The 1,153,433-nt window shown below is 47.6% G+C and overlaps 7 protein-coding genes and 5 long non-coding RNA genes across 18 annotated transcripts in view; 7 read left to right on the forward strand and 5 right to left on the reverse strand.

The window, feature by feature from the left end:
- Positions 1–29,575, forward strand: part of LOC126535907 (CD9 antigen-like) — a 200,529-nt gene extending 170,954 nt beyond the window's left edge. For 4 of the 5 annotated variants that reach the window (XM_055073314.1, XM_050182761.2, XM_055073316.1 and 1 more), the window contains 5 exons: positions 10,812–11,096; positions 12,726–12,824; positions 27,159–27,368; positions 27,428–27,511; positions 27,570–29,575. In XM_055073314.1, the coding sequence (XP_054929289.1) occupies positions 10,812–11,096; positions 12,726–12,824; positions 27,159–27,368; positions 27,428–27,511; positions 27,570–27,614 (723 nt within the window). In that variant the 3' untranslated portion in view covers positions 27,615–29,575. The remainder of the gene's footprint in view (positions 1–10,811; positions 11,097–12,725; positions 12,825–27,158; positions 27,369–27,427; positions 27,512–27,569) is intronic. The other variant, XR_008613553.1, reaches the window with a different exon arrangement.
- A 44,572-nt stretch (positions 29,576–74,147) lies between these two features.
- Positions 74,148–80,213, reverse strand: LOC129386130 (uncharacterized). The gene is made up of 2 exons (XR_008613601.2): positions 80,035–80,213; positions 74,148–76,246 (listed from the first exon to the last, which is right to left on the reverse strand). It is a non-coding gene; the product is annotated as an uncharacterized lncRNA (long non-coding RNA).
- A 2,405-nt stretch (positions 80,214–82,618) lies between these two features.
- Positions 82,619–85,263, reverse strand: LOC129386131 (uncharacterized). The gene is made up of 3 exons (XR_008613602.2): positions 84,709–85,263; positions 83,785–83,896; positions 82,619–83,573 (listed from the first exon to the last, which is right to left on the reverse strand). It is a non-coding gene; the product is annotated as an uncharacterized lncRNA (long non-coding RNA).
- A 31,650-nt stretch (positions 85,264–116,913) lies between these two features.
- LOC126535883 (fat-like cadherin-related tumor suppressor homolog) lies at positions 116,914–634,487 on the forward strand. 2 transcript variants are annotated; one of them, XM_050182731.3, is made up of 38 exons: positions 116,918–117,061; positions 118,212–118,411; positions 118,472–121,366; positions 121,418–121,553; positions 128,120–128,643; positions 155,961–156,095; positions 184,005–184,209; positions 198,919–199,058; positions 211,895–212,058; positions 219,177–219,502; positions 242,658–243,323; positions 273,148–273,449; positions 285,143–285,652; positions 286,407–286,575; positions 309,093–309,296; positions 318,480–319,082; positions 330,894–331,193; positions 345,697–345,905; positions 362,219–362,348; positions 395,643–396,643; positions 405,273–405,426; positions 424,302–424,541; positions 438,994–439,386; positions 450,726–450,937; positions 459,038–459,160; positions 475,594–476,016; positions 497,027–497,434; positions 507,162–507,329; positions 523,805–523,964; positions 557,481–557,645; positions 589,072–589,229; positions 592,984–593,439; positions 593,575–593,715; positions 600,488–600,784; positions 606,403–606,604; positions 622,867–622,938; positions 629,165–629,280; positions 634,160–634,487. In XM_050182731.3, exons 2-38 carry the CDS (start codon positions 118,232–118,234, stop codon positions 634,253–634,255), a joined length of 12,783 nt encoding a protein of 4,260 aa, XP_050038688.1. In that variant the 5' UTR covers positions 116,918–117,061; positions 118,212–118,231; the 3' UTR covers positions 634,256–634,487. The 2 variants fall into 2 exon arrangements, with proteins under 2 accessions (XP_054929292.1, XP_050038688.1); XM_055073317.2 differs by lacking the exon at positions 622,867–622,938 and having other exon boundaries at positions 116,914–117,061.
- Positions 133,338–135,552, forward strand: LOC129386081 (uncharacterized). Its single transcript, XR_008613554.2, has 3 exons — positions 133,338–133,435; positions 134,276–134,387; positions 134,598–135,552. It is a non-coding gene; the product is annotated as an uncharacterized lncRNA (long non-coding RNA).
- On the reverse strand, positions 238,333–239,266 carry LOC140217026 (uncharacterized). The gene has a single exon (XM_072287461.1). It carries the CDS (start codon positions 239,188–239,190, stop codon positions 238,333–238,335), a length of 858 nt encoding a protein of 285 aa, XP_072143562.1. The 5' UTR covers positions 239,191–239,266.
- LOC140217027 (uncharacterized) lies at positions 296,191–301,843 on the forward strand. The gene is made up of 2 exons (XM_072287462.1): positions 296,191–297,899; positions 301,834–301,843. Exons 1-2 carry the CDS (start codon positions 296,191–296,193, stop codon positions 301,841–301,843), a joined length of 1,719 nt encoding a protein of 572 aa, XP_072143563.1.
- LOC129386080 (uncharacterized) lies at positions 382,270–385,363 on the reverse strand. The gene is made up of 3 exons (XR_011893763.1): positions 385,044–385,363; positions 384,056–384,194; positions 382,270–383,052 (listed from the first exon to the last, which is right to left on the reverse strand). It is a non-coding gene; the product is annotated as an uncharacterized lncRNA (long non-coding RNA).
- A 5,765-nt stretch (positions 634,488–640,252) lies between the features above and the next one.
- Positions 640,253–720,034, forward strand: rept (RuvB-like helicase 2 rept). Of its 2 annotated transcripts, none has more exons than XM_050182744.3 (11): positions 640,253–640,343; positions 640,723–640,833; positions 641,288–641,429; positions 647,378–647,507; positions 665,780–665,846; positions 665,911–666,017; positions 669,923–670,140; positions 690,846–691,179; positions 694,482–694,611; positions 706,961–707,075; positions 719,928–720,034. In XM_050182744.3, the coding sequence occupies exons 1-11, from the start codon at positions 640,335–640,337 to the stop codon at positions 719,954–719,956; spliced, it is 1,392 nt and encodes a 463-aa protein (XP_050038701.1). In that variant the 5' UTR covers positions 640,253–640,334; the 3' UTR covers positions 719,957–720,034. The 2 variants fall into 2 exon arrangements, with proteins under 2 accessions (XP_050038701.1, XP_050038700.1); XM_050182743.2 differs by lacking the exon at positions 640,253–640,343 and adding an exon at positions 640,545–640,628.
- Positions 720,035–727,015: 6,981 nt separating this feature from the next.
- Positions 727,016–733,000, reverse strand: LOC126536028 (uncharacterized). The gene is made up of 4 exons (XM_072287489.1): positions 732,911–733,000; positions 730,744–730,939; positions 728,753–730,405; positions 727,016–727,038 (listed from the first exon to the last, which is right to left on the reverse strand). The coding sequence occupies exons 1-4, from the start codon at positions 732,998–733,000 to the stop codon at positions 727,016–727,018; spliced, it is 1,962 nt and encodes a 653-aa protein (XP_072143590.1).
- A 144,257-nt stretch (positions 733,001–877,257) lies between these two features.
- Positions 877,258–891,790, forward strand: LOC140217084 (uncharacterized). The gene is made up of 3 exons (XR_011893585.1): positions 877,258–878,053; positions 888,166–888,286; positions 891,692–891,790. It is a non-coding gene; the product is annotated as an uncharacterized lncRNA (long non-coding RNA).
- Positions 891,791–1,073,008: 181,218 nt separating this feature from the next.
- LOC140217077 (phospholipid-transporting ATPase ABCA3-like) overlaps positions 1,073,009–1,153,433 on the forward strand; it is a 155,246-nt gene continuing 74,821 nt past the window's right edge. Inside the window, exons 1-4 of the mRNA XM_072287490.1 lie at positions 1,073,009–1,073,129; positions 1,076,652–1,076,930; positions 1,092,716–1,092,927; positions 1,142,909–1,143,160. Coding sequence (XP_072143591.1) covers positions 1,073,009–1,073,129; positions 1,076,652–1,076,930; positions 1,092,716–1,092,927; positions 1,142,909–1,143,160 — 864 coding nt within the window. The remainder of the gene's footprint in view (positions 1,073,130–1,076,651; positions 1,076,931–1,092,715; positions 1,092,928–1,142,908; positions 1,143,161–1,153,433) is intronic.

Consider the following 1,153,433-nt stretch of genomic DNA (forward strand, 5'->3'; position numbering starts at 1 on the left):
CGTTGGTAAAAACGCGCAGATTAAGAGCGTCGTCGGCAATACCTCTCAGCACATGAGAAACCCTCTCGGGCTCAGACATGTGCTAATCAACCCGGCGACAAAAAGCAATAAGGTCCTGTATGTAAGCGACTTATGACTCGGTAGACGTCTGTGCACGAGTCGGCAGTTGATTCCGCGCAGCAAGCTGCCGAGCAGTGCTGTCACCGAAAAGGTCGCGGATCTTCTCTTTGAAATAGTCCCAGCTTGTAATGTCAGCATCGTGCGTCTCGATCGAACCACACTCGTGGTGGGCCATAGAGGTAAAACAGCACGTTGGCGAGCATAAGAGTCGGGTCCCACCTGTAGCTGATGCTGATCCGCTCGTAAAGGTTGAGCAATTTGTCGACGTCAATACCATCCTGGCCGGAACACACGCCAGCATCCATAGTAAGTGAGAGCCACGGGAGGGGCAGGTGGCGAAGACGATGTTCCGGCACCAAGTGACATGGTCGGAACCGTGATGAGGCGGCCGTTACGGAGCTCCGTGATGGGTACAGGGAGCAACCACCACCTCCATCACAAAGATGTTACGTGAAACGGCACGAGGCGTGACTATTTACAGTGTATTTACAACGACGTACGCAGCAGCAACCAAGATGGTGGACGTTGTTGTTGTTGTTGTCCTGAGTGGCCGTGGCACATACCCACAGTGGGGAATTGGCCAAGAATCGGGCGTTTTAATTAGGTGCCTAAAAATAATAATGATGACAAGGGAGTTAACAATTTGGGCGTGTGAGTTTAAAAGTAAACGTTTTGTGTTTGGAGAAAAAAAAATAATCAGATGAAAACCGGGTATAAGAAAATAAAAATAATAATAACAATAATATATAATAATAGATAAGAAATAAAAGAAAGCTATGGTTGGGAGGGAGAACGATCAATCTAACATGGAAATCGATTGGTTTCAATTAGGTAATTTTGGATCGCCAAGCAAACATTTCTGTGGCTGAACCCAACAATGGAGGCTCCAAAAGATAGGATCACAGGCACTGATAAAGTTAGACCAATAGAGCGAAGCGGGATTTCGAGTAGTCGTTTTCTTATAATAGAAAAACGTCTGCAAGACAACAAGAAATGGCCGATTGTCTCCGCTTCGCCACAGAATGAGCATAATGGTGAGGGGACCAGAGCAGACCTGTGGAGGTAGAAGTTCAATGCAGGTATACGGCAGCGCAGCTTCGTGATGGACACTTCAATTTTCCGTGTTCGGCAAAAATCTCTGTTCCAAGGGTGCAGGAGATGTCCGTAATCCACAGAGTTAGTAATTGCGGAGCCTGATACTGACTGTATAATGATACTCCTGCGAAATCTAGCTGCAGCAACATAAGCAGTCAAAGGGCAGCAAGGAAGAATCGGGCCACTTATCGATGCCTTGGCTAGAGAGTCTGCAATTTCATTAATGATTAGTCCTTTATGGCCAGGCACCCAAATCAAACGCATGCTTCTCAAGTAACCAGGTACCAATGATTTAAATGTCCTCATCACGCGAGTATCACTAGAAGCGGTAAGGGATGAGCACAATGATAAAGAATCAGTGACTATCACGGCTGACGTAATTGATGGTCCTAATTTGCGTAATGCCAGCACCACGGCCATGAATTCGGCTAAAAACATCGGTATGAAATCTGGCAGCCGAAGAGAAAATGTCCAATCGAGAATCGGGGAAAATATTCCTACACTTGACTTTTCTTCACACTGTGAAGCATCTGTAGCAATTACAACGTTTGTTTGAAGGTTTCTCAGGTGATCTTGTAATATACCGTCTAGAATACGGTGTGGAAGTAATTTTGCATTATTAGGAAAGATGTCATCAAATTGAATATCCGTTGCAACAGCTCTGTCGGTAATAGGAAGTACATCGCATATGCGCACGCCCAAAGAGGCAAGTAATTTTTGCACGAATATAATTTGCGGATTATGTAGTCGCAGCCAGATGACACCGAAAAACAACGCAGGTTGTGAAATAAAGATTATTTGGGGATGACGCAGTGGTGATTCGTAAATCCTTAAGAACGTCTGCACCGTCAAAAGCCGGAACCTGCATGAAAGTGGCGGAACACGGGATTCTAGATAAAGAATAGAATTTGCAACAAATTTAGGAAGACCTAAACACAGACGTAATGCTTCTCTTTCTAAGAGGATTAGAGGACGGGACATGTAGGCTGGAGCTCCAGAGAAGAGCACGCAACCAAATTCTAATATAGGGCGAACGTACATACGATATATCATTAGGAGTGTATCTCTTCTCAATCCAATTCGACGACTGCTCAGCCTACGCAATATGCCAATTGCACGGGTACCTTTCCCAGTCAACAGATCTATGTGTGAGCGCCAGTTGAGAGAGGCGTTAGAAATAATTCCGAGGTATTTAACAGATTTCACCTGTGGTATGTCTTGAAGGTGGTAAGACAATGAAATGTGCACTATGTCACGTATCGGAAAAACGAGAACAGCACATTTGCTGGCATTGAGTGTGAAGTGACTAGCATCTAACCACCTCTCCAGATCATAAAGGTAAGTTTGCAGTCGTTGGTATAGCGTGTGGATGTCGTTTGCAGATGCAAAAAACGCAATATCGTCTGCATAAACATAAGTAGTTATTTCTTGATGACAAGGTAGTGTGCTCATGAGAATATTAAAAAGTACCGGGGAAAGCACTGAGCCTTGCGGTACGCCTCTCGTTTGTTTGTGTTTAGAAGAAGAAACGCCGCTTTCGTAGCAATAGAATTCTCTTTCACCTAAGAATGACTGAATCCACGCTACTATATACCCAGGAACACCACAGGAATTTAACCGATTGATCAATATAGTGTGCTCCACAGTGTCGTATGCTTTAGCGATATCGAGTGTCACTAAGGCAGCGTATTGCTTATGACGTCGAGCGAGTTGTATTCGGCTTTCTAAGTCGACGTGGGCATGCCAGATGGAGCAGCCGACCCTGAAACCAATCTGACAGGGACTAAGAATGGAATTATCATTAATAAATTTCATGATGCGACGGTGAAGAAGCCTCTCAATGAATTTTACTACGTTTGATGTAAGCGCAATGGGCCTAATGTTCTCCAATACATACCTTCCTTCTTGTTTCTTAAGCATCAATATTACCTTGGCAAGCTTCCAGTGCAACGGAATCCAAGCATATTTAATTGAATAATTCACCAGGTCTAAAAGAACGTTAGGTGATTCCTGTAACAATATTTTTATCATTGCATTTGTGACGCCATCAGGGCCAGGGGCTGAATTCGGTAAACATAGTGCAGTCTCATTTAGTTCAGCTAAGGAAATTGGAGTAAAGCCATCCCAAGGACCTAATGTAGAATGAATAGCCGGAGCCTGGCCGTGAATCGATTTTCTAAGCCTTCGGCAATCTCTTCTAGGGAGGCGCTCAGTTCCTGCGGGGTCAAAACAATTGAATCTAATGTTAAGGGTGTTGGTAGCACGTTCCTAGAACGAAGGAATGCAAATAAAGTGCGCTTATTTTTTGAATTAGATAGATAATCGTAATGTCTAATATCGTATTCCTCTTTGGCTCGATTAACAGTACGCTTAAGTACACCAGCATGAAACTGATAATTTTTCCAATTTGTCGGGCACTGATTATGCAGAAGCATTTTCCAAGCGGCCTTTCTTTTTCTATAGTCCCGCGTACACTCATTATTCCACCAACGACAAGCGGTGCCTTTAGCCGAAGGGATGACAAATTCAGCTTGCTTCCGGGAATCCTCTAGAATTGAGCAAATGGTTGAAGCGATTTCCTTATCATTGGCATTGGCAAGTTTCAAAACGGCAGAACGCAAGAAAGTCTTAAATTTCGTATGGTCCATAAATGTGCATGCCTGGTATTCTAAAGATGTTATTTGACAGTTGATTTCAAATGACACAGGATGATGATCACTGTTGGTTGCTGATTCAACCGCTTCCCACGACAAAACCTTGATGCCAGCGCTACAAAATGTCAAATCCAACACTGAACGGAAGGGTCCTCTAACAAACGTTACTTGTCCTGTGTTCTGACATGAAAGCTGACTATCAATAGTCCACTCCCAAAGTCGCTTACCATACACATCTGTTTTTTGCCCCCGCGACACGTAATGCGAATTAAAATCCCCTACAAACAAAATTTCTTTTCTACAGGCAGCCACAGCCCTATCAAGTTGACGTGTACTTTGCACGCCGCTGGGGAAATAAGCATTTATAATTGAAAATGGATGGTATCCTGGGAGACATAAATCTATGGCCAAAATTTCACAGTCACAGTCCATGATTTGAAAAGAAATTTTTGCCTTGTGACAAATTTTACTGGAAACAAGTATCATTAATCCTCCACCTCGCGAGTCTCTATCTAATCGGAAGGACCGAAAACCTTTTAAATGAAAATTTTTCTCTGGTGAAAGCCACGTTTCTTGAAGAAGTAAGATATCTGGATTGAAGTGAATAGATAGGCAAGATAAATCTGTTGAAGCTGAAAATATAGAACGACAGTTCCACTGCAGCACTTTCAACTGTCCAATGGTGTTGAACGCACAGCAGCGGCAACTGCCGCCTTTAGAATACTTTCTGTAAGCACAGGAGTTGGTTGACTCTTTTTTGATTTTGGTTTCATAGTTTTTGAAATTGGGGACCCCATACGTTCGGGAGCTCGAGTGTCAAGTTCCATGTCTGTGACAATAACAGTGTCTGAATAAGAGGGCTCATCCACGCGTGTTTGGACTAGCGAAGTAGTGTCTGTGGAATATTCTGCAACTGTGGAAGGCGTCTCTACCTTGTTGCTAGGCATTGGAGGTGTGGTGTTAGATACTGGGGACTGCATTGGTGTCTTAGTGGGCTGCATTATTTGCATCATGTGACTGGAAATGATTTGCGCTAAGCAATCAGAGAGACTGGATATCAATTTGTCCATAGATTTAGCCATTGCTTTTTCCACAGCAGAGTCAATTGCTTCTGAGAGGTTAAGATCCATGCTTGGAGTGTTGCGCGCTGTAACACCAGAGTATCCGAAGGCCCTGTCTTTGATAACTGAAATTGCATCTCTTCGGGAGCAACGACGGCGGTTGATTATTTCAAGAATTTGTATTTCTTGAGCGCGAGCTGAGCAGTTCGAATAGTCTGCTGGGTGTGCTCCCGCACAGAGGCAGCATTTTTGAGCTTCAGCGGAGCATTCACTTGAAGAATGACCATCTCCACAGGTGCGGCGATGCAAGCTAGACTTACACCCTCCTAAGTTGTGCCCGAATCTCCAACAATTCTGACACTGGATTGGACGCGACGCGAGTGGCTCTAACGGAACACAAGAGGCCACACCTTTATTTCAGAAGGACATGATGTGCCCACAAACGTTGCAATAACAGATTCTGTCGGAACCCTCTCGTTATTGGCCAGTCGATTGCAACGGTAGATGGCAATGACGCCTGCTGCGGATAGCTTGTCCAGGGTTTCAGTAGGACTTAATCGGGAGTCTACGCCCCGTACAAGACCCTTGGTGCACGCAAGGTGAGGCGGAATAAAAGCACTCACCGGGGTGGAAGCGAATGAAGTGCATTTCAAGAGGTCTTCTACACAGGTCTGGTCGGGTGAACGATACACTATACCTCCCCGTCCGAACGCTCGCACATCAGTGATGGTCTGGAAGTGGTTGGACGTGGCCTTAAGTGCCTTCTGGACAGCCTGTGGATTCGTGATCCTGATGGAACCTCCATTGGTAGGCACAAGCGCCACAGGAGTGGTGCTGACGCCACTGCGAAAAAATAAATCTATGGACAATTCATTAGGTGGCAGGGATGCTGACCAGGCGGTTCGCGCCTGGCCAGGAGAACTGGTCGACATCAGCTCAAGACGGCTGACGCAAGGAATGCCAATCAACGAGGAACTAAAATACGGTTATTGAGACACCTTAAACCACCCGATACTCAGCCAAAACACTACTGCAGGTCAACGAAACGGTCGCTCTGTCGAGGCCAGCAGGGACCAGGGGCAACAGCCCGCGAACAGAACCACGAACAATCGGCACGGAACCGTCTTCTTCGTCTTCTGCTCCAAGCAGAATGTCCCTCTCGGAATGAGTGGGCTTCGTAACAATATGGACACTCCAAGCTTATTTTTGCCGTCGTTGTGATGTTCATTATAAAGTCGAAGCGCAATTACATCGTCGCCGCGCGTCGTACGCTGTATGTGCGAGTTAAAGCACGCGAGGAAAGCCGACGGTCAACCTGGCGCGGGCGAACGAAGAACGCGGACAGCGCCGTTTTCCGTCGCTCGAAAGGCGGCGGGGGATGCGAGGGCCGGAAGGGGGGCGGCGTTGTGATCCGGCAGCAACTGCGCATTTCGGGACCGGGTGCTGTGGAACTGATAATCGCGGCTCAATCTCGCCATATACAGCAGGCAAGCGGGGAGGGTTCCGCCAACAAGTGTGCACTTCGTACGGCCGCGCGTGGTCGCGCTTGCCATATCTTGAACATGATCTGCAGACAGCGCATACCTTTGTGCGCGCTGTGTGCTCGCCGCTCTTGCGTTGAAGCGATAGGCGGCACGAAGGTCACTTCGCTCGCTGCTGCTGCCGCGCTTGCTCACACCAGTGCTTTGACAGCGAGTGTCTGCACACATAGAGTGTGATGTGTTCATGTTTGCTCGTGCGCGCTGACACCATATGTTTGTTAATTCAGTTAGATTGCGAATGTTTTCAAAGTTACACCGCCGATTAAACTACCAGCGTTAATTTTCTATCGCAATCGATGCTTCGCCTTGCCAGCGAAAGTGAGACTTTTTTAGAAAGAACAGTAGAACATGAAGTTTGTGCTGTTTTCTTGGGCCTCAAAAACGGCTGTAGCTACGATTCTGATGGGCTGCATGTAAGGCCAGTCAAATGCGTAAATAATAAAATTGCCCGGGTGCTGACATATATGTTTAACTAATGTATTTCAATGGGTGTTTTTCCATCCGAAATGCAAATAGCTCGTGTAATGGCTTTATGTAAAAAAAAAGACAAAAAGACGGCTCGAATTATACACTTTTGTCGGCATTGCCTGCGTTTTCTAAAGGTTTGGAGAGAATAATGCATAATCTACTATATCCTTTCTGTAACAGATACGTGAGAACGATATGTCAGTACGGATTTAAAAAAAAATCGATCAACGGAACTTGCTCTTCGCGACTGGAAAGAATATATATTGGAGAAAATTGAAGAAAAGCTATCTGGTCTTGAAATTTTTTTGATTTTACGCACGCCTTTGATTACATAATTATAGAATTTTATTTGACAAATTAAGTCACTATGGCATCCGTTGGCTTCCCCCAATGCTACTGAAAGTTATCTTTCAGAAAGACGTCAGTTTGTATTGATGAATGAAATAGTATCCGACAGAAAGCAAATAACCTCAGGAACGCCGCAGGGTAGCATTCTCGGGCCTTTGATCTTTAATTTATACATGAACGACATAGTCCATATATATTCAGAAGTTAAATTTATAATTTATGCTGATGACACCAGCACATTTGTTTCGTCTTAATGAGATGCCTATATTAGTCTTAATAAAGATTTTGCCGTTTTAGAGGAATTAAGCACGTGGACAGCTAATAAACAATTCAAGATAAATAAAAAAACACAATGGCTGTAAGTTTGATTCTATAGGTAGGCATGTTTCTGTAATAGGTAACCTTGTTTTCGGCTGCTCAGAGATAGAGCTAGTTAGCTCTGTTACGGTACCTGGTGTGCATTGTTCAGAATCACTTCAGTAGGTTTAGCACGTCAATGCGATATTACAAAAGTTAGGCGATAACGGGAATTTTGAACCGAAACTGCTACTTAATTCCAAAGTCAGTAAAATTGTTGATCTATAATGCTGTGTTTGCTTCGTATCTAAACTGCTGTCATTTGGTCTGGGGGACTACTACACAATCGAACTTCTCACTGCTACAGTGAGGCAAAAAAAGAGAAGGTGCTAGTTCGGCATTCGGCTGCGCAGCTCGTTAAAAAAAGAATAATCAGAGCACATATGAGCACAAATTGTTGCGTGAATATCGCCTAAATTATGACCGTCATAATTCTCTATTCATGGGGTTGGTAAATGCCCATCCGAAGCAAGTATCACATAACACAAGAACAACAAATGTATATATGGAACGACCCGCCGTGGTTGGTGAGTGGCTATGGTGTTGGGCTGCTGAGCACGAGGTCGCAGGATCGAATCCCGCGACCTCAGAGGCCGCATTTCGATGGGGGCGAAATGCGAAAACACCCGTCTACTTAGATTTAGGTGTACGTTAAAGAACCCCAGGTGGTCAAAATTTCTGGAGTCCTCCACTACGGCGTGCCTCATAATCAGAAAGCGGTTTTGGCACGTAAAACCCCATAATTTAATTTTTTTTAAAGTATGGAATGTTCCGTATTGGTCGCACTGGCTGGCTAAGGTGGGCAAATGTTTACAACAAACTTGTGCGTTTACTAAATGACTATAATAAACAACAAATGGATATTCTCGAAGTTTATCTGTCTTGTACGCGTTCTTTCTAGCCTAAAATTGACCTCTTGAGCTGTCTTTGATTTTTATTTAATTATATTATTACGATATGATAGGTAAATACCCGAGAGACGAGCCGCCGTGAGAACGACGACGAAGTGGGTCTGTGCCCTTGGCGCGAGTGAATGTCGGCCTTCCGCTCTGGCTCCATTCTAGTGTAAATAGTCTGTAAATAGCCTCTTGTGTCTGTGTCTTTCTACACGTAACAATATTGTTAAATGCCGCTATTACAATGCGTACGTTGTAATGAAGTGTTGTGCTGGTTGGTGCTGATGTGAAGTGATACATGCTAATGCATGACGCTTTGTGTAGGGCAGTAACTAATGAGGTGTTTAATTTTAAGGTTTCGTCAAAGTGTATGACAATATAAACAAAATGCGTGTTCCTCTGCTGCTGTCTAGTATGAAGTGCGAAGGACTCCCTCAAGCCATTCTTGAATTGCTTTTCCTTTCGCCTCCCATTACATGCATTGCGTTAAACCAATAAAGAATCAATCATTCAAAAGAGACTGAAGCGACGCAGCAGCTACCACGCCAGTAAATTACACGAACACAAGGGTGCGTATGCGAAATTTCAGAGGAACTTCCTGGACAGACATTTCGGATTTCGCTGTGCGATGTGCGACAGACTGTGGTTCGAGAACGATTTGACGGTGAGGTTTCGAGATGTCGCGAAGCATGAACGTAATGCGGTTTCGTCAGCTACCGCAGCTCATTATTCAGCCAGTTGCTTGGTTTGGCTGCGCCAAGGGAGCGCTAATGGCCGTAGCTATGCGCATCGATCACTTGGTGTGGCGGGTGATTGCCCACGAGCCATCTGCGGCATTTCCGCGCATGCGCAAAGAACCGAATAGGCAGTCAGCAGATTAGTATGTCGCGTGCGCTGGTGCGGGGAGGCCGCGTGTAGTGCGTACTGCCGACGCCGCTCGCGAGGCCCAACTCGAGGACCGCAGAGAGATATTTGTTGGGAAAGGAGGAAAAATTGGGGTGCAGCGCAGTAACTGTCTCAGAGCGGCACGAACCAGCGTTGGCTCCCCCGATTGAGACGGCACAACAATGCTCGGTGTGCGATTCCGCCGGGGCCCTCAGTGTGTGTGACCGATGCTGCTTTCGAAAGAACCGCAGTGTTCACAGCTCCTCCGCTTGCCGCCCAACTTCGCGGGGCGGAATTGATTGTTTGCCCTCTGCACGACAGACGTGCCTTACACGGGACGGTCAAAATCAGAATATGGCTTTCTTCTTTTTTTGTTGAACAAGGACAACGAGGATCACTAACTGCAGACCACTAATGAAAGGATATTCGCAGCCTTTTTGTATGCCCCCGATCGTAAAATATAGCGATTTTGACGGTAGCTGTGTTCAGCAGGTATACTGTTGAAAAACGGCCTTCGTAGGAAGCATTGGTCAAGTCCGAAAGAAAACAAGCTTTGCAGTGGATGAAAAAATGAAAATGAAGTGGTTACATGCTTCTCACAACGGCCTGCCTTTAGTCCCCGGGGCTAAGTAAGGGAAGTAAACAGTAAGCAACTTGCATGGCCACAACCGTGCAGTTTAAACAGTGAGGGGACCACTGCGTAAAGCTACGGGCAAACTTGGCGCCCTTCTTAGATGACTAGGGGGGCGCCGAATCCGAATCCAATTTCCGATTCGACTCGAATACGAATATTTGAGAAAAACAACGTCCTAGTATAAAATCGAATATAGAATATTTTTTTCATTCTAAATGAAGTGACCCATAGAACGCTCGTGATTTGTAAAGAGAAAATGGAAACCTAATTATGTGATACATGCACTGGTTTGTCAACTGGCCTTCTGGTCATCTGAGAAGCAAGTACCTTCACTTATGTGACGCACCATGACAGCAACGCGGCAAGGGAACGCACGTCACCACGCACAGTTCTTTGAAGAAGACAAGTGGGATACTACAGCATTCTGTACAGTCGACGTGATGAGACCGGCGAGATGACAAACATTTCTTGGCAACCAATTCCTGTATAGGCTGCCCAAACCTTCATTCTTACTGGATGAATTATGGAGCTCCATGCGCTGGCTCGGCATGCTGCGTGGTGTCAACTACCGAAGCTCTCCTGCATCATTTGCAACACTCCTCGCTTGCATCGGGCTCTCTGCCTCGAATTGGTGCTGTTGTGTGAGTATATTACTGCGGCATTTGATGAGTATACATCAAGGAATAAATTTTACTTGCAAGCCAGTGCCATTGCCGTCCTTGTGTTGAGCCCCGTTCCGCAACGGCACGCAGCTGTCGGGCCTGGCGCTCATCGGGCTGGGCGCGTTCCTGCTGATCGACGAGCACCGGTCGACGCTGTTCCGGCTGTTCCGGGCGGACGAGAGCCACGCGCTCCCGCAGTACCTGGCCTACGCGCTCGTCGGCACCGGCCTGCTGGTGCTGCTCGTCGGCTTCTTCGGCTGCTGCGGCGCCGTCAAGGAGAGCAAGTGCCTGCTGGGCGCGTACTTCGCCTTTCTCTTCGTCATACTCGCCTGCGAGCTGGCCATCGGAGTACTTGCCGTCATCTTCCAGGACAAGGCACGTCTGCATCGCGTGATCCGGACGAGCCAAAAGGCCGCTTGTGGGACAACCGCCATATTTAAGGCCTACCGATGAGCATAGGTGCAGGCCGTAAGGAAGCCGCATCTGTGCAAGTCCACAATTCGTATGGTCCGTGGGCTAGTCTGTCTCTGGCCTGGCACCCTTCAGCACTTTCATTCCTGTAACTTTTGCCTACGGGTACATTACAATGAAATGAAAGAGCAACTCGTCTGAGAGAACTAAGCGTCGACAAAGCGTAAAAGGAAAATACGCGACACGAGGCAATAACTCCCAATCTAGAAGGTAGTAATCACTAACCAATAGAGGCGGGGTACCTAAATGTACCGAAATAAATGTTCCTGCTGGAAATAGATGCTTTTCACTTTTCGATATTCGATACTTCCTATTCTATAATTTGATTACTCAAGAGCTACGTGTATGCGGCCCAACCAAATTGGCTGTGTGGCGCGTGGATGCCATGGCGGTCTCCAATCACGGATGCCATGCGCTGAAATTCATTGAGGGTGAGAGTAACTAGGCTTCCTATTGAGAATATTCGCACGCCCTTGCGACAACAATACGTAAGCTTTACCATATTTACGAGTTCCTTGTTATGCCAAGTTAGTGCTGCCTTTCGAAATGTTTCACTCGAAACGGCCACGGCTGGGTGAATCGCGTAAGAAAGAGTCGTGCTATTCTCGCGGACAACTTTTCTTTGCTATGAAGGGAAAGCTGCGGGTACGGAGCTTCTGAACATTCGCACGGATCCGGGCGCGCTCGGCTCCGGTTGCGGTTTCGCCAACCTCTTTAGTGAAGGCAATTAACTCGGCACGAATCAATGTTTATTAACATTCGATATGTATTAAGTTCTGAACAGCGAGCATCGCAACCTGCGTCAGAGCTCCCAAGCAGCCGTATGGTGCCGTTAGGACTTGGACGCGCAGCCGACGCTGGCGTCGGTAAAATCGGCGCAGCAGTCAGCCAGTAGTTTTCACGCTCACTGGTTTGTACATGGTTGCGATTTCCAGATGGGTTTGCTTGGTTTCCGCGCAGACGCTGGGCAAACACTTCTTTGTGTGCTTCAACCGTCTTTTGCTGCTAAAGTTGGTCAACAGCCTCTCAGGGGAGTTGATTTACGGGACAGCAAGTGACAGACACTCACCAGAAGACACGGGCGCCATTTGGCGTTTGATGAATGTGCATAACGGGGTGCGACGGTTTCAGGTGTGCGAAAACTCGAAAGAGCAAACTAAACTATAATAGAATACCAATAGCTGACTGGTCAATGTGAGGTATTGTTTCAAACTCGTTGATGTAAAAAGCAAAAAGGATATTGTTTTCAGTTTCCCACGTAAGCAAACGTCAACCAAACTGCGGGACTACTTCCAGCAGCGGTGAAAAAGGTGCGCTTAGTTTCCATAGCCTTCACTTCATAGCCAAGAAAACTTGTCTGCGAGTAAAGTGACTGCGACCGCATCCTTTCGGAGCCGCAACACTTGGCGACGCATCGAAAGAAGCCACTCGGTAGCATAAACGAAGTGCAGAATATGTGGACTGTATATCACACACAGCCCCGCCATTTACGTACGAACGCTTTTTTGTGACACAATTTTATTTTATTTCCAGATATTATCGGATATGAAAGACAACTTGAACAATGCGCTCAAAAAAGACTACGGAAAGAAGACTCACGTGACTACTGCCTTCGACTGGGCGCAGGCCAAGGTCTGTTCGCATGTGTTCATGCATCTTGTGCGCGTGCTGATACGCGCACTTTCGCTTTTGCTCGTTAGTCCATTTAGATACGCAACGCAGTTCCAACCTGAGCGATAAATCTGTCTGGATTCAAGACAGGGCGCCCGAAAAGGACGTGCTTGTGATGTTTCTGGCGGACGGACGTATTTTTCCAAGTCTCCGTGGCGGCGACGAAAACATAAGTGTTTTGTGGATGCCCTGAGCTTGCTTCCGTTCTTTACTTGCGTTTTTTTAACCTTTAAATAATAATTCGCTAGCTTTCATTCTTCTCTTTTCTTTTCATGTGCCCGGCTGTGTTTCGTGTATATTTGGTTTTGCAGGATAGTCCGATAATAATTCGCTAGCTTTCATTTTTCTCTTTTCTTTTCGTGTGCCCGGCTGCGTTTCGTGTATATTTGGTTTTGCAGGAGAGTCGGAGCGTCCTTTCACGTCACGTGCTTCAGCACGGGCAACCGTAAAGGACGTTAGGTCTTTATACCCTTTAAATAGTAGTTTGGAAGTGGCAAGACTAACAGCTAGTAGTGGTTTTGCTCTGTGTGCATTGGTATCGGGAATATTGCTTTGGTAAGCCAGTGAGAGCGTGGTCTCGCGGTTGAACACGTGCAAACACCTGTCATACCTTAAGTCGGCCCGGCATTTATTGCTTCTAAAACTTTGGTGATAATTACTTTGTGGCATTTTAAGGATTTAGATACTGTGCGTATCGGCTTTTGCTAGGAGGCACGTGCTCTGAAAGCTCCGGTGTGTGCATTAGAGAAAGCTAAGTGCAACACATGGTCAAAAAGACGGCTAAGCGTGCAGTGTGCGGGGGGTTCCTCAAGGTAGGCGAGGGGAAGGATGAGAATGGAGAAGAAATCGAGTCAATCGGCAGACACTGTGATGTCGATGCAGAAAGAATAGAAGAGTGACGACTGTGGGCAGTGAAGCACGGTGACACCAAAGTGGAGTTCCACGGGTGGTTATCTGCGTCGATCACATCTGGGACGACCAAAGTGGTCATTGCGCGAATAGGAGGCTGCGGGTGAGCTATGGGGCTTTCTTGAGAGTTGCAAGCACTAGATTAAGAGCATCCAGTACTTGCACATTGAAATGAGGGAAGCTCACAGTAAAATTATGACGAACGATTGAAGAACATGGAAGAAAGTAAATGGGCTGGGAGAGTGTTCAGGTATTTGTACAGGCATAACATTGACTCACAGTGGAGGAAAGGAATTAGGAAGCTTACCAGCAAGTATGCGGCCTCTATGGTGAGCAACACAGCAACAAGGAACGTCAAGCGGAAAGTCAGAGATGCTGAGATAATCTCATGGGTGGCGGCAATGGAAAAGAAACCTGTCATGAGTAACTACTCAAGAGAAAAACAACAAAATCACGAAAGAAAGAATTTATGATAACTCAGAGCGAAGCCCATTACTTTTCGAAGCGAGATCAGAGTGACTTAGGACACGCACTTATAAAGCGAAACATAAGAAGGAAGAAGTATGTGCTTGCTGCGGAAAAGCTAGCGAAACGATGAAGCATGTTGTATTAGAATGAGAAGATATCTGCCCAGTGGTCGATTGAAGAATCACTGGCCTCCTTGAAGTCATTGGGTTCAGTGAGAGCAGGGGGAAAGTAAACATGTCTGCAATAGAGATTAGTAAGAGGCAATCAGAAGATTGGTGGAAGTAGAGAAATGACAAATAACGGAGGCGTACTAAAACAAAGTACACAATAGGGGTTCAGGACCTTTGGTTAGGAGGAACTTATCGTGAGTTTTCTTTTCTCCTCACAATGCGTTGGCGGGCTAGTTGGTGCGAATCCATGAATACTTTGTTTAGCGCAAAACGACAGAGACAAGAAAGACGACAGGACAAGGCGCTACTCTCAACTGACATCATTTTATTGCGTCACTCCTTTATAGACCGCTCAAACCAGAGGAACATGCGCAGTGAGCACCATGCGGTGGAGCCACCAACATCCGATCCCAAGAGCGCACTCATGCGACAGAATCCAAAAAACCAAATTCAGCGCTGTACAAGGTTAAGGAAGGCACACTAATGCACTGTGACCCCAATGACTGAATGAAAAAAGCTTCCGATAACTCTCGGGCGGTGGTGTCACGGCTCTTTTTCAAAATCGTGGTATCACGAAACATGGGTTTGCACTTGCATATTTTACAATGCTGAGCCAAATGGGAACCTGTGCCTGTTGGTATGGATCGCTCATGTTCTCTAAGGCGCTCGTTAACACAGCGGCCTGACTGCCCTACATACACTTTGCCACATGACAAGGGAATCTTATAAACCACACCGACTCTGCAATCTACAAACTTCACGTGGTTCTTTTCACAATCAGGTTTTTTACTTGTTTTAGAAATACGGCTGCACAACATTGACAGTTTCTGAGGAGCGGAAAACACTACCGGGATTTGATATCTAGTGGCGACATTCTTTAGATTGTGGCTCACAATCTAAAGAATGTGTTTGTAGATTGCAGAGTCGGTGTGGTTTATAAGATTCCCTTGTCATGTGGCAAAGTGTATGTAGGGCAGTCAGGCCGCTGTGTTAACGAGCGCCTTAGAGAACATGAGCGATCCATACCAACAGGCACAGGTTCCCATTTGGCTCAGCATTGTAAAACATGCAAGTGCAAACCCATGTTTCGTGATACCACGATTTTGAAAAAGAGCCGTGACACCACCGCCCGAGAGTTATCGGAAGCTTTTTTCATTCAGTCATTGGGGTCACAGTGCATTAGTGTGCCTTCCTTAACCTTGTACAGCGCTGAATTTGGTTTTTTGGATTCTGTCGCATGAGTGCGCTCTTGGGATCGGATGTTGGTGGCTCCACCGCATGGTGCTCACTGCGCATGTTCCTCTGGTTTGAGCGGTCTATAAAGGAGTGACGCAATAAAATGATGTCAGTTGAGAGTAGCGCCTTGTCCTGTCGTCTTTCTTGTCTCTGTCGTTTTGCGCTAAACAAAGTATTCATGGATTCTTTTCTCCTATTTAACATAGGTAGGACATTAGGCAATAAAATAACAAGAGCTTGGTGGCGCAATCCGCCGCCCCGTTTCAAAGGCGACGCTTATAACGTGCATCCGTCCACCCTCGATGTGAGCGGCGCCCAAAGCTTGTCGCCGCCTCCCAGGTTGGTGACACCCTTTGAGCAAGCCAGCGCCGCACCTTCGCCATATTGTGTCGGAGCTATTGAAGCGGCCGTACATGTGCATGCATTAGTCAGTGCGACGCGGTCGTGTTGCCTGGTGTTAGCAATTTCCACGCTGCTGCAGACATGTTGGCTAACTTGACTTTTCGGGCTCACGACGTGAGATGAAGGATGTGCAACAGTTTTTTCGCCAAAAATTACCCGTCAAGCCTGTTTGCTACGCACACCAGCTCATTGGGAAAATGACGCTCATGTCTTAGATTTCCCCGCGACCTAGAACGCAGAAAAATATTGACGAGACTTTCGTTCAGCTAAGCCATGATGCTTAAATTTGCGTCTTCGTGTGAACACTGTCTTCAGGAAATTTTCTGATGCACTGGGCGTTTGCCATCTCAGTCATTTATTCAACGTGATGAGAAGCCTGCTAAAACACAATGTGCCATTTCCAACAATCGCTTCACTGTGCATCATCCAATTGTTAAGAATATGTTCATTTGGAGTTTTGTCTTTTTGCGGCTGATTTGCAATGATTGTGCCAGCCAGATGTGGAAGGAATATGAGGTAAAGCCACCGCAGGTGTAAACTTGAACTGACCTGTTTTGATAGCTTAAGAAACATATAACTGGGACGTTCTTTTGTCATTGCTCTCAAGTTTATATGCGTGGCCTCCTGTAGTTTCAGGCAGGTGAACGTGCTGGCGAGCTGTCTCTAACTACACTCTAAGAAAAAGATGAGCCATCCTTGCTCCATTAAGGGAGAAACGGCGATGTCCCCTATGTTCGTCTTTAAATAGAGCAACTTTCTTCCCTCATGCATGAAAGCAACGGTTTCTCGTTTTCCAAAACCAACATGGCCGACTCCAGGCAAGCGAAGCGATGGATGCGACTAGGCCTACGAACTGTGCTTGTTCGTAGCTGGAAAACAACGCACGCGTCATAAGCATAGTTTACGTTACCGATATTTGCAAAAAAAAAAGAACAATCTCGCTATTTTTTTTTTTTTTTTTTGCGCATACAAGGAACCAGGTGCAAGTACGACAACATTTTGTATCGATGCCTTCCGCTCGACTGCCATGCTTATCACCCACCGTTGACGGCCGGCTGATCATGCTGATAACGCGGGCGGAATGTCGCTCTAACAACTAAGCGCTAAAGGGAAAGGCATCAGAAAAGACATCGCTAGAACATCGCGGCATTGCACTTACGTAAACATAGGAATGTAACATAGAGTGCGGGGGTCGGCCAGTTCGTTATTCATGATTTTGGGAAGTTACCGCAAGAAAGCACGAGACTTGAAGAAAGGGGCAACATGAAGTGGTACTGAGAACTGAGGATTTAATGAAACGAACGCCAAGGTAATAATAATCAGGGTGCCTACCAACCGGGAAAACCAGGAATTCTCAAGGAATTTTAATAATCTGGAAAAACTCAGGGCAACCTTAGGGAACTTGAGCCTTTAAAGGAAAAATTAGCTGTAATCTTATTGAAAGGGAACGAAAGTCGCGGTAATGGTGGCTCGAGTAACAGACAGGACGCGATTTATACTGTTAGTACGAAGCGCATCCTCTGCACAGCCACCGCCGGCATAGAGTTATTATACTGACTCTAGAGGACAAGCTACCCATAGGGCCCATGCATTCAAATCGGGAACCGCTAGAGCGCCGCCATGTTGCTACGCGCTGACGTTGCCAGCTGATGAGACGCTTGCTAAACTTGGTGACAGCAGTCAGTTTTAGCCTGGCAACAGTAACAGCGTAACAGCATGGCGTCTCGCATGTAGTGTGGTTACAATTCTAGGCACTGTAGTGTGGTGATGTGGTGTGCGTGGAGCCGTGTGTTTGGGCTTTATAAGTTGGTTCTTTATTCTATGTTGTGGGATGGTGTGAGTGTGGTCCATGTTGGCCGTGCAGGTGGCAGTTATGCAATGGAAGGATTATCCTGTTGAAGTTCCCGGCGGTATGCGGTTTTCAGCGGTCACGTCTGTTGCAAGAGTGTCACTCAACGGCGTTACGAGTTAGGAGCTCGAAGCTGTGGTCAGATTCCTCGTTGGCGTTCCGCAATTCTCTGAAGTGTGTCGATCAAAGAGCTTTATTGTAGGTGAGCGTGCGTAAAATTTCGTTCTGGCGGCATCGCATTCAGGTATCGGATGTGCAGCTTAATGCTCCTTCATGTTGCTTTCCTTCTGAAGAGTTTCGATCAAAGAGCTTTATTGCAGGTGAGCATGCGTAAAGTTTTGTTCTGTCAGCGTCGCATTCAGGCATCGGAGGTGCAGCTTAAAACTCCTTCATGATGCTTTCCCTCTTAAGAGTGCCGATCAAAGGGCTTTATTGCAGGTGAACGTGCCTGAGTTTCGTTCTGGCGGCGTCGCATTCATGCATTGGATGTGCAGCTTAAAGCTCCTTCATGACGCTTTCCCTCTCAAGAGTGTCGATCAAAGGGCTTTATTGCAGGTGAGCGTGCGTAAAGATTCATTCTGGCGGCGTCGCATTCAGGCATGGGAGGTGCAGCTTAAATCTCCTTCATGATGCTTTCCCTCTGAAGAGTGTCGATCAACGAGCTTTATTGCAGGTGAGCGTGCGTAAAGTTTCGTTATGGCCGCAGCCCATTCAGGCATGGGAGGTGCAGCTTAAAGCTCCTTCATGATGCTTTCCCTTTGAAGAGTGTCGATCAAAGGGCTTTATTGCAGGTGATCGTGCGTAAAGTTTCGTTCTGGCCGCATCCCATTCAGGCATGGGAAGTGCAGCTTAAAGTTCCTTCGTGATGCTTTTCCTCTGAAGAGTGTCGATCAAAGGGCTTTATTGCAGGCGAGCGTGCGTAAAGTTTCGTTCTGGCCGCATCCTATTCAGGCATGGGAGGTGCAGCTTAAAGCTCCTTATTGATGCTTTTCCTCTGTAGAGTGTCGATCAAAGGGCTCTATTGCAGGTGAGCGTGCGTAAAGTTTCGTTCTGGCGGCGTCGCATTCAGGCATGGGAGGTGCAGCTTAAATCTGCTTCACGATGCTTTCCCTCAGAAGAGCGTCGATCTGGGGGCTTTATTGCAGGTGAGCGTGCGTAAAGTATTTTTCTGGCAGCGTCCATTCCGGCATCGGGGTACAACTTAAAGCTCCTCCCCGATGGTTTCCTTCTGACGAGTGTCGATCAAAGGGCTTTATCGCACATGAGCGTGTGAAAAGTATTTTTCTGGTGACGTCGCTTTCAAACATCAGGGGTGCAGCTTAAGGCTCCTTCATGATGGTTTCCTTCTGACGAGTGTCGATTACAGGGCTTGATTAGAGGTCAGCGTGCTTAAAGTTTCGTTCTGGCGGCGTCCAATTCAGTCATCGGAGGTGCAGCATAAATCTCCTTCATGATGCTTTCCCTCTGAAAAGTGTCGATCAAAGGGCTTTATTGCACGTGAGCGTGTGTAAAGTATTTATCTGGTGGAATCGCATTCACGCGTCGAGGTGCAGCTCAAATCTCCTTCATGATTCTTCTCCTCTGGAGAGTGTAGATCAAAGGGCTTTATTGCAGGTGAGCGTGCGTAAAGTATTTCTCTGGCGGCGTCGCTTTCAGGCATCGGAAGTGCAGCTCAAGGCTCCTTCTTGATGCTTTCCCTCTAAAGAGTCGATCAAAGAGCTTTATTGCGTGTGAACGTGCGTAAAGTTTCGTTCTGGTGGCGTCGTATTCAGGCATCGGAGGTGCAGGTTAAAGCTCGTTCATGATGCTGTCCCTCTGAAGAGTGTCGATCAAAGGGCTTTATCGAAGGTGAGCGTGCGTAAAGTTTCGTTCTGGCCGCATCCTATTCAGGCATGGGAGGTGCAGCTTAAAGCTCCTTCATGATGCTTTCCCTCTGAAGAGTGTCGATCAAAGGGCTTTATTGCAGGTGAGCGTGCGTAAAATTTCGTTCTGGTGGCGTCACATTCAGGCATCGGAGGTGCAGCTTAAAGCTCCTTCATGATGCTTTCCCTGTGAAGAACGCCACTACATTTCCTTGGTCACTTAAAAAATTATGACCTCGTAATTGCTTTTTCATTCAGAATTCGTTCCAACTGAATACGCCTTGCGAACTTGCCTTTATAACTTGAACATTGGAATATGTTCCGTAATGTAATTAAGTAGAAAGGTTCGTTAATACAATTATGTCAATTATTCAATTAAACATTTTGGTTTCTCGCCTAAATAATGGCCGCCTCGTCGTGTAATTTAGCCCGAAGGTTAGAATTGCGTTATCTCACACATGTCATTCTTTTATTTTTGGTGCAGCTAAAAAGAAACACCTGGTATAAAAACCAATGCATATTGTTACGCGTGAACAAAACGAAGACCGGTGAACGTGCTTGCAGTCCCGTGTGGGGGAAAGAAGAAGAGGGCGATTCGTCGAAGCCGTCGACTTGCTGGCCTCCCACCGTCAGCTTTGATATTCTTCGACATGCCAGAAGAAGTAGCCGCGCCGAGGGCAGCGCCTAGCAGGCCACTGCCATACTACCGAGTTCCAACCACCTTCGGAGGCAAAGCGGGGAAAGATGCCGACGAGTGGCTCGTCCACACGTAACCTCTGGCGACGAGTATTGGCCGAGCAGCTCCCGGAATCGCTCCCCGGCATCTGACAGGAGTTTGACACCCCCACCGCAACGTCGTGCTCCCCATTCTCCGTCACCGCTTTGTCGCACCACGTTCCCTTTGTCACCGGAAAACTAGCTAGCGCGGCCGATGGAGGTGAGGTCGCTGGAGACGTGCTACTGACAGAAATACCTCCTGTGTTGATGCTTAAAAACAAAGTGCGCGTCCTTGTAGATAATCTCCCTGTGATGGCTCTGGTGGACACAGGCGCAACAATTTCGGTCATGAATGTCTCTTTTAAAACGTGTTAGGGCGAAAGGTTGTGTTTAAATGGGACGAAGATTCAAAGTTATGTGGAGTGAGGGGCGAGCCACTGCGACCTATTTGGGTGTAGTGCTGACGTGTTTTTGGGAGGCCATGTTATTATGACAGAGTTTGTAATTATTCCTCGGTCGACCCATGATGTTATTCTCGGCATGGACTTCTTGCGGGAGTGTGGTGTTACTCTAGCCTGCCGCACAGGGAAGGTATTCAAAAGTGGTAGGATTCCGTCAGGACTCCTGGATAACCCTGTAGATCGTGAAACTACACTGTGTGTTTGTGGTGATACGGTCGTACCTGCATCATCTACCGTTTGTGTTCCCCTTGTCGGTTGCGGTGCCGATTCCGACAGCTTCGATGCTACCGTAGAACCGATGCACATTAACTGTGTGAAGAAGAATGTGTTGGTGCCACATTGTTTGGTGTCGATCAAAGGCCCACTGAACCGTATGGCTTATGGACCGTAAACTGTTCTAAAGAGCCCGTCATACTACCAGACGGCATGAAATCAGCCTTCGCCAGGGAACACGCGTCCTTATCAGTGGTTGAACTTGCAGATGTGCCGGAAGAACGTGATGGCCACAGTTCGGAATCGGCCCTTTGGTCAATGGTAAATAAATCGCTCAGCACGAGTGAACGCCGAACGTTAGTGGATGTGCTTTCGAAGCACGTTTCGCTATTCAACTTTGCGCAGAAGGACAAAATACCTGCAATTCCCGCGTCTCGAACACGCCATACCATGAACACGGGTTCGGCAAATTCGATTAGACAAAAGCCATAACATGTTTCATCATCAGAGCGCCAGATTATCAATGAACAAGTGCATGAAATGATGAAAAAGGGAGTCCTAAAAGAGTCAGCGAGTCCGTGGGCAGCTCCAGTGATTCTTGATAAAAAAGGATGGATCTTGGAGATTTAGCGTCTATTATCGCCGTTTGAATGCTGTAACAAAAAAGGACGTGTACCCACTCCCACGTATTGGTGACGCATTAGACTGCCTTCATTCCGCCTCTTACCTTTCCTCAGTAGAGTTATGATCCGGATATTGGCAAATTCCGATGCATCTTGACGACAAGGAGAAGACTGCCTTTGTCAACCCTGACGGGCTCTTCGAATTTAATGTGATGCCATTTGAACTGTGCAAAGCTCCGGCAACTTTCGAGAGATTTATGGACACTGTTCTGCGCGGCTTAAAGTGGAGCATCTGCATGTGCTTCCTTGATGACGTCGTCATCTTTGGCCGCACCTTCAGCGAACACAACTCGCGTCTCGATATTGTCCTGAACTGCGTTAGAAACGCTGGCCTAGTTCAAACTCCAAGAAATGCCACTTCGGAGACCGTCAAACCCTTGTGCTTGGGCACCTCGTCGATAAGGATGGCACCCGCCCTGATCCCCAGAAAACAGCAACCGTTAAAGCGTTCAGTCCACCGCACTCTGTCAAGGAGCTCCATAGTTTTCGGGGGCTTTGTTCCTATTTCCGCCACTTTATTCCTAAATTCGCTGACGTCGCGTATCCGCTGACATGCCTGCTACGAAAGTACACCTCCTTTGAGTGGACTCCGGAGTGCGACTCTTCTTTTCGTCAGTTGATGTTTCTGCTGACGTCACGACCGGTTCTTCAACACTGTAGTCCTTCAGCTCAGACGGAACTCCATACGGATGCCAGTGGCACAGGTATTGGTGCCGTCCTGGTTCAACGCTGCGGTGACCGCAAACGCGTGATCGCATATGCAAGTCGTTCATTAAGTAGGCCCGAGCAGAATTACGCTGTCACCGAACAAGAATGCCTCGCGGTAATATTTGCGGTTCAGCGGCTTCGTTCTTACTTGTACGGGCGCCCCTTTACAGTGGTCACCGACCACCACTCATTGTGTTGGCTTGTGAATCTCCGTGACCCTTGTGTTCCGCCTTGCGCGCTGGGCACTCCGACTGCAAGAATACAGCTTCACCGTCTCTTATAAAGCGGTCGACGACCCGCTGATGCGGACTGCCTCTCGCGTATGCCACTTAGCACTACGGCGACTTCGATCACCTCGTGGCTTCTGTGTCGCCGCGTTTCCAGACTTTGACTGTTTCAAAGCCGAACAGCGAAAAGACGATAAATTAACACTGCTCTTCACCGCTACGACCGCCTCGACGACAGCAAACCATTTCTGTGTACGTGATGGACTCCTGTATAAGCAGAACTCTTCCAGCACTGGCGCACGTTTTCTCGTATAGTCGTACAGGACAGCCTTTGCACAGTGTTTCTAAGTGCTATGCACGACGACCCTACGTCTGGCCATTTAGGCTCGGCGAGGACGCTCTACCGAATTCGGGAAGGCTTTTATTAGCCTGGAATGCGACACTCTGTTGAGACTATGTGGCCAGCTGCATGCAGTGTCAGCGCCACAAACGGCCATCTATTGCTCCAGCTGGTTTCTTGCAGCCGCTCCCGCCTCCAAGCACGCCTTTCCAACAAGTGGGCATTGACTTCGTGGGCCCGTTTCTAAATTCAGCCAAGGGAAATCGTTGTATAGTTGTTTGCGTCGGCTACCTCACACGCTATATACTGCGAGGCAGTGGCCGTGCCCTCCGCAACTGCCACTGACATTTCAACATTCCTGCTGCAATATGTCATCCTGCGACATGGTCCGCCTCGCGTTATCAGCGACCGTGGACGGCAATTCACAGCGGCTGTCGTAGAGGAGCTCCTTCTTTTGTGTGAATCCCACTTGTCACTCGACACAACACCATCCACAAACGAATGGGCTTACGGAGCGCACCAACCGAACAATTGTAAACATGCTATCTATGTATGTTTCATCCGACCACAAGAACTGGGATAACGTACTGCCGTTTATCACGTACGCGTTCAACACCGCCAAGCACGAGACTACCGGCTATAGCCCTTTGTTCCTACTGTACGCACGGCCACCCCGGTACACAATCAACACTGTTTTCCCTTTCTGTAGTCACGAAAATCCCACTGTCGCCGAGTCTTTCTGCCTTGCCGAAGAAGCTCGTCGTATTGCTCGTTTGTGAACTTTGGCATCGCAGGACAAATCAAAAGCACGCTATGACATTCGCCACCATCCGGTAACCTATTGCCCTGGTGATTTAGTCTGGCTGTGGACTCCAGTACGAAAACGTGGGTTATGCCAAAAGCTTTTGGCCACCTAGGATGGACCGTTTGTTATTATTAATAGACTCATGGAAGTCACCTATAACATAGCTCACCTCACGGCGAGTGGTAGAAGAGTTGCCAAGGCCCAAGTGGTCCATGTCGCCCGCTTGAAATTGTTCACGCCAAGACAAATGGATTGACTCGCCCGGCGGGCTTTGTCTGCGACGAGAGGAATGTTACGCATGAAGAAAACGAAGACCGGTGAACGTGCTTGCAGTCCCGAGTGGGGGAAAGAACAAGAGGACGACGCTGAGTTCATGAACCAGCTGGCCGCTCTTGCGCTCACCTTCGCGACCTCAAATAAACAGCCCCATTCGTCCTTAAGGGTGATAAACGGTCTCCTTCGCGTGTAACAATATTAAACGAGCGGCTTACCAAATTTTGATAGTTATCACCGGGCCAAGCGTGGTCCTACTGTGGCTAATATTTATCCAGGTAGGCCATTCAGGTCAGCCCAATGTCCCTGCTAGGCACTGTAAACGCAGCTTGCGGTTAGAGATGACAGCGTTTGTGACACTTTGCCAGAAACGCTCTCGTGCATTTACTTTGACGCGTCCCATTTAGAGACACGCCACATCTTTCGAAGATGATGCACATGTATTACTGAAAATGATCGCTTGAGAGTATCGCCTCTGAAGCAATAGCTTTGCTCTATGTACGTTATCGCGGCTGTTCTTGAAACACTATTGGCGATAGCACGATGACAAAGCACGTCTCGTGCCTCTCGGACCCCACCAGTGCGGCAGTTGAGCCTGCCAAATATTTGTGCCTAGAAATAAAGCTAGTTTTTGAAGAAATGTTAATACTTGCATGTCACGTACCTCTCACCATGTTCTATTCCACATCGTTAAATTTATTGGGAAGTGTCCCCTCCCCCCTTCCCAGTTTAGCTTGCAAAGGCTGTCACTACGATAAAGCCAGACTTGCCTGGAGGCTTCATAGTTGTGCACAGCAGCAATAAATCAAGCAATATCTGGAAATCGCTTGAGCGTCACTGCGGATAATGCCTCAGTGAGCGCCATACAACCCGCTTTCACAGTGCGTGGAACAAGGACAACACTTTTGAGAATGAATATGTACAGCGGCAATAGTCCGCAATGCGCTTGCGGCCAGCCGGTGGATGGAGACCTTCTACTGGGATGTCCACGTATACGTGACACACAAAGGCCGACGTTTATTACGTGATTTAATGGCCTAAGGCCGTGAATCCTCAAGAGGATCGTAAGACAAACATATTCATGACAGAGGCGTGCGTGTTACTCCAGAGATTTCTGAAAGCAAGCGATGTTATCGTAAAACGTTCAATAAATTTTATCCCATTCGGTGCCAGGATTCATGTGCCATTGTGAAAATTTAGTCCGCGTTTTCTTACGTGCCCTGACTTGAGTAAAGTTATGTGAGTGGGCGTTGTGTTGACTTTAGTGTAATTATGTGACGGGACGTTGTTATTCTGTGTTCTTATGTCATCTTGTTGCTTATCTTTAGGATTTGGCTTTAAGTTCGAGTGTGACTTTCTGATTTTTTCGTTTCTCTGGTCTTCACGATTCACACTTGCACGTGAAAATGAGTAATGCCAGATGAAGGTGCCAAGATCTCCTAAACATGATATCATAAGAATGGCGTCAGTTTCGTCCGAAAGGCGAAGCATTGATTGCGATAACGAATTCTTAGAGAGCTACACGAAGTAGGTTAATTGTTTCATCGGCCGTATAAATTACAGTAACCAGTCGCTAACTGATTAAATCAACAAGCATGGTGTGGCAACATGAACAGATCTCACTTGATGAACACTCGCTGTCAGAACATAACGGCGGTGTTTGCGTAGCGCTCTTCACGTGTCTCTCTCCTTCCTTTCCTACATTCGTGCGCTACGCAAACACCGCCGTTATGAGCCACGACCAACTCTCCTCTGCCCTAATCCGCTGGCGTGATGAAGAGCAGCGGCCTCCGGCTTGAAATGACGCGAGGCGCGCAGGAAGCCATCTCGGCTCTCCCCACCGCGCGCAGCAAGGCTCACCGAGGGGCGCGATGGGATCTCGCGGGTTGAGGGTTAGGCGATTTGGTATTGCATTCTAAAACTGGTACAGCGCAACACAGAAAGGAAGAAACCAGCCTAGCCGGCCCGATAAAGGAACAGAGCGCCGAGTTCCAACTGGTCTATTGGCAAGTTACACGAAATACATAACTACAAGAAAGCATCAGGACATTTCGTTACAACACGGCAACTGTCGCGAATGTGGATGTCAGCCGAATTTTTATCGGTGTGAAGTGTTAAGGAAGTACCGATCACAACTTACGCGGGAGAGTATTGAAGCTGATCTCGTAGCAAGGGCTGGCAGCACGTGCGTTAGCGCGCCATCTTTGTGCCTATCTCCACAGGAAGTAAGATTTCTTGATCAGTTCAGCCTTGCATGACAGAATTGCGCGTTCTGTGAGCCATGATAGTGTAGCCTTCTATCGGTGTGACGCTTTGTGAAATGTTGTGACATGTCCCGATGCTTTTTTTGTAGCTATATATTTCGTGCAACTTGCCAATAAACCAGCTGGAAGCCAGCGCTCTGTTCCTTTATCTGGCCGGCTCGGCTTGTTTCTTCCTTTCTATGTTGCGCTGTACTAGTTTTAGAGCAGAAGGAAATGCACACGCTGCGCCGTTACGTCTTCCTCCCGTTCATGTTTTAGTGCGTTAGCATTAGGAGTGTCAAAGTGGAAAAAGGTGTGTCAAGTGTGGGAAGCCAGCCACATGGCAGAGGTAGAGAGAGAATGGGAGAACATAGAAGAGCGTGTGCATGTGTATAGGTGCACATAGTGCAACTGACGGTGGTGTGCTCCGGAACATCATCAGGCGCACTTCGCTCCTCGGAGAGGCAGGACGTGTGTCGAGTGAGCTCCTGGACAAACGTTTTGCAGCGGGGTGAATGTGGTTTAAATCGTGGATCCGGGGCCTCAAAAAGGTGAGGCGTAATGCTAACGGCTTTCTCTCGCCGTTATCGCTAATTCGCTGCTGGGTTTCTTTTTTTTCTTGTTGCTTCGTAATGGCAAAGCTTCTATCCCTGAGGTGAAGGACGGCTTCAAAGAGCGCCGCACGTCTCGGCAGGCTGCTGCAAAAAACGTTCGGATGCCGTGCTGCAGATGCTGTGCTGCGGGGTGTTCGGGCCTGCTGACTACACCGAAAGCGTGTGGAAGGCGGAGAGTATCGGGCGCGGCGACAACGTGAGCAAGACGTGCTGCCGTCTTCGCGACGAGGGCGAGCCGGACGCGCACAAGAACCCGCGGCCGCTCAACGAGACGCTGTGCCAGAGTGCGGCTGACGCCCAGCAGAACCCGTACCGGCACAACCGGGTACGCCACCCTCGCGAGTGGGTATTCCACCCACACATTAACCGACATGTTTCCTGCAGGGCTGCATAAGTGCACTGGAGGAGTTCGTCAAGCGGGAGAGCACGCTGCTCATCGGCGTCGGCTGTGGAGTGGCCGGTCTAGAGGTCAGTCCGAAATTAGAAGCACGGCCGTGGCGCTATAGCAATCGTCTTTTGTACGCAGATGATCGGCATGATATTCTCCATCTGTCTCTGCAAGGAGGTGTAGCCCCGTTGGTGCTGACCCAAGCTCGCGCACTGCCACATTCGTAAGGCGGCCGGCCTGTACTGCGCGAAGGTCCAGGAGGGCCGGAAAGGATGCGAGAGAGGATGGTGCCACTAAAGTGGCTCTAGTCGAGTCCTGGAAGAGACGTGTTCCATGTGTGTCGAGCAGGCGGTAGTCGAGTGAGAGGTGCGCTTCTCTTCACGATCGATTTGTGTCTGAACCGCCATCCAATATTCACTGTAGCCGTACAAGAGCCGCGCGTAAAGAGACGTCCGTATTTTTCGTGTCAAACAATCGGGCTGCAGCGCTCCCCACCTTATGCACGCACGAGATGCTTCGCTCCGATGCGCGGAATTGCCTGTCGCAAGTCCTTTGCACCCACCGCGCTCCCTCTGTGTAAATTATATGTCCCAACGCGCGCAAACATTTTGACAGATAACCCAGTGACAGACGTCAACATCCGCAGCTTTCAACGTTTCATTTTTCACTGTGAAGACGTTTTGCAGCCGGCCGGATAGGTTTCGAAGCAGCGGTATGCTTCTTTTGCTCTATTAGCGTTGATGAAAAATTAAGGCCAGCGCAACAGATTTTAAGCACTGAGCCTTATTCTCATGAAACGTTTTACTCAAACCTTTTATTCCCCTTTGTTTCTAGAGATCTCTCGATTCCCCGCCTAAGCATTATCGCGACTCCCTTGGATGTAAAAGCTGCACGTAGGGTCCTCATTTCTTCTGTCACATAGGGGCTAAAGATATTTCAGCAACCAATCATCGGCTATCTCGGTGTAGTCTAGAGAAGACCATCGGCGTTTCTGACCTGCGAAACGTCAGCGCTAGTTCCACTGCCCCGAGAACCTCTCGCAATGTCAACTCGGGTATGTGTCACCCGAGCAACCAAGGAGCTTGAGCGATGGTCACCGTGAAGACGCCGCAGAAAGGCGTGCCGGGCTAAAACGAGCGTTTAGGCTATCAAACGGCGGCAGGTAGCTTTCCTGCTTTCTTTCAATGCTTCTGGTAGGACGCCTGAACATAGATGGTCGTGCTAACTACACTACCGAATAACGGATATAATTGTTTAAGCCAGATCGAGATGTTTGGCCGCCAGTCCGACATTGTAAGCATAATTTCTTTGCGAACTGTCCGAGCATGGAGCCTATGTAGAGGTAGGCGTTTACTGCATGATAAAATCAGGTGCACATAAATTTGCTACGGAAAGCACATTTAGGGAAGAGGACCGTATTACTTATCATAACACGGACGCACACACAAGATACCACCGGGGCCACAACAATATTTATGGTCCCTCATGGTACAGCCGAGCCTCAGGGGTCTCTTGGGGCACGCTGGCAGCGACACAAGCATAAGCCGGCTTGACTCAGCCAACACCTGAGACCTTTCGGCAAAATGGTGTTACTGTCATCTGCAGCGTACCTCGGCCTCAGACTCAAAATGTGAGGATCATTTGTTATTCTGCTCTGTTTCGATTGGTGAACGAGACTAGATTGCTGCGACCGCCCCCCTTTGCCTCAATTAACGAAGGCGACACTCAAGATTGACTCGACATGGTTTCTTGAAGTATAAGACATTACGTGGAAGTTTTTTGCGTACAGTTACCGATATGCTATTATTCATTATCACCGGCACCTGATTTAGGTCCACTGCAGGACGAAGACGATTGCCAGCTTGAAGACAGCGTGCCTGCAACTGTTACATGTTTGATGTCTCAACTTCGTAATCACAACGGATTGCCACTGTTTAATAAGGTGATCGACATTCGCGTATGCGGTTACATGCAGCCCGACGTTCCGGGCCTGTGGTCACGGTGCGTCTCTCGATGTCCGGAGCCCGCCGCGTTGGCAGGCATCCAGGAAGTCGCGAAATCGGTAACACCGAATTATAAAATGCGCTGTATATTATTGCCACAATCGTAATGAAAAAAAAAAAAAAAAAACTTGTTGCACCTACCGAGCGTTTCTTTCCCTTCTTTTATTTACAATATAATATACCACTACTAGCTGCATTCGGCATGAGCGAATTGTCGCGAGGTCCGCGCATCAAACTGAATACCCGAAGTGCCCATCGTGCGGTTGGCGATCGGTGGTGAAATGGATCAGGCCGGGCAGATTCCAAATTGTGCAGCTTTGCGAATGTCTGTTGCCGTTGCAGATGCTGTCTCTAAAGTACACCTACAAAATATGTCGCCGCTTTCGGCTGGATGGTTTCGCACGTACCAGCGGCTCGTTGCGCGGACTTGGCGACGGTTCAAAGCCTGTGCTACGCCGGACTTGTGTAAAACGCTGTCAGGAAATGCCAGGAAATTATTATGGTATGTGAGAGGTTATGTAAATAGTATCTTCTTGTTTATAAAAGAAGCATGCAAAACGTACTTTAATGACGTCAATGCAAATGAATTATCAGCCCAGGCGGACATTACTTGCAAGCAAAACTATACAAGCCATTCCATGAATTAACTAAGTACACCCAACGAACTTGTTTATTACAAACTTCACGGTACATGTTTATATTCGTAAAGCTAAAGGAAATCATTAAAAGCGTAATTAGATGCTCCTAGTTTTCAACATGGTCACGAATATGGTCACATTATTCGTTCAATTTACGTGATTACGCACGTGGCAGCTAACTTATTCCCTTGTATGGACGTAAAACAGACTGCAGGGCAGGAAGCTCTGACGAGCAAGTTAACGATGAGAGTACAGTGTGTACCGTTCCTGTGGTGGGCGGCGTATCTTGGCGGACATACTGGAGCGTGACTTGCACAGTTCTCGCCACAGGAGCGAGGCCGCAGCCATAGGGGTCGGCCATGATGAGCGATGTTGAGCCGGCAGTTGTATAAGCGTGGCCATGCATTCGTGTCCAGGCTTGCGCTGTTGACATTGCGCAACGCCTTTGGCGGCTCACCCTAAGTCGTTTCAGACAACAATTTCTGGGGTCGTGCTCTTGAATTCGCCGACGAAATGATCGCTTCCTCCCTGTACGAATTGACGCTTCTTTATGCGTCAAACTGCGGTTGGGCAGAGCGATGCCGCGAGCGTAATCTAGCAAATTGAATGAATAATTTGATGCCAGTTGTTTTGGACTACAAGGCCAGTATGCAATGCTGAAACCAGTAACTGCACATTTATAACGATTGCCTTCGACTTCGATATAAAAATGTATAATTATTCCATTAGTGAATAGCTTGCTTTGGCGTTCCTTGCAAATTATGTTCACCTTGGCAGATAGTTTAGGGGTGTGCGAATAGTGAAATTTTTGAATTGAATACAAAGCTTAAAAAAAAACGACCCAAGAATATCGAGTCGAATGTCGAATATTTTTACCTCAAATACGACGCTTGTGCGGCTCCGTTTCACAAAAGAAAAAAAATCAGGCTTACATGCATTGAAATGCCTTTTTTTCTTGGCCTCTTCGACTTTTCCACTGTTGCTGCTGCTGTCTTGCGCGCCGCGCCGGGCGGTGGTTCATACCATGTGTATACATGGAAGGAGCGTGGCTGAGAAGAAAAGCGACGCGAGAAGCTCGTTTGGATGTTTCCATCGCGTCGCTATAGCGCTTGCATGTAGGCTCCCTACGCGTCGCATGTACACAATGCCCTTTGGAGCTCCCTGGACGTCGCCACATAAGCCTTTCGGCAGCTGTAATTATTCGTGACCCGCGCAAAAGCATTGCACAAATTGCAGCGCTTACCTTTCTACTAACGTGCAAACTCAGAAAGAAGGTAGATAGCAAGGTATAGAGAAGGAAGGGAGAGGAGGCACAGAATGGGTAAACCGACGCAGTCACGAGTAAAACTCTTGCTTGGGCTAGTTGGTTCATGCTTGAAGTACGTAAAGGCAAGGCGCAGAAGACCAGGACTTAGGAAGAAACACAAACGACAAGACGGGCGCCCGTCTTGTCGTTTGTGTTTCTTCCTAAGTCCTGGTCTTCTGCGCCTTGCCTTTACGTACTTCAAGCAGTCACGAAGCGAGTGAATGAATGGCTTTCCACTCTTAGCTCGCAGTTCCCATACTGATGGGAGGGGGAAGGAAATGACGCGGGGATGCAAGGAAACGCTACTACTATTAGCCCCGAGAACGACCTAGAGGGGCGCTGCGAGCGCCGCACGCGTGACGTCAGGCATGGACTCGCTCCTGTCGTCTGCTGCAGTTCGGGCGGTGTCCGGGCGCCTTCTGCAGCGTTTCCGTTTGTTCGCTGTCGTTCCTGTTCGCTCTCGTTCCCTGTGCTTGTATACTTATGACGGGCCTAACAGATATATATATATATATATATATACGCAGGAAAGAGACGACGAACTTTTTGCAAGACTTCCTTTACTTAACGTTTTCGGCTGGTGGACCAGCCTTCGTCAGAGTAGAGCTTTCGTCAGAGTAGAGCCTTCGTCAGAGTAGAGTAGGCGTATGCTACGTCGGGTCCTGCGTGCTGAACTTTGAAGAAAACCCCTATATTTACCGCAATGGACCTTGCAAAGACGACTTTTTGGAAGTATCCGAAGACTGCCACCGCAACAGTGGTCATCGGCGATTCACAACTAAAGTACGTATACCAGTACTTTAATCCACATCAGATGGGTACGCCTGCGTTCATAACGCAATCTGGCGCGCATGTCGAGGACGTGCGCTCCCTGCTAGACACTCTACTCTGACGAAGGCTGGTCCACCAGCCGAAAACGTTAAGTAAAGGAAGTCTTCCAAAAAGTTCGTCGTCTCTTTCCTGCGTATGCTACGTCGGGTCCTGCGTGCTGAACTTTGAAGAAAACCCCTATATATATATATATATATATATATATATATATATATATATATATATATATTACGACGTTGTAATCAAGTAGCTTATTTTCTAGACGACAATATAGTTCTCAAGCGCAACACTATAGTGCCAACCGAGAGAGCTCAGACCAGCCCATTACGGGTTTTTCATGCGCGAATCTACGCTTCGCAGCGGTAGCTCACGTGAATAACAAAAGCATATACGTAAAATCACACCACATAAGCATCCAGTTAGCATGCCATACCCACCATGGTGCAACATGCGTGTCACATTTAAACACTGGCTATATATGACTTCTATAGCATCTACCTTAATTTTAACCCGCTAAAGCATGTTTGCTCACGACAAGTAGTTCATGGTATACTATCAAAATTTTCTATTTCTTCACAGAAACGCTCAGCAGTAACACGAGGACCTAATACTGTAGTTTAGATTCTGCCAGCACCACTTGCGTTTTAACTGCTTCCCAAAATTAGGCTGTTCTTCATTGGTTAAACTTAAGTGGCGGTAATTTGAAGTAAAGCTGATTGAGGCGTACAGCTGTTCACCTCACACGGAAAGGAATGTACCAATATTTATTCCCGTTCGTGCTATACGTTCAACTCACGTGAGCAGTTTACTGGTGCGTCTTGCTTGAGAAACAGACATGATTGATCTGCTTGGAAACCTGACATGGTTGTTCGGGCCAAATATTTCAGTGAAATATGCTTTTTGGAGCGTTTCGCTGCAGCGAGCAAGAAGCCAAAGCCTCATTCATTAGTAGTGTGGTACATAATAAAGATATCGTTGTTACCCAGTGGAGGTAAAAAGTCAAATGAATTCGTGTGAGGCTTGTGGTGTCTTCTTTATGAGGCGGGTATACGAGGTTCTCTTTTATGTACTCACGAAGCGAATAGTTTTCAGTTTGTATAATTAAACAACGCAGGATGCATCGAGACATGGGGAGGCAGAATGTGTTTCAATTTTCTATATGAAGGCAGCCTAAGCTGTAGTGCCTTGAGTATGCTATAGGCATTGCAATTGACGCTGTAAAGAGCTAATCCATGGTTTCGATTCGAAGTTGTAGTGAACTGCTGAGTTTCGCGAACAATGCGTGCCTCGCCATAACGACAGTCGGTTGCTTCCGTTGCGGGAGGGGTGTGCCATATCGTCGATAAAAGCTAGTGAGGGTCACTATGACACATTTCATCGCTTACAGTTGATTGGTTCTGGATTTTAACCACAAAATGGGTGCCTGTTTCAGAAAACGGTGAAAATAGCACCAAATCCTTTCATGCAAACTGCGCGCCTAACTCTTCCTTTTAGACCTTAATACAGTTACCACATTTGACTAAAACAACTCACCGGAGTAATAAGAATCATGATGAAAGTTTCGCTGGGCAGCGTCCTTGTAACACGGATTTATAATGTTGACACCAAGTATCAAGGTTTTTCTTCCATGTAAAATGCGATGTCTCTTATAGCTAAGTACTAAGAGAATGTTAAGTGTTTAGAGGAGCATCGCACATAATTTCACGTGTTGAATTTGCAGGCATTCTGTTTAAGCAAAATTTATGAACAGACACGGCATATATCCGCATTGCAAGACCAGTAGACCCCTTCAGCGCTACATAGCTTGCGATATCCAAGTCGCAAGTTTTCTCGACTCACGCGGTTTTGAAGAAGAAACTGGTTCAGGCATGGAAGCAGAAATAACCGGAAATATTTTTCTCTAAGCACGGCTCGAGCCGCCCATACCCCAAGCATGCACGTAGGGAACGAGCGCGCGCGGCAGCCGAGCGAGCGAGCGGCGTCCTGGCCGTGACGTCAATCGCGAGAGGGCGCCACTAGAAATTCTCGCCGCTAATAGACACGACACCGGTTGTGGGCAGGCTGAAGGTACTGTACTTTCTGGTACTTCTGAAGAAAAAAAAACATGCAAATGTGTTACGTGGACGATTGACGCAAGGCATGCAGACGCAATGACCCAATAAAGCACCGTAGCGTTCACTACCGAAGCGGTCAAACGTCAAATCAACACGTCTGTGCCCGCAGTGGTAGCTTTGCGGCTATGACATTGCTCGAGGTCGCATGTTCGATCCCGACCGCGGCAGCCGCATTTCGACGGGAGCGAAATACAAAAACGCTCGTGCACTTAATGTGCACGTACGTTAAAGAACACCAGGGTGCGAAATTAATCCGCACTCCGCCACTACGGCGTGCCTCGTAGTCCGATTGTGGTTGTGCTACGTACGGCCCCACAATTCAATCAAGATTTCTGCCACGATCCGATGTGCTGTGTGAGGCAGTGACAATACTAACCCTTTCGGAGGTTATGAAGAACGGCGCGCAACAACGACTCAAGCAAACCGGTCTCGCTGTGTGTTCTGTGTACTACGCAAACAGCTGTGGTACACGGAAGGTAACGTTGAACGTCAGCTCAACACTTTCATATTAGACTAAACGCTTAAGAAATTAAACATTCACCATCAACATCACCGCTATTTGTCCTCGGTCAAAGCAAACAACACAGAAAGCTTCGCTTACGCCGATTCCCACAGGGCGTGGGATTCGCGTATTCTTTTTTGTGACCTCGCAGGACTACGAAGAGGCATAGGGTAAGGGGTGCATATTGTAGAATTTATCGCGAAATACAATCGGTAAAATTATATCGATACAAACAAAGATTCAAGTATTGGCTCAAAACGAAGACATTTGTATATTGCAGAAACCAGAAAGATGTTTAAAAAACGAAATGAACAGATAAGCATTGCATTAAAACAGCAAGAACAGCAATAACAGCAAGAAGCGTTGCATAAAAGCAGCAAGTTACTTTGCGTTTGGACGTTATAAAATGTGCAATGTTAAAAAGAAACAAGGCACAACGCGTGACACTGCATTGGAAACGTAAACGCAATGGGATTCATCATAACTATCGATTGCGCGCACTGTGGAGAAAATGTATGTAATAGTATTCACAAATACACGTCTGAATAGCTGAATAGCTTGTAAAGCATAAACAACTGCTTTGAATAATTATCTGGGGCACCTAGTCGAAATTTAAGAATTCCGAGTTTCTACGTGATAAAAGCATGTTATGATTATGAGGCATGCCGTAGTGGGGAACGTCTTAATTTTTACAACCTGGGTTTTTTTTAATGTGCACCAGACGCATCGAACACGGCCGTCTTCCCATTTCGCCCCCGTCGAGTGCGGCACCTCACCGATGACAGCACTGAAACAATTAAGGGAACAGCGAGTTACCAAATGATTGTAAATGGTCGTGTTCACTGAAGTACAGTACAGCATCGCACATTGTTTCGATGGTATGCAAACGTTGGGAGAGTGGTCAAATAATAAATGAGAAAACATTCGTACACGGGGGCCTAAAAGCGAGGCGTTCTCATTGAATATATATATATATATATATATATATATATATATACAAAGAGAGAGAATGCGGTTTGTGTTGGCATCTGGATTTGTTTACAACGCCTCACGGGCTGAAGCGATGACAGTGTATTTTGTGGTCAGATTACAGGAAATGGCCAAGGTTATGACCAAGCACACCTGTGCTTTTGGAACCACAGCGAAGCAAATCATTTACAGCCCCGAAGCTTCGGTTATACTGACATGCGCAGTTTCATACTGATCTACGCGCGTATATATGTACAGAACGAAGTTGTTTCTGTATAATCTTTCTTCAAGTATTCTTGGTGACACTTCAGAAGGTTCAATTATGCTTAAGATTACACAAGTGTACGTTCAGGTCCATGTTTCTGGTTGTATAATGTTACGTACTCATGGAGTAAAACAGCGATGATGTCTTGTTGTTCGAGTGCTACGTAGAATTGTTTTGGAAGATTAAAAGTTTACATGACGCATACCGGCAGTGGTACTTGCGTCTACTTCATTTCCATCCCCGTCACAACTGAACCATACTGTAAATCTCTATAGAGTGCACAGATAATTTCGATTTCATTTGGATACATCGATTATGCGTTTTATCACCACTTGACTGTAATAAGAAAGTAAGAAAGCTGCAGAATAATAAAACGTACAGAACAATCCCGCTCCACAGTCGTTGCGTGCTTTACTTCTCCTATTAACAAATCATGTTTTCCGTATAGAAATCTTGCAGTGCGTAAACATTGAAAGATCAATAAGTAGTCATACAATATGTGGTAATAATCTATGATTAGCACGAGGCATTTTTCCGCTGAGAACGAGAAGGGGACGCGAGGGTTGGATTTTATAACAATGTGAGACCACCAGCTAATGAATCCAGGGAAGCCGTAAGGGAAATAATTTGCAGTTTTATTCAAGTGGAGCGATGATAAGCTAAAGAAAAAGATCACTGACGATTACGATACTGCCCAATGCGAAACTTGAGCGCAGCTCTGTATGTGTTCTCATTTCGCAATATATTCAGGCATCGCACCAATCACCGCACCAACTGGCAGAGCGGCGACGCGAGGAGCTGTACATAGACTGGGCACAGTTTTACCGGCGACTGCTGCTCGTGCAGCCGTAATCTTTATCGGGAAACGCTTGCGGCGAACGCTATCATATGGCCACGAATGCGAGGCTGCAATGATGGATGGATGGATGGATGGATGGATGGATGGATGGATGGATGGATGGATGGATGGATGGATGGATGGATGGATGGATGGATGGATGGATGGATGGATGGATGGATGGATGGATGGATGGATGGATGGATGGATGGATTGATGGATGGATGGATGGATGGATGGATGGATGGACGGACGGACGGACGGACGGACGGACGGACGGACGGACGGACGGACGGACGGACGGACGGACGGACGGACGGACGGACGCTATGAGCATCCCTTCTAGTACGGGGCGGTAACTTGCGCCGCCAATCTCTTGTTATTATATTGCCTAACTTCCTACCTACGCAAAAAAAAAAGAAACCCCAGGGAGAATTCCCATCACCAAATTTTATGAGCCCATATTGGGAACTTTGTTTTTCTACGCGTCCCTTTTTTGTCGTTTGCCTACTTCCAGCAATCTTCCAATCTCCTCTTACTAACCTCTATTGCGGACAATGTTTGTTCCCTCTGCTCTCTACAAACCCAAGGGTTTCAAAGAGCCCAGAGGTGCCTTAATCGACCGCTGGGTAGCTGTCTTCAGATTCTAATGCAATATGCTCCATCGTTTTCCTAGATTTAGCGCAGCAGGCACATGCTTCTTCTTTCTTGTTGTATCTCGCAAATGTGGGCATGAACGACCGGCAGCAGCGATGAGGACGCTCAATCCAATTTGCTTTTTTGGACATATCGTCGCGAGAGGAAAACGCAAGCAGTCAGTTCCAAGCGAACGGCCGTTTACTGTTCGTTTTTGCAGCAGCCACCACGCACACTTCTTCATCCTCGGCTTCTAGCGTAACTAGCGCGTGCCATTACCCCTCCCTCCAAAAAACAAAACAAAACGAAGAGAGACTACTTCTCCGTGCGACTAGACGAAAGTTAGTCCCCCCCCCCCCCTCAAAAAAAAATTGGGGAGATGTTAAATGCCACAAGGAGAAAATAAAAGAAATGAGAAAGATAACGGACGTCACGACAGGGGCCGCACCACAAAGTTTGCGGATGGGAGTCAGTGCGAGTGGTAGTTCTTCATCCTGGTAACGTAAACAATGTCAGAGGAACGTGGTCTATGGGAGGGGTGTGAAGTTTCGGCTGGAATATCTTCGTTGTTGACAGGACTTAGACGATGCAAAACTATGTAGAGTCCAAAGTATCAGCGCAATAATTTTTTCTGAACGGCCTCGTTGACGCATAGGAGTCCAAACCCATACGATATCTCCCGGGTTGTATGTGACGTCTCTATGGCGTATGTTGTATCGACGAGCATCTTGACTTTGTTGGTATAGAATTCATTGCCGTGCAAGGTGCTGCGCTGCTTCGGCACGCTGAACAAAGGCGTCTGTATCTGGTGTGGTAGGATGGAGACGAAGTTGGTAGGAGCATCACGTCGAGCATGATGCTGACGTCGTGTACGCAGACCAGACGAATAGGAGGAAACTCGGTGGTTTCTTGAAGCGCAGTGTTATACGCGAATGTCACATACGGGAGCAGTTCGTCCCAATTTTTATGATCCGTGGTGACAAACATAGAAAGCATATCCGCAATCGCTTTGTTGAGACGCTCAGTTAACCCGTTAGTCTGCGGGTGATACGCAGTTGCCGCACGGTGCGTTGTTCCAATCAGCTGCAGAATATCTCGGACCAACTGGGCGGTGAAGGCCGTACCACGGCCTGTGATGACGAAAGCGGGAGCGCCATGTCGAAATACGGTATATTTGACAAAGAAGTTGGCTACATCTGAAGCAGTAGCTCGCTGAACGGCTTGTGTTTCGCAGTATCGAATGAGGTAATCGGTGGCGACAACGATCCAGCGGTTATCAGCCGAAGACTTGGGAAACGGGCCAATTAAATCCATCCCGACTTGTTTAAAATCTGAGCAAGGAGGTCGTACAGGCTGAAGCAGACCGGCTGGTTTCAGTGGTGGAACTTTGCGACGCTGGCAATCTCGACAACTTCCTACGTACTGCTTCACGGTTTTTCTGAGTTTTCGCCTGTGGTACTTCTGCTTGATCCTTGCCAGAGTACGCGTGAAACCAAGATGCTCGGACGTTGGTTCGTCGTGGCATGCACGTAGAACGTCGTCTCGGAGAGGAGCGGAAACAACGAGCAGGAAAGCAGTTGTCGTAGGGTGAAAGTTCCGCTTGTATAGGATGTCGCCGCGTAGGCAGAAAGAGGACAATTGACGGGCGAACTGCTGTGGGGGTTGTGAGCGACTTCCTTCAAGGTATTCAATCAAGGGCTAGAGCATGGAATCTTGGCGTTGCTGTTGAGCTAGGTTTAAAGACGGAAGAGTACAAAGAAAACCAGAGTCGTCGTCAGAATCTAGTGGTGCGGGTTCGACGGGGGCGCGGGTAAGAGTGGGCGTCGGTGTGTTTCTGCCCAGACTTATAGACCGTTGTCACATCAAATTCCTGCAACAGAAGGCTCCATCTTGCCAGACGGCCTGAAGGATCCTTGAGCTTCGCCAGCCGGCAGAGAGAGTGGTGGTCGCTGACAACGCGGAAGGGGCGTCCGTACAAGTATGGCCGGAACTTCTGGATAGACCCTACGACTGCCAGACATTCCTTTTCAGTTGCTGAGTAGTTTTTTTCAGCAGCAGACAAAGTTTGGCTGGCATACGCAATAAAGCCTTCAACACCAGCTTGAAACTGTACAAGGGTCGCCCCAAGACCAATGTTACCAGCATCAGTATGCACTTCTGTGTCGGCCTCGGTGTCAAAGTGACCAAGGATTGGTGGTGTCTGTAGACGTCGTTGAAGGTCGTAGAAGGCGTCGGATTGTGCCGGGCCACAAACAAATGTGACGTCGTTCTTGATGAGTCCATGCAAAGGTTCAGCAACCTCACAAAAATTGGGCACAAAACTGCGTTAATACGCACAAAACCCTCAAAATCGGCGGACATCGTGCTTTGTCTTCGGCATAAGGAACAGAGCAACTGCCATGGCTTTGTCAGGGTCAGGACGCACACCGGTGCTGCTGGCAATATGACCTAGAAATTTAAGCTCCTCGTAGCCACAGTGACATTTTTCGGGCTTCAGAGACAGGCCGGCGGTTCGGATGGCTTGAGGAACCGCCTCAAGCCGCTAGATGTGTTGTTCAAACGTGATGGAAAAAGCAACCACATCGTCTGGGTAGACTAAACACGAGTGCCACTTGAGATCAGATAAAACTGTGTCCATCAAGCGTTGAAATGTGGCCGGAGCGGAACACAATCCACAAGGGACGACCTTAGGTTGATAGAGACCGTCGGGTGTTATAAACGCCATTTTTTCCTGGTCTCTTTCGTCAACTTCAATCTGCCAGTACCAACTATGCAGAGGCACACATGTTGTGTGCCTCTGCTCCATTGAAGAAAAGTAACGGGCATGTCGCATGCGATCCAAAGAGTCGTCAATCCGAGGAAGTGGGTAAACGTCTTTTTTCGTGATCTTGTTCAGTTTGCGATAATCGACACAGAATCGTAGTGAACCATCTTTCTTAACTAATACAACAGGTGAAGCTCAAGGACTTGTCGATGGTTGAATGACATCATCGTCTAGCATCTGTTTAACTTGATGACGAATAGCATCCTGTTCTCCCTGGGACACGAGATAAGCGTGTTGACGAACAGGTTGGACGGTCGGTTCAGTGACGATTGTGTGTTTGGTTAAAGGAGTCTGTTTGACCTTCGACGTGGTGGCGAAACAGTCGCTAAATGACGATAGCAGAGTGAGAAGCCTCTCCTTTTCGGTTTGGTCTAGCTGTGGGTTGACGTTGATGTGACTGGTCAAGTCCACATCGCTGAGTTCCGGAATCGAGATTGTCGTTACCGAAGCACAGGCGTTGGCCTCGGCCACCATTTCAAAGTAGGCCATGGAGGTTTGCCTCGCAAAGTGCTTGTATTCGCCACTGAAGTTGGTAACTAGGATCGTGGTTTGCATATTTTGGAGCTCTACGATACCTCGTGCGACGCCGACTTCTCGATCCAGCAAGATGGTGAGGTTACCTTCGGCCATGCCTATTCCTAGTTGGTCTTGGGGGCATTCAACGAGGACGAAGATGCTACTTCGAGGCGGTAACGTCACGCAGTCATCGACCATGCGTAAAGCCGCGCGGTGATGTTCATCCTTCACACTCGAATCCGAAGAAACATAGAAAAAGTCACGAACAAGTCATGCAGGTTAATGATCGCCCCACATTCCTGGAGAAAATCGATGCCCAGTATAACCAGCCGAGAACACTTGGGCAGCACAAGGAAAGACGCTACGAAATTCGAAGTAGAAATTGCAAGTCTGGCGGTGTATCGTCCAATGGGTGACACGAGGTATCCTCCAGCCGTAATCAGATGTGGGCCGTCCCGCGCTTTCAGCACCTTGCGTAGCCGAGTGGCCAGTGAGGCACTCATAACCGAGTAATCAGCTCCCGTATCGCCAACTCCAGTTACCGGATAACCGTCGATGGAAGCAGTAATAGCAGCGGAAGTTCTTTTGGCAGTTTCGAATGAAGGCGTGAGCGGCACCTTGCGGGGGGGTGGCGTCGGTGGAGGATATCTGACGGCTAGCGTTGACTCCAGCTGAATCACAGGCGGGTCGAGCGTGGTTTGGTGACGCGTACCGACGAGGTGATGACGACCGTGACTGTCTTCGCTGCGGGGCAGGAGCAAGCCGGTTACTTTCTAAGTATTCCTCGATTTTGTGCGGGCGTTCACCATAGCGCGGGCAACCATGCGTCCGGATGGTATCCTCGCAGACCAATCCGTCGGTACTGGCAGTCGCGATACATGTGACCAGCCTCCCCACAGTGGTAGCACAACAGACTGTTGTCGAGAGCGCGCCATACTGTAGACTTGCGCGGACTAGGATGAAAGGCTACTTGCAGATTCGGGTGGTGGATTGGAGCGTCGAGGAATCCCAGCAGGCGGCTGCAAGAAATGGCCCGTTAACGACGCGTAAACCCGAAAAGCATCCATGTACGAGAACGTGGGGGGTTCGGTACGTGTTGGTGGCGAGTGTTACGTTTCGCCTCCGACGTGCGGTATAGCCGGCGTGGATGCAACGGACGCCGGGGCTTCGTTCACAGCGGCGGACATTTTGGCCAGTTCAGCGCTGTCCCAACGCCTCCTGCTAAGCGCGTGCAGGCATGTTTCAATGCCACGTGTATTCGTGCGTGTGTGTGCATGTTGGTGCCCACGCTTGTCAAAGCGCGGCAGCCGGGGAGAGGAGCTCCCCAACTGTGAAGCGAGGAGGTCTGACCGGCGCCGGCCCGGCGGAAACGTCACTTCTTGTCACAACGGGTCCGTGCGCCGCCGTCACGTGCGCCTCTTCCGAGCCGTTCCTCCTTGCCCTCGACTCCGAGAGTATAAAAGCAGCTGCCCCCGGACGCCAAGAGAGAAGCTTCGATTTATTCAGTCGAGTAACGTGGCCTCCCGTTTCTCCACTTCGGTCGACCTGACCGGCCGCTCTTTTGCGATGCTAGAATAAACAAGTTGTTCTGTTAGCAGTCGACTCATCCTTTGCCAGGACCTTCGGATGCTTCCAGCTGTGCCCCAGGCCACCAGGCCAACGCTACCATTGGGGCTTGCGACCCATTTGCAGCAACTGGTTGCCAGCGGTAGGATCGCGACAACGGAGGCCAGCAGCGAAGATATGCGGTCGACTGTATGCTGAGCAGCACAACGACCATCAGGGAGCACTGCAACGAGCCCTGTGTGATGACTGGTTGCCTGCAGCGGAATGACTGCGCTGAATTCTTGGCTGCGAGGTTTGGTGAGGGCGGGACTTTCTTCTTTTGAGTTTTGCCAGGCTGTTCTTAGTGTCAAAAACAGAGCTGGTAATTGTGGTTGTCGTTGCTGCCGGGTTAGTTTGCGGCAAGACAATAGTAGGCAGTAGAGAAAGCAGCATTCAGAGCAGCCATGGATTTGAAGTCGTTGCGCAAACCGAAATTGCTGGAGCTCGCAAGAGAGTTGGGTCTGGATGTCTCAGACAAACTCAGAAAACCAGAGCTACTAAGGGCTATTCTTGAGTTAGAAGCTGAGAATGACGAGCTGTCGGAATGCCTTGAGACCATTGAGGAGAGGGAGACGGCAAAAAGACAAGAGCGCGAACGTAAAGAGCAAAAAGAGAAAGAGGAGCGCGAACGTAAAGAGCAAAAAGAGAAAGAGGAGCGCGACCGTCAACACGCTTTGGAAATGAAGCGTCTCGAGGTAGAGATGCAACGCGCTCATAATGGAAGTCAGGCACACGGTGCAGGAGAACGAGTATCGTTCAAAATGACTGACCTGATGCGGCCGTTTAAGCTTGGAGTGGACATTGGTTTGTTCCTGGTTAACTTTGAGTGAACGTGCGAGAAGCAGGGGTTCTCTCGGGAAACGTGGCCACAGCGCTTGCTCACTTTGTTAGTCGCTCGCTTGAAAAGAGAGGAGGCAGAGGATTTCGACCAAGTGAAATCGAGTCTGCTAAAAAAGTACAGGCTGTCAGCAGAGGCGTTCCGTCGGAAGTTTCGGGAAAATGAGAAAGGCAGAAGTGAGTCATATACAGAGTTTGCCTACAGGCTTATGTCAAACATGCAGGAGTGCCTCAAAGAAGAGAAAGCGTTTGGTGACCACGAGAAAGTTCTGCAGTGTTTCGGGCTGGAACAGTTTTATAGTCGGTTACCTGAGAACGTGCGGTACTGGGTCTCGGATAGGCCAGACGTTAGTACGGTGGCTAAAGCCGCCGAGCTAGCCGAGGAGCTTGTGACGCGTCGGGCTCACGGAGCTAAGGACGGACAAAAGAGTGAATTTGGCTCCAAGTTTGAGAGGCCGAAGTTCACGCCCATGAGAGTAAGGGGGAACACACGTAGTGCGGATGCGAGTGAAAGCAGTGCGATCGAACGTAAGGAGACGGCGGCAGCCGAAGCCGAACGAAGAAAGCGGTTCGAGACGAGGCAAGCGCGCGTGTGTTATACGTGCCAGAAGCCGGGTCACTTTTCGGCGCAGTGTCCAGAAACAAAAACAGAAGTCGTGTTTTTGTCATTATGCAGCACTGACGAGAACATGAAGCTTCTCGAGCCTTACATGCGAGACCTCCTCGTGAACGGGAAAGAGTGCCGAGTGCTTCGTGATTCCGCAGCTACAATGAATGTAGTTCACCCCTCTTAAGTAGAACCCGATATGTTCACGGGCGAGTGCGCATGGATCAAGCAAGCCGTGGAAGCCCATAGCGTGTGTCTGCCCGTAGCAAAAGAGCTTATTGAAGGACCTTTCGGAGCACTTGAGACGGAGGCCGCAGTGTCATCTATGCTGCCCCCCCCCCCCCCCCCCCAGGACCCGTACCTATTTTCAAACAAGTCTGATCACCTCCTGCGCGAGAAGGGGCTTTTGTTTGGTGAGGCTAGCGTTCAGGCCTTAACCAGATCGAGAGTTCGGGAGCTCGCTGCAAAGGTGGTAGTTGCGGGGCCGACGTTGTCGAACAATGAGAAAGGGTCGTAGGCGCAGCAAGCTGATATTCAGAGCACGTCCGAACTGAATAAAATTGAGCCTGTAGCGGTGAAGGCACCAGATACTGGAGAGGAAATGCCCGACACGGGAAAGTTAGAAGAGCTATCTGCACCTACGTCAGATGGACTTAATAGGTTGCTAAAAGTCAGCCGGTCGGCTTTGATAGCCGAGCAAAAAAAGGATGGCAGCCTAGAAAACATGCGCTGCAATGTCAAGGAAGGTATCGCCAAGAAAAATGCTCGTTTTGTGGAAAGAAGTGGGGTCCTGTACCGGAAGTATCTAGACCGCAGGGGATTGGAGTTCGATCAGCTGATCGTGCCTCAGTGCTACCGTAAGGATCTGTTGCGCTTGTCGCATGGCGGTTCGTGGTCCGGACACCTAGGAGTTAAGAAGACTAAGGACCGTCTCTTGCAAGAGTACTATTGGCCAGGGTGTATTCGTGACGCAGAACACTTTGTGAGGACATGGGACACCTGCCAGCGGATGGGCAAACCAGGGGACAAATCGAGGGCGCCGTTGAAGTTGGTACCTATCATTACGGAGCCTTTTAGACGGCTCGTTATTGATACAGTGGGACCTCTGCCTGTAACAACCACGGGGTACAGACACATTTTGACTGTGATCTGCCCAGCGGCAAAGCTCCCTGAAGCAGTGCCGCTTAAAGAACTCAGCTCAGTTGAGACAGTCAATGCACTACTGTCCATATTTGCGCGAGTTGGTTTTCCTGCGGAAATCCAGTCAGATCAGGGCACAGTGTTTACTAGGGCTTTGACGACAGCCTTTCTCGAAAGGTGTGGGGTAAAGCTGTTACACAGCTCAGTGTACCACCCACAGTCGAATTCCGTTGAGAAGCCCCACTCCGTCATGAAGCGCGTGTTGAGAGCATTGTGTTTTGAACAACAAACTGACTGGGAGCTGTGTCTGCCTGGGGTGATGTTTGCATTAAGGACGGCGCCGCATGCGACTACAGGGTTTTCGCCAGCATAGATGGTGTACGGTCGCTCGCTGCGGTCCCCGCTTCGCATGCTTCGAGACTCGTGGGAAGGCAGGGGCGACGACCCAGTCGTGGTGGAGTACGTGCTTAGGCTCCTTGAATGCTTAAGCAGGGCACAGGAGTTGTCAGATGAAGCCATGGCAAAGGCCCAGCAGAGGGCCAGGGTTTATTATGATCGGACAGCCAGGGCCCGTCGTTTTAAGGTGGGCGATGAGGTAATGATATTGCGCACATCGCTAAAAAACAAACTCGACGTGCAGTGGGAGGGCCCAGCACGGGTTGTTCAAAAACTGTCGGACGTTAACTACGTGGTGAGTCTGCCAGGAAAACGGAAAGCACAGCAAGTTTAACACTGTAATCTGCTCAAACCCTATAGACAACGGGAAACAGTGGTGTGTATGATGGTAAACGTTCCCGAAGAGCTTGCGGTCGAGCTTCCGGGACTAGGCTCAGTGACGAACAGGGAAGACACCGATCAAGTCATTAGTGACTTAATCAGTAAAGCACCGCTGTCGCCTGAGCAGAAAACCGAACTACACCAGCTCTTACAAGAGTTTCAAGGTCAGTTCTCTGATAGGCCTGGTAGAACTTCTGTCCTTACTCATGAAATAGAACTTACTTCCCCAGAGCCAGTACGATCCAAGGCGTAGCGGGTGCCACCCCGCCAGCGCGATATTATGGAGGCTGAGGTAAAGAAAATGCTACAGCTAGGTGTTATTCAGGCGGGTGAGAGTGATTATACCTCCCCTTTGATTTTAGTTGAGGTACCGGGCAAGGAACCTCGTCCTTGCGTCGACTACCGCAGGCTTAATTCCATCACTAAGGATCAAATTTATCCGATCCCTAACAACGAGGAGCGCCTTGAGAAAGTTAGTAGCGCTCAGTTTATTTCCACCCTAGATCTTGTCAGGGGTTATTGGCAGGTTCCACTTACAGAAGAGGCTAGTAGGTATGCGGCGTTCATTTCACCAATGGGAACATTCCGTCCTAAAGCTTTGAGTTTTGGTTTGAAGAACGCGCCATACTGCTTTTCAAGCCTCATGGACAAAGTGTTGCGGGGACAGGAAGAATTCGCTTTACCGTATTTAGACGACGTAGCGATATTCTCCGCATCCTGGTCTGAGCCTATGGCACACTTGCGGGCAGTGCTAACCCGCCTGCGCGAAGCGGGCTTGACAGTCAAGGCTCCCAAGTGCCAGTTAGCACAGGCCGAGGTTGTCTACCTCGGTCACGTGATTAGGCGGGGTCGTCGCCGCCCCTCTGAAATAAAGGTGGCCGCTGTGCAAGACTTCCCGCAACAGCGCACGAAAACCGATATTCTGTCGTTCTTAGGTGTCACCGGCTACTATCAGAGGTACATCCCCAGGTACTCTGATATGGCAGCTCCCCTGACGGATGCTCTAAGAAAAACAGAGCCCCAAACAGTCGTCTGGGACGAGACAAGGGAAAGAGCTTTTAGTGCCCTAAAGAGCGCCCTAACAAGCCAGCCTGTGCTACGATCGCCAGACTACACAAAAAGGTTCGTTGTTCAGTGCGATGCTAGTGAGCGAGGCATGGGCGTTGTACTGTGCCAACGGGAAAATGGAGAAGTGGAACACCCCGTCCTGTATGCTAGTCGTAAGCTGACCAGTCGTGAGCTGGCGTACAGCGCCACCGAGAAAGAGTGTGCGTGTCTCGTGTGGGCCGTTCAAAAATTGTCATGCTACCTAGCCGGCTCGAGGTTTATCATTGAGACGGATCACTGCCCTCTCCAATGGCTGCAGACCATCTCTTCCAAAAATGGCCGCCTCCTGCGCTGGAGCCTCGCTTTGCAACAATATTTTTTTGAGGTGCGTTACAAAAAGGGTAGTCTCAACGGGTTCGGTACGTGTTGGTGGCGAGTGTTACCTTTCGCCTCCGACGTGCGGTATAGCCGGCGTGGATGCAACGGACGCCGGGGCTTCGTTCACAGCGGCGGACATTTTGGCCAGTTCAGCGCTGTCCCAACGCCTCCTGCTAAGCGCGTGCAGGCATGTTTCAATGCCACGTGTCTTCGTGTGTGTGTGTGCATGTTGGTGCCCACGCTTGTCAAAGCGCGGCAGCCGGGGAGAGGAGCTCCCCAACTGTGAAGCGAGGAGGTCTGACCGGCGCCGGCCCGGCGGAAACGTCACTTCTTGTCACAACGTGTCCGTGCGCCGCCGTCACGTGCGCCTCTTCCGAGCCGTTCCTCCTTGCCCTCGACTCCGAGAGTATAAAAGCAGCTGCCCCCGGACGCCAAGAGAGAAGCTTCAATTTATTCAGTCGAGTAACGTGGCCTCCCGTTTCTCCACTTCGGTCGACCTGACCGGCCGCTCTTTTGCGATGCTAGAATAAACAAGTTGTTCTGTTAGCAGTCGACTCATCCTTTGCCAGGACCTTCGGATGCTTCCAGCTGTGCCCCAGGCCACCAGGCCAACGCTACCATTGGGGCTTGCGACCCATTTGCAACACGAGGGATGAACCACTTTTCCGATTTACTCGCGAATGACGTCCGTAACAGCCGCGGCACTCGGTGGTGCCGGAGCCCATGCATAAGACTTCTGCAGTTCTCCAACAATTTGCAGTGTTCGGTAAGGGACTCCCTGTCATCATTTGGAGGTACGAGAAAGCATGCAGCAGTCATGGTGGTCTGGCGTTTCATACTGCGAGAGCCGCTGCCGAAGTATACGTTCCATGACTGTTGCCTCACGAACGAACTCAGACACTGTTGTAGGAGGATTGCGCACGAGGCCCGCGAAAAGCTGTTCTTTTGCGCGTCGCATTAACAGACGCACCTTCTTGTCTTCTGGCATTAGTGGGTAGGCCCGACGCAACAATCGCATCATATCTTCGACGAACATGGCGATGGTTTCGTTCGGCATTTGGAACCTCGAAGGCAGTGCCTGTTCGGCTCTTTCTTTCCTTTCGGGGGTGCTGAAGGCGTCCAGAAGCAGTCGGTAAAACTCCTGCAAGATGGTAAATGAGGCTTCCTGGTTCTCGTTGAGGCTTCCGATTAGGCTTCCTGGTTCCTGGTTGCCGCGTTTAAAAGGGAAATGTAGACGTTTTTCAACTTACGGTGATCGTCGCGGTCGCTAAAGGCGGCGACCCGGTCAAAATAGTCACATCAGTCTTCAACGTCCTCAAAGGCGTCGCCGTGGAACGGGTTAGTTGTGCGAGGCGCATTGACAATGCATGGTACAGCAATGTTTGGGATCGCCTCGGTTTGGCTCGCGGTTGTGGTTGACACCTTCCTCACGGAGCTTGCAAGGGGAATGTATTGCGGCGGACGACCTTGGAGGCGACGACTGCTTCGATGCATTTCTGCCGTCCCCGAGGTACTAGCGTCGGTAGCTTATCGTTCAGTACCAGTAGGCATACGTTGGATGGGTACCCGGCGCCTCCATCAGTTTGTCGCGGGAAGAAAACGCAAGCAGTGAGTTCCAAGCAAACGGCCGTTTACTGTTCCTTTCTGCAGCAGCTACCGCGCACACTTCTAGATCCTCGGCTTCTAGCGGAACTAGTGCGTGCCAATATCATGTGTGCCTCTGGAGCGGGGCCTACACCACCAGTAGTACCGGAAAACCCCCTGTGATTACGACCAGGAACATCTTCAAACCTTTCACTACCACCGGCGTTTCCCTCCGCGATTCCGGCTTGGTACTGTGATGACCTGGTCACGATGGTACTCCGTCCTTTAAAGACAACCACATGGACACCGACTGCACCGTACTTATGGAACATAAGCAGCGCGCCATCTGATACGCACTTCAGTGGGCTTGGACCAGCGGCAGCAGTGATGAGGACGCTCAATCCGATTTGCTTTTTTGTACACATGTTGTGTGCCTCTGGCGTGCGGCCTATACCACCGGTGCTGCCTGAAAAGCCCCTGTGGTTACGATCAGGAGAATCTTCAAACCTTTCACTACCACCGGCGCTTCCTCCTGTCCCGGATCTGGCTTGGTATGGTGATTCCCTAGGCACGACGGAACTCGGTTCTTTCAGTACAACCACGGGGGCACCGATTGCACCGGACTCATGGTATATAAGCATAACTCCATCTGATAACAGTTCAGTGGATATGGACGAGCAGCAGCAGGAATGATGACGCTCAATCTAATTTGCTTTTTGTACATATGCTTTGTGCCTCCGGCGTGCGGCCTACACCACCGGTGCTGCCTCAAAACTTCCTGTGGTCACGATCAGGAGCATCTTCAAACCTTTCACTACCACCGGCGCTTCCCTCCTTCCCGAATCTCGCTGGGTATTGTGATTCCCTAGTCACGACGGAACTCCGTTCTTTCAGTACAACCACATGGACACCGACTGCACAGGACTTATGGGATATAAGCAGCGCGCGATGTGATAAGCACTTCAGTGGGCATGGACGAGCGGCTGCAGCGATCAGGACGCTCAATCCAATTCCCTTTTTTGTACATGTACTGTATGTCTCTTGGGCGTGGCCTACACCACCGGTGCTGCCTGAAAATCTCCTGTGGTTACAATTAGGAGCATCTTCAAACCATTCACTACCACCGGCGCTTCCCTCCTTCCCGGATCTGGCTTGGTATTGTGATGGGCTAGCCACGACGGAACTCCGTTCTGAGAAGAGGTTTATTGGCGGCTCCTAAGGCAAAAGCGCAGCGACCGGGAACGGCGAGACAGCTCGAAGCACTGTCCAAAAAAGGCGACAGTAATCAACAGCGCGAGCGGAGCCGAGCCGCGCATTGGCGATGTGTCTGAGTCGCGAGGCGCGTCTTCTTCTTCACAATCTCCCCCCGGACAAAAAGAGCCATCCTGGCGCCTTAAAAATCAGGAGGCAGAGGGTCGTGGTAGGGCTTGAGACGCGAGACGTGGACAATGTCACGTCCACGCCGGCGCAAGTCTTCAGGTGGTGACAGTGGCTCAATTAGAAAATTCACCGGAGATGTTTGCTCCAAGACTCGGTAAGGCCCTTCGAATTTTGGGACGAGTTTCGAGGAAAGCCCCGGAGTCTGGAAAGGGACCGACAACCACACAAGAACGCCTGGAGCGTAGGTGGTGTTTGGATGCGTGTCGGTGCGGTTTTCTTTTTGGCGCTGCTGTTGCTCTGCCGTAAAGGAGCGCGCTAGCTGGCGGCATTCTTCGGCTTGTCGGGCGACGTCGGAAACAGGTAGACACTCGGAGGCGTCAGGACGGTATGGAAGGAGCGTGTCGATGGTATGCGTAGGCTCGCGGCCATACAGGAGGAAGAAAGGTGAAAATCCCGTAGTGGCCTGGATCGCGGTGTTGTACGCGAACGTGACGAATGGAAGGATGCGGTCCCAGTTACCATGATCAGATGCCACGTACATAGAGAGCATGTCACCAAGTGTGCGGTTAAATCGCTCTGTGAGCCCGTTAGTCTGTGGATGGTATGCCGTGCTTGTCCGATGAATAATATGGCATTTCGAAAGCAAACTTTCGACGACTTCGGAGAGGAAGGCGCGACCTCGATCGCTGAGGAGTTCCCGAGGTGCGCCGTGTCGAAGCACGAAGCGATGTAGGACGAAAGAGGCTACATCCCGCGCTGTAGCACTTGGTAAAGCAGCAGTTTCGGCGTAGCGTGTCAAATGATCAATAGCAACTACAATCCACCGATTGCCGTCCGGCGTCATAGGAAGCGGGCCGTATAGGTCGATGCCGACGCGATCGAAGGGTGTGGCAGGGCACGGGAGCGGCTGCAAGGCACCAGATGGGCGTAAAGGCGGCGATTTGCGGCGTTGACAGTCAAGACAGCACCCAACAAACTTGTGTACAAAATTGTACATGCCGCGCCAGTAGTAGCGGTGGCGAATTCGTTCGTACGTCTTGAAGACTCCGGCGTGGCCACACTGCGGATCGTTGTGGAAAGCGGCACATATTTGAGACCTTAAGCTGCGGGGCACCACCAGAAGCCACCGACGACCTTCAGGAGTGTAATTGCGTCGGTGCAGCAGCTGGTCACGAATGGCAAAATGAACTGCTTGGCGTCGGAGGGTTCGGGATACAGGGATGGTCGACGATCCAGAAAGATAGTCGAAAAGAGAAGCGATCCACGGGTCACGACGTTGTGCGGTTGCAAAGGAGTCCATGTCGAGAGATGACACGGAATGTGCGGAAGTTGTTGCGCAGGCCGAGTCTGGAGGTAAAGGTGAACGAGACAAGGCGTCTGCGTCGGAGTGTGTGCGTCCACTGCGGTATACGACGCGAATATCGTACTCCTGGATGCGTAGTGCCCAACGGGCTAGGCGGCCAGTGGGATCTTTCAAGTTGGCGAGCCAACAAAGCGCGTGGTGATCTGTGACCAAGTCGAATGGGCGCCCGTACAGATATGGTCGGAACTTGCCAAGTGCCCATACTAAGGCCAAGCACTCTTTTTCGGTCACGCTGTAATTGGCCTCAGGCTTCGTCAGTGTGCGACTCGCATAGGCGACTACGTATTCGGGGTAGCCCGGCTTTCGTTGGGCGAGTACGGCGCCGAGACCGACCCCGCTGGCATCTGTATGTACTTCAGTTGCAGCTGACGGGTCGAAATGGCGAAGAATAGGTGGGGAGATGAGAAGACGACGCAGCGTAGCGAAGGCGGAGTCACATGCAGAGGACCAGCAGGAGAGGGCGGCGTCACCGCGTAGAAGCTGAGTCAATGGCGCCATGATCGATGCGAAATTTCGAACAAAGCGCCGGAAATATGAGCATAGGCCCACGAAGCTTCGAAGTTCTTTGATGGTCTGAGGCTTCGGAAACTCAGCGACTGCTCGAAGCTTTGCAGGATCGGGTAGAACGCCGTGCTTGGACACAACGTGGCCTAAAATGGTGAGCTCTCGCGCGGCGAAGCGGCACTTCTTGAGGTTCAGTTGAAGGCCAGCGTTCGTTAGACAGGTCAAAACTTGTCTGAGGCGGAGCAGGTGAGTAGGAAAATCAGGCGAGAAAACCACGACATCGTCGAGGTAACACAGACATATAGACCACTTGAGGCCACGCAGCGTGTTGTCCATGAGTCGTTCAAAGGTGGCAGGGGCGTTACAAAGCCCGAAAGGCATCACCTTAAATTCATACAAGCCGTCAGGCGTAATGAACGCGGTTTTCTGGCGATCGGCCGCAGCCATCGGGACCTGCCAGTACCCTGACCGCAAGTCAAGGGACGAGAAGAATTCTGCTCCCTGAAGACTGTCGAGGGCGTCATCGATGCGCGGCAAAGGATAGACGTCTTTGCGCGTTACCTTATTTAACCGACGGTAGTCGACGCAAAAGCGAATAGACCCGTCCTTCTTGCGAACGAGAACGACAGGAGATGCCCAGGGACTGTGCGAAGGTTGAATAACATCACGGCGCAGCATATCTTCGACTTGGGTGGTAATGACACGACGCTCTTCGGCAGAGACGCGATACGGTCGTTGACGTAACGGCTGATGTGAACCGGTGTCAATGTAGTGCTGCACTTCCGACGTGCGGCCCAGGTGAGGTTGTGAAACGTCGAATGAACTTCTAAATTTGTGCAGGAGATCAAGAAGGTCGGCGCGTTCGGCAGGTGTGAGGGTATCGGCGATGGCATTCGAGAACGCATCCCTGGACGTTTCCTCAAGCGCGGACATCGAAGATGGTTGGCCGGGGTCGAAATCAAAAGAGTCTCCAGGGACGTCAACCAAAGATGAAGAGTCGAGGAGTTCCACGAAGCCAAGGCATTCACCAACAAGCAACGTAATAGGCGCACAGAGGGGATTGTAAAAGTATATATTGCTGCAGCCGCCAGCCATGTCAAGCGTCGCGAAGGGTAGTGGGAAAGATTTACGGCTCATGAAGACGTCGGACGGTGTGAAGAGGACCGTTGCATCAGCGATGGCATCGCAAGAGACGGGTACGAGGGCGAAGGAGCCAGGTGGAATATCTGTGTCCTCGCGCACGGTAAGTTTAGAAGGGCGGTCGCAATCTTCGTCCAAGGGTGCGTCACAAGGAGAAAATTCAACTTCGGCGCGTGCGCAGTCGATCACGGCTTTATGACTGGATAAGAAGTCCCATCCGAGGATGACGTCATGCGAGCAGGTGGGAAGAACAATACACTCGACGATGTAAACAATGCCGTGAATAAGCACACGTACAGTACAGGCTGCGTGCGGAGTGACGTGCTGCGCGCTTGCCGTACGAAGCGACAGTCCAGAAAGCGGCGTGGTTACCTTGCGCAGCGAACGGCACAGTTTGGCGGCTATCACAGAAACGGCTGCGCCGGTATCCACAAGAGCGAATGCAGGAACACCTTCTACACAAATTTCGACCACGTTAGCAGGAGAGGCGCGAGGACTTTGAGAGTTCGAATGGGGCGCAGTTCTTGCCTCTTGAACTGCGACGTTCAGTTTTCCTGGTCAGTTGGTGCGGGTCGCCGACGCATTGGGGAGAGCGAGCGTCGGCGAGGGGATGGCGAGCGACGCGAAGGAAATTCTGGGATGTCAGCACGAGCGTACGGTTGGGGGGAAGGAGCGGCGTATTGGCGAAATGGCTGGCTGCCGTACTGGAAGGGCCGCGAGGCGTCGCCGAACGCTTGAGGGCGACGGCGGCAATATCGGGCGACGTGTCCGGGAGTGCAGCAAGAATAACAGATGGGTCGATTGTCAGGTGTCCTCCAAGGATTAGCTCGCGGTGCGGTCCAAGATGTAGCATGGGCTTCCGGTGGCAGCGGTTGGGACTGGGTCGTGAAAGACGCCTGTGGAGTCCTGCGTACTGCCTGCGCGTACGTAAGAGGCGCGGCCACAGGCAGGACTGGCTGCGCATAGGTGAGAGGCGTGGCGACAGGCTGCACTGCTCGCGTAGAGTTGAGATTCGCGGCAGCAGGCGGCTGATGGTGTGCAGAAGGGACAACTTGGGCGACCTCTTCGGAAATGAGAGTGCGGAGCGTGTTTGGAAGATGGGAGGTGGGCTCCTGAGTGAAGGGGACTAAAGAAAGTTGGCGGGCAACTTCCTCACGCACGAAGTCCTTGACCCGCTGAAGTAACGAGCATGGGTCGTACATGCTGTCAAGGCTTGCCACCAAGTCGTCGCTGCCCAGAGCACGCCGAGTCGAAGCGCGTTGCTTCCGTAACTCATCATAACTTTGGCATAGGCTGACGACTTCGGACACAGTGCGCGGATTCCTGGCTAGAAGCATCTGGAAAGCGCCGTCATCGATGCCCTTCAGTATATGGTGAATTCGCTCAGCTTCGGGCATTGCCGCGTTGACTCGTTTACACAGGTCCACGATGTCTTCAATGTAGCTCGTGAATGTTTCTGCCGTCTGCTGTGCTCGGGTGCGCAAGCGTTGTTCAGCGCGCAGCTTGCGAACAGCGGGTCGGCCGAACACTTCCGTAAAGGTTGTCTTGAAGATGGACCATGTGGGTAAGTCACTTTCGTGGTTGTGAAACCAGAGTTGGGCAACACCAGCCAGATAAAAGATGACGTGGGTTAACTTCGCTGGATCATCCCACTTGTTGTGCGCGCTCACCCGTTCATATGACGCCAACCAGTCTTCTACGTCTTCGTCGTCTGCACCGCTGAAGATCTTGGGGTCGCGTTGTCGTGCAACGCCGGTGCAAGTGACGGACTGTGGCGTCGGCGCCGTTTGGGATGAGCTGTCGGTCATGGCGGGCGATAGCGTTCTTGATCGCAGCTCCAGGGTTACAAGCGACGGGGTTTGAGTCCCAGCACCTCCACCAATTGAGAAGAGGTTTATTGGCGGCTCCTAAGGCAAAAGCGCAGCGACCGGGAACGGCGAGACAGCTCGAAGCACTGTCCAAAAAAGGCGACAGTAATCAACAGCGCGAGCGGAGCCGAGCCGCGCATTGGCGATGTGTCTGAGTCGCGAGGCGCGTCTTCTTCTTCACAGTTCTTTCAGTACAACCACATGGACAGTGGCTGTACCAGACCTATGGGATTTAAGCAGCGCGCGATGTCATAAGCAGTTCAATTTCCATGGGCGAGCAGCAGCAGGGACGAGGACGTTCAATCCAATTTGCTTTCTTGTACATATTCTGTGATCCTCTGGCGCGCGGCCTACACCACCGGTACTGCCTCACAAGCCCTTGTGGTTCCAATCAGGAGCATCTTCAAACCTTTCAGTACCACTGGTGCTTCCCTCCTTTGCGCATCTGCGTTGGTATTGTGATGGGCAAACTATGACTGAAGTCCATTCTTTCAGTACAACCACATAGACAACGACTGCATGGGATTCATGGTATATAAGCATTATACTCCATCTGATAAGCAGTTGAGTGGTTATGGACGAGCGGCAGCAGCAGTGAGGACGCTCAAACTAATTTGCTTTTTTGTACATATGCTTTGTGCCTCCGGCGTGCGGCCTACACCACCGGTGCTGCCTGAAAATTTCCTGTGGTTACGATCAGGGGCATCTTCAACCCTTTCACTACCACCGGCGCTTCCCTCCTTCCCGGATCTGGCTTGGTATTGTGATTGCCTAGTCACGACGTAACTCCATTCTTTCAGTACAGCCACACGGACACTGACTGCACCGCACTTATGGGATATAAGCAGCGCTCCATCTGATAAGCACTTCAGTGGGGATGGACGAGTGGCATCAGCAATGAGGACGTTCAATCCAATTTGCTTTTTTGTGCATATGATTTGTGCCTCTTGGACGCGGCCTACACCACCGGTGCTGCCTGAAAATCCCCTGTAGTTACGATCAGGAGCATCTTCAAATCTTTCACTACCACCGGCGCTTCCCTCCTTCCTGGATCTGGCTTGATATGTTACGGGGATGTTGGAAGTATAGAAGATTGTATTTACAATATGTATATACGAAATGAGTCAGAGTAGTTAAGATGACTGACCACCAACAACACGCAGCCAGCGTCCCGCGATCTTCTTCCTCTCTTCTTTCATCCTTCCTAACAGGACCCCCGGGTGGTAATTAAATGTAATTTAAGTCTTAATTAAATCTAATTAAAGCTAATTTGCTTTTTGTACATATGCTTTGTGCCTCCGGCGTGCGGCCTACACCACCGGTGCTGCCTGAACACTTCCTGTGCTTACGATCAGGAGCATTTTCAAACATTTTACTACCACCGGCGCTTTCTTCCTTCCCGGATCTCGCTTTGTATTGTGATGGCCTAGCACGACTGAACACCGCTCTTTCAGTACAACCACAGGGACACCGACTTCAGCGGACTTATGGAATATCAGCAGCGCGCCATCTTATAAGCACTTCAGCGGACTTTTAAGAGTGATCCATTTAACTCCATTTAACCTACAAACTTTCTCCCAAGTTAATCGAAGCGATTTTATTACATGACAAAGAGTACAAAATTATTATTCCTAATGATACATTGTACCTTTGGGTACTTACTTTGCTTTTTAGCCATTGTAAACGCAACATGACGTTCGGCATCATCGAGTACCCACGTGACCTCTGGCCTGGATTCAAATTTTTAACGGTACGTTCACATGCATGGCAGGCACGGATTCACTGGTTCGTGTGCTTAAGCTGGTTGCTTATTTTGGGCTGAAATCAGTTTGATGTGTTTTGATAACACCAGTAGTTTAACTTGGGGTGCAGTGATGGGTTTGCGAGGAAAAATGTAAGCCCTAAAGATAGGTTTCGGTCGTGAGCCGTGCGGAACACGTCTGCATTGAAACGGGAGCCGGATTCTGCTGCGACTGATCACGCCAACAACGGTTTGTCGTTTACCATCTCTGCTTGAATCGTTATGTAATACACGTCTCTTTACCTTCCAGGCAGAGACAAGTTAACGAACTAGACCCTGCATTACATACGGGCAGTCAGCACCCTCCGTTGCCGTTTCCTAAATAAACCTTTAGTTTCGAGGCCATCATTATACACACACAATCACGAAATCACCATGCGCGTCACATTTTTCATCTCGTTGTAGCCGTAGCCATGGGTGACTGAGTATCCTTATCAATATATGTCTTTTTTCGAGTCCGCCAGAAACTTCTTTCGCCCACAAAACATAACCATTTGGTAAATTGAATGTATTAAACAGTTGTACGCAGGACAGTTCATCCATATTTCGTACATGTTGGTTGGACATGTTCTCGCTGTTCATTTTGGTTTACCTGAGGGCAATTATTTTTGCAGTAGTGAAGCGGTGCATCAGGTTCGTGCAGAACAAGAGTGCATCAATTCTAATAGCTTCATGTCTTTCATGCATTTGCTTGTGAAACCAACAGCGTGATTTCTTGCAGTGCTTAAATGACCGCACTAATGTTCTCATTTGTGATCCTAATGTAAGGGGGGTTTATTCGGCTCGTAGAGCAGCAGCGACCAACTCAGCACCAGCACGTGGGGGCGTTGCCAGAGAGCGAACTGGGTACGAGCCACGCGATGGCAGCGGGGCTTTTCAACCTGCCGATCTTCTTCGTCACAATCACCCCTAGAAATGAAGAGTAGCCATCCTGGCGACCTAGGAAGAGGTGAGCGGATCGTAATACTGCTTCAGCCGGTCAATGCGCATAGTCTCTCGCCCCCGACGACGCATATCGGGAGATGGCGATACGGGTTCGACCACGTAATTTACTGGTGATGTTTGCGCAACCACGCGGTAGGGCCCGTGGTACTTCCAGAGGAGCTTGGATGAAAGGCCAGGAGCAGCAACAGGCGGGACCGAAAGCCACACGAGTGAGTCGATAGGGAAGGGGTGAGGGGGAGGGTTGAGGTCATGACGCTCTTTTTGGCGGCACTGTTGAGCAGACGTCAAAGAACGGGCCAGTTGTTGGCATTTCTCGGCGTGCTGAGCGACCGCAGAAGCAGGTGAGCATTCAGCAAGGTCCGGCAGGTACGGGAGAACCGTATCAATGGTGCTGGAGGAATGCGGCCGTAAAACAGAAAGAATGGTGAGAATGCGGTGAGAAGATGGACAGCCGCCTCGCCCATTTGCTCGAAGCCAAACAGTCTCTACTGACACGATGGGAGAGCCAGCGTCTCAACCGCAAGCTCCGCAAACGCATTTCAGAACTGAACCAGACCATAATTGAACACTGCAGCACCCTATCCAAACAGCAATGGGACGAGGTGTGTAACTCCGTCGACGGACAGGTCCGCAACGGGAAGACGTGGAACCTCCTAAAACACCTGCTCGACGACACCAACACCCGCACGAACCAGCGCCACTCGCTCACCAAAGTCCTTCACCAGGCCAAAAGCACCGCTTCGCCGGATGACATCGTCAAGACGCTTGTGCATAAGTACCTGCCGATACCCACAGGCCCGCCGACCCTACATCCTGATTACACAGGTACCGACAACAGCCTCCTAGACGCCGAATTTTCCATCGAAGAGATACGCCGGGCTCTCCATGAACTAAACGGCCGTTCCGCCCCGGGCCCCGATGGCATAACCAACAAGCTCCTGCGGAACTTAGACGAGCCCTCGGTCGTGTACCTCACGGGCGCCATCAATGACGTGTGGAGGCGGGGCAAGTTACCTGATGCCTGGAAACTCGCCCAGACGATCCTCATTCCGAAACCGGGCAAGGCGCCTGGCCTCGATAACCTTCGCCCCATCTCGCTCACGTCGTGCGTGGGTAAGGTGGCCGAGCATGTCGTAATCTGTAACAGAGTCGGCCGGTATCTCGAAGACCAGGACTGTTACACACACCACATGATCGGCTTCCGACCCGGGCTCTCTACTCAGGATACGATGCTTCTCCTGAAACACCAGATCATAGACGCCGGGGCTACTTGGGGCACCCGCGCCATACTCGGACTTGACCTGGAGAAGGCTTTCGATAACATCCAGCACTCGGCAATACTAAAGGCGATCACGGCCTTAGGGCTCGGGCGCCGGTTCTACGAGTTCGTCCGCTCCTTCCTAACCCGTCGCAAGGCCGTGCTCCGTGCCGGAGACCTCACGTCGGAAGAAGTCGAGCTCGGACAGCGTGCCACCCCCCAGGGCTCCGTCCTTTCGCCGACGCTGTTGAACCTGGTGATGATTGGGCTCTCCGAACGCCTGTCGAAGATACAAGGCCTCAACCATACGGTATACGCGGACGATATCACCATCTGGTGCTCCGTGGGGTCGGACGGCTTCATCGAATCCGCTCTGCAGGAGGCAATCGAAACTGCCGAATCCTACCTCGACCACACGGGCCTCAAGTGCTCCTCCGCCAAATCGGAGCTGTTGTTGTACAGCCCAAAACGACAAGGCAAAAGGCCTAAGGGATGGAAACCACCGACCGAGCGCAACATCACTATCCGCACCAGAGACGGTCGCCCAATCCCCAGGGTCGATTCCATCCGAGTACTGGGAATGATTATCGAGGCGGGCGGATCAAACATCCAAACGGTCCGCAAGCTGACGACAAAGACGGACAACGCAATACGACTTGTACGCAGGGTGGCCAACCGTCACCACGGCCTCAAAGAAGACAATCTGCTGCGTCTCGTACACGCGTTCGTCCTATGCCACTTCACCTACGTCGCAGCATTGCATAAGTGGAAACAATCGGAGCGTGACAAGCTCAATGTACTCATACGAAAGGCAGTGAAGCGGGCCCTTGGGCTCCCGATCACGACGCCGACGTTTCGACTCCTCTAGCTCGGTGTGCACAATACCCTCGAAGAGATCGCTGAGGCTCAGGAGAGAGCGCAGATGATACGTCTGACGATGACGAAGACTGGCCGTCACATCTTGCGCGAGCTGGGGTACTTTCCACCGAACACCCAGGATCCACCGGAGCTTACGCCGGTTCCCCGCGAGCTCCGCGACCTGATCACAATCGCACCCATTCCGCGAAACGTCCATCCGGAACACAATCGAGGCAGGCGCCTAGCCCGGGCCACCGCGTTCCTCAAACGAATAAACGAGAAAGCGGACGACGTCGCTTTCGTGGACGCCGCCGCCTACCGGTGCAACCGAGCCTACGCCGTCTCGTCCTCGCAACGGACTTTAAACGCCGCAACGGTACGCACACGTGATCCCGAGGTGGCGGAGCAAGTGGCCATAGCCCTGGCAATGCTCGACGATAAGCGAACGACAATATTTAGCGACTCGAGACCGGCCATCAAAGCGTTCGAGAGAGGAGTCGTCTCCGTCAAGGCGTTACGCATTCTCCGCGGCGCTGATCCAAGCACCCTCAAACACCACACCGTCGTCTGGTTTCCCGCCCACCTGGGTCGGATCCCGGGCGCCCCGCCCAACCTCAACGAGACAGCCCACGACGCTGCGCGCGCGCTTACCGACCGCGCCGTCACCCCCGGGCAACCACGTCTCGATGAGTTGGAGGCGAACAGGGACGCCCCAGTAACCTACAATGAAATAACCAAACACCAACTAAACAGGCCACAGGCGCTAACGCTACGCTTATTACAGACAGATACCTATCCGAACCCCGCCACCTTACACATCATCTACCCGGACGTCTACCCAGACAATGCGTACGCCTCGTGCGGGGTGACGGCGACACTCGCACACGTGCTCTGGGAGTGCAGAAACGCTCCGCCCGACTCTACCTCCGACAAGTGGGAGAGGACGATACGAAGTCCGCTCCTAGAAGATCAGCAATGGGCCAGGTACTCCCTGTCGGTCCCTGCGTGGGAGACGCCCACTGCGCGCTGACGTGCGTCCTGCAGGACTTCTATTAAAGAGTTTCCAATCCAATCCAATGCGGTAGTGGTTTGAGAGGCAGTGATAATTTTATGCGTAGGTGACGAATGGAAGTACAAGATCCCACTTGGAGTGGTCAAACGCAACATACTTTTATAGCATGTCACCAAGAGTTCTGTTGAATCGTTCTGCTAAGCCATTGGTCTGTGGATGATAAGCAGTAGTAGTGCGGTGAATAGTTTGTCATTCAGATAGGAGTGACTGCAGGACGTTCGAGAGGAATACGCGACCCCGATCGCTCAAAAGTTCACGAGGTGCACCATGGCGGAGAACGAAGTTGTTTAGAATGAACGAGGCGACGTCTTTTGCTGATGCGGCAGGCAAGGCGGTGGTTTCAGCATATCGTGTCAAATGATCTACGGCGACAACAATCCATTGATTGTCAGCGCCAGTGGATGGAAGAGGCCCGTATATATCAATGCCGACATGGTCAAATGTCTGAGCTGGGCAGGGAAGTGGCTGAAGAGATGCAGTGGAGAGATGCGGGACACATTTGCGTCGCTGGCAGGCAATGCAGGAGCGTACGTATTTGTGGACGAAGGTGTACATTCCTCGCCAATAATATTGGAGGCGAAGCAGTGTGTAGGTTTTTAGCACCCCGCCGTGACCACACTGCAGGTCAGAGTGAGAAGCGGCGCATAAATCTTGTCGAAGGTGTCGAGGCACTACTAAGAGCCATGTGCGGCCGTCATTGTGGTAGTTCCAGCGGTATAAAAGTCCGTCGCGGATGGTGAAATGCTGCGCCTGTCGGCTTCACGCTCGAAGTGCCGAAGCTGCCGGAGGATTTGACGAAAATCGAATATCATAACGATTCATGGGTCTTTTCGAAGCTCCGAGGCCATGTCCAGGATGTCAAGTGGTGAAATGTCACGTCTGTAGTGTGGGAGCAGATGTGGGAGATACGGGGTTCTCCTCCGTACTCTTGGGACAAAGGAACGACAACACAGTAGTGCAAACAGTCACAAGGGCATTTATTGCACCTTTCATAGATCAATGCCTGCTAGCCGAGTCGCTATCCCCAAAACATGCCGATGGCCGCGCGACAAATCTAGAAGTCCGACTTACCGCGACCGCATTGCGAGCGAATATGTTCGCCCCATATGCTGGATCCCAACGCCTGGTCGTTCGCGTGTACAGTCACGCGAATGGTGGCACGTTCGAAGGCGGCCACGCGAGACGGTCTCGCAGAAGCATGGTCGGCGCGGCACGCGGGCGGCACGTCCGTCCCCGCTCGCTACCCAAAGAGCAAGCGCCTTCCCTTTCGGCGCCCAAGTAACCCCGCAGCAGCGCGACAGTCGCGCCATCTCTCGCACCGCGCTTGTACCACTCCGACCGCCAGGCCACGCGAGCCGTGCGGGAAAGCAGCATATCAGGGGATGCGCTATGCGGGAAATACATCAGGGGACGCGCGAGAGTCGCGCATCCCCACATCCCCCCAACCTTAAATCACTTCTTATTCCGGCGAAACATGTCACACGGTCTAACATTAACCCGTGCTTCGCGAACAAGGTGGTACATGCGACAGTGGCCGCGCCGGGGAAATGTCCACACGCTGTCCGTAACATATGCGAGCCGACTGTCCTTGGGGTACACCGCTGGCGTCCGCCGGTCACAGCAGCAGCTTTGCAGACTCGACGGCATCATTCCAGGCCAGGACTCCGGAAACGACGACGCAGTAGCACAGAACACCTATACAAACTTAGAGAAGGGAAACTGTACCTTCCACAGTGCTACGGAAATAAGCGTAGCGGTGGCGTCGTGAACTAAAGTATGTGACCACAGGTGGCGCTGTACAACAGGAAACGGAAACGGGGTTTTGCACACGCTTCACCAGGTTTGCACACGCTTTACCAGGTGTTCTGTGGCTTTAGCTTTACTGGGTTTCTGGCTGCTGCGCCTCGATCGTGCTCCCGCCAGTTTAGTTGCTGTGTAGCAAACGTAGCGCCTACATATTTATGTAGGCGCTACGTTTGCCACACAGCAACCAAACTGGCGGGAGCACGATCGAGGCGCAGCAGAATACATGTAGCACTGAGTCATATCGAGTTAAGGCACACTCTGAACTGACTTTTAAGGGCATCCCGAGTAGTGCCGCCGCGCTCGAGCTGTTGCATTTCGTGTAGGGCTACTGACAGAATGCGGTTTCCAGATGGCACGATGGCCTCGACTGGAATAAATGCACACGACACCAAAGATTGAGTAAGCCTGAAAATATTTTATTTGCATTTTACAAGTACAACAAAAAGCACACGTCTACGCATTCACACAAACGCGGTTACATAGTCAAGAGATGGCTCATTAATAAGGGTAGCACAAACGCACAAGAAAGAAGACCTAAGCTACAAAACGTACGGTCGGCTGCTAAGTATAATAATTTCCCTGTCACCGCGTGTCACTTTTATACAGCATCTTTACAGCACTACCAGGCCGGGTAGTTTGGCGGAAAGAACGCAACAGCTTATACGGCCGTCAGCTGCCTCTTCCTTACGGGTGTCATAATTATCCTAATCTCCGCATCAACGTCGTGCAAGTTCGCATACAGGTATCTATATCTGAACCATATGTGCCAGCTTAATACACGTGTAGTGAAATTATGATAACCACTGCGTCTTATCAAACGTATTGGTTTTGCAAATGCGCATTACAGCTGACGGAACGACGTACTGTAAGTGAAGCGCAAGAGAACAAGGACAAAAGGAGGATACAATACTTGAAGAAATGAAGAATTAGTAGGCATACAGCAAACAAGCGATGACGGAGAACACACAATGATGCATCGGGTGTTCTGCGACATCGGTTTGCGTACTTACGGTGTTATGGAGATCAACGGCATAAAAACGTACCTTCAAGCGTTCTCCCTCAACCTCCGCCGCATTCATTATGATAGTCAACGCCTAAACAAAATGAGGCACTATTCTTTGCCAAGAGTAGACCTTCTTACAGCAAGTCTATGTAATGACTCGCAGACGAAACCAGCATGCTTTCGAAAATGTTTTACCGCCGTAGTATTCGAACGCCAACGGCCAGGAAACACATCGATACCAATAGGCTGTCGGTGGTTAATCGAGCACAAAAACCTTGACGCTATGACTAAAAAGCAGCTTCAACAATCAAATTAAAAGAAAATCAACTGCCTATTTGCCTGAGGTAAAAAAGCATCCTTAGACACCTCGATTGTTCATGTCAATGGTTTGTGTAAATTAAAAATTTAGCATGTTCAGCGCCCCTAGCAGAGAAAGCACAAATTAAACTATTCGACCAAATTACAGTAGCTCCACTTGCGAGCTTACGCTGAAACGCGCCTCGATTGATTTTTCGCCCTCTGTGGCCATTTGTTGAACTTGAGAGTGTGCGGGGCCTGGCAGTAGTCGGTACGAGCAAGTGTCGCTCGCGCCGACGCGCCCTGCTGGCAAGAGCCGCCGTAGCTGTCGGTGACCGCTGGCTCTTTTGTCCGCCGCCGAGGGTTGTGAGCTGGATACTGGAGGCCGCCGAAGTCGCCGCGCCGAACTGGCCACAGCATCACCATCGCCCGGGGTGGCTCGATCGTAGTCCGGGGCAGCAGCGCAGACGATGTGCAGGTGACGGCAAACCAGGGGTGACTCCAATCACGCTGCGTAAACTCAACACACTCGGCAAACACTAAAGTAGTGCAAGGGAGAGGAATTCTGCATGCGCATCGCCCACGTGGTACGATGTTCAACTCGGCTAGCAAAAGATCGGGCAGCTACTCAGATGCTAAGTTCACGTGAACGAAGCTCGCTTTCTTGAGTCGAACGAGTAATTTCAATTCGTGCGAGGCTAACTAGAATGAAGGAAGCAACTTGCAACACCTCAACGCCACGGTCCACCAGGTTGTGTCCCTCCACGTGTGACAGGCAGCTTCGTAAAGCCTTAGGCCTAAAGCGTCGCTACTCTGACAACAACCGGCATCCAAAAACAACACTCAAAATGAGCGCAAAACAGGCAGCCGCGAGGAGACGTTAGCTCTGTGAAGTGGTCCTACTCCGCTCGGTGCTCACAGCATCCGAGTTGACGGCGCCCACCGTCCCAGACGGTGTCGGAGCGCCCGGTGCCAGGCCGCAATACCAGTCAGCCCGTCGTGGCACCCGTGGCCCGCGGCCACCCGGCTCCCAGAGCCGCGACTTCATCCGAGTCAAAGAGATAGAAGAAGCTATTTACATAAGAAATTCGGACCACCCACGACGCTTCCGTACTCACTCGCTTCAGGCTTGCCACTGCTCCGCGGGCGCTCAGCCTCGCTCTCCCAGGATGCAGACCACGTGGCTCTCGTACCGACGAATGTCATTAAAAAAAAACACTTGCGAAAAGGCTTAGCATGTTGACATGTTCAAACACACTACAGCCACCGTCGCCTCGCTGAAGAAAGCACGCCGCCGACGCTAGCGATCAAAATCCACGCTAGGCCTACGCTTCGGTTCAAACAAAGGTCTCGAACGAAGCAACACTGTTAAAATTATCGTCCGATGCCCCAAGAGCCCCTGTTGGGCAGCCAGATGTGGGAGCAGATGTGGGAGATACGGGGTTCTCCTCCGTACTCTTGGGACAAAGGAACGACAACACAGTAGTGCAAACAGTCACAAGGGCATTTATTGCACCTTTCATAGATCAATGCCTGCTAGCCGAGTTGCTATCCCCAAAACATGCCGATGGGCGCGCGACAAATCTAGAAGTCCGACTTACCGCGACCGCATTGCGAGCGAATATGTTCGCCCCATGCTGGATCCCAACGCCTGGTCGTTCGCGTGTACAGTCACGCGAATGGTGGCACGTTCGAAGGCGGCCACGCGAGACGGTCTCGCAGAAGCATGGTCGGCGCGGCACGCGGGCGGCACGTCCGTCCCCGCTCGCTTCCCGAACCCAAACAGACGAACAGGGTTGCCGTTGGGAATTTTTCAAAAAGAGCCAGAACTGAGGCTAAAAGTAGCCAAAAGTAGCCACGCCACCTGGTCTTGGCGCCAAATTTGTAGCCAAGTAGAAAAGTACCATTATTATAAGCAACTTTTATTAATGAACAATAAATAATATCATTTTGAATCAACACAAGAACACAGAGTAAATAAAGAGCAAGGAAATTTGGTTCTCTTGCTTGGCCTTCAAGCATCAGGTACGTTGCAAATAAATAAAAGTTCAGTCCGCGTAGTTTATCTAGAGTAGATAGTGTTCATGCCGGAGTAATTTTGGCACATTCTATTCAACAACTCAGCAGGAACGTCAAACGATGATGCTGTTCTTTCTTGAAGTCGTAGCCCAAATTTGATTCGCAGAATCGCCATGAGCAAGTCCAGCTTCATTTTGTTACGGATCTCTGTTTTCGTCAAGTTCACGCAAGAGAACACGCGCTCTGCATCAGCGTTAGAAATTGGAAGGGTCAAAATTTTCAGTGCTCCTTGCGCCAGGTGTTGAAAAGGGCATTCGCCGCAAGGGTCCTTGTACGATGCCGCTGCGTGCCAGAAAGTCAAACATGATGCGCGATCAAGTGCACCGCTAACACTCTGCAGCTGGCGTATTTCAGACTCCAGTTCGATTGAGGAACATCCAAAAAAATGCAGCGGTAGCTTCATTATGCATTCACGGCTCTTAGCACTTTCTATGCCATCGGGATTTATGGCACACAGTCTTCGAAGTGCAGAGGAGGCATTTGGAAGTCGCTGCTGCAGTCCCATCGCCATTTGCCTCAAGAATTGGAAACAGCGCTCCCTCACGGCCCGTTGGTCTTCAATAGGGACTAGTGAAATCTTCTCTCTGAAGACGTCACCTAGGTCCACTACCTCTGGTTGCAGGAAAATCGACTTCATTTTTGCCAGGTCTAGCGACAGCAGACTTGCCGTTGTGTTGTGCCTCAAAACTGATGGATTCAAAATCCGCCTAAGAATTTCCAAATACAAATTTTCTAGCTCTTGGAAGACAACCAGTGGGTCAGTTGTGTTTGTTTGGAACATTTTGTTCACTCGCCTAACGTTACGGAGAACTGAGGCAAGAAACACGAGGTAAACATAATTTTTTCTGTCTCGATACATCTCTCGTAAAATGCGCACGTTGTAGCTGCGATCTTCTGCTTTCTCAAAAAACTCTTCGAGAGACTGGTACTGCGCCAAAATTCTTTCTATAGAGTCTGCAATAGCAAGCCATCTCGTCTGCGAAAGCGACAGAATCTTGGGCGGTGGATTTGCACTTTCATCTTCCACTGTCATACTGGCATACAGTCTCTTATAAGCATCTTGCCGGCAGCTGCTGTGTGCAAAGTAGTTGTAGGTTTCTCGCACTAAGTGCTCAACCGCAGAAGGAATCGCCTCCATCGACTTGGATGCCACAAGGTCCAGGCTGTGGCAAGAGCATTTGATCAGAATCAAGTCTTTGTTGTCCTCACTAAGACGACTGAACAGAGAATTGTGTTTGCCGCACATGGCATTTGCACCATCGGTGCAGAGTCCGAGACAGTTCTTGATCGATAGGCCGTGCTTGTCCAACGTCTTCAATACCGTGTCGTGAAGCGTTTCTGCCGTTCCATCAGACAGCTCTACGAGATCAAGAAGGGTGGTAGCAATCCTGTTTTCTTCTAAACTCAGAAACCGCACAACCATGCAAAGTTGCTTTGTCGTGGATACATCGGTTGATTCATCCACCATTAGAGAATAGCTGGAGCCGTTCAGTTGTTTGTCCATGTTTTCCGTGAAGTACGGGAAGAGAACATTCGTAATTATAGCCGTGCACTTCGTTCTGTGCAGATCAAAATCATTGAATTCGGAATGCAGAATCTCACCAAGTTCGTCGACAGCATTTATGGAAGTGTGCACTGCAGTGTACAAGGCGATCCTTAACTCTCGGCGAGCCTTTTCATAGTACGTTCGACTCGAAGATGCTAGAAGCTGCGGCAGTTTTTGTTGCGAACTTGGGATTACTGCGCACTCGCGGTGCTTTTTGGTTTCTGCGTGCTTCAACAGATCACTGTAGTGGGGTCGAATGTTGCAATTGCAGTACTTGCAGTGAGCAGTCGTTCCGCCGTCACGTGACGAAATCCATCCTGTAACGCATGGTAATATGCATATTAGATACTAAGCGGCATGCGACTAAACGCCTAAAGAATAGTTTCCGTTTTGCTTACCACTCAGTTTCTTGTCCTTTCTCCATTCTTCTCGAAACGTGCGCTTTGCTCTTGCGTCTTTTCCCATGGTAGACGCCGGTGTCGGCAAGCCGAAGGCACAAAAACAGAAGCTTTGTCGCCTTGGGGTACACAAGTGTTATTTCACCTGTACTGCTCGTTCCTCTCTGGTGTCATGCCGTGCACACGGCTGCACCTAAACGCATGGTTTCGGATGCATGACCCTAACGGAGAAAGTACTCTAGATTAGTGTTATTTTCTCCAGATGGAGCGCAGCGTCCTTGCGGCCTTTGCTTCGCCGTGCGCTAGAATTAGCGTTATTTTCTCCAGATGGCGCGCAACGTCCTCACGGGCTTTGCTTCGACGTGCGCCCATCACCCAGAGTCCGTGCGTCTGCGCACCCGCGTCTGCTAGTTGGTCTCTATGTGCGCACCGCCGGCGGAGAGAATATATGCGTACAGGACGCGCGCGCTATGGCGCGCGCGCGTCAAGGCGACCGGAACAGCCATGAGGAGAGCAAAGCTTTAAAAATAATTGTTCTTCTTTGTTCTTGCTTGCTATTGTATATGCAATTGCAAAAAAAATGGCTAGTGAATGCGCCAAAATAGAAGTTCAAAGTAGCCAGAAAGTAGCCAAGGAGCCAACGTGAAATTTTCATCGCCAGACGGGGTCGAAAAGTAGCCAATTTGGCGCAAAGTAGCCACCAACGGCAACCCTGCAGACGAAGCGCCTTCCCTTTCGGCGCCCAAGTAACCCCGCAGCAGCGCGACAGTCGCGCCATCTCTCGCACCGCGCTTGTACCACTCCGACCGCCAGGCCACGCGAGCCGTGCGGGAAAACAGCATATCAGGGGATGCGCTATGCGGGAAAAACATCAGGGGACGCGCGAGAGTCGCGCATCCCCACAGTAGGTAGAAGTACTGCTGTCTGAAGCAAACGGGAAGCGCGAGAGGGCATCGGCGCCAGAGTGTCTGCGTCCAGAGCGATAGACGACACGGATATCATATTCCTGGATTCTGAGGGCCCACCGAGCGAGGCGGCCCGACAGGTCTTTGAGGTTAGACAACCAGCAAAGAGCATGATGATTCATCACCACGTCAAAGCGTCGACCGTAGAGATATGGGCGAAATTTTTGAAGAGCCCATACGATATCCAGGCAGTCTTTTTCTGTTACTGACTAATTGGCCTCAGGTTTCGTGAGGGCGCGACTGGCATAAGCAATCACGTATTCGGCATTAGTGTTTTTACGTTGCACCAGTACGGCACCAAGGCCGACACCACTGGCGTCAGTGCGAAGTACTCTAGGTGCGCTTGGATAAAAAATGGCGCAAGATTGGCGGAGACGTGAGTAGGCGACGAAGAGTCGTAAAGGCATCATCAGAGGCTTTCGACCACGCAGAAAGTTCATTGTCGCCTTGGAGAAGCTGGTTTAGTGATGGGATCACAGTAGCGAAATTTCGAACGAAACGTCAAAAATAGGAGCATAGGCCAATGAAGCTGCGTAGTGTTTTAAAGTTTGTGGGCTTCGGAAATTCGGATACGGCACGAAGTTTAGCAGGATCAGGAAAAATGCCTTCTTTGGAGACAACGTGGCCTAATGTAGTCAGTTTTCGAGCTGCAAATCGGCACTTTATTAAGTTAAGCTGGAGACCAGCATTCGGGAGACAGGTCAAAACTTGATGTAAACGGCGAAGATGGGTCGGAAAATCAGAGGAAAGGACTACAACGTCGTCGAGGTAGCAGAGACAAGTACGCCACTTCAGGCAAAGTTGGATGCCGTCCATCATGCGTTCAAAGGTGGCGGGCGCGTTGCACAGACCGAACCCCATTACAGTGAATTCATACAAGCCGTCTGGTGTTACAAACGCGGTTTTAGAACAGTTAGCGTCAGCCGTGGGCACCTGCCAGTAGCCAGAGCAGTGATATGAGGAGGAAAAAAACTCCGCTCCTTGCAAACAGTCAAGTGCGTCGATAATACGTGGCAACGGGTATACAGCCTTTCGGGTAATCTTGTTAAGCCTTCGATAACCCCCCAAAATCGTGTGGTGCCGTCTTTTTTTAACTAGGACGACTGCTGATGCCCAGGGACTACTAGAAGGCTGGATGACACCACGTTTAAGCATATCGTTCACTTGGTCATTGATAACGCGTCTTTCAGTCGCCGATACTCGGTAGGGACGCTGTCTAATTGGTGCATGGCTCCCCGTGTTGACAGTGTGCGAAACAGTCGTTGTGCGGCCGAGTGATGTTGCTTGGTAGTCAAAAGAGGAAGAGAAGCCTTGGAGCAAGCGAAGAAGTTCGTCGCGCTGCGTCGTCGTAAGGTCATTGGCAATAGCTGGCGTAAAAGAATGCGGCAGTGACTGTACAGGCGATGCCTCGAGAGCGGCAAGATAAGTGGAGTCGTCCATCGTGTCAAATATTGAAGATGAGGCCAGTGGCTCTGCTATGCCAAGGCTTTCACGGCGGCGTAAAGTAATTGGTTCAGCCGATGGGTTTGACACACATGAGAGAGGCGCCAGCTTTGAACTCGAGGACGGCGAACGGCAGTGCTAGTGAACGGCGGCGAATTAAGAGTTCAGACGGAGTGAAGAGTACTGTGCCGTCATCTACATAGTCACAAGAGATACTGACAAGAGTGGAAGACCAGGCAGGCATAACGGTGCCTTCTGAAACAGCGATTTTGCGACAACGGTCCTTGTGGCGAGTGATATCGGTAGAAAACTGAAACAGCTCGATTTCAGCGCGGGCGCAGTCAATGATCGCATGATGTGTGGAGAGAAAGTCCCAACCTAATATGATGTCGTGTGAACATGATGGCAACACGATCACTTCTATGATATAAAGGACCTCCTGAATGACGACACGAGCGGCGCAGGCGCCGGATGGCTCGACGTGCTGCGCGTTGGCAGTCCGAAGGGACAGTCCAGAAAGCGGCGTTGCCACTTTTCCTATAGTGCGGCAAATACGGGCATCTATCGCTGAAAGTGCAGCGCCTGTGTCGACAAGTGCTAGCATCAATGTTCCTTCTATTGCGACTTCAATAACGTTTTTCGTGGAAGTGCGAGGCCTTATACATTTCGCTGACACCGCAGTTCTCGCCTCCTTAACTGCACAGAGGGCTCCGCCGCCGGTGCATGGGGGAAAGGGAGCGGCGGCGAGGAGGTGAATGGCGAGCGGAGAATGCGGTCTCGACGGCAGGAGGAGATTCAAATGTGTCTGAATAGTTGCGGCTGTTACGTTTCGCCTACAACGCGCGGTAATGCCGGCGCGGATGCAACGGACGCCGGGGCTTTGTTCAAAGCGGCGGACATTTTGGCCCGTTCGACGCCGCCGCAACGCCTACCCGCCAAGCGTGTCCAGGCGTGTTTCAGTGCCACGTGTCTTCGTGTGTGCGTGTGTGTGTGTGCCCTCGCTTGTCAAAGCGCGGCAGCCGGGGAGCGGAGTTCCCCGAATGAGGAGCCTGGAGGTCTCTCGTCTCAACCGTTCGCGCCGTCGTGTGGGCGGGTTGGCGATGCGTCACTGCACTCGGTTCAGCAGGTCTCTCGGCTCGACCGTGCGCGCCGTCGTGGGCTCATGCTCCGCCGTCCCGTGACCTTCATCCCGTGACCTTCATCCCGTGACCTTCATCCCGTGACCTTCCCTTTTGGACCGCGACGCCGAGAGTATAAGAGCAGCTGCCCCCGGACGCCAGGGGAGAGGCTCCGATTTGTACTGTTGAGTTACGTGCTCTCCCGTCTCTCCACTTCGGTCGAACTGACCGGCCGCTCTTTTGCTATGTTAGAATAAACAAGTTGTTCTGTTACCAGTCTTCTCTTGCTTTGCCGGGACCTTCGGATGCTTCCAGTGCCCCAGGCCGCCAGGCCAACGCTACCCTTGGGGCTTGCGACCCATTGGCAATAACGGGCGTCAGCACCGAGACCCCAACAACTCGTGCCAGCGGTCCGATTCCAACACGGCTTTGTTGGAAACGTGGCGCACATGGACGCATATTGTTGCGGTCGTACGGTGTAAGCAGGTGCCACGTGTCCAGCACGGCCACAATAAAAACAAATCGGACAATTGTCTTCCGTACGCCAATGGTCTTGAGGTCGTGCATAGTTCACCAGTGGCCGGACTGGAGGGGATACGAATGGGCGCAAAGGTGGGCGCAAAGGTGGGCGAAGATGACCGTAGGTCTGCGGCGCAGGCCTCGTCGCGTCTTCGGCGTACGTCAGGGGAGCAGCCGTCGGAGCCTTCTGGGGAGAAGGCGAAATGTGGTCGGATACCTGCTCCTTGATGACAGATTGGAGAGCGGGTGCTAGCGGAGTACTCGACTGGCCGTGTGTAAGTGGAATCAAAGAAAGCTGATGAGCCACCTCTTCACTGACGAACTCCTTCATCTGTAGCAGCAGCGAAGTGTTATCCGGGGTAACAGCCGAGCTCGACATTGAAGTGGCCTGAGGTGTAGATTGGCGGGTGGCTATGCGTTGTTTGCATAGTTCGTCGAAGCTTTGACAGAGACTGACGACGCCAACAGCATCTGGAATGTGTCGTCTTCAATGCCTTTCAAGATATGGCGGATCTTCTTGGCATCAGCCATTGTGACGTCAACGCGGTTACAGAGGTCGACAACATCTTCTGTATAACTGGTAAATGTCTCCCCGCACTGTTGCGCACAGCCACGCAAACGTTGCTAGGCGCGAAGCTTGCGAACGGCGGGGCGCCTAAGCACCTCTGTCTCGTTAGTCTTGAAGGCCGTCCACCTCGTGAGATCACGTTCGTGGTTGCGGTGCCACACGCTTGCGACACCGCTCAAATAAAACTACACGTAATTCAGTTTTTTAGTGTCGTCCCACTGGTTGTGTATGCTCACTCGGTCGTAGTCAGCGAGCCAGTCTTTTACGTCATGGTCTTCGGTACCGCTGAAGATGGGTGGGTCGCGTTGACACAACGGGCCGGAGCAGACCACGGTAGCCACCGGGGCAGCAGGTTGTGGATGTGGTGCTCCTTCCGGCATAATGAAGACGGGCTGCAGTGTCCGATTACGAAGTTCCAGAGTTCCGGTTCCCATTGGACCACAAATCTCCAGTGAATGTCCAAAGGACGTCCTACAAAGGATATCTTGATGTCCGTCGGACATCCCTAGAAGTCCCGATGATGTACTACGGATGTCCATAGGATCGTCCGACGCAAGAGAATTGCACATCCCACGAACGCCCATCGTACATCAAAATCAAATTTTCGGACGTCCGCAGGACCTTTGAAGATAATCCCATTGGAGCACGAGCGTCCTACAGATGCCCAGCAGAGATCGAAAACGGGACATTCGGACGTCCCTGGGATTGACGTTCATAGAAACGTCCCCCGAACGTCATAATGGGATATTCGGACGTCCAAGAGATGTTTAAATATGAATTATTCTTATTGCATAACCCCGAGTACATCCCAAGGACATCTTTGTGAGGATGTAGGGGGCTTCTGGGACATTTTACCAATCGTCCAAAGGACGTTTGTGGGACATTTGGTTGGGGATTGAGGATATCCACAGGGCGTCCATATTGATTATAAATTACCATAATTGGGACATTCCTCACAATGGACCCTACAGTGCAGCAAGCCTGCTGCAATTTACATACCATTAACAAAGTAAGCTGGTTTTGTGATGACTTGTGGGCAATTATGAAAAGGAACTGCATGGCTCTTGAAGATCCATCCCAGCGGTCCAATAAGGCGACCAAATATTTTTGTCATGCAAAAGCTGAAGTACCAGGAGACAAGCCAGGAATGCAGCCCACCGCATCTCAAATCACGTTAAATGAAGACTGCAGTGCAACTAAGCATTGTGCATAAGGTTCCCTGCAACGCTAAGCAAATACATTACATACAACTTGATAAAAATGCATTAATTCATAACATATAGACATGCAACCTATACTTTTTTGTGCTAACAGGGACGAAGCTACAGAACGAAGTTCTGCAGACTGCTGAATCGTTTGACAATCTCATCAAAAATACAGCATTTATTTCAATAAAACAGTTGCAGGAAGATCACTCTTTGAACTCTAAAATGCACTCAGCAGTTTTCAGTAAAACCCAGCAATGCAAACAAATAAAACTCGATAATTTCTTCATGCAAGCTCAGCTATTAGGAATTATTTATACCACACCATGGTTAGTAAAAGTGCACATTAATCCAACTCTTTACAAATACACTTTGGGTAGCAAGAAAATTTCAGAATTCGCAGTGGGCCCACTATGGAACTTATCACGAGGCTTGCTGTGGGCTCACTTCCGTGGTAGCAGGCACATCAATGCAAAATTTGCTGAAAAGTTTAGATATGTTAGCCACTTTAAGTTGCCAGAGCTTTTCCCTAGGCCATATTCAGTAGTTACATAAACGAACACAAGTTATGCTAAATTAAGATGTCACAACTACATTAGACATTAACAAAATTACTCAAGGCTAGTTCAGTGGTCATATATAGATAAACAGCTGCTGTATAATCATACATTTACACTCTAAAAACAGTTGCACCCTTTGGGGTGTATATTTGCCACAGAACAATAATCGTCATCCGTCTTGCCCCCATTTCCTTTCTTTAACGCTGCAAGCCTGGTACTTCCATGTCACGAATGGCATGCGCATTATCAGCATGACAGAGCATTCTCGACAGGAAAGTAACGAGTGCAGGGTTTTCAACAAAAGAAATGCAAGCAAGACACATGATTATTGTTCTGTGGCAAAATTACACCCCAAAGGGTGCAACTGTTCTTAGAGTGTAGAGCAAATGCACTGTGCATCCATAACAAGTTCTGATAAAGGTCACCAGAGCAAACATCGACACTTTCGTGTGTAGTGATAAGACCATTTCAGTTGAGCTAATAATACGCAGATGCACCTCGGCCAGTAAAAGAACTTTAAAAGCCCTATGCAAGGGTGGGGAGGGAGGGGGTACAAAGGAAGTTAGTAGGAGGGCTACTGTGGGCTGGCTCACTTTAACGGTCGCGGGCACATAAATGCAATATTTGCTGGAAAGTTCAGAGGTGTCTTAGCCATGACGGAAGCTACTCCACTTCCTGCAGGCCTCCTTAGCGGTTGCACAGAGTAAAAGTACTAAATATTTTACAGACACACTGGGCATTAAAAAATTACTAAAGGATCACTTAAGTAGTTGCAAACACGAACATTACTGGAGAGTTCACAGATACAAAAGCAGTTACAAGACACTTGCTTCAACACAATACCAAACTGATGTCACAAGTACTAGAGTTACGAGACACTTGCTGCACTTGAGTGGTCACAAACGCAAATTCACCATAAGTGTTCATAGGCTTGAAGGCCTCTAAGCAAGTCAACAGAAGCTAAATGCGACCTTTCCGTGGTCACAGCCAAATATTGCTGAACCGCCACAGGTACCTTGGCGACTACAGAATTAACTAAAAGCTTGCAGCATGCTCGCTTCAGCAGTTATAGACAGAAAAATGCATTATATGAGTTCACCCATATGAAAAGCTAATAGAGGATTTGTGTGGGCTTGCTTCAGCGGCCACACATAAACACAATTTCATCCTAAAAATTCACGGCTATCAGACAGCCTCGATGGAAGTTACCAGAGGCAGAGCATGACTGTTCTTCAATGGCAGCAGTTGCAACTACTTCTGAAAAGATCACAGGTATCTTGGCGACTAAACATTTCACTAAGGCTCACTGCAGACTGGCTCAGCGGTCGAAGACGACTAAACTGCAGTACACGTGTACTAAGAAATTTAGTGGGGCATTTCTGCGAACTTGCTTGAACAGTCACAAAGACAAAAATTAACCCAGAGTTCACAGGTACATCGGCCCATAAGGAAGTCGCCACACGCTGGGTGAAGCCTTTCGTCCATAGTTTCAGATGCAGAACAGAAGAGGTCACGGGTACGCTACACAATTTACTAGTCATCCTGAAGGATCGGTTCCAGTGGTCGCAGACACGAAAATACATTGTTGAGATCAGAGGTACTAAGAAAGCAGATTTCCGTGGGCTTGTTTCTGTGCTGATCCTCAACAAAGAATGATGTCGACTCAAAGTGACACCAGGCTGATGGCAGGAACACAGCATGACTGTAAAGTATGCAATAAAAATGTGTTAGAAATGTTTATGAAAATTGCTATCGTAACAACCTGCACATTTAACAGCAACCTGCAGGTTCTGACAGCAACTTTGCTTCTTTGTGGCTTAATACAAACTCGTTGAGCGAACAGTTATCAGAAAAGAAGTAATGATTTCATCTCTGTACAAAGATAAAAGGAATTCTCCTAGTCGCTACGTCAGCATAGCATAGTATCGTCCGAAAAGCGAAGCAGCGATTGGGACAACAAATTGCCAAACGGCTATATTTAAGCAGCTGTACGTGTTATCGCCACTTTAAATTACAGTAAACCTTCGCTTCCTTGTTAAATTAACAAACAGTGTCGTGCGCAAAGCCAAACATGAACACATCTCCCTGACGGTAAACACGGTGTATGAACGCTGGCGTGAAGCGGGGCAGCAGCGACACGCGATCGCTTCTTGCTGCTTCCAGCCACAACGCCTTTCCAGAGCCAAATTTACGCGAACTTCGACACTAAGCTGCGCGGGAACAGCGCCCACGAAGCCACTACCACCGCGGCGCACGTCCGCGTCAGCGGAATTTCATTAGAAATGTCCGTACAATTTCTATCGCAATATAATACAAAAGTTAGGCGATTGTCGACTATAGAACTCCAGTAAATATACAATGACAATATGGGGATGCAACAGTCGCGTAATCTTGTCCAGCGCGTCGCGCACACATGTCGGCACATACGCTGGCCCAAATTATAGCAAATGCGAGAAAACTGAAGCAGCACGGTTGGTCAACCGCCCTGTGTGCGAGGTGCAGCCATTGAAATAAAGATGCCTATAATATAGTTCCGTTATTTGGAACTTCCGCGATTGTATTGGTCTTGCAAATGCGATTACGCAAAGAAAACTCAAAGGGTAGACAAAACTTAGGCGACACGGTAAATCACCTGACAGAGTGAGTGAGTGAGTGGATAAACTTTTACTGGGTCCAGCAAAACGCGATAAAACGCGCACCCGACAGAAATTTAGTTAACAGTCAAATTAAATTATGGGGCTTTTACGTGCCAAAACCACTCTGATTATGAGGCACGCAGTAGTGGAGGACTCCGGAAAGTTCGACCACCTGCGGTTCTTTAACGTGCCCCTAAATCTAAATACACGGATGTTTCAGCATTTCGCCCCCATCGAAATGCGACCGCCGTGGCCGGGATTCGATCCCGCGACGTCGTGCTCAGCAGCCGAACACCATAGCCACTGAGCTACCACTGTGGGTAATTAACTGTCAAAAGAGACAAACGTTCACCATTACTAAAAAAATAAATTATTGGTTTTTTACGTGCCAAAACCACGATCTGATTATGAAGCACGTCATAGTGGGGGACTCCGGAATAACTTGAACCCCCTGGGATTCTTAACATGCACCTAAATCTAAGTACACGGGTGTTTTCGCGTATCGCCCTCATCAAAATGCGGGCGCCGTGGCCGGGACTCCATTACTAAATATACGACAACGTGCGAATTCGGAGCGATAGTCTAATAGGCGCAAACGATTCGATCGTTACAGACATCTGAGACGTAAGCTTGACCTCACCAACATACTAGCATGCACCTGAGAACGTGTAAATAAGCAGCAGTTCCATGTCGCCCGAAATTTCGTTATTCCCAGAAACGAACGTGTAGGGCATTGTATGACAGAAACGCGTTGAAAATTCAGCAGCGCGGCAGGCCAACCATCACGTGGAACAAGTGCTGCGATCGCGGTACAAATGCCCACAAATGTTATTTTAACCGCATGCCATTTTACGATCGCTCTCGCAGTCGCGGTTACGCAAAGAAAACTCAAACGGCAGACGAAGCTCAATTGGCGACACGGTTAATCGGAGAGGGTGGGCGCGTGACGCAAATTTAGCAGTCAGCGAAGATCGACAAACGTTCCCCATTATTAATACGAAACAATACGACCACGTGCGAGCGAACTATAGTATAAGTAGCGTAAATGTGTCGATCGTTACAGGAAGCTGAGGCCTAAGCTTGGTCTTATTACCCTCATAATAGCATGCATCCGTCCACATGCAAACAGGCAGCAGCCTAACAAGTCGTCCAACAGTTTCGTTATTTCGAAAAATATGCATGTCACTGTTTGGCACATATATGTATGCTGTACGTAATGGTTAAGGGGCCGGCCGCACTGCTGAACTTTACCACGCTTGTCTTTACGGCTGGTATACCAACCGTAAAGACAAGCCTGGTAAAGTTCAGCAGTACCGCCGACCAATTAGCCATCACGCGTAGCAAGTGCTCCGATCGTGATACAGATGCCTACATCTGTATTCCACGTCCCAAGTTCACGTACAAACGTGCACGGTTATTCCTTCTTCTAAGGTCAGCGACAACCTGTCCCATCATACTTCAAAACCCCGATTTCCACTTATTGTATAGAATCCCACCCCTCTTTGTAACGCTCTGCGTGACATTAAGAGTATTGAAATAAGTAAATTCAGTTAATCCATCCTTACGCAGTTTTTACGATTGCTATCGCGATTGTTAAGCAAATAAAACAGCAATGGCAGACGAAGCTTAAGCGACACGGTTACTCATTACGAGCGTGTGATGGAGTCAACCCTCACAAACTCTTATAATAAAAAAATTGCTACCACGTGCGAACGAGCTCATCAGCGCGCACGTTTCGTCGTTACAGAGCTGAGACGTGAATTTGACTTTAACACCATACTAGCATGCATCCGTTCCCGTGTAAATATGCAGAAACCTAACGAGTCGCCCAGATGTCTCGTTATTACGACAACGTGCACGGCACTGTTAGCCAAAAACAATACCAGCCGTAAATACACGAGCTGTTAAATTCAGCAGCGCGACCAGCCATCACGGGCAGCAAATTCTCAAATCGCGATACAAACGCTAACAAAGTTCTATTATTCCGAACGTACGCAGTTTTACGATTACTTTGGCAATCGCTGTTATGCAAACAAAACGCCAACAGCACACGTAGCGAAGTTTAAGCGACACGGTTATCAGTACGAGCATGCGAAAGAATAAGTAAGAAAAAGTTTCATGTTACGCACTAAAATATACGACCACGTGCGAACGGGCGATAAGTAGGCGCAAACGTTTGGTTCAACACAGGGAGCCGAGTAGTAAATTTGTCTTGAAGTCTAACAAGTCGCCCTAAATTTCAGTTATTCCAAGAAACGTGCATGCACTGTTAGTAAGAATATATCAGCCCTAAAGACAGGTGTATTAAAGTTCAGCAGCGTTGCCGGCCATAACGTGCAGCAAGTGCCCCGACCGCGATACAAATGCACACAAACTTTCAGCTATTTCAACCTTACGCAGTTGTACGATTGATTGCTCTCGCAATCACGGTTACGCAAAGAAAACGCAAACGAAGCTGAAGCAAGGCTATTCTGGTCAGTGTGTGTCGGGAAGCTATTATAATTAATATTAATTTTCTTATTATTCGCCACTGTTCAGTAAAGACAACGATAACTGTTGCGGACTCATCCTGCGGGCAACATGCGAGTTAACGGTTCTAAAGTTACGAATTCAGATTTTTTTTTTTCGGATCTCAGCGCTGCGCAGAGATATAGGACAGATGTAAGCTCAGAAGTTTGCAGAAAGTAGTACGATGCGACCAAACGCAACACAACGCATGGTCAATCGCCGATTGATGTTACCGTCGCTGCAAAAGATGGGGATGTACTACAATGCCCGTCATTCGATTATGCGCAGACACGACACTTGCAGGGCTGCTAATAGAAAAACATTGATTTCATGAACTGTCACTTACCTCTTGATAGGCGCAAGACGTACAGGTGCCGCAGAAATGGAGCTCCAAAGCGCATGACAAAAACGTTCACCTGGGGCTGACCAACGCTCACCCTGGAACTCATGAGCACATTGCACAACGATTCAACCACCACGTTCAGAGAAAGCGCGCGAACTGAGCGTGTGAGAGTGCAGAGCACACCAACCCAGCAACCTTCAGGCGTTGGCATCAGGGTTGCCACATAGAATAAAGAACAACTTTAGAGAAGGGAAACTGTACCTTCCACAGTGGTTCGAAAATAAGAAGCGGCAGCGCATGGAACTTAGCGGGGGGCCCGACAGATGGCGCTACTTAAACAGGAAGCGGAAATGTTTTTTTTTTTTAGTATAATATTCAATATGGCCGCTTTATACCGGTGCCGTACGCTGGGTACGCGCCATGCTCGCCTCGCTGGCTTTGCGGCATGCCTCAGCTGCCGCGTTTTAATGGCCAGGAGACTAAAGAGCCTCTACTGACGCCCATACAAACAAGCCACAAGTGAGTGAACAGGACGTGCGACTTTATTGGCAGAATAAAAAGCAGTGCACCTTCTCATACAAGATCAGAAATAAAATTTGCATGTCGAGATGCGCTGAAACCATTAACGCGAGCTCGTAAACTGCTCACTTTCGTCGCCGCACATGGCGATCTGGTAACGAGCGACAATCAGTAGCGCAAGCAAATTGGGCAGTCCACCACCTGTTTTCATTAACAGTCGCCGTAACTTACATTGCGAAGCAATCGGGTGACGCAAGGCATCTGCTGCCGCAACCAACACAGCGACATGGACTAAACGGTATTTTAGCGTTCCCGCCTTTCCAACCTGCACGTTTCTTTTTGTTCTTTCGGGGGCCGCTAATGTGTAACTTATAGTTGGTGCCCCACATTCTCAATGTGGGCATCACCATTTTGCAGCCACTTTTGCAGGCCTTTCCACCTATGTGGCTATCAACTTTGGACCATGTAATAACGTGTGCTGTCTCCGCTCACGCCACATCACGGCCGATGAAGGCCCACAAGCATAATTTGCCGGCGGCTGCAGCAAGAAATGTCGAATGGGGAGAGCACCAATTACGGTGCTTGTACATTGGGAGTCTTTGTCGCTGTGTGGACTGCAGGAGCAGATGGTTACCTCGGGAGACTGTTGCCCATGCAGCTAACCAGGTCGCCACATCGAAGAAACATAACACGGCGACCATTATCAAATTAGACTCTGCATTCAATCACCGCATAAGGTTCAGACAATACACTGTACATTGGCTAAGATCCATATGACAACAGTGGGCATTCACGCACTACAAATTGCATACAGCTTATTCAGCTATCCGACTTCAGGCACAGTGCTTGCCTACGTCGCACATGGTGGTCTAGTAACGAGTGACAACCAGCAGCACAAGCAGATTGGTCAGTGCCCCACCTGTTTACACTGACAGTCACCGTAACTTGCACTGCAAATCAATCGGGTGACGCAGGCACCTGCTGCCATAGCCAACACAGCGACATGAACTACCCGGCATCCTAGTGTTACCTCCTTTCCTACATGCGCATTTCTTTTTGTTCTTTCGGTGGCCACTAATGTGTTGCTCACACTTGGTGCCCCACCTGCTCTCAATGTGGATGCGGTCTGTTTTGTGGGAATCGCCATTTCGCAGCCACTTTTACAGGCCTTTCCACCCATGTGGATATCAACTTCATACACTTCAAACCATGTAATCATGTATGATAGTCTCTGTTCACGCCAAATCATGGCCAAAGAAGGCCACAAGCACGCTTTACCCACGGCTGCAGCAGGAAAGGACAAACAGGGAGTGCCAATCACACTACATGTAAACAGGGAGTTTGTGTCACTGTGTGGACTGCAGGAGCAGGTGCTTTACCTCGAGAGGCCATTGGCCAATACAACTGAACAGGCTGCCACATCCCAGAAATGTAACACGGCAACCATGACCAAGTGGGACAACATTGAAACAAGATTGTGCAATCAATCACTTCAGCATACTCTTAACATAATGCTCTATCTATACATTGGCACTATGCATTGGCTACGATCTACATGACAACAGTGAGCATACACGCACACGGGTTGCTTGCGGCACATTCAACCGTCCGACTGTAGGCATAGTGCTTGCCTTCGTCGCACATTGCAGTCTGGTAACAAGCAACAACCAGCAGCGCAAGCAGATTGGACAGTGTGTCCCACATGTTTGCACCGACAGTTGGCGTTGAATATGAGCAGCTTGCATTGCGAAGCAATCGGGTGACGCAAGCATCTGCTGCCACAGCCAACAGCGACATGGAGTGCCCGGCATTTTAGCGTTACCGCCTTTCCAACCTGCATGTTTCTTTTTGTTCTTTTGCATGCCACTAATGTGTAACTCACACTTGGTGCCCCACATTCTCTATATATGGGCATGGTTGGTTTTGTGAACATCACTATTTTGCAGTCACTTTTGCAGGCCTTTCCACACATGTGGATATCAACTTCATACACTTAGAACCATGTAATTATGTTGACGCCAAATCATGGCCGAGGAAGACCACAAGCAAAATTTGCACATGGCAGCAGCAGGAAAGGATGGAACGGGGAGCACCAACCACGGTGTGCGTGTAAATTCGCAGTCTATGTCACTGTGCGGACTGTAGGAGCAGGTGCTTGCCTCGAGAGACTGTTTCCCAATGCAACTGACCAGGCTCCCACATATGAGAAACGTAACACGGTGACAAGTACCAAGTCGGACAGCGCCGAAACCAGATTCTGCAATCAATCACTTCAATGTAGCTTGCACAAAAACACAGGCTGTCAAGCAAGAATAGCAATCCTGAATGAGACTAGGAATTCAATATGGGAATGAGAAAGCTTGCATTCAAGAAAGAAGCCACTCTACCTTGCAAGCATTGAAAGCCAAAAACATTAACAAAAGTTAAATGCTACATAGCACACAGTGTAAAGGTTAATGCAAGACACACGCCAATGCTGCATCAGCTATTTCAGGAGAGGAATTGCACATGGCAACATACACTAGAAAGAACTGCTACACATATGTTATGCTACTAGACAGTGACTGGCATTAAGTATGAGCAAAGAATCGGTTGACCTTTATTGTTTGTATGAGGAATAGGAATGATCTCTAACAAAAGTGTGGAATGAAAAAGCTTGCATTCATTGAAACAAAATTATACTCGGCAAGAACTGGCAAGGCCAGGAAGCTCACTAAGGAAGGGCAAGCTGACAGAACACTCTTAGCCAGCGTCATTTGTGCTTGTTCAGAGGTTGCAGGTACATCTGAAGACAAATAATTTTTGTTGTTGAGGTACCTGGATGACTCGGCCAATATCCGTGCTGGTGGAATGATGGCGTAGGCTCTTTTCACTCTTGAAACAGTCGTCCGTAGACTTGATATCTCATCCAAATAATTCTGGAATGGCTTCTTTGTTTGTGGTCTTGTGAATTCAGCTCCAGCCCCTTCCTGTTGGTGTAGATGGGGGCTCCCGTGATGACCAAGATGTACTTGGCACAGACTCTGTTGGGGCAGAACAATGGCACATGAGATACAGCAGAGATTATCCAAACTCATGTAGTGTTTTCTTTTATGTTCGAACTAATTATACTGAACTGTAAACATGAACAAATGTTCATATCATCTGCTACAAACAACTGACATGTATCTCAATACTAGCAAGCCAATACAGCATATATCAAGCATATTTATTTCTGAACCAGGTGTTGTTTACCTTGTAGTAGCAGCCAAAGTCCACACAATGACCTTGTTGTAGCAGGCAGCAGCTTCTGTTTAGTGCATGGAGTGTGTTGCTTTATACTGGTGCCATCCTCATTACTGCATGTCTGGAACAGTAATTTTGACTGCATCAGAAATTGAATAAGCACAATTTTGCAATATAAAATGCGTAAAGGTGCGACATATACATTGCAATGGTTTGTGACTACAGAACACATGCAAATGTACTGTTTGTTCTAGGGTGCTTAAGCAGCATGGTAAATAAATATGGTTACTCTCCGTAAAATTGATGTCTGCGTCACTACAATGCATGTCAACAGCTTAAGTATTATTAAGATCACAAATAAGTACATTTGTGCGCTCATTTATACACTAGAAGAGATCACACTGCTGATTTCACAAGCAAATAGATGAAAGACATGAAGCTATTAGAAATGATGCATTCTTTTTGTGCATGAACGTGATGCACCGCTTCACTACTGCAAAAATAGATGTCCTGAGGTAAGCCAAACTGAACAGCAAGAACATTTGGAACCAACAAGTACTAAATATGGGTGAATTATCATGTGTGCAACTGTTTAATACATTAAATTCAGTACTTTAGCTTCAGTTTATCAAAAGGTTATTCGGTTCTGTGAACGAAAGATGTTGCCGGCGGACTCGAAAAAAAAAATATATTGATAAGGCAACTCGGTCACTTATGGCTACGGCTACAACGAGATGAAAAATGTGACGCGCGTTCCGATATCGTTTCTCTTTCGTGAATGTGTGTATAATGATGGCCTCGCAACTGAAAGTTTATTTCGGAAACAGCAACGGAGGGTCCTGACTGCCCTTATGTAATGCAGCATCTAGTTCGTTAAGTTAACGAGACGAATAAATTACATAGCGATTGAAGCAGTGATGTCAAACGACTCACCGGTATTGCTGTCCCCAGTTGCAGCAGGACCCGGCTCCCATTTCGATGCAGACGTGTTCCACATGGCTCACGACTGAAACCTAGCTTTCAGGCTTACACCCCAAATTAAATAACGCGAGACATCGAAGCGCAGTAAACTGGTGTTAGCACAAAATAACCAACCAATGTACGAACCAAGGAATCCGTACCTGCCGCGCACGCGAACATACCGGTAAAAATTTTAAATCCAGGCCAGAGGTCACGTGGGGGGTCGATGATGCTGAACGCTATTTTGCGTTTAAAATGACAAAAAACAACAAAGTTGGTAATGAAAAGTACAATGTAAAATTAGGAATTATAATTTTGTAGTCTTTATCATGCAATAACAACGCTTCGTTTACTGTTGAAGAAAGTTTGTAGGTTAAAATTGCGCTTACTACGGCGCCTCTAGCGGGAGATAATGTGCTCAACGGGGAACCTTTTTAATTGGTGTACTATGCCTGTTTCTTTAGCAGCGCCGCGCGGTCGATTTTTTCGCCCTCTGTGGCCATTTGTTGAACTTGAGAGTGTGCGGGCCCTGGTTGCCAGGTCCAAAATGTGAAAAGTAGCCAAAAAATCTCGGAAAGTAGCCAGAAAAGTAGCCATTTTTGGCCACACACAGAAATGTAGCCAAAAAAGTAGCCACGTTATGGAAAAACGTTGCATTTTCATTTATTATGCAACTCTGAAGACATTATCACAGCCAAAACTTAAAGCTGCTTTTAGTAAATGTAGGAACGTGCAAAAAATATTATGAAACGTGGATGAATGACTACAGCTAAGAGCGCTTTGATCAGCATGCAATATGACTAGAATATCACAAATCAGAATCACAGTTCCAGTTCAGGTGTAAATGTTTGAGTTAATCTTGGCACACATTTCTCGAAGAATGTCGAAGATCGAGGCATCCTCGAGCGATCGCTTTCGCAATTATTTATGTGCGATTTTGCGTCTTGACATCGGACGCGTCGCAGGCCTTTTGTTACGCTCTGCAAAGTGAGATGTCCAGTCGCGCGAAATCTTGCAAAAGTGATCGTATTCCAGAATACAACTGTATATCTTCAAGCTGGGAACGCAGAAATGGACCGACTACGCCGAGAGCGCGCGCGCCAGACCGGCCGCTGACATGCTGAAACCATGTTTACGTTTATCCCGTGGCCAGCTGTCCAAGTGTTCGATTTTGCAAACTTCGGGCAGCTTCGGGTTGTATTAGGATCCCACCTCACGTTGACTTCCCATCAGTACCAGCACTAGCTGGCTGCCGTCTGGCTGCCAGCGGGCTGCCAGAACTCTGAAAATCGGAAGAAGCCCAATGTGCGGAAGGCCTGACGTGGAACGTCAATGCGAATATGGAACACGCTGTGAGGTCACCAGTGCGAATTCCTTTGCATGAAATGAAAGCGCCCAAGTCAGATTGACAATGATGATGGACCAGTCTGAAAAGATTTGAAGTGTCGTCGTCGTGCGTTAGCCTAAATATTTGCTTATGTTGCTGCATAATATGAGCTACACAAGTTTCTATCCAATTTTTACAATAGTCAAGCTATTTCAAAAGTAGCCAAAAAAGTAGCCAAGTAGCCAAGGCATTTTTTTCCCCGCCAACAGCCTCAAAAAGTAGCCAATTTGGCGCAAAGTAGCCAAATCTGGCAACCCTGGTTGGCATTGCCAGCTTACACAGAAGGGCGAAGAGATCCAATAAGACGGCGTCGTTACGTCATGTGACTGACTACGCGCAAAACAGCGCAAAGCGTGCGTGTGAATGCAACAGACAGTGGTGATTCGACTGGGTAAAGGCAGTCACTGCTCTGTACAACGGCAGGGGTTGCAGGCGTTGCAGAGGTTGCCGTACTCTTCTTTCTCGAAATGTTCGGAGGGCGTAGGAGCATAGAGCACGATTGATTCGGTTACGCCTTGCAGTAGGTGGTAATGCGCAGTTGTTCCGGCGTTCTGCCTGTTTCTTTGTGACGTTTCCTCCCAATATGCTTGTGCAGTTTCGGTCGTTCATTTCAACATCTCCGTTTATCGTCTGCAATGGAAGTTTGATTATGAGTGCAGCAACTTCACATTGCTGGCTGGCATGTCTTTACGGAAGAGCGTGCGCTGAAGGCAGCCGTAGTAGAGATTTAATATGCCGCGATATGATCACGTAGTACGTGTAGTACTGTGTGTGTTGGTCCCACATATGGCCGGTATGGGACATCCCGTTGAAAACATCCTTCGGACATCCATAGGATTAAAGTTTTGGGATTTTGTTTAGATCCCAGAAGTTCAATCGTGTGGATGTCTGACGGATGTCTTAAATAGGACGTCCCGAAATTATTGTCCACATGTTACCCTCTGGACGTCCTGAGCGGGACTTGGACGTTCGGATCTAATCGGGATGTCCAGAGGATATTCGTGGTCCAATGGGTTGTACCCAGCAATTCTAGCAATTGTAAGGGTGGTTTATTCGGTTCGTAGAGCAGCAGCGACGAATTCGGCACCAGCAGGTAGGGCGCAGCCAGGGAGCGAACTGGGTACGAGCCACGCAATGGCAACGGGGCTTTTCAGCCTGCCGATCTTCTTCGTCACACTAATAATACTTAAGCTATTGACACGCATACTAGTCAGGCAGACATCAATTTTATGGGCAGTAGCTATCATTATTTAATTAACATGGTGCTTAAACCCCCTAGAGCAAACAGTGTACATTCGCATGTTTTCTGCAGTCACAAACCATTACAGTACATATGTCACACCATTTTGCATTTCATATTAAAGAACTGTGTTCTTTTTTCAATTTCTGAGGGTCAAAATTTATGTTCCAGACATGCAGCAAGGACGACGGCACCAGTTTAAAGCAACACACCCCGAGCACTAAAAAGAAGCTACTGCCTGCTACAACAAGGCCATTGTGTGGACTCTTGTTGCTCCTACAAAGTAAACAGCACCGGGTTCAAAAATAAATATGCTTGGTATATGCCGTATTAGCTTGCTAGTCTTCTGATACATGTCATTTGTTTGTTGCAGATATGAATGTTTGTTCATACTTAAGGTTCAGCATAATTGGTTCGAACTTTAAAGAAAGCACTATGTAAGTTTAACTACTCTGTGCTGTATCTCATGTGTTCCTGTTCTGCTCCAACAGAGTCTGCACCAAACACATCTTGGTCCTCATCACAGGAGCCCCCATCTATACCAACAAGAAGGAGCTGGAGCTGAATTCGCAAGGTTTTTACACCATGAACAAAGAACACGATCCAGAAGTATTTAGATGAGATATCAAGTCTACAGAGGAGTGTGTCAAGAGTTTAAAGAGCCTCGGCCATCACTCCACCAGCATAGATATTGGCCGATCAGTTGCGTTGCCTGGTCAGTTGCATTGGGAAACAGTCGCTCGAAGCAAGCGTCTGCTCCTGCAGTCTACACAGCGACATAGACTCCGAATCTACACACACTGTGATGGGTACTCCCCGTTTCGACCTTTCCTGCTGAAGCCATGCGCAAATTTTTCTTGCGGCCTTCTTTGGCAATGATTTGGTGTGAACGGAGACTGGCATACGTGATTAAATGGTCCGAAGTGTATGAAGTTGATAGCCACGTGGGTGTAAAGGCCTGCAAAAGTAGCTGCAAAATGATGATGTCCACAAAACCGACCGTGCCCATATTCAGGGAATGTGTGGCGCCAAGTGTGAGTTACACATTAGGGCACGCGAAAGAAGAAAAAAGAAAAATGCAGGTTGGAAAGGAGGTAACGTTAAAATGCTGGGTAGTTCATGTCGCTGTGTTGGCTGCGGCAGCGGATTCTTGCGTCACCCGATTACTTCGCAATGCAAGTTGCTCATTTTCAACGGCGACTGTCGGTGCAAAGAGATGGGACACTCTGTACGTCCGATCTGCTTGCGCTGCTGGTTGTCGCTTGTTACCAGACCGCCATTTTATTTTATTTATTTCGAAATACTGTCAATCCCTTCTTGGTATCTTTACAGAAGAGGGCAAAACATACAAATACAGGTTCAGTGCTAATATATTTTTAACAGTCAAAATAAAGGCAAAACATGCAATACACATTAAAATAATAAATAAAACTGATGACGGTACTTCAATACAATAAATACACTGAGAGGAACAGTGTAATATAAGATTATGAACAAGGTTATGCTGAGAGGAATGTAAGCACAGATCTCTCAGCGAGGGTAATACATTTGTCTATGGTGCGCTAGGCCGTGACTGAAGGATCCAAGCGATTCCAATCTCGGACAACTTGTGGAAAAAAAGAATATCGGAAAGTATTACTGTGACAGAAATATTCTTCGAGGGTGAGTGCATGCTTGTGACGTGTTAGTCTTGTAGTGCTTATACGAACAAAGTCTGTGGGAGACATCATTAATGCATTATTAAGCATTAAATACAAAAACTTTAGACGGTGTAATTTAGCGCGGCTGGACAACGTGTGAAGCCCAGCTGTGCGTAAAAGATCTGTGGCTGAATGCATGCGTCCGTAACTGTTGAAGATAAAGCGCACGGCTTTCCTTTCAACCATTTCGAGTGTTTTAACGTTGTTTTTGGTGTGGGAGAACCAAGCTATGTTAGCGTATTCTAAGACCGGACGGATAAAGGTGACGTAAGCTAGAAGTTTTGTATCAGATGTGAATTGACGAAGGGCCCATTTAAGAAAAAATAACTTGTTCATTGCTTTGCTAGCTATGTTTTGAACATGCGTAGTTCAGTTTAACTCAGAAGTGATGACTACACCCAAGTATCGATATTCAGTCACTCTACTGATATTCATGTTATTGGAAGAGTATACATAATCTAATTTACACTTTTTCCTTGTAATGGACATAGAGACCGTTTTTTTCGAAATTAATTACCATCTGCCATTTATTACACCACTCTGCAATTTTTTCTAGAGCATTGTTAAGCTTTTGCTGGTCATTAGTCTTTTATTTCTTGGTATAGCACGCAGTCATCCGCGAATAGTCGCGTTTTTGCATCAGTTTGATTTTATATGTCGTTAATAAAAAGTAGAAACAACAGCGGGGCTAAAACTGTACCTTGAGATACTCCTGAAAGAACACGTACTAACTTGGAGGCATAATGGTCATATTGCACAAATTGATAACGATCAGAGAGGTAATTATAAATCCATTGTACCAGTGGTCCATCGCCAAATATCGTATTAATTTTAAAGTGGAGTTTAGTATGAGAGACTCGGTCAAAAGCCTTCGATAGATCCAGAAAAAGGGCATCGATTTGCGACTGATTGTCGAGGATTTGCGCAAAGTGATGCATAATTTCTACTAGTTGCGTAGTGGTTGACAAGCCACTACGAAATCCATGTTGGCTTCTGTGGAGTATGTTATTGACTTCGACAAAATTTGTCAGAAGTTTCAAAATGATGCGCTGCAGTAATTTGCAGCATGTACATGTCAGTGATATTGGTCGAGAATTAGCTGCCGATAGAACATTGCCATATATATGCACCGGAATTATTTTCGCTAGTTTCCACTCAGCAGAAAGGCTACACTCATCTATTGATTTTTGATATATCAGGCAGAGGTATTTACTTATAGGCTCGGCATACCGCTTCAGAAATTTGTTCAGGATTCCATCTGGTCCATTACATTTCTTATCATCCATGTTTAACAACATCATAAGCACTCCCGCCTCGGATATTAATGGAGTACCTGTCAGCGTGGTCTTACATTCGAATTCTAGGGCAAGGTCAGAGCAGTCGTTGTCATGTGTGAACACTGACTGGAAGTGAGTGTTAAAGGTGTCAGCGTCAATTCCTTCAGTGGATTTTGTCTTGCTGTTTGTGCGTCGGGAACTTGGGTATCTCCAGAATTTGCTGGGTGCTGATTTAATGAAACCATTAAGTGTGCTACTACAATAAGTCAGTTTAGCAGTCATAATTTTACTTTTTAATAGGCTAGTTAGAGAGTGAAGGCGAGTAAGGTAGTTTGGAACCGGGCGTATCTTGTTTGATTTTCTCAGTCTTTTGATTTTACGCTTGAGGTGAATAGCATCGCGTGTTATCCATGGATTCTTTATTTCTTTGTGCATTTTGTTACAGTGGGAATGAAATCGTCAATGCAATGTCAGACATTAACCTTAAAACATGCCCATACCTGATCAATGGTTGACGAATCATCCATACACAGTTCAAGAAAATTGACGTATTCATGAACAAGATATGTTATAATGGCTGCGTCATTTGCCTTTCGAAATGCTAATATCGGCGAACTATCTTTTTTGACAGCCATAGGAACAGGGAAAGGCAGAGTGCACAACAAAAGCTTATGGTCTGACAAACCTTCCAGTATTTCAGTGTCTATTGCGGTTGATGAAAAATAATCACTAACGAAAACCAAATCGAGTATCGAGCTGGACGACCCTTGAATGCGAGTAGGCGTGTGGACAAGTTGATTCAAGTTAAATGCAAATATAATGTCCGAGAGAACATTATTATAAAGTGATCACGGGATTCGAGAGCTCCAGTCCAATTCCGAAATATTAAAGCCCCCAGCCAAAATAATTTTGTCACCTGAGATGTGCCGGTGCATGTAATCGAGTAAGGGAACCAGGTACTCTGGATCAGCGTTTGGTGGCCTATAGACAGCGCCTACGTGCAGGACGTATCTTTCTATGTTTAGTTTGCACCAAATACTTTCGACGTTCGATACATCACGCATAGGCATGAAAGATAAATCATCCCTCAAGATAATAGCCACACCCCCGCCTCTCGATGCTCTATCTTTGCGCAGAATAGCATAACCTGGCGGAACAACTTCATTATCTGAGACGTTAGAGTGAAGCCGCGTTTCGGATATAGTGACCACATCCGGACTCAGTGCTATCAATAAAGCTTCCAGACTTTCCACTTTGTTGACAAGACTTCGCGCGTTTAATTTCAGAAGGGTTACTTTTGATCAGATCGCGTTGTTCTGCGGTCTGAACTGAATTTTTCGTCGTTTTTGTGGTTTTATCTCAACCATATCGTCGCTATCTGCGTCCCATGTAAAAAGGCGCCCAGCTATGCGAACATCATCGTAAGTTATCTTACCGTCTCTTTCCGGTGCCGATTTTTAAATTATGGGGTTTTACGTGCCAAAACCACTTTCTGATTATGAGGCACGCCGTAGTGGAGGACTCCGGGAATTTCGACCACCTGGAGTTCTTTAACGTGCACCTAAATCTAAGTACACTGGTGTTTTCGCATTTCGCCCCCATCGAAATGCGGCCGCCGTGGCCGGGATTCGATCCCGCGACCTCGTGCTCAGCAGCCTAACACCATAGCCACTGAGCAACCACGGCGGGTCGGTGCCGATTTTCTTTAGTTTTATTCCAAAGCTTTTTCCTTATGTCACGAACGTTGAGTGAAAAATCTCCAACAATAAAGTATCTGGTATTTTTCAGCTTCTTGCAATTTTGAGGGATTTTCGCTTTGTCTCTGTAGTCATGCAACTTAAATATGACCGGTCTAATATAAGTCTCGTCATCTGGTTTTGGTCTACCAAGTCGATGAATTCGATCTATTCACGCAATGTCAACATCAAGAATGTCTTTCAGACTTCTATCTACGACTGCCTCCTGAAGCGTTTCAAAGAATTCTTCCTCCGATTCACTCAAGCCGTAAACAATCAGATTGCACCGACGACTCCTATTTTCAAGATCATCAAGTTTCTTGGTCATAGTGTCCACGCGTTGCTCAAGTACGGTCACCTTCTTCACGCACTCTGAGACTTGTTTTTCAAGTACACCAATCCTCTCAACTTTTTGTCTATCGCGAATAGTTTTTGGTTGGGTACTGTTTTGCCCTTTTTAATTTCTTGTATGTCAGCTGCGATTGCTTTCGATTGGACATCTAGCGATGTGCCCCCCGGACCCGGGTTCGATTCAACATCTCATCCGAGGAGCAGTAAAAACCGCAGGTCACAAAACATTTCAAAAACAGGCCGTGGGCACGGCAGCACGAGCAGGTAAAGATCATTACTGCGGTAACACTTTCCATATCGTCTGCTCACCTGGACGAAGAACAGAAACAGATTTGAGGCCATGATCCTGGCACTGCCGCCGTGCCCACTGCCGAAAGCTACTTGGAAGCCGTCTTTTATACTGGTTGCTGTCGTTGACAATCGGGAACCCGCCGTGGTTGCTCAGTGACTATGGTGTTGGGCTGCTGAGCACGAGGTCGCGGGATCGAATCCCGGCCACGGTGGCCGCATTTCGATGGGGGCGAAATGCGAAAACATCCGTGTACTTAGATTTAGGTGCACGTTAAACCCCAGGTGGTCGAAATTTCCGGAGTCCTCCACTACGGCCTGCCTCATAATAAGAAAGTGGTTTTGGCACGTAAAACCCCATAATTCAATTGACAATCGGGCTTGGAGTTCCAAAGTTGAAAAATTGGTGCCGCTGGAAACGCTGGTTTGTCTCTCAATAATAGGCATCAGAATGATCGGACGAGTCACCCAGTCGCCTTCGGGAGCAGGGAAGTGAATCAGCGGTGTGGCATGCTCCGTTGTCGGTCCTGGTATCAGCAACAACCAAGCAAAAACCTGGACGAAGAACATAAACGGATTTGAGGCCATGATCCTGGCGCTTCCGCCGTGCCCACCATGTGCGATGACCGCATGCACTATGCCTGTAGTCGGACGGCTGAATGTGCCGTAGGTTACTCGTGTGCGTGTATGCTCACTGGTGTCATGCGGATCATAACTAATGTATGATGTGTAGTCTGAACATTATGTTAGAGGCATGCTGCTGAAGTGATTCGATTGCAGAGCCTCACTTCAATGCTGTCCCAGTTGGTCGTCGTTGCCGTGTTACATTTCTCGGATGTGGTGGCCTGGTCAGTTTCATTGGGCAACAGTCTCTTGAAATAGGCACCTGCTCCTGCAATCTGCACAGCGACATAGACTCCCTATTTACATGCACCGTGACTGGTGTTCCTGTTCATCCTTTCCTGCTGCAGCCGTGGGCAAAGTGTGCTTGCGGCCTTCGTTAGCCGTGATTTGGCATGAATGGAGACTAACATACGTGCTTACATTTTCCGAAGTGTATGAAGTTGATATCCACATGAGTGGAGAGGTCTCCAAAAGTGGGTGCAAAATGGTGATTCCCACAAAACCGACCATGTTCATATTGAGAGCAGGTGGGGCACCAAGTGTGAGCGACACATTAGCAGCCACTGAAAGAAAAAGAAGCGTGCAGGTTGGAAAGGAGGTAACACTAAAAGGCCAAGTATAGTCAATGTCGCTGTGTTGGCTTCCGCAGCAGCTGTTAGTCACCGCGGCCTTCGTTAGCCGTGATTTGGCATGAATGGAGACTAACATACGTGCTTACATTTTCCGAAGTGTATGAAGTTGATATCCACATGAGTGGAGAGGTCTCCAAAAGTGGGTGCAAAATGGTGATTCCCACAAAACCGACCATGTTCATATTGAGAGCAGGTGGGGCACCAAGTGTGAGCGACACATTAGCAGCCACTGAAAGAAAAAGAAGCGTGCAGGTTGGAAAGGAGGTAACACTAAAAGGCCAAGTATAGTCAATGTCGCTGTGTTGGCTTCCGCAGCAGCTGTTAGTCACCGATTTGCAATGCAAGTTACGGCAACTGTCGATGCAAACAGGTGGGGCACTGTGAATCTGCTTGCTCTGCTGGCTGTCTCTCGTTACCAGACCGCCAAGTGCGACTACAAAAGTGAGCAGTTTACGAGCTCGCATTCATTGTTTCAGCATATCTTGAAACCCAAATTTTATTTCTGCTCTTGTATGAGAAAGTGCACTACTTCGGCCAATGAAGTCGCACGTCCAGTTCACTCACTTGTGGCTTGTTTGTATGGACGTAAGCAGAGGCTCTTTAGTCTCCTGGCAATTAAAACGCGGCAGCTAAGGCATGGCACAAAGCCAGCAGGGCGAGCATGACAGCACCCAGCGTAAGCCACCGGTAAAAAGCGGCCATATTGGATATTGGACTAAAAAAATTGCATTTCCCCTTCCTGTTTAAGCAACGCCATGCGTCGGGCCCCCCGGTAAGTTCCACACACTGCCGCTTCTTATTTTTGTACCACTGTGGCCTTCTCTAATGTTGGTTCTTTATTCTACGGAGAAGCGCAGTTGGGGTGGCGGGTGATCGCGCAGCGACTCACATTTCACTTTTTTCTTTTCAAAGATTTCGCATTCCATTACCTTTTGGCACGGACACCCAGCAGCCAGACTTCATCTTTATAACCAGTAGTGTGGCATGGGCAGATTGTAGTAAGCGGGTTATTTCCCCATAGAAAAAATACAAAAGTTGATGGTGCAGCAGCTTTTTATTGTTGTAACCGATATATTGTTAAAACCGGTATCCTTATACGTGGGTTCGACTGTATGTTTTACTAGTTCAAGTAAGGTAATAATATCAGCACGGCTGGGATCCAATATTGCAGATGCATATTCGTTTCCAGCGAAATAGGTTCTTGTAAAGCTGTAGTTTTAACGTAGATGGCAATTTGGAAAAGTTCCACTGTAAATACCCGAACATATGATTACCATTATTAATGGCCCACATTAAGTTATTTGTAATGTGTACAGCAAGATATTTATATGATGTGACGAAATCTAAGGGAATATTGTTAAGATGGCAAGTGCTAGGATTAGAATTAGCTATGGATATGTTCATAGTTTTACATTTGTTAACTACAAATTGTTCATGTGCACTTTGCATGAAATCAATAACTAGGCTAGCCCTGCACCGTAAGAGATAGCTAGAAAAGGTATGTTCACTGAAGCGCCGTATTCCCACTCATCTCAAACAGACAAATCTTTAAAGACAATTTTACTTTCTCTTCAAAGAGCAGATGACAAACCTGAGCGCTATGTGTTCCCATAAAGTTTTTGAAATATGCTCAGAGTAAGTTCGGCTTAGCGTTCGGCGAATCAACAGTGGACGAACAAGGAAAACCTCAGCGTGAGAACTTGTCATGCATGGCCCTGTCAAATATGTTTGCTTGTTGACATATTGGCTCCAGGCTGAGGCTTCCCCTGCTCAGCTCTGTTACTCAATCAATCGATCAATTTTATTTATTAGAAACAAAAGGAACTGGAGGGACACCTGGGCAAAAAGCTGTTGCAACAGCTTGACGGAGGCCCAGGTCCCTTACACGGCAGTAGCATTTACATGACATACACACAGAAGGCTTATACACAACAAAGATTACACATCACACATATGCACAAAAAATGACACTTCTCGCTTGAACGCAATATACTGAACTGTCACTATACATGAAGAAAGTAATCATGCAAGCCCTTTTTACTTAGTGTAGCTGTGTGTGTTTATATTTGTTTAGTACAGTCGGGATATTACGTGTTAAGAATTGTAGGCTATAATTATCTTGAAACTATGGTATCTTCCTTATCTCAGGGTTTCGTGTAGTTTGTTTTGTGTTAGTGCAGAGTTCTAGCTTAGCAAGTGATGTCAAATAATTTTTAACATATTCAGATGAGAAGTAAATTGTTTCTAGTAATATATGTTCGTATAATTTACTTACGCGGTTTAGTCTGTATTTGAGAAATATATTTTCTGTTGGTGAAAACCGATTAACATTCTCTATATACAAAGCAATTTTATTTTGAGATGTCACCACACTGCAAATTAGTTTTAGATGTTGCCCAGATGAGGTAAGAGTAATTTATATACAATAGAAAGAGACCATAGTATATTTGAAGTTTTGCTCTCATAGGCAGAAATGTGCGGCAATGAGCCATAGCACCAGTAACCGCAGATAGTTTGCCACATATATGTTTGATCTGTTCATTGCAACATAAATAAAAAGAAAAATATACTCCAAGAATTTAAAAATCTTCAACCGATTGAATGTGTTGACTCTGAAAGTAAATAGCATGATCAACGTTAAGTGGTTTGTTTTTTGAGTGACACATTAGAACTTTCATTTTCTTTCAATTTGCTTTAATATTATCTGCATCTGTCCAATTGGAGAAACTTGCCATAATTGTATTACATTTTTGCACAAGTATGTTCGCATCAAGACCTGAGAGACACAATGTGCAATCATCCGCGTACATAATGGTTGAAGCGATTTCCTTATCATTGGTATGGGCAAGTTTCTAACGGCTGTGGAAGAAAGTCTTAAATTTCGTATGGCTCACAAATGTACATGCCTGGTATTCTAAATATGTTATTGGACAAGTGATTTCAAATGACACAGGATGATGATCACTGTTGGTTGCGGAGTCAACCGTTTCCCATGACAAAAACTTGATGCCAGCGCTACAAAATGTTAAATCTAACACCGAACGAAAGGGACCTCTAGCAAACGTTACTTGTCCTGTGTTCTGACATGAAAGGTGACTATCAATAGTCCACTCCCATAGTCACTTACCACACAAATCTGTTTTTAGCCCCCACGACACGTGATGCGAATTAAAATCCCTTACAAACGAAATTTCTTTTCTACAGGCAGCCACAGCCCTATCAAGTTGACGTGTACTTTGCACACCGTTGGGGAAATATGCATTTGTAATTGAAAATGGATGGTACCCTGGGAGACATAAATCTATAGCCAAAATTTTGCAGTCGGAATCCATGATTTGAAAAGAAATTTTTGTCTTGTGACAAATTTTACTGGAAACAAGTATCAGTAATCCTCCACCTCGCGAGCGTCGATCTAATCGGAAATACCGAAAACATTTTAAATGAAAATTTTTATCTGGTGAAAGCCAAGTTTCTTGAACAAGTAAGACATCTGGATTGAATTGAATAGATAGGCAAGATAAACCTATTAAAGCTGAAAATATAGAGCGACAGTTCCACTGCAGTGCTTTCAACTGTCCAATGGTGTTGAACGCACAGCAGCGGTAACTGCCGCCTTTAGAACACTTTCTGTAGTCATAGGAGATGGTTGACTCTTTTTCGATTTTGGTTTCATAGTTTTGGAAATTGGGGATCCCATACGTTTGGGAGCTCGAGTGTCAAGTTTCATATCTGTGACACTAACAGTGTCTGAATAAGAGGGCTCATCCTCGCCAGGTTTGACTAGCGCAGTAGTGTCTGTGGAATGTTCTGCAAATGTAGAAGGCATCTCTACCTCGTTGATAAGCATTGGAGGTGTGGTGTTAGATACTGGGGACTTCATTGGTGTCTTAGTGGACTGCATTATTTGCAACATCTGACTGGAAATAATTTGCGCTAAGCAATCAGAGAGACTGGATATCAATTTATCCATAGCTTTAGCCATTGCTTTTTCCATAGCAGAGTCAATTGCTTCGGAGAGATTAAGATCCACGCTAGGAGTGTTGTGCGCTGTAACATCAGAGTATTCGAAGGCCCTGTCTTTAATAACTGCAATTGCATCTGTTCGGGAGCAGCGACGGCGGTCGATTATCTCAAGAATTTGTATTTCTGGAGCGCGAGCTGAGCAGTTCGAATAGTCTGCTGGGTGTGTTCCCGCACAGAGGCAGCATTTTTGAGCTTCAGCGGAGCATTCACTTGAAGAATGACCATCTCCACAGGTGCGGCGACGCAAGCTAGACTTACACCCTCCTAAGTTGTGCCCGAATCTCCAACAATTCTGACACTGGATTGGACGCGACGCGAGTGGCTCTACACGGAACACAAGAGGCCACACCTTTATTTCAGAAGGACATGATGTGCCCACAAACGTTGCAATAACAGATTCTGTCGGAACCCTCTCGTTATTGGCCAGTCGATTGCAACGGTAGATGGCAATGACGCCTGCTGCGGATAGCTTGTCCAGGGTTTCAGTTGGGCTTAATCGGGAGTCTACGCCCCGTGCAAGACCCTTGGTGCACGCTAGGTGAGGCGGAACAAAAGCACTCACCGGGGTGGAAGCGAATGAAATGCATTTCAAGAGGTTTTCAACACAGGTCTGGTCTTGTGAACGGCACACCATGCCTCCCCGTCCGAACGCTCACACGTCAGTGATGGTTCGGAAGTGGGTGGACGTGGTCTTAAGTGCCTTCTGGACAGCTTGTGCATTCGTGATCCTGATGGAACCTCCATTGGTAGGCACAAGCTCAACAGGAATGGAGCTGACGCCACTGCGAAAAAATAAATCTAGAGGCAATTCAGTAGATGGCAGGAATGCTGACCAGGCGGATCGCGCCTGGCCAGGAGAAATGGTCGACGTCAGCCCAAAACGGCTGACGCAAGGAATGCCAATCAACCAGGAACTAAAATAAGGTTAGTGAGACACCTGAAACCACCCGATACTCAGCCAAAACACCACTGCAGGTCAACGAAACGGTTGTTCTGTCGAGGCCAGCAAAAAGCGAAAAAAAAGCAGCAAAACAAAAAGCGAGCCACATCATGCATACGGTGCGCGCGCGAAAGAGACGCGAGCCATGCCACAAAATACATGCCGTCTGAGGCCCATTTCACGTGATTGCGATTTCAACAATGCGACGTGTGCGTCTAAATGTCGTACGAAAATCCCTCACGTTACCTGATCCTAGGTACCTAGGGACAGGATCGTTTAGAGAGTTTTGAGAAGGCGCGATGATAGTGCCAAGTGATTCCGTCGCACCAAAGTTGGTTCTATGGTGGCGCCGTGTGGCGCGTTGAATCTCCGGCCCAAGCCCGCCCCTGGTCTCCGCAGTGGTTTCAGTATTTGTTGGCGAAAAGTCGTGCTGTAGTAGTGGTGAGGCATGTCGGCTTTTGGTCTCAGTGAACTCTGCTGGTGTTAGACCCGTATTTCTGAAGAATTTCTGAAGACGATCGAAATATTCAAGTGGCGTAGCACCTCAGCTATGCAATTTGCGATCGGCACTGTGCAGCAGCGTCATCACATTGCACATGCATCTTTACTTAGTGGGCGTCGTAGGTGGAGGTATTGTAAGTGTTCTTCGCCACGACTTACGTTACGTAAGTAATATAATGCTTAAGGTGGTGTTTGCTCACTACTGTTCACGCTTCCTTGAAATGGGGCAGCGCAAGTTTTCAACCGTATTCAACGCTAGCGCGCCATCCATGACTTCATGTGATTTACTTTTATTGTGGGCTTTACGACAATTTACGCGTAGTGCTGTGAACTTAACGGAGCTTTAGTGACATCACATGGTCTACCAGAATTCCACGAACTAAAATGCAGAGTAGATGCTTAATATTATTCGTACTAAGGGCGCGATAAACACGGCGAGGTGGAGCTTAATAATGTGCCGTTATGTTCAGCTGCATCTCTGCCCGTGCTTCGCGCTCTTAGTTTTAGCAATGGGATGCAAGGTTCTGCGTAAAGTTAAAACGAATGAATGTGTATATGTGCGTCTTCAATAACTTCACCGCAACACTTTTGTGTAATGCGATGAAGCAAACAGTGTATTGCGGTGACGGGATGTATGGCAGCCCTAGTTCCAGCTTTGATGTCCCCGTTACCCTGAAGCTACTGCCCCGCCCGCTTTACTATAATCTCAGGTGCTCTTGAACTCTCTATTTGCCGGTATTTTTATTTTCACGTGCTGAATGGTCCCATCGCAATACATATATGTAGTGAGGTGAAGCTTATTAAAGTTGCCAAATGCTTTGACAGTGTCAGACCTAACACTTTTAGAATGACATGGCCAATACAACAACCCAGACCTTCACTATAACAATTTTATTAGGACTGTCAAACTAATCTTACAGCAGAAAAGCAATGTAAACACCTCAAGAGTTGATTAGCAAGTAATACTGGAAAGCACAAGTGTAGTGGACAAGGGTGTGGTGAAGTGCTTTAAACACTCAACCGACACACCATAAGTGCTTAAAAATTTCTAACATATTGATGCAGGTTGATCAGACTTAGTGTGATATTGGTTGCTTTACAATTAAAATAATAGTATTGGATAAGAGGATGCAAACGAATCGTGCTGCTTGGTTATGCAAACCACATGGGTCCCAGAAATAGGCAAACAGGGTTCTTGTTTACGCATGCTGCTTGCATCCACTATTCTAAAGCTCTCTAATGTCAGCAGTATAGAGAGAGGCTGTAAAAATAGGGCTTTGAACTTCACAACTCCAATTTTGTTTCTTCTATACTCATACAACTTGAACACTACACCGTTGTGAGAGCATCTGCATAGCTCATTGCCACATTTTGCGACAGTAGCAGTGATCACTCAGTTAGAGTTGCCTGTCCTAATATTACTCAAACAATTCTTTAAACAGTTCATTTTTAAGCACGAAGCATGTCATGCCCATCTAGAAAATTAACCACGCAATAACCTATTAGAAGTAGCTAAAGAATCAGCAGTCTTCTGAAGTCAGCTTGATTTGCAGCTCCTAAAATTGGCTACTATTGAATTAGGGGAAGGAAATAACAGCTTAAATAAGCATATGTCTGATCAGAAAGTTGTGTTGGTGTGCGGCACGCTAAGGCAGTGAAAGGAAGCCGTTTCGGCATTGGTCTACCTCTGTACCAAAACCAAGCACCGCAGTCGAGGCGACTTCACTTGGCTTTGACATCTTCAATTTCCCGAGCACAGAATACTCAGTCTAGGTGAGCTCGATGCACATCACCCACATTGTGGACGCAAAGACATACTGCCAAGAGGATGGCACCTTGACGAAGCAGACACTACAGCCCTCATATTAGCAAATGACACCAACTACTCCAACTGCCACACCCTCCATTAAATCTAGCATGGGCAACTGAGGTCTTCATCATGAGTGTCAGTGCGACTCTGCCCCAGAGGCAGCGACCATTATCCAGTATAACACTTGATAAAAGACATGTTTTTGCCGCAATTGAACACTCACAAAAGGAAGACACATAAAGACACTCCTTTTGTGAGTGTTCAATTGCGGCAAAAAACATGTCTTTTAGCAAGCACCAACTAGGCCAACAAGCAGTTCTGCTGCAGCATATAACACTTGATGTAGGGGTGAAAATGTGCCACATTTCACAAAATCAGGGTTTCAGGCTGGGACCATTTCCATGATGCACTTGAGTCTGCAGAATGTGAAGGTGATGAAGAATCGCTAGCAGCACGCATCCTTTACAAACTGCAAAGAGCGACATGCAAACTAGAGCTTACTGGGGCAAAGTCCAGCCCTGACAAGCACCTGCTGCAACTTTGGAGTGAGTAAGCCAAGCTGCATACTGCATACTTAAATTGTGGCTGCACGCAACAAACCCTGATCAATGTTCTGCACAAGACTGAGCAGGCAAGATGTCATACTAAGAAACTTGCCAGATACTAGTGGATGGACCACTGCATGTCATTTGAACGTATAGGTCTCGGTAAGATGCGGCACATTCTCGGCTATAACAGGATGAACCAAATACTGTAATACTATTGAAAACACGCTATTCGATCTTCAATGCACATCTGAGTAATTTGAGGAACAAGCTGCAGATGCTTTCCCCGACCACCTCTCAGTGAGACTGACTGCCACCAGAGTTGTACGCACCTTAATGACCACTCGCCAAGGAAGGAATGGAAAGCCTCTTTACGATGGCAGAACCTGTTGTTGCTTTCGAACATGTCAACACTTAAAGCGCACGTGGCAAAGATGGAGTCATTTTGCAGATGTTGAAGAATCTTGCCAAAACGAGGAAGCAAGCACTGTTGCTTGTAACCAATTAAATCTGGAATATTGGAATTCCCACAGAGTGGAAACACTTGGTCAGGATGCCAGTACCGAAACCAGGCAAGAAACTTGACACCATAGCCAACATTTGATCAGTCTCACTCACATTGACAGTGCTAATTGACTGAAGGAATATGCCTCGTGAGGCTGAACCACCATATGGGACAGACAAGACTATTTTTACCTGTGCCAGATTGGTTTCTGGCTAAGGTTGACACGTGCGACAATATTCTGTTTCTGCATCAAAGCATCGCCAATACCAGATGCTTTGGAGGAAATATATATGGGTTCTTAGTCAGTCGAACCAAGAAGAATGTCTAGCACAGTCTGCAACGAGGAGGTACTGGTGGCCTTTCATGAAGCCTTCCCAGGCATTAGGGTTGCCAGTGTTGCCAAAGCCTCTTATGCAACGATATGTTTGAAATATGAAGGTACAGTAAACAGCCAAAGACTTTTACCAACTGCACAGGTGGAAATGCAGGTAAAACCCGGACCAGCACACTTGGTTGCAGGAGTGATTCGCTGATGAGGTAAGCAAGTGACTTAACAGTTGGGGATAAGGTATACCGAATGCAAGTATGTGCATATGTACATGTGCTATTAGGCTGAAACAGATGAATTTTCTTCAAAGCAATATCAAAAGCTCTTTTTTTTCAGGATGCCACTCATGTGCTTTAGGAAAGTGTGGACAGGGTTATATAAAGCTGCATAGGCAAAATGATACAACTAGATACAGCTGTTAAGCGTAATATTTTTTCTGGGCTAAATTCTTGCTCCTTGAACTCATTCGAGGTCATTAACTGTAGCACCAAAGTAGTGGACCACTACCAGAACAAAGGCATGTAGTGTGCTCATCTCAATTCTTGTGCTTAAGCCAGTCTTCTTTTTTACAGCAATAGCTGCTATTGGCTAACTTCCCTGGTTGTTCTGATGTCTACTGGTGTTGTCAGTGGAATTCCCAAATTTCTTGCTAGAATATTGCAAAAACAATTCTCCTTGTGCTGCGGGGATTCGAACATACGATCAAAAGATTGGCAGTCCACAATTCTATTTTCAGCAGGAGGAGGAGGAAACAAAGGGGGGGAGACAGGGAGGTTAGCCAGTGTAAGTACCGGCTGGCTACCCTGTGCTGGGGAAAGGGGTAAAGGGAATAAAAGGAGAAAGAAGAAGAGGAAAAAATAGAAACCAGAAAATTCACACAGTAACGCGAAACTACGCGCTGCAACATTCAAAGGCGGTCAAACAATTCGCATGTCCTTAAAAACTTCAGCAAAGCCCTTAAGGCCTTGAGTGCCGAAGCTCGTCTGGAACAGCGTCCTAGAGCTTTTTCCTCTGTAAAGGGGCGATCGTCCAGCTTTTCGAGCGCGGTCACGAGCACTTTTCTTGGTACTTTGTAACGGGGACAGTCACAAAGGAGGTGCTTAATCGTCTCCTCGCAGCCGCAGGTGTCACAAGTAGGGCTGTCGGCCATTCTAATGCGGAATGAACAGGAGTTTGTGAATGCCACGCCAAGCCACAGGCGGCACAGAAATGTTGCTTCCGCTCGTGGTAACCCTAGTGGTAGACGGAGTTGCAGACGTGGATCCAATCTGTGGAGACGTGCGTCCGTGAATTCACTGGTGTTCCACAGATTCTGCGTAAGCTCGCGGGCGAGGGAGCGAAGACTTGTGGCTGCATCTGTTCTTGACAGCGGTATGGGTATAATCTGGGCACCATCATGGGCCGACCGGGCAGCTTCATCCGCACTGTCATTTCCCGAAATTCCGCAGTGACCCGGTATCCACTGGTAGATGATGATGTGTCCCTTGTTGATTGCGTGATGGTGGAGTAGTCGGATGTCCGCGACTAGTTGCACATTTGGTCCGTGGATGAAAGGGGACATCAGACACTGGAGAGCTGCCTTTGAGTCACATAAGATGGACCATGAATGTGATGATTTGTGAACAATAAACTCTAGAGCAGCACGGATAGCTGCGAGTTCTGCAGCCGTCGATGATGTGATGTGAGGTGTATTGAACTTGAGGGTGACACTCTGCGGGAATCACCACTGCTCCAGCTGAATATTTAGAGGAGACAGAACCGTCCGTGTAAGCGTAGATGCGTCCTCTGTGCTTGTCATGTAGCACTGAAAGCACGGTTTGTTTGAGGGCGAAAGTTGACGTCGTTTTCTTTTTGATACCGGGAATAACAAGAAGAGCCTGGAGTGGATGGAGGCACCACAGCGGTCGTGCTGGTCGTGCTGCAGGCGTGGAGTTTGACAGTAAAGTTCCATGGTTGGCGGCAATAATCTTGCTAAACGCTGAATGAGGTCGAGCGGCAGGAAGGGAGGCGAGATGATGCGATGGAAGTCGGGCGAAGTGCCTGATATGCATCCTTAAAGTGTCGACTTGAAGATATGTATTGATGGGGTGGTCATGCGCGATGGCTATTGTTGCTGCCGTGGATGCACATCTGGGAAGAACAAGGCAAATTCGCAGAGCTTGAGCTTGTACAGACTGGAGGGCACGGAGGTTGGTCTTACCGGTTCCACCCAGTACAGGTAAGCTATAGCGCAGGAGACTGAGGAAGAGTGTGTTATAGAGTTGGAGCATCGCACTTACAGACGCACCCCATGACTTTCCCGCAAGAAATCTGGGAACGTGGGTTATCATGACTGATTTCCTTTTTAGGTAGGAGATATGACTCCAGGAAAGGTCTCGATCTATTATCACTCTTAGAAAGCGGTGCGTCTTCTCGTGGGCAACTGGCTGTCCATTAATTCTGATAACGTACGGTTTTATCGCTTTACGCGTGAAAGCGACTATAGAGCACTTCTCGGAGGACAGCTCTAGACCTCGCGCTCAAAGATAACCTGATGTTAGTGTGTCCGCTTTTTGAAGTCTGGCGCCACTTTGCTGAAGGTACGGTCGTGGTGAATACTGATCCTGGAGAGCGCAATCAAGCCAACAGGTGCCATGATTGGCTAACACCTGCTCAATGTCTGCGTACTGTATATAGAGCTGGCGTCCACGTCTTCAAATTCTGACACATCACCTTCCCACTCGTGAAGGCAGTCCTATGTTAATTTTTCTTCTTACATGCAATGACAGTGATTGGGTGCATCTGCTTCATTAATCTTCTTCTAGTGCTTGGCTTCTCAGATTTACTGGATGGGGCTTTTGGTGTCTTGTTGTCCTCAAGCACAGCGCGAGACCTAGCAATGGTTTGCCCAAATATATATTTGAGAAAACCAAACGAATTCAGCACTAAGAAGCTAAAGGGTTGTTTTGGTGGAGACCAGTGGCCAAATCGGATATGAATGAGGAGGAAAAAAGTCGAGTATTTCCACTTCAACACTGGGAGGCACAACTCCCACAAATAAATACGACTCGTACTTATTTTACTTCTCCTTTGGAAGTCACTTCAACAGACACCACATGAAGCAACCTTGCTGTGCATATTTCACCAGCTACTGCATGTCAAGTTACTGCATTATTGTTTTGCGTTATGAGTGAAACTGCAATTTTCTTTATGCGCCATCTTGCCCGATTTTATGTTTTGCAGTATGGTGTTAGCTGTGCTATTAGGGCACTTAAATACTTGTGAATAGTAGTAGAGAAAGAAAATAAAAGTAAGAAAGCAGTGGCTTTTGTGCGTAGACTATGCATACACCTGATGCTCTCATAGCCATTTCTTCCCTATTTGCTAAACTATTCTAAACAAGAAAAGCTTATACACAATTATTGTGCAAAGTCAGACCACAACTAAACCGGAGGTATCCTTGGTAAGCAAAGTATATTTATTTGATGACATTTTCTGCAGCCCTGCAGCCCTGCTATTGGGCTTAAATTACTTCCGTTTCAGCTGTGCAGGTTCATTAAGAAGTGACGAGACAGTTTAACAATTTAAATCATTGAAAGACTTAGCGAAACCTTCTTTTCGGTTGTTTTTTCTTGGTTTCAGACTCTGCACATTGCATTTTACGGTGTGTTTTTCATGTTTCTTGCTTTTTCTTTGTAGGGCAGGTTAACATTTTTTACACCATGTCAAGTATGTGGTGCCAAAGAGTTCTTGGATGGAGTCTTGCCCTTTCAATCTGTACAATGTGATGTCATTTTTTTTGTGTGTGTCCAAGGCCGTTTTACATTTGAGTGTGATTGTAGCATTTTGCTGTTTTACCCCTGTCACCCAAGCTTGAAAGATTGCTACCCACTGTTGGTGGCATGACACGCGACTTTTTTTTTTCAATAAAAGGAAGTCTGTCACTTATCCTGTGCACTGGTTGTCTTTGTCTTTTTGAATTACAATTTGTTGCCCATATTTGCTCTGTTGTTGCATTTCAGATTAGGAATGGCTATCATAGTTGACATCATTTAACCATATTGCACACAATGTGGATATGTACTTGCAATATATGGCCACCATAAATATAATAAATATAAGTTAATCATTCAAGAATACTGCCTTTGCATGGTGGAGCAGCCATGAATTGTGGCTATAAGGTACCAGCGGTGCAGGTAGCACTGCTTGTGCAGAATATAGTTCAACTCTACTATACTTTCAAACATCATTGTTTTTATCCGCGTTTGTATAGCTCCAGTTCCTGTGAACACACATCTGGTGGAAGATTGGCTTGCACCTGCAGTTGGGGCCAATGAATAGCCAATATTCTGCCTGTTTTCATGTTATTAGCATATTAGTAAAAGCAGTTGTTTTTATAGTAGCCTGTTTGCCTAGTGTAGAAGCCGTTGCGGGTTGTCAGTATCTTGTACACATCTTCAGCTTTGCAAGGGACACAGCATCTGGCACATAGTTTGTCACAGGCCATGTCTTCGGGGCAAGTTGAGTTTACTCACTTGCTGAGGGAGAACCAAGCTTGTTGAAATTGAAGTAAACTACCTGTACACTCAGTGGCCTTGTTCATTTTGTGTGACATATGTGGTTATAGCGGCCCTTGCTTTATGCACTTCTTGACCGGCAGCAGTCTTTTCCTTTTGAAACACTCAGGATAGCTTTCAGCAAGCTGGATAGGAATAACACTGAAAAACCAGCAGATGTTAATTGTCGAAATTATCATGCGAAGCTTCGTACAGTATGATGAGGGCGTACATAAAGAAGGGTGTTCCTCAAGGCCTTGTAGTACATGTCGTGAGTTTGGAGCAACATGATGTATAGCACTTTTTTGATCGCATGCTACAGGTTCAGCAAGCGTGGCCATGGTTGAAGTCCAGCGCAAGGTCAAGAAAACAGATATCTATGAGCAGTACTCTGGTAACGGAAACGCTGGGATAGCTGGTGGGAAGCCTGTTGAACAATAGGTTGACCCAGTTGCTGGCTTCATTAGGTAAAGTGTGATAAAGAGAAAGAAGTCATCAACACATCAGAAGGTTTTGCAAGTCTCTGTCATAACATGCCAACAAGTCTTAGTGCGCAAGCTATGCACGACGAACTACATATGCCTTCTGTTTGGACAATGAGCTGCTCATTGTAACTAACGAGGATGGAGTGGACAAAAATGAAACAGCAACTTCATTAACCTGGTGTCACTGGTATTAACAGTGTTTTGTAAGTGTGCATCGCCATACTCCCCAATAACTTCTTGGGTGACATCAGCAAGGACCAGCTTGAGGCTAGGGGTGACAGACTTCTTTACAAGCTCATAATGCATGCATGCATGAAGGACACATTGCGTCCAAAAAGTAGGCACTTCACAGGGGCACTGAAGAAGGAATAGATTATTGACAGTAGGCAAAGACAAGCTTCTCTGCTACTAAACACCCAGCACTGTTGCCATGTAACGACCTCTGAAATAATCCCCCTCAAAGAGAAATCATCTTTGCGTATCAATAAAGAGGGCAGGCAGGCAAAGCCCCTGCAGCAGTGCTGCCAGCTTCAAAAGGCCCACTTCGCACCATCCTGAATGCTTCCTTCATAGACTTTACTGGATGCAAGCATTCTACTGTCCAAAAGTTGTCATGGAGAGCACTGTTGGTTTGGTGGCAATACAGTTCAGAAGCGATTGCTACAAACCTCCCTTCCTATAGTTGGTCTGGAGGCTCACGGTGCTCGTGAAGCGACACCATGAGACTAGCAGGGTGACTGGATGCCTCCAAGCCTTTGTTCGTTGATCACACGGTTCTGTTAGTAACAACCAAGAGACCTGAAACCAACAAGCTCAAGTTCGGCACTCGTGTGGTTCCTGTGGAGGATCCATAATAAAAAGCACAAAAACAGAAAACTCAAAGGAAAAAGATTATGGAGTTTTACGAGCCAAAACCACTTTCTGATTATGAGGCACGCCGTAGTGGAGGACTACGGAAATTTCGACCACCCAGGGTTCTTTAACGTGCAGCTAAATCTAAGTACACGGGTGTTTTCGCATTTCGCCCCCATCGAAATGCTGCCGCCGTGGCCGGGATTCGATCCCGCGACCTCGTGCTCAGCAGCCTAACACCATAGCCACTGAGCAACCACAGCGGGAAAACTCAAGGGAAAGGATGAAGCACCATTTAACACTTAGTATTGCTGCAGCCCCCCCCCTTCTTTAATTTTATCTGGCCGTGCTACATTTATTTACTATAGGCATGAACTTCTGTGCACAGCTTACTGCAGAGAGCATAGGTGATGTTCCCAATCAGTGTCCCATATTTATATACACTATTTGCTGGCACAAAGAGGCTCGAAACACTGCAATGGAAGGCGCCTGGAAGAAAAGAAAAGCTGTGCTGCAACTATCTTGGCAACATCTTGTTCCCGGCCTTAGTAAAAATTGTGCTTCCATATCAACTTCAGCCATCCAGTTTAAAGTACCAGCGCACTTATGAACAACAAATCAATTCTCAAAGAGCATGTGCACTCCAGCCAAAAGCACGGGCATGAATACGCATTGTGCTCCTGCATTGAAGGTGAATAACGCGTTCCATAATGGCGAATGTGCTTTAGTATGCTTCCTTGCAATATGAATTTGTAACGTACAAAGAATTGCCAATGAAGCTTACCACGAGCACAGATGCACTTGCAAATTATATTACAATTGCATATAATGAGCACAGTGTAAACCTATGTGCCCTTTCCACTCTTAGTAAGCTTTACTACACGATGCTTATTTTCACTCATGTATTGCAGTGTAGCAAGCTACGAAAGAAACGTTGCATAATCTGGCTTCTTAAGATTCCCTTTCTCGCAATACACCAATGTTTCGCGGTGAAGCATACTAAAAATGGAAAGGGGCTACTGTCACTGGACATAAGCGGTCTTTAATTAAACATTCGCGCACCCGCCCTTCTCAGGTCGCCAAAGTGGACATACTATGCTGGGTGATGGCGGTCCCCTCCCACTTTTAGTATGCTTCACCGCGTAACTAAAATGTACTGCGGCGAAGAAGCAGTACATTTGTATTGAGTGAAGAAACAAATGGTTTTTACAACAGTACAGAAACAAACGCGCACCATGCATCAGTCTACCACACGGAAGACCGTCGCAACAAAAGGTAGCTGATTCGCACAGGCTGTGTAGCCCACTTACCAGTCGTAAAGGGTATTATGTGTAATTCAAAATTTCAGACAGAGAAATATGTTTATATGTTTACGTTCGTACTCCTTGCGTAATAAGACTGCCAGAACTTCCACAACAGAAAGTAATTTACAACACACAAACGCAAAGAACACAGACATACGCCTCGTTTTCAACTCGGTCGTCATGCAAATGACATATAGCACGGAAAAACGTGAACATGCTGTGTGTTAGCATCGTAAACTTCATACTAGGCAAGGAGCACACCACAATCCCGCGACAGCCTCTAATGAGACCAAAACGGGAGCACATGTCTGTGAATGCGCAAATGGAGCTTCCTAAGCCACTCTGCTCCACCACCACCTTCACTGCATGGCTGCACCACTCGCTAGAAGCCCAGCACACCAACCACACATTCAGCACTGAACAGTGGGCGGTCGACGCAGTCGCATTTACATGACTTGTAGCTAGCAGTACATCCCTCGATGTCCATTAAGCAAAGGCGGACACGGCGACGCCACATCGCGGTTCGCTGAACTGAGCTGCCGATGCGCTAGGCCACTTCGACATTTCAGTTGTCACCACCGCCGGGTTCTCAAGGAAGCACGGGTCCCACAACGCAGATTCTGTACTGACAGAGCTCACGGAGGCCAAAGCCGCTCTGCCGCACTACCACCATAGAGTTTGTACAAAATTTTTGTAGGGTACTCTATGACTACCGCTACTCACGGCTTTCCGCCAAGTCACAGAAGAGTTCTGACCACGACCTACTGAAACTCCAGACCTGCACAGATATCCGGTTTCTATAGGAGCCACTTGCACCCACTCTCGTTCAGCCATTAGTGTCGCTTTTATAACCTGTTCGTCTGCTACTCTATGGTTGACTGGTGCTGCGTTGTAATTAGTACGACGGCTGTTGTGTTGTGACGAACTGCTTGTCTAGTTGATGATTTTTGCTAACACAGTGACAGTGATGTTACAAGGCTTTGATCGGTCACTTGGCTGCAAAAGTTGACTGCCCGAACCTAAAAAAGTCGAAGCGTGTAGTCCGCTGCTCTCTAAAATAGCGTTAAATAGCCGCTCCTATTTCCTTTTTCAAGCATGGAGTTCGCAGTGTACACAACAGTTTCATTGTACACGTTGTAAAATTCGCTTCTGCGCTCATAGAGTTTCATATTAGTATACCTAGAGGCAAATCTGGCGCTGCGATCGTTCAACCATCATGGGAATGATGGGAAGTACAGGCTTCGGATTGGCATTCTATTGACTGGCAAACTAGTCTACAAGAAATTTTTTGGCAGTTTTGGTTTCGCTCCAAGCGCAATTGCTATAACCTGCAGTGGGACAGTGCAACGCAAAGCTCTCTGCCTTTGTTATGTTGCTCGGAGTGGTGATAGCGCGCTGGGCCAGCGACTGGGACGATGCTTGTGTCGCAGTGTGGCGTCGAAGCCGTGACGAGAAAGCGGCGGCATCGTAAACGTTGAAAGAACATGTTTTGAGCGTTTGGACCTTGGTTTGTTAAGTGCGTTAGGTTGGCACTGTAGCGTTACGTGCTTCATGAAACTTCAGAATAGGACAAAGAAGGCGCTACTGATACAAGATATATACAGTTGTACTTCTAGTGGCTTGACAATCAAATTTTATTGAGGGCTTCATTATGTGCTCGTTTATGTGCTCATTGAAATGCGTGTTTTAGGACTTTGAGAACACAAACTTACTTGTGGTAGGAAAGATAGCTGCTTCCTAGCTCTAGTCTAGTGTCGCACAATGTGTACCCGCAAAGCCACGCTGTAACGCTTCGGAAGCGGTACGCCAATATAAAATATGGTGAAGCATACTGGTAGGAGGCCACTAGCGTCCTAGGTAGCACTGCAGCAGATGTGCTTAAAAGTATGTGAAGACGTTCAGCAATCGTGACAGCCGACGCAGCCTTTCGAAAGAGCGAGAGAGAGTTAGCAAGTGCCTGTCGTCTGCGAGAAAAGTCTCGCGTTTGCAGCGAGCAGGCGTCGTAGCAGACGACACTTATAGCATTCCGCTCAAGGGCGCAACGCTTTGTCACAATACAACATTTTTATTTCTAGAAATACTTGATGAGTATTTTTATATAAGTACATGCACGGTTGTTTTGCTGTTGCAAAAATGAATAAATAATTATTCTTTGGCGTTAAATTGAGAACAGAATCGCACAAGTATGCATACCCTGGTGTGTTCTGGTGACAAACCATAGTAAACCGTGCTTCCATCTCAAAGTCATACAAAGTTTATGTAGCGTCTTGTACATTATATAACATACTGCAAAAATAGAATTAGATTTTACGAGATAATATTTGAGTATAGCTTTGTTTACTGCGCCAGAAGCAAACGTCACTAGTCTGAAGACCGAAGTCAATCCGAAGCCTGTACTTCCCATCATTCCCATGTAGGTTGAGGCAACGCTCATGAGAACCCCCGTAGACACTAGCGCCACATTTCCCTCTAGGGTTTATTTAAAAACTCTATGTCTGCGCTCTTTAGAAACTAGAAACCACCGTAATGTTCGACGACAGAACGATTACCACTCATATTAAGTTTAAGAGGAAGCTTTAGCTCGAGCCCAACTCCGGCGCGGCCTATTCAAATACATGTAAAACGCAAAAACGTTTTTATGAGATAACCCCTGGACCAATTTTAATGAAATGTGTTGCATTTCAAAGAGAAGATTAAATTCTAGTGACTGTTGGAAGCGGAATTTCGATTTAGGGCTTGAATTTTCTTAAAACAATTTTCAAATATTTGACCGTTGAAAAAAATAGAAGCACGAAGTTTACAAATTCATAGCTCTGCATCGAGAACTGATATCGCGGTTCTGTAAACGGCATCCATTAGACCATTCAAAGCGGACAAATTCAACATGTAATTTTGCATCTTACGTGAATTTGTTACGCTGGTTACAAGGGTTTTGAAAAAGTTGTATTTCCCTATTATTAAATTTTTTCATATTTATGTGTAACATATCAGTTTTGTCCGCTTTAGATATACTATTAGATGCAATTCACAGAATTGTGTTATCATTTTTAGTTGTTGAGTTACAGAGTTGTAAACTTGATAGTTTTGTTTTTGAATATTATCGATTTTTGGCAATTTTTAATAAAAAATTGATGACCTAACTCAAAAATTCGAAAGAAGTCACTAGATTCTCAGTTTTTCTTTTAAATGCAGCAAAGCTCGTCAAATTTGGTGCAGTGGTTGCCGAGAAAAACGAATTCTTCTTTTACATGTATTTAGATAAGCGCACTCGAGCTAAAGCTTCCTCTTAAGTTTAAAAAGTGAATTACGCACACAGCTTCACTGCGTACGTATCTTAAGCACCACCGTTATGCTATATTGCACATATTGGGCGGAGGACTCATACTCGTGAATACTTTTACTATACTTTTACAAGATCATATATATGCCTTTCACTACGGCACACAGCAGTAAATCCTAATGTCATCTACGACATACGTTATCTGTAATTAACTCAAAAAAGCTAAATTATCCAATGAATCTTTTAAAACAATTTTTCCAGTCTCTTACGGAGGATAGGAAAGGGAAATTTGTGCCGTCGATCTAGTATTGCAGCTGCCACCTATGCTCTTTGTTTACATTTCTTGCACCGCTCCTCCTCTTCTAGTTTCACTATTCAAACGCAAAGCATTCGTAAATATCTGCTTTCTTTGTATATTTGTGAATCTGTTCATTTACCGCCAATACAAGCGCTTTGTGCCTGCCGAAGTGCCAAGACGAGCGCTGAACAGATCGCAGAAGCAGACCTAAGCAGAGGTTATAACTAGCGCCACTCTGCTCGTACGTTCTGTCTCTAGCGGCAAAATGGGCGAACTAGACCAGGCGTGCTGGAGCAGGGAGATCCATAGAGTTTCCCACACAAAAAAAAATTTGTAGGAAACTCTATGAGGAGATCTGTGCAGGTCTGGAGTTCAGTAGGTCGTGGTTCTGACTGGTGCAATGCCTCCTTTACTAGATGCCTGCCGCGTGAGCCGAGAAGCTGGTTCCTGTCCCTTTCCTCTTTACTCTTCCCCACCCGGTTAACCCGGGTCGGCTGCGGGCGTTAGCTGCAGTGGCCGTTGCAAACCTAAATCACGTAGCGCTGCCTCCGAGACTATAACGGCGTCTGTTGCGATCCCGGAGGCACAGGACTCGCGGTCTCTCGTCAAGCCATTGGTCGAGCGTGCGCCAGCCTAGTAATCGTCACTTCCTTCGCAACAGGAAGTGGGTCGGCTGCGAGCACCGTCTCTCCGCGACTACACTGAACTACGGGAACCTCCGCTCCAATGGGAAGACTAGCGACGCGGCAGGCATATATAGTAAAGGAGGCTTAATTGACTGGTGTAATAGAACACTCTTAAAACTGTTGCACCCTTTGGGGTGTAAATTTGTCCCACAACGATAATCGTCATCTGCCTTGCTTGCGTTTCCTTTCCTGAAAACTCGGAGCTCGCTACTTTCCTGTCGAGAATGCTGCGTCACACTGATAACGCGCATGCCGTTCGTGACTGGGAAGTACCGGGCTCGCCGCGTTAGAGAAATGAAACGCGGGCAAGACGGATGACGATTATCGTTGTGGGACAAGATAAGCCCCAAAGTGTGTAAATTTTTCTAAGAGTGAAGCAATGAATATAAGTATGTTGGGTGGATAGATGGATGGCAGCTACACCCTTTGTAACGGGCGGCGGCTGGCGCCACCTAGCCTCTTGCTCCTCCTATTATTTTTTTCTTTATATCCCCTTCTTAAACTAGTTTTCACTCCCTTCCTCCTCCCAAAATAAATGTTTAAAATAGTATAGAAAACATTAGCTCCACGATTTATGGTATTATCTCTCCCTTGACTTCCTCCACCAATCCTCTACACTCTTAGGCAAAGTTACACCCTTTGGCTTGCCCCTTCTGCCACACAACAATAATCGTTATCTGCCTTGATGCGTTTCCTTTCTTTAACGCTGCGAGCCCGGTACTTACCAGTAACGAACGGCACGCGCGTTATCAGCATAGAACAGTTTACACCCTTTGGAGTGCCCCTTCTGATAACGCGCGTGCCATTCGTTACTGGAAAGTTCCGGGCTCGCAGCGTTAAAGAAAGGAAACGCATCAAGGCAGATAACGATCATTGTTGTGTGGCAGAAGGGGCAAGCCAAAGGGTGTAACTTTGCCTAAGAGTGTAGCCTCCCCTTCGTTACTGCCACTCCTTTCTCGTCTATTTTCCCTCGTTCCCGGGAAAACCTAATGCCCCTTCCATATCTGTCACTGTTCCCTCAGCCAGAGTCGGGCGAACGTGCATCTCAGCACTGTGGTCTCAGTTTCGGCTCCGCAAGCTGTGCATAAAAGGTCCACCTCTTCAAATTTAGCCCTGTATGTTGTCGTTCTCAAAGCCCCCGTCCTAGCTTCGAATAATAGTGAGCTGCCCCGCGAGTTATCAAATAAGAGTTCTCTCTTTATCTCCTTTTTTTGTGTTTTATACAGCGCTGGCTTTCCGGGTATTCTTTCTTCACACCTTTTTCTTTCCGGCTCCTTCACCTCCTTTCCCACACTAGAACCACGTTGGATCCTCTCCCTCGGCTGTAGGTATCTAATCCTCAGCTTCCTATAGTTCTGAGTGTCCACTTTGTGTTCAAACTTTTCATGTATAGATATTTGTACACTTTTCCCGCCCACCTTTCTCCCCCCAGTGCTGCAAGTCTCTGTTCATATTTTAGCTTACTTATTGCGTCTCTACCTTTGAATGACGTCTATCCCATGTCCCCCTGCACTCCCTCATTAGGGGTGTTCCCGTGCGCTCCTAAGGCCAACCTGCCTACACTTCTCTGTCTTGTTTCCATGCGTGCCTGCACTTCCGATTTCATATGCACAGTACTGAATTTCCTAATGTGAGGCCAGGTACCATTAGCAACGAGATGGCGGCGAGAATTTGGAGTGGCGCCTTAATCTCGCGAGTGACGTCACGGCCAGGATGCCGCTCGCTGCGGCTCGCGCTCGTTCCCTTCGTGTGCGCTTGGGGTATGGGCGGTATGGGTGGCTGGAGCCGTACTTATTGAAGGGCATGTCGGCTTCTTTCTGCTGCCATGCCTGAACCACAGCTTCTTCTTCAAAAGCGCGTGAGTCGAGAAAATTTACGGCTTGGATATCGCAAGCTATGTAGCGTTGAAGGGGTCTACCAGCTGGTTTTACAATGTATACATGCGTCGTGTCTGTCCATAAATATTGCGTAAAAAGAATGTCTGCAAATTAACACGCGAAGATGTGTATGATGCTTCGCCAAACACTTAACACTCCCTTAGTATTTAGCTATGAGATACATTGCATTTTACCTGGAAGAAAAATCTTGATAAATGGCATCAACATGTTATCCGTGTCAGAAAAACACTGCCCAGCGAAGCTGCTGTCATGATAGCAAGTCTGGTGATTCGTTCCAGTCAAGTATGGATACTTATTAAGGCGTAAAAAAAAAGAGGTAGGCGCGCACCAACGCGCGCCTATCTCTTTCTTTTACGGATTATTAAATGACCATACTTGACTGTTTCTTAAGAAAAAGTTTGCTGCTACTTTCACAAAACATCTCTGAAACAGGCCTCCAAAAAACTAATTCCTCATGGCTGCTAACATGACGGCACGTCATGTAGAATATTTACGTAGTTAATTCACAAATACCATAGTAGCAATCACTTGAGAGAAAAGTTTCGTGGTTAAGATCGAGAGCCAATCAATTGCAAGCGATGAAATGTTTCATGGTTGTACGCTCCGTACCAACCGTACGCAACCGTACCTATTAGTTGTACGCTCTTGTTGTATTCTTTTCCCTATGGCGCCAGCGCAGTGCCGTCGTAGAATAAAGAACCAGCTCGGCTAGAGACAAACGAAACAACACTTTCCCCCGTAGTACCTAGGTGAAGATAAATCTTGGACAGAAAGTCCCCACATTTCTCTCTCGCAACCACTTCTCCCCTGAGCTCCCCCACTTCTCCACTCAACGGAGACTGGCTACAGCTACAGACGCGCCAGGATGGAAGCATCCCTAGGTGGCCACGTGACTACAAAGGCAATGGAGGCATTGGGCAATGTCAGCGGCAGCGTCGCAGCGTGACTTGTGTCTAAGGAAATCTAGGGAAGGTGCGGTGTTCAACAGCGGCAGCAACGGGGGTTACTGGCGGAACAGCATCAGAGAGGTCAGCGGCCGTCGCTGTGCGCCTCCACTACCACTTTGTGACCGCACCCGGCGCCAGTGCAAGAGGCACACAGGTGGGCCACTGCGCTCCTTTTTTTGCCACAGAATGCTCCTTTTCGCCTAGTTGCTGCCGTGATTATCAGTTACACGTGTTTCCGTATCGTCATCAGCTGGCCGACTTATCAAAGCCTTCCCGATTTGAACGGCACCGCGCGCCCTATGGTTCTGCTGCGCGCGCGTTATGCAGTAAAACGGTACTCTATTGTGTTTTTCCTTCGCTTGTGGAGCGCGTAAAAGAACGTTTGCTAACTAAAGGCGGTTATCTGATAAGCAAATTTACGGTTCACTGACGCTTCAGCTAAAGCTAGGGAGCCCGGCTGACTGCGCCCCACGATAGTGGGTCAACATGCTACTGTGTTCATGTGACATGCAGCACAAGTGCAGTGAACTGCCGGAGTAGGCTAGAGTCCTCAAGTGTTTTGTCTGATGCGTTCACATATAGTTACTCCTTCCCGCAGCTTTTATAGGTCAAAATAGGTTATACTGAATATACTAAATAAAGAAATTTCACTAGCGGCAGCCCCTGAAAACTTTCCACTTGACTGTTAACTAGTGGACCCGCCGCGGTTGCTCAGTGGCTATGGTGTTGGGCTGCTGAGCACAAGGTCGCGGGATCGAATCCCGGCCACGGCGGCCGCATTTCGATGGGGGCGAAATGCGAAAACACCCGTGTACTTAGATTTAGGTGCACGTTAAAGAACCCCAGGTGGTCGAAATTTCCGGAGTCCTCCACTACGGCGTGCCTCATAATCAGGAAGTGGTTTTGGCACGTAAAACCCCATAATTAAGCTTTTTTAGCTAGTGGAAGTGTTCGTAGCAGTCTTACGCGCTTTATCAGACCGTTTGCTGTCGGGAAGTATTGCCTTAAGCATTATGTAGCAGAGCTCTGAGCGAATGATATACACTAGATGTGTATATACAATGACCACTATTTCGTACTTGGCTAGTTAAATGTGAGGGTCCCTCACGGTAACGGATTAACGGCGTGAGAGCTCAATGTTGCAAGTGCTCGGTATTCAGGATTAAGCCAGACTGTCGCGTGCAATCTGTGTTGTTCAAATCGCGCAGCCGTTCTCGCCCATGTAATATGTGGCAACAGCTGTTTAGTACTGTTCTCGAATAAGTTTTGCAACGCTTCCTCCCATAAATGGGTATGCGTTTCAGCTGAACATGCCTAGGTGACCATGGGCCTGCAGCTGCTGCTGCTGCTGCTGGTGGTGGCTGGATGGCCAGTGGTAGGCAGCGGGCGGCTGGCTTTCACGCGCAGCCTGTACAAGGCTAGTATTCCTGAGAACTCTGCACCCAAGCGCTATGTCCAGCCAACTGAGAAGATGGGTGTACACGTGGACAGCGCTCGCTTGCAGGTAAGTTGCTGGATGTGGCTGAAATTCAGACCAGCCACTAAAGAGGTACGCTGGGTGCAGGTCCGCTACAAGATTGTTGCTGGTGACAAGGAGCGGCAGTTCAAGGCAGAAAGCAGACTTGTGGGGGACTTCTGGCTCCTCCTCATACGGACGCGCACAGAGAGCACAAGTACAGTGGCTTTGAATCGAGAATACGAGGATACGTACCATCTCCGAGTAAAAGGCTCAGTGCATGACAGCTTGCATCTGCAGCGTCTGCCTGATGTTCACTGTGAGGTGCAAATAGAAGTCACTGACAAAAATGACCTCAGCCCATTGTTTTTCCCCACCTGGTATAACGTCACGGTACCTGAGGACACACCCCTCCACAATATCCTGGTTAAACTGAATGCTTATGACCCAGATTTGGGTATCAATGGAGCAATCTACTACCGCCTGCTAAAACCCTTGCGGCAGTTTGCTGTCCACCCAACAATGGGAACAGTCTTGCTGACACGACCGCTAGATTTCCAAAAAAAGCCTGCACACCATCTGACTGTAGTTGCAGAAGACAGAGGCCCAAAGCCCAAGACTGGCAGCATACTCAAGTCAAGCACAGCCCAAGTAGTTGTGCACGTGAAACCGGTCAATAGACACAGACCAGCTATCTTTGTGCGCCATGTCCATGCACTAGTGGATGCTCCTGAGGTATGGGCTGTGGTTGTAGTGACAGATGATGACCCTGGCATTCATGGCACAATTGGTGGACTAGCCATTGTGGATGGGGATGCTGACGACCACTTTACTGTGGTACCTGGCTCTCAGCCAGGAGAATTTAATCTGCGCATTGACCCACAGCGTCCATTAAGGCACAGGAATTATACACTGACACTCAGGGCTTGGGACCAAGGTATACCCTCTCAGTTCACAGATGAAAAGGTTTCCATTAGCCCCTCTGAGCTGAATAGTGTGATACCTCAGTTGGAACACTCTCAGTACGAGGCTGATGTGCCTGAGGAGGCTCCTCCTGGTACTCCCTTGGTGCAAATAAAAGTGCGTGGCTCAATGCCTGCCATCTTTCGCATTGAGTCTGGAAATGAGGACAGTCATTTTTCTTTGAACACAGCTACCGGAAGGCTTAGCACAGCTAATTGGCTGGATCACGAAGCAAAAGCTAACTACTCACTGCAAATCAGTGTTGCCAGTATGGCTGCTAGAGGCACGCACCTTAAGGCTGTTGCCACAATTAATATACGAGTGGTCGACTGCAATGACCATGCACCTGTCTTCGACTCCAGTCCTGTAGAAATTTTGTTGGAGGAGAATAGACCAGTTGGAGCCAAGATATTCACAGTTCATGCTCATGATGAAGATGAGGCAGAAAATGGCTATGTGAGCTACAGTCTTGTGAACTTGAATTCAGTGCCTTTTAGTGTTGACCCATTTAGCGGAGAAGTTTCGACAACTGAAGTACTAGACTATGAAACCATGCGGCGCAGCTACATGCTGCGCATTCGTGCCACAGATTGGGGTGCGCCTTACCAGCGGCAGGCAGAAATGGCCCTCCTTGTGACGTTGAGAGACGTCAATGACCACAGGCCCCAATTTGAAAAGGTTGACTGTGTTGTTCGTGTGCTGCATGATGCAGCTGTTGGTACTCAAGTGCTGACGCTGTCAGCTGTTGACTTTGATGATGGTGGCACAGGCAGAGTGCACTACAAGATGGACGCCAGCACTGATAGTGCTTGCTTTTACCTGAATGCTAGCACGGGTGTGCTGAGCTTGGCATGCAGACTGCAGCGGCCTGCCCATGTGAATGTGACGGCAACGGATGGTTACCACTTTGCTGATGTCATGACTGTGCTGGTGCGCCCTGTGGACCAACAAGCTTCTGTGGAATGCAAGGATGCTGGTGTCATTGACAAGCTGCGCCACCAACTGCAGCTTTCAGAGCAGAAGAATGCCCAAGGCAATGACCATGGTGAACCAACTGCAGCCAGCTTTCTGGAAAATCGCCATAGTCCACAGCTCAGTTGGCCTGGGGAGCTGGCTGTGAACGAAAGCACACCTCTGGGCTCGGTGCTAGGCTACATCAAGGCCAAAGACCCAGATCATGGCTACAATGGCCGCCTGGTGTATGTGATATCAAATGGGGACCAGCATTCCTGCTTTTTGGTAGATATGCATACTGGGGCACTTGTGCTGGTTGCTGCTCTTGACTATGAGATTGCACCTTCCCACTTGTTGAATGTGACTGCCTATGACCAAGGCCAACCCCCAAGGTCAACCTCTCAGACCATGTTTGTGCGGGTACTTGATGTCAATGACAATGCTCCACTGTTTGAGAAACCGGCCTACAGCTTCGTGATCAACGAGGATGCTCCTAATGGGACGTCTGTTGCTCGCTTGAGGGCAACAGATGGTGATGAGGGGCCCAATGCAGAGCTGCATTTCATCCTCAGCTCGGAGCAGTTCCACATAGACAGTGGGACTGGTCTCCTGACAGTATCTGGACTACTTGACCGGGAGCACCATGACAGACACCTGCTCACTGTCACAGTGGCTGATGGGGCACTTCAGGATCCGCTCTCTTCCACAGCCACTGTGAGCATTATGCTGAGGGATGTGAATGACAATGCACCACGTTTTGCACGGGCCCCTTATGTGGTGAGGATCCGTGAGGACCTACCTGTTGGTGCCCTGGTGACATCGGTGCATGCTGAAGATGCAGACTTTGGAGAGAATGGCAGAGTGCAGTACTCCTTGGACAGCCAGCATGCTGTAATCTTTGATATTGACCCCGATACTGGTCTTGTGCGGCTGGCTGCCATGTTGGACTTTGAAAAGTGGCGACTGTACAATGTTACTGTGCAAGCTCGTGACTGTGGGGACCCACCCTTCACCAGTGTAGCAAACTTGATTGTTGAAGTTGAGGACGTCAACGAGAATCTGCACGCACCAGTTTTTGCTGAACAGGTGAGAGCAAAAGCCTAGCTAGGGAGTGATTACAATCGTGTTGTGTTGCAGGTGACCAGCGCCAGTGTGGATGAAAACCAGCCTCCTGGGACATTTGTCACCTCCTTATCAGCGACAGATGAGGATGGCGTCACCTACACTATCACCGGTGGCAATGGCCTGGGCATGTTCAGCATAGACAGCAATGGTGCGCCTTGGGTTTCATAAATCTGTACATGCACAAGCTTTGCCACAACATGCAACTGTGCGCAGATGTTCTCAGCCTTGCAAAATATTTTTCCCTAAAGGAAATTGAGTGCTTATGGGCCATGCATATGCAGGAGTTTCTTGTCAGATAATTACATAATTTTGAAAAGGAATCCTGGCCTTATGCAACACATATGCATCAAGCTGTGATTTCCTTAAGTGATGTAGAAGCTGCAGGCAGCCTCTAATAACTTAAAGTCTTGTCTGCTGGGCATTTTCATGTACCTGCAAGTACAGCTTTCCAACGTTATCATTGCAATTACATATTTTGTGTGTATGAGCGTGTGATGTGTATTTATTTATTTATTTGTTTATTTATTTATTTACAGTACCCTTAAAGACCCGACAGGGGTATTACATAAGGGGGGAAAACATTATTGCACACTCACAGATAATACAAAAAACAAGAAAAAAGGCGCAGGTTTATACAAAAGATACAGTGGCACAAAATGCATCAGAATTTTTGATAGACTCAACGTCTTTCGGCAGTTCATTCCATAGTTTAATAGCTAAAAGCAAAGGAGAGAATATGAACTAGTTAGTCCTGCAATGGGGTACGTATACTTTGAATGGATGATCAGTGTGTTGGAAGATGTATGAAGCAGGGCGGATATGTTCAAGTCGGAAAGTACAAGTGCTGTGGTAGAGTTTGAAGAAGTAATGAAGTAAAGAGATGCGTCTATGTTGCGGCACTGTTTAAGATTCAAGGCGTTTCGAAGGTATGTAATACTGTCATGTGTGTAATTACTTGTTATAAAACGAATTGCACGATTCTGTAATGATTCCAGTGACAGCGCTAAGTAAGCGTGATGTGGATTCCAAATAGAGGCATATTCCAGCTGCGGTCTGACCAGAATGCTGTACACCAGAAGCTTCGTGTCAGGCGGAGCCATGTAGAGTGTTTTACGTATTAGTCCTAGCGTTTTACTTGCCTTGCTGGTGATGTATTCTATGTACTGATTCCATGTTAAGTTAGTTGACATGATGGCACCGAAGTATTTAAGCTGATTTACCGGCTCAATGGCAGCATTGTTAATATACGAAAATGGTAATTTCAAGTGACGTGTAGTAAATGTCATTGCCTTGGTTTTAATAATATTAATCTGCATTAGCCACATGTCACATCATGATAATAATGTAGTCAAATCAGCCTGCAGAAGAAAAGAATAGCTAGGTTCATTAATCTGACAATACATGACACAGTCATCTGCATAAAGACGAATTTGCAATGAGATATTATTTGGGAGATCGTTAATGTACAAAAGGAATAAGAGTGGGCCTAAGATGGGCCCCTGAGGAACTCCAGATTTAACAGCAGTAGGTGAAGAAACAATGTTAACAAGTAAGACAGCCTGCAATCGGTTAAAAAATTATGAATCCAACTTATAATGCTTTCATTAAGATTGAAAGTTTGAAGTTTTACATGTAGGCAGTGATGAACCCGGTCGAATGCTTTAGAAAAATCTATGAACACAGCATCAATCTGACCTAATGAGTGAGTAACCGAGTGAATATCTGTGATGAGTTTGAAAAGTTGCATTTCACAGGATTTCCCTCACCGAAAGCCGTGCTGGTTCCGGAAAAGGAGATTATTTACTAAGCGTTGCATGATGTTACTGTACAGAATGTGCTCAAGGATTTCACATGGTATTGACATTAATGATATCGGTCTGTAGTTACCGGAGTCGTCCCGATTGCTCGATTTGTAAATGGGAATGACGTGCACAAGTTTCCAGTCATACGGCAGGTACTGTCATCTATAGATTGCTGAAAAAGCACACACAGAAAAGTGGATGAGTGTAGAGCAGTAATCTTCAGTAACTTAGAGTGTATACCATCAGGACGAAGACTTGATTTATTAGGAAGGTGTTGCATGGATTTTAAAACTCTCTCCGGAGCCACAACCACATCCGGCACACTAACACAGTGAGAATGAGGCAAGAGACATGATGGGTGCATGTTCCTTTCACTAGTAAATATGCTGGCAAATGACTTATTGAGTTGGTTAGTGGTCTTGATGGGGGAGAGCTGCTGGCCTGCGTCCTGCAAGTTAGGCTGAGTTCCAGACTTTCTAGGTTTAACTATTTTCCATAAGTGCTTGGGATTAGTTCTTAGAATTTTTGGTAGTGTGGTATTGCAGAATGAATCCTTAGACATTTTAATTTCAGTTTTACAATGACGTGCAATATCACTGTACTTAGCCCAGGCGTCAGCCTTGTTAGTATGCATAGCAGTGTGGTAAGCGCGTTTTTTTACCTATTAAGCATTTCAAATGCCGGGTAAACCAAGGGCTTTTCAGGCTTGGACAAATACAAAGTTTTCGGATAAACATATCCCTTATGTGCAAAATTATGTGCTTAAATAGTGACCGGTTTTCTTCAGCAGAACGGCGTCTAAAGGCATGCTCTAAAGGTGACAAGGAATCGTTAAGAAACCTACTGATTGCAGAGGTATTTGTTTTAGAATGGTCATAAATATATTTTCGCTGAGTTACTTTCTTGTGCAAATTAGTGCTAAATTGATGATTAAACTGGATTAATTTGTTATCACTGATTACTTCTAGAACATTAGCAGAAATAGCATCAGGATGCATGGAACATACAAGATCAAAAATGGTGGTGTTGTGTGTGGGTTCTTTCGTGATCTGGTGCAGTGAAAACAGGTTCAGAGTGTGAAGAAAATTGTGACATTTCATTTTTTACGAGCTAGAGCTTTTTAAAAACGCAATTATTGCTCCAATTGATTCCAGGGTAGTTGAAGTCTCCTGTTAAAATGATAGGGATGCAAGGAAACCTGTTTCGAATGTTTTCTAATTCAAAGGTTAAGCATACAATGGAATTAGAATCGGGGACTGGAGGGGATAGCAAGCACCGATAAGAACGGAAGAATGTGATGAACTGGAGCGTACAATGACCCAGCAGGTTTCAATGGAACATAATGGCACAAGCACACTTTCAGAGTGAATTGATTTTCGAACAGCCACAAGAACACCACCACCACGCACTGTACTTCTGTCTTTTCTGTATATGTTGAACTCAGAATGAATAGTCAATACACATTCTGGTACATCACTACTGAACCATGTCTCAGTGCCTATTAAAATGTTAGTTGCACACGTGGTCATAGAACAGATAAGATCAGTGACCTTATATAAAATACTGCGAAAGTTGGAAAACAAAAATGAGAGCAAAAGAACGTTTTTCGGCTTGTTTTTAGATCTTACAGGCATCGCCTTGTCATGTCATTGCGAGCCAGAGGGTTGCATGGAATGAGATAACATGTTTGCCAAGAGGACGACAGTGCCAGAGGCAGAATCAAAAACGTATGTTTGGCCGTTAGCTGAAAGCTTGTCAAACTTGAGTCGTACTTTTTGCCCCTGTTGCGCAATGGTTTTCCGAAATCCCACAACCTCTCTGATTTCACACATCTTAGACGAGAAGTCGTCCTCGAACTACACTTTCAGATCCTTGTGGTCTTTCAGTTTCGGCGACTTTGCAAAAACTTCCTGTTTGCTTTTGAAGTTCAGAAACTGGATGATGATTGGCCTGTTGAAACCACTTTTTGGATGCCCCAGATGATGTGCGTGTTCAGTGTTTGCTACTTGGAGACACAATTTGCTTCAAAAGAAATTTCGAACTATTTTTTTTGTTTCATCCCAAGTTTCCATTTGCCCCTCTGGAAGTCCGTTCACCATCAGCTTGTTTCGCCTAGATCTGTTCTCTAGGTCATCCAGGGTGCCTGATAGCTAGTCTATTTTTATTTTCAATGAATTAATCATCGAAGATGTTTCAGTACCAGTTATTTTCAACCTGTCCACGTATTTGGCAGTTTCAAAAGTGGACTCGCGTTTGGCAAGGCCATCAATTCTTCCGCACTGCCATTCAGATGATGCTTGGTATCCTGTTGGAATTAAACATTTGTTGCGTCTGAAGCTTCTAGTTTGACGAGAATAGCATTAAGGATTTTGCTATCACCGGGACCGGGGTTGGGCTTAATGTCACCACAGCACAGCAACAAACTTGTGACAAGGCAAGCAGCCAGAATTATGCACGCTCTTGGAACAGGGCAGAACAAAAGATAAGTTGTGCAAACATTTGATCGCCGTCAGACGTTTCTATGGTGAAAACATCTGAACATGCCTATATGAGAATGGTAACTAGCAAGATCGTTGCCCATGATTAGCAATCCCTGTTTACTAGACTTGGCAAGAAAGCAGGTGGGATTTGTGATCAAGCAGTACAAAATCAAGGTCTTTTCCTTAGCAGAAAAAAAATGCTCACTTAGAAGTGAGAGTGGAAGAATTAGTGATGCAGTGGTATGGTTGCAAATCCTGATGCAGACAGTGAAGCACGGTATTTTATCTCGAGCAGGTTGAAAGGAGGAGAGCAGAAGGAAGCGCTACCACGATGATAAGTAAGCCACTGCGATGATGCCCCACGTGCCGGTTCGTCACACGCGCAATTGTCAGCACAAGCACACGCAGGCGGGAAGTTGTCCTTTGAATGAACTGCAGCCAAAAGGGCATCCATGCCGTAGTAAGCACAAAATAGTTCGTGCCTGTGTACATCCTGCGGTTTGCAGACCTTGGGCAAGCCACAGGGGACTCGAGGGTATCCAGGTAGGGCACTAGATGGCTGTAAACCTAAAAGTGACAGTGGAAGAATTAGCGATGCAGTGGTATAGCTGCAATTCCTTATGCAGACAACGAAGCACGGTATTTTATCTCGAGCAGGTTGAGAGGAGGAGAGCTGAATGAAGCACCACTACGATGACAAGTAAACCACTGCGATGATGCTCCACATGCCGGTTTGCCACACGTGCGATTTTGTCAGCACAAGCACACGCAGCTGGGAAGTTGTCCTTTGAATGAACTGCAGCCAAAAGGGCGTCCACGCCGTAGTAAGCACAAAATAGTTCGTGCCTGTGTACATCCTACGGTTTGCACACCTTGGTTAAGCCACAGGGGACTCGGGGGTATCCAGGTAGGGCACTAGATGGCTGCTAACCTAGAAGTGAGTGAGGAAGAATCAGCAATCCAGTGGTGTGGTTGCAAACCCCCATTGACAAGAAAAGCATGGCTGTATAGTCAAACCTCAATGTATAGACGTGATGTAATGTCATAATTTTTTATCGCCAATGTGTATGTGTAATGAGTACGTGCTTATAACAAATAGAAGATATAAATACGGTATAGTATTCGTGTCGGATGTGGTTTCATTATGATGACTGATCGTATTATATATGGAACTTTGTGACTTTTTCATTCCCTGAAGGCTTTTGTAGAGGGGAAGTTCTGTTTTTTGGTTGCTTTGCTTCGCTTAGCACATATGAGTTAGAAATATGGCTGTCCAGTGCCATGCTCCTTGAAAAATAATAAGAGCAAGAAAATTCGGGTCATTAGTTGGGTTCGAATCAATAATACAAGCACTCTACTCTACAAGTGCACTGCATTGCCCATAAAGAGAAAGTTACTCCTTTAGTTCACTCATGCTTCTAACAAGTAACATTGAAGGTTTTAACAGAAAGAATAAAATCCCTTCTCTTGTGGTTGTAATTAAACATGAAAAGTACCATTAACAATTAGGGCTTGACTTGCGATTTACAAGCGCCATTGTGTCGGGCATGAAGAGTATTAGCTGATGACACTGTTGTTTAGATCAAAACAGCAAGCTGGACAGGTTGGTAGGTTAACACCTTTGTAAAGAAACGGTGCAAAACAGACAAAGATTCCAAGTATGAGTGGCATGATTTCCTGATGCACCTTGCATATTTGGCACACACCACGTGACTTTGTATATGTATATGAGATGCTACTCAGAAGTTCGGGGAATTTAAATTGCGCACGTGCAATGGGTGTAGTACACCTTTCCACTTCTAGATGTGGCAAGCAGTATGCCTTGTGTATCAGTGGGCTGATGGCCGTGCAGCTGAGAGGAAGTGTTGTTTTGTTGTGTATGATTTTGCAACACTGTATTTTATTGATGCGATGCATTTCTCTTCCATGAAGATGACGGACTTGCATATGCAATATCCTGCATTGTCATATAGTCTCCACCCGGAGCTTGCTCAGACGTGGAACATTGTAAATGCTAAGCATGTTTCAACATGACACAGTCAAGTTGCTGTCTACTTTACCAGTCAGCAAGCCACGCCAACATTTGTGACATAGACAATAAATAGGCTTAAAAGAAGCTTGATTTGTTGCATCCATGCAAGTATGCAAAATTAGTATTAATGAGTAAAGGCAAATTAAGGGTCTGGCAGCGCAAGTCGAGGTCACTATAGCCCATTAGGCAGATTAGTGCATTCATTTACTCTGGCCGTGGTGTGAGCAGTGATCTCTGGTGCCCGACTTTTAGAATCCTTCTGTTGTGAATGAGGCCCAAGTGTGCAAAGGAAAGAAAAGGGAGATATAGGGCAAGAGATGCTTGCCTCATAAACATGAATTATCAGGCACCCTTTTGGGGTCAAGAGAGGCTAGTGTTGCAATTGAGTGCTTGCTTGCAGGGGTGGTCCGTACCCATGTGACATTGGATCACGAGGCGTGCGCACACTACTGGATCACTGTGGTGGCTCGCGACCTGAGCCCTGTGCCACTGGAGGCATTTGTTGACCTGCATGTGGCTGTGCGCGACCTCAATGACCAGGTGCCTCTGACCGAGCACCCAGCCTACGCAGTGAATGTGGCTGAGCACACCGCGTCAGGTGCGCTCATCCTCACCTTGGCCGCCCAGGACAAAGACTCGTCTGTGGTTGACTGGCGGCTGGTGGATGATGCGGCTGGCTGCTTTGCAATTGATCGCCGCTTGGGCACCATAACCTCAGTGGGATCACTGGACCGCGAGGCCCATGACCGACATGTGCTTGAGGTGGTGCTTGCTGATGAAGGGGAGCCATCGCTGTCATCCACAACTCAAGTGCTCGTCACACTCACTGACATCAACGATCATAAGCCAACGTTTACACAGCCCTTGTACCGTTTCCGTGTTCTTCCAGGCAATGGCCAAGTCGAGGCTGTCCCCCTCTGCCAGGTTGGTGCACCTTTCTGCTAGATTGCATCAAACTGTGACCTCAGGTCTTTCTTAAAGCATCGCAAAAGCACTTGTAACAAAATATTTTTAAGGCGAAGCATTATTTGCCTCTTGACCCTGCTTTCCTGGTGTTGGCTGCTGTTTTGCATGACAGGTCACGAAGGCTCCAAGTATCGTAATTTGCTATGTGGTAGCATTGGCTGGCTGGTGATATCAGTTCAACACAGCGCTTTAGAATGCATGAATAGATATGTGCATGCATGCTGACCCATAAATGCGAAGTGCAGCAGCGTTGAGTGGCAGCAAGGAACGCGGAGAAGTGCTTGCACAAAAATGCAAAGTGTAGCAGTGTTGAGCGAAGAATGGCTTGGAAGGCGATTGCAGTGTTTCTCGTAAAAACAAAGCCAGACAGCATCAATATGTGGTGATAAGGCAGTAGTGGAACTGAACTGTGTCATTTACTTTGAGAAGCACTTGATGAGCTTGGTTTGGTGTGTGTGACTGGCTTTTGTCCAGATGCAGTGCTTGAGTGCTTACACTGAGTAAGGGTGAACTAAAGAATCTATAGCTTTGCTCGTAACTTGATAGCTGGTGAAATATAATGCGCGTTAGACTGTTTCATGTGGTGTTTGCTGGAGCTAACATTGACAGATGCGAGTGAGCAATCTTCTTTCGAGCAGTAGAATAAGTGTGCTGTATTTGTGCAAGTTGTGCCACCAGGTGGTGAAGTGGAAGGACACAGCTTACCTGTCCAAACTTAGCCTCCGGTTTCTGATAAAACAACCCTTTAGCTTACTGCTAGATTCATTCTCCTTCGTTTATATTTAAGCTTCCCCCATTAATAGGCCTCAAGCTCTATCCTTGAAGAAAATAAGACTACATCAGCACTATTTAGTAAACATAAAGATGAGCTGACTTTTAGGTTAAGACTAATGAAAACAACGCATATGCATTCAATCATTGCTGGTATGCATATAAGAAAGCTTAATTTAGGACCAGGTGTTGGTCAATCATTGTAGCTGCTGGCATGACTGCCCTTTCCAGGATTTGTATTCTCCACTGCTGTAGTGCTGCCAGAGTAGCTGTCAAGCTACTGTCAAGAAAATGTAAATGTGGTTGGCAGAGGTGCTCCAGTGGTGATAAGTTCCAGTGATTGATATTTGTTCTGTAGCTGCATTGGTAAAGGAGTTGAAGCACTGTACTGGCCGCTTGAGTGTTCCCTATGGGCGACATTGTGCGTCATCTGAAGCAGAGCAGGCAGAGACCTCATTGGTGGATGACTGTCATGGTGATGCACTTGTTCATTAAACTGCTCTGATTTGTATGTTGTGAAAATGCAGGTGAAGGAAAGCATCTCGGTTGTTTATTTTCTACACAAATGTGGATTCTCAGCAATGCACACTACTATGGTGTTTGTTACTTTTGCACCGTAAATCTCTGCAACTCATGAGCAATGTAATTCTTGTTCATGAGGTGTCAACAGCACTTAAATAGACACGAATTTCACCTTTTCAACTCTTGGATGTGGACAAAATGTTTGTCATTTTTTCCACTAGTCAAGGACCTCAAAACTACTATTTCCTGAAAACTCATCTTCCACCGAAAATTCGGTTGTTTATTGTCCTTAGAGACCCCCCGGAGGGGGTATTACATAAGGGGTGGGTTTTACATAAGTTCCACATTATGTACGCATCATTAGCTATATGCAAAGTGATCAGTCACATGCTGTTGGAAACAAAGACAGGCAAGCGATATCAACAATGTCAGCAGGAAGGCTGTTGCAGTCTCTAGCTGTTTGAGCAGTGAACGAGGCGGAAAAATGAACGGCTCAGGCACGCAGGCGTGTGACCTGTGTGGTGAGAGATGCGTGCTGCGGGAACAATGTATGGCGCATGATTAAGGGTGCTGAAGAAGAACTTGATATAGCTCAAGACTGGCAATGCGTCGGCGATTAGATAGTAGTGTTAATCAGGGTTCTGCTTTAAGAGCGGAAATACTGACATCATATGAATATTGTAAGTGCATGAACCTAGTAGCGCAGTTCTGGACAGATTCAAGTGAGCTGATAAGGCATGCTTGATGTGGGCTCCAGATGGTAGATGCATATCCCAGTTTTGCTCGAACAAGGGATTTGTATGCAAGCAGTTTTACATTTTGTAGAGCCTGATGGAGATTACGCTTTAAAAAGCCTTGTGTTTTGTTAGCAGATGATTTAATGTTAGAAATATGTTTATGCCACGACAGATAATTGCACACAGTGACACCTAGGTAGTTATATGACTCGACTAGTTCGAGAGGCTTGCTTCCGATTTGGTAAAAATACCAGGGGGTTACTGCTACAAGTGACTGACATAACTTTACGTTTTTGAGCATTAAGTGTCATTAACCAATCGTCACACCATGTTAGCATGTTGGTGAGGTCTTTCTGCAGGGCTGTTTGATTGGAGGTTCTACGTATAGTGTGATAAATGACAATCATTGGGGAACATTCGGATGTTAGAGGACACATGTGAAGGTAAGTCATTAATATAAATTAAAAATTATAGAGGGTCATGAACCGATCCTTGAGGGATGCCTGATGTTAGTGACACTGGGCAAGATAGGTGATTATTTATAATGACAAATTGGGACTGGTTATTAAGAAATTCTATGATCCAATTAAAAAAAAAATTTGATATCTTGTATGATGTTTCAGTTTTCAGGGATAAATAAAGGCTGTTATGACTTTTTGTTACTTTACTACCACCAGAACAAAGCACCCTGTATGCCTCACTCTTAAAAAGCATCCACAAGAATTCCATGGCTGTCATAATTCATAAAGGGCCTCTGAACAGGGCACATAACAAATTTTGGTTATGCGCTGAAAGTTGTTATGGGCCCTCTAAGGAGCATTCTATCGCAAGAATTTTTCAAATTAGTTCATTAATAGCAGGTAGAAATACTTGAAGTGCCCTGAACCCATGATTTCAGGAGGTGAGTGACACCACTAACATACTCTCCACTTGCCCCGTCTAGCCTCCGCAAGTTAAATTCCTTTCCTGCATTATCCCGTACCGGAGCTGAAAGATCGTGAATATGTCATGGGCCCCGCCTTTCCTTTTTTCTCACTCTCTCGCGTTTTAACTCGATATTGTTTAAGGGCCCCTCACCAGGTCTGGCCATTATGAGTTGACAGGCGCAAAGCATGCAATGTGTGACAACGATCGTGTCTGCAAAGTATTACATCGCTACGCACCGCGGGAAGATGTGAAACTTAAACTGAATGACGTTTTTCCTTCTTGTGGTGGCTGCGCCCCAAGCCGAAGGATGACGTACATGTGCTAGTGCGCCTACGTACATGTGTTCATGCTGTGACGTCACTCGTGGTGACATGCGACTTCAAGAATTATGGAACCCAACATCTGTTATTTGTGTAATATGTTGCTGGAATATACGAATTAAAGCTTAGAGAAATAATAAAACACACAAGCCGAATGTCTGCATGTTTTGCTTTACTTTGCACCACAGCAAGAGAGATCTACTTCTGTTTTGTCTGGTTGTTTTCACGTCGTGCAGTCACATAGACACCGAAACTATGTCATTTTCTGCCGTGTTTCTGTCATTTCCTGCCGCAAACTTTTGCGGCAGAACGCTCCCTAGAGGACATGCAACAACTTCCAACGTATAACCAAAATTTGCTATGGGGCTTGGTGAGGGGCCCTTTAAGGGCCCAGTGTCGCAGAAAATCTCGTGTCGGCGTTGGCGCCATTGCCTCTTTGAGAAACATAGTCCTGAACCACGCAGACTGAACTAATTGAATTTCTCTTAGTAAAATGTGCCAGAAAATTCGTAAAGAACAACTTGCACACAACCTACGGACATGATATCGCTGGATTGTAATTTCAATATGGTAAAACCTCGTCACACTCTACCCAGCTAAATAGTAGTTTAATTTTTAAAAGTAGTAAAGTCAAACCCCTGACGCAGCGGCCATTTAACATAATGCATTTTGTATCTGTGTAAACCGTACCAGCTTATTGAGTATGTATCGGTTAACACGTAGTGTTTTCACTTTTCGTCACGAAATCACGGCGGTACAGCGGCCCGGCAGAATGAGCCTTAGAGATCGGAACGGCCTCCAAACGCAAACGCAGAGGGCACCGGGAAAGGTGAAGCCACATCGACATCAGCGTCATTTCGGCGCCATACCAGAGTCGGAGCGTTGTGGCCTGTGTTGTGGTCAGGCCCCGAACACTCTCAAGTTCAACAAATGGCCACAGAGGACGAAAAAATAGACCGCGTAGCACTGCTAGAAAAACAGGAATAGTACAAATAGAAGGTTCCCTCGTGAGTGCAATATCTCCTGCTAGAGCCGCCGTAGTCAGTGCAGTTTTAACCTACAAACTTTCTCCCATGCTAATCAAAGCATTTTTATTACACGGCAAAGAGTACAAAATTATTATTCCTAATTATACAGTGTACTCTTGAGTACTTACTCTGCTTTGTTCTTTTTGCCATTGTAAATGCAAAATAACCCCACGTGACCTCTGGCCTGGATTAAAATTTTTACCAGTACGTTTGCATCCACGGCAGGCACGTATTCATTGGTTTGTACACTTACACTGGTTGCTTATTTTGTGCTAAAACCAGTTTATTGTGCTCAAATATCATGCATTGTTTAACTTGGGGTGCAGTGATGGGTTTGCGAGGGGAGACGTAGGCCCGAAAACTAGGTTTCGGTCGTCAGCCATGCGGAACACGTCTGCATCGAAACGGGAGCTGGATTCTGCTGCAACTGACGACAGCAATAACGGTGAGTTGTTTAACATCGCTGCTTGAATTGTTACGTAATACTCGTCTCGTTAACTTACAGGCGGAGACAAGTTAACGAATTAGATCCTGCATTACATATGGGCAGTCAGTACCCTCCTTTGCTGTTTCCTAAATAAACCTCTAGTTGCGAGGCCATCATTATACACAGACATTCACGAAAGAGAGAGAGAGCGATATCAGTATGCGTGTCACAGCTTTCATCTCGTAGCTGTAGCCATGGGTGAGTGAGTAGCCTTATCAATATATATATATATATATATGTTTTTTTCGAGTCCGCTGGCAACTTCTTTCATCCACAAAACCAAATAAGCCTTTGGTAAATTGAAGTGAAAGTGCAGAATTTAATGTATTAAACAGTTGCACACATGATAATTCAGCCATATTTCATACCTGTTGTTTCCAAATGTTCTTGCTGTTCAGTTTGGTTTACCTGAGGGCAGTTATTTTTGCAGTAGTGAAGTGGTGCATCATGTTCGTGCAGAAAAAGAATGCATCATTTTTAATAGCTTCATGTATTTCATGGATTTGCTTGTGAAACCAGCAGTGTGAGATCCAGTGTGCACCGATGTTCTCATTTGTGATCCTAAAAATACTTAAGCTATTGACATGCATTGTAGTCAGGCATACATCAATTTTATGGACAGTAGCAATAGGTTTTTAATTAACATGGTGCTTAAGCAACCTAGAACAAACAGTGTACATTTGCATATGTTCTGCAGTCACAAACCATTACAGTACGTATGTCACATCTTTATGCATTTCATATTGCAAAATTGTGTTTTTTTTTTTCAATTTCTAAGGGTCAAAATTTCTGTTCCAGACATGCAACATAGAGGATGGCACCAGTGTAAAGCAACATACTCCGCACACTAAAAAGAAGCTACTGCCTGCTACAACAAGGACATTGTGTGGACTTTTGTTGCTTCTACAAGGTAAACACCACCGGGTTCAGAAATAAATATGCTTGATATATGCTGTATATTGGCTTGCTAGTCTTGAGATACATGTGATTTGTTTGTAGCAGATATGAATGTTTGTTCGTACTTATGGTTCAGCATAATTGGTTCAAACGTAAAAGAAAACACTATGTGAGTTTGACTACTCTGTGCTGTATCTCATGGGTTCCTGTTGTGCTCCAAGAGAATCTGCACCAAACACATCATGGTCTTCCTCACAGGAGCCCCCATCTATACCAACAGGAAGGAGCTGGAGCTGAATTCGCAAGGTTTTTACACCATAAAAAATTATGATGATCCAGAAGTATTCAGATGAGATATCAAGTCTACAGAGGAGTGTCTCAAGAGTTAAGAGCCTCGACCATCATTCCACCAGCATGGATATTGGCCGAGTCATCCAGGTACCTAAAAAAAAAAAAAAAAATCTGCGTGTTCAGATGCACCTGCAACCTCTGAACAAGACGGACGACACTGGCCAGAAAAGTTCCATCAGCTTGCCCTTTCTTAATAAATCAGCTTCCTGGCCTTGTCAAATTCCATTTGTGCCAAGTATAATTTTTTTTCAATGAAGGCACGCTTTTTCATTCCCCATTCTTGTTTCACTTCCTCATCCAAACATACACGTCAACTGATTATTTGCTCGTGCTTAATACTAGTCAGTCTAGTAGCATAACATATCTGTAGCAGTGTATTCTGGTGTAAGTTGCCATGTGCAATTGCTCTTCTGAAATAGCTGATGCGGCATCGGTGTGTGTCTTGCATTAAGTACCTTTGCACAGTGTGCTATATAGCACTTGAATTTCTTAATGTTTTTGGCCTTCAGTCCTTGTAGGGTAGAGTGACCGCTTTCTTAATTGCAAGCTTTCTCATTCCCATATTTAATTCCTAGTCTCCTTCAGGATTGCTCTTCTTGCACAATAGCCCGTGTTTTTGCGCAAGCTACATTGAAGTGATTGATTGCAGAATCTGGTTTCACTGCCATCCCACTTGGTCCTGTTCGCCGCGTTCCGTTTCTTACGTGTAGGAAGGAGCCTGGTCAGTTGCATTAGGAAACAGTCGCTCAAGGCAAGCACCTGCTCCTGCAGTCTTCACAGCGACACAGACTCCAAATCTACAGACACTGTGATTGGTACTCCCCGTCCTGTCCTTTGCTGCTGTAGCAGCATGTAAATTTTGCTTGTGGCCTTCCTCGGCCGTGATTTGGCGTGACAGGCACTAGCATACATGATTACATGGTCCGACATGTATGAAGTTGATAGCCACGTGGGTGGAAAGGCCTGCAAAAGTGGCTGCAAAATTATGATGCCCACAATCTGACCATGCCCATATTGAGAGAATGTGGGGAACCAAGTGTGAGTTGCACATTACAGCATGCAAAAGAACAAAATGAAACGTGCAGGTTGGAAAAGCGGTAACACTAAAATTCTGGGTAGTCCATGTTGCTGTGTTGGCTGTGGCAGCGGATGCTTGCGTCACCCGATTGCTTCACAGTGCAAGTTGCTCATCTTCAATGGTGACTGTCGGTGCAAACAGGTGGGACATTCTGTCCAAGCTGCTTGTGCTGCTGTTTGTCACTTGTTACGGGACCACCATGTGCAATGAAGGCAAGCACTATGCCTGTAGTCAGACAGCTGAATGTGCCCCTAAGCTACCTGTGTGCGTGTATGCTCACTGTTGTCATGTGGATCTTAGCCACTCTATAGTGCATAGTCTTAATGTTATGTTAGAAATATGCTGCTGAAGTGATTTGATTGCAGAGTCTCATTTCAATGCTGTCCCACTTGGTCATAGCGGCCGTGCTACATTTCTCGGTTGTAGCGGCCTGGTCAGTTTCATTGGGAAACAGTCTCTCGAAATAGGCACCTGCTCCTGCAAACTGCACAGCGACATAGACTCCCTGTTTACGCGTGCCGTGATTGGTGCTTCCTGTTCGTCCTTTTCCTGTTGCAGCTGTGGGCAAATCTAGCTTGCGGCCTACCTCAGCCATGATGTGGCTTGAATGGAGACCGGCATACGTGATTACATGGTCCGAGGTGTGTGAAGTTGATAGCCACATGGGTGGAAAGGCCTGCAAAAGCGGCTGCTGATGATCATCATCATCATCATCAGCCTGGTTACGCCCACTGCAGGGCAAAGGCATCTCCCATACTTCTCCAACAACCCCGGTCATGTACTAATTGCGGCCATGCCGTCCCTGCAAACTTCTTAATCTCATCCGCCCACCTAACTTTCTGCCGCCCCCTGCTACGCTTCCCTTCCCTTGGGATCCAGTCCGTAACCCTTAATGACCATCGGTTATCTTCCCTCCTCATTACATGTCCTGCCCATGCCCATTTCTTTTTCTTGATTTCAACTAAGATGTCATTAACTCGCGTTTGTTCCCTCAACCAATCTGCTCTTTTCTTATCCCTTAACGTTACACCTATCATTCTTCTTTCCATAGCTCGTTGCGTCGTCCTCAATTTGAGTAGAACCCTTTTCGTAAGCCTCCAGGTTTCTGCCCCGTAGGTGAGTACTGGTAAGACACAGCTATTATACACTTTTCTCTTGAGGGATAATGGCAACCTGCTGTTCATGATCTGAGAATGCCTGCCAAACGCACCCCAGCCCATTCTTATTCTTCTGATTATTTCCGTCTCATGATCCGGATCCGCCGTCACTACCTGCCCTAAGTAGATGTATTCCCTTACGACTTCCAGTGCCTCGCTGCCTATTGTAAATTGCTGTTCTCTTCCGAGACTGTTAAACATTACTTTAGTTTTCTGCAGATTAATTTTTAGACCCACTCTTCTGCTTTGCCTCTCCAGGTCAGTGAGCATGCATTGCAATTGGTCCCCTGAGTTACTAAGCAAGGCAATATCATCAGCGAATCGCAAGTTACTAAGGTATTCTCCATTAATTTTTATCCCCAATTCTTCCCAATCCAGGTCTCTGAATACCTCCTGTAAACATGCTGTGAATAGCATTGGAGAGATCGTATCTCCCTGCCTGACGCCTTTCTTTATTGGGATTTTGTTGCTTTCTTTATGGAGGACTACGGTGGCTGTGGAGCCGCTATAGATATTTTTCAGTATTTTTACATACGGCTCGTCTACACCCTGATTCCTTAATGCCTCCATGACTGCTGAGGTTTCGACAGAATCAAACGCTTTCTCATAATCAATGAAAGCTATATATAAGGGTTGGTTATATTCCGCACATTTTTCTATCACCTGATTGATAGTGTGAATATGATCTATTGTTGAGTAGCCTTTACGGAATCCTGCCTGGTCCTTTGCTTGACAGAAGTCTAAGGTGTTCCTGATTCTATTTGCGATTACCTTAGTAAATATTTTGTAGGCAACGGACAGTAAGCTGATCGGTCTATAATTTTTCTGATGATGATGCCCACACATTAAACTGGCCATGTTCATGTTGAGTGAAAGTGGGGCACCAAGTGTGAGTGATACATTAGCGGCCCCCTGAAACAACAAAAAGAAATGTGCAGGTTGGAAAGGCGGTAACATTAAAATGCAGGCTAATGCTTGTTGCCCTGTTGGTCGCCGCAGCAAATGCCAGTCTCACAATTGCTTCAGAATGCAAGTTGATAATCTTCAATGCCAACTGTTGGTGGCAACAGGTGGCATACTGTCCAATCTGTTTGCGCTGCTGGTTGTCGCTCATTACCAGGCGATCATGTGCAACGCCGAAAGGGAGCAGTTTATGAGCTCATGTTATGATTCCAACATATCTCGACATGCAATGCCATTTATTTCTGCTCTTGAATGAGAATGTGCACTGCTTGTCTTCTGCCAATAAAGTCGCACATCTGTTCAGTCGTGGCTTGTTTGTATGGGTGTCTGTAGAGGCTCTTTGGTCTCCTGGTAATTAGAATGCACCAGCTAGGCGGCAGCCAAGGCACTGATGCAAGCCACAAAGCCAGGAAGATGAGCACGGCATGCACTGGCGTATGCTACCGCTGGAAAGCGGCCATATTGAATTTTGCATTCGGTGCTGGCATGCGAGAGGGATCTACCATTGACTACGGTGTGTGGCGTTTGGAATGTGAAGGAGAAGTTGGTCGGCAATGCTGCTGCGACTGTGAAGATGCGTTGGCTACGAGGTTCGACTTTTCGAGGTTCGACTTTTCGCATAGTTGCCTCTGTTATTGCCGAAGTGTCGCCTAACAACAGTGATGAGGATGACATGGAAAGCTACAGCACAGGCAATTCAGGCCCGACAGTGGCAGATGCTGTGCGTCTCATAAGCCTCGTGCGGGTGGTTGCAGAGAAGAGAGGGCTGGCGGATACGCTGGCTGGTAGCTTCAGCGAATTTGAGGCTGTCGTCTCTGCTTGCCCGCCGCGGCATCAAACGAAAATAACATACTTTTGTCGCACAAAGTGACTAAATACTGCGTGTTTTCTGCCCTTTTATCACACTCTCTCATAGTTATGTTTTTCACAGGTAAGTGGGTGATCTCTAGCTATTTCTGTTAAGCAGTACTACTATTTAGTATGTACTTTTTCTGACCTCCGGCCAACTACGGTTTAACGAGGTTTCACTGTATACAAGAAAAAATAATTCTGGGATGTGGAAACCCCTTTTCCAGCTGCCATTTGAGGACTGTCTTAGTGGGAGCGGCGTGCCCCGCTTGGTTCCTTGCAACACCATCCAGATGGCACTCGCCTCCATGGCAATGGCGACACCTGCCGTGGGGGAAAGAAAAAAGAAAGAGCCAGAGCGCCCACCTTCATGCATAGCGTTCGTCGCCAAGGTTTCCAGGAAAAAATTAGTTACATAAGCTTCAGTTGCCGGGAAGCGTGAGAAGCAGTCGGGGATCTTTGAATGCTATCGCATTCCACTCTTAAAGGCAAAGCTTAAGTGTCCTCCAAATTTTTTGCTGAGTGGCACACTACCGGTGACAGTCTCACGTGCGAGCTGTTGCGTTTGTCTTGGTTCGTGCAGCAGACAATTTTGTGCACTCTGCACGAGAACACCTGATTAGCAGTATAAGTCAGTGCCACAATCGTGAGCACCAAGACAGATGCAAGAGGATTGCAGTGCTGGAACACAGTAGAAAATGACATAGTTTCATTCTCTGTGCACACGACCGCATGACGTGGGAACAAGCCTGAATCTCTTGCTTCGGTGTGAAGTAAAACACTAACGCGCAGACATTTGGTTTCTATGTTTATTATTTCTCTAAACTTTAATTTGTATATTGAAGTAACACATTAAACAAATAACTGATGTTGCCTTGAATAATTCTCGAAAGTTATGTGTCACTGTAGATGACGTCGCAACATTGCCATGTAAATACTTAGGAGCTCTTGTGTGATTGACGTTTACTCTCCGGTTGGGAGTGCGGCGCCTGTGAGAAAGACAAATGGCTGGCTTGAAATTTGAGCTTTTTTCGTGCCATGTAAGGATGTAATACTTAGCAGACATGATCGTTAGCCTGCATTGTATGCACTGTGCTTGTCAGTTCAAAGTGGCCAGAGCTGGTGAGGGGCCCTTTAAAAAAAGTTTGAATGTGTCTTACTAGGAAACATTATTTCTGCATTAATATTCATTGCATCCTTGTTTGTAATAAGTGTTCAAGACGCTTAAAGAACTGGATAATTAGCTAAGAAAGATTTATGTATTCAAGAGATTTGTGAAGCCTCATCTAACAGTATGAGAGGATACTAAAAAACCATATGGATTGGCATTGCATGCTTCATGATTGTAGTGCAGTGTCTCCCATTAGCTGGCTGTAGTTAGAAACATTATACAAGTCTGTAGGCAATAAAACGTTATAAGGTGTAAGCTTGGGCCAGTTAGTGATTCAGTATTGACACGACTGCACAGTGCAGAAGATGAGGGCAGAACAAAGGACACAACACAGGCACTGTGTTGTGTCCTTTCTTCTGCCCTTGTCCTTTAACTTTGTCAGCAACAGCTGTAGCAAGTTGTCTTGGTTGTCCTGGCATAGAGCACATCAATGCTTTGTGCTCGCAGAGTACTGCAATGGCATTATTTATAGCCTCCTTCAAAGTGCGATTCATGTGCCTTCTTCTTGCAAGGAGTTGGATAAACTTCTCTCATACATCGAGAATCGCTAAAAGCTGTCCAGTGGGTAGATGAGTCCACTGCAGTCTTGGTGCTTTATCAGTGGGCCCAAAGGCTTTGTTAAAAGGCTGATGCACTCCTCACATTCAATCTTTTCTTGTATAACTCTTGCCAATTAGCTACCGACCATAGCCAGTGCTGCAACATCCGGAATAAGAAGCAGAGGCTTTTCTTTGTTGAGCCGCCCTGTGAACTCTTCTATGTGCAGGGATGCTACCGCTATGCTAATTGTGTCAAACTGTGCCGAGAGGCAAACTCTGCTACGCCATCAATACTGTTTTGGCGAATTGGTTCATCTTAAAACATGTGGGTAACAGCGCAAACAGACGAGCACAAGAAGGGAGACACATACACAAGAGCACTGACTTTCAGCTGGTTTTATTGGCAAGGATAGCGCACCTTGTATATGTCAGAGTGAATCTAGGGAAATGAAGGGAAAAACATGTCAAGGGTGATAGCGTGCCAACAATGCAAGCTTAATACAGCCAACAAAACGCAAACAATTATTTTTCTTTTTATTTGCAATTGGAACCGCCTACAGCCACACCCAGAAGATGAAATTCAGCATCAAAGAGAGCAAGGGAAGGAGTGCTAAAGCACTTGCTACCAAATTTTCTGATGTGGTAGGCTTCTAAACTGGTGCGCCTGGTCTTGTCACTGCTCTTTCCTAGAATCGTCTCTTTAAACCGGGCTACACAATCCGTACACTTGCTGACGTGCGCAATTAAATGGGTGTATTTATCATCTAGTTCTCAGTTTTTGGGCTTGTTCCCCTAAATAGACATTGACACAGCGACCAGTTTCGCCTACGTAAAACATCCCACATGACATGGGAATGCAATACACCGCTCCAGTGGAACATTTAACAAATGGCGGTTTGTGGTTCTGGCATTCACGTTTTCTGGCGTTACAGATACGTGGACACAACTTTCGCAGCTTATTTGGGCAGAGGAACAAATTGGCACGCCGTGCCTACTTGCCACCTTCTTAAGATAGTGGGAAAGTTCATGGATATAAGGGACCACCTGTGGCTCAGGTGCCTTCTGTTGATCCTCAGCCATTGTACTTCCCGATCCATGCTTTAATTTTTGAAGAAGGGTTTCTGAAATGGCAGTCAAGACCGAGACGGGGAACCCTGCAGCCAAAAGATGGCTTACCTGCTTATTAAAACTGGGCTTAATCTGATGTGGGCACGATTATTGTGGCCGCTACGTCCTGCTACATTTCAGCAAAATGTACGAAATCTGTGGGCACTCTGCGCCGAAAGGGTTGCTCATGGTTTCAAAACATGAAACTATGCCTTCAAGTGCCATTTTACCGCATCATCTAAAGTGGGATCGCGTGGACCAGTGGCTACATTAGCTCCGTGGTTGGCCGAGTCAGGGATGGTACTGATGTTTCTTCTGCGGGTTGCTGCCTTTATTTAATACCTTCCACCCCGACGCATGCGGGTTGCTTAGACAAACAGACAACCTCAACTTTCTGGCAGAAGCAAGCGATTGTACTGGCGCTGAGCCAGACCCCACACTCCTGTATGACTAATGTAAAAAGGTTACTGAAGTTTTGAACTGTTGTGTCTGCAACCCTGTGTGCTGGGCGTAGATGGTTGGCAACAGGGACATTCCGGGACAATGACTGCGAAAGAGAGAGCGTGAGAGTAAACTTTATAGAAAAGAGCACACGAGCATAGGTAGCTCTTCTGCTGTAAAGTATGTGGTCCACTTAGCTGCCCTTTTTGCTCGGTTGAGCTGGTCCGTCGAGTTGGAGCTGGACAGCGCTGCTTCCCATTGCCGTGGATGTGTGGATGTGTTTGGCGTTTGCGATAGTGTGTGCTGACGGTACCTTGCCACTGTGCGTGGGTTCAGTGTTAACCATGTAACCCAGTGTACCGTGAAGCTTGTGGCTTCACTAATAAAGTCATAACAATTGGTGATGAGGCAGAACAACCACCGAGATGGCAGCAACAGCAATGACAGTGTTGGGCTCCGTGGGAGAATTCACGCCAGGCTTCGGTGAGGCTGCATGGGCTTTGTACAAACTTCGAAGCAAATGACATAGCTACGGAAGAAATGAAACGGGCTGTGTTGTGCACAGTATGTGGGCCAGTGACATACGCCGTCAGCAAAGGGCTACACCGACATTGTCAAGAAGCTAGCTGTCCGTGCATTTCAACGCCGCACCATCCATCACTGTGCAAAAGTTTCAATTTGGCAAGCATGACCAGTGGGCAGGCATCGCAGATTATATCGCCGAGATTCATTGACTGTCAGAGCACTGCAACTTCTGGACTACCTTGGAAGATACGCTCCGTAACAGGTTGATTTGTGGAGTCTGGGACGGCTCCTTGCAATGGCGGCTTCTTTCTGAGCCCGAGTTAACCTTTGTGGTGGCTCAGCAAAAAACATTGGCAGCAGAACATGCCCACAGAGAGACTGAGAAGATTCGTGTGGCGATACGGGCAGAGCTATGCTGCATTCAAAAGGCAACGGAGGCGATGCGAGATGCAGTGAAGCCTCAACCAGACAGCAAACAGCCGCCCGGCAAAAAGTGTTTTCACTGTGGATGACATTATGCACCAGACTTATGTCCTTTTAGGCACGTGCAATGTCACTATTGCAAGCAGCGTGGGCGCATTGTGAAGGCTTGTCGGCAAAAAGCTCAGCGCTCTTCGCTTACGCCCTGGACGGAAGGCAGCAAGCAAGCTAGTCAGTGCCGCAGTGACGGGACGACGAACATGTACGGTGTCTTCTAGATAGCAGCTGAAGACCTCACATTCCATGTCTGTTGAAGTCATTGGACAGCCTCTCGGGAGGGAAGTTGATTCCGGAGCTGTGTGTTCTATTGTCAACGAAAGGACTCTGTGGTGACTGTGGGTGTTGTGTCCAAGCACAAGCTTCAGGGATGTGAGATGCAGCTTTCTACTTATAGCCAGCAAGAACTGAAGGCGCTAGGCTCAGTGACAGTCCAAGTAAACTATAAGGGTAAGCAGGAGTGGCTATATCTAGTCGTGGTCAGGTGAGCATACGTGAGCTTGCTAGGCCGGGACTGGTTCACAGCTCTTGGGATTGAGCTGAAGGTTCATCAACTGAGAATGGACAAAGTGAGCCGACGCCCACGCCTCACTAATGTGCAAAAGAAGCACTCAAAGGTTTTTCAACTTGGTCTCGGGAAGAGCCAAGGGCCGCTGGCACGTGTGGAAGTGCTACCAAACGCACAACCCCGATTTTTGAAGCCCTGGCCTGTTCCCTTTGCTCTGCTTCCACGAGTGGATGAGGCCTTGAATAAGCTTATTGGGCAAGCTATTCTTGAGCGTTTCCGACATTCCCTGTGGGCCCCACTGATAGTCACTGTAGTCAAGAAGGATGGCAGTATATGAATTTGCGGGGACTATGAGATTGATTTGAATCCTGTGATCCGTTGGGAGATATACACCTTGCCTATGGCAGAAGAACTGTTTGCTAAGCTAGTGGGCTGTTCGAAGTTCTCCAAGCTTGATTTTGATCAAGTGTATCAGCAACTCGTTGACAAGGAAACTGCTGGCCTTTTGACAATGTCAACTCATTGGGGACTTTTCCAGAGTAACATGTGTGCAGTTTGAAGTTGCAGTAGCTGTTGCTATATTTCAGTGATACAGGGAAGAGCTGCTTCATGGTCTCGAAGGTGTGCAAGTCCATTTAGATGACATCTTGGTTGGCAGCAAGGATGAATAAGAGCATAATGCGTGTCTTGAAGCAGTGCTACAACATATACAGAATGATGGTGTGCAACTGAACCAAGAGAAATGCGCCTTTGGCATGGATGAAGTTGAGTTTCTTGGGCAAAAGTCAACGGAGCAACGATCCAGCCAACTGAAGACAAGGTGAGGGCTCTGCATGATGCACCAGAACCAAGGTGCAAGAACGAACTGCAGGCTTTTCTGGGAGCCTTGAGCATCTACAACAGGTTCCTGCCTGGAGCTGTGCCTACCTTACAGCCCTTGTGCTGGCTGCTTGATAAAAATAGCAGCTGGAAATGGACGAAGCAAGAAGCAGAGGCTTTTCATCAAGCTAAGCAGCTGCTGCAGTTGTCAACCATCCTTGCCCAGTGCAGTGTCCAGAAGCCATTATTACTGGCCTGGAATGCTTCACCATATGGGCTTGGAGCAGTGTTGAGCCACTTTGATGATAATGTATATGAGGTGCCAATAGCCTATGGCTATTGAACAATGGCGGCAGCAGGGAGGAACTGTGCACAGATGGACCGAGAGGCCATGGGCTTTGGTACTAAGAAGTACCACAAGTTTGTCTACGGCTGCCATTTTCGCAGAGTGACCGATCATAAGCCTCTACTGGGATTGTTGCACCATGCAAAGCCTATGTCACACGTTTTGTCACCAAGGAAGTTGGGATGGTTGCTAATGCTGTCTGCATATGACTGGAGTACAGGCTTGCGCAAGGCTTCAGAAATGCAGATGCCCTTAGTCGACTGCCTGCAGCAATAGAGACAAGCTCGACTGAAAAAAAGCTGGGTGAAGTGTGAATGCTGGAGACTGCGCCTAAAATTGCTTAGGATGCCTGCAAGATTGCTCAGTGCATTCGGAGTGACCCAACCTTGGCTAGAGTTTAATGCTGGGTTGTAAATGGTTGGCCTCATGGAAAACTGCAGGAGGAATGTGAGTCATTTATTTGTCCCTAGCACGAGCTTTCAGAGTACTGTTTCAGGCTTCTGTGGGGCAGCAGGGCAGATACTCCGATCCAAGCAAGAAGTCATGTTTTAGAATTGCTACACAGCATACATCCTGGTATTGTGCGCATTAAAGCCCTGGCAAGAAGCACCGTCTGGTGGGCAGGAATTGATGCAGACATTGAGCAAAAGGTGCAAGCTTGTCAGCACTGTCAAGAGACAAGGCCAGAACCACCACGTACAAGGTTGCATCCCTGGGAGTATGCAAAGAGCCCATGGTCCAGGATCCACATAGACTTTGCAGGACCATTCCAAGCAACTGTTTTCCTTGTGGTGGTCGACGCGCACTCCGAATGGTTGGAAGTACTTCCTCTGAAATCCATGTTATCATATTGTGTTTATAAATGTATGTTTATGTATATATGATTTATTTATACTTTCTCGTATTGCTGTTAAGATTGTGAATTATAACTAGCATGGATACTAACTAGCCTTGAGCTAGGGATTCAAATGTCCTGTACAACATTTCCTGTGTGCTTTTCCTATTTTGAATAAACTTCAACTGTGTGCCACAAGTTGCATGCATTGTTTGCAGTGCACAGCATTCCAGACATAGTGGTTTCAGACAACGGAACAGCACTTTGTTCAGAGTTTGAAGCGTTCATGCAAGGCAACCAGATCTGACATGTCAGAGTGACACCTTATCGCCCATCTTCCAATGGACAGGTTGAATGCATGGCGCAAGAGACCAAGCAGGTTCTGAGACACATAAGTGATAGAGACATGGCCACAAAACTGGCTCGCTTTCTTTTAAACCAGGATGTTTTTCCACACAACAACAGGCAAGAGTCCTGCTGAAATGCTGATGGGCAGAAGACTTGACACTGCACTGGATAACTGCATCCAGATCTGCTGGGGGAGATTACGGATAAACAGAAAAGCTTGTACAGCAAGGCAGCCAGAAGGTGTAATACTCCGTATGGACAGCCCGTGTTCAACCGAAATTATTTGGAAGGACCGAAGTGGGTCCCTGGTATTGTATGGGACCTCTGTCATACATGGTTCTTAGCATAGACGGTCATCCTTGGAAGCGTCACGTTGATCATTTAAGGAGTAGAGAGTGGAATAAGTACTCTAATCAACCTCTAATTGTGTCGCGAAATGAGACCGTTGACCAGCAGCTGTTGCTTCCGGAGCCTCGTGAACAATCTGAGGAGCAAACTGTGCCAACTGAGGTTGACACCACGGAGGTTGACACCACGGAGGAACCAGTGGCTGAGCCACCCTTATCACCACCTGTCTCACACCCAGTGAAACCATACGAGGCATTCGAGCCGTATGAGCAGCATGACCGTCTTCAGTGCATCAAATGATGGCCGAGCTACATGAAGGACTACGTTGGCTAGGGAGGAAGAGTGTTATATCTGCAACCCTGTGTGCTGAGCGTGGACAGTTGGCAACAAGGACATTCTGGGACTATGCAACGGTGTGTGTGCTGACGGTGCCTCACCTCTGTGCGTGGGTTTGGTAGTGTGGTATTGCCATGTAACCCAGTGTACCGCGAAGCTAGTGGCTTCACTAATAAAATAATAACAAGGACGCTGTATGGTGTCTCACTCGATTTTTCGTACATAACGTGCACATTGGCACAGACATGGCGCCTGTGAACAACTTTTCTGCTATTCGAAATGTCGCCTATCTCCCACTTTCCTTGGCGTGGCGATTTCACGGCTTAAGGATGGCCTACAGCTGCTACCAAGATTGTGGTTGACTCGCCACCAAACAGCAGCTTTTGTCATTGGATACTGATGATGCGCCACTGGTTAAACCTTGCTGTATTGGACGTGGCTGTGACAAAAATCCACTGCCAACTGACACGGTGGCGGCCAGGTTGTCGCTGTGAGATGGCCTCCTGTATATATGTTCAGACCAGTAAACTGCTTTGTTTATTGGACGTGACATCATGGTCTTGACAGGTGGCCGGAAGCAGAGATTCGGTCCGCGGGTGCCATGCGGCAACTACAGCGAACACTTTCGCGAAGTTCGTTTTTGCACTTACTGGATGGAATGGCGAAAGCTCACATGTAGACAGAAAGCTCCAAACTGAATTTGCTGATCACAGCCTGATCTGACAGCGTTGAATGTGCACAGTCAAACGTCACGCTTGTCGGCACTTTGCGATGGTGCCTGACGCACATCGACCTACGTGACGAGTGATGGTGGACTGCTCCAGCAGTGCCGAGCATCGCAGTATTTTATGTAGGTGGTTGTCAGTGAATCACATGATCGGGAAAAATGAGTAAATATTTTATACTGCTGGTGGCGCCTTTTCTCAAAAGAGTGCTCTATATGACCAATACAAAGAGAAGTTAACAGAGTAGTTGGCAAACCAGCTGGCCGTAAAATTGCCGCAAAGCAGGAACTGGCCTCCCGTGCCCAATCCCCTACGGAGTCCTATGCCTCGTACATCCAGGATGTGTCGGTGCTTTGTCGTAAAGGCAATCACAACATGACAGAAGCTGACAAGGTCGGGCACATACTGAAGGGAATTGCTGACGACGCCTTTAGTCTGCTCATGTGCAAAAGCTGCTGTACAGTTGATGCTGTCATCAAAGAGTGCCGACAATTCGAGCAGGCCAAAAGCCGATGCGCCCTGCAACCATTTGCCAGACTTCCCAATACTGCCGCAACGTTGACGTGTGAAGATCAGCTTGCGCAGCAGCATGCATCGCTATCAAAGGATGTGGTGTGAATTGTTCGACGTGAACTAGGTGCGATGGCTCCCGCAGCTTTCTGTTTGCATAGCCCTGCTGCTACCAATTTTTCAGTTCACTTCGTACAAGCGATTGTTCGCCAGGAACTTGAAAACATTGGCCTACATTCTGTCTGTGCTGAGCCAACTACCACCCTTCTACTATTTTCGCTCCACCTTGATGCTTCTCTCCGTATTATCGCAACCCGACTGAGTGGGGAGCTGTGGACAACCAGCTGATATATTTCACTTGTTGCCGAATCGGTCATGTTGCCCGATACTGTTGCAACTCGTGGCCCTCAATGCCTCTCACGCCGACCAACCTGAGTCGTTTTCATGGAAATACCTGCAATGTTTCGCCCACCGCTGAGTCTAACCCCATTGACAACTCTGCTAGGAACACGTGGTACAGTCACTCACCATCGCTGCACGAGCACCAGTCTTGTCCACCGCAAACATGTCGTCCATCTTCCCATTCGCCGCAGCGACGTCGCCTTTCATCCCCTGTGGCTTTTGGTGGCACCCTTTCGGAAAACTAAGAAATGCAGCCCTCGGAGGTGGTGCTGCATTGCCTACTACTGCAGGAACTCCTTTGTCTGTGCCCACAAAGAGAAGTGTAATTGATGTTCAAATAGACGGCGTACCTGTCCAAGCACTCAACACAGGAGCCCACATACCTGTGTTGAGTGCAAGCCTACGTAGAGGTTCAAAGGTCCTCACCCCAGCAGCTGCACAAGTGGTTCATGTGGCCGATGGTGGTGTGCTGGTTGCTCTTGGAATGTGTACTGCGAGTTTAAGTATAGCCGGCCGCCCTACTTCTGTTCGCTTTGCTGTGATTGACAACTGCCCTCACGATGTTATCCTTGGATTGGATCCAATCATTCTGCTCTTATCGACTGTGGAACCGGCGTTCTTCAGTTAGAACTGCCTCAACTCGCCGATGCACCAAGCACCGCCCCACTGCACTTGTGTTCACTTCACGATGTGTGTCTGTCACCCGAAGCAGTTACTCACGTCACTTTGACTGCCCAGCCACAGGTTCCTGGCCGTGAATATGTGCTTCGCCTCATCGTTGTCGTGCTTTTGAACCGGAACGTTGCTGTTCCGCATATGCTGGTCGCTGTTACTGATGATGAAATTGTTTTTCCGCTTCTGAATTTCAGCCTGTGCCCTCATGTGCTTCCGGCTGGCATGTTCTTGGCCAGTGTTTGTGGTACTTAGGAATTTGACATTGAGACTCTGAATGCCGAGAGTAGTTTATTAGCCCAAATTGCAGATCACAGCTCTGGTTCGGAAATGGATGACTTCACGAAAATTATTGCACCTGACCTCACCTCTGCACAGGTCACGCACATACATCTCCTGCTTGAATCGTACAGTGACTTTTTTGATTTCGCCAACAGGCCTTTAGGCCAAAGATCTGTTGTTCACCACTGTATAAACACTGGAGACATGAATCCTATTCATCAACATCCCTATCGTGTATCGCATGCGGAAAGTCGAGTCATCCAATCAGAAGTGGACAAAATGCTCCGCAAGGTGGTCATCGAACCATCAGCTGGCCCTTGCGCTTCACCTGTGGTGCTTGTGAAAAAAAATAAACATAGTACCTGGTGTTTTTGCATCGATTATCACCACCTAAACAAGATCACATGAAAATACATGAAATACACTACCATGCATCGATGATGCCTTGGAGTTCTTGCACGGAGCTTCGATCTTCAATCTGACTACTGGCTGATTTCATTTGATGAAACGAACCACGAGAAGACGACCTCCATCATGCATGATGGTTTATATCATTTCAAAGTCATGTCTTTGGCCTATGCAATCCTCCTGCAACATTTGAAGTTATGATGAACTCTCTTCTGCGAGGCTACAAATGGACCACCTGTCTTTGTTATTGTGACAACGTTATTGTTTCTTCTCCCACGTTCGGCAGACACCTTACCCAACTTGCTGCAATTCTTGCAGTCTTCCGAAAAGCCGGCCTCCAACTGAACTCCATGAAATGTCAATTCGGGCACTGTCAGATTACCGTGTTGGGACACCTTGTTGACACATACGGTGTAAAACCTGATCTGGAAACTTTTTGCGCCGTTTGCAGTTTCCCTGTGCCATGTTCTGCTTCTGACTTGTGCTGCTTCGTCGGCCTGTGTTATTACTTTCGCCGTTTTGTCAAAAACTTCGCCGATGTTGCTCGGCCTTTGACAGATCTTCTAAAAAAGAACACACCATTCTCATGGGCCCGGAGCAGGCTCATGCGTTCACAGCTCTCATCGGGTTTCTGACCACCCCTCCCATACTTTCCCACTTTGATACAGCTCTATGTGTCGTTATGTCGCAACTTGTGAATTGTGTCAGTGCTGAAAGAAACCTCCCCTGCCACCTGTCGGATGACTCCATCCTATTGAAGTTCCCTCTGAACCTTTCTTTCGCGTAGGCCTTGACCTGCTTGGCCCTTTTCCCACGACAACTAGAGGGTATAAGTGGATCGCCGTTGCTACTGATTACGCAACACACTGCACGGCAACAAAGGCGTTGCCGACTAGTTGCGCTATCGATGTTGTCTATTTTCTCCTCCACAGCGTCATTCTCCACCATGGTGCACCTCGACAGTTACTTACAGACCGCAGCCGCTCGTTCTTGTCTCGAGTTGTCGACATTTGCGTATAACTCGTCCCGACATGACACCGCACCCTTTATCTTTTGTATGGTCGTAACCGCACATTGCCTTTTGACACCATCCTACCATCTGTCGCACTCACATGGTACGTCACATGGTCGCAATTGGCGCTCGCACGTCAAGTTATCTGATCTTGTTTATTAGCCTCACAGCATATACAAAAAGAGTGTTACGACAGTGCCATTGCGATGTTAAGTTCGCCTCGGGTGCTTGGATGCTCCTTTGGTCACCATGTCGATGGGTCGGCCTCTCCCAGAAGCTTCTCTCTCACTACACAGGGCCTTATGAAGTCCTATGTCAAGTTAACGACGTCATTTACGAGATCTCGCCATTACAGTTTGATCCATCCTCAAGTCTGACGCCTGTTGACATCATGCATGTTTCGTGGCTGAAGGCATACTTCACTTGCAGTTCTTCGCCTAACTTGCGCTGAGACGGTGCTTCAGCACGTGGGGCTCCTGTTACACAAGGATAGAGCAAGAGAAAGGAAGAAGATAGCGAGATGCTGGCTGCTGCGTGTTGCTGCTGGTCAGCCATCTTAACCACATTCACTCTGCCTGTATATATATTGTAAATGCAGTCTGTCTATACTCCCAGCATCCCGGTAACAATATAGTTTGCAATCGCTTTCATAAACCTGCTCCGAAATGCATTTTTGGCTTCTCTGAAAGCTGCTCCGAAATGGGTTAGGTCTGTAGCATCACTGTATGTGCCTCTGCAGAGAATTGCTCGCTTGTCCCCTCTCTTATGTTCTTTGTTGCTGCAACGTGGACAAGCACTCGTTGCCTTCTGCTGTGGTTATGTTGCTCGTACTTCGTGCCGATGCAATGCTGGTCTTCAGGGTCTTCTCAATACCCGACAGAACAGCTTGAGTGTCCATTTGATCATTTGAGCCTGCTGACTTCCTCAGCCATCCAAAACCGACTCGATTGGGTCAGAAGACATGTTGTAATTATGGGGTTTTACGTGCCAAAACCACTTTCTGATTATGAGGCACGCCGTAGTGGAGGACTCCGGAAATTTCGACCACCTGGGGTTCTTTAACGTGCACCTAAATCTAAGTACACGGGTGTTTTCGCATTTCGCCCCCATCGAAATGCAGCCGCCGTGGCCGGGATTCGATCCCGCAACGTCGTGCTCAGCAGCCCAACACCATAGCCACTGAGCAACCACGGCGGGTAGAAGACATTTTCCTCGTTAATTCAAAGTAAAAGCATATGCCTTCAAGAAAATATAGAATACTCTCAACTGCCATAAGTTGCTGTGTGGATTTATTTTTATTTATTTATTTATAAATACTGCGATGTTAAACAAGATCTTAGCAGCGTGGTACACAAGTAAGTTCACAAAACAAAATAAATACAAAAATGGGGAATTGCACTAAAAAAATTCTTCACACAAGCGCTTCACACAAGCGCAAAAAATAGGCGCAAGAAACAGGTGCAAAAGACACAGGCGCAAAAACAAGCGCTTCAACATTACTTCAGCGATCTTTCCCAATCATAACAATCATAAGGATAACAAAGAGTGAGAAAAAGAAGCAGAGTGGTCCTCGAGACAGCAAAAAGAAAGAAGAGGACGAGTGGCAGGCCAGTGGGGGTGATGTGGCCTTGTGATAACCTCCAGCCACGGTCTCTAGACGACGGCGTGTGAAACACCGGCAATGGACCATCCCCCTAGAGAGCTGCGTTGGCGCATCACAGCACCTGGGCAGGTTCCCGCTCCAGTTCCGGCCCCGTCTTGTGCCATGGAGGCCAGCCTAGGTGTCAGTAGATTCCACTCATGAAACAACGGAGTGTACTAGTGGGCTGAAATGAACTCAGTGGTGTTGAGGTTGAGGATCATGCAATTTTTTTCTTTTAGTTTTGCAAACTCAACGAATTAGTATAAACTAATTGCATAACTTTTTAAATATTGTGTTCAGCAAGAAACTGCCAGTATAAAAGGTGACTTAAGTGTTTGCAACTAAGTACCACCACTCGCCACTCATGGTGCACGATGGCATCCTCTACCACCGCAATATCAACCCTGATGGCCCTGAGTTAAAAAAAAGCCCACAAAATACAAAAACAACTGTGTGATATCGCCACTATTTCAGCGCCCCCACATTACCTATCAGGAAATGTCATTGTTTGCGCGCCTTTTCTCAAGGCACTCGCGTGCCATGTCGCGATTGGGTGCACATAGCGAGTGGTGGTGATGGTGTGTAGCGCTTCAAGGTGACGTGGCATAAACATATTCACTCCACTTGTGGAATAAAGCCTGAACACGCAAGGCAAAAAAAAAATAATAATAATAATGCTTAGGCTTCAGTAAAGCTTGACCGCAGAGATCTTTAATTGGGAAGAAAAAATGCAATTGTCATGTTCTTCTATTCATTCACTATCACATCTTCATAGCAAGAGTTGCTGGTGCATATCTTGCTGCCACTGGAAATGCCAAGCCTGTCTTATACAGCGCTGCAGAGACAAGCGGATTTTGTTTCTTGATCGGTCGTCTAGGAGTGCTGAAATAGTGGCACTGTCAGGTGATTGTTTTTATATTCTGCAGGCTTTCTTTAAAGGCAACTACAAGAAGCTCCATCAGTGGTACTTAGTCGCAAACACTTCTGTCGGCCATTTTTAAATGTGATGTACAACTTTCGCATTGTCACCTTTTTGGTGAAACCAGTATTTGAATAGGAATTGGCTAATAAAGTTATACTAATGAACTGACCTTGCAAAAAAAAAAAAATATATACTGCAGTCTAGGCCGTGCAATTCTTGACACCACTGAGTTGGTTTCAGCCCCCTAGCACCCTCCGTTGTTCTTAAAAGAAATAATGTGAGAAGAAGCATCTTCTGCATGTTTTTCTCCTGGGCAACCTCAGTAAACGCCCCTTGCTGTCGACGGGATGGTTCTTTTAGCAAGCTGTGTGTACCTCAAACTAAGAGCTGTAGAAATTTTCAAGGATCGAGTCCTTCCACTCGGTACGGGTCCCGAAACGTCTCTGTGTGTTTTTTCACCTTGACTTGGTCAGTGGCCGCAATTTCTTCATCAGGAGGAAGCATGATGGTGCGAAGCTCCTTCTGAGCTCATGGATGTTGCTTACTTTACAGAAGTGATGGCGCAGTGACTTAAAAAGTGTTGAAAGAATGATCTAGAGAAGACACTGTTTTCTTAGAAACAAAAAGCTTTTTGCTGTCAGTGTATATTCCAGAAAGACAGTGACCCAAAGGAAGCACACATCTACCGTTGTGAAGGGTTGGATTAAGGAGAGAAAGACCTTGCTGGACTGGTTAAGCCAGCCTACAGATCTGAACCCTATCGAACAGCTTTGGGAAGAATGGAAATGCCACCTGAAGCAGAAAACCCCAACCATAGCCGACCAGAAATTGTGTCACCCTCAGCAGAAGTGGTCATTGATGACCCAAATGGTCATTGACAGTTTCCTGCAATATGCACCTCGTCACTGTCAAGCAGTAATCGAAGCAAATGGCTTTTCTACTAAGTATGAGCCAAGGCTTTTCTAAATTTGTAAGCATAGTGTCCTATGCTGATATCTTTTGTGATAAGGGCATGTCACTCATAGGTTTCAAATTGTAATGTATTCAGATTTTCGCAATAGTTTCAGTTAAAAAACAGTGCAATAAGTATCTGTGAAAGTATATGCCATCTTCATGGGGGGGGGGGGCAAGCACATTATCTTATAATTCAGAGTTTGTCTACATATCTTAGGTTTATACTGGTGTTAAAGACTGAAGATGCAAAGAATTACATATTTTTGGCTGCTACTGTATATGTTTCGAGTGAGGACGTTGGGGAATAAATGACGGAAGTCAAATATAAATAAATTTGCAGATTTCATGCAATTTTCTTGGAGAGAACTTGCAAACACTAAGGAGCCTCTGAACCACCTTTGATACTTTTTTACACATTCCAAATAAATACATGCATCATGTGCTAAATGGCATGACAATCATCTTCAGCGAATGCAGTGGCACTACGGGCCACGATGACACCAAAAATTTAAAGAAACAACCCGTGCTTTTTTTCTGGCCTTTGTGGTGTCTCCTTTGTGCATTGTGATGTGAACAAGGGTCTTCAGGTGGTGTTACAAAGGCAAGCGCTATGAAATGCAGTGCAAGTCCTTCTCCACACTGACCCGATGTGTCGGCTTTCGTTTTTCTCGGAGGCACCGCTGATGTACACCCTGCAAATGGCCGTGGCATGTCTCTCTGAAACATGGTGATATGGTACCATGATGCAAGTCTCGCAAAGTGCTGGTTGGTAGTAGTGCCTGCTTTTCCATTTGCCTGTCCTTTCTCTTTATGCAGTGGCTTGTCTGGCCTCTAACAACGGAATGTAAAAAGTCACATATCATTCACTACACAGTTCTACACACGCTGGCCCGGCAGCAACGGCTCGTAGTGAAAAAGTGCGGAGTTGTATTAAATTGATGTGGTTGGTGTTACCATAACTTAACAATACCATAGCATTTTAGAAATGGCGTTAGGCACAAGAAATAAGACTCTGACAACAGAATAAAAGACACGGACAGGCGCACTCGATTCTGTTGTCTGATATTATTTTTTGAACCTAAAACCATTTCTAAAATCCATGTACCAACTAGCCCGGCAGCACACGTTACTAAATTACCATAGGAGCATGACATTTGTATGGTAATGACACACTTGTGTCCACGTGCCATTTAGAGGAGCACACGACAAGGGGAAACATGCGAAGTAGAGGGAGAAACAAGCTGTGGCCACATTGTCAATGAAACGCCTGTAAGTGTGCTATTACGGCATCATTCTGCACAATTCTTGTGTCCTTGTGTTTATTGTAAACTTGTACACAGATGCCACAATGTAACACATTTTTGACCTTGTACTAGTTCAAGGACCTTTTAAGGGCTTCTGGAAAAATTTTGTGGTTGCTGTACTGTGGGATGCACTGATTGAGAGACATGGAGGATACATTGTGGTTTTAGTGTGTCTTTCAGCACACTATCTGGCTTGCAAATAATGGGGAGTAAACCAGGCCCAGAGCTTTTTTTTTGCACTTTCAGGTGAGTTTATGTTGTGTGGTCTTGCCCACAGCTCAGTCTTTAAAGAGGGCTTGCTTTCTATGACAAGTTCTCAAACAAGTAAACTGTGACCAAGCATGGTGTTGGGGAATGTGATGTGATTCAATGGTGCTCAATCAGAGCGCTCTATTTTTCTCCCGAGTAACAAGTTCACTAACAGTGTTGAGGAGGAGGAGCATTGTTTGTAAGCACAATGCTCATCACAATGCTGGGCTTGCTCACTTGAGGGACAAGCCTCGCAGTCTTGTCAGAGAATGGGGCCTCGTGTCTCACAAGAGCCTGTGTGTGCAGGTGCTGGCTGTAGACCCTGACGACGTGCATCTGACATACTCTGTAGTCAACCCGGGGCCGTTCTCCATCAACCCTGTCACGGGCCTGCTTCACGCCCATGTGCAGCTGCTCCATGGGGACACCCACGAGCTCATGGTGGGGCACCTTGTGTCTTTTGCTAGCTCCACAAGTAGTGTCTAAAAGGAAATGCAAACAAGCATTGTTTTAAGGAATAAAGGAAATAGTATAATATAAATTTGTTAATAAAAGTCACTTTCAGAAATTTCATGGCAGTGCCTCTGAAAAGCTTCATTTGGCAAGCTAATGCATGTTTTCTTTGAACTTGTTATAACATGTTCCTAATGTACTTATAACTGTTCTGAACGTTTGAGTCATTGGTGGAAAAAAAATAATGTGTTAGCAACCTCAAGGACACTTTTACTTTAATTGGAAAAAGCCAAATTTCTTCCTAAACACCTCTTGCTGTAAACAGGGTTCAGCTGGCACAGCAAAACAAAATAAGCATTTGAACCTTTAGATTGATGTCTTTGTTCAATATGGCCTTCAGCTGATGCTTGAATAGACAAGGCTTCAAAATTGTGCGCTGCAGTTGCACCACTTGGATGAACTTTTCATTAGTGAGATACGTTATCAACCTCCCAATGGTCATTGGGGAAGGCCATCAAGACAGGGCCATTTTTTTTTTTTCATTGTTTCTTAAGAATGGCATGGCACCACTCTATATTCCTTTAAAAGCATTGTGCCAAGCTGTGTGTTAAGTGTGTTAATGTAATGGCATGCACTGTCAACTGAAAAATTGACCTAGGTTCTGAAATTTAGCAGCTGTGTTGCATCTGTTTGAGAAAGGTCCTCTTGGCAGTTTGTATGGTTATGAGTAGGGTTCAGCATTTTCAGTTCAACTCTTTGAGGGCCACATTTTCTCGCAAAATGCATTTGCCCAAAGTCACATTTCTTTATTGCAGTTTAAATTCTTCAGGGCGACTTAGTTGAAGAAAAAACAAGCAAATAATTTAAGTGACAATAAAGTGCAAAAATTTTTTTCCATATGTGTAGTTTTATGCATGGTTGTATAAATACATGGACCAACTACCATAGTAAATTGTAGAAATGTGATAATGTCCATGCAACTTATTTTTATGTTCTGAGTAGGTTTGACATGACTAAGATCCACATTTTGAAACATTCTGTTTCATTTTCCATATTTGTCATGTGTCGCGCCAAGGGTACCATCTCAGCAAAGACAGTGGTGCGATGGTCTGTGATCTACGTTTGAACCAGTGAGTGCCAGAAGAATGGAAAATTGATAAGGCTCAATAAATGACAATGCTTGAAAATAAATGAAAAGTAATGATCGAATATAAATCAGTCGTTAGATAATACAGCCCCAGGGACACGCTGCCATATTGAAAGAGGCATTGCATGTGAGCATCCACCAGCAAGCTCAGCAGTACCCATCCATCAGAAAAATGGAGTGAGCGAGAAACTTGCAGTTATAAAAGTTTGATTGCTAGCGAAGATTCTATCCGACCTTGTGTGCTTTGCAAAAGGAGATGCAAGCATGGCACTATCGCTGATTCGTGAGTGCCTACTTGTAAACTAAGGAATGTCACAGTAGCGCTTTGAGTGATAATAATCGAGGTAGAAATCAGTTTTCAGTGCCCTTAACTGGAAACGACATATGCAAGAATGTTAGTTTTGAAGTATGCAAGCGTGGGCATGAACATGCTGCAGTGACATAGGCGAAGCTGGAATACTCCCAAGCTACCGCAGAGGCAGACACCATAGAGCAAAGTGAAAAATCAGTTTTGACAGAAGCCAAGAAGCGGCAGCACAATTATTTTTTTAGAAGTCACATTTTTTTCTGCATTTTTTCACATGTACTATTTATTTCTGAAATTCAGCTTTAAAGGGCTACTCCGACATTTTTTTTAACCATACAGTGGAACCTCGTTAATTTGACCCTCGTTAATTTGGAAAATTAGATAATTTGGACTCATCCTTTGGTCTCGGCAGGCGCATGCACAATTTAATGTAATGAAACTCGTTAATTCGGATGTATTTGACTGCACATCAGTTAATTAGGACAACTCTTGGAGCTGGGCGAGCGCAGAGTGCCATAAATGTGCAACGCAAAAGAGCAAAAATGGCGTTAGCGTCCACTGAAATGAAGCAGTGGAGTTCGCATCGCCATAGTCGTCAGTGAAAATTATACTTATAATACGCATAGTTTCGTCCAATGATTACTAGAGGGAACTCTGGCTCTAGTGTCTACGAGAGCTGCAATGGGACCAGTTCAACCAGCATGGGAATCATGTAACCTAAACTTCGTCCTTCTGGCTTCAAACGGCTTCCTGACTGTAAGCTTGTCAATTTCAACAATGTAATGTGTAACAACTAAATAAGCATTATTAAAATTGATCAATGGCAGAATTCGAACTCAGGACCTTTAGCACAGAGCCCTGATATTGAAACCATTGCATCACGGACGCATGCATTGACAAGCGATGTGAAACGCCCTTATGAATTTATCGCGGGCATGCCAGGGCCTTGACACGCTTGGCGCGTTTCGATTTGGCCACCTCGTTGCAATTAGTAGTGATAGTGCGTGTTCGCATCGTCTTCTGCACTTCGAAGAGTATAGATTGCTCTCAACTTTACGACAATGAAGGCATGTAAAGCATAATAAAGCCACAAAAACGTCTGAATACACAAGCACGAAGATCAGACAAATCCATGTACTTCACATCATTTCCATGGTGGATCAACAACTACAGCGCCAGAGTTCCCTCTAGTATACAGTTGAACCCGACTATATCGAACCCGTTTACATCGGATTGTTCTATATATCGAACAATTTCTGGACACGGTATAGTTACAATTAGTATGTATAGCAAAAATTACGTTTACATCGAACAAAAATAGCAGCGACTCCCGATATATAGAAAATCGAGTGGCGGAAAAGTGCCCCCAGAAGTTGGCTTTCCCTCCCGGTTGCGGGGAAACCTGATGGCGCGGCTCCATCCAACCGCTCTCCCTACCATGACTGCGCTGCTTTGGACGAGCCGTCGACACCCCCCTGCAAAAAATGATCCTGGCCTGCCCGCAGCGCTTGCTCAGACAGTCAATCAGGGGTTCTTGTGCCCTCGTCGTGCAAAATGGCGAAAGTGCGAGTTGTCTCGGTGCTTTTCTGGTCCATTGTGTGCGTGCCTTGTGGGCCTTCTCCCGCAGTGTTGCTGTGATGAAGCGGCGGAATTTGCCTTTTGTCGTGAAGCTCGGAATCATAAATCGGGTCGAACGCAGTGAGAAGTCTGATGTGTCCCCGCAGCGTGAATGATTCCGAGGAACAGTCTCAGGACAATTTTGAAGAATAAGGGGAAAATTAGGGCTAAAGCGGCCACTCTCTCGCCCTGGTGCCCGTGGCGCCCGATGCGTATGCACGGCTGTGTACGGGTGGTTCATTCGAAATTACTTCAGTCGTGCCGGCTTCCGCGTGCTCAGTGATGACTGTGAATTCTGATGAATGCGACGCAGCCGTTGCCGGTGTTGCCAAAACATGGAGCGAGCTGTCAGAATTTCCGGAAGCTATTGAGGAATCAACAGTGGACGAGTTTGTGAGTGCAAATGATGGTGTGGCGACCACGGGAGAGCCCGAAAACGAAGACTGCATTGCTGATGTCGTACCGAGCACAAGTGAAAGTGGGCACAATGAGGAAAGCAACGACGGTCCTTTGCCTACATCCTCCGAAGTGATAGGTGCGCTCGCACTAGCGCAGTGCTTCTGCGCGAATGCGGAAGGTTGCGGCCTCAGCTGCTCCTGACTCCTTAGACAACTTGGAGAAATGCATGCGTCGCAGGCAGCGAAATTGCCCGAGCAGAAAGAAATGCAGGACTATTTCATGCGAAACTAAGCTAGTTTCATCAATAAAGTGATATCATAAATGTATGTGCTTTTATGACATCCAATTATTCAGCAGGCTTATATCGAACTATGGTCTCTATTGAACTGGTAGGCGTTTTTTTGCGAGTTCGATATAGCAGGGTTCAACTGTATTGTGGGAAACTCTATGATGATACATGAGAGACAACGCCAAAACGCTCTGTGTCTATGTGTGCTTTTAAAGCCTTTATTTATTCTCGTGTTTACTGCCACGCATAGCACCGCATCGGCCATGTGCCTTCATAACTACGCCTAAGCCTAGGTCGCTTGCGTCTGTTTGAATCACAAACTCCCTATTCAAATCAGGCAGCTGCAATTCGGCTGTGTCTGCGAGCACCTTCATGAGGCCACGCAGTGCCGCCTCCTGCTCTTGACCCCAAGTCCACCGTTCGTCTTTCCTCAAGAGCTTCATCAAAGGCGCTTGCACTGCCATGCAGCCTGGAATGAATTGGCGATAAAAGTTCACCAATCCCAAAAAGCGTCTTAGTTCACCGATATCTTTCGGCGACGGGTACCTCAGTATAGCCTCGAGCTTATCCTCACTCGGCAGGATGCGGCCGTTGTCCAGCATGAATCCCAACAGCGCTATTCTGCTCGCAGCTATCTGAGCTTTGTTCGGGTTCAGTGTGATACCCGCGGACCTCAGCCTATCTAGGACGTCTCTCAAGTGGCGCAAGTGCTCCTCGAATGTTTTTGAATAAACCACTATGTCGTCCAGATATGTGAGAGCATGTTGTCACTTCGCATCGCCTAGCACTTGGTCCATCAACCTCTGATAAGTAGCGGAAACTCTGACCAAACCAAAAGACATTCTCTTAAATTGAAAGAGCCCCCGGTGACAAGTGAAAGCCATTTTCTGTTTGCCACGCTCGTCCATTTCGACCTGAAAGTATTCGTGACTAGCATCGAGCGTTGTAAAGTACTTCGTGCCGTCTAGGTTAGACACTAAAGAGGAAATGGAGCGTAGAGGGTACGCATCCTTCTTCATAACCTCATTCAGCCTGAGGTAGTCTACGCAAAAGCGATAGGTATCGTCCTTCTTAGGGTCTAGAACTACTGGTAAGCCCCATGGGCTGTTCGACCTTTCCACAACGCCTGCGTCGATGAGTTCGTCTAAGGCGCTGTCAAGTGCTTCAGCTTAGTCAAGCTAATCAGCCGAGGATTACATTTCCATGGTGCAACGTCACCTGTGTCTATCCTGTGCCTGACTAGCGTAGTGCGGCCTGGACGGTCAGTGAAAATCGCGTCGTATTCGTACAACAGCGACGACAGTTGTGCCCTTACTTGCTCTAGCATATTGTTGACCTCTGACAAAAACGGGTGCGCTACCCCTCGCAGAACTATGGCGCACTGTTCTGCCACCGCGTCTCTCTCCTCGCCTTCACCAATTACTGTTCGCTTGCTTAGCTGTGGCCCGCTCGCACCGCGCCTGGAGACTGGCGTGTCTCCGCTGCCATGGGCGCTTTTGCGAAAAGCTTTAAAGCACCCCTTCCATTCTCTCTGTAACCTCCTTTGCCGATGTCTATTACAATGCCCAACTTGACGAGAAAGTCTCGACCCAAAATAACAGGCACTGATAGACCAGGGAGATGTACGAGGCGTTGTCGCCTGATGTGTTTCTCCCAACGGATCACTAACCTAGCTGCACTGCTCGATTGTGCTGTGCCGGAAGCAAGTCGGAAGGTGGTGTCATTATTTCTCAAGTGGATATTGTTCTCGCGAAGATGATGCAACACCTCTACCAAATCATGAAGCGCTTGCTCCGGTATTCAATAATGCAGCGAATTTCTTTCGGGCTATCGCTAGCTCGATGAACGGCACCTGCGAGTCCGCGGGACCCCCTATGCGACAAGCCAAAGGCGCAAGTAACCCGATATCACCAGTTGTGCTTGACATCGCCACATGGGACCCACGGTGGATCACTGGCGGCCTCGCCCGTTTCCCAAGCCACGCGCTTTGCCTCGGCCCGGCGTGTGGCTGCAGTCCCGGGCAATGTGCCCTGGTCGGCTGCATTGGCAGCAACGGCCGCCAATGCCTTAGTGGCCTGGGCGCCCGTCGCTCCACTCCGGCCCGCCGTAGCTTCCTTGAACTGCATTAGATGTGTGCTGCTCCTCCGGTCTCTCATCGGCCTCACGTTCCTGTCACGGTGCGCTGAGTGCGGCATTAGTCTGTGCTGTTCTCAGCATGTAGGCGTAGGGGTGCAAAGCTCGGTCTGATAATTCCCAACTACGCTGGACGTGCTCCTCCGCGAACAATGCCGATGCATCGACTCTAGACGAGTGGGAAGTGATCGCGCCGCCGTTCCACGCGCAGCGAGGCTCGAGTGACAGCGCTGCAGGTGGAGGCGGACAGTATGCTTGCGCCGCAAGGAAGTCCCCCTGGATGCGCTTCATCTCGGCGGCGAGTTCGTCTAGGTCTCTAAACCTACATCCTCTGAAGTAGGCCACGAAAGTGGGGTGCGCCTGCCGTGTGACGCGCTCAACCTTCTCTGCATCGGTGGCAAGAGGGTTCGCGAGATGATAAATTTCATCCATCGCACGAACATATTCCAGCAGGGACCCGTCCGGATGCTGGGTACAAAGCTCCAGCTTTCTCGTCAAACGCCACTTGTAGTTGGCCGGAAGAAATTCCCTGTGGATGTTCGCGCGAAACTCTTCTACCGTGCGGCATTGGTGTCCAGTCAGTCATAACCATCGAGCTGCCGGGTCAGTCAGTGAAACTGGGATCATGTGCGTGTCGAGTTCGGTGTCTGAAAGCCCGGTTGCTTGCTGGTAATACAGCAGACGGTCGAAGTACTCACTTGCAATCGTACGATCGTGGTACCCACTGTAGGCAGGCATTTCTACCCTAATCTGTGGTCGCTCGCTCTGCGACGAGGCCTGCATTGTGTCTTGCAGGGCGCCGGCTAAGCTCCGTATGATTTGCAACGCATTCCAAACATTGCCTCGCTCGACGGCAAACTCTTGCCCAGAAGGCCGGATGCCTCCGCTGCCTGGGTCGAGCTATTTGGTGGCCTGTGTGCCTGTGTCCCCATCGTGAAGCGGCAAGGGGTCCAACGTGGTACGCCTCGTATCAGGGTTAACCTCCGTCCATGTGGCATTTGTGCAATCCTGACTGTTCCGCGTGAAACACTCAAAACCCAAGCTGCCGGTTTGCAATGCGCCGCGTTAGCAATAGGTTGCTGACTTTGCGTCGGTACATCTGACAACTTGAACAAATCTGAGAGGTCAAACAAGCCAGCCACCATTGTTTGCTAAAACATAGGTAGTCCTAGCGCCAACACACACCAGAAGACTCTCTGTGTTGCCAAATTCGATCCACGTTGGTAGCGCCAAATGTGGGGGTTCCACTCTGCGTGCGGCTAGGGCTGAAGGTGAGCTCCGGATCTAGCCCCACGCAGTCGCTTTGTGTTACTCCCCAACCCGTAGCGCGGGAATTGCGGCTACGTCGTGTTCGAACGAATAAGGCAACCAGCGGTGTCAACTTTCATAATGTTTATTGCTACCAGCAATAACGAACACTCGCAGAGGGACGTCCTCTCAGTAATAGTAATAAATAGACTTGCCTTATTGTCCTGGGTGGGTCAGGCAAACAAGGTCACTCACGGGTTGCAGCAGGTGATCTCGTCCCGGCGGTGCAGGTGTTCAGCGTTCAAGAGAGAGAGTCTCCCTCGGTGGCGCGCTTTTATGCCTTTTTACCTTTTTCGAGGGAAGGTCCTCCTTGCCCGCTGGATATGTTTCTTTTCCCGCGAGCTGGGTGGAGGGAGAGAGGGGTACGCGCCTCACGAGAGCGAGGGAGAGAGGGAGGGCGTGTAGTGCCTCTCTCCCTTTTCTACGCTGGCTCAACGCATCGGCCATGTGCGAACGGCAAGACGCGAGTAAGCGGGAGGAAATGTAAGCGGGTGCTCCCACAAAATTCACCAGCCCTAAAAAGCGTCTGTTCGCCTGTCTGCCGGTGACGGGTAGTTCAATAATGCCTGAACCTTGTCATCACACAGCAGAAGGCGTCCGCTATCCAGAGTAAACCCCAGTAGCGTTACTTGGGCTGCTGCTATCTGGGTCTTGGTCGAGTTTAGCGTTATCCCCGCATACCTCAGACGCTCCAACAGGTCCCTGGGATGGCTTAAGGGCTCATCAAAGGTACGCAAGTATACCACAACATCGTCTAGGTAAGCAAGAGCGTAGTGCCACCTTGTGTCATCCAAGACACAATCCGTTAGGCGCTGATAGGTCGCAGGCGCACCGACCAGTCGAAAGGGCATTCTGGTAAACTGAAAAAGGCCTCTGTGACAAGTGAAGGCAGTCTTCTCTTTGTCACAGGTATCTACCTCGACCTGAAAGTGTCCTCTGCTTGCGTCGAGCGTAGTGAAGTACTTCACTCTGCCAACGTTGGACACGATCGAGGGAATGCTAGGAAGCAGATATGCGTCCTTGCGTGTCACCTCGTTCAGGCGGTGATAGTCAACACAAAGGCGGGTCATCTCATCCTTTTTAGGAACCAACACAGGAAAACGCTATGGGCTGTCTGACCTTTTAACAACGCCTTTATCGAGCAGTTCGTCCAGAGCGCTGTCTAGTGATTTCCTCTTAGCCAAACTCACCGGCCTAGGATTGCACTTCCATGGAGAGGTGTCACCTGTCTCAATTTTGTGCCTGTATAGCGTAGTGCAACCAGGGTGCTCTGTGAAAACGGCGTCATATTCATTCAGAAGTGATGAGAGGTTAGCCTTTCCTTCTCCCGACAAATTGCTTGAGTCGTTCAGCAGCACTGCGGTACACTGTGCCACCGCAGCAGGGGTTATGGGCCGTGCGGGAGGGGAGCAGTTCCCCTCCGCACCTTTTTCTCATAGCGCGGCTGGCCGGACGGCATGTCGACCCGGCCGCAGCCGTTCTAAGGGGCCTTTTCGGGCACTTGTTGAATCAGTCTGCGCATGAAGCATCATCGAGTGAAGTTGTCTCTTATGCTTTTCGAAATGTAACGAAAAGTTTCAGGGTGCCACATGCTTGCTCCCTATATCCTCCATTGCAGACGTCAATAACAATGCCCGTCTTGGTGAGGACGTCTCTACCAAGAATTTTAGGAACCGACAGGCCGGGAAGGTGAGCGAGGCGTTGTCGCCTTACCCGTTTCTCCGACCGCACCACAAGCCTAGCAGCACCGCTCACGTGCGCCGTGCCGCTGGCGAGTAGGAAAGTCATGTTACTCTCTCTGTCGGATGCCGTTCCAACGGAGATGTTCACACACCTCGTCGCCAAAGATTGAAGCGTTTGCTCCCATGTCTAACAGCGAAAAAAACCTGCGCCGGGCAACCTCTATGAGCAGCACTGGCGTGTCGTTGGTTGGTCCGAAACGACAAGCCAACAGGGCAAGGAGTTCATATGTCTCACTTCGCGCTGCTGTAACCGCCACCAGCGTTGCTCACCGGCGGCCCAGCTCGCTTCCCGATAGCGCATGCTCTTGGTTTGCAGGCTGTCTACAATCCCGGGGGTAGTGCCCCGGCTGGTTGCACCGATAGCAGAGGATAGTCGGCCTTTGTCGGGCTTAGCGTTCAGTACCACGCGCCGGTTGACCATTGTTCCTCCCTATCGACTGCTCCCTTACAGGCACGCTCTGCTGTGGCATCCTCGGGTCGGCATGTTGACCACGATTCTGCACACCTTGGCCATCGGTAGCACATGCTGCAAGCATGGCGTAAGTGTACGGGTCGAGAGCCCGGTCAGATAACTCCCAACCACTCCTCAGGGGCCCGTCACTGAAAGCAACCGCACCATCTCCCCAGGCACGAGTGCGAAAAGTGTCCCCGTTCCAAGTGCATCGCAGCTCAAGTGCATGCGACGGTGAGGGTAGAGGTCGGTATGAGCGCAAGGCGAGTATGTCCGCCTGTATACGCTTTGCCTCCGAGGCCAGCTCATCCATATCCTTGAACTTGCCGCCTCTCAAGTAGGCTGCGAAGGTGGGATGAGCTTGTCGCGTGACCTTCTCCACCTTATCGCAATTTGGAGCAGAGGGGTCACCGGCACGATAAAGCTCGTCCGTCGCCCTTATGTACTTGAGCAAGGATTCGTCCGAATGCTTAGTGCGTAGCTCCAACTCGCATTGCAGATGACGCTGGTAATCTACGGGCATAAGGTCCTCGCATAAGGTCGCTCGGAACTCGGTCAGCGAGCACGACCGGTAGCCAGTAAGCCAGAACCAGTGGGCAGCGTGATCAGTCAGCGACACTGATAATACGCATTGCAGTATCTCGCCATCGGACTGCCCTGTTGCCTGCTGGTAAGTCAGCATGCGGTCGAAGTATTCGTTGACGCTGACTGAATCATGGTACCCACTGTAGGTGGGCAAGTCCACCCTCACTCTCAGTCCAGCAGATGTGGAGATGTCAGCAGAGTGTTCTGCAGGACACCTGTCAACCTTTCCATCAGGCACATTGCATTGTGCAACAGCGCCTGCTGAGGCTCGCCCTGGCCAGTAATGTCTGGCACAGGAGCGGGACGCATTGAACAAGTGTGCTGCTGTGGCTCCATTCTCTCCGCAAACTCTGGCGAAGGGTTTGGCGTAATGTGCTTCACGTCTTCAAGGGTACGTCCTGCTAGAGAGCGCCTCATATGTAGCGCTACCCTGTACGAAGCTCATCAAATTCCCAGGACTAACGTTCGCCTCAGGGTTTGACTGTGCGGTAGCAGTTACCGCCGCTTCGAATTGTTGCCTGTCGATAGCCACCAGTGAAAGCATATGCAACGGCTGTAAGTCAGCCCCGTATGCTGCCATGGTTTGTTCATGTGCTGACAGTCACTCACACAAACAGACTCTACCTGTCATACCTCTGGCCCCACGTTGGGCGTCACACCGCTTGCCTTCAGAGCCGCAAGGTCGCCGTCCTTGGCCGCGTCGACAGTGGTCGCTGTTGCGGCAAAGGTAATTGCGTTTTGCTCAGTGGGTGTGTCAGCCGCTCGCCTTCAGAGACCAGCGGCCGCGGTTGCGGCAAACAGTAGTTTCAATTTGTCTCAGTGCGTGTGTCAGCCGCTCGCCTTCAAAGCCGCAAGGTCGCCGTCCATGATTGCATCGACAGTGGCCGCTGTTGCGGCAAAGAATAGTTGCGTTTTTCTCAGTGCGTGTGTGAGCCGCTTGCCTTCAGAGCTGAAAGGTCGCCGTCCAGGATCGCGTACGCAGAGGCCGCAGTTGTGGCAAACAGTAGTTTCGTTTTGACTTGGTGCATGTGTCAGCCGTCTGCCTTCAGAGCCGCAAGGTCGCCGTCCATGATTGTATCGACAGCGGCCGCTGTTGCGGCAGGGTAGTTGCGTTTTGCTCAGTGCGTGTGTCAGCCGCTCGCCTTCAGAGCTGCGAGGTCACCATCCAGGATCACGTAAGCAGCGGCCGTGGTTGCGGCAAACAGTTTCGTTTTGACTCGAAGCGTGTGTCATTCGCTTGCCTTTAGAGCCGCAAGGTCGCCGTCCATGATTGTGTCGACAGCGGCCGCTGTTGCGGCAGAGTAGTTGCGTTTTGCTCAGTGCGCGTGTCAGCCGCTCGCCTTCAGAGCCACAAGGTCGCCGTCCAGGATCACGTGGGCAGCGGCCGTGGTTGCGGCAAACAGTAGTTTTGTTTTGCCTCGGTGCGTGTGTCAGTCGCTTGCCATCAGAGCCGCAAGGTCGCCGTCCAGGATCATGTAGGCAGTGGCCGTGGTTGCGGCAAACTTGTGTTGATTTGACTTGGCGCGTGTCAGCCGCTAGCCTTCAGAGCCGCAAGGTCGCCGTCCATAACTGCGTCGACAGCGGCCGCTGTTGCGGCAAAGAGTATCGTATTTACTCACATAATGATAGCACTTTTTTGCCAGAAAAATTGACATAAAATCAGGGGTGCGATCATTACGCGGGTTAAATTTCTCGCGAAAAGAAAAACAAATTTTTTTCGTCCTGCGTTTGCTGCGGGACACCAAAACAAAAATGGCGGCCGACGGAGCAAGCCGAACGTGCCGAACGCGATTTTTTTTTTTCTTCTCGTGAGTACAGTACGTGCATTGAAACAGTTTCTTCCGTATCAGTATTGAATAATATTGTTAATATCGGCAAGCTTGCGGCGATAATGTAGCCATGTCCACTTGAGGGGACAGAAACAGATGGACGCGCTTAGCTGCCAGCGACATAGAAACACATGGCCAGCATGCTGCGGAAACTGCGGCATCTGTCTTCACTTCTATCCTAATACGGCACGTTTCCGCTATGGGTGGGTGAATATCTTAGCTGTGTTACAAGTGTCGGCGTATGAATAGGGTACACCTTTAACATATCAGTGTAAACGTGGCTACTATCGTTGCCACTCGCGATTGTTGCGTGCCCACGAGTGCAGATGAGAAGAATCGAAAGGCGCCTTTTTTGTTGTTGTTACCACAACCATTATAAAGCCTACACATAATAAAGGCAAGTTTGGTTGCAGCTTTTCTTTAGTCATGGAGGTGCGGAAAGTGATTAAAGTAATGAAATGAGGCATCTACTTAAGAATGCTTGGTGCGTGCAGACCGCTTGGTTTGTCTTGAAAAGTTGTTTGCGTAGCATTCGACAGATGGTAAGCGTGATCAATATTGGCTAGACTTGGCTCACGACATATTGCCGCAGTAAGTTCGAGGTGCGATCATTACACAGGAAATTTAAAAAATCGAATTTTGACAACAAAATTCGGGGATACGATCATTACGCGAGTGCGATCATTATGCGAGTAAATACGGTAGTTGCATTTTGTTCAGTGCGTGTGTCAGCTGCTCGCCTTCAGAGCTGAAAGGTCACTGTCCATGATTGCATTGACAGCAGCCGTGGTTGCGGCAAACAGTAGTTTCGTTTTTACTCAATGCAAGGTTGTCAAGAATGAAGAGCACCGTCTACATTGCGATGGGCGCCGACCTGACGAAAAAAGTAATTGGGATGTGCATGCGGTAGTCAAAGGTGTGTCTCAGATGAAGATGTGCACTGCAAAGGAAGTCGCGAGGCCTTCATCGCTGCGAGCGCTAATCATTCATGAGATGACGAGAATTTCAGCTTCCGCACTGCTTTTATGCAAAATAGAAAGAAGATTTGTTCATTCATTCAGTAAATAAAAGCATTTTAAAGTAGTAAACATTTCCATATTAAAACTTTTTGTGCGCAAACAAACAGGGACGAAGAATAGGGGCAACACAAGGACGAGCGCTTTCTAACAACTGGTTTTTTTTTTTGAAGAACTACCTGCTTAAATACCAACAGATCTGTGCGATTTAGTCAACAGAGCACGCCTATAGCGCATATGATACCCGCAGATCTGCGTGATCAATTCAAAAGAGCAACGTCAATATTACATATAACACTTGTGATAAAAAGACATGGACAAAAGCCACCCGGTCATGCTAAAATCAGCAAGGTGCATAAAACAACCACTTACAATGAAATGCGTTAAAGATGTGATGATAGAAGCAAATTTTCTTTATCTAACAATGAAACAGAAGGATGGCTGATGCATTTTTCTTGTTGTTTTTTAATCCAATGTGCTTCCACGATTTCCCTAGCGGTTTGATTTCTATGCCTATACAAAATGTCTGTGCTAGTAAGACAAGGGGAGCAATCATGTTCTTGGCAATGCATGGTCGCCCTAGTACGCCAAATGCGTACTAGGGCGACCTTTCAGACTAGACAAGTGCTCCCTTAACCCTTTTCTTCGTCCCTGTTTGTTTGCGCACAAAAAGTTTTAATATGAATCTGTTCCAACTAGGCCGACTCGCAGTTATGCTTCAGTAAACATTTGCTTAGTTTCTTGATATCTTTGATAATTTCAACATTAGGTTAATTCAGCCATTTTTTCGGTCCCGTGAAATCCGAATGAATGAGGTTTTACTGTATTAGGATATTGTCGCTATAGAATGGCATTGACAGTCCTGTCACTGCTAAGGTAGGTAAATTTCCTTAGAATCTCATCAGTAATTTTAAACAATCAATAAACGAGGCACCGAAACGGGTAGCTGCTTTGTGTGACATCACAATGAGTCGGTCAGAACAAATCCTACACTACCGTAATGTGAACGCGCAGAATGCATGCTGAACATGCAATACACATGGTGGTAATGCCAATACTTCGATGCTGATGATATCTTCTGACGACACAGGGAGCTTTTCCAGCTCTTTCAACCAGACAGTAGCCATTTCAGCGACGATATAAGCGACTATATGAATGCTAAGGATCGCCATTTGCTTTTGACCTGCCGCTGTCGTGCGAGGCAACTGATGTCCTCAAGCTGAATGCATTGTGGTGAGGCAAGAGGATGAGACAGACTGGTTGTGATGTCTGTCAAAATGATGATTGTCGGCTGTTGTATCGTAGAAAAAGGAGCCAGCTTCGCCGTTTCTGGGCGAAATGGCATTTTAGTCTGTGATGTCAGAAACACAGGGTGGCCAGTAAAAAGTAATACATTCTTGGGCATGAGTTGGGAACACACAACCAATCTATAAAATTCATTTTCAGGAGAACTAAATGACTTGCACTCATATCATTTGGCACAAATAATCTGAGTGTGAATGCGAACGTATATTGAAAATTTTATTAAAGCCAGTGGACATAGAAAAATCCCCGGAGTTGCCTTTTAACCACAAAAGGGTAGTGAAAGCAAATTTATGAGAGGGCTCAGACAGCTTCCTGTGGGTGGCTGTAAACTTACACGTGCTTTGATGATAGTAGACTGGCAAGGTTAAGGTCACGCATCTGCCTGTCATCTTTCTTCTTATTGTCGGCCATTTTTCTTGCTCCTGTGATGAAAGTGGGAAGCGGGGTTAGCGGTGTACTCAAAGGTCTTTGCAGGCATGGTAACATGGGGTCATATCTACCTAACCATTTCTTTTCCTGCATTATTCGTTGGAATCAAAACAGCTTGAAGGATGGGACAACTATGAACACAAAAAACGAACTGTTCAACGTTTCACTCGCTATTTTGTCAACATTATTCAAATACAAGAGCACACCGACTTCAACCACATAACAATAGCAAGATATGAATGCTAATGCAAGCTTAGGGATTGTGTGCTTCTCTTCTGTATCAGCCATGCTTGCATGTTCAGCAGCAATAGCACTGGCTGTGATGTCATTGCTGTGTTATTCTTCGGGGCTGTGAATACCGAATAAATAGACTTCGAATCAAATATAGAATCGAATCAATAATAAAGAAATCAAAGCCAAATATCGAATTGAACATAGAATATTTAATAAATATTCACAAAATTGTTCTGCACCCCCAAAGTGGGCTGCGCCCCCAACTTGGCAGCCAAAAATGGGAAAAAAGAAGTCCATTGGAAACGCAATCGTGTTCGGCATCCCGATGCCGCGCAAGCGAATCGGTGAATTTTGGGGCACTGCGCACTTCTGCATGCCCCTGTTACATGGCGAAAGCTGCGCGTTGACTTTTTATGTAATGTTACAGTTGTGGATTCGGGGTGTGTAGTAGATGCCGGCTGTGCCGGCACCATTTTGACCAAAAGATTTAGTGCTGCGTAAGGGCTGTACCTCGTCAAAATTCTGGAAAAAAAAAGTGCGACCCTTACACGAGTCTACGCAGCAATGCTTACAAATTTTGGTTTAGAAAGTACGGTGCTGTGTGTGCTCGGGAGTCCCCAAGTGTTGCACAACAAGAATGTTACAAGCTACAAGTAACTTAGACACTTAGAAATCGAAATATACAGTACGGCAAACTCCTAATTAAAGGTAACACCAAATTAGTGTGCCAGCACTGATTACAGCTCATTCTCATATATGAGTACCTGGAAATTATTTTCTTATCAGTAGAATTTCTGTAAAATAAGATCAAGTCCGTTTTTTTTCCCTCTGAAACTACCGTAAAATACCGCGGAAGCGCCCAGTTTCGCATAAGTGCCCAGTATTAACATTTCCAAAACTTTGGAATTCTGAAAATTATATGTTAAGCGCCTACCCCCTCCAAAGTGCTAGCATCAGCTGAAATATTCACTCCACTGTGGTCACTACAAGATCCCTAAGGGAAATGATGGGGATATTGGCTTCCTTGCAGTGAAAAGAAAAAGACCAATGGGGGTGAAGGTAATGCAGAGTGACAATAAACAGTCCTTGAAAGAAAAACCAGTGGTTGCAGGGCTTTTGGGAGACACATCTTAATGAAGCATGCATGCAGCTGCTGTTTTCTCATTTAATCCGCTAGCTGCACGATGCACTCCTACACTGTCGCCAGGAAGATCGAAGTCATTGAGCAGCACCGTGCGTCAGGAAAGAAAGTGAGCTGCACCTCTCGACATTTCAAGACACAGTAAAAGCTTGTTAATTCATATTCTACGGGGATGCCACAAAAATTTTAATTATACAAAATTAGCACTAATGAAAGGTGGAAAAAAAGATTGCTCGGTTAAGGCACGTACCGTATTTACATGATTGTAAGTCGACTCGAATGTAAGTCGACCCCCCCATATCACGTGACAGAAAAAAAACAAAAACAAAAAAACATAGAGAGCATACCCAAGGGCGCATTCGATAACAAAAATTTATTAGTAGCTGACATGGTCACTGCACTACTCGTCTTCACTAGTGCTGCCATCGTCATCGTTGCAGCGGTACCACAGCGCGTCATGGTCCAGTGAAATTTCACATTCGGCAAACGACCGCACCAGGACATCTTGTGGAACAGCAGCCCACGCCGAACGCACCCAACCACACTCAGCCGTCCGAGAGGCTCTTTTGACAGGTCCGGTTGGCGTAATTTTGCAGTCTTCTGCCGCCAGCCACTCGTTGTACTCACGGCGGAGCAGGGCCTTAAAATTAAGGCGAAGGTCCGGGCTTGTTTCATGACCATGTTGCACTTCACTGGCAGGGCACTTCCATCAACTATTGACATCCCCCCCATGAGTGTGGCATGCACTGTAAAACTCTCAAAAATGTTGAAAAACCCTTCCGAAAGCGAACAAACACGCGGGATAGCGAAAAGATACAGGTAGGGCCATAGAGCAAACATAAAATTGTAACTACGTTGTAGCTCCCGTTGGTCTCGCTTTCTTGGTGGGGCCATGTTTTGGTTTCGATTGTAGGTCGACACCCCAACTTCAGACTTTGAAATTTAAAAAAGTTGGTCAACTTACAAGTGTGTAAATACGGTACATAGTCCGAAGCAATGTGAGTGCATGTGCGCACACACGAATGCTATGTCACATTGGTGAGAACAACGTCTATAGTTCGAAACGCTGGCGCAGCCAATGTACGCACTCAATGCAGTCCGAAATGCCTGACATCGAGATGGCTCTGCCTCCATACGTGCGTTCGTTGCGCCGTCCCACAATGCATGGCGTGGAGAAAAAAGGTGCCCCTGCCTCTTCGCTTACGGTTGTAGACAACCGTTGAAAGTGGCACGTTGGTGTGGGGGATCGTTCTGCGCATGCTTCGAAGAGAGCAGCATTCAGGTATGGCACGTGCGTCAAAGTCTAGAGGGGACAGCACTTAGGCTGGCGCAGTGCAAGCGGCATAGTGTGACCGGCTGCAAGCGACGTGTGTCGAAAATGTTGGACTGTAAATGTGCCTTTTTGCCACTGACACTCGCCGTAGGAACAAAAGTTGCTCTCTAAAATGCAATTGCAAAATGCACCACAACCTGCTGCTACGTTGGGTTCCGTTGTACTTCCGAAGTGGCACTGGCTGCACGCTGCTGAGTTCCACTATAAGCATAGGTGGCGTCTAAACACATATCCCAGCGACGCTTTCCTTTGAGTAATAGCCAAAAATCTCAAAGGCTATGCTTTGTGGTACTGCGACTGCTGATAAACGTTATGGCTGCCATGTTTTAAGTATTACATGGTGGCACTTGTCGGCAGAACACCTTAAGAAAGGAGCATAGCCTGCAAGATGTAAAATAAAATAAAATAAAATAAAAACACATGTAGCGCTGCCTCTGCATTTTGATCTTGAAGGTCCTGACGGAGAGCGAAAACTGACCTGCAACAGAGGTGTTGGCCATGTCTGGCCATGTGCAAACGCGTCTCTCTTCTATCGGGCCTAAACCAAGGGCCGCAGATGGAAAGAGCAAAGCTGCGCAGCCCGTGCGGAGACGCCAGCATCGTCAGCGTGCTCCCACGCACTAGCACTCGCCCTATCCACAATGGCGCGGAGTTCAAATTATCGGTGGCGGTGCAGATTTCAGTGTGAATTGTATAGTAGGTATTCATTTCACAAACTGCACTATTTGAACATTCCCTATTCAATTCGATAATATTCGAGCATTCGCACACCCCTAGTTATTCTATAATTTGGAACATTCATTAATGCTTGTTGTGCGGCTGTAATGACGCAAAGGAAAGCAGAGAGTGAAGTGTCTTGTTTAAGGTGGTGAAAATCATCGTCATCCAGAGCCTCTAAATCCTTTTTTTTTTTTTGCCACCAAAAGAAAACTCATTTTGCCCGAAACTATATCTTGATTCCATTCATGTACAGTACCCACCTTTGTCTTAACGTCCAGACTGCTTCACACTCATGGAATCTGCATGCATGCAACACAAACCTACAAAATGGCACTGTGGCTGGTAGGGTAGGGGAAAAGATGGTTTTGTGACCGAAAATCATCCTGTTGCAACCTCATGAGTTACACATGCTTGACATTACACCGATGCTGCTGGTTGTAAGTAAGGAGGCTCACTGGTATTACTGGGATCTTAAAGGAATGAGAAAGTGGTCGATTGCATGCAAAAGTATATTCACCAGTACATTGCCATCTATACCAAAATGTGCTGCGCTATGACATCGCAAAGGAGTGGATGCATGCAATTTCCACAAAGCGAAGCCTCATTGCAGGGGTAGGCCTTGTGTAATTTGACACATCAGTGTTCTCCGAGTGGGAGTTTTATAGAAACAGACAACATTCCCATGCTTTTGTGTAAAATTTTCACAGGGCTTTTTCTACTGTTTAGTATGTAGGATTTCCCCATAAAGTAATGATACTGGGTCTGGCAAAAAGAATTTATTGATCTGGTCGGTACATATTATTAAAATTCATCAAGATAATCTTGGGTGTCGATACACCACTGCCAACGCGATTCCCATGCTGCAAAGGCTCCCTGGAAGTCAGCGGCCGTAACCTCTTTCAGAGAGACTGTGACAGCTTGTTGGATGGCGGGAACATCACCGAAAAGGTGACCTTTCAGGCTTCTCTTGAGCTTTGGGAACAGGAAAAAGTCTGCCTGGCCCACATTGGGGCTGCACGGAGGCTGCGGTAAGGTTGCAACCCCTGCTCGGGTACAGGTAGGCGGTTACAATGAAGGCGGTTTTAGATGAAGCATTGTCGTGGTGGAGCTTCCAACAATCAGCACTCTCTATTTCAGTTTGAGAGTAATGTGAAGGCACTCGAGGGCTTCTTATTAGAACACGGTGCTGATGGTTTGTCCCGGAGGTACAAATTCTTTGAGGACCACTACCCGCTTGTAAAAAATGACAGTGAATGTTGTGTTTACCTTGGACTTCGGCATTCTTGCTTTCTTAGAACACAGGAAGTTCGCAGTGTGCCACTGCGAACTTTGGCACTTGGTTTCAATTATATTCAATTTATTTCTGCACTTCATAGATAAGAAATGCAGGAAACAGGGACAAAAAGCTTTGTCAGTTGACAAACTTGACGTGATGCTTGCACCCTTACAGACAGTCAATAGCAGCATGTATAATATCATAAAAGCTTCGATTCTTGTGAGAATGCAAAATCACTGCTTGGGAAATGCAAAAAATGTGAACAGGCAAAGAACATACGTATAGTGAAGTACAAAAGAAAGAAAAAAGAAAGAAAAGATATACCACGTTTAACAAATTCAGAACAAATGTATTAACAAAACTACTAAAAACTACATAGAAAGTAAAAGCTCAGATCACTATGCCTCATATCAGAGACATTTCTATCAAGAAATGAATTAATTCAAAAGTCTGCTTAATTGATATTCTATGCTGTTAAAGCCATGATTAGTCCTACAGAAAGGTTCTAGCCGGGTTGTCCTACTCCGGAAACTGTACACTTCTTCTGGAGCGCTCTTTAGGTTGTACAGGGACATAAATGACGGTTATTATAGTTTAGACTCATTTTGTAACGGAGCAATAATTGGTACTTGTAGAACTGCTCACAAAGTAAGATGCTGTACCTAAGGAATAGATTATGTGATGGTGAATCCCAAGAAACATTTGCAATTTGACGAAGAGCTTTCTTCTATAATCTGTGAATCTTGTCTATATTTATGTGTGACGTTGTACCCCACATTAAAAAGCAGGAATTTACTTGGGTGGAAGAAAGGGAGTTGTACACCAGGAGCTTCATTCTCTCAGGTTATACGTACCGGCAGTTGCACAGCATCTCAACTATTTTAGCGAGATTACAAAGAGTACTATTAATTTGATAATTCCAGAGTAAGTGCTCGTTGAATATTAGGTCTAGGACTTTAGTTTCTGACACTAAATCTATTTTATTAGAACCGACTGTACATGTCTTTGGTATGGTGTAAACAAAATTGCTTTTGTCTTTGTAGTATTTATTTGCAGTGCATTTGCTATACTCCAGTTATTTAATTTATCGAGAACTATGTTTGCATTAAGGGAAACAATATCAAGGCTATCAGAATATTAAAATATACTTGTGTAGTCTGCATAGATGATGAATAAGCCTGTTCCAATATGTTTACAATGTCATTAATATAAAGATTAAATAAGAAGGATTCTAACACACTGCCCTGAGGAACACCTGCTTTCACAGTTTCTGTTGCTGAGAATTCTTTGTTTATTGCCACATTTTGCTTTCTATTTGTTATGTATGACATCATAAAATTTAAGGCCAAGCCACGAAATCCGCAACGCTCCGATTTTGATAGTAATGTCAGCTGACAATGAATCAAAAGCTTTTGAAAAGTCAACAAAAGTGCCTATAAATGAGTTGTTTGTCTTCAAAAGGCCTAATGATCATTTCTTTTTGCTTTAGTAGTGCTAATTCTGTGGACAGTCCCTTCCTGAAACCATACTGAGAAGGTGATATTAACAAGTGTTTCTCACAAAAAGAATTGATGCGCTTAAAAATTTTTAAAACCCTTTCAAAAATGCAGGTAGCACTGAAATTGGTCGGTAATTACACAAATTGTTTTTATCCCTAGATTTAAAAAAAAACTACTACTTTGGCTCGCTTCATATTATCTGGAAATGTTCCGAGACCGATGATACGTTAAGATATGTGTCAGGACGGATATATTTTCCACAACCAACCTAATTGGTTGAATTCGAAGCCCGTCAGTGTCTCTCGCTTTATTATTATTCAGCGCTATGAATGCTGAATGAACCTCATAATCACTTGTTGAACTCAAGAATGCACTTTCTTAGTTTGATGCTAATAAGTACTGTGTTTACTCGAATCTAATGCGCACTTTTTTTCCGATAAAATGGGTCCAGAAAGTGCATGCGCATTAGAATGGAGTACGACCCGAAATCTGCATTACGATATCGCCATCGGCATTTCAAAATGGCTGCGTCGTACGCACTTCGAGCCTAGCTGTCATAGCTTCCTCCATGCGCTGTAGTAAGTGTGCTTAGGTTGTTAGTCCATCGTCTGTCTTCCTGTTTTCTGCATTTGTTCTATCAGCATGGAAGTGCTGACCGCAAAGACATGCCGATTTCATCACGATGCCGCAATTAAAAGGAAAGCGATCACGTGTGCGGAGACGGACGGAAATAGGGCTGCATCACGGGCATTTGGAGTTCCCAAAATTTGCATGTGGGACTGGCGCAAACAGGAGAAGTGTTCTACACCGGCAGCTGCTACGTACGGTGCGGCCACGCAGCCCTTATGTTGAAAGGTATCTGCGGCAGAGACAAGAGTCTACGCATGTAGGCGCACCATGCTGTGTTCTTGTCGCTTAGTTCACGTCGAAGCAAAAGGCTGCACAAAGGTCAATTCTCTCGCTCCTGCTACCGCACTTCCTCGCTTCAGCGTTTAAAGAGTTTCCGTGTCATTGAGTGAGACGTGTTCATGCTTGCGTGTGTGGGACAAAAAAATGCTTGTTAGTTTAGTTAGTAAGCAAAGGTTCAAAAGTTTATACAGTCGATAAAACTACTATCTTTACGTTTCATATAACTGTCTACTAATTTACTATCGTAATCCATGCTGCGCCTTTCGCACGAAACTGCGATTTTTTTTATTTATCGCAACTTTAGTGCATTGGGAGTAAATCTTTGTTTTTCCAAATCAGAGAAAGTTGTATTTCTGTATGAAGAAATGGGGTGCGCGGTACTGTAAAGGACTTTTCTTTCTTTAGGTCACGGCAGACGGGTGTGCGTTACAATTAAGGGCGTTCTTCTTTCCTTTTTTTTTTGGTCACAAAAAACAGGTGCGCGTTGCAATTGAGGGCTCATTAGAATTGAGTAAATACGGTATGATACAAACGATTTGTGACGAGATTGACGAAATGCGAGTTAAAAGCATCTGCTAATTGTTTGCCTGTTGTAACTGTGTCATCCTGTAACATTTCGAGACATCACTGGCACAATTTATTTCTGTTTAAGACTATATTTAAGTGTGTCTGCATCTGAAACGTTGATACCAAAAAATAGATTATTTAAATACATGTGTTTCGCATTGCGGATTAAACCTGCGACAGTGTTTCTAAATTTTTTACATTTAGCGAGGTCTGCTAATTTTCTCATTGTACAAATTTTGCATACACGCGTGCTTTCTTACAGATCATCTTAACAAACTACTTCGTAATCCATGGTTTGCGTGCCTTTCTTGAATTCCTTATTTTCTTAAGTTGTGGGGATGCGCGACTCTCTCGCGTCCCCTGATATGCTTTTCCCGCATGGCGCGTCTCCTGTAATCCGGCTTCGCCGCGTGGCCTGCGTGATGCCCGTGGCGGTCGATGTGGTTGAGGCGTAGTGCGAGAGATGGCGCGAGTGTTGCGCTGCTAACGCCGCCTCACGGCAGGGTTACTTGGGAGCGCAGGGGAGAACAGGCTCTTTCCAGGCGGGTCGGCGAATGGCGTGGACGTCCCGCGTGCGCGGCGACCCATGCTTCTGCGAGACCACCTCGCGTGGCCCCCTTAGAACGCGCCACCGTTCACGTGACCATACACGCGAACGACGAGGCGTTGGGATCCAGCATGGGGCGAACATATTCGCTCACTATCCGGTCGCGGTGAGTCGGACTTCTAGATTTGTCGCGCGCCCATCGGCATGTTTTGTGGATAGCATCTCGGCTAGCAGGCATTGATCTATGAAAGGTGCAATAAATGCCCTTGTGATTGTTTGCACTACTGTGTTGTCGTTCCTTTGTCCCAAGAGCACGGAGGAGAACCCCACAAAGTTTAAAGCATTCTTTATAAACATTAGTAAACATGGACATGAATGTACCATAAGCATTGTTTGCGGTATTGCAGTCAAACATGTTTCCAATCAACCAAAGAAAGTTTTTCTTTAAACCTTGCAAATGTACTTTTGCTTGTATCTTCTATGAGATAAGTCTCGAAAGTAGAAGCATGTTTTCCTAATGAGAGAGCCTGCCGAAACATATTGGAAGATGGTCACCGAACGATGTATTGATAACACCACTGTTAACATCTACGGATGATTGTGTTATAAGCATGTCATTTAGACCCTCAGATTGTGCCACTATACGTGTTGGCTCAACGATTACATCAGAAAAATTATTCGATGCGAGCAATAAGGAAAGTGAACCAGCTGGGCCATCCTGAAGCAGGATATTTATGTTGAGGTCTCCCCCCAAAACAAGCTTAAGTTGGTTGTCATTGGCATGGCCAATTCGTTTTTCTAGAAACAAGAGGAATCTAAGTTACCATTAGGTGGGCGAGACAGAACAGTGCACAAACAATTTCTACTGCGCGCTGTTAAAGCTTCGTAGTCCACATTTGAAGTGCTAAATTTTGTGTGAAGGCTTTCTTCTATGACGATCAACACACCTCCTCCACGTTTATTAGGTTTATTCAGGAAAAAACTTGAATAACCATGTAGGCAGAGTACATCGTATTCGGATATGTACCAGGTTTCGGTTAGCATGATTACTTCAAATGTAAATGTAAAAGCTGAAAGTAATTCTGTTATATTGTCATGCTTTTTTCTGGCAGATTGTGCGTTGCAGTAAAAAAAACTTGGGTGTCGGCCACCCTCTTGGTAGGCGACAACTTTGTGCCTAATTACAGCATGTGTAAAGATAACCAGATATGTATCATTATCTGAATATGTACAAGAGCCCACTGATCGTGCATCAGATCACACATGAACCATAGGCAAACGGGCCGATATATGACAGCTGTGAAGTACGAGTGCTGTAATGCATGAAAAAAAAAAAGCAGTATGTTCTTTTCACCGATAAAAAATGTAAGGGTACCATAAATATATTTCTCTGGTGACATCTGTGACTTGTTTTGCCACATAATTGAATACACAGGGTCTTGACAGCAAATGAGAACAATATAGCTCTGGAACAGTAGAAATATAATATTGGTTATCAAATAGTAACCAAACACTGGGAAATGACAGGGACGAGTGATGGCTTAACTGTTTACAAAAGATTTCGTTTTCTGGAAGATGTAATTCACCGTGGTCATTGTGACACATGAAAACAATAAAGAAAGTTATTTCATGCCAAGGATACAATTCGAGTAATATCATTGGTGCTATTGATTCTAATAGCTGGAGCGTGTTAATTCTGACGCGAAAAAATTGTTCCACTTCGCACCGACACATACTTCCACTTTGATCCACGCTTTCGAACATTGCAAGCCGCAGGAAATACTTTAGTTCTGGACACAGGTGTTCATTTACGAACACACACACATGCGTCTCGAGGCCAAGGTCCAAGCAGTTAAGGTTGTGATGGTGTGCCTTTTTAAGAAAGCTGTCCTACAGTTTCCTTTGGACAACCTGTACCGCTATGTTTTTGTTTTATGGATTATTAGCCATCGGCACTCAGTGAATAACCTCTATATCAGTTGGCACGACTGTTTGGTTTATTATTTCCCCAATTTGCATGACTATGGCAGTGAGGTTTTCCTGAGGTTTCTGTAGAACGCCTTTGATTCCTACATTCCTGTGCGTGAGTACTGTTCGATCTGAACAATCCTATTTTCGTGGGCCTTCACCCGTTCTGAGAGCTCATCGCATTTCGCTTGCAGTTGAACGTTCAAAGACCTGAGCTCTTTGATTTCCTCGTATTCTTTGCTCAAGAAATTAAGACTACTCTTAATTTCTCTCATTTTCTTGTGCAGTTCTCTATCGAAGTTCTTGAAATCCTTGAGCTCAGCTCAAATTTCCTTCTTTATTTCCTCAATTTGAGCCATTATTTCCTTAGACAGAGCCATGGTACTATGATATCTCAGTCATGAGAAGCAATGTGGCAACAACAGTAGCAGCAGCAGAAATTCTCACACAAAATACTCGAATAAAGGAAACCGCACAAACCTTCGTTTCTTTCCACTGCCACTGCTGCCAAATGACCACCATTTTGCACGTTGTCTTTATAGCGTTGCTACGTCCAGTGGGCCAGTGCCATGTCAGTGGTCCTGGTCTGCAGCGTGCCTTTCCAATGCTTTCTTCTGGCAAGGCTTTGCGGTGTATTTCATGTGACAGAGGCGATACCTTTCTGCGTGAAAGTTTTCAGCAGATCTGGAAGCGATAAAGCTGCAGCACCTGCATGTAATATGCACGCGGCCAGTTAACCGAAGTTTCTTTCCTCTGCCACTGCTGCCAAATGATCACCAAGTGTTTTGCACGTCGTCTTTATAGCATTGCTATGTCCAGTGGGCCAATGGCAGTCAGTGGTCATGGTCTACCGCGTGCCTTTTTGATGCTTGCTTCTATCAAGGCTTTGTGGTGTATCCCATGTGGCAGAGGCAATATCTTTCTTGCGTCAAAGTTTCCAGCAGATCTGGAAGCGATAAAGCTGCAGCGCCTGCATGTAACTTGCACACGGTCAGTTAACCGAAGTTTCTTTCCTCTGCCACTGCTGCCAAATGATTCGGAGTCGTACTGAAACACCCATGATTTGTTCCCTGTTATTACGCCATCTATAAAGTCCCATTCGCTTTCTAACTGCATTAGCGTCTCACAGGAAACATCAACTTGTTGTTATTTTTGTTCATCATTCAACACTTTTGGCACTTATTTCAAACAAACCTTCAGCTTGTTCAAATTTTCAGAAGTAGTTTAGTGAACCATAGTTTTGAACATGTTGAGGTCTTCAGCGATTAATCTGATAATCAAATGACGGTCGGAGTCCGGGAGATTTTTTACTTTGACCGCATTTTTGTCCGAACCACTCATTGAAGGGTGTCCGGATTGCTCCATATCTTCAACGGTCTCCCATCCATTCTTGAACTCACTGAACCACTGGAAAGCCTGGGCCCTTGGTAGGGCGTCTTCTTTGTAAGCGTCCTGTCAAGGCAGGCGTCTTGGAAGGGGTTTTGCCCAGGTGAAAGCAAAATCTAATCGTGTATTGCTTCTCCAGCGAACGCTCCATTTTTGAAGTTTTCTGCTGTGACAAAAACTCGACAGTTTTTGCACCACTTCAGATCCTGACTATGCCAGAGCTCGGACACGACTACTCCCCAATGTGTTAGCCTAGCAACCTCACCTCGTTCCGCCTCCGGAGAGCGCACTACTGGCAATCCGCCTTTTGCGATGCATTGTGGCGCCATCGTGTTGTGGCCATGAGAAATGATTTGGCAGGCGCCACTGTGCCCCGCGACAGCCGCGCCACACGAGACTCGCGACCAAACAAGCAGCGTGTGAGACGAGACCGAAACAACTTGTACGCGCCATCATATTTTGTCATCGTCAGCTAGCCATCGAGCCTGCTGGTTAATGCTTTGTACCCGGAGGTTTCTTCAGCGTGACGAACGGCTGGAAGAAGAGCTTCAGCAATACTTTTCAAGCTCCTCCTTGGCCTGAAACCATTGCACCTGTGACGTAAAGTAAATAAGTCATGAAACAGTACGAGTGCGCACAAAAACGCGCGACTCAAATAGGGCTTGAGGTGCAGTTTTTGGGGAAAATGTCACATTTCACCATATGTGGTTTCATTCATTCCACTGCATGTCTTGCTTTATGGTGGGCCATAGTGCAAGGTGTACGTACATACATAGGCAGTGGGGAGGCCTACAGAATGCCTAGTTGCATACGTTATTTACCCACATAAAGTGTGTACATCTACAAAAATGATAAGAAATGGTCAGAATAACCAAATCGGTGATACCCCCTGTTTATGGGGTGCCTGTCTTCCTCTTAGAATGCGCCGTGGTACGAACATAGCGGTCAACCGCGTCCTTTTTTTGAACTGGTGTGTGTACACAAACAGCGTCGGTATTTTCACGCAGTGTGGGCAAAGAACACAGTAGAAATACGGTGAATGACGAAACTAACTTTTATTGGGCGAACCTGGGCCCACAAAAACAGGCTACACTTAAAGCACGACGATTGCGGCGAATACAGTCGGCGATAGTCGAAATCTGATCAGCGGGTCAAGCGTGTCAACTTTTATACATGAGCCATCGAATGTTCAAGAGTAATCGCTGGTGCTTGTGTGTCTTCAAGAAAGTTCTACACCATTCGTGTCGCGCATACATGCAATCAGATTACACAAGGTTCGGTGACAACAGACGGCGGATAGAACGATCGATAACATTAGAGAAACTTTCGATACATGGCGGTGTGTCCCGTGCTGAGCGATAACATTTTTTTGATGGTGAAAAGCGGTTATCCGAAAAAGATAAGCAAGTACACGCGCCAGTATGAAGTCCTGATGTCTGGGCGACAGCAAAGGCATCAGGACTTCAGCCACGGCATCAGCCACACAACTCCAGAAATGCCGCACAGGAAAATGAGCCTTAGTACATACCGTACCACATCTCGATTCGCTAAACGCAGCAGGCAGTCTCATTACTTTGCGGACAAACCCTGTAGACAATCATTTAATACATTCGGGTTTAATATTGATGGGTCTGGCTGCATAACAATTTTCATCTGTTCATTGCCATCCTGTTGCTGATTTTGCTGCAACACAGGGGGGTACTATATATATGAGTGTATACTTTCTACAATGTCTCTAACATTGCTGTTGTGTTCTGAAGGTGCAAGCATCTGACTCTGGGAGCTGGCCTGCAGCTGCACGTGTGCAGCTTCATGTCGTGTCACGTCCAACGACAGTGGGGAGTGCGCCAGTTGTTCATGAGGTTGAAGTTTCGCCCACACTTGAGACTGACCCTGTGGACCACCTTGTGGCCATTGTACGTGCCTCGGACCCAGACGGAGATGCCCTCTGGTATAGCTTGGCAGGTGGGTCACACTTACCACAACATCCCTGTCACAGTGAACAATAGATTCTGCCTGTTTGCGAAGTGGGACCACTGCACCTCTGTTCACGCTTTTTTCCTCCACCAGCATGGGCACTACGGTGTTGAGGTCATTTTCTGTTGTCTGCTAGCAGTTTGAGGTGTGCTCATTAATTTCACTTCTGTGGCACTACTAGCTCTTACAATTTCTCTATTAGTGTTGCCCATGCTATATGTGGAAAATAATTTAATCTGCAGCTAGATACCACCTACCAAACCAAACCCCCTTTTGAACCTTTATTTGCAGCGTGGTCATCCAGTATCTTACATCTTAGTTGGTGCTTTTCAGCAAGTTTTCTGCCTCTGCGTGTCTAGATATGGTTGTGTTGTGTGTCAATTACAGATTGCTGCGCTGTCGCCTTGATTGTGCATCAGCACGCAGATACTGATAGCAAGTACTCTGGGATTGAAGCTGTAGGCGCATTTATGTTCGCATCTATAAGAATCCTCAGATTTTCTTATTTGTGAGTATTGCTCTGCAGATTCGAACAAGCACTTTTGTGCTTGCCTCTTTACTCATTGTTCTGCTCACAAGCAGTTCTAGCATTATCCTAGCTTACTCATAAATCATGCAAACAAAATCTGTGGCATCGGGAAATGTCAGTAGTCATGTACTTGTGGTTTATTTTTCAGCCCAGTGCTAAATGATTCCATTTGCTGAATAGGGTGCATACTTCTTGGTGTAAATAGATAAGAATAGAGTAAATTTTTAATGTTGCACATTCCTGCACTCGGCAAACAGCAGTCCATGGTCTTGTGTACATAAATTGAAGAATGGAGCCACTGCTCTTTTATTCCTCCAGTGCATTTTGCCACATCCATAGGATTTAATAACTTGAGTAAACGTACCTGATGGACTTTGCTCACTCTTCAGCATTGCAAAGACTTTCCTAGAACAAAGAAAAGCACAAGCATGGTCTCAATAACATTGAGAAGCACAATTCAAAGAATGATTCACTTGAAACCACCCTGCTTTGTTGCAGAAAGCTCTCAACTCCTAAATGCTGTCTAAATGTGGCTCCCCATTAATCACCAAAGCTGAAAAATTGCCTTCGGAGCAATTTGTACACCTTCTTAAAAACCCTTGAATTTAGAAAAAGAAGTCCAAGGGATGTACTCCTTAAAAACTGGAGTAGAGGGTGACTTTCGAACATTCAAAGTAACAAACTCTACATTGGGGCTATGCCATGAACATAGTTTATCGGAAGATGATCCTAGACATCTTCTTTTCGGAGAGAGCCTAAGCGATGCAATGTGGCATGTATGAGGCCCATAACAGTAGGCCTGTTTAAATTACCATTGCCATAGTGAGTTAGGCAAAGCTGTACCACTATATATTTTTGTTGTTTTGGTAGTTCACACCGAAGCCATCATGGCTCCATTTTCAAGCCCTCAGCTCTAGAAATGCCTGGTGGAAAATAAACTTGAGCCACTTGACTTTAACACAAGTATCTTTGGCAAAAGCTGGGGTCTACTGACCATCATGCTAGACATCATTACAATAGGAAATCTAACTTCGAAAAGCCATCAGAGAGCTTGAAGCATGCAACCAGCTCAGCAGCTGTTTAGCTGCAATTTCTAAGAAGGAAATTTTACAATTTTCCACTGGGTGTTGTGGGGTTCTCACCCGTGCCTTTGGGACAAAGGAATGACAACACAGTAGTGCAAACAATCACAAGGGCATTTATTGCACCTTTCATAGATCAGTGCCTGCTAGGCGAGTTACTGTCCACAATACATGCCGATGGGTGCATGACAAATCGTGGAAGTCTGACTCACCCCAACCGGATAACGCGCGAATATTTTCTTCCCATGCTGGACACCAAAGCCTAGTCGTTCGTGTGTACAGTCACGGAAACGGTGGCACGTTCGAACGATCGAGTTCGTCCATTCCAAGGTAGGCCTCGTGAGACGGTCTCGCAGAAGCATGGATCGGCGCACGCGCAGAACGTCCACGCTGATTGCCGACTCCGAGCCAAAGAGGAAGAGCCTTCTCCTTTTTGTGCCCAAGTGACCCTGCCGTTAGGTGGCGTTAGCAGAGCAACACTCGCGCCATCTCTCATACTACCCTGCAAGCATACCGATTGCCGCAGTAAAGCCATGCGGCTAAGCCGGACTACAGGAGACGGGAGCCATGCGAGAAAGCAACATATCAGGGGATGCGTGAGAGTCTCGCATCCCCACATCCCCCCAACCTTCAATCACTACATATTCCGGCGAAACATGTCACACGGTCTAACATCAACGCGTGCTTTGCTAACAAGATAGTACATGCAACAGTGGCTGTGCCGAGGAAATGTCCACATGCTGTCCATAACGTGCGAGCCGACATTGTTACAGCCGATACCGCTAGCGTCCGCTGGTCACAGCAGCAGCTCTGCAAACTCGCGGCACGATTCCAGGCCAGGACTCCAGAAACGGCGACGCAGTAGTCGGTACAAGCAAGCGTCGCTTGCGCCGATGCACCCTGCTGGCGAGAGCCGCAGTTGCTGTTGGTGACCACCGGCTCTTTTCTCTGCCACTGAGGGTTGCAAGCCGAATACAGGCGGCCGCCGAAGTCGCTGCACCGAACTGGCCACAGCATCACCATTGCCTCGATTGGCTCGATCGTAGTCCGGGGCAGCAGCACAGACGATGTGCAGGTGACAGCAAACCAGGGGTGACTCCACTCACGCTGCGTACACTCAACGCACTCAGAAAACACTAAATTAGTGCAAGGGAGAGTAATTCTGCATGTGCATTGCCCATGTGGTACGATATTCAGCTCGGCTAGCAAAAGGTTGGGCGGCAACTCAGAGGCTAAGTTCACGTGAACGAAGCTCACTTCCTTGAGTCAAACCAGTAATTTCAATTCGTGCGAGGATAACTGGAATGAGGGAAGCAAAGTGCAACACCTCATCGCCACGGTTCACCATGTTGTGTCCCTCCACGTGTGACAGGCAGCTTCGTAAAGCCTTAGGCCTAAGGCGTTGCTACCCTGACAGCAACCGGCATCCAAAAAACAACACCCGAAATGGGCGCAAGACAGGCAGCCGTGAGGAGGCGTCAGCTCTGTTAGGTGGTCCTACCCCGCTCGGTGCACACAGTATCCGAGTTGACAGTGCCCACCGTCCAAGACGGTGTCGGAGTGCCCGGTTCCAGACCGCAATACCAGTCAGCCCGTAGCGGCAGCCATAGCCCGTGGCCACCCGGCTCCCAGAGGCGCGACTTCATCAGAGTCAAAGAGATAGCACAAGCTATTTACATAAGAAATTCGGACCACCCACGAGGCTTCCGTACTCACGCGCTTCAGGCTTGCCAATGCACCGCCAGCGCCAAGCCTTGCTCTCCCAGGATGTAGACCACGTGGCTCTCGTACTGACGAATTTCATTTAAAAAAAGCACTTACGAAAAGGCTTAGCATGTTGAAAAGTTCGAACACACTACAGCCACCGTCGCCTTGCTCAAAAAAGTGCACCGCTGACGCTAGCGATCAAAATCTACGCTATCCCTACGCTTTGGTAAAAACAAGAGTCTAGAATGAAGGAAAACTGTTAAAACTATCGTCCAATGCCCCAAAAGGCCCCACATTGGGCGCCAGATGTGGGGTTCTCACCCGTGCTCTTGGGTCAGAGGAACGACAACACAGTAGGGCAAACAATCACAAGGGCATTTATTGCATCTTCATAGATCAGTGCCTGCTAGCCGAGTTGCTATCCACAAAACATGCTGATGGGCGCGCGACAAATCGCGGAAGTTCAATTCACCATGACCGGATAAGGAGCGAATATGTTCACCCCATGCTGGAGGACACCAACGCCTGGTCATTAGCGCATACAGTCACGTGAACGGTGGCACGTTCGAACGATCGTGTTCGTCCATTCCGGCGTAGGTCTCACGAGACGGTCTCGCAGAAGCATGCATCGGCACACGTGCAGAACGTCCGCGCCGCTTGTCGACCCTGAGCCAAAGAGGAAGAGCCTTCTTCGTTTTGTGCCCAAGTAACCCCGCCGTTAGGTGTCACTAGCAGAGCAACACTCACGCCATCTTTCGTACTACCCTGCAAGCATACTGACCTCGCAGTAAAGCCACATGGCGAAGCCGGATTGCAGGAGATGGGAGCTACACGAGAAAACAACATATCAGGGGACGTGCGAGAGGCGCACATCCCCACAGTGTATGAAAAGAAGGTTTGCTTCACCTTTCTTGAATTTTGGCAGTTTTCATAAAAATGCACTAAACATGAAGTCATGTTTAGTGCGTTTTTATAAAAACTTTCAAAATGAACCAACTCACCCAAACCAAAGTATTATTGTTGAATTTTGTCCTTTGGCATTCTTGAATTCATTGAGTTGTCCTTGAATTTTGAGCTGAATGCTCTGTACGAACCTTGTGCCTTAGTTGTTTGAATGAAATTCTTTTGTTTTGTTGAAACGCTCACCCATTTTTACACATGCTCATGGTGATTGCAACCTAAAGTTATGTGCTTTTGCTCTGGGAAATGATGCCTCCTGACCTGTTGCACCACTAGTGAGGGAAGTGGGAACTCAGAACAAGGAATAGATGCACTCTCAGGCACTGTTGAAACACCCTGTTTATTCTTTCACTGGGACCCATGATCCACACTGGCGCCTGGTTGATAATATTGCCACCTGGTGTTTTGAGCCAGGTCAGCATTGCATGCCCAGCAAAAACAGCAATGAAGATGATGAAGGCAAAAAGATCTCGCGCCAGCTGGAGAACCGTCTCTTCGTGTCAGGCATTTTTTTAGTGTCTGGCTGCTCGTACTGTCGCTTGCTTTTGCCTTAGTACGGGACAAATTGGTAGAGGTGCTGGGTAATCTACTCTGTGCACCAAACCCCTCTTAGCAGCAGGAGCTTCAGCCCTGTACCGGTGGTTACGCCTGTACACCGCACCAGCAGAAGGATCCGTGGACAAGCCCCTGAGTTTAGACTTCTTCCAGAGAAAATGGCAGTTCTGACCACCCCAACCGGTATGGAAAGCACAACGCCGATTCATTGTACGCTACTCAATCTGCGAATGCTGAATTCCTTCTAAGGCGCCATACATGAGGATGTTGAAGATTGGCTGGTGCACTATGAAGGTGTTGCCGCGTTCAACAAGTGGGATGACGCAGACAAACTGAAAAACGTATATTTCAGCCTTAACGATGGCACACGTTTGATATGAAAACCGTGCAGATGACTTAACTTCATGGGCAGAATTCAAATGCCGGCTTCTTGAGACGTATGTGATCCTGATTGCAGAGAGCGAGCTGAGCGTGATCTCCAGTCTCGTATACAAATGCCGAACAAAGGTGTCGCAATGTATGTCAAGGACATGCGTCTCTTTCGACGAGCTGACCCCAGCATGTTGGACGAAAAGAAGGTGCAGTACCTGATGTGTGGAGTGAAAGAGCAGCTGTTCGGTGGTCTTGTGTGCAGTCCTCACAAGACTGTGTCAGAATTTCTTTCTGAGGCCGTCACCATGGAACCGACTTTTCAGCAGTGGGCACCATCATACGAACGCCAAGTGAATGCTGCCTCACCTACAGACTTTTTTGGAGCTCTTGGGGGCCATGTCGATTTCTTTCGAAAGGTCATTCGTTCCGTAATCCGCAAAGAACTCCAGAAACTGTCAGTACCCTCACAGCTGATGCTCAGCTCTTTGTCCAGCTTTCTTCGTGACGAAGTCCAGCATGCGCTAAGAGAACCACCCTTCAACACAGAAGCTCAACCGCTAAGAACTGACAGCCCCCGTATGTCATATTTGCAAGCTTTGAGGCAACCTGCCCCACCTTCCTCCCCACTTCGCACTGCGTGCGGCCATTCTACAGCCTGTCCAAGCGGCCTCGTATTACTGAGACCACCGACAGGCCCCAAGGAAATCAGACGTGTGGTGGGCACCTGATTGCCGTCCCCTTTGCTTTCACGGTGGCGAAGCTGGGCATGTCTACCGACAGTGCTCCTATCGAGAGCTCGGACTATGCGGATTCTCAGCAAACTCGCCGTAACCTAGGTTCAGCCAGCATCCTCCTGAAATTGAAGAATACGTTGCCCAGCAGTGCGGATCCCCATCAGCTCGACATCAGTCACGCTCTCCTTTGCTGTGGTGGTTTTTTCCAACTCGCCGTACATATTCGAGCGTGGTGCAGGGTCGGTTGCTCAGCCCGCGCCAGGAAAACTAACCACAGCGCCCTTTGGGGGTGAGGCTGCTCAGTCTGGACATGCTCAAGGACCCCCACTGACACGTACGCGGACCGCCGATACATCGACGACGACAGTACCTGCTGATTACGGAAGAATTTTTTTAAACATTCCTGTACTGCTCAACGGTCGTGAATTGATTGCTTTAGTGGACATTGAAGCGGATTATTCTATAATCAGTGAAAAACTGGCCACCCTTCTGAAGAAAGTGACAGCGTCTTTGAATCAAACGCCAGTTCGTACAGCTGGCGGGCACATTGTCACACCGCTCGGCATGTGCACGGCATGAATACAGATTCACAGCTTTACGTTTGTGGCCAGCTTGAGCATTCTCCCTCAGTGTTCTCGAGACCTAATCATCGGCATGGACTTTCTGAGTGAGCGTGGAGCTATCATCAAAATTTGACAATGCCTCATCGCTTTCTCGATAAAGAACGCCGCAGCGACGACCCACGCCATCCACCCTCGAGCATCTCTCCATGTCGTCGACGCTGGCACGTTACCACCGCGTGCAAGTGTTGTGGTTCAATCGGTATGTGATAGACTCTTACACGGTGAAGCGGTTGCAGAAAGCAATCGCTCTCTCCTGCTTTCTCTAGGTGTTTGCGTAGCAAGAAGCCTTATTGATCTCCATCATGGCCACTGTGAGGTACTTGTCACGAACTTCAGCTACGAACACTGACACCTTTTCCCCGGTACTGTCGTCGCCTAAGCTGACCCGATCGCCGATGTCACTGAGTGTTTTGTTTCCGAGGCAATCGGTACTGCTGAAGCAGTACTGATCCACTGGGTGGCCGCCGTCCACTGAGTTTCCACTCCGTCCGGTCGCCAGCTCCTTCTGCTCCTCGTCGTTCCAGAGCGTAGCTGCGCCGCTCTCTTCAGCTATGTGTCTCTTTTTCCCGTTGGCCACGTAGCTCCGCATGCACTTTTGTACTTGTTCTTTCATATATTGTATTCTTTTCATTCGGACGCTCTTATTTTCTTACTTCTTTCTTTTTGTTTATTTTTCCCCCCGACTCCTCGTGCTTTCTTGTTCTCTTCTTATCTCCTTCTCTTTCATTTTTTTTTTCTTTCTTTTTTTATTGGCTCATGACATATGCCCACCTTCAAGAGTTTTTCCCCATAAAAAACTGCTTCCTTTTCCTTGTATTGAATGCTTCCGCTGTCTTCATATGCCGCCCCAACATTAACACTTGATGCCTTCCACCATTTTTGTCATTTACACCATTGGGTACCTTCCCTACACCTCACTTCACTTCACTTCACTTCACTTATTCACTGCACTGTACACATCATCGAGTTCACTATGCACACAAAAAAGTCATTGTCACACACTCTAAAACCACAAAACTTCTAGAGTAAACTGTTATAACACTTGTCACGCCATGTACTATGAAGTTCTACTCATAAAATCTGCTCCAACATTTTCTCTTCCCTTGATGTATTCTACATGGAAGCTATATTCTTAGAGCACAAGGCTCCATCTCAACACTCTGGAATTAGTTAACTTTGCTTTATTTAAGAACACAAGGGGCTGGTGATCTGTCTGCACCCTAAAATGTTTTCCATACAAGTATATGTGAAACATTTTGACTGCCCATACAAGAGCTAAATATTCTTTTTCCACGGTTGAGTAGTGCCTTTCCCTTTCAAGCAATCGTTTGCTTGCATAGAACACCGGATATAACATATTGTCTTTTTCTTCTAGCAATACCGCCCCAAGCACTTTCTTTGATGCGTCTGTGCGCAGAACAAACTCGCTTTCTAAGTTGGGGGCCAACAGCATAGGAGGATTGGCTATGTGCTGCTTGAGTGTTTCAAGTGCGTCCTCTTGCGCTTTTGTCCATTTCACTGTATTGCTTGCACTTCGTTAATTCCACCAGAGGATCAGCTATCTCCACATAATGTGGAATGAAGTCCCTGTAAAACCCCATCATCCCAGAAAAGACTGTACTTCTTTCTTGTTCTTCGGTGGGTTTGCTTTTTGAATCTTCTCTAGTATTTCCTCTTTTGTCGATATGCGTCCCATGCCTAACTTGTGTCCCAAAAATGACACCGCGTGAAAACCAATTTCACACTTCGTTGGCTTGATGGTCAGTTTGGCTTCCTGTAACCTATAAAATAATTCTTCTAATGCTTCCAGGTGCTCTTCCCAAGTGTCTGTGGCCACCAAAATATCGTCAATATAATGTTCCACATTTCCCTGTGCATGAAGTACTCTTCTCGTGAGGTTCGTAAATACTGCAGCAGCTGTCTTTAGTCCAAATGGCATGTACTTGAATTGAAATAGCCCATTTGTACTTGAAAATGCCGTCTTTGGTTGTCTCATCCATTGGTATTTGCCAGTACCCCTTCGCTAAGTCAAGCTTTGAAAATATTTTTTTTCTTGCCACCTTTGCAAAAACAATGTCCACTCTTGGTATTGGCTCAGAATCAGACACTAATATGCTGTTTAACTTCCTGAAGTCTACACAAAGCCTATTAGAGCCATCTGGTTTCTTTACAACGACCAGAGGTCCGTTGTAAGCTGATGTAGACCTCTCAATGATGCCTTGACGTAAAATCTCGTCAACTTCCTTCTTAATGGACTCTTGAACTGGAAGTAGCAATGGTTATTTTTAGACGTACACTGATGCGCTTGTGCTGCATTCTAACTGGCACTCAATAACATTTGTTCTTCCTGGTAGGTTGGAGAATAATTCGTCATTCTTTTGTAATAATGCTTTTGACTCTGCTGCTGCTTCTCCATCCAGACATGGATTAATGACCGCTTTTTCTAGCCCCTTGGTTTTCTTGTAGTTGTAGGTGTGTACTTCCAAGTCGTCTTTCTATTCTGTGACTACCATGTTGACAACTTTGGATTCCTGCAAATTATGTCTCTCTTCATATTTCTTTAACATGTTGATGTGAAATACTTTTTTAGAATCGTTCACCAGGAGCTCGTAATCCATCTCGTTCCTTTTCTGGGTTACCACAAATGGTCCCTTCCACTGCATCAACAGTTTGTTTCCATCACTGGGTAGAAGGATAAGTGCTTTGTCTCCCGGATTGAGGCGTCGTGTCATTGCCTTCTTGTTATAATACGTTTTATAGCTTTTTTGCTTCCTCCAAACTCCGATGGGCTAACTTGCACGTTTCTTCCAGCTTCTCTCGAACTTGCAACTCGTAGATGTATGTCATTTTGACTTCAGTGTTGAGTCATTCATTTGCCCATACTTCCTTGAGTATATTTAACAGACCTCTATCCGTGCTTCCATACAGCATCTCGAACGGTGAAAAATTGAGGCTTGCTTGTGGCACTTCTCTGCATGCAAACAATAATGCTGGTAGGTAATGGTCCCAATCCATAGGTCTTTCTTGACACATCTTCTTTATCATATTCTTCAATGTGCAATTAAATCTTTCCACAAGGCCGTTCACCATAGGATGATATGGTGTTGTGAGCAGCTGCTTTATCAAGAGCAACCTGTTGAACTCCTTCATTAGGTCAGATGTGAAGTTGGATACCCGGTCACTAAGAATTTTTCTTGGAAGACCATACCGAGAGAACATCTCTATTAGGGCCTCAGCAACCTGAATTAAATTTATGCCTTTTAAGGCACTGGCTTCTGGATATCTTGTCACCATATCGACCATTGTGAGAACATAGCGGTTTCCTTTTGCTGATATTGGCTTTATAGGTCCTACGATGTCTGTTGCTACTCTCTGAAATGGCATATCAATGGTTGGCATATTCCCCAGTGTAACTTGATTCACTCGCCCTTTTGGCATCGTCTGCTGTCAAATGTCACAGGATTTCACATATCTCTTCACTTCGCTTTGTAGTCCTGGCCAGAAAGATTCTGTGATCCTAGGCACAAATTTTTTTTAACCTTGGTGTCCGGCCATGATGCTGTCGTGTCCCAGTCCCCAGTCAACCACCAACTGCATTACTTCTCTGCCCGAAGTAAACTTGCATCTTCTGTACAACAATCCATCTTTCCTCTGGAATTCGAAAATGGTCCTTCCTCTTTTATTTGTTGTCGACTTTCCTTCCTTCTCAAAGCAGGCATGTATGGAATTTCCTTGCATTTCTGCAAATTCTGCTGGTGTCACCGAAAGTACTTCAGTTTTAGGTACCTTCAATGCCCTCAATGTTCGCTGAGTACTGAATCTTGTAGCTACCGCCAACGATACTGCTGGACTATCCTCCGTAGCTTTCATTTTTTGTGTTGCCATATTAGGATTGTGCTCCTGTTGTTTTTCTTTCGCATTTCCTGTGTCGGCGTGGTTGCTCCTCTATTTCGTGTCAGGGTCATCCACGCTTCTTACCCCAGGTAGATTGTCCAATATTAAATCATATAGTGGCATATCTACGTACTTGACTATCAGCCACCTGGAGTACTAGGAAGTAGACACTTGAATTCCAGCCTCAGGCAAATGCCTAAACGTGCTGTCGACCATAATAACTGTTGCTGTTTCTCCTGTTAGGTCTTGCTCCCAAATCAAACTCTGTCTTACCAAGGCCGTGTTGGTGCCACTATCTCGTAGAACACAGACTCGTATTCTGTGGACCTCTTCGTCACCTACAGGAAGATACAGTGATAGTCTCGTCTGCTCGAATGCGTCCTTGTAGTTGGAGACCATGGTTTCCGCTGTATCATGTGTATCCTGGGTATCCTTGGCCTCTTCTTGTGATGATGCTGCCCTTCCACCATTTAGGGAAACCACGCCTGCCGCCTTTTCTTGGTTCTGTATCCCGCAGTCTTCTGTGCAGTGTCCTCGTCTCTTGCAGTGGTGACAAATTATATGCGCCTTTGGTCGGTTCCCTCCTACACGACAATCTACTGCACAGTTACCGACGTGGTTGCACAGGAAACATCTAAGTACCATAGGTACTACATCTTGCCTAACTTGGTTTACATCAGCTTCTCTTTTATGAGTTTCTTCTTTGTTTTTACCTAAATTCTTCAAGCCTTGCACATCCAGAAATTGGTCAGCAAATTCAGCAAAGTCATCTAGACGTTTCAGTGAGCATTCTTTAAGAAAAACATTGAGTTTTGTGCTACAACAAATCAAGAACTGCTCAATCACAATGCGCTCCCTGACTCCTTGATATGTCATCTCTGTGTCAGCCATTTCCATCCATCTATCAAAATAACTTGTCAAACGGCAAGCAAACTGTTTACCAGTCTCTGGTTGTTCTGGTTTACAATCCCGGAATTTCTCGCGGAATCCTTCTGCAGTTAGCTTGAATCTCTGCAGTAGTGCTTTCTTGACTTTGTTGTAGTCCATTGACTCACATGCTGGCATTTTCCCGAACATGTTCAAGGCTTCTCCGACTAAACACAAACTAAGCACTGTTGCCAACTCAGATCGCTTCCAGCCTCGTCCTAAAGCAATTCTTTCAAAACGATGCAGATAAGCATCAAGGTCATTTCTCTTATCGTCAAATGGAGCCATTAACTTTCATGGACAAATTGTCTTTGTTTTTTGCAGCTCCATTTCCGAAGAAACAGACGATCTGTGCACGTCGTCTCTTCAGATAGACACATCAGCCAAATGCAACTTTAACAACAAAAGTTCTTTTTCGGCTTCGCATGCTTCTCGAGCTTCTTTTTGCGCTCGATCAAAAAGGCTAAGTGATTCTTCGCGGCTTAGCCCCAGAGAATTGGCTACCCCCAACAGCTTCTCATAATCCATGTTCCTGCAAAGTGTGAGACTGAGTATTCAGGAAATAAATCCTGGCAAGCTCGCCAATGTTTTGTCAAAGTCTCATGGTGGTAAACACGACGCAAGGAACATTTGATTTAGGAAAAGCCTTTATGGGGCGTGAGCATAAGAAAAATACATATATCAAGAAAGCAGGCGTTGCAAACCCAATAGCAAAAAACCTAACACATGACAAACTATCTACAAAGCAAGTTAATTGTGAATGTTGTCTAAAGTCCTTAAATATGATGTGTTATGAGGTTCAAAATATTTACATCAAGTCCATTGACGTAGCCACATCGCCTACCATAGTTGTCGCTGCTTCCGACGACACGTTGGGCCTGCCGATGCGTCGTGGACTCAACGTCGCTCAATGACTCAACGTCGCTGCGTCCGACGTTTGGCCACGGTTGACCGGGTCAGGGTGTAGACGAGCCGTATGTAAAAATACTGAAAGATATCTATAGCGGCTCCACGGCCACCATAGTCCTCCATAAAGAAACAAAATCCCAATAAAGAAAGGCGTCAGGCATGGAGATACAATCTCTCCAATTCTATTCACAGCGTGTTTACAGGAGGTAGTCAGAGACCTGGATTGGGAAGAATTGGAGATAAGAGTTAATGGAGACTACCATAGTAACTTGCAATTCGCTTATGACATTGCGTTGCTTAGTAACTCAGGGGACCAATTGCAATGCATGCTCACTGACCTGGAGAGGCAGACTAAAAGGGTGGGTCTAAAAATTAATCTGCAGAAAACTAAAGTAATGTTTAACAGTCTCGGAAGAGAACAGCAGTTTACGATGGGTAGCGAGGCACTGGAAGTGGTAAGGGAATACATCTACTTTGGACAGGTAGTGACCACGGATCCGGATCATGAGACTGAAATAATCAGAAGAATAAGAATGGGCTGGGGTGCATTTGGCAGGCATTCTCAGATCATGAACAGCAGGTTGCCATTATCTCTCAAGAGAAAAGTGGATAACAGCTGTCTTACCAGTACTCGCCTATGGGGCAGAAACTTGCGAACAGTGTTCTACTTAAATTGAGGACGACACAACGAGCTATGGAAAGAAGAATGATGGGCGTAACGTTAAGGGATAAAAAAAGAGCAGATTGGGTGAGGGAACAAACGCGAGTTAATGACATCTTAGTTGAAATCAAGAAAAAGAAATGGGCATGGGCAGGACATGTAATGAAGAGGGAAGAAAACCGATGGTCATTAAGGGTTACGGACTGGATTCCAAAGGAAGGGAAGCGTAGCAGGCGGCAGCAGAGAGTTAGGTGGGCGGATGAGATTAAGAAGTTTGCAGGGACAACATGGCCACAATTAGTGCATGACCGAAGCAGTTGGAGAAGTATGGGAGAGGCCTTTGCCCTACAGTGGGCGTAACCATGCTGCTGCTGTTGTTGCTGCTGCTGCTGATGATGATGACCAGGTCAGGGAGTCAGGGCAGTGGGGTGACTGAAGCGCCTGGATCGCCCGGTCGACTCCTCTTAGCCTGTGGATTGTAGGCGCAGGCAGTCCGGGAAATGGCTCTGTTAGTGTGTAGCTGTGCAGTCTCAGGTGGAGCGCCCGCTTAGATCGCGAGTCGCGGCTGCAGCAGTTGAAGAGCAGCTTCCACTGGGTTGCCACCATCCAGTGGCTTGTCGCCTTGTCCGGTCTCCAGCTCCTTCTGCCCCTTGTCATTCCAGAGCGTAGCTGGGCTGCTCTCTTCGGCTATGTGTCTTTTTCCTGTTGGCCACGTTGCTTTGCGTGCACTTTTGCACTTCTTCTTTCATATATTGTATTCTTTTTATTCAGACACTCTTATTTTCTTACTTCTGTCTTTATTTATTTTCGCCCTGACTCCTCATGCTTTCTTGTCCTCTTCTTATCTTCTACTCTTTCTTCTCCTTTCTTTCTTTATTGGCTCATGACAGCGCCAGTATGTTCTCTTCGCATGCTATGTGCACATGAGCCGTCTTCTTCGCCAGGTCCGGAGGCATTAGTCACGCCACTACAATACTGATGCATGGTAGAGTTTGCATCCTGAAGGCTCCGTTAAGTTATCATGTCTTGTCCTTGCTTTGTTGGCTCGAGATGGAGTTTTGCATGTGCGCTAAATCTACCCAATTTTACAAATCCAGGCTGTTTAAAGATTTTATTAATGTTGCCTGAAGTCTCACGAAAACCTAATTCTATTTGCAGAAAGAACCTTAAGAGAGTTGAAAGATGAGCTGGAGCAACATAAAAAAATGCACTAAAAAAACTTTTGTTGCACATATTGAACAGACCAATGTTTGCCATACAGAGGGCTAGCGGGGAAACATTTTGAGATATATGTGCATGTTGCTGTGGTTACACAGGATGATAATGCTGGGGATGCAGTAAATTCTTCAGAAGTAATACTGAATGTGAACATTGAACAGAGTACGGCAAACAAGACCCGAACTCGCCAGTCTCTGGGAGAGTCTTCTAATGGACACCAGAGGGTTACTTGTTTCGAACAAGTTTATTCAGACAAGTTGCTGAAGCAGGCACTACAAAAAAGCCACTGTGATGTAAAAGCAATGTGTTGCTTGTTAGTCTCTGCTGTTCTAAGTTTGCAGGTGCCTTTTTGCTGCATTGTTAAGAAAATGCACATGTATCTTACAAGTGTGTACTCGTGGCCAAATAAAAAAAAAGAAAGGAAGAAGGTGTGCCCAGCTCCTTTCTCATTGGGGTCGTATTATTACGAATTTCAAAAGTTCTCTGGTTGGCCAGTATGGCATCCATTTACTTGTTTGTGTTTCAGGTGGCAATGAAGAAGGCAAGTTCATGATTGACTGTGAGCGTGGCTTTATCAAGTTGGCAAGACCACTTGACCGAGAAGCATGTGCCAGTTATAACCTGACTGTTGAAGTTACTGATGGCAGTGCCAAGACCACAGCCATGGTGAGTCTTTTTCCTGTAGCATTTTGGCTGACTCAGGTGGATTTATTGGACATTTGGTGCGGGCCTGTCACTGAGGTTATTAATTGGCAACTGCTGGGGGGGTTCCACTCTGCGTGCGGCTAGGGCTGAAGGCGAGCTCCGGATCTAGCCCCACGTAGTCGCTTCGTGGTACTCCCAACCCGTAGCGCGGTGTTGTGTCGGCAGCGGCAGGCAAGCGGGGGGCCGACGGGCGAACGCGCGGCTAGCGCCGGCGCAGTAAAGGAGACACGGAGCTAACTGCTCCCGATGAAAACCGGAACGAAGACTCCGCCGACCCGCGGCTGTTTATTACTTATAAAGGCTTCACACGCTAGATGACACCTCCCGATTGGTCCAAGCTTGTCACATGACAGAAGGGGGGTGCGCCATCTAGCTAAACAACTACAAAACATACATGTACGATGACACAGAGATCTGACAGGGGGCGACACTATACTACATCATCCCCCCCTGGAAACAAAGCAAGCATACAGTGAAACGCGCACACAAGGCGCGCACTTAAGTCCAAAGGCAATTTCAGTTCGTTCCCCCCCACGTTCACACACGCGCACCAGTCGCACACAAAGCACGCACTTAAGTCCACAACAAATTCAATCCATCCCCGCCCAAGTTCACATACACGTGCACCAGTCTTGGGCACCAAAACACAGGCAGTCACTAAGTCTGACAAAGAACACGGCACAAAACTCACTGCACCGCAACAAGGAGCACATTTTATACCTGTGTTAATGAAACATGTGGACTGTCTGCTAAATGTCACAACGAGGCCCTTAGCCGTGGCATTTCGAAGACGGAAATACACTCTACACTACAGAAACAAAATCATCGAGCCACGGAGGCAGTTTTCTGTCACGATGAGGACGCGTGCGTACCTCAGAAGAACTTTGGGGGTTGCGACGCATATCGGTCGACTTTAAAGACCCAGTCGTCCCACTATTATTTCCCTCCCCCTGGTTGGACAATTGAATGTGGTTATCGCTCAAAGCTGGAGAGGGTTGCCCAGGAAGCTCCTCTCGAAGTCCCAACAAGTCCTGGGAGGCTACCGATTCCCCCACGGAATCAGAGATGACTGCTGACTGTGTAGACTCGGAAGTGATACAGTCAGACGCACTACTTAACTGAAGCTTATGACTATGAGAAGACGCTGTCACTACAGACAAGTCATCGGAATGACTATCCTTTGAATATGAGTACAAAAAGTTTCTATCACTTGTACACAATGTACTATCTGCTGGATCCTTCATCACTACGGTTAACTTAGACACATGCCACGTTTGCCCATCACCGAGTAGAAAAGTAGATGGTCCTATCTGGGCCTTGACTTTACGAGGTTTACTGTACTTAAAAAATCCTTTCCTGTTAAATCTTATTCTGACGGTGTCTCCCACCTTGATACGAGTTGCCTGAGCACGTCTACGTTTGTCTACGTACTGTTTAGTCTGCGACTGTTTCTGCAAGACCCTTTCTTGAACCTGAGACACAAGACTGTCCTGTTCCCGTAGATCTACACAGAGCCGCATGGTTCCATCCTTCTTGCGCACCACCACGAGTGGAGACACCCACTCAGTGGCCTCGACGCGCTCGATGACGTCGCAGTCCTCGAGACGTCGCAATTCATGTGTGACCTGGTCACGGAGAGCCAGGGGTAGTCGGCGCAACTTTGAAGATACTGGTTTCGCATGTTGCTGCCGATGAATTCGGTGCACAAAGTTGTTGACGAGACCCAACTCGTCACTGGAAAGGTGATCAAAACCCGGAGGCACACCTGGAGGGCTCTGTACTGAAGGAAGCGATGGTAGACGGCATGTCAGCGACGTACCGTCCATCTGTATGCCCAAGCGTTGGATGGGGTCTAAACCCAGCAGTGATGTTCCTGTAGTCGTTACGTGGAACGTGACGGAGCATGACCTTTGGAAAAAATGGACAGTGGCTTGAAACAGGCCTTGAATGTCGATGCGTTGCATGGAGAAATTTTTCAAGTCCACTGTTTGTGACAGTCTGTGCTGTCGACCAAAGTGCTTTCCAAAATCTTCGGCCGTCATCAACGAGACAGACGCTCCTGTATCCACCGGCAGTCGCATGGAGACGCCGTTCACTACGACTGGAACTTCCAAATCTTTTTTAGTTTCAAAAGCGCTTACCGTCAAGACAGACGCGGACGGCTGCCCTGCGGAAGTTGAAGACAGCGTCTCTGCGGAAGAGACGTGTTGAACAGTACGGGTTTTTCGGCATACTGATGCAAAATGGCCCAATGTGTGGCAGGCGTTGCACTGCCGGTTTCTTGCTGCGCAATTCCTGTACGTTGCAATATGTTTCGTGCTGCCACACCGATTGCATGCACCACGGTTCCCGGAGGAGCCCTGTGCGAAATGTCGGTCGTCTCGGCGGCTTCTCGGAAGAAGTCGGTCGTCTCGGCGGCTTCTCGGAAGAAGTCGGTCGTCTCGGCGGCTTCTCGGAAGAAGTCGGTCGTCTCGGCGGCTTCTCGGAAGAAGTCGGCCATCTTCATGGCCTCTCGGACTACGTCGGCCATCTTGGCGGCTCCCCGGAAGAAGTCGGCCACCTTGGCCCGTCGACGGAACGCCAAGTTGAGATGCCTCGATTCTTCGAACATTTTCGGAGTCGAACGCGTGGTTCGCTCGATGCAAGGCTTCTAACGAGCGTCCAATTTCTTCTGCCTTGTCCAGGGACAGGGTTTCGACATGAGCCAGCAACTTTTCGCGAACGCTGACGTTCGCTACCCCATGTATAATTTGGTCTCGGACGCGCTCGTTGTAGGCTGTGCCGAAGTTGCACTGTACCGCCTTCTCCTTCAATGCGGTCACGAATTCCAGGAATCCTTCTCCCTCGAACTGCTTTCGACTGGTGAATTCGTGCCTTTCCGCCAGGACATTTGTTGACTCGGCGAACAGCCGGTCAAGCCGCTGCAAGAGTTTCTGGAACTCTGACGCTGGTGGGACCGCATCACTTGACGATGACGCTGCGCCGGTCGACTGCCTTGCTGCTTCGCTTGAAGCTGACGCTGCGCTGGTTAACTGCCTTGCTGCTTCCTGCTCCTCGTCTGCAAAGTACTTCCGTTGTCCCTCACGCCTGAGAGCGCTGACGAGCGCGGACGCTCGTCGCGCGTCCGTCCAGTCGCCACCGCCGGCCGCTTCGAGGTGGGCCTGAAAAATTTTTTTCCAGCGATACCAAGGGATTAACGGTGGCCCGGGCAATTCCAGAAAAACGGGAAGGTTCGCCGTGAAAGACGCCATGCCCGGTAGCGTGCAGGATACAGTGCAGAAAACAAGCCGGAGCTCGCAGCAGGAATGGGGCAAGGAAGAACAAAGGGGGCGAGAAGGTCTAGGCTCGGAAGCCTCGCGACGCTGAGTGCGTCGGCGGCGTTTGCCTGCCGTGCGGACACGGGAAGGGTCGCTTCACTTACGAAGCTCGTTGGTTTCCCGGGGCTTCGGTCGGAACCGCTGCGGGAGTCCCATCCTCGTCGCCAAAAGATGTTGTGTCGGCAGCGGCAGGCAAGCGGGGGGCCCCGACGGGCGAACGCGCGGCTAGCGCCGGCGCAGTAAAGGAGACACGGAGCTAACTGCTCCCGATGAAAACCGGAACGAAGACTCCGCCGACCCGCGGCCGTTTATTACTTATAAAGGCTTCACACGCTAGATGACACCTCCCGATTGGTCCAAGCTTGTCACATGACAGAAGGGGGGTGCGCCATCTAGCTAAACAACTACAAAACATACATGTACGATGACACAGAGATCTGACAGGGGGCGACACTATACTACACGCGGGAATCGCGGCTACGCCGGGTTCGAACGAATAAGGCAACCAGCGGTGTCAACGCTAATAACGTTTATTGCTATTAGCAAGAGCAAACACTCGCAGAGGGACGTCCTCTCAGTAACAGTAGTAAATAGGCTTGCCTCGTTGTCTGGGTGAGTCAGACAAACGAGATCACTCACAGGATGCGGCAGGTGCTGTCGTCCAGGCGATCCAGGTGTCGGCGTCCCAAGAGAGAGAGTCTCCCCTGGTGGCGCGCTTTTATGCCTTTTTACCTTTTTGCGAGGGGAAGTCCTTCTCGCCCGCCGGATACGTTTCCCCTTCTCGTGAGCCGCGTGGGGGGCGAGGGGTACGCGCGTCACCAGAGCGACGGAAAAAGGGAGGGCGCGTAGTGCCTCTTTTCCTTGTCTACGCCGGCCCGACCCGTCCGCCACGTGCGAACGGGACGGCGCGGGTACGCGGGAGGAAATGAAGGTGGGTGCTCCCCACATCTAGCAGCCAGCCGCGAAGACGACGGCTGGCACAGCGAGCGAAGATGCTGCGGCGGTGGCCGACAGCGACAACAGGGAGGCGGCCGAGGAGCCCCAGGAGATGGAGACCGGCTTCTGGGCCATTCTTGACGAATAAAGTGGCGTCCGACTCTTTGCGTCCGAGGGCCTTTTTAAGGGGAGGAGGATGTGGGGAGCACCCGAACGGGACGCCGCATACCCGCGGCGTCCCGTTCGCACGTGGCGGACGGGTCGGGCCGGCGTAGACAAGGGAGAGAGGCACTACGCGCCCTCCCTTTCTCCGTCGCTCTGGTGACGCGTGTACCCCTCTCCCCCCACGCGGCTCACGGGAAGGGGAAACGTATCCGGCGGGCGAGGAGTACTTCCCCTCTCAAAAAGGTAAAAAGGCATAAAAGCGCGCCACCAGGGGAGACTCTCTCTTGGGACGCCGACACCTGGATCGCCTGGACGACAGCACCTGCCGCATTCTGTGAGTGATCTCATTTGTCTGACCCACCCAGACAACGAGGCAAGCCTATTTACTACTATTACTGAGAGGACGTCCCTCTGCGAGTGTTTGCTCTTGCTAATAGCAATAAACGTTATTAGCGTTGACACCGCTGGTTGCCTTATTCGTTCGAAGCCGGCGTAGCCGCGATTCCCGCGCTACGGGTTGGGAGTACCACGAAGCGACTGCGTGGGGCTAGATCCGGAGCTCGCCTTCAGCCCTAGCCGCACGCAGAGTGGAACCCCCACATTTGGCGCCCAACGTGGGGCGCCAGATGTGGGGTTCTCACACCCGTGCTCTTGGGACAAAGGAACGACAACACAGTAGTGCAAACAATCACAAGGGCATTTAAAAAAGGCTCCTGCTTTCACCTTGTTCACATTTCGTTCATTGTCTTGAATTTCCATCTCCCGCATTCCCCATGTTTTCCCTGGATTACTGAGAAGGGTGACACCAGGCATTGCTAAGGTTGCACCTTGTGGGTGATTTGTGTTTGCATCAACAATAGAAAATGTATTCGTTTCTTGCCAACTCTTGTGAATTCACTGCTAGATGCAGCTACCTGGTGGTTGATTTCTTCTCTTGCCATCAGTACGTATGTATGTGCATATACAATGTTCATGTCATGACTCAAGGTTGCTTGTCTGCCTTTTTTAGCAGTGATATTGTCATCCACCCGAGTGTCGGATCAGGCTACAAGGGGAAATACGAGTTTCCTTTTGTACTTTTGGGGGCATGACAACTTTCCTTTTATGAACCTTACTTTACCTTTCTGCAGAAGTGCTTTGCCATAGACAGTGAACAAAAGCATCAGCCCTTGCGCTGTAATTAAAGTGTCTACAAACCGGGAAAACTGGGAATTTTGAGCAGTCTGGAAAAACTCAGAGGAAACTCGGGGAATTTGTGCCTCTATCAGGAAAAATTAGCTGTAATTTTATTGAAAGGGTCGAAAGCCGCGGTAATGCTGGCTCGAGTAACAGACAGGAACCATAATGTATCGTCTTTGACTTTCTGTCGTCGGCTGGAGGAGTTGCCAGTGTACAGTCAACGACCGACTTTCCAGATTCCCTATAATTTGGACGGCTTCGCAGCACCACCACGTACCCTATAGAGTCAATGTATCATAACATCTGAAATTTCGGACGCAAGAACTCTTCGCCGTCCGATTTTCCGGATGTTTTGCCGTGACTGCAGGTCCGAAACGGCATTAATCAAAGCCACCACTGCTGCCATTTTGATTACCTCGCCGCCTCAAACCGGCGCTCTCGCACACAGATCCACTGGCAGCCGTAGCCACCACTGCGGCAATGCTAGGCCTAGCTGCTTCGACATTCGCTATGAAGCTTCTTGCCGTTGGGTGCCGCGTTTTTTTAATTGAAAGAATTCGCTGCTGTCAGCAAAGGCACGCACTCCACCTTTGCGGTCCTCGCGATTGACTTAGAAGCTTGGAAAGCACGGTGCGTTGCATAATGCCGGTTCCCAAAAGTCAGCTTTGCCTCTGTACAGAAATGTTACTTGGTGAAGCATATGCAAAAGTATTGCAGTGAAGCATAACAAGCGTGGGTAGGGGCTATTGCCACGGGACAATGTATTTAATTAAGGGAAAATCAGACATCCACCCGTTCGTAGCAATTGCTACAAGTGCTGCTTTGTAGCAATTGCTACGAATGGGTGGATGTCTAATTTTCCTATTAATAATGACTTCTCTCCACCTTGTGGGATTCCCTGGGATACAGTATCTATTCCTTAATTATACATGCGTGTACCAACAGGCCTTCAGAGCATTTTCGAATGTGCCTGTGGCGGTTTGAGCAATAAGGGAAGTAAATGACATGCATTTATTTTTTTCCAACTGGCCGATTTTTCGAACGTTTTCGCGGCCCCTTCGGAGTTCGAAAACTTGGACGTGGACTGTGCAACTGACCAAGAAGATGCTTCAAATGGTCCGTGGGGTGAACGAGTGGCGGAAGGAGTACAAGAACAGAAAGGACCTACGTATTGAGGAATGAATGGGAAAGGAAGTGTGCTGTCGCCGTTTTGAAGGAGCTTGAGCTCAAAAAACAGTGTTGGCTGATGCCGAGATACAAGTGTCCCTCATACAAACCAAAATAAGCTCTTTAAAGCAGTGAAACACAACACGGGCTTCTTGCGAGGGCTGAGAGTATGTCAGGACCGTTGAGGTTGACTTACGAGCTGTTGAGAGAGAATCTCAATTGCGACAAATTTCGGGCCTCGTACCACTGAGCTTGCTATCAGTTGATAGAAATAGCTCATATTCGAAAATATTTGCTTTTGTATGCATCTCCTTTTTTATTCGTATTTGAGAATGTCCGACTCGATTTGCAATTTTTTTCAAAGGCATTTTATTTGCTGTGCATTTTACTAACCCCTCCCTTCTATTCTCTTTGGATAACATAAACACTCCGAACATAACATAAACACTCCCTCTGATATATATAAAACTAACACAACAGTTTATTTTTGGTTCTGCGGAACGTAAGAATTGACATGGTTAATGGCCAATGCACTCATTGTACGGTCCTCACATACCTATATGACATAAGGAATAAAATGTGCAGCAGGCTCAGAAACACTGTTGTTCTGAGTGCTTTTTCACGGGGTTAGGGTTAGAATACGATGCGGTTGAAGTTGCCTGTTCTTCAGATGACAAAGTGACATCTTCAGAGTCCGAGCATTGCTTATTTTGTAGCCGGAAGAGCCGCCGCTCCAAAAACAGTTGAAGGGCCAGTGCAAGCAACCATCTCAAAGCGATCACATGGCCACACTAAAGGAAGGAGTGCCTTCGTTTATTCAAACTCGAATAGACGAAGCAGAGAGATCAGTAAATGAAACAGAGAGCCACAGATGAAAAAGATACGACAGAAGGCAGAGCCGTCATGGAGAAAACACACCAATGAAAGGAACACACCAGTTGCTGAACAGGAGGTGCACCTTTGCCGAGTTGGTGGAAGATGTAGCAAAAAAAAATATTATATACATATATATTGTAACGTAGTTTATTGAGCACTCAGAAACGCGACCGTCTCAGTCGAGCATCAGACACCGCGAGCGCGAGCCCCTCTTCGTTGGCGGGCCGAGGATGATAGTGCGTCCATAGGGCGCGCCAGTCTTCTTTGCTACAATATATATATTTTAGTGAAGAGGAATGCCCAGCGCCGCAGCCACATCGCCAGTCGCCCAGCAGGCAGCGTGCCTCAACCAGAGAAGCTCAGGCAATCTCGAACTCGCGCCTCCCGGGCAACTGGCGATGTGGCTGCGGCGCCGGGCATTCCTCTTCACTACAATATATATTTTAGCAGGTAGCAGAAATGCACAAGAGTGGTGGCTGTATGCTACTGCATGATTATTTGAACGGAGAATTGCTACTGTTGTGGTGTGCAAAGTCCGGGAGTCACCCCTCCCATCTGCAGATGCGCGTGCTCCGCTTGCCACAACCATGCCTATGAAGGGGCAAGTTCTGCAACCACTACCAAAAACCCAGACCCAGCAGAATAGGAGAAGAAAATATGCTTCCAGAAATATACAACACATGGCAGAACCACCTCAGAGCTCACCCACCTTGTATTACTGTGCACATACGAGTAAAGAGAGTGGAGAATGTACGGGTACATCAGTGACATGGTGGGGGAGAAATGCAAAAATGTATAGGTATGTCAATGACGCTGAAAGGGATAACGATGCCTCAGACATCGCTACTATATGCCCAGGAGTGTGTATCTTTTTTTAGGATTGCATTCAACTAATGTTAAGTGCAATTTTATTTTTTCCCGCCTTTGGTTGCTTTTATCCATCAGCATTTTGACAGCATATACATAGCTTATTAGGGGCAAGCCTACGTGTTGTGTTGAGTTTTCACTCAAACAAAGGCTCACAGTCGATTTCAGACCGACCTTCAGCAGAAGCTGGACTAGCAGTGTGCTCTCTTGCTTTCTCAACAGCACTTGTGCAAATGCATTTATTCATTACTGTAAAATACTGTGAAACACTGCACATTGGTGTGCAGTACTCTACAAAGCCAGAAGGCTCCAGCAACAGTTGAAGGCGGATGACTGGACCATCTTGCTTGCAAGGAAAGCTGAGCGAACACAATAATCAAGTATGAGGAGGCTTGTGCATGCCCCCCAACCTAATTGCTTTGACAGCCTAAAGAAAGCAGTGAAGAAGAAACCAGGTTATTGGCTTGTTCTCTACACCATGGGTGCTTAACCGTTTCAACACTTGTGAAGCCACGGATTTCCCGCACAACATGGGCATCACAATGGCTAATATAGTGCAGTAAACTTATTACGATACCACATATAAGGATATATTGGTTATTATGATGAGTTGGCTTCAGAGTATCAACTTATGCGTTATGGCCATGAGGAAAAAGAAACACATATATAATTATATGTTATACCTGTATATCGGATATAACGATCGAAATTCTGCTTTTTGGGCGGCATTTTCCATGCCGAATAATTCGGAAATTTGCTTTGCTAAGTACCCCTTAACCAAGGCGAGGTGAGAAGTTTGCCTGCGTGAGTTTCTATCTGCTGCCATTACTGCGCAGCACATCTCATCGGTGCGCCAATTGCAAAAGCCATGGAGAGTATCACATGTTGGCACAACATGACACAAGATGGTACCTGCTGCTTCGTGTCTGCGTCGCTGGCGAGCGTTCACAGAAAGAGAAAAAAAAATTATGCAGATCCCACACACTGTGTGAATCGATGTAAGCAAAGCTTTCTGTGCTGGTTGCTTTGATTGACAATAATTAGCAGTGATGTTGAGGGCGAAAGCTGAATTTCTTCAACATTTATTAATTTTTTCAACAGCCACGATTTGCTGTGATCAAGATTAAATTTCCTACTGAGACGTGAACAACGACAAGCTGCCCCAGGTATGCTAAAGCTAGATAATAAAGCTATAATCTGGAGAAGAGCTAGCCGATGGCCTTTAACAACTTTCTTTATAAACCTAGCTCATAACAACCCGCAACATGATTCTAATAAGAACATTAATTCTTACAATAATGACACAATATTTCTGAACCCGGTTACAACAGAAGAAGTTATATCAGTAATACAAAACCTTAATAACAGCCGTAGCCACGACATTGACGGCATTCAAATAAGGTCTATGAAGCATGTTGTAGGAGTGATTGCGCTTGTCATTGCATATATATTTAACTTATGCTTAGGTACTAGCACATTTCCTAATAAAATGCGAATAGCCAAAGTAACGGTTCTGTATAAGGAAGGAGACTGCAATGATTTAAGAAATTATAGACCAGTATCTATGCTCCCTATCTTCTCAAAAGCTTTTGAAATAGTTCTGCATACTAGGTTGTCTAATTTTATTAATAAGCATGATCTTCTGTCACCGAATCAATTTGGGTTTTGTAAAAATAAATCTGCCGAGTTAGCACTACTCGAACTAAAGGAATACATACTAACACAGTGTGAAAAGAAAGCCTTCGTTATTGGTGCCTTCGTAGGACTTCTCGAAGGCATTCGACTTAGTGAACCACACTATACTCCTAAATAACATAGTGTTGTGGTTTTTGGGGACAGGCTCAAATGCATCTTAAATCATATCTATCGCATAGAAAACAGGCTGTCTGCATAGACAATATGAAACCTGAACTAAAATCTGTTATTTCTGGCGTTCGACAGGGCAGTTATTGGGACCATTACTATTTAATATGTACCTTAATGATATCTCCAACATTAACTCCTCTGCTAAATTTATTATCTACGCTGGTGATACTAGCATCTTTTTTGCTGGAAATGATTTTGTTCTTCTCGTACGGGAATACAATGACACAATGAACAACTTACAAAAATGGTCAGAATCCAAGTGCACGCGTATAAATGAAAAGAAGACACAAGCTGTCATATTTCGCCCTAAAAATAAACCAGTTCCCTCCTCCCTCTAGATTAAGCTAAATTCATGATGTATAGATGTGGTTGAGCAATTTAAATGTCTCGGGGTAGTTTTTTCTTCCTGTATGTCTTGGGAACATCACATGGACCATATCACAATGAAACTGGCTCAAATAACTGGGGTCATAGGTAGGCTCAGATACATTCTTTCAAGGCCGGTAAAATTAATCCTCTAGAATTCCCTTTTTTACTCCTATTTAAACTTGTCATTTAGTGTGGGGCACAGCCACAATTAGCTGTCTTCAGCGCATCTACATTGTGCAGAAGTTCCTTCTTCATGTTCACAATGTCCCCTGGGGCTCACCGAGTGTGGATCTCTTTCTGCAAAGTAGTGTGCTGAAGATCCACAGCTTGTACAAATACCACTTGAGTGTCCGGTTTAAACTGGAAACACGGAGAAACATAAATCACATACGTTACCTTCTGATTTGCATACCCGAGAAGCAACCTACAAGACAAGGTATGCGGAGAATTGGGTAGTGCCGGCCCCATGAATAAATTCCGGTAGAGAACGCCTGCAATTCACTCTTGCTTCCCTCTAAATGCTTATGTATATAATAATTTTGATCTCTTCAGTGCATCAAACAGTGCTTTGCGTGCTATGTATGTTACCATGTAGGTTCTGTTTTCATTTGTGGTGAATATTGTCTAAATATTGTATAATTATGTTATGCTTTCTTTTGTACTTGTTCATTATTGTATAACTGTTATTAGACTGTAATTACCTTTGTTTTAAAAGCCTTGCCGTGAGGCCACTGCCAAGTGAAAGGGGGCTGTGGCTTTGTCAAGCTGTTTCTTACAGCTTTTTCTGCACCTCTGCTGTCTGTGTCTGTACAAGGCAGAAAATAAAGAATTTGTTTAGCCTAACACGAGAGTGGTGACTTGATGTTAAACGCTACCTTGTGTACACCACTGCTGTTTGTCTGCATAGTGCACATACGCAGGGAGAGATGTATGTTTGAGGCATTGTGCGCCATAATTCATAATCTCTGAGAGGGTTGAGCATTGCCATTACCTCACGTGACACATTGCATAGTGGCAGAAGTACTAAACTTGAATTGGATTATGGGGCTGTATGTGCCAAAACCACAACCAGATTATGAAGCATGCCATAGTGGCAATCTCCGGATTAATTGTGACATCGCCATGTTCTTTAACATTTCCCAAATCTAAGTGCATGTGCGTTTTCTATATCTCTCCCGTCAAAATGCAGCTGCCACGGTTGGGATCAAATCCGTGCCCTCTAGCTATGCCATAGCCGCAAAGCTACCACGGCAAGCACAGAAGTGTTGATTTGGCAGGTGACCGCTTCCATAGCATCGCCTGGACCCTGCGGTGCGCTTTAATTAATGTGACTCTGCTTCTGCACGTCCTGCGTAATTTGTGTGCTTGACATATTTGCGCGGTGTTTATTTTTCAGGAATAATTTGTTTCTCCACAACCGCTGTCGTATAGTAGTAGGCTTCCTTTGCCTTCTCACATCACCTTCCCCCCCTCTTTGTAAGGGAACCGCCTCTTCTCCTTCCTCCTCCCTATGGTTCTATCTACGTCCCCTCTGGACTCGCACGTCAGTAGAAAGGGAAGCGCTGCAGTTTCTGCAGTGCTTTTGAGGGGGGTCCGGATAAGTACAGCTGTCAAGAGGCTAATGTTGCAACGCCCTGGGAGCTCCCGAGGGCATTGTGCACATTCGACGTGGTGGGGTCCAAACGAGTTTCTTGTGTCGCCTTTCCTCTCTGACTTGTTCCTGTCATGTATACACGCGCCCTGAACCACTTCCCGACATGGTGTGCCAGACAGCAGCAGCCACAGCAGCAGCAGCAATGGGAAAGTCGAAGGAAAAGGCAAAGAAAGCTTTGCTTTCTTGGCCCTGGAAGTCGATGTCACTCATCTGCATATTCATTGAATGCTGCAAGCAACCTTCAGTGTGACCTTGTGTTACCTTTAGAGAAGACATCTAAACGAAGCATGAAAGCTTTGCTTCGTTTAGATGCCAACAGCTGCATAAATTTTTTTCTCTGTTAGCACCAGTGAAGGGCCCAGTATTGGAGGGCACATGTGTGAAGGTAAATCCTTGCGCAGGTGCATGTGGATGTCCTTGATGCCAACGATAACTGGCCTGTGTTCTCGGAGAGCCTGTACCGAGTTGAAGTCTCCGAGAGCACATCTCCTGGCACAGAGATCCTGCAGCTGACAGCCACAGATGCCGATGAGGACCAGCGCCTCTTCTACAGCATCTACAACAGGTGGGTCTGTGCCTCTTGTAACATGGGACCTGATGTGATATGTTAAATAGATGTTTATCATTACATTGCAGTAAAAGAAATGACGATTTGCTGGCATTCATTCCAAGTTCCATACTGGGAGGTATATAAATTGTTTTTTTTTTTTTCAGGGAAATGTTTATTAATTACGTTGTGTTGAGCCATGTGAAAACAATATAAGTAGGCAGGACCAGCACTTGTCGTGTCTACTTCTTGGTCTTTTGTGTTTAAAATGCTCTTTGTTTTAGTGTTCACTCTGCATAGACAGGCCAAGCAAGCCACCCAGTTATGCAATTTACATGTGTGTGTGTTTTTTCACAAATATCCACCGCGTGGCAGTATTTGTGACTGAGAAAGGTTTAGTTGTTTTTTAGCCGTGTGCTAACCCTGGTGGAGTGTGTCAGGTAGTATCAATTCTACAGTGAAACCTCGTTAAACCGTAGTTGGCTGGAGCTCGAAAAAAGTACATACTAAACGGTAGTACTGTTTAACCGAAATAGCATGAGATCGCCCACTTACCTGTCGAAAACGGAACTCAGAGAGAGTGCGATGAAAGGGGTAAAAAACATGCAGTATTTATTCACTTCGCGTGACAAAAGTGTTATTTTCGTTTGATGCCATGGCGGCCTAGCACGACGATGACAGCGGCCTCAAACTTACTGAAGCTGCATGCCAGCTTTTCAGCCAGCCCCCTCTTCTCGGCAAACACTCGCATGGCAGATTCCTCGTTGGTGTCACGTATTCTCCGTGCACGTGCGCAGTAGTGCTGCAGAAGTCCCAGGGGTGCCTTTTTCATTGCTGGGTGCGGGAGTTTCGAATACTTTTCATTTGGAATAGAGTTACGTTATCACGCCCCTGTTCTTGTCGCGACGATTGCATTCATTAGGCTGACGTAACGCGCAGCTTCTGCCACTGTTGGGCCTGAATCGCCTGTGCTGTCGCTTTCCGTGTCGTCCTCATCACTGTCGCTAGTCGACACTTCGGCAACAACACAGGCAACGATGGCGAAAAGTTGAACTTCGTAGCCGACATGTCTTCGCGGTCGCTGCAGCGCTGCCGAGCAACTTCTTCGCATTCCACATGCCACACACTGTAGTCAACAGCAGATCCCTGTTGCGTGCCAGCGCCGACTTCTTCGTGTCACGTTCGATAGCACGGACGATGTCTAATTTTTATTCTATGCTGAGCACCCGGCGTCTTTTTTATCCGAGCTTCGGAACGACACGAGTCCTCGCTTGCACGACGCCATAACGCTCTCTGGCACAGCGTCGAAATGATGTTGATGTTGATGTGTCTTCATGCGCAAACGCACAAGGCGCGTGGAGGTCGTTGTTCCGATCTCTGAGGCTTGTCGTTCTGCCGGGCCGCCCGATGGGGAAGGCACACCGCTGTTTGCGCGACGAAAAGTTGAAACACTACGTTTTAACCGATGCGTACGCAATAAGCTGGTACGGTTTATGCGGATACAAAACACATTGTGTTCAATGGCCGCTGAGTCGGGGATTTGACTTTTACTACCTTTAGAATGAAACTACTGTTTAAGCGGGTACGGTTTAACGAGGTTTTACTGTATCATGGCAGAATGTCTAGCGTCTGGTCAGGCTGCAGTGTGCGTAACCAGCATGTAGCTGGTGGCTAGAAGGGCGGTTCATCACGCTGTACAACTGCTTCTTTTTGCATTCTCCTTTCCTTTGTGTGTATTTTTGTGTTTTTGTGTGTGTGTGTGTGTGTGTGTGTGTGTGTGTGTGTGTGTGTATGTGTAATAGCGGTTGTGTTGTCAGAGGTATCAGTTGAGCCATAAAATATTGCTGCATCTGGCGAGATCGGTTTTGCAAATGCTTTTGTTTAGTAGGGAAATGTCCACAAAGTGTCCTGTGGTTGCTGGAAAGTCACATTGCATTTAGCACAAGGTAAAGAAGTGCTTTTTCCTTATAAGTCCCTACATTTTGGTGTATTTCTTTCAGGCAAGTGCTGTTCTGCACGCAAGAAATAAATGCTCCATATCAGCCTGAGGTTCCTCCAGGAATGTTAACTTCTTAATTGATCACATTCTGCAGATATGCATTAAGACTATGGACACTTTGCTGCAAGCAGTTTGCACAGCTATAACCAGATGGTGGCATGAGTTTGCTTCACGCAGGTGGCATTATGTGGGGCCAGAATTGCAGGACGAGCAGTGGATGTGCACTGTATTTAAACCACTAGTTGACAGTAGAGTACAGTGCATTTATTAAAACATGGCAGGCAAAAAAAAAAAAGAAATATGTGCGACTTGTGGACTTGTCACCCGTGCTTTTGGGACAATGTAACAACAACACAGTAGTGCAAACAATCACAAGGGCATTTATTGCACCTTTCATAGATCAATGCCTGCTAACCTAGTTGCTATCCCCAAAACATGCCGATGGGCGCGCGGGAAATCGCGGAAGTTGGGCTCACCGCGACAGGATAGGGGGCGAATATGTTTGCCCCATGCTGGATCCCAACGCCTGGTCATTCGCGTGTACGGTCACACGAATAGTGGCACGTTCAAACGAGCCCTCGCGAGACGGTCTCGCAGAAGCATGGATCGGCGCACGCGCGGCACGTCCGCACTGCTTGCCGACCTCGAGCCAAAGAGGAAGCGCTTTCTCCTTTCCGCGCCCAAGTAACCCCTCCGTTAGGCAGCGTTAGCGGCGCAGCATTCACGCCATCTTTCATATTACACTTCAACCAGACCGACTGCTGCGGGCATCAGGCCACGCGGCGAAGCCGGATTACAGGAGCCAGGAGCTATGCGGGAAAACAACATATCAGGGGATGCGTGAGAGTCGCGCATCCCCACAAACTCTCTGAATTGTAGAAGCATTGAAGGGCTTATTAGGTTGCGGAGTACAGAGGCATCGGCTGGGCAACAGGAACGTTTGCAATTTAGCGCAGATTTGTACAACTGAGAAGCTAACCCAGCAGCCCAATTTTGGCCAACAGCTAGGAAATGGAACTTGGTTGAGTCATACGGTCGAACCCGGTTATATCGAACTCGCAAAAAAAACGCCTAGCAGTTCGATATGGAGGATAATTCGATATAAGCCTGCTAAATAATTGGATGTCATAAAAGCACATACCATTTATAAAATCACTTTCTGATGAAACTAGCTTAGTTTTGCATAAATTAGTCCTGCATTTTTTTCTGCTTGGGCAGTTTCGCTGCTTGCGACGCACGCACTTCCCCACATTGTCAAAAGGAGGTCTGAGCAGCTGAGGCCGCAAGCTTCTGCATTCGCGCAGAAGCACCGGACTAGTGCAAGTGCAGCAATCACTTTGGAGGATGTGGGCAAAGGACCGTCATTGCTTTCCTCATTGTGCCCACTTTCATTTGTGCTCGGTACGATATCGGCGATGTAGTCTTCGTTTTCGGGCTCTCCCATGGTCGCGACACCATCATCTGCACTCGCTAATTTGTCTACCATTGATTCGTCAGCAGCTTCCGGAAATTCTGACAGCTCGCTCCAAACTTCGGCAACACTGGCAATGGCTTCGTTGCATTCATCAGAATTTAATCAGCATCGAGCACGCGGAAACCGGCACATATGAAGAACCACTTGTACACAGCCGTGCGTGAGTTTGGCCGCTTTAGCCCTAATCGTGCCTAGAGTGCTCCTCGGAACCTTGCACGCTGCGGGGACTGCGGGGACATCCGACTTCTCATTGCATTCGACCCGATTTATGATTTCGAGCTTCACGACGAAAGGCGAATTTTGCCTCGTGCCTAGAGTGCTCCTCGGAACCTTGCACGCTGCGGGGACATCAGACTTCTCATCGCGTTCGACCCGATTTATGATTTCGAGCTTCACGACAAAAGGCAAATTTTGCCACTTCATCACGGCAACACTGCAGGAGAAGGACCACAAGGCGCAAACACAATGAACCAGAAAAGCAGCGACACAATTCGCACTTTCGCCATCTTGCACGACGAGAGCACAAGAGCCTTCTGATTGGCTGTCTGAGCAAGCGCTGCGGGCGGGCCAGGGTCATATTTTGCAGGGGGGTGTCGACAGCTCGCCCGAGCAGCCCGTGGCAGCGCGATCACGGTAAGGAGAGTGGTTGGATGGAGCCGCGCCGCCGGGTTTCCCTGCCACCGTGAGGGAAAGCCAACTTCTGGGGGCACTTTTCAGCCGCTTCACGTTCGATATATCGGGAGTCGCTGCTATTTTTGTTCGATGCAAGCCTAATTTTCGCTATATGTACTCATTGTAACTATACTGTGACCAGAAATTGTTCGATGTATAAAATAATTCTATGTAAACAGGTTCGATATACTTGGGTTCGACTGTATTAGTCGTGTTGCGCCGCGAGCTATTATTTGTGGGGTATTTCAGGAATGGGCGAGTGGCCTGAGGATAGCTCACCTTTCTGAATTTTTTCATGTATTTTTATTAATAAAGCGTGTGCCTGGGCATGTTCGTAATCCATGCTAATCTTTTAGCGCACAAAAAGAATGCAGAATTGAAAGGAATGATGCGGACACAGTGCTAACTTCCAACATTTTGTTTATCTTCCGAGGTGGTACATGTACCGTATATATGGAAAAGAGATAGCTGCACATGCAGGCACATTAGTACAGGTTTAGTACATTAAAGGGACACTAAAGCAAAACAATAAATCAGTTTAGACTAATGAAGCATTGTTTGAGAACCCTGCAGGCAGTCATTCCAAAAAAAAGTTTGATTATTAGATGAGAAAATGAAGGTCCAAGTATGAGTATCTGAATTTTGCGTCGAAACCCCAGCGCCGTTACGTCAGCGTGACGTCAAGGATTCCAAAGTATGTTTTCGCATTTGGGCCACGCTGGCTGAATAAAGGTTCCCGAAACTTGCCATGTTTAATATTTGGTTCCTTTAGAACACAATGTAGTCAATCTGTACCGCTATATATAATTAGTAGGCCCTAGAAGATGCCATCAAAATCCAAGACGTCACAGCACCTAGGTGCAAAAACTTAAGTAGGCGTCGCCACCCGTATTTCGTTCTTGCGCTTTTTATGGCTTACCAAGCGTCTTATCGTTGTAAGAGTGGTGTTTTTGGTGTTGTAGAACGGCAATTTACTGATGCAGAAGAAATTATTTTTCACTTTAGTGTCCCTTTAAAAACAGCAAAGATGTATGTGTGCCAAAAGTTAAAATAAAATGTTGTAAAGAGATATAGTTGTTACAAGCTTAACAGACCAGTCTGTGACGCCGTCCCCGTCAAGCCACTTTCCGAGTCTTGTTTAGAAAATCAGGTTCTTTTTTTGAGAGTTTGATTGAAGGCATACTAACACATGTGTCCTCCAAACTAGCAATCTTCGCCGCTTCAATTATTTCACGATTTGTTTGAGTTGGATGTCTTCCTATCACACTGCATTGCATGTATGTGGGATCACACCCACATTTCCTGCAGTGAAAGGCCAGATGGCCCGTGCCTCCGGTTCGCACAAGCCTATCATTTGTGCAGCGTCCAATTTGGTCAGTCTATTTTTTGCCGCAGGACAATGGTAACCCATACACAATGTTACTCTCACATTTGAGGAAGCTTTCCTTGTGCTTTTTCTGGCAACTGGGCTTCTTGGAACCGCAATAACTGGCCTTGCACAAACTAGACAGCTTGTTTGGTGCTGAAACGACGACTCTTACATTTGCATAATTTCCAATCTTTTTCAGCCTGTGTGAGGCATCATTTGTGCGTGGTATCAACGCGCACTTCTGCTTCGCTTGCTCCCTTTCCGGCATACCATATTGCATACCCTCTCGGGTGCATTTGGCACTCTTAAGCAAACTTTCAGTCACTGCTGTGACAACATGCTGTGGAAATCCGTCTTTTTTCAAGTGATCTGCTTGTGCCAGGAAGCTATTACACTTGTGAACACCTGAACGGCAAAGCACATTCATTAAGGTTGATATTGCAGTGGCCCTCTTTCGCATACTTGGAGCAACCTGACGGAAATGGCAGCAGTGGTTCCTTGGTTCATATAACCAGCACACATCGTCTTCCTTGAAAAACATTCTTATGTCAATGAACTGGAAGTCCTGTCTTTTGGCAGTTCATGTGTAACAACGAGCAGTTGTTAGCACTTATTGAAAAGATCTAGCATGTTTGAAACATGATGAAGCCTGGCTGAAGTTGTTTCAAGGAACACTAGGTAGCCATTAACACACCTGAATACACTCTTTACATTTGTATTCTCTACCTCGGCATTTATTTTCCTGTTCACACAAGCAAGATAATGGTCGCTTAAAATTGGCGCAATGCAGTAACCAATGCAGATTCCTTAGAAAAAGATTTCGATCCCACTTGGGTAAAGTGGCACGCAGATAGCAGTTCAAGTGCCAGTGAGTGTGAGGGGAGGTGAGTGTGAGTGGAGGTGAGCGTGAGTGCGAGTGAGTGCCTGTGAGTGTGAGTAAAGGTGAGTGCGAGTGTGAGTGAGTGCCAGTGAGTGAGCGGAGGTGAGTGTGAGTGAATTCCACTGAGTGTGAGTGGAGGTGAGTGCGAGTGAGTCCCAGTAAATGTGAGTAAAGGTGAGTGCGAGTAAGTGCCAGTGAGTGTGAAAGGAGGTGAGTGCGAGTGAGTGTGAGTGAGTGTGGGGCCTGGAAAAATTATGATGAGTTAGTGTGGGTGAGTGTTCTCCCGCACTGCCGACCTATGCTGAAACCTGATGTAGCGGTGTCGTTGTACCAGGTACCACTGACTCCTACACGTACACTGTGACCATGCTGCGTAAATTTTGAGTCCATTCAGCACTCAGCGGGACTAGAGGGGAGAGATTTCCCCCTAGTTTTCCAAGAGAAGGGCCAGTTTGGCAGCTTTCGGTAATGTGAGAAGTCTCCTTTTTCGTGTCTGGAGCCATGCTGTTTTTGACACGCATTGTAGACTGGTCGTACAAAAGGTGCTGTAATTATTAATTTGTGGCACTCTCAAGGAATTGAGGCTTTGTATCGTAACTATGGAGTCGACAGCTTACTAAAAAAATCAGGACACAATTTTTGTGTCAGTGCTCCCCTAAACAGTGCATATCTTGTTAGTGTGACCATGTCTGTTACAGTTGGCTGCTTGACCACGAATCCATATTTCATTTTTTTGCTGCAGTGACCAAGTGACGAGCGCTTCTCACTTCCGGCTCGATTCAGATACTGGTTTGCTGTCACTGGCTTTGCCGCTTGATCATGAGGCCTCGCAGCAGCACATGTTGACTGTGGCAGTGCGTGACTCAGGTGGACCTGTGACGCGACGTGGCTTTACTCGTGTTCTAGTGCTTGTGACAGACCACAATGACCATCCACCAGAGTTCCTGCAGACTCTGTATGAGGTGCGCGTCTCAGAGACTGCAGTGCCAGGCACAGTGCTGCTGCAGCTTGGTGCCTTGGATCGTGACCGGGGCCGCAATGCCCTGCTGACTTTTACTATGGCCTCAGGTAAGCTGAATAGATGTGTTGGTCTTGTGGCAAGGCAGTGAAATATATATAGAGACAAACGTTACTTTTGACTGCAGTCATCAGGCAATACAGAAGACCCTCGTTAATACATTAGTCTTTGATACGATTTCCCTAGGCTAATGTTCATTATCGAGAACACACACACACAAAAAAAATAAAAGTTATGTTTCTTTTTACCGATTGATATGTTCCCGGAAAGTACAATCTTTCGGCACCAATGGTCAGTACATCGCCAAAGTGATCATGTGATACAGTTTCCTACTGCTAGATCCCATGTAAACAAAAAGAAAGAGTGAGGTGGGAATGATCGAGAACAGTGGCTGCCTGCTCGTGTCACTCTGTTTCCTATTCGGGTAACAGCAAATGTAGCGGGTTGTCATGCATTGCATTCACAGGTATTGCTGCCAGCCCTATAGTGATAATCATCATTTATCGATATGACATTTGTGGGGTTCTCACCCGTGCTCTTGGGATAAAGGAACGACAACACAGTAGCGCAAACAATCACAAGGATATTTATTGCACCTTTCATAGATCGATGCCTGCTAGCTGAGTTGCTATCCACAAAACATGCCGATGGGAGCGCCATAAACCGTGGAAGTCCGACTCACCGCGACCGGATAACGAGCGCATATGTTTGCCCCATGCTGGACACCAATGCCTGGTTGTTCGTGCATATGGTCACGCGAACGGCGGCGCGTTCGAGCGATTGTGTTCGTCCATTTCATGGTCGGCCTCACGAGACGGTCTTGCAGAAGCATGGATCGGCACATGCGCAGAACGTCCGCACCGCTTGCCGAACCCGAGCCAAAGAGAAACAGCCTTCTCCCTTTTGCACCAAAGTAAACCTGCCGTTAGGTGGCATTAGCAGTTAGCAGAGCAACACTTGCACCATCTCTTGTACAACCTGCAGACATACTGATTCGCTCCTGTAAAAATCACGCGGCGAAGCCAGATTACAGGAGATGGGAGCTATGCGGGAAAACAACGTATGAGGGGATGCCTGAGAGTCGCGCACCCCCTTACAATGCATGTGGCGCAGTGCCATTGGAAACATACTGAAGGATTTTGATAGGCAGTAATCAGAGTGCGCTGTCTTTCCCTACTACCTCTTTGAGTGGGATCAATCATAGTGTGCACAACTTGCAGAAGTAAAAGCAGCCCACAGTTGCTGCATTGGCTTGACATGCTACATGCTGCACACATGCACTGCTTACATAGCCAGGAACGGCACTGGAACAGAAACAGCCCACCTATTTATTGCAACACTTGCACTGACCTGTTCGACAGCTTGGCAATGGTGTCAAGAAAGCCTTTGTCCCTTAATAAGGGAAAGCTGAACATACAGTCGAACCCACTTATAACAATATTCAAGTGCCACGAAATTTTCATTGTTATAACCAATAATTGTTACAACCGGGTTGCATGAAAAAAATTAATCAAAATGCGGGATGGCATAGCTGTTCCAAGAAAACTATGATGGCGGTAGGCCAGTTCTCCTCACCACCACCGTCCTCCATATGGCTTCTGGTTGTGTTGACTCCTTTTACTGTTTAACTCTGCTTCCTGCGTTGCTGTGATCGTGTGTTGTTAACAAGCCGCGACTGTCGGCATTCAAGAATGGCACTGCTATAACAACTGTAGACAAAGGTCACGGGCAGCAAGTGACATACGAGCTCTACCAAGGCATTGCTTTAATGGCCTCAAAAGGTGCCTTTTAACAAATGTGGAAGGGTTGCTGCGACAGCTTCTCAGCTTGCACAATGCAGAAGAAACGCTGTGACGAGATCGCCACAAGCATCTTACTACATACTGTGGGGGTTCCACTCTGCGTGCGGCTAGGGCTGAAGGCGAGCTCCGGATCTAGCCCTACACAGTCGCTCCGTGGTACTCCCCAACTCGTAGCGTGGGAATCGCGGCTACGTCGGGTTCGAACGAATGGGGCAATGAGCGGCGTCAACTGTAACAACGTTTATTGCTATCAGCAATAAAGAACACCGGCAGAGGGACGTCCTCTGTGTGATAAGTAACAATAGGCTGGCCTCATTGCCCGGGATAGTCAGGCAAACAAGATCACTCACGGGTTGCGGCAGGTTAGGGATCTGGTGTCGGAAAGCGCAGGTCTCCCCTGGTGGCGCTGTTTTGTACCTTTTTACCTTCGCGAGGGGAATGTCCTCCTCACCTGTCAGCTACCTTCCCGCGGGCCAGGGAGGAAGGGTGTGACATCGCGAGAGCGAGGGAGAAGCAGGAGAGGGTGTAGTGCGCCTCTCCTGTGCCTATGCCGGCTCTCGATGAGACTGCGACGATGTGGGGGGAAGATGGGCGCATGTGCTTCCCACATCCTCCTCCCCTTAAGAAGCCCCCCGTACGTTGATGCTGGCACCTAGGTATGCCCAAGGGGTTCGGGCGCCCATTTGCTAAGCTAAAGTTCCCGCCAAAGTTCGCAATCAAGGCAGCGTTGCACACGCCGGCTTTGAGCGTCTGGCTTGCATTGCTGTAGCCCTCAGCTGGCAGAAACTTGATGCTGACTCGAAGGTGCCCAGTCAGCGGCACTCCTCGGGCTTGCGAGGCGGATCATAGTCCTCGCTCTAAGGCGGCTGTCCGTGCTGCGTCCTAGGTGTCAGCTGCGCGAGCCTGGAGGTCGCTTGCGGGGCTCCGGGTAATGGTTCGTGCGGCTGCAAGGTCAGTCTAGTGCCGTCAGCGCCGCAGGTGCATCAGTTGTGCCTGCGAGTACTGCAGGCAGTTCGCACGGCCGTGTCTTGTTTGCCGCTTCAGGAAATTTGATTAGTCCACTGCACGGAACGAGATTGTTATAAGCAGCATGACTGGCCGGATCCGGGAACACTGCAGTGCCCGTTATGAATTGAATTGTAGTCCGCATCATCAACGATTCCCAGTACAGGATAATCACCGCACTGGCCCTAGCAAGTCTTTGGTCAATGCACACATTGCATGCAAATGCGTTGAATTGTTCACGCCACATTCCCATCGTGGCCTGTGTGATTACTTGAAGACTGGAATGACAACTCTTCAGCAATACTCGGCGCTCTGCTGTTGCTAGACGTTTGCTTCCCGGCGGGAACTAACAGGTTGCTAGCAATTGCCCGAACTTACAAATGGTCCTCGCAGTCATCGGGCTATGCAAATATAGCAGTCGGATTGCTTCCGCCTATTACGCAAGTTGTAGTGTGGCTGCGGGCTCGCCGTTTGATTCTGGCTGCTCTCACTCACCGACCGCGGTTGAGGGAGGGTCTGATCTTCATCCCATTGCTCATCACGCAACACATAGCATTTCAGGTCGCATAAGTGTACCAGCCTGCCGATCGGCTTTTCTTTATTGTTCTCGAGCCCGTAAACAAGCGAGGAAACCCTCTCAGGCACTTGATACGGCCCGGTCCACTTTGGCGCCAGCGAGGCAGTGAACTGTTTGCTAGAATCGCTGAGAACATGCTGGCATCGAAGCACCAGATCGTCCACTTCGTAGCGAACGCTTCGATGCGAACGGTCATACTGCGCCTTCTGTTACACTCTAGCAGTGCGAAGATTACGACGTGCTTTGTGTAAAGCTTCCGTCATCTTGGCACGTAGGTGTGTCGTGTATTCAGCTCGTGCTTTCGGCGTGACCAACATTCCACTGCGATCCGTGAGAACTCTATCCATTGGATTCGGCAGCTCTCTCCCCGGGTTGAGAGAAGAAGGTGCATACCCAGTCGAGCGGCTCACTGTCGATCGTAACGCAAACCTGATTTCTGGAAGGTAGGTATCCCAGTCTTTATTTCTTTCAGAGAACGCGACAAGCATGTGCTTAATGTTGCGATTGACTCGTTCAGTGTGGTTCGACTGAGCATGGTAAGTTGTCGTTTTCTTCTGCTTATTGCTAAGTGCAGCCCATGAGTCAACAAAAACCTTCGCCGAGAAATAGGACGCATTGTGCGTTAACAACTGCTTCGGGAAGCCAAACCTGGTGAAAACCTCCATTAACTTATGCATGCATGCCATCAGTTTCCAAAGGGGAAAAGTTCTTCATTTACTGAAGTGATTTGTTGTAAAAAAAAACAAACCTAATCTCCAGTGATTTCAGTGAACATATGATTGAGGACCTTAACAGAGAGAGTGTAAGAGTGGGGCTGAAGATTAATATGCAGAAGACAAAGGTAATGATAAATAACCGGGCAAGGGAACAAGAATTCGGGATCGCCAGTCAGCCTCTCGAGTCTGTGAAGGACTATGTTTACCTAGGTCAACTAAACACAGGGAACCCTGACCATGAGAAGGAAATTAACAGAAGAATAAAAGAAGAAGAAAATTTGTGGAATCAGGGTTCATCCATCGCAATCAATCTTCATGCACTTCTAACCGTGGCCCCCTGCCAGATGTTTACGGCAGTATCATACATAAACAGGATGTATTTCTCATTTGTTGCCATTTGTGTACTGACGATGCCACCCGTATAGGTGGCGAAATGTCTATGTTTTTGTTATTTTATTGTTGAGTAAAGCCAGTGAAAACAACATGTTGAAGTAATAAAAATGGGTTGGATCGCATACGGCAGACATTGTGAGCTCCTGACTGGAAGCTTACCGTTATCATTGAAAAGGAAAGTATAGAATCAGTGCCTTTTATCAATGATGACATATGGGGCAGAGACTTGGAGACAAAGACAAAGATACTTGAGAACAAGTTAGGGATTGCGCAAATAACGATGGAACGAAGAATGCTAGGCATAACTTTAAGAGACAGAAAGAGAGCGACATTCGACATAGACGACATTCTAATTGACATGAAGAGAAAAAAATGGCGCTGGGCAGGTCATGTAATGAGTAGATAACCGTTGGACCATTAGGGTGACAGAATGGGTACCAAGAGAAGGGAAGCGCAGTAGAGGACGACAGCAGACTAGCTGGTGCGACGAAATTAGGAATTTTGCGGTTGCTAGTTGGAATCGGCTGGCGCAGGACAGGGGTAATTGGAGATCGCGAGGAGAGGCGTTCGTCCTGCAGTGGACATAAAATAGGCTGCTGCTGCTGCTGCTGCCGCCGCCGCTGCCGCCAGGGCTTCACGCTTTGGCACACGTGACACGAGCGGGCGTAGTGAATCACGTCCCGTTTCAAGCGTGGCCAGGTAGCGAGGCAACACAACTTAATGTAAGTCTTGGGGCTGCTCACATGCCCAGCGATGCACGAGTCATGAAAGTAGCGTAGCAGTGCTCCTCTCAGCACGCGCGGTATCACCACCTTAAACGCTTCACTTGTGTCGTCCTTGCTGGGAATATACGTCAGCAGGACGCCGTCGGAATTCAGCAGATAAGAATCCAGCGCGCTCACAGCATTACCAACTGTTCCCGAGTGCTCTGCACTGACAGCAATACCGGCTGTCTCCATGTGTGTGGCGGCCACGCCACCCAGCTCCCAGAGCTTGTCAAGCACTTTTCGGCAAAACGAGTCTTTCTGCTGAGCCTCGAACAGCTCCTCTCTGCTGAAGACAACTCCTGTGGAACCGACAACATCTACGTAGTTTACGCTCTCGCCCAGGATCGCCGGCTGTTCCGCGGTCCTTACTCGGGCTACGACTTGGGTTTCTCCCTCACCTCGGACTGGTGTTCACGACAGCGCGTCAGCTGCGGCATTGCTTTTTCCTTTACAGTAGCGCACGGTGAAGTCGTAACGCTGCAGCAGCAGTGCCCAACATGCCAGGCGGCCACTCGGCTCGCTCAAGCGCCTCAACTAAGTGAGAGCCTTGTTGTCAGTCTCAATCTTGAATGCCACTCCATCGACGTAATAGTCAAACTTTCACAGAGCAAAATCTATCGTGAGGCACTCCTTCTCTGTCACCGAGTAGTTCCTTTCTGCCGGCGTCAACGAACGACTCGCGAACGCAACCGTTCGGAGAGTGCCTCTATGCTCTTGAAGAGAAATTGCACCTAACCCCAGGTCACTTGCATCTGTTTGAATCACAAACTCCCTATTCAAATCAGGCAGCTGAAATTAGGCCGTGTCAGCGGGCACCTTCGTTAGGCCACGCAGTGCCGCCTCCTGCTCTTGACCCCAAGTCCGCCGTTCGTCTTTCCTCAAGAGCTTTGTCAGAGGCACTTGCACTGCCACGCAGTCTGGAATGAATTGGCGATAAAAGTTCACTAAACTTGGAAAGGGTCTCAGTTCGCCGATATCTTTCGGGGACGGGTACCTCAGTATAGCCTCGAGCTTATCCTCATTTGGCAGGATGCAGCCTTTGTCCAGCGGGAATCTTAGCAGTGCTATTCTGCTCGCAGCTATCTGAGCTTTGTTTGGGTTCAGCGTGATACCCGCGGACCTCAGCCTGTCTAGGACGTCTCTCAAGTGGCACAAGTACTCGTTGGATGTTTTCGAATAAAGCACTATGTCATTCAGATATGCGAGAGCATGTTGCCACTTCGCGTCTCCTAGCACTCGGTCCATCAACCTCTGATAAGTAACGGGATCTCCGACCATACCAAAAGACATTCTCTTAAATTGAAAGAGCCCCCAGTGGCAAGTGGAAGCCGTTTTCTCTTTGTCACGCTTGTCCATTCTGACCTGAAAGTAGCCACGACTAGCATCGAGTGTGGTAAGGTATTCCGCCCCGCTTAGGTTAGACACTAAAGAGAAAATGGAGGGTAGAGGGTATGCATCCTTCTTCATAACCTCATTCAGCCTGCGGTAGCTTACACAAAGGCGATTAGTATCGTCCTTCTCCAGGACTAGAACTACCGGGAAGCCCCATGGGCTGTTCGACTTTTCCACAACGCCTGTGTCGATGAGTTCGTCTAAGGTGCTGTCAAGTACTTTCTGCTTAGTCAAGCTAATCGGCCGAAGATTACATTTCTAAGGTGCAGCGTCATCCGTGTCTATCCTGTGCCTGACTAGGTAGTGCGGCTCGGATGGTCCGTGAAAATCGCATCGTATTAGTACCACAGCGACAACAGTCGTGCCCTTTCTCTCTCCGGCATGCTGTTGACCTCGGACAAACGGGTGCGAAACGGTCTTGCAGAGGCATAGATCGGCGCATGCTCAGAACGTCTGCGCCGCTTGCTGATCCCGAGCCAAAGAGATAGAAGAAGCTATTTAGATAAGAAATTCGGACCACCAATGAGGCTTCCGTACTCACTCGCTTCAGGCTTGCCAATGCTCTGCGGGCGCTAAACCTCGCTTTCCCAGGATGTAGACCACGTGGCTCTCGTACCAACAAATGTCATAAAAAAAGACATTTGCGAAAAGGCATAGAATGTCGCCTCGCTCAAGAAAGCATGCCGCTGATGCTAGCGATCAAAATCCATGCTAGCCCTACGCTTCAGTTCAAACAAAGGTCTCGAATGAAGCAAAACTGTTAAAACTATCGTCCGATGCCCGAAGAGCCCCACGTTGGGTGCCAAATGTGGGGTTTCTACTCTCCGTGTGGCTAGGGCTAAAGGCGAGCTTCGGATCTAGCCCCACACAGTCGCTCCGTGGTACTCCCCAACCCGTAGCGTGGGAATCATGGCTACGTCGGGTTCGAACGAATAGGGCAACCAGTGGCGTCAACTGTAACAACATTTATTGCTACTAGCAATAAAGAACACTGGCAGAGGGACGTCGTCTCTGTAATAAGTAATAATAGGCTGGCCTCGTTGCCCAGGATAGTCAGGCAAACGAGGTCACCCTCGGGTTGAGGCAGGTACTCCAGTCCAGCAAGTTAGGGGTCCTGCGTAAGAGAGTGCGGGTCTCCCCCGGTGGCGCTGTTTTGTACCTTTTTACCTTTGCGAGGGCAATGTCTTCCTCGCCTGTCAGCTGCCTTTCCGCAAATCGGGGAGAAAGGGTGCGCGCGCGTCGCACTCTTCCTAGAAAACAGGGCAGGAGAAAGGTAAAAGTTAGAGAAGCTAAAAAAGAAAAGAAAGACAGGAAAAAAATGAGAACTGAAGAGAAAGTTAAATAGAATGGGTGGAAAAGGTAATAAGGGATCATAAGAGGAGAGAAGCTAAAACAGAAAAAGGGCAGGCAAGATGAGAAAAAAAAAAGAGAGCATTGGAAAAATGGGCAGGAAAGATGAGAAAGAAGAGGAGGTAAAAGAAAGGGCAGAAAAGAATAAAGAGAAGATAAAAAAGGCAGAAAGGATAAGAAGGGCAGCAAGACTCTTTCCTCTAATCATCATAATCGTCATTTCGCGCCGCATGTCTCTTACACATGACAGTGCACCGGGCGTCAGCCACAACATGCACTCATGGTGTCTCGCATGCTGTTTACAAGCGAATAATGGAGGCGTAAGTGCGATGTCCACAGAGGTTGTATGCTGCAAACTGAGTATGCATCAGCACTTTAGAAGGCAGCAGCCCCCCACCCCTGCACAACTAGACACAAATAAAATCTGACACTACATTTTTGTTGAAAACAAGCTGCCGGAGCGAAGTTCTGAAGCAGCAAATAAATTGGAACACAATTTGCATGCAATGCAAACTGATAGATAAACAGCAAAGGTACTGAAGCCAGCTCACTCAACTTGGGCCACTTTGTTTCATTATATCTTATGAATAAAGCAAATGAGGAAGCATATTTCACACCCATGTTTTGCCTGACATAAATGGAGCTCCATCCAAAATTTTTTTCAGTAATTGGAACTGAAGTTTATTTTATTTGTTAAAATGAGTCTTTTTGAAAAAAGCATAACTGCGAGACGGCCTAGTTGGAACAGATTCATTATTTAAAAAACCTTTTGTGTGCAAACAGACAGGGACAAAGAAAAGGGTAACACAAGGACGAGCGCTTTCTAACAACTGGTTTTGTTTTTGGAAAACTTCCTGCTGAAATACCCACAGATCTGCGCGATCTAGTCAAACAGAGCACGCCTATAGCGCATATAACTTGAGATAAAATGCCGGGGACCAATGCTACCCGGTCAACATAAAAACATCAAGGCGCATGTAACAAGCACTTACGATAAAATATGTTATAGATGTGATGACAACAGCGAATTTCACACACGACAGGCAGTCCTGTTGTATGTGTTTCTTTCGTCTTCGTCTTTAGCACGTTTTTATGAAAACTGCTAAAATTTTGGTTCCATGCAGTTTGAATATTCCTACATGACATAAAAAAACCAGACAAAACAAAAATATCAAGTGGACATGCACGTTTGATCTCTCGTGGAATCAACCAAGATTGACAACCATCCTCTTATGGAAACCAGATATCTTGGACTCTGGTCCTTGCCAATGGCTGCCCGAACTGCTTTGAAAGTGCTTGTGTGCTTTTTAAAAGCATCGGGACTAATTGAAAAACTCCTTTTCAAAGCTTCCATTACAATGTGGGCAATGTCAAATTGACACATCCTTGTGTGTAACCTCTGGAGCAAAAGACCACCCCATCAACCACCAATGTGGAATTGAGACAGGGGCTGAACATGTGGGCTCTTAACTTCATGCCCAGGCTGTGAAAAATGTTTTTCATTGCATCTGCAGCCTTTTATTTATTTATTTTTTTATTTTTTTGGGACACTTTCCTGGCCCGAAGGCATTACAAAAAGGAGTGGTAAGTGAGAAAAAAGAAGTACATAATTATACAATAATAGGTATTACAAAACGGCAGAAAATACAGCAGTCTTGAAATTGCCAACGTCAGAAATGGCAGCGATGGAGGGAGGAAGGTCGTTCCAGTCGGCGCTGGTTTTAGGAATAAAAGAACCATTACACATCTTTGTTCTGAAAAATAGAACACCAACTTTAAACATGTCATTGAAACGGGATGAAATGTATGAAGGGCGAGTAATAAGATGATCCTTTAATAGTGGGTTGTGGTGATACAGCCTGTGGAAAAGACACAGTCTAAAACATTTACGGCGCAATGAAAGCTCCGGTAATGTAAGTGTGTTTTTCATGGAAGTAATGCTGCCGTAACGGGAATAGTTAGATAAGATGAAACGTGCTGCGCGATTCTGGATGGATTCTAGTGTGTTTATCAGTGTGATTTGATGGGGATCCCATACGGTGGATGCATATTCTAGCTTTGGTCGCACTAATGTTTTGTAGAGGGTAAGCTTTACCGGCATAGACGCAGCAGAGAAATTTCGACGCAAGTATCCAAGAACCCGGTTAGCGTTATTAGTGACGTGTTTGATGTGCGTATGCCATGATAAGTTATGTGAAATATGGACACCTAGGTATTTGTACGAGTTGACAAATTCAAGAGAAGTATCGTGAAGTAAGTAAACACGCGTGTTGTCAGTGTTAGTGCGGCTTGATACATGCATTGTTTTACATTTACTAACGTTTAGTCGCATGAGCCATGTATCGCACCAGTTGGATATGCTTCTAAGATCGTCTTGAAGCTTATCAGAATCAGTGTGGTTAGTTATTTTGCGATAAATGACGCAGTCATTTGCGAAAAGCCTGATAGATCAATGGGAAATGCATTTAGGAAGGTCGTTTATGTGAATCAGGAAAAGCAGGGGTCCCAGTACCGATCCCTGTGGTACACCCGATGTTACGGAAGTGCGAGAGGATGAACATTCATTAGCTGAAACATGCTGAGTTCGATTAGACAGAAAGCTTTTAATCCAGTTTAGTACATTAGGGTTAATGTTAAGCATGCTAGGTTTAAGAATGAGGAGGTCATGTGAAGCAGTGTCGAAAGCTTTTGCAAAGTCCAAAAACACGCAGTCTACATCGAAGCCCATATCAGTATGGGTAAATAGGTCATTAGTAAAACACATGAGTTGCGTTTCACATGAAAATGTTTTCCTGAAACCGTGTTGTTCAGTCGAAAAGAAGAAATCAGCCTCAAGGAAATCAATCAGATGAGAATGTATAATATGCTCCAATATTTTGCATGGTATACTTGTCAGTGATATAGGACGATAGTTATCGGGGGAATGAGTGTTACCTGATTTAGGGACCGGAACAACCTTGCCAACCTTCCAATCGCTTGGAAGAACTGAGGAACCTAGAGACTGGGAAAAGAGCATCGAAAGCATAATGGAAGGACATGGTTCAGTAATTTTAAGCATTTTACAGTTAATTGAGTCTTCACCTGATGAAGATATTTTCAGGTTTTCAATCAACTTTTGTATGCCGACCCAGTCTATATAAATGGAGTTCATTGGTAAATAGGAGCATTTAGTTACCGACGGTAGAGTGGCAGGAGCACATTTGTGAAAAACGGAAGCAAATACATCATTCAAAACGGAACAGCACTGGTTCGGAGGGATCGCGATATTGTCAGAACAGGCTAGTTGGATTGTTTTGCTTTCTTTGCCACCAACAATATTCCAGAATTTACGTGGATTAGACTGCAAATGTGATGGGAGGGTGTTATCGAAAAAAATCTTTTTTGCATTTGTAATAGCGATAGTATATTCTGCGTGAATGCAATGATATGCTGCCGTTCGGGAAGGTTAGTTGCTTTGGCGCGACGAAAAGTACGTTTCTTTTTGTTGCGCAGACAGCGTAGAATTCCAGTAAACCATGGCGAGGAAGGACTCGAAACAATCTTTCTTTTAGGCACATAGCGATCCATTAGTGTTAGCAGTTTGTTCTTGTACAATGACCAGTTCTCTTCAACGGTACATTAAAAAAAGTTGACTGTGTAGTCAGTAATGAATGATTCTAGTTCATTTAAAATGGATGTGGTATCGGCGGCATTGTAATCACATATAGTTTTAACGGTTTTCTTCGAGCGAACTTTCTTCTTAAGTGTTGAGTGGAGAAGCGAGTGGTCACTTATTCCTTTAAGGTATGTTGGAGGAGAAACCAAATCTGGAGCTGTTGTAAAAAAGAGATCTAAAGTATTAGAGGAAGTGCTGGTAGTGCGTGGGGGTTCATGAATCAGCTGGGTTAGATTAAAATCAGCGCAGATGTCTAAAAAATGGGTGCACTCGGAAGATGACGGCTTAAGGGAGGGAACACCGTTTTCCCACACTATGTTTGGAAAATTGAAATCGCCTAGTAAGAACAAATGTGATTTTGTGTATCGAACAACTAATTTGTTAAGGACATCATGAAGGTCAGTGCAGAAATTGGTAGTGGAGGATGGGGACCTATAACACGCGCAAAAGATGAGGTCGCCAGTGGGAAAAGCAACACGAGTGCAAACTATTTCTAATGGTGAGTCAATGGAGATAGTGAAGGAATGGATAGCAGAGCTCACGGCAATCAGTACACCTCCGCCCGTACGGAAATCGCGATTGTACCTGTAAAAGTTATATGTTTTTTGACAGTCTAGTATTTCACTATCTTTAATTTTTGCCAAAAGCCATGTTTCGGTGAGCACAACTATATCAGCTGAGCATGCGTCGATATGTGATGACAGTGATGTGCGTTTGTTGGCGATACTTCGGACATTTGTAAAAAGAAGTGATGAGGAGTTTGCTTGCTTTGGAACACGAGATAGCTATGCTGCACCCAAATGTGAAGATTGTGGACCCGATGGTTTGTTGTTTGTTGGGGTAATCGCGCTCCTAGCTGGTCCGATCTCGCATACTTCATCTGTAGCTGCGCAATAAACGTAACATCCGCGATTGACGAGTTGCTTTGCAAAAGTCTTCGCCGACTGAAATACCATCGGCTTTAAACTTCGCTTTTTGTGAGAGTATATGGTCTCTCATTTTGGAAGACACAAACTTGGCTATAACAGGCCGTGTCTTGCCGACAACGTATGTGCCTAGCCTATGAGCCCTATGGATTGCGACTTCCGAGGGAGTCATGTTGAGACAATTTCTAAGAAGGTGATGGATCTGGACTTCTGATTGAGCCCACATTTCTGATACGTTGTCTGAGATCCCATAGAAGATCAAGTTGACGCGTCTTGAATGGTCCTCCAGAACGTCTAGTCTTGATGCGAGCGCAGCGCTTTCATTTGAAACTGCTTCATGGACTGCGGTAGTAATATCACTTCCTGAAGGCATATTTTCAGAAGACTCAACCGCATTAACATTTGCCTGCTACTATTAGGGGCAACGGCCACCATAGAAGAAAGGCCGGCACTGCAGTCAGCGTCACGTGGCATGTGGGCTCATGTGGGCACAGTTGCAGTGTCGGAGGTAGAGGAGCAGGCTGAGAAGGACACTTCTAGCAACTCAGGAAAAGGATTAGCTGTGCAATGGTTTACAGCTTACCTATGATAAATACTGAGACGTCAAGAAAAGTAGTCCTTTTTGGAAAGTGGTTTAAGAGAACTTCTTGCTGGGCAAATTGGTATTGATTCATTATACCTATTCTTAAGGTGCCAATAAACAACACACAGCACACAAGAGAAGACAACGGGACAGAGCGCCTTAAGATAGGTAGTTCAGTTCAGTTCAGTTCAGTTTATTACCTTAAAGGTCCCCCGTAGGGGCATTACATAAGGGGTGGGTTTTTATAAGATAGCAAAACATCATCAGAAATAATTATTTAAAAAAATGGTTGGTTACAAGTTCAGTGAACGAAGATGGACAAGTCGTATTAGCGATGTTGGCGGGAAGGCCATTCCAGTCTGTGGCGGTACGGAAGAAAAAGGAGGCTGCGAAGGTGGTTGTCCGTGCACGTGGGCGTGCCACTTGAAGTGGATGGCTGGTGCGATGAGATATGCGTGCTGCTGCTGTGATGTAAGGCTCTTGATTAAGGGAGGAAAAGAAGAACTTGTGGTACAGGGAAAGACTGGAAATGCGACGTCGACATGAAAGTATTGACAAGCCGGATTCTGACTTCAGTGATGAAACGCTGACGTCGTATGAATATGAGGTATGAATGAATCTAACAGCACGATTTTGAACTGATTCTAATGCGTCGGTGAGATATGCTTGATGCGGGTTCCAGATAGCTGACGCGTATTCCAGTTTCGGCCTGACAAGTGACTTATATGCTAGTAATTTTAAATCTGATGGGACCTGCCGTAGGTTCCGTTTTAGAAAACCTAAGGTTTTGTTAGCTGCAGAGATAATGCTAGTGACATGTGCGCGCCAAGACAAATCGTGAGACAGGGTTACACCTAGATATTTATAGGATTGTACTGATTCTAATGGTGTGGTATTAATTTCATATGGGAAGAAGGAGGGGTTGCGACGGCGGGAGAAGGACACGAATTTACATTTCTTGGCGTTAAGGGTCATCAGCGAATTGCTGCACCATTCTAAGACACTGTTAAGATCATTTTGGAGTGCAGTATGGTCAGATGAGTTATTGATAGAGCGATAGATGACGCAGTCGTCTGCAAACATGCATATATTACAGGAGACACACTGAGGTAACATCATTAATATATATTAAAAATAACAGGGGACCAAGAACAGATCCTTGGGGCACGCCAGAGGTTACTGGGAGGGGACTTGAGAGGTTACCGTTGATAAAAACCATTTGTGTGCGATTTGTGGGAGATACGGGGTTCTCCTCCGTACTCTTGGGACAAAGGAACGACAGTACACAGTAGTGCAAACAGTCACAAGGGCATTTATTGCACCTTTCATGGATCAATGCCTGCTAGCCGAGTTCATATCCCCAAAACATGCCGATAGGCGCGCGACAAATCTAGAAGTCCGACTCACCGCGTCCTCGCGAGCGAATATGTTCGCTCCATGCTGGATCCCAACGCCTGGTCGTTCGCGTGTATAGTCACGCGAATCGTGGCGCGTTCCAAGGCGGCCACGCGAGGCGGTCTCGCAGATGCATCGGTCGCCGCGCGCTCGCGGGAGACGTCCTCCGCCGCGCGCCGACCCGCCGGGAAAGAGGGTCGCTCCACCCGCGGCACGGCACGTCCGTACTGCTTGCTGTCTCCAACCCAAGAGGCCAAGCGCCTTCCCTTTCGGCGCCCGAGTAACCCCGCCGCGACAGTCGCGCCATCTCTCGCACCGCGCTTGTACCACGCCGCGGGCGCCAGGCCACGCGAGCCGTGCGGGAAAACAGCATATCAGGGGATGCGCTATGCGGGAAAACATCAGGGGACGCGCGAGAGTCGCGCATCCCCACATCCCCCCAACCTTAAATCACTTCTTATTCCGGCGAAACATGTGACACGGTCTAACATTAACCCGTGCTTCGCGAACAAGGTGGTACATGAAACAGTGGCTGCGCCGGGGAAATGTCCACACGCTGTCCGTAACATGCGAGCCGACTGTCCTTGGGGTACACCGCTGGCGTCCGCCGGTCACAGCAGCAGCTTTGCGACTCGACGGCACGATCCCAGGCCAGGACTCCGGAGACGACGACGCAGTAGTCGGTACGAGCAAGCGTCGCTCGCGCCGACGCGCCCTGCTGGCAAGAGCCGCCGTAGCTGTCGGTGACCGCTGGCTCCTTTGTCCGCCGCCGAGGGTTGTGAGCTGGATGCAGGAGGCCGCCGAAGTCGCTGCGCCGAACTGGCCACAGCATCACCATCGCCCGGGGTGACTCGATCGTAGTCCGGGGCAGCAGCGCAGACGATGTGCAGGTGACAGCAAGCCAGGGGTGACTCCAATCACGCTGCGTAAACTCAACACACTCGGCAAACACTACAGTAGTGCAAGGGAGAGGAATTCTGCATGCGCATCGCCCACGTGGTACGATGTTCAACTCGGCTAGCAAAAGATCGGGCAGCTACTCAGATGCTAAGTTCACGTGAACGAAGCTCGCTTTCTTGAGTCGAACGAGTAATTTCAATTCGTGCGAGGCTAACTAGAATGAGGGAAGCAACTTGCAACACCTCAACGCCACGGTCCACCAGGTTGTGTTCCTCCACGTGCGACAGGCAGCTTCGTAAAGCCTTAGGCCTAAAGCGTCGCTACTCTGACAACAACCGGCATCCAAAAACAACACTCAAAATGAGCGCAAAACAGGCAGCCGCGAGGAGACGTTAGCTCTGTGAGGTGGTCCTACTCCGCTCGGTGCACACAGCATCCGAGTTGACGGCGCCCACCGTCCCAGACGGTGTCGGAGCGCCCGGTGCCAGGCCGCAATACCAGTCAGCCCGTCGTGGCACCCGTGGCCCGCGGCCACCCGGCTCCCAGAGCCGCGACTTCATCCGAGTCAAAGAGATAGAAGAAGCTATTTACATAAGAAATTCGGACCACCCACGAGGCTTCCGTACTCACTCGCTTCAGGCTTGCCACTGCTCCGCGGGCACTCAGCCTCGCTCTCCCAGGATGCAGACCACGTGGCTCTCGTACTGACGAATGTCATTAAAAAAAAACACTTGCAAAAAGGCTTAGCATGTTGACAAGTCCAAACACACTACCGCCACCGTCGCCTCTCTCAAGAAAGCACGCCGCCGACGCTAGCGATCAAAATCCACGCTAGGCCTACGCTTCGGTTCAAACAAAGGTCTTGAACGAAGCAACACTTAAAATTATCGTCCGATGCCCCAAGAGCCCCACGTTGGGCGCCAGATGTGGGAGATACGGGGTTCTCCTCCGTACTCTTGGGACAAAGGAACGACAGTACACAGTAGTGCAAACAGTCACAAGGGCATTTATTGCACCTTTCATGGATCAATGCCTGCTAGCCGAGTTCATATCCCCAAAACATGCCGATAGGCGCGCGACAAATCTAGAAGTCCGACTCACCGCGTCCTCGCGAGCGAATATGTTCGCTCCATGCTGGATCCCAACGCCTGGTCGTTCGCGTGTATAGTCACGCGAATCGTGGCGCGTTCCAAGGCGGCCACGCGAGGCGGTCTCGCAGATGCATCGGTCGCCGCGCGCTCGCGGGAGACGTCCTCCGCCGCGCGCCGACCCACCGGGAAAGAGGGTCGCTCCACCCGCGGCACGGCACGTCCGTACTGCTTGCTGTCTCCAACCCAAGAGGCCAAGCGCCTTCCCTTTCGGCGCCCGAGTAACCCCGCCGCGACAGTCGCGCCATCTCTCGCACCGCGCTTGTACCACGCCGCGGGCGCCAGGCCACGCGAGCCGTGCGGGAAAACAGCATATCAGGGGATGCGCTATGCGGGAAAACATCAGGGGACGCGCGAGAGTCGCGCATCCCCACAGATTAGACAAAAATTCATTTATCCAGATTAGAACGTTAGGGTCCAAGTTCAACAGTTGAAGTTTTAGTAGCAAACGTTGGTGGGATACTTTATCAAATGCCTTTGCAAAACTAAAAAGATTGCGTCAGTTTGTACATTGATGTCAAGGTTAGTATGCAAGTCATGAACGAAAATAGCTAATTGAGTTTCGCAAGAAAAACCTTTGCGAAAACGATGTTGTGAAGGGTGAAAAAAGTTGTTACTGTCCAAGAAGGCAATGATTTGAGAGTAGATGACATGTTCCATGATTTTGCACGGCACGCTTGTTAGTGAGATGGGTCGATAATTTAATGGAGAATTCCTGTTACCGGTTTTGTAGACTGGAATGACCCTTCCCACTTTCCAATCACCCGGCATGTTTCCTGAAGAGAGTGACTGTGAGAACAGTAAGGACAAGTATGATGCAGCCATGTGTCTTGTGTTTCTTAGAAGTTTAGAGTTAATTTCATCAATGCCAAATGATGATGATAGCTTAGTCTTCTGGATTATGGATGAAATTCCGTCCGGACAAAATGTGATGCATGGCATGTGACCTTCAATGTTGTACAAAGGTAAAGAAATGTTTGTTTCGATTTCTTTCGTAAATACTGTTGCAAATGCGGAATTAAAAGTGTCAGCGCATTCAGTATCGGTAATTGTCTCGTGTGAGTCATTGGTGAGCGTAATAGTGTGAACAGGATGAGGATTTATTACTTGCCAAAATTGTCTTGGGTTAGTGCGCAGCAAATTTGGGAGTGTAGTGCCATAAAAGGAACGCTTTGCGCTGCGGATTGCAATCAGATATTCGTTTTCAGCTTTGTAGTAGATTTCCCATCGATGCGAGTTCCTGTTATTTGTAGCCACTCGGCAAAGACGTTTCTTTTTATTTTCTAGTTTTTTTAAGGCGTTAATAAACCAAGGTTTTTGATTATTGGGGCGAATGTGAACTTTAGGAATATATTTGTTAGCCAAATCTGTTAACTTATCCTTAAACATCGACCAATTATGGAATATTGACTGATTGCGATACGCGGCTTCAAACGTGGGGAAGAAGGTCTCAAGTTCGCGGTTAATAGCGTCATAGTCACCCTTTTCGTAAAGCCTTATAGTTTTCTTATGTGTCTTATTTCCTGTGACAGGAAAAGAGAAAGTAGCATGAATGACTTTATGGTCACTAATTTCTCGAAGGTGTGTAATTGATGAGAGGGTACTGGGATCATTAGTCAGGATGAGGTCCAGAATGGTTGCGGATTCTGGTGTGACACGCGTTGGCTCCGAAACTAATTGTGTTAGATTAAAGTTCAAACAAATGTCAATGACATTCCTTGTCTCTGGGGGACCTACTATTGAAGAATATGTTAAGTTGCTCCAGTCTATGTTTGGGAAATTAAAGTCCCCGAAAAGTAAGATGGAGGCATTAGGGTAGATGGTCGTTAGTTGTATTAAATTGTTATTGAGCTCCCCACAGAATTCAGGAGTGGCATGTGGAGGCCTGTAGCAAACCCCCAGCAGCACTGTAAGTGGTGATGTGCGATATAGTAGCCATAGTATTTCGAGTTTTGATGCGATGTTGATAAATGAACACAAAAGTTGCCGGTGAACTGCTACAAGAACGCCACCGCCCCTTGTGCCTACGCGGTCAGTTCGATAAACATGGAAGTCGGGTAGCTCAGCCAAAACTTCGGTATCAGTGATGTCATTGTGTAGCCAGGTTTCTGTTAGAATGAGCAAGTTGCTGCCTGTTGATGATATGATGTTAGATATAAGCTCGCGCTTTGGAAGATAACTATGTGCGTTAGTAAAGACTGCGGAAAACGAAAGATCTTTTCTAGGTGCAAGTTCTGGTTGATTCTTTTTTTGTAGAGGACGGGATGATTGCTACACAATTTCTTTTACAGAGTTAGATGATTCATCAAAAACATATCGTTTAGGACCAATGTACAAAGTTTTATAGCGTAGAGAGTATGCAAGTGATTTAGATTTGGCAAAATGCAAAAGGGCCTTCCGTGCTTTCTGAGTCAGGCGAGAGAAATCTTCACCTACACTATAATTAGTTCCTTTCAGCATTCGGCCTTTTGACAGAAGGGCGTCTTTCGTTTTCCAATGTGCGAATTTTACTATTATTGGACGATTTCGATCTTTGGTGTGTTTTCCTAAGCGATGTGCCCGTTCTATATCTGTGGGGTTGATGTCGGTTTGTAAATGATTACGGCAGATCTGGATTATTAATTCTTCAGACTTAGTAAATGTTTCATTTGTAGTGGGGTCAGTAATTCCGTGGAAGATCAGGTTATTGCGGCGAGATCGGTTTTCGGCGTCGTCGAAACGGGCCTCTAACGCTGTGACTAGGCGAGTTGTTTCATTTGATGTTGTCTGCAGTATTTCTATGTCTTGGCGTAGAGGCATGAGAGTCTGATAATGGGCCTCTAAGTCGGTCATGCGCTTATTCAGGTCACTGATTGTTTTGTCTGTGGTGGTCAGCTGCAGTTTCAGGCCCTTTAGGTCCTGCACAAGTGTTGTTTGGCCGGCGGTTAGTTTCTGCAATTCGGCCAGTACAGTGTCAAGGCTGGCAGGACCAGGGTTAGTCTCGACGTCATCAGATATGATTAATAGCAGACGGATGACAGAAATGCACTCAGTGGCAATCGCGACGCAGCACCGTGGGCTCGGGAGCGGTACCAGAAGATAATTGCTTGATTTTTTAGCAAAAAGTGCATATGTTTGACTAACCTGCATGGCAAAAGCAAAGCGGTTAGCGAACTGCACCAAGGTACAGTCACCGGGCCCACAGAGCTGCGTCGACGGTGGTTGTTGCTTTATAGCTGGTAGGGCTGCCGATGGCGATGAATCTTTCCAAGTTGGCTCCACGACCGGTAGGTGGCATTCAAACGGTGAGGCACATGGAGATGGTGATATGTGGAAACCAGGCAAAGGATTGCACGTGGCCGCTCCGGCTTCGTGACAAGGGGAAGCCTGCACTGACGACGCACTCGAGGATGCGCATGCCAGAACAGGAAGCAGCAGGTTGTAGATGCGATAGACGACCATCTGCATGGCAAAAGCAAAGCGGTTAGCGAACTGCACCAAGGTACAGTCACCGGGCCCACCATTAAAAGTGTCAGCGCATTCAGTATCGGTAATTGTCTCGTGTGAGTCATTGGTGAGTATCGGCAAGGTAGGTTTCTAAACAGGTTTTTTGGTGCCTTAAAAATAGGTATAATGAATTGTAAAGTGGCGTGTGCTATAAAGCTGTCGCAGTGACGCATTATGGGAATCTTGAGGGACAGCTCTCCCTCATCTGTTTCTTGTGTGGCCCACCACATAGGTGGAGGAAGACCACCTTTTCACCTGTTTTACTCAGTTGGTCAGTACTAGTAGCATGCACGGTACCACATGCATAAACTTTGAATACATGTTGTCAGAACTTGGGTTATGTTTTACGGTGTTGCACTTATTCTTTTGTAGGGTTTCTTGAATGAAAAGTTGCATCGCGATGCAGTCACCGACCTGTAGGAGTGTGTAAACAAAGCATGCATATCAACACCATCTCAATGTGATATGCGCATTTTCACAGCTTGTAGTTATAAGACGAGTTTTATGTTTTACCGGCCATGGTACGGAAAACATTTCATAGCGCATCAGCTCGCAATTTTGGCATTTGCATAAGGTCATATCACTGCAGTGACAATGAATTTTTTTTTTTCAGTGACAGTTCTTTCGAGGCTTTCCAGATGAATATTTCTCACTGATGTAAGCCCATATTATAATGAACCAGTTGCCTTCTGCAAGAATTTTGGACATTTCTCCGGTCAACTATACCTTCACTCATAGCTGTCTTCTTTCGCACTGATGCATTGTTTTTACACCCTTTCAAGCCTTCAACTTGATTGTTGCATCACTAAGCCTCAGCGACAATTTTTCCATGGGTTATTGTGGGAAACAATAACTTACGGATGTAAAGCCATGGCTTTGCATGTAACTAGCTGCTATCCCTAAAATGTCATTGCGAGCAAAAAAGTAGGAAACGCCATGGTAAGATTTGGCGTCCGTCTGGTATTCAACAGCCACACAGCAGCTATTTCCAACCAGTCCTTACAGGATGGGGCATCGTATTCAACATCCTACGAACTGTCTGAATATTGTTGTATGACACTTTCGGTGACTGGACGGCTGCAGTTAATGATAGCATGGATTGCATGTGATGATGCCTCACATAGAGGAGGTGGTGGCGGTTTCATGCCTGTCCGATCATTCCAGTTGAGGTGTTTGCCTCTATCACTGCTCACAGCAGCATAAAAATCAGCTACAATTTGTTTCTGACACGAAATAGCAGTCATCAGAGTAAACTTACTGAAAGTCTGTGGATTCTGCAAAGCAGCTCCTAATACTAATATAACTACTGGTGAGATTGGGAAATGCAACGCGAAGGTGTTTCACAGGCAGGCAACATCACACCGATTGTCTCAGCGAGGCGGCTTGCATGTTTGCACTTTTCCCTCACGGCATCAAGAAAAGTAATTGTATCTTTTTAAGTACAACTTAATTGTAGAAATGTTGTGTTGGTAAAAAAATAATGTCTTTCATGAGCTAGATTGCAAGTGCTATCGGCCGCAGCTGCAGCATTTAACTAGCTAGTCCTACTGGCCCTATTGACAGCTGTCAGTGGACGGGGTGCCATTTTGAACTGCTTAATTGTCACTCACGTAAGTTTGCATTTATTAACGATGTTTGTGTTAAATACAGAAGCATCATGGAAAAATGTTTTGTACCCTTCGAAATGGATGTGAAGTCTAAGCACATGCATGGAGCTTCAGATTTGAGCGGAGCATAAGCATTGCTTGCTTGCTTACACACGTTCCTGTGTGTACGAAATTGTCGTCTGCCACAAGCCAAAGTATACATGATACAGAGCTGTGCTCAGGATCACGCTCAAGATCGTAGCTGCTTTTTTTTTCCTTTTTTTTTTTCACCTGTGCATTACGGCAGTACCTCACCCTCCCAGCGGTTTGGTGAGCAAAAACCTGTTCGACCGGAAGCAGAAAAAAAAAAACATAAAAAGACCCAAAGATTCCCATGATTTCTTTGGCACCACAGGTGGTGCTGGCATTTCCAAAAAGGTCCACTTGCAGGAAAAGAGACAAAACTCTTGTGATGCGCTATCGCATGTCCCCACAAGTGATGAAGCCCCTAGCTGCATAGGAAAAATATTTTTGAACAGCTCCGGAAACGTTCGGATGACAATGTATGCATTTGTCCTATCAAATGCTCATATGCTGCCACGTAAAGCACATTGCATGGTGCAAATGTATAATATGTTTGTAAAATGTGGTACAAATATGCTCCTGTTCTTGTTGACAGTTTTAACAACAGCCTCTTTTCTGAATGTCAACTCCAATGCCAATGCTTAGGTTAGCACATTTTGGGGACGGATATTGAGGAAGTGATGCCAGCTATAGGCTTTTCGCCAAGCACACATGACTTCACTACACCATTCGTAGTGAAGTCATGTTGTAATTTTGCAGTGAAGTCATATCGTAATTCTGTTATTCCAGAATTTGGATGTGCAAATAATTCTGCCAAAAGTTTATTAGTGCACCTTTTTTAATTAGCTGCATAATCATATTAATTTTGCATGCGAGTAATGTCTTCCTTCTGTCATGATCCACCTGACCGACCAAATTGCATTATTTTTCAGTGGAGGTTGAAGTTTCAAATGAAAAAGAAATAAAACAGACTGCTTGCAGTACCGCTTGCAGTACCGCTTGCAATGAAATGGAAATGTTGCACGATAACATTACACGTGCACGTGTAACTGCTCGTTAAAAATATGTAAGATCAATGCATATAAACATTAGGTGCTGTTTTACAGACAACATACAATTGAATATATTTGATTGCATATTTCCTGCAAGAAACCTGCTCAGCGGGGTCCATTGTGGGGTCCATTGTGACCACGACATGCAGTGACCGTGCATTATGTTTGTCAATATACGGTGAATGCAAAGTGTCCTGTGTTTGCAGTTTTCTCAGATGCAATCATTCGGTGGTGACTAACTTCCCTTGTTTCTAAGGCACTTGCACCAATGTTCAGGAGGGCACCCGCGCAGTTCTTGATTTGAACACTGGCAGTCAGGCCTTCTGGAAAACAGTACCATCGTATGGCCTCATGGCCAATACCTAACAGGGCATTGTTTTCTGTGCAGGTAACACAGATTCTTCTTTTTCTCTTGACTACACACTGGGCCTGCTGACGCTTTCGCGGGAGTTATCGCGGCAGACCCAGCCCGAGTTTTTTGTGACTGTGCGTGCTGCAGACCATGGAGAGCCACCCCTAAATGCCACAGCGACAGTGCACATAGTGGTCAGCCCTGCTGACAATGCACCGCCTTGTTTTGTGCCTGCCGAACAAACCATTGAGGCAGCTGAAAACCAGCCAGCAGGAACATTTTTGCTGGCGCTGACTGTGCGCAGCAGCTCCTCTGTCTTCTTCCAGCTCGAGTCCGGGGGTGGCAACAGTTTCCAGTTGGACCCTGTGACAGGTGTGCTCACTACAGGGGAGGAGGCCCTGGACTATGAGCAAGCGGCTGTGCACAGGCTGACAGTGCGTGCCACCAACCTGGCTGGTTCCACTGCCCTGGCTCAGGTGATTGTGCAGGTGCTCGACTCCAACGACCATGCGCCTCGTTTCCGCCAGCTGCTCTACCGAGGCACTGTGAGTGAAGCCGCTCCTGCGGGCAGTGCAGTGCTCAAGGGCAGCCAGCCACTGGTGGTGGGTGCCCAAGACGAGGACACCGGGGTCAACGCCCAGCTTGCCTTTGCCATCGTAGAGGCCTGGGCCCGCAGGCTGTTTCGCATCGATGCCAGCACAGGTTGGTTGGCATACAAACTGTGATTGTAAGCATGTTCTGTCATGAGCTGGGAGCAAGGTGTGGTTCATGTGGCTGTTGTTACAGGTAAGTAAGCCACTGAGACTGGACAGCACGGTCACTTGCTGCTTATTGGAAGTCCACAGTGTAAGGTCTCAAGCTCTCTAGGAACAAAGCACACAGTAGTGCTAGCAAACAAAAGGGCATTTATTGGAACATTTATAAAGAAGCCAGCTAGCCGAACTGCAACGAATGTAACATGCCGATAGAATGTGCTGAGGAATCGAGGAAGTTCTACTCATGACATAAAGATACTGAGTGAATATGTTCATCCCGTGCTGGACACCGACACCTAAGTTAGTCGCAGTGAAATGGGAAGGAATTCGTGAGATGGTCCATCAGAGCACACCATCAAGCGTGCGGTCCATCCATGTCGCAACGATGTCCTGCAGTCAAAAGTCGAGCTGGAAGTGATAGTGCCGTAATGAGTGTGGGGCCAAAGGAGCAGAACATGCTTGAGAAGTGGCCTATGGCGGAAATGTGCAAGCTGCTCTGACTCTTCAAGAGCTACCATAGTAAAGGCAAAATAATTGAGTTGCCCAGTATCAGCCTATGAATCAGCCTATTTAATTAACTTAGTAGGTTAGGGTGGGTTTGAAAGAGCATTAATTTCATAGGGTTTTAGAGAAGGGTATAGTGTTCTTGGTACTGAGGAAGAGCAAAACACAAATGCCGGGGTTATCGTGCTGTTCCATGTTAGAATGTTTGAAAAATCCATTCCCTCTCCTGACCACTGATGGCTTGCTCTACAGTAGAACCTCGTTAATACGATCCTGTTTTGTACGTTTTTTTCGGTGCCAGCGGTCGGGATCGAGAACATATAACGTTGAGGAAAGAATTTTGAGCAATATCACCAGCTTCAAGTACTTGGGCGTAACAATTACTGATAAAATAAATTGAACTCATCATGTAGAAAATGTCTGTTTATCAGCATATAAAAAATTATGCTTCGTGAGGAAAAAAATGCCGAAAGCAAAGAGAGAGATGAAATTATTGGAATATAGAACTTATATCCGTCCGATATTAGAATATGCTAGTACAGTTTGGAGTCTACATCTAAAGGTTCTTAAGAATAAATTGGAGCGTATTGAGCGTGTCTCTATACATTTTATATGCTCAAAATATAGGCACACAGACTTGGTTACGGACATGTGAAGAGTATGTCATTTGGAATCATTAGAATTGAGAAGGCAGAAGTGTCGATTAAAACTTTTTTCAGATAATGCATGAGAAACTAAAAATAAAGAAAGAAGCTTACATAAAGCCCCAGTCTAATAAAGGATTCTTACGAACAACTAGCTAACTCCCTCCTGGTGCAATGAGTAAGAACCCGTACTGATTTGTTTCGTTTTTCTTTTTTTCCTGACACCGTAAGCTTATGGTACTTACCAGAAGAAGCTGTGCAGAAAAATGATATATGCAATTTTCAAGCTTTCATTGATAGTCATTTTGATTAAGGTGCTGTCATTTGTTAGTTGACCATTGTGTAATGTGTGCTTGTGTTGATAACCTTATTCACGTGCCCTCCCTGTAATCACCCTCAACAGAGGGCCAACAGTATGACTAAATAAATAAATAAGAAATGACCCAAAAAATTTTACCGGTTAATATGTTGCCGGAAAACACGATCTTTCAGCACCAATACTCAGCACATCACCAAACTGCAATCTTAATATATGTTTTCTGGTCATTAGATCTCGTGTAAACAAAAGGCACAAGTAATGTTGTAGCAAGTATGTGACGCCCCCTCGGACATAATCTTGGTTCGCCCGCCAAGCTCGGCGGCCTGCTATAGCTCGGCAGGCAACACTGGTCACCGCACCACAATAAACACCGACGAGCACGGCAGCTCGCCGGTCAGTAATCATTCAGCACCACTACGCTGCGGAGCGTCCGGCTATTGGAGGGTGCCAGAAGCCCTCCCTTGTTCACGACCAGGGGTGGATCGTGACAATGTATGATCAGAAGCAGTAGGAACCCACCACAGCAGCTTCTTCACAGTATGTATCTGCTCATGCCACGTGAAAATGCCAGCACGCAGTCTGTTTCCTCTTTCGGTATAAGCAAATCTTGCGGGTCGTTGTACAGCACTCGTCTCCAACCCTGTCGTGAGAAGCATCTTCATTTATCTAGCTGTCTGACGTGTCTGACCACATGTGTGGCATAGTGCCGCTATAAGGATACTACAGTAAAACCTCATTAAACCGCACCCGCTTAAAAGTTTCGTTTTAAAAGTAGTAAAGTCAAATTCCCCACTCAGCTGCCATTGAACATAATGTGTTTTGCATCCGCATAAGCTGTACCAGCTTATTACATATGCATTGGTTAACAGGTTGTGTTTCCACTTTTCGTCGCGCAATCACGGCGGTGCACCGTTTTCATCAGGCAGCCCGGCAGAACAACAAGCCTCAGAGATCAGAACAATGGCCTCCAAGTGCCCTGTGCATTTGCATGTGAAGCCACATCAACATCGTTTTGGCACTGTGCCAGAGAGCATTGTGGCGTCGTGGAAGTAAGGACTCGCGTCATGCCGAAGCTCGGATAAAAAAGACGCCGGGTGCTCAGCATAGAAGAAAAATTGGACATTGTTCGTGCTATCGAACGTGACATGAAGAAGTCAGCGCTAGCACGTGACAGGGATCTACTGTTGACTATGGTGTGTGGCATTTGGAATGCGAAGAAGTTGCTCAGCAGTGCTGCTGCGACCGTGAAGAGATGTCGGCTACGAGGTTCAACTTTTTGCCATTGTTACCTCTGTTGTTGCCAAAGTGTCGCCTAACGACAGTGATGAGGATGAATGGAAAGCGACAGCGCAGTCTATTCAGGCCCGATAGTGGCAGAAGCTGCGCGTTACGTCAGCCTCATGAATGCAATCGTCACGACAAGAACAGCACTGTGTAATGAAAAGGGCGCCCCGTGACTTCTGCAATGCTACCACGCCCATGCACGGACAATATGAAACGCCAACGAGGAATCTGCCATGGGAGTGTTTGATGAGAAGAGGGGGCTGGCTGAAAAGCTGGCTCGCAGCTTCAGTAAGTTTGAGGCCGCTGTCGTCGCTGCTAGGCCGCCACAGCATCGAATGAAAATAACACTTCTGTTGCATGAAGTGAATAAATACTGCATTTTTTCCTCCTTTCATCGCACTCTAAGTTCCATTTTTGACAGGTAAGTGGGCGATTTCATGCTATTTCGGTTAAGTGTGGTTCAGAATAACATTGATTTGGGCTAGATGGTGCATACGTGAACTAGAAGAACAGTGCCAACTAAGACAACAGTGGTTGTTCTGTGTCGGTCTCCTGCAAGTGATTGTCTTAGTTGGCGCGGTTCTTTTGTAGTTCGATTAAGCAGTACTACCATTTAGTACGTACTTTTTTTGAGCTCTGGCCAACTACGGTTTAACTTGGTTTCACTGTATATGCTTTTAAAAGGCAATATCCGAAACATGCAGCCATTTGCTGCAGCAGGCAGTGCAAAATGAATGTCAAGTTTTGCTCTGGCGGCATTGTATTCTGGTGTTGCCCATGAGCTTGATTTCATTTTGGTTTCCCACTGTGTCTTAAACGCTACGCAATAGGAAAACGAAAAGAGCACCTCAAGCTGCTCAGACCCCACCAGGTCAACGTGCATCGGCCTCTCTCGCTGAATGGGCACGTCAAAACTTCCCGCTAAAATGCCGTGTCTGCAGAGACTGTTGACCCAGCCTGAACTCAAGGAGTGTAAACATAAGCTTGCCAAAGCTACAAAGAGAACAATACGTATCTCGGGCAGCGCGGGGCCCTCCTGCTTGGTATGTGTTGGTGTTTCGTGCCGCAACACTTCATCTAAGGATTTGCATTACGTAAATGTTGACTTGTTGAGTCTGCAAAATCTTTAAGTGTCTTTGGTTTGCACATTTTTCCATTTCAAACGTTCTTTTTTCTTTTCTTTTTTTCCAGAATGTATGTGTGAAGCTCTGCTGTAGTGTCTCTGCTCTAAGTTGAGTGCATGGCCCCAATAGAATACGGGAATGAAACTGAGAGCCGGTGGTAGTGATTAGCATTGGGGCATATGAATCTATGCCCTAGATGTTTGATATCCTCATGAGAGTACTGGTCCCTCTGCATAGTTTTTCTGTTGAAAGCTTTCATTTTATAGTGTTTTTTTTTTCGCTTGTCTATGTAATTGGCTGTAAGTGTATTGTGTATCGCCACTTTGAGTTTGTTGGAGTGGCTGGTTTTTTTAGAGTGCGTGCTATGTGAGGAAGCCAGATTCAAGGAAATGTAGGAGCCATGCAGAGAAGGCAACATCAGTGGACATGAAAGAATCGAGTGTTTCCACAACATATGCGCACAACTGAAGATCTATGGATATAGGCCGAAGATATTGTTTAAAGGGGCCCTGAAACACTTTTTATCGAAGTCGAGGAATGCATTTGAAGTTAAACTAGACCATTTCAGAAATACTTTGCAGCAAAATGCTCTTCAGTGCATTCAGCATAAGTGAAGTTATTGGCAATCAGTGATCACATTTGATCTCCTTTCCGGTGCTCCCGCTCCTTCTTCATTGCCTTGCACTGTGAAGGCTATGGCAGAGTGGGGTGTCCCCACAACACTCCGCCTGCTGTACATCACCATGGTGTGCAGTTCAAATTTGATTTTGGATATTTATATAGACTCCACTAGTTAGAATTTTGGTTCAGTTGAAGTCATAGCGCTGGATTGACACGAACAAGAAAGACGACAGGACTAGCGCACGTCCTGTCATCTTTCTTGTCCATGTCAATGCAGTGCTTTGACTTCAATTGATGCAACGAACCAACTAGCCCAAAAATCTACACTCCTATGATTTTGGTGCCTACGGTGCACCAAGCACTAAATGCACTTGTCTTCAGTGAGCTCAGTGAGTGGGCTTGTAGCAGACGCACCTACGTCGCAGACACACCTGCATTCAACTGTAGAGTCTATGCGCAGTGTCTTCTATGTCCACGACAAGGCTGGCAAGCGTGCTTGCGCTCATGATGATGATGATGATAGTGATAAAGGATTTTATTGGCACAAGGGCCAGACGCGGCCAAAGAGCCCTAAAGAGCGCTCGCACTCATGCCATACTATACGGTCCGGATCAGCTTTGTCCCACACCAGCTTGACTGACAGATAGTAGCCCCATCCCACTTGCACACATTGAAGCGCTGTCAGCAGCTCGATACGAAGTGATGTCTGCTAAGATGTCTAGCCAGGAGCAGCCAAGAGTGAATGTGCAGTTGCAATTGCACATGTGATCTGACCTTCAGTTTTGCGTAATTTGAGGCTAGTAGGGCCTTCAAGATTAATTGAAATTAGCGAGACCTAACGGCTAGGACACTGATAAGCAGTGTGACCAAATTTTTGGCGAGTGCAGCGAGTGTCGTCTTTTCTTGTGTGTCTTCACTCTTCACCATGTCCGTGTCAGTGTGCTGCTTCACCAGCAAAGGTACGATGATTTTTAATTCCTGTGAGGCCGGCCGTGGTGGAGCATGAGCAGACAATAGTTGGATTCTTCGGGAAGTATGTAATTCTTATCAAAATTAGAAACATGGATTTTTGCTTTGTTTAACAAACTGTGTCAGTAAATATACACAGTATCAGTAGGAATAAGCGCACTGATCCAAACACACTTCTTGATTGACATCAGCTATTGGCCAGAAGCAGCTCTGTATGGGACTCCGCTATACAGTTGAACCCACTTATAACAATATTCAAGTGCCACGAAAGTTGCATTGTTATAACCGATACGTATTATAAATGGGCTGTATGAAAAAATCCCACAACGATCCCACGACCTTCGCGTTTCGCATGCGAAGGTTGTGGGATCATTCTCCACCTGCGGCAAGTTTTTTTTCATCCACTTTCATTTCCATTAATTTATCGTTTCTTTATTTCATTTATTAAGCACAAGGGATTTCCCCTATGTTGTCCTTGATGTCAGTGTTTGTTGTTGCCTTATGACTAATAAAAAGATTGGGCCCTTCAGTTAATCCCCTTTCTCGTTCATTACATAACGAGGGTCTCGAATCCGGCAACATTGATGCCTTCAGGTAGCGCGTGTGGGTTTATTGATCGGTTGCCTTCACTCAAACAGATCACATTCTCGTGACGCCTGCAGCAGAAAGGATGTTCCACATTAGCTGCCAAGGTTTGTGAGTGGTGGCGCTGGCTAACACTGCCAGGGTTCTACTAGGAAACATAAATACCCAAGAAAGTGGATGGGGAAATGGCGCCACAGTAGCTCAATTGGTAGAGCATCACACACGAAATGTGAAGGTTGTGGGATCGTTCTTCACCTGCAGCAAGTTGTTTTTTCATCCACTTTCAGTTCCATTAATTTATCGTTTCTTTATTTCATTTATTAAGCACAAGTAATTTCCCTTATGTTGTCCTTGGTGTCAGTGTTTGTTGTCGTCTTATGACTGATAAAAAAAATTGGGCCCATCGGTTAGACTCCTTTCTTCTCATTTAATGTAATGACTAGTAAGACGAACAAAGAAGAATTACAATGATCATAAGTCATCATCATCATCATCATCAGCCTAGTTACGCCCACTGCAGGGCAAAGGCCTCTCCCATACTTCTCCAACTACCCCGGTCATGTACTAATTGTGGCCATGTTGTCCCTGCAAACATCTTAATGTCATCCGCCCACCTAACTTTCTGCCGCCCCCTGCTACGCTTCCCTTCCCTTGGAATCCAGTCCGTAACTCTTAGTGACCATCGGTTATCTTCCCTCCTCATTATATGTCCGGCCCATGCCCATTTCTTTTTCTTGATTTCAACTAAGATGTCGTTTACCCGCGTTTGTTGCCTCACCCAATCTGCTCTTTTCTTATCCCTTAATGTTACACCCATCATTCTTCTTTCCATAGCTCGTTGCGTCGTCCTCAATTTCAGCAGAACCCTTTTCGTAAGCCTCCAGGTTTCTGCCCCATATGTGAGTACTGGTAACACACAGCTGTTGTACACTTTCCTTTTGAGGGATAGTGGCAACCTGCTGTTCATGATTTGAGAATGCCTGCCAAACGCACCCCAACCCATTCTTATTCTTCTGGTTATTTCAGTCTCATGATCCGGATCCGTGGTCACTACCTGCCCTAAGTAGATGTATTCCCTTACCACTTCCAGTGCTTCGCTACCTATCGTAAACTGCTGTTCTCTTCCGAGACTGTTAAACAATACTTTAGTTTTCTGCAGATTAATTTTCAGACCCACCCTTCTGCCTTGCCTCTCCAGGTCAGTGAGCATGCATTGCAATTGGTCTCCTGAGTTACTAAGCAAGGCAATATCATCAGCAAATCGCAAGTTGCTAAGGTATTCTCCATCAACTTTTATCCCCAATTCTTCCCACTCCAGGCCTCTGAATACCTCCTGTAAACATGCTGTGAATAGCATTGGAGATATCGTATCTCCCTGTCTGACGCCTTTCTTTATAGGGATTTTGTTGCTTTCTTTGTGGAGGACTACGGTGGCTGTGGAGCCACTATAGATATCTTCCAGTATTTTTACATATGGCTCATCTACACCCTGATTCCGTAATGCCTCCATGACTGCTGAGGTTTCGACTGAATCAAACGCTTTCTCGTAATCAATGAAAGCTATATATAAGGGTTGGTTATATTCTGCACATTTCTCTATCACTTGATTGATAGTGTGAATATGGTCTATTGTTGAGTAGCCTTTACGGAATCCTGCCTGGTCCTTTGGTTGACAGAAGTCTAAGGTGTTCCTGATTCTATTTGCGATTACCTTAGTAAATACTTTGTAGGCAACGGACAGTAAGCTGATCGGTCTATAATTTTTCAAGTCTTTGGCGTCCCCTTTCTTATGGATTAGGATTATGTTAGCGTTCTTCCAAGATTCCGGTACGCTCGAGGTTATGAGGCATCGCGTATACAGGGTGGCCAGTTTCTCTAGAACAATCTGACCACCATCCTTCAACAAATCTGCTGTTACCTGATCCTCCCCAGCTGCCTTCCCCCTTTGCATAGCTCCTAAGGCTTTCTTTACTTCTTCTGGCGTTACCTGTGGGATTTCGAATTCCTCTAGGCTATTCTCTCTTCCACTATCGTCGTGGGTGCCACTGGTACTGTATAAATCTCTATAGAACTCCTCAGCCACTTGAACTATCTCATCCATATTAGTAACGATATTGCCGGCTTTGTCTCTTAACGCACACATCTGATTCTTGCCTATTCCTAGTTTCTTCTTCACTGTTTTTAGGCTTCCTCCGTTCCTGAGAGCCTGTTCAATTCTATCCATATTACAGTTCCTGATGTCCGCTGTCTTACGCTTATTGATTTACTTAGAAAGTTCTGCCAGTTCTATTCTAGCTGTAGGATTAGAGGCTTTCATACATTGGCGTTTCTTGATCAGATCTTTCGTCTCCTGCGATAGCTTACTGGTTTCCTGTCTAACGGCGTTACCACCGACTTCTATTGCGCACTCCTTAATGATGCCCATGAGATTGTCGTTCATTGCTTCAACGCTAAGGCCCTCTTCCTGAGTTAAAGCCGAATACCTGTTCTGTAGTTTGATCCGGAATTCCTCTAGTTTCCCTCTTACCGCTAACTCATTGATTGGCTTCTTGTGTATCAGTTTCTTTCGTTCCCTCCTCAAGTCTAGGCTAATTCGAGTTCTTACCATCCTGTGGTCACTGCAGCGTACCTTGCCGAGCACGTCTACATCTTGAATGATGCCAGGGTTCGCGCAGAGTATGAAGTCGATTTCATTTCTAGTCTCACCATTCGGGCTCCTCCACGTCCACTTTCGACTAACCCGCTTGCGGAAAAAGGTATTCATTATCCGCATATTATTCTGTTCTGCAAACTCTACTAATAATTCTCCTCTGCTATTCCTAGAGCCTATGCCATATTCCCCCACTGACTTGTCTCCAGCCTGCTTCTTGCCTACCCTGGCATTGAAGTCGCCCATCAGTATAGTGTATTTTGTTTTGACTTTACCCATCGCCGATTCTACGTCTTCATAAAAGCTTTCGACTTCCTGGTCATCATGACTAGATGTAGGAGCGTAGACCTGTGCAACCTTCATTTTGTACCTCTTATTAAGTTTCACAACAAGACATGCCACCCTCTCGTTAATGCTATAGAATTCCTGTATGTTACCAGCTATTTCCTTATTAATCAGGAATCCGACTCCTAGTTCTCGTCTCTCCGCTAAGCCCCGGTAACACAGTACATGCCCGCTTTTTAGCACTGTATATGCTTCTTTTGTCCTCCTAACCTCACTGAGCCCTATTATATCCCATTTACTACCCTCTAATTCCTCCAATAACACTGCTAGACTCGCCTCACTAGATAGCGTTCTAACGTTAAACGTTGCCAGGTTCAGATTCCAATGGCGGCCTGTCCGGAGCCAGGTATTCTTAGCACCCTCTGCAGCGTCACAGATCTGACCGCCGCCGTGGTCACTTGCTTCGCGGCTGCTGGGGACTGAGGGCCGGGGTTCGATTGTTGTATTCATATAGGAGGTTGTGGCCAAGTACTGCATCAGGGTGGCCAATCCTGCTCTGGTGAGAGAGTGCGTTACCGGTTCTGGTCACCGGGATCAGGCCGCACTCCAGGCCTGTTTGAGCAATTTTCTCAACACACGGTTTTTTTTTTGTATTTTCCGGTGGAGAATTGCGCGGCACCGGGATTTGGATCACGGTCCTCTTGCACTGGAGACGGATACTCTACCATCCCCGTAGGAGTTAAATTAAAAATTTATTTATGGGGTTTTATGTGACAAAACCACTTTCTGATTAGGCACGCCGTAGTGGAGGACTCCGAAAATTTCGACCACCTGGGGTTCTTTAACGTGCACCTAATTCTAAGTACACGGGTGTTTTCGCATTTCGCCCCCATCGAAATGCGGCCGCCGTGGTCGGGGTCCGATCCCGCGACCTCGTGCTCAGCAGTCTAACACCGTAACCACTGAGCAACCACGGCGGGTCCTGCAGGAGTTGTACGCCTCATTTAACCTACAGTGGTGCCCTATTTGATCAGTCAAGGTGGACCAATCTGAGCTCGGTTATACCGCATGGATGGCACTCGGCTAGAGAACCTGGTATTTATGACCTGCACATGTGAGGCCATACATATTTGAATATGTATATCTTTCTCTTTTTTTTTTTTTAGGAGGGTTCCCGTACAGTGATAAAATAAAGGAAAAGACATTAAAAGAAAGAAAAAAAAAGAAAGAAAAAGGGGCGAAAAAAAAGGAACATAACAGGTGATTTGAACTCGTGACCCTTGATGTTGCCCGGAAAGATAGCTCAGTCTGTTGGTTCGTCAGGCCCCAGGCTACTTTCAAGCGCCACAGCTCCTGCTCCGAGCCTCACACTTACGTGGAAAGAGACTCATGTTGTCCGCGATAGTCGGTTTTTGCTGATTCCGAGTGGTTGGAAGGCATACTTTCTAGGAAAAATGGCCGCTCGAGGAGGAGAGCGAACTCGAGCGGCTTTAGAGGCTAGGAAAACTGCCTTAAAATATTTAGACTTGAGGGAAAGCTTCGTAAACAAACTATAACACGGCAATCAGCACTCGAATACGACGAGAGAAATTACTGAGACGTGGAAAATTCCCTTGAAAAAAATCTGGTTTGCGAGACAAATGCTTGTATGTATTGAACCTCTTAAAAGATGAGGGGGGAAATATGCGCTCACCGAGAGGGCATCTTCAGCACGGGACCACCCCAAGGCACCTTACAGAGATGTGGAGAGCTTCGCGGCCGGAACGAAGCATCCCCTCTCCGCCGGCCAAGAGGGGAAAACGCGCTTTCCGATCGCTCAAGGTTGCGCGGACAAAGCATAACTCTAGCGTCTAGGAAAAGCTTAACCAGGTGCGATGGCGGCACGCATAGTGTGGGAAGCTAGCCGCCAGAATAACTATACCAAGGACTGCTGCTGACGACGGCGAAATACCTTCGTGTAATTATAATAACCCTAATAGGACTACTTTCGAAAGAAAAAAAAAAGGAAACGGCCCAGAGGGCTATACTACGAGAGCTACGACTGATAGTTTTCTATATATATATATATATATATATATATATATATATATATATATATATATATGGGATTGCATGCGCGCGCTGTTGCCTTGTCTCTGCGTGTAGTAGTTAAGAGAGCCAGTTTAAGGGCGGAGAAGAAGAAAGGAAAGAAAATCAAAAACTGCAGCGCCGTGGTTTTAAAGCGCACCCGTGGTAGAGAAACGGAATGCGATATAAGCGTGCGTAGCCATGATACGCACACGACAAACTGCCTTAAAATATTTAGACTTGAGGGAAAGCTTCGGTAACAAACGATCGCACAGCAATCAGCACTCGAATATAATTATAACCCTAATACTAATTGTAAATATGCATCTCATCTATGGGATCTAATGCGCGCGCTGTTGCTTTGTTCTTTGTGTAGTAGTTAAGAAAGCCAGTTTAAGGGCGGAGAAGAAGGAAGAAAAGGAAAGTCTCTGAAGCAAAATTACAGCGCCGTGGTTTTAAAGCGCACTCGTGGTAGAGAAACGGTAGGCGATATAAGCGTGCGTGGCCATGATACGCACACGACAAACTGCCTTAAAATATTTAGACTTGAGGGAAAGCTTCGTAAACAAACTATAACACGGCAATCAGCACTCGAATACGACGAGAGAAATTACTGAGACGTGGAAAATTCCCTTGAAAAAAATCTGGTTTGCGAGACAAATGCTTGTATGTATTGAACCTCTTAAAAGATGAGGGGGGAAATATGCGCTCACGATCATAAGTATATGCATATTATAGTAAGCCATAATTGCAATTACTCATACTCGCATAGTTTAAAGGGAAAAAAGTTGTCACCGGACTACGGTATGAAAACTGATGAGTTATCACCCTGACGTTGGCAAGACAACCACTCACCGACCTTCGGTGAGCAGTTGTCTTGCCATTTTCACTGTGGACAAACAACAGTTTTCGTATATTTCCAGAGCTTATCATTGTAATAATATGCAACATCCAAGATGTAACCTGAAACAATTGCAACTTTCACGTAATACAAAGCTGCTTGACTAAAACAAAGAATGAAAAAAAGACCTTGCGTAGCATCCCAGTTGATACTCCTTACACTGGGGATTTATGCAAATAGGCTAAATATACAATCTAGCCTCATTTGAATTAACTTCCACTGCCACTTGGACCATATAGAACTGCAGAGTTGAAAAGTGACATAAACTGTTAATCTGGATCAAAATCTTTGCAGCAGTCCCCGCTCTCTGCCAGACTAAACTTAATGTGAAGGAGAGCTTGCAGTATCTCATTTGACATGCAGTTTCTCAAATAACTTTTTGTCAACAAAATCTGGCTGAACGCACGTTCAACGGTTGCATTCGAAAGAGGCAGCGCAAGTAGGGACAAAGCGAGCACAGACAGTAGGGGGAACATTGCTCGTTTAGAGCGACTTGTGGATTTTTTCGTGAAGCTACTGGGTAAATAAAGAACGCAGTGATTTGCAGAAACCAAGCAATAGGCTTTGAGGAACCCTTGATAAACATTGAAGGACCACGGGCGAAAATGATGCGCCACGACATGCGTGTGACTACTTGAGCTATTGTGTAAGTCCACATAATAGTTTGCTGTATGGCAGCCAGCATGGAACAAGTACTAGACAGCTGTGAGCCCCCCTGTTTTGCTTACTGAGCCACGCGTGAACCGGCAGCAGATGGTGCTGAAACCAAAGCAAAAAGGAGAGAGCTTAGTGCTGGATTGATGTATAAACATGACAGCCATGACATAATGCCATCGTCCAAGTGCCAGCATTGCTTAAATACACAGCCTTCGATATTGCCTACATATCTTTATCTTTCTAGCAACAGTGAGCTTTGGGTTTTCATAAACCGGCGTCCCCTAGTTTTGTCAGTGTTGAAGAGGTCCTTGGGACTCGGAAGATTGGCTCCGGAGGCGATAGTCGTGCCATTACAGGGCCCCCCTCCTAGTGCGAATCGCGATTTTGCTTAATGGATTGGTGTCCATTAAGGACTCCAGGTAAAGTCCAGGTAAAAGTGTGCAGATGGTGTTGTCGTTGCTAGTGGGCCCCTTCGATTTTCCCCTTCTGGCTACCCGCGAGCTGCCAGAGCCAGTGAGAGCAGCTTCATCCTTTTTTGGGTTGCTCCGCTCACCGCGCCACGCACTTTTGCTGGGCGTTCATTTTACTTGGGCTGGGGCTGGACGGTTCAGGCTACCTGCGGGCTGCCAGAACCAGCCAATACGATTTTGATCTGGCTCCTCTCTGGACGTTGTCTGGCTAGCAGATGACTAAAAGAGGCGATGAGCGCTCACCACTATTTTTGTGGGGACTTGATGGATTGCAACGCGGGCGCTTGAGGACTTTACCTTGCTCAGCCAACTTGCTGCGGTCATCTTTGGATTTCCTACTTCTAGTGTTATCTCCTTAGGTTCTAATGCACCATTCCGCATTGCGAGGTGGTGCTATATGAGCGATGGTGAACCATTTGAAGCTTTTGTGTGCATGTGTGTCCCATGAAGGCTTCTTCCAGGCCGTGAACAGTGCACCGTGCTCTCATGCATGCATGTTATCTGCATTGTGTTCTGCGCAAGTTGCAAATGCTCATTCACTCATATTGCAGTGCATTTTCAGTTCATCTTTCTCTGGTGGTGTTCCTTCTCTCGTATCTTGCGTATATATACGGTGATATCTCATTTTTCTGCACTTAGCAAAGGCGTTGCAGTTAGCCAGTGTTCACTCCATCTGTTCGGTGTATGTTTGGGTTGCAGTTCGAAACCAATGTATTCTAACTAGGGCGTTGATGTTGAGAATGCACTGATTAAGTAGTAGGCACACGTACATTAGCTTATTGTTCTCATGATCGTGACCAATATTGTTTTTCGTGCGAAACAATTTGCTGGTCAGAGGCGGCGGGCATTTTCATGAGCCAGCCGCATTCCCAGCTCCTTAGGGTCAGAAGTGAAACACCATCAGCCGAAACAAATGCCAACTTATCAATGTCGCGCAGTGGGCGACGTGATCGCTGCAAGCAGGAGAGGTACTCTGTAAGAGTCCACCTAGTGGACATGTCCATTTCGTCTGCTGCTGAAGTGCTGATTGGCTGTAGCACCTGGTTGCTGCGGACGTGCAGCCCAGCCCAGCCATTCAAAGCTTCAACAGCAGACAAAATGGACATGTCCACCAGGTGGACTCTTACTGAATACCTCTCCAGGCATCATCGAGCAATCGTTTTCAGGGGGACAGTCACTTATGCGCATGATTTCCCATTTTGGTATCGGACTCGTCGGAGGCCGTCTGTTCCGCTGTGCAAAGTGAGGTTGGCCTACTGCGCATTATGTGCCGAGTCATGCAAAGTCTCGAAAAGTGATTGTATCCCTGAATGCAACTATATATTTTCAAGCTGGCAGCAGATAAATAGGCCAACTACACCGAGTGCATGCTGGGCTCGCTGGGCACTGCCATGCTGGTAGCAGGTTTACGTTTATACCACGGCCAGCTGTCCCAGCGTTCGATTTTGCAAACTTCGGGCAGCTTCGGGTTGTCTTAAAATCCCAGCCCACGTGACTTCCTATAACGACAGGAACTCTCTGGCTGCCGTCGGGTTGCCAGGGGGCTGCCAGAACTCCGAAAATCGAAGAGGCCCAGTGTCAGGTTCATGCAATCCGAGAGAGATGTGGGTACCAGGCAGCACTGGCAGCGTAGGTTGGGAACGAGGCGCAGCCACAGTGATGTTTTAGTGCGAAATCGCGACCTGCTACAGGTCCTCATAGATGCTCGGGCCTGTAGAAGTCGGGGCTCCACAAACAGACCAGCTCTGGCAGCTCGGGACTTGCATGGAGATAGTGCAAGTGTTGGTTACTCAGGATGTAGACGTAGAAGTGATGCTCGAGCTGACGAAGCCAGGTGGCAGGGCTGCTCCTGCAAAACTTCGATAGGCACGGAGCATCGGAAGGCTCGCCTGCTGCTGCTTGCAGTGAAATCTCGAATGCCGATAGCATCAGGGCAGCAGTGGTCGCTAAAGACATTGCCATGGTTGTGCTTGAGGCATCGCCATGCCTGTGAGAGGAAAATTCGCACCTAGTGGAGCCACTGGGAGAGCCTCTGAATTGGTGACGAGTGACATGCCCATGAACGGAAAGCTACCCTTGTAGCTTGCAGGAACAAGTAAGGAGAGTGGTGAGCCATAGAGTAGCCGAAAGCACTTGTGTTTGGCCCAGTGAATTCCTGGGAAAGAGTCGGGGTAGGGAGGAGGCTCGCAGACCCAGTAAAAGTTTGATGCTGGGGCCGCCGCGTGCTGATGATCGACACAGGTGAACGCAGGTGCCGTGCAATGACAAGACGCGGATGATGCGACAGTTGAAATGGTGAGAGCTGTTGTGACTCGGCGCTCGAGGTGGCATAGTGATCAAGGACGGCTGCGCCTTGTAGGAGTCGGGGATGGGGGATGGCAGCCGGAATCTGAAACCTTGTTAATGCAGAAGTGGCTGTCCAGCTGGTGTGCAGCATGTCAATGTAGAATTCCTGGACACCAGACAACCACGGGACGTCTGCCTGACCTTGTGAGGCCTTGTCATCCTCGCCTTGGTAGATTCGTCACGTTGACACTGGTCCGGCTGGGCTCAGTCACCCGATGTCAGCAATTTGTGGGAGGCAGCGCGAAGAAGTAGCCGCCATAGCCACAGTTTAGTTAGGGTGGCGAGCCATGATGCCGTGGGATCTCAGAAGCGGCTGACACCGTGGCCGCTCAGGTCAAGTGCGCTGTCGAGCTACCCACACGTGAGCAGTCTTCACCAGCTCTGGAGGCAATAGTCGCGTCACTCCAGCTATGAACCCTTGACCTGTAATGGTAGTCAAACCCACGACCTTCGGTGTTAAGGCACTGTTAATTAAGGTATAGTTAATTAAGGCACTCGGACACACAAACTTTGGTGTTAAGTCCCAGTTAATTCACATAGAGTTAGTTAAGGCACTCGAACCCGCAACCTTAGGTGTTAATTTAGGTGAAGTTAATTAAGGCACAATTAATTAAGATAGAGTTAATGCACTCGAACCTGCAACCATTGGTGGGAGTCGAACCCACAACCTTCGGTGTTAAGGCACAGTTAAGATAGAGTTAATTAAGGCACTCAAACCCACAAGCATTGGTGTTAATTAGGGCACAGTTAATTAGCAGGGTTAGAGCACTTGAACCAACAGCCTTTGGTGTTAACTTAGTTAATTAAGGAACAGTTAATCAAGACACAGTTAATTAAGATTTGAACCCACAAGCTTTGGTGTTAATTAAGGCAAGTTAATTAAGATAGAGGTAATGCACTCGGACCCACAAATTTTGGTGTTAATTAAGACAGCTAATTTACACAGAGTTAAGGTACTCGAACCCATGACCTTAGGTGTTAATTTAAATGAAGTTAATTAGGGCACATCTAATTAAGGTAGTTAATTGAGACATTCCAACCCACAACTTTTGTTTTTACGGCAAAGTTGAATTAAGGTAGAGTTAATAAGGCACTGGAATCCACGACCTTTGTCGGGAGCCATACCCTTGACCTTTGATGGGAGTGGAACTTACGACCTTGCGTTGTGGCATGTCTAAGCATCGCACAGTGATTGCAATGCTTTTGCATTCATCCACGTAGGGATAACTAAGTGCCCCCTGAATTTTATAAAACATTTTGTGTGAACTCTCTTGTCAAATTTCTTGCAATGTATAGCAGTTTTTAGGGTAGTGGAAATAAATAGTTTGCTTGTCCTGCTGAGTCACAATGTTTTCACACACGCTAAACCAATTTTTTGTTTTCAACAAGCACTGTTGGCACTATCGATGTGATTACTTATAGTGATAATCCTTCTCGTATGAAACTGCTAGATGAATATGAAATTAACTTTCACCCTGTACTCTTGGAACACATTGACATCAAAAAGGTAAAGGAAGCAGCAATGAATAGGTACTTCTTGTATATATGATAATGCAGTATACTGCAATCGACTGGACCATTTTCTCCACTTTACCTGTGCTAACATGATATCCTGCAATTATAAAAGGTTTTTACTTTTACCACGGCATTTGAATTGGTTTCTTTCATTTGTCTCATTACCCATTGTTTACGTTGCACACCGTGAGCATTATGTGCAACTGAAACAGTTTTGTGGTGCTTACAGTGATTGGCTCTTACTCCAGAATGACGGTGTCCCTTTGACAGTGTTAATAGATACTGGAGCCTAGGTGTCCATAATGAGTTGTAATCTCTATCATCGACTGAGGAAGGTTCTCAAGCCTCCTACTACTCGAGCCGTACGCGTGGCCAATGGTAGCACTTTTGAGGTCACTGGAATGTGTACTTCCCGTATCAGTATTGCCGACCGCCACATTCCTGTTCTTTGAATAAAGGGAAAACCGGACATCCACCCATTCGTAGCAATTGCTACAAAGGAAACCCATACGGGTTCCTCGAAAGAAAAGCTGAAGAAAAATTTGTCCTGGTCCGGGACTCGAACCCGTCCTTTTCATCGCCGGCTATATCGAGTTTCTGCTTCAGAGTGTAAGGTCATTCAAGATGAAGTAAACAAGATGCCTGCCAAAGGTATTTTTGAACCTTCGTGGAGCCCTTGGGCGTCGCCACCTTTCTGGGGCAGCCGCTCTACCATCTGAGCTAACCAGGCGGCTAGCAGATGGCAGAACGAAGTCGAATTTGTCGACAACACGAAGCAAAGGCAAGTGTTTGACGTAGTAGTTCTGTGGAAACCCGCAAGGTGGAGAGAAGTAATTAATAAAGAGAAAATCAGACATCCACCTGTTCGTAGCAGTTGCTACAAAGGAAACCCATACGGGTTCCTCGAAAGAAAAGCCTCGTAGTTGAAGCAAAATTCGTCCTGGTCCGAGACTCGAACCCGAGACCACCGCCTCTCCACCTTGCGGGTTTTCGCAGAACTACTACGTGAAACTCCTGTTCTTTCTGCAGTGCTGACCAATTGTCCCGATGACCTAATCCTCGGACTCGACTTTCTTACGGCGCATTCAGCTTTGATTGACTGTTCTGACGGTACCCTTTGCCTCGAACTTCCTCTACTCGCGCATATTTGTGCTGAACAACTTTAGTACGACCGCCATCGTGTTTCTAAAGCCTTGACTTTCGTCGATTTGCTATCATCTTTTCCTGTGCCCGATGGTGATTACGTCGCCACACCTGTTCCTGATGTCCTTTTAGTGGGCAGTATCACTGTGCCTCACTCCATCGTTACCATCGCCGATGCCTGGACATGCCATGCCTCCTCGTCATCAATTTTGGCCTGACAAAGGAAGTTCTGCCCCAAGGCATATCGGTTGCAACGCTGCGTGCTATAGGAGATGACCACTTCACAACGTTTTCAGTTGACATGTGTTCAGTTGACGTGTTCACCATGTCCACAGGATACTATTTGCCCTGACGCAACATTTCGTCCCATGATTGCTGCGGACCTATTTCCGGAACAAGCAGCAGCTCTGTGCTGCCTTTCAGGTTCCTACCATGGCATCTTCGACCTCAACAATCGCCAATTGGGCCAGGCTTCAATTGTTAAGCATCACATAAATACTGGTGATGCCAGTCCTTTTCATCGCCGACTATATCGAGTTTCTGCTTCAGAGTGTAAGGTCATTCAAGATGAAGTAAACAAGATGCCTGCCAAAGGTATTTTTGAACCTTTGTGGAGCCCTTGGGCGTCGCCCATGGTACTTGTTAAAAAGAAAGATGGCACATGGCGTTTCTGCGTAGATTATCGTCATCTAATCCGCATTACCAAGAAAGATGTCTACCCCTTGCCTTGCATTGACGACGCCCCCAATTGCCTCCATGGTGCCAAATACTTTTCATCAATAGACCTTCGGTCTGGTGATTAGCAAATTTCTGTGGATGAAAAGACCAAGAAAAGACAGCGTTCATCACCCCTGACGGCCTATATCGATTCAAAGTTATGCCATTTAGTCTATGCAACGCCCCAGCAACATTCGAACGTATGATAGACTCTTTACTTCAAGGGTTCAAATGGTCAACATGCCTCTGCTACCTAGACGACGTTCTCGTATTTTCATCTACATTTGAGACACATCTTGAGCGCTCATCAGCTGTTCTTTAAGTCTTCCGCGAGGCTGGGCTGCAACTAAATTCATCGAAGTGTCACTTCGGTCGTCGGCAGATTACAGTGCTGGGCCACCTCGTGGACACTTCCGGTATTCAACCAGACCCGGAGAAAATTCGTGTTGTCATGTCTTTTCCTGTCCCTCAGTCTGTCAAAGACGTCCGAAGTTTTGTAGGACTCTGCTCCTGCTTCCGACGCTTCGTTAAAGACTTCGCAGCGATTGCCCGACCACTTACTGATCTTCTTCATGCCGTTTACGTGGGGCCCCACTCAATCTGCCGCGTTTGCCCAGATCACCAACATTCACACCACGCCACCTATACTGGCCCACTTTGGCCCATCCTCTCCTACAGAGGTACGTACCGATGCCAAGGGGTCACAGTATCGGAGCCGTCTTAGCCCAGCGCCAACAGGGTCAAGATCGTGTTATCGCCTACCCTAGCCGCCTCCTCACAGCAGCGAAGCACAGCTATTCGATTACAGATCGTGAATGCCTGGCTCTCATCTGGGCGGTTTCCAAATTCCGCCCGTACTTCTATGGCAATGCACTTCTCTGTAATCACGGACCACCATGCGCTCTGCTGGCTTTCCTCAGTCAAGGATCCTACCGGCCGACTTGGTCGCTGGGCTCTGCGGCTGCAAGAATATTGCTATGCAGTAGTGTACAAGTCAGGCCGATTACATCAAGATGCAGACTGTTTATCACGCTATCCAGTGGACGAACCACCAACCGACCCTGACCCCGATGCCGACGCTTGCGTTTTCTCCGTTTCTCAGCTGCCTCACATTGCCGACGAGCAACGCCGTGATGCCGCCTTGCGCGCCATCATTGATGGCTTGGAATCTTCATCTTGTGATTCGTCCCTTCATCTGTTTGTTCTCCGGGATGGTGTATTATATCGACACAATGTACGCCCCGACGCTCCTGCCCTACTCCTCGTTGTTCCTAAGCACCTCCAGTCAGCTGTTCTCAAAGAACTTCATGATTTACCAACGGCAGGTCATCTTAGCGTCTCCTGCACCTGCGACCGAATTCGCTGACACTTCTTTTGGCCAGGCCTTGTCCGCTCCGTCCGGAAATAGTTTGCAGCATGTGAGAAATGCCAGCACTGAAAAACACCATCGACGCTCCCTGCCGGGTGTGTTCAACCGCTCAACATTCCTTTGGAGCCGTTCTTTCGCATTGGCTTGGACCTCCTTGGCCCTTTCCTTCTATCCACATCTGGCAACAAGTGGGTCGCTGAGGCGACAGATTATGCCACGCGCTATGCCATCAGCAGAGCACTTCCAACAAGCTGCGCCACAGATGTTTATTTTCATTTACGCGACGTGATTCTGCAGCATGGCGCTCCACACCAATTGCTCACTGACCGTGGCCGGACATTTCTTTCTAAAGTCATCGCCGACATCCTGCAGTCCTGCTCAATCAAGCACAAGCTGACTACGTCTTACCATCCACAGGCTAATGGTCTCATGGAGCATCTGAATTGTACCCTTACAGACATGCTTGCAAAGTATGTCTCATCTGACCATACTGATTGGGACCTTGCCCTGCCCTATTTTTGCATATAATTCTTCGCATCACGACACTGCTGGTTATTTCCCATTCTTTATGTTGTTCGGCCGAGAACCTACATTGCCACTGGACGCATCCCTCCCATCCGCCGCAGCAGAGACATGCGAGTATGCACTTGACGCCATCACCAGGGCAGCCCAAGCACGCGAAATTGCCCACGCTTGCCTCCTGACCTCGCAAGAGAAACAACGGCATTCGTACGATTGCCAATACGAGGCGTCCACTTTTTGCTTGGATCTCTGGTACTCCTGTGGTCCCCGACTCGTCACGTTAGCCTGTCAGAAAAACTCCCGTCTCGGTACACAGGCCCATATCGAGTGCTGCGTGCCGTGACTCCAGTTAAGTACGAAATCGCCCCAGTCACTACCAGTGCTGCATCTGCCCCGAATTCCACTGATGTGCATGTCGCACTCTTCAAACCATATTACTGTCCTGTTGTCACTGTTATTTAGACGCACCGAGATGGTGCATCTGCCACCGGGGATAATGATACATGCATATTGCGTGTTTCGTGTGGCCGTTGCACGCGGGCGCCCTTACGAAGATGACGAATGCTCTCTGGCTCTCGAGCTGTCGGCTGAACTGGCTAGCGCTGCATTATCCTTTGTAAATACACTTTTTAAATAGTCTCCAGTTCTTAGTCCTTCGTTTGCGTAACAATATCCTTGAAAAGAAAAAAGGAAAAGAAATTCAAGCTGCTGCACGATTGCCTGTTTCTCTAACAGCCGCCGTGTGCTTATTTTCCAGCCTTCTCCGTGCGCCTCTCTCCTGTCACCCTTCCACCGCTCCAAACACGAATGAGCTGTGCCCATAGCTCTACGCCGCGCCACCCTTCGAAACATGAATGGACTGCACCAACTCCGCTGCTTGCATGTTGCTCTCTGGCTCCTTATTCAGCACAGTTACAGCGCAATGAACAGCTCAATGACACACAATGACACGCAATGACAGCGCAATGAACAGCGCAATAACACGGCCGTCACCTGTCAGACACACAAGTTGGCGTGTACAAGCCGGGGACGTGGTCCGTGCAATCACATGGCCATCACCTGTCAGAATACGATCGGAGTCTGCGTACATTTGCCTCCTTTTGCTGTTTGTGCCCAGGACGTGCATGTGCTTCCGACCAAGTTCCCTTTTTAGGAAATGGGCAACCTACCTCCAGATTGGTGGGACCTGATGTCATTGGTCTCCTGAGACTGGATTGGTGGGACCTGATGTCATCAGTCTCCTGACACTGAACTGGGGGAAAGTGACAACAATGATCACACGAGGCATAAAAGGAGCAACTGATGGTGGGAGTGATCGGGGACTACAACTTCATCATCAACTTTTCTGTATTACTTTGCATTTTCTTGTACTTATGTAAATATAAACGTGTTTGTAAAATGTCAGGAATATCGGGCCCAGCCTCACGTTCACTCACTCCTCCACGAGGCAAACTAAGTTACACGTCTTCGAACCTCCAGCCGCAACAGGGGCAATAAATACATAACACGTATGGGAAATGGTGCAGTGCCATGGGAAATTCTGACTTGGCTGATTTTTTAAGATATGAGAGTTGAAGTCAGCGAGGTATTACTGTATTTTTGTATTTTTATGTGTTTTATATTGTTTATTTCTAAACATGTTCTAAGTTTGCTGTTCTGTTATTATAGTGCTACTAATCATGTTAACTACATTTTATTTTTCATTTTATTTACAATACTGGTACTCTCATTTGAGAGTGTGGCAGTTGGGTGATACAGTATACATGTATATCGGTACGCATCTAGGCAGAACAGTTAATAGGAAAAAATAAAAATAAAAAGAAAACAATTGCCCAAGGATGGCAATATAAAAGGAACCTGAGTATAGGAACAAAAATGCATGTTTCCACATGACAGTTATGTTGTGTCGGCAGCGGCAGGCAAGTGGGGGCCCCCGGCCAGCGAACCCGCGGCGAACGCCGACGCAGTGAAGGAGACACGGAGCTAACTGCTCCCGATGAAAACCGGAACGAAGACTCAGCCGACCCGCGGCCGTTTATTATTAAAAAGGCTTCACATGCCAGATGACACCTCCCGATTGGTACAAGCTCGTCACATGACAGAAGGGGGGTGCGCCATCTAGCTAAACAACTACAAAACATACATGTACGATGACACAGAGATCTGACAGGGGGCGACACTATACTACATCATCCCCCCCTGGAAACAAAGCAAGCATACAGTGAAACGCGCACACAAGACGCGCACTTAAGTCCAAAGGCAATTTCAGTTCGTTCCCCCCCACGTTCACACACGCGCACCAGTCGCACACAAAGCACGCACTTAAGTCCACAACAATTTCAGTCCGTCCCCGCCCAAGTTCACATACACGCACACCAGTCTTGGGCACCAAAACACAGGCAGTCACTCAAACAAAATTTGACAAGGAACACGGCACAAAACTCGCTGCACCGCAACAAGGAACACATTTTACCTGTGTGAACGAAAAAATGTGAACTGCCTCCTAAATGTCACAGCGAGGCCCCTAGCCGTGGCATTTCAAAGACGGCAAAACGCTCTACATTCAAGAAACATAATCATCGAGCCACGGAGGCCGTTTTCTGTCACGATGAGGACGCGTGCGTACCTCAGAAGAACTTTGGGGGTTGCGACGTGTATTGGTCGACTTTGAAGACCCAGTCGTCCCACTACTATTTCCCTCCCCCTGGTTGGACAATGGAATGTGGTTGTCGCTCAAAGCTGGAGAGGGTTGCCCAGGAAGCTCCTCTCGATGTCCCAACAAGTTCTGGGATGCTACCGATTCCCCCACGGAATCAGAAACGATTGCTGACTGTGTAGACTCGGAAGCGATACAGTCAGATGCACTACTTAACTGATGCCTATGAAAGGACGATGTCACGACAGATGAGTCATCAGAATGACTATCCAGGTTTGAATAAGAGTACAAAAAATCTTTATCAGTTGTGGACAATGTACTATGTTTTGAATTATGTACTACTGTGGTTAACTTGGACGCATTCCACTTCTTCCCATCACCGAGTACAAAAGAGGATGGTCCTACCTGGGCCTTAACTGTACGAGGTTTACTGTACTTAAAAAATCCTTTCTTGGCAAGTTTTACTTTGACGGTGTCTCCCACCTTGATACGAGTTGCCTGAGCACCTCTCCGTTTGTCTACATACTGTTTAGTTTGCCGCTGTTTCTGCGAGACTCTCTCGCGAACTTTACTGTTCTGAACCGCTGTGTGCTTATGCAACCTGAAGTTGCTAATATCTATCTTTGAACGGGGTTGACGACCATGAAGTAGGAAAGCTGGGGAGAGAACCGTTGTAGCATGTGGCGTAATCCTATAGGAACCCAAGAATTCTGAAATGCTTTTCGAAGCATCTCGACCTTCAAGCCTTGCTACCTGCAGGTGTTCCTTAACGACTCGGTTGAACCTTTCTATTTGACCATTTCCCTGAGGATAATAGTTGGAGAAAAAATGAGTGATTCCCTTTTCCTTTAGGTAATCTTGGAATTGTTTTGAGACAAACTGCGGAGTAACTATAGAGTCTGGCAACCCTTCACGGCTGAAAGCCCAGTCAAGAAGCTTAATGACATCATCTGTGGAGATGGAATTAGTACCAAGTACTTCTGGCCACTTTGAGTAGTAGTCAACTAGAGTGACTAGATACCTAGGGTAGGACGTGTTTAGTGGGCCAATGATGTCCATTCCCAATTTCTGCCAAGGCCCGTTTGGCCATTCGACTGGCTGCAATGGAGCTACATGAGGCTTTGCAGACTTGTCTGCCAGCTTACATACATGACAATGCTTTACATACTGTTCAACAGTGCTATCCATCTGGGGCCACCAATAGCGTTCACGAAGAAGCTGCTTAGTTTGTACTATGCCCTGATGATTTTCATGTGCAAGCTGTAGAAATGTCGGTATTAGAACACTGGGTATTATGACACGATCACCACGCATGAGTAATCCATCTACAAAGGACAATTCTTCATTTACATGAAAGTAAGCTATTAAAGCATTGTCTATATGTTTTTCTTAGAAGGCCAACCTTCTGCTAGGCATTTACTGACCTTCTGAAGTGTCTCATCTGTACTCGTTGCAAGTTGCACTGTTTCCTTGTCAACGACCGATGTGACTAAGGATACTATTTCTTCCTCCTGAACTACATTCTGCGAATCCTTTATTGGAAGTCTAGACAAGGCATCAGCTACTAGGTTTTCTGATCCTTTGCAATATTCAATCTGAAAGTTGTAATACAGGAGCCTGGCTGACCATATTGAAATGCGAAGAGGTCGACGACCTTAGTCGCCAGCGGACAGTAATGCAACTACTGCTTGATGGTCAGTTCGAAGAGTGAACCGTCTACCCCAGAGGTAAACATGCCATTTTTCACATGCAAACAGACATGCTAGCGCTTCACGCTCACCTACAGAATACTTTCGTTCAGCTACAGACCAAGTTCTAGATGCAAAAGCTACAGTTTCTAGCTTGGAACCATACGGTTGCTGTAACACAGCACCAACACCAACATCAGATGCATCAGTCGTGACTACTACAGGCAATTCAGGGTTGAAAATCCTAATGACAGGGGAACATGTAAGACGAGCTTTCAACTGATTGAAGCTACGTTGTGCATCATCAGACCAAGCAAAATTTTGCCCTTGCCTGAGCATGAGGCGAAGCGGTTCTACAAGTTCTGCATTATGATCAATGAACTTGGCATAGTAACCAGCTAATCCTAAGAAGGATTGCAATGACTTAATATCTGTAGGAGCAGGCGCATTCAGGATTGCTTTTACCTTGCTCTCTGTAGGCGAAATGCCTTCAGCTGAAATTTTATGGCCCAGAAAGGTCAGTTCTCTCACAGAGAAGACACATTTTTCATTCAGTTTTATACCACTGTTTGAAATGCAAAGCAAGACTTCTCTTAAGTTAGCATCATGCTCAAGTTTTGTCCGACCCCATACCAAAATGTCATCAAGGTAACAGACAGCATTCTTACAACTCTGCAAGATTTGTGACATCATTTTCTGAAACACTGCTGGCGCGGTTGCCAAGCCAAAACAGACACGCTTGAACCTGAATAAGCCTTCATGAGTTATGAATGTAGTGAGATCTCTACTACCTTCTTCCAGTAACAGCTGGTGGTAAGCAGATGCTAGATCCAGCTTAGAAAAATATGTGGCACCATGAAACATTTGCAATAACTCTTCTACTTACGGCAAAGGATATCCATCAATGACAATTGCCTTATTCGGTTCCCGTAGGTCTATACAGAGCCGGATGGCTCCATCCTTTTTGCGCACCACCACGAGTGGAGACACCCACTCGGTAGCCTCGACGCGCTCGATGACGTCACAGTCCTCGAGACGTCGCAGTTCATGTGTGACCTGGTCACGGAGAGCCAGGGGTAGTCGGCGCAACTTTGAAGATACTGGTTTCGCATCTTGCTGCCAATGAATTCGGTGCACAAAGTTGTTGACGAGACCCAACTCGTCACTGGAAAGGTGATCAAAACCCGGAGGCACACCTGTGGGGCTCTGTACTGAAGGAAGCGATGGTAGACATGTCAGCGACGTACCGTCGATCTGTATGCCCAAGCGTTGGATGGCGTCTAAACCCAGCAGTGATGTTCCTGTAGTCGTTACGTGGAACGTGACGGAGCATGACCTTTGGAAAAACTGGACAGTGGCTTGAAACAGGCCTTGAATGTCGATGCGTTGCTTGGAGAAATTTTTTAAGTCCACTGTTTGTGACAGTCTGTGCTGTCGACCAAAGTGCTTTCCAAAATCTTCGGCCGTCATCAATGAGACAGACGCTCCCGTATCCACCGGCAGTCGCATGGAGACGCCGTTCACTACGACTGGAACTTCCAAATCTTTTTTAGTTTCAAAAGCGCTTACCGTCAAGACAGACGCGGACGGCTGCCCTGCGGAAGTTGAAGACAGCGTCTCTGCGGAAGAGACGTGTTGAACAGTACGGGTTTTTCGGCATACTGATGCAAAATGGCCCAACGTGTGGCAGGCGTTGCACCGCCGATTCCTTGCTGGACAATTCCTGTACGTTGCAATATGCTTCGTGCTGCCACACCGATCGCATGTACCACGGTTCCCGGAGGAGCCATGTGCGAAATGTCGGCCCTCTTGGCGGCTTCCCGGAAGAAGTCGGCCATCTTCATGGCCTCCCGGACTACGTCGGCCATCTTGGCGGCTCCCCGGAAGAAGTCGGCCATCTTGGCCCGTCGACGGAACGCCAAGTTGAGATGCCTCGATTCTTCGTACATTTTCGGAGCCGAACGCGCGGTTCGCTCGATGCAAGGCTTCTAACGAGCGTCCAATTTCTTCTGCCTTGTCCAGGGACAGGGTTTCGCCATGAGCCACCAACTTTTCGCGAACGCTGACGTTCGCTACCCCATGTATAATTTGGTCTCGGACGCGCTAGTTGTAGGCTGTGCCGAAGTTGCACTTTACCGCCTTCTCCTTCAATGCGGTCACGAATTCCAGGAATCCTTCTCCCTCGAACTGCCTTCGACTGGTGAATTCGTGCCTCTCCGCCAGAACATTTGTTGACGCGGCGAACAGCCGGTCAAGCCGCTGCAAGAGTTTCTGGAACTCTGACGCTGGCGGGACCGCATCACTTGACGATGACGCTGCGCCGGTTAACTGCCTTGCTGCTTCCTGCTCCTCGTCTGCAAAGTACTTCCGTTGTCCCTCACGCCCGAGAGCGCTGACGAGCACGGACGCTCGTCGTGCGTCCATCCAGTCGCCACCGCCGGCCGCTTCGAGGTGGGCCTGAAAAATTTTTTTCCATCGATACCATGGAATTAACGGTGGCCCGGGCACTTCAAGAAAGACTGGAAGGTTCGCCGTAAAAGAAGCCATGCCCGGTAGCGTGCAGGAGACAGTGCAGGAGGCAAGCCGGAGCTCGCAGCAGGAATGGGCAAGGAAGAACAAAGGGGGTGAGAAGGCCTAGGCTCGGAAGCCTCGCGACGCCAAGTGCGTCGGCGGCGTTTGCCTGCCGTGTGGACACGGGAAGGGTCGCTTCACTTACGAAGCTCGTTGGTTTCCCGGGGCTTCGGTCGGAACCGCTGCGGGAATCCCATCCTCGTCGCCAAAAGATGTTGTGTCGGCAGCGGCAGGCAAGCGGGGGGCCCCGACGGGCGAACGCGCGGCGAACGCCGACGCAGTGAAGGAGACACGGAGCTAACTGCTCCCGGTGAAAACCGGAACGAAGACTCAGCCGACCCGCGGCCGTTTATTATTAAAAAGGCTTCACATGCCAGATGACACCTCCCGATTGGTACAAGCTCGTCACATGACAGAAGGGGGGTGCGCCATCTAGCTAAACAACTACAAAACATACATGTACGATGACACAGAGATCTGACAGGGGGCGACACTATACTACAAGTTAATTAACACGATACTAGCAGTGAACAACATCTAAGTAACCACTTATACATGAAATAGGAGCGAACTGAAAGGTAACACTTAACGCGTCAAGAAATTTTAAAGCTGTGTGAAGAGATTCGCTTAAAACATATACACTTTGAGAGTGAGAAGAAAGAAAAATGGGACGTTGAAAGCAACACAATGCAAAATTTGTGACGATGATTCATGCGATGATAAATGATTTTATTTACGCACTGCAGCTTCTACTTATGAGGTAAATCTGGACAGTGATTCGATGGCGGCTATACAAGGAACAAGTCGGTTCCATTCAGCTACTGTAAGGTGGAAGAATGAATACTTAAACATGTCGTTGTTGCATGTGTATTCTGTTAAAGTGTACGCATGTTTATTACTTGTTTTTTGAGCCTCAGAAGATGAAATGTACCTGGACACATCTATATTATAGTTATTTTTTAGAAGCTGAAACAAGAACTTCAGGCGGGCATGTTTTGCTCTGGTCGATAGCGTTTGCAACCAGACTGTGTTAAAAGATTGATCTACTTGTTTACTATGCACAGGAGGTGTCAGTTCTGTCTATGACTTTGAGACCTCCTCCTGTGTCTAACAATCTGTAATAAAAACATGTGAGAACATCATAAATTTGGTTCTGATTTTGACATATAAAGAATGAAATAAACGACACAGGACCTGAATATTTGATGTAGTTGTCAAGAGACAAGCCTTGGAAAGTTGCCAAATTAATCTTTTATTGTCCTTAGAAGAAGGCACGTGAAGGTACTGTAAGGTATATTTACTTGTCTAGAAGCCACCAACTCCTGTATTCTTTTGCGTAAGGTTGTCTTTTTGGTGTTGTTCTCATTTGCCCAGAGTGCCTGCAGGTTGTATACCCCATGCACTGGCATGTCTTCCCTTTTTTTTTTTGTAAAATTGCCCCCTTTTGTGTGGTTGATTGTGCATTACTTGGAGGTTGAATGAAGAGAACTGTCTATCCACAAAGACACGTCTTATGTTTGCACAATGCAGAGAGTGGAAATGGAAGCAGTTGCTTGAAGATTGCCACATTGAAGGGACTCTGAGAGCACAGGTTATTTGAGCTGTATTAGTAAATGACAAAAAAACCACTGTTCCCACGAGAAGAGGCTTCAGAAGCCAGAAAAGATGCACAATTGAAAGACGTGTGCAGACACCACCTTGCAAATACCTGCATTGGGACGTATTGCATTTGATGGTGTCTGCTCAGTCCTTGTTAATTTTTCATCATTAAAGATTGGAAACGAGCCAAACGTTGAACTTGGCAGTTTCCCAGAATATCTAATAAGCCATTACAGCCCTAATTTGAAGAAGCATTTAAAAGTCCATGACATCATACTGATCTGCTTGTGTTCTAGGGACAAGAAGTTCATTATATAGAGAATTTCACTATATGGAGAATTTCCTTTTACCGAGGTTTAAGACTACTCAAATTTGTTAAACTAAGATATGTACCATAAGGCCTCATGGCATGGTTAAAAGGAATTTTGGGTGGCAAAGTGAAAAGTACCACCAAGTAATGACTGTGGATGTTTCTTTCATTTGTTTTTGTTTTGACGAAGTGTAGTTTGGGGAAGGCAATGAAAAAGTGATGAGGTGCTTATCTAGTGAGCAATGGACTGTGCAGGTGCTGTGAGCTTGGTGCAGCCCCTTGACCGGGAGCAGCAGGACGAACATAACTTCACAGTGGAAGTGTGGGACCACGGGCAGCCCCGGCTTCCTGCACAGCGGCCAGCTACCGTCAGCATTCATGTGACGGATGTCAACGACAGCCCTCCCCGCTTTGAGCACGAGCTGTACAATACCACACTCCTGCTGCCCACATACACTGGCGTTCGTGTTGTGCAAGTGGCTGCCCATGACGCAGACTTGGAAGGGCCCAGCCTTCGCTACGCTTTGGTGGCTGGGGACCATGAGGGTCACTTTGAGGTAACATGTTGTATTCTCACTCAGTATGGTTGCACTCTTATGTATTACTGTCTTGCTTTCTTAGACACAGCCAAGACTCATTATGACTAGACTTGGGTTTGATATTTTTAAGTGGTACATAGGTAAGACCACTTCAATGAAACGGCAGTCTCAAGATAGCTTGGTTTTGTATTTGGGTAATACAAAAAAAGTAGGGGTGTGCAAATACTGAATGAGAAATCTTGAATCAAATATCGAATGGAATCAGGAAAAAGGAAAGCCAAATATCCAATTGATTATCTAATGTCAGAAAATTTATCACAAGTTTCATGCTTACAAATTTTGGGCAAGCGAGTGTGGCAAGCTATCATTAACTTAAATACAAAGAAAACAAAATATAGGGTACGGTCTACTCTTATGGGGAATTTATATTAGTGTGCCAGCGCTGGTTGCAGCTCAGTCCTAGTATATGAAGTTCCGGAAAAAAAATTTTATCAATAGAATGTCTGCTGAAAAGAATCAAGTCCTTTTTCCCCTCTGAGGCTAAAGAATCCATGCCTGAATATGAATGAGATTCTCACTTTAATAGTGGACTTCTGTTTTACTGCAATCTTGTAGTGTGTAGAAAGGTTTGCTTTTTCTTTTTACTCCAAAATACAGAAGGGCTTTGCTACCTTTACGGCAGGTGGGTTATTGTAAAGCCAGCATGCACGTCAGTAAGCGCAGACGCACATCACGTGACATCACCACTTTTCATGTGGGCATGGTTGGTGCTCTGTGGCTTGACCGTGGTCAGTACCGATGGTCAAGAGCAAGTGCCTTTCTATTGTCAAGTTCAGCAGGATTTGCCACCTGTCAAACATTATTGCCGTACTTACTTGTGTAATGAACTTACCCCCAGATTAGCCGAAAAAAATCAGAACTTTTGTTCCTCACGTAATGAATGCACCCCCAACTTTGCTACTGTGCAGTCCCATGATCGAACTGCTGTGCTGCAGTTTTTCAGAGAGGCTAAAATCTGACTCTCACACACGTGTTTAAAGCAAGTTCACTTAATGCTTAACGCATCCTTTCCGCCAGTGCTGGCGAAAAGGCCCCTCACAGATTCATGAGAGAGAAAAACGCAACTGGCTCTCTTCAACATAGACAATTTACGTACCTTACACGCGTGCGCGGCCAGGCATAGCACACGGGAGAGTCTAACTGAAGAAGCGGCGGCTGTCAATTATCAGCATAGTCGTCATGGTCAGGTGTAGTGTTGAATTAGCTTATCTATGGCTCGCTTTCCTGCCTGCCTTTGGTTTCGATGTGTGTGATGGGCCTTAAGTTGAAATATACGCCTGCTGTGGGGCAGAAAGTTAAACAGCTGACAAAACAGAAATGCTGATCAGACACCAATAAACTTTGATATGCCAATGAGCAGGACAGTCGAGGAAAGAGACGCACACAGCATGCTTGTCAAAATAGGTGTGCGCTTCAACATGATGCTTGCGATAACGGCAGATGGTCAGAAGCAGCTGTGAGGATGAGCTAGGGTGCGATCGGAGATCGCCGTTCTGAGCGCGTGTTCAGTTCTGCCGTGCATGATTGGCCTAGGCTGCGCCAACTTCGCACAGCTGACACGTTGGTTCTTTATTCTGTTGTGCAACCACGATGTGGATGAAGTGGCCAGCGACCTGAACGGCAGGTCTGGTGGTTCCGATGTGGAGGGAAGTTATGGCTTGCAAATAGTATACAGTAAAACCTTGTTAAACTGTACCCGCTTAAACAGTAGTTTCATTTAAAAAGTAGTGAAGTCAAATCCACAAACTTAGCGGCCATGTAACATCATGTGTTTTGTATCCGCATAAACCGTACCAGCTTATTGCGTACATATCGGTTTACACGTTGTGTTTCCACTTTTCGTTGTGCAAACACGGTGGTGCGTCGTCTTCATCGGGTGGCCCGGCAGAACAACAGGCCTCAGAGTTCGGAACGGCCTCCAAGCGCCCTGCGCCTTTGCGTGTGAAGCCACATCAACATCAACATAATTTTGGCGCCGTGCCAGAGAATGTTCTTTATTTTGTGAGAGAGCATTGTGGCATTGTGCAACCAAGGACTCGCGTCATGCCGAAGCTCTAATAAAAAAGACGCCGGGTGCTCAGCATAGAAGAAAAGGTAGACATCGTTCGTGCTATCGAACGTGACACGAAGAAGTCGGCGCTGGGACGCGACAGGGATCTGCTGTTGACTATGGTGTGTGGCATTTGGAATGTGAAAAAGTTGCTTGGCGGCGCTGCTGCGACCGCGAAGAGATGTCGGCTACAAGGTTTGACTTTTCGACATCGTTGCCTCTATTGTTGCTGAAGTGTCGACTAGCGACAGTGATGGGGACAGCATGGGCAATTCAGGTCCGACAGGGGTAGAAGCTGCGTGTTACGTCAGCCTCATGAATGCAATCATCGTGATGAGAACAGCGCCGCTCAATGAAAAAGGCGCCCCGTGACTTCTGCAGCGCTACCGCGTGCATGCATGGAGAATATGTAATGTCAATGAGGAATCTGCCATGTGAGTGTTTGCCGAGAAGAGAGGGCTAGCTGGAAAGCTGGCTCGCAGCTTCAGTAAGTTTGAGGCCACTGTCGTCACTGCTAGGCCGCCTCGGCATCAAACGAAAATCACACTTTTCTCGCGCAAAGTGAGTAAATACTGCATGTTTTTTTCCCCTTTCATTGCACTCTCTGTGAGTTCGGTTTTTGACAGGTAAGTGGGCAATCTCGTGGTATTTCGGTTAAGCAGTACTACCGTTTTGTACACACTTTTTTTGAGCTCCGGCCGACTACGGTTTAACAAGGTTTCACTGTACATGTATTTTTACTGCAAAGATAAGTTATGCCTGTTCCAAATCATTACCATCCTACTTTTCAATTTTTGCTGTTTCGAAAATGTTTCCATCAAATTTACTCCGCATAATTGAACGCACCTCCAACTTAGCTTCAGTATATTGGGAAAAAAAGAGCGTTCATTACACGAGTATATACGGTTTATCAGGAGGGTTATGGCAAGTTCCTCCCTCTACCCTTCACGTCCATTCGCCGTGCACACAAGCATATGCAGCTGAGTGGTCAGTGCACTTGTCACATGACACTATCATGCCCTCCGTGCAAATCTCAAGCTGCCTAATCTTGTGACGGGTTGCTTGAAGCTACAAAAAGAGACTGATTTGTGTTTATGAATGGCATCGGGAATGAGAGGCCATCGTATAATGATAATTAGACTACTAAGCTTGATGACAACGATGAAATGATCACAACGGCAATGGTATCACCACAAATGCGTGACTATGGCTGGGACATCGACGCAATGACGACAATGGCATTGCAATGGTATGTAGACAATGGGATGACGACGATGGTGTGACGATGAATGTATGGCAAGCAACAATGTTGGTATGATGGGAATGGAGATGTTGAAGCTTGGAGTGGCAATGATGGAATGACCACCAGCTGCATCACTACGAAAATATGACGAAGAATGCATGATGACTGTATGACAACAATGATGTGACAATGACAGCATGACAAGAGTTGCATGACAATGCTGGAATTATGACAATGCAACGACCATGGCAGCATCATGACTACGTGCACGTACTTGTGGCCCAAGCTATTTGACAACTTGGGCACTAGGTTGGCATAAGAGGCGTGACGCCATTGGCATGATGAGTCTGTTCACAAAATCGGGAATTATGAAGATGCGACAACCACAAAGGCGTCACAACCTAGAGCACATACCTAGTGGCTCAAGCCTAGTAGACAGCTTGGGGCACTGAGTTCGTGTAAGAAGATATATAGAGACCGAGATTAGGTTCACTACAACAACGTGCGAGTCAGCGAGCGAACGGCCTAAGAACCGTTCGGACCAATGGCAGGAGCCAAAGAAACTTTTTCTTTATTCTTCTGACCTTGCAGCATGAGGCACGAGAAGGAGCGCACCATATATAAAAAGCGGCCAAGGAGGATGACGATGGCTACTAGAGGGCTCCCCCCTTTTAGGAGAAGAGCAGTGGTGCAGCACACGTTTTATAGGTAGCAATTTGGCTAGCAGGCATTAGCGTATGAAAGGTGCAGTGCTGGGCAGTATTGAAGATACATGTATCTTAGATACTATCTTAGATGCTTTTTGGGTACCTTGTATCTGTATCATGATACGTCTCTGAAGGCGTGTATCAGTATCTGTATTTCTGTTACATGAAAGAATGTATTGTGTATCAAGTTACTGCTATCACAACACCCTGCGAAACTATAAATGTTGGCTGAACTTTACGCCTCATGATGATACTGCTGCTACTAAGCCACCTGAATAAAAGTAAAGGCAGCAACATTCTTTTATCTTTCTGCCAGAGCCCTCCAGTGAAGGCAGGCAATGAGCTCGGCATGACCCTATTGATGGAGCAGAGCACTGTCTCTGCAAAAACAAGCACGAACGTCTGCGCGTAGCCAACCTTCTCTTTATGTTTTGCTTTTAGTTGGGTTGGTGCCATGACACTTGCTCCTAGCCACTGTACTGCGCTGCATACATCAATGCATGCGGCATCAGTATGTAGCTAACGAATGCTTTACACCGTCAGATAAGTAGAATATGAAAGGTCATTGAAGCTTTATGTGCTCTCTGTATACACAATTTGTCTAAAAAAATGTCACTACCAGTGTTGTTGCTGCTGTATACCTTTCCAGTGATACGGTATTGCATATATGGTAACACATTTACAGACAAGGTATTGCAGTAATTGTGTCATCGGGCTGAGGCTTATTGACATTCTTGTAATTAGATGGCAATCCGCTAGCTGGTCAGCAAGCAGAGCAGCGAATCCCGTCAGTTACAAAAGCAACAAGCAAGAACCTACGACAGCGCAGCATATAAAGAGCTTTCACGTTAAGCAGCTAAAGCAGCCCCAATAATTTATTTCGGAATGAAAATATTGTTGCAGGAAGAAAGCAGGCCCATGAGTGTAAAATAATGTATATTTACAAATGGTGTATATGGCGTTCAGGCAATGGCACTTAATGGAGGGACATTGGGCTTGAGCCTGGCGACGTGAACAACATCGCTGGTTACGTTGGGAGTCACTGAAGGCTGATCGACTGGGGTGATCTTGTATGTCACGTCGGACAGCTGGCGTAAGATCTGGTACGGACCAGAATAACGGGAAAGTAGTTTTTCCGACAAGCCGACGCGACGTGAAGGTGTCTAGAGAAGGACAAAGGAACCAGGTGAAAAATGGTGGTCTCGGTGCCGAAGATCGTAGCGTCGCTTTTGAGAAGCTTGCGAGACTGTGAGTCAATAGCATCACGAGCATAATTAGTGCTGGGTGATTGTATTGCGGAAGGTAGCAACGTGTCAAAGGGCAAGGTGGGGTTGCGGCCATACAAAAGGTAAAATGGCGAAAATCTGGCAGTGTCTTGACGGGACGAGTTGTATGCGAAAGTGATGTATGGTAAAGCGACGTCCCAGTCGCGGTGATCGTCGGAAACGTACATGGCGAGCATTTCAGTTAGCGTGCGGTTGAGTCGCTCGGTGAGGCCGTTCGTTTGAGGGTGGTACACCGTAGCAATCTGGTGTCCTGTAGAACAGGAGCGGAGCAGATCATCGACGACCTTCGATAGAAAGTAGCGGCCGCGATCCGTCAGCAACTGGCGAGGGGCGCCGTGGTACAGGATGACGTCGTATAGTAAGAAGTCGGCGACATCTGTAGCGCAGCTGGTTGGCAGCACTCGTGCGATGGCATATCTTGTGGCATAATCGGTTGCTACAGCAATCCATTTGTTTCCTTTGATGGAAATTAGAAAGGCCAAGGAGGTCGAGGCCTCCTTGGCCTCGACCTGAAGGATTCTGTAGGTATATCAATTGGTTGAAGCAAACCAGCGGGAGGCATAGCAGGTGTCTTCCGGCGCTGACACAGGTTGCAAGAAGCGACATAACGGCGCACACAGCGATAAATGCCGGGCCAGAAGAAGCGGCGCCGCAGGTGGTCGTAAGTACGAGTGATGCCCAGATGTCCAGCAGTAGGAGCGTCGTGAAGTTGCTGGAGCACGGCGAGTCGAAGGTGCTTGGGAACGACTAGGAGGAACTCCGGGCTGTGAGGACGAACGCTGCGACGGTATAAAGTTCCATCGCGCAAGGTGAACATCCGAAGGGACAGATCATTGGACGAGGAGCTTAGGCATTCCATAAGTGTTCAAAGAACAGGATCTTTGCGCTGCTCGTCGCCAATATGGAGGAAGCCGGAGAGGGATAGAACACTGATGTCCGAGTCTGCATCAGTATCGTCCGGTTGATCCACAGGATTGCGGGACAGGCAGTCAGCGTCTTTATGCAGGCGCCCTGACTTATACATAATAGAAAATGTATATTCTTGTAGACGCAATGCCCAACGTGCAAGTCGTCCAGTTGGCTCCTTCAAAGAGGACAGCCAGCAGAGGGCATGATGATTGGTTACGATGCAGAAGCTTCGACTGAAAAGGTACGGTCGAAATTTCGCGACCGCCCATACGAGTGCGAGACATTCTCTCTCAGTAATGGAGTAATTTCGCTCGGGCGTAGAAAGAAGGCGGCTAGCGTAAGCGATGACACGGTCTTGGCCCTGTTGACGCTGAGCAAAGGCAGCGCCGATGCCATGACCACTTGCGTCAGTTCGTACTTCAGTGGGCGCAGAAAGGTCAAAGTGTGACAGAATCAGGGAAGTTGTAAGCCAATCAATCAGGGTAGAGAAGGCTTTCTCCTGCAGTGGTCCCCAAGAGAAAGAGACGTCTTTCTTAAGAAGGTCAGTGAGAGGGTGAGCGATGTCGGCAAAATTTTTCACAAATCGCCGGAAATTAAAGCATAAGCCCAGAAAACTACGGACATCACTTGTTGAACAAGGTACAGGAAAATTTTGCACGGCGTGAACTTTCTGTGGATCAGGTTGGATTCCGGCGGCGTTTACGAGATGGCCGAGCATGTTAATTTCACGGCGACCGAAATGGCACTTGGAGGAGCTTAGATGAAGGCCAGCCCTGCGAAACACGGAGTGTATGGTTGTGAGGCGTCGCAGGTGGCTCTCGAAGTTCGGCGAAAACACAATCACATCGTCGAGGTAACAGAGGCATGTAGCCGCGCAAGAGAGAGTCCATCATGCGCTCGAATGTAGCTGGCGCATTGCATAATCCAAAGGGCATGACTTTAAATTGGTACAGACCGTCCGGTGTGACGAAGGCGGTTTTCTCGCGGTCCATCTCATCAACGCTAATCAGCCAATAGCCGGAGCGAAGGTCAATTGATGCAAAGTATTGGGATCCGTGAAGGCAGTCAAGAGCGTCGTCGATGCGAGGCAGGGGATAAACATCCTTCTTTGTTATGCTGTTGAGGTGACGGTAGCACCACGAGTTGTCTTTTTTCTTTACTAAGACAACCGGTGATGCCCACGGGCTACTGGAAGGTTCAATGATGTCCTTGTCCATCATCCTGTCTACCTCTTTCTGTATGATGGTCCTTTCTGTTGCGGAGACACGATATGGCCGCCTATGAATGGGGCTGGCGTCACCGGTGTTGATGCGATTCATGACAACAGATGTCTGGCCAAGTGGACGGTCGTCCAAATCAAAGATGTCCCAGTAAGATGACAGGAGGTGATGAAGAGCTGTTTGCTCGGAAAGAAGCTCAGGGGCGGTCATCTTAGAAACATCGTCCGCAGGCGTCAAGTACGAAGGAGTGGGTTACAAAGGTCCGTTGGTACTGAGGAAGAACTCAGAGGTCAAAGAATAAATCTCAAATTCTTCCAAAGGAGTGACATGCGCTATGGCGATACCGTGTGGCAACACATGCAATGAAAATCCAAAATTGAGGATTGGCACGCAAGTGTAGTTTTTGCGGATCCGGATTAAGGTGCTTGGCAGGGCAATATTGCGCGACAAAACCACGTCAGTAAGCGGCGACACGACATGCTCGCCATCAGGTACGGGAGGACAGGGCGTCAGGAGGACATTTGTAGCCCCCTGTGGAGACAGCCTTGCAAACTCAGCAGAACATAAGCCGTGTGAAGCACAAGTGGTTGCGTCGGCAGGAAGCGGCAGATCCAGCTGTACAACACCTGCGGAGCTGTCAATTTGGGCAGAGTGTTTCGAAAGGAAGTCGAGGCCGAGAATTAGGTCGTGTGGACAGTGTTCAAGGACGATAAATAGAACAATGGTATAATGGCCCCAATGGTCACACGTGCTGTGCATATTCCAAGGACAGGTGAAGTACTTCCATCGGCGACTCGCACAGTGCACGGTACGGTGGGTGTCAGAACCTTTTTGAGCCTTCGGCAGAGAGCAGCGCTCATAACTGAAAGCTGTGCTCCTGTATCTTCGAGAGATCTAACAGGAACACCATCAACTTCAATGTCCAGTAGGTTTCCACATGTAGGTAGGGCCAACAGAGGATTTGTGGGCCGGGTCGGAGTTGCAGCTTCACCTCTGGGAGCTGCACCGCCTAGTTTCTCGAAGCGAAGCGACGGGTTGCAGAAGGGGACGAAGAGCGGTGAACGAGAGGCGAACGGGACCTACGACCTTGCGGAGATGGGGAGCGGCTGGATCTTGGTGGAGCACTGTCGGCGTTGATGTTCCTAGTCAGCGTATAGGGCGAGAAAGTACGATTGTCTGGTACTTGGCGGTAGTGACTCGGAGACGACCACTGAGGAGGCGACGACCAGTGAACAGATGGGTTTATCATCCGCTGTGCGCCAGTCAGCTGGGTTGCGACGGAGTGGCGGAAAGCTTTGTGTCTGGGAGCGAGCGGCTGGAGAAATCTGGTAGGTGTTTGTATGGCGGACCGAGCAGGAAGAGGGAATGCCCAAACTTGCTATTTCCTCCCTAACGATCGCTTGTATAAGGGAGATAGCGGGTACGCTTTCCCGACAGTCTGAACGAACTGGAGCTGGGGCCATGGCCTCAAGCTCACGGCAAACGATGCGTGTTATTTCTTCCGGTCCTGTGGGCTGAACGAAAAGTGGTGGGTCTTCGCAAGATGTCGCGGCGGTATTGAGCAATCACTCGAAAGTTTGAGCGACGCGGCAGCCGTTCGCTTGTTCGAAGTGCCGGCATTCCTTTATAATTGCATCCACAGTGGCACAATCCTTACACATCAGGAGATTGAAGGCATCGTCTGCAATACCTTTCAGTATATGACCAATCTTGTCTGCCTCGGTCATGTTGCCATCAGCCTTGCAACACAGGGCCAGCACATCCTGTATGTACACGACATAGGATTCTGTGGATGTCTGAGCGCGGCACGCAAGTTCTTTCCTTTTTGCTGCCAGCTGACGACCGACAGGTCTGCCAAACAGGTCTCGCATTTTTTCTTTGCAGACATCCCAGCTCGTTAGGTCAGCTTCATGTGTGTCGTATGATTGCTTCGCAGTTCCCCTCAGATAAAATATCACGTTTTCTAGCATCATTGTTGGATCCCACCTGTTGTTGTCGCACACTCGCTCGTACATCATAAGCCAGTCCTCGACGTCGGTGTTGTCCATGCCACAAAATGTCCCCGGGTCCCGTGGATGAGTGAGGATGACCGTTGGCACGGGCTGCTGAGGCGTCGCTTGTGTCGGTTGATTTGCCATTGTGGCGGCAGGTAGACGACGTCCGCTGCGAAGTTCCGTGATTGTACCCTGCACCTTCCACCAAAATGTTGCAGGAAGAAAGCAGGCCCACAAGCGTAAAATAATGTATATTTACAAATGGCATATATGGCGTTCAGGCAACTGCCAGACTTCATCTTCCTTTAGTCCGATTCAACTTCTTCCTTCACTTCACCGTAACAATATTTGAGCCAGAAAGACAAATTTTGAGATACTAACAGACTAAAAGACATTTCATTCAGATTAAATATGGTTGGTTGGAGTTAAGAAATCTCCAAGCAAGCATTTTTGTGCATTTGCTGCTGTATTATGTAAATATATAATAAGAAATTCGTGAAGTATCTTAAGATACAAATGAAATGTATTGTCTCAGATACAATAATTGCAGTTGTACCTTGTAACCGTGACCTAGGCATGTGGAGAAATGGTTAGATACAACCAAACATAGATAGATACAAACAGATGTATATATAGATGCATACATACATATGTATATACATACTTATATGCTTATGTATGCACGCACACAGACGGACGGGCGGATGGACAGACAGACAGAGCCCGTGGAAAGGGTGTAAGTTAAATCTCCTAAGAATGCTAACACTTTAAAAACAGAATAGCAAGCTGAGAAAAAAAGAAGACAAATTTCATCTTAGTGCAATATGCATTGAATAATGAATGCAATCTTTAAAGAAATATGAAGTATTATAGTGTTGTTTTTCATTATTTGCATACACAGCTTACGATTTGTACCAGAGCAATATGTTACTAGTATAAAAGCATATTTTTCTGCTCCAAACTGCAATTTTTCTTGTTCCGAAAGGCCAAGTGCTGCTTTCATCACTTATGATGACAATGGCAATGACGCTTGCTTGATGGTAGGGTGTTTCAGATGCCACAAATGGGGTATCACACATGCAGACTGGAGACAGACAGAGACAAGCTGTGTTTGTGTGCGCAAACATTTATAATTAAGTAGCTAAAGCGTAGTAAAGCACAGCCTTAAACAAACAGACACTGCACCTGCATATCCATCAGGACGGAGCCCAGCGTGTGATAATGGGTTGAACGAAGCCTAGGCTGGCCACCATGTCACAAGGTGAGGCTGGTAATTGTGGAACTATGCCCTAGCACATAATGGGGTACGGTGTGTGGTAACGGGTTGAATAAAGTGTAGGCTTGCAACCATGACACAAAACTGGGCTGGTAGTTGTGTGACTGTGCTGTAACACAGAATGGGCCCGGTGTGTGGTAATGAGTTGAATATAACCTGGACTGGCCATCATCATACAGAGTGAGACTGGTAGTAGGAGCCAGGCTAGGTACCATGATGCACCGTTGCGGTACTCTAGGAGGACAGCAAACTGGTGCATTGCCAGTGGGTCTTCTCTGCAAGCCAAGCCTTCTAAGCCACCACCCGCTCCTCTCCCCAGGGCACAGCTATAGACACGTCTGCCACGTTACACACTGCGTTGCCAACTCTTTTTGTGGTTCTTCTCTGTTTCGATTCAGCATACCTTGCTGTTATTTCTTTTCTTCTCTTTCACTGTAATTCTTCGGGCATGGGAACATGACATGTGGTTTCAGGTTTAATATTTGATTGTTATGTGCAAGCAATTTTTGGGACCATGTTATGGAGAAAGATGGCTTCAGAATCGGAGAAAATAGGGTGATCAATGATTTGGCCAGCACGTTTCTGGAATTGAGGCCCCATATCATGGCGATGATGTAGGTAGTGGGGAGGGGTGACGACAAAATTTTTGTTTCAAGACCCCTCTAATTTCTTTTCCCCATGGTATTAGCAGCACAGACCACACCAGCAAATGGTGTTTAGAATATGAATTATGCTAAATTGCACATACGGTTCACTTTATTCGTCCACCAAGGAATCTTAAATAGCTTAAAGAACCTTAAAATTCTCATAGCTTGATTGGCAAAAAAAGAAGAATCAGAAGAAAAGATTTATATAAAATTTGTCCATGTTTTTGCAGCAATTTTGTATGCCAAGTAGCACTTCTACTCGTAAAACAGGAGTAAATTGTGTGCACCTCTGACAATGCTATGACTTGCCAATGTGCAGGTGCGACCAGACACTGGTGAGGTTGTGGTGCGGGAACCCAGTGGGTTGCAGGGGCTCTACCGCCTGGTGATTTCGGCATCTGACGGTCGCTCTGAGACGGCCACCTTGGTGATGGTGTCTATTGGCCGTGCTAATGTGGGCCACCTGCGCTTTGTGCGGCCGCTCTGGGAGGCAGCCGTACGTGAGAACGAGCCAGCAGAGCAGCGTGTGCTGCTCTTGTCCTTGCTTGGTACAGCTGTTGGGGAGCCCGTGCAGTTTTCACTGCTCACACCGAGCGACCACTTTGCTGTGGGTGCCCACTCAGGCCTGGTGCGTTGCCTGGCACCGCTTGACCGGGAGAAGCAGGCTTTCCATGAGCTAGCTCTGGAGGCAAGCTCAGCACGGGCAGTTGCCCACGCACTTCTGCGTGTGCATGTGATGGACGCAAATGACAACGCACCCATCTTTGTCAACCGGCCTTACTACTCGGTCATCACAGTCAGTGCACAGCCTGGGGACCTTGTGCTGAAGGTGCGTATATATACATGAGCCAATTCCAAAACCTTCAGAACAGGGATGAGTTGCTAACCAGAACACTGAATGGCGCTGAACAAATTAAAAGAAGTTGTACCCTGCCTTAAATTCTTAATCTTTTGCCTGCATAAAGGCAGCCTACATGTAATGGCTGCATTTCATCACCATTCTTAAATTCTTGAACTTGGTGCCTAACCACCTCTCTTTCTGTAGGCAATATGCTGTATGGGTGGTGGCGGACAGGCTATGCTGACTGGTCTGTAAGAAAACGGTGCTTCGTAACAGAGGTGCGCCGAACTTTAGGCTCAGTAGGGAAGCAGCCAAAGAATACATTCATAAGGACATCACTGCTCCTGTGCCGAAACTGGAATTGTTGGTAGACCGGTCTCTGCTCTTTCCAAAAGGGCAGAAGACTTTTTTGCGGCATAGTGCAGTGTCAGCTACTCGAGGCAGCACAGCTATCCACTATGTGACAAAAAGTAATCATGGTATGCACTGACTGGTAGGCATACGAGCCACTGCAGCTTATGTAGTCAGCCAATACATTAGGCTCTATGGAGACTGGCTTGGGGACTTGTTGCAACCATGTCTTAACCATTAATTAGTATGTTCTAAGCTGGTCTATATTAAATAACTTGTCTGGCTTAATCAGTTTAAACAGGACATTAATAAACGAACCATGAGCAAGTAATTACGAAAACTACACAATGAAAACTGTTGGCATAGGGACTTTGTGTTGGTGTTGTGCTAGGTGGAGGCCATTGACCTGGACGAGGGCCCCAATGGTGAACTGCTGTATTCACTTCACGAGGGAGACAGCCACATGTTTGACGTGGACGAACGTTCAGGGGAAATTCGGCTGCTTCAGACCCCTAGCCGTCGAGATGAGCACACCCTGGTGCTTGTGGCTCGAGACCATGGTGAGCCTGTTTTCCTTGTTGCCAATTTCAGTTGTGCATACTGTCTGCTGGAAGACTCTTTGATGCACTCTTTGACGGTCCGAGGTGCGGGGGCGATTTCAAGGTTGTACAGAGCAGAAGAAAAAAAAAATGCAATGAAAGATGTCTCCAGTGACTTGCTATGAGATATCTTGTTGAATACACTTTCGACTTCAGATAAAGCCTGTTCGTTGTTGAAGGCATTTGTTCCATAACCTTTTTTGGTACCGTCATATCTCCTTATAAAGAACACAGATTAGTATGATTAAGCAAATTAAAAATTTTGGTTTGCCACGCTTCATTTCAATGGGCTAACCATTCAATGGCTATAATGAAACATTAAGTACAGTATTCAAGGAAATATCAGATATAGCAAAGCGCATACTTAATTACTCAGTTCAAAACATGTTTCTCAAGAGGTAGGCATTCCGGAGCAGTATTCTCTGTCCATCACTTTAGGGGATAGGAAAGGCCATTGCGTGAGTCAGCACTGAACACATCGGCATCTTTGAGCGACAGCATTCCTGGCGCAGTGCCAGGATGGCGAGCTTGGTACTGTGCGAGGAGCGCAGTTTCCCGTAGGCGCCAACACTTCTGGTGCCGAGTGATGTCGAATACACAGTTAAACCTCAATATAACAAAGAAGGTAAAATCGGCAGTTTACTTCGTTATATTGAAATTTCGTTGTATTGAAATTTGACCTTTTATGCAAATAAGTACAGTCAACGATTGATTTTTCTCACTAGGAAAGGGGCCGCAATATTTTACAAATTATCGGACAATTGAAAAAGCAAATTTGAATGAGAAAACAATTTATTTTGGGGAATTTGGGAGTTGGCAACGAAGGATACGGTTTCATGCCACGTCGATAATGCCGTATCTACTCGCATAATGATCGCACTTTTCTGTCAAAGAAATTGCCGCAAACTCAGGGGTGCAATTATTATGCGGGTTAAATTTCCCGCGAAAAGAAAAACATTTTTTTTTTATCCCATATTTGCTGCAGGACGACAACAGGCTGCTACTGCCATGGCTGCCACTGTAACACTGTGGAACACCAAAACAAAAATGGCAGCTGGCGGAGCAAGCCAAATGCGCCGAACGAGATTTTTTTTCTTTTCCTGAGTACATTACGCGCGTTGAAACAGTTTCTTCCGTATCAGTGATGAATAATGTCGTTGATATCGGCAAGTCTGTGGCAATAATGTTGCCATGTCCACTTTAAGTGGACAGAAACAGAGATGGGCATGCTTAGCTGCCAGTGACATAGAAACACGTGGCGGGTATGCTGTGGAAATTGCAGCATTTGTCTTCACTACTATCCTAATATGGCATGTTTCCGCTAAGGGGGGGCGAATATCTTAGCTGTGTTACAAGCGGCGGCGTATGAATAGGGTAGACTTCTAACGTATCCGTGTAAATGTTACTATTATCACTGCCGCTCGCAATTTGTTGCATGCCCATGGGTGCAGTCAAGAAGAATCGAAAGGCACCTTTGTTGTTGTTGTTGTTGTTGTTTACCACAACCATTATAAAGCCTACAAATAAATAAAGCCAAGGCAAGTTTGGTCGTAGCATCTTTTTTTTTCATGGAAGTGTGGAAAGGGATGAAAGGAATAAAATGGGGCATCTACTTAAGAATGTTTGGTGCATGCAAACCGCTTGGTATGTATTGAAGAGTCGTTCACATAGCATTCGACAGCATTCGACAAATGGTAAGCGCAATCATCATTAGCTAGACCCGGCACACGACATATCACTGCAGCAAATTCGGGGTTCGATGGTTACGCGGGAAAGAAAAAAAAAATTGAATTTTGATGACAAAATTCAGGGGTGCGATCATTAGTCGAGTGTGATCATTATGCAAGTAAATACGGTATCTTCACATCAGTGGTATGAGTTAAGTGAAGCCAGCCACATTTTTGCATGCCCTCTGCCCCCACAGCTAATAGCATTGCCCACACTGGGATGATGCTATCATGAAAAGCGCCAGCAGTGGGGAGCGAATACTTCGTTTGCATCTCACTCCAACAAGTCACCGAAACTCGAGATTATGCAGCCTCCAGTGTTAGATGCGTAGGAAGACAGCTAACGGGATGCCACACCATCTTGGCACGCCCACTGTTCGCACACACCGCAGATAACCTCTAAAGCAGGGCGTGTGGCCGTGTATGCGTTCAGCCGTGCTTACAGCCACGTGCAGCCACGACGAAGATTTGTGCCAGAAATCGTGAAGCACCAACTTACACCAACTTAGCCACCCCCACACTGACCCTCGCACACACTTGACTGCGTTACCACAAGCTCACTCCCCTCCCCCTCTTTCACTTTGCTCATGCGTGAAGGCGTCACTCGTAAAGCCACCATCTTTCTTGTCTCACCCTCGCATACTTTCACTCGCACCTAAACCACAAAGTTTGCGGGGTACGATAGGATCTTCTCACACTTGGACTTTATACAGAACATGATGTGGCTTCACTTCGGTGGTCGCTCTTGTCTCGCTGCATGCGATTTGAGAGGTGTGTTTGCAAGCAGCCACTTGTAATTCAATCAATTGACCATCTGTGTCCGAGGAAGTCTCTATTTATTGTCTTGGCATTCCTTTGCTGCGGAAGCAAAATTTCGTTATATTGAAATGACATACAAACACACTTGGTTATATTGAGGTTCTAAACACATTGTGTTCTATGGACAAGAGGTTATGAAAAGTTAAGGGGAGACACTGCGATAGAAATAATGTTCATCAATATTAATGAAACTCTTCATTCTTCTTTAGATTTTTGTGCTGATTTCAGATATGTAATTAGCTTAGTTGTAGGTCAATTAGCCTCTACGATAATTAACATTTAATTTATGTTGTTTAAGGCTACAATGGAAAATAAATGGCACAACAAAAAATTATTTTAAGGCATGTTTAGATAACATACAGAGTAAGGAATGAAGGATAGCAAGCACATTTTATGTCTGACCCTTAATAGATATCTTATCGCCCATTGAATACAAGCCCACAAAATATGGCAATCATGTGGCAGAAATTGTTGCAAAGTAATTCATTTCTAAAGTAAAAAAAAAAATACATTGCTTGGTATACTTCATAGAGTATACGTTAGGCTCCGTTCTGCAAAAAAGGAAAGCTGGTTTTATCTGTTCTTCGTATTGAAATATCGAGGCCTGACTATTACGTGGAGCCCACAATTTGTGTTTTCAGAAAAGTACAAAAAACAAACAGCATTAAAAATATGAGGGGACATGGCATCCAAAACAACCATTTTTTGATACTCGCTCTAGACACATGAAACTTTGAGGGCACATCCAATCTTGTGTGCTGCTTATAAATATGGAATTAGATTTTTTCTGAGGTCAATAAAGAAAAAGTAGTTACAATTCCTGTGTTAAAAATTTGGGACGTGATTTGCAAAAAATTTACTGCAACAACAAAGCTAAAATTAAGCAGGTATGTTCCTGGATGTTCAAATACAGCAAGTTAGCACTTGAATGTTTGTATCTGTACTTTAGCCAAAGTCATGAAATTCTATAGTTGCAGCTTTAAGAAGGTGAATTCTCGTTGGTGATTTCTGCAGGATTTCAAAATATTTAAATATCCTAAGACACTATGTCATAGTTTTTGTGCACTCTCTGACTCGCCTGCTTTCAGGGAAAAAAAAATGACGAGAATTGAATGAGTAGGAGGAACACAGTGCTATACGTGAGAAAAAAAAAAACAAAAACTGAGAGAAACTGAAAAGAAAGCTGGCAAAATATAAACTTCAAGCTTCAAAACCGGGAAATAATAATTGAAATATAATTAAAAATGCAAAATTTTTCCGCTGATGTAGACATTAAGCGCACGTATAGGCTCGTAACAGTATCTGGAATGCACCAACACGAACCCGCGTATGCACGGGAGGCACGAGAATAGGCATCGGCACATCGTCTGCGGTCTCCAAAGTAAACCGACACGCGGAGATATAGGGAAATGGTTAGCTTCGCTGCTGTGTTATTGCCGATGTGGTATGAAATTGCGCAATGTAGTGACTTCTCTCCGGCGTGATCTTGTCGGCTGAACTTTGGGGTAACCTCCTCCCCTTTCTTGCCGTAGGAAGTAGAGACAGCTTGCACTTCGCTTTTCATGGACGCGTGTTTGATTTCAAACTTTTCTTTTAGAAAGGGTCGATTTGCCACTTACGTTTGCCATACGATGAACAAAGAAACGGCATATCAGCGGTTGTCGAAGAGAGCCACTGCCAGGTCTAGCAGACAAGTTCGTCTGCTAGGCCTATTTGCGATAGCAACAGCCAATCAAAAGGGCGTCTCAGCGCGCTGAGCCAGCAGGAGGGCCGCGTGTATCGCGAGTTTTGTCAGACCGCCCCGTCTGTTTTATGTTTTCTCTTCTTCTATGTGGCCATCGTCGGTGAGGATGCGGGGAACTGAAAGGTGGAACTTCGAGCTTTTGAATGATACCAACATGATGGCGCTCAGCAACGGGAAAGACGAGAAATGGCTCCGTGAACTCTGGTGTTTCTGTGCAATTTTGACGTCATTTCTCGCCATCTGCGCTGAGAAAATAATTTTTTTCTGACACTTGGGGTGCGCTTTTGGGCAAGTCATTTTGATACGGTGTAGATTAGGCATTACAGATGCTGAAACAAGTAGTTCCCAAAAATCAATTTTCAGTTTTTAAGACCCGTGCCCCCCTTAAATATTTCGTTGTTTCAGTGCTCACTGAAACGCGGCTCCATGATAACATATCCGATAAGGATGTGATACCTCATTCGCACGAAATTATCCACCATGACCGCAGTTCTAGAGGGGGTGGGGTAGCCATTGTGATAAAGAAAGGAACAGATTACACGGTTGTACCACATCATACTAGCATAGAAATGGTCTGGATCCGACTTCATACTTGCAAACACAGCATCTTTATTGGCGCCGTTTACAGGCCACCAAATTCAGATCTAGGTATGCTCGAGACGCTGTATGACTTTTTGAATGAGCACAAAAAGCGATATTCACATGTAATTTTGTGTGGTGATTTTAACTTGCCAAAAATCAACTGGGAATCCTTGAGCATCTCATCTTCATGCCGGCATTCTGATTTGCTACTCGATATTGCCTTTTCTTTTAATTTGAAGCAGGTTGTGGCTGAACCATCGCGAGTTACTGCTACCACGGGCTCACTTCTAGACCTTGTATTTGTGTCTGATGCTATTGAAAGGCTGGGTTTCACGGTTAATATTATGCCTGGTATATCCGACCACGATTTAGTGCTTTTCAAAACCAATATGGCACGACCAATCACACACCAATCAACAAAACAATTTTACGATTTCAATAACGCTGAAGACGAGAGTATTTTAGACCTTCTTGAACAAGAATACGACAATGTTTTTGCAAGGTACAGTGAAGGCCACACAAGTCCGAATGAATTGTGGTTGAACTTTAAAAGTACGGTACATATGTGTATTCATCGGTACGTCCCGCTGAAGAAAAAGAAAATTCATAGCCACAGTCCATGGATTACACGAGAAATAATTCACCTAAAACGTCGCGTAAGCAGATTTTCCCGTAACATTTCGAGGGCTGCACACAGTACTGTGGCGTTACTTCGTAGGGAGCTAAGAAATCAAATAAGACAATCAAAATTCCAATTCAATAATGTAAAACTGCACAACTTCCTCATTAATGACCCGCGAAAATTCTGGACTCATCTAGCTCAAAAAAAGGACCCCATACACAAATTGACAATAAATGACGTGGACGTTAGTGACGGACAACAAATAGCGGCAACATTCGATGACTATTTTTCTTCTGTGTTCCTGCGTGGTGGTGGTCCGTCTACCAATTTCAGATCAACCAGCTTCCAGGTACCCGATTTTAGCATAGGCGAAGAAGGCATTCTTTTTGCCCTTCTACATCTGAATACAAAGAAATCATCTGGACCTGATGATATTCCGAACACGTTTCTTTCCAGATACGCGGAATGGTGTTCAAAATTCCTCTTTATTATATTCCGTACTAGTCTACGAGAGGGTGACGTCCCCAGGGATTGGAAGCTGGCTAAGGTTATTCCTGTGCACAAATCTGGTACCAAGCTCCATGTCACTAATTACAGGCCAATTAGCTTGTTGTGCATCGCAGGTAAAGTGATGGAACACTTTGTTTTCAAACACATCGCCTCATTCTTGGAAGACAATAATTTTTTTTCTGAAGCTCAACATGGATTTTGTCGCGGGTTATCTACTGTGACACAGCTAATTCACACTACCAATGATTTCTGTAAAACCCTTGACAAAGCAGGACAAATAGATGCCATTTTTCTGGACTTTGAAAAAGCCTTCGACCGCGTACTGCATAGTAAACTTCTGCTAAAACTTAGACACATCTTACAGAATCAACAAATTTTACAGTGGCTTGATTCATACCTATCTCACCGGCAACAGTACGTCCAGATATCCAGTTCAAGCTCACCCATCGCTTCAGTATTTTCAGGAGTGCCACAGGGCTCAGTCCTTGGGCCGTTTCTTTTTCTTATATATTTAAATGACCTAAAACTTGACTCTCCTGTGCGGGCCCGTTCTTTCGCTGATGACTGCGTAATTTATCACAATTCTCACCGAACGTGACCAGCTCGTTCTAAATAACTACTTGTGTGCTGTTAGTAATTGGTGCCAAAACTGGTCAATGGCATTAAATGTCACGAAATGCAAACAAATGACCTTAACCCGAAAAAAAGATCCACTGAAGTATTCGTACAAAATTAATAGCACTCCTCTAGAACCAGTAGAACAATTTAAGTATCTTGGCGTAACGATCAGCTCGAACCTCAGTTGGAGCCCCCACATTAAACACATGGTTTCAGTGGCATCCAAAAGACTATGGCTAATAAGACACCGGTTAAAACATGCAACCACTAAAACAAAACTTGTAGCTTATACTTCGCTTGTGCGTCCCCTACTGGAATATGCTGACGTGATCTGGGATCCGCACACTAAAACGAATGTAAAAAGTATTGAGGGGGTTCAGAGAAAGGCACTGCGAAAGGCCACGCCTACGGAAGACAGGTATCGATATCTGATCTTCTTAGCCGCTCCGGTCTTCCCACCTTGGAATCTCGTCGAAAAATGCACCGTCTGAAGATGCTATTTGCAATCATTAATAATCATACCAAATTAGTATTCCACACTTACATGCAGTACAACAGAACCCGACAGACTCGACACAAACACGACAAAACAATTGTAATGCCTCAGTGCAGAACCAACACATACAAGCTGTCGTTCTTTCCAAGAACGATAGCAGACTGGAACAAGTTGCCCTACGATGTGGCCACCTTATCATCACCCGATGCATTTTTTTCAGCAGTCAGTTCTAGCCATTAATCTTTGTGAGCTCGTTCTTTTTTTCTTTTTTTTTTCCTTTCTTTTTTTTTTGGATTTGAATGTAACGCGTTTGCATCTTGTTTTGTTTGCTTTGCTTCGCAGTAACCTTACTGTGTGCCTATGTGGTTCTCTGTCGTAACTATTACTGTTGTTGTTTTCTTGATGGACCAATAATATGAAAAGCGTCATGTACGCACTTCTGCCCTGGCTACCAAAAGGCGGCCGGCAGTATTGAATAAATAAAAATAATTTCGTTATATTGCAGTTCGTTATATTGAGGTTTAACTGTAGGAAAAAAATGATCATATCACCACCTGGAGTTGACTGAGAATACAGCTCCTGGAGAACTTGAGTTTGGCCTAATTACTGCATATCATATGGACCGCAAATAAAGACGGGGACAGCGGAAGGGAACACAAGAACGACACGATCTTGTAACAGTTAGGAAAACAAACCATTCACTTGCCCTCACGTGATGGATCAGAACTGCATTTTTGTCAACACAAAACCGCCGAAAGACCATCGATAAGCACTACGGTGTCCGTCGACATGACTAGGAAGATACGGAATTACCACGAGAGCTCCTCACAACTAGAAAGGCTGAAGTGGTGAAGGCGGTTGCATCCATGGACAACGTAGAGAAATTTATAGTTTGCAACCCTGTGGAAAGCCACCACATGACAATTAAGTCCTTTTACAGTGAAGCTGTATTTGTGTAGCGACTCTCCAGTGGTGGTCAATGTCCGTTCGTCTATGCTTTGCGTCGACATGAAAAGTTTTCGTCTCCAATTTCTTTCGAATGCTCTGTATTTCCCAATCTAATGTGGGTATCTTGGAAAAAATCATACTGACATTGGCCACTAAGACAACTCTATCATCACGCCGAGTTTCATTTACTTGTCCTTATTAGTTAGGTTAGTTCATAGTGAAGTTGTAAACGTTACAGAATTGCCGTCTGCTGTCAATACATGACTGTCTACAGAGGGAGTATGGTTACAGAAACTGGCTGTAACTCTTCTTTTATTGAAACTGTCCACAAATAAATTATATGACAATTAGCTGCTACGATGACTCTAACATAATGTTGAATTTCATCTACTTTTCATAATCACGTAGTTCACAGTGAAGTTGCAAATATTGTGGTATTCCCACCTGCCATGTGGCGGTACTTGCACATGCCACTACATCATAAAAAAAAAAAAAGAATAAATCACTTCACAGTTAAAAGGAAGTGTTCGCTGTCTGTGTCCTTCAATAATTATAGTAATAATGATAATGCTTAAATAGATGTGTCGATTGAGGTAAAAAACACCACAGCTTCGATGCTCGTCCTTCTTAACAGAGTGAAAGGGCTGATGAATATTTTTTCAAATAAATTCATGTTTGTAGATGAGGTAATCTTCATGCCACATGGTGCTTCCATGCAATCTGCCGCTGTGGCACCACCTTAGCGGGCCCCGTGAGAAACAAAATGTACGGCATCTGGGCGCCACGGCATGTAGAGAGGCACACTGTACAAAGCAAGCAAAAATGTTTTTGTGCATTTGTCAGTCGTTCTTGTACTTTTCATTTCATGTCACAGGGGCTTCCTCGGCAGGACACCTCTGCCAACAACGACTCCGGTGGGAGCGACAACCGCAAGTCATTAAAATGTGATGATGGGTTTTCTTGCAGACATGCTGACAAAACCAATAACCTTGCAACGTGCCGCTGAACAAGTACATCGCACCACAATGCGATTGCCACAATGTCTATATTGTGCTGATATTGTTATGCGTATTGATATTGTTATGTGTTGCAATACTTAGGTGCAATATGAATCCAAACATGCTTCAGAAGTTGAAATACATGAATTTGAGCAATCACCAGGCTGCCCTCATTAAGTTTGAGCGAGGGTCAATTCCGCTCAGCGGAGGTTAGCCATAGCAATAGATTTGCCACTGTTAGACCTGCACTGAACGTTCGCCAGCAAGATGATGAAAACTGCTTTTCTAGTTCAGTTTTTATCATAGTGACATAGATTTAAAGGTTGATTGTGTGCGGAGGGTGTTTATATAACACTAGAAGGGTGCATTCGTTTACCTTGGCACGCAACCAGGCCATTGTTAGCTGTTCGCTTCAAGTGTAGTGGAAACCGCGCACCGCTGACATTAAATAATTAGGAAATGTGACAAAAGATGCAGTTTTGTGCGTATGAGAAGCATTATATCACAGTGAAATGAGCAGATATGAGCGTCCCAGGCATTTTGAAAAAGGCGACTATAGTTGGTTGTATTCTAGGGTGTGCGTTCAAGTTCAGGGAACAGAGATCTCACCCGAGGAATACCACAGCGACGCCGGATGGACGCTCGCGGGGGAACGCATGTCGAGGCTGCGCCAGCGGACCCCCGCCAGCGGCAAGCCCGACGGACCCGCTGGGAGTCAAACAAGCACGAGGTCAAAATTCTACAAGAACGCCAGAGCCTCGGCCATCAAGGCAGCACGCATGCCAGCCATGCCACTAGAAGAAACCAAGATAGTTGTCAGACCCAGAGGGGGACTGGACATCGTCAAGACCGGCACCACCACCGTCGCTGCGGCCATACTCACTGCGGCCAAGATCACAAGCGAGGAAAGCGCCGCGGACACCATCTGCCCCAACACACAACAGAACATCATGGTCGTAAGTACACCGAACGAAGACAACGCGGCAAGGTACGCTAAAATCCAGGAGATATCGATTCAAGGCAAACCCTACGAGGTCAGCGCATATCGCACGGCACCTCACGACACCGTGAAGGGCGTCATCAGAGGCATCCCCATCGACGCGAGCGCCGAAGAGCTAGATAGAAAGATCGTCAACGAGAGGAACCCGCTAGCAGTGGCCTCAAAAAGGATTGGAAGCACGACCACTGCGATTGTGGTGTTCCAGGGGCCCAAGGTACCGAACTTTGTCCGATACGGAGTCACCCTAATACCGTGCCGCCTCTACAAGAAACAGATCGACGTCTGCCAGCAGTGCGGCCGAGTGGGACACCGCAAGGACGTTTGCCCGACCCCCACAATCAAGACGTGCCTGGCCTGCGGACTCACGAACCCTACAGAAGACCATCGCTGTACCCCAAAATGTCAGTTGTGCGGAGGCGAACACCCGACCGGAGACCGAACGTGCAAGGCGAAATACAAGGTCCCCTACGTAGTGCGCAAGCGACAATGGGAGCGCCGACAGGCCGAACGCCAGCTGCTGTCGGAGAGCGATTTCCCGCCACTCGACAAGCCGCCAGCTGCGCGAAAGTCGAGGACCCCATCGGAAAACCGCGAGCCCAAATCCAGAGACAGCAGTTGTTGCAAGAGAAGCCTCAGCAGGAAAACGTCACCATCACGTGAGCGAGTGAGCTGGGTCGATGCAGCGAAAGGAAACAACATAAGGAACGCGCAGAAAATCACCGAAACCACGAAGAAAGAAGATATTAATAAGGTCCGGGAGGCAAATGAGCTCCTAAGACAAGAAAACGCGGCATTGCGAGCGACCATCAACAACCTCACGAAGGAGATCGCCGAGATTCGTCAGTTGCTGCTCGGCAACGACGAGCCTCTACAGAGACCCACGCCAAGCACAAGCAAGGCCGAGGAAACGACAACGAACATCCCGGAGAAAGCCATAGAGGAACCGGCACCGAAGAAGCGAGCCATCGAGGCCACGCGCACGCAAACAGAAAACGATCGCATCGACAACCTCGAAGCGAAATTCGAAGCGACATTCAGTAAACTCGAACAGCTAATCACGACAAACATCGCAGCAGTGACAGCACTGAAACAAACAATGGAGACCTACCAAGCCGATAACACGAACAGATTCGCCTACATCGAAAGGACCCTACAGCCGATGGTAGGCCACCCGACGTTTGCGCCCCTCTTCGCGCATCATCCACCCAGCCAGGGAGCCCCGTACACGCCAACGCAATCATGGCCGCCAACGCAACACCAGCAACAGCAGGTGTAACCGCGTGGCAGTGGAACTGTCGCGGCTTCGGAAGGAAGAAGGCAGTCATCCAACAGCACATCGTACATGCCGCGCGCAAGCCAGACGTTATACTACTACAAGAAACTCTAAGCGACGCACCGTCCCTCCCCGGCTACAGAGTGCACAAGGGACCACCCGACGGCAGAGGCCTGTGCACCCTGGTCAGGAAGGGACTCACGTTCGTCGAACATGACTTGCAAAGCAATAACAAGATCGAGCACACACTCACCGAAATCATCCCGGGCAAGAAGAGGAAAGGAAGCATATTTCTGCTCAACGTCTACAGCAACCCATCTCAGAGAAAACATAGATTCAGGACATTACTGCACAGAGCCAGCACCGCAGCGGGCCGCAACACGCTGATCGCGTGCGGAGACTTCAACGCGATGAACCCTGCCTGGGGCTACAACAAGTACACAGCAAAGGGCCGCGACCTGTACCAAGACGCCACGGAACTCGACTTCACCCTCATCACGGACCCGACACATCCGACGAGAATTGGTAACTCCGTGTCCCGGGACACCACTCCGGACCTCACGTTCGTCAAGAACGACATCCGGGGCGCGATCACCTGGAGAAACACGGGGATCGACCTAGGCAGCGACCACACCATCGTGGAAATCGGCATACCGGAACACAACGACACCAGCGTCAAAACTCACAGATGGATAGACTGGGATGCCTTTCGAGACGCCAGAAGCCAGAAGAGTGACGGTGACGACGAGATCGAAGACATCGACTCGTGGACGGCCGAAATCACCATGAGCGTACGCGACGCGACCAAAGAGATTGAAACGGGCGCGGAGATCGACAAAGTAGACAGCCGGCTTGCGCATCTCATCGAGGCCAAACAGTCGATACTCAATCGCTGGAAGAAACAACGGCTTAACCGCAGACTGCGAAAGAAGGTGGCGGACCTGAACCGAGCGATCGAGGATCACTGCCGCGCTCTCTGCATGCAACAGTGGAACGAGATCTGCAACGCGGCAGACGGGCAGATGCATAGCGGGAAGACGTGGAACCTACTGCGGCACCTGCTCGACGAAACGAAGACCAAGTCGCACCAAAGGGACAGACTCGCCAGGCTCATACACCGGGCGGTCTCAGCACACGGCGTCGATGAAGTCACCAGGCGCATTAACGACAAATACCTGCCGACTACACCTACCGAACAACACGCGCCGTACAGCGGCCTGCCTAACGCGAAGCTCGATCATGACATCGACGTCGAGGAGGTACGCGCGGCCCTGCACGACCTCAACAGCCGGTCGGCAGCCGGCCCGGACCTCGTCACGAACAAGGCGCTCAAGAACCTCGATGACGGCTCGATTGAAAAGCTCGCAAAATACTACAACAAGTGCTGGAGAGCGGGCGCGCTGCCAAAGCTGTGGAAGACAGCCAAGACCATCCTGATCCCCAAGCCGGGGAAGCCGCCGGACACGGATAACCTCCGGCCCATCTCGCTCACGTCCTGCGTGGGCAAGGTGCTGGAGCACGTCCTGCTCAACAGGTGGCAAGACTACCTGGAACGAGAAGGGCTGTACCCGGCCACTTTGATCGGCTTCAGACAGCATCTCAGCACGCAGGACGCGATGCTGCAGCTCAAACACCAAATCATCGATGATGGTGGCAGCGCCCGCGACAACAAAGCCATCCTAGGGATCGACCTGCAGAGCGCCTTCGATAAGGTGAAACACTCGGCGATTCTGTCCCAAGTCTCCAAGCTCAACATGGGGGAAAGATCCTACAACTACATCAAGGACTTCCTCACGGACAGGACCGTCGAGCTACGAGCAGGCGACCTACAGACGCAAGAGAAGAAGCTCGGGAGCACCGGAACACCGCAGGGATCGGTCATTTCGCCGATGCTGTTCAACCTGGTAATGATCGGAGTGGCCGAAAAGCTCGGGCGCATCGAAGACGTCAGGCACACCATCTACGCGGACGATATCACGATATGGGTGACCGGTGGCAGCGACGCCCACATCGAGGGCGCGCTGCAAGCCGCCGTCGACGCAATAGAAGACCAGCTGGAAGGCACCGGACTGAGATGTTCGCCGAGCAAATCGGAGCTTCTCATACTCCCACCTACCAAATACAGCAGAGGCAAGTCCAGACAACGCGAAAGCGAAAAAATCAGAATAGTGACCAAATCCGGCAACGTGATCCCCGAGGTCGGCAAAATTAGGATCTTAGGCATGGTCATCGAAAAGCACGGAAGGAACGGCGAAACCATCACCCGTCTCAAGGCAAAAGCAGCCAACGCGATTCGACTCCTCAAGCGAGTCACTTCCCGAAAGGCTGGCATGAGAGAGGAGAGCCTAATTAGGCTCGTCCAATCTTTCGTCATCAGCCACGTCGCGTACGTTGCAGCCTACCACAGATGGCTGCAACACGAACGAAACAAGATCAACGTGCTCATCAGAAGAGCGTACAAGACGGCGCTGGGCCTGTTCGAGTCTACAAGCACGACCCGCTTGTTACAACTCGGGCTACACAATACGCTCGAAGAAATAGCCGAAGCGCAACGGACCTCTCAACTGGAGCGGCTGTCCATGACCAAAGCCGGGAGGAAGATACTGGACGATCTGGGAATAAGACGCTCGAACGAGGTGGAGATGAAGCTCCCCGTCCCCGAAGAGGTCCGACGCCAGACCAGAATCGACCCCATACCGAAGAACATGAATCCCGAGTTCAACAAGGGAAGAAGAGCGGCGAGGGCCAAGGCTCTCATCGACCAGCATGCCAACGACGAACATGCGCGATACGTGGACGCGGCCGAATACCAACGGAACGCCTTCGCAGCGGTCGTCATAGAGGCGTCAACCGGCGCCACAAGGACGGCAGCGAGCGTGAGAAGCACCGAAGCGGAACAAGCGGAGGAGGTGGCCATCGCCCTGGCCATCGCCGACGCAGACTGCCACACGGTGCTGAGTGACTCAAGACAGGCGGTGCGAAACTTCGCCAAAGGGCAAATCTGCAGGGAGGCTGAGCGCGTACTGCGAGCGGTAAAACTAGACGAAAGAAAAGTACGACTCAAGTGGTTCCCGGCGCACGCGGGCGACGCGTCGGAACGCAATGAGAACCATAATGAGACGGCACACGCCGCGGCGCGCGCGCTAACCAACCGCGCCCCGGCGACAGACCGTCCGACGTGGTTCGGAACTAAGGACCGCATGACGGATTACAATGAAATCGCGAAGGCCTACCGCTTGGCTCGCAGGACTCTTCCACCCCCGCACCCGAGATTGAGTCGAGCAGAGGCGGTAGTGCTGAGACAGCTCCAGACCGGATCGCTACCGAGCCCGAAACTGATGAATCGCATGTACCCCGAGACATATCCGACAGATATGTGCAGAGTCTGCCGGAGGGAGACCGCAGACTACACGCACATCTTGTGGGACTGCATGAAATATCCAGAAGACGCTAAATCAAGAACACTCCCACCGCGGCTCGAGGCAGCCGCAATGAGCTACGACCGAGACGATCAGCTCTGGGCCGTCCAGCAGGTCCTCGAGGCGCTCGAAAGGCACGGACCCAGCAAGCCGGCAACGGCGAGCGGAGACCCGCGCCGAGTAACGGCAACTTCGAGGATGACGTAGGCCCTCGTCGGGGCGCGCGAGCGCCCAACTGCAGGCATAAATAATGTTTCTCCAATCCAATCCAATCCAATCCAGCGAACATTCACCAAGCTCTTTAACGAAAAAAAAAAAGATTAAAAAAAAACACGGTGCAAGGTACAATTTTAGAACATGTAGTGTTCGGTCGTCAGACTGTTACGACAGAACACCGCAGCTCTGATAATTGTACCTTGCACCGTGGCTTTGTTAATCTTTTTCTTTTATTTTTCTGTTAAAGAGCTTGGTGAACGTTAGCTAGGGTACATGGTATAGTATGGGGAAGGTGGCTACTACTAATTTGATAGCTGGTTCTCACTTTTCGAGCTCATCAGGCATATAGTTTCTGTGTTCTATAGTGTATTGTTAGAGCTAATTCTGTGCACATAATTTCTCATGTAGAAAGTGTGTAGCTTTTAAGCGATAACGCCGATGCCTGCTGTACTTACTCGTGTGGCAACTGCGAAGGTTATTGTTTATGCTGCAATATTGCAGGGCTGTCGTTTGTTGCCTGTTTGACATAAGATGCAAGCTGTGCTTCTCGGTAACTAAGAAATTTGTCAGTGTAACAATATGCACAGATCTTCCACTCTACCTAGTTGCATTTCGTTCATGAAAGTGCCGGCAAGTGTGACTGGCAGCCTTCGATCAAAGACGGTGACGTACCATTGTTGGCACCACATTGTGTCGCTCCTTCCTGCTTATTGTGTGCACATCATACTGTTATGGAAGGATGCTAAGAGTGACTCACTTCAAATCAGTACGGCCAGAACTGAACTATGAAAGCAGTTTTCTCCATCCTATTTGCTTAACGTGTAGTTCAGGTTCACTGGGAGTGGGTGAACTCGTTGGCTGTGCTATACCAATAAAGCTGCGCTGAATGAGATCAATACTGACTCAAACGCGATGTGGACGGCTGGCAAGGGCGGGAAAACATGCATTTCAACTTGGGAAGTATGTTTTGACTCACTTTGAGCAGCATTAAATATTGTTACGCCCACAAAAGGCGTTACCTTGAAGCCGGGTAGAGTTAGATGCGATGGCCTTGATCAGCTGAGCGTCTGTCGAGATTCAGCCAGCCAGCCACACGTCATCTCCTTCGTTCACCACTCTTCGGTGCCCCCGCATACTGTTTGTTGAGGCGTGAACCCACTATGCACGTAAGAGCGTCACATTTCCCTCCGCGCAGACGAAGCCCGCCGGGCAAGTCAAACAGGCTGTCGAGAAATAAAGGGCTTTAAACGGGCGACATGCGAAAGTTCAGTCTTTGCTGACCGTCGGCCATTTGAAGTGAGACGTGCTATGCGGTAGGTTAATTCGCTGATACGCTCCGTAATAACATAGGGTCCAACATAGTGGGCCAGCAGTTTTTCACATAATCCACGTTTCCTGGTTGGTTTCCAGAGCAACACTAAATCACCAGGGTCATATAACACGTGTCGGCGTCGGCGGTCGCAGCGTGCCTTCGAGCGGTCTTGTGAAACAAGAGTGCGTAAAGAAGCAAGTCGTCGGGCTTCTTCAGCAAGACAGACTGTCTCTGATATACAAAGATTATCGTGGCTGGAAAACGGGAAGATAGTGTCTAGAGTATAACGAGGCGGACGAGCGTAAGGAAGAAAGAAGGGACTGTAGCCCGTAACTTCATGCTTTGAGGTGTTAAATGCGTACGTAATGAAAGGTAGCACGCTGTCCCAGTTCTTATGATCTGACGCGACATGCATGGACAGCATGTTAGTAAGAGTTCTGTTCGTGCGTTCCGTAAGGCCATTTGTTTGGGGATGATACGGGGTGGAATGTCAAAACCTTGAAGCACATAGACGAAGCATCTCTTCGACCACGTCTGCAGTGAACTGCCGCCCACGATCGCTGATGGTGACTCTGGGAGGTCCATGTCGGAGAATGACAAAACGCAGCAGAAAAATACACACTTCGGTTGCAGTAGCCGATGGTATTGCAGCTGTCTCACAGTAGCGTGTCAAGTGATCAGCACACATGATAATCCAGCGATTCCCATCGGATGAACGCGGGAAAGGACCGAGGAGGTCGATGCCAACTTGCTCAAAGGGAGTGCTGGGGGGTGGCACTGGATGGAGTTGACCAGGAGGAGCACTCGTCGGACGCTTGTAACGTTGACACTCGCTGCAGCTGGACACATACTGGGCGGTCGTCTGGCGCATTTTAGGCCAGTAGAACCTTTCTTGAAGGCGGTAGAGAGTTTGCGCAGAACCCAAATGACCAGATGTTGGATCGTCATGCATAGCGCGAGACGGAGACACGGAGACTCTCCGGGACCACCAGAAGATATCGTGAGCCTGTAGTAGAATAGTTCTTTTTGTAAAGAACCCATCACGAACGCAGAAACAAGTGGATGGTGCTGATTGCCTTGCAGTAATGAGCAGTGGTTCTAAAGTTCTATATTTTTGTTGCTCAACCTTGAAGGTATTTATATCAGGAAATCCCGGCTCCAGTGATGCGATATAGCAGTCGAAGTTGTCCGCATCGCAGTCCGTCGTTGGAAGCGGCATGCGCGAGAGGCAGTCAGCGTCGGCGTGTCGGCGGCCGCTTTTATAAGAAACGGTAAAGTTATATTCCTGTAAACGGAGTCTCCAACGCATAAGCCGGCCCGACGGATCACGGAGATTAACCAGCCAGCAGAGAGAATGATGGTCTGTCACCACAGTGAAGGGGCGCCCGTACAGGTACGACCGGAAGCGCTGTACTGCGAAAATAACTGCAAGACATTCTTGCTCAGTAACGGTGCAGTTACGCTCGGACTTACTTAAAGAACGAATCGCATAGGCGACGCCGTGTTTTTTGGTGTCGACGCGTTGAATAAGGACAGCGCCGATGCCAATACCGCTAGCGTCCGTATGAACTTCTGTGGGAGCCGCATGGTCGAAATCTTGGAGAATGGGATGAGGCGTCAGACGAGACTTCAGCTCACGAAAACTAGCTTCACATTCAGGAGTCCATTCAAAGGGAACGCCCTTCTGGAGGAGGCATGTCAGCGGATACGCGATGTTGGCAAATCCACGAATAAACCGGCAGAAGTACGAGCAAAGCCCTAGGAAACTGCGTAGCTCTTTTACATGGCGAGGTTGCTTGAAGGCTTCCACCGTAGCAGTCTTCGCTGGATCAGGTCGTATACCGTCCTTATCCACTAGGTGTCCCAGAACGAGTGTTTGGCGCTCTCCAAAATGACACTTCTTCGAGTTGAGCACCAAACCCGCTTTGTCCAAGCAGTCTAGCACAAGATCGAGACGTGCGTTGTGCTCACTAAACGTGCGCCCGAAAATCACTACGTCATCTAGATAGCACATGCATACTTCCCACTTCAAACCGTGCAGGATGTTGTCCATGAAGCGCTCGAAAGTTGCAGGTGCATTACAGAGCCCGAACGGCATCACATTAAATTCAAAAAGTCCATCTGGTGTTACAAATGCCGTTTTCTCCTTGTCTGCCTTGTGCATAGGAATCTGCCAGTACCCCGACCTCAAGTCAACAGACGAAAAGTAAGACGCTGATGAGAGCCAGTCGATAGCATCATCAATACGCGGAAGAGGATATACGTCCTCTTTAGTGATGGTGTTGAGGCGGCGGTAGTCAACACAAAATCGCCATGTACCATCTTTCTTTCTAACCAGAATCACTGGCGCTGCCCACGGACTACAGGATTCTTGGATTACATTCTTATTTAGCATTTCGCGGACTTGGTCGCTGATCACCTTGCGTTCCGATGGTGAGACTCTGTATGGTTTCTGTCGCAACGGTTGGGCAGATCCCGTATCTATGCGATGGTGTATACGAGAAAGGGGAAACAATGGTGGTCTCTCTTGTTGGAAGAAGTCAAACAGTCGGGCATGTTTTAGCAGAATATTCGCCACTTCGTGACGCTGCTTAGTGCTGAGTGACTTGTTTACCATAGTCAGAAATGAGGAGTGCGCCGCAGGGCAGACATTAACGAAATGGCGCTCATCCGCAGAATCAAGGGCCTCTGTAAGAATGGCGAGCGATAACACTTGATCTTCATGGTAGGTGGCAAGTTTCAGACCCTGTGTTAGTATTGCAGGTTCACTCGAACAGTTTACGGCCCATAAGTTGGTGCGTCCCTGAACAACTGACAGCGTGCAATACGGTATCAGTACATTCCTCTTGATGCAACTCAGATGAACGGGCTCCACGGTAGCGTCAAACGTTGCATCGGTGGTGGGGAAACAGGCGACTGAAACACACGTTGCGGATAACGGAGGCACAACTGTATCCCGGGATACACAAAGCACACTTTCACGATACGGTGGGCCTTCCATAAACGCAGCAGAAAAGCTCGTACCTACACTGATTTCACCCGTTTTGCGGTCGACGGTGGCACCACACAGCTTAAAAAAATCAAGGCCCAGGATTACGTCATGCGTAGAATGAGGTAGAACAGCGAACTCCGCGTTAAATATTTGACCACCCAAGGTAACGTCTACATTACACACGCCCACAGGATACAACAACTCCCCACTCGCTCCGCGAAACGTATCGCCACGGTCCCAGCGAAACATCACCTTTCGTCCTAGGAGGCTTTTGAACGCAAGACTCATCACTGAAACGGTTGCTCCCGTGTCCACTAAGGCCATGGATGAAACCCCGTCAATTAATACAAACACCTTATTCTTAAACATACAAATGGTTGGAGGTATCTCTGTCGACATCGAAGATTGTCCAGCGACCTCACCTCCAACGGCCGCGCTGGCTAGTTTTCCGGAGGTGGTGACGGGTATCGACGCTGCGGAGAGGGCGATCGGCTTACACGAGGAGCGGGTGGTTGTGTCAAGCTGCGATCGGATGCTGGAAAACGGTTCTGCAGTGGCTCCGGGTGCTGGTGAGGCAAGCTTCCTAAGTATGTGTGCGAGGGCGAATATGTTTCGCCCAGAGGAGCGTGGTACCGCCTAGACATCGTCGATCGGTCGAACCTCGGTGGTTGGCGGCGATTGCAGTACCTGGCAATGTGACCCAAGTCGCCACAGCTATTACACACAGGTAAACGACGATCGATGAACTGCCCTTCGAAGCAGTCAGCCGTGGGGGGTCGTGTAGCAGAGCGAAGCGGCTGAGCCTGCTGCACAGGAGGAACGGTCGGTCTGCGTGCAAACCTGTTGGGGCGAGGGCGTTCTGCAGGTCGGTGTTCGGGCGTAAATGTGTCCTCACGTGGCCATGGAGCACCTCTGTGGTTGATGTCTGTGACACATACCGCCGGTTGCCAGGAAGCGCAGGGTGCGGCAGGCACCATGTGTTGCGGGTAATAAGCATCAGGTTGTCGTATGACGTCGCGCGCAAGTTCCTGGTGCCGCAGCAGTTCTTCACGCAAGATCTGCCGTATAGTAGACGAAAGATCGGCGGACGGGCTCTCATCGACGCTGGCAACGGTTGTCACATTCGCCAGGCGTCCAAATTTGGCACAATGCGACGTGTTTTCAACATCTCAAACGTACGGCAATGACGCACGACATCTGAGACCGAATCAGTGTGTTCCCGGCTTACGAGGAAATTGTATACATCTTCTGCAATTCCTTTGAGGAGATGTTTGACTCGGTCTTCCTCGGACATCTGCGAATTTACGATTTTGCACAGCTTGAGGATTTCCTCTATGTATATAGTGCATGTTTCTCCCGGAGCTTAAGCTCTTTGAGCAAGTGTTCCCTCGGCGCGTTTCTGTTTGGCATGGGTGTCGCCAAAACACTTCTTAATTTCCTCGACAAAGCGCTCCCACGTTGTTAGGGAGTCTTCGTGGTTTTCAAACCACATCAGCGCTGTCTCACTCAGAAAGAGTGCGACATATTCAAGCTGAGTGACAGAATCCCAACGGTTGTAGCGGCTCACCCTTGCGTAGTGCGTCAGCCACTCGTCGACGTCTTCGCCCACTTTTCCCGCGAACGAGCATGGTTCCATGTAGTGCTGCAAAGGTCCAACTTGCGCTGACCTTTGAGAAGGTGAAACTAGAGCTGGCATTTGTCCACCTTTGTCCTGAGCCATAGGGAAGGTCGTTGGCAAGAGACCAGCAAGACGACGGCTCCAGCGAAGTTCTATATGTTGCGACTCCGTGGTACGTTCTGTCGTATCCCGCACCTCCACCACTCTGTTACGCCCACAAAAGGCGTTACTTTGAAGCCGGGTAGAGTTAGATGCGATGGCCTTGATCAGCTGAGCGCCTGTCGAGATTCAGCCAGCCAGCCACACGTCGTCTTCTTCGTTCACCACTCTTCGGTGCCCCCGCATACTGTTTGTTGAGGCGTGAACCCACTATGCACGTAAGAGCATCACAATATATATACAAGCACAGTTACTGCAACATTCGCATTATTGGTGCAACATTCCCACTAAGTGGCCTATTGCATGGCAATTGGCAAACTGGTTTTGTTGGCATCATCAGCATGCACTACGACAACTCACTGTTGTCATACTAGTATGACAATATATGTCTCCCGATGACACTCGTCTGCCAACTAGTTGGCCGAATGTTGGCATCGGTGTTGTGTTGCCTGATAGTGTGGCGTATCGCACATTAGCTGAAAATCGTCGTGAACAGACAAAATTTCTACCGAACCACAGTGCAAATACTGCGTCGTCAGCACTGCACTGATTCATGTCCGCGTCGACTATGCTGCAGCCTACCCGTATACTACCTGTGCTTCTCCATATATGCACATTGTCTGCTCTATGAACCACTGGTGCAATACAAAATGTTTCTGGCGTTTGTTGGTAGGGTACAGCGCATGCGCAGTCTGAGCATGCAAAAGGCAGATTCATTGGTTGGCGTTGTGGAGGAGCTTCACTGGGCTCGAACTAAGGGGCTTAGCTCCAGCATGACTGGCATGCCACCGCACAGCTGTTTTCACTGTAATGGTCCACACAGCACCGAATGGCCAATCTCGTTGACAACAGTGGCACAGCGACTAGACCAATTCTCTAGGATAACATGCTTAGCACAGAGCCAGAGGGATGCTGTTGCCCATTAACATTGAGTCGATTGCTAGTCACGTGAAATTTTGCGGAAGTGATTTTATATGTGGAAGTGAAAGACAGAAAATTCCGCCCTTGCTGGACCGCTTGCTGCGTCCCGACACACAGCGTCCTTCTTATGCTTCTCTTACACAGCGACAGTCAGATTTTTTCTAACTGTATTAGTGTGTACTTTATAACCAATATTGGATATGTAGTGATGAAGATAGCGCATGCGTTACTGCAGCCGTATGGCTCCTGAAGTGAGGAAGACGAAGACCAAAGGTTCAGTGTCCATGCTTTTGCTCACGCTGGCGCTTAGCTGGAACTGCTTGGCTGCTCTCTCTGCTGGACCCGATCTGACTGGGATTCCTGCTAACCGTCAGTAAACCTCGTAGCATGTATAATGAAGTAATTTAGGGGCAATGCCCACTTGGTTATAACGAGGTTCACCTGTAATTGCTTTGCAAATGGAACAAGTCTTTGTGGTTTAATGCCTGTTGTGCCCAATTGCAGGGAGTCCTCCCTTGGAAAGCCGGGTTGGTGTAGCGGTGAAGGTGACAGATATAGCCATGCCCACATTTGGCCAGCACTTCTACACCACATCTGTGGCTGAGGATGTGTTGCCCGGAACAGCACTGCTGACGGTGCAAGCCAAAGGGGCTCATCCACTTATCTTCAGTTTGGCCAGTGACCACTTTGCCATTGATCGTGCCACAGGTTAGTCTGGTTGGTGGGGTTTGATTGGGGCTACAAACTTCAGATTTATTTTGACCTTGTACAGTGTATAAGTCTTTTGCCACTGTAGAAATGTGGCCAATGCAGCTAAGGATCATACCCGCGACCAATTGCGGATCCAGGTGGGACGGTTGTTCGGATATTCTGACACCTCCCTTAAAATTTGTGTGTGCACCGCCAACGTACAGCGCGTGAAAAATTCATGAAGTTGTTTTTCGCAACTGTTACTATTCTTTTGCCCTGGGGAGACAAGAAAGGTTTAATGATTATTGCTCAAGTATTTCGTCATCTTTCAGTTCGGCACACAACGACACCGCACTGTTGACGTTTTCAAAGTCTTCAAATGTAACGGCAGCAGAAATTGGCACGCTGCAGCCTAACAGGTCATCAACGATGTCTGCATTTGAGCACATTGTCACAGGCGGCAGGTTCAGGCTCTTCAGTTGTGGAGTCATTCGGACTGCCACTCAGACCCATTCCGAGTCTGACTGCGAGGGCAGTGCTGGTGCCATTTAGCCATTTAAATATATCAGGCGTAATGCTGCGACCAAGGCATAGCCTTGGGGATTACCATGTAATGTGTAATCTCTGAGGCCATACTTGATGTCTTGTCGAGCTTGCCAGCAGAGATAATGGCGGCAGAGTTGGCAAATGCTACAGCCACAGATGGAGTCTGGATAATTGTAAATAAATGTAGCGCCGGCGGCTGTTTTAAATATTGGTCGTCTTTACCAGTGGCATAGCCATAAATTTATGTAGGGGGGGGGGGGGGGAGAATCCGCTGACAACTGCCACTTTTTCATCTCTCTTGCTCTCTCTCTCTCTCTCTATATATATATATATATATGTATATATATGTGTGTGTATTGAAATACCACGGTCGAGACGACGCTTTATTCCAAAAAGGAAAAATGGTGCCGATGCAAAAACGAACACGAGCCGATGATTGATAATGATTTTGTACAGATGAAGATGAAGTCCGCATAAATGCTTACACTAATTTCCCCCGTGAACGGAAGCGGCCAGCCTGGCCGCACATTAGACAGTGGAATGGAGATGAAAGGGCTTCAGGCGAGAAACGTGCACAATCTCCGTTCCGCGGCAGCGTCGGTCAGTTGGGGCCTCAACAGGTGTAACGCGATAGTTCACCGGCGAGGTCTGCTCTACGACTTTGTAGGGGCCAATATATTGCGACTCAAGCTTCTCACATAAACCTTCGTGAGAAGCTTGAGCTTCTCACGAAGGTTCGTGTAGGTGTCCATAGGAGCACATCGTCACCAGGGCGGTAAGAAACGACGCGATGAGAGGCATCGTACCGATGTTTGCGATCGTCTTGGCTGGCTACAGTGTTCATACGGGCGCGACGACGACATTGGGCAAGACGAGACACAAACTGGTCGCAAATGAATGGTGAAGCGTTGACGGGGCCAGAGAAGAAAGAAACGTCGAGTGATGAGGTTGGGTGGCGGCCGTATACTAAGAAAAACGGAGAGTATCCGGTAGTCCGTTGAACAGACGTGTTGTACGCAAATGTTACAAATGGGAGAATCGCATCCCAGTTACGATGATCAGGTTGAATATACATGGACAGCATGTCACACAGCGTGCGATGAAATCGCTCTGTTAGGCCGTTGGTTTGAGGGTGGTAGCTAGACGTTGTCTTGTGCACGGTGTTGGACGCTTGCAGAACTTGATTAAGAGTGCTTGAAAGAAATGCCTTGCCTCGGTCGCTCAAAAGAACGTGAGGCGCCCCGTGACGTAAGTAGACAGCCTGCAAGAAGAAGGCCGCTACTTCTGAGGCAGCTCCTCAGCATATTGAGGCTGTTTCAGCGTACCGGGTCAAATGGTCAACAGCAGTGACGATCCATCTGTTGCCGTCTGGAGTAGGTGGGAGAGGCCCGAAAAGGTCAATGCCAACGACAGAAAAGGGTTGTGCTGGACAAGGAAGTGGTTGTAGGGTCCCGACCGGAGCAGTAGTAGGTCGCTTACGGTGTTGGCAAAGCGTGCACGAGGCAACATATCTTGCTATGCTCGTGGAAAGGCCTGGCCAATAGAATCGGCTGCGTATGCGCTCGTGTGTTTTGTGGTAACCCAAGTGGCCTGACGTAGGGTCATCGTGTGAGGCCTGCAGAACTGCAGCGCGAAGAGAGCGTGGTAGAACGGGAACCCATCAATGGCCTTGCGAGTGAAAAATGTACCGGTAGAGCACGTCGTCTTCAAACTTGAACAGTTTGAGCTGTTTCCGTAGCCTGGCATTGGGTGGAGATGAAACACCGCTAAGGCGATTGATGATACCATGGCAATAGGAATCGGCGCGCTGGTGAGTGGAAAGTACTGAAGGGCGGTTCGATGGAGTCAAGGAAGAAATCGGTGTAATAGACGGAGCGTCCTCCATGCGGCCAATTTGACACGGTGATGTGCTCCGATGATGGTGGTAATGGGCATCGTGAAAGAGCATCGGCATCTTGGTGCTTCCGTCCGGACTTATATATGACATCGAAATCATATGCTTGTAATCGGAGTATCCAGCGGCCAAGGCGCCCAGTCTAGTTTTTGATCGTCGACAACCAACATAGGGCATGGTGGTCGGTCACAACCGTGAAATGTCGACCGTGGAGATATGGACGAAATTTCTGAATTGACCAGACAACAGCCAAACACTCTTGTTCGGTTATTGAGTACTTCTTTTCCGCGGAAGTGAGAGTGCGGCTTGCATATGCAACAACCTTTTCGCAAAATTTGTGGTCGCGCTGCAGCAGTACGGCACCAGTTCCGTGACCGCTGGCGTCAGTATGCAGTAATGTGGGCGCCTTGTCATCAAAATGACAAAGAACAGGTGGGGATGTTAGTGCGCGCTTGAGCTCTTGGAACGCTGCTTCGCACTGATCGTTCCAAACGAAGAAACTGGAACTAGCAAGGAGCTTGTGGAGGGGCGAGGCAATGCTGGCAAAGTTCCGAATGAAACGTTGAAAGTATGAGGCGAGTCCAATGAAGCTGCGCAGTTCTTTTGCACGAAGTGGGCGTGGAAAATTGAGCATCGCGGCAATTTTATCCGGATCGGGCTGGATGCCGTCTTTGCTAACGAGATGACCCAGGACTTTAATCGTTGTGCTAGCGAAACGGAACTTCTTCGTGTTTAGTTGAAGTCCGGCATTAGAAAGGCATGTGAGCACTTCATCTAAGCGTTGCAGATGGTCAGTGAAAGTCGAGGAAAACACGACGATGTCGTCGAGGTAACATAGACAAGTTTTCCACTTGAGGCCGCGAAGAACAGTGTCGATCATTCTTTCAAATGTGGCGGGAGCATTGCATAGACCGAAAGGCATTACATTAAACTCATAAAGACCATCCGGAGTAGAAAAGGCGGTCTTTTCTTTGTCCGCTTCGTGCATTGGAATTTGCCAATATCCGGAGCGAAGATCAAGGCTGGATAAGTATTGCGCGCCTTGCAACGAATCAAGGGCGTCATCGATACGGGGCATCGGATATACATCCTTACGGGTGATCTTGTTTAGCGCACGGTAGTCAACACAAAATCGTACCGATCCATCCTTCTGCACTAAAACGACGGGTGATGACCAAGCACTGGCGGAGGGACGTATGACGTTTCGTTTCAGCATATCGGCGACGTTCTCCTCGATGATTTTGCGTTCGGCCAAAGAGACTCGGTAGGGACGACGGCGTACAATAGTCTGGCCATCAGTGTCGATACGATGGAAGGCAACGGATGTCTGTCCGAGTGACGAAGTATCCATATCGAAGGAGGCCTCTTGCTTCGTAAGCAATTTTAGCAACGCTGCATGTTGAGCAGCAGTAAGGTCAGGACTTATCACGGAAGCAAGGGCAGATGAAGCAGATTTGTCCTCTTGAGGAAGGCCTTGCGAGGCGGCAAGAGGAAGCAGGGAGACTGGTTGAGTATCCACATAACAGGTCACTGCGGAGCCTTGAGATAGGAGGATTGTCTCAGTGGTCGCGTTTAAAGCGATGATTAACGCATAGCTTTCTTGGAACCGCACCAGGCAGGAAGCGAAGACAATCCCACGGCCAAGACAGCGACCGTAAGGAGTGATGAACACGTCGCCATTGGTGATGTCTGTAGAAAAGAGACTTATGACTTGCTCGTGGCCGGGAGGCAGTACAGATTCGGCAGCAATGAGAAAACGCAGTCGTGGCTCATCGGCACTCCCGCTGCAAGGAACTGTCTCGGTCATATGGACTACACGTTGACGGCAAGAGATTAAAGCAGACACTGACGAGAGAAAGTCCCAACCTAAAATTAATTCATGAGCGCACGGGAATAAAATCGCGAACTTAATGTGATGACGGATACCATCAATGAAGACGCGTGCTGTACATTGGGCTGATGGTCGAATGATTGCTCCATTAGCCCCAATCAGGGATGATCCAATATAAGGCGTCTTCACTTTCCGCAGACGAGAGCACAGGTCCGCACGCATAACAGATATAGTAGCTCCCGTGTCAATCAGAGCTAACAAAGGCACACCCTCCACAGACACCAATAACATGTTCGAAGGACATTCAGGAGGACTTGGAGCACTTCGCGGCGATGCAGTTTTCCCTCCAAAAACTGCACTGGTTAGTTTTCCGGTCGCTGGACATGGAGTTGGGAGACAGGGCGAAGTGGCGAAACAGAACGTCAAAGCGGCGATGGGGAGCGGCGATGGGGAGCGGCGTCTCGAGGCACGTGTGTTGAGTGCGGTGTTGGAGAAGTCGGCCGGAGATGGAGATCGGCGAATGGGGGGATTATCGTCATAAGTGCGGTAAACGCGAGAAGGTGGCTCATCGCATTCAAAGGCCGCGTAACCACGACGTTCGTCTTGTTGGCGGCGTCGGCAAAACCGGGAGATATGTCCTCGAAAGCCGCAGTAGTAGCAGATAGGTCGCGACGAACGCCAGGCAGAGTAGTAAGGCAGGTTCGGAGCTCGGGTGACTAAAGGTGCCAGGTGATCGTGAACAGGCGCAGGTGGTGTGATTGGAGACGGCGCGGCTGGCATTGCAGCAATCTGGGCGTAAGAAGCCGGTTGTGGGCAAGGAGAGGCGTTCGTATGCTGGGTGTTCTGCAGGGAGGCCAATTCTTCCTTAATAATACCGCGCAGGTCAGTAGAAGCAGGTTGGACGTTAGCGCTGCTGCAAGGGGGTGAGCCATGCGCTTGCAATTCCTCACGAATTATTGCTCGAAAGATAGACCGGTGCTCAATACTGTTTGCCAGGGGGTTGTCGGAAAAGTCCGGTTGCAAGCGGATTGATTGCAGGGCGTCAAGGCGCTGACAGACGGAGACGACGTCCGACACCGTCGAAGGGTTTTGAGCGGCGAGTGCGTTGAAGGCAGTAGATCCGATACCCTTAAGAAGGTGTCGCACGCGATCAGGTTCTGGCATGGCACTGTCGACACGGCGGCAAAGCGTGAGGATCTCCTCAATGTACGAGGTATACGACTCGCCATAATGCTGGACGCGCTCAGACAGCCTCTTTTTCGCAACTTCCGAACGAACCGTGGGTGTGCCGAAAATCCGCCGTAGCTGCTCCCTGAAAGACGACCAATCACGGAAGTCTCTCTCATGATTCAGGAACCATGTCATGGCTACTTGAGAGACGTAAAATGGCACGTTGTTTAACCTCGATGTCTCGTTCCAGTTGTTGTATTCGCTGACACGATCGTAGTTGTCGAGCCAGTCTTCAACGTCCTCACCAGGCAAGCCAGAGAAGATTTCAGGATCGCGATACCGGTTGTTGGCAGGGCTCGGAGTGGGGGTGGTTGGCACTTGAACCGAGATGGTGGACGCTGCGGTCTGGTCTTGCGACATGGCGGCCTCTTGGCGTAAGCGGCGTCCCGAACGTAGCTCCAGGAGAGATATTCAAGTAGATTGAGGTCGAAGGGATCTTAAAGCGCCTCCACCACTTGAAATACCACGGTCGAGACGACGCTTTATTCCAAAAAGGAAAAATGGCGCCGATGCAAAAACGAACACGAGCCGGTGATTGATGATGACTTTGTACAGATGAAGATGAAGTCCGCATAAATGCTCACAATATATATATATATATATATTGTGGGAGATACGGGGTTCTCCTCCGTACTCTTGAGACAAAGGAACGACAACACGGTAGTGCAAACAATCACAAGGGCATTTATTGCACCTTTCATAGATCAATGCCTGCTAGCCGAGTTGCTATCCCCAAAACATGCCAATGGGCGCGCGACAAATCTAGAAGTCTGACTTACCGCGACCGCATGGCGAGCGAATATGTTCGCCCCATGCTGGATCCCAACGCCTGGTCATTCGCGTGTACGGTCACGCGGACGGTGGCGCGTTCCAAGGCGGCCACGCGAGGCGGTCTCGCAGAAGCATGGGTCGGCGGCGCGCGGGAAGTCCACGCTGTCCCCCGACCCGCCAGGAAGGAGCCCGCGCCTTGTCTGAAGCATGGATTGGCGCACGCGCGGCACGTCCGAGCTGCTTGCCGTACCACCGCCAAAGAGCGAGCGCCTTGTCTTTCCCGCACCCAAGTAACCACGCAGCGGCGCGACGCTCGCGCCATCTCTCGCACCGCGCTTGTACCACTCCGACCGCCGCGGCCCACGCGGCGACGCCGCACGGAGACGGGGGCTATGCGGGAAAACAAGATATCAGGGGAGGCGCGACGGTCGCGCATCCCCACAATATATATACAGTAAACTCTCAGTTGTACGAACGTCGGTTTATCGAATATTTCAGAATAACGAACTTTTTAAAAATCCCCGGCAGTTTTCTTATAAATTCTATGCAAAAATGTTTCACTTGAACGAATTTCAGAAGTCAATATTTCAGTTTAACGAACTCGCTCAGAGGACCAAGGCTTATTTTCACAATCAGTTACTCAGTTATCTGATCGTAACTTATCAGTTACGATCAGATACTTCGTTTGAAGACTATGCACAGTGTGACAGTGCACTGATTACCTGTGCTGGACAGATGGATCTGGAGATTGTTTCCAGTGTTCATCCTGAAGGAGAAGAAGAGTGCGACGAAGAAGAGGCAACTGCCGAGCCAGTTTCAAGCCCTACGACTCTAGCTGAGGTTGTAGGGTACATTGGAAAGTTGAAATACTTTGTGTCTGAACAGCAAGCTGTGCCAGAAGAAGTGTACAAGAACATTGACTCTTTGGACAGTTTGTTACTTCCTGTGCTTTAAAAGTACAAGTGCAGAAGAAGATTACAGATTTTTTTTTCTGAGTGAGAAAGGCAGCATTATAACTGTTATGAACCTTGTACTTGTTGATATGTACAAATTCCATTTCACACATTTCTAACACTATGGATGCCATTTCTTTTGCTCCATGAATTTCACTTCAAACTTTTGACTCTGTATGCCATGTCTTAGGTTGGTCTAGTGAATATTCAGCTTAGTGAACTTTCAGTTAAGTGAACTATTTCCTTCGGTCCCTTGAAGTTCACTCAAGTGAGAGTTCACTGTGTATATATATATATATATATATATATATTGTGGGGTTCTCCTCCGTGCTCTTGGGACAAAGGAACGACAACACAGTAGTGCAAACAATCACAAGGACATTTATTGCACCTTTCATAGATCAATGCCAGCTAGCCGAGTTGCTATCCACAAAACATGCCGATGAGCGCGCGACAAATCTAGAAGTCCGACTTACCGCTACTGGATAGCGACCGAATATGTTCGCCCCATGCTGGATCCCAACGCCTGGTCGTTCGCGCATACGGTCACGCGAACGGTGGCGCGTTCCAAGGCGGCCACGCGAGACGGTCTTGCAGAAGCATGGACTGGCGCACGTGCGGCACGGCACGTTCACACCGCTTGCTGTCCCGAACCAAAGAGGGAGCCTTTCCCGCACCCAAGTAACCCCGCAGCAGCGCAACACTCGTGCCATCTCTCGCACTGTGCTTGTACCACTCCGAAAACCGCGGGCGCCAAGCCACGCGGCGACGCCGCACTGCAGGAGCTATGCAGGAAAACAAGATGTCAGGGGACGAATGAGAGTCGCGCATCCCCACAATATATATATATATATATATATAATATTGTGGGATTCACATCGGTGTTCTTGGGACAAAGGAACGACAACACAGTAGTGCAAACAATCACAAGGGCATTGCACCTTTCATAGATCAATGCCTGCTAGCCAAGTTGCTATCCCCAAAACATGCCGATTGGCGCGTGACAAATCTAGGAAATCTGACTCACCGCCACCAGATAGCGAGCGAGTATGTTCGCCCTGATGCTGGATCCCAACACCTGGTCGTTCGTGCGTACGGTCACGCAAACGGTGGCGCGTTCGAACAAGGCCTCACGAGACAGTCTCGCAGACCATGGATCGGCGCACGCGCGGAACGTCCGCGCCGCTTGACGACCTCGAATTAAAGAGGAAGAGCATTCTCCTTTACACGCCAAAGTAACCCCACTGTTAGGTGGCGTTAGCAGCGCAACACTCGCGCCATCTCGCGTACTGCGCTTCAACCACATCGACCGCTGTGGGCCCCAGGCCACGCCGTGAAGCCAGATTACAGAAGACGGGAGCTATGTGGGGAAAACAACATATCAGGGGGCGCGTGAGAGTCGCGCATCCCCACAATATATATATATATATATATATATATATATATATATATATATATATATATATATATATATATATATTGTTCGGAGCGTGCGTTCGGTTGCCTAGGCCATGCTGACTTCGTCAGCCAACAGCCCATGGTCGATTGCGTCGCATGCATTTAACCTAGGCAAGAGCGCAGTTCATCGTGTATTTGTGACACATCAGTTTTACTTTTGCATGCAGAAATGTTTTTTTGATAGCCGGCTGTGATTAGGGTGTTGCACAGTTGAAGCTGTTTTACTTTTGCATGCAGAAATGTTTTTTTGATAGCCGGCTGTGATTAGGGTGTTGCACAGTTGAAGCTGTTTTGCATGTTGTGCAGTCGCCTGCATGTATATATTGCATATGATACAATAGAAAATAAACAGTCAAACGTTGGCGCTCCCCTTGTTCCCTTCCATCCTTCCTTGTTTGCGCCAAAGTGACCATATTTATAGTCTGCGCAGCAATATAAACTGACTAGCGCAGCAACATGTACTTCTGGATTACATTTCTCATTACTGCATGCCTTTTACACAAATATAATTGACACAGGTGTGCTGTCCCTTGTGGAGCTGCTGGATTACGAGAGCCAGCCCCGACATGAGCTGGAGGTGCGAGCTACAGACTCTGTGAGCGGTGCTCACTCGGAGGTGCCAGTCACTATAAATGTGGAGGACATCAATGACTGTGCACCGCTCTTTGAGCAGCCCTGGTACAATGTGAGTGTGTCCGAAGCGACACCTGTGGCCAGCCCACTGTTGGAGGTGCACGCTAGTGACCGTGACGGGCCAAAGGTTGAGCTTCGGCTGGCTCCCGATGACACCTTTCATCTGGAGGCTGCAGGTGTGCTGCGACTGCGTGCACCCCTGGATCGGGAGGCACAAGCTGTGCATTGGCTACAGGTGGTGGCATCGGATGCAGGCCACCCTGCACCCCTAAGCAGCACGGCACGTATTTGGGTCACTGTGATCGACATGAATGACAACCCACCTGTCTTTGGACAGCCGGCGTACACTGCTCTGGTTGACGAGCGGTCCCGTAGGGGTCAGTTCATCGCAAGGCTGGTTGCCATGGATCCTGATGTGTCTGACCAGCTGTCGTATGCCATCGTTGCTGGCAACGAGGCACAACTATTTGCTATCAACCGATCAACAGGTGAGCCTTGTTTGTAGAGTGTTGGTACTGCCAGTGGAAGGAGGGAAAGAAGAGAAGTGTTTATTCGCCTATAGTACCGTAAAGTAGGGAGGTGGTTCCCGTCATCTGAGGTTCTTGGTACAAATGAATCCCAAGTAAATGTCGGTGTAACAAAATGCTACACCAATATTTTTTTTAGTTAATATTAGATGGTATTTACATTGGAGCAATACATCTTTAAGGATCCATGAGAGGCACATTTTTGCCTAGTAATATTACCTGGCCAGGGGCACATACTGAGCAGTCGTACTCACATTTGCGTCTGACCAAGAGGGGTAGCTTATATGAAACTGTGGTGCAAAGAGCTGAGTAGTATTGTTGAGAATATAGTTACATGCAGAGTCTTCCATACATTCTGGGCATGCTAAAAGCAACAGCGCGCGCATTAGATCCCACAGATGAGATGAATATTTACAATTATTAGTAGGGTAAATTATATTCGAGTGCTGATTGCTGTGCTATCGTGTGATAACGAAGCTTTCCCTCAAGTATAAATGTTTTAAGGCAGTTTGTCGTGTGCGTATCATGGCCACGCACGCTTATATCGCCTTCCGTTTCGCTACCACGGGTGCGCTTTAAAAACCACGGCGCTGCAATTTTGCTTCCTTTTCCTTCCTTCTTCTCCGCCCTTAAACTTGCTCTCTTAACTACTACACGCAGAGACAAAGCAACAGCGCGCGCATGCGATACCATAGATGAGATGATATATACATATATATATATATACATACATAGAAAATTATCAGTCATAGCTCTCGTAGTATAGCCCTCTGGGCCGTTTCCTTTTTTTTCTTTCGAAAGTAGCCCGATTAGGGTTATTATAATTACACGAAGGTATTTCGCCCTCGTCAGCAGCAGTCCTTGAGATAGTTATTCTGGCGGCTAGCTTCCCACGCTATGCGTGCCGCCCGCGCACCTGGTTAAGCTGTTCCTAGACGCTAGAGTTATACTATGTCCGCGCAACCTTGAGCGATCGGAAAGTGCGTTTGCCCCTCTTGGCCGGCGGAGAGGGGAGGCTTTGTGTCCGGCCCGCAGAGCCCTCCCCATCTCAGTAAGGTGCCTGGTGGTGGTCCCGTGCAGACGATGCCCTCTCGGTGAGCGCATATTTCCCCCTCATCTTTTAAGAGGTTCAATACTTACAAGCAATTGTCTCGCAAACCATATTTATTTCAAGGAAATTTTCCACGTCTCAATAATTTCTCTCGTCGTATTCGAGTGCTGATTGCCATGTTATAGTTTGTTAACGAAGCTTTCCCTCAAGTCTAAATATTTTAAGGCAGTTTTCCTAGTCTCTAAAGCCGCTTGAGTTCGCTCTTCTCCTCGGGCAGCCATTTTTCCAAGAAAGTATGCCTTCCAACCACTCGGAATCAGCAAAAACCGACTATCGCGGACAACATCAGTCTGTTTCCACGTAAATATGAGGCTCGGAGCAGGAGCTATGGCGCTTGAAAGTAACCTTGGGCCTGACGAACCAACCGACTGAGCTATCTTTCCGTGCAACATCCAACGGTCACGAGTTCAAATCGCCTGTTATGTTCCTTTTCCTTTCCCCTTTCTCTTTCTTTTTTTTACTTTGTTTCTTTTTGATGTCTTTTTCTTTATTTTACCACTGTACGGGAACCCTCCTAAAAAGAAGAACCATATATATCTTCAATTATGGATGGCCACACATGTGCAGGTCATAAATACCAGGTTCTCTAGCCGAGTGCCATCCGTGCGGTGTAACCGAGCTCAGATTGGTCCACCTTGACTGATCAAATAGGGCATCACTGTAGGTTAAATGAGGCGTACAACTCCTGCGGGAGCCGCCGTGGTTACTCAGCGGCTATAGTGTTAGACTGCTGAGCACGAGGTCGCGGGATCGGATCCCGGCCACGGTGGCCGCATTTCGATGGGGGCGAAATGCGAAAACACCCGTGTACTTAGAATTAGGTGCACGTTAAAGAACCCCAGGTGGTCGAAATTTCTGGAGTCCTCCACTACGGCGTGCCTCATAATCAGAAAGTGGTTTTGGCACGTAAAACCCCATAATTTAATCTTTAATTTAACTCCTGCGGGAACGGTAGAGTATCCGCCTCCCGTGCAAGAGGCCCGTGTTTCAAATCCCGGTGCCGCACAATTCTCCACCGGAAAAAAAAAAAAAAACGTGTGTTCAGAAAATTGCACAAACAGGCCTGGAGTGCGGCCTGATCCCGGTGACCAGAACCGGTAACGCACTCTCTCACCAGAGCAGGATTGGCCACCCTGGTGCAGTACTTGGCCACAACCTCCTATATGAACCCAACAATCAAACCCCGGCCCTCAGTCCCCAGCAGCTGCGAAGCAACTGACCACGGTGGCGGTCAGACCTGCGACGCTGCAGAGGGTGCTAAGAATCCCTGGCTCCGGACAGGCCGCCATTGGAATATGAACCTGGCAACGTTTAATGCTATAACGCAGGCACGTACCCAGGATTTTTTTTCGGGGGGGGCCCACCACCTCCATCATCATCATCATCATCATCATCATCATCCTGTTTTATGTCCACTGCAGGACGAAGGCCTCTCCCTGCGATCTCCAATTACCCCTGTCCTGCGCCAATCGATTCCAACTAGCGCCCGCGAATTTCCTAATTTCATCGCTCTACTTAGTCTTCTGTCGTCCTCGACTGCGTTTCCCTTCTCTTGGTACCCATTCTGTAACCCTAATGGTGCAACGGTTATCTAACCGGCGTATTACAGGACCTGCCCAGCTACATTTTTTCCTCTTGATGTCAACTACAATATCGTCTATACCCGTTCGCTCTCTGATCCAAACCGCTCTCTTTCTCTCTCTTAACGTTATGCCTAGCAATCTTCGTTCGATCGCTCTTTGCGCGGTCCTTAACTTGCTCTCAAGTCTCTGCCCCATATGTCAGCACTGGCAAAATGCACTGATTGCACACCTTACTTTTCAATAATAATGGTAAGCTTCCAGTCAGGAGCTGGCAATGTCGGCCGTATGCGATCCAACCTATTTTTATTCTTCTGTGAATTTCCTTCTCATGTTCAGGGTTCCCTGTGATTAATTGACCTAGGTAAACGTACTCCTTCACAGTCTCTAGTGGCCAACTGGCGATCCTGATCTCTTGTTCCTTTGTCCGGCTATTTATCATTATCTTCATCTTCTGCATATTAATATTCAACCCCACTCTTACACTCTCTCTGTTAAGGTCTCCAATAATTTGTTTTAACTCGTCTGCATTGTTGTTGAATAGAACAATGTATCCGCAAACCGAAGGTTGCCGAGATATTTGCCATCGATCTTTGGTCCTAAGCCTTCCTAGTTTAATAGCTTGAATTCTTCTAAGCACGCAGTGAATAGCTTCGGAGAAATTGTGTCTCCCTGTTTGACCCCTTTCTCTATAGGTATCTCCCTGCTTTTCTTGTGTAGAATTAAGGTAGCTGTAGAACCTCTGTAGATATTTTTACGCGAAGGACGAGTCAGTAAGACGAGAAACTATTTACAGATTATATTTACAACAACGGTTGCAGCGCTGACCGGTTAGATTCACAGTGCGAGCCCAGTTCGTTCTTCCTCCTCTTTTCTGGAGTGATGGCGCCCACGCGCCTCGTTCAAACAAACAAATACCACACGCATGTAGCAATATTTTCCAAGCTATTTACGTAAGCGTTCTGTACTCCTTGATTACGTAGTGCCTCTATGACTGCTGGTATCTCTACTGAATCAAATGCATTTTCGTAATCTATGTAAGCCACATGGAGAGGCTTATTGTACTCTGATGATTTCGCGATAACCTGATTGATGACATGGATGTGATCCATTGTAAAGTATCTCTTCCTGAAGCCAGCCTGTTCCCTTGGTTGACAAAATCCAGTGTTGCCCTTATTCTATTGGAGATTATTTTGGTAAATATGTTATATAATACTGGGAGCAAGCTAATGGTCCTATAATTTTTCAATTATTTAACGTCTCCTTTTTTGTTGATTAGTATAATATCTGCATTCTTCCAGTTTTCTGGGACCCTTGCAGTCGATAGACACTTCGTATAAAGAGCCGCCAGTTTTCCAAGCATTATGTCTCCTCCATCTTTGATTAAATCGACTGTTATTCCACCTTCTCCTCCCGCTCTTCATCGTTTCATGTCTTGCAGGGCCCTTCTGACCTCATCACTAGTTATAGGAGAGTTTCCGTATCCTGTTCATTACTGTTTCTAAGTGAGGTATCGTGACTCCTCTGGGTACTGTATACAGGTCAGCTTAGAATTTTTCCGCTGCTTTTACTATATCTTCGGGATTGCTGATGATATTATACTTCTTATCCTTTAGTGCATACATCATGGTTTGTCCTATGCCAGGTTTCTTTTTTACTGATTTCAGGCTGCGTTAATTTTTTACGGCTTCTTCAGTCTTTCTCATGTTATAGTTTCGAATATCAGTTATTTTCGCCTTGTTGACCAGTTTTGACAGTTCCGCGAATTGCGTAACGCTGTGCGGCCGCCAGTCCCATACAACCGCGTAGAGCGCAGGACTCTGCGATTCTAGACGTACTGCGCTCACCGCAAAAGGTTAGAAAAACACCCACATAAGCAGAGCAGAGAAGTGGCTACGTGAGGCGGTTCGACCGATAACTGTAGAAGCGTCATTCAAAACAAGTAATTGTTCTCCACTTTCGGCGGCGGCGTTTTCTCTACTTCCTTTTTAAATAAAAAGATGTTGATCCATAAATATTCTCATAAACAGCGGTTAACTTTTTTATTATTCGCTTTTGCTTGCAGTTTGGTTGTTGCCATGGCTCTCTCCCTTAGTAGACCGCTTAATTTCTCAACTCCTTGCGATTTTTGTTTCCGGTTGCCAATTTTGCACGAAAAGTGCTATACAATTAGGGAAAAACAGATGAGGTAACGGGCGACAGTCATCTTGCTTATGGGTTTAAGGGTCATTGCAGGGTTTCATGATGGACGCTCTTTCACATTATTTTATTTCCCCACCTTATATAACCCATATCACGTGTATATGGTTCCGGGCATCTGCCAGCGTCGCGGCGAGCCGTAACTCAAGGAAATAATGAAGCAAAGGGAGAAGTTAAACGCAATTGGCGTTTTCTCCGGCAGCAACTCGTTCCATGAGAGTACAGACCAGCTGAGTAACAGCCGCATCCTTCTCCAGGTCCCAGGATCAGCCTAAACAAAGAAGGTTGAACTAACAAAAGCAACAGCTATGCGCGTGACGGTTGAATAGATGGTGACAACTGAACGCATCTCGAGTTAATCGTGCGGGTGCGGAATCTATGAGAAAACTGTCCTTCACATTACAAGAGATGCCGATAACTACTGCCATCTAAAAGGAGTGAAAAAGGCAGCATAATGCTGACCGATGAACAGATGCCAAGTCTCAACATTGATCTGGCGGCGCTTTAGAAATGTGTGAGCAGTGGGGGCGTGGGTGGGGAGGGGGGGGGGTATGCCACTTGATTTCGGGGGGGGCCCGGACCCCCCCGGGGCCCCCCCCCTGGGTACGTGCCTGCTATAACGTTATCTAGTGAGGCGAGTCTAGCAGTGCTATTGGAGGAATTAGAGGGCAGTAAATGGGATATAATAGGGCTCAGTGAAGTTAGGAGGCCAAAAGAAGCATATACAGTGCGAAAAAGCGGGCACGTCCTGTGCTACCGGGGCTTAGCTGAGAGACGAGTACTAGGAGTCGGATTCCTGATTAATAAGAACATAGCTGGTAACATACAGGAATTCTATAGCATTAACGAGAGGGTGGCATGTCTTGTTGTGAAACTTAATAAGAGGTACAAAATGAAGGTTGTACAGGTTTACGCCCCTACATCTAGTCATGATGACCAGGAAGTCGAAAGCTTCTGTGAAGACGTGGAATCGGCGATGGGTAAAGTCAAAACAAAATACTGTATACTTATGGGCGATTTCAATGCCAGGGTAGGCAAGAAGCAGGCCGGAGACAAGTCAGTGGGGGAATATGGCATAGGCTCTAGGAATAGCAGAGGAGAGTTATTAGTAGAGTTTGCAGAACAGAATAATATGCGGATAATGAATACCTTTTTCCGCAAGCGGGTTAGCCGAAAGTGGACGTGGAGGAGCCCGAATGGTGAGACTAGAAATGAAATCGACTTTATACTCTGCGCGAACCCTGGCATCATACAAGATGTAGACGTGCTCGGCAAGGTGCGCTGCAGAGACCATAGGATGGTAAGAACTCGAATTAGCCTTGACTTGAGGAGGGAACGGAAGAAACTGGTACATAAGAAACCAATCAATGAGTTAGCGGTAAGAGGGAAACTAGAGGAATTCCGGATCAAGCTACAGAACAGGTATTCGGCTTTAACCCAGGAAGAGGACCATAGTGTTGAAGCAATGAACGACAATCTTATGGGCATCATTAAGGAGTGCGCAATAGAAGTCGGTGGTAACGCCGTTAAACAGGAAACCAGTAAGCTATCGCAGGAGACGAAAGATCTGATCAAGAAACGCCAGTGTATGAAAGCCTCTAACCCTACAGCTAGAATAGAACTGGCAGAACTTTCTAAGTTAATCAACAAGCGTAAGACAGCGGACATAAGGAACTATAATATGGATAGAATTGAACAGGCTCTCAGGAACGGAGGAAGCCTAAAAGCAGTAAAGAAGAAACTAGGAATAGGCAAGCATCAGATGTGTGCATTAAGAGACAAAGCCGGCAATATTGTTACTAATATGGATGAGATAGTTCAAGTGGCTGAAGAGTTTTATAGAGATTTATACAGTACCAGTAACACCCACGACGATAAGGTGAGAGAGAATAGTCTAGAGGAACTTGAAATCCGACAAGTAACACCGGAAGAGGTAAAGAACGCCTTGGGAGCTATGCAAAGGGGGAAGGCAGCTGGGGAGGATCAGGTAACAGCAGATTTGTTGAAGAATGGTGGGAACACTGTCCTAGAAAGGTTGGCCGCCCTGTATACACAATGCCTCATGACCTCGAACGTACCGGAATCTTGGAAGAACGCTAACATAATCCTAATTCATAAGAAAGGGGAGGCCAAAGACTTGAAAAATTATAGACCGATCAGCTTACTGTCCGTCGCCTACAAAGTATTTACTAAGGTAATTGCAAATAGAATCAGGAACACCTTAGACTTCTGTCAACCAAAGGACCAGGCAGGATTCCGTAAAGGCTACTCAACAATAGACCATATTCACACTATCAATCAGGTGATAGAGAAATGTGCGGAATATAACCAGCCCTTATATATAGCCTTCATTGATTACGAAAAAGCATTTGATTCAGTCGAAACCTCAGCAGTCATGGAGGCACTACAGAATCAGGGTGTAGATGAGCCATATGTAAAGATACTGGAAGATATCTATAGCGGCTCCACAGCCACCGTAATCCTCCACAAAGAAAGCAACAAAATCCCAATAAAGAAAGGTGTCAGGCAGGGAGATACGATATCTCCAATGCTATTCACAGCGTGTTTACAGGAGGTATTCAGAGACCTGAAGTGGGAAGAATTGGGGATAAAAGTTGATGGAGAATACCTTAGCAACTTGCAATTCGCTGATGATATTGCCTTGCTTAGTAACTCAGGAGACCAATTGCAATGCATGCTCACTGACCTGGAGAGGCAAAGCAGAAGGGTGGGTCTGAAAATTAATCTACAGAAAACTAAAGTAATGTTTAACAGTCTCGGAAGAGAACAGCAGTTTACGATAGGTAGCGAGGCACTGGAAGTGGTAAGGGAATACATCTACTTAGGGCAGGTAGTGACCACGGATCCGGATCATGAGACTGAAATAACCAGAAGAATAAGAATGGGCTGGGGTGCGTTTGGCAGGCATTCTCAAATCATGAACAGCAGGTTGCCACTATCCCTCAAGAGGAAAGTGTATAACAGCTGTGTCTTACCAGTACTCACCTACGGGGCAGAAACCTGGAGGCTTACGAAAAGGGTTCTGTTGAAATTGAGGACGACGCAACGAGCCATGGAAAGAAGAATGATAGGTGTAACGTTAAGGGATAAGAAAAGAGCAGATTGGGTGAGGGAACAAACGCGGGTAAATGACATATTAGTTGAAATCAAGAAAAAGAAATGGCCATGGGGCGGACATGTAATGAGGAGGGAAGATAACCGATGGTCATTAAGGGTTACGGACTGGATTCCAAGGGAAGGAAAGCGTAGTAGGGGGCGGCAGAAAGTTAGGTGGGCGGATGACATTAAGACGTTTGCAGGGACAACATGGCCACAATTTGTACATGACCGGGGTAGTTGGAGAAGTATGGGAGAGGCCTTTGCCCTGCAGTGGGCGTAACTAGGCTGATGATGATGATGATGATGATGATGATGATGATGATGATGACTAGGTGAACAGCATTCACTGTACCAAGATGGGTGTTGTTCTTGGTGACCACCGTGAATATTCCTTGTTCATTGTGCACAAATGCATTTAATTAGCTAAATTTATAAATTTGCCTAATTGTTGAGATGTCAATTAAATCATTGTGGAGGATGTTGACAAATGACAGATAACAGAATTTAAGAGAACCTATGACTTGTGATGACTTTTTTGACTAAAAAGAAAGCCTGTGAAATAAATAATAACAATAAAAAAAACACGATAAAGCTTAAAGCCATGATAATGCTTCTGAGCACTAAAGATTGTATTGATCTTTATGCAAACCTTATAAAATAGGGGCATTGGGAGCGAGCGGCTATGCTTTTTTCTCATTGCGTCAGCAGTTTTTTCGATTCTTATCGAATGTGAAGTAGCGAGATCTTGTAACGGTTCGGAAAGCTAACCGTTACAAGGCCGTGACCCAGGTTTGCACATTCATAATATTGCTAATAGATTTCTTTTGTTACTGGTGCGGGGACAAGTCACGTGGACATTAAAAACATTTTGCAGGCTTTTTTCTTTTTCTTTGTTGTTGTTGTCGGAAAAAAGGCCTACGCAAGACCTAGGTTGCTATATAGTACACTGTTATTGGCAATTTCTTGGTGTATTCCACAACCTTTGCATTCGCACCTTATTGGATAAGTAATGTAATAAATGTTAGTTCATTAAGATGGTATACCAGTTGCTTGTTCATGATGAAAAAAGAAACTACAAACATCAACACAAGTCTATCAGTATATAGTGGGCGTTGTTCATGGAAAGCCCTTCTTTATTTTTTTCTTGGCCATATTTAATTTGCGCATCCAGTGTATAATTTATTGATGGCTTCTAAGAAGCCTGTATGGGTTTCCTTTGTACCTTCATGCTACAGTCGGGTGGATGAAAATTTTTCTGTCATAAATTTTGCTCGCCTTGTGGGCTTCCACAGAACTGCTCTGCCGTAACCTAATGGTGTTCTGCAAAGTCAAATAAGTAACATGTTTTCTTCATATGCCTGTATTTCTCTCATATTTCCGTTTACAAAGCTGCTCCATAATGCGTATCTACTGCTCCAGAATGTACAATTTATGCTCCAAACCTGCTCCAAGGTACCATACTTGCTGCTCCCAGAGCTGCTCCAGAACTGCCTTAGATGCTTCCACCCCTGCTACTCCCAGCATTGTTCCCAGTTGAGAATTGTTTTTCAGCACTAAAGTACTTATAGCTTTTTTAAAGCATGTAGACACAGCATGAATAAATTATGCAATAAGTTAGTTTGCAGCGTAATCCTCTGCAAGGTGGTTGTAGCTGCAAATGTGGTGAAATAGTTTTAGCACTGGCTTCTAACCTCTTCAGTACAAGAGCTGTGATGAAGTTACAGCACTTTTCTACAACTATATGACAGTGCACAAAGTTTGCATTTGTATCAATGTGCAGATTTAAAAAGATTTCGCACATGTTCTGCATGCTCTTATTTTGGCGGTAATATATTGTGGGTGTATGAATATTCGTAACTTTCGAATAACAAGTCGAATAGTCTCCTATTTGATTCAGTCTTCAAATCAAATGTTCACTATTCATAAATGCGAATATTTTTCTAATACATTTCGAATATTTCAAAACATCAACTGCGCACAGAAAGCTTGAACCCGGCCCCAACTCCAACGCTCCGTATTAAAATACACATAAAACATAGAAATGATTTTCTGAGATAACCTCTAGACCACTTTTCTTAAAATTTTTGGCATTTAAGAGAAAAAGTTAAATTCTTGTGAATGTTACAAGTGGAATTTTGATTTATGGCCTGAAAAATTTTACAATGATTTTTATATAATTATGGGTTTAAAAAAATGGAAGCCCAAAGTTTGCAAATTTGTCCCTCTGCATCAAAAACAGATATTGCCATTTTGTAAATTGCATATGTCAGAACATTCAAAGCTGACAAATTTGATATAATAATTTATATCTTACATGGATTTGTTAGAGTGTTTACAAAGTATTTGCGAAATTGCTACTCACATATTAGTGGTGGATTTCAGCATAATATATGAAATTTGTGTGCTTTAGATGCGCTATTAGATGCAATTTACAGAATTGCGATATCATTTTTCATTGCTCAGTTACAGAGTTGTAAACTTGATAGTTTCATTTTCTGAAAAATTTTAATTTTTGTCAATTTATAAAATCAACGGCCTAAATAAAATATCCGCTTCCAGCAGTCCCTAGATTGGAACTTTTTCTTTTAATGCAACAAACCTCATCAAATTTGGTGCTGTAGTTTCCAAAAATAAAAACGATTTCTCCTTTCCCATGTATTTAGGTAGGAACCATCGAGCTAAAGCGTCCTATTAACATAAAATGGAAGCAAAAGTGCGGTAAATTTTCATCCTCGTGGACACATTATAGACGTAAAATGTGAGAACTTGTGTAGTGGTCTAGGCTACATCGCTTAGGTAGCCATACTTTAAAGGCTATACAGCGATCATATGCACTCTCTGAAGAGGCATATGTATGCAAAAAAACTACTTGTTTGCTCCTAATGCTCCATTTGTGTTTTAATGCCTAAGCATTCTTTGGTGAGTACCTCAGCAAAATCGGTCTGTCATGTGAAAAGTGTAATGCCTTGTATCTGCACAGAAATGCGTAACTTGTGAAGTTAAGACATTTAATTGTTATAATAGTGTAAATGTAGACGATTGGTAGCTTTATAAGTGATAGGGAAAATGAAAAAAAGAAAAGTTCATCATAGAAAATTTGTTAGCAAAACTGTGTCCGTTATGTGAATAGTGTTAAACCTTACCAAAAGGGATACATAGGGCTCCACAGAATATGCATGGGGAATACTATGGTAGGGGTGGGCCAACTTGAAATTTGCGGACGGGCCAATTTGAAATTTGGGTGTGAGCCAACTGAAGTTTGGCGTTTGGCCGACATGATCTTTGGGGCTGAGCCAACTTGAAATTTCGAAGTGGGCCAATAGAAATTTAGGAAACAAAATCAAAAGCTAAGTAACGGTCAAGCCAAAGAATGCTTACACATTTGTAGAAAATTCTCAGAATTTCTGTATAATTTTTAATAACGGTTCATAACATACTATGTAATGACATAAACTTGCTAGCTTTAACAATACTGGGATGTGAGCAACATTTTATAATTTAGTAACTATTAATTTAATAACTATTATAATTTAGTAATTATGTTATGTTTGATTCGATTCTGGCACTGTTAGATTCGTATTTGATTAGGTTGGAAAAATCACTAGTCGCGCGCCCCTAATATGTATATATTTAAACCTCTATACAGCCAGAGAGCTTTAGACAACTAATGCAGCCATCTGTATTGAATCATGGCCTTGGCGCTCTTTGGTGACATCTGGCCTAATGCTGTGCCTCATCTGGTTGCATGCCCTTACATTGCAGGAGTGGTGACAGTGTCCAGTGTGGCCCCTGCTTGGCCTCCAGCTGGCTGTGAGCTCAACATTTCCGTCACGGATGGCGTGTACCAGAGCTACACGCAGTTGCGGCTGGTGGTGCTGGCCAGCAATGAGCACTCGCCTCGGTTCAGCCAGGCTGTGTACGAGGCAGCGGTGACCGAGAACCTGGCACCCGGTGCACCAGTGGCGCACTTGTCGGCCACAGATCCAGACCCGGGAAGCAAACTGACGTATGCAATTCGCAGCCGTGACTGTGCACTGCACTTCCGAATCAATAGCAGCACAGGTGCGAGTCATTGTTTTTTTTGTTTTTTTTCTCAGGTACATTGCTCAAGCTGTGGGCACTCCAGAAGACCTCTCCCCCTCCCCCCCCCCCTCAGCATTTCATATTATATAGCATCGGTCTGAAGAAACTTGTGCCTTGATAGACGGGTGGCAAGCCAGTGCAGAAAGCTTGCATGGAGAGAGACAGAGGTGCAAACAATGTACAGAAAAAAAATGATAAAAGCACAATGTGGATGCCATAACATTCAAGCCAGCGGAGAACGCTGGATTAGCTTGCTCTTTCAAAGCATTCTTTATTAGACATAGCGATTGTGCACCTGCCTTCCTATGAGAGAATTTGTCTGGCTTCACCTGTCACCCATGTGACGTCTCTATTGTTGTTTACTATGTTTGTATTCAGAGAAAAAAAAATGGCTTAAACACATTCAAGGCTACTTTATGTGAACAACGAAAAACTGCGCAAAAAAGAACAAGACAGAGAAAGAACCACACGACACAGGCGCAGGTGTGGTTCTTTCTCTGTCTTGTTCTTTTTTTGCGCAGTTTTTCGTTGTTCGCATTATGTCATACCAACTAGCCCCTCACCGTACGCTTCTAGACTTCAAGGCTACTTGTTAGCATCGAGAAAGGAAGGTGCTTTTGTGTTCCTCGCAAGTCTCAAAATACCTTGAACAAGTGCAGACAGATGTGTCATTTGCAGGGCAACCAAATGTGACGTGTGTGTCAGCTTGTGCAAGTTTAATAATTTATAAAGTTGATCATTCCTACTATGTCCTATCTCACCAACAGATGCATTGTTATGCAGCATCAAATACCCTTTAACTCAGAAGTATTTGGCTCTGCATTAATTGCCACTAAGTGAGCTTGTTATCAAATGACACGCTCAGGAGCATGGGTTTTGCTACAAAAGTAATGACAGGTGAGCAAAACAAAAGCCCTGCTAGCACCTAAGCGAAATGAAATGAGAAAAGAACCATGGGAGCACTGTGTCGTTTCTTTTCCTCCACATTTTCCACCACACACATGCACCTGTGACAAGCTCCTATTGGTTTTTTTCAGTGTGAGACTGTCATAGAAATACTAATGCATAGGTGGGGTGAGGGCACATTCAACTGCTGTGATGATTACACTCTCAAATAAAGATTTGTAATGCATGTGTAATGTTTAGAATAGCACCTTGGGCTATGTGGATTACTGTGGCAATCGCCTCCGTGAATCATGGTAAGTCCCGGGTCCCACTCGGTAAGGAGGCTGGGCATTGCTGTCGTTGATTGGCCCATATTTGTACCCTGACTACCTTACATAGCCCAATCACGTCCGTTCACTTTCATTAACTCGCCGTTTGTATTCTCGTGACCCTAGCCACTGAGATCGTTTTTCCTATAATACTCAGCCATCCAATGGCTCAGCTTACGTTAAGCACCATGACAGGATCGGGCTAAGTAGCACAAAATCGGGCACACATTCACAAGTTAGACAGAAACAAATGTGTAAAGAATCATTCCTGCACCAGTATGGCCAGCAATACAGTGAGTACCAGTTAACATTAGGCAAGCTGTTAAAAAAGGCTGCTACAGTATCGTTACGCATAGAAAACTATTTACGATATGTATTTACATACAGAGAATGTTTGCGGAGATGGCAGGGAGCCCAGCCAGGCTGTGTCCACTTTTCGTCATCTTCGGGGCCATCGTTGTTCTCTTTTTCACTTCATCGTGACTCGATCACTGGCAGAAAAAGCACTGTTCCGGTGCATCAAACAGGACCCTCAGGCAGAGCGTGGTAATAAGGTTTTAGCTATGTGACATGAACAACCTCAGGTGAGGTTAGGCCAGGCCAGATGACTTGGTAGAGCTGACGAGGACTATCTCATAGGTGACATTGGCCACTTGATGTAGGACACGGTAAGGGTCCTTGTAGCAAAGAAGGAATTTTTTCGAGCTCCATTCGATGGATAGGGGATCAAAGTAGTACAGAGAACCTGGTGAAAAGTGTACGTTGTGGTGCCACTCATGGTGAAACGCTTCTGGTTTTCTTGTGATGCCAACAAACGAGTACGGGCAAGCTGCCTCAAGTGGTCAGCATGGGCATTGGCGTCGCGGGCATATTCGCTCCTTGAGGCACTGGCAGAGGGAAGTGAAGAGTCCGAGGGCAATGCAGGGTCGCAACCAAACAACAGGTAAAACAGCGAATAATTGGAAGTTTCGTGGCATCAAGAATTGTAGGCGAACGTGGCATTGAGTAGTGCCACGTTCCAGTTACGGTAATCTGGTGAAACGTACTTAGACAGCATGTCGGTGATGGTTCGATGCAATTGCTCAGTCAGACCATTGGCCTGAGGATGGTACGACGTAGTGAGCTTGTGCTTGGTAGAGCAACACTGCAAAATGTCGGCAATGATTTGGGAAAGGAAGATACGACCACGGCCCATGAGCAGCTGTCGTTGGGCACCATGCACAAAAATAATGTCGCAGAGGAAGAAATCCGTGACGTCACTTGCGCAGCTGGGCAGAAGCGTTCAGGTAATGGTGCAGTGCTTTGTGTAATCCGTAGCCACAGCGATTCACTTGTATCCATACTTGGACTCGGGAAAAGGACTGAGACGATCGAAACCCACTCGAAGGAAGGGCCCAGTTGGGAGGTCAAGGGGTTGAAGATACCCGGCAGGAAGCGTCGCTGTTTTTTAGCGTCCCTCTTGTCGACGTTTTAGGTGTCTACAAATTAACGGGACAAGCAGTCGGTGTCGGTGTGCTGGCACCCTGATTTGTAACCACCGAATAGGAATACTCCTGCAGCCGCAAAGCCCATCGTCCAAGCCTCCCTGTGGGGTCTTTTAACTCTTTGAGGGTCGATTTTTTTCGCCATATGCGAACGCCCAGGGTCGATATTTTTTATTGCAGATTCCAATTCTTCTGAGGGACCTATCTCGAAAAAATTTACCGTAATTTTTCTAGGGTGACCGTAAAGGGAGAAGAAAATATTTTGCGTAGGTATATATCTACTGTTTATTCATGAATAACAGCAATAAAAAAAAAAACGAAATAAACTTATAAGAATTAAATATCTTATGCATTGTTGTACACATAAGGCTTAGAATATGCGCACACAAGTCTCAAATGTTCCTGCTCTTACGCTAATATTTATGTCCATAGCGTAATCAAACTGTGTAGATGAGTGCACTCAAGAAAACTGTGTGGTTGTGTGCCCATCAAAAAAGCAAAACGTGTGACAAACTTCCGTTAATCCTCCTCTTATCGCCAACCAGACGCAATTAGTTTTCGCGTCTCAAAAAAAAGAAAGGAAAAGAAAAAAAAAACAGAAAAGGAAACGCATGCATGGTGGCATCCTTCCTATGCTTACCCCTGTGAGCACTAAACGAGCAAGAAACAGGCGGCCGCCCTTTGAGCGATTAGTAACGAGATAGCCATCAGTTTTGCGAGCACAAGAAGCCAAAACTGTACTCGGAACAAAACCCAAACCGCCGCCCGCCCGTGCGTGCGCCAATGCGCGAGCGGTAGTATATAGACGCGCTGGAACAAACTAGCTCTAAAAAAAAAACCATGCAACGAAAATCGAGAGAGGGAGGCGCGAGAAAAAAATTCCCTGTATTCCCACATAGCGGCAGCACTTGCCAGAAAAGAAAAAGTTTGAAAATTGGTGCGTTTTAAACGTACAGACGACACTGTAAATAAACGGCATCGACTATTTTGGACTTTTTCGTGACGCCGCACATTTATGCCATTCACCTTCAAAGGGTTAAAGGTGAAAGTCAACAGAGAGCATGATCGTTGGTAACAATACAAACAGATCAGCCATATAGGTAGGGACGAAATTTCACAACTGCCCAGGCAAGAGCCAGACACTCTCGCTCGGTAATAGATTAGTTTCGCTCCGAAGGTGACAAAAGGCGGCTGGTGTACGGAATAACCCGGTCATGACCACGCTGAACTTGTGCCAAGACAGCACCAATTCCATGGCCACTTGCATCGGTGTGCACCTGTGTAGGGACTGAAGCATCGAAGTTGCTGAAAACATCTAGTAGTTTCAGCCAAGCTCTTGCCACCATGGAAGTGGCAACTTGTAGAATGTGACACATTGTTTGTTGAATTGACAAAGCTGGCACCAGCGGCGCATACCCAAATGCACTTTTCATTCATGAGCACTTCAGTAGAAGTGCTCATGTCCTGAATTCTATACTGATGTATCAAAGTCAAGCACGGGTATAGCTTATGCAGCAGTCGGACCGCCTTCTTTAGAATACAACATCCTGCACCTGCAAACCAGTATCTTCACAGCAGGGGCCTACTCAGTACTATCAGCAGTTAAGCACATCAACAAATTGAAACTATAGAAAGCAATAATATATACAGACTCCTTAAGGGTCATAAAAGCTTTAGTGTCTCTGCAAAAAGCATAAGAATCCTGTAACTATTGATTTTTATTCGTTACTGTGTATGACCTATACAGTCAATGACCGATTTTTCGGACCCTCTAGGGAACGTAAAAACGTCCGAAAATTCAGGCAATCCGAAAAAATGAATGCATGCAAAAAAACGCACCTTTTTTCTTTTTTTTTTTTTCGGATCTAGAGGTAAAGGGCAAAGTACCAGGCTTCCGAAACTCTGCCGGTTGCCTGTTTATTATGTACATGTGTATCGTCGGGCAGCCAGTGTTATTGCTGCAGTGGCTTGAAGAACTTGTTGATTGTTGTTTGGACGGCGTTCCGGTTGCATGCGATCATATTCGCCTCGATCTGAGCAAGGGTCATGTCAGCACTGTACACCGATGAAAGAGTCAACAGTGCTCGCGTCAACTCGGCGCTTGTAGGCGGTGCAGGCATTGGCTCCTCATTTTCAACATCGGAGTCTTCTGAATCCCCCACAACCTGACGGACAATTCCCTCGTCAGTCAGTTATGTGCAGAAGTTGAGCTCGTTGTCAGCGTCAACAAACTGTTCAAAAGTTATTTCCGTGAGTACGGTACTGCTTTCCGCGGTTCAATGCCATCGACAAGGACGACGAAGACAGAGTGGGGGCCATCGAAGGCAAGCGAAATCCTCAAGTTGCGAACAGTGGAGTTCGCTGACGAGCGTTGAAGCACCTAGGCCTAGCGTCGCAGAGCACACTTGACACAACAGCACAGCCACACACCACGCTAGCCAAAACGTGGCCTGCGCAAACAAACGAAAGAGCGCCGCTCCGGAAACTTTGCTGGAGGCAGAAGTGCGGCCATTTGCGGCGATGAACATAGCCAGCCTGGCCAGACCAAATCGGTGTGTGACGGCTAGATTCGGTTAGTTGTGGTTCAAAGCGGTGATATGCTTCGGCTGCAAGTCGATTTCCATCGCAAGGGCGCTGCGCGAGGAGCCAAAGGACCTTCCGTCGCGTCAAAAAGTCTGGAAAATTGGACGGCGTGGGGTTCGAGCGTCCAAAACTTCAGATGTCCTTATACATTGATTCTATGGGGCTCGTGGTGGTGCCGCAAAGACGTTCGAAATGTCAGGCATGTCCGAAAATTTGGCCGTCTGAAAATTCAGTTGTTGACTGCATATCAGACCAACATGTCTGGGTGCCTATGCTGGATGCCTGGACACTGGGGGATTAAAGGCAACTGCTTCATAGCTGTCCCTACCTCAGACTTAGAATCATTCTTGCACAAAACCTCAGAAGTTATTGGCAACGAAAGGGCAATAGTCAAACATCAAACAAGTTCCACTTAAGCCGTGTTTAGGAAAGTGGCCACCAACAATAAAAATATGACGAACTGAGGTCATTTTCTGCCGACTTTGGATAGGCCATACATATGGTGCACACTCCTCCCTTTTGATTGGCGATAAATCTCCCCTCTGCGGTAAACGAGGCGAGATGCTGCACGAGACGTCTTGTTGGAGTGTCTGGAAGCAGAAGCTGAAAGGAAAAAGTACTTTCCACTAGCGTACTGATGGCACATTTCCCTTTATCCGTTTTTCAACAATAAATCAGTTCTAAACATTTTATGTGATGTTGACTTATTGCACATTTTAAGTTCACGAGATTCGTGGTACGTCCTCATGCCAGAGGCTGCCGCTGCGATGGTAGCTTCTTGTGTGGCACGTGTCCAAGTCCTTCTGCTTAAGAGCCCTGTTGAGGCATTAGTGATACTTACAGCAATATACCTCAGTATGTCACCTATTTGTAATACAGTTAAACCTCCATATAACGAACTTCAATATAATGAAATTCTAGATATAATGAAGTATTTCACTTTTGCTAACCTCTTGTCCATAGAACACCATGTAATTAGAACCTCAATATAATGAAGTGTGCTTGTACACGATTTCAATGTAACGGAATTTCGCTTTGTTAGGAAAGGAATGCCAAGACAATAAATGGAAACTTCCGTGGATGCAGATGGTCAAATGATTGAGTTAGAAGTGGATGCTTGCAAACGCACCTCTCAAATCACGCCCAGTGTGACATAAGTGACCGCTGAAGTGAAGCCGCATCATACTCCGTATAAAGACCAAGTGTGATGAGATCCTATTGTGCCCTGCGCACTTTGTGCTTGGAGGGGAGTGGGCTCGCATTGACACAATCAAGCACACGCTATAGGGGTATTACTCAAGTTCGCGCGTGCGCACCTGACCCTTCTCTGGATCGCACAGCGCCAGCGGAGCGGCAGTCGCTTCCTAGCACTTTCGCAGCAGCCACAACAGTCAGAGCTGTGACCCCTAACCCGCGGTTCGCAGTGAGTTGCGACCACGGCGGGTTCAGGCCAGGGGGGACAGGGTGAGTCTCGACCTAAGGTATTTATTCACCTTAGAGTACAGATATACCAACTGACAACAGCAACAACACATACAAATACAACACAAAACAAAACCACAGCGGCGGAGCGTTCCGCACGACTGGGGCGAAATACCGCACAATGTGGGAACCACAAAAGAGGCTGATAAGAGTTCAGCTCACCCAGAGTGGATCCGCGCTCGGGCCCTGGGGCGGTCAGTCGCTCACAAAGGCCGAACGCAACAGGGGGACGGCGTGCGGCGGTCTCAGCGGCTGAATTGAGATGCGGCCTGTCGCAAGCTCCTCAGCCGAAAGACAACGGTGCATCGGGGGAATAGCGCTTCTCCCCGAGCGGCGGAGAGGGAGTCTCCCCGGTTCCAAGAAAGGGAAAGGAGAGAACGGGGTGCCTTGGGCTGCGGCGTCGCTGCCAGGCGTGAAGAGCAGCGGGAGCGGCGAAGGTGCCCTCTTCCCGCTACCCTCCGCGAGCGAGCACGTGATTATCGCGTGATAACCGCGTGGCCGCTCCGGAGATATCGGGATGCGCGTGCGATCCCCACATTGGGCGCCAAATATAGGGGTATTACTCAAGTTCGCGCGTGCGCACCTGACCCTTCTCTGGATCTCACAGCGCCAGCGGAGCGGCAGTCGCTCCCTAGCACTTTCGCAGCAGCCCTAACAGTCAGAGCTGTGACCCCTAACCCGTGGTTCGCAGTGAGTTGCGACCACGGCGGGTTCAGGCCAGGGGGGACAGGGTGAGTCTCGACCTAAGGTGTTTATTCACCTTAGAGTACAGATATACCAACTGACAACAACAGCAACAACACATACAAATACAACACAAAACAAAACCACAGCGGCGGAGCGTTCCGCACGACTGGGGCGAAATACCGCACAATGTGGGAACCACAAAAGAGGCTGATAAGAGTTCAGCTCACCCAGAGTGGATCCGCGCTCGGGCCCTGGGGCGGTCAGTCGCTCACAAAGGCCGAACGCAACAGGGGGACGGCGTGCGGCGGTCTCAGCGGCTGAATTGAGATGCGGCCTGTCGCAAGCTCCTCAGCCTAAAGACAACGGTGCATCGGGGGAATAGCGCTTCTCCCCGAGCGGCGGAGAGGGAGTCTCCCCGGTTCCAAGAAAGGGAAAGGAGAGAACGGGGTGCCTTGGGCTGCCTTGCTGCCAGGCGCGAAGAGCAGCGGGAGCGGCGAAGGTGCCCTCTCCCCGCTACCCTCCGCGAGCGAGCACGTGATTATCGCGTGATAACCGCGTGGCCACTCCGGAGATATCGGGATGCGCGTGCGATCCCCACAATGCAAGGAGTGGGGCAGGTAAGTTGGCACGCGTCATGCGTCACGATTTCTGGCATGCATCTCAGCTGTGGCTGCGCATGGCTGTAAGCGCGGCTGAGTGCATACACAACCGTGCATATGCAACTGCGCACCCTGCTTTAGAGGTAATCTGCCTTGCGTGCAAAGAGTGGGTGCGCCGAGACGGTGTGGCATCGTGTAAGCTGTCTTCCCACGCCTTTAGTATTTGAAGTTGCGTAATTTCGAATTTTGGTGACCCATTGGAGCGAGTGACAGACAAAGCATTCACTCCTCACTGCCGGCACTTTTCATGACGGCGTCGTCCCATTGTGGGCAACGCTATCAGCTGCGGGGGCGGAGGGCACGCAAAAGCATGGCTGGCTTTGCTTAATACGTACTGCCTATGTGAAGATATCGTTGATGTGGCATGAAACCGTACCATTCATCACCAACTCCAAAATTCATGAAAATGAATTGTTTTCTCATTCAAATTTGCTTTTTTCCATTCTCCAATAATTCGGAAAATTCTGCGGCCCCTTTCCGTGTAAGAAAAACAGATTGACAACTCTACTTATTTGCATTTAAGGTCGAATTTCGGTATAACAAAGCAAATTGCTGATTTTACCTTCTTCATTATATTGAGGTTATTAGCTGTATGTACTTTGTCCATAGCATATGTCATTTGTCATAGTTTTAACACATGCATTTTATGCACTTTCCACAAATGTTTTTAGGCTTCTATACAGCTGTGTTTCATCTGCAACTCGCAATTCACTGTTCATGTACCATTAACAAGCCATTATCATTTCCTTGGCGCTCTTTGGCCACATCTGGCCCTTGCCCCGATAAACCGCACTAGTCATCATCATTACTGATGAAGTGAGGAAGTCCGACTCACCATGACAGACTATCGAACGAATATGTTTGCCTCCATGCTGGACACCAACACCTAATCGTTTGCGAATGGTGGTGCATTCTAACGATCATGTTCCTCCATCCTGGTGACCTGCTTGTGAGCATTTTTCGGGACGGTCCTGCTAAAGATGCCGGCTGATGTGTGAAAAGTCTGCGCATGCCGCTGATCCCAAGCCGAAAGGAAGAGGCTAGCGCCTTTTGCGGCAGAGTGACCTCGCCGTTAGGAATTGTTAGCAGTGCAACACTTGCGCCCCCTTGCGCTATTCTGCAACTACACCAACTGAGCTGTGCAAGAAAGCCAGATTACAGGAGACGCGACAGCCATGCGAGGAAAGCATCAGGAGATGTGCGAGAGTCGAGCGTCCCCATAAATGTTAGCTAATGTGTTACGTCGTCCAACTCGTGACCTTGGGCGAAGGATGGTCAGTGCTAAACATCCATGAAAAGGGCAAGTGGTCACAGTGAATCTCAAATTCGGTGAATTCAAGATAGGCGCCTGAACTGGTCCACTGCCCATAATACTGCAAGGCACTCCAACTCTTGGACACTATAACAGCTTTCGGCCTCTGTAAGAACCTTGCTAATGAAGGAAACAGGCTGCAGTCCATCAGGGCCAGCCTGCAGTAATAGAGCTGCAATGCTGACACCACTTGCATCAGTTTCAACCGCGCAAGATCAGTGTAGATCTGGAAGGCCCACAACTGCATCCTGAGCTAAGGATTGCTTGAGAGCTTGAAAGCCTGCTCTTGACTCTCTGCCCACTGCCATAGCTCATTCTTCTTCAAAAGGTCTGTGAGTGGTTGCACTGTCAGTGAGAAGTGTGGGATGAAGTTCGTAGTGTTATGACAAGTACACATGTCAGTATAATAGCCAGCAAGCCCCAGGAAGGCTTGCAACTGCTTAATTGATCCATGTCTTGGGTAATCTAGCACTGCAAACACCTTTTTTTCATCTCGTCTGCACTGCTCAGGTGAGAGGATGTATCCTAAAAACTTGAGGGACTGATGGCACACCTGTACTTTGTCCGGGTTAATCATAAGGCCAGTGCCTTCAGTATGTTGCAGTACTACCCTGACCTGCTCAACGGGGCTCTCAAGCATCTATGGGTAGACTAGAACATCATCTAAAAATGCCACTGCGAAGTGGTGATTGATTCCCTATAGCATGCTGTCCTTTTAAGGTTTGAAAAGTTGCTGGGCCATCCGCCACCCCGAAGGGCATCCTGATGAATTCGAACATACCTTGAGGGCAGATAAAGACTGTTTTGATAATGTTGGCATCAAAAACAGGAATCTGGACAAACCCTTGGCAGAGATCAAAGCTTAAGAACTGCTTAGCTCAGCCAAGTTGTGCTAGCAGCCAGTCCATTTGAGGCATTGGGTAGGCAGGTGCCTTGGTTCCTTTGTTCAACGATCGCTAACGTTACGATCGGCCAGCAGGGGCAGCGACCTCTGAACCTCTCCTGCTTTCCTTAGACAAATCGCTTCAGCTTCGTGAAGTTAACAGTACGTCCCACCAGCATTGTCCGGACGGCGGCGAGGCCCAACATAGACTGTCACGCGCAAACAAAGGAGTTCACTTCATGGCGACAACAACCGCTGCCCTCTGTGGAAACAGTAATGACCACGAAGGCGAGTCTCCTGACCCTGAAAAGCTGACCGTCACGGAGAACCCACTAATTGATGCAAGGGGCCTACATCGAAGACTTCCATGGAAACTGTGTCAACTTCAGGTTTTCAAATTGCCACGTGGTTGCCTCGTATGCGGGGGCAATCGCGCAGCATTGGAGGTGGGGTATGGTGGAACAGTGCGATGTTGCAGTTGGGATTTTGCAAACGATTTGATGATTGCAAATAGCTGAGACACAGTCACTAGGGAAGATGACTGTTTTAAAAGCGGACTTTTTCAGCTGGTCTGGTGTTCTCTCCCAGAAAATGTAGTCTGCTTTGACATGTAGCTCATGCTACGAGAATGATGTACTGCACTCTGTGCTCTGGCCAGTAAGAGTATCCCTTGTTCTATAAATAAGTTAACCTCTCCTATGTGAATAAGCCCCCCGTTTCATTTCTGCGTCTTCTTGAACTCGTAATCATCACGAAAAAAGTAGCCCTCATCAAGAAAGCTCGGACGATGACATGGACTCGCTAAGCCTCCGTATGACACCCTGGTAGTGTAAGCCAGCTACTCGTAACAAAACACACTGGCGGCGTAGGCTAGAGAGCGGCCCTCCATGTGATACCAGACTTCGAGACCTTGACTCCCGACTCCCACAGTAGTCTACAGCGCGCCAGTAACCTCCAGACTTCATCGCGATGAACACTGGGACGCTAGTCCAAGGGCTGCTGCTTCGCCTTATAAAACCCTGCTCTAGGAGGTCGTGTACGCCGCCTTAGATAATTTTCTACTTCTTATCGTTAACTGGACAGAGCTTGCATCTTACAGGTGCACTGGGACTGGGATCACCTGTGACTGGGACCAACTTGTTGTCAGGAGGGGTGCATGCACCTGTGTACTGAACTTTACGCCTTTCTCCTCTGCTACATTTGCCCCCGGCATTCCAACTAAGCTCATTCTTGATCCTAGATCCCTTAGGGCTTGGAACATAGCCTTCCTGATCCATACCATCAAGAGGGGCTCCTTCCTGCCGGCTGATACTGCTACTATAGCGCAGTCACATAGGCTCCTGTCAGGGTGGAATCTGCTGCCTCCGGTTTCCTGGATACTGCGATCTGAAATGCCCGATTCTGTTGCATTTGCAACAGCGGGTGGGCGGGTACACTGACCTGAGGGGAAAACATGAGCTAGGTGACCCGCACCTCCGCAGCAACGGCAGGTAAATCCCCGGAGTTGCGCTGTTGGTATCCCTGTGATAGCGTTGCGAGAGGTAGCCTTATAGCTCGAGTGGTCAGTCCGTACAGCTGGTCTCAATGGTAGGATGGCTGTATCTTGGTGGGATATAATGGCCTTAGCCAACTATGCAAGATTGGCAAACTGTTTGCTTTCTACCAAGTTTTGAAGTCGCGGGTGCATTTGCTGCAGCATGCAGTCCACCTTTTCCTATTCTGATGCTTTGCCACTGATCCGGTCAGAATAGGCTGCGATCATGTAAATAAATTCTTTTAAATTTTCTTCTGTGTGCTGCGTGCGGAGCTCAAGTTCTTGTTTCAACCAGTGCTTTGTGTCCATAGAAGAGAATTCCGCAGTGAAGGCTGCAGTAAATTCCTCCCCACTACACAAACATGGTCAGGAAGTGGCACTGCAACTTCGTGCTGCCCTCCAAAGCAGCGGGCACAATTTGGGTAAGCCTTTTGTCGGCAGCGACACTGGTGACCAAACAAAATGTCTGTAGCCAGTCCAAAAACACCTCTGGAGAACCGATGTCATTCAATCCACTGTATTTAGGGAGCTGAATTCTAACGGAGCGGCGTCGCCTGACATTTGAACCGCCGCCACTGCTGTCACAGATCCTGCAGACGCTGCTTCTGCCGCCATCAGCTTTAGTCGAACTGCTACTGTGATTTGTTTGCGTTGGTCTGCCTCAGGTGATGCTGCAACAACTCTTCGGGCACATTCACCGCCTCCAGGTCCATGTCGATACCAGAAGAGCCACGACTTGTTACGAACGAGGACAGGCCGACACATTCGTTGCAAACATTCCCTTTATTACCGAACACTATGACCCTTCCCCCACCCTGTCCATATGCTGTCCATCCGGGCACACTACATGCAACACATACTTCGCGCCACCTTGTCCTCCCCTGGCATCTACAGTGAACCACATGCATGGCCTCCGAGAACCGCACTTTGCCTCGCCTCACCTGGAGCTCTCACTTGGCTTACGGCGCCACTCTGCTCAAAAGTGTTTCACAAAAACGTACAATGACTTGCATGGAACTCAGTGGTTTCTTAATATGCTTCACCGTAATAGTGTGCGCATGCTTCACTGTATAATATAGCTGTATTGTGTTCACTGTAAACAGGTTCTATTGTGCTTTACTATGTTTCTCATCCTGTTGAATCGGCACAAGTTTGTGTCCTTCTGCTGCAAATCATCATCATCATCATCATCAGCCTGTTTTATGTCCACTGCAGGACAAAGGCCTCTCCCTGCAATCTCCAATTACCCCTGTCCTGTGCCAGCCGATTCCAACTAGCGCCCGTGAATTTCCTAATTTTATCGCTCCACCTTGTCTTCTGCCGTCCTTGTCTGCATTTCCCTTTCTCTTGGTGCCCACTCTGTAACCCTAATGGTACTACGGTTATCTAACCAGCGCACTACATGACCTGCCCAGCTCCATTTTTTTTTCTCTTGATGTCAATTAGAATATCATCTATACCCATTTGCTCTCTGATCCAAACCGCTCTCTTTCTGTCTCTTAACAGTATGCCTAGCTATCTTCATTCCATCGTTCTTTGCGCGATCTTTAACTTGTTCTCAAATTTCTTTGTCAGTCTCCAAGTCTCTGCCCCATATGTCAGCACTGGCAAAATGCGCTGATTTTACACCTCCCTTTTCAATGATAATGGTAAGCTTCCAGTCAGGAGCTGACAATGTCTGCTGTATGTGATCCAACCCATTTTTATTTTTCTATGAATTTCCTTCTCATGATCAGGGTTCCCTGTGATTAATTGACTTAGGTAAATGTATTCCTTCACAGACTCTAGAGGCTGACTGGAGATCTTGAACTCTTCTTCCCTTGCCCGGTTATTCATCATTATCTTTGTCTTCTGCATATTACTCAACCCCTCTCTCACACTCTCTTTATTAAGGTCCTCAATCATATGTTGTAATTCATCTGCGTTGTTGCTGACTAGAACAATGTCATCGGCAAACCGATGCTTGCTGAGATATTCGCTGCCGATCCTTACTCCTAAGCCTTCCCAGTTTAAAAGCTTGAATACTTCTTCCAAGCATGCAGTGAATAGCATTGGAGAGATTGTGTCACCCTCCCTGACCCCTTTGTTTATGGGTATCTTCCTACTTTTCTTGTGTAGAATTAAGGTAGCTGTAGAACCTCTGTAGATATTTTCCAAGGTATTTATGTAAGCGGTGTGTACTCCTAGATTACGTAATGCCTCTATGACTGCTGGTATCTCTACTGAATCAAATGCGGCGTGCCTCATAATCAGAAAGTGGTTTTGGCACGTAAAGCCCCATAATTTAATTTTTTAATCAAATGCCTTTTCGTAATCTATGAAAGTCATATAGAGAGGCTTACTGTACCCTGCGGATTTCTCGATAACCTGATTAATGACATGGATGTGATCCATTGTAGAGTATTCCTTCCTAAAGCCAGCCTGTTCCCTTGGTTGACGAAAGCCCAGTGTTGACCTTATTCTAATGGAGATTACTTTGGTAAATATTTTCTATAATACTGTGAGTAAGCTAATGGGCCTATAATTTTTCAATTCTTTAATGTTTTCCTTTTTTGTTGATTAGCCTGTTTGCTGACATGAAAGGATGTATCCATGACATAGCTTGTGTGAATAAATTTAAATTTTCAATGGCCTATCTGTGCAGGGGAGCTGGTGACCCAGGAGCCCTTGGATCATGAGCGCCGGCACCTTTATGAAGTTCCTGTCTCGGCCACAGACGGTGGTGGCCGCCTTGCGTTTGCTGTTGTTCGTGTGGCTGTTACCGACGTCAATGATAATGCGCCTACATTTGGTGCAGCTGAGTATGAAGCCAGCATCTGGGCCAACACCAGTGTTGGCACCACTCTGGTTAAGGTAATGTTTGCAATACCAATGCCATGGACTTTAATTTTTTGTGGGCTTAAAGTAAGAAAATAAAAGTGCACCTAAATGTAACATGCTGCCGATTCATAAAATAAAAGTATAGCATGCGCCCTTCATTCGGAATCAGAAAAAATGAGACGTGCAGAATTTCACGGATGGGATTTTTCTTTTAAGGATCTTTCATAATGAAAGCAGCACATTGTCATTGCCACTTGTGCTTCACGGGCCACAGACATCAAGCACATAGAGGCAGTATTCTTGAGCGATCACTTTTGGAGATACTACAATCATTTTCGTGATACTCGGCATCAAACTTGTCGCAGCATACGTCTCAATCCTAATCGAGCAGAAAATGAACCAACAGCAACCTTCACAAAATCATGCTCTGGCGCCATATTCTGATGGCAACAAAGCTGCAGTTGAATGCTATCAAGTACATTATTTATTTCAGGAAATTCTCGGTGCACGCACATGCACACACACAGAGTCTGCGTTCAGTTCAGCTGTACAACGTGCGGCTTGCTCCAACAACTTCACTCACTCTGTTCCTCGTCGCGTACTCCCGCCATGCTAACCGCGCACACCACCATCCACTACTCTTTTCCCCGCCACACGTGGTTGCCTACCGTCTCGTGCCTGCGACTATGCTGCCTGGCATTGACTTGGTACGCTCACAGATTACCCCCCTCCCCCTTTTATCCTGTGAAGGCACATGATAAAGGCTCAGCTGGTCTTCATTAGCGGTTTTCCCTGTAGCCGAGTCTTTGAGTCTGTAGGTATTACGCCCAATGCGTGCAGTTGCCCTAAATGGCCCTGTCCATCGAGGGGCAAACTTGGCTGTGAATCCCATGGTGGCCTTACTCAGTGGGTATGTATCCTAGAGCATCAAGTCGCCAACCTGGTAGGTAACTGGAGTATGCTTTTTGTTGTAATGCTTTGCCTGGCTGGCTCTTGCCAAAGTTAGGTGGTCCTGTGCAAAGGCAGAGGCATTTCGAAGGTGTGCATCCAGGGGCCGTATTTTGAAATGATCCACTTCGGCAATACTGTTGCTTTGGCAATAATGACTATGGCCTATCATAGTGACTATCAATAAATCAACCGGCTGCTTACCTGTGACAACAGCATGCACTACCAACACGCGTGCTCGAGCACTTCACAACGAATGAGAGAGCACACTGGGCATTTGTAGAGTGGCTTGGGTGTGTTGTTTTCGAGTGTAATGGCCACAGTATGGGTTGCGCGCACTGACTATGGTTGGCTATTGCCGCTTTAGGTAAAATAAATTGAAAAAGGAAGTGTGGAATGTTTTATTTGAATGATAAATTATGCTACAACTCACGTTGCGAAACACATTTTTGATGATATTGTAACGATGTTAGTAAAACAAGGATATTTATTAAAGGCGAACTTGTGCCCACAAGTAAAAGTAACTGCGGTCGTGAAGAAATCCGCGGCAGTCGCATTCTCAGACTGGGCTCGAACCGTCTTCCTCTTCTTCTCGCGTGACACCTCGTGCACGTGGCGCATGCGAGCCGGGTCCAACTGGCTGCGCGTGCCACGAAGATCGCTGCCTGTTGTAACTGAACAACACCACTGTACGGCGTGCATAGTGCCCAATGCAAAGGGCGCGCAACTTGAATGTCACCAAGTTTGTCGTGGCATTATCCCCCTCCTTACCGCATCGGCCCGATGCGTGAGAGGAAGTAGGGGTTCCTGTGGGATCTCACTTTTTTTTTTTTTGTTCATGACCTCTCCTGGTAGGGTTTCATGCGGACAACATGGACAACTTCCGTGGAGTTGCGCCGTCTTGGGCTCTCGTGTCCAGCGGATTTCACTTCGTAAGTGACGTCGCTTATGCGACGAAGTATTTCGTAAGGGCCGAAGTATCGGCACAGAAGCTTTTCAGACAGTCCACGGCGTCGCACTGGGGTCCATACCCACACCTTGTCACCGGGCTGGTAATGAGCTTCACTACGGCGCTGGTTGTACCGGCTGGAGTCGATGCGTTGTTGGCGGCGTATTCGGTACCTTGCCATCTGTCGTGCCTCCTCGGCTCGTTGCAAGAAATCATCTAGGTCAGATGAGTTATGGTTTTCTTCATCTAACGGCAACATAGCATCCAAAGTTGTGGTCACTGCTCGGCCGAATACAAGTTCAAACGGGGTGACTCGTGTTGTTTCCTGAACGGCCGTATTATATGCGAAGGTGATGTATGGCAAAATTTCGTCCCACAGCCTATGTTCAACGTCGACATACATCGAAAGCATGTCGGTCAGTGTTCTGTTGAGGCGTTCAGTTAAACCGTTCGTCTGAGGGTGGTACGCTGTAGTTTTCCGATGATCAGTATGTGTCATTTGCAACAAGCATTTCATTAAGTCCGCAGTAAAGGCCGTTCCACGATCGGTAATAACAACTGTGGGAGCGCCATGCCTGAGCACGATATTATGGACAAAGAATTTTGCAACTTCGACAGCCGTTGCATTGTACAGGGAATCAGTTTCTGCGTAACGTGTCAGATAGTCCGTGGCCACAACTATCCACTTTTTGCCTAAAGATGACGTTGGGAAGGGTCCAAGGAGGTCCATACCGACTTGTTGGAATGGGGCTTTTGGTGGCTCTATTGGCTGGAGGAGGCCGGCCGGTTTTACGGATGGAGTCTTGCGCCTTTGACACTCGCGACAAGTCTTGACGTAGTGCTGCACTGATGCTAATAACTTGGGCCAGTAGTATTTCAGACGAATCCTGGCGACTGTACGGCTCACGCCCATGTGTCCAGACGTCGGCTCATCGTGACATGCATGCAAAATTTCTTCTCGCATAGATGTGGATACGACAAGTAAAAACTTTGTCTCGCTGTTCTCGAAGTTTCTGTTGCAGAGGACACTTCCTCGCAGACAGAACGAGGATAGCCCCCTAGAGAAAATACGCGGGAGTTGAACGTCGAGTCCCTCCAGGCGCTGTATAAGTGGAAGCAATTCCGGGTCATCTCGTTGTTGTTGAGCAATTTGTGACGCGTCAACAATACCAAGGAACGGGAAATCCTCTTCTTCTGACACAGTTGTCTCGACGGGTGCGCGTGACAAGCAGTCGGCATCGCTGTGTTTCCTCCCGGATCGGTATACGACAGTAATGTCATACTCTTGAAGCCTAAGGCTCCATCTTGCTAGTCGTCCGGATGGATCCTTGAGATTCGCCAGCCAGCAAAGCGAATGGTGATCGCTGACTGCTCTGAATGGTCTACCATAGAGGTACGGCCGAAATTTACATATTGCCCAAATGACTGCAAGGCACTCTTTCTCGGTTGCGGAGTAGTTTGCCTCTGCTTTCGAGAGCTTGCGGCTGGCATAAGCAATTACTTTCTCCTGGCCGTTACTCCACTGCACCAGTATGGCACCGAGGCCGACGTTACTCGCATCGTTATGAACTTCCATGTCGGCTGTCTCATCAAAATGGGCAAGGATTGGAGAAGCTTGCAGGCGTTTCCTTAACTCGTCAAAGGCATCTTGTTGTTCGCTTTTCCACATGAAAGGTTGATCTTCTCTTGTCAGTATTGTAAGGGGCTCAGCAATGTTTGAAAAGTTTTCCACAAATCTTTAGTATGTGCATAAACCCAAGAAACGTCGCACTGACTTTTTGTCTGTGGGTGTTGGGAACCTCGCAACAGCTGCTGTCTTTTCGGGATCTGGCCGAACGCCTTCAGCACTGATGACGTGTCCGAGAAACCGAAGTTCATCGAAGCCGAATTGACATTTTTCCGGCTTAATTGTCAAGTCTGCTGCGCGAATAGCTTCTAATACTAGTCGCAGGCGCTCTAGATGTTGGTCAAATGTGGTGGAAAATACGACCACATCATCCAAATACACTAAGCATGACTGCCACTTCAATCCTGCAAGCACAGAGTCCATCATTCGCTGGAACGTTGCGGGCGCGGAACAGAGGCCGAATGGAAGTGCTTTAAATTCGTAGAGGCCATCAGGGGTTACGAATGCTGTCTTTTCACGGTCCCGTTCATCCACCTCTATTTGCCAATATCCACTCTTGAGATCCAGGGAGGAGAAAAACTTTGCACATCGGAGCCGATCTAACGTATCGTCGATACGCGGAAGGGGGTACACATCCCGCTTGGTTACGCTGTTCAGTTTACGGTAGTCGACGCAGAATCGAAGTGTGTTATCTTTTTTCTTAACGAGCACTACCGGAGACGCCGATGGACTGCTGGAAGGCTGAATAACGTTATCTGAAAGCATCTCCTCTACTTGCTTCTTGATGATCTCCCTTTCTTTTGGTGAAACTCGATACGAGTGTTGGCATAACGGTCTTGCGGCGTCCTCTGTTATGATTCTGTGCTTCGCAACAGACGTGCGCCGTACCTTCGAGGATGTAGAGAAGCAGTCAGAAAAATCCTTTATCAGGGCATATATCTGTTTCTTTTGGGCTTCCGGGAGTCTCGGGTTGACGGTAATTGATCTGTCGACACTGCAGGTTCCTGGCAGGGCAGTTGACGTAGTTAGGCTGCATAATTCGGTCGCTTCACAGAACTCGTGGAAATAGGCAATAGCTGTTCCTTGTGCGATGTGTTGGAATTCATTACCGAAGTTTGTAAGTGCGACATTTGCACGGCCATCGCTTAACTGAACAAGGCCCCGAGCCACGCAAATACCTTTGTTGAAAAGGAGCTCTATGTTTCCATCCGCTATGCCTTCGTGGTCGGAAAATCTTTCGTTCTCCACAAGAACCATTAAACTGCAGCGTGGCGGCACAGTTACGTCATCGTCAACGACGCGCAGTGCAGCGAGACGTCGCTCCTCCGATTCTTCCACAGGTATAGCTTGTTTTGTCGAGAAAGATACACTGGACCTACGTAGGTTAATTATGGCGCCGTTAGCTTGTAGAAAATCCATTCCCAATATAAGTTCCCGTGAACATTCTGGCAGTACAATAAAGTCAGAAACGTAAGTGAAGCCTTTTATCGTAAGTCTTGCGGTGCATCGGCCAAGGGGCGTAATAAGATGACCGCCTGCCGTGCATATCTGCGGTCCAGTCCACTTCGTCACAACTTTTTTAAGGTGCTTCGCCATATTGAAGCTGACTACCGAATAATCAGCGCCGGTGTCGACTAAGGCTTTCAGCTCGCATCCATCTATTATCAACCGCAAATCTGACGTAATCGTTTCGTTCCTGCACCTGTAGACTGGAATTGTCTCGTCACCGCACTGGAATCGCGTTGGAGGATCTTCGTAACTCTGGTTATCAGCGGCCTCACCTCCACAGGTCGCTTGCTTCAGTTTTCCTGGTGTGGGCTTGGTGAACGACGCCTAGGCAATCTTGGAGACGCGCGTGGGCTAGGCGATCGGTAGCGCATGGGCGACGGTGATCGTGGTTGACGTTGGCGAGGAGTAACGGGGCTTTGGCGCGTCGACAAGTATTCTTCGATCTCCGCTGGCCGTTCACCGTTTCGGGGGCATGGTGCGCTTAAGGGAAAACCCCTTAACCCAACTTGACGGTACGGGCAGAACCTATACAGGTGACCCGCTTCTCCGCAGTGGAAACACAGAGGCCTGCGCTCGTGGTCATGCCAGACGTCACTTTTCCGGGGACTTTGTTCCACAAAACGAGGTGCACTGCATGCTAAAGGCTGATAGGCAGCCGGTGGTTCCAGTAGACGAGGTTCACTGCGTACTGTAGGCGGGTAGGGAACGGTCGTCGCAACTGCTCCATTACTGTGTACCGCGGGTTGCCTGAGTACGTCGGCGTACGTTGGGATGCGCCGCGTCGGCTGTGGCTCACGCTCTGGATCCCGTATGACGTTCCTGAGTTCGTCCCGGACAACATCGATGATAGATAGTGCAGCTGGAGCCTGAGGTATCTGCAACTTGTTGAGCTCTTCCCTGATCACTGACCGGACAAGCTACCGCAGGGCTTCCAGGTCGTTTCGCAGGCCTCCAGGGAGGACATGGACAGGTGCGCAGCTTGCCTCACGGTTGTATTGCCGAGCCCGCTGTTCCAGCGTCTTTTCGATGGTCGTTGCTTCACATCTGAACTCGGCGACCGTGCGCGGTGGGTTGCGTTCGAGAACTGCGAAGAGTTCCTGCTTTACTCCACGCATGAGATGGCGCAGCTTCTTATCTTCACTCATGGTGGGATCAGCACGCTTGAACAGGCGGGACATGTCCTCGATGTACATCGCCACGTTCTCGTTTGTGAGCTGGTTCCTGGCTTGAAGTGCGATTTCAGCCTTTTCTTTACGATCCGTGCTGGCGTACGTCGCTAGCAGTTGTCGTCGAAATTCCTCCCAAGAGGTCAAAGAGGGTTCGTGGTTTTCATACCACGTTTTTGCGAAGTCTTCCAAAGCGAAATATACGTTACGGAGCTTCTGTCTCTCACTCCATTCATTAAAGCTCGCCACTCTCTCGAACAGTTCCAACCAATCTTCCACGTCTTCGAACGAGTCACCATGGAATGTTGGCGGCTTGCGAGGTTGGCTTATGACTAGCTGTGCCGGTGTTACCTGGGTAGTCATTGTGGCGTGGTCCGTTGTGGGAGTTTCTCTTGGCAAGAAGAGAAGAGGGCCGAATTCGGGCGAGTCACCTCGAAGACGGCGGCTGGTCCGCTGGTGTACAGGTGTCAGTTCCATGGGATGGACTCGCGGGTTGTCGGGGCTACGCTGACTTTCGTTCATGGGGCTTCGACTCATACCCCGCACCTCCACCAGAAATGTAACGATGTTAGTAAAACAAGGATATTTATTAAAGGCGAACTTGTGCCCACAAGTAAAAGTAACTGCGGTCGTGAAGAAATCCGCGGCAGTCGCGTTCTCAGACTGGGCTCGAACCGTCTTCCTCTTCTTCTCGCGTGACACCTCGTGTGCGTGGCGCATGCGAGCCGGGTCCAACTGGCTGCGCGTGCCACGAAGATCGCTGCCTGTTGTAACTGAACAACACCACTGTACGGCGTGCATAGTGCCCAATGCAAAGGGCGCGCAACTTGAATGTCACCAAGTTTGTCGTGGCAATATGATAAAGTGAGTCACTGTTTCTGTGTCTGTGTGCCAGCCATCGTGCACCGCCAGAGCGGTATCATCTGACTTGTCTCTACTACACTTCACCACCAAACAGTCACCACCAAACAGTCACCACCAACCACGTAAGCATCGCATTGTTTATGATGCCGCTGCCAGCTGTTCAAAGACACTGTCGCCGAAAAATGTCACTTACACAAGGCAACACAATGCAGTAGTCGATTAGCAGTCAACAAATATCGCTGCGCAAAACTACTTGCAAACTGGCACCCAAAGTATACTGTAACCTACCAATGCTCTTGTCTCTACTGCACTACACCAGCAACCGGCTGCGAAAAGATGCGTTCATGTACTCACTATATGTTGGGAGTGCCCGACAACGCCGTGACGTCAAATTGGCGTAGGCTGGAACTACTGGATGGCGCTGTCTGTTTCTCGGTTTCGTTAAAACAGCCAATCACCACGCGACGTTGGCGGAGGCATGGCCCAGGCGATAGCATCGCCGAAGTGGATCCTTTCAGACAGCCCCAGTTCAGCAGCCAGGGCTTGAGGTGCAGAAGGGGCGATGCTGTAAAAATTCAAATTATACAGAATTCGAACTAATGAAAGTGAGAGCTAATGAGAATTATGCAGATCCCACACACTGTGGATCTGTACTGTGGATCTGCACTGTGGATCTGCACTGTGTATCTGCTGTGGGATCTGCGTATAAGAAATTAAACATTTGCAGGGCAAATGTTGAATTTCGTATACGTCTTGTCCAACACAAGAGGGGTGAGTTGATGTTAAATGTTACCTTGCATGCACCACTGCTGTTTGTCTGCATAATACACAAAACACAAAGAGATGGGTGCTTGCTTGAGGCGTTGTTGTGCGCCATATTCCATAGCCTCTGAGAGGTTTGAGCATTGTCATTGCCTTACATGACACATCGCATCGTGGCACAAGCATTAAACTTGAATTGGATAATGGGGCTATACATGCCGAAACCACAATCGGATTATGAGCCAGGCCACAGTGGCACACTCCAGATTATTTTTGGCACCGTGGTGTTCTTCAATGTGTTCCTAAATCAAAGTGCATGAGCGTTTTTTATTTCGCCCCTGTCAAAATGCAGCTGCCTTGGCTAAATCGGTGGCCTTGAGCTATGCCATAGCTGCAAAGCTATCGCGGCAGACATAGAAGTGTTGATTTCACATGCGACCACTTCCATTGTGTCGCCTAGATCCTGCGGTGTGCTCTAATTAATGCGGCTCTGCTAATGCACACCATGCTTAAGTTGTCCGCTAGACATATATGCAGGGTTTTATTTTTCAGAAATAGCAAAAACGCACCCTACCATACCTCGAACTTAAGTTTATCCACCATTTTTTTGCCCTCTCACATCGCCGTTTCACTATGCCCCCCATTGTATTTGTATGAAAACTGCGAGCAAAGGGCGGCAAGGCTGTTTTGCGACTCGTTTCGTGACTGCATTGGTTCTACCGATTCCCTGCCCCCATTATATCTAGCTTCCCTCTGGACTTGCACGTTAGTAGAAAGGTAAGCACTTGTGGGGTGTCACGAATAATTGCAGCTGTCAAGAGGCTTTCATAATAGTAACAGTACGAACAAGACGACAACAGTGTGAAAGGACACAGGACGAGCGAGTCCTTTCACTCCGTCATCGTCTTGTTCACGCTGCTACCATTATGAATGTATACCAACTCGCCCAACTTTCCACTTTAAGGGGGGAGGCTACCCTGGGATACCAACTTTCTTGTTTATTGAGGCATCTTAACGAAATTTTCAGGATAGACTCGTAGCAAAAGCATTAAAACTACAACATTTCATGCGGTCATGTTCACTGATTCTCAAGTTACAGCAATATGTCAGAATGGTGCACATGGTTTTCTCATTCCAGGCCTAGAGAATATTCAAAAGGTGCTGCAACTGTGAAATTCACAATGATCATTCCCAGATGGATACCTCAGGGCAAGACAGAGCCCTTTCTTTAAATTTCCTTGCTGAAAAATTTTAGCAGACCACCGAATTTAGTGTTAGTGATTTAAGATTTTATTAATCAAATTTTGATTAAATATCACAAATCACAAACACAATATATATATATATATAAAAATGGGCTTGTCTTGCCCTCAGAAATTTATTCAGATATACAACAAAAAACACCTTTTGGAAATCTGATGAGCGATTACAGAGATATGGCTGGAACAAGCAGCCTCACCAGCCAAAAAAGTCATTTTGAGAAAATGAGCTTTGAAAGTTTTAAGCTGCAGGGTCTAAAATGACCCTACTGCGTAACTGTAGATGTCCTTAGGCACTTTCTTCTTTTGCTGCTTTTCCACCTTCTCTTGCGATCGCTTCTTGGCCTTTTTCAAGTGCAGAGAATCTTTCTTGGCTGCCCGTTGAATGGCCAGGTGTCCAGCTGTTAGCCCCACTGATGAACATAGCTGTTGGGTGGCCCTGTGGCAGCCAGCATTATATCTTAAAGCTGCCTCATGCAATGCTGTCTCCACAGCAATCAGCGACGCATGCTGCTTTTTGGGCATCAGGGATCGCAGCATGGAGTTAAATGATTCTGATGCATTCTGCGTCTTTGCTCCCAGGCAGCGATGCAGAAAAGAAGCCTGTGAGAGGCGCTCATAAACAGGTAGCAGTGCTTCTGCAACATAGCCTGGAATATTGTACCGATGCTTCGGAGGTGGCACACCATCACTCTTGCTGGCGTTATTTTTCGCCTTCACTTGTAGCGGTGGCAGCTTCAGGATCACGCTCCATGGCTTGAGATTTTCGCTCTGTTACTGACATGCCGCCAACTCCTCGTTGAACAGCAGCGCATTTTTTATCCGCCGCCTCTTTCTAGTCACACGTCAGGAAACGTGTTTTCAAGTGCACAGTGGACGACGCAGTCGCACTGTCCGAGGCAGATGAAAGTGATGATGTGCAAACTGCTGTCGATGAGCATGAGACACTAGGTGCACTCGTCACGGCATATTCGTGCGCCAGTGGAGGAGGAGACATGTTGCATGAAGGAGCCGAAGTTGTGGGAATTCGCGACTCTCACGCGTCCCCTGATACGTTGTTTTCCCGCATAGCTCCCGTCTCCTGTAATTCGGCTTCGCCGCAAGGCCTGGCACCCGCGGCGGTTGGTGTGGTTGAAACGCAGTACGAGAGATGGCGCGAGTGTTGCGCTGCTAGCACCGCCTCACGGCGGGGTTCCTTGGGCGCGAAAAGGTGAAGGCGCTTCCTCTTCGGTTTGGGATCGGCAAGCTGCACGGACGTTCCGCAAGTGCGCCGATCGATGCTTCTGCGAGACCGTCTTGCGAGGCCTCATTCGAACGCGCCACCATTCGCGTGACCGTACGCGCGAACGACCAGGCGTTGGCCGTCCAGCATGTGTCGAACATATTTGCTTGCTATCCGGTCACAGTGAGTCGGACTTCTGCGACTTGTCGCGTGCCCATCGGCATGTTTTGTGGATAGCAACTCGGCTAGCAGGCATTGATCTATGAAAGGTGCAGTAAATGCCCTTGTGATTGTTTTTACTACTGTGTTGTCGTTCCTTTGCCCCAAGAGCGCAGGTGTGAGAATCCCACAAAGTAGACGACAGCCGGATGCGTTATGCAGGAGACCACTACATCATCGCATGCAGCAGCCAATGGGAGTCGTGGGCTCCTCCGCGTCCTTGAGGAGCATGCGCTTTGTTTAATCTCAGCTTCGCGTCTCAGCCACGGCAAACTTGAAAGCTCTCGCGAACCCTCCAATCATGATTGATTTACGCCTCTCCAGCGCTGCCGCCGCCGCGGGCAGCGGGGAAAACAAAGCACAAGAATGCACGAACAAAACAACACTAAAATGGCAGTGCTCAGGGGAGCGGTGGAGAAATGGCGTTCACACCGAGTAGGGGCATTTTGAGCGCTCGCTCGCCGCTCGAGGGCTGCCGCGGCTCGTAAACTTTATTTGAAATAGTTTCGCAATGAATTAGACATTGATATTTACAGAAATGGTAGTTTATAAGGCATACTGCCAGAACATGTGGTTTTCCAAAAATCGACTTTTTCGCGATATTTCGGTTTTCAAAGGTCACGTCCCCCCTTAATGTCAAGAGGCTGATGTGGCGACGACCTGGGAGCTCCAGAGGGCATTGTGCACATTCGACGCGTGCGGTCCAAAATCGTTCCTCTGGTCTCTTTTCTTCTCTGCCACGCTCCTTCTATGTATATACATGCTCTGAACCAACCCCGACGCGGTGTGCTGGACAGCAGCAGCCGCAGCAGCAGCAGTGGGAAAAGTGAAAGGAAAAGGCAAAGAAAGCTTTGCTTAAAAAATCGCTCAGTTAAGGCATGTATATAGTCCGACGTAGCGTGAGCGCATGCATGTACACATTAGTCATGTTGGCGAGAACAACGTCATCTATAGTTCGAAGCACTGGCACAGCCTACATAACCGGACGCGGCCAACGCGGTCTGACGTGCCCGAAGTCAAGATGGCTCTTGCTCCATCCGCGTGTTCATTGCTCCAACTGCTCCGACGTGCAATGCATGGCACGGAGAAAAAAGAAGTGCCCGTGCCAATTCGCCCACCGTCACAAACAGCCGTTCAAAGTGGCGTGCACAGTAGCGTGCACGGCTGGCACAGCGTAAGCGGCATGCACCGAAAACATCGGACTATAAGCGCGCATTCGCTCTGCCAACACTCACCACAGGAACAAAGACTGCGCTCTAAACTGTACTCGTGAAACGCACCACAACCTGCTGCGACGTTGGTCTTCGTTGTACTTTTGCAGCTGCACTGGCTGCACGCTGCAGTGTTCCACTATACGCGCCGTGCACGCCGACGGACGCGCCACTGGTGGCGGCCTTGCGCAGAACACGCGGGAGAGGAGCCTGGCGCGCGCGGTAGTTTGTTGTGTCGTTGATCGTGTTTCTCAGTCTTATTCACGTTTTCAGAGCAAGATAGGCAACACCATTCGTACGTGTGGGATGGCCAAAGCTTCAGGGAATGTCGAAGAAGAATTGTTGCAGGGTGGGGGGCTCAAATACCGGTGAAAACGTGCCGGCGTCAGGTTCTAATCGTTCCCGGCAAAGCCTCATCAGCCAGAGCAACGGTGGCGAAAATGGATCGTCGCTTCGAAGGGAAATTTCTTGTTCTCATCCTTTCCTTTGTCTCTTCGGTGTTTTTTTTCCACTCGATCATAGTTAGACGCGTGAGCAACGAAGTTCGTCTGCAGTGCAGCATGAGGTTTAAAGGCATTTCGCTAAAGTTCGGAATGCTGTTTGCCGGTTATATTGTTTTCCGCTTCTTTACCGCATTGCGCTAGCTAGGCGGCATGACTGCACGGGCGCATTGCATTGTATGTTAAAGCTACTGAAGTTTGCAAGAACTGAAATTGTTGGTTTCATGTGGCGCGGTAAATCCTCGCACCAGCTGTCGCACACTTCATGTTTTTACATCTATTTTATGCGTGGCATTGCACATGTTTAACTGTTGCTAGTTGCTCCATGCATAACTCTTGTCGATTCTTTTGAGCTGCGAAGTTTTCACCCTGCCTTGTTTGTAAAGGGCATAAATCACGCTGTGTCTTATCGGAATGATACCAAGGAAGTGCTTCTTTAACAGCTTTATTCTTTTCGCCCAAGGGCATCTTAGATATTGTTTGTGTTTTTGGAAATGTGTTCAGAAAATAGGTAGTTCAGGGTGAGAATTGCTAATATCTGCTGCATATGGTATTTTTGTTCCATTTCTCGCTGAAAAGTTCGCGTCCCGTTTGGGAAGTCATCACACCTGAGCAAACTTAACACGCCGAGTGATTTGTTTGTTTCACAACGTAGTCTCTTTTTGCATGTGAGTTTTGTACTCAACTGAATTCTTTCTTATACTTACACTGCAGACGACTAAACCGGGCCTTGCCGCCAGCGCTCATCTACTTTGACTGGCGCTGCTCTGCCTTTAAATTTATCATGTGGCACCTCTCTCTAGTAATATAAAAAAGTACTGAAAAGTTAGTCAGTCTTTAGCTTCGTACGTTTCCAAGCAGCTCCCTTGGGGATTTTAAAATTGCACAAACTGCAGCGGGAACGGTAGTTCATCGGCGCATGCAGCAGAATTGCATCGGCGGTACAGCACTAACACGCGCTTTTATTAACCCGTGTGTTTGGTGACTTCGTTGGCTAGTGTACGCGTTTCCATCAATAAATTGGCAATTACTCTTCTTGAGGCGACTTCGACTGCAATTATTCGGTGATTCCACATGTATTCATCGGCAGAAAAATCACAACGGCATATGCAGAGATTGCACCGTGCGGATTTGTTTGATATAAGTCTGAACTAACGATGGGTGCTTATTATTGAGGTACAGAAGCAGCATTGCGGCAAGGGTAGAATAAAAAAACCATCGAGAGATCGCATCACTCAACAAAATTTATCGGCTAGTGAACATGAGCTCCACGTCATGTAAATGGGGTTCATGGCGTTTGTCTGCGGGACACACCTTGCACGTATGTGGACCATGTTGTCCCAAATACCGGTAACATCGTGTTCATACCCGCTCGCACAGAGGTCTGCATGTTCCCTACAGCTGTCACAGCAGAAGCAGCAGCCTGGCACCCGAACAAAGGAGAAATCGCAGCCGCGAACTTTAGCCATCCTTGCTGCAAGGGGCTGTTGTCTGCTACTGCTCCCGCATGTACTGTTGGAAGCATCCGCTAGGTGGCCTTCAGTGGCGCCTCTATAGGCGGTGCACGAGGCGTATACGAATAGGTGGCGTCGAAACGTGTATCTCAGCAATGCTTTCCTTTGAGTAATAGCCACGAATGTCAAAGGCTATGCTTTTTGCTACTGTGAGCACCTATAAACGTCACTGCCACCATGTTTTAGACATTAAATTGTGCCGCTTCTTTGCAGAACAACTCGTAGAGAAAGAGCATAGCCTCCAAGATGTAACATAAAAGAAAACATACAGTGCTGTGTCCGCAATTTATCTTGAAGGTCTTGAGAGAGGGAGAGAACCGACCTGCAACAGAAGTGTTGGCCATGCCTGGCCAGGCGCAAACGCGTCTCTCACCAATCAGACCTAAACAAAGGGCTGCTGATGGAAAGAGCAAAGCTGCGCGGTGACACCAGCGTCGCCAACGTGCTCCCGTGCACTAGCACTCTCCTCATCCGCGATGGTGCAGAGTTCGAATTATTGGTGGCAGTGCGGATATCAGTGTGAATTAGTGGGATGCATTACATATTGCTTTCAATATGTTGTTGGATGGACTGCAGTGGCTACTTCGAATTATCTGAAATTTCGAATTAACGAGTTGTGAAGTAATAAGCTTTTACAGTATAACACCACACCACAGGTGGTGTGGTGCAAGATGTGGCGAAAAAAAAAGTATGAATCCTTTCAGAGTAGTTTCGCAGTGTGATTGCCACCATAAATTTTGTAAACATTTGAGTGATGACTGTATATCCAGCGCTTTGGTTTCTCACCGCACAGTAGGGCTTCTCAGAATTAACTGGTGCATGGTCAAATGCTTCTAAAGTATAAATTGTTTGAGTCCATTGAAAATTGCATATTTTTACGGTTACGGTTGAACAGTGTTTATATACAGGACGACGTTGGGGGGAATGGTCAAGTAAATATGGCATCAGTAGGCTGCGCCAGCTAACGTCTTCTTCCTCTTCTCCTTGCCCAGCTCATGCCATAGCAATATGGAGCTAAATGGTGACTTTCCATCTGCTATCTGGTGTCACAATGCCATGCTAGCTGGTTCCAAATAGGTAGTCTTGCGAGTCGTCGTGAACCATGATTGTGCGTGTGTCACCAAAAATGACAGGTGCAGTAGCTTTTGCAGTAGTTTTCCTCTTGGCTTTAAAAAGAGGAAGCAATGTCATGCAGCTGTGTAATGGTGCTGTTGGGCTACAACATTCTGCTGCAACTTTGGGTGCCAACAGATTCTTCAAGAAGCGCTTTGTACAGACGATGATGCTAATGATTGATGCTCGCGATTTGTTGCATGCCCACAAGTGCAGACGAGAGGAATCGAAAGGCACCTTTTTTGTTGCTGTTGACCACAACCATTATAAAGCCTCCAAATAATAAAGTCAAGGCAAGTTTGTTTGTAGCTTTTTTTTTTTCATGGAACTTCGGAAAGTGATGAAAGGAATGAAATGGGGCATCTTCTTAAGAATCTGTTTGATGCGTGCAGACCACATGATATGTCTTGAAGAGTTGTTCGCGTAGCATTCACAGCATTCAACAGATGGTAAGCACGATAATCATTAGCTAGACTTGGCACATGACATATCGCTGTGGCAAGTTTGGGGTGCGATCATTATGCGGGAAAGAAAAAAATTGAATTTTGACGACAAAATTTAGGGGTGTAATCATCACGTACGCGAGCGCGATCATTATGCAAGTAAATACATTAAGTGTGAGACATCTGAGCAAATTTTTAAATAAATATATTCAAATTGGTTTTCTCGCTATGCATTGAGAGCATGTCTCATGTACTTTAACAGAGAAAGCTAACTAAAGTTTGCTGTTAACCCTGGTTTCCTTGTAATTACGCTAACCACTTCTGCGTCATGCTGTTGTCGGAAATTTTGACCAAAAATGGACAAAATATTTTATTGTAGAAGTTTTTACGATAGACACCACAGACAATCCTATAGTCTTGCCTAGAGACTCCAAAAATGCATAGCAGGGCGGGCATCCAGGGGTTGTGTTTATGTTCAGTTCGCACCATTGCCTTCACGAGAAGCGCCACTCTCAGAAGATGAGCTGTGTGCATGGAGTGACTTCTTCACTCATAGAGCAATACACTTAATCTTCGAAATAGCTTGATTAATCAGTGAAGTCATCTGTTCTTTTTGGTTAAGAAGCCAACAAAGCTTGAGCTACTGACAGTGCCATTTGTAGACACTCCGCTTACCAAATTGTTTTACTTCTTCCACAAGAATAAACTAGCTCTTGTTTGAACTGCCCTACGGCGTGTGTGCTGCCATTTACAAGAACAAAGCACTCAAATGAAACCAGCTTGTCCATAGTCGTTTTTACCAGAAACGCATCAACAAACCCAGCCCGTCCAAGGCACGAAAAGGGTTAATCTATGCTTAGGCTCTTGTATTATGCACCAGGACAGCAAGTTAATGTAACACTTGTGCAAGTTTTTCATGTAACAAAGATACATCCAAGGTGGAACTAGGCCAGAATGGTCAGTCAGAAATCCTGATTTAGATTAAAAATCATGAGCTGTGTGTGTCTTGTGCAGGCTAACCACCGCTTTGCTGCTTACAGGTTCATGCCTTTGACCAGGACCAAGGGACCAGGCTTCAATACAGCCTGCACGAAGCCCCAAACAATGTCACTGCAATATTCAACGTCACTCATGACTCGGGGGAGCTGTACCTCAAGGCACCACTGAAAGGTGAGCATGCAAGCTCGTTGATATACAAGACACAGCAGGTGAAACAAGGTCTGTGGTGAACTTGATTGTGATATAATTGTGGAGTCCACCATAACAGTTAAGGGAAGATACTAGTTTGGAATTTTACTTTCTTTAAATTTTCAGTATAACGAAGTCTGTTTGTATGCGATTTCAATATAACAGAATTCTTCTTCCGCAGCAAAGGAACGCCGAGACAATAAATGGAAACTTTTGCAGACGCAGATGGTCAAATGATTGAATTACAAGTGACTACTTGCAAACGCACTTCTTAAAACACACGCGGTGCTACAAGAGCGGCCACCGAAGTGAAGCCGCATCATGTTTCATATAAAGTCCAAGTGCAATAAGATCCTATCACAGCACCCCGTGCACTTTGTGCTTTAGGTATGAGTGAAAGCGTGCTAGGATGCGGAAGAAAGATGGTGGCTGCAGGCACGAGTGCCACCTCCCGCACAAGACAAGGAAAAGGGGGGGGAGGAGCGAGCTTACGATAATGTGATCAAGCGTGTGCAAGGAGCAGGGGGAAGAAGGTGTAAGCTGGCACGCGTCGAGATTTCTTGCACGGGGCCGTGGCTGCACATGGCTGTAAGCGTGGCTGAGCACATACGCAGCCGCACAACCTGCTTTAGAGGTAACATGCCAGGTATCCAGAGTGGGCATGCTGAGATGGAGTGTCATCATGTAACCTGTCTTCCCGCAAGTTTAGTATTGAAGGTTGCATAATCTTGCGATTTTAGGTGACCCATTGAAGTGAGAGGCAGACGAAGCATTCGCTACCTGATGCAGGCGCTTTTCATGATAGCGTCATCCCAATGCGGACAATACTATCAGTCGCGGGGGCAGAGTGCAGGCGAAAATGTAGCTGGCTTCGCTTAATTTGTAGCGCCTATGTGAAGATATCGTCAACCTGTCATGAAACCGTATCATTAATTGCTGACTCTCAAATTCATCCGAATGAGTTGTTTTCTCATTCAAATTTGCTTTCTTGACTGCCCAATTATTCGGAAAATTCTGTGCCCCCTTTCTATGTAAGAAAAATCGATTGGCGACTGTACTTATTTGCATAAAAAGTCAAATTTCAGTACAAAGAAATTTCGATATATTGAAGCAAATTGCCGATTTTACCTACTTTGTTATACCGAGATTTAACTGAATGCAATCAGTTATTGCATACCTCATATAGATTTTAAGTAAGGGTGTGTGAATACTGAATAATATATTTTAAACTGATTATCGAATCGTATGGAGAAAAATAAGCCAAATACCACATCGAATACCAGAACATTTTTCACAAAACTTAATGCTTGCAAATTTTGACCAAGAAAACATGGTGCTGCAGGCGCTCAGGAGTCTCCTAGCATTGCCGAACAAGAATGCAGCAACCTATCAGCTAAATTACGTATGTAGCAATCAAGATATACTGTCACATTTCGGTATATCGAACAGTGTGGTGATCACGACGATATAGCTGGAATTCGGTACATGAAATCACATAAAATGCGTCAAAAACTTTTACAGATCAATCGATGAATGAACTGTGGCATAGTAAATGTTCACTTGAAGCTTCACACACAGTATTTATTTATTTGACTGAAAATACTGCAGCAGTGTAGCCTGCTACTTATTGGCAGTCGCGTGCTGTAGCACGGAGTCCTCTCAACGTAGTCTAAACGATCCACAAGCGATAGGCCGATGCCCTCTATTGTGCCGCAGTAGCGGCGAAGGAGGGCCAAAGCACTCACAGCTTCAGTTGAAGTCAGGAGCGGGGCAACATCAGCACTTGCGGATCAACCTCGGCAGCGTCTTCGTTTGGCCGCTTCTTCCACTACGACCTCCATGTCCATCAATCGAAGCATTTTGAAACACTGTCATTTAAGAAAGTATGAAGTGGCATCTGCCAAGGTGTCTATGAGTGAGCCCGGTGAGTGCGTGCTGTTGCACGTCTTTGTGGATGCAAACCGCCATTTCTCGTGAGGCGCGGCAGGCGCAGAGTGTGGCACCGAGGAGGACTCACTGCGGCGAATGCAGGGCATTGTTCACGTTATCGAGCTAGCCAAGCCGCTGCATGCATACACGGCTATGTTCAAATGGCACCCTCGGCGCATTCAATATGTGCAGCTATAGTACGCAGCAGTCGGGAACGCCCGTTGCACCGCCACTGTCTTCGAGGGTCTTGTGGGAAAGCTCACCGCCTGTCAGCAGAGCGCACATGGTCTGGGGCGGCGGAGTTCGATATATCTATTTTATATCCGAGCCTGTTCAAAATAAAAAATAAGAAATGCATGCGATTTTTCTACTGATATAGAAAGTTCAATATACGCAGTAATTCGATATACAGTGAAGCCTCATTAAACCGTAGTTGGCCGGAGCTCGGAAAAAATACATACTAAACGGTAGTACTGTTTAACCAAAATAGCATGAGATCGCCCACTTACCTGTCAAAAACGGAACACGGAACTCAGAGAGAGTGCGATGAAAGGGGGAAAAACATGCAGTATTTATTCACATCGCGTGACAAAAGTATTATTTTCATTTGATGCCGCGGCGGCCTAGCAGCGACGACAGGGGCCTCAAACTTACTGAAGCTGCATGCCAGCTTTTCAGTGAGCCCCCTCTTCTCGGCAAACACTCGCATGGCAGATTCCTCGTTAGCGTTACGTATTCACCGTGCACGCGCGCACTAGCGCTGCAGAAGTCGCGGGGCACTTTTTTCATTGCGGGGTGCTGTTCTCGTCGCAACGATTGCATTCATGAGGCTGACGTAACGAGCAGCTTCTGCCACTGTTGGGCCTGAATCGTCCGTGCTGTCGCTTTCCCTGTTGTCCTCTTCACTGTGGCTAGTCGACACTTCTGCAACAACAGAGGCAACGATGGCAAAAAGTCGAAGCTCGCTGCTGACTCATGTAGCTGCTAAGTGGTCGTAGCAGTGCTACCGTGCAACTTCGCATTCCAAATGCCACACACCGTAGTCAACAATAGATCCCTGTCATGTGTCAGTGCCGACTTCTTCATGTCACGTTCGATAGCACGAACAATGTGTAATTTTTATTCTGTGCTGAGCACCAGACGTCTTTTTTATCCGAGCTTTGGCATGACGCGAGTCCTAGCTTGCACGACGCCACAATGCTCTCTGGCACGGCGCTTAAATGATGTTGATGTTGATGTGGCTTCATGCGCAAACTCATAGGGCGCTTGGAGGTCATTGTTCAGATCTCTGAGGCTTGTTGTTCTGCCGGGCCGCCCGATGGAGACGACGCACCACCGTGTTTGTGCGATGAAAAGTGGAAACCGACATGTACGCAATAAGCTGGCACGGTTTATGCAGATACAAAACACATTATGTTTAATGGCCGCTGAGTCGGAGATTTGACTTTACTACTTTTAAAACGAAACTACTGTTTAAGCGGGTACGGTTTAACGAGGTTTTACTATATCCATATTCAATATATCAATATTTGGCTGTGCAGTAAAGTCTATTCTTATTAAAGGGAACTCTTAATTAGCATGTCAGCACTGATTACAGCTCAGTTCTAGTATAGGAAGGTCTGGAAAATATTGTTTATGAATAGAATGTCTCTTGAGTAAGTTCAAATGCTTTTTTCTCTCTGAAGCTAAAGAATTAGTGATGTTGTACTGAATACCATTGACATTCTAAGTGTAATAGTGAACCTGTGCTTTATGGCAATCTTCATTGCATAGAAAGTTTTGCTTTCCAGTTTTTCTCCAAAATACGGAAAGGCTTTCCGACCTTTACGGTAGGGGGGTTATCGTAAGGTCAATCTGCACAGCATATGAAAGGGCCTACTGGGCGTCGTGTGACTTGGATCACCATTACGCAAGTAGCTATCATTGGCACTATGCAGGTTGATCGCATTCGGTGCCGACAATAAATGGCTGGCACTGTTTCATTGTCAGTTTCTGCATGTGATGCCACCTGTCAAAAATTCTGAAATTGAGATGGTCAGGGTAAGTTCACGTGATGCCCCCCCCCACCTCATGCCATCTGTTTAAATGTATCTATAGCTGAAAGGTCAGCGCACTATAGTTACATGCACTTTAGTGCTGGCTGTGTGAACCCAAAGCTATTCTTATGGTGGGTTGCTCGAAGCTACAAAAAGTGATCGATGGGCATCTACAAACGGCATCGAGAACGAAGGCTGCCGTATGGTGTGAGTGTGCCGCAAAGATAGTGGCCCTGTGCAACGTTGTTGTCATCCTGTACACTCGCTTTCATTTGTGAGGTGGTTTGTCAGATTTCCGAGTGTCGCACAGCTGCTGTGAATAGATCTGCATCTATTAGGCACTGAACTGTGTGGGGATTCCACTCTGCGTGCGGCTAGGGCTGAAGGCGAGCTCCGGATCTAGCCCCACGCAGTCGCTTTGTGTTACTCCCCAACCCGTAGCGCGGGAATCGCGGCTATGTCGGGTTCGGCCGAATAAGGCAACCAGCGGCGTCAACTGTAAAAACATTTATTGCTACCTGCAATAAAGAACACTGCCTCTCTGTAATTGTAATAAATAGGCTGGCCTCGTTGCCCGGGATAGTCAGAAGTCAGATAGTTAGGCAAACGAGGTCACTCACAGGTTGTGGCAGGTACTCCAGTCCGGCAGGTTAGGGGTCCGGCGTCAGAGAGAGAGGGTTTCCCCCGGTCGCGCTGTTTGGTACCTTTTTTCTGGGTCAGGGGAAAAATCTGGTGAAAACCTCGATCAACTTATCCATGATCACTCGTGCCATCAGTTTTCGCAAGGGGAAAAGTTCAACCTATTTACTGAAGTGATCTGTGACTACCAGCAAGAATTTGTTCCTGCTCAGTGTGGTGGGATACGGTCCCATGACGTCACAGGCCGCGATTTGCCAGGGAGTCTGGCTGTCGATAGGCTGCATGAAGCCGGGTGGTCGTCCACCTCGGGGCTTCACGCTTTGGCACACATGACATGAATGGGCGTAGCGCATCACGTTCCGTTTCATGCCTGGCTAGGTAGCGAGGCGACACAACTTAAGGGGGGACGCAACTTTCACATTGTGAAAAATTGCCAGGAAGCTGATTTTTTGAAAATCCCATTTTCAGTTTTTATAACCCTTTTTCTTTCTGATACCCATATATCATCACTGTAAACCACTTAGAAGTGCTCTAAAAAATTTGTTTTATCAGCCAAGGTGATGAAAAATCTCGCGGAAATCAAGAAAGAACAGTGTTTTTCAAGCCACAATATCTCCGGAACGGCGCGGCCGAGCGCCGCCATCTTGGTCTCGTTGGAAAGTGCATTTCTCCGCCTTCAAATTTACCGCTTCAGATATCTCCTCCATACAGAAACAAGCGCACAAACAGCAAATGATTGAAGGTCGTGCCGGAGTCTGCGATTGGCCGCGCCCGCCACGTGACTCTAACGCAGTTCACCATTGGTCCGGTGCTCGCGTCGTCTGCTTGGCTCTTTGCACCTCACGAGTCTGGACGCCTCCACTCGCCGTAATCTCGACGTATCGAAACGGGCACTACGCGGACATTGCAGTAGCGTGGCCGATTCCTATGCTTGTGGACATTTCAGACTCGCGGCTAAGCTTTGCGAGCATCGGCGACGCGGATTTCGCGACCAAGATTCACACGCGGAATCCTCGGACATGCGGCTAAGCATTTTGCGCCTGGGGAGTCTCCGACTCGGCAATCAAGCACATCATGCGTGGACTTCTCAAACTCTCGCCTAAGCGTTTTGTGCATCGGCACCTCGGACTGCGCGAGTAAGCGCATCGAGTGTTGACTCCTCGAGCCCGCGACTAGGCATATCGTGCGTTGTCACCTCGGAGCGCGCGAATAAGCGCATGGAGTGTCGACTCCCTGAGCCCGTGACTATGCATTTCGCACGTCGGCACCGCGGACTTAGCGAATAAGCGCATCGAGTGTCGAATCCTCGAGGCCGCGACTAGGCATTTCGCGCATCGGCACCTCGTACTGCGCGGCTAGGTACTTCGCACGTCGGCACCTCGAACTGCACGACTAAGCACATCGCGTGTCGGCTCCTTGTATCTGCGGCTAGGCATTTCGCACATTGGCACCTCGGACCCGCAACTAAGCATATCGCACGTTCACTCTATTATCATATTGTCACGATAGCTCATAACAATATCTATCATACCATTCCTTCATAAAGAGAACCTCATCATGAGCTCTGTTCACTAGGCCCCTTGGGCTGGCACAGACACCTGGCTCATACAAAAGTATGATTCTGGAAAGCACCTAGCAGCTGCAAATCTATCACTGGCTCTCTGATCCTAAGTTCTACAGCCATTGTCAAGTAAAGATGACTTGGGAGGCTGCTGACACTCAGAGCCTTCATTCAGTAACATGGTCAATTCTACCAAAAGAAAAAAAAATGCCTCACTGATTGTACTGGAGATTGCTATCAATCGGGCAGCCTGCTGGTACAGGCTGCCTGAATGTACACTGGAACTATATACATGCCCACACAGAGTTCTGCACGTCACTTGGTTTGAAACTTAGGCACCATGCTCTTTGTAGAGCAGCAGCAGCAAGGAATGCCCTATAAAAAGAAAAAAGGGGGGAGTGCACCAGACCAGAGGCCACATGTACAAGAAGCCCCACATCACAAAACACCCCAAAGACTACAAATTTGGCGCCTTTTAGAGAACTGAGGAGAAGGTGAAACTTTGAGAGCCGATTTCTCAAAACTGTTTTTCTGCCTTTCTTCTCAGTTTCTGGAACTGATTTCTTTGTTACCGTTTAACATATTTTGACTCACTTTTTTTTTTGTCACGTTCCTTGGGCTGTAGTGCAGGTCGTGACATTCTCGCTTTCTTATCTTGACCCTTTGTAAGTTTACGATATGGCTATTCGTCTACCCCGAAAGTGCGCTTGATGCAAAGGTAACATAAAATATGGCACTCCAAATAATTTGTGTTGTGAAAAAAAAAAATGCAAGAATGTCACGACCTTTAGCATGCACTTGGCTATGCAGTCAATACTTAACAAGCCTTCTATCACGTTTTTTATGTTCCCCAGGCTCTCCAGAAAGTTAGAGGGAGAAAATTGTGCTCAATTTAATTGAATTAAATTTTCTCAAGGTATCACTCTGAAACTTTTAGGGAAACATCAGGAAGACATCGTAAACATTTGTGCCAATTTCCATCAAAATTCATGAAGAAATAAGGAAGTTGATTTTCAAAGCCACGTCCCCCCTTAACATGAGTCTTGGGGCCACTCGCGTGCCCAGCGATGCACGAGTCGTGAAAGTAGCGTAGCAGTGCTCCTCGCAACACGCGTGGTATCACCACCTTAAACACCTCACTTGTGTCGTCCTCGGTGGGAATATACCTCAGCAGGAGGCCGTCGGAATTCAGCAGGAAAGAATCCAGCGCACTCACAGCATTACCAACTGTTCCCGAACGTGTAGCACCGACAGCAATACCAGTTGCCTCCATGTGTGCGGCGGCCGCGCCACCCTGCTCCCGGAGCTCATCGAGCACTTTTCGACAAAACGGGTGCTTCTGCTGAGCCTCGAATAGCTCCTCTCTGCTGAAGACAACTCCTGCGGAACCGACAACATCTACATGGTTCACGCTCTCGCCCAGGATTGATGGTTGTTGCGCGTCCCTTATTCGGGCTACGACTTGGGTTTCTCCCTCGCCTCGGACTGGCGTTCGCGAAAGTGCGTCAGCTGCGGCATTGCTTTTTCCTTTGCGGTAGCGCACGGTGAAGTCGTAACGCTGCAGCAGCAGTGCCCAACCCGCCAGGCGGCCACTCGGCTTGCTCAAGCGCCTTAACCAAGTGAGAGCCATGTGGTCAGTCTTAATCTTGAATGCCACTCCATCGACATAATAGTCGAACTTTTGCAGAGCGAAAACTATTGCGAGGCACTCCTTCTCAGTCACCGAATAGTTCCTTTCTGCCGGCATCAACGAACAACTGGCAAACGCAACCGGTCGGAGAGTGCCTCCATCTCCTGAAGCAAAATTGCCCCTAAGCCTAGGTCGCTTGCGTCTGTTTGAATCACAAACTCCCTATTCAAATCGGGCAGCTGCAATTCGGCTGTGTCAGCGAGCACCTTCATGAGGCCATGCAGTGCCGCCTCCTGCTCTTGACCCCAAGTCCACCGTTCGTCTTTCCTCAAGAGGTTTGTCAAAGGCGTTTGCAGTGCCGCAAAGTCTGGAATGAATTGGCGATAAAAGTTCACCAATCCCAAAAGGCGTCTTATACCCCTGTCACACGGCAAATCTAATGTCATTTACAACGAATGACATTCGCTGATAATGCCACTTGTTTGCTGTCACACGGTAAAACGTAATGACATTCGTCGAAAATGACATTTACAAACGAATGAGTTCGCCAAACTCATTCGCATTCGTTTGGAACCGAATGTGTATCCTCGACACCACGAGTGTACCAGTGTTTCGCAAACAGTACATGCTTCTTTTTTTGTTTTAACAAAAATTACTATTATTCAATAAATTTTATTACCTGATTATTGCTTTAATGGCATTGAAGTCCAAAACGTGCGTAAATACAGAAAACTACTCTCAGTCCAGTGACCAGACAGCCGTCTTTAGCGTTTGCTGCAGCAGTCGTGTTGGTTCGCACCGGAGCATCGGCCGCGGCCACTTGAATTGACTTTACTTAAAAGCATGCCCGTTTTCCTGTGGCACGCGCCAAGAATGAGGATATTAGAAGCCCGCATGCACATCAGAATGGCGATGACATGCAACTGCCCTTCTCGTACCACTTTAGCAGATGTAGCGCACGCGCCTATGGTTCTCTTTGCCCTGTTGCTTGCCTTAGCTTTGGCTTGGCTTGGCTTGACTCCACTTCGTTGGCAATGTCGACAAGTTAGCGATTGAACGCTACGGTTTGAAAGCAACGATCACATATTCTAGTGGAATTTAGCATATTGGAAAATAATTATTGGACAAAAGTGGGTTTGAGGCGTGTCTTTTTTTTTACTATCGTCATTGTCATCATTTTCAAATGACATTAATTTTCGCCGTGTGACAGCGCGCTGTGTTCATGACATTAATCGCAACAAATGTCATTTGTTGGAAATGACAATAGATTTGCCATGTGACAGGGGTATTAGTTCGCCGATATCTTTTGGGGACGGGTACCTCAGTATAGCCTCGAGCTTATCCTCATTTGGCAGGATGCAGCCGTTGTCTAGCGTGAATCTTAGCAGTGCTATTCTGCTCGCAGCTATCTGAGCTTTGTTTGGGTTCAGCGTGATACCCGCGGACCTCAGCCTGTCTAGGATCTCAAGTGGTGCAAGTGCTCCTCGAATGTTTTCGAATAAACCACTATGTCGTCCAGATATGCGAGAGCATGTTGCCAGTTCGCGTCTCCTAGCACTCGGTCCATCAACCTTTGATAAGTAGCGGGAGCTTCGACCAAACCAAAAGACATTCTCTTAAATTGAAAGAGCCTCCGGTGACAAGTGAAAGCCGTTTTCTCGTCATGCTCGTCCATTTCGACCTGAAAGTATCCGCAACTCACATCAAGCGTCGTAAAGTACTTCGCCCCGCCTAGGTTAGACACTAAAGAGGAAATGGAGGGTAGAGGGTACGCATCCTTCTTCGTAACCTCATTCAGCCGGCGGTAATCTACATAAAGGCGATAAGTATCGTCCTGCTTCGGGACTAGAACTGTGGCAGTCGGTATGCTTGACGTCTAGTATGAGAGATGGCGCGAGTGTTTCTCTGCTCACACCACCTGACGGCGGAGTTTCTTGGGCGTAAAAAGGAGAAGGCTCTTCCTCTTTCGCTTGGGGTCGGCAAACTGTGCGGATGTTTTGCGCATGCGCCGATCCATGCTTCTGTCAGACCGTCTCACGAAGCCTTCCCCAGAATGGACGAACACAATCGTTCGAAGTCGCGAATGCTCGCTAGGACCAGGCGTTGGTGTCCAGCATGGGGCAAACATATTCTCTTGTTATCCGGTTACGGTGAGTCAGACTTCCGTGATTTGTCGTACGCCCATCGGCATGTCTTGTGGGTAGCAACTTGGCTAGCAGGCATTAGTCCATGAAAGGTGCAATAAATGCCTTTGTGATTGTTTGCACTACTGTGTTGTCGTTCCTTTGTCCCAAGTGCACGGGTGAGAACCTGTGAGCACGGGTGAGAAGCATGGATCCATGCTTCTGCGAGAAGAAACCATTGGCTCATGTACTTTCACCACGAATGACCAGATGGTGCATCAAGTTATCTGCGTATGACTACAACATTGTCTACAGGCACGGCAAGAGCCATCAAAACGCTGATGCATTGAGCCGATTGCCATTACCAGAACGCACCGACGAGCCATGGCCGCCAGGTGACGAGCTATTGTTTGAAGCGTTGTCGAGACCGCCATTTACAGCCACTGAGATAGCATGTCTGGCACAAAAAGACAGTATCCTGCAAAGGCTATACAAGTCAGTACAGAATGGTACAGTGGAAATACTCACTGGAGGTGGCTTCACTCCTTACCGACAAAGAGCGACTGCAGTGGCAGTTCATCGTGACTGTCTCACAATTGGGTCACGAATGATTATACCAAGCTCAGTGCGATCACACATTTTGGAACTTCTACATGCTGGTCACCAAGGAATGGTAGCCATGAAGAAGTGCGCAAGAAGCTACGTATGGTGGCCTGGAATCGACAGTGTTATCAAAGGAACGGTACGACAGTGCCGTTAATGCCAATCAACGCAGAAGAGTCCACCCAAAGTTCTTATTCCCACCTGGGACTGCCCCTAGACACCGTGGAACACAGTGAATATTGATTTCGCGGAGCCACTACACGGGCACACCTGCTTAGTTGTGGACGCGTACACAAGGTGGGTGGAAGTCCGTTACGTGACAACCAACATCTGCAGCTGTCAGCGACGTACTCCGAAGTCACTTTGCTACTTTCGGCATTCCCCGAAAAGTCGTCTCTGACAACAGAAGAGCCTTTATTTCAAGCAAGATAAAGCCGTTCTACACGTCAAAGGGCATACAGGCCATCACGTCAGCAGCATATCACCCTGCGAGAAACGGCCAGGCAGAACACTATGTGGCAGAACTGAAGAGAGTGCTCCTGATGGATACAAAGTGGATCATGCAGTGTTACTTGTGAGGTTCCTGTATCGGCAACAGACGACAGTTCATACAGTTACAGGGATGACACCTGCGAGAGCAATGTTTGGACGAGAACTTTCGGGTCCCCTCGACCTACTCAAGCCGGTGACGTAAACACAGGTCCATGAACGCCAGGAGACACTGAAGCAATCACGTCACTTCTCAGTAGGGGAAAAAGTGCTTACTCGTCAGTTCTTAAAAAAGCCAGACTGGATTTAAGGTGAAATACTGTGCCGCGTCGGACCATGATCCTGGCTTATAGAGAGCCTCCTCGGAAAGGTTTGGCGTCACCTCAACCACATCAAAAAAACGGAGTCAGACTAGGCAAGCAACCCAAGCGTCAACGGATTGGAGCATAGCAGACGAATTATCGGACGCTATGCCAAAAGTAACAAGTTCTGCTATTCCTCTGATACCTGATGCACTCAATACAAAAGACACTTCCTGTCAACCATCGACCTCGATGTCACAAGCAGCTAGAACGATGCGCCAACTGCGGCCACCAGAGGTTAGGCAGCCTCCAGACCGCTATGGAGACTTCGTCTATGGGAGGAAGAACTGATATGTCGTCAGAAGACGACAACAATGAAGTGCGTGTGCGAAGGCGCTGGCAGCTTTTGGCACGAGCGTGCCTCACGAAACGACCACCTCGCCAGTGCTGGCTCGTATGCTGGAAATATTGTAGGCTACTATGTACCTGTTCCCTTGATTTAATAAATCGTCAGCAGCCAACCACGGCTGTAACGATGTAACAGGAACGACAGTGTTTTCCAAATTACGAAAGTTAAAATCGGAGTGCATTGATTTCACAATGTGTGCACTTGCCAGTAACATTTGCGGCAGCTCTCAGAGAGGCTGGATCCATCATCTGCTTGATATAATCTTGATCGAAATGTCTTTTAAGGCATGCTTCATTATAAAATATCTAAAGTAGAAAAAAAAAATAACAATTTAGGGCCGTTTGTACATTTCCTGTGCTCATTACAGCATGAGCCGCAAGCATGTTAACCTCTAGCGGTCCGTTTCCTGTGTTCCCACCTGATTGGTGATTTCTAACTGGCCTTCACTTCTCCACAGGCATCACAATTCAGCAAAAGTTTCAATACAATGCGATATTCCTGGTCTCCTTTGACGATACTGACACGACCGCCACACACTGTGCACTTTGCCCACTGTTCGAAGCAGATCATTGACCACTGTTATGCTTAGGACGGTGAATTCAATTCCTGGGTTGGAACTGCTTCCACATCCACCAAAAAGGATTGCTTCCGACGTGTGGCAGACAGTGATGAAAGACCCGTGATGGCACTGGCCACGGCTTCAGTATCCGTGGTTGCTGCAGGCATCCCCATCGGTAGGCCACAGGCTTTTTGTTGTTGTCTCCTATTCTTTTCAAGGGAAACACCATCCTGAATTCCTATAACCACTATGGGGTTCTCACACCCACTCTTGGGACAAAGGAACGACAACACAGTAGTGCAAACAATCACAAGGGCATTTATTGCACCTTTCATAGATCAATGCCTGCTAGCCGAGTTGCTATCCACAAAACATGCCGATGGGCGCACGACAAATCTAGAAGTCCGACTCACCGCGACCGGATAGCGAGCGAATATGTTCGCCCCATGCTGGATCCCAACGGCTGGTCATTCGCGCGTACTGTCACGCGAACGGTGGCGCATTCCAAGGCAGCCACGCGAGACGGTCTCGCAGAAGCATGGGTCGGCGCACGCGCGGCACGGCACGTCCGTACCGCTTGCTGTCCCGAATCAAAGAGCCAGCGCCTTCCGCTCCCGCACCCAAGTAACCCTGCCGGTAGCAGCGCAACACTCGCGCCGTCTCTCGCGCTGCGCTTCAACCACATCGACCACCGCGGGTGTCACGCAGGCCACGCGGCGAAGCGGGATTGCAGGAGATGGGGGAAACCAAGATATCCGGGGACGCGCGAGAGTCGCACATCCCCACATCCCCCTAACCTTAAATCATTACATATTCCGGCGAAACATGTCACGCGCTCTAACATCAATGCGTGCTTCGCGAACAAGGTGGTACATGCAACATTGGCCGCACTGGGGAAATGTCCACACGCTGTTCATAACATGCGAGCCGACTGTCCTTGCGTACACCGCTGGCGTCCGCCGATCACAGCAGCAGCTTTGCAGACTCGAGGGCACGATTCCAGGCCAGGACTCCGGAAACGACGATGCAGTGGTCGGAACGAGCAAGCGTCGCTCGCGCCGACACGCCCTGCTGGCAAGAGCAGCCATAGCTGTCAGTGACCGCCGGCTCTTTTGTCCGCCGCCGAGGGTTGTGAGCTTCATGCAGGAGGCCGCCGAAGTCGCTGCACCGAACTGGCCACAGCATCACCATCGTCTGGGGTGACTCGATCGTAGTCTGGGCCAGCAGCGCAGACGATGTGCATGTGACAGCAAGCCAGGGGTGACTCCAATCACGCTGCGTACACTCAACACACTCGGCAAACACTAAAGTAGTGCAAGGGAGAGGAATTCTGCATGCGCATCGCCCACGTGGTACGATGTTCAAGTCGGCTAGCAAAAGATTGGGCAGCTACTCAGATGCTAAGTTCGTGTGAACGAAGCTCGCTTCCTTGAGTCGAACGAGTAATTTCAATTCACGCGAGGCTAAATAGAATAAGGGAAGCAAATTGCAACGCCTCAACGCCACGGTCCACCAGGTTGTGTCCCTCCACGTGCGACAGGCAGCTTCATAAAGCCTTAGGCCTAACGCGTCGCTACCCTGACAACAGCCGGCATCCAAAAACAACACCCAAAATGAGTGCAACACAGGCAGCCGCGAGGAGACGTCAGCTCTGTGAGGTGGTCCTACTCCGCTCGGTGCACACAGCATCTGAGTTGACGGCGCCCACCGTCCCAGACGGTGTCAGAGCGCCCAGTGCCAGGCCTCAATACCAGTCGGCCCGTAGTGGCATCCGTGGCCCGCGGCCACCCGGCTCCCAGTGCCACGACTTCATCCGAGTCAAAGAGATAGAAGAAACTATTTACATAAAAAATTCGGACCACCCACGAGGCTTCCGTACTCACTCGCTTCAGGCTTGCCAATGCTCCGTGGGCGCTGAGCCTCGCTCTCCCAGGAGGCAGACCACGTGGCTCTCGTACCGACGAATGTCATTAAAAAAAAAAACGCTTGTGAAAAGGCTTAGCATGTTGACATGTTCCAACACACTACAGCCACCGTCGCCTCGCTCACGAAAGCACGCCGCCAACGCTAGCGATCAAAATCCACGCTAGCCCTACGCTTCGGTTCAAACAAAGGTCTCAAACAAAGCAAAACTGTTAAATCTATCGTCCGATGCCCCAAGAGCCCCACGTTGGGCGCCAGATATGGGGTTCTCACACTGGCTCTTGCTCTTGGGACAAAGGAACGACAACACAGTAGTGCAAACAATCACATGGGCATTTATTGCACCTTTCATAGGTCAATGCCTGCTAGCTGAGTTGCTATCCACAAAACATGCCGATGGGCACGCGACAAATCTAGAAGTCCGACTCACCGCGATTGGATAGCGAGCGAATATGTTCGCCCCATGCTGGATCCCAGCGCTTAATCGTTCGCGCGTACTGTCACGCGAGAAATCTAGAATTCCGACTCACTGCGACCGGATAGCGAACGAATATGTTCGCCCCATGCTGGATCCCAGCGCCTGGTCGTTCGCGCATACTGTCACGCGAACAGTGGCGCATTCCAAGGCGACCACGCGAGACGGTCTCGCAGAAGCATGGGTCGGCGCACGCGCGGCACGGCACGTCCGTACCGCTTGCTGTCCCGAATCCAAGAGCCAGCGCCTTCCGCTCCCGCACCCAAGTAACCCTGCCGGTAGCAGCGCAACACTCGCGCCATCTCTCGCACTGCGCTTCAACCACATCGACCGCCGCGGGCGTCACGCAGGCCACGCGGCGAAGCGAAATTGCAGGAGATGGGGGAAAGCAAGATATCTGGGGACGCGTGAGAGTCGCACATCCCCACACCACCAACCATTATACTGTAACGTGGTAGTGACGGTGAAGAAAGAAGCAATACGGTGGAATACAAAACTAGCTTTTATTGGGCGAACCTGTGCCCACAAAAACAGGCTACACTTATAGCACAACGATAGCGGCGAACACGGTCGGCGATCGTCGGAAAACTGATTAGCGGGTCAAGCGCGTCGGCTTTTATAGATCAGTCGTCGAATGTTCCAGATTAACTGATGGGACCCGCGTGTCTTCCACAAAGTTCTACACCATTCGTGTCACGCGATGAAATCTGATAACACAAGCTTCGGCGACAACAGACACGCGGATAGAAGCGTCGATAACTTTCCAGAAACGTCGGATACATGCAGGCGCGTCCCTCGCTGTGCGATTACAGTTGTTAAGCGGCGAAACGTGGTTGCCCGATAAAGATAAGTACACGTGTCATTACCCCCCTCTTAAAAAGCATCGTCCCGATGCTGCTAACAAACGAAAGAACAAAGAAAAGCACTCGTAGCAAAGAAAACAACAAACTAAGGAAGTTCATTAGCGTCCGTAAAATGGTTTAAGGCGCACCACGTGCACCACTTCAGATCGTGCGCGGCGCCCTGTGAGTGCGCCACGTGTCAATACTGAACTAGCTCCATTGACTCCGTTCCACACAATATGGCTGACGACGCGCGCACTAATACCCAGGCGTCAAATAGGAGGGGCAAACCCACCTCATGTAACGTGAATGCACCAGGGGCCGTATTCTGTAGCGGTTCCTTTGGGAACCGGTTCCCTTTGGCTGTTACGTCTGGATTACGTCACTCGGAGAAAGAGTGGAACGGGGCGGCGTGAGGGGAACCAATCAACGAGCGGCGGTCTGCCGGAAGATCACGTCATCATTTTTGTTTGTACTTAGGGGACGGTATAGCAATTGAAGGATGTTGCTGGTTTGATAAAAAAACATTGGTTTGTATAGAACACTTGCAAATATATTTTCAGTAATAAATGTGAGCTTGCGGCGCAGACCGCTACTGGGAGTTGTAATTTTATTTGTGTTGTTTTCTTATTTAGTCGCTAGGTGGTGTGCCATACGTTATGCAAACAAGTTGCCTCGCTTTGTTTACGTTTTGGACTTGCCAGTTTGCGCGCCGAATCCGAAACTGGGTCCTCATGTTTGAGCGAGGCCGCGCGATATACTCGTGTCATTTGTTGAAGAGCACCCCTACCTTGCGAAGGCGTCGTGTGTGCTGGGTCAACAGCTGACGGCGGCGCGCAAGGAGGAGCTCTGGCAGCCAGTGACTGCCTTGCTGAATGCTGAGGGCCCGGCAGTGAAAACTGCAGCCCAATGGCGCGGCGTGTGGAAGAAAGATGTGTATAACGCCCTCCGTGATGCAGCCGCCTTGCACCCCGAAAGCAGGTAAGCACACTCGTTGACGGAGCTTTTGCGCACCATATTCTAACAAACGTGTTAATCACAGAGAAACCGGAGGAGGCAGCCTGCCCGGACCGCGAGGGCGCGTCCTCTCCCTAGTTGGAAGGGCGAGCGCCATCGGAGTCTGCCCGCCGTTCTTCGAGCCCGACGAAGAGGTGAACATCAGCGCATGGGTTTCAATAGGTCAACGCCAAGTCGACGCGCTGTCGCGATTTATGGCAACACACACGCTTTTAATTTTTCAACTTTGCCCCGTGCGGTCCGTTTATGGAACGCACTACCAGATACCATTGCATGCCAATATAAACACACTGCATTTCGCAATCTGCTAAACGATCAATATGCCGTTTCAACCGTCTAAACACGTCATGTCTTTTGTAATTTTCTTGCATTTTTTCTACAAGTTAAAGAATTTCAGTGGTCCCAATTTCTTTACAATACTTACTACTGTATAACATGCAAAAATGTTTACAATGTTATTATGCTATTATGTTGTTGTTTACCATTTATTGTTATTGCTCTACATATTGTATTTGCTAATGTAATAATTTTCCATGTTCTGTGCGTACTCCTTTCATTATGCTGCAGTTTATTTCTTTCCCGATTCCATACTAATATGTTACCGTATTTCCCCATTTACACTATACCTTCTCGAAGGCCTGTAAGGTACATGTAAATAAATAAATAAATATTTACAATGTTTGCAGATGACTGTATAGTATATAGGGTCATCAACAGCGAATCTGACCAACAAGCACTACAACACGATTTGGATTTGATTGCCATATGGTGTGAAAAATGGAAAATGTCACTGAATGAGAAAAAGAGTGTCCACGTCACCTTTACCTGGAAGAGCTCATACGACAGCAATCGTAACACTATAAATAATGCTACTCTTGAACAAGTGTCAGAATATAAATACTTAGATGTATTTTTTTCTGCTGATCTAAGGTGGAACAGACACGTTACTCATGTTAGGAACAAGGCTGTCGGAGCATTAGATTTTTTGAAACGTAACTTTAGTAGCTTGCCACAGAAACTTAGGGAGCAACTGTATTTCACACATGTGCGCAGTACACTGGAGTATGCGTGTGTTTGCTGGGATCCATATGCTACAGAACTTGTAGATAAACTAGAAAAAGTGCAGAACAGGGCAGTTCGGTTTGTCCTTGGCAATTATGACAGGATGCTTAGCATGACAGAAAGCAAAAAAGCATTAAATTGGCATCTTCTTGAACACCGTCGCCGAAATCTCAGATTAAAATTTCTTCATAACATATACCACTCTAATACGGGGATAGCCAGGTAATTGTATTTTCAGCCGCCCACATATGTTTCTAAAAGGCGAGATCACAAATTAAAAATATGTGAGATTCCTTTTGACCCTCTATTGCATGAATTATGAAAGTCATTTTTTCAGCTTTCATTATTGATTGAATGAACAAACATGACTGTAATAATAAAGATAAAGCTTTGTGCCAAATATGGCACACCATGAAGATGGCTGAGCGCTCTTGCTGCCATGGGCGGAAAACAAAGCTTCACGGATGGTGGCCTTTTAATGTGATGTGGGGAATGAAATGAAACAGTTGTTTGCTGCGTTCAGGCACAGATGAATGTTTCACTTCTTCTATCTTACCAACGACTTGTTTGTGCAAGGTGGCCGCTTACATCTTTGTTTCTTCTCGTCAAATTCTGGCCAGTGGCTGACTTGGTCAGATCGGTCGTCTTTGGGTGGCATTGCGGCCGCTGGTCCCTGTGCTTTTTTGACTTGAACATGGAATTCGATGTCCTGACTAGAAGTCCTTCCTGGTCGCTAGTTGGGTAGGCACTTGTTATGCGAGGTAAGGCATTCTGCAATTTCTACTTTTAATTGAGCCAGCGGTAGTACTTGTCTCCTCCTAAGCTGCTCCTGCACCCTCCTGTACAATACCCATGCTGTTAGTACCGATAAGTCTAGCATAGGCGTAAAAATTCGAAAGTGCCATTTCTTCGACATCTGATATGTATGCAGTAAAGTCCAAACAGAGAGTCCAGCAGGTCGACACCACCCATGTGCCTGTTATGGACCTTTACTACGCTGGGGCAATCAATTTCGCGAAACACCTTGGCGGAGGTAAACCAGCGCTGAGTCTTTTGGACTGGATTTCTCCCAACAAAGCTCGACAGAAATGTCACGGCGCGGTTGTCGTATCAACGCACACACGATAACTCTACGTCATCTATCGCGCTTGTGAGTGCCTCTGAAGCACCACTTCCTTTACATTTCAGTTCCTTTTCACTTTTCAGGCGGCTGTTTGGTAGACAATTCGCCCTCACCGTACCGATGGTCAAAATTACATCTTGTGATAGAGTGACCTGCAGCTTCGGGCTATTGAACAGATGGCAGCACGTTGCCATATGTTGTATTTCAAGTTCATACTGTGCCAAATATGGCACACACCGATTTCGGTTTCTCTGCTGTAGTTGCAGGCAAAATTGAGAAAACTAGTAACTGCCTTGAATTGGCGAGGCCAAAAAATATGCCAAAATAATTTTTCTGTGTTTCTGCGGTCAAACTTTTCAGAGAAAAAAAAAACCAATTGCTCGTGTTTGCCCCCTCCGAGTTTCACGTCGCATCCCAAAATCTACTTCACCTCTGTTTTGCATATCACTCAAGAGATGGCAGCACTTGCCCATAATAAGTGCGCATAACTACGAGATTTACTCTGACGGTATCACATTCTCAACTGGGAATCTCACACATGCGAAAAAGAATGGTAACCGGTATGTGCCAAATATGGGACGCCATGCAATAGAGGGTTAAAAGCGACGCTTTCTGCTACTCTTTCTATGTTCGTACTATAAGAGACTGGAATACTCTACCACCTGACACTGTCTGTATTTGTTCAAATGATGATTTCTTCCATGCTTTATGAGTGTAATTCTGAGTGTTCATTTATATGAGTTGTACCCTCCCTGCTGTAATGCCTGAATGGCGAAGCAGGTACCCAATGAATAAAATGAATAAATAAAGAAATGTTTCATTGTCATGATTTTGTTTATATTGTTGCACCTTGTTAAGCAGCAATTACGAGCATTATGTGAAATCATGTGTGCAAGAAATGCAATGTTGAAGCAACTCTTGAGTTTAAACAAAGCAGTAGTAAGCATGAGTGTCTGCTATTTAACGAAATCCTGCTCCAATAAGTGCTTGACATGTCTCGTTTGTTGCTATACGTTTCAATATGTGCTATACAGATTGCTGACGACATTTCAGTTGCTGTGTAACTCGTGCTGCTCTTGCGTGTCACACATGAACAGACATCTTCAGCTTTGGAACAATGCATACTGCACAGTAAAATAGACATTGCAAAGCAATATTCAACAATGCAAGATTGGTTGCCATTCACCTTGGAAATAACCTTTATTTAAAGAAAATTCCCTGGCGAGACAATATTCAAAAGCACAGTGAACAAAGCAAAGGAGTAACATAATGGCACATGGTTATTTGTCACTGCATGTGTATCTGTCATGCCCAACATAGACAAATCATGTGCTTTTCACTACTGCAGTATGCAGCATACTATGATTAGCCACATGTGAGCACACGCAATGTGTTATGTTGAAGTGCACGGCCTATTTACTTTTATGAAAATAAAAATAAAACATGTTACACCAGCACATGTCTCCACCTCATTTGCCAGCGAATGCGCCGGCGCACACTTTGCAGGTAGGCAATGCGCAAATTTCTGGGCAGCCGAAACACACCAACTATGGATTCACGCACCGCACGGCCTCTTTGAAACAAAGCTCGAGAAGGCTGTACAGGGTGCGCCTGCGGTGGCACCTGTACTTGAAGCGGCACTTGTGCCTGGGCTGGCTCCTGTGCGCTGTCGTCATGTGCACCGTCGTCACCTGGGTCGTCTGGCAGAGGCACGCCTGCTGCAAGGCAGAGGTTATGCAGCGCTGCACAAGCTGCAACAATAGTGGTTGCTTTCTGAGGCGAGTAGTGGAGCACCCGATACCTCTGCAGGCATCGGAAGCGGCTCTTGACGACTCCTATGCACCGCTCAACGGCATTTCGCATTGATGCGTGTGCCTCATTATAGCGCCCCTCTGCCGTGAGGCGATTTGGGTGACCAGGCACAGGAGTCATGATCCATGGCTCTAGCGGGTACCCAGAGTCCCCTGTAAAGTGTTGCACGTCAGTGAACGAACGTGGATACATTAAGGCACAATGCAAGAACACAGTCTACGCCAGGGCCCTTTTACAACAGCAGCGGGTCTTGGATTTATTGTTGCAATATCTATCGAACATTGACCTTCCCAGAAAGTTGTAAAGAAAGTTCGACTCATTTTAAAGAAAAGCCCAATTTCACCTGTTGTCTCGGCTGCAAATCTCATTCTCGGGTTAAGTTGGACATGTAATATTTATTTCATACTTGTGGTTTTCTGCTCCGCTCATCCCATTTGCTTCTCCCTAAATGTACATCCTCCACTAAAACTAATTAGCTCTTCTCTCTTCAGAAGTGTTATTCTATAAAACACTTCTAAGGTCTACTCTCGAATATGCTGCCAGTATCTGGGATCCTTACTCTACTTTTCGTACCTCTTCTCGTGAAGGTACCCGAACTCGAGCTACCCGTTTGATCCTTTCTAATCACTCCAGCACCACATGTCGCTGCAACAAAAAAAATTGCAGACATTGTGACACAAAGAAAAATAGCGCAACTTGCACTATTCTACAATATATACTACACCGATCACTAACGTCGATGCCGAAAGTTTCACGCACACGCTTATTCCTTCGTTCCAAGGACAGTGACCAGGAACCAGCTACCCGAGTCCATTGTCACCAACCCTTTTCCATCATACTTGAAAACTGCCATTTCGACGTGTTCTGTAGAATTAAACCCCTGCCTGTAACGCTCCACGTGGCATTCAGTGTATTGAAATTAATAAGTAAATAAACAGAATAACATGTCAGCTGTTGTATACATGCTGGTAAAAATATCTGCCTTCTAAGAGAGACATGTTTCTCTCGATAGTCGCTGCAGGTTCATTAGGTACTGCTGCATTCACAACACATTTCTAGCAAATCACGCTTTCTTAAAGCTTGCTAGGATGCAAAACTATTTGACTGTGTATGTTTTACATATGGAAGAAGCACTGCTACTTTAGGTGCACTTACCAAGCAAGACTTCTCCATGAAGTAACAGGCCACGAGTGAGGCGGCGGCGAAATGCAGAATGCCTCCAAACGAAATAATCGTGGCACGATCCCGGAAACCGTGGGTCAATTGCCAGGATATTCAGCTTTGCATCACACACCTCGTAAGAGAAAGCAAAGAGAAGGTGTCAATGCCACTGCAACAAATATCTGGCACAAACTTTTGCTTACAACACTACTTGCCAATCAGTTACTGTTCAGTCAGCCAACACAATTACAGAAAAGGAGATATCAACATACGCAGTAGGCAGTTGAACTAATCATCAGCATGATAACAATGTCATCTTAACCTACAAATGCAATGTTGGCATGTGTACATGTGCTCATGTATGGCGTGTGGTCACAACACAATGTGCAAAATAATTCCTTTGGTTTCTTCCGTCCATATTGTACAAGATTCTGCTAGAGAGTGCCACCTGTGTTTTTTTCTTGTTTTTCCAGACAAAGTGCCTATTACAAGCGAAAGAACGCTGAAGTGGCAGCATGTGCCGTATTAACAGCTAGAGCAAATGGGTGTCCACACATTCTCATTCTCCCTCACACCATTTTCATTGATGGGATGCTCCTTTTCACGTTTACAGTCTGTTGGCCACAATGCTTTAGTTTTACGTCGAATAAGAATCACAAGGGCTCGTCTTCTGTTAGGATCGCTCGCAGACGAAGACTCCCTTCACTGCTACGGCGTCTATTCCGGTTTAAGTCGCGCGTAATTTGTTTACATTGTAGCATCGAAAAGGCTATTCAACTGTGATTAGAGAGCACTGAAAAAGTGCGGCCGGGTTCTATTGCCAAGATCAAAGTCGTCATTACACATACAACACAAACGCTACTTTCTCGAATAGGAACGCAAGTATTACCGGCAATTGATGAAAAATAACGAAACGAAGTTTTTTACAACGTGCACTCGCGCAATCACATATCGAAAATATTTGTCAATGAACAATACTCACGACCATGCAGTTGAGGGCGTAATACCCTTTACGGCTCCAGTACGATTCCGTTTCGCCGGGGCCGAGCTTCTTAGGGCGAACGATGGCTATCAGACTCCCGTCCACACATCCTAGAACTCCTGGAATTTTTCCACGGCTAAGAAAGCCTTCCTTGACGGCGGCTTTCTGTTGCGCCGTGGATGGGAATCTAACCCATCCTTTTTCTTTGCCCACAACCGTAATGGCCTTGGCGACGGCTGTAATGATCCGGCTGACCGAAGGCTGCGACAGTGCAATCGCTTCTTCATTCCCGACGCACTGTTGAAAGCTCCCGGTGGCAAAAAACCACAGCGCGCACAGCACTTTCATCGTAGTGTCGACACAACGAAATCTTTGAGGTCCGAGATGTCCTTCCAGCTCATCGCAAAGACGTCACACTATGTCTTTGGAGAGCCTAAAATGCCTTCGAAACTCTTCTTCGGCCATGCCGAACGCGTCGCGTCGTTGCCTCTCGTCGCGTCGTTGTCTTTCGGCACTCTCCAGCAATACAACCAAAGGAGCCGCCATTGCCGTCTCTGTCTCGTCTCGTCTAGGTGCCGGCTCGTCAGCTGGCGCGAGGTTAGCCGGCAGCCACGGTTGCCCTAGCAACCCTCGACATCATGCTCGCCCCCGCGCGCGACCCTCGAGAGAACCACTTCTCCGCGGTTCCTCTCCTAGCAGGGAACCGGTTCCTTTCCAGAAGATTGGCAACCTGTGTGACGTCATCAAAATTTGTCGTCCCGCCCACCAGGGATGACGACAACGAAACGCCGACCAATGGCAACAGCCCAAAGGAACCGGTTCCCAAAGGAACCGCTACAGAATACGGCCCCAGGGGAATGTATGTACAGCAAAACCTCATTAAACCGTACCCGCCTAAACAGTAGTTTAATTTTAAAAGTAATAAAGCCAGATCCCCGACTCAGTGGCCATTGAACATAATGTGTTTTGTAACCGTATAAATCGTACCAGCTTATTGCGTACGTATCAATTAACACATAGTGTTTCCACTTTTCATCACACAAACATGGCGGTGCGTCGTCTCCATCGGGTGGCCCGGCAGACTAACAAGCCTCAGAGATCAGAACAACGGCCTCCAAGCGCCCTGTGTGTTTGCGCATGAAGACACATCAACATTATCTCGGTGCCATGCCAGAGAGCGTTGTGGCATCGTGCAAACAAGGACTCGCATCATGCCAAAGCTAGGTTAAAAAGTACGCCGAGTGCTCAGCATAGAAGAAAAATTAGACGTCGTTCGCGCTATCGAACGTGACACGAAGTTGGCGCTGGCATGTGATAGGGATCTACTGTTGACTACGGTGTGGGGCATTTGGAATGCGAAGAAATCACTCGGCAGCGCTGCTGCGACTGCAAAGAGATGCCGGCTACGAGGTTCGACTTTTCATCATTGTTGCCTCTGGTGTTACCAAAGTGTCGACTAGCGACAGTGATGAGGACGACACGGAAAGTGACAGCACGGGTGATTCATGCCCGATGGTAGCAGAAGTTGCGCGTTACGTCAGCCTCATGAATGCAATTGTTGCGGCGAGAACAGCACCCTGCAATGAAAAAGGCTCTCCATGGCTTCTGGAGCGCTACTGCCCGCGTGCACGGAGAACATGCAACTTCAACGAGGAATCTGCCAAGCGAGTGTTTGCTGAGGGGGTGGTTGAAAAGCTGGCTCGCAGCTTCAGTAAGATGAGGCCGCTGTCGTCGCTGCTAGGCCGCCACAGCATCAACTAAAATAACATTTTTGTCGCGCAAAGCGAATAAATACTGCATGTTTTTTCCCCTTTTATTGCGCTCTCTCTGAGTTCCGTTTTCAACAGGTAAGTGGGCAATCTAATGCTATTTGGGTTAAGCAGTACTACCGTTTAGTACATACTTTGTCCGAGCTCCGGCCAACTACAGTTTAACGAGGTTTCACTGTACAGTAACTCCTCGTTATAACGAAGTCAGTGAGATGGCAAAAAAAAAGATTCATTATAAGCGGTAATTCGATATAAGCGACCACTCGAGAAAAGCTAAAGCAGTTGAGCTTAATTGCAGCACAACTGCGAGGAAGTCAAAATACAACATATTCAGTGAAGCGAAACTTTATTTTGGTGCAAAAAGAAGCAGTGAACTTTGGCTGTGGGCGACACAGAAGGCAGAAGCTTCAAAATGTCGTCAGGGCATCTTGTTTTCTTCGTCAGCACGCACTGGTGATAGCAGTGGTTGCAATGTTGGGCTTGGCATCGGCTTCACATGTAGCGGAAGAAAGGCAATCGGAGTTGTGGAGACCAAGAAGCAGGAACCGCGGAAGGGCGCCCGTTAGTGGAAGATTATGCTCGGGAGGGTAGGCCAGAAGGGGGCAGCTTTGGAGGAGCAGCAACATTGAAATTGGCAGCGAAGAGGCGAGGAGTTGATGTGAAGGCGAGTGAGAAGAGTGACTGGCATCCAAAGGGCATGCAGACAGGAGAGCAAATGGGGGGGGGGAAGGCAGTGGCCACTTCTATTGAGCCAGGGGTGGGGGTGAGGAGGTCACGGAAGACTACGAGAGTATCGCGCTGGAAAGCGCCGCAAATGCCGTGGCTCTACTCTAAGGTTGTGTTTGTTGTGCTCAAAAAATGATTAACCACTCAGTGTGGATATGCAGCACGATCTTGAAAATTGAATAGTTTAGGGGCTTTGCATTATCACTGGGCAATTTTTTCACGAGGTGCGCAGCCATGAAGTTTGTGGGGTTCTCACATCCGTACTCTTGGGACAAAGGAACAAGAACACAATAGTGCAAACAATCACAAGGGCATTTATTGCACCTTTCATAGATCAATGCCTACTAGCCGAGTTGCTATCCACAAAACATGCCGATGGGCGCGCGACAAATCTAGAAGTCCGACTCACCGCGATTGGATAGCGAGCGAATATGTTCGCCCCATGCTGGATCCCAGCGCTTAATCGTTCGCGCGTACTGTCACGCGACACTGTCACGCAACTTGGGGTTAGCAGCGCAACACTCGCGCCATCTCTCATACTGCGCCTCAACCAGACCAACTACCGCGAGCATCACTTAGGCACGCGGCGAAGCGGGATTGCAGGGAATGGGAGCTATGCGGGAAAAACATATCAGGGGACGCGCAAGAGTCGCGCATCTCCACAAGTTTGCCAAATGAGAGTTTTTCAACGCACTGTTGTCGACGACATGTGGCTAATTCTACGGTGTGAGTGTCGGTGTTCATGCACCATCGCGTCCACGCCATTGACAAATGTCTAGGAACAAAACACAGGGACCCTATCACGTATTTAGACCTCTTCTCTAAAGTCGGATGGTGTGAATCGAGCATGACTGGCTAGAGAAAATCGCCAGGAAAACACTAGCTTGCGTTAACCCGCCATGTTGACAGCCTGACTCGCTGCTGGCAACGCTCGGATTTTTCGTGTTTTTGGCTAGTTACCGGTCGATTTGCACCGTGGAAAGTGCAATGAAGCTAGAGGCGGTGTTTTATTGCAATGCAGGCTGCTTATGGTGAGCGGCGAGCAAATTTCTAGACTGGCTTCTCCAAATTCATCTTCCCAATTTGTTAGTGTAGCTCCTTGCTTCGACCATGGAACTTTTAATCGGAGGGACACTTCTTTTGTGCTTGTCGGCACGTTTCAGTGCCAGAAGTACTCTTTAGAGCGTTAAAACTTTGCTCATCGAGCGCAGCCCACAGAATGATATGGCGCAAGTGTACCTGCGGCCTTTTGACCACATTTCAGCATCCAAGAGACTGCGGTTTTATGGCATCTCAAGGTGTCAGGAAAGCTTTATTTACGTGTGGAGTCTATCACGGGGGACACTAGCGATGCAATTGCGACTGAGATTAACGGCTCACGTGCAATGTGCCATGGAATTTGACAGCTTCCGTTCGCTCTGCAATAAATCGCTGGGAGCACTCGGCACTTGCTTGGTACCCGTCCCTAGACGGTCATCAGTCATGGGTTTGGTACTTTGGTGGCCTGTTCTGTGCCTGCATGAGACTAATTCGTCAGTGGTATTGACAGTGCATGCACAAAAGTGTCTCGGCTGTGGCGATGCCACCACTCACCACTTCACTCTAAGCAGATCAAGCTGTTCATGCACTTCGAGTAATAGGGCTTAAAATGCATGTGTTTGGGTATTTTAAATAAAGCGATATTTTGAGTAAAGCAATTTCGGTATGACAAGGGATTAATGTCTTTTGTTTATTCTTGTGCCAGCCACTATTAGGGGACATAGAAACAGTTTCCCACAGTAATTGCTTGAAGAAGTGCACATCTTTCGAATGTGACCAAAATGGCCGTGCCAGTAGCATTGTTCCGGTTTACTGCGGTTTTGAATATGACCGTTCTCGAGCCATTTCGGTGAGCAAGAAGTCAGGAAACTGACTTTAGAACCTAATAACTAGAGAAATGTGCAAATTTTGGTAAAGTTTGTGGAGTCTTGCACGTGCTGGTGGACAAAGGAACGGCAACACAGTAGTGCAAGCAATCACAAGGGCATTTATTGCACCTTTCATACAGTAATGACTACTAGCTGAATAGCTAACCACAGAACATGCCGATGGACGTGCGACAAATCTAGGAAGTCTGACTCACCGTGACTGGATATCGAGCGAATATGAGCACCCCCATGCTGGACACCAACGCCTAGTCATTCACGTGCATGTTCATGCAAACGGTGGTGCGTTCTAACAAGCCCTCGCGAGACGGTTTCGCAGAAGTGTGGACCGACGCTTGCATGGAACGTCTGTGCCACTTGCCGACCTCAAGCCAAAGAGGACCGGCCTTCTCCCTTTCACACCCAAGTAACCCCACCGTTAGGTGATGTTAGCAGTGCAAAACTTGCGCCGTCTCTTGTACTGCTCTGCAACTACACTGACTGCCACTGTAAAGACACGCGGTGAAGCCGGTTTACAGGAGACAGGAGCCATGCAGGGAAAACAACATCAGGGGATGCGTGAGAGTCCCCACATCTCCCCAACCTTAAATCACTGCATACTCTGGTAAAACATATGTCACACAGTATAACCTCAACTTGTGCTTCGCAAGCAAGGGCTACATGCACCAGTAGCCGTGCCGATGGAATGCTCATGCACTCTTGTTCATAATTCGCGCGCCGACAGTGTCTCTGAGGTACACCGCTGGCATTCGTTGATCACAGCAGCAGCTCTGCAGACTCGACGGCACGACTCCAGGCCAGGATCCCGGAAATGGCGACGTACTAGTCGGCACGAGCAATTGTTGCTTGCACGAACGTGCCCTGCTGGCGAGAGCCACAGTGGCCGTTTGTGACTGCCAGTTCTTTTCCCAGCCGCCGACAGTTGCGAGCCGGACACAGGCAGCCACTGTAGTCGCTGCGCCGAACTGGCCACAGGCATCTCTGCTGCCTGGGGTTGCTTGATCATAGTCTGGAGCATTGGCGCAGATGATGTGCAGGTGACAGCAAACCAGGGGTAACTCTGCTCATGCTGTGTACCCTCAACGCACTCAACAATAAAGTAGTGCAAGGGAGATGAATTCTGCATGCACATCGCCCACGTGGTACGATGTTTAACTTTGCTAGCAAAGATGAGGTGGCGACTGTAACGTTTGGCGTCTAGCACCCCGTGCAAAAAGGATTCTCGACCACCATGCCTCATCGAAACGAAGTGTGACTTCCTAATTCGCCATGGTTGTCTCGAGTAGGTGCCAATCTGGCGGACGCCCCGCAGTGTTTACAGGCCCCTTTTGTGTGTCTGCGACATTAGAGGGACCCTTTCCTCGAACTGTCAAGCGCTACAGGAGAACTTTCACAAACCAACGTCGCCTAGAAGAAAGGATCAAGCCACGACGAGCGCTTACACCTTCAGCTTACACGTTCAGCCACCTTTCCTCAACCAGACGTAGGACGCCCTTTTCTTGTTGCGATTTGGTATCTATGGAGGCAGGACGCCCTTTCCTTGCTATGGCTTTGGTATCTACGTAGGTGGGACGCCCTTTCCTTGCTGCGGTTTGGTATCTACGAAGGTGGGACGCCTTTCCCGCAAACCAGCAACGCGCGAAAGAGAAGGATAAGCGTCTACTATTTCCGACCTGCGGCTTGGCATTTACGGAGGCAGGCCCGTACCGGCTCACTGAAAGTGGGAGCCGCCCATCCACAAACCAGACTCTGTGCCTGTCACGTGGCGTCGACATGAGCAAGATCCCGCCCACGATTTTAGAGAGCCTATTTAAAGGGGCTCTGAAATGTATTTTTTTGAACACTTCATTCTCTTCTTATCATCTTTCGCCAACCTTTGAATAAACCGTGCAAGTTTAGCACTAGAAATCGTCTCGTCCTTGCCTTGTTGCCATGGTCTACCGGATGCCTGCAGCCCACCGACAACGCCACGCTACCGAATAGTGACGTCGGTCGAGCTTCGATAAACAGGCATCGCAACAACTCGGCAACGGTGGAGTATGCTACCCTGGAGTACGCAACACCACTCAGATGCTAAGTTCACATAAAGAAAGCTTGCTGTCTTGAGTTTTATAAGTAATTCCAATTCGTGCGAGGCTAACTAGAATGAGGGAAGCAAAGTAAGACACCTGAATCCCACAGTCCACCAGGTTGTGCCTCTCCATGTGTGACAGGTAGCTTCATCAAGTCTTAGGCCTATAGTGAGTCGCTACCCTGACAGCAACCGGTATCCAAAAACATTCAAAATGGGTGCAAAACAGGCAGCCGCAAGGAGGCGTCAGCTCTGTGAGATTACCTTACCCTGCTCGGTGCACACAGCATCCAATTTGACGGAGCCCACTGTGCCAGGCAGTGTCGGAGCACACAGTGCCAGGTCGCAATACCACACAGCCTGTAGTGGCACCCACGGCCCGTGGCCACCTGGCTCCCAGAGCTGTGATTTCTACAGTTAGAGAGATAGAAAAAGCTATTTACATAAGTGTTGTGATGTACTTTGGGCAGTAGGCGTTCGCGACTAGAACGATGGAGTGGCGAGAGGTAGTACAGCCGATCGAGCACCAAAACATGGTTTGTCTCTCTCGTCATCATTCTCACTCACCAAGCCACAGCCCCACTACTCCTTAGTTTACAGTACATAAGAAATTCAGACCACCCACAAAGGCTTCCGTACTCACTCACTTCAGACTTGCCTATGCTCTGTGGGCACTAGGCCTCGCTCTCCCAGGATGCAGACCACGAGGCTCTCGTACAAACGAATGTTCTTCAAAAACACTTGCGACATGGCTTAGCATGTTGAGAATTTCAAGAACGCTATAGCAACCATCGGCTCGCTCAAAAAAGCATGCAGCGGACGCTTAGCGATCAAAATTCATGCTAGGCCTACGCTTCGGTTCAAACAAAGGTTGTCTCGAACGAAGCGGAACTGTCAAAGCTATTGTCTGATGCCCCAAGAGGTCCACATTGGGCAGCCAGATGTGGGGTCTGCTAGCCAAGTTGCTATCCACAAAACATGCCAATGGGCGCGTGACAAATCAATGAAGTCTGACTCGCCGCGACCGGATAGCGAGCGAATATGTTCGCCCCATGCTGGACACCAATGCCTAGTCGTTCGCACGGTCATGCGAACGGTGGCGTGTTCGAACTATCGTGTTCGTCTATTTCGGGGTAGGCCTCGTGAGAAGGTCTTGCAGAAGCAGGGATCGGCGCATGCGCCGAATGTCCATACCTGCCTGCCGACACCGAGCCAAATAGGAAGCGCCTACTCCCGGTCGTGCCCGACTAACCTCGTCCTTAGGTAGTGTTAGCAGCGCAACACTCACGCCATCTCTCGTAATGCACTGCAACCAGACCAATCGCCGCTGGCACTAAGCTATGCGAAGAAGCCGGATCACAGGAGACATGAGGCATGCGGGGAAAACAACATATCAGGGCACGCATGAGAGTCGTGCATACCCACATATTTTATCACAGTGCGTGAATGCTGCTGCCTGTCCGCTTGTTCAGCGCTAGTCACAGGAAATATTGCGAATATGAAAGGAACTTTGAAAGTGATCGTCCGAGAATATGTCCCGAGTTTGTCAACACGTGTTGTTGTATGCATGTATGCTTGCCTTTGACTTAGGCATTCTGTAGTTGCAATTTTCTAGCAATGCCCTTTGTGCTGTTTTTTTTTTCATGGTTTTTTCACTTGGTCAGTGGTCAGAGCAATGCTCCACATGCATTATCAATGGGATCAGCCGACCATGAATGGTTGATAAGAGAATACAATAGAGCGGAAGCTATCACTACCAATCCCAGCCTGTATCTCGACCATTGTCATGCTGTCAGTACAGATAGATGAAGGTACATTCAATGCATGCAGTGAATTCTTATTGGTGACTGCTAGATTGGTTAGGTTTCACTAGTTTCAGTTTTGTGGAGTTGCCGGTGACATGGTCGATGACTACGCTGGCAACGTCTCAAAATGAAAATATAGCTTTTTCTGCATGACTTGGTGGCCATATTAGCACACAATCGTGTAGTCCGAGTCTGAATTATCGCACAGTGTGCTGTAAGGTGTCAGAAATTTTTGTCTTATTTATACGTTAAGTCTATGGGGCTAGTGGCGGTGCCATGGAACTGTATGAATAATCAAGCATGTCTGAAAGGTCGCATGTTGAATAACCTTGGGACATCCATAGTAGGTTACCTTAAACAGGCCCATGTGCAATATCCTTTGGACATACATGGTAGGATATCCGAAACTGGTATGCAGAGGATGCCCCACGGTGTTTACTCGATTGTAACAAGAGCTTTTTCGTTATTTTCAACGCCTGAATTTGACCTTCGCGTTGCATTCGAATAATGGTGAAATTGACCATGTTAAAACAAATATTGTAAACGGCATGGTCTTAAATGTTACGTTGGCAACCTGTACCTTTACGTCTCCATCCTATACATGGAAAAGTTGACCAAAGTCAAAACTGTTCTTTGTCTGAATCGACACTACTTTCGCGGTGCTTGTGACTGGTGTTTCCGTTATGGTGATAAGCACCCTGTGGTCTTCCATGCTTTGACTCCATTCATTCACGACATTACGATGATGTAGAGTGTTTGGTAGGTCGACGCACACTTCTAGAGACGAGCAATCTTGATGGCCGATGAGCTGGGAAACTTCGCTAGGATTCTGCAGCTTGACGTCAATGATTTGGTGATTTGTGGATGGTGGCACCAGTGGGAGGCCCTCTTTAAATTCAAGGCCGGTCGGAAGGGCTCTGTGGGCCTAGCAGGGGCCTGGTATTGCAGCCAAATGGAATGGTTGTACAGTCATTTAAGGAGTACTTAATCTCAAACAAGCTTGACGGCACACAAGATGAATTGATTCTCAGGTGATCGCTTTCAGCGATAATTTTTCTTTCATGAGACTTAGATCGTCCCGGTACTGAACCTCTCGATACGGCTGACACTGCTCTTGGCACTGATAGCGGGCTTTGCACGGCACCAGAAACACTTGTCAGGGATGCTTTCATTTACGATTCATGCAAAACTCGTATAAGTGAAATTATTTGCTAAAGTGATTGCCCGAGAATACTGCCCAAGGAAAACTCCGTCTCCTCCTCATACAAAGATGAGTGAAGAGAAATCTTTTCGGAATTGAGATCCAATAAAGGTACCATTGTTTTTCCCCATTCATCTCGTCTTACATTCTAAGAATTATTTTTTTTATTTTGCATGATCGGAAAGTCAACCCTCTTGTTACAACTGTGGTCGCATTATGTTAGAATAAATATGGTATTTGTCTCCGAAACAGTGCATGGACATTAGGACATGATTTAGGTATCCTATGGATGAAGTGTTTTCACTGGGAACTTGTCATTGTGGTTTTAACGCGATAGCATTAAGGGCCCCGTGCTGCAGAAAGATAGGGAAGATAGAAAGAGGAGGGAAGATAAGTGATGGTCATTAAGGGTTACGGACTGGATTCCTAGGGAAGCGTGGCAGGGGGCGGCAGAAAGTTAGGTGGGCGGGTCAGATTAAGAAGTTTGCAGGGACGACATGGCCACCATTAGTACATGACCGGGGTAGTTGGAGAAGTATGGGAGAGGCCTTTGTCCTGCAGTGGGCGTAACCAGGCTGATGATGATGATGATGCCGCAGAAAATCTGGTGTCGGCGTCCTGCGTTTGGCGTCGGCGTCCAGCATCGACCGTCATTACAGCAAAAATTATTCAGAACAATCCAGCATTTCTGCCATTCACAGACCAGCCACGACATTCGCCGTGGCTGGTCACGGAGGCCACGGAGTGGCACTCCCGGTTTCTTGCAGCACTTCCAGATGGTGCTCGCCTCCGCTGCATCGCGGCTCATGCAAGAGGCTGCGTTTCTACTAGGAACTCACCTTTGTGCATAGCATTCAGTGCCACTGTTTCCCAGTAGACAATATGGTTACATAAGTTGCAGTTGCCGGGAAGCATGAGAAGCAGTCAGGGATCTTTGAATGCTATCGCATTCCACTCTTAAGGGCAAAGCTTAAGCGTCCTCCAAATTTTTGTAGGAATTGGGGATGTAGGTGTTTCCATGAGCCGTGCAAAGCCGTTGCATTGTTGGTGTCTGACTTGTGAGCAGCCGCATTTCAATGCTACACTGTCTTAACACGTGCAGGTGGTGGTGTGTTCCAGTTTTTTGTTCACGTCAGCGACCAAGGTGAGCCGCAGCCCCTGTGGGCTGTGGTGCCTGTCACTGTAGCTGTGGTGCCACCTCCCGAAGAGCTCCCGTCTCTCAGTGTGCCTACTCATGACCTCTTTGTGCGAGAGGGCATAGCACTGGGCAGCCCCGTGCTGGCACTGCCACCTGGCACCACACTGTTAGGCTCCTCCGAGTTCAGCATCGATGCCGAAGGCAATCTGGTGGTTGCAGCGCCTCTTGACCGGGAGCACATAGCCTCACATCATTTAACGCTTCGCAAGGAAACACTCAGTGGCTTGGCCACAGCCTTCGATGTGACGGTGCATATCTTGGATGACAATGACTGTGAACCAGTGTTCGATGTATTAGCCTATAAGACCGCAGTGGCTGAAAATGCTGAGGAAGGGTGTGTTGTGGCTCGGCTGGTGGCGCATGACCCGGATGTTGCACTACGGAAGTTGACATATGAATTTTATGAGGACACCGACCCAGCGGCAGACATCTTCCAGGTGGACCCATCAAGTGGGGTTGTCACGACTCTAGTGGCGCTTGACCGGGAGGCTGTGCCTTTCTACAACTTTACAGTAAGGGTGCGTGATGATGGTCTGCTGTCCTCGTTAGCTTGGGTCTACGTGGAAGTGTTGGACGTCAATGACAACCCCCCTGTGTTTGAGCAGACCCGCTACCAGGTGCAGGTCTCTGAGGATGCTGTTGCCGGCACTGTGATTGCCAGTCTTCGCATAGAAGATGCAGACCAGGAGCCGGCGCCTGTTGGATTCTACATGCTTTCAGGTGACCCTGGCCAGCAGTTCTTAGTGCGTAGCAATGGTGACGTTTTTGTACAGCGGCCTCTGGACAGAGAGGCAGTGCAAAACTACACCATAAAAGTGGTGGCCACTGATGGCTTGCATGTGGCCACAACTCAACTGGACGTAACCATCCTGGACACCAATGATAATCCACCCATCTGCCTGAAGGTGAGATAAGGTGCCATTGCACAGTGTGGGTTCATATGTTCTCTTAAGCACAACTGCTTCTTTATTTGCTGTGACTGGTTGTAATGGAGTGTAGCTAATCTAAGTGTAGCTAATGCAACTATTCTCATTACTGCAACTGTTTGTTTTCCTTCTCTCCTCTGAGCTAAAATTTGTTACTGCGAGACAAGCTTACTCAACTGCATACTTGCCAGCTTTCCTGAATTTTCCATAAAGTTTACAAATTTGGGCTCATTCTGTGATTTCACAATTTTTGCATCTTGTTCTATTAAAAATAAGTTCTGATTCTGAAAAATATTCGAGATCTTAAGATTTTTCACACAGTGTTCCAAGAAAAGTCTCTAAAAAAATAGGCAACGTCAAGGTTGCTGAGTGAGTCACAATGTTCATAAAAAGACTAGATTCTTGTCGGTCTTTGCTGTTCCAAATTTCCACTGCTTGTGTTCTGCATCTAATGATACATGATTGTTAATAAAATGTGTATTTTACTAGGGGTGTGCAAATACCAAATAGTAGATTTCAAATCGAATATAAAACCGAACCAGGAATAATGACGCTGAATATGAAATCGAATTTCATATATCAGAAAACTTAACGCAAAGCTTCATGCTTTGAAATTTAGTGCAAACAAAACAGTGCCGTAAAAAGCACGGTGTTGCTCATGCTCAGGGCACTACTCACATTACGTAACAAGAAGGCTGCTAGCTATCAGTAACTTAGGTACCTAAGAATCAAGATGTGTAGTATGGTGTGCTCTTATTAATTGAAGGAAACCTCAAATTAGTATGTCAGCACTGATAACAGCTGAGTTCGTATACGCAGGTCTGGAAAATGTTTTTTTATCAATAGATTGTCTGATGAATAGAATAAAGTGATTTTCTCCCTCTGAAGCTGAAGAAATAAACAAGTTATATTCTCCTGAATTCTAATGAGATTTTCAGTCACACTGGGCTTAATGGCAATCTGGTATAGCTTAGGAAGTTTTGCTTTTCAATTTATTTCCAGAAATGAAAAGGGTTTTTCCATCTTTATGGGCAAGTCGTTTCTGTGGGTTATTGTCAGCTCGTTAAAGCTAATCTGCATGGCAAACAAAAGCAGGCATTGTGTATCACATGACTCGACAACGCACTGCACAGTTATCGGCGATTCACGGGTCGACTGTGGTCAGCTGCTTTTGGTGTCTTTTTTGCCTGTCATAGGTTCTCAAATCAGAAGCCCTAAGGCAAGTTCATGTGATGTGATTCCCCCCCATCCCCTTTCCGCTTCCATGTAAATGCATCTGCAGCCGGGGGTCAGCGCACTAATTACAGTGGAACCCCGGTTATATGACCCCTGTTTCTGCGACGACCTAGGTTTTACAGCAGATTAGCGAAGTCCCCATAGAAGCAATGCATTAAAAACCCCGGCCTTTGCGCCTGAATTTTAGCCTGACCTGCGTTATACGACAACCCTCGCGAAGTGCGGGACGGAACGGCGAAAAGAAAAGTGCTGCGGATCTCTTTCCTTGCTCCGTCTCTCCGCATGCGGAGTGCTTGACACCGCTCAACCAGTTCACTCCGGCGCAGCTTTCTTCACTGAATCGTCTCATCGTTCGTTTTTCTCTTCCCTATCAGCAGCCGCCCACGACGCTCGCTGCGCTGAAATAGCGCCTTTTCTTCTCCACAATCACTTTCTCCCTCTTTTCTCGGTGGCGTCGCCTCTCGTCGCGTTGCGAAAGCGTTTCTCTCCCCCCGACTAGCCGCTGCCCACAACGCCCGCTGTGCTGAAATAGCGCCTTTTCTTCTCCACAATCACTTTCTCCCTCTCTTCTCGGCAGCATCGCCTCTCGTTGCGTTGGGGAAGCGTTTCTTTCCTTTCAGTTTCCCAGCAGCAGATCGCCGACAAGGTAGCGCAGAGAGGCCTAGGTTTATCGCACGTGTTCCTCGTCGTAATCCTAGCGACCAGCGTTCAGCGGAGGTTTTGAGTTGTGTGGAGCAATGCGACACACGATGTCTCGACAGCAGACAGTTCTGTCGCTCGGCGATAAGCTGAATATTAGCGAGGAAGCGGAAAAGCGGCATGGAGCTACAAAAGCTAGCATTGCCTGGGACCTTCGCTTAAGACGATCCTGACAAACAAAGCGGTGATATTGCAGAATGCCAACAAGTTTGGGCACAAGCGGAAAGCGGCAAAAGAAGGAAAAAGTTCTCGTCAAGTGGCTGCATCAAGCACGGAGCTCTGCGATCAACGTTGACAACGCCATTCTAAAGGAAAAGGCAGACCTTGTGGCATTGCGTCTGGGCATTGACGACTTTCACGCATCGAACGGGTGGCTGGATCGCTTTAAAAAACGAAACAGGATTGTGTACAGCCGCTCCTGCAGAGAAAGCACTTCCGTGGATGTTTCGACGGTGAACAAGTGGATGGAGTCGCTGCCGGAGATGATTGCTGCATACAAGCCCTGCAACGCTTTCAACACCGATGAGAGCGGTATTTTTTATCATGTGCAGCCTGAGCAAACTCTTACGTTTAAGTGTGACAGCTGTCATGGTGGCAAGCGTAGTAAAGAGCGTGTGACGGCACTGTTCTGTGCTAACGAGGACGGTTACAAGAGGCTGCCAGTGCTCGTTGTTGAAAAGTGCCTGTGAAAGTGCCTGGGCCTACCACGTTCGCTGAAGTGCTACGGCACATAGACGGCATCCGGAACTTGATCTGTTCAGGCGACGCCGCAGAGGACCTCCTTTTGGACGTTGCCCCACTCGAGTAAAAGCACTTGGTTCACGGATCAAACAAGGTCCAAAAGAAGCTTACCGACTTTTTTTAAAGTTCATGCTGGCTGGCGGGAATCGCGGCAGTGGGCAGTGGAGTGCCGTAAAAGTTCGTTTGAATAAAGCATGATTGGTACCTGTACTGCAGCATTAATTCTTATTGCATTTACTTTTTTGGCCCTGCAGAGTATGTTAGTAGTTGACACTGAAGTTTCTCGTAAATCCGTCGCGCAAAATAAGTAGTATATTTATAGGCATAATTTATGTTCGGATTTTACGATGCCCGCATTTTACGACGCTTTTTCGCGGTCCCAAAAATGTAGTATAATCGGGGTTCCACTGCATATGACATTTTTGAGCCTGCCATATAAATCCAAAACTAGTCTTGTGACATATTGCTTGAAGCTACGAAGAGACTGACGTGCATCTATGAACAGCGTTCAGAACGAGGGGTCACCATGCGGAGTTTTGCAAAGATGGCAGCCGTGATCAACGGTCCTCTCGTAGACTTGTTTTCATTGGTGGGCGTCGGCGTTCTGAGAGTCATGCGACCGCTGCCTATAGATGTGGTATACTAAAAGGACCAATGGAACAGCAATAGAATGAACACACAAACTCTAACTGCACACCCCATGATCAAACAAACCCAGTTAATTCCCTGTTTAATCCAGGCATCTACAATCAGTTTATATACTTCAATGGATCTGCGCTTATTTGGTATGAAACCGCAGCTTTAGTCGCTGACACACGACGATGCAGCTCTGGTAAGACCTAACGAATCGGACAGTGTGACCGGGACAAAAATTTGCAACCAGCTGATATGATAACTCGCCGCAAGTCATTGTGGAAAGCTTGTTGCTAATATGTTCCTATGGGTGGCCCATCAGTGATCAGTCGCGAGGTCACGCGTCTATATTAGCTTGGTGATCGATTGTTGAAGGTGAGTTTGGCTTTTGGTTCTTTGGGGAACCAGCAGCCAAGAATAACTGTGAGCATGCATGCCAAGTTCATCTGTACGATTAAGCATGCTGGGCAGAAAGCTCTGAATTATGCGAATCTGCATACATGATCACTGAACACACATATCTGGTACAGTCTGCATGCCATAAATTCAGTGGCTAATTGGCCTGATCTTTGAACATACTTTCGTGCTTTCCATACATGCTGCTTTTGTTGTTCCCTCTGTCTGTGTCGCATTTATAGTTTTCATCAGTCTTGTCAACCTGGTCGCACCTTCTACTTAGATATTGCACGCCATGGGAACGCTGTGCATGTCAAGGCACTGACCACAGCTGGTTCTTTCACTGAATATTAAAAAAACTGAATGTTCGAAAAATTAAATACTAGATATTCAGTTCACAAATTGAATTATTTGAACATTCACTTTTCGATTCAAAATCGAATATTCGAGTATTCGCGCACCCCTAGTGTATGCCCTACAGAAGGTAAGTTGGTGCTTTACACCTTCGCCCCCACTTCTTTGTTGTTCCTGTGGGATCTTTACGAATTTTAAAGTTCACAGATTGGTAGGTATGCAACAGCAACTGATTTGCGATTGTACTCTCTTCGGGGGTGATCTTGTTGCACTGGAAAGCATGTCTCGCAGCTTTCATTGATGCAAATGCGTTCACTTGGAGCAGCATATGCAGTGCTTGAGCATATGCTAAAGTGAGGATCATCGGTGAATATCTCTGCAACCTATGGTTGTCAGATGGCATTGTCCTGTTCAACAATACTGGGGATAAAATGCAACGACAGATTGAGGACCTTAGCCTAGAAAGTGTAAGAGTAGGGTTGAAGATTATTATGCAAAAGATAAATTTACCTTTATGTTAAATACCCTGGCAAGAGAACGAGAATTTATAATTGGCAGTTAGCCTTTAGAATCTGTGCAAGAGGTATGTTTATCTATGTCAATTGCTTACAGGGGACACTGATCATGAAAAATAGATGTGCAGTGGAATAAAAATGGATCAAAGTGCATATGGCAGGCATTACCAGATCATGACTTCAGCTTACTGCTATCGTTGAAAAGTGTGCAATCCTTGCATTTTATGGGTGCTAACGTATGGGGCAGAAGCTTGAGAAGAAGCTAAGGATTGTGCAATGAGCAGTGGAACAAAAAATTTTAGTTGTAATGTTAAGAGACAGGCAGGAAGCAGTGTGGATCAGAGAGCAAAGGGACATAGCTGATATTCTAGTTGATATTAAGATAGACATATGGAGCTGGGAAAGCCATGTAATGCGTATGGCAGATAATCAGTGGACCATTCGAGTTACAGAATGTATGCCAAGGGAAGGGAAGCGCAGTTGATGACCGCAGAAAATTTGGTGGGGTGATAAAATGGGGTAACTTGTAGGCATAAGGCATAACTTGGAATTGGCTATAGCGCAAGCCATGGGAAATCAGATCGTAGGGAGACGCCTTCATCCTGCAGGGACATAAAACTAGACTGATAATGATGCAATGCTTGGCCAATTGTGTGCAATCCCCTTCCCATTTTCTATCATCACACCTACAAATGTGCTGTATTATGCCCTTCTGGTCAATGATCTTTGCTTTCAATGATGTAGTTGGATACTTCCTTTCACAGAAGGCGTCGCCAGAAGTTAAGAACTGAATCAGAAAAAGGTGTTACAAGAGCTTGTGTAAGGCCCTATGAAAGTTGCCATGCTTTTTGCATTCTCGTTCATGCAGTAGAATCTCGGTGCTAAGTATTTAACATGGTTGCACAAAATATTTGTACCTCCTGAAATTCATATGAATAGCCGTAGCTGAGGCAGCAAGAATTGATTTGTGGTGACACATTAATGCTGCAGAGCAACTCTACGTAGGTTATAAATGTTCAGTCTACTTATTGCCTCCAACTGGATTGCATTGGTGATATAGTTGGTGACTCGGACAGGATTAGAACACACAAGCTTCTCACAGCAAGGATGGTAACTTATGGCAGAAAACCCACAACAGCTGTTGAAAATTAAGAAATGATGAAGGACGAAAATGGCTTGCCCAACTGCTGACTATTTCGGACATGGCAAAGATTGGGAAAAGTTTGAACAATGGTGGTGTCTGAAAAGAGGAATCCGAGTAAAAAATTTTCGTATCCTTTCATGATGCTGTCAGCACAAAAGTCTTTTGCTTTAGGGCTTTTGCTCAATTGGGCACTTCAGTATGGTAATATCTGTGAAACCTTCTGTTATAGCTGTATGTTTGCTAGATATATTGTCCAGTGTGTGTCACTGGCATTTTAGGTTTTGCTCCAGGAATTCAGTTTGGTGTTTCCATCTGCACACAAGCTTGAGTTGCACACAAATGTACATAAATGGCCACTAGAACATAGATAATGCAGCATGGTGACAACTAAGCCACTCGCCGTGCTTGAATGCGGTGTCTGCAGCACAAAATGCAGGCTGTGTTGCTAAAGTGCAGCTGATGCTAAATTGACCGGCTGGCACAGGGGAGACAATAATGTGCTATGCAGATTTCCTAGTGCAAGCAGATCTTGCAACCTAGGTCACAAGCCATTCTTATCTTGTAAACACAATCCTTCTGTTTCTTCACATGTAAATCACCAGAAAAGCTTTATTGCAAGCTGACCATTTGCATATTGATGATTATGCCATTTCAACTGTGTGATTTTGTCAAGAGGTTTGCTACATATAGAGGGAATCTGCGCATAAAAATTGACCTCTTTTTTGCTATGAGCATTAGCTCACAAACGAAGGCAAGGAGATCAAAAAAGCACTAACTTGAATATTTGCAACATTGCACATGTGAATAATATGCAAAGTGAGACAGTTTGCTGTGTTTAAACACACTCGTCTCAAAATGGCCATGGTGTGCAGCATTTCACCTGTTGGTATGCACTGCCATTGCTTGTGCTAGTGCATTGACTTCTGTAGCTCCGCAGTGAGGAAACAGCATGGAGTTTGTGGTCTCATGCTAAGCTCAAGGCGCGCATGTTCTGATATTGCGCTCGCCGGAGGACAACCACGGGTTCGAGCACTCCAAGCTACCATGCATACGTCTGCACCTGCTCGGGCCCGCTCTGTGTGCCAATGTGTCGCTGCGTGCGCCCGCCCCGCCAATCCCAGCTATAGTGGAAGGCGAGACTGCGCACACAGCAAGGGAGACTCGAGACAAAAAATATTTATTAAGCTGGGATTTGGTACAAAAACAAGTTTAAACAACACGTCCGAATCTAAATCTTATTTAAACACAAAACATGGCCAAATCGTAACCGGTGGCAGCTAATGGCACACCACGACAGAGAAAACAAAGAACAAAGAACCCAACAGAAAGAGGAAAAGCTTAGAAAAGACCTCTCAATGTCAAGCGCCTGTTTCCGTTTAAATTCGAAGGGCAATAACACTGTTGCTGTGCACCCTGCGCTGTATGTGCAAGTGAAAGCATGTGAAGGAAGCCCGCGATTGCAGCTCAATCTCACCCGTGGGAAAGAGATGGAGCGGGGAGGAAGCATGCTATTTTCCATCGCATACAAGGCACCCAACATTGCAAGGCCCGGGAAGCGGGGGGCGTCGGCGTTCTACTCCGGCTACAACTGTGCATGTGGTGGCTGCACGCATTCACACGGCCATATCTTGAGAGCGATCTGCATTAAGGGCAGAGTCCAGGTGCGTCAACGGCTCGTAGCTTTGTGCATGCTGTGTGTTCTCGGTGCTCACTTTTCGTTGAAGCAATAGACAGCACGAATGTCACTTCACTCGCTGCTGCGTTTCCTCACGCCAGCGTTTTGACAGCGAGTTTCCACAGTCATCAAGCGAGATGTATATATGTTTGCATGCACACGCATGACACCATGCTTGTTAATTTAGTTAGTATGCCTATGTTTTACAAATTTACATGCCCAATAAAACTACTATCCTTCCTTTATATAGCTAAAAAATATATCGCTCAGTGCACGATGCTCCCGCATTTATCGGAAGTTTCTCAAATGTTATCGACGGTTCTTGCTGCTATCTGTTGTCACCAAAGCTTTTGTAATCTGATTGCATGTGCGATGCTAATTGTGTAGGACTTTCTGGAAGATACACAGGTGCCAGCGATTACTCTGGAACCTTCGATGGCTAACGCATAAAAGCTGACGCGCTTGACCCACTGATCAGATTTCGCCGATTGCCTACTGTGTTTGCCGCTATCGTTGCGCTTTAAGTGTAGCCTGTTTTTGTGGGCAAAGGTTTGCCCAATAAAAGCTAGTTTCGTCATTCACAGTATTTCTACTGTGGCCTTTGCCATCACTACGTGACAATATGAAGACTGAGGTACTTGAAAGACAAAATGGTGCTGATGTTGGCAGAGGTAATGTTATAAGTAGAGAGCAGGGGTCTGTGTTTAGGGATACAATACATTGATTTTCGTTTTGATAAGGTGGGAGGCGTGTTATTTTTCACACCGTGGTGAGATGATATCGAAATTGCACTGCAGTCAAGGGACATTGTCAGTGGAGTTAACAGTGTTGTAAACTATGCAGTCGTCTGCAAAAAGACTTAGTTTGCAATGTATGCTCGTAGGTAAGGGGTTTACATAGATTAGAAGTAATAAAGGGGACACATAGGTGCTCTTGGGACACCGAAGTCACGTCAGCAAGAGGTGAGCAGTGGTAGTTTATGGAAGTGTGCATCCGGATAGGAACTATTCAATCCACCTGTATAAGCTATTGCAGATTCCAAGCTTAGATAGTTTTTCCTATAAGAGCTTATGAGGCATCCTGTCAAAGCTTTTGAAGTTTGCATGTAAAATGAACAGGTGCAACAGTTTTAGTTTAGACGTCTTGTTAACATTAATAGTGTTCGGCTTTCATTTGCAGTGTGGGATTGATTATGTGACTGGGCTTGTCGTGCAGTCCAAGTACACGGAGCTCGTGTCGGAGAGCATTGCAGTGGGCACTGCCATCCTGACGGTTGAGGCCACTGATGCAGATGATGTCAACCATGCTCAACTCCACTTTTACCTGTCAGGCCAAGGATCAGAAGACTTGGTTTTAGATGCCAGCAGTGGTAAGATTGTCCCTCCTTTAGTATTGTTTTACTTATGCACAGTTTTTAGGGATGTTAGGATGTTACTTAATCATAAAATGGGTCTTGTTTTTCTCATTTGAAGCTGCTTATGTGCATCTGAGGATTGTGGCAAGCCTCGGACATGTTTGCAGGCATGTTTGCCTATTGTTCTGCCCTTTTTCACTTGTGACAGAACAGAGTGATGGTCCACCTGTCACTCATCCGCCTTGGAAGTCCCAGTGGATAATTGATGAGAATTGTGCCCTCATCTTGCAGGCAGTGCTAGAGCGAGTAAAGCGAATTTGGGACAGCGCATGTGCATCCTCTTATATGACGGGCCCTTTGGAAATTCATCCTGAAAAAGTTTGCGTGGAGACACAAGGAGAATGCCGAGAAAAGAGAGGGACGAGCGCTACTCACAACTACAGTCATTGGTTGGAATGGGAAATTTTTTGTACAGCGAACTGGTGTTTGTATCAAGTCACGTGTAGCCTCCATCCTTAGCAACATTTTTCTGGCTAAGGTAGATAGAACCATACAACAGAAATCAGGTGGTCTCATTTCAAACGTATGTTGGTATGTAGAGGACCATTTAGTGTTGTCTTTGGAACCTAACGAGCAACATACCGTCGTCAAAGTTCTCAAACTTTTTAAAGAGTGCGGCCCTGGTCTTAATTTTACGGTAGAAATACCTAGAGACGCAAAGCTCCAATTCCTAGACCCGTCTTTGTATTTTTGCCCCAAACATGTATGTTGGGCATACCTTCCTAGAGCAAAAAGAAGCCTTGCTAGATTACTCATCTGGCCACTCCAAAATCATAAAGAATGGGATAGTCACTTCCTATCTTAATGCAGCCATCTCGAAGTCTTGCCCACATGCAGTCATTAAAGGTGTTGCGTCCCAGTTGGAAAGGCTGAAAAAGAGTGGGTACCCTATGCATGTAACTGTGGAAGCTTGTGGGAGACTGGCAGGGTGAATCAAGGCAGGGTCGTGACCCAGACTTCAGGAAACAGACCGTCAAAATGTTGCTGTTATCCCATACATGCACAAATTGGCACAAGCCTTGAGATTGTAGCAGGGCGTTGTAACATTCCGCTAGTGTTTTCCGCCCCTCAAAAGTTGGCAGTGATCTGTTCGCAGCTGCACAGGCTGAAGGAAGAAAAGAGCAGAATGAAAAAAAGAAAAAAAAATTATTGCAGTATCAACCACACAGGCTCGTTTGTTCCTTGTGCCAGGGGAGTTGTCTACCAGCTTTCATTATACTGTGGTGCACTGTACATCGACCAAACCAGATGATGCATTAATGAGAGAGTAGGAGAACACCAAAGATTACTTGGGGCAGATTCCCTTGATAACCTCCCAAAACATTCCCGCACGTTTGGCAAGAACGATAAGAAAAAGATCCAATGCAAACCGCTCTTCGACAAAACAACAATCCTATTCAGGCACAAGGATAACCTTGTGCAAGAGTTTATGGAAGCCTTTCATATGCGTATCAGGAGAGATAAGTGCATTTGTCAGACTTCCATCCGCTTCTCTGATAGGGAGTTTCGGTTCTTGGCCAACTCAATCAAGTACACGAGGCAGCATGTGATGTTCAAAATGATAGGCTTGTTTTGTTCTGTTTCGGTTTTCCTTATTTATTCGTATATGCATTTGGCATAAACTTCAGTTGTGAGTTAGCGCTCATCCCTGTCTATTCTCGGCATTGCCCTTGTGTCTCAGCACAAACTTTTTCTTTATGCATTTCAACCAACTAGCCCAACTATCTGTTCTCCTTTGGAAATTGCTGGCTCCTGTGCAGTGCCTAATGCTCGTGCTGGTTCACACTCATCGCAGGCTGGCAAAAATTGCCCTGATCGGCAGGTCACAGCGAGAGTATGCAGCACGGTTGATTTATTTATTTATTTATTTAAAGGGGGACACTGCTACTGAATTAGTGTTCATCCTATTTTTCATCATTATTAATGAAACTTTTCAGTCTTATTAGGATTTTTATGCTGATTTCAAATATGTAATTAGTTTTGTTGTAGGTCAATTACTTTCTATGATAATCAACATTTCACTTTTATTGCTTAAGGCCACAATGGAAAATAAATGGCACAATAAAAAATTAATTGTAAGGCATGTTTAAATAGTGTAATGACTAAGGAATGAAAGATATCAAGCACATTTTATACCTGAACCTTAATAGATATTCTACGGCCCATTGAATACAAGCCCACAAAATATGGCAACCATATGGCAGTAATTGTTGCAAAATAATTAATTTCCAAAGTGGAAACAAAAAAAAATTGCTTGCTATACTTCATAGAGTATACATTAGGCTCCGATCTGCAAAAAAAAAATAGTTTTATCGGTTCTTGGTATTTAAATATCAAGTCCTGAATATTTCATGGAGCCCAAAATTTGTGTTTTGAGAAAAGTACAAAAAACAAACAGCATTAAAATATGAGGGGACATGGCATCCAAAACAACCATTTTTGATACTCGCTCTAGACACATGAAACTTTCAGGACACATCGAATCTTGTGTGTTGCTTATAAATATGCAATCAGATTTTTTCTGAGGTCAATAAAAAAAGTAGTTAGAATTCTCCCTGTGTTAAACATTTGGGATGTGATTTGCAAAAAACGTACTGCAACAACATAGCTAAAATGAATCAGGTATGTCCCTGGATGTTCAAATCTGCAAGTTAGCACTTGGAAGTTTGCATCTGTACTTAGCCAAAGTTATGAAATTCTAAAGTTGCAGCTTTAAGATTGTGAATTCTTGTTGGTGATTTCTACAGGATTTCAATATAGCTAAGTGTCCTAAGACACTATGTCATAGTTGTGCACTCTCTGACTCTCCCGCATTCAGGAAAAAAAAGAATGACGAGAATTGAATGAGTATAAGGGACACAGTGCTGATCCCAAAATTTGAGACCTTAAAAAAGCTATACTTGAGAAAAAAACAACTTAAAAAAACTGGGAAAATATAAATTTCAAGCTTCAAAAGCAGGAAATAATAGTTACGATATTATAAAAAACGCAAGATTGTTCCACTGATGTAGACATTAGGTGCTCGTAACAGAATCTGAAATACACGAACACAAATAATACAGTACACACGAGAGGCACGGGAATAGGCATCGGCACATCGTCTGCGGTCTACAAAGTAAACCTACATGCGAGGACAGAAGGCAATGGCTAGCTTCACTGCTATGTCATTGCCTATGCAGTATGAGATTGCGCGACGCAGTGACTTATCTCCGGCGTGATCTTGTCGGCTCGTCTGAAACTTTGGATAACTGCCTCCCCTTTCTTGCCATAGGAAGTAGAGACGGCTTGCGCTTTGCTTTTAGTGAATGCATGTTCGGTTTCAACATTTTTTTTTAGAGAGGGTTGATTTGCCGCTTACGTTTGCAATGAGATGAACAAAGAAACGGTGTATCAGCTGTTTTCAAAGTGACTCACTGCCAGGCCTAGCAGACGAGCGCATCTCCTAGGCCTAGTTGCCATAGCAACAGCCAAATGAAAGGCACCTCTCAGCGCACTGGCATGCATAGCTAGCCAATAGGAGGGCCATGTGCATCACGAGCTTTGTCAGACCTAAAGATCCTCCATACACGTTTTCCCCGACCAGGTTAAGTACCGCCAACCTACCCTCCTCCTCCACGCTCCTTCCTCGCTCACCCCCTCAGCTTCTGGCGTCAAGCGGAACTTGTGTAGTCCCAGCTTCTCATCTAGGCGGAAGTGACGTCACTTCTGCATAGAGGTGTGAGCGTACAACAAGCGAAAATTCAGGAACCGGAAATCCCGGAAGCGGAACGACCAGAAACGGAAACCCAGGAAGTGGAAACTGTGGAAGCGGAACTGGTATGAGCGATGAATCGGGGTACAGCGGCGCACAACAAAGGTTGGTGCTACTTAGCAAAAGCGGCGTTGACGCGGGGATGGAAGGGCTTTAGTCAGACCGACCATTGATTGTTTTACGTTTGCACTTTTTCTATGTGGCCATTGTTGGCGAGGATGTGGGGGACTCAAAGACGGAACATTGAGCTTTCGAACAAAACCGAGATGGCGGCGCTCAGCGGGGGAAAGATGAGAAATAGCTCCGTGAACTCCGGTGTTTCTGCGCGATTTTGGGGTCATTTCTTGCCATCTGTGCTCACAAAAACAATTTTGGGGGGCACTTAAGGTGCGTTTTCGGGCAAATAGTTTTGATGCAGTGTAGATTAGGCATTACAGAAGCCGGAACAAGTAGTCCCCAAAAACCTATTTCTTTTTCGTGATTTTCAGTTATTAAGACCCATGTCCCCCCTTAATTTACCTTACAGGGCGAAAGCATTGAGTGAGGGGATGAACAAGAATATTATAAGTAAATGCAAAATATACAGGGGAAGAAGAAAAAGGGGAAAGTATTGTATTGGAGAATACCTTAATAACTTGCGATTTGCTTATGATATTGCCTTGCTTAGTAACTCAGGGGACCAATTGCAATACATGCTACCTGGAGAGGCAAAGCAGAAGAGTGGGTCTAAAAATTAATCTGCAGAAAACTAATGTAATGTTTAACAATCTCGGAAGAGAACAGCAATTTACAATAGGTAGCGAGGCACTGGAAGTGGTAAGGGAATACATCTACTTAGGGCAGGTAGTGACGGCGGATCCGAATCATGAGACAGAAATAATCAGAAGAATAAGAATGGGCTGGGGTGCGTTTGGCAGGCATTCTCAGATAATGAACAGCAGGTTGCCATTATCCCTCAAGAGAAAAGTGTATAATAGCTGTGTCTTACCAGTACTCACCTACGGGGCAGAAACCTGGAGGCTTACGAAAAGGGTTCTACTTAAATTGAGGACGATTCAACGAGCTATGAAAAGAAGAATGATGGGTGTAACGTTAAGGAATAAGAAAAGAGCAGATTGGGTGAGGGAACAAACGCGACTTAATGACATCTTAGTTGAAATAAAGAAAAAGAAATGGGCATGGGCAGGACATGTAATGCGGAGGGAAGATAACCGATGGTCATTAAGGGTTACGGACTGGATTCCAAGGGAAGGGAAGCATAGCAGGGGGCGGCAGAAAGTTAGGTGGGCGGATGAGATTAAGAAGTTTGTAGGGACGACATGGCCACAATTAGTACAGGACCGGGGTTGTTGGAGAAGTATGGGAGAGGCCTTTGCCTTGCAGTGGGCGTAACCAGGCTGATGATGATGATTGTATAGGGCTAGGACTAAAAAGCAGCAACAGACATAAGTGCAAGGTACACAAAATAATAATGAAGAAGTATATAAATGCAGCACAAATGTCAGATACAGAACTACACAAAGTAAGAAAGAAGCTGGGGTTTACAAAAAAGAATGTTATACACAAGAATTATTAACGTCACAATGTCACTTGAAAGTATTCGTGCAGCTTATCATGGAATGATTGATGGTTGTGTAGGAAAGGAGTAATATCGGGAAGATCATTTCAAAGACGATGGCACGTAGAAGGCCTGGTGAATTGAAGGCTTGTGAAATGCGAGAGGGCGCTTTGAGAGGTAAAGGAGATGGCCTGGTACTGTGATTATATTTATGAAATAAGTATTAAAGCATGATTGAGCGACGAATATGTAATAGTTCAAGAGAAATATCAAGTTTGTGGTGTTCTCACCCGTGCTCTTGGGACAAAGGAACGACAACACAGTAGCGCAAACAATCGCAAGGGCATTTATTGTACCTTTCATAGGTCAATGCCTGCTAGCCGAGTTGCTATCCACAAAACATGCCGATGGGCGCGTGACAAATCTAGGAAGCCCGACTCACTGCGACCGGGATAATGAGCGAATATGTTTACCCCATGCTGGACACCAACGTCTGGTCGTTTGCGCGTGCGGTCACGTGAACGGTGGCGCGTTCGAACAATCGTGTTCGTCCATTCTGAAGTAGGCCTCACGAGACGGTCTCGCAGAAGCATGGATCGGCGCATGCGCAGAACGTCCGCGCCGCTTGCTGAACCTGAGCCAAAGAAGAAGCTTCTTCTCCTTTTCACGCCCAAATAACCCCGCTCTTATGTGGCGTTAGCAGAGCCACACTCGCGCCAACTCTCGCAATGCGCTTCAACCACACCAACTGCCGTGGCACCACGCCACACAGCGAAGCCGGATTACAGAAGACGGGAGCTATTCGGGAAAACAACATATCAGGGGATGCGTGAGGGTCACGCATTCCCACAAGTTTGATCTGTATTATGCTCGGATTGGCACTGTAGTGATGTGTAATGAAGCGAGCGGCTCTGTTTTGTACAGATTCTAGCAGGTTTACTAAGTAGCTTTCATATGGGGACCTTGTGGGGGCTGTATATTCTAACTGCGGCCACACAAGTGTTAAATGGGCCAGTTTTCTCACATTGGAAGGGGAATTCGGCAGGTTCCAGCGCAGATACTCTAGTGTCCTGGAAGCTTTGACACAAATGGCGTTGATATGCATGGCCCATGAAAGATTATGTGTGGAATGAGTACCTAAATAATTGTATACTAATGCCTGAGACACTACTGTGCTATCTATGATATATAAGAAGTTAGAATTGGTATGATTGTGGCGGAAAGAGATAACCTTGCATTGATAGGCGCCGACTATATGGGGCTCTGGGGCCCGAGCCCCCTCTGGAGTTTTCCGGGGGCGGGGGCTGAGCTATGGTGGCTAGAGGGGGAGGTGTTAGCATCGGCTGGGCTGCGAAGCGTATGACGGTGCGGCATTTTTTCATGACAACAACAGGTGGCACGCTGATCGTCTCCGAGATGCCTTGCGCGAGGTTGTGTTTGAGCAATCTCTCCGGCTCTAAGCGCGTGTCGTGAAATTAGCTTCGCTTGCCCCGTTTTTGTTTGCTTGTCACGAGGAGCTTTGAGTAGCTTTTTTGACCCATGCCACTGCAAAAATTTGGTCGATATACAGAGTAAGCTGGATCACCACCTGGATGTGGGCCACCTAAATGAAGTTCACGAGATGGTAAAGGCAGGCGATGCGATGCCAGATTATCATGGAATGGTGGGATCAAATAGCAACTCTCGCATAACCGACATCTGTTAGGGGGTATGTTCCCAGGAAAGTGCTAATAATAACAAAGTGCGAAGAGTGTTCTCAGCTGTTGCTTCAAGCAAAAGACTCACGCTTGCTTCCGGAAGAGTTGTGCCTTACCAACCATATGGATAGAGGTGGCCTACTTTGCCCATCTCAGGCACTAAAAGACTTGGTTGCTGCGATGGAAGATGCCTTCACGCATTGTTTCAGCTTTAACAAGTTGAAAGCTGCCAGCATCATGGACTTTATTTCCTGCCTGTCAATAAATAAGCTGGATATGGTTGGCTGTGCGCAACATAGCGTGGAAATCGCCAACCAAGTGATACTGTTTTTTGTCATCACGAAGTTGCACTTCCTTGTCGCAGGAGAGAACGCATCAAAGCAAGGGAAGCGAGAAAAAATGAAGTACCTCAAGCAGTGGCGCACAACATAACTGCATAACTGCAAAAGTTATATCAGGAAGACAAACACAAAGTGGTTGTATATGTATATAGAACAGGAATTGTTCACATTACATTGTGTGCCCAGAAATATCTGCATATCTGAACAAGACTTCCCATTCGACAAATTATTGTTGTTTGCACTGCACCTTGTTCACCGTTTCTGGGTATATACCTCCATTATATATTGGATTTGTGCTCCATTTCGTGTCATATTGTTTGTTTGATAGCTATAACAACCATGTATATACAGTCGTGTGTATTAATTTATTACCAATAAATATTCTTCTTTTTTCTAAGGCATTCTTGGCATTATCTATGCGGTACTACATACACGAACTTAGTTCTTTGCAGGATTCTAATATTGGAAACCAAATTTCCCCTTTGCACCCTCATTATGCTCAGTTTCAACCATTGGTGCCTGCAGTTCTTTCATTGCAAAATTAAACTTGAAATAATCCCGGTTCACTCGAGCAGCCCATTTCAAGTGCTCAGGCACGCAGCATCCAGCAGGCGATTAGGACAAGCGCCTGTAGCTAAGTCACTAATAAAGTCGCGTCAGACAGAACTGCATACGGCACCCCATAATAGTCCCTTAAAATGCAAAAGCGGCACGGGCAAACCACAAACGACCGCCTACTGCGGAAGCTTTCTCTGTTTGGTACAAATATGAGTTTCATAAGTGTTGCACTGAGTGCGAAGCTAAAGCATGGCGATAAAATGACCAAAATTTAGTAGTACGTTGGGCCAGCTGCAGTGATAAAGTCGCCTAGCCTTTAAAATGATTTTCCTATACGTGTATTGCGCCCCAAGAAGCCGCGGAGTGACAAAGCACTTCACAGCGGATCCGAATAACCGCAGCGGACCTTAGCCAGCATACGGGAGACATCACGGAGCCGACAGCAGCGCCGCCGCATCGTCCTGAACAAATGCTGCCTCTCGGGCACTCCGATGCTGACACCTCCCCCTCTAGCCACCATAGCTGAGCTCCCCCCACCTGCGATGCCAAAGCCTACGCCCCTTCCTCCACCAAGTGTCATTACTATAATAGAGCTTTTTCACCTACATCATTTGAGATTTCTTTTGAGTTGTCTCGATCATTTCAGTTAAAATTTTATTGTGGATAATTGTTTACTACATCATTATTGGCACCGACGTGCATGGCGTTTAATTCATGCTTTTGCTTTATTTCTGCAAACCCTGACAATAGGAGGACAAGCGCATTAGAAGCACCAGTGGCGGCTGCCTCATCCGTATTTTCTCACTTCAACATTGTTTTAAATTTACATTGTAAATACTCTGCACATACACAATATATTTAACTATATACATAGGACAAATTTCGTTATATTCTTGAAAGAGAAGGAGGTAGCCAGTTAACAATTATTTATACAAGTATGGATAGCTTATGCCTAGAGAATGAGTATGTTGTTGTATGTTCACCTCGCTTCAAAATGCCTTGCGTGCTTTTTTGACTAGACTTCAGTGGCCGCTTTGGCAGAGTCTTAAATTTTATCATCTGCGTGTGAAATGCACGTGAATGATATGCGTCTCGGTATTGCTTCTCCAGGGTGTCTACCAACCGGGAAAACCGGCACTTCTCAAAGATTTTTAATAGTCTGGAAATACTCAGGGAATATATGCTTCTGTCAGGGAAAATTAGCAGTACTTTTATTAAATGGAACGAAAGTCGCGGTAATGCTTGCTCGACTAACAGAGAGGGATCGTGACGCATCGTCTTTGACGCCGTATCGTCTGATGGAGGAGTTGCCAGTGTACACACAGTCAACGACCGACTTTCCGGACGCCCGACCATTCTCACGGCTTCGCGGTCGGTGTATAAGAACGTCTGAAATTTCGGAGGCAAGAACCCTTCGCCGTCCCATTTGCCGTACATTTTGCTCTGACCGCAGGCCCGAAACGGCATTAACCAAAGCCACCACTGCCGCCGTTTTGATTACCTCGCCGCATCGAAACGGAGCTCTCGCACGCAGATCCGCTGGCAGCCGTAGCCACTACCGCGGCAAACGCTAGGCCTAGCTGCTTCGACGTTCGCTATTAAGCTTCTTGCCGTTCGGCGCCGTGTTTTTCATTGAAAGAATTCGCCGCTGTCAGCAATGGCACCGACTCCGCCTTTGTGGTCCTCGCGATTGGCTTTGAACCTCGGAAAGCATGGTGCGTTGCACAATGCCGGTTCCCGAAAGTAAGCTTTGCCTCAATATAGCAATGTTATGCGGTGAAGCATAACAAGCGTGGAAAGGGGCAATTGCCACGGGACGCAGTATTCCTTAATTATACAATAATATGCAGTATTCCTTAAGTATGTATTCCTTAATTATACACGCGTCTACCCGCCATCTCCTGTCACAGTACGAGCGCCGATATGCCTAATAAGGGTACTGGCAGGCCTCTTCGGATGTGCCTGTGGCGATTTGAGCCCTTAAGGGCAGTGATAGACATGCATTCATTTTTTCGAACTGCTCGATTTTTCGTACATTTACGCGGCCCCTAGCAAGTCCGAAAAATTGGACGTTGACTGTACAACTGATCACGAGAATGATTCAAATGGTCTGTGGGGCGAATGCACGGCGGACTGAGGACGAGAACAAAGTACTGTCGCATTGAGGAATGATAGGGAAAGGAACTGTGAAGGAGCTTGAGCTCAAAAAGCTAAGTATTGGCTGATGCCGAGATGCAGGTGACCCTTATTCAAACCAAAATAACTTTTTAAAGCAGTGAAATGCAACACTGAGGCGTTGAGCGCGGGCTGAATGTCAGGACAGTTGAGGTTGACTTACCAGCTGTTGAGAGAGAATCTCACTTGTGACAAAGTTCAGGCCTCATACCAATGAGCTTGCTCTCAGTTGACAGAAATAGCTCATATCCCCTTCAGTCACAGCATCCACATTTGTAGACGGGACCTATTTTTGCCATTTCTGTGCAGTGATAGCAAGGAATAGAACACAGACATTAAGCATAGGGTAAATTGAACATTCTGATAACCTAACTTACTTTCATTTTACTTCTGAGGGATATGTATCGTTACAGAGTGCCACTTTGGTGAAGGCATTACCGTGTTTTACGTGATGCTTGATGTGGGGCATCTCGGTAGCAACCTTGAAATATATATATTTTTTTCTTTCTTGAAATGCTCTAGGTTAATGAATAACTTGTGCATGTAATTTGTGCGGGGGATTTCATCCTCTTTATGAAAAAATGTAGCATGACTTATGTTACAATATTCAAATATTTAGTTACTCTGTAGTTATAATGACTCATCATAAAGTGCTCAGAGTTGTTCTATCACCTTGATTTGCTCACAGTGGAGTCTCAAGCACCACCTATGTTTCACACATATGTATCGACAGTCGATCATAATTTGTGACTAAAGTAGATACGCGAAAACATTTGCTTATGTATGCATCTCGTTTTTATTCGTATTTGAGAATGTTCCACATGATTTGCAATGAGTTTTACCATTTTTATCAAATATATTTTATTTGCTGTGCATTTTACTAACCCCCTTGCTTCAGATTTTTTAAAAATAAAATAAATGATACTCCCTACTATTCAAACTGGATTAAGTCGTTTTTTAGCATGCTTACTAGAGTGTGACAGCATCAGGCGACATAGTGTCAGCCTGTCTTGACGTAACACAAAGTTCTATGTCACTCAGGGAATTTCGCAAGGGCACTAAGCGGAAACCTGGAAAACTCAGGGAATTTGGGAATGTCAGCTTGGTGAGACACCCTGAGAAGTTGTAGGCTGTAAACTCTGTACGCATGAGCACTTTAAATGTTTATTTACCAGACAATATGCTGGAAGGTCCGCTGGGCTAAAAGCCGTAAAAACGGCTTGACGGGGCCCAGGTAACCGTTACATGGCAGCGGCTATACAAGGTGCGGAGGAAAAGGACTAAGATACACTGTTACAAAGGCAAAAATGAAAAAGATGCAGAATACATTGCGTAATATAACATTCATAAATCACACATATACACTTGAAATACGATGCACATGAAAATGCATATGCAAATTTCGACACATAGTACCGCATGTTTACACTCACACAAACACATTAAAAATGCAGCAAAAAAAAAATTAATGTTTTTAATAACCAATTTGCAAGCAATATTGTATATAGCGGATATTTGTAGATACTGAATCTCTTACTAGCAAACAATAGAACAAAAGAAAGAACGTAACTGTTTTTTACTGCAACTGGTTGTGTTTCCATACGTGTTTAGTGTTGTTGGGACGTTGTATGCCAAAGTTTGATATTTAAAAGTTGTACGAAATCGCGGTATAGACCATATTTGGGTGTTTCTTGTAGGTACTGTAATAACACGACGCTCTAGACATGATAAGGCTGTAATAAAGTACGAGAGTTCTCTGTTTGAAAAGTAGAGTGTGTTCAACAAGCGGTATGAGTAAATATTGTCAACCCGAACTATACTGAATCTTTCAAATGATTTGCATGTGGTTCCCAGATGTTCAATGTTCCCAACGTAGCGAATTATCCTTTTTTGTAGAACAAGTATTTTATTTATGTTTCTTTTTGTTGTTGTGCCCCAAATCAACGTACAATAATTTAAATGTGAGTTAAATAATGCGTGATATATTTGAAGTTTGGCCTTGAGTGGCAGCAGACTACGGCAGCGAGACACGACTCCTGTTACAGATGAGATTTTCCTACAAAGGTAATTAACGTGAGCATCCCAACTTAAGTTCGATGAAAAGTAAACCCCAAGTATTTTATGCGTATCAACAATATCTATTTGCTGTGAATCAAGAATTAACGGCTGGTGAGTAGGCACTATTTTATTTTTAGCATGAAATATTACAGCTTTAGTTTTATTTGGATTAATCTTTAGTCTATTGATTTTTGACCACGAGGAAATCTCCGAAAGTACGTCGTTAGCTCTGGATATTAGATGAGGCAAGTTAATGTCAGAGATAAGTATCGTTGAATCATCTGCGTATATTACGTATTTAACTGTTGTGTCCGTGTCCACGATATCGTTGATATAAACATTGAACATCAGGGGGCCCAGAATACTCCCTTGTGGTACACCGCAAGTGATAGGTAAGAATGACGAGCTACATTTATTAATGTGTACACTCTGGAATCTGTTTTGAAGATAAGATTCTAGTAAAGATAAGCAACTACTACGAATGTCATTTAATTCTAGTTTGTGCAAAAGAATGCTGTGGTCGAGGGAATCAAAAGCCTTGCTGAAATCTAAAAAAATACCGAGAGTGAATTCGTTTTTTTCAATGCGATGAACTATAGCTTCTTTCAGTGTCAGCAGTGCAGTTTCAGTAGACCTGCCGCTTCGAAAGCCAAACTGTGCGTCTGTTAGAACATTAAATTTATTGAAGAACCGCGTAATTCGAACAAAGATAATTTTTTCTAGGCACTTAGAGAAGACAGGAAGGACAGAAATAGGTCTGTAATTACTTTCTATGTTACGATCGCCTCCCTTAAAAATGACTGATACTCTGGCTCTTTTCATAGCTTCTGGAAAAACTCCAGATTCGATAATTAGGTTAAAAATATGTGCAAGAACTTCTTTGATGAAATGTATAACGTGTTTTATAGGAGAGATCTGCAAGTTATCGGCATCGAGTGATTTAGTATTATTTAAGCACATAAAAGTCCGACATACTTCATTTTTATCTGTTGGATCAAGAAAGATGCTCTGCTTCATATTACCGCGTCCTGTAGCCAATTGCATATGTTCATTACATGGAGTTACTGCGTTTAGGAAGTGGTTATTGAAGTGATTTGCGAGTGATGTGCCAGTTAAATCACGACTGCCAAGTGTTAAGGATTCAGGCAGAGCATGTTTATTTTCACGCCCAAGTATATTATTGATGAGCTTCCAAGTGGCGTTACATCGTTGTCGACTAGCATTTTCAAAAATACGACGATAATAGGCTTCTTTAGCACGTCTAAGTTCTGCATTTAGTCGATTTCGAAGTTTCTTAAGTTCTTGCAACACTTCCATAGAGCGTGTGCGCAAAAATGAATGATAACAGATATTTTTACTTTTTATCATTTTCAGATGCTCACGGGTGACCCAAGGTTTTTTAGACTTTTTTACAGGTTTGAAAGTTTTGAAAGGAAAATGTTTCGCGTAGATACGAACAAAAATTTTAATGAAATCATCATAAGCGTCATTTGCAGTTTTCTTCTCCTTTACGGTGGACCAGCTTTGATTCATTATGTCGTTTTTGAATAATTCAATACTCTCAGCTGTTATTTGTTGAATAATCAGCTGCTCCTGTCGTAAATTTTTATTTAGTGGTTCATTATCGTAATTTAGAAAGACAGGACAGTGGTCACTAATATCAGATATAATAGTACCTGCGCTGTAGACAATAGTGTCAATATTTGTCACAATAAGATCTAAAGCCGATGCTGTGGAGCATGTAATACGAGTGGGCGTCGTAATTAAGTTAGTAAATCCAGTGGAATTTAACAGGGTGTTAATTCGCGGGTCACATTGGTTTCTTCCATCATATTGATATTGAAATCTCCTGCAGAAACCAGGTGTAATCTGTTATTGCAAACGTATTCCAAAAAAGTTTCATAGAACTGCAAGAAATTGGCAATACTTCCACCTGGGGGTCGATACAGTACAGAAAACAGCTCAAGCTTACAATGAATTGTTAGTATTTCATAGTCATCAGTTACTACAGTAAATTGAGGGACAATATGGCAATTCTTTTTTGTTGTAATGAGCAGGGCCACACCCCCACCTTGTTTGTTTGGACGATTTAGGGAAAATAAATTGTAACCGTCCAAATTGAATGCCTGATCATCATTTCTTCCCCAAGTTTCCGTCAACATGATAGCGCTAAAGGTTAACTGAAATTGTTCCAGAAGAATTGCGACATCATCCTTCTTGTGGTTAAGCGATCTTGTATTAATATGTAGAACTGAGTCACTTGTTCGGTGACGTGAGCTAACGCACTGGGGAAGGGCAAGCTCCAGATAATCCATATCAAGAAGAAAACAAAAAAAAGTTACTATAAATACAGGCAAGCACGTTACTCTAGCTCAACAACCGCCCTGCCTTACAAAAATCTTATCGATGTCGCGCTCGCTTGGTAGGTGCACAACGGGTGTTGCGTCGGACTGTCTAGCATATATCTTTCCGTTAAAGGACCAGACTGATTTCCATTTCATTTCATATTTCTTTTTCACCGCAAGTGACAGCAGCCTTTTCAGCGTCGGGCAGAGATGCTCATTGACGTACACAGGCGGCGAAATGGGTGTTCAGCTGCTTATGCCCAAGTCTGCATTAGTGAGGCGTGCCTTTTTGGCTTTTCTCAGTACATTATCGCGCTGTACACGACACTTGAACTGAACAACAATGTGGCTTTTGTTCTCTATTCTACTTGGTACGCGGTGACATGCTTCCATGTCACCTCTAGCAAACGGCTCACCGATGGCTGCACCAAGTTTGCACAGCAGGTCATCGTGGCAGCCCCCCAAGCTCACACATGCTAGACACAAATAAAATCTGACGATACATTTTATTGAAAAGAAGCTGCCAGAGCGAAGTTCTGAAGCAGTAAAGAAATTAGAACTAGATTGGCATACAATGTGAATTGACAGACAAACAGGAAAGGCACTGAAGCCGGCGTGCTCAACATGGGCCAGTTTGGCTCGTTACATTTTGTGCATAAAGCAAATGAGGAAACATATTATCGCACCCACATTTGGCCCGACATAAGCAGACTTCCATTAAGATTTCTTTAAAAAATTGGAACAGGAGTTTTCTTTATATTTTGGAATTGAGGTTTTCTGAAAAAAAAATCTTTATTTAACTGTTTTTTTCTTCTCTTTTGTTTCATTTAGGAAGATAATATTTTGCATAAATGTTGCAAAGAGAATGTTCTATGTTTGACACATTTTTCAAATTTCTGTGTGGAATAGAAAACTTGCCCAGGCACATCAAAGTTACAAAATTGTTCCGATTTCTACCATGTTTGGAATTTTTTTACATTTTTTCGGTTTGTGGACAGCTTAAAAAAATGCATGGAACTAATTTACTGTGAAGTGTATTAAAATGAGCAGAAAGGTTTTTTGACACACCATTTTTAGTTTACATTTAAATCGGCCGTGAAATTGGAGTATATTGTGGTAAGCAATGGGAGGATGCTTGTGCTGCCACCTTCAAATATGTTTTGGGCTTGCTGGGAACGCTCTTCGAGAATAAAATTTTTGGTTCCGTGCAGTTTGAATATTCTTACATGTCATATATATATAAAAAAAAACAGCGATATCAAGCAGACATGCATGTTTAATCTCTCATGGAATAATCACCCAATGAGTGTACGAGAATGGTTTTAAACTTAATCCCCACCAAAGTTAATGTGTTCTTTTCACAAATAAGAGAGGCCTGTTTCCAGATCTAAGTCTACAACTGTATGAAGAAGAAATACCTGTGCACAAAGAAGAAAAGCTTTTAGGCATTGTACTTGATGCGAAACTGACTTTCATACCACATATAAATTATACCAAGGCAAAATACTTAAGAACAATGAACCTACTGAAAATGTTACTGTACACAACATGGGGCAGTGACAAAGTGTTTAATGAACCTCTATAGGAGCCTCATCCGATCACGATTGGATTACGGTGCCCTGGCATATCATGCCAGTGCATTAATGATGCTATCAAGTGCATTAATGATGCTAGGTCCTGTCCATCATCTAGGTATCCACCTGGCCACTGGCACCTTCAGAACAAGTCCTATTGAAATCTATACGTATAATCAAATGAATGGTCAATGAATCTGCAAAGAACATGCGTTAGCTTCACATACCTTCTAAATGCTTACTGCAACTGTGAACACCCTGGTTATACTACAGTTAACTATTTGGCATGTGCTACACATTTTCATGTGAGTGAACTTAGCGAAAAAAATGGATGTCCCATTTTTTATCGGCTTACTGCTGAGTTATTTTGTTCACCAGATCCCAGCTTCCCTCGTGCTGTGTTAACTGCCGATCTGGTCCCTTTCATAGTGTATTGAGCAGTATTAGCTGCACAGAAATACAGAGAGATGACAAGAAAGTTGACCATCACATGCTACTTGAACTGGCACACCTTACCAAGCTGGCCACAGTTACTGGGCTGGTACTTGTGTTTAATTACTATGAGCTGCCACCACATTGGCTTTTCCCATGTGCTAGGAGTTAAAGTTTCTCATTGGTAATGCCCTTTTGTGGTCAGTCAATATATTTAGATGTGGCCAAATAAACCTTTGTAATAAGAGCACTGCTGGGGCAGTAAAAGCACGCACAAGCACGTTGCCCACAAGTACGTTGCCCACAAATAGCAGTGCTTGCCGTTATATTAAAGCCGCGCCTCATGACACCGTTTTTCTCCGGCCGACTGATGAAGGTGAACTTATCTGTATTTTTTCAAATTTAAAAGACAGTAGCACATGCGATATAGATAACTTGCAGATGAAACCTGTTAAATATGTTCTCGATGTAATTGCCCCTGTGTTAACGCATATTTATAACCTATCACTCGCTAGTGGTGTCTTCCCACCTAAAATGCAAGCTGCAAAAGTCTTAGCTTTATTCAAGAAAAATGATAAACACCTATGTCCAACTACAGGCCAATATTTATACTCCCGATCTTTTCGAAAGCTTTAGAAAAAATAATTTTTATCTGTGTATCTAACTTCCTTTTAGCTAAAAACTTCCTCACTGACTCGTAATATGCCTTTCGCAAACACATATCGACTCAGCTTGCACTTCTTCAGCAGAAAGAATATATTTTACAAAATTTCAAGGACCGCCAGCTTACTTTAGGGGTATTTATTGACTTTAGTAAGACATTCGACTCCATCAGTCATGGACTATTATTAAATAAACTTACCTACTATGGTATCCGCAGTGTCGCCTTAAAATTATTTCAGTCATACTTGCAGCACAGATACCAATATGTGTTCATTAACAACAAATCGTCCAAGATTTCTTGTGTTACGGCAGGTGTTCCCCAGAGCATTATCCTTGGGCCTCTTCTGTTTATTCTTTACATCAGTGATCTCGTTAATATTGATCCCGATGCCAAATTCATAATCTATGCTGATCACACTACTGTCCTGTTTACGTCCAATAATGCTCCGGAGCTAGTGTCAGCGGCTAACTCTTGTTTGAAAAAATAGATTTATGGTCTCTAGAAAATGGTCTCAAGATTAACGCTGAAAAAACGAAAGGCAGTTTTATTTCAACCGAAGAATAAGAATACTTGTCTTTGTAGGGACGGGGTGTTAGGGTCTTCTAAAATTGAACTCGTCCCTTCTGTGAAAACACTCGGGGTCTTTTTTAATGAAAATATGAGCTGGAGCGATCATATTGGTTTTCTTGCAGGCAAACTCTCCCAAATTACTGGACCTGATTTCTCTATTCGCTACATGCCTTGGAAGATTAAAGTATTAATTTATAATGCTTTGTTTGCGAGCCACCTTCATTATTGCTGCCTTATTTGGGGCACCACATCTGTTACAAATATTTACTGTTTGCTTGTAATACAAAAGAAAATTGTTCGCGTAATTAGTGATATGCCGTTTGACTCCCCATCTGAGCCCCTATTTAAAAAACCTCGGGTAATTAAAGTCAGTGATATGTTTAACTACCGCCTTGCTCTTGGATACCTAAAAGAAACCAAACAAAACTTAAGCCTTGTTTCATCTCTGGCTAGATTAAAACACCACATCCCATGTTATAACACCAGGTCCCCAAAATACTGGCATGGGCCGCATGTGTGTTCAACCTATGGTAACCAAGTGACTTGTTACACTCTCCCCACTCTGCTGATTAATCTCAGATTTGCATCCATCGGTGTACCGAATTGTTCTGGCAGAGAACTGTATAATTTCTATTGCCCCAAGAATTGGGTTTAACCATGTACCTAATCTTTTTCTTTTTAAGAGTTTTGTGTATCTATATATCTATATTGTTTGTTTTTCCCGAGCTGTTTCATGTACGAAGCAAATTGTTTAAGTGAGATCTATATACTAAATGCCATTACTCTCTTTCCTTTCTCCCTTTTTGTTGTTCCTCTTTCCTTTCTTTTTCTTCTTTTTTTTCCTCGCTCCGTGCTGTCTGCTGCCTTTTGGACCTTCTGGTTATTAGGACCAGTCAAGTTGCTTTTGTAGCAACTTTTTTCGTAATGCCTTGGCACTTTGTACCGCTTGTTTTTATGAATAAAGGTATTATTATTATTATTATTATTATTATTATTATTATTATTACAAGCGTACATTATTCAGGGGAGCATTCTGCATTGCTGTGCTGTCAATGCAGCTCGGAGAGTGCCAGCTAGCTGCTGACTGCATTGCTTACGACAACACAGGTGTGCTACACACAGCACGACCACTGGACCGGGAACTGCGGCCACACTACTCGCTTGTGGCGCATGTTCGCGATGTGGCTCACTGGGAGTGGCACTGCAACAGCAGTGTGGAGCTGCTTGTGAGCGATGTGAATGACAACCCACCTGTGTTCAGCCAGAATGCCTATGAGGTGGCCCTGCCCGAGGACACGCCGGCTGGCCGCCTGGTTGCCCAGGTGCATGCCACGGACCACGACCTTGGTGAGTGAGCCAGCTCAGCGACGGTCTATACTGATGGATGGGAACACCTTCATAAAATATAAATTTATTTTTGCTTGATGCCCGTTGTTTTCAACTGTTTCTCACTGTGTAAAAAATCACAAAACCATGCCGTCCACTTCATGGTTCGTTCCGTGTGATATTTGGCATTTGCTGGACCACTTTGTTAAAATCAAAAGCTGGATGGTGACCTCCGGCTAAACTAACTACTTCACCACAACTACATAGCTAGATTAGTATGTAAATTAACTTATGTTTTGAATGAGCTTTTGTAATTAACTCTTGGAATGCCTTTTTTGAGTATACTGGTTTGAGTACAAATGCACATCCGTTCCCTGAGCAAAGCCAAGACACACTTTTTGCATGCTCTTTGCCTTTCCTAAGATAATTTACAAACGTGAAACATTTGTAGACTGATTGTGTCTTCTAAACAAAGGTGTGTTTAAATAAAACTGTTTGTCAGGTTATGTTTTTATGCAACAGATCGCATGACAGAGTAAATCTGTCTGTGTGGTCACATCTACGTAGAGCTTTGTGTGGTTCCATGCTTCAAGGATTACCATACGAGGGAGATCTTTTGAGTCTGAGACATTTTGAAATTGTTTTTCTTCATAAAATAAACAAAATGCAAATTTTTTTCTTAGTAGGACTTTAATTACACTAATTAAAATAATAAGCCGAATTCTGAATGATTGTTTAAATTTTAAGATTGTAAGAAGCTCGTGAATATTTTAGCATTATATTGCCACTAAATAGCATCTGAATTTTAAGTCTGCTCATGTGTTACTCTGACACAAATGTTTTGCGTTAGGGAAAAGCCTTTAGCACACAGTGTCCATAAATGCCCAAAACACCTGACACCCAACGTGTGCGCATTGTCATTGCCATCATATGCCACCCTGTGTTGACAACAGGGGCAATGATGCTGGTTCAGATATCATGAATGTAGCTATGGTTTCATGGCTGTTGCAGACTGTTGGAGACGCCTCAGATGCAGATCCCTAGCTGTGTAACAAGCATGGAGGGTTTACAGAACACAATAATTTTTGTGCAGCTATTTGGAATGCACATTGTTGGCAATCTGGTTTGTGTCAGGGTTGTGTTCTTTGAAGATGCGACCCAGCTGTTTTCTTTGTGACACAAGCTCTGTTTCAAACAATTCTCAGCCTGCACGCTGTGGGGAGCACAAGCGCCCATCTTCCACTGCGTCGTCGCGGACAGTTTAGACATGGGAGGGACGCATTACGCCCTCTCCCAGTTCTCTCTCGCTCTCGCGACGTGTGCACCCTTCGTCAACTCGCGGGAAGGTATCTGATGGGCGAGTAGGAAATTCCCCTTGCAAAGGTAAAAAGGTATAAAACATTGCCATTGAGGGAGACCCTCTCTCTCGGGTGTCACACAGAAAGGTGCCTCAGAATCTTTCCGATTTATTGGGCAATAGAAAAAAAGCAATTTTGAATGAGAAAACAATTCATGTTAAAAAATTTGGGAGTCGGTGACAAATGATGCGTTTTCATGCCACGTGCGTCGACAATATCTTCTCGACGGTACGAATTAAGCGAAGTCAGCCATGCTTTCACATGCACTCTGCCCCCGCAGTTGATAGCATCACCTGCACTGGGAGGCGCTATCAGGAAAAGCGTCGGCAGTGTGGAGCGAATGTTTCGCCTGCCTCTTGCTCCAACGGGTCACTGAAACTCGAGATTACGCAACCTCCTTTACTAAACACGCGGTAAGACAGCTTACATACTGCCATGCCATCTCGGCACACTCACTCTTTGCACGTGCTGCAGATTACCTCTAAAGCAGAGTGCGTGGCTACATATGCGTTCAGTCATGCTTATAGCCATGAGCAGCTGTGGCCCAGATGCGTGCTAACTAACCCTCCCTCCCACCCCCTCATGTTCACTTGATCGCGTTACAGCGAGCTTGCTCCCCTCCACTCCTTTCCTTTTTCTCACGCAGGAAGGCGGCACTCGTGAAGCGACCATCTTTCTTTCTCACCTTCACGTACATTTACTTGCACCTAAAGCACACAGTGCGTGGGGCGCGATAGGATGTTATCGCACTTGGATTTTATACGGAACATCAGGGGCGACACCAGGATTTTTTGACTGGGGGAACACCCACGACAAGTGAGTTCCTTTAGGGGGGCAGGGAGGCAGGGAACTTAGGCATTGCATTTTGACTATGTTTAACAGGGCTGAAGGCCTTCTAACAAATCAGTGTGAATAAGCTATTCCAGCATCGCAGTAAGATATAAATTAAAATTTAGCATACTTACACAGCAGTGCTTCTGCTAAGAAAATGAAAATTTATATAATACATTGTACAGCACATACATAAAGAATAGTATTAAGTAAAGAAAAAAAATGTACCCAGCAGAAACAAAATAACATGGATTAACTAGGTCACAATATAGCTTCAAAAGAGTAATCTCACAACAGAAGAGAGAACTTACACCACTAAGCAATGTGCATATCAATTCCAACTTTGGTAAAAATGCACTAGACTGCAAAAAATAAAAAAGTAAAATAATGCACCCTTGTGGTGCCGGCTGGTGATTCTGAACGCTGGAACGCAGCAGGAGGAAGTACCGTGTCAAGGGGCAAGGTCGGTTCGCGACCATAGAGTAGATAAATTGGAGAAAATCCGGCGGTGTCGTGCCGGGAAGAATTATAAGCAAATGTGACGTAAGGAAGGGCAACGTCCCAGTCGTGGTGGTCCTTCGAAACGTACTTGGACAGCATGTCGGTAAGAGTACGGTTTAACCGCTCTGTCAGGCCATTGGTTTGAGGATGGTATGAGGTAGTCAGCTTGTGTTGAAAAGAGCAGGAACGCACAATGTCGACGATAACTTTCGAGAGGAAGTTACGACCACGGTCAGTAAGCAGCTGTCACGGGGCGCCATGCACTAAGATGATGTCACGCAAGAGAAAGTCCGTGACGTCAGTGGCGCAACTGGTAGGGAGAGCCCGCGTGATAGCGTATCGGGTGGCGTAATCAGTTGTGACGGCTACCCATTTTTTCCCAGAGGATGAAGTGGGAAAGGGACCGAGGAGGTCTAATCCAACACGAAAGAACGGTTCCACAGGGACGGTGATCGGCTGGAGATGACCGGAAGGTAGCACCTGAGGTGTTTTCCGATGCTGGCAGGGATCACAGGCAGCAACATAGCGTCGGACGGAGCGAGCGAGACCAGGCCAATAGAAGTGGCGGCGGACGCGGTCGTACATGCGGGTTACCCCAAGATGTCCTGCAGTGGGTGCGTCATGCATCTCAAAGAGCACAGTCTGTTGTAGATGTTTTGGCACGACAAGAAGAAGATCAGGGCCATCAGGGAGGAAGTTCCTTCGGTACAGAATGCCGCCCTGGAGGACATATCGGCGAACGGATGCGTCGGTAGGTGTAGAGCGCAGACGCTCGATGAGTACTCGCAGCGATAGGTCTCGGTACTGCTCATCGGTGATGTTAGCGAAGGCAGACACAGAGAAAATGCCGTCGGCGGTACTACTGTCGGCGTAGTCAGGCTCGTCTACCGGGTAGCGAGACAGGCAGTCAGCGTCCTTGTGTAGTCGGCCAGATTTGTAGGTGACAGAGAATGAATATTCTTGGAGGCGTAAGGCCCAGCGACCAAGTCTTCCTGTAGGGTCTTTCAATGAGCATAACCAGCAAAGCGCGTGATGGTCTGTGATAACGGAAAAGGGTCGGCCATATAAGTATGGGCGGAACTTCGCAACCGCCCAAACTAGGGCCAGACACTCACGCTCAGTGATGGAATAGTTGCGCTCCGCGGGCGAGAGGAGCCTGCTGGCGTAAGCGATAACACGGTCGTGGCCACGCTGGCGTTGTGCCAGTACTGCGCCAATTCCGTGACCGCTGGCATCAGTACGGACTTCGGTAGGCACAGAAGGATCGAAATGGGCCAGAACGGGAGGCGTTGTGAGAAGGTCGATTAGAAGCGAGAATGCAGAGGCCTCGTTATCGCCCCACTGGAAAGGGGTGTCTTTCTTCAAAAGCTCGGTTAGTGGTCGGGATATGGCCGCAAAATTTTCCACAAAACGGCGGAAGTACGAGCAAAGGCCGATGAAGCTGCGCACATCCTTGACACACTTTGGAACAGGGAAGTGCGTAACAGCATGGATCTTGCCTGGGTCCGGTTGCACTCCGTTCGCGTCAACGAGATGTCCAAGGACGGTAATCTGACGACGGCCGAATTGGCACTTCGATGCGTTGAGTTGCAGACCGGCTCGCCGAAAAACGTCCAGGACTGCTGAGAGGCGCTCGAGGTGCGTAGCGAATGTTGGGGAGAATACTATAATGTCGTCCAAGTAGCACAGGCACGGGGACCATTTGAAACCGTGAAGAAGGGAGTCCATCATGCGTTCAAAAGTGGCAGGAGCGTTACATAGACCGAACGGCATCACTTTGAATTGATAAAGACCGTCGGGTGTTACAAAGGCAGTCTTCTCGCGGTCGAGATCGTCCATGGCAATCTGCCAATAGCCGGAGTGAAGGTCAATAGAGGAGAAATAGTGAGCACCGTGGCGGCAGTCAAGGGCGTCATCAATCCGAGGTAGGGGATACACGTCCTTTTTGGTAACCCTGTTAAGGTGCCGATAATCCACGCAAAAGCGCCATGAGCCATCCTTCTTTTTTACCAGCACAACAGGTGACGCCCATGGACTACATGACGGTTCAATAATGTTCTTGGCAAGCATTTTGCAAACTTCGGTGTGAATAACTTGACGCTCAGCCGGTGATACTCGATACGGGCGGCGATGAATAGGAGGGGCATCGCCGGTATTAATGCGATGTTTAACAGCTGTTGTTTGTGCCAAAGGACGATCGTTAAAGTAAAAAATATTTTGGTAAGAAATGAGAACCCGGTAGAGCGCACGAGCGTGCTCGGACGGCATGTCGGGTGCAATCATTTTCTGTAAGTTGGCGATGGTACAAGTTGCCGACTGCGATGGTAGAGGAGGATCGGCTGAATTGTCGTCTACTGAAATCGATGCTACAGAGTGATCCGCGAATGGGCAAAGTTGGGCGAGAGACATCCCGCGTGGCAGCACTTGTGTCGTCAAGCCAAAATTGACCACTGGCAGGCAGACGCAATTCGCCGTAATAGATAAAACCGTATGAGGTACTGTGATCCCGTGTGTAAGGAGGACGTCTTGCATAGGAGCTGCGATGTAGTGACCGTCGGGGACTGGTGGGGATGACACGAAGTCAATGTAAGTCAGTGCCGAAGGTGGCAAGCGAACAAAGTCGACGGAACTGAGGCGAGTAGGGTGTTGTTCAGCGGGATCCAGAACAGGCAGGTCGAGGCTGAGAGTACTGGCGGAGCAATCGATGAGAGCAGAATGTGCGGAGAGGAAGTCTAAGACGACGATGATGTCGTGGGGACAGTGAGCGATGACTGTGAATAGCACGGTAGTGGAGCGATCAGCGAAGGAGACGCGGGCGGGACACATACCAATTACAGGGGCTGTTCCGCCATCGGCGACACGGACAACAGGCGTCGTGGCGGGCGTGATTATTTTCCTCAGCCGGTTACGAAGGTCAGCACTCATTACCGATAAATGCGCCCCAGTGTCTATGAGAGCAGATACAGGAACACCGTCGACTTGCACGTCAAGAAGGTTCAGATGAGTGGGCAACGTCAGGAGAGGATTTGGCGGCGTAGGGAGCAATGCAGCGTCACCTCGAGGCGCTGCATCGTCTAGTTTTCCGGCTGGGAGCGGCGTCCGAAGGGAGTCGGCGAATAGGAGCGACGGGGCTGGGGGGAGCGAGATTGTCGTCGTTGGGGCGAAGGCGAACGAGAATAGGAGCGGTTCGGTGCAGGAGAAACAGCGGCGGCGTTATCGGAGCGTGCGGCATAGGGACGAGAAGGGCCGCCTGGGGGGCGAGAGTAGGCAGTATAAGTAGGCCGGGTCGGGGAACTCCAGTGACTGCGACAGTGCCGAGAAATGTGCCCGATTCGATGGCAGTGGAAACAAATGGGCTTGTCGTCAGCAGTGCGCCATTCAGATGGGTTGCGGAAACGTGGTGGGTAAGAAGGCGCTGGACGGGGTGGAATCGAAGAAGCCGGGTGGGTATCAGGGCGATGGGGCTAGCAGATGGTGTGAATACCTATGTTGGCGAACTCCTGGCGGACAACTGCCTGAATCAGGGAAACAGTGACTGCAGGTGCATTGGAGGGGCTGGAGTCGAAGGCAGCCGGATAGGCGGCCTCGATCTCACGCTGGACAATCCTGGTAACATCGCCAGTGTTGTTGGGACGAGGAGCGTCGGCACAGGAAGATGTCGCTGGGGTGTTGGGAAGACGGGCAAACTGTTGGTCGATACATCGGCTTTTGGCGAGTTCCAGGCGGCGGCACTCTTTTATAACTGCATCCACCGTCGCCACGTTGTTAAATACGAGCAAGTTGAAGGCGTCATCGGCAATGCCTTTGAGGATGTGGGAGACCTTGTCGGACTCAGTCCTCTCAGTCATGTGTGCGTCAACTTTGCGGCACAGAGCCAAGACGTCCTGAATGTACGTGATGTAGGGCTCCGTTGACGTCTGCACACGTCCGGAAAGTGCCTTCTGCGCGGCAAGTTGGTGACCGTAGGGGTTGCCGAACAAGTCTCGAAGCTTTTGCCTAAGCGAATCCCAACTGGTCAGCTCATCTTCGTGGGTCCGATACCAAACTCGAGGTGTGCCACCGAGGTAAAAGACTACGTTGGCGGGCATGATAGTAGGGTCCCACCGGTTATTGCGGCTGACGTGTTCGTACAGGCTGATCCAGTCGTCGACGTCTTCCCCATCATTTGCCGAGAATACGCCAGGATCACGGGAAGCGGGGAGAGCGATGTAGGTCGTCGAAGTGGCAGCAGGTGTCGGAGCCGGCGGAGTCGAGTTGTCGTCGCCGGGAGCCATGAAGGAAGGCTCGACGTACCGTCCACTGCGAAGCTCCGTGACGAGGTACAGGGAACGTCCACCTCCACCAGATATGTTACGTAGGAAGACACCGACGAAAAGCTATTTACAAGTATATTTACAAGGCAATACGCCGCAGTTGGCCAAGAGGCAACAGCCCGCACTAGCTTCCAATCGTCGTCGTCGTCTTCTTACTGCTCGGCTCTTCGTCATTGGAAATACTATCCCGTAGCAATATGAAAAAGAATAAAAAAGGGGTATGTGGGAAAAGAATAACAAAAACAAATAGAAGAGAGGAGAGAACTGCAAAAAATAGAGAATGCAATAGGCATTTCAGTCAATGTCACATTTGGTCACACAGTACAGCAGGTTTCGCAAACGCAAATAACTGCTATCCGACTATACACCGTTCACTACACAAGCTAGGCCTCGGACAGCACCCTATATGGAGTCTATTTCAAAGCAATGACAGGGACATAGGAAGGTTTCATCGCAACCACAGATGCCAATGCCTGCACTGTGACAGTGGAAGACAAAACATACAGGGTCCATTACGAAAGTAATGCGCATAATTTTATTATGACACGACTATCCATGGCAATGCTGTAAAATCGATCGAGAAATGTGGTGAGGGTTCTGCCCTGCCAATGCAGCCGGTCGCCAATTTACTCCGAGCAGTGTGAGTGGGTAACACGGCGCAGTGGAGCGTTCGCTTGAACAGCGATAAGCTATCAAGTTTTGCGTGACGCTTGGAAAGAATGCAACTGAAACATTCCAGATGTTTCAAGAGGCCTTCAAGGATGACTGCATTTCAAGGTTACAGTCCGGGAGGTGGCACAAGGTGTTCAAGGAGGGCCAGGAGGAGGTCACCGACGAACCCCCTTTGGATGCCGAACAACGACCAGAACCGATGAAAACGTGGATCGTGCGTGCGAAATTTTGCATTCCGACCGTCAATTGAGCATCCAGCAAATTGCTGACACCCTACACATGTCTACATTTGTGGTACATGGGATAGTGACCGAGGATCTGCAAATGCGTAAGGTCTGCACTAAGCTTGCCAAAAGTGCTGATGGAAGATCAGAAAGAACTTCGAGTTTTACGCTGTCAAGAATTCTTGGATTTGATTCAAAATGAGCAGGACTTTCTTAACTTGGTCATAACCGGAAATGACTCCCGGACGTTTGTGTACGACCCAGAAACGAAAAGGCAGAGTAGTGAGTGGCACACAAGATCATCCCCCGCCGCAAGAAAGCATGAATGAGCAAGTCTCGAATCAAAACGATGCTCATGGTCTCCTTTGACTCCTGAGGAATCAACCATTTTGAGTTCGTACCGCAGGGAGAAACTATCAACTCAGCCTTTTATTTGGAGGTGCTCAAAAGATTGAAACACCAGGTCGCGTGCGTGAGGGCTGACATCAAAGACATGGTCAAGCTCCACCATCACAATGCCCCCAGCCACACATCCTTCATCGTTACCAACTTCCTGGCCTGGAGCAACACCCTGGTGGTCCCCCACCCCTTTACAGTCCCGACTTGGCTCTGGCGACTTTTTTTTGTTTCCCTGACTGAAGAGAGTGCTGAAAGGAAAGCATTGGGAGACCGTGGAAAACATTCAAGAGCATGTTACAGCATTTCTGAGAGACATTCCCGTCGAGGATTTTCAGGGTGTCTCCAGATGTGGCAGACATGTCTCCACAAGTGTATTGATGCAGGGGAAGAGTATTTTGAAGAATTTTCAGTCAATAAATCTATTTTTCCCAGAATATGCTCATTACATTTATAATGGACCCTGTAGCCGGGATTTATTTCGATGGTGGAGCAGGTGCTCTGATACCGGTATAGGTATCGATCCTACACCAGTGCTGCACAATTTTCCCACGAAAGCGTCGCAGAGATATGATGGAGTATCTTTATGCCAGCATACTAGTGTAGATGTGTACGTTGATTACTGTCGACAGTCAAACATGTCGACAAGACGCTGAATATCTATTTTATTGGCAAGAGACTGCAAGCCCAGCTAGGTCGGCGAGACGGTTATTCGTCATCTTGCTGCGAAGATAAATCTTCAATCTTCGAAGGCACGAAAACATGTGCTCGCAAGCCGGTATCACAATGCCGGTATCATCACAGTGATTAACACCTAGCTTGTGCAGTTCGTGGAAGTCTAGTTTATATTCTCCCAAGACAGTCACCACTTGCAGCAGTTCATCTATCTTGCACTTCCTTTTGGCTTCGATGTGCTGAAGAAGTTTCGCTACCAGCTTGCACTCAACCTCAACGCTTTCGATGTCGCATGCATGGTGCTCGGCAAAAGGCTTGAGTAAAGAGATGTGCATAAAATTCTCACTCCGGGAGTGGAGGGCGCTGACTCCGCAGAGTACATCATTATTCTCCATGAACCACCTAGTCAGCTCCGTAATCAGGTGGCCCAAAACTCGTGGGAAAATTTTGACTCTGAATGTTTCCTTTGAATCTGGAGCTTCTTCTTCAACGGGCTGTCCCTTGCTCAATACATACTGTTCTAAATGAAGCACAAGGTGCGTCATTCTGTGCTTTTCTCTTTGAGACACCCTGTTCTTCTCAGAAATACTGCATGTTTGTGCCCAGACAGTGTGAGACGCATTCTGCGAATTTCATTTCAGAGAACTCGTCAGTGACTGTGCGTGCCATAGGCATGCTCGACTAATATTACAGTCTCTACTTAGCAATAGGTCCAAGAGAACCTTAAGGCAGCTGAGTACTTTGGTAAACAGGCTTAAATGCAAGAGAAATGAGAAGTTCATTTGCTCAAGCAGACCCCTAGCTTCTGTTGCCCGCCTGCTGTTTGTAGCGATGACTTCAGTGAGACATACAAGGATAGCAGGAAAGCTTTTCATTGTCACTGTGCAAGCTGCTATCTAGCAGGCCCATCGTGTATCGCTGAGATGCTGCAACTCTATCACTGGCAAAGACAACCTTTTCTGCTCATCTATGTACAGAGAGTGAATTGCACATCCACTCAGGAAAACGTAGAGGCATTTGTGATGTGTGTAGTGCGCGACACAGTGCAGTGGTTGGAAAGAACAAGAAGCAGACAAGTAGTGCGCGCGCCGAGGTAAATCTTGTAAAACGACAACGTCGAAGAGCGTCTGGCACGTGAACACGCAGCGCAAGAAACTAAAAGAAAAAAAAAAAAAGCCAACCCAATCAGAAGAAACCACGGAGCGTCAAACAGCCAATGAGCAAACCACGAATCGGCCAGAGCGGCAGAAAAGCGAGGCACTCTGGCAGGAGAAGGGGGAGATGCGGGAAGAGTTCCAGGAAGCGACGCCAGGAGAAGGCCGGCCATCGGAGCGGGCGTTGAAGACAGGTCGTCGGGTTCCAAACTTGAGCCACCAGGACTTCACCCGGCCGGGGCCTCCTGCCAACCCGTTCCTGTGCGTCGCCACTCTATTCGATCGTGAACCACTGCCTGAGGCCGGCAAGCGTTTGTGCTCGTGGGCAGGACGAGAGCAGTCAGGCTACGGGCGCGAGTTCTACGCCCAGCTGCCTGGCCAGAACGCCGCCGCCATCTGCTCGTGCCGCCAGCTGCCCGAGGCTGGCTAGCCTCTATGCCCGGGGGTAGGACGAGAGCAGTCAAGCTATGGGCCCGAGTTCTACGCCCAGCTGCCTGGCCAGAACGCTGCCGCCATCTGCTCATGCCACCAAGCCGAATGCCTTCCCTCTCCAAACCAGAACTCCTGCGCTCTGGTCGCCCGGTCAACTGTCCAACACCCGGCTTTTGGTGAGACCAACACCACTTCTCTCGTCATCCTGTCTCCACTTCTCCATGTCGAGACTAATATGTGCCCCCACAGTCGTGGTCAGGCCGGACTCGTGTACTGTTAATACCATCCTAGCCTTAAGCGCGTTTCTTGCCGTAATTTCTCTTTGAGTGTTTATTTTATGGTATTTTTTATCTTCGTTTTAGTTTTATTAAAAGTTTGTGTGTGTGTTTTTTGAAACAAACTTTGTCCTCAACTGGATTCTCAGAGGCTCCGCCTCAGAGAACCGTCTGAACCTGCATCACAGCGTTCTAAAGGAGAGAGAAAAAATACCTCACCGGTTCCTTGCAGACATGACTAGATTGAGGCGGTGGTTCATGCAGTGGACTGCCTGCAGCACTTCCTGCCTGAACAGTGCCTGGACGCCCCTTGATGTACCGCTCATAACACCCACACCATCATATGTGTGAGCAATGCACAGCTGAGCATCAATGCCGAAGCGATTCAACATTTCTCTTATGTAGCCCAGGAGTGACCTTGCATCCAAGTGCTCAGCATTGCAGAATCCGAGAAACCGCTCAAAGACAGCCCCACTTGCATAGTACCTTACTACATCTGATCATTGTTCCGTCTTGCTTAGGTCCTTGGTTTCATCGACAATAATCGCAAAGTAACTGGAGCTTTTCATCTCTTCCTTTATACTTCTTAATGTGATGTGGCTGAGAATTTCGAGGATCTGGTCTTGTATCGAATGAGGAACGTACTTCGCGTTCGCTGATCCACCATTCAGTTTCTTTCTGACAATATCGTCATATTTGCCAAACAAGTTCAAGAGCTCAATGAAGTCTCCCTTGTTTTCACTTGTGGCACTTTCATCGTGGCCCCTCTGAGCGATTCCCTGAACAGCACTAAATCACAAGATACCTGCGACTCTTGCTGTATGGAGGCTATTTTCCTCCACCTCCCTGGAGTATGCGTCGCGAAGATGTGTTGCAACTAACTTGCTCTGTCCTCTCGACTTCATCTGCATGTAGGAAATCCACGATGTCTGGCAAAACTTATGTGCGAGTGAGTTTTCGGTTTTCCTGAAACTAGCATCTTTTTCTAGGGCTTTCTTCCAGTTAGTGTATCCACCATTGACAAATGCAGATTTCTCATTGGCACCAATGGAAAACATTCTGCAATGGTAATAGAAAGCTGTGTCAGCCTGCGCGCTGCACTCCAACCAAGGAAATAGGTGATACCAGTCCGAGTGAAGCTTCTGCTCAATTTGCCGTACTTTTTAGATGGAAATGGGCTCAGTATTGGCTGTGTGGGTGACTGTCTTAAATTTCAAAATGTACAACTGGCCTGCGTGGTCAACATCAAATCCGAGGCGATGAATTCAGCTGCAGAATCAGGTTCATCCCTTGCTGCACACGATGTGGAAAGCTCATCGCACTCGCTGTCCATTTGCACCAACGAGGACAGACAAGCATTGTCAAAAGTGAGGCTGTACGCAGTCTCTTCAAGCGGAATCAAAACACAGTGCTGAGAAGGATTTTTTTGTTCATAGAACATCTCCAAATCTCCCATTGCTGGAGCGGAAATCTCAGTGAGGACGTATCATTGCTTGGCCCACTTGCTTGCAGTTGAAAAAAAGTCGGCAGAGATAGGGTAGAACAGATGCAGTTGCTAAACAAGTGAATAACACTGTTGCCTTGCCACTCTTCCCTCACAGTTCCCATTCAACGGGAAGGGAGGGGGGGGGCGGGATAGGGAAAAGATGATGTCAGAAGGCAATGAAACGCTACTACTATAGACACAACAGTGGTTGTGGGGAAACGGGATAAACTTAAGTTCAAGGTACGGTATGTTTCAGCTATTTATGAAAAATAAACACCGTGCAAATATGTCAAGTGGACAGCTTATGCAGGGCATGCGGAAAAAGAGCTGCAATAATTAAAGTGCACCGTAGGGTCTAGGCGACACCACAGAAGTAGTCAACTGTCAAATCAACAATTCTGTGCTGGCCGCGGTAGCTTTGCGGCTATGTCATTGCTCGAGGTCGCAGATTTTATCCCGACTGCAGCAGCTGCATTTTTATAGGGGCGGAATAAAAAAAAAAAAATACTCATGCACTGAGATTTAGGGACACGTTAAAACATACCATGGTCTCAAAATTAACCCGGAGTTTGCCACTACAGCGTGCCTCATAATCCAATTGTGGCTTTGGCACGTAGAGCCCCATAATTCAATTAAAGTTTAGTACTTCTGCCACTATGCGATGTGTTATGTGAGGCAATGACAATACTCAAACCTCTCAGAGGTTATAAAATATGGCGCACAACAATGCCACAAGTGAACACATCTCTCTGTGTGTTCTGTGTACTATACACACAAACAGCAGTGGTGCAGGCAAGGTAATGTTTAACATCAACTCAGCACTCTCATGTTGGGCTAAACGTTCAAGAAATGAAACATTCACCGTTAACATCACTGTTTATTATCGTCAATCAAAGCAAACAGCACAGAAAGCTTTGCTTACATAGATTCGCACAGTGCGTGGGATCTGCCCAATTTTTCCTTCATTCCTACTACTGTATGTACTCGTCGATGGGCTTGGTGGATTCCTGGCCCAAACGCCACTTCGAGCCGCAACACTCCATAGTGCGTCGGCATTCGGCGCGTGTGTCTTTACCAACAGGCAATTAGGTTCGTGGAGGAAGACGAGGCTTACTGGGTCTTTTTGAAAGTAGGTAGTGTTGTCTCGACGGTTTTCTGTGAGAAAAGCTGCGGCTTAGAATGGTCATGGCCTCTCAACTCGTTTGACCCCACTTGCAATTTTTTGGCCGAGGCTATTACATCGGAGGCACGAATCTCCGGTTCATGCAAGCAGACCAAATAATGAAGAAGTGTAGTCCATTTTAAAGAACAATTGGAACCATTTTTATATTATTGTGACAGTTTGCACTGTACTTCAAGCACCTATTCTATCACAAGCGCGAGGATAATTGCTTGTGATCAGAAATTTTCTATAATGAGTTGTTATGCTGAAACAAGGCCATCATTTGTAAGCGGTGCTGCTCTCATGCATCTGCCTCCAAATATTAAACAATAAAATTGACATTTTGCATCATACCGCCTACCTTGGGTCAGTTTTTTGGCACTGTTGGGGGAGGGCAAAGGGGGGTCATGTGGAAATTTTAGAGGGGCGACCGCCCTTTCCCCCCTCCCGACGTCACTCCTTCGACGGTCGCTCTTGTTGCGTGGCCTGCAATTTCAGAGGTGTGTTAGCAAGCAGCCGCTGGTAATTCCATCATTTGACCATCTGCGTCTGCGGAAGTTTCCATTTATTGTCTCGGCATTTTTTTGCGCCGGCAGTGAAATTTCGTTATATTGAAATCACATACAAACACACTTCGTTATATTGAGGTTATAAATGCGTGGTGTTCTACGGACAAGATGTCATGAAAAGTTAAATACATTGTTATATTGAGAATTTTGTTATATTGAAGTTCATTATATCGAGGTTTAACTGTAAATAAAAAGAAAAGACGTCCTTAACTCAGGCAACAAAATGAAGCCTAGAGCACATGTGTTCTTTCTCTACAGCTGCAAAAAGTTAGCTTTCCTGCTCACTTGACTGGTGGTTGAGCTAGGCACTTGAATAATGCGTGGTTCTGCTCACAGTAGATACATGATGGCCAAGGAACAAAAATAAAATACATACGACAGTGGCCACAATCTTCCTATAGCAGTTCTGAATTGTCGCTGTGCAGGTCCGAACCGGCGCCTCAGCTATTCGTTGGTCGAAGCATCGGCAGGCAGCCACTTCAGCGTGGATGCACACTCGGGGCTAGTGCGGCTGGAGCGGCCACTCGACCGAGAGGAGTGTGCTCGCTTCAATCTGACGGTGCAGGCGCAGGACCATGGCCAGCCGCCACTGGCCTCCCGGGTGCATCTAATGGTGACTGTGCAGGATGTCAATGACAGCCCACCAGAGTTCACACAGCAGGCATATGCCGTTGGCGTCTCGGAAGCTGCCCCCGTCGGATCGCCCATCAGTGTAGGTGTTAAGGCCACCAGCCGAGACTTGGGTGTCAATGCACAGATCACGTATACCCTTGTCGCTGGCAATGATCTTGGACACTTCAGCATCGAGCCCAACACAGGTACATCATATTATTTATTTATTTATTTATTTATTATAATACTTTCAAGGCCCCAAGGCACTATAGAGTGGTAAGAAAGTAAAAAAAATATGTATATATATATGCAATATTATGGTAGATTGCTGTTTTGTATGAAGCTGTGTCCGTGCTGTGAACAGTGGAAGCAGGAAGGTGGTTTGTCAACATTTGTGCCGGGTTAAAAAAAGGTCATGGTACCTGTTTGTTAGCAGGATAGTACACAACTTGATATCTGTTGTCAAATCGGAATAAAACTTGAGAAGGGGGTCCATAACTTGCTTTTTCGGCACATGGTTTGAGTGATAAACCTTGCGGAATAGGCAAAGGTGGCTTGTGACAGCTATTGGCACTTGTATAAGGACACATGAATGCGAGCTCAAATGTTACACTTATTGAAAAAACATAATACACCAGAAAAAGTGGAAGAAATAAGCATGCACAAGCATGAAATAAGCACACACGTTGAGTTAGAACATACTGTAGGAAAAGCTGATTTGCCAAGAAAAAAAGGGGGGTAAGAGCAACTACTCCACAGTCTTCCAAATGGATACAGCAAGAGACACACCTTCAGGAAGCACTTGCAGACACGAATCGAAGCTTAGAAGAGGAAGCCACGTTTGATTACAAACGAGAGTTACAATTGAGCTTGGTAGCGCTATTTGACGGGCCAGGAGGATATCGCAAAGTGGGGACACCACGTAAGGACCATCTCGAAATGGTGGAGAAGGCGACATGAGTCGCAGCATCAGGTTGCAGTCGAACAAATTTAGTAGAACATAGTCGGGACTTGTGGTCATCGGTCGGGCCGGCAAACTAATAGGGTAGTTCAAGGCAAAGGGTTATCGATATTATCGAACGCCGGTTGCACAGTCAATAAGTGCTGAATGGGCAGTCAGAAAGTCAATTCTAAGAATTACTTCGTGGGGACACTCGGCCAATACGGTGAACGCTACTAACACTGGACGGCCAGCAATGGTAACACGGGGAGTGCACATTGCCATCACGGCTTTTGTACTGCCATTAGCGACTCAAACGGCAGGCGACTTGGTAGGTGTCAGGACTTTACGGAGACGGCTACGAAGATCTATTCGCATAACCGACACCTGAGCGCCAGTATCGATGAGGGCTTGAATGGGTACATCATCAACAAAAATTTCAACAAGGTTCGGTCAAGCAGTAGGGATCAGCAGAGGTTTTGCAGTCCAAGTCGCCAATGCAGCCGCACCTCCGGGGGCTGCATTGCTTAGTTTCCAGAGAAGTGGCCCGCGTAGGACAGGGGCGAGAGACGACGAGGTGTGCCCGAACAGAACTGACGGCGTTGCGGCGAGGGCGAGCCGCTAGTGGTGTTTCCTCGAGGTGGAAGGCCGGCATGATATGGTTCAGAGAGGGGTGATAGAGGCCGAGGGTCTCGGTCGAAGTGGTGATCAGCATATGGTCGAGGCGAGGTGTACCGGCGGCTACTACATCAGTGGCGGGAGATGTGACCAACCCAGGAGCAAGCAAAGCAAATTGGCCTGTCATCTGGTGTGCGCCACTCAGAGGGATTCCAATATCGATTCGGGAACAACTGTCAAGGTGCAACAGGGGCAATGACAGGAGCAGTAGGGGTGGGACGTGGTCGAACGGCAGACTGGATGTCCATGTTTGCAATGTCTTGGCAGACAACAGCTTGACTAAGCAAGATGGTCATGTTGTCATGCGTATGGGGGCAGTGAGAACTTGGAGCCATAGCCTCAAGTTCGCGCCGGATGACCTGCGTCAAGCTTGTCATTGTAGGCGAATGTGACGACGGTGAGTCGCTGCAGGAGGAAGTGGCAGCCGTATTCGGAAGTCGGTCGAAGCGTTGTACGATGCATTTGCTCTTCGCCTGCTCAAAATTCCGGCATTCCTTAATGATGGACTCAATCGTCGAGCAGTTCCTGCAAAGCAGGAGGTTGAACACATCATCCGTGATGCCCTTCAAGATGTGTCTGACCTTATCGGCCTCCAGCATGTCGGCGTCCGCTTTACGGCACAACATCCGCCGTATCTCACAACGTCCTTTCGTCCACTGCGGCACAAACTTGTACGTGACAGTATAACCAAGAAAATGTCGTGAAGTCGTAACTGAACTGGGGGCCATTATCGGTACAAAGTTCCACTAGTACGCCATACCTGGCGAAGATTGCACTTGCTGCTTCTATGACAGTTCTCGAATATGTGTCTTTGAGCAACTCCACCTCGGGAAAGTTGAAAAGCGCATCGTAAATGCACAAGTATGCTGTACCGCCGTAGTCGAAAAAGTCCGCCCCTACACGGTACCATAGCTGGGGTGGCGCCGGGCGCATCTTAAGGGGCTTTGTCGGCTGTTTATATGTGTACTTTCTGCATGCTGCACATTTATAGTTGAACAATTCTATATCTTGATTCATCCCAGGTCCAAAAACAAACTCTCTGGCCCTCGCTTTGCATTTGTTGACACCGAAATGGCCTTGGTGAATGCATTCTAGCATTTCACGCCTCATAGTAGCGGGTATTACCACTTTACAGCCTTTCAAAAGTACTACTTTAACTTGAGATAGTTCTACTTGAAATGGCTTCCATTGGCCCTTGATATCGTCTCCGGACTCTAGGTTCTTCAGAACATCCTTAAAGGGACACTAAAGGTTACTATAAGTTAAGTTAAAGTGATAGAGCAGTACTCTAGAACGTCTAAGGTGTCAATATAATTGCGAACAGAGCTTTAGTAACTGAGAAATTGAGGTAAATGCGTGACATGATTTGAGACCCCCCAGCAACTTTGCGGTACTATCCCGATGAAGAAGGCACTCCTCATCATAATTTATGTCACTAGCACTCAACTGCTCGTATTAACAGGACAATTTCATTAGGTTATAAGACGGAAGAAAAGGCTGCTTGTCTACTTCTGTTCGATTCTAAAAAAAAAATAACACTTTGACGTTACCCTTCAGTAGTGTGGGTGGTCGAAAGGTTTCGTTTTTGCTCGACTCTGCACGTGCGACTCTGCGCCACGCACGTTTTGGAGTTTCAATTGTTTCATTATCGCATTGTGCTGTGCTGGCTCTGCTGGCTCGCGAAACTTGCATTTGGAATAAGCAGCGAAAATGCCACGTTCATGGGATGTCATGGGATGCGTGAACGGTCCGCAGAACTTGGCCAAGCGCAGTTGCAGCGGCGAATCCAACGTATACTTATCACTGTGTGCCAACGAGTGAACCTCTTCGTTCAAAGTGGTTTAGTGCCGTACCTCTGCCACAGCGCGTTGGCAAAGAGCCGAAAAATCGCATAGTGTACTCGCTGCACTTTCGTCCACAGGATTACGAGTTCAACGCCGACTTACTGAAGTCGTGTGGAGTGCCTTTCAAAGCAAATGCTTTCCCATAGCGCTGTTCCGTCAGTCTTGCCTGCATTCTCTGGAGCGCAAGAACAACTGCACATCGAAGACGGGGCAGTGAGTGCACCACTTGGTTTTCACGAAGGAAAAGCTACAAATGTGCGAATATGTACAGCCATGACGTACAGTTGCCGTCGTAGTAGTACACAACGACGCCGGCAGCGCGAGCCCTCAGCAACAGGTCACATTCATCTGTGCTTAAATCGCTGAAGTTGAGCCCAGCATCGCGAGCCAATGTGTCGTCTTCTGGGTCGTCCATTGCAACGAGCGTCAAAGTTGGCGTCATAAAATAAAGAACCAGCTTATCGTCGCACGTTTTCTTTTTCACTAGCCATCATAGTTCCACTTTCGCGCTGCTGTCGGCTCTGTCTTGGCTGTTTCTAGCCGCACGTTTGCATTTTGCGCAGAAATGCCGTAGCGCCATCTGCAGGCGCCGTTTTACTCACCGACGGCGCAACGTCACTATGAGACCATGACCTCACCACTCCTCGATCGGAGGGCGGGTGATTTGAACTGCGCTAGAGGTACGCGGATGCTTCAGAACGCATTTTCTCTTAACATAAGTCTGTTCTTCGCATGAAACAAGCATTTCAAGGTTTCTGGGATGGTATTTCAACAGTATATGTTGTCCTAATAATAACCTTTAATGTCCCTTTAAGCTGTTCGTCCCTCTCTGTTTCTGCTGCCAATTGCTTCCACGTCTGGTTGCTCACTAATGAAGACATCACACTTACTGCGTGGACTTCTACATCGTCGCTGTTGGTATCACCCGCTTGCCTGCTTGTGGCTCTCGAAAGCATGTCGGCGAGGACAAGCTGCTTCCCTGGAATGAATTGCAAGTCAAGGTCATAACACAGCAGACGCAGGAAAAAACGCTGTAGCCTTGGCGGCATATCGCCTATAGGTTTTCAAAAGATGGCAATCCACGGCCGATGATCGGTCTCTGCAGTGACTTTGCGGCCATAAATGAAGTGATGAAATCTTTCACAGCCATACAGCACAGCTAATGTTTCCTTTTCAATGTGTGAATATCATTGCTCTGTTTCGCTGAGCACTCATGACGTGTATGCGACGGGTTTCCATGTGTTATTGTTGTATTGCAACAAAGCAGATCCAACCCCGTTTCGCGACATGTTGCATGACACTTTAGTTTTTCGCTGAGGATCAAAGATAAATAGCAAAGGTTCTTCGCTCAAATTGTCGTATAACTGCTTCCATTCTTGATTGTGGCTGCCTGTCCATTCGAAAATGTGGTCTTTTTTGATCAGTCCACTCAGTAGTGTTGTTCTTTCAGCAAGCGACGGCAAGAACTTGCCAAAGCAATTGGCAATGCCCAGCATTCTTCGCACCGCAAGCTTTTCCACCGGTGTTGGCATTTGTAACGTGCAATTTATCAAGGATGGGCTTGGCCTGATGCCATTTTTGTCAGTTAAGTCCCCAAGAAATTCTATCTTGTAGACCACAATCGTGCACTTTTCTGGGTTGAATGTTCGATTGGCATGTTCGGCTGCTCACAGAACCAACCTTAGGCATTCATTATGCTCTTTTATGGATGCACCCTAAATAAGCATGTCATCAACGTACACACTGACTCCGGGAATTCCTTCAAAAATTTCAATCAACATCCGCTGGAAAACCTCTGAAGCAGATGCTATACGAAAGAGTTGACTCATAAATCGGTAGTGGCCGAATGGGATTGTGAAGGTACAAATTCTGGAGGTTTCTTCATCAGCGAGGATCAGTGAGGATTTTTGCGTACGGGAAAGCAGGTAGCAGAGCTCAAAGCCCTGTCGGCGAGGCGGTGCAGAGCACAACGTTGATGTAGAGGCGCATGCTTAGATCAATGAGGCTATGAGCATGCATGTCTACCGCAAGGTTGAAGAAACTGGGGAAGTCAGCGCCGAGAACAGCTTGCGAGACATCAGCGAGAATGAAAATCCAGCAAAACGTACGAGACCGTTCGCTGTATGTGTGGATAGCAGAGTCATTTATCACTTGGAGTGGGCAGGTCTGTTCTTTGCGACGGCGATCTGTACAAGAGGCCGGTATGACGCTAACGTGGGCTCCTGCGCCGACTAGGAGGCCAGCACCACTGATCTTGTCAGAAACGTAGAATAGGTGGCATGTCCTCCGACCAGTACCACTTGCCGCTGTCAGTAGCCAGTCGCAGCATTTCCTGACCAAGAGCACGAACGGGTGCACTTGTGAGCAGAGGTGCTGATTACGCGGTGGTACCAGCACACAACCGAAGACGAGCTGTCGCGTTGCACGTCGGATGGTTGACACTCTGGAGAGCGCGGGGGCACTGGGGAGCAATTGCGAGACCGGAAGCTCAACGAAAATCGGCGTGAGAAGGGCGCGAGGTCATCGAGACATCTGACAAGGGTGTCCAGACGGCCCTATATTTTCACAAGCGTAGGAGCTGAGGCAGTAGCCGGAGGCAGAGGCGTAACGGCGCTGAGATTAGGGGCCCGCGAGTAGTCCGCAACTCGGTCAGCCAGTTCAGCGAGCTTGTCTAATGGCACATGACCCGCAGCCACAAGAACTGGGACCATGTTCTGTGGGAGACGCTGGTAGAACAGCTCAGGCAGCAGCTTCTCCTGTTCAAAAACAAGGTCTCCGCTAAGAAGCTGGCACATGCGTCGAAGGAACTGTGAAGGGCGACTGTCACCGAGCTCTGTAGCTGTTAGGAGCTGCTGGAGTCTTCTGTGCTCGGACTCTAACTTGTGGGAAATGATAGCCGCGGTCAACTTCGAAGGGATGGGTCGGGTCCAGCGAGGTGATGACATCCACTTAGTCCTCGGCGACTTCCGGAGGTAAGGAGGACACCAGATGTAAAGAACTTAGTCTGTTTATTGGTGATATGCCGAAGATGGAAGTGCGCCTTGACCTGCAGGAGCCAGATGCTGAGGCTGTTGGGTCAAAATGGTGGTAGATTGATGTCTTGGAACGCAGTCACTGCAGCACTGCCAGGTCGGGCTAACTCCTGGGCATCGTCACCGGCAGTAAAAGTAGTATAGCTGGCAGAGTCCATGCTGGATATCTGTCGGACCTAATGCAAGGAAGACCCAGTTCCGGCAGCGTTGTGTTTTGAACTGTTCTTTTTATTTTTTATATCGCACTGCGCACACTGCGCATCCGGGAGCTAACTTCCTCTGCCTTGAAGAGCACTGCACGCGGAGCAAGTTGTGGCCTGCGGCCCGGGCCTGTGGCAAGGGGCGCTACAGGCCCAATCGCAAGAGCTCGGGCAATCTACTTCAGCTTGGGCCTCCGATAAGTGCGGCTCAGTGCAGTTCGATCAAGCGCAAGCACTAGGCACTGCTCTTCTGCTTAGTGTTCGTATAGGATCAGCACAAGGTATGCACTCGCCATACAGGCAGAGGCACCGTACACGAGCTCAAGTCTGGGACATAAAAGTGCCGGTAAACAACAGGAAAGCATGTGCATACCCAGTGCTGGTCCCGGAGAGCAAGACCCTCACTCCCGTAAGGAGGAGCTGACAGCAGCTATCCCTGCGACGTGAGTGTCCCCACCACAAACCATCACTAGTGGGATGCCACAGCCGACAACCGTCACAAGTGGAGAGGAAGAGAGCCATAGGGATGACAAAGCAGGTGAATGCCCGTGCAATGGAACCAGAGCATTTCAGTCCCCACACTCTACATTTTAAGAATTTGTCACTTGTTTTTTAGCTCAGTGCACATTTGCCACCTAACACGGAGCTGCACATTCTTCCTCCATTCAATTAGGTTCCTTAATTCGAATTCTATTTAAATCAAACAAATTTTTGGGCACCTTCAAGTTCAAGGTGCTGTGATGCTGCCAGCGTGAAACATGATGCTCACATTGCACTGCCTGCAGCAGGAAGTGCCAGCACATTTGGGTTATCACATATTAAAAGTGTGCAGTACCCATCCTACGTCAGAGGCAATGCGAAATAGATGGGTGAAGATGCTTATCACAACAGGGATGGCTGCAAAATCTGTAAATGGCGACCTGGAAGACTTGCTGCTACCAGAAGAGGAAACCGAGCACGTGGCTGCATTTCCACGTCACAAGTGTGGGCGAGTGCTGCAATAAAGCTGCCATTGCATTTGCCTGGTGCTTTTGTTTGCACGTGCCTTGCACCTTTTCTTGTTGGCATAGGATCTAGTGGTCAGAAAATGTAACCTACGAAGCAGTTTGGCAACATACTGACCGTTAGTACTAAAAGATTGTGTTTTCTGAGAACGTATTAACTGGTACAAAAGACTTGTAGCTGTACAGACTTGAGACATCATTAACTAGCACGAAAAAGACATCAGACGAAACCAAGAAGCACACAGGACATGCAGGCAAAGGCTTCCATCTGATGTCCTTTTCGCACTAATTAATGATGTCTCAGGTCTGTAATAAGCACGAACTAGCCCAAATGTCTTTTCTAGTTGTAAATGTACAGTAAAGCCTTGGTAATTTGGATTTCACACAACCAAAAAAGATGTGCGAATTAACCAAATTCAAATTATCGAGGATATCAAGAAAATAAACAAATGCTTACTACATATCAAGACGCTTTTACTTACTGAAAGAGTCGGAAAATCCTGTTTCTAGTTGGCACAAAAGCAGTGCGAAAGCGGCAATTCTTGTCATCTTGTGACTGATTAGCGCTCGCAACGACGAATGCCTCGCGACACCGTGGCCACGGTGCATGTATTTCTGCAACACATGCTTTTATCCGAGACACCTCAAGCGCATCTCGATTATTCTTTTGTCAGTGAGATAGTTGTAAACAAATCATCCATCGTGAGTTAGCACGTGCTCTTCATCCTCGACATCTGTTTTGTTTGTGACATAACGCTTGCAGCCATTGCATTGAGTCAAAATTAAACAACTGTTTGTTGGAACTGCTGTAGACTAAACCGCGGCCACTGTCAGTGTGATCATGGACCAGGACGGATACCATACAGTCCTGAAGACACGCGTCTGATGCTGGGCATGAAACCATGGTCGCTATCAATGCAATCATGCACAGCAACCACGCCGGCCCGACGTATGCACCAAGTTAAAATGAAACTACAGTTTGCCGCAATGGCTGTGAATGAAATCGGGGTCGCTATCGACACAATCATAGATGGTGACTACCCAGTTATGAAGACACACGGCCAATGAGGTGTTAAGCGGTCCCCTAAACACAAGAATAAAGAGCACAAAGGCAGAAACAGGCACGAAGCGTTCCATTTGCATATGATTTCCCCTAATGACTGTGGTGATGTGGACTTCATTTCAGTTGCACGCTAGTGCCATTTTTGCTCTTTTGCGGTGCTCCAAGCTCCGGGAGTTGTGCGAATCAACTGGTGCCCGACCAGGTACGTCCGAATTGCCGCGAGTCTGATTTCATTAAATATTGTATAAGCCTGCCGGCACCAGAGGATGAGTCTGAATGAACGAGGGTTCAATTAACGAGGTGCCAACGAGTCATCGCGTCGGTGATTTAGAGCGCCAGCATTGGCACTGGGAAATTGTACTAAATGTTGATCATATTGCTACGTGTGGAAAGACACAGTTGAAAGAGGCTATTTATGGGTTGTTTACACTGGAGCCAGGCAGCCAAGCCGTCACTTGCTCGCGCCAAGGGCACAGACCAACTTCATCGTCGTTCTCGCGGCGGCTCCTCTCTTGAGCATCTCTTGATTATATCGTAATACTACCCCCCCCCGGCGGCAAAAGCACCGTCACAGTGCTGTTAAATATCCAAGGCGCGTGGAGGGTTGTAGGGCTTGAGTCGAGCGACGTGGTTATGTCACTGGTTGTCGCAGCGGAGGACGTAGTGGGCATGGATAGAACGATTTCATAGGTGACATCGGTCACTTGGCGGAGCAGGCGATATGGGCCTGTGTAACAGGAAAGCAGTTTTTCACAAAGGCCAGCTTTACGCGATGGTGACCAAAGCAACACGAGGGCGCCGGGCGCAAAATGGACATCACGGTGACGGAGGCCGTAACGTTGCTTCTGTTTGTCTTGAGACACTTGTAGACGAGCGCGCGCAAGTTGGCGAGCATGGTCAGCATGGGCGATTGCATCACGGCCATAATCGCTGCTTGAAGCTATGGTGGCCGGAATTACAGTGTCCAGTGGTAGTGTTGGTTCTCGGCCATACAAGAGGCAAAACGGGGAAAAGCCAGCAGTTTCGAGACGAGAAGAGTTGTATGCAAAGATAATGTGAGGTAGAGCCAGGTCCTAGTCATGGTGGTCGTCTGAAACATATTTGGATAGCATGTCTGTAAGGGTGCGGTTCAAACGCTCAGTGAGGCCATTCGCTTGAGGGCGGTAGGAGGTGGTAAATACAGTGGAACCCCGTTCATACGTTTTTCACCGGACCGAGGAAAAAAAAAAAACGTAACACCCGGGAAAACGCAACAGTGAGGAAAGCTCCGAAAATGAATGAAAAAAGTGCAGCTTCAACTATAGCCTATTTATTTCCACAAAAAAGTCTAGAATGGTGGCTTGCCGCTTCTTTCGCTCGCTAGAAATCACCACACGTTTCTCAATAGCCTGGAAGGCCGCATTGCTGTCAGCGTCGCTGTGAGGTGCGACGTACCTGCAAAGGAGGTCCAGAGCTGCAACGGCTTCTCCAAAGCTAGGATTTGACAACTCCCCGGCATCATGCGGCTCGTGCTCCTCGTCGTCACCGCGCCACGGCAATGGCAACGGACGAAGGAATATCCGTGGGAAATGTTGCCCTCTTTGGCGTAATCATGCTAACGTGCTAACGATTGTTTAGTATTGCTGCAGAGCGCGCGTGTCCGAGCAGCCCGGTTACGCGCAGCGCGGCATGGTTTCACGAGAAATGTAAACAAGAGAGGAGAGCTGGCCCGATAGGCGGAGCAACGCCATGAGCAACACCAACTTCCGGCTTCCCTTTAGCTATAGCTTCACAAAGAGTGACGTCAGGGCCTCTCCCGAGTTTCCTTCCTCCGTGAGTCGACCCGTCCAACAAACCATGCAGTGACCGTAATCACAGTGATGATAGTGAGATCATTTTTCACGAATGGCCACCTAGTGGTGGCCTCTCGAACTGGCGTGCGGCTTTTTGAAGCCAGTTCCATAGCCAAGCCCGGCCAAGCCCGGTCAAAACTCGTCAAAAGCCAAAATGGCGGTTGGAGCGCATTGCCTACTTTAGCCCAGGCGGGTTCGAGTTGCGACGCATCATGCGGGAACGTTTTCACAGCTACTACGTAACAGCGGGGTTCCTTATACATTGGATCCTATGGAAGCTATGCCGGGACTGGATGAAAACGACGTAGCAGCCGGGAAAATGCAGCAGTGAGGAACGTAACAGCGGGGTTCTACTGTATATGCTGTATTGAGGTGGCACACGTGATGTCATCAATGACTTTAGCCAAATACGTACAGCCACGGTCTGTTACCAATTGATGTGGAGCACCATGCATCAAAATTATATCATGTAGGAGGAAATCCGCAACATCATTTGTGCAACTGGTCGGAAGAGTGTGGGTTAAGGTGGTAGCGAGTCGTGTAGTCTGCCGCGACTGCAACCCACTTGTTTCCTGATGCAGATTCCGGAAATGGGCCGAAAAGGTCTAAGCCGACACGATGAAAGGGCTCGGCGGGGAGCTGGGAAGGCTTCTTGCGTCGTTGGCAAAGTTCACAAGCGATGATGCAACGTCGTACGGAATGGGCAAGGCCCGGCCAGAAAAAACAGCAATGTACACGATCATAGGTTCGAGATACGCTGAGGTGTCTTGCCGTGGGTGCGTCATGAAGCTTTTCTAGAACGGTGTGTTCTACTGTATAGTGCAACAAAGCAGTGCTGTGCGGCTCTTAAGTTGTGTATTTCTTTTATACAGTTGCCTCTGTGGCTTCTCACAGAGTTAACCAGTGCCTTGTTCGATGCTGCCGTTTCTATTGAGTGACCACGCAAATGCAGGTGTGCTGCGAGTGGCCCGGCCACTGGACTACGAAAGCATCCGCAGCTACCAGCTGGCAGTGGAGGCTCGGGACGGGGGCGAGCCACCACTCAGCGCTCATGCCTGGCTCAATGTGTCCGTGTTGGATGCCAATGACAATGCACCTGTGTTTGGAGGTCCCTACAGTGCCACGATTGCTGAGGATGCTTCGTTGGGCCACCTCGTGCTCCAGGCAAGCGCTCCTTGACTCGCGCTTCATCGGGACTTCACTACGGAGGATGGCATAAGGCCTTCCCTGCTATGGCATAAGCACATCGCGCAGATGACTAAATAGGAGACAGGACACCATATATGCATGTAAATAATGCTACCACAAATATAATGCGAAGGGGCTTTTGGTCTCTCATCAAAATGGATTATGTAGAAACAGGAAACAATGCTAAAAGGGGATGGCCGTAGGGCTCTATTCATCGTTACTGCGAAGGGCCATCCCGAAATCATGTGAAAGGGCAAGTGCTGACGTATTTATCACGTCAAGAAAAAAAAAGACACATTCGTGTTTTGAACCCGAATAGATCTCAAGGTGCGTTCTGAGGCCAGGAACCTCAAAATAAATCTCGCATTATACTCAAGCAAAACTCCGGGACTTCGTGCTTCTATCAGGAAAAATTAGCTCTAAATTTATTGAAAGGGAACAAAAATCGCGCTAATGCTGGCTCAAGTACCAAAGAGGAATTGTAACAAATCATCTTTGACACCATGGAGGAGTTGCCAGGGTACAGTCAACAACCAATCTTCCGAACACCCGTTTTTTAGGACATGCCCAATAATTCGGACGACTTTGCGGCACCACCACATACCCTGTAGATTGAATGTACAAGGACATCTGAAATTTCAGACGCGAGAACCCTTCGCCGTTCGATTTTCCTGGCTTTTTGCCATGACCACAGGTTCGAAACGGCATTAATCAGAGCCACCACCATCGCCGCCATGTTTATTACCTTGCCGCATCGAACCGGCGCTCTCACAAGCAGATCCGATGGCAGCTGTAGCCACCACCGCGGCAACGCCAGGCCTAGCTGCTTCGACGTTCGCTATTAAGTTTCTTGCCGTTCAGTGCCATGTTTTTAATTGAAGCACTTCGCCGCTGTCACCAATGGCACTGACTTCGTCGTCGTGATCCTCGCTATCGGCTTCGAAGCTCAAAAAGCACACCACATTGCATAATGCCAGTTTCCGAAAGTCAACTTCGCATCAATATAGAAATGTTGTGCGGTGAAGCATATGTAAAGTATAGCGGTGAAGCATAATAAGCGTGGGAAGGGGCAATTGTCACGGGATATTGCATATATTCCTTTATTATACATGCGTGCATCCCCCGCCTCCTGTCACAGTACATGCACCGATATGCCTAATAAGTGTACTAGCAGACCTTCAGAGTTTTTTCGGAAGTGACTTTGGCGATTTGAGAGCTTAAAAGGGCACTAAAAAAAAAATGACATGCATTGATTTGTTTGGACGTTCTTGTGGTGCCTTGCGAGTCCGGAAAATGTGACATTGATTCTACAACTGATCAAGAGGATGCTTCAAATGGCCCGTGAGGCAAACGCGCTGTGGTAGGAAGACGAGAACAGAAAGGACCGACAAATTGAGGAATGAATGGCAAAGGAAGTGTGCTGCCACTTGTTTGAAAGACCTTGAGCTCAAAAAACAAAGTGTTGGCTGATGCCGAGATGCAGCTGTCCTTCATCCAAACCAAAATAAACTCTTCAAAGCAGTGAAACACAACACTGAGGCGTTGTGTGCGGGCTGAGAGTATGTCAGGACAGTTGAGATTGACTTTCTAGCTTGTGACAAACTTCAGGCCTCATATCAGTGAGCTTGCTATCAGTTGACAGCTTTCTTTAAATCCAGTTAAAACTCAGTCTAACGAAACCCGATTTTACAATGTTCCTGATCTAACAACGAAATTTACATTCCCCGGCAGGTACCCATAGGGTTCAATGTTATCAACCTAAATTAACAAAACAAATTTGGCCGAACTTGATTTAGCAAAGTTTTTCCTAAAATAAACGAGCAATAAAGGTGGCGATTTCTTTCTAATTTTGATAGATTGGTTCTTCTTCAAGTGTACGCTGTAAAGCTATCACGTTAAAATATCTAGGCGCCATGGTCACAGCCCTAGCTTGTATTTTGACGAGGCTGCATTCTGCACCCATGCAGGGAACAGTTGACTCAACACCGCCTCGGTAGGGGCGGCGATGGTTGCTTTCCTTATTTCATGGTTTATGAGACAGATGGTTAGATTAGCAGCAAATACAATGCTGCCATAGCCTTTGCATGTTGCTATGTTACAATTTTTTATTTCAAAGGACCAAAAATTTGCTTTCTCCATTTTGCAGTTCCCAATTTAACAATGTAATTCGAGCGTGGTCATCACTTCGTTAAATCGAGTTTCAACTGTAAATCATATTAGAATATGTTTGCTTCTGTATTGGTGGATTCTCATCCATGCTCTTGGGACAAAGGAACGACAACACAGTAGTGCAAACAATCACAAGGGCATTTATTGCACCTTTCATAGATCAATGCCTGCTAGCCAAGTTGCTATCCAAAAAACATGCTGATGGGTGCGCGACAAATCTAGGAAGTCCAACTCACCGCGATCGGATAATGAACGAATATGTCGCCCCATGCTGGACACCAACGCCTGATCATTCGCACGTTAGAACGAGGCTCGCGAGACGGTCTCGCAGAAGCATGGATCGGCGCACGTGCGGAACGCCCGTGGCGTTCGGCGACCCGCAGCCAAAGAGGAAGAGCCTTCCTTTTCCGCGCCCAAGTAACTCCGCCGTGAGGCGGCGTTAGCACCGCAACACTCGCGCCATCTCTCGTACTGCGCTTCAACCACACCGAACGCCGCAGGCCCCAGGCCATGCGGCGCAGCCGCATTGCAAGAGATGGAAGCTATGCGGGAAAAACAACATATCAGGGGACGCGTGACAGTCGCGCATCACCACATCCCCCCAACCTTAAATCACTACATATTCCGGCTAAACATGTCACACGGTCTAACATAAACGCGTGCTTCACGAACAAGGTTGTACATGCAACAGTCGCCGCGCCGAGGAAATGTCCACAGGCTGTCCATAGCATGCAAGCCGACATTGTCCTTGGGTACACCGCTAGCGTCCGCTGGTCACAGCAGCAGCTCTGCAGGCTCGACGGCACGATTCCAGGCCAGGACTCCAGAAACGGCGATGCAGTAGTCGGCACAAGCAAGCGTCACTTGCGCCCTGCTGGCAGGAGCCGCAGTAGCAGTAGGTGACCGCCGGCTCTTTTCTCCGCCGCCGAGGGTGGCGAGCTGGATACAGGCGGCCGCCTAAGTCACTTAGCCGAACTGGCCACAGCAACACCATCGCCCGGGGTGGGTCGATCGTAGTACGGGGCAGCAGCACAGACGATGTGCAAGGGACAGCAAACCAGGGGTGACTCCAATCACGCTGCGTACACTCAACACACTCGGCAAACACTAAGGTAGTGCAAGGGCGAGGAAGTCTCCATGCGGATCGCCCACGTGGTACGATGTTCAACTAGGCTAGCAAAATATCGGGCAGCTACTCGGATGCTAAGTTCAAGTGAACGAAGCTCGCTTCCTTGAGTCGAACGAGTAATCTCAATTCGTTCGAGGCTAACTAGAATGAGGGAAGCAAAGTGCAACACTTCAACGCCATGGTCCACCAGGCTGTGTCCCTCAACATGCGACAGGCAGCTTCGTAAAGCCTTAGGCCTAAAGCGTCGCTACCCTGACAACAACCGGCATCCAAAAACAACACCCAAATGGGCGCAAAACAGGCAGCCGCGAGGAGACGTCAACTCTGTTAGGTGGTCCTACCCTGCTCGGTGCACACAGCATGCGAGTTGACGGCGCCCACCGTCCCAGACAGTGTCGGAGCGCCCGGTGCCAGGCCGCAATACGAGCCAGCCCGTAGTGGCACCCGTGGCCTGCGGCCACCCGGCTTCCAGAGCTGCGACTTCATCAGAGTCAAAGAGATAGAAGAAGCTATTTACATAAGAAATTCGGGCCACCCACGAGGCTTCCGTACTCACTCGCTTCAGGCTTGCGAATGCTCCGCGGGTGCTAAGCCTCGCTCTCCCAGGAGGCAGACCACGTGTCTCTCGTACCGACGAATGTCATTAAAAAAAAAACACTTGCGAAAAGGCTTAGCATGTTGACAAGTTCAAACACACTACAGCCAACGTCGCCTCGCTCAAGAAAGCATGCCGCCAACGCTAGCATGCTTCGGTTCGAATAAAGGTCTCGAACGAAGCAAAACAGTTAAAACTATCGTCCGATGCCCCAAGAGGTCCACGTTGGGCAGCCAGATGTGGGCTCGCGAGACGATCTCGCAGAAGCGTGGATCGGTCCACGCGCAGGACGTCCGTGCCACTTGACGACCTCGAACCAAAGAGGAAGCGCTATCTACTTAAGAATGTTGGGTTCATGCGGGCCACTTGGCATGCCTTCAAGAGTCGTTCGCATAGCATGTGACAGATGGTACACACAATCATCATTAGCTAGACTTGGCACATGACATATTGCTGCGACTAGTTCAGGGTGCGATCATTACACTGGAAAGAAAACAAATTGAATTTTGACGACAAATTTTAGGGGTGCGATCATTAAGCGAGTGCAATCATTATGCGAGTTAATACGGTATGTCTTTTTATTCGTATTTGAAATTGTTTGACTCAACTTGCAACAGGCTTTACCATTTTTTTTTTCAAAGATATTTTTTCACTGTGCATTTGACTTATCCCTCCTCTCATTCTCCTCTCAGTTTTCTTTTTGAATAGAATACACTACTCCTTACTATTCAAACTGGATTAAGGCATCTTATTCTTTATTTTTTATCATGCTTACTGGAGAGTGACAGCAACGGGCAACATGTCAGCTAGTCTTGACATAAAACAAAGTTCCTTGTCACTCAGGGAATTTCAGAAAGGCACTCAGGGAAAACCTCGAAAACTTGAAGAATCTTGTAATGTAAACTTGGCAGACACCATGTTGTGGTTTTTGCATGTAAAACCCCATAATTAATGAACTCTTTTCCGTTAATTCGACTCGGGTAATTTGACCCCGGCCGAATGTGCTGGCTGGCACTCATGCATTTCTATGGGCCCAAACTTTCGTTATTGCAATCCTAAATGGCTTTAGCCAGATCATTCGAACTTTAGCAGTCGGCATGCATGTGCCTGGCCCCTATGGTGCCTCCAGTAGTGACTCCTTTAGTGACAGTGTTCGTCTCGGCGGAGCTTTGGGGATGGTGAATGCATTGGACACACGTGGGCTGTGGTGGAAAATGGCTATTTTAACGCGACAGCGTTAAGGGCCCCGTGTCACAGAAAATTTGGCATCGGCATACTGTGTCCGGCTTCCAGCATTGGATGTTGCTTCGGCAAAAAGAATTCCAAACCACACATACCCAACCATGCAGGCCATCCATGTGGTGCAACCAAATTACTGAACTAATTGAATTTCTCAAGGTAAAATACGTAGAAAAATCGTAAAATACGACTTACACACAATTTACGGGCATGATAGCGTCGGATTGTAATTTAAATATACGAGAAAACATAGTTCCTTTACGCAAAAACTTAAAAATAAACATACACACAAACCCCGTTTCCAGTGTTTCTACCATTTATAGAGCGGCCATGGCCTCCCAGATTTGTGCACGCAAATCTCGAAGGCCATAAGGCGGTGCACCCGATTCTTTGCAATATTTCCAGATGGCGCTTGCCTCCGCCGCATTGTGGCCCACGCACGAGGCCGTGTTTCTACCAGAACCTGCCTTTGCGCATATCGTTCCATTCCTGCGTTTCTCGGTAAACATTATGGTTACATAAGCTGCATTTGCCTGGAAGCATGAGAATCACTTGGGGATCTTTGAATGCTATCGCATTCCATTTTTAAAGGTAAAACTAAGTGTCTTCTACATTTTTTTGGCTGGCCCTAGGAAGATTTTCAAGCAGTAGCCGTAGCTTGCAATGTCTGATTGCGGTATTTACCCAATTCTAATGCAGGCCTCTTTTTCTTTTTTTGCTTCAAAATTGGGCTGAAAATTGCCTCCACAGTGCAGTCAGATACTGAAGTGAAATCGCTTTTGCACCATTCGTACGCTTTATTTCATAAGAAGAATGTGCTGCAAAGCTGACTTTAAGAACCATGCTTCAAAGCTGATTTTAGGAAATCGGCCTCTATTATGCAATACATATTAGACCCCTGCTCATTTTTCTTGCAAGAATTGGGTGCACATTAAGTTTCTACTTTGTTTAGAAGCTTGTCATTTTTGTGTTAGCTTTTTTTACTTTGGGCCCATCTAGAGAGGGTGCGTATTCGATTTGGGGATGTGTTAGAGTTAGTGCAAGTACTTCCAAATCAATCAGCGATGTGTTCTGGTGTTTCTGCCTTTGTTTAATTCAACCAATTATGTTGGTCCCATCAGGGTCAAAGTAATACAAGTCAACTCTATACTCAATGGTTGCGCTGTCCAGCACAAGGGTTGGAACTGCATGGGTAGCAGTGCACATAAGCTTCAGAAAGCTTTAGGCATACTATAATTTTTAAAACCAATCAAAAGAAACAGCGCACAGTAGCCTCAATAGCAAAAAACAGGGTGGCCAAAGTTTAGTTTGTATGTGGGCAGACACGCCGAGCTACGGTATCCGCCAGAAGTGCGTTATTGATATTAAAATTTGCAATGCCAATTTTCACCTAATTCAGCCTGTTTCATTACCATGGTCAATTATTATACACAGTAACAATAGGAAGATGCACACTGTTCCAGAACATTCTGCTCGCTTTTCATATCAGCTATCGGCCAGTGGCTGCACTCTATGAGTATCTGCTTGATAATGCCAAGGAGCAGCCACTGGCAGCCTTGAAATGGGTACAGAGAAGTACTTTGTCCAAAAAGAGAGCGTTTGAGAAAAAATTTACTTTGTGTTCAACTTATTAACTTGACACTCTTTGCATGACTATAAAATTTGGCTGAGATGTTCACAGCCCTGTCTTCTATCCACTCGATGTGATGTTTCCCCTATCGAAAATGGGTGGTTCAGGGCATCTTTAAAGATTTTGTGAAATATGTTGGGTTAAGGGCTTCTGGGAAGGCTTGAGATTCTCAATAAGTTTCTCAATTCCTTCACTAGTAATGGTAACTGGTGCCATTTGGCATCAGTCTTTGGCAGTAACGAGTAGGAAAGGGATTAGTTCATGCATGAGAACTGAAAAAAGAACGGCTGTATTATGACCTAGGCACAGTAGTTGAGAGGAACATCTGAAACATCATGATTGAACAAGCAAATGTTTATAAACATTTGTTGTGTGGTAAATAAAGATCCGGACCTTCTAAACCTTGGAAATAATGCTGCACCCTGAATTATTTACTATTATAGTTCTTGTTCTTACTAACCAGTTTCAGCACCTACAAAGTGGCTGCATCTTGACATCATAGAAACACTGGCTTTCTTCATTCCTGCAGTCACTGCACTTGCCACATGAAAGCACAGCCAGAAATAACATGCGCTGCTTTCCTGTTTATTTTTTCATAAACATCATGATCATATGTGACCTCACTGCTGCATGACGTCAACAGATTTTTCTGCGTGACTTGACATTGAGACATACGTAAGCATCAAACTAAAATACCGTACAGGTGTGTAATAAGCTTTAGTGGCAAAGTATTTGGGTGAATGTTCTTTTAAAAGCAGGAAATAAATTTATATTGTCTAACAATCATGTATCATCATTATGTGTCATTTGGTTTTCATCAGCAATTCTTCGTCCCAACAGTGAAAAAAAGAAACTTTTTATGGGACCTGCCATAATTTAAGTGCTATAAATACTGAATTTTAGAAAAATAAATTTTGGTAAGTTTTGAAATCAGAATGAAAGACTAATGCACGCCAGATAGACAAAATGTTGTACAAAAGCCATCCATGATGATTGTCAATGTAAGCGAATAGCCTGAACGAATGAACAAGTGAAGGAACAAATGAATGTTTTCATTGCCGAGTCCGGCCATTCATCATCGGCCACCGACCATTCACGAAAATTGGCGAAAGAGGCAAAGAAAGCTTTTTGCCTTTAACCTTGTCACAGGTTTACCAGTTGCTGTTCCACAGTGCTTTGTGTTTTTGCTGCTTCATGGCTGTAGGCAGAATCAACTTGTCACACTTTGGTGGTCTTGTTCTCTTGTCCTGGTTGACAAAATAAGTGTGTGTTCTTGCTGCCTTAATTGTAGCAAGAGGCTTTGGAAATACGCAGGTGCAGGCCAGTGATGCAGACAGTGGTGGCGAGCTGCGATACACCTTGCTCCATCCCGGACCCTTTGCCTTAGATCCTGGCAGTGGTCAGCTGAGTGTGGCTGGGCCACTAGACCGAGAAACGGCAAGTGTGGGCAATTGAGCCGCTATTTTGTTGTACCAATGAAGCATGGTGCAGAGTGTCAGCGAAATCCTCAAAGGCATGCACAACCCCGGGAAAACTTTTCCACTGTGCTCTGGATATGTGTAATCTCAAATGCGAAAATGCGAAGAAAAAGTCACTACACTAAGACTTCCATACTTTAAGGTTTCGATATAACCAAAAGTGACGACAGGATTCTGCAGCCACAGTGACACCATTAATGGCCTCAGTGAATATAGGCATTCACCTTGTGGTTGCAGTAGTAGTAGTAGTAGTAGTAGTTTGTTGTAAAAGGGACAAAAGGCGGTCAGAAATGAAGGGTGTGGTGTCTCAAGCATGCTCTTTGGGCAAAGGAACAACAACACGGCAATGGAAACAGACCAGAGGGCATTTATTGCACCTTCTATATAGTAAGGTTAACTAGCCGACAACTAATGGAACATGCTGACAGCTTCTGACAAATCTAGGTGACATAAGAACACCTAAGATGTTCACGGGTGCAGTCACGTGAACGGACGTGCATTCGAACAATTGTGCTTATCCATCTCGGTGTCCTGCTATGAAGCCTTTCGTGGGACGATTACACCGGCAATGTCGTCTCCAAACCAAAGAGGAGGAGGCTGGTTCCTTTTGTGCCCAAGTATCCCTGCCATCAAATGGCAGTAGCAGCGAAGCGCTTGCGCCATCTCTTGTAGTGCTGTGCAACTGCCAACTACCGGTCCCACACATGTAATGAGGGGAAGCTGGATTCCAGGAGACTTAAGAGCCATAGGGAAAAAACATTAAGGGGCACGAGAGAGTCGAGCTTCCCCACAAGGGCCACAAGCATCGCAACTGCCTTACTTTTCAGTTGACAACATGCAGGTGAACAGAAAAGATAGAGGAGAGGAAAGTTACTATGAAAAGGGGGCATGCCTCTAAATACATGACTATATAAATGACTATTAACAGACTACAAACCTTCTCGGATAGGTGCCTTCCTTCCTTACTTTTCCATTCTCTATCGTTGATTTTTGGACACATCCTTCGTTTTGCATTTGGCAAACATTCTTCCTGAAAAAAGGTGGCCTTCGATGCCATATTATTTACATGATGTGCATTGCAAAAATGACAAAAGGGCTTTCACAGTGTCCACGCTTTAGTGATATTAATCCATTAAGACTTTGTAAAAATCTACCACCCAGATTTTAGTGGTTTTTGGTACACAATGGTCCTTTCATACTGTAACTGCGTTAAGAAAGTTTTAAGAATTGCGCTCTATTATTTCAAATGGTACGATGATGTAATTTATCAAGTACATTAGGCCTTTATTGGAGCAAAACACCATGAGGCCCCCAAAGGTATACTATAGTTTGGAACTTCTTAAAACAAAAAAGCTTACTTTGAATGGTCAAATAAGTTTTACACAAGCCCACTTAACCTCTTAAGGCAAAATTTTGCATTTTAAGGGCCTTTATTCTTTCTTTTATTCTTTTGCTGCTCATGTGTGTGATATGATTTCTGCTGGTACAGTGCAGTCCACTTATAACGATATCGAGAAAGATGAAAAATATGATCGTTATAACCGATGATCGCTATATCTAGACTGCAGTTATTAAAAAAAATAAAAATAAAAACGCAGAACATACCTTTGCAGCTCCGAACTCGAATTCGCTACTTGCTCTAAAGAATAGATGATGTAGAAAGCAGGCAGTGAAAAACAAACTTTATTTCTAGCGCCAATGACTGTGTCAAGGGTTAGGCGCGCCGAAATAGTCCGAAATCTGCACTTGCTTTTGTGGCAGCTTCAGCTTCACAACCGCAGTGTGCATGGATTCCAGCTGCTGCGCGAACACTGGCGGCAATCCTTTAGCATGCATAAAGTCAATTAAGGAGTCGATCGACGGCAGTGCACTTTGCATGAACATCGTGGTCGGGGTCAAGGAGCCACTGTCAATCTCGTTGTCACTGTCGCTGCTGCCATCGCCACCGTCGCACAACTTTGCCGTCTGTCGAGACAGCACATCTTCGGCGATCGCCTCGTTGGTGACCTCATCGCAGAACGAGGCAGCACTGTCTGCAGTCAAAAACTCCTCCTTCGACGCACAACCTGTGTCACCAGTAGTAATGAGCTCCCAGAGCTCGGATATGTCAGCAACTTCCACCATGTTGGTCTCAGTGGGTTGGGGAAGTTCGTCCTTACGCACAAAGCCCGCCTTTTTGAAGCAATTGGTGATGAACCACTGGTAAAGCACCTCTTCAACATTGGCGTACAAAGGGTCTCTAACCCTTTTCCGCTGATCGGCATGGCCGCTGATAGCTCCTGCCTTCACAATCGCGGTGCTCCCGGTTTTCAAGATGGTTGATATCGTTCACTGGACGAGCTCGTACTTCTTCACAACGGCGCTCACCTTGAAGCCGCATCGAGAGTCCTGCAAAATATCCATCTTCGTGTCAAGTGACACAGCTTTGCGCTTTGTCGGCGCCATCTTCGAACTGGGTTGAACCGTTGGTTGCACGCTGCTTTGGTGGCGTCAGCCTGCCGTCGTGAGAGAGAGAGACGCGGGACGGGCACCACCGCGCCGCATTGCTTGTCACTTTTTTTTTTCTTTCTCTCTCTTTCGGAGCGACTGCGGCCGACGTGCATGAAGCAGCTAGCGCCATCTTGTGGCGCGCTGCACCTACTCGGCTATTCTCCAGTGCATAGAGTTGGTTGCGTTGGAACGCGCTGCACAGTAATGGCGGCAGATACAAACTTACGGAGGTAAACATCACCTCGTCTCTACATCGTTCGTTTCAGGGAACTAAGCAACGCGAATGTTACGATTATTTGGCACAGAAAACGCCGTCCAGACTGCAAAATTTTGATCGTTATATCCGATATGCAGTGAATAACCTATTGTTATAAATGTTTTTTTCCCCCATAGACCTAATGCATAAAATGATACTCTCATGTCGACCCATCGTTATAACCGATATATTGTTATGTGTGGTTTCGTTATAAGTGGACTGCACTGTAACTGCTGAAAAGCTTTGATGTTGCTGTCCCATTTGTGCACAGTGCTAATATAGTAATTGATGCAGATGAAGATGTGATATATTCGGACAGATGCAGACGTACACGAGCGTCACGAATCTCAGCATTCCAGAAATTGGCAGAAACATGATGAAAACATATTAACAAACATTTATCTCAATAAACAATCTTGATCTGTAGAAGGATTTGTTGTTTGGCTAGTTGGTGTTTGCTTACTGACATAACGTAGTGCGAAAGCGCAGTTGCAAAACAGAGACACAAATACACGTCACTGGTGCTTGTGACATGAATCTGTACTGTGATGTGTATCTGTGTTTCTTCTTTGTAATTGTGCCTTTGCGCTACATTATGACTGTAAACAATTTTAACCAAGAGAAACAAACAGCAAAGTAATCTGACACACCATAAACCCTATACACACACAAGAAACTCCCAAAACTAGCTGTATACATAAAAACCAAACTAGATCTTAGCTATATACTGCTCTTAAGTTCGACTTGCCAAGGAACAAGTAGTCACTAGAAATTGAACATTCTGATTGTCACCAATAGTGGTGGATGTCTGCCGGGCATGGCGTAAGACATTGGTCTGCGTTGTTCCGAAGTGGTGTAGGCATCAACCTCGATTGTGAGCGATGGGGTTGTAGTCCTCTGCTGAGACCAGCCTGGCACAGGACATCGTCTTGGCGAGTCTGGCATTGCACCGCTGACGTGGCCAGGCAGTTTACTCCATGGCACTGGACAGTGGCAGGTTACGGCTTCACGGGGCTAGACCAAGGTCTACGAGCACTGGCACGGCACTGTGGCCGGGGCTCAGGAGCTGCAGCTGTCGCTGGTCAAGTCCTCAGGCGTCCCCTCTCCTGTTTGGGTCCACGATGAATCCTGATCATGTCTCCCGAGCAGAGCTAAAGATACGTCTGCCCTGTGCCGAGTCCACGTCAGCAATTCCCCAATAGGCAGCCTTCGCCTTCTTTTTCTTCTCTGCTCTCACACTTCATGCGGCACGTGTCCAAAAGATGCTCCCCACTTCATTTTGCAGCCCAGCGTCGTTGTCGTCTTCTTCACATGTATCTTCATGCTCTTTTCGCCCCACATGTTTTACTCATGACGAGTAGAGTACACAGCAGTTGCTTCAATGGTGATCGAAACATTAACGGTAGCCTCTCGGCAATGAAAGTTGATTCCTTGCATTATAATCCGGTTGCTTGATTTGCTCAGTGATATTTTTGTTAGCTGTTTCTGACCCATCATGAGACGGGGGCCCATGTCTAGTTCCTGAATGCGGGTTGCTCTATATTTATTTCATTGTTCATCTCATCTAGCTTTGGAATATAGTATATACATTGTCCTTGTGGTTTTCTATTTTCTCCCAGTTTACAACTTCTGATAAAATCTTGCACAAAAGATCTCTACTTATAAAAAATCTTCATAAAATAGCCAAATTCTTTTTTATATACCTAAATTTATTATAACATTGTTTGCAATTTATTCAACATAAACACAAGAGCATTTGCATTTTTGTCGGTTGCAAGAAAGAAAAGGTTGGAAATACAGTAGAACCTTATTGCTACGTTCCCATTACGTACGTTTTCCCACTTCCAACGTTCACAGTCGAGAACACAAAAAATGACCCAATATAGTTAGACTCAATTTTCACCGGTTCATACGTTCCTGGAAAACAGGATTTTTCAGCAGCAGCGTTCGGTACGTCGCCAAACTGTGATCGTATAATCGTGTCTGTTACTAATCGCTCAAAGGGCGGCCGCCTGTTTCTCGCTCGTTTAATGCTCACAGGGGTGAGCATGGGAAGGATGCCGCCATGCATGCGTTTCCTTTTCTTTTTTGGGGGGGAGACTCGCAATACCTAATTGCATCTGGTTGTCAATAAGATTAGCGAAAGTTTGTCACACGTTTTGCGTTTTTGACAGGCACACAACCACACAGTTTTCTTGAGCGCGCTCACCCACGTAGTCCTGTTACACTATGGGCATAAATATTAGTGTAAGAGCAGGAACATTTGAGACTTCCGAAATATTCTCATGTGCGCTTATGAATGACACACTGCATCGAATGCCTTGGCCGAACACTGTGTAACCACATCACATACGATTAACTGGGAGAAATCTCGCGTGACTGCCAAGGAACGAAATCATTCTTTGCGTCTTTATCTTGAGTCCCTAATCATCCAAACCACGGCGCACACTTTTAATTGCAACGAAGGCAATCTGCCGCCCATGTATGCCAGGTGCCTTAGTCATGTTTTGAGACACACATAAAAAGGGGCGCCAGCTCTGCCGCTTGTTTCATTGTTTCATTTCAGCTCCCCTGCGGGGGAGCCAAAACGTAAATAACTATTTTAAACCATTTTGGTCCGTATTCAGACCTCTTCCTTTTATATATTCTAAGCCTTGAACTATAACAATGCCCCAAATTTGTAATTCTTATAAGTTTATTTCCTTTTTTTTATTGTTGTTATTCATGAATAAAAAGTAGATATATAGCAGTGCAAAATATTTTTTTCTCTCTTTACGGTCACCCTAAAAAACATACGGTAATTTTTTTTTCTAAATAGGTCCCTCTGAAGAATTGGAACCTGCAATAAAAAAAATCGACCCTGGGCGGTCGCACATGGCGAAAAAAATCTACCTTAAAGGGTTAAGGAGAGGGAGCGAAATCTGATATCCTGTAACAGTGAGCACGGTATGGGGAACGGGCAGTAAGTAAGTAAGTCAGCGGTGGGACATAGTACTTATACATGCCGTCAGGAACAGATGGGAATGATAGTAGAGGGACATACATAGTGGCTTGAGGCAACAAGCGGATGTCTTTGGGAGAGCATAACCATGGTTGTGTAAGTGGTAGACCATAGCAGCTGTCGGGCAATTCAAGCTGAATGACACTAAATGCACAATCAAAGAGGGCTGAATGGGACGATAAAGAGTCTAAGCCAAGTATAACGTTGTATGGGCATTGTTCCAAAATGGCAAACAAAACGGTCGTTAGGCGCCACGCCATGCCAATGCGGGTGGTGCACGTACCAAGCACGGTAGGCGTTCCTGCGTCGGCGACGCGGAGGGTGCGTGATGCAGCGGGTGTGAGAACTTTGTTCAGGCAGCGGCGCAATTAGGCACTCCTCACATATGCGTGCGTGTAAGTGTCAATGAGTGCTGGGACACTGACGCCATCGACTAAATCGTCCATCAAGTTCTGTTGACACAGTTCTGTTGAACGGGACTGGTGACATCGGAATGATGATGAGGGGCTATTTCAAGGAGCACGAATGTCATTGTTTGGCTGTTGAGGTGTCAATGGAGGCTGGTAACGACAGTCGCTCTGTGTGGCGTAATAATAACTAGTGAATGGCAGTCGCAGATGGGAGGAGACAGTATGGTTGTTACAGTGGTGAGCAACGTGGCCGATATGCCGGCAGGCAAAACAGATTGGCCGATCGTCTGCACTTCACCACTCGGCTGGGTTTCAGTAGCGTGCAGGATATCGCGGAGCAGTCGATGGACCTGGAGCATGAGACAACTGCCATCACAACCACAGACGATGTTTCAAGTGCCAAAGGTTCAGCCATGCTTCACATGTATACTGAGGCCAAACGACCTGTGCTAAATGCAGCTCCAATGATCATCAATCTGACTACTGCACTTCTTCCTCACATTGCATTAACTGTAAAGGAGACCATCCAGCTTACTCGCGGTCTTGCCCTTGCTGGAAAAAGGAAAAAGAATTCCACTAACTGTGAAAGAAAGAAATCTCGTTCTATGAAGCCAGAAAGTGACTATTGTACCTTCCGCGAAGAAGTTATGCCGATGTAATGCAGATGGGGGCAGCATCGCAGAGGCCTCAACAGTCCTCCGAGCCCACGCGCAGTGGTGCTGCAGTGACCCCTCCCGCCTCCATGGTGGAAGCAGCCAGTGCTGCTCCACCCTCTTCGCAGACACCCTGCAGACACCAGTCCCGCAGGGCTCTAAAATAAAAAAAAACCCAAGGCCCGAGACACGTGTCACGGCGCCCAACTCTTGGGCCTCCGGTGCCTCAGAGAGAGCGATGGAGGTTGACCCAAAAACCCTGGTGTCATCAACGCCGAGGGACAAGCGCTCTCTCAAGCGTGGAAAGAGGGACAAAGTCCCAATAACCACCTTTAATAAGAAAGCAATAGCCTAAAGGTTATTGCTCCTTTGTATTAGCCTTCTTTAAATCTGTCACCTAACATCTTATCTATTATTTTTTTTGTAATGCTATTTTATACCTTTCAATTTCATAATGCCTTTTATTATCCAGTGGAATTGTAAAGGTCTCTTACACAACTTGGGTGACATCAAAGACATGTTAATGAACTTCTCTCCTGTGGCTCTTTGCTTACAGGAAACAAACCTAGATGAAAAGCACAAAAACATTTTAAAAGGTTTCACTGTTGTACGGCACAACCATACTCAAGCGAACCGGCTGTCAGGTGGTGTAGCCATTGTTCTGCAAGGTGGTATTGCAGCTATAGAAGTTCGCATTAACACTCACATAGAAGCCGTTGCTATCACCGTTTTAGCTCACAAAACCATCACCATTTGCTCAATGTACATTTCGCCGCATTCGCATTTACTGTAAGAGATCTAGAGTTAATTTTAAACCAGCTACCTGAACCATTTTAATAGGGGGTGGTTTTAATGCAGAACACGTTATGGGGCAGTGAAACAACTGACACCAGAGGCCAAACACTCGAAGATTTTAGCCTAACAAACGACATATGCCTCTTAAACACCGTTGCGGCAACTTACTACTCCCCAAGCACAAAAGCTATGAGTTGCCTAGATTTGGCACTGTGCATTCCATGTCTTTTTGGCGATTTTCAATGGAGTGTTATCAGGGTGTCTACCAACCGGAAAAACCAGGAATTCTCAGGGATTTCGAATAGTCTGGAAATAGTCAGGGTAAACTCGGGGAATTTGTGTTTCTTTCAGAGAAAATTAGCTGTAATTTTGATGAAAGGGGACGAAATTCACGGTAATGCTGACTGGAGTAACAAAGAGGAATCGTAACAAATCTACTTTGATGCCATGTTGTCACCTGTAGGAGTTGCCAGTGTACAGTCAACGACCGACTTTCCAGACGCCCAATAATTCGGACAGCTTCACGGCACTACCACGTACCCCATAGAGTCAATGTATAAGAATGTCTTCTTATACCTGCCTTCTGCTTTTCTCTTTCCTTCCTTCCTATAAGAACTTCTGAAATTTCGGACACAAGAACCCTTCGCTGCCTGATTTTCCGGCCATTTTGCCGTGACCGCAGGTCCAAAATGGCATTAATCAAACAGAGCCACCACCGCCGCCATTTTGATTACCTTGCTGCCGCAAACGCCGCTCTCGCATGCAAATCCGCTTGCAGCCGTAGCCACCACCGCGGCAGTGATAGGCCTAGCTGCTTCGACGTTCGCTGTTAAGCTTTTTGCCGTTCGGTGCCGCGTTTTTTATTGAAAGAATTCACCACCGTCAGCAATGCGACTCTGCCTTTGTGGTCATCGCTATTAGCTTCGAAGCTAGGAAAGCACGCGCGTTGCATAATGCCGCTTTCTTAAAGTTATCTTCGCCTTATTACAGTAATGTTACGTGGTGAAGCTTCCGCGAAAGTATTGCGGTGAAGCATAACAAGTGTGGGAAGGGGCAATTGTCACAGAACGTAGTATGTATTCCTAAATTATACACGAGTGCACTCGCCATCTCTAGTCACAATACGAGCACTGATATGCATAATAAGTGTACCGGCAGGCATTCAGAGTTTTTTCGGATGTGCTAGTGGCGATTGAGCCCTTAAGGGCAGTAAGAGATATGCATTAATTTTGTCGAACTGCCCGATTTTTCGGACATTTTCGCGGCCCCTAGGGAGCCCGAAAAATCAGATGGTGACTGTACAGCTGACGAAGTAGATGCTTTAAATGTTCTGTCGGGCGAACGCGCTGTGGAAGGAGGGTGATAACAGAAAGGACCTACGCATTGAGGAATGAATAGGAAAGGGAGCGTGCCTCCACTTCTTTCAAGTAGCTCAAGCTCATAAAACAGTGTTGGCTAATGCCGAGATGCAGGTGTCCCTCATACAAACCAAAATAAACTCTTTCGAGCAGCAAAACGCAACACTGAGGCATTGTGCACGGGCTGAGAGTGTCTGGACAGTTGAAGGTGACTTAACAGCTGTTGAGAGACAGTCTCACTTGTGACAGACTTCGGACATCATACCAATGAGCTTGTAATAAATTGATAGAAATAACTCATATTCGAAAATATTTGCTTCTGTATGCATTTTCTTTTTATTCGTGTTTGAGAACGTTCGACTCCATTCACAATAGATTTTACCATTTTTTTTCGCAGGTATTTTATTTGCTGAGCATTTCACCAGCCCCCGTCCCCCCTCCCCTTTCTGTTTTCTCATTGAATAAAATAAGCACTACTCCTAATTAGAAAAACTGGATTAAGTCGTTTTTTATTTTTTCACATGCTTACTAGAGAGTGACAGCATTGGATGACATGGTGTCAGCCTGCCTTGACATAAAACAAAGTTCTGTGTCACTTGGGAAATTTTGCAAAGGTACTCAGGGAAAACCTAGAAAACTCAGGGAATTTGGAAATGTCAACTTGGTAGACACCCTGATTATTGACAACCCCTATGGTAGAGACCATATGCCTGCTATCGTTAAAAGAACATCTCCTTTTCTTACCCTACCAAGACCACCCCGTTGGAAACTCCATCTAGCAGAGGGCCTGTCTTTACTGAAAAGGCCACTCTTAATAACATATCAGATGAGTTAACTGTAGATGGAATGAATGATAGGATTATCACTTGTATACTCGCTGCAGCAGAACTGACAATCCTGCAATCCTTTCGCTTCCTAAGAAAAAACCTAAAACCCTGGTGGACAAAGGAATGTACATAAACAAAAAGACTACAAAACAAAGCGTGGGGTATCTTTCGGCAATACCCAACACAAGATAATCTACTCTCTTTCAAAAAAGCAAAAGTAAAAGCCAGGTACACACGCAGACAAAGCGAAAGACAGTCCTGGAAAAATTATGTCTCATCAATAAATAGCTCGATAACTTCCAAAAGAATGCGAGATCAGGTTCGTAAGTTTAGAGGCGACTGCGCTACTTACAGGATACCCATACTTTCACCCCCAGGCACACAAACAAATTTAGTAGAACAAGCAGACATATTAGGGCAGCATTGTTATGATATATCAAGCTCAATAAATTATTCCGCTATATTTCTAAAGTACAAGCAATCAGCAGAAAAACTAAAGCTTCCGACCACAGGAAGTTCAGAGATATCGTGTAATGCTCCATTAACTCTACCGGAAATCAATAGACTACTCACCACTGTCAAAAAAACAGCACCTGGTCCGGACAGAGTACATAATGCAATGCTCATCTATCTCCTAATGCAGTTGAAACCTTCCTTCGCTTTTTTAATATAATCTGGGAAACAGGAAAAATTCTGAATGAGTGGAAGAAAGCCGCCATCTTAATCCCTTTCTTGAAAACTGGAAAACCTCCCACAACAGCAACCAGCTACAGACCTATAGCACTCACAAGTTGTCTTGCAAAGTCTTATGAAGCCATTCTAAACATAAGATTGGCATACGTCCTTGAAACGGAGAACCTGCTAGATAACAATCAGTGTGGGTACAAGAAAGGTTGCTCTACAACGGATCACCTAGTCCGGCTAGAACACGAGATACATGCGGTTTTTCTGCATGTATCTGCACAAACAATATTGTCTCACTGTATTCTTTGAACTAGAAACGGCGTACGACATAACATGGAGGTTTGGTATTTTAAGGGACTTAGCAGATTTAGGAATCCGCTGTAGAATGCGCAAATGTCTAGCCGATTTCTTGTTGGACCGAACATTCCAAGTGCGTTTAGGAGCGGTGCTGTCACGTGTATTCATTCAGGAAAATGGTGTGCCACAGGGATGCGTATTAAGCACAACATTGTTTGTGGTGAAAATGAACTCGGTCAATAATGTAATTCCATCCTCTGTAATGCATTTATTATATGTGGATGATCTACAAATTGCTTGTTGTGCATCGAACCTAGCAACCTGTGAACGGCAAATTCATATTACATTAAACAAACTAACTCAGTGGGCATCTGAAAACGGTTTTCGCTTCTCAAGTGAAAAAACTATTAGTGTTGTCTTTAAAGAGGCCTACAACCAGATCCCATCCTTAAGCTACAGGAAGCTACACTACCGATAAAAACAAGAACACAAGTTTCTGATGTTCTGTTAAACAAAGTTAAACTTTGTCGCTCACATAAATAGCCTTAAAATCAAAGTGAACAATGCCCTTAACATCCTCGAAGTCCTGTCCCAAAAGTGCTGGAGCTCTGACCATAAATACCTGCTACGCATCTACGGTACTTTTTTGCATAGCATATTAGACTATGGTAGCCTCATATATGGTTCAGCCAGACAGTCTTACATCCGACGACTTGATCCAGTTCATAATCTTGGACTACGACTGGCAAGTGGTGCTTACAGAACATCGCCTGTCCAGAGAATATATGTTGACTGTAATGAACCCTCCTTTACAGCAGCGCCGAGTGCTACTAACTTTTTCTTACGTACTCAGAATTCAGTCCTCACCACAACACATACGCTTCAACATTGTCACACAGTACAACTCATGCTTACACTATACAAACAAACCGAACATGATTAGGCACTTATCCTGTGATACAGGGAATATTATCGGGATTCTGACATCCCTCAGGAAGTCCTCCAGGTTGCCAGAAAGCCAGAACGTTTGCCCCCATGGTGTGATTTCACAACGTTATGCGACTGGACACTAACACATTTAAAGAAAATAGACACACCACACGAACACATTACAAGAATTCCACACTCTTCACGACAAGTATAAAAATTACACGGAATTTTATACCGATAGCTCTAAAACTTAAAAACACGTGGATGTGGGGGCCATAACAGAACATTGGGAAACAAGTATTCGACTACCACACCATGCCTCTGTCTACACAGCCGAAGTATACGCAATATGGACGGTAGTTCAAGAGATCATCACTGACAAACTTGAAAACAGTGTCATATACACAGATTCATTAAGCATACTCAAGGCTCTACACGTGAAATCCCAATGGGAACCCCTGTTAGGGGATATTTTGAACGCATTATCGTCAAACAAATACGGCATTTCAATTAAGTTTTGCTGAGCACCAAGCCATGTTGGGATACAGGGTAATGAAGCAGCGGATAGATGCGCATCAATGGCCAGCGTACAAGAACATTAAAAATACAGCACTTCCATATAAAGACAGTATCAATGCGATTCGGAAGGAAAATGGCAGCACGATTGGGACCATTGTTTAAGCAACAAGCTACATCTTATTAAACCTGTAATTGGCGAGTGAAGTCTTGCAGTCACCAGCAACAGCTCTATAAGGTGATCTTGTGTCGACTTCGAATTGGACACACACATGTGACGCGCGATTTCCTCCTCCAAAAATAAAACCCGCCAACTTGCGAAAAATGTCGCGAACCTCTTATAGTCATGCACATCCTAATAACATGTCCACACATTGACACACGGAGACGGAGGTTTTTACACAGCCTGTGTAATTTGCATACTCCAATACACCCTGCCCTATTTCTAGCAGATGACCCCCTAGTGCCATTTACTAACCTGTTCCACTTTTTAAAGAAAACTGGTTATTTACACCAACTATAATGTAATGCAGGTTTACCTACTCTAACGTTGCATTTCATTTTGTCTTGCGACTGGCGCAGCATGGCCTTAGTTGCCTTTGTGCCATTAAACCCAAACTAACCAACCAATCCTCCTGGGCGTATTGAATATGTTTGTCGGCCGTAGACTCACCGTTGATAATGGTGGATGGTGGTGTGCTTATCCGTGTGGTCGTCATCGTCTGGTGCGTTCGGATTTCCGCGCAATCCATCCTCTCTTTGGTGTTGGAATGATGACTTGTTGAGGCTTTCCCCGCTAAGCCACTTTTTGCGCCAAGCACAGGTGGTTGAGATGCCATCTACGCCGGTGTTGTGGCGGGGGTGGAGTCGCAGCCGGCATCGCGGCTGCCGCCACTCGCTACTCGTCAGTAGGCCTACACTGGCTCACTTGTGGTGGTAGCAATCCCTTGGTCATATTTCCATGAAAAATGATCGAAGAACCGAACTATCGGCGTTCCTTGGTGCTGGTTGACTTCCCGGAATGGATGAGGTGCACTTTTTGAAGTTTCAAAGAACTATACCACACGAAAAACATGGGAATTGTGGAACGTGGTGCAAGCGTGTTCGCACTCCTCGATGCCACCTTAGCGTCCCCCAAAAGTGATAGAATTAATGACGTTGTATTTTCCTGAATACCAGAGAGATTCTCAGTTTAATAGCGGGCCTGGGTTTTACGGCAACGTTTTATTGCTTAGAAATCTTGGTTTCCAGGATCTAAAAGACAGAGAACGGCTTTCCCATCATGGGTTGCACAATGTGACTCGATGGTCATCACGTCTGCACCTTTAGCCATTGTTGGAGCTGTGTGGGGGTGCTATTCTGGACATTGACTGATTGGCTCAAAATGCTGGCATTACAGAATTTCAACAATATTGTGGAATTCAACAATGTCCAGGATGTAACCCCGGCTTGACCATGGTCATTGCTGATGGTAAAGAGCAGGCCCCATTCTATTGTCAGGTTCAGGGTGATTTGCCACTGGCCAAAGATTCTGAAATTTGGGAGTGTCACATGGAAAGTTCATAAAATGCTCCCCCTCCCCTCCTCCTTTGTCTATCTGCCACATTCGTGCTAATGTATGCAGGTGGGTGGTCAGTGCACAATTGTCGCATGACACTTTCACGCTCACCACGTGAATTCAAAGCTAGTCTTGTGAGACCTTGCTTGAAGCTACAAAAAGAGACAGCTGTACGACTACGAACATCATTGAGAACGAGAGGCCACCATATGGTGTGTTGCATTGAAGGTGGCAGCCGTGGACAACTTTGTTGTCATCCCATGCAGTAGCTTTTGTTTGCAAGGCAGTTTGCTGGCTTTCCACGTTTCACCTGGCTGCTGCAAATAGATCTGCATCGATTTGGCACCAAACTGTAACTTTTGTCGCTGTCACCCAACGAAGCACCGCCAAAATTAGGCCTAACGGCCTAGGCAGTGTGGCTGTAACAAATTCACCACTGGCTGATGTGATGACCGACAAGCCATTGTGAAACACTTGCCGGTAATATGTTTGTATGGGTCAGTGACTGTACTTATTGCATTAAAAGTTAAATTTCTGTAAAATAAATTTTTTATGAAATGAAGTAAAAGTGCCGTTTTTGTCAGCTTCATTATATTGAGGTCTAACTGTTGTGGGGATGCATGACTCTCACGCCTCCCCTGAGATCTAGTTTTCCCGCATAGCTCGTCTCCTGCAGGGAGGCTTCGCCCGTAGCGCCCGCGGCGGTCGGAGTGGTTGAAGCGCAGTGCGAGAGATGGCGCTAGTGTTGCGCTGCGGCGGGGTTACTTAGGTGCGGGAAAGAAAGGCTCTTGGCTCTTGAGCGGTGGACTGGCGAACGCGCCGGACATACCGCGCGCGCGCGCCAGTCCATGTTTCTGCGAGACCGTCTCGCGTGGCCACTTTGGAACGCGCCACCGTTCACCTGACCATACACGCGAACGACCAGGCGTTGGGATCCAGCATGGGGCGAACATATTCGCTCGCTCGGTGAGTCGGACTTCTAGATTTGTCGCGCGCCCATCGGCATGTTTTCTGGATAGCAACTCGGCTAGCTGGCATTGATCTATGAAAGGTGCAATAAATGCCCTTGTGACTGTTTGCACTACTGTGTTGTCGTTCCTTTGTCCCAAGAGTACAGAGGAGAACCACATATCTCCCACACTGTATAATTCGCCATTCTAATAACAGCTCAGTATTCTTTAGAGATGCTTTTGGGCCGACATTATGGCTTCATATTTTATGTAAGAAGTTATTTGTTGGTTATGCAGAACGAAGTGGAGCACACTTGGTTAGCACACAAGATTATACAAGCCGCTTCGCTGGTATATTGTTCTAACTCTTGGTATTTATATCCATGAACATATCTTGTGAGATAGTGACCGACCCAACAGCGAGGCATTCACATCAAACGCGGAAAAGTAAGCAAAGCTGTAAAGCATTTAATCTCTATAAGGGTCCTGTAAGGTTCTCAGGATAGTTAAAAAGTCTTTCTTTCATTTTCTATTGTGGTCAACATCCTTCATTAGTTACTTTCTTGATGCAAATGTTATTGAAAGACAAACTTATTTAGTTACATTATTAAAGCAGACATAGTAGAGTAAAGTGATTTTCTTTAATACAGTAGAAAAATGCAGATGCTCACTTTTAACATGTTGGGCAGTGCGGCTATTATGAAAAACTTAAAGTTATTTGCACTACAAGGTTATGCTTTCCTCAGTCAAGGCAAGCTTTCAATTGGCAAGCTTTCAACTGCAAGTATGACGTTGTTAATTTATTGTTGTGAACTGTAACTAATATTTCTTTATTATTTCATTTTTCTTGCGATATTCACAGACTAGCATCAAGGCTTTGTTGGGGATGCTGCAGGACCTGTAATTACAGTCAAGTGTTATCTTGCATTGTTTCACCGGGGATGTTTACATGCAAATTATCATGCTAGTTTGATGACTGCTTGGTGCTGTTCCAAAGAACAAGTGGCAACCACAGACAACACTATTATGTATGTGGTGCTGTTTTGATTGAACACATTGTGCCACCTGTAGTATAGAGTCAAAGCTCTGCGAGGTGTGTCTTTCACGCAACAGAGTTTTCAGTGCCTGGTATTTTTGTTTCAGTAAATACAGCCAATTTTCCATTACTTTTTGGGACACTCTTGTACTACTTGAGTAAGGCTTGCAGACAGGCTATTTGCATCTTACAGCATGAATGGATAGTAATGAAGAGTTTGCAATTTATACTCAAGCATCTAGCCAGTGTATGTGCTGCTATAAGCTGTGCTTTACCATAGCTTTACAGGGTGAGCTCTAGTCGTGGTGCCTGCAAGGCACCTGAGGCAGCAAAAAGCTGGGCAGTGCAGAATGCTGGCAGCTTTTTACACTCTAGGTGTTGGATGAGATACCCCAGTATGCATTGGAAACGCGAATTGGGCCACGTACACTTTTTACTTGTGATCATGAGAGAGCATGGTGCAGCTTTGCTGCTCTGTTAGTCAGTGAATTTGCAGTGGCTTCAAGACCATGTTCTCGAGTCTGATACTCTCTAGGTTATTCTGACTCATTGATGTTTCAGTTTATGGTGGGTGTAACTAAGACACCCTAAGTAAGAGATGATGTTCTAAGACGTTGAGGATTGAATGCAGGTGAGCAGGTATGTACTGGAAGTGGAATGCTGGGATGGAGGCACACCTCCACTGTCGGCTCAAGCACTGGTGCACATAGAGGTACTGGACATCAATGATCATCCGCCACGCTTTGACCAGAGCAACTACACAGCTGTGGTTCATGAGGGCCGGCAAGCTGGCTGGACTGTGCTGCACTTCTCGCTCAGTGATGCCGACTCATCAGTCCACGGGCCTCCATTCCGGCTTCAGCTCGAAGGACCACAGGGCGAGGAGCCAACGTTTTTTCACATAGAGGGCCACGAGTTACAACTTGCCCGGCCACTTCCCCCACAGTCGCGCCATGATCTACGTGTGCGGGCCTATGACTCTGGCAGCCCACCTTTAGCAGCGGAGGCACGCGTCACCGTGTTGGCCGTGGAGAAGAGTCGCTTCAGGCCTCAGGTAAGGGATCTCTGTTATAGGGGCAAGGATGGAAATTCTGCGCCATTTTTCGCCAACCTGATCCGAAACACTCATCTCAATTTCAAAAGTCGCTAAATATTGCGAACTGTGTGTCCCCAGTGGCAACCTCGCAGCCTTGTGTTGGCTCATGTTTAGCCCTGCGATCCAAGCTTAAGCCATCCATTTCAATGTCAGCATGTATTTAGTATGGATGTGTTTGTGGTGCATTGTAACTCATTTGCCCACAGGATATAGTGATAATCTTTTTGTGCTATACATGGCAAGTCTTGCACATTTGCTTAGTATGGAGACCAGCTGAAGATTATTTGAGCTGATGCTCTTTTTATGAAGCAGTTCAGAAAGAAAGCCACGCTCTCAGCTGAATGAACAAGTTGTACGGTCCAGTCAGCATGTAGTTCAGTAGTTTTGTTGTACATTTTAGTGCTCACTTATGCACCCTATTGCGTGGATTATAGGGCCCCTCACCAAGCCACATAGAAAATTTCGGTTATACGCTGGAAGTTGTTATGTGCCCTCTAAGGATCGTTCTACCACAAGAATGTTTCAAATTGGTTCATTAGTAGCCGAGATATAAATATTTCATCATCATCATCATCATCATCATTTATTTTCCTTAAGGACCCCTGTCGGGGTATTACATAAGGGGGGGTTACAGAAGATAACGATAGAAACAAAGATATGGTTACAATTTCTTACAAGACTCAGCCTGTGGATTCGCATTAAAACAAACAAACAACAACAGCAAAAAAGCCAAGAGGCACACTGAATAGAATGCAAGAGCAAATCAGCAAAACAGTCACAATGCGAGACGGCAATCGCAAAAGAATGAAGGCACAGTACGGTCATTATAAGGTTAGGGTTTAAGGTGATCAGTAAGCAGCTGCTTGAAGATAATGGGGTTGCGCTCATTGACAACTCTATCTGGTAAATTGTTCCACTCTATAATGGCGCTAGGCAAAAACGATTGATTAAAAGAAAATGTAGAACCATGCAAGCGCTGGATGCTGCAAGAGTTAAAAAGGCGACGAGATGTACGGGTTGGTGGGATTAGAAGCCTTCCATGCAGTTCGGGGAAGTTATAATAAAGTCGCTGCAAAAGGCACAGTTTCGCAATTTTCCGACGCAACACCAATGGTTCGAGTCCTAAAGATGATTTAATCGCACTGACACTTTCTTCACGGCTGTACCTGGAAGTGATGAATCTAGCGGCACGATTTTGTATTGATTCTAACATATTAATTAAGTAAGCTTGGTGCGGGCTCCAAATAGCTGAGGCGTATTCAAGTTTACTTCGAATAAAAGTTTCATAAGCTAGTTTTCTTGTGGATGAGGGGCATAGCGCAAGGGTACGTCCGATGTAACCAAGTGATTTATTTGTGTCGGTAGCCAATTTTGTTATATGGTCGGACCAGGTCAACTTGCTATTAATAGTAATACCGAGATAACAATACGACTCAACGGTGGGTAGGGCTGTCGAGTTTTAAAAGTACGAGTGATTCTTGTTAGAGTGTTTACGGGATACCTGCATAGCTTTACATTTGCAGATGTTCCAACTCTTTAATGAAACTTAACACCAGGTTTCTAATGAATGTAAGTCTTTTTGGAGCGTTGCATGGTCGGCTGGGTCTGTAATGCGACGGTAGATTACGCAGTCATCTGCAAAAAGTCGGATATTGGATGATATGCCGTTGGGAAGGTCGTTTATGAAGATGACAAAGAGAAGGGGACCGAGGACGGACCCCTGTGGTACTCCGGAGATGACGCTAGCAGTGGTTGAGCAATGATTTCCGATAGCTGTGTACTGGAATCGATTAGTAAGAAAGCAACGGATCCATGACATTGCGAGATGGTCGAGACCGAGGCATGAAAGTTTGGCCAAAAGCCGCTGATGGGGAACACAGTCAAATGCTTTGGCGAAGTCTAGATATATGACGTCAGTTTGAAGTGATGAGTCTAAATTCAGGTGAAGTTCAGTAATAAATTCAAAAAGCTGTGTATCGCATGACAAACCAGGCGGGAAACCATGCTGATTGTGAAAAAAGAAGGAATGATCACCAAGATGACATGCTATTTGCGAATATATTATATGTTCTAGGAGTTTACAGGGAATACTCGTTAGGGAAATGGGGCGATAGTTGGAGGGATCAGAGTGGCTGCCTGACTTATATACCGGTACCACTTTACTAATCTTCCAGTCATTTGGAAGTGAACTATCAGTAATGGACTGGGTAAAAATTATTTGTAATATTAGACTGGAAATTGCTTTCGTACCTTTTAGTACCTTAGCAGTGATGTTATCTGGCCCGGGGGCACTAGAAATCTTTAAGTTATCAATAAGTTTCATAATGCCTTGAGAAGTAATTGTAATGGGAAACATGAGGGGAAAACTGTGGATGGGCAAATCAAAGTCCTTCAGTGCAGGTTCACGAGTGAAAACAGGAGAAAAATATGAGTTCATTACGTCTGACCGCTGATCAAGCGGCACGTTTGAACCGTCAGGATAAGTCAAGGAAATGTTATTGGAGCTATTCTTTGGTTTCAGAATATTCCAAAACTTTTTGGGGTTGACACGTATGATGTTGGGCAAATCGTGGTGGAACAACTTCTTTTTGGATTGTCTCAAAGTGCTAGTGTACTTGCGCAGGCATTTGAAGTACTTGTCCCACTTTGAACAAGATTTAGAGCGTTTCGCATCACGAAACAGACGTTTTTTCCTTCCCGACAGCCTCCGAAGCGTGTTGGAAAACCAGGGTTTTCCTAAATCACCGCGAATGCGAACAAGAGGTACATGTCTCTCAACAAGCCGTAATAATTTATTCTTAAATAACAACCAGTTTTCATCTACTGTGCGAGAAGGAGCAGTCTCACGAAAAAAATGTGAAAAAGTGTTCAGTTCAGTGTTAATTTTGCTAAAATCTGCTTTGTTGTAGTCCCTAATGTATTTGGTCGAGGGCTGTCTGAAAGGAACTGGGATGCAGAGATTAAATAGCAGTAATTTGTGGTCGCTTAGACCAGCTACGGATGATAGCGATTTTATTATTTTGGGGTTAGAGACAAGGACAAGGTCTAGAATGTTCTCCCCACGGGTTGCCATATTAACCATCTGAGTAAAGTTGAATGTAAGGATTGTGTCAAGAAAATTTTTGGATTGCTGGTTATGTGCGTCTAGATTTGCCCTGTTAATGTCCGGAAAATTAAAATCGCCACAGAGCATAAAATTCGCAGACGGCAAGCGTGAGTAAAGATTCGCTAGTACAGAATTTAGTTCATGGTTGAAAGAAACATCACAGTCAGGAGCGCGATAACAAGCAATAATCACAGTCATACTTGGCCGAAGTGATATATTTACACACAAAATTTCATGTTGGCAGTTCAATTTGGTGACATATGAAGGAACACTTTCTTTCACAAAAATCTAATTGCGGCCTCCCTGCGCCCCAACCTGTCAAGCCTGTGAACAGCGTATGTTTGGCTATCATTTAGTAGCTCGTGGTCAGCAATATTTGGATGTAGCCAAGATTCCGTAAGTATACCAAGGTCAGTATTGTTGTCTTTCAAGATAGATTCTAGGGCGTCTTTCTTAGGCAGGTAACTACGCATGTTTGCGAGCAAGACCGACATATTCTGATAAACGGGGACAGTAATCGAGGCGAGACAGGTCTGGGGGGGAAAAGAGGGACGCGCATGCCTGGAGAGACGCAGTGACCGCTATGCCCTCAGTTCAACTATACAATCAGATTCAGCGTTGTACGTGAATTGTTTGCCATCAAGCAGCAGCTTGTCAAAGCGAAGTTTAAATGATCTGCCGCTCTGTTGTCCATGAAGATAAAGTTTCCTTCGCGCCTGTCGAACTCTGGCTGAGTAGTCCTCGCGAATCGAAAAATTCGTGCCCTTGAGCTTAGAAGCCACTGTGAGAATTCTTGATTTTTCTTTAAATCTTGCACATTTTACAATAATAGGCCTAGTTTTGTCTTGCTGGTAACGACCAAGTTGGTGTGCACGCTCTAGGTCGTCTGTACTAACGGATAAACCGAGTTGCTCGGAGCAGAATGATACTATTTTTGTCTGAGACTCAAGCCAAGTCTCACCCTTTGCATCTTGAATTCCACAAAAAAGTAAGTTTGAACGACGCAGGCGATTTTCTGCATCATCGCATTTTTCGGTAAGAACTTTGATTTCAGTGGAAAGTTTTGCAAGGCTACCATTCACGTCCGCCTTTAAACCTATTTCGTTTGACTGAGTAGACTGGACAATTTTCTCCAGGGCATCAACGCGAGCCGAAAGGCTGGTCACGAGGGTCTCGATGCTATTCTGTGATGCTCGGATGAGAGAAAGTTCGGACAGAACAGAGCTTTGTGATGTTTCTATGCAAGATATGGCCTTTGCAATAGTTTCAATGGACGGCGGTGAAACGTCATTTGGTCCTGGGTTTAATTCTACGTCGCCCGACAGCAACAGGAGCAGAGTAATTGTGTTAGCATTGATATATAGAGATAACATTTCACACAACAGCCCACAACAAGTTCCAATAACACAAGGGGGGCATGACACCGCAAGAAAACAGCGATTTCCAAAGCGGACACAAGCCGCGTTCGGAAGGTAACTGACCTGCGTCAAGAAGGGGATTTTTGTGACCACTGTCGTTGCGGTGGCGTGCCCCAACTGGCCCCAGTCCGGTGGTGCAATATGTAGTCGATGCGGCTGTCCCTCGTGCATATTTGCTCGATGTTGCCAGACGAAAAACCGGACTGTGGCAAGGAACGGCCTGTGTGAGGTGACTTGCGAAGAATCGTTCAGGGCCATGGGTTGCATCTGGGCGGGTGCGCTTCGGTGATAAGCCAGAAACGTGTTGTTGCCGTGGAAGCTCAGCCGAAGCGACAATACGAACCACAGGACGAGAACCTGCGTCAAGAAGGGGATTTTTGTGACCACTGTCGTGACCCATGATTTGAGGAGGCAAGCTTCACCGCCAACATAGACACTCTCTCCACTTGACCCGTCTAGCCTCCGCAAGCAAAATTCCTTTCCTGCATTCTTCCGTGCCGGAGCTCAAGGATCGCGTGATGCATAGGTCATAGGTCCCGCCTTCTTTTTCTTTTTTTCTTCTTGCTTTTTTGCTGTGCGGCGTACTTCCAGTGACAGTGTCGCACGTGAGCTGTTGCATTTGTCTCATTTCACACAGTGCACGATTTTGCACGCTGTGGATGAGAACGCCTGACTAGGGGTATAAGTCAGTGCTGTACAAATACTGAGGCAGACGCAAGCGGATCCCAGAGCATGATTGTGCACTAGAACACGGTAGAAAATGGTGTAGTTTCTCTGTCTGTGCATGTGACTGAATGATGTGGGAACAAGTAGACAAAACAAAAGTACATCTCTCTTGCTACAGTACGAAGTAAAACAAAAACATGCAGACATTCGGTTTGTGTTTTAATATTTCCCTAAACTTTAATTTGCCTATTGAAGCAACAGATTACGCAAATAACAGATGTTGCCTTGAATAATTCTTGATGTCTTGTATCATTATGAGCGATGTCACAGCACAGACATTTACGTAGGCACACTTGCGCACATATGTCACCTCTCCGGCTGGGAGCACGGGGCCCGCGATGGGAAGGGCGAATGGCATTTGGTTTGGAATTTCAGCTTTCTCCATGGTGCGTAACGACGTAATACTTAGGAGACACAGTTGATAGTGCGCATTGTATGCACTGCGCTTGCCAGCTCAATATGGCCAGAACTGGTAGGCACCCTTTAATGGCGAACACCATGCACGTGACATTCCGATATATCTCACGCATGCACCAAGTCCAGTTATCACGATGTTAGTGCTGTACACTGGCAAACAACCTGCTTGCTTTCATGAAACTTCTTGATGAGGAATGTCCAATGGCAGCCGTAATTGTCACTCAAATTTGGCTCCGTGTGCTCTTTCTTCTGCACGCACCACACTAAGCCAGAACTATGGTGCTGCAGAACGCAGACTGAGAATGTCAAATTTTGGTTTTAGCCAACATTAGCGGCCAAATGGCAGTCGTAAAAAGTTGGAGAATACACAAATGACAAATTGTGTTTGCAGCAACAATGTTCCCAACACGACTTGCACAGATTGAGTCTGGGAATTTTAATGAAGCATCCTTTGGCCTCCAAATATTGACACTTGTTTTACATTTGCTTTATGGGGCACCCTGAATAATTGAGCTTGGCCAATATATTGGTCAGCAATGCTGATCGGAAAGCTAGTTGAAAAGAGGTTTATTGGACGTGGGCCGTGAATTCAGAATACAGTAAGGAGCACTGGTTCAGGTCGAGCACTGTATCGTGCACTGCGTTGGCGATCCTGCTTGCGCTTTGACTGTCCTCCTCTTATTCATTACAATTGCCCCCACGGAATAGGCATGAGCCATCCTGGCAATTAAGAGGTGGGCACTGGATGGTCGAAGTAGGACTTGAGGCACTCCATGGGGACGATATCACGTCCACGGCGGCGGAAGTCGGCAGGTAGAGTAAGAGGCTCGGTGACATAGTTAAAAGGAGATGTTCACTCGACCATGCGGTAGAACCCGTCATACTTAGGGAGCAGTTTGGAAGACAGACCAGGATCTGTTTCTGGCGCTGCTGGTCAGTTGTAGTGAAACACCATTCTTCAGCATATTGGGCAGCTTTGGAAATGGGCACATACTTGGAGGTGCCGAGGTTGTACGGCAGTATAGTGTCTATAGTATGACACAGCTGGCTACCGTACAATAGGAAGAATGGAGAAGTGCCGGTTGTGACTTATGTAGCAGTGTTGTAGACATAAGTAGCAGAGGAGAGGGCCAGGTCCCAGTTTGCCTGATTGGATGCAACCTGGGTTACAAGCATGTCTCCCAAAGTCCAATTAAACCACTCAATGGGGCCATTTGTCTGAGGATGGTAGGCTGGGCTGGTGTGATGGACAATATGGCACTGATGAAGCAGGGCATTAACCACGTTAGATATGAAGACATGGCCACAATCGCTTAGGCATTTGCGTGGAAGGCCATGACGAAGAATAAGCTGGTTAAGAAGGAAGGATTCGACATCCTGTGCTATGGCAGTGAGTAGAGCAGCAGTCGACGGTAGTGAATGCCTGCAGTAGTGAATGACAGGGGTCTGTACAGATCCATGCCAACACGGTCCAATGGACGGGCAGGGCACAGAAGCAGCTGTAAAGAACTGGTCGTAGGATTAGGTGTTTTTTTTTTTTTTTTTGTCGCTGAAATTCAGGGCAGGCACAAATAAACTGGCGAATGAAGGTGTACTTTGCATGCCAGTAATTGTGGGGATGCGTGACTCTCACGCCTCCCCTGAGATCTAGTATTCCCGCATAGCTCGTCTCCTGCAGGGCGGCTTCGCCCGCGGCGGTCGGAGTGGTTGAGGCGCAGTGTGGGAGATGGCGCGAGTGTCGCGCTGCTGCGGGGTTACTTGGGCGCCGAAAGGGAAGGCGCTTGCTCTCTTTGGTTCGAGGCCGTCGGCGGGCGCGGACGTCCGCGTGGGCGCCGTCGGATGCTTCTGCGAGACTGTCTCGCGTGGCCGCCTTCGAACGTGCCACCATTCGCGTGACTGCACACGCGAACGACCAGGCGTTGGGATCCAGCATGGGGCGAACATATTCGCTCGCTTTGCGGTCGCGGTAAGTCGGACCTTCTAGATTTGTCGCGCGCCCATCGGCATGTTTTGTGGATAGCAACTTGGCTAGCTGGCATTGATCTATGAAAGGTGCAATAAATGCCCTTGTGACTGTTTGCACTACTGTGTTGTCGTTCCTTTGTCCCAAGAGTACGGAGGAGAACCCATATCTCCCACATAATATAGATGCCAAAGGTGTTCGTAAGTCTTGAAGGCACCAACATGAGTACATTGCAGATTTGAGTGAAAAGCTGCACAGATTTCAGACCACAGCATTCATGATATGACTAGAAGCCACTAGTTCAGTGCTCTAGTTCAGTGTGAGCACAGACATTATGGCGCTGTGACATGATAGAAAGTCCCAGCCAAGTGTGATATCGTGAGAGTAGGATGCAAGGACGATGAATTTAACGATGTAGTGAATGCACTCAATAATGACACGGGCAGTGCAAGCTCGCTAACGGCTGAATGGGTTCTCTGTTTGCTATGTGCAGGGAAAGCCCACTAAAAGATGTTGTCACTTTTCGGAGCTTACGGCAAAGGGTTGTGTTAATAATGGAAATGGCAGTGCCAATATCTACAAGAGCATATGCACGGGCGCCGTCCGCAGAAACTTCAACAACGTTCTACGGAGAAGGGTGAGAACTTTGCCTTTCCAACAGTAGCGCAGTTTTTGCCTCCTGAACTGCGACAGTCAGTTTCCCTCTTCTCCAGGGGCAGAATGACGATGCATCGGAGTCAGATAGTGGCAACATGGTGAAGGTGAGCGACGGGACTTGGATGGTGGATGGCCCCTCAAGGACATAGTGAATTGCATATACGAAGAGTTGTAGCATGAATATGACTGGTCAACGTATTAGGTTGGAGGACGAGCGTCCCAAAACATATGCACGTGACGACCTCAGTGTCTGGCGATGTGACCGGGACTGCCACATGCAAAACAAATAGGCTGGTTATTGGGTTTATGCCAAGGATTTGTGTCGACAATGGGACCATGCCAAGCAACGGCCGTAGAAGGGACTATGGTCGGAGACGCTGGATGAAATAACAAGTAGCTTTGTGGCCGGTGCCAATTTGCTGCTTCAGTGTAACTCAGGGGTGCGGCGACACGATGCGGCTGTATGAGCGCTGGTAGGGCCTCAGCAATCTGCTCTTGAATTGCCTGATGGAGCATAGGAGGCAAAGAAGCGACCTCTTCATGCACAAACGTTTTGATTTGTGTGAAGAGGCATGAGTGCTCAGGGACGACTGCCAGCCCCGCGAGTGGCTCATCGCATTGTTAAGGACACGGAGCCATAGCTCGTTGCTTCTGAAATTCATCGTAACTTTGGCACAGTGTGACAAGTTCAGCCGTAGTGAGAGGGGACTTCGTGAGAAGCATCTGAAAGACGTCATCATTGATACCCTTGATTACGTGCTAAATTTTAGCAGCCTCTGTCATTGAAGCGTTGAAGCGTTGAAGGTTACACAGGTCGACAACATCGTCACTATAAGTCATAGATGTCGCACCAGGATGTTGCGCCTGAGTGTGCAAACATTGTTTGGTGCAAAGCTTCCAGATGGCAGGGCAGCCGAAAATGTCCAAGAACGACGCTTTGAAACCGGACCACGTATGAAAGTCCGTTTCGTGGTTCTGATACCGTAAGTTTGCCACGTCCGAGAGGTAAAAGATTACTTTGTTCAACTTCGTGATATCATCCCATTGATTGTGCATGCTCACCCTCTCGTACTATGTTACCCAGTCCTCGAGGTTGTGGTTGTCTTTGCCACTGAACACAGCGGGGTTTCTTTGGCAAAGTGCACCGGAGCAAAGAACGGCCAGTGGTAGGGACATCTGGGGGCTGCATCGGCTTGCAGGGTAAACAGTAGCATCTGGGATCGGAGTTCCAGGGTGCAGGCATTGTGGAGACCCCAGCACCTCCACCACTTGAAAAGAAGTTTATTGGACGTGGGCCGTGAATTAAGGGCCACAGCGAAGAGCACTGGTTTAGGTCTCGCACTGTCTCGCCCACTGTATTGGCTATCCTGTTTGCCGTTCAGCTGCCCTCCTCTTCTTCAATACACAGCGAACATAGTTTCCCCTTTATACCTTTCAAAAGTATCAGCTCATTTATTATCTTTTTTTGGCAAGTGGTCTGGAATACAGTACTGCCAAACATGCAATGATTCAGGCAATAGCTTCCCATTTATTCTGTGGTATTCTGCTATCCCAACTGAATGTAACCAAGAATTTAAAAAATGACAGAGGGCATTACATGAATGGTGTTCACTGTATTTTTGTGGGTGTTGTTCATAGTAGTCACTGTATTTCTCATTCATTGTGCATGAATGCATTTAATTAGTAACTTTATAAACTTGCCTAATCAATGAGGTGTCAATGAAAAAGGGGAGGAGAACGTTGAGAAATGATCAGGAACTACATTTAAGGTAACTTAGGATTAATGCAGACATTCTTTTTCCTTCATAAAAAAGAGCCCTTGAAATTAGAAAAATAGAATATGCTGTGCCCATGGAAATGGCCTTGGCATTTTATAGATTGCATCAATCTCGGCGCAAAACTTGACAAATGCAGTAACTTGGAATGAGTGGCAAGGATCTTTTCTTGACATGTCAGCAGCTATTGGCACGCATCTACAGTACTTACAAAACCTGAAGTAGTGCAATCTTGTAACGGTTCTCTTTCCTAACCATTACAAGACTGCGCCCTGGCTCGCACATGCCTCATATGCACAATGTTTACATCTGAGACTGTTGATATCACTGGCGCACGAACACATTGTCATGTAAGCAAAAATGACTCACTTGCTGTGTTTTTTTAGTGAAAAGAAAATGCACAAATTGGTTACCCCTTTGAGGGCTATTGTTAGTGAACGTGGCGCTTGGCAACTCGAGGTTAGCCAATTTTTGTTGAATTGCCTCAAGCAACCCAAAGTCGATGATCCTTCTTTAGTAACTAAGTACGGCAATATTGCTACAGGCGTGTCGTATTTGATTGTTTGAACGATGCGCGTGGGCGCCATCACTCGAGAAAAGAGGAGGAAGAATGAACGGGGCTCACACTGTGAATCTAACCGGTCAGCGCTGCAATTGCTGTTGTAAATATAACCTGAAAATAGTTGCTCGTCTTACTGACTCGTCTTTCGCGTAACATTATGGTGGAGGTGGAACGTTCCCCGTCCTCGCCACGGAGCTCCGAAGCAGCCGCACCATCATCTTCTTAGCCATGGCTTCTGATGGAACCACCCCGTCGCCATCTACACCTGCGGCACCAACCACAACGTACGTTACGGTTCCTAGTTTCCGTGATCCTGGGACATTCTCCGCCCAAAATGACGTTGACATCGATGACGGCATTACCTAAAATTCAAACAAGCCATCCGGTGTTACAAACGTGGCTTTAGAACAGTCAGCTTCAGCCATGGGCACTTGCCATTAGCCAGAGTGGAGATCTAAGGAAGAAAAAAGCTCCACTTCTTGCAAACAGTCAAGTGTGTCGTCGATATGTGGTAACGGGTATACATCCTTTCAGGTCATCTTGTTAAGCCTTCGATAATCCACACAAAATCATATGGTGCCATCTTTTTTTTTTTTAACTAGGATGACTGGTGATGCCCAGAGAATACTAGAAGGCTGGATGACACTGCGTTTGAGCATATCGTTCACCTGGTCATTGATAATGCGTCTTTCAGTCGCTGATACTTGGTAGGGATGCTATCAGATGGGTGCATGGCTCCCAGTGTCGATAGTGTGCGAAACAGTCGTTGTGTGGCCGAGTGATGTTGCTTGGCAGTCAAAAGAGGAAGAGAAGCCTTAGAGCAAGTGAAGAAGTCCATCACGCTGCATCGTCGTAAGGTCACTGGCAATAGCTGGCGCAAAACAATGCGGCAGTGACTGAGGAAGCAATGCCTCGAGAGCGGCAACATAAGCGGAGTCGTCCATCGTGTCAAATATTGAAGAAGAGGCCTGTGGCTCTGTTCTCCCAAGGCTTTCACAGCGTGGTAAAGTAATTGGTTCGGCCAATGGGTTTGACATGCTCATGACAGAGGCGCCAGTTTTGAACTCGAAGACAGTGAATGGCAGTGAGCTAAGAATTAAGACGGAGCGAAGGGTACTGTGCCATCATCTACAGTGTCTTAAGAGATACTGACAAAAGTGGAAGACCAGGCAGGTATAACGGTGTCTTCTGAAATGGCGATTTTATGACAAGGGTCCTTGTGGTCAGTGATAATATTGGTCGAAAACTGAAACTGCTCGATTTCGGTGCAGGCGCAGTCAATGATCGCTTGATGTGTGGAGAGAAAGTCGCAAGCTAATATGACGTCGTGTGAACATGATAGAAACGTGATGAATTCTATGATGTAAAAGACCTCCTGAATGACGACACGAGTGGTGCAGGCGCCAAATGGCTTGACGTACTGCGCGTTGGCAATCCGAGGGACAGTCCAGAAAGCGTCGTCGTCACTTTTCCTATCTTGCGGCAAATACGGGCATCTATCGTTGAAAGTGCAGCACCAGTGTCGACAAGTGCTAGCGTCAATGTTCCTTCTATTGCGACTTCAATAATGTTTCTCGGGGAAGTGTGAGGCCTTATACATTTTGCTGACACCGCAGTTCTCACCTCCTGAACTGCGATTTTTAGTTTTCTTGAAGCAGAGGGCTCCGCCGTTTGTGCATGGGGGAAAGGGAGTGGCAGCAAGGAGAAGGTGAATGGCGAGCGGAGAATGCGGTCTCAACAGCAGGAGGAGATTCAAAGGTGTCTAAATAGTTGCAGCGTTGTTGGAAACGTGGCGCTTATGGATGCACATTGTTGGGGACGTTCGGTGTAAGTAGGTGACAGTGACGTGCCACGTGTCCAGCATGGGCACAATAAAAACAAATCGGACGATTGTCTGTCGTGCGCCAACGGCCCTGAGGTCGTGCATGCTGCACCATGTGGGAGATGTGCGGGGTTCTCCTCCGTACTCTTTGGACAAAGGAACGACAACACAGTAGTGCAAACAATCACAAGGGCATTTATTGCACCTTTCATAGATCAATGCCTGCTAGCCGAGTTGCTATCCCCAAAACATGCCGATGGGCGTGCGACAAATCTAGAAGTCCGACTTACCACGACCGCATTGCGAGCGAATATGTTCGCCCCATGCTGGTTCCCAACGCCTGGTCGTTCGCGTGTACGGTCACGCCAACGGTGTCCAAGGCGGCCACGCGAGACGGTCTCGCAGAAGCATGGTCGGCGCACGCGCGGGCGGCACGTCCGCTCCCGCTCGCTTCCCGAACCCCAAAGAGAGAGCAAGCGCCTTCCTTTCGGCGCCCAAGTAACCTCGCCTGTCGGCGGCGTTAGCAGCGCAACACTAGTGCCATCTCTCGCACTGCGCTTCAACCACTCCGAGCGCCGCGGGCGCCAGGCCACGCGGCGGGCGAAGCCGCCCTGCAGGAGACGCGCTATGCGGGAAAAACATCAGGGGACGCGCGAGAGTCACGCATCCCCACATCCCCCCAACCTTAAATCACTTCTTATTCCGGCGAAACATGTCACACGGTCTAACATTAACCCGTGCTTCGCGAAAAAGGTGGTACATGCAACAGTGGCCGCGCCGGGGAAATGTCCACACGCTGTCCGTAACATGCGAGCCGACTGTCCTTGGGGTACACCGCTGGCGTACGCCGGTCACAGCAGCAGCTTTGCAGACTCGACGGCATCATTCCAGGCCAGGACTCCGGAAACGACGACGCAGTAGTCGGTACGAGCAAGTGTCGCTCGCGCCGACGCGCCCTGCTGGCAAGAGCCGCCGTAGCTGTCGGTGACCGCTGGCTCCTTTGTCCGCCGCTGAGGGTTGTGAGCTGGATGCAGGAGGCCGCCGAAGTCGCTGCGCCGAACTGGCCACAGCATCACCATCGCCCGGGGTGACTCGATGGTAGTCCGGGGCAGCAGTGCAGACGATGTGCAGGTGACAGCAAGTCAGGGGTGACTCCAATCACGCTGCGTAAACTCAACACACTCGGCAAACACTACAGTAGTGCAAGGGAGAGGAATTCTGCATGCGCATCGCCCACGTGGTACGATGTTCAACTCGGCTAGCAAAAGATCGGGCAGCTACTCAGATGCTAAGTTCACCAGAACGAAGCTCGCTTCCTTGAGCCGAACGAGTAATTTCAATTCGTGCGAGGCTAAATAGAATGAGGGAAGCAAATTGCAACGCCTCAACGCCACGGTCCACCAGGTTGTGTCCCTCCACGTGCGACAGGCAGCTTCGTAAAGCCTTAGGCCTAAATCGTCGCTACCCTGACAACAACCGGCATCCAAAAACAACACCCGAAATGGGCGCAAAACAGGCAGCCGCGAGGAGACGTTAGCTCTGTGAGGTGGTCCTACTCCGCTCGGTGCACACAGCATCCGAGTTGACGGCGCCCACTGTCCCAGACGGTGTCGGAGCGCCCAGTGCCAGGCCGCAATACCAGTCAGCCTGTCGTGGCACCCGTGGCCCGCGGCCACCCTGCTCCCAGAGTCGCGACTTCATTCGAGTCAAAGAGATAGGAGAAGCTATTTACATAAGAAATTCGGACCACCCATGAGGCTTCCGTACTCACTCGCTTCAGGCTTGCCACTGCTCCGCGGGCGCTCAGCCTCGCTCTCCCAGGATGCAGACCACGTGGCTCTCGTACTGACGAATGTCATTAAAAAAAAACACTTGCAAAAAGGCTTAGCATGTTGATAAGTTCAAACACACTACAGCCACCGTCGCCTCGCTCAAGAAAGCACGCCGCCGACGCTAGCCATCAAAATCCACGCTAGGCCTACGCTTCGGTTCACGAACGAAGCAACACTTAAAATTATCGTCCGATGCCCCAAGAGGTCCACGTTGGGCAGCCAGATGTGGGAGATATGCGGGGTTCTCCTCCGTACTCTTGGGACAAAGGAACGACAACACAGTAGTGCAAACAATCACAAGGGCATTTATTGCACCTTTCATAGATCAATGCCTGCTAGCCGAGTTGCTATCCCCAAAACATGCCGATGGGCGTGCGACAAATCTAGAAGTCCGACTTACCGCGACCGCATTGCGAGCGAATATGTTCGCCCCATGCTGGATCCCAACGCCTGGTCGTTCGCGTGTACGGTCACGCCAACGGGGTCCAAGGCGGCCACGCGAGACGGTCTCGCAGAAGCATGGTCGGCGCACGCGCGGGCGGCACGTCCGCTCCCGCTCGCTTCCCGAACCCCAAAGAGAGAGCAAGCGCCTTCCTTTCGGCACCCAAGTAACCTCGCCTGTCGGCGGCGTTAGCAGCGCAACACTAGCGCCATCTCTCGCACTGCGCTTCAACCACTCCGAGCGCCGCGGGCGCCAGGCCACGCGGCGGGCGAAGCCGCCCTGCAGGAGACGCGCTATGCGGGAAAAACATCAGGGGACGCGCGAGAGTCGCGCATCCCCACAACCACTGGCCAGGCTGGAGGGGATACGGGCGGGCGCAGGGGACCGTAGGATGATGGTGCAGGCAGTGGCGTAGCAACAGGAGGGGCCGCGGGCCCCGGGTGCAAGGGGCCAGAGGGGGGGTGGGGAGTTGTCATACGCCTGAAGACGCCCCTCTTTCTGCCGGCTTGACTGGGCGCAAATGGCAAAGAATGCTCCGGTATCCAGTAGCCCGAGCTCATTTACCCGATGCGTTGCACTGAAGAATTGTCGGCTACAGCTCTATCAACACCCCACGAAATACTTGCACGAATGTGCGGGCTAAAAAATTTAATTCGCAAAATGGTCGCTAAACTATTCGCCTTAGCAGAACGTTCCTTGTGGGGTGCGCTCATGCTGTGCGTTCATGCTGGGAGCAGGAGTCGCTAAACATACAGTGAGGCGTTGTAAGGCGTTGAGGCTCTTGGGTCCTTCTTCCGTTCAGAACCCGCAGCGAAGACGAACAAAGACAGCAGCAAGAGGGCGTTCAACGAGCGCGCCTGGCTCTCGCGTTTACGCCGAAGCGTTCTATGAGAGCGACGTTGCATAAGTGCAGCCGTCAAAAGTCGCGAATGGGATGCTCTGGATCGTCTTCAGACTCGGTTCAACCGAAGAATTTGGCGGCGTATGACTCGACAGGCTGTATATAGTCGCGGGCGCCGCGATGTTCAGCTCGCTTTTACTTCCCCTCTCCCGCTCGCTCCGAGAAGCCGCTGCGAAACCTGCCATTATGTTTCATGCTTTCCTTCTTACCCTCGAAAGTTTAAGAAAACTGTTGCTGTTGTGTCACTTCATGTCACAAGTACAGTGTCTGTGTCAGCTGTGCAGAATTTTACAAAAAAAAACGTTAATTTTGTAAGAATATTTCCTGATATTCTATGAAGTTATGTGTCTTTGTGATTACTAAGAATTCGATAGCGTGAAAAATATAGCAGATAAGTAATAACCATATCCTTAATAATCCCTCAATTAGTACTTATAGAGGAAGCACTTCAATTCCATAATTGAGGAGTCAAAGTCATATTATTAACTCAACAAAAGCTTCTTAAACAAAATCGTTTTGAGTGCTACAACCTACAGTACTTTGGCACTACGGGCGGCACCCAGTATGGCAGGAGCGAAAGAAATATGAGATAGTGGACCAGTGAGGTTGATCCCTCAACCCTCTCTATTGCGAGTGCAGACCAACAGGTTTCGCTGGCACGAGCTTCATCGCACTCTTTTTTTTGTTTGTTTTTTAATGGTGATGCCAAGAATCGATGCGAAGCTTGCTCTATTCTGTTCCCAATCTTTTGGTGGCACCGCAGCTCGGGTAATCACATTTATCTGTATAGCAGCAAATATAAACAAGGCTTTATTGATCAGAATGAGGAGAACTCGTAATTGTCGTAACATTGGCGCCCGCGCAGCAGGGAGGCAGTTGGCGTTTTCCGTTTTTCTAATATGGTGGGGAGATCAGCGTCATTCATACACAATTTAACTTTCGTTTTCGTACAGGGCTGCCCACAGCCAAAATACTGCGGGCCGTAGTACCTACGACGATTTTTGTGAAGTTGTTAGGCAAGATATGAATGTCGGCCTTCAATTTTGCAAATGAAATGTTGCCGCTAAAATTGGTAGTTAAAACTTTATAATTTTTTTTTTTTTTTTAGTTGCGACGTGATCCGTATTTGCCACGATGCCGCATTTGTATTGGTTGCCGAGCCTTACAGTCTGACAGAAGATGTGCACATGCGCTTATAACAAGTTATCAGTGCAGCACCCTGTGTTATTTGGGGCAGAAAAAACAGCATGTACTGGCCTCGAGCTGCACCACTGGAAAAACTGGTGCCACCGTCGGCGTGACGTGCTATTAGGGATCACGTGGACATAGCGGCCGCGTCGGCTGCTTCGGGAGCGCCGAAGCGAGTGGAAAACGAGAGTTTAAGTTCCCTCGTATGCTGCGGTCCTCATTTAGTGGCAAGATTTTCCTGCTTCGAGTGTCTCCTTTACAACGATTGAATGCACTACAATAGGTAGTGGCTGCCTTTGAAGGCGCGCAACATGGTAGGCTACTGCTCGGTGCCGCAGTGCCGGACGCACGCAACGGAGCCCGGTGTCAGCCTTATTCATACGTAGCCGCAGGACAAGAAGCTGCGTGAAGCTTGGCTCGCGAAACATAAAACCGGCAAACAGTCATCGGCCACAACTCGGGTATGCAGCAAGCACAGACGCGAAGAAGATTTGGCGCCGGGTCTGCGATGTTCGAAAAACGCGCAATGAGACGCTCGCCCGAGTTCGCTGGCCGACTAATGTCATGACAGTTTGGTCTATGAACTTGTCGATGCTATATATACTAACACGTTCACTGGAGGGGAAAGGGAGCGGTAAGACGCACATAAAAAAAAAAGCATGGCATATGGTCATGTTTGTGTTATGAATTAATGCACTGGATTACAAAAAAAGAAGCAGCGGGAAATCGCACGCTGAGAACACTGATAAACACATAGTGCGACGCAACTCAAGAAATAATATTGAAACGTCCGAGGATTTAGAAAAAAAAAAAGATTAAATTGTCGCGACAGCACATCACAGTCCCCGTAGGCGTCGAAGTCTCTACAATGAATATATTTTTGAACAGCTCTGATAGCGCCCACGCAACAATGGTCGCTTGTATACTGTCAAATGCTCATATTCTGCGGCCTAAAGCTCATGGCACGGTGCAAAAACGCGCACGCGGTGAAAGCGAAACAGTGCGCGGACAAGCATGCAAGACGCGCAGTCAGTCGCTGCGAAGCTGTGCGATCGCTGCATTGAGGCTTCATTCTATTAGGCTCCATTTAGTTATACAAACACTATAAGAACATATTTCACATAGTTTGCTTTCACCATTTACCTACCTTTAACGCAAGAAGCCGGTTCGGGAGACTCCATCGCGGTGACCGCGCACAGTGGCGTTCACTGTACGTATTCGGTAAAGAGATAGCGTCTGTAAACGAATCTGTGCCTTCAGTTTGCCTAAGATTATTATTTAGACAGTAAAAAACTTCTCTCGTTTCGAAAGTACTTACAGAAATGTCCGGGAGAGCTCCCGTGTGGTGTTTTCAGTGAGCGCTGACAGCAAAACCTATGAGGAGCGCGCCGCGTGATCCCTCATACTACGCCAGCGAGGCACTTCCAATAGATGGCGACTCCGTACTCCTCGCCGCCAATACCTGCTACATTCGCGATCTCTGGGGAAGTAAGCAAAGGAGAGTGGGACCCGGGAGACGTGCGCGGTATCCATTGCGGTTGTACTGGTGCTGAAACCCGGGAATTGTCGATATCCTCGCGTTCCTCGACTGCACCCGGGTGGTAGGGGTGACAGAAGACCTATGGGCCCCGGGCGCCAGATGACCTAGCTACGCCACTGGGTGCAGGCCTCGTAGCAACTTCGGCGAATGTCAGGGGAGCGGCAGTTGGATCCTGCTGGAGAAAAGGTGAAATGTGGTCGGCTACCTGCTTCTTGATTACATATTGGAGAGCGTGCGCCAACGGAGAACTCGACTGACCGTGTGCAAGTGGCATCACAGAAAGCTGACGAGCCACCTCCTCACGGACAATCTCCTTGATCTGTAGCAGCAGCGAAGTGTTATCCGGCGCAACAGCCAAGCTTGACATTGAAGTGGCCTGAGGAGGGGATTGGCAGGTGGCTATGCGTTGTCTGCGTAGTTCGTCGAAGCTTTGACAGAGAGTGACGAGTTCAGAGACTGTCACCGGATTTTTTGCCAACAGCATCTGGAAGGCGTCGTCTTCAATGCCTTTTAAAATATCGCTGATCTTCTCGTCATCAGCCATGGTGATGTTGACGTGGCTACAGAAATCGACATCTTCTATATAACTGGTAAATGCCTCCCCGCACTGTTGCGCATGACTATGCAAACATTGCTCTGCGCGAAGCTTGGGAACAGCGGGGCGCCCAAATACCTCCATCACGTTAGCATTGAAGGCCATCCAGGTCGTGAGATCACGTTTGTGGTTGTGGTACCGCACACTGGCGACACCGCTCAAATAAAACAACACGTAATTCAGTTTTTTGGTGTCGTCCCAGTGGTTCTGGATGCTCACCCTGTTGTAGTCAGCTAGCCAGTCTTCTACGTCATGGTCTTTGGTACCGCTGAAGGTGGGTGGGTCGCGCTGATGCAACGGGCCAGTGCAGACCACGGTAGTCACCGGGGCAGCAGGTTGTGGTTGTGGTTGTGGTTGTGGTTGTCCTTCTTCCAGCATAATGAAAACAGGCTGCAGTGTCCGATTGCGAAGTTCCAGATTTCCTGTTGTACCCAGCAGCTTCACCAATTGTAAAGGGGCTTTATTCGGGTCATAGAGCAGCGTCAAATGCAGCACCAGCGGGTAGGGCGCAGCCAGAAAGCGAACTGGGTATGGGCCACACGATGGCAACGGGGCTTTTCAGCCTGCCGATCTTCGTCACAATACATTTATTTTTCGCAATATATATATCATATATATTTTTTGTCACAATATATATATTTCCTGGTCTGGGTTCGAGTTCCAGACCAGGACGAATTTTTCTTCAACTGCAAGGCTTTTCTTTCAAGGAACCCGTATTGATTTCCTTTGTAGCAATTGCTACAAATGGGTGGATGCCTGATTTTCCCTTAGTTTATTCCTACTCTCCACTTAGAAGGTTTCTGCAAAACTATTACGTCAAACTCTTGCCTTTGCTTCGAGTTGTTGACAAATTCGACTTCTCCCTGCTATCTGCTAGCCACCTGGTTAGCTCAAATGGTAGAGCGACCGCCCCAGAAAGAATTGCTCCCGGGTTCGAGTCCCGAACCAGGACGAATTTTGCTTCAACTGCGAGGCTTTTCTTTCAAGGAACCCGTATAGGTTTCCTTTGTAGCAATTGCTACGAACGGGTGGATGCCTGATTTTACCTTAATTTATTCCTACTGTCCACCTTGCGGGTTTCCGCAAGACTATTACGTCAAACTCTTGCCTTTGCTTCGAGTTGTTGACAAATTCGACTTCACCCTGCTATCTGCTAGCCGCCTGGTTAGCTCAGATGGTAGGGCGGCTGCCCTGGAAAGGCAGTGGTCCCAGTGGCACCAGGATGAATTTTTCTTCAACTGAGAGGCTTTTCTTTCAAGGAACCCATATGGGTTTCCTTTGTAGCAATTGCTGTGAATGGGTGGATGCCTGATTTTCCCATAATTTATATATATATATATATATATATATATAGCTCTTGAAATTATGCTTTTTATGTAGAGTGTAATATATTAGTTTTGGCCACAACATGGATGGCAAAATGGGGATGTAAACTTTCGGTCGCCACAAAGGAAACTTCCCTGAACACAGCCTCCCAACCGCAGCCAGTTTTGTGTCACCAAAACTAGAATTGGGGTTAAGCAGGTATGGTTGTATCAAGAAAGCAAATATACCCTGTTCATTAAAATATGTAATGAAATCAATCCATTTTAAAAACATTACAAAGTATTTTTGGTAGCTCTCTCTGCTGTGGTTTCTTTTAAATAAATTCTGAGCACGAGGTCGCGGGATCGAATCCCGGCCACGGCGGCCGCATTTCGATGGGGGCGAAATGCGAAAACACCCGTGTACTTAGATTTAGGTGCACGTTAAAGAACCCCAGGTGGTCAAAATTTCCGGAGTCCTCCACTACGGCGTGCCTCATAATCAGAATGTGGTTTTGGCATGTAAAAACCCATAATTAAATTAATTAATTAAATTTAAATAAATTAAATGTAAATCTTAAAGAAAGTAAATTTGCTGAAGTCTTATAAAAGTGGGAGAAGAGAGGCGGGGGATGTATGCTTGCTACTGCTATAAGGAGTCACGTATTGGAAAACACTGTTGTAGGGAGCAAACTATGGCATCAATGGTCTTTGTCGCAGGTGCAGCCTCTGAACGTGATCATCTGTTCCTACTTGGACGACTTCCCTGGTGGGTTGCTGGGTACAGTGCATGCCACCGATGAGGACCCATATGACCAAGTCAGCCTGTCCTTGTCTGGACCACATGCTGCGCTGTTTGTGCTTGATCGTGAGGATGGGACCCTGCGTGCACTACCAGGTCTCGATGCAGGCAGCTACATATTGAATGTGAGCGCTTCAGACGGCAGCACACCTTCGACACATGCACCAGTGACTGTGCACGTTGTGGCTGTGTCTGAGGAGGCACTCAAGGCGGCCATCGCGCTTCGCCTGACTGGAACCACGACTGCACGCTTTTTGGCTGCAGACCGGCGGCTGCTGCTTCGGGCTGTGCGGACGGCTCTTGGTGTGCGCCTGAGAGACCTAGTGGTACGTTTGTGGCTGCTTCTATCTTTGTTGTTCACTAGAATGCAAGAAGAGTGCTTCAGGGAACCATGTTTATTATTTTAAAGGCAGCGCAGCTACTTATAGAGAATGAGGATGACTTATAGCTTATTAATTATTTCTCTCCACCTTGCAGGTTTCCGCAGAACTACTATGTCAATCTCTTGACTTTGCTTCGAGTTGTTGACAAATTCGACTTCGCTCTGCCATCTGCTTGCCGCCTGGTTAGTTCAAATGGTAGAGCGGGTTCCCTGGAAAGGTGGTGGTCCCGGGTTCGAGTCCTGGACCAGGACGAATTTTTCTTTAACTGTGAGGCTTTTCTTTCGAGGAACCCATATGGGTTTCTTTTGTAGCCATTGCTACGAACGGGTGGATGTCTGATTCCCCCCCCCCCCTCCCCTTTGTAATTATAGCTGAAATACGAGGGCCGTTTTTTTTTTCAACCTCCGATAGGCTATAAATAAAAGACAAGTTCATCTAAAACAATAATTTTATTACCAAAAGATTAGTACAGTTACGGTTACTTTTCGACATAATCACCGAAGAGATTGAGGCATTTGTCATATCTGTGAACAAGCTTTGCAATACCCTCTTCAAAAAAAGTTGCCGCCAATGAATTCAAGTAGTCCTTGACGTTGGTTTGAAGGTCACCATTGGTTTAAAAGCGCTTCCCACCAAGCCACGCCTTCAGTCCAGGAAAAAGATGAAAGTCACAGGGCGCTAAGTCTGGACTGTATGGCGGATGATCGAAAATGTCCCATCCAAATTGTTCGAGAAGCCGTTGAGTTGCTCCAGCAGTGTGTGGACGGGCATTGTCATGGATCAGAACAACTCCAGCGGTCAGCTTTCCTCTTCGTTTGTTCTGAATGGCTCTACGCAAACGTCGTAAAGTTTCACTATAAACAGCTGCAGTGATTGTGGTTCCGGGCTCCATAAACTCCACAAGCAACACACCTTGTTGATCCCAAAACACAGTAGCCATGGTCTTTCTGTTGTTGAAGGTTTTTTTTGAATTTCTTTGGTTTGTTTGGTGAATTTAAATGCATCCATTGTTGTGATTGTCGTTTTGTTTCCGGTGTGTCGTATTGAATCCAGGTTTCATCCCCAGTCACGATTGATTTCAAAAGGTTGTCTCCTTCATCCTGATAACGCTCAAGGAACTCCAAAGCTGACGCCATTCATCGAGTTTTGTGGCCGTTCGTCAACATTTTTGGGACCCAACGTGCATAAAGTTTTTTGTAGCGTAACCGTTCAGTAACAATAGAGTACAAAACAGACCTTGAAACTTCTGGAAATTTCGTAGATAAAGCAGTAATGGTGAATCTGCGGTTTTCTTTAACCATTCTGTCAACTCGTTGAACCAGGTCATCTGAAACGACAGATTTGCGTCCTTGGCCCCCTTCATCATGCACATCATTACGTCCATCTTTGAAATTTCGACACCATTCACGCACAACACCATCACTCATGAAGTTTTCCCCATACACTCGACTCATTCTCCGATGGATTTCTGCAGCACCATGGCCTTCAGCCTGTAGAAAACGAATAACACTTCGCAATTCACACTTGGCGGGAGCAACAATAATGGCAGCCATGCTTACATGGCTGTAGCACAATGCCGACTGATGCCTGAATGTCAACAATGGCGGAGTGTGTAGTGCGAGAGCTGCGCAGTTGCCTACAGCGCATGTCCGCTTTCTGCTGCCCGCGTAGCGCCTGCACGGAGCGATCGGAGGTTGAAAAAAAAAACGGCCCTCGTACGTGACATGTTACATGTTTTGTAAATGTGGACAAGAATAAACGAGCGCAATACATACATCACACTTCCATCGTGTTTATTTGGAAAACCCAATTCTATAATTTATATGCAGAGTGTTGTAACTATCATGCACCAAGATTTCATCATCAGCATCAGCCTGTTTTATGTCCACTGCAGGACGAAGGCCTCTCCCTGCGATGTCCAATTACCCTTGTCCTGCACTAACCGATTCCAACTGGCACCCGTGAATTTCCTAATTTTATCACTTCACCTAGTCTTCTGCCCTCCTCGACTGCGTTTCCCTTCTCTTGGTACCCATTCCGTAACCCTAATGGTCTAACGGTTATCTAACCGGCGCACTACATGACCTGCCCAGCTCCATTTCTTTCTCTTGATGCCAATTAGAATGTTGTCCATACCCGTTTGCTCTCTGATCCAAACCGCTCTCTTTCTGTCTCTTAACAGTATGCCTAGTAATCTTCATTCCATCGTTCTTTGCGTGATCCTTAACTTGTTCTCAAATTTCTTTGTCAGTCTCCAAGTCTCTGCCCCATATGTCAGCACTGGCAAAATGCACTGATTTTACACCTTCCTTTTCAACGATAATGGTAAGCTTCCAGTCAGGAGCTGACAATGTCTGCCGTATGCGATTTAACCCATTTTTATTCTTCTATGAATTTCCTTCTCATGATCAGGGTTCCCTGTGATTAATTGACCTAGGTAAATGTATTCCTTCAGACTCTAGAGGCTGACTAGAGATCTTGAACTCTTCTTCCTTTGCCTGGTTATTCATGATCATCTTTGTCTTCTGCATATTACTCTCCAACCACACTCTCACACTCTCTTTATTAAGGTCCTCAATCATTTATTTTAATCTGTCTGCGTTGTTGCTGAATAGAACAATGTCATTGGCAAACCGATGGTTCTTGAGATATTCGCCGTCGATACTTACTCCTAAGCCTTCCCAGTTTAATAGCTTGAAAGTTCTTCCAAGCACGCAGTGAATAACATTGGAGAGATTGTGTCTCCCTGTCTGACCCCTTTTTTTATAGGTATCTTCCTACTTTTCATGTGTAGAATTAAGGTAGCTGTAGAACCTCTGTAGATATTTTCCAAGGTATTTACGTAAGCGGTCTGTACTCAAAGATTACGTAATACCTCTATGACTGCTGGTATCTCTACTGAATCAAATGCCTTTTCGTAATCTATGAAAGCCATATATAGAGAGGCTTATTGTGCTGTGCGGATTTCTCGATTACCTGATTACACTCATAGCCAAAGGCTAGTAGGTGGTCTAAATTAGAATATGTAACCAAAAGTGCATACATCTTGGTTTGTCCTATGCCAAGTTTCCTTCTCACTGATTTCATGCCGCATCCATTTTTTACTGCTTCCTTTGTCTTTCTCACATTATAATTCCAAATATCCCTTAGTTTCTCCTTGTTGGTAGGTTGTGAGGGTTTGGCAAATTCTATCTAATCTATTGAGTTTAACGTTTTCATTCTTTGTCATTTCTTTATTTGGTCCTCTGTTACTTGGGAGACCTTACTTACTTTACTAGTTGCCTTGGTGCCTTACCTCCAACTTCAATAGCTGCTTCTTAGGCCAGCCTAGGTACTGTTTATTCATTACCTCTATGTCATCTTCATCTCTCTGTTCAAAGGCTGCATATTTGTTTTTAAGTACAGCCTAAATTTGTCTGCTTTTACCCTTACTGCCTCTAGGTTGACCTGTTTCTTCTTGACCAATTTTACTCTTTCTTTCTTCAAACTGAGGTGAATGCTAGCCCTAACTAACCTATGACCACTGCACTTTACCCTACCTATCACTTCTACATCCTGCACTATATTGGGATCAGCCGATAGTATGAAGTCAATTTAATTTTTTGTTTCACCATTAGGGCTTTTCGAGGTCCACTTTCCTTTGCTATGCTTCCTGAAAAAGGTGTTCATTATTGTTCATTATTTGAAACTTATTCCTTTCTGCAAATTGTACCAGCATATCTCCTTTAGCATTCCTTGAATCGACGCCGTAGTTGCCATTTACTTGTTCACCAGCCTGCTTTTTCCCCACTTTTGCATAGAAGTCACCCATTATAGTGGAATCTCGATAATACGAATCTCACGGGGTCATGAAAAATATTCGTATTAGCCGAAATTCGTGTCATCGAAACAATTAAAACTAGCTAAATTAAAGAGTCAGAGGTGAACTCACTCGAGCACACGTACGTAAAAAACATTTATTTCTTGAAGAAAAGTCTCTAATGTCCTTCTGCTCCCTTTTGTTTGTCAGGTCACTTAACAGACTTTGTTCAAATCCATAAATATGCGTGCACATGTCATCGCTGATTTCATCCGCGGCCATAGCACGCCTTAGAACTTCGAGCGCGTGCAGTGTTTCAGCCACCGGTGGTGGTCTTTCGCCGTCGCCCACGTCTAACACGAAGAACGGGGCCCGAAGCACAGCAGCTACTCCGTCTGATGGCACGCGGAAAAGGAGAAAAAGCACAAAAGCAACAAAAGTGCCACTGCTTCAAACTCTTTGCGCCCAGTCGCGGCCTCCACGCTGTCTGGCGCTGCGTCCGCGCCTCCACACCAAAAGACAAAGGGAGAAATCGCGTGACTGCGTGCTGTTCTCTTTCGCGGCCGTCGGTGGGGCGGCGTTTAATAAGGCGAAAGCCTTTAATGGCTCATGCTCACGGTCACGTCTGTCCATGCGCTGGAATCGTGTCAACTGTGGCCTCTCCTCCGTGCAGCGGCGCAACCTCCTTCCCTCCTTAGCAACCAGCGCGCCGGTGGGGGGCGCCGCTGTGCATAGCGACCGTGACGTCATGCAATACTGGTAGAACGAGTGCGCCCGCGTTGGTGGTGGCAGCTGTACTGCCGCTCCTTCGCTAGACGTCTCATTGCAGTCGAGTGAGTTAGACGCATGCCTCCAAAGCGGCCCAGTGATTCCGTGCCAAGTGGTTCGGGGAAGCGGCAACAGACGCCGGATTCCCCCAACACCAAACGCCAGAATAACAAGGAGCGAATGCGCATGCGACGACTGAACATGCCACCACATGAGAAAGCAAGGGAGGCAGAACAGAAACGCCAACAGCGACTGATCAGACCGCCATACCAAAGGCAGGTAAGCAGAACGAAAGCGGCAGCAGCGACAGGCAATATCGCCGAACACCAAAGCGAATGAATTGGAATGCAGACGGCTGCAGCGACTGGCTATGTCACCGAACAGCAAAGCCAGGGAAGCGGAGCGCAGACGGCTGCAGCATCTGGCTTTCGCCAAGCACACTTTAGAATTTCCAAAGTGTCTTCAGTAATTTTTGTATCACCGACGCGGTTCGAAAATTGATTCATAATAACTGTTCTCTAGCATGATCTGAAGTGAAGGCGCTAAAAAGACGGAGGACAAAGAAGAAACACACACACACACACAGGGCGTGTGTTTCTGCTTTGTCCTCCGTCTTTTTAGCACCTTCACTTCAGGTCATGCTCAACCAACACGCCCAACTATCCATCGTAATGTTCTCTAGCATGTTGCAAAGTAATGGGGTTTGGCCGGGACGACAGAAAAATTCTTATCATCCAGAAATTCCTATTAGCCGTGATCGTATCATCGAGATTCCACTGTACTACAGTGAACTGAGTTTGCACCTTTCTAATTGCTAATTCAACGTCTTCATAAAACTGATCTACTTCCTTATCGTCGTGACTGGTTGTTGGAGCGTAGGCTTGTACTACCTTTAATCTATACGTCTTATTAAGTTTATTTTCGGCGAACTCTCCGCTAATTTCCTTCTTTCCTTTCCTCCTCTCTCCCTGTCATTTTTGTTATCCCCTTTCCCATTCTCCCAGTGTAGCGTACCCAACCGGACGTTATTCTGGTTAACCTTCCTTCCTTCTGCTTTTCTCTTTCCTTCCTTCCTTCCTTATTAAGTTAGCTTACTACTACAGCTACCCCCTTAATGCTGTAGAATTCGTCAGTGTTGCCCGCTATATCCTTATGGATTAGGAATCCTCCCTCATATTGCTTCCTATCTGGCAGACCTCTATAGCAAAGGACATGGCCGTTATTCAGCAATGTACAAGCCTCATCAGTTCTTCTAATCTCACTAAAGCTGATGATATCCCAAACAATATATGACAGTTCCTCGAAGAGTCCTGCTAAGCTAGCCTCACTCGACAGAGTTTGGCATTTAAAAGTTGACAGGGTCTGTTTACATTGGCGGCCTCTCCGGACCCAGAGATTCTTAGCACCCTCTGCTGCGTCACAGGTCTGACCGCCGCCTTGGTCAGGTGCTCCGCAGCTGCTGGGGACTGAGGGCCATAGGTTTGATGAAGAAATCATTTGGGAGGTAGTGGCTGAATACTGCACCAGGGAGGCCAATTTCTGTTCTGGTGAGGGAGTGTCTTTGTTGAAGCTTAGTGGGTCCGTCCTAATTTAATTGTAACTGGGTTAGTTTAGCCCCACTCGCTCTTGGCATCTTTTGCCAGTGTTAGGTGCGTCACTCCAAGCCTGCAGATGTAGTGCACTGGAGGAGGTGAATTTCAAGCTCACCATTGCCAAGTTAAAAAAGGAACTTATGCAAGGATTCGAACTTCCGACTATAGCAACCCAGCATTCCACATAGCTCAGTCAGATAATCCCGTAGGCGGCATGGCTACCTTATCGCCGACAAGTACAGCCCAGAGGGCCCTGCGTGCCTAAAAACTTATTTTATGTTTCTGCGATCGATGTGTTTTCCTGATCGTGATGGGTAACTCAATATAGAATGATTTCTAAACTGTTCTGGCCTCATAGTTCCAGAATCGCACATGCGTAGACGACTGTAACTCGGCTAGGCAAACACTACAGGCATACCGACCACCTTTCACAGTTGCAAATACATGCTCGTGATCTACATGGAGTACAAACAGAAACCCGCGAAAACGAAAGTAAGTGCAAGTGTAGAAGAAATAACTGAACGCATACTACAACTTCTTTATCTTTACTTGATGAAAATCTGTATGTGAACTTTGCAACTGTTAACATTACATTATTTATTTCTTGTTGTTTACGTGCTACTGCAAACCTTCTCATCGCTTTTTCTCTTATGCGCTGCAACTTTTTTTGTGGGAGGGGGGGGGATGACAGAAAAGAAAAAGTTAGGAAATTGGTGTGCTTTTTAAACGTATAAACGGCACCGTAAATATACAGCATCGACCATTTTTGGAATTGTTCGCGGAGCCATATATTTGCGTCATCATCATCATCAGGCTGGTTACGCCCACTGCAGGGCAAAGGTCTCTCCCATACTGCTCCAACTACCCTGCTCATGTACTAATTGTGGCCATGTTGTCCCTGCAAACTTCTTTATCTCATCCGCCCACCTAACTTTCTGCCACCCCCTGCTATGCTTCCCTTCCCTTGCAATCCAGTCCGTAACCCTTAATGACCATCGATTATCTTCCCTCCTCATTACATGTCCTGCCCATGCCCATTTCTTTTTCTTGATTTCAACTAAGATGTCGTTAACTCGCGTTTGTTCCCTCACCCAATCTGCTCTTTTCTTATCCCTTAATGTTACACCCATGTTCTTCCATAGTGTTCTTTCCATAGCTCGTTGAGTCGTCCTCAATTTAAGTAGAACCCTTTTCGTAAGCCTCCAGGTTTCTGTTCCGTACGTGAGGACTAGTAAGACACAGCTGTTATGTACTTCTTTCTTGAGGGATAATGGCAACCTGCTGTTCATGATCTGAGAATGCCTGCCAAACGCACCCCAGCCCATTCTTATTCTTCTGATTATTTCAGTCTCATGATCTATTGATCTTCAGTCTGTTGCTCGATGCATGCTACATGAAAGTGTTTTTCCGAGTGTGGAAGAAGTCCGCAAATACACGCAAAATGCTCGAGTGGCCAGTAGTGTTGCAATATTGCATGTATTTGCGGGCTTCTTTCACCCTCGGAATATTTTTATCTATCACGTATTTAGTAACAGAAGGCTGTATCGAGAGTTTCTCATGTTGCTCTACGATTTTCTTATTTACACTTCTAATCTAATTGTAATATTTAAGAAGTTGATTAATTAAGACTAATTATCTAATTATATGGAAGGAAAAAAAGAACTGAGTATCTTCAAGCAACGGCAAACATTATTACCTTGGTTCTGTCCACTTACATGGCACTTGCATATTTTTAATGTTTGGCTCAAGTTACATGGGACACCCTGTATAGCCAGCGTTTAATTGTGACATGCATATCGCACCATGGTAGGTATGGTATCCTAACTGGTTTCTTATGTGCTATGTTTTTATGTTTATGCTTTTATTATTTACGTGAGCTACCACTGCAAAGTGTAGATCCACGCACGAAAAACCCGCAATGGGCTGGTCTGAGCTCCCTCAGGTGGCACTGTAGCGTTGCCTTTGAGAAATATATTGTCATCTAGGAAATAAGTTCTTTGAAACATTTCCCAAACAAAGGCATCATAAAATATATATTTGAGAGTACCGTCGGAAGAATACAAGCACAGGGAACGAGAGCGAGCAAACGTAAACACTACCGAAGGTGCCCAGACACGGCCTAAACTGCAGCAGACGACAGGCGCGAGTCTGTGCCCTGACCTCACGTGAGCTGCGCTCGCAGTGCCCCTTTAGGTTGTTCTCGGGGCCTCATGTTTTGTGTGCTTTCCACTGACAGGTGCATCTAACTCTCTGTGCCTTTTCTTCACTTGCCGCTTTGGCTTTCATCTTTCATTACTATCTCAGGTTTTCATTTTCTCCAGTGTTTTTATTTCTTGACTCTTGACAGTGTAAATAGTGTAAATATAGTGTAAATAGTGACAGTGTAAATAGTGTAAATTTCTTTTAGTGTCCCATTCTGTCCCAGAGCAAAACACAGATATTTCTGTGGAATGGAAGTGATATGTTGGTTCACAAGTGTGTTAACTGCAATGGAAATAAATTTTGGGTTGTTCGTAAGTTGATTTGGAGTACTTATCTCATTGTAAGACAGAATATTACACATACACAGGGTATAAAACAAGAACATTGCATGGCATGTCTAGCCGTTACAATGCCTGACACGTCCACATGCTGAGGCTACATTATACAAAGCACCAAAACCAAGAAATGAAGTTCACTGTGCACTCCCATTTTAAATCCTGCAGCCCCTTGTTCTACTGAGGCCATCTATGAAAAAGTGCAGAGTCTAACTAATGGTCTTGTCAAGGACAAAAGCACTTTTGAATCTGGTGCAAAAGAAGTAAAGTGCAGCCACAGATTCGTGAAGGACTGACTCAAACCTGGGCATGGCCAGTGAAGCCCACATTCGGCACTCGTGTTGGCATGTCTTCTCGTGCCATATGTTGTACAGCTTTAAGCTTTACTATCCTCTTTTCGTTTGGCAGGCATTCTCAGATCATGAACAGCAGGTTGCCATTATCCCTCAAGAGAAAAGTGTATAATAGCTGTGTCTTACCAGTACTTACCTACGGGGCAGAAACCTGGAGGCTTACGAAAAGGGTTCTACTCAAATTGAGGACGACGCAACGAGCTATGGAAAGAAGAATGATAGGTGTAACGTTAAGGGATAAGAAAAGAGCAGATTGGGTGAGGGAACAAACGCGAGTTAACGACATCTTAGTTGAAATCAAGAAAAAGAAATGGGCATGGGCAGGACATGTAATGAGGAGGGAAGATAACCGATGGTCATTAAGGGTTACGGACTGGATTCCAAGGGAAGGGAAGCGTAGCAGGGGGCGGCAGAAAGTTAGGTGGGCGGATGAGATTAAGAAGTTTGCAGGGACGGCATGGCCACAATTAGTACATGACCGGGGTTGTTGGAGAAGTATGGGAGAGGCCTTTGCCCTGTAGTGGGCGTAACCAGGCTGATGATGATGATGACCCTCTTTTCAGGATGCTTCTTCCCCTTTCTCCCTATGCCCTCGTAACTCTTGACTGTCACTGTGTGCAGCTGGTGAGTGTGCAGCCAGCTCCAGGTGAGGCTGAGCAGCTGGATGTGCTGTTGGCCGTTCAGCTCGAACGGGGTCCCATGCCAGCTGCCACTGCGACTGCTCGATTGCATGAGCGTCACATGGCTCTTGAGGCAGCTGCTGGTCTGCGGATTCACATACTTCCCCAAGTGAGTCTCATAAGGATCTCCCAAAATGCAGATGAACTATGATGAAGCAGTGGTGGCCTTCAGTCACAAAGAGCATCTGCTGCAGTTAATTGCAGGAATCATGCCCACAATATTAACGTTACAAAACACATTAGAGCCGAGGTTAACCTACTGAGGGCAAATTTTTTTCGCCAAATGTGACCCCCCCCGGGTCAGATTTTCTTTATTACAAATTTATAGGGCCCCTCACCAGGTTATACGCTGCAAGTTGTTAGATGCCCTCTAAGGAGTTTTCCACCACAACAATTTTTCAGATTAGTTTATTAATACGAGAGATAGAAACATATAAAGTGCTGCAAACCCATGATTTCAAGAAACGAGCATCACTGCCAACATAGATGCTCTCTCCACATGCCCCGTCTAGCCTCTGCAAGTGGAATTCCTTCCCTGCATTCTCTAATACCGAAGCCAGGGGACCATGTGACAAATACGTCGTGGGCCCCCATTTCTATTATTTTTTTTTCTGTTTCTTTTGCGTTTTTGCGACGGTCTCGTGTGCGAGCTGTTGCGTTTGTCTTGTTTCACGCAGTGGACGATTTTGTGCGCTCTGCACGAGGACACCTGATTAGCAGTGTAAGTCAGTGCCATAAATATGAGTAACGAGGCGGGCATTAGAGGATGAAAGATCATGATCGCAGTACTGAAACATGGTAGAAAATGAACACGGTTTCGTCCTCTATTTTGTCATTCCCCAATGAGAGCCGTTGGTAAGCACCTTAGTTCATTGAGTTGCCATGATGCGGCACTACCCAGATGGTATGACTGCTTGCGTCACACGTACGTTTGAGCATGTGCTTCTGTCGTTCCGGTAGAGAAGCGGTAGACGTGCCCCACCCTGCGTCTCTCAGGTAATCACACGTCTGTCAGTCTCCCTCCGACTTCCGTTGTGAGGGCCACCCAGATGGTATTCTCTGCCACGACCATAAAACAGGCACAAACACTAGCCGACGAGAGAGAGCAGGAAAGGAGAATAGGAGAGGGTGGTGAACGGTCAGATTAGCTGCATCTGGCTGGCAATTAAAAAAATAGGAGGCACTGCCTGTGCACGCAACTGCACGACGTGGAAACAAGCAGACGAAATGGAAGTGCATCTTTTTGCTATAGTACAAATGAAAACAAAGCCATGCTGACATTGTTTATATGTTTTATTATTTCTCTAAACTTGAATTCGTCTATCGAAGCCACAGATTAAACAAATAATTGGTGTTGCCTTGAATAATGCTTGAAGTCACATGTTGCTATGAACGAAATCACAGCACTGCCATGTACGTAGGCACACTTGTGCACCTACGTCGACTCTAGCTGGGAGCGCAGCACCCGTGAGGAGAAGGGCAAATGGCATTTGGTTTTAAATTTAAGTTCTTTCGACGGTGCATAGGGATGTGATACTTGGCATACACGATCGTTCCTGTGCATTGTATGCACTGTGCTTGTCAGCTCAAGATGGCCAGACCTGGTGAGGGGCCCTTTAAAATCTTCAGACTGACATATTTCGAAAAAGCTTAATGCAATTTTTTTAATGACCATAGATTGGCAAAAAATATTTTCCGTAGGTAAACATGCATTGTTTATTTATGAATACAGATGGCCTTTGTGGTATCTCGCACATGCTCTTGGGACAAAGGAACGACAACACAGTAGTGCAAAGAATCACAAGGGCATTTATTGCACCCTTCGTACACTAATGCCTGGTAGCCAAATTGCCATCCACAGAACATGCCGATGAGCGTGCGACAAATCTAGGACGTTTGGCTCACCATGACTTGATATTGAGCGAATATGTTCGCTCCATGCTAGACACCAATGCCTGGTCGTTCGCGTGTACAGGTATGCAAACGGTGCCGCATTCAAATGATCGTGTTTGTCTATTTTGGTGTCCTGCTCCTAGGCCTCACGAGATGGTCTCACAGAAGCATGGATCGGCGCATGCGCGGAACATCCGCACGCTTGCCAAACTCGAGCTCGAGCGCTCGACATGGAATGTCGCGCGCAACTAACCTCGCCATGATGTGGCGTTAGCCGCGCAGCATTCGCGCAATCTCTCGTAATGCGTTGTGGCCAGACTGACTGCCACCGGCGCTTAACTATGGGGAGAGAGATTACAGATGTGAGAGCCACGTGGGGAAAACAACATAGGGGGATGCGTGAGAGTCGAGCATTCCCATATCCCCCTAACCTTAAATTACTACATACTCCTCCGAAACATGTCACACGGTCTATCTACGCTTACTTCGCGAACAAGAGCTAGTACATGCAGCAGTGCTTGCACCACGCGTTGTCCATAATATGTGCGCTAACAGTGTCTCTGAAGTACACCGCTGGTGTCCCTTGGTCACTGCAGTAGCTCTGCAGACTCGACGACACTATTCCAGGCCAGGATGCCGACAATGGTTACGTACTAGTCGGTATGAGCAAGCATCGCTCGCACCGACGTTCCCTGCTGGCAAGGGCCACAGTATCGGTTGGTGACTGCTGGATCTTTCCACAGCCGCAAAGGGTTGCAATCGCTGCGTTGAACTCGCCACAGGCGAGTTCAACGCAGTGATTGCTGTCCGGATTTGGGGCAGCGAATGCTGCTCCGGATCATAGTCCGGGGCAGCAATGCAGACTGTGTGCAGGTGACAGCAAGCCAGCAGTGCCTCCACTCACACTGTGTACACTGAACACACTCAACAAATGCTAAAGTAGTGCAAAGGAAAGGAATTTTCAGAATGTTTCTTCTCTGTAATAAATCATGACGTGTTCCGGAATACCCTGCTGTTAAAATCTGCACCCTACCGGACTGTTATAGTTTGGCACTGGACCGGAAACAAGCCTTTCCTGGCTATTGGTCGAGATATCTGTGTAATCATGATTATGTGAAGAAAAATAAAGGACTTGCACTTGCAAAAAAAAAAAAAAAATTCTGATGCACATCGCCCACGTGGCACGATGTTTAACTCGCTAACAAAAGATCGGGCAGCTACTCAGTTAATAAGTTCACGTGAACAAAGCTCACTTTCTTGAGTCGGAATGAGTAATTTCAATTTGTGCGAGGCTAACTAGAATGGGGGAAGCAAAGTGCGGCACCTCAACGCCGCAGTCCACCAGGTTGTGCCCCTCACATCTCTACTACACTCCACCACCAATTGAACACCGAAAGACGTGTTCGTCTATTCAATATATGTCGAGGGCACCGGTCAACACCACGACCTTAAAATTACGTTGACGAGAACTACTATGTGGCACTGTTTATTTTCCGGTTTTGCTGAAACAGCCAGTCCGCGCATGCCATTGGTGGAGGCATGGCCAAGGCGATAGTTTTGCGGAAAACAAACGTTTCAGAATACGGGCCCAGCAGTGGACATAAAATATGATGATGATGATGATGATGATGATTTACATAAGAAACTCAGACCACTTGCTAGGCTTCCGAATACTCACTCGCTTTAAGCTTGGCAGTGCTCCGTGGGCACTAAGCCTCGCTCTCCCAAGAGGCAGACCATGTGGCTTTCGCACATACCAACGTTCTGTTCTTCGAAACACTTGCAAAAAGGCTTAGCATGTTGAAAAGTTCAAACACGCTACAGCAACCGTTGCCTCATTCAAGAAAGCATGCCACCGACGTTAGCGAGCAAAATCGATGCTAGGCCTACGCTTCGGTTCAAAAAGAGTTGTCTTAAACGGAAAACTGTCAAAACTATTGTGGAATGGCCCAAGAGGTACATGTTGGGCAGCCACATGTGGGGTCTCATACGTGCTCTTAGGACAGAGGAACGACATTACAGTAGTTGTGAAAAAGACAAGTAGACAAAGAAAAAGGAAAAGTAGACAGTAGCCTTGAAAAACAAAAGTCCACTTGTCGAAATGTTGGCTCACCTTGTTCTCGTTTTGCTCAAACAACCAAAAGGTCAGTTATTGCACCTTTCTTACACTAATGCCTGCTAGCCGAATCACAACACACAGAACATGCCGATGGGCGCGCGACAAATTGAAAAAATCCGACTCACCGTAACCGGATAGCGAGCGAATATGTTTCACCTGCGTGCTAGACACCAATGCCTAATTGTTCTTCAGAATTAAGAGTACAGACTTGGGCTGGTTGGTAATACATAGTTACACTGGAAGCATAGTGCGGGAAAAGACAATTGACAAAGACTAGGCAGGACAAGTGCTTGTCCTGTCTAGTCTTTGTCGATTGTCTTTTCCAGCGCTATGCTTCCAACCTAATCGTTCGCCTGTACAGTCATCCGAACGGAGGCACGTTTGCATGATCATGTTCGTCCACCCGGTGTCATGCTCCCAAGCCTTTCCCGGCACAATCCCGTGAAGCGGGTCGGCGCCTGTGTGGAAGAGGAAGACGAAGCATCTACTTCTTGTCGTGCCCAACTAACCCCACTGTTAGGCGGCATTAGCAGCGCAACACTCATGCCATCTCTCGCAATATGGTGCAACCACACCGACCGCCACTGGCGCTTGGCTACGGAGAGAAGCCGGATTATAGGAGACGCAAGAGCCATGCAGGGAAAACAACATCAGGGGCCACGTGGGAGTCGAGCATCCCCACAGCTTGCTTAAATACTTATAAGAGTAAAAAAAGTAGATACACTGAAATAGATATATTGTCACGACATCAAAAAAAAAAAAAAGAACAGGATGCAGGACCAGGATGCGAGAAACAAAAACCATCTCTGCATTCAGAGACCACAAGAGCCAATGCGGCAACTTCGTCTTCTTTCAAAGGGAGTGTGGTCGCTGCTCGTGTCTCTCAATTTGTTCTCTTCTGTTCTCTTGCTAGCCTTTAGCCGTGACATTAGCCTCTCTTCCTAGAAAGCATCATCCCGATGCTTTATCATCATGGCAACAGCACCAGGATGCGCTTGCAGTGCAGTGAATTCACTCGAACAAATAGGGTTTCATCCGGGCCACGTGCACAACCTCTGGTAGATGCCGTCAACGCCTTGAGCAATGCGGACTATCAGGAGAAAGCTCATAGTTGACATCAGTGAGCCGCCAAAGAACTTTATACGGCCCGGAGTAGCACCCTAACAGTTTCTCTAAAAGGCCATGATGGCGAATGGGAGTGCAAACCAAAACTCTCTCTCAGGGCTCGTAGGAGACTGGTCGGTGAGTTGTAATCCAGTCATAATCCTGCTGCCTATGAATATGTATGCTAGGAAGTTGTCAAGCTTTTTCAGCACGCTGAGTAAAGTCTTCAGCATCCGTTTTGATGCCATCACATCGATGTGGCAGCATCGCATCTAGCATAGTTGTGACTTCACGACCATGTAGGAGACGGAATGATGTCATTCGTGTTGTCTCTTGCTGAGCCATGTCGTGTGCGAAGGTGCCATACGGCAAGATTTCATCTCAGTTCTTGTGCGCCGCGTCCATGTACATGGAGAGCATAACCGCGAGCGTCTTATTCAGGCGTTCTGTCAGTCTGTTCGTTTGCGGATGGTACGCCATTCGCCAGTGAGCTGTTCCACTAAGTCTTAATACTGTGTCCAATAGCTCGGCTGTAGATGCACTTCCCCTGTGAGTTAACACTACTGCTGGAGCACCGTGCCTAAGTATGACATTCTCTATAAAAAATTGGACTGGTTCACTTTCCATGCTCCGCTCCAGAGCCTTGGTTTCGGCGTAGCAAGTTAGGTAGTCTTTGGCTATGATAATCCATCTGTGAGCCGCAGTGGAAGTTGGGAATGGGCCTAGAAGATCCATTCCGACTAGAACCAATGGAGTTTCGGGCACTTCAACAGGCTGGAGGAAGCCTGCTGGTTTGTTTGCCACTGGCACTCAAGGCATGTCCGGACATATTGTTGAACGGTCACTGTGAGTCTTGGCCAACAGTATTTTTGCCTCAGCTTGCACAGTGTTCGTGTGTAGCCCAAATGACCAGATATTTGCATCACCTCAATCTGGGCAAGCCACAATCTTATCAGAACTAGCAGACATTTGAAAACGTCTCAACTACGGCGCAAACTGTGTCATCCTTAAATACTAAATAGATAAAAGTTAACCTAGCACTGGCAGAAATCTGTGAAAAAAACTCTCACATTGAACCACTTCAGACTGAAGTTCAAAGCGTAAAGCAAGTAATTGAACAACAAAACAGTAAGCTTGCAGATCTTGAGGATTGCAGCCGACGATGCAACGTCATTATTTATGGCATTAAAGAACAAGAAGGAGAAAATGAAAAAGTGCTGCAGCACGCAATTGTGGATGAGCTTTTTTTCACAGAAGCTAAGCCAAACCATCCATTCTATTGCAAGAATTCACCATCTTGGGCAAAAGTCAGGCAACCAGCTGGTGATCGTTTACTTCCAAGATTTCCTAGAAAAAGAAGTGGTCATGCGCAATGCTAGAAAGCTCAAAGGCACCAACATATATTTGCAAAATGATTATAGCCAGTATACCCTGTGTCAGGTGCAGCGGTGGCGTAGAGGTAGAACACCCGCCTCGCGTGCAAGAGGTCCGTGGTTCGAATCCCGGTGCCGGCAATTTTCCACCGGATAAAAAAAAAAAAAAAAAAAATCCGCGTGTTGATAAAATTGCACAAACAGGCCTGGAGTGTGGCCTGATCCCGGTGACCAGAACCGGTAACGCACTCCCTCACCAGAGCAGGATTGTCCACCCTGGTGCAGTACTTGGCCAAAACCTCCTATATGAACACAACAATCAAACCCCGGCCCTCAGTCCCCAGCAGCTGCGAAGCTACTGACCACGGCGGCGGTCAGACCTGCGACGCTGCAGAGGGTGCTAAGAATCACTGGCTCCGGACAGGCCGCCATTGGAATATGAACCTGGCAACGTTTAACGCTAGAACGTTATCTAGTGAGGCGAGTCTAGCAGTGCTATTGGAGGAATTAGAGGGCAGTAAATGGGCTATAATAGGGCTCAGTGAAGTTAGGAGGCCAAAAGAAGCATATACAGTGCTAAAAAGCGGGCACGTCCTGTGCTACCGCGGCCTAGAGGAAAGAAGAGAACTAGGAGTCGGATTCCTGATTAATAAGAATATAGCTGGTAACATACAGGAATTCTATTGGCCTCGAGCTCCACCACTGGAAAAGCTGGCGCCACCGTCGGCGTGACGTGCTAGGAGGGATCACGTGGACATATCGGCCGCGTCGGCTGCTTCGGGAGCGCCGAAGCGAGCTGAAAACGAGTTTAAATTCCCTCGTACGCTGCGATCCTCATTTAGTGGCGAAATTATCCCGCTTCGAGTGTCTCCTTTACAACGCTTGAAAGCACTACAATAGGTAACGGCTGCCTTTGAAGGCGCGCAACATGGTAGGCTACTGCTCGGTGCCACAGGGCCGGACGCACGTAACGGAGGTCGGTGTCATCCTTATTCACACGTAGCTGCAGGACAAGAAGCTGCGTGAAGCTCGGCTCGCGAAACATAAAACCGGCAAACAGTCATCGGCTACAACTCGGGTGTGCAGCAAGCACAGACGCGAGGAAGATTTCTGCTACGGCGCCCCGTCTGCGATGTTCTGAAAACGCGCACTGAGACGGTCGCCCCAGTCCGCTGCACGACTAATGTCATGACGGTTTTGTCTATGAACTTGTCGATGCTATAGATACTGGCAAGTTCAGTGGAGTGGAAAGGCAGCGGTAAGAAGCACATTTAAAAAAAGCATGGCATTTGGTCATGTTTGTGTTAGGAATTAATGTACTGGATTACAAAAAAGGAGCAGCGGGAAATTGCACGCTGAGAACACTAATAAACGTACACTGCGACGCAACTCGAGAAATAATATTGAAAGGTCACAGAATTTAGAAGAAAAAAAAGATTGAATCGTCGCGACGGCACATCACAGTCCCCGTAGGGGTCGAAGTCTCTACAATGAAATTATTTTTGAACAGCTCTGATGGCGCCCACGCAACAATGGTTGCTTTTATACTGTCAAATGCTCATATTCTGCAGCCTAAAGCTCATGGCGCGGTGCGAAAACGCGCGCGCGGAGAAAGCGAAACAGTGCGCGGACAAGCATGCAGACGCGCAGTCAGTTGCTGCGAATCTGCGCGATCGCTGCATTGAGGCTTCGTTCTGTTACGCTCCATTTAGTTATACAAACATTATAAGAACATATTTCACATAGTTTGCTCTCAGCGTTTACCTACCTTCCACGCAAGAAGCCGGTTCGGGAGACTCCATCACGGCGACCGCGCGCAGTGGCGTTCACTGTACGCATTCGGTAAAGAGATAGCGTCTGTAAACGATTGTGTGCTTTCAGTTTGCCCAAGATTATTATTTAGACAGTAAAAAACTTCTCTCATTTCGAAAGTACTTACAGAAATGTCCGGGAGAGCTCGCGCGTGGTGTTTTCAGTGAGCGCTGACAGCAAAACCTATGAAGGGCACGCCACGTGATCCCTCATAGTACGCCAGCGAGGCGCTTCCGATAGATGGCGACTCCGTAACTCCTCGCCGCCAATAGCATTAACGAGAGGGTGGCAGGTCTTGTTGTTAAACTTAATAAGAGGTACAAAATGAAGATTGTACAGGTCTACGCCCCTACATCCAGTCATGATGACCAGGAAGTCGAATGCTTCTATGAAGACGTGGAATCGGCGATGGGTAGAGTGAAAACCAAATACACTATACTAATGGGCGACTTTAATGCCAAGGTAGGCAAGAAGCAGGCTGGAGACAAGGCAGTGGGGGAATATGGCATAGGCACTAGGAATAGCAGGGGGGAGTTATTAGTCGAGTTTGCGGAACAGAATAATATGAGGATAATGAATACTTTCTTCCGCAAGCGGGATAGCCGAAAGTGGACGTGGAGGAGCCCGAACGGCGAGACTAGAAATGAAATAGACTTCATACTCTGCGCTAACCCTGGTATCATACAAGATGTGGACGTGCTCGGCAAGGTGCGCTGCAGTGACCACAGGATGGTAAGAACTCGAATTAGCCTAGACCTGAGGAGGGAACGGAAGAAACTGGTACATAAGGAGCCGATCAATGAGTTAGCGGTAAGAGGGAAAATAGAGGAATTCCAGATCAAGCTACAGAACAGGTATTCGGCTTTAACTCAGGAAGAGGACCTTAGTGTTGAAGCAATGAACGACAATCTTGTGGGCATCATTAAGAAGTGTGCAATGGAAGTCGGTGGTAACTCGATTAGGCAGGATACCAGTAAATTATCGCAGGCGACGAAAGATCTGATCAAGAAACGCCAATGTATGAAAGCCTCTAACCCTACAGCTAGAATAGAACTGGCAGAACTTTCGAAGTTAATCAACAAGCGTAAGACAGCTGACATAAGGAAGTATAATATGGATAGAATTGAACATGCTCTCAGGAACGGCGGAAGCCTAAAAACAGTGAAGAAGAAACTAGGAATTGGCAAGAATCAGATGTATGCGTTAAGAGACAAAGCCGGCAATATCATTACTAATATGGATGAGATAGTTCAAGTGGCTGAGGAGTTCTATAGAGATTTATACAGTACCAGTGGCACACACGACGATAATGGAAGAGAAAATAGTCTAGAGGAATTCGAAGTCCCAAAGGTAACGCCGGAAGAAGTAAAGAAAGCCTTGGGAGAAATGCAAAGGGGGAAGGCAGCTGGGGAGGATCAGGTAACAGCAGATTTGTTGAAGGATGGTGGGCAGATTGTTCTAGAGAAACTGGCCACCCTGTATACGCAATGCCTCATGACGTCGAGCGTACCGGAATCTTGGAAGAACGCTAACATAATCCTAATCCATAAGAAAGGGGACGCCAAAGACTTGAAAAATTATAGACCGATCAGCTTACTGTCCGTTGCCTACAAAATATTTACTAAGGTAATCGCAAATAGAATCAGGAACACCTTAGATTTCTGTCAAGCAAAGGACCAGGCAGGATTCCGTAAAGGCTACTCAACAATAGATCATATTCACACTATCAATCAGGTGATAGAGAAATGTGCGGAATATAACCAACCCTTATATATAGCTTTCATTGATTATGAGAAAGCGTTTGATTCTGTCGAAACCTCAGCAGTCATGGAGGCATTAAGGAATCAGGGTGTAGACGAGCCGTATGTAAAAATACTGAAAAATATCTATAGCGGCTCCACAGCCACCGTAGTCCTCCATAAAGAAAGCAACAAAATCCCAATAAAGAAAGGCGTCAGGCAGGGAGATACGATCTCTCCAATGCTATTCACAGCGTGTTTACAGGAGGTATTCAGAGACCTGGATTGGGAAGAATTGGGGATAAAAATTAATGGAGAATACCTTAGTAACTTGCGATTCGCTGATGATATTGCCTTGCTTAGTAACTCAGGGGACCAATTGCAATGCATGCTCACTGACCTGGAGAGGCAAAGCAGAAGAGTGGGTCTCAAAATTAATCTGCAGAAAACTAAAGTAATGTTTAACAGTCTCGGAAGAGAACAGCAATTTACAATAGGCAGCGAGGCACTGGAAGTCGTAAGGGAATACATCTACTTAGGGCAGGTAGTGACGGCGGATCCGGATCATGAGACGGAAATAATCAGAAGAATAAGAATGGGCTGGGGTGCGTTTGGCAGGCATTCTCAGATCATGAACAGCAGGTTGCCATTATCCCTCAAGAGAAAAGTGTATAATAGCTGTGTCTTACCAGTACTCACCTACGGGGCAGAAACCTGGAGGCTTACGAAAAGGGTTCTACTCAAATTGAGGACGACGCAACGAGCTATGGAAAGAAGAATGATAGGTGTAACGTTAAGGGATAAGAAAAGAGCAGATTGGGTGAGGGAACAAACGCGAGTTAATGACATCTTAGTTGAAATCAAGAAAAAGAAATGGGCATGGGCAGGACATGTAATGAGGAGGGAAGGTAACCGATGGTCATTAAGGGTTACGGACTGGATCCCAAGGGAAGGGAAGCGTAGCAGGGGGCGGCAGAAAGTTAGGTGGGCGGATGAGATTAAGAAGTTTGCAGGGACGGCATGGCCGCAATTAGTACATGACCGGGGTTGTTGGAGAAGTATGGGAGAGGCCTTTGCCCTGCAGTGGGCGTAACCAGGCTGATGATGATGATGATGATGATGACCCTGTGTAAAAGGCACCTTCTATGGGAATCTGCTCAGGCCGATAAATCTCAAGCAAAACATGTTTTTCTTGTTAACGAAAAACTAAGCATTGATGGCAGCCTCTACATATGAAGTGACACTAGTCATTAGCGCGTCCTTGTTCGAGCAGCTCATAAACCACGTGATAGTCATTGACTGGACACACGTAGTAGTTCAAGGGAACTGAGATCGCTAATTTTTAATGCCAGCAGCTTAATAATAATAAGTAAGACTGAACAGCTGGAACAACTTCTTATTAAATATGATCCCCACATAACCATAGTTTCTGAAATGTGGCTACATGGCAACATCAGGGATGCGAATGTAATCCCCCCTTCATATCAAATCTTTCGACGCAATTGCACCAGTCAAGGTGGAGGGGTGGCCATAGTACTCAAAGATAGTTTTGTTGTCAGCGTACTCGCGTAGATAGACGACTATGAAAACCTTTTTTTTAAAACTAACTGTTGGGGCCATATGTTTGTCTTGTGCGCTGTCTATCGGCCACTGTCTTCCCCTCCCGAGTTCCTATCGCTACTCTGTAATTACGTGTCGTCATTAAAGTGTCGTCACATCATAATGGCTGGTGACATTAACCTACCATCCATCAAGTGGTCGAAAAAGTCTGCTTCAAATCTTATTGATAGTCCTCTCTTTGACATTTTCTTTGCCCAAATCACTACGAGACCAGCGGTCAATAAACTATGCGTCGACCGTCCATCATCCAACCCCAGCGCCGCACAGCTCGTCATCCTTGCCTCGTCCTCACAACGAGTCTTTAACCCTTCCGTACCACCCGCCGCCATCGCCAACCCCGCAGCTTAATGTACCTGTGGAAACACTGTCCTATTACCCAGAGCCTCCATCAGTGTCACAACGTCAAAAAAAAAGGGACACAGGGCCAGAACGCGAGAAACAAAAACCAGCTCTGTTTGGAACAAGAGCCGACACGCCAACTTTGTCTTCTTTCAAAGGGAGCATGGTCGCCGCTCGTGTCCTGCAATTCGTTTTCTTCTGTTCTCTTGCTAGCCTTTAGTCGTGACATTATTCCAACTCGACACTTTGGCAGTAGTCTGCATTGGAGGGATTGCCGTTCGACTCACTTGCAGTAGAGCAGCCAGCTGTCCATGGCATTATCGAACTGTGTATGTGAAACACACAAGAAAACTCAATGGTTGTGTTCCCGTCAGAAAAACCAAACGAGTCAGAAACTTGCAGTAATTCTTGGCATGCCTATCTGCCCTAGCTCTCCTCCTTGCATGTGTCCATGCGTAGGCAACACACTCTATCTTTGAGGTAATCTCTCTGCGGAAAGTGCAAAGGTAGAGCCGAGACTGTTTGTGCATTGAAGCGCATCGAGTTCTTGCCTGTCTGGTGTTAGCGGTCACGTAATGTCAATTTTCTGAGAGACGGGGCGAAGCATTCACTCACATTGTGACAGCTAATTTCTGGTCATCAAATTAGATCTGTTAACGCTTGCCTGAGCGTGCGTGGCATCATAAAAAAAATTAAAGCAAAGAGCTGGGATGCAGCAGGTGAATAAGACAGATCAACTGTACTTTTTTTTTTAACTTGCAAACATTCTTGCTCTGATTTAAGAAAGGTGTGCACATTGGAGTGGTTGGGCTCGTTGACAAGATGGTCACGCTAATCTCTACCCACCACTTCCGTTACTCAAGTGTTTCAAACAAATCAGATTGCACAGACCTTTCAGCTTGTGGGGTCTCAAGCAATCTTGGAACAAAGGACACCGTACACAGTATAGCAAACAAAAAAAATAGGGTATTTATTGCATCTTCTATACAGCAAGTCATCTAACCAATAAATAACAAATGTAGCATGGCAATGAAACATGTTTAGGTATCAAGGAAGTTGAACTCGCCATGCAAAGGTATCAAGCTAGTAATGTTTGCCGTATGCTGGACGTCTAGGTTGTTCACAGGTGCAGTCCTGCAAATGGATTAGAACTGAAGCCTTTCACAGTACGGTTCCGCGAAATGTTTCGACCCCAACCGCAAGCTAAAGAGGAGGAAACAAGTCCTCTTTTGCTCGATATCTACACTGTCTGGTGGTGCAAGCCTCGGAACACTCACGCCATCTCCTGTACTGATGCCCAACTACACCGACCTTCGACGCCCCATATGCTTGGCAGGGAAAGCGTATTTTGGGAGACGTGAGAGCCATGCGGGAAAAAGAAATTCAACGTTGTAAGGACACTCGACTCTCTTGTGTCCCTACAAGATGGCGCAGCTATTGACCTATAATGTGGTTATATAATTGTCATGGTGCTAACAACATAAAAAAGCACATGTTACTGTATTTTAGTTCTCCATTCGTAAGTGTTGAACGTAAGGAAATTTGTAGGCATGCTAGGCCAAGTGTGTTTCTGGGCTGACGAAATCTACTTGGTCAACAAAACTAGTTGGGCGAGTTGGTTCAGCATTGCAGGTGTGTAAATTTGCCTAAGATATAAGGAACAAATGCGCTACTTGTGTCTTGTCCTTTCTTTCGTCCTTGTATCTTATGTGCATTTACGTACCTGCAATGTCTACTTACCTGTGTTAGTTTAAACTTTGTTGAATTTGTCACTTTACAAACTTGGTAAATTTGCTGTTCATTCCTCACCAATACTGACACTAGACAGATGTGAAATGTCTCGGTACACCATGCAAGCCCTCGTTATGATGCCACAAATCATCTACGTTATTCAAAATTCACTCAACTGCTTTATTGACAATTTTAAGCAACTTTGAATTAAATTTTAACAAAAGTTTTGCGACTTCTTTTTGTGTGGTATTGCGACATGCTCGAAAAATAGTTTGCAACACTGCCAGTCACATATATTTTCTGGACGTGTAGAAGCTTCTGAAATGTCTGTGTTTATAAAATAAAACCAAAAATTTTAGGCGATGATTTGAGAAATTTGATATTGTAAATACATCTAGCCAGGGAGGTCTGTAACATGTTTGTTATATAGGAGGTTCAAGTTCTATGAGCAACATGTGTCAACTTTAGGAGTGGCTGGAAACACCTCCAAAGCGAATACACTCGAACCTGGTTATAACAAAACAGGATATCATGAATTATATGAAATTCCTCTTGAAATCGCCATAGAGATCCATGTATTTAAAGCTATATTTTAACAAAGTGAAATTGTCTGGCCAATGGATATAACGAACTACATTCGTCTCCAAAACCAAAAAATACCCGGCCGTTGCACGCCAAGAATCGGCACTCGTTCGCCTTGGCAGTTCGTAACTCTCGCATCCCCACATGAAATATGTTGTTGAGCAACACTGGTCTTTCTCACTGCTGCCCATAGCTGCACACCTGTGCACAAGCAGCAGCTTACTATCGTTCTTCTCCATTGACCTTTCTTGCACGATGTGGGAAGCACACGCGCCCATCTTCCCCCGCGCCGTCGCGTCGAGAGCCGGCATAGACAGGGGAGAGGCGCACTATGCCCTTTCCCGATTCTGTCTCGCTCTCGCGACGCGCACGCGCCCTTCCTCCCTGACTCGCGGGCAGGTAGCTGACGGGCGAGGAGGACATTCCCCTCGCCCAGGTAAAAAGGTACAAAACAGCGCGACCGGGGGAGACCCTCTCTCTCTGAGGCCGGACCCATAACCTGCCAGACTGGAGTACCTGCCGCTATCCGTGAGTGACCACGTTGCCTGACTATCCCCGGCAACGAGGCCTGCCTATTTATTACTATTACAGAGAGGACGCCCCTCTGCCAGTGTTCTTTATTGCCGGTAGCAATAAACGTTCTTACAGTTGGCGCCGCTGGTTGCCTTATTCGTTCGAACCCGACGTAGCCGCGATTCCCGCGCTACGGGTTGGGGAGTAACACAAAGCGACTGCGTGGGGCTAGATCCGGAGCTCGCCTTCAGCCCTAGCCGCACGCAGAGTGGAACCCCCACAACGTGCCTGGCTGCGCGCCTGCGCACAGCGGTGCGAAAGATTAGTGCATTCACTTCTGTGCTACATGCAGGCACGGCTCGGCCTGGCCTCCAAGACCTCCTCAGTACAATTGTGAGGGTCACGCGGTCGGGCCATGCTGCCTGGCTAAGCGCGGCAGTGTGGAACATTAGTGCAATCACTCTATTTCTCTACGGCGTGTCGCGCAAGCAGCTGCAGCTGAGCCAGCCTCAGAGACCACCCCAGTGCAATCTCGGGGGTCACACTCAGGCCACGCATTCACTTCTCGCATCCCCCTCTCTCTTTGGTGCGCCACTGGCAAGCAGCTGCACGTGGCCTCCAAGATAGCATTGGCATCGGTGTGATCTTGGAGGCCACAAGCCAACACAGTGAAATTCGCTTACCTCCTCGATCACACAGAGAGAGCGCTATGTTGTGTGCCACGTGCTGCTCGACCATGACGAGCCAAATGGAAAGTGGATGTGAAAGACCCTCACAATAGAACAGAAGGCAGCTATCTAAAGGTTGTCCGACGTATCAGGTGCTAAGAAGTCGCATGACACGATGAAGATTCTTTGGTTGTTTTATTCAAATTTCACCGCATGCGTGGCCATGTAGCTAGCGGCTACGCAAGCCACAAGGCTGTCTTCTTATTTAACATGTTTACACCTGTGCACCCCATTGGACATATATTACACTAAATGGCAGCAGTGGATATAACGAATTAACAGATGTAACAAAGTAATTTTGGCTCCTCCATCAACTTTGTTATACCAAGGTTCAAGTCTAGGTGTAAGGCAAAAGTTTTGCCAGTGGTATTGCACCTTGGTACATACTTGATTGGCCTTGCAAGAGCCTTGACTAGTGATTGTTGTACTATGGTGTATCTTATTCTGGCTGTCATACTTTGGAAATCTGGAACCATCTCTGCATCCTTTGCGTGCACTGCAGTGTGTGGATGCTCGTTAACCAGTGTGAAGTATTTATCTGTTCACCCTACCACAGCTCTTGCAGAATGTGCAGAGGGTGATGTCAGTGCTGATAGAGGGTGAATGGTAAACTACCTGACTTCTTAAGTGGTTAGGCCACAATGTGCTGGACGAAAGTGTGAAAGTCATGGACAGTTCTATCTTGGGGATTTGTACCACTCATGATGGCATAAAAGACCATTCATGTCCCCTGAAATTTTTCGTGTTGTACAGAATGTCCTTTGGCTCATGAACTAACATCACGACATCATAAACCTGACATCATGTTGCATCACAATCTGTGGCTGGTTGTGGGAGGCGTGACTCACCGAACTAGACTCTGGAAGCCAGCTGGCGACCCTCCACTGGACCTGGCGAGCCGCGGAAGCCAGTGGGGCCCTTAAATAGGGGCTCCACCCATATACACCACTTAGATTTATGAGTAAATAAAGTTGTTCTTTTTCTTCATGGCAGATATTTTTACTAAGCCGTGATTTTGTTTGACACTGTAGGGTGACCGGTGCCCTACCCTGCACTGTGTGCATGGTGAATGCCAGGATCGGCTAGTGCTGGACACTGGTGACACTGTGGTCCTTGCTGCAGATGGCCACAGCTTGGTCTCAGCCCGACATAGTCGCCAGACTGCGTGTGTCTGCAATGCTGGCTTTGGTGGTAAGGACTGTCTTTGTTCATTCATTCATTTAGTGATACTGTCAGTCCCAGAGGGACGATAACAGGAGTGGGAGAGGACAAATTTGAACATAATATAAAGTAGAAAAGGCAAAGATGGGCAGATATTCAACTGAAAATAAATGTACATACGGACGTTGGAAAGTACAATCTCTAGGCACAACACAGAACAACAGAACATCATAAAGGCTAAAAAACATCAGTTCACGCAGGCAATAAAGTCCTACTGTTCAGTCTCAGTAGCAAACACAATATTCTCAATATTATGAAGGTATTCGGTCAATGTGGAAGATGAAACAGCGGAGTATGGGAGAGTGTTCCAATCTTTCCAAGTGCGGGGAAAATAACTAAACTTAAAGCAGTTATTTCTTAAAACTGGTAATGGAATAAATTTACTGTGGCGATGTCTGGATGTTTCGTTAGTTTTTATTTCGAAATACTATGATTTGTCTATCCTACTGTAGCTGTGGATAATAAGGTAAAGAAAATTCAATATTTTCTATCTGGTTCTTGCTTCAAGAGCTGGTAGTTGAGCTTGTTCTCAAAGCTGAGTTGGGCAATAGATGTGGCGGTATTTATTAAATATAAATTTTGAGGCAAGACGTTGAATCTTTTCAAGCTTGAGGCGGTTAATAGCCGTGTAAGGGTCCCATGCTATTTTTGCATATTCTATTACAGGCCTTACGAGAGATTTGTATGCAAGACTCTTTACATCGGGAGTAGCATTGTGCATGGTGTGTTGTAGGCACCACAGTGATTTGGAAGCTTTGGAGACTACTGTATCTATATGGGTATTCATTCCATCGATGGGCATTCCATTGTTGACATCTGTAAGCATGTTTCAGTGGAACCTTGATAAGTACTTGCTGCAAAAAACTTGATTACTGTATTTGCTCCCATGATGAACCCACCCCACACTTTTGTCCTTAAGAATGTTTTTATTTTTTTAACCGTGCATAAAAATTGCACACTTGAGTGTTAAGGTCGCTGTCCAGCATGTTCACTTTACCTCAGCTTAATGGGCCAGCACCGTCGGCTATCACAAAATTGATGGATTTCACCGTAATAGAGCAAATACCTTTTGAAGCAGACGGCTTTAAACACTGGCGACATGAACATCGGTGACATGGGGAGGTAACTAGTCTACTGCGGGCTTTTATTGCTGCTGATGATAATGCAGGCTGCTTCATCATCACAAATATTCTCGCCTATAACATCTTGCAAGCACGGCAGCATGAGAACAAGGTAAGACAATACACTTGGCCCCGTCACTCATGCAGCCGTTCGCCATTTCACCACGACTTATTTTGTTGTTGATCGGGTGCTCTGCCGCAACTTTATTTTTATTTCTGGGCTGCTGTGCATCTGCTGCATGTCGTGCGATGGTCCATTACACCAATTACACAACCGGCTTCAGACTGAAGGTTGTAGATCATGCCTTGGAGCTTGACAACCATGCCGGTAGATGATGTTTCAGCGTTAACCCAATGTGTATGCACTACTGGACGAAACAAGAGAACAAGCTTAGAGCTACAAACAAAGATTGTCACACATTTTGAGAAACAAACCAAAGCAAGCTTCCTCGTGTAGAGGAAGAATTTGTCAGCTCTGAGAAGAGGCTCTACTGTGAATACTGGGCAATGTCGCACAGGCTGATCCAGAGCCAAGCTTGGGCCATTCCAAGAAGTAGAAACATTCCAACTAGTTATTTTAAGGGGGGCACGGCTTTTACATCACCAAAGATTTTGGAAAAATTGATTTTTTCTTTAAATCACATTTTTAATTTCTGCAACTCCTTTTCTATCTGATTTCAAAAGCTCTGAAAAATTTGTTGTATCAGCCAAGGTGGCAAGTAATGTTGCGTAAATGATGAAAAAATTGTATTTTTCAAGCTGCAATACCTCTGAGACTGTACAACTGAGTGCTGCCATCTTGGTCTCATCAGAAAATGCATTTCTCCGTCTTCAAATCTACTGTTTCTGCTATCTCCTACACTCTGAAACAAGTGCACAAAAAGCAAATGATGGAAGGTCGTTCCAAAGTCACCGATTGGCCGCTCCTGCCAGGTGACCCCATTGCACTTCACCATTGGTCCGGTGCCCGATCTGTAGGGGTGTCGTCTGCTCTTTGCACCTTGCGAGCTCTCGATGTCTTGACCACCATAATCTCGACGAGTGTCAAAACAGGCACTACGCAGAGATGGCAGAAGTGTGGCCAATCCCTCCATTTATGGATGGCTCAGACCCGCGGCTTATCATTCCGAGCATTGGTGATGCAGACTTCGCAACCAAGCTTCATGCGCAGAATCCTCAGACACGCAACTGAGCCTTTGAGCATTCGTGCTTTGGAATTCACGATCAAGCACATTGCGCGTCGACTCTTTTATCTCATTGTCACAATATCTCATGACAGTATCATATCATATCTACCATCCCCACCCCTTCATAAAGATGACCTCATCATGATTGAGCTCTGTTCACTAGGCTCCTTGGACTGGCACAAACACCTGGCTACAGAAGTGAGGCATCACATAAAAGTAAAAACCGGAAAGCATCTGGCAGCTGCATTGCTACCTGTCTATCAGTGGCTCTCTGATCCTAAGCTCCACAGCCATTGTCAAGGGAAGGCAACTCTGAAGGCTGCTGAGAGCCTTCATTCAGTGGCATGATCGATTCCACCAAAAGAAAAAAAAAATGCTTCTCAGATCGCACTGGAGACTGCTATCAATGATGCACTCTGCAGGTCCAACACTGCATTGGCATAGCCAGGTGGGGGTCGACCCCCCCCCCCCCTCTTCCCACGGAACAAAACTTTTCGCGAGGTGGGCTCCGAAAGAGTGACATGGATGAAAGGGAGAGCTTGAATGTGACAGCAAGGTGAGGGCTAGTGGCGGTCCAAAGGAGCAGAAGGGGGTTGTCATGTCATCATACCTAGAACTTAAGTTTATCCAGTTTCTCCGCAACCACTGTCTTGTCTATAGTAGTAGCATTTCTTTGCCTTCTCATGTGACATTTTTCGTATCCCTCTCCCCCTGCTCTCCTCCCTTGCCTTGTATGGAAACGGTGAGCAAAGAGTGGCAAGGTTTTTATTCACTCATTTCGCAACTGCATTGGTTCTACCCATTCTCTGCCTCCTCCCCCACTCCCCCTCCCTCCTCTCTACCATTCTACCTAGCTTCCCTCTGGACTTGGGTATAGTAGAAAGGTAAGTGCTGCAATTTCTGCAGTGATTTTGTGGGAGGTTACGGATAATTAGAGCTGTCAAGAGGCTAATGTGGTGATCTACACCCAGGGAACTCCAGAGTGCGTTGTGCACATTCGACGCAGTACAAAGGTCCAAAGGAGTTTCTCGCATCTTCTTTCCTCTCTTCAACAGTCCTTCCACGTATATACACACTCTGAACCACCCCGACACGGGCAAAATATTGAAAAAAAGAAAAGGTTTGCTTTAAAAAAATGCTGATTTGTGCAGAGAAAAATATATCATGGACGGAGGTGCCGGGCCAGAGAAGCTAAGAAACCACCACAACAAACAGGTGGGAGGGCGGGTAGGAGAATGGCTTCGAAGTCCACTCAGAAACAGAAATATAGGAATGTTAGCAGCCACCGCGCCGTTCAACAAACCAATGAATGTTTACGAGTGTGGCAATGACTAACAGAAAAGAATGTTAAGAAGAGGAGCGGATTGATGGATGTGAGGAGAGGGGAGCATGCATAAAAGATGTCAAGAGCGAAGTTAGCGGCTAATTATAGACATAGGGAGAGCAACTCGTCACTGCCCAATCGCTCAACACCAGACAGCTGTGGCCAGTCACCTAACTGAGGGTCACCTACCCCGTCGTAACACATGCTGCTTGCTACGGAGAGCTCATCCCAACTAAGCGTCTCGGAAATTTCCAGTATAGATGGGTGTCAGAAGATGTGACGCTTTCAAATCTCTTGGAGCTACTGGCCCTTCTGGAAGCCATAATTTTCACAAAGGCTTCTAAACAGGAAGCAGCCCTACTTCAGACTGTCTGCCTCATCAGTTCCCAAGTGTGATCAAATAACAATATGGGTTGCATGGTGACTACAGTACCATCATTGCAAGTTGCTTCCAAACACTTCTTCAAATATGTCAGACAGCAGGTCACCAAAATTCAGTGAAACTTGCATCATATTGCAAATAACAATATGGGTTGCATGGTGACTACAGTACCATCATTGCAAGTTGCTTCCAAACACTTCTTCAAATAAGTCAGACAGCAGGTCACCAAAATTCAGTGAAACTTGCATCATATGATACTATCTAAGCTCTTGTGGAAAACTTCATTCCTTTATTTTTAAATCTATATAATATAGCATGCCCACAATGCAGAAAGCACAATTGAGTGATAGGAAACTTGCAAAATAGTGCCCGCCCTCTCCCGTATGTAGCCGTGGCTGTACCGTTCACTAGAAGGTCTGGCTGAAAAACAATGGCGATCTCCGTCGTTACCTGGGCTGCAACAAGTCTGGCCTACAAATGAAAAGACACACGATAGTGTGCTGTCTTGTTTTTGTTTGGCCCCATTTTTAGGGCCTTTCTTTTTACCAAGTCATGCACCAGCTAGGTCATCGATATACATTAAAACAAAATTTTAGTTTCTTTAATATCATCATTCTTAAATATAGCACAAGGATGATAGCATAATTTGATGCAAAGTGGCTGCAAAGCGTGCATCCTGTTGTTAAAGCATTCTTGTCCAGGGAGTTCTAGGAGTTTGTGTAGTGCACCACCTCCACACACACGCACACGCATGCACACACGCGCACACACACACACACGCACACACACGCACACACACACACACACACACGCGCACACACACACACACACACACACACACACACACACACACACACACACACACACACACACACACACACACACACACACATGTATGTACATACACAGTTGAACCCACTTATAACAATATTCAAGTGCCACGAAAATTCCATTGTTATAACTGGGTTGCATGAAAAAGAAATCAAAATGGGGGATGACCTAGCTGTTTCGAAAAATACTATAATGGTGGGGAGGCCACTTCCCCTCCCCACCACCTTCATCCATCTGGCTTCTGATTGTGTTTACTCATTTAACTTGTGACACGCAAGGGCCAGGGCAAGCGAGCCCAAGACCCGCGATGAGGAGCCACGGTTCTCGGAGGCCAAGCGCGGGATCAACAGTAGTTGACTGAGCGGAGAAGAGGTGGCGTGAGTGCGGGGAAGACAGCAGTTGGGAGCGAGTGAGTGTGCGGGAGGAGAGGGGCGAACGGGGGGACTCCGGGTATGGTCGTGTGCATGGTTGGCATGCGGGAAATAAAGGACAAGTTCGGGACGAACATGTGGCGTGTCGTCGAGCGTGACAAGTGGGGGCTCGTTTGGGATATGTGTGGACATGGAGACAGTGAACATTCCCAAAGAATTAGTGCAGCATCTGCTGGGGCAGACGAACGAATCCACCATAGAACGCAAGCAAATCGCGGCAGCGGTCAGACAAAAACTGATAGTGGCCGAGGCAGTTCCTACGTGTTCTGCGACAATGGCGATGGCGGTTCAACCAGTGAGCGACTGTGCTCCGCATTCCACAGGAGGTCAGCCAGGTCAGCCTCCAAGGTATAAGGCGTTCAACGATCCTCAGTCCCCCGAAAAATTTTTGGACCAGTTTGAAACCTTTTGTTTGGTCAGCGGTGTCGTCGCTGACAAGAGGCTTACGCACACTGTGCCCGCTGCGCTGGAACATAGCGCGAAGTTGTAGTGGCGATTTGTGAACTTGTTTATGTCGTGAGAGGAGTTCACTACAGCGTTTATTGCAAAGTTCTCCTCCTTTGACGCAAAGTGCCGCTTGAAACAAGAGCTGGGGCTCCGGACGCAACATCCCCAAGAAAACTTAAAAGAATTCATATATACAATCGTGGCCTACTACGACCAAATTGACGCCGAAGTGCCCGAGTCAGGAAAGGTTGAGCGCGTGCTGCAGTAGATGCACTCGCAACTCCAGGATTTGGTGGAGGGAAGGCAGTTCACCAGTCTCGGGGAGTTGGCAAAAGCCACTGATGGCTTCACAGAGCATTTCTGGAGGCCTTCCAGTCGGCTATAAACGTGGCCGGCCTGCCGGGAACAATCTGGAGGTTTGATCACAGCGGCTGCCGTGCCGTTCCAGTATCCATAGGCGGCATTCCCCTGGCTGTTGCACTCCACAGCGATGCAGCCCACCTACCACCGAGACCAATTGCATGGATTGGCCACATTCGCCACAAGGACGCCACATCTCTCTCTGCCGTCACAGCCGCAAAGGTACCAACCACTTGACCACGAAGGATTCACCTGCCATTGCTGCGGAGGCGTCGGTCACATAGCTCGCGAGTGCCCTACAGGTTGGCGTGGCGGCCCCTCCTGCTACTACCAATGCAACGGGATCGGGTATATCCACTTTCAGCGTACGGGAAACGGGGGACAGTAGGTGCTACACCGGCAAGCACCTACGAGACTGTGCTGCAAGTAGTGGCCTTGGCCGGCAACAAGGAGGCTCTTCTGGAAGTGCAGATTTGGAGGATGACGTTCCAGGCCCTACTGGACACAGGCTGGAGTGTGAGTTTGCTTGGAGCGCCGGCGGCAAGGGTAGCGGTCGAGGCGGCTGCCAAACCAAAGACACACGAACAAGCACTCTGCCTGGCAACAGGTTGGTCTCTGTCACTGACTTCCCTCAAATGCAAAATGCAGTGGGCCACAAGCAGCCACAGTCAACGCTTCCTGTGTGTGCCATACTTGTGTCGGGACATTTTGCTGGGCAGAGATTTTTTAACTGCAACAGGCATCTCTTTACATTTATCGCCAGGTAGATGGACTATTTTAACCGATCCACAGTGCATAGTGCCATTTGCTAAGCGTGAAAGAGACCCAGCGACAGCACTTGCAATAGAAGATGTACAGTTGTACCACTTGCACAGCTTCTTTGAAGAAGTGTTTGTAGTTCCGGGCATAGAGAACATGCACCAGGCTGGCACCAAGGAACTACAGCCAATCATGAGTAAAGTTCTCGATGACTTTAGTCATCTGTTTACTACAATTCCAGGATGTACCACCCTGGCTCAGCACCGCATTGACACAGGGGACAGTGCACCCGTGAGATGCAAGCTACATCCAGTGAATGCGAAGACACAAAAGGTCATCGAGGGCTGTGTGCTTGGTCTCTTCAAACAGGGCCTTATTAGACAAAGCACCAGCCCTTGGACTATCGCCACAGTGCTCGTTGCAAAGAAGTCTGGAGGCTGCCGGCCATTAAATGCACACACCCGAGTACCTGCCTACCCAATGCCTCGAACAGACTGGCTGCTAGCACAATTGGGCCGAGCAGTGTGGTTTTCCAGCTTCGATCTCTCCCAAGGGTTTTTTCAAATTCCTGTTTGCGAGGCTGACATAGCTAAAACGGCTTTCATTTGCCATCAAGGTACATTTGAGTTTATGAGGATGCCCTTCGGTGTGGCAGGCGGCCCAGCAACTTTTCAGACACTGATGTACTGGGTGCTGCAGGGAATCAATCACCACTTTGCTATGGCGTTTTTAGATTATGTTTTTGTCTACTCGGAGACACTGGAGAACCATGTTGAGCATGTAAGGGAAGTGGTGCAATGCATTGAGGGTGCTGGCCTTACGATTAATCCAGATAAAATACAGGTCTGCCGTCAGTCTCTCAAGTTTTTAGGCCACATCATCTCTGGGCAGTGCAGACCAGATGAGGAGACAGTGCATGCGGTGCTGGATTACCCAAGCCCCAGCACAGTTAAGCAGTTGCAAGCCTTCCTGGGACTTGCCAGCTACCGTAGAAGCTTCATCCCTCACTTCTCACTGACGGCTCATCCACTGACCAACCTTTTGAAGAAGAACGAGCCATGGCAGTGGGAGGAGTGCCAAGAGCATGCTTTCACTGCACTCAAGCAGGTCTTAGCTCAGGATGCTGTATAAGCCTCCCAGATCTAAATCGACCCTTTGTGGTGGAGACAGATGCAAGTGGCATTGGAATTGCAGCTGTGCTACTGCAGGCTGGCCCTGATGGACTGCAGCCCGTTTCCTTCTTTAGCAGAGTCCTTACTGGAGCCAAGAGATATACTTTCCAGGAGTGGGAATGCCTGGCAGTAGTCTGGGCTGTGGACAAGTTCAGGGCATATCTTGAATTTACGGAGTTTGAGATACACTGAGACCACTCCTCCCTGGCGTGGATGTTTAATACCGACCAAGCTTTACCCAGGGTCAAGCGTTGGGTCCTTCAGCTGCAAGGCTTCAACTGCCAAATCAAGCACAGACGAGGGCTGGCAAACATACCTGCTGATGCCTTGAGTAGAGCCGCTTTCCAATGTGAAGACAGCCCCAGTGACAATCTGCATGAGATGCTGTTCCCCATTGCTGCTCCAGAACCTGAAGGCAAAATTACATTTGATGAAGTAGCTGTTGCCTCGAAGAATGACTCTTCGCTATTGAGTGACACAATACAGCTTGTACAAGAACAGGCTCATGATGACTGCCTCTTAAAGCTGAAGGCAGTGGTCCAAGGGACTCAGCTCCCAAGCTCAGACCCTGACATTGCCTTTTTCGTGATCTGGCAGAAACAACGAAACTGCAGCCAAGCAGACTGCTGGTTCAGCATAGAGGCAACAAGAAGGTAGCGCAGCTACCTAATCACTTGTGGCAGCAGGCATTGAAGATGGCCCATGACCATTCCACTGCGGGCCATGCTGGATTTTTCAAAACTCTTGAGGCGTGTTGCTGCACGATTCATCTGGCTGGGCATGCGAGCGGACATATCAAAGTATGTGCAATGCTGTACTGTCTGTCAGCACACAAAAGCTCGGCATAAAACCGGAAGGCCTCATGAGCAGTCAGTGGGCAATATCACCTTTGGAAGAACTCAGTGTTGACATTATCAGACCCTTGCCATCTACACCTTGGGGCCACAAATACTTGCTGGTAGTTATTGATAAATTTACCAAGTTCCCAGAGCTTTTCCCTCTACGAGAGCAACAAGTGAAAAAATACTAGGGTGCATGGTGCAAGTCTTCTGCCACCATGGCACACCTGTGGCCATCACCAGCGACAATGGCAAGCCCTTTGTTAGCACACTATGGCGCAACCTCTTGAAACACGGGGGCCTCAAAGATCATCACACGGTGCCTTACAGTCACGCGAACAGTGGCGCATTCGAATGACTGTGTTCATCCATTTCGGGGTAAGCTTCGCGAGACGGTCTCGCAGAAGCATGGATCGGTGCGCACACGGGACGTCCACACCGCTTGCCAACCCCGAGCCAAAGAGGAAGAGCCTTCTCCTTTTTGCGCCTAAGTAACCCCGTCGTTAGGTGGCATTAGCAGAGCAACACTTGTGCCATCTCTCGTACTACCCTGCATTATGCGAACAACGAAAAATTGCGCAAAAAAGAACAAGACAGAGAAAGAACCACACGACACAGGCGCAGACTAACAACTGGTTTAATGCTCCAATGCCACTTTCCTACCAACAACAGAACGCATGCGCACAAACCGCAAAGACCAATGCCGCTATCATGTAGTCAAGCCCAGAAACGCCAACCCCCTGCGGTACAAATGTATGGAAGCCTCACTAACACATTTATCCGGCCCTAATCTCGCGATTTCTAAAGCTTCGATTACTTCACGCTCTTTCTTATCACTTGCGCGACCGACAATCTTAGTCCTGCCGAAAAGTGGAGTACAAACTTTGCCGTCATGCCTGCAGATCTTGCAATGCTTAGGAAGATGCTGTCCTCTAGAATCATCTAGTGAATTGGCATGTTCTAATAATCTAATATTAATGCAGCGGCCTGTTTGTCCAACGTACACGTTGGAAAAAAATCATCGACGTATCGGAACACACGAACGATGCAGTCGTCAGAAAGTACCCACGCTAGCGAGCAGTCAAGTTCGGCTAAAAGGATCTCGGACAAAACAGGGGCTACGCACGACCCGATACAGATGCCGCGTTTTTGCACACAAAATTTATCCTGAAAACTCACAATGGTTGAAGAAAAATATGCCTTAAGCAACTCTAGAAAACCTTCCACAGAAATACCACACGCATTCTGGAAAGACAGCGCCTGATCGTTCAATACAGTTCCGGACAGCGCAGAGCAGGTCTTCGTGGGGAAGGGAATAGAACAGCTCTTCAATGTCAACCGAGAAGCCCGAGTTAACAGCAGAAAGGTTATCTCCTAGTACTTGCGCCACACGGTCTGAGCTGCTGACCTTGTACGGATCGTCAGGTGCCAGGCTTCCCAGATGGCGCAGAAGGTACTGACTGACCGCGGCTTGCCAGGAACCAGTTTCCGTAACGATGGCTCTGAAAGGGCACTACTCCATCTTGTGGCTCTTGCCACTGAAGAACACTGAGAGCACAGTGACCTTGTTTTTCACCACTTCACTTTTTAGCCGATCGAGTTTCAGATCCCTTAATAGTGCAACCGCCTTTGCCTTCACTTGAGACGGATTCAGATCTACAATCCTAAAGTTCTTTTTAAGACAGCGGACATGGCCTTATCACTAAAAAGCTTCTAGGGTAAAACCACAAAGCCTCCTTCCTTATCTGCCGTCATCAAAGCGAGATCAGAGTTCCTGAAAAAGCTTGCCACCGATCTCACCATGGAATTTCTTTTCTTCGTGCCTTTGAAAGTATTTTTTTATTCTTTTTTATTTATAAATACTGCGATCTTAAACAAGATCTTAGCAGTGTGGTACACGAGTAAGTTCACGAAACAATATAAATACAAAAATGGGGAATTGTACTCAAAAATTCTTCAAACAAGCGCTTCACACAAGCGCAAAAAACAGGCGCAAAAAACACAGGCGCAAAAAACACAGGCGCAAAAACAAGCGCTTCAAGGTTACATCAGCGATACTTCCCAATCATACAGTAAAACAGTGCTATCACTGACAATCTCAGCAAGTGAAAAAAAAAAAAAATGTTAAAGATATTGACACGTGTACTTATATTTATCGGGCGACCACGTTTCGCCGCCTATCAAATCTTATCGCACAGCGCGGGACGCGCCTGCATGTATCCGAAGTTTCTGGAAAGTTATCGATGCTTCTATCCGCTGTATGTTGTCGCCGAACCTTGTGTTATCTGATTTCATCGCGTGACGCGAATGGTGTAGAACTTTGTGGAAGGCACGCGGGTCCCAACGATTAGTCTGGAACATTCGATGACTGCTGTATAAAAGCTGACGCGCTGGACCCGCTGATCAGATTTTCGACGATCGCCGACTGTGTTCGCCGCTCTCGTTGTGCTTTAAGTGTAGCCTGTTTTGTGGGCACAGGTTCGCCCAATAAAAGCTAGTTTTGCCTTACACAGTATTGCTACTGTGTTCTTTGCCGTCACGACCACGTGACATCTGGTGGAGGTGCTTTTGGGTCCATGTACCGGACGCCCCCGACAAGCCGTGATCCAAGCCCGGACCGTAAAGAGAGCACCAACGTAGTCACGGACCATCGAGTAAGCCGTCGTCTACAACAGCTGCCCCCGGAACACGGACTTCTACCTGAGAAGACCAAGAAGATCGTGGCCAAGACAACCCCAATGGCTGCCCCAGCGACCCCCGTTGTCCTGCAACAACCTCGGGACCCACCGACCTTCCATGGAGCAGCAACTGAAGACCCGGAATCCTGGCTGGAGACGTACGAGCGAATCGCGACTTTCAACAACTGGGACTCCGACGACAAGTTGCGGCATGTATACTTCGCCCTAGAAGACGCCGCCAGAACGTGGTTCGAGAACAGGGAGTCGACATTGACAACATGGGACCTGTTCCGTACCGGCTTCCTGCGCACCTTTACAAGCGTCGTGCGCAAGGAAAGGGCCGAAGCTATGCTGGACGCCCGAGTGCAGCTACCTAACGAGAACGTCGCCATATTCACGGAAGAAATGAACCGCCTGTTCCGTCACGCCGACCCGGATATGCCCGAAGAGAAGAAAGTCCGCCTTCTCATGCGTGGCGTGAAGGAAGAACTTTTCGGCGCAATGATACGAAGTCCACCGAAGACCGTAGAAGAGTTTCTTCACGAGGCCACCAGCATCGAGAAGACACTCGAAATCCGGAACCGGCAATTCAACCGCCGCACGAACTCTACCAACTACACAGGAATTCAGTCACTGGCCACCGACGACCTGCGCGAGACTATCCGAGCGGTCGTGCGGGAGGAACTACAAAAGCTGTTCCCGTCACCGCAGCCTCAAGTGGCTTCGATCGCCGACGCCGTACGTGAGGAGCTCCAACAACAACTCGGAGTAGCCCCTGAATCGCCGCAGCCTCAGCCGCAAGCGATGACATACGCCGCTGTAGCCCGCCGTCACGTTCCCCCTCCGCGCCCACGGCAGGGCCCAGTGACGACACAGTTCCGTCGTCCACCACCACCCCCGCCGCCAGCACGCCAACCCGTCACCCCACGCGGCATTCCAAGGAAGACTGACGTTTGGCGCGCCCCTGACCATCGCCCGCTTTGCTATCACTGCGGAGAAGCCGGGCACATCTACCGCCGATGCCCATACCGGGAGATGGGACTCCGAGGGTTCGCCGTGAACGCGCCGCGACCACAGATTGGCGAACGACCTCGCGATATCGCCGACTACCTCGCCGCCACTCAGTGGAGCCCTCGACGACCGTCCCGTTCGCCGTCACCAGGCCGTTACCTGTCGCCGCAGCGCCGACCATACACTGGCCCAGCCCGGGGCCGGTCTGCGAGCCCATATCCGGAAAACTAAAAGCAGCAACCGATGGAGGTGCGGTTGCTGTTCGTCGAACTGACGAAGATCCTCCGACGCCGACGGTGACGCCGAAGAGACCATCTCCACGACATAATAATGACACGCCGCCGTCCCGACGAAGTCAGAAAGCCAAGACTACACCGACAAAAGACTACGTGACGACGCGACGTTCCAGCTTCAGTTTAACGCGACGCAGCCGTGATCCGACGCCAAGACCTAACTGCAACGCTAGACAAAGAACCACCGACCTCGACGTGCTTCTCGACGGCCACGCAGTTACCGCCTTAGTGGACACAGGGGCCGATTACTCCGTAATGAGTGGACACATCGCCGCCCAGTTGAAGAAGGTTAAGACCGCATGGGAAGGCCCTCAAATTCGGACCGCTGGAGGACACCTCATCACGCCGACTGGAATATGCACGGCAAGAATAACCATTCATAACCGGACTTACCCTGCCACCTTCGTTATCCTCCAACAGTGTTCACGAGACGTCATTCTCGGTATGGACTTCCTGAACCAACATGGCGCAATCATCGACCTGCAGTCGAAGTCTATAACGCTGTCGGAAGATAAAGCGACACTGCCGGAGAGCCCTCGTAGTCGCCACGCCTTGAGTGTGCTCGAAGATCAAGTGAGCATCCCGCCTCGCTCCAGCATTGTTATTTCGGTCGGCACAGAAACACCCGCTGACGTAGAAGGCGTCATCGAAGGCGACCAACGTCTACTGCTAGACCGTGAAATTTGCGCCGCAAGAGGGATCGCTCGACTGCATGGAGGGAAAACTGAAGTGTTGCTGACAAACTTCAGCCAGGAGTTCAAGCACATCAACAAGGGCACGACGATCGGGTACATTGAGGAAATTCTGGAAACCAGTAATGCGTTTGTCCTCTCGGATTCCGCCGCATCTGCCCCGACGACCATGGTTCCCGAACCAAACTACGACATTAATCCAAGTCTCCCCATGGGCAAGCAGCAACAGCTCAGAAGTCTGCTCCGACGATACAAAGCCTGCTTTTCGACATCATCGAGGATTCGACAAACACCAGTCGCCAAGCATCGCATAATCACCGAGGAGTGCACTCGACCACTCCGCCAGAGCCCTTACCGAGTTTCGCCGCGAGAACGTGAAGCTATAAGAGAACAAGTCGACGAAATGCTGCGCGACGACATCATCCAGCCGTCGAAAAGCCCGTGGGCGTCCCCTGTTGTCCTGGTGAAGAAAAAGGACGGAACCCTACGTTTCTGCGTCGATTATCGTCGTCTGAACAAGATCACGAAGAAGGACGTATACCCCCTCCCACGGATAGACGACGCATTGGATCGGCTCTGCAACGCTAAATACTTCTCGTCGATGGACCTCAAGTCTGGCTATTGGCAAATAGAAGTCGACGAAAGAGATCGCGAAAAGACCGCCTTCATCACCCCGGACGGCCTCTACGAGTTCAAGGTTATGCCATTTGGACTGTGCTCGGCGCCCGCAACGTTCCAACGGGTGATGGACACGGTTTTAGCAGGATTGAAGTGGCAGACCTGTCTCGTTTACTTGGATGACGTCGTTGTCTTCGCCGGCAATTTCGACGATCACCTTAGGCGGCTTGCAACAGTACTATAGGCCATCATGTCGTCAGGACTTACTCTGAAGCCGGAAAAGTGCCACTTCGCTTACCAGGAGCTTCTATTTTTAGGCCACGTCATCAGCAAATCTGGAGTCCGCCCCGACCCGCAGAAGACAGCTGCCATCGCAAAGTTCCCGCAGCCCATCGACAAGAAGGCAGTGCGTAGATTCCTTGGCATGTGTGCCTACTACAGGCGCTTTGTCAAGGACTTTTCACGCATCGCGGAGCCGCTAACCCATCTAACCAAATGTGATGTCGAGTTCAAGTGGGAAACGCCGCAGGCCGACGCATTTCAAGAACTAAAACGACGCATGCAGTCGCCGCCCGTACTTGCGCACTTCGACGAGCACGCCGATACCGAAATTCACACTGACGCCAGTAGCCTAGGCCTCGGTGCCGTCCTAGTCCAGAGAAAAGATGGACATGAACACGTGATAGCTTACGCTAGCCGGTCGTTGTCAAAAGCGGAAGGCAATTATTCTACAACCGAAAAGGAATGCCTCGCCATCGTTTGGGCTACAGCGAAATTTCGCCCTTACCTATATGGCAGGCCATTCAAAGTGGTCAGCGACCATCACGCGTTGTGTTGGCTACCTAACTTAAAGGACCCTTCAGGACGGCTGGCACGGTGGAGCCTCAGACTACAAGAATATGACATCACTGTAACATACAAGTCCGGACGAAAACACTCAGATGCCGATTGCCTATCACGCGCCCCCATTGACCCGCCGCCGCAAGATGACGAGGATGACGACGCCTTCCTTGGCATAATAAGCGCGGAAGATTTCGCCGAACAACAACGAGGGGACCCGGAGCTAAAAGCCCTAGTCGAGTATTTGGAAGGGCACACCGACGTTGTCCCTAGGGCATTTAAGCGTGGATTATCTTCGTTCACGCTTCAAAACAACCTACTCGTGAAGAAGAACTTCTCACCAGTCCGCGCCAACTACCTTCTTGTTGTTCCGTCGGCGCTGCGTCCAGAAGTACTGCACGCCCTACATGACGATCCGACCGCTGGGCACCTCGGTTTCTCCCGAACGCTATCGAGGATACAAGAAAAGTATTACTGGCCGCACCTAACCGCCGATGTCGCCCGTTACGTCAAGACATGCCGAGACTGTCAGCGACGCAAGACACCACCGACAAGGCCAGCGGGATTACTACAGCCGATCAAGCCTCCTCACCGACCTTTTCAGCAGATCGGGATGGACTTGTTGGGACCGTTCCCGACATCAACTTCCGGAAATAAGTGGATCGTCGTAGCGACGGACTATCTCACCCGCTTCGCTGAAACTAAAGCTCTACCGAAAGGCAGCGCAGCCGAAGTGGCGAAATTTTTCGTGGAGAACATCCTGCTGCGACATGGTGCTCCAGAAGTCCTCATCACCGACAGAGGAACGGCTTTTACAGCAGAGCTCACGCAAGCCATTCTGCAATACAGCCAGACAAGTCACAGGAGGACAACTGCCTACCATCCGCAGACGAATGGTCTCACGGAGCGCCTGAACAAGACCCTCGCCGACATGCTAGCAATGTACGTCGACGTCGAGCACAAGACGTGGGATGCGGTCCTGCCGTACGTAACATTCGCTTATAACACGGCGGTACAAGAAACAACACAGATCACGCCATTTAAGCTGGTTTACGGCAGGAACCCGACGACGACGCTCGACGCTATGCTACCACACGTCACTGACGAGGAAAATCTTGACGTCGCTTCCTATCTCCAGCACGCCGAAGAAGCTCGACAGCTCGCCCGCTTACGGATCAAGAACCAGCAGCGTACCGACAGCCGACAGTACAACCTGCGACGACGCTTCGTCGAGTACCAGTCCGGCGACCGTGTTTGGGTATGGACCCCGATACGCCGACGAGGACTAAGTGAGAAGCTACTGCGACGCTATTTCGGACCCTACAAGGTTATCCGACGTATTGGCGCACTGGACTATGAGGTCGTGCCAGACGGCATTTCGCATTCACAGCGGCGCTGCGCACGATCTGAAGTGGTCCACGTGGTGCGCCTTAAACCCTTTTACGGACGCTGACGAACTTCCTTATTTTGTTGTCTTCTTTGCTACGAGTGCTTTTCCTTATTACTTTCGTTTGTTTGCAGCATCGGGTCGATGCTTTTTAAGAGGGGGGTATTGACACGTGTACTTATATTTATCGGGCGACCACGTTTCGCCGCCTATCAAATCTTATCGCACAGCGCGGGACGCGCCTGCATGTATCCGAAGTTTCTGGAAAGTTATCGATGCTTCTATCCGCTGTATGTTGTCGCCGAACCTTGTGTTATCTGATTTCATCGCGTGACGCGAATGGTGTAGAACTTTGTGGAAGGCACGCGGGTCCCAACGATTAGTCTGGAACATTCGATGACTGCTGTATAAAAGCTGACGCGCTGGACCCGCTGATCAGATTTTCGACGATCGCCGACTGTGTTCGCCGCTCTCGTTGTGCTTTAAGTGTAGCCTGTTTTGTGGGCACAGGTTCGCCCAATAAAAGCTAGTTTTGCCTTACACAGTATTGCTACTGTGTTCTTTGCCGTCACGACCACGTGACAATATGTTTCGAAAAGTGATAATGAGTCCTGTGTTACAGTTTTATCGGCCAGCTTATTCCAATCTACTATAGTTCTCGGAAAAAAGGAATACTTGAAGCAGTTGACACGTGTTGTAAATGGAGTTACAGCTAGTGAGTGTCGCTGTCTGGTAGCGTAACCTGTTGCATAGGTGATAATGCGAGACGTGTCGATGTTGTAGTGACCATTTATTATTTGGAAAAAGAATTTTAAACGACATGCACGGTTTCTGTCACTTATAGAAGGCAAGCCGCTCCGAGATAAAAGGTTAGTAATAGAACTACGCCCATATGTATTGTAGATGAATCGAACTGCTTTTTTCTGTAAGCTTTCTAGCTTTCCAATATCGCTTTTAGTGAACGGGTCCCATATAACTATAGCATATTCTAAAACGGGGCGGACTAGTGTTTTGTATGCCAATAGACGTACTGTTGGTGTGGAGGATTTTAATACGCGTCTTAGAAAAAACAACTTGCAGCGACAATTTGCTATTACTGTATCAAGGTGCTTTGACCAGGAAAGATCCTTTGTTATGTACAAGCCAAGGTACTTATATTGCGCTACCTCTGCCAAAAAAGCGTTTTCTGTGCCATAGCGATATACCAGTGGCTTCTTTTTTAATGTTATCCGCATATATACTGTCTTTTCGAAATTAATGCTCATTTGCCATTGTCTACACCACTCAACTACCTTATTAAAGTCCCTGTTTAACCTAAGTTGGTCTTCTTCCGTTGTTATTTCATCGTACAGAACGCAGTCGTCAGCGTAAAGCCTGATTTTAACAGAGAGGTTAGTGACAATATCGTTTATATATAACAAAAAGAAAAGGGGGCCAAGAACGGATCCCTGTGGGACACCAGAATTTACAGCAGCTATATCAGAGGTTGTTTTATTTACAGTAACAAACTGATGGCGGTTTGTAAGGTAGGCTTTAATTCATGCTAATATTTTATCATTTTTAAGCACAGCTCCTAGCTTATGAAGCAATTTAACATGAGACACCCTATCAAATGCCTTGCTGAAATCCATGAATATCGCGTCTGTTTGTTTCCCTTTGTTTACAGTGTTAGCAAAGTCATGTATGATTTCAACTAGTTGAGTAGTCGTCGAAAGGCCACTTCTGAAACCATGCTGCATGTTTGTGAAAACGTTATGTTCGTCTAGAAAACCAGTTATATGTTTATGAATTATGTGTTCTAAGAGCTTACAAGATGTTGATGTTAATGAAATCGGTCTGTAATTATTGATGCGCAATTTATCCCCCGATTTATGTAAAGGTTTTATTCTAGCAATTTTCCAGTCTTCCGGTAGTGATCCTTCGTTAATTGACTTCGCAAATAGAATGTACAGATATTTTGCACACCATTCAGCGTAACGCTTTAGAAAACAGTTCGGAATATCGTCTGGTCCTGGAGATTTTTTAATGTCAAGCTTTAACAATAAATTTAGAATACCCTGTTCCGAAATAACAATGTCGGGAAGGGAAGGCAGTTCAGCAGAAAAGCATGGTAAACAGCCATCATCACTTGTGAATGCACTCTTAAAATGGTTATTAAAAGCAGAACACACAGTTTTCTCATCCCGCACACTTTCGCCGTTTATAAAAAAGGTGTCGGAAGACAAAGAGGCGGGCGTCACAACCCTCCAGAATTTATCGGGAGATGATCTGATAAAGTCTGGTAGTAATGTGCTGTGATAATGCTCTTTATCTTTGACAATTTTTTCGTGAAGTTTTTCGGACAAGTTATCAATATCGGCTTTAAGTTCTTCGCTGTCCTTCATTAGGGCGCGTTTCTTTTTTAATCGCTTAAGTTTCCGCCTCATCTGTAACGTCTCCCGCGTAATCCATGGATTGCGGCGCTTCGACTTCACTATTTTAGGAACGAAGCGTTCCACACAATCAAAAATGAGGTCTTTAAAAAAAAAGCCAGAGGTCGTTTACACTACAATCAAGGCCTTGAAAGTGATCGTAGTTAAAAGCTAGCGCATCTATTATAGAGTCATCCTGCGCTCTTGAAAAATTTGGAAAATATTGAACGTTATTGGTTCGATTGATTAAAGCACTTTTCAACGTCAGGACAACTGCTTTGTGATCAGAAATACCGGATGTTACTGTATATGAGATGCAGTCTTTAATGGTGCCACTTACAAAAAACAAATCAAGAATGGACCTTGAATCATTTTGAATTCTTGTGAAATCCTGCACAATTTGTAGTAGATCAAAAGTAAAAGCTATATTAGTCATAACACTTTCCGCACTTTGAATTGGATACGAAGAAAAAGTTTCCCAATTGATATTTGGCAGATTGAAATCACCGGTTAATATTAATTTATCTTCTTGCGTTACATATGAATGCATATAAGTTGACAAGCGCTCCAAGTAATCAACAGTGGAGTTAGGAGGTCTGTACAAACCTGCAAGGATATATCTAAAATTATTGACGTATAATTTACAAAATATGCTTTCTACATCCGGAACATCAGGCATTGTCTGCAGCATAATGGAAGATTTATACAGTATAGCAATACCTCCCCCTCTTTTATCCCGGTCCCTACGTAACACTTTATAATTCTTTGGTACGAATTCACTGTCAAATATATCATCGCTTAACCAAGTTTCGGTTAGTACTGCCACGTCGGGTTCTAGTGAAAAAAGCATGCTCTCAAGCTGGACAGTCTTATTCACGACACTGCGGCAATTCATGTTAAGAATTGTGAAAGGCCTGCTGTTTATCTTCTCAATTCATTTCTGTTTAGTAATTTTAAAGCGTTTATCTTTAGCTTCGTCCCAGCCAAACATTACGCCGTCCACGCTTAACTTATCAAAGAACAACTTCACCTTAGCATTATTTTCTTTTTCCTGTTTCGCACTTAGCCACAATTTTTTTCGTATTTGACGCACTCTGAATGAAAAGTCTTCTGTTACGGAAAGGTTTGTTCCTTTTAACTTTGAACAAGACCTGAGAATTGTTAGTTTCTCACGATAATCCAAGAATTTAATTATCACTGGGCGGCCTTTTCTGCTCTTTTTGCCTAGTCTGTGACATCTCTCCATGCCACTAACACTGAGTCCCAGCTTATCCTTGAAAAGATCGTCTTGTAGTATTTTTGTTAGGCTATCCGTTGTTTCATTGTCATGTTCCTGGATCCCGTAAATGATCAGGTTGTTCCGTCTACCTCTATTTTCTTGGTCATCTAACTTATTCTGTAAATATGACACCTGTGTTTGCAAAGTAGCGACAGATGACTTCACGATTTTAAATTCTTGTTCTAAAGATTGCAGAACAGACGAGTTAGTCTCTAAACAGCTTAGTCTTTCCTTCATATCTGTTATATCTAATTCCATTCTATTTTGATTCGACAATAGGCTATTCATGGTGGTCATCATGTTATTCTGGCCATCAAGTAGCTTCATCAAGAGTTCCTTCTCATTCGGACCTGGGTTCGCCTCAATATCGCCACATGATAAAAGATTCAACACAAACGTAAACATATCAGACAACAGCAGTGGGCATGGCAGCAGCATCAGGAAACGGTTGTCACTATGATAGCACTTCGTAGGTAAGTAAGAACTAACCTGCACCGAGAAGCAGAGCGGATTTTGAAGCAACATTCCCGAAGCGCTGCTGCCGAGCCCACAGGAGGCAACTTGCAGTGCGACCCGTTTTAAAGGCGCTGGAAGTCCCACGTGATGTGACGTCACAGATGAAGGCGCAAGCGCAGATGTCAGGAGGAAAGGCGGGATGTTCTCGCTGATCTCGCACATGTCACCATCCACTGATACCTCGATGACGCTGTCACCAAGATTGTGGCAATGAAGTCCGTCCGATGCACAAGCACGGTTCGGTGACCATACTGTGATTAGGGTAGCGAGAACCTGCACCGAGAAGCAGAGCGGATTTTGAAGCAACATTCCCGAAGCGCTGCTGCCGAGCCCACTGCTGCTGCTGAGCCTGCGGGGCCTGTTCCCTTCAAGCTGAAGCACAGACACCGTAGCCAGTCTTGCAACAGGCGGACGTGTCTCCAGCATTCACTTCTCAGAATCTTTGCAATTCTTTTCCAGAGTCCCTCGGAACAGCCAAGGATGCCGAAGATGCCCAACACCTCCAGCGGGCACATATTCTTGCGCAAGCGGTATCCTAACCACCTGGCCTCGCAAGTTTTTGCAGCTATGAGGCTAGTGCACGCAGCGCTCTGGTCCTCGTAGGAAAGGGAACACAGAAAAGAGCCCCAAGTAGAAAAGATGAAGTCTAGAAGCGTACGGTGAGGGGCTAGTTGGTATGGCATTATGCGAACAGGTGTTGGGCATCTTCGGGATCCTTGGCTTGACTACATGATAGCGGCATTGGTCATTGCGGTTTGTGCGCATGCGTTCTGTTGTTGGTAGGAAAGTGGCGTTGGAGCATTAAACCAGTTGTTAGTCTGCGCCTGTGTCGTGTGGTTCTTTCTCTGTCTTGTTCTTTTTTGCGCAGTTTTTCGTTGTTCGCATAATGCCATACCAACTAGCCCCTCACCGTACGCTTCTAGACTACCCTGCTAGCATACCAACCGCTGCAGTAAGGCCACGCGGCGAAGCCAGAAAAACAGGAGACGGGAGCTATGCGAGAAAACAACACATCAGGGGATGCGTGAGCCGCGCATCCCCACATAATTTTGGGAAATCCTCTACGCACGCACACACACGCAGCCTGCGTTTCGTCCCGTCGCACCGCATGTGGCTTGCTCCACTAATTACTTCACTCACTCAGTTCATTCTCGCGCACTCCCCGCATGCCGACCGTGCACACACGCCTTCGATGGTATGCCTCCCCGCCACACACCGTTGCCTACCGTCCCATGCCTGCTACTCTACACAGCTGCCTGCCGTCTTGTGCATGTGACTCTACGCCACCTGGCATCAGCCTGGCACACTCACACAATGTTGGGGCAGCCTCTCCCACCTCGTCAGTGCTACCGTCGTGACCGTCACTGTCACTATTTGATGCAAGCGTGTTCACGACAATCATCTCATCAGTTAGAAGCACTTCGTTTTCAAATCTATAGCGGTGCGCTTTCTTTTTACTGGCAATGTCGTGCATCTTTCATTTCGGCGGCGAGTGAAACGATGCTGAAAAACCATGTGGCCAAGAACGATTTCAATGCAATGAACCAAGACAAGCATGAGCGACTTAATTCATTAGCAGAATTGTGCAGAATGAGGCCCCAGCGAGTAATCTGGGAGCAGCGCTGGCAGCGTTGTCAGTGCAGTTGGCACGGTACATTCATGTTTTGGAGAGTGGCACAGCGCAGAGCTATGGGTGCAGGCCATTTGCATTTGGAGGGGTGGAAGGGTGATGGGAGAGATGCGTGCGAGTCTGGCGTGCATCTCTCATGGAGAGAAGACTGCCACAGCAGATGGGGTGGCGGGCGATCGTGCAGCGACTAGCATTTCACTTTTTCTTTTTTTTTACAAGGATTTCACATTTCATTACCTTTCGGCATGGACACCCATCAGTCAGACTTCATCGTTATAACCGATAATGCGGCATAATGACATTGTAGTAAGCTGGTTATTTCACCATAGAAAACATACAAAAGTTGACAGTGCAGCAGCTTGTCATTGTTATAACAGGGTGTCTACCAACTTGGAAAACCGGGAATTCTCAGGGATCTTGAGTAGTCTGGAAAAACTCGGGGAAACTCAGGGAGAACTCAGGGAATTTGTGCCTGTATCAGGAAAAATTAGCTGTAATTTTATTGAAAGGGTCGAAAGTCGCGGTAATGCTGGTTCGATTAACAGACAAGAATCGTAATGAATAGTCTTTGATGCCCTGTCGTTGGCTGGAGGAGTTGCCAGTGTACAATCAATGACCGACTTTCCAGATTCTCGATAATTTGGACGGCTTCGCGGCACTACCACGTACCTCATCGAGTCAATGTATCAGAATGTCTGAAATTTCGGACGCAAGAACTCTTCACCGTCCAATTTTCTGGATGTTTAGCCGTGGCCACAGGTCCGAAACGGCATTAATCAAAGCCACCACCGCTGCCATTTTGATTACCTCGCCGCCTCGAACCAGTGCTCTCGTACGCAGATCCGCTGGCAGCCGCAGCCACCACTGCGGCAACGCTAGGCTTAGCTGCTTCGACATTCGCTATGAAGCTTCTTGCCGATGAAGCTTCTTGCCTTTATTGAAAGAATTCGCTGCTGTCAGCAATGGCATGGACTCCGCCTTTGTGGTCCTCGCAATTGGCTTAGAAGCTTGGAAAGCATGCAGCGTTGCATAATGCTGGTTCCCAAAAGTCAGCTTCGCCTCTGTACAGAAATGTTACTTGTTGAAGCATAAGAAAAAGTATTGCAGTGAAGCATAACAAGTGTAGGAAGGGGCTATTGCCATGGAACACCGTATGTATTCCTTAATTATACACGCATGCACCCGGTATTTCCTGTCACAGTATGAGCGATATGCCTAATACATGTACCAACAGGCCTTCAGAGTGTTTTTGAATGTGCCTGTGGCTGTTTAAGCTCTTAAGGGTAGTAAATGACATGCATTTATTTTTTCCAACTGGCCAATGTTTCGGACATTTTCGCGGACCTTAGGGAATTTAAAAAATCGGGCGTGGACTGTGCAACTGACCAGGAAGATGCTTCAAAAGGTTTGTGGGGCGAACGAGTGGCGAAAAGAGGACAAGAACAGAAAGGACCTACGCATTGAGAAATGAACGGGAGAGGAAGCGTGCTGCCACCGTTTTGAAGGAGCTTGAGTGTTGGCTGATGCCAACATACAGGTGTCTCTCTTCCAAACCAAAATAAACTCTTTAAAGCAGTGAAACACAACACTGAGGCGTCGTGAGTGGGCTGAGAGTATGTCAGGACAGTTGACATTGACTTACGAGCTGTTGAGACTGCGATGGTAGAGGAGGATCAGCTGAATTGTCTACTGCAATAGATGCTACTGAGTGATCCTCGAATGAGCAAAGCTGGGCCAGAGACATCCCACATGGCAGTACTTGTGTCGTGAAGCCAAAATTGACCACTTGCAGGCAGACGCAATTCGTCGTAATAGATAAAACTGTATGAGGTACCGTGATCCTGTGTGTAAGGAGGATGTGTTGCATAGGAGCCGCGATGTAGTGACCATCGGGGACTGGTGGGGATGACACGAAGTCAACGTAAGTCAGTGGCGAAGGTGACAAGCAAACGAACTCGACGGAACTGAGGCGACTGGGGTATGGTTCAGCGGGATCCAGAACAGGCAGGTCAAGCCGGAGAGTACTGGTGGAACAATCCATGAGAGCAGAATGTGCGGAGAGGAGGTCTAAGCCAAGGATGATGTCGTGGGGACAGTGGGCGATGACTGTGAATAGCACGATAGTGGAGCAATCGACGAAAGAGACGCGGGCGGCACACATACCAATTACGGGGGCTGTTCCATCGGCGACATGGACAACAGGCGTCGTGGCGAGCGTGATTATTTTCCTCAGCCAGTTACGAAGGTCAGCGCTCATTACTGACAAATGCACCCCAGTGTCTATGAGAGCAGATACAGAAACACCGTCGACTTGCACGTCAAGAAGGTTCAGATGAGTGGGCAACGTCAGTAGAGGATTTGGCGGCGTAGGGAGCAATGCAGCGTCACCTCGAGGCGCTGCATCGTCTGATTTTCTGGCTGGGAGCGGCGTCCGAAGGGAGTTGGCGAATATGAGCGACGGGGCTGGGGGGAGCGAGATTGTCGTCATTGGGGCGAAGGCGAACGAGAATAGGGGCGGTTCGGCACAGGAGAATCTGTGGTGGCATTATCGGAGCGGCCAGCATAGGGACGAGAAGGCCCACCTGGGGGGCGAGAGTAGGCAGTAAAAGTAGACCAGTTCGGAGAACTCCAGCGACTGCGACAGTGCCGAGAAATGTGCCCGATTCGATGGCAGTGAAAACAAATGGGCTTGTCATCTGCAGTGCACCATTCAGACGGGTTGCGGAAACGTGGTGGGTAAGAAGATGCGGAACCGGGCGGAATCGAAGAAGCCGGGTGGGTATCAGGGCGATGGGCCGAGCAGATGGTGTGAAGACCCATGTTTGCGAACTCGTGGCGGACAACTGCCCGGATCAAGGAAACCGTGACTGCAGGTGCATTGGAGGGGTTGGAGTCGAAGGCAGTCAGATAGGCGGCCTCGATCTCACGGCGGACGATTCTGGTAACATCGCCAGTGTTGTTGGGATGAGGAGCGTCGGCACAGGAAGATATCGCTGGGGTGTTGGGCAGACGGGCAAACTGCTGGTTGATACGTCAGCTTTTAGCGAGTTCCAGGCAGCGGCACTCTTTTATAACTGCATCTACCGTCGCCACATTGTTAAAAACGAGCAAGTTGAAGCCGTCATCGGCAATGCCTTTGCGGATGTGGGAGACCATGTCGGACTCAGTCATGTGTGCGTCAACTTTGCGGCACAGAGCCAAGACGTCCTGAATATATGTTACGTTGGGCTCTGTTGATGTCTGCACACGGCCGGAAAGCGCCTTCTGCGCGGCAAGTTGGTGACCGTAGGGGTTGCCGAACAAGTCTTGGAGCTTTTGCTTAAGCGAATCCCAACTGGTGAGCTCATCTTCGTGCATCCGAAACCAAACTCGAGGTGTGCCACCGAGGTAAAAGACTACGTTGGCGAGCATGATAGCAGGGTCCCACCGGTTATTGCGGCTGACGTGTTTTTACAGGCTGATCCAGTCCTCGACGTCTTCCCCATCTTAGCCCGAGAATACGCCAGGATCACGGGGAGCGGGGAGAGTGATGTAGGTCGCCGATGTGGCAGCAGGTGTCGGAACCGGCGGAGTTGAGTTGTCGTTGCCCGGAGCCATGAAGGAAGGCTCGATGTACCGTCCACTGCGAAGCTCCGTGACGAGGTACAGGGAACGTCCACCTCCACCAGATATGTTACGTAGGAAGACGCCGACGAAAAGCTACGTGCAAGTATATTTACAAGGCAATACGCTGCACTTGGCCAAGAGGCAACAGCCTGCGCTAGCCTCTAATCCTGCTCTCCTGCTCGCCTCTTTGTCATCGCAAATACCGTTCCGTAGCAATAGTTAAGGGAAATACTGTTCAAGTAATGCTTTTATACCTGTAATTTTTTCCTAATTATTTAAGAGAAATTATTTTTCTCGAGCGCCACAGTTGGGATAGTTGGCGTGGAATGACCCTGCTACTCGAACACTGAAGCAGACACAAGTGGAACACAAAGCATGATTGCGCGCTGGGACATGGCAGAAAATGACAGTTTCGTGGTCTGCGCGTGTGAGTGGATGACGTGGGAACAAGCAAATGAAACGGAAGTACATCTCTCTCTTGCTGCATTGTGAAGTAAAATAGAAACACACACACATTCGGTTTATATGTTTATTATTTCTCTGAACTTTTATTCGTCTATTGAAACAACAGATTACACAAATAACAGATGTGGCCTTCAATAATTCTCTAAATCACGTGCCTCTATGAGCGACGTCTCAGCACTGTCATTTACAAAGTCGTCCACTCTTAGGCTGTGGTTAGCAGGACACAGCACTGAATTCTTGCGCATTTTTTCCCCACCATTGCCGACGGCAGCGGCGGTGTGGTATAGGCATCACTTCTATGTGAGTGGGGGGCTCGCAAAACCTTTTGAATTTCCCACGGCTCAAAAGCGCAGCGGTGATTGGATAAAGCTTGCGCATGGGAGATCGTGTGGCTGCTATTGGCTGCTGCGTGTGCAGTCACGTGGTCTCTTTTGGCTGCCGCAAGGCTTGTCATCTGCTCCGGCTACCCGTTGTGGTTGCTCAGTGGCTATGGTGTTGGGCTGCTGAGCACGAGGTCGCAGGATCGAATCACGGCCACGGCGGCCGCACTTTGATGGGGGTGAAATGCAAAAACACCCGTGGTGCTTAGATTTAGGTGCACGTTAAAGAACCCCAGGTGCTCAAAATTTACGGAGTCCTCCACTATAGCGTGCCTCATAATCAGAAAGTGTTTTGGGCACTTAAAACACCATATTTTAATTTTAATTTGCTCCGGCTCCTTCATTGCAGACGTCTCTGTGTTCTCTGCTTGCCTTTCGCCATTTTTTAGATCATGCACCGCTCTTTGTCATCGAGTTAGGGCTTTTACGATTTGTCTCAACAAAAAAAAAGATCACGCAGAAACCCCTCTGAGAGTTAGACTAAGTGTGCGTAAGCGTTGTGCCACTTGCTCATCCCCACATAGCCTGGTGGCATTACCAATGTTATGTAACTTGATTAGGCCACTACTAATGATAGCACAGTGGCGACACGAACTGGTGCCGACGGCAGAACAAGGAGCATTGATGGCGCAAGCAAAGTACTGTAGGTGGAGGCGCCAGGTGCCCTGATGACGTTCCGATCATTATAAGTTGTTATTGCTGTTTAGTGCCTTATCCATCCGCGACAAACCATTATGAAATGTTACCCAACATACTCAGGCAGCAGCTTCGTATGTCACCACCGCGCGGGCCACACCTTGAAAGCGATCTGCGATGCCCACAAAGAGTGCCAACTGCTCATAGCTTCGTGCGCTGTTTTCTCGCCACTTACTTAGTGTTGAGGAGACGCGCATGCATTTAACTTGAAAGCGATCTGCGAAAGTGGCAGAGTGAGGTATTTGCTGAGAGCACTGTCGGCGCCGTGTTCTCGCCACTTCGTTGGCCTTGAAGCGAGAGGCAGTGCAAAAGTAAATTCACTCGCTGCTGCGTGCGCTATCTCAAAAGTGCTGTTTTCATTGGGTAAGCATACAAATGCTTATGCATTTAAAATTAAAACTTACCTACACCACCTAAACTCTGCGAATGCAGGCTGGGCCGAGGAGACTCCGCGCCGAGGCACAGCTAGGGGCACAAATCCAATTATCTAGAAGCTTCTAGGCTGTGTGCCATGGCGCTTCGGCAAGAAATTGCAGGGAAACGTGGTACGTGCAAGCGGCGCATGGCGGCGCAGTGGTCGAGCACTGGGCTTGGGCATAAATAGAAACACGCTGTTGGGCACAGGACCAATGCTGCTCTCAATACCGAGGTGGATTTTCTCTAAGTGTTGCACTTGGTCTGTAGCCATGGGTCGCACGTTTCAAAGGAAATGCAAGACTGAGCTTGTGTACGGAAAGCAAAGGTGCTGACCCCCTACTGCACGGAAGTTACTGAAAGTGATTGCCAATGAGCCAGACCCGTCAAATGGCGGTATGTGGGCGCCGGCATCAGGTGTCTTTGTGCCATGCGGTGCATGACCTCCTCTATAAACTATAGAGGAGGTCGTGGTGTGGTGCCCCACCAAGTCAGTCGCCAAGTAGCGATAGCTACGTCGTCCTGGATCCTGGGACATCAACAAACAACATCAGTGTACCAGACAATGCAGCGGAGTTGCGACGCAGGTCAAGTTTGTCAGTATTTATCTTTTATTTATTATTATTACCCTCAGGGCTAGAGGCATTACAGAGGGGAGTGGAACATATAGGAAGAAAGGACATGATACAGGTTTTTGTTCTGTTAATACAATGTTAGCTAAAAAGATGAAATAAAAGCGGGAAGCAACAAAAATTGAAGCAATTGACTGATAACAAATATAATTGCATACTTGATTAGTTGCTTTGCAATACACTTGTGTTTAAAACATTATGAAACTGGGAATAGTGAGCAATGGATGTGATTTATCCCGGAAGGTGGTTCCAGTCCTGTGAGGTGCAGGGTACAAAAGATTGATAACATGTTTGCGTTAAGCACGACATAATTCCCACCTTTTATGCATGCTCGAAACGAGGGGAAATGTATGATGGAGGAAAAATAAGGTCATAGTGTAGGGCGGCACTGTAGTATATTTTGTGGAAGAGACATAGGCAAGAAAACTTGCGGTGACAGGCGAGTGCCGCAAGCTGTAGAGACTCTTTCATTAAAATGATACTGGCAGTACAACTGTAGTTTCTTAGAATAAACAGGGCAGAGTTATTTTGGACAAGCTCGAGGGCAGAAGTTGATATAGCAGTGCTGAGGTCCCAGATGGAAGAGGCATATTCGAGTTTACTTCGGACTAAAGATTTGTAAAGGAGGAGTTTTAAAGAAACAGGAGCAGATGAAAAACTGTGCCGGAGGTAACCTAACGAGCGGTTTGCATTGCTAATTATTTTGCTAATGTGAAGCAACCAAGAAAGAGAGGAATTTATGTGGACACCTAAGTAGCAATAGGATGTTACGGATTTGAGAGCTTAATTCTCGAGCAAGTAGGAAGTTGTACGGGAGATACGTAATACCTTACATGTCATGGTGTTAAGTTCCATCAGCCAGACTTTACACCAGTTAGATATACAGTTGATATAGTTCTGAAGGATCGTAACTTCATTTTGGTCAATCATTTCTCAGAAGACTACGGAATCGTCGGTGAATAAGTGAATGTTAGAGGTCACGCATTGCGGCAAGTCATTAATATAAATGAGAAGCAGGAGAGGGCCGAGCACTGAACCTTGGGGCATGCCAGAATGAACTGGCCTCAACGGGGTATTAAAAGTGTAAGCAGACACGAATTGGGAGCGTCCGGTTAGAAAATATTAGATCCACGAGAGAAGTTTCCTATGAATGTTCAATTTGCTTAACTTAAAGAGAAGTAAACTGTGGCAAACTTTTTGAAAAGCTTTTGCGAAATCTAGGAAGACACAGTCAGCTATAGAACGACGATGAAGAATTGTATGTAGTTTGTGTGTAAAGGAAGCCAACTGTGTTTCGCAGGAAAAAGATCAGCAGAAACCATGTTTGGCTTTCAAAAAGAACGAGTTAGCATCAAGGAAATTAACAATGTTTGTTGTAAAGGACATGTTCGAGGATTTTAAACGGAATACTAGTTAGTGAAATTTGGCGGTAGTTTAGGGGTGAATTTTTACTTCCAGATTTATGGACTGGAACCACCTTTCCGACTTTCCAGTCGGATGGCGGTGTGGATTCACCAATTAATTGTCGAAATGTCTTGGATAACATAATACTAGAATATATTTTGGTACTTTTTAAGAATTTAGCATTGTAAGGTCAATTCCTGGGCTTGAGGACACTTTCAATGATGCAATAATTTTTTCGATGTCAAGGGGTTGAATAATTACTGGATCCATTGTTAGAGAATCAAAACACTGCACGTTGGGAAATGTTGTAGACGAGGTTGTAACAAAATTAAGACAAAATACATCATTTAACACCACAGAGCTGTTGGTAACTGGGTTTGCTTCACCAGATGAGTCAAGTAACATGATTTCGCTGTTGCGGTCGAGGTGACTGGTTCCCCAAAACATTTTGGGATCATTACTGAGTATAGTTGGGAAAGTATTTTGTAGGAAATTATTACGAGAGCATTTCAGTGCGGAGACATAAGCATTATTCACTTTCACATATGCATCCCACCGCTGCTCAGAGGGAAAATGCTTGGCATAGCAATTGTGGGTTTCTCACTCGTCCTCTTGGGACAAAGGAATGACAACACAGTAGTGCAAACAATCACAAGGGCATTTATTGCACCTTTCATAAATCAATGCCTGCTAGCCGAGTTGCTGTCCACAAAACATGCCGATGGGCGCACGACAAATCTAGAAAGTCCGACTCACCGCGACCGGATAACGAGCGAATATGTTCACCCCATGCTGGATCCCGACATTAATCATTAATCAAAAGACTAGCGCAAAAAACAGGGACACAGACAGAGAAGACGACAGGACGCCTGGTCCCAACGCCTGGTCCCAACGCCTGGTCATTCGCGCGTACGGTCACGTGAATGGTGGCGCGTTCGAACGAGGCCACGCGAGACGGTCTCGCAGAAGCATGGATCGGTGCTTGCGCGGGGCGTCCGCGGCACTCGCCGACCCACCGCCAAAGAGTAAGCGTGTTCTCTCTTGCGCCCCCAAGTAACCCTGCCGTGAGGCGGCGTTAACAGCGCAACATTCGCGCCATCTCTCATATTGCGCTTCAACCACGCCGACCGCCGCGGGCCCCAGGCCAGGCGGCGAAGCCGCACTGCAGGAGACAGAAGCTTTGCGGGAAAAACAACATATCAGGGGACGCGTGAGAGTCTCGCATCCCCACACAATAGAGCCGCTTTTTTTGTTACGAAGTCATTTTAAATGTGAGTAGAGGAGTAGAGGACTGTTTCCTTGATGTTAGTGCACATCAGTGTGAGGCTTTTCGACGTGACACTCAAGTCATTTCAGAATTGATAAATGGCACGTCGGCAGATGCCTTCAATCAGCGAAGCTGTGCCGACGTTTCACGCAGCAGGTGTTGTACCGTTCAAAAGCATAGAGAACCTAAGAAGTGGAAGTGAACTCCACTAAGAACATTGCAGTTGTGTGCAATGGTGCTTGGCTGACACATGAGCATAGCCCACGCATTGGTGTAGGCTGTGAATAGAATTTTACATGGGTCTTGTGCTTGACGGTACGGTCTTGTCAAACTTCTGCCTTAGATGTCAAATAGGGCCAACCAAAAGTGACCCTGCATAAACGGAAGAAGGCACACCTATGCCAAAAGAACACTGATGTGAGTGCAGGACGCATGAAAGTTGAAGCCGCACTGCAGCTTTTTGGGCACTCCCTTAGCAGAAATGACATCAGATACACTAATGTAATCTGTGACGGAGACAGCTGCACTTACCTGGCCCTGTGCAATGAACAGACATATGGGTTCATACCTCTCATGAAGGAGAACTGTGTGAACCATGTCCCAAAAAGGATCGGCACAGCACTTTGCTCTCTTGTGAGCAAAGCCAAGAAGGGAGAGGCACTCTATGGAAAAGGTAGCCTGACATAGGAGTTCATAAAAAGATTGACTAGTTATTATGGCCTAGCCCTGCAAAGTAGCACGAATGTGGAAGACATGCAAAGGGCAATGATGGCAACACTATATCACATCGCATCCGCAGATTCTGAGCCCCATCACAGTCTGTGCCCAGCTGGTGCAGGCACCATTCAGCCGAGGCAGAAGGCAAGCCACCACCTCCACACAAGTACAATCTTCCCAACAGAGTTGTGCAAGTGCTGCAGCTGGTCTACCAACGCTTGTCTGACCCTCATTTACTGGCTTGGTGTAGTGGCAACAAGACACAGAATGCTGCCATAAGCCTACATTCAAGGATTTGGTCATTAATATCGAAGCAACAGCATGCCTCCCTCTTCACTATAGCAGCAGCAGTATGCGAGGCAGTTGCTAGGTGCAATGCAGGCAACTTGGGAGCATATACTGAGCTTTGCACTACACTGGGCGTAAAACCTGGTGCTCTTCCCCTTTGGAAGGCTGCAGAAAAGGACCGTCGGTGAGCCATAAAATCGTCTCGTGTGCATGAAATCAAAGGGCAGAGACCTAAAAAGTCACCTGTAAGCAAAGACAGTGAAAAATACAATCCTGGTCATCTTGAGAGATGTGAACTGCTCCAAAAACTTTGAGAGACGTTTTCTCAAAAGTGTGTTTTGGGCATTCTGTGTTGTCTGTGGAAAGGGTAGCATGGGAATGCCCAGACCAATTTTGATCCCGTTTGTTTTTATGTATTCCCTAAAGTGTGCTTGAAAGTATGACAGTCTTCAATATCTTGCTGAGGGCTCAGTTTTTTTCTCTACATGCTAATTTGTGAATGAAAAGTTGTGGTACAATTAGTAAAGGTGAACATGATGTGACGTGTAAAAAAAACAATGAAGTGATTAGAAAAAATATTGGAACTGTTGTACCCTGTAGGGCTCTTTCGAGCAAAGATTAAAACTAGAGGCAGCTCCCGGGCATGTTTTGTTACAGTGCCAGGTTTTCCACAAGCGGAACACATGTAACATTTTGTAAATTTTTAACTTGAAAACTACAATGCTATGCGATCGGTACAGAAAATTGTTTTACAGACTACTGCTCAGTGCAGGAGAGTGCAGGCAGTGAAGCGCACGCTAGAGGCTCCTTCCTGCTCCTTTGAAGCCAGATGGGAAAGGTGCGCTCTGCTTGCTCTGTTTCAGCCTTGGCTGCCGGCACGCACCTCTATTCTCTTCATCTTGAGGGCGCGCTTCATTATGGTAGCTAGCGCGACACATTGAACCTTCGTCTTTGCTCAGGTTTGTCCGAAAAATGGTCCACGGGAGTGTTTCTCTATTCAGAAAAACACGAATTTGCCGGTACCACTAGAACAGTTCAAATTATCTGCCAGTTTGAAATTAGTGATTTTGAGTTATCGGAGTTGCACTGTACTTGCATTTTGTGAAGACTGATCCTGCAAGGGCATTTCCCATTCGCCTATTGCACATCATCACGATTCTGTCAAGCACAGATGTTGTATGCAACCTTGACTGTGTGACACTAGCAGTTTAGACTGTGCTGTGCAAATTCAGCCCATTGTCTTGGCATCACAATTAAACATACCATGAAATGGTCAAAGCATTCCATGTGAAACTGGGGTAAAATGTATATGTAGCCAGGATTCTATTGCACCAAGAATGAATAAAGAATAAATGTTCTTGTTATTGAATATGTGTTGACTACCATTGTAACTTTTGTATTTTGTGTAGGCAATGCCTGTGAAATGGCCGTGGACGAGTGTGCCCAGCAGCCGTGCCCTGCAGGGCGCCACTGTGTACCAGATGCGTCTCCCCTGGGCCACAGTTGCCAATGTCCTCCTGGGCGCACTGGTCCCCATTGCGATGTCCAATGCCAGGAGCCCTCCTGCTATGAAGGTGAGCTACTGTCAAGGCCGCAGGTGTATGATGATCCACAATTTCAACATGCACAATCCACAATTTCAACAGAGTGCAGTTTCACCACTGCCCTAAACGTATAGCAGAGGCATTAAATGGAAACTGTGCCATGTGTATAGCGTGAGTATAGCATAGTTGAATTGGGTGCAGTTGTTAATATCATACTCTGGAACCTGTGGTGCAGGAGTCATTAAGGCGAGGCCCTTGTAAAACAGTTTAGTTATGGTCGCTAGAAGGAGCAATGTGACCAGTACGAGCAAGACGCTGCACTAAATGGCAATGAAACATGGTGTTCGTCGTAGGGGGTGCTGTACATTGTTTATTTATGAGGCAGAAAATGTCTCAAGGACCGCAAATGTTTCCTTCTAGCCTGTCATGATTACCAGGCATTGTCTAAATCAGGAGTGATTCTAGGAGAAGCCAAGCAGCCTGATTCTTTTCTTTGACAATTATTGATACTTTATCCTAGACTACGCAATGATCATATGTCTTCTCGGGGTCCACAATCATGTTACACTGATGTTTATTGTTTCTTATATCCTGCCTTTGCTCTTTTAATCTCTAAGCAAACCTTTTGTTTCTCGAATGCAGGCGCTATTGCAGTGACCACATGGGATCTTATATATAACACCAGGAAAATTCTGATCACATCGCTTGTCTTTTACATTGATAAGCTTGTTGCACATTTTGCTTGTTGGTCCGTGAGCAACCAAGAGATCATATCTAGCAAATACTATTGCTAGAGCCTCACTAACACCTTTTGTATAAGGGATACCAGCACGGTAACGTAATGTTCTACGGGACTTGGGATGACGCTAAAGGACGTTGCAGCTCCTGATGCACTATCTTCAATTCTTTGACCATGTCATCTTTGTTTGAGCACATTTGTATGACTGACGTAATCAAATATGATACAGTAAAACCTCATTAATTTGACTCTCGTTAATACAGAAAATTAGATAACTCGGACTCATCCTCTGGTCCCAGCAGGCATATGTATTACTTAATGCAGTCATATTCTCGGTAATTCGGACACATTTGGTCGCACCTTAGTTTATTCAGACAACGTTCAGAGCTCGGCGCGTGAATTTCAGCCAACTCTGCATAGACAGGTACAGGTGGCACATGTAAGACAAACTTTTATTATTGAAAAAAACAAACATCAAAGAACACAACTAAAGAAAAACAATGTGTAGCATGAGTTAGTTACACACATTCCCCAAAGCCCTCAGATATGATGCAATGGTGGCGAAACGGGGCAGCGCCGCTTCTGCGTCTGCGCGCCGCATTGGTGCTTCTGAAATTGAGCGCCGGTGAAGATAAGAACACTATCGCCAACATAAGCTAGATGAAACATGTGCGCACACCAAAGGGGATCAGTTTCTGTAATGTGTTTCAACTGGAAGCAAAAAGCCATGCTTTCCCACATCTGGTGACCCGGAAACCGTGCCTACTGCACCGCTATGGCCAACCAGGGAGCCCTTGCCGCTCTTCGCCAACAAGTGCAACAACTTCAACATCAACTGCAGACCCTGCAACAGATGATCCAGAACCAAGAACAGCAACTTCAGAAACAGCAGCAGTGCATCCAAAACGATTCCGCACAGCCCCACTCGGGCCACGTCCCTCAAAGCTCCGCTCCTGCAGTCGCTGTCAGTGCAGGCGCTGCTACCACTGTGGCCATCGTTGACCCGGACATCTGTAGTGTCGCCGTAAAGCTTCCACCGTTTTGGCCAGACTTGTTGTAGTGGGTGGCAGAGTGACGGAGACGATCCAAGAGCACGTACTGCACTGTTTTATTTCAGCGACAGCGAACTAGATATATAGGCTGCTTGCCTATGACGTAACATAAAAAGAATGAATCATGTTTGACACGTGTGGCACAGCACTTCATATCACTTCTCCCTTTCTTTTAAAACTGCAGTCTTTGCACGGGTCTTCGTTGTCGGGTAGGCCTCCGTAAGACCGGCGGACTTGGGGGAGAGAGAGCCTGTTCGGCTGGGAGGGACGTTGGAGGTGTTGTCGAAGGAACAGGTGCAGCGCCACTTGCTTCTGGAGTGGCCAGGCTGCACCGGGCTTCTGGCGTTGACGTGGGCCGATTCTTGTTGTCCGGGCTGGGTTGAAGCGAGTCGGGAGCTTCCGCTTTTGGGGTCACGGGTGACACAGGCACGCGACGGAAAATTTGGTCGAAGTGACGTCTGGCTAGGCCATCTGGAGTGTCGACCGTTACAAGGCATGAACTCTCTATGCTCTTGACGATGCCTGGATGCCAACGCTTCCCTTGGCCAAAGTTGCGCAACCACACCTGGTCGCCGGACTGGAATCTGGGAGGCTGCGAGTAACATTGAGGTAGAGAAGGGACGCAAGTATCCAAGCGCGAACGAATTTGGTAGTTCAGCAGCATCTCTGAAGGAGACTTGCCGCACGGTAGTGGGGTACATCGATAGCCTAGGAGCACTCGCGCTAGTTTTGTTTCGAGATCGTTCACCATCGAGTGCTTAAGAAGGCCATCCTTTATTGTGCGGACCGCACGCTCTGCGAGACCATTAGATTATGGGTGGTACGGTGCACTACGTAGATGAGTTATGTTGTTGACAGTCATGAACTGGGAAAACTGCTGACTTGCAAACTGAGGCCCGTTATCTGATACAACTATTTGCGGCAAGCCGAAACGCGCAAACAATTCTCGAAGCCGCGCAATTGTGACTTCTGTGGTCGCCGACTTGACGGGAAGTGCCTCAATCCATTTAGTATGCGAGTCGACGACTATCAACAGCATGCGTCCCTCTATCGGTCCGGCGTAATCAATGTGAAGCCTTGACCATTTGGTTCCCGTTTCTGGCCAACAGATAGGAACCTGTCGATGGGGCATTGGCTGAGCTTGTACACATGAGATGCACGAACGTGCAAGGCTTTCGATCTCACCATCCAACCCAGGCCACCAGAACAGCGTCCGAGCCAGTCTTTTCATCGCAGATGCACCCTGGTGTGACCGATGTAGCTCAGCGAGCATGGAGACTCGCGCTTTGAGGGGTACGACGATACGATGACCCCAGTAGAGCAGGCCTTCTACGCTTGACAGCTCCAGTCTTCTGCAAAAATAAGGTTGAAGGTGATTGTGACACGGTGACAAGCGTTTAGGCCATCCATTCAGTACAAAGTGCTGCACAACGCTAAGGTTTTCATCTCCGTTCGTCAGCGCCCGTATGGCATCCGCTGGCACGAACGAGCTGTCAAGGGCCTCTGAAGACAACACGTATTCTGGTAAGGTGCCCGATCGACAAACGTCTGTTATCGGCGTGGGCAAGCGGCTGAGTGCGTCCGCGTTGGCGTTTTTTTTGCCGGCCTTGTACTCTATGCGGTAGCTGTATTGGCTTAGAAACAGAGCCCATCTCTGAATACGTGCCGACGCCATTGGGGGCACAGGTCGATCTTCTCGTAGAAGTCCCACCAGTGGTTGATGGTCCGTGACCAATATAAACTCGCGGCCCAGCAGGTAGTCTCGAAACTTTGTTACTCCGAATACCAGTGCGAGCGCTTCCTTCTCGAGCTGAGAATAATTCTTTTCGGCGTGTGTTAACGTGCGTGAACGGAAGGCAATGGGCTTCTCAAATTTTCCAATTCGGTGTGAGATTACGGCACCTAAACCCGAAGGTGACTCATCGCATTCAATACGCACTGGTTGGTTGGGATCGAAATACGTCAGAACAGGCAAACTCAGAAGTGTTTGTTTAGCCTTGAGATATGAATTTTCCTGCGCCGTTCCCCAGTGCCATTTATGCTCTTTTTCAAGCAAAAGATACAACGGCGCCAGCATTGTTGACATGTGTGGCAAGAACCGGTGATAATAAGTCAACAGACCCAAGAACGAGCGCAGTTCGCTCACATTCGTAGGCCGTGGTGAGTCGCGTATTGCTGCTAGGTTCTTCTCAAGCGGATGCAAGCCGTCTTTGTCAATGCGATGGCCCAGGTAGACGATTGAGTCTTTGCGAAAATGGCATTTTTCGGCCTTTAGCTTGATACCATTTTCTTGAAGCCTGCGCAAAACGTCCCGAAGCACTGAGCCATTATCGTCTTGACGTTCCGCTATCAATACATCGTCCAAATACACCTGCACGGCTGGAAGACCGGCCAGGACCGTTTCCATGCGCCGCTGAAAAATCGCGGGAGCCGAGGCAACTCCAAACGGAAGACGGTTATAGCAGAACAACCCCTTGTGAGTGTTTATCACGGCCAACTTCCTCGCCTCCTCATCCAATGGAAGTTGGTTATATGCATCCTTAAGGTCCAGTGTTGTGAAAAATGATCCTCCACGTAGCGACGCGAAAATGTCTTCAATGTTTGGTAAAGGGTACTGCTCAGTTATGCACGCAGCATTGATTGTGGTTTTGAAATCGCCGCAGATGCGAAGGGAACCGTCTTTCTTCAGTACTGGTACGATTGGTGCCGCCCACTCAGAATGTGCTATGGGCGTTAATATGCCTTGCTCTACTAAACGGTCCAGCTCAGTTTCCACTTTTTCACGAAGAGCATAAGGAATTGACCGCGCCTTGTGGAACTTCGGTTGGGCGCCTTCTCGAATGTGGAATTTCACAGGTGGCCCCTGAATGTTTCCAACTCCTGGCTCAAAAAGGGCAGGAAACTCGGTCCTGAGGCTGTCGGGATCTGCTGACGTCGATTGAACCGCAGCGAGAAAACCGGATGGCAAAAGCGAGAACGCTTGGTTGGATTAAGTCCCTTCCGCAAAGGCTGGGACCCGAGCAGCCTGTAACTATCAGTGTGGCAGGTACAGTCTTCCCCGCAAAATGGGCTTCAAGGTGCAGTTCACCGACAATGGGTAGCTTGCCCAAGTAACAGTTGAGCGTGTGTTTGCATTTCGATAAGCGTGGCCAACTCAGACGGTGCTTTATATACACCTCCTGCGGAATGATAGAAAACGGTGATCCCGTGTCAATAATCATGTTCAAGGGCACGCCACCCCAGCGGATAACTCTGCGGAACGCCTGGAGCAAAGATTTCTTTTCCCGTGATTCCTGCAATGTGAAGACTGATGAAATATCGCCTTCCTCCGTTTCGGATACAGCGCTCTCATAATGAACTGCGTTAGCGATGCCGTCGCACCTACGACCAGCCCGGAGCCCCGACTGGGAGCGGCATTTTCTTGCGAAATGACCAGTCTTCCAACAGCGAAAACACTGCTCCTTTCTGTGCGGACAGTCGCTTGCTTCGTGATCGTAGTTGCCGCAGCACGCGCACTCAGTATGGCTTTGCTTATCTTTGGTGAAGGTCTGATATTAGCGCGATTTACTCGCTACAGTGCACACCGTTGCCTCATTATCAGGTCTAGTCGTGGTGCTTACTTCCAGTGCGGCTGTCTCTGCCGCTATGGCAATCGTTTCAGCTTGGGCAAGTGTGAGCTCAGTTTTTTCAAGCAGCATCTGCTGCACCGCCCGATTTCGGATGCCACAAACAATGCGGTCCCGTAACATACGTTCCATACTGGTGCCGAAGTGACAATTATCCGCAAGCTTGCGTAGCTCAACAACATAGTCCCGGACAGATTCGCTTGCAGCCTGATCCCTTGTAAAGAACTTGTAACTTGCGGCAACCTCATTAGTCTTCGGCGCATAGTGGTTATTTAGGATGGTAAGTGCGTCCTTGTAACTCAGGGCGTGTACTTTCTGGGGGGCGCACTGTCCAGCAAGAACGCCTACCGTCTTCGTTGACAGTGTCGAAACCAAGAGCGCCCTGTTCTTATCATCTGTCTTAATATCATTTGCTTCAAAAAATGCCTCCAGTCGAGTCAAGTAAATATCCCACTTATCTTGATTTTCGACGAAACTTGGGGTACCGAGGTTCGTAGCCAGGGCCATGACCGCCGATGCTCCGTAGACTCGATTACTTTCAGTACCCAGCAGGACTCCCAGCGCTACCGAGATGCCACTGTTCGTGGCGGGGGCTCCGCGGGGTGGTCACCCTTGTCGCCACTGTTGTAGCGGGTGGCAGAGTGACGGAGACGATCCAAGAGCACGTACCGCACTGTTTTATTTCAGCGACAGCGAACTAGATATATAGGCTGCTTGCCTATGACGTAACATAAAAAGAACGAATCATGTTTGACACGTGTGGCACACCACTTCATATCAAGACTCACCGGAAGTGTGGTTTGCACAAGTAGAGGCGCAGTTTTCCCTGGTACGTATCACCCAGGATCGTCCATCTGTACTCTCGCTACGCGACTGAGCTTCGCGACATACTTGCAAGTCCTCTGGCTGACGATTGTTACCTGCACCTGAAGAGAGAACTGATCTGATGGCTTTCACCCTCTGAAGACCAGAAAGAGCGTCAACTACTTCAGCATGAAGAGCTTGGTGACCGCACGCCATGGCACTTCCTGCGCCATATGCGTGCCCTCGCAGGCAACATGCAGACAACATGCAGGCAACTCCCTCCTCCTAACCATCTGGCTTCAGCACCTACCATCACATGCACTGGCCATCCTCCAGGTTCAGCCGAATGTACCGCTGGACCAGCTTGCCCAGATGACGGACCGAGTCGTCAGAGTCTCTCTACCATCGCTACCACTCACCGTCCATGCCATCGGTTCCCCACAGCCAACTCTCGAGCTCGGGCACCCTATCAGTGACATCACCTGTCAGCTGAACTTGATTCAGAAGCACCTGGATCAACGCCCGCAGGCGGTCCCCGCAACTTCTCCTAAAGCCACTACTGCTACTACCATCGTCACTTTGGTGACAAAGCCCGGAAATGTCAACCACCTTGTTCAGCCGAATGTCAGGGAGACTTCAATGGCAGCCTGTGGAGACGGCCGCGAGCTGCCAATTCGGAAGCCGTCGCGTTTTTGTCACCGACCAAGTCACTAAGCGGCAGTTCCTCATCGACTGCCGTTCCTTCATCTGCTGCTTTCCACAAGCCTTCCTGCACAACAAAACGCCCTTGAATGTCCCTTGAGCTAAGTGCAGCGAATCACTCAAGCGTTAAGACCTATGGGTCGCTCCGCCTTAACATCGACCTCAAAAATCTACAACGCGCATTTCCATGGAATTTCGTCATTGCCGACGTTGCAGAGCCAATCATCGGGTCCAGCTTCTTGACTTACTACAATCTCCTACCAGACTGCCAACATGACCGACTTATTGATGCCTGAACAGGTCTCTTCTTGCCGGGCCAGTGTACGAGCACCCAGCAGCCCAGCGTTAAGGTGTTTGCCGTCCAAAATCAATCGCTGTACCATGCCCTCCTTGCAGAATTTCCCAACCTGACTCGACCTAGCAGGCGCCCTCGAGAGGTCCACCAAACAACCTCCTTCTACAGCCGTAGTACTCCCGGCCCGCTGGGCTTCTGATGCACCCGTCATCCAGCTCTGGACCGCCTGTGAATCGTCCAAGCCAAGTTTGAAGCCATGCTCCACGAAGGAATTGCCTGCGGGTTCGGAGGGACCTTACGCCTCACTGCTTCATCTGGTGCCAAAGAAGACCGATGGCTGGTGACCCAGTGGAGATTATCGCACCCTCAACACCTGCACCATCCCCGACAGGTACCCCTTCTGTCACATACAGGATTTTGCCCACCACTTACGTAGCAGCACCATTTTATCAGTTGGTGACCTCGTAAAGGCCTACACGCAAATTCCTATCAACCCAGAGGACGTCCCGAAGTCCGCAATCATCCCCCCCTTTGGCTTATTTGAATTCTCTTATATGAGTTTCGGCCTCCACAATATGGGACAAACCTTCCAACGCTTCATCGATGATGTTGTCCGCGACTTACACTTTTACTTTGTCTACCTAGACAACATTCTAGTCTTCTCTTCCAACGAAGAGGACCGCTACCAGCACCTTCAGCAACTTTTCCAGCATCTCGACAACAACGGCTTACTCATCAACATCCACAAGAGCACGCTCGGTGCCCCCGTCACCATCCTTGGCCATCAAATCTCTTCAGAAGGGACTAGACCCTTGCCTGACCACATTCTCAACCTTAAAAACTACGCTCGGCCTACCACAGCAAAAGACCTTCGCTGTTTCCTTGGCATGCTCAACTTTTACAGGTGCTTCATGCCTAAGCAGTCACATGTCAGTCCCCTCTCCACAACGTGGTGGCTGGCTTACGAGGCAACCAATCTGTCACTTGGACACGACCTTTAACACAAGCGTTCAAAGACTGCAATACTGCTCTCTGCAGCGCCACTCTGCTCTCTCATCCCAAGCCAGAGGCTCCCTTGGGGCTCTTCACTGATGCCTTTAGCACCACCGTTGGAGCCTCCTTTGTGCAGCATGTGGACAAAAAGTGGTGCCCATTGGCGTTCTTTTCCAAGAAACTTTCCAGACCTAAGACGGCCTCGTCCTTTGGCAGCATCGCCGATGCAACTTCAGCCCCTGTGGAGACGACCTGGCCAGCCTACTACAGAGAGCTTCTTGCCATCTACGAAGCGGCCCAGCACTTTCACTGCGTCCTCGAGGCACAACACTGCACCATCTACACCAACCACAAACTTATTTCCTACGCCTTCTTCCAATGCCGCCAAAAACTTCCTCCAGTACAGCAGAACCAACTGTCCTTCATCACCCAGTTTACCCCCCGCAGGGGCGTCTGCGCAAGCAGGCGTTTGGTGTGTTGCGACACCACGTACCCGAGCACACGAGGGTTGGACCCTCCCGCGTGTAGCCGTGCGCGGCTTAGCCGTGTCTGGGGAAAGGGGGATCCTGGGGGTTGAGCTGATGCCGGGTGTTTGGACCTTTAAGGCCCCCCGGCGGAGGCAACACACCCCTTTGGCCTCTGCTTCGCATAGACGGCACCCCCGGACTGACCCACCCGGGGGAAATCGGTAGTTGCCTTTTCCTGTCTCTCTCTCCCTACAACCTTCGTCTTCTCCTTACTTTCCACCTTTCCTGTCTTCTTCTCATTTCTTTATTACTTCCGACCTTCCTGGCAGCAAGGGTTAACCTTGTGTGAGTAGCCAAACTTGGTTATATCATATTTGGTTATAGCGGTAGCGTACAGCTGGCGCTTGTAGGCCCTGTTTTACAGGCCCTGCAGCGTCCCCTTGTTGGGCTCCATGGTGGGTGGCTGGCGCTACTGCCGAAAAATACACTCCCACTTATGGCTAGTTCTTTCCCTCCACTATCTGATCGCTCACTGAAAAGGGGGCGCACCGAAGAAATCTTTGAATTTTTTGGACGCCAAAAAGAAACTTTCCCGCGATTCCATGTAATCCATTCTGAAAAACAAGGAAAACAAGCTCGAACAATCTCACCTTTTGTTGTCTCAAAAACTTTAACTCAGGCATTTGGACCAGGATATAAAGCATCAAAGATGGCTAGCGGTGATCTCCTTTTGGAGCTCCGCGACAAAAAACAACACGAGAAACTGCCTAACCTTCTATCATTTGGAGATGTCCCAGTCACAGTTACCCCGCACTGCACGATGAACACCACCCGTGGTGTAGTTTCGGATGATGACCTGATGGAACTTACGGACGCTGAACTATTAGAAGGCTGGAGCCATGAAAACGTAATCAATGTTAAGAGAATTCTGCTAAGGCGCGATGGAAAAGAGATAAAAACAAAACATCTAATTCTCACCTTTGGTTCAAGTGTACTCCCTGAGAGTATTGAGACAGGATATGTGAAGCTCCGGGTCAGACCATATGTCCCAAACCCTCTGAGATGTTTTAAATGCCAGCGATTTGGCCACAGCTCATCGAACTGCCGCGGCCGCCTAACCTGTGCAAAATGCAGTGCTCATGAGCACTCCGCTGAATCGTGTGAAAACACTCTCCACTGTGTGAACTGTGATGGGGAGCACGCCGCGTACTCGCGGTCGTGCCCATCTTGGAAAAAAGAGAAAGAGATTGTAACAATCAAAGTAAAAGAAAACATAAGTTTCAAAGAAGCACGCAGGCGGGTATCCTTCCTGCCAAAGCACACCTTTGCCGATGTGGCGCGTCAGGGGGCAGCGCCACAACGGTCTCCGGCGGCTGTCCGACCCACACCCAGTGAGGCGGCAGTGACGCCATCCGCCCCCCCGGCGGCTGCAGCTGACGCTGCTACGCCAACACAGCAGACGGGGCCATCGACCCCGAAGGTGGGCGCAGCCGAGGCTGCCTCAAGCTCCCCGGCCCCTTCCAGCGCTGGCAACAGCCGGCGCAGCCAAATCCCTCAGGGAGCCCCATTGACCTCCGGGCTGGTGGGCGCAGGGGTCTTGCCCTCCAAGGCGGGACTCTCTCGGGAAACATGTCGCTCGCAAGAGCACGTGTCCGGCGCCTCACAAGAGGCAATGGACACTACACCTATTCTCAAGGCGCACCAAGCGCCTAAGGAGCGGCGAGGCTCCCTCGAACGCTCCAGAAAGGGCAGAACCCCCGTTACAGGGCCTCGAAAGGGCTCTGTAATCTAAGGCATCTTTCCGTTTCCGTAGACACAGCACTAATTTACATTAAATATGGATACACAAATCATACAATGGAACGTCAGAGGTCTCCTTAGAAACCTTGATGACGTACAAGAACTCATACACAAACACAATCCAAAAGTGCTGTGTTTACAGGAAACACACCTAAAATCAAAACACACAAACTTTCTCCGACAGTATATAACTTTTCGCAAAGATCGCGATGATGCTATCGCATCATCGGGAGGTGTAGCTATAGTTATCCACAAAAGCATTGCGTGTCAACATTTACAGCTCCAAACGCCTCTTGAAGCAGTGGCAGTTCGAGCTGTCCTCCTAAACAAACTCATCACCATTAGCTCGCTTTACGTACCCCCACACTACAAATTAAACAAACATGAATTCCAGTCATTTATAGACGAATTGCCAGAACCTTATGTTGTTCTTGGCGATTTCAATGCGCACAGCTGCCTGTGGGGCGACTCTCGTACAGACGCGCGAGGTCGTCTCGTTGAACAGTTCCTTTTCTCTTCTGGTGCTTGTCTTCTGAATAAGAAGGAAGCGACATACTATTCTCTCGCAAACAAAACATTTTCTTCAATAGATCTTAGCCTAGTCTCCCCGTCACTACTGTCTGAACTTGAATGGGAAGTAAACGACAATCCTTACGGAAGCGACCACTTCCCTATACTTCTAAGAACATATAAAGAACACGAATGTCTACCACACGCTCCCAGGTGGAAAATCGATACAGCCGACTGGGAGAAATTCCGAACTCTCACCAGGATCTCATGGGATGACATGTCCTCTTTAGAAATTGATGCTGCCGTTCAGTATTTTACAGCCTTCATTATAGATGCCGCGTCTAAATGCATATCTGAAGTAAGTGGTTTCGCATGCAAACGGCGCGTCCCGTGGTGGAACGACGAGTGTAGGACCGCCCGTAAGAAACAAAACAAAGCGTGGGGGTTGCTACGCACCTCTCCCACTGCGGAGAATCTTATTAACTTTAAAAAAGCAAAATCTGAAGGAAGGAGAACGCGCCGACAGGCCAGAAGAGAGAGCTGGCAGAAGTTTTTATCGGGTATCAACTCTTATACTGAGGAGGGGAAAGTCTGGAACAGGGTTAACAGGATAAAAGGACGACAAACTTATTCACTCCCTCTAGTAAATACACAGGGCGGTACACTGAAAGATCAGGCCGACTCACTTGGGGAGCACTTTGAGAGTGTATCAAGCTCAAAACATTATTCGCAATCCTTCCTAAAATATAAACAAATAGAAGAATGCAAGCCACTCGTCAATAAATGCCGACAGAATGAACCGTACAATTGCCCTTTTAGTGCTGCTGAGTTGAAAGCTGCCTTGAGCGCATGCAAGAGCTCTGCACCGGGATCCGATAGAATCATGTATGAAATGCTCAAAAACTTACACAATGACACGCAAGTAACACTACTTACACTTTTCAACACTATCTGGGACGCAGGGTACCTTCCAACGGCATGGAAAGAAGCCATTGTGGTCCCTGTTTTGAAAGAAGGAAAAGACCCTTCTTCAGTGGCAAGTTACCGCCCGATAGCCCTCACAAGCTGCATGTGTAAGGTATTTGAAAAAATGATAAATCGGCGACTCATCCATTTTCTTGAACAAAACAAAATGCTTGATCCCTTTCAGTGTGGCTTCCGAGAAGGGCGCTGCACAACCGACCATCTTGTACGTATTGAAGGACATATTCGTGACGCGCTTGTACACAAACAGTTCTTCGTATCGATATTCCTCGATATGGAGAAGGCGTACGGTACGACCTGGCGCTACGGAATCTTGAGAGATTTGTCAGAAATGGGCATTCATGGTAACATGCTAAACGTAATAAAAAGCTACTTGTCCAGTCGTACCTTCCGGGTGAAAGTCGGCAATGTGCTGTCACGTCCTTTTACACAAGAAACTGGTGTACCCCAGGGAGGCGTGCTCAGTTGCACACTTTTTATTGTTAAAATGACAACGCTTCGTGCGTCCTTACCACCAGCCATATTGTATTCCGTCTATGTGGACGACATTCAAATAGGCTTCAAATCCTGTAACCTCGCAGTATGCGAGAGACAGGTACAGCATGGCTTGAACAAGGTGCCAGGGTGGGCAGAGAAAAATGGTTTTAAAATCAATCCTCAAAAAAGTTCTTGTGTGCTGTTTACAAGGAAGAGAGGCCTAGTTCCGGATCCTTGCTTACAAATGTGTGGACAACAGATTCCTGTAAACAAAGAGCACAAATTTCTAGGTATTATTTTCGACAATAGACTCACTTTCGTCCCACACATTAAACAACTCAAAGAAAAGTGTCTGAAAACAATGAACCTAATGAAACTTCTATCCCAGACTACGTGGGGTAGTGACAGGAAGTGCCTAATGAATCTGTATAAGAGCCTCATCCGGTCACGATTAGATTATGGTGCCGTGGTATATAACTCTGCCGCCCCAAGCGCGCTAAAGATGCTAGACCCGGTTCACCATCTAGGCATCCGTTTAGCCACGGGCGCTTTCAGAACAAGCCCAATTGAAAGCTTATATGCCGAATCGAATGAATGGTCTCTCCACCTACAGAGATCATACAACAGCTTTACATATTTCCTTAAAGTACGCTCTAATCCTGAACATCCATGTTTTGATACCGTTACCGATATGACGTGCGCTACACTTTTCAGCAACCGTCCCTCCATAAGACAGCCTTTTCCGCTGCGTGTGAAGGAGCTTAGCAATGAAATGCATGTCCCACTCCTCGAGCATCGCCTAATGCACACAATCAAGCTCTTACCTCCCTGGGAGTGGCAGGTGATACAATGTGACATATCCTTTATAAAAGTCACAAAGCACGCTCCTGAGGCTGAAATCAGAATGCATTTCCTAGAACTACAGCACAAGCACTCCTGTGCAGATTTCTACACAGACGCTTCGAAGTCAAATGCCGGGGTATCCTATGCAGCAGTCGGCCCATCCTTCTCACAATCCGACGTACTGCATCCCGAAACAAGCATCTTTACGGCCGAGGCCTACGCATTACTCTCTGCCGTGAAACATATAAGAAGATCAAAACTTTCAAAAGCAGCGATCTATACAGACTCCCTAAGCGTCGTGAAGGCCTTGATGTCAGTTGTGGGAGAAACGGGTGGTTCTTCTCCGTACTCTTGGGACAAAGGAACGACAACACAGTAGTGCAAACAGTCACAAGGGCATTTATTGCACCTTTCATAGATCAATGCCTGCTAGCCGAGTTCATATCCCCAAAACATGCCGATAGGCGCGCGACAAATCTAGAAGTCCGACTCACCGCGTCCTCGCGAGCGAATATGTTCGCTCCATGCTGGATCCCAACGCCTGGTCGTTCGCGTGTACAGTCACGCGAATCGTGGCGCGTTCCAAGGCGGCCACGCGAGGCGGTCTCGCAGATGCATCGGTCGCCGCGCGCTCGCGGGAGACGTCCTCCGCCGCGCGCCGACCCGCCGGGAAAGAGACAGCCTCTTGTCCCTCGGCGCCCGAGTAACCCCGCCGCGGCGCGACCGTCGCGCCATCTCTCGCACCGCGCTTGTACCACTCCGAGCGCCGCGGGCGCCAGGCCACGCGAGCCGTGCGGGAAAAACAGCATATCAGGGGATGCGCTATGCGGGAAAACATCAGGGGAGGCGCGAGGGTCGCGCATCCCCACATCCCCCCAACCTTAAATCACTTCTTATTCCGGCGAAACATGTGACACGGTCTAACATCAACACGTGCTTCGCGAACAAGGTGGTACATGCAACAGTGGCCGCGCCGGGGAAATGTCCACACGCTGTCCATAACATGCGAGCCGACTGTCCTTGGGTACACCGCTGGCGTCCGCCGGTCACAGCAGCAGCTTTGCGACTCGACGGCACGATCCCAGGCCAGGACTCCGGAGACGACGACGCAGTAGTCGGTACGAGCAAGCGTCGCTCGCGCCGACGCGCCCTGCTGGCAAGAGCCGCCGTAGCTGTCGGTGACCGCTGGCTCCTTTGTCCGCCGCCGAGGGTTGTGAGCTGGATGCAGGAGGCCGCCGAAGTCGCTGCGCCGAACTGGCCACAGCATCTCCATCGCCCGGGGTGACTCGATCGTAGTCCGGGGCAGCAGCGCAGACGATGTGCAGGTGACAGCAAGCCAGGGGCGACTCCAATCACGCTGCGTACACTCAAAACACTCGGCAAACACTAAAGTAGTGCAAGGGAGAGGAATTCTGCATGCGCATCGCCCACGTGGTACGATGTTCAACTCGGCTAGCAAAAGATCGGGCAGCTACTCAGATGCTAAGTTCACGTGAACGAAGCTCGCTTTCTTGAGGCGAACGAGTAATTTCAATTTGTGCGAGGCTAACTAGAATGAGGGAAGCAAATTGCAACGCCTCAACGCCACGGTCCACCAGGTTGTGTCCCTCCACGTGCGACAGGCAGCTTCGTAAAGCCTTAGGCCTAAAGCGTCGCTACCCTGACAACAACCGGCATCCAAAAACAACACTCAAAATGAGCGCAAAACAGGCAGCCGCGAGGAGACGTTAGCTCTGTGAGGTGGTCCTACTCCGCTCGGTGCACACAGCATCCGAGTTGACGGCGCCCACCGTCCCAGACGGTGTCGGAGCGCCCGGTGCCAGGCCGCAATACCAGTCAGCCCGTCGTGGCACCCGTGGCCCGCGGCCACCCGGCTCCCAGAGCCGCGACTTCATCCGAGTCAAAGAGATAGAAGAAGCTATTTACATAAGAAATTCGGACCACCCACGAGGCTTCCGTACTCACTCGCTTGCCACTGCTCCGCGGGCACTCAGCCTCGCTCTCCCAGGATGCAGACCACGTGGCTCTCGTACTGACGAATGTCATTAAAAAAAAAACACTTGCGAAAAGGCTTAGCATGTTGACAAGTCCAAACACACTACCGCCACCGTCGCCTCTCTCAAGAAAGCACGCCGCCGACGCTAGCGATCAAAATCCACGCTAGGCCTACGCTTCGGTTCAAACAAAGCTCTCGAACGAAGCAAAACTGTTTAACTCTATCGTCCGATGCCCCAAGAGGTCCACGTTGGGCAGCCAGATGTGGGAGAAACGGGTGGTTCTTCTCCGTACTCTTGGGACAAAGGAACGACAACACAGTAGTGCAAACAGTCACAAGGGCATTTATTGCACCTTTCATAGATCAATGCCTGCTAGCCGAGTTCATATCCCCAAAACATGCCGATAGGCGCGCGACAAATCTAGAAGTCCGACTCACCGCGTCCTCGCGAGCGAATATGTTCGCTCCATGCTGGATCCCAACGCCTGGTCGTTCGCGTGTACAGTCACGCGAATCGTGGCGCGTTCCAAGGCGGCCACGCGAGGCGGTCTCGCAGATGCATCGGTCGCCGCGCGCTCGCGGGAGACGTCCTCCGCCGCGCGCCGACCCGCCGGGAAAGAGACAGCCTCTTGTCCCTCGGCGCCCGAGTAACCCCGCCGCGGCGCGACCGTCGCGCCATCTCTCGCACCGCGCTTGTACCACTCCGAGCGCCGCGGGCGCCAGGCCACGCGAGCCGTGCGGGAAAAACAGCATATCAGGGGATGCGCTATGCGGGAAAACATCAGGGGAGGCGCGAGGGTCGCGCATCCCCACACAGTCTATACACACAAAAATCCTGTACTTAGTGAACTCTACACCGTCTTGTGTAAAGCGTACATATCTAACCAGCGTATCATTATATGCTGGGTGCCCGGCCACAGGAGCATTGAGGGTAATGTTCTGGCGGACGAGATGGCCACGTCAATCGCATCGCAAACTATTAACCCTACCGCTGCGGTGCCTGTCACAGATCTGAGGCCTTTCTTGCGAAGGAGATTGCGGGACCACTGGCAACGCATGTGGGACGCGGAAACGAATAATAAGCTCCACCTGATAAAACCACAGTTAGGATTCTGGCCCTCTACTACAAAATCGCGCCGAACAGATGACCTATTCTGTCGGCTCAGAATAGGACACACGTTTGGCACCCATAATTTTCTACTAACCGGAAGTGAGCCTCCAACCTGTGGTAGATGCGGGGAGAGGCTGACCGTGCTCCACGTCCTTCTGGAGTGTCGCGAAGCCGAATTTGAAAGAACGAAACATTTTTCCTTAGCTTACAGACAGCACATCCCTCTCCATCCAGTAATGTTCCTCGGCCCAGAACCGCTTTTTAACACAGACACAGTCCTAGGTTTTCTGAGAGATGTGGTCCTACATGTTATTAGCCCCATGCATTCCTAGCGCTTCCTCTCTTTAGAGGATGCCGCTGGGATAGTTGTACGGTATAGCACATGCCTCCAGACCCTTGTGTTTCAAGGGCTCTAAGGAGGCAGTAGTGCTCTAGCATTTATTATAATCTGACATATTTTACCTATTGTATCATTCTTCTTAAATGCATCGAAATGCTCATAGTACAGGTCATATGTCATCGCCATAATTTTATTACACAGATTTTACGCAATGTAGAGCGTATATTTTAAGGCCCCTTTACAGCCACGTCACACCAATTTCATAGTAATCATAGTTACACTGCACACCCACTACTACAGACATGGCGCTCTTTGGCCATTCCTGGCCCTTGCGCCATAAAACCCCATACATCATCATCACCCAGTTTACCACAGACATCCGACACTTCAGCGGGATAGATAATGTGGTTGCCGATGCACTCTCCCACGTCTCCGCTGTCGAGTTGCTACCCGGGATGACTTACGCCCTTGCAGACGCTCAGAAAATGTACGCCGAACTGCAACAGCTCCTCAAGAATGGCTCTTTTCTTCAACTTCAACAAGTTGCCATCTCTGGGTCGACTGACACTCTCTACTGCGATGCATCCACCAGACAAGTGAGACCGTATGTGCCTTCTCTGCATTGTCGCAGCCTTTTCAACCAGTTACACAACCTCAGCCATCCCGGCATTTGTGCTTCTGCACACCTTGTGACTGACCGTTACGTTTGGCCCTCAATGCAGCATGACTGCCGCACCTGGGCACGCACGTGCATCCAATGCCAATACACCAAAATCGCCCAGCACATCACTTTGCCGCTCTGAGCATTTCCGCTACCATCAGAATGGTTTCAACAGGTCCGCATCGACATTATTGGCCCCCTCCCACCAGCTGGACCTTACTGCTATTGCTTCACCACCATTTATCGTTACACTCGATGGCCCGAGGTATGGCCTCTCGAAAGAATTGCTGCAGAAGAAGTCGCCTTGGCTTTCTTCTCCAGCTGCATTTCCCACTTCGGCACTCCTCGTCGCATCACAACTGATCAAGGGCGGCAATTCGAATCTCAACTCTTCAGGCTCCTTGGGCCCTCCACCGGGTTCAAGCATTTACGGACCACCAGTTATCACCCTTGCACCAACAAGATGATTGAGCGCTTCCACCGACAGCTCAAGGCAGCCATCATGTGCCGCCCTAACTCAACCTGGCTCGAGGCTCTCCCAGCCGTCGGTCTTGGTCTGCGTGCTGCTTTCACACCAGACATTCAGGCGATGCCTGCTGAACTTGCCTACGGGGAACCGTTTCACCTACTTGGGGAATTTCTCTTCGATTCAACACCCGACATCACCAGTTCAGACCCGACAGACTTTGTCATGTGGCTCCGTCGCACAATGGGCACCCTGTGCCCATTACCAGTGGCACATCACACCAAGCTGACTCCGTTCGTCTTTAAGGACTTGGCAACATGCTTACATGCCTTCCTATGCAACGAAACTCTATGCGCACCCTTTCAACCACCTTACTCCTGACCATACCAAGTCATTCGTCTTGACGACAAGACATTCACCCTGCAAATTAACGGGTAGGACGTTTGTGTCTCCATCGACCGACTGAAGCCGTTATACATCCTCTCCGACGAGACTGCAAACCCCTGTGCACCCCCCCCCCCCCCCCCAATTCATCCACAACAGCTTCCGACACTTCGGCCCGTGTCCTACACCACCTTCTTTGGAGGCCAGGTTAGGTTCACCAACCCTCTTCAACCCTGAGGGCTCCTCTCTGCGGGGGAGGATGGTGTGGTGAAATGGCGCAGCACCGCATCAGCGCTTCTCAAAATGAGCGCCAATGAAGATAAGAACACTCTCGCCAACAGAAGCTAGATAAACCATGCATGCACCCCGAAGGGGATCAGTTTCAGTAATGTGTTTCGACTGTAAGCAAAACGCTGTGCTTTCCCACACATTGATAAGTCCAAAATATTTACCTTGAGTCCACCAGCATTGCCGCGTTGTCACTGCTTCCAACCAAAAGTAATTGGGCCCGCCAGTGCATCTTGGATTCAATGTCGCTTTCTCGACCATCCGGTCCACTGTTGGTCTGGCCAGAAGGTTAGGACAGTGGGGTGACCGACGTGCCTGACTTGCCCGGCCGACTCTGCTAGCCTGCGGATCGTAGCCACAGAGACTCTCAGAAACAGCTCTGTCAGCCTGTAGCTGAAGTACCCAGTGGGGGCATGCCTGCTCAGCTCACGGGTCGCAGCTGCAGAAGCTGAAGCCCTGTTTTCTGACTTGGAATTGAATGTGATCAAAAATACATTCGAAAGTGACCACCTCTAAGCTTAGTAACTAGCCACTACTGATTAGAAACTTTTTAGGAATCGACTTCTGTATCGCAAGATTTTATCTCCAAATTTACTGTAGACAACACAGTAGCTTATTTTAGTGCCTATATCATTGATGCAGCAGAGAAATGCGTTCCACAAACTAGTGGTCGCTAGTGGTGAAGTGCCTAGCGACACATCGCAAACGATCACGAAACACGTTAGGAATATGGAAGCACATGTACCGGGGCACGCGCACCATTCAGCACATGATGACGTGCGCTTGTGGCATAGGAAAATAATAAAGCAAGAAGAAAACAGCGAATTGAGGAATGCCGTATAAAAGTAGGCAGTGAATCCGCAAATAATGTGTGGCACAAGCAGCCGACAGAAGGGGAAGAGACCACGTTGGCAGAGCAGGCAGTTGAGAAGCGGAGCAAAGACGTGTTGGCTTGGGTTGCGCGTCAACATTCGGGAGGCTCACACCTGTCAGAGACACCCAGTCAAGCGCCAAAGCACGAAGGGACCTGTAAATGACACGTCTTCTGCTCCCGTCAGCCAGATGACGAACAAGTCTGTGAGAGCTGGCCTGCCATCTCCGCTCGTGCAGTTCATCAAGTGACGCACCACGCCAGCTTCGTGGGACGCCAGTCAAAGTGCGAGTGCGCTGTGGTAGTCGGTCTGAATGCTTTGTGGGCGTTCTTGAACGAAGCATGAAGTCGTAGGTGTCTATGGAGGTGGCGGTGATGGACGGTCTCACCGAAGTCGCAGAAAGAAAGAGGCTCTCGAACCCAAGGAGTTGAGAGGGAAACCGCTTCATGCCAGTCAAGCCCTTTGCGCACCACTTCCCAAATCACTGACGCGAGTTCGGATGGAGTTGGGACTACATCAACACCGGCAACATTAGTTATATGTTGGCCAGGCGGCTGAACTTTGTTGTGATATGACGAGCTTTCAAGGCTTCAAATGTGCAGCAGTGCTGAACGACATCACTTACGGACTCAAGACTGTCTTTTCCGATGAGGAACTAGTACATGTCCTCGGCAATCCCTTTTAGAAGATGACCAACTTTGTCTTCATCTGTCATGCGAGGATCCAGGGCCTTGCACAACTTGAGCACTTCCTCGATGTATGCCATGCTGGTTTCACCAGGAACTTGGGCTCGCTGCATTAGCATTTGCTCTGCACACTTCTTTTTAGCTGCTGGATCACCAAAGTACTTCTTGGTTTCATCTATGAACTTCTCCCATGTTGTCATGGTTTTCAAGCCACACAGACGCAGTTCTCTTGAGGAAGAAGGCAACTATGGTAACAAGCAGGGCGTTGGGATTCCAGCCACGGAACAGACTTGCTTGTTGGTAAACGTTACGCCATCTGTCCACGTCTTTCCTGGCTTTCCTAGCAAAGTTTCGTGGCACGATGTAGGGCTTCTATGGGACGCGAGAAGATGGTGGTGGCTTGTCGCCATCGGCAGCCATTTCTGGTGGCAGACGAACAATTCAGCAACTGCATTGAAGCTCCAGAGGTTGTGCCTCTGTGGTCAGTTCGTAGTCGTTTTTCAGGGGTGCCGCTGTTTTGTCCCACACCTCCACCAAAACTGTTACGATGGGGTGTATTTATATTTAAAGGTGAATTGATGAAAAGGGGAGAAGGGTTGCTGTGCTGACACCGAGTCGCTCCAAAGACAAGTGCACTTCATCCTCCTCTTCTTCCATCCTTGCTGTCGCTTTAGCATAACAACCTTTTTCTTAAATATTTAAAGAAGTCCTACTACAGAAGAATATATTGCAGTTCACTTTAATGAAATTATGATGTAATGTAATGAAGTGCCATTTTTTACAATTTTGACATATCAAGCTATTACTGTAAATATTTTTTACAAATGTCTTGTCATGTTTCCCCGATTTTTTTTTTTATGTGCACTCAACATTCGATTTTTTGGACTCCTTAAGGTCCGTGACGAAATTAAGAAATTTGCGGGTGCTAGTTGGAATCGGTTGGCGCAGGACAGGAGTAATTGGAGATCGCAGGGAGAGGCCTTCGTCCTGCAGTGGACATAAAATAGGCTGATGATGATGATGATGATGACGATAGTCCGTGAAGATTTGCAGAAACTTGGGACTGTTCAAAAAGATAAATGCATGTCTTTTACTGCCATATTGCATATGCTTGACCACAATGTACACGCAAAATGGTGATCAAGTAATATATTGGAGCAAGCAGCAGGACAGTTGGCAGCAGCCAGTTGCATAGCCAGGGCTGCAATTTTGTAGCGATGCCTCTTCCCAATGCTAATGCCTTTCGGCACTTTTCACGTTCATGAGTGGCGGCGTTCGACACTCTGCCTGGGGAGAAGAGTCTCTTGACTACTCACGAACGTGAAGAGCGCGAAAGGCATTAGCATCTGGAAAAGGCACCACTACAAAATCGCGGCCCAGAAATTTGTTCGGGGGGGGGGGGCAACCGCCACTCCTTCATGCTCTCTCTCTCTCAATACACACGCACACACACAAACATGCAGGGTGTCCCAGTTAACTTGTACCAAGATTTTTAAAAAACCCAAGAGCTCTAGAGAAATCGTACCGACTGCATAGTAGCAGGAGTCGTATGTACTTATAGCCAGTATTTTTTTCATCACGAAGTATTAATTGGTTAATAGCTTTTAATTAGCAAACTTCCTAATTATTGCTTGAATCACAAACATATTAATTACAATGTTGTAGGGCACCTTAAATAACCTACACATACACACACACATATATATATATATATATATATATATATATATATATATATATATATATATATATATATATATATATATATATATATATATATATATATATATATACACATATATATATATGTGTATATATATATGTGTATATATATATGTACACATACATACATATATTTAAAATTGATAATAGTAAAAAAATTTAAATTTCGTTTATGAACTGATGCATTTATTAATGTATGTCGTGACCTAGCTGTACATGACTTGGAAAAATGATCAGCACTAAAAATGGGGCCATACAAAAACAAGACGGCGCACTACCCAGTGTTGTGACTTCGGGGTGGAGAACGAAAGACAGACTCTTTTGGCAGATGAAGAAGAAACGAAAAACTTTATACAGTATTGTGGGGTCCTCACACCCATGCTCTTGGGACAAAGGAACGACAACACAGTAGTGCAAACAATCACAAGGGCATTTATTGCACCTTTCATAGATCAATGCCTGCTAGCCGAGTTGCTATACACAAAACATGCCGATGGGCGCGCGACAAATCTAGAAGTATGACTCACCGTGACCAGATAGCGAGCGAATATGTTCACCCCATGCTGGATCCCAATGCCTGGTCGTTCGCGCCAACGGTGGCGCGTTCGAAGGCGGCCCCGCAAGACGGTCTTGCAGAGGCACGTCCACGCTGTTCGCTGTCCCAAACCAAAGAGAGAGCGCCTTGTCTTGCCCGCACCCAAGTAACCCCGCAGCGGCGCGACACTCCAGCCATCTCTCGCACTGCGCTTGTACCACTCCGACCGCCGCGGGCGCCAGGCCAAGCGAGCCGTGCGGGAAAACAACATATCAGGGGATGCGTGAGAGTCTCGCATCCCCACAATATTCATAGATAGTGGATGATAGCATACACGTAGCAGTAAGAGCGCATCAGACCGACTGGGCGGCTGCAAGTGACTCTCTCTTCTCACAATGGGCCAGTTCTCCCTTAAATCCCTTCAGCAACTCCTCCTCAGCAGGAACTAATTTGGTGACTCCTCGTCGGCAGGAACCAGGTGGGGCAGGGTGATGACGTTGCCCGCGTCGAATTCTTGATTCGTCGCGGAGATGGCTGGGCGCTTCTGAAGTTGCCTGCCGTATCGAATTCTTCATTCGTCGTGGAGAAGTGGGAGCTCCCGTCGCCTCAACGATATGCATGTGGTGCACGTAGTATGGCAGCTCCCGTCGCCTCGATGATAGGCACGTGGCATGGCACAACAGCATCCCCGCCGCCAGATAATACATTGTCAGGATTGGGGGCTCAATCCCATCGCTCGAGATCCGTTGCCAAGATTGGAGTCCGGCATGAATTCGAAGGTAGCTGGCCCATGCCGTCGTCCAACTTAAACACGCTGAGGACGTTGATGAAGGGAAGAACTACTCCTCATCGAGAACGAGGAAAATGGGTTTATTTACAGTATTTAAATCAGTCTAACATGACTGCTTAAAAAAAAGAGTGTCAGTCCAACATGACTGCTCAAGAGAAAGTGTGTCAGTCCAACCTGACTGCACGAGAGAAGTGTATCGAGCATCTGCACAACAGCAGTTTTTATACACTCGGTCCGCCGGCGATACAAGGCGGCGCGAACGTTCGTTTACTCATTGTCAACTTGCCGCCGCCCCGCAGAATAGTTTACGTACACATCGGCACACACATTCTGATGCCCGGCGCCGGCGACAGAGGGGCGCCGTTCCGCAGAACAGTTTACGCCCACACACACGCAAACACACAGGTGCGAAGGTCTGGAGCCGACGTCAGAGGGGCGCCGTTCCGGGTACCTCGGAGACATTCTGGGTAGCTCGTTGTCCTGCTCATCTTCGTCGTGTGAGAAGCACGAAAAGACAGCTTTCCCGCGGCAGCTCGCTCACGTGTAGCAGATCAGGTTCATGCTGGAGAGCTCTGGCACAATAGTTCGCCCTCCGAACTAGTTCCGTCACAACGGCGATGGGGCTGGAGGATTTGCGGCGGTGTCAACACAAAGCCCGCTTCCTCGAACGTATCCTAGCTGAAGCGACGGAGAGTGGGGGATGCGCGTCTTGTCCCCCAGTCGAAATTGGGTGGCAATCCTACATTGCAGCTCGCCATTCTTAACAACATCCAGAAGTCGAGCTGTTCGACGCAGCTCGATGTATGTGATGTGCTGATTGAGTGACGTCGTTGATGGGATTAAGGAAATGACTTTGCCACCCTTTCATCTGCTGGTCTTTCCTTTGCTTGGATATGAGAAAGCTCACGGAGTGACTGAAAATCAGTGCCAACCACTTCATTAAAAGTGAGCACCCTCCCAATGCTCTCCACAACACCAGACCAAACTCCATGAAAGCAAACGCTCTAACCTCCTCTGTGCTTTCAACAGCACCATTACGGTTATTGTACTAAACCCGAAACACACACCCGATAAAGAGCCCGGGATACAGACCTCCACAAATAGTGCTCTCAAAGAAGACACATTCAAAGAGAATAAACAGCTAAAGAATAGATTGCAAAGCAATTCCTAACAATCATTCCGGTAGGAAAGACGCAGCTGAGGTGATTGAAGAAAGTTTATATTTTGCCCTGTCTCGTTCAGAGTGAAATTCTGTTACTTGTTGGATTTACCAACTTGCTGACATGCGTCGCATGACTGAACAAGTGTTTCAACCTCTTTCCAGCATCCTGGCCAATAGAAATCTTGCGCTAGCCTAGCCTTTGTCTTCTTGATACCGAAGTAACCCGCCCAAGCATTCCCATGCACTAACTCTAAAAGCTGTGGTCGGTACTTCTCTGGCACAAATAGTTGGTTGTATGTCCAACCCTTGAAATCCTGATATTTCCGGTACTTGAAACCTGACCTAGTGTAGAACGAGATGTTCTTTCAGGCCACTCCTTCATTAACATTAGCCTGCAACACAGTTAGCGAAGGATCACTTTTCTGTGCCACAATAAGCACCTCTCGGTCAACCCTACTAAGCTGCTCCCAGCAAAAGGATGCGGGACTAAGCAGTGAACCTTCCACTTCAGCCCTAGGCACCCCGTTTTCCAGAGTCTCGAAAGGCTCCTCACCCACTATCACTGATTCGGTAATTGATCCCTTACAAATCTGAGTCATTTGCTTTTCATCAGCCATATTATCTCCCGGCCTAGACTGCCGCTATGAGGACATTACCTTGTCAGTTTCCTCGTTTGAAGATGGGCTTTCACGTTTCTTTGAGAGGGCGCGTGACCACGATCGCGTTAATGCCATGCAAGCAAGACTGGTATAGAACGACCAGCCCTCCTTTTCTAAAAGCTGCTCCAATTTGTTCGAAAAAAGATAATGAAAAGTGTTTGGGTAAACTTGGACTCAGGGCTGCCTCCATTTGCAACTTTCCAACAGCGCCCTCGAGGGTTACCCTGGCAACTGGCAAACACGCGCTCTGCTCTTCTGCAACTTGTCTGATCCAGAGGCATTCCCCTGTATAGTCCCCGGGAGAAACACAGGACGGATGTGTAACATCTATGGTGGCGGCGGAATCGTGAAGTGCCCTGCACATTTTCCCGTTTACCACAACATCCTGCAATTGGCGGTGAGGAGTTACGGAGTCGCCATCTGTCAGAAGCGCCTCCCTTGCGTAGTATGAGGGATCACGCGGCGCGCTCCTCATAGGTTTCGCTTACGGCACTCAATAAAAACACCATGCGGCAGCCCTCGTGGGCATTTATGTAAGTACTCTCAAAACGAGGGAAGCTTTTGACTGTCGATATAATAATCTTGGGCAAACTGAAAGCACAGAATCGTTTACAGATGCTATCTCTTTACCAAATACCTACAGTAAACGCCACTGCGCGGGGTCGCCACGATGGAGTTTCCTGAACCGGCTTCTTGCATGGAAAGTAGGCAAACGCTGAGAGTAAACCATGTTAAATATGTTCTTATAGTGGATTGTCTGTATAACCAAATGGAGCATAACAGAATAAAGCCTCACTGCAGCGATTGCATGGGTCCGCAGCGACCGACTGCGCGTCTGCGTGCATGTCCGCACAGAATGTTTGACTTTCGCTGTGAGCGCGTTTTCGCACCGTGCCGCAAGCTTTAGGCCGCAGCATCTGAGCATGTGACAGTACACTAGCAACCATTGTTGCGTGGACGCCATCAGAACTGTTCAAAAATAATTTCGTTATAGAGACTTCGACGCCTACGGCGACTGTGATGTGCCGTCGCGACGATTCAATCTATTTTGTCTTCTAAGTTTTTGGACATGTCAATATTATTTCTCAAGTTGCGTCGCACTATATGTTTATTGGTCTTCTACGCGTGTGATTTCCCTCTGCTTGTTCATAATCCAGTGCATTAATTCATAACAGAAACATGACCATATCCCATGCCTTTTTTAATGTGCATCTTACTGCTCCCGTTCCAGTGAACTTGCCAGTATCTAGCACCATGTTCATAGACCAAACCGTCATGGATTTAACCGGGCAGTGGGCGCGGGCGAGCATCTCAGTATGGGTTTTCTGCTATTCACCGAGAATCGCAGTCCCGGCGCCGTAGTATAAATATTCCTCGCCTCTGTCCTTGCTGCATACCCGAGTTGCAGCCGATGGCTGTCTGCCGGTTCTAAGTTTCGCGAGCCAAGCTTCACGCAGCTCCTTGTCCTGCGGCTACGTGTGAATAAGGCTGACACTGGGCTCCGTTGCATACGTCGGGCACTGCGGCACTTAGCAGTAGCCTACCATGCTGCACGCCTCCTCCAAAGGCAGCCACTACCTATTATAGTGCTTTCAAATGTTCTCAAGCAGACACCCAAGGCGGTAAAGCCTAACCACTTAATCAGAACCACAGCGCAGCTGGGACTTTAAACTTTTGTTTTCAGCTCACTTCGGCGCCTCCGAAGCAGCCGACGCGGCTGCTGTGTCCACGTGGTCCCTCATGCCATGTCACGCCGACGGTGGCGCCAGCTCTTCCAGTGATGGAGCTCGAGGCCAATATGGCTCGAGCAGCCTCAGATTTTCGTCTGACTGGCTAATGCCAGCGAACACAATTTTCTCCTTGCAATTTGAGGAAATATGGCCTTCCTTGTTGCAATGGAAGCAGACAATTGGTCTCCGGGCCTTGAACATGCGCTCCACGTCTGCCTTAGTTTTAGCGGCCCCATCCGACTGGGCTTTCTCTGCTAGCCCTTCCCTCGCCACCTCAGCCTTAGTCGATACTCCTTTGCTGAACTCGTTGCTCGTAGATGATTTCTTATTCGGCAAAATTTGGCCGCGAGGGAAAAACTGCTTTACAGAATAGTCCTTTTTTTCTAGCCTATCTTCCTGAATAGGTTTTTCTTGGCAGTTTCAGCACATGTAATATTCCTCCACGAGCTGTGCTGCCTACTCTAGGTCTACCTCTGAGAGTTCGTCCTGCAGCCAGTTAACTTCCTCTGGAAGAACTTGGTAAAACTGCTCCAGTGCTATGCATTCAAGCACCTTGTTGTGGTTGCCATACGCTTATGCACTTTTGAGCCACTCTTTTAAGTTTGTTGGTATCTCACCCGGGCTCTTGGGACAAAGGAACGACAACACAGTAGTGCAAACAATCACAAGGGCATTTATTGCACCTTTAATAGATCAATGCCTGCTAGCCGAGTTGCTATCCACAAAACATGCCAATGGGCGCGCGACAAATCTAGAAGTCCGACTCACCGCGACCGGATAGCGAGCGAATGTGTTCGCCCCATGTTGGAATCCAACGCCAGGTCGTTTGCGTGTACGGTCACGCGAACGGTGGCGCATTCGAAGGAGGCCACGCGAGACGGTCTCGCAGAAGCATGGATCAGGGCATGCGCGGGACGTCCGCGGCGTTCGCCGACCCGCAGCCAAAGAAGAAGCGCCTTGTCTTTCCCACACCCAAGTAACCCTGCCGTGAGGCAGCTCAGCAGCGCAATACTCGCGCCATCTCTTGCACTGCGCTTCAAACACTCCGACCGCCATGGGCGCCAGGCTACGGGGCGAAGCCGCACTGCAGGAGACGGGAGCTATGCGGGAAAACAATATATCGGGGGACGCGTGAGAGTCTCGTATCCCCACAGTTGCTAACACATTAACCCTTTCGCTGTCGGACGTTTCTGGCCGTGACGCACCCCCAGTGTCGGCTTGGTTTCAGGAAACGAGCATAACAGGGAATGAACATAGCAATTTATTTTTGATTATGATTGGTATACAAATAACATAGTCAATGCAATATGCACATTTCAGTGTTCTGCAGCTGTTGTTAGTAAACATCATCATCATCATCAGCCTGACTATAAAATCTGTTCAACATCCGAATCTGACGATGCGGAACCCTCTTCGTCTCAAGCGACTTTGTCCGAGTCCGAATCCGAGCTCGGCTCGTATTCTGAATCGGAATTCAGCCACCGCTCCCATGAGCAGACGAAGGTCCCGCGCGCCGAGCCATCCGAAAGTAACCGCGCGCAGGGAGGATGCGCTTTCAATCGCCCGCGCAACGGAGAGAAATGGGACGTTGCGTGATCAAGAAGACAGAGGGAGATGAAAAAAGGCTAAACAAAGTTCGAAGGGCTTTACGTTTACTGCTGCAAGTCGGAAGCGAGGGTGCGGCGAGAGAGCGAAAGCAGCAATCGAGTCACCCTTTTTGGAGAGGCAACGGCACGTGCGCCTGAACTTGACGCGCCGTAGCAGGCACACCAACAGAAGAAAAATAAAAACCTTCAAACCAGCAGAGATTACTGAACAACCCTTGAACCCATAACCACACGTGCGCGACGCATGATCCAGCGAACGCGGAGCCACCGCGCCACTCAGCAAAGAGAAAGTGGGGAGTGGCAGTCGCACCGTACTCTTCAATACATGGATTAACACAGGTCGGAGTGAATATACGAACTTGTAGAAAGAGTCAACAGATGGCGTGGCCAATCCAGGAGCGCCTGTTTTTGCGCTCAGGCGCGAAATTTTGAACGCACGATAGAGAACGTACCGGTACGTCAGTGACACCGTGGGGGGGAAGCGCGATGACGTACCGGTACGTCAGTGACAGCGAAAGGGTTAAAGGCGAACTGCAATGAAATTTTCGACCTACTAAGAAGCCCAGATAATTTAGACATGTAGCAGTCTCTGTGCAAAATCTTACACTTTAAATACAGGTCAATTCGTCACAAGGTGCTCGCAAAAATCTTTGTTTTTCACACCAAAACTGAAAAAAGAAATGCCACCATTACTGCCCAGCAGAAGTGACGTACACTGAAGAATTTGGAGAACCTGCGCCCGTGCTGTCTGCTTTCTTGCTTGTATTAGGTTCCGGTGTATCAGCAAACAGGTCCCGCATGTCTGCTAGCAACAGAGTTAGTATACTTTGTTAGCTGTTTCGTGCGCTGTGACATCGCCGTTGCGCCCCTGTGAAGTGCTTTTAATGCAAAGTATTCTCTAAGCCCACCTGGTTTTCTCTGTTTGGCTGTTTACATTCAACAGCAGGGCCTCGATGCATTCTGCCTTCACTTAAAGAAGAGCGCATTGGGGTGGCCAAGCTAAAGGTGCAGTATAGTCCGGCTTAACTCGGACGCAATACACACGTGGTACAGTTATGCTACATTGGTGAAAATTGGACGCTCTACAGTCTAGTGTGGCTGATGCGGGAATAGAACATGTCCTATCACACGCCGGAGCAGCTGGAATAGGCTACATCGCATACTAGCTTGGCTGACCAGCAGCATGCTGTTCAGGTTTTTAGGTTCACTGAAGTGAGCGTGTTGCACTTGCGCCTTCCACAAACAAAGAAGCGTTCCCTTGTTGTGCACTTGTCTGCTAGTGCTGTGGCAACAATTGATCGCGGCGCTGCTGCAGGTCACGCTTAAAGTGCAAGGAAAAATTTTAGCTATCTTAGTGTCTCCGGCATAACGTATCAGACTTCCCCAGCTGCTGCCTGGCAAGCTGGAAGCGCCGAACTCGTCAACCAACCAGACCGGTCAGGCAACTACCACCATCTGCAGTAAAGGATTATAAGTAGCTGAGGCTTGGCATGGTCGGGCTAGAGGGGCTCGGTGCTAAGTGTGCGTAAGCCAGAGAGGCCAGACTGCAGCCATCATAAAGCTTTGCCTATTTCACTCTGGCGGCATTGGATTCCTGCATAGCTTGCCGCTGCATCTACATTATAGCCACCGTGTCGCGTTCTCCTTCATGACAAATGCAGCATACAGTTCCTGCTCGTTTCTGGCACTGTGTCAGAAAAGATTTCATTCGTCTACTTCAACGCGTTCAATGTAGAGACACACAAATATCTTGAAGATGATGCACTACCGCAAAAAATCGCTCAAAAATATAGCCCTTACAATTTAACTTTGAACGTTACCTTTGGTTTTCATGTGCCATTGTAGCGTTTGTGAAGTGTTTGCCAAGGAAATCTTGATGGGTAAGTGACTGTGCTGTTTAAATGTAGCTTGTGCAGCTTCATCAACTGCAGTTTACATGCTTTGTGAGCATCAGCTGGTCTGTGTCGCACTTGCCTGCTGCGCCGCGGTGCACAATTTCGCTCTGAGAGTTGGGACAGGAAAAGTGTCGTAGGCCTTCCCCTACTCAGCGTTGTCTACTGTACAGCCATCGCTCTAGCTCGAGTACATATTTGAGCACCTGATGGCCACACAATGCGTCGGTATTCTTGTAACAGCTCAAATCACGAGCACAACAGAGAGAACGCATGCCAAGAGAGACGCGCCCGTCAACTCGCAAATGATGAGCGAGCAGTGCACCTGGCTGCCCAGGTGCAACATGGCGCAACTGAGAGATGAGTAGTTGTGTACAGTTCTTCAATATTTGCCATATTCGCATTGCTACCGCTTTGCTGCTAGGTGCACGCGTCGTCTGCATAGGCGCTAGTTAATACTTGCTAATAACAAAATTAGGCAGTTACCAGCCCTGCGGCTTTGCAAAGATTACTTTTAGGCTATACACTAGGCATTTATAGTCAATTTAGTCCAAGTGAAATTTCGTTACAATTGCCCTCTAAGATTGGAAAAGCATCGAAAAATAAAATAAAAGTAAACGAACAGAGATAGGAAACATCTACATGCATGTGTGATTGGTGAAGGAGCACAAGAAACACAAAGAAGGAAGACATATATGTCCTTCTTTGTCTTTGATTTTGTGCTGCTTCACTAATCTACATGCATCAAGTACACAGCTGCGTTAACGTGTGCTGAAAAACAAGATAAACTGCTGGAGGAGTAGCGATTGCGAGCTTTTTTTGAGGGGTGCATTTGCTGTGTAAATAATTTGCACTTATTGTCTCCTTTATAGTACTAGCTTACATCATTAATGTGACCGGCCTCATGCAAGCCTTTCTCAACAGTAGATGCACAAAAGTGCATTTTCCAGATCACCATGTCCTTGAAGCTGCAGTGTAATATCACTGGAAACACCATGTGTGCATTCTGCATCTTTGCCCCATCATCTTCATCACTTACTGTGGCTCTTACTTCTGCTATTAGTGGCACTGTTCTCCAGGACACTGCCGGCGACCATGACTGCCTAGTGCCTATGGCACATATACGCAGCATTATGAAGATGCAGGATGCTGTGGTTCAAAACACAGTGCTATTTTGTGAACCATAATCTTGCGAGGGTGCTCTTGACTTAGCGCTTTCAATGCCAATGCCTTATTTGCCAAGTTGTGGTGTCTCTCATGCAGAGAAACGGCCCATCTTCTTCGGTGGCCAGAGCTATGCACACTATGTGCTGTCGCAACCTCTGGATCGGCGCCTCTCCTTCTCAGTGATGCTGCGCACTCTGCAACCCAGTGGAACATTGCTGCACACCTCTGGGCCACGAGACTACGCCATTCTTGAGGCAGGTGCTATCCCTTGACAGCACCGAATTTGTGCAGCAGTAATCCTGCCAACGTGTGATCAAGAATCGCGCTGTGCAAAACTTGGCCGGTCAAATTATTTACTGTCATAGTTGTTCCTTTGATGACTCATCCCATGCCAAATCATGTCCTAGACTCATATCCGGTTTCTTTTTAAAAAACCTTATCAAAGTTCATCCTTGTGAATTACTTTTGGACAAACCTTTTTTCCTGTCTGTCTGCAATTTTATCATCACTGGGGTGGCCTAAAACCTATGTTGCAGAGAAATATTCTCAAAAATTCAGTCTCTTGTGCAACACTTTCAAAATCTTCAAATCTTGAAAAAACCATTGCACTTTCATGTTCAAGCTCACTAGGGGCTAAAAAGTCTGCGGTTTTACGTGGCAAAACCAAAAATATGTTTATGAGGCATCGTAGTAGGAGTCTTCGGGTTAATTTTGACCACCTGGGGTCCTCTAACGGGCATCCATTGCACAGTTATTTACATTTCACCCCCATCTAAATGCAGCCGCCGCTGCCAAGGTTTGATCCCGCAGCTTATCAGCGCAATGCCAAAGTAACCCTGCTCTTGACGGTCGAATCATGGTGTCCCATAGTGACACTGCAACTACAAGAGACACCAGGTTTCCCAATTAATTTTGTCCACTTGGGGCCCTAGCACACAAATATTTTTACATTTTGTTCCCTTCAAAATGAGGCTGGAAATTGAACCTGCGACGTTGTGTTCAGCAGCAGCAGTAGAGCACTACAGCAGGTAGCTTGTTTTAGAGAGGGCTGGTGACGAAGCACTACAGTGAATCTGACAAAAATGTATACTCTTTGACAAGAATATTAGTACATTTTTGGCTAAGTCAGTGATATAAGTGTGTCAAGAAGGTATTGAACTCGGTGAACAAGTAGTTTTAAAGCAGTAGAGATTTCAACATCAAACTATGTGCAAACTGTCCAATGAGTCAACAGCACCTTTGGCTGTTGTCAGTTGTCAGCAGCCAAAGGTACTCTGTAAAACTTGTAGATTCTCATTAAAATTTCAAAAATGATTTGAGTTCATAAAGTCAACGACCGATTTTCTGGACACCTGAGGGTTCGGACATGCCCGATAATTTGAGCATTTTCGCGACACGGCCACGTACCCCATGGTGTCATTGTATAAGAACGTCTGAAATTTCGGACTTCAAAACCCTTCGCCTTCTGATTTGCTGGACTTTTTGACATGACCGCAGGTCTGAAAAAGCATTTTCAAAGCCACCACTACCGCCATTTTGATTATCTCGCCACCTCAAACAGGCACTCTCCCACGCTGATCCGCTGGCACTCATAGTCACCAATGTGGCAATGCTAAGCCTCCCTGCTTCGACGTTCGCTACCAAGCTTCTTGCTGTATGGTACCATGTTTTTCATTGAAATAATTCAAAGCAATGGTGCTGACTCCGCCTTTGTAAACCTCGTCAGTGGCTTTGAAGCTCGGAAAGCATGTTGCGTTGCATAATGCCACTCTCCGACAGTCAGCTTCGTCTTAATATAGTAGTGTTACACGATGAAGCATATCAAGAGGGGGAAGGTGCAATTGTCACGGGACACAGTGTGTATTCCAGGCACATACCCAGGATTGTTTTTTCAGGGGGGGGGCAACACAAGGTAACCTTTATATGCAAATGAAAGTGGGTGTATCTTTACTAGTACAAATGTGAATAATGCCCACCGTTCGTCATAAAGATGCGCAAACCCGCAAAAGAGAAATGAAATAAGGTGTATCTCACAGGTACGCCTGTGCGATACACCTCTCCTTTACTTGGAAAACAACGAACCACATCACTTGGACTCGCACTGGAAAGAAGCACACGAAGAACACTTCCAGGACCAAGTAAACAAGCGAAAGTGTATAATGAAGATTTCTAGTTGAATTTTTCGGAATTAGCTCTGAAGGAATTGTAGAGAAATATATATTTGTGGAACAATTACAGTGCTTTTGGATCCATTGTATAAGTTAAATCCCAAAGCTGACTCATATTGTTATTTACGAAGTTGCGTAACGATGCGTCTCCGCCAGTCTCGTACAACCACGTAGAGCACAGGATGCTGCGGTTCTAGCCATACTGCACCCACTGTGGAGGGTTAGAAAAACACCCACATAAGTATAGCTGATAATTGTCTTCGTCAGGCGGCTCGACTGATAACTGTAGAAGCGTCATTCAAAACACGTGGAATCATTCTTCAGTTCTGGCGGTATTTTCCTCTACTTCCTTTTTTAAATAAAAAGATGCTGATCCATAAATATTTTACAAACAATGCTTTCATTTGTTAATTTTCGTTTTGCCTTCCTGTTTGGCTGTTGCTTTGGCTCTCTCCCTTAGTAGATCGCTTAATTTCTCAACTCCTTGCGACTCTTGTTTCCAGTTGCCAATTTTGCACGAAAAGTGCTGTACAATTAGGGAGAAACCAGATGAGGTAACGGGTGGCATTCATATTTCTTGCAGGTTTGACGGTTTTTGCAGGGTTTGATGATGGATGCAGTTTCACATGACTTTATTATGTACTTCATCTAACCAATATCATGAATATATGGTTCCAAGGATCTGCCAGCATCGCAGCGGGCTGTCACTTGAGGAAATAATGACGCAAAAGGAAAAGTTAAACACAAGTGGAATTTTCTCCGGTCACAACTTGTTCCACAAGCGTACAGACAAGCTGACTACGAACTGAATCTCTTTCCTGGTTTAGCTAATGAAGAAGGTTTAGCTAATGAAGCAAGATCGATGCGCGTGACTGTTGCAATACATGGTGGCAACTGAACGCATCTCGAGTTAAATGCATGGGCACCAAATCAATGAGAAAACTGTTCTTCGCACCCTAGGAGATGCCGATAACTGCCACCATGCAAAAGGAGTGAAAAATTCAGCAAAATGTTGACCACAGAATAGTTGTCAAGTCTCAAGATTGATTTGGAGGTGCTTTGGGAATGTGTGTGAGGAGTGGTGGCATGGGGTAGGGGGCAAAGGGAGGGGGCTGCCTGGGCCTCCCCCGGGACCCCCCTTGGGTACATGCCTGACGTATTCCTTAATTATTCATATTAAGCAGCGCCAAAAACACATGAACAAGGAAGTGCACTAGACGAGCACTCCTTGTCAGTGTGTCTTTTGGCGCTGTTTAAAATGAATGATCCATACCAACTAGCTCGTGCACAAACCTTTCTAAGTCATTCTTAATTATACACGTGTGCACCCGCCATCTCCTGTCACAGTATGAGCACCAATAAGCCTAATAAGTGTAATGCAGGCCTTCAGATCTATTTCGGACGTGCCTGTAGCGATTTGAGCCCGTAGGCACAGTAAAAGGCATGCATTCATTTTTTTCAGACTGCCCGATTTTTCTGATGTTTTCGCGGCCCCTAAGGAGTCCCAAAAATCAGACGTTGACTGTAGTGCATCATCTACAATCAACCTGTAAAACAAGTTAGTGGCTGCTTATGAGTTTGGATATTTTTCTTGCAACTATAGGAGGTTATGAAAGTACTCCACAAGGCACTATATTCTTACTCTGCAACTGTCACCACCATGGTAATGAAATTGCACATACAGACAGAAAAAAACAAGCAAAAGTAGTTTACAAGGGATTGTGATTTTTAGAGCGCAATATCTGCTACAGTTGGTGTAGTATGTGCTATGACCAAATAGACTGTACTTTAATGTGACGACTGCTGAAAACAACAAATGAAGCTGATTTGGAATGTACAGGTATCAGGAGGCTATGTGCAGTACCGCTTTGACTGTGGCAGTGGTGAGGGCCTGGTGCGTGTGGCTGGCCGCCGTGTTGATGATGGCATCTGGCACGCACTGCGCCTCGAGCGTCGTGGAGGCAGTGCACAGCTTGTTGTTGACCTGCGCTACGAGGCCTCGGGTGCTGCTCCAGGGCCCCACGATGTGCTGAACCTCAAGGGCCGTGAGCTGCACCTGGGCGGGGCACCCACTGTCGCAGGTCTTGTTGGCTGCCTGGATGATGCACAGGTTGGTGGCCAGCCACTTCCTCTACATCTGCGGCCTGCTGGTCATGCACAGCTGCGTAGGCTGGCCAATGTCCAGTTCTCCTGCCACCTGGTGGATGTCTGTGGCAGCCAGCCATGCCTGAATGGGGCAACCTGTCAACCCCTGCTCACCACTGGCTACACCTGTACCTGCCCCACGCACTTTCAGGTCGGCTTTGACTCTTAATTCACCTCTCTCCATCACACGAGCATGCTATGAGTGGGAATTTCAAGGGGAATTAAAATTGCTCTATTATATTCATTAGTTCATTAAAATGAAGTTTTACCTTACTACTTCGTGCAGGGCCCCCAGTGCAAGGAGCCAGTAGCTGATGGCCAGTGCACTGATGGAGTTTGTGAGCTGGCAAATTGCCTACCCAACCAATGTCTTCATGGAGGTTTGTGCCAACCGGATGGTCACTGCCACTGCTTAACCCCCTACCAGGTGCGATGAACTGAGCATTCTGTTCATCAACTTCAGCATGCTTTACCAGCAGGGCAGGGCTTCATGCTATTGTGCACATCCTTCTGTTCTTCCTGCCCAGACTCCTAGTTTGAAAGCAGTCTTATAGAGCATGTCAAAGCAAGATTTGGCATTGTACTTTGGTTTTGCTCTCCTATGCGACTACCCTTGAAGGACAATGACCTGCATGTAACTCATGCAGAGTTGCTCCACGGAATTGCTTTTACTTTGGCAGGCACTTTTTGTACTCCTTTTTTTAGTCAGTGGGCTTCGTCAACTGTGCACTCCGGGATTGTCCGGCTTACTGTCCGCAGCTTCCAGCCTGACCACCTCTGACAAAAGGGCACATCATAGTAACGTAATCCAGCTGTCAAGGATTGTCCGCAGCGGTTTTAAGTGTCACCCAAAGGCACCGTGACCAGAAGTCACTCTCTTGGCTGCCGTTCCCTGCTTGCGAACTCGTACCTAGCTCACCACTACTGCTCAGTGAAGTCATTGGCATGGCCTCCGAGATGGTACAATCTCAGAGAGCCACGTTGCTGGCTCAACCAGAAAGCTTCCATCGTGTGATCACAGCCTGAGCGAATCGTACATGTTTGCAAAGCACAGCTTATGTCGCACTCTCCCTTTCTGTGCCACTTAACTGCTGTAGTTAAGCTAGCTCATTGCACATGAAGTTTAAGTGGAATTCTCACACAAATGCAAACAAACTCCCTATCGTACTGTGTTACCACTCGCACAGAAAGCTCACACCAATATCACACCCATATATGTTAGAAAAGCAACTCCTTAGGCTATAGAGCATAATTACTTGGGGTGTGCGAATACTCGAATACCAACGAATTTAACTGAATAGCGAGCATTCGAATAATTTGATCCGCAAATCGAATATCTGCTTTTCAATTTTTGAATATTCAATATATTCAATGTAGAGACCCGTGCAGTGCCGCATGTCGTATGCGCCACGGAGCCACTCAGGCTTGATGCCACCCATGTGAGCATTTCACTTCATTTTTGGCACAAAAGGAGTGCTGAGCATGTCATGTACAGGCCACAGAAAGCACCTGAACGGCGCTGCGTCGACCGAGGATCGTCTCTGTCGCTTACAAGGTTCATGCAAGTCCACAGGACCGATTGAAATTATAATGTGACTTGGACAGAGGGATCAACAACAAAAGCAGCATGTATTTCGTAAAGTGCTAAAGCGTATGTGAAGGTAGGTCAGTTAGCAGCCAATAGGGCTGCAGACTGTGTGGGATACACCACGACAAACTTCAAACTGCTTCCGTCACTGGGGCATCTGCGTCAGCAGCCATATGGTGTGTTGTGACACCACGGACTCAAGCACGTGGGGGTTGGACTGTCCCATGTGTAGCCGTGCGCAGTGTAGCCATGTCTGAGGAAAAGGGGATTCAGGAGGTTGAGCTGACGCCGGGTGTTCGGACCTTTATGGCGGCTCAGCGGAGGCAACACACCTCTTTTGCCTTTTCTTCACGTAGGCGGCACCCCTGGAGTGACCCTAACCGGGGGAAATTGGCAGTCGCCTTTTCCTATGCCCTCCTTCACTCTTTTATTCTTTCTCTCCTACTTTTCCAACTTTTCTGTCTTCTCATTTCTTCTCACTTCTGAATATCTTGGCAGCTAGGGTCAACCTAGTGTAGTTATCCAACCTTGGATATGTTATACAGTTAAACATCGATATAACAAACTTCAATTTAACAAAATTCTAGATATAATGAAGTGTTTAACTTTTCATACTATAGCACACCATGTATTTAGAACCTCAATATAACAAAGTGTGTTTGTATGCCATTTCAATACAACGAAATTTCACTGATGCCATAAAGGAATGCCAAGACAATAAATGGTTTTCCTCCATTACCTGATCGCTCCCTGCAAAAGGGGCGCACCAATGAAACATTCACTTTTTTCATGCAACCGAAACAGTCTTTTCCTAAGTACCACGTTGTACACAGTCAGCATGATACTAAGACAGTCCAAATGATCTCACCATTTCTTCTTACAAAATGTCTCATGGAAACAAATGGCCCAGGCTATAAAGTAACGAAGTTGGGAAGTGGCGACCTTCTTCTCGAAGTTCACAACAAACTGCAGTACGATAGACTCTTGAAACTTGTAGCGTTTGAGGAGATTCCTGTTTCAGTGGGCTCACATGGTCGATGAACGCAGTGCATAGTGTCATCTCGGAAGATGACCTTCTGGAACTCAGTAAAAGCAAGCTACTCGAAGGATCGCAAGACCAGAACATCATCAAAGTGCAAAGGATAACGATAAGGCGAGCTGACAAGCAAATACCTTTCAAGCACATATCGTATTTACTTGAATCTGCTAGTGTTGCTTACGCAGCTCTCCGGCCCTCATTTTCAACGTTTGGCATACTAAATCTGCACACAAGTATTTTTACAGCGGAAGCATACTTTTTATTTATTCTATTTATTTACAGTGCCTCAAAGGCCCCAGTGAAGGGGTTTTTCAATCATTTGATTGACGTGACGTTTAGCATCACGTAGATGTCAACTGCAGTTGAGTCTGAAATTTTTTTAGTTACTTCGGATCGTATGTTTTCCCAGTTGGAACGTTTTTTCTCGTGGTTTCTTCTAAAACGTATGAACGAGGTTCTACTGTAATTGCTATCGCAATAAATGGTACCCACACCGCTTCGCCGACAGTTGTACGCAGCCATTCAATGTGTTCAAAGCGGTGTACAGGTTGGGGGTCGTTCTGGACACGCTCCAAAGAGTGCAGCCGTCGGAGCGCGCTTCAAAATCTAGAGGGGACAGCATTTCAGCTGGTGCAGCACAAGCAGCGTCGCATTACTGGTCACAAGCAATGCGCATTGAAAACATTGGACTACAAATATGCCTCTGCCCTGCCGATGCTCGCCTCAGGAACAAGAGCTGTGCTCTAAAAATGCACTCGCGAAATTAACCACAACCTGCTGCGACGTTGATCTCCATTGTACTCTCGTAGCTGCACCGGCTGCAAGCTGCTGGATTCCACTATACATATAGGTGGCATCCAAACACGTATACGAGCGACGCTTTCCTTTGAGTAATAGCTGCAAATCTCCAAGGCTATGCTTTTTGGTAACACAAGCACCGATAAACGTCACAGCCGCCATGTTTCAGACATTACCTGGTGCCGCTTCTCAGTAGAACACCTCTTAGAGAAAGAGCATAGCCTGCAAGATGTAAAATAAAAAAAAAGAAAGAAAAGAAAAAACATGCAGCGCCGCCTCCACATTTTTATCTTGAAGGTCTTGAGAGAGGGAGATAACCAACCTGCGACAGGGGCGTTGGCCATGCCTGGCCAGGCACAACTGCGTCTCTCTCTAGTCGGGCCTAAACAAGGGCTGTAGATGGAAAGAGCAAAGTTGTGCTGACTGTGCGGTGATGCCAGCATTGCCAATGTACTCCTGCACACAGCACTCTCCCCATCCACGATTGCACAGAGTTTGAATGATCTGTGGCGATGCAGATTTCAATGTGAGTTAGTGGGATGCGTTACATGTTGCTTTCAATGCATTGTTGGTTAAATTGCAGCGGCTTCTTTGAATTATCCGAAATTTTGAAATAAAGAGTTGTGAATAACGAGCTTTTACTGTATTTCTATAATGAATCATATATAATTGTATAATATATTCACCAAGATAACTTCAAATAGAATAAGGGCAACACTTTTATTTTCTAACTTGAAACCTGTGAAAATTGTGTGTGCCTTAGAATGAGGTTAATACGGTATGCAGAAGCACACGGCATATTTCGCAACATGGAGGCTGACGCCATGCGCACCTTTTTCAGACAGCCGTTGTATGCTATCTGTTTGCACTGGTCCAACAAAAATCTATTCACAGCTCAGACAGTTTGTGGGCGGTCTCAAACTTCAAATCTATGAAAAACTAACACAAATCTGGCATCTCTAGGCCAGGCGGATGGAGCTTCCGAAGGACAGCAGTCCCAGGCAGTCCGGGACTTTCAGGGGCGGGTAATCACAGAGGCCCAGTATGGACTGAAGAACCAGTTGAAGCTGAAGTCACGAGTTGTGTAAAATGTGTCGACCCTTTCCTTAGGTATTTTATACCCCTGGCACTTGAGCAAACTGAAGTCCTTTGAAGTAAACTCCTTTACTTTGTGCTGAAGGACCCCTTGCAACAAAGATTTTTGCTCATGACATATGGTATGGTGCAGTCTCCTTTATATTTTTTCCAGAATGTGCTGCACAAAACAGAAGCTGCTGCTTGTTTAAACTGAAACTGACAAGGCGCTAAAAATTGTGCTGTAGGCCGGCATGCGTAGAGCTGTAGTTTGCTAGATGCATTCAGTAGTTAGCAACAAGGCTGTTGCTACAAGCACCACTTTGCGTCACACATAATATAACGCAGGGCTTGTGTCAGTCGGCACATTGGCCACATATTCTAGTTCACTGTAATGCTGCGCCGATAAAGGCTGGAAAAACATGCGGACGAAGCTGCCCAAGGGAAGTGCTGTGAGTACAGTGATGCGACACTGGCGACACTTGTGTGTGTTTGAGAGTGTGGCTGCAATAAATGTTCACTATGAGATGTCTGCTAACTGTTAAGAGACATTTTTGTAAGCAATATAAATTATCACCAAGGCTACGTAGTGTTTCAACAACTTTTGTGTTGTTGATGGCCTGCGCACGAGACTGCGCCTTTATGTGCAAAAGTAGTTCAGATGTCTCCCTTGCCAGAAAGGAGATACTCCTTGGTCATATGTCACGTTATGCGAATGCCTTTCCAGTAGATGTCCCTTAGCTCAAAGGATTTTGGAGTGCTCGTATGTCATGGGTATTAATCACACAAGAATGAGCTTTGCAAGGACATTTGACAGCATGGTTGTGGGACCTTGATCACTGTCTTTCCAGAGCTTAGTAGACCATGTGCAAGTGAAAGACAAATTACTAAGCAAATAGAAGTACATGGGTTAATGGTTTTAAAGCAAAATAGAAGCCAAATTCGCACATTTATGGGGTCATCATACAACTCACAGAAACCCGACAACTTTGTCAGGTTTTTGACAGAGTAGGTAGCATCTTATAGTCAGGCTGCAACTACTGCTTTGTCCACACTGCCAAAAATAAGAGACCTCAGATGATGTCCTTGTTACCTGCTCTGAGGAGACAGTTGAAAATATTATGGGTGAAGTTTGTGGCAAAGACTAATTCTTAAAGGGAAAGTCAGACATCCACCCGTTTGTAGCAGTTGCTACAAAGGAAACCCATATGGGTTCCTCAAAAGGAAAGCGTCGCAGCTGAAGAAAAATTCATCGTAGTCCGGTACTCGAACCTGGACCACCGCCTTTCCGGGGTGGCCGCTCTACCATCTGAGCTAACCAGGCGGCTAGCAAATGGCAAGGCTAAGTCGAGTCAACAACTCGAAGCAAAGGCAAGAGTTTGATGTAATTATTGGCGGCTAGCAAATGGCAAGGCTAAGTCGAGTCAACAACTCGAAGCAAAGGCAATAGTTTGATGTAATTATTGACATAACTGACATAAATTGACGTAATTGACGTAACTAGAGCGGCTGCCCCGGAAAGGCGGTGGTCCCGGGTTCGAGTCCCGGGTCAGGACGAATTTTTTTTCAACTGCAAAGCTTTTCTTTCAAGGAATCCATACGGGTTTCCTTTGCAGCAATTGCTACGAATGGGTGGATGTCTGACTTTCCTTTTATTACTTATTTCTCTCCACCTTGCGGGTTTCAGCAGAACTATTATGTCAAAGACTAATTCTATTGATGAAGACATGTAGATATTACTGTTCCAGTGTGTGTTACTGTTTCGTATCAGATGGCAACTGAGATGCACTGGAATGTCTACAGCGCTATTTTGAACATGAGGAATGCTCCATGAGAATAGGGAATCCTTTTGTGAATGAACACAACTTTCTGCAAAAGAAGCTACAATATTGGAGGCAGAGTGCAGTGAAGACTTTCTTTTTTCACCACAGTAATATCGGAACATTAGGTGGTTTTTCAGTAAAGTGATTGCTGGAGATTTTTGTGTAGTTTGCTTAAGTGAAACTTTGGCTAAATGGAAGACATTCTTTTGTCCCATCATATTCTGTATAAACAGAGTGAACTGTATATCAAATTGAAATCTCAGTTTAAAATGTGAAGTTAAAAGCCCAGTATTTTGTGTGTATAACCATATTTGCATCTCTAAGTCACAATGATGAACCGAGTCATGCCTCTTCTGAGCAGCCATCATGCAAGCATTGGAAAGGTATTTACTTGGGCTGGCATGTGTGAATGGGGTGTAAAAGAGCTGCACTGCTTGTGCTCAACAGTGATAGTGAATTACTATGGGAAGGGATTCCAGGCTGATTCGTGACAGCTGAGTGACCAGTAGGCTCTCTGCTGCCGTGGAATGGTAAGTGAATCGCCCTCCCACAACAAAGAAGGCAACGGGTTGTGCCACAATCTCCACACAACCATCACGTGCACTACAGTGCATCACCAGCTTAAAACTTGGATTCCATTCTGACAGATGATTTGTCGGGTGCATACTGGAAGTGTCGTAGCATTGTCAGGGGCGCTCAAGAAGTTGCAATTTTGACACCTTTTACTGTGGCACTTTACCGGGTCAGAGAAAGTTTGGGACCCATTTTCTGTAAGCAGAGTTTTTCTTTGCGAGGAGTTTGAACATCCGCAACACTTGTGTGTATCACCTTCCTTTGCACTGTGTCCAAATAAGTTTTACTGTCCTCTTTCTGACAGGGCAACCGTTGTGAACTGGTTGAGGCGTGCACAGCCTGTGAAACGGGGGAGAGCTGCGTGCAGCTGGCAGATGGCTTCCAATGTGGCTGCCTGGGTGATGGCTCGTGTGCTTTTGAGGGCCTGCCCCTTGCCTGGCCCCTAGGGGGTGCTGCTGTGCTGCTTCTGCTTCTCTTGCTGGCATTGGTGTGCTGCTGCCGGCAGTGCTGCCACATTCGCCACCATCGTGGAAACCATCAGTGCAGCAACACTGTGACTGCCAAGAATTACGTTCTGGCTACAACCAACGTCAGGCCAAAGGTAAAGGTGTGGGTTTTACTCAGGGTATGCACCTGTGTGGTAAACCAGGCACGCAACTTTGGAGCTGTGGGAAAGGCTGGGATTCTCTCCCCCACTTGCTCATAACACCAGCCTGCACACCAGCACAACATGGCTGGCCAACCATATGTGGGAAATATAAGGATCCAGTGGTGGTTTCCATACTTGGCACTTGCTGGGAACAGAATCGATCAATGTCAGCATGATCTCACATGACTCGTAGCACTCACCTCCCCATAAGTCTTCCCACCTTATTTCCTGTGGGGTGCCTTTGGACACAAAGACACCCACATTGTAGACAACAAAAAATAGGGGTGTGCGAATGTTCGAAAATTTCAAGTACCATCGAATATTATATTATCACTATTCATATTTGATTCAAAAGCAAGGTATTAAATCATGTTCAAATATTTGGTTGGATATGGATGTTCGCAACAGATTAAATATATTGCTGGCAGTGCGGGAGCAGGCACAGTTTCTAGCATTTGTTTCTATCTAATCTAAGAATATGTTTGAGTTTGTGCTGAATTTTATAATGTTTTTATGCTGCTGGTGAAATTTAATACATCAAGTGTGAGCAGCCACTACACGTCTAAGTACCTATTTTCATCATTCTTTCGGTCCTTTTGTCTTTGTACGCGCTGTAGTCAAGTTTGCAATGGAATACCAACTAGCCCACAATGGAATACCAACTAGCCAACAGGAGGGCCGAGTGCGTTGCGAGCTTCGTCAGACTGGTCCCTGATTGTTTTACGTTTGCACTTTTTCTATGTGGCCATCGTCGTCAAGGATGTGGGGAACTGAAAGGCAGAACTTTAAGCTTTTGAATGATACCAACATGGCGGCACTCAGCAGCGGGAAAGACGAGAAATAGCTCCATGAAATCCTATGTTTCTGTGGGATTTTGGGGTCATTTCCTGCCGTCCGTGCTGGCAAAATAATTTTTTTCGGACACTTAGGGTGCATTTTTGGGCAAATTTTTTTGGTACAGTATAGATTAGGCATTATAGATGCCTTGAGAAGTAGTTCCCAAAAATCGATTTATTTCATGATTTTCAGTTTTTAAGACCCATGTTCCCCCTTAAGCAATGATGAGTCCGTTCACCCGCACACGCAAGCAAATGTCTGTGTACTTCAGACAAATTGCTGCATGAACAACGAAGGTGTATCCTTAGAACTGCAAAATTTGTGGCCCCTCGACGCACGTCACCATTTAGAGTGACTGCACACATTGGACGCAATGCCTACAGACTCATGAGACCCGGCTACAGGGAAACAGAAAGGCCTCACTAATGCAGACCAGCTGAGCCCTTATCATGTGCCTTGGAAGCCCTCTTGTCATATGTAGGAGGCATGTGGCACTAAAAGAAAAGAAGAGGACGATGTGCGCCGACCGGTCCGAACGGCACGAGCCCTTGAGGCGCGTGACCTGAGGTGTGATCGGAGGAGAAGCAGCGCCAAGGTGGGATTATCGACGTGGCTCTCTGCCAAGAAGGTTGGAGCACCAGCTTCGTACTGGCGACGGGACCCATGGAGGTTCGGACAGGATCGTGACGCTGGCAACCCAGGGTGTAGCCGTTGACCTCGGTGACGTTCGAGCGAGGCTCCCTGGACCTGCTGCAGCCTCCCACGGCGCTGCTGGGCACTCCAGGAATTAGATCCCCCTCCTTCGGCAGACCAGCACGGACGATAGTGTCCGGGGCTTCTCGTCAGCACACGGAGAGGTAGCGGCGGAGCCCGGTGTTAGACCTAGCCAGGCAGGCCTGTGTGACACGTCACCAACATAGTTCGGGGCGCCGGCATCCGAGACAGAGGAGCTGGCCGGCCGATACCAAGGAAGCAAAACTTGCGGAGTTGGCGGGAGCACCGACTGGGATCAAGAGCCGACGCACATCGGACTTGGAGACACGCACCACGACTGAACTTTGCAAGAGCTTCCCTTTTTGTTAGCGTGCAGCCATAGGCCAGGGTCGCCGGACTTGCGCGCGACACGCGCTAAGGACACACGTAGAGGAGAATAAGCACATATTTAGGCTACTCAAGTGTGGAGTTTATCTTTGTCAGTTGAGTTTTGAGTGTGTTTTATTTTGGGTTGGTTATTAGTAAAATCTGTTCGCTGTGTTCGCCTGTGTCTCCCGACTCCATCTCTCCAAACATCGGCACGGCCCCGAGATCAGTGAGTGTGACACCTCTTCACAGGGTAAAGGGTGGGGGGGGGGGGGGAACTGTGAGAGTACTGGGCCGACGCCAGGTGGCGTAGAGTCGCAGGCACGAGACAGTAGGCAACTGTGTAGAGTAGCAGTCATTTGACGGTAGTGTTAAGAACGGCCAGCTGCAGCGCAAGTTTGCCACCCAGTTACGACTATGGTGGCAACATAACGGGAGCGTCGCCGCCAACCTCTAGCCACAGCGTGACTAAATCGACTTTGTGTCGGGGAACAATACGCGCATCCTCCACTCTCCATCGCTTCAGCTAGGATGCGTTCGATGAAGCAGGCTTTGTGCTGAAACCGCCGCCAACCTCTAGCCTCGTCGCCGTTGTGACGGAATAAGTTCGGCGGGCCAACTATTGTTACCAAACTCCCCAACGCGGACCTGATCTGCTACGGGTGTGCGAGTTGCTGTGGGAACGCCGTTTTGCGCTCCTTCCCACGCACCGACCAAGACGCAAGACAACGCGCTACCCGGAACGGCTCCGAGTTCTATGAAATTCATGTGGTGTCGGTTTCGGACCGTAAACACGTGTGTGTGTGCATGTGTGTGTGTAAACCGTCCTGCGGAGAGGCGGCTAGCTTGCGATGACTAAACGAACGTTCGCATCACCTGGTATCGCGGGAGGACAGAGTGTTTAAAAACTGCTGTTGTGCGGATGCTCGATACACTTCTCTTAAGCAGTCATGTTGGACTGAGACTCTTTCTCAAGCAGTCATGTTAGACTGATATAAATACTGTAAATAAACCCATATTCCTCGTTCTCGATGAGAAGCAGTTCTTCCCTTCATCAACGTCCGCAGCGTAGATAAGTTGGATGACGGCATGGGCCAGCAACCTTCTAATTCATGTCGGACTCCAATCTTGACAACGGATCACGAGCGATGGGATTGAGCCCCCAATCCTGACAGTAGGCAACGGTGTGTGGCAACGTGCGCGGTCGGAATGTGGGGAGCGGGTGACAATGAACTGAGTGAGAGAAGTAATTGGCGAAGCAAGCTGTGTGCGGTGTGGCGGGACGGAATGCAGATTGCATGTGTGTGCGTACACCGAGGATTTCCCGAAATAAAGAACATACTTGACAGCCCGATAATGAAAGGCTCGAGGTGATGGCTACCATCCATGCTAACGCACAGCAACACAGTCACGCCAAAGAATTTCAAAGCCAGCTGGGGCTGGCTTCAGAAATTCATGAAGCGCTTCAGCTTCAGCCTCCGACGTCGCACTTCAATCACCCAGAAGCTGCCAAGCGATTTCGAAGAAAGGCTGATAGCTTTTCAGCGCTACGTGCTGCGAAAGAGAGAAGCGGCAGGCTACAACCTTCGGCAAATCGGAAACGCCGACCAGACGTCTGTGTGTTTTGATATGCCAGTAGCGTACACCGTGAATTAAAAGGGTGCCCAGGAGGTGAAGGTGCGCTTTGCGGGCTACGAGAAGCAGCGTGCAACTGTGATGCTGTTCTGCGCAGCTGATGGACATAAACTCCCTCCTTATATGATATTTAAAAGGAAGACACTGCTTGCTCGAGAAACTTTCCCAAGAAATGTCATTTTGCGGGCAAATGAGAACGGGTGGATGATGATGGTGGAAGAGTGGGTTAAGATTGTGTGGCGGCGGCGTCCAGGAACCCTTTTGACAAAGAACTCATTCCTAGTCGTCGACTCTGTGGGGTTCTCTCACCCGTACTCTTGGGACAAAGGAACGACAACACAGTAGTGCAAACAGTCACAAGGGCATTTATTGCACCTTTCATAGATCAATGCCTGCTAGCCGAGTTGCTATCCACAAAACATGCCGATGGGCGCGCGACAAATCCAGAAGTCCGACTCACCGTGACCGGATAGCGAGCGAATATGTTCGCCCCATGCTGGATCCCAACGCCTGGTCATTCGCGCGTACTGTCACGCGAACGGTGGCGCATTCCAAGGCGGCCACGCGAGACGGTCTCGCAGAAGCATGGGTCAGCGCACGCGCGGCACGGCACGTCCGTACCGCTTGCTGTCTCGAATTCAAGAGCAAGCGCCTTCCGCTCCCGCACCCAAGTAACCCCGCCGGTAGCAGCGCAACACTCGCGCCATCTCTCGCGCTGCGCTTCAACCACATCGACCGCCGCGGGCGTCACACAGGCCACGCGGCGAAGCGGGATTGCAGGAGATGGGGGAAAACAAGATATCTGGGGACGCGCGAGAGTCGCGCATCCCTACAACTCTTATCGTGGGCACTTGACCGACAACGTGAAGGCTGCGCTCGCCCAAGCGAACACGGACCTCGCTGTCATACCAGGCAGCATGACAGGCCAGTTGCAGCCACTTGATGTCTGCATCAACAAACCTTTGAAGGATCATCTGCAGAAATATTACACGGACTGGTTGACTGACGAAGACCACATGCTAATGGCAACAGGCCGCATCAAACGTGCATCGCTGTCGCAGCTGGCGGGCTGGGTAGCTGCAGCGTGGGATGACATCCCAGGTACTTTGATCATGCACGCCTTTAAAAAGTGCAGCACATCTAATGCACTTGACGGTACCGAAGATAGTGCACTGTTTGAAGGTGACAGTGACAAGGAACACAGCGACGAGTCTAGCAGCGACGACGACGTTGAATGAGCTCTGCACGTTCAGATTCAATAAATGCTGTTTGCATTTTGTGAACACTGTCCTCGCGTTTTTTGTTCAGCCTACATTCGAGGTAATATATATATATATATATATATATATATATATATATATATATATAATACAAGGAAAAGTTCTGTAGGTCCGGTGCATAGGTAGTTGAAGAAACGGAGCACACTTACGAAAATTGCATCTTTAATGGTTTAACGTTTCGGCTGTGGCACAGCCTTTGTCAGAATAAACACAGATACAAGTACGCACCCGCTTTTATGGGCATATGCTATATATATATATATATGCTATATATATATATATATATATATATATATATTTATATATATAAAGCTATATATATATATATATATATTTATATATATAAAGCTATATATATATATATATATATATATATATTTATATATATAAAGCTATATATATATATATATATATATATATATATATATATATATATATATATATATATATATATATATATATATATATATAAGCTTATATATATATAAAGCTATATATATATAGAAAGCTTCGGACTTTAGGGGGCCAGCTTAGAATCGGGGTCGGCCTAGACTCGAGTAAATACGGTATATTACCCACACCCCTCTGTAATGCCTTCGGCCCTAAGGGTATAATAAATGAAAATAAAGTATGAATACACTGTTGTTTTTTCATTGCTGAATTTGTAACGAGTGCCATCTGAGAGGCGTACTTCTCTGTTTGGTTTGAATACAATGGGAATGATGCCGTGCTCTGCAGATTAGCAACCTGGAGCAGCGACCAGCCTCGTACACAACTGCCCGGGAGGCCACTCTCAACAATTTTGACACGGTGCGCAGCTATGGGAGCGCTGCTGATGATCTCGAGTCACGCTACCAACCGAATGACCTGCGCTGCCACACTCGCACTCCATCGGGCAGCGCTCCGCCGAAGGGCCTCTACCTTGACAAGATTCCCAATGGTGAGGCCAAAATCAATGAGCAAAGCATGTGCACATAGTGAGTACCTAATGAGTTACATTGAACCTCTGCTTAGGCTCTTTTGACTGGCTGTGGACAGAGGTGACACTGTTTTCTCCATGTGATATAGATCCAGGTAATGACTACCTTAACAATTAAAATGTGCCACGCACAGCTTCTGTTGGCAGACTCAAGTTCCTTCGGCCTCTTGCCATAGGTGGCACTTAGGTGGGCAAGGCTACATTCTTTACTGCACGTCTTTTTTTTTTTTTTAAAAGGTGCGTCAAAGTTATTTTGCAGAATATGTGGCCTGTGGTCAACTCTGTGGCAGCACAGCATAGCACTCTCACCAGAGTAGGTGGTGACCACTCAGAAAGCGGCCAGCATAGTGTTAAATAGCGTGGATCACAGACAACATACATAGCACAGACAACCACTCATTTGCACCAAACGTGCAACACCGATACGTGCAGCCCAACTTCGCTGTTGAAAATAGCAGGCCTTGATTGCAAAAGTACTTCTGTGTACCAAATTGTATTCACACAATAGATGGATTGACAAACAATATTTGTGGTACCCATTCTTTTTAGTGCAATGGGAAGCTTACTGGTCAGAGTGTCCAATAATGCAGTGGTAACACAGGAAACATGGAACATTTGTTATCCGAATTTTTTTTATCTGAAGTTGCTATAATGTTCGTGCATTCCTATGCTAGAAAAAACGAGAGATGAGCACAATAGCGAATGTATGCCGGCATTTGTTGGAAGCAGACAATAAGGGAGCAGAAGCATTTCAAGTATGGCTGTGCAAATACCGAATAGTTGATTTTGAATCGAATATTGAATTGAGTAAAAAAAAAACCTAAATACAGTCTAATCTCAATATAATGAGTCATGTGGGACCACCGAAAATTGTTCATTATTCTGAAATGTCGTTATAGTGAAAGTCCCAAAATGAACCATTCCACTCATCAACCCATCAGTTCACAAGTTGTCACCGTTTGAGCTATCGATGAAAACGTCGCTTTTGGCTCTCGGCCTGTGCTGTTGCTATTTTCCATAGATTCTGCCACCACGCACCACCAAAGCACCGTAAGTGATGCATGCAAAGCAGATGCTGACGCTGAGAAATCTGCACACAAAAAGAAAGCGCAATGTTTCTTGTTTGTTTTCACATTGCTTGCCATGGACACCACAACTGTCTCACTCGAGGTGAGCACCTGAACTATTCGAAAGTGCAATCGCACATAAAGGAAACTGTCTGGAATGTCCAAAATGTGAGCATGTGGCATCCCCGCGAGAGCGGAGGTTAAATTGCTCCACGGGTAGTTAGTACGGCTGCAGAAATAAGCACGAAATTAAGAAGCATGCGCAGTAAGAAGGGAGAAAGAAGGAAGAGACGTGCCTCCATTTCTAGGCGACACTTGCTAGGGCAGAGCATGCGCTCGCAAAACCTGATGCGTCTTCACCTCCGGAATATATATATATATATATATATATATATATATATATATATATATATATATAAAAGAAAATTTCCTCCCGTGCTTATTGAGCGCCGTCTCAGGTTTTCTGAACCCATGCGCCATGGCGTCCACTTTCTGCACCTTGTCATCTGCTAGCCTACTGTTTCGACTGCTGTGAAAGATACATGGAAATCTAGGAATCCCCAGATTTTGGAATATTAGTTCGTAGTACTGAGGCATTGTTAGCATGACACGGAAACAGAATAATGGTCGTTATTCTGAAATGTTTGGTATTCCGAAGTTTATAATACAGAAATATTTTTGCATTGAAGCCATAAAGAAGTCAGCGATGGTTTTCTAAAAAGTTTCTTAATCCGAAAAGTTTGTTAATGTGGCGTTGGTAGTAACGAGATTTCACTGTATTAAGTTGAATATCGAATATCATAAAATTTTAGCAAAATGCTCAAAAAATTTGGGCAGGAAATGACGGTGTTTTACATGCTTGGGAGTGTCCTAGCATTGCATAACACGAATATAGCAAGCTATCAGTAACGTCGGCACATAATCAAGATGTACAGTACGGTCTACTCTTATTAAAGGGAACACCAAATTAGTATGCAAGCACTGATTACAGCTCAGTTCTAGTATATGAAGGTCTGGAAATTTCTTTTTGTCAGTAGAATTTCTGTTGAATAGTATCGAATGCTGTGTTACATCTGAAACTAATGAATTAGTGACGTTCCTTTGTACTCAATACCAATGAGGTTCTCAGTTTAATAGTGGACCTGTGTTTTGCGGCAGTCCTTTATTTAGTGCACGAAAGTTTTGCTTTCCAGATTTTCTCTAAAATGCAGAAGGGCTATCCCAACTTTAGGGCCGAAACATGGTCAATCTGCCAGTCTGTTCCATCCTCATCCTACCACACGTGGACTGGGGCGGACGCTCAAAAGCGGATCGTGTCGCAAAATTTGGTACACGCTCAATCCGCACGAGCGGATCACACGCGCATTCCTTTTGGGCGACGGGGTCTGTTGACAGCTGGCGACCATCCAGCAAAGCAAAGGTGTTCAGGGTAGGCAACTATCTTTGATAGCAGACATCGCCTCCTTTACATAGAGGAAGCACTGCAGCAGACGACACTGGCACATTTTTGCAGATGTGATTTCAAGTTTCTGCGTCACGGTGAAAATGCAATTCTAGGCTAGCACATTCTGTTCTGCAGCCGCATGTGTTGCATTGGCACTATCATCCTTGTTCGAAACACTGCATAGACATCTTATCTGCGCCATCTTTTAAATATGTATTGCAATCTCATCATGCCGCAACATCATGGGATGTATTCTCAAATGATGCCTTTCAGTGCTCACTGCTTTGGCTGGTTGGGCAAAACCTCTTGAACCATCCAGCATGCTGCATTCTATGTTACGCGAAAGTGGTAGTATGTCCGGAAGTGATTCATCAGAAATCCTCATGTTCGGCGCGATGGCACAGTTTCTGCATTGCTGGTGACAGCTTTCAAGAATACGGAACACATGCACGTCTGTCGTGGAATACAGCTGCGTAGGTCGCCAAGACACCGCTCTTTACCACTTAGCATGCATGTGAAGCTACAAGTACAGCTTGCTGATACAGTGCAGTCCACTTATAACGATACCACATATAACGATATATCGGTTGTAACGATGGGTCGACATGAGAGTGTCATTTTATGCATTAGGTCTATGGGGAAAAAAACCATTTATAACGATAGGTTATTCACCGCATATCGGATATAACGATCAAAATGTTGCAGTCTGGACGGCGTTTTCCGTGCCAAATAATCGTAACGTTTGCGTTGCTTAGTTCCCTGAAACGAACGATGTCGAGACGAGGCGATGTTTACCTCCGTAAGTTCGTATCTGCCGCCATTACCGCGCAGCGCGTCTCGCCCCGCCCGCGCACGAGTAGGCGCAGCCAACGTTGGCGCAGCGCGCCACAAGATGGCGCTAGCTGCTTCATGCGCGTCGGCCACAGTCGCTCCGAAAGAGAGAGAAAGAAAAAAAGAAGCGACAAGCAAAGCGGCGCAGTGGCGCCTGTCCCGCGTCTCTCTCGCAATAGCAGGCTGACGCTACCGAAGCAGCGTGCAACCAACGGTTCAACCCAGTTCGAAGATGGCGCCGACAAAGCGCAAAGCTGTGTCGCTTGACACGAAGATGGATATTTTGTAAGACTCTCGATGCGGCTTCAAGGTGAGCGCCCTCGTGAAGAAGTATGAGCTCGTCCAGTTAACGATATCAACCATCTTGAAAACCGGGAGCACAGCGATTGTGAAGGCAGGAGCCATCAGCGGTCATTCCGATCAGCGGAAAAGGGGTTAGAGACCCTTTGTACGCCGATGTTAAAGAGGCGCTTTACCAGTGGTTCATCACCAATTGCTTCAAGAAGGCGGGCTTTGTGCGTAAGGACGAACTTCCCCAACCCGCTGAGACCGACCCGGTGGAAGTCGCTGACATAACCGAGCTCTGGGAGCTCGTTCCTACTGGTGACACAGGTGGTGTGTCGAAGGAGGAGTTTTTGACTACAGACAGTGCTGCCTCGTTCTGCGATGAGGTCACCGACGAGGCGATCGCCGAAGATGTGCTGTCTCGATAGACGCAAAGTTGTGCGACGGTGGCGACGGCATCAGCGACAGTGACGAGATCGACAGTGGCTCCTTGACCCCGACCATGATGTCCACGCAAAGTGCACTGTCGTCGATCGACTCCTTAATTGATTTTATGCATGCTAAAGGATTGTCGCCAGTGTTCGCGCAGCAGCTGGAATCCATGCACACCGCGGTTGTGAAGCTGAAGCTGCCGCAAAAGCAAGTGCAGATTTCGGACTATTTCGGCGCGCCTAATCCTTGACACGGTCATTGGCGCTAGAAATAAAGTTTGTTTTTCACGGCCTACTGTATACATCATCTATTCTTTAGAGCAAGTAGCGAATTCGAGTTCAGAGCTGCAAAGGTAAAAAGCGCAAACGCGCTTAATTTTTTTTTAAATTTTTTTGATAACTGCAGTCCAGATATAGCGATCATCGGTTATAACGATCATATTTTTCGTCTTTCTCAATATCGTTGTAAGTGGACTGCACTGTATACTTGCATTTGCTTGCTTTCTTTTTTTTTTCGCTCTGCCAATTTTAAGTGGGCTTAAAGCACTTGGACGCATGAAATGCCTTTTACTTTTTTTTTCACATATATAAAGCTACCAAAGGTGAGGCATCAAAAATGCTTATTAGAAATTTAATACTTGCTGCTCGTAAACTTTCCAAACAAAATATAACCTTCAATGATGGGTGCAGTCATGGATGAAGTTCTCACCCTGTGCAAAAACCTTGTGCAAAAGTGGTTAACTTCATACAGCAAGAATTTGAAGGTTAAGCAGCAAGAAATTGAAGGTTAGGCAGCAAGTGTAATTTGTTATGACTGGCATAAAAGCAAATGTACCGTATTTACTCGAATCTAACGCACACTTTTTATCCAATTAAACGGGTAGAAAAATTGCGTGCTCGTTAGAATCGAGTACGACCCTAAATCTGCATTACCATATTGCCATTGACACTTCAAAATGGCCGCCTCATTCACGCTTCGAGCCTAGCTCTCATAGCTTTCTCCATGTGCTGTAGTACGTGTGGCTTAGGTTGGTGCATCATCCGTCTTCCCGTTTACTGCGTTTACTCTATCAGCATGGAAGTGCCAACTGCAAAGACATGCCGAGTTCATCACGATGCCGCAATTAAACGGAAAGTGATCACATGAGCAGAGATGGCCGAAAATCGGGCCACATCACAGGCGTTCGGGGTTCCTGAAACATGCATGCAGTACTGGCGCAAACAGGAGAGGCATTCTATGCCAGCAGCTGTTATGTATGGCGTGGCCCCTATCTCGAAAGCGAACTGCGGCAGAGACAAGAGTCTGCGTATCTAGGCGCGCCACGCTATGTTCTCGTCGCTTAGTTCGGTTCAAAGCGAAGGGCCGCATAAAGGTAAATTTCCTTGATCCTGCTACCGCACTTCCTCACTCCAGCGTTTAGAGAGTTTCCGCGGTCATTGAGTGAGACGTGTTCATGCTTGTGTGCGCGTGACACCGTACTTGTTAACTTAGTTACTGAGCGAATGTTTAAAAGTTTATATGGCCGATAAAACTACTTCCCTTACTTTTCATATAGCTGTCTACTAATTTGCTATCATAATCGATGCTTCACCTTTCATGCGAAACTGCTACTTTTTTTATTTATCGCAACTTTAGTGCATTGGGAGTAAATCTTCGTTTTTCTAAATGAGAGGAAGTTGTATTTCTGTATGAAAGAATGAGGTGCGCAGTACTGTAAAGGACTTTTCTTTCTTTAGATCATGACAAATGGATGCGTGTTACAATCGAGGGCGTTTTATTTTTTTGGTCATGAAAAACAGGTGCACATTACAATCGAGGGCGTGTTAGAATCAAGTAAATACAATATGTATAGCGGTGACCTTATACAGATATACAGTCGAACCCACTTATAACAATATTCAAGTGCCATGAAAATTCTATTGTTATAACCGATAATTGTTATAACTGAGTTGCATGAAAAAATCAAAATAGAGGGATGGCAGAGCTGTTGTGAGAAAACTATAATGGCACGGAGGCCAGTGCCTCTCCCCACCACATTCCTCCATCCGGCTGCTGATCGTGTTCACTCGTTTAACTGCTTCCTGAGCGCTCTGATCGCGTGTATCAAGCTGCAGCTCTCGTAGTTAAAGAATGGCACTGCTATAACAACAGCAAAGAGGTGTCACAGGCGGTAAGCGATATGCGAGTACCGCCGAGGCATCGCCTTGGTGGCCCCAAAAGGGGCCTTTTAAAAAATGGGAGAAGGTTGCCATGACAGCCTGCCGACTTGAGAAATCCAGAAGAAACGCTGAGGTGAGATCGCCACAAACACCTCACAACATACTTCTGACTGGCTTGCGCAAGAAAACCTCATGTCCATCAGCCTTGCATGCTTTACGCGAAGCTTGCCGACATCCTTCTCCGAGGCATCCAGGTGCTCCACTTAGTGCGGCGGAAGGTTCCTCGCGAGAACGAAGCACCGGAGAGACTGAATCATCTGCCGGGCCTCCTGTGAGGACAACGTTGAGGCAGCCTACCCTACAACATCATCACTGTCGTCGTCACCATCGTTATCCAATGCAAGCATGTTCGTGATGATCGCCTCATCGTTTAGAAGCACTTAGTTTCCAAATCTATAGCTGTGTGCTTTCTTTTCACCAGTAACATCGTGCATTGCGATGATGAGCAGGCGGATCAGCCATCTTCCGTTTCGGTGGCGAGTCAAACGAGATGGCCAAACCATGTGGCCAGGAATGATTTCAACGCAACCAACAAAGACGAATGCGAGCAGTTAAGCTGTTTGCTGAACTGCGCTGAATGAGGAGCCAGCAAGCAATCTGGGGGTAGCGCAGTTGGTGCGGTCCATTCATGTTTTGGAGAGTGGCGTGGCATAGAGCTATGGGCGCAGCCCATTTGTGTTCAGAGCGGTGGAAGGGCGACGAGAGAGAGGTGCGTGGAGAAGGCTGAAGAATGAGCACACGGCGGCTGTCAGGGCCATTGTTAAGCGGCTCAAATTTGTTGTGTTATTTTTTTTTCAAGGATATCGCATTTCACTACCTTTTGGCACGGACACCCAGCAGCCAGACTTCATCGTTATAACCGATAATGCTGCATGGAGACATTGTAGTAAGCGGGTTATTTCCCCATAGAAAACATACAGAAGTTGAAGGTGCAGTAGCTTTTCATTGTTATAACTGATATATTGTTAAAACCGGTATCAATATAAGTGGGTTCAACTGTATACTAACGAGATGTTTTCAAGGAGAATATTTATTTGAAAGCACATAATTTGTATTGGTGATAAGACAACTTATCTCGAGTGAAATCAAATACAGTAATCTCTTGTTATAATGAGATCACTTTGCTCAAAATATTGTGTTATTCACAGGGGAAATTACTTGCACTTACTGATTGAATTAAAGAAATGATAAATTAAGGGAAATGAAAGTGGATGAAAAAACAAGAAGCAAATTTCCCCTGTGTTATTCTTGGTGTCTGTTTGTTGACCTATTATGCCATGATTAATAAATATCAGGCTCCTCGGTTAACCCCCTTTCTTCTCGTTCATTACATAATGAGGGTCTCAAATCTGGCAACGTTGATGCCTTCAGGTAGCACGTGTGGGTTTATTGACCAGTTGCCTTTACCCAAAAAGATTATGCACTCATGACACCTGCAGCAGAAAGGATGTTCCGCATCCACCGCCAAGGTTTGTGAGTGGTGGCGCTGGCTAACACTCCCAGGGTTAATTCTAGTAGTAACACCCGAGAAAGTAGATGGGAGAATGGCGCCGTGGTAGCTCAATTGGTAGAGGATCGCACGCATAATGTGAAGACATGGGATTGTTTCCCACCTGCGGCAAGTTGTTTCTTAAAGTGAAGCTTTCTTTGCCTCTTCCTTCGACTTTCCCACTGCTGCTGCTGTTGCTGTGGACTGTTGTGGTTGCTGCTGTCACACACACCGCGTTGTGGGGTGGTTCAGAGCGTGTATGTAGATGACAGGCAGGAGTAAGAGAGGAAAGGCCATGGAAGAATCTCATTTTCACCCCACCTCGTCGAATGTGCGCAATACTCTCTGGAGCTCCCTGGCTGTCGCTACATTAGCCGCTTGACAGCTGTAATTATCAATGACTCCCTTCAGAAGCATTGCAGAAACCACAGCGCTTCCCTTTCTACTATCCTGCGAGGCCAGAGGGGATGCAGATAGAACTGTAGAGAGGAGAAGAAGATCTCTGGTGCCATCCTCATCCGAGGTGGCAACCAGCAGTGCCGGCATAAAGCAATGTCTCGTCGCATATCCTGTCTTATCACAAAACCCGTAACCTAACAAAGGGTGCATGAGAAGTCTTGTGCAAGGGTCTTGTGTGCTTGCAAGTGGACAGAAAGCTTTGAAATGCATGCATGAACTTGTGTATCTAATGTGATCTGCATATGCAGATGCCTTCCAGATGCTAATTGGTTCAATCTTTGCACATGCTATCGCGCTTTACATCCTTGCTGGGGTGGATTCTCAGGTGATCCCTATTCGAGATAGTTTCACTTTCACGAGACTCAGCACTGGACGCAACAAAGTAGATGGCCGACAACGGTCTTGGCGCTGTGTGAAGGCAGCGAGCTAGGCACAGCACCAAAGATGCTGTCATTCATATACACAGACATGTCCATTGATGGGAGCATGCACTGCTGGGAGGAAACTGCAAGAGAGAGAGATAGTGCAAGGAAATGGCAACAAAGGCGCTGCTGAAAGAAAATGTGCAGAAGTGTGGATGAGCAGTCAACATGAAGGGACAAAGGTGGGCAGTGGTTGAGCAATGCAAAGCCCAACCGATTTCTACTTTTGGTTCATCATCATCATCAGCCTATTTTATGTGCACTGCAGGACAAAGGCCTCTCCCTGCGATCTCCAGTTACCCCTGTCCGGCGCCAACCGACTCCAACTAGCGCCTGCGAATTTAATTTCATCACCTCACGTAGTCTTCTACCATCCCCGACTGCGCTTCCCTTCTCTTGTCACCCATTCTGTAACCCTAATGGTCCACCGGTTATCTAATCTGCGCATTACATGACCTGCCCAGCGCCATTTTTTCCTCTTAATGTCTATTAGAATATTGTCTATACCCGTTTTCTCTCTGATCCAAACCGCTCTCTTTCTGTCTCTTAAAGTTATGCCTAGAATTCTTTGTTCCATCGCTTTTGCGCGTTACTTAACTTCTTTTCAAGCCTCTTTGTAAGTGTCCAAGTTTCTGCCCCATATGTCAGCACCGGTAGAATGCATTGGTTGTACACATTTCTTTTCAATGATAATAGTAAGCTTCCAGTCAGCATTTGACCATGTCTGCCATATGCGCTCTAACCCATTTTTATTTTTCTGTAAATATTCTTCTCGTGATCAGGGTCCTCTGTGAGTAATTGACCTAGGTTAAGGTAGTCCGTCGCATACTGTAGAGGCTGACTGGCGATACTGAACTCTCGTTACCTTACCCGGCTATTCATCATTATCTTTGTCTTCTGCCTATTAATCTTCAACCCCACTCCTACACTCTCTCTTTTAAGGTCCTCAGTCATTTGTTGTAACTCGTGCCCAGCGTTGCTGAACAGGACAATGTCATCTGCAAATCGAACGTTGCCGAGATATTTGCCATTGATCCTCACTCCTAAGCCTTCCCAGTTTAATAGCTTGAATACTTCTTCCAAGCACGCAGTGAATAGCATTTGAGAGATTGCGTCTCCTTGTTTGACCCCTTCCTTTACAGTTATCTTTCTACTTTTCTTCTGGAGAATTAATGTAGCTGTGGAATCTATATAAACATTTTCGAAGATATTAATGTAAGCATCCGGTACTCTTTGATTACGTAATGCCTTTATGACTGCTGGTATGTCTACTGAATCAAACGCTTTTTCGTAATCTATGAAAGCCATATGGAGAGGCTGATTGTACTATACGGATTTCTCGATTACCTGATTGATGACGTGTAGGTGATCTATTGTAGAGTTCCTGAAGCCGGCCTGTTCTCTTGGTTGACTGAAGTCAAATGTTGCCCATTTTCTATCGGAAATTATCATGGTGAATATTTTATACAATACTAAAAGTAAGCTAATGGGCCTCTAATTTTTCAATTCTTTAATGTCTCTCTTTTTGTGGATTAGCCCTTTCGCTGTCACGGACGTACCGGTAAGTCATCGCGCTTCCCCCCCACAGTGTCACTGACGTACCGGTACGTTCTCTATCGCGCGTTCAAAATTTCGCGCCTGGGCGCAAAGCTGGCGCTCCCGGACTTGGCCACGCCATCTGTTGATTCTTCCTACAAGTTCGTATTTTCGCCCCGACCTGTGTTAGTACATGTATTGAAGAGTACGGTGCGACTGCCACGCCCCCCTCTCTTTTTGCTGAGTGGCGCGGTGGCTCCGCGTTTGCTGGATCATGCGTCGCGCGCGTGTGGTTATGGGTTCAAGGGTTGTTCTGTAATCTCCGCTGGTTTGAAGGTTTTTATTTTTCTTCTGTTGGTGCGTCTGCTACGGCGCGTCAAGTTCAGGCGCACGCGTCGCCGTTGCCTCTCCGAAAAGGGTGACTCGATTGCCGCTTTCGCTCTCTCGCCGCACCTTCGCTTCCGACTTGCAGCAGTAAACGTAAAGCCCTTCGAACTTTGTTTTAGCCTTTTTCTATCTTCCTCTTCTTGATCACACAACGTCCCATTTATCTCCGTTGCGCGGGCGACTGAAAGCGCATCCTCCCTGCGCGCGGTTACTTTCGGATAGCTGAGCGGCACGAGACCTTCGTCTGTTTATTGGAGCGGTGGCTCTTACGATTCAGAATACGAGCCGAGCTCGGATTTGGACTCGGACAGCGTCTAACGCGACGAAGAGATGAGTTCTGCATCGTCAGATTCGGATGTTGAACGGATGTTATAGTCAGGCTGATGATGATGATGATGTTTACTAATAACAGCTGCAGAATGTGCATATTGCATTGACTATGTTATTTGTATACCAATCATAGTCAAAAATAAATTGCTATGTTCATTCCCTGTTATGCTCGTTCCCTGAAACCAAGCCGACACTGGGGGTGAGTCACGGCCAGAAAGGTCCGACAGCGAAAGGGTTAGTTTAATGTTTGCATTCTTCCAGTTCTATGGGACCCTTGAAGTCAATAGACAGTTAATGCGAGGGTTGCTCCAGCAATAAGGTTCCGAAAGAGCTCCAACCACACAGGAAGGTGCGAGGCGACATCCGGCAACACTGCTGCGTGCGGCTGTTCCCCCAGTCTCGATTCCCCCCGGCCGCATTTGGCTACGCCGCTCATTCTTGGCTCAGCAGCCATCCGATATGGAGGTTCCCATTGTTGATCCTGCCAAGTGCAAGATTCTTTCCGTAATTCGCTTTTTGCATGCCAAAGGGACACCACCCGTGGATATTCATCGTCAGTTGACAGAGGTGTGTGGCGACAAGTGTACGTCTGTTCAACACGTCCAGAAGTGGTGCAGGGAGCTTAGTGCCGGTCAGAAGGAAGTCCACGATGAAGAACGGAGTGGAAGACTGTCAGTTTCACAGGCTGTTATTGAGATAGTCCAACGCGAAGTGCTTCAAAATGGGAGGATCACTGTCCGTGAACTTGTTGCTCAGATTACTGGGAGTTCTTATGGTACAGTGGAAAGAGCTTTGATTGAAAAATTGGGGTATCAAAAGTGTTGTGCTCAATGGGTACTGCGGCTATTGACATCAGACCACAAGTAGAAACACCTTGACTGTGCTCGCCATTTTTTTCAGAAGTGTCAAGAAGATAAGGAAGGATTGTTGGACTGTATTGTTATGGGAGACAAAACGTGGGTGTTTCATTTCATTCCCGAAACAAAACAAAGATCCAGACAGGGGCGTCACCCAGAGTCGCCACTTGCAAAGATGTTCAAACAAACACCTTCTGCTGACAAATTCATGGCCATTGTTTTTGGGGATCGTAAGTGGATACTGCTGATCGGTTTAATGGAACGTGGGACAACAATCAACTCAGATAGTCATTGTGCAACACTAAGACAGCTCAGGTGAGCTATCCAGAACCACCGGTGATGACGACTAGCAGCAGATCACGACAACACCCAACCTCACGTCTCCCATCAAAACCAGGAACTTTTGACAAACTTTGGATCGACTGTTATGCCCCACCCACCATACAGTCCAGACCTCATGCCTAGTGATTATCACTTGTTTCCCAAGTGAAAGGAACATTTGAGTGGCCAATGCTTCCGGAGCGATGATAAAGTCAAAGAAGAGGTGAAACGCTTCCTCAACGGGTTGGCGGCAGAGTTCTACGGCATTGGGATACAGAAATAGGAGCACCGTCTACAAAAATGCATAGAAAAAGATGGTGATTATGTATAAAAATAGAGCAAGGTTTCATATTTCCAATTATGTAAATTTCTATGAGAATAAACAATGTTGTCTATTTCTAAAATTGATGGGCACCTTATTTCTGGATCAGCCCTCGTATGAAGGGCCGCAAGTTTTTCAAGCATTATGTCTCCTCCATCTTTGATTCAATAGACTGTTATTCCATCTTCTCCAGCCGCTTTTCCTCGTTTCATGTCTTGCAAGGCCCTCCTAACTTCATCGCTAGGTATAGAAAAAGCTTCTGTAACCTGTTCATTACTACTTCGAATGAAGGTATCGTGGCTGCTATGGGTACTGCACAGGTCAGTGGCCCTCAGTCCTCAGCAGCTGCAAAGCATGTGACCAAGGTGGCGATGAGACCTGTAATGCAGCCGAGGGTGCTAAGAATCTCTTGACCTGGACAGGCGACGAATGGAAACTGACCCTGGCACCATTTGACACACGAACTCTCTCGAGTGAGGCTAGCCTAGCAGGACTCCTTGAGGGACCATCAGGCATTGTTTGGGATATTATTGGCCTTAGTGAGATTAGAAGAACTGGTGAGGCTTACAGAGTGCTGACAAATGGCCACTTCCTCTGTATAGTGGTCACCTAGATAAGAAGCAGTACGTAGTAGGATTCCTAATCCACAGGACATACAGTGAAACCTCGTTAAACCGTAGTTGGCCGGAGCTCGGAAAAAGTATGTACTAAACAGTAATACTGCTTAACTGAAATAGCATGAGATCGCCCACTTACCTGTCAAAAATGGAACTCGGAGAGAGTGCGATGAAAGGGGTAAAAGACATGCAGTATTTATTCACTTCGCGCAACAAAAGCTTTATTTTCGTTTGATGCCGCGGAGGCCTAGCAGCTACGACAGCGGCTTCAAATTTACTGAAGCTGCGAGCCAGCTCTTCAGCCAGCCCCCTTTTCTCAGCAAACACTCACATGGCAGGTTTCTCATTGGCGTTGCATGTTCTCTGTGCACGTGAGTGGTAGCGCTGCAGAAGTCACTGGGTGCCCTTTTCATTGCGGGGTGACGATTGCATTCGTGACGCTGAAGTAACGCACACCTTCTGCCGCTGTTGGGCGTGAATTGCCCGTGCTGTCGCTTTCCTTGTCGTCCTCATCACTGTCACTTGTCGACACTTCGGCAACAACAGAGGCAAACGATGGCGAAAAGTCGAACCTCGTAGCCGACATCTCTTCACGGCCGCAGCAGCGCTGCCGAGCAACTTCTTCACATTCCAAATGCCACACACCGAAGTCAACAGTAGATCCTTGTCGCGTGCCAGCACTGGCTTCTTTGTGTCACGTTCGATAGCACGAACAATGTCTAATTTTTCTTCTATGCTGAGCACCTGGCGTCTTTTTTATCCGAGCTTCGGCATGACGCGAGTCCTTGTTTGCACGACGCCAACAACACTCTCTGGTACGGCGCTGAAATGTTGTTGATGTTGATGTGGCGTCACGCGCAAACGCACATTGCACTTGGAGGCCATTGTTCTGATCTCCGAGACTTGTTGTTCGGCCGGGCCACCCGATGGAGACGACGCACCGCCATGTTTGCGCGACGAAAAGTGGAAACACTACGTGTTAACCAATACGTATGCAATAAGCAGGTATGGTTTATGCAGATACAAAGCACATTATGTTCAATGGTCACTGAGTCGGGGATTTGACTTTACTACTTTTAAAACTAAACTACTGTTTAAGCATGTACGGTTTAACGAGGTTTTACTGTAGTGGGCAACATTGACGAATTCTACAGCATTAATGAGAGGATAGCAGTGCTTGTAATAAAACTTAGTAAGAGGTATAGATTAGAAGTAGTGCAAGCCTACGCTCCAACATCCAGTCACAGTGATGATAAAGTAGATCAGTTTTATGAAGATGTTGAATTAGCGATGAGAAAAGTGCATACTCAGTACACTGCAGTAATGGGTGACTTCAATGCAAAAGCGGGGAAAAAGCAGGCTGGTGAACAAGCAATTGGCACCTAAGGCGTCGATTCTAGGAACACTAGAGGAGAGATGCTGGTAGAATTTGCAGAAAGGAATGAGCTGAGAATAATCAACTCCTTCTTCAGGAAGCATAGCAACAGAAAGTGGACTTGGGAAAGCCCTAATGGTGAAACAAGAGATGAAATAGACTTCATACTTTCTGCTGATCCCAGCATAGTGCAGGATGTAGAAGTGATAGGTAGGGTAAAGTGCAGTGATTATAGTTAAGTGAGGGCTAGGATTTACCTCAATTTGAAGAGAGAAAGAGCAAAATTGGTCAAGAAGAAACAGGTAGGCAGTAAGGGTAAAAGCAGACAAATTCAGGCTGGTACTTGCATACAAATATACAGCCTTTGAACAGAGAGATGAAGATGACATAGAGGTAATGAATAAACAGTAGCTAGGCTGGCTTCAGAAGCAGCAATTGATGTTGGAGGTAAGGCACCAAGGCAACCAGTAAGTAAGCTCTCCCAAGTAACAGAGGACCTACTAAAGAAATTGCAAAGAATGAAAGTGTCCAACTCAACAGATCAGATAGAATTTGCCAAACTGTCACAACCTACCAACAAGGAGAAACTAAGGGGTATTTGGAATTATAACATGAGAAAGACAGAGGAAGCAGCAAAAAATGGATGCAGCATGAAATCAGTGAGAAGGAAACTTGGCATAGGACAAACCAAGATGTATGCAGTTTTGGTTACATATTCTAATTTATACCTCCTACTAGCTTTTGGCTATGGGTGTAACCAGTGTTCCCTATTTCCTTGTATTGCAATCGAAAGAATTTCTAATAAAAAGAAAGAAAGAAAAAAGCGGGATGGGAAACGGAGAATGAGAGGGCAGGAAAGTAAGGAAAGGAAAAGGACTATGGGGAGCTTGAAATTTTCTGCATGCGAAGGGGTGCTCTCCCTCTTCGGGAGTGGATGGCGCCGCGATGGAGCTGCTGGAGGCTGGTGGTGCTTCTCGCATGTCCGCCGTACGGTTTGCAGTTTCATGCAGGTTGTTGTATGAGACGGGACATGCTTAATCTTGTCCCGTGTAATAGAAGTTTTTGATGCATTGTCTCTATGGGCAGTTTACCGGGACTCCACTAATCTGTTGTAAAACCTGGGACATTGCAAAATCGTGGGACGCACAACCCAGGATCCACTGTATTTCAAGTGCAGCATTTTGAAAATACCTCATTATACACATAACCATGACTGTGTTTGCCATCAACTGGTCCTGCAGCCTGCTTCATCCAGAAAAGGGCCAGCAATCAGTGGACATGGCTATACATATGATACTTTATTGCTATGTATGTAAGTGCCACTCAGTTTACCATGGTACACAAAAAAAAGAGTAATTTGGCTGCCACTTGTCTCTTCTGTGAACTTCCCTGCAATATACATAATTTCACAGTGGGTCTTGGTGTTCCTTGATCTTGAGGCTGTTGTAACACTGAAGGACACAGAAGTACTGTGTACCAGGCTTGTGGGATGACGAAGCTATACTTGAAATTTTGGAAACACAACAACCAGTAGTATGCTCAGCAACACAAACAGGTGCCAGGCAGTGGCTCCAGTGGGACAGGAAGAGACCTTGTATGTTTAAATCTACCTGCTATGTGAGCCATCGATGCTTGTGTTGTGGTAGAAACTTCATCTTGTCTCGTCTATTGCTCTCGTAACAACAAAACTCTCCAGTTCTTTGGCGTGTGTTCCTTCAGCCTCTCTTTGTTTGCTGTGCTGCCAAAAGCCAAAGAGAGAATGCACTTTCCACACTACATGCCTGCTCCTCAACGTGTGGTGATGCGTCACAACAGCGTTTGTGTTTGCAGACCTGAAGGCAGCCCTCTCTCCACCCCTGGCATCCCAGAGCTCGGCCACTAGCATTGCATCAGATCTCCCAGGTAGGCAATGTTCCTAAAAAGTTGTAGTGCTAATGAGCCATGCTGCTTAGCTATAGATTTAATAATTCATAATATTCATACACAAAAGATTTAGCATCACTTACCATCATCACTAGATGCCTCTTATAAACTTCACACATGTGTCACAGGGGTAGAACAGCTGCGCCTGTTGCACCAAGTTCTACATTTCCAAATTGCTTTGTAGAGCTCCCCTAAAACTTTGAAATTCCCTCAAATTGCTCCCTCATTATTCCAAAATATGGAAAACAGTAACCAGTGGTTTGTGTTCAAGCCAGTTTTAGCGGAATGGGACAGCCATGCAACTAACTTGCTTTAATGCATTTGCATTCTTGGGGTACTTCACGCACTTTCCAGGGGTTAACTGTCCATCTATGTCTGTGTGTCTCTAATCGTTTTCCCGTCTACCTGGCTCACTGGGTAAATCCATGGTCTAATGAATAGCGCATTGGGCTGCTATGCTGAGGGAAGGAAGTTCAATATCAACCGTTGGACCAATAGTGGCAATGTGTACATATGTGCCACTCTTCAACGGACCTCTTCCATGCCTACATGGACCACTGTACATGTGGGAATGGGTAGGTACCGCTATTCAATAAAGCCCTTTGGCTCTTTGAGGAGCTCTTGAGAAGCTCTTGAGAAGCTCTTTGAATGCTCACAGATATAAAGTTTGTGGGGTTCTCACCCGTGCTCTTGGGACAAAGGAACAACAACACAGTAGTGCAAACAATCACAAGGGCATTTATTGCACCTTGGGAGAGGAATTCTGCGTGCGCATCGCCCACGTGGTACGATGTTCAACTCGGCTAGCAAAAGATCGGGCGGCTACTCAGATGCTAAGCTCACGTGAACGAAGCTCACTTCCTTGAGTTGAATGAGTAATTTCAATTTGTGCGAAGCTAACTAGAATGAAGGAAGCAAAGTGCAACACCTTAACGCCACGGTCCACCAGGTTGTGTCCCTCCACGTGGGACAGGCAGCTTCGTAAAGCCTTAGACCTAAATCGTCGCTACCCTGACAACAACCAGCATCCAAAAAATAACACCCATAATGGGCGCAAAACATGCAGCCACGAGGAGACGTCAGCTCTGTTAGGTAGTACTACTCCGCTCAGTGCACACAGTATCCGAGTTGACGGTGCCCACTGTCCCAGACGGTGTCAGAGCGCCTGGTGCCAGGGTGCAATACCAGTCAGCCCATAGCGGGACCCGTGGCCCGTGGCCACCCGGCTCCCTGAGCCGCGACTTCATCAGAGTCAAAGAGGTAGAAGAAGCTATTTACATAAGAAATTCGAGGCTTCCATACTCACTCGCTGCAGGCTTGCCAATGCTCCACAGGTGCTAAGCCTTGCTCTCCCAGGATGTAGACCACGTGGCTCTCGTACCGACGAATGTCATTAAAAAGAAAATCATCTGCAGAAATGCTTCATCATCATCATCATCAGCCTGGTTACGCCCACTGCAGGGCAAAGGCCTCTCCCATACTTCTCCAACTACCCCGGTCACATACTAATTGTGGCCATGTTGTCCCTGCAAACTTCTTAATCTCATTCGCCCACCTAACTTTCTGCCGCCCCCTGCTACGCTTCACTTCTCTTGGAATCCAGTGCGTAACCCTCAATGACCATCAGTTATCTTTCCTCCTCATTACATGTCCTGCCCATGTCCATTTCTTTTTCTTGATTTCAACTAAGATGTCATCAACTCACGTTTGTTCCCTCACCCAATCTGCTCTTTTCTTATCCCTTAACGTTGCACCCATCATTCTTCTTTCCATAGCTTGTTGCGTCATCCTCAATTTAAGTAGAACATTTTTTGTAAGCCTCCAGGTTTCTGCCCCATATGTGAGTTCTGGTAAGACACAGCTGCTATACACTTTTCTCTTGAGGGATAATGGCAATCTGCTGTTCATGATCTGAGAATGCCTGCCAAACGCACCCCAGCCCATTATTATTCTTCTGATTATTTCGGTCTCATGATCCAAATTCGTGGTCACTACCTGCCCTAAGTAGATGTATTCCCTTACCACTTCCAGTGCCTCGCTACCTATCGTAAACTCCTGTTCTCTTCTGAGACTGTTAAACATTGCTTTAGTTTTCTGCAGGTTAATTTTTAGACCCACCCTTCTGCTTTGCCTCTCCAGGTCAGTGAGCATGCATTGCAGTTGGTCCAGTTACTAAGCAAGGCAATATCATCAGCGAATCACAAGTTACTAAGTTATTCTCCATTAACTCTTATCCCCAATTCTTCCCAATCCAGGTCTCTGAATACCTCCTGTAAACACGCTGTGAATAGCATTGGAGAGATCGTATCCCAAGTAACCACGGATATCCGGGCAACGTTTCAGGATGTCCGTGGGATATCCATGAATGTCCGACGTACGTACGTCGGACATTCGTCGTACGTCGTACGTCGACGACGTACGTCCCTCGAATTTTCCTCGAAAGCCTCGAATTTTCTAGTACGTCCGATGCGGACATTCAGCATGGATATTCAGGGGACGTTCAGGATATATATACATATATATCCAGGGATATTACAGATATGCACATACCTTGAAGCGACAATAGTAGCCGGGACACATTCAAGCACTCGACCAATGTAATATATATGTTACATTGGTCGAGTGCTTGAATGCATTCTGCTATAGTGAGTGCTTTAACTAAACAAAAAATGAACTACACCAACTTCCAAATACAAGTCAGCTTTTATTGTCACCTTATACATATAAAGACAAAAAGCACATATAAGCATATTGTTCAAAGAACAAATATACGCTGATAAAAAAAAAGGAAAATTTGCAATTCCAATAGCACAACAGAACAGCACAACAAAAATTCTTATTGCCACCCTGCTCGGACATTTGAGTTTGCAGCATGGAATAAAAAAAGAATGAAGCAAAAAGAAGATATGAATTAACATTATTAAACTGCGAAAGCAACAGAAATGACATGAAGGAATTAATCTTGACCACATCACTTCAATAGCACTGAAAACGCCTGCAGTTAAGACATGTGCAGCAATGGAATTGTAACAAATTTGCCATGCCAGGGTAACCTGACAAGCTTACGCACATTCCTTAATGGCCAACATTTAGCATCATTTAGCACCGCTGTATGCCCAACATTTTCCTTAATGGCCCAAATGCACAGTTTTTCAGCAAAATCAAAGGGCGCCGATGAAGAGTCCGCGGTAGCTAAAGCAAATGTAGGCCCCGGGGTCCTGCTCACAAGAGAACCCACATTGACTTGTGCGTACACCTCTCCTAAGGGATCCTGTTCCGTTCTCACAGCGAAGTGAACCATCCGATGAGTCACATAGAGTCGATCCATCAGGGAAGCAAGGCGCATTGTCCTTAGTGCGCGTAGTGTCACAACCACCATCCTGAACTTTCGATGTCGGCTCAGTGCAGTGGCCAGCATCACAAGGCGTACAAATGTTTGCAGGGACAGCATGACTGCACATGTTAATGCAAGTGTGCGGCGTATATGCGCCACTGCGCAGTTCTAGACTTGCGAATTCTCGAGCCGTTGACTGCTGGCTACCGGTGCAAGATCCGAATTCCTTGAATATCGTCTTTGTTTCCGGCGACGCTCTCTTTCGCGTGTACAGCTTCTCCCGCAGTCTAGGCATGCTGGCACCTGTGAAGAAAACACACTTCAATACCCAAACGAATTAAAAAACAAATCGATGTAGCTGTCATACCTTAGTAGCTGAGCAGGAAACTTCGGCAGGCACGGAAGGTGACAAACGGTGCTCTGCTGCCCTCAAAACAATCACAGAATGAAAAACGGCGTGGCGACGATGGCTAGAGCTTGGATTGGATTGGATCACTGCAGGGCTCTGCTTTGCCAAGCTCTAACACTTCAACGTGCATATATGCAAATATATATAGGTTTTTAAAATATTGTATTATTACACAGTAAAATATTTACTTATTTTGGGAATATTCGGTATCTGATTTTCGGGTTTTTAGTTTCTGCTAACTCTCTCTGCGCCTTAAGGGCAGAAAAACGTAGCCTTTGAGATTACTGTCAATGCATGGCGGCTCTGACGCATTGTAGCTTTCGTAATCACTTTCAATGCACGCAGCCACCAAAAGCGTAGCGTTCGAGATTTGTTTTTGTTACCTACAATGACACATGCATGCAAAATTGAACACAGCTAGACTACTTCCCGTTTTAAGAAACCAGCCAAAAACAGACGCACACAGGAAACATACAAGAAGACAGGAGAGAGGCTGGAAGAGGCTTGTCTTGTGTATGTTTCCTGTGTCAGTCTTTTCTTTTTTTTTGCTGGTTTTTTCTTAATACAATGCACCAACTAGCCCAACAACGTGTTTTACTTCCTGTTTCAGTGATACACCTGAACCTACACAGCATAAGTCCCAGTTACATGTTCGGAGGTCCGGACCTTTTCGTAATGAGGGATACCTTGAGTGCTTGGCTGTAGGTCGAATAAGTGGCTTCAAATGGGTGCTTATATATTCTGCTAGTCATCCACAAGCATTTTTTAAAGCAAACTCCAAATTGTTTGTATGACCCACTGATAGAAAAAAAAGGTATTTTAATACTACGATGTTAAAGTGGGCAGAATTTATATCAAGTTGGAAAGATATTTATTTTGCTTTGAAAAAAGAATGGACTGTGTCCGATAGAGAACAAAAATAAACAAATATAATATGAACAGACTAAAATTTCCGGCAATATTTTTATGTTAGTTTATATAACTCACTAGTGTATATATCCTGGACATGCCTATTTATGGACAGCCAGCAGACGTTCAAAACGGGATGTCCCATGGACATCCCGTGGAGATATCTTTCGGACATCCAAACAGGATATGGACTTCTCCTGTACGTCCCATGGATGTCGTTGTTGGATATCTGGATGGATGGACGTTGGGACTTATGGTGGACGTCCCACGGATATCCGTGGTTACTTGGGATCTCCCTGCCTGACCCTTTTCTTTATTGGGATTTTGTTCCTTTCTTTATGGAGGACTACGGTCACTGTGGAGCCGCTATAGATATCTTTCAGTATTTTTACACACGGCTCATCTACACCCCGACTCCATAATGCCTCCATGACTGCTGAGGTTTCGACTGAATCAAACGCTTTCTCGTAATCGATGAAAGCTATATATAAGGGTTGGTTATATTCTGCACATTTCTCTATCACCCGATTGATAGTGTGAATATGGTCTATTGTTGAGTAGCCTTTACGGAATCTTGCTTTGTCCTTTGCTTGACAGAAGTATAAGGTGTTTCTGATTCTATTTGCGATTATCTTAGTATACACTTTGTCGGCAACAAACAGTAAGTTGATCGGTCTATAAATTTTCAAGTCTTTGGCATCCCCTTTCTTATGTATTAGTTTTATGTTAGCGTTCTTCCAAGATTCTGGTACGCTCGAGGTCATGAGGCATTGCGTATACAGGGTGGCCAGTTTTTCTAGAATAATCTGCCCTCCATCCTTCAACAAATCTGCTTTTACCTAATCCTCCCCAGCTGCCTTCCCCCTTTGCATAGCTCCCAAGGCTTTCTTTACTTGCAAGAAAAGAAATGACGGGATGAGCGTTACTTGTGGGATTTCAAATTCCTCCAGACAATTCTCTCTTATATATTATATCGAGGTTTAATTGTATTCGTTTCAATGTGACTTGAAGTAAATATTTCTCACTTTGCTATTGCCTGATGCTAAGTCCTATCACTAAGAGGGCCACAAATATGTGCAACGCATTGGAAGTATGGCTGCTATGATTAGCCACACACGGCAGTTCGAGCCAGTAATCAATCTGCACATTTGAGTTTTCACTAAGATCTGCTATTTCTCCAAGTAACTTTGCCCAGTGGGCCTTCGCAGACTGCATGTTGTTGCAAAAAAGAATGAATCAGGCATATTTGCATAATGTGTACATTTTTCGTGCTTGTGAGATCAGTCGGGGCATATAATCACTAGTGGCAAACTTGCCGCATAGCTTGGTGCCCACACTGCCAATTTTGCTAACTGGAGCTGATTACTGTTAGTGAGTGCTTCACACAACCAACTGGTCATCAGAGCCTATAACCAACAGTGCATGTAATCTGAGTTGTTTCTTCAGTATACTGCCTAAAACAGTGTTTTTTGCTGTGGAAGCAGTGTTGATATAAGGAAAGTTTAAAAGAACTGACTTTCTGCCTGTAAATATGTGCTTAAATTGCATTGCAGGTTACTGCTGGGACTACTCGGACCTGGCAGCACATGCTGAAGAAGATGTCTCAAGTGGTGATGAAGCACCTGGCAGCCATCAGGGCTCGGAGTGTTCTGAAGACACAGCCCTGCAGGTAGATCGCTACAGCTTAGACTACTTATAATGTAACCATTTATAGTGCAGAACTGGCTGCAACGCAGCTTTTTCTAACTCCCGTTTACCCTTCCATAGAACTCCATGTATACTTAGAACAACAGAAAGCTGAGCTAGTTGGTTAGGATTCATTTTGCAACAAGGTGAGGCGTGCAGACAGGACACTCAGTTTATAGTCGGCGTTCGTGTTGTCCACTTCTCTTCTATTGTGTCCTGTCTGCACACCTCACCTTTGTGCATAATGAATCAACACATACGCAAACCATTTACAGTGAAGCCACGTCAGACGAAATACTGGTTATAATGCGCCTTCCGTGCAAAAGCCCCGTCGACAAGCATGGTAGAGAGCATGCTTCCCAACCATGTGCGCAAGCCAATGGGAGGGGAGAGCAACGAGGGTGATGTGGAGGAGGAGTAGTATGAGACAAAAAGTGAGCAAATGAATGAAAAAAAAAAAAAAGCGGAAGCACGATGCGGGTGCGTGATGCTTGCCTAGGTGATGGAAAAGCCTTTTACTCTGCTACTTATCAGCGGTGTGCTCTGCACTAAACGCGGTTTCAGTTTCTGTGTGCTCATCGGGATGGGCATCATCGTGATGTGCAGATATTGGGCGTGCAACAATTTCTGCTGCGTCTCTGACTGCCGTCAGTTTAAGCAGTGTTCCACAAATTTAGTTTGGAGCTATTAGGCTTTATGTACACTTGTGAGCTTCCGCCGTTCCTACCAGTGTGTGCACATACAGACTTGGTAGGTGTGCGTAGTAGTTGTCACGGCTGATCGCCCGAGAAACCAAACTCTGCTTTGCATGCGCTGCTGTCACATGAGACCGTGCATGTGACCACATGTGTAGTCTCACGGGTAGAAACGTATCAAGGGCGAGTTTCCCGTGGTGGTATGCCACCCGACACCCCCGCCGGCTAGGCCTGACCAGCGTGCTTTCTTGGCAGCCAAAGTTCTCGGGGTCGTGGTTTGATGCCGAGTCAATGAAACATGTTGCATTGGCTGTACAGCACATGGAAAGTGGAGAAACCACCTTGATAACGAAAGTAAGGGCAAGGGCAACGCTCAAATGGTGGCAGCTTGGTCTGCGGTCTCTGTTTTTGACACCATGCATTCGCGCCGATCAGTCCGAGAAATTGGATAAAACACTGTACTGCGTCTGAAACTTGGTCATCGTCATTTTTGTTTTAAAACTATGATTACTTTGTCTGCTTCATGCAAAGATCGTGCCCAGGAAGCATGCAGCCAGCTAGTAGACGTCTACCTTTTAGCTTGATCTAGCTAAGGCCACAGCTAGCAGCCTTCTTTTGGAAGCTGTACTCTAGACCTAGACCTATACAAGTCAGCTGGTAGCTCAGTTAATGCTTCCTTCACTTGCAGCTAGTAGCCGTCTTGGGAGGCACTGCTGTAGCAGCGGTGTACACATTCAATGTTCAGGCTTGTTTCAGTTTTGCATGTGCTATAGTTAGCTCTATTTACCATGTTTATGATTCTAGAAGGTTGAAATCTTATTTTACCTAACACTACAAAAGCACAAGCAAGGCAACAACCACAGTAAAATTTGCGCTTCGGCTGTGGTCAGTGTATTTCTTGTGCAATTCCCTACCAGATGAGCTGTTCTCAAGCCCTTGATTTCATGCTGCTGTAATATTGCATAAATACTAAACCAATAATAATTTAAAGAAGTGATAAATACAGTGCAACAAAATATATTTTGTCAATACATGACACCAGTACTGAGATAGTTATCCCAGCGTTCACGAAGAAAATATTTGTGCTCTATATATTGTTCTCCCACACCTTCCTTTTAAACAGCAAGACAACAGTTTTCACGTAAGCTCGTGCGAGTATAAGCATTTCTAGTGATCAAATGGCACCAGCACTCACAAACTTTAGTGTTTACCAAAATTGCTAATGAAACATAATTGGAGGTTTCCATACAAAGTTTGACATCTGCCATTACGCACTTATGGCAGAAAAACCAACATTTCATTATGCCCATTTATTTTTAAGAACTTAAGATGCAGTTTAAACAAGTGTTGCAATTCAGTCTAAGCACACACTGAGTGCACATAAAACATTGCAGTCCACTCATTTTGTTCAGCCATTCTCAATGTTCGAGCACCATGCCTGTACCTAAGTTGCTCTATATTTTCAGAGTTAGAAAGGACCATTGTTTTGCGACACTGGTGGATCAATATTAGTATACTATACCATGCGTGCCAGCTGTAGCAGTACACTTAATAAGCATATCTATCTGAAATAGTGCTACATGAGTACGATTCTATTTTCCTTGTTCCACAGGCCATGAGCAGATTGCACTGCATGTGCACCTTATGTGCCATTAAGCTTGCACTGGCATGAAAATGCATAGATTCATGTGCAAAAGCCACATATGCCATTTCCATGACTGAATGCAGCCAATAAATACCACTATCACCTCAGGGAAACTGCCCTCTGAAGACGGTTGCATACAATACTAATGGCAGCAGAAGTGAGTGCAAGCTAGTGCTTGGAGAGTGCATATTAAGCAAGATAAAACACTATGCAGAAAGGCTGTTTCCTGTCTCTACACAGACATAACCTTCCATAATGGCTCATAGATGCATAAGGGAGCAGTAAAAAATGCAGTTTATTTCGTAAATGCAAATGTGATTCAGAATGATTGCTACAAATACATGACTAATACAATGTCTTTAGTCAGTGCAACTTCGTTACAGAGAACTTAGAAATCTTTATTATAAGTGCTACAAAAGAGATACTTCGCTTAGTTAAAATGGTAATTCAAATGTTTATAAAATGGATACAGGGACTAATCAGCTTTTCTGAGAGCATCCCTAAATGTACTAGCCTTTATTTTCAAATAAAGCAAACAGTGCAGAGAAAGAACAGGCTAAGACAGACAGAATTGCAAGCTTAAAAGGCAGCAAAGGTGCTTTCACAAGCTCTCTTGAAGAAGTCTTTCCACTAACTAAAAATACCTATTTTGCCTAAATCATGACTGTAAAACTATAGAATTCTCAAAAAACACACACACAAAACTGGTTGTACAACTGCCTGTACAATATCGCGGATTGATCTAACTCTGGCATGCAGTTACAATCTTGGCAATGTAGGAAAAGATTAGAAGGCGATCCACTGGTTAGCGACTTTTTATGTTCCATTAGCCTCTGATTGATACACCGCCCCATTTGCCCTACGTAGAACTGGCCACAGCTAAAGGGAATATTATAAACCACACCCATACGACAATCAGTAAAACTGTTGTTCTTATTGTGCTTCACTGGACAAATATCTGTTCTTTTTTTTGCCTTTTACCTGCTCTTTTTTCCTCTGCACGGCAGTGCATATCTTACCTAGCTTATTGGGAGCAGTGAAAGCAACATTAACACCATGCAGCTTCTGCCACTGTTGGGCCTGAATCGTTCGTGCTGTCGCTTTCCATGTAGTCCTCATCACTGTCGCTTGTCGACACTTCAGTAACAACAAAGGCAACGATGGCGAAAAGTCGAACCTCGTAGCCGACATTTCTTTCCGGTCGCAGCAGCGCTGCCGAGCAACTTCGCATTCCAAATGCCACACACTGTAGGGAACAGTAGATCCCTGTCGCGTGCCAGCGCCGACTTCTTAGTGCGACGTTCGATAGCACGAACGATGTCTAATTTTGCTTCTATGCTGAACACCTGGCGTCTTGTTTATCCGAGCTTCCACATGACGAGAGTGTTAGCACGACACCACAACACTAACTGGCACGGTGCCGAAATGATGTTTATATGGCTTCACACGCAAATGCACGGGGCACTTGGAGGCCGTTGTTCTGATCTCTGAGGCTTGTTGTTCTGCCAGGCCGCCCAATGGAGGCGACGCACCGCCATAGAGTTTCTCACCATAGTACCTAGAGGGAAATCTGGTGCTGCTGTGCTATGGTATGCATGGGAATGGCAGTATATTGTGACTTCGGATTGGCATCATTCTCGAGAGCCAGGCAAGCACTGTCTCGTCTGTCACGATGATTAATCATCTCCTAAAACAGCACGTAAAAAGTTGTTTTAGCTCGATTATTATTACACAAAAACATGTTTTGTTTAACTATGAGAACTTCTTATTGCATGCACAATTATATGATACGTAAGAAGTATCAGCGGGCCGCTAAAGTTGGAGAACAGACAAGATTCGCGCTCACTTTGAAACAGTTTGCAGTCTGTTCTTGCTTTCCTTCGGTTGTTCATGCATTGTAGGTGAGTGAAGTGTAGTATGCGTGAATGGAAACATTTTATGAAGATTTTACTTTAAGAAAGCATTATTTCTGTAGCCATATCCACATTCTAGACGAAGCCTCTTACAACATCAGCCAACACGAGCCTCGCAAACACATATACCGTCATTCCCATGACGGCATGGTGCCCCTTAAACTCCCGTAGACTGTCGCGCCAGATTTTCCTCTGGGCGTTATAGTGAGAAACTCTACGAGCACCACCGTGTTTAAGCGACGTAAAGTGGAAACACTACATGTTAACCGATACGTACGCAATAAGCTGGTACGTTTTATGCGGATACAAAACACATTATTTTCAATGGCAGCTGAGTCGGGGATTTGGCTTTACTACTTTTAAAACGAAACTACTGTTTAAGAAGGCATGGTTTAACGAGGTTTTACTGTACTTCCAAAACGGCCATCGAAGAAGCATTCCAGCAGCTGGAGAAAGCGGACCACTCTCACATGAACGTTAGAAAAATTATGGCGCCTGCTTCTGGTGCAGCACGTGAAAAATGGCTCGAGCCTACCAAGGAGCCCTGGGCTGGGGCCTTTGTTCCTATGGGACTAATAAATTTTATTCCCTTATCTCACACATTTGCAGGAAGAGCGATACACCTGCCACCCTGATCAGTACCTGCCACGACACAGTGAGCCAGCGGTGTGTGCCATTGAGGACAGCGATGAGGAGGTGGCCTGACAGCAGGCACCGTGCAAGGACTGCCATCTACTAATTTTCATTCGTGACTGTGCTTGTGGCCAGAGAGCTTGAACTCTCTAAGGTAATATGCCGTGTCGTCTGTGTTGAGTACTTGCCTGTGACATTGCCTCAAAACTGTGCCTTGTGCTACAAGCCTTGTAAGCTGTGCAAGTTGTCCTTATATATGTTTAGGTGGCACTCAAGTTGCAAAAATAAATACCAAACGTCCATCCATTGGCTCCTTGTTATAACTTTATTAGCAAAGCCGCTAGCTTCACAGCACACTGGGTTCCATGGCAATAAAACACTACTGAACCCGCGCACAGAAGCAAGCCACTGTCAGCAACACCGTCCCGTCCCACCGTCCCGTCCAGCAACGTCGCACCGTCCCAGTATGTCCTTGTTGCCAACCGTCCACACTCAGCACACAGGATTGCAGACACAACACTCTTCCCTCCTTGCCGACGTAGTCCTTTAGGTGCACACCTAAATGCTGTGCGCTGCAAACAATTAATGCATACAACTTGTGGCACACAGTTGCTGATAACATGGATTTTAGAGGAAGTACTTCCAACCATTCGGAGTGCGCGTCGACCACCAGAAGGAAAACAGTTGCTTGGAATGGTCCTGCAAAGTCTATGTGGATCCTGGACCATGGGCTCTTCGCATACTCCCAGGGATGCAACCTTGTACGTGGTGGTTCTGGCCTTGTCTCTTGACAGCGCTGACAAGCTTGCACCTTTTGTTCAATGTCTGCATCAATTCCTGCCCACCAGACCGTGCTTCTTTCCGGGGCTGTCATGCGGACAATACCAGGATGTATGCTGTGTAGCAATTCTAAAACATAACTTCTTGCTTGGATTGGAATATCCACCCTGCTGCCCCACAGAAGCCTGAAACAGTACTCTGAAAGCTCGTGCTAGGGACAAATAAATGACTTACATTCCTCCTGGAGTTTTCCATGAGGCCAACAGTTTACAACCCAGCATTAAATTCTAGCCAAGGTTGGGTCACTCCAAATGCAAAGAGCAATCTTGCAGGCATCCTAAGCAATTTCAGGTGCTGTCTCCAGCATTCACACTTCGGCCAGTTTGTTCTCAGTCGAGCTTGTGTCTGTTGCTGCAGGCAGTTGACTTAGGGCATCTGCATTTCTGAAGCCTTGCGTGGGCCCGTACTCCATTTCGTAGTCATATGCATACAGCATTAGCTACCATCGTAACATCCTTGGCGAAAAATGTGCGGCATTGGCTTTGCATGGTGCTACAATCTCAGTAGAGGCTTATGATCAGTTACTATACAGGGTCCATCCTGAATATTTCGCTGCGCGTGTTCGAAAAAAGATGTTGCGCTCACCGCTGCACTGTTCTTGCTCAATTTTTACAGAATGATTGCATTTTGGTGTCGACTTCGTTTGGTATGACACTTGACACAGTTAATTGCCTGGTTTTTAAGAAAAGAAGTGCAAATTTGCTTGCAGTTAGGAGATGTGAGCTGCTGCTGTGACAGCACATGGATGGGATGGACGGGTGTTGTGGGCGTCCCCTTTGGAACGGAGCGCTGGGTTGCGCCACCAAGCTCTTGATATTATACAGCCTAATGTCCTACCTAGGTAAAAAAAAGGAAAAGAAAAAAGAATGATGCATTCCCACAACTACATTTTCTGACCCCCTATTGTGAACTTTGCTATTGTACGTCCCCTTTTTTTGTCGTTTCCCCACTTCCACCAATCTTCCAATCGCCTCTTACTAATCTCTATTGCAGACATGTTTACTTTCCCTCTGCTCTCGCTGAACCCAAGGGCTTCAAGGAGTCCAGTGGTGCCTGAATCGACTGCTGGGCAGATATCTTCACATTCTAATAAAACATGTTCCATCGTTTCGCTAGCTTTACCACAGCAAGCGCGTGCTTCTTCTTCGTTCTTATATCTCGCTTATAGGTGTGTGTTCTAACATCTTCTCTGTCGGCGGGCTCACCGGCCGTCCGGCTGATGACGTTAGTCCAGAGTGCGCACCCATTGGTGGATGCTCGTGTGTCTTCGCCTCGGAGGAGCAAACGCACCCGTTTTTCTAAAGTTGTATCCGACTCTAGTACACTGTACTTACGCACACCTTACCACGAGGAGGGGTTACCGCAGTGTTGCCAGGTTTGGCTATATATAGCCAAATTTGGCTACAGAAAAAGATTTTTGGCGTCGACTTGGGCAAGTTGGCTATGTGGCTATATTTGGGCTACTGAAAATCTGCGACTTGGCTTTGTTTGGGATATAAGTGGCGCCCTAATCCACAATGTAGAGGTGGCTCTCACCTAGTAGAAACAAATCCCGAAGGCTGTGTTCTGGCTGGCTGAGCTGGCAGCACAGTTTCGTGTGTGTGCGTGCGCGAAATGCATCTCCCCACCTCCCCTCTCTGCACCGTTGTCTGAGCCGGTGGCTTTGATCTTTTATGCACTTAAAGCCGGCCTCGGCAACACCGGTGCATTGGTGGCAGTAGGGTCCTCGATGTCAGTGCTGCCTCCCACGGAGAAGCGTGGCATCGAGGCACCTTAGGTAATTAGTGTCATTCATCAGGCGGGCGGGAAAGCAAATCCGCTTCTTTCCTACTCCTACTCACAACTCCGTTCCCCTCGCCCTCACTCGCAACTCCTTCACCCTCGAATATCTCCTCGTGTGGAGACAGTCGGAAATGGTAGTGGAATTTTGGCGTAACATTGAAAGAACAAAACAAAATAAATGCTGCTGGTGAGCGTCTTTTTCTAAACCTGTCGAAATCGGTTTTTGCACACATTTGCACTTGCCTCTGTCGAACGCTGCTGTAGAGCGGGTTTCTAGCCTGGCCTCCGGAAATACAACCGATCTCATAAATGAACTTCCCACGCGAACATTAGAAATTATGTTGTGTGCATGGATGCTGCATAAAAATCGAGCCATATGACCGCTTCCTGGCCAGATTTAACACTGTCGTGATGTACGATGAATGAAAAGAATGCAAGTCCAGAAAAGGGAAACTGTAGCTTTAACCACCGTTTATAAAGCTTTTTTAGTTTCGAAACTGCTCCTCCGAAAGCAGGCGCGTTTTGCGCCTAGGCACTGAGATGGCGCTGCGGTCAAAGTTTGCGCTACGCTAGCAACGCTGCCGACACTGCAGTAGCTGTGAGCATTTACATCGCGTTTTGTCGAGTGGTCCTAATTTTTCCCTGTAAGTGTGTGTGCATTATTGTGAGTAGTGTGCAAGTTGCGCTTCATCAGCTTTCGGTGTGTGGTATGGTGTGGTCGGTGTGGGCGCTCATGTTGCCCTTGGGACCTGCGAGGTAGCGTGAGCTACCGCTCTTGAACTCCAGATTTGTTTATTTTTCGCTGTCAGAAAGCAGGTAGTGCGTGTGATTTATCTTCATTACAATGGGTTAGGACTGGGCAACCAAATACTAACGTATTTCATGCCGGGACGTACCAGCGGGTACTGGCGCAACGCAGAGAAGAGGCACTTCTCTCCACCGACCGATCCGCGTCTCCTTGCAAAGTGGGAGAGAGCTATACCCTGCGCAGACGAAGTGTTGGGGGAAACATCCGAAGTGTGCAACACCCACTTCCAAGAAGGGGGCATTGTGAAGTCGTATAAACTTATAATCAACGGAAAAGTGATTGAAATCGAGCACGGAGTATGGTCTCTCAGGAGTGATGCACTTCATACCATATTTCCCAATCTCCAGCAGTACTTATTCTCAAATCGTAAACGGAGAAAATCTCCGAAAAATAGAGCAAGTGTGGCAACAAACGCAGGGGCAAGAGCGACGCTGCAGAGGGCACCGTACAAGAGCAACCACAGCCCGTGCAAATCAGCTGTTTGAATATTAATGAGTTGGTGGAGAAGAGCCCGTCTTTGCGGTTGCCTCGACAGTGCAGATAGGCAGCTCTTGAAGACTAAATGGACAGCAATCACAGATTGTTTTTTACGAGGCAGGAATGAAGGGAGAGGCCTGTACACACAATATTGAAGAGTGTTGTAGTTCGCAAAGACGTGAGCTACGTAATATCTGCCCGCGGAAAACTGTTGCCGGCATTGCCCATGGATATGGCAATCACTTAAAATCGCATGAAATGATGAACCTGACCTCGTGCGTGAAGGGCAAAAGAGATACAAAGGCTTCACAAGACTCTCTACCTCCTGAAGCAGTGATTGTGATTGAACGCGGGTTTGTGACTGGCAACCTGGTTTGTCCTTCAAGGAAACTGTTTAGCTGCATGAAAAGCATTATAGAACAGACCATTGTGCAAGCATAAAAAAAGAAGCCTTTGGGGACCTTTTCTGGAGGGCTTTGGATGCCCTTGCAAGACAGGGACAAACTGTATCGTTTCCCCAGAGTATAGCTGTGCTTTTACAGCACAGATTGTACACTTCTGTTTGGTCACACGAATGCACTTTTTTCCCGAAAGAAGAGCCAGGAGAACGACAGTGCCAATAGAGCTCGGAAAGAACGTAAGAAAGCAAAGCTGGTGTGAATGGTAAATGAAGTGAAAAGAAGGGTCTCTAAAATTGTGTGAAGAGCTTTAATAAACTATAATATGCCAATACAAGCTAGTCCACTAAAACATCTCTGTAATGTTTTTATTTTATAACTATTTACCAGAGGTAGCAGATGATAAGTATTTATCAGGTGGCCCTCTATACGTGCCTTGAAAACTAAGAAGTCGCTTTATGGAACCTCTCTAAACGACCCTGGAGGGTGCATCTCGTCCTTACTAAGATCGGGCGAAATGTTCAAGCTTCGTTGTTTCAATTTTTGTAAAGCCTGGCTTGCGCAATTTCGCGTTCGGAAAACAGGAATAAAAATTATTGGCGATCAGCGTGATTGATACGGAGAGGTAGCGTCACCTAAGCGCAAGTGCGAAGTAAACTCCTCATTTCGCCATACAGATGCGGGAGGTATGAAACGCCAGCGCCGAGATGCACAGAGGATCAATTAGATTCTCACGATTTATAACATTGTCTATAGATGTTTTGATCAATATACGTTGATTTATACGCCATACATGCGATAGCGTAGTTTTCTACAGCAGGTTTAAGGCGGTTAAACGCATTAAAAACCAAAAGCGCGAAATGCACACGCACGAAAGCGACTATTCTGCCGAAAACAAAATGTAATCGCCAATGCCCACTTTTTTCTAAATCACTTATCGTTTGTACGCGTACGTGGGCTAACTCATAAAACTTGTACAGCGCAGGTAACGACGCCGTGAAGTGTGAGCAATGCTTTCAGTTTAGCGCCGCTGCGAAAGCACAACGGAACGCTACGCGCCCGTAGCAGACGACGCACTTCCTTGGCGCAAACTACGCAAACTTGACAGCAGCGCCGCAGTGGCGGGTACAGAGGCGGGCCGCATACTCGCTGCGGGCGCAGCGGGGAGATGCGGAACTCCGCGGTTCGAAAGGAAGCAGCGGGAGCGCATGGAACTGTCCTAGGCTACCCTAGGCGCATGATGCTGAACATTATTTTGTGCTTACGACAGCTAAAAAACAGAGTTCGTAGTTAATATTACTGTATATGACTAAAAATAATAATTGAGTGCCATCTGTCACATAATAAAAGCACTGTGATAGAGTTGAGAGAAAGTTTATTGGTTTTAATTTGTGCTTACTATGGGGCTCTAGCGGGGCATTGCGCGCTCACGACGACAGCCCTGCGGAGTGGAGATACTAGAGTTTTTTGGCAGCGCCCTGGTCGATTTCTTTTCGCCTTCTGCAGCGATTCGCTGGAACTTGAGAGTTTCCGGAGCCAACCAGAAAGTGTTCAGTGTGCAAGCATCATGCATAGCTGTTGTTGATGTCAAAGGGTCAAGGTCAACCGTCATGGCGTCACGGACGTTTTTTTACGACGGGTTGTGCAAAAAAAAATTGCGGTAGTCGAAGGCGAAAATCTATTTGCAAATAAAACTTCAAATAAAAATGCCTATATTTGGCTCCAAATTTTTTTTTGCTCTTTTTTGTCTTTGGCTACATTTGGGCTACAATTTCTCTAGCTTTGGGCTACACTGCCTCGTCCGACCTGGCAACACTGGGTTACCGTCGTCACAGTGGCGTTGGACATGGCGTCGGTAAGATGGGCTTTTTCTTAAGTTGAAGATCGAAGAGACGTGTTTTTAGGCTGGGACAAAAAAGAAGAAAAAAAATTAACAAAATCCAAGTGTGCGTTGTCTGTAGACAGTGCTGTACAAACAACACGTCAACTATGTGCCTAATTTGTAGCGTGTCTGTGTGCACTGTTGGATCTCTGTTCGCTGTATTCACGTGGTGTGTTTCGTCGAAAAAAGATGCTGCCGGTCGCATCACTGTCGTACATAAACAGCGACGAATGGTTACTAAACGTCAGTGCCTTGAAGGTTTGCACGGTGCTTGTCCCACTGAAACGCGCAGGTGCTCAGTACCTATGTTTTTAAGTGTCATTCACTCACGTGACACTTTCTTTTTCTGAAGGCCGCTGCAGCGAAGGTTCAAGAGGTCCGTGAGATTACAAGGATTGAACGAGTCGGAGCTCATTCCCACATACGTGGACTCGGACTAGATGATTCACTCGAACCGAGACCGGTAAGCGCCAAGTTAGGCAGCCTTATTAGAGAAGGAAGTTGGGCTTGTCGGTGCGTATTCCATAGCCTAGACATATTTAACTAGCGAAAAAAGACGTATTAATAAAAGGCGTGTGCTTCTTGTTCTAGAACTACATCTTTTAGCGTGATAGTTAAATAGCCTGTATCACATTGGAGGGTCTTCAGGCTTTGCACTGGGAACCTATTGAATGGCATCAGAGGTTAATAATTTGCTTTCTTTGCAAGTTTTGTGCGTCACTTGGCTTTCTTGTTTGATAGCGCTTGAAGTTGTACCTAACTGCCCCAGAAATGTGGCTTGTGATATCGTGGAATCATTTTATTTTTGCTGTCAAGTCTGCTGAGAACTGATCATGATCATATTAAACTCCTGTACACCGATAATCATTTCAATAATATGAGACTCTGCAAAGTTGAGAAAGTTGCACACTTTTCAGGTTTCCCAAGGAATGGTGGGCCAGACCGTTGCTCGGCGAGCTGCGGGCATCATACTGGAAATGATAAAGGAAGGGAAAATTGCAGGCCGTGCAGTCCTCATTGCAGGTCAGCCAGGCACAGGAAAGACTGCAATTGCTATGGGTATGTGCTTTCACTGGGCTTCCCTCATCACCTGGTAAAATGAACAATTAGAGCAATGCTTTAAGTGGGCAGTGCGGATATTACCTTGACTGTAACATAATCTCAGCATTAGTGAATATACTGAAGAATACGCTGAGGACCTTGAGAGTAGTGTTGATTATGCTGTGGACATACACTGTCTTTTCAGTATGCTTTAATTATAATTATGCTTTGCATTTCCTTTCTTAATGTGATGAAAATTTAAAAGATAGGCAATCCAGAATGGCCATTTCTGGCATCAAAAAGGATTTTGTGAGAGCACAGCTGTGTGGGGTTTCTATGCACAAGAGTCAGTCTGAAGCTGCAGCTCACTTACTGTTTTCATTGATGTCTTCATAAAAGAAAAGGATTTTTCAATAACACTTTCTTTGTGGGATGCTTGTTATACATAGCTTGCATCTGCTGGCTCATTTGTGCGGCGGCCATGTTGATGAACCACTGCGATGGCCGTGGTGGTGTGATACGAGCTTCCCAGCTTATCGCTTAAGATTGCTGCCAAGCAGTGTTTTCATGCAGCTGATCAGGTGAACAAGGAGAAATGTGGTACCGGAATGATCTGTACACATTGATACCAGGAGTGCACGACTGATGATGTGTCTTTCCCGAAGTAACTCACAATGACTAATATGACTGAATGATGGCTAAAAAATTTGGAGGACGCTTAAGCTTAGCCTTTAAAAGTGGAACGCATTAGCATTCAAAGATCCCTGACTGCTTCTGCAGCGTATGTAACTGCAGCGTATGTAACCGTAATGTTTATCGGGAAACGCTCGCGGTGAATGCTATGCAGGGAGGCAGGTTTTCCGGTCGAAATGCGGCCTCTTGCAGGGGCTGCGACACGGTGGAGGCGAGCGCCATCAGGAAGTCTTTCAACGAAGTGGGCACGCTGCTCCGTGGATTCTGAGATATTTACGTGCCGGCGTGCGCAAATGGCGGACGCCGTCTCCAGTCTGTCCATTGTAGAAACGCTGGAAAAGGCGTTTGCTTGAGTTTTCGCAAAACAACATTGTTTTCTCGTATATTCATATTTGAATCCGAGAGCTATCATGTCTGTAGTGTGTAATTCATAGTTCACAATTTTTCCACATATTTTAGCGTGGGAAATTGAATTAGTTCAGTGAATTCCTTGCGTAACATGAACGGCCTAGGTATGTGTGTTTCGAAAATCTTTTTGCCGATGTGATGTCTGACGACGGACGTGGGACGCCGATGCCTATGCCAGATTTTCTGCGACACAACACAGGCTCCTTCACGCTGTCGCGTTAAAATAGCAATCTTGTTTTCTGAGCCAACTTTGTTACCCACAAATTGGAGCCTACATGTCACTGAAATCTCAAAACACCTTACGATAGCATGAGTGAAAACTCTGTTGGCAAAGCAGTTCCAGGGAAACAAAGTGCTTCTATTTGGAGAGGTATGCTCAAGTTTTTCATGCATTCTAAGCTTCATGAGTGCATTCTGTGCAGGCACGTACCCAGGCCCCCCCTTCCCCGCCCACGCCACCACTCCTCCCACATATTTTTAAAGCGCCGCCAAATCAATCTCGAGACTTGACAGCTATTTGGCAGTCAGCGTTTCTTTTTCGCTCCTTTTGGATGGCGGTAGTTATCGGCATCTCCAGAGGTGTGAAGGCCAGTTTTCTCATCAATTCGGTGCCCGCGCGATGAACTCAAGATGTGTTCAGTTGTCACAATCTAGTCAGTGGTCACGCGTATTGCTGTTGCTTCGTTAGTTCAACCTTCTTTGTTTAGGCTGATCTAGGGACCAGAAAAGGGATTAGGTTCGTAGTCAGCTGGTCTGTATGCTCGTGGAACGAGCTGTGGCCGAAAAAAAACGCCAGTTGCATTTAACTTTTCCTTTTGCATCATTATTTCCGTGAGTGACGGCTTGGTGTGACGCTGGCAAAGCCTCGGAACCATATATGGGTTAGATAATGTGAAAAATAAAATAATGTGAAACAGCGTCCATCATCGAACCCTGCAATAACCATTAAATCCATAAGCAATATGACTGTCACCCGTTACCTTGTCTGGTTTTTTCTTAATTGTGCAGCACTATTTGTGAAACATTGGCTGCTGGAAATAAGAGTTGCAAGAAGTTGTGAAATTAAGTGATCTGCTAAGGGAGAGAACCAAAGCAACTGCCAAACAGGAAATAAAAGCGAACATTAAGGAATTTAACCATTATTTGAGAAAATATTTGTGGATCAACATGTTTTTAATTAAAGATGAAGTCGAGAAAATGCCGCTGGAAGTGGAGAACAATTCAGTGTTTTGAATGACGCTTCTGCAGTTATCAGTCGAGCCACCTGACGTAGCCACTTCTCTGCTGTGCTTATGTGGATGTTTTTATTTATTTATTTACTTATTTATTTATTTATTGCAATACCCTCAGGGCCCAAAAGGTATTACAGAGGGGGTGGGTGCACTGTGTTTATACAATTGTATTAACAGAAACGACATTGTTGCACATGAAATAAGATAGAAAACTAATAAATAACTGAGCAGGTTATTCTAACAGAAGTCAGTAATAGAGGCCTTCATTGACAATACAACCTAACCTTCTGTGGTGGGTGCAGTACGTCTAGAACTGCAGTGTCCTGCGCTCTGCACAGTTGTACAGGACTGGCGGCCACACCTTATTACACAACTTCCCAATAACAATATGAGTTGGTTTCGGCATGTACCGTATTTACTCGCATAATGATCGCACTCGCGTAATGATCGCACCCCTAAATTTTGTCGTCAAAATTCGATTTTTTTTATTTCCCGTGTAATGATCGCACCCTGAACTTGCCGCAGCGATATGTCGTGTGCCAAGTTTAGCTAATAATGATCGCGCTTACTATCTGTCAAATGCTACGCGAACGACTCGTCTGCACGCACCAAACATTCTTAAGTAGATGCCTCATTTCATTACTTTCATCACTTTCCGCACTTCCATGGCTAAAGGACGTACAACCAAACTTGCCTTTATTATGGGTAGGCTTTATAATGGTTGTGGTTAACAAAAACAAAAAACGCTCCTTTCGATTTTTTTCATTTGCACTCGTGAGCACGCAACAAATCGCGCGCGGCAATCATAGTAGCCACGTTTACACTGATACGTTAAAAGTGTACCCTATTCATACGCCGACGCTTTTAACACAGCTAAGATATTCGCCTACCCTTAGCGGAAACGTGCCGTGTTAGGATAGTAGTGAAGACAGATGCCGCAGTTTCCGCAGCACGCCGGCCATGTGTTTCTATGTCACTGGCAGCTAAGCATGCCCATCTCTGTTTCTGTCCCCTCAAAGCGGACATGGCTACGTTATTGCCGCAAACTTGCCAATATTAACGATATTATTCATCACTGATACGGAAGAAACTGTTTCAATGCACGTAATGTACTCACGAGAAGAAAAAAAACGATCGCGTTCGGCTTGCTTTGCCGGCCGCCATTTTTGTTTTGGTGTCCCGCACCCGCATCCCGCAGCAAACGCAGGACGAAAAAAATTTTTTTTTCCTCGCGGGAAATTTAACCCGCGTAATGATCGCACCCCTGAATTTGTGTCAATTTTTCTGACAAAAAAGTGCGATCATTATGCGAGTAAATACGGTATGTGCCTTGCGTGCCAGACCGCCAAAGTGACCTGCTACATGAAGACTCCCATGCAGTCTTTCTTGCCACCTAGCTGTCGCTTTGACCACGTCCATTTTAATTTGGTGGGACCACTTCCCCTCTCTCACGACTGCCGGTGCATTCTAACAATGATTGACCGCTTCACCCGTTGGCCCAAAGCCGTGCCCATTCCGGCCATCACTGCAGAAGCAGTCGCTAAAGCCTTCATTTCAGCATTGGTTTCCCGCTTCGGCTGCTACAGCATCATGACTAAGAAAAGAAATAGAAAAGCCTGAGTACCAGGGCATTCATTCGCCATTTAGACAAGCCCACGCGTAGTGTGCAGCAGGCATTGTCGTCCCAAAAGCTTCGGGGACTTCAGGCATCTGTGTCGACTTTACGAAACAAAGTCGTGCTTTAGGAATGGCACATACTTCCTACAGTTGACCAAGTTCTGGGACATTTAGGTGATGCCAAGATCACTGCTATACATGCTATAGAGCAACTGAAAGATTTTACAAGTTGAAGAATACTGTTGACATAGCCAGTCACATAGCCTGTTTTGTGCCGCAGCTTTTGGAAGTTGCTGCCCCTCTTGGGCACTTCTCGCAAACAATTATGTGTGCAGTTGGGGTTGAGATCAAGCATCAGCATTCAAGCAAGTCAAAGACCTGCTCGGTTTGGTTTGCCGTCTTGCCAAGTAGTATCATCCGTCATGCCTGGGGGTCACACTGCACGAGGCCAGGGCTGAAGGCAAGCTCCGGATATAGCTACACAGTTGTTCCGTAGTGCTCCCCAATCCGTAGCACGTGGAATTGCATCTACGTTGGGTTTGGATGAATAAAGCAACCAAGCCGCATCAGCTCTAACAATGTTTATTGCTACGAGCAGTAAGTAACACTTGCAGAGGGCATCAGTATGTTTCCTTGCCAGACGAGTTTCCATGGAACAGTTGCAGGGGGAAAGTCCATTCTCTTTGCTCATGTGTCAGTGTGGTGGCCAGGCAAAAACGCACATATTGTGGCACTTGCAGGCAACTGTGAACAGTGTGCAAAGACTTGTGTTCAGTCTGCAGAACCTCTCATGGCCTGCAGCTTGCTGAAATGTCCATAGGAAGTTGTTCGAGTAGACTTGTTTCACTACGAGAAGCAGGGCTTCATAGTTATACTACTACTCAAGGTATCCGGAGGTCTGTCTGTCGTGAACACATCAAGCAAGACCACAATTGAAGCAATGAAGTCTGTCTACACACACCATGGGATTTCGGTCACTGTCAACACAGATAATATCTCTCAGTTGTGTTCTGGTGTATTTACCACTTTTTCTAAGGACTACGTGTTCAAGCACCAGACAAGGAGCCTTTAATTCTCAAACAGGGAAGCGGAGAGAGCAGTTTGCACCATCAGATATCTGCTTGTTGAGGCAGAAGACCACTAATTGGTGCTGCTAAGTTACTGGGACAACCCCAGTGTGTCTGGTTACCACCCAGCCCAACTCTTATTCAAACGAAAATTGAGGACTCGCCTGCCAAGGTCCCAGAAAGCTAAATGCTCCCTGACACACTTGCCAGATGGTATTGCCAGGAAAAACAAATGGTACAAAAGCAAGTAAATGCTAGACTCCAACTACAGATATACGGCTTGTGATTTACCTCTTCTGCAGCCAGGCGACCGCATGTGGTTTGAGTCTGAACAGTGTCCAGCAACAGATCTCAGTCACGTCAAGCATAATCGCTGCTACATTGTTGAGGCACAAGGAAGAACAGTTTGGCTGCATAACCACAGAGGTTTGGTGCCTTTTTTTTTTCCAGGAGAACAGCCTACAGATGAGCATGCTGCCTCCTCCGCTGCTGCGCGATGTATTTGGACTTATGAATGTGAAGGGACAGATAGGTATTGGTTGCTGTTACTACCATCATCATTGCCACAGGGTTCAGTCTTGTGGGTACAGGGTTCAGGGTTCAGTCTTCAGCGTTCAGTCTTGTGGGCACATCTCAAGAGTAGAGGACACACAGTTCATTCTCAGCTGTCACTCATATCAGTTTTCTGAATTGCTTCGATGAGCTCGTGCAGGCTCTTCATGCTCGTGCATGTCTTCTTGCTACCGAACCTCCACACTGTGGGTACTCTGATCAAAAAATGAATGAATAAAATAACTCGCCCTGGTGTAATAATGGTCAACATTGTTTGAACTCATGCCCTCTGCTAAGACCTTTGTGTTAGTTGAACATTTTATCTTGTCCTCATAAAAGTGCTCATCCTAGACAATGGCTGCCTATGAGTCTCTTAAACATGATGTTTCCGTTGCAGGAATGGCACAAGCCCTGGGCCAGGACACACCATTTACGGCAATCTCAGGAAGTGAAATCTTTTCGCTTGAGATGTCAAAGACCGAGGCCTTGATGCAGGCATTTAGAAAATCAATTGGTGTACGCATCAAGTAAGTTGCCCCTCACATGGCAATGTGTAGCAATCCTCTGAGCAAGTCTTTTGGTGCGAGCACAGTTTTCCACATGCTCTGCTTAAGTAACTCTTTCCCTACTGTGGGGAAAATGGTGCCTTTTGTAGGTTACACCAGATTTTTTTTCCTGAAGAAGATGCTGCACTCAATATTTTATGTAATACATAAACAAAAAGCAGAATGAATGCAGTTTTCACACATAAAAGCTTTAATAACAAGATATATGTCATAAAAAAGATATAAAGTTGCCAGAATCAAGGTTGTCGGATAAAATTGAACAAGGTTTTCAAAGTCACGCTTGTATCTACTAAGAAAAATGTAACAAAAATTATGAGATATACATAATGTACTGCCGTCTAATAGGCACTATCCGAAAAAATCAAAAATTTTCATTGAACAGGTATTCTACTACTAAAATTTAACTGTAAGCACTACAATTGGGCATGCCAGGCTACGACCTCTGATGATCCGGGCTGGTTTGCATTGTTGTCGCGCCCAAATTCCACCGAAAATGCAGCATTAGAATCTGCTGCTCGATCCATCATTAAAATCGGCCGCAGATGCAGTGGAATCAAGAAATCTACGATATTTCGAAGCGTGTGCCCTTTCCAGAGGCGACCATTTTTGCTTTCTACTTTGGTGATCACAAAACTTCGGAGCGCGTTGAAAAATCACCGCCTGGCGGGAAGAAAGCGAACTGCGTAGTGTAGGAGTTGAGGAGGACTTTGAGATGAAAACTTGGGAGGTTTATTTACATTATTTACAGTGAGAGTCAATTAACAGTCGTAGAGTCATTACGGGCCGGCAGCAACTCGGACGCTGCGGCCCGTCGCAAGAAGTTCGAGAGAGATGAATCAGGGAATGCTCTAGGAATGCTCTCCTGCTGCTCCCGGTCTGTGTCTTTTAAGCCCTTCGGTGTCGATAAGACACGTCACGTTCGGCCAATGGGAGAGCCCGCTCAGGTGACGCCATTTTCGGCCAATGGTAGGCGCCCGTGCGATGGAGTCACACCCGGCGAAGAGAGTCGCTGCTCGGGTGTTTGTCCGAGGACTTTCTTCTCCCTGTGGTCTTGCCTTGCTGACTTGCAATGCGCCTTCACCATAGAGGGTAGGGGGCGACGCCGCCAGGTTGTCACGGCGCATTACAGCCGTCTTTCTTCGGGACCCACTTTACCCGCAACAGTGCCAGGACGGAAGAGTCCCTTCCCTTCACTTTCGGGAAGAGCCAAGCAGTGAATAGCTCCACCGGCTGCACACGAAGTGGGGTCCGCCAACTTGTTTGCACGTGCCGTGCCTCAGGAATGTGGCATCCGTGTTTCTGCGCTCCTTAATTAGCTGTGGTGCGATTCAATGTGGTCTGGGGAACTCGAAGTAGGCTCAGGAAACGGTCCCGTATCTAACAGTAGGAAACAAAAATATGATGTAGTGTGATCAAGGAGACACAGAGATAGTACCCATTACTAAGCCAGTTGTTCTATTCTTTTTCACCTCCTTTTCCTCCTCTTTGCACTTCCCTAAAAAGCCGCCGAGCCCCGGTGCCATTTTTCCACCTCACATTCAGCCATGCTGTGGACCTGGCAAACAAAAAAGAAACGACAGTTCAGTCCAATCGGCGTAAGCTTTTCTTGAGGCGCAACACATGCACCGCGAAGTTCTCTTTTCCGCCAACGTTTGGATCCGAGGTGCTAACGCGCCATGTATCTCCTCCATGTATCTCCTATGTGCTTGGTAAGGGTGAAAGGCCCCTCGACCTCTTACGAGTAGCTTCTTGCTCGGACAGTTGCCGCCTCTCCGCACCCACACCTCATCACTGATGGTGTACACAGGGGCAGGTCGACACCGACGGTCATAATAGCACTTCTATTTTGCTTGCGGTTGCATGGCTTTTTCCTTCACTGCAGCTCTGATCTTATGGCAGGTGACTGTGCGACTGTCAGAGCTTGTGACGCTAACGGGAGAATCTAGCCTTAGGAGCGCTTTCAGCTGGGCAGCTTCCCATATACAATTTCATACGGCGTCACACCAGTAGATGTCTACAGTGCTGTGTTAGCCGCATAGTCAGCTGCTAGTAGGTGGACATCCCAGTAGGCCTCTCCTTTCTGTTTGCTTGTATATGGAACGAGCCTTGCCTGAAGGCTCTGGCTTGTTCGCTCAGTAAGGACGTCTGCCTGGGGATGAAACACGGATGTGTAATGATGATGTACTCCCGCTTTGGAAAGGTACTTTTATAGTTCCAGGCTGCAAAATGTTGTAGCGCGATCTGATATCAATTTCTATGGCGAGCCGTGCTTCCTGTGTTTCAAAAAATCGACTAAAATGAGCGGATTCCAGGGATGGTACGGCTGCCACTTCCACCTATTTGGACAGATAATCCACAGCAACAATGATGTAGCAGTTTCCAGCAGTGGGGGTGGATAGCAGCCCTATGTAGTCGATGCCAGCCATATGAAAGATGCCTTCGGGTATCTCTACAGGTGTTAACAATCCAGGCTGGGACCCCAGCAGTTGCTTAAACTGTTGACACGCTTCACAGCTAGCGACGTAATAGCGCATATTGCTTTGTATTACGATATTATCGAGCGATGCTCAAGGGACGAGCCACCGCGAGAACGTTGACGAAGTGGGTCTGTGCCTTTGGTGCGAGCGAGTGTCGGCCTGGCGATCTGGCTCCAGTGTAAATAGCCTGTATGTAGCCTCTGATACAGATACACAGCCTCTGTGCTGTGTGGAAAGACACACAGCACACATACAGCACATGTGGAAAGACACAGTGTGCTGTGTCTTTCCACACGTAACATTCTGGTGGAGGTCGGCGATCCCCGTCCTCACCACGGAACTCCGGAGTGGTCGGTACATCGAGCTTGTCACCATGCCTCCCGTTGACGAGACCGCCTCTGCAACGGCTTCGGCTTGTCCGACTGCTCCAAGCATCACGGTTGCCCAACATTGCGACCCTGGTGTGTTCTCTGGCCTGGAGGGAGAGGACGTTGACGAATGGATCAAGCTCTATGAACTGTGTAGACTACCGCCATCTGAACAACATTGCTAAGAAGGACGTCTACCCGCTCCCACGTATAGACGACGCCCTTGACTGCCTCCACGGTTCCAGCTATTTCTCTTCCATTGATCTTCGTTCTGGATACTGGCAGATTGCTGTTGACAATATGGACAGAAAAAACCGTGCTCAACACACCTGATGGCCTATACCAAATTAAAGTAATGCTGTTTAGATTATGCAATGCCCCTGCCACCTTTGAGCGTATGATGGACTCCTTGCTCCGTGGTTTCAAATGGTCCACATGTCTCTGCTACCTCGACGACGTCATCGTCTTCTCGCCCACGTTCGACACTCACCTTGAGCGTCTAACAGCTATACTTGATGTATTTCGAAAGGCGAAGCTGCAACTTAACTCGTCCAAATGTCACTTCGGCCGGCGCCAAATTACTGTTCTAGGCCACCTTGCTGACGCTTCCGGAGTACAGCCTGATCCCGATAAAACTCGCGCTGTCCGAGACTTTCCGGTTCCGAAGACAGCCGCAGACATTTGAAGTTTTGTCGTGCTATGCTCGTACTTTCGTCGTTTTGTTTAACATTTTGCGACAATTGCTAGACCCCACACTAATCTTTTGAAGAAAGGCATACAATTCTCGTAGGGCACTGCAGAAGCCACCGCCTTCTCTCGTCTCGTCACTCTTCTCTCCTCACCACCCATTCTTGCCCACTTTGACCCTGATTCCCCTACAGAATTGCGTACAGATGCCAGCGGTCATGGCGTAGGTGCTGTCTTAGCCCAGCATCAGCGTGGCCAGGACCGCGTTATTGCTTATGCGAGCTGCCTCCTCACACCATCGGAGCGCAACTATTCCATTACGGAACGAGAATGCCTTGCTGTAGTCTGGGCGGTTGCGAAGTTCCGTCCTTACCTTTACGCTCGCCCTTTTTCCGTAGTCACTGATCATCATGCTCTTTGCTGGCTCTCATCGCTAAAGGATCCTACAGGCCGGCTTGGTCGATGGGCTTTGAAGCTACAAGAATTTTCATATTCCGTGGTCTACAAGTCTGGCCGCCTGCACCAAGACGCTGACAGCTTGTCGCGTTACCCTGTTGATGACCCTGACTCCTCTAATATTACCAGTGCTGCTTGTGTATTCTCTGTGTCGCAGCTGCTTCATTTCGCCGACGAGCAACGTCGTGACGCCTATATCAGAGCACTCATCGACCGTTTTGAACACTCTCCGGCCGACGCCACTCTACGCCTCATCGTCCTCCACGACAGTACTCTGTATTGTCGTAACCTTCATCCGGACGGCTCTGAGTTCCTACTTGTCATACCTAAACACCTCCGCTCAACCGTTCTACAAGAGCTTCATGACGCACCAACGGCAGGACACCTCGGAGTATCTCGAACCTATGACCGTGTACGTCGCCGTTTTTTCTGAGCGGGTCTTGCCCGTTTCGTACGACGTTACGTCGCCGCTTGTGAACTTTGCCAACTACGCAAGAAGCCTTCCCTGCTCCCTGCTGGTTACCTGCAGCCGCTCAACATCCCTGCCGAGCCCTTCCATCGTGTCGGCTTAGACCTTCTCGGCCCATTTCCGGAATCTACATCAGGAAACAAGTGGGTTGCAGTCGCGGTGGACTACGCGACCTGCTATGCCGTAACCCGCGCTTTTCTGACCAGTTGCGCAACTGATGTTGCGGACTTCCTCCTGCATGCTATCATTTTGATTCATGGTGCTCCGCGTCAATTGCTAACAGACCGTGGCCGTACGTTCTTAGCCAAAGTCATTGACGACATCATGCGCGCCTGCTCAATATACAGCATAAATTTACCACCTCCTACCACCCTCAAACGAACGGCCTCACTGAGTGTTTGAACCGCACCCTTACAGACATGCTATCCAAATACGTTTCAGACGACCACCGTGACTGGGACCAGGCTCTACCTTACATTACATTTGCGTATAACTCTTCCCGTCTCGAAACTGCTGGCTTTTCGCCTTTTCACCTCTTGTATGGCTGTGAACCGACGCTACCACTGGACACTGTGCTTCCGTCCACCACAGCTTCAACTAGCGCTTATGCCCGTGATGCTATTGCCCATGCTGACCATGCTCGCCAACTTGCGCGCACTTGTCTACAAGTCTGAAGGCAAACAAAAGCAACGCTACGACCTCCATCACCGTGATGTCCATATTGTGCCCGGCACCTTCGTGTTGCTTTGGTCACCATCACGTCAAGTTGGCCTTTGTGAAAAACTGCTTTCCTGCTACACAGGCCCATATCGCGTGCTTCGCCAAGTAATCGATGTCACCTACGAAATCGCTCTAGCCACGCCCACTACGTCCTCTGCTGTGACAACCAGTGACATTGTCCACGTCGCCCGACTCAAACCCTACAACTCTCCACGCGCCTTGGATATTTAACAGCACCGTGACGGTGCTTTTGCCGCCGGGGGGTAGTATTACGATATCATCGAGCAATGCTCAAGGGACGAACTGCCGCGAGAACGACGACGAAGTGGGTCTGTGCCTTCGGCGCGAGCGAGTGTCGGCCTGGCGATCTGGCTCCAGTGTAAATGGCCTGTATATAGCCTTTTTAATCTGTGTCTTTCCACACATAACAGTATTTTTGGCCACCAGACGCGTTCTTGTAGCTTGCGGAATGTGGCTCATTGGCCGGTGTATCCTCCTTCGGGGTTCTCATCAGTGGCTCGCAGTATTTGTGTGCAAAAACATTTCGGAACCACCACAAGGTAACATTGTTCTGAATGGTCCATCTTCCACTGATGACGGTACAGTACACCATTGCATATTGCAAACATTGAGTTTGTTTTTGTGCCAGTTGTAGAGGTAATAATTGTTGCAAGTCTTTGTCCTATTGTTGCACTTTGGGCAAGTCTACTAGGGCAAAACAGATGTGATTTTGCCTGTTTCGTTCTAAGTGTTCGAGGAGGTCACATGATAAGGCATCAGCAATGTTATTCAAGACCGTGGCACGATGTCGCACGTTGAAATCATATTCTTGAAGCGTGATAATTCAACGGGCAAACTTGTGCTTTAGCTGTTGTTGGGAAAGCATCCATGTTAATGCAGAATTATCATTTACCACAGTGAATCTACGCCCGAATTGATTGTGTCGGAATTTGTCATCCACGCTCCACAGCACTGCCAGACATTCCAGCTCATTGGAGTAATGGTGGCATTTGGTGTTGGAGAGATTTCGGCTGGCGTAAGCAACGATCTGTTCGACGCCATCTGGATCGCATTGTACAAGTACTACCCCTAGACCAACTTGACTAGCATCGACATGCACTTTAGTGGAACAGTCATCATTGAACTGGCTTAATACTGGATAGATAGTCCGCAAAGCATTTTCTAACACGGCGCTCCACTCAAACTACACGTAACATGGCCAACTCCAATAAGCGACAGAATTCGGGTAGAGCAGGCTTAACTCCTCCACCCGGAAACCAAACTTTATCTGACCTAATCATATGGCAATGAAATTGTTGAAGCATCAAAAAGAAACTCGCCCAATTGACCGCATACGTTCAACACTTCCCGAAGCTGCCAGATATACTGGCCCTGCAGGAAACAGGGTCCGCGTCTCTATCCTTGCGGGGATGTCATGTGGCATCTGTAACATCGTTTACCGCTATTCTTATTAATAAAACCCTCTCCTTCATAGACCGAACCCCTACCAGGGGTCCTTTAGAAGGGGGAACCGAGTACACCGCTCTCAAGATTATCCCGTCCAACCCCACATCGGGAAAAGGACTGTTGGTTGTCAACATATACAGTCTCCCTAAAGATGAGGGCACAAGGATACCGGAAATTCTTGCTCAAACACGCTATACACATCGAATCATAGAGGGCGACTTTAACGCCCACCATACGTGATGGGGTTATATAAATAACACGCCGAAGGGCAACCTTATATATAACACTATGATGCACCACACACTTACTTTAATCACAGATCCTACTACAGTCGAAACCCGCGGTAATGAAATCCCGAGGGAACGAAATTCTCGCCGCAACGAAATATTTTCGGATCCCCAGCGAACAGCAATAGGAGTCAATGCATTTCCTATCTCGCGACAACGAAACTTTTTCTATAGCAATCCTTCATCAACGAAATTTTCTGAAATGACAGTCCGCAAATAATCTACTCATGTAACACTAGTTGTGTCCGGAAACTGCTCAAATGCATTCGTTGTGCACTTAAATTGCATTAACTACCGCCACAGCACACTTGCATGGCCGCCGCCATCATTGTTTACAATAAAAAAAGCCTCGCACCACCTCTCGTGACAGCGATGATGATGATGGTGGTCGTTCGCCCGTCGCAACGGGTGACTGCGCAGTGTCCGGGCCAAAAATGCAATTAGCATTTAAATGATACAAATAAAAAAAGACAAGAACCGTAGGCGATCTCGCAGTGAGCACATTTTATTTAATCCTGTGTGCCATTACAGCTTGTGCTAAATGCGGAGCGAAATGCCTGCGTGCGTGGCAGCCAAATCGACATCTACTACACGTGAAGGCTCCGATAACCCGTATGACGCTTTAGTATCAGTGGGCTTTGTGTACCGCCACACATGGTCGTGTGCTCAGTGTCGTTGGTGCTAGAGTGCGTCAATTGTGTGTCTCTGTGCCAATCGGACCATTTGCTTTGACAGCCTGCTAAGATGCCGCCTCCAGCCAAAAAGAGGAAATTTATGACACTGCAGGATAAGGCTCCAATTATTGTCCAAGCTGAAAAGGGCAGGAAGAAAATGGATATCGCCGAAGAATTTGGAATTGCGTGCAGTTCGATATCGACGAGTCTGAAAAACAAGGCCTCCATTCTCGGCGTGCTCGGAAATGGTGTGAGTGCGAAAAACAATACGGTGAGCGCTGCGGCTTTTCCAGACGTTGACAAGGCGGTGTTTGCATGGTTTTGCGAACAGCGTGCCAACAAAGTGCCGCTGTCTGGCAGAGTTCTTCAGCAGGAAGTGCTGGACTTCGCATGCATTCTCGGGCACGCTGATTTTAACCCTTTCGCTGTCACGGACGTACCGGTACGTCATCGCGCTTCCCCCCCACGGTGTCACTGACGTACCGGTACGTTCTCTATCGTGCGTTCAAAATTTCGCGCCTGAGCGCAAAGCAGGCGCTCCTGGATTGGCCACGCCATCTGTTGACTCTTTCTACAAGTTCGTATATTCGCCCCGACCTGTGTTAGTCCATGTATTGAAGAGTACGGTGCGACTGCCACTCCCCACTTTCTCTTTGCTGAGTGGCGCGGTGGCTCCGCGTTTGCTGGATCATGCGTCGCGCGCGTGTGGTTATGTGTTCAAGGGTTGTTCTGTAATCTCCGCTGGTTTGAAGGTTTTTATTTTTCTTCTGTTGGTGTGCCTGCTACGGCGCGTCAAGTTCAGGCGCACGTGCCGTTGCCTCTCCAAAAAGGGTGACTCGATTGCTGCTTTCGCTCTCTCGCCGCACCCTCGCTTCCGACTTGCAGCAGTAAACGTAAAGCCCTTCGAACTTTGTTTAGCCTTTTTCCATCTCCCTCTGTCTTCTTGATCACGCAACGTCCCATTTCTCTCCGTTGCGCGGGGCCTTCGTCTGCTCATGGGAGCGGTGGCTGAATTCCGATTCAGAATACGAGCCGAGCTCGGATTCGGACTCGGACAAAGTCGCACGAGAGGAAGAGGGTTCCGCATCGTCAGATTCGGATGTTGAACGGATTTTATAGTCAGGCTGATGATGATGATGATGTTTACTAACAACAGCTGCAGAACACTGAAATGTGTATATTGCATTGACTATGTTATTTGTATACCAATCATAATCAAAAATAAATTGCTATGTTCATTCCCTGTTATGCTCGTTCCCTGAAACCAAGCCGACACTGGGGGTGCGTCACGGCCAGAAACGCCCGACAGCGAAAGGGTTAAGGCTAGCCCTGGCTGGTTGAGCCGTTTCAAAGCCCGCCACGACATAGTGGCCAAAGTCATTTCCGGGGAGGCAGCAGCCGTCGACCCTTTGACAACGTCGTCGTGGCTGCTGACCAACAAAGAAGTATTGGACCAGTACAAGCCCTCGGACATTTACAACGCAGATGAGACGGCCTTATTCTACGAGATGCTGCCATCGAAGACCCTGGACTTAAAAGGCCAGAAATGCCGCGGGGGGAAACACAGCAAGCGGCGTGTAACAATTTTGTTGTGCACCAACATGGACGGCACAGATAAACGGCCACTGCTTGTAATCGGCAGAAGTAAGAAGCCCCGCTGCTTCAAGGGAAATTGTCGGCTGCCCGTACAGTACACCGCGAACCTGAAGGCATGGATGAACCAGGCCATATTTGGCAGCTGGCTCGAGGCCTTCGATACGGACATGCGGAAGGCAGGCAGATCGGTCTGCCTTTTTTTGGACAATTGCAGTGCCCATCATGTCGATGACGTGGAACTGGGAAACGTGCGCTTGTTTTTTTTTTTCACCAAACTGCACTTCCGTGCTGCAGCCGCTTGATAAAGGCGTCATTCGTAGCGTCAAGTGCGCCTACAAGGAGAGGCTGATTCACCATCTGCTGCTGAACCTCCAGTTGAAGCGTCCCACCGTAGTGGACATGTTCATGGCGCTTGAGATGATGGCCGCCGCATGGGTTGCGACGTCGCCAGCTGTAATAGCTAATTGTTTTAATCATGCTGGCTTCATTGCCACTCCGCAAGTATCATGCGCTGATCCAGTGGCATTGTAAGAAGATTCGCCTGAAGGTGCACTAGTTGTCAGTGCTGACGGCGCAGTGCCGCCATCGCTGGCCCACTCATGGATGAACTTTACGCCGTGACAGATGGTGTTCCGGATGGCCTCAGCATCGATGGGCTCATTCGTGTGGATGAAGGTGTTGTCATCCATGAAGAGATGAGTGATGAGGTCATCATAAGTAGCGTTTGCCAAGGTGCCGACGACGCCGACGACCACCAAACACCAAATCAAGAGAGGACTGCGAACCCGCGGGATGTGTTCAATGCCTTCGATGTAATTTGATCATTTTTCGGTGAGCATGATGACGACGTGGCAATGGACCACTTCTTGCAGTGCGAGTCGAGAGCAGTAAAATTACTGCAAGGCAAGGCTCGGCAAAGTAAGCTGACTGACTTTTGGCAATATAATTTTTTTTTTTTGCAGGCCAATTTCCTTTCCTGTCTTTTCTGCCTCATTCTCGCGCTAACGAAATTCCCGCAAAAGCGAAATGTTTTGCTTTCCCCGGCGATTTCGTTATTGCGGGTTTCGACTGTATACGAACGAGAGTGGGCACCTGTATGGCAAGAGACACCATGCCAGACCTCACGATGACAAGCACACATGTGATACTGAAAGCCCACGAAGTCCTGCCGGACACATTAGGCAGCGATCACCACGTGATTTAAACAATCCTAACGCAAAGTTCCAAAATTTTTCGGCCCAAAATTCAGACCCTCGTTGACTGGGATAAACTCCGCTCGTACGTCGCCGTGGAGGATACCACACCGCAGACCTTGGAGTCTTGGACTCAAAAGATACAACATGCCCTCGACAGAGCTGGAAAAAAGATTAAGAACACCAAGAATGCCCCCCAAGTAGACCCCCACCTCCTCCATCTGTGGGAGGCTTGTCGAAGCCTCTCCAAACGATGGAAGTGCCAGAGATTAAACTGCAAACTTCGCCTTCGTATCGCTGCAGTCACGGAGGAGGCTGCACAATATGCCACCCAGCTTGCTCAAACAAACTAGGCCAACTTTTGCGGCACACTGAAAGGAACGCTGGGCACAAGACGCATTTGGAACCTCCTGAGGGCTCTTCTCGATCCCACTTCCACCAAAACCCACGCAGACACTACTACTCAAAAGCTGATTTACTTAGAGGAGCAAAAGGGCATGGATATTATGGCACACATCAAAAATCTGTATATTCCACAGCCCATACCTACACATCCGAATGTAGCCCCTTTAACGCCCCCTGATCCAGACGAAAACCTGGATGCAGCTGTTGCACTGCCAGAGGTGAAACAGGCCCTTGGCTATATTACCAGGGACACTGCACCAGGGCCCAACTGGATAACGTACAGTCCTCCGAAATTTAGATGACACATCTTTGTAGGAGCTCACAGATCTCTTTAACAAAAACTGGCGAAAGGGCACACTGCCTGGCGATTGGAAACACGCCCAGATTAATCTTATTCCAAAACAGAGTAAATCCTTACTGCTTCAGAATTTACGACCTATCTCGCTCACGAGTTGTGTAGGCAAACTTTTTGAGCACGTGATTGTCCGGCGACTACAACCGCACTTAGAAGCTAAGCATTTCTTCCCCAACACTCAGTTTGGCTTCCGCCCCTACCTATCGGCGCAGGATGTCCTCTTGCATATTAAAGAAACCTTATTAAATCCCAAACAACGGACAGCCCGCAGCAGAGCCATCCTAGCATTAGACATACAAAGAGGAGGAAGTATGAAGTTATGCCCTATGTCCACAGGGTCTCGCACGGCCTGAAAAGGGTCGCGGGTAAATTCGGCATACAGGTTCTCTTTTCGGCACCTTGTAAGCTGTCCGGTCTGTGCAATTTAGCTAGACCTGATAGGAAAAAGAAAATCGAGTGCAGCACTAACCACAGGAACAAGTTTGTGCCTTGTAGAGCGAATGTCATCTATGAGATTCCGCTGAGTTGTGGCAACGTGTACGTTGGACAAACAGGCCGCTGCATTAATATTAGATTATTAGAACATGCCAATTCACTAGATGATTCTAGAGGACAGCATCTTCCTAAGCATTGCAAGACCTGCAGGCATGATGGCAAAGTTTGTACTCCACTTTTCGGCAGGACTAAGATTGTCGGACGCGCAAGTGATAAGAAAGAGCGTGAAGTAATCGAAGCTTTAGAAATTGCGAGATTAGGGCCGGATAAATGTGTTAGTGAGGCTTCCATACATTTGTACCGCAGGGAGTTGGCATTTCTGGGCTTGACTACATGATAGTGGCATTGGTCTTTGTGGTTTGTGCGCATGCGTTCTGTTGTTGGTAGGAAAGTGGCGTTGGAGCATTAAACCAGATGTTAGTCTGCGCCTGTGTCGTGTAGTTCTTTCTCTGTCTTGTTCTTTTTTGCTCAGTTTTTCGTTGTTCGCATAATGTCATACCAACTAGCCCCTCACCGTACGCTTCTAGAATACAAAAGGCCTTTGACAACGTAGGACACGACCATATCCTCAGGACCCTTGCCACCACAGGTTGCGGCCGTAGGATCTGGCATTATGTCAAAGCTTTTTTAGAAAATTGTACCGCTGAGATTAGATTAGGTCCACTCACATCGGCCGTTTTTGCCCTCCCAAACAGGGGCACACCCCAGGGAGCTGTCCTATCACCACTATTATTTAACATAGCCATGGCCCCACTCGCCGGAGAGCTCGCAGGTATCACTAAATTGCACCACGCTTTCTATGCTGATGATATGGCTCTATGGGTGTCACAAGGCTCTATTGGGGAGGCCCAAGATGTCCTACAAACAGCTATCAACGTTATCGTACGGCATGTTCGCATAATGGGGCTCTTCTGCTCGCCAGAAAAGTCCGAATTGCTCACTATTAAACCCCACAAAGGCGACCCAGGCATACACCTGTTCATACACGGTCAACAAGGGCATAAGGTACATAGAATCAGGATCCTTGGTCTGCACATCCAATCTAACCTAGGTGCGGGTTTTACACTGAACCTCCTCGATAAACAAATAAAACAAATCTCAGGACTGGTTCGCCGGATTGCATCACGCATTCACGGCCTGTCTGAAAAGGACACCATGCAAATGATTGAAGCTTTAGTGGTCAGTCGCCTTGCCTACCACCTCCCGTATCACCACCTCCCGTATCACCACCTCACTCAAAAACAAATGGATCAGACTAATCGTCTAATCAGGCGGGCGGTTAAGGCGGCACTGAGGCTGCCAATACGCACTAGCACTACCCGCCTCCTACAGACTGGTCTCTATAATACCGTCCAGGAAATCATAGAGGCACAGAGGAGTAATCAGCTTCTACGCCTCACCCGAACACCCACTGGGCGAAACCTACTTCGAACTCTGGGGTGTAAGCCAAGCGGCACGATCCTGATAGAAGAGCCGTGGTTCCCCATTCCTGTAAGACTCGCAGCTAACATGCAACTCAAACCAATGCCACGAAACATGAATTCGCACCGCTATCCGGGTCGACGTAAGGTGCGGGCTGATCACTACACCCGACGTTACCAAAATCGCGAAGACGTCCTTTATGATGCCGCCGCGGTCGGTCCGCTCAAAGGAACGGTCACGGCCGCTGCCATGACGGAGGACGGACGCATTAACATCTCTGCCTCGATTAAAACAGCGCGCACCGATGTGGCTGAGGGGTCGCATTAGCCCTAGCAGTGGCGCATGCGGCTGCGGACTCTACCGTTACAGAAATCTGCACCGATTCCCAAAGTGCATACTGTTACTTCCTTCAAGGCATAGCACCTAAGACGATCACACACATTTTGCAAAACATTCCTTTGCTTCCCCACCAGGTGACTATCGCGTGGGTACCCTGGCATGAGTGTGTCCCCAGGAATGAGTGCGTTAATGCGCATGTCCGAGGTCTTTCCCTCCGGACCCTGGACGACCACTCACCCAACCCTATGGAAAAACCAGGAGAGGGGATCTGCACCTACCACCAGATTACCACGTATTAGAAGGATGGCAAACGAGATTTACCTCCCCCTCACCATTCCTTTACCGCCCATCAGAGTTCAATCTGGCGCCAGATCCAGACCAAAGCATTTATTTCTCCCTATCTGGCACATTTATTTCACCCTGGTCTCCATAATCCACAATCTACCACCTGCCGAGCGCCCCGGGCAGATCTTTTCCACTGTCTGTGGAGCTGCCCCACGTCCATAGCGGTAGAGCCTATTCCCAACCCTTCCTTTTCCTCATGGGAGGCCGCTCTTCGGGCCACTTGCTCGGATGACCAGCTCTGGCTGGTGGACCGTGCTTGCCTAGAGATGTCGGCCAGGGGGCTCCCAGACGTCTAGGAGCCCAACCACATTTAAATAGATCCAATGAAGTTTTATCCATCCATCCATCCATCCATCCAACTACGCGTCCTGGTCAAGGTAGCTGCGATCGAAGCGAAGTGTGGAATAAACCTTCACAAATATGAGGCCATGCCTATTACTCAAATGATATTGCGCAACAAAAAACTACACGGACGTAAGAAAGGATGACACACCAAGCGCTTGGTGTGTCGTCCTCTCTTACGTCCGTGTAGTTTTTTGTTGCACAATATCATTTGAGTAATGGATTACCAGCTTGCCCGGAATGCTGCTCCCATGCCTATAAATTACTGAACCTGTTTCAAGCATGTTGGTGTGGGATATTCTGACACTGCCGCTATGTGCTTCGGGAGTGGCTGAATGCCGTCAGGGGAAATGCTAAGTCCAAGGTACACTACCTTAGACAGACCGACCTGGTACTTCTCGCGGTTTAAGCAGAACCCTGCCTCATAAAGTCTGTACAGCACTTCATCCAAACTGTGAAGATGTTCGTCCTCGGTGGTGCCAACAACCAGGATGTCATCTAAGTAGACCACACATGCTTGGTCCTTCAGAGGGCCTTGGACTGAATTCATGGCGCGCTGAGATGTACAAGGGGCCGTTTGCAGCCCAAACGGTATTAGATTGAATTCACACAAGGCCGACGGAGTGTGAAAGGCTGTCTTGCACATGTCTTCTTGAGCGACGTTGATCTGCCAATACCCTTCACGTAAGTTGAGCGACGAAAAGAACCTGCAGTGGTAGACTGTGTCAATAGCGTTGTCAGTGCAGAGCAAGGGGTATGAGTCGGGCATCATACACTTGTTGAGCGGCCTGTAATCAATGTATAAATGCAAGGACCATTTTTCTTCCGCACAAGCACGCCGGGTGCTGCACACGGACTTGATGAAGGCCTAATTATGCCCGCGGCAAGCATTTCGCGTACTTGATCGGCGATCATGGTGCGCTCCCTTTCTGCGTATCTTTTCAACGGCATGCATATCGGAGGGTGGTTCCCCCATATATTCGATGCAGAAGCATCTTAGTGCCCTGGAGATCTGCAGTAGTGTCAGCGAGCACCGCTTGATGGTGAGCCAGTATTGAACTTAAGGTAAGTGAACTAAGCAGCTCACCTGTCAGCGTTGGCAGCAGTGTTGCAGTAGTCTCAGTTGATGCAGGCTGGATCTGTATGTGGCTGCGATCGATGATGACTTGCAAGTCGACGGCCAGTAGAAAACCTGTTCCACGAATCATGTCGGCAGGCAGGTCCTCAAAGACGGGAATGGCTGGCAGAAACTTTGTCCCAGCTATTGTCTGGACATAAACGTCGAGCATGCCCACTGGCATCACACTACCTCCTAGCCTGTGGATTGGAGACTGTCCACGGAGAAATGGTGTCGGGAGCATGACACTGGGGTAGGGCCGTCCGCTCGGCACCGGTATCGATGAGTGCTGACAAGTCACCTATTCCTTCGAGATTCACTGGTAACAGTGGAGTTGGGAAGGCCTGGTATTGAATTCAGGACTGCGGCGATTGGTGGCATTCCTTGGTGTGGCGTCCAAGACGTCCACAGGCAAAAGCAGCCCCGGCGCACTGAGAGGGGTGGGGCATGTCCGGCCTGTGGCATCCCGAAAGGGAGACAGCATTGAGTACATTGCTGCAGTTCCGCGGCCTTGTGAGCAAAAACCAGAGGTGAGATCTCGGGAGACTGAGGTGACAGGATGTCAGCGTGAGTAGAGTCACACAGTCCGTCGACCATGTGAGGCCGCAGTCGTTGAGAAGTTGGAGCTTATTGTAGATGTAGTTGGTGATGTCTTCACTGGGAGGAGTGTTGACCTGGTGGCAATGCTGAAGTCGCTTGTGGTATGGTATGCGAAACAGAGCCCAAGGGAGCATATACAGAGTCCCTTGGCACCAAGGTAGTTCCCATATATCAATGGCAGTTCAGTCGGTGACCTGAGCTGTGTGCACGGTTGCAGACAGCTTGGATTGGAGCGGTGGTGAGCGCGCTTGCAGAAGCCAATGTAGTAGAAGCAGCGGGACGCAGAAGTGTGCGTCTGCTCCGCAGCACGGTGTTCAACTGCAGGTCGTCCAGCAGAGGTTCATTGGGTGGCTGTGCCATTGTAACGCGGTCAAGGAGGCATAGAGACAGCACCCGTTCATGGGCCAGCTGTTCTATTCTTTTCCACCTCCTCTTCCTCCTCTTCACTCTTCCATGAAAAGCTGCCGAACCCTGGTGCCATTCTTCTACCTCACAATACTTACAGTGTGTCTGTGAGCGGCGCAGAAGGTCTTGAAAGTGGCGATGCCCAATGGGTGCGGTAGGAAACGAGTTAAGAGCATTTGCATATTTTCCTCACAACACTATGTTTGGGCCCTGCTAAGCTAGAAAAGCAGCTTCCCTCTGGCGTAAAGCAAAGTAAGGTGCGCACTGCCTGAATTACACTAGGTTCCATGCCTTGTTTCAGACATTCTCATCCCAAGGTTGACACGTAAAAAAATTCCCTTTTCTATTTCTAGGTGAATTAAAAGTTTGGCACTGACGCACTGGTTTCAATATAAAGTTCAGAGGAAATTTTAGTGCTGGTTCATAATTATCGTAGGACCTTACTCTGGCCTATTACATCATAAACTTTCCATGTTGGTGCATGTCTCTGTGAGTCAATACCTCCATGTGCTTCTTAATCGTGTAGCAGTTTCTACAACTTCAATGCATTGTGACAATACATGCAGTCCCTTGATGACTGTCTTTTCTGCAATCAATTCTTAATATGCAGGACACTGACCATCTTAGGATATTTGTAAGCAGTGAATATTATGAAGTCAAGCCATACAGTTATCGTGCAGGTATATCAGCTGATCAGATAAGAAACAAATAAGCTTCGCTTGGTTAAGTCACAGTTAGGTTTCTGGTTCTCCGCAATGAAAACACGACAAACCAATGTCCTATTCTGTCAATTTTGTCGATTCAGGATAGCAAACAAGTGTGCCACCCATAATTTTCTACTGACTGGTAATGAACCTCCAACCTGTGGTAGATGTGGTGAGAGGCTGACCATCCTGTACGTCCTCCTGGAGTGTCAGAAACTGGAAGCTTGAGAGAAATATTTTCCACTATCATATTGCCGTCTTATACCTTTTCATCTGTTAATGTTTCCAAACCATTTTTTTTACACCAAAGCAGTTCTAGATTTCTTTAATGGTGTTGTGTTATATGTTATTAGCCCAAGAAGTTTGCAACGCGCCCTCTTGGCCAGAGGATGCTGCTGCGATAGCAGTGTTCTGTATACCACATGCCTCTGGGTGCTCGAGTTTCAGGGGCTCTTTAAGGCTGTAGTGCCTCTTGGGAATTTTCACCACTGGCATATATGTCACTTTTGTATTCGTAGCACACGTCATTAACCATTATCATAATCTTATAACCCATGCATTTTGTGCACATTACAGTGGCTGTTCTTAAGGACCCTATATGCCTCTCGTTAGCTTGGTGCTCTTTGGCCACACTTGGCCCTTGCACCAGAAAACATGAAATTCATCATGATCATCATCATGACTACTATGAGTGCATCTGCAGAGTGCATGATACCATGTGGCTGTCTTCCTCTTCTCCCCATTTCTTTTGTTTGCTCATTCCTTTGCATAGCCCTCGTCACTCCTGAGAAACAGACTTGCTGTCTTGCTTGTCTGTGGGGTTTTCCGGCAGCTGCATTATAAGGGGTACCATCAACAGCAAAAGCTTATGGGACGCAAGGTCTGCTAAGAAGCTGAATTCTGGTGAAGCGGGGTCATGCAGCCTTGAATTAAATGTTCCAACATGTAGTGGCTTTCGCCACCTACGCAGCGATTCACTAAATTGGAAGTACCATGCCTTAACACTGCAGCAATTCACATTTGCAGGAGAAACGGTATCCCGTAAACTTTTGCTGTTGACTATACTCTTGTGCGGCTGCACTATAAAGGGTATGCATATACATAGAGTCCTGTAGAGGATAAATGGGAGCCTGAGAATACTAAATTATATCTAGTCTTGCACTATAAGCAATTATGTTACAAGTGGTCTGAACAGTAGTGTTAGGTGGTGATAATACCTTGGATCATTACCACTCCTTTCAAGTGTTGGTGTCAATGTTTTAGGTGGCAGGCTCATGATTCACTGCTTATTATTATGTTTTCTTCTTTAGAGAAGAGACGGAGATTATCGAAGGAGAGGTTGTTGAGATACAGATCGACAGGCCAGCCACAGGAACTGTAAGTTATTCTGTTCTCCCACCTGTTGTTTCTGCCTGTCTGAGTGCTGTTTAATTTCACACAGGGTGCAAAAGTTGGAAAGCTCACCCTGAAGACTACAGAAATGGAAACCATCTATGACTTGGGTCAGAAAATGATAGAGTCTCTCACAAAGGAGAAAGTGCAAGCTGGGTAAGCTCCCTTTAATTTTATGGAGTGATGCAACTTGATGTATTTGTTTTTAATGTTGTGGGTATGCTGTGCCACAGCATATACGACTGTATGGCAGTTTAGTGATTGCAGCAGGAGCAGATGTAATACCTCGTCCTGTAGGGGGAGTGCTTGCTGCCTGCCTGGACTCCAGAATACCATGAGTGGGCTAGGTGTAAAAAGAGGTGACACCACGTTTTTAGTCACTCTTGTTAATCTGGTGTGCCAGTTTCTTGGGTTTGATCCTCTTGAGAAATCTATAACATTTGCTTTTGGCATTGCATTGCAATACTTGGCAGCGCTTGGCAGAGATGGTGCTTAAAGTTCACACAAGAATAATTCGCACTGTACGCTTCTCTTGTGCATTCCGACCCATGATGCATTGATAATATGATGGTGTACTTCCAGTTTCTACATAAATGTTCCATTTGGCATAGGTACAGTTGCCAACCGATTTTTCACATGCCTGACCTTTCAGACCTGCTCAATTGCTGTATTTTTACGCCAATAATCCACATAGAGAAACAAAAATAATTTAATAGTAAAGTTGGAGAGCAGGTTATATCTGAATTTATCGTATCTGTTTGCGTAGTGATCGAACACGTGTAATGATTGCACCCCTGAATTTTGTCGTCCAGATTAGATTTTTTTCTTTCCTGCATAATGATTGCTCCCTGAACTTGCCACAGCGATATGTTGTGTGTCAAGTCTAGCTGACAATACTCGTGCTTACCATCTGTTGAATGCTGTGCGAAAGACTATTCGACACTTACCAAGGGGTCTGCACTCACAAAACAGATTCTTAAGCAGATTCCCACATTTCATTCCTTTCATCACTTTCTGTACTTCCAAGAAAAAAACAATCTACAACCAAACTTGCCTTGGCTTTATTATTTGTAGGCGTTATAATGGTTGTGGACAACAACAACAACAACAAAAAAGGTGCCTTTCAAGCGACAACAGTAGACACATTTACATTGATACGTTAGAAGTGTATCCTATTCACACGCGGGCACTTGTAACACAGCTATTTGCCCACCCTTAGCTGAAACATGCCATATTAGGATTGTAGTGAACACAAATGCCACAGTTTTCGCAGCATGCCTGTCATGTGTTTCTATGCCACTGGCAGCTGAGTGCGCCTATTTATTTATTTATTTATTTATTTATTCAGAATACCCCTAAAGGCCCTCTCTCAGGAGGGTATTAATAGGGGGAAGGGTGCAGCAACGCATACAGATGTAATAAATGAGTAATAAGTCAAGAAAAAACAAAAAGAAAACAGGAACTTATAAACAATAATAAAAAAAATATAATACAAGGCCAATGAGATTGTCGTAGTACCAATAACAATCAGAAGTGTACAAAAAGAGAATACAAATCACAAGCACTCAGGCCATTAATGTTTAACAAATTGGAAAACAACACAACACATGAACAACGCCGGCCGCCATTTTTGTTGGGGTGTCCCGCACTGTTGCAATGGCAGCCACCTATTTGTTGACCTGTTGTTATCCCTTAGCAAACACGGGACGGAAAAAAAAATGTTTCTTTTCGCGGGAAATTTGACCCGCGTAATGATCGCATCCCTGAATTTGCGTCAATTTTCTTGACAAAAAAGTGTGATCATTATGCGAGTAAATACGGTATAACAACAAGGATACCTGGCTGAATGTAGCCGTCTGACCTGATCATTTTCCAACATCATGTGACATTAAGACCTTACTAATGCTGTCTCATAACACATGGAAGCAATAACCCTCTTGATAAGCTTGGTGTGGGCCGAGTCAAATGGCAAAGGTTCCTTGCCTGAGCATAGATAGCATGCCCAGCAACAGCAGGTCAGGCAACTTGTCTTTACTAGGAACGTCATGCATAAAAGAAAGCCTTTTGCCAAGTTGTTCAAACTGCGCTAGAACTTCATCTACAGTGTTAGTGGTAGTCGCACAAGGGTTAGGCTTTAAAATAGCTAGAAAGTGATCAACATACCTAAATACCTTAAGCACCTATGAATTGTCAAGGACTTGAGCCATCTCTTGCTCAATGGCAGATAGCAGGGTGCATGCTTTATTGACCAGCACATGTGTCTAACATGTTTTTGTAGACCAGTGAACAAGCCACTGCACTTGGTGCACTGCCTGATCCAGTCACCAACTCACCCAGCAAGCTGGGCGAATTGGTGACTGAACATATTTCTAGGGATGGGCAGCACAACCCAGACGAAGGACAACAAGTCATTAAATATACAGAGAATGTGATCATGTGATGAAGTGACACAAGTGGTGAAAGGGTGTCAGCCTATCTTGCCATTCAAAAACTCCGTTTCTTTGTCATGCAGAGAGATAGAAGTCTGGCTGACGCATGTGCCTGAGTTGACATGCATGAAGTAGGTTTCCAAAATCTCAAGGTTGATTTGATTTCCTTTTTTATACAATATTTCGGTTTTCTTGAACAAAGGTTTGCATGGGCAATTTTGACAATGCGCGGCCAGATTCGAGCCTGTTGCATTCCTTATCGCACCTTGGTGCTCGCTAATGTGGATGTTAAGGCAGCATCCCCTCTGCCCAAAGTACTTGTTGCCGCACGAAAGTGGAATAACATAGACCACTCCCACCGAGCATGCTACGAGCTGCCCTTTGTGTTTGACGCGGCAAATAGCCTTGGATGCCTGTTTAGGTCTATTGAAGCGATTGCAAATCCTGTTTAATGAGTTTTTAGCTGAAAAGGCGACTTGAACACCATATTTTATGGGTGTCTTTTTTAACCCATGCCCCATCTGATGTACAGTGCTCACGAAATGAAATGCGTCAATTTAGGGCTAAGTAATGCGCATACTTTCGCTTCAACCGGCTGCAGTTCGTGTCACATCGACGTAATTCTGGCGCGTACACTTACATCGGAGCCCTCGTCACCATTGGTGACCAAATTCCTAGCGACATGACATTGTGCTCTCGCGTACTTTGCACATATGTAGGATTGTACTAAATGCTCCGTGTCCTATTTCAATCCGTGAGCACTGTACATAAGGGATGACTGCAAACTTTTTTACCATTTAGATCTGTTTCTGGGGTGCTTCCCCTTTCTTTATTTTTTTCACTAGCCCTTCACATATTGATATCACAATGGATTTAGGAAAACCTGCCTCCTCTAGATGAGTAAGCTGTTGCGAAAAGCTCTGATTGGTGAGGTGGTGGCATGACTTTCTAAGTGCGGAACCTAAACACGTCATAGCAATGCCTCTTTTCACTAGTTTTGAGTGTGCCAACGCATAGTTTAGAATTGGTTTGCTTGTCCTGGGGTTATATTGCCAACAAATATGTTCTGCTGTTAATCTTAACTGTAAATCCAAAAAGTGAATTTCATTATTAATCGGCAGTTCACGAGTAAATCTGAGACCCATTCCTTCTTTATCAAAAGCTGCGAGAATAACGCCAATATATTTGGAACTTGTTTGAGAACGGATAACTACCAAGTAGTTATCAACAAACCTAAACCACTTAATCATAGTTCCTGCCAAGATGCTCTCGAGTGCCCAGTCAACACTGCTGAGAAAGATCTTCCTAAGAATTGGTGCGACCTGAGAGCTTTTGGCTGACACCCTTTCACCACTTGTAAGCATCACATCATCACATGATCACATTCTCTGTGTATTTAATAATTTGTTTGAAAAAATAAACCAGTTGTTAGTCTGTGCTTGTATTGTGCACTTCCTTTTGTCCTTCGTCTGGATTGCGCTGCCCACCCCTAGGAGTATGTCCGGAAATCTCTTAGGTGTGTAGTGACCGGCGGCTGGCTGCAACATGATCTTGGCTAGTGGAGAGAAATACTTGATGCCTGTCAACTTGGTGTTAAAACTGACAGAAGCTGTTGTGCCTCCAATCTTTCAGCGACATCATCACCATCGATAAGGCCACTGGCAAGATCACCAAGCTTGGCCGTTCCTTCACGCGTGCTCGAGACTATGACGCCATGGGACCTCAGACCAAGTTTGTTCAGTGCCCTGAGGGCGAACTTCAGAAGCGCAAGGAGGTTGTGCACACTGTCACCCTCCACGAAATAGATGTCATCAACAGCCGAACACATGGATTCCTTGCTCTTTTCTCGGGTGAGTGACAGGCTAGTCTAGCAGAAAAGTGGCTTCTTCTATTGACATTACTCTCATGTGGAAAATATGGGTGTGCCAATAACGAATGGTGGATATCTAATGAAATATCGAATCGAATATCAAATGTTAGAAAATTGAACACAATATTTTATGGTTACAAATTTTGTGCAAAAAGCATGGGGCTGCTTATGCTCAGGAGGCTATTCACATTATGTGACAAGAATCTTGCTAGCCGTCAGTAACATAGGTACCTAGGAATTGAGATGTATGCTCTACTCGTATTAAAGGGGACACCTAATTAGTATTCCAGCACCGATAACAGCCCAGTTTGTATACGAAGGTGTGGAAAATATTTTTTATACATAGAATGTCTTTCAAACATAATCAAGGGCTTTTTTCTCTCTGAAGCTAAAGAAATAGTGAAGTTGTCCTAAATACCAATGGGGGTTTTCAGTTTAATAGTGGGCCACACTGTGCTTAATGACAATGTTCTATTGCTTACAAAGTTTTGCTTTCCAGATTTATTCCAGAAAACAGGAAGGCTTTTTTCATCTTTATGGCAGGTAGTTTCTGTGGGTGATCATCAGCTCGTTAAGACCAGTCTGCATGACAGACAAAAGCAGGCGCATTGTGTGACTCGGCACCGCTCTGCACAGTACTGGCGCCGATAGTAAAGGGTCCCCCCCCCTCTTTCCCATCCTTTTCGTTCATGTAAATCGAAAAGCTAGTCTTTTGACAGGTTGCTCAAAGCTACAAAACGAGACCGTTGTGTGCCTACGAATGGTGTTTGGAACAAGTGACCACTGTACGGTGTTTTGCAAATAGGGCAATCGTGAACAATGGTCATCTGGTACACTCACTTTCGCTGGCTGGCGAGGCGGTTTGAGGGTTGTGGGACTGAGGGTTGTGCAATTGCTGTGAATAGATGTTTGTTGATTCGGTATGAAATCGTAACTTTAGATGCCGACACCAGAGGACGCAGCTCTGATTAGGCCACATGGGCTTGACATTGTGGCCAGTGGCATGGCCTTGACGAAAATTTGCCGCCTGCCTGTGTGATGATTGGCTGCAAACCATTATGGAAAGCTTGTCACTGCAGTAAAACCTCGTTAATTCAGATTTCACGGGACCAAAAAAAATGTCAATTAACTGAATCTCGAGGGCATCAAGAAAACAATAAACATACCTGCCAAGCCTCCTGGATTACCCAGAAGACTCGCAGATTTGGCGCATTTCTTCCAGTTGTATGGTTGACAGGAAAATCTCCCAGAAATTGCAGTTGCAGGCTGTTTCTGTCCGCGTCCAGCACTTTGTCAGGCCACATTGGTGAAAAGAATCCAATCCACTATGGAAGTTCGTCGCGCATAGCATTGTTAAGAAAGTAGTAGGGAAACATGTGCTATTTCGTTAACTGCAGCTACACGCTGATGAGGTTGTTCGGTGCCCTAGCGGCCCTCATTAAGCTAGCAAGCAAATGCCACGTTGCGCAACTAACTAGCAACACTTGTGGGGATGCATGACTCTCACGCGTCCCCTGATATCTTGTTTTCCCGCATAGCTCCCATCTCCTGCAGTGCGGCTTCGCCGTGTGGCCTGGCGCCCGCGGCGGTCAAAGTGGTACAAGCGCAGTGTGAGAGATGGCGCGAGTGTTGCGCTGCTGCGGGGTTACTTGGGTGCGGGCAAGACAAGGCGCTCTCTTTGGTGTGGGCCGGCGAGCAGCGCGGACGTGCCGCACGTGCGCTGATCCATGCCTCTGCGAGACCGTCTCGCGTGGCCGCCTTCGAACGCGCCACCATTCGTGTGACCATACACGCGAACGACCAGGCGTTGGGATCCAGCATGGGGCGAACATATTCGCTCGTTATCCGGTCGCGGTGAGTCGGACTTCCTAGATTTGTCCCGCGCCCATCGGCATGTTTGTGGATAGCAACTCGGCTAGCAGGCATTGATCTATGAAAGGTGCAATAAATGCCCTTGTGATTGTTTGCACTACTGGGTCGTCGTTCCTTTGTCCCAAGAGTACGGGGGTGAGGACCCCACACACTATATCATTCTCCTTGGCCACATGAATGACCACCAACTCTCTTCCCTTCTAGTACAGTTATCCTCAGCATCAGCCGCTCTGGTGTTGCATTTTCAGTCGTGGCTTTAAGCAAGGTGTGTGAGTGCAAAAAGTATTTTTAACGTAGTGCACAACCAAAGTGACGCTGGGCATTTTTTTGATACCACAGAGCAATGCAGAATGTGAGCGGCAATTTACCATCGTGAAAAAGATGAGGACACAGTGCCGCTTGTCCATGCGTGATAAGACGCTGGAAAACGTCCTCCTCACAAAATGTGAAAGAAATGAAATTTGTTACAATCAAACATTACCTGAGGAATTTTTAACACCCTCCGTGGTTACTTAGTGGCTCAGTAAAACTCTACAATTTAATTAAATGTTAAAGAATTTTTGAAGGCAAAATCAGCAAATATGAAATGCTTGCAAAAGTGAGACCTTGATGTTAATGTGGTCATTTGTAAATCTGTAAATAAAATTGTAATGAAGTTTTTTCGGTACTTGAACATATTGTTACGTGTAGCTGTAGCCCAATGCTATATACAATTTATTCAGAGGAAGCTAATGGACGGCCAAAATGGCGACGCTATATAAAGCGGCTCCACGTCGTCTTCCTCCTCTTCAGTGCAGCCACACTGTGGTGGCTGTTTCGTAGCATCACCCCTGGCAGTAGAAGCACCATCCTGGTGCTTAATCTACACATCCGCAGTGAAAGGTGTATGGTATGGCTTTAGTCTCGCCACGTGAACGATGTCACTTGCAGCTGACGATGACGCTGAGAGGTCGGCGGGGACGAGACCTCATACGTGACATCGGTCACTTGTTGCACCACACGGTATGGGCCGGTGTAGTGCGACAGCAGCTTTTCGGAAAGGCCCACACGTCGAATGGGTGACCAGAGAAGCACCAGAGAACCTGGAGTAAAGTGCACGTCGCGATGGTTGCAATCATAGAGGCGTCTCTGATGCTCCTGTGAGGACTCGAGACGGGTGCGGGCGAGCTGGCGCGCGTGGTCGGCATGTGCGATCGCGTCGCGGGTGTATTCAGTGGCTGAACGTGTGGCCGAGGGCAACAAAGTGTCTAAGGGCAACGCAGGTTCTCGGCCATATAGGAGATAGAATGGTGAATAGCCGGCGGTGTCGTGACGTGATGAATTATACGTGAACGTCACATATGATAAGTGAAGATCCCAGTCGTAGTGGTCGGTCGCAACGTGCTTCGAAAGCATGTCGGTGATGGTCCGGTTGAGGCGCTCCGTGAGGCCGTTAGTCTGTGGGTGGTAGGACGTGCTGAACTTGTGCTTGTCGAGCAGGAGCGGAGGATGTCCTCGACGACTGCCGACAGAAAGCTGCGGCCATGGTCAGTGAGTAATTGGCGCGGAGCACCGTGCACTAAAATGATGTCATAGAGCAGAAAGTCAGCACTGTCGGTAGCACAACTTGTCGGAAGGGCTCTGGGGATTGCGTACCACGTAGCATAACCAGTAGCGACGGCGACCCATTTATTTCCGGAGCCCGAGAGAGGAAATGGTCCAAGCAGTTCTAGACCAACACGGAAAAAGGGTTCCGGTGGGATGTCGATCGGCTGGAGACATCCAGCTGGAGGTGTGGAGGGCTTCTTCCGGTGCTGACAGCGCTCACAAGCGGCAACATAGCGCCGCATGGAGCGGGCGAGACCTGGCCACGCTCCTATGCCGTGACCACTGGCATCAGTTCGAACTTTCGTTGAGGCAGATGGGTCAAAGTGGGCCAAAATTGGAGGCGTGGTAAGGAGAGTAATGAGCTGCGAAAAAGATGCAGCATGGTCAGGTCCCCAAGAAAATGGGGCGTCTTTCTTCAAGAGGTCGGTAAGGGGACGTGCGATGGTCGCAAAATCCTTCACAAAGCATCGGAAATAAGAGCACAGCCCTACGAAACTACGAACGTCCTTGGTAGACTTCAGAACAGGAAAGTTCGTAACGGCACAAATTTTGTCCGGATCAGGTCTCACGCCTCGAATGTCCACGAGGTGGCCAAGGACGGTGATTTGGCGGCGAGCGAAATGACATTTTGACGAGTTCAACTGGAGACCGGCGTCCCGGAACACGTCAAGAATCGCTGAAAGACGGTCTAGATGCGTGCCAAAAGTGGGCGAATAAACGATGACGTTGTCCAGGTAGCACAAACAGGTGGACCACTTGAACCCCTGAAGCAAAGAATCCATCATTTGTTCGAAGGTAGCGGGTGCATTACAGAGACCGAAAGGCATCACCTTGAACTGATAAAGGCCGTCAGGGGTAACAAATGCAGTCTTCTCTCAGTTCATGTCGTCGACGGATATCTGCCAGTAGCCGGACCGTAAGTCGATAGAAGAAAAATAGGTGGCACCGTACAGGCAGTCTAGAGCGTCATCAATACGTGGCAAAGGGTACACATCCTTTTTTGTGATTTTGTTCAGGTGGCGAATCGACACACAAACGCCACATTCCATCCTTCTTTTTGACAAGTACGATGGGAGAAGCCCAGGGACTACAGGAAGCCTCGATAATGTCCTTTGCAAGCATCTTTTTGACTTCCTCTTGGATAACAGCTCGTTCGGACGCAGAAACACGATATCGACGTCGGTGAATAGGGTTCGCATTGCCAGTGTTTATGCGATGGGTCACGACAGACGTTTGACCTAAGGGTCAATTGTCAAAGTCAAAAATGTCGCGATAGCCTTCAAGAACGCGTCAAAGAGCTTCAGCTTGAGCAGGTGTAAGGTCAGAGGAAACCATCTTCTCAATGTCGACGTCAGTACCGTGCGATAACGTCACGGTATGGGCTGAGCTGTGACGATCTTCCATTGTGAATGGCTTGATCTCTTCATCCTGCAAAGCGCTAATTATAGCCAATGAAATCCCCTGAGGCAGAACTTGCGTGGTTAGCGTGAAATTGACAAGGGGAAGGCAGGTGCGGTTGCCAGTAATTGTCAGCACAGTGTGCGGCACGGTAACACCACGTGTAAGTGTAACTGCCGGAATTGGTGTGACCACATAATTACCGTCAGGTACAGCTGGTGAGGACAACAAGTCGACGTGTGTCACAGAGTGGGGCGGTAGGGTAATACAATCCATGCAGCTCAAACGGCTTGGAGGCGGGTCCACAGGGTCGGCAAGAAGAGGCAAGTCAAAGCGAAGTGAGCCAGCCGAACAGTCAATGAGGGCAGAATGATTGGCAAGGAAATCCAGACCGAGAATGAGTTCGTGAGGGCAATGTTCGATGACGGTGAAGAGAACGAAGGTGTGTCTCTCAGCAATGCTGAGTCGGGCAGAGCACATGCCAACAATAGCGACAGTCCCTCCGTCGGCGACTTGTACAACTCGGTTCGGGGCAGGCGTCAGAACTTTTTTGAGCCGACGGCGAAGAGCAGCACTCATAATGGACACATGCGCCCCGGTGTCAATCAACGCGCGCACGGGAACATTGTCGACGAGAACGTCCAAAAGATTCTTGTTTGTGGGTAAGATGAAGCGAGGATTTCGTGCCAATTTCGTCATTGCAGCTTCACCTCCAGAAGCTGCACTGTCTAGTTTTACGGTCGGGGGTGCGGCGAGTAGGTCGGAGAAGGAGCATGGCGTGACGGGGGCGAACGAGTTGACGACGGGAGGGAGAAGGTGAGCGAAAGTAGCGGGGTCGTGTCAAAGGTGTCGCAGAGTCAGATGATGGAGCGGGCATAGAAGGGGCGAAGGAAAAAGGGCGAGGATGGTAATCAGGAGAATAGCACGTCGGAGAAGTCTAGCGGCTGCGGCAGTGGCAAGCGACATGTCCAATGCGTCGGCAGTTAAAACAGATCGGCTTATCGTCCACGGTTCGCCATTCGGAGGGGTTGCGCTGTCCATAAGAGTAAGAAGAGCGTGATGGGGACGTGCGTGGAAAAAGAGGTTCTGAGCCTATGGAATGAATGGATTGCAGGCCGACGTTGGACAACTCTTGACGGACGACGGCTTGGATCAAGGAGATTGTCACCGGAGAATGATCAGGTGACGGGAATGAAGGGGCCGCCGGTTGTGCCACTTCGACCTCACAACAAATGATGTGGGTCAAGTTGTCACATCGCGACGGCTGGTGGAAGAAGTCATCACAGGATGACATAGCAGCTGTGTTGGGAAGTCGCGTGATGTGCTGGGATACCCGGCGGCTTTTAGCATGCTCGAGACGGCGGCACTCCTTGAGGATCGTATCGATGCTGGTGACGTTCGTAAACACCAGTAAATTAAAGGCGTCGTCAGCAATGCCTTCGAGAATGTGATTAACCTTCTCGTCCTCAGACATGGTCGGGTCAGCCTTGGCACAAAGGGCCAAGATGTCGAGAATGTACGACACGTAGGACTCGTTCGACGTCTGTACACGTGTTGCAAGGGCTTTTTTGGCATTGACTTGGCGACTGAACGGATTGCCGAAAAGGTTGCGGAGCTTCTCTTTCAAGAGATCCCAGCTCGAGATCTCCTCTTCGTGAGTCTGGAACCGTGCAAGTGGTGCTCCGTCGAGGTAGAAAAGAACGTTCGCAAGCAGAATAGTCGGATCCCACCTGTGACTGGTGCTGACACGTTCATATAAGCGGAGCCAGTCGTCAACATCAGGACTGCCGACTCCGTTGAAAACACCAGGATCCCAAAGGGGGCAAACGGCGACGTAGGTCGGGGCTGCAGGCGGAGACGGTTGTGTGGATGAAGTGCTGCCAGCAGGAGCCGAAGTTGCACTGTAGCCGTTGCGGCCGCTGCGAAGCTCCATGACGGGTACGGGGAACATCCACCTCCACCAAATTAATGTTACGTGTAGCTGTAGCCCAATGCTATATACAATTTATTTAGAGGAAGCTAACGGACGGCCGAAATGGCGACGCTATATAAAGCGGGTCCACGTCGTCTTCCTCCTCTTCAGTGCAGCCACACTGTGGTGGCTGTTTCGTAGCAATATTGAAAACGAGCTCCACCACTGGAAAAGTTGGCACCTCCGTCGACGTGACGTGGTATGAGGGATCACATGGACACCACGGCCGCGTCGGCTGCTTCGGAAGCGCCAAAGCAAGCTGAAAATGAATGTTTTAAGTGCCACCGGCACTGTGGTTCTGATTAAGTGGGGAGGTTTTCCCACTTCATGTGTGTGCTTGACAACACTTGAAAGCCTTATAATACAGTGGAATCTCGATGATACGAATCTCATGGGGTCACGAAAAATATTCGTATTAGCCGAAATTCATATCACCGAAACAATTAAAACCAGCTAAATTAAAGAGTCGGAGGTGAACTCACTCAGGCACACGTACGTAAAAAGCATTTATTTCTTGAAGAAAAAGTCTCTAATGTCCTTCTGCTTCTTTTTCTTTGTCAGGTCACTTGGCAGACTTTGTTCAAATCCATAAAGACGCGTGCACGTATCGTCGCTGATTTCATCCACGGCCATAACACGCCTCAGAACTTCGAGCGCGCAGCGTTTCAGCCGCCGGTGGTGGTCCTTCGCCATCACCCACGTCTAACACAAAGAACGCGGCCCGAAGCACAGCAGCCACTCCGTCTGATGGCACGTGGAAAAGGAGGAAAAGCACAAAAGCAACAAAAGCGCCACCGCTTCAAACTCTGCGCCCAGTCGCGGCCTCCAAGCTGTCCGGTGCCGCGTCCGCACCTCCGCACCAAAAGAGAAAGGGAGAAATCGCGTGACTGCGCGCTATTCTCATTCGCGGCTGTCGGTGGGGCGGCATTTATTAAATGCTCATATGCTGTGGCCTATAGCTCACAGCACTGTGCAAAAACATGCTTGCAGAGAAAGTGAAACATTGTGTGTGAACATACATGCAAGACGTGCACTTGGTCACCACGAAACCCGTGCGATCGCTGTATTGAGACTTCATTCCGTTATGCTCCATTTGGTTATACAGACAGACCACTATAAAACACATTTCACATAGTTCGCATTTACCTATCACGCAGGAAGCTGGTTCGGGGGACTCCATCACGGCGACTGTGCGCAGTGGTCGTTGACTGTACCAATTCGGTAAAGAGATAGTGTCTGGAAACCATCCTATGCTTTCTGTTTGCCCAAGATTATTACTTTTTCAGTAAAAAACTTCTTTTGTTTCGAGAGTACTTACAGAAATGTCCAGGAGGGCTCCCACAAGGTGTTTTTATTGAGTGCCGACAGCCAAGCCTATGAAGAGTGCACCGCATCATTCCTGATACTACAATCGAACCTCGATCTATCCAACGGTGTAGTAATAACAAAATATATAAGGTCACGTAAAAAAAAAATGCGTAAGCTTGTACACATCAATCATTGAACTAATTGTGGCGCAGTAAACAGTCGCCTGAAGCTTCACACAGTCTTATTTCTTTGGCTGAAAGTACTGCAGCAGTATACCCTTTTCTTATTGGAAGCCGCGTGCTTAACCATGGCGTCCTCAACGTAGTCAAAACGATCCACGAGCGATAGGCTGGTGCCTTTTGTTAAGCCGCAGTAGCTGCGTAGAAGGCTCAAAGCAGCTACAGCCTCAGTTGAAGTTGGGAGCGGGGCAACATCAGCTATTGTGGGATCAACCCCAGCAGTGCCTTTGTTTGGCCACTACTTCCGCTGCAGTCTCCACGTTCATCAGTCGAAGCATTTTGACACATTGTCAATAACACAGTATGAAGTGGCATCTGCCATGGCGTCTGAGTGAGCCCAGTGAATGCGTGCTGTCACGCATCTTTGTGTAAGCAAGCCACCATTTCTCGCAAGGCGTGGCAGGTGCAGATTGTGGCGCCGAGGTAGAGTCAGTGCGGCAAATTCAATATGTCATTGACATTGTCGAACTACCCAAGCAGCTGCATGCGTATGCCGCTACGTTCAAATGGCGCCCTCTGTGCAATCGACGTGTGCAGCTATAGTGCGCAGCAGTTGGGAACGCCCGTCGTGGCACCGCTATCTTCGAGGTGTTGTGGGAAACCTAGCCGGCTGTCAACAGAGTTCTGGTCTTTGCTTAGCATCGTTCCTGGAGGACTCTTGCTTCAATGGGCAACATGAAAAGATGCCAATTGGGGAAAAAAAGAACAAGGAGATTGCAAAAAAAAAAAATGAAGACCAGAAGAGAAAAGAAACAATGCCTCTGCTGAGTTTCAGTAGTTCCGAGCAGTACTCTGGAAGCTACAGGCTTCTTCGACCAATCAGGGAGCACACACATCTTAAAGGTGCCCTTCCATGCCCTGTCGTATGAGAGCAGCGAGTGCTGCAGCGCAGGCTGTGGCATCATCTACTAATACTGCAACTGCACAGTGAGATCATCTGTTGTGATAGCGGTAGATAATTCGTTCCACATTTGCTTGGCACCAAAAAGGCATGGGTCTTCAAGATATTGTTATGGGGATGTTGGGAGTATATAAGATTGTATTTACAATATATATACAAAATGAGTCGGAGTAGTTAAGATGGCTGACCACCACAACACGCAGCAGCCAGCGTCCCGCGATCTTCTTCCTCTCTTCCTTCATCCTTCCGTAACAGGACCCCCGGGTGGTGAAGCGCCGTACGGCGCGTGGTAGGCGAAAAATTGCGAGCGAAGTATGGCTCCGTTCGTGAAACATGGATGACGTCAATAGGTGTCGAGCTTGAGGATGCATCAAACTGTAGTGGCGCAATCTCGTAATTTATGTTGTTAACTTGACGTGGGACTTAATAAGGCCCTGTGTAGCGAGAGAGAAGCTTCTGGGGGGAGAGGCCAACATGACGACATGGGGACCAAAGGAGCACCAAAGCACCTGGTGCAAACTTAACATTGCAATGGCACTGGTCATAATGCTCCTTTTGTATATTCTGCGAGGCTAGTAAACGAGATCGGGCGACTTGACATGCCATGTGAGCGCGGTCAATGACTTCACGAGTGTACTCAATTGCAACACGTGGCACAGAAGGGAAGATGGTGTCAAACGGCAATGTGGGGTCGTGACCATAAAAAGATAAAAGGGTGAATATCCTGTAGGGTCATGTCGGGACGAGTTATACGCGAATGTCACGTAGGCTAGCGTGACGTCCCAGTTGCGGTGATCGTTGGAGACGTATATCGACAACATCTCTGTGATTGTTCGGTTGAGACGTTAAAACCGTTTGTTTGTGGGTGGTAGGTGGTGGACAGCTTGGTGCTCAGTGGCACAGGAGCGGAGGAGGTCGTCGGCAACTCGAGACAAGAACGAGCGGCTGCGGTCTGTAAGTAACTGTCGAGGTGCACCGTGATGGAGAATGATTTCGTGGAGGAGAAAATCAGCGACGACTGTTGCGCAACTAGTCGGCAATGCCTTTGTTATTGCATAGCGTGTCGCGTAATCAGTGACGACGGCGATCCACTTATTCCCTCTATTCGTCATTGGAAAAGAGCCAAGCAGGTCGAGGCCTACGCGAAAGAATGGTTCAGAGAGAACTTCAATTGGATGGAGTCATGCGAGACAGGTGGCAGGGGAGGTTTCTTCCGGCGCTAACACAATTTGCAAGTTGCAACATCACGATGCACGCAGTGGTAGAGAGCCGGCCAGAACAACTGGCGTTGTACGCAGTCGTATGTATACAAAACGCAAAGGTGTTCCGTCGTCGGGGCATCGTGAAGTTGTTCGAGAGCAACGGAGCGCATATGACAAGGAAGGACAGGGAGCAACTCAGGGCCGTCAGGGTTGATATTGCGGCGGTAGAGGATGCTGTTGTGCAGAACGAACATGCGGAATGTGGCGTCAGTGCTGCCAGACTGCACTCCTGCGAGGATGGGCAGTAAGGATTTGTTGCATTATTGTTCAGCGGGCATGTCGGTCATGTCAGTAAAAGCCATCATGCAGGTCACCGGATCATGCGCAGCAGGATCAGGGGGATCCATGGGGTGACGAGAGAGGCAGTCAGCGTCCTTGTGCAGACATCCAGGCTTATAGTTCACAACAAACGAAAGTTCCTCGAGCCGCAAAGCCAAGCGACCAAGCCGTCCTGTCGGGTCTCGAAGGGAAGACAGCCAGCAGAGTGCGTGGTCTGTAACGACCCAAAACGTGCGGCCGTACAAATATGGCCGGAACTTGGTAACTGCCCAAATTAAAGCCAAGCACTCCTGCTCGGTGATGGAGTAATTTTTCTCAGCAGGTGACGGCAGGCAGCTGGCGTAATCTATCATGCACTCAGTACCATTTTGTTGTTGGGCGAGAACAGCGCCAATGCCATGGCCGCTTGCGTCAATGTGGACTTCGGTCGGTGCAAATGGATCAAAGTGGGCAAGTATGGGAGGGGTGGTCCGAAATCCGATGAGAGCAGCGAACGCGGGAGTCTGCGCCGGACCCCATGAGATTGGCATGTTCTTCTTTAGAAGACCTGTCAAGGGCCGAGCAACGTTGGCGAAGTTATTGACTAAATGGCGAAAGTAAGAACACAGGCCGATGAAGCAGCGCACGTCGGAAGCAGAACGTGGCACAGGGAAACTGCATATGGCACGAACTTTTTCCGGATCTGGTTGGACACCGAATGCATCAACGAGGTGTCCCAACACGATAATCTGACGGCGCCCGAATTGACACTTTGTGGAATTCAGTTGGAGGCCGTCTTTTCGGAAGACCGCAAGAATGGCAGCGAGTCGGGTAAGATGGCTGCCGAACGTGAGAGAAAAACAATAACGTCGTCAAGGTAACAGAGACAGGTGGTCCATTTGTAGCCTCGCAGAAAAGAGACCATCATACGTTTGAATGTCGCAGGAGCATTGCATAGGCCAAAGGGCATGACTTTGAACTGATAAAAGCCATCTGACGTGATGAAGGCCATCTTTTTTCGGTCCAGTTCATCAACTGAAACCTGCCAGTAGCTGGATCAAAGATCAATGAACGAGAAGTATTTAGCTTCGTACAAGCAGTCTGAGGAGTCATCGATGCGTGCTAGTGGGTAGACGTCTTTTCGCGTGATCCTGTTTAAGTGGCGATAATCGACGGAAGAACGCCAGGTGCCATCTTTCTTTTTCACTGGGACGACAGGCAAAGCCCAAGGACTGGCTGATGGCTCGGTGAACCCCTAGCGGAGCATTTTGTCCACTTCTGATTGGATGACTTGACGTTCAGCATGCGATACACGATAGGGATGCTGACGAATAGGATTTGTGTCTCCGGTGTTTATACGGTGGTGAACAACAGATGTTTGTCCTAAAGGCCTCTCACTGAAATCAAAGATGTCACTGTACGATTCAAGCAGGAGACGTATGTCCATGGCCTGTGCAGAGGTGAGGTCAGGTGCAATTATTTTCGCGAAGTCATCCGTTAAGGAACCAGAGCTGTGAGCTGCAATTGGCGCTAATAAGCCACTCTCAGCATTCAGACTGTCACTGTCAAATTCGGAACCACTAGAAACACTGGCCAAGAACATGCCAGCCGGAATCACGAGGGCACAGGCTGAAATTCAGATGCGGTAGAACGACGTCATTGTTAGTAATCGTGACCGACGTATGCGGAATAGCAACATTTCAGCTCAAAAGCACGTCGATGATGGGGCGAAGCACATATTCACCGTCAGAAACCTGTGGCTGGGCGGTCAAAGTGACGTAAGTAAATGCCTTGGGTGACAGACGCACATCATGAAGCGAGCACAAGTGCGGTGGGGCGGTGCTCGGAGCATCGGCGAGTTGAGGCAGTTCCAACTGAAGAACGCCGGTCGTGCAGTCGATGAGAGCAGAATGATTGGATAAAAAGGCCAATCCAAGGATAACGTCATGAGGACAGTTGTCAATCACAGCAAAGAGAACAGAAGTAGGGTGGCTGGCTATCATTAAACGTGCAGTACGCATTCCAAGAACAACCAGTACGCAGCCATCGGCCACGCGAAGCACTCTGGTAGCTGCTGGGGTGAGGACCTTCTTTAAACGTCTACGTAGGCTAGCACTCAACACAGAGACGTGGGCTCCAGTGTCGACGAGTGCTTGGACAGGTACGTCGTCTATTTTAACATCACTTACGCTTCTCTTTGTGGACAGAAAGGGGATTTGTTGCAGTAGTAGGCAATCCAGCACCACCTCCGAGGTAGCATTTCTTAGTTATTCAAAAGAGTGCTGCCAAACGCCACAAGGGATGAAAGGCGACGTGGCTGCGGCGAACAGGAAGATGGGCGCCGCGTTTGCGGTGAACAAGAATGGTGTCCGCGCCGCGATGGTGAGCTACTGTACCACGTGTTCCTAGCAGAATTGTCGGCGCTGTTAGAATCGGCGGTGGGTGAAACAGTGCGGGCATTTCCATCAAAACGGCTCAGGTTGGTCAGTGTGCGAGGCCTTGAGGGACACATGATGCAAAAGTATCGGGCGACATGACCAATGTGGCTACAGGTGAAACATATCGGCTGGTAATCTGCAGCTCACCACTTAAGGGGGGACATGGGGATCAAAGCTAACTTTTTTATTTACCAGCTGATTTTGATGAAATTTTGCACAGATGGTAATAATATCACATAAACAAAGCTGTGAAAATATGGCTGCAATATCTGAAGTACTTTTCTGTTTACAAAATTTTTCTGCTTTCATTTTTGCAAAATGCCTGCACACCTGTATATTGATGCTAGGAGTTCAAGCAAACATTGATAGCACTTCTATATGTATCCTCCACACAGTGACATTCCTGTAATTTTTTTAACATAACAGAATTTTTTTATATTCTCATTGTTTGGTAGCTACTTCAGTTGCATGAAAATCTCGACTGTGAAAACAAAAGATAACAAATTATTGAAGCAACTAGTCTGAAAACAACACATGTCACTGTGTGCAGTGGTGCACAATGAGTGTAACAAAACATACAGTGTAAAAACATTCATAACGGTGGCTGAGATATTGGCTTTGCAAGTTGACCTTGGTGGTAGAAAAAAAGTTTTGAGAAAAAGGTGTTCGAAGTTTTAAGCCATGTTTATTCGAGTAGAAACCACTGGCCTTGTAGGTGCAGGTGTCAGGTTGATCTCTTGGCTTATTGGATCTTTTATGCTTGCTTTCATGTGCTTTTTGTGCCCTCTTCTTGCTCAAGGCATCTTTCTCAGCCGCTCGACTCGCTTGAGTCCGTCGCCACCGAGCATGCTCCTCCCGCCATAAACCCTATCTTCCGTTCGGTTGCCGGCACAGAACCAAGTGACGCGTGGACAGTGGCGGCGGTCATATTCAACTCCTCCGACAAGATGAATTGTGACTCAAAATGCGACTGTATGGTGCGACCATTGCTGATGCACGGTTCATCTTCACGGCCGGCAGACGCACGCGCTTGGACTGCACTTTCGTCGTTCATCTCGGTGACGGCGGTGGCACAATCGGGGTACGTCGCGGAGTATTTACGGGACGTCGCAGGCCCGGAAGCATCGGAAAATGCCGTTATTAGTTCGGTATCATCACCACTGGAGCTCAAGGCTGCAACAGCCTGCGAACTGCCCGGCAATGCGTCGACAGTCCCTCTTGCAAGCTAGCGCGCGGACACATCTCTGCTAGGACTACTTATCCTTCGGATGTTCGGCGGCTTGCGCTTGCGGCTGCCGAAGCGGTGCTTCGTCGCGTATTTCGTCGTCCACGTCCGCCCAGTCATGCTCGAAACCGCAAAATGAAATAGAAAACTCAAATCCGAATAAAGCGATGAAGCGGCGGCGTACCTCGAATATCCAACATGTAAAGAAAGGGGCAGCAGCCAGCACGCGACGAAACGGGAGAAGCAGACGCCGCAGCAGCTTGCTTCCAGACCCGGCCACTGGGGCGGCTCATAGAACGCACGTGACGGAGCAAGCCAATCGGCGGCCGTAACAAGCAGCTCCGCGGCCTTCAGACTTTTTATGTTTTATGCTCGCTCTTCTCTCTATCAGGAAATGAAAGAGGGGTGTCAAAAGGCGAAGAGGCGCGCTTTTCAACGGTACCAGCATGGCCGCGCCGCGTACTGCCGTTCCGTAGCTAGGGGCGCTCGAAAACAGCGACTTTTCCACCGATTTTCACGAAATTTTCGCTGTATTGCCTGATGTATATATTTATTTATGGTACTTAGCAGTCGTTTTCAGTGGAAATACCTGGAAAACTTATAGAAAAAGGGTCAAAGATTCGAAATCTGCGACTTTCTAAAAAGTGATTTTTGGGTCGTTTTTCCATAGTTGATCCCCATGTCCCCCCTTAATCGGGTTGCGATAACGTAAAGAGAAGCATCGGGGTGGAGCGAAAATAAAAGAAGGACGTTCGTTAGCTCTGGGTTTGGCGACAGCACAGACAGAATGTAAATCAATGTTCTGAAGTTCCTGGCGAACGACGGCTTGTACGAGGGGAACTGAAAAAGTGGTAGCATCAGGGCTATGCGAACAGAAAGCTGCGGGCGCCATCGCATCCACTTCACGTCCAACAATTCGCACCATGTCCTCTGATGGTGACGCATGCTGCTGTGTGGGTTGATCTTCACACGTCGACGTTGCAGCAGTATTGTGAAGCCTGGCGAATGGTTGCAAGACGTGTCAGCTTTTGGCCTGCTCGAATTGTCGGCACTTTTTAACGATAGCATCAACTGTAGAGGAGCTTTTGCACATGAGCAGATTAAACGCGTCGGCAGCAATTCCCTTGAGCACGTGCCCGACCTTCTCAGCTTCTGTCATGTCGTGATCGGCTTTACGACAAAGTGCCAGCACGTCCTGGATGTACGAGACATAGGACTCCTTGGAGGATTGGGCACAGGAGGCCAGTTCCTCCTGTGCGACAATTTTACAGCCGGCTGGTTTGCCAAACCAGTCTGTCAATTTCTGTTTGCATTGGTCCCAGCTGGTTAGCTGCTTCGTGGTTTTCGTACCACACCTTTGCCGTGCTTCTTAGGTAGAACAACAGGTTAGCTAGCATAACCGTAGGGTCTCATCTGTTGATTCCACTCACGCATTCGTACATGGCCACAGACGTCAACGTTGGTGCCATCGGTCCCGCAGAAAGTTCTAGGATCCTTGGGTTGCACAACAGCAACCAAAGGTGACAGCGACATAGCATGCGATGGTGACGTAGGAGGCGGCAACGACGTCGATTTCGAGTGCTTACCGTCATTCATGGTGCGGACGGTGATGCGATGTCGACTGCGGAGCTCCGTTTCCAGCCATGGTACCCCGCACCTCTGACCAATATGTTACGGGGATGTAGGGAGTATAGAAGATTGTATTTACAATATATATACAAAATGAGTCGGAGTAGTTAAGATGGCTGACCACCAACAACATGCAGCAGCCAGCGTCCCGCGATCTTCTTCTTTCTCTCTTCCTTCATCCTTCTGTAACGATATTTTGAGATACAGAGGAGAAGAAGGGTTGAGGAAATGGCTGAAGCAGAGGGTTTAGAAGTAGCACTTGGCCATTGATCCCTCTTGTAACATCCACTTGTACACGGTGCACTCACTGACATTCGTAAATGCAGCTGTTTTCTTAATTAGAATTCATGCACATTTACTGCCCTCCTTTTGCACTGTTCCATGCATGTTCAAAACGAACTTATTTGTTCGTTTTGCATAAAAGAAAAGCTTGGAACAATACTGCGCAAGAGTGTGAAACCCATTTTTCTGACGGACGCACAAAAAGGGAAGCAAAGCTTTTGAAGCCGTTCTCTGAAAACTATATCTTATGCTATCTGGAATGCAGATTTTTGGGCTGGTTGGTTCATTTCAATAAATGGGGACATAGTGCTTGATTCACATGGACAAGAAAGACTGCAGGACGTGCACTATCAACTGATTTCATTTCAGAAGAGCATGGTACTTATATTGACAAAACAAGCAGAAATCATTGCATGTGCAAATCATCATTTTCCATATATGTACTTTCTTTTCTGCTCAGAGTAATTGGCGGGTCGCTGATGCAGTTAGCACCTTCTTTTGCAATCAAGCTTGCTTCGACAATTTCCCCGTAACCATTTTGTTGGTCTAAGTACCATGCTCTTCTGAAATAAAATCAGTTTATAGTTAGTGCACGTCCTGTCATCTTTCTTGTCCGTGTGAATCCAGGGGGGGTATAAAAGTCCACCTAGTGGACTGTCCATTTCGGCCACTACTGATTGGCTAGGGCTGCTCGTCTTCTCTCTCGTACAGCTACATCCAATCAGCAGTGGCCGAAATGGACAGTGCACTATGTGGACCCCCCCAGCACTATGACCTCAATTATGCTATCTGTCTCACTCGTGGAGCTGATATCTTAACAATCAGTTTGATTATCTTCAAGCTGTGTTTTTGCGTTCCTTGATGAATGGTGTACCCCATGACATGCTTATTTCTGTCTGAAAGTCTTTTGTGAACTTATTATGCGGCCTTTTGCATGCATAATAAACCTTCATCGTAACAAAGCTGCTTTACTTGAATTATCGCTGTATTATAAATTTCTCCCAGTCCTGACCCAAATGCATGCAGTTAAAACCAGATTACTTGAAGCATAGCGATAAGCTGCTCTGCTAGAGCAAACTGGCAAGAGGCATGTGCACACTCACGGTGGTGAGCAAAACTTTCCACACCGGGCGAGCGAGCGACTCTGTCTTGCCATTTACACCATCCCACTGCCTGCATGCCCACATGTTCCTCCATGCTGTGCCTCCGTGTTATCACTGCAAGCTGGTGTGCACTCATGGCAGCACTCTGCACGTTTCGTGCCACGCGAGCTAGCGAGCAACCCTCAGCCTCTTTGTCGTGCACCCTTTTCTTCCATGCTGCTCTCGCGTGTTATCAGCAGCACGGTAGAAGTAGCGTGCAAAGTATGCAACAGAACAGACAAATGTTACTCAGCGCCGCCCTCTGCATTCCTGGCGTGCCGAAAGTCGCTCAACACAAGACTCATTACTTCCTCTGTGCTTGCATCCGCGCATACATTGACCGGTGCAGGCTTTGTGAATGCGTGGCTAGTGGACTGCTTCACTACGTGTGCCTTGCGGGTGCGTTCATGGTCTTCACTTGGAAACGGCACTGCCAGTCCCTGAGAGAAAGTGTCTGACCTTATAACAAAAAGTTCTTTTGATACATGAGACTGAAAAGAGCAACTGGCAAAAATGTGAAATCACAAAGCAATTAAGTGTACTGTGTTCAACATTTTCAACTGTACTGGAGAACAAGGAAGTCATACTGGATGGCTTTCAGAAGCGCTTCTCAGTGAAGTGAAAGTGCAACTCTAATTCCAAGTATCAGGAAATGGACCTGCACTGACTACAAAAGCCGAAGCTCTAGCTCGAGTATGTGCACCTCTTGGATTGAAAGTTTGAGGAAAAGCATCGCCATGTGCTTTTCGTTGTTGATAACTGTCCCAGCCATGGGAAGATTGAGAATATCAAAGCGATCCCTTTGAAGTTTCTGCCAGCAAATGCAACCACGATATGGCAGCCTATGAATTGGGGCGTTATTGAGACCATGCGAAAGCTGTACCACAAGTCTGTTTTTACAATGCATGCTCATTGCATATGATGCCAACAAAGGCTACAACATCGACCTGCTTGGTGCCATACATTTGTTAAACCCTTTATGGGAAGAGCTGGCAGCTTTAAAAGTTGCAAACTGTTTTGCACATGCCGGCTTTTCCCGGCCGCACTTAGGCAGGCCTGACGATGATCTTAAGGTCTCCAGTGATTTCCACAAATCTGTGCACGGAGTCATAGGTGAAGACGTGGAAGGCAACTTTGACTCATTTGTGTTGGCTGGTGCTGATGTTCCCGTTGTTGCCCCAGCTACAGATGACGAAATTGAAGACTTGGTTCTTGGTGGCCCTGATGGAGACAAAGAGCTGATGGACGGACAGCCTCATGATGTACCAGCAGTGGCGCAGATGCAAGAGAGCCTCGATCAGCTGCGAAACAAAGTTGAATGCACAGGTGGCATCCAGGACTTCATGCAGTGCCTGAACAAACTAGAGCAGGCATTACTTGCGCCCAGCAGAAACACCTGGTGGACCTAGCTGACCTCCTTTTTACAGCGAAGTTGTTTTTGACTAGGGTTCCATGAAATTTTCATGTGTGCAAGCAAAAACTATCATCATCAGCAATGGCTCATGCTACTGCTCGCGCCTTCGTCGTCATCTTCCACAGCTGGCTCCGATGCCACTTTTCATGCCAACGTTTCCATACTTCCCCTCCCCCTGCAAAGGCGCTGATGGCACTGGCCCATTGCCAGTCGGTGTGGTGATTTCGATCTCAAATTCTTTGCCTCAGTATATTGCGTGGCATTACTTGCGCCCAGCAGAAACACCTGGTGGACCTAGCTGACCTCCATTTTACAGCGAAGTTGTTTATGACTAGGGTTCCGTGAAATTTTCATGTGTGCAAGCAAAAACTATCATCATCAGCAATGGCTCGTGCTACTGCTCGCGCCTTCGTCATCTTCCACAGCTGGCTCCGATGCCACTTTTTATGCCAGTATATTGCGAAATGAAAACATGAATGTATACAACGAATGTGTATAACGAATGTATAATACGAATGAACACAAATGTATAAAAAGAAATGTGTGTGTGTGTACCTGTCGTCACGATGACCACCGATCAAGACAATAAACGTGTATGTACCGTTGTTCAAAGTTCTGTGTCACCTCCTTGTCATGTGCTACACATCCTCGCTGGTTATCCACCTTCACAGAGTGGAATGGCTCATGATTTTTCTTTCACCTCAATTAAGGTTTGCTTCTTTGCATATCTTGCACTTATAGCAGTGTCACAAGAACACTTCCAATTGCATTCGATCCCAATCTGAACTGAAATTCTTGACCATGGTTCGCTCCCTTCTGCCGCTCGTGCAAAGGAGCCAACCGCGACTGACAAATTCGATCCTGGTATAGCTTGATTGCGATTGAAAATGCACTGGGTGACACCTGTATCAGACTTCTGCAGAGTTATGCTATTTCAGCTCTAGTTTCTTTGCTTTTAAGGGGTAGTCGCTTTTATTGAATTGCCACTTGTACAGAACTTTTTCACCCTCCCGTTCACTTCGTTGTAAAACGAGGATTTACTATATATGTAAATAAAGTATAGGTAAAAACAGATGTGAACTATGCATCATTACCCAAAAAATTGAAAAATACATGCATGTCACAGGATGTAGCATACATCTGAGAATACTTAGCATTTACAGCATATTTTATAAGCTCCCTATATTTTCCATGAGATTAGCTAAAGAAAAATGTTGAAACTCTAAATTATTTGATACAGGGGAGTGATACTTTTCCTAGTTCATATTATAGTAAAAACAAACGTGTGCCAACTTTCATTACAATTGAAATAAAGATAAAAAGGTTAGTGTCAATCCCCAGGTCCTCTCTTAAGAATTTCCCGCATGCAAACTACCACGTTAGAATGTGGGACACATTTTCTAAAGGTTTCTTGTTGGTCTCTCCTTATGCACCATCGAGTACTAACAAGGAAAACATGCCACGCAGAAGTCACTAAAAATTTCGCAGACTTAACTGTAGTTGTCATCTGTGTGATGCATTTTTAAGCAAATAGCCTTCTTTAAACCTTTCACCCATTTTCGTACTCGGGTTTTGCTCACAATCTAAGAGTGGTGTGATTTTACTGCGTCCCTCTTTATGGACAGCGCAGTGACGCCTGTGTGATGTCATTACAGGCTGTGCTAAGGGTGCGTAAGATTTCGGCACATAGTTGCAGCGATTCAGGTGCAACACTAGACCTTGCCATTGCTGCTGGTGACATTCTCGTTGGCGGTGCAGGTGACACTGGGGAAATCAAAGCCGAGGTGCGGGAGCAGATCAATGCCAAGGTGGCCGAGTGGCGTGAGGAGGGCAAGGCTGACATCGTGCCCGGTGTGCTGTTTGTGGATGAGGTGCACATGCTGGACATGGAGTGCTTCTCTTTCCTCAATCGGGCCATGGAGAGTGACCTGGCACCAGTGCTTGTGATGGCCACCAACCGAGGTCTTACGCGCATCCGGGGCACCAATTACCAGAGCCCCCATGGCATCCCCATCGACCTCCTTGACCGACTGGTCATCATTGCGACACAGCCCTACCAGGACCGGGAGGTCAAGCACATACTGCGCATCAGGTGACTCATAATTATTGCATTGGTCTACAATCGGGAGGTAAACTATATGTTTAAACAAGCTAGTTTAGACATTTCCTATAAGCGACACGCTAGGTGTGAATGGCACTGCTTATGAGCCGATTCTACAAGCACAAAAATACTAGGTGTGAATGTTTGCAATTTTGAATAAGAATTTTTCTCTTCTATTCGATTCGTATTAGGTTCTAGAATTCACTACTACAAGTTGCCAAATATTTGTTTAAATAGAATTGTGTAAGGAACAACAGTTGCTGCAGTTTTTATGGAGAGAAGGACTGTGTAAGTGGGAGAATTGTGCATGTAGTGCAGATCAGCTAGTTCATAAGCGCAGTTGCGGAGAAGTCTTTTTTATGGGCCATAGTCAATAAATAAGCATGTCTCATTTTAGGCAGCCTACAAGTCTCTGTTTAGCAAAACAATTTATTGTATGGCCAATCATTTTGATTACTTCAAAACAATGTCTGTGCTGCAGCACTGCACTTGCAGTGGTGGAACAGCTATGCCAAAATGGTATTTAAGTGGAAAATTTTGCCGAGCCTGCACCAAAGCATGTATAAGAGTGAAACCCTCCTTCCATCGATGCTTCGCAGCTAGCAAAACTGAAATCAAAACCCACAGCATCCTATCATCATCCTATCATCATCATCATCATAGAAAGAAGCAGAGACCCGTTCATAGAGTGTCTCCCTATATAATGAGAAATTCGATGGGCCCGCCGGCGGCATCTGGTTCGTCATTTGCACACTTTTCTGTGACGGATGTACAATGTTGTGCCGCTGTGCCCTCTTTCTTGCTGGTACTTTATTTTGGTGTTCATTGAACCTGCGTGTAACTGCACAGTTTGCCGAGGGAGGATGTCACATTCTACGATTAAAGGTGAGATCTTTCTATGTTTATTGGTGATAGCAGGGCTTTGGAAAAGAGCACTGTGATCAGAATTGCATGTGGTGCATAGTTTAGAATGTTATTAGCGAATGAGGTCAAATGTGGTACATGGCGAGAGCTGCCACTTCAAAGGGTTCCGCCACGTTGGTTGAGGCAAAACTTTTGTGTCGACTTTGGGTCGCTGCACTATTTTGGTGGAATAATGTTGCCGATGCAAAAGCAAAACCCTATTTGCATCTCATGACGCTGCCACAATTTTTTTTTTTTTTTTTTTTTTGCGGCTACTTACCTCTGCGGCTCATATTCTAAAGCTCCCTAATGAGCATGGCATGGCACAAGCATATTGCACGATGTTGTGTTCAGTTCAGGCGCGTGTACTCAATCGGTCTTGTGGTGAGGATTTGCCCACAAGCCGTGACTGTCGCACTGTGTTGCATCTTGAGTTATTAAACACGTGTTTGTTTATGATCTGTCGGTGGTGCCTTCTCTGCTCCATATTGACGAACCCGGCCGTAGTGCCCTTTGTGCATCGCGGTGTGAAGGAGTGTCGTGTCCTTATCTGACCGCACTTGTGGGGTAACCCTCACGCTATACCCGTCTCCACAACGTATAGACTACATCAGTTTTGATTTGCATTGTATATGGTAACCATATGTGCGTTGCAACCTGCGCCAAATCTGCTTTTTGCTTGTGCCAGGACCTGTGCCAAAAGGTGAAATGGGTGTTCCACCACTGCATTTGGCTCTTTCGATCAGCGCTCTGCTGCATGCACCTGGTGACCTTGTTTCATTAGTGTCATTTTCATGGTTCACCAGGCACAATCCCCTTTCCTTTTTTTCTCCTTTCCAAGCTTTTCAGTTGGTTTAATATTTAGTTATTAATGGGCCTTTCGTGTTATATATGTTAAATAAGGGATCCTTTATTGCCAGACAGGCTTAACAGGGCCTCAGTTTTAGGAACTAAGAATACTCAAATCAGTATTTGTTCTTCTTTTTCTGGATAATTGTTATTTGATTTGGTCAGAAAATTTCACTTTTCAAACGGTGCTAAAGATGCACTGAAACTGAGCCCTGCATGGCTCCAGTCATGACTCTTGCATGGCATTGCTCATGTACATTTCCTTTTCTCTAGCCTGGCCATCGCTGTATATGGCACAGCTGGGCTCATGTGCTGCCTGTGCAGTAATAATCTTGTTGGTAATACGCTGTCTTCCTAGCGCATTTAGTGTTGGAGGTCACATGTGTAATCTCGAGTTTTAGAGGCGTGTTGAAGTGTTTGCTTTCCTCTGCTTGCACTGTTCATCACACCAGTGTTGCGGTGGCAAGTATTCGGGGTCATTGAGTGAGATCTGCTAGCCTGTGCCTGTGTGCATGCTGCCATGCTTGTTAATTTAATTACATTAGAACCTTGTTCATACGTTCAGGAATAAAATGTGAGAGAAATGATACTAACCAGGAAAACGTACGATCTGAAGTCAGTAAAAAAATCAAGTCTCAACTGTAGTTGACCTTTATGTAACGCAAAGCGTTGTGTGAATCGTTGCACCACGAGACGCTGATGCGTCAAGCTGGCAGGGCCTGATCGGCCCAAGAGGTGCATTGTCATTTTTGGGGTTTCACCAAGCATAGTTAGCACCACCTTGGAGCGGATCATTTTGGTGGGAAGTTTCGGTGTGCCTACTTGGCATGAACCATTGCGGCAAGAGACACCGACATGCGTCGAGCTGGTAGGGCTTGAGCAACCTGAAATGCACATTATAATTTTCCTATTGTGTAGTGTATTATTGCGCACCACGAATGACGGTGAGCACACGGGATCAACGTCGTTGCTGCCTCCGTCACCATCACCAGCTACATCGCTGTCACCTTCGGTTGTGGTTGTGGAACCCGGAGGTGGTGCTACATTGCCTTCTACTGTAGCAAATCCTCTGTCTATGCCCACAAGGAGAAGTGTAATAGCGTTAAAATAGATGGCTTACCTGTCCAAGCACTCGTCGACTCTGAAGCCCACGTATCCATGATGAGTGCTAGCCTGTGTAGACGTTTAAAGAAGGTCCTCACCCCAGCAGCTGCCCGAGTGCTTCATATGGCCGACGGTAGCATGCTGGTTGTTCTTGGAATGTGTACTGCAAGTATATACGATGGTTCACCTTTTGGATGAATCTACAACATATTTACTCATGGAACCAACGGCTACTGAAGCTTTGAACATTATAGCGGATCTTGCTCGATTTCTCAAACAATAAATGCTCATGCAATGTTGCATGTTTACAACAATCACAGCAGAAGTGAATGTGGAAGTGAGTGTGGAAGAGTGAATTGCATGTCAGTGATTGTGGAAACAAAAAGCAAGTTTGCAGTGTGTAAGGTTTTCATGGCCCACTTTTCGTTGCCTTACAGATGTGAAGAAGAAGATGTTGAAATGAGTGATGAGGCTCTGACAGTTCTAACCAGGATTGCAATGGAAACAACACTTCGATATGCCATCCAGCTGATTACTACAGCGCACCTCGTCTGCAAGCGAAGAAAGGTGCGTTACAAAGTCTGTGTTCGTAGTAAAACCTAGGGTTTGAATGCAAGCGAACTTATAAACTTCGCTTGTGATGGTAAAAAGCACTGACTAATAACTGGGGGATTTTCTTGCGGACAGAATTAGTGAGTAACAACCTACATATAAAAGCATGAGCTCTCTGTCTAAAAAGGATGCAAGAACACAGTGTATGGTCAAACTCATTTACAGTCGCCGACCGTTTATTCGGACCTCACGGGGACTGCGGAAATGTCTAAATAAACAGGTGTCCGGAAAAGCAGATTAAGAAAAAAAAATGAAATCCTTTATTTCCACGCACTTATTCGGGCTCGGCAGTAGGCTTGAAGAAATCGTGGATGCGCCGTTGCACGCTGTTCCGTTTACGCGCAATCAGATAAGCCTGAATCTCGGAGAGGGTCGTACAGTCACTATAGGTGGCTGAAAGCCCAGTCACTGCTTGTACACGTTCCGCATGCGACGGCAGCGTAGCGCATGGTGCGTCATCTTCCGACTCGCAGTCATCGTCTGGTGGTGTAGCAGAAACCTGACGAATGATCTCGCCGTCATCGAGTTGCGCATGTCAGTACAGCTTTGTCAGCACCTATGAAACTGTCAAATGAGACGGTGTCCGGAGTCGCAATGCAACCACTGCACAGGTCTCGGCAGAACATTTTCCGCGTCAGTAGGGAGCACATCGGAAGGCGACAAATATTAGGCCTCCCGGCACCGGCTTGCCGGCACTCCCCAGTGCAGTCTGTGTGGGCCCTATTGGTGCCATTAGACACTTGACGCGATGTTTCCGTATGCCGCGTTGGATCACCGAAACCTTGACACAGCACTCAAAGCAAACACCACAGTGCCGACACCAGTCGCACAAACGAAAAACGTGACCTGCTCGCAGCGTCGTGCGCGAAGAAACAAATAAGCTGCTGGATTGTCTTGACATGGCTTACTAAGCTGAAACCGGAACTGCTGTAGAGCCACTCTGTCGAACCAGGCAGAAACAATGATGATGAGTGGGGATTTCCAGTAGCGCCACTTCATGGGGCAGCAAGGAGGCTCCGTTCAAAACATAAATGGCGTTCAGCAAGTCGAGCCATGCACCGGTCAGAGTCGGTGCATGGTGCTCTCGATCGAGTTGGCTCAAGGAGCGTCCGAAAAATCAGACGAGAGGTTGCAAGGTGACCAAACTTTTGGCAGTTGTTATACATTATGGTCTATGGGGGAATGGCGGTGCCGCGAAGCTGACCGAATAATCGGGCATGTCTGAATTTTTGGAGTCCGGAAAATCAGTCGGCGACTGTATAACAACCCAGATATAACAATCTATTGGTTATAACGACATTTCAGTGCATTTACAATTTTCTGACTTTACCTGTTGAAACTGCTTCCAGATATAACAATGTTTTTTTAAATCACCATACTATTACAATGAATGCTTCAAACTCAGTGAAGGTAAAAATAGGGTATACATAAAGTGCCAAAGCAGGGAAGCATGACCAAACTGGGAACTCCGCTGCATGCATCCTGCTCCAGTCCAACCGCGACGATAACGCGGCCTTCAAGATGAGTGACCACCTTGTGTGGATTTCAAAAGCTGCAAAGAAGGTGGCGCTTTCAAGGCATGCCCATGGCATGCCTCCAGGGAGGAGGTGTACGGCATTAACCCCATGGTGCGGGTCATGCACTGGCACGTGTGTTGGTGCTGCCGGATGCCATGATGGCGTCACTATTGTGTTGGTGAAATTGTCCATGCGGCACCACATGCATTACGCCTGTTTCAAAGATTAGGAATGACCATCGATGTCCTTCCACCATGGCAACAAAAGCTGCTCAAACGTTCCTGTCGACACAGCCCGAGTAGGCAAGAACGCTGCACCAAGCGCTGCTACCACTTAATGTTGCAAAGGATCAGCGGTTACTACACTGTTACGCTGCACCAAGCACTGCTACCACTTAATGTTGCAAAGGATCAGCGGTTACTACACTGTTATCAGGAGATCTTGGTTTGGCGGCGCTTTGTTTAAGTTTTGCCGATTGCTGATAACGGTTCACGGTGATGTTTTAATGCAACAGCGTTAAGGAGCTCGTGTCGCAGAAAAGCCAGTGTCGTTGGCCGTGCGCAATAAATCCCGGTAGGCACTTCCTAAATAAAAAGAACTAGCAAGATGGGCTGGGTGTGAGGCGGAGACGCTACCACTCAGCCACGAGTTCAATGGTTCAAACTAGGACAAAAGCGCCTCTAGTGAATTCAGTGTTGCCTTAGAAACGTGCCTTAGAAAGTTATATTGCGGTGTGTATCGCTAATTATGAGCATGTAAATTACAGACGTCGCAGCTGCACGAGTAGCGAAGTACGTTTCCGCTACATTTCTTCTGCGCTCTGCGCACACGCAGAGCCATGTTGCGGCAAACACAGAAGACCCCCTCCTCGCAATGTGCGGCGCTGCCCCGACACGTGACGCGCCACTCGCCCGCTTCTCTCCTTCGGGCCGTGCGGGGAACGGTGTGAGGATGCCCCACTACTCATGCGTTTAATAAGTTTTCTCGCTCTCTCCCCTTCCAACTTCCAGCGTGCGTCACTCGAACTCTCGTGTTTAGGCGACGCGGCTCCTCTTTCCGCTCACAGCGCGATTCCTAGGTGCAGCGTCCGATGCGGGACGGCTCTGACGTGATCGCTGCGCCGTAGTGCGTCTGGTGGGAAAGCGTCCCCTGCAATGTGTGCCGAGCTGCTTCCGAGGAGTCATGCGTCTGCGTGGTGCTCCTAAGCGAGATAGAGGACGATCCCATCGAGCCATCAGCCCCATGATTGCGTCCGCCTTCACGGCGTGTCACGGCCCGACTGTTCGTGCCGATCACGACGTTTGGCTCGTGTAGATCGTTTCTCCCTCCGAGACACCGAGCTCTTTCGTTTGTTCCCCTTGCTCAGGCGAACGTTGCGTTGCTCAGCGCTCACCGCATGATTGGTGGGTGCAAAGACCGATGCGGGGCGCCTCATAAGTGATCGCTGCGCCATAGCGCATTGTCTTACACCCCTTGGCGGGTCGACGGGAACGCTATCGCGTTCCACTCTTGAAGGCGAAGCTTAAGGGGGGAGGAGGGGATCAGAATTAACTTTTTTGTTTCTTGACAGAAAGGGCTGAAATTTGGCACACACACTGCACATTGCAATAAAGAGACAATTCTAAAATTTCATTAGGATATCTTGATTAGTTTTTGTTTTATAAGAATTTATAAGTTCCTTGCTTGTGGAAAGCCTGGCACAGTAACGAAACATGATAGGGAGCTGGAAATACTTTGCATGTTTGCCCAGATGTCTAATCTACATCAAGACAGTGTTCGATTTTTTTTTTTAGTGCGCTAATAATTTTTTGCGCAACATAACATGCACATGACTGTGCTTCACTGCATGGAGCCATGTAGTAATTGTGAAATAATTAAATAATGGAAAGATAAAGAAACATTTCGAGACTGTCTTTAAGTACAGCACAGCTTGTGGATCACAGCAAAACAAACTGGACCAAAATCAGTCAAGCCATTGTTGTGCTACGCTTTCCACGAGCGAGGTGATTGACAAAAAAAATGCAATTGAGAAAACTGGCTGCAAAGTTTGCAAAGTTTTAAAAGCACTGCAAATTTATTAAAAAGCACCAGGGCTGTAATATTTTGAATCATTGCTGTCAGGCATCTTCTTACACCTTTGCCTCTTTATTTGGTGGGCTTTGGATGCCTTCTTCAGGCGTTCTTTATCCTTTTCTTGCGCCGTTTGGAGTAGTGCATGACCACCATTTTCACTGCCAGGCCGAGCCTGGTATCGCAGTGTACACCCACAGAACGCTGTTGGCATCTTGGGCACAGAGCTTTAGCGATCAAAGAGTTCATCGCGGAAACAGGCATAATAATGAACTCGCAGTCACAAGGGGCCTAAATTTGTTCTTGGCATTGCTGCTTCCGCTCAGTCGCTGACACTGCGCGAAGGGAGTCGCGAACGCTGCATGCCTGCGATTCTGCAGTCACCGCTGACACAAAACGCGGCTCGAGGTGCGTCTGAATCGTGCGACGATTCGTCTGGTGAGCCTTGAGTCACCATACAGTATGTAGCTCGTCGACGGTTGGGGCTCACTCGCAGGCTGCGTGTCCCTGTCGCACGATGCATCGGAAACGCACACCGTCTCTGCCGGCGATGGAGACCTTCGACCCGCGTCGCCTCCAACAACGCGATCTCGGTTGCTGACTCGCGCGGCCGTACGCACAGGTGCGAGAGCCTCCATTGGCACGTCTTCCGGTGGCTTAGTTATCAGTATCGATGTCACAGGGCGATTGTCGGCTTCGCTGCTGGAATAGCACGGTGCAAGATAACGCGGCACGTTATCCGCGTGTTCAGTCGGGTTCTCCGCTTCTCCCGCTGGCCGCCGTCTTTTTCTCGCCGTAGGAGGCTTGTGCTTCCGTTTTCCGAAGGCATGCTTCATTTAAAAGTTCTTTTCGAACGAACGACGATCCATCACTGACCTGGGAGCTTTCATAAATCCGAATTCTGCGAGTGTCAAGCGAAGAACGACGCTGGCGTGGTTCTCAAAGCAGACAACTGCCGTCCGCTGTGGTTGCCAGCTTGCCCGCTGCTGCAGCAGCAACCAATGGCGAGACGCCTTTCAGTACGGCAACCAATCGGAGGCTCGCTTTATATATATATATATATCGGAGGCTCGCTCTATATATATATATATATATATATATATATATATATATATATATATATTTATTTATTTATTTATTTTACCTCCTCAAAATTTAAATATGTTTCAAGGTGCAGAAATGTGGTATTATAGACTTACTACACTCGGTGGGAGCCTAGCTATCAGATAAAGCAAAATTTATTCAAATTGGATGATTAGGCAAGTAACTGTGCCTCCTGGAAAATTGCTGATTACCAAAAAAAGCATGTTGAAAAAGTGGAAAAAACTAGCCACCATGTGAAAAAGCATTATATTCTCCTGAATGCATCAAATTGTCACAGCCAGTGGCTTGGAAGGCTCTAGGGGAATAATCTGGGCAGGGTTTTCCTCACTTCCTTCGCTTTGCAGCTGCTTGAAAAGCTGCCGAGGACATTTGCTTTCTCCACAAAACGTCACGACAAACCTTTTCAGGGGGGACACTACTATTGATATAATATTCATTTTTTATCAATATTAATGAAACTTTCCAACCTTATTAATATTTCTGTGCTGATTTAAAATATGTAATTCTTTTTCCAATAGGCCATTTACTTTTGAAGATAAATGATATTCATTTTTCATCATTTGCAGAAACAAGAGAAAAATACCTGCACTACAAAAATTCATATTTTCACATGCCTAGTACTAGAAAACGTAACGCAATGGTAGGAATACCTTTTTTGATAGAACTAATATTACAGTCGAACCCGTTTACATCGAATTATTCTATATATCGAACAATTTCTGGTCACGGTATAGTTACAATGAGTATATATAGCAGAAATTACACTTACATCAAACAAATATTGCAGTGACTCCCGATATATCGAACATCAAGCGGCGGAAAAGTGCCCCCAGAAGTTGGCTTTCCCTCGCGGTAGCGGGGAAACCCGGCGGCGCGGTTTCCATCCAACCGCTCTCCCTACCGTGACCGCGCTGCCTCGGGCTTTTCGGGCGAGCCGTCGACACTCCCCCTGTCGCGCATAGTGGAGTCTATTAGGCCACATCCTCCCTCTTTCTCTATCATCTTTCACTTCCCATTCCCTCTCCCCTGACGACGCTTCGCCATGCTCCATCACGGGTTGCAGAATCAAGCGTCCTTCCTTTCTTTAGATCACTATCTATCGACACTCCCCAGCAAAAAATTATCCTGGCCCGCCTCAGCGCTTGCTCAGACAGCCAATCAGAGGCTCTTGTGCTGTCTTCGTGCAAGATGGCGAAAGTGCGCGTTGTCTGGCTGCTTTTCTGGTTTATCGTGTTTATCGGTTTATCGCAGTGTTGCCGTGATGAAGCGGCAGAATTCGCCTTTCGTCGTGAAGCTCAAAATCATAAATAGCGTCGAACGCGATGAGAAGTTGCATGTTCCCGCAGCGTGCAAGATTCCGAGGAGCACTCTCGGCACGATTAGGGCTAAAGTGGCCAGACTCGCAACCCGGTGCCCATGGCGCCCGACGTGTACGCACGGCCGTGTACGAGGGGTTCTTCATACGTTCCGGTTTCTGTGTGCTCGGTGATGACTGTAAATTTTAATGAATGCGACGAAGCCGTTGCCGGTGTTGCCAAAGTTTGGAGCGAGCTGTCAAAATTTCCGGGACATTCGAATCAACGGTGGACGAGTTTGTGAGTGCAGATGATGATGTCGCGACCACGGGAGAGCCCGGAAACGAAGACTACATCGCCGACATCGTACCGAGCACAAATGAAAGTAGGCACATTGAGGAAAGCAACTACTGTCCTTTGCCAACATCCTCCGAAGTGATTGGTGCACTCGCATTAGTCCGGTGCTTCTGCGCGAAGGCGGAAGGTTGCGGCCTCAGCTGCGCCGACTCCTTAGACAACGTGGGGAAGTGCGTGCATCGCAGGCAGCGAAATTGCCCAAGCAGAAGAAAATGCAGGACTAATTTATGCGAAACTACGCTAGTTTCTTCAATAAAGTGATTTTATGAACGGTACGTGCTTATATGACATCCAATTATTTAGCAGGCTTATATCGAATTATGCTCTATATCGAACTGATAGGCGTTTTTTTGCGAGTTCGATATAGCCGGGTTTGACTGTAGTAACTCTATAGCAATTCAATATTTACTGTTCCAAATGTGAGTTTCCTACTGTCTGATCTAAAGCAGAATTGAAAAATTTTAAAGCATAAATTCCAAAATCTGTTCCTACCACTGTGTACTTTGCACACTCAGCTACAAGCCACAACAAACATTATGGCTCTACCAGCCTTGAAGGCAGAGATATCGCTGCCGCAAACCAGCTAGCAGTCAAAAATCGATGTTTTGAGAAAATGAGACAAAAAGAAATACATTCATTTTTAATCAAAAGTGCAGAAATAATTTTGCAATATTTTGCAGTCAAAGTGGCCAACAGCCACCAGGAATGTAGTTGCTCTGACCACGGCCACTCAAATGTGGCAAAAACATCGTTTACCGCCGTTCGCCGATTCCCAGTGGCTTGCATCGCGCGCGCGGCAAGGTTGCCGTTCATGCGGGTCGAGTTCCACGCCGACACAATATTGCTGCAGCACGCACATGTAATAACGATCTTTATGTCGATGCCATATTCCCATTCACTTTTGCCTACTGCGACGCTATCGTCGCACACCTTGCGCTTGACAAACGACATCAGTGTGTTCACGGAGTCCTACTGACGATAATGAAGCCTGTCTCGGTGTCAACTGGTGCGGCTGCAAAGCTGTCAGCAAATCCAACTTCCGCTTTGTTGCTGGCGTTGACGCAAGAACTTGAAGTTTTTTTGACTATTCATCTTCCTCTGCAGCAAATTCGTACGCTGCAACATTACAGTGTCACGCCGAATGCGGCCGCTGTCTGGAACACCTTGTTGAGCTGGCTAGGCCTACTTCGGCATCGTCTGCGGCTTTCGCATCACCTGTGGTTGGCGGCGGACGATGCAGACGATTATCGATGTTCTTCGAAGGAATGGAACGTTTTAAAAGCTATAAGCTGATCGGTTCTTTTTGCGGAAGTTGTGCCTCGTGGTGAATTTCCCCAGTGGATCGGTCATCGTTGCGCATTTGTCACAAACCTACAAGACGCGCGGTCACGTCGCTGGCAGAATGGAGCAGACGACAGGAACCTCGCACAGCCAACCACAGCATGTGTTTCTGGTCACGTGCGCTGATCGACAAATGGGATCGTGCGTTCTGACTTTTTTTTTCTTCCCAGATTCTAACGTCACCGCCGGCAAGCCGGCGGAGTCACTTTTAGCAGGAAATTGATGAAGAAAGGCTCCTCTTTCCAACGAGACCAAGATGGTTGCGATCGCGCGCGATGGAAAAGAGCTACACGCCGCGATAAAAAGGGTTGTTTTTGCACAGAATTCAGCTCACAGTGATGTTATAAATTTATATTGCGGGTAAATACTCTTCCGCGATATGTGAAACTTGGTGAATTAAAGGAATAGTGGCTGTAAGTATTGAAAATGTTATTTTCAGAAAATCGATTTTTTTATTCGAAATTTTTTTCGCCTCAAGACTCGTGTCCCCCCTTAATCTTATGGCTCTTGTGTGGCTGACGTGCAATCGTAATGCCGGGACTGTGGTGTCTGAAACCTTTGCAGCACACCGATGCAGTTTCCGAAGTTTGCGCTTCCGGCCAACTAGAACGCTTCAGTCACTTGTGCAGAATACAGTTGTGTGCCGCTGGTAGTTAAATATATCACAAGCTCTAGAATAGAGAATGGCGGCTGCTCTTGCAGTTTTGAAATGGCAGGTGATTGGAACTGGGTGCCGTTTTGGAAGAGTTACACAATGCTGCATTTCACTCTTTAGAGAAATGGAAGTTTGCAGCTAGGTACGAGAACACACTGGGAGCAAAGGTGACACTGAAAATCTGGTTTCCGGACCAAAGTGCAATCGAATTGTAGCTGCTGACATTATCTTAAGCACGGATAATTTTTTAATATCTTTAAGAGCGAGTACATACATAATGAATTACTGATATAATGACCACTTCTTGCAGAACTATCAAGTTTGTTATAAATGGGTGGTTCGGCTGTATTAGGAAAGACACTAGCGAGTATGTCCCATAGCAAGCAGAACTCGTAACTTCTATTTTTTTTATTCTCCTTAGCTCATGCTGTCTTTCTTTTCTTCTTCCACAACATCCTCCCCTGATGCTCTTGAGAACTTCCAGAGGCAATATTTGTGTACTGGATGGGTTACAAGCTTTTTGTCCAGTACTAAATCTGCAGCAGCGCACCATATTGTCATGTCTCAAATAAACAAAGTTGATGACTGCCATTTTTAAAGTCTTTTTGAAGCTGTTCCTTTAAAATTAACGTCGTCTCCAACTTCAAAGGCTTGACTCTGTTTTGACTTCAATATAATAATTGGAGCATGTATTCTTTCTTTCGCCTTGTCCAAAATTAATTGACGAGGGTCTGTCGGCACTAGTACCACTGTTGCATTAGGGCTGTATCTGAAGACTGTGGTACTTCAGAAGAAAATGTCAGTAAAGATGTGAATTGCTTTCCGATGAGGAAATGAGCTGATGTTAAAACATCTGTATCATTGATAGGAGTGTTGTCATAACTGAGCAGGCGAGAATTAACAACTTCTATTTCATAGAGCACAGTGGGTAATAGCTAGTCTATAGCCGAGGTTCCCTGGCAACTCGCAATGCTTGTTTCAAAGAGCCTATCAGTCTTCCCGAAATCCGCCCCACCATGGTGCAGCTTCCGTACTTAATTTCGAGACTGCCATATTTATTCCAGTGTAGGTTGGCCTTTTTTTCTTCTGGAAATGTTGCCCATAATTAGCTATCGACCTATATTCATGACCAAAGACTGTCGACCTATATTCATGGTCAAAAGCAAGCAAAAGTACCGAGCTAATAGAGTTCCACTGTGGAACAGGGCTGCCGCAGGAGTTGCGAAAGCCAAGGCCGCAAACCAAAATTCTGCATGGTGGAACATAGTGGAAAGTAGCATGTCTGGTAGTAAATTCTTATTTTCTGCTCGGTTTTCCTGTCATTGTAGCATTTCTTGCAGTTTCTATGAGTCTACATCTTGGCGGGCTGGTGCTGAATAGCTTGAGATGGTAGAGGTGAGTGAACTGGTGTTCCGGGCTGGTTTGCGTTGTCGTCACTGTCAGAGTTAAAGTCAGATGAAAAGGCAGCATCTTCAGACTCCCTGCTGCTGGATCCATCGATAAAATCAGTCGCAGATGCAGCGGGATCATGAGGTCTGTGACGTTTCGAAGCATGCGTGCCGCTTCTGGAGGCGGCCATTTTTGCTTTCTACTTTGACGATCACGAAACTTTGGAGTTCATTAAAATATCACTGCCAAGCAGAAAAAAAGTGAACTGCTTAGGAAACAAAAATATAGTCCTCCTCCTTCACGTACGACGGCGCAGTGTATGCAGGAGTGATGCGGAAGGTCTCGAAAGTGGTGTTTCAGACCATTGACAGTAGGGTAACAATGTTTATTGGTTGTTTAGTTGTTTTCCTCTGCGTCATCATTTTGCAATCTACATGATCGTTCGCATTTGCTGTTGCGTGGCTGTGCGACGATGTCACGTCGGCAGAGCTACACTGCTGACTTCAAGCGTCAAGTGGTACTTTTTGCCAAGGACTCCCAACAACTGTGCTTCTCAGCACAAGTTCGATGTGAATGAAAAGCTGATTAGGGGTTGGAAAAAGCAGTGGCGGCATGCTTTTTGCAACCCAACAACCAGGAGGCATGATGCTGTCGAGAAAGAACTGAGGCTTCATGTGGAATAGGAGCATGCAAAGGGTCTTCCGGTGTACTGCGAGGACATTCACAGGAAAGCCAAGCAGTTGGCACAATGAAATGTGATCGGTCGGCCAACGCTTAAAGCAAGTCAGGGCTGGGTCCAAAAGTTCATGCGGTGCAACATCTCCCTTAGACGTAGAACGACCATCTGTCGGCGCTTGCCAGCAGAGAACAGTCAAATCTCGATATAATAAATCATGCAGGACCTCCAAATTTTTTGTTCGTTGTGCTGAAAGTTAATTATAGTGAAAGACCAAAAACTAACCATTCCGTCGATCAACGCGACAGTTCACAAGTTGGCACCATTTGAGCTATCCACGAAAATGTTGCTGCTGGCTCTTGGCTCACACTGTTGCTATGTTCCAAAGATTCCGCTGCCAGGCACCACCGAGGCACTGCATAATAAGAGTGACGCATGCAAAGCAGATGCTGACGCTGAGAAAACTACTGACTAAAAGGAAGCTCCACGTCACCTCCAAAGTGCAATGTTTCAGGTTGTTTGTTTGTTTTTCACATTCCTTGCCATGGATACCGCAACTGTATCAGTCGAGGTGGACGCCTAACTATTCCAAAGCGCTAGCTTGCCTAAACGCAAAGTGCAAAGTGCGATCGTGTGGCATCCCTGCGAGTACGGAGGTTACACTTCTCCATGCGCATGGCTACTATGGCTGCAGAAAGAAGCGCAAAAGAAACAGACGGTGCACAGAAGAAAGAGACGCGCCTCCGTTGCTAGGTGACTCTGATAATGTGGATTTGTGGCGTGTGGCTGTGACAAGACAAAGTGTTTGACCAGCCAGCTTGGAGTGATGGTGATTGTGGCAACAAGAGGATAATTAATGATGGTGATTATGGAAGGAGAAGACCAAGTGCCACGAGCAAGGAAGCAGTGTGCAGAGAGCGTGAGTGCATGAGAGCAAGCAGGAGGCTCGAATGGCAGCTCGCTGACCGGCGGTCAAGGCTCGGGTACTGGCTACTGGGTGTCCTGCTACCTTGCGGAGCTGGGCGGAGATCTCGCTTGGGGCTGTGCTCTCATGTGCTCTAATGGCCTGCTGTACATGGTGGCCTGGTGCACTGCTTAGTGCTGGGAACCAAGATGTTCCACGGGTGGCTGGCGAGCCTCTGGCCAGATACAGCAGTGGCCTGATGCTCTGGAAAGCTATGGAAAGAAGAATGATAGGTGTAACATTAAGGGATAAGAAAAGAGCAGATTGGGTGAGGGAACAAATGCGAGTTAATGACATCTTAGTTTAAATGAAGAAAAATAAATGGACGTGGGCAGGACATATAATGAAAAGGGAAGATAACCGATGGTCATTAAGGTTTATGAACTGGATTCCAAGGGAAGGGAAGTGTAGCAGGGAGCGGCAGAAAGTTAGGTGGGCGAATGAGATTAAGAAGTTTGCAGGGACAACATGTCCACAATTAGTACATAACTGGGGTAGTTAAAGAAGTATGGGAGAAACCTTTGCCCTGCAGTGGGTGTAACCAGGCTGATGATGATGATGATGATGATGATAATGATGATATACAAAAAATAGAGAAAATGGTACTACACTGTGTTTTCAACTATTGCGGTGACAAATTGCTTCGGTGTCAGTGTCTAGCAGTTACTGTTCTACTGCCATGGGATACACAAGCTTCAGTATCATGTTTTCAGTGCATTGCATTCCCTTCCTAAGTAACTTTTGGCCCTTTCTGCAAAAAAAGCAGCTATTTGTACCAAGTTTCTCCTAGCACCCGAGTCATGCTGTACACCTCTTGTCGTTGCTTTCTTTGTTGTGCAACAATACCTTTAACAATGTATGTTGCTGACCTAGTTCATATTTTCAAGACACCTTTGGCAAGGCCTGCATGAGAAGTGATGAGTGCTTAACTTACAGGGCACCGAGGTCTCAATACAAGATGTCAAGCGTGTGTACTCACTTTTTTGGGACGAAGCACGATCATCCCAATTCCTCAAGGAATATCAACAGGAGTTCATGTTCAACGAAATGGGTAAGTCACAAGCCATAATGCAGGCATGCAGTCTCTGGCATTGGTAAGGTCAGCAGATTACTTATGCATCTTCTGACATGGACACCCAGATGGGGAGACAAGCTATGAATGAATCTTATTTTGTGGCCTCAGCAAAAGAGCGTGAATGGCAGTTGCATTTGACTGGCTCCTTAATACGCTTATCTTGAGGCCACGCTTCCTGGAAACGAAGCCTCTCATAAGTTACCCCAAGCAACATTTCAAAGGCTCATTATATTTATTGTAATTCTATGTATCCCATACACAATGTTTGCAAAAGTGTGCTCTGCCCACCGCAATCAGTCAGTAGCTGTGGCATTGTGCTACTGAATGCAAGAAGCAACGGGCTTGATTGCCGGCAAAATGGAAAAACGCTCATGTACTGGGTGCACATTTAGGTTGCAGACAATGGCTACAACACAAAACAAGGGTAGCAAGAATAAAGTGACGTCTAAATTGTATGTTTTGTGACAACCACTGTGAAACTTCTAGCGTGAACATAAGCTGTGTCAGGCTGCCTGTCCAAGACATCTTGTCCGTAGCTGGGCTGTGGATGTCAAATAAAATCAAAATTACTTTATTTCAGGGCATTTCCTGCGGAGACAGAGACTAAAGGCTGAGACAGCCTGACTGGGCCCCTGCTCCCGTTCAGTCCATACAGCATTTACGCGTACAATAACATATACAATAAGGTGCACATTATATGAAAATTGCAGCTGCACTCAATGTACAACCGAAGAAGGAAAAAACTAATACTTCTAATATATCATATAACAAGTATGATATGCATACATATGCACACAGATCACACAGATAGATATACGTATACAAAGAGTCCATAGGCATATAACATTTCCAGAAATTTAAGAAATGACGAAAAACCACTTTTTGCAGAAAATGACAAAATGCTGAGAGTACAATCACCAACCGATTATTCATACTCAATGGGGACCACTAAAAAGTCTGAATAATCAAAGTCTGCAATACTGCATTCCTCGGTAATAAGTGATTTTATACCACAAGTGGTGTAAAAGGTGTGCCATATTCTCGATTCATATCATGAGAAGTCAACAAACAAAGACACCAAGGACAACATAGGGTAAATTACTTGTACTTACTAATTGAATTAAAGGAATGATATATTAATGGCAGTGAAAGGGGATGAAAAGACAACTTGCATGTAATGCACATCTTTGCATTACATGTGCGATTCTCTAACCAATTGAGCAACTGCGGCACCTTTTTTCCCATCCACTTTCTTGGGTGTTTATGTTTTACTATTAGAACTAACCTTGGGAGTGTTAACAAGCTCCACCACTCACAAACATTTGCGGCAGATGTGGAACCTCCTTTCTGCAGCAGGCGTCATGAGTATGTGATCTTTTTGGGTGAACGCAACTGGTCAGTAAACCCACACATGCTACCTAAGGCATCAATGTTACCTGATTCAAGGTCCTCGTTATGTAATGAATGAGAAGAAAGGGGGTTAACTGAGTGGCTCGATTGGTTAGCTCAATTGGTTAGCGCATCGCACACATAATATAAACATGTGGGATCATTCCCCACCTGCGGCACGCTGTCTTTTCATCCGCTTTCATTGTCATTAATTTATCATTGCTTTAATTCAATTAGTGAGTACAAGCAATTTCCCCTATGTTGTCCTTGGTGTCTTTGTTGGCTTCTCATGATATGATTAATAAAAATCAGGCCCCTCGGTTAACCCCTTTTCTTCTTGTTCATTACAAAACGAGGGTCTCGAATTCAGCGACATTGATGCCTTCGGGTAGCATGTGTAGGTTTATTGACCCAAAAATAGCACGCAAAACCCAAAAAGATCACGTACTCGTGATGCCTGCCGCAGAAAGGATGTTCCACATCTGCTGCCAATGTTTGTGAGTGGTGTCGCTGGCTAGCACTGCCAAGGTTAGTTCTAGTAGTAAAACATAAATACCCAAGAAAGTGGATGGGGAAACGGCACCATGGTGGCTCACTTGGTTAGAGCTTCAGAATAGTGGCTAGCCGGGCATGTTGGTATGAACACATTCTTTTGCAAACAGCGCGGATAAGGGGACACGGAAAAGAGGCACACGACACAGGCGCTCACTTCCAACAAGTATGTTTATTGTGTGAGCGTAGAATATATAGGCAGAGAAGTAATAATAAAAACATAAGTGGCATGAGAACACGAAAAGAATGACTTGAGATTGCATGTGTGCAGAGATCGGTTAAATTTGCTGATACATGATTTCCTTGTCTAATAACTGGATGGATGGTGAACTGATGCATGAAAGTCCATGTTGGCTGATGGCACATGCTTCGATAATTTCATGCGTGCGTTGGTCAGCGTGCTTTTGGATGACAGTGACTTTTTTAAAAATAGGGGATGCGTTTACACGACTTGCAACGCAGAGCAAGATTGCTGCTGTAATCTTGTTTTATGTTGTTGGTGTGCTCCCGGAGGCGATCATTGAGGCAGCGTCCTGTTTGTCCTAAGTAGGAGCACCCACACTTCAAGGGTATTTCATAAATGACTCCTGCGATGCAGCTTGTGAGGGGCTCCTGATGCTTCTTGTCGCAACCTTTTTTTGTGGGGGTTGTCTTGGTTTAACCCTTCTGCATAAGGCATTCAGCTTTCCTGGGGCTGAAAAAACAGCCAGAACACCCGCCCTTCCCACGGCCTTTTTCAACCTGGGGGATACCCAGTGAACATAGGGAATGACAGCCATCTTCGAAGTATTGTTCTCGGTTTTGTGTGTCTTCTTTCTTTGGTGCATTTCCGCTAGCATGTCTTCCGCTAGCTGTACCAGGAGGACGCTTGGAAAACCAGCCCGCAAAAGCCACTGTACCTGGCCTTCAAAGGCTATTTCAGTCTCATGTATGCACAATCTTTGCAGTGCATTACGGAAGCTGGCTTTTGTGATTACCCTCTTCACTAACCTTGAGTGATTTAACAAAAAAGGCGAGAGGCTTTTTGCTGAGTGGAGTGCATACCTCCAGCGTACATGTTCTTTCTTGAACAATAGGAGAAACATAACTGCGAGTCGGCCTAGTTGGAACAGATTCATTTTTAGAAAAACTATTTGTGCGCAAAGCAAACAGGGACAACGAAAAGGAGGAAAACAAGGATTAATGTTTTCTAACAACTGATTTTATTTTCGAAGAACTACCTGCTTAAATACCCATAGATCTGCGCGATCCAGTCAACAGAACATTCCAATAGCGCATATAACAACACTTGTGATAAAATGCCTTGGATCAGCGCTACCCAGGCAACATAAAAACAGCAAGGCTCATAAAACAAGCACTTAAGATGAAAATGCATTGAAGATATGATGATAGGAGCGAATTCTCTTTAACAATGAAACAGATGGATGACTGATGCATTTCTTTTTTTAGTTTTGCAATCCAGTGAGCCTCCACATTTTCTCTCGCGGTTTGATTTCTATGCCCAAACAATATGTCGGTACTTCTAAGACAGGATGAGCAAGCATGTTCTTGATAATGTATTGCCAAATGCTTGCTAAGGCGACCTTTCAGACTAGACAAGTGTTTCCTTAGTCTCGTGTTAATGCATCTCGCAGTCTGTCCTACGCACACGTGACCACATGTCATAGGAATCTGATACACAACGTTCTTCCCACATTCGACAAATTGGTTCTTACGCAGATGTTTAATACTACATGGTTGCCCCCGCCTGCAGGACACGGGAGAAGAATAATTAAGATTTTGAGATCAAAGAGCCGGAGACAGGTTAGTCATTTCGAAGAATGTCTAAAGGTGGCCTGTTCGTCTGCTTCCGATGGTCTTTTCAATGTGAAGGCTTTTCGTGACTGGTGCAGACAGGCAAATATTGGCTGAGGCTATGTGGAATGACGGGCGTCGGAGATTGCCGAAGAAGAAGAAAAGGAAAGTGCCAGAGGGACACCTTCTAATAGTAGGGGGCGCAACGGTGGAAGAACGGTATCGAGTGGTACTCAAGTTGGGGCCAAAGTTCTGCGTGGAGCCAAGGGTCGGCATCGTCGACAGGTTAGCACTTACAAGGGACATTGCCAGGAGTGTACCAGAGAAAGAAAAAGAGTGATGTGTGGTGGAATGTGTGGACAAGGTGGCCAAGGTTTTGGTAAACGATAGATCCAGACCTAATGTTGATAGACTGCTAAGTATTTGGTAGAGAACAATCTGCGTGTGGTTCATGTAGACAAGGAAGGCTTTGTGGTTGTTGTACCAAATGATTGTTATTTAGAAAAGGCTTTCCTAGCGGTGAACAGGTACTTTAGGAAAAAGTGATGTGAATGTAGAAAGCGTAAAAAGGAAGGCGGTGGGCCTATTGAAAAAATGTAACCAAGAAAAGCTCGCGTCACATGTAAAGAACTCAAAAGTAATGATATTGGATATATATTTTACTGCAAAAACACACAAGCAAGGAATTCCGTTTAGGCCAATTGTACCCGAGCAAGGTTGTTGGCAGGGTCTAGTCGCGAGGTTCCTGCAGAAAATTGTGAATTCCTTAGAAGTACAGCATCCGTACTTATTGAAAACTCTAAAGGCCTTGTGATCAGATAGTACATCAGATAGGCATCAGATAGTACAAGTTGGGGATTCAGCATAGACGTTCAAGATCTCTACTATTCCTTGCCGCATGGGCTCCTAATGTGCAGTGTTAGTGATTGCATAACAAATGAAAATGACAAGGTGTCATTCCACAAAACGTGATTTTTATTTAGTGAATACACATGTAGGATTCTGTGATGAAACATATATACAGGCAAGCAGTGTGTGCATCAGGTCAAAGGTAGCTCCCATCCTAGTAGCATTTTTCTGGGAAACATAGACAGAAAGCTGGCAAAAGATTTAGAAGGTGTAGTATATAAGGTGTACAGATATGTAGATGACTACTTGATTTTGGACAGTCATGTAGACAAGGACGCCTTCAGGAATAGGGTAGTAGAAGCCTTTAATTTTCTGGGCAAGGGCTTGACATTCGCTTCGGAAGTGCTGGTAGATAATAAGCTACAGTTTCTTGATGTAAAATTAGAATTTCTACTGGAACATGTATGTTAGTCATTCTCACCCCAAGCTGTAAAACTGCTAATGAACTGTGCCTCAAACCATTCCAGGCTTTGAAGAATGGTATAGTCATTTAATGTTTCCGGTCAGCGTTGTTGAAGTCATGTTACCACACTGTAAACATTGCATTTCTAAAACAAGTTAATCGGTTGAGAAAGGCTGGGTACCCACTCGCTGTGATGCTGGCGTCATGCACTAGACTAAGGAAAAAAAAAAACGGTAAAGAACTATGCACAAAAAATCAAAGGCAGAAAGATTTAGCTTCCAAGGTTTCAGTGAGTCCGTATGTGCACGGCCTTTCACACAGACCTAAAAAGGTGGCTGAGGGTTACAAAGTAAAAGTGATGTTTTCGGCTAGAAACAAACTAGGTAGTGTGTGTTCTAGGGTAAAAAGTAAGTTCGAAAGTAAGGATGATGCAAAGAAAGAATTTAGTATTAAACATCCGCGTAAGAACTAATTTGTTGATTGCGCGATGAACGTTGTGTATCAGATTCCTATGACGTGTGGTCATGTGTACGTAGGGCAGACTGCAAGATGCATGAACACGAGACTAAGGGAACACTTGTCTAGTCTGAAAGGTCGCCCTAGCACGCATTTGGCAATGCATTGTCAAGTACATGCTTGCTCACCCTGTCTCAGAAGCTCCGACATATTGTTAGTCATAGAAATAAAACCGCGAGAGAAATTGTGGAAGCTCGCTGGATTGCAAAACTAAAGAAAAATGCCTCAGTCAACCTTCTGTTTCATTGTTAGATAAAGAGAATTCACTCCTATCATCATATCTTTAACGCATTTTCATCTTAAGTGCTTGCTTTATGCGCCGTGCTGTTTTTATGTTCACCGGGTAGCGCTGATCTGAGGCATTTTATCACAAGTGCTGTTATATGTGCTATTGGCATGTTCTGTTGACTGGATCGCGCAGATCTGTGGGTACTTAAGCAGGTGGTTCTTGGAAAATAAAACCAGTTGTTAGAAAGCGCTCGTCCTTGTGTTGCTCCTTTTCTTTGTCCCTGTTTGTTTTGCGCACAAAAAGTTTTTCTAAAAATGAATAGGAGAAAGTCCAGAAAGTGCAAAGTGTTGTCCTCCGGTAGCTCCTTTGTGAGCGTGAGGCCATTCATATTATCTACAAAGCTTTTGTAGACGACTTGTACCACTGCAGCAAGATCATCTTCAGTTGCCTCAATGAAGTTGAGGCAGTCGTCGATGTACCTGAAAACCTTCTTAGTGTGCACCGTTGGGAGGTTCCTTTCAATGTCACGGTCGTAGCGGGCTAGCAACAGGTCACTCAGTACAGGTGCAGAGCATAAACCAATGCACACTCCTTCATTTTGGAGGAACATCTTCGCTGTGAACTGGACCATCGTGGAGCACAGGTACAGCACAAGCAAGTTGAGAAACCTGTCTACACTTTCTCCGCATTCATTTTCGAAGCGCACATCTCCGTATGCCTCAATGCCTTCGTTTACGACTTCAAGAAGTGAGTGGGGCAACGAGTAATAAGGATCCTTTACATCGATGGAGAAGGCCAACATCCCAGCTGTGCTGGGGGAATTGAAGTACTTGGGTACAGCTGCTGAGCTGCGAATTAAAAAAGGGTCGTTCTCCTCGAGTAGGCCAATGCATTTCGGCAGGAAGCTAGCAAGCAGCTTCTGCCAAGCTCCTCGTTCTGACACAATTACTCTCGACGGGCAGTTGGGCTTGTGCGTTTTTGCAGAGAAAAAGTCTTCGAGATTCCGTCCACCTTTCTTTTTGATTGCTGCAACAAGCTTTTCCAGTCCAGCTTTTCCACACATCTTACTTGCTTCTTTCTTCGCCCTACTTGGAAGCTTCCCGTCAACTTCATGGAAATGGACTCTAATGGCGGCCTCAGCTTTTGCTTTGCAAACGCCTGAAGGCATGACAGCGAAGCCACCTTCCTTGTCGGATACAAGGAGCTTCAGGTGTGCCTTCCTGAGGGTAGTGGCCAGTTGCATGGGTTGTACACGTCGATCTACTTTGGATCGAGCTGGCAATGCTTCGAGCCCTTCCAGAATGCACCTTGTCGCCTCGTGTGGTTTTACTTTTGATGCAGTTCTCTGGACCAGGGCGAGCTGCTGAGGTTTCTTGAGCCTTGAATGTGCACAGAACTTGGGACCTAGTTTTAGGGCCGCCTGTGTTTCTTGCGATACGGTGAGCTCTCCGGTGAGGTGCAACTATTGTTCAAGATAGAACATGTATGCCGGAGGTATGCACCCCGCTCAGCAAAATGCCTTTGTCTTTTTCGTCGACTCACTCAAGGCTACGTACAGGTACAGGTATAGCGGCTTTTGTGGGCTGGTTTTCCAAGCGTCCTCCTGGTACAGCTAGCGGAAGACATGTTAGCGGAAACGCACCAAAGAAAGAAGACATGCAAAACCGAGATCAATACTTCGAAAGTGGCTGTCATTCCCTATGTGCACGGAGTGTCCCACAGATTGAGAAAGGCCGTGGGAAGGGCGGGTGTTTCGGTTGTTTTTTCAGCCCCAGGAAAGCTGAATGCCTTATGCAGGAGGGTTAAACCAAAACAAGCCCCACAAAAATGGTTGCGGCAAGAAGCATCAGGAGCCCCTCACCAGCTGCATCACAGGAGCCGTTTATGAAATACCCTTGAAGGGCAGGCACTCCTACATAGGACAAATGGGGACACTGCCTCAATGATCGCCTCCGACAGCACGCGAACAACATACCGTATTTACTCATACAGTGATCGCACTCGCGTAATAGTTGCACCCTGAACTTGTCGCAACGATATGTCGTGTGCCAAGTCTAGCTAATGATGATTGTGCTTACCATCTGTCGAATGCTATGCAAACGAGTCTTGAAGACATACCAAGCGGTCTGCATGCACCGAACATTCTTAAGCAGATGCCCCATTTCATTCCTTTCATCACTTTCCGCCTTCCATGGAAAAAAAAAAAAAAAGCTACAACCAAATTTGCCTCGGCTTTACAGTTTGTGAATTTCATAATGGTTTTGGTCAACAACAACAACATAAAGGGCACCTTTCGATTCTTCATGTCTGCACTCATGGGCACGCAACAAATCGGGAGCGGCAATGATAGTGGCCACGTTTACACTGATACGTTAGAAGTGTACCCTATTCATACGCCGACGCTTGTAATGCAGCTAAGATATTCGCCCACCCTTTGCGGAAACGTGCCATATTAGGATAGCAGTGAAGACAAATGCCGCAGTTTCCGCAGCATGCCCGCTGTGTGTTTCTATGTCACTGGCAGCTAAGCACACCCATTTCTGTCCCCTAAAAGTGGACATGGCTATGTTATTGTCACAGACTTGCCGATATTAACAATATTATTCATGACTGATATTGAAGAAACTGTTTCAGTGTGCGTAATGTACTCACGAGAAGAAAAATAATCGCGTTCGGCTTGCTCCGCCAGCTGCCATTTTTGTTTTGGTGTCCCGCACTGACAGCGGCAGCCGCCTGCTTGTCTTCCCTCAGCAAATGCGGGATGTCTTTTTGTGGGAAATTTAACCTGCGTAATGATTGCACCCCTGCATTTGCGTCAATGTTTTTTTGACGAAAATGTGCAATCATTATGCGAGTAGATACGGTAAAACAAAATTACAGCAGCAATCTCGCTCTGCATTGCAGGTTGTTTAAATGTTTCCCCTATTTTAAAAAAAGTCACTGTCATCCAAAAGCACATTGACCAGCGTACGTGTCAAATTATTGAAGCATTTGCCATCACCCAACGTGGTCCTTCATGAATCAGTTCACCATACATCCAGTTATCAAACAAGGAAATCGTGTATCTGCAAATTTAACCCATCTCCGCCCGCATACAATCTCAAGTCATCCTTTTCGTGTTTTTATGCGATTTATGTTTTTACTATTACTTCTCTACCTATATATTCTGCACTCGCGCAATAAACATACTTGTTGGAAGCCAGCACTTGTGTTGGGTATCTCTTTTCTGCGTCCCGTTATTCGCGCTGTTTGCTAAAGAATGGTTAAAGCATCGCATGCGTAATACAAAGACGTGGGATTGTTCCCCATCTGTGGCAGGCTTTTTCATCCACTTTCAATGCCATTCATTTATCATATCTTTAATTCAATTATTAAGTCCAAGTAATTTCCCCTATGTTGTCCTTAGTTTATTTTGTTTGTTGGCTTCTCATGATATGATTGATAAAAACCGGGCCCTCGATTGACCCCCTTTCTTCATATTCTCGAATTGCCACTTTCAGTGATACCTTCAATTTCTTGTGACTAGTGCAAGACAGATATTTGTGTATGAGCGATGGAATTCTTAGCACATTGCCAAGCACAGTATCTTTCGCATGACCAGCGCAAGACACCTCGGCGTTTAGGAGCAACAGAATTTTTGGCAGTGCCAAGCACACTAGCGTTCTTGGCACAGTGCCAAACACGATCATCTTTCACGTGACCAGTGCAAGCCACATTGGCGTCTATGACCAACAGCAGTCTTGACACAGTGCCAAGCACTCAATTTTTCGCGTGACCAGTGCAAGCCACATTGGCGTCTATGACCAACAGCATTCTTAGCACAGTACCAAGCACGCCATCTTTCGCGTGACCAGTGCCAGACGCATTGGCGTCTACGACCAGTGGCATTCTTGGCAGAGTGCCGAACACGCTATCTTTCGCGTGACCAGTGCAAGATTGTGGGTTCTACGACCAACGGCATTCTTGGCACAGTGCCAAGCACGCCAAGACATATTGGAGTGCATGAACAACTGCTTTTTTGGCACAGTGCCAAGCACGGCATCTGATCAAAGTCGAAATGCAAAAACAGCCGTGTACTTAGATTTAGGTGCATGTTAAAGATCCCCTGGTGGTGAAAATTATTCCGGAGTCCCCCACTACGGCATGCCTAAGTGAAATCATGGTTTTGACATGTAAAACCCAATAATTTAATTTTTATCTTAGCGCAGTATGAAAACGCTACAGCCCGTTGACATGCCCAGTGCTAGTCAGGCAAGATATTGCCAAAATGAAAGTACATGTACAGTGCAGTCACTTATAATGATATTAAAAAGAAAGAAAAATCCTATTGTTATAACCGATCATCACTATATTTGCACTGCCATAAAAAAAAAAGCTGCTGAACATACCTTTGTAGCTCTGAACTCAAATTTGCCACTTGCGCTAAAAAACAGATATTGTAGAAAGTAGACTATGAAAAATAAAAAGTCTATTTATACCTCTAAACAGTATGTCAGCATTGGGTGCACATGCAATTCAAAGAAGCATCAAAGCAATTCAAAAAGCCACACATACCGAGTGACCCAGACTAGTGTCGGGAGAGGTTCCTTAAACATACCCACTTGCGCACCCTTTTGAACCTCTTTGTAGCCAGCTTGGGTCACTGGGTTATGTGCCGCTAAGTATGTGCCATGTTTTTCAGTGACAAGAAAATTCTTTTAAGATTCTTCAGTGTCTGGGGGAATTGGACTTGCTAATGTTTCCTACAAACTATGGGGAAGCTCTAGTTTGGTGGAAAATCATAATTTTGACGTTTTGAACAAATTGAGAGGAGCATACTGTATTCAAGCTCTAGTGCTCTAAACATGAATTTCCAAATTAAATGTATCTTGTTTCCTAGTGATATTTGAGCAACTGAATCAGAGGATTCAGCAGCAACTCATTGCAAGTTACGAGGTGAAACACTTGTCTGCTTTACTTTCGTGGTTTACACCTCCCGTCTCTGTAGTTGCACTTAAAAAGGCTTCAACACGAATTCATTTGCTTAAAGAGGTTAGATTTTATCCCATCATATTTTTGTTGCTATATGCTGTCATAACCCGATCTGGATATTCCAGCAGATAGGAAAACGAATGTTGATATGTTCAGAGAAAATTACCATCGTCTCCAAGATGTGTTTAAAATGTCAGTGCTTCATCATGACATGCAAATACATCATCTGCAATCGACTCTGTCGATTTTGATGGAGCAGTCGTGGCTGCTCCATGCAGTAATATTAGGTTATAGGGCATATCACCAGATTTGGACGTTGAAAACATGCAAGCACATTGTATAGATCACGTGGTAGCAATTGTTTCTGCAAAGTAATCAAGCGGCTGCATGGTGCCAGAACAGGTAAAATTTCGAACAGAAGCCTGCGCGCCTTCTCAAAAGAGGCCGACATTCAGCCAGAGTCAAGGTCGCATCCCTAAATGCCTATTGTGTAAAACACTGCTTGTGATGTCACTGATTATGGCTGGGACCTCAGTAAATCGTCCAATGCATGATGTGCAATAGCTCCACTTAAAGTGCATCATGCAGCAAAAAGAAAGACATGAAAAAATTAAAGAAAAGGTAGGGCTCATGACATAAACGTGACATGCTCCCTCAGCTGCAGTATGGGAGAAATAAATGTCACTTGCAAATGCTAGTCGAGGCAAAGGAAGAGCGCGTGTACCTTGGCAGTGAAGTTGGCTGCCTTGCATTGTGGCAATGCAGCATTTTGATTTCTTATATATCCGCAGATTATGAACCAATCTGAAAAATTCTTGCTGTCTGATGGTACCCGACAAATTATAGCGTATGAGAAAATGAGCAATTGCACGGCACCTATTCAAATAGTATTTGTCGTATGCCTAGACGCATCTCTCAAGGAATGCTTTCTCACAAGAATTTTGTCAGTGCGCTATAGTAACACAAGTGGTCAAACATTACCCTCCCCTCAAGCTGCGGCATTCCCCCTTAACTTTTACATGGTGTGGCCATCACTATGTCATGCCTCCTTCAAGCGGTGGTGCAAGTGTTGTCTACTTGTGGTGGATCTGAACAGTGTGTGTTCCTGCATCTCTTTCCTTCACAGATTTTATTGTTAACGGGCTACCCCAAAATTTGAAGACGAGTATCGCGCGGTGTATGCAGATGTGGTGGCACTACGCACAATGACTGCCGTTTTCTTCGTTTGTTTTTTAGCGCGACGTGAAGCTAAAAGAGACAGATGCTGCCGCCACAGGTGTTTGCCGCATACGTATATGCAATGTACAAACGCAAAGTAGCTGTTCCTGTTATTCTTTTTGTTTGATAGTTGCCCGATAACATGAAACTATCTAATATGTACGTTTACCATTGTCTCTATATTGCACTCGTAAGATTTCCTTGTAGTCATGAGCGGAAAAAGAAACTGCTGCCACCATTTTGTAAATGTGGTGAAATGGGCTATTTATAATGTTTTCAAAGCTCAGGGAAGTGGCGCCATTATGATTGGTAGGAATGCACATATTTAAAACCTTATAATAAATTACTCACTTTAATCGGAGCCCTTAAATATGTCTCTTAATGATCAGAATGACCTGCTCTACTGACTCAGTATGCTTGTACAAGACAGTCAAGACCGTTTTAGGATCCCTTTATGAAGCATTCCAGATCAGCCTTTGGAGCAGGCCGAAGCTTTAGTACAGACTCTTTCAAAAGGCATTCCTACATACCAACAGATTTTTATTATGATGATGCAGCCCAAACATTGTGAGCTTGCCTCTTGCATATGCTTGCTGTGTGTATAGATGATATGTTTGCATTTGAAGCCAGTGAAACTTGCTCCTGGTGTGCCACACCTAATTTCTGCTTCAACATTGGAGTATTGCAATTGTGTATGACTTTCCACCATGAAAGGAATGTGTCTTGAAGGCGGTGCACCTTCTTTGATCCTCTGAGCGAGCTGCATGTGTTTTAGAACAGAAATTCAGCTCGTAGCATATTTTGCAGAACAACGACAATGTTCTTATGGCTACATTTTATGTTTCAGTTGCTGATATTGAAATGGAAGCTGCATAATGGTTAAGCCAGAGCCACATCATTCCTGCTGCCATCATCAAGTTCTTTCTTTTTCTTATTAAAATGAATATTCTGTGATATTTTTCTTCACTGGTGTGTTTGTCATTGGTGCAGTGTGCATCTTGCTGAAAGGGACCAACACACCAAAGCTCACATCAATCTGTAAGCGACCCACAGCAAGCTGGCAATATTTTGGCACATTCGTTGCGGTAGAAAGTTTCTATTTGATTGTATTTTTTGATATGGCATTTCAATTGTGTAGCATGTGGCGACACTGATGATGGCGAAACAAAGTGTGGTCTGCATAATCAGTGCGCATAATATGCCAGTAGTAGTTTCGGTTTCGCATGCAGGTTTGGCGAGCCTCTTGAGGCAGTTTTTGTCAGAGTTCTGTGGTTTTTTATCTCACGAGTGAAATACTTTTGGGCATAATGCAACAGCGACCGCGACTACCATGCTACTTTATCAGTTGCCACAGTGTACTGACCGAAGAGAGTGGCGCAGAGCATATATGGTTTCGGAATGTGTTCTAGCAGACGGCTCAACGGTGGCCTTGGCACTTCTTTTCCCTGTACAAGCCATGTCAAAATGATGGTTGCTGTCATTGGGAACAACATTTATTGGCCACGAGATTGCACGGAGTCACTGCCTGGTAGACACTGGCTGACACGCACATAATGTGGATTGCTCATTGCATCGTCTGCTAGCCCTGACTTGTCTACACGTGTGTCTATTGTGCGCGTGTACGGCATGAATATCCTCTAAGGACAGTTTTTGTGGTACAGGCACAGTCGTGTAGGCCGGATCTGCACCTGCTCTTTTGCCACCTGGCGTTATGACGTTGTCTTCGCTCCCTAATAACGTCAGAGGGCCTCTTCGATTATCCATGCTTCTGCCCATGGGTATTGCATATAGAGCATCTCCGGCAGCGCTGGACATTCCGGGATGACAAATCGAAGGGGCCCAGTGAGTGTGTGTGCCAAGCGTGCAAAGGACGATTGTCATGCCCTCCATTTGCCACTAGACATGGGCACCCTCACATGGTGAGGGTGCTGTGGCGATGTGAGGTTAAACAAAACCATGAGAGTGGCTTGTTGGTACATGGTTATACTTGGAGAGAAAAAGGAACAATTCAGAGGCAAACATAGACAAAGTGACGGGAAGGTGGCTGGACTAACAGGTGATTTTTATTCTTGAAAACAATGTGCCCCAAGTCCACATTGAACATGCACAACATATCCTGTTAACGGTAATCACCTTGTGTCTTGCCGTGTATATAGATAAGGTGATTGCCGTTAATGTGATATGTTGTGCCTTCTGCATGTTCAGTGCAGACTTGGGGAAAGTTGTTTTCAAGAATAAAGATCACTTGTTAGTCCTGTCACCTTTTCTCTTTGCCTCTCAACTACTTCCTTTTTCAGGTTTGTTGGCATTCTCCAAGTTAAACGAAAAAGCAATTCGTATTGTTAAAGTACAGAAAAGTCACTTGCATCATATGTGAGGTGGGTTTAAAGTCTAAAGTTTTGAAGTGCGCTGACAGGAAGTCTCTCTAAGGCAGATGTAGACGTATATGCACTCAGGAAAATTCAGCTTTGATAACATGTTCCCATCTGAAGTGGCATTTCGTATTTCTAGAAATTTAACATTGCCGTCATATGATTCACCACCATGAATACAAGGATTAATTTGTTACGCGGCGCTTGCGCAAGAACGTGAAAACCATGCAGTTGAGTATAATTTTGGTGAGTGAGTCTGAGTGAGCCCTGAGCAAAACATATATTTTGTGTGTAAGTGAGTTCTGTCTATTTTGCCAAGCTAAACACAAAGAAATTCGCAGCTGTATTTGCGGTGGGGACGGCAATATGATACTGGATACATCACACGAGTGCATTAAAAAGAAATCAAGCACAGTAATACGCTGCCCTGCGCTGCAACTGTGATTTGCCTCAGTTGCGGAATGTGGAGGCGCACAGAAATGTGTGCCTGTGCGCCTCCACTCTTACTTTCGCGCAGTACCGGTAGCGAAAGTCGGCGCTGCTGCATCCCAGCCACGTAGTGGCACAGCGCTGTGTCGCAGGGGAAAAACCTTTATTTAAAGGAATGAGTAGAGTTTGTGGTTTGGGGGCCCACTTGGTTCATGGCTCCCATTCTTGTGGAGGTGGATTCCCTCAGTCCAGGGTGCCACAGGCAGTTGCTGCTCTGCCCGGCTTGTTGATCAGACAGTTGGCTGTCAAGGCTGTCACTGGCCAACAGCTCCTCCCACCGCTCCGCACTCGCTTGGTCTATAGGGGGCAGTCCGGGGATGGCCCAGCATGTCCAGGTGGTATGTAAAAGCGTTGGCTTCTCTGAGCACCATGGGCAACGTGCAGGGTATGCCGTTCAGTGCATTTCATTAATATGTAAGTTGGGGTACATGCCAGTCTGGATTAAGCACAAAGTGACGGCCTCCTTCTTTGTTAGCTTTTTACGGGGAGAGGACTAGACCTGCCTGAATCCCTTGTAGTACCGTATGAACCGGAATATAAGTCGAGATATTTTCTTAACAGCAAGTGGAAGTCGCCCCTCGTCTTATATAGCGGCCATTAGCAGAATGTGAGTCGCAGTCTGGCAACCCGCGGCGTACCTGTTCGCGAACGGATAGCCAAAGCCGTACCGACATCCAAACGCGATTGCTTGCATTGTTTTTTTCGTTCCCTGCACAGAGGAAGGAAACGCGGGAGAGGCCCTGACGTCACTCTTTGTGAAGCGAAAGTGAAGCCGGAAGTTGGCGTTGCTCATGGCGTTGCTCCGCCTATCGGGCCAGCTCTCCTCTCTTGTTTACATTTTTCGCGAAACCACGCCGTGCTGCGCGCAACCGTGCTGCTCGGACCCGCGCGCTCCGCAGCAATACTGAACAATCAGCACGTTAGCATGATTCCGCCAAAGAGGGCAAACTTTCCCGCGGATATTCCTTCGTCCGTTGCAATTGCCGTGGCGCGGTACATTGTGTACAGCGTTGCATGCGCGTTCATTTCACGAACTTTAGTTCCTCCTGTCCCACCTGGCCACAGCAACATCTGGTAGAGCATGGCCAGATAACGCAGCGCAACAAAACACGGAGACCAACGCAAACCTGCCCGCACGGCGCCTTTGCCACGGCACGAAACCTATGGAGCAACACGTGTGAGCGCACCACGGAGGAAGGAAACTAAGGAGAGGCCCTACCCCCTCCGCGCGCTAGGAGAAAAGTGTGGCGGAAATGACGTAGTAGGTTCTCATTTTTTGCTGCTTTTTTATTTTTATTTTGTTGTATGGCCACGCCTTTTGGGCCACAATGGCGGCGTTGTTATGGTTTTGAGCGCTCACACGTGTTGCTCTGGTAGGTTTCGGGCCGTGGCAAAGGCGCTGAGTGGGCGGGTTTGCGTTAGTCACCGTGTCTTGTTGCGCTGTGTTACCTGCACCGTGCTCTGCCAGATGTTGCGCGAGCGCGCGCGCTCCGCGCGCGACACCACGCGCAGCGCGGCGTGGTTTCGCGAAAGATGTAAACAAGAGAGGAGGGTGGCCCAAAAGGCGGAGCATCGCCGTGAGCAGCGCCAAATTCCGGCTTCACTTTTGCTTCACAAAGAGTGACGTCAGGGCCTCTCCTTAGTTTCCTTCCTCCGTGGAGCGCACAGAACAATAACAAAGCCGCCATTGTGGCCCCAAAGGCGGGGCCACTACAACAAAGAAATCAAAAAACAGCAAAACAAAGGAGAACCTATATACTACGTCATTTCCTCCACACTTTTCTCCTAGCACGCGGAGGGGGTAGGGCCTCTCCTCAGTTTCCTTCCTCCATGGTTCCCTGGCTGTTAAGTCTTCGCGTGCGCCGTTTTGTTTGACCTCGTGTGCAATTCCGCGTTAGAAATGAGTAGGCGGCACGCGGAGGCAGTTTACAGCGGCTTTCAAGAAAAAAGTTCGGAACGGGAACATGGCCGCTCAGCGCATGTTCGGCGTTTCGGAGAAGAGCGTGCGGTATTGGCGCGGACAGAGAGATAAGTTGTTCGCGTGCAAACCGAGCAAAATGTCCTTTCGCGGACGTCGTGCAGTACATCCACAGCTTGAGGACGCACTTGCGGACTTTGTGCGCGGTCACTACCCGTTATTGTGCATTCAATTCAATGCAAAGCTTTGGAGCATGCATGTCCATGCTACAAGGCACGACAGTTTTTTTTTTCTTTTTTTAAACATAACAAAGACGCGCATGCTTGTTGTTATGTTGTCCAAGGAATGAAATCTGAAAATAAAGCGATGACTTAACAAATGAGCAACCCATTGCTCCGTTTTAGGAAGTAAAAATTGAATATATATTTGAAGAGCATTCTTTAAGAAACCAAAACCAAATCTTAAGTTTCGTGTTACGCCTATCTGGTGGGAACTGTGGAACCGAGTTCTACGTGCCGCCGAAAAAAAAAAAAAAAAGAGAATGTCGCGCGGCATGGCGTTCAACCGCTGCCAGCAGACGCGGAACGATAGGTGCGAGCGATTAAACGACTCAGCCTAGGCTTTCAGCGATTCCGCAAGTGATACGCTCGGGTTTTTGAAGCGAAAAGCTTCACTACTACGCTAGTCAACAGCGCGCTTCGCGCGAGCCAGCGTATGTCGGAATTGGTTCCGTAAGCGTGTTCGGAGTCGAAATTGGCTCCGTAAGCGTGTTCGGAGTCGGTGCAGGTGGCCACTGCCGCGCGCTATGCGTCATCGTTTGACGTTCGCCGCAAGCACGTGTTTATTGCGGATGCCGACTATTTTACCGCTTGCCAGAGAATAGGCGTGCGCATTCAACATGGAAGAAGAGAGTGATACTACCGATACAGAGAACTGTGTTTATGGGTGTACAGAAATCGCAAAACAATGTGCCCAACAATGATGAATAAAGAAGTTTAATAATCCTGCATAACTTATAGTATATATCATTGATAAGCAACTTGCATAACTACACAAGGCACACGTATAGCATAACCATAAGCTAACCAAAGCATATCCATAAGTGAAACCGTTAGCATATCCATAGGCTAAATCATAAAGCATAACCATAAGCTAAACCATAAGCATCACCGAACCTTTTCGCTTCGAGATATCCAGGCTTAACCTTAGCTAAGCCCCAGTCAATCTTTATAGATGTCACGTGAATTTGCATGACTGTAGTAATGTTTCGTTCGTTCTCTGTCCTCGCTTCACCGCTGGAACTTGAAGCTTCTCGGACGATGATCGGCAGTTGTTGATCAAACGCAGGCAGGAAACGATGCAGATCAGATGTACAAGAAGTATTTATAGTTGAACTTTTCTATATCCATGGCAGGTAAAACAAATACATTACAAACATGAACAATTGAGAAACAAAGTCTCACTCATCGACTGTCTCAATGACTGTTAGAGCCCAGACTCGTTTTAACGTACATAGTACGGAGGCTCACTGATCTATCAGCAATCCTGATTTCAGCCAAGTCTGAGGGACAGCATGTCGTCCCGATTTTTATAGCCCAAATATACAAAGAAAAAAAAAGGCGGTAGGGCCGTTGGCCCGTCCCACAGGTTCAGTTGCCAATCAGAGTCAACCGTTTGTTAAGCCACAACCCAGAGGGATGGGCTTACTCTTAAAAATAAACATATTGGAAAACAAAGCTCTTTTCCTTTTTCCCCAAAACTCCGTTGCCCTCTCGTTTCTACGTAGTTAGTGACGGGCTCAGCAAAACACGCCAGGCCCGAACAAGTTATCGCTAGACCGCCTCAAATCCCAACGGCGTCTAGGCCGCAAATGTCTCGGAAGCAGGGGCATCGACACCACGTAGTGCCGCTGTACTCAAAGTTTGGTCGTGTGGGAGACGGATGGCCCTCCTTGTCCTTCAAACTTATTGTCTACAAGACAAAGTTCTCCGAGTGCGTGTTTACAAGACGCCGCCGTCCGAATGCACTCTTCACGTGTACACCGCACCCCTACAGCGTGCACTGTAAGCTGACCTTCGACACCCCACAGGCAGTCGCACCCAACAACACGGCTGGCGATTTCGTTCCGGACGCGTAGAAGAATAGATTCCTTCTCCGTATATGCGGCACGGGGTCAAGTTTGTTAAGCCCTTCTTAACCTCGCCGGCGCCTCCAATTAGTCAGGCACTCGGGCGGCAGACCCACGATACCGCGTACAGCGGTCCCTTTCCAGGCAGGACTGTGCAGACTCGTGCGACCGTCGGCAGACTGCCAACCCCTTGCGCACAATACCGACTTCCCGGAATCGGCACTCGCCCGCCTGGCCTCTGCCGCGACGCGTCACCGAAAACCGCGCGGTCCGTGACCCCACATAATACAGAAACGGTTGCCCCTCTGACATGGGGGGGGGAGTGAACCCCCTCTCTATACACACCGCACGTGGCCCGATTCGTGACACTTAAGCACACGAACAATCAGAGCGACCTTACACGTCCCTCCTAAAGAGTATACTGGGCTCACAATGTTCCCAGCTATACTACAAGAGCCAAAGGGCGCTGTATCCTAGAATTTAGGCTCTGAAAGTTCCGTCAAAGAAAATTGACATATTCTGCCCAACACGGGTGCTGCGGAGTCCGTAAGGAACAGGAAAATGAACTGAAAGGACCGAGAAAAAAAACAATTTTCTCACAGCGATAAAAGAAAAGGGCGAAAGATCAACACATTCATGGCAGTGAGCATGCAAAAGAAATACTCATGTATGTACAGTAACACTCCAACGCACTGCACGGCACAACAGCAGAAAAGTGACATATGCAGGTTATATACATATATAGTATGTCCAGTCTTATAACCCTCACACACATGGACGACAACAACCACAAAAAGTTTGATCAAGGCTGAACTGTCCCACGCACACGTCCTTCGGGTGAACGGGAACATTCACGCCTGTCCCAGCTGGCATGGCTGTTTTTGTCTATCCTTTCTTTTCTGCTCTTTACTCGATTGGCTCCCATGAACGATTCGAGAGCCTTGATAATGCATCAGCATTGGCGTTACATGTTCCTTTCCGGTGACGCACCGTTACATTGTAGCGCTGTAGTGAAAGCGCCCATCTTGCTAACTTGGCCCCCTGCGGGGTGCTGGTTGTCAAATATGACAATGGGTTATGATCAGAGACAACATTCACCACTGCTCCGAAAAGCCAGTAGTCAAATTTCTTGAGTGCCCAAATAATAGCAAAGGCTTCTCTCTCTATAGTCGACCAGCGCGCCTGTGTCGGGTTAAAGCGATGGCTAGCAAAAGCGATTGGCTTTTCTTTTCCGTCCGCTGACATTTGAGCTAAACAGGCACCGGCCGCCGTCGCTGACGCATCAGTGAATAGCCAGTACGGCTGATGAGGCTCAGGAGTGTTCATGGCGACAGCCTGACAGAGAGCTAATTTCAGACTTTCGAACGCGCACTGCGCTTCTTCCGACCATGGAATTGAATTAGGAACCCCTCGCCTTGTCAAAGCTGTAAGCGGGCTCGCCACGTCGGCGTAGTTTGAGACATAGTCCCGATAATACCCGCAAAGCCCCAACAGACTTCGCAAGTCTTTCTTTGTGTGAGGTGGCACAAGGTCTTCTATGGCAGCTATCTTCTCAGGGTCTGGTGCATGAGTTCCAGAGCCAACTATGTGTCCCAAATAGCGGATATGAGTTTGCGCTACCTGGCATTTTTCAGGGCTGGCTTTCAGCCCAGCATCACTTAGCAGTTTAAGCACTATGTCTACATGCTGCAGGTGTTCTTTCCAGGTATTTGAAAAGATTGCAATGTCATCTAAGTACGCCGACGCATAAGCTTGGTGCGCAGCCAGCAATGAATTAACCATCCGTTGAAAGGTAGCCGCAGAGTTTTTCAGCCCAAATGGCATTACCTTCCATGCGTAGTGCCCATCATGTGTCACGAATGCCGTAAGATGTTCGCTCTGGGGTTCCATCGGTACCTGCCAGTAGCCTCTCCTCAGATCGACGACTGTTATAAAATTCGAGTGACCAACTCTGAAGATCAGCTCCCGTGGATTGGTCATTGGAAAGGCATCTACCCTGGTCACGGCATTAAGCGTTCTATAATCGACGCACATGCGCACTGACCCGTCTTTCTTACCAACACACACAACCGGGTGTGCAAATTCGCTCTCCACAGGATATATGAGGCCCAACTCAAGAAGCTCTTTCACTTGCCTACTAACCTCTTTCTTTAGTAGTTCAGGGACTCTGTAAGGAAACGTCCTCTTTGGTTTACATCCTTCCTCCAGTTCGATGCGGTGCCGCCCTACTAGCGCCCTCCCAGGCTTTCCGTCAAAGACGCAGCGATGTTTCTCAAATACCGCCTCGATTTCCGTGCGCGCATCTGAACCCAAATGAGCTAGCTTGTCTTCAGTTATTGCGTGCTCGCTCACTGAAGTGCATACAGCTTGCGGCGCGTATTCCACCTCACCAAATTCTCCGTCTTCCTCGAACACTACCCCCACATGACTCACTCTAGCGTAGTACGGCCTGAGTCGGTTAGCGTCCACTACCGAAGTCTTTCTGTCATTTATTTGCAAGCGATACGCCCAAAGAACAAATGGGATGAGCTTGTCCCAGTTTCTTCGGTCCCGCTCCATTACATGATACAGCATATTTTTGAGGACTCTGTTCCATCTCTCAACTACTCCGTTACTCTCAGGGTGTTCGGCAGTGGAGAACCTGGGTGAACAGCCCAGTTTTTCTAACATTAACCGTGTCAGTTGAGATTTAAAGTTAGTATCTTGGTCTGAACAGATCGTTCCCGGCACTCCAGCATGACTGAAAATTTCCAGTAAAGCCTCGCATGTGGCCCTCGCTGTCAGGGATTGGAGCGGCACTGCCTCATTGCGTCTTTCATCTGGTAGGCCCGATGGAGAATCCCAATGGTACAAAAGTCCGTCTGACACGAACATGCCAGCTTTGTCGTTTCTCGCATCATTCCAGGCCCTTTTTAGGCTTTCATCGGCAAGCTGAGCAGCTCGAAATTCCTCCCGCTGACTGGGCACCCCAGTGACATCTGGTATGAAACTATTCTCTTGCAATTTAGGGATTTCATCTGTCGTTTCTTCGCAACTTAGACCGCAGTCTGGCTCAGTGTTATCGACCATTTTGACTGATCGGACCCCAACGGAATTGGCTACCCGCAGAATATTTTCTCGTCCAAACTCCTCTTTTTCCTGCGCCTGTAGTAGTTCCCAATCTTCCTTTGACAGCAGGCAGTCAACCCCCTTTGCAAGTTCGTCTGTAACCGCGCACACCAGATCGATCCTCTGCGGTTGTATCGAAGCCCCCGGGCGATGCATGCCTACGGGCAGCGTAGCTAGGTTAGCTCGAACGCTGTTTCCGAATGCCGACTCGAGTCTTACTGTTCCTGATGACTCCTGTAAAACGACGGGCAACATACTTTTACGGACGACCGTTATCTCACTACCTGTGTCCAACACAGCTTCTGTTGCTATACCCCCGCACATGATAGGGATAAGGTCCAGCTTTGACCTCCCTGAACTAGCATATTGAGCTAAGATTTGTACTCTAGCGCTTAGCACCCTTTCTTGCTCTGGTGGAGGTTCTTCACTTACAACAGCAACCTTCTGTACCCTTTGTTTTGGCACAGTCGGCGCCTTCCCCTGCGGTTCTTTATCGGAAGCCTTTGGGCAGTCTCTGGCTAGGTGACCCTGTATATGACACACGTGGCATTTTAAATTTGTCCTCTGCGGGCCAGCTAGTTTTGCGTGCTGCGGCAATGAGGCTGTTGCGGCTGGCTTAGTTGCTCGTCCTCTCCCTTTAGCTTGCTCGAAAGTCTCGAGCACTTTCGCCACCTCCACTGGCTTAAACCAATCCTCGCCCTCCCGCAAAAGAACATATTCAAGGGCTTCTGAGCTTAGACTGGCTTTCATACGGTCAGCGACCATAAGCTCCGTCATAGCTTCTTTTGTGTTTGCATTGCGAGACTGAAGGTAATATGCCAAATAGGTTCTAGCGCGGGACGCGAACTGAGCAAAAGTTTCCTCCTTTCGTTTAGATGCCTTTTCAAACCTCTCCAAGTATTTAGCTGGCGTAAGCTTAAGTTCATCTAATACTGCCTTCTTTACAGTCTCGTAATCTGTACATTCCTCGTCATTGAGGCCACGCAACAGATAACGGACCCGCTCGGCCAGCGCAGGCATGATCAAATGTACACGGCTGTGTTCCGGTACTTGAAAAGATAAAAACAACTTTTCAACCTCATCAAACCATATCGGAACGTCAGCGTCACACGGCAACCGGTATGCCTTAAGCACTTTAGCACATTGTGATATTCCATCCGTGCTGGCACGGCGGAGATCACTTCCTTCCGACACCGAAGGCGGCCTGCCCGACTGCTCAAGCTCCACTCTCCGTAGAGCAATGCGCTCGCACTCTAGCTGTAGGCGCACCTTTTCTAGCTCCATCTCCAGGCGTCTCACCGCCATGGCCTCTGGATCTGTCGTGCTCGGAGCCTGCGAAGCGCCTTGCGTCTCACTATCCATTTCAGTATCCGACGTCTCAGACTCGGTCTCTCCGACGCGTTGTAGTTCCTGCCGTCTCTGACCCTCTCTTTGTTCAGATGTCGTATCAATGTTTACGCTAGCCTCAATCGCATTTGCTGTTCTGCGCGTGAACACCATTAACCCCACTGAACAACAGCCATGCCAACCTAGACAAAACGCAAGGAATCCCGCTCACCCGTTGCTGCTGGGGGCGCCGCCTGACGTCCTCGTCCAGATGAATTGCAACCGTTGCGGAATTGGCTGGTGGCCCTCTGTTGCCTTGCGCCTGGCTCGCTGCTCGTTGCTCGTTGTGGGGCTTGCCGATCCTGTCGTGCTGCGCCAGTAATGTTTCGTTCGTTCTCTGTCCTCGCTTCACCGCTGGAACTTGAAGCTTCTCGGACGATGATCGGCAGTTGTTGATCAAACGCAGGCAGGAAACGATGCAGATCAGATGTACAAGAAGTATTTATAGTTGAACTTTTCTATATCCATGGCAGGTAAAACAAATACATTACAAACATGAACAATTGAGAAACAAAGTCTCACTCATCGACTGTCTCAATGACTGTTAGAGCCCAGACTCGTTTTAACGTACATAGTACGGAGGCTCACTGATCTATCAGCAATCCTGATTTCAGCCAAGTCTGAGGGACAGCATGTCGTCCCGATTTTTATAGCCCAAATATACAAAGAAAAAAAAAGGCGGTAGGGCCGTTGGCCCGTCCCACAGGTTCAGTTGCCAATCAGAGTCAACCGTTTGTTAAGCCACAACCCAGAGGGATGGGCTTACTCTTAAAAATAAACATATTGGAAAACAAAGCTCTTTTCCTTTTTCCCCAAAACTCCGTTGCCCTCTCGTTTCTACGTAGTTAGTGACGGGCTCAGCAAAACACGCCAGGCCCGAACAAGTTATCGCTAGACCGCCTCAAATCCCAACGGCGTCTAGGCCGCAAATGTCTCGGAAGCAGGGGCATCGACACCACGTAGTGCCGCTGTACTCAAAGTTTGGTCGTGTGGGAGACGGATGGCCCTCCTTGTCCTTCAAACTTATTGTCTACAAGACAAAGTTCTCCGAGTGCGTGTTTACAAGACGCCGCCGTCCGAATGCACTCTTCACGTGTACACCGCACCCCTACAGCGTGCACTGTAAGCTGACCTTCGACACCCCACAGGCAGTCGCACCCAACAACACGGCTGGCGATTTCGTTCCGGACGCGTAGAAGAATAGATTCCTTCTCCGTATATGCGGCACGGGGTCAAGTTTGTTAAGCCCTTCTTAACCTCGCCGGCGCCTCCAATTAGTCAGGCACTCGGGCGGCAGACCCACGATACCGCGTACAGCGGTCCCTTTCCAGGCAGGACTGTGCAGACTCGTGCGACCGTCGGCAGACTGCCAACCCCTTGCGCACAATACCGACTTCCCGGAATCGGCACTCGCCCGCCTGGCCTCTGCCGCGACGCGTCACCGAAAACCGCGCGGTCCGTGACCCCACATAATACAGAAACGGTTGCCCCTCTGACATGGGGGGGGGAGTGAACCCCCTCTCTATACACACCGCACGTGGCCCGATTCGTGACACTTAAGCACACGAACAATCAGAGCGACCTTACAACTGTCTTTCAAAAACCGCTTTGGGGAACAGTGTTGCACCATGCGTAGAGAGTCCAGATAGGCACCATTCGAAAGCCGAGTCTCCGGACTACGTATGCTGTATCGGCTTTTACGATAGCAGCCGTAGTTTTATCACAGCTAGCTACCGATTTTGTCTCAAAAATCGAGTAAAAATTTTCGTCGGTTTCCATAAGCTTCCATTGCTCAATCTTTAACCGCCCTGGGTACAAAATTCTAGCTTTCCACAGCGTAATCAGTACATTTGCCTGGTGTCGATTGTGTTCTAGAACATGTCTGTTTGCTGCCTTTTTCAATAATCGAGCTGTAGATTTAATTTTTCGCGAAAAACCCGCTCGTTCCAATGAAACCGCGCTAGCTTCGTGCCGCGGCCGCTTGGGGCGCTAGTTGGTATGTGTCCAGAAAAGCTGGATATGTTTGTGTCCTGCACCTTGTAAATCTCTCATTTCCTACAAACAGCAAGAGAAGAGCATGTCGGGCTCGACACACGCAAAGTTGTTTTTAAGAGAAGAGACAAAAAAAAGGGGGAGGCGCATTCAAACTAGTTTCCCTATACTACGCATAATACTCAACGCGTCACCTACTTCCTTTTTCCCCTGTTGTGAAATAAAGATCCCCAGAGAAAAAAAATTGCTTCTATGTTGTAATTAATCAGCACCACTGTTTCAGCGTGCACGTTTTCATTCTACCGTCCGCTTCTTGACCAGTTCCCGAGCTGTGGGTATGTGCCAATGCGTGGCATCGTGAAAGCGAGAACATGGGCCGGCAGACATGGGCCGTTCTCTGGCGGACACTGTTTGTTCAGTGCATCAAGCGACACTACATCGAGTCCGTGCTTGAGGTGCTGTTTGTACTGCTGCTTGCCATCGCGTTCCTGTCGTCCAACTTCGCCACCAGGCCGACCCCCGAGCATCGCGGTAGGACTGACCATGACGACGGAGACTCCTTGATGGCAGCCCCAGTGCTTTACAGCCCGGATAGCCCTTACGTCGGCCACCTCATCGCTCTTGCATTCCCCGGCAAAAGTACGCCACACTTTGCACCGCCAACCTCAAAGGTGTTCGGGACGGCTGAGTTAGGTTAGAAAAACAGAGGGGGCAAACCGCATCTTTCAGTTTGAGGGTGGGTAAATTAACCACTTTCGTTGACAAATCGCCGGGAAATGGATTGAAAACCGTCTGCATGCATTTTGATTTAGCTTGAGGCTCTCTAGTTAGTGAAAAAAATCAAGTAACCTTGCGACGTCTGACAGTGTGTCAGGGTAACGCCGTGTGACTCAGCGTTTTCTGGACTATCACAGATTTAACTGAATAATATTAGAGCGCTGCACTTAGGCGCCCGTTCCTGTGTTGAGCGTCGGCGTCCTTGGCGTAAACGAGCCAAGGATGAAAGAGCGAACGCGGAGCGTGGATGAAAGACGGCCTTCGCTGAGGCGGAAAGTGGATGAGAAGGGTGCAGGGCAACCATGAGGCGGAAAGCGGAGGAGGAGGGTATGGCGAAATCGTGAGAAGAAAAGCGCAATGACGCGCAAGACGGGCTCTGCGGTGACGACCTCAACGAGACGGCGTCAGAGTAGCGCGCCATCGTCTGTTCACTGAGGACGCCATCGGTAAGGAATCAGGCAAGCGCGTCTACCGATACCATATATAGAAACAAAGCACTGCATGAGCGGAGGTCTGTTTGCGGCGGCTGACCTGAATCGCGCCCACGCGCTGTCACTCGTGATCTCCCGATTAGCAAGGCATTTGCGCCACACTTCGCTCCGCTTGCAACGTACCACACGAGGCAGATCGTCCGCGCCAGCCAATATATCGCGAAATGAAAACACGTACAGAGCTGCGCTGAAATTTCGCATCAGGCTGTATTGTAATAGTCGATGAATTTTTTGGCACGTGTTGGCAGCTAAGCGGAACTATTTCGCGCCATGTTCTACCCACTTTGTAAATCTCGATAGGCGAGGCTTGAATAGAGCAAGGAATTGGTTATTCATGCTTATCTACCCAGAGGGCCCCAGTGAACAGTTTGCGACATTTGGATGTCCATCGAATTTCCACAGTTATCCACCGGATATTACAGCGGACTGCCATAGGATGCTTGTGCACAATAAAATTGGCCATCCGTCAAGCTTCCGACGGGTGCCGGAACCGAACGTTATAGGGACATGCGAAACCATGCATTCAGCTCTTTCAGTACGTCTACTGGACGCGATCTTTTCCCTCGAAACACCCAAGGAACGTTCATCGGATGTTAATACCTGTACTTTTTTGAAACATCTAGGGGACGTCCATTATACATAGCATACAGATATTTGAGGTATGATATCCATGGGACGTTATGTGGGTCTAATGCTAATGACTGTTTTAGACAGTGGATTTCGAATCTGTTTACTGTGCATGTTGCTGTGCTGCGAGATTAATAATTCAAATCGGATTGCAGCGGAATAATCAGAGCGGACAGCGCACGGACCACACTGTACGGTGGGATTCTTAAGCTTTACAGCAATGTAAGAAAATTGCCTGTGATTGATAGCATAATTCTAGTCCTGGAGCTCGATTATTCAAAGAGGCGGACACTACTTGCATGAGAAATCGAAGCGCGGCATTAAAGAGACGCTGAAACGATTTTGACGATTTTCTACAAACGTACTGAGTCGTTAGAGTAGGTCCTTCTGATCATTAAATGACGCATCTAAGTGCTCTGTGTAAAGCGTGTAATTTATTATAAGGTTTTAAAAATGCACATCGCTGCCGATCGCAGCACACTGCGCGGCGGAATTTTAAGCCGCCCCTACCCATATGACGGAAATCACCCATATGACGTCAGTGGGGTGAGCTATCCGATAGGCTTACCAGGGCGCGTGATCGATAAGTTTTTTAACTTTATGGTAAACAAATGATGTTCGTAATAGTTGACATGTTAGTTAATTTGTTTTTATAAAAAGAAAGTAACATAAAGGGAACGCACAAGAAAAATTTGTAAGTACACTTAAGCACTTCCGGCACACAGTAAAGTATATAACCTCCTTACATAGAAACGACAACATGGTTGCTAATAGATTGTTAGCTTAGATATGTTTGGCATGAGGCCCGAAACGGCACCCTGTCTTCTAACGCGCTTTTATGTTTGCATTCGTGTCTTTGAGCCAAAGGGCACAGCGGGCCAGCGTAGACGCCACTGCGCATGTTGTACCACGCATGCGCACTGTCGTCTACGCTAGCCCACTGGACACGCCTGTCTGCTGGCTCGCTGAGCTATAACTCTCTTTTGTCTTGAAGGGACGCGTACCGAACATGCTGCAATAGTGCTTGCGTTGAGCGGATGTAAGGCGAGAAATGCTGTTCTAAACTGTGTGTTCTCTACCCTGCACTAAACCGATGTTTATAGTATTCCCGCAAAGGCAAGAGTCACAATATGGCCGTAAGTTATTTCAAAGTTCACAGAGCCTGTCACTAAGGGATACGCGGCGAGGTATGGCCGATGAATAAGTAATTGCCAAGATTTGCATTTTGTGAACCTTAATTACCAAGGACGGCGGGTGCTTATACTACCGCAAAGGACGGATGCTGGGCGGTGACTCCAATCATTTGATCGCTACATCACACATCTACACTGAAATTAAACTGGTTTCGGAAATTCCCGGTTATATTCTCTCGACCCTTAACTACAACTTCGCCTGCCACCGGTACTCTATTTTCTTTTTCTCCTTTTGTACCTCGCTCCTTTCCCTATGTACGGAGACGTGCTTCTATACCGACTTTCGGTTCTCCTTTTTTTAAATGAATTCATTCACTCATTTAACACTAAATTGCTGCAGAAGATAGCGTCTCTTCATCTCCATAGTGATGCTCTCTCTCACCTGGAATATGCCATCGTAAAAGAGTGCTGTTGCGTTGCATGTGGCTGGACGTCGCATACACAGTTTTCTAGCAATGTCCAGCAGCGCGCATGCAATTTTCGGTGGGTGACGAGACAGTATAGAGCACCTTCTCTGCCGCTTCCACACGCAGCGCTCTGCTCCGTGAGCAACTATATTATACCCGCTTCGAAGGAAGACAACTATCGGAGAAAATATCCTGCGAACTTGGTCGAAGCATTATTCGATTCACAAGGCCACAAAAGACCAACAGTGCTTCTTGAAAGTGCCTGCACTGTGTTTACTGCAGGGTTCGCTCTCGCTACCTCTTCAGTCCTTTCCCTTATCTCTCTGTTTATATTTCAATACGTAGCATTACGAATCTTACAGTCTAAAACAAGTGTAAACGTGTGAAGTTTGGCAAGCTGGTCACGTGGGAGAGGTAGAGAGGAGATGGGACCGCTTAGAAAAGTGTGTGTTTATATATATATATATATATATATATATATATATAGAAGCATGGTGGTATGCTCCATAACCCACCGTCGGTTGCACTTCTCTCTTAGAAAAGACAGGACGTGTGTCGATTGACGTACTGAACAACAATACAATTCAGTAAACTTGGCATAAATCATGGATCCGGGACCTCACAGAGGTGCGACGCAATGCTTACCTCATTTCTCTCGTATCTACCACTAAATTACCATTAATTTTTTTCCCTCCCCATATGTACGGTAGCCAATCGGGCACGTCCATGGTTAAATTACTTGCCTTTCGCACTTCCGTTATCTGCCCTTCTCTTTATATGTTGCACATTTGTTTTTGTTTTTTTGTCGGTGACCTGCCTCATCTCTTACAGGAGGAAGTACAAAATGAACGAAACCTAGCTGTGCTAGTCGAGGGCAGGTTTCTTCGGATTCATGATGCGTCGATTTAAAAGATACATTTCATCATCACACCCACTGCAGGGCAAAGGCCTCTCCCATACTACGCCAACTACATTTCATATCCAAGCCTAAATGACAGCGATACAGGCGAGGTGAGTTACGTTAGCTCGTGAGTTTGGACTGACAACGCTACTCACGCAGAACTTTTGTCTTTTGCGTGGTTGTGCACCGGAGTGAAAGGCAGGAGGGTAACACGCCTTCCCGAAATTAAAAATTAGGAATGACCTTTTGTTTGAAGGTTGGACGTACGTCAAGGACCTACAATACGAAACACCTTCAAGTGGGTATCAGCTTACAAAGGGGTAACTCAGATGAAACGTTTTCAAGTGGATAGGCTTTTAATTAACCTAAGGTTATTTTTATTAAAATTTCCTTCCTTGTTATTAGGCGAAAACAGACTAATAAGCATTTAAATTTTCTTTATTCTTCTGTGAGTGTCCAGGTTGCTGTCATTTACAACTTCCTAGACTAAAAGGTCAGTCGTGAATAATAAATTATTTGTATAAATGCAACAAAAATCCTAGTCCATTTCTCAGTATTCACTCAATGAAGATGTAGCACGTCTACACTATGAAGTTGTAGGGATGTGAAGAACAAGGCTGTTACAAAAGAGTGAGTCACGAATATAACTCATTATAAGGCGAGCTTGCACTGGAAAAGAAAATAAGAATCAAAGCACAACGATGGCACGCCAAATAGTGCATCCTCTGAATCTGGTCTACGAATCAAGGCATCGGTTCATCAGATTGGAATGGTCGTACATTGCAGCGCAATTGCGGACGCTGAAATGTGATTGCGAAGGTATACGACGCCAGTATTCGCTTCACGCGCGCAATCTGTTTAGATAACTCTCTTTCGCTATTGAACCCGTGACGACGTTCTGGATACTTGAAATACATGCAGGCGCGTCTTGAGCTAAGCGACAACTTTGGAACAGTGGTGAGACGCTAAAGGAAGCGCACCCGTAAAAAAGATAATAATGTACTGTTGCTTCAAATATTAGCTGAAATATAATGCGCGTGGTGAAAGGGGCCTCCAAGACTGCACAGCGGTGCAGACATACCAAAACATTCCAGAGCTAAACATTTTCAGATTACTGGTAATTATTAAAATAGTATTTCGCGTGTCAATGAAGCCCTGTAGTCCAGGAGCCAGTTCCATCACGGGCACTGTGTCAGAGCTCATATTTCACGTTACTTTACATATGTCAGCAATAACTGTCACAAAATCACGGCATTTACATTTTTAGGCCTTAACATATTAGACAGCCAAAATATATGCCGCAGGCACTCATCCTAATACATTAGTACTTTTCATTCTAACGTGCATGTCTGCGCTGCTCCATCCGTTGCAAAGCACCGAAGAATACGCACCATGCTTTCCCCCAGGCAGCTGTTTTAGCGCGAAAGCGTTAAGGGCCCCCTGTCTCAGAAAATCTCGTGTCGGCGGCGTTGTCAATGAGCAAACAGTTTCGTACATACTTCGCCATATGTATATGCCATGCCTTGCTAGATCGACAGCGCATACCTTTTATGTTAAATCTTCTAAAACTGAGAAAACGGGCTATCTTCTCTGCCTAAAAACTGGCATACAGTGAACGCAGTCATTTCTCTGACACGGTTGTCATGAACAGCTGACATACGAAATCGTGAAACTTCACCATCATGTCTAACAAAAAGGTCACGAGGTTGTCTTTCAACGGGTACCTGGCCATTGTGGAATCAGTGGCAATGATTCCGCCGACAACGTCTTTCACCCATCACTTCAAGAAGAGGAAAGCGTTCCAATACTGCTTACGAGGACTGACGCCGCAAGGCAGCTTCGACACCTGGCACGCAGTCTCTCACTCACCGAGTGAAACTCGCCAAACTTAAGAATTACACGACTGAATCGATTAAACCCCTCGCTGCAACTCCGACCTTCATTCGAACTTCCTCGACGTGAAGCTACGCTTCTCTGTCCCCTTTGTTTAGGAGTTGCCTTCACAAAGGCATACTCTACATCAATTGGAGTGACCGACAGTGCAGCATACGAGGTCTGCGGCACCGAAGAAAATATCGACCACCTGCTGTGCTACTGTCCACGATATGCTTCAGAAAGACAAGAACTTGCTAACGCTCTCCAAAAACTGGACAATCAGCCGCTTTCCGTGCAGATGCTGCTGGAACACCTCCCCCGTCGCTCATCCGCCCATAAAACGGCGAAGGCGCTTTTGTGCTTCTTGAGGACGACAGCCTTGCGTTAACGTCTGTGACTATTAGTGCAATTACTGTTAGACCACACGCATCAGCAAACCCACCGCTAATTTTCTTCTTTCCTTCCCTCCTCTCGCTCGCTGGCATCTTTGTTTTCCCCTTTCCGATTCCCCGGGTGTAGGGTAGGCAAATGCACATTATTCTTGTTAACCTCCCTGCCTTCTGATTCTCTTTTCTTTCCTTTCTTCTAAAGCTGAAATATTAAAAGTGTGAAACAACGTTAGAAACCTGAAAAATGATGGAATTTTATGGCGTGGCTGTGTACGACCTCCGGGATCGGCCCACGCAAGAGGCAAATACAAACCTCCCATCACAGCGCCTGGAAGCAGCCCGTGAGCCAATCTTCGTCTCTTAAGCACACAGCACCAACACTCTCCTCATTAAGGAGGCACAAATACTACAATGGAATGTTAGAGGACACATTCATAACTTCGACAATATTAGAGAACTCCTGCACAAATATAATCCAAAGTTGCCATGTGTACAAGAGACATCTGAAACCTACGAACACTAATTTTCTTCGAAATTACACCATCTTCCGAAAAGAGCGTGACGAGGCTAACGCCTCCGGCGGTGTAGCAATAGAAGCCGACAAGTGTGCAGCTTGCCGACATGTCGTCCTTCAGACGCCCCTTGAGGCAGTGTCAATTCGGGCCATTCTTTTAAATAAATTGTCACTGCATGTTCCGTTTATATACCCCCGAACCATCATCTCCAAAAAACAGACATTTATAACATCATTGATCAGCTTCCCGAGCCTTAGATACTCGTGGGAGATTTTAACGCTCACATCACGATGTGGGGAGACTCACGATGCGACGCGGGAGAGCAACTCATTTAAAACTTTCTTTTAATGTCCGGTGCGTGCCTCTTCAATAAAAAGTAACCAACCTATTATAATGATCAGCATAATTCATTCTCGTCAAGAGACCTGTAGATCGGCCCCGCTTCTGTCTTCCCTGATTTAGAATAGTGTGCAATTCAAAATCCCTTCGGCAATTATCACTTCTCAGTCACGCTAAGCTTAGAAACCCAGCATGACTCCCCTCCGCATGTCCCTCGCTGGAAACTCACCGAAGCTGATTGGAAATGTTTTAAGGAATCCGCACTCGTATCACGAGATTTTATGAGTAATTTTAGTATACATCATGTCGTATCGTATTTTACCCCTTTTATCATTGACACAGCAGACAAGTTCATCCCTCAAACAAAAGGTCGTTCACGTTGAAGACGAGTCCCCAGGTGGAACGAAGACTGCAGACAAGCTCCAAAAAAGCAAAACAAAGCATGGGCCATTCCGCGCCGATACCCAATTGCAGAAAACCTTGTCCAATTCACGCAGTCCAAGTCGCAGGGTAGGCGCACGCGACGACAGCTAGGAGAGCAAGCTGGGAGACGTTTCTCTCGGGAATAAACTCGTATACCCAGGAAAGAAAAGTGTGGAATGCGCTCAGAAGGCTAAAGAGAGGAGGCACTACATCCGCTGCCCTTGGTAAATAACCAAGCAAGCAGGTTGGAAGACCAGGCTCTTGGAACACATTTCAGTATGTATCTAGCTCCGCGCACTATACATAGACATTCCTTAAACACAGAGAAATATAATAACGCCAGAGACTGGACCGCAAATGCATAGGAAACAATTTACATAACCATCCTATAACATTGCGGAGCTTAGAGCAGCACTGAACGCCTGCAAAAGCCCTGCGCAGGTAGCAGACAGGATAATGTATGACATGATCAAGAACATGCACACGGAAACACAAATTACATTGCTCGCACTTCTTAATAACATTTGGGCAGCCGGGCATCTTCCAGTGGCATGGAAAGAAGCTATCGTTGTCGCAGTCTTTAAACCGGGTACATCGATGATGTACAGATTGGATTTAAATCGTGCACACGTTCAGTTTGGGCTGAACAAAGTCTCAGCATGGGCAAATCAGAACGGCTTCAAGCCGAATCCGCAGAAAAGCTCCTGTCTTTTCTTTACAAGGAAGAGGGGCTTCGTCCCAGAGCCTATCCAGCTCAGTGGTCTGCGCTTACCCTTGGACAAGCAGCAAAAATTTCTTGATGCCATACTTGACTTTAAACTGACATTCATTCGACATCTAAAGTATCTGAAAGCCAAATTTATGAAAACAATGAACATTATTAAAATTCTGGCACACACCACATGGGGCAGCGGCAGGGGCTGCTTAATTAACCTAAACAGGAGCCTCATACGGTCACGTCTGGACCAGACTATGGTTCCGTGGCGTATCAAACTGCCGGACCAAGTGCATTAAAGATTTCGCATCCCGTTTACCACTTAGGTATTCACCTGGCCACAGGCACCTTCAGAACAAGTCCTATAGACAGTTTATACGTAGAAAAATTGGAGGACGCTTAAGCTTCGCCTTCAAGAGTGGAACGTCATAGCGTTCCCGTCGACCCGACCCGCCAAGGGGTGTAAGACAATGCGATACGGCGCAGCGATCACTTACGAGGTGCCCCGCATCGGACTTTGCACCCACCAATCACGCGGTGAGCTCCGAGCAACGCAGCGTTCGGCGCGGCAACAAAACGTACGCCTGAGCAAGCGGAACGAACCAAAGAACTCGGTGTCTCGGAGGGAGAAACGATCTACGCGATGCAAACCTCGTCATCGGCACGGACAGCCGGGCCGCGATGCGCCTCGCACCGGTCCCCGCACGGCCGCGAGAAGCGGGAGAGTGGCGCGCCACCTGTCGGGGCAGCGCTGTACATTGCGAGGAGGGTGTCTTCTGTGTTTGCCGCAAGAGGGCTCTGCATGTGCAGCAAGCGCAGAAGAACTGTAACGGAAACGTACTGCGCTACGCGTTTAACTGCGACTTCTGTAATTTACATGCTCATAATTACCGATATACACCGCAGTATAACTTTCTACGGCACGATTCTAAGGCAGCACCCCATTCACAAGAGGCGCTTTTGTCCCGCTTTGAACTATCGAACTCATGGCTGAGTCGTAGCGTCTCCGTCTCACACTCCGGAGACCATGGTTCGAGTCCCACCCAGCCCATCTTGCAAGTTGTTTTTATTTATGAATTTCCTTCCGGGATTTTTCCCTCACGACAAACGCCACCGACACCGACGACACCGGCTTTTCTGCGACACGAGCTCCTTAACGCTGTCGCGTTAATAGAATAAATGGTTATCCCGCCTCCAAAGAACATGTATGAGCTTCACCTAAGCTCTTTATATGAGCTCCTCAAAATGCAATCTAATCCTGAGCACCCCTGTCATAAATCTGTTAATCACTTGACGTCTGCCACACTAATTCAAAACCAACCTTCAATGAGAAAACCTTTCTCACTACACGTGAGGAAGGTGAGCGAGGAAATGAACGTCCCCCACTACATGTACATCCACTGATGAATCCAACAAGGCAGTTGTGGCTATGGCAACTGATAAAATACGACATGTCCTTTGTCGAAGTTTGAAAGCATGCTCCAGAGATGTACATTTGTATGCACTTCCTGGAAATTCAGTCGAAGTACTCCTGTCCAGAATTTTATACCGACGCATCAAAGTGACTTAATGGCGTATCCTACGTGGCAGTCGGGCCATCCTTTTCGGATTGCAATATTCTGCACGCAGAAACGAGCATCTTTACGGCAGAAGTTTACGCATTACCATCGGCTGTAAAACACAGACATTAAAACTACAAAAAGCTATCATACTTACAGACTCTCTAAGCGTAGTAAGAACTTTAGTGTCTTTACGGAAATATAATCAGTAGTCAGAGTCCTTTACTCATGTCTGTGTACTATGTACGCATCTCTACAACATATCGTAGTATGTTGGGTGCCAAGCCACAGAAGCATAGTGAGCAATGTGCTTGCAGACGAACTTGCTGCATCAATAACAAGGAGAGCCTGTAACACCACCATAGCTATTCCTCCCAGACTTGAAGCCTTTCTTGCGCAGAACACTGAGAAACTTTTGCAATTCATTTGGGACCGTGAAACCTCTAATAAATTTCATTTAATTAAGCCGTACGTATGAAATTAGCCTTCGGTAACAAAGGCACGACAAACTGATGTCATGTCCTGTCGACTGAGAATAGGACACGCATACGGTACTCATTCCTACCTGCTGACTGGCAGTGAACCCCCCTCTTTGGTGTATGTGGTGAGAGACTGACCGTCCTCCACGTCTTGTTGGTGTGTCGGGAAGCAAAAGCTAAACGAAAATAGCACTTTTCTCTAGCGTATCGATGCCGCATCCCCCTTCATCCGGTAATGTTTCTTGGAGCACAACCAATTTTTTATCACAAATTAGTTTTAAATTTTTTACAAGATGTCGGTTATCCCGCTTTATAAGCCCACAATATTCGTAGTACATTCTCTGACGAGAGGCTAATGCTGCGATAGTAGCGACCTGTATGGCACATGTCACTGGGTCTTTGTGCTTAAGGCCCTTCGTGAGGCACTACCTGTAACAAGATATATCTTCATAGTCATCGTTTCTCCATAGCATATGCCATGTGTCATTGTGTAGTTTTCTTAAGAGTATATTTACGCACTTTCGAACGAATATTTTTTAGGCCTCTATACAGTCATATTTGCGTTCGTGTTGTCCACTTTTCTTCTCCTGTGTCCTATCGGCACGCGTCACCTTTTTTTGCATAATGAAGCCATATTTGATCCGCAACTCGATTATCATTATTCATTTACCAATGGCAGTCTTTATCATAGTCTTGGCGCTCTTTGGCTATTTCTGTCCCTTGCGCCAGTAAACTCCAATCATCATCATCATCAACCTTTATGTTCACCGTCCAGGTATGTGCACAGGATCCCCAGTTGCTCCAATCACAAGTAATTTTTTTTTTAAGCAACATCGATAGAGGGCCCAAACGTCATCTTTCAGAACTAGTAACTAAGGTGTTCAGATATGTGGACAATTTTCTGATAACTAATTCCACTTATCCAACCCGGGATGTTGTAAACATTTTAAAAGAATTTCAAGGAAAGCTGCATGAAATTAATTTTTTCTTTCGAACTGCCGTAGGATAACTTACAATTCCTTGATATAAGATTGGTCTTTCAACCGCTTCACGTCTGCTGGTACTACCAGCCGAGGTCTATTAAACCTATCCTTAACTACCGCACGGACCATTCTAAAATCGTAAAAGAAGGAATCATAAAAAAACAGTATAGGTTCTACATTGAAAAAGTCATGTCAACATATGATGAAAATAATAGAGGTTTCACAACCAGATCGACAAGCAGGCTATCATCAGAATGTAATTCAATCAGTTGGTACTAATACTTTGAAAGAGCTAAAAACCAAAGAAGACAATCAGGGGACCCATGAAGATCGTCGTAAAAAGAATAAGATACCTATCTTTCCGTACCTGCATAGAACATCGCACGAATTAAAGCACATAGGCACTAAGTACAAGGTTGAAGTTATTTTTCAGCCAAAAAGAAGCTTCCTACAATTTGCTCCCGTATTCGCGGGAACCATCGCAATGCAACCTTAACCACACCGCAAGATTTCTAGAATGTGCGCTAGGCGCATTGCATCTGATCCCGTATAGCTGCGGTAGGGTGGCTAGAAGGGGAGGTGTGAATACCGGCGGCGCTTTCCTTCGGGCGCGCGTGACTCCCTTGCGCACCGATGCCACCAGGGGGAACGTGGCGCTGCTGCTCGCGGCGTGGTATTACGGGTACTCCCGCGCCGGCCTGCGCCCTCCGCTGCCAGTTGGTCTCGTCGCCTGTTTTGGAGTGTTCCTCCCGTCATTCGAGGGCGAGATGCTGTGGACCACCAAAGTTATGTTGAGCACCGCAGCGACGCACGGCTAGTTTATTACATTGCAGGTTATGTGGCGAGAAGGCGTTTTTGCCCACACATTGTGAAGACTGAAGCACCATAAAGGCAATATCCCCAGAGAGCTTCCACCAGAGGCATCCAAACAGTGGGACCTTGAGGGCCTTTTATATCCCTCAGAATCGTTCTATAAGCTGGACAATGCCCTTGAAAACAAGCTCACTCGTTTATTCAGTGTAACACCCGCCGTGGTTGCTCATTGGCTATGGTGTTGGGCTGCTGAGCACGAGGTCGTGGGATCGAATCCCGGCCACGGCGGCCGCATTTCGATGGGGGCGAAATGTGAAAACACCCGTGTACTTAGATCTAGGTGCACGTTAAAGAACCCCAGGTGGTCAAAATTTCCGGAGCCCTCCACTACGGCGTGCCTCATAATCAGAAAGTGGTTTTGGCACGTAGAACCCCATAATTTTTAATTCAGTGTAGCACGCTAGCATGCCAAAGCTGTGGCCGAGATTTTGCAGTCAATTGGTTAAATGTCAAAGATTGGTTGCCTAGACCATTCTGCTACCCTGACAGCCTCAGTTATACGTTTTTATTGCCTCACAAGGATTCACTTTTTGCTTAAAGGTGTCAATCAGCAGAGCAGTGAGAAGAAACGGAAAACACTGAAACCTTGTGTGTTGTAAATTTTTTTGCTCACTTGTAAATAAACGATTTCATGACCAGATCTGTTGCTTCACTGTCTGCAATCATAGTAAATTCCTTATATGAGCGTCAAAATGACATGTTACAGGTCTGCAAGCGCAGACAAAAAGTGGTTTGTTAATACGTTCAGACTTTATCAGGTAATGTCTGCAGTTTACAGGTCTTACGGCACGCATAGGGTGATTGACTGCTGATCTCGAGGACGACGGTCGCATTTTCAGGGAGGCGATATGCAAGGCGCCCGTGTGCCGTATGATGTCAGTGCGCGTTAAAGAACCCGAAGTGGTCGAAATTATTTCGAAGCCCCCACTAGCGCCTAACACCCAAAGTCAGCTCACGAAATGTGCACAGACAAAACGCGTTTGAATCTCGATACAGTGCGAACTGGGCCCGTAAAATTTCACAGGAGTAATGATTTGGGCTGACATAACATTGTTTTCATGATAAAGATTCATTCTTTGACGCTCGCAGAAAGCGCGGGATAACCGAAACGGGCTCACTTCCACTTCGGTGGTAGAGATGCAGCCGACGCGAGGCTGGCGAGGCGCTCATTTCGGCTGCGTGCTTACCCCGCCTTGGTCAACAGCGCCGCCCCGCGGCATCGGTGCGCTGTGGGGTCACGTTTGTGCCGCCGGTATTCACACCTCCCCTTCTAGCCACCCTAACTGTGCGACCAACCGGTTGGTCGCAGCCGAAAATCGGGGGGTCGGCACTGCGACTGTGATTTTCATCGCAAACGACGGAAATCGCACTTCCGGTGCGACGAAAATCGCATCATGTGAAACAGGCTTTTGACGAGAGCTCCGCCGTGAGTGTCGGTCTGTCTTTTCGCGAGCGCTATTATTCGACTTTGTTGCGTTGTGGACTGCAAACGTAGCGACTGGCAATATGTCAAGCTGCGACATCGTATCCCTCTGCAAGCCAGTAGACGAGCGGACTGGCTGCAGCGCATTGACTGCCGCTATCCGATTGCCGCCAGGATTTGCGTGATTGCGGCCGTCACTTTACACCGGAAGATAACTAACGCAATAGCGTTTCGCGAGTCCGGTATTAGGGTAAACGCAAGCGCAAAGGGGACAGGGCCTGGCCGTGTCCCCTTGCGTGTCGTTTCATTGGATGAACAGAAGTGCAAATGTGAATGGTCTGCACGGTGCAGCCACCTGGTGGCATAGAGCTCAACTACTGTGTCTGGTAAGTACTTACTTTACTATAATAGACACAGTGGCAGTAACAAAATGTATTCTTCTTTGCTGCTGGTGTATATTTTTTGCAGGAGTGTAATCGTTAACACCTTGTTTTTGTAAATGTTTAAAATGTTTTACACTTGGTTAGAGCAATATTCTTTCTTTGGCTGGTTAAGCTCTGGGCTAAGGGGTGGCTGGACCGTGGAGACCGATCAGGCAGCTGACGTACGTCTACGCTACAGTTCCTTCATCAGCTTGAGTTTATGCTTCCACCGTTCAGTCAGAACGTTCCGCTAATGTGTGGTTAACGGAATACCAGAGACGTTCGGCGCTGCGACAGAATGCTCGCAACGCACGCTGCTTCGATAGCTCGCGCTTGGGGTCGACGGCCAAGCGGCTAGTGGAGCGGTTTCGCGCGGGCGGGCTCCAAAACAACCGAAAGTGGACGATGTGACGTCGCATCGTGACGCTGAACCAGTGAAGGCGGAGCTTAGCCCCGTTGGCTCGGCGAACGAGTTGAGGAGGAAAAGCATGGGTAGGGAGGAGGGTAACTTGTAATCCCTTGTAGCTCCATTAATACGTAACGCTTCACTTAAATTGTGATGCGAATGTTTTACTTAAGTTGTACCCTAAGCGTCTACAAAATTTCAGGGGCCCTTTAACTAATGGTCAAAATTCGCTCACTTATTATTAACTTTACGTCACATATAGCAATTTATGAATTGTAGCCGGTGAGCTTGAGGGCGGCACGGGTTTTGGGATAAGTGCCATTGAACTTCCGCTGAGATGCACTGTTGTTCCACTTACACTTTTACTTACTCTTTCACTTGCACTAACAAAAACGCTTTTTTAAGCATTGAAACACAAAGGTAACTGGAACGCCAATGTATTTCGTAGCACAGTTTGCCACTGAATATCTCGAAGCTGGCGTCATCCTGCAAATTGATTCTCAATGGATACGCCTTACAATTTGTGTTTTCCTTTTGTATTGTCGCCCTCTGGTGCCTGTAATGTTGTTTTCCGGGTGATGGAGTCAGTCAAGCTGTGAATGCAGCTTTTTTTCCCTTCACACCTAACCCCGTCTATGTGTACTGTTATGTACCTGCCATTTGGTTGAATAAACTCAAACTCAATTTCACTGGCTACGATTAGTGGGAATTAGAGCTGTGCACGGGTCGCAATTCTGAGCCCGCGCCCGGGCCCTACACTACCACAGGCGGCCTGGTCCGGCCCGACGCTAAAGAAGCCTGAGTTTGCCCGGCCCGGCTCGGCCTTAGGCCGGGTTAAGGTCCGGCCCGGGCCCGACCTGCAATAAGGCGACGCCGACACAAAAAGAAACAATATCAGGATAATCAGTTTATTTAAATGACCTTATAATGTTGAACGCTTGCATTCCGTATGACAAAATCGTGAATATATACAGATGCAGCGCGCGCACAGAATTGTTATTCTAAGCTATTGTGCAAAAACAACAAGTTGTCCATTGATGAAGGGCAAGTGCGGCGCTCCTGCATTATGAATCCGGCATAATGCGCTTTCCGGTCCTCGCGCCCGGCCGTGCAACTATAGCTACTTGCTCCGACCGGGAAGACGAACAAGAGATCAGGCAAGCGCTTCCGGGCGCGCGTCTTCGGAGCTTTCTGAAGCCTCGTCCTGGGAATGCCACAAAACACCCGATCGTCCCCTTTCTTGGGTGCCGACAGCGGCAAGTTGAAAAAGAAAACAGTGACCTTTCTAGCATGGGCAGTGACGACGTGTGCTTCTTGTCGACTCCGGTCAACGACAACGCTTCAAGTAATACCACTGCCCATTGGAAAAGCCCCTTATACGCCGCCGCTTGGCTAATTTGTATGTGTGGCAAAGGCGACCCCGCGTGCGCCGTACACAGACTTATCTTCGCTTCCCAAACGCTTCCCTTCTCAGCCTTTTTACTGGGAGGCGCCTGCAAGCGGCGGCTTTTCCAAAGCGTCGGTACTTGGTAGAGCCGAAAACGCATTCCGAGCCTCCGCTAGCTTTCGTTTGCCTTTTGTTAGCGTTTGTACTTTTCTCCCGTCCCTGCAGATTCCATTTTTGATGAATAAATACATTGCACTTCCTGTTGTACCTACATGCGAGACGACAAGCTTGCTTTCGCATAAGGTACGCAGTCGAGATCGGGGAGCCCGACCGGTCCGTCCGAGACATAGAAAGCCTGGCCCGGGCCCGGCCCAAGCCCGAGTAAGAGAATATCCAGATGGCCCGACCCCGGCCTGCGGGCCGGGCCGGGTCCAGGCTTTCGGGCCGGCCCGAGTCCGTGCACAGGTCTAGTGGGAATAGCACCATTTTGGAACGTACGGGAGCCAGAATGTTGCTCCAGGGCGATTATGGACTGCGGACAACAATTACGAATTGATGGCAAATCCCAGAAAACACTAGAGACCCTCTTCACAGCGATCCCGTGGGCGCCACCATATTTGATCGCGTGGTGACGCGTCCATAGCTTGCCTGAGCTGCCTCTGTGTTTACTATGGATGTGCATGACACCCGGTGCTGCACAGCATACCCCTGTTTTAGCGAATATTTTAGGCGGCGACTGTGTGGACGGCACGAAGCTTTCGCCACAGCTTCAGAGGAGGTGTAAGCGCTTTTGAAGTTCATCACGCCTTGAACAAACGGTGCAGCAGCGTATACGGTATAGAGGGGGGCTAGAAATCTATTCCAAGCTGTCCATGCTTTTTGTTTTTGAATTAAATCAGGGTCAGCGTTCCTCGCTCTTCGTTCTTTATTTGCATATCACATTGAAGCAACGCATGCTTGCGACTCGGTGTGGCTGACGCCGAGTAACACCAGTCGTGCGTCAGGAACACTTCCCGCCGTTTACTCTCAGGGACTGCGAACGGTGTCCGCGCGCCTGTCAAGACGTTAAACAAAAAATGCCAGTTTCGTTCGAAAGCGAAGCATATGGATTGCCATAGCAAATTATTGGACGGCTATACAAAGTCAGGATAGTATTTTATCGGCCGTATAAACTTGTAAACACTCGCTTACAAACTAAATTAAGAAGCATGGTGTCGCGCGCACACAGGAAAACATGAACACATCTCACTCAATGACCGCGGACACTCGCTGTCAGAACGCTGGAGCGAGGAAGCGCGGCAGCAGCAGAGAGCGAATTGTCCTTCGTGGTGCTCGTTTCAACGCGAACTAAGCGGCGAGAACTCGGCGCGCACAGACGCGTGCACCCAGCGCAGATCAAGATTGGGCCGTGCTCAGCGGCGCCACGCGCAGCCGCTGCTGAAGTGACTGAATAGGCTCCCGAGTTGTAAGTCATCTGGGGCTCGAAAGGCATGCAGGAAAGGCCCTCTCTACGCGTAGAAGCCGCACTCGTGTGGCAATGCCAGCAGCGTTTCTTTTAGAGCTCAGCTTTTAGGCGCCGGTTCCTCGTCGTCCCTCGGCGTAACCAAGTGAACGAGCAGAGCGAAGGAAACAGCGAACGCGGAGAATGAAATACGGCAAGAGCGTGCAGAGAGCGCGAGGAGGAAAGCGGAGGAGGACGGTATGGCGAGAACGTGAGAAAAAAAGCGTAGTGTCGCGCAAGACGGGCTCTGCGGAAACGATGCTACGAGAGGTCGCCAGAGTAGCGCGCTCGTCCTTTCAAAGAGGGCACGCGGTGAGCGGGTACAACGATACTATACATGAGAACAAAGTGCTGCATCAGTGAAAGTCTGTTTGCGGCTGCTGCTGCGAATCGCACCCAGGCGTCATCTACGCGCTGTCTCTCGCGATCTCCCGATTAGCGAGGCAGTCGCGATGCATTTCGCTCCGTTCGCAATGTGCCGCACGAGGCAGCTTGTCTGCGCCAGCGAGTATATCACGAAATGAAAGCACCTATAGAACTGCATTCAAATTTCGCCTTAGGGAGTATTGTAATTGTCGGTGAACTTTTTTCGAATCCTTCTAGTGTAAGTGGAATTGTTGCGCCGACACGCGGCCCTCGCCCTCTTTTCTACACAGGGAAGAAGCCAAGGGGGCAAAGCCCCGCACAGAAGTTGACTGTCTCGGAGGCGAGAGGGCTCGTTGCGGCACCTCGTGGCGGCCGCCCTAGACTGCGATACGCACCACATGGCTTCCGAGATTGCTGGCGCTGGCAGGTTTTGCTCCCGTCGTCCCATTCTGGGCACGCGCCCAGCTGTCCTTCATATACTGCTGCTAGCTGAGAGCTTTTAAAAACATTGATTTAAAAACATTGATTCACAGTGGAGGAAAATAACTAGAAAGCTTACCAGCAAGTATGCGGCCTGTAGGGTGGGCAACACAGCAACAAAGTACGTCAAGCGGAAGGTCAGATAGGCTGAAATAATCTTATGGGTGGCGGCAATGGAAAAGAAACCTGCCATGAGTAACTACTTACGAGGAAAAACGAAATCAGGAAAGAAAAAATTTGTGATAACTCAAAGGGAAGCTCATTACGTTTCGAAGCGAGATCGGGATGCCTTAGAACACGCACCTATAAAGCGAGATATAAGAAGGATGAAGTATGTGCTTGCTGCGGTAAAGCTAGGGAAACGATGGAGCATGCTTTATTAGAAGGTGAAGACGTCTGCCCAGCGCTCGATTTAGGCACCACTGGCCTCCTCGAAGCCCTTGGGTTCAGCGAGAGCTGTGGAAAAGTAAACATGTCCGCAATAGAGATTAGTAAGAGGCGATTGGAAGATTGGTGGAAGAAAAGTAGGGAAACGACAAAAAACAGAGACGTACAAAAGCACAGTTCGCAATAGGGGATCAGAAAATTTGGTTGTGGGAGTTGATATGTTTTTTTTTTCTTTTTTCTTTTTTAACCTAGGTAGGACATTATAGGTATAATAATAGCAAGAGCTTGCTGGCGCAACCCACCGCCGCGTTCCAAAGGCGATGCTCACAACATCCATCCATTTTAAAGCGAAGCTTTCCTTGCCTTCGACTTTCCCACTGCTAGTGTATTTTAATACACTCTGGTTCTACGCTCATGCGCACCTCGTTTCCTTCCGATCTCCCGGGGTGGCGGCACCGTCATGCGTGGCGTGTCTACTTGGCGCTGGTCCCACCGCCGCGTGTGTATGAATGAAACCACAAATGCAAGCTGCCGTTTTCCATTTTGAATTTCACTTCTCTCGTCGTGCGCACGCCCGAGTAGCAGCACGCCTACGAAGAGCGGGAATCGCCCGCCATTCAAGCTCATCTATGGAAGGACGCCGAGGCTTCCGGAAGAAAGTTTCTTTGGTTGTGACGCAACGCCGCACCACCGTCCACATGGCGCCAGCGCCTCCTAACTTCTTCGAAAGACTCGCTCCAGAGCTCGGCTGGCCATAGCGCACCAACAGGAAAAACTGCATTCATTTTCCCAGCAAAGCACCTCCCCTTCGTTTCAGCCAGAAGACGTAGTACTGGTTCGGCGCGTGCAGCGTGTACCGCAACGTTGCCAGAAATTTATGCCCCGGTTCGCTTGTCCATCTCGAGTAGTAAAGGCCCTGTTACCTTCCATATGGCGGCTATTCCCGAACTTAGCGGCAAACGACGAAACCGTGTTTTCCCCGCCCATGCTAGCCAACGGAAACTCTACGTCCCTCGTGGTTTCCACGTTGACTCCTCTTCGCCTCGAACCGCATGCAGACTCTAGGGGAGAATGCGAATGGGGGTGGCGAATGCAGTGGCGCGCTTTGAAAAGGGCCAACTAACTGGCACGTGAAGTCCAGTCTAGGACGAGAAAGGATAGAACGTCAGATGATTGTGTCCTTCGGATGAGAGCGTCATGCGAGAACGTGCTGTTCGACGCTCCAATATTAAAGAAGGTCTAACTCTTGTTACTTAAATTCCTTGTCGCGTCGCGAGACTCGTCCGCGAACGGCGTGAACAAGGAGGAGAGACACGAGCAACCCTGCGAGACGTATCTCGAAATTGCCATAGTCATCGCTTGAGGCGTTGCACGCTTCCACCACCGGCCAATCAACTCGATAAAACGCAAGTGGTCGCGTTTAGGCGACTCCACACAAACACGTACCCGCTTGCAAAATACATTAACAAAATCACGGGTGGCAAGGGAAGCGACCTATGTAGGCTCTGTTCAGAAACAGGGACACTCACACACATAATGTGGGAATGCACCTCGCCCCCGTTTTCCCATCCCCCGGTCAGCAGCGAGACTGACTGGACTGCCCGACTTGAGCTTGATCCCTGAGCCACCTCTCCCCTTCCCTCTCCTCCTTTTCAGTAAAATTGATCACCTCCACCACCTCTTTTCTCTATGTGGTAAACTATTGTCATTTCACGGGTTAGTTGGTTGTTGCCCTTGGGGATAATCTCAGTTTCCTTCACAACGGGACAACAACCGTAGTCTCTACAGTGGGCTGTTAGGTGTGACGCTCCGGATGATTTGAAAGTCGCCAGGTGTTCTCCTAGTCGCACGTTGACGCAGCGCCCAGACTGACTTACGTATACCTTGCCGCAGCTAGGGTGGCTAGAAGGGGAGGTGTGAATACCGGCGGCACAAACGTGACCCCACAGCGCACCGATGCCGCGGGGCGGCGCTGTTGACCAAGGCGGGGTAAGCACGCAGCCGAAATGAGCGCCTCGCCAGCCTCGCGTCGGCTGCATCTCTACCACCGAAGTGGAAGTGAGCCCGTTTCGGTTATCCCGCGCTTTCTGCGAGCGTCAAAGAATGAATCTTTATCATGAAAACAATGTTATGTCAGCCCAAATCATTACTCCTGTGAAATTTTACGGGCCCAGTTCGCACTGTATCGAGATTCAAACGCGTTTTGTCTGTGCACATTTCGTGAGCTGACTTTGGGTGTTAGGCGCTAGTGGGGGCTTCGAAATAATTTCGACCACTTCGGGTTCTTTAACGCGCACTGACATCATACGGCACACGGGCGCCTTGCATATCGCCTCCCTGAAAATGCGACCGTCGTCCTCGAGATCAGCAGTCAATCACCCTATGCGTGCCGTAAGACCTGTAAACTGCAGACATTACCTGATAAAGTCTGAACGTATTAACAAACCACTTTTTGTCTGCGCTTGCAGACCTGTAACATGTCATTTTGACGCTCATATAAGGAATTTACTATGATTGCAGACAGTGAAGCAACAGATCTGGTCATGAAATCGTTTATTTACAAGTGAGCAAAAAAATTTACAACACACAAGGTTTCAGTGTTTTCCGTTTCTTCTCACTGCTCTGCTGATTGACACCTTTAAGCAAAAAGTGAATCCTTGTGAGGCAATAAAAACGTATAACTGAGGCTGTCAGGGTAGCAGAATGGTCTAGGCAACCAATCTTTGACATTTAACCAATTGACTGCAAAATCTCGGCCACAGCTTTGGCATGCTAGCGTGCTACACTGAATTAAAAATTATGGGGTTCTACGTGCCAAAACCACTTTCTGATTATGAGGCACGCCGTAGTGGAGGGCTCCGGAAATTTTGACCACCTGGGGTTCTTTAACGTGCACCTAGATCTAAGTACACGGGTGTTTTCACATTTCGCCCCCATCGAAATGCGGCCGCCGTGGCCGGGATTCGATCCCACGACCTCGTGCTCAGCAGCCCAACACCATAGCCAATGAGCAACCACGGCGGGTGTTACACTGAATAAACGAGTGAGCTTGTTTTCAAGGGCATTGTCCAGCTTATAGAACGATTCTGAGGGATATAAAAGGCCCTCAAGGTCCCACTGTTTGGATGCCTCTGGTGGAAGCTCTCTGGGGATATTGCCTTTATGGTGCTTCAGTCTTCACAATGTGTGGGCAAAAACGCCTTCTCGCCACATAACCTGCAATGTAATAAACTAGCCGTGCGTCGCTGCGGTGCTCAACATAACTTTGGTGGTCCACAGCATCTCGCCCTCGAATGACGGGAGGAACACTCCAAAACAGGCGACGAGACCAACTGGCAGCGGAGGGCGCAGGCCGGCGCGGGAGTACCCGTAATACCACGCCGCGAGCAGCAGCGCCACGTTCCCCCTGGTGGCATCGGTGCGCAAGGGAGTCACGCGCGCCCGAAGGAAAGCGCCGCCGGTATTCACACCTCCCCTTCTAGCCACCCTAGCACAGTCGCACCGTCGCACCGATCGCTGCGATTTTCCGTCGAAATTGCGCGGAGAGCTGTCAACAGAGCTATTTCGCCGGTTTGTTTTGGAAAATGGCGTCTCGCACGACAAGTGCAATGCGCGGAGACGTGGATCGTCGAATTCGGTACGTACGCGAAGGGAGAATAAAAAAACTTGTACCGCAGATTGCATTCTCCGATTGCTATGCGTTTGTTGACACGCTACACAGCAAATGAAGTGCATTTTCACGTTTGCTTCGTACGCCTTTGCGAGTTGTCAGTGCTAACAGGTGTTCGATCCCCAGCAGACGACGAGGTCGTCACAATTTTCTTTTGTTGAGTACCATGCAAAAATCGCGCTTACGGAGCAGCTTGTATTATTTCAACCTCGGCAAGGGCCAATTACAAGACAGCAAAGTACCCGAAGTTTGAACGTTGCGCTGAACGCGGTACCGTTCAGTTGCATTTTCTTGTTGGTTTTCAAGCATGAAGTTCCCAATGCATCTTGAAAGCTTATCTTGCCTCTTATTAAATTTGACAGAGCAAAAGTGTAGGCTATCGTAATGAATTTGCTACGATAGCATTAAATCCGTGGCTTGAATAAAATATAACATGCACGTTAAGTTGCACCTCTTCTCTGGAGAATTTTCTTTTTCTTGCACAGAAACCAATAAACATAGACTATGTTGCGCACTTTGTATCCTTACTGCATCTGTATGAACACTTGCTCTGCAAGGTAATTAACTGTACAGCTAGTAGATTAATTAAATTGCTTGCTATAGTGGCAAAGTGACAATGTACCCTCCTGCACAATTATGTAGAACTCGTGCAACAATGCGAAAAGCAGGCAAACGGCCTGTTCTTGTGGGGATAAAACAGTATAAAACGACACGCTGAAGAAAAGTAAATCAAAACTGTGCAGTGAAGTCAGCCAGTACAAGCAGTTCTTGCACGTTCACACCTGATCAAGTGTGCAGAAACATTCATGCCTTGCATGTTTCTAGTAAGTTTCTAATAAGTTTGTGATCACACACATTAGTGTGTAAACCCATATAACTATATCCGCTGCAATTACCATCTTTATAAGTAATGAAATACCAAGCTACTTGCAAGAACATATATCACCCAAGGATTTTAGAACAAATTTCGGCATTTCAACTATACACAATATGTGGTTTATTCAATAAAAGACCACAAACTGGGCTTTTTTGCAATGACAAACTTATTCCAAACTTTACTTACATACAGGCAAGAAAAAAAATTACAGACAGAAATATTGTTCTTCAATTTGTTCACCTGCCACTGTGGCTATAGCAATCTGCTGCTAACACAAGGCGAGGGGTTGATTTGCCAGCCATGGAAGTCGCATTTCGATGGGAGTCATAGGTGAGAAAAAAAGCTCTTGCACTTAGATTTAGTTCATCACCTTTTATTGAACCCTTACACTTCAAAATACTATTGCATAGGGGGGCATGCTTATGCAAAATCTAACACAAACAGAAAGCAAAGGGCAAAATTGTAAAACAACCATCTTTCGTGATAATTCGAGTGTGTAAATATTCATTGCATCAATACGTATTATTCAACAGCACTGCACAAATAAGCACGATCACGTATAGCAAGTACTCTGTCAGGAAGCTGGTTCTACAGATGTATAAATGTCAAGGCATGAATGCTCATACTACGTCGCACACATAGCACAAAAAAAAGCCTTTTTCAAGAGTTGTCCCTTCTGGCAGATATGAGTGGGCCATAAGCAGCAGAAACTTTATTGCAGGACATTGTGTAATACCGCTTATGAAAGAATGAAGAGAGTGAAAAGGCTTTTAACAGCAGTACCTCATGCTGCTCTAATAAGAGGAACGATGAGCAAAAACATTTCTGGTAGAGCACTTAAACAGTAACTTTCTGAAAGACAGAAAATTCCAGGTGAGAGTTGGAGGTACATTAGGCCCACACACACCAACAACACGGGCATACTACAAGAAACACTACAGTCTATGGTGTATTACAGTCTATGGGAAAGCTATGTTGTACAGAAATCAAGAATGATGCAACAAGTCCTCAACAACTTTCTTGCCCAGTCTGGCCTCTCGCTTTCTGATAAGTCAGCTCATATCGACGTCGGAAAAAAAAAAAGAAAGACTAGAATCAAGAACTACCCCAGATTGCACATTGTGATCCACATAGCTGGACAAATATGCCCGCAAGTCAACATCCACATATCCTCAGCCAGTGTAAGCCCATGACGGCAGAGCCAGCACGTGGGTGAAACAATTATGCAATGCCTGGACGCAACTTCCACACCTGGTGAAAAGAATAATCTCGAAATAATGGGGGTGGACGAGTGGATACTATAGAAAATCGCAGATGCTGTGCTTGTGTCCAAGGTATGGTACGGTATGAATTACCAGCAGCACACAATAAAGACAACTCATCGAATACAGGCATCGGGTAGTAATAACAGGTCTTTCCAACTGTACCATGCTTGAAGACCTCTATGAGAAAGAGCTAACGAACAAGCACCTAGACAGAGTAGAGTTGCAGCCTGCAGCACAAATTCTTTGTCTCAAGAGCTCAGAACCTCGTCCCAAGATACTATGCCAGCTAGCATATGAGATGCAAAGACGACTACTTAGAAGTTAGCATACGCTGTTCTTACTGCTTCACACTGTACATTCTTGCTACATTAGCCAAATAAAAGATTTTATAAGGTATCATGAGGGCCATTAAGCGTGCATCTAAGTGCACTATAACAGTCGTGCACTTAGATTTAGGTGCACGTTAAAGAACACCAGGGTGTGAAAATTAATCGGGAGTCCACCACTACGGCTTGCCTCGTAACCTTATTATGGTTTTAGCTCGTAGAGCCTCATAGTTCTGCCTACACGTCTGCCGTGATGCGATGTGCCATGTGAAACAATGACAATGCTCAACCCTCTCATAAGTTATAAACAATGACACACAAGAACGCCTCAAGCAAACATGTCTCTCTGTAAGTTGTGTACTACGCACACAAAAAGCAGTGGTGCACGCAAGGTAACATTTGCCATCAACTCGTTACTCTCGTATTGCACTAAACGCTGAAGAAATTATACATTCGCAGTCAGCATTACCGCTAATTCTCGTCACTAAAAGTAAACAACACAAAAGCTTCGCTTACATCGATCCCCACAATGCGTGGGATCCGCATAATTATTTAGGTGGTGAATTTATATGCGTAAGATTGGCGCTCATTAATACAATATTTTCATTCGCAGTGAGGAAAAGCGGCTGTAGTGTCCACGGTAGAACGGCTTCAATCCCATAGCCATTACATAATTGCCAACTTCCGTGGGATCGTAGTCGTCAGAACGGGATATAAGTGACAGGGAAATCCGGAAGTTGATGAATGGCAAGAAGACAGAAGCTTACACAAGGCCTCAGGAAAATAAAATGAATTTTTGAGCAGCAAGGTCATGGGTCCGTGCTATGGTTTCAACGTCTATTAAAAATGCCCCAAAATATGTACAGAGGCCGACAAAACTGCAGGCATTTTGGGAAAGGTGAACCCGCTGGAAATCTCAGGACAGTACTAGCTTAAATATGAAAGAAGACTTAAAGATAAAAAAAACATACAGTTGGTAGCCAAAATTCTGGACAAATAAATTGGCTGCTGAAGGAGTTCAGCCGAAACCCGATGGTGCGAAATAAGGTGAGAATGTCGGAATGTGTTGTAGAGAGGTCAAGTAGGTCCTTTGGCCGACGCCAGCGCCCGGCAGCTGTCAGGCTACTGCACATATAAGCGAGATGCCTGGTCGTCAGTCGTTACAGGGTGATTCGGGTAAAAAATTTTGGGCGCTGACTACATCACATTAAATATAATGCACTCTACGGTCATTCTCCGACGGCTCGTACCGATTCTCACGCCATGACGATGCAAACAAATTGTCTCACGTGCCGACTGTCACCGTTCTCGAACTGCCAACGTTCCTTACCCGCCGTAGTATCTTAGTGGATGTAGTGTTGGGGGGGGGGGGGGGGGCTGCTAAGCACGAGGCCGGGAAATCCAATCCTAGCCACGGCGGCCGTATCTGATGGGGCGAAATGCGAAAACACCCGTGAACTTAGATTAGGTGGACGGTAAAGAACCCCAGCTGGTCCAAATTATCACGGAATCCCCCACTACCACGTGCCTCATATCGTATATCGTATATCATGTCATCGTGGTTTTGACACGTAAAAGCCCATAATTTATTATTTACCATTCCTTAAGGATGTCCTTGAGAGTCGCACAACTCTTGAATGCAAGTAAGTGTCAGGAGTTGTGCGCGAGGTATTTGAGTATGTGGGTAGACATTTTCGCGTTCGATATCTGCTAGTCTACATTGCGGCTATATTATATAGAACAGACAAATCCCCCATATATTACTGCGCAATAATCCTAAATAATGGTATTCTTTCACGCACGTAGATAACCGTGACAGGACAGTACTTTCACAAGTAACCGGAAGTACTGTATGTGTAATGCCCAAAGGTGTACCTGGCCCGGTGGCCAGTAAATGGGACGTAATATTGTGAGCAGCTTCGGCCATAGCATGTTAACGGGCGACCACACAGAGACAAAAGACATGTTTTTTTTTTTTGCCGCAATTGAACACACACAAAAGGAAGACACATTAAGACAACATGGGCGGCACTTCCAACTGATTTACTTTGGGCGGTAACCCATGAATATATATACACATACACGCATGCGCTGGCTGTTCACAAATCTACGTTACCCAGCGGTCAAACAATCTAGTTTACGATTTATGGAGCGCGATAGATGTATCGCTAATGCAATTTGTAGCTTTCTTTTTTATATAGTAAGCTTCCATTAGCTCACGTGCTGTTTGAAATCTACTTCTGCCAAGAATCCTAATCTCAGAAAAACGTGGTTTGCACATGCAGGCCTTGCAGTGCGCAGGCAAATGTGCCACGCCATCTTTCATTAGATTTAGTTCGTGTTGCCTGGCTCGTTCCTTTACGCAGCGTTCAGTCTGTCCTATATAGGACTTTTCGCACTCAAAGGGAATTTCATACACCACGCCCGTAGCGCATCTCCCGTAGGACGCGCTATGTTTCTTACCACAGCCTTGCGAACCGGTCTCCTCGCGAGTGGTTCTCGAACAGAGTCGACCCAATTTGACGGGAGCAGAAAAGGCAATGGGTACACCATACCGGCCTGCCACCTTCTTGAGGTTATGGGAGACCTTATGAACATAAGGAATCACTGCAGGTCTTACGGTTCTGGCTCTTTCTTCCTCCCTTGTGGCGCTGGTACCTTTAACCCAAAGCCTTTTAAAGAAGTTTAAGGGTACCAGTGCCACAAGGGAGGAAGAAAGAGACAGAACCGTAAGACCTGCAGTGATTCCTTATGTTATGTTCAGGTCGACTCTGTTCGAGAACCACTCGCGAGGAGACCGGTTCGCAAGGCTGTGGCAAGAAACATAGCGCGTCCTACGGGAGATGCGCTACGGGCGTAGTGTATGAAATTCCCCTTGAGTGCGGCAAGTCCTATATAAGGCAGACTGGACGCTGCATAAATGAATGAGTCAGGGAACACGAACTAAATCTAATGAAAGATGGCGTGGCACATTTGCCTGCGCACTGCAAGGCCTGCATGTGCAAACCACGTTTTTCTGAGATTAGGATTCTTGGCCGAAGTAGATTTCAAACAGCACGTGAGCTAATGGAAGCTTACAATATAAAAAGGAAAGGTACAAATTGCATTAGCGATACATCTATCGTGCTCTATAAATCGGAAACTAGATTGTTTGACCGCTGGGTAACGTAGATTTGTGAACAGCCAGCGCATGCGTGTATGTCTACATATATTCATGGGTCATAGCCCAAATCAAATCAGTTGGAAGTGCCGCCCGTGTTGTCTTTATGTGTCTTCCTTTAGTGTGTGTTCAATTGCGGCAAAAAAAAAAAAAAAAACGTCTTTTAGCAAGCACCAACTAGGCCAACAAGCAGTTCTGTTGCACACAGAGACAGTTTGTACAATTCTTGTGTCATGCCTTTTGCTTCAAGGTGCAAAACCAACTTATCCATGTATCCACTTAAATAGTTATGCACATCTCGATTTGCAGCTGCTGCGGTAGCCCATCAGTGCGGATAGCAAAGTCGCTAGGAAAATAATTGGGGGCACCTTAACGAAATCGATGTCAAAATCAAAAGCCGTCCACGACGGCGTCTCTCGTAGATGCTGTGCGATGTTCGGACGTAAGGAATGTGTGCGGACTGAAAAAAGGTTGCTGCGGGGTGCCTAATTCCGACGATTACCCTAGCTTGTTTACTCCTTAGTATCAAAAAAAAAAAAGGAAAAGAAAAAGAAAACCGCGTCAAAAACCCCTAATCAATCGTCGCTCGTCACGACTAAACGCTCTTAGGATGATAAGTCATTTCCAGGCAATGAGCGGCTACGCTTTATCAAGAACACTGATAGCGCCGGCGGGACAAGCATTGCGGCGAAGTTCAATGCGCAGGGATAGCTTCTAATTATTTTATTTTTGTTTTGTTGATGTCATCATGCGTCACCGCGGGAAGTTTGAAAAGTTTAAGGTCAGTACGCCACGTGGTGGCACTCACACGAACTAAACCCTGGTGTCCAGAAAAGCTGGATGCGACTAGGCGCCTTTTTGTTTTTGCAAAATATGAACACGTGATACATATGGCGTTATACAAAATATATAACTTCATTTCCTTAATGACAATGGGGACAACGAGCGCGAGCATCTTCAGTCGTGTAGTGACACAAAATGTCTGTGCATTGCTTATTTCACTATTAGGTAGGGTGCTTACATTGAGGTTGCGGTTTACCGCATGCCCATATAATATTTGCGCAGTTATGTTGGGGCAAACCGGCCGATGCCGAAATGAGACAGCAGTGTTGCAACGTAAAAAGGACCCTGCCGGTGGTTTTCTTGCGGTGATCTGTATGACATGTCACTGTCATTCATTGTTTTTATACCTTCAGAATTGTTGGATGAAGCAAAAATTAGGGCCCGTATTGAAAACAATTTCTTACGTGAGAAGTGTTCGTAAGAAAAAATTGCAGCCAATCCGGATGCTGGTATTAGCGAAGGTGGCCGGCAACGGAACACGAAATAAGAGTTCGGAGGATTACTGCAGGGCGATCATGCATCATCATCATCATCATTTATTATTCCCTTAAGGGTCCCTTCGGGGACATTACATAAGGGGGGGGGGGAAACAGCGATGTGAAAGTGCCATACATCAGCTCAAAAGAAAAAAATGCAAACAAAGGCAACAGAAAAAATAAATAATAAACTGTAGAAAACATCAGGTATTAACAGAACAATGAAAATATCTCAAACTGAGTAGCAAAAAATTAAAAGAAAAGTGTACGCGTAAATGTGAAACATGCTAAACATAAGTGGCAAAAAAGAAGAAAAGGAAAAATAGGCGATTACACAAGCAAGACAGATTGCTGGGAGAGGAAACGGGAGGAAAAGTGGCTATTTTGGGTTGAAATGGTCTGATAGTAACTGTCTAAATTTGGAGGGATTTGACTCTAAAACCACGGCTTCGGGAATGTTGTTCCATTCTTTTATGGCGATGGGGAGGAAGGATTTGTTGAAGGCGTTGGAAGAACCATGCAAACGCTGTATGCTAAGGGAGTTAAACAAACGGTGGGATGAGCGTATCGGAGCATGTAATAAGTTCTCGCACAGTGCAGGAAAGTTAAAGTATAATTTATGAAAAAGACAGAGCATTGCCAGTTTTCGGCGGAGTGCTAGGGGTTCGAGTCCGAGAGTCAATTTCATGTCAGTAACGCTGTGCCAAGGTGAGTACTGGGAAGTTATGGAGCGGGCTGCCCGGTTCTGAATGGCTTCGAGCGACTGAATCAAGTAAACCTGGTGAGGGTTCCATATGGCTGAGGCATACTCCATTTTAGAGCGGACGTATGTTTCGTATGCTAGTTGCCTCATGGATGGAGGGGACATAGCCAGAGATCTTCGGATGAAACCAAGTGTTCTGGAAGTGTTAGCACAGAGTTTCGTGATATGGTCCACCCAAGTTAGCTTGTTAGATATTTCGACTCCTAGGTACCTGTATGAGTTTGTTACTGATAGCACCGTGGAGTTCAGCGAGTACGGGAAAAGGGTAGTGGAAAGTTTACGTGAAATGTGCATGCATTTACATTTTGAAATATTAAGCTGCATAAGCCAGTCAGAACACCATTTCTGGATTTTGTTTAGGTCGTCTTGCAATGATTCCTGGTCGGTATTATCGGAGATGCGGCGATAAATGACGCAATCGTCCGCAAAAAGACGGATGGATGACGAAATCCCAGATGGCAGGTCGTTGATGAAAATTAGGAAGAGAAGCGGAGCAAGGACGGACCCCTGGGGAACTCCAGAGATAACGTCAGTAGTTTTAGACGCATGGCTGGCGACGACTGTGAACTGTGAGCGGTTAGTTAAAAAGCAGCGAATCCAGGATAAGATAAGAGGGTCGAGTGATAAGCATGCAAGTTTACACAATAGACGTTGGTGGGGAACGCGGTCAAATGCTTTTGAAAAATCTAAGTAGATGACGTCTGTTTGGAATGAAGAATCTAAATTAAGGTGAAGATCGGTTGTAAATTCGAAAAGTTGGGTTTCGCACGAGAAACCTGCCCTGAAACCAGAAAGAATTGTGATCGAGGTGATTAGCAATATGGGAGTAGAGTATATGTTCGAAGAGCTTACATGAGATGCATGTTAGTGAAATGGGACGATAATTAGAGGGGTCAGCACGGTCGCCGCTCTTAAAAATTGGCACAACCTTGCTTGATTTCCAGTCATCCGGAATTTGACTGGTATTGAGGGACTGGGTGAAGATGAGTTGCAGGATTTGGCTTGTGAAATGTTTCGTGCCTTTAAGTATTTTAGCAGGAATGTTATCAGGTCCGGGTGAAGTGGACGGCTTGAGGTTATCAATGAGCTTTGAAATTCCCTCAGATGTGATGGTTACGGGTGGCATTGGAATAAAATTTAGGCTCGGTAAAATAATACTCTTATCCGCTGGCTCGTGGGTGAAAACTGAGGTGAAGTGGGAATTCATCGCGTCTGATCGCTCGCAAAGCGGAACGTCTGTGCCGTCTTGTCTTTTTAAAGATATGTTGTAGGAGCTGTTTTTGTTGGGCTGTAGCAAATTCCAAAATTTCTTGGGGTTAACACGCAATATTTCTAGAAGATCGTGACTATAGAATTTTCTTTTGGATGACCGCAATAATCTAGTGTATTCGCGAAGGATGCCGAAGTATTTTTCCCATTTTACAGGTGATCCGGAGTTATTGGCATTATGGAAGAGGCGCTTCTTTTTTCGTGATAGCTTACGCAGCGAGTTAGAATACCATGGCTTTGTGGAATCTCCGCGAATGCAGATGAGTGGGACGTAGGCGTCTATGAGCGATAAGATCTTGTGCTTAAAAAGACACCAATTTTCGTTCACGGATCTGGTAGCCATGGACGCTTGAAAGGTGGTGAAAAAGTGTTCGAGGTCGGAGTTTATGCTCGCGAAGTCAGCCTTACTGTAATCACGGATGTGTTTGATGGACGGTTGACGGGGGGAGACGTCAATCATCAGGTTAAAGAACAAGAGATTGTGGTCACTCAGCCCACTGCAACATGAAAAGGATTGGATTAGCTCAGGACTGGAAACAAGAATGAGGTCAAGAATATTTGAGCCTCGTGTTGGCTTGTTTCCTGCTTGGGAAAGGTTTGAAGTGATGATGATGAAGTGATGAAGTTTGAATGCAAGTGGATGTGATGAAAAAAACTTGACAAAATGTGTTTAAGTGTGCCATGTTTCGCACTAACTGCGAAAAAATACGATTTTCTTGGACCGGCAGCACCTGTTACTTAAATTTGATAGGTTTTCAACTGTCTCTGTTTTCTATGGTACAACGCACTGATAGGCTCGAATTGCGTCTGTGGCGTATAAAGCATAGCCGCAGGGTCGCTAGAGTAAACTTGGGAAGCAGCGCGTGTCGTCTTTGTGACGGGGAACCTGGCCCACACAGGGCGGCAGGCGTTCGAGAACGAGTCTGCGCTCGTCGATGCCTGCGAGTCGGTCGAGTTTGACGCGTGCGTCCACTTCCGCGGCTACTCGGACGCCAACGAGACGTCCGTGTTGAGTTACGCACTGCACTACTTCGAGGACGAGAACCCAGGCAAGGTGGGCTTCCACATTGGCTTCCGACAACCCAAGGAGTTCCACTACGAGCAGGACACGGACAAGCCTCTGTGGGGTCAGTATCAGCACGGCCATTGTTTAAACGGTAGCGCGAAGAAGCATGCTTTGTATCGCGCTGTCTCAAGGACACCAAACTTCCAGGTAGGGCGTACTCGGCTCAAGTCGCCATCAACACAGTCCACATCACACTTCAAGATAAATACGGCCGAGGCGAAAACAACGTAAGTAGCAGTTCGAGCCGCATTGGGCAGATGCAAACATTGTGCAGGTGCGGAAGCTTTCGTTGCCAATCACAGTCAAAAATGATGTCTATGGCCTTTGTTCGGACGGGCAGTAAGTGAGTTCGACAAAGAATCTCTAAAGAGAGAGAGAATTGCCGTGGTACATCCCCTCTGAATTACTGGGCTGGCTATCTCTGAAACGTCTTGTCAAATACCATCATGCTGGAACAGACCACCCGCTTTTTTTTGTCAGTTCAAGTAGGTTATTAAAAAGGTCCCCCTGGACATCGCTGTTCCAATTTTTTCACTCGGACATTTCATAAACGACAAATAACACTTTCGAGCATTTGTTAAGGAATTTTTACAAACGCAGTAATTCACTGACATATGATTGTCCGCCGGTATATTTATCATAATGTTACCCCCTCTCCGCTCCTTTATCGCTAAATTTGATTTCCGTTGCGTTCAGAGTTCTCCAGTTTTACGTTGTTCCTAAACAACCCTTATGCTTATGTAAACAACGCTTCTACTCGTAAACAGCTCATAATCGCCTTGTCTTGTCGTCTCCTTTCTTTGTTTTTCGTCTTTTGTGCGCTAAATAAGTAAAAATGCAATTAAACTTGGCCCAGGTCCATTCTGCAGCCCTGATAACGCTCCGGATTGCTTACATGCCTAATTTACTGCTGAGGCGGCAATTACTGCACACACATTGAACTTCGTGTACATATTACCCATAACCTGTTCCTGATTTTAAATAAACACAAGGAATGTACTTTGTTTAGTTTACTGAAGACACCGGGGAAACGTCCTGCGAACTTTGAATATCCCATAAGAAAGAGACAAAGGCAAAGAGAGACAAAGAAACAAGGGTGCAATAATTATTTGCAACAATTTTAATCAGGCATTACAGTTTCGCTACACATTGTACTCAATATGACCCCATTTCCAGCAACAATAAGCTCGGCGTAACGTAGAGTTATATCAAGATTTTGGGAAGCATAGATGTTAACGGTCGTAGATACTACCTTTTTTTTTTTGCAGGGACTTTACTTGATTCATACGTACTTAATTTCGCACTGAAATTTTCTATAGCGCTGGCCCCACTTTTGCTAAATTCAATCATCGTGGCATTTGTGGTTCAGCGCAACAGGCTAAATTCTGCGCCGCTCATAAAACGCTCACAAAGCTCTGCAGCGCTTGAATACGTAATTTATTACAAAAGCCGCCATCAACCCACCCATTTCGAGCTTTGTCTACACATCATCTATAACATGGCCCTTACTTTCACTAAACACAAAAAAGGGGCTTCGCTTAGTTGACTGAGAACACCGAGCGAGTCTCCCATAAACGCATGGAAATACCGAAAGAAAAATTGAGTGTTCAATAATTATTATTGCGAAAACAGGTAAATTGACACGTGAGTTTCCGCCGTTCGCGTTGCCATGAGGTCCCGTATAAAGTCCAAACCGATAAGCTCGCGCCACGCCAACACCACCTAGAAAGTGCAAGGGGAAAATTGGAAAAAGGTGTGTGCGTAGCGAGAGGTACGGTTAATGTTATTGTTTAGCTTGGTTCTCTCTACCGTTATATGTTTATCGTTTAGATTCATACGTCTGTGTGTTTAGGTTTGGTTGTTACCTCTTGGTAAATTTGGCAATGATGCGTCTCTTTATGTTTACCACTATCGCCTTGTCGTCTTCTAAAGAGCAGGGTAACTGTTTCAGCATCTCGTCAGTGCCGACCGGCACGTTCACCACGGCTCCCGGGATGCCAAACTGTCCGTTTTTCCAGTTCATGAGGCGTGGGATCTGAACGAAGGGGATGCGTGGCGATATCAAACGTTCCGCCATGTCGTTCAACACCGGTAGAGTTCGTGGCATCGGCGGGTAACGATACCCGTTACTCAAGGTGTAAAGCAGGATCTTCTGCTTCTGTAGAAAGTTCCTACACGTAGCACAAAAACACGCCACGGGTCCTCCTTACTCACCGCACTCAGGTGCGGCTAAACCAAGTGTTTCAGGCATTGCGCTACTCACCGGACTCAAATCTCGCATATGCCAAAATCTTTCGCAAACGTCACACGCAAATTCAAACGGATTGTCTGTAAAGTTTGTTTGGAACATGCGCGTCGCACTTGGACTTTCAGCCAGCCGAATCACATGGTCCGTCACACGGCGAGCCTTCACGTCCTCCAACTGCGTTGTATCGGCGGCTAGGCGCGCCGCTCTTCGAGCTGCATCCCTCGGCCGTCTCTGTTCGATACGCCGAGCACGTTCTTCTTCTGTCCCCGCAGCTCGTTGCCTCCTCCTGACTTCATTCCGTCGTTCATCCGCGGCCCTGGCACGAGACGCCGAACTAGACGACGAACCATCCCCATCTGAATCCACTCGCCTGGCCGCTTCGTACTTACGACGCTTCTCGAGGCGTGCGGCTCGTTCTTCCTCCGTCTCCGTGGCTCGCTGCCTCCGTTTCGTTCCGACGACGAAGCCTGGGTTCTTTCAGCCTCTCCGACTCACTTTCCATATCTGCCGACGAATCCCACCGAGCCGCACCTTCTATATATTCGATGCAACACCGGCTCCTCCTCTGTTGTTGCAACGCGGTTCCACCGGCTCCTCACTGAGAAAGAATCATAACAAGAGGGGACACTCGGCGAAAAGTGCCAACAGGAAATACGTCACGCTATAATATTAACGCCGACCGTTTGCTGCCGCGAGCATCGAAAAAAAAAGTGTGTGAAGTGAGATTAACAGAACTTGTCATATTTTTTTATTCTTTACAGGCAAAAGTAAATATATCTGCGTGCAAATGAAATTGAACTTTGCGGCTTACTTCCGTTGCCTAGCGACAGGCGAATTGGCGAATGACGAGCCAGATGCATGCGTCATTCGTCAGACACACCGCCGAAGCGAGAGAGATCGGCCGCTGCGGCCGCTGTAGGATCGGCCTGCAGCTATTTCAGCCCGCTGCAGGTGCGTCGATCAATACGGGGTGGTGGCGCCCTTCAGAGAACCAGCGAGGACAGCGCTAACCAACCGTGAACTTCCTTTGAAGAACTGCGGGCTACGGCAGCTCTGGAATGTAGAGGCGCCGGCTGGGTTCGGGCGTGACCACCTGACTACGGGGACGCAGGACAATGGATACCACGACGACTGCGCTGCAAAGGTCGTCGGCCCTCGGAGAGAGAACTGAAACCTGTGCGGCATGTGTGTGTGTAAAACCCCTACCCCCTTCTCTCAAAGGCAACCACGAGGACTTTCTACGATGACGTCGAACGGAGTGGTTATAAGCGGCTGTTGTCGGCTGCTAGGGTGTGCTCGTCGTTGTGCTCTGTGCTCGTCAATGTACTCGTGAGCTGTGTACTCGTCTGCTGTATGCTTCGTCTTGCGGGCTCCATTTGGGAGTCTCGCTAGACTGTGTAAATGTATCCCATGTTCAAATCTAAATAATGTAAATAAACGCTGCTCGCCTAAGTCCCGATGAAGAGTCAAGCTCCTCCCTACAACTACAACCGCAAATCTAATAACTGTTTGACAGCGGTGAGATCGGCCTACGGCTCGTAGATCGGCCTACGACTCGGGAGACAGCAAAGGCAGCCTACGGACGTTGGCACATGGTGACCGACCGGTATCCTGATCCAGTTGGAGGCGACTTGAGATTGACCACCTCTTGCAACTGACTGGATACGGCGGGGAAGGACTGGTGATATGGTGCTGCTTCAGTGGGTAAGCGTTTGGTTTTGGCTGTAAGATTTACCAGGCTTCAACTTCTCTGTGCTTGTTGATTTGATTCGCTAGGATCTTTTACTTGTATTCTGATTTGCGTGGGTATCGCAGCAAGTATTGTGTGACAGCAGAGCCAAAGCTTAAAGTAGTGACCATGGTCCTAATGTGTTTGACGGGAGCTGACCTGTTGTGGTTGTGTGAAGTGCTCGAGGTAGACGTAGAGAAGAACTTGACGGAAGCAGAAATTTGTAAAACAATTTTGCAAAGTGGAAATGATTTGAAATTCATCGAACAAATGGACAAATGAATTCTAAGTAAAAGACAGGAACGGGAATCAATTAGGCAAGAACGCCAAGAGCGTGAGCAAAAACGGCAAAAGCTTGAAAGGGAAATGGCAGCAGTGAAGGAACAGATACAAAATTTGCAGCAGTTAAACGCAGGAAGTCAACAGCGGCTTGAGAAATCTGTAGGCTGGGCGCAGCGAAAACGGGAAGCAGACAGCAGATTTCAGTCGAAAGCCGAGGAAAGTAGTAGCACCTGCAAGATTAGCAGCACATTCATTAGTAAACTCGAAGTGTTAGCCGCTAACGATGCCTTAGTGGCAGCAGAGGCCGTTAAAGGCCAGAGTGAGAGCGACGAGGTGCTGTGCCAACAGAGGACTGTAGAGACAGCTAGGCCAGCTGCGAACAAATTGGCACAGTTACCGCGCGTGTGCGTCGCTTGTAATGTTAGCGAGGTTGCTAGCGAAGTAAAGAGTGCTGCTGACCCGATAGACACGAGCACCCATGTCGAGCCAGATCTGCGTGCCGAAGTGAAGTGCGAGCTGTGCGATGCAGTTGAGGGTAATTCTCAGGACTGCGAGCTGCGTAGCTCAAGAGAAGACAACTGCATTGTTCAGGGATCGGTGCAGCTCTCCGTCAGTCTAGGTAGCCAAGAGAGGGGTGATTTAGTTATTAATCACTCAGACTGTGCTGGTAAGAGACCGATCCGGGCCGACGAAATGTGTACCGGCCAGCACGAGGCGCGAGAGGACGGCGTGAAAGAGACTTCAAAGAGAAAGCGCCGCAGTAAGAAGCGCGCAAAAGATCGGAATGCGGTGGCTAATGTGGCGCAGCCAAAGACGGCGAAAGACGCAAAAAGCCCGGGCACAAGGAAAAGAAAGGTGCGGTCGTCGTTGACGATGTTGACGCATCAAAGACGTTCGAGCCACAGGTCAAAAAGAGACCGAGAAACATGTTCTGCACGGACGCGGAAAAAGGGCACGGGGCAGTTAAGTTCCTCGTCGTTCCGTCGTTCTTTTCGAAGTTCAGTGTCTAGTGCGAAGGAGCGCAAGGTGGCAGGACGAGACGCGGTCAATCGAGTTCGTGAGGAAAGCGTGGCGCCAGGACGCAAATTGGCAGGAGACTATAACGTCTTGAAGGAGCTGGTTGTGCGTCAGCCCTTTTGTTGTTCCTCGGTAGCCAGAATAGCTTTTGAACCGCGACCACCTCGAGTACGGCTCAAAAGTATGAGTCAGACGTAAACGTTTGGAACGGGAGGCCAAGAGAGTTTCCGTAGAAGTGAAACGTGATGTTTTTTTTACCATTTGAAATTTTCGCGATTTGAGACTGGGATTTTTTTCAATGTGTAAGGAATGAGCTTTGTTTGTGTTTTCGTTTGAGAAGCTCCGAGATTTGAAAGATGAGGTTTAGGTAAAACTTTAGTCTCGCGAGTGTTAGTTAATGAGTATATAGGCTTTCTTTTTTTTTGTGTGTGAGTAACCTGAAGGTCAAGGTTATCGCTGAGAGGCCTATGGTAACGCGCGTGTGTTTTAGTTAACCTTCTTTTTTTTTAGAAGTGTTTTTTTTTAATTTCTAAGGTTAAGCGCGTAGGTTTTCAGTAAGTGCGTGATTTGCACTGAGAAGAGCTCTTAGGTCCATTAGCGCGTGTTCTGTGCGGACGGAAGGAAGCAGAAGGTTTATGACTGGGTTGCTCGTGTGTGTTGAGGGCAGCCATATTCTGACTTCTCTAGTATGCGTGCGTGGAGCTAGTTATTAGAAGACACATTTGTTTAAATGTTCCTCTGTGTTGCGTAAGTTACGCAAGTTTGGTTGTTTATTTAAGGAACGTGTCCTGTGTGGATTAAAGGAACACATGGGAGTAAACGTGATGAAAACTTTGTATATGACGCAAGTACGCGTTCGGAATAGGGACCACAAAGCTAGCGCGATTGTAATTACGTGCCTGTCGAGTTGACCAGACTGTTCAGTGGCACAAGTAAGTGCGGTAAGTACGCCACTGCGATAGGGTAAGAACAGGCTGTTCGTGAAGCTAGGCTGCTTAAGTTATGTTCAGGTATTGGTGGTTGAGAGCCTTCGATTCAGTTCTGCGTAAACCTTTACTCTTGTGCAGCGCGACGGTCGGGTTTGGTCGAACTCAAGGGGAACGTGAACGCTCGCTTTGGCGGCACAAAATTTTGGGGGCAAAATTTGGGGTTCCCAGTTGAGTGGCTTGCATTGAAATTTTGATAGGAAGCCTGGTGGGTTAACAGCTAATTCCGGGCGTTTGCACACTGAGTGGTATTGTGTTGCCGGGATCGACTCTTCTGTGTCAGTTGTTGTAAGATGGTTGAAGGCATTCCAAGTGCGCAGGGGTTGCAGAGAGCAAAGCGATCTTCTTGCTCGCCAGCCATTTTCTTCCTGTCCAGCGGTTGCCAGCCCTGGCCAGGCGAGATTTTCCGGGCCATGGAGGAGCTGTTAGGATTGGCCTGCCAGGGTGACAAAGTGCAAGTTACTTCAGCCCGCTGAACGTGTTTCGATCCAAACGGGGTGGTGGCGCACTTCAGAGAACTGCAGGTAACCGGCAGCCACGCGGCGAGGGGTCAGCTCAGGGGAATTCTCGAGGGGAGGTAATCGGCGGAACCTCCCCATGCGCTTTTCGAGACACCAGACAATGTGCGAGGTCCGCTCTGGAATTTAGAGACGCCGACTGGGGTCGGGCGTGACCAGCTGCCTACGGGGACGCAGGAAAATGGATACCACGACGACTGCGCTGCAAAGGTCGTCTACCTTCGGAGAGCACTGAAACCTGTGCGGCACGTGTATGTGAGCCCTCCTCCTCCAAAAGGGCAGGTCATCTTCAATGACGTCGAACTATGACGTCGAGCGGAGTACTTATAAGCAGCGATTGTCGGCTGCTAGTGTGTGCTCGTCGTCGTGCTCTGTGCTCGAAATGTACTCGTGAGCTGTGTGTTCGTAAGCTGTGTGTTGTATGTTCGTCTTGCGGACACCATTTGGGAGTCAGTCACGCATAGACTGTGTAAATGTATCTCTTGTTCAAAATGTTAATATGTAAATAAACCCTGCTCGCCTAGTCCTGTCGCCCCAGGTTCCTCCGATCGTCCTTCAAACCCGACCCCACATCTAATAAGACTGAATGGCACTCGCTCTGCACTTATACCGTTCAAACTCCAGCTGTAATAAATCGGTTTACGGTGTAGATTTGGCGCTTTAAGCCAATCTGCCCTCTGCCGAGAGGGTGCAAAGCCATTTCCTCCTGTCGTTTACGTAACCGCTCATCCCCGACCAAAACCATGCTTTAATGCACCACCAATGTTCCGACTAAGTGCCATAAATACACATGTTACAAGGGACTACCCCTCTCCGCACACTCAGTTGAAATTTGTTGATACTCGACCGATATATTGAAATCTATTTTTCTAAGATTTTGCCCATTCAGTTACGCATGTGCATTGCCGTGAAGTTCCACATTATGGTGACGGTGCAATGTCCAGATTTCCTGAGTATGTATATGTTCCAAGGCACGACAGTGTCTTTCTTTAAGGTAACACTAAGACACGCACATGCTTGTTGTTATGCTATCCAAGGAATAAAATCTGATAATAAGAGCGATGACTTAATAAATAAGCTACCCATTGGTACATTTTAGGAAGTAAAAATAGAAAATACAATATTTAAAGAGCACTGCTGAAAAAAAAAAATCTTCAGTTTCGTTAAAACGGACGTTTGGGCTAGTTGGTAAGCCATTATAAACAGAACAGCGCTTGTCCGTGTCGCGTCTCCCTCCTTGTCAAAATACGCGCTATTTTGTTTCAAATGGCTTCAGTTTCTCCAATCTGGTGGGAGACTGTCGAACTCAGTCCTACGTGGCGTTAAGAAGAAATCACGCACCACGGTATCGAACCGCTGCCAGCATAACGCGGAAAGACGGATGCGAGCGAATAAACCACTCAGCCACGGCTTCAAAGGCTTCCGCGGTGATACGCTGGGGCTTTTATACGTACCACGTGAATTTGCACGAATGTCTTTCAAAAATTGCTTTTCGGAACAGTGTTACACCATAGAGAATTGAGATAGGCATTAATCGAAAGCTGAGTCTCCGGACTACATACGCTGAAGCGGATATAGCAGCGGTGGTTTTATTACAGCTACCGTTTTTGTCACGAAAACAGAGTCAAATTTTCTTCGTTTCCATAGGCAATCATTGCTGAATCTTCAACCTCTCTGTGAACAAAACTTAGCTTGCCACAGCGTGATCACTGCATTTGGCTCGTGTGGGTTGTCTTCTTGACCATGTCCGTCACCTGACTTTTTCAATATTGGACCTACAGCATTAATAACTCACGAAAAACCCCCTCGTTCCATAGAAAACGCTCTGGGGCGCTAGTTGGTACGTGTCCAGAAAAGCTGGATATGAACCTTCGACGTTTCAACACGTGCCAAGGCTTGCTCCGGATAGGTCAGGTCCCGTCTTTGTCCACTTTCAACAGGTGCCTGTATCCGCCCAAGCCACCTCAATTGTCCAAGCTCAACTCCATTGCGGAGGGGTTTATATCCCCCCGGATACCATTTATGCAAAACCCGGGGCTTGTCTACAATGGCGGCCAATACGGGGGCTGGTGGGGAACGTGCCCGTGGAAACTAATAGCGCCGCGAGGAAGCGTGGCAGCAGCAGCGAGCGAAGTGACCTTCGTGCTGTCTATCGCTTCAACGCAAACTCAGCGAGCCGTCGGTACGCTCTGCAGATCAAGGCAATGCGCGTGCGGCCGCGGAATACGCAGCGAAGTACAACGCCGCCCCTCCTTTGGATCCGCTAAATCATAAGAAATTAGGAAGAAGGAAATTGCTTCATAGTGCAGCTTAAGTGATAGCAGTTTAAAATGAACCACTCTTCTCACCGTACGGTGCGCACGCTAAGCACGAAGTCGCGGAATCAAATCGCAGCCGCGGTGGTCGCATTTTAGCGGGGCGTTATGCAAAAACGCCCGTGTCTCCTGCATTGGGGTCACGTTAAGGATCCCTTGATGGTCAAAATTATAACGGAGTCCCGCACTACGGTGTGCCTCAATAAAATCGTGGTTTTTACACGCGAAACCACACGATTCAATTCTACGGTGCGCACGTCGCAAGACGTGGAAAGCGGCGACGCGACGTGGTCAGTACGCTATAGCAGCTAGCGTTAACGTTATCGGCTAACATTGTTACCTTGTCGTTCTCGATCCAAGGCTGCAGGTCACACTAACCCGCGCTTTCATGAACGAAATGTGAGTATGTATAGGTAGATTAAACAACATGCCTGCGGCAAGTTGTTTTTTCAACCACTCTCATTTTCATTAATTTATCGTTTCTTTATTTCGTTTATTAAGCACAATTAATTTCCCCTATGTTGTCTTCGGTGTCAGTGTTTGTTGGCTTCTTATGGTATGACTAATAAATATCGGGCCCCTCGGTTAACCCCCCTTTCTTTTTACGTATAATTAGAGTGCTGCCAATAGGTTGCGCTACCACTCTTGCTTGGCCTCTGTATGGCTTGTTATGCTGATACATTTATTTGCTTCTTATGCCAAATGGCCGACAAGGAACGATGGCTACGATACTGATAAAACACATAAAAAATTATTGTCTCCTGTTTAAGGCGAAGCAATGAATACGATAGCAACATGTTGGAATATTACGCGAAGTGTAAGACTCGTGGCTGTAGTGGCAGTATGAACAGAAGTAAATGTAAGCTGACTAAGCAAAAACGAGCTATAGTTTTAGGCGACCTCTGTTTCAATCCTTTCATCGAACAATTTCATTTATGTTTATTAATTAAAGCCAACGTATTTCTTAATGACTTTATGACCACTTTTCCGTATCGAGTATGTTTCAAACCTCTCTCTTGGGCCGATCCCGGAGGTAGCGCACAGCCACGCCAGTAAATTTAAATCTTATTCAGCTCTGTTATTGTTTCGCACTTGTAATATTTAATTCTGAGAAGAATTAAGATAGCAGGCATGCGCTATCAGTGTCTTGTTTTATGACATTTGTTTGTGGGCTGCCATTCTCAAAATTTGGTGAATAATTATGTCAAGAATGTAAAACGTGATATGGGCCTCTTTAGTCATAGAATGGCGTGGCAATATAACCCGCATATGGCGCATGTGATATAGAATGGCACAGCATATAGTATAGATATACCTGAATGTACGCGGAACTTGACGGTGACGACGACGTCACATTCGTTTTGAGTGTCTAGATGACTGCTATCGCAATAAAAAGCGAACAGAAAGCGTAGAAATCAGCGGCAGACATTTCAAGGCTACTGCATCGACGCGTTCACAGGGCCGTCGTGTCGTCGCAGTGTCTGTAGCTGACTCTGCTTGAGGCACCGCCGAAACGATCTGTCTGCAGTCTGTTGGCCTCGCTGTTGGCGTCGGCGCAGTGTGACAGAGGCGGCTGTTGCGAGATATCGGCAGACAAAAATAGGCATTGTGTTGGCCTAGCATGACCTGGCCTTTACTCGTAGACGTCAAGTTCGACAGCCTTTTTTGTAATAAAATGAAACACACCCAGATATGACCAGGAGAATTGCGACGTGGTTGATACGGCGCAAACACAATCTTGTTATTGCGAGCACGACAGCTCGCTTGCTGTGGCAAGGTTGTTTTATGACCGGAAAGTGTGTTTTGTGATAAGTTTGGGGCGATTGACGGCTGCAATTTCACCAGAATTGTGCACGTACGAAAGACCCTGCCAGTGTGTGCGAGAATCGACTCCCGTCTCGCCAAGTGCCGCTCACTATGTTGGCTTTCCGAAGCTGGGTGGTTGTAATATAGACGTGCGCAGCATAACGTTTTCTTTTTATTCTTCGGTTGGTCATTAACTGAATCAGCGTTTGCAAATATGTGAAAATCTGAATTTTCAGATTACGGCAAAAGCATTCCCAAAGCCTGACTTTCCGGAGGACATTGAGCCTTACAGGCGTGGTGTATTCTGGCTCGTGGCCGTTGTCTTCCTCTACCCCATGTGGCGGCTCGTGGCCCGACTGTGCACAGAGAACGCGCAAGGACTTCGGGTTTGTACCTGTTGATTCTCTAAAATGCACCTTCAAACAATACATGTATGTGTGACTGAACTTGTCAATGGGCCGAGCGTATTTAGAAAGCTGAGAAGCGCTTTCGGTCGTTGGACGGACCATTATATATATATATATATATATATATATATATATATATATATATATATATATATATATATATATATATATATATATATATATATATATATATGTATGTGTGTGTGTGTGTGTGTGTGTGTGTGTGTGTGTGTGTGTGTATTGCCACGTGTAGGTAGTGGGTCGAGGGCGAAAGTGGGTCGAATTCGAAAGAACAAAGAAGATCGCGCTTTTCTTCCCTGCTCGCGAGCCAATCCCGACGGATGCGTTGGCTAGGAGCGAACTGCTCGGCGGTTTATTAAGGGGGTATGGTAGGATAACACCCCCCCTCCCCCCCAAAAAAAATATCGAATGTGCAATTTTGGCACACAAAAATCGGCTGCACTATGAGGAACAAACCTGCGGAAGCGCGACCTCGAGCGCCCGCTCAAAGCGGTTTAAAATGTCATAGATGGACGGATAAATGTTATGAGCGTCCCTTTGGGAACGGGGTGGTGGGTTGCGCCACCAAGCTCTTGCTATTATACTGTCTAATGTCCTACCTAGGTTAAACAATAAAAAAGAGGAAAAAAAAACACTATGAACTACCCGACCCAAATTTTCTGATCCCCTATTTCGGCTTTTGTACGTCTCCGTTTTTTGTCGTTTCCCTACTTCCACCAATCCTCCAATCGCCTCTTACTGCCACGCTTACTGTCACGCCGAAGTGTGCCGCGCGCCCTGGCGTGTAAAAATGGCGGGCGGAGGCCGGTTCGTTTCTCGTTGTCGTTCGCGGTTTTCTTCGGTATGGCGTGTTGCTTTTTTTTTTGCTTGTACTACATTTGTACTAAAAATTATATAATAATTAAAAGAAAATGAGACATTTACCCAATCGTAGCAATTGCCACAAAGGAATCCATACGGGTTCCTCGTAAGGAAAGCATCGCAGCTGATGAAAAATTCGTTCTGGTCCGGGGCTCGAACACGGGACCACCGCCTTTCTGGGGCAGCTGTTCTACCATCCGAGCTAACCAGGCGGCTAGCAGATGGCAGGGCGAAGTCGAATTTGCTAACAACTCGAAGCAAGAGTTTGACGTAATAGTCCTCTGTAGAAAGGAACTATATTACGTCAAACTCTTGCTTTTGCTTACGTGGTCGTGGTCGCCTCTGTTTCGAGTTTCAAACGTATTGCTTGCCCAGAAGATGGCACAATCGTCCAGCAAATGGAGAAGAAAGAGAACTTTCAAAGGTAATCAGTTTTCTGAGCAAATGTATTCATGGACGAACACAGAAGACCAATGAGTCGCTCAACCAACACATCTGGTGGCGCTGCCCTAAGAAAACTTTGTCAGTGCTTACACATTGAAAACAGCAACTAACTATGTTGTAGCTTACTAAAATGACGGTAATTCTGCACGGTTCTGGAGGCCATTGGAATTGTTCCAGCTCTGTTTTGTAATATTGCCCTCGACAGGATGGACAAAGAGCGTGTTGACAGGGCAGAATTCTATGACTCTGTTGAGAGCAAGAAAGGACGACGGATAAAAAGGAACACTAAAAAGGGTTTTGGAGACACCTGCAAGAAAGTCAGCAGTGAAATATATTCTCCTGAGGCATTTTGAGCATCCATAAGCAGTATACGAACATAAAACATTTTTCTCAAATTGTTTTTTTTTTATGAATTTGTCAAATTCAATGTACCTTTTCTCAGAAAGTATTCATCCCATTCTAGCGAAACTTAGTTCACATGTACTACAAGCAGTCTTAAATATTGTGAGCTAAAAAATTCCTGATGATATGAATGATAACACTGGAAAAATTTACACTGCAAGAAACTGCCCTTGTGCCTTTGTGCAAGAAGACATTCTTTTTGGGTGCGAACTCCGAAGTGGATATGTTATCTCTTTAGTTCAGTTGTAACCTATGGGTATTTAGAATAACGCTGTGCAATATCATCACATTCCTCTGCGTTATTGCAGAGAAAAGGTACATCAAATAATTAAACACACCTGAAATTTTGGGAGTGGGCTACTGGAAAGGCAAACCATCTAGACACAAACAAAGTGTCTCATGTTGTACCCAAGAGCATTTTTGTGAGCGCGTAAAATTTGATGCGAATATCTGCAGCCGTTTATAAGATATTACGTTAAAACTAACATGTACCATTTACCCTACCATACCTCCTTAAACCCCCAAGAACACTTCTGAAGGCTCGGCGCAAACTGGTGGAGGTGCGGGGTAGCCCTCACGCATGTTACAAACCCCTCCAAGTATCATCACTACGAATACAGTGCCAGTCGAAACTATCGTGCATCGGGCCAGCCGCAGGATCAGGGGACTAGCCCCTGGCTGCACAATCGTAGCACCAGCGTCCCCCATCGTGCTTCAACAACCTAGAGAGCCACCCACCTTCCGTGGAGCTTCGTCGGAGGATCCAGAAACCTGGCTGGAGGCTTTCGAAAGGATCTCGGTCTTCAACAACTGGACCTCTGAGGACAAGCTGCGCCACGTGTGCTTCTCCTTGGAAGATGCCGCGAGGACCTGGTTCGAGAACCGGGAGTCGACCCTTACGACGCGAGAGCTGCTCCCGAGTAACGTCTTACGGCCCTTCGCGAGCATCGTCCTGAAAGAAAGGCCGAGGTTCTATTGGAAGCCCCAGTGCAGCTACCAAACGAGAATGTTGCCATCTTTACAGAAGAAATGAGCCGCCTATTCCGGCACGCCGACCCGGAAATGTTCGAGGAGAAGGAAGTCCGCCAACTGATGGTGTAAAGGTGACTACTGCAGAGGTGTAAAGGAGGCACTTTTCGCTGGAATGGTACGAAGCCCACCGAACACCATCGACAAGTTCCTTCGCGAGGCCACCAGCATCGAGAAGACACTGGAAATGCCGAACCGGCAATTCAACCACCGAACGAACTCGACAAACTACGCCGGAGTTCAGTCACTGCCCATCGACGACCTGCGCGAGACTCTCCGAGTGATCGTGCGGGAGGAGCTACAGAAGCTGTTTCCGTCATCACAGCCTCAAGTGGTTTCGATTGCCAACGTCGTACGTGAGGAGCTCCAACAACAACTTGGAGTAGCCCCTGAATCATCACAGCCTCAGCCGCATGGGATGACATACGCCGCTGTAGCCCGCCGTCACGCTCCCCCTCTGCGCCCACGGCAGGGCCCAGTGACGGCACAGTTCCGTCATCCACCATCACCTCCGCCGCGAGCACGCCAACCCGTCACCCCAGGCAGCATTCCAAGGAAGACTGACGTTTGGCGCGCCCCCGACCACCGTTTGCTTTGCTCTCACTGCGGAGAAGCCGCGCACATCTACCGCCGATGCCCTTACGGCGAGATGGGACTGCGAGGGTTCGCCGTCAACGCACCGCGCCCACAGCACGGCGAACGCCCACGTGACATCGCCGACTTTCCCGCTGCTACACAGTGGAGCCCTCGACGACCGTCCCGTTCGCCGTCCCCAGGCCGCTACCTGTCGCCGCAGCGCCGTCCATACAGTGGCCCAGCCGGGGCCGGTCCGACAGCCCATACCCGTAAAACTAAAGGCAACAACCGATAGAAGTGCGGTTGCTGTTCGTCGAACTGACGAAGATCCTCCGCCGCTGACGAAGAAGCCGAAAAGACGATCTCGACGAAGCCATAAAGTGAAGAATACACCGACGAAAGACGACTTGACGACGCGACGTTGCAGCTTCAGTTCAACATGACGCAGCCGTGATCTGACGCCAAGACCTAACTGCAATGCAAGATAAAGAACCACCGATCTCGACGTGGTTCTCGACAGTCACGCAGTCACCGCCTTAGTGGATACAGGAGCCGACTACTCCGTCATAAGTGGACCCATCGCCGCCCAGTTGAAGAAGGTTAAGACTGCATGGGAAGGACCTCAAATTTGCACCGCTGGAGGACACTTAATAACGCCGACTGGAATCTGCAGAGCAAGAATTACAGTTCAAGGCCGGACCTATCCTGCCACCTTCGTTATCCTCCAACAGTGTTCACGAGACGTCATTCTAGGCATGGACTTCCTGAACCAACACGGCGAAATCATCGACCTGAAGTCGAAGTCGATAACGCTGTCGGAAGATCAAGTGATACAGCCGGGAAGCTGTCGCAGTCACCTCGCCTTGACTGTGCTCGAAGATCAAGTCAGCATCCCGCCCCACTCCAGCATTGTCATTTCCGTCAGCACGAAAACACCTGCAAACTTAGAAGGCGTCATCGAGGGTGACCAACGCCTACTACTCGACCGTGACACTTGTGTCGCGAGAGGGATCGCTCGACAGCACGGAGGAAAAACGAAAGTGTTGCTGACAAACTTCAGGCCGGAGTTCAAGCACATCAACAAGGGCATGACGATCGCATACATCGAGGAAATTCGGGAGACCAGCAATGCGTTTGTCCTCCCGGATTCCGCCGCACCTCCCCCGACGACCGTAGTTCCCGAACCAGACCTTGACATAAATATGTCTCCCCATGATTAAGCAGCAACAGCTCAGAAGTCTGCTTCGACGATACAAAGACTGCTTTTAGACGTCATCGAAGATTCGACAAACACCAGTCGCAAAGCATCGCATAATAACCGAACAGTGCACTCGACCACTCCGCCAGAGCCCTTACCGAGTTTCGACGTGAGAACATCAAGCTATAAGACAACAAATCGACGAAATGCTGCGCGACATCATCGAGCCGTCTAAAAGCCCGTGGGCATCATCTATTGTCTTAGTGAAGAAAAAGGACGGAAGCCCACGTTTCTGCGTCGAATACCGTCGACTGAACACGATCACTAAGAAGGACGTATATCCCCTGCCACAGATAGACGACGCATTGAATCGGCTCCGCAACGCTAAATATTTCTCGCCGTTGGATTTCAAGTCTGGCTACTGGCAAATAAAAGTCGACGAGAGAGATCGCGAAAAGACCACCTTCATCACGGCAAACTGCCGATATGTGTTCAAGGTCATGCCATTCGGACTGTGCTTCGCGCCTGCAACGTTCCAGCGCCTCATGGACACGGTGTTAGCAGGGCGGAAGTGGCAGGCCTGTCTTGTTTACTTGGATGACGTCGTCGTCTTCGCCGGAAATGTGGACGATCACCTTAGGCGGCTTGCGACAGTAGTAGAGGCCATCAAGTCACCAGGGCTCACTCTGAAGCCGGGAAAGTGCCGCTTCGCTTACGATGAGCTTCTGTTCCTGGGCCACGTCATCACGAAATCTGGAGTCTGCCGCGACCCACAGAAGACAGCCGCCGTCGCAAAGTTCCAGCAGCACGTCGACGAGAAGGCAGTGCGTAGATTCCTTGGTATGTGTGCATACTACAGGCGCTTTGTGAAGGACTTTTCACGCATCGCTGAGCCGTTTACACATCTAACTAAATGTAATGTCGAGTTCAAGTGGGAAACGCCGCAGGCCGACGCATTTGAAAAACTCAAACGACGCATGTAGTCGCCACAGGTACTTGCGCACTTCAACGAGTACGCCGATACAGAAATTCATACTGACGCCCGTAGCCTAGGCCTTGGTGCCGTTCTAGTCCAGATGAAAAACGGAGTTGAACAGGTCATAGATTACGCTAGCCGGTCACTGTCAAAAGTGGAAGGCTTCGATGACCGAAAATTCTATGACCGAAAAGGAATGTCTCGCCATCGTTTCGGCTACAGAAAAAGTTCGCCCTTATCTATATGGTAGGCCATTAAAAGTCATCAGCGACCATCACGCGTTGTGCTGGCTAGCGAATTTAAAGGATCCTTCAGGACGACTACCGCAGTGGAGCCTCAGACTACAAGAATACGACATCACTGTGACCTACAAGTCCGAACGAAAACCTCTAATGCCGATTGCCTATCACGCGCCCCTATTGAACCGCCGCCGCAAGATCACGAGGATCACGACGCTTTCCTTGGAATAATAAGTGCGGAAGACTTCGCTGAACAGCAACGAGCAGACCCGGAGCTAAAAGGCATCGTCGAGTGTTTGGAAGGGTACACCGACGTTGTTCTTAGGGAAATTAAGCGAGGATTGTCTACATTCTCGCTTCACAACAACCTACTAGTAAAGAAGAACTTCTCACTAGGCGCGTCAAGTACCTTCTTGTTGTTCCCTCAGCGCTGGGTCCAGAAGTTCAGCATGCCCTGCATGACGATCCGACCGCTGGACACCTCGGATTCTCCCGGACGCTATCGAGGATACAGGAAAGGTATTACTGGCCGCGCCTGATCGCCGACGTTGGCCGTTACGTCAAGACATGCCGAGACTGTCAGCGACGCAAGACACCACCGACAAGGAGCGGGATTACTAAAGGCGATCGAGCCTCCTTGCCGACCATTTTAGCAGATCGAGATGGACTTGTTGGGACCCTTTCCGACGTCAATAACCAGAAATAAGTGGATCGTCGTGGCGACGGATTACCTCACCCGCTACGCTGAAACGAAAGCTCTGCCGAAAGGTAGCGCAGCCGAAGTGGCAAAATTCTTCGTCGAGAACATCCAGCTGCGACATGGCGCCCCACAAATCCTTATCACCGACAGAGGAACGGCCTTTACAGCGGAGCTCACCCAAGCCATTCTGCAGTACAACCAGTTAAGGCACAGGAGTACAGCTGCTTCCCACCCACAGACGAACGGTCTTACGGAGCGCCTGAATAAGACCCTGACCGACATGCTAGCCATGTACGTCGACCTCGAACCCAATACCTGCGATGCCGTCCTGCCGTATGTAACTTCGCATACAACACGGCGGTCCAAGAAGCAAAACAAACACGTTGGCGGGCTAGTTGGTTAGAATCCATGGTAGAGTGTATAAGCGCGACTGAACGAGGACGTAGGAAGAAACAGATACACAGGCATAGCGCTTCACTTTCAACTGTAGATTTTATTTTCGCACGCATTGATAAATATATACCGTGGGAGTGGAAACAAACGTAACAGCAAAAAAGAACATTCAGTGGTGCATTTCGATGAACCGCACACGTGTGCAATGCATTGGGAAAACATGTGCTGCAATGGTCCCAAAGATAATCTGAGGAATCGTATCTCCTTTTCAGATAGCGACACCGAAGGCTTGCTTATGCACTTTTGCTCTAATTTTGCAATCTCGTAGGCCTCCACAATCTCCCTCGTCATCCTGCTATGAGCCTTATACAGAATGGAAGTGCTTTCAAACATGGGCTTGCAGGAGGCGAGATTGTTCCTTACAAATCAAGACATATTTACGGTGAACTAACAATATTCACGGCATGAAAGGATAAAAGCCGGCTGACTACACATGTGCAGCTTTGTCTACCGCTCCTTAAATCGGAAGCGCAGCGCGTGCTGTCCCTTGGTGCCGCACTCTGTGAGCACGGAGAACAAAAGAGAATCGGTTTCGTTTTCGGATTTGTGCTCTAGTTGCTGGAACAGCAAAATAATTGCTTGACAAATAATTGAACTCTGAAAGAGGAGAACGCTTTCCCTCCCACAAGGTAGGGAATTTTCTAGAAACAGATAAAGAATGCGAGAAGAAGAAAGGCAGGGAGGTCAACCAGACGGTTTGCTACTGGGGATAGCGTACCCTAGTGTTGCACTGCAGTGCAAAGCAGCGAACTGCGATGTGTGAATAAGCTCTATTAAAGTGCTGATTTGGGCTGGTTCGTGCATGTAAGGAACGGGTAAATAATCACTTATGTCATAACATTTACCCATGGTTAAAGCACATTGAACAATTAATTGGTGTTGCATGCTGGGTCAAAAACGAATAAACCTTGAATCATTACGCCATGTCGGCACTGGGCGTTCTTTCTTTCCTATTTTTTTGTCTTTTTGACAGTACACACAGTAATAGCACGGTACTAGGTCCTTCATCTTCAGTCATCTTCCCGTAGTTTGCACACATGTCGGTGCATGTTCGCGATCTTTATTCTGCCATACAAGAACGTGCGCGCTCACCGGTCATGTTTCAATATGAAGCGCCTAATGTTTCGATTACATCTTAGCGCAAGAATTGACAACACATGAACAGTAAAGATTATGCGTAATTGTTGTGTGTCATTGAATGGACAGTTATAGACAGAGACGACATATTTTGGAATTATTAGGGGAATGAGTTAAAGCAACTACATGACAGTTCGGCAAATCCATCTCACTGGGTTAATTACTTCCCGCATTCGAAAACTTCGTCCAGGCATTGGATCTATAGGCCGCCAGTTCCCTTCGAGACCATTTGTTGCTAAATGCAAACGCAGTTACGGTCATTGACCACTCCCTGCGTTTCGGTACTGACATATAGTGCACACAATTTTTGGCGTAGAGCACCAGTGTAATTCCCAGTGCAGCATCATCTGAGTGCCGCAAATTTGTTTATATTGGCGCGTATGCCAACGGCTCTTCGTTCACTTAAACATATGCTGTATTACTGAATACAAGTTGCTTAATGTGAGAACATTGTAAACACACGCATATATTTGCGCATATGATCGGCGTTACAAGGCCAAGCTACGACCGGAATAGAGGATGCGTACGTATATATTTATTGTTATTGCACCTTTTGGCATAAGGCTAGCTCTCACATTTTGCACGTATCTTCATAATGCGTAGAGTTTGCGTGTTCAATAAAATATTGTTGGATGAAACTTTGTGAATACAAGCGCACATTCGGACAGCGTGTACAGTTTTCATCGCGAAAATACGGATGTTCGCATAACAAAAATACGGAATTCCATCTGTTTCGTGCAAACCAGTGTAGCCACTCTATTTATATAGTGAAACGTCCGTAAAAATTAAAACGGGCAGGACTTACATATATTAACGAAAGCTTTTGCCGAATTTTTGAAAGACGACATACTTTCCGTATTTTTACCTGCAATTTTTCCGTATAATGACAGAAATTTGTTACAGTGCAGGTACTATAATAGTAAGACCTTGGTGGCGCAAGCTACCGCCCCATTCCAAATCGGGCGCTCATAGCATCCATCCATTCATCCATCGAAGCCGCCACTGCAGAACGTGCGAAATCATTCGCTACCATGGGTACACATACCTTGAATTACGCTTAACATTTGTTTAACAAGATAAACGAGTGCACGTATCAATATTATGCAAAAGGGGCGGGGAGGATTAGAGGTGAGTCCAGAAGGTGCAGCGCTCACTGCAGGAATACGAGCGCCTGATGGGTCTGCCCGACTGTTTCTACTGGACGGGTCAGTTCGTGTGCACCCTGTGCTTCTGCCTGGGTCACAGCGCCATCTGCGTGTACTGCGCTGCCTTCCAGAAGCAAGCCAAGGCAGGCGTCCCCTTCTTTGACCGCACCGACGTGACGCTCCTGTTCGCAGTTTTTGCTGTGCACAGCGTCCTGCAGACTCTGCTCACTATGCTGGTCACGTGCATCTTCACATCTGGTAGGTATTCTCGTTGTGGTTCTTTTGTTGGCGCGTTCTTCCGGACATTTCTGAACGTGCCTGCTGGGCGCTTCTGCTGTCTTGCCGAATAGCAGTGCTTAAAAAGATATGCAGGGGGGGGGGGGGGGGGTATTCTGTAAGAGTCCACCTAGTGGACTGTCGCCAACTGTCCGGTATTCGTATATCTTTTAAAGTTTTTTCCACTGCTTTCACCAGAGCTTTCTTACTTTTTGGTCCTAGTTCATTAATCAGCCTAGCAAGAACCTCCTCTAGCCCTGTGGCTGTGCGCTTAGGCATTTTCTCTTCGGCTTTCTTCCAGTTGAAATTTGTCAGCACCAGCTCCTTTTCCATGTGGTTTTCTTTCATGCTCTTTTTTTTCCTCAAATACAACCTCCTCATGTCTTGGAATGATTCAGCTGTTATTTTTCGGATGCAATTTAATAAAGCTGCCCCTTCCAGTCTGTTTCCATCTTCGTCTAGGATATGTTGTTTATTTTTATTTATTTCACAATACTGCCGGCCAGATTGGCCCAAGCAGGAGGGGCATAAAAACTGAAATCATAACAGCACGTACATGCAAAAAATTACACATTGCATGTGAAATACAACAGAATAAATAATTAAAGGTGACAGAGCAGAAACAGAAAGCAATGAATATTGAAATTCTTCATAAGAAAATTGTTTCCTTTCTAATGAAGAAACAAAGTTTGAAGGGCCTGTTCACGATCAGGAGAGCGAGAAAGCGATTCAGGAAGCGCGTTCCAATCAGCTATTGTTTGAGGGAAGAAACTGTGTTTTAGTGAGTTTGTTTTAGCAAAAATAGGCAGTAATGAGTGTTCCCTATTATGGTGGGTCCTTCGAGTAGTCGAGAGCCTGAGGAATGATGGGGAAGCAATGCTAAGCTTTCTTGTCAAAATTTTACGAAGGAAAGAAATGCGGGTCACTTTTCTACGTGTAGTAAGCAACGGGATATTATTGTCCTTCATAAGCTGTGTTTGGGAGTCCGACCTTCTCTATCTATGAAAAATGAAACTTACTGCCCTCCTCTGAACGAGGTCTAATTGATAGATGTCTTTCTTAGTGCGCGGGTCCCCAATTACGGACGAGTATTTAGGTTTGGATCTAATGGTCGTTTTATAAGCCAAGAGTTTAATACGGCTAGGCGTATGCTATAATTTTGGTCTCAAGAAACAGAGCTTCGAGAATGCTGTAGCACAGATCTCAGATATTTGTGCCCCAAGTTAATCGGTTGTTAAGAGGTATTCCTAGATATTTATATTGTGAGACCTCGATAATGTGACCGTTGTGGAGGCAATATTGGTAACAGCTAACATATATTTTTTTCGCGTAACTCGGAGAACCCCCCTCTTATCAATGTTTAAATACATATTCCATTGTTCACACTAGTGACATATATTGAGCAAGGATTCTTGGAGCAATTGATGGTCTGCTATTGATACTATTTCTTTATATACAACGCAGTCACCTGCGAAGAATCTTAGTGACACTGACAGTGGAACGACGGCCTTGGTGCGGCTATAAGAGGAGGAACATGGGCTTCGAAGGACCAGTTTTGGGAGCAGCGGTGGCGTGTCCACACTGGCTAACCAGCATGATCGGCACCTTCACAAGCACTGAAGGTCATGCAACTGGAGCACTAGTTTCCAATAACCCGCTAAATTACGACGCGCAAGGATGCATGCGCATGGACTAGAACATCGCCAAGTAGCCAGGTGGCTGGTTGTCGGAGCGGGATTGTTAACTGACTGGCTGAACTTCGATGCAAGCGACACACACAACGGTGTTGGTGAGGCTATAAGAAGAGGAACTTGGGCTTTGAAGGCCCATTTTTTGAAGCAGCGGTGGTGTGTGCACACTAGCTAACTACCATAATCTGCACATTCACAGGCACGGACGGTCACGAAAGTGCGGCACAAGTTACCAATAACCCGCTAAATTACGACGCGCAGGGACGTATGCGCATGTATTACGACATCGCCAAGCAGCAGGTCTCTGGTTGTCTGAGAGGGATTATGAACTGACTCCGGCTGAACGTCGATGCAAGTGACACACGCAACGGTGTTGGCGTGGCTATAAGAAGGGGAACATGGGTTTCTAAGGATCATTTTTGTGAGGAGCAACGGCGTGTGCACACTGGCTAACTAGCATGATCTGCAGCTTCACAAATCTGGCGGTCACGCAACTGCGGCACCAGTTTCCAATAACCCGCAATATTACGACCCGCCGGGACGCATGCACATAGACTGCGACATCGCCAAGTAGTCAGGTGGCTGGTTGTCTGAGTGGGATTGTGAGCTGACTGGGTGAACATCGATAAGAAGTGGAACATGGGCTTCGAAGAATCATTTTTGGGAGCAGCGGTGGCGTGTGCACACTGGCTAACTTGCGTAATCTGCACCTTCACAGGCACTGACGGTCACGCAACTGCGGCACCAGTTTCCAATAACCCGCAAAATGACGACCCGCAGGGACGCATGCGCATAGACTACGACATCGCCAAGTAGTCAGGTGGCTGGTTGTCTGAGTGGGATTGTGAGCTGACTGGGTGAACATCGATAAGAAGTGGAACATAGGCTTCAAAGAATCATTTTTGGGAGCAGCGGTGGCGTGTGCACACTGGCTAACTTGCATAATCTGCACCTTCACAGGCACTGACGGTCACGCAACTGCGGCACCAGTTTCCAATAACCCGCAAAATTACGACCCGCAGGGACGCATGCGCATAGACTACGACATCGCCAAGTAGTCAGGTGGCTGGTTGTCTGAGTGGGATTGTGAGCTGACTGGGTGAACATCGATAAGAAGTGGAACATGGGCTTCAAAGAATCATTTTTGGGAGCAGCGGTGGCGTGTGCACACTGGCTAACATCCATAATCTGCACCTTCAGAGGCACTGACGGTCACGCAACTGCGGCACCAGTTTCTAATAACCCGCAAAATTGCGACCCGCAGGGACGCATGCGCATGGACTACGGCATCGCCAAGTAGTCAGGTGGCTGGTTGTCTGAGTGGGATTGTGAGCTGACTGGGTGAACATCGATAAGAAGTGGAACATGGGCTTCGAAGAATCATTTTTGGGAGCAGCGGTGGCGTGTGCACACTGGCTAACTTGCGTAATCTGCACCTTCACAGGCACTGACGGTCACGCAACTGTGGCACTAGTTTCCAATAACCCGCAAAATTACGACCCGCAGGGACGCATGCGCATGGACTACGACATCGCCAAGTAGTCAGGTGGCTGGTTGTCCAAGTGGGATTGTGAGCTGACTGGGTGAACATCGATAAGAAGTGGAACATGGGCTTCGAAGAATCATTTTTGGGAGCAGCGGTTGCGTGTGCACACTGGCTAACTTGCATAATCTGCACCTTCACAGGCACTGACGGTCACGCAACTGCGGCACCAGTTTCCAATAACCCGCAACATTACGACCCGCAGGGACGCATGCGCATGGACTACGACATCGCCAAGCAGTCAGGTGGCTGGTTGTCTGAGTGGGATTCTGAGCTGACTGGGTGAACATCGATAAGAAGTGGAACATGGGCTTCGAAAAATCATTTGTGGGAGCAGCGGTGGCGTGTGCACACTGGCTAACTTGCGTAATGTGCGCCTTCACAGGCACTGACGCTCACGCAACTGCGGCACCAGTTTCCAATAACCCGCAAAATGACGACCCGCAGGGACGCATGCGCATAGACTACGACATCGCCAAGTAGTCAGGTGGCTGGTTGTCTGAGTGGGATTGTGAGCTGACTGGGTGAACATCGATAAGAAGTGGAACATAGGCTTCAAAGAATCATTTTTGGGAGCAGCGGTGGCGTGTGCACACTGGCTAACTTGCATAATCTGCACCTTCACAGGCACTGACGGTCACGCAACTGCGGCACCAGTTTCCAATAACCCGCAAAATTACGACCCGCAGGGACGCATGCGCATAGACTACGACATCGCCAAGTAGTCAGGTGGCTGGTTGTCTGAGTGGGATTGTGAGCTGACTGGGTGAACATCGATAAGAAGTGGAACATGGGCTTCAAAGAATCATTTTTGGGAGCAGCGGTGGCGTGTGCACACTGGCTAACTTCCATAATCTGCACCTTCACAGGCACTTACGGTCACGCAACTGCGGCACCAGTTTCTAATAACCCGCAAAATTACGACCCGCAGGGACGCATGCGCATGGACTACGGCATCGCCAAGTAGTCAGGTGGCTGGTTGTCTGAGTGGGATTGTGAGCTGACTGGGTGAACATCGATAAGAAGTGGAACATGGGCTTCGAAGAATCATTTTTGGGAGCAGCGGTGGCGTGTGCACACTGGCTAACTTGCGTAATCTGCACCTTCACAGGCACTGACGGTCACGCAACTGCGGCACTAGTTTCCAATAACCCGCAAAATTACGACCCGCAGGGACGCATGCGCATGGACTACGACATCGCCAAGTAGTCAGGTGGCTGGTTGTCCAAGTGGGATTGTGAGCTGACTGGGTGAACATCGATAAGAAGTGGAACATGGGCTTCGAAGAATCATTTTTGGGAGCAGCGGTGGCGTGTGCACGCTGGCTAACTTGCGTAATCTGCACCTTCACAGGCACTGACGGTCACGCAACTGCGGCACCAGTTTCCGATAACCCGCAACATTACGACCCGCAGGGACGCATGCGCATGGACTACGACATCGCCAAGTAGTCAGGTGGCTGGTTGTCTGAGTGGGATTCTGAGCTGACTGGGTGAACATCGATAAGAAGTGGAACATGGGCTTCGAAGAATCATTTTTGGGAGCAGCGGTGGCGTGTGCACACTGGCTAACTTGCATAATCTGCACCTTCACAGGCACTGACGGTCACGCAACTGCGGCACCAGTTTCCAATAACCCGCAAAATTACGACCCGCAGGGACGCATGCGCATGGACTACGACATCGCCAAGTAGTCAGGTGGCTGGTTGTCTGAGTGGGATTCTGAGCTGACTGGGTGAACATCGATAAGAAGTGGAACATGGGCTTCGAAGAATAATTTTTGGGAGCAGCAGTGGCGTGTGCACACTGGCTAACTTGCGTAATGTGCGCCTTCACAGGCACTGACGGTCACGCCACTGCGGCACCAGTTTCCAATAACCCGCAAAATTACGACCCGCAGGGACGCATGCGCATGGACTACGACATCGCCAAGTAGTCAGGTGGCTGGTTGTCCAAGTGGGATTGTGAGCTGACTGGGTGAACATCGATAAGAAGTGGAACATGGGCTTCGAAGAATCATTTTTGGGAGCAGCGGTGGCGTGTGCACACTGGCTAACTTGCGTAATCTGCACCTTCACAGGCACTGACGGTCACGCAACTGCGGCACCAGTTTCCAATAACCCGCAACATTACGACCCGCAGGGACGCATGCGCATGGACTACGACATCGCCAAGTAGCCAGGCGGCTGGTTGTCTGAGTGGGATTGTGGACAGACTCCGGCTGAACAGCGATGCAAGCGACAGACACGACGGTGTTGGTGCGGCTACAAGAAGGGCAACACGGGCTTGGAAGAACCATTTTGGGAGCAGCACTGGCGCGTGCACACTGGCTAACTTGCATAATCTGCACTTTCAGAGGCACTGACGTTCACGCAACTGCGGCGCCAGTTTCTAATAACCCGCGGAATTGTAATACGCAGGGACGCATGCGCATGGACTCCGACGTTGCCAGGTAGCCAGGTGGCTGATTGTCTGAGGGGAATTGTGAACTGGCTCCGGCTGAACAGCGATCCAAGCGACACACACGACGGTCTTGGTGCGTGGGCCGATCCCTTAGGTAGTGCAATGCCGGGCAGACCTGCGGCGGAGGTGAAGCAGGCATTAAGCACTTCCCGTACGTCGGCCGATACCGAGGATAGTGGAATACCGGGCCCACCAGCGGCGGCGGTGAAGCAGGCGTTAAGTGCTCCCCATACCTGTGTCGATCCCCAAGCTAGTGCAATGGCGGGCCGACCCGCGGCAACGGTGAACAGGCGTGAAGCGCTCCCTATACGTGGGCCGATCTTGAGGATAGTGCATTGCCGGGTCGAACCGTTGCGGAGTTGAAGTAGGCATTAAGCGCTACCCATACGTTGGCCACTCCCGAAGATTGCGCATTACCAGGCCGACCCGCGGAAGAGATGCACTTTGCCATTAAGGGCCCGCATCCAGAGCTTCGCTGGTCATCCTTCACAGGGTGGAAAGGCACTGAGCTTTCTTGATGCTTTCCAAGGAACCGAGGGGGCCGCGCCGCTGCTATTAAGACAGACCTGAAGGGCAGCTTGAAAACGCTACTGCGTAAAAAGGGGCTTGTGGTTGAGCTTCCGCGTAAAAGAATTATGCTTTTTCGCACATTCAAATTATAATCTGACGCTATCATGTGTGTTAGGTTATGTTTAATTTATAGTTTACGATTTTTCTACGTATTTTACTTTGAGAAATTCAATTATATCAGCAATTTCGTTGCGCCACATGGAGCGCCTGCGTGCGTGGGGATGCCTGGTTCCAAAATAATCTTGCCGAAGCGACGTACAACTCTAGGCGCGGGACACTGACGCCGTATTTTCTGCGACACGAATCCCTTAACGCTACCGCTTTAAACGGGTTGTCTCAATGAATTCGACTTGTGCGTGGAAAATAAGGTTATGTGTTGCGATATTGAGCCGGGGAGTGCAGCTAATTCGATTCGCGATCGCTCCACTTGTATAGAGCCTGTGAAATGGTTCGTTTTGTGCTTTCAGAGATGGGAGCCCTGCTGTGCGTCGCGATCCTCTGCGTGCTGGCGCCGTACTGGCTGCTGACGCACACCGGCGGCCTGGGCTCGCTGGGCGAGCTCGTGTTCCGGGAGCGCACGGCGACCCTCTGCTACTCTGCGCTGCTGCCCACGGTCGCCTCCTACAACCTGCTCACCATCATCGGCGTCCACAACGACTTCGATGGTGGGGACGCGTTTGCGCCTCAAGGCGAACACTTGGACTTTTCTAAACAAATCATGTTGTGATGCTGTACTGCTTGCAAACCAGTAGCGGCCTGCAGAAGTCGCTTTAGTTCTCAGGACAGTATTTCAAGGTTATCTCACTCATCTGTTCCTTTAGCAACAACACTATATTCAGTAAAAATGACAAGAAAAAAAATTCACAACCACTCCACTATGTGAACATGGAATGGCAGTGAAAGCTGATGACAGTCAAAGCGCGCAAATTAAAAGCAAAGTGCTGCACCTCCTCCCCAGGTCGGCCCGAAGATACTGCGATGTTGAGCCGAGCCGCAGCGAAAGTGAAGCAGACGTTAAGCAGCTCCCATATGTGGGCCAATTCCGAAGATAGTGCAATACCGGGCCTACCCGCAGCGGAGGTGAACCAAGCATTAGGCGCTTCCCATACGTGCGCCGATGCCAGAATAGTGCAATATACCGGGCCCACCCACAGCGGATGTGAAGCAAGCGTTAAGCGCTCCGCGTAAGTGGATCCATCTCGAAGGTAGTGCAATGCTGGGCACAGCTGCGGCTAAGGTGAAGCAGGCATTAGACGCTCTCTATACGTGCGCCGATCCCGAATGTAGTGCAATACCTGGCCCATCCACGGCGGAGGCGACATCGTGTTAAGCGCTCCCCATACGTGAGTCCATCCCGAAGGTAGTGCAATGCAGGGCCGACCCATGGCGGAGGTGAAGCAGGCGTTAGGCACTCCCAATACGTGGGCCAATCTCGAAGACCCCGAAAGGCGCGTTACAGGTTCCCGAGCGCTCAAGGATATGTGGCACTGAATTTACCCCCTATGTACACTAGCACCAGGATTGGCCCACATAATGATTTTTTTATGTTGATAGACGCCGGAAAAATTACGGAATGTTATTCATATAGAGTTTTCGCTGTAAATGTTGCTAGGCACTTTAGCATACGCTAAAGAGGACGAATGCGAAAGCGTGCGCGCTAACGGGACACTCATTAAATTGCTTGACATTCTCATTCGAATACTCTGTTACTTCCCATTACTTGTTTTCTCTCACCAGAGGTCGTGAGTTCGAGTGCCCTAATAAACTCTAGCTTAATTAACTGTGCCTTAATTCGGCTAGATTACCGCAGAATGTCTCGTGGGTTGGACTCCTACCAATGGTCGTGGGCTCGAGTCCCATCAATTCTTCGTCCGTGGCACCATCAATTTTGGGTGCCATTGAATTTTGACGCCATGACGCAGGAGCGTCAATTTTTCCACCCCTGATACATTTAAGACTTTCGCCGTAATATCAGCGTACGGGCACGGCGTTGCGGCGAGCTGAGTTCTGCAGCGGACATCATCTGCAAGTTTACCAGGCTTGCGGAATGCGTCGTTCAAAGGCCCAGCGTCCCGTAATCCCGTTTTAACGTGGGCGGAAATTACCGAATGGCCTTGTCGGACTTCAGCTACGGTGGCTTATTTCTGCAGCTGACTGACTAGCAAGTGTACATGATTAGTGAACGCTTTGAATTATTCACATTGAAGATTCTCTCGGTGAGCTGCCGCCTCTCCTTTTTGAGGGCGCACCTACTTCGGTGTTTAGCGGTGATTAGCAAATTCCATATACTGCAGCACAAAGTCCCAGACTGACGTTTAAATATGTTGCAGATTTCCCAGGCTAGAGAAGCATCGACGATTGCAAAGCATGGACAGCTACACGCCGTGTGGTTTGTAGATTTATCGGTCGTTTAAATCGCTGTAAACATTCGCTTAACAATTGAAATACCAAGCACGGTGTCACGGCGCGCACAGGCAAAATGAAGAGCACCAGCAGCAGGAACGAAGGCTTGGTGCTGCTCCTTGCTTCACTGCGTCTCGGTAACTTGAGATTACGCCTACGACGTTAAGGCCTGCGGGGACAGCGCGCACATGAAGCTTCCAGCCATTTCTGCTCGGCCTCAGGTTTTGCGCCAGCCGCAGATTACCTCCGAGATATATGTTGATATATGAAGGGCTGGGTTAGAGGAAGAGGCGCGCGCGCTCTCTCTCTAGAGAGAACGAGAAGCGGTCACCGAGTCAGCACGGATCCACATCTGCTCCTCGAAGTTTTCAACATATCAACGGAACCTTCCCCGATGGGACTGCAAACTTGTGCCAGGAAGACTTCTCAAAGTACCCACCTTCCGGTGAGAATAACTTCTCATCGTTTCTGCGCAATTAATGGAGGAACTTGACCGGCTTTGCCGGCGCCTAAGACTTTAGCTGGACGCCACCTCGACACCACCGACGCTACGCATGTTCGCGGGCTTCTGAAGCATGTTCATCGAGCAAGCAGCGGCGTCCGCTACCACACTCGGCCACTGGCGCACCGTAGGGGCAACGCCGTGCCAGCAACAAGCCACCACGGTGATCGTTAAATTCACGGAATCTTTGAACCTTTCCGCAATCGACGTCAGTACCCTCGGCAACGTTATCCGCTCGGTGGCAGGACTCAACACAATGGAACACAGCGACACATACTTCGAAATCCGCACCACACAAAACCTGGTGGCCGTTGACACCTATCGTCGATCTGCTACCGACAAGCTCGCGGAACTACAGAGCATAACTATCAGCGATGCGGCTTACGAGACAAACACCCACGTGGCCGCTGATCCTATGAACGCACGCGGCGTCATACATGGAATACCCGCCTCGGTCTCCGACGGAGAGCTGTAGGGTGTTGTTGAAGTAGAACAAGTGAAACTCCTTACAATTTGCCGAATAGGCTCGTCCAACACCGTGATGGTGACAGTGGAAGGCCCACACTTACCCAGATTTGCCTTTATTAATGGCGTCGTACAGCGGCTCTACCCATTTCGACACCTAAGTTTGCTCTGGCTCACACTGCTTCACGCTCGGTCACGGTTCGACGGTTCAATCGTTCGACGTATTGCATGTGCCACCAATGCAGTACAGAATTTCCCGGTGTGCAAAGCAAACCCACCCCATGCGTGCTTCACCTACTGCCATAATTGCGGCGGTGAGCATTCGCCGACATCGACAGACTGCCCAGCAAGAAAAGACGGCGCGTTCGCGGGAATATAAGCACCGTCGCCGACGGATACGCAACACGAAGCCCTTCCAGTATAGGCAGATTTCCCTCAATTGCCAAAAGGGACACACCGTCCCCGTCAGCAGGACGCAAGAGTCACCATAAACAACAATACCCCAGGCAGCTCCATCGCCACTTCCAACCGGTTTGCCGTGCTTCGCCAGACGATTCGCAGCCGCAGCCAGAGTCGCAGTCACAGCCGCAGTCGCAGCCGCAACCACAGCCGAAGTCGCAGTGCCAACGAAATCATCAGAAAAAAAAATCTCCAAATGGAAGCCCGCCGTCTAAGGCCGCCAAGCGATCTACCACTCCGGAGCGAAAACGTCCCAGAAATGACAAGAGCCAGCTAGCCTCTGATATCGGTAAACCAGTCGGTCCAAACCTACCTACTGTTTCCTCACGACCCTCACCTAACGCTTCACAGTTAACCCGTTCTATTTTACGGACTCCAGTTCTTCATTACTAGTACTCTCAAGCTCTTCAGCGCCCTATAACACCATCTACAACACCATCGCACATGCCGGACCAAACAAGCATTATGCTCAAGTAAAACTCTTGCTTGGGCTAGTTGGTTCATGCTTGAAGTAGGTACAGGCAAGGCGCAGAAGACCAGGACTTAGGAAGATGAACACAAATGACAAGACGGGCGCCACTCACAACTAAGTTTATTTTCGCAACAAGCCTGCCTTATGTAGGTCACTCACGCCGAGTCACGCACCAAACTTTAGAAGGAAAAATAACACAGCAATCTATCGACCATTCAGGAATGTTATCTGCGCAGCTATCGACAGAGCAAACAAGAACCACACGTGGATCAGCACAGGAGCCAACTGATCTAGTACAGCCTTTTTCAACGCCAACGGGGACAAAAAACCAGACATAAAAAGTACCGTCTACACTTCACTACCAACCAATCTAACCACAACATAACACACTTCAAACGCCTAAGACCCAGTCAGAGATAAAACCCGCACGACGATGGGAATAATGACCAACGAATAACACGGAAATAACATGAAAAATGCGTCTAAGAACAGTGTCTGGGTCAAAACTAAAATCTCTAATAGTCACTCACCTAAAAATTGATAGAACCATGTCAACCGCCATGTCTGATTTCAGCTGTCTGCGAAACGATGCTCCAAAAACTAAAGCACCCGCCTCCTATCAGGGAGCCAGTTTCACGCAGTTCTGTTGCGGTAATTCCGTACATTCATAAGGTATCGCACAACATTAAGAAAGTGGCAAGTAGGCATAACGTTCAGGTTGTTTTCTCAGCGCCTTGCAAGCTGTCTAAGCTTTGTGCCATGAACGGAGAGAAACGCCCGGCTTGTTCAATCCAGCATCAAAAGAAGTTCACTGAATGCAGGACACGTGTAGTCTACCGAATACCCCTAAGCTGTGGGCGCAGCTATATCGGACAAACAGGTCGATGTTTCAATGAGCGGGCAATGGAACATTGTCGTAATCTGCGCAACAAGGAAGGGAGTTTCCTTGCAGAGCATTGCAGAGACTGCTCTAATTGCCGGCCTCAGTTTGACAAAACCAAATTTTTGAAGTATGGAAAAGACAGGTATGAGCGGGAAATTGTGGAAGCCTTTTTCATCAAAAAAGAGGGGAACGCATGCGTCAGCAGGCCGTCCATTATGCTTAGTGACAAGGAGACGACTTTTTTAGAAGGTTTCATTTAGGCCTCTTGTTAGAGTATTTCATTTGTTTTACCGTCTGTCATCCTTTTATTTAACTAGTTTTTATTTTGCTGACGATGTGTAGTGGCTCTTAGGCTTTTGTTGTGTTTTGACGCAGACGCTGTTCTCAGACCTTTATCGTTCATCATCACTTCTGTCCATTTCATTGTTTGTCGCGTGGTTCTTTTTTCGCGCGGTTACATGTTCTATCAATTTTTAGGTGAGTGACTATTAGAGATTTTAGTTTTGACCCAGACACTGTTCTTAGACGCATTTTTCATGTTATTTCCGTGTTATTCGTTGGTCGCTATTCCCATCGTCGTGCGGGTTTTATCTCTGACTGGGTCTTAGGCGTTTGAAGTGTGTTATGTTGTGGTTAGATTGGTTGGTAGTGAAGTGTAGACGGTACTTTTTATGTCTGGTTTTTTGTCCCCGTTGGCGTTGAAAAAGGCTGTACTAGATCAGTTGGCTCCTGTGCTGATCCACGTGTGGTTCTTGTTTGCTCTGTCGATAGCTGCGCAGATAACATTCCTGAATGGTCGATAGATTGCTGTGTTATTTTTCCTTCTAAAGTTTGGTGCGTGACTCGGCGTGAGTGACCTACATAAGGCAGGCTTGTTGCGAAAATAAACTTAGTTGTGAGTGGCGCCCGTCTTGTCATTTGTGTTCATCTTCCTAAGTCCTGGTCTTCTGCGCCTTGCCTGTACCTACTTCAAACAAGCATGCAGCGCCTTGAACGAGCGGTCCAGGTTGTAACGGCTTAAGTAGACAGCCTCGCGAATGAGGCTGCAGTGATTCGCACGATACAGGCTGAAATGCAATATCTAAAAGAAGAAGTCACGCGCACTGATGCCGTCGTTGAACATCTAGTAGCCGACGCGCAAATATTCGCACGTGCACAGACATCCACGCAGTCTAAGGACGATGGCTGTGCAAATCTGCAATATGGCAAGCCCTAATTGACCTCTAGTGATATGGCAATGGAATTGCAGGAGCCTTCGAAGGAAGAAGGCTCTCTTACAACAATTCATCTACCAAGAAACGAAAAAAACCAGATAACCTTTTAATTCAAGAAGCTTGCGGACTTATATCATTTACGAGGCATGAACGCTTTACACAAGGAAGTATTAATAAATGAGACAGAAGAGCTCCACAGGGTGTGACCATTTCTATTACCACTATAACATATGTGGCCAGACATATTCGAGCTATACCATATCGATACTGATTCCATACACAATTCGACTCAGGAGCACGTGACTGTACAATGTCGCTTCGGTAGCCGTGACGTTCGCAATATCAATGCATACTGCGTCCCAAGGCTCGACTGTCGTTCTTCTCTGAAATGGTCGGACACGTACACAAAGCTACACAAGGACAAATACCTCATTATAGCAGGGAATTCCAATGCGCATAACACATCGTGGGGCTACCAGCGCACAACGAAAGCAGGGCAGCGCCTCGAACGAAAAATGCAAGATAAGTATACGTTCCTTAACGGTACAACCGAGCCAACGCGCCAAGGAAACAGTGTCGAACGTGACTCTAACCCCGACTTAAGCTAGTACTGCGGAATTGGGCAGGTAACTTGGGCGAATCTTCAAGAAAATCTTGGAAGTGACCACCACATCATTGCAGTTACTCTAAGCTTTCCTTGCTCTAAAGCTCGCCTTGCTAACGCAGCTTCCAATACAGAACTTACTGACTGTCACCGATTCCGATTACACCTAGGCAGGGCCGATGAACAGCCGGGCCTACATTCGTGGGTGATACTATTAGTGAGACGAGGAAAAAGTACGCCAAAAATAATTGCGCACACTCCTGGAAACCCACACATAGACTCTCATCTGCTTAACTTCGGGGATAAAAGACACAAGATAGAGTAGATTTGGAAGAAACATAAACAGAAACATGGCCTTCGCAAACTCATCGAGCAAATAACATTAGAAGCAGAAGAATACGCACATAAACTGTGCACCGCAAACTGGTTTGAAACATGTGACAAGCTCAACGGCCGCCTAGTTACTGCAACAGTGTGGAATACCTTAATATCACTTTGGGGCCAAGGAAAACCACGACAAACGATGGACAAGATAATGATGAACTCTGGCGAGACACGCGACGAAATAGCTCATGAAATTCGTCAGACGTTCTATCTCTTGGACCAAAAGGCAGGGCGACTTCCGCATTACCCAACTGAGTCAAGATGCCAAGATAGCCAAGATGCATGCCGCATGTTTCGCGACAACTGGCTACCCTAGCATAACACAGTTTACTTCAATGTCACTTGGATGTACACTCATCGCTCTGTGTTACCTAGCAGTGGATACCTGGGCACTAAAGCATGGGGTGGAGGAACTCCCGAGCTCATGAGCTTACCCGCGTAGTTAGTTTTCCGGGTCCTCCGTGCCTATGGCCATCCAAATTTAACCCAAGGGAACACAGAAACAGTTTGCACAAGGAAAGCACATCACTTTTAATGGAACTTCGCGCCAATGCCGTCGCCTTTATTACTCCTTCTGCTAACCTCGCACGAGAAGACAATGTTATTCTCCGAAGACTTCAAACAAACTCAATAGTGACTCCTCTTCTCCGTAACTGTATTCAAGGCCTACCTGGGACAACAAAATGCACGAACAGCATGAAATATCCATCCCTAGAGCATTGCCTAAGGCATTGCCCTCACACTCAACCCAAGCTGCAGTCAGCCCTCTCCACTATTCCCACTAAAGCCTGTTTCACATGATGCGATTTTCGTCGCACCTGAAGTGCGATTTCCGTCGTTTGCGATGAAAATCGCAGTCGCAGTGCCGACCCCCCGATTTTCGGCTGCGACCAACCGGTTGGTCGCACAGTCGCACCGTCGCACCGATCGCTGCGATTTTCCGTCGAAATTGCGCGGAGAGCTGTCAACGGAGCTATTTCGCCGGTTTGTTTTGGAAAATGGCGTCTCGCACGAAAGTGCAATGCGCGGAGACGTGGATCGTCGAATTCGGTACGTACGCGAAGGGAGAATAAAAAAACTTGTACCGCAGATTGCATTCTCCGATTGCTATGGGTTTGTTGACACGCTACACAGCAAATGAAGTGCATTTTCACGTTTGCTTCGTACGCCTTTGCGAGTTGTCAGTGCTAACAGGTGTTCGATCCCCAGCAGACGACGAGGTCGTCACAATTTTCTTTTGTTGAGTACCATGCAAAAATCGCGCTTACGGAGCAGCTTGAATTATTTCAACCTCGGCAAGGGCAAATGACAAGACAGCAAAGTACCCGAAGTTTCAACGTTGCGCTGAACGCGGTACCGTTCAGTTGCATTTTCTTGTTGGTTTTCAAGCATGAATTTCCCGATGCATCTTGAAAGCTTATCTTGCCTCTTATTAAATTTGACAGAGCAAAAGTGTAGGCTATCGTAATGAATTTACTACGATAGCAATAAATCCGTGGCTTGAATAAAATATTACATGCACGTTAAGGTGCACCTCTTCTCTGGAGAATTTTTTGCTTGCACAGAAACCAATAAACATAGACTATGTTGCGGACTTTGTATCCTTACTGCATCTGTATGAACACTTGCTCTGCAAGGTAATTAACTGCACAGCTAGTAGATTAATTAAATTGCTTGCTATAGTGGCAAAGTGACAACGTACCCTCCTGCACAATTATGTAGAGCTCGTGCAACAATGCAAAAAGCAGGCAAACGGCCTGTTCTTGTGGGGATAAAACAGTATAAAACGACACGCTGAAGAAAAGTTAATCAAAAATGTGCAGTGAAGTCAGCCAGTACAAGCAGTTCTTGCACGTTCACAGCTGATCAAGTGTGCAGAAACATTCATGCCTTACATGTTTCTAGTAAGTTTCTAATAAGTTTGTGATCACATATATTAGTGTGTAAACCCATATAACGATATCCGTTGCGATTACTATCTTTATAAGTAATGAAATACCATGCTACTTGCAAGAACATATATCACCCGAGGATTTTAGAACAAATTTCTGCATTTCAACTATACACAATATGTGGTTTATTCAATAAAAGACCACAAGCTGGGCTTTTTCGCAATGACAAACTTATTCCAAACTATACTTACATACAGGGAAGAAAAAAAATTATAGACAGAAATATTGTTCTTCAATTTGTTCACCTGCCACTGTGGCTATAGCAATTTGCTGCTAACACAAGGCGAGGGGTTGATTTGCCAGCCATGGAAGTCGCATTTCGATGGGAGTCATAGGTGAGAAAAAAAGCTCTTGCACTTAGATTTACTTCATCACCTTTTATTGAACCCTTACACTTCAAAATACTATTGCATAGGGGGGCATGCTTATGCAAAATCTAACACCAATAGAAAGCAAAGGGCAGAATTGTAAAACAACCATCTTTCCTGATAATTCGAGTGTGTAAATATTCATTGCATCAATATGTATTATTCAACAGCACTGCACAAATAAGCACGATCAGGTATAGCAAGTACTCTGTCAGGAAGCTGGTTCTACAGATGTATAAATGTCAAGGCATGAATGCTCATACTACGTCGCACACATAGCACAAAAAAAAAAAACCTTTTTCAAGAGTTGTCCCTTCTGGCAGATATGAGTGGGCCATAAGCAGCAGAAACTTTATTGCAGGACATTGTGTAATACCGCTTATGAAAGAATGAAGAGAGTGAAGAGGCTTTTAACAGCAGTACCTCATGCTGCTCTAATAAGGGGAACGATGAGCAAAAACATTTCTGGTAGAGCACTTAAACAGTAACTTTCTGAAAGACAGAAAATTCCAGGTGAGAGTTGGAGGTACATTAGGCCCACACACACCAACAACACGGGCATACTACAAGAAACACTACAGCCTATGGTGTATTACAGTCTATGGGAAAGCTATGTTGTACAGAAATCAAGAATGATGAAACAAGCCCTCGACAACACGGCAGACTTTCTTGGCCAGTCTGGCCTCTCACTTTCTGATAAGTCAGCTCATATCGACGTCGGAAAAGAAAGACTAGAATCAAGAACTGCCCCAGATTGCACATTGTGATCCACATAGCTGGACAAATATGCCCGCAAGTCAACATCCACAAATCCTCGGCTAGTGTAAGCCCATAACGGCAGAGCCAGCACGTGGGTGAAACAATTATGCAATGCCTGGACGCAACTTCCACACCTGGTGAAAAGAATAATCTCGAAATAATGGGGGTGGACGAGTGGATACTATAGAAAATCGCAGATGCTGTGCTTGTGTCCAAGGTATGGTACGGTATGAATTACCAGCAGCACACAAAAAAGACAACTCATCGAATGCAGGCATCAGGTAGTAATAACAGGTCTTTCCAACTGTACCATGCTTGAAGACCTCTATGAGAAAGAGCTAACGAACAAGCACCTAGACAGAGTAGAGTTGCAGCCTGCAGCACAAATTCTTTGTCTCAAGAGCTCAGAACCTCGTCCCAAGATACTATGCCAGCTAGCATATGAGATGCAAAGACGACTACCCCTCCCTTCAGAAACACAACCTCGGGAGTACCTGAACTTGAAACACAACAGGCCCATACCGTGGAATATGGGGGCAAACAATTAGGCCAGGAGACTATATGCAACTGCCAAACACACAGAGGAGGTTGCTAATCATGAAGATGCAAGCAAACATAAGGCACATACAGTACACTGATCTGGCAATAGCAGTGTAACAGTAGTATGACACTACATAAACTTAAACCCCATATAAGTGAGTACCATTCCAGGTCATCCTACACCTACAAAAGCTGAACTGAAAGCAATGAAAGCAGCACTTGTAGTGCAGATTACACCCTGCACAACACCCTGCATGGATTCACCAGAAAATGTCTGGGCCTGCACATCACACAAGATTGTCAGGAAAATCAGGAGATTGACACGCGACTTGCAAGCACATGGCCAGAAATTAAATTACAGGATACATAGCCATGCAGATATTCCAGGACACAAGCGGGCTTATAAGCCCGACATATTAACTGAAAACTAGATGAGTTTGTGTGTATTCATTATTAACTAAAGTGCAACAGATAGACAACAGACAAGAACGAAGCGCTCTGTGTGTTCACTTCGTTCCTGTCAATCGCATTTCTGTTGCACTATAGTTAATGAATTCATAAGGCTGTACAGGAGAAGAATGATACCTCTGCCCAAGGGCCCGATCTCACATCCAAATCCACGCGTGCACACACACACACACACACACACACACACACACACACACACACACACACACACACACACACACACACACACACACACACACACACACACACACACACACACAAATGTTGCAAGAGTGCATAGCATGAAGCAGTATCAACAGGATGACACTAGATATGGATGAGGACTAACTTTCAACTGAGGTTCATTTGTAAAAATGTGGCGAGTTATATAAATTACCAGAAAAAAAAGGACGATGAGCAAAACGAGAACAAGGTGAAAGCAGGAGCCAACGTTTCGACAAGTGGACTTGTCTTCTTCAAGGTCCACGTGTGGAAACGTTGGCTCCTACTTTCACCTTGTTCTCCTGTTGCTCATCGTCTTGAATTTCCATCTCCTGCCTTCCCCGAGTTTTCCCCAGAAAAAGAAAGACATCTTTGAAGGATAGATAAAAATTGGTGCTTTATGCAGCCAAACATAAATAAAAATGCTTCAGAAAGAAAATAGAGAAAAATTCCAAGTGCAGGAAAAAATCATCACAATTGCCAATCCTGCATGCCGGCACCTTTCAAGAAACACTGTTGTTATTCCAATAGACGGACTGACAGCTTGCTTATGCAAGCACATTCTTCCAGTTCCATGCCATTGGGAAAAAAATGAGTTTCCTGAAGGTAGCCATATGCACACTCGGTGATCACAATGTTTTTTTCCCCTGGACTTGTATACCTATATGTATTTTCTCCCTTTCCTGCTTTTATGTTTGGTTTCATCAAGCACTAGTCTTTATCAGGTTTTATTGCTGTAGTACTTTGTGGTAACCTTTATAGCTCACTGCATTTTCACAATAAACCTTTTAATTAGAAGTTAGCATACTCTGTTCTTACTGCTTCACACTGTACATTCTTGCTACATTGGCCAAATAAAAGATTTTATAAGGTATCATGAGGGCCATTAAAGTGACTTGTTGCAGTCTAAAAAAAATGAATAGCCTGGCTGCAAATGGCACCAGAGAACACATAGGACAAACAAGAAAACCGAGATGATCTAACAACCAAAAGTTTAATGTACGCACCGAGTAAATGCTCGCTGACAAGCAATAGACTGAACATACACAAAAAGGAGAAGCAAAAATTAATGTGCGTTTCCTGACAGGAAATGCATCCATTTCTAACGGAGGCCGTGCTGACAAGATTAACCCAGCATTTTTAGATTTACAGCTTCCGTAATTTCTCTAGGCAGCTGATCTGCACAGAATGCTAGCTTCTTCCTCTACAATGCACGCTCAGATGTGGAGAGTGCATTGTAGAGGAAGAAGCTAGCATTCTGTGGAGATCGGCTGCCTAGAGAAATTATGGATGCTGTAGATGCAAATACACTGGGAGAATGGCCGCTGTTACACTTTCAGAGATGGATGCGTTTCCTGTTGGGATCTGTATGGACACACACCAGATCTCGCTTCTGCTTTTTGTGTAAATTCGATTTATTGCTTGTCGAACAGCATTTACTCGGCATGTTCAATAAACTTTCATTTGTTAATATACCTCATGATTGTCTTGGTCTCTAGCAGAAAGGCGTTCATTCTTTTTACAGTGAAGCTGTATATGCCTAGGTGAAACACTCACGGTCCGATCCCAAAAACCCTAGTGTAGGGGTATGAGCCATTGTTTAAGGGGGTGTGAGCCATTGCATTCGTCTTGCATGACGGACGGAGACATTTCTTGTTGGGTAGACATAGAAATGCTTATGCATTTCAAACATACATTTATCTGCGTATTATTGCAGGGAAAGGACACAAAGGGGGATGGGGTTAAGACAAGATCATGATGTCATTATTATCTCACAGCAAAGGTGTGGTGGGCCATTGGCTAGACCGATAGTGACGTCGTTTCTCTCTAGCAGCAGAGCGCGCGTGCAGCAGTCTCTCCGACTTCCCAATAGGTTCGAAAATGTGTCCCTGTATTTAATTAAATGAAATGTGCAGCCCCGGTGTGTCACTTCCTAACTGCAGTGCATAACTGAGTCATAAACATTATGATTAACGCATTACAAAGCGCAAGTGCGTAACATAATTCAGAAAGACTTTGATGGACCCGCTGGATTACCACAATGAACCACTCATTGCACTTTCCATGATGGTGATCTTGCAAAGTGCAATGTGTGGAATTCCAAGTAAACAATGTGATAAACCAAGCCAAACATGTGCATAACCTCATTAAGAAACACAGACATAACCAATAATATAGAAAGACCTGAATAAACCATTGGAATTAACCCAGTGATAAACACCGGGGCCGCACATTTCAGCTTCGCTGGTTTACCGTCTGTACAGGGTGCATGGGCAGTAACTTTTTCTGTTATTGTTTGTTAAGTATTGTATAATGTTGTGCCAGTAAAACATGTTGGGCTAGTTGGTGCAATGTATTGGTACTGCTTTTTTTGCTGGTTTTTTTCTTAATGTTGTGCCCTTCTTCCTTTTGTAGCAACTTTTTATTCCCCCTTGCATAATACTCCAACCTTGCAGCCTGCGAGGTATATAAATAAATAAGTACATAAGCACGTCATTCATTCATTTTGTTCGTGGAACAAAAACGCATTGATAAGCTTAGACATATAGTCATTGCTTCACACTTTCGAAATCAATAATTATAGATTGCTATCGACACTGAAGCAGCCTTTCGACAGCAAGAAAAGGTATCAGTTTTTCCAGCTCTGAACATTGAATTGCAGGAAATGCAAGCAGGCATAAGATTCTGCCAATATAAGCTGTTTAGGAATACCAAATTGGAATAAACATTGAGGCTTGCATTTGTACTTTCTCTGGCTGAGCAATCTAGTTTGAAATGACTCCCATAAGCATGTCGTAACAATGTTGATCTAATACAGGTTAAATGCATGAATAGCTTAAGAAATCTGGATGATTGCTATAAATTACAGTGAAGAAATTATAATATCTAATAACATTACTAATATAATAATAATATTTATTTTCACAAAACAGGCTAACCGTGAGCGGCGTGCGAGGCTGAGCAGAAAGCTGAAAAATTCTACGGCAAGTGCGCGTGCCGTGGGCCTACGATCCTGCATTATGGATAGCGCGTATTGATATGGTCTTCTTGTTAGAAGTTCCGAGTATACTACCAGTGCGAGAGACGGGACAACAAAGTGGACGAGAAGCTTGTCTTTTAGAATGCTATGTTACAACGTACAGGTTTCTACAAAAGTGACAGTAACTGCTCGAAGCATTTGATGCGTCGGCTTTTGCGCCTTTAGAAATATTTAGAGAGGGCTCCCTTATATATATTCGCAACGCAAGCACGGTGATGGACGAACCAGGCTAGCGCTAAGGTTGAATTTCACAACACAATCTTCATTCCACGTCGTAATCACACAGATCGTTTGAGGCTTCGTTCAGGGGCACACGCGGGCGTTCGGGTTGGTGCTTCTTGTTGCGTTTGGCGTAAGAATATGGCTAGGAGCATGCACCACATATGCGCAATGACGGGCAATATACACGCATCATTTCTCCAGAAGCTGACGCCGAGCACGGGTAGCGCGAGGATCTTGTTGGGCTGACACGACAACTTCGTGGCAGCCGAATTCCGAATACTGCATATGCGGTGAGGGTAGCTATATGAACTTGTCGGTAGGTCATCTTGTAGATTGTTGTGGCGCAGGCAGAACGAAACGGTCATAGAATGTAGATAAGACAACACACAGCGCTGAACCACCTGCGAACAGCTGTTTACGTGCGTGATGTCGCACTGAACTACAGAAACCGCCGTCGCGCACCCCAAGACAAATCTTAACTAACGTTTTTAAATTAGTAAACGTACATATTATTTGCTTCTAATCAAGATAAGTCAATAATATTATAGTGTAAACGTTTTATTCACTACAATAAAAGAATTATGCAGCGTGTGCCACGAAACCTGGCAGTAAGCAACCCTGGGCGTCGCACCAGTCGCATCGTTGTAATCGCAATCATGTGAAATGAGCCCTCTAAAAATCGCATTGCGACGCGTGCGACAGCACCGATTTTCGTCGTTGCAGTCGCAGCATGTGAAACAGCCTTAACATCCAGCCACGGTCATGGACGGACTGGCTCACTCCAACATTCCATGCAACTAACATTCTCCTGCCGGCGCGACCCAACACGTCAGAGACGTGTTGGGTGAGCACTGGTAGCTGACTGACCAGAGGTGAGCGCCAGACGCTGGCGTAAAAATAAAGGGTTTCTCTCTCTCTCTAGAGGACGTCTGATCTCTCGAAGTCCAACACTGCGTACATTAGGTCACCATCTTTTTCGGCTCACTATTGCACGCTTTCCCTCGCACCCACAGCACACGTAAGGTGCGCGGGGCACAGTATACCATTATTCCTCTTGGTCTTTATTGAGGACGTCATGGCGACTGCAAAAATTTCCCTAGAGTATCCGTACAATTGATATCTTCTTACAAATTGTTAAACTTGCCCAAAGGCCAAATATTGGTTGCAAGGTTTCACTGCTCTGAAGGCAAGGAATGCGGCGGTGTCGCACCTGGACGGTTGACATGAGACGCAAGAAAACCCGTCGGCGTTGGTCTAAAGAAACGATAACGCAAACAAATTCAGCTTGACGACCATCATGTACACAGAAGCTCAGCAGGAACGCGAAAGCGTGTGCGCAAAACTTATTCCAGCAGTTGCTCCGGGAGAGCCGTGCGTGACGGTGTGTCCATGTGGCTTCGTCGATTCCGAAGCTGAAGGCAATTGGCGTCTCTGGAGGCGCTCGAATCCCACCCACGCGTGGGCCATGCATGCGTCGTCAATACGTGGCGGTGCCAACGGCAACTGCGCCTCGAGCTTCCGCCTAATTACAATCGCTATTAAACCACGCGCGGGGCGCTGTAGCGGAGTCCCCAGGGTGATAGATAGAACAACTTTATTGAAGAATAAAACGCTCAATGGTTGGAGTCCCTAGACAAGGGCCCCACTGGCTTCCGCACGCCGTCTTGCTTGTCGGATGATGGCCCTTTGGACCGCTGCCTGTGAGCTGGACAGCGCCGCCTCCCATTGTGTATGATCCGTAATTTCTGTGTTTGTCTTTTGTGTATATGCCGTGCATGCCCATGAGATGTGGTCTAAGGTTGGCGCAGCTCCGCACCATGGGCATGTGTCCGCATATCTTTCAGGGTGAATTTTATGGAGAATGTGCAGGTTGTTATATGTATACGTTTGTAGCTTTCTCCATATAACCTGTTCTTCCTTATTGAGGTTCTTATCTGGGGGTGGTAGTTTCATTCTATTTCGTCTGTGGTAGTTTAAAATTGCAGAGCAGTTCTGGTCAATCGGGATCAGCTCTTCAGAGGCGTCCTGTGAGCACCCGTGGTGTGTAGCATGCGCACGAGCTACTCTGTCAGCCTCTTCGTTTCCCTTGATTCCCTCATGACTGGGTAACCATATAAGGTGAAATCTGGCTCGGGGTTTTATATCTCGTATAATCCTATATGCTGCGGTGCATACTCGTCCCCTGAGGTAGCTTCTGCATGCCGCTTGAGAGTCTGATAGGATGGTTATTTGTTGATGGTTCGGTTCCGTCGCTTTGATAGCAAGGGCTATTGCTATTTCTTCTGCTTCCACGATAGTGGTGTTGTGAGTGGAGGCGCTAATGATTTCTCTGCCCATGTAGTCAGTGACAGCAGCTACCGTTCTTTTCTGCCTGCCTGGGTATCTTGCCGCGTCCACGAAGCGGGAGTTTGGTTTGTCGCCGTGCGTTTTTTCAATGTATGCAGCTCTGGCTTCTCTTCTGCCTGCATGTAGAGTTGGGTCCATATTTCTGGGTATTGGCGCCACTTTGATGCAGTTTCTGATTATTGTGGGGATTGGCTTAGTTTGGTTGTGTTTTTCAAGGAGCTCATGATACCCGAGTCTACCAAGGAGTTTCCTACCCGTGGTCGTTTGTGCGAGTCTGTTTCTTTGAGTTATCAGTTGAGCTTCTGCCAGTTCCTCGAATGTATTATGAATCCCTAGAGACATGAGTTTTTCGGTTGGGGCGCACTGCGGAATTTGTAGGGCGATATTGTAGGCTTTCCTTAAGCACGAATTGATCGCATCCCTCTCTGTTTTCGTTAGCTGGTAATACGGCAAGCTGTAAATGAAGCGGCTAACCACCAGACTTCTGATTAGGCGAAGGGTGTCTGATTCCTTCATCCCCGTCCTTTTCGTGGCTACCCGCTTTATCATTCTCGCGACTTGTGTTGACGTCTTCATGAGGTTAAGCCCGTGTTGGCAGTGTTGATTTGATTGTAGCCACATGCCTAGTACCCGGATTGTGGTCTTCTCAGGTATTGCATTATTGCCAAGTCTGATTTCCAGTTTAAGGGCAGGGTCCGTCGGGACGTTACGATTCCCTTTCCCTCTACAGACTCGTATAATCGCAGATTTCTCTGACGCGCATTGCAGCCCTCTGGCTCGCACGTACGTCTCGATTTCACAGGCAGCTGCTTGTAATCGTTCTTCTTTTTCACGTAGCGACCCGGTGACACACCAGACTATAATGTCATCCACGTATAGGGCGTGCTGGATACCCGGGTTGGCTTGTAGTTTTCTTGCAAGGCCTATCATCGCCACGTTAAATAGCGTTGGCGAGATCACTGCGCCCTGGGGAGTAACCTTGTTGGGTGCCTTGAAAGTCTTGATTTCTACTGCGCCAAATTTAATCTCAGCGGTTCGTTGGTTTAAAAAGCTGCGAACATAGTTGTATATCCGCTCTCCGCAGTTTGTTTCAGCCAGGCCATCGAGTATTCCTTGGTGGCTTACGTTATCAAAAGCTCCTTTTATGTCGATGACAACGTGTTCATGACAACGTGTTCGCTTGATTTTGGTATATTTGTCAGGACTTCTTCCTTCAACTGTAGGAGGATGTCTTGAGTTGAGAGCTTGGGTCTGAATCCAAACATAGTGTCTGGAATGATTTCATTGTCCTCCAAGTAGTTTTGTAATCTAGAGTTTACTATTCTTTCAAATAGTTTCCCCAGACACGAAGTTAGGGAGATTGGTCGAAGGTTACTAATTGCTAATTTCTTGCCAGGCTTGGGAATTAAAACTATTTGAGCGTGCTTCCACTCCCTTGGAATAGTACCCTGTTGCCAATGTTCATTTATAAAGGTAGTATAGGCCTGTAACGCCTCATCGCTTAGGTTTCGAATCATGGGATTAGTTATCCGGTCTTTGCCTGCCGCTGTGTTTCGGGTCATTTTCGCTATGGCAGCTCTAACTTCTTCGATGGAGATGGGTTCATCGAGTTCAGGGTGAGGCGCCCCCCCGTATTTGGTGAGACAGGGTGGGGGAGATGGGTCTGTTCCGAAGCACTTGTTATATAATTCTTCTTTGAGTTCTTGTTCCGTCCCTGGGTACGTATGGATTAGCCGTTCCACCGCTTTACAGCCCTCGTTCTTGGTTGTTGTTGGTTCCATAATTGCTCTTAGTATGCGCCAAGTTTTTGCGGTACTCAGTGTGTCATTAAGGGAGTCACAGAAGCGTTCCCAATTAGAAGTAGTTAGTTGCGTTGCGTACTCTTCCGCTTTGCGGGTGATTTCTGCAATGCGTACTTTTAGCCTCCGGTTCTGTGTCTGTCGCTTTAATCTTTTTGTTAGTCCTCTGCGTGCCTCCCAGAGATGCAGTAAGTGAGGGTCTATCTCAGGTATCTCACATGTGCGGGCTATTTCTTTTGTGACTTTATCCTTTTGTGTTCTTAAACTTTCACACCATTTATTTAAATCATCGATTGTGGTGCTTTGCTGGCTCTGCATCCGGCGGTATTTCACCCAGTCGGTAATTTTGACTATTCCTATGTGTCGTTGGATTTTCCCAGTCCAAATTGTGGTGCTGATGATGTAATGGTCACTGCCTAAATCATTTAGGGTGTTTATGCATTGCGCATCTTCACAATTCTGCACTATCGTGAGGTCAGGGCTGGCGTCCATGCTCACACTGTTGCCCTGTCTAGTGGGCACTGCAGGATCCGTTATAATTGTCATGTCGAGTTGTTCTGTTTGTTCCAGAATGTTTCTGCCCTTAGCATCCTGTTTAGGTTATCCCCAACTAGGATCTTTTGCATTGAAATCACCTACTGTCACCAGTGGTCTTCCCTCTACCAGGCGGGCAGTTTCGTGCAAGAGTCTGTCAAACTTTGTCTTTCTCTGGCTTGGTGGACTGCAAATGTTTAGTATAAAGGCACTCTTTTTGTTCAGGCCTTTATATATGATTTCTATTAGTAAATGGTTAATATCCGTGTCAGTAAAGTCACACGTCAGAACGTGCCACTCAATTTCTCGTGCTTGCATTTGGCACGCAGATAACTACACGCTACATCTCGCGCGATATGCTAGTACAGCATTTTATATATGTAGTGCTACACGCAGTGCTACACGATGTTGCAGCAGAAACAGTGGCGGCGGCCGCGGCGCTTATGGCAGGAATCGAACAGGCAACATTTACATGATACGTGTGATGCTCTACTGAAAAACTGGACATGGCTGTATGCATGTCAACGTAATGAAAAATCCTGAGACTAGCATCAGTTTTCGGGTATCTGTACTCTTCTACAAGATACAGTTGCATTAGAGGCCCATACGGTTGAAAATAATGTTTTATTCACGGGGGAACAGAATTACGGCAAATGTCACTATCTTTTACAGGATAAATTGGAGGCGACCACCTATAAGAAGTGGCGCTAGTCATGACTTTTATAATAACTGGACATGCTTTTTTGCTTATTAATCCAGCTATAGTTCGAAGACGTGTTGTAATATAGCGTACATTAATAACGAAATTGCGTTTTTTAATTCACGTCTAGGACAGACGATGAAAAGCTGCACAACTACAGGGGTGCTATTTTACCATCCACTATTGTCAATACAATTCACTAAGCCGACGTAAGATATTAATCGAAACACATTAGGAGGTACCGACCAGCTGCATTCCTGCCGTGGTGCCTGTGGGTACAGCACAGTACTCTGCTGTTGCGCTGCTAAGGACGATGTCGAGGGATCTAATCCCGGCCGCGAGGGCCGCATTTCGATGACAGCGAAATACAAAAGCTCATGTGGGCTGTGCATTGACTGCACTTTAAAGAACCCCAGGCCGTCACACTTAGTCCACAGTTTCCCACTATGCCTCGTAAAGAAATCCTGGTTTTGGCACGTAAGTAAAACTCTAGAGTGTAAGTCAATTCAAGATTTACCGACCAGCGTCAGTCGGTTATGTCGCGCAGGCAACTTGTAAATCTACCACACAAGGATCTTGTATTGGCAACAGAGCGATATTTAGTTCAGGAGAACCGAAGGCAGCAAACATTAACATAAAAAATTATTCTTCACAGATTAAACGTATTGTTCGACACTCACAGCATGCTGCCTGTGCTGATATAACAACGTGCCTCGCATAGTTCACCATAGATAACGAGAACGAATTTTGCGCCCCTCTTATACCGCACGAAAATTGAGAACACAAGCATTCATTAAGTCTTTTTCAAAGCACGAAGTTACCCTACCCACTTGGAACTTTGTTTACACGTCACGGACAGAATGACCCCTTTTCCCCCTAAATATGAAATCTCTATCGTTCTTGGTCCTCACAGGGAAGCGGGCTGATATTGTAGGCTTTTGATGAATTAGACAGCTTGACAGTATTAATTCCCCTTCAAAGTAACACCCACTAGAAACTGCGCCTGTGTATCGCATTGTAACATAACCCACATATCCTCACTATATAAATTTCGTTAGTGATGTAGTTTTTCCAGAAAACCATTAAAACAAGCATGTAACGATAACCATCCTGCATGAGTGTTTCAAGCCGCTATCGCGACTGGGGGCTCGAAGATGCGGAATGTACTTTGCTCGTGGAGAAGTAAGGGAACGTGGGGCTGAGCCCGATAATCAGGACGTTTTATAAACACGTTTATATTTACACATTTACAAGAAAATTCAAAGTTGTTCAGAAAAGGTTCATGAAAAAGTTGTAGCAACCCCTCTCTCCAGGCGTCCGTCGCTCCTTTTATCCCCCACGGGGTCATTGTTCCGTCACTTCTCCCAATCCGGCGTCAGGAGACCGATGACATGAGGTCCCAACAATCCGGAGGTCTGTTGCCCTTTCCCTCCGACGGGAGTTTGTCGGAAACACACGCACGTAACTAGCCACAAACAGGAGGAGGAGGATAGTACACTGACTCCGGCGTGGAAGTGCCAATTTTGGCGGCTGACAGGTGATGGACCGTATGCTTGCTAATTGCCCAAGCCTCTCCTGACCTAGTTGGTACTCCCGTGCTGACCATAAATCATCGGTGTTGCGAACCATTTCGACGAGGACGTCGGCCCGTTCCCCATAATCGCACTAGCCGTGACCGGAGGTTGTCGTGGGGTGAACGACCGATCACAACAGCCCGGGAAGAGGGCTCGCAAGGGGGCAGCTCATCGGTGTCCCTTGGAGAGGCCTTGGCCGCTCAGCAGGCTCAGCTCCGGCTCGCAGACCCAGGCTCGCTGGGAGGATCACGTCCAGGGGCAATCGCCATCGTGGAGGGAGGGTTGGCTGTAGGTCGTAGGCTGGGAACTGGCATTTAGCGATCACACCCGCACAGCGCCCGAGCAGCGACAAGGCAAGCACACAAACCTCCTTCAAGAATGCCTGGTAATCATACCCTCCCCCCTAACTAATTTCGAGGAGAACCAGCGAGCGCCAGAAAGGCAGACATAGAGGAGCACCGCGCGAACGACCCTAAACAAAGTTCAAATGTTAGCATGACAAACGTTTTGATCAATTTGGTTTCAATCGCGTCTCAAAGAAGGCGATATTCACGCAGCTCTGAGGTGATCGACAAACAAAGAGATATCGTTTAGAACACAACAATAATAATCGAAAATTTTCCTTCTCGCGGCATAAACACTTATGAAACGACGTAGGTTACGAAAATGAAAAAAGAAAAAGAAAAAAAGATTAAGAAATCAAGGGTCTGAATCAAGTCAGCCCTGCCAAACTGAAACGCCTCAGCTGAGGACAACCGCGTTTTAATTCCTTGCCCCGCTGTGCAGTGAAACTCAAAAATGTGCTCAACTGAGTCACCCTGTCGCAGTAGGCGACCATCTAGGAAACATACTTCACAGCTGTCACTTAAGACAGAAAGCTGGGCTAGTTGGTGGTTATTCGTATAAAGGAACATAGCACTAGTGCGTAAAAAAAGACATGGACAGGAACATGAAAGCGTTCGGTGTGTCTTTTTTCATGTTCCTGACCATGTCATTTTTACGCGCTAGTGAAATGTCCCCTTATACAGCTGTCGCAAAGGGAAATTATTTGAAACGCGTGCCAGCCAAGGAGCGGGCAAGCCATGAGTAGGCTACTTTCAGCCACCTTTGTCCCTCCCACTCGAAATGGCCCCAAGACCGCTGTCAATTTGGTCGCGGTACGGCTAGGTCAAAATTCGAAGAAGGAGTTGGGCCCCTCTCCCGGTAACGTGTCCCGTGTTCTCAACTCCGCCCTTCCGAACTAAAAATTCCACGTGGCGCGTGATTCACATGTCGCCAAAGCGAAAGAAAAAGGCGCCCATTTGAACCACGGGATTCGTCACAACGATGGAAACGGTCAAAGGGAGCAGTGCTGAGTTACCCGTTCGGTCAATGCCACCAGCCAGTACCAGCGCCTCAAATGTGAAACGTACTGGTCTCTGCTGACCACTTTACTCTTAACTAAATTAATTCATAGAGTGGAATTAAAACCGAAGAAAACAAAAAGCTACACTCTATCTGCACGCAAAACCTTTAAAAATATTGCTTTCCTAACGCGAAAATATTAAAATGAAAACTAATACGTTCTTAAAATAAACAAAAAAATGTATCACGCAGTAATTGCAAACGACAACAAAAAAGACGTATGGATGCGCCCAATTCTACAATTACTCTTTCTTAATGCGTGCTCGATTCGATCCCCGACTGACAGTCTTTGGGCCACGCTGAGCACAAGGGGTGCCAGACCTACATTGCTCTCTGCCGTCACCTGCGACTCTGTGTGCTCGCAGGTTACTGTCTCGTCCCTGAAGGGGATGCCGCAAACGCGGGAAAAATACCCATTTTCCCTTCGTCCTCGCTCTCGCGGCGCATTCCACCTCAGTGACTGTTCGAGTGACCCGGTTCCGAATCGTATGTCTCAGCCAAGTTGAAGATTTCATCCGCACCCTTACTCGCAGAGACTCTCCTGTCGTAATCAGCCTTTCGTGACGCCACTGTTTCCTGAATCGCCGGAATGAACCCTTGAGTTTCTGCGCGATGGCCTATTCCTCTGTCTCGCACGCTGAGCTGTGGCGTGTTTCGCGAGCTTTCGATGCGCCGAATACTTCGCCCTTTCGACCCTGCGTCGCCTGAACCAATTTTTCGTTGCCAGGTGGTCACCGAATGTGCCGCTAAAAACCCCGAGCGTCGGGTTCCTGCCCTGACTGGCCGGTATGGCATTCTCTCCTTTTGGCGATTCCGGAACATCGCTCAAATGCGTAGGTATGAGGAACGTTTTCTGCACCACCTTTACGCAGTTAGGGCTACTGAAACAAGCCTCGTCCCCACAAGGAACGCCTTTCGGTATCGCCACTGTCTGTTCTTCGCTCTCTATTCTTGGCAATGCCGGAGAGTCACTTAAGCGCTGAGTTACGAGGGAGGTATCCAGCCCTACACTGACCCTCATAGGGTTGCTGGAACAAGCCTAGTCCCCGCAAGGAGGACTCTCCGGGATGGACGCTGGCTCAGTTTCGGCGTACGGCTGCATTGCGCCGTCACTGATGCTGGAGCCCTGAACGATCTCCGCTCCGTTCTGCCGCGTCGGGTCTTTTCTTGGCTCGACCGCTACCGCATCTGGGTCTACCCTAGACGATTCCGGAAAGTGGCGCAAGTGCTCGGACACGAGGAAGGTCTCCAGCGCCTCTCATGGCTACTGGAACAAGCCTCGTCATCGCAAGGGACGCCCTCCGGAATGGCTTCTCTCTGTAGACCGGCAACGGCCTCGCTCTCGACGTGCTCTGAGGATTTCGCCACTTTTCGTGCTCTTCGTTTACTGGCGCAACCTCAGCCGCTTCAAGAGGATAAATCTTGCAGTGGTCACTTTGATCTCTCGCTCTCCACAGAAATACCGGAATGGCGCCACAAGGCCGGTTTAGCCAGATCGTTCTTCTCGAAGTCGACATCAGAAAGGCGAGCTAAGCAACACGGCACATTACAGGGAAGTACCCACAAGAGCCCTACAGACCAAAAGTCACGGTCCAGCTGTACCTCAGCGCAAACATTCTCGAAAAAGTGAAGAAAACTTCCTGTTTTGGCCGTCCTCGAATACGTTCAACCTAGACCGTGCATGCAGTGCCCTGGGATGATGGATTTCCCTGTCAATTTTTTGTCCCTTTCGTCCTCTTTGTCCCGTCTTATTTCGCCTTCTTTCGCGCGTTCACGTTCCCTCTTAATATATCCTTCCAAGCCTCCACGATCTCCTCGTCATCTCTGTCGCTTGCCTCTATCGCATCGATGACCTCTTCTTTAGCTGCTTCCCACAATCAATCCCTAATTCCCCGCATATAGCATTTAGGTCCGTTACGAGCAACTTCCTCCAATCCATGGCCAGCTTTCTTTTGCCGACAAGTTTCTCAAGGAATTAACTGTGTCTTTCAACAAGGCTTCCTACGCCCTAGTTACCAGAAAGAACCGCGTTAAGCCTGGCAACTCTCAACGAGGAAAGGTCGTGCACTCACCATGCCGAAGTCGAAGTGCTGCGCAGATTATCTCACCGCTACCATGCGATGTTGTGTCTGCGGATTCGAAGATGTGGAACGTACCTTGCTCGTGGAGTAGTAAGGGAACTTGGGGCTGGGCCCGATATCCTGGAAGCTTTACAGACACGTTTATATTTACATATTTGCAAGAAAATTTAAAGTGGTACAGAAAAAGTTCACGACGAAGTTGTAACAGCCCCTCTCTCCAGGCGTCCGTGGCTCCTTTTATTCCCTGCGTGGTCATTATTCAGTCACCTCCCCCAATCCCGCGTCAGGAGACCAATGACATCAGGCCACACTAATCCGGAGGTCTTGTGATCTTTCCCTTCGAAGGCAGCTTTGTCGAAACACACGCACATCGCTAGGCGGGGAAAACACCGGGGAAGGACCATCGTAGACTGACTCCGGCGTGGACGTGCCAATTTGTGCAGCAGACAGGTGACGGAATCTCTCCTGATTGAGGTATTCTCGTGCTGGCCATAAATCATCCGTTTTGAGAACTATTTTGACGAGGCCGTCGGCCCGTTCCACTAGCCGTTACCGCACTAGCCGTTATCTCGCTAGCCGTTATTATCGCGCTAGCCATTACCGGTGGTTGTCGCGGGGTGAACTTCCGATCATAACACTGCATTAACAACTTCGCCGTAAAAGACGCTTTGCAGATGAAATTATTGACGGATTTCTCTCGTAGTAATAGTGCCATTTCACGTCGGCTCACGGTACATAGCTTCTAAGGCAACCTGGTTGGAAAAATGCGCGTGACTAGTTATGCGGTCATTGATGCCTTTTTCGGTTGAAGTACACCCCAGCTGCGTGCGTTCTCTACAGTATTCTAGCTGCTTACACAAAGTCGGCAGCCACATTTACGTTGAACGCCACGGAACAAGATATTAGCTGAAGACAAAAAAAAAGTATTGTTTTAGCGAATTGTCGCTGCCTGCCAGTTAGTACTCTGATGACTTGTCAGCTTTGCGCACCTTCCCGGCATGCGCAGTGGGGATTAGCTAGTGCGCAAGAAGTTGTCGATTGGCTGGACTGGTGGCTTTGAAGCGTGTCGGGCCCGCCTCGCCCGGCCGCCGCCCCGTCGGCGGCAGCGACGTCCGCTCACGTGGGCCAGCCTCCTCGAAAATCGGACGCGGTGTGCTTCGCCGGTGCTTAATTATCTTTAACGAGCCACCATTTGTTTTTACTCCCCCCTAGCTCCCACTGTGTTGGGGCAACCGAATAAGAATAAATTCATTGCCAGCACCGAGCGCAGCATTGGTCGCCGAGCCGATGTGCGCGGCGCCGACGTTTTTTTCGAGACCCGCAAAGGGTTGCGTGATTGCAGCAGAGGCGCGCAAAGAAAATGTGCCGCTCGGGCGCGAGACACCGCGTGGTGCAGCAGATCAGTTATCGTCGCGGTGTGTATACCGGGCTTGCGAACAGCACCACTAACGCTGAAGACAGCAACGCCCGGCTCCGTCAGAACAAGTGTTGCGAACTAGTAATTCAAAAGAAGCGCTAGTAGATACGCCGAAAGACTCGCGCAATACGTGAGCGCCTAAAACCCGCTGAATTCCCGCTAAATGCAGGCAACAATCAGAACTACGTTCAGAGTGTGCTTCATTGCGTCTAGGTGAAACACAGTTTAAAAAAGAAAGTTATCATGGACAGAAAAATTTTCGTCCATGTTAGAATAAAACACATAAATCATCACTATTGGAAGCGCTTGTTTTGTGTGAAATTTAAGTGCGGACAAGTACTGCGAAACGAAACTTAAAAAAAAGAAGTGCTTCTTGTACATTCACTGCTCAGAAAATATGTTCAGCTACGGAGTAGTAATTAAAAAAAAAAAAAGGTGTTACCCCTTTCATTCTGGTTTGGCCGTCTACTCGCTGGCGTGGCTGCGTCGCTCGGCCCGTCCCATCGTGCCGATTTACTCGGCCAGCGTGTAATCGACCCGGCACCCGTAGACACTTCGGAGACCAGCCCGCACATGGACGCGAGAAACGCAACGTGTTCGTGGATGATGATGATTATTATTATTCCAAAGGCTGCATGTTTAGGACTCGTGACGCAAAAATTATTCCCATAGAAATATTAGTTTTGTACCGCCAACAAAGTCACCTTTATAGAACAGCCCTACAAATCAAGTTTTCCCGCTAGGCAGGCCGGAAGACCGTTAAATTTAGTGGCAAAACCACTAAATTGGCAACACATTGACAGAACGGGGGTCGTTGAGGGGCAATAATAGAGGCATACATTGCGCTTGTACTACTTTCGTTCGTACTATGCCTTTTTTAAATAATAATTCGCTAATGTGCTTCTTGGAAGGCACGCCACTCTTTTTAAGCCTTCGTTCTGGCTTAAAAAGAGAAGAACAAATTACCAGGTGTCCTTAGCTACCGCCTGAGAGACGCCAAGGCGAAAGCCTTGTAAAGCCTATTGTAAATCACCTTAATGCACCCTAATCCAGCTTAATCAAGCTTAATCCAGCTTAATCCTTCTCCATCCACCTTAATCCACTGTATTGCACCTTAATCCACCCTAATCTACCCTAATTCACACCTATCCTCCTTCATCTGCCTTAATCTACCTTAATGCACCCTAATCCACCTTATAATGCAGTCAGTAATCAATCGTTAGTTAGATGCTAATCATTCGTCGATCATCTCTTATACACGACTGGACATGCTTTGGCTCGCTTCTGGCACTCGTTGGGTCACGTGATATTTTCTGCACCTGACGACACGTACTTGAAACATTGATGTCTAAGTATTTCGCCTTAAAATTTCAGGTGTCCTTAGCGATCGCCTAAGAGACGCGAAGGCGAAAGACTTGTAAAGCCTACGGTAATCCACTTTCATCCACCTTTATACACCCTAATCCTCATTAATACACTTTAATCCACCACAATACATCTTAATACAATCACTGATCAATCATGAATTAAGTTTGATAGTAATTAATCATCTCTTATACACGGCTGGACAAATGCTTTGGCTCACTTCTGGCCTTCTTTGGGTCACGTGATATTTTCTTTACCTCAGAACGCGACCTTGAAACATAAGAGATTTAAGGCCTTCGCCTTAAAATATGTTTCAGGGACCCTTTACCTTTGCAGTGAATAAACAACAATATTAACTGAACCAGCTCTATGCGTGTCAAACTGTATGCTCTACATTAGTGCTTTTTATTTTCCCCCGCTGTCTTGCAGTTACGCGATTTCTGCCGTGAATTTCCGAAGCATAGTGTAACTACCGTAATCATTGCCCTGTATATCTTCTGAATTAACTCTTTTCGTGCTCATTTCGTGCGTAAATTAGAGTCAGATATACTCCGCATCAACGGGCGGCATGTTTCTTAAAAATTTGTCTCGCAAAGCATGCCGTTTTGAAGCACGAGAGTTACGTACCACTGCATTGTTGTAAACGAGTAACGCGCTTCCGTGTTAAAATTGTACTTGCAGTCGTAGGATACATAATTTTCAAACAATTCTTTTTTACGCAAGCTAGACCTATGCCTATGGTGTCGAACGAGCAGTTTCTTTCGTTTAACCATGTCGCACGTAAGATGGTGTTCACTGTAAGAGCGATGAATGGCGCTTGACATTTTGAATATACCCTGCAGAACATTTCCAATGGAAAGCGTATGAGTGCAAAACCGTGCTAGGCCGCATACTGTGGATAACTATAGAACGGAGCCGCCAGATCTTTTCCTTCCTTCAGTTGGATGCGATGACATTTCCGCAGGTGGCGCCACCTGGGCGAAAGTGTCCGACCTCGCGCTGGGAGCGTTGAGGGTCACCATGCTGGACGTCTGGACAGTGAACCTGGCGTCGGCCGCTGTGATGGTCCTGACGATCTTCTACCTCTCCAAGGTCTTGCCCTGGAACACAGCAATCCCACTGCACCCACTGTTCTTGTTCAACGTAAGTCGCAACGGAAGCACAAAAGCTCGTTAAGCATAGCAAAGGCCTTTGTTAATGTCGGCTATGCTTTACTACGTTACTGCTGCAGAGTTAGCGACGGACAAATATTTCATAATATGCTTTCTCGAATAATCATCTACGAGCTTTTTAAAACAATTCAGAAATCACCCATAGCGCGTTTTATGTACAGATGGATGTATATAGCCTTGTGTCGTCGATTTGGTGTTTGCATTATGTTGACGAACCAGCCCACACATTGGTCAAGTTCAGTACAGTGATCAGTCCTATTATAACCAGCTTTGTTCCTCTCCTTACGCACATCTTAAGTATTGCTTTGCGTACGAGTGTCTTTCCTTCTCGTTGGAAGAATGTAACAGTTCATAAAGCTGGCAGCGTGAGCGACATAAAAAATTATCGCCCCGTGTCCCTCTTGTCTCCATTCGCCAAACTGTTTGAAATAAACTGCAAAACAACTCGCACAGAAACTCTTCTGGGAGTTCTTCAAGCACGCGTAAGCATTGTGCCACTTGCTCATCTCCACGCAGTTCGGTGACATTGTCAACGAAACTTGATCCGGCCTGTACAAACGACAGCGCTGCGTCGACACAAGGGCCATACACTTCGACGTGACCCGGCGCGCGCGCGCAGTGGTTGCGCTACGTCACGCCAGGTCGGCTACGCCGCGTCAGGCGTAAATCCGTCCCCATACAGTACAACGCCGCGCCCCTGCCGCAGCTGGAGTAGCGCATGCGCAGAACACCGCGCCGCTCCGCGGCGCCTGTCGTGGAACATCGAAACAAATCTTTCGCGCGCTTTCCCTGTCGGTAGCGATTGCGACCGCGGACCGGACTGTTGCTCGGCGATGGCACGGATGCAGACACATTCCGCAAGACGAAACACACGGTACGATTCGGCGTCCGATCCGACGTGCGGCGCCACATGCTCCGGCATGCGGCATACGACGATTCGGGGCACACGGTGCGTGCATCCGAAAGATTGAGCGGCGCGTAAGCTCCGCCCAGATACAGCCCCCCAGCTTCACTTCATATCCACATCGAGAAACAATACAAACAACTCTGCACAACACTGCTTCGCTTTACGCGAATACTGTCAATAAAATTATGCCCCTGCGAGTGACGGAACACTTCACAACGGCGCGTTGTCTACTGACGGCTCCGCCAACAACCAGTGATACGGCCGGTAGGCCTCGCTAGGCGGACGCTGCGGCCGACGGCGCTGGCGATCCAACGCGAGCTCGTGAGAGAGCGCTTATTTTTGCCAAAACAATTAACACTTTACATTTAGGTCGCCCGTAATTAAATACAATTGGTTTACTCGACGCAGTCGTTGCGAAGGGCAAACGTGCAAGCGAAGCGAGCAGCCTCGCTCAGACGGTCGGTGTGTGCTGTCTGCCCGCGAAATGCCCTCGCGTCACGGCTCCCGATCTCGCCAGTAGCTTGGTGCTAGTGTATTAGGCGCTGCTTTGCATAACAGGCACACGTTCGAGATAATTTTATTGAACTGGTAACTATTTCGTGTCGGAAACAAACTGCAGCAGGCAAGGAAAAAGAAGAAAGACTGCGAGATACCGGCCAGCCAGCGCCGCCTCCGTGGAGGGAACGTCAGAGAACGTCACATGCCAGCCACGCTGTCATTGGCTGCGGCCAAACGACGGTGCGGTTGTCGGACGCGTCGGACGATGAAAATCTGCCCGGTTTGTCACACGCCGGACGTCCGATCCGGCGCTTCGCCACGGCAAAACACCTCGATTCCGGCTGCCGTTCCGGTGCGTCGGACGCCGGATCGGACATCGAATCGGACCGTGTGTCGCGTGGTCTGCGTCGAAAGAGGAACAGGTCTGTCTACATAACACAGACATGTAGGCGCTGCCACTCCTTTTCGTCGCTTCAACAGCTTTCAGTTCACGAGCATAGTGGTCCCTCAGCCGCTTCCATAGTTTCAGGCACTCTTCGACTGAAACAGGGAAAACAAGACAAACAAACAGGCGTTGAATGAATAGCATATCCAGAGACGTATACACACACGTGCGTAGCATTTGAAGCTCCTGTTGAGAGGCCAGAATACATGCGTATCTATCTGCTCCCGCGCGTTATTTTCCCGCTCCGCATCCCAGTAGTCCATTCTTTTGGTGTCGTAGACACACGGGTGTTGCTGGACGACGTCCAGAAACCTTTCGATTTTGGAGCCGCACAGGTCGGGCACGCTTTATTGCGAAGAGACCATCTCGTTCTGGCTCAGCCTGCCGAGTAGTGAGTCTCTACCTCGACGAGAGAGGGCGCTAGGCGCTAACTTGCTCTAGTGTTCCTGTATATGCTCCCGCAGGGAGCAGAGTTGCGCATAGGACCGCTGCCGTGATCCAGCTCTGCAGCGAAGCCACTCCTCGCGCGCGCAGGAGGTAAATGCCGCGCGGTGTTCCGCCTTTTTCTCTAGTGGTCGCGAGCTACAAGCGCCAATTGTTCGCAAGCGCTTAGCAAAGGGCACTTCTTAATACAGGCTACGCTCGAACGAGTCATTCGTGCAGCCGGAGGGGGTGGGCTTCCAACCAACCGAAACTTTGTATGTACCTATGTAAACACGCATATACAAACACACACACGAACGTACAAATAGGGGGTAGGACCGCCTTCGATTCCCCAAAATAAAGTATTCCCGTGGCTCGAACAGCTCCAAAGTTCGCTCGCAAACGCGCAGTACGTTGCAACAAAAAGCGGTGCAATGATTTTCAGCATGCATATGAAGTTGTCTTATCATGGTCAGAAAGCAAGAAATGTTTTAAAGAGTGTTTACAACTTCACACACGTAAGGTGGACACTTAGCGCATTTTGGCTGCCGAAACCAGCCGAATAATGACTGCCGCCAAGAGAGCTATCGTGCCAGCAGTTATGTCAGTGACCGTTAACAGAGCGCCATTTATCACTAACCATCGTTCACAACAACTGCACGTTTTCGATACATGCGGTGCAGACACAGATTTAAGCGCATTTCAAATGTTGACATGCGCATATCTTAAGCAAAGCTTACTTTTATTTACTATTACTATTTGGTAGTACTTACTATTTAGTAGTGCTTACTATTTAGTAGCAGCAAATCTGCAAGTAGAAAAAGATTCAACATGCAAGAGCTTCTAGCTGCTCCTCTGAACGCACGATCGACGGTCCACTGATTGTAATGGCGATAGTACTGACGGAAACGACGAGTTCGCATGAGTCGGCGATGCGCCCGTAAAGTTGGCTTCGCAGCGGCGCGGATCATTTGACGTCATTTTTCGCGCTCGGCCAATAGCGGTGCGAGCGGCGCCGGAAAAGTTATGCGCAACTCTGCTCCCTGCGGGAGCATATACAGGAACACTAACTTGCTCGGCGCGGTCGGCGCGAAATGCAGTCGGTTGCATTCGGCGCCGGACGACGTCCGAGCGCGCCGAATGCCGCCGGACTGTAGAGGGTCGTGTTTTCGCCAACGTAACGTCGCCATGACGAGCGCGCGCGTTACGTCGGAGTGTATTGGCGCCTTTAGTTGGCTGCGCCGGTGCGCCCGACTATAGAGGGGTCGTTTTCGCCGGCGTAACGTAGCGCGCGCGGGTGCGTTACGTCGGACTATAAACGGCCCTTAAAAGGCCCTATAGTGAGCCGCGCCGCAAGGTGCATTGATGACGCAAGCAAAAGTGTGGCGGCGCCAGGTTCGCTGATGACGTTGCGATCATAAAAAAACCGTTATCGCTCTTTAGCGCCTTGTCCATCCGCGTGGAACCATTGTGAACCATGATCAAACGTACTACGGCGGCGGCATGGAGCGATCAAAGATGGCACGGCAGCGCGGACCACACCTTGAAGGTGTTGCGCACACAGAGCGCCGACTGCTGATTACTCCGCGCGCTGTGTTTCCGCCGATGCGCGTTGAAAAGACACGCGCAGGCCCATATCTGGAAGGCGATCTGCGAAAGGGTGCGGCGTGCGCTTCGCGGCCGCTTTGTCCTCGCCGCTTCATTCGCGTTGAAGCGACGATGATAAAGTCGCTCGATGAGGCCTTCAAAGCGATCGTCTTACGGGACCGATGGAGGGAGGGAATGAATGAATTCTGGGGGTTTGCGTACCAAAAGCACGATTTCATTATGAGGCACGCCATAGTGGGGACTCCAGATTTATTTTGACCACCAGGAGATGCCCCCAATGACGGGACACGGGTGTTGTTGCATCTCGGCCCCATCGAAATGCGGCCGGGATTGGATCCCGCGACCTCGTGCTTGCAGCGCAACACGATAGCTGCTAAGCCACCGCCGCGGGACGGACAAAGGGACGGTCGGGCGGTTTTCTCATTGGGTAAGCACAGAAATGCTTACGCAATGAAAGATTTTTGCTTAAAAAAACCATAAATTTTGTGGCAGCTGCCCAGCCAGAAAGTTTCCGTAAAGCTTTCTTTCCTGTTTTGGATCTTTCCGCTAACATGTTTTTCTGTTTTACTTTAACAAAAACTTTGCGTTTAAAGAAAGCCATCTGTTTTGTATTAGAGAAAAAGTTGGGCTTTCTGTTTTAAAATGTTATTTTAATTTAGCATTATTTTTTGTTTTAGTGCACTGAAAATGTATGTGTAAACACAATTATCGATCTTTAGCCACATGAACAGTTATGTTTTCTGCTTATAGTTTTCTGTTATTTCACTTTTTCTTCTCCAGTGTGCACAAATTTTCTAACATGATGAATAGTGAGCGAACCAGGAATGTCGCTCAAGCCAAAGTTTCGGCCAGGGCACTTCTATTCCTGAGGGCACTTGCCGCCCTGACGAAGGGAAACGCGTTGGCTGCAGCCGAGATTCCTTGGTTGACCGCTGTTTATCACCTGCAACCTCCACCTCACTGGGAACTTCTGTCCTGTTTGAATATCCCTTATGCGTCGCAGAAACATAAAAAAAAGATAACAAATATTCTCTAAACATGCAGTTTGGCTCAATACGAAAATGAGGCCATGTGGTAAAAGCGAAAAATATTTAGTTGCAGCGCGAAATATAAAAGTCACAAGTAGCGATCGTGTTTGTGTCTCCATTCTTTTGGCCTCGGACTCTTGCACTGCTGTCGAACACATGGTCGGTGCTTTTTCTCTCCGTGGCTGCGAGACATAATTTGTAATTTAGAAAATTGTAGAAGAAAACGGTATCTTTTTTCATTTTACATCAATATGTGATTTGACAGATAACTATGAAAACGGGAATAGAACTGCTTATGTGCACTAGGTTCAGAAAATAAGGAACACCAGTTTTCATCAGTTGTACTGACAGCTTGAAAGGGAATTTGACAGGAAATAGATAAGCTTGCTCTAGCCATGGACCATATACGTGTGCGCAAAGAAGGAACAACAAAGAAGAAAAAAGGAGTGCACGCCCCTTTTCAAGGCAAGATAAGCGAAGTAAATAGATACACGTAGCTTTGTGTTTAATGGGTGCTGATGGCCAATCTACTGAACTCTCCCTATACTGTAAGTAAAATGTTTTCAATTAGTGATCGCCTATATTGATGTACAATCTCGTGACACACGATAGCATCATGCTACCTGTGCAGTGTGTATTATGTCACAGTGTCCAGATATTGTAAAATGCACATTGAAGAGATGCGTGTATTTTCAATATGCAAATATAATCGAATGCTTTTTTTCATGTCAGAGGAAACTGTTGAGGAAATTCAGATATTGATTTAAGTGTATCGTCACTGACTGCCAAATCGCAAAACTGTTCTCGCCCGAGACTTGTTTTCTCTAATTTAATTTCAGCGCGCATATGAATATAGACTAAGGAACCAGATATTTCATGAAGACACGCATGACAAAGAGCCCGTTGCATCTCAAACACTATCGTGAATGATGCTACTAAGAAGAGCCAGGCTACAGTTGGCATCGTACGAAATGGAAAAGTGTTTTATTTTGAAGAAAGAAAGCTCACGCACATTTCCTCTGGAAGTTGTCTAAGTATGCGTAAGCATTGTACCACTTGCTCATCTCACGCAGCCCGGTGTCATTGTCAACGAAACTTGGAGCAAACGACAGCGCTGCGGCGGCACGAACGGGTGCGCACGGCGGCGCATCGATGCCGCAAGCACAGCAGGTGCGCTGATGACGCGCATTATAAGCTGTTGTCGCTCTCCATCCACGTTGAACCGTTATGAATCGTTAAGAAACGTACTCGTATGGCGCCACCGCAGCTTGAAAGCGATCTGCGATGCTGACAGAGTGTGCCGACTGCTGATACTTTCGCGAGCTGTGTTCTCGACTTGAAGAAAGGCGCGCGGCCCGTATCCCGAAAGCGATCTGCGGAAGTGGCAGGCTGAGGCGTGTGCTGGGAGGCCCGTGAGCACTGTGTTCTCGGCGCTTCGTTGGCGTCGAAGCGAGCACGAAGGCGAACACGCGGGGCGCCATCTCGGAAGCGGTCCTCTCACGGACGGGCGGGTGGTTTTCTCGTGGGTAAGCACTGAAATGCTTACGCATTTAAAGAATCACCGATGATTGCGATAATCCCGAACGCGAAGTTCGGCCGCATCCGTATATGTGCTTTCATTTCGCGATATATTGAGGCACCACACCGACTGGCGGAGGCACGACGCGCGGTACTGTTGTGGACCGGCCGCACAGCTACCGCTTCCCGGCAACTGCAGCTGAAACGCTGGCGGCGACCACTGTGAGCGAGCCTCATGGTTAACTCCTTCACGGCCAGTGCCGCCCACGACCTACTGTATAAAGGTCGTGGTGCCGCCTGTGGCGCACAAAAAACCCTCAATCTTCCCGCGCCAGCCACTTCTCTCTTCCTCCGTTCCACTCCCGCACTCGGCGTGGCCTCAACAGTGGCGCCGCCTATGCCGACCCTGACGTAGCAGACGACGGCTAGCGCGCTACCGGAGAAAATCCGCGGACAACTTCATTCGATACCTGCGGGGCAGTTTTTGAGGCCACATTTTGCTCCGGCAATCAGTAACTGGCATAAATAATGCCGTGTTGTAGTTGCGCAAATGAAACGGAAAACGACGATTATTTAAGGTGTAAAGCGTCCGCACGTTCAGAGTTGTGGTTGCTGAAGCACCACGCATGCACGCGGTGTGCTCAAACACGCGCGTCCTTACCAGAGCTTCAAATTTTGACTGCGTTAAAGTATGTGAAGGTGAGTTCGTAAGTTATGTACCTGCAGGATAGTTTTGTCGGCCGGCGCGTTAAATATTCCAGCTGCCCGGGTCCATCAATGCTTAGCGATTGGGCCGCTTCTGCTCTGCGCGCCTTGTCGCTGATGCACAGGTCCTGGCGTCCACGAGCAACGTTTTCGCACGTGGACGGTACTGATGACGTGAACAACGTACCGGTAGTTTTTCGCAGCACATGAAATTGTTCTTGATTTACTTTATTTATCACAGTGGAAGAGGTTGGAATTTGATAGCAAGGACGAAGTTGTCGTGAAAACTGAACAGAGGTTCCGAAAATAATTATCCCCTCCGCACCCATTAACACCAGTAACACTATTGATGAAGTGCTAATTTTATATCTGTATACGGTGTGCGTCTGTATTCTTTTTCGTTGTAAGTTTTCGCAGGGAAGCAGTGTCCCCATAACTTCAACACTACAGACAGATAAAAAAATTTAATTATTGCGTTTTACCTGGCCAAACCACGATCTGATTAATGAGGCACGCCGTAGTGCGGGACTCCGGAATAATTTTGACCAGTTGAAGTACTTTAACGTGCCCCCAATGCACAAGACATGGGCGTTTTTTTTGCATTTAGCCTCCATCGAAATTCGGCCATCGCGGCCACAATTTGTTCATGCAATCTCGTGCTTAGCAGTGCCACACCATAGCCGCCAAGCAACCGTGGCGAGTATAGAGACAGAGAGAACAATAGGGTTGTAGGATCAAACAGTCCTCAAATGAGTTTAATAAAAGTCCTTATTACAGTCTTGCAGACAAGGAAAGTATACAGCACAGATACACGCAGTCCACTGAGCTGTCAGACTCGCACAAGCAATGAAACCGGAAGGATAAAGAAGGGTGAATTCTTAAAGCGAACTGCAACAGATGCACTAATCCTTGTTAGGCTATATACTGGCATGCAAGCTTACGTAACTGCTCTACCCGCAGCTTCCACGCCATATCCGTCGGCACTCCATAATCAAAAACCACGAAATTATTTGTCGCAAAAGATGGAAGGCAACTTAAAGGGCATATGACGCATGCGATACCCACTTACTTATTCGGATGCATAGAATGTTAACGTTAAGCAGTAAAAGTCTTAATGCTTATTGGGGGCCTGCGGTCCTTTGCGGTCTTTCTGTGCTATGACAATCCTGCTCACAAAACGTGCGAGTATATAGCCGCTGCTCATCCCTACAATACCGAGGACGCGTCCGGCAGCAGCCGGGATAGAGGCGAAGTGCAAGAGGCCCGTGGGCAGAGTCTTCATTGGTGTTCCGTTATTCTCCTCCCACGGGCGCGGTATATGTTATAAAATTCGCGGGACTTGCTTTTGTCGTTGCGACGATAGATTGGTTCCTTTAGAAGTGCTGCTCCAGGAGGGCACACCGGTGGCTTCAGCAGAGCACCTGAGATTATATAAAGCAGGCGGCTCAGGGAGTGTTCGCATACAAACTGGCTGTCTGCGATAGCGGACGCCCGATATTATACCCCCCTGGCGCACAAAGGCTCCGGTGAATCCCAAGCCAAGGACCAACCCTGGTTCTAGGCATTATGAAGCATCGTTCCAGCGCACAGTTGAACATGGACGAGAAGAGAAGGACAACACGCACATCGCACTTCAACTGAATTTTATTCACGGAAAACAGGGCTTTTTGTACACAGGGGGAGAGGGAGGGCGCTGCTAGTGCGCAGGACCACCCAAAAATATTTTCTTGGTCCAGGCGACAATCATCGGAGGCGTCGAAACCAAAAGAGAAAATGAAAAGAATAAAAATAAAGTAAAAAGTGAAAAATGCTGAACCCCCCCCCCCTTTTTTTTTTTCTCACTCAAGTACAATGTTGCTCATCTCCCGCTCTACCTAGCTGATTCGACACACACGTGTGCCCTGAGGTAATGAAGTTCTCTTTTCCCGAGCGCAACAGAAGGAGCACAATGACGCAGTAATCGTGTTCATTAGAGATACAAAAGGCTTCAAAAATTTCCCGGTTTTTCTGAGTGCTAAATTTGCGCAACACATGTGTTCGTTCGAAAAACGCCTTGGATGCTGGCTTGTGCAAGCAACGGCGGATGTGGTCAGCTAAATGACCAGCGCCACTTAGTGAAGTAGCATTCCTGCGATGCTCTAGCAGGCGTTCATTCAGACAGCGCCCGGGTGGTCCAATATGGCATTTCCAACAGGCGAGGGGAATACTATGCACAACACCAACGTCACATTCAACGAGGGCTTTGGTGTGCCTGATTTTGCAGGCTGGCTTCTTCTTGGATTCGTTCACTAGGCGACAGATTCGTCCCAGCTTTCCCGGTGTTGAAAACACAACACGCACCCCACACCTGTCGTCAACCTTCTTGAGGCGGTGAGAAACCTGGTGCCAATAGAGCACTACGACATGGCGCTGTAGCGGGCGTGCTTTTTTCAGCCTGTGCCTCTCACTAACTTTTACCTCGCGATTCTGGCTCTCTACCACCGAAACCACGATTTCTCTGTGGAACCCAGCATTTTGTATCTCTTATGAAAACGATTACTGCGTCAGTGCTCCTTCTGTTGTGCTTGGGAAAAAAGAACTTAATTACCTCAGGGCAAGCGTGTGTCGAATCAGCTAGGTAGGGCGGGAGATGAGCAACATTGTACTTGAGTTAAAAAAAGGGTTTTTTCACCTTTTATCACTTTTTACTTTACTTTTAATCTTTTCATTTTTTCTTTAATTTCGACGCCTCTGATGATTGTCGCCTGGACCAAGGAAATATTTTTGGGTTGTTCTGCGCACTAGCAGCGCCCCCTCCCTCCCCCTGTGTACAAAAAGCCCTGTTTTCCGTGAAAAAAAATTCAGTTGAAGTCCAGCGTTCATGTTGTCCTTCTCTTCTCGTCCGTGCTCAATTGTGCGCTGGAACGACGTTTCATAATGCCAATCACAACCCACTAGCCCAGCTGTCCTTACTTCCCTTGTTCTAGCTTTGGTGTCCTGGAGGCTCGGTCAAAAATACGAAATAATGACGCGTTGTTACAACTAGTAAACAACATCTTTTAAATAAACACAGTCGCGCCGAGGCGCCAACTTCGGACGCAAGGCTACCGCGCCTGTGCTAGGGGAATCACGGGACGCCAACGAGGAATTTACCGGCACATGTTCTGTATTATCTAAGCGCACGTTAAACATTCCCCGGTGACCTGAATAAGGTTATCTAGAGCCATCCACAAACGTCCTCGCTCACAGCCTTAGTCGCTTCGGGACGTTAAAAACGTTGAACACCACAAACCAAATCAGTATACATGCGGACGTACATTGAAGCGAAACGCCTGCATTCGTAAGCCTTAGTGAGCCTTGCAAAAGCGTCGAGGATGTGCTAGCTTCTGATGGAGCTGAAGAAAAGTGGAGCTGAATGGTGGAGCTGAAAAATTGCCTGAATAAAGTCGCTTTTATGTCACACGCCTGCTGCAGATGCGAGCACTTTCGTGCCAAAACAAAACTCTTATGAAACAGAGCGAGCACATTCGATAAAAGTAAACTTAAACGCGCTAACAACCGCGCACAGCCTGGACATATACGCAAGCCGTTCTTTAAAGAGGGAAGCATAAACTAGGTTCAAAAGAGGTAATGAATAACCGTGGCACTTTACAAAGCCGTACGTTCTTTCGCTACATCCTTGCAGTCAGCCCGCCGAACGCAATGCATCCACGCTTTTCTTCTTAATGCGTTGCGCTCGCCGGATGATCAACCAAGAAGCCTTTTGCACGCGCCTCTCCGGTTGCGGCAACCGAAGCAGCGCGATAGTTCCCGTCCTGAGCGCATGCACTTGATTTGGTCCGCTAATGCACGCGATCATCCGTCTGCACGTGCTTTCGTCGCACTGGGTCGACAATGGCGGTCAGAGCGCGCTGGAAAGAAAAAAATATACAAAAGCGCAACGCGTGCTCACAGGTGACACGTATTGGCCAATGGGGGAGCGAAGGAGGCTGGCGTGATTGGAAGCGGCGAGGAGGAAACGCGGGGGAGAGCGGGGTGGCGGAAAGATGTAACTATGGAGCTACTTTTGGAAGATTGAGGGACTTTACGGATGTATGGATGGAAGGTAGGAGCGTCCCCTTTGAAACGAGGTGATGGCAGTTGCCACCATGCTCAGCTTTTTATCTTTTTTTAAACTGTGTTGCAAGTTATTAAAATGCGCTATTTTCTTTAAATACTTCTTCCTACACTTTTCACCTTATGCCACCTCTCTGTTTTTGAGCCACCAATCTTCCAATCACTTTTTTCTTAATTCCCACCGCATATATCTATTTAGATGGCTACTGTTATCTCTAAACCCTAGGGCCTCAGGAAGCGTGACTGTGCCCGCATCGACATCGGGATGGATACCATCACATTTTAGTATGAGGTGTTTAATTGTTTCTACAGATTTAACACACCCAGTAAATGTGTCTTCTTCGTTAAATTTCTTTGTATAGCTGCGCTTTCTAAGACATCCTGACCTAGCTTCAAACAGTAGGGCACTGCCTCTTGAGTTATAAAACGTTTCCTTCCTGATCTGCTGCTTCCAGTATCGATATAGTTCAACGCTATGTTTCTTTTGAATTGAATTTATCAAATTTTTACCTTCCGCGTTTTTAACCTGTCGTTTAATGCTCTGTCTTCTTCCGTCCTTGTGTCTGGCATACTTAGTGGTTAGCTTCCTAGTTCTTTTCCACCATTGTGAGTCAATGTTATTTATGTATAGGTATTTAAATACCTTAGCTGTCCACCTGTTATCGTCCAATTTCCTCAGGTGTTTTTCGTATAGGATTTCACTCTAAGCTTCCCGTGCTTCGAACGATGCCCAGCTGATATCACCTTGTACTGCCTCGGTTGTGGTTTTCGCGTGGGCACCTAGTGCTAGTCTTCCAACAGCTCTCTGATTTACCTCTAGTCTAGACTGAACTTGTGCCCTTAAGCAGAGGACCGCACTCCCGAAAGTAAACCCGGGCCCTTTCCAATACCTCCTTTATTACCTCCCAATACCTCCTATATTATTCCTTTCCAAATACCTCTCAGTACTTCATACCTGTAGTACCCCCACAATGCCCTATGTTTCATTATATATCCCGGCATCTCTTCGCCCTTTGGCTATGAGAAACTGCTCGTGCTTTTCCGTGTACATCTGCCCTTTATTTATCCATACGCCGAGATATTTGTAATTGGCCACTGTGGTGTTTCATGACCTTGTATTTTAAACTCCTGATCAGTTGTATCGTTGAAAAACATCTCACCGGACTTAGCTGTGCTGAAACTGAAACCTAGATTGTCTCCTTCGTCTCCACAATAATTAACCAGAGTTCGCAAATCCTCCTGGCTATCTGCTAACAGTACAATATCGTCTGCATACATTAAACACGGTAGTCGTTGCTGAACAACCTTTCCGCCTAATGTGTACGACAGATCAGACCCTAGATTGCTTCGTTGTAACCTTCTTTCCATGCTTATCATATAAAGCATGAAGAGCAGCGGTGATAGAGAACAACCTTGCCTTAATTCTTTGTGTATCTCGACAGTTGTCATACTCTTAATTCCTTCCCATATTATTTCAACATTACTTTCTCGATATATTTCCTGTAGGAAACCAATTACCTCATGACCGATACCTTCATATTTTAATATGTACCTCAGGATTTCTCTGTTCACGTTGTCGTACGCACCGCTTATGTCCAGGAAGGCTGAATACAGAGGTCTATTTTCCGCCTTAGCTATTTCTATGCGCTGGGTAAGCACGAACAGGCTATCATCTAAGCGCCTACCACTTCTGAACCCGTTCTGAAGTTATCCGAGTATTTTATTATTTTCTACCCATGACTGCATTTTTAATTTTACCGCCTGCATCGCCAGCCTATATATAACTGATGTTATCGTAACTGGTCGGAAGGACTTTATGTTCGTCTTATCGCCTTACCTTTTATAAATCAAATTGACTTTACTCTGTTTCGAGCTGTGCGGAATTTGCTTATTTGTTATGACTGCCTCCAATGCTTTTAGCAGCGTTTCCTTGCTTCTTGGGCCAAGTTCATTAATTAACTTCATTGGAATTACGTCTATCCCTGCAGACGTGCATTTTGGAAGATTTGCTTCCGCCTTTTTCCAGTTAAGATTGGTCACTTCTAAGCTGTTTTCTATTGTGCTATCCTGTGTTGCTGCCTCATTTGGGGCGATTACCCTATCGTCTTTCCCAAATGACTAAGCTATAACTGAACCAACGTACTTCCACCGCGTCATCTCCCTCTAAACTTTTTCCCTCGGCATCGTGAATCTGTTCCTGCATTCTGTGATTCGCTTTACCCAGCCAGCTTATATGGTTGTAAAATTTTCTTGAGCCCCCTATAGTTTCACCGCGAACTTCAGCCAGCCAGCCAGTGATCAGAGGACTGCTTTATTTTAACCTGGACGAGGACCTAGACTTGTTGTTTCTTTTATCGATAAGATTCCCATTTTTGGTCTATTTCCTCTTGAGATAACTGCGCCCTCTTTGCTTCTCTGTGTTCCCGTGATGCCAACCGTCGTTGTTCGATGGCCTCCCTAATTTCCTTATTCCACCAACTTCTGGCTTCCTCTTTCCTCTCCAACGGTTTACACCTTTTACTTCTTTTATTTTCGTACTAATGAGTAGTTCTAACTGATTATAATCCCACTTTTCCATGGGATGTTTCTCTATTGCTTCCTCTATGCCGGCCGCTATTAGCGCTATTTGTTCGTCATTTAATTTTGCGTATTCTTTTTGACTTCCCTTCATTTCTCGTTTGAGCAGGGCTCCCAGCTGTAGACTAATACGCTTATGATCACTTCCGAGGCTGTACTTCCCCTCTTCGCCTATTTCCATTATTGCGAGCTTGCTATACATCCCCTGCGACATTAAGCAGTAGTCAATGGTCGTTTGCCTCTTACAGGATTCCCACGTGACTTGTCCCTCACACTTAGTTTCTCTATTTACTATTGACACGTGTACTTATATTTAACGGGCGACCATGTTTCGCCGCATAACAAATGTTATCGGACAGCGCGGGACGCGCCTGCATGTATCCGAAGTTCCTGGAAAGTTATCGATGCTTCTATCCGCTGTCTGTTGCCGCCGAACCTTGTGTTATCTGATTTCATCGCGTGACTCGAATGTTGTAGAACTTTGTGGAAGGCATGCGGGTCCCAACGATTAGTCTGGAACCTTCGATGACTGCTGTATAAAAGCCGACGCACTTGACCCGCTGATCAGATTTTCGACGATCGCCGACCGTGTTCGCCGCTATCGTTGTGCTATAAGTGTAGCCTGTTTTTGTGGGCACAGGTTCGCCCAATAAAAGTTAGTTTTGTTCTTCACAGTATTGCTACTGTGTTCTTGAACGTCACCACCACGTGACACTATAACTAGGTTGTGTCGCTCACAGAAGTTTAGCATGAACTTCCCGTTACAATCTGTGTATCCATCCAGATCCTCGACGTGGCCGTTAATGTCACCCAGTAGAATAATATCTGCACCTTCTCCAAACTGCTTTATATCGTCATTGAGACACTTCACTTGATCCTTGTTCTCTTGCCTGCATTTCTCCGCCGTCAGTAAATAAACTACTTCTAGCCATGTCTTTTTACCGGAAATTGTACCTGATACCCAGACATGTTATTTGCAAGTTGACTTTATTCTTCGCCAATTTGTTCCTTGATGTATCAGCATACCTACTCCTTCTCCCTTCCTCTCCGTTGTTGTTCTGTTGCTCCCTTCCCAGACGTAGCACTCAATAAACGGTGGGTCTTCTAGATCCCTGAGATGTGTTTCGCATAGCGTGTATACACCGACTTCTTTGTCCTTTAACTGCTGTTCTATTTTAACTACTTCGCTCTCTTTCTACCGCCTTGCATGTTTATGTACCTGATACTGGTGTTAAATTTCTTTTTTTGTAGTTTTGTTCCTCGACCTCCTAGTGGCCATTTTATTGGCGCCAGCCTCTATTGTTGCACTTTATACATTCTTTCTACCTACCCCTGCTCCCTGAGCCGCAGTGGACCCTAAAAATCTACTGCCCGGCCTGCCAGGCACCCGCCGATCTCGGCTCCTAGCCTTCCATTAAAGTGGATGCCATCTCGTGTAAAGCCTCCGCCAAAGCTTGCTTTATGCACTTCTCTGTTTATGTCTGCCACTTCAAAGCCTTCCTCCTGGCTTAGCTTTCTTATCTCCCGATTAACAGCCACAACGTCCTTGGTAATTTCTCCGTTCCGTCCTTGCACCTCCGGCACTGTGCAGACCACGATCTGGACTTGCTGTGCTATCGCCTTTAAATCGTCAACTCCCTCCGCTAATCTTTCCCCTAATTTTGCAGCTTCACCATTCAGGACATCATTTAGCCCCGCCGCTACCACTACCAAATTGCGCTCTGCAACATTCTTATAAAGTTCGCTTTTTGTCTCCTGTTCGAGGAGGCTGCTTTATGATGCTTGTGGGAGCGCAGTCATGTGGTATTCGCCATATTTCACAAGGTCTATTTATCGGTCGGAAAAGATAGTGCGCAATTAGTACGTCACTGAATATACCGCTGTCAGATGCCCCTTTGTTGTGCCTACAAGTGCCTCATTGACACTTTGATAATTATGATAGTACATCTCGAGTTAGATAAGTATTCACGATTGCCTAATTAAATCCCAGTTACGACAGAATTACTGGCAGCTACTCCATTGTACTGGAAACAATATTCACAAGGTTTTCTTTGAGTAACGCATTGCTTTTTTGTCTTGGTGCATCTCAGTTAATTGGGACACCCTGTATCAGGCACGTACCCAAGGGGGGGCCCGGGGGGGCCCGGGCCCCCCCCCCCCCCGAAATTAAGACGCATGCCCCCCCCCCCCCCTCTCCGCCCACGCCACCACTTCTCACACACATTCCTAAAGCGCCGCCAAATCAATGTTGAGACTTGACAGCTATTCGGTGGTCAACATTTTGTTGCCTATTTCAGTGCTTTTGGATGGCGGTAGTTATCGGCTCCTGGGATGTGAAGGCCAGTTTCCTCATCAATTCGGTGCCCGCGCGATTAACTCGAGATGCATTCAGTTGTCACCATCTATTCAACGGTCACGCGCATCGTTGTTGCTTCATTAGTTCAACCTTCTTCGTCTAGTCGGATCCAGGGACCAGGAAAGGGATTCAGTTCGTGGTCAGCTGGACTGTATGAGCGTGGAACGAGTTGCGGCCAGAGAAAATGCCAATTGCGTTTAACTTTTCTTTTTGTTTCATTATTTGCTCGAGTGACGGCTCGTCGCGACGCTGACAGATCCTCGGAACCATATACCCGTGATATGGGTTAGATAAGGTGGAAAATAAAATAATGCGAGACAGCATCCATCATCAAACCCTGCAATATAACCCTTAAACTCATAGGCAATATGGCTGTCGCCCGTTAATTCATCTGGTGTTTCCCTAATTGTACAGCACTTTGGCAAATGGAAACAAGAGTCTCAAGGAGCTGAGAAATTAAGCGATCTACTAAGGGAGAGGGCCGAGACAACAGCCAAACAGGCAGGAAAAGCGAAAATTAACAATATTAGCCATTGTTTATGAATGTATTTATGGATCAACACCTGTTTATTTAAATAGGCAAATGGAAACAAGAGTCTCAAGGAGCTGAGAAATTAAGCGATCTACTAAGGGAGAGGGCCGAGACAACAGCCAAACAGGCAGGAAAAGCGAAAATTAACAATATTAGCCATTGTTTATGAATATATTTATGGATCAACACCTGTTTATTTAAAAAGGAAACAGAGAAAACGCCGCCGGAAATGGAGGACAATTCCGTGTGTTCTGAATGACGCTTCTACAGTTATCATTAGAGTCGCCCAACGTAGCCACTTCTCTGCTGTGCTTATGTAGGTGTTTTTCTAACCTTTCGCGGTGGGCGCATTACGTCTAGAATCGCAGCTTCCTGCGCTCTACGCGGTTGTACGCGACTGGCGGCCACGCATCGTTACGTAACTTCCCAAATAACAATACGAGTTGGTTGTGGCACTTGTTAGAGCAGTAAACGAGGGACCCAAAAGAACTGTGAGTGTTCCGCAAATGTATATTTCTGTGTAATTCTTCCAGAGCTAATTCAAAAAACGCTACTATAGTCGCATGCAACTGAAGTCTGCAATGAAGCCCCGCCCACACCCTCATAACCGCCAGCCACTGTTCCTCCGCGAGGCTGCAAATAATTCGTACTTGAAACTTTTTCTGTTACCCAAGTAAGGCGGTAACTACAAAAATAAAATTATTAGCGCGTAATTTTATACCTTTTCGCTCGCCTATTATAGCGGAATGGCGAATTCCTAATTCTTTATTGAACTGAAATAACATGCTTGCTTCGCTACAACTATTTGTTGTGAAGTTTCACTTCGGTTGGCAGTGAAGCTTCATGAGTAAAACGGGCGCAGCAGTGAAATGAACAGCAGCGCAGACTTTTGAAGACTCCATACATTTTGTCCATGTCTGTTGCTCACCTCATTGCTTCTGCCGATGAAAATACTCTTTACGAGCAGCAGACGCTCCGGAGGTATCAAGTACGACGCCATTTTGAAAAGACCGCATGACGACGATTTTGTTGGCTTCTGTGATTGGCTGGTGGAGTAACCTAACTCCGCGAGGTCCTTTTGCCTTTGTTGCCAACTGCTGCTTTTTCAGTTCTATTTTACTAACGTGATCTTTATTTTACTTTTGCTTCTTTATTTGTTCTTGGTGCTTCTTTCCTGCGCGAGTCCATTTAACATAGTTCTTTGTTTGTCAAGTAAAGGAGAGGTGAATCGCACAGGCGTACGTGTAAAATACACCTTATTTCCGTTCTTTTGTGGGTTTATGCGTTTTTATGGTGAATGGTGGGCGTTACTCAAATTTGTACTAGTAAAGGTAATCCCCCCCTCATTTGCATAGAAAAGTTACCTGGGGTTGGGCCCCCCCCCGAAAAAAAATCCTGCGTACGTGCCTGCCCTGTATACATTTATGACGTCTCCATGCAAGTGACGATGTTTCCATCCCTAATAAATGTCGTAAGTTATTAGAAGTGTTTTTTAAATGAGTTGTTAGCTTAGCTTACTGGAAAGAGAAGTGGTACTGAGGCACATATCATTCACACGTATTTCACACGCCGATAGAAAGAGACTCTGCCGAAGGGGTCACTAAAGTCTAGAGGTTTTTGTTTTTTTCAGGCTAAAAAAGCACGCAAAGCATTTTGAAATCGAGGTGAACATACAGCAACATATTCATTCTCTAGGCCTAAGCTATCCATACCTTTAGAAATAATTGTTAATTGGCTACCTCATTCTCCTTGAAAATATAATTAACTTGGTCCTGTGTATATATTTAAATATATTGTATATGCGCATCCTATTTACAGTGGAAATTTAAAAGAATGTTGAAGTGAGAAAATACAGATGAGGCAGCCGCCACTGACACTTCTAATGCACTTGTTCTCCTATTGTCAGGATTTGCAGAAGTAAAGCAAGCTATGAAATAAAATCCGTGCACGTCCGCGCCAACAATTAGGCAGTAAGTTAGTAGCCACAATACAGTTTTAAGTGAAAAGGTCGGTGCAAGTGAAAAGAAACTTCAAATGATGTCGGTCACACAATGTGGCGATGACACGTTAGGTGTTGGGTAGGGGGAAGGGTAGGCATCGCCGTGGGGAGTGTTCAGCGCCCCCAAGCCCAACAATGCTTACGCATCGGTAGGCAATTCTCAGAATTTTTGCAGCTTTTCATTTCGCAATTGGAGAGTTCAGGTATTCGCGCTCGATAGGAGCCCTACTTGTTCATGTATGCCGTCTAATTGATGCTCTATAAAAGTTCTTTTCTGCAACTTGCGCAGCCTCGCTACTGGTGGCCCTCGCCTACACTGCGCGAACCGCCAACTGTTCCGCTCGCCTTCAGAGACAAACGCTTCGAACCTGCTCCGCGCCATATGAAGCCCGTGCTGCATGTGGAAGACTTGACGGTGGTGAGGAATACGAGTGCGCTATTCAAATGAGATCGTAGCTCGAAAAAAAAAAAAAAATGGGTAGGCTGTATCAGGCACGTAGCCGCAGTAGACCACGTTAAACATTTTGTGCGTGCTGCAAATGATCTGCGGGCACTAAGGTACAAGAATGACGTAACAAAATACCCAAGTTACATTTATTCACACATTAGATAGGTTACATGCTTAACTGATATTACAGCTAGCGGGCTTTACGGTTTATTTTTTGCAATCCTGCTAGCTTGCCATTCGCAGTGGGCCAGCTTGTCTTGCAGAGGGTGTTTGTGCACTAAGCCTAAAAAAAGTTGTGTCCCACCCCTGCACCCACTGCCCGTGAAGTTCTTCGCCGTTCGAGCCTGCTGGTCGATCCCGCCTCACTCGTAGACGAATGTGACTCCTGCACTTGTGTCAATATACTGCCCATGCGCTTGCTATGCAGACGGATACATTACCCCGTGGTCAGAGGTGTTGAATGTCCCTTTGCCTTGCTGCCGGAGTCTCTTCATGCCATTTTTGGAAAGTGCGTGTCGAATGCAGGGAAAAAGTGAGGGCGGGAGAGGGGCGCATAGGTGAAGGAAGCTTGACATTTTGTAACCGTATTGCACATTTGTAGGCATTAGAACTCCTGAAGAACACCAGTTTGAGTGTTATAAATTATATCAACTACGACATAGTGAGCTCTAGCTTTGAAACTCGTTCGGATAGACAAACGTATTGCCGAGCTATGTCGCGGGTGAGGACATGTTTGGCTACGGTTGCGTGGAGACAAGGGCGCCATCTGTGCGCGCGACAGTAAAGGTTTCTTTCCGCTATACAACGATACCAAAGAAAGGTGCGCCAATAGTATGACTGAAAACATATAAGCCATAATGCATTAACATGTTTTCGTTACATCGCTCTCAAAAAGCGACCCCCCTCCCTTTGATTGTTTTTAAAGAAGTTTTACGTTGGAAACGACTAGCCGCAGACGTTTTACAACGCACCATATTATTGACCGTACAGAAAAATTGCATTAAACATAAACAATATTGCAGATACCTCACCAGTTATAGAGCACATGATGTTATAGGGGTTATATGTTTGCTCGAGGTTAGGGGTATGATTCCTAGTGCGAACTTGTGCTGTAGAATTCATGACGAGCGATGGCAAGGCGTTCTGCCGAGAGAGGTTGCGGAAAGGCAGGGCGGCAACAGTGTGATGGCTGATGGTGTGTTTGACTGGCGATTCCGTCGTGGCAAGTCTTGTGATTGCAGGAAAAAGAGTTAGGATCTTTTCGAACACTGAAGTCGCAGAAAATGCTGTTATTTATTTTGCACTGTTGAATAGAGCTCCTCGTGACTTAAATGTACGTGGTCACGTGAACAAGGCGCCGTCCGTGAACATCCACGGCGAGTTTTGAGACTACATATAGTCAGCACCGATGATTGCTTGCTTTCTGCCAGCAACTATATATATTAAAAGCTGGCGAAAGATGTGGCGCAGTCCGAGCATTACAGTTAGGCAGAGTTGTCCCTAGGTGGGAATTGGCGAGTTATTGAGGCCTGGAATGTGCCGGTCGGTTGTATGAAGTGATGATCTCGTAAAGAGGCTGGGAGTACATTGACCTTGGCTATCGTGTCTACAAGAAAACTGATGGGTCGTATGATCGTTGACATAGGAGGCATGGTAATCAGCGCAACCGGTGTCATTTGCCATCGAAAGGGCCCGATGTGCTAGTTTCCTGTCCACGAACATGACTGTGCGCATGGGCGGGTAGATTAACGGTGGTACCAACAGACGCCAGGTTCTCCACCGTTAGGCGCGGATGGATCGGATGGATAGCACTATTTGCCGTGCAGCGGAAGGGCCATAACGAGGTATCAAAATAGATGTCAAAGCGGCGAGCTGGAGCTGAGCTCTCAATGCGCGAATGTTATTCAATGAGCGTAAGAAAAGTTCACGCAGTAGCTGCTATTGTCCCGATTGTGGTCGCAGAAAAGCTGTCGCCTGTAGTGCAGGCGCTTATAGAAGGTCGCCTGTACTGCCCTGTTCTTCGGCAGTCAGAAACCGCTGCAACCTTTTGCATTCCAACTCAGCCTCGTGTCTGATGATGACCTCTTTCAAATGGTCGAATGCACGTTCCGGAGGCTGGAACAGTCGGATGTCTCTGACGTCTTCTGCGCCGCAAGACCGTAAACCAGAAATAGTGTGCAGGCAAATCTTCTTCTGGATAGCCATGTGGCGAATACGGGGCTGGGATTCAACTTGAAGAAAGCTGATGCGTCGATGGTTCGGACCATACTGCGTCAGAGGGAAGCGCTCTACGGCTGCGAGCCTTAGCTATACCGTGAAACAGATGTGGGCGCATCGTCAGAAGGGTCATCTGCCATCAGTATTCGGAGAGGTTCAAGATGCGTATTCGAAACTGAGGTCCGAAATCTGTCGGGACCAGAACGAAAAGACGCAGAGAGCCGGCAGCTTTGAATCTGAACTGTTTTGTATTTATTAAAACTGCACGAGACCCCGCGCTTTCTTTTTCTTCCTCTCTAGGAGGTAGAAGGCCATGAAGGTGGTGGTGAAATCGAGTCATGGAATTCATCATCGTCATTATCTTCGAAAGGCTGGTCGTGACGTCTTCAATCAATGATAGAAAACTTCTATTGACGTTTAGGATGTGAGCTGTGAAGGGGAAACATTGACAGGCGGAGAAAGGAGCGTCAGAAAAGAAAACTTCATTAAATTATTAGAAAAATTCATACAAAGATATTTAGACCCACAGCTGAAGCTGCTATTCTGAGTGCTAAGTTGAATTAACGAAGCATGAATCGAAGAGTGAGTGAATCGAAGAAACTAGGAAAGAGCGTGCTTAGAGGTTTGTTAGAAAGTATAAATACCCAAAAAAATGATACCATAGAGTGACTCTTTACAATGAAATTGATAACCTGTAAAACTTATGATCCCATATTTCCCGGCAGAAATCTTGTATTATTTCATGCATATTGGAACACCTCTATAGCGATAACCCCTACAACGAGTTTATCTGTACAACTACACAAATTTAGCACCCCCGTTGGCTGATTTATTGCTTTATAGCCGCCACTGAGCTGAGCTGCGCATTGGAGGTACCTGCCGACACAACACTCACCGCGAGGAAGAGTCCAGACTTCGCCTTCATTATGGTACTCCACCCATTTCTCCATCGACATGACCGATCTTGGAACTGAGGACATTGTTGAAGCCATTAAACCAAATCAACTCAAATCAATATTTATTTTCCAGTAAAAGAAACAGAAGTGGATGGTCATATTGTGGCTAGAAGCTATGCTAGTTGCATGACGGGGCCCAATATACATTTTATGGCAACATCCACTTGGCACATGATCAAACACTGTAGTAGGTATATACATATATGTGAGGCAAAAACAATAGTCATAGCTGCATTATACATAACTATGCCATAGTGCACCGTAGTAATGACAGCAAATGCACATATGCAGAAGAGAAAAAACATGCGGTTCTGCAAGACAATGGAAACAGAAATATTATAACTGAAACAAATACCATAACTGAACAAAATATTTTCTGAGTTGCTTCCTATTGTAACTTGCAATAGATACATATTTGTTGAGAATAGACGGTAAGTTGCAGGCTAGCGATTGGTGTTTGTAGCAGTATATAAGGGAATGTGGAGTAATCCATTTGTTCGATTTTCTCGTGTTTAGCTTAGGCTGACGGTGTTCTAAGCATGCTAGACTTTCAATTAGGTTTTTTACTAATGGGTCAGAAAATTGCATCACATATAATAAACGGTATGTGTAAAGGTGATCTACTCTGACACGGGGTACTTCGACCAAGACGACGGAGCTGCTGCAGCAAGTGCCACGCCGGAGCCGACGCCTCGCTCGACTGTCTCCAACACCACTTGAGATCCCGATGTCCCACAGCAGCGACCAACAGCCTTCTCTGGCTGCTCCAGTGCGAACAACCGGCGCCTGGATGCATCAGATGGAGCCCTGCCCTTTCTCTGGAAAATTCGGCGAGGACGTGGAGGAATGGCTCACCCACTACAAACGTGTGAGCAAGTACAACGGCTGGAACTCCACGACTCAGCTCGACAATGTGGTTCTGTTCCTCACAGACACTGCGCTAGTGTGGTTCGAGAACCATGCAGATACGTTCACAACGTGGGACAGCTTCGTTACTCACCTCACAGAGTGCTTTGGCGATTCCATCACGAAAAGGAAGCGGGCGGAGCAGACATTGCTTCAGCGCGCTCAAGTCCCAGGTGAGACCTGTACTACGTACATAGAGGCGATCCTGAAGCTTTGCAAGACTGTCAATCATCGAATGTCCGAAGAGGACAAGGTTGGACACCTTCTCAGAAGCATAGCCGAGGATGTTTACAATTATTTAATCGGAAAGGAGCGTCTCGCCTCGGTCGCCGACCTCATCAAGCATTGCCGCACATTTGAGGCCTTGAAGCTGCGCCGTATCACGCCAAAGTTTGGCAGGCTAGCAAATGTCACAACGGTGGCAAGCGTTGACGAAAACGACAACTACAGTTTTCAATTTGACCTTGCGGCAACTATAAGGCAAATTTTTCGCGAAGAACATGAACGACACACCAAAGGGGCGGATGTCGAACAGCTTGGTTGCGCTTCCAACCAACCTCAAGAGCATGCATCTGCTGTGTCAGCATTGTCTGCCATGCCAGGCGTTGCAGACTGTCGAGTCGATCAGCTGCGACAGCACCGACGTACCTTTCCCGACGACATGACGCACGATCAACGAACTCGTCGAGCTACCACCACGAATGGAAATTCGGAAGATCGCGTTTATTATTCGCAGCGTTCCAGGGTTGACTCCGAGGCATACAACGTCGGTCGCGCATCGCTTGTATGTTACAGCTGTGGCGCCTCAGGACACATTGCTCGTTTTTGTCGCCGGCGGCGACAGACAGCAACATATGGCCCACCACCGACTTGGCCTAATTTTGGACGTGATAGTTATGACGACCGTTGGCCGATAGGCTCTGCAAACACCACAGGCGCGCCACCTCGGAATACCTTCCGCCAGTATAGTAGAAGGAGTGGCTCGCCAGCTTCAGACCGCAGCCTGACGCCCCCAACCAGTCGCCAACGCCGTTCACCGTCACCACGGCGACGTGCTACGTCTCCACCGCCGTCGGGAAACTAGCCGGCGCGGCCGATGGAGGTAAGGTCGCCGGACAGGCTGCGTCTCTGCGAAATACTCCCCTTCATCACCTATGCTTATAATACTGCAAAGCATGAGACGACCGATTACAGTCCTTTTTATCTCCTTTACGCACGTTCACCGCTAAGCTGCATTGACACTGTACTACCGTTTGACTTTCACAGCGAGTACTCTGTTGCCAAGACGCTTTGTCTTGCCGAAGAAGCCAGGCGTATTGCTCGTCTTCATACTGTGGCATCGCAACACCGATCGAAAGAGCGCTATGACAGCCGACACCAGTCTGTCTCGTACGCCAAAGGAGACTTTCTGTGGTTGTGGACATCGCAACGTAAACGTGGCTTATGCGAAGAGTTTTTACCCCCGTACACGGGCCCATTCGTCATTGTAGATCGCTTGAGTGACTTGACGTACGTGGGGGCACGCTTGACGTCGGCTGGTCGTCGGTCTAGCTGGACCCAGTTAGTACATGTTGCCCGTCTTAAGCGGTTTCACCCTACGCTTTCCGAGTGATTTGGACTTGCCCAGCGGGCTTCGTCTGGCAACCGGGGATTGCTACGGCATGAGCCGGGCGAGGAGAAGAGGAAGAAGACGTGAGCTGGTGCAGCCTCAGGACGCCATCTTGACTTTACCATCAATCTCGTCCCTTGAATAAAGCCGGTTTAACAATAACCGTAACAATATTAAACAATTTACATGCATCTCTAGTCGTAGACGAAGGTTCCAGATTTCCGATGTGACGAATAATATTTTTCTGTAATATCATAAGTCTGTTTATTGCTTGTTGTTGTATTGTTTAGTGCTTTAGTTGTCGTGCACCACACCAATGCACAGTAGTTTAAGAGTTAATTGAAAAGGGCCTAATATATCTGTAGTTTGGCGGAGGCCGGCAGCATACCGCAACAAAGGCATAGTACTCCTGTCACAGAGGATAGTTTTTTTACATAGATAGCTTACATGTGTATCCCAAATTAAAGTAGGTGAAAAATGAACACCAAGAATTTTGTAACTGTCAACAATCCCTATTTCTCGATACTCAAAAATTATGTTCTGGTTCAATATTGCCTTTTTGTTTTTCGCATGAAATATCATAACCTTTGTCTTTGTTGCATTAATCTTGAGTTGATTTTCCTTAGACCATATAGATAGCTTCTTCAATAGATTGTTACATTAATTATGATGATAACTGGTTTATATCAGATCCTTCCATTAAAATGGTGCTGTCGTCTACACATATAATAAATTTTTCCCGACTGTCTAAATCTACGATATCATTAATATACATGTTAAACAAAAGAAAAAAAAAGGGGTGTACGGGGAGTAGGTGATGGTAAGAGGAATAATCCCTCTGAATGTGGACTAAAATTTTTGACAAGGAAGGCAAAGGCGGCACGTGATGGCGGCAGTTTCACCAATATTTCATCGCATTGAGAGGGATAGCGAGATTTCTCGTTCTGCTCGAGATCCTATAATCCAGTGTTCTGCCACGATATGCGGGACCGACCTGTTGTCGCGACGCAGTACGCGAGGCAACCACCGCTAGACAGATCCCGAGCATTCCCTTAAAAACAGAGCGGTGGCGCATGCCGCCAAGCTCGTCATGCTATGCTAGCTTCTGCGCCTATATCCGGTCTTAAAACTCACGGTTTGTGCACAAAACCATTGACCCTGCAAAAGCTGCATTGCCTTAAAATCAATTCATTTTGGCCCCTGCTTTAGCGCCGCGAACACCCCAGTCGGCGTATGCGGAGTGCTTAATGCCCGTTTCACTTCCGCCGCGGGTCGGCCTGGCATAGCACTGTTTTCGGGATAGAACCACGTTTGGGGACAGGCCTGCTTCACCTCCGGGGCGAGTCGGTCCGGTATTGACTCTTCGGCATCGGCCCACATATCATCATCGTTATCAGTCTATTTTGTGTCCACTGCAGTACGAAGGCCTCTGCCTGCGATCTACAGTTACCCCTGTTCTGCGCCAACTGATTTGAGCTAGCGCCTGCGAATTCCTTAATTTCATCACCCCACCTAGTCTTCAGCCGTCCTTGACTGTGCTTCCGTTCTCTTGGCAACCATTCGGTAACCCTAATGGTCCACCGGTTACCTAACCTACGCATTACATGACTTGCCCAACTCTATTTCTTTCTCTTAATGTCTATTAGAATACAGGCTATCCCTGTTTGCTCTTTGATCCACATTGCTCTCTTCCTTTCTGTTACCAGAATGCCTAACATTCTTGGTTCCATCGCTCTATGCACGGTCCTTAACTTGCTTTCGAGCTTCTTCGTCAGTCTCCGAGTTTCTTCCCCATATGTCGGCACTGGCAGAATGCATTGATTGTACACATTTCTTTTTAATAATAATGGTAAGCTTCCAGTCAGGATCTGACAAATGTCTGCCGAATGGGCTTCAACCCGTTTTTTTTCTTCTGTCAATTTTCTTCGCATGACTTCGCATGACCAAGGTCCCCTGTGGGTAATTGACCTAGGTAAACGTACTCATTCCCAGACTCTAGAGGCTGACTGGCGATCCTTAAGTGTGGTTCCCTTGCCCGGCTATTGATCATTATCTTTGTCTTCTGCATATTAATATTCAACCCCATTTTTATACTCCCTCTTTTAAGGTCCTCATTCATTTGTTGTAACTCGTCCCCAGTGTTGCTGAACAGGACAACGTCATCTGAAAATCGAAGGTTGCCGACGTATTCGCTGTTGATCGTTACTCCTAAGCTTTCCCAGTTTAATAGCTTGAATACTTCTTCCAAGCACGCAGTGAATAGCATTGGAGAGATTGAATCTCCTTATCGGACCCCTATATATATAGGCATCTTCCCACTTTTCTTGTGGAGAATTGAGGTAGCCGTGTAATCTGCTGTAAATACTTTCCAAGATATTTACGTGAGCGTCCTGTACTCCTTGCTTACGTAATGCCTATATGATTGATGGAATGGAGTGTGCTTAACGCCTGCTTCCCCTCCGCCGCGGGTCGGCCTGGCATTGAACAACCATCGGGATCGGCCAACGTGTGGGGAGTGCTTGACGCCTGCGTCTCCTCCGCAGCGGATCCGACCGGCATTGAACTATATTCGGGATTGGCCCGCGTACGGGGAGTGCTTAAAGCCTGCTTCCTCTCTGCCGCGGGTCAGTCCGGCATTGCACAATCTTCGGTATCGCCCCACATATGGGGACTGCTTGACGCTTGCGTCACCTCCGCCGCGGATCCGACCGGCATTGCAGTATATTCGGGATCGGCCCACGTATGAGGAGTGCTTAACGCTTGCTTCACCTCCGCCGTGGGTCGGCCCGGCATTGCATTCTTCGGGATCGGCCCGCGTACGGGTAGTGCTTAACGCCGGCTTCTTCTCTGCCGCGGGTTGGTCCGGCATTGTACAATCTTCGGGAGCGCCTTTGTATCGGGAGTGCTTAACGCCTGCTTCACCTACGCCACGGGTCGGTCGGGCGTTGCACAATCCTCGGGATCGGGCAACGTGGGGGGAGTGCTTGACGCCAGCGTCTCCTCCGCCGCGGATCCGACCGGCATTGAACTATCTTCGGGATCGGTCCGCGTACGGGGAGTGCTTAACGACTGCTTCACCTCCGCCGCGGGTCGGTCGGGCGTTGCACAATCATCGGGATCGGCCAACGTGAGGGGAGTGCTTGACGCCTGCGTCACCTCCGCCGTAGATCCGACCGGCATTGCAGTATATTCGGGAACGGCCCCCGTAGGAGGAGTGCACGGCATTGCACGGCATTGCACTATATTTGTCATCGGCCAACGTATGAAAAATTTTTGCTCTTTGTCCACGGAGACGAGATTCGCCAGAACCTAGCCATTACAGCTTCGTTTTAAAACTTATTGCTTTGGCGCGCTGCTGCGGCTGCGCGGAGAAGGCTCTTCATTCGGTGCGTCTGCTCCCTTCGGCGTCACTTGAGTGCCCGCCCTTCGGCGTCACTCGCGTCGTCTGGGCGGGCACTGGCTGAACCACGGATAGTGTGGAATGGCGTCCTAGACACCGCAATGCGGCGCGCGCACTGTTGCGACGCCGGTTACTCAAGCCTCGACTGGCGTTACTATTGAGTGGCGTGGCGTTCTCGGCAGGCGTCCGGTAGACCATGGCGACCAGGCAGGGGCGAGACGATTTGTAGTGCGGAACTTGCACTGTTTATTCCGTGGTAGGTGAAGGATATATATGAAGAGCATCCAAATACATTATGGGGCCGCTTAAATAGGCGCGCTGAAATTGTGTTCGCCCAGTGGGAGCCGTAGGTAGTGCACATCTTCCAGAAGCGCTTGGATTTAAAGTAAACGGAAGCATCAACCGGTGAACAGTCGAGTTAAGCAAATGACAGTTAGAGTGTTGGTGGAAGACAAGCCGAGAAGGGATTGATAACCACCGGATCCATAACAATCATAGGTAGCGGTACAAGGTAGATAGAGAAGTTTTGAGGAAGAGAAAAAAAAAAGAATAAGGAGATGTATACAAATACGTTGGAATGAAAAGCATGTATAGCATACTTGAGAAACTCAGGCATGCCAGGTGAGTCTTTATAACCGTTTCAAAGGGGATGGCGATAAGTTATCATCATATCTGGCACCTGTGCAGTAGCCGTAGAAAGCAAACCGCGTGGGATCTCAACGTGCGCATTGCTCTTTTTTCCCGCGTTACGGACAACTTTCTTAGGATATATCCCAGGGAGTTTATCAGCTCCATCTCGAACATTTTGCCGTCTGTGTGTAGTGATTATAAGGGTGAAGGGAAGAGAGAAGTGCAGCGCCGTAACTGTCTCTCAAAGGAGGACACCTCAACAGCACTGCACAGGGTAGTGGAAGTGGGAAGGAAAAGATTAAGAGAGAATGAAAGAGAGTGGAGAGAAAAAAAAAGGAAAGAGGGTTGAAAAAGAAGAAGCAATGCGGGGCTTATAGCCGCGCTCTCAGTTGAAACATTTTGCCGTCTCACCTGTTTAGTCCTATTGGACCTTTGTTTTCAGAGCACAGCTCTTAACGCCGGTTGCTGTGTTGAGCTTCGGCGTCCCTCGGCGCAACTGTGCTAACGAGCACAGCCAAGGATGGAATATCGAACGCGAAGCGCAGCAGGGATGAAAGACGGTGATGGCGAAGAGAGCGCGAGGAGAAAAGCGGAGAAGGGTGCAGCGGAACCATGAGGCGGAAAGCGGAGGAGGAGGGTATGGTGAAATGTGCGAAGGAAAACGTAGTGAAGCGTGCAAGACCTGATGTGCGACGACCACCGTAACGAGAAGGCGCCAGAGTAGCGCGCCGTAGTTTGTTCACCGGTGACGCCATCGATAAGGTATGCCGTGAGTGCGTCCAATCAAAGAGAAGCCCACTTGATGATGGCAGAAAATTGGGTGCGGTGATAAGATGAGGACACCTTTAGGCGCAAGTTGAAGTCAGCTAGCTCAAGACAGGGATAATTGTAGATTGCTTGGAGAGGCCTTCGTCCTGTAGTGGACATAAAAATAGACTGGTGATGACCATGGATGAATACACGCAGAGTACAGAATGGGAGAGGTCGATGATGGGGCCCTTGAGTTACAACTAACGTGGGTCCACTGTGAGGCGTAGTAACATTCTTGAGCCGAGAGCAGAAATCATCTTGATTTCTGCTCGCGCCACCATCTAACAAAGCTTCGATGTACAGACTTTCAACAATCATGTGAATGACTATGGAAGGGCGCGCTGGAGGAATTTTAGCCCTATCGTTGATTATAATTCTCCCTCTGTAAAGTGCATCGCTTAGTTTTCTGGAAGACGGTTAGAGGCATCAGGCAGCAAAATAAATGGCTGTCACTCAAATTGTCTCAGAAAATATATTTTTTATTTATGGATCATTCGGTCTCAGACTCACCAGAATTATGCTGTGCCGGGCTTTCTCACACTCAAACTCACCAATATTCTGCTCAGCTGGGCTCACTCGCACTCAAATTCACCGAAATTCGACTCAGCCGAACTCACTCCGACTCGGACTCAGCAGGTCTAGACTAAGCCAGGTTCACTCGTACACAGACTAGGGCAGACCCACTTATGCTCCCGGATTTACATTCACTCGGGCTGTTGCGGATTCACGTAATTAGAAACACATTCATCAGAATCACGAGATAAGGCTCAATTTAAATTAATGAAATCGCCCACTTACTCATTTGATTTGAAATCACAGGCTTATATCTCATGTGAATTACCCTCTCTCTAAGATCACTGATACAGCGCAAGATCAGAGCTCACTTCCAAGCCACATTCCCACTCAGGTCTACAAACATGCACTGCCACTTGCACACTCTTCTGCTCGCGCTCACAAGTGCGTGTTCATGCTTAACTATACTGTTATCTATTCACATTCACCAGTGTCTACACTGACAGTGAAGCTAGAGTGTCAAACCCAAAACAAGAAAAAAAATACCAGTTTTGGGTTCAACGCTCTTTGACGCCTGGCCGGTTCAGTTCCGGTTCCTAAAGGATATAAAGACATTACGGCTCGTGAACCGGTTCAGCGTTACGTTCACCCGCGCTGTCCACTTATATGCATATCGAATGCTTTGTCCGTAGAAGGCTGAAATGGACTACCAGCTGGCACATAGGAGAAAATGGTTGATGTTTTTAAATTAATGTCACTTAATGAAGTTAAATGTAATAATAATATATCCACAGCAGGCTCACAAATAAAGACCGCCATCATAGCAGGCAGTGTCGTCGCTAGATCTAGAGTGTGTGCACGCGGTGCGGCATCTGATGCGTCCATTTCGGTGTTTCGTCTTCCTTGTGTTTGCTTTTAACGTTACCCCTACTGACTGCGTTCAAACCGTATAAAATAGTTTTCTTATGCGAATGAGTGCGCTGACTTAGGTATTCGAAAAGGGGAAATCTCACGGTCATAATCGAATGATAAGGTTTAGTGATAACAATGGAATGATAATCGATATAATAGTCGAGGCATGAAAATAAGTTGTGAATATATATAGAACAATATTAGGTCTGATATAGAGCCCATCTTCACGGACGATAAAGCGATACATTTTGAAGAAAAATGGCATAGTACTGAAATTATACGAAGCACCTTATATTCTGTGTATCAAGTTAACTATAAAAATTAAATGTCCTTGCACTCTCTGAAGAAGGATGACCAGCGAAGCTGTCAACGTAAGCCCCTTAATGGTGAACTGCACCACCACCGCGGGTCGGCCCGGTATTGCACTGTATTCGGGATCGGTCTACGTACAGGGAGTGCTTAACGCCTGCTTCACCTGGCCGTGGGTCGGCTCGGTATTGCACTATCTTCGGAATCGGCCCACGTATGGGGAGTGTTTAACACCTACTTCCCCTCCACCGCGGGTCTGCCCGGCATTGCACTATCTTCAGATGGACGTATGAAAGAGTTTTCGGCGTACAGGCGATGGACAGACATCGGCTAGCCATATCCAGCTTCGCTGCAAAAATCGGCATATAATGAACGTGCAGCGCGATCATCAAACGAACAGCCTAAGAAGCACTGATGTATGTTGAGCCTGCTGATGCTTAGAAATTGCACCGAGAGCTATTTCGCAGTTTGTTTAAGCAACAATGAAAATATCTTTAGCGCCAGCTGGCGATGACGGAATGGCGCCGTTGATAACACAATACACTAACTTCAAGAAATTTATTGCCAGAAAAAAAAAACTGTATACACCATGCATGGTAGCGCCACACCTGATCAATATGTCAAACTGAGCTTGCTAAACAAGGTATCTAACAGGTTTTGTATTTTATCTGAAAATGGTATTGCTGTAGAATTAGACTTCACCTCAGGAGGCGACTATTGTTTGATGTCGCGGTGTGCAACCAGGCCAGCGAAGATTGGTGTGTCTCCGGTGGATTTGGCGCCCTCGAGATAGCACTGCAATTTCTGAATGGCTCACACAATACAGGCTCATTCTTTTTACTTTGCGCAGTATGCCGTTTCACGAGAGCTCCGTTCATGGCTCAGACAGAGTACGGGATGTTCTGTACCATCGTCATCCCTCTGGCAGCCAGTCCTCAATCACTCGGATCCCACTAGACCGTGAATTCTCGGTCAAAAACGGGAGCTCGCAATACCAGACGGCTAATTATTACATTTTTCAGGCTTAAGAAGGCAGTTTCCTCCTTTTCATCCTAGACTACGTTTTTCGGTTGTGTCTCACGGAGAGCATCAGTCAGGGCGCTTGTCGAAGTTGAATAATCCCTGATGTAATGATTATAATATATTGCCAGTTAGCCCCAAAAGTGTCTGAATGTCCCTCTTAGTTTCCGGTCGAGGATAGTTTGCTACCGGTGATATTTTAACCTGACTAAGTTACCTAAAATGGTGACCTACGGGGTTACTAAATAGTTCACGGTCGCCCTTGCAAGACACCGCTTCTCGGTCTTTGTGATGAGCCCAGCTTGACGCAAATGGCTGAGCACCGCTCCAACATACACCAAATGGTTTACCCATGAATCAGAAAAAACTGTGATGTCATCTAAGTAGTGCAGAGCAAATTCTTCACAACCTTTGAAACGCAATCCACAAGGCGTGAAAACAAAAGGCAGCATTTTTGAGTGGGAAGCTTATCGCTGTTGGTTGATAGCCGCCTATTGGTGCGATCAATGATGCGTATCTGCTGGCTCGCTCAGTGAGCGGTACTTGCTAGTACCCTCGAGTAAGGTCTAGATTAGTCACATAGGCTGCTCGACTCCCCTGTTCCACCCTATCCTAAATACTTGGAATTCGATACACTTGGTCCATGGTGAGAGCATTTAATTTCCGATAGTCTACTAAGGATCTCGGGCTTTTAGCAGGAGCTTCCATCAAGATCATAGGTGAATCGCATTCGCTCTCAGAAGGCTTAGTTACGTCTAATACGAGCATGGGCTTGACTTCCCTGTCATGGATTTCTCTCTGCCTTGGAGAGAATCGATAACACTTTGTACTGGCTCCTCGGACGTCAGGTCAATATCGTGCTCAGTCAAATCAGTTCTCCCGGTCTGTCGACGAAGCATTCATTAAACTCTGCTATAATTTCGCCGAGATCAGACAACTGCCGATTCCTTTAGTTTCTCTCTCTGCTCAGTCCTCTTCAGGAGTTCTTGAGCCCTAATTCCCCCTCCACTTAGACAAACCAGGTTATCATCCATCTCTTGAGGAAGGTTTAGGGTCATATTCACCATTGCCTCTCTTTGCACGTAAGGTTTCATTAGGGTACAATGATAAATGCGCGCCTCTTCACGTTCCCCTGGGGTTTCAACACGTAGTTCGTGTCAGACAGTTTTGCAATTACATCAGCGGGTGCTTCCCGCTTTACTTCGAGCCTGTTTTGCCTTGAGGCTCTTAGTAACATGACCTTGTCTTCGATACGGAACTGCCTCTGACGGGCGGTCCTATCGTAGTAGACTTTGGATCCAGCCTGAGCTGACTTCATGCTCGCCTCCACAAGTTCTTTAGCGCTATGCAGACGCTCCAGCAGATTCAAAACAAACTCCACTATACTGTAGCGGCCGCTACGCTCCCTTCCCAGGTTTCCCTCGCCATTCGCAAAGGTGAGCGCAGCGATTTTCTGCAAACCAACTCGACCGGGCTGAAACCAGTGGACTCATGAGGTATCGACCGCCAAGCAAAAAGTGCGGTTGGTAGGCATGCGTCCCAGTCGCGCTCATTTTCGCGCTTCAGAACGAAAAGCCGTCTTTCTACGTTGTTGCTCTGTGTATGATGCACTATTTTTGTGCCACATCGCTCTAGAAATGACGTGGTGAGGAGACTCCTGAACACGCTACCTTGATTCCTTAGGATCTCATAGGGAAGTCTAACTCGCGAAAAGATCAACAACAGCGAATCGACAACCTCACGCAGCGCAAGTGCCCCCGGAAACTTCGTGGCTGAGCATAACATAGAATACACCAGTACCCTGCCTCTGTCACAGTAAGTGGCACAACAACATGCACCACTAACTGTTGAATCTGCTCGGTAGAAATTGGTGCTAACGCCATCAGTGCTTTGCACTTAAGCTGCGTCTTTCCGACCCCTTGGCAAGCGTCGCACGAGCGCACACATTCCTCCACGTCCAGGCCAACAATACCGCCTCTGCTTTGCTCTCCTGGTTCCATGTTGACACGACCACGAAGTGCCACGGGAAAGCGGCAACAAATCTGCGCGATGTTTCTGGGGAACTACTAGTTGATGTCGCTCCACTTAGCGCTTATCCTTGTATATGCGGTACAACACAGCGCTCCTCAGCTGGAAAGAAATATTATTCTTTGCTGGAGTACTCATTCTCTGGTGCTCTCGGATCTCCTGAATGGCGAGGTCCTGCACCTGCTCAGTCGCCAGCTCTCTTCTACTTCCGCTTAGGAGTGTAGCCAAACTACTTGACACTGGCGGCAATAACCCATTCTCAATGACGTCCTCGTTCTGCGGCTCGCGAGACTGATTCCCGTGTTGACCGTCCTCGGGTGTCTCGTTATTGCGGTCGTCTGCACTACATTCATTCGTTAACGCCACAGTCTTATTGGTGTTTCCTCCATAGTGTAACTCAGTCAGTTGAGTTCCCAATTTTCACGCCTTTGAACGGGTTAATGCTTGCACAACTCAGTGACCGAAAATAATGCCGCTCCCTCGCAATAAAATATCTGATCTGTTTGAGAATAAGTGCGGATAGCATTTAGAGAGGTTTCCTGGAACGGGAGCGTCGCTTGTTAGCTTACCGAGATAACCTTCGATGACCACTGTCGTGATCGGTAAGCACCCGCTTTGTTTTTCCACCACCTGACGGATCCATGCACATTGGCCTGAGGATGGCGCCCCATACGATGGGTGGACAACATGCATTGTTGCCGCCGAGTCGCACAGTGCTCTGCACGGCTTCTCGATTGCTACCGGGTCATACATGTAAGGCCCCAACAGCTTGATGTTTTCTTCGCAGTCTCTGACGTATGAAAACGCAACCCTTTCTTATGCGCAGTTTGCCGCTACGAGAGCCGGCTCCTTGCATTTGTAGCAAATGAGCGGCTTCGTAGTCTCAAAAGCGTTCTTTGCCATTTGTCTGTTGGTCACTTTTTCACGCGGTTCACTGCAGTCCTTTCTTTCATTTTTACCTGAAGGAACCTTTATTCTCTCTCTCAACTCGAGGACTCGAAGGTGGCTTCACATAACGGTTATCCGTACTTGTTTTGGAATTGTAGGCCCTGCCAACTCCTAGGCTGCTACTAACTTATCGTCGCGATGCGCCCTCCTCGACGAGTTCGGGCGCTTTCGTCCAATAAGGTACGTCGCTACGGTTCTGTAACCAATTCCTTTCCTGCTCTGGGAGACAGTTGCAAATCTGCTCTAACAGAATCCTCGCCACTGCAGCGTCCGTGTTACTGTAGCTAGGACACAGGGCCTTTTAACCATTCAGCTAAGCTTACTGTTAAATTGTACAGAACCTCGGAATAGCTGTCGTCCTTCGACTTCTTGGCGCCCCGAAATTTTTGTCGAAACGCTTCTGCGCTAAGCCTGTACTTCCTCAGAAGGCAAGCCTTGACCTTGTCCTGGTTGTCCGCGTCCTTGCTGAGCCGCGCAACAACTTCTGCTGCGTCGCAGGGCAGACTCGTCAGTAGCCTCTGAGACCATGTGTCTCACTCAAACGAGTTTCTCGCACGTTCGTTCAAAATTTGCAAAAGACAGACCGAGATCCCTTGATACCACATATGGCTGCATGTACCTAGACATTTCGAACTCTGCCTCCTTGTTGAGAAGACGTACCACTTGCTGGGTACCAATCACCCGTCCTATTACTTAAGTTTCAACTTGTGGAGCTCCATCTCGCACTTCAGCTTTTTTGCCTCATGCTCCTCTCTTTTTTACTCCCTTTCTCGCTCTTGCTGTTGTCTTTCTTTCTGCCTTTTCCGCTCTCGCTGCTGTTTGAGCGGCTCTTCCTTTATTTTTTTGTTCAATGAGGCTCCATATTTCACTGAGCCCCTCATTATCGGCCCCCAAATCAACGATTGCCTGTATGATTATCGGTTTTCGGGCCAGACTCTTTGTACCAATCCCGAATTCCCCACACAACAGCAACAGTTCCGGCTTCTGCAGCCTCTGTAAGTCCATGATTCATTCGTGTACTGGCTATTTCGACAACAGCAATCCGAAATTACCTAACCTCTAGGCGTTCAGCAAAGTTATGTACCAGTTATGTTTTAGAACTTGGTTCACATCAAAGGAAAAGCGAAGCGATCACCCACACGCGATCGATGTCTCGGAGACAGCTGCTCTCTTTCTGGCCGACCGTTGTTGCAGCCTTGTAGCTTCAGATGTCACTGCTAATCACCAGTTATTGCGGCGCTAGTTTATGTCCCGAACCCGACACCTCATGGTAGCGTGGCGGAGGCTTCGGGTTGAAGAATTTAGAAGCTAGGAAGTTGGGAAATAGAAAACCAGCAGGTTACTGGCACTTGATCAAAACCTATTTACATCGTTGAATGGGAAAAACAGCAAAAAGTCAAGTGTTTAGCAACGAACGTCTGGATGAGCCTTGTTTCCATGGCCCAGAGCACTTTCTTTTCACTCTGCACCGCCATTATAACATCTTTGTTCAAACCCTCCCTCCTGGCGCTAGCAAATCGCACACAAGTCACAACCCTCCAGGACTACAGCCAATCAAGAAACAGAAAGAACACTTTTGCAGATGGAACATCGGACCGGCGGCCGCACCAAGTTCCAGCGGGCGCAAAGCTGGGGAGAGGTACTAGTCGTGGGAATGGGAGAGGAGATCTGTGTCTGTCAACTGGTCTCCGCTACTTCTCAGAATAGACCGTTTTTTATGCGAAGCATATTAACGTAGGTTTCGGGCCTTCGCGCGACGCCCGGCGGTGGCCACCATTGACCCTGAAGTGGGGTCACGTGACATGACGTCACGTGATGACGTCACACAGGCTGCAGATGGGGCCTCATATCGCGCCATCGGTCGCCTCCCGGCGGTGGCCACCATTGACCTTCAAGTGACCTTCAAGTAGGTCACGTGACATGACGTCACGTGATGACGTCACACCGGCTGCAGATGGGGCCTCATATCGCGCCGTCGGTCGCCTCCCGGCGGTGGCCACCATTGACCCTGAAGTGAGATCACATGATGTGACGTCACGTGATGACGTCACACCGGCTGCAGATGGGACCTCATATCGCGCCGTCGGACGTCGCCCGGCGGAGGCCTCCACGCTTCGGTTCGCGCCGTCGCGCGCGACGCGGCGGCGGCGCCACCATCGCTGCATCACGTGATATGTGACGTCATGCGAGGGATGAAGCGGCGCGCGCCCGCCGTCGCGTCAGTCTCTGTGCCCGCAACCGCGCCAGCGTCTTTGCGCCGGGCGTGTATGCGCCAACATGCCTCCAAACGCTAGGGACGTTAATAATAGGAATGCAAAACGAAGGCTGCAGCGTGCTACGGAAACCGACGAAGAACGCGAAGAACACCTAGCCAAGCGGCGCGCTCAATATGCGGCTCGACGACAACGCTCCGAGGGTGTAAATGAAGCCTCAACCAGTGATTCAACTAGCGGAATCGGCGACTCCGTCAGCATTTCTACCAGTTCGGAGCGCTGGAATGCTTCGCATCCACTGGGCTTAAGCTTGATAAGCCTCCAATTTTTTTTCATGGGCGCCACCATTTTGCTACGCAGTGGCGCCATCTATGGGCAGTCGGCATGTTGGCTTGGGCGAGCATACCGTTTTGCATGGCAGGTATACGCTCGGTGGTAGTTTCTGGCATTTCTTTTCGCGCTCGTGCGGTTCATTTAGTATGGCGTGCGTCTTCTACGTGGTAAACGTAGCTGTGAGACCTGCTTAAGTGGTTTAAGTCGGTATGGCCGAAGTTTCTGCTGGCGTTGAGGCGGATGGAGCATGCAGCGCGATGTGTGCGCGAATGTTTGAGCCTATACAATCAGCCTCGGAGATCATTTCCGTTACCTAATGTGACCTTATTGCAGTATTATCCTCTAGTTATAACCTGCGGTTCAGGAGCAATGAAGCATACGCGACGATCGTAACAGCGTGGATACCGTTCTGCTACGATAGGAGCTGTGCTGTTATACTTTGACACTCGTTCAAACTGTTAGCTGCAGATTACATTGCGTTACTACTTGGTTCGGTGGATGAGGTTTCCATCCATGAATAAAATAGTTTTGCTTAGTAAAAACGGCATACCTTACAGTGTTAACTATACTTGTCCAGCAAAGAGACCGTTTACGAACTGCGCGAGCGTCCTAAGCAGTGACCGGTTCTGGATTACAGATATCATTGTTCTATATAGCGCATGGTCCAAGCATACGACATCAACGTTTATAGATCTATAAACATTGTGCGGCGTGACTATGCGATCTCGTATTGCGGCGTTAGCCCATTTTTATTCTCTTTTTGGAGAAAGAGGATGATAACCGAATTGTTTTTTCGGTTGTGTTCATGGCGTTCTCTACTAAACACTCACACGTATCACGCAAATTTCGTCCTCAAAAATAGCCATCGCATTCTTTTTATGCGATCCCTCTCATATAATATGGCTTTACAGGACAAAGAGGCAATGCCGGAGCACATAGCCTATATTGAGGGCGAGAACTTACGGAGTCGCCATCTGTCGGAAGCGCATACCTTGCGTAGTATGTGGGATCACGCAGCGCGTTCCTCGTAGGTTTGGCTTACGGCGTTTAATAAGAACACCACGCGGTAGCCCCCCTGCACATTTCTGTAAATACTCTCAAAACGAGGAAACTTTATTACTGTCGAAATATTAATCTTGGACAAACTGAAAGCAAAGTATCATTTACAGATGCCATCTTCTTACCGAATGCGTACAGTGAAAGCCACTGCGCGCGGTCGCCGCAATGGAGTCGTGAAAGGTCGGCAATCGCTGAGCGCAAACTATGTGAAATAAGTTCTTATAGTGGGCGGTCTGTATAAGCAAATGGCGCATAACAGAACGAAGCCTCAATGCATGCAGCGATCGCACGGATTCGCGGCGACCGACTGCGCGTCTGCATGCAAGCCCGCGAACAATGTTTCTTTTTCACTGAGAGCATTTTCGCACCGTGCTTTGCGCTTTAGGCCGCACAATATGAGCATTTGACAGTCCGCAAGCAACAATTGTTGCGTGCACGTTATCGGAGCTGTTCCAAAACAATTTCGTTTTAACAATGAACTTCGACGCCTACGTGACTGTGATGTCCCGTCGCGACAATTCGATATTTTTTTCCTCTAAATTCTTGGACGTTTTAGTATTATTTCGAAAGTTGCATCGCGCTGTATGCACTCAGCGGTCGATTTGGCGCTGCTTTCTTCTCGTAATCTAGTGCATTTATTCATAACACAAACATGACCATATGTCATGTCTTTTTTTAATGTGCTTCTTGCCACTCGCTTTCCATTCCTGTGAACTTGCCAGTATCTAGCATCAACAAACTCATAGACCAAAGTGTCACGACATTAGCCGGGCGGCGGGCGTGAGCGAGGGTTTCAGTGCGCGTTTTCTGCTCCTCACCGAACATCGCAGTCCCAGCGCCGTAGCAGAAATCTTCCTCGCGCCTGTGCTTGCTGGATACCCCAGTTGCAGCGGACTGCTGCTTGCCGGTCCTAAGTTTCACGAGCCAAGCTTCACGGAACTTCTTGTTCTGCGGCTACGTGTGAATAAGGCTGATACAGGGCTCCGTTGCATACGTTCGGCACTGCGGCACCGAGCAGTAGCCTACCATGCTGTATTCCTTCAAAGGCATCATTATCACTATTATAGTGATTTCAGATGTTGTAAAGCAGACACCCCCCAAGGCGGGAAAGCCTCATCACTTGATTAGAACCGCAGCGCAGGTGGGACTTTAAACTTTCGTTTTCAGCTCGCTTTGCTGCCGACGCGACCGCTGTGTCCACGTGACCCCTCATGCCCCGTCACGCCGACGGTGGCACCAGCTTTTCTAGTGGTGGAGCTCGCCCCCAATGTGTATCATGCTGGTTCACCGACCGCAGTGATCGCTGTGTTGAGCCGCGCCATCGGCCTCATGCAGGAGGCTAGCGTGGACCTACAGTGATTTCAAGCCTACTAGACTTGAAATGCGTCAGAAGGATGCAAATATCACAAATATTTGATAGCGCCTGCCGCTTAGATGTTTCATGTTTGCCTTAGGTTGGCCGTACACGAGCATGCGCTCTTATGTTTCATATTTTTAGTCCCTACGCCAAACAATCAGATAGTAAGCGGATTTACCATTTCATGCTGCTAATACAAAAACACCGGTTCTCTTCGTTGAATTAAAACCGTTACACGCAAAATGGTTCGCTACACATACACACACCGCGGCTGATAATGCTGATAATGCACGTTACATGCTTGCGCCTGCAGGAGATATTTTCACGTACTATGCATCGATAAAATGCACAGAAAGGCTTGCCTGACGATCTCATATGAAGGGACATTACGCAAATTTCACAGAGTACGATCTGAAAGATCTCGAAATCGTTCCGCAGCACGCGACAGCAGCACTTTCAAGCAGCGCCACGCCGGATCGCCCAAGCCAGAGAGGAGGAAAGGCTCGCCGCGCGCCCTTTCCTCCTCGCCCGATGAAAAGGTTCTAGGGGAGGCACCAGTTCGTCTCGGCTTTCTTTCGGGAAACGTCCATGAGCCCTTCGTGTCGTCTCGGATTACCCTGGTGCGGCAACTCTTTCTTCCCTTTGTGGAGCTTCTTCTCTGGCAACGGGAGCTTGTTACGGGAAAATTAGCAGCGGCCAGCATCGCGTGGGAACTGTCCTCCGACTATGTTCCCAGCGTGGCTCTCGCATTGTACTCTTGTTTGCGACCAACAGCAGGCTATCTGCTGCAGTTTCCTGCAGGCTATCTGCTGCAGTCTCATTTTCCCTTGCGGGTTGTTCGCAGAACGGTTACGTCATAACATCACTCACTTTTGCTTTCAAAGCGAATGGCATTGCCTACATTGAACAGTTTTTCTTAATTCGCTAAGAAGAGGCGAGGAGCACGCTCCAGAGGAGAGAATTTCGATGAGGCCGAGCCTGCGCAGGGAAAGCAGATAACCGGATTTGGAAGGTTGAGCCGGCTTCTGCGATTGCTATGATTCCCTTAGCTTAGCTTGCGGTGGCTGATTGAAAATTTCGACAGTGTGCAACGGAAGGTTAGAAATGCCGCTAAAACTTATTCTCAGCAAAGTAGACTAGCAAAGTAGCAAAGTAGAGCGATGTCGTATACGTGCCGAAAGGTCTCGATAACGTTATACTGACATACAAACTCTTTTATTATAGATAAATAAATCCATGCTCCCCGACAGCTTCGAGTAGCGCGTGCCACAGCGATCGGCGGGCAGCAATCTTCTATTCCTTTCGGAACAGGCAGTCTCCGGCCATTCGGAAAAATTTTCACTTTTGTTCGGCCTATTAATGCGTCTTGAACGCGCGCACGTCCCAAGGTAAATATACCTGGTAGCCAAGCTTCCATAGGAGCCCATACGTTCGAAGCATGGCGGTCCATCGGCGGTTCATGGGGCTTAGCGCCATCTGTATGTGGTGGGAACACTTCCGGCGGGAGAAAAAATAATGTGACGCCACATCCGTTAAAAGCAGAAGTGACGTCATGTTGTTTTCGAAGGCGCGAAATTTGTTTTGTTGTCCTGCCTTTGGAGCTATATATTCAAATGTCCCGCCATTCGACTTGATGGGCGTTTCGAGCTTTCAGCGTGGAAAGCGATGCAGGAAAAGGCCAGCCGTACGGTTGTCGAAATCGCATCCCTGCCCAGAACATACTTTCTTTGGAGGCCGACGAAAGCTTTAGGTGTAGAGTGCTGATCCTATTGTAGGATGCCAAGCCCGTCGGCCAGCGCAGTCGCGCGAAAACAACTACACAATCATCTGGCGGTCGTAACTCACTACTTTTGACTGAACAGATTAAGAAGCGATGAAGCTACCCGCGTCACCAAATTCAGACAAACTTCGACAAGCAAGAAAGCACAAACTGTGAGGGGGGCGTATTTCAACAGGTGAACTTTACGAGTGCGCCTTTCTGCCCATTTCAAGACGTGCATTGCATTGCGAGTGATAGTGGCGTCAACGCCCCCTGTAGCGGTGGGCGCTGAAAAGAAGTGCATTTATTAATAATAATAAAATTAAATAAACTTGTATTTTCTTAACTCTTCACGAATATATAAAATTGAGTAGGAATTTTATTTTCGTTGAATGAATCTAACTGTGCCTCGCTTGAATTAAAAAACGCGTTTTTCTTTCCCGATGTTTGTTCCCTCCAAACATAGTCGCGCTTCAATGGCGGCTCCCATAACCCCCCATGCTGATGTCGGTGACAATCTGTACTGAACAGCTTTTCGCCTGAAGCTTCGCGACCTATTTCAACCGACCTTGCACGTCCCTTCGACGCGGTGAGTTTTCGTGGTTTTGTGACTTCGCTTGGCAGACAGGCAAACTGAGCGCAATCCGAAAACATTTGACGAATAGCAATTGGGCAAACGACACCTTTTTCGCCAATGGTGAAAAACGCATAGCATCAGAAATTATTTTTCTTTCGTTCTGTCTAATCATGATTAGTGAATGTCACATATCATATCAGATGGGGCGTTTTCGCGGTTTTCGTGACGTCGCGTGACAGACAGGCGCAGTTGGTGGTGGCTCGAAAATTTTTTGACCAATTTCGGAGGACTGAGTGCAGAATTGGAATAGGAAAGTATGTCATAGCTTTACGTTTTAGCGCCCCAAGTCATGGCCACGAGCTCCTCGCTGATGAAGTTGCACACGAATGCATCCGAAGGCCTTGTCGGACATACCGCAGGTGACGAGAACCCAAGACATTTTAGCTCTTTGCCCGGATCACGAGACGTAACTCGTGGTTCGCCGTAGAAAGGACTTCGGCTGCGTAAGCGTTCGGTCGCGAGTCTCACCACGCGGGTTAGTCGCACGTGCCTTCATGCGCACTACTACGCCCAGGTCCGGGGCCAAAACATGGACAGATATGCATTCTATTCTTACTTTTGATGTTCGTGATGTAAGGGAAACAAACGTTTTGCTCGCAGTCTTACGGCGGCGCTGAAGCACTCAAACGCATCACCCTGCAAGCCTTCGAGCAGCAAGCTACCGTTCTGGTTGGCCGCAATGGTGCCGGCAAGACGACCCTCATGAATGTTTTGGCTGGTAAGTCTTCGGCTACAGTGTTTGTCAGCGAGTAATTAGCCCCCCCCCCCCCCCCCCCCCACGAGCAGAATAATTTTGGTCATCTCATAGGTGCACACGGCGCGCTCTGCCGGATGCAACCGGCAGAGTGGTCGGCTGCGTTGTATTCTAGCTCTCCCAGAGTGGCCTTTCGTTCGCAGGGCTGCAGAAGCCCAGCTCGGGCAAGGTGTACATCTGTGGTTACGACGTGACGAAACACACCAGCCTGGCCCGCCAGGCGATCACCTACTGCCCACAGCGGGACATGATTTTTCCAGACCTAACCGTTTGGGAGCATCTGCTCTACATCGCAGCTGTGAGTGTATACGCCGGGAAACGTCGACGATTTTGCTAGTGTCATGACACATCCAGCTAGCTGCTATTATTTTAAAAGTATTTGCATAAAAATTACGATAAGGTGACTAAGTCAGATATTGTGGTTGGCGGGATTACTTTACGTTTGTGGCAATTTTTAGCACACCAAATGGACGTCTGTCCAACGTTGCTAGAGATCGAACAAGTTGTACCGGAAAGCTCGATGTTTTTATTAGTCGCAATCATAAGAAGTAGCAGGCGATAGAGCCGGAGAAAGCATGCCAATCTGCATATTTATAAATTTGGCTCTTATTTATTTGGTTATTTTGGGTGCGTGGCCGCTATTGTAGGTTTCGGTATTTTAGGAAGTAGTAGACTCATATGAGTGCGATGGCTCAAGACTAGAGGATAACTACAAAAGAAATAGGACGGGCGCTTTCTTCGTTTCTTTTCCTTTCGAAGCGCCTGTCTCGTTGCCCTTGTCTTGCGCGACTCCCAATGTATCGGTGCCACTACCCCGGTTACGGTTGACAGCTCCGTTACCTTAAGTGGACTGCATACTTGTCCTTTGTGGTGGTTTAAAACTGCTGCCAATGTTTGCTGAGGTGCTTCGTCAGCTTTCACTGTAATTTAGTGATGGTTTTTATTTTTACTGGTTCTCTATAATTACCGCCTTGTTTGCGAAACAAACGCTTTCAGGTAGCCTTGGTATCTTATTTGCGCAAGTTCCGTACACCGTGTGTCGCGTTTCAACGAAGTTCCACTTCTAAACCTGTGCGCTCATCATCAAGAGCTAAATATTATTTATTGTTTTACTGCTGCCTTTGGTGTCAGGTGAAGCAGGTACCGCTGAAATCCCTCAAACGTGTTGCCGAACAGACTTTGATTTTGGTGAACCTGGAAGAAGATGCACAAGTTCTTTCCCAAGAACTCAGAAGAGGCGAGATGAAGCGGCTCAGCATCGGCATGGCAATTATCGCCAAGCCCAAGGTATGTGCCAAGCAGAAGGCATTTGGGTTGGGATTTTAATGTTCCTCTTTTTCAATGTTTCCTTTATAAACATTTCGGTGTCAGTTCGACGAAACTGAGCACGTTGTAGTGGTCGCTAATCACCGACAGAACTTGGACCGCGTCATAAATCATGTCCTGAGAAAAAAAAGAGAACCTATGAACCACGACGGCATTTTATTGTCTCACTTATTTTCGCGAGTTCAATTTCAGCCTCCATTTGTTCCCTCCTTTCGTGCCTCTCCTTCTCTTGCGCCCGTTCCTTCCTCCCGCAACATATGTATAGTGCACATATGTGATTTTCTGTATATTTACCAATAAATAAATTCTGAAATAAATCTTTTGTCAGGCATCCGTGAGCTCGTCCTCATCGAAACCCACTTCGTCAAACGCGGTACGAATTTCCCGGTTTCCCAAGGTATGCTTAATCTCCATACTTAATCCTTCATCTCTGCTGCCAAGAGCAGCAGCTCCTCTTTCTTTACCACGGTGATATCCCAGAATTTGTGAGAGCCGACTACAATTTCCCTTACATTGACCGCACACCCGGTGTCTATCAATTAAGAGCTAATTGCCAGATAGAACGCTGTCCTTATCGCCCGGCAAAACGTAGTGGCTCTAGCACTCACCCAACCTTGAGCTCGGGAAGGTCGTGTCTCCCTGAGCCACGTTCAAGGGTCCGCCGATCCCAAATCGTGAGGACGGTCTTCTGCTCTTCAAGTTTATTCAAGTATACCAAGACTCTACGCCGTTACTGCGACGGCTGTGCCTCCCTGAACCAAGAATATGAGCTTTGCTGATCCCAGATCCACAGAAGTCACTCTTCCGTCCGCAGTTTACCTCGACCTTGCGATGGTTCCGAGGTCCGCCGATCCCGAGAGCACGAACTGACGTTTGGGCCAGGAATCCACCAAGTCCATTGACAAGTACGTCCGGAAGTGAGAATGAAGGAAAAGGGTTTATCTTACATTATGTACACTGGCTCCAGATACGGAAGCCCACTCCATGTAGGAGCATATCAAACATCTGAGTTCACATCAGGACACGTCAGCACCACCTCACTGCACCGAAGGTATCCGCTTCTAATGCCGTCGTCTTCCCAGGCGACTATACTTGGAAATCTGATGACTGTATCGCGGCCAATGACAAGCGTCGAATAGCTTGCAATATCCCGCCCATCATATTACACGGTTCCACCGAACTCCGCTTCCTATGTCGCACTTTCGCCACCGCATATGGCGCAAGCGCGTAGCATTCTGCGAATCCGAGGTCGAAGCCGTTCCCACGCTTGCATTCGACGTTGGCCCTTTTCCTCAATTAGTTCAGTTGGTCAGGTTGAGCTAGAGGGGTCTTTTGTTCACCCGCCAGCAGTCGGCGTCAACGCTTCATCGACTTCTGGATAGGCGCTGATGAATGGGGGGATTGACTCGGGATGAACGCTGAAGGAATGCTCATCGCCGTCTTGAGACGTAACAGTAGTCCGTGGTCGCGTCTGTAGGGCATCAGGCTGCTGCGCTGAGGGAACAGGCTACGAAACCAACCCTCAGAACACCTTAGGTCACTGAGTATGTGGAAATGTGTGCATACGTGCCGCTTCTCAACGTAGCTCCATGGAGAAAGAAAATCAACAAGAGGGGACACTCGGCGAAAACTGGTAACAGAAAACACGTCACGCCTAGTGTTAATCCCATCCGTTAGTCGACGCGAACATTGGGAGAAGTGTGAAATGAACTTACAGACAACGTTTTATTATTTTTATTCTTTCCCGCTTACTAAAGCTAAAAGCTTTTGCGCATAAATGAACTTATACTTTGCGACCAATTTTTCTTGCGTTACCTAGCAACAAGCTAGCGGCACGCCAGACGCACGATATGATGTGTTATCCGCCAGACGTGCCACCGAAGCGAACGAGGCCGGCTGCGCATGTGAAGTTCTGGATAGTTGTGTGAAGTTCACCTGTTTTGCGACCCGTCTCTTTTGGATGCAGCCTGTTTGTTGGGCTCCCAGCGCTTTCTTGCGTTCCTTCTGCATTTCGACACGGTACCACTGCACTGTTCTACTACGACAAGGTGAGAAATTTTGTTTGACAGTGTGCGACGCATTTCGGGCAAATTTAGGCTTACGGCACAAAACCGAGACTAGAGACGCAGTAAGCGAAAAGCAGCTCGGCCGTTCTGGCGTAGTTAGCTGAGTTGATGACTGGGAGATGTTTGCGACGCTTTTTATGAACCTCAACATTATTCTAACTTATTTCGGTAGTTTCTGGACACGCTTGCCGCACCCGGCTTTGTGACGCAGTTAGCGAAAAGCAGCTCGGCCGTGGTGACGCGTGTACTGAATCTTACTGGGACAAGTTCGTGACGGCTTCTCTGACCCCCAACATTATTGTATTTCGCTACTTTTTGGGAGGTACGCGCGCCGCTCCTGGCGTTGTGCCGCAGGTTTGCTTGTACTGAATTTTACAGGCACAATTTCGTGACGCATTCGCTGACCCCCAAAGATGTTGTAATGAATTTCTTAACTTCTTGGGATACTTTTGATGCATGCTCGCCGCGCCTAAGGTAGTGAAGTTAGCAAAATAAAGCAAGCCGGCCCTGGTGACAGTTAGTTTGGCGTGTACTGAATTTTAGTCGGACAAGATTGTGACGCTTTTTATGGCCCTGCAAGATATACCTTCTTTCGGTACTCACGCTTGTCGAAAACGCGACGAGCGATTACCAAGAGTGATGACACGGGAGTATGTTGCTTGCGCCGGCAGGACGCGTAAAAGGTAACGCCGAGGAGCTCAAAAACCAAGAACTTGAAGATTCTGTCTTCTGAGCGACTGAAAACAGGCTTTGCACTCACGAATTTGTCGTGAGAGCGAGCACAAGGCATTCTGCGAACGTGTAACGTGGTCTGGCTGAGAGCCTCTGTTCTGGCCACCTGTGTACTTGGCGTACCATCGCGTCGACTGAGGCCAAGTCGTTTTGGAGACGCGCAGTCACCCCTGTATTTGTGCTCTTAAAGTGCAGGAAATAATGCCCAGGAAGGGACGAATGCTTGAAAATCAGATGTTTTCTTCATATTTCATGGTATTGTTTGGGTGGAGTCTATTTGCTATGAAATGCAGGTAAAAGTGAATTTATTTGTAAGGCCGCCCATTCTCCACTTTCGCACATTTCGCCTCTACAGGCAGTATTACTGTTAGGTCGCTATACCATAATGATACATGCTTGTAATTTACTTTTTTTCAGCTGATGGCGTCTGACGGAGCTTCGTACAACAACTACTGCTGCTTATCTGGTGCCACAACTTTGGATGAATGCACAAACAGCCCAGAACGAGCATTTATATAGAGCAAAATAAAGACTTCATCATTTCAGACGACGTCTTGCGTTTCCTTTATGAAATTGCATATGGCATAGATTCGGTGGATGCTTGTAAAGATCGTTCGCAATCATTTTTACTAAATAATGAAACGATTCCATGCCAAGGCCGCACGTGATTCAGCAGTGGAAGCGCAGGGAGAAAAAAAGAAATGCCGCGCCGATCAGCGGAGGTGGCGTGGCGTGTACCAGCTGGCGTTCAAAATGCGCGCGCCCAAAACCGAAACCGGAAGGTGTTGGTCCCATCCGCTTGGTGCGCTACAGTCAATTCGGCCGCTGGGCTGTGTGGGAGTGTCCGCTCTTGTTTAATGTATCTGTGGTAGCTCTTTCACGCCGACATGGATCGCTGTAGATGCGGGACTGTGTAGACAGCGCTGTTTAAAGGGAAGCTGAAGAGTCTGTCGAATTCAATAAGACGCTCATATACGGATGCGAGAATCTTATAAACCATGAAGGTAAAATTTTGGGGGGGGATTTTTCACTTAGGAGCGACGCAATCGTCGGTTAAAATTGCGCTGTAGCTCCGCCCCCCGTCGAGCGCCGCGCGCTGCTGCTGACGCTGACGATGCGAGCGGAGACCGGAAACCGCGGCGTAGTGACGTCAACACTGGTGCTCCGCTCCTTCGCAGTGTCCGCGACCGTGCCTGACCGGGCTTAGTTCTGCGTGCGTGCGGTCCTAATCTGCTTCGCTCGACCCTACATTCGTTTGTTTGTGTGTATATAGGAGTGGTAGTTGACGTGCGCAGCATCAATTGAACTTGTAGGCCGTTCATGCCGGCGTTCTGTGCAGCCTACGCTTGCACGAACACCAGCGGCCGCGACGATGTTTCGATGTTCCATTAGTTCCTGCAAGACAAGAAGCTTTCAGCTAAGTGGGAGGCTGCTGTGAAGCGAAACAACTTCAAGCGCTCAAGAACAACAGTGTTGTGCTCTAACCACTTCCGTGACGATTACTACCAGAGTTTATCAATACTGCGTGCTTTGGGTTCTCCAAAAAAAAAAAAAAAATATAGCACGCTGAACGGAAGGTGCATGTTTATTTCCCACCCTTGACGCAGGTTTCATCGCCAAGCGCCGCGAATTGTCTATTCGCACGTGTGTTGTGAAACAGCCTGCATGCAGCTACCATAACGCAGTGCAAGCGTAAAGTTTGCATGTGTTGGAAAGCATGCTCACGCCAGGACGCTGCGCTCCCCCTTCTCTCGCACACATAGAGAAACCGACCATCTCACGTAGCTGACGGAATTCGCCGATTACGAGTAGCGTGCGGATGGCGCGCTGATGAAGGTTCTATACTACACGTGCTACAACAGCCGGTAAACTTTTCCCGCGTTTAAACCGTCTGTGTAGATTGCCGACAGCTTTGTGGCAGCGCACAAATGCCGAAGATCGCATCACCGCTTACGTTCTACGAGGAGGCATGCAGGAACATAACTCTACAGTTGCTTGCCCGGAAACGTACTCACTGGAACGCTGAATGCAGCTTACCAAAAAACATACTCGCCAATGAAGATTTCCAACACAAGGAGATGCTAACACTTCGCCTTCGTTCGCGTGGAAAGCAGTGCTTGTACCAGTATTTTTTGCTTCTTGGAGAGGCCGGCTCTTCGCACTCGGCTCGTACATGTAGGGAGTAAAGTATAAACCCCTTACAAGTGATCTTGCACGCGACAGCGACAGCGCGACAAGCGAGGCGATGTCTGTCGCGTTCATTCGTCGGTGGCAAGCCGAACTCCACGCGAGCGACGGCTTTGAGCGACGACTTCCCGGTATGAGGGTAGCAATATACGCGCCGAAACTAGCGTGACGCATGCTTTATCAATTTAAGTTGATGTATTTTACTGAAGAAGGAGCATAAAATATTTCTGAAGGTCTTGCACTAGGTTCTTATTTTTGCACGTGTAAAATTCAATAGTTTGCTCGTTCCGTGCGACAAACAGTAGTATTTGAGTTATGTACATCCAGTTTCGGCTTCGCACTATCGGCTAGTCGCTCATAGCATTTCCGGGCGACGAGCGACGAGTTATACATTTCTAGAAACGGAGCGATCGAGCGACAACACCGAGCGATCTGTTCAAGCGACGGCCCGTTTTGTCGCTCGAAGCCGTCGCCCGTCACCGTCGCGCGCAAAATCGCTCTCGTGGAGTTTGGACTTAACGCCGAACTCCTCAGAGAAACGCAAGCTCTCGAAATTTTCCATGACCGTCTCAGCAAAACACCACCAAACTACCTTGAACCGTGCTTCGTGTGTAGCGGCAGCAGTCGGTCCGGACGAACACCATTGTTGACGTCAGGAGGCACCCGACCAATCACAGGCGAAAACGAGGCGCGCGAGCTGGGCGTGTCTGCTGCTGCACTTTTCGTTGAAATAAAATATGTTTGCGCTTTCTTTCGCTCAATTTCGATGCGATATTCGAATTCAGAGAGTTGAAAACCACCGCGTACTGCTCTTCACTCATTTTTTCTGGAAAAGCGCTTCCCTTTAATGAAGGTCTTTGACGCCGAATTGGAGCACTGGGTATGTGTCATTCGGTCTGTGAGTTAGATTCGCTAACAGCGCTGTTTGATTGGTTTTCGATTTGTATATCTGGTACCATTCGATTCGCATTCAATTCAATCTCGACAATTGCCATTTGCATACCTCTACCTCGCAGACCGAATTGTCACCACGCGGTCCACGCGCCGCGCTCAGTTAGCAATACCAAAACCTTTGTACGTGAGGGGCATTTTACCAAACCGCGTTCAGCAGCATTGATATTCGCGATAAAAGAAACTTGGATAACTTTAGATTCAGTGTCGCAGAGGGTTTTATTGTATGCCTGCCTTGATATCTTTATGTGTGTTAGTGACATTATAACGTACTTTATACAACGCGCAATATAGTATACAGTGATGACACATTCTTTTTTCTGGAACACACTGGGTGCTACAGAGATATGTGTATCTATAGATATGTATAAATAAGCATAGATATGTGTAGATATGTATATATGCACAGCTGCAATACCTTTAATTTGGGCTACGAATTGATAACAATGAACTGAACGCGAAAAAGTAAGTACATCATTTTTTGACCATGCAAAAAGCTTAACTCTTTCCCTACCGCGCCCATAGGGCATCGTCAACCTGCTATCGACGGTTTCAAACGCCGATTTACAGACTTTCCACGCCGCTCACGGACACACTGCGCCATCGGACTTGAAGGAGAACTATATTTTTGTTTCCTAAGCAGTTGTCTTTTTTCCCTCTGGCACTGATTTTTAGAGGCGCTCCGTAAAACCCCTGAAATTTCTTAAAGTAGAGACACTATTCTCCTTCGTTTCATCCCTCCTCATTTCTCCTCTCTTTCGCGCTCCCTTTTGAACCGTGGCGCCGCCCACAACGCTTGAGCGTAGCCTACGACCTTTTGCAGAGTGAATGCACGCCCAGCACGGCGATGCTCTTTAAGCGTTCGCGTTGGCTTTCTAGCTCCGAGTAACTTCATATTCAGCATAACAAGTGTATACGGAGGATTGAACGAATTCAGTGACGGCAGCTTTGTTTCCCTGTTCTGATAACAATATATAAGAAAAAGAGATGTGCGACTAAACGAGCGCTAGCGCTGTACCATGAAGACTCCGAATGTATTGCGTGCGTTGCATTTAAGTATGCAATATTTGTCTAGTGCGGGTCGCAAGGTCTTGTTGCGAATGGTCGTAAATAACACGTTTACGACTAAATGCCAACATATTGCCCTCAAGCGAGTCCTCAGTAACATAAATAATCCGGAGGGCACGAACGATCGCTGCTCTGAAAGTTGGATAGGGTATTGCAAGCTGCCGTGCCGCCAACGGGCGTGATTCTGAATCTTCCAAGCACGCGCAAGAGCACAGGGGTGGGTGCTGGTGCTATTCTGTCTCTCCTGCCTCGTAGTCACCAAAAGTACGCGTGGCCAAACATATAGTGGGGCTCTGTGTACATAAAAAATTAAATAAGTTCTTTAGCATTCCTTCGTGAAGCCGGAACTCGGTAACAGCGTTTCATTCAGGCTTAAACAAGAGCATAGTGAACTTGCGTTGAGTAAATTGTTTTACATAGGATAGTTTCCAGCGGATCGCTGCGTGCGTAGACCGAGCGCGTCGACAAAAACGCCTCGACACAAAGCATAGGCGTATTGCCGGTGCACCCTCTTCGCTCCTGTACGTCGTCGGCGCTCACTTAACAGCTGCGGCGCACCCTCTTCGCTCAGGACCTGTGCGTGTTCCGTCGATGTCGCTGTAACGAAGTCTGCGAAAAAGCGAAAGAACAATAAATAAAACTACAACGCCAAGCTGAATACAATCAATGGGTGTGTCTCTTTGGCTGGCGACGTCGCGCATCGCATAGGCACGTTATCTCACGTGCGTACCGGCCGTATAAGGGTAGGCCGCGTATTGTTCGTACCGCGGAAAAACAGCGTGCCTGCGAAGAAAGACGGCGTGAGCAGAAGCCTGAAGGCGGTGGGAGGCTACTAACGCCGAGTCAACTATAGCGACCACCAAGCTATAGTCACCTTAGTGACAAAATAATAAGGACGGTAGAAGATGATAATTCATGTCTCTATTTCAATCAATAGAGACATGCTGGACATGCTACGCTGGTCATCCACCTTCACAGAGTGGAATGGCACAGATTTTTTTTCAGGTTAGTGACATCACGAGTAGCATGTCTTCGTACGTTAGCATGCCCGTTCACGAAGCGACCTCCTCCTCGCGAAACCAGCTGCCCTAAGGTGCATCCATTCAGGACGGTTCCGCTCGCTACGAAATAACATTAGCGAGATACGACTTTAGCGAAGTGATGATAGCACAAAGAAGTGCCACGCTATGACACGGCCGAAATTTCGCTAAGTGAAATGCTGCAATAGTGGCTATTTAGGCACAATTTGCGGCCTCATTACTTAATTAAACGCACCAGTCTGTTGCCTACAGCAAGTGCGTATGAGAGAGATAGATAGTGGCCGTATGAACAGTTGAACGAACGAGCGAGCGAACGACTAAACGACCGTGCGCACGACTAAATGAACGAGTAAACGACTAAGCCAGGCTGTGAGCGAGCGGGAGACCGCACGTGTTCTTTTCGAGTGCTCCACCGCCGCATTTTAACCTTCACACACTTTCAAGCTCACGCGAATTAGCACTGTTGTGATCGGCTGTTCACCCCGCGACAACCACTGGTCACGGATACCGCGATTTTGAGCAACGGGTCGACGGCCTCCTCAAAATTGTTCTCCAATGGGACGATTTATGGCTACCAGCGGAGTACCACTGTCAGGACAGGTTTGGGCAAAGAGCGACGCGACGGTCTTTCACCTGTCATCCGCCCACAATGGGGCGTCCACGCCCGAGATAGGGTCAGTGCGCTATTCCCCATCCCCTGTTTGTGCCGAGTGATGTGCGTGTCTTTCCGATAAAGCTCCTTTCGGAGAGAAAGGACACAAGACTTCCCAATTGGTGGGACCTGATGCCATCCGTCTCCTGACGACAAATTAGAGGAGGCGACTGAATGAGGAGCATGCTGGGGATAGAAATAGCGACGGATGCCTGGAGTGATTGGCTGCTACAACTTCTTCATGAACTTGTGTTTCTCTGTTTAAGTGAATCTCTTGTAAATATGCAATATAGACTTGCGTGTAAAACATCGTGGATATCGGGCTTAACCCCACGTTTCCTTACTCCACCACGATGAAAGGATATTCCACAGCGTCAGACCCGTAGTCGCAACATTAGATGGCAGCGGTGAGATAGTCGGTGCAGCGCTTCAACTTCGGCTTGATGAGAGCACTATCTTTTTTCTTGAGAGTTGCCAGGCTTAACGTGGTTCTTCATGGTAACAAAGGTGTCGGAAGCCTTGTTGAAAGATACCTTTCTTCTAGACTTATTTCCTTGAGAAACTTGTCGGCAAAGGAAAGGTAGCCAGGGATTAGAGGAAGTTGCACATAAAGGACCTAAACGTGATATGCGGGGAATTCGGGATTGATTGTGGGAAACAGCTGAAGAGGGCGGAGGTCATCGATGCGATAGAGGCAAGCAGAAGATATGACGAGGAGCTCGTGGAGGTTTGGGAAGATATTCAGGGCCAGAGCCGGAACGCGAACGCAAGAAAGAAGCCGAAATAAGGCGGGACAAAGATTACGAAAGCGAAATGGAGGAAATTAATAGGGAAATACAGAACCGCAGGGGGATGCAGGCACGGTCTACGCTGCACGTATTGGAGGACGGCGAAAACGTACAATTTCTTTTTGTCTTTTTCGAAAGCGTTTGTTCGGGGGTGCCACTTGACCGTGACTTTTGGTCTGTTGAGTTATTGGGGGTACTTCCGTGTGATGTGCCCTGCTGCTTAGCTCGCCTTTCTGATGTCGACTTCATGAAGTACGATGTGGCTAAGCTGGTATTGTTGCGTCATTTTGGTATTTCTGTGGAGAGCGCGATGCAAAGAGTGACCAGCCTTTTGGAAGAATTTGAGGTTGCACCAGGGAAGGAAAAGCATGAAAAGTGCGAGGTGGCGAAATTCTCAGAGAGAGAGAACGTTAGAAGAGCGAGGCCGTTGCCGGTCTAAACAGAGGGACCATTCCGGAGGGCGTGCCTTGTGAGGACGAGACTTGTTCCGGTAGCCATGAGAAGGTTAAGGAGGCGCTGGAGACCTTCGTCGTATCCCAGCACTTGTGCGACTTTCCGGAATCGTCTTGGATAGACAAGGATAAGGTGGCGGTCGAGCCGAGAGCAGAGACGACGCAGCAGAATGGAGCGGAAATTTCTCAAGCTTCTTTGTCAGTCTCCAAGTTTCTGCCCCATATGTCAGCACTGGTAAAATGCACTGATTGTAGACCTTCCTTTTCAATGATAATGGAAAGCTTCCAGTGAGGAGGTGACAATGTCTGTCGTATGCGATCCAACCCATTTTTATTGTTCTGTGAATGTCCTTCTCATGATCAGGTTCCCTTTGATTAGTTGACCTAGGTAAACATACTTCTTTACAGACTCTAGAGGCTGACTGGCGATCCTGAACTCTTCTTCTCTTGCCAGGCTGTTCATCATTATCTTAGTTGTTCTGCACATTAATCTTCAGACCCACTCTTACATTCTCTCTTTTAAGGTCCTCAATCATTTGTCGTAAAACTCGTCTGCATTGTTGCTGAATAAAACAATCTCCGGGGACAACCGAAGGTTGCTGAAATATTCGCCGTTGATCCTTACTTCTAAGGCCTTCCAGTTTAATAGCTTGAACACTTCTTCCAAGCACGGGATAGGTTGTGATAGTTCGGTCATATTTACGTTGTGCCGAGAGAAAATGTGCTCCTTTTTTTGTGCGTTAACTATAACTAAGCCCCTGGACCGGCACAACGCTGTTAGCTCGCTGTATGTTTCGTCCGGTGCGCCCTTTTGATAATTGGTATCGGTCTATTCGTGCTTTCTTTGTTCCCGGCTCATGAGGACTCTCGCCGCTCTCGCATCGGATCACACAGCACGAAAGAGTGTGTTGAAAGTTGTGGTATCACGTGCTCCAATTCATCCGCAATTCAACAGTGTTTACGCCGGAAGGACCGTTGCTGCAGTCGATGCGGAGTGAACTGACACGAAGGAGCGTTTGCCGAGTGCGCCTCAAAAAGTAAGTCCGGTGCTTGGGGTATTCTTATGGTTCGTGTAGTGTGCCTTGTCATGCGCAGCACAAGATGACTAGTACAGCTACAAAAACAATAAACGTGATTTCCTAATGCTCAATCTACATGTCGTAGTGCACATCCAGCGAGAAGGTTCACGAAAATTACCCTGAGACGTATTGAGTTTGCTAAGAGATTCATATATTGTTTATTTGCTTCCTGTTATGAAGTATGCTAACGCCGGGGATTTCTTAGTCTGAACGGGCAGAAAAATTCAAGCAGTGAATGTCACTGCTTCTGTACGTAATTTCTCAGCAAGAAATCGTATACACATTTGTACAAGTACGTTGACGTTTTGTTTTCACAGGTAACGACAACGCGCGACGGCACCCGAATGCTGTTTCTGACTCGTGAGAAGCTTTTACCTTGCATGCAAATTTTTCTGCTTATACATTGTCGCCAAGGCAACCTGTATTTCTTGTGTTTAGGGTTCTGTATGTTTTCGTGCCTTTGACACGTTAAATAACTGTCTTTGACGTAACAATGAGATGTTTGTGCAAGCGGATGCAGCTTCATGTAGCTGGCTGTACGAGAGCTTTTCCCATTTTAACACGATGTTGTTTATTTACAAGTTTGCAGTTTCAGCAGTGATTACAAGGAGCTGAATATTTTTTATTGTTTAGGAACCTCACAATTTCAGGAGACGGAGGCATCTCTGCACCACAGCCAGCGACACTAATGCAGCCTGAACAGCACGACAAAGCATCTGATCTGCTTTGTTTGGCAAGGTGCGTACAAAACGGTCATGGCCACTTATGAGTTCTAGGTTCTGTTCGTGTATTTGGTACCTGCCAACTGTCCTGAATCTCTCGTGCAATTTACAAATTCTTGCTCATTCTAAAATTTTGCTGATGTTCCATTGAGTCATCAGAATGAAGTTCTATTGGCGAAGGTATTTTAAAGCTGTTGAGAGACGTCGTGACATTCGATTGCGAAAACGCATGTGAAAAAATAAATTGTCATGGCACTTGTGCTGCTTTCTTAGTTATTAGCAATAAAATATCCCTAATGAGACTACCGGAGTGGCACTGTCTTTAGGCAAGTTTATTAAGCTACGTTCCTGAAGCAGTCTGAATGGCAGCAACATAGGTGCCGAGAAAAACTCACTGATCTAAAACATTTTTGAGTTTCTGCTGTTCCAAGTGTGCTGCTTGTGTGCTGTGTGTCAAGGTAAATTGATCGTTAATAATATATGAATAGAAAATGTAAGTGCTCAGAGAAAGCTCTAAGAAAGTGCTTGCTGTCTTTCCTAGACAGAATTTCTGTCCAGTGTCTTTGCAAAATATAAAGTGCACAGGCTGGCAGGTTTCGCATAAAAATGTACAACACCTTTGCTTTAGATTTGAATGTAACCAGTTCATAATGTGTCCCTAGTACAGCTTAGCGTCAAGCTTGAAGCTGATCACTGATTTCGCATCAGTTGCAGGTTGTAATAACGTGGTATCGCGAACTGCTGGCTAATTATGTGAGTCAGCCTGGTGCAGTGGTCGCAGGCGAGAGCATAATCGAAAGCTGGGTATGTCTTGCCCTTCTGCAGATAACGTGGCATAGAGCTTGAACTATTCTATTGCTTTTCTTACAGTGGCCCCATCTCCCTCACCTTCTCCTCCTTATCATTATGTCAACTTGCTAATATGCACAACTTGTAGAGGCTTGATTATGGTCTTGACTGCTGAACTTGGCTGATATTTCAGTAGTCTGTGGTACCTGCACAGCCATGCTGTACTTTGCATGCATTTTAAGATGGTCAACTTAAAATAGGTAATTGGCTGAGGCATTCGCACAGAAACATGGTTTTTGTTGTGAATAATGCATATGTTCGCATTTTCTGGTAATCTTTCAGGGGGCAGCGTATAGGCTGGTCCTCAAAAAAGTTCCAGAATATGTTTTCACTGAACAAAATTGTTCTATGCATGCTATGCTGAAGCCATGCGGTCCTACAATAATTATATGATAGCTGATATGTCAACAGCTACACACTATTGAAAGCGGCAAACAAAGGCAATAACGGATTTAATTTGACAGTGAAATTGTTGTGGCTACCTAAGGTTTATCATTAGCCCCCTCTGGCATAGACATAATTAGTGCAAAGGGATACGTATGTCATTAACAAGCTTTTGGGATAACTACCGGCTGAATAAGTACGTGATAAGATATTGATGTAGTACCATAATATGGGTCCCCACCCATAGTTTAATTTCATTTTTATTTTGCCATTTAGGCCATGAAGCCACGTTACTCTTTAGCCTTTGCAGTTGCTTCACACTAGGGGAATCCCACTCATTCCTCTCCTCCCTTTACAGTGACTCTTGTTATTCAGTTTCATACTGCTTGGCAAACAAAGGCACCTTAAACCACGCCGAAGATGAGTGGATTGAATGTGTAAAATATGAGTCAAACAAGAAGAAAGGGGGCTAACCGAGGAGGAGGAGTGAAACTTTATTGCAAATGTCCGGCGATTTGGGCGGGGTGGGGCCATAAGCACCCCAGCCTAGGTGACGGCCTCGAGTCCTTGGACTCGGGCGGCTTCCTCGGCGTGCCGGACGGCCCACAGTTGATCGGCGAGGTCGTGGCTGAGCAGGGCCGCCTCCCAACGCGCCCCTCGGTTCGAGACTGCCATTTCTATCCCGTTAGTCGGGGACTCCTGCTGCTGGCTACCGGTACATGCCCACAGCATGTGCTGCAGCGTCGCTCTGGCTCCGCACGCTTTACAGTTGTCGGACGGATAAATGTCGGGGTAGCAGAGGTGAAGGATCGCCGGGTTAGGATATGTGTGTGTCTGCAATTGCCTCCACGCAACCGCCTGTTTCTTGTTTAGTTTGGCGTGCGGTGGTGGGTATTTACATCTGTTCAATCTGTAGTGTTGCGTGATGTCTCTGAAAGTGGTCATGCGATCCCCCCACGTCCACTCCCGCATCCCTCTCGTGGTGGGCGAGACGTCGGGAATGCCGGCGGGCGCCGCGGCTCGGCCTGTAAGTCCTCGAGCCGTGGCGTGGGCCGTCTCGTTTCCCGGGAGCGGAGGGTCCGTGTGGGCGGGGGTCCATACGAGGAAACGGTCATTTTTGCGGCAAATATTGCCCTGTTGAATTTGGAGAATGCGGGCCGCTTCCCGGGAGATCCGGCCGCTAGCGTAGTTGCGTATCGCTGCCTGCGAGTCGCTTATTATCACCTCGGCATCCGTGGTGGCTACCGCGAGGGCTATCGCTGCTTCCTCGGCCGCCTCCGTCTCTTCCGTGCGTATCGTCGCGCTCGCGACGCAAGTTCCGCTGTGGTCCGTGATTGCGACGGCGAAACCACGTTGCCGCTCGTAACGGGCCGCATCTACGTAGACAGTTTCTTTGTTGCTGCCGTATTTCTTTTGCAAATCTCGCGCGCGCCTGTTGCGCCGGCCAACGTGATGCGTCGGGTGCATGTTCTTGGGCAACGGCGAAACGGCGATGCGCTCGCGAATCGGTATGGGTATCGCAACCTTCTCGCCCTGCTCTGTGTGGTAGCTGATGCCCAGCGTCTCGAGGATGTGTCGTCCGGTTCTGCTTTTTGACAAACGCTCGTACTGCGCGACGTTGTGCGCTTCTATTATCTCGTCTAGGGTATTGTGTAAACCCAGTTCGAGAAATTTATCCGTGCTGGTATTGATCGGCAATCCTATGGCACGTTTGTACGCCTTGCGGATGAGGCGGTCTAGTTTAGTTCGTTCGGCCACCTGCCACTTGAGGTAGGAGGCGACGTACTTTATGTGACTGGTTACGAACGCCTGTACCAGGCGGATCGTATTGCTTTCTTTCATTCCACTATGTCTGTTCGTGATACGTTTCAGTAACCGGATCGTTTCATTGACCGCACGCTCTAGTCTGCGTACGGTTTCGCCGTTGTGGCCGTTGGCCGACAGGTGCAAGCCCAGTACCCTAATTTTGTGAACATGCGGGATGACGGTGCCATCAGATGTGACTACTCTAATTTCTCTGTCGGCGCGCTCTACTGCGGAATCGGCGTTCTTGGGTTTGCGGCCCCTGCGCGTGGGTCTGTAAAGCAGGAGCTCCGATTTGGCCGCGGAGCATTCGAGGCCCGTGTCACGCAGATATTCCTGAACCGCGTCGACAGCCGCCTGTAAGGTTTGCTCAACGTGGCCGTCATTTCCCTCAGCAACCCAGAGCGTGATGTCATCGGCGTACAAGCTGTGGTGGAGGCCTTCTATCTCTGCCAGTTTCTGGGGTAATCTGAGAAGCACGACGTTAAAGAGCATGGGCGAGATGACAGAGCCCTGCGGTGTGCCCGTGCAACCTATGTCTATGTCTTGCGATTCCAGTCCGCCGATCACTATGCGGGCATGGCGACCCGTAAGGAAGTCCCGTACGTAGTCGTACGTTCTCTCGCCCAGTCCCAATGCTCGTATGCTTTCAAGTATCGCGGCGTGTTTTACGTTGTCGAACGCCTTTTTGAGGTCAAGACCGAGTATTGCTTTTGTGGATCGCGTGGGATTGTCTACGATGTGGTGTTTGAGTTGAATCATGACGTCCTGCGTAGAAAGGCCACGACGGAACCCCAGCATCGTGTGCGGCAGCATGTCTCGGTCCTCAAGGTAGTTGGTAAGGCGAGTAAGAACCGCGTGTTCCATGACCTTGCCGACGCAGGACGTCAGGGATATTGGTCGAAGATTGTCGATCTGTACCCGTTTGCCCGGTTTGGGGATCATAATTATGCGCGCCGTTTTCCATGAGCTCGGTATCGTGCCGGCATTCCAGCACACGTTAATGTAATTCGTCAGCTGTGCTATCGACTCGTCGTCCAAGTTGCGGAGCGTTTTATTGGTTACGCCGTCCGGGCCCGACGCCGATTTTCTGTTGAGCTTGTGCAGTACCGCCCTCACCTCTGCAACGCTAAAGTCTTCATCTAGCTGCGGGTTACTCTCCCCCGCGTACGCCGGATGCGCAACGGGGCTAGTTGCCTTGACATAACGGGTTCGCACGGCTTCTAGAAAGTCTGCGGACGTGCCTTCGTAGTCGTGTACTAGCTTGTTGATCTTATGCGCGTGCGCTGATTTGGTCTCCTCTGGATCCAAGAGATGCCGGAGGAGGTGCCATGTCTTGGCCATTCCTAGCTGATTCTCCATACAGTTGCACGTCTCCTCCCATTGCGTTTTGCATACCTGCAATGCGTGGTCTTCTATGTCTCTGTTTAGCCGTGCTATGCGTCTGCGTAGCGTTCGATTGTGTCGTTGACGCTTCCACCTGTCTTGTAGGCTGCGCTTGGCTTCCCACATGTGTAGGAGTTTACTATCTATCACCTCTAGGTGTGATTCCTGCGGTACTTCCCGCGTTGCCGCTTCAACGTCTCTCCTGAGCGTCGCGGTCCAGCTCTCGATGTCGTCCATAGCCTCGCTGCCGCGATTATGCTCTTTCCGGGCTTTGCGAAACGCGTCCCATTCTACCAGCCGATAGTGGTTGCCCTTGGTGTCGTCCCGATGACCGAGGTGATGGTCGTGCGGTCCCGCATCGACCTGGATCTCGATCACCGAATGATCGCTACCCAAGTCCTCCTGCGTGTTATGCCACCGCGCGCCAGCGACGTTCTTCGTAAACGTGAGGTCGGGCGAAGTGTCCGCACATACGCTGTTGCCCTTGCGTGTGGGCGCGGAAGTGTCCGTAACGAGCTCCAGCCCCTCATTCTGCGCGTCTTCCCACAGGCGCTTACCCTTCGGCGTTTCGTACTTGTACCCCCACGCCGCGTGAGGCGCGTTGAAATCACCCGCGATGATTAAGGGCCTGTCGCCGGCTGCCTCGCTCGCCTTTCGCAGTAACGTGTTAAAGCGGTGTTTGTCTTTAGGTCTACTGTACACGTTCAATACAAACAGACCGCGCCCTTTCGTCGGAATAAGCTCAATCAGTACGTGCGGTATTCTAACGTTCTTGAGTTCGCGTTGCGCCACGGTGAGGTTGCGTCTCACTAGCGTTGCAGCGGCCGGCGGTGCTCCCGCGGTCACGTCCTCGTCGATCGCTTGGTAACCGGCCAGCTTGACCGCGTCGTTGGTTTCTTGTAATAGTATTACGTCGGGCCGTTCCCGGTTGCGTAGGAATTGTTGAAGATGCCCCCGCTTCCTCCTGTACCCCCTGCAGTTCCACTGCCAGATTGTGAACGTGCTCTGTGTGTTACGCTGTCTTGGGCGTTGTGTTTGTGTGGTGTCGTGTCGAGCCATGGTGACTGTTCGCATTATTATTTGCCGTCCGGCTGATCCTGCACCTCTTCGTCTGGTATCGGCCTAAGGTACGGTTTCCCAGTCGTCCGTACCGGGCGACCCGCTGCGCCCGGGAGCCGCATTTCAATATTGTCTATGCGCGATTGGAGCGTCGCGACCATTTGAGTGAGTTGTGCTATTGCACTGCTCAGCTGTTCGGTTTGCGCGGTTTGCTGAGCTATTGCGCGGTTCAGTTGCGTTGTTTGATGCGCTTGTTGCGTCATCATCGCGTCTACCTTGTCTTCGAGGCTGTCGACTCGCTCGCGGAGTTTCTGCTCGCGCGTTTGCAATTTTATCTCGGTCTGTTGCGGGTCTAGCGCCTTGCGTTTAGTAGGAGCGGGCTGTGCGTCCTGCGCCTCCATGACTTCCTCCGCGTTCTCGACCGTTCGACCAGCCGCATCTGCGGCGACGGGTTTGGTCAGAGGAGGAGGAGTGTTGTGATGACGGATTCTAACTGATCCAGTCGCCTCTGTAACAAGCTTTCTGTTCCGTTGTTGCTACTCTGAGCGCTACTGCTGATTCTAGTTGCTCCGGAGTTGCTATTAATGGCAGTCTCGGTTCGCGATAGCGGCGCACGAGGTGCGCCTCCGGAGGCGACCGCCGCCCAGCTCACCTGTGGGGGGTTGGATCCTCGTCCTCCTTCCGCTGCAGCTGCCTGGCTGGCACGGGCCGTCGACCTGCTGCGAGGCCTCACCGAGCGGGGGCGGGAGCCGGTGTGAGAGCGGGCTCGAGAACGAGTGCGAGAGCGAGTGCGGCTACGCGCACGGCTCTCCCTCGAGGTCGAGCGCTGGCTGTCGGCGCTAGCTCGTCTCGGTGTGGGGCGTCGTCGGTGGCTCTCCTCTCCGTAGTCGTAGGTGCTGCTGCTGCCGTAAGCGCCCGCAGCCTCCTCGCGCATTCTGCGTTCCCATTGTCGTCGCTTGACTAGGTACGGCGTCTTGTACTTGGCTTTGCACTTGCGGTCCCCGGTAAGGTGACCCTTCCCACACAGTTGGCACACCGGTTCGCACCGATGGTCGTCGGGCGGGTTGCTGCATCCGCACCCGCGGCACTTTTTGTCGTTCGGGTTGGGGCAGACGTCGGTCCTGTGTCCCAGACGACCGCACTCGTAGCACATGTCGATTTGTTTCTTGTAGAGAGAGCACCTCAGCAACATCCCGCCGTAGTTCACGTAACGGGGCACGTAGTAGCCGTCAAAGAGGATGACGACGTTGCTCGTGTTCCCCATGCGCTTGGCATGCAGGACGTTCGGGTTTCGCTGGTTCACGAGACTTCTCACGACGTCCGCCGGCTTTTCGTCTAGCGATATGCCCCTGATGATACCTTTGGATGTGTTCTCCGGAGCCGCTCTGTAGGCGCTTGCTTCGAACTCGCGGTCGCCAATGCGCAGCTTGCAAATGCTGCCGTATCGTCTAGCGCGAACTTCTGACGGAGTGCTCACCACTATCACGTTTTGACGCTCGTTGAGACAAACGCTGTCCTCCTCAGCTGCCTCGCGTCCCACGCCTGCTGCGTTGCGTATGCAGCAATGGACGCGGTCCTTCTGGTATTTCGACACGTTGATGCCGTCCCGGGGCCGCACGATGATCTTGTAGTCGTCCGTGGGTAGGTTGGGCATTCGGCTCGCCATGGTGATCTTCCGCACGTAGTGCGTCGCTTGCTTTATAGACGCCGCCTTCTTGGAAGACGCTGTCGCGGCTTGCTGGTTCGTCGCGGGATCGTCGTCTCCCGCCGCCTTCTTGGTGTTACGCTTGATCTCGCACCATCCCTGCTGTTTTCCGAGCTCCGTCGGCGATATTTCCTCCCCTTCGACTTGCACGACTTCCATCTCGGAAGCCAGCGCAGCGGATCGGGGCTCCGCTGACGCTTAGGCCTACCGTGCCTTGTCTACCAGCCTGGCTGTCGTGCCGACGTGGCGACGCGGAAAATCTTCGAAAAGTGACCGGAAAACGGGCTCACCTGCCGAAATCTGGTATCGAGAGAGTCCGTAGAACTTTCGCAAGCAGCTGGGAATGCCGTGAACGGGATAGCTGTAGAGAATTCGCCGAAAACCATAGAAAATTTGCGGAGCCGGCGCGACGCGCGTCCGCACTCCGTGGCCCCCTAGTGGTCCTCCGGCTAACCGAGGGGCCCGATTTTTATTAGTCATATAAGAAGTCAACAAACACTGACACCAAGGACAACACAGGGGGAATTACTTGTGCTTAATAAATGAAATAAAGAAACGATAAATGAATGGAAATGAAAGTGGATGAACAAACAACTAGCCGCAGGTAGGGAACGAGCCCACAACCGCGAAGGTTGTGGGATCGTTCCCCACCTGCGGCAAGTTGCATTTTCATCCACTTTCATTTCCATTAATTTATCGTTTCTTTATTTCATTTATTAAGCACAAGTAATTTCCCCTATGTTGTCCTTGGTGTCAGTGTTTGGCGGGTTCCTAGAATATGAGTTGAGACACATATCTCACTGAATAAACTTATGGGTTTGGCCTTAAATGAACACTAAAGAGAAACACTAAATCAATTCAGATGCATCATTATTCTTTCTTTTCATGTTAATTTTCTGATGGGAGGTTACTTATAGAAAAGTGTGTGAAGGTCAAAGCTTAATTTTCTGCCAAATTTTGCACCAAAACATCACTGCCAGTACGTCAGGGGGACATTACGCATTCTAGAGTATTTTCCTGTATTTTGGAGGCTGCGGCTCAGTACATTTGCTCAAAAATTTCTAAGTACAGTATTTGGCTCTGCTAGAAGGCTATCTAGTAAATATTTGCGAAAAACAAATGAATTAGGCCTTAGCAGACGGTGAGCAAGTGCGGGAACTTTATTGTGGTTTCACCACCTCTATTCCATTCTTGTCTCTTTTCTGGCTCACCAAGCCTCCTCTTTTGGTAACTGGAGTCTTCTTCTGGTGTTGCGGACCAGTAATTTATTAATGCAGCTCAGATAATTGTTTTTCTCTTCAGTGTCCCCTTAAATATTTTTCTGAATGATCTGGCATGAGACAATGCTGCCCGAAAATTATTTTGCATCTCATTAGTTTGTGTTGCCATGTGAACACCAGTACTGTCTTTGAGGTGCTCAGAGATGGCACTGCGCTTGCTCCTCATTTCCGAAGTCACTATGAAGCCATAAAGAGCATCTATTTGAAATGTCCTGCAGTAAATTATATCATACTATGTGTTATGGAGCTCTGGTAGACGACTGCTGAATAAAAGCACCGTCTTCGTCGAAACGTTTACGGTGTGTCAGGAATGTGTTGGCGATTCTTTTTACCTCAACAATCATGGAAAGATTAATTTACCGTGTTGACTGTGGCACAGCTATATCAAGCCTGATCTCTGTAGCTGACTGCATGCTTATTTATTACTCAAAAACTGAGCCGATTTTCGATGATGCCACCTTTTCACAATACTGCAGAACCACTGGTTTGCCGAATGGAATAAATGTAACTATATTTTCTCTAAAAGCAAACTGCGCTCTGGCACACCAACTTGAGTAATATTTTTCAGCACAGTGGCAGGCTTAGGAGGTCAGTTAAAAATTAAGTCGCGTAAAGGTGTGCCGCATTAGAGGGCATGACTCTTGTTCTTTGTATCCATTGTAGCATTATATTTTCTGTGTTCCTTTCCAAGCTATTCACAGTGCACACATACTAAAGAGATAAGAGACAGCCAGATGGTGGAATGTGCAGCGTGCAAAATTCAAAAAGGGGCACGCAGTGTGCTAAAGAGGACAGCGGTTTATCACTCTGTTTGTTGCTTATTTTTGGTGTGGGAGCGCCATGAACATCATGAAAATTAACTGTTACCATCTTGCCCAAAGTTCAGCTCTTGCAATAGGTGTTTCTGTCCACAAAATGCTCATATGTCAGAAGTTGTGCTCGTGATATTTGCATGCATGAAAAAGATAGGATTACTTGATTCCAAAACAATTTGGTTTTACACGTGATACTGAACTTGTCAGTGTTGTATCAAACGTGGAATAGGGTTGGAAGCTATTGTGGTATTTTTTATGGTGCCCTGGTGGATTCAGCTTGTGTAGACGCTTCAAGCTTTTATTTTCTTGACAAAAATTTTGCTGAAGCCGTAGAAGGAGAGTTGTAAATGTGTAATGAAAGCCTCCTGATGGGTATGCTGAATTGTGCTGCTTTGAGCACTGCTTTGTGCTGCTTTGATTAGCCCTACCGGGCAATGCTGTTAAGCTTATGGGTGCTTTGACACTGTAGGGCCTACAGGAGGGCTAGTATTACAAAGCGCATTAAAATGACTGTAATGATGCATGTCGTGCTATGGTATCATAATTGTCCCACGAAGTGACCACCTTTGCTTACAGTGTGTGGCAATCTAGTCCAGTTTACTTAACCTGGCTGCCATCTATGGAGGAGGAGGAGGAATGAGGCAAAATAAAGGATCTTCGATTAATGTTTTTGTGCAGATGGCTCGCACATTGCATTTTCTTATCTTGCAGGCTTTGCTACTCAAAACATTCTATAGGTGAATATCAGCATTTGGTTCCTATTTATACCTAATAGGAATTTCTTTGTTCACAGTGTCACTTTTTATATTATACTCTCGTGACACTAAGCTGCCTTGTTTTAATGCAGGTGTGGCTGGGCTTACAGAAAAAGTGTAAGCAGCCTGCTGTGTTGCTGATCATTGCTGATCCCCACGTCTGAGTTGTTCCCACAACGTCCACGCGCTACTGTGCTTTGCTTCATTGACAAGGTAATATGATATGGACACCTTGCACCTCAGCACCAGTTCTGAGTTTGAGTTTTGTGTAATATGTTAAGGCACAATGGTTGGCTTTGATGATAAATACACTCATGTCCTTTTTTAAAGGGCTCTTTTTGCAGGGTTACTCATGGACATGTTTTCAGAGGATACTTACACTCCTTAATTGCAAACTGCAATGGAGATTGTTTCTGCCTTAAAGTAGCACTCTTTCACCAAAAAAGCCTTATTTAACGCGCAATTCATAAGTAAGGTACGGAGGTGACAGGCCCTAACACAGCCTAGCAACCATCCAATTCTACTGCTTGCACAGCAATATAAAGCGAGATGTGAACGGGCGAGAACAGATAAATCTGCAATGCATGTTGCTCGCACAACTGTGAAAAGGACACATGGCATGGCAACTATGACACTCGTTTTACAATGATAAATAAGCAGTCTCGCTGTCTGATAATCCTTGGGAGGGGGAGCCAACTTGCAGATTCCCTTTCACGCATATAAGGAAAGCCTCACAAATTTCGCCAGCCCTATCGTCCTTATACATTGCCATAGTTGCGCAGTTTTCAAACAAAATTATGCAAGTGAGCTGTGCACTACCAAGTGACTGCCAAATCACCTGAGCGTCAAGGTAACATGGTTGCAAATCCAGTCATTTATGCATTGACCTGTTTTGCCGGCGTAGTGTCTACTACACGATACTGGTATTTAATATCTATCAACACCACTGTGCTCTATGTACTCTTTTTTGCATGCCTTTTTTCACAGGCAGTGATGCATGCCTCTTCATTATTTACGTGCCTACAAAGCAAAGCAAGCTTCTGCCATGCCGAGAAAGAATTGTAGGAAAATCCGACGCGAAGCTACTTTTCTCAGCACTCAACAAGCTAGGTTTCTTGGTTTGGATTTTCGTTCACTGGTTCGATGGTTTTTGGAGCCCCATACGGTTTCTTTGCTCGCACTAAGGCAGGCAAACTTGTGGGATGTGCTTCTGCAATTTGTACAGCGCACTAAAAGTGCAGGTGTGGGCCTGATCTTTGTTAAGAAGTGCACTGAAGGCACCATTCGTGGCGCAGATGACTCTTATTGAGTCAGGCAAGGCGCGAGTGTTAATGATTGTTTCCTTACCAAAAACAGCAGGTTTAGGTTCAGTGTAGTTGTAGGAAGACATGGCAAACATAACTTCTATGCTTCGAATGGGCGCATTTCTCTTAGGCCATGCAGCTTTTTTTCTTGCAACTATCTGCACTAGTGCTTCTTTAGCATCGGCATGAAGTTTCGATGAAGTTGTGCATCTGGAAAGTCATGAACAATGACCCTTTAATTTGCACATTGCGAAGAAGAGATCAGCTTTGATGTCCTTCATTTTCTGTAGGCATACTTCTGCTATCAGTAATTTCTTCTCAGCTTACTGAATTATCTTGATGCTCCAAGCTGACGCTACTGATGTCTTCAAATGCGGACTCTTCACGATAAGGCTTTGCAAGTGTGGTTGATGAAAAGGTGGCATTCACAGGTGGCTATTTATATGTGAGTGGGTGACACCCTCTGCTTATTTGTGTAGGATGTAAAGGTTTGACGAAAATTCATCTCGTCTCTGACGTGATGATAATCACTAACTTGGTCAGTGACTGCAACTTCACAAATCGTGTTACCTGACTAAATGCATTTTCATCGAACCCTTGACAACACCTTCTACCGATCTTATTGACAGAACATTGTAACCGATACTTACTGGTTCGTCTCATTCGCATCCAGAATAGAAATCTGTAAGTGCCTTCTTTCCTTCAGACTTGCAAAGCAAAGAATCTTAATCCAAAAGTCTGCATTTGAAGGCATCGGTAGTGTCAGCGTGGTGGCTCGAAATAATTCGGATATCTTGGAAGAAATTACTGCCAGCAAGAGCTCAGTGCTGACAAAATCAAGGGCTGGAAAACTCGAGCGTTCCTTGCAAGGAGCGAACTATAGCACATTATTATTTGTGTCTTCTGGGACATACAGCTAAATGTCAACTTCATGGCGACACTAACGAACGACCTGTGCAGACAGTCTCAAGAAAACTTGATGTAATAAAAACAAAAGAGCCTGTTGAAAACACAGTTATCTTGAGGTTGTCTTTTTTACAAGCCCACTAAACCTACGACTGCTGTTATTGCACAAAGGAATCAACACTGTGGCAATTCACCCTGCCCTGTTGAGGGTGACCTGCACCATGGAACGTGCCAACAGTAACCTCTTTCTGAGGCAAGACCACGAACTGAACCGGCCAGAATAGGAGCTCTTTGGCTTCACTCGGCTCAGTGAACCTAAAATCATCATTATGAAACAGGATGCATTCACAATTGCAAACTCAGGTTAATGTCTTAATCGGAATCATTTTGTGGACAACAACAGATGAAAGGGGGCCAGTGGGACCAGTGATCCTGCCCAGGAGTCCGTGATGTCAAGAAGTCTGAAAATCATTTTCTTAGGTTGAGAATCGTAAAGCAAACTGCTGTCGCTTGAAACAATGCCATGCCCTTTAAGGAGTGGTGCCAATTTTTCTAGGTGTAGTGAGCAACTGCTGTGCACATATAATTTAGTTAAAGAGAACGTAAGGCAGAATGGGCCATATAGAACTAATGACAATAATTCTGGCATAAATACATATTTGCTCAAATCATCTAACAATTTCTTATTTTAGAAAGTATGAAATTTTGTTAAATGGTAGCTGGTGTCAGATGATTCTATATAAGCATTTGGTCTTATACATATACTATTTGCCCTAAATAAATTAAATTCTGGAGTTTTGTCAGCCGAACCTACAATATGATTATGAGGGACGCTTTAGTAGGGGACTCCGGATCAATTTTGGAGATACTCGGGGTTCTTTAAGTGCGCCCAATGCACCTTATGTTTTTCCATTTTTCCACAATCAAAATGTGAGCGTTGTGGCCGGGATTTTATCCTTAGCCATATGGCTTAGCAGAGCAATGTCAAAGCTACTACGCTACCACGGTTTTTAAGTTGCTGGCAGAGTGGTTGTTTCTAAGCAGGTTAGTTCGCTAAACCTGTTTGTGCTGCTTTTGAAAATTACATTTTAGGCTTGTTACTTCTGTTGCTTCAATACAAGTAATTATTGTTGATCGAACAGTGTGCTTGTCTTTTTCTTTTACTGTGATAACACTTGCTTCAGTAGCCTGCTAATGGGACAGGATATTTTACCACAGTAATGCATGTTCCTTTACGAGTCATAAGCATTGCAAGAAGCCACTTATTTTTAATAAACTTTGTTCAGTATCCCATATGTTCTGAGCACTAGAGCACTCTTACATGTGCGAATGTAGGCAAAACTGCTTTTGCCTGTGCATTATCTTATTGCACAAGTGAAAAGAAATTGTTGACTTTTTACTTTTTCAGGTACTCCGCAAGCTCTCACTCAAGGCACACACTCTTATGGTCATCTGTCAGCAGACTGGGTGTATCAAATTACCATTAGAAGATCCAATAAACAACGCTTGTGAGATGTATGACATGATGTTGCTTAAATACAGAGAACATCACTATTAATGAAAACTTGAATGGCTCTGAGAAGGAACTTGCATAATGTATACTCTTTTATTTACAAATACAAGCCATTACTTCATCTGACATTTTCTCCTCAAAATTACTCTTTACCCTAGACTTTTGAACAAACCATTACAGCAACACAACACTGCAGTAAGGTCAGCACAGGTGATCATGCATATAGTACCACTTAAATGAATCCTATTTGAATTATTATAGTAAATATGTAAAGGAAGTGTAAATATGTTTTAGGGTTCATACTCTTGCAGGTTGTACAAGGTCGTTCATCTTGTATGCACTCAGCTTGTACAAACAAATTCGTCCATGATGAATAAGAATCGCGTTCATTGGCAAGAACGCAATCTCTTGCAAACGTGCAGTACGACAAATCGTTCAGTCTGTGACAAATCGTTCAGTCGACGAGAACTCGTTCAGTCTATGAGAAATAGTACAGTTGACGAGAAGTCGTTCAGTCTACGAGAAATCGTACAGTATATGGAGCAGTAATAGCGTACAACATTCCTCGCACATTATAGTCCACACTTTTTTCAATAGGGGAGTTGTGCCTTTTTTGAGACACGATTGAAATGAAACTGATCAAAGCGTTAGTCACGCTACCATTTCAACTTTGTTTAGTGTCGTTTGTACGGCGCTCCTCTATGGCTGCCTTTATGGCGTTCGCTGGTTCTAATCTCCGTATTAGTTTTGGGAGAGGGTATGATTACCTGGCATATCTCGGGAGGAGGTTTGTGCGCTCACCCTGTCGCTGCTCGGGCGCTGTGCAAATTTGATCGCTAAATGCCAGTTCCCAGCCTAGGAGCTGCAACAAACCCTCCCTACAGGGTGGTCAGTGCCCGTGGACGCGATACTCCCAGCGAGCCTGAGACTTCAAGCCGGAGTTCAGCCTGCTGAGTGGCTGAGGCCTTTTCAAGAAGCACCGATGAGCTGCCCCTTGCAGGCCATCTTCCTGGCGGGGAACGCACTGTTGTGATCGGCAGTTCACCCCGCGACAACCACCAGTCACGGATATCGCGATTATGGGGAACACGCCGACGGCCTCGTCAAAATTGTTCTCAAATGGGATGATTTGTGGCCACCAGTGGAGTACCCCTGTCAGGAAAGGTTTGGACAATTAGCGAGGCGACGGTCCTTCCCCTGTAATCCGGCCAAAATGGCGCGTCCACGCCCGAGATTGGGTCAGTACGCTATGCCCCATCCCCTCTTTGTGCCGAGTGATATGTGCGCGTCTTTCCGATAAAGCTCCTTTTGGAGGGATAGGACACACAACCCCCGCATTGGTGGGACCTTATGTCATCCGTCTCCTGACACCACATTGGGGGATGCGACTGGACAATGAGCACGGAGGAGATAGAAAGAGCGGCGGAAGCCTAGTGTGATCGGCTGCTACAACTTCAGGAACTTATCTTTCGGTACTTCTTTGAACCTTTTGTAGATAGGAAACATAGACTTGTTTTTGAAACATCCTGGATATCGGTTGCAGCCACACGTTCCCTTACTCCTCCACGATGAAGGAATACACATCTTCGGGCGCCCAGATTTAACAGCACGTACGTCTCAAACACCTATGATGCTGTCGTTCAGCGACGAACGCGCCCCGTAACTCGTTTTCGGGAGAGCACGCATGCTTTTCATTAGTGCCATTGTATCGCAAATCCACTGGGTGACTGCCAAAGACGAACACGAACAAACTTATTAGTCTATGAAGAAACTTAAACAACTTTATTCGTCATAGTGTGGAGCTAATTCATGGCTCGTCGGGAAGGCCAGATGGCCGCCAGGCGATTCGTGACGCTGACCACTTCTGCCCGCTCCACGGCTCGGAGTTGCAAGACTGAGCTAGAGCTAAGCAGCACTTCCTCTCATGATGAAGGTGAGGGAGAGACCAGGAGCTCGGGGGAGGGGGTCCTGCTCACAGCCCCAGAGGGTGTGACTTAGCGTAGCTAGCTCGCCGCACAGGTGACAGTACGGACCTATTCTGCTCGGGTAAATGTGCGAGTATGCATAGGGGTTCGGGTATGAGTGTGTCTGTAACCTGCGCCAGGTGTTCTCCTGACGCTTGTTTAGTTTACTGTGTGGTGCGGGCCTAGTGTGTCGTGTATGACGGTAATGTTGGGATATGTCGTGATATGAGTGCAGGACTTCGTTTGAGGTCTGGGGTTCCGGCAGGCCCTCCTCTCGGCTGACGAATCCTCGAGCATGTGGGTGGACCGCTTCGTTCCCTGGATTCCCCGCGTGAATCGGGGCCCATGTCGACTCTATTGAGCGTGGTTCTTTTCTTTTGTATAGTGACTGTAGAAACTTTAGTGGGGTCTGTGCCACTAGTCCTCGCGCAAAGTTTGTTATGGCGGTTTTGGAGTAGCTCAGAACTGTAGAGGAGTCTGCTGAGGTCACGGCCAACGCAATGTCGGCTTCTGCTTCGGTGGGGGTGGGAGCACATAGAGAGCTCGAAGGTGTCTGTGCCTTGAGTCCTGGGCCACAAACGGCAGAAATGGCGTAGGTGGGATGTCGATCAAAGTACTGGGCTGCGTCGACGTACGCCACGGCGGAATCGGTCCCGTACGTCTTGTGTAGGGCCTGGGCCCTCACTGTCCTTCTGCCGTCCCTGTCCCCAGCGAGTGTTTTTGGGCAGCGGTTTGATGGCGAACATGCCCTTTATGTGTGGTGGGATGGTGGCGTGGTCCCTGCCCGTTGAGGACGCTCTGAGGCCCATTCGAGCGAGGATCCTGCGGCCGGTCTTGCTACCTTGGAGACGGTGAACCTGTGATGTACGGCATGCTTCAATGAGTTCATTGATGGTGTTGTGAACTCTCAATTGAAGAAGTTTTTCGGATATGTGTGTCTTGGTAGGCCGAGGGCTACCTTGTATGCGTGTCGTATAATGCAGTCGAGGCGAGCTCATTCTGTCTTCCATAACTGTAGGTATGTAGTGCATAGGTGAGGCTGCTGACCACAAAGGCCTGGACTAGTTGGAGCAGGTCATTCGTCCCCATGTCTTGCTGGGAGAATGGGAGAATGAGCCGCTACAGAACGCCTTTACAAACTTAGGGAAGGGAAACCTTCCACAGTGCAACGGAAATAAGAGTAGTAGTGGCGTTGTCAACTAAAGTATACGACCGAGAGATGGCGCTGACAAAATTAATATCATCATCATTATGTAGTGAGCAATATGACCACTGCGGTAGCGGCTAGTGGGGTACGTCGCGCTGCTCGCTCGTTGGCTTTGGGCGTTTTGTTACCGCTTCCCGGGCGATAATCGGATGTACGGTACTCTAACGTGACTACAGATATCTTTATTATGTCGCTAGGTGACCGAGAGGTCACCTAGCGACCTAGCGAAAAGAAAGAAACAGTTGAAACAAGTAAGCTTATTTTGTTTATTGTCAATGGTGAATGAAGCAGTACATGCTTACAATTTTCGTACAGCTCAGGTGGACTTAATGCTGTCAGTCACTAAGTTTACAATATACAGAAACACAGATAGGCATCTATTTAATGGAATTGAAAGCTGCAAGCGAACAAATTTTTCTCATCGTGTTCGACGTGCCGCTAAAGTAGGGAGAACGAAGCTTCACACAACAATATTTATGCCGGGCTACACTCTTACTTGTAGTTACGTACAATGCTGCTTGACGTATGTAATACTATTCGTATATTGTCTGCGTTTGACGATTTGAGCTAGATTAAAAAAGAAACTAAAAGTGCTCGGCAAAGATGTACTGCCAGCAAAATAAGCTCGAGCTGCAATATTTTATTCTTTTCCTAACACATTGGCGAGAGACACGTAGTGTAGTGAAAAAAAAAACGCTATATTTTGCTGCACATATTGCCTGCTCTTGGCGCTTCTGCTGCACATCTGGTGCTCAGGCGCGGCAGTAAAGTCTTGGACACAAGTGGAGTGCGGATAAGGAACAACAGTGCTAACAAGGACTTCTGCAAGTATTGTGTGAATAAACAAGGACACTAAATAAACATTTAAGCGAGCCCAATTAATGCTCACGGATGCTTTGAAAATGAAATTTATGGCTTCATGCTTAAAGGAACATTTCGGTTTGTGTATTCAAGCAAGGCAAAAAGGTTGCAAGGAGATGAACACTTGAACTTAGAAATTAAGGTGAGCGAGGGAAGGCTCAGCCTCGAGCCAACGTTTCAGGAAGCAGACATGTGAGGGCCGTGGCGAAGACATGTTCCCACGCTGAGGCTTCCCTTGCTCGTCCACAGTTGATCGGCTGAACGCTGAGCTGAACTTACTTCGAGCATATTTGAAAAACATTTTGGGGACGCACTATCCTCAAGTTTGCCATCTGTTGTTTGAAGAGAAAGAAAAATTGTTTTTAGTGACTTGTGTGTTTGAGAAGTGCGGAATAGGCCGATTGTGTGAATATACCTTTTCTAGCTATCTCTTACGGTGCAGGGATAACCCAGTTATTGATTTCATGCAAACTGTACATGAACCATTTGTACTGAAGAAATGTAAAATAATGTGCGTATTCATAACTAATTCTAATCCTAGCACTTGCTATCCTAACAATCCCTGAGATTTCGTCATGTCATTTAAATATCTTCCTGTACTCATTACAAATAAATTAAAGCGGACAATTATGATAGAGTACGTCATTAGCAATGCTAATCATATGCATGGGTACTTGCGGAGTAACTTTCTCAAGGCACCGTCTACGTTAAAACTACAGCTTTACAAGACTCTAATACGCCCGAAACTAGAATATGCATCTGCAATAGGGGGTGCAAGTCGCGTCAATACTATTAGCTCACTTGAACTAGTAAAACATAGCTCTACACGTTTCATTCTAACTATAACCGTATTGCGAGTAAATAACCTCAATGAAAATTAACCTAGTGCTTATTCCAGTAGCTAACCGCCGTAAAGTTGCCCGTCTTTCGCTATTTCGCAAAACTTTTCCATAACATGACGCTTCACGTCAACTTCATACTGCGGTCTCAGTACATTTCAAACCGCGTCAACCATCACATCAAGGTACGAATTGATTCATGTTACACGAAATCTTTCTTTTGAATTTTTCATTTCCCGTACATCTCAGGAATGTAACTACCGTCTCTCAAACGAGAAGAAAGGAGGTTAACCAAGGGGCCAGATTTTTATTAGTCATATCATACGAAGCCAACAAACACTGACACCGAGGACAACATAGGGGAAATTACTTGTGCTTAATGACGCTGTGATGTAATGACGCTGTGACATGGGCGTTCATTACTGCGTAGGTCGTGCTCATCGACGAGCCCACGTCCGGCCTGGACTCCACGAACACGCACAACGTGTGGGACATCCTGCTGCAGGTGCGCCGCGCCAGCACGCTGTTCCTTTCCACGCACGACATGACGGAGGCCGATGTGCTCGCTGACCGCGTCGTCGGGCTCACTGCGGGTATCGTCGTCTGCAACGCCTCGCCCAATTATCTGAAGAGTGCTTACGGTAAGTCCCGAAAGTAGGGAAGCTTCGACGTTATTCCTAGGGCTGCGTCTTAAGCCCGTGGCCGCTCTTCGCGACAAATTACAACGGTACCGATACCTAATATGTTCCGAACAACAGCCTCACGCTTGGTATTGTAGTATATACCTTTGTGATGTCTCACAGTTCACATGCTGGCATTGGTGTCATTGTTTCTTGGCTATTTCTGATATGAGTAATAAAAATCAGGCCCCCGGTTTCCTTTCTTCTCCTTCACATTCTTACGTTTGCCGATGGACAAGGCTATTTACACGTAGGCCAACCATGGCCAAGATGGCTATACTATAGCGATTCCCGGAAAACACGTCGCCTTGCTCATCTGCATTGCAGCCACGCTCTTGTGGCTGTTCGGTTTCAATATATATATATAGATATATATACACTGCGTAACCGGCTTCCCACACTTCACACACGTACACGTACACTTTCTTGCGCTTTGAATTGAATTGAATTTTTATTCCGCAACAAAAAATGTTACGAGGAGGACAGGTAAAAGCTGTAAGAATATCTTGAGTAACCCTGACCCCCTAGCACACGGGGAAGCATAAAAGCGTGCAGCTAAGGGAGTTCGACCTACTAATAAGAAGCACTTACAGGAGTTATAAAACAACACTTGAAAAGGGAATTATACAGTAGTCAAAGAGATAGTAAATCATCGTATCACATCATTATACAAAGATTAAACGCAGTTGTTTTGGTGATGTACTAGATATGTCAATCTTATTTTCTTTTATTATGTGGTTTAGAAAAGTGTAGGTAAGTGAAATCTTAACATCAGATTTCCGTAATTGGTTCTACGTTTGGCGACATACCACACTTCAGTATGGCGTACATTATAAGCAAGGTAGTTTTTCTCTAACCTTGCTATGTTTGTCATGGCATCATTATTTTTCAGCAAACCGAGTTTATATAAATGGCATAGCTTGTAATCATACATTGATGGAACCTGAATGATGTGGTACTTCTTAAACAAGTCTACAGTGTGGTAGCGACAGAAAGAGAGAACAACTTTATTGAAAATGCCTGCGGATCGGTAGCGATATGGGACTTTACAGGCTAGGCGTAGACCACGTTTTTGTAGGACGGAAAATTTGCTAATGTTTGAAGCTGCTGTTGTTGACCATACATGAAGCGCGTAATTCAATAGAGAAGAAAATGAAGAGTTATATATGAGTATGTTAAATGTGGTAGGAAAATAGTAGCAGTGGCGGCGCATAATGCCTGTTGTCCTAGATAGTTTATTATTAATGTAATTCACGTGATCATCCCATGTCATGTTTTGTGAACAATACACGCCCAGTGATTTGAAGCTTTTTACCACTTCAATTTTAGAGTTATTTAACGAAATGGTGGGTAACCGGACATATGTGTAACGGGGGTGAAATAAAACAGCCTTCGTTTTATTAATGTTTAGTTTTAGCGAGTTCATTTGAGCCCATGCATTAATTTCAGACAGTGCGCTATTCACTCGACTACCCAAATCGGCACATGATTTGCCTGAAAAGAATAAACTCGTATCATCAGCATAGATTATATAATGGGCTGTCTGTTTCATCAATGTGGACAATCTCAATAATATAATGTATGAACAGAAACGGCCCCAGGATGCTTCCCTGAGGGACATCTGTTTTAATAGATTTTATTGAGGAATGTTTTTCTTCAATGACTACAAATTGAGTACGGTATAGTAAATACGACTTGATTAATGTGTGCGCGATACCTCTTATAACATAGTGATCCAGTTTTTGAAGCAGAATATCAGAATCAGAATCAGAATCATGATTAAAGAGGTCAAAGGCTTCTGAAAAGTCTAAAAAATGCCCAATTACCATATTTCTGTACTCGAAATTTTTTAGAATGAATTTATTTTGGGCCAGTAGTGCGAGCTCTGTAGACTTGTTTCTACGAAAACCATACTTTGCAGAACTTATCAAGTTGAAGGGGTCAGTGAAAGAGGTCAGGCGTTTCAAAACTGTTTTCTCCAAACCCTTGGAAAATACAGGCAGAACTGACATAGGTCGGTAGTTGGACATGTCATTTCTATTACCCTTTTTATATACAACTGTTACTTTTGCTGTCTGCATATTTCGAGGGAATAATCCCGTAGATAAACACATATTAAAGATGTAGGTTAGGCAGGGTGCTAGTGTATCAATGACATATTTTACTGGTTTCATTTGAATATTGTCCGCATCAGTGGCTTTGCTATTGCTGAGAGTTAGAAATGTAGCTACAAGCTCACCATCTGAAACTGGCTCGAGAAATGTGGTTTGGTTAGTTTGATCATTCATACATCTTAGGTCACCGCTGCTGGTGGTAACGTCACCAACTGATAGAAATAAGTCGTTAAATGCATTAGCTAGCTCAGGGCCTTGAATTTCTATTCCATCTTCTACAATTTTGGTTACCGCTTCAGATGCACTACTAATTACAGTGTTAAGTGCCTTCAAAACATTTTCTGTGCGCCCTTGAGTCGAGTTGAACAGGTTAGAATAATAATGCTTTTTTGGATCACGAAGGTGTTTAGTGACAAAATTTCTGTATTTCTTGAATATTTTGAGGGCTTCAGGAAAATTACTCACTATAAATGCCTTAAATAATGGTCCCGCTTTCTTGCAAGCTTGAGGCATTTACCCAAGGTTTCCGACTTTTTTTGCGTGGTTTAAAAGTGCTGACGGGAAAACATGCAAAGTATAATTCACAGAACTTCATCACAAAAAAATCGTATGCTAAGTTTGGGTCGCTCGTTGCGTTCCCGTTTGTTCTGCCTAAGCGGTCTCTAAAAACGGATAGTGTTTCAGGAGTAATTAGTCTGTATGAAAACTCCGAATGCAGTCGTTTATGGTCGCTAATATTATGAATTAATGTGCCAGCCTTAACAAATGAAGGATCAAAATTGGTTATAAACAGTTCTAAAGGTGTTGTTGATTGTGGAGTGATTCGCATGGGGGGTGTTATAAATTTTTGACAGGAATGAGAGCTTAACAGCGATTCGAGTTCTAATTTAGCACTGCTATCAGCTAACATGTTGATGAAGTCACCACCTAGAATTAATGCGTATTTTCTTTCACTGATGAATTATAACAGAATTCAAAAAGGGGAAAAACAGACGGATATCATTTGAAGGAGGGCGGTAACAAACACAAAAAACGGAAGTACCGCATCTGATAGCAAGCGTTTCATAAAAAGGAGTGACAGCAGAATTCTGGCATTAGTTCAGAATCAATTAAGTTGGTGAATAACATTGCTACGCCACCACCTCTTTTGACTTTGCGGTTCATGTAGTAGGATTTATATTTTGGAGATGTAAACACGTTCTCTTCCGAGGCAAACCAAGTTTCTGAATACATCACATTATCAAAGCATACTTGCGCTTCCCTAAAAATATAATCGAGTTCATCCTGATTATTTCGACCAGATATAAGGTTAAAATGAACACAGGTAAGGCATTATTGGCACTCATTATCATAGAAGTTTTTAAGGTTTATAACGCCTACCTGCGCAGTTGAGGAAGGAAGCATGGTGAGAGGGATACTAAAATAAATATCAGGATAAGTGCCCGGTAAAATCATCTCACAGCTTATCAAGGTCAGCCGCGCAACGAATAACAACGGCGCTATTGCCCTCTCTTTTTCTTACAAGAATCTTGCCATTACAATGGCATGAAAAACAGTAGCCATTGCGCTCTGTTCATTATTTTGCGCAGCGGAGCGGCTGTGTTATAATGGGTCATGTTCTCAGTTATCGAAACACCCGATGAATTATTCCTGGGGGCTTTCCGCTTTTCCAGCCACTTATCGCGGTTTGACTGCTTGGCAAATCGAACAATAATTCCAGACGTTTTGTTTGGTTTTGATGGTAGTCTGTGAATAGCGCCGATGTCATTCCCCGTCAGCTCTGGTAGGTTAACAGTAGGGGTGTGCGAATATTCGAAATTTCGAATACGAATGGAATATTTTCCTTATTCGAAGCGTATTCGACTCGAGGAATGCATATTCGGAAATTCCCGAATATTCGAGAACGGCCAAATAAGGGTAGAAACGGCTAATATTCGGACAGACTGCGAATAATTGAGCAATTAACGAATTATATGCTTGCTCCACGTTCTCCTAAGAACATGTTTGTTCACTAAGAACTTCGCATGATCCGCTCATTATCTGTAGGCTCTGTTTCAGTCTATCTACATCACGCCTGTGAGACATGATCAGCTTCGGCTTCTTTTTTACCAAGCTTTATTCCAGGCCTCTTTCATAACGATATATGATGTACTTTCGGGTTCTGTAAGTATACGCAATAAAATATGTAGTATATATATATATACATATATATATATATATATATATTATATTGTCACGTGGTGGTGACGTAGAAGAACACAGTAGCAATACTGTGAACGAGAAAACTAACTTTTATTGGGCGAACTTGTGCCCACAAAACAGGCTACACTTATAGCACAACGAAAGCGGCGAACACAGTCGGCGATCGTCGGAAAATCTGCCCAGCGGGTCAAGCGCGTCGGCTTTTATACAGCAGTCGTCGAATGTTCCAGACTAATCGCTGGGACCCGCGCGTATTCCACAATGTTCTACGCCATTCGCGTCAGGCGATGAAATCAGATAACATAAGGTTCGGCGACAACAGACAGCCGGGTAGAATCATCGATAACTTTCCAGAAACGTCGGATACATGCAGGCGCGTCCGTCGCTGTGCGATTACAGTTGTTAAGCGGCGAAACGTGGTCGCCCGATAAAGATAAGTACACGTGTCATTACCCCCCTCTTAAAAAGCATCGCCCCGATGCTGCTAACAAACGAAAGTAACAAAGAAAAGCACTCGTAGCAAAGAAAACAACAAACTAAGGAAGTTCATCAGCGTCCGTAAAATGATTTAAGGCGCACCACGTGGACCACTTCAGATCGTGCGCGGCGCCGCTGTGAGTGCGAAATGCCGTCTGGCACGACCTCATAGTCTAGTGCGCCAATACGTCGGATGACCTTGTAGGGTCCGAAATAGCGTCGCAGCAGCTTCTCACTGAGTCCTCGCCGGCGTATCGGGGTCCATACCCAAACACGGTCGCCGGGCTGGTACTCGACGAAGCGTCGTCGGAGGTTGTAGTGTCGGCTGTCGGTACGCTGCTGGGTCTTGATCCGTAGGCGGGCGAGCTGTCGGGCTTCTTCGGCGCGCTGGAGATAGGTAGCGACGTCAAGATTCTCCTCGTCAGTGACGTGCGGCAGCATGGCGTCGAGCGTCGTCGTCGGGTTCCTGCCGTAAACCAACTTGAATGGCGTGATCTGTGTTGTTTCTTGCACCGCCGTGTTGTAGGCGAAGGTGACATACGGCAGGACCGCGTCCCACGTCTTGTGCTCGACGTCGACGTACATCGCTAGCATGTCGGCGAGGGTCTTATTCAGCCGCTCCGTAAGACCATTCGTCTGCGGATGGTAGGCCGTTGTCCTCCTGTGCCTTGTCTGACTGTAGTTCAGAATGGCTTGAGTGAGCTCCGCTGTAAAGGCCGTTCCTCTGTCGGTGATGAGGACTTCTGGAGCACCATGTCGCAACAGGATGTTCTCGACGAAAAATTTAGCCACTTCGGCTGCGCTGCCTTTCGGTAGAGCTTTAGTTTCAGCGAAGCGGGTGAGATAGTCCGTCGCCACGACAATCCACCTATTTCCGGAAGCTGATGTCGGAAACGGTCCCAACAAGTCCATCCCGATCTGCTGAAAAGGTGGGTAAGGAGGCTGGATCGGCTGTAGTAATCCCGCTGGTCTTGTCTGTGGTGTCTTGCGTCGCTGACAGTCGTGGCATGTCTTGACGTAACGGGCGACATCGGTGGTTAGGCGCGGCCAGTAATACCTTTCTTGTATCCTCGATAGCGTCCGGGAGAAACCGAGGTGCCCAGCGGTCGGATCGTCATGTAGGGCGTGCAGTACTTCTGGACGTAGCGCCGACGGAACAACAAGAAGGTGGTTGGCGCGGACTGGTGAGAAGTTCTTCACGAGTAGGTTGTTTTGAAGCGTGAACGACGATAATCCACGCTTAAATGCCCTTGGGACAACGTCGGTGTGCCCTTCCAAATACTCGATTAGGGCTTTTAGCTCAGAGTCTCCTCGTTGCTGTTCGGCGAAGTCTTCCGCGCTTATTATTCCAAGGAAGGCGTCGTCATCCTCGTCATCTTGCGACGGCGGGTCAATGGGGGCGCGGGATAGGCAATCGGCATCTGAGTGTTTTCGTCCGGACTTGTAGGTTACAGTGATGTCGTATTCTTGTAGCCTGAGGCTCCACCGTGCCAGCCGTCCTGAGGGGTCTTTTAGGTTAGCTAGCCAACACAACGCGTGATGATCGCTGACCACCTTGAATGGCCTGCCATATAGGTAAGGGCGAAATTTCGCTGTGGCCCAAACGATGGTGAGGCATTCCTTTTCGGTTGTAGAATAATTGCCTTCTGCTTTTGACAATGATCGGCTAGCGTAAGCTATCACGTGTTCATGTCCATCTTTTCTCTGGACTAGGACGGCACCGAGGCCTAGGCTACTGGCGTCAGTGTGTATTTCGGTATCGGCGTGCTCGTCGAAGTGCGCAAGTACGGGCGGCGACTGCATGCGTCGTTTGAGTTCTTGAAATGCGTCGCCCTGTGGCGTTTCCCACTTGAACTCGACGTCACATTTAGTTAGCTGTGTCAGCGGCTCAGCGATGCGTGAAAAGTTCTTGACAAATCGCCTGTAGTAGGCACACATGCCAAGAAATCTACGCACTGCCTTCTTGTCGGTGGGCTGCGGGAACATTGCAATGGCAGCTGTTTTCTGCGGGTCGGGGCGTACTCCGGATTTGCTGATGACGTGGCCTAGGAATGGAAGCTCATCGTAAGCGAAGCGGCACTTTTCTGGCTTCAGAGTGAGCCCTGATGACTTGATGGCCTCTAGTACTGTGGCAAGCCGCCTAAGGTGATCGTCAAAATTTTCGGCGAATACAACGACGTCATCCAAGTAAACGAGACAGGTCTGCCACTTCAATCCTGCTAAAACCGTGTCCATCACGCGCTGGAACGTTGCAGGCGCCGAGCACAGTCCAAATGGCATAACCTTGAACTCGTAGAGGCCGTCTGGGGTGATGAAGGCGGTCTTTTCACGATCTCTTTCGTCGACTTCTATTTGCCAATAGCCAGACTTGAGGTCCATCGAGGAGAAGTATTTAGCGTTGCAGAGCCGATCCAATGCGTCGTCTATCCGTGGGAGAGGGTATACGTCCTTCTTCGTGATCTTGTTCAGACGACGATAATCGACGCAGAAACGAAGGGTTCCGTCCTTTTTCTTCACCAGCACAACAGGAGATGCCCACGGGCTTTTCGACGGCTGGATGATGTCGTCGCGCAGCATTTCGTCGACTTGTTCTCTTATAGCTTCACGTTCTCGCGGCGAAACTCGGTAAGGGCTCTGGCGAAGTGGTCGAGCGTACTCCTCGGTGATTATGCGATGCTTGGCGACTGGTGTTTGTCGAATCCTCGATGACGTCGAAAAGCAGCCTTTGTATCGCTGGAGCAGACTTCTGAGCTGCTGTTGCTTAATCACGGGGAGACTTGGAATAATGTCGTAGTCTGGTTCGGCAACCATGGTCGTCGGGGTAGATGCGGCGGAATCCGAGAGGACAAACGCATTGCTGTTTTCCAGAATTTCCTCGATGTATGCGATCGTCGTGCCCTTGTTGATGTGCTTGTACTCCTGGCTGAAGTTTGTCAGCAACACTTTCGTGTTTCCTCCGTGCAGTCGAGCGATCCCTCTTGCGACGCAAATTTCACGGTCTAGCAGTAGACGTTGGTCGCCTTCGATGACACCTTCTAAGTCAGCGGGTGTTTCGGTGCCGACCGAAATAACTATGCTGGAGCGAGGCGGGATGCTCACCTGATCTTCGAGCACACTCAAGGCGTGGTGACTACGAGGGTTCTCCGACGGTATCGCATGGTCTTCCGACAGAGTTATTGACTTCGACTTCAGGTCGATGACTGCGCCGTGTTGGTTGAGGAAGTCCATGCCGAGAATGACGTCTCGTGAACACTGTTGGAGGATAACGAAGGTGACAGGGTAAGTCCGGTCGTGAATGGTAATTCTTGCCGTGCACATTCCAGTCGGCGTTATGAGGTGTCCTCCGGCGGTACGAATTTGAGGGCCTTCCCACGTAGTCTTAACTTTCTTCAACTGGGCGGCGATGTGTCCACTCATGACGGAGTAATCAGCCCCTGTGTCGACTAAGGCGGTGACTGCGTGGCCGTCGAGAAGCACGTCGAGGTCGGTGGCTCTTTGTCTTGCATTACAGTTCGGTCTTGGCGTCGGATCACGACTGCGTCGCGTTGACTTGTGGCTGGTATGTGACGTCGTCAGGTCGTCTTTCGTCGTCGCATTCTTTCCTTCCAGACTTCGTCGGTACGGCGGCGTGTCGTTATGTCGTCGAGGCAGTTTCTTCGGCGTCTTCGTCGGCGGCGGAGGATCTTCGACAGTTCGACGGACAGCAACCGCACCTCCATCGGTTGCTGCTTTTAGTTTTCCGGATATGGGCTCGCTGACCGGCCCCGAGCTGGGCCAGTGTATGGTCGGCGCTGCGGCGGCAGGTAGCGGCCTGGTGATGGTGAACGCGACGGTCGTCGAGAACTCCACTGAGTAGCCGCGAGGTAGTCAGCGATATCGCGAGGGCGTTCACCTTGCTGCGGGCGCGGAGCGTTGACGGCGAAACCTCGCAGTCCCATTTCCCGGTATGGACATCGTCGGTAGACGTGACCCGCTTCCCCGCAGTGGTAGCAGAGCGGGCGGTGGTCAGGAGCGCGCCAAACGTCGGTCTTCCTCGGGTAGCTCCGCTGGGCGACGGGTGGGCGCGCTGTCGGCTGCGGCGGCGCTGGTCGACGGAATTGCGGCGTTACAGGGCCCTGGCGCGGTCGCTGAGGAGGGCCTTGACGGCGTACGACGGCGGCGTAGGTCATCGCTTCGGGTTGGGGTTGCGGTAATTGAGGTTGCACCTCCGGAACTCCAAGCGACCGCTGAACCTCATCTTTGACGATGTCAGCGATCGAGGCCACTTGAGGCTGCGACGACGGGAAGATCTTCTGAAGCTCCTCTCGTACGACTGCCCTGATAGCCTCGCGCAGGTCTTCGGAGGCCAGTGATTGAACTCCGGCATAGTTTGTAGCGTTGGTGCGGCGGTCGAATTGCCGGTTTCGCATCTCGAGTGTCTTCTCGATGCTAGTGGCCTCGCGAAGAAACTCGTCGACAGTCTTCGGTGGGTTTCGTACCATACCGGCGAAAAGTTCCTCCTTAACACCACGCATTAGTAGCCGGACTTTCTTTTCCTCGGACATTTCCGGGTCGGCGTGGCGGAATAGGCGGCTCATTTCTTCTGTAAAAATTGCGGTGGTCTCCTTGGGCAGCTGCACTCGGGTTTCCAGTAGTGCTTGGGCTCGTTCTCGGCGTACGACGCTTGTGAATGTCTGCAGGAAGCCACTTCAGAAAAGGTCCCAGGTCGTTAACGTGGCTTCTCTGTTCTCGAACCACGTCCTGGCAGCGTCTTCCAATGCGAAGAAGACATGTCGTAGCTTGTCGTCGCCTGTCCAGTTGTTAAACGTAGCAACCCTCTCATACGTTTCTAGCCAGCTTTCCGGGTCCTCAAATGTGGAACCGCGGAACGTCGGTGGTTCCCTGGGCTGCTGCAGCACGATGGGGGACGCTGGGGCTGCCATTGGGGTTGCCTTGGTCACAATCTTTTTGGTCTTCTCTGGTAGAAGTCCGTGCTCCGAGGGCAGCTGTTGAAGACGGCGGCTTGCTCGATGGTCCGGGACTACGTTGGTGTTCTCTTTGCGGTCCGGGCTTGGGTCACGGCTTTGTGGGGGCGTCCGGTACATGAACGCAAAGCACCTCGACCAGATGTCACGTGGTGGTGACGTAGAAGAACACAGTAGCAATACTGTGAACGAGAAAACTAACTTTTATTGGGCGAACTTGTGCCCACAAAACAGGCTACACTTATAGCACAACGAAAGCGGCGAACACAGTCGGCGATCGTCGGAAAATCTGCCCAGCGGGTCAAGCGCGTCGGCTTTTATACAGCAGTCGTCGAATGTTCCAGACTAATCGCTGGGACCCGCGCGTATTCCACAATGTTCTACGCCATTCGCGTCAGGCGATGAAATCAGATAACATAAGGTTCGGCGACAACAGACAGCCGGGTAGAATCATCGATAACTTTCCAGAAACGTCGGATACATGCAGGCGCGTCCGTCGCTGGGCGATTACAGTTGTTAAGCGGCGAAACGTGGTCGCCCGATAAAGATAAGTACACGTGTCAATATGTAAAATATGAGTGTATGGAATGCTTCTGACGATCTAGTGATGAACAAGAAGACACATTTGGCATCTGGCCCTCAGAGGGAAGTTACCGCCTATGCGAAAAGCCTCTTCTGGAAAGGGGGCAAGGATCCTTGTGAGTGGTGGCAGTCGATTGGCCGCTTCAAGTACCCGCTTTTAAGTGCACTCGCACAGAAGTATTTGGCCCTCCCTGCCACCTCAGTTCCTAGTGAAATAGCCTTTTCTACCGGTGGAAATGTTGTCACAATGCACAGAGAGCGCTTACTTTCTGAACATGTTGAGCAGTTAATTTTCCTTCACAATAATCTGTAACAAGCGCATTACCTGACATTACCTGAGTGCATTACCTATAATGAGTGCCTCTTTAACCTGAAGCAGCATTGTAAAATACGATATGATTTTTAAAAGGGTAATAAAACTATTGCTACCTCGTCTTGAACTTTTTTATACTACACACATATTCGATATTCAATTCGATATTCGAAGACAGTTATTAGCCTTATTCGTATTCGATTCGTATTCGAAAATTTCAATATTCGCACACCCCTAGTTAACAGTCTTAGCCAGATCGTTCAACCTACACAGAAAATCCTCGTTTGGCGTAGCTCAAATGCCGTGTACTTCTATGTTTAGTTTCCTACTGCAAAACTCAATGCCATTTAGAGTCGCTTTCAGTTGCCGAATGTCATTTGAAGTGGAAACCGCCTCTAACTTGCCTACACGCCTGTTAAAGCTACTAATTTTCTGCCCCGGTTTAGCTTGTCGGTTCAGGATGTCATCACACTTCTGTGACAATAGCTAAATCGAATCCTTAATCACCCCGGCTTGAGCTGGCAGTGCAGCCAGAGCATCAAGCCTTCTAGTCATATCTGTCAGACAGATAGTTAGCTCAAAGTTCATGTTTGTTTTGTCCCCACCGTTACGTTTTAATGTACGGCAAGTAATACATCGCCATGCTTTGCGGCCACTTTCACCTTTCCTCGTGAATGTTGACTTGGACCAGCCAGAACAATTACCAACATGATAAGAGGAATCACATTCGTTGCACTTCAGGACGCGGCCGTCACATGGCAGGGGCTCATCGCAGGACTTACATCTGTTTGCCATGTTCCGTGGTCCAGAAATACACGGTAGCACTCAGTTTGACAAAATGCACATATAGCTCACAGCACTGAGCAAAGCAGGGAACACGGTGGCAACGGCGGTAGCGGTAATGTAGCGGTAAACAGAATAAGAGAATTTACCAACCTGGATAGGCAAAAAAGAACAGATAAGCGAAGCGTCCTTTCGCCACCACCGCCGCCGCCACCTGTGTGTCCAGTCACAGTACTCGGCACCGGAAGCGCGACAACACTTGCACAAGGTCAGTGACGTCAATCAGCACGCAGTTCCGCAGCCACGGCAGCAGTATTTAGGTCGTCGTCATCATCATCATCATCATCATCATCATCATCATTATCATCATCAGCCTGGTTACGCCCACTGCAGGGCAAAGGCCTCTCCCATACTTCTCCAACAACCCCGGTCATGTACTAATTGTGGCCATGTCGTCCCTACAAACTTCTAAATCTCATCCGCCCACCTAACTTTCTGCCGCCCCCTGCTGCGCTTCCCTTCCCTTGGAATCCAGTCCGTAACCCCTAATGACCATCGGTTATCTTCCCTCCTCATTACATGTCCTGCTCATGCCCATTTCTTTTTCTTTATTTCAACTGAGATGTCATTAACTCGCGTTTGTTCCCTCGCCCAATCTGCTCTTTTCTTATCCCTTAACGTTACGCCTATCATTCTTCTTTCCATAGCTCGTTGCGTCGTCCTTAATTTGAGTAGAACCCTTTTCGTAAGCCTCCAGGTTTCTGGCCCGTAGGTGAGTACTAGTAAGACACAGGTATTATACACTTTTTTCTTGAGGGATAATGGCAACCTGCTGTTCATGATCTGAGAATCCCTGCCAAACGCACCCCAGCCCATTCTTATTCTTCTGATTATTTCCGTCTCTTGATCCGGATCCGCCGTAACTACCTGCCCTAAGTAGATGTATTCCCTTACCACTTCCAGTGCCTCGCTACCTATTGTAAATTGCTGTTATCTTCCGAAACTGTTAAACATTACTTTAGTTTTCTGCAGATTAATCTGTAGACCCACTCTTCTGCTTTGCCTCTCCAGGTCAGTGAGCATGCATTGCAATTGGTCCCCTGAGTTACTAAGCAAGGCAATATCATAAGCGAATCGCAAGTTACTAAGGTATTCTCCATTAACTTTTATCCCCAATTCTTCCCAATCCAGGTCTGAATACCTCCTGTAAACACTCTGTGAATAGCATTGGAGAGATCGTATCTCCCTGCCTGACGCCTTTCTTTATTGGGATTTTGTTGCTTTCTTTATGGAGGACTACGGTGGCTGTGGAGCCGCCATAGATATCTTTCAGTATTTTTACATACGGCTCGTCTACACCCTGATTCCGTAATGCCTCCATGACTGCTGAGGTTTCGACAGAATCAAACGCTTTCTCGTAATCAATGAATGCTACATATAAGGGTTGGTTATATTTCGCTCATTTCTCTATCACCTGATTGATAGTGTGAATATGGTCTATTGTTGGTTAGCCTTTACGGAATCCTGCCTGGTCCTTTGCTTGATAGAAGTCTAAGGTGTTCCTGATTCTATTTGCGATTACCTTAGTAAATAGTTTGTAGGCAACTGACAGTAAGCTGATCGGTCTATAATTTTTCATGTCCTTGGCGTCCCCTTTCTTATGGATTAGGATTATGTTAGCGTTCTTCCAAGATTCCGGTACGCTCGAGGTCATGAGGCATTGCGTATACAGGGTGGCCAGTTTCTCTAGAACAATCTGACCACTATCCTTCAACAAATCTGCTGTTACCTGATCCTTCCCAGCTGCCTTTTCCCTTTGCATAGCTCCCAAGGCTTTCTTTACTTCTTCCGGCGTTACCTGTGGGATTTCGAATTCCTCTAGACTATTCTCTCTTCCAGTATCGTCGTGGGTGCCACTGGTACTGTATAAATCTCTATAGAACTCCTCAGCCACTTGAACTATCTCATCCATATTAGTAATGATATTGCCGGCTTTGTCTCTTAACGCATACATCTTATTCTTGCCAATTCCTAGTTTCTTCTTCACTGCCTTTAGGCTTCCTCCGTTCTTGAGAGGATGTTGAATTCTACCCCTATTATACTTCCTTATATCAGCTGTCTTACGCTTGTTGATTAACTTCGAAAGTTCTGCCACTTCTATTCTTGCTGTAGGGTTAGAGGCTATAATACATTGGCGTTTCTTGATCAGATCTTTCGTCTCCTGCGATAGCTTACTGGTTTCCTGTTTAACGGCGTTACCACCGACTTCTATTGCGCACTCCTTAATGATGCCCATAAGATTGTCGTTCATTGGTTCAACACTGTGGTCCTCTTCCTGGGTTAAAGCCGAATACCTGTTCTGTAGCTTGATCCGGAATTCCTCTATTTTCGCTCTTACCGCTAACTTATTGATCGGCTTCTTAGGTGCCAGTTTCTTCCATTCCTTCCTCAAGTCTAGGCTAATTTGAGATCTTACCATCGTACGGTCACTGCAGCGCACCTTACGAGCGCGTCCACATCTTGTATGATGCCAGGGTTAGCGCAGAGTATGAGGTCTACTTCAGTTCTAGTCTCGCCATTCGGGCTCCTCCACGTCCACGTTCAATTATCCCGCTTGCGGAAGAAGGTATTCATTATCCGCAAATTATTCCGTTCTGCAAACTCTACTAATAACTCTCCCCTGCTATTCCTATAACCTATGCCATTTTCCCCCACTGACTTGTCTCCAGCCTGCCTCTTGTCTACCCTGGCATTCAAGTCGCCAAATGAATAGTGTATTTTGTTTTGATTTTACCCATCGCCGATTCCATGTATTCATAGGAGCTTTCGACTTGCTGGACATCATGACTGGATGTAGGGGCGTAGACCTGCAGGACATTTAATTTCTTCCTCTTATTAGGTTTCACAACAAGACCTGCCACCCTCTCGTTAATGCTATAGAGTTGCTGTATGTTACCAGCTATATCTTTATTAATCAGGAATCCGACTCCTAGCACTCGTCTCTCCGCTAAGCCCCTGTAGCACAGGACGTGCCCGCTTTTTAGCACTGTATGTGCTTTATTTGTCTTTCTAACCTCACTGAACCCTTTTATATCCCATTTAATGCCCGCAAATTCCTCCAATAGCACTGCTAGACTCGCCTCACTAGATAACGTTTTAGCGTTAAACGATCCCTGATTCAGATTCCAATGGCGGCCTGCCCAGATCCAGAGATTCTTAGCACCCTCTGCTGCGTCACAGGTCTGACCGCCGCCGTGGTCAGTTGTTTCGCAGCTACTGGGGAATGAGGGCCTGGGTTTGATTGTTGTATTCATATAGGAGGTTGTGGCCAAGCACTGCACCAGGGTGGCCAATCTTGCTCTGGTGAGGGAGTGCGTTACCGGTTCTAGTCACCGAGATCAGGCCGCACTGCAGGCCTATTTATGCAATTTTATCTACACGCGGACATTTTTTTTTGTAGTGCGGTGGAAAATTGCGCGGCAGCGGTATTTGAACCACGGCCATCTTGCACGTGAGGCGGATGCTCTACCTCTACGCCATTGCTGCACAATATTTTTGTATATGCTGCGAGGCTAATAAACGAGATCGGTCGGCTGGACGTGCCATGTGAGCGCGATCGATGACTTCACGAGCGTACTCAGTTGCAACACGTGGCGCAGAAGGGAGGATGGTATCAAACGCCAATGTGGGGTCACGACCGTACAAAAGATAAAAAGTGAAGATCTTGCGGTGCCATGTCGGGACGAGTTGTACGCGACCGTCACATAGGCCAGCGTGGCGTCCCAGTCGCGGTGATCGTTGGAGACGTACATCGACAGCATCTCTGTGAGTGTTCGGTTGAGACGTTCCGTACGACCGTTCGTTTGTGGGTGGTAGGCGGCGGACAGCTTGTGCTAAGTGACACAAGAGTTGGGGAGGTCGTCGACAACTCGAGGCAAGAACGATGTTTGAGTGCGACGGATCGCAGATGACGAGGAAGGACAAGGAGCAACTCAGGTCCGTCAGGGTTGATATTGCGGCAGTAGAGGATGCCGTCGCACAGCACGAACATGCGGCATGTGCTGTCCGTGCTGCCAGATTGCACTCCGGCGATGATGGACTGCAAGGATTCGTCGCATTGCAGCGCGCATGTCGGTCATGTCAGTAAAATCTATCGCGCAGGTCACCGGATGCTGCGCAGCGAGATCTGGGGGATCCACGGGGTGACCAGAGAGGCAGTCAGCGTCATTGTGGAGGCGCCCAGTTTTGTAATTGACTAGAAACGAAAATTCCTGGAGCGCGCGAAGCCCAGATACCAAGCCGTCTTGTCGGGTCCCGGAGGAAAGACAGCCAGCAGAGTGCGTGGTGGTCTGTGACGACCAAAAACGTGCGGCCGTACAAATATGGCCGGAACTTGGTGACAGCTCGAACTAAAGCCAAGCACTGCTGCTCGGTGGTGAAGTAATTTCTCTCGGCAGGTGACAGCAAGCGGCTGGCGTAAGCTATCACACACTCGGTACCATTCTGCTGTTGGGCGAGAACGGCGCCGATGCCATGGCCGCTTGCGTCAGTCTGGACTTCAGTCGGTGCAGATGGATCAAAGTGGGCAAGTGTGGGAGGGGTGTTCATTAATCCAATGAGAGCGGCGAACGCATGAGCTTGCTCAGGGCCCCATGAGAGCGGCATGTTCTTCTTTAGATCTGCCAAAGGCCGAGCAACGTCGGGGAAGTTTTTGACAGAACGGCGAAAGTAAGAACACAGGCCGACGAAGCAGCGCACGTCAGAAGCAGAACGTGGCAGAGGTGTGATGTGTGGTGCGCGACATGGTGCGGTGATCGGGACGGTAAGGAGCAGACAAGGAGTGCGCGCGCCGAGGCGGATTCCGTGCTGGAAGAAGGAAAACAACGACGCCGAAGAGCGTCCGGCACGAAAAGAAGAAAAGCAAACTGTCACGATCCACCCCGGATCGTGAACAAGGGAGGGCTTCTCAGCGTGGTGGTGCTGAAAGATTACTGACCGGCGAGCTGCCGTGCTCGTCGGTGTTTTTTATTGTGGTGCGGGTGACCACTGTTGCCTGCCGAGCTTGGCGGGCGAACCAAGATTATGTCCGAGGGGGCGTCACCTACTTGCTACAACCCCTCACCCCCAGTTTGTTTGTTAAAATAAAAAACAAACGTCCAAGTTCAAACAAATGTCCAAGTTCACACTATGAGGCTCTGCCTCTACCCTTGCTGGGTCGACAGTGCCTGCTACCCAGGCGAGTAACGGTCTGGTGGCCTCCGCCGTCGAGTACTCCGCCTGGGCACCGGTGTTGACGGGTCGGGTGTGGCAACGCCGGGTGCTGCCTGAGCCAGCCTTGCTCCATCCGGGGGGTCCGTAGTGGTCGGCCTTGCGAGTGGTGCCGGGCTTGACACCGGTCCCACGGGTGCCGCACCACTGGCTACGGTTGCCGCCTCCGAGGTAGGTGGTACTCCGCTAGAAGCGACTGGTGCTGCCGCTAGTCCTCCTGCGGGCTGGAACTCAGTGGCAGTCGAGGGTGCTGGCCGGGTCCCGAGGCGTGGTCTGACATGGTCGGCGTGTCTATGCCACATGGCCCCGTCTGGCATGCGGACGAGCAGCGATGAGGCGCTGGCAGGAGACACCACCTGTCCGGCAGACCAGGGTGAGCCAGGACGGAAGTTCCTGGCGAAAACTGGAGCTCCCGACTCTGGCAAAGGCCCGGGACGGCATCCTTGGTCAGCAGCCAGCTTCTGCTTCAGCTGCTTCAAAAGCACTGTGGATCGAAGGTCCGGATGCAAGACGTGCAAGGGTGTCTTGACCATCCGACCCAGCAGGAGCTCACAGGGGGCACGGCCAGTGACATCGTGAGGAGTGGTCCGGTACTGGAATAGTATCCGAGCAATCTGCGTCCGGAAATCCCCAGTCTGGCTCTTCTTAAGCTTGTCTTTGATAGTTTGCATTACCCGCTCGGCTGCACCATTTGAAGCAGGGTGGTACGGTGGAACCATCATCCGGCGGATTCCGTTTTTCGTCAGCCAGGCCAGGTACTCTGCGCTGGCGAAAGCAGGACCATTGTCGGACACGATGACATCTGGCAACCCCTGGGCGGCGAAGACCTGTCGTAGCGCTGCAATGGTCGCGCCTGCTGATGGGGTGGTGACGGGTATAACCTCTACCCACTTTGTAAAGGCGTCCACCACCACCAGGAAGTAATGGCCCTTGAAGGGTCCCCCAAAATCCACATGTAGGCGGGACCAGGGTCTCTGTGGGAACGGCCAGGGGGTGATTTCCACACGACGCGAGGCTCGCTGATTCTCCTGGCAGATTTGGCAGCTCTGCATCACATGCAAGCTGGCTTCCGGGTACTCTGGCAGACGAATGCCCAGTACATGAATCCAGTTTCGGCCCAGCAGCGTCGGCGACGACCCCTTCGTTAAGTAAAGGGGAAGGGTTGCCTCCCTGTCGCCAAAACGAACGCTGACCTGTGCCTGACCCTGGACCTGGGAGAGCTGCCCGGAGGAGCTGCGCAGCATCACGCCCGAAGCCTCGACGGACACGCCGGGGAAAGTCCGCTTGAAGAGCTTCCCGGACATTACAGACACGCTGGCCCCCGTGTCCAGCTCCATGGAAATGGGGTGCCCGCAGATTTCGACGGTCAGCATGTATGGCGGCACAGACGACGGTACAAAGCCTGTGTGCCACATGTCGAAAATCGGCGGGTCCTCGGCCACGACGTGGAGCCTGGCCGCGGAAGAGCTTGAGCTTGCTGCCGCATGCCTCCGCCGCGTACCCTTGCGACGGCTACCCTGGCCGCGGGCTTGTGTTGTACCTGGGCTTGAATCCGGCTGCTGCTTGCTGTTCGTCCTCCCACTTCGGCATACACGTGCCAGGTGCCCAGTTTTCCCGCACGTAAAGCATTGTGCTTGAGAGAACTGGCACTGTGAAGGGGAGTGGGCACCACCACAGCGACCGCAGGTACTGTCCTTTGTCGCGAATTTGTTGACCGCCGCTTCCGCCGACGCTGAGCCAGTCGCACGGGAAATCTCGCCGGCGTCCTTGGCGGCAGCTTCCATTGCCAGCGCTGCCTTCACGGCGTCGTCCAGCGACGGGTCGGGAAGCTCCAGGAGTCGCGTCTGCATGGCGGGGTTGTTGATTCCGCAGACGAAACGGTCCCGGAGCAGCGAGTCCAGTTGGTCCCCGAAGGCGCAGGCACTCGCTAACCCTCGTAGCGCAGCAACGAATTGCCCGAGGGTCTCTCCTTCCCGGCGGCTCCGGTTGTTGAAGCGGAAACGCTCCATGAGTGTGGACGGTGCTGGGTTAAAATGCGAGCGCAGTATGGCAAGCAGCTCACCCAGCGTCTTAACGTGCGGCGTGGCTGGCTTCAGAAGGTCGAGCAAGAGGCTGAAGACGCGGGTCCCGCAGCTGGCCAGGAAAATGTCCCGCTGTTTGGCCTCGGGTGTGTCGTTTGCCCGGAAGAACACGTGGACTTGCTCCTCGTAAATTTGCCAGGCGGACCCATCTCCCTCGAACGGCTCGAGCCTTCCGTACAGCGGCATGGCGACAGCAACGGGGGGCGGTGTTTCGCCGCTCGCGGCGGCGTGGAACGCTCCGTAGGTACTCGTCGCCAGCTTCGTCGCTAGAGTCACGAGGATCCCATCCTCGTCGCCAGTGTCACGATCCACCCCGGATCGTGAACAAGGGAGGGCTTCTCAGCGTGGTGGTGCTGAAAGATTACTGACCGGCGAGCTGCCGTGCTCGTCGGTGTTTTTTATTGTGGTGCGGGTGACCACTGTTGCCTGCCGAGCTTGGCGGGCGAACCAAGATTATGTCCGAGGGGGCGTCACCTACTTGCTACACAAACCTATTAGAAAAGACCACGGGGCGTCAGGCAGCCAATCCGAGAATGCCTAATCGGCCAGAGAGAAGAAAAAGCGTGGTGCGCTGGCAGAAGGAGGAGACGCAGAGGAGACGCTGGGGAGACGACGGGAGAGTTCCAGGAAGCAACGCCAGAAGGAGGTCAACCACCGGGAGTTGAAGACGGGCCGCCGGGTTCCGGACCCGAGCCACCAGGGCTTCACCCGACCGGGGCCTCCTGCCAGCCTGTTCCTGTGCGTCGCCCGTCTACCCGAGCGTGCCGCCAGCTCCTCAAGGCCGGTGAGCTTCTGTGCTCGTGGGTACGACGAGAACAGTCGGGCTACGGGCCCGAGTTCTACGCCAGCTGCCCGGCCAGAACGCCGCCCCCGTCTGTCGTGCCGCCTGCTGCCCGAGGCCGGGGTTCGAGCTTCTGTGCCCGTGTGCAGGACAAGAGTAGTCGGGCTACGGGCCCGAGCTTTACACCCAGCTGCCCGGTCAGAACGCCGCCGCCGTCTACTTCTGCCACCAAGCCACCTGCTTTACCTCTCCAAGCCAGAGCTGGCCAGCTCCGATCGACCGGTCAACCAACTTACACCACGACCTTTGGTGAGACCGGCGCCACTCCTTTCGTCAGCTTGTCGCCGCGTCACCGCGTCGAGACTGTTATGTGTCACTGCCGTCGTGGCAAGCCCGGACTCGCGCACTAGTTAGCTCCATACTAGCCCCAAGTGTGTTTCTTTCTGCGATTATGTCTATTTGAGTGTTTCATTTATGTTTTCTATTTTCTTCTACTTATTCTAAGCTTCTTTTTGTTCCATTAAAAGTTTGTGTGTGTGTTCAAACCAACGGCTTTGCCCTCAATTGGGTTCTCGGAGGCTCCGCCTAAGAGAACCGTTAAAACCTTTGAGTACACGAACCGTTGTCCCCATATTTGGGTCATCACAAATTGGCGTCTGCTACAGGACAAAGCCGCTCGTTCGGATTTTTTTTCTAAAGGCTAGGAACTATGGCTGCTAGCAAACGAGATCTGTTAGCCTTAGCCGAACGCATGGGGCTAGAAGGTGCGGAGTTGAGGGCATGGTTGAACGAGCAGGAGGCGCGTGCGCGAGAAGAGCGGGCAGCAGAGCGCGAGGCTAAAAAGCAGGAGCTTGTATTAGAGGAAAAGAATTTACAGTTACGGCTTAAAGTCGCGGGAGCTGAGGGCAATTGTGGTGAGACGAGCCAATGGCAGCTAGAATTGGAGGAGCGAATGCTTCAGTTGCGCCTTCAAATGGCGGCAACGGATGCTACAAGAACAGCTGACCGAGGGCCTGGATGGAGTGCCCAATTCAGCGTGAATCCTCACAGTTTAATGCCGGGATTCAATGAAAGCCGGGACGACTTGATTGCCTATTTAAAAAGGTTCGAAAGCGTCGCCACCGGACAAGAATGGCCTAGAGACAAATGGGCCACGGCTCTAAGTTTATGCTTGAGCGGAGAAGCTCTGAAAGTCTTTGGACGTCTGTCTCCGGAAGACTCCCTCGACTACGATAAAGCCAAGTTGGCGTTGCTCCAGCGTTTTCGTTTTACGGCGGAAGGCTACCGGGAGAAGTTCCGACAGAGCAAACCCCAAGATGGCGAAACTGGAAAGCAGTACGCAACTAGGCTACTGAGTTTCTTTGATCGGTGGGTGGAAATGTCCAAAACCGAAAAGGAGTATTTGGCACTTCGCAACCTAGTGGTGACGGAGCAGTTTCTGAACAACTGTCATCATCGGTTAGGACTCTTCCTGCGCGAGAAGAGCTACCGCCAGCTAGATGACATGGCCGAAGCTGCCGATAATTTCTTAGAGGCTCAGAGACAGCCCAATTTGTTAGTGTTCCGGCAGAAATCGGAAGGCATTAACGCCACGGAGAAAACCGGAAGCTCATCCGAGAGAGTTCCAATGCGATGCTTCGTATGTGGAAAGCTGGGTCATGAGGCATCAGACTGCCGATCTAAGCTGAGGCAACCGTACTGCGGATATTGCCGTAAGCCCGGGCATGATCTCAAAGCCTGCACCAAGAAAAATGGTCCACCAAAGAAGACGTCTTGCCTATTGTCGCCAGAAGAGCGCCTGGAAGATTCCAACGCAGTAGTCGTTGAACAAGAAGACATAGCTAGCACGGTGAAGACCCCCACAAGGATTGTAGCACGCAAGATGCCAGTGCTCAAGGGCGTCATCTTCGGACAGACCGCGTCAGTCTTGCGAGATACGGGAAGCAATACGCTGGTCGTGCGTCGTTCCCTCGTACCAGACAAGGCTCTGACAGGTACCACCGCTAAGCTTGTCCTGGCGGATGGCAGCAGCATTGAAGTTCCCGAGGCTAAGGTTGAAATTCATTCACCTTACTTTTCTGGTATGTCGATTGTCAAGTGTATGACAGCTCCTTTATATGATGTTATTATCGGAAATGTACCAGACTCACGAGAACCTCATGATCCAGATAAAACCTGGACAGAAAGGCTGAAGAAGCCCATCGATGATGGTATAGCAAGTGGGAAAAGAACCAAGGGAGAAGACCTTTCCCCGGATGCTTTGCTGGTCGGCATCAAGAGCCGAGACCAACAGCGGAAAACATCCACGATCAATATCAGCGCCCTGAAAATAACCAGGAAGGATCTTACCACGGCCCAGAACGAAGATAAGACCTTAGAGTCTTGCAGGAACAAAGTGGGTTAAGTGTTCCAAGGCAAAAGATTGGCATCCTACTCATTCGAAGTAGTAAAGGGAGTGCTGTATCGTCACTGCCGGCTACCCTAGGGCAAAACGACCCAACAAGTGGTAGTACCCCAAAAATTGCGTGGCCAAGTGCTCACTTGGGCGCACGAAAGTCTGATGGCAGGGCACCAAGGAATCAAGAGAACGATCCATTGTGTTCTAGAGTCCTTCTACTGGCCAGGAGTCCAAGAAGCAGTGAGAAGATACGTACGCTCTTGTGACACTTGCCAGCGAACGTATCCAGCAAGGTGGGCAAGGCACCTCTTGGTCGCATACCTTTAATAGACACTCCATTTGAAAGAGTGGCGGTGGACATAATTGGACCCTTAACGCCTACGTCAAATAAGGGTAGCCGATACATACTGACCCTGGTGGACTTTGCTACACGATATCCAGATGCCATAGCTTTGCCGTCGATCGATTCGGCTACGGTGGCCGAAGGACTGGTAGAAATGTTTTCTCGCATTGGATTTCCACGTGAGATACTGTGCGATCAGGCCTCCTGTTTCACGTCGGACCTAATGAGAGAGATAAATGACTTGCTGGCTGTCAAACATCTAAGCTCGACGCCGTACCATCCCATGTGTAATGGTCTGGTGGAGCGATTTAATGGCACGTTGAAACAAATGCTACGCAAGATGTGCTAAGAAGAACCAAAGTCATGGGACCGATTACTAGCACCCCTCTTGTTTGCGTATCGTGAAGTGCCTCAAGCCAGCATAGGGTTTTCTCCTTTCGAGTTGATCTACGGTCGACACGTCCGAGGCCCACTCAGTCTACTTAAGGAACTATGGACAGGAGACCACCTAGGTGAAGAAATCAAGACCACATATGGGTATGTATTAGATCTCCGAGATCGTCTGCAAAAGACACTACGGTTGGCACGAGAGAACTTGTCGCGATCGAAAACGACCCAGAAAAATTACTACGACCGGGGAAGCGAGATACGCCAGCTGAAAGTTGGTGACCGTGCCCTTATCCTGCTTCCAACAACGGCAAACAAACTGTTGATGCACTGGAAGGGGCCTTTCTTGGTCAGAGAAAAAAAAAGCAACTTTGATTACATACTACAAAACTGTTCCATATTAACATGCTGAAGCGCTATGAAGAGCGTGAACCGGAAAGTTCCCCACAGTCAGCATCATTCATCGTGGTGGAAGAGGAGGAGACGAACACCCCTATACCAACCTTCACAACAAATGAGGGCTCGGGTGTAGAAGCAATTGAACTCGGCGATGACCTTCAAGAAAGCCAACGTGCGGAACTTCGTAGGGCGGACTACATGAGTAGAATACAGGGAGGGCTGCAACCCTACGCCTCTTGATGTTACCGTTACTATAGCAAGCTTGTGTCATGGCAATGCCATGCTATTAGTCTTTGAGGCTAGTTTTTTTTCCTGTTCACTTGCTGTGCTTTCTTTGAATTAGTGTTTTCCTTTAATGTTTTTCTTCTGTGTGCTCAGTGGACTGTGCCATGGAACCATACAGTGAGTTCTTGTGAACGGACCATGAGTTTAGTGTTCGAGCATGCGTGAACTATGTCGCGCACTGAGCGGCAGTTTTTCTTCTGAAAAACTTGTTAAAAAAGGGGGCTTATGTGATGTGTGGTGCGCGACATGGTCCGGTGATCGGGACGGTCAGGAGCAGACAAGGAGTGCGCGCGCTGAGGCGGATTCCGTGCTGGAAGAAGGAAAACAACGACGCCGAAGAGCGTCCGGCACGAGAACGCGCGGCGCAAGAAAAACAACAAAAAGAAAAGCAAACCAATTAGAAAATACCACGGGGCGTCAGGCAGCCAATCCGAGAATGCCTAATCGGCCATAGAGAAGAAAAAGCGTGGTGCGCTGGCAGAAAGAAGAGACGTAGAGGAGACGCAGGGAGACGCAGAGGAGACGACGGGAGAGTTCCAGGAAGCGACGCCAGGAGGAGGTCAACCACCGGGAGTTGAAGACGGGCCGTCGGGTTCCAGACCCGAGCCACCAGGGCTTCACCCGACCGGGGCCTCCTGCCAACCTGTTCCTGTGCGCCGCCCGTCTACCCGAGCGTGCCGCCAGCTCATCAAGGCCGGTGAGCTTCTGTGCTCGTGGGTACGACGAGAACATTCGGGCTACGGGCCCGAGTTCTACGCCAGCTGCCCGGCCAGAACGCCGCCCCCGTCTGTCGTGCCGCCTGCTGCCCGAGGCCGGTGTTCGAGCTTCTGTGCCCGTGGGCAGGACAAGAGCAGTCGGGCTACGGGCCCGAGCTCTACACCCAGCTGCCCGGCCAGAGCGCCGCCGCCGTCTACTCGTGCCACCAAGCCGCCTGCTTTAGCTCTCCAAGCCAGAGCTGGCCAGCTCCGATCGACCGGTCAACCAACTTACACCACGACCTTTGGTGAGACCGGCGCCACTCTTTTCGTCAGCTTGTCGCCGCGTCGAGACTGTTATGTGTCACTGCCGTCGTGGCAAGCCCGGACTCGCGCACTAGTTAGCTCCATACTAGCCCCAAGTGTGTTTCTTTCTACGATTATGTCTCTTTGAGTGTTTCTTTTATGTTTTCTATTTTCTTCTACTTATTCTAAGCTTTCTGTTTGTTCCATTAAAAGTTTGTGTGTGTGTTCAAACCAACGGTTTTGTCCTCAATTGGATTCTCGGAGGCTCCGCCTAAGAGAACCGTTCAAACCTTTGAGTACACGAACCGTTGTCCCCATATTTGGGTCATCACAACAGGGAACCTGCGTACGGCGCGAACTTTTTCTAGATCTGGTTGGACACCGGATGCGTCAAGGGTGTGTCTCAACATGGTAACCTGACGGCGTCCGAATTGACACTTCTTGGAGTTCAGTTGAAGGCCAACTTTTCGGAAGACTTCAACAATGGCAGTGAGTCAGGTAAGGTGGCTGCCGAACGTGGGAGAAAAATAACGTCGTCAAGGCAACAGAGACAGATGGTCCATTTGTTGCCTCGCAGAAGAGTGTCCATTATACGTTCAAATGTCACAGGAGCATTGCATAGGCCAAAGAGCATGGATTTGAACTGATATAAACCATCCGGTGTGATGAAGGCCGTTTTCTCATTGTCCGTTTCATCAAATGAAATATGCCAGTAGCCGGATCGAAGATCGATGGACGAGAAGAATTTAGCTCCGTGCAAGCAGTCCAAGGCGTCATCGGTGCGTGGTAGTGGGTAGACTCCTTTTCGCATGATCTCGTGTACACGGCGATAATCGACTGAAAACCGCCAGGTACCATATTTTTTTCTCACAAGGACACCAGGCGAAGCCCAAAGGATGCTGATGGCCTGATGACCCCTTTGCAGAGCATTCTGTCCACTTCTGATTCGATGACTCTACGTTCAGCATGCGATACACGATAGGGACGCAGACAAACAGGATTCGTGTCTCCAGGTTTGGCACGGTGGTGAACAACAGATGTTTGTCCTAAAGGCGTGTGGCCGAAATCAAAGATGTCACGGTGCGATTGGAGGAGGAGACGTATGTACGTGGCCTGTGCAGAGGTAAGGTCAGGTGCAATCATCTTGTGGAAGTCATCCGTTTGGGAACCAGGGCTGCGAGCTGCAATTGGCGCTAAGAAACCACTCCCGGCATCTAGATTTGCAATGTCAAATTCGGAAGTATTAGAAACGCTGGCCAAAAACATGCCGGCTCGAAGCACTTGAGGGCACAGGCTGAAATTCAGAAGCGGAAGAACGACGCCCTTATTAGTAATCGTCACCAGCGTATGCAGAGGAGCATGGTTCCGGTTCAAAAGCACGCCGATGATGGGGCGAAGAGCATATTCACCGTCAGGAATCTGCGGCTGTGCGGTCAAAGTGACGTAAGTGACTGCCTGAGGCGACAGACGCACATCGTGAAGCGAACGCAAGTGCGGTGGAGCGGTGCTCGGAACATCGGCGACTTGAGGCAGTTCCAAATCAAGAATGCCGGTCGCGCAGTCGATGAGAGGGGAATGAATGGATAAAACGTCCAATCCAGGGGTAACGTCGTGAGGGCAGTTGTCGATCACAGCAAAGAGAACACAAGTAGGGCGGCTGGCTATACTTAAACGCGCAGTACACATTCCAAGAACAACCAGCACGCCGCCGTCGGCCACCAGAAGCACTCGGGCAGCTGCTGGGGTGAGGACCTTCTTTAAATGTCTACGTAGGCTAGCACTCCTCACAGAGACGTGGGCTCCAGTGTCGACGAGTGCTTGGACAGGTACGTCATCTATTTTAACCTCAATTACGCTTCTCTTTGTGGGCAGACAGGGGATTTGTTGCAGTAGTAGGCAATCCAGCACCACCTCCGAGGTAGCATTTCTTAGTTATTCAAAAGGGTGCTGCCAAACGCCACAAGGGACGAAAGGCGATGTGGCTGCGGCGAACAGGAAGATGGGCGACACGTTTGCGGCGAACGAGAATGGTGTCCGCGCCGCGATGGTGAGCTACTGTACCACGTGTTCCTAGCAGAATTGTCGGCGCTGTTAGACTCGGCGGTGGGCGATACATTGCGGGTATTTCTATTAAAATGGCTCGGGCTCGTCGGCATGCGAGGTGTTGAGGGCCCCGAGTTGGGACAGTATCGGGCGACATAACCAATGTGGCTAGAGGTGAAAGATATCGGTTGGTCGTCCGCAGTTGTCCACTCAGTCGTGTTGCAATAACGCGAAGAGAAGCGTCGGGGTGGAGCGAAAATAGTAGAAGGGCGTTCGCTAGCTCTGCGATTGGCGACAGCACAGACAGAATGTAGATCAATGCTTTCAAGTTGCTGCCAAACGATGGCTTGTACGAGGGGAGCTGAAAAAGTGGTCGCATCAGAGCTACGCGAACAGAAAGCTATTGGCGCCATCGCATCTAGTTCACGTCGAACGATTCCCACCACGTCCTCTGATGGCGACGCATGCTGCTGTGCGGATTGACCTTCACACGTCGACGTTGTGGTAGTATTGGGAAGTCTGGTGAATGGTTGCAAGACGCGTCGGCTTTTCGCCTGCTCCAATTGTCGGCACTCCTTAATGACAGCATCAAATGCAGAGCAGCGTTTGCACATGAGCAGATTAAGCGCGTCTTCAGCAATGCCCTTAAGCACGTGCCCGACCATTCCAGCTTCTCTCATTTCGTGATCAGCTTTACGATAAAGTGCCAGCATGTCCTTGATGTACAAGACATAGGACTCCGTGGAGCATTGGGCACGGGAGGCCAGTTCCTTCTTTGCGGCAATTTTATGGCCGGCTGGTTTGCCAAACAACTCTGTCAATTTCTCTTTGCATTGGTTCCAGCTGGTTAGCTCCTCTTCGTGGTTTTCGTACCACACCTTTGCCATGGCTGTTAGGTAGAACAGTAGATTAGCTAGCATAAGCGTAGGGTCTCATCTGCTGATTCCACTCACGCGTTCTCACATGGCCACCCACTCTTCATCGTCGGCGCCATCAGTCCCGCAGGAAGTTCGAGGATCCTTGGGTTGCACAACGACAACCGAAGGTGACAGCGACGTAGGTGGCGACGGTGACAAAGGAGGCGGCAACGACGTTGGTCCCGCGTGCTCACCGTCATTCATGGTGCGGACGTTGATGCGACGTCCACTGCGGAGCTCTGTTTCCAGCCGTGGTACCCAGCACCTCCACCAATATGTTACGGGGATGTTGCGAATACAGAAAGACTCTATTTACAATATATGCACAAGCAGTGTCAGGGTAGTTAAAAATAGTTGACCAGGAACAACACGCAGCAGCCAGCTTCCCGCGATCTTCTTCCTTTCTCTTCTTTCATCTCCGTAACAATATTAAGCTAGAATAAGTGGGCTCTCTTCCTCGTGCTCGGAGATGCGGCCTGCGCTGTAGCAGCCCTCCCCCCCCCCCCCTTCTTAATCCAGCGCTGGCTGTGGTCTCCGAAACGTCACCTTAGGCTCTGAGAAAAACTCCTGTCTGGGTCTATGCCGAATGGCGTGACGGCAGTTACCTGCGAAGTCAATGCCGGTGCCTCGAGTGACGTCGTGGAAGCGGCACGCCTCGACCATATTGTTTGTGTCTTCACGATAGGCGCAACATCTGCTGGCGAGGATAATGCTACACGCGTATTGCGTGTTTCTTTTGGATCAGGCGCGCCCCGATGAAGAAGACGGAACTGCTCCTCGAGCTGCCGGGTGAACTGGCCGACGCTGCATTTGTTTTTATAAATATACCTAAATAGTCTTCGTTGTTCAATCCATCGTTTGCGTAACAATATTTCGCCAAACTACGGGAAACGTTATGGGTTATTTGATGACGAAATTCAATGTGTTTCGTTTAATTGCTGCTTGCTATGAAGAACAATACGTATTCATGCGCTCCTAACGGTGCATGATTGTGAATCATACACCGTTATTTGATTAATATTGAAAGTTTGGATCAAATACAGCTTTTGTAAAAAATTCTTATACTAAGTGCTAAAAAGCTTTAACTGGTAATGTTACGCTGTTTCACAATGTCCCGAGGGAGCTTTACGTTACACAGAGTTTATATTTGGGTAAAAGAAAGGGAACGTTGTGGTTTAAGTGTAGGCAGAATTCAAAGTGTTTGGTTTAATCACACCTTGTGCAATGAATTACATATTCAAGCGCTCGAGTGCTCTGATTCACTTTTACGAGTGGCTGAAGATTTAAGACACCACCCTACCGTAACTACAAATACCACCAAGATGAAGCTTAGCAAAACTGGCCACACCACTACGGCGAATGCGTGTGCATCGAATACTGATCTTGCGAAAACGCTTTGTAAGCAACCCTTGCAAAGGTGCTGTTATCAGCTACGTTTTTCCATGACCCGAAAGAACGCTGCTTTAGACAGTTTACATTTCATATAAATGCGCAACATCTCAAGTGCAATGTGACACGAAATTTTAACGTTTCTGGCGATGATAGAAACTGATAGATGACGGATAGATGATAGATGGAAACTGATAGATGATATGAGATAGATGGTGATATGAGATAGATGATGATAGATGATAGAGAGATAGATGACAGATGGAAACTGATAGATGATAGACAAAACTTTGCAGTAATTTACGTATTTTTATTTATTTGTTACACACTCCAGACCCTTGGGTCCAAGCAGGTGGGCAGTTTCAAAAAACAGACATAATACAAAAAACGACAATACAAACTGTTTGAAGATTAGTCCAGTGACTAGATAATAAAATCCAAAATATCACAATGGAATCTGTTTCAACATTAGTTTAATAAGATATAATACAAGTGAGTGCAAAACAACAACGGAATCTGTTTCTAGTTTAGTGCAATAATAGTGCTACAATAATAGATGTGAAATGGTGCAACAGTGATACTTCGGCGTGGTAGGAGAGACTAAGAAGATGTCTGGAATAATTCGTTACAATCTAAGACCGTGCGTGGAAAATAGGAATACTTATAAGTGTCAGTTCTAGCAAAATAAGGTGTTAAAGAGTTAGGCTGATGGTGCTTGTGGGTCTGGTTAGTAAGGGTGATAGATACGATGATGGATCTATCGCAAGTTCGTGGTTAAAAAGCATCATTATTTCGGATGGAGAGTCAGTTCGCGAGAATTTGTTATAAATAAACCGCACTGCTTTCCTCTGTATTCTTTCAAGACACTTAATGTTTATTTGATTATACGGGTCCCATACTGCACTGGCGTATTCTAATTTGGGTCTGATAAAGGAATAATAACATAGTAGTTTAACATTGCTTGGGGTGGTTTGAAGTTTATGTTTCAGAAAGCAGAGCTTTCGAAAGGCAGATGAACAAATACTGCTAACACGTATACTCCAGGATAAAGTAGTTGTTACTATAACACCTAAGTATTTGTAATTGTCGACTTTTTTCAATGACGAGGGGCCAAGTCTGTAAGTAAGAGACTGAGCTAGGTGCATTTTTACGTGTTATAGGGAGGAAAACAGCTTTGTCGCTGTTAACAACCATCCCCCAATCTTTGCACCACTTCAATATGTTATTCAGGTTGTTATTGAGCTCAATCTGATCATCGGAACAAAAAATTTCTTTGAACAAAACGCAGTCATCTGCAAACAGCCGGATTTGCACACCAAGAGTTATTACATGTATAATATCGTTAATACAAACCAAGAAGAGCAGGGGGCCCTGTAGTACCCCTGACGTGACTGTAAGACTGCCAGGAAGCTGTCCTCCAATGCCAGTGTGTTGCTTCCTGTTAGTCAGGTATGCGGAAATCCAGTTGACAAAGATTTCATGGATGCCAAGAATTCTAAGCTTTAACATTTGTTTATCATGCGGGACCTTATCAAAAGCTTTACTGAAGTCAAAAAATATTAGGTCTATTTGGGCGTTACGATCAAGAGATAAAGTGAACGAGTGAACAACCGTTATCAGTTGGGTTACCGTAAAATACCCTTTTCGGAAGCCGTGTTGGTACTCGGTTAATGCACGATTATTTTCCAAAAATTTGTTTATACAATTTGCAATTATATGTTCTAGAAGTTTGCAGCATTGGGAGGTTAGTGATATCGGTCGATAATTCTGCATAAGTAACCGGTCGCCTTTCTTAAACCCAGGGATAACACGGGCAGTCTTCCGGTCATTAGGCAATTGGGCTGTCATGAGTGAGACACGGAATAAAATCACAAGAAATTTTGCAAGAATTTCAGCATATTGCTTGAGAAATACGTTAGGAATTTCGTCCAGACCACATGAGCTCTTCGTTTTCAAGTTAAGCAGCATATTAAATACACCAGCATAAGATATAAAATTTACGTCTGTTAAATGCACATCAGTGTGACAATTTACATCAGCATGCAGTGTGACATCCCATGCGCTCACCATAGAACCAGCGAACGCACTTTGAAAGTAATTGTTGAAGTGCTGAGAAATGGCACTCCGATCTGTAATTGCCTTCCCGTCAACTGATATTTGCGAAACTGGCTTCTTCTTTTCTTTTATGTGCTGCCAGAACTTAGCAGGATCATTTTTTTATGAAGTTAGGAAGCGATCTCGTGAAAGAATAATGTTTCGCGGTGTGAACTGCACGTGAAAGATGGTCTTGCATCTCTCGTAATTTGTTTCACTGCCCCGCATGCTTCTTTTTAAATCTTTTTATTCTGCGTTTCAATTGAATGATATTCCTATTCATCCAAGGCGTTTGTTTAACTTTCTTCAATTTGTTTGGGACGAAGTTAACCAGACAATAATGGCACATCTTCTTGAACTTGTTCCAAAGTAGCTGAATATTGCTGCTATCAAAATCAACCAAACATGTTTGCATGTATTCGACAACGCTTGCGTCATTGGCATTAGAAAAATCTTTAAAGCAGAGCGCAGACGGGTGTTTATGCTTATCTAGAGGTACTAGCGGTAGCGATATGTTTACGAGATTGTGATCGCAGAGCCCTTGCTCGACTTTCACATTATAATCAGAGCAATCTCGACTGAGAAATACCAAGTCTAACACCGAGCTGGATGCATTTTGTACACGAGTTGGTTCATGGACTACTTGCATCAAGTTGTATCGTAACATAAATTCAAACATACTGTTCACATGTTTGTTATGTTGACTACTGGCAATAAGGCGTTCCCAATCTACTCCCGGCAGGTTGAAATCACCAAGCAGAACAATTTTGTTTCTTTCATGCATAGATATTTTTATATTCAGTCTCTCTAAGATATCTGGTGAGGCCTCCGGAGGTCTATAAAAAGCGTATAACGTGAAATTGTGACCCCAGTAAGAAACTTTGACACGCAGGCATTCGAGGTCGATAATGTCGTCCAGCAAAACAGCCTGAACGCTATCTTTAATTAAAATCGCTACACCACCACCCTTAGAGTGCCGGTCCTAACGATAAACTTTATAAGAAGGAGGAAAAATGTCGTTATCTCATATTTCCTCGTTCAGCCAGGTTTCTGTTAAAACAGTTACATGAGGATCGTACTTATAGTAGCGAGATCTCCAAGGCCTCGGTTTTGTTTTTGACACTGCGAGCGTTTATATTCAGCATTCGGAGACGCTTGTGAGCTTCACAGGCATCGTGTCAATCTCGAGATAATACAGATGCATTATCTTGCTCACCTTCCACAGGCGTCGACGATGCGTTTTTTACAGCTTTAACAGGTTTGTTAAGCGATTCATCCCAAAAGAAGAATTCCTTGTGAATTCTTAGTCTGTCGTGGATAAGCGAGACTCTTTTTGCCAGCTGTTTCTCATTTTTCGCACTTTCCCAGAGCAGTTTCCGTTTTCGTAACGTTGATGCCGAGTAGTCATTTTGGATAAACGTTGTGCTGCCTCTGAACTTTTTTGACATTGGCGAAGATTGCCTTCCTTTCATTGTAATATTCGAGGTGAATGATTACTGGGCGTTTGCCTTTCAGCTGTCGAAGTCGATGGATGCGGCCAATGGATTTACATTCATGCCAAGTTTTTCTTCGAAAATCTCTGACTACTTTGTGTTTAAGGGAAATTTCTGTTTCATCGGATGACTCGGGTATTCCGTGAACTATCAGATTAGACTGTCTATTTCGGTCTTCCAGATCTGTTAGTTTTTACTTGAAAGTCTATGATATGTTCTACCGATCCCGGCCACGGCGGCCACATTTCGATGGAGGCGAAATGTGAGAACGCCCGTGTACTTAGATTTAGGTGCACGTTAAAGAACCCCAGGTGGTCAAAATTTCCGGAGTCCTCTACTACGGCGTGCCTCATAATCAGAAAGTGGTTTTGGCACGTAAAGCCCCATAATTTAATTTAATATGTTCTAGCGATTGTAGCACCGCCTGCACTTTATCAGCTTGTCCTGAAGGGAGGGAGGACTGAGAGCAATTTTCGTACATCTTATCGTGCAGCTTCACTACTGTATTTTTCATGGCTGCTACTTCTGGTTTAATTCACTTATGTCACATCGCATGGCCTTCTGGCCTTCAAGTAGCTCTTCAAAAAGTTCTTTTTGTGTAGGCCCGGGCTTCAGTCCCACATCGCCACATAACAACAATCTGATCATCAAAAAACAATTATAGGCATTGCTATAACACCGTTTGGGGCACGGCAGGACTACAATGCCAGGACAGTTACTTCGAAATGTACAGGAATGGCAACTAACCTGCAGTACGAAAAACAGTTTCCTGTTTAGCGTCATGGCAGTGCCAGGTCCGTCGTGCCCACTGAAGTTGTAGTCGTGAGGTATCTCTTTTATATGCTCGGCTGTTGATGACGGCACGCCGCGTTGTTCGATAGGTGTAGCTAGTAGATCCGCACCATCATGAGATGACGCTTGTTGGTTTGCTGATGGGACCAAGTTCAAAAGCTGATATGCATCGTTGGTGTGGCGTGCCTCGTGGCACATGTGACCAGTGGTTGATAAACCGGCAGCAATTCCCAGCAAACCCTGCAGTACGGAAAACAGTTTCCTGTTTAGCGTCATGGCACTGCCAGGTGTGCCGTGCCCATGAAGGGCCTCAGAGCGTTATGTATGAGTATCTCACGAATGCGCAGATTTTGGCCCGTTTCCCCGGCAGAACTACAGATTTAGCCCACAAAAATTTACGGAAATGGGACAAAAGCAAGGGAAAATATGTGCTAGGATAAATGGGTTTTGGAAATATTACTACATTTAAAAACATTTTTACGGAAGTAAGAAAAACAGTAACAGAAAAATGGTAAAAAAAAAGTTATGCGGATTCCACGCACTGGTGGGAATCGATGTATGCGAAGCTTACGGCACTGTTTGCTTCGATTGACGATAATTAGCGGTGATGTTGAGGGCGAGTGTTTAATTTCTTCAACGTTTTATCTAGTACGAGTGTGATGAGATGATCTTAAATGTTAGTTTGCGTACACCACTGCTGTTTTCGTAATAGCTTCATTGAACACAAAGGGAGACGTGTTTACTTGAGGCATTGTTGCGCACCATTGTTCATAACATCTGAGTGGGTTGTGCATTGTCATTTCCTCCCATGGTACATCGCACGGTGGCAGGAGACTGTGAACATTAATGGAATTATCCGGCTCTACGCGCCAAAACCACAGCCGGATGATGAGGCTCGCCGTGGCGGCGGACTGCGGGTTAATTTTCACACTCTAGTGTTCTTCGACGTAAGTTAAGTGCACAAGCGTTTTTGTATTTCGCGCTCGACGAAATGTGGCTGCCGCGGTCGGGATTGAAGCCGCGACTTCGAGCGATGCCATAGCCGCAACGCTACCACGACGGGCACAGAGGTGTTGATTTGACGTCCGACCGCTTACGTAGGGTCCCTTATACCATACGGTGCTTTACCGTGGCTCTTCGTCTGCACGCCCCGCATCAGTTGGCCGCTTGAGAAATTTGCATCGTGTTCGTTTTTTCAGAAACGGCAGACACGTACCGTACCGTGCCTTCAGTTCGCCCGCAACCGCTGTCGTGTGTGTAATGTAGCACTCTTCAATGAAGCACACTAAACAAACTGGTTTATCGTGGGCGAACTTGTGCCCGGAAACTCAATACTAAGCATTCACACAATTTACAAGAAGAGTTAACAGGAGCCTATTCAACAGCCAACCGCGTCTCCACGCTGAACACACTTTTCACGTGCCCCGAAGGCCAGGAGCCACGCTGTGACTTCTCATTGGACGGGATCTCGGGCGCTGCCGTGTGCGCGTGCACGCGAGACGCGCTGTATCGCCATGCGCGAGGCGTTGCTGACGCTCTTCTAATGGCGATCCTATGAGTAATGCTTAGGACCTTCAGCGACGAGGCGCTTGCAAGGGTACCTCATGAGAGTGCTCGTAACTGGCATGTGGGGAGCTCTCTGCGGCATTAGTCCCCCTCCGAAAACGCATCGTCCCGATGTGTGTGAACCAAGTTGATCTATAGATGTGTTTTCATTGCTTGTCGTAGTAAGGCTTCATGCGGACTACGTGTACGACCTCCGTGTGGTTGTGTCGCTTTGATCGCTCTTGTTCATAAGGGACGACTTCGTAATTCAGGTCACCTACTCGGCGAATAAATTCGTAAGGTCAGAAGTATCAGCGAAGGAGTTTTTCACATAGTCCGCGACGACGCACTGGTATCCATACGCACCTTTTAGTGCCTGGGTGGTACTGAAGTTCGCTGCGGCGCAGGTTGTAGTGGCTTGTGTCCCTACGTTGTTGCTGGCGTATGCGGAACCATGCCAACTGCCGGGCTTCAGCTCGTTGTAGGAATTCGTCGACGTCGTACGGGTTGTGTTGTCATCATCTGCTGGTAACGTAGCATCCAGTGTGGTTGTTACTGTGCGGCCATAGACCAGTTGAAATGGTATGATCTGAGTTGTCTCCTGTACAGCCGTACTATAGGCGAAAGTGGCGTAAGGCCATATTGTGTCCCACGTCTTATGTTCGAGGTCGACATACATGGGCAGCATATCGGCCAGACTTCGGTTTAGACGTTCCGTCAGGCCGTTGGTTTGGGGATGGTATGCAGTGCTTTCCTGTGACTGGTGTGAGTCATCCTCATTAAACACGGCATCAAATCAGCTGTGAAGGCCGGTCCTCGATCAGTTATCACGACCATTGGTGCACCATGTCGCAGTACTATGTTACAGACGAAGAAATTGGCAACTTCAACTACCGTTCCTCGCTCAAGGCAGCCAGTTTCAGCATACCGTGTTAAATAGTCCGTCGCTACTACGATTCTTCTCTTCCCTGACGATGATGTTGGGAACGGTCCAAGAAGATCCATTCCAACTTGTTGAAATGGAGTCTTTGCTGAGTATATGGGTTGGTGAAGGCCAGCCGGTTTCACGGGTGGTGTTTTGCGCCTTTGACATTCGCGACATGTCTTCAAGTAATGCTGCACCAACGCTAACAGTTTAGGCCAGAAGTATCTGAGACGAATTCTGCTGAACGTCCGGGTGACACCTAAGTGGCCCGATGATGGTTCATCATGGCAAGCGTCCAAAATTTCCGGTCGCATGGCTGACGGTACGACGAGCAAGAATTTTTCCTGATTGCCTTCAAAGTTTCTCTTGTAGAGCGCATTATCTCGGAGGCAAAATGACGATAAACCCCTCATAAATATACGTGGGACTTGGACGTCGTATCCTTCGAGGTGTTTGATGAGTGGGAGCAATTATGTGTCGGCCCGTTGACGCTCGGCCATTTCCGAAGCTGTCATCGCTGTAAGGAACCGGAAATCCTCTTCTTCTGGTGTCGACTCCACTGGTGAGCGGGACAAGCAGTCAGCGTTGTTGTGTTTTCTTCCAGATCTGTTTACAACAGTAATGTCGTATTCTTGTAGCCTGAGGCTCCACCTCGCAAGTCGTCCAGATGGGTCCTTTAGGTATGCCAGCCAGCAAAGACAATAATGATCACTGACTGTACGGAACGGCCTGCCATAGAGGTATGGTCGGAACTTGCTGATGGCCCATATGACAGCCACACTCCTTTTCTGTCGCAGAGTAATTTGGCTCAGCTTTCGAGAGAGTGCAGCTAGCATACGCTATGACTTTCCCGTCCCCATTTTGCCACTGAACTAGAACCGCGCCGAGACCAAGATTGCTTGCATCTGTGTGGACTTCTGTGTCCGTTGTTTCGTCGAAGTGGGCGAGGATCGGTGGGGCTTGCAATCGTTCCTTTAGTTCATTGAATACAACCTCTTGTTTAGTATGCCACATGAAGGGTACGGCTTCTTTAGTAAGTTTCGTTACAGGTTCAGCAATTTTTGAGAAGTTTTCTACGAATCGCCTGTAGTAAGTGCAGAGTACCAAAAATTGCCGTATTGTCTTCTTGTTTGTCGGCTTTGAAAATCGCGCACCGGCAGCCGTCTTGTCGGGATCCGGACCAATACCTTGCGCGCTAATTAGGTGACCCAGGAAACGAAGTTCTTGGAATCCAAATTGGCACTTTTCCGGTTTAATGGTTAGGCCTGCCGAGGGGATCGCTTGTAGCACTAAACGCAGTCTCTGTACATGCTGGTCGAATGTTGTGGAAAAGTCGTCTAGGTAAAATAAGCATGACTGCCTTTTGAAACCCGAGAGGACACTGTCCATCATGCGCTGGAATATCGCCGGTGCACAGCAGAGGCCAAATGGAAGCGCTTTGAACTCATACAGGCCGTCTGGGGTTACAAAAGCAGTTTTTTCACGGTCTCTTTTATCTACTTCAATTTGCCAATACTCGCTCTTGAGATCTAATGAAGAGAAAAATTTTGCTCCAACGATCCAACGTGTCATCAATGCGAGGTAGGGGGTATACACCACGTTTGGTCACACTTCCATTTCTGGTAATCAACACAGAATCTCAACGTATTGTCCTTTTTTCTCACAAGGACTACGGGCGACGCCCACGGGCTGTTTGATGGCTGAATGGCATCGACATCGGGGACAGGGTAGGTCTCTTGCACCTGATTTTTTATGACCTCTCGTTCAACCGGTGACACTCGGTACGGATGTTGGTATACTGGCCTGGTCGCTTCGTCTTTTATTATACGGTGTTTAACAATTGGTGTGCGCCGTACCTTTGACGAGGTGGAGAAACATTCTGCGAAGTCATCTATAAGGTCCTCCATCATTTCTGCTTGCTTTCGTTGAAAAGCTTTTCAGTTATGCAACAGAAGAAAAAATGAATCTTGTTTTAGGTGGTGACGTGAATATAAACATGCTGTCATCTTCTCCGCTGCAAAATGATTTCCAGACTCTAATTACCACTTGCGGTTTTTCAAATACAATTTCTACAGCAACACGCATAACTGTTGACAGCGCCTCCTTATTAGATGTGTTCATATCAAATATAAATATTCATTCATTAGAGGCCGACGTTCTGTACACCGATATCAGTGCCCATCTAGGCATTATTCTGCTAATGAGTAAAATCAATCGTGTGACTCAAAAAACTAAGGAACCAGTTTATATTCAATCAATTACGCCATCAAATCTGGAGGCTTTTCGCCATGCCATTGCTCAGCAAACTTGGGACAGCGTTTATTGTGCACAAGACAGCGACTCTGCATATTCCGCTTTTATTAATATCTTTAAACCGTTGTATGATACGCATTTTCCATGCAAAAAAATTACGAGGCCACCTAAAGCGCGGAAACCTTGGCTGACCCCTGAGCTTCTTGACATGATTAAACAAAAACATGTTTTATATGCCAAATTTGTGAAATCTAGGGATGAAGCCTTGCTTAAGGTGTTTAAGAAATACAGAAACAGTTTAACAAATAAACTTAGAACTGCCAAAAATGCTTATTTTTTAGGAATATTTAGTGACCCTGCTAACCAACGAAGTGATGTACTTTGGCGCAAATTGAATGCCTTGTTACAGCCTAACTCTTACTCAGCTATTCCTGATATATTGGAACATGATGGGCAACAAATTTCTGGAGATGCAGTACCAAATGCATTTAACGAAGTCTTTACTGTAGCATCGCAACGGGACCTAGAACATAGCCTAACTAACTGCGCTCAGTTTCTACCAGTAAACAGGAATGGAGCATCGCTTTTCCTTGCTCCAACTACTCCCCCTGAAGTTTTTTCGTGTATCAGAGCTACAAGCAACAGCAAGTCACTAGACGCCGACGGTATTCAGATTCGCCCAATAAAGTATGTAATCGATATTATACGCCCTATTCTAGCCCATGTTTATAACTTAATATTATCAACAGGTGCCTTTCCTAAGAGAATGCAAATTACCCGCGTTGTTCCCGTCTTTAAGCGCGGTGATAAAACAGCATTAAATAATTATCGGCCAATATCAATAATTCCAGTATTTTCTAAGGGCATTGAGAAAATAATGCATGCGCGATTACTCTCATTCTTTAACCGTCACCATTTGATTGCAGACTTTCAACATGGTTTTAGAAAGCACCGCTCTACGGAAACAGCCCTCCTGAGCCAAAAAGAAATAATTTTAGATGCATTCAGCCGGAAGCATATGGCACTAGGCATATACATAGATTTCTCTAAGGCTTTTGATTTAATTAATCATTCCATCCTTCTGAACAAATTAGAAATGTATGGTGTACGTGGAACCGCCCACTCGCTTATGACATCTTATCTGTCCCACAGATCACAGTTCGTAGATGCCAGTAGCTCAATATCTTCAAGAAAGCCAGTTATCACTGGTGTGCCGCAAGGAAGCATTTTGGGCCCACTTTTATTTTTGATTTATATAAACGACATTGTATGCTGTACAGATAACGCTACATTCGTTTCGTATGCCGATGACACAACCGTTTTTATTACAGGCAACGTGGAAACAGATATAGAAATAAAGGCTACTAAGACGCTGTCTGACTTAGAACGGTGGTCTGTGATAAACTGCTTAAAAATCAACCCTAAGAAAACAAAAGTTATCTTGTACGCGCCTAGAGGAAAGTTGTTGACAACTAATATGAATTTGTGTCTGGGCAGTGAGCAGTTAGAGATAGTGGATACCGTTAATATCCTTGGGGTGCGTTTTACAAAGCACCTTACCTGGAATGAGCATGTTGATCATCTCCAATCTAAATTGTCATCTGCCATTGGTGTTATTGCTCGTCTGCGTCACTTACTCCCGACCAAGGTAAAAATAATGCTATACAATGCTCTGGTGGTATCTGTCATGCAGTACTGCGTCATGGTGTGCGGTACAACTGGTGTAACAAACTTGCACAAACTACATTTGCTACAAAAAAGAGTTGTGCGTTACATTGCTGATGTCCATTATACGCACTCCACAGACCCACTTTTTTCTACATATGAAATTCTTCCTGTATTTTGTTTTTACAATGATAGGTTGATGTTGTGCTACAAAAATTTCGTAAAATTTGGCATTGATGATACAATTCATCTGGCAAAACTTCGAGAAAATACAAATATTCGACAGACCCGACATAAAGAAATGTGGTTCGTACCCACCCCAAGAACCTCCTATGATGAGCAATCTTTATCTCATACATTACCTTCGCTTTTAAACCTATTAGACCGACAAAAGTTTGATCCCTCCAGAAACCGAAACTCTCGCGTTAAACGTTTTTGTCAACTTATTTATTTGCAAGACTAGACCATGCCTTTTTATTCTCTTAATTTTGTTCCCCACTGTTATTTATGAGTGTTGATTATTTCTTGCCGTCTTGTTTCACTCTGTATTACCCGTTACATTGTGATGCTTTTTTTTCATTTCTTGTGTATGACTGGCTGTCATCTTGCTGTTATGCCAACTTACAAGGGGTCGGGACCTCGTCAAGCTATCCAAGCTTTTAGTCCTGTACTCCTCCTTCTTTAAGGAAATAAAATGATTGATTGATTGATTGATTGATTGATTGATTCTTTCTGGGCTGTCGACAGCCTTTGGTTGATCACAACTGATGTTACGGCGTCATGCGTAGTTTGGACAGCAGGCGACCTTGACGCTAAGCTACAAACATCTGCAGCAGCGCTGTGCAGGAAGGCAATGGCTGTGTTCTTTGCGACGTGCTGAAATTCACTTCTGAAGTTCGTCAGCAATACATCAGCACACCCATCGCGTAGATGAACAATTCCTCGCGCTACGCAAAATACTTTTTTTCAACAGAAGCTCAACGTTGGCTTTCGCTATACCTTCGGAGTCGTTGAATGCTTCTTTCCTTACGCGAACCAACATACTGCATCGCGGTGGCATGGTTATGTCATCGTCGGTAACCTGCAAGACAACGTGTTCTAGCTCCTCCGACTTTTGCACATCTATAGCCTGCTTCGTAGAAAATGACACACTAGAATTCTGTAGGTTGATTATGGCACCATTTGTTAGGAGAAAGTGCATTCTGAGTATTACATCCTTCAAACATTCTGGTAGTACGACAAAATCAGCGACGTAAGAAAAACCTCGAATTCCGATTCTCGCTGTAGATCTACCCAGGGAGGTAATGAGGTGCCTATCAGCCGTACGTATCTGGGGCCCACTCCACGGCATCAAAACGTTTTTCAGTTCCTTGGTGAGTGCATATCTTACAACGGAATAATCAGCACCTGTGTCAGCTAATGCACTCAATTCATGACTGTCTGTCGTAATGCGCAAGTCTGAAGAAATTCTCCGTTCACTTATGTTATTCATCCGTTTCTGTTCGTCGCAGCTGCTCGGTAAACTTGACGGAGGATCTTGGCTTTTTCGAACGTCAGTGGCCTCGCCACTACAGGTCGCTCGCTTCAGTTTTCCTGACGTGGGCTCAGTGAACGACGCTTTGGTGAAATCAAGGATGGCCGTGGACTCGGTGATGGGTAGCGTGTAGACGCTGGCGATCGTGACTGGTGTTGGTATCTAGCAGCCGCGTCCTGTTGTCTGGTCAAGTAGTCCTGAATTTCGATGGATCTTTCACCATTACGGGGACAATATGCATTTATCGTAAAGCCGCGAAGACCTGCCCTGCGATATGGGCGCATTCTGTGAAGGTGTCCAGCTTTTCCGCAGTGGAAACAAAGTGGCGTCTGGTCAGGTGCATGCCACTTGTCGCTCTTTCGTGGTGGTCTCAGCTCTGCTAGAAGGGGTCCACTGTGCAGAGTCGGCTGGAGGCTGCTGGCGGTCGCGAATGGAGCACTATGCCCGGTGGGTTGGCATACCACATCAGAGTACGTTGGCACGCGACGTACCGGTGGCGGTTGTTCATGATGCACAGGCGGTTACTCACGTCCTGGCTGCAGAATGGCGTGGCGAACTTCATCCCGAATGACAGCGGCGAGAGTTGAAATTGTCGGCGTAGCTTCCGGTAGCTGCAGCTTTCGAAGCTCCTCCTTTACGATTGATCGCAACTGTTCTCTAAGCGCTTCGGTGTTACAGCTTGAGCCCGCTGGCAGGGGATCGGCTGGTGCGCTGGTGACATCACGATTGTAGTGATGGGCACGCTGCTGCAGCGCGTGCCCATATGGTGGTAGCGTTTCCTAGCTTTCCCTCTTCCACTTCTAGAATTCGATCCACTAATCTTGAGATCACAAGCCCGCCACTTTGCCACTATGCCTCACCGGAACACGGTGATTCCTGATTAACTTACTATGTTAACAATCAGGCGCAATTACAGTTAGTGCTTACAAGTATATCTCGCAGAGTTATAGTAGATGCGTTTCGCCGCGTAATTAAAGCTTACGCCTCTATGAGAATAAGGGAAGTTGCTGTCCATATTGAATAACATGCCGTCACGTGCAGCAAATTTTTTTTTTGCGATTTCTGTTTTACTTTTGAAATAAAAACAATGCGTGGACCACTGACCCAGTTTGTTGTGCGCGCTGTTCTACCGATACTGATAGCCGTATCTTGTCCTTCGCGCAAGAGAAAGGCAACATTTTAGCTCAACAATGCGTTTGAATCGACACGTCTGTGCAGCCATATATCTCCGTTAGGAAATCGTTGATCAGTGCTGCTGTCAGCCTTCGGCGACAGCACACATACGTATGCTTATAATGCATCACATCGGGGCTCATCGTGTGCTGGCACTTTAGACACAAAAAATGGTTTACTTAGGAAGACTGATTCGAAGTTGAGCTACAAAATTAGGCTCCCTTGTTAGGCTTTATTCCTGAGCCCAATGAGAAGCCGCGCGACCAATGAGAGGCCACGCAGGGCGCAAGGAAGAGAAGCGATGGGCAGGGGTTTCTGTGCGGCGCACCGTTACGAAAGATGGAATCCGCTACACGAGAAACACGAGAAATGCGGTCAAGGAATCGGCGGCGGCGCCGACGGCCGCATCCCCCGCCATCGCTGCTTACGCAACATGGCGGCGGCTGTTGCTGCCTCAGCGACATAGCTGCTTGCAGACGTCGCAACCTACGGCTTCCACCACCTTAAACGTTCACGTCCGTCACCCGGTATGTGCTCTAAATGTAGTCCACAGTGGGTGCTCCTCAATTTGTCGTCCCGGACTGGGTCAGAACTGTCCGAGTAGCTGCACACACGAAAGCTCGTTGGCTATTTCAACTGTTTTCTTAACCGTCACTACCACGTGACAACAGTGCACTACCGCGCCGACCCACGGCGGAGGTGAAGCAGGCTTTAAGCACTCCCCATACGTCGGCCGACCCCGAAAGCAGTGCAATACCGGGCCGAGACGCGGCAGAGGTGAAGCAGGCATTAAGCAGGCCCCATACGTTTACCGATACCAAATATAGTGCATTACCAGGCAGATTTGCGGCGGAAATGAAGCAGGCTTTAAGCACACCCCATACCTGGACAGATCCCGAAGGTAGGACAGATCCCGAAGGTAGTGCAATACCGTGCAGACCCGCGGACAACGTGCAGTTCGCCATTAAGGGGTCCACATACACAGCTGCGCTGGTCAGCTGGTCATCTTTCTTCACAGAGTCGAAGGACAGTGAATTTTTTTAGCTCATGCGCATGGCATTGTGCTGGAGGCGTTTTTGGCGTACAGGCGACAGTGGGACGGACGGACGGACGAATTGGCTGGCCGTATATATTTTCGCTGTAAAAAGATAAGTGTTCTTCAGTGTCGCATATGCGTGCATCATAAACAGAGCCGCTCGCGCACCTTTATTTCAAGCTGCCACACAAAACATACATTTATGGCCTGAAAAATATCGCTTTATTTACGACAGGAGACTCCCGATAAGATTGTATCCAGCGTTTAATCTTCAGCCTATACTTCTTGCATACGAGAAGCAGTGCAGCAAAAGCGCAACCAGCAAACGTCTCCGAGATAGCACAGGTCCTGCACTCTTGGATCCATTACGTCATGTTACCTAGTCCGACTGCCATAGAATCTAATGGGGATGCTCCCGAGTAAGTCGCGGTGATTAAGACGCCACCGCTGTCGTTACGAAGGGCTTGACAGTGGAAATTTAGTTCCAAGTAGCATGACTCCAAAAAGCAGAGTGCAGAGGCCTGCTATCCTGGAGCCGTTGAACGAGCGGTGCTTTATCCGCGCGAAACTTGAGCATTATCGCAGTAGGCGCCTGGCTGCTACAGAGCTTCTAGCCTAAATTTCACCTTTAAAAATTTGGAGGACGCTTAACCTTCACCTTTAAGAGTGGAACGCGATAGCATTCAAAGATCCCTGACTGCTTCTCACGCTTCCCGGCAATTGGAAGTTATGTAACCATGTTTACCGAGAAACGCAGGCGGCGAACGCTATGCACGAAGGCGGGCTTTCTGGTAGAGACGCGGCCTTTTGCGTGGGCCGCGATGCGGTGGAGGCGAGCGCCATCTGGAGGTGTTGCGAGAAACCGGGGAGGCCATGGCCGCTCTATGATTGGTGGAAACGCAGGAGAAGAGGTTTCTGTTTTTTTTTTTTTACTTCTCGCGTAAGGAGATTACGTTTTCTCACATATCCAAATCACAATACGACGCTATCATGTCTGTAGGCTGTGTGCAAGTCGCACTTTACAATTTTCCTACGTATTTTAGCATGAGAAACTGAATTGGTTCAGTAACTTCCTTGCGCCAGATTGAGGGCCTATGTGGTTGGGTATGCGTGGTTCGAAATCATTTTTGCAGAAACATCCGATGCGGGTCGCGGGACGCCGGATTTTCTGCGGCACGAGGCCATGAGCGCCATGGCGTTAATACTCTTGCTGATTTTGAGTTACTGACAGTGCTCAAAGTAAGTTTATCAGCAACGTGCGGCTGTAACAAATAAAGCTTATGAGGAGCGCAGCCGTCGTCAGTACTGACGCGCAGTGAAAGACTGATGATAAAATATGACCCGCTTGAAATGGCTCGCGTTTTTTGCCACTGTAGCCCAAGATGATGGATGATGACGCAGGCGTAGGCTACAAGATCCGCCTGGTCAAGAGTCCCTGGGTGCCCTTCCAGAGGAAGCAAGTGCTGTCCATCGTGCAGAAGTACGTGCCCGGAGCTGAGGTGTTGAGCGACGCGCCGGCCCAGGCCACGATCGCGCTGCACACAGTCGCGTCTGAGAGCTTCGACCGCATGTTCCGAGAGCTGGAGAAGGCCAGTGCCCAGCTGGGAGTTCGCTCGGTCGGTCTCGGCGTCTCCACTCTCAAGGACATCTATCTCAAGTAAGAACGCCACATGCTTAAACACGTCTTCGGAAGGGACAAATTTTGTAAGCAAATTATTTTTCTAGGATCCCGAATAGCTCCCTCTTACAGTGAGTGGAGTCTGCGAGAAAAACCGCAATACTGATAGATTCCTGCACTTGCTTCCGGTGACACTGCATCAATTTTGATAACGTCTTCTACGGCACGTCTTCTTACTTGCTGATCGATAATGAAGCATTTTCTGTGTCTTTTTCGCTCATTTCTTTGGTAGCCGGTGGTCAGCGCCAACAATAATGGATGCGCACTATGGTGTAACCGGGGCCCATTGATCGGCGAGCGCCAACTATTAATTTTGAGGAAAACTTGTCTCTGGATGTAATTACACGGGAACAGCATTTTTCTTGGCAACTTCTGCAGCAATCTAGATGATTTTTTAAAAAATTTGTACAACTGACTAATAAATTATTGTAGCACAATTCTCCTAGCGCCTAGTGAGAGAACTTCCTGTTCGGCAAGTTTGTATGTATTCATTAGATAACAACCACAAATATGGGCGAAAAAGGCAGACAAAATCCTTCGCTGTCGATAGGCAATAAGCAGACACGTCGGAATTGATGTGGTGGAGACGGGTGCACGAAGTCTATATTTGTTGCGGTTTCTCTGGCAGACTCCACTCACTGTAGAAGTGAACTTTCGAGTGCTAGCAAAATAATTTGCTTATAAAGCTTATAATATTGGTCATTAGTGTCCTTTTAAAGATGTTGAGGCATGTGGCGTTAAATACCAACATACCAATTTCATTAGATACTAGCGCTCTGTAGCGTTGTCTTCTCTTGTGTGCTGTGTGTTATTTGGCACCCAATGAGACAGCTAAAGCGAAACAAATTTTATGCTCGTAAATATACCACTAATTTGTGAGTAAATATTTCGTAAAGCACTTGCATACCTTGTAGCAATGTGTTACGTAAACAGCCAATTCAAATATAAAATCTGTCGGCTTTTGCTGCTCAGCGATATTCGTTTTGGTACAGAGTTGCGAAACTTGTTGCTTGAATATTTTTTGAAACTTTCCAATATTCTATAATTTTTTCTAAACACTCCAAACATGAAATGAAAATTCTTATTCCTCTAGTCATTATAATTTACCTTTCACTTTCAAATGCAACAACTTTTATTGGAATCAGTCAGAAGCGCTCGTGTACATTAATTTCCGTGCACTGCACGGTGATTTAGATAGTCGAAAAGGATACGGCACTTCCTGTAGCCAACTAGTTGCTTTCGGAGGTGAAGCTCCGTGATTTTTAGTATTTCCTTGCTCAAAACTATGCACTGTAAAACTATTCGCATACTGACATTGCCATTCCCGCGTAATCAGTGTTGAAAAGATTTGTCCCTTCCGTGAATCATCTAGATTTGAGAGCCGGTTTGGCGTTAGAATGCGCTCTCATGTAACTCCTGAGGACTGAAACACAGGCGTAGAATATTCACGTTAGTGCAGTGCAAAAAAAAGAAAAGAAGAAAAGGACGAAAGGGGCGAGACATCGCGCTGTCCTCCGTCCCGCGCATTGTTGCGGAGAGAGTGCATGGGGAGGGGGGCGGATCGGCGTTGTACTCCGCCAGCAACTGCGTATTCCGCGGTCGCGCGCGCATTACATTGAAAGCGATCTGCAGAGTGTAGGTGTGTTGACGGCTCATAGCTGTATGGTCGCTGTGTTCTCGCCGCTGAGTTTTCATTGAAAAGATAGACAGCACGAAGGTTACTTCGCTCGCTGCTGCGGCCACGCTTCCCCACGGCAGTATCAGTTTACAAAGGCACATTCACCACCGGCCCTGAATGCCGTACTGGCCACTATTGTAGAGAAGCCGCTGAATTTACCTAAACGGCAACCGGTGTGAAATCAGCCGCTCCGCAACCGAGTTGAGCTTGGCCGAAAAGGTGGCTTGGTCGGATACACGTACCCGTTACAAGTGGAAAAAGTCGGGACCCGGCCTTTCCGGAGCGAGCCTTGGCAGGTGTTGCAAACGTTGAAAGTTGTTACATCAGCCTCAGGAAACTTGCTCCAGCGCGATAACCTACGCCTCGTGGACGGAGACGATGTCTCGTAGATCCCAGAGACGATCGCACACTGCACAAGCACCCAAACGGGTAATTGCTGAAATGCCTGCTTTGGTGGCGCCCGCGCAAGGCCGCCCATTCTGTTCGATATTGTGCTTCCGGGCTTCGCGAAAGACAGTGCGCTGGGTTTCCAGATTGGCTTCACGCTGTTGAAGAGTTTCTGAGTTGCGGCGTCTTGTCTGATACAACCGCCTTGTCGCAAGCAGCCTAGCACGTTCCTCGGGAGTCTCCTGGACATGCGAAGACCTCGCATTTTGACGGACTTGCGCCGGCGCTTGGTGACGACTTCGGGGTCGGTCTACTCTCGCTATGCCTGCCGCCGCTTGCGCTGCTGTTCCATTCTTCTCGCTCGGCCACTCATCCCCAGAGTACCTCGATAGCACTCACACAACCCGTAGCAACTGCCAGATGAGGTCAACGCAGCGTGCCTCCGCCTACCTTCTTCCTCCGCCATGTTTCGCCTCGTTTCTCCATCCCCCCTTCGCTCAATGTTGCCTGTATTTTCCTCTAGGTGGTATCACTTTGCCGCGCGTTCAGTGGCAACGCAGCGACAAATCTAGGCCTCAAGTGTAGCACAGACAAATCGGGAATTAAGATCTCTAATGAAAAAAAAAAAGATATGGGGTTTGACGGTGACCAATGAAATGCGGCTGCCGTGGCCAGGATTACATCCCGCAACCTCGTGCTCAGCAGCCCAACACTATAGCCACTGAGCAACCACAGCGGGTCATCTTTAATGAAGAGACGAGTAATGACGTGGTGTCGATTGAACGGTAGGTCATACATGGTCAAGCAATATAAATGCCTAGGCCTATGCATAAACGAAGGAAATACTTACTCAAGCACCCACAAAGAGAATCTGAAAATAAAGGGGAAGTGGAATGCTGCATTAATGAAACAGAGCACTGTGGGGCCATAATAAGTGTGAACTCTTGTGTGCAATTCCGAAAGGAGGAATGGTGCCAGCTCTGACGTCCGCAGACGCCATTCTGTGCGTAAAATCGGATGTCTTGTCGGGGTGGGAAGTTAACCAAAGACCCGTAGACCGGCGGGCTTTGGTATCCCACGGTAAAACCGCAAATGAGGAAGTGCAGGGTGACGTGGTTTGGGCCTCTTTTGAAATCGGTGAAGCACAGAGCAAAATTAGTTATGAAGAAAGACTCAGGAACATGGACAAAAATGAACAGGCGGCTAAAGTTCACAAGTATCTGTGCTTTAAAAGCTGGACACAGAAGGGACGAAGAGGTCAAGAAAGTTGGCAACCAACTACAGTGTTACTGAAACTGTAAATAGGCAACCAGGACTCATCAGGAAAACTGAGAGAAATAGAGACATTTAGTTGGACGCACAGAATGGAAACAAAAGGACCATGGAGATTTACAAGAATGAGAAGAAAGAAATTCGAAGGGAAAATCTGTAAGATAACACAGAGGGCAGTACCTTGCTATTTCAGGCTCGAGCGGGTTGCCTAACGACAAAAGCATACCTGAGCAAATATTCGGAGCTAGATGGGGAATGCGTATGCTGCAGCAAAAATCCCAAGACCGCTAAGCACATCCTAATGGCATGCGAAGGGATTCACACAGAGGGAACCGTAGGTAACGTGCACCTTCCAAAAGCGCTTGGGTTTAAAGTGGGCGGAAGCGTTTACCGGTCAGCATTCGAGATAAGTAAAATACCTTTAGAGTTTTGGTGGAAAAAAAGTAGGGAAGAGATTGATGCCACCGGATCTCTGACAGTCCTAGCTAGCGTTACAAGGTAGGTTTAGAAAAAAATAAACAATATGTATATAGAAATGTCAAATAAAGGACATGTATAGCACACCTCATTGAATCAAGTAGGCTAGGTGACTATCTTAACGCGATAGCATTAAAGGACCCGTATCGCAAAGAAACGTGAGGCTGCTGCGGCGGGCTGCAAATAAAAAAGAACGATAAGCAGATTGATATGAAAGTATGTGTTAGCAACCGAATGAGCGCATGATTTGTTTGTTTCTAAGAGTAAATTCTTATTTTCGCTCAGAACTCCCCTTATACAAAGAACATTTTCATAAAAATTGGTCAAAGGACATCGAACTGTGGCTAAGTGCGAACGCAGACACTGCAAAAAGTATTTCCAGCCTCCATAGCGTTGCACCTGATGTATGAAACGGAGCATAGTGTACTGTCATATGCTCATACGCTGCGGCCTAATGCTCACGGCACGGTACGAAAACGCGCTCACAGCGAAAGCAAAACATTGTGCGCGGACATGCATGCGCGGACTCCCTACGCAGCGATTCGTTGGAACTTGAGTATCCGGGGCCAACAAAAAAGTGTTCTGTGTGCAAGCATGATGTCGCTGTGGTGAACGTCAAGGGTCGACCATCACAGCGTCACGGACTTTTTGTTACGACGGGTTGTGCAAAAAGGGATTACCGCAGTCGAATTTGAAAATGCATATAGAAATTAAAATGGCTATATTGGCTACAAATTTGTTTTGCTCTTCGTTGTGCTTGGCTACATTTGGGCTAGTTTCTCTAGCTTTGGGCTACGCCGCCTTGTCCGACCTGGCAACACTGGGACGCCAAGAGAGAGGCTTCGAATTCTTCTGTCGAGTAACGTGCTCTCCCGCCTCTCCACTTCGGTCGACCTGACCGGCCGCTCTTTTGCGATGCTATAATAAAGAAGTTGTTCTGTTAGCAGTCGACTCATCCTTTGCCAGGACCTTCGGATGCTTCCAGCTGTGCCCCAGGCCGCCAGGCCAACGCTACCCTTGGGGCTTGCGACCCATCTGCAACACTACTTAAGTTCCCGCACCTGGGGGCTGCGACGTCTTGGATTTTGATGACATCTTCTAGGGCCTACTAATTATATATAGGGGTACAGATTGACTACATTATGTTCTAATGGAACGAAATATTAAACATGGCAAGTTTCGGGAACCTTTATTCAGCCAACGCGGCCCAAATGCGAAAACATACTTTGGAATCCCTGACGTCACGCTGACGTGCCGGTGCTGGGGTTCCGGCGCGAAATTCAAATACTGATACTTGGACCTTCATTTTCTCATCTAATAATCAAACTATCTTTTTGAAATGACTGCCTGCAGGGTTCTCAAACAATGCTTCATTAGTCTAAACTGATTTATCGTTTCGCTTTAGTGTCCCTTTAATTAAGTACCGCACCTTAGACAAAAGAAAGATAATGTATATTGCATATCTGGTAAACATGGACAAATCCCGACCTGGCCACCCGTTACCTCCCGTCTTCATCGTATTCTTTTGCTCGTTCCTCAGTGCATGTGTCCTGATAACAGTCCAAGGTACTGACGAGGCAGCCAATACCACTTCGCAAAATATTCTGATTTATCATCTCAATTTCCGTGCCAGAGACCACTACTCTTGTCCTACTTTATCGTACAGCCTGTGTGTTTGAAATAATTTCCTATTACTGATACAACCTCGCGAATGCTCCCTGTGTCTGAGCAAAACACGGCGACATCAGCGTGCGCGACGACCTTCTTCCCGCGGGCCGATTGTAGCACGTGGCCAGTCATCGTATTACTGTTTAGGATAAAGAGACACAGTGGTTCAATCTCTGCATCAGAGAGCAGGGGTGATATTAGGCAACCATGACGCACACTTGAACGCACATTTGCAATGTGTGACACCGTTAACAATGTCACGCGTAGAATTCGCACAGGACATAAAGAGGATGAATGTGAAAGCCTGTGCGCTCAAGAGAAATTCATTAAATTACTTTAACATTCTCATATAAATGTGTTGTTACTTCCTATCACTTGTAATTCTCATATAAATGTGTTGTTACTTCCTATCACTTGTAATCTTTTCACTTGTTCTCTTTTAAGGCGAAAACCGTAAGTGGCTCAAACATCCGATGGTCATACTCCATATCACGCAATAAGGCATGTTTCTGAAACATGCCTTGACCTTTTGTGAACCTTACACTTTCCGTACCCTTATAAAGGGCGCCTTGAGCGTTAAGATAAGGTTGGTTTGCGAATACGGGGATCAGGTAGAAACAGAGAAGGCAGACCGAATGGTATGTATACTTTCCGAGATCGGTATAACGCATGTGTTGGTCGCTCTCTTGAAATGCTGGGAGGGCGTGTTTTGTTTATTCGAAAGAATTTAGGAATTGTAAAAGAAGTTCTAATTGTATGCCCTACGGTTGGTGGTTGTAGATTTTTCATTTTCGAGTAACTTTTGTCGTGTTAAATGCATTTATGCACCGAACGTCTAAGCGGATCACCGTGACTTTTCGGAAAACCTTAAACAGCTTATACATTGTGAAATAAAGTTTATATTCTGTGTGATTCTAGTTGTGCATGTACCGGTGCCGACTGAACTAACTGTATTGCGCTATATGACAAGAACGCCGTGACACTGAACAACTTGGTGGCAAAGCATAATTTCGAAGACATTGACAGTAGTTTAACAAACGGTCTGAAACTTTAATTTCCGCATTTTCAACGTGGAAGCAATGACAGGATCGATAGGATTTACATGTCAGTTGAGGTGGTTCTAATGTGTACTAGCCACGATTTTAAGCCAGTACAATTACTGACCATTGTTTGGTAAAGCGACTTCTGGAAAGAAATAGAAAAAATCGCGCTTCATGTGAGGTCTGTGGAAGTTCACCTCAGAACTGTTGGAAAACGATTGTAAAATACATAATTAACGAACTCGAAAGTCTACTAGAGGACCATTCAGAAAGTTATGCCCAGACATGGGAGAACCTTAAAGCATGTATAAAAAAGAACTCTATAGAAAAAGTGAGCACAAATCTGTAAAGAAGAAGAAAAAAAAATGAAATGGAGCCTAGCGAGAAAGTCGATTATTAAGTAGTAATGAAAGCTTTTAGGCTTGGAACGTTAACAGATACAACAAGGAAAGTTAAGAGCCTAACTAGAGCAGATTGACTGTGTTAGGTACGCAGCCGCAATCATACGAGCGAGAGCAGAAATATGCGCCTGGGGAAGAGCGCAAAGAGCGTCTGCGGAAATGTCCGCAAAGCGCGCCTTAGCATACGTGAAAAGATGTCACAAGGAAATAAGGGAAGTAGCTTACAAAAACAAGCTGACATTCATTCCCAACACAATTCGCCGAGAGTTTGTGTAGTATTTTAATGAATATATAGGTAGCAAGAGATCGACAGAGCCGGACTTGAGAAATGAGGTTTTGTCACTTAAGCCAAAATTTGAAGTTATACAGCGCCTTGAACAGCCAATTAGCATCCGCGAATTTGAAGACGCAGTAGATAGCCTCCTAATCGGTACCGGAACCTAATGGACTAAGCATTGTTCCAAGTGTTGGCTGAGGCGTATCACGTACAACAGGCCTTCGTTCAGCTCATCGTACTTGCTCCGAACATAGACGGTCGCCGACGGTCGGTGGGTTCTTATCGCTCAATAAGCCTCACCCAATGTCGACAGCAATAATTCCGTGACAGCTTTAGCGAGGCGGTTACAAAGTGTCATTCAGATACTATTTGTACCACAATTTGTGGCGATAAAGGTCCTTCAATTGCTAAAAATACCCATGGCATGGCATGGCAAGAACTTTATTTTAGTCCAGAGAAACTAGGGTCCGAGGGCACAAGCCCCCAGGCTAAGTCGGTGGCTCCGCCCACGTAGGGACCGGTAGGCCAAAGGCTTTCCCGATGTCGTGAGCTCTCCGGACGGCCAGGAGTTGATCTTGGAGGACTTCGCTGGATGTGCGCCGACTCCAGTCCTCCTCACTGTTGAGATCCGAAGCCCTTTGGTTGGGGCACAGCCAGAACATATGATCAAATAGACACGAAGTGTGTCCACAACTTTTACATTCCGCGGGAAAATCCCGGTCAATTTTGTTAAGCACAAAAGGTGTGGGATAAGATTTAGTTTGAATCATTCTTAATGTGACTGCCTGAGCTCGGTTGAGCTTCTGATGGGGGGGAGGAAAAACCCTCCTGCCTTCCCTATAGTGTGAGGTGATCTCGTGAAAAGTAGTAAGTGGGTCTTTGTAGGAGCCGCAGTCATCCTGGAGCAGTTCCTGATCTGATGCGCGGCATGTGAGATCTCGCATAGCAGAGTGAGCTTGCTCGTTAGGATTGCAGCCACTGGGGCTGACCGAGTGGCCCTGGTGAGCCGGAAACCAGACTAGGTGTGAGCTATCCAGTTGGTCGTAATTATGAGTATGTTGCTCGTACAACTTTTCAATGGTGGATGCCTTTGCTTTGTTGCAACTGGATCTTGTAAAGGCCTCGCAACGCATGAAATCACTTTTACTATATTCGATCATACGAACGTGGATCGCGTGAATTGTGACGGTGCCGAAATATGGACTGGATTCCAAGGTAAGGGAAGCGTAGCAGGGTGCGGCAGAAAATTAGGTGGGCGGATGAGATTATGAAGTTTGCACGGACAACATGGCCACAATTAGTACATGCCCGAGGTAGTTGGAGAAGTATGGGAGAGGCCTTTGCCCTGTAGTGGGCGTAACCAGGCTGATGATGACGATGAGGAGGACCAACAAGTTCTTTTGAGAGCCGCTACAGCTGCTCCAACGGAGCCCGTCATCACACGACCGTTCGCTTCTGCGTCTTGAAGTGACCTCAGGCTACGATAGCACGCACGCTTCTGTTGTGCCAATGTCAGCCGCTTTTAAATGCGTAAGTATTTCTTTGCTTACCCAACGAGAAAACCTTCCCTCACGTAGAACAAAATGTGGCCCCATCCCGGAGATAGTGCGATACCGGGACGACCCGCGTTGGAAGTGAAGCAGGCTTCAGCACTCTGCAATGGAAGTGAAAAGTGCATGCATTCTTTGGAATTACGTGTGCAATATACAGCCCGCGGCAGCGAGCGGCTTTAGCTTCGTGCTGCCTGTAGCTTCTGCTCGAACGAAGCGGCGAGGCGCTCACAAATATCTCAGCATACGCCGCACACGGCCCCTTTCGCAGATCGCTTTCAAGATATATGCCAGCGCATCTCTCTTCAAGGCAAAGTGGCGAGAACGCACCGTGCGAAGCTATCAGCAGTCAGCACACTGCCTGCATCACAGATGGCGTTCAAGATATGGTCAGCGCGACGTATGGTGGTTCGACGCAGATAGATCAGACGCTAAAGAGCGATACCAGCTCATAATGATCGGAACGTCATCAGCGCACCTGGCGCCGTCACTTGCGGTAGTTTGCTTGTCTCATCAATTCACCTAGGGCCGCCGTCCGCAGCAGTTCCTATTGCCGCATCGCTGTCGTTTATACCAGTCGTATCAAGTTCCATAACACTGATAATGACGCCGGGCTGCGTGGAGATGAGCAAGTGGTACAATGCTTACGCATACTTGGAAAACTCCCAGAGGAGTTTCTGCGTGAATTTTTTTGAAACTCTCACGCATGCCACTTTGACGTCTTCTTTCCTTCTGACACCTCACGCTTTGCGGCGTCATCTAAGATACCACTAAAGAGCTTGAGAATAAGGGGACTCAAGCGCCTTGGGGCCACAAGCAGGTAGTGGGCCACAACTGAACATGTGCAGAATGCAAGGCAGCCTTGTTTTTTTTTTGCGTTAGGCTCAACCCGAAGATCCGAAACTCGAAAAATAGCAGGGTTGGCTCGCGCGGGCAACGAGCAGTCGCATGATAACTAAGAGCCGCATTCATCCAGAGCTCGGTTCGCTCGGTCAAGTTATGGCGTCAATGATGAAGGAAGGAAAATGAAGGAGGGAGCATAACCGCAACGCCAATGAAGCCAAACCTGGTGAGCCAGTGGTGGCCCAACACGTGATCGCACAAGGGGCGCGGTTGGGTTTAGTGTTTCATGGCAGGGCAGCCGAAAAAGCGCGCATTGAATATAAACTACTGGCATAGCTACTGGGAACCGAACGTTTAAACAAATCTCGATTCTTGCTCTATGATCTCGACGCAAGAGGTCACGTGTTGGGCCACCACTGTGGTTTCACGGAACGTTCGCTTGCCAAGGCGGGCTGCGTGACGTAATGCAACCTCCTATATTTTTCCTTTCTCCATGGCGTCAAGTATGACTGGCCTCAAAGCCTCGTATGCGTGGTCGCGTTTCAACCAACTTAAATCGGCATAAAACAGCTGGTTGCGGGGCAAACTTGCCGTGTTCCGGGTGATTTTCGCCATATCTAGAGGCGCACCGTAATGCAAGATGACGCCAGCTGAGGTCGGGTCTTCGAGCCTCCCCCCACCCCCCCTTCCTGGTTTAGAAACGACAGGAAGAAGTCATACAAATAATAACATACATGTCATTATTTTTATTGTGATAGCAAATATATGGACACTCTAGGCGCATTTCTGCCGTCGCGATGAGTAACCGTATGAGTGAAAGCGTGTGAGGGCAGCTGGCGAACGCGGTTTAATCTCGCGCGCGCGAGCGAGGAATGCGGTCCGGATGCGTGCCCTCTCCTCTCGCGCGCGAGGCAGGGCGGTTAGGCGAGAGAGGAGGGGTGTTGTTCTGCCCAGCAATCACCGTGTCATATGCCGCGTCGAACGGCTGGCGTTGATTTGCCTTTCCTGCTATACGATCGTCTTCGACGTGGTCGTCCTCGTGCTGCTGTCATCAAACACACGCATGCTCGCGACCCACATACACACAACTGCTCAATTTACGCAAATACGTTGGTTCATTTGGTAACGGCTGGCGGAACCCAAACAATGCGGCTGAACCAGGTACCTGCTAAATGCTTTGCTTAACAGCGATCCCCACAGTGCGTGGGGTATGCGGATTTTTTGTTCATTTTACGAAACATAAAAGGCACACAAGGAAAGACAAACGCTTGTGCTGCCTGCGCCTTTTCTATGTGTGCCGTTTGTATTGCTCTGGTAACATGACTGAAGAATCTAGCAGCGGCTTAACAGCATTACTTAAGGTAAAGGCTAGTGATATCGCATTGTTAATAAATGAAGCTTGCGGTAGTCAGTGCATTAATAATCAATCCCCTTTCTTCTTAGCAGCAGCGACATTGTCTACTCATACACAGGAACATCATTCGCGTCTTTTGCAGGCTGACGCTAGCCAGCCTGCGCCTTGTCAAGAGCCCTATGTCGACGGAACCCCAACTGCGTACGTACGCTGCTTGTTCAGTTTTTCCTTCCCTGCAAACACTCACATACGCAACGAGAAAGGTGAAAAACTTCGCGCACGCATAGTTTGTGTTAAAATGCTCCCTGCGGTAGCACTAATGTGCATTGCAATTTTGCTGCTCCTAGTCCTGCGTTACGGAAAGAAAATATACGCATGACATCAGCGATTTATCTCTCTTTAGAGCCCACTAGTAGAAACAACAAGTGTAATGAAAAAAAAAAGACAGCAGACATACGACTGTTTACTTTTCGTTTAGACATGAGAGTGCAGCTGTTTCTTTCAAGCAGTGGGAATGAAAAAAAAAAAGTCACAGTTTCACCCGAAAGACATCGACTGCGATATCAAATCAGTGGATAGCTATGCGAAGCAAAGATAGTAGTATTATTGACCGTGTGAACTTATAAATATAGGCGTATTAACTAATGTAACAACAAAAAAAAATTATGGGTTTTTACGTGCCAGAACCACGATCTGATTATGAGGCACGCTGTATTGGGGGAGCCTGGAAATTTGGACCACCTAGGGTTCTTTAACGTGCAGCTAAATCTAAGTAAACGGGTGTTTCGCATTTCACCACCATCGAAATGCAGCCCCCGTCGTAGGGATTCGGTCCCGTCACCTCGTGCACAGCCGCCCAACACCATAGCCACTAAGCAATCACGGCGGGTCTAAATTAGCATGCATGGTGCTATACGCGCACAAGCAAACGTGAACACATCTCACTCAATGACCGTGAAAACATGCTTTCAAAACGCTGCAGTGAGAAAACGGGGCTGCAGAAACGAGCGAATTGACCTTCGTTTTGCCGCTCGCACCAACGCGAACTAGTGGTGAATTCCAATGGCAGATTAGGATCACTTCAAGGAGCAGTTTTACTGCTCCTTGAGCAAGTCTATTCCATTCGGAGGTTGACAGTACTTGCCGTATCTTTCACTGGCGCATTTAGAGCAGCTCCGCCGCTAGATACACTTCATGGAGCAGCGCTCTCTACTCCGCGAAAATTGACGGAGTCGACCGGAAGTCGCGCGATGTCAGGCCATCGACAGCCAACGTACCGCAGGTACAGCTATGGCGCGAGCGCCCGCGGACGCGAATCGCGGTCTTTCGGAAGCAATGAGTTGTAGCGAAGTGACGCAGTTGTTAGAGTTTTCACGCATCAGCTCACCAGGGAGCGACGATGAAGGGGGATGAGCTCCGGCAGGGCCAAGTGCAGATCCGCAGAAAAGATGTCGACGAGAAGTAGCATTCGAATAACTAGGTTTATTAACTTGGCACTTACTTTAAGTTCACACTGCACAACATATCTATTTACAAAACGATGTCATACCCGTCGTCGACGGCCTGCCTGACCGGGCTGGTCTCTCGTGGTGCCGCTGTCAGATGGGATAAGGACTCGACACCCGGAGGTGCGGCGTCGCAGAGCTTACATGTACTCATCAAGCCAAGATCATCCGATACATTTACCCCGGCACTCCCCCTCTAACCGGGCTTACTGGGCGGGGAGCTTTGGTTCAGGCCAACGGTCCTTCCCGGACAAGGGGGCTGTTGTAGTGCAGCACAACTGAGTTACTGCACTCAACCCACAAACAGCCATGTCGGTCTTACAGGACACAAGCCTGACTGTCCCTCCGTCTACCTTGAGGCAAAAGAGGTTAAGGCATACAACCATGGAGACCACCAAAGCCATCCGCGCAGCAGCGCGACCATACGAGGGTGCGCCATGACCGGTTCCGGCTTTGGGTTCCACTGAGCCGAACAAAACCCCATAGATCGACTGGCACACACGGCCGAGTCGAGCGACGTTAGGAGCATGGATCATAACTTAATGGAGAGCTTTCCACCTGACTCATCAAAAATCACGGCAGGACGAGCCCACACTTCGAGAAACTTTTTGTCGCCCAAGCGATGCCGCTCCCTGGTGAGATGGAATCAGACTTCCTTCCGTGCTTTCGCAAGCAGTTCGTGAAGGTCCGGCGCCCGTCCACCGCAAATTGCATCACAGTGGGCCAATCAATCTTGGTATGAGCACTCGGCGAGAAGAAGCGCGAACAGGTTGATCGCCTGATTAGGCAAAGGGTGCAAAAATCGTACCGTCTGATAAGGAACACCTGGGATCTTAAAGAGACTAGCAATTCTTTGAAGAAGAGCTGCAGGAAGCAAACACTGCGTAAAGATACGAACCGAGTCCTCACGACCGCCACAAGATCGCACACTCCACGAGCCGGTACGGCTGTGAAAGGCCTGTAACTCAACGACCGGCACCCTCACGCCAGGCGGTACATGAACGTAGCTCGCCTAGCGTTGAGGAAAGTGGCCGTAATGGGCTTCCAGTTCGGCCTGTGGATGGACAGATCATACCTTTGGCAATGAGGGGGGAGACCTGGGGTAAGGATATCGACTTGTTCTTGGATTGGAGCTGAAACTACGTCGATGCCGGGGTGAACTTTGCGGAGGCTTACCAGAGAATTGGCAGCCGCAGCATAAATGGTGGACGGGGAACCTGAGCGAGGCACACAGTGGGAAAATGTACTCTGCGAAAACAAGCGGAGTCGGGCGCTAAGAAAAAGGAAGTTAAGCTTCGAATTAAGAGCATATGCGAGTTAAGAGCGACCTGGGTCTACCTGACGCGTAGTGCAGTAGCCACGATGCCCAGGTTGGGAATTCCGAGTCCTCCCTTATCCCTGGGCAGCTTGAGCACCTGCCTAGCTACACAACCAGTTGTCCCCTTCCAGAGGAAGCGAAAAAGTACCCTTTCCAAGATAAGCTTGGTTCAGGTTGGAACAGGAGACACACACGCGACATACGTCAGGAAGGACAACAGAAGTGAGCGAAGAATTGTCACTCGAGCAGTCAATGGGAATGACAACGCGCTGAATTCTTGAAACCTGGTTTCAAGCTTCTCCTCAGCCTGCTGCTAGTTTTCAAGAGACAGACCGTCTCGTTGGAAATGGAAGCCTAGAATGCGCAGCCGCGTTTTCCCCGGGAGACCATGAACGGGCTGCGGACTGGATGGAGCAGAGTTCAAGTACATGGCTGCACTTTTCGACCTGTCCAACCTTGCACCGCTTGCCTCGCAGTAACTGTCCATGACGTCCAAGACGGTGATAACCGATGCCTCGCCCGGAACGACAATAGACAAATCATCCGCGTATGAAAGGAGTGATAGCTGAGGGGAATCTCGTGGGAGTAGGAACCTGCCAATTATACTGTCACAGGACAACCTTCGTAGGAGCGGTTCAAAAGCGAGCACGTAGAGGGGAGGCGAGAGAGTCCCCCTGTCGTACACCACGTCCCACAATGAATGCCTGCGAGACGCGTCCCGTATGGGAACAGGAGAAGTCGGTCGAGAATACAAAGCTTGGACCATCTGCCGAAAAACCACACTGAAACAAGCCTCTTCCAGCACACGGAAAAGGTACCTATGGCTAATGATGTCGAAAGCCTTCTCCTGATCGAAGGAGCAAAGAATGCCTGGAAGTTTCCTGGTATTGGCCCACAGGAGAAGGTCCCTCACTGCTAAACCGTGAAGCTTAGTGGAGCGCCCCTCGACACAACATGCCTGATATGGACCTAAAACAGTGTCGAATACTGGCGTGAGTCGCATACCCAGGCACTTTGCTATGAGCATATAATCGCAGTTCAGGAGTGTGACTGGACGCCATGCTCTCAGATAGGAGCTTCTCGACTCGTCCTTACAAAGGAGTGTGGTTAGCCCCTCTCGTTGAGACGCTGACAAAGTCCGTTCACTGAGTAGCCTGTTCACTAGTGATGTGAACGGCTTCCCTAACAGTGTCCAATCCCTAACTTAAAATTCGACTTTCAGACCATCGGATCCTGTACTGCGACTATGCTTCATAGATTTCAAAGCTGAAAATAGCTCGTCCTCATCTATGACTGAGTCACATACTTGCGACGGCTCAGCTGGTGAAACAAATGGAGACAGCTGGAGAGAGAGAGAGCAAAAAGCTTTATTTTCATGTTGGGTGGTATGGTGGAAAGGCCCTCAGTCCAGAGCCTCGCTTGCGGCATTCTTCAGTGCAGCACTGATAAACGGAGCAAGGTACCGTTGGTCGTCGGTGCTGGCTGCTTCTGTCAGCCACCCGGCATGGGGTTCAGGGGAAAGATTTGTGAGGGCAGGAAGGGGAGGTGAGGGTGGTCCACAGGACCAGAGGATATGGGACGTGTTCGGGTGTTCGCCACAGTATCGGTAGGGGGGGGATCTTCAGGTAAGAGGCCGCGGAGGAGGTGCATTCGCGCTGGTGTAGGAAGCGTTTTGTTTTAAGGTCTTGCCATAGACTTCAAGAAAGCTTTTGACTATGTTAACCACGGTGCTATGCTGCAAGAGCTCGAAGCTACTGGCTGCGGAACCAAGCTTTATAACTATATTAGGGACTTCTTACGGAGTCGCAAGTACACGCTACGAGTAGGCGACATCACCTAACAACAGTATCCCCATTCGCAGAGAGGTACCCCGCAGGGTTCCGTGATCTCGCCCACACTCTTTAATCTTGCCATGTGCGTAGTCCATAGAGCGCTACGAGACATCCCTGACATCAAATTTGCGACCTACTTGATGATATCACTATATGGATCAACACGGGTTCGCCAGGGCATATCCAAGAAACTCTCCAACAGGCTAAGAACAGGGTGCATGAGGCTGCTCAAACTATTGGCTTTAGATGTGCGCCGGAAAAATCTGAGTTGCTACTGGTCCATCACAAAAGATGGAGACCGCCCGCCATACAAATTGTAAACGAAGGCGTGCCGATTTCCCAACCAAAATGTATTAAAATACTCGGTCTCCATATCCAGAAAGATGGAGGTCTCGCTGCGAGAGTTCATCACCTGCTTCGGCAAGGAGAACAGGTATGATGTGTAGGGTCTCCAACCGAGCAAATGGAGTGAAAGAGGCGGATATGCTTCAACTAAGAAACGCACTAATTATGTCGTGCCTGCGCTATCACCTGCCCTATACCAATCTCCGTAAGCAAGATATCAATCGCCTTGATGCGCTCATCCGGAAGGCGACAAAGCAGGCCATCGGCATCCCGTTTAGTGCCAGCACTAAGCTGCTCCCTGCCATCGGTTGCCATAACACGGTGGCGCAACTAGTCAGCATTCATCGTCGTCGCCAAGAACTGCGTTTGCAGCGCACGTGTCAAGGCACGCACATCCTCCATAGCATCGGTCATCATCCAGAAGCTGCGCCTCTTCTGAACACGCGCCCGCTACACCCGAAACAACGCGAACTCCTAACCATAGCTCTACTGCCACGCTACATGAATCCATAACGAGGCAAGGAGAGGCGACGACAGCGAGTTGCCTACTTCATGAGGTACACGGCAAGACACCCTGACGGCATATACTTCTACGCTGGTGCTAGCGTTGGTGCACGGGGCTCCGCTATAGCAACGTGAATAACGACCTCCAAACTGCACATACTGAGTTACTCCCAGAGACAGATCCGAACTTAGCGGAACTGATAGCCATCGCAACCGCGATCAAACACATGCCCCTTAGTAACTCAGCCTGCCCAAGAATCATATTTACCGACTCCATGGCGGCTTGCAGGAAATTGTTGCACAACGATCTCCCGGCCCACATTTCGACATTTATTCAAAAGCACCTTCAGGGTCCTCTGGAAATCATCTGGATACCTGGTCATGACGGGCTGCCAGGAAATGAAAGAGCTAATCAGCTCGCCTGCGAGACTTTGAAACAGCTGGAGAGGCAACTAGTTCGGCATAAAAGGTCATGTAAAACTACCTCGCCAGTGCCAGAACTCTATCTGGTGAATCGACTGTGCTACCATCACTTGGATCTACTTGGGAAGACAGAGTTGTGCTCTTCGTTGAAAAATGCCTACGTAGGACGTTTCTGCTGCACCACGCTTCCATTTCACACTGCTCAGCTCGGGTTGTGGCTCTCAAGCCATCCCAGCGTCGCTGCAGGAGAATCCGAAGTTCCTTTCGGAGTGAGGCCAGCACGGGAGCAACATCAGACCCTCCGGACAGTGGGCTCGAGAGCAGGAGGGTAGCGTCGGAGACGATTTTAACCTCCTCATGCTCCTCGCGCACTCGACGCTTGCCCCAAGACCTGAAGCACTCACGCACTCTGACCTTCACGGCATCCCATTCTATGCCATCTAGATTCTCTTTGTTGTGCAGCGATCGAAAGAGAATGGATGATACCTCTGCGGTTGCCTGTCTGTCTTTTAGGAGATCTGGATTTAAGCGCCACGGTCTCTTCCATTGCGAGACTAGGTTAGAATCGGCAAACCGCAGAATTAGAAAGCTGTAATTGCTAAGAGCAGAAGGAATCAACCAAGAAGAATGCATACTGGAAGCTAGCGACAACGAAATGTAAAAACGATCGATGCGGCTCTACAGACCCCTTCCTGTCCAAGTCATTCATGACTGTCTCACTTATCTAAGAGACACGCGGCGCAAAAAGAAAGGAAGAGGACGATGTGTGCGGATCGGTCCGAATGGCATGAGCCCTCGAGGCGCGTGACCCGAGCTGTGATCGGGAGAGAAGCGGCGCTGAGCTGGCATTATCGACGTGGCTCTGCGCCAAGAAGGTTGGAGTGTCAGCATCGCACTGGCGACGGCACCCATGGAGGTTCGGTCAAGCCCGTGACGCTGGCGATCCAGGGTGTGGCCGTCGACCTCGGCGACGTTCGAGCGAGGCTCCTTGCACCTGCTGCCGCCTTTCACGGCGGAGTCGGGCACTCCAGGAAAAATCCCTCTTCAGAAGCAGACTAGCACATACATACAATAGTCACCCGGGCGTCTCGTCGGCACTCGAATGAGAGGCGGCGGAACCAGGCGTTACGCCTGGCCAGTGAGGCTGGCGTGCCACGTCACCGACGGAGTTCGGGACACCGGCATCAAAAGACGGACAGGTGGACTGACCGACATCAAGCCAGCGACGTCTACGGCGTCGGCGATGAGGAAGATCCGACAGGCATCGGACTCGGGGGATGCAGGCGACGACAAAAGGCTGTAAGGACGCTCCTTTCTGTTAGTGCGCAGCCATACATTAGGGTTACCAGAATTTCGCGTAGGACACGCTAAGGACAGACGTGGCCGGCAATAAAGACATGTTTAGTCACTGTTAAGTAGGTGCCTTAGGTGCGGGAGTCTTTTCATTGTGTTTTAGTTACATGAGTTTTTTTAAGTTGGGTGCATTAAAATCTGTTTCCTGTGCTGCTCCGCGTCTCCCGACTCCATCTTTATTAACATCCGCACGTCGCCGAGATCGGTGACACGCGACGAACGTTCCCGACAAAATTGGCGAGCCTGCCAGGATTGGATACGTTCCAGGATCTTACTTAGGCCATGTCACTGATCTTGATGGTTTAGAGATGGAGTGGGAACGTTTGGCGGCGATAGCTTAAGATTTAAACCTCTCGAAGGAAGATACGATGGCGTTCTTCGAAAAACAACATGAACGAACGTGCCAAGAGCACAAAAGGGAAGTAAATTTTGAATTGAAGATAAAGCTAGAAGTGATGGGCGCGGGCTCTCGTGGTGGCACGAGTACTCCTGGATCGGCGTCATCCGGCTCACCTTCTTCCAGGCCAAGACAGATTTGCCCTAGGAAATTGATGGCGCCTTTCGATGAGCGGGGGGATGACCATGATGCGCATTTGAATCGGTTTGAAAGTATAGACATCGGGCAAGGCTGCAGGACAGGAGCGAGAGGGCTAACGCTTTGAGCCTGTGTTTAGTGGGCGAGGCCTTGTGTGTCTTTGGGCGTATGCCAGCAGAGGAGTCATTAGACTATGGCAAGGTGAAGAAAACGTTACTGCAAAGATTCAGGTTCACTGCAGAAGGGTTCTGGGAGAAGTTTAGGTCATGTAAGTCTGAAGATTCAGAAACAGGCAAGCAGTTCGCATGTCGGCTAACAAATTATTTTGAGAGATGGCTAGAGCTGTCCGAGACGGACAAAACGTATGAAGGGGTTCGCGACAAAGTCGTGGGTGAACAATTTCTTGGCAGGTGTAGCGGCAGTTTGGCGATATTCCTTAATAAAACTACGAACTGTGGAGCAGGTGGCAAAACAAACGGACCAGTTCGTAGAGGCACAAGGAGTGAGAAATTTTGGAAAGGGCGACAAAGATGCGCACACGACAGCAGCAGAAGAGATGAACCAGGGGCAATGTAATAGACAAAGAGGGCCCCAGAGTTGTTTTCTACGTAACCTGTTAGGTCATGTAGCGGTGAACTGCCGAGTGAGAGGTAATCGTCACAAAACGCTGGTGGTTTGCCAGTTGTGCCAAAAGAATTGTCACAAGGCAGACGAATGCAGGACTAGGTCCGTGGATAAGACGGCAAGTATCATGCCGTCAAGAGAGGGTGTACAGATAGAGCAGGACATACCTGTAGTGGAAGGCAAGGTACAAGGACACAAAGCTAAGGTCTTGAGAGACACGGGAGCCAATACCATATTAGTAAGGAGGAGTCTAGTGCCACCAGAAAGCATGACCGGGTACCTTAAACCAGTAATCTTGGTAGATAAGTCCGTTAAATATCTGGCAGAGGCACTGATTCAAATATCGACACCCTTTTTACAGGACCAGTTGCAGCTAGATGTGTGGAGGACCCCCTTTATGATTTGATTGTGGGAAATGTACCTTGGGTAAGGAGGGCAGACGTCCCAGACCCGAGTTGGAAGAGGAAAGGGAAGGACGTGGAAGAGAAAGAACGCTCAGAAGCGCAAAAAGAGGAGATGCAAGAGACAGATGTAGCGGCTGCAGTACAAACACGAGCAAGCAGTAGTAGTACCAAACCTCTGACAGCATTGCAGGTTACATCCATTAAGGGATTAAATATAACGGCTGCAGAATTTAAAGAATTACAGAACAAGGAGCAGTCAATACGAAAGTGTGAACTAAATATAGGGGAACGGGTGCGAAGGAATGGAGTAGGACAGTGGTGGAGTTTATAAAGAAGAATAACCTATTGTATCGGAAGTGTGTTTAGCACAGGTAGAGAAGTACTACAGTTGATAGTCCCGAAGGAACTCAGGAATACAGTACTGAAGATGGGCACGATAGTGTAATGGCAGGTCATCAAGGAATAAAGGACACGTTAGAAAGGATCATAGAAGAGTTCTTTTCCATCGGAGTGCAGGGTGATGTGAAACGGTATGTGAGATCATGCGATCTATGCCAAAAGACGGTGGCTAAGAGACGTGTAGGAAAGGCGCCTCTAGGAAGGATTCCCATTGTTGAGCTGCCATTTTACAGAGTGGTGATTGATATTGCAGGGCCTATTATTCGCGTATCCGGAAAAGGAAATAGGTATGTGCTAACGATAGTGGGCATAGCTACCAGGTATCCTGATGCTGTAGTACTGAAAACGGTAGATACCATTCAGGTGTCCGAAGCATTGTTGATGTTAGCCCGGTATGGCGTGCTCAAGAAAGTTTTGAGTGACAGAGGCTCGAATTTCACATCGGAGGTTTTGAGGGAGGTAAATAGACGGTTGTCCGTAGATGAAAAGCTAACCACTCCATACCACCCGATGGCTAACGGTTTGGTAGAGAGATTTAATGGAACGTTCAAGACAATGATAAGGAACATCTGCCAGGTAAGACCAAAACACTGAGATAGGTATCTGCCAGCACTCTTGTTCGGTTACCGAGAAGTGCCAAAGCCAGCTTAGGATTTTTCCCGTTTGAGATGCTTCTTGGGAGAGCAGTTAGAGGACCGATAACCAGGGTTGCCAGATTGGGCTAATAATAGCCAAATTGGGCTACTTTTTGTCCCAGTTGGCATCAGAATTTTACTTTTGGCTATGTGGCTATTTTTGGGCTAAATCTTTTTCCTGTGTAAAAAAAAAGTCAAACTAGTTAAGCAGAAATCAAAAGTACGCTGGAATCAAAATGCGGACGACAGCAGGTTAAAGAAATTGAGCGCGTCTGCTACAAAATCAAAATTTACAAGTTCTATGTGAGAGAACACATATGCATGTCAAAAGGTCGCGTCCTTTTGATAGTTTTGATTATGAAAGCTGGCCTCAGGAAACACGTCTCCGTCCGCGAACTAACGCTGCCCGCGCGCGCGTTCCGGCGAACATAGACTGTTGCTGTCTCCGCATGTGAGCTTTCGGCGTCCTACGTTTTAAGCATGAGATGCTTTTAGCTCCCGTCGAGGGTGCGCCACGGGTGACCTCGGCACCAGAACGGAGGGAGCATTCCTCGTATGTGGGCCAATACCGAATTCAGTGCAATGCAGGACCAACCCGTAGCGGAGGTGTTGCAGGCGTTAAGCACACACCATACGTGGCCCACTCCCGAAGAAAGTGCGATGCAGGGCCGACCCGCGGTGGATGGGAAGCAGGCATCAAGCATTTCTCGTACGTGCACCGATCTCGAGGGTAGTGGAATGCAGGGCCGACCCGCCGTGGAGGTGTAGCAGGCGTTAAGCACTCTTCATATGTGGACCGATCCCGAAGGCAGTGCGATGCAGGGCCGACCCATCGCGTAGGTGTAGGAGGCGTTAAGCACTCCCCATACGTGGGCCGCTCCCGAAGCTAGTTCAATGCAGGGCGGACCCGCGGTGGAGGTGTAGCTGGCGTTAAGCACTCGTGGGCCGCTCCCGAATATTGTGCAATGTAAAGTAGGTGCAAAGTAAGCGCCAAGTAAGGAGGTGCAAAGTAAGCGCCAGAATTCATTGGAATTTGATGGTACAATTGTCAGAAAGTCATGATTAAAGAAATCATTTTTAGCTATCGTCAGCTCTTGAATATATTGGTTAGCGCACAGTTCATATTTTCCCTATGTTTATGAGGTGTCTGCGAGTTTAGCTTCTCTGTAAAGCCTTTTCTTTTTATTAAGAAGAGAGTCGAGCCGTTTATTAAGCCATTTATTGTTAGAGTCGGAATTCACGAGAACTGTTGTTAGCTATTGCTACACACGTGTGGTATTTGATTGTTTGAACGAGGGGCGTGGGCGCCATCACTCGAAAGAAGAGGAGGAAGAACGAACTGGGCTCGCGCTGTGAATCTAACCGGTCAGCGCTGCAACCGCTGTTATAAATATAACCAGTAAATAGTTGCTCGTCTTACTGACTAGACTTTCGCGTAACATTGCGGTGGAGGTGGAACATTCCGTGTCCTCGCCACGGAGCTCCGAAACGGCCGCACCGTCGTCTTCTCACACATGGCTTCTGATGGAACCACCCCGCTGCCACCTACTCCTGCGGCGCCAACCACAACGTACGTTACGGTTCCTAGTCTCCGTGATCCTGGGACATTCTCCGCCCAAAATGACGTTGCCGTCGACGTCTGGCTCAGCATGTATGAGCGTGTTAGCCAAAGCCACCACTGGGACCCTACCATCGTGCTTACCAATGTGAACTTTTATCTGAACGGGAGACCGCGTGTCTGGTTTCGGGCCCATGAGATCGAGCTCTGCAGCTGGGACATATTCAAAGAGCGGCTTCGCGACCTATTTGGCAACCCGTCAGGTCTCCAACAGGCTGCGCGAAAAGAGCTTGCCATCCATGTCAAGTCGTCGACCGAATATGTGTCTCCTACATACAGAAAGTGCTCGTGCTTTGCCGGAAAGTCGATGAGCACATGAACGAGGTTGACAAGGTGGGCCATATCCTAAAAGGCATCGCGGACGACGCCTTCAATTTGCTCCTCTATAACGACGTTTCTACCGTCGACGCCATCGTCAAAGAATGCCGCCGCTTCGAGGTAGCCAAAAGCCGCCACGTCGTGCCACAGTTTTCCCGGCTCCCAAACACCCCTGCCACGTCCTCTTGCTTCGCTCTTACCGCCACACGACCATTTCAAGACAACGTCAGACGTATCGTTCACTATGAGATTGAAGCGGCGAGTAGGGCCTCACTTCATCCACGACGCCCTGACGGTACCTTTGACCAAGCGTCCTCCACTATTTCCATTATTCAAGCAGTTGTGCGGCACGAAATTGCAAACCTTGGCATACCTACCACCTGCTCTGTCTCCCGACCTGATTCGGCATCCATGTCCATAACCTCTAATGACCAGTATTTCGCTCCCAGACCACGCAATCCTGCTGAATGGCGAACCCCAGACGACAAACGGATCTGCTTCCACTGCCACAACGTTGGTCATGTATCCCCCCACTGCCGCACCACCTGGATACCGCCGTACTGGAGCTCATTCCCTGCTCATCGCCCATACGACGACGCTCGCCGTTATTCCCCTCGCCGTCTGTACCCTACTTCTGATGCGCCTGACAGCCACTCCTCCGTGCGATCGCCGTCGCCTCAACGCCGTCGCTCCCCGTCACCCCAACCTCGCCGCTTTTCCTCGCAAAACCGACGGACGGAAAACTAGGCCACGCCGCTCTTGGAGGTAGTGCTGCATCACGTTCGTCCTGTCCAAATCCTCCGTTGATACACCTCACCAACACGAACCTAATTGAAGTAGACGTAGATGGTGTTCCGTTGACAGCATTAATTGATACTGGAGCCCAAGTGTCCATCATGAGCGCTAACCTATGTCGTGGCCTCAAAAAAGTTCCCATGCCTGCCATCACTCGAGCCGTACGCGTCGCCAATGGCGCCACTGTTGCCGTCAGGGGTATGTGCACTGCTCGCATAGGAATTGCTGGCCGCCAAATTCTAGTCCTGTTCACTGTGCTGACCAGTTTCCCTCATGACCTAATCATCGGGATTGACTTTCTGACGACGCATTTTGCGCTCGTCGACTGTTCCACAGGTGCGCTGTGCCTCGAGGTTCTTTCAGACGTTGACGACGAACAACCAATCGCCCTCTGCACTACAGCATTTGTTAGCTTACCTCCAAAAGCCCAAACCTTCGCCGAATTGACCTCAACGACAACCATGCCTGATGGCAACTATGTCGTCGCACCTATCGGTGATGTCCTCCTGGCGCGCAACATCTCTGTGCAACAATCCGTCGTATTCCTTGCCGCTTATCGGATGTGTCTCCACGGTATCAATGTTGGCTTGACGAAGCAAGTGTTACCTGAAGGCATAGCGGTGGCCACGCTCCGGTCAGTACCAAAGGACCACGTCATTGCTTTTGCAGCCGACGCGTCTCCAGATCCTCCTGATTACCCGCAGGATGCCTTGAACCTCGCCGGCCCGTTACCTGAGATGGTCGCTCCGGACCTCGCACCTGACCAAGCAGCCGCCCTATATTGCCTTTTGCTTTCTAACCGCGACATATCTGACACTGACAATTCACCACTTGGTCAGACGTCCCTTGTTTAGCATCGGTTAAACACTGTTGAGGATGTTTCCATTCACCGCCGACCGTAACGCGTGTCCATGGCAGAGCGGGAAGTTATTCAGCAGGAAGTAAACAAGAAGCTCGCCAGAGGCATTGTTAAGCCCTCGTCGACTCCTTGGGCGTTGCCGGTCGTGATCGTCAAAAAGAAAGATGGCACGTGGCGTTTCTGCGTTGATTACCACCACCGCAACCGAATTACTAAAAAGCATGTTTACCCTTTGCCACGCATAGACGACGCTCTTGATTGTCTTCACAATGCCAAATACTTTTCGTCCATCGACCTTCGATCTGGTTATTGGCAGATTTCCGTCGATGAGCAAGATCAAGAAAAGACCGCATTCGTCACTCCAGATGTCCTCTACCAATTCAAGGTCATGCCGTTCGGGTTATGCAGTGCCCCCGCCACGTTCGAACGGATGATCGGCTCTCTGCTTCAAGGTTTCAAATGGTCAACTTGCCTTTGTTACCTCGACGACGTCCTTGTGTGTTCTCCTACATTTGAGTCGTACTTTGAGTGCGTCGCAGCTATCCTTGACGCCTTTCGCAAGGCTGGGCTCCAATTATACTCATCGAAGTGCCACTTCGGGCGCCGACAGATTACAGTGCTAGACCATGTCTTCGATGCTTCTGGAGCACAACCCGACCCAGAGAAGGTTCGAGTAGTAACGGCTTTTCCTGTATGTCAGTCTGTCAAAGACGTCCGGAGTGTTGTGGGGCTCTTTTCTTAATTCCGACGGATCGTGAAGATTTCACCGCAATCGCTCGACCACTCACTGAACTTCTGAAAAAAGACGTGTCTTTTACGTGGGGTTCCCCTCAGGCTGCCGAATTTTCACGACTTATCACGATTCTCACCAATCCACCGGTCTTGGCCCACTTTGACCCGTCCGCACCTACAGAGGTCCGTACCGATGCCAGTGGTTATGGGATCGGCGCGGTCTTATCGCAACACCAACACGAACACGACCGCGTTATAGCCAACGCAAGCCGGCACCTGACAACTGCGGAGCGTAACTATTCCATTAGCGAGCGCGAATGTCTTGCTCTCGTCTGAGCTGTTTCAAAGTTCCGCCCATATTTATATGGCAAGCCCTTCTCAGTAAACACAGAACATCATGCACTCTGTTGGCTTTCGTCACTCAAGGATCCAACTGGCCGGCTCGGACGTTGGGCCCTCCGACTTCAATAATATCCCTACACAGTGACTTACAAGTCGTGACGCCAGCACCAGGACACAGATTGCCTCTCTCGCTACCCAGCCGAACACGCGACCTGTACGTCTGATACTGACACCAACGCCTGTGTTCTCTCTGCTTTTGCACTGCTCCATGTTGCCGACGAGCAGTGCCATGACTAGTCCTTGCGCGTCATCACTGACCGCCTGGAATCGTTACTTGCCGACAGTTCCCTTCGCTTATTCACAATTCGAGATGGCGTACTCTACCGCCTCAACGTTCAACCCAAAGGTCCCGCATCACTCCTTGTGATCCCTAAACACCTTCGCTCGGCTGTTCTCCACGAACTTCACGACCTTTGCACTGTCGGTCACCTGAGTACCTACGACGCACCTACGACCGGATCCGCCGACGCTTCTTTTGGCCAGGGTTTGCTTGCTCCGTTCGAAGATACGTAGCTGCGTGTGGGAAATACAAGCGACGCAAGATACCATCGACGCTCCCTGCTGGGCGCCTTCAACCACTCGACATTCCCGCGGAACCATTCTTTCGGGTTGGTTTGGACTTACTTGGCCCTTTTCCTCTTTCTACTATCCCTTGGAAAAGGTGGGTTGCTGTGGCCACGGATTACGCCACGCACTACGGCATCACCCGAGCGCTTCCTACAAGCTGTGCCACAGGTGTCGCCGATTTTCTTCTACGCGACGTTATTTTATTACATAGAGGTCCGCGACAACTTCTCATAGGCCGTGGCTAGGCATTCCAATCAAAAGTTATCGCACACATCCTGCAGTCCTGTGCCTCGAGGCACAGGCTATCCACGTCATACCATCCGCAAACAAATGGCCTTACGGAGCGTCCCAGTCGCACTCTCACAGACATGCTCGCGAAATATGTCTTCAGACTGCACTGACTGGGACCTCGCTCTACCGTTTGTCACATTTGCTTATAATTACTCGCGCCACGACACAGCAGGTTATTCCCAATTTTTCCTGCTGTTCGACCGAGAATCAGCACTGCCCAGTGAATATGCACTTGACGCCATTGCCCGTTGTGCCCACGCAAGGGAAACTGCCTGTGACCGCCTTCTGAAATCGCAAGAGAGTCAAAGGCGTTTGTGCGTCCGGCGATACCGAGACGTGCACTTCCCGCCTGGTTCGTTGGTGCTTCTATGGTCTCCGTCGCGTCAGGTCGGCTTGTCAGAAAAAACTGCTGTCTGGTTACACAGGCCCATACCGAGTGCTTCGTGCCGTGACTCCCGTCACCTACGAGATCGCCCCTGACGCCCCATCTGCTTCCCAGTCCAGTGATATTGTACACGTTACACGACTGAAGCAGTATCACCCTCCCAGTGATGACATTTAGACTCTGCAGGACGTCGTTTCTGCCACCGGGGGATTATGCTACACGCGTTGGTATTTGATTGTTTGAACGAGCTGCGTGAGTGCAATCACTCGAGAAAAGAGAAGGAAAAACGAACTGGGCTGGCGCTGTGAATCTAACCGGCTAGCGCTGCAACCGTTGTTGTAAATATAACCTGTAAATAGCTGCTCGTCTTATTGACTCGTTTTTCGCGTAACACTATTTAGCTTCAAGGTTGAGCAGGACTTCCTTATAAAGCTCCCAATTGCTATCAAGAGTTCTTGTTAAATAAGAATGCGGAGAATCATCAAAAAAATTTCCGGTTCATTATTTATGGCGTCAAAGTCTGCCCTTTTGTAATCTTTTATTATGTTTGTTGTGGGTGACTTTTTCTTAAGCGGTACTGTCATGCAGATATAGATGAGGTTATGATCGCTAAGATCGGGTAGCGTGCATGGTAACGCTCTTTAAGCTATTAGGACAAGATGTGAGCCTAAGGTCAAGGCTGCCATCCCCTCTTGTAGGTCATGATATCAGCTGATACAAGTTGGAGTCTAGAATGAGTCGATAAATGGTTTAGTTTCGGATAACGGTGACCTGTTATTTACAGAAAGCAGAGACCAGTCAATGTTAGGGTAGTTGAAGTCACGAAAGAGGTAAATAGGTGCGTTAGGGAATTTGCCAGTGATGTCGGTTAGCGCTTTACAGAGCAAATCAGAAAATGACGGATGGCTGTCCGGTGGCCTATAACACACGCCAAAAATTGTCTTTCCAGGACCTTTGTAAGCGCAAGCCCACAACAGCTAAAGATTATCATCCCTACTGATCAAGGAAGATAAGAAGTTGTCTCTGATATCTAATAAAACGCCCCCTCCTCTCCGGCTGCTGCTATTGTGGCGACAAAGAGTATAGCTGGAATTTGGAGTGAAGATTTCGCTATCTCACACCTCTTCGTTTAGCCACGTTTCTGGTAATACTATGATGTCGGCACTGTTTTGTGGGTGAAACTGCGAATTCGCTCTCGTTTAGGCAGTAAACTGCGCATGTTAGTCAAGGCTATGTCAAGGAGAGGTAAGGATTAGGGCGACTGCTAAATGAAGTTTGATAAGCTTCGTTGCCCGTCATTGCATGTTTTCGCGCCTTCTACTTTGGGATGCGCTGTTTCCATACGCCTTTATGAATGGCCTCGTAGTTTCAGTCAGGTTGCCAGAAGTAGCGTCGTAGTGATGGCGCTTATTGTTAATATGCAACTTGTCTACGTGTTGTTCGAACGCGTATTTCTGTGGCCCTATCAAATTTACCAATTCGGAGCGTGCGATACGAGTAGCAGAAGCGAAATCTTAACGTATGACGAGGTTTCTTGCTTTCATTTTCCTTCCACAGGCAAGATTGCTTTCCTTTGACTTGAGATGAGCCTACTTGATAATTATCGGGCCTTTCCTTTCAGGATGGCATTTAGCCTATGCGATGAGTGCCTTCAATAGCGCTTGGTTATAGATGTATTACAAGCTAATGTATTTCAATTGATTTTTTTCTTCGAACTCTTTCCAAGCTTCTTTTTCGTTGTCTTCAAGGAACAGCAAGTTATTACGGCGTACTCTGTTGTTTGTGTCACTGCTCTCAGCTTTAAGCAGTGGTATCTCTTTGCTGGCATCTTTATTCCTAGTGTAATGGGGTGTATGGAACAGTTCAGATGATAGCGTCTGTTCGTAACCGAAAAGGCAGGTGACGCAGAGCAGGAACAGCTGGTTGCCCGAACAGCTCACACCCGTGCTAAGCACTGGTGATCCAGCTGGCCCACTGGTTGCACTGCAGGCATGGAACAGACGATCTGGCTGGCCTTGTCCTTGTGCTCTTCTTCTTCATTACAGTTACCAACGTTACAAAAGCGGAGCCATCCTGGTGACTTACGACGTGGAGACGAGCGGGTCATAGAATGGTTTCAGGCGGTGAACGTGAACAACATCCCGTCCACGGCGGCGCTTGTCGGATGTCGGTGTAAGCGGCTCTATGACATAGCTAGTTGACCGGAGAGGTGCGTTCGACGATGCGGTGTGGTCCATCATCCTGCGAGAGCAGTTTCGCCGAAAGTCCAGGCGTGGTAGAAAGCACGAACAAGACAAGTGTGCCGGGAGCGAAGTTCGGATTCGTAGCGTCGCCATCACGATTGGCTTTTTGTCGTCGTTGGTCGGCGGAGGTGAACTTTCGAGCTAATTAACGGCATTCCTCGGTGTATCGGGTGACAGCTGAAACGGGATAACACTCTGGCGTGTCTGATGTATAAGGCAAAACCGTATTGATGGTATGGGAAAGATCATGACCGTAGGGGAGAAAGTATGGAGAAAATCCTGTAGCATTTTTTGTAGCCGTTTTATATGCGTACATGACAAATGGGAGGATGATGTCCCAGTTTGTATGCTCCGATGAAACGTACATGGCGAGCATATTACCAAGGGTGCAATTGAAACGCTCCGTAAGCCAGTTAGTTTGAAGATTGTACGCCGTGGTCGTCCTGTGAATTATGCGGCATTGAGCAAGCGGAGGTTCAACCACCTGCGACAAAAACACACGGCCTCTATGACTTAGCAGCTCCCGAGGTGGGCCATGACGAAGAATGAAACGATGGAGCATAAAGAATGCAATGTTACTGGCGGTCGTTGCAGCTAGAGCAGTGGTTTAAGCATAGCGTGTAAGGTGATCGACTGCGACAATAATCCATCGTTTGCCAGCGGGTGCTGCGGTAGCGGCCCGTACAGGTCAATTCCCACATGGTCGAAGGGACGAGCAGGGCACGGAAGCGGCGGTAATAAGCCGTGGGCCGGATGAGGCCGAGATTTGCGGCTTTGGCATTGCGGGCACGAGAAGACAAACTTTTGGACAAAAGTAAACATTCCTCGCCAGTAGCAACGTTGCCGCAGGCGCTCATACGTCTTCAAAACGTCTGCGTGTGCACATTGTGGGTCAGTATGGAAAGACGCGCACATGTCGGAACGCAAAGTCCTAGGGATAACGAGGAGCCACTTGCGACCATCGGGCTGGTAGTTGCGTCGATACAAGAGGTTATCCCGGACAGCAAAATGGGCAGCCTGGCGATGCAGGGAGCGGTAGATGGGTGATGCAGGTGAAGCAGAAAGGATATCCAAAAGAGAGGCCACCCCAGGGTCGTTGCGCTGTTCTGATGCGAAGGTGTCGATGTGACCGAGGATACCGCCTGAATGCTGGAGAGGGAGGCCGTGTCGGCTGGCAGCGGAGAACGGGACAGAGCGTGAGTGGGCTTGCGACCTGAGCGGTAGATGACGTGTATGTCGTATTCTTGAATGCGCAGAGCCCAGCGGCCAAGGTGTCCAGACGGGTCTTTTAAAGAGGATAACCAACAAAGGGCGTGATGGACAGTAACCACATTGAAAGGCCTGCCGTATAAGTAAGGGCGAAACATCCCAAGTGCCCAAACGATGGCCAGGCATTCTTTTTCTGTGACGCTGTAATTGCGTTCCACTTTGGTCAGCGCACGACTGGCGTAAGCAACGACGTACTCAGAGTAGCCAAGCTTGCGCTGCGCAAGGACAGTGCCAAGGCCAATACCACTGGCATCGGTATGCACTCAGTTGGGGCGGTGGGGTCGTAGTGTCGCAGTATAGGCTGACACGTCAGGAGATGGCGTAAGGTCACGAACGCGGTGTCGCATACAGGAGAGCAGGAGGATATGGCGCAACTTAAGAGTTGTGTCGGAGGTGATATAATCGAGGCAAAATTGCAAACAAAGCGTCTGAAGTAAGAACAGAGGCCGTTGAAGGTGCGGAGTTCTGTGAGTAGCTTAGCTTTAGGAAACTCTGCCGCAGTGCGAAGTTGTGATGGGTCGGGGCAAATGCCGTCTTGTGATACGACGTAACCTAGAGTCATGAGCTTGCGCGCGGCGAACTGGCACTTTTTTAGGTTCAGTTGCAGGCCTGCGTTGGTCAAGGACGTCAACACTTGCCTAAGGCGAAGAAGATGCTTGCTGAAATCAGGGGCGAACACAACGACGTCGTCGAGGTAGCATAAACACGTGCTCCATTTTAGGCCGCGCAGGATATTGTCCATCATTCGTTCAAACGTAGCAGGGGCATTGCATAGACTAAATAACATCACATTAAATTCGTATAAACCATCTGGGGTAATGAATGCAGTTTTAGGGCGATCAACTGCTGACATCGGGACCTGCCGGTAGCCCGAGCGTAAATCCAACGAAGAGAAGAATTCAGCGCCTTGCAAGCTGTCCAGAGCGTCGTCAATGCGCGGTAGAGTGTAGACGTCTTTTCGCGTTATCTTATTAGGACGGCGACAATCGACGCAGAAACGAATGGAACCATCTTTGTTTGTGACGAGAACCACCGGTGATGCCCACGGGCTGCTGGAAGGTCGAATGACGCCGCGCTGAAGCATGTCGTCCACGTGCTCATTGATCACCTGACGCTCCTTGGAGGAGACGTGGTACGGGCGCTGCCGCAATGGCGCATTGGAGCCAGTGTCGATGTGGGGGCTGACGGCTGACGTGCGACCCAGAGTAGGCTGAGTGACATCAAAAGAAGAACGGAACTGGACAAGCAGGTGAAGAAACTGGGAGCGCTGCTCGGAAGTAAGGTCATCGGCAATGAAAGGTGTGAATAAGTCAGGTGATGGTGGAGCACAAGTGGAAAGTTCACAGAAGTCAGTGAGCTCTGAATACGAAGCATCTGGTACGTCGGTTATAAACATGTCATCAAGAGGCTGAACACAGCCTACTGCTTCGCCGTAAAAAGCCTTCAGGGCTGTAGGAAGCGGATTGCAGACAACGATGGAGCTGACACCGACTGAAATCTGAAGCGTGGCGAAAGGGAGCGGAGCATCTTTGCGGATTATGAAGAGTTCCGAAGGAGTGAAGAGGACAGCGCCTTCAGAGACAGCGCCACAGAAGACGGGAACAACGGCAGTCGAGTACGGCGGTATGGCGATGTCTTCCCGAAGGACTAGCTTAGCGGGAAGAGAAGTGGCGCCGACGAAGGGTGCGTCACACGGAGGCGATAATTCGACTTCAGCACGTGCACAATTGATGACGGCGTTATTTCACGAAGTCCCACCCAAGTATCACGTCGTGAGAGCAGGATTGCAGAACCACAAACTCCACAATTTAGAGAACGCCCCTGAATAACAACTCTAGCTGTGCATGCTGCAGAAGACTGCACTGGCTGGGCGCTTGCTGTGCGAAGAGAAAATCCATAAAGTGGCGTCGTAACTTTTCCTAAAGCGTGAGAGAGGCGTTCGTTTAGGACAGACACGGCTGCTCCAGTATCAATTAGCGCAGTGGTAGGGACGCCGTCAACAGTAAGGTCGACAACGTTCGAAGGCGACAATGGAGGACTTGTACAGATCGATGGCGAAGCAGTTCCTGCCTCCTGAACTGCGGCGCTTAGTTTTCTTCTTGCGTGGGTGAAGGACGCCGACGCATGGGAGACAACGAGTGGCGACGCGGGAAAGGTGAACGACGTGTAAGGACTGGGCGCTCGGCTGGTGGCCTGTTCGACTGCCGACTAAAATAAGTGTCGTGGAGAGGTTGCGCGTCGGTTCGGTTGCGAGAGGCGACTGCACAAACTCATCAGAGTGCAGCATTCGGCGGCGGCAGAGTCGTGCAACATGGCCGGGAATACCGCAGGCATAACATATGGGCCTGCTGTCTTGCGTGCGCCAAGGATTAGCAAAGGCAAGAGCAGGTCGATGAACGGGATGATGAACGGGTGGTAGCGGAACGAGTGGTTGACGGGGAGGCTGCGCGGCGACGGATGCGTAAGTAAGTGGAGCGGCGACAGGGTACTGCTGATGCTGCATTGGTAGAGCCTCAGCAAGTGGGTCTTCAATAACCCGCCGAAGCGTAAGGGCGAGCTGTGTAGGAGACTGTTGCGGCAGCGGCTGCTGCTGGGGTAGCTCAGCGAAGGCTAGTAGAGAAAGCTGACGCGCAACTTCCTCCCGCACAAAATCTTGAATTTGTGTGAGCAGGGGGAAGCGATCAGAGAAGATTGTCATGGAAGAGAAGGCCTCGTCAGCCACTGAGCGGTGCCTGGTCAAATCGCGCTGCCTCCTCAACTCGTTGTAGCTTTGGCACAAGTTAATGAGCTGTGCTACGGCGCGCGGACCATTGGTGATCAACATTTGGAAAATGTCATCTGCGATGCCCTTCAAAATGCGCTTCAATTTGTCATTTTCGGGCATAGAAGCAACCACACGTTTGCATAGGTCGAGAACCACTTCGATATAACAGGTGGATGTTTCACCGGGTTGTTGCGCTCGCTCTCGTAACCGCTGTTCGGCGCGCAACTTGTGCATGGCGGGGCGACCGGAAACTTCTGCGCAACTGGTCTTCAGTGCGGACCAGGACCGAAAGTAGGCTTCGTGATTTTTAAAACACAGGTGAGCCACTCCCGCAAGGTAGAAGATCACGGCATTTAACTTGGCGGTATCGTACCATCGATTGTGCAACCTCACCCGTTCGTACGTAGACAACCAGTCATTGACGTCCTGCTCATCCGTGCCACTTAAAACCGCTGGATGGCGTTGTGGGAAAGCGCCAGAGCAGGCAATGGAGTATGGCGGCGACGTCGGCTGGGGAGAGTTAGGCATGACGGGAGGCAGAATCTAAGACCGGAGTTCCAGGGTGTAAATATTCTTGAATACCCCGCACCTTCCACCAATTGTAATGGGGTGTATTGAACAGTTCAGATGGTAGCGTCTGTTCGTAACCGAGAAGGCAGGTGACGCAGAGCAGGAACAGCTGTTTGCCCGAACAGCTTGCACCCGTGCTAAGCACTGGCGATCGGGCTGGCCAACTTGTGACACTGCATGCATGGAACAGACGATCTGGCTGGCCCTGTCCTTGTGCTCTTCTTCATTGCACTAGCTTCGATCATTCTTTCCTGGTGATCATTTCCTAGCACAGAAACACGACTTGTCAGTGCAGTTATTGTATGTCTTTGAGAACGTTGGCTTCTCTCAGCTCAGCTATATCGGTACGGATTTCAGATAGTATGTATTTTAGCTCTTTAATCGTCTGTGAAGGGAAGATACGGCGTCACTGTCGGGGCCTGGGTTATGTTCAACGTCTCCAGAGAGTAATATGATTAGTTCGGACGGAAGCGCGAGAGCGACAGCTGCATAGTACAGACTTACAATCCTACGCCATTTCAAGTCGCAGAGCCAAGACACTGCGATAAGATAAGATTGTCGCTGCGAAATTCCTTAGCTTTGTGTAAGTAACTAACCTGGAACGTTCGGTAAGTGATGAGCATCCTGGGGGAGGGGGGGGGGGGGGGCGTTCAACGTGTCGTGCCCCAAGTCACCTTTGCCACGCCCATGAAGTACAGCCTGGCTTGGCCTTGTGATTGATGACGTCGCTTTGGTAAAGCATTGCCAAGTGAACGAAGCTTCCGCTGCTTAAACTCGATTTTCTTTAACGGCTTCAGCGACGAGAGGCGGTGCGGCAGTCCAGGACTGCGGCAGTTCCAGGGAAGGCAATCCGGATTGCAGAAAGGGTTCTGGGCTAGGGCGTGTACCAGCACAACACCAGTACGACAGCATATGGAAGGTTAGGAAAGCGATGAGCATCCAGCGTTCAACGGTGTTGTGCCCATTTTGGAAGGGGATGCCATACCGGAAGCCATACTGGAAGGGGATGGGTGCTGGTGTGAAAAGCAGCCCTGGGGCGAGAAACATGCAGTGCCTGGCTACGGTATATATATTTTTTGAACACAGCGTAGCAGCACCAACGAGGCAACGCACCGAAAGACGAGACAGAGCTACTGCCGCCGCCGTTTCGCAGTGATCACGCCGAACGCACGCAGTGCGAGTGACTACAGCCAGCGTGCCTGACGGTGGCTCGACAAGTTTCGACCTTGCAAGAAGCGTTGGACTCACTCGTTGTGTAGCGTCGGGAATCACTGCCTCTTCCCACCGCCCGACGTTTCTGATACATGTTCCTCTTGTAGATCTGTGTTTATTTGCATTTACTTGTGTTTACGCAACTGCATCACGTAAACTCATGCACGTGACATCTACTATATTGGTGACCACAGACTTTCGACATTTTGCGACTATTAGCTGACTACGGCGAGAACGGTATCCACCGGTGACTCCACACAAGCCTCCTCCGACCCCACTGCGTATAACGCAGTCTTCGCTTTTTCGTTCCGAAATTATGGCTAGCTGATCCCTCCCTCTGGCTAGCGCAAGTCAACAGCCAGTTCGTAACGGCGCGAACAACATCGTATGGGCTTCCTCCAGAGATTGCAGGGGAAATCCCAGACCTCATTTTACTCCGCCCGAGACGAATCCCTATGACATTTTGTTGGCGAAGCTCCTCAAATGTACTTCGTTGTCGGAAAGGCAACGACTCCAGCAGATACTCACACTTGAATAACTAGGCGACCGCAAGCCTTCACAGCTTTTGCGCCGTCTTCAGCAGCTCCTCGGTGATAAAGCGGCCTCCTTTGATGAAGCCCGGGCTACTCCAGAACTCATCTTGCAGCGCCTAACTTCTACCGTCCGCGTGGTGCTCGTCGCTGCAGCTGGTTTATCACAGCGAATCTCACGCAACTTGCCGACTCCATGATGGACGTAGCCTCCCCACTCATTTCTTCGGTCGCAACGACTTCCGCAAGAAGTGACTTATCTCGTCTCTCGCCACCTAGCGGATCTGCAGGTACTTCGCGATGATTTTTGCAGCCAGATGCACCATCTATGCGCGCAAATTGCCACCCTGTCTGCACGCTCTCGATATTTGTCACGCCACCGCTCCCGGTCACGCCGGCGTTGCTCACCTCGATCGCCGCGTCCCGGCGAGTGCTGGTATCAGCCGCCGGATAGTGAGCGTCTCCCTGCACTTTCTGGGAAAGCTATCTGGCTCACCACAAGTAGCGGCGAGTGGTGGCGGTCCAGCAAGCAGTCGCTTTCTCCGCTTTCGACAGGGCAACTGGGCTCCGTTTTCTAGTGGACACGGGAGCCCAAGTTAGCGTTGTCCCACCCTCGCCTGCATGTCCGAAGAATCGCCAATCTGCAGTTGAACTGCGAGCCGTCAACAAGACCAACATCGTTACTTATGGTGAACGCGTCCTCACACCAACATTGGACTTCGGCGGCTTTTCTGGTAGGTTTTCCTCGTAGCGGACGCGGCTTGCCCGATTCTTGGTGCAGAGTTTCTTCGTCGGTTTGGCCTGTTTGTGGACGTGGCCCACAGCGTCTTGTAGATGCTACGACACACCTAACGGTGCAAGGTATAGCGTCAACAGCCGGCGTCAGCACTGTTACCAACAAGCCACCTTCATAGGTCTATGAGCACTTATTGGACGAGTTTACAGACTTGCTTCGCCCGTCCAATTTCATCCGTCCTGTCAACCACGATGTCACCCACTGTATTATCACGACAGGACGACCTGCGCACAGTCGATGACGACGCATCGCACCCAATCGCTTTTTCGTTTCTTCATTACCTTCATTACAACACCACGCAAACGCGTACAAAGTAGGTAACTTGGTACAGAAAAATAATATTGCATCATTTCGAGAGACTGTACATATTTAAAAGGTCCTCAAAGAGGATATCACAGACAACAAAGTGTCAAGCTCCTGAAACCACTCTGGTGGTTCAATCATGTGATTGAGGGCATCACGCGTGTACCTAAGACATTCACTGAGGTGTTCCCTCGCAGACCTCTTATCTACGCGGGCATTCCTGACATCCATACGCGTTTTCCACACGCTGCTCATACACAAAAGCATTATAAAGTCACCCGGCACTCCCTCTGTGTCTGCACATGGTAAGAACCGAATATCGAAAGGACTTTAACGGCAGCTCTTTCTTCAGAGTTCGTTTGAAAACATCCCACAAGAAAAAGGAGTCATGGCAATCCATGAAGATGTGCTCAATAGTTTCAGGTTTCTTACATATGATGCAGTTACAGACCATGGAACAAAGAAGCCCTTGCTTTGTAGCCATGGCTTCACAAGGAGAGTGCCCGAATGCAATTGAAAAAAGAATGTTTTCGCTGAAGCTCTAACCGGCATTTTTTAACTCGTTTCAGCACATTGCGTTCAGGTCCTAAGTTATACATGGTGCGGTAAACAAGATGCGGCAAGGAAACATCAACCAGACCACTATAAAGTATCTTACGCGTCACAGAAGTAAAAAATTCATTGGAAAAATGCGGTTCCAGCAAAGAAAAGGACATTACAACTTCCCTTAGGAAGCCAATTGGTGTTCGAGTTTGTTCATTTGTTGATGAGACAACTCACTCAGGCAAGGAAGAACTCAATCGCACCCAATATACACAAGATTGCCAGAGCCGAATTCGACCATGTGGTCGAGCTTGGCGTTGTGCGACCATCATCAAGTCCTTAGGCACCTCTTCTGCACATGGTTTCCAAGGAGTCCCCAGGTGACTGGCGGCCCTGCGGTGACTACCGCGCCTTGAAGAATGCCACTATTCCCGCCACTATTCTCCCCCCCTCCCCCCCTGCTGTAATGCCCTAAAGCGTTCTGGCGCGACCGTAGATGCGTCTGGCGCTACGAGCAAAATTTTCCAAGGTGATCGCATCCCCGAAGTGGACCGTTGTGATCGCGAAGCGGCAGGAGCACTGTCACCCGTACTTGCAGACGCTTCCAGCGCTGCACCCGAAATCTTGCCAAAATAATTACATCCGTCACAGTGAACAACGGAGAAATCCAACCCTGTATGCCATGAAATTTATTAAATGGGCAGTTTCTTTTACGTACAGTTCGTAATCGCACTTGGGCTTGCATAGCTTTCGGACTCGCCGAAGGCGGCCTTGTTGACGGCGTTACGGTCGCTGGCCATCTCGACCAGTGACGCACGTTCCGCATGTGGTAGCACGCTACACAGCCCCTTTGCCCGTTATCGTATGCAGCCAGCGATACATTCCGCGATGCACAGCTACCATGATTTGCATCTGATACACGAACTCAGATGAGGCCCAGTCAGGAGACAGATTGCCTCCTTAGGCCTCTCTTCGTGGGCATTTCTTGAACTGTCCGCATAAAAAACAACATCTAAAAAAAAATCTAAAATCTTACGAGCAGTCTCTCACGCTTTCTCTAGCAGAGGGACGCTATCTTTGTTTAAATGAGCGGCAAAACTAATCGTGAGAACTGCAAAGCTAAAAAAACGAGAAACAGCAGAACGAATGAACCCTTTACGCAGTACGTTTCTGTTGTTAAAAAAAGAAATCTCTAATAAGAAAGGAAAGAATAGCTGGTGTGTTTCGTTTGATGCTGCGTAGTCCACAGATGGTCACATTTGCAGACTACATGCAGGCGCGTAGCAAAAAAAGTGCGCTTTTGCTCCGTAGCTTTGGCTGTGCTACCACAGAAAGTTGTCGCCGGGTGTAGCCGATGCTGCTCAGGTTCATGGAGTTCTTTCTATCCATGCTTGTCTGCTTAGGCAGCATATATGTTTACTGCAATTCATACTGCAACTGCCTTACATAGTGTAATATTCCAACATGTGGCTATCACCTTTATTGTTTCACCCTTACGGTAAAGCTTCACTAATGCGAAAGCATTATGTACCCCATTATGCGGAAATGCGTCGGCGTGATCGAAAGATATTTTGAAAATAGCGGACAACGAATGCAGAAAAAACACGCCAAGGAAATCTCAGATGGGCGTCAAATTTCTCAGGGAGGTTTGTAAACAAGGTAAACGAATGGCTTCGAAAATAAATGTTCCCACATTTCTGTCTGAGTGGGAGTCGAACAGGGGCCTCCGGGGGGCTAGACGAACACGCTTCCCCGACGCCACGGTCTTCGCTTACTAAAGGCCTGCCTAGTGCATGCGTTATTGCACGCGTCACGTCGAAGCGATCTGGTTGAATAAAGGTGTGGTCTAAAACCTGCGTCATTGTGCACGTGATGGCACAGCCAATAATGAGGAGATGGCGCCACGTCATGAATTTTGTAAATTGAGTGTATAAAATAAAATAAAAAAATGTTACAGTGACGGTTCACTTCGCGAACGTGGGTTACGCGGAAGCGTATGAGTGCTCAAAGTGGATGTGACTACGTTAATGCCGCGAAGCAAGATACTCCCCTGTGTTAATCTCACCTATTATTCACGAAAAAGACACTGTTTCAAAGCGCAGTGTACTCGTGTAATTAACTCACCAGTAAAAACAATCGCGTACGACCTGCTCTGCAAGGGACCATTTTTCGTTTTGGTGTTGCGCAGTGCAACAGCGGCCGCCGTCGGTGGTCATCCCGCATGCAGCGAATGTGTTCGAGGAATTGCGTAATCAAGGAACACAGAGCGCTTACGTAAATACTTTGCAAAGTATCTACAGAGATGCCACAGCAACCTTAATTATGCAAAAGAAAAGTAAGAAGATATCTATAAAGAAAGGGGTCAGACAAAGAGACACAAGCTGTCCAATGATAGTGAATGCGTGCTTGGAAGAAGTATTCAAGCTATTAGACTGGGAAGGCTTAAGAGCTAGTAAGGATCAACAGTAAATATCACAGCAACCTTCGATTTGCAGATGACATTTTCCTGTTCAGCAACACAGGCGACTGGTTACAGCGAACGATTGAGTACCTTAACAGAGAGCGTATAAGAGTGGGGTTGAAGATTATTATGTAAAAGACAAACATAATGATAAATAAGAACAAGAGATCCAGATCGCCAGTCAGCCTCTAGAGTCTGTGAAGGAGTACGTTTACCCAGGTCAATTACTCACCGGGGACCTTGATCATGACAAGGAAATTTACAGAAGAATAAAAATGGGTTGGAGCGCATTCGGCACACATTGTCAGCTCCTGACTGGAAGCTTACCATTATCATTAAAAGGAAAGGTGTACAATCAGTGCCATCTACAGCGGCTAACATATGGGGCGGAAATTTGTGGACTGACAAAGAAGATCGAAAACAAGTTGAAGGCCCCTCGCCTTCGCTTGGGGGGTCCGCATGCCGCGATCAGCACGACAAAGGACGAGTGGGGCAAATAACAGAAACCCATTTAATTTACGACATAATGAAGCACTCAAACGATTACCGCAGTCTCGCCGCCAATAGCAGAAAAGAACAAGGCAAAGAAACAAGCAGCAGAACAGCTAGGCAACAAAATGTACAAGTCAAAGGAAGCGACGAAAGAACAGCCGTCACAAGCCGTCAACCAACACAATCTTTCGGTCGATAACAGAATGCATAAAGCGCAGACAGCAAGCAAGCACCGAACCAGGCGCGCAGACACAGTCCCAAAAGCGAACAACAAGAGCACTCTTTCACGCAGACACAATGCAAAAACGCAGAGCGAGGGGAAAACCCCGCTCTGCAGCACCCTCGGAAAAAAACTCGACGAGCCACGCCCCACCAGCGCCTCCACAGGCCCGCGCCCCCGAAAAAGCCCCGAGTGCCGTCTCTTCTGCCTTCCTCATAGAGTTTCTCACTATAACACCTAGAGGGAAATCTGGCGCCACCGTCTATGGGAGTTTCTTAAGGGGGCACCGTGCCGTCATGGGAATGACGGTATATATGTCTGCGAGGCTCGCGCTGGCTGGGTGCTTGCCAAGCGCGTCTTCAAGGTGTCCTGTTTCTCCGAGAACGATGCCAATCCGAAGTCACAAGATGCCGGCATTCCCATGCATACCACAGCGCAGCAGCGCCAGATTTCCCTCTAGGTAATGTAGTGAGAAACTCTATGGCCTTCCTATCGGGCTGCCGCCTTCCCGGCAGTCTCCGCTCGAGTTCTTACGATAACGCGCTCGGTGTGCATGCTCCATGCGACGAGTGCTGTTTTGGCGTACGTTTCAAAGGCTTCCCCCGTGCGCGCTGCAGAGGAGGGCCCAAGGGCCCGACAAAGTTAAGGACCGCGCCAACAGCGATGGAACGAAGAGTTAGGCGTAACGTTAAGAGACGGGAAGAGAGTGTTGTTGATAACAGAGGAAACAGGGATAACCGATATTCTAATCAACATTAGGAGAAAGAAATGAAGCTGGGCAAGTCATGTAATCCGTAGGTTAGATAGCCGGTGAACCGTTACGGTTACGGAATGGGTGCAAAGAGAAGGGAAGCGCAGTCGCGGACGGCAGAAGACTAGGTGCAGTCTTGAAATTAAGAAATTCACAAACACTAGCTGGAATCGGTTGGCGCAGGACAGGGGTAATTGGAGACAGCAAGGAGAGGCCTTCGTCCTTGCAGTGGACATAAAATAGGCTGATGATGATGATTAGTCCTAACTTCTGTTATTTTGCAGCCAGAAGCTTGCTGGAGAATTATCCGTAAGCCTATTCTACTGTAAAAAGAGCAACGCAGTTTTTTGCGCTCACGTCGCTTCGTCATCGGTGGTCGACTGAACCGCAGCCGCCGAAGTGGCAAACGTGGCGAGCATCCGTGGCGAGAAGGCGAGTGCATGGGTGACCGCCGGTGTGCTGATGTCGCAACGCTGCCTGTTCCTGTGGCGTCGCTGGCGGATCTCCTTGATCGGCTGGCTGCTGCCCGTGCTGCTGCTGGTGGCTGCCTTCCACTGGACGAGCGCGGGCGTCCGCCGCTACGAGCCAGCTCCAGCAGGCGTTGTCCGCATGCCGCTTTCACTGCGCGTCTTCTACCCGCGTGCCGCTTGCTTCGTCGACGCCGAAAAAGACATCAGCTCCTACTACCACTTGCTGGTGAGTGGGCTCACTTTCTGAGACCTTTTCAAGCTCTCGAATGCTTAAGGAAAATCGAGAGGGAAGAGGAACTGATTCGTGACCAATAGTAGCGTAGCAAGAACCGCGATCGTAATGCTGAAGAAGCTGCATTGTTGCGCTGAGATCAGTAGACAAAATAAATTCCGGCAGAACTCATCTACGTTGACTATCCAAGTATGCGATCTACCGAGGAGGACACATGAGGCGTGCACTGCAGCCGGGTTCCTCTATCGCGCTCTCCTCTGGGCTGCACCACATCCAGTAGCGGCCCTGTCAAGTCCACGCGATCTCCATATGTGGCTTCCGAGAAGGTGCCCCAGTAGCGCCCTTTGCGCGTATAGAGCTGTGTATTTCATCCAGGTTCTACTTTCGGCTTTAACACCATCTAGCGGCGTGCCTGCGAAGCCAGGACGTGGCCTCCGAGATGTATGGTTAACCGATGCGTTCGAACACAAAGGATTAATCCTTCCGTCCTCGCAGGAATTACTGACTTAGTGCACCAAGGCGTGCTGCTTCTTTGTGTCAAAAACCCGTTAGAAAAAGTTAGAAGCACTCTGCGCTGCTGTAAAGGGGGTTCATTACAGTCAACATGAAAGCTCTGGACAGGCGATGTTCTGTAAGCACCACTTGCCAGTCGTAGTCCAAGGTTATAAACTGGATCAAGTCGTCGGACGTAAGACTGTCGGGCTGAACCATATATGATGCTACCATCGTCTAATATGCTGCGCACCAAAGTACGGTAGATGCGTAGCAGGCATTTACCGTGAGAGCCCCAGCGCTTCAGGGAAAGGACTGAGGACGTTAAATGCATTGTTCGCTTTTTTATTACGGCAATTTATGTGCGCAAGAAAGGTCAAGTTTTTATCAAACCGAACACCAAGAAACGTGTGTTCTTCTTTTACTGGTAGTGTGGCTTCTTGTAGCTTAAGGATGGGATCTGATTGTAAGCCTCTTTTTTGTGTAAAAACAACTCTTATAGTTTTTCCACTTGAGAAGCGAAAACCGTTTCCAGACGTCCACTGCGTTAGTTTGAATTTGCCGTTCGCAGGTTGCCAGGTTCGATGCACGAACGCAATTTGTAGATCATCCACATATATTGAATGCATTACAGAGGATGGAATTACCTTATTTCACCATAAACAATGTTGTGCTTAATACGCATCCTTGTGGCACACCATTTTCCTGTATGAATACACGTGACAGCACCCTTCCTAAACGCACTTGGAATGTTCGGTCCGAAATGAAATCGGCCAGACATTTGGGAATTCTACCACGGATTCCTAAATCTGCTAAGTCCCTTAAAATACCAAGCCTCCATGTTGTGTCGTACGCCTGTTCTAAATCAAGGAAACCAGTGAGACAACATTGCTTGTGTAGAAAGGCCGCACGTATCTCGTGTTCTAGCTGGACTGGGTGATCCCGTTGTACAGCAACCTTTATTGTACCCACACTGATGCTTATCTAGCAGGTTCTCCGTTTGAAGGACGTATGTCAACCTTATGTTTATAATGGCTTCATAAGACTTTGCAAGACAACATGTGAGTGCCATAGGCATGTAGCTGGTTGCTGTTGTGGGACGTTGTTCAGCTTTCAAGAAAGAGATTATGATGGCTTTCTTCCACTCATTCGGCATTTTTCCCATTTCCTAGATTATATAAAAAAATGAAGCAAGCTTTCAACTGCATTAGGAGATATATGAGCGAGCATTGCGTAATGTACTCTGTCCGGACCAGGTGCTGTTTCTTTGTCAGTGGTGAGTACTCTATTGATTTCCGGTAGTGTTGAGGGGGCATTATAGGATCTCTTTGAGCTTCCTGTGGTCGGAAGCCTTAGTTTTTCCGCTGATTGCTTATATTTGAGAAATGTAGCAGAATAGTTTACTCAGCTTGATATATCATGAAAATGCTGCCCTAATATGTCTGCTCGTTCTACTAAATTTGTTTGTGTGCCTGGGGGTGAAAGTATGGGTATCGTGTAAGGACTGTAGTCGCCTCGAAACTTACGAACCTGATCCCACATTCTTTTAGAAGTTAACGAGCTATTTATTGACGAGACATAATTTTTTCAGGACTGTCTTTCGGCTTGTCTGCGTGTGTACCTGGCTATCCTTTTGCTTTTTTGAAAGAGAGTAGATTATCTTGTGTGCGGTATCGCCGAAAGATACCCCACGCTTTATTTTGTAATTTCTTAGTGTTTGTGCATTCATCTGTCCAGCAGGGTTTTAATTTTTTTCCTAAGATGACGGAGGATTGCGGGATCGTCTGTTCTGCTGCAGCAAGTATAGAGGCAGTAAATTTTTCGTTCATTTCATCTATTGTTAGATCAGCAGACATATCCTCCAGACTGGCCTTTTCGCTGGAGAGGCCAGCCTACTAGATGAAGTCTCCAACGAGGTGATCTCGACGGTATTGTCTAGAAAGGAGATAATCTGTGAATTATATGCGGCATAAGGTCACTACCATATGAATTGTCGATAACAGCCCATTTAAAATCGATAAGGAGAGATGGAGAGCACAGCACCAAATCTAGGCAGCTCATTGCTCCTGTGCTTGGGGAGCAGTATGTTGCAGTACCAGTGTTTAGACGGCATATGTCATTTGTTAGTGTAAAATATTCGTGTTTGTCCCCTGGTGTCACTTGTTCTGCTACCCCATAACGTGTTATGTGCATTAAGATCACCCGCTATCAAGAAAGGTTCAGGTAGCTGGTATAAATGTAACTCCAGATCTCTCACAGTAAAACGTGAATGTGGTGGAATGTATATTGAGCAAATGGTGATGGTTTTTAGTGTTAAAACTGACAGCAATGGCTTCTATGTGACTATTAATGGCAACTTCTCTAGCTGGAATACCGCTCTACAGAACAATGGCTACACCACCCGAGAGCCGATTCGCCTGAGTACGGTCGCGCCGTACAACAGTGAAGCCTTCTAAAATGTTTTTTTTTGCTTTTCGCCTGAGTTTGTTTCCTGTGAGCACATGGCCACAGGAGAGAAATTAAATAACAGGTCCTTGATGTCACCAAAGTTATGTAAGAGACCTCTACAATCCTAATGGGTAATTAAAGCCATTATGAAATTGAAAGGTAAAAAAGGCATTAAATGTTAATGAGAATAAGAAAGATATCAGGTGACACAGGTCTAAAGAAGGTTGACATGAAGTAGCGATAACCTTTAGGTTATCGCTTTCGTATTAAAATTGGTTATTGGGACTTTGTCCCTCTTTCCGCGCTCGACAGACCGCTTGTCCTTTGGAGTCGATGACACCTGGGTTTTTGCGTCGACCTCCATCGCCGTCTCTGAGGCGCTGGAGGAACGAGAGTTGGGCGCCGAGACACGTCGCTCGGGCCTTGGGGTTCGTTTGATTTTAGGCCCTGCGGGACTGGTGTCTGCAGGGCCTTTGAAGAGGGTGGAGCAGCAGTGGCTGCTTCCACCACGGGGGCGGGAGGGCTCACTGCGGCACCACTGCGCGTGGGCTCGGAGGACTCGGGAGGCCTCTGTGACGCTGGCCCCACCTGCGTCCCATCGGCATAACTTCTTCACGGAAGGTACCATAGCCGCTTTCTGGCTTCAAAGAACGAATTTTTTTCTTTCGCAGATATTGCAATTACTTCGTTTTCCTTTTTCCAGCATGGGCAAGACCGCGAGTAGGCTAGATGATCCCCTTTGCAGTTAATACAATATGGGGAAGAGGTGCAGTTTTCATATTGATGATCATTGGACCGGCATTTCGTACAGTTTGTTCGGCCTCGGCATGTATTTGAACATGTCCCAACCTTTGGCACTTGAAACACCGTCTTGGGTTCGGGATATATGGTCTGACGTTTACTTTTACGCACCCTGCATCCAGAGAGGTGGGCATTACGCTTGTTCCAAATGTATGTATGACATGTTTTGCTGGGATTTCTTGGTCATTTCTGAGGATGACAATTCTTTGTACTTTTGTCCCGTTTTGCTCCTGGAGGAGGAGGAGGAGAAACATTTATTAAAAAGATAGGACAAGCAGGTGTCGTTCTGCTTGTGCGGGAGGCGCCCTTAGTCCAGGGCTCCTGAGGCTCTTGCTGTCTCCCGGGCCCGCCGCACCAGTTGCTGCTGGTTACGAGGGTCCGAACTAGTCAGCATGGTCTCCCACTGTTCGGGTGTGGGGTTGGGTATTTGCGGGGCCGCCTTCACGTTGGGGCACGCCCATGTGGTGTGATATAGGGAGACGTAATCATTACAAAGGGGACATTTGTATGAATATAGTGTAGGGTGTATTGCGTGTAGTCTGCTTAAATGGGGGTATGTGTTGGTTTGTAGTTGTCGCCATGTTACGGCGTCTTCACGTGAGAGGGTCTTGTGTGGAGGCGGGTATTGTCGTCTGTTCAATCTGTGGTGTTGTAGTATGGCGTTGTATTGTAAAGGTACGGGCTCCATGGATGCGGCCGTATCCCTCTCTTGTGGCGCCCGGGAGGCATGAGCTCGGGCTACAGCGTGCGCACGCTGATTTCCACGGAGGGACTCGTGTCCTAGAGTCCATACTATTTCAACGTCCGGGAATTGGGAGGCTTGTTTGAGGAGTCGGTGGGCGATTGAAGATATTCTGCCTCTCGCGTAGCTACGGCAAGCTGCCTGGGAGTCAGTAATAATTGTGACGTATTCCTTGGTCGGTCTAGAGGTGATGGCCAAGGCGATGGCTGTCTCCTCCGCTACGAGGGCTGGAATCCCTCAAGTAGTTCCTCATCACTCAGGCCAATAAAGTCTCCCTGTGATATCACACCCCGGCTTGTATTCAGTATTCTATGTGGTGAAATTGTCACTGTCGCGCCACCAATACTGTTAAGTTCCGAGATTATGCATTTGATCTTTGTCATGTAGTTCGAGGAGGAGGTCCCCGATAGACATTTTTGAAGCTTTATATGTAGGTCCGATTTTGTCTTTCAGACACTTCGCCACCAGCAATGAAGAGAGCTTTCTTACTGGTATGTTATTTTCACTGTGGACGACATAGTATTTGGGAAATGATGGGGTGTTGCTCCGAAAGGAGAACTGGAACGGTGCTTCCGTGCGGCATCTTTTCAGACACCGATATGTAGACAGACGTTTGCGCTGTCATAAGAAAATGTGCTTGGCAACAGCGCCGACAGCCCACCACGGAGCCCAACGAGGGGACGCGGAAGAGCTTGCGTACAAGTCGGCACGACGCCAGTCGTACGCCGTCACTATAACCAAATATGGTGTAGCCAAGGTAGGATAGCCACACAAGGTTAACCCTTGCCGCCAAGGAGAAAGGAAGTAAATGGAAGAGAGGATAAGAAAGGCCAGAAAGTGAGAGAGAAAGACGAAGTTGTGAGGAGAGAGAGACAGGAAAAGGCGACTGCCGATTTCCCCAGGTGGGTCAGTCCGGGGGTGCCGTCTGCGTGAAGCAGAGGCCAAAGAGGTGCGTTGCCTTGCCAGGAGGCCTTAAAGGGTCGAACACGCAGCATCGGCTCAACCGCCAGCATCCCCCTTTCCCCGGACACGGCTAAGCCGCGCACTGCTACACGCGGGAGGGTCCAACCCTCGTGTGCTCGGGTGCGTAGTGTCGCAACACACCAAACACCTGCTCACGCAGACGCCCCTGCGGGGACTACTCGGCGTGTGTTGCTTTTTAATGAACCTCTTTGCCTTGAGTAATTAGTTATGTGCCACTGGATATGTACCGCCCTTCAATGAGCCTCCTTGGCGCCGCCTTGGTACACTGCGTATCTGCCACTCGGTCTTTGTTGCCCTTTAATGAACCTCTTCGACTTGAGTGAGCAGGTATGTGCCACTGGGTATGTACCGCCCTCCAATGAGCCTCTTTGGCGCCGAATTGGAGCACTGAGTCTCTGCCACTCGGTCTGTGTTCCTCTTCAATGAACTTCCTTGGCGCCGGCTTGGAGCACTGAGTATCTGCCACTCGGTCTGTGTTGCTCTTCAATGAACTTCTTTGATTTGAGTAATTACTTATGTGCCACTGGATATGTACCGCCATTCAATGAGCCCTTTTGGCACCGGCTTGGTACACTGCGTATCTGCCACTCGGTCTTTGTTGCTCTTTAATGAACCTCTTTGACTTGAGTGAGCAGGTATGTGCCACTGGGTATGTACCGCCCTCCAATGAACCTCTTTGGCGCCGAATTGGAGCACTGAGTCTCTGCCACCCGGTCTGTCTTCCTCTTCAATGAACGTCCTTGGCGCCGGCTTGGAGCACTATCTGCCACTCGGTCTGTGTTGCTCTTCAATGAACTTCTTTGACTTGAGTAATTAGTTATGTGCTACTGGATATGTACCGCAATTCCATGAGCCTTTTTGACACCGGCGTGGTACACTGCGTATCTGCCACTCGGTCTTTGTTGCTCTTTAATGAACCTCTTTGACTTGAGTGAGCAGGTATGTGCCACTGGGTGTGTACCGCCCTCCAATGAACCTCTTTGGCGCCGAATTGGAGCACTGAGTCTCTGCCACTCGGTCTGTCTTCCTCTTCAATGAATGTCCTTGGCGCCGGCTTGGAGCACTGAGTCTCTGCCACTCGGTCTGTGTTCCTCTTCAATGAACTTCCTTGGCGCCGGCTTGGAGCACTGAGTATCTGCCACTCGGTCTGTGTTGCTCTTCAATGAACTTCTTTGACTTAGTTATGTGCCACTGGATATGTACCGCCCTTCAATGAGCCTTTTTGGCGCCGCCTTGGTACACTGCGTATCTGCCACTCAGTCTTTGTTGCTCTTTAATGAACCTCTTTGACTTGAGTGAGCAGGTATGTGCCACTGGGTGTGTACCGCCCTCCAATGAACCTCTTTGGCGCCGAATTGGAGCACTGAGTCTCTGCCACTCGGTCTGTCTTCCTCTTCCATGAACGTCCTTGGCGCCGGCTTGGAGCACTATCTGCCACTCGGTCTGTGTTGCTCTTCACTGAACTTCTTTGACTTGAGTAATTAGTTATGTGCTACTGGATATGTACCGCCCTTCAATGAGCCTTTTTGGCACCGGCGTGGTACACTGCGTATCTGCCACTCGGTCTTTGTTTCTCTTTAATGAACCTCTTTGACTTGAGTGAGCAGGTATGTGCCACTGGGTGTGTACCACCCTCCAATGAACCTCTTTGGCGCCGAATTGGAGCACTGAGTCTTTGCCACTCGGTCTGTGTTCCTCTTCAATGAACGTCCTTGGCGCCGGCTTGGAGCTCTATCTGCCACTCGGTCTGTGTTGCTCTTCAATGAACTTCTTTGACTTGAGTAATTAGTTATGTGCTACTGGATATGTACCGCCCTTCAATGAGCCTTTTTGGCACCGGCTTGGTACACTGCGTATCTGCCACTCGGTCTTTGTTGCTCTTTAATGAACCTCTTTGACTTGAGTGAGCAGGTATGTGCCACTGGGTATGTACCACCCTCCAATGAACCTCTTTGGCGCCGAATTGGAGCACTGAGTCTTTGCCACTCGGTCTGTGTTCCTCTTCAATGAACGTCCTTGGCGCCGGCTTGGAGCACTATCTGCCACTCGGTCTGTGTTGCTCTTCAATGAACTTCTTTGACTTGAGTAATTAGTTATGTGCTACTGGATATGTACCGCCCTTGAATGAGCCTTTTTGGCACTGGCTTGGTACACTGCGTATCTGCCACTCGGTCTTTGTTGCTCTTTAATGAACCTCTTTGACTTGAGTGAGCAGGTATGTGCCACTGGGTGTGTACCGCCCTCCAATGAACCTCTTTGGCGCCGAATTGGAGCACTGAGTCTCTGCCACTCGGTCTGTCTTCCTCTTCAATGAATGTCCTTGGCGCCGGCTTGGAGCACTGAGTCTCTGCCACTCGGTCTGTGTTCCTCTTCAATGAACTTCCTTGGCGCCGGCTTGGAGCACTGAGTATCTGCCACTCGGTCTGTGTTGCTCTTCAATGAACTTCTTTGACTTAGTTATGTGCCACTGGATATGTACCGCCCTTCAATGAGCCTTTTTGGCGCCGCCTTGGTACACTGCGTATCTGCCACTCAGTCTTTGTTGCTCTTTAATGAACCTCTTTGACTTGAGTGAGCAGGTATGTGCCACTGGGTGTGTACAGCCCTCCAATGAACCTCTTTGGCGCCGAATTGGAGCACTGAGTCTCTGCCACTCGGTCTGTCTTCCTCTTCCATGAACGTCCTTGGCGCCGGCTTGGAGCACTATCTGCCACTCGGTCTGTGTTGCTCTTCACTGAACTTCTTTGACTTGAGTAATTAGTTATGTGCTACTGGATATGTACCGCCCTTCAATGAGCCTTTTTGGCACCGGCGTGGTACACTGCGTATCTGCCACTCGGTCTTTGTTGCTCTTTAATGAACCTCTTTGACTTGAGTGAGCAGGTATGTGCCACTGGGTGTGTACCGCCCTCCAATGAACCTCTTTGGCGCCGAATTGGAGCACTGAGTCTTTGCCACTCGGTCTGTGTTCCTCTTCAATGAACGTCCTTGGCGCCGGCTTGGAGCTCTATCTGCCACTCGGTCTGTGTTGCTCTTCAATGAACTTCTTTGACTTGAGTAATTAGTTATGTGCTACTGGATATGTACCGCCCTTCAATGAGCCTTTTTGGCACCGGCTTGGTACACTGCGTATCTGCCACTCGGTCTTTGTTGCTCTTTAATGAACCTCTTTGACTTGAGTGAGCAGGTATGTGCCACTGGGTATGTACCACCCTCCAATGAACCTCTTTGGCGCCGAATTGGAGCACTGAGTCTTTGCCACTCGGTCTGTGTTCCTCTTCAATGAACGTCCTTGGCGCCGGCTTGGAGCACTATCTGCCACTCGGTCTGTGTTGCTCTTCAATGAACTTCTTTGACTTGAGTAATTAGTTATGTGCTATTGGATATGTACCGCCCTTCAATGAGCCTTTTTGGCACCGGCTTGGTACACTGCGTATCTGCCACTCGGTCTTTGTTGCTCTTTAATGAACCTCTTTGACTTGAGTGAGCAGGTATGTGCCACTGGGTGTGTACCGCCCTCCAATGAACCTCTTTGGCGCCGAATTGGAGCACTGAGTCTTTGCCACTCGGTCTGTGTTCCTCTTCAATGAACGTCCTTGGCGCCGGCTTGGAGCACTGAGTATCTGCCACTCGGTCTGTGTTGCTCTTCAATGAACTTCTTTGACTTGAGTAATTAGTTATGTGCCACTGGATATGTACCGCCCTTCAATGAGCCTTTTTGGCACCGGCTTGGTACACTGCGTATCTGCCACTCGGTCTTTGTTGCTCTTTAATGAACCTCTTTGACTTGAGTGAGCAGGTATGTGCCACTGGGTATGTACCGCCCTCCAATGAACCTCTTTGGCGCCGAATTGGAGCACTGAGTCTCTGCCACTCGGTCTGTGTTCCTCTTCAATGAACGTCCTTGGCGCCGGCTTGGAGCTCTATCTGCCACTCGGTCTGTGTTGCTCTTCAATGAACTTCTTTGACTTGAGTAATTAGTTATGTGCTACTGGATATGTACCGCCCTTCAATGAGCCTTTTTGGCACCGGCTTGGTACACTGCGTATCTGCCACTCGGTCTTTGTTGCTCTTTAATGAACCTCTTTGACTTGAGTGAGCAGGTATGTGCCACTGGGTATGTACCACCCTCCAATGAACCTCTTTGGCGCCGAATTGGAGCACTGAGTCTTTGCCACTCGGTCTGTGTTCCTCTTCAATGAACGTCCTTGGCGCCGGCTTGGAGCACTATCTGCCACTCGGTCTGTGTTGCTCTTCAATGAACTTCTTTGACTTGAGTAATTAGTTATGTGCTATTGGATATGTACCGCCCTTCAATGAGCCTTTTTGGCACCGGCTTGGTACACTGCGTATCTGCCACTCGGTCTTTGTTGCTCTTTAATGAACCTCTTTGACTTGAGTGAGCAGGTATGTGCCACTGGGTGTGTACCGCCCTCCAATGAACCTCTTTGGCGCCGAATTGGAGCACTGAGTCTTTGCCACTCGGTCTGTGTTCCTCTTCAATGAACGTCCTTGGCGCCGGCTTGGAGCACTGAGTATCTGCCACTCGGTCTGTGTTGCTCTTCAATGAACTTCTTTGACTTGAGTAATTAGTTATGTGCCACTGGATATGTACCGCCCTTCAATGAGCCTTTTTGGCACCGGCTTGGTACACTGCGTATCTGCCACTCGGTCTTTGTTGCTCTTTAATGAACCTCTTTGACTTGAGTGAGCAGGTATGTGCCACTGGGTATGTACCGCCCTCCAATGAACCTCTTTGGCGCCGAATTGGAGCACTGAGTCTCTGCCACTCGGTCTGTGTTCCTCTTCAATGAACGTCCTTGGCGCCGGCTTGGAGCTCTATCTGCCACTCGGTCTGTGTTGCTCTTCAATGAACTTCTTTGACTTGAGTAATTAGTTATGTGCTACTGGATATGTACCGCCCTTCAATGAGCCTTTTTGGCACCGGCTTGGTACACTGCGTATCTGCCACTCGGTCTTTGTTGCTCTTTAATGAACCTCTTTGACTTGAGTGAGCAGGTATGTGCCACTGGGTATGTACCACCCTCCAATGAACCTCTTTGGCGCCGAATTGGAGCACTGAGTCTTTGCCACTCGGTCTGTGTTCCTCTTCAATGAACGTCCTTGGCGCCGGCTTGGAGCACTATCTGCCACTCGGTCTGTGTTGCTCTTCAATGAACTTCTTTGACTTGAGTAATTAGTTATGTGCTATTGGATATGTACCGCCCTTCAATGAGCCTTTTTGGCACCGGCTTGGTACACTGCGTATCTGCCACTCGGTCTTTGTTGCTCTTTAATGAACCTCTTTGACTTGAGTGAGCAGGTATGTGCCACTGGGTGTGTACCGCCCTCCAATGAACCTCTTTGGCGCCGAATTGGAGCACTGAGTCTTTGCCACTCGGTCTGTGTTCCTCTTCAATGAACGTCCTTGGCGCCGGCTTGGAGCACTGAGTATCTGCCACTCGGTCTGTGTTGCTCTTCAATGAACTTCTTTGACTTGAGTAATTAGTTATGTGCCACTGGATATGTACCGCCCTTCAATGAGCCTTTTTGGCACCGGCTTGGTACACTGCGTATCTGCCACTCGGTCTTTGTTGCTCTTTAATGAACCTCTTTGACTTGAGTGAGCAGGTATGTGCCACTGGGTATGTACCGCCCTCCAATGAACCTCTTTGGCGCCGAATTGGAGCACTGAGTCTCTGCCACTCGGTCTGTGTTCCTCTTCAATGAACGTCCTTGGCGCCGGCTTGGAGCACTGAGTATCTGCCACTCGGTCTGTGTTGCTCTTCAATGAACTTCTTTGACTTGAGTAATTAGTTATGTGCCACTGGATATGTACCGCCCTTCAATGAGCCTTTTTGGCGCCGCCTTGGTACACTGCGTATCTGCCACTTGGTCTTTGTTGCTCTTTAATGAACCTCTTTGACTTGAGTGAGCAGGTATGTGCCACTGGGTATGTACCGTCCTCCAATGAACCTCTTTGGCGCCGAATTGGAGCACTGAGTCTCTGCCACTCGGTCTGTGTTCCTCTTCAATGAACGTCCTTGGCGCCGGCTTGGAGCACTGAGTATCTGCCACTCGGTCTGTGTTGCTCTTCAATGAACTTCTTTGACTTGAGTAATTAGTTATGTGCCACTGGATATGTACCGCCCTTCAATGAGCATTTTTGGCACCGGCTTGGTGCGCTGAGTATCAATGAACCTCGTTGGCGCCGAATTGGAGCACTGAGTCTGCCACTCGGTCTGTGTTGCTCTTCAATGAACCTCGTTGATTGAGTGACTAGGTATGTGCCACTGGGTATGTATCACCCTTCAATCAACCTCTTTGGCGCCGAATTGGAGCAATGAGTCTCTGCCAGTCAGTCTGTGTTGCTCTTCAATGAACCTCTTTGACTTGAGTGACTAGGTATGTGCCACTGGGTATGTACTGCCCTTAAATGAACCTCCATGAACCTCTACATTCTTTAGCTACGTTCTCGTTAGCTACCTAACGAGAACGTTGCCATATTTACGGACGAAATGAGCCGTCTGTTCCGCCACGCCCACCCGGATATGCCCGAGGAAAAGAAAGTCCGCCTGCTCATGCGTTGTGTGAAGGAAGAACTTTTCCGCACAATGATACGAAGCCCACCGAAGACCATAGAAGAGTTCCTTCGCGAGGCCAGCAGCATCGAGAAGACACTCGAAATACGGAACCGCATATTCAACCGCCGTACGAACTCTACCAACTACGCAGGAATTCAATCACTGGCCACGAACGATCTGCGCGAAACCATCAGGGCCATTGTGCGCGAAGAATTGCTCAAGGTCTTGCCTTCGTCGCAGCCTCAAGTAGCCTCGATCGCCGACATCGTGAAAGAAGAGGTGCAGAGATCCCTGGGAGTTCCTGCGATGCAACCACAATTACCGCAGCCCCAGCCAGAAGCGATGACATACGCCGCCGTCGCACGCCGTCAAGGTCCCCCTCCGCGACTGCGCCAGCGCCCTGCAACGCCGCAATTCAGCCGTCCGCCGCCGTCGCCGCCAGCATGCCCACCCTTCGCCCAGCGCACCTACGCGAGGAAGACGGGCATTTGGCGAGCCCCTACCACCGCGCGCTCTGCTATCACTGTGGATAAGCCGGCCATGTGTGCCACCGATGCCCATACCGGGAGATGGGACTGTGAGGTTTCGCCGTTAACGCGCCGCCACCACAGATTGGCGAACGACCTCCGTCATGCATGGGCACATCGCCGCTCAGTTGATGAAAGTTAAGACTGCATGGGAAGGCCCACAAATTTGAAACGCTGGAGGTCACCTCATCACGCCGACTGGAATCTGCAGGGCAAGAATTAGCGTTCATGACCGTACTTACCCTGCCACCTTCGTTATCCTCCAACGTGTTCACGAGACGTCATTCTCGGCATGGACTTTCTGAACAAACACGGCACAATCATCGACCTGAAGTCGAAGTCGATAACGCTGTCGGAAGATCGTGCGATACCGCCGGAGAGCTCACGTAGTCAGCACGCCTTAAGCGTGCCTGAAAGTCAAGTCAGCATCTCGCCCCGCTCCAGCATTGTCATTTCCGTCGGCACCAAAACACCTGCTGACGTAGAAGGCGTCATCGAGGGTGACCAACGTCTATTGCTACACGGTGAAATTTGCGTCGCAAGAGGGATCGCTCGACTGCACGGAGGAAAACTAAAGTGTTGCTGACAAACTTCAGCCAGGAGTTCAAACACATCAACAAGGGCACTGCGATCGCGTACATCGAGGAAATTCTGGAAACCAGTAATGCGTTTGTCCTCTCGGATACTGCCGCATCTACCCCGACGGCCGGAGTTCCCGAACCAGACTTCTACATAAATCCAAGTCCCCCCATGATTAAGCAGCAACAGCTCAGAAGTCTCCTTCTATAATACAAAGGCTGCTTTTCGACGTTATCGAGGATTCGACAAACACTAGTCTCAAAGCATCGCATAATCACCGAAGAGTGCGCTCGACCACTTCGCCAGAGCCCTTATCGAGTTTCGACGCGAGAACGTGAAGGTGTGAAAGAACAAGTCGACGAAATGCTGCGCGATGACATCATCCAGCCGTCGAAAAGCCCGTGGGCATATCCTGTAGTCTTGGTGAAGAAAAAGGACGGAAGCCTACGTTTCTGCGTCGATTATCGTCGACTTACCAAGATCACGAAGAAGGACGTATACCCCCTTCCACGGATAGACGACGGATTAGATCGGCTCTGCAACGCAAAATACCTCTCGTCGTTGGATCTCAAATCTGGCTACTGGCAAATAGAAGGTTCGCCTAATAAAACGCCAGGTTCGTCTTTCTCAGTTTGGCTGCTTTCCTGACCGTCGCTACCACGTGTCAATATATATATATATATATATATATATATATCCAAGCGGTCCCATCTCCTCTCTACCTCTCCCTTGTGACCAGCTTGCCAAACTTCACAGGCTTACTTTTTTGCCACTGTAACAATCCTAATGCTATGTATTAAAATATAAACACAGAGATAATGAAGAAGTAGCGAGAGTGAACCCGGCAGTGAACACAGTGCAGGCACTTTCATGAAGCACATTTGGTCTATTGTAGCCTTGGGAATCGAATAATGCTTCGACCAAGTTTTCAGGATATTTTTCTCCGATAGTGGTCTGCCTTCGAACCGGGTAATATTTGTTCAAGAAGAAGAGTCTTGAGTGTGGAAGTGGCAGAGAAGGTGCTCTATACTGTCTCGTCACGCACCAGAAATTGCATGCGCGCTTCTGGACATTCCTAGAAAACTGTATATGCGACGCCTAGCCATATGCAACACAGCAGCATTGTTTTGCGATTGCAGACTCCAGGTGAGAGAGAGGATGATTATGGAGATGAAGAGACGCTATCTTATGCAGCAATACAGGATTAAATAAATGAGTGAATGAATTCATTAAAAGAAAGGAGAACCGAATGTCGGTGGAAGCACGTCTCCCTACATTGGGAAGGGAGGGAGGTACAAAAAGAGAGAAACAAACATAGTCCAGGTGGTCCAAGTCGCAGTTAAGGGTCGAGAGAATATAAGCGGGAATTTCTGAAACCAGTTTAATTTCAGTGTACATGTGTGATGTAGCGAGCAAATGATTGGAGTCACCGTCCGGCATGCGTCTTTTGCGGTTGTATAAGAACCCGCCGTTCTTGGTAATTAACGTTTACCAAGGACCAATCTTGGCAATTACTTATTCATCGTCCATACCTCGCCGCGTATCCCTTAGTGACAGGCTCTGTGAACTACAGCTGCACTGTCGCGACAACTAACGACCATACTGTGACTCTTGCGGTTAGGGCTGCCGTACTCGTGACCCTTGCGTTTGCGGGACTACTATAAACATCGGTTTGCTGCACAGGTTAGAGAACAGACAGTTTAGAATAGCGTTTCTCGCCTTACATACACTCAACGCAAGCACCTTTGCAGTATGTTACGGTGCGCGTCCCTTCAAGACAAAATAGAATTATGGCTCAGCGAGCCAGCAGGCCATCGTGCCCAGTTGGCTAGCGTCGACGCCAGTGCGCGTGGGCAGCACAACGTGTGCAGTGGCGTCTACGCTGGCGCGCTGTGCCCGGTGGCTCGAAGACGCGAACGCAAAGAGCGCGTTGGAAGACAGGGTGCCGTCTCGGGCCTCATGCCAAACATATCCAAGCCAACAATCTATTAGCAACCATATTGTTGTTTCTATGCAAGGAGGTTATATACTTAAACTTCAGGAGTGCCAGTCCCAGCCACCACCTACGGGAGTGCGTGAAGCCGCCGACGGCCATATTGCGCGAAGAAAAAGAACGAGGCTTCGGCATATATGTGGCCGTGGTGTACGCGCGGTGCTCCCTGCACTTGCGGTTCGGCGATGAAAACTAAAATTAAACACCTTTAAAAAGTGTTTAAGAAGTATATGATCAATAAATATCAGTCCGCTGTTGTGCGTTGCTATTGCAGAAAAAGATATGTGTCATGGTGGCGAGTGCATTGTGTTTAGTAAGCTGCAAAGACTGAGAAACAGTAATATTTCCTGTTTTCATCATTCAGTAAACTGCCGCGTGCAGTGCGATGCCTTTTCGTCGATACGTGGTGCCGGCCCTATTGTCAGCGACAAGGCCTCGAAATATAGTAGCCTTCTGCCATTTCTTAAAAAACACTATTTGTTTAAATGAGTGTTCAAGTCGCTGATGATGAAGCTGTTGATGCTGTAAAGTTTGGAATGAGCGTTTTTTTGTATAAAGCTAGAAAACAAACAAAAAATCTATGCGCACTTTGCTGAGTTAAACTGCGATAGGCGAAACCATACCTTTGACTGCCTCTGTTGCTGTCGTCTGAACTGTTCTTCGAACGGACGCCGCCGTGGCCGCGAACTTGGGATGCAATCACAGCCATACGGCTGCAAGGTTTGTTGTCTCCGATGTGCGCGCACCCCCACGCGTATGTTCGCGCTCTCTCACGCGCTCACTCGCACAGCGCTACTGGCATGGCGCCTCCTCTCCCCTCGCCGGAGATCACCGCTTTGCTGCGTCCACCACGGCCTGCGCCCGGACACTCATGAGCCACTAAAGGCTTACGCCTTAATACAACGGCATGTCTCATTTTTGTCCAGCGTTTCAGTTTTAACGGGAAAGACTCAGTGAAAGAAAATTTACAGTAAAGCTAAGGCGATGATCTGCACGCAGCCGCAAATCCACATGCGCTCCGATGAGAGTAGCCTGCCAGAATTAGTCATGTGTTACCTAGCGGCTCAAGTAATCTTCACTTGTTGTTTTGTTTCTGCATCCATTCTGCCTGCGTCAGTGACGAAAACAAGTGGTAAGGTCGATAAATCGAAGGTGGCGGGGGAAGGCGGTAGCGTTGTGTTTAGTGTGCCCAGCTCCCAAATGTAGAACGCGGCGGATACAGGGGCTCGAATCACGTGGCTTGTTTGTGAAAACATCTTTCTGTGCTCTCTGGCGATGTCGAAGCTCAGAATGAGTCGGCGACCTTACGACAACGGGCGCCGTCAGCGTAACAGGATGTGCAGGCGCGCGAAGTCGCATCTAAAGCCGAAAGTATATTCAGAGGAAAAACAGTATGCTCCTATTGATAAAAAAGTGATAAATAACGAGCGCTGTTGTTGAACGAGGTTGTAGACTGATAATGTCACCAAAGACAGGGTAGCGTTCCTATTCGGGTAATCAGAGGGAATGTACATCAACAGCATGTGGACTAGCGTGTAATTGATACTTCATTAAGATCGTTACGTGTTTGTGTTGTGTTTAGCACGAGCGAGTAGTGTAGGAGATGACACTAAAGAAAAAGCGGTGAGCGAAGTCCGCAAGAAGTAGTTGAGGATAGCCATATTGAACGACAGCGCCGTATTGTAGAAAGCCTGCGACTTTAGTTACTCAGGTCGCCAGAAAGGCTTGAGCGGTAGCACACGGTTGGGCATATTTGTTAAACACAGCGATAGACACACACTTTGCGTTAACGAAAAAAGGAATAGGGCCGAGTGAGTTGAAAATTAGTATAATGAGAGAACTCGTGTGGTGTACGAAGATATTGCAGAAGACAATCAGGTTAGATGGACGGCCTTTTCAAGCTAAATAGTATATGCCAACCCAAATGAATTGGCGCGGTCATACTTGCGCGACACGCCATGGTTGCCTGTGTTGCGTTCTCCAGGGTAGCGTACCTCACACCTGCCGACCAGTTTTTGTGACGCCTGTTTCTCGAAGCCCGACCGGCGTTACTATTGGGTAGCGTGGCGTTGTCTGCGGGCTGCAGGCACCCGGTAGACCGTGGCGACCGGGAAAGGACGAGACGATTTCTAGAGCGAAACTTGCACGGTTTATTCAGTGTTTGGTGAAAGATAAGAAGAGAATGAAGTGCAAAAGTACATTGCGGAGTCCTTTAAATAGGCCCACTAAAGTCGTAGGCGGGATCTTGATCACGTGAACATCACGTGACAGGCACGGAGTCCCCATCGGTGCTTTACGGCTGCTCCTCCCCTGGGCAATGTTGCACGTCCCCGTTGTTGCTTTGCGGCTGCTCTCCCGTTCTCAGGTGAGCCTGGACGGGCCCGCCTTCGCTAGTATCGACCCGCAGGTCCGGGATCGTAGGCGCTTATCCTTTCTTCTAGGCGACGTTGGTTCGCGGAAAGGGCGTCTGGTTGTGGATGGGCGGCTGACTGTGGATAGGTGACTGATCCATTCTTCTAGGCGACATTGGTTCGCGGAAGTACTTCTGTAGAGGTTGACAGTTCGTGGAAAGGGTTCTTCTAAAGTCGCACACACACAAAGGGGCCTGTGAGCACTGTGGGGCGCCAGCCAGACCGGCAACCCCTCCAGACAACCATACCAAATTAGGAATCCATTATTCGTTTCGCTTAGGCATACACATACACGAAGGGGCCTGTAAGTACTGCGGGGCACCTGCCAGACCGGTAACCGCTCGAGATAGCCACAACAAATTGGGAATTCACCCTTCGTTTCGAAGAGGCATGGTGGTGGAGCATCCTTTTTGCCTGAGGTGCTACACGCCAACCGTAACACCTGCCACCAGGACATCATCGAGTTACGGCGATGACAGTTCGCACTGGGTGCTTGAGAATAAAAACCAGCACATCAGAGGCGTCCGAGGAACGTTTCTACGGTACAAGATCACATCCTAAAAAAAGGAGCTTGCGAACAGGGCAATCCGAAAATCGAGTACTACGGCCCTTGTTGATGTTGTTCAGCATGACGTCAGCGTTTTACTCAGTGTTTATCTCTGAGAAAATGAGTTCAAGCTATCTTTATTTGCATTACAATGGAGGGGGTAATCAGTCAGAAAGCGAAAGCATGTGGATTCCTGAGTACTCTGTAGATTACGCACGGCAATGATAGCAAGAATACAACATTATAAGAGAAGATAATTCGAAAACAAGTTCACCTATTATTACAGTGCAGTAAAAAGGAAGTGCCTCCACAGTTTACCTGTGGATGACGCAAATAACGAACATACTGAAAAAAGTCTTGTAGGTCTGTAGTAAACTGAATAGTCCGTTTGCGTCTTGGCAACTGGATACAAGTTACTCCTGAAGGCGGAAAGTCTAGTGGGCGAATCGGACAGTTGGCTCTCGCAGTGATGAAACCCCGCAAAGGACGCGATGACGCCACGACGACACGCGACATTACGCCAACAAGTAAAACTATTTTTTTAAAGCAAAGCTCTCTATGCCTCTTCTTTCGACTTTTCTACTGCTGCTGCTGCTTGCACGCCGCGTTTGGGGGCGGGGGTGCATATACATGGAAGGAACGGGGTAGAGAGGAACGGCGACGCGAGAAGCTCGTTTGGAGCTTTTCATCGGGTCACATGTGCACAGTGCTCTGACAAAGACAACAGAATGGCGACCACCAATGCTTATGCGCGGAGTACACATTCCCACTACGCCAACAGTTCTGCCGTCGGCGATGCGTACGACCCGAGTGATGGCAGGTGTGAGAACTTTCCTTAGATGATGGCGAAGGTGAGCGCTCATAATTAAAATGTGCATGCCAGTATGGATGAGTGCTGTGAAAGGTGAGCCATCTATTCAAAACACTTGAACATCTAGGAGGTTCTGCCTTGTTAATAGCGTCAGTGGAGGACTTTGCGGAATCGGACAGTGCAGCACCAACCTCGAGGTGCGGCATCGTCTAGTTTACCGGTAGGGTGGGTCCTGAGTACGGCGCAGAGTAGAGCGGCGTAGATGGGGCGGACGTGGCTGACGACGTTGTGGTGAGGGCGAGCGAGCGTACCGGCGGTCAGCACCGGAGGCGTCGGAGTCGTCGAGACTGTGACGGGGCGAAGTGGAGGGATACCAAAAGGTGTTTCGGGACGGAGGCGTCCAATGACTGCGGCAGTGATCGGAAACCTCACCAATTCCGCCACAGCGCAAACAGATCAGCTTGTCGTCCGGTGTGCGCCATTCAGATGGATTCCGATAAAAGGAAGGAAAGGGCGGGCTGTGGTACGGCATGGTCATAGGAGGAGTCATAGTGGCGTCAGGGCAATTAACAGAACAGGCAGCGGGAAGCCCAGTTTAGCGGCTTTTGGTGAACCACGGACTGGATGAAGGACATTGTTGCGGCGGAGTTGTCGCAGGACGTTTGCTGAGGCGAGGCGGCGAAAAACGCCGCTTCGAGGTCGCGGCGCACAATGCGAGTCACGTTGTCGAAATTAGGGTGACGGGGTGTCTTGATCGATGCAACAGGTTATCGGGACGGGCAGACGAAAAAATTGATGAACGAAACGACAGTTCTCCGCTACCTCGAAGCGGCGTCATTCCTTTATGATGGCGCCGACAGTATAGACATTGTTAAAAACCAGGAGAATAAATGCGTCATCCGCAATGCCTTTGAGGATATTTATTTATTTATTTATTTTGCAAGTACTGGCCAGCCTTGTTTACAGGCCTTAGGCAGGAGTTGGCATTTGGAACAAAACACAAGTATGACATAAGATCAAACAAGATAGCAGACTCTGAAGAAGAATCTGCATAACAAACAGCATTAGAGAAACCTTTTCACAATCATGATTTGACGGGTAGCGACGAGGGATGAACGCTATGGTTTATTCACAATGTGCAGAAAGAAAGGATGAAACCGTTGGACAGTCAACAGTTGTGGCAGTTAATGCGTTCCATTCGGAAATCGTGAGCGGGAAAAAGGAATTTTTATATACGTTGGTCCTGCGGGAAAATCTCTAACCTTTTTGTTGTGATAAGAGCGCGTGCAGCGGTGTCTAGCCGGTAGAATATATAATGTTTTATCTATTCATAATTGACTGTTACAGAGTAAGAAGAAACATTTTACTCCGTCCCGGTAGCGCCTTATTGCAAGGTTTTCCAGTTCTGCAGCTTCTACAAGAGATAATGGAGATGTGCGCCAGCTGTACGAATTGAAAATAAAGCTGGCTGATTTTCTTTGGACATTCACAATTTTAGTCATGTTGGTTTGTGTGTGCGGATCCCAAACAATCGCAGCGTATTCTAGAATGGGTCGGATGAATGTTTTATATGCTAAAAGTTTTATTTCAGGTGAAGTGTTTCCTACTGATCGCCTTAAAAAGCCTAGTTTCTTCATTGCTTACTGTAAACATTTGTTACATGTTAATTCCACCCAGGATCTGATGTTATTACTACTTGCAAGTATTTGTACGTAGACACGACTGATAAAGACTGGTTGTTCATGCTATAAGTAGGGGTGAAGGAATTATTTATGCGAGTAATGGTCATTGCAACAGTCTTTTTGATATTAAAAGTCATCTGCCATTTCGAGCAACATTTTTGCATTGTAGACAGCGAGGTGTTTAAAGCTTCCTGATCGTTTTAATTGCGTATTTCGTTGTAGAAAATGCAGTCAGTTGCAAAGAGCTTTATCTTGACGCGTATGTCACTGATGACGTCCTTGATAAAGACTAGAAAGAAGAGCGGCCCTAATACTGATCCCTGTGGATTGCCTGAGTCTATAGTTGCGAGTGTCGAAGCTGGATCGTTAACTTGAACACATTGTTTCCGTAATGAAAGGTATGCTTTAATCCAGTTAATTATATAAGGCGTCGTTCTTTAAGATGGGTTTGAGTTTAAGCAGTACTTTGCAGTGAGAGACGTGGTCAAACGCTTTTTCAAAATCTGTAAATATTAGGTCAATTTGGCCTTGTCTATCTAAAGCAGTCGCTAAGTCGTGAACTGTTTCTACGAGCTGAGTTGCGGTAGAAGAACCTCGGCGGAAACCATGTCGTATTGCGTCATTTGTTATGTTGTCGTTAGGAAAGGCGGAAATGTGCTTGAAAATTATGTGTTCAAGGGTTTTTACGCAGGCGCAGAGTAAAGGTATTGGCATGTATGATGTGGATTTGTTGTTTTTGGTATGGGGAAGACTTTCGCGTACTTCCAGTCCATTGAGATTTCCGCGCATGACAGTGATTTCTCGAATATTAGGGTTAAATACGTTCAACACTATTCGACGTACCGGGAAAGAAACGCATGCGGGATTTCATCAGCTTCGGGCGATTTTTTAGCTTCGAGGTTAAGCATAAGTACTAACACAATATGATGACACAATATGTCCGACTTCGTCGGACTCTGCCATGGACGTGTAGACATTCTGACAAAGGGCGAGGACATTCTGAATAAAGGAGGCGTATGACTCGGTAGCATTTTAAGAGCGGATAGCGAGCTGCTTTTTGGCGGCTAGCTGTCGACCAGAGGGATTGCCAAAAACGTTGCACAGCTTCTGCTTAAACAGGTCCCAGTTATTAAATTCATCTTGATATGTTTGGAACCAAACAAGCGTAGTTCCGTTCAGATAGACAATGACATTGGCTAGCATTATGGTGGAGTCCCACCTGTTACCTTTGCCGACACGTTCGTACACGCTGAGTCATTCCTGTACGTCCATACCATGGAGACCGGAAAATGTGCCCGGGTCATGCGGATATGGAAGGGAAACCTACTGGGTCTGGGTAGCCGACGGTGCCAGTGCAGGCTTAGATGACGTGTCGTGCCAAGGAGGCGTTTATTTATTTATTTATTTATTTATTTATTTCATACTGCAGGCCAAGAATCGGCCTAAGCAGGAGAGGTACAGTAGGCAAGATTAATGCACAAACATAAAAGGTAACATAGGAAAATATTACGCAAAATTGAAACATAACATCTATTACCAATACGTATTAAGGTTCTAGGTTGCAGAAAAGTGGCTAAGATCAGTTCGAAGGCTTTATTCTAATAACGTAAGCGGAAAAAAATGAAAAATGGAAAGCGTTAGCTTTAGCAAAATATGGGGTTAAAGAATGGGCGTGATGATGCCGTGTATGTCTAGTGGACAGAGGAGATTTGGTTAGATGTGTTAGCGGCTCCGCGATGCGTGAAAAGTCCTTGACAAAGCGCCTATAGTAGGCACACATGCCAAGGAATCTGCGCACTGCCTTCTTGTCGGTTGGCTGAGGGAACTTTGCGATGGCAGCTGTCTTCTGTGGGTCGGGGCGTACTCCTGATTTGCTGATGACGTGGCCTAGGAACAAAAGCTCATCGTAAGCGAAGCGGCACTTTTCCGGCTTCAGAGTGAGCCCTGATGAATTGATGGCTTCTAATACTGTCGCAAGCCGCCTAAGGTGATCGTCGAAATTTGCGGCGAAGACAACGACGTCATCCAAGTAAACAAGACACGTCTGCCACTTCAATCCTGCTAAAACCGTGTCCATCACTCGCTGGAACGTTGCAGGCGCCGAGCACAGTCCAAATGGCATAACCTTGAACTCATAGAGGCCGTCTGGCGTGATGAAGGCGGTCTTTTCGCGATCCCTTTCGTCGACTTCTATTTGCCAGTAGCCAGACTTGAGGTCCATCGATGAGAAGTATTTAGCATTGCAGAGCCGATCCAATGCGTCGTCTATCCGTGGGAGGGGGTATACGTCTTTCTTCGTGATTTTGTTCAGTCGACGATAATCGACGCAGAAACGTAGGGTTCCGTCCTTTTTCTTCACTAAAACAACTGGAGACGCCCACGGGCTTTTCGATGGCTGGATGATGTCGTCGCGCAGCATTTCCTCGACTTGTTGTCTTATAGCTTCGCGTTCTCGCGTCGAAACTCGGTAAGGCCTCTGGCGGAGTGGTCGAGCGCACTCTTCGGTTATTAAGCGATGCTTTGCGACTGGTGTTTGTCGAATCCTCGATGACGTTGAAAAGCAGTCTTTGTATCGTCGAAGCAGACTTCTGAGCTGTTGCTGCTTAATCACGGGGAGATTTGAATTTATGTCGAAGTCTGGCTCGGGAACTACGGTCGTCGGGGTAGATACGACAGAATCCGAGAGGACAAACGCATCGCTGGTTTCCTGTATTTCCTCGATGAATGCGATCGTCGTGCCCTTGTTGATGTGTTTGAACTCCTGGCTGAAGTTTGTCAGCAGCACTTTCGTGTTTCCTCCGTGCAGTCGAGCGATCCCTCTTGCGACGCAAATTTCACGGTCGAGTAGTAGACGTTGGTCGCCTTCGATGACGCCTTCTACGTCAGCGGGTGTTTCGGTGCCGACCGAAATAACGATGCTGCAGCGAGGCGGGATGCTCACTTGATCTTCGAGCACACTCAAGGCGTGGTGACTACGAGGGCTCTCCGACGGTATCGCTTGATCTTCCGACAGCGTTACTGACTGCGACTTCAGGTCGATGATTGCGCCGTGTTGGTTCAGGAAGTCCATGCCGAGAATGACGTCTCGTGAACACTGTTGCAGGATAACGAAGGTGGCAGGGTAAGTCCGGTCATGAATGGTAATTCTTGCCGTGCAGATTCCAGTCGGCGTAATGAGGTGTCCTCCAGCGGTCCGAATTTGGGGGCCCTCCCATGCAGTCTTAACCTTCCTCAACTGGGCGGCGATGTGTCCACTCATTACGGAGTAATCGGCCCCTGTGTCGACTAAGGCAGTGACTGCGTGGCCGTCGAGAAGTACGTCGAGGTCGGTGGTTCTTCGTCTGGCGTTGCAGTTGGGTCTTGGCGTCAGATCACGGCTGCGTCGTGTTGAACTGAAGCTGGAACGTCGCGTCGTCAAGCCATCTTTCGTCGGTGTAGTCTTGGCTTCGTGACTTCGTCGGGACGGCGGTGTGTCGTCATTAGGTCGTCGAGATGGTTTCTTCGTCGTCTTCGTCGGCGGCGGAGGATCTTCGTCAGTTCGACGAACAGCAACCGCACCTCCATCGGTTGCTGCTTTTAGTTTTCCGGAAATGGGCTCGCAGAGCGGCCCCGGGCTGGGCCGGTGTATGGTCAGCGCTGCGGCGACAGGTAGCGGCCTGGTGACGGCGAACGGGACGGTCGTCGAGGGCTCCATGGTGTGGCGGCGAGGTAGTCGGCGATATCGCGAGGTCGTTCGCCAATCTGTGGCCGCGGCGCATTAACGGCGAAACCTCGCAGTCCCATCTCCCGGTATGGGGATCGGCGGTACACATGACCGGTTTCTCCGCAGTGGTAGCAGAGCGGGCGGTGGTCGGGGGCACGCCAAACGTCAGTCTTCCTTGGCATGCCGCGTGGGTTGACGGGTTGGCGTGCTGGCGGCGGGGGTGGTGGTGGACGACGGAAATGTGTCGTCACTGGGCCCAGCCGTCGGCGCGGAGAAGGAACGTGACGGCGGTTTACAGCGTCGTATGTCATCGCTTGCGGCTGAGGCTGCGGCGATTCAGGGGCTACTCCGAGTTGTTGTTGGAGCTCCACACGCACGGCGTCGGCAATCGAAGTCACTTGAGGCTGTGATGACGGGAACAGCTTCTGTAGCTCCTCCCGCACGACCGCTCGGATAGTCTCGCGCAGGTCGTCGGTGGCCAGTGACTGAATTCCTGCGTAGTTTGTAGAGCTCATGCGGCGGTTGAATTGCCGGTTCCCTATTTCGAGTGTCTTTAAGATGCTGGTGGCCTCGCGAAGGAATTCTTCTACGGTCGTCGGTGGGCTTCGTATCATTGCGCCGAAAAGTTCTTCCTTCACACCACGCATAAGTCGGGCATATTCGGTTCGGCGTGGCGGAAGAGACGGCTCATTTCTTCCGTAAAGATGGCAACGTTCTCGTTAGGTAGCTGCACTCGGGCGTCCAGCATAGCTTCGGTCCTTTCCTTGCGCACGACGCTTGTAAAGGTGCGCAGGAAGCCGGTACGGAACAGGTCCCATGTTGTCAATGTCGACTCCCTGTTCTCGAACCACGTTCTGGTGGCGTCTTCTAGGGCGAAGTATACATGCCGCAACTTGTCGTCGGAGTCCCAGTTGTTGAAAGTCGCGATTCGCTCGTACGTCTCCAGCGAGGATTCGGGGTCTTCAGTTGCTGCTCCATGGAAGGTCGATGGGTCCCGAGGTTGCTGTAGGATAACGAGGGACACTGGGGCAGCCATTTGGGTTGTCTTGACCACGATCTTCTTTGTCGTTTCAGGCTCTGGGGGCAGTCTTTGCAGTCTGCGGCTAGCACGCTGGTCTTGGGCGATGTTGGTTTTGTCCTCGGGCTTCGGGCTCGGATCGCGGCTTTGCGGGGGCGTTCGGTACATGAACGTACCCAGAACCTCCACCAGATCTGATTTCATCGCGTGACGCGAATGGTGTAGAACTTTGTGGAAGGCACGCGGGTCCGAAGGATTAGTCTGGAACATTCGATGACTGCTGTATAAAAGCCGACGCGCTTGACCCGCTGATCAGATTTCCGACGATCGCCGACTGTGTTCGCCGCTTTCGTTGTGCTATAAGTGTAGCCTGTTTTATTGGGCGAACCTGTGCCCACAAAACAGGCTACACTTATAGCACAACGAAAGCGGCGAACACAGTCGGCGATCGTCGGAAATCTGATCAGCGGGTCAAGCGCGTCGGCTTTTATACAGCAGTCATCGAATGTTCCAGACTAATCCTTCGGACCCGCGTGCCTTCCACAAAGTTCTACACCATTCGCGTCACGCGATGAAATCAGATAACACAAGGTTCGGCGCCAACAGACAGCCGGATGGAAGCATCGATAACTTTCCAGAAAATTCGGATACATGCAGGCGCATCCAGCGCTGTGCGATTACATTTGTTAGGCGGCGAAACGTGGTCGCCCGATAAAGATAAGTACACGCGTTAATATGCATGCGGTTCAAGGGCTAAGTTATGATTAAGAAGTAGGTAAAGAAATTTGAGGCGGTTCTTCTTTCGTCGTAGTTCAAGTTTTTCAAGGTTGTTAGCAGCCATGAGTTCAGACGGCGAGTCTGTAACATTAAGTTTAGAATAAACAAACCTAACAGCCTTTCTTTGTACAGCTTCTAGTTTTTTTATGTTAGCTTTAGTGAAGGGGACCCATACAGCACAAGGGTATTCTAGTTTAGGTCTTATATACGTAATGTAACCGAGTAGTTTAATGTTAGAATGATAATTTCTAATCTTATGTTTTAGAAAACAGAATTTACGGAAGGCAGCAGAACATATGTTGTCTATGTGTAGGTTCCAGGACAACTCACTAGTTATTGTTTCGCCGAGATATTTGTAGTTGGTTACCTGTTGTATTGGTGTTGAGCCAAGGTTGTACGTAAGATTAGGAGGAGGTGTTTTTGTAAGAGTTACGGAAAGATGAACACTCTTTTGTCACAAGCTGGATGTGACGTCCGCTGCGGAGCTCCGTTGCGAAGACGTGTACCCCGGCAGCTCCACAAAATATTACGCGTATAATACTATTTACAATATATTTACATAGAGCGAACATTCGCGGAGAGGGAAGAGGGGCCAGCCAGGCTGTGTCCATTTTCGTTGGCTCCAGGACCATCGTCGTTTTCTCTTTTGCCTCATCGTAACGATATAAATGATCTTGTTCTGACAGATGAGGCACCTCACATGATTCTGTATGCCGACGACGCGAACGTCTTCTGCTGTGACAGTCCCTTCAGCAGCCTGATGTCTGGGGATAATGCCTGCCTCCAACCGCTACCCTCTAGGCTATCTTTCAACCATTTAAAACGCAATGTAAATAAAACTACATATTTCCACCAAGAAATAAAACTATTAGCAGTGAAGCTCAATTAGTTTCTCGCGAGGAAAGAATTTAAGGTGTTTCGAATACGTCCTTGGGTGCTCATTTCCAATATAATTTGAGCTGGACTGATCATGTATCACGTTGTGTTTAATATTGTCACATGGTGGTGACGTTGAAGAACACAGTAGCAAATACTGTGGAAGACAAAACTAACTTTTATTGGGCGAACCTGTGCCCACAAAAACAGGCTACACTTATAGCACAACGATAGCGGCGAACACGGTCGGCGATCGTCGAAAATCTGATCAGCGGGTCAAGCGCGTCGGCTTTTATACAGCAGTCGTCGAATGTTCCAGACTAATCGTTCGGGCCCGCGTGCCTTCCACAAAGTTCTACACCATTCGCGTCACGCGATGAAATCAGATAACACAAGGTTCGGCGCCAACAGACAGCCGGATGGAAGCATCGATAACTTTCCAGAAAATTCGGATACATGCAGGCGCATCCAGCGCTGTGCGATTACATTTGTTAGGCGGCGAAACGTGGTCGCCCGATAAAGATAAGTACACGCGTTAATATGCATGCGGTTCAAGGGCTAAGTTATGATTAAGAAGTAGGTAAAGAAATTTGAGGCGGTTCTTCTTTCGTCGTAGTTCAAGTTTTTCAAGGTTGTTAGCAGCCATGAGTTCAGACGGCGAGTCTGTAACATTAAGTTTAGAATAAACAAACCTAACAGCCTTTCTTTGTACAGCTTCTAGTTTTTTTATGTTAGCTTTAGTGAAGGGGACCCATACAGCACAAGGGTATTCTAGTTTAGGTCTTATATACGTAATGTAACCGAGTAGTTTAATGTTAGAATGATAATTTCTAATCTTATGTTTTAGAAAACAGAATTTACGGAAGGCAGCAGAACATATGTTGTCTATGTGTAGGTTCCAGGACAACTCACTAGTTATTGTTTCGCCGAGATATTTGTAGTTGGTTACCTGTTGTATTGGTGTTGAGCCAAGGTTGTACGTAAGATTAGGAGGAGGTGTTTTTGTAAGAGTTACGGAAAGATGAACACTCTTTTGTCACAAGCTGGATGTGACGTCCGCTGCGGAGCTCCGTTGCGAAGACGTGTACCCCGGCAGCTCCACAAAATATTACGCGTATAATACTATTTACAATATATTTACATAGAGCGAACATTCGCGGAGAGGGAAGAGGGGCCAGCCAGGCTGTGTCCATTTTCGTTGGCTCCAGGACCATCGTCGTTTTCTCTTTTGCCTCATCGTAACGATATAAATGATCTTGTTCTGACAGATGAGGCACCTCACATGATTCTGTATGCCGACGACGCGAACGTCTTCTGCTGTGACAGTCCCTTCAGCAGCCTGATGTCTGGGGATAATGCCTGCCTCCAACCGCTACCCTCTAGGCTATCTTTCAACCATTTAAAACGCAATGTAAATAAAACTACATATTTCCACCAAGAAATAAAACTATTAGCAGTGAAGCTCAATTAGTTTCTCGCGAGGAAAGAATTTAAGGTGTTTCGAATACGTCCTTGGGTGCTCATTTCCAATATAATTTGAGCTGGACTGATCATGTATCACGTTGTGTTTAATATTGTCACATGGTGGTGACGTTGAAGAACACAGTAGCAAATACTGTGGAAGACAAAACTAACTTTTATTGGGCGAACCTGTGCCCACAAAAACAGGCTACACTTATAGCACAACGATAGCGGCGAACACGGTCGGCGATCGTCGAAAATCTGATCAGCGGGTCAAGCGCGTCGGCTTTTATACAGCAGTCGTCGAATGTTCCAGACTAATCGTTCGGGCCCGCGTGCCTTCCACAAAGTTCTACACCATTCGCGTCACGCGATGAAATCAGATAACACAAGGTTCGGCGACACAGACAGCCGGGTAGAAGCATCGATAACTTTCCAGAAACTTCGGATACATGCAGGCGCGTCCCGCGGTGTGCGATTACATTTGTTAAGCGGCGAAACGTGGTCGCCCGATAAAGATAAGTACACGTGTCAATACCCCCCTCTTAAAAAGCATCGACCCTATGCTGCAAACAAACGAAAGTAATAAACAAAAGCACTTGTAGCACAGAAAAAAAAATAAGGAAGTTCGCCAGCGTCCGTAAAAGGGTTCAAGGCGCACCACGTGGACCACTTCAGATCGGGCACGGTGCCGCTGTGAATGCGAAATGCCGTCTGGCACGACCTCATAGTCCAGTGCGCCAATACGTCGGATGATCTTGTAGGGTCCGAAATAGCGTCGCAGTAGTTTCTCACTGAGTCCTCGTCAGCGTATCGGGGTCCATACCCAAACACGGTCGCCGGGCTGGTACTCGACGAAGCGTCGTCGGAGGTTGTAGTGTCGGCTGTCGGTCCTCTGCCGGTTTTTGATCCGCAGGCGGGCGAGCTGTCGGGCTTCTTCGGCGCGCTGGAGGTAGGTAGCGACGTCAAGGTTCTCCTCGTCAGTGACGTGCGGCAGCATGGCGTCGAGCTTCGTCGTCGGGTTCCTGCCGTAGACCAGCTTGAACGGCGTGATCTGTGTTGTTTCTTGCACTGCCGTGTTGTAAGCGAATGTTACGTACGGCAGGACGGCATCCCAGGTCTTGTGTTCGACGTCGACGTACATCGCTAGCATGTCGGCGAGGGTCTTACTCAGCCGCTCCGTAAGACCATTCGTCTGCGGGTGGTAGGCCGTTGTCCTCCTTGGCCTTGTCTGACTGTATTTCAGAATGGCTTGGGTGAGCTCCACTGTAAAGGCCGTTCCTCTGTCGGTGATGAGGACTTCTGGGGCGCCATGTCGCAGCAGGATGTTTTCGACAAAGAATTTCGCCACTTCGGCTGCGCTACCTTTCGGCAGTGCTTTTGTTTCAGCGAAGCGGGTGAGGTAGTCCGTCGCCACGACGATCCACTTATTTCCGGTTATTGACGTCGGAAAGGGTCCCAGCAAGTCCATCCCGATCTGCTGGAATGGTCGGCAAGGAGGCTCGATTGGCTGTAGTAATCCCGCTCCTTGTCGGTGGTGTCTTGCGTCGCTGACAGTCTCGGCATGTTCTGACATAACGGGAGACGTCGGCGGTCAGGCGCGGTCAATAATACTTTTTTTGTATCCTCGATAGTGTCCGGGAAAATCCGAGGTGTCCAGCGGTCAGATCGTCATGCAGGGCGTGCAATACTTCTGGACGAAGTCCTGACGGGACAACAAGAAGGTAATTGACGCGGACTGGCGAGAAGTTCTTCTTCACGAGTAGATTGTTTTGAAGCGTGAAGGAAGATAATCCGCGCTTAAATGCCCTGGGGACAACGTCGGTGTGCCCTTCCAAATATTCGACGAGGCCTTTTAGCTCCGGGTCTGCCCGTTGCTGTTCAGCGAAGTCTTCCGCGTTTATCATTCCAAAGAAGGCGTCGTCATTCTCGTCATCTTGCGGCGGCGGGTCAATGGGTGCGCGTGATAGGCAATCGGCATCGGAGTGTTTTCTTCCGGACTTGTAGGTTACAGTGATGTCGTATTCTTGTAGTCTGAGGCTCCACCGCGCCAGTCGTCCTGAAGGATCCTTTATATTCGCTAGCCAAAACAACGCGTGATGGTCAGTGACGACTTTGAATGGCCTGCCATAAAGATAAAGGCGAAATTTAGCTGTAGCCCAAACGATGGCGAGGCATTCCTTTTCGGTCATAGAATAGTTGCCTTCCGCCTTTGACAGCGACCGGCTAGCGTAAGCTATCACCTGTTCGACTCCGTTTCTTCTCTGGACTAGAACGGCACCGAGGCCTAGGCTACTGGCGTCAGTATGGATTTCTGTATCGGCGTACTCGTCGAAGTGCGCAAGTACCAGCGGCGACTGCATGCGTCGTTTGAGTTCTTCAAATGCGTCGGTCTGCGGTGTTTCCCACTTGAACTCAACATCACATTTAGTTAGACGTGTCAACGGCCCGGCGATGCGTGAAAAGTCCTTGACAAAGCGCCTGTAGTAGGCACACATGCCAAGGAATCTACGCACTGCCTTCTTGTTGATTGGTTGCGGGAACTGTGCGATGGCAGCTGCCTTTTGCGGGTCTGGACGGACACCAGATTTGCTGATTACGTGGCCTAGGAACAGAAGCTCATTGTAAGCGAAGCGACATTTTTCCGGCTTCAGAGTAAGCCCTGACGACTTGATGGCCTCAAGTACTGTCGCAAGCCGCCTGAGGTGATCGTCGAAATTTCCGGCGAAGACGACGACGTCATCCAAATAAACGAGACAGGTCTGCCACTTCAATCCTGCTAACACCGTGTCCATGACGCGCTGGAACGTTGCAGGCGCCGAGCACAGTCCGAATGGCATAACCTTTAACTCGTAGAGGCCGTTTGGGGTGATGAAGGCCGTCTTTTCGCGATCTCTTTCGTCGACTTCTATTTGCCAATAGCCAGACTTCAGGTCTATCGACGAGGAGTATTTAGCGTTGCAGAGCCGATCCAATGCGCCGTCTATTCTTGGGAGGAGGTATACGTCCTTCTTCGTGATCTTGTTCAGACGACGATAATCGACGCAGAAACGTAGGGTTCCGTCCTTTTTCTTCACCAGGACAACAGGGGACGCCCACGGGCTTTTCGACGGCTGGATGATTGCGTCGCGCAGCATTTCGTCGACTTGTTCTCTTATAGCTTCACGTTCTCGCGGCGAAACTCGGTAAGGGCTCTGGCGAAGTGGTCGAGCGTACTCCTCGGTGATTATGCGATGCTTGGCGACTGGTGTTTGTCGAATCCTCGATGACGTCGAAAAGCAGCCTTTGTATCGTCGGAGCAGCCTTCTGAGCTGCTGTTGCTTAATCACGGGGACACTTGGATTAATGTCGTAGTCTGGTTCGGGAACCATCGTCGTCGGGGTAGATGCGGCGGAATCCGAGAGGACAAACGCATTACTGGTTTCCAGAATTTCTTCGATGTACGCGATGGTCGCGCCCTTGTTGATGTGCTTGAACTCTTGGCTGAAGTTTGTCAGCAACACTTCAGTTTTCCCTCCATGCAGTCGAGCGATCCCTTTTGCGACGCAAATTTCACGGTCTAACAGTAGACGTTGGTCCCCTTCGATGACACCTTCTACGTCAGCGGGTGTTTCGGTGCCGAACGAAATAACAATGCTCGAGCGAGGCAGGATGCTCACTTGATCTTCGAGAACACTCAAGGCGTGGTGACTACGAAAGCTCTCCGGCGGTATCGCTTGATCTTCCGGCAGCGTTATCGATTTTGACTTCAGGTCTATGATTGCGCCGTGTTGGTTCAGGAAGTCCATGCCGAGAATGACGTCTCGAACACTGCTGGAGGATAACGAAGGTGGCAGGGTAAGTCCGGTCATGAACAGTTATTCTTGCCGTGCAGATTCCAGTCGGCGTAATGAGGTGTCCTCCAGCGGTGCGAATTTGGGGGCCCTCCCATGCAGTCTTAACCTTCTTCAACTGGGCGGCGATGTGTCCACTCATTACGGAGTAATCGGCCCCTGTGTCGACTAAGGCAGTGACTGCGTGGCCGTCGAGAAGTACGTCGAGGTCGGTGGTTCTTTGTTTGGCGTTGCAGTTGGGTCTTGGCGTCGGATCACGGCTGCGTCGGGTTGAACTGAAGCTGGAACCTCGCGTCGTCAAGCCATCTTTCGTCGGTGTAGTCTTGGCTTCCTGACTTCGTCGGGATGGCGGCGTGTCGTCATTAGGTCGTCGAGATGGTTTCTCCGTCGTCTTCGTCGGCGGCGGAGGATCTTCGTCAGTTCGACGAACAGCAACCGCACCTCCATCGGTTGCTGCTTTTAGTTTTGCGGATATGGGCTCGCTGACCGGCCCCGGGCTGGGCCAGCGTATGGTCTGCGCTGCGGCGAGAGGTAGCGGCCTGGTGATGGCGAACGCGAAGGTCGTCGAGAGCTCCACTGAGTAGCGGCGAGGTAGTCGGCGATATTGCGAGGGCGTTCACCTTGCTGCGGGCGCGGAGCGTTGATGGCGAAACCTCGCAGTCCCATCTCCCGGTATGGGCATCGGCGATACACATGGCCGGCTTCTCCGCAGTGATAGCAGAGCGGGCGACGGGTGGGCGTGCTGGCGGCGGCGGACGACGAAATTATTTATCGGATATATATTAATCCCGCTGTGTGTATCGTGCTCCCTGAAGCATGACGCAACGTTTGAATCAACAAACGCATGAACGAAAAATTTGATGTCTCCACCCCTTTAAGAGGCGTAGGATGCGTTAGTAATATGGTTAGGACATCCTACGGGTGCCAGTTCGTTAATTATCAGACATCTGAGCGTTTAAACGCTCACCCACGATTAGTCGGCATCATAATCAAATCTAAGCCGTAGTTCACGCTCAAAAGGCAGGCTACACGTCTTCTCTGGAAGAATCAAGGTCTAAAAAAAAAACATCTTTTTTTTTTTAATTTACAGAACGCGGGTTGCAAAGTTTTTAATTGCTGCTTGTTTTTCTTTCAATGTATTTCGTATTTTTTCTAATTTTATTATCGTTTGAATGAATTCCTTGAAGACTGGTTGCAATGTCTTGTATCCTGCGCATCCTGTTCTTGCGGCATGTTACGCTGGCTATATAGCATGCATTGCACTGTACGATTTAGATTTCATTCTAAACTGTCTGCACTGCTGTGTGTTTTGTTTGGTTCTGAGGTTCAGTCCGGTGTCATAGAGACGCATTTCGCCTCGTATTCCCTGGTGTAGAAATTTCTTGTTGCATATTGTATGGTGGTGTCTACAAATGTTATAATTTGTAACATTAAGCGATGTATAGTCTACCTAAATAAATGAAATGAAATGTGCTCGCTACCCATGGCAGGGGAGAGGAAAGAACAGGTTTTGCTGAGCCCACAGACATGTAGGGGCGAACTGGTTGACGGTGGAAGTAATCAACTTTACTTCAAATTATGTTGAGAAGGTCGCCACTGCAACAATCGACTATGTAACGTTGTATTGCCCACAAATTTGTCTCCCCGTCTATCAGACTTTCAAAACCGCTTTTTCCTGCAATGTCGCTAATGCAGTGCATGCATTAACGCACCGCAGCGAGGTTTTTAGCGGCGTGACACTGAACGAAGTAAATGCGAGCTTAAAGCCAGTCGCGCCCAGAGGACGGCCGAAGCTCGCGAGGCCCGTATCGCCTAAATGCGTTATTCTGATCGTGCCCGGCGGGAGTCGAGCAGTGTTTGGAGGCGACGGAGTGGAACAGAGTCGCCCAACGCACACGCCTGGCTGCCGAGAACTTTGAAAAATGCAGGGTGGCCAAGAGGGCGTGATGAGTGCGACACGGCGAAGTAGGAAACGAATGAACAACAAAAATAAAGAGTCGGAATAGCAATATATAATGAAGATTTAATCCTCTCAACAACCACGTACGTCCATATTGTCTTCTTTAGTGTCGACGCTTGGTGGAGGCAGACAATCGCCTTTGTTTAACCAGATTGAAGACTTACCAGTCCCACCACCGTGGTCTCCTGAGCATATTGAAGGACGTGTTGTTGCGTGTGGCGCGGCCGTACGCGTGTCTAATGCGCCCAACTTGTACGCAGATAAAGGAGGAAGGAGCCGTTCTCACTGCCTACAATGGAACAGCACTCAATGCGCTGCTGTCGTACGCCGAGCAGAGCTACTTCGAGTACACGCAGCACTTCGTCCTTGGCGCCGTCCTGCGGGGCCACGAGTGAGTAGCGTCGCTTGCAAATATGCAATATTGTGGCGCCATCTGTTGGCTGTCGAAAGCCTTTATAACTGAAATGCTTTTACCAGGACTAGTTGGTACAGCATGACTGCAAAGTGTGCTTTGTGCTGCAAAACTTATTCAGGGAGACATTAACACGATGAGGTCTTGCGGGAGGTCCGTGATTGTATCTTGTTTTATTGCAGCAGCAATTATGCAGGCACTCCAAGCGAACTCATGACGTCATCGTCACCGTGATGTTCCGTATAAAGACAAGGTGCGATAAGATCGCTACCGTATCCGGTAGGCGAGAGTGGAAGCACGGGAGGGTGAGCCAAGATGGTGGTGGTGATAACTTTATTGTACACAGGGGAGTTGCGGACACGCAGGTCCTTGGGCCCCCGCACGGCCCCACTGCACTCAAACGTTCATGTCCCGGAGGCTCATGACGCTGGCAGCCCGGCCTGTGGCGATGGCTTGCTTGGCCGGGTCCTCGGAGCGCAGTAGGGTCTCCCAAGCCTCCCAAGTAGTAAGGTGCTCCAGGCCCCGCGGGGGAGGATCCGCCGGGCAGAGGAAAAGAAAGTGATCGAGAGTGGCTTTGGGGTGGTGGCAGAGGGTACAGGAGGGGTCGGTGTGGACGTGGTGATAGCGAGAGCGTATATAAGGGGAGGGTAAGGTGCGTGTTTAGAGCCGCCTCCAAAGTGTCTGGTGATAATTGTCGAGGGAGGGATGGCGTGGGGGGTAGAGCCGACGCTCGGCTTTGCAGGCTTGTGTCAGTTCAGTGAATGAATGCATGCGCTCCCGTGAGAACCCTGGATCGGAGGCCGCCGGTGCCCGGTTGAGAAAACCTCGGGCTAAAGCGTTGGCAGCCTCGTTTCCAGGATTCCCAGAATGGGCAGGCACCCATATGAGCTCCATGTGGCGGGGCGGGTGTGCAGCGAGAGAGTTCAGTATGCGAAATGCAGGGACGTGAACTCTCCCGCGAGCAAAATTTAGTATCGCAGTTTTAGAGAAGGATGGCTGCTCGATCTTGCACCCACCAGAAACAAAGGCGGGGATGAAGCGCCGTCTTCTATAGGGCTCCCAACCTAGCAACAGACGCCAACGCCACTACGTCTAGCGGACAGCCGCATCACAATCTATGAAGTCGACCACGTTGCGAGGTTCTTGCACGGTGCCCGCGATCTTTACGAAATTGTGCCTCGCGTCAAGGTTGTTTTGCGATGGTTTGGTGGTGGGGTAGCCAAGGAGTCCAGTGTACTGCTGCGTGGTGAACTGCCATAACAGCAACAAAAAAGTCGGAGTTTCGCCCAAAAGGCGAAACATAGAGTGCGATAGCAAATTAGCAGACAACTGTACGAAATAAGGATAGTAGTATTATCGGCCGTATAAACTTGGATACGTTCGCTTGCTCACTGAATTAACAGGCATGGTATCAGCGCGCACAATCAAACATGAACGCATCACAGTCGATGAGTGCGGACACTCGCTGTCAAAACGCTGGTGTGAGCAAGCGCAGCAGCAGCAGCGAGCGAAGTGAACTTCCTGCGGTCTATTGCTCCAACTCAAGAGCGGTGGGAACACAGCGTCCAGAAAGGTATGAGCCGTCTGCAGATCCGTTTCAACCGAGGGCACGCACGACTGCGCGAGACCGTGCAAATTACGCACTTGCTGGAAGAATCGAAGCCACCCCCTCCCTGCCACGCTGCCTACCCGCTTTCCTCCATATATGGCGCGTGAGATCGAGGCGCGATCGTCAGTTGCCCTTGTGCCCGGTCCCGAAATGCGCAGTTGCTGCCGGGACACAACATTGTCCCCCTCCCCACCTCCCATTCCTCCACGGCGTTTCGCCCTACGGAAGACGGCGCTCTCCGCTTTTCTCGCGGGCGCCAGATTGAGCCGCCATCGTCCCTAGGGTAGAGTCTCACCCGCGCGCACGCATCGCGCGACACACTGCGACGCTGTTGTCGCCCGTGGGCTTTATGCGGAACATCACGGCGACGGCTAAAATGCGGTTGGAGTGTGACATAATTGAACTCGCAATAAAGCGTTGCATCCAATGCTGTATGTACTATTGGTCTACATACAGAAACAAATATGCTGCTTTGAATTTTCACGATCCATCACTGTGTCCAGTGGCGGGCAAGGTGCACTGCAGACACCGGCCCCGATTCTCCTGGGCCAGTCGTCTGTCATGCTGTCAAAGGCTTCGAGTGTGACAAATGCCAAATATGACCGAGGACACCACTGGACAAGACAAAATACCAGTGCCGTGTAGAACAAAGCACAGGACATTCAATAACAATGTGCGTATGTTCACAGGGTTTCAATATGTTAAATATAGAAACACAGCACATCGACGAAGAGGTTGGTGGCTCTGTAACTTCAGGCCACTGGTGCCACCACGACGACCTTTTGTCAAACTACAAAGCCCACATAACAGGGACTATTTAGTAAGTATACTGAGAGTTTAGTGACTGCATTAACACACAGAAGAAGGTGGCTTGTGCCAGTCAAAAACAAGCTTAGGACCAATAAGTAGGGTATGTTAACATGTTAGAGAGGCACACATGACACAACATCTTGTGGAAATATGTGCACACGTCAATTTCATAACTTTAAGAAATTAAGTTACCCCTGTGCTATCATGACTTGCCAACCTGTCATCGGGGGGCAGGGGCGGAGGCACTGCAGTTTTTCTCAGCTAGTTTGGTCATGTTCCGTAAAGCAGTGTGCTGTGAAGTGTTCAATGCACATGCAATATCTATTGCTCACTACTAAGGCTGGTTTTGAAAGAAGGTAATCTCGCCCGGAATACTGCGACCAATTCTTGCCTTGGGGAAAGTAAAATCTCGATTAGCAAGGAAGTCGAACTTTACGCGTCTTCTTGGGCATTATCTTAGCAAAATTTAGTATTTATGATGTTTGAAGACAGAACAAGTACGGAACACAATGCTGACTAGTTACTTGTATAGTTAGAAAGCTCCCGCTTAGCGCAGTTCTCGCTCTTAACTGAGCTCTAAAAGTACAAACGACTAACATAGTCAGTCTAATACCGAAGTTTGGTATGTCGAGCAGCATATGTAAGGTGCATCGCTTCAAAGATAAAGTAGGAGCATTAGAAGTTTGCAGGCAATGTTTGTCATGCAGTGTGACAGCGTTTGATGATTTGAATCATAGGGGGCAATAGCAAGTACGTATGTGCAAAGATTAACGCCGTAAAAAAGAGCTACCGTGTGACGAAAACGTGTTACGACTAAAAAAAAATAATAATGAAAGGCCACCTATCATGACGTTGCAGCCAGAACAACCTAATGTCAGGCTTCCTGTGTGTCTGGCCGTTGTTCCCGCGCCATCTTACACAGCAGTACTTGCCGTAGCCAACATATCCTTTCCGCATAATGTGACAAAATGGAAATTGTCGGTCGTGGCTTCTCTCCCTGCTGTGCAACCGCCTGTTTCGACGAGTAATTTTAGATGGTCTATTCCCCAAAGCATTCAGCCACAGCTGTCGGAAACAAAAGCTGACTCCTCTGAAGCATGCCCACGCAAAAACAATATGTGACGCCAAACATGTCGTATTTGCACCGGAACACATATTGAAACGAACAAATATGTCATTAGTTTAGCTAACGTAACAACGCAGTTACAACGGTCCTCAATTTTCACTGATATATTATGGTCCTGCTACGGAAAACACGTTAACGCGCTACCCAAGAAATTTCCGAACATTGCAAATATAGTCCGTAAGCTTATCAACACGTTGACAAGCTTGCCCGACAGCAGCTTTCGCGTAAATGCGAACAACTCAACAAGCGTTACATTTTTTCAAGCGCAATAAAAAAAAATCTTTTAGGCCAAATTTCACTACTGGAAACATGGCCATAGTGAAACAATACTAACAAAGCTCTAAGGCACAAGTAAAGGTTCACGATTCTTTGACTGAGTGCATGCACATCCACACGTGTGCAGCTATCAAAATTGCCCCTTTTTTTGTTGATACGATAATTACCGCTGCATTAAGAAATAAAAGACCACAAAAGGAAACCCCTCTACATCAAATGGAATAGCTAGCTGTATAGCCAGCCCATTGTTGCTTGCTCACGCGGGTCAGAGAAGTGCATGCGCCGCAACAACATGGAAAAGGATTAACGCGTACAAAAGGACAAATAACTTCGGTCTTACGAAGAAACAATGGCCCCGCACCAGCAGGAGCACCTAGCGAAAGACCAACCCAGCAGTGATCGCAGTTTCAAGCCTATTTTATAGAGGCGCAAGCCACAGCTACCGGGACGGCAGAGTATTCGCACGGTGTAAATCACGCTAGGATCATGCCGTAGCCGCGGACGAATGTCGAGCCACACTGCTAGCCACTGTGAGCCACGTTCACAGCCGCAGCCACATTTCTCTTCTGTTCTGCCACCTAGCGGAATCGACGAATCTCGAGCTCGGTCGCGAAACGGCTGTATATAGTGCCCACTCCTATCGGTTTAAATCAAGAGTATTAATATATGGCTTCGCACTTGGCGTTTGCCGGATCTTCGAGAAATTTGAAAAGCATATAGAATATTTTTGGAAAAAGCTGCGTCACTCCTCTTACGTGTGTTTTGGCATGACGGGGTTCACATCTAGCTTTGAACATGTCGTTGACACTCGATATATTGATGACTCAGGTAGTTTAACAGTATTCCTGTTCTGCTTACATCACCTAAGAAAGCGACCGTCATTGCGGAGTTGTGCTCAGCATGGAAGTTTGCTCACAGCAATCTTGCTCGACCTTGGTGGAGACGGACCAACCCGCGTGTGAAAAACTTGGCGATCGAGAAGTAGTTGGGTGTTTATTTCGGCGATGCCGTCTCCGTGACTCCACGTTGGTTTCAACGGATGCCAATATGCTAACACAGAGGGAGATTCTAACTTGCTCCTCAAGGATTGTGAGAGCTGCGGTGGGAACAGTTTCTTTCCTGTGATTGGGATCACTACGCCGTCGGGGTTATACACTTTGCCTGTAGATCAATCACTGCGTTGATGTCGCTCAAGAAGTTCATCCTGAGGATCACGTCACGGGAGTACTGCTGTAGGATGACGAAGCTCACAGTGTACGCATGTTCACAAACAGATATTCGCACAGTGCATCTACCAGTCGGCATTATGAGGTGACCTCTAGAATTTGCGGGCCATCCTACTGTGTTGTTCCACAACTGGGCAAAAAGCCGTCAGCTCAACACCAAGTAGTAAGCCCCAGTGTCTACGAGCGCTGTCACTCGACTTCCGCCCATGGTCACCTCCAAGACTGTACTTGACGTCCTGCTTCGCCTGGGCTCAGTCACAGACTGCGCCGCGCGGCACTTAGTCTGATCACGGCTGCATTGGGAGAAGTTCTCGTGGTTGGGTGGTCTTGCGGCACTTAACTGCTTCATGACCGTCGTCAGTGCGCGAGCATGGGTCATCTGGGAGCCGTGTTCTCCCTTCGTTCAGTGCCGTGATGCCTGGTCACGTAGTCATGTTTTCGAATGGTGCGGTCATCGGGTTTGCAGGTCGTGACGTCGTCTTGATTTCCGGTGGCATCTTCGTCGATGGAGGATCCTTCGTACTTCCTTGACAAACGGTGCAACCTCCCGACGTCACTGAATTTAGTTTCCCCAACGGAGGCTTGGCGACCTTCCCTTCGTAACGGTGTCGTGGCTCTGGTACGGTGAGGAAGACCGGCGGAGGTACGGCATGGGTCACTTGAAGCGGCATGACGCTTCACATTCCGTCTCCTACAGGTATAGGCCTCGATGTCCCGTGGCCGTGGAGGGACGTGGAAAAGACCCGACGGCCCATTTGGCACTAAGAGCATTACGGGATTGTTATCGCCTTTAGCTTGTCATGCGCTTATGATAATATATTTTACCGTAGGTTGAAGACGGAGGCGGGAAAAATACACGCTGTCTCTCTATTGGCGGACCAGAGAGAGCATGCAGCGAACGCGCTTCATCGTCTGTCATGACGGTGACCTTTGCGCGCGCGTTCCTGCGGTGCGAAAGCCCCACATCATTGTTTTAATTGCCCCACATGCGAAAAGAGACCGTCTCGGTAGTTTTCAGCGGAGTTGACAGCAAGAAATGGAGCTCCTGAGGTGCAACGTTCATGTACGCGCATAATGTAGCTTCATGCGCACTACATGAACAACTTCAGCGTGAGGACGATGACAGAGCGAACCGGGGTGAGAACTATTCGGGACAACTTTGTAGGTAATGTTACGGCGTGTAACTTTGTAAGACCAAAATAGCGGCGCAGCAAACTTTTCCGAGAGTTCCCGGTAACGGATGGGCGTCCAGACCCGCGCGTCGACCCTGGTTGTCCGAAGGGTGTCACTACGCTGTTTGCTCCGAACACGACGCCGAGCAAGCTGGCGTGCGGGCTCTTCGTACTGACTCTTCCGCGTGTTCGTTGGTCGGGCCACAGGTTGGTCTTCCACGGATAGCATGACGTCAAGTTTTGACGCGACGCGTCGCCCATACACAAGTTCGAAGGACGTGATATCGTGTACACTAGTGTTATAGGCGAATGTCACATATGGCAAAACCTCGTCCCACGTTTTATCTTCTATGTCGATATGCATGGAAAGTATATCAGCCAGCGTTCTGTTGAGACGCTCCATTAATCCATTTGTTTACTGATGATGCGCAGTGCTCCTGCGGTGAGAGCTATGCGTCGGCTGGAGAAGGTCAGCTGTGAATACTGCACCGCGATTGGTGATGAGGACAGAGGATGCATCATGTCGTAGGACGATGTGGCGGACTAAGAACTTGGCCACTTCATAAGAGTTCATAAGAGCGTCGGTTTCAGCGTACCGGGTTAGTGGGTAGCGACGACTATCCATCTGTTGCGCGAAGGGGTGATAGAGGAATGATATTGTAATAACACCAGCAGACAAAGGCGGCAGTATCCCAATCTGGCCTATAGAAAAGTACATCTATGAGGCCTCCAAACATCTGAGCAACCACACCCATTACAGGAAACGTGTCTGTAGCCCAACTTAAAGCCCGTTGTACCTACTGGTACGGGCTGGAGCACCTTTCTTTTATGTTTTTCTTTTAGCTCTTAAATAATATATGTAACCCAACTTCAGACTACAGCGATACTGTGCAACGCACTATAGTGGCGCTCCTGTCCAGTGAACTAATCACTCAATCTGAATATCGCTTCATGATGCCTAAGAACAAAGAAGCAGGCCGCTTTTATCTTCTTCCGAAAAATAAAGTTCCCGTCTAAGCAATATTTACAGCAGAAATCCGAGGTCGACCTATTGTGTCTAATAACAGCACGCCTACCGAGTCACTATCTAAATTCTTAAATCACCACCTGCCAAACATCCTCACAACCCTCCCGTCTTTTGTTCAAGACACACCGCACTTCCCTCGAATTATCGACGGCATCAACGCCAACCAAATCTTTTCCCACCGCGCTATTCTAGTCACTTTGTATGTTGCTGCTCTTTACACTAACATACCCATGAGTGACGGAATTAAAGCTGTATGGAAATGCCTCGCAATCAATCCCCAAGCGCACGCTCCCGAAGTTTACCTGTCGCTCCTTAGGTTAGTTTTCACGCTCAACTATTTAGAATTCGCTTCTATTCACTACCTGCGAACTTTCGGCACTAGCATGGGAACACCATTCACTCCCACGCATGCGAACATTTTCATGGAACAGCTCGAAGCAGACCTGTTGAAATCTTACGCTTTAAAACCCCACACCCATCTCCGTTACATCGGCGACATATTTATATGAGTACACCGCACAAGTGGGTTAACCGACTTAATTGGTCATTTCAACCGCTTTCACCCGAGTATTAAATTTATTGCTCACCACTCTCCTAGACAAATCAACTTTCTCGACACGACGGTCTACATAGAAAACGGAAAACTGAGAACGACACTTCACCGGAAGCCTACGGATAGCCAGCAATATTTAGACTACAACAGTGATCACCCGCGACACTGCAAGCAAGGAATTTTTGTGCTGCAAGCGAAACGAATAAGAAGAATCTGCAGCGAAGACCACGATTATATCCACCACCTAAATGGCCTTAAATCAACGCTAGCAAAAAGAAGCTATCCACAAGTTGACCTCGATTGAGCTTATGATGTCGCGTCAGGATTGGAGAGACAGTCGGAATTAGCGAAGAAACAGCGTACACCAGAGTCTGACAGACCGACAGCCTTTATAATAAAATACTCTAATGCACTCTGAAATATACACAACATCCTACGGAAATACCACCCAATATTAGCAAGTAACGAGCGTCTCAGAAAAGCGTTCCCGGATGTACCAAGGGTTAGCTATAGCCGCAACAGAAATTTTAGGACATGTTAGTGCGCGCGAATATCAGCCAACGCATTCCTCCGTAATAAAAGCATGTTGTCGCCCCAGGTGCAAGAGCTGCAGGCACCTTCAAAGTGACGTTAAAATTAGAAGCACCGCAAATAGTTATACACACGTAATGAAAACTAGCTTTACTTGTACAAGTTCGGATGTGATTTATATGCTTCAGTGTTCCTTCTGTAACAAACGATATATCGGCGAAACGGGACAACTAATGAACGTCAGATTAAACGGACATCGCGCGGACACAGCTAAAAAGCTTCCGAACGCCATCAGCGAGCATTTCAACCAACCAGGTCATAACTTTGATGAACTTAAACTCTACATCTTAAAAGTCAAATTTCGGTTCTGAACGAGAAAGAAAATACAGAGAATCATACCTTATCTATAAGTTCAAGACATTGCAACCAGTAGGCATAAACGTTTCAAAGGGAACTTTAAATTCGATTCGCTGTGCTAAATTTGAAGCTTATGGAACAACACTTAGTTTGGTTGCTTAGTGTTTTCTTTTTCTTTTCTTTCGTTCGTCCTTTTTTATTTCGTTCTTCCTCTTTGCCTTTCTTTCGTTTTTTCTGTTATTATTTATTTATTCCATTTCAATATTTTTTATATTTTTGTTCCACGAGCACCGGTTTCTGCCGCTCCTTCTATTACCTCTTTCAGAGACAGGATTGCCCACGACCACCAGCAAAGCATGTAATAGAGAGGTACTGGGCATGCTGTTGACACGCCGACTGACACACGGCCGTTGACATGTGACCGACAGACGGCCGTGTCTCCGGCCTTGTGCATAGCACTCCTTTATTCTCAATTCTACACCCTCGCCGTGACACACCTTCGTTCGTTGCCGTACCCACCCGCCTTACCCCCTCACCCATTTAGAAGAACCCTACCTATATATACTGTGCCAAGGAAAGCTTATGTTGCCCCGTACCCACCCGCCTTACCCCCCCCCCCCCCCCCCCACCCGTTTAGAAGAACCCTACCTATATATACTGTGCCAAGGAAAGCTTATGTTGCCTTGAAAAAGACAAGTCCACTTTTGGAAGCGTTGGCTCCCGCTTTCACCTTGTTGCCGTTTTGCTCATCGTCTTTAATTTCCACCTCCCGCCTTTCCCCTGTTTCCCCATGAGGGAGACAGATTAGAGACGCAGTCATCATGTGGTGCCCTTAGGAGCTATGAATTGACAACATCGAGGACGCCATATTGCCAGCATGGTGGAAAGCTGCGCGTTATGTATACCCGTTTATCTGCAGAAGCAGAGGGGAAGATGTGAATAGGACTACGCAATGGCGTACGTGACGTCATGTGAATACTCTCTATGCGCTCATGCTTGCGTAAATCGGGCAACCTTGTGCTGCAGTCAGGCGACGCTGTATTTCGGTCGTCATAGGGATAATAAACATGAGCATGGCTCTAGTATCAGGTCCACACTTTTGGGTATTGCCTCCTTCATCTATCTGCTGAACTTCGCCGCAGTGCATCACCGTAACTCACTGAGGTGAATTACAAAAAATATATAGTTTAGAGGGCCGCCAGAAATTTGAACTTTGAATTAGCAACGTGTACACCCTTTTATTAATATGCGTGTGTACGGCACTTAGTCACAACGCGTTACAGCAAAATTTTGGTCAGGATTAAAGCACTGCTACAACGCCGCAAGAAAGCTGCGATAAGAGCCGTAAATTAGCATGGTATCACAAGGTTGTACCCTCTCCACGTTGCTAACTGAAAGTAGTTGAATTTCAGTTAGCCGTTGTGAGGTCTTTCTTTTAAAGGCTGCCCATTGAGTTATGCTGCGACACTCAGTTCGCCGAGTGTAGCTGTGAACTCAATCGGCAAAGATCGCTACAGCAACGACCGAAAATAAAAGGTGGATTAAGCGTTTCACAAATTAATAGGTCATTCTGAAATCATGGTGACGAGAGTGCGCGAGAAACTTGGCAGTCTTGTACCTCGAAACGATGGCAGTCCTAATGGGTGAGTTTTCACACAACCCACACCGTACGTCTTGAGACTCACCAAGCATAAAAGTGCATGGAAGCTGGCAACCTTGCGAAAAATGTATGATGGCAATGCCTAAAAGACTTGAAAAGGGTAGGACGTTGCGCTAGTTGGTTCGTCTTAGACGGCGACGAACTGCCTTTGTTTTGTGCGTCGCGCAATACAATAGGTTAATAGAGAATCTGGTTATCAAAGCACTATGAAAGCAAGAAGAATAGAGAATGAAAAGAAAGAAGTAAAAGAAAGAGGTGGGCAGGATTGGAGAAGGTAGACACCGGATAAAAGCTCTCGTCGAAGTGATACTGGCATAGTGAATTGGTCTTACCGCCAAGGCATTGTGATATTCTAAGCACGGCTAAGATGCGCGATTTCTTTTTCGGGTTTGGTGAAGAGCTTGCGCAACCGCTGCCTTTGAAAAGAATTTCGTGTACAGTTAACAACAAACGGGGTGTACTTGATGCGCTTGAGCATGGTACGTTAAAAATAATGGAATCTTGTGCAAAAACTATAGATGATGACTGTCAATGTAAGCGAATATATAAAGCAGAAAGCTTCAAGAAAGGTACTCACTTTACTGAAAAAATGGTGCTATTTACTACGTATCTTTCGCGCAGTAAAGAAATTTCGGGTAGCCTGTGATTTTTCATTGCGTAATTAACCGGCACATCTACGTCCAGTTCCTTCTTTGTCCCGCAGTGTCTATTGGGCGTTAAAAGGCCTTAATATAGAAAATAGCGAGACTTAAATTCTTACAACCTGACGTCAAGTGGAAGAGCACGTGTCATGGCACGTGTTGACTGATCGACGCAATAAACAGACTTTATGAGCGCTCGTGCTTCTTGTCTTTTCTTTTTTTGCGCTGTTCCCATGCCTTCGGCTAATGCTTGAGGGGGGGGGGGGGTTATTTCCGAGAAAGCTTAGAGGCCTGGTACAACCCGTACGCCATCCTCAGCAAGTGCTTGGCCTACGACCTCGCAAGCAGTGCCCTGCTCGCCTTCCGAACAGGCGACACCTCTGCTCGCTTCCAGACAACGGTGGCCGTGCACGTTCCCGAGGTGCGTACCTTTGCCCCAAGCATGGCAAAGTATATCGTGCTCTGTGCATAAAATATGCTGGTAGAAAAAAATTCGCTCTTAAAAGCTGCGTATTTGCTGTATGAGAATCCGTAGTTTACTACTGTCACTCGGGTGGCAAAAATATTGGCCTGCAGCCATCGTAGTCTGGTAATTAGGTAACTGTAGCATAACTAATTAATATCCTTATTGATATGCTCGCTTGCAAGTGCTGTGAATGTGCCCACTTGAATAAGGTCTTCAATTCATTCAGGGACATAAGAGTGGTTTGCAATGGCATAACAAATTTATCATCATCATCATCATCATTATTATTGTTGTTGTTGGTACAGGGTCGCCGCAGGAAGCTAAAGCTCTCTCTCTCTCTCTCTCTATATATATATATATATATATATATATATATATATATATATATATATATACATATGTATAGTCACATCATGAGAAGCCAACAAACACTGACACCAAGGACAACATAGGGGAAATTACTTGTGCTTAATAAATGAAATAAAGAAAGGATAAATTAATGGAAATTAAAGTGGATGAAAAAACAACTTGCCGCAGGTGGGAACCGAACCCACAACCTTCGCATTTCGTGTGCTATGCTCTACCAGTTGAGCTACCGCGGCGCTGTTTCCCCATCCACTTTCTGGGGAATTATGTGTCCTAGTAGAAGGCTGGGAGTGTTAGCCGGCGCCACCACTCACAGACCTTGGCGGCGGACGTGGAACGTCCTTCTCAGTCACATGCTAGGGGCAAAGAGTGCATGAGGGAGCTTAGAAGTGCTCGTATGTATGTGTATACTAGGTATATCTAGATGTGTGTATATTTATACACAGCGTGTACCACTAACTTTGCCAAAGTTTACAAATACGCGAGTGCCACGTAGCTGAACACACCCAAGGTGATGTTTGCGTCTCTTGGAGCAAGGCAGACTACTTTTTACATTCAAGCGAAGCTTGTATTGGCTCACAAGTGGCCTTGTTGTGGTCACGCAAAAAAAAAGGAAAACAGTTGCTCGCAGGGCAGAGCAGTTGCGGAAATGGCGGTTTGATGAGTTGACAGCTGCAGCGGCGCCGGAGACTGAGTCATCGTTAGCAAGGATTCCAGCTGCATAAGCGCGCGCTCCCGCCACGCGCGCTACCAATGAGAGCCATTTTCCTTCCTCCAGGGAGAGAAAGTGCAGGAAAGGGTATTGCGCGCGCTGCGCCAACTTCGTTTCCGTTCAGTTCAGTCTAGGAAAACGGAAGGGACGTCTGTGCATTGCGCGTTCCCCCGAGCAACGGCCAGTGTTCGACGAGTGGCGGCGAGTACTCACCCGTGAAAGGGCTCGCCGTCGGCGCACCGATCCAGCCGTTAAGAGCCGCTCGAGCCCAGGCAATCCGACAGCGACGAGAAGATCCCGAACTGAGGGAGCGGGATACCAAAGCAATGCGGCACCGTTATCTGCGCGTTACTTAACCGTGATTTATACAGTACCAGTGGCACCCACGACGATAATGGAAGAGGAGAAAATAGTCTAGAGGAATTCGAAATCCCACAGGTAACGCCGGAAGAAGTAAAGAAAGCCTTGGGAGATATGCAAAGGGGGAAGGCAGCTGGGGAGGATCAGGTAACAGCAGATTCCTTGAAGGATGGTGGACAGATTGTTCTAGAGAAACTGGCCACCCTGTATACGCAATGCCTCATGACCTCGAGCGTACCGGAATCTTGGAAGAACGCTTACATAATCCTAATCCATAAGAAAGGGGACGCCAAAGACATGAAAAATTATAGACCGATCAGCTTACTGTAAGTTGCCTACAAACTATTTACTAAGGTAATCGCAAATAGAATCAGGAACTCCTTAGACTTCTGTCAAGCAAAGGACCAGGCAGGATTCCGTAACGGCTACTCAACAATAGACCATATTCACACTATCAATCAGGTGGTAGAGAAATGTGCGGAATATAACCAAACCTTATATATAGCTTTCATTGATTACGAGAAACCGTTTGATTCTGTCGAAACCTCAGCAGTCATGGAGGCATTACGGAACCAGGGTGTAGACGAGCCGTATGTAAAAATACTGAAATATATCTATAGCGGCTCCACAGCCACCGTAGTCCTCCATAAAGAAAGCAACAAAATCCCAATAAAGAAAGGCGTCAGGCAGGGAGATACGATCTCTCCAATGCTATTCACAGCATGTTTACAGGATGTATTCAGAGACCTGGATTGGGAAGAATTGGGGATAAAAGTTAATGGAGAGTACCTTAGTAGCTTGCGATTCACTTATGATATTGCCTTGCTTAGTAACTCAGGGGACCAATTGCAATGCATGCTCACTGACCTGAAGAGGCAAAGCAGAAGAGTCGGTCTACAGATTAATCTGCAGAAAACTAAAGTAATGTTTAACAGTCTCGAAAGGTAACAGCAATTTACAATAGGTAGCGAGGCACTGGAAGTGGTAAGGGAATACATCTACTTAGGGCAGGTAGTGACGGCGGATCCGGATCAAGAGACGGAAATAATCAGAAGAATAAGAATGGGCTGGGGTGCGTTTGGCAGGCATTCTCAGATCATGAACAGCAGGTTGCCATTATCCCTCAAGAGAAAAGTGTATAATACCTGTGTCTTACTAGTACTCACCTACGGGGCAGAAACCTGGAGGCTTACGAAAAGGGTTCTACTCAAATTAAGGACGACGCAACGAGCTATGGAAAGAAGAATGATAGGCGTAACGGTAAGGGATAAGAAAAGAGCAGATTCGGTGAGGGAACAAACGCGAGTTAATGATATCTTAGTTGAAATCAAGAAAAAGAAATGGGCATGGGCAGGACATGTAATGAGGAGGGAAGATAACCGATGGTCATTAAGGGTTACGGACTGGATTCCAAGGGAAGTGAAGCGTAGCAGGGGGCGGCAGAAAGTTAGGTGGGCGGATGAGATTAAGAAGTTTTCAGGGACGACATGGCCACAATTAGTACATGACCGGGGTTGTTGGAGAAGTATGGGAGAGGCCTTTGCCCTGCAGTGGGCGTAACCAGGCTGATGATGATGATGATGATGATGATGATGACTTAATCGTGACAAAGGTCAGGTGCACGCAGGGCAAGCTCCTCGTACCCCCCTTTTCCGGTAGGGGAAGGCTTGGTAATTTTTTGCCTGATATCATAGTTAGTTATTATCAATTCAAAAAGTCACCGGCTATTACGACATTCCCAAATGCGAAATTTGAGCGCAGCTCCATGCGTGCTTTCATTTCGCGCGTAAACATTTTGTATTATGATTATATATTTAGGCGGTTTACATTAGGAAGAGAACGCTGTGAGTATCGTAGCTGGCGTGGACAATCTGTCTCGTGGGGCACATTGCAAACGGAGGGAAGTGTGGCGCGGCAGCCTAGCTACTCGGGAGATCGTGAGAGGCAGCGCGTGAGTCACGCTTGGGCACGATTCACAGCAGCCGCCGCCGACAGGCCTCCGCTCATGCAGCCCTTGGTTTCCATACCGACGACGCGCACTACTCTGGCTCCATATTTTATTTTATTTATTTTGAAATACTGTCAATCCCTCACAGGGATTATTACAGGGGTGGGAGTGAATACATAAACAAAATGCACATGGACAAATTTCCACAAGCACGCATTGCAACAGACAACCAGAGAAAAAGCCAGTCAGCAACGCGATATGCACCTGTGACAAACGACGTCTTCCACGAATTCAGTAAACAATTCTAGCGTTTGCTGACCAACACCTAATTCATCCGAGGAATTCCATGAATGAATGAATTTGTTGTTTTATGGCGCAAGGGCCAATTATGGCCAAAGAGCGCCAGGTCAGTGTTGATGAGTTTGCAGTGGGTAGATGAGTTCCGTGAGTTATTGTGACGTAGCTGTAAAGGGGCCTAAAAGCGATCTCTGTAAAGTGCATACAAGCTATATGTAATAAAATTATGGCAATGACTAGTGAGTACTACTAAGAACACAAGAGATACATTGTGATAGATTTATCATATTTTAAAATACATGTAGGCAAACGTTTGCAAGACGCACTACTGCCTTAGAGAGCCCTTGAAACGGAAGGGCCTGAAGGCATGTGCTGTACAAAAATAAATTATCGCAGCGGCATCCTCTGGAGAGAGGATGTGCTACAAATTCTTAGGGCTAATAACATGTAAGACAACATCGTTTAAGAAGCTTAGGACTGCTCTGGTGTCAAACAACGGTTCTGTACCAAGAAACATTACAGGATGAAAGGGGTGTGCTGCCGGTATGCTAGCGGAAAGTGTTTTTTTTTCTCCCTGTTTCGGCTTCCCGACACTGCAGGAGGGCGTGGAGGACGGTGAGCCTTTCACCGCATCTACCGCAGGATGGTGGCTCATTTCCAGTTAGCAGGAAACTGTGTGTGGAATATGTGTGTCCTATTCTGAGACCACAGAATAGGACTTCTGTTCGTCGTGTGTTTGTTGCGGGGGGCCAATAACCCAGTTTTGCCTTAATCAAGTGAAGCTTCTTATTTGTTTCAGCATCCCATAAGCGCTGCCAGTGGCTTCTGAGTTTCTTTCGGATGAAAGGCTTTAGATCTAAGGCAGGTAGTGCAGTGGTAGAATGTATATCTTGTGAAGCTATTGATGTGGCAATTTGGTCAGCCAGCATATTACCCTCAATGCCCCTGTGTCCAGGTACCCAGTATATTATGACTTGCTGCTGAGACATGTACGATGTGCAAATAAAGGAATAAAGCTCAGTAAGTACAGGGTTTCGATGATTGCGGAGGAACATTAGGGCTTTTACGACGCTTAGAGAGTCGGTGTATATGATGGCTTTGTGAAACTTTCTTTTCTTGATTTCTTTAACAGCAGATAGAATTGCATAAGCTTCCGCAGTGAATATGCTTGTTTCCGGATGCAGTCCGTCGGACTGGGAGAAGGGTGGTCCGTTTGCAGCATAAAACACTCCGGCATGTGACTTAGAAGCGTCAGTGTAAAACTCTATGCACGAGTACTTCGATTGAAGTTCCAAGAAGTGCATTCGAATATGTGCCTGTGGGGCGTGTTTCGTCACCTCTACGAATGATGTATCGCATTCTATGGTTTTCCACTGCCATGGCGGCAATGGCTTAGCTAGGACCATTAGGTTTTGCTGAAGAACTGGAACTTGCATTTCCTCAGCAAGCTTTCTAATGCGCAGAGAGAATGGTTCTCTTGCTGCAGGTCGATTATTAAAGAGCAGTGCAGATGCCACGTCGTTTATGCTTACATAAGAGGGATGGTCGCGGTTTGCGTTCACTTTTAGAAAGTACATGAAACTAGAGTATGACCTCTGAAGATGAAGCGACCACTCATTAGCTTCAACGTAGAGACTCTCTACAGGACTTGTCCTGAAGGCACCGGTCGCCAAGCGGATACCTAAATAGTGAACAGGGTCAAGCATCCGAGGAATTCCAGTGTCCAACAGCTCGTGGAAAGAAAGAGAAACGAAACGCGTTATTAGTACAATTAAATTCCTCCAGGGTAAATTTGTTTGTTGCGTGTTTACATGGAAGTGTTGTATGTAATGAATGACTTGGGATTTAGCTTGAAAGTATGGGTTAGCAGTGAATACAAGAATTTTAACCTGTGCACTTTGACTCGGCTAGACAAAGTTGAGAGACGAGCGAGTTACAGCGTTTCGGTTGGGAAATCCGTTCACCTGCAATGATTGAAAATAAATCGCACGGCTTTCCTTTGTACCTTTTCAAGTGTGAGAATGTTGTGCTTAGTGTACGAAAACCACGCAACGTTGGCATATTCCAGTATTGGTGGGATGGAGACTGGTGTAAGCGAGAAGTCATGTTTCATATGTAGAACCCGTAAGTGATCGTTTAAGAAAGAACAATTTACTTAATGCTTTTTTTGACAATTGTTCAACATGCGTCTTCCAGCTCAGGTCACGGCTTATCAATACTCCCAGGTATTTATACTGCGAAACATTCTGTACCATGAGGCCATAAGTGCTGTTGGGATAGAAAAGGGTTGATTTCTTGTTTGTTATAGTCACGTAAACTGTTTTCTCCGCGTTTATAACCATTTGCCAATCTGTGCACCACTTGGCTACAACGTTCAGGGAATTGTTAAATGTTATTGGGTCATCGTGAGTTTTAATCGTGTGGTAAAGCACACAGTCATCGGCAAACAGTGTAATATTTACGTCAATGTGGTCACTTATATTGTACAATAAGAAGAGCAGTGGTGCCAGAGCAGAACCCTGCGGTACGCCAGATAGAACGGGAACGAAATTTGATACATGGTCGTTATACTGTACATACTGGTAATGGTCCGAATCGTAATGTTCAATCCAACGCGTGAGAGCACCATCTGCTACTATGCTTTTTAGTTCATAGGTAAGTTTAAGGTGAGCAACGCGATCAAGAGCCTTGGGAAAATCAACAAAGATTGCGTCAGTTTGCAGTCAGCTATTTATATATTTGATAAAGTCATGTAGTGTTTCAACTAATTGGGTAACAGTGGGTAATTGGGTAATTATCAGAGCTGCCCATTTCTTACAAGCGCCAAATGGTCAAACCATGTCTGACTGATCGAAGAAGGCACCACTGTAGGTTAAATGAGGCATACGATTCCCAACTCCCTAGCGCTTCGGCCCGCAGAGTTCCCAGAAAAACTAGGGGTTCAGCTACCCCTCCCCCCCATTTCCTCCTTCTCATTAGTTTTAGTATAACGGCTGTCATAGATGTAGAAAGGCTGAAGACAGCACTGGGAGTGGTCAAGGTCACCTGCTTTGTGCGAGGCCCGGAGCAGTATTGAGACGGCACCGCGACTGACTATTCTGAATACCTACCCTTAGAGCGCTAGCTTTAGGACGCCAAAGGACAAGCAGATGCGACGAGGGGATCATACGCGACTCGGGGCCTCTCGGTAAGCGCTGAAAACTTTCCCCTTTTTATTTTTACACACAAGTGTTATGTAGTGCCCAAATTCAGTGAAAATATATCGTGTACCTAGGCGCGCTCAAGACCGTGCGCATGCGTGAGATCCGGGAAAAAAGAGGTTATGGTCATCGAGAGTTGATACTATGTCGTGCAACCTATGACGATCAGCAAAACCCGCAAAGGGCGGACAAAACAGCGGATCTTTTAGGCATGTAGGGCCCTCTGGGCCGTACATTGCAGCGACAACCTCGCCTGCGGGATTATCTTACTGATCTGTGTCGAACGCTCGGCTGCGGTAGTCGGAATTTCAAATCCCCCTACACCAACCCCGCTTTTTTTCTACATCATCTATTGCACTACATCTGCAGGCTTGGGGTGACGCCTGACGCCGGCGAAATATGCCAAGAGTGAGTGGGGCTATACTAATCCAGGTACAACCAAATTAGGAAGGCCCGCTAAGCTGAGCAATGACACTCCCTCACCAGAACAGGAAGTGGCCTCCCTGGTGCAGTGTTCGGCCACAACCTCCCAAATGATATCTTCAATTAACCAATGGCCCTCAGTCACCAGCGGCTGCGGATCACCTTACAAAGGCGGCGGTCAGACTTGTAACGCAGCAGAGGGGGCTAAGAATATCTGGGTCCAGACAGGCCGCCAATGGAAACTGACCCTTGCAACGTTTACCCCGCGAACCCTCTCAAGTGAGGATAGCCTAGCAGGATTCTTCGAGGAACTATCAGGCATTCTTTGGGATATTATCGGCCTTAGTGAGATTAGAAGAACTGGTGAGGCTTACACATTGATAAATAAGGGTCATGTCCTCTGCTATAGAGGTAATACCTTACCCCGTAATTGGCGCCATCCATCGGGAGGGCGGGAAAGCAACTCCGCTTCTCTTGCACGGCCTCTTAGATCAGCGCGCGCCGATTCAGGTAACTGTGCTCTTTCGCTCCCCCTCTTAACTCCCCTCCACGTGCCCTCCCACGTAACTCCCTCACTTTCGACTGTCCTCGCGCGCGCGCGCCGGCCCCGCGCCAGTTTAGCCCGCTGCATGAAGTTTCATGTTTCGTTATCTGCTGTCATCGGGAAGCGTGCGCTGCTGTGTGTTGACCGGCGCAGGCAGTTGTGCCAGTTTCGTGGTCCTATATAGCTGTTTGTTTCTGTTCCGCGATGTTTCACCGTTTCACGGCTCGCACCACTCGTTCATCGTGCACTGGAGCACGAATGCCTCAAAAACAAGCCCCGCAAGGTTCTTCCGGGTGCCTAAATTCATCTCGGTGAGCGCGCAGACCCAAGGATGTCAGAAGGCGCATGTACACGAACGCGGCCTTGTGCTTGTGTGTGATCCATGAGTCTCCGGACGTCGTTGCGCTTTAATTGTGCTACATGTCCCTCTTACCGGTAGAGAAAGCTGACAAATAGATGTTCTTTCTTATTGCCACCTGGTCTATGACTTGTTTTTCTGTACAAGTCTCATTCTGCAACTTCACTAACTCGCCCAGCTTTCCATTCCGCCCTCAGTGCTTTTTCTCTTTGTCACCGTTCTACACACCTGCTAACAGCTGAAAAATTACCGTTCGTGTTTATGCATTACCTCAGTAATTGCCAATGGGAAAACCGCACGAACAACCTTCATGTGTAGGCATGATACGCTTTCTTTTTCTTGAAAGTATGAGCATTGCAAGTATCCTATATGTAGGTTTTTGCAGTTCATGTTTATTGCACAAAGGAGGGCCCAGTAGGTATGACTTAATGCCTTAAGTGACGTAATTTTGCTGCTAAGAATTGTATTCCTGGTGAAAGAAAAGTCGCGTTGTTGGCTTATTTCAACCGGTCTTTGATTGAAGAACAGGCTTTTCTGCGAATGTTTTGTTTGTACTGCTGCAGAAGCTCACTACCTTCTGCTCCCCCTTGCCACCGTTACTAAATTTGTGGCCAAGTGCAAAATAATGTGATAATGTGTGTTTCCGTTTTTAGTGCAATGACATTTTTGTTCTGTCATTTCTTTTTGATTTGGTTCAGTAGTAACGAACATGTCACGCATTTCATATGCTTTAGTGCAGGTTTGTAAGTAAGTTCTTGTGTTTTTTCTTGGTATGGCTGTCAATAAAAGATTCTTACCATTTTATTCTATTTTTTAGGTACTTTGCAAGTCTGCAAGCGTATGGGGCGGGCTTAACGCCTATTTCACCTCCACCGCGCCTCGGGCCAGTATTGCACAATTTTCGCGATCGACCCACGTATGAGCAGTGGCTAATGCCTGATTCATGTCCGCCGCGGGTTGACCCGGTATTACACTATCTTCGGGATCGACCCGCGTATGGGGAGTGCTAAGCGCCTGCTTCACCTCCGCCGTGGTTCGGCCCGGCATTGCACTACCTTCGGTATCGGCCCACGTATGGGGCGTGCATAACGCCCGCTACACCACCGCGGGTCGATTCGGCATTGCACTAACTTCGGGATGAGCCCACGTATGCGCAGTGCTTAATGCCTGCTTTGCCTCTGCGGCGGGTCGGCTCGGCATTTCACTATCTTCGGGATCGGTCCACGTATGGGCATTTGCTTAACGCCTGCTTCGGCTCCGCCGCGGGTGGGCCCTGTATTGCACTATCTTCGGGATCGGTCCACGAATGGGCCGGGCTTAACGCTTGGTTCACCTCCGCCACGGGTCGGGCCGGTATTATACTATTTTCAGAATCGGCCCACGTATGGGGAGTGCCTAACATCTGCTTCACTTCCGATGCGGGTCGGCACGGCATTGCACTAACTTCGGGATTGACCCAGGTATGGGGAGTGCTTAATGCCAGCTTGGGCTCCGCCGCGGGTAGGCCCGGTATCGCACTATCTTCGGGATCGGTCCACGAATAGGGCGGGCTTAACGCCTGCATCACCTCCGCCACGGGTCGGCCCGACTTTGCAATATCTTCGGGATCGGTCCACGTATGGGGCGTGCATAACGCCCGCTGCATAACGCGCTCTACCCGTAGTAGACGACATTCTCGCTACGCTTCGCGGGGGACAGCAGTTCAGCATCTTGGATTTATGCTATGCCTACAACCAAGTTCTTCTAGACGAAGATTCGCGTAAATTAGCTGTTATAAACACACACAAGGGCCTCTTCTGCTTTAATCAACTGCCATTTGGAATTGCTTCCGCACCTGCGATTTTTCAAAAAACGATTGAGTATGTTCTACAAGGTCTTCCAGGGGTTCAAGCGTACTTAGATGATGTCTTAGTAGCAGATGCGAAGGATCAGCCAAATACCAATCTGCAAGCAGTTTTGCAGCGTTTCAGGGAATACGGCATCAAGCTCCGGGCGGGCAAGTGCCGACTAGGTGAACCGTCTGTTACGTATCTAGGACATAGAATTGACGCCGCAGGGCTGCACCCGTGAGAGAAGAACATCGAGGCAATTAAGCTGGCTCCGACTCCTCGAAACGTTACGGAGCTTCGGTCCTTTTTGGGTATGTTCACTTTGTATAACAAATTCTTGCCTAATCTGTCCACGCTCCTCAGCCCCTTATACCGACTTCTGGAAAAGAAATCGAAATGGTCTTGGGAAGGGCCTGAGGATGAAGCATTCCGGAAGGCTAAAGCCGTTTTGTGTTCCGCTCCGGTGCTGACTCACTTCGACTCTGCCAGAGAGCTATTTTTGGAGGCTGATGCGTTCCCCTACAGCGTGGGAGCGGCATTATTTCATCGCATTGCAGGACAGTATCAGCCCCTAGTATTCCGATCTCGGACTCTTACTGCCACAGAAAAGAATTATTCGCAGATCGAGCGTGAGGCATTAGCTCTCGTCTACAGTGTCATGAGGTTCTGAGATTATCTGCTGGGCAGGCAATTCACACTAATAACTGACCAGCAGCCATTGTTGGGTCTCCTAAGAGCGGACAGGCAAACGCCGTTTATGGCCGCTGCACGCATTCAGCGATGGGCAATCATACTCGGGGCCTACCGATATCGATTGCAACATAAGCCTGGAAAATTTATGTGCAATGCCGATGCTCTGAGCCGCCTACCTCAACCGTTATAGGACGAAGCGGACCAGGAGGATGATGCCCAAATTGTACTGACCCTGGACCAGTGGGATCAGCCTGCCGTGCCGTTAAAGGAACTCAAAGCACTCGCCGTCGCTGATGAGGTACTCTCACAGATACGCAATTACACACGAGAAGGTTGGCCGCGCAGTTTTGACATGGAAAGGAAAGAAATGGCTGAGTTCTACAAAAAGCGGCATGAGCTGTCTGTTACTGAAGTGCTCTGCTGGGGTCATCGCCTTGTAGTGCCGACAAATGCGCGAGGGAAGCTGCTAAAGCTAGTACATGCAGCCCACCAAGGCGTGTCCGCTATGAAGGCAAAAGCCAGGTCTTTATTTTGGTGGCCCGGCTTAGACCACGACATCGAGCGCATTGCAGCGACATGCCACAACTGCGTGCAAACGTTACCGATGCCTCAGGCGAAAGAACCAGTAAGTTGGCCCGATGCGCGCGAGAGGTGGTCGCGCTTGCATATCGACTATGCGGGACCAATCAAAGGGAAAATGATTCTGGTAGTCGTCGACTCACACACAAAGTGGGTTGACGCGGTTCCCATGTCGCAGGCGAACGCTCACAGCACCATTAATGCCCTCAGGACAATATTTAGCCGTTTTGGCATACAGCGCATGGTCGTGTCAGACAACGGGACGCCATTCATGGCATGGGAGTTCGAGCAGTTTATGAAGCGAAATGGAATCGCGCATATTAGGGCACCCCCCTATCACCCCCAGATTAATGGCCTAGCCGAGCGAGCCGTGCGCACCGTCAAAGAAGGCTTGAAGAAGATAGGAGGCGGCTGCATCATAACGTCGTTTTCCCGGCTGTTGTACAATTATCGAAACGCACCACACCAAGGAGGCCCTTCTCCTTCAGAGATGCTATTAGGTTACCGGTTGCGCACAAGACTGGACATGTCTTTTCCTTCCAGAGCCTACCCTGCCAAAGCTGCGAATGACTCGAGCTGGAACTTTGCACCGGGAGACTTTGTGTACGTGCGAAATTACGGCGCCGGCAATAAGTGGGCCCCAGGCACTGTGGAAGTTACTTCCGGCGCTCGCCTCCTGGATGTTAAGACTGCGTACGGGCTTGCCCGCCGCCACTTGGATCTAGTTCGTAAGCGGAGTACAGATGAGACACCAGCAGCCGTCGACCTGTTGATGCTTCCTACAACAGGTTCTCCGGTATTACAGGAACCAAGGACAGCTGAAACCATAGAGCTTCTCACTACATTACCTAGAGGGAAATCTGGCGCTGTTGCGCTGTGGTATGCATGGGAATGCCGGTATATTGTGGATTCGGATTGGCATCGTTCTCGTAGAGACAGGACACCTTGAAGACGCGCTTGGCAAGTACCGTTCCGTCTGTCACAATGACTCATTTTCTACTAGAACCGCACGTGAAAATCTGTTTTAGCTTTATTATTACGCGAAAACATGTTTTGTTTAACTATGAGAACTTGTCATTGTGTGTACGACTACATGTTACGTAAAAAGTATCAGCGGGCCACTAAAGTTGGAGGACAGACGACAAGGTTCGCGCTCGCTTTGAAACAGTTGGTCGTCTGTTCTTGCTTTTCTTCGCTTGGTCATGCATCGTGGGTGAGTAAAGATGTAATATGCGTGAATGGAAACATTTTATGAAGATTTTACTTTGAGAACGCGTTATTTGTGTAGCCATATCCACGTTTTAGACGAAGCCTCTTACAACACCAGCCAACACGAGCCTCGCAGACACATATCCCGTCATTCCCATGACGGCACGGTGCCCCCTTAAGAAACTCCCATAGACGGTGGCGCCAGATTACCCTCTAGGTGTTATAGTGAGAAACTCTATGGCTGAAACATCTGAGAGAATACCAGAAGCGCAACCTCAGGAGCTACGTCGCTCCACGCGATCAAAGAAACCTATTGTGCGTTTTGGTTACTAAGGGTGAAGAAATGCGGTAACCCATGAACATGACAAGCAAGCTATTTCCATCAGGGCGCATGTGCGCACTCTTTCTGTCACACCTTCCCTCTCGCCTTACCTTTTCTTTATATTTCCGAGCGTGAATAAACCCGGCGTTCTTCGGCTGGTACGACTGTCTCGTTCACTACGGGAGGGGCGTTGCCTCCGCCCGTCAACCATCGTAACAGTATCTGAAAAGAATAATAAACTGAAACTGAAACGTCAAGCCCGGGCATATTCTTTAGCCGCAACAAGTGCAAGGTGAGCCTGTGAAAGAACTTGCCTGTGATGTCGCAACGGCCCAGCTCGTCGAAGTGGTGCTGGAAGGAAGTTCTATGCGTCGCGAAGAACTTCTGCAGACGGGATTCGTTAAAGTGGCCCTGCAGCTGCAGGAGCTTGTGGACTTGGTCCTGGAGCCTTCGCTTTGACGCAGTGTTAAGAGGAAGCATAGAGTTTCATATCAGTAGAACTAGAGGGAAATCTGGCACTGCGATCGTTCAACCATCATGGGAATGATGGGAACTAGAGGCTACGGATTGGCATTCTGTTGACTGGCGAACTAGTGCACAATAATTTTTTGGCAGTTTTGGTTTCGCTCCAAGCGCAATTGCAATAACCTGCAGTAGGACAGTGCAACGCAAAGCTCTCTGCTTTTGTTCTGTTGCTTGAAGTGGCGATAGCGCGCTGGGCCAGCGGCTGGGACGATGTTTGGTCGCGGTGTGGTGTCGAAGCCCTGTTGAGAAAGCGATAGCATCGTAAATGTTGAAAGAGCGTATTTTGACCGTTTGGACCTTGGTTTGTTAAGGGTGTTAGGGTGGCGCTGTAGCGTTACGTGCTTTGTGAAACTTCAGAATAGGAAAAAGAAGGTACTACTGATGCAAGACATAGACAGTTGTGCTTTTAGTGGCTTGACAATCAAATTTTATTGAGGGCTTCATTATGCATTGGTCGTTGATGCGCTCATCGAAATGCGTGTTTTAGGACTTTGAGAACACAAACTTACTTGTGGTAGAAACGGTTGCTGCTTCCTGGCTGTAGTCTATTGTTGCAAATGGGTAAGTGCAAAGCCACGCCATAACGCTTCGGAAGCGCTACGTCAACATAAAATGAAATGAAGCATACTCGTAGGAGGCCTCATGCATCCCTGCTAGCAGTGCAACATATTTGCTTCAAGCACTTGAAGACGTTCAGCAATCGTGGCAGCCGACGCAGCCTTTCGAAAAAGCGAGAGAGTTCGCAAGTGCCTGTCGTCTGCGAGAAAAGTCTCGCGTTTGCAGCGAGCAGGCGTCGTAGCAGATGACACTTGTAGCATTCCTCTCGAGGGCGCAACACTTTCTCACAATGCAACATTTTTATTTCCATAAATACTTGATGAGTATTTTTATATAAGTAGATGCACGGGTGTTATTGATGTTGTAAAAATAAATAATTTTTCTCCGGCGTTAAATCACGAACAAAATTGCACAAGAATTCATACCGTGATGTGCCCTGTTGATAACGCATAGTAAACCGTCCTTCAATCTCAAAGTAATACAACGTTTATGTAACGTATTGTACATTATAAAAGATACTGCAGAAAGTAAATTAGATTTTATGTCATAATAATTGAGTATGGCTTGGTTTACTGCGCCGCAAGCAAATGCCACTAGTCTAAAGATCAAAGTCAATCCGAAGCCTGTACTTCCCATCATTCCCATGTATGTTGAGGCCATAGAATTTTTCACTACATTACCTAGAGGGAAATCTGGCGCTGCTGCGCTTTGGTATGCATGGGAATGCCGGTATATTGTGACTTCAGATTGGCATCGTTCTCGTAGAGACAGGACACCTTGAAGACGCGCTTGGCAAGTACCGTTCCGTCTGTCACAATGATTCATTTTCTACTAAAAGCAGCACGTGAAAAGCTGTTTTAGCTTTATTATTACGCGAAAACATGTTTTGTTTAACTATGAGAATTTGTTATTGTGTGTACGACTACATGTTACGTAAAAAGTATCAGCGGGCCGCTAAAGTTGGAGGACGGACGACAAGGTTCACGCTCGCTTTGAAACAGTTGGTCGTCTGTTCTTGCTTTTCTTCGCTTGGTCATGCATTGTGGGTGAGTAAAGATGTAATATGCGCTAATGGAAACATTTTATGAAGATTTTACTTTGAGAACGCATTATTTGCGTAGCCATATCCACGTTTTAGACGAAGCCTCTTACAACACCAGCTAACACGAGCCTCGTAGACACATATACCGTCATTCCCACGACAGCATGGTGCCCCCTTAAGAAATTCCCATAGACGGTGGCGCCAGATTACCCTCTAGGTGCTATAGTGAGAAACTCTATGGTTCAGGCAACGCTCATGAGAGCCCCCGTAGACACTAGCGCCACAGTTCCCTCTAGGGTATTTATTTAGAAACTCTATGAGAGGAAGCTTTAGTTCGGGCTCAACTCCGACGCGGCCTATTCAAATACATGTAAAATGCAAAAAGGTGTTTATGAGATACACTCTAGAGGGATTTCAATAAAATTTATTGCATTTGAGAGAGAAAGTTAAATTATAGCGATTGTTGGAAGCGAAATTTCTATTTAGGGCCTGAAGTTTGTTAAAAGTATCTTCAGAAATTCGAAGGTTGGAAAAAAATAGAAGCACGAAGTTTGCAAACTATAACTCTACGTCATGAACAGATATCGCGGTTCTGTAAACTGTATCCATTAAATCATTCAAAGCGTACAAATTCAATATGTCAATTTATATCTTATGTGAATTAGCTACGTTCTGTACAGGGGTTCTGCAAAAGCTGTATTTACATATTACTATATTTTTCTGAGATTCATGTGCAACATACCAATTTTGTCCACTTTAGATGTACTATTAGATGCAATGAACATAATGGCGATACCATTTTCTTTTGCTCAGTTAGAGAGTTGTAAGCTTGATAGTTTCGTTTTATGAAAATTTGGGATTTTTGCTAAATTGTTCATAAACAATTGACGACCTAAATTGAGAATTTGAAACTACAGTCACTAGATTTTCAGTTTTCTTTTAAATGCAACAAAGCTCGTAAAATTTGTTGCAGTGGTTGCGGAGAAAAATGAATTCTCCTTTTAACATGTATTTTGATAGGAGCACCCGAGCTCGGGTGCTCCTATAAAAAAGCTTAAAGGGAAGCTGAAAGGTTTTCCAGAAAAAATGAGTGAACATCTGTACATAATGGTTTTCTACCCTCCGAATTCGAATATCGTATCAAAATTTACCGAAAGAAAGCGCAAATATATTTTATTTCGACGAAAAGTGCAGCAGCGGACACGCCCAGCTCGCGCGTCTCGTTTCCGCCCGTGATTGGTCGGGCGCCTCGTGACGCCAACACTAGTGTTCGTCCGAACCGACCGCTGCCGCTACACATGAAGCGCGGTGCCAGGTAGTTTGGTGCTGTTTTTCTGAGGCGGTAATGAAAACTTTAGAGAGACTGCGTTTTTCTGAGGAGTTCGGCGTTACTGCCTACATGTACGAGCCGATTGCGAAGAGCCGGCCTCTCGAAGAAGCAAACGATGCTGGTGCGAGCAGTGCTTTCGACGCGAACGAAAGCGAAGTCTTGGGATCTCCTCGTGTTGGAAATGCTCTTTGGTGAGTATGTTTTTTGCAAAGCGATCTAGTGAACTCGCCGATCTTTCGCCGATCTAGTGAGCTCGTTTCCGGTCAAACAACTGTAGTGTTGTGTTCCTGCATGCCTCCTCGTGGAACGTAAGCGGGGATGCGAACGTCGGCATTTGTGCGCTGTCCAAAGCTGTCGGCAATCTACAAGACGGTTTAAACGCGTGAAAAGCTTCCCGGTTCATGCAGTACGTGTAGTGACCTTCATCTGTGCGCCATCCGCACCCTACTCGTAACCGAAGTTGTAAAAGCGGCGTATTCCGTCGGCTACGTGAGACGGTCGGTTTCTCGCTGTGCGCGAGAGAAGGGGGGAGCGTAGCGTCCTGGCGTGCGCCGGCTTTCCGGCACATGCAAACTCTACATTGCACTGCGTTATGGTAGCTGCATGCAGGCTGTTTTACAACACACGTGCAATAGAAAATTCGCGGCGCTTTGCGACGAAACCTGCGTCAAGGGCGGGAGATAAACATGCACCTTCCGTTCAGCGTGCTAACCCGAAGGAGCTCGCAGTAAATCAAAATCCAGGTTTGGGCGAGTTCGTGTATTCATAAGGCCTTCCAACACCAGTTATCATCAGTCAGTCCGCACTCGTGCCGTCTTTGTTTTCGTTGCTCCGATCTTTTCGTGCTGCGTTTATAAAGCCTGCTAGTGGCAAGTAGTCCTCTCTTATTCTGTGGCCATATACAGCAACTGCGCAGGCCGAATTGCAGGGCTGGCCGTATACGTGCTGTGTGCTTGATAATGTATCAAGCTACCGTTGTCGTACAAGCGCCGTTTAATTCAGGCGTAATGCCTCACTGTTACCAAAAACCGGTACATCAGCTCAAACTCCATTTATCTGAAAAAAGCATTGTAGCAACCACTAGCTTACACGTATTAAACTACACTGAACAATGGTTCGCGCAGTCAGGTTCTTACCTCAAGTTTCCTTCTTTTCGCGAAAGCTGGCCTTGACAGCGGTGACGAGCTCCTTGTGTACGCGAACACTGACGGCACTGCGCCGGGCCTTAGACGAGCCGACTTGACTGGCAAACCCAACGCACGCATTAATGATAAATTCTGGTGATAATCGTCGTCACGGAAGTGGTTGGTGCACAGCACTGTTGTTCTTGAGGGCTTGAAATTCTTTCGCTTCACAGCAGCCTCCCACTTCGTTAAAAGCTTCTTGTCTTGTGGGAAGTAATGGAAGACAACATCGTCGCGGCCACTGGTGTTCGTGCAACCGTAGGCTGCACAGAAAGCCGGCATTATCGGCCGCCACTTCAGTTGATGCTGCGCACGTTGACTACCACTCTACATACACGCAGACGCACCAACAAAGGAATGCAGGGTCGATCGAAGCAGATTACGATGGCACGCACGCAGAAACAAGCACGGTCAGGCACGGTCGCGGAGGCTGCGAAGGAACGGAACACTAGTGTTGACGTCACAACACCGCGGTTTCCGGTCTCCGCTCGCATCGTCAGCGTCAGCAGCAGCGCGCGGCATTCGACGGGGGGCGGAGCTACAACGCAATTTTAACCGACGATTACGTCGCCTCCTAATTGAAAAAAAACCCCAAATTTTACCTACATGGTTTATAAGGTTCCCGCATCCGTATATGAGCGTCTTATTGAATTCGACAGACTCTTCAGCTTCCCTTTAAGGGGGGATGCTAGGCTGAAGGGCCAACTTTTGAAGCGCTCAACCAACTTTAATGAGATTTTCAGGGGTAGTTGACCTTGTTGTAAATAAAATATCTGCAAAAGATCAGCACCCTAGCGCAACGAGAAAAGAAGTTATAACTGTGAACTTTAGGAATCTTGTGTGTCAACTTAGGAAAACTATTGTTTACAAAATAAGGAAAATATACAAATTATTTGTGATTAGACACCTTCTAGATGGTTTATAGTGCAGGATAAGGTCAGTTGCACATTTTTAAGTCATTTCTGTAAAAATGCCATCACTGAAAATGAAGTTTATTTTTTCACTGTCATTACATGTCAAAGATCTGCTACATATTATATGTTGGAAAAGATTTAGGCATCTGAAAAGTACTTTACCTTGTTCCACACAAAATTTCAGTCTAGAAAAAACGTTGTAAGTAGCATTCGGTGAAGCAGTTTGGAAATTATACTTTTCCTAAAGCTCTTTCTTTGCAAAAAAGTGCAAACTGAGAAAAACCAGTTAAGAAATTTCAGAGCATGGCATTTATTCTCATGATCAGAAAAAATTAATCAAAGGGCCCTGCTGCATATGTCGGCCTCTCCTCTTTAACACGACGCTGCTCTGCGGCAATCGCTTCAAGGCGTCGTCTCTTTTTTTTTTTTTTCAGCTTTAGAGCTATCCATCGGTGTTGCCTGCTCTGGTGAAATGGCTTGCTTCGTTACTTCCTGAACGTGCTTATTCGTCTGGACTCCATGTTCAAGTTCCAGCTTGTCGAGAACTCTCTTGATGCCACGTGCTCCTTCATTGAATTCTAGCACAGCCAGAGCTGCTGCAGTCTCCACTGTTCCCATTGATGCAAATTCTGTCTTTGGGCACCTTTTCCGTACAAGAGCATTGAAGGACTTGTTTGCATAATGTGTCTGCATTATTGAACATCGCGCAAGAAGCTCTGGCTTACTAAGCCTGTTGTAGAGAGGCACCAGCTCTTTGGCAACGTCTCTGCTGAAAGCTGGGCGATGGGATCTTGGCACTGATGGCTTTTCCGCTGCAGCTAGGGCTCTGTGGCGATTGTAGTCACACCAAAAGTCTTCACCAACTGGGCAAGCGTTGTCGTGGGACTCCAATTGTTAAGTAGGAGTGAAAAAGCGTCACAAATACTCCTTGTTGCAGTTGTTTGACATCTGGAGCATTGTCTTTCAGCGCAGATGTATGGTAAGCAGTTAGATTTTTTACAACACTTTGTGTCAGCTTCCCCTTGCCTCCTAGACCTTTCGTCGTTTTCTTTAGTTTCTCAATCTCTCCAAAAAGCACGAAAGACAAACTTCCTAACGTGGGCATTCACTTTGCGTTTCTTTTCTTGCCCACTAGGCGGCCGTGTCTGGAAAAGCAGCGTTCAGAGTCGCGTTCGACGGGAAATGCGCGCCACCAACTTGTGAAAAAAAAAATTTATTTTCTTCCTTTCCACTGCTCAGATAACTACCAAACTTGGTGAGAAGATTCTTTACTAAACAAGCAATTCAGAACAACTCAGAATGAAAAACAAGTCTTTTCACCGAAATCGGTATTTTAGCCCCGCATCCCCCCTTAAGCAGGAAACATCGGCATAGGTGAGCCTTATTTTTAATGTCATCAGACAGCAGCAACGAAAGATGACGCATCAGAGCTAACTTAGGCCAACGCTGCTCAGGTTGCATAACCTCGAACAGAACATTGTGGAACCGGATATATTCGAGGAAAGCTCTGCGAGTCTCAACTACTGGCTTTGGTTTTACGAATATGCATGTGAGAAAAATGGGTGGCTCTCGGACAATGAGAAGTTTCAGAGTATGCGTCGCTTCCTCGGTGCCACCGCTAGAAAGTAGTATGACATGCAGTTTTTGCATAAGCTGCCACCTTGCTGGAGCAATTGGAAAAGAAATATTTGGGCGGCTTTCCATCAAAACCCTGCTGAAAGTTGGGATGTGATTCTACACTTTACATACAAATGTTTTTCTCTACTCGAGTACTTACTCGAAAAACACCGTTTGTTGTATGAAGTGGAACCTAGGCTCACATCACCGGCCGCCACAGCTTTAATTGCACAAGGGCTATCTGTAGATGTACGAAACCAAGTCCTGATAATATAAGCAGTGACATTTGAAGACCTTCTGCAGTGCATGCAATTCTTGCTACCAACAAAGGAATCGACACAGGAAGTACAGGCCTGGTGAGAATTCAAGTGAGCTTAACGCAAAAGATGAGTTCACCGCCTAACAACGAAGGGTTCCTCCGCCCAACCCAACACATAACCTAAATGAAAGTTCCTGTCCCCATACCGATTGTATCGAGGGAAGTAGTCAATGTGCCACACTGATGGAACTGTCTGTACCTTAATTATTGCCACAGAAACACGTTAGTGTTAATGACAAGCCTCAGCTTTATGATTCCGTGTACGTAGTGTCCACTTGTTTGGTGCTCGTCCCTGTCAAGGTCGATGGCATTCCAACGAAAGCACTCATGGACAGTGGAGCCTCTGTGTCCATAATAAATAGGAGTCTAGTGCACGTCACCCGACTGCATAGTAGTAGGGTCCTGCGCGTTCAGGTATACGTTGGTACTGTGAGCTCACGTAATGAGTGGGAGCGCGTAGTTCTTGATTGTCAAGGTCACAGCATTCAGACAGACGTATTAGTGTTGCCGGTTGTAAGTTATGACTTTCTGTCGTCCCGGTCTGATATGAAAAAGTTAAAGATGAGCATCTACTGGGACGACAAGGTCTTGATTGAAAACAACTCAACAAGGAAGAACAAGCTATAGGTACCTAAACAACTAAAACAAATAATTTTGAGGATGACATAAAAACGAAATTTCCATAGCTTTTCTTCAAAAATCTCACGCGGTTCCTTTCGACCTCACAGACGAAGCCGTGGTTAGAACTCCTTTATATGTCACAAAAATAGAAGATATGGTTGCAAGCAGAGCTACAAGCAATGCTGGACCCTGTCATCATTCGACCGTCGGTGTCACTATTTACACCGCCTGTAACTATTGCTCCGAAAGAAGACTGATACCTTACCCAATGCCGAGGATTGACGATATGATTGACGAGACCGGTGGTTGACGTTGATTTTCAAGATTAGACCTTTGCACGGGCTTCTGGCAACTCCCATTTATTGAAGAAACGAAAACGTACACTGAGTTTATTACGCCATTTGACTTATATGAATATAATTGACTACCTTTCGGCTGGAAGAACTCCCAAGCGTGGTTTCACAAAATTATGAACTAAAATCTGAAGCCATACCTGGGCACGTTCTGTAACGTTTACGTTGATGATATCATACTTTAATAAGAAACAAAGTAGGTGCATTAGAACCACGTTTTACAAGTTTTCCACGCTCTCAGTCTTGTACCACTCAAAGTGTACTTCAGAAAAAGTGCATTTTGTCAAGAAAAGGTGGTGTCCCCTGGAAGAGCTTTTGACGGGCCCAGAACAAGTACGAAGCAGAAATCGGTTGAAAGAATTTCAAAATTGGTGAAGCCCTATGACGTACACTCCCCGCGTGTTTTCCTAGGTCTAGCCGGACACTTCAGGTCCTTCATCAAAGAATATGCCATCAAAGACTATGGTGAGATATCTGACACGTTTGACGCAGAAAGGTACACCTTACCAGTGGGATGATGAGCGTGAGATTGCGTACTGTGAACTTGTGGATATGATCTCGTCGGATCCTATGCTACCGATACCAGACCTCTCCTTACCGCTTGTGCTGAATACAGATGCGCCCTATTAAGCGACCAGCGCCGTTCTCTACCAGACATCATCGAAGTCGAACCACCAAAAGCATTATGTAGTCAGGTACTACAGCTATACACTGAAGCCAGCTGAAATCAACAACACAACAGAAAAAGAAGCGCTGGCTGTATTGAAAGCTATGCAGTATTTTCGAATTTACCTAGAAGGTGCAAAGTTCACATTTTTCACGGATCACCAGGCACTGACTCACCTTCTTGGCACGACACAGCCAAGAGGACGCATTGCTGGATGGGCAATTATCTGCAACAGTTGGATTTCGTCATTTCCCGTCGCCCCGGTCTTCTACTCACCGACGCTGATGCACTGTCCAGGTTGCTGGTACCAAAACACATTTCACTACCCTCAAGAAATTAATAAAATGTAGCTTTGGGAGGGCACCGAAAAAATGAAGTTTATCGATGGCAAATATAATGTTCCTACCACAATGATTCCTAAGATACTGCATCTCTACAATGACATCCCAGAATCCGGTAGGCATAATAGTTCCTGATGCACGTACAATAAACTGCTCAAGAGATTTACGTGACCAAGTATTAAGGCTCAGAACTTATATCCGAACGCGCCATCTGTGCCAGACGAATGAAGTCAAGTTCAGGCAGCCCACAGATATAATAACCGCAGAACACTCAAGAGTACCGTTTGAAATCGTTCATTTGGATTTCGTGGAACTCAGAAAGAAAGAGGAAGGCGTCAGGAAAACACAAACTTTCTTACTGGCTATTGGTGAATGTATAAGGATGGTTATGGCCAGGGCAAAAAAGGAAGACGCCAACAGCGTCATCGCTCTTCTTAATTCTGGGTGTTTCCGAGACAGAGAGACCTTAGTCTGGTATAAGCAAGAAGCTCGCAAAGTGGGTGGGAGATAAAGGAATGACAATCAAGTTTTGTTCACAATGTCACCCATCTACTAACGGCCTCGGCTAACGTGCTATACGAGGCACGATACAATACATAAAAATGTACCCCAACTTCGCAGGTGGTTGGAAGTGCTGCCTCGAAGCCGCTGTGAGACATCACAATCGTTTTTGCACGAGTGGTCTTGGATGTAGCCCTCTTTTCACTGCTTCAGGCACCGTGCCCATACTTCCAGCGGAGCGCGAAGTGGGCGTTCTTAATAACCTAAAGCTTTCTGAGAGCAAGAAAAGTGCGAAACAACAAGAGGCATATAAAGATCGAATAAAGAGAAATTTTGACAGAAGACGCAGGAGTGACATACCGGACATACAACCCGGCGACACCGTTTTAGTACGGAAAGGCAGTGACACTTCAATGAAAGTTTTATGGACCCTTTCAAGTAATCAAGATAATGCCTCGCAGCCTGGTATCCTGAAGACCATCCGGTCCTTGGGAGACTCGGGGCAAACGAAGTACGCCTCCATCATTAACGTGTTCAAGTATTACACCAGGAAATGTGAACGATGAAGCACGGCGGAGTGAAGCGGTCTGCTCCGGAAGAGTCATAGAAGACGATGAAGAGTGATAAGGAGAAGAGGAAGATACTAGGGTGGAGGAGATTAAAACGTGGGACGATACCGTCTCATTGAATAACTTTAGGAACGCTACAACTTTAATGCAATATCCGAAGCGACGACGTGATGAAGACAGAAATGCGCGATAACAATTCGATTCACATGGCTGGATTAAAAGCTTAATTAACATTGCGTGCTTACGTCCTGCCGTTTTACAGCGAAGCTGCTAAGGAATGCTTTCCCCAGGATCGTGTCCGTGTGCCAACACACAACTATCATCATCACGATTGGCTCCAACGTCATCTTCCCCAGCTGGCTCGTTGGCGCCCCTCGGCGCTATCGCGCAGACGCGATCGTGCCAGTGCTTCCGCGTTCGTCGTTGTCATTAATTACTTAATTGATCAAGAAACACAAAGACGTAATCAATTTTGGGGGGAAGGCATTAAGGGCTAGTGGCCCCATGATCGTGTCCGTGTGTAGACACAAAACCCCATACCTGGGCCGATACCGAAGGTATATAATGCAATGCCAGGCCAACCCGCTGCGGAGGTGCAGCTCGCCATTAAGGGGCTCTCATACACAGCTTCGCTGGTCATCCTCCTTCACAGAATGGAACGGCGCTGAGTTTTTTTGGGCGAGGATATTCGAACACTCATACATAAAAAACAGTTGCTTGAACTGCGGTCTTTCTCACTAGCAGCAGAGCACCGTAAAATTAAATTATGGGGTTTTACGTGCCAATACCACTTTCTGATTATGAGGCACGCCGTAGTGGGGGACTCCGAAAATTTGGACCACCAGTGGTTCTTTAACGTGCACCGGAATCTAAGTACACGGGTGTTTTCGACCCCATCGAAATGCGGCCGCCGTGGCCGGGATTCGATCCCGCGACCTCGTGCTTAGCAGCCCAACACCATAGCCACTAAGCAACCACGGCGGGTCACAGCACCGTAACGAAGTCGGAATATAGCACTCACGTGCGACTGTAGCACGAACGTTGCAGCTCGAACAGTGGCTGCTGCTGGCATTGCTACGCGGCACCTTGAACTGGATGTTGTCAGCAAATACTCAGAAGGTCATAAAAGTTGTATTTCACGTGCTGGAAAACGCAAGTCAAGGTCACACAGCACGAACGCACAGCGAGAAACTGAGCCGACATCACAGTCAACCGGCAGCTTCGAGGTCATGCCTCAGCCTTGTTCCGCGATCGAAAACGTTGCTCTTGCATTCCTCGTTCTCATCACAGTGATCACAGATAATGTAGATGAAGCTGAGATAAACTAAGCTTCAGGCGCGCCTATAACACTTTCTGGAAGGAAGTATAGAAAAAAACAATCGAAGAGGCGTTGGCACGGAACGCTGCTTCGCAGATGTAAATAAACCGTCAGCCGCGAGGCACCACCGACTAAGCCGAATGCGGCCGGTAGCTGGCGCGGCGGACAGCCTCATGCGAAGCGTCACGTGATGAAACTGTTTTCGGGGGGGGGGGGGGGGGAGTGTTTTAAAGCTGTCTGTGTGGAGTTCCTACAAAACAAGATTTTGAAGGCGGAGTACAATCGCGTCACGTCGCCTTTATCCTCCCGCAGGTAGCGAACGGAGTAAAACGAGAGAATGCCGGTGTATTGCTCCCATTCAAGGGATATTCAAGTAAGGGGAGTCTTCAGGGCGGATCACCTATTAAAACTCCTATGCGGGCTTATTTTCGTTTACAGTGTGCATAAAAGCTGTTTCTGAGCGTTAAAGCAAGCCCACAAAACACAATATAGTGTCGCGCGACTAGTCCCGCATCACTGTTCGCGTGATGGCCCTGCGCTTCTCGAAGAGGAAGGACGTGTGTCGAGTGAGCTCCACAGGAACACTTTGCAATGTGGAGAACGCGGTTGAAATCGTGGGTCCTCAAAGAGGTGCGACGTATGCTGCCAACGCATTCTCTCGCACATATACCGTTCAGCGAATTTTTCTCCAACACGGTCACTGTCCTCCAGGCTTCGTCGGAGGAGCCTCGCTCGGTGGTCGGACCCGAAGACCCCCTCGGGCAACTGCACGAGCTGGTGCACGATGTGGCGCACGAGTGGGCGCTGTCGGTGCCGCTGGCGGTGGCATTGGCCGTGGCTGCATTCGTGCCGTTCGCCAGCGCGGAGAGCTGCAGTGGCTTCATGCAGCTGCAGCTTATGACTGGCATCTCCGGCTGGCTACACTGCCTCGTTCACGTGTGCTTTGACGCAGCCACCATGCTCACCTGGCTAGCCGCGCCGATCATCGCAGCGTTCCGCTCCTACTATCCCCTCGACACAGCCTCGAACGGTGCGTCCGCACCCCACCTCGTGGTGCACGTCGGAGGCGTATTCTTCCCTGCCGCCTCGAGTTGGGCAATTTTAGCAAACCATTACCGCATACCGGCTGTCACGACTGCGCATGCGTGGTTTTTAGGGGGCACCGGTATGAGTATACCAAAACGCTTGGGAGTTTTCTCAAGTCCGGCATTCGGGTAAACGCGAACTTGACGTTTTACCTGTTGAGCGGAGGCGCAACCCTGTACGATCTGCACGGTGCAGGCACCTTGTGGCGTAGAGCTCGACCAGACAAACACAGCAAATGTTGCAGTACCCAAGTTTATTTTACGTTGCTGGTGGTGTAAATTTTTGGCAGAAACGCTATTACGCCCCTGGCGAAAATTTACACTAGCTGCAAAATAAGATACACTGGGTTACAGCAATATTCGCTGTGTTTGGTTGGTGGCGCTCTACACCACAAAGCCGGCGCCGTGCAGGACGTACATGGTTGCGTCTCCGCTCATCCGTTAAAACGTTCAATTCGCGTTTACCCGAATATAGGACACGCTAAAGCTCTCTGTTGACGTCGTATATCCTGTTTCTGCAACATGGCAACAGCGGCTGCCCGATTGTATCCTAATGCGCCAGTCGTACTTACTCTCCATTGACAGCTATGAATGAATCCGCTAACACTTACTCTCGTCTCACGCCAAGGACAAAGTATACGTGGTATTCTGTCGTTACAATTGAAATTTTTGTCGTGAATATTGAGATACTACTATTTGTTTAGATGTTACAAGCCTAGAAGGGCTTAGTGGACGGCGTGCGCAGTCACCACCCAATCTCAGAGGCTATGAATGCGGAAAATTGCGTCGACTTCCATCTAACAGATGGCGCTACAGCATTTAACACAAAGCTTTACAGTCATGTGGCGCCATCTGCTGGATAAAAATTGACACGTTTCTTTCGCGCTGAGGGCGCCCCCAATGCATAGCAACGTCAAAAAAAGCAACAGATCTCAATAACAACGACAAAAAAAAGCGCTTATGCTTAATTCTCGGCCATAGATGAGAGTAAGCAAGAGCAGATTTTACCATTTCTTTCATGCTGTCACGACGAAAAGCAAGTATCGGGCGAATTTGTGACAAAGCGGGTAGATGCACAACCACACCTACACCCTATTAGGAAGCAGCGGCAGGCCCGAGTCGATATACTCTGGGCTCTATAGCACCGTATTGTAGGCTTCCCCCGCATTCGCCACCCCCACTTTCACGCTAGGGTGGCGAATTCGAAAGGCAAGCTTTCTTGCATACCCCTCTCCGCCTCTCTTGCTTACCGTAGCTGCCACCTGCTGCTGCTGCTGCTCGTGCGTTCTCGCCGAAAACCTCACACTCGATGATGTTGATGATGATATGGTGTTGATGGTTTATTGGCATCCCTCTGAAACGGTTGGCGAAAAATAGTCAGCTAGCTTGCTTGACTTAACAGGTATGCTACACATGCGGCCGGATTCCAGCATTTTCGTATACATCTACTTAATCATGTTTTCCTTCCTCAAAAGTTTTCTACCTATGCTATGTATGCCTGTAACGGATCTGGTCATATCAATCTCTTCCCTGCTTTTGTTCCTCCTACACTGCAAATGTCTCTTGCTGACCTGTCGATACTTCCATCCCTTCGAAATCCAAGCGCTTCTGGAAGGTGTACGTTACCTACCGGTACCCCTGGATGAATCCCTTCCATTCCATTAGGATGAGCTGAGTGGTCTCCGGGTTTTTGCTGCAGCATACACATGCCTCACCTTGTTGCGAATATTGGATCCGCTATGTATTTGTCCTTGGGCAACCAGCTGGAGCCCCAAATGGCAAGGCACTGCCCTTTGTGTTATCATACAAACACTCCCTTCTAATTTCTTTCTTCCCATTCTTGTCAATCTTCATGGTCTATTTTGTTTCCATTCTTTGCATCCAATTCACTGTCTCCGTTTCTCTTACTTTCTTTTTGATGACTCCTGGTTGTCTATTTACACTTTCAATTACCCTATACACGCCAGCACTTTGGCATCTCTCCAGCAATGCATGGATGGATAGATGCTATGAGCACCCCCATCCGAAACGACGCGGTGGGTAGCGCAACCAGGCTCTCGTAATTACATTGCCTAATGCTTTGCTAATATTGTATTTAAACCACAGAAAGAATTTCAGCAAGTCATGCGACGCGTGGTGGCGAGCGCAGGAAACCCTGCACAAAGGTCAGAGCAGTGGTCCCGTCCGTAGCCGTAGTAACGCGATCGGGTGCGCTTATATGTCTATGGAGCCGCCACCTAGGAAACTCTACGCGGGCCAGTGAATTCTGCGTTTCGCAGCGTTCATTGCCGAGATGGGGAGACAAGTTTGTTTCATTTGCAAAATTTCCCCCAGCACCAAAAGATCGGCGTCGTGGAGTAGTCACATGTATTGCGAATCTGCGCATCGCGAATCTGTGACAACGGCTTTGTTCCCAACATTTTCCTCGAGGCACTTTATTTTTTCCAGGCGAGGATTGCTTTGTTCTTAGTGTGAAGAGAACGCGAACGTGTTGCTTGTACGACATTTGCACCACAGCCTTGCGGCGAACTTCAGGGAGTTGAGGTTGTTAGTGCCATCGTGATAACGTTCAGCACATGTACTTTTCAACATGTAGTTTCACATGGTAGCGGGTGTGGTAGTGCTGTCTGTGGTGCAGATGTGTCCACGGCACTCAATCTTAGTTCAACGAGGCTGCTATTTGATATACATGTAGCCCACAACGTAGGGCCACGGTGCATGGTTCATCAGCAAAAATCTCAGTTTCATGAGCTCCTGAATGTTTCACATCCACCGCCAAGGTTTGTGATTGGTGGCGCAAGATAACACTCCCATTGTTAGTTGTTGTAGTAAAACATAAATACCCAAGAAAGTGGATGGGGAAACGGTGCCGTGATAGCTCAATTGGTTAGAGCATCGCACGCGTAATACGAAGACGTGGGACCGTTCCCCACCCGAGGCAAGTTGTTTTTTCGTCCACTTTCACTGCCATTAATTTATCATTTCTTTAATTGAGTTATTAAGTATAAGTAATTTACCCTACGTGGTCCTTGGCGTCTTTGTTTGTTGGCTTCTCATGATATGCTTAACAAAAATCGGGTGCCTCGGTTAACCCCCTTTCTTCTCGTTGATTACATAAAGAGGGTCTCAAATCTGGCAACATCAATGCCTTCAGGTAGCCTGTGTGGGTTGATTGACCAGTTGCCTTCACTCAAAAAGATCAAGTACTAGTGAAGCCTGCGATAGAAAGGATGTTCCACATCCACCGCCAAGGTTTGTGAGTGGTGGCGCAAGCTAATGTTAGTTGTTGTAGTAAAACACAAAAAACCCAAGAACGCGGATGGGGAAACGGCGCCGTGGTAGCTCAATTGGTTGGAGCATCGCACGCGTAATACGAAGACGTGGGACCGTTCCCCACCCGAGGCAAGTTGTTTTTTCGTCCACTTTCACTGCCATTAATTTATCATTTCTTTAATTGAGTTATTAAGTATAAGTAATTTACCCTACGTGGTCCTTGGCGTCTTTGTTTGTTGGCTTCTCATGATATGCTTAACAAAAATCGGGTGCCTCGGTTAACCCCCTTTCTTCTCGTTGATTACATAAAGAGGGTCTCAAATCTGGCAACATCAATGCCTTCAGGTAGCCTGTGTGGGTTGATTGACCAGTTGCCTTCACTCAAAAAGATCAAGTACTAGTGAAGCCTGCGATAGAAAGGATGTTCCACATCCACCGCCAAGGTTTGTGAGTGGTGGCGCAAGCTAATGTTAGTTGTTGTAGTAAAACACAAAAAACCCAAGAACGCGGATGGGGAAACGGCGCCGTGGTAGCTCAATTGGTTGGAGCATCGCACGCGTAATACGAAGACGTGGGACCGTTCCCCACCCGAGGCAAGTTGTTTTTTCGTCCACTTTCACTGCCATTAATTTATCATTTCTTTAATTGAATTAGCAAGTACAAGTAATTTCCCTTATGCTGTCCGTGGCGTCTTTGTTGGCTTCTCACCACATCACTTGAGGTAATCTTGAGTTGGCTCTACCTTTTCACTTCAAATTTTATTGTTGCTGAAAGCATAGTGTATCTTTCTTGTTATGCGCGTCCACGGTTTCTCATTCATATTTTGGCTTTTATTCTGCAAATTTCTCCCTTCAACATTTTTTTAAATTTCTACTGCACAATATATTTACACATACACAATATATTTAAATATACACACAGCACACAGTTTATTATACTTTTAAATTGAAGGAGGTAGCCAACTAACAATTATTTATTTTTTATGTATAGCCTATGCCTACAGAATTAATATGTTGGTGTGAATTTATCTCGCTTCAAATTGCTTTGCGTGCTTTTCTGACCCTGAAAAATACCTGCATATTTAAGTGAACCCTTCCACAGAGTCTTTTATCAACGGCGTGTGAAATGCACGTGAATGATATTTGGCTCACTATTCCTTCTCTTTCCACTAGGCAATGCTAACGACTCGTTAAAAAAAAGCTCTTGTAATAATTTTTTAGATTTAATAGAGATGGAAACATCACCACTTGCATGCAGCGGTCATAAATATACATAGGTGTCCCAGCTAAATTTAGTCAGCGTTTGAAAATACGCGAATATCACGTAGCTGGACAGAACCACGCTAATGTTCTTTCCCGTCGCTTGGAGATACTCAAACTTTGTTTTTTTTCCGTTCCACCTAATTAGATAATTAGTCCTAATTAATTATACAACTTTCTAAATATTATAATTAGATGAGAAGTGTCAATGAGAGAATGGTAGAGCGACTTGAAAAAGTCCCAATACAGCTTTCTGTCGGTCAATGCATGTTACGTAAAGGTGCTTTTTCCGAGCGTGAAAGAAGCCCGGTGATGCGCGGAAAACTGCCGCGCGACTGGCCGCTACAGGCACTTTGCGGGTATTCACGGGCTGCTTTCACGCTGGGAAAAACACGTTTTCAAGCTCGAAAAAACACCGAGTATAATTTCCCCGATGTATCATTGGTGACCTTGTTTTGTTGCCTTCTTACATAATGTACACACACACACACAACAACATACATATATATATATATATATATATATATATATATATGTGTGTGTGTGTGTGTGTGTGTGTGTGTGTGTGTGTAAATTATGTAAGAAGGCAACAAAACAAGGACACCAATGATATATAAATATATATATGGGGCAGTCCATCTAAAGTATACTCGGTGTTTTTTCGCCCGTTTGTGATTCTTCTGAAAACAATCATACTATTGCACCCCAAGGTGAAATGCAATTCTTCAAGCAATCTTTTTCTGAAAAAAAAAATTAATGCCGCGAGAACGCATCGAATGTTGCGCACACAAGTGAAACTATGTCTGGCAAAACATTTTCTACATAATTATTGCTTTTACGTATTACTGCGAAGTTTATAAAATTATCAGACGGTACTATTTCATCACTATTATCCTCTCTTACTTTTTGTTTCAATTGACATAATTCGTAGTCGTAAGGAAACGCCGACGATTGCGCCTTGTTTATTATTTCTTATAAAAATCAAAAATTTCCGTCAGGAATATATTCACAATATGGACTTGGTACCTGAGTATACTAGATGATAAAGATACTCCGATAAGAAATAAAGCCTAAGCTTTCGGTTAATGTCATGACAAAACTTAAAAAAATGATGTTCCATTCAATTTGTGGCTTCATTTTCACAAGGTAGCTTTCCAAGTAAAAATATGACTTAGTCAACATTGCATGGTACGCTTTACTTCCTATCTACATAGAATAGTTTACAAGATAAAATTTTGTTTTAAGCGAGAAAAAAAGTTGTGAACTGCAGTATCACAAGGTTGTGCGGAGCATCTCTATGTTTCGCCTTCACTGCGCAGCACGTCGGTCGCCATTTCAGCCCGGCTCATTTTACGTCTTCCTTCTTTTTTTTTTTTTTTGAACACAAGGTATTCTTTGGTGACACAGATTGATTTGCGGTTCGTGGGGTCTGAGTTTCACGTCGTTGTCATCTTGTAAGTTAGATGATTTCAGGCCTTCTAGTGCACGTAGGACAAGAAAATAGGCGTGTGAATTAGGCTTGGAATGAAAAAGGCGTACGAAGATTGCGTAGAGCTATGTACGGAGAAGCAATAACGCGTAATTGTTGTAAAATATGGCCCAATAAATTAAATCTACATGTGCTGATTCACACAGCGGGCGCCAGAACCAGAACTGTGGCTTTATTCAACAAAGAGGCGATTTGTGGCGTTCTGCTCAGCATGGCTGCGGAGCGGCTTTGAACGGGGGAAACGTCGTCGTGTCGCAAACGCGTCCCAGGGCTGGGCACGCGACGACAGGACGACGAGAGGAGCGTGTTTTACGAGCAGGCGATGCGTGTGTTGTCGTCAACTGCTCTTCAATATTCGCTGCAAAGCTGCATCTGGAACAGAAGCAAACTGGCGTCCACTTAACGGTATTCTTACGATGTTCATGAGTGAAGAAGATGTATCACATCGACGGCATGGAGGACAGTTCTGGTGCGTCTTCGGTTTCTAAGAATTTAAGTACAGGGATTTGACTAATACTGACCTGCATGTTTAAACTACACGATGTCTTAAGTTAAAGTATTCCCCCTCCAGGACAAGGGTCGATTTTTACACCACTGTGTTGCCGGATGCAGATAAAAATTCTAGCCTTATATTCCTAGGATGGCGAAAAAACGTAACCCTTATGCCAATTAGACTTTCTAACATGTACGCGCCAACATATAGTTCAATGGCGCGTGTACTGGCAACAGTACATTTGCGCTTTATTTTCAGGTGGTGAATTACCATACTGTTCTCATGGACCAAATGGGTACAACATGACAATCTGCGTGTAAAGCCAGTACACCAGTAGGGTCAAAGAAGTGAGCGAACATTAAAGAGGAAGAGAACCGCGGCTTGAGACGGGACGTGACGAAGGATTGCACATGTCTTTAAACATATGTCGGAACAACTGGACCGAAGTCGACGGCCAAAACGCGCAGTGCGCTTGCGTTTACCGGAATACCGGGCACGTTAAAACTGTCTGCTCTCTAAAATTGAGGCATCGTGCACCCTCGCTCCGAGCTTGCATGTTCCACTGTTTGAGCTGTACCTCGTCAAACTGTTGGCTGTGCTGCATCCTTCAGTCGAAGAAGCTGGCACGAGGAGGCTGACACCTAGGTCATATCGGAAAGTCTCACTCAAATACACGCGAACGACTGTTTTGATTCCAGCACAACATGCCGTGGTCGCTTAGTGGTTATGGCTTTGCACTGCTAAGCACGAGGTCGCGGCACCATATTCCGGCCGCAGGTTTTCAATGGGAGCCAAATGTAAGAATGCCCATCCATTGCGTTGAGGTGAAAGGGAGACTAAAGTGAAAGACCGAATTCGTTTACAGTAATGAAGTGTTTTATGATAAGTACACTTTCTTTATTTCAGAATTATAGGTTGAACATTAGAACAGGAAATGAAAGTCAAAATTGCGTGTTTTGAATTTCACGCCGGAACGCCAGCGCCGGTATATGAGTGTGACGTCATGAACTCCAATGTATTTTTTCATACTTGCGTCCCATCGACTCATTAAATGTTCGCGCGACTTGCCATAGTCGATCCTTGGCTCTATTAGAACGCAACGTAAACAAGATTCACGTATAATTAGGCCTTTACCCAGGCCCTAGCAGAGCAGACACCTTCGAAATCGGGAAGGCGTCGTCGCCACCAGTCTTTCTTTCCTGCTTCCTTATTGAGTTACCAAGCTTCTCGCAGGGAGAGTAGCGTTACTAGGTATTACAAAAGGGAAATTTACTAACACAGGTGGAAACGTTTTTCTCTTTAGCGTCCCTTTAAGGAACCCCAGGTGATCAATATCAATCCGTATTTCCTCCCTACGGCATAATCAGGTCGTTGATTTTCAGTACACGGATGATGAATGGCTATATATATTTGCTCATCACTCAACGCTATACCACGAATAAATTTGCGTGTGGTCGTGACTCTTGTGGTATTTATAACTACAGTGGTCGACTGCGACCCAGACCTGCATGTTCGAGCTTCACAGAATATAGCTTGTAGGTTACTCGTGCTTGTATTGTGATTTGCTACATGTATACATGTCGTTGTGTTCACTCCTTCAATAAGTTTGTCTTATTTATGCGTGACTTATCGTTCATTATTCCAACACCCTGTCTTGCTTTGAAAGCCTCTATGTCAAGTTTGCAATTTGATTTTATGCGCGGGCGTTAGTGGAATAGACGAGTCTCAAACAAAATAGGACCCTTTATATGCAACCTGCTGGATTCTTTTGAATGCAGTTAGACATACTAATTGCGAAACTACCTTGTTAGCGACGATAGCCACCAGGGCAGAGGGCTTTCAGATTTGACGCCTTGAAATGGTTCGCTTGCAGACGCCTTACTCGTGGTGTGCGCGGGTTTCGGTGCTCTGGCCATTCTGTCGGCGTACTCGATCGTCCTCGGCTCCAGCAGCACAGGAAGCGCCTACGTCACTGTTCTCGTCATTTACGGTGTTGGGGGTGAGCGACAAGCGCGCATGTGGCATTGTCCGCGAGTGAAGGAATGCGGCACAGGAGTCCAATGTTCTACTCGTTATATCATGGATTACACAGTGGCCCAAGTTGACGGGAAAGAGTTACGGAAAAACATAGATATTACGTAGAAACATTGAGGTAGTTGCATGAAGTATGCTAAGATTGGTAATACCATTAAAGAAGAGTAGTAATTACGTCTTGCTGCAGCTACCAAGCCCACGTTGCTGCTGTGCGACCGTTGTTGATCGTTGTTCAGTTGTTAGTTTTATTTGCGGGAGACGTCTAGTCAAACCCCGGCCCTGATCCTATTCTCGTTCAACTACAAAAACTTTCCACAGGCAAGTCAACGCTAACAAGCGAAGTGCAGGCACTAAAGAGCCAACTATTAACGACAGCTGTCTGATCTAACTAAAGCAATGGCTGATACTGAAAAGCGTTACCATTCCCTGCCATCTCTTCTAGCCCAACTAGAAGTTATAAACAATAACAGCGTTCATACAGCACTCCTAACAGATGATATTGAGACACGTTTTGATGACGACAAAAACAGGTCGCGACGTAACAATCTACTTTTTTACGGCCTTCCAGACGCTAAGCCATCTCAATCGAATGCCGAATCTGAGCAAATAATCATTTGCCATTGCCGTGATCATTAGGTACAGATATTAACTCCGAAGAAATTGACCATGCGCGTCGCTTAGGCCGCCACACAGACGGGAGATGTAGGCCGATAATAGACAAATTCACGTTCCAGAAAACAAAAGACGGGATCCATGTAAACAGCCAGAAACTATGGTTTAACAAACTTTTGCACCACCTAGATCAGAAGAAAAATACCTTTATTGCGGAATTCCACTTAAAATGGGCACCCAAAACTGACAGTACTACTATGCAGCTGAAAAAACTTACCTCACAGCAATCCATAACGCAAAATTCTCTTTCTTTAACCACGATTTGCATGATATTTTAACAAATAACCTTTCATGCATCTTTCCACTGTTATTATTAACCAGTCTGACTTTGGAACCCCCGTCTGTATATTGTCATTTACCCATTCATTTCTTTACAGAATAATAAACTGAAACGGCAAGTTTGGGCAGGTAATTAACCTCAAATCAGTTGTTACTACCACTCTCACTAACGACTCTGGAGAGTGTATTTCAGAGGCTGAATGTGCCGATGTTTTGAACAGTGCCTTTTCATCTGTCTTCACTAAAGAAGTAAACACTTCCTTACCTATGTTTTCATGTGACGTCATATCTTTCATACTTGTAATCATCTTTTCTGTTGATGGCATGTCATCCCTCACCGAAAAGATCAAGTTGTCATAAGCATCTGGACTGGATGACAATAACGCGAAACTTTTGAAAAATATAAGGCGTAGTGCTTCGGCTTGTTTTGTTCGATTATTTTCGCAATCTCTTTCAACAGGTATCATTCCAGTTGACTGGAAAGTGGGCTAGATTGTTCCCATCTTCAAATCCGGAAACAAACATTCACCTCTCAATTGCCGATCAATTTCCTTGACCAGCCTACCTCGCAAAAACATGGAACACGTCAGTTACTCTTACATGATAAATTTCCTCTACCCTCATAACTTCTTTCAGCATTCTCAATATGGGTTTCGTAGGAGTCTGTCTTGCTAAACCCAGCTTGCCATTTTTGGTCGTGACTTTCATGCCAACCTAGACGTTAACGTACAAACCGACTCATATTTCTTGACTTCGCGAAAGCCTTTGATCGAGTACACCACAAGCGCCTGACCTTTAAACTATACTTCCTAAACTTGCACCCGGATGCAAATAATTGGTTAAAAAATTCTTGACTTGCCATTCACTAGTGTTTACAAACAACAAATTGTCCAGCCCACTTCCAGCGTCATCGGGGGTGCCTCAAGGCTCTGCCCTCAGTCTTCTTCTTTTCCTAATATACACTAACGACTTACCTTTTCATCTATCTTCTAGTAACCGCTTGTTTGGAGACGAATGCGTTATTTACAAAACCGTTACTAGCCAATATGACCACATGATCCTACAACAAGACCTCAACCACATACTACAATGGTGTGATGATTGGCTAATGTCCCAAACCCTACCAAATACAAACTTACTTTCTTCACTCATCGTCAAAATCCCCTTCACTTCTCTTATACCATAGCTAACATCCCCGTTGAATCTGTAACTACTTCTAAATACGTTGAAGTTACCAGATCCATCAATATGTCCTGGAACATGCACATTGTTAAAGCCACGTCATCAGCTAACGGAAGTTTGGGTTTCTTAAAGCGTCATTTACGTAACGCTCCGAGACACGTAAAACTACTCGCTTATAAATCATTAGCCAGGGCTAAGTTAGAGTACGCATCTCCCACCTGGAACCCACCTGAAGTAGGTCTCACAAATATTTTGGAATCCGTTCAAAATCGCGCGGCGAGATTCATTCATGCTTCGTATTCATATGAAATCAGTGCTTCACCCTCAAAGCCGAGTGTAACTTATCACATTTGTCTAGTTGGCGACGCGCTGCAACCCTCTCTCTATTTCACAACTTCTTTCACTCGCCACTTAATAGCGTTCCTTAAATTATCCCTACAGCTCACATATCTTATCGCACTGGTCATGAGCCACAAGTTTCCCGCCCACGTGCGCGTACTAAAACAATTTTGCTTCTTTTTTTCCTAGTGCAGCAATAGATTGGAACGGCCTTTCCCACAACATCGCCACTATCATCTTCCCATCAAGCTTCATGCATAGCACATAAAATGTAACATCACATTGTTCGTTCTTACAACCCAATATTGTTTATACAATAACCCACCCTTTATGTAGTACCCCGTCAGAGGTCTTTAAGGAAATAAAAGAGTCGCAGTTTCGCCGCCAAGGCGAAGCATTGATTCTGATAACAAATTAGTGCGCAGCTATACAAAGTAAAGGTAGTCGTTTTGTCGGACGTATAAAGTTAGAAGCATTCGCTAATAACATAATTAACAAGCATAAGGTGCCAGCGCGCACGAGCAAGCATGAACACATCACTCTCGATGAGCGCGGACACTCGCTGTCGAAACGCTTGTGTGAGCAACGCGGCAGCAGCAGCGAGCGAAGCGACCTTAATGCGGTTTACCGCTGCAACGCAAGAGCTGCGAGCACACAACACGCACAAAGGTATGAGCCGTTTGCAGACCGTACAAAGCACACACTTGTTGGCGGAGTCGAGGCCTCCCTCCTTGCCTGTGTAAATGGCGCGCGATATTGAGCCGCGATCATCAGTTCCCCTTGCGGTCGCAACGGCAGTTGCTGACGGAGCACAACGTGCCCCTCCTCCCTTCCTCCGAACCGCACATGGCCTTTCGCGCGACGGAAACGGCGCGTTTGCTCTCCGTTTTCTTTATTCACGCGCGCCAGATTGAACCGCGATCGTCGGCTTCTCTTGCGTGCTTTCACTCGCACATGCACCATACTATGTGCGGCGATGGTATGATCGCCCTTGGACTTCATACGGAACATCACGACGACGACGGCAAAAATGCTCTCCATATAATTGCTATCGCAATAAAATCAAATGAAATAAAAAGAAAGATCCTACACATTTGTGCGAAGCCATGTTAGATCAAAGCGTTGGGAGCGCAATGCATGTGATGAAATGTTTCTATGTTTTGGTTATTGTGCACGTGACTACCCCTGTACCGACCCGCAAGGAACCATCAAAAGCAGGCGGATGCGTATATAACCATATTAATATATCGCGATTGTCCCGTCTCCATCCGCGAGGTTTATTGTTGTAGAACCCCGTAACGCGATCTAAACGGCCGACACATCAGCGCAACAAGAAGAGTATAAAAGATCCACACGCATGCACGCGGCTTTGAACAAGATGCATCTTCTGTGTACAAGAGTAAGCGAGGTAAAGAGCGTTTGACGTCACTCTTGACGTTCAAGGAGCAGTGTTGTAGCTTCGACGGGGCGGCCGGACGAAAGGGTTACGGCATGAGGTCTAAACGGCCGGGGCGCGCAGCGCCGCATGAAAGAGCCAGACAGCTTCAGTCGGGGACCAGACAAATAATGAATCTTTATTTCTGAGGAGGCAACTTACAGGAGGCAACTTACAGTGTTTGGCGCTGAGTGGCGCCCTGATGTAAAAATCCAAAACCGAAACCAGAAGTTACGGATACCACATCACCTCTCCCTTGAAAGGAAAAATGCCCTACTCGCTCTCGAAACAAAAGTAAGTCACGAGTCAAAGAACACATGTTAGCCCTGTAACACACATGATTAGTGACACATCTTTACACAATAGGAAATGATATCTCTGGCTTCCCCATTTAAAAAAAAACGCACATGAACACTGAATATGAGTTATTGCACTCCAGTTCTGCAGTTCCAGTACCCATCTTGGGAGGACGATGAGATGTAGCCTTGCACACACAGATAACACATAGAAAATTCACAACGTACAGAAGTATACAGTAACAAACATCTGTGTGCCCCCTGGGACAGCACAGATGGGTGGCTCATTCCCCCTGAGCCTGACTCGAGACAGTCTTTGTGGCTGTCGGGGATTGGCATTGTGCGTAAAAGCACTTTACACTCCATAGCCCCCCCCCCCCCCCCCCCCGTAAGTATGCTAACGACTTTTAATGTTAAAACTTTTTGGCATGAAAGACAAATTAGTATGGCGGCTACTACCGTAGTGAAAATGCATACATGTTTATGCTGCAAGAAATGTATGGTATCCCTTCTGCGGGGATGCTAAGAAATGAAGATAAGTGTTCCTAGAAGTAGGATCCACTGATAAATCTGCAGTATAGCACTAAGTACAGCGTGCGTATAGTACCGTTTATGCTGCCAGAAATCCCCCCATTTGAAGGATACTGCTTATGTCTTATTCAGCTAACAAAGATGAAAGGAAATACTTTTGGCGTTAAGAGCCGAATTCGCATGGGAGGGTTGAAACCTCTGTAGACAGTAACCTAAGGCAACAAGCTACTTGGAAACATAATCCTTAGACCGTTCCGGAGGTTGTCTATGGCGTGTAGACCTACGGAGGACTGGTTCAAGTTGTAGAGGAGGAACAGCAGAAGTGTTACTCGTACTGGGGCTAGAAGGTGTGTCAGAGACCTGAGTGCCTTCAGGGGCAGTGTCTTGGGGAGGAGTGTCGCACGGACGTTCAGGAGACTGTTCTGCACGGGGTGAACCCGGAGGTGGTGGTGGTGAGACAGCTGGTTGCAAAGAAGGGGTTGCAGCAGGAAAATGAGTACCAGTAGGAACTGGAAGAAAAGGTGGAAAACTATCGTCAAAGGATGTTCCGTCATTGAAATGACTTCTTTCATTTGTTTCCCCCTGACGTACCGAGTACTTCACCAGTTTAGACGCGTTCCAACGCTTGCCATTTTCAAGCTGGAAAGTACTTCGACCTACTCTGCGGTAAATCTTGAACGGACCGGAGTATTTAGGACCAGATTTCCGTGAAGTACGTACCCTAACCAGATCGCCTGGCTGAAACTGAGGACATTTAGTTGCGCGACGACGATCCGCATACTTTTTAGTATTTTCCTGTTTTTCACGTACTCTACTCTGCACATCCTGGCGCAACTTTGGAGAAGCAAATTCAGGATGAATTGGAGGCATGTTTGCAACGTCCAGCCGAGTTCGTGGTTGTCGACTATGGAGCAGCATAGCTGGAGACACACCGGTAGTCATATGTGGAGTAAACCTGTAAATTGCCAAGTATTCTAAGACCGCAAGTCTGAGGTCTCGCTGTTCCAAAATAGCAATCTGTATGAATTCTTTAATGCACGGTTAAATCTTTCTACCTGGCCATTGGCCTGTGGGTAGTAAAGAGAGGACAAGAAATGCTTAATGCCTCTTTCCTTCAGGATGTTTTCGAACTGTGCAGAAACAAACTGTGGTCCATTATCGGACACTATAGCATCAGGAAATCCTTCCCTACTGAATATGGACATGAGACTGTGCATGATGGCTTCCTATGTGACGGAAGGCATAAAAGCAACTTCGGGCCATTTGGAATGATAGTCAACCATGACCAAAGCAAAACGAGCATACTGTGGAGCACGATCAAGAGGGCCTATTATGTCTATGGCTAACTTTTCCCGTGGTCTTAATGGCCATTCGACAGGTTGTAATGGCGCAAAAGATGGTTTGGCAGATTTATCTGCTTGTTGGCACACAAAGCAGTTTCCCACAAGTTCCTCAACTTGCCTATCCATGTGAGGCCACCAGTAGATGCCTCTTAATCTGAGCTTGGTTTTCGTGATGCCTAAGTGACCTTCATGAGCAATAGACAGGAGTGTCTGACGCAAGGAAGCAGGAGGAACGATACGTTCACCTCGGAGAAGTAGATTATCCATGTAGGACAATTCGGACTGTACAGCAGCATACGCCTGTAACTCTGGCGGAAGGTCCGCCGCAGTTCTCCATCCTTTTACTATTTTGTCTTTTAATGCTTGGCACACTGGATCTGCCTGTGTGGCTGCTTGGAATTCCTCCTTTGTAATACAATATGAAACTATAGACACTATTTCCTCATCTAGTGCTGGTTCACATTCGGGAGGGACAGGTAGGCGTGACAATGCGTCCGCAATGACATTTTGGTCACCTTTACAGTACTGAATGGAGAAATTGTAATACAGCAATCTTGCATTCCACCTTGAAATTCTTAACGGTCGCTGTCCAGGACCCTTTGAAGATAGCAATGCGACTAGAGCTTGGTGATCAGTTCGTAGAGTGAACTGTCGACCCCACAAGTAAACATGCCAATGTTCACACGCAAACAGACATGCCAATGCTTCTCGTTCGCCTACTGAGTACCGTCGTTCTGCGGAAGATAACGTACGAGAAGCAAAAGCTACTGTAAAGAGCTCATTTCCGCTTTTTTGCTGTAGGACAGCTCCTATGCCAACGTCAGAAGCATCAACCGTCACAACAATAGGCAGATGCGGTTGAAACATGCGTACCACTGGGCGTGATGCAAGTACGTGTTTAATAGCCTGAAAGCTGCATTCAGTATACCGATCCCAGACAAAGGCGTGTCCTTGCCTTAGGAGTTTCCTTAGCGGTTCCACTACGTCGGCATACTGCGGGATAAATTTAGCGTAATATCCCGTGAGGCCCAGAAATGAATGTAGAGCCTTTTTGTCCTTAGGCTGTGGTGCCTCCACGATTGCCTGAACTTTACTATCCATCGGCGAAATGCCGTTTGCGGAAATTTTATGTCCTAGGAAAGTTAATTCTGGGACACTGAATACGCACTTGTGGTTAAGCTGCATGCCTGCATTACTTATCCTAGACAGGACTGTTTGAAAATTTCTGTCGTGGTCACGTTGAGTGTGACCCCATACAAGCACATCATCAAGGTAGCACAAGGTGCCTGGACAGTCTTTCAGAACAGATGACATGATCTGCTGGAAAGCGGATGGTGCAGATGCCAAACCGAAACACACACGCTTGAACCGGAAAAGACCATCATGAGTTATAAAAGTAGTAAGCTCGCGGCTTTTCTCGGATAATAAAACCTGATGATAAGCGGACTGCAAGTCCAACTTACTAAAGACAGTAGCACCAGCGAGTCGATGCAACAGTTCGTCAGCTCTCGGTAGTGGAAAGGCGTCGATGATGATAGCCTTGTTGGGGTCTCAAAGATCGACGCAAAGTCGAATGGAATTGTCCTTTCGAACAACGACGAGCGGAGAAATCCACTCGGACGCAGTGACTCGTTCGATGACATCAGCTGATTCCAGGCGTTGCAGCTCGGCGGAGACTTGCTCCCGGAGAACCAGAGGTAGAGGACGCAGTTTCGCTGAGACTGGTTGCACTGAAGGTCTGAGACGAACGTCGTGGACGAAGCCCTTTACAAGTCCCAATTGCCCTGAGAACAGATGGGCGAACTCTGTTGGAGCGTTGTGCGGAAGAGACGGAGGCTGAACGCTTGGGTCCGATGAAAGTCCTGATACTTGACATGTGAGCGAAGACCCTTGAATGTCAATGCCCAAAGCTTGAATTGCATCTAATCCCAGAAGAGAAGTGCCTTGGTTCGTGACGTGAAATGTCACTACTGCAGCGTTGTTGTGACACTTGACGAGCACGGAGAAACGTCCTGAATGCAGAATTTCTTGCTGCGAACAATTCTTGAGTCCAAGACTCGAAGGAGATAATGGAAAAACCTTGAAATGTTCTTCGTATAGGGAGCTGTTCATCAGCGACACTGTAGCTGCTGTGTCCACGAGCAACTTGAGTGTAGTATTTGCAATGAGGACTTCGGCGCGAATTGTTGCCAGACGGAAACTCGGTGCTTGAATTGTAAGCACAAACGGGACTGTAGAGGCTGATTCTGTATCAGCGGTAACGGAAACAAGCTGCGTTCGAGCAGGAGGCAAGTCGCTGCGTTCGGTTCCTCGAACGGCAAACCGAAGCGTACTGTCCCACTTTTCCGCACGCACGGCAGATAACGTGCTTTGCCGGACAGGCTGGATCGGATGCGATGTGGTGAGGTGAACCACATCGGTAGCAATGGGGTGCGAATTCTCGACTGGCTTCGCAGAGTTCGGGCCGGGCGTCACGTTGGCCGGCCGCTCGAGGATGCGACTGTCCGCCACGCCGTTGATCGCCATCTTGAAGGCGCCGGGTCGAGGGAGAAGGGGGCGGGGACCACCATCTTGCGCGCCCGGGCGAGGAAGGAGATGGCTGGCGACGCCATCTTGGCGTGGCGTCGAGACGCGCTGAATAGACGAGCTGCTGAAGACTTCAAGTTCCTTGTCAACTTGCTCCACGCTCCGTCCGATTTCCTCGGCTTTCTTGAGCGTGAGGGACGATCCTTCGTATAGTAGCCGTTCTCGTACTCTTTTTGATGCGACGCCTTGGAGGATTTGGTCGCGAAGAGACTCGTCGTGCCAAGCGCCGAACGCACAAGCAGGCGCTAGCCTTTGTAGCGCGGTGACGAAGTCCTGGAAGGTTTCCCCAGATAGTTGCTTCCTGTCCCGGAAGATAATGCGGTGCACCAGGGGATTGGAGCTTTCTTCGTAGTGCTGGTCGAAGATGCGAAGAATGTCTTCGAACGTAGCGGCGGTCTGGTCCGTTTGCGACGCGAGGTTATAGTAGAGACGCTGCCCCTCAAAGCCTAAATTACTCACTAAAATGGCTTTCTTCCTCTCGTCTTGTAATGCTTCGCATCCGGTCGCCTGAAGAAACGTGCAAAAAGAACGTTTCCATGTGAGCCACTGTACCGGAGGAGTACCGGGTAATGCAAGGAAAGGCGGCATGGGTGGTGCGAACGCCATGCTGGGCACGGAGAACAAAGGCGGGGGAGTTGCGGTGGACGACATCGAAGTGGACGTAGCGTCTTGCATGCCGGAAGCTGGGGAGCAGCAGAAGTAGAAAGGCAAGGGGACGTAAAAAGTAAAGTGAGCGGTTTACCTCGTCGCCAGTGTGTTGTAGCTTCGACGGGGCGGCCGGACGAAAGGGTTACGGCATGAGGCCTAAACGGCCGGGGCGCGCAGCGCCGCAAGAAAGAGCCAGACAGCTTCAGTCGGGGACCAGACAAATAATGAATCTTTATTTCTGAGGAGGCAACTTACAGGAGGCAACTTACAGCGTTTGGCGCTGAGTGGCGCCCTGTTGTAAAAATCCAAAACCGAAACCCGAAGTCACGGATACCACAAGCAGCCTATAGGCTGCTCCTTGAAAGAGTACCAGCAAATGCGAATAATGCATATATGCATTATTCACAACAAGAGGCCTTCTTTCTCTGGGAATGCCACAGCCAATTACATATTTCAAATTGACCATTTTAAAATGCATGTTATGTACAGCATGGCTTTGAGGGTACCACAAACTACTGAAATTCCCATCAGCCAAGTTCAGCAGTCTACACCATAATCATGCCTCAGAAGTTGTGCATATTATAATGTTGACAGAATAATGAGGAGGATAGGGTGAGGGAGATGATGCCACTATGGCATAGTTTAAGCTCTATCCTACATCATATGCAGAAGGGCAAAGAATACCCCAGCTTTCGGTTATACTCTCACCTGTGACCACTGTACCAGATTGACTGACATGCGTAAGAAGCAGTTTGTGATACCACGTTATTACAGCCTGCAACTGATGTGACATCAGAGATCAGCTTCAAGCTTGACGCTAAGCTATGCTAGGCACACATAATGAACTGGCTACATTAAAATCTAAAGCAAAAGTGTTGAACATTTTTTGCCAAACTTGCCAGCCTGTGCACTTTATATTTTGCAAAAATCTTAGACACAAATCCTTTGTTGGAAAGACAGCACAGACTTTCATAAAGCTTTCTCTCAGCACCCACATTTTCCTATGCATACATTATTAACCAATTGTTACCTTGACATGCTGTACACAAGCAGCACACTTGGAACAGCAGAAACTAACATGTTTTTAGATCAGTGAGTTTTTCTCAGTGCTTTTGTTGCTGCCAATTTAGCCTGCTTCTGGAATGTATCTTAATAAAATTACCTAAAGCAAGTGCCCCTCTGGTATTTTCGTTAGGGATTTTTCACTGCTAACAATTAAGAAAGCAGCACAAGTGTCATGACTATTTCATTTACGTGCATATTCGCAATCCCATGCCAATCCATCTCTCAACAGCTTTAAAACATCTTCACCAATAGAACTTCATTCTCATTACTGAATGGAACATTAGTAAAATTGCAGAATGAGCATGAATTTGTAATTTGCAAGAGAGATTCAGGAAAGTTGGCAGGTACCAAATACACGAACAAAACTTGGAACACATAAGTGGCCGTGACCGTTTTGTACGCACCTTATGGTGCGTACAAAATGCTACAGGGCCGAGAAAGTGAAAATACACCCCAATTGAAAATCATTGCATCAAAAGTACTGACACCAGCTTTGTTGGGGATGTATGTGTTCGTTGCATAAAATTCCAAAAGTTGAACTCTGAACATCTTATTTGCTTTGTAATTTATGCTGGTATATATGTGTCACAATGATTCAATGTCATCATACAGCACATTGATCATGCTCTTGCATGTATTAGAAACAAGTCATCAGAACTCTCACTGTCATTAATGAACTTTTGTATGCACTACGATTCAAGTGCACATATTTTGTATGCAATTCATAGTCATCCTCAAAGGTCATGTTTCTCATACGACTACAACGCACATACATCACACGCCACCTGACACACCTCATACATAATCACGTCAGGTCTATACAGCACATCGCACACATCTCATACAAGCTCTACGCATTCTTATAGCACATCGCGTAGATCTCGTGCACTTGGCAAAAGTCTGTGTAGCACATCATACAGATCTCACCCATTTTCTATGAGAGCTTGTTGAATTTGCATATCATATGGTTCAGTTCTCATCAAATCTGTGCGACATGCATACATCTCGTTCAATTTCTCATACAAACTTTTCAATAGGGAATCGCTATTAATTGCAACAATTGAGCTTGTCGAGGTGGCCAAATCAAAACGCGCCAAGCGTCTCAAGGCACTCGCATGCCCGGCCCGCAATAAACTCACAAATGCGTTTCGCATCGTTTGTCCATACATGCATCCGTGGCTTGAGTTTGAGCTGTAGTCATGTGTAGCTTAAACATAGCAAATCGTGTGACATAAGTTTTGTGTATCTTGTTATGCGACTGGAACCTCCGATGTGTTGATTAGATGTTATTTAAGTATATCTGCTACAGCCCACCGGCTTCGTGCAAGGCCGCATGAGTGTAGTGCGCAAGGTGGATACCAATGATGTTTTGATGCAGTGTAGTAAATGATTCCTGGAGTTTAAAACTTATTAAGAAGAAAGCCAAGAAACAATACCCAACACATCCTTCCACCAGGCATGTTTTGCCTCTCTGTATTGTGTCTCTATGTTTAGATGCATGCAATGGTCCTCATGTAAATATTCGCCATTCCATTTCAGTAAACAAATGAGTGATTATTTGCTGTCTTGCTCGTTTCTGTATCAGTATGCTGGTAGACAGCCAAACCCCCCAAAGTAAACAATATTTAACTGAATTATGACAAGAAAAATTTTGGAGTTCGCGCCTGCCTGTTCCTGCTTCGCCTCTGAGATCAAGACAACATGGCGTCGTCCTATGGACTTGGCATGCCGTCACCTTCGCTGTAGTGCCTGCTCTCAACACCGGGCAATCGTGTAGTGCTACGAATGCTCATTTCGCGAAGCAGAGGGAGAATAGGAGGATTAACTGCCGTTACTGAGATGCGGAAGGTCAACGCACGTGCAGCGAGCGCTGAGCGCAGACGCGCAGCGAAGTCCAGTCCAATATATGGGTCTAGTGGACTGCTGTGACGATTTCCAGGTGCCGCCCTGCTGGAGGCCTGCGTGTACCTCCTGCAGAGTGGCCAGGACCTGTACGTGGTGTGTGCCTCACTGCCCCCTTGCGCAGTGCCTCTGGCGGTGATCAAGGTGATCGTCCTCGAGTGGGTACACCACACTTGTGATTACATGGACTCCCTGTCAGTCGAGAACTCGACGGCGCTGGGCACTTTCTGCAAGGACACCGATGACTTCCTGGGCACATACCAGGTCGACCGATTCGCCGGCCTTCTAAAGGCACCTGTCGATCTGTGCTGCCAAAGTACGGGTGAAAAACGTAACCGTAGATTTCAATGTCGAGTTGTCGTCTCCTTTGTTGTTACATCAAAAAATGGTTCTGCAAAGTTTACGTTCCACACAAAGCTTACACTCAACAAAGCTTAAAGGGGGCATGGTGCAAGAAAACACGATTATTAGCCAGAAAACAGATTTTCAGATTTGTCTCACCGTCGGGTCCTTTTATAATTCTAGATTACATAAGAAAGATGTTATTGCGCGGCTGCTCCATAAAAGTAGCAATTCTCCCTCGCTTACTTGAGCACCTAAAGTTTCCATCATGTGCTTGCGCAGTGCCGAGTAATCCCACAGCCGCCGATGTCTGCAGCAGCCTTTCGAACTCTCCGAGAGGGGAAGGCCATGAGCAGTGTGCAGTGCACGACGGTTGTTGTAAGCAGTTCTAGATTAGAGGCCAGGTCACATTGCTTTACTGCAGCAAGAAATTCAGTGAACGCTGCTGTGTGCTTATTTTTGACTACGGAGCCTCATGACAACTCCACTGGTGCTTATGTGAGATTTACCACAATTATTTTCTGCAACCTTAGGAAGGCGCTCTCTGAGATTGACAGAATGCCTGTGCCGCTCGAGCAACTGCGACATATATCCGAACAGACGACACCAACGCCTGCGCTGAATTGCAAGAGCTAAATGTTTGCATATTGTCTACATAAAAGAATCGTGAATCAAATCATAATCAAAGTTTACCCCTGGGTGGTCAGACACCATCGCGGCACTCAATTGATCCGCAATGAAGTAAAAAGTTCAATTAGTTCACGGCTGTAGTGGCATCTGCAGCGCCACAAGGGCAGCTCTGCCGTGTGACATCGGATCAAGCTGGCAGGTGTGTTGGCATTCATTGTCTTCGCAAGTCGAATCTTCGGAAGTTTCCTCAAAAATAGAAGTAGTCTTTCTTGGCAAAAGTGGCGAACATAAGGGGGTGGTGCTAAAGATGCCAAGAATTCGTTTCAAGAACATTGGTGCATTCAATGAAATAAAGGGTCATTCATTCTACACCAAAAAGGAATAGCCGCAAACTCACATCCACCCGGTTTATTTTAGAAAAGTTGTGGCCGTTTAGTAGGAACATAAAAATTCATTCCCAAAATATATTACAAAAAGGTGTGTCTGTCTGAGTGTAATTTGACCTCGCCCCTTAAAAGCAACACATGCCATCGAAAGAAAAAATTGTAAAAGAAAATAAAGCTTAATTAAAAAAAAGGAAATTTGGCCTCAATGAAATAATCGAAGGCTTTTTTATGCGTTCTATTTGTAGGCACGGATTTCATTTTTTAATATGCTTACGATGAGCGCAAGAATACTAAGATGGTACATTTCCGGTATTTAAAGATTGCTTTTATTTATTCACAGTTGATTTGCTAACTATTCTTGTGGCGTAGTGGCTGTGGTGTTGCGCTGCTAAGCACGGGATCAAATCCCGGCTGCAGCGGCCGCATGGGGGCGGAAACGCCCCGTGCGTTGGGGTTCTCTGGCGCTGAAAAGTAGTCCGGAGTCCGCCAATACGGCTCACCTCATACGCATACATGGTTTTGGAAAGTAAAACCCCACAATCCAAATATTCCTGCCAGCCTTGCGTACGAATACTTTACTCATGTATTTCTGTTTAGGCGAGAAAAATAGTTCCGATGATGCTAAAGCAAGATTTGTGTCCCTTTTGCAGCTGCGAATTGCGCATCGAAGAGGTCCATCTAAACATGAAATTATGCAAATATCATGCAAAAACGCGAACTGCTTCGTTTCAAAAAGTTTATTCAATGTAATTTTTATTTTAGGCGTGAAAAATATTTGACAAGTTTGGTCCAGACGTTAAATGGTCATGTGACGTCACTATGAAATCTGCACCGTCTGACTGCACTTGCTTCTGGAGAGGGTCGCAAAAGTGCGCGAGGCTATCGTGCCTCCTTTTGGTTGCCACGTCAGTCATGTGCCGATAGCTGGAAAGTCAACCGGGATTTGAAAAGTCGTCATTTTGTCACGTAGTAGTCGCGGTGAAGAAAGCAGCAAAACTGTGAATGGCGAAACAAGTGTTTTATTGGCCAAACATGTGCCCTCAAAAACAGGCTGCACTCAAAGAACAACGATGGCGGCGAACACAGTCGTCGACCATCGAAAATCTGACCAGTGGATAAAGGGCATCAGCTTTTATACGAGAGGCATCCAACGTTCCACAGTAATCGCTGGCACGCGCATGTCTTCCGGAAAATTCTACACCTTTCGCGTCGCACATGCATGCAATCAGACTATACAAGGTTCAGTGACAACAGTAAGCGGATAGAACTATCGACAACATTCAAGAAAGTTCTGACACATGCAGGAGCGTCCTGCGCTGACACGATGTAGATAGCTTGTTTTCGTAACTTGACGTCAGCTGGTAAGACAAGGCGCAGGGGAATGCGTCGCACACCTATTACAAAGCAGAACGGCAACTAAGTAGAACTAAGCAGAACGGCAACTAATCTAAGTGCACGTGCGTATTCTATTTCGCCTCCGTCGGAATGCGGCTACCACGGTACAGATCAAATTGGCCACCTCTAGCAATGCTATAGCCGCAAAGGTACCGCGGCGGGTACAGAAGTGCTGATTTGACCGTCGACCGCTTCCCTAGTGTCGGAAGAACCCTGCGGTGCGCTTTAATTATTGCGGCTCTGCTTTTGCACGCCGAGCGTAATTTGCGCACTTGACATATTTTCATGGTGTTTGTTTTTCAGAATGAGCAGGAACGTACTGTACCGTACCTTGAACTTGAGCTTATCCAGCTTCCCCGCAACCACTGTCGCATAGCTGTAGGGTTTCCTCGCTTTCTAAGGTCACCCCCCCCCCCCCCTTGCATAGAAACTGCCTCTTTTCCTCCTCCCTTCTCTCTACAGTTCTAACTACGTCCTCTTTGGACTCGCACGTTAGTAGAGAGAGAAGCGCTGAAGTTTGCGCAATCCTTTTGAGGGGTGTCACGGATAATTATATCTGTCAAGAGGCTAATGTGGTGACGCCCTGGGAGCTCCAGAGGGCATTGTGCTCATTCGACGCGGTGGGGTCCAAATGAGTTTCGCACGTCGCCTATCCTCGCTGACTCACCCCTGTCACTCCCCGACGTGGCGTGCCAGACAGCAGCAACAGCAGCGGGAAAATCGAAGAAGAAGCTTCGCTCTATAAGACCGCCGGCGCACATCATGCCTGCCCGCCACTGTCTTGTGGGTGCAACGATTGGCCTCAAGGCGTTGTGTCGCAGATGTCTCCCACCGTGTCTAGGCAGCGGCTGTTAAGGTTAGCGTTCTCGTATTTTATGCGAAGCATATTACTAGAGCTCAACCCAGCTCCTCAGGCGCGGCGGTGTCGTCTTCAATGACCTTTGACCCCATGCCATACCACGTGACACCGTGACGCCACGACAGAGGAGAAACGGGGCTCCAACTCGCGCCGTCGCTCGCGGCGTCGCGGCGGTATATAAGCAGCTGCGCTTGTTTCTAGGTGGCTTTGGCTCAACTCTTGCAAGATGGGCTGGGTGGGAATCGAACCAGGGTCTCCGGTGTGTGAGACGGAGACGCTACCACTGAGCCACGAGTACTATGCTTCAAAGCGGTACAAAAGCGCCTCTAGTGAATGCGGTGTTGCCTTAGAAACGAGCTGTTTCTAAGGCTCAGGCGTGCGTCGCTTGCTCAGGCGCACATTCGTTGCCGCGCCGAACGCTGCGTTGCTCGACGCTCACCGCGTCCAATGCGCGGCGCGTAGTCGCTGCGCCGTAGCCCATTGTCTTACACCCCTTGGCGGGTCGACGGGAACGCTGTCGCGTTAAAGTCTTGAAGGCGAAGCAGAGTAACGCATGAGTTGTTTCTTCGTCTAGCCGAACCAAATATAGCCAAGCAACAGCAGTTCACCAGGCTAAACAGTGGTTCAACAACTAAAATAAAGGCTAGTATGCTTCGCATCCTGGGCTTAACATTAGCTAAGCCACAGCCATTTTTTTTTCATCGTGGCAGCTAGCTTTCTTTAAGACGCTCTCGTTTAAGACGCCGATTTTTGAGGATGCGCCTCGAGAACTGGTCCTTAAGGATGTCGTGCTCTATGCATCGGCTTGCTTCTGCGCACTGGCATGTAAGACATGGTGGTAAGAGGCGAGCCATCCATAACACTCTGCTGCTAACATAGTGCCACAAATAATCACATGCCCACAAGCGCACTCTTTCACACAAGCGCATTCTTGCATAGCTGTTGGTATTGATTATTCATAAATGTTTTACATTTGTGTGGTTTCAGTTAAAGTTCTAAATAATGCCTGTTAGCTAGACTCTGTATAAATAAGATCGTCAAGTTATTTGCGAGCAGCTCTAGCTTTCTTACTTGTTTCTTATTTGATTTCACTTTTTTAAATACACACTTCTACCACATAAAGGATCATTCCATGTGTGTAAGTTACCGTCGAATTGTGGAATTAGTTACTTCCAGAAGTAATCGTAATACGGTGTGCCACGTAACTAAGCACCTACTTGACTCTGTTTTCTTTTTCGTTCAACACAGCATCCCATTTTTATTCCGCAATTAAAAAACAAACCAATCTCGGGAACGAATCACCATACCTGTAGAGCTTTTCTGAGAAATTAAACTCTTTCCACTTCCCAGTGCAAAGATGCATGTGGTATGGTCGGTGCCATAGTGCAGCATTCAGCGGCTGTGGAGTGGTTTAGTGCAGCATAGTGCAGCATTCAGCGGTGTGGAGTAGTTTTTACGACACTTGCCTTCAGCAAGTCTTGTAGAAACCACTCCACACCCAACAAAAGTCGTTCAAGTGAGCAAAAAAATCAAAGGAAAAGGATGTTTGTCTTGTGGGCGCGAAATACGTTGTTCGAAAAGAGACGTCAAAGCAGCGTCACGCTTGCAAAGTGCTGTAATAAGTACACAAAAAACCTACAATTTTCAGCCATCGTCACTATCCGTGATTTCTGTAAGGCTGACTTCCTTTTCATGCCCACAGGAATTTTCAGATGGCTAAATTAGTAGAAGCACAGGAGTTTTACTTCTGCAACGCTTCCCCGAGTAAAAACGCCGACAGAACGTGAAGTATGCCACCACACTAAGGTATGTGTCGCAGTGAAGCTGCACTGCCAATGAACAGTGGTGCAGCATCCACTAAATCAAGTAAAAAAAAAAAAAACAAGAAATGTCATCCCATAGAACAAAAGTTACTTCATGTATTCATTCCAAATACAAAGTACTAGCTGTCATATTAAAAGATGCACAAATTCTTATGTGTTTAAATGGGCCACTTAAATGGGGGATTGAGGGGCGGAGAACGTGACGCAAATGTAGTTTTGGCAACTTTAGTATTATTTTTTACCGTTTTCTCGTGGTTATGGCAGGCAGAAATATTTAGTGAGTTATGGGGACGCAGGAGGGGCAAGAATAGGTAACAAAACAACTGTGAATAAATATAAAGTCTTTTAAAAGATACTCAAGAATGCCTAAAACGGGTCTTTTTTGCGTAACAATATAAACAAATAAGTGCCTAGGATCAAGGTGCCTAGTAAAGGCACTATCTGCTAAAAAATGTAAACAATATTCTTGCTTCCTCTAAATTGGGCTTGGTCGAATTACGGTTTAATTTTTGTTCGCGTTGTTTCGTTTTTAAAGGTAAAATAAAATGGCGCTCGGGCAGAGAAAAAAAAATGTTTTTTGTTTGCAACTAATTTATGGAGATACTTTTTCTTGGACCTACTAAATTCCTACTATTCTTTCAGAAAGAAACGGGAGAAATTCGAGTTTCAGACTGGTACGTTTGTTATAGAATGTCTGTAAAGCATATTATTTTCAATTGTTTAGATCCTTTCTGTGAATATAGATATTTATGCCAGGAAAATTAACTTGGAGAATCTTCTGAACTACTGCATGATTACCTTTGGTTTGTATCGTGTACTAAAGTATTGTAATGAATGTGGTAGTCGATTAAAATTTTTTCTTTAGTTTATTTTATCAGAAATTAAGGAAAATTTTAGCCAATATGGCAGATTGAAAAAAAAGTCGCTGTAACTTGAAGGATTATATTGTCACGTGGTCGTGACGTCAAAGAACACAGTAGCAAAACTGTGAAAGGCAAAAACTAGCTTTTATTGGGCGAACCTGTGCCCACAAAACAGGCTACACTTAAAGCACAACGAGAGCGGCGAACACAGTCGGCGATCGTCGTAAATCTGATCAGCGGGTCAAGCGCGTCGGCTTTTATACAGAATCGTCGAATGTTCCAGACTAATCGTTGGGACCCGCGTGCCTTCCACAAAGTTCTACACCATTCGCGTCAGGCGAATAATTCAGATAACACAAGCTTCGGCGACAACAGACTGCGGATAGAAGCATCGATAACTTTCCAGAAACTTCGGATACATGCAAGCGCGTCCCGCGCTGTGCGATAAGATTTGTTAGGCGGCGAAACGTGGTCGCCCGATAAATATAAGTACACGTGTCAATACCCCCCTCTTAAATAGCATCGTCCCGATGCTACAAATATAAGAGAGCGAAACACAAAAGGACACTTATTAAACATAAGTAACAAAACAACGAAAAGAAATCAAGTCCAAAGGTCAGTTATGCGAAGTTCCAAAGTTCGTCAACGCTGGTGATACGGCTTGAGTCGCACAACGTGGACAATTTCAGGTCGTGAGCGGCGCCGCTGTGACAGCGAAATGCCGTCTGGCACGACCTCATAGTCCAGTGCGCCAATACGTCGGACGATCTTGTACGGTCCGAAATAGCGACGCAAGAGCTTCTCGCTCAGTCCTCGGCGGCGTATAGGGGTCCAAACCCAAACACGGTCACCGGGCTGGTACTCGACAAAGCGTCGTCGGAGGTTGTAGTGTCGGCTGTCGGTCCTCTGCTGGTTCTTGATCCGCAGGCGGGCGAGCTGTCGGGCTTCTTCGGCGCGCTGGAGATAGGTAGCGACGTCAAGATTTTCCTCGTCAGTGACGTGCGGCAGCATGGCGTCGAGCGTCGTCGTCGGGTTCCTGCCGTAAACCAGCTTAAATGGCGTGATCTGTGTTGTTTCTTGCACCGCCGTGTTGTAAGCGAAGGTTACATACGGCAGGACCGCGTCCCACGTCTTGTGCTCAACGTCGACGTACATCGCTAGCATGTCGGCGAGGGTCTTATTCAGACGTTCCGTGAGACCATTCGTCTGCGGATGGTAGGCAGTTGTCCTCCTGTGGCTTGTCTGGCTGTACTGCAGAATGGCTTGGATGAGCTCTGCTGTAAAAGCCGTTCCTCTGTCGGTGATGAGGACTTCTGGGGCACCATGTCGCAGCAGGATGTTCTCGACGAAAAATTTCGCCACTTCGGCTGCGCTGCCTTTTGGTAGAGCTTTAGTTTCAGCGAAGCGGGTGAGATAGTCCGTCGCCACGACGATCCACTTATTCCCGGATGTTGACATCGGAAACGGCCCCAACAAATCCATCCCAATCTGCTGGAATGGTCGGCGAGGAGGTTCGATCGGCTGTAGCAATCCTGCTGGCCTTGTCGGTGGTGTCTTGCGTCGCTGACACTCTCGGCATGTCTTGACGTAATGGGCGACGTCGGCGGTCAGACGCGGCCAGTAATACCTTTCCTGTATTCTCGACAGCGTCCGGGAAAATCCGAGGTGCCCAGCAGTTGGGTCGTCGTGTAGGGCGTGCAGTATTTCTGGACGCAGCGCTGACGGTACAACAAGAAGGTAGCTGGCGCGGACTGGTGAGAAGTTCTTCTTCACGAGCAGGTTGTTTTGTAGCGTGAACGAAGACAATCCACGCTTAAATGCCCTAGGGACAACGTCGGTGTGCCCTTCCAAATACTCGACTAGGGCTTTTACCTCCGGGTCTCCTCGTTGCTGTCCGGCGAAGTCTTCCGCGCTTATTATTCCAAGGAAGGAGTCGTCATCCTCGTCATCTTGCGGCGGCAGGTCAATGGGGGCGCGTGATAGGCAATCAGCATCTGAGTGTTTTCGTCCAGACTTGTATGTTACAGTGATGTCGTATTCTTGTAGTCTGAGGCTCCACCGTGCCAGCCGTCCTGAAGGGTCCTTTAAGTTAGCTAGCCAACACAACGCGTGATGGTCGCTGACCACTTTGAATGGCCTGCCATATAGGTAAGGGCGAAATTTCGCTGTAGCCCAAACGATGGCGAGGCATTCCTTTTCGGTTGTAGAATAATTGCCTTCCGCTTTTGACAACGACCGGCTAGCGTAAGCTATCACGTGTTCATGTCCATCTTTTCTCTGGACTAGGACGGCACCGAGGCCTAGGCTACTAGCGTCAGTGTGGATTTCGGTATCGGCGTGCTCGTCGAAGTGCGCAAGTACGGGCGGCGACTGCATGCGTCGTTTTAGTTCTTGAAATGCGTCGGTCTGCGGCGTTTCCCATTTGAACTCGACGTCACATTTAGTTAGCTGTGTCAGCGGCTCAGCGATGCGTGAAAAGTCCTTGACAAATCGCCTGTAGTAGGCACACATGCCAAGAAATCTACGCACTGCCTTCTTGTCGGTGGGCTGCGGGAACTTTGCGATGGCAGCTGTCTTCTGCGGGTCAGGGCGAACTCCAGACTTGCTGATGACGTGGCCTAGGAACAGGAGCTCATCGTAAGCGAAGCGGCACTTTTCTAGTTTGAGAGTGAGCCCTGATGACTTGATGGCCTCTAGTACTGTGGCAAGCCGCCTAAGGTGATCGTCGAAATTTCCGGCGAATACAACGACGTCATCCAAGTAAACGAGACAGGTCTGCCATTTCAATCCTGCTAAAACCGTGTCCATCACGCGCTGGAACGTCGCAGGCGCCGAGCACAGTCCAAATGGCATAACCTTGAACTCGTAGAGGCCGTCTGGGGTGATGAAGGCGGTCTTCTCGCGATCTCTTTCGTCGACTTCTATTTGCCAATAGCCAGACTTGAGGTCCATCGAGGAGAAGTATTTAGCGTTGCAGAGCCGATCCAATGCGTCGTCTATCCGTGGGAGGGGGTATACGTCCTTCTTCGTGATCTTGTTCAGACGACGATAATCGACGCAGAAACGTAGGGTTCCGTCCTTTTTCTTCACCAGGACAACAGGGGATGCCCACGGGCTTTTCGACGGCTGGATGATGTCGTCGCGCAGCATTTCGTCGACTTGTTCTCTTATAGCTTCGCGTTCTCGCGGCGAAACTCGGTAAGGGCTTTGGCGGAGTGGTCGAGCGTACTCCTCAGTGATTATGCGATGCTTGGCGACTGGTGTTTGTCGAATCCTCGATGACGTCGAAAAGCAGCCTTTGTATCGTCGCAGCAGACTTCTGAGCTGCTGTTGCTTAATAACGGGGAGACTTGGATTAATGTCGTAGTCTGGTTCGGGAATTATGGTCGTCGGGGTAGATGCGGCGGAATCCGAGAGGACAAACGCATTACTGGTTTGCAGAATTTCCTCGATGTACGCTATCGTCGTGCCCTTGTTGATGTGCTTGAACTCCTGGCTGAAGTTTGTCAGCAACACTTCAGTTTTCCCTCCATGCAGTCGAGCGATCCCTCTTGCGACGCAAATTTCACGGTCTAGCAGTAGACGTTGGTCGCCTTCGATGACACCTTGTACGTCAGCGGGTATATCGGTGCCGACCGAAATAACAATGCTGGAGCGAGGCGGGATGCTCACGTGATCTTCGAGCACACTCAAGGCGTGGTGACTTCGAGGGCTCTCCGGCGGTATCGCTTTATCTTCCGACAGCGTTATTGACTTCGACTTCAGGTCGATGATTGCGCCGTGTTGGTTCAGGAAGTCCATGCCGAGAATGACGTCTCGTGAACACTGTTGGAGGACAACGAAGGTGGCAGGGTAAGTCCGGTCATGAACGGTAATTCTTGCCGTGCAGATTCCAGTCGGTGTAATCAGGTGTCCTCCAGCGGTCCGAATTTGAGGGCCTTCCCATGCAGTCTTAACTTTCCTCAACTGGGCGGCGATGGGTCCACTCATGACGGAGTAATCGGCTCCTGTGTCTACTAAGGCGGTGACTGCGTGGCCGTCGAGAAGCACGTCGAGGTCGGTTGTTCTCTGTCTTGCGTTACAGTTAGGTCTTGGCGTCGGATCACGGCTGCGTCGTGTTGAACTGAAGTTGGAACGTCGCGTCGTCAAGTCGTCTTTCATCGGTGTAGTCTTGGCTTCCTGATTTCGTCGGGACGGCGGCGTATCGTTATGTCGTCGAGGTAGTCTCTTCGTCGTCTTCGTCGGCGGCGGAGGATCTTCGTCAGTTCGACGAACAGCAACCGCACCTCCATCGGTTGCTGCCTTTAGTTTTCCGGATATGGGCTCGCTGACCGGCCCCGGGCTGGGCCAGTGTATGGTCGGCGCTGCGGCGACAGGTAGCGGCCTGGTGATGGCGATTGCGACGGTCGTCGAGAGCTCCACTGAGTAGCGGCGAGGTAGTCGGCGATATCCCGGGGGCGTTCACCTTGCTGCGGGCGCGGAGCGTTCACGGCGAAACCTCGTAGTCCCATCTCCCGGTATGGACATCGTCGGTAGACATGACCCGCTTCTCCGCAGTGGTAGCAGAGCGGGCGGTGGTCAGGAGCGCGCCAAATGTCCGTCTTCCTCGCGTAGGTGCGCTGGACGACGGGTGGTCGTGCTGGCTGCGGCGGCGGCGGACGACGGAACTGCGGCGTGACAGCGCCCTGGCGTGGTCGCGTAGGGGGACCTTGACGGCGTGCGACGGCGGCGTAGGTCATCGCTTGCGGCTCAGGCTGGGGCGATACAGGGGCTACTCCAAGTTGTTGTTGGAGCTCCTCACGGACGGCGTCGGCAATCGAAGCCACTTGAGGCTGTGATGGTGGGAACAGCTTTTGTAGCTCCTCCCGCACGACCGCTCGGATAGTCTCGCGCAGGTCGTCGGTGGCCAGTGATTGAACTCCGGCGTATTTTGTCGAGTTTGTGCGGCGGTCGAATTGCCGGTTTCGCATCTCGAGTGTCTTCTCGATGCTAATGGCCTCGCGAAGAAACTCGTCGACGGTCTTCGGTGGGCTTCGTACCATTCCGGCAAAAAGTTCCTCCTTCACACCACGCATCAGCAGGCGGACTTTCTTCTCCTCGGGCAAGTCAGGGTCGGCGTGGCGGAAGAGACGGCTCATTTCTTCCGTGTAGATTGCGGTCGTCTCATTAGGTAGCTGCACCCGGGTTTCTAATAGCGCTTGGGCTCGTTCTCGGCGTACGACGCTTGCGAATGTCTGCAGGAAGCCGCTTCGGAAAAGTTCCCTGGTCGTTAAGGTGGCTTCTCGGTTCTCGAACCACGTCCTGGCCGCGTCTTCCAAAGCGAAGAAAACATATCGCAGTTTGTCGTCGCTGTTCCAGTTGTTAAAGGTAGCGACTCTCTCGTAAGTCTCAAGCCAGCTTTCCGGGTCCTCGAAAGTTGAACCGCGGAACGTCGGAGGCTCCCTGGGCTGCTGCAGCACGACGGGTGACGCTGGGGCTGCCATTGGGGTGGACGTGGTGGCCATCTTCCTAGTCGTCTCAGGCAAAAGTCCGTGCTCCGGGGGCAGTCCTTGCAGCCTGCGGCTACCTCGCTGGTTCTTGGCGACGTTGGTGTCTTCCGAGTGAGGGCTTGAGTCACGGCTTTGTGGGGGCGTCCGGTACATGAACGCAAAGCACCTCCACCAGATGTCACGTGGTCGTGACGTCAAAGAACACAGTAGCAAAACTGTGAAAGGCAAAAACTAGCTTTTATTGGGCGAACCTGTGCCCACAAAACAGGCTACACTTAAAGCACAACGAGAGCGGCGAACACAGTCGGCGATCGTCGTAAATCTGATCAGCGGGTCAAGCGCGTCGGCTTTTATACAGAATCGTCGAATGTTCCAGACTAATCGTTGGGACCCGCGTGCCTTCCACAAAGTTCTACACCATTCGCGTCAGGCGAATAAATCAGATAACACAAGCTTCGGCGACAACAGACTGCGGATAGAAGCATCGATAACTTTCCAGAAACTTCGGATACATGCAAGCGCGTCCCGCGCTGTGCGATAAGATTTGTTAGGCGGCGAAACGTGGTCGCCCGATAAATATAAGTACACGTGTCAATATATGGCACAAAGAAAGAAAACGCATGACTCGTCTCCGTTTCATTTTTTATACGTCATAATTGGGAGCCATTATTCTCAGCTAACAGTTCTGTCTAAGCAAACATACTGACTCAATGTCTTTTATAAGCAATAACTTCTCAAGAATTATTCTCTTACATCATCAAATTTTGCTAAAGGACGTATTTTGATGGTGCAAAGATGTATTGAAATCTAGCCAGCACGTAAAAAAGTTAATTTAACTTTGCACTGCATTCTCTCTTAAGCCAGGTGTCATGCAGGCCATCTGTGGTCTGAAATAATTATAATTGTCATCTAAAATTTAAGTGAATATTTCAATGAAAGAAAGGAAAAAGGAAGTCACTCGCATGCCGCGGCTGCTGAAAGGCGTTAGCATAATGGTGTTGAATGTGAAATCGTGGATTCTGTATCGTACTTAGTAAAGCCAAGCGCACGGGGCGTGGACGTTCGAATGACTGCTATCACCACACGTGCCCACTGACGGAAGCTTCAAGGCATGTGACCTCGGAAACCCCTACAAACTTGTTTCCGGTCCTGCCTGTATTCAATAATTATAGCAGCAAATAAACCGCGACGACTTTTGACCAGCTCGTACTTGGCTCAATTATGTATTGCTTTTGCATTATTGCTCGTTTGCTTTTACTTCAAGCAAAAGATTACATTCTCAATAGTGCTCACCACAATCTGATAGGGCAGTTGCTTCCGTTGTGATATTCCAGTGCCCGTCAAAGAAAAAAAATGTGGGGACATTTGATCCAAAGCCCGCCATTCCACAGCTTCTCTCAGAACGCGACTTTTATTTTGCAATGATAAATCCCAATATTAGTCAAAACGTTTAGTGATATAGCAGGCTTAAGGAAGCATAGAATGGTTATAAAGACTTAATTTCGTTTTTGTCGAAGGAGATTGACAAAACCACAAATGACCAAAGAATAATTAGTACACCAGCCGCGAGGTGTGTCTCCCATAGCTTGTACAAGCGGCGCAGCCGACACCAGAAAGCGAAGCAGACGACGACGGCACTTTTTTTGTTTTCAGAATCCGAAATATCCCCGCACGAGAAACGGTGCGTGCGGTGAAGCATTCGCGTTAGTTCGGCGCACGCTGCAAAGGAAGCGCGCCACAACTCCTGTAGTTTAGCGTGCCGTGATACGTTTTGCTCAACTATACATGCCATATACAGGTGAATGCCCTTTCGGATGCTTGTCAGCGTCATTCAGCGTCAGAACAATGCTAAAGTTCGCTAAAGGCGTGGCCTCTGCGATCGGCGCACCAGACGATCGCGGAGGCCATGGTAACGGCCACAAGCATATAGTCTAAGCTGTGCGTTGGCTGTATGCATTGTTTACAACGAAGGTGCCAAATAAAACAGCCGACGAAGGAAGGAGACACAAGACAACCACGTAGGCGCACTAACAACTGAGCGTTTTATTTCTTGACACAGGAATAAATACCTGCTGTCAAGGATCAAAACAACAAGAAGAAACAGGGCCGTCATCTGCATCGCACAAGGAAATCACAATACAGAACTTCTAAGTGCCGCTCCCAAGATACGCCAGTTCCTTTGTCGAAAGGGAAAGTCAGGCTTCATTGATGTAATCATCACCACGCTTTTTGATCTCAAGCGCTTCTAATATCTCCCTTGTCAGTTGATCATTAGCTCTGTCCAAAACACAGGTTCTATCAAAATCTGGAATGCACTTGTGGAAAATTTGCAAAGCACGTGCTCAGTGTATGCATTGTTTACCTCGTGCTTGTATGTCGGATAGCAAGCCGCGCTTTACGCTCGCAGAATCTTGTTACGGGCGTGCGCACGCATGCGTGAAATAGACGCGTTGCCTTCTGCGCATGCGCACTTCTCTCCCACACCTTGCACTGTAGGCAGGATTGTTACGTGCGTCCAAGTGAAAGTGTCTAGTGTCAGAAAGCGCAACGCGGCACAGAACTTATCCTTCAAGGGACAATAGACAGTTTTAGTTACACGTACGTAGAGGCTTTGCGTACGTAGAGCTTCTACGTGTCAGCAGTGCGCATGCGTACAACGTAGCGGGCGCGCGCGCGTCTCACGGACGTACGTGAGATTCAATTCTTTGCGTGCGTTTCTTGCGTACGTAGACAGCTTCGCGCGGGAGTTCCGCGAGATCACAAACAAGCGATAGCGGGCCGCGCGCGCGCAGACGGCTTGCATCGAAACACGGCGACAGGATTGAATTGGCTACCGCCGTGTTCACATTTCCCGATAGATGTGGCTACGGGGTGCCTCTTGGCGTGCGTAGCGTACGTGTAGCTAAAAGCGTGTCAAATGGCGTGCACGTAAGGCACGTAGGCTTTTCACGTTCGCGTACGTGAAGCCTCTACGTACGTGTAACTAAAGCTGTCTAATGATCGAAAATGTAGACCGCAATAGAATATAGTCTAGAATCATATGACCATTTTCTGTGTGCCAATAGATCACTTTGTTGCCTGGAAACGTGCCGCGCTGCTGTTTCTCAATCGTAACCGTGCGCGCCATAACGGACGTGTTCTCGTGGCTTACGCCGCTTTCTGTGACCAACTCAGTGCTGGGCCACGTGATAGATGTCATAGTCCACAGCAGGTAGCGCCACCCCAATTTAAAATTTTTGTCACTTTTTACGCATACTAAAGCTCTCCTCTCGATATGAATGATAAGCTCGTTATTACATAACATTAAGCTTTCTATCTGGCTGGACTTAAAATTTTCTTTTATTCTCGCTTTAAAAACTCAATCAGTTACAGAAATTAACCGGATGCAGCGGAAACGTACACATCGGAGGATATCCGACAGTCAAAAATTAATTAAATAAATTATGGGGTTTTACGAACCAAAACCACTTTCGGATTATCAGGCACGCCGTAGTGGAGCACTCCGAAAATTTCGACTACCTGGGGTTCTTTAATGTGCACCTCAATCTAAGCACACGGGTGTTTTCGCATTTCACCCCCATCGAAATGCAGTCGGCATGGCCAGGATTCGATCCCGTGACCTCGTGCTCAGCAGCCGAACAACATGTCAGTCGAAAAAGGTTTTTACGCATGCGTAGCGTAAGGTTTCCGCAGCAACTGTGGCAGTTTTCAGCTGCGTTCATGGCGTGGTAGCGATGCTTTTGCAGAAACTGTGTGCAATTTATAGGCCAATATCTTCCACAGAAGTATTTTAGATGAAGTAGCAGGGGTAACTTGACAAACAGCGATTGCACTTACCACATGTAGGAAAAACGGGGGCAGCGCTGTTGTCACAGTTAAGTGCAGACCTGGAAAGCACTTTCGTCAACATTCAAACTGCACAGTGACGTGAATACGTTCTGACAATAATAGTAGGGAGTTTTAGTGTGTCCGGTATGCTGGTATACGCAACGGCGCTTGCGTAATATCAGATTACCAGACGCTGGTAGTGACATCTTGTGACGCTTCGTCAACCACGTTTTCCAGTTCCGTGAATGCAGTTGTCGAAAAAAAGACATTTAAGAAGCCAACGTGTTCATGGCTACACCCCTTCTGATAATAGCCACCACCAACAACCGGCAATAATAGCCACGTGGTGAGCTCTGCGCCACCAGGCGGCACGACTCACGCCTTTGGACAAACAGAAGGGACAAACTAAAACTCTCTATTGTCTGCTGCAAGTAGCAACAATCAAAACGCTGCGATATATGAGACCTGTGCGGCTTTTTTGCGCAGAAAGGCGAACGGGGCAACCCGCGGACTGGAGCCCGTTTCTGATGACATCGCAGGCTGTCGGCCTAGAGGCGTACTTGCTTATATTCGAGGCTGTGATGCTGTTCGTGTTTCTGAGCTGCTACAACTCCGGTCGCTTCTTCTACACTGACTACGTGGGACAGGTGGCCGAGCAGAGACCGCTCGACACGGAAGTTACCAAGGAAACGCATAAGGTGCGACGCAGAATGCGTTTTTAAAGGACCTGGGTTGGATAACAAGGAAAAGATAATATAATGTACTCGAAGTTGCGAAGTCGGACCTGTTCCTCCTTCAAGCATGAGGCTTCGTAGAGCCAACAGTGCTGTTCCTAAACGACCGGTTTCGGTAGCTTTTACAACTGGGCTGTAACACCGCGAAGGCCTTCGGGTGTACTCTTTTCAAACTGGTAGAATGCAACAAAGCAAGGAAGAAATTAACAGCCCAGCCGGCCCAAAGAAGGAACAGAGCGCCGACTTCTAACTGGTGTTATTAGAAGATTGCATGAAATACCTCGCCACAAGGAAGCATATCAGACAATCGTCCAAACACGTCACAAAACGTCACATTACAATGGTCAGACAACAGTCACATAACACGTGCAGTTCTTTCATGCACGGTTGGACTGATTAAGAAACTATTTATTATTTATTTATTTATTTCATAATACTGTGAGCCTTTCTCAGGCTCTAACAGGAGTGGAATGTACAATAGGTGGTACAACAGGTTTGGTGTTCCGGAACATGAATGAAAAGACACATAACTTATATAAATAGTAGAATCAGAAAGTGTGCAGAGTTGTAGAATCATACAATTCATGACTCATAATCAAGAAGGCTATGGCTACAACACATTTACGAAAGCATTTTCAAAGAAAGATTCAACATTCGCAACAAAAGCATCAATTGACACATCATTCACAATATGGCGGGGCAGGCTATTCCATAGTTCTATGGATCGAGGAAAAAAACAAAATTTGAATAAATTACATCTAGCAGCAAATGGCCGTATGCACAAGTCGTGATTGATTCTTTTGGAGCGGTGGTGAGGTGGCTTTAGGTACACGTCTTTGGTTATGTTGATGCAATCATGATATAACAGGAAAAGAAATTTCATACATGCAGTTAGTCGTCGGCATTCTAACGTCGAGATGCTAACCCTTTTACGGAGAAGTGTCACGCTATCGTAGCGGGAGTAACGGGAGTAAATAAAACGGACTGCTAGGCTTTGAATTCTTTCAAGTTTCGTTTTCAGGTAAGACTGATGGGGGTTCCAAACTATGGCGCTGTACTCCAGGATGGGTCTTACTAGAGTCATATAGGCGTTTAGTTTTACATGCGCTGGTGCAGCTGACAATTTTCGTCGGATGAATGCAAGTTGTCGGTAAGCTTTTGCACATATGTTATCTATGTGGGATTCCCAACTCAATTTTTCAGTAAACGTAACCCCCAAGTACTTTACTTCATTATTACGCGTCACAGCAGATCCTGATAAATGGTAAGTAAAATAGATGGGAGTTTTTTTCTTTGTTATGGTGACAGATGACGTTTTGCTTACATTTATTTTCATATCCCAAGTTTTACACCAAGAATCAATGTTAGTTAGAGTTAAGTGCAGATTATTTTGGTCATCTTGTGAACGAACCGTAGTGTACACAACGCAGTCGTCTGCAAATAATCTCAGCACAACATCTGGAGTGACACAGGAAAAAATGTCATTTATATAGATTAAAAAAAGTGTAGGTCCTAATACTGATCCCTGTGGAACACCAGAGCAAACGTCTAGGCTAATGGATTTGGCATTTTTTATTTCGACGTATTGAGTATGGCCTGAGAGGTAAGCTGCAATCCAGGAAACTATGTCTGCATTAATACCAATCATCTTAAGCTTCTCTATTAATTTACAATGTGGGACAGAATCAAAAGCCTTTGCAAAGTCTACGAACACTGCATCCACTTGCAAACCAGAGGTAATAGCAGCCGCGAAGTCATGTATAATTTCAAGTAATTGCGTAACTGTTGATAGTCCCTTCCTAAAGCCGTGCTGGTTTGCATATAAAAGCTTGTTGCTTTCCAGGTAAGTTATGACTGCTTTGTTAATTACATGCTCCATTAATTTACAGCAAGAGCTAGTTAGTGATATAGGCCTGTACATGCTTACCAAGAGCCTATTCCCATTTTTTTTGAACACCGGGACCACTTTCGCACAAAGCCAGTCAGTGGGCACGGTTGATGTTGCCATAGATACGGAAAAAATTTTTTGAAGAAGGGGAGACAGTTGTTGCGCGTATCGCTTTAGAAAAGCATTGGGCAATCCGTCGGGCCCAGGCGATTTCTTTTCATCAAGCTGTAGCAGTAAGTTAAGAATGCCGCATTCTGTTATGACAAGGTCAGGCATGCGGGAGTGGTATTCCGCTTGATTGAACTCTGAGGTAGAAGCCCGGGTGTACACAGACTGGAAATAGTGATTAAAGGCGTTCGCGATACCGTTTGCATTATCCGTAATGGCACCGTCTATTTCGATTTAGTCGATAGACGCCCCCGGTTTTGCCAGGTAACGCCAGAACTTTCTTGGTTCGTGTGTCATAAAATTGGTCAGCGTATTTGTGAAGAAATTGCTTCTTGCTGAAGAAATTTCTGCTCTGAGCATTTGCGAAAGTTCATTTACAGCATCGACGTTGGTTTTCTTTTTACGCATTCTTTGTAACTTTCTTTTGAGGTGGATAATACTGCGTGTAATCCAAGGTGTCTTCCTGTTTACTCGTTTTTTTATTGATGGGATAAATGTTTCTTCACAGTACGCTACTATTCGTTTGAGCTTTAACCATAAGTCATTCGCGTTTTGAAATCCCGACTGTAAAAGACTGTCTAGCGTTATTTCAATGTAATCAATAACACTGACATCGTCTGCCCTGCTGTAATCCTTGACAGATATACGAGATATACTGGTGATTTGGTTGGGACTGAAACTGAAGTTATCAAAAGTAAGTAAAAGCATTTTATGGTCCGAGATTCCATTTTCGATACTGATATCAGGGTTTAGCGTCTTGGAAACAAAAGCAAGATCAAGAATGGAGCTTGCTTGCCCTTGTATACGCGTTGGCTCCCTAACAAGCTGGGTTAAAGAAAAACTAAACATAATATTCAAAAGCATTTCACAACTATTGTGCTCGTTTCCACCAATTGTCAGATTTCCCCAGTCAATCCCAGTTAAGTTGAAGTCTCCAACTAAGATTAGCTTTGTACGCTCGTTAATTTTACGACACAGAAAGTCGTGCAATTCAGCAAGATAGTCAGTTGGCGCATTTGGTCGTCGGTATATGCCGCCAATGAACACTGACATTCCATTGATAGTGATACTGCACCACACACTCTCGTGATTGGGTAGTCCTTCGTCTTTCTTAAATGATAAGCCTTCTTTAATGGCTATGGCAACGCCCCCTCCCCGGCCATCGCGGTCGAAACGAACGATAGAATAGGAATTGGGAAGCACCTCTGAATCGTCAATGTGAGAATGCAACCAGGTTTCAGTGATGACAGTTATATCGGGGCTGTATACCAGCACTATTTCTTCTAATTTTTCGGTTTTGTTGACAACGCTTCTTGCATTCAAACATAATAGCGAGAGTTGAGGTGAATTTTGTCACGAGCTCGAGTGACTGTTTTCATAAGCCATACGGCTTTCGCTCTTCACGAGTGTCCTCTTATTTTCAGTGCTATCCCAGGCATACAGATCGCTGTTTATCCTCAGTTTATCAAATATAAGCTTCACCTTGTCTCCTCTGGTACGATTTTCTTGGGATGAATGCCATAGTTTCCGGCGCATTTCCCGTACTGCTGGTGAGAAGTCTTCCGAGATAGATATCTGTTGACCTTGCAACTTGGAACAGTTTCGAAGAACAGACATTTTCTCAGTGAAATCGAAAAAACGAAGGATTACTGGGCGTTCACGTGCAGTACGTTTCTTGCCGATACGATGAATCCTTTCAATAGATTTAACTTCAACTGCAAGAATGTCTTTGAAAATGTCATGTATCACGCGTTTTTCCAAAGTTGCCGGGCTTTCGTTGTCTCCCTCTTTGAGACCGTATATGATTAAGTTGTTCCGGTGACTTCTGTTTTCCAGGTCTTCTAATTTATTGCTTAACCGAGCCATCTCCCGATTCATAGTGTTAATAGCTTCCTCGCATTTTAGAACCTTTTCATTATAAAGCTGGAGAGAAGCAAGATTTGTCTCTATTTCCGTAAGCCTGACTTGGATACTCAGTAGACCTGATTCTAACTGATGTTGTGATGTCTTAATTGCGGTAACAGCACTTAAGATCGCGTCCAGTTTGTCTTGGTCGGGCCCTGGGTTCTCTTCAATGTCGCCACTAAGCTTTAGTAACACGAAAATAACACGAGATAGGTCAACACAACACTGGAACAAGCAGTGGGGACTCGGCAGCACCAGTAATCCAACACAGTTACTTCTAAAAGGACTACTACATAATTGTTTCTCACCAACCTGTACAAAGCAGAACAAGAAATTCAGCATCGTGCGCCGTACGGTGCCGCCGAGTCCACTGAAAGGTGAGGTCGGTCGATCCATCTTTTTATGCCCATCTGATGACGTAATTCGCCTGGGTCGTGCGCAGAACGAGATGTCCAGTTTGAGCAGCCCTGCGCAGTTGTCCTCTTGCGGCGGTGCTTTCGGTGGGAAATCGGATGCATCAGTAGACCGCACGTGATTGTGCAGACACAATGCTGTTGGTGCCTCTGTACATGGACGGGATGTGTAGTCAGTCCGTGGCAGGGAACAGCCATGGGCGGATCCAGGTAGCCACAGGAACACCTGTACAAAGCAGAACACGAAATTCAGCATCGTGCGCCGTACGGTGCCGCCGAGTCCACACTGTACGTGCTTTGAAACTGTACGTGCTTTGAAGATATGCGCAAAGATGGGGCGCTAACACACGTGCTGCCAGCCCTTGCTATGCAGTCGGCTTCAATAATATCTCGCGTAAGTTGTGATCGGTGCTTTTTGTTTCTTCACGCCGATCAAATTTCGGCGCACATGCACAATCGCGCCAGTGAATTCCTATATGTCCCTGAATTGCTCTGGGCACATTAGGTATCAAGGTGTGAAGCGGAAAATAAGAAATAAAGAAGGGCCACCATCTCAGCTGCTTTGTCACGATGCCCTTCTCTGCAGGTTTCCTATTTGTATTAAGCATGAAATGCTTGTAGCTCCCGTTGTCGGCCGCCTTCGAATGACCTTGAGTCCAAAGGCAGAGCCGTTATCCGGACACCCCAAAGAGAACATCCGGGGAAGTTGCGAGAACAAAATAAGATCATTCGGGTAACCAAACAATAAAAAAATGAGGTCTCTGGCCCCCCAACCTTTTGTATAGGATCTGATTACATACGCTAGTTCTTGCCTAAACAAGCTAGAAAACATATTGCTTCGGAGTTCTTCCCAATGTTTCTTCTCAATGCTATCACTCAAGCTTTAACTTCTAGTACACTGAAGTTTTATATGTCATTTCCAATAGCCACGTTCAAAAGGCTGATACAGGGCACCATAAACTTCATTGTCATATATTGGCGCTGAGACAGGGTTGCCTGTGCTCGCTTGAACGCCAGCGGTCCGCGAGTTCATCGGCGTGAGTTTGGCGTCAACTCGAGGGATGGCGCCACACTGTGTGGCACCTCGTTCTTCTAGCTGGGCAGTGTGCTCTGCCTTCCTGGCGTCTTTCACTGCCTGTCGCGCCGCCTTCAGCCGGTTTTCTTCTAGCTGGGCAGCGTCCATATGGACCAGTGCACAGTATAGCGCGGTGCGGTGTTGTGCGGTGTGGTGTGCCGTTGCGAATATGCACTGTACCCATTTTAGGATTGTATCATCTCCAATCAATCTGCTTTGTCGCTCGCCATTTCATGCTTACACCTACTCTCGATTATGGGCGGACCAGCAATTACATATAAAAGGCTTTCTATTTCATGAATTCACAGCTATTATAGCATTTATTGCTCTAATTAAGCAACGCACACATACCTCAACTGACGGAGATATGTGTCCATGTAGAACAGAACTTACGGAGAAGTTAAAAAGTATAAGTTTAAAAATACACGGAACAAAGTATCTTCACATAAGAAAGATTCCACAGGCAATACATGTACATTCAGAAGATGCAATAAATACCATGTGTGGAAAAATGGAGACGTGTGAAGCTGAAAACCTGTTTGCCTTTTCAATATTCACGTAAGCAAATATTCCAGTCTGGGCTTTCGTCTTCTCTATATGAAGGCAGATTATGCAAGGAGAAGTGCAAAACGGATGTTGTATGCAGTAGTTCATTATGAGTGGCGCTGCTTAACTTGCAGAAAACATAGCCGTGTCTGTGCAAAGCAATGGACCAGTTATCATACAAATGTCTGACACATTAGAAATCATTTGCACTGTTCATATTTAGCTCTGAATGAGAAATGCATGCTCTTTGCTGTTCCAAATAGTGCACATATCTATTTCACCTGCAGCACCAAGAGCTGATGGGAAAACATAAATGTCTGCACCTGAGTATTATGTCGCTTTGCGTGGTATCTCAGTTTACTTAATATAGCTTGGACTTTACAGATTTCGTCAGACGTTTCTAGCTGAAAACCACACAGAAAAACAAACAAAACTACCGGCATTGTGACTGGGAGGTCGTAATGCAAGCATTTGTGTTGTGTCCTCCCAGTCCATCGATACGGTCTTGCACTGAAAATTAAAAAAAATGTCCCACCAACAAAGCTGAGCATCAGACTCTATATTTCCGAGTCTTTTAGAGTGCTAGAAGAATATGCAGTTAAACGCGTTCTCATACGATATATGCACCACCTTCATTTCGGAGTGAGGGAAAGGGATACTAATGCATAGCCATTGTGTTTTAGTATGCCTACAAGCAGTGTGTCGGAATGAAATATTTTTGTCCTGGGTTTAGTTTCGCTCCAATGAAAAAAGTTCCGCTCCGGTTCTGCTCCGGAACAAAAACTAAATGATCTGCAACGGTTCATAACAGTTTTGGTTCGCATGCAATAATTTTCGGAGCAAAGTAACGACACACATATAGTATTTATTTTCCTCAATAAGTCAAATATAAATTTTTAGATCATGCTCAATGCCTTGAGTCCAGGCACTGAGCATGATCTCAGAAGCAGCACGTCATCCAGTGTAGTCGCCGAAATGACAGGCCACTGTTCTGATAAGGCGAACATAAGCAAACGACTAAACTTCGTTAACAAAGTGTTGTACCAGTAGGAAACTAAATGATGAGCCCTTCAACGCGAAAGCCCTGTGTTTTGAGACTATGCCGATCTACGAGTGCACCGAGCGGCAGGCCCAGATAAGTGGAGCGCTCGACTGATTATCACTCGCTCTATCGGTGCCCGAGATAGGCGCATCATGGGGACACCTGCTATACGCGCTAATGCGTACGTTGCTTGACGTCGGTTGTTTCGGATTGCCTACTTTCCACTTGAACCAAAAATCAATAAAAATATTTTGGTTTCACTCGCAAACAAAATAATAAATAACGTTGCGGTTACGTTTTCATTGAAAGGTACCTGTATAGCGCAACAAAACAAGGACAAAAAGCGATACGAAGACGAAGACAAGCGCTTCGTTTCTTCTTGTGTCTTTGTTTTGTTGCGCTATGCAGATACCTTTCAATGATGACCGACCAATAAGCCCGTATCGCTACCCTGGTCGGTTACGTTGTCGTTCGGGTCAAAAATATCGTTCTTTTTTTCTTTTTCTTGTTTCCGTTCCGTTCTTACACGCTGCCTGCAGGAATACAGTAGTACCTGGTGGTACTGTATAACACAAATGAGTAAAGAAGTAGTAAAGAGAGTGGCTGATATTAAGGTCACCCATTTGGAAGTCCATTACATCATTGAAGCCACATGCCAAGTTGCATTCAATGTACTGAATTACAACATTGATTTGTCAGGTTACTTTACTCCACACACACATCACTGCAATGGAGTATGTACAATGGTGAGCAATGCATGACTGAATGAAAGATTACTTGAGAGATGTGCGGATCTGAACAGTACATACGTGTTAATGCACACCCAGTTTGCTACTATGCATGTTTTCTTGTGGAAAAATTTTACATTCGACACTGTAGACTCCCGACTGCACATTTCACTGCTTTCTTTCACAGTTCTCATGGGGGTATCATTTGTTTGGTAACTCGTGTAGTGATTAGATGATAATAGAATATCCCCACCTTGCAGATTTGCGAAGAACACATTGCGCATTAGTCACAAAGCTGCACCCAAGAAACTATCCCTTGGTTTGTTATGAAAATAAAAAGTGGCAACAAATATTTCCTCATTTGCTTGTGCTGCTCTGACCTGCGCCATATGACCCTGTACTTCATTTCATTGTCAAGTGCCTGTTACAGCAACTTCTAATTAAGAAAATAAACATAAAACCAATGACTAAATCAACCTTCTCACGCAACGTGAGATTACAGCTTAGTTACTTGAGTTTGCTTTCAGATAAAGTGCAGGTACTTGCCAACTCTTTTTTATGCTATGCTTATTTTTATTTTCTTAATGTCTCTCTGCGCATTAAGTAGCTAGGTTGTTACTATATAAAAACACGCAGCCCATGCCGAACTTGCTCAGATAACCTGAGTAAGCTTACAATAGTTCACTGATAATGTGTGTCCTGTACAAGCTTATGTTTCGCGTAGAAGAATTAGACTCCACCGGAGATAGCGTCGCTTCTTATGAGACATTTGTGGGAGCCAGATAAGTCGAGAGTAGTCAGCTTCGAAAGTGAGTTTAGCAGATCCTGGACCAAGACAGATCCTGGACCACGCAAACTAAGCAGGTGAATTCTTTTTCTATGATGATGTAGCCCTTTTCTCCGTTGGTTAACTTGCGGCTAGCGCAATATACTCAATGCTCCTCCCCGTCTCCGCCTATCTTACTTGGTCACTGGGGTCAAACTACACAAAGAACTCATAAGAATAATTTGGGAACTGAAGCACCGGTTGATCCTTAAACGTTTTTGTCTTTCGGCTCATCCCAACGAACCTGTTCAGGCTCTTCGTTTCGGAGCGTGTCTGATTGAGGTCGATATTTCAGAGTAACTGGGGATATACCGCTGGTAACACCCCACTATCCCCAGAAACCCCATGACGCCTGTCGTTTTTTGTAGTTGAGGAAAGGTAGCGATAGGTCCCAACTTTAGTTCGGAGTGCCGCCGTGTTCCCTGACCCACGACATGCCCAAGGCAGCTAGCTATACTGCGAACACCAGAAGTTGCACTTCTCGGCCTTTACCATGAGACCCGCGTCCCGCAAACGTGATAGCACAGTTATTATGTACAATATAGTGTTCATCCCAGCTGTCCGAGAAGATCACCACATCACCCAAATACGGGATCCCGTAGCCTTGCATGTTTTGGAGAACAATTAGGTTCGAAAATACAAACAGTGCCTTCTTCAGACCGAAACTTAGCACGAGGGTTCGAAATGCACCAGTCCGGCAAGTAAAGGCCGCGTAGCGGCTGGTGCTTTATGAAAAGGGTATCTGCCAGTACCCTCTAGCCAAGTGAACCATGGAAATGTACTTCACGCTGCTCACACGGTCTACCCGCTCCTGTATGTTTGGTATGGGGTAAACTTGGTCTTTTGTGACCTTATTCAATTTGAAACAGTCCACGCATGGACGAGGTTCTTTGCCACTCGCTTCTACGAGACTTCCAGGGGAAGTGTAATCACTGCTCGTAGGCTAAATCTCAATTACCCCGAGTTAGAGTATTAGTTTTATTTCCGCCTCCGTTGTTTTTTTCGCTGGCGAAGTGAGACTCGTACGCTTGTGACCTGATTGTATCGTCTGATGTTAGCTCAATTACATGGGTGATGAGGTTTTTGCTTCCTGGCTGGCTACATAAAACCAATCAAAGAGCTCCCAAAGATCTCTTGTTTGGTGTTGAGAGCTAACCGATTGACGAACATATGCGCACCTGTCTCAGCGCCCTAAACCGGGTGGTTTCTTTGGGATCTTCGGGATCTGCCCACGTAGGGGGAGTGCTTCACGCCTGCTTCACCTCCACCGCGGGTCTGCCCGGCATTGTACTACCTTCGGGATCGGCCCACGTATGTGTAGTGCTTAACACTGGCTTCACCTCCAACGCGCATCGGCCCTATAATGCACTATCTTAGAGATCAGCCCACGTAGGAAAAACCGTTGATCTACGTGGGGACGGGATCCGCCAGATGCTAGCCATGTACATCTTCGCTGTATAACATACGCGGAAATACACCGAGCTTGAATGTGAGCGGTATTCCTAGAGAACTTTACTCAAATTGCAGTATGATTTCCGTATTTAACCCCTTTAAGATAGATACATAAACTTCATTAAAAGAATAATCTGAAAAACCGCTAATGGTCGGGCCCCCTAGTCCAGGGCTCCGCATGCTCTTGCAATCTTCTCAGCTCTCTTTATCAGCTTGAGCTGGTCGTCAAGAGCCGAGCTAGACAGCAGTGCCTCCTATTGCTCCCTCGTGGTGTTCGTGTCTGGGTGATCTATATTGTGTAGTGTGCACTCCCACGTAAATAGGTAGAGGGTTGTTGTGGCCCAACACCATGGGCATTCGTCCCTGTAGGCTGTGGGGTGTATCCGATGTAATATGTCTAATTTTGATCGCTGCCATCTCCAATGCGTAGAGCATACTGCTTTCACATCATCCTCTCTTCCGACATAGGGCTTTCCTAAATTTCACGTTATTCTTTCCTGAAGTTCTTAAGGTGTAATTAGTCTTCGGGATCTTCTGTGTAACGCGACAGGCCCCTCCCACTCTACTTGTAGTTTTTTTTTCCATGAGGGCCTTAGGATCATGACTTCTGACCTACCCTGATAGTCCGACTACTCTTACGAAGGGCCTGCAGGGTTACTGAATTGCAAACCCTTCCTAGCCCGCTGCAGTTGTTTCGATCGACCTGCACGGGTGGCGATCTTCGGAGAAGCGATCTTCGAACCCTTCTCGGCCCGCTGCGACGAGTCCCTTTGTAAAGCCAACAATCCGCCTCCTCGGACAGCGCAACGGCGCCGGCAAGTCTAGCCACGTTCGGCGGACCGATTATTGTTAGTGGTTCGATGTCGCCTTCACGGCCTACTTGGATCAAGGAAACGCCTGGAAAAGGGTGTATTGCGGTGCTTTCTTTTTCAGTCATGCTATACTGATGAAATATAACTTTCTCCACCCTTCATGTAGATATTGTAAATAAGACCCATATTCCTCGTTCTCGATGAGAACAAGTCCCTCCCTTCAACAATGTCCTTAGCGTGGATGAGTCTGACGACGGCATGGGCCAGCTACAACTTATTCCATGCCCGACACCAACTCTTACACTACGTGCGTTCCAGTCGCAGTACGCTTTCGCACTTTCTTAGACATCATCAGGAATTTATTTCACTAGCTCACGAGAGACACTCAAGTGGTCCAGCAACTTCCTTCCACACGTAGTTCACCACCGTCTGGCTTTCACTCATTCCTTCCCAGATTTAATTGCGCAGCATTCTTAGAGAATGGATGGCTCGAGTGTATGCCAACTCGCCTGGGGTGAACCCCATTGCTTTGTGTTGAACCATTCTCAATGCAAACAGTGTTGTAGGTAAACGCTCTTCCAGTCCTCTTTGTCCTCATGGAACAATGCGCGCAATGCCCTCTTAAGTAGCGAGTGCAGTTCCTCCACAATGTTTGGCTATGGATGAACACGGAGCTGTGTATTTAGGCGCTCCTAAAGAAGGTCCCCTGTACCACCTGAATTTCAGCCGAGAAGTCAACACGCGTAAAAGTTGACAACAGCGCATCGACTATCTCGGCCCAGCTCATATACCTCAAAAGAATCGCCTCCGAAAACTTTGTCGCCGGACAAAGCATGGTGAAAACGTATTTCCACCCTGCTTTGCGCTGCGGCAAAGGCCCAAGTGTGTCGATTACCAGCCGTCGGAAGGGCTCTTTGAACAGGGGAACCAGCTTTAAGGCCGCTTTGCGTTTATGTCCCGGCTTCGTCACTCATTGACACGCATCACATGTTGTTACGCAGTTGTCAACTTCCTAAGAACACCCAGGCCTTTAATACTCGAACGAAAGCCTCTCTTTTGTTTTGTTGATTCTTAGATGAGCCGACTAGCCATTTCCGTGACAGAAACTTAGATGATCAGCTCGATACCTCTCGCACTCGCATAGCTGAACGAGAATCCGGTCTCTACGATAAGAGACGGTCTCTCTCTGGTGTGTATACAGGAGTTCTTATTTTTCGTGAATGGTTAAGTTGCGTCTAGCGATATCCTGTTTCTCGTTGATATACAAGCGTCATAGACCGTGTTCTTTCTTTTTCTTTGCGCTGAGCAGCGCTTTGTCTACCTACAATAGTCTCTCAAAGCTCTCAGAGGCAGATGACAGCACCGAGATCTTTTCCGCATCTCTCATTCCTACTGACGTCGTTTCTACATTACGCGAGTTTTCCTTGGGTACCATTTCGACTGGCACTTCCACTGTTGCACTGTTTGTTTTTCCCTCAATTGTAATAATCCCTATTCGGTGTAGCGCTTCACCGTTTTTTACTACGTCTTATCTCGGATTCTCCATTAGCCGAGTAGCAATCTGGCTGGCTTGCATGCGAGCGGGTTAGCGCATATTACCTTTCCTTCTCCGAACTCCTGACCACACTCGCGCAACAGAGCCGAATGTTTTGAAAAGAGGCACGGATAGACCACGGGTAGCGCTTTCGAGATGTGCCGCTTCTGTCCTTAGTTCTCCCAAGGAACCGTAAGTTGTCACTTGCGCTATGGGCAGGCACTACCTGTGCTCTTCTAGTTCTGGCTTAATCGAATTCACTTCCCCTTTATAGCCTTCCACTCTCACAAAAGAAGGGTGAACAAAGACCATGGTTGCTCCGCATTCGCCTAATACAGCCCCTACAGGTTTTTCAGTTCACCTGCAGTTCCTGAAGATATGTAGGGAGAACCTCCAAACTTTCGTTGCCTCCGCTAACATATGAAAGTACCACTGCATTTAAAGCGAAAGCTTTACTGGCCGCGAACTTGCGATTTCGCAGGGGCGGTGCTTCAAGGAGGCTCATGATGTCACAACACGCGCCTCGCCGCGGGTGTTTCTCTCTCTCTCGCTGCCTAGTCACTACTGCGCATGCGCCACTAGCAGCACCGAGCCACAGCTTTTCCGCCGCTGCGCAGCGCCGCCGCCGTTTGGTATGACGTCACACGCGTTCCTCGTCGTTGCGCTCACCCATACTGCCGCCTCAACAACAGTTGAGGCGGCAGTATGGACGGCGACAATTTTAATAAGCAGGAGGAAGCCCGGAATCGGCATCGGATCGAGATGAAGAGGAAACGGATCGCACAGGAAACCAACGAACAGCGCGCCGAACGACTGGCTAAATGCCGCAACATAGCCAGACAACCAGACTAACCGGGACTTGCAATCAAGATTAACCAAGGCTAACCATGCTATGCCTTAGCTTTCGCTAGGTATATCCTGGCATAACCGAGCTAAGCCATTGCCAATTTTTTTCTTACATTGCGAGACATAGTGCCCTAGTCCTCGACAAGTGTTACACCATACCTGTTTGGCTTCCTCAATTCTTTCGTGACAACCGTCTAGGTGCCTTCCTCCGTAGATCGACTAGCACCGTTATCTTGGACCCTTCCTTTGTCTTTACACAGATTCGGCCCGCTCGGTTAGCTCCACCTGTGCTTCTTTTTTCGTGGGAAGATACTTTCTGGATTATCCCTTCCATCTGAACGCCCGTCTTACATGTATGTGCCTTCTCCCTAGATCGAAATAGCCCCGTTATCTTGGACCCTTTCTTGTGTATTTCCACAGATTCGGCCCGCTCGATTGGCTTCACCTGTGCTTCTTTTTTCTTGGGGGAGATACTTTCTCGGCTCATCCCTTCCATCGAACGCCCGACCTACATGCATGTGCCTTCCATCCTAGATCGACATAGCCCCGTTATCTTGGACCGTTTCTTGTGTATTTCCACATATTCGGCCCGGTCGGTCGGCTTCACCTGTGCTTCTTTTTTCGTGGGGAGATACTTTCTCGGGTTATCCCTTCCATGTGAACGCCCGTCCTACATGTGTGTGCCTTCCTCCCTAGATCGAATAGAATACCGTTATCTTGGACCCTTTTTCTGTATTTCCACAGATTCGGTCGGCTCGGTCTGCTTCACCTGTGCTTCTTTTTTCGTGGGGAGATACTTTCTCGGGTATCCCTTCCATCTGAACGCCCGTCCTACATGTGTGTGCCTTCCTTCCTAGATCGAATATAACACCGTTATCTTGGACCCTTTTTGTGCATTTCCACAGATTCGGTTGGCTCGGTCTGCTTCACCTGTGCTTCTTTTTTCGTGGGGAGATACTTTCTCGGGTTATCCCTTCCATCTGAACGCCCGTCCTACATGTGTGTGCCTTCCTCCCTAGATCGAATATAATACCGTTATCTTGGACCCTTTTTCTGTATTTCCACAGATTCGGTCGGCTCGGTCTGCTTCACCTGTGCGTCTTTTTTCGTGGGGAGATACTTTCTCGGGTTATCCCTTTCATCTGAACGCCCGTCCTACATGTGTGTGCCTTCCTCCCTAGATCGAATATAATACCGTTATCTTGGACCCTTTTTGTGTATTTCCACAGATTCGGTCGGCTCGGTCTGCTTCACCTGTGCGTCTTTTTTCGTGGGGAGATACTTTCTCGGGTAATCCCTTCCATCTGAACGCCCGTCCTACATGTGTGTGCCTTCCTCCCTAGATCGAATATAATACCGTTATCTTGGACCCTTTTTGTGTATTTCCACAGATTCAGTCGGCTCGGTCTGCTTCACCTGTGCGTCTTTTTTCGTGGGGAGATACTTTCTCGGGTTATCCCTTTCATCTGAACGCCCGTCCTACATGTGTGTGCCTTCCTCCCTAGATCGAATATAATACCGTTATCTTGGACCCTTTTTGTGTATTTCCACAGATTCAGTCGGCTCGGTCTGCTTCACCTGTGCGTCTTTTTTCGTGGGGAGATACTTTCTCGGGTTATCCCTTCCATCTGAACGCCCGTCCTACATGTGTGTGCCTTCCTCCCTAGATCGAATATAATACCGTTATCTTGGACCCTTTTTCTGTATTTCCACAGATTCGGTCGGCTCGGTCTGCTTCACCTGTGCGTCTTTTTTCGTGGGGAGATACTTTCTCGGGTTATCCCTTCCATCTGAACGCCCGTCCTACATGTGTGTGCCTTCCTCCCTAGATCGAATAGAATACCGTTATCTTGGACCCTTTTTCTGTATTTCCACAGATTCGGTCGGCTCGGTCTGCTTCACCTGTGCTTCTTTTTTCGTGGGGAGATACTTTCTCGGGTATCCCTTCCATCTGAACGCCCGTCCTACATGTGTGTGCCTTCCTTCCTAGATCGAATATAACACCGTTATCTTGGACCCTTTTTCTGTATTTCCACAGATTCGGTCGGCTCGGTCTGCTTCACCTGTGCTTCTTTTTTCGTGGGGAGATACTTTCTCGGGTTATCCCTTCCATCTGAACGCCCGTCCTACATGTGTGTGCCTTCCTCCCTAGATCGAATATAATACCGTTATCTTGGACCCTTTTTGTGTATTTTCACAGATTCGGTCGGCTCGGTCTGCTTCACCTGTGCTTCTTTTTTCGTGGGGAGATACTTTCTCGGGTTATCCCTTCCATCTGAACGCCCGTCCTACATGTGTGTGCCTTCCTCCGTAGATCGAATATAATACCGTTATCTTGGACCCTGTTGTGTATTTTCACAGATTCGGTCGGCTCGGTCTGCTTCACCTGTGCGTCTTTTTTCGTGGGGAGATACTTTCTCGGGTTATCCCTTCCATCTGAACGCCCGTCCTACATGTGTGTGCCTTCCTCCGTAGATCGAATATAATACCGTTATCTTGGACCCTTTTTGTGTATTTCCACAGATTCAGTCGGCTCGGTCTGCTTCACCTGTGCGTCTTTTTTCGTGGGGAGATACTTTCTCGGGTTATCCCTTTCATCTGAACGCCCGTCCTACATGTGTGTGCCTTCCTTCCTAGATCGAATATAACACCGTTATCTTGGACCCTTTTTCTGTATTTCCACAGATTCGGTCGGCTCGGTCTGCTTCACCTGTGCTTCTTTTTTCGTGGGGAGATACTTTCTCGGGTTATCCCTTCCATCTGAACGCCCGTCCTACATGTGTGTGCCTTCCTCCCTAGATCGAATATAATACCGTTATCTTGGACCCTTTTTCTGTATTTCCACAGATTCGGTCGGCTCGGTCTGCTTCACCTGTGCTTCTTTTTTCGTGGGGAGATACTTTCTCGGGTATCCCTTCCATCTGAACGCCCGTCCTACATGTGTGTGCCTTCCTTCCTAGATCGAATATAACACCGTTATCTTGGACCCTTTTTCTGTATTTCCACAGATTCGGTCGGCTCGGTCTGCTTCACCTGTGCTTCTTTTTTCGTGGGGAGATACTTTCTCGGGTTATCCCTTCCATCTGAACGCCCGTCCTACATGTGTGTGCCTTCCTCCCTAGATCGAATATAATACCGTTATCTTGGACCCTTTTTGTGTATTTTCACAGATTCGGTCGGCTCGGTCTGCTTCACCTGTGCTTCTTTTTTCGTGGGGAGATACTTTCTCGGGTTATCCCTTCCATCTGAACGCCCGTCCTACATGTGTGTGCCTTCCTCCCTAGATCGAATATAATACCGTTATCTTGGACCCTTTTTGTGTATTTCCACAGATTCAGTCGGCTCGGTCTGCTTCACCTGTGCGTCTTTTTTCGTGGGGAGATACTTTCTCGGGTTATCCCTTTCATCTGAACGCCCGTCCTACATGTGTGTGCCTTCCTCCCTAGATCGAATATAATACCGTTATCTTGGACCCTTTTTGTGTATTTCCACAGATTCAGTCGGCTCGGTCTGCTTCACCTGTGCGTCTTTTTTCGTGGGGAGATACTTTCTCGGGTTATCCCTTCCATCTGAACGCCCGTCCTACATGTGTGTGCCTTCCTCCGTAGATCGAATATAATACCGTTATCTTGGACCATTTTTGTGTATTTTCACAGATTCGGCCGGCTCGGTCTGCTTCACCTTTGCTTCTTTTTTCGTTGGGAGATACTTTCTCGGGTTATCTCTTCCATCTGAACGCCCGTCCTTCATGTGTGTGCCTTCCTCCCTAGATTGAATATAACACCGTTATCTTGGACCATTTTTGTGTATTTTCACAGATTCGGTCGGCTCGGTCTGCTTCACCTGTGCTTCTTTTTTCGTGGGGAGATACTTTCTCGGGTTATCCCTTCCATCTGAACGCCCGTCCTACATGTGTGTGCCTTCCTCCCTAGATCGAATATAATACCGTTATCTTGGACCCTTTTTGTGTATTTTCACAGATTCGGTCGGCTCGGTCTGCTTCACCTGTGCTTCTTTTTTCGTGGGGAGATACTTTCTCGGGTTATCCCTTCCATCTGAACGCCCGTCCTACATGTGTGTGCCTTCCTCCCTAGATCGAATATAATACCGTTATCTTGGACCCTTTTTGTGTATTTTCACAGATTCGGTCGGCTCGGTCTGCTTCACCTGTGCTTCTTTTTTCGTGGAGAGATACTTTCTCGGGTTATCCCTTCCATCTGAACGCCCGTCCTACATGTGTGTGCCTTCCTCCGTAGATCGAATATAATACCGTTATCTTGGACCATTTTTGTGTATTTTCACAGATTCGGTCGGCTCGGTCTGCTTCACCTTTGCTTCTTTTTTCGTGGGGAGATACTTTCTCGGGTTATCCCTTCCATCTGAACGCCCGTCCTACATGTGTGTGCCTTCCTCCCTAGATCGAATAGAATACCGTTATCTTGGACCCTTTTTCTGTATTTCCACAGATTCGGTCGGCTCGGTCTGCTTCACCTGTGCTTCTTTTTTCGTGGGGAGATACTTTCTCGGGTATCCCTTCCATCTGAACGCCCGTCCTACATGTGTGTGCCTTCCTCCCTAGATCGAATAGAATACCGTTATCTTGGACCCTTTTTCTGTATTTCCACAGATTCGGTCGGCTCGGTCTGCTTCACCTGTGCGTCTTTTTTCGTGGGGAGATACTTTCTCGGGTTATCCCTTCCATCTGAACGCCCGTCCTACATGTGTGTGCCTTCCTCCCTAGATCGAATAGAATACCGTTATCTTGGACCCTTTTTCTGTATTTCCACAGATTCGGTCGGCTCGGTCTGCTTCACCTTTGCTTCTTTTTTCGTGGGGAGATACTTTCTCGGGTATCCCTTCCATCTGAACGCCCGTCCTACATGTGTGTGCCTTCCTCCCTAGATCGAATAGAATACCGTTATCTTGGACCCTTTTTCTGTATTTCCACAGATTCGGTCGGCTCGGTCTGCTTCACCTTTGCTTCTTTTTTCGTGGAGAGATACTTTCTCGGGTTATCCCTTCCATCTGAACGCCCGTCCTACATGTGTGTGCCTTCCTCCCTAGATCGAATAGAATACCGTTATCTTGGACCCTTTTTCTGTATTTCCACAGATTCGGTCGGCTCGGTCTGCTTCACCTTTGCTTCTTTTTTCGTGGAGAGATACTTTCTCGGGTTATCCCTTCCATCTGAACGCCCGTCCTACATGTGTGTGCCTTCCTCCCTAGATCGAATAGAATACCGTTATCTTGGACCCTTTTTCTGTATTTCCACAGATTCGGTCGGCTCGGTCTGCTTCACCTGTGCTTCTTTTTTCGTGGGGAGATACTTTCTCGGGTATCCCTTCCATCTGAACGCCCGTCCTACATGTGTGTGCCTTCCTCCCTAGATCGAATAGAATACCGTTATCTTGGACCCTTTTTCTGTATTTCCACAGATTCGGTCGGCTCGGTCTGCTTCACCTGTGCGTCTTTTTTCGTGGGGAGATACTTTCTCGGGTTATCCCTTCCATCTGAACGCCCGTCCTACATGTGTGTGCCTTCCTCCCTAGATCGAATAGAATACCGTTATCTTGGACCCTTTTTCTGTATTTCCACAGATTCGGTCGGCTCGGTCTGCTTCACCTGTGCTTCTTTTTTCGTGGGGAGATACTTTCTCGGGTATCCCTTCCATCTGAACGCCCGTCCTACATGTGTGTGCCTTCCTTCCTAGATCGAATATAACACCGTTATCTTGGACCCTTTTTCTGTATTTCCACAGATTCGGTCGGCTCGGTCTGCTTCACCTGTGCTTCTTTTTTCGTGGGGAGATACTTTCTCGGGTATCCCTTCCATCTGAACGCCCGTCCTACATGTGTGTGCCTTCCTTCCTAGATCGAATATAACACCGTTATCTTGGACCCTTTTTGTGCATTTCCACAGATTCGGTTGGCTCGGTCTGCTTCACCTGTGCTTCTTTTTTCGTGGGGAGATACTTTCTCGGGTTATCCCTTCCATCTGAACGCCCGTCCTACATGTGTGTGCCTTCCTCCCTAGATCGAATATAATACCGTTATCTTGGACCCTTTTTGTGTATTTCCACAGATTCGGTCGGCTCGGTCTGCTTCACCTGTGCGTCTTTTTTCGTGGGGAGATACTTTCTCGGGTTATCCCTTTCATCTGAACGCCCGTCCTACATGTGTGTGCCTTCCTCCCTGGATCGAATATAACACAGTTATCTTGGACCCTTTTTGTGTATGTCCACAGATTCGGTCGCCTCGGTCTGCTTCACCTGTGCTTCTTTTTTCGTGGGGAGATACTTTCTCGGGTTATCTCTTCCATCTGAACACCCGTCCTACATGTGTGTGCCTTCCTCCCTAGATCGAATATAATACCGTTATCTTGGACCCTTTTTGTGTATGTCCACAGATTCGGTTGGCTCGGTCTGCTTCACCTGTGCTTCTTTTTTCGTGGGGAGATACTTTCTCGGGTTATCTCTTCCATCTGAACACCCGTCCTACATGTGTGTGCCTTCCTCCCTAGATCGAATATAACACAGTTATCTTGGACCCTTTTTGTGTATGTCCACAGATTCGGTTGGCTCGGTCTGCTTCACCTGTGCTTCTTTTTTCGTGGGGAGATACTTTCTCGGGTTATCTCTTCCATCTGAACACCCGTCCTACATGTGTGTGCCTTCCTCCCTAGATCGAATATAATACCGTTATCTTGGACCCTTTTTGTGTATTTCCACAGATTCGGTCGGCTCGGTCTGCTTCACCTGTGCTTCTTTTTTCGTGGGGAGATACTTTCTCGGGTTATCTCTTCCATCTGAACACCCGTCCAACATGTGTGTGCCTTCCTCCCTAGAGCGAATATAACACAGTTATCTTGGACCCTTTTTGTGTATGTCCACAGATTCGGTTGGCTCGGTCTGCTTCACCTGTGCTTCTTTTTTCGTGGGGAGATACTTTCTCGGGTTATCTCTTCCATCTGAACGCCCGTCCTACATGTGTGTGCCTTCCTCCCTAGATCGAATATAATACCGTTATCTTGGACCCTTTTTGTGTATTTCCACAATTTCGGTCGGCTCGGTCTGCTTCACCTGTGCTTCTTTTTTCGTGGGGAGATACTTTCTCGGGTTATCTCTTCCATCTGAACACCCGTCCTACATGTGTGTGCCTTCCTCCCTAGATCGAATATAATACCGTTATCTTGGACCCTTTTTGTGTATGTCCACAGATTCGGTTGGCTCGGTCTGCTTCACCTGTGCTTCTTTTTTCGTGGGGAGATACTTTCTCGGGTTATCCCTTCCATCTGAACGCCCGTCCTACATGTGTGTGCCTTCCTCCCTGGATCGAATATAACACAGTTATCTTGGACCCTTTTTGTGTATGTCCACAGATTCGGTCGCCTCGGTCTGCTTCACCTGTGCTTCTTTTTTCGTGGGGAGATACTTTCTCGGGTTATCTCTTCCATCTGAACACCCGTCCTACATGTGTGTGCCTTCCTCCCTAGATCGAATATAATACCGTTATCTTGGACCCTTTTTGTGTATGTCCACAGATTCGGTTGGCTCGGTCTGCTTCACCTGTGCTTCTTTTTTCGTGGGGAGATACTTTCTCGGGTTATCCCTTCCATCTGAACGCCCGTCCTACATGTGTGTGCCTTCCTCCCTAGATCGAATATAATACCGTTATCTTGGACCCTTTTTGTGTATTTCCACAGATTCGGTCGGCTCGGTCTGCTTCACCTGTGCTTCTTTTTTCGTGGGGAGATACTTTCTCGGGTTATCTCTTCCATCTGAACACCCGTCCTACATGTGTGTGCCTTCCTCCCTAGATCGAATATAACACAGTTATCTTGGACCCTTTTTGTGTATGTCCACAGATTCGGTTGGCTCGGTCTGCTTCACCTGTGCTTCTTTTTTCGTGGGGAGATACTTTCTCGGGTTATCTCTTCCATCTGAACACCCGTCCTACATGTGTGTGCCTTCCTCCCTAGATCGAATATAATACCGTTATCTTGGACCCTTTTTGTGTATTTCCACAGATTCGGTCGGCTCGGTCTGCTTCACCTGTGCTTCTTTTTTCGTGGGGAGATACTTTCTCGGGTTATCTCTTCCATCTGAACACCCGTCCTACATGTGTGTGCCTTCCTCCCTAGATCGAATATAACACAGTTATCTTGGACCCTTTTTGTGTATGTCCACAGATTCGGTTGGCTCGGTCTGCTTCACCTGTGCTTCTTTTTTCGTGGGGAGATACTTTCTCGGGTTATCTCTTCCATCTGAACGCCCGTCCTACATGTGTGTGCCTTCCTCCCTAGATCGAATATAATACCGTTATCTTGGACCCTTTTTGTGTATTTCCACAGATTCGGTCGGCTCGGTCTGCTTCACCTGTGCTTCTTTTTTCGTGGGGAGATACTTTCTCGCGTTATCCCTTCCATCTGAACACCCGTCCTACATGTGTGTGCCTTCCTCCCTGGATCGAATATAACACAGTTATCTTGGACCCTTTTTGTGTATGTCCACAGATTCGGTCGCCTCGGTCTGCTTCACCTGTGCTTCTTTTTCCGTGGGGAGATACTTTCTCGGGTTATCTCTTCCATCTGAACACCCGTCCTACATGTGTGTGCCTTCCTCCCAAGATCGAATATAATACCGTTATCTTGGACCCTTTTTGTGTATTTCCACAGATTCGGTCGGCTCGGTCTGCTTCACCTGTGCTTCTTTTTTCGTGGGGAGATACTTTCTCGCGTTATCCCTTCCATCTGAAACTTTCTCGCGTTATCCCTTCCATCTGAACACCCGTCCTACATGTGTGTGCCTTCCTCCCTGGATCGAATATAACACAGTTATCTTGGACCCTTTTTGTGTATGTCCACAGATTCGGTCGCCTCGGTCTGCTTCACCTGTGCTTCTTTTTCCGTGGGGAGATACTTTCTCGGGTTATCTCTTCCATCTGAACACCCGTCCTACATGTGTGTGCCTTCCTCCCTAGATCGAATATAATACCGTTATCTTGGACCCTTTTCGTGTATTTCCACAGATTCGGTCGGTTTGGTCTGCTTCACCTGTGCTTCTTTTTTCGTGGAGAGATACTTTCTCGGGTTATCCCTTCCATCTGAACGCCCGTCCTACATGTGTGTGCCTTCCTCCGTAGATCGAATATAATACCGTTATCTTGGACCCTTTTTGTGTATTTTCACAGATTCGGTCGGCTCGGTCTGCTTCACCTGTGCTTCTTTTTTCGTTGGGAGATACTTTCTCGGGTTATCTCTTCCATCTGAACGCCCGTCCTACATGTGTGTGCCTTCCTCCCTAGATCGAATATAATACCGTTATCTTGGACCCTTTTTGTGTATTTTCACAGATTCGGTCGGCTCGGTCTGCTTCACCTGTGCTTCTTTTTTCGTGGAGAGATACTTTCTCGGGTTATCCCTTCCATCTGAACGCCCGTCCTACATGTGTGTGCCTTCCTCCCTAGATCGAATATAATACCGTTATCTTGGACCCTTTTTGTGTATTTTCACAGATTCGGTCGGCTCGGTCTGCTTCACCTGTGCTTCTTTTTTCGTGGAGAGATACTTTCTCGGGTTATCCCTTCCATCTGAACGCCCGTCCTACATGTGTGTGCCTTCCTCCGTAGATCGAATATAATACCGTTATCTTGGACCCTTTTTGTGTATTTTCACAGATTCGGTCGGCTCGGTCTGCTTCACCTGTGCTTCTTTTTTCGTGGAGAGATACTTTCTCGGGTTATCTCTTCCATCTGAACGCCCGTCCTACATGTGTGTGCCTTCCTCCCTAGATCGAATATAATACCGTTATCTTGGACCCTTTTTGTGTATTTTCACAGATTCGGTCGGCTCGGTCTGCTTCACCTGTGCTTCTTTTTTCGTGGAGAGATACTTTCTCGGGTTATCCCTTCCATCTGAACGCCCGTCCTACATGTGTGTGCCTTCCTCCCTAGATCGAATATAATACCGTTATCTTGGACCCTTTTTGTGTATTTTCACAGATTCGGTCGGCTCGGTCTGCTTCACCTGTGCTTCTTTTTTCGTGGGGAGATACTTTCTCGGGTTATCCCTTCCATCTGAACGCCCGTCCTACATGTGTGTGCCTTCCTCCCTAGATCGAATATAATACCGTTATCTTGGACCCTTTTTGTGTATTTTCACAGATTCGGTCGGCTCGGTCTGCTTCACCTGTGCTTCTTTTTTCGTGGAGAGATACTTTCTCGGGTTATCTCTTCCATCTGAACGCCCGTCCTACATGTGTGTGCCTTCCTCCCTAGATCGAATATAATACCGTTATCTTGGACCCTTTTTGTGTATTTTCACAGATTCGGTCGGCTCGGTCTGCTTCACCTGTGCTTCTTTTTTCGTGGAGAGATACTTTCTCGGGTTATCCCTTCCATCTGAACGCCCGTCCTACATGTGTGTGCCTTCCTCCCTAGATCGAATATAATACCGTTATCTTGGACCCTTTTTGTGTATTTTCACAGATTCGGTCGGCTCGGTCTGCTTCACCTGTGCTTCTTTTTTCGTGGAGAGATACTTTCTCGGGTTATCTCTTCCATCTGAACGCCCGTCCTACATGTGTGTGCCTTCCTCCCTAGATCGAATATAATACCGTTATCTTGGACCCTTTTTGTGTATTTTCACAGATTCGGTCGGCTCGGTCTGCTTCACCTGTGCTTCTTTTTTCGTGGAGAGATACTTTCTCGGGTTATCCCTTCCATCTGAACGCCCGTCCTACATGTGTGTGCCTTCCTCCCTAGATCGAATATAATACCGTTATCTTGGACCCTTTTTGTGTATTTTCACAGATTCGGTCGGCTCGGTCTGCTTCACCTGTGCTTCTTTTTTCGTGGAGAGATACTTTCTCGGGTTATCCCTTCCATCTGAACGCCCGTCCTACATGTGTGTGCCTTCCTCCCTAGATCGAATATAATACCGTTATCTTGGACCCTTTTTGTGTATTTTCACAGATTCGGTCGGCTCGGTCTGCTTCACCTGTGCTTCTTTTTTCGTGGAGAGATACTTTCTCGGGTTATCCCTTCCATCTGAACGCCCGTCCTACATGTGTGTGCCTTCCTCCCTAGATCGAATATAATACCGTTATCTTGGACCCTTTTTGTGTATTTCCACAGATTCGGTCGGCTCGGTCTGCTTCACCTTTGCTTCTTTTTTCGTTGGGAGATACTTTCTCGGGTTATCTCTTCCATCTGAACGCCCGTCCTTCATGTGTGTGCCTTCCTCCCGAGATTGAATATAACACCGTTATCTTGGACCATTTTTGTGTATTTTCACAGATTCGGTCGGCTCGGTCTGCTTCACCTGTGCTTCTTTTTTCGTGGGGAGATACTTTCTCGGGGTATCCCTTCCATCTGAACGCCCGTCCTACATGTGTGTGCCTTCCTCCCTAGATCGAATATAATACCGTTATCTTGGACCCTTTTTGTGTATTTTCACAGATTCGGTCGGCTCGGTCTGCTTCACCTGTGCTTCTTTTTTCGTGGGGAGATACTTTCTCGGGTTATCCCTTCCATCTGAACGCCCGTCCTACATGTGTGTGCCTTCCTCCCTAGATCGAATATAATACCGTTATCTTGGACACTTTTTGTGTATTTTCACAGATTCGGTCGGCTCGGTCTGCTTCACCTGTGCTTCTTTTTTCGTGGGGAGATACTTTCTCGGGTTATCCTTTCCATCTGAACGCCCGTCCTACATGTGTGTGCCTTCCTCCCTAGATCGAATATAATACCGTTATCTTGGACCCTTTTTGTGTATTTTCACAGATTCGGTCGGCTCGGTCTGCTTCACCTGTGCTTCTTTTTTCGTGGGGAGATACTTTCTCGGGTTATCCCTTCCATCTGAACGCCCGTCCTACATGTGTGTGCCTTCCTCCCTAGATCGAATATAATACCGTTATCTTGGACCCTTTTTGTGTATTTCCACAGATTCGGTCGGCTCGGTCTGCTTCACCTGTGCTTCTTTTTTCGTGGAGAGATACTTTCTCGGGTTATCCCTTCCATCTGAACGCCCGTCCTACATGTGTGTGCCTTCCTCCCTAGATCGAATATAATACCGTTATCTTGGACCCTTTTTGTGTATTTCCACAGATTCGGTCGGCTCGGTCTGCTTCACCTGTGCTTCTTTTTTCGTGGGGAGAAACTTTCTCGGGTTATCCCTTCCATCTGAACGCCCGTCCTACATGTGTGTGCCTTCCTCCCTAGATCGAATATAATACCGTTATCTTGGACCCTTTTTGTGTATTTCCACAGATTCGGTCGGCTCGGTCTGCTTCACCTGTGCTTCTTTTTTCGTGGGGAGATACTTTCTCGGTTTATCCCTTCCATCTGAACGCCCGTCCTACATGTGTGTGCCTTCCTCCCTAGATCGAATATAACGCCGTTATCTTGGACCCTTTTCGTGTATTTCCACAGATTCGGTCGGCTCGGTCTGCTTCACCTGTGCTTCTTTTTTCGTGGGGAGAAACTTTCTCGGGTTATCCCTTCCATCTGAACGCCCGTCCTACATGTGTGTGCCTTCCTCCCTAGATCGAATATAATACCGTTATCTTGGACCCTTTTTGTGTATTTCCACAGATTCGGTCGGCTCGGTCTGCTTCACCTTTGCTTCTTTTTTCGTGGGGAGATACTTTCTCGGGTTATCCCTTCCATCTGGACGCCCGTCCTACATGTGTGTGCCTTCCTCTCTAGATCGAATATAACACCGTTATTTTGGGCCCTTTTCGTGTATTTCTACAGATTCGGTCGGCTCGGTCTGCTTCACCTGTGCTTCTTTTTTCGTGGGGAGATACTTTCTCGGGTTATCCCTTCCATCTGAACGCCCGTCCTACATGTGTGTGCCTTCCTCCCTAGATCGAATATAATACCGTTATCTTGGACCCTTTTTGTGTATTTTCACAGATTCGGTCGGCTCGGTCTGCTTCACCTGTGCTTCTTTTTTCGTGGGGAGATACTTTCTCGGGTTATCCCTTCCATCTGAACGCCCGTCCTACATGTGTGTGCCTTCCTCCCTAGATCGAATATAATACCGTTATCTTGGACCCTTTTTGTGTATTTCCACAGATTCGGTCGGCTCGGTCTGCTTCACCTGTGCTTCTTTTTTCGTGGAGAGATACTTTCTCGGGTTATCCCTTCCATCTGAACGCCCGTCCTACATGTGTGTGCCTTCCTCCCTAGATCGAATATAATACCGTTATCTTGGACCCTTTTTGTGTATTTCCACAGATTCGGTCGGCTCGGTCTGCTTCACCTGTGCTTCTTTTTTCGTGGAGAGATACTTTCTCGGGTTATCCCTTCCATCTGAACGCCCGTCCTACATGTGTGTGCCTTCCTCCCTAGATCGAATATAACACCGTTATCTTGGACCCTTTTCGTGTATTTCCACAGATTCGGTCGGCTCGGTCTGCTTCACCTGTGCTTCTTTTTTCGTGGGGAGAAACTTTCTCGGGTTATCCCTTCCATCTGAACGCCCGTCCTACATGTGTGTGCCTTCCTCCCTAGATCGAATATAATACCGTTATCTTGGACCCTTTTTGTGTATTTCCACAGATTCGGTCGGCTCGGTCTGCTTCACCTGTGCTTCTTTTTTCGTGGAGAGATACTTTCTCGGGTTATCCCTTCCATCTGAACGCCCGTCCTACATGTGTGTGCCTTCCTCCCTAGATCGAATATAATACCGTTATCTTGGACCCTTTTTGTGTATTTCCACAGATTCGGTCGGCTCGGTCTGCTTCACCTGTGCTTCTTTTTTCGTGGGGAGAAACTTTCTCGGGTTATCCCTTCCATCTGAACGCCCGTCCTACATGTGTGTGCCTTCCTCCCTAGATCGAATATAATACCGTTATCTTGGACCCTTTTTGTGTATTTCCACAGATTCGGTCGGCTCGGTCTGCTTCACCTGTGCTTCTTTTTTCGTGGGGAGATACTTTCTCGGTTTATCCCTTCCATCTGAACGCCCGTCCTACATGTGTGTGCCTTCCTCCCTAGATCGAATATAACGCCGTTATCTTGGACCCTTTTCGTGTATTTCCACAGATTCGGTCGGCTCGGTCTGCTTCACCTGTGCTTCTTTTTTCGTGGGGAGAAACTTTCTCGGGTTATCCCTTCCATCTGAACGCCCGTCCTACATGTGTGTGCCTTCCTCCCTAGATCGAATATAATACCGTTATCTTGGACCCTTTTTGTGTATTTCCACAGATTCGGTCGGCTCGGTCTGCTTCACCTGTGCTTCTTTTTTCGTGGGGAGATACTTTCTCGGTTTATCCCTTCCATCTGAACGCCCGTCCTACATGTGTGTGCCTTCCTCCCTAGATCGAATATAACACCGTTATCTTGGACCCTTTTCGTGTATTTCCACAGATTCGGTCGGCTCGGTCTGCTTCACCTGTGCTTCTTTTTTCGTGGGGAGATACTTTCTCGGGTTATCTCTTCCATCTGAACGCCCGTCCTTCATGTGTGTGCCTTCCTCCCTAGATTGAATATAACACCGTTATCTTGGACCATTTTTGTGTATTTCCACAGATTCGGTCGGCTCGGTCTGCTTCACCTGTGCTTCTTTTTTCGTTGGGAGATACTTTCTCGGTTTATCCCTTCCATCTGAACGCCCGTCCTACATGTGTGTGCCTTCCTCCCTAGATCGAATATAACACCGTTATCTTGGACCCTTTTTGTGTATTTCCACAGATTCGGTCGGCTCGGTCTGCTTCACCTGTGCTTCTTATTTTGTGGGGAGATCCTTTCTCGGGTTATCCCTTCCATCTGAACGCCCGTCCTACATGTGTGTGCCTTCCTCCCTAGATCGAATATATTACCGTTATCTTGGACCCCTTTTGTGTATTTCCACAGATTCGGTCCGCTCGGTCTGCTTCACCTGTGCTTCTTTTTTTGTGGGGAGATACTTTCTGGGGTTATCTCTTCCATCTGAACGCCCGTCCTACATGTGTGTGCCTTCCTCCCTAGATCGAATATAATACCGTTATCTTGGGCCGTTTTTGTGTATTTCCACAGATTCAGTCGGCTCGGTCTGCTTCACCTGTGCTTCTTTTTTCGTTGGGAGATACTTTCTCGGTTTATCCCTTCCATCTGACCGCCCGTCCTACATGTGTGTGCCTTCCTCCCTAGATCGAATATAACACCGTTATCTTGGACCCTTTTTGTGTATTTCCACAGATTCGGTCGGCTCGGTCTGCTTCACCTGTGCTTCTTATTTTGTGGGGAGATCCTTTCTCGGGTTATCCCTTCCATCTGAACGCCCGTCCTACATGTGTGTGCCTTCCTCCCTAGATCGAATATAATACCGTTATCTTGGACCCCTTTTGTGTATTTCCACAGATTCAGTCGGCTCGGTCTGCTTCACCTGTGCTTCTTTTTTCGTTGGGAGATACTTTCTCGGTTTATCCCTTCCATCTGAACGCCCGTCCTACATGTGTGTGCCTTCCTCCCTAGATCGAATATAATACCGTTATCTTGGACCCCTTTTGTGTATTTCCACAGATTCAGTCGGCTCGGTCTGCTTCACCTGTGCTTCTTTTTTCGTTGGGAGATACTTTCTCGGTTTATCCCTTCCATCTGAACGCCCGTCCTACATGTGTGTGCCTTCCTCCCTAGATCGAATATAACACCGTTATCTTGGACCCCTTTTGTGTATTTCCACAGATTCAGTCGGCTCGGTCTGCTTCACCTGTGCTTCTTTTTTCGTTGGGAGATACTTTCTCGGTTTATCCCTTCCATCTGAACGCCCGTCCTACATGTGTGTGCCTTCCTCCCTAGATCGAATATAATACCGTTATCTTGGACCCCTTTTGTGTATTTCCACAGATTCAGTCGGCTCGGTCTGCTTCACCTGTGCTTCTTTTTTCGTTGGGAGATACTTTCTCGGTTTATCCCTTCCATCTGAACGCCCGTCCTACATGTGTGTGCCTTCCTCCCTAGATCGAATATAACACCGTTATCTTGGACCCCTTTTGTGTATTTCCACAGATTCAGTCGGCTCGGTCTGCTTCACCTGTGCTTCTTTTTTCGTTGGGAGATACTTTCTCGGTTTATCCCTTCCATCTGAACGCCCGTCCTACATGTGTGTGCCTTCCTCCCTAGATCGAATATAATACCGTTATCTTGGACCCCTTTTGTGTATTTCCACAGATTCAGTCGGCTCGGTCTGCTTCACCTGTGCTTCTTTTTTCGTTGGGAGATACTTTCTCGGTTTATCCCTTCCATCTGAACGCCCGTCCTACATGTGTGTGCCTTCCTCCCTAGATCGAATATAACACCGTTATCTTGGACCCCTTTTGTGTATTTCCACAGATTCAGTCGGCTCGGTCTGCTTCACCTGTGCTTCTTTTTTCGTTGGGAGATACTTTCTCGGTTTATCCCTTCCATCTGAACGCCCGTCCTACATGTGTGTGCCTTCCTCCCTAGATCGAATATAATACCGTTATCTTGGACCCCTTTTGTGTATTTCCACAGATTCAGTCGGCTCGGTCTGCTTCACCTGTGCTTCTTTTTTCGTTGGGAGATACTTTCTCGGTTTATCCCTTCCATCTGAACGCCCGTCCTACATGTGTGTGCCTTCCTCCCTAGATCGAATATAACACCGTTATCTTGGACCCTTTTTGTGTATTTCCACAGATTCGGTCGGCTCGGTCTGCTTCACCTGTGCTTCTTTTTTCGTTGGGAGATACTTTCTCGGTTTATCCCTTCCATCTGGACGCCCGTCCTACATGTGTGTGCCTTCCTCCCTAGATCGAATATATTACCGTTATCTTGGACCCCTTTTGTGTATTTCCACAGATTCGGTCCGCTCGGTCTGCTTCACCTGTGCTTCTTTTTTTGTGGGGAGATACTTTCTGGGGTTATCCCTTCCATCTGAACGCCCGTCCTACATGTGTGTGCCTTCCTCCCTAGATCGAATATAACACCGTTATCTTGGACCCTTTTTGTGTATTTCCACAGATTCAGTCGGCTCGGTCTGCTTCACCTGTGCTTCTTTTTTTGTGGGGAGATACTTTCTGGGGTTATCCCTTCCATCTGAACGCCCGTCCTACATGTGTGTGCCTTCCTCCCTAGATCGAATATATTACCGTTATCTTGGACCCCTTTTGTGTATTTCCACAGATTCAGTCGGCTCGGTCTGCTTCACCTGTGCTTCTTTTTTCGTTGGGAGATACTTTCTCGGTTTATCCCTTCCATCTGAACGCCCGTCCTACATGTGTGTGCCTTCCTCCCTAGATCGAATATAACACCGTTATCTTGGACCCTTTTTGTGTATTTCCACAGATTCGGTCGGCTCGGTCTGCTTCACCTTTGCTTCTTTTTTCGTGGGGAGATACTTTCTCGGGTTATCCCTTCCATCTGGACGCCCGTCCTACATGTGTGTGCCTTCCTCTCTAGATCGAATATAACACCGTTATTTTGGGCCCTTTTTGTGTATTTCCACAGATTCGGTCGGCTCGGTCTGCTTCACCTTTGCTTCTTTTTTCGTGGGGAGATACTTTCTCGGGTTATCCCTTCCATCTGGACGCCCGTCCTACATGTGTGTGCCTTCCTCTCTAGATCGAATATAACACCGTTATTTTGGGCCCTTTTTGTGTATTTCCACAGATTCGGTCGGCTCGGTCTGCTTCACCTTTGCTTCTTTTTTCGTGGGGAGATACTTTCTCGGGTTATCCCTTCCATCTGGACGCCCGTCCTACATGTGTGTGCCTTCCTCTCTAGATCGAATATAACACCGTTATTTTGGGCCCTTTTCGTGTATTTCCACAGATTCGGTCGGCTCGGTCTGCTTCACCTTTGCTTCTTTTTTCGTGGGGAGATACTTTCTCGGTTTATCCCTTCCATCTGAACGCCCGTCCTACATGTGTGTGCCTTCCTCCCTAGATCGAATATAACACCGTTATCTTGGACCCTTTTTGTGTATTTCCACAGATTCGGTCGGCTCGGTCTGCTTCACCTTTGCTTCTTTTTTCGTGGGGAGATACTTTCTCGGGTTATCCCTTCCATCTGGACGCCCGTCCTACATGTGTGTGCCTTCCTCCCTAGATCGAATATAACACCGTTATCTTGGACCCTTTTCGTGTATTTCCACAGATTCGGTCGGCTCGGTCTGCTTCACCTTTGCTTCTTTTTTCGTGGGGAGATACTTTCTCGGGTTATCCCTTCCATCTGGACGCCCGTCCTACATGTGTGTGCCTTCCTCCCTAGATCGAATATAACACCGTTATCTTGGACCCTTTTTGTGTATTTCCACAGATTCGGTCGGCTCGGTCTGCTTCACCTTTGCTTCTTTTTTCGTGGGGAGATACTTTCTCGGTTTATCCCTTCCATCTGAACGCCCGTCCTACATGTGTGTGCCTTCCTCTCTAGATCGAATATAACACCGTTATCTTGGACCCTTTTTGTGTATTTCCACAGATTCGGTCGGCTCGGTCTGCTTCACCTTTGCTTCTTTTTTCGTGGGGAGATACTTTCTCGGTTTATCCCTTCCATCTGGACGCCCGTCCTACATGTGTGTGCCTTCCTCTCTAGATCGAATATAACACCGTTATTTTGGGCCCTTTTTGTGTATTTCCACAGATTCGGTCGGCTCGGTCTGCTTCACCTTTGCTTCTTTTTTCGTGGGGAGATACTTTCTCGGGTTATCCCTTCCATCTGGACGCCCGTCCTACATGTGTGTGCCTTCCTCTCTAGATCGAATATAACACCGTTATTTTGGGCCCTTTTCGTGTATTTCCACAGATTCGGTCGGCTCGGTCTGCTTCACCTTTGCTTCTTTTTTCGTGGGGAGATACTTTCTCGGTTTATCCCTTCCATCTGAACGCCCGTCCTACATGTGTGTGCCTTCCTCCCTAGATCGAATATAACACCGTTATCTTGGACCCTTTTTGTGTATTTCCACAGATTCGGTCGGCTCGGTCTGCTTCACCTTTGCTTCTTTTTTCGTGGGGAGATACTTTCTCGGGTTATCCCTTCCATCTGGACGCCCGTCCTACATGTGTGTGCCTTCCTCTCTAGATCGAATATAACACCGTTATTTTGGGCCCTTTTCGTGTATTTCTACAGATTCGGTCGGCTCGGTCTGCTTCACCTGTGCTTCTTATTTTGTGGGGAGATCCTTTCTCGGTTTATCCCTTCCATCTGAACGCCCGTCCTACATGTGTGTGCCTTCCTCCCTAGATCGAATATAACACCGTTATCTTGGACCCTTTTTGTGTATTTCCACAGATTCGGTCGGCTCGGTCTGCTTCACCTTTGCTTCTTTTTTCGTGGGGAGATACTTTCTCGGGTTATCCCTTCCATCTGGACGCCCGTCCTACATGTGTGTGCCTTCCTCTCTAGATCGAATATAACACCGTTATTTTGGGCCCTTTTCGTGTATTTCTACAGATTCGGTCGGCTCGGTCTGCTTCACCTGTGCTTCTTATTTTGTGGGGAGATACTTTCTCGGGTTATCCCTTCCATCTGAACGCCCGTCCTACATGTGTGTGCCTTCCTCCCTAGATCGAATATAACACCGTTATCTTGGACCCTTTTTGTGTATTTCCACAGATTCGGTCGGCTCGGTCTGCTTCACCTTTGCTTCTTTTTTCGTGGGGAGATACTTTCTCGGGTTATCCCTTCCATCTGGACGCCCGTCCTACATGTGTGTGCCTTCCTCCCTAGATCGAATATAATACCGTTATCTTGGACCCCTTTTGTGTATTTCCACAGATTCGGTCCGCTCGGTCTGCTTCACCTGTGCTTCTTTTTTTGTGGGGAGATACTTTCTGGGGTTATCTCTTCCATCTGAACGCCCGTCCTACATGTGTGTGCCTTCCTCCCTAGATCGAATATAATACCGTTATCTTGGGCCCTTTTTGTGTATTTCCACAGATTCAGTCGGCTCGGTCTGCTTCACCTGTGCTTCTTTTTTCGTGGGGAGATACTTTCTCGGTTTATCCCTTCCATCTGAACGCCCGTCCTACATGTGTGTGCCTTCCTCTCTAGATCGAATATAACACCGTTATTTTGGGCCCTTTTCGTGTATTTCTACAGATTCGGTCGGCTCGGTCTGCTTCACCTGTGCTTCTTATTTTGTGGGGAGATCCTTTCTCGGTTTATCCCTTCCATCTGAACGCCCGTCCTACATGTGTGTGCCTTCCTCCCTAGATCGAATATAACACCGTTATTTTGGGCCCTTTTCGTGTATTTCTACAGATTCAGTCGGCTCGGTCTGCTTCACCTTTGCTTCTTATTTTGTGGGGAGATACTTTCTGGGGTTATCTCTTCCATCTGAACGCCCGTCCTACATGTGTGTGCCTTCCTCCCTAGATCGAATATAACACCGTTATCTTGGACCCTTTTTGTGTATTTCCACAGATTCGGTCGGCTCGGTCTGCTTCACCTGTGCTTCTTTTTTCGTGGGGAGATACTTTCTCGGTTTATCCCTTCCATCTGAACGCCCGTCCTACATGTGTGTGCCTTCCTCCCTAGATCGAATATAATACCGTTATCTTGGACCCCTTTTGTGTATTTCCACAGATTCGGTCCGCTCGGTCTGCTTCACCTGTGCTTCTTTTTTTGTGGGGAGATACTTTCTGGGGTTATCTCTTCCATCTGAACGCCCGTCCTACATGTGTGTGCCTTCCTCCCTAGATCGAATATAACACCGTTATCTTGGACCCTTTTTGTGTATTTCCACAGATTCGGTCGGCTCGGTCTGCTTCACCTTTGCTTCTTTTTTCGTGGGGAGATACTTTCTCGGGTTATCCCTTCCATCTGGACGCCCGTCCTACATGTGTGTGCCTTCCTCCCTAGATCGAATATAATACCGTTATCTTGGACCCCTTTTGTGTATTTCCACAGATTCGGTCCGCTCGGTCTGCTTCACCTGTGCTTCTTTTTTTGTGGGGAGATACTTTCTGGGGTTATCTCTTCCATCTGAACGCCCGTCCTACATGTGTGTGCCTTCCTCCCTAGATCGAATATAACACCGTTATCTTGGACCCTTTTTGTGTATTTCCACAGATTCGGTCGGCTCGGTCTGCTTCACCTTTGCTTCTTTTTTCGTGGGGAGATACTTTCTCGGTTTATCCCTTCCATCTGAACGCCCGTCCTACATGTGTGTGCGTTCCTCCCTAGATCGAATATAATACCGTTATCTTGGACCCCTTTTGTGTATTTCCACAGATTCGGTCCGCTCGGTCTGCTTCACCTGTGCTTCTTTTTTTGTGGGGAGATACTTTCTGGGGTTATCTCTTCCATCTGAACGCCCGTCCTACATGTGTGTGCCTTCCTCCCTAGATCGAATATAACACCGTTATCTTGGACCCTTTTTGTGTATTTCCACAGATTCAGTCGGCTCGGTCTGCTTCACCTTTGCTTCTTTTTTCGTGGGGAGATACTTTCTCGGGTTATCCCTTCCATCTGGACGCCCGTCCTACATGTGTGTGCCTTCCTCTCTAGATCGAATATAACACCGTTATTTTGGGCCCTTTTCGTGTATTTCTACAGATTCGGTCGGCTCGGTCTGCTTCACCTGTGCTTCTTATTTTGTGGGGAGATACTTTCTCGGGTTATCCCTTCCATCTGAACGCCCGTCCTACATGTGTGTGCCTTCCTCCCTAGATCGAATATAATACCGTTATCTTGGGCCCTTTTTGTGTATTTCCACAGATTCAGTCGGGTCGGTCTGCTTCACCTGTGCTTCTTTTTTCGTGGGGAGATACTTTCTCGGTTTATCCCTTCCATCTGAACGCTCGTCCTACATGTGTGTGCCTTCCTCTCTAGATCGAATATAACACCGTTATTTTGGGCCCTTTTCGTGTATTTCTACAGATTCGGTCGGCTCGGTCTGCTTCACCTGTGCTTCTTATTTTGTGGGGAGATCCTTTCTCGGTTTATCCCTTCCATCTGAACGCCCGTCCTACATGTGTGTGCCTTCCTCCCTAGATCGAATATAATACCGTTATCTTGGACCCTTTTTGTGTATTTCCACAGATTCAGTCGGCTCGGTCTGCTTCACCTTTGCTTCTTTTTTCGTGGGGAGATACTTTCTCGGGTTATCCCTTCCATCTGGACGCCCGTCCTACATGTGTGTGCCTTCCTCTCTAGATCGAATATAACACCGTTATCTTGGGCCCTTTTTGTGTATTTCTACAGATTCGGTCGGCTCGGTCTGCTTCACCTGTGCTTCTTATTTTGTGGGGAGATCCTTTCTCGGGTTATCCCTTCCATCTGGACGCCCGTCCTACATGTGTGTGCCTTCCTCTCTAGATCGAATATAACACCGTTATTTTGGGCCCTTTTCGTGTATTTCTACAGATTCGGTCGGCTCGGTCTGCTTCACCTGTGCTTCTTATTTTGTGGGGAGATCCTTTCTCGGTTTATCCCTTCCATCTGAACGCCCGTCCTACATGTGTGTGCCTTCCTCCCTAGATCGAATATAACACCGTTATCTTGGGCCCTTTTTGTGTATTTCCACAGATTCAGTCGGCTCGGTCTGCTTCACCTTTGCTTCTTTTTTCGTGGGGAGATACTTTCTCGGGTTATCCCTTCCATCTGAACGCCCGTCCTACATGTGTGTGCCTTCCTCCCTAGATCGAATATAACACCGTTATCTTGGGCCCTTTTTGTGTATTTCTACAGATTCGGTCGGCTCGGTCTGCTTCACCTGTGCTTCTTATTTTGTGGGGAGATCCTTTCTCGGTTTATCCCTTCCATCTGAACGCCCGTCCTACATGTGTGTGCCTTCCTCCCTAGATCGAATATAACACCGTTATCTTGGACCCTTTTTGTGTATTTCCACAGATTCGGTCGGCTCGGTCTGCTTCACCTTTGCTTCTTTTTTCGTGGGGAGATACTTTCTCGGGTTATCCCTTCCATCTGGACGCCCGTCCTACATGTGTGTGCCTTCCTCCCTAGATCGAATATAATACCGTTATCTTGGACCCCTTTTGTGTATTTCCACAGATTCGGTCCGCTCGGTCTGCTTCACCTGTGCTTCTTTTTTTGTGGGGAGATACTTTCTGGGGTTATCTCTTCCATCTGAACGCCCGTCCTACATGTGTGTGCCTTCCTCCCTAGATCGAATATAATACCGTTATCTTGGGCCCTTTTTGTATATTTCCACAGATTCAGTCGGCTCGGTCTGCTTCACCTGTGCTTCTTTTTTCGTGGGGAGATACTTTCTCGGTTTATCCCTTCCATCTGAACGCCCGTCCTACATGTGTGTGCCTTCCTCCCTAGATCGAATATAACACCGTTATCTTGGACCCTTTTTGTGTATTTCCACAGATTCGGTCCGCTCGGTCTGCTTCACCTGTGCTTCTTTTTTCGTGGGGAGATACTTTCTCGGTTTATCCCTTCCATCTGAACGCCCGTCCTACATGTGTGTGCCTTCCTCCCTAGATCGAATATAACACCGTTATCTTGGGCCCTTTTTGTGTATTTCCACAGATTCGGTCGGCTCGGTCTGCTTCACCTGTGCTTCTTATTTTGTGGGGAGATCCTTTCTCGGGTTATCCCTTCCGTCTGAACGCCCGTCCTACATGTGTGTGCCTTCCTCCCTAGATCGAATATAATACCGTTATCTTGGACCCCTTTTGTGTATTTCCACAGATTCGGTCCGCTCGGTCTGCTTCACCTGTGCTTCTTTTTTTGTGGGGAGATACTTTCTGGGGTTATCTCTTCCATCTGAACGCCCGTCCTACATGTGTGTGCCTTCCTCCCTAGATCGAATATAATACCGTTATCTTGGGCCCTTTTTGTGTATTTCCACAGATTCAGTCGGCTCGGTCTGCTTCACCTGTGCTTCTTTTTTCGTGGGGAGATACTTTCTCGGGTTATCTCTTCCATGCGAATGCGCGTCCTCGGCAGTGAGCCTTCGCCGCGTCGTGTACTCATCAGCTAGCCGAGCCGCCTTTCCTACCGTGTGTACAGCTTCTCTATCCTGCACACAAACTGTGCGGTATGCTGCAATAGAATCGCTCGTGACAGATGCATTTAATAACTTTGTATCTACATTCGTAAAATAAGGCGCGCTTACTTTATGCCCTACGAGGTTCGTTTTCAGACCGTGCGCAAACTGAGTAGTCTCGCTGCTCTGTTCGCTCGCGTTCCTGAAATGCTGATTGAATGCTTCCCCATAAAGTCGCCATCTTCTCAGGAGCGTTTGCTTTGCTTTCTTGCAGTTCACCTCGTCACTCCCTTTGAACCTTGCGACTACGGTTGCAGCTTCACATGCCAACAAAGTAACCAACCGTAGCGGCGATGTGCCCGGAGCGAAATTACACCTGAATTAAAAACAATGCGATGTGCTCGCCCACCTTGTGTGGTTTAATCCACTTGTCCATACGACATAGTTCGACATCACACTGTCTACAATAGCTGTTACTTTCACTCCCCGTCACCGCACGCGCCTTCTGAATTTCAAGCTGTAGCTTTCTTATCTTTAGGTCTGCCATCTCTTTTTCATGTTCTTTCTGCTGAGTTTACTGTACAGATCCCCAACTAAGGCAATACTTTCGTTATCATTGCCACTATGTCTAATTGCTTTATGAATTGCTGGCTTTCTTATTCCTTCGTTAGTGTCCTCTTCGCACTAACTAACTCTTCGTACACTAACAGCAAGTCTGGCTTTTTTAACCTTCTCATCTCGATGGCAGATGTCTGCAACGTTGGCTAAACCTTTACGCAATGTACTTGTGCAAAACAAATATACCAGAAACACCACTATTCCAAGTACAACCAAAACAGTTACCCAAAATTTTACGTCTGACGAATCAAAAGGAAAAAATATGGAAAACACCTAAGCTTCACCTCGAAGAGTAGAACCCGACAGCATTCAAAGATCCCTTATTGCTTCTCACGCTTCCCGGCAACTGCCGCTTATGTAACCGTAATGTTTACCGGGAAAGGCAGGCTGCGAACGTTATGCACGAAGGCGAGCTTCCTGGTAGAAGCGCGGCCTTGGGCCGCGATGCGGCGGAGGCGAACTCCATCTGGAGCTGTTGCCAGGAATAGGGCACGCCGCTTTATGGCCTTTGTGATTTGCACGCACAAATGTGGGAGGCCATGGCCGCTCTAAGCATGGTAGAAACGCCGCAAAAGGGGTTTGTGATTTTTTTAGTCTTCGCATAACGGAATTATGTTTTTTTCGTATATTCAAGTTACAATCCGACGCTATCATATCTATATAGTTTGTGTGTGAGTCGTACTTTACGATTTTTCTGACGTATTTTACCTTGAGGAATTCAATTCAGTAACTTCCTTGCGCTCCACGGAGGGCCTGCGTCGTTGTGTATGCATGGTTCGAGATGATTTTTGCCGACATGACGCTGAGCCCAGTTTTCTGGGACACGGGGCACTTAAAGGAGTACTGACACAAAATTTAGAAGTCGAGTTAATGTGTGAGATCAATTTATGTGGGCACACATACATCGTCTGCAAAATATCAAAGGCGAATACAGCTTAGAACATATTTAGAATCAATTTTAAAGTACGTGCGCCCAGCCAACCGCGAAATGCGGCATCTCGCGACATCATCAAGAAAGGAATGTAAACAACCGAGAAAACGCTACGTGACGGGTTTGCGCTGCCATCGGGGCGGGTCGTGCGAGCAAGTTTCTCGCCGCTCCGATTGTCCCGGTCTTTTTATTTTTTCCTGGTCATGACGCTGATCTCATTTGGCGCTGACGCCGGCACAAAAATCGGCTAAAGTTTGTTTCTGGCACGAACTTACATATAAAGTGATCTCGAAAGTGTGCATGTTATAAAACGTTGCGCTATATAGTAAATAGGCGTTATTTTGACTCGCAAGCGGTCAGCGTAGCCGCCGCTGCAATCGTCACTGCGAAGCGGCCCGCCTGGCTAACGTGTTTTCTCATCGCTACCAACGGCGTCGGGAAGTCTAATTGTATTGTCACTCACCAGAACATAAATGTGCAGACGCTGGTTGTGTTGACGAATATTAATGCTTTATAACCAGATGCGGACGGGTCGCAAGGGCCGTCGGCCTAGGATCCAACAGCCATCGAGGCTATAGGCCTATATACCGTTTCGCAGGGATCGCCAGCTCGCCTGGCTTGCTCGTTGGCTTTACCATCGGCGTCGCTAAGCGGCAGAAGTGGTCCGAGTTCGTGCGCGCCGCTGGACGCTTAAAATGGACCCCACGGAAGAGCAGCCAGATTTTCTCATTTCATTTCGAGCGTGCCTGGTATAAACAAAACGGGCCGAGGTTAGAGTAGTCCGGCGGTTTTCCACCAAGACTACGCACCACCAAGCATGACGCTGTGCCGACATTTACCCCGCCTTGTGTTCTGCTCCAGAATATTCACACGTGTACTTACATTTATCGGGCGACCACGTTTCGCCGCCTAACAAATCTTATCGCACAGCGCGGGACGCGCCTGCATGTATCCGAAGTTTCTGGAAAGTTATCGATGCTTCTATCCGCTGTCTGTTGACGCCGAACCTTGTGTTATCTGATTTATTCGCCTGACGCAAATGGTGTAGAACTTTGTGGAAGGCACGCGGGTCCCAACGATTAGTCTGGAACGTTCGACGATTGCTGTATAAAAGCCGACGCGCTTCACCCGCTGATCAGATTTTCGACGATCGCCGACCGTGTTCGCCGCCATCGTTGTGCTATAAGTGTAGCCTGTTTTTGTGGGCACAGGTTCGCCCAATAAAAGTTAGTTTTGTGTTTCACAGTATTGCTACTGTGTTCTTCAACGTCACCACCACGTGACATCTGGTGGAAGTGCTTTTCGTTCATGTACCGGACGCCCCCGACAAGCCGTGATCCAAGCCCGGACCGCAAAGAGAACACCAACGTAGTCTCGGACCATCGAGCAAGCCGCCGTCTTCAACAGCTGCCCCCCGAGCACGGACTTCTACCTGAGAAGACCAAGAAGATTGTGGCCAAGGCAATCCCAATGGCAGCCCCAGCGTCCCCCATCGTGCTGCAGCAGCCCAGGGAACCTCCGACGTTCCGCGGATCAACATTCGAGGACCCGGAAACATGGCTCGAGACGTATGAGAGGGTCGCTGCATTTAACAGCTGGACCAGCGACGACAAACTGCGACATGTCTTCATCGCATTGGAAGACGCTGCCAGGACGTGGTTCGAGAATCGAGAAGCCACTTTAACGACGTGGGACCTGTTCCGAAGCAGCTTCTTGCAAACATCACAAGCGTGGTGCGAAAAGAGCGAGCCCAAGCTCTACTAGAAACCAGAGCGCAGCTGCCAAATGAGACGATCGCGATCTTCACGGAGGAGATGGCCCGTCTTTTCCGGCACGCCGACACGGAAATGTCGGAGGAGAAAAAAGTCCGATTCCTGTTGCGGGGCGTCAAGCAAGAACTTTTCGCCGGACTTATTCGTAACCCACCGAAGACTGTGGCTGAGTTTTCTGCGGAGGCATCGATGATCGAGAAAACTCTAGAAATGCGCCAGTGGCTCACGCCGCAGTACGCCATCCAAGAACTGGGTTCAGACGACCTTCAAGAGACCATCAGGGCCATTGTGCGCGAAGAACTGCGCAAGGTCCTGTCTTCGTCGCAGCCTCAAGTGGCCTCGATCGTCGACATCGTGAAAGATGAGGTTCAGCGATCGCTTGGGGTTCCTGAGGTGCAACCTCAATTACCGCAGCGATGACCAGAAGCGATAACCTACGCCGCCGTCGCACGCCGTCAAGGCTCCCCTCCGCGACCGCGCCAGGGTCCTGTAACGCCGCAATTCCGTCGTCCGCCGCCGCCGCCGCCAGCACGCCCACCCGTCGCCCAGCGCACCTACGCGAGGAAGACGGACATTTGGCGAGACCCCGACCACCGCCCGCTCTGCTATCACTGCGGAGAAGCCGGCCATGTGTACCGTCGATGACCATACCGCGACATGGGACTGAGAGGGTTTGCCGTCAACGCGCCGCGTCCGCAGCTTGGGGAGCGCCCACGTGACATTGCCGATTACCTAGCCGCCACTCAGTGGAACTCTCGATAACCGTCCCGTTCGCCGTCACCAGGCCGCTACCTGTCGCCGCAGCGCCGTCCGTACACTGGCCCAGCACGGGGACGGTCAGCGAGTCCATCTAAAACGGTCAGCGAGTCCAAACTAAAAGCAACAACCGATGGAGGTGCGGTTGCTGTTCGTCGAACTGACGAAGATCCTCCGCCGCCGAGGAAGACGCCGAAGAAACTACCTCGACAACATAACGACGCGCCGCCTTCCCGACGAAGTGTGAAAGCAAAGAATACGACGACGAAAGCCAACCTGACGACGTGCCATACCAGCCACAGGTCAACGCGACACAGCCGTGATCCGACGCCGAGACCTAACTGTAACGCAAGGCAAAGAACCACCGACCTCGACGTGCTTCTCGACGGCCACGCAGTCACTGCCTTAGTCGACACAGGGGCCGATTACTCCATCATGAGTGGACACATCGCCGCCCAGTTGAAGAAGGTTAAGACTGCATGGGAAGGCCCTGAAATTCGGACCGCTGGAGGACACCTGATTACGCCGACTGGAATCTGCACGGCAAGAATTACTGTTCACGACCGGACTTACCCTGCCACCTTCGTTATCCTCCAACAATGTTCACGCGACGTCATTCTCGGCATGGACTTCCTAAACCAACAAGGCGCACTCATCGACCTGAAGTCGAAGTCAATAACCCTGTCTGAAGATCAAGCGATACCGCCGGAGAGCTCTCGTAGTCAGCATGCCTTAAGCGTGCTCGAAAGTCAAGTCAGCATCCCGCCCCGCTCCAGCATTGTCATTTCCGTCGGCACCAAAACACCTGCCGACGTAGAAGGCGTCACCGAGGGTGACCAACGCCTACTACTAGACCGTGAAATTTGCGTCGCAAGAGGGATCGCTCGACTCCACGGAGGGAAAACGGAAGTGATGCTAACCAACTTCAGCAAACAGTTCAAGCACATCAGCAAGGGCACGACAATCGCGTACATCGAGGAAATTCTGGAAACGAGCAATGCCTTTGTCCTCTCAGATTCTGCAGCATCTACCCCGCCGACCATAGTCCCCGAACCAGACTTCGACGTAAATCCAAGTCTCCCCACGAGCAAGGAGCAAAAGCTCAGAAGTCTTCTCCGACGATACAAGGACTGCTTTTCGACTTCATCGAAGATTCGACAAACACCAGTTGCAAAGAATCGCATAATAACCGAAGAGTGCGCTCAACCACTCCGCCAGAGCCCTTACCGAGTTTCGACGAGAGAACGTGAAGCTATTAGGCAACAAGTCGACGAAATGCTCCGCGACGACATCATCCAGCCGTCGAAAAGCCTGTGGGCATCTCCTGTTGTCCTGGTGAAGAAAAAGGACGGAACCCTACGTTTCTGCGTCGATTATCGTCGTCTGAACAAGATCAAGAAGAAGGACGTATACCCCCTCCCACGAATAGACGACGCATTGGATGGGCTCTGCAACGCTAAGTACTTCTCGTCGATGGACCTCAAGTCTGGCTATTGGCAAATAGAAGTCGACGAAAGAGATCGCGAAAAGACCGCCTTCATCACCCCAGACGGTCTCTACGAGTTCAAGGTTATGCCATTCGGACTATGCTCGGCGCCTGCAACGTTCCAGCGCGTCATGGACATGGTTTTAGCAGGATTGAAGTGGCAGATCTGTCTCGTATACTTGGATGACGTCGTCGTCTTCGCCGGAAATTTCGACGATCACCTTAGGCGGCTTGCAACAATAATAGAGGCCATCAATTCATCAGGGCTCACTCTGAAGCCAGAAAAGTGCCGCTTCGCTTACGACGAGCTTCTGTTCCTAGGCCACGTCATCAGCAAATCCGGAGTACGCCCCGACCCGCAGAAAACAGCTGCCATCGCGAAGTTCCCGCAGCCCATCGACAAGAAGGCCGTGCGTAGATTCCTTGGCATGTGTGCCTACTACAGGCGCTTTGTCAAGGACTTTTCACGCATCGCTGAGCCGTTAACGCATCTAACCAAATCGGATGTCGAGTTCAAATGGCAAACGCCACATGCCGACGCATTTTAAGAAATAAAACGACGTATGAGTCACCGCCGGTACTAGCACATTTCGACGAAGACGCCGATACCGAAATCCACACTGACGCCGGTAGCCTAGGCCTCGGTGCCTTCCTGGTCCAGAAGAATGACGGACATCTGAAGCAGCAGAAGCTTGATGTGGACGAGTTGGTTTTGCATACTTGATGAAAAGAGCGCTACGAAGACGAAGACTAAAAGAACAACATGTACGACGGACAAGGCGCCTTGTCGCCTTGTCCGTCGTACATGTTGTTCTTTTAGTCCTCGTCTTCGTAGCGCTCTTACGACGGACAAGGCGCCTTGTCGCCTTGTCCGTCGTACATGTTGTTCTTTTAGTCCTCGTCTTCGTAGCGCTCTTTTCATCAAAAAAGACGGACATGAACGGGTAATATCTTACGCTAGCCGGTCGCTGTCAAAAGCGGAAGGCAATTATTCTACGACTTAAAAGGAATGCCTCGCCATCATTTGGGCTACAGCGAAATTCCGCCCTTACCTATATGGCAGGCCATTCAAAGTCGTCGGCGACCATCACGCGTTGTGTTGGCTAGCTAACTTAAAGGACCCTTCAGGACGGCTGGCGAGGTGTAGCCTCAGACTACAAGAATATGACGTCACGGTAATATACAAGACACTCAGACGCCGACTGCCTATCACGCGCCCCCACCGATCCCCCGCCGGAAGACGACGACGATGACAACGCCTTCCTCGGAATAATAAGCGCAGAAAACTTCACTAAAGAGCAACGAGCAGACCCGGAGCTAAAAGGTCTGGTCGAGTATTTGGAAGGGAACACCGACGTAGTACCTGGGGCATTTAAGCGCGGATTTTCTTCGTTCACATTACAAAACAACCTGCTCGTAAAGAACTTCTCACCAGTCCGCGCCAGCTACCTTCTTGTTGTTCCGGCAGCGCTGCGTCCAGAAATACTGTACGCCCTACATGACGATCCAACCGCTGGGCACCTCGGATTCTCCCGAACGCTGTCGAGGATACAGGAAAGGTATTACTGGCCGCGTCTGAACGCCGACGTCGCTCGTTACGTCAAGACATGCCGAGACTGTCAGCGACGCAAGACACCACGGACAAGGCCAGCAGGATTACTACAGCCGATCGAACCTCCTCGTCGACCATTCCAGCAGATTGGGATGGATTTGTTGGGGCCGTTTCCGACGTCAACATCCGGGAATAAGTGGATCGTCGTGGCGACGGAATACCTCACCCGCTTCGCTGAAACTAAAGCTCTACCGAAAGGCAGCGCAGCCGAAGTGGCGAAATTTTTCGTCGAGCACATCCTTCTGCGACATGGTGCCCCAGAAGTCCTCATAACTGACAGAGGAACGGCTTTTACAGCAGAGCTCACCCAAGCCATTCTGCAATACAGCCAGACAAGCCACAGGAGGACAACTGCCACCACCCGCAGACGAATGGTCTCACGGAGCGCCTGAACAAGACCCTCGCCGACATGCTAGCAGTGTACGGACGTCGAACACAAGACCTGGGATGCCGTCCTGCCGTACGTAACATTCGCTTACAACACGGCGGGGCAAGAAACAACACAGATCACGCCGTTTAAGCTGGTTTACGGCAGGAACCCGACGACGACGCTCGACACCATGCTGCCGCACGTCACCGACGAAGATAATCTTGACGTCGCGACCTTTCTCCAGCGCGCCGAAGAAGCCCGACAACTCGCCCGCCTAAGGATCAAGAACCAGCAGCGTACCGACAGCCGACACTACAACCTCCGACGACGCTTCGTCGAGTACCAGCCCGGTGACCGTGTTTGGGTTTGGACCCCTATACGCCGACGAGGACTGAGCGAGAAGCTTTTGCGTCGCTATTTCGGACCGTACAAGATCATCCGACGTATTGGCGCACTGTACTATGAGGTCGTGCCGACGGCATTTCGCTGTCACAGCGGCGCCGCTGACGACCTGAAATTGTCCACGTTGTGCGACTCAAGCCGTACTACCAGCGTTGATGAACTTTGGGACCTCGCGTAACTGCCTTTTGGACATTGTTTCTTTTAGTTGTTTTGTTACTTATGTTTAATAAGTGTCCTTTTGTGTTTCGCTCTCTTTTATTTGTAGCATAGGGACGATGCTTTTAAAGAGGGGGTACTGACATGTGTACTTATATTTATCGGGCGACCACGTTTCGCCGCCTAACAAATCTTATCACACAGCGCGGGACGCGCCTGCATGTATCCGAAGTTTCTGGAAAGTTATCGTTGCTTGTATCCGCTGTCTGTTGTCGCCGAACCTTGTGTTATCTGATTTATTCGCCTGACGCGAATGGTGTAGAACTTTGTGGAAGGCACGCGGGTCCCAACGATTAGTCTGGAACATTCGACGATTGCTGTATAAAAGCCGACGCGCTTGACCCGCTGATCAGATTTTCGACGATCGCCGACCGTGTTCGCCGCAATCGTTGTGCTATAAGTGTAGCCTGTTTTTGTGGGCACAGGTTCGCCCAATAAAAGTTGGTTTTGTCTTTCACAGTATTGCTACTGTGTTCTTCAACGTCATCACCACGGGACAATATGCTTCATTCCCAAAGCGCGCTCGACGAATGGTTCGTACTACTTGTAGCAGTGCGTAGGCATATTGATGGCTGTCGCTATTCGTACTTTCCGAGTCGCTGCTTTGTAGTGGATGAAATGAAATGTGGTTGGCCATGTTTAATTCGGCGTCGACTACCGCAAGCAGGAAATAGTCGCCACTGGAGGACCAAAATGAGGGCGACGATGATGGCAAGGACATCGCAAAGCACGTGCAGGATTACCAGACGAACTAGCAACACGAAGCTCGCGATGGCTCGCGCGCCGGCGGGGGCGCTGGCGTGCGTACGTCACAGTTTTGTGCGATCACGTGTCCAGCTGTGTTTACATTCCTTTTTTCCCCCATCTCGTTGCTCTCTCAAACCGAGACTTGCACTGGTCGCTACAAACAAGGCTCCAAATAATTACCTGCCGCGTTCTGAAGCGAATGATGTTTCGTGCCGTGATTACTGGATAATTAGCTACTTACTGCAGCGGAAAAAACAAGATTGAATATGTTTGTGTCAGTCCTCCTTTAACAAAAAAAGCCACACGCTCATCCGTAGATACAGCGCCACGCAGCTCGGTTAGCCTCTCCCCTGTCCCCACTTGCTTAGGTGGGACCCCCAGGTGATAAGATATATCCTCAGCGTTGCCACCATTGTTGGATTTCTGAGACTGGAGGTTTCCTCCGGGGTGCCCGGCAGTTGCCTGTGCGAGGTCGGTGTCCGGAAACCTCCAACGCTCTCCGGCTTGATAAGTTCTTGCGGGCTGAAGAGTGCTGACGCTTGGCGAAGAAACAATTAACTCTGTTTATTTCTCATTACTGCCGCCATTAGGCGAAGAAGAAAAATAAATATTGTCACGTACGTGCTTGTGCGTCTGTGGAGAAAAGGACGTTGTGAGGTGAGGAGGAGGTTGAAGTGTCTCGACGATCGGTAGCTAGTGTTACCCTGACTACTGAGCTACAACCTTGTAACTGTATATATTGTAAATACAAATATTTTCTCCCCCGTGCGTGCGGGGTACTCTCGCCACAAGCCGGCCCTGGATCTTTGAAGAGGGCGTCACATCGGTTCCCCTGTTAAGACGGTTAAGCCAATGCTCCCGAGGAATGGTGGCACCGCATTTAGGGCACCATGCAGTGATCTCCAGTCGTACGTAAGGGACCGCCTTGGTCCCCGGACCCATAGTGCCACATCATCAGCGTAGATGGATCCCTGTGTGTGGTACCGGGTGTCTGCCGGTAGTGCGGCTGGAAAACTTGCCAGGGCTGCATTGAACAGGAACGGGCTCGCCACCGGTCCCTGCGGCACGCCGGTGGCGATGGCTTTGCGCCTCCGCAGCTCCGCGCGCTCGAGCAAGAGAGGAGGAGAGAAGAACATCCGGGCAAGTACGAAGGGCCCCGTGGTTGCGTGCGTTCGAGTGACGATAAATAAAATAATGCGGGACAAGAAACGCCTCCCGCCTCCCCCAAAGACAAACGTGCTAATAGGAGCCATGTCAAACTAGAATGTTCAGCCAAAAAAGGAAGTGCGAGGAAAGTGTCAAGGTACAAGAATCCCTGGTGTCGAAGCTATCGACGAAGAGAACCAAAGGCGAAAACCTCGAAAAGCCAACTGTAATTCACCTTAATCCAGCCTAATCCATGCTAATCCCCATTATTCGACCTTAACCTACCCGAATCTCTTTTAATCCACCTAATCGACCTTAATACACCTTAACCCTCCTTCATCGACCATAATCCTCCTTAAACACCTTAATCCAATTAATGACCAATTCTTACTTGCTTTGCTAACCATTAATCACCTCTTATACACCGACATGCTTTGCTTCGCTAATGGTCTTCCTCAGGTCACGTGGTATATTCTCTACCTCACAGCGCGACTTTGAAACATAGAGATCTAAGGGTTTCGCCGTGATATCTGCTGTGCCCGAGCGGATTGTACAGGCGAAATTCTATGTCTGCGTCAATTGCCTGCATTAACCGAATGCACAAAAAGACGAAACTGATTCCAATTGCTGCTGTTGAAAAGCTGCTAGAATGTCAATAGCATACTACATGTTAACGCTACAGCGTTAAGGGCACCGGGTCGGAGAAAATTGGGCGTTGGCGTCCAGCGTCGGGCGTTGTTTCAGCAAACACACTGTTGAACCATGCATACTGAACCACGCAGGCCCTCCATGTAGCGCAAGGAAGTTACTTAACTAATTGAATTTCTCAAGATACAATACGTCAGTAAAATCGTAAAGTACGACTTACACACAACCTGCAGACATGATACCGTCAGATTGCAATTTGAATATACGAAAAAAACATAATTATGGTACGCAGAAACTCAAACAGAAACACTTTTTATTATGATAGCGTTGTCCAGCTGCCATTTGAGGAGTGGCGTTTAAGTAAAAACATAATTATGTTACGCGGGAACTAAAAAAATACCAGAAGCCTCTTTTCCAGCGTTTCTAACATTCATAGAGCGCGCATGGCCTCTGAGAATTGCGAGTGCCGGCGCGCGTAAATCTCAAAGGCCATAATTCGGCGCGCCCGGTTCCTCGCAACACCTCCAGATGGCACTTGGCTCCACCACTCCGCTTTACATGGAATGTGAAGATTTGCGCCCAGCGGTCAATTTAGAAATCGTCGGCCCCCTTGAAATTGTTGGTTTCACCGAGAGCAGCGGGAAAGTGAACATGTCCGCTTAGAGATAAGTAAGAGGCGATTGCAAGATTGGTGGAAGTAGGGAAACGACAAACGGAGGCGTACAAGAACAAAATTCACAATAGGGGTTCAGAAACTTTTCACTCTTTCTTTTCACTCTTTTTTCACATAAGTAGGACATTATACACCGTTTCATACATCAGGTGCAACGTTGTGGAGGCTAGAGATACTTTCTGCAGGGGATGTGTTCACACTAAAAAATAGTTCGGTGTCTTTCGACCGATTTTTGTGAGAATGTTCTTTATATAAGGTCAATTCTCAATAAAAAGCAGAATTTACTCTTAGAAACAGACAACCTTTGCGCTCATTCGGCTGCTAACACGTTGTTTTATATCAGTTGGCTATTCGTTGTTTTTTTTCATTTGCATCCCGTCGCGGCAGCCTCACGTGCATGCTCGCGCGAGCAAACGCCGCTGGCGCCCAGCGAAGCACAGACACAACGCGCGGAGTCATAAAATTTCGAGACTGCACTACTTGCGCAGCTTCCACAGCGCTGCACCTTATGTGTGAAACGGAGTGTAGTCAATAAAATAACAAGAGCTTGATGGCGAAACCCACCGGCCCGTTTCAAAGGGGATGCTCATAACATCCATTGGTCCATCCATTCCGGCCCACGTAAGAGGCCGCGTTTCTGTTAGCAGAAAGCTCGCCTTCGTTCATAGAGTTCGCCGCATTTACCGGTAAACACTACGGTTACCTAAGCGGCAGTTACCAGCAAGCGTGAGAAGCGGTCAGGGATCTTTGAATGCTATCGCGTTCAACTACCGCTGCCACGGATCGGCCCGGCATTGCACCATCTTCGGGATGGGCCCCCGCAGGGGAAATGCTTAACGCCTGCTTCACCACCACCACGGGACGGCCCGGCATTGTACCACCACCAGCATGAGAATAATTGCAAATTGGTATACCAATCGATTACCTTTCTTTGGGAAAATGTATTCTATGCAACGCGTACGACGCATGTATTAGCGATTTCTTCTACCATTCCATGGTCGTTGACTGTGACGTTGTAACTGTGGTGCATTTTCGAATATTGCTTTCAGAATAAGCCTCCCTCTTTACTGATTTCCTTTATAGCACTGCCCGTATTGGAACAAAATATATTTGTAGTTTTTTTTTCTGCGTATAGAAGTAGGAAAAATATTCGCTATATTAAAGACAAACCAGTACCTTTAATATTCGACAATTCCAATAATGGGACGGGCCTGTAAGTGAACCACTACGTCATTGTATCGGCATTTCATTAGCGCTATAGAAAAATTACGAGAAAGCCGTCTTCGCCGCAAGAATTTCCTTCATCAAGTTCACAGTTTTGTCGTGACGTCCAAGCCTGCATGTTTAGGCACGTTAAGCTATAGCTGTGATTCGTATCCCGAATTTGGGGTGAAAGCTACATACAAGCGGCCGTCCTTAATTGTTGCAGGTACACCAGGTGTGCGAGAGGAACGCAGTGGCAGAGCACGCCCTTGTGGTCGAAGATGTGCACAAGTGGTACGAGGACGACTACACAGTGTGCAGCCTCAGCCTGACGCTTTCCCGGGACGAGTGCTTCGGCCTTCTGGGAGTGCATGGTTGCGGCAAGACGGCCGTGGCGAAGATGCTCGCGGGCCTAGCACTCCCGAGCCTGGGAGAATGTTACATGGGGCACGTGACTCTCTCCGGGTCACCCAGAGTCGTAAGCAGGGCGACGGCCGCGGGCAGTTGCACGTGCGGCGGCTTATCATTGCTCAGCGAAGCGTGATGCAAAGAAATGAACATGGGCTTCGTGGATAGCCCGCTGCGCCGTAAATTCATCCGAAATGTTTTGCGCAGTGGCTTCTGCTCGCTACTTAGCGCGGTTGCCACGTGTAGATGACGTGACGATGCCGCCGTCTTTAAGCTCCCTCGGTGAATTCGTTTTGTTGGGGCAGCCAGTAGACACATGGCGTGATTTTGAGTGCGATCCGCCGTACGGCTGGTCGGGGTCCAACTAGCCGCATGCGATATGTGCAAGGTGTGGTGCTAGGAGTATAAGTGCCCGTTTTGTGCAGTGTGCGTATGCTCAGAAGTGAACTGTGCATAAGTGCTGCCGATCGCGTTTTTTGATGTAGTAGCCGGATAGAGAAGCCCTGTCACACGGTGCTTTTCTGCTTCGTACATGCAAACGTGCTTCGTAGATGTTTTCTGTATCGTACATGCTTCGTACATGTACGCGCACATGTAAATTCAGAAGACATACAGTGCTGTCGGGAAATTTGGACACGCCTGAGAGCACTGTCATGAATGCAAATGAGGGGCAGCTTTGATTCATCTCATGTGGACATTGTGACTTCGGGGTGGAGGATGACAGACGGACTCTTGGAGCAGACGAAGAGGAGATGAAAAGCTTTATACAATATGTAGGCACATAGCAGGTAATCGCATACAAGTAGCAGGTAGTAGCATGCATGCGGCAGTAATAGCGCACCAGACCGACGGGGCGATTGACGGCGACTCTCCTAACAATGTATTGGTTCTGCATTAAGTTCCTTTGGCAACCAATCGTCACTAGGGACGAGGCGGGAAGCAGTCTTGGTGCGGCGCGCCACCGGATTTCTCAGTTCGAGCCACGCGAAGGCGTCGGCAGTTTCGTGGAACCTCGATGGTTCGTACACATAGTTGGGCTAGTTGGCCTGATATGATTATCAGTACACATAGCTGGGCGAGTTGGTTTGACAGGACAATAGTTGTCAGTGGGTGTTTGAAACTTAGTACAAGGTCAACCACTTCAGAAGAACGAGGGGGGACCGTCTGTTTCATCGATGAGAGGTGCGAAGTGTGGCCGAACCAGATTGGTGCGAAGAGCAGGAATTTCTAGATTGCTGAATACACATTTCGTAAACCAAGCGTCCTGCATACCTAAGAATCCTAACAGTTCGGTTTTTGCTGGTGACCCAGCACAGAATGTGTTTTCGCGGAGACCTCTCGCATGGTACATGGATATATTATAAGTAAGAACCCTGTGATACTGTACAAATTTAGTTTTTTTTTACAAAAACCAATATGCATGCAAAAAGTCAGACTGAACAATAGTATGGTGATATATGATATTCTGCTAGCAGCCAGCAGAATTGCATGAAATAAATTTTGCTCGTAGTTCTTCGTCACTGGCTAGCTATGCTCACGTTACTAATGCACACAGAGTAAGTTAGAGGAAAGTTTGCCGTTACTTTGTAGATGCATCCTACTTCACTATGTGGTTCGTGTTGCCCGTGTTAGCACGAGCCCTTCAGTTTAAGACCAACAGATTTGATTACTAGTTCCAGAATAGTCTGCCTGGAAAGTGCTTTGGGTTCTATCCTCTCGTTTATTCTGCCGGCAGACTATAGCAAATAATGTGCCTAAAAATGACTTGTACTTGCAAAGAATGCAACAAAGTGTTTTAGAGCGCGGCTCTTAGGCACCTGTTTCTTCATTGAGCGTCGGCGTCCCTCGGTGTAACCGCGCTCATGCCACTGCTCGCGCGTTCGGCGATGTCTCCTTCCACAGCTGGCTCCGATGACGCCCATCATGCCAACGTTTCCATATTACCACTTCCTGTGCGAAGGCGCTGACGGCACTGGCCAACTAGCTACTCGGTGGGGTGATTTCGGTCTCAAATTCCTTGCCTCAATATATCGCGAAATGAAAACAGGTTTCGTGCTGCGCTCAAATCTCGCTTTAGCGAGTATCATAATCGTCAGACGCTTTTTTCCGGCACTCGATTATATAGCTGTAAACCTACTACCACCAATTATTCGTGGGTGTAGGACATTGGACAGTTTAAGTGGCCATCCAGCTTGCCTCTATTTCGCACAGAGCATGGTTCCACTCGTTGACCGAACCATATTCAGTTGCGCTTCCAGATTATGGAAAGAGACACCTCTCCTCTTTTCATTCTTTAGCATTTTCATGGACACGGTGCATTGTGCCTGAGAATTCAGCAGCTATAACGATATAAAGGATGTGTATTTGCTCTCATGATAATATTCTGAACACGAATGATCACAAACCTGTGAGCATTAGTTATGTGATCGAAGCCAGCTAATGGTACAATTTTCTAGGGACTCTGCCGGAAGGATATCTGCTCCCTGTGTTAATAGCCACACTGTTTTGGTCAGTGTGGTACAATTTTCTTTTAAGATAAATTTACCCCCAAGCTAGATATGATGTTGTGAGACGAATAATTTTAGAGCTATACATAGGGACACTTCTCTATATTATCATAGTTTGGAGATTAAAATATGACAATATTTTATAATATGAGCCAATACATATATATATATATATATATATATATATATATATATATATATATATATATATATGGCAAAATATGAGCCAGGCCTATATACGCGAAACTGGCAAGTTCAAACCCAGCTTAGATTAACAAAATCAGCTCAACCTAGGCATGCAGTTGACTTGCTGGAAGTGAGAAAACTAAATCTTTGCAAAACTAATAATAATTAGTCTTGTACAAAATAGAACACGTACTGACGTCTTCATTGTAATAGTTGTGCTGTTCATTTGACACACACAGTAAAATGTAAACATAAAATGTATGGAGACGTTTCATTTACGTGCTTGTGCGTGTGAATAAAACAGCACAACTTATCCTTTCAATACATGTCATACCAACTAGACGGCCGCATATGTTCTATACAGTATTTGGCTGGTCCTATTTAAATTTTATCACGTGGTGTAGTTGCAACACTTCAGACTCGTATGTGAACCAATTTCTGGGTTGTGTCATATGAGAATGGATATCTTATACTAATGACAGTACCTGAGTCAGCAGCTATTTATTTAGCTTTCATCAACGCTTAATAGTCTGGTTGATTATTTCCTATAAGCAACTCATAGTATTGTGTTATGCAAACCCGCGTTGAAATATTGAACGCACCTACTCTGCTCTGTACGCTAGTGAGATGAATTCCACAGCTCATTATTCTGTCATTTGTTGTTCTTCAGTCCTACACGGTAACTGCACTTGGTGTCGTGAATTCTAGGCTCATTTTCGCTTGGGCTTTTCGATCAATTGAAATCTCCGTCTTCAACAGCCAATTTCATGCAAGGCTACCACTGAACCGATAGCTCCAAGGCCAATTACTGCACGCTGTTGGCCAATCAGATTGTTTGCAGATCCTGTTGTGCATGATACTTCAGCTACACCAATGATCACACAGCTCAACCCACTGCATGTACTTAAGAGGGGACGTGGCTATCGAAATCGACTTTCTTATTTCTTTATGAATATTGATGAAAATTGGCACGAATATTTAAGATGTCTCCCTGGTGCTTCCATAAAAAATTATAGATGCCTTCAGAACATTTTATTCCTTAGAAGTGTTCTCCTTGAAATATTCTGGAGTGCCTGTGGAGCTTAAAGAACGCAATGAAATGCTAGTTTAGTATTAATTGCATAGATAAATACGTGCTGAAGGGGGCGCCGTTCCATTTTTTTTTTCCGCAACATAAATTTTTTGGATTGTCATTTTTTATGTTGCTTTCGCATTCAAGCACACTTATAGGGTGGACGACTAGCCACATCATAAATTTATAATGGGTCAAGCTAAAGCAGCGGAGATGTCACTACTTGCACTGTAGCCCAAGGAATGTGACAGAAAAGTAGAGTCAAAATAGGCCACACGGTAACCAAGAAATCGCCTCCAAAATTTACAGCCCAAGCACTCTGTACAGCCCAAGCACTCCGCACTCCGTTCAGCACAAGCACTCTGAACCTTGATTTCAATTCTAATCATCCCGTGGCTCACAAGAAATCGGTTGTTTCGTCACTGTTGACGCGTGCTTCGCGGACCTGCACTGAGAAAGACCGCCTGCAATACGAGCTCAAGATGGTACGGCGCGAACTTTCCAGAAATGGCTACCCCGACCATTTTGTGGCAACAATTGAAAAGAAGGTTTTGTAGCCAGTGACAGCTACTCCGAAATTTTTTTCCGCCAGCACAGGAATTCCGTATGTTCGCGGGATAAGCGAAACTTTGTCCCGCGTGTTTGCGAAGTACAACTTGCGTATTGGGCACGTGCCAAACTCCAAGCTATGGAACATGCTTGTGATAAGGATCACCTACTAGATATCAACTTTCCTGGGGTTGTCTACCGGATTCCTTGCGGTGGTTGCAGCCAGGCCTATATCGGTGAAACTGGCAAGTTCACACGACGACTCAAGGAGCATAAGCGTGACGTCAGAAATGAAGATATCGCTTCTAGTGCGCTTGCTGAGCATGCACATACATCTGGAAATCACATTAATTGGGACAATGTGGAAATTTTCGCCAAAGAACGAAATCTGACTAAGCGGCTTCTTCTGTTATCCTTCATCTAATCGACAACCGGGACCATGAACCGAGCAGCAGGAAGCATGCCAATCATATACAATCACTCATTACGTCACAAACTTAGCCTTTAAATGCCACTACTTGTCTTCTCCGCCTCATTGTGAACAAGCAACCCGTACGGGTTTCGAAACGTCTTTCTTTTCGGTTGACTTGTTCAGTGACTGCAAAGCTTTTTCACTTCAATGTCTGGCCAGACGAATTTTTGTCGAAACCTTGACTACTCCGTACAGATGGTTAACCTGCGAAGCTAAAACGTGCGGCCCGGTGTGGATCACTGAGTGAACCACGACGGTTCATTAAGGTCTTTCTCAATTATTGGTCGCGTCTTTGTGTTTCTTAATGAGATCACACACAAGTTCGGCTGTGACGGCGAGAACGACGTCAGTGGCGGTATGCCTGCTGTCCGCCGTTGTCGCTTGCGTTCGATGTCACGAGTTTGGTCGGCTGCGTGATTAGCAGCATCCGGCCGCAATTGCCGCTTGGAATTCTTCAAAATTGAATTGCTTCAAAATGAAATCTCTTCGTAACGTAAAACAATGAAAGGCTCATACCCCCGTAAAGGCGGCCTCCCCATTGAGGAGTGAAATTCTACGCTGGAATGACGAGCGGCAACGGAGCCAGCTATTGGAGAAGACGACGACAACGCTCGAGCCATTGCTACGCGTACACTATAGTGGGGAAAGTAGCCCTTAGCAACTTAGCTGTAAAATCTGAGCAGAAAGGAAAAAAAAAACAGTTTTGAGAGAACGGCTCTCAAAGTTTCGCGTTCTGATGTGTTCTCTAAAAGGCACAATATTTGTAGTCTTTGGTTTATTTTGTGATGTGGGGCTCCTTGAACATGTCGCCTCAGGTCTCGTGTGCATTCGTTCTCCCTTTTCTTTCATGGCATTTTTTACTGATGCTCTCAAAGGGCACGGTGCCTTGGTTTCAAATCAAATGAAGTGCAAAACTCTTTGTGGGAATGAATGTAGTTTCAGTGTTGTAGCAGCAGACTTCCTCATTGACAGGAATCTTCAGTGCGATCAGTCAATCATTCTTTTCTTTTGGTAGAATGGGCCACGTACCTGAACGAAAACTCTCAGGAGCCTTCCGAGTCGCCTTCCCTTTACAATAGCTATGGAGCTTAAGATGAGAGTGCTACTGATAGGTAGGCAGCAATTCAGCTGCTAAGTGCTTTCCAGCTTGTACTTTCCTATGATTCATCACTTCTGAAGCCAGGTGTCTGTTCCAGTGCAAAGGGCCTAGTGAACAGGGCTCATGATGAAGTTTCCTTTAAGAAGGCGTGGCAAGACAGATATTGTTACGAGATATTGTGAGAATATGATAAAAGAGTCAGTGCGCGATGCGCTTGGTCAGCATTGCGAGGTGCCGATATGTGAAATGACTAGACGTGGTCTCTACTTAGTCGCGTAGTACGAGGAGCCGATGCGCGAAATGTCGAGCTGTGAGCTCGAGGAGCCGATGCTCGATGTGTTTAGTCGCTCAGTAGGAGGCGTCAATGCACGGTTGCTTAGGCGCGGACCCGAGAAGTCCGCGTACGATGTGCATAGGCGTTGAGTCGGAGACGCCTGTGTGCGAAATGCTCAACCGCGGGTTCGAGGAATGCGTGCACGGTGTGCTTGGTCGCGAATTCCGAAACACCGATGCTGAAAGGCTTATCCGCGTGTCCGAGGATTCCGCGCAGGAAGCTTGGTCGCGAAGTCGACGTCGCCGATGCTCGGAATGCTTAGCCGCGGGTTTGAAATGTCCAAAAACGGAGGGATCGGTCAAGATACTGCGATGTTCGCGCAGCGCCTATTTTGATACTCGTCAAGATTACGAAATTTATCCAGAGCTCACGAGTTGCAGAAAGCCGAGCAGACGACGCCACTACAGAGCGAGCGCCGGACGGCGCTGGAGTGACGTGGCGGGTGTGTCCAGTCAGACACTCCAAAACCACCTTAAATAATTTAATTTTTATACGACTGTTTTTGCATGGAAGAGACAGCTGAAGCAGCACGCTTGAAGACGGAGGAATGCGCTTTCCGACGAGACTAAGATGGCGGAATTTCGTTGCGCCGTTCAGGAGATATTTATTTACAAAATACTGCAGGCAGCAATGCTGCCCAAGCAGGAGAGGGTTTACAAAAGATGCTTTGTCAACATATTTTCAAATGAAACATAAGAAGTGCATTCAACAACACTTTCCGGTAAATGATTCCATTATTCGCTCGTGAGTAGAAAAAATGATTTCTGAAAGATTTTAGTTCGAGCAAAGTATGACTGAACAACTTTAGAATGAAAAATACGCGACGACCTTCGTGGAGCATGGGTAATATATGTGGCATTTGCTAAACCAGTTTGATTATGATACAACGAGTAAAAAAATTTCAACCTGGCGATTTTACGGCGCACGTGGAGCGGATCCAGTCCAAGTTGGCCTAACATGCCAGAAACTGATGAAGATGTTTTGTAATCAGAGCAAATAAACCGTGCAGCCAGGCGCTGAATTCGTTCAAGTTTGTCAATTTCCTTTTTAATGAACGGGTCCCACACTATGGAAGCATAGTCTAGGACTGGGCGTACGAGGGAACGATAAGCCTGCAACTTGAAGAACGCTTGTGGCTTGAAGAACGCTGTTCTTTCGTAATTTTAACGTAATGTTTCGAGAACTTGGCTACTACAACAAAAATTGTAGAGCAGTTCTAGGTGGTTTTCAGTGATGACATTTCGGGATCAGATTGAGAAAGAGCTATAGAAAATAGCAATGTGATTTTCAAAAACATTTTTGTCATTTTTTTAGAAGCGAAAGCTCAGTGCCTCCTTAAGTCGCTGTCAGAGGCACAGGAAAATGTTGCACGTATGCAACCATCACTCAACACTTGAAATGTGAATGAACCAAACCTTCATGAGCACATCGGTCACAACTGCGCCACAGCAAAAGTGGGCTAGGCTTTGGAGTAGTGACACCATCTCAGCTGCTTTGTCATGATGCTCTTGTTGGCAGGATCCTTGTTTATACTAAATAGGCTTCCAACTTGATGAATTCACAACTTTTATAACATTTACTGCACTAATGAAATCACAGCACACATACCACCATTGCAGAATGTATCTGTGCATGTTGGGCACAGAAAAATTGGAAAAATAAAAAAATGAAGATAATAATACAGCAAACAAAGTGTTTTCACATTAAACGTTGTACCACCTTCAATATATACATATTCAGAACATGTAATAAGTACCATGTGTGAGACATGTAGACGTGTCAAGCGAGAAACCTGCTTGGCCTTTTGAATTCTGGGGTTTTAGGTGCCAAAACCACGATCTCATTAAGAGGAACGCCATAGTGAGGGACTCCGGAATAAATTGGGCCAACTGGGATTCCTTAACGTGCACCTAAATCTAAGTATACACGGGTGTTTTCGCATTTTGTCCCCATCGAAATGAGGCCGCCGTGATCGGTATTCGATCCCGCGACCCCGCGCTTAGCGGCCCAACACCATAGCTACTAAGCAACCATGGTGTGTCCTGCTTGGATTTTGAATGTTGATGTAAACAAATATTCCACTGTGGACTTTTGTGTTCTGTGTCGGAAGGTAGAACATCAAACGAAAGGTGCAAAACGGATGTTGCAGTAGACTATGAATGTCCTGCTTATGTTGTACTAAACAGGATCAGGGTGCAAACATTGGACCCGAAACCATATGAATATCTAACACATAAAAAGCGTTTTAACTCTTTATTTTGAGCTGTAAATAAGAAATGCATGCTGTTCGGAGCTACAAATATAGCGCATATTGTCACATTGTTGTGACGGTCAAGAACACAGTAGCGAAACTGCGAATTGCAAAATTAACTCTTTATTCGGCGAACATGTGCCCTTAAAAGCTAGTGACATTCAAAGCACGACGAGAGCGGTGAACGCAGTCGATGATCGTCGAAAATCTGATCAGCGGGTCAATGGTCAAGCCCGTTGGCTTTTATACATGAGTCGCCGAAGGTTCCAGAATAATCGCTCGTGCCTGCGTGTCTTCCACAAAATACTACATTATTCGCGTCGCGCACACAATTAGATTACACAAGGTTCGGTGACAACAGACAACAGACAGAACCACCGATAACATTCGAGAAACTTCCAATAAATACTGGCGCGTTCTACGCAGAGCAATAACGTTTAACGTTTGTTAATCGGTGACAAGCGGTCACCCTATATATAAACAAGTACATGTGTCAATACAGATATTTCTGCTGCACCACAAAGAGCTGATGTGACAGAAGAAAGTGTGCAGCATAGTATTATGTTGCTTTTTCATGGTTCTCAGTTTACTTAGAATAGTTTGGACATTACATATTTCTGCAGATGTTTATACCCTGAAAACTACCGAGGAAACAACAACAAATTATCGGCATTGTGACCTGGAGGTCATCATGCAAGAATCTTTGTTTTAAGACTGCGAGTCGGCCTAGTTGGAACAAATTCATCTGAAAACTTATTGTGCGCAACAAACAGGGACGATGAATAGAAGAAACACAAGGACGAGCGCTTTCTAACAACTGGTTTTTATTTTTGAAGAACCACGTGCTTATATACCCACAGATCTGCGCGATCAAGTCAAACATAGCAGGCCTATAGCGCATATAATAGACACAGATCTGCGCGATCAAGTCAAAAGAGCACATCTACAGTACATATACCACTTGTGATAAAAAACAAAGACGTGGAACAAAGCCACCCGGTCAACATAAGAACAGCAAGGTGCATGAAACATCCACTTACGATAAAATGCGTTAAAGATGTGATGATAGAAGTGAATTTTCTTTATCCAACAATGAAACCGATGGATGGCTGATGCATTTTTCTTTTTGTTTTTGAATCCAGTGTGCTTCCACAATTTCCCTCGCGGTTTGATTCCTATTCCTATACAAAATGATGGTGCTACTAAGACAGGGGGAGCAATCATGTTCATGGCAATGCATTGCCAAATGCGTGCTAGGGCGACGTTTCAGACTGGACAAGTGTTCCCTTAACCTGGTGTTAATGCATCTCCCAGTCTGCCCTACGTACACATGACCACACGTCATAGGGATCTGATATACAACGTTCATCGCGCAATCAACAATTTGGTTCTTGCGCGGATGTTTGACACTACATTCTTTCTTTGCATCATCCTTACTTTCGAACTTATTTTTAACCTTAGAGCACACACTACCTATTTTGTTTTTCGCTGAAAATACCACATTTACTGCGTAACTACCAGCCACCTTCTTAAGTCTGTGTGAAAGGCCGTGCACGTATGTGCACGGCCTTTCAATGCCTGGTATAACAGAGCGACCAAGTAGCCAAGAATGCGGCTGATACTAACATGATCCATTTATGGAAGCATCAGATTATCTCAGCCACATGCAAATTTGCGTTTAATGTACTGAATAACTACATCTTTGATTTTTCAGGTTATTTTAGTCCACACACACAGCGCTGCAATAAAGGCTGTACATTGGTGAGCAATGCGCGAAGGAATGAAAGATTACTTGTGATGGGGGTGTGGAAAGAAAATTAAATTATTGGGTTTTACGTGCCAAAACCACTTTGTGACTATGAGGCACGCCGTA

This window comes from Dermacentor andersoni, chromosome 4 (assembly GCF_023375885.2).
Source record: "Dermacentor andersoni chromosome 4, qqDerAnde1_hic_scaffold, whole genome shotgun sequence".
In the NCBI taxonomy this organism is placed as follows: domain Eukaryota; kingdom Metazoa; phylum Arthropoda; class Arachnida; order Ixodida; family Ixodidae; genus Dermacentor; species Dermacentor andersoni.

Excerpts from the sequence above, each read along its gene's own strand:
- LOC140217027 (XM_072287462.1), top strand. The coding sequence starts at position 296,191 with ATGAGCAGATATGAGCGTCCCAGGCATTTTGAAAAAGGCGACTATAGT.
- rept (XM_050182743.2), top strand. The coding sequence starts at position 640,560 with ATGCTGCCGGTCGCATCACTGTCGTACATAAACAGCGACGAATGGTTA. Across the intron at positions 647,508-665,779 it reads TCAATTGGTGTACGCATCAA|AGAAGAGACGGAGATTATCG; the intron begins GTAAGTTGCCCC and ends TTTCTTCTTTAG. Across the intron at positions 665,847-665,910 it reads ACAGGCCAGCCACAGGAACT|GGTGCAAAAGTTGGAAAGCT; the intron begins GTAAGTTATTCT and ends AATTTCACACAG.
- LOC126536028 (XM_072287489.1), bottom strand. The coding sequence starts at position 733,000 with ATGCTCGGGGGTCGGCCTGGTGGCGAAGTTGGACGACAGGAACGCGAT. Across the intron at positions 730,940-732,910 it reads ACCTCAAGCACGGACTCGAT|AAAAGTTCAACTATAAATAC; the intron begins GTAGTGTCGCTT and ends CCATGGATATAG. Across the intron at positions 727,039-728,752 it reads CCTGACAGCGAGGGCCACAT|CACCCCGCAGGGGGCCAAGT; the intron begins GCGAGGCTTTAC and ends TTTGACAACCAG.
- LOC126535883 (XM_050182731.3), top strand. The coding sequence starts at position 118,232 with ATGGGCCTGCAGCTGCTGCTGCTGCTGCTGGTGGTGGCTGGATGGCCA. Across the intron at positions 405,427-424,301 it reads GGTTTTAGATGCCAGCAGTG|GTGTGCTACACACAGCACGA; the intron begins GTAAGATTGTCC and ends ACGACAACACAG. Across the intron at positions 593,440-593,574 it reads CCTGCCCCACGCACTTTCAG|GGCCCCCAGTGCAAGGAGCC; the intron begins GTCGGCTTTGAC and ends TACTTCGTGCAG.
- LOC140217026 (XM_072287461.1), bottom strand. The coding sequence starts at position 239,190 with ATGCAGGTTAGTCAAACATATGCACTTTTTGCTAAAAAATCAAGCAAT.